General features: G+C 44.3%; 1 protein-coding gene across 1 annotated transcript; it reads right to left on the bottom strand.

Moving 5' to 3' along the window:
* Positions 1-365,915: 365,915 nt before the first annotated feature.
* GRPR (gastrin releasing peptide receptor) lies at positions 365,916-1,033,404 on the bottom strand. The gene is made up of 3 exons (XM_069636796.1): positions 1,032,462-1,033,404; positions 617,084-617,435; positions 365,916-368,808 (listed from the first exon to the last, which is right to left on the bottom strand). Exons 1-3 carry the CDS (start codon positions 1,032,869-1,032,871, stop codon positions 368,416-368,418), a joined length of 1,155 nt encoding a protein of 384 aa, XP_069492897.1. The 5' UTR covers positions 1,032,872-1,033,404; the 3' UTR covers positions 365,916-368,415.
* Between the last annotated feature and the right edge of the window lie 120,029 nt (positions 1,033,405-1,153,433).

Raw genomic sequence — 1,153,433 nt, 5'->3', positions numbered from 1 at the left:
GAAAGGGATTGCCTAAAAAGACAAACTAGCAGAGTGCTTCGCTTGACATTTTTTATAGGGATTGTTCCTTAAATCATCACAATCACGTTTTTTGTTGCACCTTCCACCTATTGGTGGAGTAATTTAATTGAATACGAGCCGCATGAGAATGGATATTTCAATGTGTTTGTTTCTGAGCATTCTCCTTTTCCCATTCGCAAAAAATGCCAATAGAAGAGCAGGACACATGGAAAATCTACACCTGAATATCCTGAAGTGAATTCTAGAAAATGCAAGAAAGGAAGACTTAGGATATAATTTACTTTTTTATATAGGTGGACAATACAAAGATAATTTTGATTGTCAGCCGCCCTTCATACAAATGATGTATCCTATTTTTTTTTTTTAAATCGCAAGTACATAGTTTCCTGATCATGCTGCAAATTATTCAGGGATAATATCAAACATTTCTGGAAAATAGGTTGATTCGTTTCTAAAAAGAAACGTGTTTTAGAAGAGTGTGGCAGTTAAAACTAAGTAAATAGAAGCCAACAAAAATGTTACGAAGATATTAGCGACTTGCTTTTGAGAAGAGAAATGTAATGGATTACACATTCATTCCTCGTCCACACACATCCAATATTTCACTATGGAAAATGGAAACAAGACAAAGGGCCTTTCTACAGGGTTGGTGGGAAAACCCGCTGGTAGGTGTCGGGCTACCGCTAACCCCGTAACACTGTCTCTGCCACCTGACATCCCACTGCCTGCGGGATATCATAGGCAGCAGCGGAATGGCTATTTCCTATAGGACTCCATGGGAATGGGAAACCTGCAGCTCCGGCTCTGTTAGTAACGGTGCAGGTGTTTCAGTGAAAATACTGTTGGTAGGGGCCTGCTAGGAGATCCTTGCCCCTACCGGCAGACTCTTTGGGCCCGATTCATGGAATGTTTTGCCCGGTGCAAAGTTACATTGCCCAGTGTGCAAAGTTCATTTTGTTCTGTGAAAAATGACTTTGCACTGAAAAAAATGCACGTTGCATCAGGGTTTGTGTCGGTAATGCATCGTCACTTTACAGACATGAAAACTCACTTTGACCCATGCAAATATTTCATTAATCGGCCCTTAGTTTGGCGGTCTGGAAAGTGTGCTGGTACGTTGCCCCCGGCACCCTTATTTCCGGACCGCCAAACTTGTAATGAAGCCCAAAAATTGACATCCTTATAAACGCTTCGTTAGAATGCATTTAATATACTGCTTCAAAATTACTGTTGCATTCAAACCTGCATTTAAACAAAAAAGCATAATATTTACATTGGGCAATAGTTTCTGCTACTATATGAAGGTATCCAGTTCACACATATGTAACATCTCTGCTTTTGTTCAATGAAAACTGTACAACGAGGAAACTATGTTCTTGGTCAACCATTGTAAAGAGGAGGGTAACATATATAGAGTAAGAGAGCAGATCAAATGAGGAGAGCAGATCAAATGAGAACATATCAAATGAGGAGAGCAGATCAAATGAGAACACAAGCATCATGATGCAAATCTTTTTGGCTATGTCCCCAATGTTCGTTGCACTCATGCTAATAAGGTGCAACGTTGCCCTTGCACTGGTGAAAAGTGTCTGCAATATGGCCACTGCTGTCCTGACACCCTTGTTCAATACCCACAGGTTCGCCTGCCCTCATCAGACAATGCCATTGAGTGCATTATCCTAATTGACACTGCCACAGCCACAGCCACAGTCATGTCAGAGGTCCACTGCTCCAGCACTGTCAGTAAGGCAGTCTGAGTTCAGCTGAAGGCCACTGACACAGAAGCCAAGTTGCAATGATATTGCTGGGATATGAGAGAGTGTGGGAGCTGCAGGTCTCTTGTTTGTTTGCAGACCTGCATCTCCAGTGAACTGGACCAAACTATGCTGAAGTTTTTGTCATCAGTACTTTTTGCAATGCATATGTTTGAGAAAGATTTTATAAACTCTTGAATTTATTGAATATTGACGAGTGAATTGAAAACAGGAATGGGTGCGGAGAATACCCTTCCCTTTGCAATTAGTATCAGCCTTCGTCGCCACAAGAGTCCAAGGGACGAATTCACAAAGTGTCTTTCAATTGGAATTTCCCATTGAAAAATGTTTTGTGAATCAAACCCCTACTCTTTTTGATTATACCTTTAAAACATGGCATGGCTGTGACAGAGTCAGGCACACCTCAAACACCCCAAATTGGCCCAGGGTCATCTTCATCCCCACTGCATTGAATGGATGCAGTTTTAAGCATGGTTTACTAATGAAATGTTTGCTTAATTCACTATCAAACCTAGTTCGTAATTATTTTCATTATTTCACTATGATTTTTTTCAATTTCATTGAAAGATTTCTAAAACATAAAATAAATAACATATGTGTGTTTGCTTTCTGTATTGATGAATATTACCTTTACTGTTTGGGGATGGCGGATAGCGTCATAAGACACCACAGATGAACATGATATGTGCACAAAAGGGCACTGTTTAGGAAAACCCACCAAGAAGTGTGACAGTGTATTTGTCCTAAAAGGCATTGTTCTCAACCTGCTGTTCAAGCTCCAATGCAGTGGTGTGCAGTGGGTCTGGAAATGAACAGAGTGCATGGTTGTGAAAATCCTTCCTCTCTGTAATCGTGTGAGCTACATAGCCATGCTATCATAAGAACGTCAACATATAGGCGGATCCATAGGCAAAATGCAGTAGATCAGGTTGTGGCAGGCAGAGAACTGGGAGCGTAAGCAGGAATTGATAGATGTTTGTAGTAGTTTGCCATTACAGATCAGAGGCTAAAGCTCAGTGAGATTGTAATGGGCACTTGTCTCAATGAGCTGAGTTTGGGGTGGTTACATCTAATGGTTGCTCACATATCGCTTCGTAAGCAGAGCTGGACTATGGCGAGAAATAGGTCTGAGCGCCTAAATAAAAGTGTCTACAATCGAAGGATTTAATTTGTGACGTTTTCTGAGAAACTGGATAGTCACTGGAGTCCGACATGAAATTAAATGAAATTATATGATATGGCATTTATAACGCACGTATACACAAGTGTTTAAAGGCATGATGCGGCAAGGGAGGGGGAACAAAGAGAAGACCGAAACAATGATCCTACTAGGGGAAGTGTCATTCAGATCACGCAAGTGCAGGGGAAGGGGGGGACGAAAAGTGCGGAGTGGGAGGGGGTTGGAACAGTGTAGTACATGGGGTAATAGAATACATAAAAACAATAAGAGCAGTAGGGTCAGCTGGTGGCAATTGCAAGGGTAAATGCAGACATCAGGTGTTAAGTGCAGGGGGGCAGAAGGGATACAGAAAACTGTTACCAAGTGCAGGGGTTGTCAAGGAGGCAGTGCAGGTGTGTAACTGGCAGGGGAGGGGACCAGGTAACCAGTACAGTTTCAGCCTGGAATTCAGCAGGGGAGAGGAGGAGAGAAAGCAAAAGCAAAGAGGAAGGTTTTGAGGTGCTTCCGGGAACCGGAGATGGTTCTCCTCAGTCTCCTGGTTTCAGGGAGGCATGGAGGCTGTTTCAGAGGGAGGCCCCAGCCAAAGAAAGAGATCTACCACCAACTCGTTGCTTGGAGAAGCGACTGACCCTGAGGTAGTTGGAGGGGAATGAGCGAAGAGCTCGAGAAGGAAGATATTTAGGAAAAGAGAGTTGAAGGTATTGAGGCCCCAGGCCCCAGAAGGCCTTGTGGACAGTGCAGAGTGTTTTGAACTTAATCCTCGCAGCCACTGGGAGCCAATGCAGAGATTTCAGTCCTGGAGAAATACGATCCCTTGGCTTGAGGCCAATGACAAGTCTCGCAGTCCTGTTCTGGATGAGTTGCAGAGGGCGGAGAGCAGCAGCAGGCAGATTTAGAAAGAGTCTTTTGCAATAGTCCAACCTAGAGAGAACCAGAGCTCTGGAGACAGTTAGATTCTGGAGGAAGGAGAGGAAAGGAAGAATACCTCTGAGGAGGTGCAGCTGGTAGTGTGACTTCTTAGAGACGTCAGAGATGTGAGTAGAGAAGGAGAGTCTTGAGTCAAAGATGACCCCAAGGTTTTAGCCTCGCGGGTGGGAGCAGGAAGAGGGGCAAGAGAGGCCAGCCAGAGAGTGACAGGAAAGGCAGGATCGGGTGTGGCAATGAGGAGAATCTCAGTCTTACTGGTATCAAGGCAGACATCATTGGTGGCACACCACTCCTGGAGAGCAGACATCCAGTCAGAGATGAGAGAAGAAGAAGAGGTGGCCGAAGGTAGTCTGAAATGAGCTGAGTGTCATCCGCATAGCACTGAAAGTTGGGGCAGAGAGCAGCAATGCTGTGGGCAAGAAGTGCCAGGCATTGATTGAACAGCCAGCGAGAGTGGTTCGACCCATGGGGCACACCACAGGTAGAGATAGAGATAGAGGAGAGGAAGGAACCAAGTTGGACCTGGGAGGGACAATCAGAGAGGAAAGGAGTCAGAAACGCAAGGGCCTGACCAGTGATACCCAGGTTATCACGGAGACAGTTCAGCAGGATGGCATGGTTGACCATATCAAAGGGAGAAGAGAGATCAAGTAAGATGAGGACACAGGGGGTGTTGGAATTAAGGATGGAGAGCAGGTCTTCACAGATGTTCAGGAGAGCAGTTTACATGCTTCTGGCAGCTCTGAAGCCAGACTGATGGTCATGAAGGGAACCAACAAATTCAGTGTGAAGATTAAGTTGGAAGATGGCCAGCTTTTCCAGGAGTTTGCCCAGGAAGGGAGTGATGGAGATTGGGCGGTAGTTAGCCGGGCAGGACAGGTCGACGGAGGGCTTCTTAAGAAGAGGGTACACAAGGGAGTGCTTCTGGGGGATGGGAAGACTACAGTGGTGAAGGAGTGGTATCAAAAGTCGGCCAGAGCAGCAGCCAGAGTGTCAATGTGGTCGTTGATGGTTTTGGAGGAACAGGGTGAACCTGTTCAGGAGGAGAGGAATTCACTGACGGGCCCATAGGTCAGCGCTCACCCTCTAGAACTTGTAAGACAAGATAGCTGTACCATATGAGGACAGGGGGTGCAAGATTCACTTACTCCAACACGACTCAATAATGAGGACTCAGTAAGTTGGCAAAGGGAAGTCCATTTAATGGCAAGTACATCAAACAGAGAAAGAAATGGAAATCAGCAGCATTGCGATCACCTGTCTCGCTCCGACTTCATCAAACTTCAGTCGAACAGTCATTCTTATAGGCAAAACTCATCATCACTGACGTCTAATTCTATAAAAAATCATCATGCAATATAATTGGTTAGGAAAGGTTACTCAAGTATAATATAGATGTTATATCTGTATATGGTAACAGAGCATGTGGATTGGTTAACTCGTATCGGGTGAGCGTCTACGCCCATCCCTCTACATCACGCGTGATGGACGTCACTACAACTACGACGTCCTATTGGTTACAGTATCTATAGGACCCTAGATTACATGGTCCATTGTGTTTGGGCAAGTTACGCCCTAGACATAAATCCCCATTTTAATTAGCGGCATGCAGAATGGACACCCATGTGCTTGGTGTCCCAAGTGTCACCCTGCCTCCCTTCCATCATTCAGTGTTTTAGAGCGATGTGTCAATTAGTTGGCTAAGGATGGCCTCGAGACTGTAGTCTCTTATCAGGAAAAGTTATGGCATCCTCGGGTCCTGGATGACATCAGGGGCTGGTACTTCTTTGCGCCTGTCTGGTCACGTGTTAGTTCACCATGAATCTGCTTCAGTTTCCATCTTTTAGTGCATTTAATTCTGTGTCAGCCTCGCCACCTGCATGAGCCCCCCCTTATCTTGACCTTCATGAGGCAGGCTGGTATAGCTGACGCTCTCCTCCCTTTCTCTGGTTGACCTCGATTTCCTAGGCATGAGCCGCTCTTTGTTGAGTTTCGATTCCGCTCCTTCTCTTGCCTTTGGCTGGGTTACGAAACTTGGCCTGTCAGGCCTCTGGCAGCTTGGGTACATTTCTGCTTTTACAAAATGGAGTCGCACTTGTATAATGTGCCTTATTGAGGTAGATATATGGTTGGCGCTTGCCGCTCTAATCTTCTACTAAGCATTGCAAGCAGTATCGTTTCCTTTGCCTCTTGCATTCCAAGCCTATTTACACACGTTTAACAGGTCGGTTGCTTCCATCTTATCTCGTAGCAACGTTTCCTCACATTTTAACAGCGTCTCTTCTCTGTGTCCATTACATTTATTTTCATAGTTACTCGCACTGGCATGTTATCTTTGATAGCTGCTTTTGTTCATTCACGAGTCTGTTCAGGCCCTTGAGTCATTTCCACTGGCCTTCCATTAGGACTCTGTTGGTCTCTTCATGGACCGTCTGTAGGTACTCTTTGTTTCGTATCAGCGGCTGGTACGGCTGTCTGATAGGGTACTGTGCTGCCGAGGGTTGTCTGTTTATGGGCGCTTCAACAGGTATGGATCTTCTGATGTATACTGGCAGAGTCCCAGTGCAGCTCTTTGTTGGTTCAATTGCTCCTCATACATCACATACCTTGACGAGTATGCTCCTGGTACCTCAAAATGAGGGGGAGGGGTGCAGGCCATGTCTGGGACCTCCTCTACACTCCCCCCTCTGGTTGGATCATCGACCACTTCTGCAACCTTGCATTTATTTCTTTTGATTTTTTGGTGTCATCTTCATCGTCTTCAGGGTTTGTACATGATGGTGTGAATGTTTGAGCCTTTGGAGTCCATATTTTTATCACTCCTTTCAAACTCCCTGCTGTTTTCACATGTTCGTCTTTGTTTCATGTCATTAGCTGGCATTGTACATTTGGGCTGCAGTAGATGCATTTTCCTTCATACCTTCTTCGTTTCTTAGGGTATGTGAACCTTGTTCCTTCTGGCACAAATTTGCTGGCCTTCACAAAGTCTCTTATTTCTTCATCAGTCAGGTCCTGGGCTTCCACCCTGGCTCGACATCAACCATTATTTTCATCCCTATGGCTTTCTTCTCTGTTTTCTGGCACTGTGTAATGATTATCTTGATAACACAGAATCCTAGCAATACCATTGCTAGTAGAGCTCCCAGAAACTTGAATAATCTGCCATCCATTGTGGGACCCACGAAAATAGGTCTCCAAACCATATATCATCATCCACTTCATCACTTTCATCGATCATCTGGTTTTTCACGTTTGTCAACATGCTTATGGCCTCTGTTAGGGTTCCGTTTTTTCTTCATCGTGTGATGGTACAAATGTGCAACATGATTCTCCGATTTTTGCACAAAAACCTCCATCCATTGCAGTGATCATGTCATGCACATATCTGTTTTGGAGGGTCATCAGTCTGATTGCTCTCAGCTCTTCTTTGATCGCGTTGAATCCTTTTATAGTGGTATTGATGGTCTGCAATAGCTACCATCTGGCTATCTGCAACCATTTAGCATTCACTCCAACTTGGATGTGGGGCAGGAGTAGTGTTGTGAATACTGTTGAGGTGAGGCTGAACAGCCTGTGTTTGTACGTGATTGCATGGAATGCCTCTTCTGATTTGGGAGAAAATTAATTTTCCCTCTTCATCCTGGATTCCAGTTCCACAGATCTCCTTCTTCTTAGATGAGCATCTGCTTTCGGGAAACTGTCCAACTTCAGGTCATTCTTAGGGATCACTAGCGCGGGAACATGGACGTTCACTCGTGTGCATATGCCTCCCCAGTTTTTCGGCAGCCTTATGTATGCCTTGGATCCACACGCCCAGCAATGGTCCATAATAACTGTGGTTCCTTGTGTTATTCCTGGAGCTTCAAAGATTTGTCCACTGTTTTGATTCTTTCCCATCTTCCTTGTGGCATTGTTTCTGAAACATAGTTTTGGGCTCTCCAGTGGTACTATTTGCAGGGGTCCCCCTCTATCTTCGACCCATGTTAGTAACTTTACTAGCTTTGGCCATAGGGGTTTGCACAGTTTTTAAGAGTTTTCTATTGCTTCTTTGCAGGCTCCAAGGACCATCCAAGCTCGGCAGATCACTACTCCTTCTTTCCATCCATTTGGGGAATCCACTGTTCCCCAGATCTGCATTTGGCCTCTGTTCTTCCAGATTTGTGCCTCTTTTGCAGTTTTTCCGTGAATGTTCCATCTCGGGTTTATCACCCATAGTGTCCCTGATCCTTTGACCTCAGGATTCTCGCATCGGATCACGTGATTCCTGCTGTGCAGCCTGTTTCTTGTTCTAATGTCTTGGACGTAGCCATCTTCATCTGGGTAGTCCTTTTTCGGTGGCCCATATCAGTGAATCGTCTCTTGCCATAAATTGTCCTCTGCTGTTGCACATTGCTACGTGTGACATACAGTGTGCTGTAGGGACATCAATTTCTACAGCCATGAAGATCTTGGATTTTCCCATGCTATATGGTAGGAGAGCACAGACGAAGCATTCTCCTTCTGACTGTCTTCGTCCTGCTTCCTTCATGTGCTGGTACCATATGTTGTTTCCGAGATCGGCTGAGCTGTCCAGGTAATCATTAAGTTCATTGTTATCTTTGTGTGGGCTTCTCTTGATTCTCAGCGTTCTTCTATAGTTTGCTATGACTATGTCTCTAAATGCGTCTGTGCTGCTTTTCCTCTCTGGGTGTCTCAGTGGAGCAGGCTGTATCGACTGCATCGCTGTGGTAGGAGAAGGTTTTGTGTTTCTCTTCCTCTCCTCTTGTAGTTTTTCATTGTGGTTCTCTGGCCGCCATTGGCTCACCATCTCCTCAACGTTTGGCTGAGTCATAGATCTGGTGCTTGCTTGCAGTGCTCGAGCTGGCGTGCTTGTCGATATAGTCTCTGCAGTTCTATGTTCCAGCTCCTCGTGCAGTTTCTTTGCGCTGATTATGAGTGGGAATAAATAATCTATCAGTGTTTGTGTTTTCTCTGTGAGTTCCTTTGTGGCTACTTCTGTTCCTTCAAGGGATTTTGCTATGCCCTCTCTCTTGGGTTTCTCACTTGACTTCTCTTGGTCACTTCAACTGTTTTCTGGAACTGATTGTTCATCAGGCAGTCTCCCCCTCTCTGCTGCCTTCGTTGAGGGCCCTGTAGCCATTGACACTTGCCCTTGTCTGTGTGCAACCTGTGTGTGGGTGCGTGCAGTGGTCAGTGCAGCGTTGTCATTCATTCCGTGCTGACCCTGTCTCCAGCTTTTCTCTTCATTTGTGACCTCAAATGTGTCTAAATTACTGCTAATTACATTTAAATTTAGTTTGTTACTTTTATCATCAGGTTTTCTTGGGACTGGAATGACTATATGGGTTCTGGGTGCTTTCGTAGGCCCCAGACGTTCATTATCTGGTGGGTGCACTGTGATTGGGACACTTCGTGCACCAATAAAGAAAGCAGCTCTGATTGTTAATGACAGAAAAACAATAATAATAACTATACATATACACATAATCATTCGGAATGACAATTTGCAGCATTTTCTTCCAGGGAAGTGTGGGCGCCCTTCTGTTGGGGGTAAAACCAAGTTACTGTTCTGGGCCCCCATTTCGAATGAGTTCATAGTCAGCTATTTATTCCTTCTCTTGCTCTGGTCTCGTAGTTCAAGAGTTCATTACCATTAAGTGATGAGTGCCTTCCAAATGTCCCCCTTCATGTAAGTGACGACGGTAGTCTCTGGGTACTCAGTATAGTTCCTGTGGTAGACTATGGAAAAAGGTTAGACTAACGTCTTTAACACATCACACTCATTCTGCATCTCTATGATAGACAAAATCCCAGTGCACTCCTCTAATTTGCCTTGGCCATGGGGACATGCTGGAATCTGTTCAATGCGAAGGGCGGAACAGATGGAATTGCTGTTAATCACACAAAAATAAAATGTCGTAAAAATAAAACAAAAATAAACATAAAAGTGAACATATGAAAAAATAGGAAAAAAATGAGAAAAATGAAGAAGTTCTTGGGACCGCTCCTTTCGCTCGGTCTCTCGGCGACAAGTTGAAGAACAGTATCTCTCTCCTCGATCTGCTCCACGGCGGAAAGATGACGAAATGGATAATAAGAAAAATATAAGAAAAGTAAAAAAAATAAACTAGGAACAAGATGTCGTAATCCTCTTTTCTGCTCTTCTCGATCTGCCCTCGGTGGAAGAATGAAGAACTGTGTCTTTGTCTCCTTGATCTGTCCCCAGCGGAAAGTCTCATTGGAATCTCCTTAGGAATTCTCGCTGGAAGTTGGACAGCTCCACTTGGAGCATTATACCATGGAGAAGTGTGCCCATGTGTGGGGCATTGGCCAGATCTCTAAGGGAGGTGATGACGTCAACATCTGCAGGCCTTCCTACCATTTCTGGATAGTCTGTGACTAATCTAAACAGGACTTTCTGTGCCAGCCGGGTGTCCTCGGGTGATAGGGACATTTACCCTGTTTGGCTGTGTCCTGATCACAAGCTTTTCTTTTGATTTGCACAGTCTTTGCACCTTCCCGTTGCATGGATTACCACCAGATTGTGTAGTTTGGTCCACAGTTGACTTAAACATTCGAAATGTCTTGGGTCCCAGATGAACGTATAGGTATCAGTTCCAACGAATCCTGGGCAACTTTCAATTAATCGGAAGAACAATGCGAAGGTGAGTTCTTCAACATCTCTTTGCGGTGGAAGCATTTGTGTCCTTCTCACTATGCTTTGGTAACTCAGCGAAGACCTCTGCGATGACGGTTAGCTGTCGCCTGATTACTTTTTTGTTAGCTAGATCTTGAATAAAGTCTGCTACACTGGCTCCTCTCCCTATGAGTGATGGGTATAATAACACCACAAGTTGAAAATAGGTTAGCACATCCCACTTGAGACTTCTGCTGGAATGTACCATGAATTCTGTGAACAAAGTCTCAATACTGGTCGCATCAGGATACCGTGTTACACTCTCAGAGAATATTTTGTTTACAGTCCATCAGAGTCTTGATTAATTGTACTACTTGGGCATGACATGCTTTCAAAAGTTTGTTTTATCAATGTTGTTGTGGCTTTGGATGTGCTTCTCTTTACCCTGCTACTGGGATGTACAGAGTGTTTGTTATGTCCTTATCTCCCTTTGCTTGGGGAACCTGTCCGGTTTCATGCTACAACTTGCATCTGGGTTCTTTGTCTTGGTTTTCCTGCTCATGCGTCCTTCTTCCTCGCCATGGATCTTGTCTGCACCTGCTGAGGTTCTTCCCCGTTGTCTGTGCTTTTTTCGCAGTTGGATGCAGCAGGAGGGCTCTCCCCTATATACGGTTTAATGTCATTTATGAAGATCCATGCCCTTCTGCCCTGGAGCTTGACGGCGGAGGGGGGTGCAGTCCTCTAAGATGAAAGGGCCATTAAATCTTGGCTCGTCCCACCTCTTCCTGGTAAAGTTCTTCACAAGCACGCTGTCACCAGGGAAGACGAGGGCCACATGTAGACCTTGTGCGGGGTCAGCTTCAGCACTTCGTGATGTATTTTGTGCTGCACTGTCCCTTTTTCGCCGTCGCTGCAGCTGGCCTGAAATGACAGAGGCACTGGATGTCATACAGTTAAGGTACTCCTGCATCTCTGTTCCCAGAACCTCTCTAGTTGGCTAGGCATCACATCTAGCTCTATCTCCGGGTGTAAGAGGGGTCCTCATCCTTCTGCCTGTAACTATCTTGTGCGGCGTAAGATGATGGTCGGAGCCGGGTTGGTTCCGAAGTGCATACAATGCCAGTGGTAGACAGTGCAGCCATCCCTTTCTTAATGTGAGCTTCAACTTGGCTATTCTCTCCTTTAACAGGCCGTTGAGCCGCTCACATATTCCATTCCCCTCCGGGTGATATGCCGACGAGAGCTTGTGCTTTATACCAAGAAACAAGCTGATCTGTTCGAACACTGAGTTAACAAAGTGAGCCCCGTTATCTGATCTCATTACTCCGCACACCCCCCATCTAGGGAACACTTCCCTCACTAGGAATTTGGCAGCACAGGTAGCATCTGGGTGTGTACAGGGACCTGTTTCTATCCATATAGAGAATGGACACACCACCACAATTAAATACCTGTACCCGTTGCACACTTGAATCATGTCGACTTAGTCGATATGCAAGTGCTGGAATGGTCCATTCGGCTGGGGGATAACTCCTCTCACTACTTTTAATGTGTCCCCAGCGGTAAACTGTTGGCAGATAATGCAGTTCACCAAGGAAAATGTAACATGCTCTGCTAAATTCTTCTGTGAGCATTGCAGCAAGATTTTCTTTTGACATATGGATGGGGTAGTGTAGTTGTTCTAATGCTACCTTTAGCAGGGTGACAGCCATCACTGGTTTACCAGTGGTGTCTTGCCTCCACAACCCGTCAGAGGGGTTTAAAGAACACCCTCAATGCTTCCACACATTTTTCTCTTCCTGAGGTGCCTCCCCTTGGAGTTCCATTAGCTGAGTCTGCCCCATGTTACTATAGGCCTCAGGTGTGGCTCGCGCTACCATAATCCTCTCATGGGCACGTGCCACCTCCACATCCATGATTGTTTCAATTTTGGATGCCATGCACTTGGCTTCCATGTCCGCTTCATAGTTTCCATGTGACACGAAATCTGTCCCCTTGGTGTGGGCGGCGCATTTCACGATCGCTATGCCCACTGGGAGCTGTAGTGCTTTTATCAACCTGTCCAGTAAGGCTGCGTGTTGCACTGGCGTGCAATCCGCTCGGAGGTAGCCCCTCCTTTTCCAGCGTGGTAGACCAGCATGTACTGTGGACGTCACATAGGATGAGTCACTGTACACAGTTACTTCCTGGTCTGCATGATTCTCAATGGCGAGTATCAGCACCAACAGTTCTGCAGCTTGCGCAGAATAGTGAGAGGGTATTCTCGCACTGACGAGTACTCGAAACTCTCCATTCGCTAGGTGTTTTACCACGGCCACGCCTGTATACCTTTGTCCGTCTTCTTGGTCGATTCTCGAAGACCCGTCAATAAAGACAATCTCTCCACTTGCCAGGACATTTTCCCTTACCCTGGGGATCTCATCATAGAATTCCTCATAGTTTGCACAGTCATGTATAGGCTCTCCCTCTTTGACTGGCTCAGCTATGAATGTTGCAGGGTTTACAGGTTTACATCACACTATTTTAATCGATGGGTTGGAGATAATCACCTCATAGACAGATGCTCTCTGTGAGGTCAGCGTGCCCTTTGGCTTTTCTAGTATGGCGAATAACGAGTGCTCGACGTACAATGTCATGGAGCACCCCATCACAATGGATGACGCCTTCTCAGTGGCGAACGCGGCAGGAGCTAGATTTTGTTCGCATGGGAAGTGGCCCCTCATGACTGGGTCCGGATTCCCGATGTAATATGCTTGGGGCTTGTACTCCAGCGAGGTTCGCTGCGCGAGCACTGCCGTCATAAAATTACCATCAGAGTGTGAGAACAGGTAGAATTCCTCTGCATAATTAGGAATCCAGAGAACCGGGGCCTTACACATTGCCCCCTTAAGTTCTGCAAACCCTTTTTCCATTGTCTCAGTCCATACAATTCCTAATTTTGTTGCCTGGGCTTTCTTCAAAGCCTGAGCAGGGGCTTGGTATATGAGCTGTAGTCGAAAACCCATGCTCTGACATAATTGCACAGGCCTAAGAAGCTTTGCATTTGTTTTATCGTGAGTGGTTTGCCGTGTTCATGATAGCTTCAGCCCTTTCTGGGGTTACCTTTTTCCCTTCGTTTGAGATTAGCTGGCCTATGTACAGCACCTCTCGCTGACAGTATTGTAACTTTTCCTTATCAACTTTGTATCCTTTCTCAAACAGGATTGTCAGTAGCTGGACAGAGACGCGCCTGCATTGTTTCTCAGTGGTGCTGCAGATCAGAATGTCATCCACACACTGCAAAACAACACTGTCTACTGCAATATTGTTTAGGTCCATCTGCAGGACTCTGTTGAAAATGGATGGAGACTCACAGTACCCCTGTGGCTACCTCGTGTTTTTCAGGCGCATTTGTCTGAAAGTAAATGACGTCAGATCTTGAGAGTCATGGTTCAACGGGATTGAGAAAAACACATTTCTCAGGTCAATCACTGTGAAATATTCTGCATCATTTGGTATGTTGCACAGAATTGTGGATGGATTAGGCACTAGAGGGAATTTCGCTTCAACTATATCGTTTAATGCTCGTAAATCTTGGATTAAACACCAAGACCCTCCCTTTGATTTCTTGACAGGGTAAATAACCGTGTTGCAAGGTGATTCTGACGTCGTAATTTTTACTTCACCTGCCCCCTTCAGGAGGCCTACGTCATAGGGCCCTGTAGTCCATACCGCAGCAGGCACTTGGGCCATGTCGTCATCAAAGTATTCTGGACGTATCAGTGCCAACATCATTCTCTGTGGCACCTCCCGTTTGATCATTTTGACCCAAAATGTGAGACTTTGTTTGTTTGTTTGTTTGTTTTATTATTTATAATGCGCACATAACCACAAGGATAACAAGGCGCGAACATAGTAAGAGGGTTGTATAGCTTAGTTACATATAGCAAATTAAATAACGTCCCGTGGAGTTACAATAGGGATACAGTGGTAACATGGGTAAACAGATATCAAAGACATTTTATCTAGTGCAGTTTATATAGTAGCAGGAGGTAGCGGGGGTACACTGAACAATAATACAATTGGTGATGGCACTGACAATGGCATGAGGAGCCACCAGGGAGTATTATTTGTCATGGTCCTTTATCCACTGTATAATGTATGTCCTGAACTGAAAGTAAGGGATGTCTTTCCTTAGAGGTGGCGGTAGTGAGTTCCATTGAGTAGCTGCTTTAACAGGGAAGCTGTTCCCTCCAGTCAGGGACCGTTTGAATCTTGGGACTAGTAGTAGATTGGCGTTGGCACTTCTGGAGGGGCGGTATGAAACCTGTCTAGAGAATCTTGTTATCAGATATTTCAGGGCCATGTCATGAAGGCATTTGTGTCTCAGTGAGACAGACTTAAGGAAAATTTTGTCTTTCGTGGAAAGCCAGTTAACAGATCTTCTGGTATCTGAGATGTGGGCTTTCTTGGGGATACTTAGAGCTGCTCTTAGAGCATTATTTTGAAGGATTTGGATCTTGTTTATGATATGTTTGTTACTGCCTACGTAAAGGGCATTACAGTAATCCAGCTTAGATAAGATCAATGCTCTGGCCAAGGTAGTGCAGTTATTAGGTGTTAGGAGTGGTTTGGCAGCTCGGATGAGTTTACAAGTATAAGCAGTGGCGGAGGCCATTGCGTTTACCTGTTTGTTAAATGATAGTGAGGAGTCTAGGTAAAAACCCAAAGTTTTTACCTCCTTGGCCACAGTGATGGTGTTGTTATCAATTACGAATGATGAGTAAATTTGGCCGAGTTTGTTGATATTGGCTGAGGTACCAAGAATGAGGAGTTCTGTTTTGTCATCATTCAGGCATAGTCCGTGTGAGGCCATCCATGCCTGAATGATGAGGTACACTCTGTTTACAAAGGCCAAATCCTTGTCATAATCCCCCGACAACGGGATGAGGATCTGAGTATCATCTGCATAGTTTGTGTAGGTGATACCCAGACCGTCGAGATCATCGAAAAGGGGCTTTGTAAAGATGTTGTACAATGTAGGTGAGACGCAGGAGCCCTGAGGCACGCCACAGGCGATGGGCGTGGGGTCAGCAGCCGCTAATGGTGAGAAGACGCGCATTGTTCTATCACTGAGGAAGGACTGAATCCAGCCTATAGCCTCATGGGAGAAGTGTGCGGCCGACTCGAGATGTTTGCACAGAATCTCGTGGTCGACTAATTCGAAAGCTGCTGAGAGGTCAAGGAGCAGCAGCAGTGCAGTTTTGCCCTGGTCTCTCAACTCGTCAATTTGTATCTTAAGGTCAACCAAAGCGGTTTCGATTCCGTGTTGGGGTCTGAAACCAGATTGTCGGATTCCTAGAAGGTGGTTATATTCTAGGTATTGTTGGATTTGTAAATATGCCAATTTGTCGATGATTTTAAGCATGAATGGTACTGTGGAGATAGGACGATAGTTCGTAGGTATGGCGGGGTCTAGGTTTTGTTTTTTGAGGAGTGGGAGGAACCATGATTGTTTCAGGTTATTGGGTATTATGCCTGAGTTGAAGGATGCATTTATTAGTTTAGTGATGAAAGGTGATAATTCACGAGCTGCATCTTTTATAAGTTGTGCTGGGCATAAGTCCCCGTGGCAGTTCGATAGTTTAAGAGTGAGGATGACATTCTCAACCTCTTTGATGGATACTTTGCGGAAGTTGAAGTGGGGGGTGGTATCGAGTGAGGTGGTCAGGATGGAAGGTGTCACTGTCACATCGTTAATATTGGATTTCGTAATGGTGAGAAGGGTAGCCTTTTTATGGTGGATCTTCGTTTGCAAGGTGGTGATTTTATTAGACAGGGCATTTTGAATGTTTGTACACCAGTTTTTATCCTTGGTGCAAGAGTCTGGGGTTTGGATAGGAGATTCTAACTCCTTCAGAATTGTAAAGAGCTCTTTAGTATTGGACTTAGCTTGGGTGATTCGGAGGTTGTAGGAAGTTTGTTTGGCGGAAATTATTTCTTTTTTGTAGAGGGCTGATTGCTTACTTAGGTTGCGCTTATTGGTCTCTGAAGGATCAAGTCTCCATATTTTCTCACAACGACGTTTCTCACGTCTGAGTTTTTTTAGTTGTGGGGAGAACCAGGAGTTCACATGTTTACGTTGTTTGCTTTTTCTAATCTTTAAGGGAGCTATGGCATCAAGGGATGATAGCATCACTTTATTGTACACGTCTACCATGGTAAATGGGTCAGTGTTGTCTGGTATAGAATTGAGGGTGGGTATGATCAGCGGGATGAGGTTTTCTGGCGTGATGTTTCTTTTATTTCTAGTGGGGACTGCTGGGGCTACATTATCAATGAGTAGCACAGGTGGGGCCTCTAAGGCGAATGTGATCAGATAGTGGTCTGACCAAAGCTGAGGTAGTGTGGATAGTACCGAGATGGGGCAATTGTGCACAGCAATCCAATCAAGGGTTCTACCTTTAGTATGAGTAGGGCATGTAATCTTTTGGGTGAAACCTAGTTCCTCTAGGGAGTTATTGATTAGTGTGGCATTCGAGTCTCGGGGGTCATGGAGTCCTAGGTTGAAATCTCCTAGTACGAGTTTCTGGGAGGAACTTTTCAGATTATTAGATAGGATATTATTGAGATCTTCTTCGAAGAGTCCTATAGGGCCTGGTGGGCGGTAGATAAGGTGGATAGTTACAAAATGTGAGTTAGTTATAGATAGCTTGGCTGTGAGGACTTCACAAGAGTTTGTACTAAGAGGTGGATCGAGTTTCAGTGTGAGATTCGTTTTATGTATGATGCCAAGACCTCCACCTCGCAATGTGGTACGGTCTAGTCTGAGGAGGGTGTAGTCATCTGGGATGGTTAACATAATTGCTGGGCCGGCTGCGGGGTGGAGCCAGGATTCTGTGATGGCTAGAAAATCCAAGTTTCCATTATGTAGTATGTCTGCAATCTCCGTTGCGTGGGCGACCATAGAGCGTGCATTTATGTACGCCCCTTTTATCGTTGGTTGAGCTGGTGGGGGCAGTGCCTTGGGAATGGCCTTGGGGGGTGTAACAGTCTCTCTGAAGAGTCTGCTGTTGAGTTGCAGGTGATGTCGATTGGATTTACTAGGGCCAGTAGTGGTGTTAGATACTGTTTTAGGTAAGTAGTCATGCAATCTAGGGAGTCTTGCACGTAGTTTAAGATTCCTTTGTATTAGAGTGCATGGTCTGGTGAGCTGCTTGGCCGAGTAATGTACAGGAGCCAATGGTAGGGTATGTTGAGGCATGGTGAGGTCTTGTAGCGTGATTATGTAAAGGAGGGCTCTTAGGAGTGTTGTGTAGAGTGGTGGTAGGTACATGTTGTACGATTGCGAGTATGTGCAATGGACCTGGAAGCACAGTTTCAGTATTCAGGACTGGGGTGGCGAGCACAAAGTAAGCTAGGTGAGAGGAGCAAAGCTTCAGTCTAGCGGGTGGCTTAGTGAGGTACAGTAGGGCTGGAAGCTAGGCGATTACAAGGCAGAGGTGATAAGGGCAATAATCAGTGGCAACAAGCTGTAGAGCACATACGTAATAGCTTCAGTCTAGTAAGACACAGTAATTAGATAGAGTTGATTGCCGAGCTATAGAGACTGGTGACTGAGTGTTCATATACGTTACGTTTAACAAGGTCATAAACTGTGGCAGCATTATCTATCAGATGCATACATTATTAGTTCACATGCTTCGTACACTTTGCCTACTGTCCACATACTGTGGTTGGTGGCCACCATAAGGCACAACACAGTAGTCAATGTGGTCAATAGGCGACCATAAGGCACAACACAATGGTCAGTATGGTTGGTGGGCGACCATAAGGCACAACACAATAGTCAATGTGGTCAATAGGCGACCATAAGGCACAACACAATAGTCAATGTGGTCAATAGGCGACCATAAGGCACAACACAATAGTCAGTGTGGTCAATAGGCGACCATAAGGCACAACACAGTAGTCAATGTGGTCAATAGGCGACCATAAGGCACAACACAATAGTCAATGTGGTCAATAGGCGACCATAAGGCACAACACAATAGTCAATGTGGTCAATAGGCGACCATAAGGCACAACACAATAGTCAGTGTGGTCAATAGGCGACCATAAGGCACAACACAGTAGTCAATGTGGTCAATAGGCGACCATAAGGCACAACACAATAGTCAGTGTGGTTGGTAGGCGACCATAAGGCACAGTATAATCATTAGTGTAGCTCTACATAAAGAGACCATGCAAAAGTTGAAGTACAAAGGCACAACGTGCAAAGTTTGCAATGGCACGAAAGCTACAGAGAATAAGTTATGCCCTAGTACCACGGGCAATGTTCAAAGAGGCAGAGTGTGTAGCCCTGACAATGGTTTAGGAAGCGTAGGTGCAGAGGATAGCATTAGCAGTGTTGCGCGATGATACGGATTTAGTTGATAAGTCTCGGCTATGCAGCCAACTAGATGGCCAGATAAGTGTGCACGCAGAAGCCCCGGTCTTACCGTGTTAATAGGAGGTCAATGGTGCCGCGCTAACGATACTGCTACCTTGAAGCAGATGGATAATTGAAAGGGCCATATAGCGCCTCACGTGCGCCAAACAGGCGCTCAACAGGCCTTTGTATGGCCTTCGTAGGAGCCGCCGGCACATCCGCCTGCCGGCGGATGTAAGATGCTGGATATGCGAGGCTTAGCCTCGTTGTGGCGCCGCGATGCGCCCGGCATGCGGGGGACAGGCAGGAAGTAGGACAAGGCCAGGCAGGCCTTCATTGCAGCTTACCAGCTGTTTCAGGGTTCCAGCGATGGGGAAGGGCTCCTGCCCTCTTCCCTTGGATGGGACGACGAAGTGGGGGCCAAACAGGCGCTCAACAGGCCTTTGTATGGCCTTCGTAGGAGCCGCCGGCACATCCGCCTACCGGCGGATGTAAGATGCTGGATATGCGAGGCTTAGCCTTGTTGTGGCGCCGCGATGCGCCCGGCATGCGGGGGACAGGCAGGAAGTAGGACAAGGCCAGGCAGGCCTTCGTTGCAGCTTACCAGCTGTTTCAGGGTTCCAGCGATGGGGAAGGGCTCCTGCCCTCTTCCCTTGGATGGGACACACTCGTCTCTTCCAGGTCAGGGTGTTCTTCGAACAGATCGTCGTCAATGACATCAGTCACTCGATACCCTTCTTCGATGGCGATAATAGCACACCATTGTCTGCCTTCATTATCATATCCTTCTACCAATACCACCTTCCCTTGCACTGCGGCAGATTGTATCATTAAGGGAAATACTTGTCCCTCCTCTTCGTGCATAGGTATTCTGGGTCTGAATAAAAACTCATCAGGTGTCCTCATAGTTCTATCTGCGAGACCTGTCAATTCCGCCATGAGCACCCGCACCCCATATGTGAAGACCTCTGGCTCTAACGGTATAGCTCTCATGGCTATACGTCCGGAGTATGCTCTGATCATTTCGCCCACGTTCGAATAATGCATTCCTGGAGTGGAGCACACTATACCGTTCTCGGTAAACGAGATTGTCATATTCAACTTAGTCATTAAGTCCCGACCCAGGATGTTTACTGGGGTCTGACGTGAGTATAATAAGGGTACATTCATTTCGCGCTCTCCCACAGAGACTGAGAGTGCGTCTGTAAAGGGAACTCTACTGTGAGCTCCCGTGAAACTCTGAGTATCTATGGCCTCGCTGGACAAGGAAAACTTGCCTTCTTGTATGCACGAGCGCGTCGCACCCGTGTCAACTAAGTAGGAATATTCTTTACCCCCTATGACGACATTCACCCTAGGTTGCCTATTAGGGTCTGGTGTCACTGATAGGATAGAACACATCAGAGTCCCTTGTGAGCTGTCCTATTTCATATATAAATTCGGTCCACTGTACTTGTTGATTTCCCCCAGACCCAGGGTTGACTCCCCCTTCGGAGCTAGTGCCCTGTGTCATTTGCGGTGGTGCCTGCTGGGATTGTCCCTGCGGTATGTTCCCCATGTGCGGGGGTTGAACCACTTGCTGTGCACCTTGCTGCAGGCCTGGCGCCTGCTGCTGCACTGCGTGATTTTGTGCAGTGCCCTGCTGCGGGGCGCAGGCTGATTCACCATGCCTGCCCCATCCCTTGTCTATTTTGCCACATGCCTTGGCTTCTGCACACACGCGCCACACGTCCTGGTATTCCACACAGCCAACACACTGGTGGTGGTCAGGCCATCTCTCCATCTGGCATAGCTGGACCGCCCATCTGTGCGTTCTGAATGCCACCTTGATTATTCTGAAAGGCTCCCTGCTTACCTCGAAACCCTCCCTGATTACTCTGCCATCCTCTTCCTCCAAAACCCCTTCCCTTCTGGTAAAATCCCAAATTACCCTGATTGTTCTGAGATGGGTTAGTTGCTTGCTGTGCGCTTGGCTCAGCTGGGCTCCTCAGCATGGCTCCCTCGAGAGCATACTTTGAGAGTTTCTTTTGCACCAGCTTTGCCTCCTCACCCTTACGGGTTGCTTCCTTTTTCCGATTCTTTTCTTGCAGCAGTCTACAGTAGTGTGCAATTGTCAACTGTATTTCGGCCCATGGTTTTGCTTCTATTCCTACTAATTTCTTGAGCTGTTTTTGCACTGGCTCAGGCAACCCTTGGCATAATATATGGTAGAATACAGAGATAGATTTTGTCCAAGACTCATGCATTTCGAGCACCCATGCGTCTTGAAAATTCTGGATATAGATCAACAGATCCTCTGACTCTTTCATTTTCCGAGTCATTATAGCCCCCATATCAGAAGTGTCTGGATATAGCGTTTGCAGCACTTTCCACACTGCTGCCCTACAGTTATTAAATGGTGCTCCGTCATGGGAGGTGTTAGTTAGGGTTACCCTAGGATAACCTGCCCGTTTCCATACATCATCTGCTCTTTCACCAAGTATGGCAATTAGGTTGCCCTTAATGTCCGCTATAGCTAAGGTGACAACCCCCGTTATTTTCTCTAACTCATGCATCCACTTTCCGGCTCCCGATGTCAGCATTGGAAGCTTATTTTTAAGGTTCTCTCGGTCCATGTGTGGCCATGGAATATATTGTGATCTTGCTCCCCCCTTTTCTAGCAACGGGAATTGGAATGCGCAGTCCTTCTTTTCCTTCCTTATAGCTCCTCTGTCTACCGCTGAGGTGGCATTCCCACCTTGCCGTCTTCCTGGCAATGCCCTTAATCTGTCTGCATAGGTAGGTGCTGCCGCCCCCCTCTGACCGTGAGGTGTTCCTTCTTGTCGGCCGGACTGCGCGGCAGACTTCGGTGTCCTACTTGTGGACTCGCTATTGTCTGACCATCGTACCCCTCGGTCCCCTGGGAGCCGTTTTTCGCACCGTCTCCCTTCCTCTTGTGCCTCGTCCTCCGTTTCCCCACCGGAGTCGGTTTCTGAATGATCCCAGTTTACGCAACTCCTTGCATCTTCTTCGTTTTGCCTTATCTCCAGCCTGTCTAGGGACAGTCCCCTGCTCCCACTGCCTTGGGTGATATCCTCAGTGTCATATAGCTGAGTGCTCTCTAAGCGCTCATCTTCCTTTCCCCCTTCGGAAATTAGTTCCAGCCCCATCTCGTCATAGATTTTATCAATCGTTTTCCCTATGCTTCTGGTGTCAAAGTCATCTTCAATATTTGTCCCGCTTGTACCTGGTACTGCATCACTTGCAGGAAAGAATTCTTCTATGTCTTCCCATTCTACTGCAGGATTGGGTTTAATGACTTCCTGCTCCAAACATTCAAGATCCCGTGCCCTCCTTCTGCGCTTACGTTCTACTTCCTTGTTTATTTCCTTGCGCTTCCTTGCTTCTTCTCTAGCCGTATCTACTTCCCTTATTCGTTCATTTCTATGTTCCTTTGCCCTTCTAATCTCCTCATCTTCCTGCTTTTTTACTTTCCTTTTGTGCACTCCTCCTTTCTTCCTCTAACTTTAACATGTTCTGCCTGTATTTTTCATAGGCTGCGTATTGTGTCCGACTGAGCGGTACTCATTGCACCTCGCGATATAGTTGTTCTCGCCTCAGCCTATCTTTCTTTCTTGTCCTTTCATCCCTTACTTCCATCTCTTTCTCTCTCTCTCTCTCTCTCTCTCCTTTGCGTCTAATCAGACCTCTCCCTTGGCCCCAAATCATCACTTCCTATTCCATCCAAATTCAGTAATATCTGACCTCCCATCCATTTGTCTTTTGCGAATGCTATCTCATCACGGCTACCTTAATTTCCTTTTACGTTTATTTCCCTCTTTCTCCTTATCTGGAGGTGCACAACTCCATGCCCAATCTTTTCCTTCATCTTTGCATCTCTCTTTGTCCCTTGAGACCGCGGAGGAGATATTGTTTTCCTGTTCCTTTCCCTTATTATCGTCACTACTGTACGTAGGCGACTCATATGCAGGGTTGCTATAGCCTGTGGCTGACTTAAGTTCTCTTAGTGGGTAAAGCCCCTCTGTTTTACTCCCTTCAATGACTGGCTCAGGCAGGGCTGGTGGCACGGTAGGTGTCTCACCTCCCCTCCTTACATACATTTAGTATCCAGTCTGTGGGTGGTTCTTCCACCTTTGTTTCTTCAAACATCTTCCACAATTCTAGAACAGCAAGACGTTTCTCTAGCTTCTTGCCTGTATATGTGGCATGTAGGAAGGTTGTCATATGCTGTAAAACAGCCTTAGAATGGGACCCATTCTGTGGCCAAGGCATGAACATTTTGTGGGCGGTACCCTTAACCCACTCTGTGCTATACTTCTTCAGTTTAGGTGCATGCTTGGGTAGCTGCTTGCACAAATGCGCAATCAGGGTAACTTCCTCCATTTTTAATTTCGTCACTAAGAGTATTTATACAGTTCTTTAACCTTCCAATAGTATGAGTGAGCACCACATACGCAAGCTCCAATCCAATCTTGTCCCGCTAAAATGTATACAAACAATTTACTCAAAACCCATCAATTCAATGGCGATTCCCTCTTAGTTACAGAATCGCGTAAAGCCAAAATGCATTTCAAACAATCATTAATACAATTATTTTACATTTGACATACAAAAAGCCACGTATTACAGACACTTAACAGACTAGACAAACACCAGCTGGTCATACGTATATCTGCCTTCTAATCAATACCCCATCATGGGATTTAAACAAACTCCCTTGATGACATCTTTAAACGTAACCGTAGCCTAATTTTCCCCCCACTGTGGGCTCTGAGTTCACGTTTCTTCTGACCGCTGTATTAAAGTGCAGGAATAAGGCGAATCCTTCGTTTTTATCTCATGTGCCCCCTGGTAAGGAAAACTTGACTGGCAACAGAGCGCCTGCCTTGTCACCAATTCTTAAACATTGTTCCAGGAATCCCGGGCTCAAACGGCAGCAGCAGCAGGGCCATCATGCCTTACAATGGAGAGCCACAACCATTGCTTTCCCCCTCCCCCATCAAGGGGAAGATTTGTGCTATGGAGGGAGTTGTTTTCAGCCACCTGCAAGAAAAATTAAGTTAATGTTAATGTTAATGTTAAAGGTCATTTGTACCGCGCACTATCACCACCGGAGTGGTCCCCTGGCACTCTGGCGGCTCTGAAAGAGGGAGGGAGAGGTGGGTTAGTGGGTGGAGGCTGGAAAAGTGCAAGATTGCAGTGATGTGCTGTTGGCAGCCTCAGCCCGGTGGTTCCGTCGGCTGGGCCTGGGGTGTATGCGGCCGGTAGTCGTCGTGTGCTGATGTGCGAGTGTTTTTTGTTTTGTTGTTGCAGTGTAGTGAAGTTTGTGCGGTTTGCTGTGCTGGAGGTTTGTGGTTGTATTTGGTTTGGAGTTTGAGAGGTGTATGCAGAGAAGGAAATTGTTAGTGGTATTGGTTAGTTGGCATCTGTATCCTGGATTGAAACGGTTGGGCTCGTGTAATCTTACACGACGGGATGCTTGTACACCCTGTGCCTCAGGAGGTACGTGCCCATTTTTTTTTCCCGAGGCCGTTTCAGGATTTAGCTGTCCCCTCCGCCCGCTCCCTTAATAACTTTGCATGCTCCTCACCCCCCCCCATATGACTAGCGCAGCTACTAGTGTCCATACTTCCGATTGTGTGGCGATTGGTGGTATCTCGTCCGTTCCACAGCCCTGTGGTACCCAGTTGTGGCTGTACGGGCGGTGGGGGATGGTAAGGGTTGGCTGGAGTTGTTGCCTCCGCCTCCCTGGGTCTCGCAGGTGAACCCCTGTGTCCAGCGTCAGCCCTACTGGTGCTCAGAGTACTTCTGTCGGTTCTAGGGGTTTGTCAATGTCCTTTTTTGTTGAGTCATTTGTCTTATTGTTTCGTTTTTAGTCTCTGGCGTTGAAGAGCCAGGTTTTTAGTAATTTTCTGAATTTAAGGTGATCTTTGGTGTTCCTTATTACTTTTGGGATGTTCCAGGTTTTCGCGGCTAAGTGGTAGAACGCGGTGCCTCCGAGTTTCTTCTTGATGTAAGGATTTTGTTCCAGTCGGATTTCGTTGGTTGACCTGAGCGGTCTCGTTGGCTTGAAGATTGTTATTTTCTTTTCCTCACATCTGGAAGGTCTAAAAACACGAGCCAATCATTGTGTGGAGTGCCACTAGAATCTGAGATACGTGAAATGTCTCCATTAAGAAGACATGGTTCAAATCTGAAAGTGCGAAGATTGCCCTTAATCCACCATTCTTTTTTGGAATGATAAAATACTGCAAGTAAAATCCCAGACCCATTTCTTTTTCTCAAACCAAATTCTATGGCCCTGAAAGACTTTAATACCTCAAAGAGGCTGTGAAGAGGTCTTCTGAAGCTTTTGGAGAGAACAAGATGGTGTAGCAGAAAGTGCCAGGGAGTAACCCAGATGAATGATGTTCAAGATTCAATCGTCTTGCGTGAGGTTTTCCAACAGAAGTAGTAAAATCGTAATCATTCCTGCTACGCGCGTTCCTTTATGTAAATCGGAAAAGATGGTTCATACATCCCTGGATGGACAGACTTCCTTGGATCCTGTGACTTAGCTGTTCAAGTCACAACGCTTGCCTTCACCTTGGGCCTGCATCTTTTTTCCTTCAAGGCAGAGTAACAAGGCTTGGTCATAGATGAGGATGCATCACTATTACTTTTAGCACGAGTTTTAAATGACCTAAAATTCTGATGGTAAGATTATCTAACCAAAGTAATGTGCAAAGATGTTACTGCCGTAACACATTGCATTTTTGTAATACCTCATCCGTTAACAGATCAAACAGGTTTTTCCCCATTAAAGGGTAAATCTAACCTTCTCTTGAATGCCCTGCTGGAAAAGATGCAGCAGTAAAATATGCATATCTACGCATAAAGACTGCACCAGTTATAGCTCTTGCTGTGGCATCAGTAAAGTCCTTTATGACTTGCAGCATTAGTATAGCAAACTCTTGTCTGCCACTTCTTGAGAGAGAAACTCTGCAAAGCGATCTAAACTCTCCCAATTGAGGATGTTAAAAGCTGAAAATACTGTGGCGGCATTGATCTGCCTCAGCGAAAGGAAAGCATTTGCATACGACATTTCCCTGCGTTTCACCATGCCTTAGCATTCTAGTCTAACACCGCTGAGGGTGATGGTGCTGGCCCTTTTGCTCTTCTATCGTAAGGCAGCAGACTCTAGTCAGCAAGTTTCCCCATTAGTACAAAAGGTTCTTCCTTGGGACCTTAAACTCTGCGTCCAGTGCTCTGAAACACTCAAGTCGGAATGGGGCTTAGCCCAATGGCTTCCATCACTGGGGATTCCCTTGGTAATAATCACTGTGCCTGCCGAGTAGGCAACTTTAACACACGTGAAGTCTCCAGTTTGTCGTTTGGAACAATCTCCAGTGCCTGCAATTTCATGAAACAATCTTAAGGTAAAATAAAATAGATGCGAAAAATACAAGTACCAGAATCCTTAGAGTCAATTAACTTGCCACACCTGAAAAGGAAATGAAGACATGCCTGTAAAAGCAAAGAAACACAGCCTCCCTGAAGATTGATGGAGTCATGAAAACGTGTGTTTAGAGGAGAGCTAACGCAGGAAAACTTGACTGGCAACAGAGCGCCTGCCTTGTCACCAATTCTTAAACATTGTTCCAGGAGTCCCGGGCTCAAAAGGCAGCAGCAGCAGGGCCATCATGCCTTACAATGGAGAGCCACAACCATGGCTGTCCCCCTCCCCCATCAAGGGGAACATTTGTGCTATGGAGGGAGTTGTTTCCAGCCACCTGCAAGAAAAATTAAGTGCGAAAAATACAAGTACCAGAATCCTTAGAGTCAATTAACTTGCCACACCTGAAAAGGAAATGAAGACATGCCTGAAAAAGCAAAGAAACACAGCCTCCCTGAAGATTGATGGAGTCATGAAAACGTGCGTTTGGAGGAGAAGCTAATGCAGGAAAACTTGACTGGCAACAGAGCGCCTGCCTTGTCACCAATTCTTGAACATTGTTCCAGGAGTCCCGGGCTCAAAAGGCAGTAGCAGCAGGGCCATCATGCCTTACATTGGAGAGCCACAACCATGGCTTTCCCCCTTCCCCCATCAAGGGGAAGATTTGTGCTATGGAGGGAGATGTTTCCAGTCACCTGCCAGCAAAATCAAGTGTGAAAAATACAAGTACCAGAATCCTCAGAGCTAATTAACTTGCCACACCTAAAAATGAAATGCAGACCTGCCTGAAATATCTAAGAAACTCAGCCTCCCTGAAGATTGATGAAGTCATGAAAATGTGCGTTAGGAGGAGAAGCTAAAGACTGGTAACAGAGCGCCTTCCTTTGCATCTTTAAACATTGTTCCAGGAGTCCCGGGCTCAAAAGGCAGTAGCAGCAGGGCCATCATGCCTTACATTGGAGAACCGCAAACATGGCTTTCCTCCTCCCCCCATCAAGTGAAGCCGGCAGGGAGAAGGGAGTCAAAAGCGGTGACTGAGCTTTCAAAGAACCACGTCTCAGTGAGAGCTAGGAAGTCGAGATCATAGTTTTCAAGCAGAAGGCAGATGTCAGAAAAATGTTTGATAGCAGAACCAGCATTGAGTGGGGCCAAGTGAAGCCAGTCATAAAATTTTAATGTTTTCCGAGATGGGATCCAGGGGAGTGGTACCACCATCGGAGGAGGAGAAGGTGGTGTAGGGGAGGTAGAGGGTGCAGGGATAGCATGAGAGGGAAGGGAGTTAATAAGAGCAGGCAGGTGCCAGTCAAAGAGGAGAAGATTGGGTTGAGGACCCTGAGCCATAATAGTGCCATTACGATAGACAGTCATGATGCACCTGGACCACAGAAAGTCTGCCAAAAGTAGCTCCCATCGAGAGCCACCATTAATGTGTGAGGAAGAGAAAGGGGAGAGTGTGGAGGTCAGATGAGGAATCCAGAGTTCTGGAGAAGGTACAGAAAAGACTATATCAGTGACAATCTACCTTTGACCACTATTTGTCCTATGGTGCTCTATTTATATCTAAGCCATTACCCAGAGGTTGTGCCTTCTCAGAAACTTGGTTACTCTGTAAGGAGACACCCCGTCCATTGGTTCGGTGTCTCTATCATGGTAAGTAGCACAAACCTTGGAATCCGCTCTTATTTGGCCGAATAACCCCCGCCCTAATCCCTCCTCGTTGTCAACTGATTTTCCCTTGCAGTGATTTACACGCAGGAGCGCCTGGGGTTAAACTTCAAGGAGCCGTTATCTTGGCGGACGCTACTCCAACATGGCCCTTCTACCAGCAGCAACATAAGGTATAGTCAGCCTAAGTGATCTTTGTAGGTTACAGTTTTTGTCCTACATTTCATTTTTCATTAAGCATTAGCCCGAGACTATTGTACCGCAGTGGCCGCACCTGGGCTATGTATTTAAATCTATATTTGTACTGTTTTTACTAGCTGCTGCCATTTGGGTTACCTGCATCTATTGCCGCTTACTTCTCCGTGGTACAGCACGTTTGTATCACTGCGCAGAAATTGACAGACCCCACTCGAAACAACAGTTGGGTTTAACCACGCACAGGTACTCTAGGGGATATAAAACTCTCTTTCTTCTATTTTTGCATATTGACTTTTCTCCGAGGTCGTTTTGTATAACATCAAATTCATGGCTCTTATACTAAATTCTGATTCAGCTGGTGTTCTCTGCCTTTGGACATATCAAATCAGGAATCCTAACTCCTAGTGGCATCTCAGTGATGTATGCCTAAAATAGCAGTGTCTGTAGTGTGAATATCCACTATTGTCTGTATACCATTCTACGATAACACATCATGCCTGGACTGCCATAGTGTCACTATTTGGACCTTTGGCCTTACTTCTATCTGGCTCTTCCTCCGTTAACCTCGACACAACGACTTGGTGCTCATAAAGTGTTGGCATTCTCTCTACATATCAATGTATTTCCAATGTTTAGCACTTGGGATGAACTAGCCACCCACAAACATTGGGATTCAGCGCAATTAAGCCCTTGGTTGTTTGCCCTTGTTTTAAGTTTTCTTTACATTTTCTAGCTTTCTTCAATTCACTAGTTTTTTTTTCAAAATATTTCTTAACAGTGAGGGGACATGTTTGGAGACACTTGCACCTCTTTATGTTACTGACTTGCTCTATTTTCCGTCCTCTTTTCCCCTTTCCTTTTAGGGGCATTGCTCTTACACATCTGACCTCAGGTCCTGAGGAAGGCGGTCTCTCTCAGATCTACACGCCGAAACATATCTCACCATGCCACGTTGACTTCTCCAGCAGGAGTGAAAGATGTGCCTGTGCATACCAGTGTGGAATACGTACAACAGAAAAATCAGGAAAGATCCCAACAGACTGGACGAAATAGAAGAGGACCTAGAAGGTGGGTCACATTCTCAGACACCAGCAGTGACTCTACAGGTGAAGACCAACATCAACCAGGACCTCAACAAATCTTTAGAACAAGAGGCCAGAGACCTTTTTAAGGAAGAGGCCAGTTTTGGGGATATCAAGGGGATTTTAACAGCCAGCCATGGGACCCTTGGGGAGGCAGGAGGTGGCATCGGCCACGCAGGTGAGGCTACAACCAATATAGGTTGTCCATACTCCTCGTCCCATAAATACAGAAGTTAACACAATTCCTGTTTTCAATTTGTCCGACATAGTACTGTCTGATACACAAATTCAGCTTCTCGAAAGGGCCTATCCTTCTTCCCTACTAACAGGACGGACTGGTACGCAACCGAAATAGAGATGAAACAGTTCTTCAGAAAAATTAGACTTAGTAATTTTTTCTGTGAACATAAGGAATGTGTTAATGCACCGGATTCAGGGCTGAGAGTCCCTTCTACTTTTGCTCCATCAGACAACCAGGTGGCAGAGGAAATTGTGCTATTTGAGAAAAGTGTTCTGAATGATCTGAAAAGACTGCAGAATACTACGCATCATGTTAGGAACAACCTCCCGAACAAAGAAAAGAAAGCACTGGAAGAATTAAGATCTAATCCCCATTTGATAATTAAACCAGCAGAAAAGGGGGGCGGGATTGTCCTCTTCTCCTGGTCACGATATAACCGCTTGGTATTGGATCTATTGGAAGAAATTATAAGCTACTGTCCCCTACGGAACGACTCTTCCTCCAATATAGAGAATGAGATCAGGGAGGTTACACAGTATGCAGCAGATCGCTCATGGATCACCAGGGAGGAACTTGACTATTTAAACCACTCTCAGAAAAGGATTCCCTCTTTCTACACTCGCCCCAAAATTCATAAACATCAATCATAACCACCAGGGAGGCCGATCGTGTCGGGTTGTGGTTCCATTTTGGAACCGTTGTGCAAATTTATAGATCTGTTTTTGCAACCTATTAGTCAACAAACCGACACGTATCTTAAAAATACTATAGCGACCATAACATTTTTTGAGGGTGAACCATTTGATATTGATCATGATCTTTTAGTTACAATGGACATCAAGTCGCTGTATATTAACATCCCACAGAAGGAGGCGATAGAGATAGTCCATAATTATCTGATCCATCAGGACACCCAACATTGGGTTCCAGCTGCCTTTATTGTTAAATGAATGACCATTGCACTCCAAAGGAATGTTTTCGTCTATTTGGGACGATTCTATTTGCAAACAAGAGGAACAGCGATGGGAGCAGCTTTTGCCCCTTGCCTAGCGATCTTGTTTATTGTAGGTTTTTTCTTTTGTAATATGTCTTAAATTAAGTTTGTTTTTAAACAACATTGCTACATGTTTTGTAGAATTCTATGAGTTTTTTGTATAAAGAATTTATATAAACTTTGTAATAAATCATGAAAAGCATTTTTGAGTCTACTGTTAAATTTCAAGTTCAGTGAAGGTAAAATAAACTGAATGATACGGCTCAGATACAGGTATAAATTGTGGGCTGCTGCACACACGTGATGTTATCTTGAATAATACAGAGAACATTAGGACACTATCTAGTAAACATTAATTAGTATATCCAGAGAGGAGTGGTCCTTAATATTTCATTTTTTCCTGTGATCTTTGTGTTCAGATAAAATGGTGAGGGTGTAGGTAAATCATACACCACATTACCCTTAGACTACTTCCTGTGGGGACACATTTTGCTGGTTAATCTGCCTGGAAGTGGCACTGACATAGGTGTCAGCAATAGGTAGACCCAAATTAGAAGACAGGAGATTTTTTTCAAACCTTTTTCTTCCAGACCTCATGAGAGAAGGAGGATAGGTGATGAAATAGCAGTTGGAATAAATGAGAAAGATGGATAGAGTGATAAGAGTGGGAATAAAGTGATTGAAGAGAGAACTGCACAAACATGACATGGCTCACCATGTGACCTAGCAGCCACACCAAGGAGGATCATGACCAACAACTGGATGTATACGGTAACCAGAAGTCTATGACCAGCAGAAGTCTTATTTCGGGCAAGGCAGTTCAGGAGGGTTGGAGCATCAGGAGAGTAGGCAGTAGCTGGCAGATCTGTGGAATCAGACGAAAGTCAGGGCAAAAGGTCAAACAGAGGAAAGATGAAGATGATGGCCAGGGTCAGCATATGATGGTGAGTTAGGGGGAAATTGTTGAGAGCAGGCAGCAGCAGTCTGCCAGTTCAAGAAAAAGCTCCATACATACAGGAAGGTCTGCAGGGTGTAGTTCAGGTAGCAGGGCCTGCAATGGATGGAGAGCAGCATAGTGGGGCCACTATGGATGGTGAAGAGGGGTTCAAGCATGGCGGGCTGCTGAGGGAACAGGGAAATGAGATGGTTGGCCACACTTCTATAGAGCCACTGCAGACCTTGACAATGGGAGGGAGGACACAACATTCCGACTTGTGTCAGCAGTGGAAAGTCACTTTTCATCAGTGCAAATTCACTTTGACCCAGGCAAATATTCCATGAATCGGGCCTATAGTGTCCGTAGCAGCTGTGTGTGGCCCTTTTCATTTCCAATAAACATATTCCTGCAAGCCCTGCCTCTTGTCATCACTAGACTCTGTTCTAATATAGGAGTTTATCTGGATAACTATGAACAATGGTTACATAGATCACGTGTGGTTTTTGAGTGACATCTAATAGCCAATGAGACTGAACCTTCAGTGGTCATTGATGTCGCTACACGCCATGAGGTAAAATACACCCATTTGTTCTTTCCAGAATTAGATGTTGTATCCCTCACATGTCTCTTTCCCTTCAGCATCAGTGTCCCATGGAACAACTTTGTAGAGAGGTGAGGCATGATGGAGTCATAGGCAGCATTAATGGGGGAAATGATCTGGAGTCTCCACAATTGCCCCCCAAATTCAAACATACCTGCCATCCTCTCACTCTTTCTTATCTTCCTGTTTTGACTTCCAGACCCAGGAATAAACAATACCCAGATTTTGCCCACCTTACAACACCTCTTTGGGTTTTCAATACCCTTGCTCATGGCATGGTTTTGCATCCTAACAGCTCTAAAGCAGCAGGATTGTCAATGTAATAGGTTTATGGCTCAGCATTCTCAGAAAATAAGGCTGTGCAAGGCAACATGACTAACATACAGTTGGCCAACTAAACTGCTGAGTGTCGTGCTGCTCTTTGACCCTGTTGGAGCTGTGTCCCTGCTTCATTTGTAAAACCATATTTCGCATAATACCGCTTGATAATGAACATTGGCCTAAGCACATTCGCATTGCACTGAAAACCACATCCGAATGAACTTGAATCAAAGCTGACTTCACCACCATTTTAGAAACATCCACCATTTTGATTAAACTCCTGTTTTCGGTCTCATGTTGAACTATGTTTTCGGCTCCAGCTGAGGAAAAATGAACTTTGCACTATGTAAACATGTTGTGACTGCTGAGAGCAGAATGTTTGGCCTGCACTAAGAAACCTTGGAGCTGAACTGAATCTCAATTTAGATGTTGTCTGCACTAATAGCTTCATCCTTTTTCAAGTAGTGTAACTGAATGCTGAATAGCTGAAACTGTGTGCCTCTGCAGAAATCCATTGTGGTCATTCTTGAAACTGGACTTACTTTAAGCTCGAAAAACAGATGTTACCATTGTACTATGTGCGTGAAAAAAGCATCTCAAGTGTTTGAAGAAATCATTGCTATATCTGTCATGTGAACTGGGTATGAACCCTAGCCAATCGTTAACCTGGAGAAGGGGTGGACGATGTAACCGGGATTGTGTGTAAAAGATGCATACTTTGTAATGTCCAGCACGCTCTTCCCCTCACAGTGTCTGCTGGTACACACTGAGAGGTGCTGAGAGCCAGATAGCTATATGTATTTGCATGTTAAATAATACATGTATTTCTGAACTCGTGATTGGCATATTTTTTGGTGGTACTAAGCCTCGATATTTCTTTGGTCTTTCACATTGACAGAATATTTACTCCAGCACAGTCACAGACCAACGTTATCCTTGGTTAAGTGCCTGAGATTGGCACAGGCCTGCTGACAGATGCAGCACAGTCTGTGGGACTGTGCACACAGCCATCTCTGTATACATGAGAATACTTGTTGGAGGAAAAGGAAATGCTGTATTTCCCCTATAAACTGTCAAACCACTGGACTACATAGACATTCCACTGGCGTGATGTCATATTAGCACCCGAGCAGGGAGTGCAGCCAATCAGGTTCCGCTGATCGTGAGCTGAAATCTCTGATCTCAGGCGGGTTACATGGAAACAGCAGGCTGCCTCCCCTGCCGCAGGTCACCATCTTCTGGCCACCGTTTCCATTGTATTTTTTGAGTTGTTAAAAAAATGTATCACTGCCCCCCACCCCAGCCCACTTACCTGATTGTGGTGGTGGCGCCTGCCACCATCGCCACATCAGCTTACCTCCTTCTCGGTTTGTGGCCACCATGGAAATGGAAGAGGGGCTCCGCATGGAGCCCTGCATTCCATAACCATAGCAGCCATATTGGAACAATAGTTTCATTCCATGAACAGGACGCCACTCACATCCCATTCTTTGAACGAAAATACTTTATTTTTTATCATCCCGCATTACCGATTTGGCAGCCCGGGATGCTAATGACGTTAGCACCCTGTTCCAAGGGTTGGAACGGGGGTAACATCTTGGTGCCCTCGTTCTAGGCCCTTGCTATGCTCGGTCTTATAACTCGGACTGCTGTGTCATTACCCCCCATATCAGTCCTTGCAACAGGGTGCTAATGCAATAGTATGAAAACACATCATTAAGAAACAGGGTTGTACACTAATGACTTCTATTAACATTATAGATGTTTGGCAAGATGCCGAGACAACTATTACTTTGGATATTTTCCTTTCCAAACGTATAAGCATTCGCTTCAGATCGGAATTATAACTTTCTGCACCCTGTCATCCTGTGATAATAGACGCTCAACTGCTATTTCATATTTGGCACAAAGGATTAAAAGGAATTTTTTGTCCCTTTTACTTTTTCTGAATTGCTTTTACAATTGTTCCAAGAGCACATTTTAGAGAACCGTGCATGCTGGTTGGTTATTAGCACCATCAAAACCAATACATTGCTATATCAGAACACTCTGAGGGCACCACTCGTTTCCTGATTCGAACTGAAAGCCCATAAGCATCACATTAGCATCCAGTCGAATAAATGAGACCATCACATTTGTGACAAGAGATATTTGAAACAGGGGGGGGGAGTTGGCAATGTGCTCTAGATGAGTCAAGTATTTGAATGATTTATGCACATTTTGAAGCTTTGAGCGGTTTGTGGGATCAAGGCTTCTGCTCAGATTGACCAGCTCGTTGATAAAAACAAGTGTTTTGCAAAGTTGTAGCTGAATAATTAATTGCTTCCGTAGACGCACTGGATTGAAAGCCATTTTCACTTAAACATATGTCATTTTTTGTCGCTGCTCTTTGAAAATAATTCATTATCCATCCTTCGTACAGCGTGCCTTTTTGGACGCTCGTTAAACAACAGGTTTAGGCTTTTTCACCTGTTTCCCTACAATGGTCAAGACTGTAGACTTACATTGCAAAAACATTTGGGAAAGGGATTGCCTAAAAAGACAAACTAGCAGAGTGCTTCGCTTGACATTTTTTTATAGGGATTGTTCCTTAAATCATCACAATCACGTTTTTTGTTGCACCTTCCACCTATTGGTGGAGTAATTTAATTGAATACGAGCCGCATGAGAATGGATATTTCAATGTGTTTGTTTCTGAGCATTCTCCTTTTCCCATTCGCAAAAAATGCCAATAGAAGATCAGGACACATGGAAAATCTACACCTGAATATCCTGAAGTGAATTTTAGAAAATGCCAGAAAGGAAGACTTAGGATATTATTTACTTTTTTATATAGGTGGACAATACAAAGATAATTTTAATTGTCAGCCGCCCTTCATACAAATGATGTATCCTATTTTTTTTTAAATCACAAGTTCATAGTTTCCTGATCATGCTGCAAATTATTCAGGGATAATATCAAACATTTCTGGAAAATAGGTTGATTCATTTCTAAAAAGAAACGTGTTTTAGAAGAGTGTGGCAGTTAAAACTAAGTAAATAGAAGCCAAAAAAATGTTACGAAGATATTAGCGACTTGCTTTTGAGAAGAGAAATGTAATGGATTACACATTCATTCCTCGTCCACACACATCCAATATTTCACTATGGAAAATGGAAACAAGACAAAGGGCCTTTCTACAGGGTTGGTGGGAAAACCCGCCGGTAGGTGTCGGGCTACCGCTAACCCGTAACACTGTCTCTGCCACCTGACATCCCACTGCCTGCGGGATATCATAGGCAGCAGCGGAATGGCTATTTCCTATAGGACTCCATGGGAATGGGAAACCTGCAGCTCCGGCTCTGTTAGTAACAGTGCAGGTGTTTCAATGAAAATACTGTTGGTAGGGGCCTGCTGGGAGATCCGTGCCCCTACCGGCAGACTCTTTGGGCCCGATTCATGGAATGTTTTGCCCGGTGCAAAGTTACATTGCCCAGTGTGCAAAGTTCATTTTGTTCTGTGAAAAATGACTTTGCACTGAAAAAAATGCACGTTGCATCAGGGTTTGTGTCGGTAATGCAACGTCACTTTACCGACATGCAAACTCACTCTGACCCATGCAAATATTTCATTAATCGGCCCTTAGTTTGGCGGTCTGGAAAGTGTGCTGGTACGTTGCCCCTGGCACCCTTATTTCCGGACCGCCAAACTTGTAATGAAGCCCAAAGATTGACATCCTTATAAACTCTCCGTTAGAATGCATTTAATATACTGCATCAACATTACTGTTGCATTCAAACCTGCATTTAAACAAACAAGCATAATATTCACATTGGGCAATAGTTTCTGCTACTATATGAAGGTATCCAGTTCACACATATGTAACATCTCTGCTTTTGTTCAATGAAAATGTACAACGAGGAAACTATGTTCTTGGGTCAACCATTGTAAAGAGGAGGGTAACATATATAGAGTAAGAGAGCAGATCAAATGAGTGGAGCAGATCAAATGAGGAGAACAATTCAAATGTGGAGAGCAGATTAAATGAGAAGAGAACATATCAAATGAGGAGAGCAGATCAAATGAGAACACAATCACCATGATGCAAATCTTTTTGACTATGTCCCCAATGTTCGTTGCACTCATGCTAATAAGGTGCAACGTTGCCCTTGCACTGGTGAAAAGTGTCTGCAATATGGCTACTGCTGTCCTGACACCCTTGTTCAATACCCACAGGTTCGCCTGCCCTCCTTATCAGACAATGCCATTGAGTGCATTATCCTAATTGACACTGCCACAGCCACAGCCTCAGTCATGTCAGAGGTCCACTGCTCCAGCACTGTCAGTAAGGCAGTCTGGGTTCAGCTGAAGGCCACTGACACAGAAGCCAAGTTGCAAGAATATTGCTGGGATATGAGAGAGTGTGGGAGCTGCAGGTCTCTTGTTTGTTTGCAGACCTGCATCTCCAGTGCCCTGGACCAAACTATGCTGAAGTTTTTGTCATCAGTACTTTTTGCAATGCATATGTTTGAGAAAGATTTCATAAACTCTTGAATTTATTGACTATTGACCAGTGAATTGAAAACAGGAATGGGTGCGGAGAATACCCTTCCCTTTGCAATTAGTATCAGCCTTCGTCGCCACAAGAGTCCAAGGGACGAATTCACAAAGTGTCTTTCAATTGGAATTTCCCATTGAAAAATGTTTTGTGAATCAAACCCCTACTCTTTTTGATTATACCTTTAAAACATGGCATGGCTGTGACAGAGTCAGGCACACCTCAAACACCCCAAATTGGCCCAGGGTCATCTTCATCCCCACTGCATTGAATGGATGCAGTTTTAAGCATGATTTACTAATGAAATGTTTGCTTAATTCATTATCAAACCTAGTTCGTAATTATTTTCATTATTTCGCTATGATTTTTTTCAATTTCATTGAAAGATTTCTAAAACATAAAATAAATAACATACGTGTGTTTGCTTTCTGTATTGATGAATATTACCTTTACTGTTTGGGGATGGCGGATAGCGTCATAAGACACCACAGATGAACATGATATGTGCACAAAAGGGCACTGTTCAGGAAAACCCACCAAGAAGTGTGACAGTGTATTTGTCCTAAAAGGCATTGTTCTCAACCTGCTGGTCAAGCTCCAATGCAGTGGTGTGCAGTGGGTCTGGAAATGAACAGAGTGCATGGTTGTGAAAATCCTTCCTCTCTGTAATCGTGTGAGCTACATAGCCATGCTATCATAAGAACGTCAACATATAGGCGGATCCATAGGCAAAATGTAGTAGATCAGGTTGTGGCAGGCAGAGAACTGGGAGCGTAAGCAGGAATTGATAGATGTTTGTAGTAGTTTGCCATTACAGATCAGAGGCTAAAGCTCAGTGAGATTGTAATGGGCACTTGTCCCAATGAGCTGAGTTTGGGGTGGTTACATCTAATGGTTGCTTACATATCGCTTCGTAAGCAGAGCTGGACTATGGCGAGAAATAGGTCTGAGCGCCTAAATAAAAGTGTCTACAATCGAAGGATTTAATTTGTGACGTTTTCTGAGAAACTGGATAGTCACTTGAGTCCGACATGGAATTAAAGGAAATTATATGATATGGCATTTATAACGCACGTATACACAAGTGTTTAAAGGCATGACGCAGCAAGGGAGGGGGAACAAAGAGAAGACCGAAACAGTGATCCTACTAGGGGAAGTGTCATTCAGATCACGCAAGTGCAGGGGAAGGGGGGGACGAAAAGTGCGGAGTGGGAGGGGGTTGGAACAGTGTAGTACATGGGGTAATAGAATACATAAAAACAATAAGAGCAGTAGGGCCAGCTGGTGGCAATTGCAAGGGTAAGTGCAGACATCAGGTGTTAAGTGCAGGGGGCAGAAGGGATACAGAAAACTGTTACCAAGTGCAGGGGTTGTCAAGGAGGCAGTGCAGGTGTGTAACTGGCAGGGGAGGGGACCAGGTAACCAGTACAGTTTCAGCCTGGAATTCAGCAGGGGAGAGGAGGAGAGAAAGCAAAAGCAAAGAGGAAGGTTTTGAGGTGCTTCCGGAACCGGAGATGGTTCTCCTCAGTCTCCTGGTTTCAGGGAGGCATGGAGGCTGTTTCAGAGGGAGGCCCCAGCCAAAGAAAGAGATCTACCACCAACTCGTTGCTTGGAGAAGCGACTGACCCTGAGGTAGTTGGAGGGGAATGAGTGAAGAGCTCGAGAAGGAAGATATTTAGGAAAAGAGAGTTGAAGGTATTGAGGCCCCAGGCCCCAGAAGGCCTTGTGGACAATGCAGAGTGTTTTGAACTTAATCCTCGCAGCCACTGGGAGCCAATGCAGAGATTTCAGTCCTGGAGAAATACGATCCCTTGGCTTGAGGCCAAGGACAAGTCTCGCAGTCCTGTTCTGGATGAGTTGCAGAGGGCGGAGAGCAGTAGCAGGCAGATTTAGAAAGAGTCTTTTGCAATAGTCCAACCTAGAGAGAACCAGAGCTCTGGAGACAGTTAGATTCTGGAGGAAGGAGAGGAAAGGAAGAATACCTCTGAGGAGGTGCAGCTGGTAGTGTGACTTCTTAGAGACGTCAGAGATGTGAGTAGAGAAGGAGAGTCTTGAGTCAAAGATGACCCCAAGGTTTTAGCCTCGCGGGTGGGAGCAGGAAGAGGGGCAAGAGAGGCCAGCCAGAGAGTGACAGGAAAGGCAGGATCGGGTGTGCCAATGAGGAGCATCTCAGTCTTACTGGCATCAAGGCAGACATCATTGGTGGCACACCACTCCTGGATAGCAGACATCCAGTCAGAGATGAGAGAAGAAGAAGAGGTGGCCGAAGGTAGTCTGAAATGAGCTGAGTGTCATCCGCATAGCACTGAAAGTTGGGGCAGAGAGCAGCAATGCTGTGGGCAAGAAGTGCCAGGCATTGATTGAACAGCCAGGGAGAGTGGTTCGACCCATGGGGCACACCACAGGTAGAGATAGAGATAGAGGAGAGGAAGGAACCAAGTTGAACCTGGGAGGGACAATCAGAGAGGAAAGGAGTCAGAAACGCAAGGGCCTGACCAGTGATACCCAGGTTATCACGGAGACAGTTGAGCAGGATGGCATGGTTGACCATATCAAAGGGAGAAGAGAGATCAAGTAAGATGAGGACACAGGGGGTGTTGGAATTAAGGATGGAGAGCAGGTCTTCACAGGTGTTCAGGAGAGCAGTTTACATGCTTCTGGCAGCTCTGAAGCCAGACTGATGGTCATGAAGGGAACCAACACATTCAGTGTGAAGATTAAGTTGGAAGATGGCCAGCTTTTCCAGGAGTTTGCCCAGGAAGGGAGTGATGGAGATTGGGCGGTAGTTAGCCGGGCAGGACGGGTCGGCGGAGTGCTTCTTAAGAAGAGGGTACACAAAGGAGTGCTTCAGGGGGATGGGAAGACTACAGTGGTGAAGGAGTGGTATCAAAAGTCGGCCAGAGCAGCAGCCAGAGTGTCAATGTGGTCGTTGATGGTTTTGGAGGAACAGGGTGAACCTGTTCAGGAGGAGAGGAATTCACTGACGGGCCCATAGGTCAGCGCTCACCCTCTAGAACTTGTAAGACAAGATAGCTGCACCATGTGAGGACAGGGGGTGCAAGATTCACTTACTCCAACACGACTCAATAATGAGGACTCAGTAAGTTGGCAAAGGGAAGTCCATTTAATGACAAGTACATCAAATAGAGAAACAAATGGAAATCAGCAGCATTGCAATCACCTGTCTCGCTCCGACTTCCTCGAACTTCAGTCGAACAGTCATTCTTATAGGCAAAACTCGTCATCACTGACGTCTAATTCTATAAAAAATCATCATGCAATATAATTGGTTAGGAAAGGTTACTCAAGTATAATATAGATGTTATATCTGTATATGGTAACAGAGCATGTGGATTGGTTAACTCGTATCCGGTGGGCGTCTACGCCCATCCCTCTACATCACGCGTGATGGACGTCATTACAACTACGACGTCCTATTGGTTACAGTATCTATAGGACCCTAGATTACATGGTCCATTGTGATTGGGCAAGTTACGCCCTAGACATAAATCCCCATTTTAATTAGCGGCATGCAGAATGGACACCCATGTGCTTGGTGTCCCAAGTGTCACCCTGCCTCCCTTCCATCATTCAGTGTTTTAGAGCGATGTGTCAATTAGTTGGCTAAGGATGGCCTCGAAACTGTAGTCTCTTATCGGGAAAAGTTATGGCATCCTCGGGTCCTGGATGACATCAGGGGCTGGTACTTCTTTGCGCCTGTCTGGTCACGTGTTAGTTCACCATGAATCTGCTTCAGTTTCCATCTTTTAGTGCATTTAATTCTGTGTCAGCCTCGCCACCTGCATGGGCCCCCCCTTTTCTTGACCTTCATGAGGCAGGCTGGTATAGCTGACGCTCTCCTCCCTTTCTCTGGTTGACCTCGATTTCCTAGGCATGAGCCGCTCTTTGTTGAGTTTCGATTCCGCTCCTTCTCTTGCCTTTGGCTGGGTTACGAAACTTGGCCTGTCAGGCGTCTGGCAGCTTGGGTACATTTCTGCTTTTACAAAATGGAGTCGCACTTGTATAATGTGCCTTATTGAGGTAGATATATGGTTGGCGCTTGCAGCTCTAATCTTCTACTAAGCATTGCAAGCAGTATCGTTTCCTTTGCCTCTTGCATTCCAAGCCTATTTACACACGTTTAACAGGTCGGTTGCTTCCATCTTGTCTCGTAGCAACGTTTCCTCACGTTTTAACAGCGTCTCTTCTCTGTGTCCATTACATTTATTTTCATAGTTACTCGCACTGGCATGTTATCTTTGATAGCTGCTTTTGTTCATTCACGAGTCTGTTCAGGCCCTTGAGTCATTTCCACTGGCCTTCCATTAGGGCTCTGTTGGTCTCTTCATGGACCGTCTGTAGGTACTCTTTGTTTCGTTTCAGCGGCTGGTACGGCTGTCTGATAGGGTACTGTGCTGCCCAGGGTTGTCTGTTTATGGGCGCTTCAACAGGTTTGGATCTTCTGATGTATACTGGCAGAGTCCCAGTGCAGCTCTTTGTTGGTTCAATTGCTCCTCATACATCACATACCTTGGCGAGTACGCTCCTGGTACCTCGAAATGAGGGGAAGGGGTGCAGGCCATGTCTGGGACCTCCTCTACACTCCCCCCTCTGGTTGGATCATCGACCACTTCTGCAACCTTGCATTTATTTCTTTTGATTTTTTGGTGTTATGTTCATCGTCTTCAGGGTTTGTACATGATGGTGTGAATGTTTGAGCCTTTGGAGTCCATATTTTTATCACTCCTTTCAAACTCCCTGCTGTTTTCACATGTTCGTCTTTGTTTCATGTCATTAGCTGGCATTGTACATTTGGGCTGCAGTAGATGCATTTTCCTTCATACCTTCTTCGTTTCTTAGGGTATGTGAACCTTGTTCCTTCTGGCACAAATTTGCTGGCCTTCACAAAGTCTCTTATTTCTTCATCAGTCAGGTCCTGGGCTTCCACCCTGGCTCGACATCAACCATTATTTTCATCCCTATGGCTTTCTTCGCAGTTTTCTGGCACTGCGTAATGATTATCTTGATAACACAGAATCCTAGCAATACCATTGCTAGTAGAGCTCCCAGAAACTTGAATATATCTGCCATCCATTGTGGGACCCACGAAAATAGGTCTCCAAACCATATGTCATCATCCACTTCATCACTTTCATCGATCATCTGGTTTTTCACGTTTGTCAACATGCTTATGGCATCTGTTAGGGTTCCGTTTTCTTCATCGTGTGATGGTACAAATGTGCAACATGATTCTCCGATTTTTGCACAAAAACCTCCATCCATTGCAGTGATCATGTCATGCACATATCTGTTTTGGAGGGTCATCAGTCTGATTGCTCTCAGCTCTTCTTTGATCGCGTTGAATCCTTTTATAGTGGTATTGATGGTCTGCAATAGCTACCATCTGGCTATCTGCAACCATTTAGCATTCACTCCAACTTGGATGTGGGGCAGGAGTAGTGTTGTGAATACTGTTGAGGTGAGGCTGAACAGCCTGTGTCCGTACGGGATTGCATGGAATGCCTCTTCTGATTTGGGAGAAAATTAATTTTCCCTCTTCATCCTGGATTCCAGTTCCACAGATCTCCTTCTTCTTAGATGAGCATCTGCTTTCGGGAAACTGTCCAACTTCAGGTCATTCTTAGGGATCACTAGCGCGGGAACATGGACGTTCACTCGTGTGCATATGCCTCCCCAGTTTTTCGGCAGCCTTATTTATGCCTTGGATCCACACGCCCAGCAATGGTCCATAATAACTGCGGTTCCTTGTGTTATTCCTGGAGCTTCAAGGATTTGTCCACTGTTTTGATTCTCTCCCATCTTCCTTGTGGCATTGTTTCTGAAACATAGTTTTGGGCTCTCCAGTGGTACTATTTGCAGGGGTCCCCCTCTATCTTCGACCCATGTTAGTAACTTTACTAGCTTTGGCCATAGGGGTTTGCACAGTTTTTGAGAGTTTTCTATTGCTTCTTTGCAGGCTCCAAGGACCATCCAGGGTCGGCAGATCACTACTCCTTCTTTCCATCCATTTGGGGAATCCACTGTTCCCCAGATCTGCATTTGGCCTCTGTTCTTCCAGATTCGTGCCTCTTTTGCAGTTTTTCCGTGAATGTTCCATCTCGGGTTTATCACCCATAGTGTCCCTGATCCTTTGACCTCAGGATTCTCGCATCGGATCACGTGATTCCTGGTGTGCAGCCTGTTTCTTGTTCTAATGTCTTGGACGTAGCCATCTTCGTCTGGGTAGTCCTTTTTCGGTGGCCCATATCAGTGAATCGTCTCTTGCCATAAATTGTGCTCTGCTGTTGCACATTGCTACGTGTGACATACAGTGTGCTGTAGGGACATCAATTTCTACAGCCATGAAGATCTTGGATTTTCCCATGCTATATGGTAGGAGAGCACAGACGAAGCATTCTCCTTCTGACTGCCTTCGTCCTACTTCCTTCATGTGCTGGTACCATATGTTGTTTCCGAGATCGGCTGTGCTGTTCAGGTAATCATTAAGTTCATTGTTATCTTCGTGTGGGCTTCTCTTGATTCTCAGCGTTCTTCTATAGTTTGCTATGACTATGTCTCTAAATGCGTCTGTGCTGCTTTTCCTCTCTGGGTGTCTCAGTGGAGCAGGCTGCATCGACTGCATCGCTGTGGTAGGAGAAGGTTTTGTGTTTCTCTTCCTCTCCTCTTGTAGTTTTTCATTGTGGTTCTCTGGCCGCCATTGGCTCACCATCTCCTCAACGTTTGGCTGAGTCATAGATCTGGTGCTTGTTTGCAGTGCTCGAGCTGGCGTGCTTGTCGTTATAGTCTCTGCAGTTCTATGTTCCAGCTCCTCGTGCAGTTTCTTTGCGCTGATTATGAGTGGGAATAAATAATCTATCAGTGTTTGTGTTTTCTCTGTGAGTTCCTTTGTGGCTACTTCTGTTCCTTCAAGGGATTTTGCTATGCCCTCTCTCTTGGGTTTCTCACTTGACTTCTCTTGGTCACTTCAACTGTTTTCTGGAACTGATTGTTTGGCAGGCAGTCTCCCCCTCTCTGCTGCCTTCGTTGAGGGCCCTGTAGCCATTGACACTTGCCCTTGTCTGTGTGCATCCTGTGTGTGGGTGCGTGCAGTGGTCAGTGCAGCGTTGTCATTCATTCCGTGCTGACCCTGTCTCCAGCTTTTCTCTTCATTTGTGACCTCAAATGTGTCTAAATTACTGCTAATTACATTTAAATTTAGTTTGTTACTTTTATCATCAGGTTTCCTTGGGACTGGAATGACTATATGGGGTCTGGGTGCTTTCGTAGGCCCCAGACGTTCATTATCTGGTGGGTGCACTGTGATTGGGACACTTCGTGCACCAATAAAGAAAGCAGCTCTGATTGTTAATGACAGAAAAACAATAATAATAACTATACATATACACATAATCATTCGGAATGACAATTTGCAGCATTTTCTTCCAGGGAAGTGGGGGCGCCCTTCTGTTGGGGGTAAAACCAAGTTACTGTTCTGGGCCCCCATTTCGAATGAGTTCATAGTCAGCTATTTATTCCTTCTCTTGCTCTGGTCTCGTAGTTCAAGAGTTCATTACTATTAAGTGATGAGTGCCTTCCAAATGTCCCCCTTCATGTAAGTGACGACGGTAGTCTCTGGGTACTCAGTATAGTTCCTGTGGTAGACTATGGAAAAAGGTTAGACTAACGTCTTTAGCACATCACACTCATTCTGCATCTCTATGATAGACAAAATCCCAGTGCACTCCTCTAATTTGCCTTGGCCGTGGGGACATGCTGGAATCTGTTCAATGCGAAGGGCTGAACAGATGGAATTGCTGTTAATCACACAAAAATAAAATGTCGTAAAAATAAAACAAAAATAAACATAAAAGTGAACATATGAAAAAATAGGAAAAAAATGAGAAAAATGAAGAAGTTCTTGGGACCGCTCCTTTCGCTCGGTCTCTCGGCGACAAGTTGAAGAACAGTATCTCTCTCCTCGATCTGCTCCACGGCGGAAAGATGACGAAATGGATAATAAGAAAAATATAAGAAAAGTAAAAAAAATAAACTAGGAACAAGATGTCGTAATCCTCTTTTCTGCTCTTCTCGATCTGCCCTCGGCGGAAGAATGAAGAACTGTGTCTTTGTCTCCTTGATCTGTCCCCAGCGGAAAGTCTCATTGGAATCTCCTTAGGAATTCTCGCTGGAAGTTGGACAGCTCCACTTGGAGCATTATACCATGGAGAAGTGTGCCCATGTGTGGGGCGTTGGCCAGATCTCTAAGGGAGGTGATGACGTCAACATCTGCAGGCCTTCCTACCATTTCTGGATAGTCTGTGACTAATCTAAACAGGACTTTCTGTGCCAGCCGGGTGTCCTCGGGTGATAGGGACATTTGCCCTGTTTGGCTGTGTCCTGATCACAAGCTTTTCTTTTGATTCGCACAGTCTTTGCACCTTCCCGTTGCGTGGATTACCACCAGATTGTGTAGTTTGGTCCACAGTTGACTTAAACGTTCGAAATGTCTTGGGTCCCAGATGAACGTATAAGTATCAGTTCCAACGAATCCTGGGCAACCTTCAATTAATCGGAAGAACAATGCGAAGGTGAGTTCTTCAACATCTCTTTGCGGTGGAAGCATTTGTGTCCTTCTCACTATGCTTTGGTAACTCAGCAAAGACCTCTGTGATGACGGTTAGCTGTCGCCTGATTACTTTTTTGTTAGCTAGATCTTGAATAAAGTCTGTGACACTGGCTCCTCTCCCTATGAGTGATGGGTATAATAACACCCCAAGTTGAAAAAAGGTTAGCACATCCCACTTGAGACTTCTGCTGGAATGTACCATGAATTCTGTGAACAAAGTCTCAATACTGGTCGCATCAGGATACCGTGTTACACTCTCAGAGAATATTTTGTTTACAGTCCATCAGAGTCTTGATTAATTGTACTACTTGGGCATGACGTGCTTTCAAAAGTTTGTTTTATCAATGTTGTTGTGGCTTTGGATGTGCTTCTCTTTACCCTGCTACTGGGATGTACAGAGTGTTCGTTATGTCCTTATCTCCCTTTGCTTGGGGAACCTGTCCCGTTTCATGCTACAACTTGCATCTGGGTTCTTTGTCTTGGTTTTCCTGCTCATGCGTCCTTCTTCCTCACCATGGATCTTGTCTGCACCTGCTTTGGTTCTTCCCCGTTGTCTGTGGTTTTTTCGCAGTTGGATGCAGCAGGAGGGCTCTCCCCTATATACGGTTTAATGTCATTTATGAAGATCCATGCCCTTCTGCCCTGGAGCTTGACGGCGGAGGGGGCTGCAGTCCTCTAAGATGAAAGGGCCATTAAATCTTGGCTCATCCCACCTCTTCCTGGTAAAGTTCTTCACAAGCACGCTGTCACCAGGGAAGACGAGGGGCACATGTAGACCTTGTGCGGGGTCAGCTTCAGCACTTCGTGATGTGTTTTGTGCTGCACTGTCCCTTTTTCGCCGTCGCTGCAGCTGGCCTGAAATGACAGAGGCACTGGATGTCATACAGTTAAGGTTCTCCTGCATCTCTGTTCCCAGAACCTCTCTAGTTGGCTAGGCATCACATCTAGCTCTATCTTGGGGTGTAAGAGGGGTCCTCATCCTTCTGCCTGTAATTATCTTGTGCGGCGTAAGATGATGGTCGGAGCCGGGTTGGTTCCGAAGTGCATACAATGCCAGTGGTAGACAATGCAGCCATCCCTTTCTTAATGTGAGCTTCAACTTGGCTATTCTCTCCTTTAACAGGCCGTTGAGCCGCTCACATATTCCATTCCCCTCCGGGTGATATGCCGACGAGAGCTTGTGCTTTAAACCAAGAAACAAGCTGATCTGTTCGAACACTGAGTTAACAAAGTGAGCCCCGTTATCTGATCTCATTACTCCGCACACCCCCCATCTAGGGAACACTTCCCTCACTAGGAATTTGGCAGCACAGGTAGCATCTGGGTGTGTACAGGGACCTGTTTCTATCCATCTAGAGAATGGACACACCACCACAATTAAATACCTGTACCCGTTGCACACTTGAATCATGTCGACTTAGTCGATATGCAAGTGCTGGAATGGTCCATTCGGCTGGGGGATAACTCCTCTCACTACTTTTAATGTGTGCCCAGCGGTAAACTGTTGGCAGATAATGCAGTTCACCACGGAAAATGTAACATGCTCTGCTAAATTCTTCTGTGAGCATTGCAGCAAGATTTTCTTTTGACATATGGATGGGGTAGTGTAGTTGTTCTAATGCTACCTTTAGCAGGGTGACAGCCATCACTGGTTTACCAGTGGTGTCTTGCCTCCACAACCCATCAGAGGGGTTTAAAGAACACCCTCAATGCTTCCACACATTTTTCTCTTCCTGAGGTGCCTCCCCTTAGCTGAGTCTGCCCCATGTTACTATAGGCCTCAGGTGTGGCTCGCGCTACCATCATCCTCTCATGGGCACGTGCCACCTCCACATCCATGATTGTTTCAGTTTTGGATGCCATGCACTTGGCTTCCATGTCCGCTTCATGGTTTCCATGTGACACGAAATCTGTCCCCTTGGTGTGGGTTGCGCATTTCACGATCGCTATGCCCACTGGGAGCTGTAGTGCTTTTATCAACCTGTCCAGTAAGGCTGCGTGTTGCACTGGCGTGCAATCCGCTCGGAGGTAGCCCTTCCTTTTCCCGCGTGGTAGACCAGCATGTACTGTGGACGTCACATAGGATGAGTCACTGTACACAGTTACTTCCTGGTCTGCATGATTCTCAATGGCGAGTATCAGCACCAACAGATCTGCAGCTTGCGCAGAATAGTGAGAGAGTATTCTCGCACTGACGAGTACTCGAAACTCTCCATTCGCTAGGTGTTTTACCACGGCCATGCCTGTATACCTTTGTCCGTCTTCTTGGTCGATTCTCGAAGATCCGTCAATAAAGACAATCTCTCCACTTGCCAGGACATTTTCCCTTACCCTGGGAATCTCATCATAGAATTCCTCATAGTTCGCACAGTTATGTATAGGTTCTCCCTCTTTGACTGGCTCAGCTATGAATGTTGCAGGGTTTACAGTTTTACATCACACTATTTTGATCGATGGGTTGGAGATAATCACCTCATAGGCAGATGCTCTCTGTGAGGTCAGCGTGCCCTTTGGCTTTTCTAGTATGGCGAATAACGAGTGCTCGATGTACAATGTCATGGAGCACCCCATCACAATGGATGACGCCTTCTCAGTGGCGAACGCGGCAGGAGCTAGATTTTGTTCGCATGGGAAGTGGCCCCTCATGACTGGGTCCAGATTCCCGATGTAATATGCTTGGGGCTTGTACTCCAGCAAGGTTCGCTGCGCGAGCACTGCCGTCATAAAATTACCATCAGAGTGTGAGAACAGGTAGAATTCCTCTGCATAATTAGGAATCCAGAGAACCGGGGCCTTACACATTGCCCCCTTAAGTTCTGCAAACCCTTTTTCCATTGTCTCAGTCCATACAATTCCTAATTTTGTTGCCTGGGCTTTCTTCAAAGCCTGAGCAGGGGCTTCGTATATGAGCTGTAGTCGAAAACCCATGCTCTGACATAATTGCACAGGCCTAAGAAGCTTTGCATTTGTTTTATCGTGAGTGGTTTGCCGTGTTCATGATAGCTTCAGCCCTTTCTGGGGTTACCTTTTTCCCTTCGTTTGGGATTAGCTGGCCTATGTACAGCACCTCTCGCTGACAGTATTGTAACTTTTCCTTATCAACTTTGTATCCTTTCTCAAACAGGATTGTCAGTAGCTGGACAGAGACGCGCCTGCATTGTTTCTCAGTGGTGCTGCAGATCAGAATGTCATCCACACACTGCAAAACAACACTGTATACTGCAATATTGTTTAGGTCCATCTGCAGGACTCTGTTGAAAATGGATGGAGACTGACAGTACCCCTGTGGCTACCTCGTGTTTTTCAGGCGCATTTGTCTGAAAGTAAATGACGTCAGATCTTGAGAGTCATGGTTCAACGGGATTGAGAAAAACACATTTCTCAGGTCAATCACTGTGAAATATTCTGCATCATTTGGTATGTTGCACAGAATTGTGGATGGATTAGGCACTAGAGGGAATTTGGCTTCAACTATATTGTTTAATGCTCGTAAATCTTGGATTAAACACCAAGACCCTCCCTTTGATTTCTTGACAGGGTAAATAACCGTGTTGCAAAGTGATTCTGACGTCGTAATTTTTACTTCACCTGCCCCCTTCAGGAGGCCTACGTCATAGGGCCCTGTAGTCCATACCGCAGCAGGCACTTGGGCCATGTCGTCATCAAAGTATTCTGGACGTATCAGTGCCAACATCATTCTCTGTGGCACCTCCCGTTTGATCATTTTGACCCAAAATGTGAGACTTACTTCCACACTCGTCTCTTCCAGGTCAGGGTGTTCTTCGAACAGATCGTCGTCAATGACATCAGTCACTCGATACCCTTCTTCGATGGCGATAATAGCACACCATTGTCTGCCTTCATTATCATATCCTTCTACCAATACCACCTTCCCTCGCACTGGTATCATTAAGGGAAATACTTGTCCCTCCTCTTCGTGCATAGGTATTCTGGGTCTGCATAAAAACTCATCAGGTGTCCTCATAGTTCTATCTGCGAGACCTGTCAATTCCGCCATGAGCACCCGCACCCCATATGTGAAGACCTCTGGCTCTAACGGTATAGCTCTCATGGCTATGCGTCCGGAGTATGCTCTGATCATTTCGCCCACGTTCGAATAATGCATTCCTGGAGTGGAGCACACTATACCGTTCTCGGTAAACGAGATTGTCATATTCAACTTAGTCATTAAGTCCCGACCCAGGATGTTTACTGGGGTCTGACGTGAGTATAATAAGGGTACATTCATTTCGCGCTCTCCCACAGAGACTGAGAGTGCGTCTGTGTTACGTCTCCCACTACCCCACACACTTACCTGGGTCCACGTAACCCATTGACCCTCAACCATCCTGTTAGATCACTGCATGGCAGACCCGGCGTTTATCGCCCCTCCCGTTCTTGGCAGCTGAACTGGAGGTTGACATCTCGCTACAACGCAAAGCGTTGCCCACGGAGACCCGCGCGTCACGGATCACGTGATTGCCCTTCACGCAGCAACGCTCCCGTGTCACATATCACGTGACCCCTGAAAATATATAAAAGACTTCCGGAAACAAGGAGCGTTGCTTCACAGCTGTTTTCCTCCTGGATCACGTGACGCTACTTCTACGCTTTTGAAACTTACGGATTGTTTTTCTTCCCTCGACCACGCTTTGTTTCACGGATTGCCTCGCATTGCCCTTCTACTAACCGAACTTTTGGATCTTCAGTTGCCGAACTACGCTTTGCTCCACGGACTGCTTCTGCCTCACCCTCCTGTTCGAACTTTGGTCCTCTTGTTTACTTGACCTCGGCTTCGTCTCTGGATACTCTACGGATCACGTCTGTCTGCTTGGTAACCTGGCCTCCGGCCTCCACTCTAGGTGTTTACCTATCCATATTCCTAGCCTCCAGCAACTCCTGCTCCGGGGTTCAGCCTTTTCTCACATCTCTGGGCCACCTCTTGTACAGATAGGTAAGCAGCACCAACTTACCTGTGTCTTTAGTTGTCCTTCCTGTTCTGTGCATAACTGCCTAACCTTTTGCTTTACAGCGTTCAAGGGGTTCTTCCGGCTGTTCCCAAATCGGCTCGACGGACTTCCACCTGTGGCCTCAAAGACCGCACAGGCAGTATTTCTGGTGTTGTCTGTGTGGTACTTGGGGACGGAGGTATTTATACTCTGCACGACCATCAAGTCCATAACAGTCTGTAAAGGGAACTCTACTGTGAGCTCCCGTGAAACTCTGAGTATCTATGGCCTCGCTGGACAAGGAAAACTTGCCTTCTCGTATGCACGAGCACGTCGCACCCGTGTCAACTAAGTAGGAATATTCTTTACCCCCTATGACGACATTCACCCTAGGTTACCTATTAGGGTCTGGTGTCACTGATAGGATAGAACACATCAGAGTCCCTTGTGAGCTGTCCTATTTCATATATAAGTTCGGTCCACTGTACTTGTTGATTTCCCCCAGACCCAGGGTTGACTCCCCCTTCGGAGCTAGTGCCCTGTGTCATTTGCGGTGGTGCCTGCTGGGATTGTCCCTGCGGTACGTTCCCCATGTGCGGGGGTTGAACCACTTGCTGTGCACCTTGCTGCAGGCCTGGCGCCTGCTGCTGCACTGCGTGATTTTGTGCAGTGCCCTGCTGCGGGGCGCAGGCTGATTCACCATGCCTGCCCCATCCCTTGTCTATTTTGCCACATGCCTTGGCTTCTGCACACACGCGCCACACGTCCTGGTATTACACACAGCCAACACACTGGTGGTGGTCGGGCCATCTCTCCATCTGGCATAGCTGGACCGCCCATCTGTGCGTTCTGAATGCCACCTTGATTATTCTGAAAGGCTCCCTGCTTACCTCGAAACCCTCCCTGATTACTCTGCCATCCTTTTCCTCCAAAACCCCTTCCCTTCGGGTAAAATCCCAAATTACCCTGATTGTTCTGAGATGGGTTAGTTGCTTGCTGTGCGCTTGGCTCAGCTGGGCTCCTCAGCATGGCTCCCTCGAGAGCATACTTTGAGAGTTTCTTTTGCACCAGCTTTGCCTCCTCACCCTTACGGGTTGCTTCCTTTTTCCGATTCTTTTCTTGCAGCAGTCTACAGTAGTGTGCAATTGTCAACTGTATTTCGGCCCATGGTTTTGCTTCTATTCCTACTAATTTCTTGAGCTGTTTTTGCACTGGCTCAGGCAACCCTTGGCATAATATATGGTAGAATACAGAGATAGATTTTGTCCAAGACTCATGCGTTTCGAGCACCCATGCGTCTTGAAAATTCTGGATATAGATCAACAGATCCTCTGACTCTTTCATTTTCCGAGTCATTATAGCCCCCATATCAGAAGTGTCTGGATATAGCGTTTGCAGCACTTTCCACACTGCTGCCCTACAGTTATTAAATGGCGCTCCGTCATGGGAGGTGTTAGTTAGGGTTACCCTAGGATAACCTGCCCGTTTCCATACATCATCTGCTCTTTCACCAAGTATGGCAATTAGGTTGCCCTTAATGTCCCCTATAGCTAAGGTGACACCCCCCTTATTTTCTCTAACTCATGCATCCATTTTCCAGCTCCCGATGTCAGCATTGGAAGCTTATTTTTAAGGTTCTCTCGGTCCATGTGTGGCCATGAATATATTGTGATCTTGCTCCCCCCTTTTCTAGCAACGGGAATTGGAATGCGCAGTCCTCCTTTTCCTTCCTTATAGCTCCTCTGTCTACCGCTGAGGTGGCATTCCCACCTTGCCGTCTTCCTGGCAATGCCCTTAATCTGTCTGCATAGGTAGGTGCTGCCGCCCCCCTCTGACCGTGGGGTGTTCCTTCTTGTCGGCCTGGCTGCGCGGCAGACTTCGGTGTCCTACTTGTGGACCCGCTATTGTCTGACCATCGTACCCCTCGGTCCCCTGGGAGCCATTTTTCGCAACGTCTCCCTTCCTCTTGTGCCTCGTCCTCCGTTTCCCCACCGGAGTCGGTTTCTGAATGATCCCAGTTTACGCAACTCCTTGCATCTTCTTCGTTCTGCCTGATCTCCAGCCTGTCTAGGGACAGTCCCCTGCTCCCACTGCCTTGGGTGATATCCTCAGTGTCATATAGCTGAGTGCTCTCTAAGCGCTCATCTTCCTTTCACCCTTGGGAAATTAGTTCCAGCCCCATCTCGTCATAGATTTTATCAATCGTTTTCCCTATGCTTCTGGTGTCAAAGTCATCTTCAATATTTGTCCCGCTTGTACCTGGTACTGCATCACTTGCAGGAAAGAATTCTTCTATGTCTTCCCATTCTACTGCAGGATTGGGTTTAATGACTTCCTGCTCCAAACATTCAAGATCCCGTGCCCTCCTGCGCTTACGTTCTACTTCCTTGTTTATTTCCTTGCGGTTCCTTGCTTCTTCTCTAGCCGTATCTACTTCGCTTATTCGTTCATTTCTATGTTCCTTTGCCCTTCTAATCTCCTCATCTTCCCGCTTTTTTACTTTCCTTTTGTGCACTCCTCCTTTCTTCCTCTAACTTTAACATGTTATGCCTGTATTTTTCATAGGCTGCGTATTGTGTGCGACTGAGCGGTACTCATTGCACCTCGCGATATAGTTGTTCTCGCCTCAGCCTATCTTTCTTTCTTGTCCTTTCATCCCTTACTTCCATCTCTTTCTCTCTCTCTCTCTCTCTCTCTCCTTTGCGTCTCATCAGACCTCTCCCTTGGCCCCAAATCATCACTTCCTATTCCATCCAAATTCAGTAATATCTGACCTCCCATCCATTTGTCTTTTGCGAATGCTATCTCATCACCGCTACCTTAATTTCCTTTACGTTTATTTCCCTCTTTCTCCTTATCTGGAGGTGCACAACTCCATGCCCAATCTTTTCCTTCATCTTTGAATCTCTCTTTGTCCCTTGAGACCGCGGAGGAGATATTGTTTTCCTGTTCCTTTCCCTTATTATGGTCACTACTGTACGTAGGCGACTCATATGCAGGGTTGCTATAGCCTGTGGCTGACTTAAGTTCTCTTAGTGGGTAAAGCCCCTCTGTTTTACTCCCTTCAATGACTGGCTCAGGCAGGGCTGGTGGCACGGTAGGTGTCTCACCCCCCCTCCTTACATACATTTAGTATCCAGTCTGTGGGTGGTTCTTCCACCTTTGTTTCTTCAAACATCTTCCACAATTCTAGAACAGCAAGACGTTTCTCTAGCTTCTTGCCTGTATATGTGGCATGTAGGAAGGTTGTCATATGCTGTAAAACAGCCTTAGAAAGGGACCCATTCTGTGGCCAAGGCATGAACATTTTGTGGGCGGTACCCTTAACCCACTCTGTGCTATACTTCTTCAGTTTAGGTGCATGCTTGGGTAGCTGCTTGCACAAATGCGCAATCAGGGTAACTTCCTCCATTTTTAATTTCATCACTAAGAGTATTTATACAGTTCTTTAACCTTCCAATAGTATGAGTGAGCACCACATACGCAAGCTCCAATCCAATCTTGTCCCGCTAAAATGTATACAAACAATTTACTCAAAACCCATCAATTCAATGGCGATTCCCTCTTAGTTACAGAATCGCGTAAAGCCAAAATGCATTTCAAACAATCATTAATACAATTATTTTACATTTGACATACAAAAAGCCACGTATTACAGACACTTGACAGACTAGACAAACACCAGCTGGTCATACGTATATCTGCCTTCTAATCAATACCCCATCATGGGATTTAAACAAACTCCCTTGATGACGTCTTTAAACGTAACCGTAGCCTAATTGTCCCCCCACTGTGGGCTCTGAGTTCATGTTTCTTCTGACCGCTGTATTAAAGTGCAGGAATAAGGCGAATCCTTCGTTTTTATCTCATGTGCCCCCTAGTAAGGAAAACTTGACTGGCAACAGAGCGCCTGCCTTGTCACCAATTCTTAAACATTGTTCCAGGAATCCCGGGCTCAAACGGCAGCAGCAGCAGGGCCATCATGCCTTACAATGGAGAGCCACAACCATTGCTTTCCCCCTCCCCCCATCAAGGGGAAGATTTGTGCTATGGAGGGAGTTGTTTTCAGCCACCTGCAAGAAAAATTAAGTGCGAAAAATACAAGTACCAGAATCCTTAGAGTCAATTAACTTGCCACACCTGAAAAGGAAATGAAGACATGCCTGTAAAAGCAAAGAAACACAGCCTCCCTGAAGATTGATGGAGTCATGAAAACGTGTGTTTGGAGGAGAGCTAACGCAGGAAAACTTGACTGGCAACAGAGCGCCTGCCTTGTCACCAATTCTTAAACATTGTTCCAGGAGTCCCGGGCTCAAAAGACAGCAGCAGCAGGGCCATCATGCCTTAAAATGGAGAGCCACAACCATGGCTTTCCCCCTCCCCCATCAAGGGGAACATTTGTGCTATGGAGGGAGTTGTTTCCAGCCACCTGCAAGAAAAATTAAGTGCGAAAAATACAAGTACCAGAATCCTTAGAGTCAATTAATTTGCCACACCTGAAAAGGAAATGAAGACATGCCTGAAAAAGCAAAGAAACACAGCCTCCCTGAAGATTGATGGAGTCATGAAAACGTGCGTTTGGAGGAGAAGCTAATGCAGGAAAACTTGACTGGCAACAGAGCGCCTGCCTTGTCCCCAATTCTTGAACATTGTTCCAGGAGCCCCGGGCTCAAAAGGCAGTAGCAGCAGGGCCATCATGCCTTACATTGGAGAGCCACAACCATGGCTTTCCCCCTTCCCCCATCAAGGGGAAGATTTGTGCTATGGAGGGAGATGTTTCCAGTCACCTGCCAGCAAAATCAAGTGTGAAAAATACAAGTACCAGAATCCTCAGAGCTAATTAACTTGCCACACCTAAAAATGAAATGCAGACCTGCCTGAAATATCTAAGAAACTCAGCCTCCCTGAAGATTGATGAAGTCATGAAAATGTGCGTTAGGAGGAGAAGCTAAAGACTGGTAACAGAGCGCCTTCCTTTGCATCTTTAAACATTGTTCCAGGAGTCCCGGGCTCAAAAGGCAGTAGCAGCAGGGCCATCATGCCTTACATTGGAGAGCCGCAAACATGGCTTTCCTCCTCCCCCCATCAAGTGAAGCCGGCAGGGAGAAGGGAGTCAAAAGCGGTGACTGAGCTTTCAAAGAACCACGTCTCAGTGAGAGCTAGGAAGTCGAGATCATAGTTTTCAAGCAGAAGGCAGATGTCAGAAAAATGTTTGATAGCAGAACCAGCATTGAGTGGGGCCAAGTGAAGCCAGTCATAAAATTTTAATGTTTTCCGAGATGGGATCCAGGGGAGTGGTACCACCATCGGAGGAGGAGAAGGTGGTGTAGGGGAGGTAGAGGGTGCAGGGATAGCATGAGAGGGAAGGGAGTTAATAAGAGCAGGCAGGTGCCAGTCAAAGAGGAGAGGATTGGGTTGAGGAACCTGAGCCATAATAGTGCCATTACGATAGAGAGTCATGATGCACCTGGACGACAGAAAGTCTGCCAAAAGTAGCTCCCATCGAGAGCCACCATTAATGTGTGAGGAAGAGAAAGGGGAGAGTGGGGAGGTCAGATGAGGAATCCAGATTTCTGGAGAAGGTACAGAAGAGTATATCAGTGACAATCTAACTTTGACCACTATTTGTCCTATGGTGCTCTATTTATATCTAAGCCATGACCCAGAGGTTGTGCCTTCTCAGAAACTTGGTTACTCTGTAAGGAGACACCCCGTCCATTGGTTCGGTGTCTCTATCATGGTAAGTAGCACAAACCTTGGAATCCGCTCTTATTTGGCCGAATAACCCCCGCCCTAATCCCTCCTCGTTGTCAACTGCTTTTCCCTTGCAGTGATTTAGACGCAGGAGCGCCTGGGGTTAAACTTCAAGGAGCCGTTATCTTGGCGGACGCTACTCCAACATGGCCCTTTTACCAGCAGCAACATAAGGTATAGTCAGCCTAAGTGATCTTTGTAGGTTACAGTTTTTGTCCTACATTTCATTTTTCATTAAGCATTAGCCCGATACTATTGTACCGCAGTGGCCGCACCTGGGCTATGTATTTAAATCTATATTTGTACTATTTTTACTAGCTGCTGCCATTTGGGTTACCTGCATCTATTGCAGCTTACTTCTCCGTGGTACAGCACGTTTGTATCACTGCGCAGAAATTGACAGACCCCACCCGAAACAACAGTTGGGTTTAACCACGCACAGGTACTCTAGGGGATATAAAACTCTCTTTCTTCTATTTTTGCATATTGACTTTTCTCCGAGGTCGTTTTGTATAACATCAAATTCATGGCTCTTATACTAAATTCTGATTCAGCTGGTGTTCTCTGCCTTTGGACATATCAAATCAGGAATCCTAACTCCTAGTGGCATCTCAGTGATGTATGCCTAAAATAGCAGTGTCTGTAGTGTGCATATCCACTATTGTCTGTATACCATTCTACGATAAGACACCATGCCTGGACTGCCATAGTGTCACTATTTGGACCTTTGGCCTTACTTCTATCTGGCTCTTCCTCCGTTAACCTCGACACAACGACTTGGTGCTCATAAAGTGTTGGCATTCTCTCTACATATCAATGTATTTCCAATGTTTAGCAATTGGGATGAACTAGCCACCCACAAACATTGGGTTTCAGCGCAATTAAGCCCATGGTTGTTTGCCCTTGTTTTAAGTTTTCTTTACATTTTCTAGCTTTCTTCAATTCACTTCTTTTTTTTTCAAAATATTTCTTAACAGTGAGGGGACATGTTTGGAGACACTTGCACCTCTTTATGTTAGTGACTTGCTCTTTTTTCCGTCCTCTTTTCCCCTTTCCTTTTAGGGGCATTGCTCTTACACATCTGACCTCAGGTCCTGAGGAAGGCGGTCTCTCTCAGATCTACACGCCAAAACATATCTTACCATGCCACTTTGACTTCTCCCGCAGGAGTGAAAGATGTGCCTGTGCATACCTGTGTGGAATACGTACAACAGAAAAATCAGGAAAGATCCCAACAGACTGGACGAAATAGAAGAGGACCTAGAAGGTGGGTCACATTCTCAGACACCAGCAGTGACTCTACAGGTGAAGACCAACATCAACCAGGACCTCAACAAACCTTTAGAACAAGAGGCCAGAGACCTTTTTAAGGAAGAGGCCAGTTTTGGGGATACCAAGGGGATTTTAACAGCCAGCCATGGGACCCTTGGGGAGGCAGGAGGTGGCAACGGCCACGCAGGTGAGGCTACAACCAATATAGGTTGTCCATACTCCTCGTACCATAAATACAGAAGTTAACACAATTCCTGTTTTCAATTTGTCCGACATAGTACTGTCTGATACACAAATTCAGCTTCTCGAAAGGGCCTATCCTTCTTCCCTACTAACAGGACGGACTGGTACTCAACCAGAATAGAGATGAAACAGTTCTTCAGAAAAATTAGACTTAGTAATTTTTTCTGTGAACATAAGGAATGTGTTAATGCACCGGATTCAGGGCTGAGAGTCCCTTCTACTTTTACTCCATCAGACAACCAGGTGGCAGAGGAAATTGTGCTATTTGAGAAATGTGTTCTGAATGATCTGAAAAGACTGCAGAATACTACGCATCATGTTAGGAACAACCTCCCGAACAAAGAAAAGAAAGCACTGGAAGAATTAAGATCTAATCCCCATTTGATAATTAAACCAGCAGAAAAGAGGGGCAGGATTGTCCTCTTCTCCTGGTCACGATATAACCGCTTGGTATTGGATCTATTGGAAGACATTATAAGCTACTGTCCCCTACGGAACGAGGTTACACAGTATGCAGCAGATCGCTCATGGATCACCAGGGAGGAACTTGACTATTTAAACCACTCTCAGAAAAGGATTCCCTCTTTCTACACTCGCCCCAAAATTCATAAACATCAATCATAACCACCAGGGAGGCCGATTGTGTCGGGTTGTGGTTCCATTTTGGAACCGTTGTGCAAATTTATAGATCTGTTTTTGCAACCTATTAGTCAACAAAACGACACGTATCTTAAAGATACTATAGCGACCATAACATTTTTTGAGGGTGAACCATTTGATATTGATCATGATCTTTTAGTTACAATGGACATCAAGTCGCTGTATATTAACATCCCACAGAAGGAGGCGATAGAGATAGTCCATAATTATCTGATCCATCAGGACACCCAACATTGGGTTCCAGCTGCCTTTATTGTTAAATTAATGACCATTGCACTCCAAAGGAATGTTTTCGTCTATTTGGGACAATTCTATTTGCAAACAAGAGGAACAGCGATGGGAGTAGCTTTTGCCCCTTGCCTAGCGATCTTGTTTATTGTAGGTTTTTTCTTTTATAATATGTCTTAAATTAAGTTTGTTTTTAAACAACATTGCTACATGTTTTGTAGAATTCTATGAGTTTTTTGTATAAAGAATTTATATAAACTTTGTAATAAATCATGAAAAGCATTTTTGAGTCTACTGTTAAATTTCAAGTTCAGTGAAGGTAAAATAAACTGAATGATACGGCTCAGATACAGGTATAAATTGTGGGCTGCTGCACACACGTGATGTTATCTTGAATAATACAGAGAACATTAGAACACTATCTGGTAAACATTAATTAGTATATCCAGAGAGGAGTGGTCCTTAATATTTCATTTTTTCCTGTGATCTTTGTGTTCAGATAAAATGGTGAGGGTGTAGGTAAATCATACACCACATTACCCTTAGACTACTTCCTGTGGGGACACATTTTGCTGGTTAATCTGCCTGGAAGTGGCACTGACATAGGTGTCAGCAATAGGTAGACCCAAATTAGAAGACAGGAGATTTTTTTCAAACCTTTTTCTTCCAGACTTCATGAGAGAAGGAGGATAGGTGATGAAATAGCAATTGGAATAATTGAGAAAGATGGATAGAGTGATAAGAGTGGGAGTAAAGGGATTGAAGAGAGAACTGCACAAACATGACATGGCTCACCATGTGACCTAGCAGCCACACCAAGGAGGATCATGACCAACAACTGGATGTATACGGTAACCAGAAGTCTATGACCAGCAGAAGTCTTATTTCGGGCAAGGCAGTTCAGGAGGGTTGGAGCATCAGGAGAGTAGGCAGTAGCTGGCAGATCTGTGGAATCAGACGAAAGTCAGGGCAAAAGGTCAAACAGAGGAAAGATGAAGATGATGGCCAGGGTCAGCATATGATGGTGAGTTAGGGGGTAATTGTTGAGAGCAGGCAGCAGCAGTCTGCCAGTTCAAGAAAAAGCTCCATACATACAGGAAGGTCTGCAGGGTGTAGTTCAGGTGGCAGGGCCTGCAATGGATGGAGAGCAGCATAGTGGGGCCACTATGGATGGTGAAGAGGGGTTCAAGCATGGCGGGCTGCTGAGGGAACAGGGAAATGAGATGGTTGGCCACACTTCTATAGAGCCACTGCAGACCTTGACAATGGGAGGGAGGACACAACATTCCGACTTGTGTCAGCAGTGGAAAGTCACTTTTCATCAGTGCAAATTCACTTTGACCCAGGCAAATATTCCATGAATCGGGCCCATAGTGTCCGTAGCAGCTGTTTGTGACCCTTTTCATTTCCAATAAACATATTCCTGCAAGCCCTGCCTCTTGTCATCACTAGACTCTCTTCTAATATAGGAGTTTATCTGGATAACTATGAACAATGGTTACATAGATCACGTGTGGTTTTTGAGTGACATCTAATAGCCAATGAGACTGAACCTTCAGTGGTCATTGATGTCGCTACACGCCATGAGGTAAAATACACCCATTTGTTCTATCCAGAATTAGATGTTGTATCCCTCACATGTCTCTTTCCCTTCAGCATCAGTGTCCCATGGAGCAACTTTGTAGAGAGGTGAGGCATGATGGAGTCATAGGCAGCATTAATGGGGGAAATGATCTGGAGTCTCCACAATTGCCCTCCAAATCCAAACATACCTGCCATCCTCTCACTCTTTCTTATCTTCCTCTTTTGACTTCCAGACCCAGGAATAAACAATACCCAGATTTCGCCCACCTTACAACACCTCTTTGGGTTTTCAATACCCTTGCTCATGGCATGGTTTTGCATCCTAACAGCTCTAAAGCAGCAGGATTGTCAATGTAATAGGTGTATGGCTCAGCATTCTCAGAAAATAAGGCTGTGCAAGGCAACATGACTAACATACAGTTGGCCAACTAAACTGCTGAGTGTCGTGCTGCTCTTTGACCCTGTTGGAGCTGTGGCCCTGCTTCATTTGTAAAACCATATTTCGCATAATATCGCTTGATAATGAACATTGGCCTAAGCACATTCGCATTGCACTGAAAACCACATCCGAATGAACTTGAATCCAAGCTGACTTCACCACCATTTTAGAAACATCCACCATTTTGATTAAACTCCTGTTTTCGGTCTCATGTTGAACTATGATTTCGGCTCCAGCTGAGGAAAAATGAACTTTGCACTATGTAAACATGTTGTGACTGCTGAGAGCAGAATGTTTGGCCTGCACTAAGAAACCTTGGAGCTGAACTGAATCTCAATTTAGATGTTGTCTGCACTAATAGCTTCATCCTTTTTCAAGTAGTGTAACTGAATGCTGAATAGCTGAAACTGTGTGCCCCTGTAGAATTCCATTGTGGTCATTCTTGAAACTGGACTTACTTTAAGCTCGAAAAACAGATGTTACCATTGTACTATGTGTGTGAAAAAAGCATCTCAAGTGTTTGAAGAAAACATTGCTGTATCTGTCATGTGAACTGGGTATGAACCCTAGCCAATCGTTAACCTGGAGAAGGGGTGGACGATGTAACCGGGATTGTGTGTAAAAGATGCATACTTTGTAATGTCCAGCACGCTCTTCCCCTCACAGTGTCTGCTGGTACACACTGAGAGGTGCTGAGAGCCAGATAGCTATATGTATTTGCATGTTAAATAATACATGTATTTCTGAACTCGTGATTGGCATATTTTTTGGTGGTACTAAGCCTCGATATTTCTTTGGTCTTTCACATTGACAGAATATTTACTCCAGCACAGTCACAGACCAACGTTATCCTTGGTTAAGTGCCTGAGATTGGCACAGGCCTGCTGACAGATGCAGCACAGTCTGTGGGACTGTGCACACAGCCATCTCTGTATACATGAGAATACTTGGTGGAGGAAAAGGAAATGCTGTATTTCCCCTATAAACTGTCAAAACACTGGACTAGATAGACATTCCAATGGCGTGATGTCATATTAGCACCCGAGCAGGGAGTGCAGCCAATCAGGTTCCGCTGATCGTGAGCTGAAATCTCTGATCTCAGGCCGGGTTACATGGAAACAGCAGGCTGCCTCCCGTGCCGCAGGTCACCATCTTCTGGCCACCGTTTCCATTGTATTTTTTTAGTTGTTAAAAAAATGTATCACTGCCCCCACCCCAGGCCACTTACCTGATTGTGGTGGTGGCGCCTTCCACCATCGCCACATCAGCTTACCTCCTCGGTTTGTGGCCACCATGGAAATGGAAGAGGGGCTCCGCATGGAGTCCTGCATTCCATAACCATAGCAGCCATATTGGAACAATATTTTCATTCCATGAACAGGACGCCACTCACATCCCATTCTTTGAACGAAAATACTTTATTTTTTATCATCCCGCATTACCGATTTGGCAGCCCGGGGTGCTAATGACGTTAGCACCCTGTTCCAAGGGTTGGAACGGGGGTAACATCCTGGTGCCCTCGTTCTAGGCCCTTGCTATGCTCGGTCTTATAACTCGGGCTGCTGTGTCGTTACCCCCCATATCAGTCCTTGCAACAGGGTGCTAATGCAATAGTAGGAAAACACATCATTAAGAAACAGGGTTGTACACTAATGACTTCTATTAACATTATAGATGTTTGGCAAGATGCCGAGACAACTATTACTTTGGATATTTTCCTTTCCAAACGTATAAGCATTCGCTTCAGATCGGAATTATAACTTTCTGCACCCTGTCATCCTGTGATAATAGACGCTCAACTGCTTTTTCATATTTGGCACAAAGGATTAAAAGGAATTTTTTGTCCCTTTTACTTTTTCTGAATTGCTTTTACAATTGTTCCAAGAGCACATTTTGGAGAACCGTGCATGCTGGTTGGTTATTAGCACCATCAAAACCAATACATTGCTATATCAGAACACTCTGAGGGCACCACTCGTTTCCTGATTCGAACTGAAAGCCCATAAGCATCACATTAGCATCCAGTCGAATAAATGAGACCATCACATTTGTGACAAGAGATATTTGAAACAGGGGGGGGCGGGAGTTGGCAATGTGTTCTAGATGAGTCAAGTATTTGAATGATTTATGCACATTTTGAAGCTTTGAGCGGTTTGTGGGATCAAGGCTTCTGCTCAGATTGACCAGCTCGTTGATAAAACAAGTGTTTTGCAAAGTTGTAGCTGAATAATTAATTGCTTCCGTAGACGCACTGGATTGAAAGCCTTTTTCACTTAAACATATATGTCATTTTTTGTCGCAACTCTTTGAAAATAATTCATTATCCATCCTTCGTACAGCGTGCCTTTTTGGACGCTCGTTAAACAACAGGTTTAGGCTGTTTCACCTGTTTCCCTACAATGGTCAAGACTGTAGACTTACATTGCAAAAACATTTGGGAAAGGGATTGCCTAAAAAGACAAACTAGCAGAGTGCTTCGCTTGACATTTTTTTATAGGGATTGTTCCTTAAATCATCACAATCACGTTTTTTGTTGCACCTTCCACCTATTGGTGGAGTAATTTAATTGAATACGAGCCGCATGAGAATGGATATTTCAATGTGTTTGTTTCTGAGCATTCTCCTTTTCCCATTCGCAAAAAATGCCAATAGAAGAGCAGGACACATGGAAAATCTACACCTGAATATCCTGAAGTGAATTTTAGAAAATGCAAGAAAGGAAGACTTAGGATATAATTTACTTTTTTATATAGGTGGACAATACAAAGATAATTTTGATTGTCAGCCGCCCTTCATACAAATGATGTATCCTATTTTTTTTTAAATCACAGGTACATAGTTTCCTGATCATGCTGCAAATTATTCAGGGATAATATCAAACATTTCTGGAAAATAGGTTGATTCATTTCTAAAAGGAAACGTGTTTTAGAAGAGTGTGGCAGTTAAAACTAAGTAAATAGAAGCCAAAAAAATGTTACGAAGATATTAGTGACTGGCTTTTGAGAAGAGAAATGTAATGGATTACACATACATTTCTCGTCCACGCACATCCAATATCTCACTATGGAAAATGGAAACAAGACAAAGGGCCTTTCTACAGGGTTGGTGGGAAAACCCGCCGGTAGGTGTCGGGCTACCGCTAACCCGTAACACTGTCTCTGCCACCTGACATCCCACTGCCTGCGGGATATCATAGGCAGCAGCGGAATGGCTATTTCCTATAGGACTCCATGGGAATGGGAAACCTGCAGCTCCGGTAACAGTGCAGGTGTTTCAATGAAAATACTGTTGGTAGGGGCCTGCTGGGAGATCCGTGCCCCTACCGGCAGACTCTTTGGGCCCGATTCATGGAATGTTTTGCCCGGTGCAAAGTTACATTGCCCAGTGTGCAAAGTTCATTTTGTTCTGTGAAAAATGACTTTGCACTGAAAAAAATGCACGTTGCATCAGGGTTTGTGTCGGTAATGCAACGTCACTTTACCGACATGCAAACTCACTCTGACCCATGCAAATATTTCATTAATCGGCCCTTAGTTTGGCGGTCTGGAAAGTGTGCTGGTACGTTGCCCCCGGCACCCTTATTTCCGGACCGCCAAACTTGTAATGAAGCCCAAAGATTGACATCCTTATAAACTCTCCGTTAGAATGCATTTAATATACTGCATCAAAATTACTGTTGCATTCAAACCTGCATTTAAACAAACAAGCATAATATTTACATTGGGCAATAGTTTCTGCTACTATATGAAGGTATCCAGTTCACACATATGTAACATCTCTGCTTTTGTTCAATGAAAATGTACAACGAGGAAACTATGTTCTTGGGTCAACCATTGTAAAGAGGAGGGTAACATATATAGAGTAAGAGAGCATATCAAATGAGTGGAGCAGATCAAATGAGGAGAACAATTCAAATGTGGAGAGCAGATTAAATGAGAACATATCAAATGAGGAGAGCAGATCAAATGAGAACACAATCACCATGATGCAAATCTTTTTGACTATGTCCCCAATGTTCGTTGCACTCATGCTAATAAGGTGCAACGTTGCCCTTGCACTGGTGAAAAGTGTCTGCAATATGGCCACTGCTGCCCTGACACCCTTGTTCAATACCCACAGGTTCGCCTGCCCTCCTTATCAGACAATGCCATTGAGTGCATTATCCTAATTGACACTGCCACAGCCACAGTCATGTCAGAGGTCCACTGCTCCAGCACTGTCAGTAAGGCAGTCTGGGTTCAGCTGAAGGCCACTGACACAGAAGCCAAGTTGCAAGAATATTTCTGGGATATGAGAGAGTGTGGGAGCTGCAGGTCTCTTGTTTGTTTGCAGACCTGCATCTCCAGTGAACTGGACCAAACTATGCTGAAGTTTTTGTCATCAGTACTTTTTGCAATGCATATGTTTGAGAAAGATTTCATAAACTCTTGAATTTATTGACTATTGACCAGTAAATTGAAAACAGGAATGGGTGCGGAGAATACCCTTCCCTTTGCAATTAGTATCAGCCTTCGTCGCCACAAGAGTCCAAGGGACGAATTCACAAAGTGTCTTTCAATTGGAATTTCCCATTGAAAAATGTTTTGTGAATCAAACCCCTACTCTTTTTGATTATACCTTTAAAACATGGCATGTCTGTGACAGAGTCAGGCACACCTCAAACACCCCAAATTGGCCCAGGGTCATCTTCATCCCCACTGCATTGAATGGATGCAGTTTTAAGCATGGTTTACTAATGAAATGTTTGCTTAATTCACTATCAAACCTAGTTCGTAATTATTTTCATTATTTCGCTATGATTTTTTTCAATTTCATTGAAAGATTTCTAAAACATAAAATAAATAACATATGCTGTGTTTGCTTTCTGTATTGATGAATATTACCTTTACTTTTTGGGGATGGCGGATAGCGTCATAAGACACCACAGATGAACATGATATGTGCACAAAAGGGCACTGTTTAGGAAAACCCACCAAGAAGTGTGACAGTGTATTTGTCCTAAAAGGCATTGTTCTCAACCTGCTGTTCAAGCTCCAATGCAGTGGTGTGCAGTGGGTCTGGAAATGAACAGAGTGCATGGTTGTGAAAATCCTTCCTCTCTGTAATCGTGTGAGCTACATAGCCATGCTATCATAAGAACGTCAACATATAGGCGGATCCATAGGCAAAATGCAGTAGATCAGGTTGTGGCAGGCAGAGAACTGGGAGCGTAAGCAGGAATTGATAGATGTTTGTAGTAGTTTGCCATTACAGATCAGAGGCTAAAGCTCAGTGAGATTGTAATGGGCACTTGTCTCAATGAGCTGAGTTTGGGGTGGTTACATCTAATGGTTGCTCACATATCGCTTCGTAAGCAGAGCTGGACTATGGCGAGAAATAGGTCTGAGCGCCTAAATAAAAGTGTCTACAATCGAAGGATTTAATTTGTGACGTTTTCTGAGAAACTGGATAGTCACTGGAGTCCGACATGGAATTAAATGAAATTATATGATATGGCATTTATAACGCATGTATACACAAGTGTTTAAAGGCATGACGCGGCAAGGGAGGGGGAACAAAGAGAAGACCGAAACAGTGATCCTACTAGGGGAAGTGTCATTCAGATCACGCAAGTGCAGGGGAAGGGGGGGACAAAAAGTGCGGAGTGGGAGGGGGTTGGAACAGTGTAGTACATGGGGTAATAGAATACATACAAACAATAAGAGCAGTAGGGCCAGCTGGTGGCAATTGCAAGGGTAAGTGCAGACATCAGGTGTTAAGTGCAGGGGGGCAGAAGGGATACAGAAAACTGTTACCAAGTGCAGGGGTTGCCAAGGAGGCAGTGCAGGTGTGTAACTGGCAGGGGAGGGGACCAGGTAACCAGTACAGTTTCAGCCTGGAATTCAGCAGGTGAGAGGAGGAGAGAAAGCAAAAGCAAAGAGGAAGGTTTTGAGGTGCTTCCGGAACCGGAGATGGTTCTCCTCAGTCTCCTGGTTTCAGGGAGTCAGGGAGGCTGTTTCAGAGGGAGGCCCCAGCCAAAGAAAGAGATCTACCACCAACTCGTTACTTGGAGAAGCGACTGACCCTGAGGTAGTTGGAGGGGAATGAGCGAAGAGCTCGAGAAGGAAGATATTTAGGAAAAGAGAGTTGAAGGTATTGAGGCCCCAGGCCCCAGAAGGCCTTGTGGACAATGCAGAGTGTTTTGAACTTAATCCTCGCAGCCACTGGGAGCCAATGCAGAGATTTCAGTCCTGGAGAAATACGATCCCTGGGCTTGAGGCCAAGGACAAGTCTCGCAGTCCTGTTCTGGATGAGTTGCAGAGGGCGGAGAGCAGTAGCAGGCAGATTTAGAAAGAGTCTTTTGCAATAGTCCAGCCTAGAGAGAACCAGAGCTCTGGAGACAGTGAGATTCTGGAGGAAGGAGAGGAAAGGAAGAATACCTCTGAGGAGGTGCAGCTGGTAGTGTGACTTCTTAGAGACGTCAGAGATGTGAGTAGAGAAGGAGAGTCTTGAGTCAAAGATGACCCCAAGGTTTTAGCCTCGCGGGTGGGAGCAGGGAGAGGGGCAAGAGAGGCCAGCCAGAGGGTGACAGGAAAGGCAGGATCGGGTGTGCCAATGAGAAGAATCTCAGTCTTACTGGCATTAAGGCAGACATCATTGGTGGCAGACCACTCCTGGATAGCAGACATCCAGTCAGAGATGACAGAAGAAGAAGAGGTGGCCGAAGGTAGTCTGAAATGAGCTGAGTGTCATCCGCATAGCACTGAAAGTTGGGGCAGAGAGCGGCAATGCTGTGGGCAAGAAGTGCCAGGTATTGATTGAACAGCCAGGGAGAGTGGTTAGACCCATGGGGGACACCACAGGTAGAGATAGAGATAGAGGAGATGAAGGAACCAAGTTGGACCTGGGAGGGACAATCAGAGAGGAAAGGAGTCAGCCACGCAAGGGCCTGACCAGTGATACCCAGGTTATCACAGAGTGTAAGAAGATTCAATTTAACACTACAGCTAAGTCAATGCCTAGTCTGGGATACTGAATGGAAACCCTTATTGATATATCTTTATGTCCAGTTCATGAGTTCTGGGTGACTTCCCCTATATAACACCCCTCTCTTAGAATCCCCCTGACCCCACTGAGCCAAGAAGTAGTTCTGTTTTGCAAGTTTAAAAGGTTTATTTGAGAAATAAAACAAAATATAGATACCACGCTTTTATAATAAATTAATAATCGATATCACCCTTATAAATATAATGTTAATCAACAAGGGGTAATCTGACACTAGCACACTTCTTTATAATCAATGCAGAGTTGGTGTAGGATGGATAAAGTAGCAAAAATACTTTTATGATTTCAAGGGAAAAGCAATGAGGAATAAAATGCAGTACAGAAATAACTTGATATGAATTCAACAAAACAAGCAATCACTTTTCTTTGACCATTCACCCCCCCTTTATGCAATGTAAGGAGATGAAGAGGAGAGCACACAGTTCTTAGAAATGCAATCAAATATAATTCAGTTCAATTCCCCCCCCCAGCAACTTAGAGAAATCAGGTATGAGTTTTAAAACACCGGCCCAAGTGCTTTGAATGTGGTGGCAAGGAAGTGAAAAATATGCCGAAAATGGTTTTAATTCCCTTTAGGAAGTTCAGGGTGAGTGAGAGATACTTGGGATGAGTTCAGGCTCACTTTAGCAATGATTCAGAGATGGAGATTAAGAGGCCAACAAATTCTTAGCAAGGAAAGAAATGACTGCTGATGGTTACACATGGCTGGAAATTTAACCAAATCGCAAATCGCAGTAAAATTCGTGAGTGCGTGAATCGTGATTGCGGAAAAAGTATAAGGAGTAGGAAGTCGGTTCTAGGGTTGTTGGAAAGCTTAGATTCGTAGCCCAAACGGTTCCAGAGATATGAGCGATTTTGTAAAGGTTGTTTTTCGGATTTAAAGTAAACTCAAAATGACAAGTGACAGCTATGCAGCTGCAGAATTGACAAGTGACAGTGGTGCAGCTTTACAAAATGACAAGTGACAACTTCTAGGAGGCAGTTCTGGTTAGATTAAAATAGTTTGGATTAGATTATTTTAAACTAAGAGTTTATTTCTGTCACAATCTGACCTAAGTACTCACAATATATTTTGGAAGGACTGGACCTCGTCACGGATCTGATCAATCAGGCTAGCGGCACTTCACAGCGATCTGGTCTCTGGGTCTGCGGTTCTGCGCGGTCTGGTCTGGTCTGGCACTGGTCTGGTCTGTCCGGATACAGCAGTCTCTGCACGGCTCCTGGATCTCTGCACTGGTCCTGGCAAAAGTTCTTGGCAAGGGATTCAAGCAGCTCGCCCGGCTGTGAGTAGCTTGCAATGATTTGAGGCCTGCTGCAGAGAACTCAGCTTGTGGTTTTAGGCTTCTGATTTAGGTTCTAAAGTATAAGTTCTAGGTTCTGGAGTATGTAGCTGGAGTCAGTCTGGAACTGGTATCTTCTGGATGTTGTGTGGTCCGGCAAAACGCTCCGCAGCAACTGGATTTGAATGTCTCTACCTGTCCCAGCAGTCTCTTTTTATGTGTTTTGAAAATGGGTGTGTGCCTGGGCCTAGCTAAGCCTGCCCCTGTCTACTTGTCATTGGCCCAATTCTCCCCTCTCCCATGATTGGGGGAAGGAAATGTGAGTCAGAGTGATGCTGTAGATTTTATGGGTCAGAGGATTCTCCCCTGGTCAGTTTGCCCATAAATCTATATTTGATTCAAATACGTCCTTCCGAGATATACAATTTGTTGAAATTACATATGCACATTATATATTCCTTATGGTCCATGCTTGTCCGCCTCTGATCTTCCTGGGGGCTTGCATTAAAAAATGACAACATTTTGCGCTTTTTAACTGGTTTTGCAATATCGGACATTTACCCAAATTTACACACATGTGCGCAAGGAGTATGGACATTAACTGATGAAGTGTCAGATTTTTAACATGCAGACATTTGGAGTGAGACCCTATTTTCCGCTAGCAACCCCTCAGAATACACCACACGGTCCTAACGCATCTCAAAATGTTCACAGAAAAATCACAAAAATAATGATATTACTTATATAATTCTGACAAGTCCGCACTTTGAGTTATCTATCTTTTTAAAATTATGCCCTGGTCAAAAAGGGGTGTGTCTTCCCAGGTCACATGGTGTAGAAACCAGTCTATCCACTTTCTTTAAGCTCAGCCTGTCCTCAGAGGGGACTGCCCCTCCCCGTTACTCCTAAGAGGAAGCCACTTTTACGACGCCCCCAATATAACATTTGCATGAGTCCAGGACAGGCCTTTGTTCAACTCCCTGTAGTCGCCAGCTGCTCCACCCCTAATCTAATCAGAGAGGTGACAACTCCTTTTGGCAAGGGGAAGAGTGGCTTAGCAGGTTTTAACTCCTGTGGGGGTAGATGTCAGGCAGAATTGTAATCTCTTTAAGCCAGTTTTTAGCTACATGTCATTTTATTTGTTCCCCAGTTTTCTACATTCAAATCAAACTGACAATTTTTTACATATACATTAAATAATTACTTCCTTCAAGTCATTTCAGAATATAGTTTTACATTGTATCCACCTCTTAGCAAGTCTTTCCTTGGTCTAGTTTTGTTTCATTTGTTCAGTTTTACACAAAAGTCTGGTGGTTTTAAAACGCCGGCTTTCTGATAGTGGTGAGTACTGGTAATGCAAACATTTTTGGGATTTAAGAAAATGAATTCCCCACAGTTCTGGGTTGCTTTTGGCAATCAGCATTGCCATTCCCAATGGCTTCAGGCTACTGTGTGGGTAGCCCAATGGTGGTTTTAGGCAGTGCCCTCCTGTGCTCACAACATAGGCAAAAATGGGTGGCAGCCTATTCTTCATGCATTTCCCTGTGCATTTTCTGGGAAGTTCTGCCCATCATGATGTTTTCCATGCCAGTACTGCACAGTTTTCCTATTCTGGCGTACATGTGGGCTTTTTGGCCATCTTGGATTTTCTAAGCCCACAGCACCAAATGTTGCAGCATGATAGCTCAAACGTGGGTCAGGACACCCAACAGGGCCCCCCCATGCGACTGCACTTTGAATTTGAGTCGATGGGGAGTCGGGTGCACAGAAGGTTTTGACCCACGCACTGGTATGTCTGCATAATCTTCTTCCAATTCTGCAAATGGCACAGTTCAGCATCTTTTCCTCCACCCGGTACTGATCGATCGATTCTCCTCGCCGGTCCTGATGGGAATATTGGGCGGTACCCCGGGCCCCTCAGATCGTCCTCCCGGTCTCCGGATCGTCCTCCTTGGCCAGTCTCCAGGTTTTCTTTCTCCTAGGATGACAAAGGAAGAGTGGCAATACCTATTCATGGACATTTCTCCCCCACCATTGATATAGTGGGGTGGAATATATATTTTAGAACTCAACAGATATGAACATGCACATTTTTTTAAATTAAGCGACAGGAACACATAAACTTGAGAAACACAGAATTTGATAGGCTATATGTAGGATATTTTAGGGTTGGAATTGAATTACTCTGGAGCGGTACCCTCTAGGATTACAGAGGACTCCTCCAGTTGCTGCAAAGTGTGCCTGGGATGGCAACACTTCAACTGGTTTATGTGGACCCACTTGTCTTCCCCCTCTGCCAAACCGCCTTTGGGGATGCGGATCTTGTAGGCCACAGGGGAGATCTTGTCTATAATCTCAAAGGGTCCCTTCCATGTAGGCAAAAATGTGCGCTGTCTTGCCTGGTTTCTTTGGAAGTTGTATAAATAGACCCGGTCACCCACCTTATATTCCTTACGGGTAGTTTTTAAATCATAGTGGGTCTTCATGCTCTTGGCTGATCTTTCTAGATTCCGCTGAGCATAGGCAAAAGCATGCTGAAGGTGTTTCCTTAAATTCTCCACATACTCATGCAACACCCAATCTACATTCCCTCCAAAGATTCTGCTGCATTGGAGAATCCAGTACAGAGCCTAGACTGTTCCTTGAAGGAGATAGAAGGTCTCCTGACGGACCCTATAGAAAGAGACTATTCTAACCGTGGGACAGCCTCCGTTATGCCGAGGAGGAAGCAGTACTTTCTACTTGCACTGTCTGGACTCAACCCATTGTGAGTAAAGCATGACACCCTTAGTTGCTTAGTCTACCCTACGATCCACATGTGAATGTCTACTGATTACTGCTAGTATATACACACAAACTTGGTGAATTTACTCTTGCTAACTATTTGTTAATCATGTGCATCAGGCTATTGCTACTATTCTCATGCAACATATCGCGCCACGCCTACTAGTGTCGCTGCAATCATGCTGTGCCCTTTGGTCGCTCATTGACCACAGTAATTGTGTTGTGCCCTTTGGTCGCTCATTGACCACAGTAATTATGTTATGCCCTTTTGGTCGCTCATTGACCACAGTAATTGTGTTGTGCCCTTTGGTCGCTCATTGACCACAGTAATTGTGTTGTGCCCTTTGGTCGCTCATTGACCACAGTAATTGTGTTGTGCCCTTTGGTCGCTCATTGACCACAGTAATTATGTTATGCCCTTTTGGTCGCTCATTGACCACAGTAATTGTGTTGTGCCCTTTGGTCGCTCATTGACCACAGTAATTGTGTTGTGCCCTTTGGTCGCTCATTGACCACACTAATTGTGTTGTGCCCTTTGGTCGCTCATTGACCACAGTAATTGTGTTGTGCCCTTTGGTCGCTCATTGACCACAGTAATTGTGTTGCCCATGGCCATATATTCACCACACTGCCATCTGTACGAGCCCTATGATTACTGCAACTTAACACTATGTGCCTGACCTCATTCTCTAGATAACAACATAGCAGACTTAGCAGTTACTCTGCCTGCACTATACCATAACTAAAACTCTAGCCACCTATCCAGATACAGGACGCTTACACATTACACAATGCTCCTTATACTATCCTATCTAGTATACCTGGCCTCCTCACTCGCCTCACTCGCCCCATGGGAACATCTCACTATGTCGCCTCTTATAGCAACTACAATACAACAATCCACTACACAATATAACATAGCTGACAGAAACCTAAGATTACGAGCAAGACTACCCAGAATCTTTGATCCGCTCATCAAATACGAAACTAACACCACTCGAGAACCTACTTGCAAACCATTCACCCATAACCACGTTAAGCACAATAACTACCAAACGAACAAAGAAACATTTGCCACTCCCAATGCTGCAAAAAATACTACTACACATCTTAACCGCACACCTAAACTCAAAGGAGCCTTAATAAACGCTAGATCCTTAGTCGCCCACGCCATAGAAATATCTGAAGTTATCCTGACAGAAGACTACGACTTCCTAGCCATTACAGAAACTTGGCTGCATGAGGCATCAGGCCCAGCACTATCCCTAGCTGTGCCCAATAATTATACTATCCTCAGATCGGATAGGTGCGGAGCTCGAGGTGGAGGACTAGCCTTCATCGTCAAAACTAAACTCCAGATGAGACTCACCCCCTCACCAACCATTGAATCTTGTGAGATAATGTCCACCAAGACACCTACAGCTAACTCACAAACCCTTAACCTTCACTTGATATACAGACCTCCAGGTCCAATCAAGAATTTCATAGAAGACTTAACTACCATCCTATCAGAAAACCTTAAAGATACTACTCAATCAATATTACTAGGCGACCTCAATATTGGCTTTAATGATATCAACGACTTACAAGCCACAGCAGCCTCCAACACCCTAACAGAACTGGGTTACACACAAAGAGTGCTTGAGCCCACCCATATCAAAGGGAGAACCCTTGATTGGATTGCTGACCACAACTGCATTATAGCCACTCTCACCATCTCACCCCAAATCTGGTCAGATCACCATCTAATCTCATTCTCCTTGGACACTGCCACCCCCAAACTGCAACAACCGTGTGCACCTCCTGCACTTACCAGAAACAAAAAAAACATGACACTAGACAAAATACTCCCCGGCATCATGCCCACTTTGGACGCTCTACCTGACAACCTTAACCCTAACAGCCTAGTGGAAGAATTTAACAATATCATGAACAAAACTCTTGACAACATCGCACCACTCAAGCTCAGAAACAGCAAGCCAAAGAACCACCTGAACAACTGGTTCACCCCTCTCTTAAAAAATCTGAGATTAGAAAAAAGGAAATGGGAAAATACATGGAAAATTAACCCCAGCCCAGAAAATAAACTGAAATTAGCTAAAATCTCTTCTCATTACAAAAAAGAAATCATCTTAGCTAAACAAGAGACCTACAATAACAGAATCACACAAGCCAAATCAAGTACTAAAGAACTGTTCACCATACTCAGAGAACTGGAAAACCCAATAACACCTCAAGACAACTGTCTTAAAGATAAAAAGTGGTGCTCCGAAATCCAGCAAGCCCTCTCTAACAAAGTCCGAAACCTCCAAAAGAAAATAGAACTAAAACGTGAGACCCTAGCACCCAATATATTACCGCCTATCAAGACACTTCCTAACTCCAAACCCACTACGCAATTCCACTTCTCCAAAGTCTCCATACTAGAAGTAGAGAAAGTAATACTCGGTCTAAAACCGTCCAACTGCAAAGGAGACTTATGTCCAGCACAACTCATCAAAGATGCCGCACGAGATCTAGCACCATTTATCACCAAGTTAATTAATGCCTCCTTTACCACAGGCATTATCCCCAGTAACTTAAAAGAGTCCTGGGTGCTCCCACTCTTAAAAAAGGCTACTCTAGACCCCACTATACCCACTAACTATAGACCTATTACTACGGTACCGTTCCTTCTGAAGATACTGGATAAGGTGGCATATATACAAATCCAGAGCTTCCTGGAACAAAACCAACTACTAGGCTCCCGACAATCTGGCTTCCGCCCTCTTCACGGTACAGAAACTGCATTGATTGACCTGAAAGCCCAAATAGACAAAGTAAGAGATTCTGGAAAACCAGCACTCCTCCTGCTACTAGACCTATCGGCCGCTTTTGATTTAGTGGACCATAAAGTCCTATGTAACCACCTAGATTCAGCAGCACACTTCTCCACTGAGGCTATAGCATGGATACAATCCTTCCTCAGTGACCGCACCATGAGGGTTTTCTCACCTATAGCAGCTGCAGACCCCATCCCTATTACCTGCGGTGTGCCACAGGGATCATGCGTTTCACCAACGCTATATAACATATTCACTAAGCCCCTGTTTGATGATTTGGACCATCTGGGTATCAGGTATACCAACTACGCTGACGATACCCAGATCCTCCTCCCACTCACAGGGGTTTACGAAAAAGATCTAGCAATGGTGAACAAAATATACAGCATCGTTCAGGCATGGTTGGCAACCCATGGCCTATGCCTGAACGATGATAAAACTGAGCTTCTTATCCTAGGCACCGCACCCCTCATCAAAAAACTAAGCTCAAACTTCTCTTCCTTCATCATAGATGGGAACTGCATACAAGTTGCCAAAGAAGTTAAAACATTAGGCATCTACCTTGATTCTACCCTATCATTCTCCAAACAGGTAAACTCCCTAGCTTCCTCGACAGCCTACACATGTAAGCTCATTAGAGCAGGAAAACAATTCCTTTCCCAGCACAGTTGTCTAACATTAGCCAGAGCCCTTATCATCTCTAAACTAGATTATTGTAACGCACTGTACATAGGAGCCACTAAATCTATCATAAACAAAATCCAGATACAGCAAAACAAGGCCCTCCGAGCGGCATTGAACATCCCCAGGAGAGAACACATTACAGTATTAAGAAGGAAACACAAATGGCTCTCCACCCATGAGAAAATCAGACTCAAAACTGCATCTCTCACATACAAATCCCTACACAACAAAGCCCCCCAATATCTTAAGGACGGATTCACCAGAACACACCCCACAAGACAAACCAGACTTGCTTACACCAATCGCTTACAAGTACCACGCTTTAAACTGACCACCATAGGCGGAGCTAGCTTCCCAGTCAAAGCTGCTCAATTGTGGAACGAATTACCCACTACTGCGAGGCTAGAACACTCCTTTTCCAAATTCAGGCAAATTGTAATCAACTGGCTAACGACAGCAACTGCTAATTGAACCCATGATAATGCTCACGCCTGTTTGCTACACAGTATCTGCACCATACGATTGTAAACTTGTATTGTAAACTTGCACCTGTAACTGGTAATGTCTGTAACTGGTAATGTCTGTAACTTGTAACTGTAACCTGTAACTTATGCTCTAAGCTGTACATATTCTTACTTCCTGCGCCCTTATACCACAGGGTCCGGTGCGCACAATAAATTCTAAACAAACAAACAAACAAACAATGAGTTGTGGAGGCATTTATCAACGTTTGCTCTTGGGTTCTGTAGAGCAAATGCTGGGGAAGCACCATCTTGCGTCCAGTCATCAATTCAAATGGTGACATTTTGGTTGCAGATGAAGGGGTAGATCTGATGGCCATTAGGACCAGAGGTAATCGGATATCCCAACTTGGCCCAGAATCTGCCACAAACTTCTTTAATATGCTCACAATGGTTCGGTTGTATCTCTCCACTGCTCCAGAAGAAGCTGGCCTGTAAGCAATGTGTAGATTCCTTTTAAACCCCAGTATCTCCCACATCTTTGTCATTACTTCACTGGTGAAGTGGCTACCCATGTCTGACTCAATCCTTTGAGGTAGACCAAAACGGGAAAAGATGTGGTTAATCATCAGGGCAGCTGCTGTTTCTGCCTTGCAGTTTGGGGCTGGGAGACATTCCACCCACTTGGTAAACAAGCATGTAACAGTCAACATGTACTTGTTTCCTCTAGACTAGCGAATCACAGGGCCTACAAAGTCGATTTGCAAATCTGACCATGGCAGTGTCATCCCCCTCTTTTGGAGAGGCGCATGGTGTGTGAGGGATGATGGCTGAAATTGTGCACACACAAGACACCCCTTCAAGTATTGGTCGAGGTCCTGCCCCATGTGTGGCCAGTATGCAACCTCTCTTAAGATTTCCAGTGTTGTGTGAAACCCCCTATGACCGGCGGTGGCCGCATCATGGGCGTGACTTAACATCAGGCTTCGGAATGAGGTAGGAACCACCCACTGATCATGGCCAGCTTGGGATTTCCTTACCAACAAACCGTCTTGGATTCGGAACATTTTTGGACATTTCATCAACACTCTTAGGTCCTCTTTCCCAATGTAATCGGTATCCGTCAGGGGAAAGTTCTCAGGGTCCTCAAGGTGTTGGTAAAACTTACCAATAATTGGATCCCCCTTCTGAGCTGTAATTAAATCAGCATCAGGGGTCTCCTTACTCCATTGTGCAGTTGAAAGATCATTGTGAGCATTTGTCTGGGACCTAGTGATAGCGGTGACCTGGATTTCCCCCAACGAGGACTCTATTTCGATTAGATCCCCTTAGATTGCCCTGGTTTTGGCCAGCTGATCAGCTAAGTCATTTCCAGTTTTGTCTGGTCCCTCTACTTTGGAATGGCCCTTGATCTTTTTCCAGTAGATGGTCATCCCATTCGATGTGACCAGATCATCAATGTTTTGGATTAACTTCCCATGTTTCAGGGGTTTGTTATTAGCACATAACATGCCTCTGGTTTTCCAATTAACCAGGTGCTCCACGAACCCGTTCCGTACATAATCCGAATCTGTGATTATGACCAGTTCGTGGAGTTCATGTTGGACAGCAGTGAGGATGGCCTGATGCACAGCCATCAATTCTGCCACCTGACTACTTCGGGGACCAATTTTGTATCCAGCGGAGGGTTCTGGTGACTCATTCACCCATGCATTCCCTACGCCGGCCACCAGTTCTTTCTCCCCGTCGTTGTCAACATGGTACGAGCATCTATCCACATAGACAGTGGGCATTCCCTCACACTTGTCTTCTTCAAAGACTTTGTGTGGGGAATTAAGGTATGCCTCTGTGTTGTCCTTGATTTTTAGACTTTTGTCCTCGAGACAGTTTTCTCTGTCACAATCATGCAAGTCAGCCAGACCTTGCGCGAGGGGACTCTTCTTGTTTTGGCCATATCTGACCTCCACAGGAAAGTCTTGCATTGACAGAATCCAGGAAGTAATTCGGGAATTACTCACATTTCCGGCCCGGATTCTGTCACTTTGGAGATATTGTAGAGGCTGGTGTGGAGTCTCCACTATGATGTGTTCCCCATGGATAAAAGGGCGGTAATTCTTCAATGCCCACACCGTTGCCAGGAGTGCCTTCTCACAATCATTGAATTTTTCCTCCACAGAGGATAAAGTTTTGCTCACATAGGAGATTACTTTATTGACCTTGTCATGCTTTTGGTATAATACTGCCGTCAAGTACGTATTAGAGAACCCCGTCTCCAGGAAGAACCCCTTGTTTCTGACAGGGTAAGCTAGGCAAGGCGCTTGTGAGAGGCTTCTTTTGAGTTGTCTTACTGCCTCAGCTTGTTCTGGACCCCATTCCCACTTGACCCCCCCCTTCAAGAGATGAATCAGGGGTCTAGTGATCTCTGCGTAGCCTTCAATGAACTTCCTGCTGTAATTAGTCAGTCCAAGGAGGCTTCTTAGTTCCCACAGAGTTGTGGGTTCTTTCAGTTTCTGAAGTGCTTCCACTTCCTTTTCCTGGGGAGAGAGACCCTGAGGAGTAATCTCATGCCCCAAGAAATTAACACGGGTTCTACACCACTGTGCTTTCTGAAAGGAAAGTTTTGCTCCGGCGGCCCTCAACTGAGTCAGAACATAACGGATCTCCGCTATGTGTTCCTCCACAGATGAACTTTTGATGAGGACATCATCTACATAAGCAAGGTTACCCCTTGCACCCAGGTCGGGCATGGCCTTGTGTAGGAAAATGTTGAATTCATTGCCGGAGTTGAGGTATCCGAAGGGAGTCCGGGTCCATGTGTACTGCTGGCCCCCAAAGGTAAAAGCCAGCTTGTATTGGTCCTCCCTACTGACAGGCACAGTCCAGTATCCATTGGTCAGGTCTATTGCAGTGAATACCTGTGACCCCTGGATCTGGCCCAGCCCTTGGTCAATGTAGGGCAGAGGCCATTGGGAAGTATGGACCCGTTTGTTGAGCTCCCTGAGGTCGGCGCAGAGTCTCCACTGGCCGTTTGGCTTCAATATTCCCAGCACCGGGTTATTGAAGGTGCTGTGAACTGGACGGATTATTCCCCGGGACTCAAGGTTCTTAATTATTTCAGTAAGGGACTCCATGGATGCAAGAGGCAAGCGATATTGCTTCACATACACTGGAGTCATTCCAGGGTCCGTGGGAATTGTTGTTGTGTGGATGTCGGTGCGACCACAGTCATATGAGTCTACCGCAAAGAGATCTTGGAAATCCAAGAAAACTTGTTTCAACTTTTGCTTCTGTTCCAGAGTCAGACAGGCATCAGCTAGGTTGCCTCTCTCTTCCACCTTCTGCCTGAAGCCTGGAAAGACTTCTGGTTTTGCTATCTCAGCGGCCTCCTCCAGCTGGGTGGAGAAGTCCCTGGTCAGAGTGCTGATTTGGACCGGAGGCTTCAGGTGGGCAAGGCAGCCCTCATGAACCTGGAAAATCACCTCATCCCTCCTGAAGTCGCAAGTCACATCTTCCTTACCATTAGGGCAGGAAGTGTACACCAGGAAGTTCCCCCCATGCCGGGTAAAAATCCTGTCTGGTGTTGTATTGTCATCACTGTCACTGTCAAAACAGTCCTTGGGGATTGGTCCTAACAGTTCATTTCCTAAATCAATGGAAAAGTGTCGGTCATCAACCGCCATTCCAATAATGGTGCCTGCGGCTAGAGTTATACTCTTAAGTCGCTGTTATCCACCTCTATTAGAATGGTGTCATGTTCTATGTTGACTAATGGAGTTGGGTTTACCCCCAGCCCTTGCTGTTGGAGAGAAGCGTTTAGATGTATGTAAGCATCAGGGTTTTTCAATTTTTGCCCTCTTTTAACTTTCACTTCCAGGGAGAATTGTCGGGTCCTTTCTGGGATGGTGACTTCCTCTTTGATCTGAATTTCAACTGCATAAGGTAGCAATTGAGCTGACCTAAATGCTTTTTCTGGATCATCAAAGCCCATGGGATTATCCGCTAATCGGGACCAAGCTTTGAAGTTTATTAGGTCCAAACTAATGGCAAAGCGATTGAGAATGTCACCGCCTAAGTAAAACCCAACAATTATGGACTTGTAAAAGAATGCGTTCAGCCATTCTTAGAATGCGACTGAATTTATGGCATACTCGTGATCTCTTGGCTAGACGGAAGGGCAATGCAGAAGTGGTTTCTTTTTGCAGATTTTGCGGTGATACCAAAGTTGTGGAAACCTTAGAGCACATACTTTCACTCTGCCCGGCATTAATTCAAAAACGCTTAACCTTCTTTGCATGGCATTGTAGTTACTTAGGAAATTTAGATTCGGTAGACAGATGGTCTACACTATTGTTAACAACTAACGTTTCTCTTCAACTAGCCATTGTCAAATTTCTTTTCGGGGTGAACTTAACTTGTTAAACAACTGTGGTTATTCATTCGAGCTTCTGATCCACTAATTGAGAATGGCTTGCTGAAGCTTGCTGAAGCGTCTTGCTTCAATATTTCTAACTAAATGTGCTTATACGAATTGATTTGAACTGAATAATGTCTTTCTTACTGTGTCTTGTCCAGGCAACTTGTATAACGTATTAATGTATTAACTCTAAAGCCCAATGAATTTTATCCATTTCTTTTTTTTTTCTACTCTTTTAAACTTTATGCACGATGATTAATTGTATATAACATTTTGTATTTTGTATTGAAAAGTTGATTAATTGCATATAACATTTTGTATTTGTATTGAAAAGTTGATTTATTTCAACGATATCAATAAAAAAAAATAAATAAATTATGGACTATGCTCTTGTTGCCAATGGAGATTTTGAGCATACACCTGCTTGGCAGGAGATGTTTGGAATTAGGTGCTTCCCGGTCCATTTGCCATTTGTCTATCAGTTTGAATGTGGGAATGGCTGGATCTTTTGGGAGTTGGCGGAACATGGCTTCGCTGATGAAGCTCTTGTGTTCACACACACTCGAGCGAGAACAGAGTCCTTCCCATCATTTAACTGGACAGGGATGAACAACTGCTCTCCAATTTGCTGAATATCAGCCAGGCTCTGAGCTGATTTCACATCTTTCTGGACTATAGGAGTGGGAGTTTCTGATTGTGGATTAGTAAAGAATTTCAGGGTGTTTCCTTCCAGTGTGGAATACCACCTTAAACTGGAAGGAAGGTTGATTTTCATAAATAGAGAGGACCCCCCATCACCAGTCTGTTGTCCTACTGCTATTACTGTCACGTCTGGAGTTTGGTTGCTCTGGAAGTGAAATTCTACTTGGTCAGATTTTTGTTCAACCATGTGGCAGGTGCCGTTTAAACTAACATGGTTGACACTCTGTTTTAATTTTATTGGTCGGCTAGTTTGGGTACAGAGGACCTTGTTTACACAATCTATTAGGAGTGACAACCTTCTCAGGAGGTCATTCCCTAGTAAACAAGGGGTGCACTCTGGAGTCACTACTATGACCGGGTGTTTCACCTTGTGTTGCCCAATTATAATGTCCAAGTCTGCAGTCCCCTCAACGGGAATTTCCTTCCCTCAAAGTTCTGCAGTTGTCCAGGAAGAGAGGTCAGAGGAATTCGGTAATTCTCCCCCCTTCCTGCATTTAGTTCCCCAAAGGCCCTTTTGGACAGAAGGGTAGCTTGGGATCCAGTGTCCACCAGTGCCAAAATTGTACCCTGCCCCTGTACTTGTACCGGGGCATAGTATCTTCCCTCCTTCTCCTCAAGGGGGCACAGATAATGCACATTTTTGGACAACTGGTGGGCTAACTTTCTGGTTTTGGACATTGCTAGCGAAGAGATTTGGGCAGAATTCTGTGGAGAGCCTTGGGAATCTGAAAGAAAAAGTTGGCAACTGGAGATCAGAGCCATTGTGGGTTCCCCTGGTTCCGGTTCTGGGCCGCCCCCCCCTTTTTGGAGGCAGTCACCAGGATGGGTTTGAACCAGGGGATTTTGGTATTGTCGGTTCTGGGATGAGATGATGGGCGGCGGTAGCTCAGTCTCCACATCTCCCCAGTCTGAATTGGCATCCCTTGGGACCCATTTTTCCTTGGGAGGAGTTCCCCCATCTCTAAAGGAGAAGATCCTTTCCCCAGGATCCTCTGAGGATCCCTCTCCCTCAAATTGGAAGACCTGTACCTCCTCCACAAAGTGGGTCTGTTTGGGTCCTTTGTTTCTCCTACCCCCCCTCTGCTCCTTGGGAGGCAGGCTTTCAGGGGTAGGAGATTTTGTTTCCGGTTCCTGATTTTCCAGGGGCTGTTTACAAGTTGGGAAGGAAGCTTCCTCCAAGGCTTTACACCCCCCTTCCCCTTGTGCCTCCTCCCTGGGAACCGGTGTGTTATCGGGGTGCTGCCCCGTCATTGTTCTGGAGCACCAGGTCCAGAGTTTGGGGCATTCTGCGGTGGCATGCTCATCTGAGGGTTCTGTTGAGCCCTCAGTATGTGACCCAGATCCCGTGCCATATTTTGGACCTGGCGCTCAAGTTGTGAAACCCGCTCAGGCTGATACGGGGCTCTATTTTCTCCCCTGGGCTGATCCCAGGAAGGGAAGCTATCCCTTCTCTGGTAGTACCCCTAGTTGGGAAGATTTTGGGTACCCTCCACCCTTGGCCTCCCCTCTCCCGGATTAGGTTGTCTGGGCTCAGGGAATTGGGGAAAGAAGGATGGATGATTTTGGGGCTGGAAATTGGGCGGATACCTGGGGAAAAAGTTCTGCCTAGGATTTGGAGAATTTCTGCCCTCCTGTGAGAAGTTAGGAGGGAAGTTCCCCGGGTCAGGTGCTTGGCTGGATCCCCCCCCTTGGGCTGGAGGAGTCCACACATAACCCAGGATTGGTCGGTTTCCCTTGTAGCGGGGACTTACATAGTCAGGGGAGCGAGGGACCCCATTTGTGGGACTACCTCCTCGACTCCCTGTCTGTGACTGGCCCGAGGGCCTTCTGGGCTGTGAATTATTTGGTGCAGGCAGGTTTTTAGGCCCCCCCATCTCCAAATCTAAAACGGGGGCAACCTTTACCTCTGCCACCTTGGCAGCAGCCGGGGTGCTGTTGGTTTTGGGGTTTTTCGGCGCGTTATTTTTATTTTCGATAGGCTTCTGCACCTCATAGATCCGGGTAGCCTGTTCAATGACCCAGTCTAAAGATCTTTTCTCATGAAAATCTCTCACGAGCTGTGTCATTATGTATTTGGGTAAGGCATGGAAAAATGTATTGATAAATTCTCTGCTATCCGTGCGCACCCTTCTGGTGGTCTGCGCAAAAGCACGTTTTAATTCTTGCACAAACTCTTGTGGGGCCTGATCCTTCCCACATTGCAAATTGTAGGCTGCCTTGCAAGCCTCTTGAGGATTTCTGCGAACAGAAAAATGTTTCAAGATGGCCGCCTTATAGGTGGACCATCTTAAATGATTTTGGTCCTCCAGCCCCGCAAAGAAACTGGAGTATTCTGGGGAGAATGTCCATTTGACGTACTGGATGCAGCTACTGCTGTCCTTCAAATGGAAAGTCTCCATCATTTGCTCATAGAGCTCCAAGTGTTCCCAAACGGAACGTGATGATAAGGCGTGATGACACTCCTTATTGCCTTTATTTGCTTCAATGGGTCCTTAAGCAAGGCCCTTTTTGCCTTATTGGCCTTTTTGGTTCGGGTAATCCTGGTCCATTCATCCTCTGACTCAGAGGCACTGCTCCCAGAGGTTCCTGTCTGATCTTCCAGGTTTTCCCGGATTCTGCGAGCCTGGGAATGGCTGGCAGAATTTGGGGACCTGGTCTCCTGTGTCCTGCGCCGTTCAGAGGAGTCTTCAGATTCCTCCTTGCTGCCAGGATTTGATGGGTACCCCCCCCACTGACCTAACTGGGCAGAGGTTTTCAGGATGCCCTTAATGGGCCTACTCTCCTGGGGTTCCCCACTAAATTGCACTGTGCTTGGGTGCCCATACCCGGATGCCCGCCCCTCCATTCCTGGGAGGTACTGGCCTATGAGCCCCATACTTTTAGCTGGATAGTAATATGCCATCCCTGTGGCCCCGTGCTCATGTGCGCCAGGCAGCATGGGGGTGGCAGAGTCCAGGGACTGGGAGAGATGAAGGCCTCTGGTACTAGGGCTCCTGAGGTTATGCTCAGGAGTTTCTCTTTCCCAGCGAACCTCATCTCTATCCGCCCCTGCTTCCTGTTGCAATGAAAGAGCCTGCGTTTTTAGTTGCTCAGTTAAGGCCTTACTAGACTCTATCAGTCTCTCCTGTATCGCTACCTGTTGCTGGAGCCTATCATTGTACTGACAGAGAGCCTCATTTTCTCTCTGTGCCTCCTGATTGGTCCTGGAGTACTGGTCCAGTCTCTGCTGCAGGAGGGTTACCTCCTGAGCTGTGTCCTTATTGGCCTGCTCCTTTCTTGCCAGAGCATCCTCCACCCTCCTGGTGTGCTCTAACAAGTTCTGGTGTTCTTTTTGGAGGTCACCCAGTCCCTGGAGGGCCAGGTGATTTTCTTCCATTTTCCTTTTTAAGTGGCAGACTTCCTGGCCTAAGGTATCCGTTTCCTGACTAAGAGTCTGCATCTGTGCCGCCAAGTCGTCCCTTTGCCTTTGGAAGGCACCAGCTTTCTGGTGTTCTTCATCAAACTCTGCCTGGGTATCCAGGTCTTTCAAAATCAATGTATTGCTTTCCTCTTTCTCTCTGTCTAGTTGGATTTGCAGGGTGGCTACCTGCTCTGTGCATGCCCTGTTGAAATTGATCTGTTGCTCCAGCTTTTTCTGGCTCTGCAGTAAGGAGTCCAGACTGTCTTGGTGCTCCTTCTGCAAATCCAGAATTCTGGTATCCTGGTCCGTCTTTTCCTGTTGTAGTCTATCCATGTCCTCTTTTATTTTAATGATATACTGCCTACTATCATTTTCTGACTCCTGGCTCCTCTGCAGCCTCTGCTCACAAGAGACCAGGTCAGATTGGGCCTTTTCTAATGCCATCTGTTGCTTATTTGCCAGATCCTGGCCTTCAGCACATCTATCCTGCATGACTCCCATATATAGGTACAAATATGCCGCTATCCTGGCAATCTTATTATGTTCATCTTTGGCTTTAGGGGCCATATATAGTTCACTCAGGGCCACATGTAATGGACCCTGATCTCTCCATTTATCTGACCCTGTTTCAGTGACCTGTTGCGCGATGGCCTGCAACCAGACCGTTTGGTCCTGGTGAGTCCACTCACCTCTCACAAATAGCTTATGCAAGAGGTGCTCCCTCGCTATTTTTATGTCTACTAAGGTCGTCATTCTAGAGAATGATCTCTGTCCTGACTTACAGAATTTTGTATTTTATTTTTGCAAAACAGACCTTTTCCTTAGAGTGTCCCTTTTGAGGAGTGCTTTACAGCGTAACTCAGCGTGGTGATCCGACCGGATGTATGTATCCCGTCAGTTAGCACACTGTATTAAGCTGCAAAAGTGATAGACCTAACCCAGAAATCCCGGACGAGCCCCCAATTTGTAAGAAGATTCAATTGAACACTACAGCTAAGTCAATGCCTAGTCTGGGATATTGAATGGAAACCCTTATTGATATATCTTTATGTCCAGTTCATGAGTTCTGGATGACTACCCCTATATAACACCCCTCTCTTAGAATCCCCCTGACCCCACTGAGCCAAGAAGTAGTTCTGTTTTGCAAGTTTAAAAGGTTTATTTGAGAAATAAAACAAAATATAGATCCCACGCTTTTATAATAAATTAATAATCGATATCGCCCTTATTAATATAATGTTAATCAACAAGGGGTAATCTGACACTAGCACACTTCTTTATAATCAATGCGGAGTTGGTGTAGGATGGATAAAGAAGCAAAAATACTTTTACGATTTCAAGGGAAAAGCAATGAGGAATAAAATGCAGTACAGAAATAACTTGATATGAATTCAACAAAACAAGCAATCACTTTTCTTTGACAATTCACCCCCCCTTTATGCAATGTAAGGAGATGAAGAGGAGAGCACACAGTTCTTAGAAATGCAATCAAATATAATTCAGTTCAATCCCCCCCCCAGCAACTTAGAGAAATCAGGTATGAGTTTTAAAACAACGGCCCAAGTGCTTTGAATGTGGTGGCAAGGAAGTGAAAAATATGCCGAAAATGGTTTTAATTCCCTTTAGGAAGTTCAGGGTGAGTGAGAGATACTTGGGATGAGTTCAGGCTCACTTTAGCAATGATTCAGAGATGGTGATTAAGAGGCCAACAAATTTTTAGCAAGGAAAGAAATGACTGCTGATGGTTACACGTGGCTGGATTTTTAACCAAATCGCAAATCGCGGTAAAATTCGCAAGTGCGTGAATCGTGATTGCGGAAAAAGTATAAGGAGTAGGAAGTCGCTTCTAGGCTTGTTGGAAAGCTTAGATTCTAGGAAAGTTAAACCAAGTTCGTAGCCCAAACGGTTCCAGAGATATGAACTATTTTGTAAAGGTCGTTTTTCGGATTTAAAGTAAACTCAAAATGACAAGTGACAGCTATGCAGCTGCAGAATTGACAAGTAACAGTGGTGCAGCTTTACAAAATGACAAGTGACAACTTCTAGGAGGCAGTTCTGGTTAGATTAAAATAGTTTGGATTAGATTATTTTAAACTAAGAGTGTATTTCTTTCACAATCTGACCTAAGTACTCACAATATATTTTGGAAGGACTGGACCTCCTCACGGATCTGATCAACAGGCTAGCGGCACTTCACAGCGATCTGGTCTCTGGGTCTGCGGTTCTGCACGGTCTGGTCTGGTCTGGCACTGGACTGGTCTGTCCGGATACAGCGGTCTCTGCACGGCTCCTGGATCTCTGCACTGGTCCTGGCAAAAGTTCTTGGCAAGGGATTCAAGCAGCTCGCCCAGCTGTGAGTAGCTTGCAATGATTTGAGGCATGCTGCAGATAACTCAGCTTGTGGTTTAAGGCCTCTGATTTAGGTTCTAAAGTATAAGTTCTAGGTTCTGGAGTATGTACCTGGAGTCAGTCTGGAACTGGTATCTTCTGGATGTTGTGTGGTCCGGCAAAACGCTCCGCAGCAACTGGATTTGAATGTCTCTACCTGTCCCAGCAGTCTCTTTTTATGTGTTTTGAAAATGGGTGTGTGCCTGGGCCTAGCTAAGCCTGGCCCTCTCTACTTGTCATTGGCCCAATTCTCCCCTCTCCCATGATTGGGGGAAGGAAATGTGAGTCAGAGTGATGCTGTAGGTTTTATGGGTCAGAGGATCCTCCCCTGGTCAGTTTGCCCACAAATCTATATTTGATTCAAATACATCCTTCCCAGATATACAATTTGTTGAAATTACATGTGAACATTATATATTCCTTATGGTCCATGCTTGTCCGCCTCTGATCTTCCTGGGGGCTTGCATTAAAAAATGACAACATTTTGCGCTTTTTAACTGGTTTTGCAATATCGGACATTTACCCAAATTTACACACATGTGCGCAAGGAGTATGGACATTAATTGATGAAGTGTCAGATTTTTAACATGCAGACATTTGGAGTGAGACCCTATTTTCCGCTAGCAACCCCCCAGAATACACCACAGGGTCCTAACGCATCTCAAAATGTTCACAGAAAAATCACAAAAATAATGTTATTACTTATATAATTCTGACAAGTCCGCACTTTGAGTTATCTATATTTTTAAAATTATGCCCTGGTCAAAAAGGGGTGTGTCTTCCCAGGTCACATGGTGTAGAAACCAGTCTATCCACTTTCTTTAAGCTCAGCCTGTCTTCAGAGGGGACTGCCCCTCCCCGTTTCTCCTAAGAGGAAGCCACTTTTACGACGCCCCCAATATAACAATTGCCTGAGTCCAGGACAGGCCTTTGTTCAACTCCCTGTAATCCCCAGCTGCTCCACCCCTAATCTAATCAGAGAGGTGACAACTCCTTTTGGCAAGGGGAAGAGTGGCTTAGCAGGTTTTAACTCCTGTGGGGGTAGATGTCAGGCAGAATTGGAATCTCTTTAAGCCAGTTTTTAGCTACATGTCATTTTGTTTGTTCCCCAGTTTTCTACATTCAAATCAAACTGACAATTTTGTACATATACATTAAATAATTACTTCCTTCAAGTCATTTCAGAATATAGTTTTACATTGTATCCACCTCTTAGCAAGTCTTTCCTGGGTCTGGTTTTGTTTCATTTGTTCAGTTTTACACAAAAGTCTGGTGGTTTTAAAACGCCGGCTTTCTGATAGTGGTGAGTACTGGTAATGCAACCATTTTTGGGATTTAAGAAAATGAATTCCCCACAGTTCTGGGTTGCTTTTGGCAATCAGCATTGCCATTCCCAATGGTTTCAGGCTACTGTGTGGGTAGCCCAATGGTGGTTTTAGGCAGTGCCCTCCTGTGCTCACAACATCGGCAAAAATGGGTGGCAGCCTATTCTTCATGCATTTCCCTGTGCATTTTCTGGGAAGTTCTGGCCATCATGATGTTTTCCATGCCAGTACTGCACAGTTTTCCTATTCTGGCGTACATGTGGGCTTTTTGGCCATCTTGGATTTTCTAAGCCCACAGCACCAAATGTTGCAGCATGATAGCTCAAACGTGGGTCAGGACACCCAACAAGGGACAGTTGAGCAGGATGGCATGGTTGACCATATCAAAGGGAGAAGAGAGATCAAGTAAGATGAGGACACAGGGGGTGTTGGAATTAAGGATGGAGAGCAGGTCTTCACAGATGTTCAGGAGAGCAGTTTACATGCGTCTGGCAGCTCTGAAGCCAGACTGATGGTCATGAAGGGAACCAACAAATTCAGTGTGAAGATTAAGTTGGAAGATGGCCAGCTTTTCCAGGAGTTTGCTCATGAAGGGAGTGATGGAGATTGGGCGGTAGTTAGCCGGGCAGGACGGGTCGGCGGAGGGCTTCTTAAGAAGAGGGTACACAAGGGAGTGCTTCAGGGGGATGGGAAGACTACAGTAGTGAAGGGGTGGTATCAAAAGTCGGCCAGAGCAGCAGCCAGGGCGTCAATGTGGTCGTTGATGGTTTTGGAGGAACAGGGTGAACCTGTTCAGGAGGAGAGGAATTCACTGACGGGCCCATAGGTCAGCACTCACCCTCTAGAACTTGTAAGACAAGATAGCTGCACCATGTGAGGACAGGGGGTGCAAGATTCACTTACTCCAACACGACTCAATAATGAGGACTCAGTAAGTTGGCAAAGGGAAGTCCGTTTAATGACAAGTACATCAAATAGAGAAACAAATGGAAATCAGCAGCATTGCGATCACCTGTCTCGCTCCGACTTCCTCGAACTTCAGTCGAACAGTCATTCTTATAGGCAAAACTCGTCATCACTGACGTCTAATTCTATAAAAAATCATCATGCAATATAATTGGTTAGCAAAGGTTACTTAAGTATAATATAGATGTTATATCTGTATATGGTAACAGAGCATGTGGATTGGTTAACTCGTATCGGGTGGGCGTCTACGCCCATCCCTCTACATCACGCTTGATGGACGTCACTACAACTACGACGTCCTATTGGTTACAGTTCCTATAGGACCCTAGATTACATGGTCCATTGTGATTGGGCAAGTTACGCCCTAGACATAAATCCCCATTCTAATTAGCGGCATGCAGAATGGACACCCATGTGCTTGGTGTGCCAAGTTTCACCCTGCCTCCCTTCCATCATTCAGTGTTTTAGGGAGATGTGTCAATTAGTTGGCTAAGGATGACCTCGAAACTGTAGTCTCTTATCGGGAAAAGTTATGGCATCCTCGGGTCCTGGAGGACATCAGGGGCTGGTACTTCTTCGCGCCTGGCTGGTCACGTGTTAGTTCACCATGAATCTGCTTCAGTTTCCATCTTTTAGTGCATTTAATTCTGTTTCAGCCTCGCCACCTGCATGGGCCCCCCCTTATCTTGACCTTCATGTGGCAGGCTGGTATATCTGACGCTCTCCTCCCTTTCTCTGGTTGACCTCGATTTCCTAGGCATGAGCCGCTCTTTGTTGAGTTTCGATTCCGCTCCTTCTCTTGCCTTTGGCTGGGTTACGAAACTTGGCCTGTCAGGCCTCTGGCAGCTTGGGTACGTTTCTGCTTTTACAAAATGGAGTCGCACTTGTATAATGTGCCTTATTGAGGTAAATATATGGTTGGCGCTTGCCGCTCTAATCTTCTACTAAGCATTGCAAGCAGTATCGTTTCCTTTGCCTCTTGCATTCCAAGCCTATTTACACACGTTTTAACAGGTCGGTTGCTTCCATCTTGTCTCGTAGCAACGGTTCCTCACGTTTTAACAGCGTCTCTTCTCTGTGTCCATTACATTTATTTTCATAGTTACTCGCACTGGCATGTTATCTTCGATAGCTGCTTTTGTTCATTCACGAGTCTGTTCAGGCCCTTGAGTCATTTCCACTGGCCTTCCATTAGGGCTCTGTTGGTCTCTTCATGGACCGTCTGTAGGTACTCTTTGTTTCGTATCAGCGGCTGGTACGGCTGTCTGATAGGGTACTGTGCTGCCCAGGGTTGTCTGGTTATGGGGGCTTCAACAGGTATGGATCTTCTGATGTATACTGGGCAGAGTCCCAGTGCAGCTCTTTGTTGGTTCAATTGCTCCTCATACATCACATACCTTGGCGAGTACGCTCCTGGTACCTCGAAATGAGGGGAAGGGGTGCAGGCCATGTCTGGGACCTCCTCTACACTCCCCCCTCTGGTCGGATCATCGACCACTTCTGCAACCTTGCAAATATTTCTTTTGATTTTTTGGTGTCATGTTCATCGTCTTCAGGGTTTTTACATGATGGTGTGAATGTTTGAGCCTTTGGAGTCCATATTTTTATCACTCCTTTCAAACTCCCTGCTGTTTTCACATGTTTGTCTTTGTTTCATGTCATTAGCTGGCATTGTACATTTGTGCTGCAGTAGATGCATTTTCCTTCATACCTTCTTCGTTTCTTAGGGTATGTGAACCTTGTTCCTTCTGGCGCAAATTTGCTGGCCTTCACAAAGTCTCTTATTTCTTCATCAGTCAGGTCTCTGGGCTTCCACCCTGGCTCGACATCAACCATTATTTTCATCCCTATGGCTTTCTTCGCAATTTTCTGGCACTGTGTAATGATTATCTTGATAACACAGAATCCTAGCAATACCATTGCTAATAGAGCTCCCAGAAACTTGAATATATCTGCCATCCATTGTGGGACCCACGAAAATAGGTCTCCAAACCAGCTGTCATCATCCACTTCATCACTTTCATCGATCATCTGGTTTTTCAGGTTTGTCAACATGCTTATGGCCTCTGTTAGGGTTCCGTTATCTTCATCGTGTGATGGTACAAATGTGCAACATGATTCTCCGATTTTTGCACAAAAACCTCCATCCATTGCAGTGATCATGTCATGCACATATCTGTTTTGGAGGGTCATCAGTCTGATTGCTCTCAGCTCTTCTTTGATCGTGTTGAATCCTTTTATAGTGGTATTGATGGTCTGCAATAGCTACCATCTGTTTATCTGCAACCATTTAGCATTCACTCCAACTTGGATGTGGGGCAGGAGTAGTGTTGTGAATACTGTTGAGGTGAGTCTGAACAGCCTGTGTTCGTACGGATTGCATGGAATGCCTCTTCTGATTTGGGAGAAAATTAATTTTCCCTCTTCATCCTGGATTCCAGTTCCACAGATCTCCTTCTTCTTAGATGAGCATCTGCTTTCGGGAAACTGTCCAACTTCAGGTCATTCTTAGGGAACACTAGCGCGGGAACATGGACGTTCACTCGTGTGCATATGCCTCCCCAGTTTTTCGGCAGCCTTATGTATGCCTTGGATCCACACGCCTAGTAATGGTCAATAATAACTGCGGTTCCTTGTGTTATTCCTGGAGCTTCAAAGATTTGTCCACAGTTTTGATTCTCTCCCATCTTCTTTGTGGCATTGTTTCTGAAACATAGTTTTGGGCTCTCCAGTGGTACTATTTGCAGGGGTCCCCCTCTATCTTCTACCCATGTTAGTAACTTTACTAGCTTTGGCCAGAGGGGTTTGCACAGTTTTTGAGAGTTTTCTATTGCTTCTTTGCAGGCTCCAAGGACCATCCAAGCTCGGCAGATCACTACTCCTCCTTTCCATCCATTTGGTGAATCCAATGTTCCCCAGATCTGCATTTGGCCTCTGTTCTTCCAGATTTGTGCCTCTTTTGCAGTTTTTCTGTGAATGTTCCATCTCGGGTTTATCACCCATCGTGTCCCTGATCCTTTGACGTCAGGATTCTCGCATCGGATCACGTGATTCCTGGTGTGCAGCCTGTTTCTTGTTCCAATGTCTTGGACATAGCCATAATCGTCTGGGTAGTCCTTTTTCGGTGGCCCATATCAGTGAATCGTCTCTTGCCATAAATTTTCCTCTGCTGTTGCAGTGTGCTGTAGGGACATCAATTTCTACAGCCATGAAGATCTTGGATTTTCCCATGCTATATGGTAGGAGAGCACAGACAAAGCATTCTCCTTCCGACTGCCTTCGTCCTACTTCCTTCATGTGCTGGTACCATATGTTGTTTCCGAGATCGGCTGTGCTGTCCTGGTAATCATTAAGTTCATTGTTATCTTCGTGTGGGCTTCTCTTGATTCTCAGCATTCTTCTATAGTTTGCTATGACTATGTCTCTAAATGCGTCTGTGCTGCTTTTCCTCTCTGGGTGTCTCTGGGTGTCTCTGGGTGTCTCAGTGGAGCAGGCTGCATCGACTGCATCGCTGTGGTAGGAGAAGGTTTTGTGTTTCTCTTCCTCTTCTCTTGTAGTTTTTCATTGTGGTTCTCTGGCCGCCATTGGCTCACCATCTCCTCAACGTTTGGCTGAGTCATAGATCTGGTGCTTGTTTGCCGTGCTCGAGCTGGCGTGCTTGTCGTTATAGTCTCTGCAGTTCTATGTTCCAGCTCCTCGTGCAGTTTCTTTGCGCTGATTATGAGTGGGAATAAATAATCTATCAGTGTTTGTGTTTTCGCTGTGAGTTCCTTTGTGGCTACTTCTGTTCCTTCAAGGGATTTTGCTATGCCCTCTCTCTTGGGTTTCTCACTTGACTTCTCTTGGTCACTTCAACTGTTTTCTGGAACTGATTGTTCGGCAGGCAGTCTCCCCCTCTCTGCTGCCTTCGTTGAGGGCCCTGTTGCCATTGACACTTGCCCTTGTCTGTGTGCATCCTGTGTTTGGGTGCGTGCAGTGGTCAGTGCAGCGTTGTCATTCATTCCATTCTGACCCTGTCTCCAGCTTTTCTCTTCATTTGTGACCTCAAATGTGTCTAAATTACTGCTAATTACATTTAAATTTAGTTTGTTACTTTTATCATCAGGTTTTCTTGGGACTGGAATGACTATATGGGGTCTGGGTGCTTTAGTAGGCCCCAGACGTTCATTATCTGGTGGGTGCACTGTGATTGGGACACTTCGTGCACCAATAAAGAAAGCAGCTCTGATTGTTAATGACAGAAAAACAATAATAATAAGTATACATATACACATAATCATTCGGAATGACAATTTGCAGCATTTTCTTCCAGGGAAGTGGGGGCGCCCTTCTGTTGGGGGTAAAACCAAGTTACGAATGAGTTCATAGTCAGCTATTTATTCCTTCTCTTGCTCTGGTCTCGTAGTTCAAGAGTTCATTACTATTAAGTGACGAGTGCCTTCCAAATGTCCCCCCTCATGTAAGTGACGACGGTAGTCTCTGGGTACTCAGTACAGTTCCTGTGGTAGACTATGGAAAAAGGTTAGACTAACGTCTTTAACACATCACACTCATTCTGCATCTCTATGATAGACAAAATCCCAGTGCACTCCTCTAATTTGCCTTGGCTGTGGGGACATGCTGGAATCTGTTCAATGCGAAGGGCTGAACAGATGGAATTGCAAATAATCACACAAAAATAAAATGTCGTAAAAATAAAACAAAAATAAACATAAAAGTGAACATATGAAAACATAGAAAAATAATGAGAAAAATGAAGAATTTCTTGGGACCGCTCCTTTCGCTCGGTCTCTCGGTGACAAGTTGAAGAACAGTATCTCTCTCCTCGATCTGCTCCACGGCGGAAAGATGACGAAATGGATAATAAGAAAAATAGAAGAAAAGTAAAAAAAATAAACTAGGAACAAGATGTCGTAATCCTCTTTTCGGCTCTTCTCGATCTGCCCTCGACGGAAGAATGAAGAACTGTGTCTTTGTCTCCTTGATCTGTCCCCGGCGGAAAGTCTCACTGGAATCGCCTTAGGAATTCTCGCTGGAAGTTGGACAGCTCCACTTGGAGCATTATACCATGGAGAAGTGTGCCCATGTGTGGGGCGTTGGCCGGATCTCTAAGAGAGGTGATGACGTCAACATCTGCAGGCCTTCCTACCATTTCTGGATAGTTTGTGACTAATCTAAACAGGACTTTCTGTGCCAGCCGGGTGTCCTCGGGTGATAGGGACATTTGCCCTGTTTGGCTGTGTCCTGATCACAAGCTTTTCTTTTGATTTGCACAGTCTTTGCACCTTCCCGTTGCGTGGATTACCACCAGATTGTGTAGTTTGGTCCACAGTTGACTTAAACGTTAGAAATGTCTTGGGTCCCAGATGAACGTATAGGTATCAGTTGTTCTTCCATCGAGACCTGGGCAACTTTCAATTATGCGGAAGAACAATGCGAAGGTGAGTTCTTCAACATCTATTTGCGGTGGAAGCATTTGTATCCTTCTCACTATGCTTTGGTAACTCAGCGAAGACCTCTGCGATGATGGTTAGCCGTCGCCTGATTAGTTTTTTGTTAGCTGGATCTTGAATAAAGTCTGTGACACTGGCTCCTCTCCCTATGAGTGATGGGTATAATAACACCACAAGTTGAAAATAGGTTAGCACATCCCAAATGAGACTTCTGCTGGAATGTACCATGAATATTGTGAACAAAGTCTCAATACTGGTCGCATCAGGATACCGTGTTACACTCTCAGAGAATATTTTGTTTACAGTCCATCAGAGTCTTGATTAATTGTACTACTTGGGCATGACATGCTTTCAAAAGTTTGTTTTATCAATGTTGTTGTGGCTTTGGATGTGCTTCTCTTTACCCTGCTACTGGGATGTACAGAGTGTTCATTATGTCCTTATCTCCCTTTGCTTGGGGAACCTGTCCGGTTTCATGCTACAACTTGCATCTGGGTTCTTTGTCTTGGTTTTCCTGCTCATGCGTCCTTCTTCCTCGCCATGGATCTTCTCTGCACCTGCTGAGGTTCTTCCCCGTTGTCTGTGGTTCTTTCGCAGTTGGATGCAGCAGGAGGGCTCTCCCCTATATACGGTTTAATGTCATTTATGAAGATCCATGCCCTTCTGCCCTGGAGCTTGACGGCGGAGGGGGGTGCAGTCCTCTAAGATGAAAGGGCCATTAAAACTTGGCTCGTCCCACCTCTTCCTGGTAAAGTTCTTCACAAGCACGCTGTCACCAGGGAAGACGAGGGGCGCATGTAGACCTTGTGCGGGGTCAGCTTCAGCACTTCCTGATGTGTTTTGTGCTGCACTGTCCCTTTTTCACCGTCGCTGCAGCTGGCCTGAAATGACAGAGGCACTGGATGTCATACAGTTAAGGTACTCCTGCATCTCTGTTCCCAGAACCTCTCTAGTTGGCTAGGCATCACATCTAGCTCTATCTCGGGGTGTAAGAGGGGTCCTCATCCTTCTGCCTGTAACTATCTTGTGCGGCGTAAGATGATGGTCGGAGCCGGGTTGGTTCTGAAGTGCATACAATGCCAGTGGTAGACAGTGCAGCCATCCCTTTCTTAATGTGAGCTTCAACTTGGCTATTCTCTCCTTTAGCAGGCCGTTGAGCCGCTCACATATTCCATTCCCCTCCGGGTGATATGCCGACGAGAGCTTGTGCTTTATACCAAGGAACAAGCTGATCTGTTCGAACACTGCGTTAACAAAGTGAGCCCCGTTATTTGATCTCATTACTCCGCACACCCCCCATCTAGGGAACACTTCCTTCACTAGGAATTTGGCAGCACAGGTAGCATCTGGGTGTGTACAGGGACCTGTTTCTATCCATCTAGAGAATGGACACACCACCACAATTAAATACCTGTACCCGTTGCACACTTGAATCATGTCGACTTAGTCGATATGCAAGTGCTGGAATGGTCCATTCGGCTGGGGGATAACTCCTCTCACTACTTTTAATGTGTGCCCAGCGGTGAACTGTTGGCAGATAATGCAGTTCACCACGGAAAATGTAACATGCTCTGCTAAATTCAGTGTGAACCAGTCTTCTGTGAGCATTGCAGCAAGATTTTCTTTTGACATATGGATGGGGTAGTGTAGTTGTTCTAATGCTACCTTTAGCAGGGTGACAGCCATCACTGGTTTACCAGTGGTGTCTTGCCTCCACAACCCGTCAGAGTGGTTTAAAGAACACCCTCAACGCTTCCACACATTTTTCTCTTCCTGAGGTGCCTCCCTTTGGAGTTCCATTAGCTGAGTCTGCCCCATGTTACTATAGGCCTCAGGTGTGGCTCGCGCTACCATCATCCTCTCATGGGCATGTGCCACCTCCACATCCATGATTTCAGTTTCCGATGCCATGCACTTGGCTTCCATGTCCGCTTCATGGTTTCCATGTGACACGAAATCTGTCCCCTTGGTGTGGGCGGCGCATTTCACGACCGCTATGCCCACTGGGAGCTGTAGTGCTTTTATCAACCTGTCCAGTAAGGCTGCGTGTTGCACTGGCGTGCCGTCCGCTCGGAGGTAGCCCCTCCTTTTCCAGCGTGCTAGACCTGCATGTACTGTGGACGTCATATAGGATGAGTCACTGTACACAGTTACTTCCTGTATATATTCTGAGGGCTTCGGTGTGCCCAGGGTGACAAGTAGCAGACTCAGGCATCAAAGATACAAAAACAAAAGGAAGTAGAACTGCTACCTTCCAGGTTCATACCCAATTTTTATCAATAAATGGAACAAATGGAAATCGGGGAGCCTGGTATCGTTATACTAATGGATTAAATCCCTAAGTTAGTAACCCATAAGGTTTGTCCAGAAAGAAGAAAGATCGAATAAGGAAACTCACACGTGTCAAAGGTTGTGAACATAAAAGGTTTGTATTAAAACAAAAAAAACATCAAAAAAACACATTTGAAAACAATATGTATGAGACAAATTTCAATAATCTAGACAACAATAACTTGATGAGGTACATGAAAGAAATGCCCATTCAGGCCTTTTAGTATTTGCTGAATGGAGAGTATTTAAGCGTGACCCAAAGGGGAAAATATTCACAAATGGTTCTGGGTTTTAGAACATGCTCCATGTATAATACATGTAGGAGTCGAAAAGGTTTATTAGACCTGTAGCCATCTAGGTCCTGGAGTTGCTTCTTTTTTTTTTTTTTTTTTTTCTTCACGAACCACCCCAGATGGGGCTCAAACCCACAATCCCTGGTTAGGAGGCCAGTGCCTTATCCATTAGGCCACAGTTACTTCCTGGTCTGCATGATTCTCAATGGCGAGTATCAGCATCAACAGTTCTGCAGCTTGCGCAGAATAGTGAGAGGGTATTCTCGCACTGACGAGTACTCGAAACTCTCCATTCGCTAAGTGTTTTACCATGGCCACGCCTGTATACCTTTGTCCGTCTTCTTGGTCGATTCTCGAAGACCCGTCAATAAAGACAATCTCTCCACTTGCCAGGGCATTTTCCCTTACCCTGGGGATCTCATCATAGAATTCCTCATAGTTCGCACAGTCATGTATAGGTTCTTCCTCTTTGACTGGCTCAGCTATGAACGTTGCAGGGTTTACAGTTTTACATCACACTATTTTGATCGATGGGTTGGAGATAATCACCTCATAGGCAGATGCTCTCTGTGATGTCAGCATGCCCTTTGGCTTTTCTAGTATGGCGAATAACGAGTGCTCGACGTACAATGTCATGGAGCACCCCATCACAATGGATGACGCCTTCTCAGTGGCGAACGCGGCAGGAGTTAGATTTTGTTTGCATGGGAAGTGGCCCCTCATGACTGGGTCCAGATTCCCGATGTAATATGCTTGGGGCTTGTACTCCAGCGAGGTTCGCTGCGCGAGCACTGCCGTCATAAAATTACCATCAGAGTGTGAGAACAGGTAGAATTCCCCTGCATAATTAGGAATCCAGAGAACCGGGGCCTTACACATTGCCCCCTTAAGTTCTGCAAACCCTTTTTCCATTGTCTCAGTCCATACAATTCCTAATTTTGTTGCCTGGGCTTTCTTCAAAGCCTGAGCAGGGGCTTGGTATATGAGCTGTAGTCGAAAACCCATGCTCTGACATAATTGCACATGCCTAAGAAGCTTTGCATTTGTTTTATCGTGAGTGGTTTAGCAGTGTTCATGATAGCTTCAGCCCTTTCTGGGGTTACCTTTTTCCCTTCGTGTGAGAATAGCTGGCCTATGTACAGCACCTCTCGCTGACAGTATTGTAACTTTTCCTTATCAACATTGTATCCTTTCTCAGACAGGATTGTCAGTAGCTGGACAGAGACGCGCCTGCATTGTTTCTCAGTGGTGCTGCAGATCACAATGTCATCCACATACTGCAAAACAACACTGTCTACTGCAATATTGTTTAGGTCCATCTGCAGGACTCTGTTGAAAATGGATGGAGACTCACAGTACCCCTGTGGCTACCTCGTGTTTTTCAGGCGCATTTGTCTGAAAGTAAATGACGTCAGATCTTGAGAGTCATGGTTCAACGAGATTGAGAAAAACACATTTCTCAGGTCAATCACTGTGAAATATTCTGCATCATTTGGTATGTTGCACAGAATTGTGGATGGATTAGGCACTAGAGGGAATTTGGCTTCAACTATATCGTTTAATGCTCGTAAATCTTGGATTAAACACCAAGACCCTCCCTTTGATTTCTTGACAGGGTAAATAACCATGTTGCAAGGTGATTCTGACGTCGTAATTTTTACTTCACCTGCCCCCTTCAGGAGGCCTACGTCATAGGGCCCTGTAGTCCATACCGCAGCAGGCACTTGGGCCATGTCGTCATCAAAGTATTCTGGACGTATCAGTGCCAACATCATTCTCTGTGGCACCTCCCGTTTGATCATTTTGACCCAAAATGTGAGACTTACTTCCACACTCGTCTCTTCCAGGTCAGGGTGTTCTTCGAACAGATCGTCGTCAATGACATCAGTCACTCGATACCCTTCTTCGATGGCGATAATAGCACACCATTGTCTGCCTTCATTATCATATCCTTCTACCAATACCACCTTCCCTCGCACTGCGGCAGATTGTATCATTAAGGAAAATACTTGTCCCTTCTCTTCGTGCATAGGTATTCTGGGTCTGAATAAAAACTCATCAGGTGTCCTCATAGTTCTATCTGCGAGACCTGTCAATTCCACCATGAGCACCCGCACCCCATATGCGAAGACCTCTGGCTCTAACGGTATAGCTCTCATGGCTATATGTCCGGAGTATGCTCTGATCATTTCGCCCACGTTCGAATAATGCATTCCTGGAGTGGAGCACACTATACCATTCTCGGTAAACGTGATTGTCATATTCAGCTTAGTCATTAAGTCCCGACCCAGGATGTTTACTGGGGTCTAACGTGAGTATAATAAGGCTACATTCATTTCACGCTCTCCCACAGAGACTGAGAGTGCGTCTGTAAAGGGAACTCTACTGTGAGCTCCCGTGAAACTCTGAGTATCTATGGCCTCGCTGGACAAGGAAAACTTGCCTTCTCGTATGCACGAGCGCGTCGCACCCGTGTCAACTAAGAAGGAATATTCTTTACCCACTATGACGACATTCACCCTAGGTTGCCTATTAGGGTCTGGTGTCACTGATAGGATAGAACACATCAGAGTCCCTCGTGAGCTGTCCTATTTCATATATAAGTTTGGTCCACTGTACTTGTTGATTTCCCCCAGACCCAGGGTTGACTCCCCCTTCGGAGCTAGTACCCTGTGTCATTTGCGGTGGTGCCTGCTGGGATTGTCCCTGCGGTACGTTCCCCATGTGCGGGGGTTGAACCACTTGCTGTGCACCTTGCTGCAGGCCTGGCGCTTGCTGCTGCACTGTGTGATTTTGTGCAGTGCCCTGCTGCAGGGCGCAGGCTGATTCACCATGCCTGCCCCATCCCTTGTCTATTTTGCCACATGCTTTGGCTTCTGAACACACGCGCCATACGTCCTGTTATTCCACACAGCCAACACACTGGTGGTGGTCGGGCCATCTCTCCATCTGGCATAGCTGGACCGGCCATCTGCGTGTTCTAAATGCCACCTTGATTATTCTGAAAGCCTCCTTGGTTACCTCAAAACCCTCCCTGATTACTGTGTCATCCTCTTCCTCCAAAACCCCTTCCCTTCGGGTAAAATCCCGCATTACCCTGATTGTTCTGAGATGGGTTAGTTGCTTGCTGTGTGCTTGGCTCAGCTGGGCTCGTCAGCATGGCTCCGTCGAGAGCATACTTTGAGAGTTTCTTTTGCACCAGCTTTGCCTCCTCACCCTTACGGGTTGCTTCCTTTTTCCGATTCTTTTCTTGCAGCAGTCTACAGTAGTGTGCAATTGTCAACTGTATTTCGGCCCATGGTTTTGCTTCTATTCCTACTAATTTCTTGAGCTGTTTTTGCACCTGCTCAGGCAACCCTTGGCATAATATATGGTAGAATACAGAGATAGATTTTGTCCAAGACTCATGCGTTTCGAGCACCCACGGGTCTTGAAAATTCTGGATATAGATCCTCTTTCATTTTCCGAGTCATTATAGCCCCCATATCAGAAGTGTCTGGATATAGCATTTGCAGCACATTCCACACTGCGCCCTACAGTTATTAAATGGCGCTCCGTCATGGGAGGTGTTAGTTAGGGTTACCCTAGGATAACCTGCCCGTTTCCATACATCATCTGCTCTTTCACCAAGTATGGCAATTAGGTTGCCCTTAATGTCCCCTATAGCTAAGGTGACACCCCCGTCATTTTCTCTAACTCATGCATCCACTTTCCAGCTCCCGATGTCAGCATTGGAAGCTTATTTTTGAGGTTCTCTCGGTCCATGTGTGGCCATGGAATATATTGTGATCTTGCTCCCCCCTTTTCTAGCAACGGGAATTGGAATGCGCAGTCCTCCTTTTCCTTCCTTATAGCTCCTCTGTCTACCGCTGAGGTGGCATTCCCACCTTGCCGTCTTCCTGGCAATGCCCTTAATCTGTCTGCATAGGTAGGTGCTGCCGCCCCCCTCTGACCGTGGGGTGTTCCTTCTTGTTGGCCGGACTGCGCGGCAGACTTCGGTGTCCTACTTGTGGACCCGCTATTGTCTGACCATCGTACCCCTCGGTCCCCTGGGAGCCGTTTTTCGCACCGTCTCCCTTCCTCTTGTGCCTCGTCCTCCGTTTCCCCACCGGAGTCGGTTTCTGAATGATCCCAGTTTACGCAACTCCTTGCATCTTCTTCGTACTGCCTGATCTCCAGCCTGTCTAGGGACAGTCCCCTGCTCCCACTGCCTTGGGTGATATCCTCAGTGTCATATAGCTGAGTGCTCTCTACGCGCTCATCTTCCTTTCCCCCTGGGAAATTAGTTCCAGCCCCATCTCGTCATAGATTTTATCAATCGTTTCCCCGATGCTTCTGGTGTCAAAATCATCTTCAATATTTGTCCCGCTTGTACCTGGTACTGCATCACTTGCAGGAAAGAATTCTTCTATGTCTTCCCATTCTACTGCAGGATTGGGTTTAATGACTTCCTGCTCCAAATATTTAAGATTCCGTGCCCTCCTTCTGCGCTTACGTTCTACTTCCTTGTTTATTTCCTTGCGCTTCCTTGCTTCTTCTCTAGCCGTATCTACTTCCCTCATTCGTTCATTTCTATGTTCCTTTGCCCTTCTAATCTCCTCATCTTCCCGCTTTTTTACTTTCCTTTTGTGCACTCCTCCTTTCTTCCTCTAACTTTAACATGTTCTGCCTGTATTTTTCATAGGCTGCGTATTGTGTGCGACTGAGCCGTACTCATTGCACCTCGCGATATAGTTGTTCTCGCCTCAGCCTATCTTTCTTTCTTGTCCTTTCATCCCTTACTTCCATCTCTTTCTCTCTCTCTCTCTCTCTCTCTCTCTCCTTTGCGTCTCATCAGACCTCTCCCTTGGCCCCAAATCATCACTTCCTATTCCATCCAAATTCAGTAATATCTGACCTCCCATCCATTTGTCTTTCGCGAATGCTATCTCATCACCTCTACCTTAATTTCCTTTATGTTTATTTCCCTCTTTCTCCTTATCTGGAGGTGCACAACTCCATGCCCAATCTTTTCCTTCATCTTTGCATCTCTCTTTGTCCCTTGAGACCGCGGAGGCGATATTGTTTTCCTGTTCCTTTCCCTTATTATCGTCACTACTGTACGTAGGCGACTCATATGCGGGGTTGCTATAGCCCGTGGCTGACTTAAGTTCTCTTAGTGGGTAAAGCCCCTCTGTTTTACTCCCTTCAATGACTGGCTCAGGCAGGGCTGGCTGCACGGTAGGTGTCTCACCCCCCCTCCTTACATACATTTAGTATCCAGTCTGTGGGTGGTTCTTCCACCTTTGTTTCTTCAAACATCTTCCACAATTCTAGAACAGCAAGACGTTTCTCTAGCTTCTTGCCTGTATATGTGGCATGTCAGAAGGTTGTCATATGCTGTAAAACAGCCTTAGAAAGGGACCCATTCTGAGGCCAAGGCATGAACATTTTGTGGGCGGTACCCTTAGCCCACTCTGTGCTATACTTCTTCAGCTTAGATGCATGCTTGGGTAGCTGCTTGCACAAATGCGCAATCAGGGTAACTTCCTCCATTTTTAATTTCGTCACTAAGAGTATTTATACAGTTCTTTAACCTTCCAATAGTATGAGTGAGCACCACATACGCAAGCTCCAATCCAATCTTGTCCCGCTAAAATGTATACAAACAATTTACTCAAAACCCATCAATTCATTGGCGATTCCCTCTTAGTTACAGAATCGAGTAAAGCCAAAATTCATTTCAAACAATCATTAATACAATTATTTTACATTTGACATACAAAAAGCCACGTATTACAGACACTTGACAGACTAGACAAACACCAGCTGGTCATACGTATATCTGCCTTCTAATCAATACCCCATCATGGGATTTAAACAAACTCCCTTGATGACATCTTTAAACGTTACCATAGCCTAATTGTCCCCCCACTGTGGGCTCTGAGTTCACGTTTCCTCTGACCGCTGTATTAAAGTTCAGGAATAAGGTGAATCCTTCGTTTTTATCTCATGTGCCTCCTGGTAAGGAAAACTTGACTGGCAACACAGTGCCTGCCTTGTCACCAATTCTTAAACATTGTTCCAGGAATCCCGGGCTCAAAATGCAGCAGCAGCAGGGCCATCATGCCTTACAATGGAGAGCCACAACCATTGCTTTCCCCCTCCCCCCCATCAAGGGGAAGATTTGTGCTATGGAGGGAGTTGTTTCCAGCCACCTGCAAGTAAAATTAAGTGCGAAAAATACAAGTACCAGAATTCTTAGAGTCAATTAACTTACCACACCTGAAAAGGAAATGAAGACATGCCTGAAAAAGCAAAGAAACACAGCCTCCCTGAAGATTGATGGAGTCATGAAAATGTGCGTTTGGAGGAGAAGCTAATGCAGGAAAACTTGACTGGCAACAGAGCGCCTGCCTTGTCACCAATTCTTGAACATTGTTCCAGGAGTCCCGGGCTCAAAAGGCAGTAGCAGCAGGGCCATCATGCCTTACATTAGAGAGCCACAACCATGGCTTTCCCCCTTCCCCCATCAAGGGGAAGATTTGTGCTATGAAGGGAGTTGTTTCCAGTCACCTGCCAGCAAAATCAAGTGCGAAAAATACAAGGACCAGAATCCTCAGAGCTAATTAACTTGCCACACTTGAAAAAGAAATGCAGACCTGCCTGAAATAACTAAGAAACTCAGCCTCCCTGAAGATTGATGAAGTCATGAAAATGTGCGTTAGGAGAAGCTAAAGACTGGTAACAGAGCGCCTGCCTTTACATCTTTAAACATTGTTCCAGGAGTCCCGGGCTCAAAAGGCAGTAGCAGCAGGGCCATCATGCCTTACATTGGAGAGCCGCAAACATGGCTTTCCCCCTCCCCCCATCAAGGGGAAGATTTGTGCTGTGGAGGGAGTTGTTTCCAGTCACCTGCCAGCAAAATCAAGTGCGAAAAATACAAGTACCAGAATCCTCAGAGCTAATTAACTTGCCACACCTGAAAATGAAATGCAGACCTGCCTGAAATAACTAAGAAACTCAGCCTCCCTGAAGATTGATGAAGTCATGAAAACATGCGTTAGGAGGAGAAGCTAAAGACTGGTAACAGAGTGCCTGCCTTTACATCTTTAAACATATATACAGTCTTCTTTTCTTCTGACTATTTAATTTTTTCTCCGCCACCCACCGCTACCTTTCCCTTACTGGCTCTAATGCCTACATGACATTTGCCAAAGTAACGAATTTGTTGTTTCACTCACCGATCGCATCTTTTCCTCTCTGGAACTTCGGGATCAGCCCCCTTCCTCTTCCAGCCTTTTAAGGGTTTTTTTTTGTCCGATTGGCTGCCCGTGGGAATGAGAAGGGTTATGCTTGGAAAGGTGGGTTCCTTCAGTCCCACTGCAGATTTTATATGGACTTACTCTATCATTGTCCACGGGGAGCTTCTCAGTCTACTCAGCCGGAAGGGCGAAAGGACTCGTGATATTGCTGAAGGCCCGGAGTTACTTCGTGCCGTCGGTCTAAGGTGTCTTAGTATTATATAATCAATAATTAATGGCCGAAACCATCCTCAAGCTACCAAGTGTTCAGGAGGAGAGGAATTGACTGACAGGCCCAGAGGTCAGTGCTCACCCTCTAGAACTTGTAAGACAAGATAGCTGCACCATGTGAGGACACGGGGTGCAAGATTCACTTACTCCAATACGACTCAATAATGAGGACTCAGTAAGTTGCCAAAGGGAAGACTGTTTAATGACAAGTACAGCAAACAGAGAAACAAATGGAAATCAGCAGCATTGCGATCACCTGTCTCGCTCCGACTTCCTCGAACTTCAGTGGAACAGTCATTGTTATAGGCAAAACCCGTCATCACTGACGTCTAATTCTATAAAAAATCACCATGCAATATAATTGGTTAGGAAAGGTAACTTAAGTATAGGTGTTATATCTGTATATGGTAACAGAGCATGTGGATTGGTTAACTCGTATCGGGTGGGTGTCTACGCCCATCCCTCTACATCATGCGTGATGGACATCACTACAACTACGATGTCCTATTGGTTAGAGTATCTATAGGACCCTAGATTGCCTGGTCCATTGTGATTGGGCAAGTTACGCCCCTAGACATAAATCCCCATTTTAATTAGCGGCATGCAGAATGGACACCCATGTGCCTGGTTTCCCAAGTTTCACCCTGCCTCCCTTCCATCATTCAGTGTTTTAGGGCGAAGTGTCTATTAGTTGGCTAAGGATGGCCTCGAGACTGTAGTCTCTTGTCGGGAAAAGTTATGGCATCCTCAGGTCCTGGATGACATCAGGCGGTGGTACTTCTTCGCGTGAACCATTTTTTAGAAAACCATCACACCCCCAATGACATCAAGTGGTGGATCTTGGATGTAATAAAGGGATCTACTAACATATCACGCAGTCTTCAACACAAAGAAGCAAGGTGGATACATAGACTTTCGAGTCATGAGAACGGTCTAAATGCAGAATATGTCCCCCTAATCTAAAACATCATGAGCAATTATGACATCTCCCACTCTAAGGTCAGAAAAAGTTGCATGCCCCATATGCATCCACCCCCTCGCCTGGGTATTTCTGACTGCTTTTCCTAAATACCTTTTGAACCATCTAGGCATTAGGTTCCTCTAATTTTTCCTCATTTCCCCCCCTCCCTGCACCTTCCACCCCTGAACCCCCACTTCCCCCCCTCCCTCCCTAAACCCCCCCTCACCTATCCCCACCTCACCACCGTGAAAGTTAGAGACAGGACCCTAGCATAGGGGTCATACTTCCCGGTATGTTTCCGGTTTCCCGTCGTCAAATATCCAGTAATCAATCATTACATGGCTCTCTCAAATTAATGAGCGCCCCATTTGGCGCCCTTCACCTAACGCACGGGTCCTCTTATCTGAATATACGCCATGTCTGGCGTTTCCAATCAACATGCTCCTTCATGAGTCACATGCTATGTGGCTTGATGCTTTACAAATACCGACATTATATGAAAAAAAGAAAAAATAAGTATTTTGCCCTGGTGGGCACCACTTTATTTCCATTGGTGGGTTAGCCACAATACCAGTGAGCCCCACCCCCTCTACATTGGATGACAGGCAGCCCCAATGCACTCGTTGCTTGGTGCTTGCAACTTCGCTCACCCGCAGGGTGATTACCTGACTCATGCTGTTCCATCGGCCACTGCCTTGGTCTCGCTGCGGAGGGACATACCCCCACAGCTGTGTCTGATAGACAGCCCAAGCCTGCCTATCACGTTGGACCTCCTCTGCATTTATCAGAGAAGGTGCAACGGGACGTGAATCAGCCAATCACATTCTTGATTCACGAGCCACACCCGCGGCAGCCACGGCGGCATTACATGCTCGTCAGTTGTGACTCAGCATCCGCCCAGCTGAGACAGTCTGCGAAGTTCCCACTCGTAGCGGAAAGGAGAGCACTTCACCGCTCTGGATTAATCACGCCACTACTCTACTCCAGGTAAAAGAAAGGACTGCAAAGAAAGGACCGCTTTTCATTCCTTTTGCACTCTCTCAAATGGGGTTTTTTCGGTCACTAAACCGCATTAAGCCTATGCTTGGGAGTTTTGCAATCATATACCAAAAAATAGCCTTTTTTATCAACGTTAGTCTCACGGACTCCGCTTTCCCTGTTTTCTTGTTTTTTGGGTTGCTTTAGGCGGAGCACCACCATCACGGCATCTGTTTTACTCGTTCTACACGTGTTTTACTGGAAAGAGGTATGTTTCAAACCATTCCACTCACCTTTGCTTAGAAATCGCTCTCTGGCATTTACAAGTTGCCAGACAAACCCATTGGTTTTTGTATTTTTACCTTACTGCCACAGGAAACCACCAAAACACAACAGCGGATGGTTGCGCTCTGGAGACCTTGCGATCCAAGCTGTGTCCTTTTTTTCATGTGGAAGACCGCAGTCCCAACCCTAGTGGTTTTTTATGATTTGGTCATGCCTACAATCAGGGTAAGGGCCCCAGTCCCCACTAGGGTTTTTAATCTGTGTTGCAAAATTATACAGTATATAATTTTCTCTGGATTTGGACTTATGCCACTACAGATGAAAACATTCCTTCAATTTTAAAACCTTGTTTTGTGACACCTCGCTTTTTTTCTCTGTCTGCCTTCATACAGGGACAAGTTTGATTTCCCCCATTTCTTCATGTTCTCGCCCTGAGGAAGGCTCTATTTTCAAATGCACATGCCCAGCAGGGGGCTGATCCGAAACGTGAATATGGATGTTTGAACTTTTTTCTATCAATTGGAAAACTTCGTCTCGGGACTTAACTTACAGCTATACCCTGAACTGATGTTGAAAGATTTCTGATGCACGAAGTTCCCTGTGCCACCGTCTATAAGTTTTCCATGTTACCAAACACCAACACGTCGACAGACCTGCTTTTTTGTTTACTTATCAAACAGTGGTACCTGTTTATTGTTAAAGGGGCTGTTTAGAGTTACCCTCTAGATAAAGTACCTTTGGCCTCTTAATGTTTGCTCTGCCAGTTGAGGCAGACCAACATCATTTTCTTTCTGTTTGCCTTGTTATTATATATGTTTTTACAGATGCTTCATTTATTGTTTGCATTCATTTACCTGCCAAGTGTACGAATTTGTCTTTTTTGGTAGATTGCCTTCTAATTCCAAGGCTCCTTTCGTTAACTACCTTTTCTGTCACTTCAATCTGCACTTTCAATTTGTTATATTCACAAAACTACCCATTTTGAAAATATAAAATAAACTATTTTGACCAACCAAGGAATGTTTCCAGAGTACAAATACTGTGGCAAAATAACTTCTGTGACCCCCTTGCTTGAGGTCACACCACTAATCGATGTTTAAACCAACAATAAATTGTTTTTTAAAAAATCAACTTTTTTTCAATTCAGCAGAGTGGATAGTTTTGGTTAATAGATATTTCTCATATTAGTCCCAATCCACTCGTTGCTATAAGGGACGACCTCGATTTTTTGTATGAGGTGGTACTTCTTCGCGCCTGTCTGGTCACGTGTTAGTTCACCATTAATCTGCTTCAGTTTCCAGCTTTTAGTGGATTTAATTCTGTTTCAGCCTCGCCACCTGCATGGTTCCCCCTTATCTTGACGTTCATGAGGCAGGCTGGTATGCTCTGAAGTTTGAGTCTTGTTAGCTGACGCTCTCCTCCCTTTCTCTGGTTGACCTCGATTTCCGCTCTTTGTTGAGTTTCGATTTAGCTCCTTCTCTTGCCTTTGCTGGGTTACGAAACTTGGCCTGTCAGGCCTCTGGCAGCCTGGGTACATTTCTGCTTTTACAAAATGGAGTTGCACTTGTATAATGTGCCTTATTGAGGTAGATATATGGTTGGCGCTTTCCGCTCTAATCTTCTACTAAGCATTGCAAGCAGTATCGTTTCCTTTGCCTCTTGTGTTCCAAGCCTATTTAGACACGTTTTAACAGGTCTGTAGCTTCCATCTTGTCTCGTAGCAATGTTTCCTCACGTTTTAACATTGTCTCTTCTCTGTGTCCATTACATTTATTTTCGTAGTTACTCGTACTGGCGTGCTACCTTCGAAAGCTGCTTTTGTTCATTCACGAGTCTGTTCAGGCCCTTGAGTCATTTCCACTGGCCTTACATTAGGGCTCTTTGGGTCTCTTCATGGACCGTCTGTAGGTACTCTTCGTTTCGTATGAGCGGCTGGTACGGCTGTCTGCTTATGGGCGCTTCAACAGGTATGGATCTTTTGATGCATACTGGGCAGTGTCCCAGTGCAGCTCTTTGTTGGTTCATTTGCTCCACATACGTCACATACCTTGGCGAGTACGCTCCTGGTACCTCGAAATGAGGGTAAAGGGTGCAGGCCATGTCTGGGACCTCCTCTACAAACCTGTTTTGATGAGACTTTTATAGGTCAGACTTGTCTAGAAACCTTGTCTGAGAACGAGAGGGGAAAGGCAAAGAAGGAGGGAGGAGAGGTGGCCGAAGAAAGGCCCGAGGAAGAGCAGGGAGTAGAGAGGGGAGGGGAGAGGAAGAGAGAGAGGACAGGATGTCCTGAGCTTTAGAGATGAAATGAGAAACCAGAGACATGCAGAGGACCTGGGAAGGGACAGGAGAGGTAGAGACTGCAGCAGGATTGGCCGGTTCCTTGCAGATTTTAAAGAGTTAGGCCGAGTTGTTAGATGCCGCAGAGACGCGGGCTTGGATGTGGGCTCTTTTCTTGGTGCGGACAGAGAGCCAGTATTTTCTTTGGAGCAGGCGGCAGTACAGTTTGTCAGATGATGTACCAATAGCAAACCATTTCCACTCAGCCACCCTGCACTTGTGTTTGAGGGTGACGAGGTCTGAGTCATACCAGGAATTGGACTTGGCTTTGGGCTTCAAGCGGATCCTCATGACAGGGGCAAGAGCATTGAGATTATCAGATATAGCAGAGTGGAGCTTGGAAAGGGCTGTGTCGGGGTGTGAGTCAGCCAAAGGGGGAGGGGCGGCTTGAGAAAGTGGCAGCGAAAGCCTCAACTGACACAGACTTCATGGGTCAGAAAAAGCTGAATTTCATCCACGTTTGAGCCAGGAGAATGATTAAAAAATTAAAACCACCATCCGGGTATGCACTAAGTCATTAAACTGACCTTCACTAGCTAGAAGACTGGCCATATACAATACTTTGCATTTTTAGGCTGGCCCTTCTGGAGCTGCCCAGTAGCTCAGTGCGAGCCAGATCACCACCTATGCTGCAAGTTTTGATTTGATTTATTTCTTATATAGCACAAAACGCCCATAGGCCTCAGTGCACTTATAAAACACCAAACAGATACAGTGCAATCATAAAATATTCCCCAAGACGCCCTTTCATTAAGATCTGAAAAACCAATTCTTCCAGGGTGTTTCAAAACAAATTCCATTTGCATCTGTCATTTTGAACCCAAACCGTTTTTCCCATTGTGAGTAATACCTTTGCCCATAAGTCTCCCTGTTATGGGTGTCTCTCATTGTAACTGAAAACTGAGTTCCTATGTGAGCTTCCCATGGTTTGAAGTGTGTGTATCATTTGCAGTCCCAGCAAAATTAGTGTGATTTACATTTTCATTTTCCTAAAAATGTCTTTTAACCTATGAAAAATCATTTTTGCTACTCTATCCTTCTTCCCCTATCAAATTCTAAGCACATATTTTGAGTTGCATTTCCTTCATTTTTCATTGCTCCGAGCTCGCCTGTCATTTCCAGCCCACAGCAAAAACTAGTTTGATTTACATTTTTGTTTTTCAAAAAATGTCTTTTAACCTTTGAAAAATCATTTTTCCTACTCTATCCTTCTTCCCCTATCATATTCTGGGCGTGGATTTTGAATTGCATTTCCTTCATTTCCATTGCTTAGAGCTCACCTGTCATTTCCAGCCTCAGCAAAAACCTGGATGATTTCCATTTTCGTTTTTTGAAAAATGTTGCTTCACCTGTTTAAACCCATGTTTCCTAGCTTATTTCTATTCCTCTACTGTATCGTGATCACAGACTTTGAATTTATTTGATTTTTTATTTATTTTTGGATTTGTAGAGCGCACTACAGCTCACAGGCATCGAGGAGCTATAAAGGAGCGTAAGAAGGCTTAATTCAGGGTTACAGGATTGCGGTCCAACAACAAATGATCTTGGTACAGGTTACAGAGTGGCATACACAGTGATACATACAGAAGTACATGTGCAGTGTCATACAAATAGCCTGGTTTTGATGGTTTTCCGGAATGCTACGTGAGAGTCAATTAACCTAATGTGAGAGGGGAAGGCGTTCCAAAAGGTGCAAACATGGTTGGGAAGCTGGTCCCGCCCGCCTGTACTCTTTGGGTTTTAGGTACGGTGATCCTGTTGGAGTATGCCACTCTGGTTGGCCTGCAAGGACTGGGTTTGGAAATCCTTTGGACCAGGTAGGGGGGTGCCAAGTCATGGGCACACTTATGCATCAGGGCGAGGGTTTTGAACAAAATCCTTTCCTTGACTGGGAGCCAGTGGACATGCCTTCAGACCTCCGAGTTGTAGTCCCTTCATGAGATACCTGTAGCAGCCCTAAGGGCATTATTTTGTACTAGTTAAAGTTTGGCAAGATTCTTACGAGATGTCCCAACTAAGAGGGTATTACAGTAGTCCAGTCTTGACCCAATTATTGCCCTAGCAATGGTGAGGCAGTTTTGTTGGGATAAGAAAGTTCTAGCTGCACTAAGCAGTTTAGAATGGTAGGCTGAAGAGGATGCTATGGCATTAACCTGCCTATTCGGTGTCAGGTTCCACATACCAACTGACCCCCTCCCAAGGAGCAGGAGCTCCTCCACTGCTGGAGCAGTGACCCCGCTCCGGAATTGAGCTGGGGACATCAGCATTAGCGTAAGGTAGGCTTGATGGCATCCATGCCACACCTGCGCTCGATCCAGCGCTAATCTGAAAAACTGGAAACGCTGCTTCATAATATTGCTCATGCGACACCAATGCATGAAAAATCTTTTTCGCGGCAAGAAACTGCCTTAAGTGCTTGAATTGAGCACAGATTTCGTGCTACCATTGTCTCACACGAGGCTGCCCCCATTCAAAAATGGCCGCCGGGCTCTGCAAAGCTGCTGCCTGACTTGCCATTGCCTCGTGATGCTGCCTCATAACCCATTGGCTCACACCCCTGCTTTCTCAGCCAATCGGTCGCCAGAAGGCGAACACCGGACCAGCCCACGAAGGACCACACACAAAGGAGCAGGTCCTGTCCCGAGCCTGTCCAGAGAATGGCTAGAGGCTAGGCCGGAACCCCTGCTCCTCGAACCCCTCCTCGCCCGACCAGTGAGCCATGACCTTGCTATCGACATAGGTAAGCGTCATAAACACGCTCCCTAACGGCAATGCTACCTATTGACTCCTTATCCCAGAAACTAACCTATCTACCTAAAGTTTGCAGTGCAGCTGCATTGTAACACTTACTGCTGCAAAATTCAGAGCTACCAGTAGCTATACGGAATCTAACTCCCAATGTACTTGGTACACCTATCACATGCTACCAGCATCAGCCTCCTCTGAGAGCCCAGAAAGTAAAGGAAATTGTACCTGCCATGAAACACTATGCTCACAGCATCGACAACTAACGATGCCAAAGCTGCCCTTACTTGGACTCGGAACTTAGGCGACTCCTCCGTGTTGCACGCACACACTGCCCAAGCATTGTATCCTTATCCCAAACCACGCTGCGAAACTAGGTGAAGCCCGCTGTTCAACTGCGCCTGCCAGTACATTCAGCCCTACCTGTGATTCTTACACTTAGACAAACCCTCTACTGCTTAAATCGTACATGCCACTCTTAGCCTAGCGCGAACCTTGAATTCAGGTAAACCTCGCTAGCCAACTGTACTTGCTTGCACATGCTATTTTAGGCTAATTGCAAATCTTGAATTTAGATGAACCCTGGTGGTCAACTATACTTGCTTGCATATGCCATTTTAGCCTCATTCCTGATTTTTTAATTCAGGCGAACCCTGGTGGTCAACTGTACTTGCTTGCACATGCTATTTTAGCCTATCTGCAAATCTTGAATTTAGATGAACCCTGGTGGTCATCTGTACGTGCTTGCACATGCCATTTTAGCCTCATTCCTGATTTTTAAATTCAGGCGAACCCTGGTGGTCAACTGTACTTGCTTGCACATGCTATTTTAGCCTATCTGCAAATCTTGAATTTAGGTGAACCCTGTTGGTCAACTGTTTTTCCTGCACATGCCATTTTAGCCTATGTGCAAATCTTGAATTTAGGTGAACCCTGGTGGTCAACTGTATTTGCTTGCACATGCCATTTTAGCCTATCTGCAAATCTTGAATTTAGTTGAACCCTGTTGGTCAACTGTATTTGCTTGCACATGCCATTTTAGCCTATCTACAAATCTTGAATTTAGATGAACCCTGTTGGTCAACCGTATTTGCTTGCACATGCCATTTTAGCCTATCTACAAATCTTGAATTTAGGTGAACCCTGTTGGTCAACCGTATTTGCTTGCACATGCCATTTTAGCCTATCTACAAATCTTGAATTTAGGTGAACCCTGTTGGTCAACTGTATTTGCTTGTACATGCCATTTTAGCCTATCTACAAATCCTGAATTTAGGTGAACTCTGTTGGTCAACTGTATTTTCTTGTACATGCCATTTTAGCCTCATTCGTGATATTTAAATTCAGGTGAGCCTGCCTAGTCAACTGTATTTGCTAGCACATGCCACCTTAGCCTCATTCGTGATATTTAAATTCAGGTGAGCCTGGCTAGTCAACTGCATCTGCTTGCACAAGCCACTTTAGCCGTACCTGTGAATCTTGAATTTAGGTGACTCCTTACTGCTCAGACCGCACATGCCATTCTTAGCCTAGTGTGAATTCTGATTTCAGGTAACATTACTGCTCAACTGTGTCTGCGCCTACACATGCACTTCTAGCTTTCTAGTGTTATCCCTGAACCTAGGTGAACCCTTATTTCCACTACTTCTATCCATACAGCTCACTCTCTGTCACTACTGAGGACCCTGAACCCAGGTGTACCTAACACCATGAGTAAAAACTTAAACACCCTGACCATCACATTTGCGGCTGTGCTCCTTATTACCATGGCCTCCTCCTCCTTAAATACACGCCCTCCTCTGGACAGAAACTTTAGACTTCAAGCAAGATTACCCTGCATTTACAAACCTAATAGAAATAACAATACTACTGGATTCCCCCCCACCCAACACTACTCTGCCAAGTGTGCACAAGTAACCAATAAAGTAATCCCAAACCCAGTGCCCACCTTATCCTATACAAAGAAGCACCTAAATCAAGGCAAACTCCTAATCAAACTACCACAAAATCCGACCACTAAAAGTACCTTGACACTAACTGGGTCTCTTATCATCGCCAGACCCATGGTAGCCCGGTTCTACGTTATTTAATCACGGGACTTTTCATCGCAGGGTTTTTTACCTCAAATATTTTCCGAAAAAAAACCCATCGAATTTTTTTCCAAACCCTCTGTTCACTTTATTTATTTTTTTATTCCCTTACACAAATGTTTTGAATTTTTTAACCCCCCCAAAAAAAAACGAAAAATAAATTTGCGGTAAAAACCCAGTGATAAAAAGTCCCGCGATCAAAGGACGTTATAACGGTAGCCCATGCCCCTGAAATTTCTGACATTCTAAGTAATGGCAGTCTGGACCTACTTGCCATCACAGAGACTTGGCTCCACGAGGTGGCAGGTCCGACTTTGATGCTAGCTATACCTGACAGTTACCAAATACTCAGAGTAGACCGACCAAAAACTAAAGGCGGTGGCCTAGCCATCATCTTTAAAAATACTTTACCTATTAGATTGACTAACTCGCCCCCCTGCTTATCCTGTGAAATACTCACAGCCAAACTGCAGCTATCCAATAATTGAACGCTGACCATCCACCTGATTTATCGGCCCCCAGAACCACTAGGAACCTTCGAAGAGGACCTCACCAGCCTTGTAGCGAACAGTACAAAAAATCACTCCCAAACCCTACTGATGGGCGACTTTAACATCAGCTAAAACAACCCAGACAACAAGCATGCCCACCCAATAACAGCCTTACTTAACAACCACAGGCTTACCCAAAAAGTCCTTTTTCCTACTCACATCAAGGGCAGAACCCTTGACTGGGTATCTGAACTTAACTGTAACATTACCATTACCGACATTATCCCCCAACCTTGGACTGACCACTACCTAATTAACTTTACGGCCTCACTTGATCTCCTCACCCCCAAAACTATTAGCATGATACCCTCATTACCTACCAGAAGCAAAAAAGACAACTCTGCTGAAAAACTCATCCCCCTCCTCCTCCCCACCATCAACAACCTGGAAAATAATACTAACCCAGACATCCTAGTGGACATATTCAACCACGCCATGACCAAGGCATTAGACACCATTGCCTCCACTAAACTGCGCAAAAGTAAACAGGAAGCACATTTCAATGCCTGGTTCACCCCTCAACTTAATGAACTAAGAAAACAGAAAAGAAAACTACAAGCTATCTGGCGCAACTCGCCTACCGATAACAATAAAGCCAAGCTGGCCCAACTTTCCAAACATTATAAGAAAGAAATTATCCACACAAAAAAACCTTATTTGATGACAGAATCACAAAGGCCCAATCAAATACAAAGGAACTATTCTCCATCCTCCGTGAAATGGAATCCCTAATACAACCAGTCGACACTGTCCCGAAGGATAAGACATGGTGCACTAATATACAGAATGCCTTTTCAAACAAAATCTCCTCTCTCCAACTTAAAATAACAAAGAAGAAAGACTCTCTGCCCATTGCTGACCAATTAGCACCACCGCCTGCTGAGCACAATACTATTCCACCATTCAGCTTCAAAACAATCTCAATCATTGATACCGAAAAGGTTATACTTTCCTTGAAACCCTCCAACTGCAAGGGCGACAGTTGCCCAGCGCAAATAATAAAAGATATGGCCAGAGACTTAGCCCCTTTCATCTCAAAGTTGATCAACTCCTCCTTTAAATCTAACACAGTACCCACTAATCTGAAAGAATCTTGGGTCCTCCCCCCTAGTGAAAAAACAAACCCTCGACCCTTCAATACCCGCCAACTACAGGCCCATCACCAAAGTACCCTTTTTACTTAAAATTATTGATAGAGTAGCCTATCTACAAATTCAAGACTACCTAGAAACGAATTATCTACTAGGCTCACGACAATCAGGATTCCACCCACTCCATGACACTGAAACAGCCTTGCTAGACCCTAAAACAAAAATTGAGGAGCTAAAGGATAATGGCAAAACTGCCCTGCTACTACTGTTAGACTTGTCAGCAGCATTTGACTTGGTGGACCATGTAGTATGTAGCCACCTAAGACTCGCTGCCAACTTTAGAGAGGAAGCTATCGCTTGGGTTCAATCATTCATAGCCAACCGGACTATGAGAGTTTTCTCTACCTCCTCTTGTGCCGATCCTATCCAAATAACATGTGGAGTCCCACAGGGATCCTGTGTCTCACCGACTATGTATAACATTTCCACTAAGCCACTATTCAACAAGTTGGACAGACTGGGTATCACCTACACTAATTATGCTGATGACACCCAGATCCTCATACCCCTTTCGGGCAACTACGAAGAGGACCTGGCTTTGGTAAACAAAATATACATCCTCATTCAGGCATGGATGGCATCCCATGGCCTCTACCTGAATGACAACAAAACCTTGATCTTACTCCTTGGATCTGACTCTCACTTAAAAAAATGAACCCCTAAATCACATATTTTAACATCGATAATAACATTATAAAAGTTATGCCAGAGGTAAAAACCCTAGGATTTTACCTTGACCCCTCGCTCAACCTCAAAAAACAAGTTAACTCTCTCTCCTCCTCCACTGCCTACACCTGCAAATTAATCCGAGCTGCCAGACCATTCTTGTCTAAGTCTAGCCGCATTACCCTGGCCAATGCTCTCATTATGTCTAGATCAGACTATTGCAATGCCCTGTACTCAGGAGCCAACAAATATGTTACGGACAAACCTCAAAAGTTGCAAAACAATGCTCTAAGAGCAGCTCTGAACATCCCTCAGAGAGAGCACATCTCTAAATTTAGGAAGGAAGCCCACTGGCTAAAAATAAAGGATAGAATCTTCCTTAAAACTATATCCCTCACCTCCAAATGTCTCAACACTCTAGCACCTCCTTACCTATCGGAAACAATCACTAGGAAACTCACCACCCGACCCTTGAGATCTACCAACACCTTCCTACTTGTCACCCCTAGATTCAAACTCACCATGGCTGGAGGAACCAGCTTCCCAGTTAAAGCTGCTCAAGCATGGAACACACTCCCTATTGACCTCAGACGTCCTTTACCATACGCTAGATTCAGATTCAATGCTCTCAAATGGCTCCGTTCTAATGATTCATAATCTCTTCATTCCTTAATAACTACTGTCTAAGATCCTGTGACGTACCCATCCCCCCATTCATTGCTGCAACCATAACTGTACTGTATCCTGTATTGTAATCCACTTCTGTATTCATATGTATGTACTATTTCTTGACAAGTACTGTAACTAAGTTTCGAGAATTCTTGTATTGCTGCGCCCAGCTGCCCAAGGGCTTATTTATGATCAAATAAATAAACAAACAAACAAACAGTATACTCCCAGAGTCTTAACGGCTTGGGAGACAGTGATGGGGATGTTGTCAACAGTGAAGGAGCTATATTGCGTGTCCAATTTACCCAAGGTGGCCGGGGATCCATTTAACAGAAGTTCGGTCTTCTCGCTGTTGAGGCATAACCAGTTTTCTGCCATCAAGGATTGGATCGTTGAGTTGAGGGTGTTCAGGTCGGACAGATAATCACCCGAGAGGGGGATGAGCACCCGGGTGTCATCCACATAGTTCGTGTATGAGATGCCCAGGGTGTCCAGAATTTTGAAGAGATGCCTTGTGAAAAGAATATAGAGGGTAGGAGCTATGCATGAACCCTGTGAGACCCCACATTTATTGAGACTAGGGTTGGCACATGATGATTCTGAGTGGTAGATCCAGTATAGGAACATATAGTGCGTGTTATTATTGGTGGCCACTGTGTCAGGTGGTATACTTGGATCGTCCCTGAAAATTGTTACCTGAAAAGTGTTACATTAGAGAGCCTGATGATTGGCTGGGGATGCCCGCTGCCAGCCCCTAGCCCCAGTGTCCTCATTGATCAGGGAGTGGGCCCCCAAGCCTGGAACTACTGTTGTTCCCAGACTGCAAGACACCTGCTCACGTACAGTGTCTATCAACAAGGTGTGACTATGTGACAGTGTGTAACAATGGGTGCTTCTACTAATGCCATGAGAGCGGTCCATTCCCAGCGCATGTTGTACGTGGATTGTTACAATTTCTTGCAAGCTCGGTCCCTGTCGTGAGATGGCTGCGTCTTCCCAGCTTCCAAGCCTTGGCAGCGTATCAGTTTGGCCATGTCAAGTGTGAGGAGACTGTTGGTGAGGCTGAATTACTTCGATTTGATTTGTATTTTGGCTTGGCATATTCTCTCCTGGGGCCGGTCTCACCGTAGCACGGTGGGTGAGGAATGTCACTTGCAACATCATGACCTTGGCATTTGCAGTTCCTACCAGGGTATTCTGCTTTCCCAGCATCTTATGGCTTAAGAGTTCTGCAAAACAATTCTGGCTTGCTGGATTTTCCTAAGGCCTACTTTGGGTCTGACTATGTACTCAGTGTAATAATCGATAGGTTAAGCCGTATCTTGGTTGGTCAGGTCCCGTGAGTCCTCCTGTCCTTCAATTGGGTAAATAGCATATATCATCGTCAAGCATGTACACAAGCTCTTCTGGCATCTTGCGTTTCTCCGGCGCTGTAGCGAGCCTAATTTGCAAAACAATAAACATGCAGGCAGAATATATATGTCACTGTCCTCTAGCTCATAGAACTGTACACATGGGTTTTTCATGTGGATTGGTGTGTGAGTGTCCCAAATGTATAGATTGCATGTGTGTTTCCTCTCTAACGCAGCTATGTTGTCTAACGACCTGCAGCATGGCTGGTGGAGATGTCAGTCAATTTGGTCCATATAGTCGTCTCCAGTTCGATCTTCGTCATCCTGGCTTGCTCTGGGTAGAGTTCGCACCATCGCAGGGTTGTATGGTCGGGTGGCTGGGTACCGCATGTGGCGCGTGCTTATGGTGGGAGCGGTGGGGATCGGTGCAACCTCATACGGTCGGTGGTTATTCTGTCAGGGGTGCTTCTTCCGGTCGGGGGGCCCATCAGGGCAGGAAGGGACATTCGGATTCCCCTCTTCAGTCCACCCTCTGGTCGACTTGTCGACCACAAAATGATTGCTCTGTTTGTCATCTCTCATGCGCCACACCTTTGTTATCCCAGCCAGATGTCCATAGTAATTTATATGGTCTTCAAATGACCAATACATCTACATGCATCCTCCTCCAGGCTTGCAGTAAACCCATTTTCCAACATAAATTTTTGGATTTCTTGGATTTTCTCATTTCTTTGATGGTGGACACATGTCTTATTCCTTAACTGTTGCCGTAGTCTCTCTCGTTCCATACGTATGACATCCGTCTGCTGGTCGTCTTCTGCAGTTCATTCCAATCATCTCCTCTTCTGCTGTTTTGGATTTCGCCATGCACGCTTTTATCCCAAATAGTGAGGCCATCCCCAGGATCAGACATCCTCCCAGTATTTTTAGGCCGTCCATTAGCCAGGACAGCATCCAGGACCAAAGGTATGAAAACCAGCTTCCATCCTTCTTTGTGCCTTTGGATTCTTCTTCCATTTTAGCATGCATGTTTGCTAATTGTGATACTGCTTCTAATAACGTCCCGTTGTCTTCATCGTTTGCCGGTGCGAACGTGCAACAGAAACTTCCAATCTTTGCGCAGAAACCAGACTCCTCCCTCCATTGCTGTGCGGAAGTCCAAGACATACCTGTTTTGTAAGTCCGCCAATCGTATTGCTCAGAGCTCTTCTTTTATTGCGTTGAATCCATTCACTGTTGAATTTATTGTCATCATTAGTTCCCATCATGTGATTTGAAGCCATTTGCCATTGGCGTATGTTAGAAATCCTGGATGTATCAGTGCTGAGAAAAACATGGCAGTCCTGCTGAAGGGCATGGACATGTGCGACGATGGTACTTCTTTGAGGGCCCTTTCAGACTTTCCCCAGAAGTAATTTCCTTGTCTTTTTACTCTCCTCACTCTTCCATTTTTGGCAGTGATGTTACTTGTAGGCGTTCTGTTGGTGATATCAATCTTTTCTTTCTGCTGCTGCCTTCATCAATTTTTGGAAAGTCGTCTATTTGAATGTGTTTCTTTGGTACCACCAGTGAAGGTACATTGACTTGTGCTAGGGAGCATATCACTCCCAGTTTGGTGGTAGCTTGTCGTATGCCTTTGAACCACAGGCCCAATAGTGGTCCATGAGCACCACCGTACCTGACCCCATCTCAGCAAGTTTCTTAGTTCTTTTGCTGTCACGACTCGCTCCCTTCGCTCCCGTTCCCGCCACTTGGGGGCATGTTTTGGGGCTTATTCCGTGCTGGACATTTCCTCCGAACCTAATGCCACAGTGCTGTAATGAATTGGGAGCGCTAAATCCCTATTTTCCAAACTACTTCCCTTCCGGATCCATTCCAGGTTTTTGGCAGCCAGCATGCTTCTTTAACCAAATGACTGTGCTTCCCAGAATGCCTGGCCCACTGCTCCACCTCCACCCTTGCAGGACAAGGTTGGGTGGAGGATAGGCAACACCTGTGGCTGCAGGTGCAGCAGTCAGCACACCAGGGCGTGTGCTCGTTAAACAGCTTTAAAAGCCTCAGTCTCACTTCAGTCCAGCGCTGGTCATCGATTGCAGTGTTCCTGTTTTTGACTAGTCCCTGGTTCCTGGTTCCTTGCCTTTGCTCCTACTTCCTTGTTCCTGTTTTCTTGTTTCCTCCGCCCTGAATTTCGGATTCATGCGCTAACTGATTTCTGCTCCCTTGATTTCCCTTTTTGTCTTTCCCTGTTTGCAGGCAGCCATTCTCAGTGCTTTCCCCTTTTAGCTGTAGCCCAGTTTGTCTGTGTTCTATATTTCTTTAACTCTGTCCTTTGCGGCTGTTACCCATTTGCCTTAGCCTTCCTCTTAGTTTAGTTTCCTGTCTTTTCCTTGGAGGGGTAGGGAAAAGTTTGCATAGGTTATTTCGTTTTTTCCAGCTCCTGATCCTTACTTTCTAGAGGATCCATTCCATGTTTTCCATTGCACTTCTGCATCCATTTCCCATTTGATCATTAGGTGTGGTGTGTGGTGGTAGCTAGCTCCTGTGTGAATGCTTATGTTTTCCCCACTAAGTTGTAATCCCTATTCCAACTTAGGTATTTAGTTTTCTGCAGCGGATCACGCTCCGCTGCCTTCCAGTCTCCGCCCTTGCCCAGCAGGCTCTCCACATTGTAGCGGATCTCACTCTGCTGCCTTCCAGCCTCCGCCCTTGCCCTGCGGGCTCTCCACATAGCAGCGGATCACGCTCTGCTGCCTTCCAGTCTACGCCCTTGCCCTGCCCGGCAGCCTGCCTCACTCCGGCTGCCTTCAGCCCTTGTCCTCTGGACCTCCCTACTTCTCCCATTGCTGTTATAGCCTTTCTGGGTCCCAGATTCACTAACAGGATTCGTGGGCTAGCTGACATTCAAGAGGTGTATCTCGTCCTCGTGAGTACAGTTCTTAAGTTCCCTTATGTAATACCATCAAGAGTGTTAGTACACCGATCCTGTCATTGCTTGCCCTCCACGTGGGTTTAGCGCTGTCAGTACCTGTAACAGCAATTGGGGGTAAGGCGCTTGCCGACTTTCCTCGCGGTCAGGTGCTTACCCCACATCCCTTTTCATATATTGGTTTTGATGTCACACTCTATTTGCACTCCTGGGTTCTAGCATACCTGAGTCGTTGTTCCTGGGTGCACATTTCCCTTGCCATATTCGCTGCCTTTGTACTAGCCTGACTAATCCTGACAGAATGACCAGCCCAAAATTCCCATTGAATATGGCAAGTTTAAGAAAGAAAGGCAGCAAGGCCTCTAACAAGTTTGTACAGAAGGCCTCCCCTACATTTACCTGTGACAATCAAATCACTAGGCCTGACTCCAATGAACTCCTTGTCACGAATGGGCATTTACGTGCAAAGTATTTTTCCCATAGGATGGCACACCCTACATGGCCTGATCCTAGTTCTATCTTTGGTTTTGATCCCGATTCTATGTCAGCACAAGCCTTAGCCGCAGAAAACAACACACTGTTAGACTTATTATACGAGAGTACCTCGGTTGTTGAACCCCATGATTCCAGTTGTGCTTCACCTCAGATGGAACAGTTTCCTGATACCAACATAAAGAATAGAGGGGTTTCTTGCATAACTTCTGTTTTCTACCCTCAGTCTAACGCATACTCCGTTGCACAGGTACATACTGTAGTCCCTAATGCCAAGAGGTCTAATGTCAATAGTTTGTTTAAGGGAAACACAGACCAAGTTGGTAAGAGGAACTATAAATCACAGAACCTGCAAGCAGTAGAGGACAATGTACAATCGATGCACATCCAGATTGCTAGTGCAGGATCCAGCCCTGATGCCACTATGCTTCCCCCTGTGCCTACTGATAGTGATGTACAGTTAATGCAGGGCATGCTAAGAGCTAAACTTGAGGAGTTAAGACAAAAACTCATTTCTGCACAAGAGGAAAACAAAACCTTACACTCTTTACTGAATACACCTCAGACTTTATCTGTTGATGTGGAGGAAGTGAACACTGTTCAGCCCCTGAGGGTAGAGACTTTGGTAAACCATGATATTTGTCGATATGTTAGATCTATTGGGAGTGAAGGTCTTTCGTCTAGCACAGCGCTCAATCCGGGCACAGTTTCTAAAAATTGTTCTGCTGATTGTCAGGGATTGCAGTTAGCTGAAGATGTACAAGCCACTCCTTTACCTAAAGTTTCCTGTGTAGCAGTCTGTCATAATTCTGAGCTAGCACACATACAAGCTTCTGATCTCCAAACACAATACACAAAGGTGGCATACACAGATTCAGTCACTACAGTAGGCTTAGGTCCTGCTCTTGATACAGCTGCTGAGACTGAAGTAGATGTTAAAGCTGATGTGGAAGACGATCTTACCTCTGGGTTCACTCTTCCTTCTGCCAATTCTGATCAATACGAACAGTCAGAGGCAGTACAGATTTCATGTTCTGATGAACTCATTCCACAGTATACAGAACCAAAAGACCAGCAGGCGATTCCTGAACTGTTGATTGTTAATCTGCCTCTTTCAGAAGCTAAGACAGAGGAATGGACAATTGACGAAATCCTGATTAACAGAGACTTTACTATGGTGATTCCACTGGTTGATTTTGACTTTCACAAAGAAAGAGACTCTGTGTCACCCACCAAAGAAAAGGACTGCAAGGGTACAGTTCAGTCCTTGGTTACTGGAGCCAAGGAGTCCAATGCCCTAAAGGTGCCCTCCATTCCTGAGCCACTAATGTGTCTATCAACTTCTGAGACTTCTGTGTGTCCTCCTACAACCATTGACTCTTCTATGATCCAATCCACAGCCCTGCAGTCATCTTTGGTACACGTGTCTTCAATCAATGAACCGCTGCCATGTCTGCCATTTAATCAAGAGCCTCCACCATGCACGGGGTTAGTCCCAAAGACCCTGACATGTTTGGATTCAGCTACCGAGATGGCTCCAACTCGCATGCCTTCAGCTTCAAAGTTTCCTCTGGCCTGCCTGTCTTCAGCTACAGTGACTCATCCAGAAGATCATCCTTCAGCCAGAGAGCCTCCGATAGTCCATCATATATGCATGTCTTCAGTTCCAGAGTTTATTGCTTGTTTGCCTTCAGTTCATGATACACCGGTATCCTGCTTAGCTTCGCTTCCAACATCAGAGGTATACCTGTCTACACCATCAGATCCTGCTATATTGTCTACTGCTCCAGACAGTCCTCCAGAATCCCAAACACTTACTGTCGATGAACGTTTAGATTGCCTTTCTTTTGCTTCAGGAGGAGCACCAGAATGCCTGCCTTTTCCACAAGACGATTCTCCCAACTGCTTCACTTTAGCATCAGAGCCTCCTAAAGAAGCAGCATCAGAGTTTGAGACTTTTGCCAGCTCCCGCTTCAGAGTCATCAAGCTGGACCAAGTGGTGAGTCAGAACCACTCACCTGGGTGTGCACAGGGGGTGGTGCAGACCGGCGTATTACCTACAGAACTTGTGCAACAGAATTCCGCCAAGAAGCACCAGTTGGGTGCTAGTAGCCAAAGGAAGGGAATGACTGCTGCAGTTCAAGATGTGTCTGTTATTGCTCCTTCTGCGAGTGTGCCTGAAATACCAAGTACTGTGTCTATCACTCCTATCAGTATGCCAAACGTCCCTGCTGTTGTATCCAACGTGCAACAAAGTGACTACACGACTGTCACCAGGAGTACCAGCCTCGTACAACCCATGGGACTTCCAGGCATCCAAGGCGTAGAATATGTGCAGTCAAACCTTAATCAATTTCAACCACAAGCCTTTTCCCAGATGGATGACAGAAAAAGATCTGAGCCTCCACCTCAGCCGCCACCTTCTCTAATGGCTGAACATGAACATTTCCTGAAGCCAGCAACTTCCTCACCTCCCGCATGTCCGCTCTCGGCAGAAAGGCTAACAGAACTACTACCATCGTCTAAGGCAAGTTGCACCAGCCTGCCTCCCTCCTCAAAGACTTACAAGGGTCCACTCCCAGTGACTGAGCTTCCTGGACCTTCCAACTCTGCTCCAGGTCCTGCAAGTTCTTCATGCTTTTCTTCGAACCATGAGTCTCTTCCTCACCAGAAGTCACCGTTTCCATCAGTGCCTCCTCCAAAGAAAAAGCACTCCCATCATGGAAAGAAGAAGTCTCGTACGGGTGGCGGGCACCCGAAGAGGGCCGTAGGAGGGGGTATACTGTCACGACTCGCTCCCTTCGCTCCCGTTCCCGCCACTTGGGGGCATGTTTTGGGGCTTATTCCGTGCTGGACATTTCCTCCGAACCTAATGCCACAGTGCTGTAATGAATTGGGAGCGCTAAATCCCTATTTTCCAAACTACTTCCCTTCCGGATCCATTCCAGGTTTTTGGCAGCCAGCATGCTTCTTTAACCAAATGACTGTGCTTCCCAGAATGCCTGGCCCACTGCTCCACCTCCACCCTTGCAGGACAAGGTTGGGTGGAGGATAGGCAACACCTGTGGCTGCAGGTGCAGCAGTCAGCACACCAGGGCGTGTGCTCGTTAAACAGCTTTAAAAGCCTCAGTCTCACTTCAGTCCAGCGCTGGTCATCGATTGCAGTGTTCCTGTTTTTGACTAGTCCCTGGTTCCTGGTTCCTTGCCTTTGCTCCTACTTCCTTGTTCCTGTTTTCTTGTTTCCTCCGCCCTGAATTTCGGATTCATGCGCTAACTGATTTCTGCTCCCTTGATTTCCCTTTTTGTCTTTCCCTGTTTGCAGGCAGCCATTCTCAGTGCTTTCCCCTTTTAGCTGTAGCCCAGTTTGTCTGTGTTCTATATTTCTTTAACTCTGTCCTTTGCGGCTGTTACCCATTTGCCTTAGCCTTCCTCTTAGTTTAGTTTCCTGTCTTTTCCTTGGAGGGGTAGGGAAAAGTTTGCATAGGTTATTTCGTTTTTTCCAGCTCCTGATCCTTACTTTCTAGAGGATCCATTCCATGTTTTCCATTGCACTTCTGCATCCATTTCCCATTTGATCATTAGGTGTGGTGTGTGGTGGTAGCTAGCTCCTGTGTGAATGCTTATGTTTTCCCCACTAAGTTGTAATCCCTATTCCAACTTAGGTATTTAGTTTTCTGCAGCGGATCACGCTCCGCTGCCTTCCAGTCTCCGCCCTTGCCCAGCAGGCTCTCCACATTGTAGCGGATCTCACTCTGCTGCCTTCCAGCCTCCGCCCTTGCCCTGCGGGCTCTCCACATAGCAGCGGATCACGCTCTGCTGCCTTCCAGTCTACGCCCTTGCCCTGCCCGGCAGCCTGCCTCACTCCGGCTGCCTTCAGCCCTTGTCCTCTGGACCTCCCTACTTCTCCCATTGCTGTTATAGCCTTTCTGGGTCCCAGATTCACTAACAGGATTCGTGGGCTAGCTGACATTCAAGAGGTGTATCTCGTCCTCGTGAGTACAGTTCTTAAGTTCCCTTATGTAATACCATCAAGAGTGTTAGTACACAGATCCTGTCATTGCTTGCCCTCCACGTGGGTTTAGCGCTGTCAGTACCTGTAACAGCAATTGGGGGTAAGGCGCTTGCCGACTTTCCTCGCGGTCAGGTGCTTACCCCACATCCCTTTTCATATATTGGTTTTGATGTCACACTCTATTTGCACTCCTGGGTTCTAGCATACCTGAGTCGTTGTTCCTGGGTGCACATTTCCCTTGCCATATTCGCTGCCTTTGTACTAGCCTGACTAATCCTGACATTTGCACTGCTCATTGGTCCCCACTTCAATTTCCCCGTCGTGTTGGGAGCACAATGCAGTTGTTGTTAGGGGTATTATTGTCAATGGCCCATCTTCTTTATCCAACCATCTCAGCAGGCTTGCATTCCTGGCCCATTCCTTAAGACATTTGTCGTTTTCTTCCTGAACTTTATTCATAGCAGCTTTTGCCAAAGTCAATGGTTTGCTCCCCACCACTCCATCCACCTATCATCCTTAGTGTACACTTTTCCAAATATCAACACCTGTGGTTGATGCCAACAGCCAGGCTCTCTGCCTGTCTCCTAGGCATTCCATTTGCATGGCAAGTAGTCCAATGTAACTTCCTTTGTTTCTCCCTTTTCTTGTCCGTCTGTTTTATATCGTAGCGCTTCAGTATGTTGCCAGTAATTATCGAACATGGGTAGTGTTTTGATGAAAATATCTTCATTAATTTAGTTGTTTCAATGTAACTGTGGGGGCATCAGGTGCTTGTGAGCGCCTGGCCATTGGGTGATTGATGCACTCTCGCTCACTTGTGTTTAGGGAGGTAGCTACACTTGAAGTTGTTGCTATTGGACTATTACTACAGTCTTGTGTGTCTGTCATCGCTGTAGCGCTGACCTGTTGATGGCATGTTGGGGCGAGGCTGATACTTGGTAGGGCTTGACGTCGTGGAGGTGGTGCCAAACTGTTCTATTTTCAAGCTTAACTGCCCTATCCGTGACCACCTCTACTGTATGCGGACCGGTAAATCAGGATGAGTTCCACTTTTTCAAATAATTCTTAAGGAGGACCCTGTCTCCCTTTTTAATAGGCAGATCTGTTGTGGGTTCCTGGGTGTTGTCTGTTTCTTGGCTGTTGTTCTCTGACCTCCCCTCATCCTGTTGAATCTGTTGAGCAATAAAAGATGTGCTAGAAACAAGTGAATTGACATATTCATGCATTTCTGTACCAAATATTTCAGCCGCCCCTTCATAATCCCTCAGAGCCCTTGTGAGTGGGGCTAACGGGAGCTGCATTTGGTGTCTGGTCACCACCTCATGGGATGTGAGGTGGTGATCTGACCCGTGCTTGGTCCATTGCTCAAACAGAGCCAGGGGTATGCAATAAAGCCAGTTTTTCTTCATGCTTTCCTGTGTTTTAGCTATGCTTTCTTTCAGAAGCCCGTTGAGACATTCACAAATTCCATTTGCTTGCGGATGATATGCATAGGACAACTTTTGTTTTATCCGTAGCAATGTGGTGATCTGTTGGAACAATTTGTTTGCAAATTGAGGGCCGTTTTCAGACCACAGGACCTCGCAGACCCCCCACCTTGGGAAAATCCCTCTGGTCAAAAATGCTCTCATGTGTCAGCATGGGAGCACGGGCCCGCATCTATCCACCTTGGGAATGGGCAGAACACCACAATCATGTAGTGGTAGCCTTGACATACGTTGATCATATCAACATAGTTAATGTGGAGGTGTAAGAATGGATCTTCGGGCCGGGGTATTATTCCTTTGATCAGCCTTAGTGTGTGTCCGGCAGTAAATTGCTGGCAGGTCAGGCAATTGCTAATGAAGTTGGATACATGGGCGTTAACTCAGGCCAGAACCATGAATCTCCAATGCATACCACAATCACCTCTTTGCCTGCATGTGTGGAATGGTATAGTTGGGTTAATGCTATTTTCAATAGTGCAAGGGGCATCACTACTTTCCCAGTCTTGTTCTGCCTCCACAGGGCATCTGTAGGGGACATTGAGCACAGCCTTTTTGCCCATAGTTCCTTTTTCTGTCATTGGTGCTGCTGCCTGTAATTCCATTACTTGAGTTTCCGGTAGGTGGTTATAACCTTCCTTCATTAGCATCTGTCTCACCCCTCCCCTCTCCTTTTGTTTTTCTTTGAGGTCCCATACTTCCCCAACCAAAATAAGCGGCGTGTTTTGTGTAAAAGTCTGATGCTTCATTCCCTTTTGATGTTGGGTCTTCCCCATTAGTATGTGCTTGGCACTTCACTAATGCGAGTTCTGCCGGGCATGTTACAACCTCTATTAGTTCCCCTAGAAGGATAGCGTGTTGTACTGGTATGCCATCTGCTCTTCTGAACCCCCTCGTTAACCATCTTGCTAGACCAGAATGTACTGTTAAGGTTACGTAGGCACTATCCAAATAGATAATTAACCTTTTCCCTTTGCTTTCTCTGAGGGCTAATATCAAGGCCACTATTTCTGCTGCTTGTGCCAAATATTGAGGGGGTAATTTAGCACATTTTACTGCCTCGCTTGTCCAATCTTCTCTTAATCTTACCACTGCCACCCTGTTCTTCTCACCCTATCACCTTAATCAATTGTTGAAGACCCGTCAATGTAGAGCACCTCGCCCCTCTCAAGTGCATCTTCCTCTACTTTGCGTGTATCTGTGTAATAATTAATAGCTTTTGTACAATCATGGACATATTCTCCTTCTTCAAATTCTTCTGCCAGGAAGTGTGCTGGTTTACACCTCACTATGTTTAGTTTGGGTCGTGAGAGTATAATTTCATGTCCTGTTTCTCTCTGTGTTGTCAGTGTGCTTTTTGGCTTATGCAGAATTGAGAAGAGGGCATGCTCCACATAAAGTGTGGTGGAACATCACATAGTTATTGATGATGCTTTTTCTACAGCAAAAGCTGCAGCAGCCAAGTGTTGTTTGCAAAGGAAGTGCCCTGTCTTTACTGGGTCTAGTTGCCCGCTATAGTATGCAATTGGTTTGTAATCCAGGCTTGTCTTTTGTGTGAGTACTGTCTTTATTACTACCCCATCAGAGTGTGAGAATATAAAGAACTCTTTTTTGTAATCGGGGTACCCAGGATGGGTGCTGGTGATATTGCTTCCTTTAGATCATTAAACGTGTCCGTCATTTCCCTCTTCCACCCCAGCTTCTTCCCTCCCCTTTGTGCTTCCTTGAGGGGTTTAAGCAGAGGACCTGTCTATGGGCTGTAGTCGAATAACCCTGCTCTGCAGTAATTGCATAGACCAAAGAACTGTTGTAATTCTCGCAATGTTTTTAGTTGGGGTGTGTCGAGTATTGCCTTTGCCCTCTTTGGTGCTATGTGCCTGCCCTTTTGAGATATTAGTCGGCCTATATACAGTACCCCCTCCTGGCAGTATTGTAGCTTTGCCTTGTCTACTTTGTATCCTTTTCCCGCTAATACAGTGATCATTTAACTGAGTCCTTCTGGCACTCTGCTTCTGTGGTGCTGGAGATGAGGATGTCATGCACATATTGCAAAATCATACTCTCTGTCTCAATATTGCGTAGGTCCATCTGGATCACCCTGTTAAAAATGGATGGTGATTTGCAGTATCCTTGGGGCAGTGTGGTGTGTTTCCACTTTGTGTTGCAGTACATGAAGCTTGTTAGATCTTGTGAGTCTGGATGCAGTGGTATTGAGAAAAAGGCATTTTTTAGGTCAATCACGGTGAACCGTGTAGCCTCAGCTAGAATAACGCAGAGTATTGTGGCTAGGTTAGCCACTAGTGGGTATTCTGCTTCCAAACTGTGGTTGAGAGGTCTCAACTCTTGTATGAAACACCATGAACATCCGTTTGCCTTTTGAATGGGGTACACATCAGCGTTGCAGGGGGATTCTGATGGAACCTGGATGCCTCTTTCTATGAGGGTACTTATTGTCTCATAAATGCCCTCATCTGCTTCGTTTGACATTGGGTATTGTCTAACTCTTGGCAGAATTGCTCCTTTTTTCAGTTTTGTTTTCACTCCTCCTATGCTTTTGATGCATTCTCGATCATAGGGCTTGTTGTCCATTGTGATGTGGGTACCTTTGCTAAGTCTTCCTCTCAGAAGGGAGGTGGTGTAGGGAGTGGTGCTTCCAATGCCATATCCATTTTCTGGACCACTTTTTTGTATGTCAATCATAGCCAAAAGTGCACATTCATCCTTAGAATCATCTCACGCTCTCCTTTTTCTTGTGAGAAAAGTTTTTCATCTGAAACTTGAGTCAATCGACAACCTTCTGAAAGTGCTATTACTGCCCTCCATGCCTTTCTTTCGTCATCTAGAGTGTGTACTTCAATTCAATCCTCCCTTGCCACTATTCCTTCTATGTCTATTGATGTAAACAATCCTTTCTTTTCATCTGTTTCTGTCTCAGGCCTAAAGAGGTACTCACCTGGCCTTCTCCACACTTTCCTTGGGATCCCCAGTAGCCATGCCAATGTCATGTCTGCCCATACTGAAATACTTTAGGGTCTACTGGCTCCCCCCCTCTGTACGCTTTTACCACAGTAAGTCTGAAGTATTTGCCGGGCTGTGAGCATGTGTATTCCCTGTGTGGAACACACTAACAGGGTAATTCATAGAATTTTGTGCACAAGTGGCGCACGCGGCTGGCGCACAGTGTGCTCGTCGAATGTCTGCGCCAACCGCGTGCGCAAAAATCGATTTTCGCGCACAGTGTATTCATGGATTTTAGCCTCCAATACCAGCCGTGGCGCAGAGTGGCGCAGCGAGCCTGCAGCAGCGCCAGTTACGCCCCCAAGAATGCCCTCGCGCAAGGAAATCCCCAATCCAGCGCAAAGGGCTGCGCTAACCCTGGACCAGTTTACAGAGCTGCCAAACAGCAAACGCCAAGCAGGGAACGTGTATTACTGGGGTTCGCGTGAAGTTTCACACGCGAAAGGGCCTGTGTGAGTGGGGTACGTGTATAACTGGGGTTTGCGTGAAGTTTCCCACGTGATTGGAAAAGGGTATGTGTATTACGGGGGTGTGCAGGAAGTTTCACATGCAAAAGGGCCTGTGCGAGTGGGGTACGTGTATTCCTGGGGTTCGCGGAAGTCTCACATGCGATTTCAGCAGGGTACGTGTATTTCGGGGGTGTGCAGGAAGTTTCACACGCGAAAGGGCCTGTGCGAGTGGGGTACGTGTATAACTGGGGTTTGCGGGAATTTTCACACGCGATTGGAGCAGGGTATGTGTATTACAGGGGTTTGCGGGAAGTCTCACACGCGATTGGAGCAGGGTACGTGTATTACGGGAGTTTGTGGGAAGTTTCACACGCGAAAGGGTCTGTGCGAGTGGGGCATGTGTATAACTGGGGTTCGTGGGAAGTTTCACACACGATAGGCCCTGTGCGAGCGGGGTACGTGTATTACTGGGGTTCACGGGAAGTTTCACACGTGATTAGAGTAGGGTATGTGTATTACGGGGCTCACGGGAAGTTTCACTTCACACGCGAAAGGGCCTGTGCGAGTGTGGTACGTGTATAACTGGGGTTTGCAGGAAGTTTCACATGCGAAAGGGCTTGTGCGAGTGGGCTACGTGTATTCCTGGGGTTCGCGTGAAGTTTTACACGCGAAAGCGCCCTGTGCGAGTGGGGTACGTGTATTCCTGGGGTTCGCGTGAGGTTTTACACGCGAAAGGGCCCTGTGCGAGTGGGGTACGTGTATTCCTGGGGTTCGCGTGAAGTTTTACACGCGAAAGGGCAACGCCCGTGCGCGATATGTCACAGACGCGCTTACGCGCTAAGGGCCTTTGGTCCAATGAAATTGCGTACGTGTGCTGACCCGCTTACACGCTAAGGGCCTTTCCTCGAATTACACGCTGACGTGCAATTTTTTCATGTGCCAAATCACTCCGTATCAAGCTGGCCACGCATACACACACGGAAGACCACGCTCCTGCCAAGAAGGCCATTTTCCTGCCCCCCAGAGCCCCGAGCACGCTCCCACCTGCCATCTGCTTCTGCCTTAATGTCTGCTGCCCACGTGCCCTGCTATTTGGTGCCTGCACATCAGCCATCTGCAGGGGTCCAGTTGCTGTGTCCACCCCTGCTGGAACAGAAGACTCCCGACTGGGATACCATCGCTCCACAGCCCAGCCCCAGGACCCAGTTGCCCACCCACTCCTGCCTCTGGGGTTGCCATGTCGGGCACATCTCCATCTGGCACTGTTAGGCAGAAACCTGTGCAGTTCCCTTGGGGAACACTGCAAAAGATTTAGGACTACAGGTATAGCAGTAAACCCACTTGGTAGCAGTCTGTACCACCCAGATTTACCTGGTAGCTGTGGCTGAGCAGTCAGACTTCCCTCAAGAAGAGTTAGGCAGTATATAAAGTATACACAATAGGTACCAACACACAATAGCACAAGCAAACACTGACCAGAGCTTGGTTTCAAAAGTATATAGTTATTTATTTTACAAACACATAAGTTGAAAACACTCTAGCAAAATATAGTAAGACACTTCAAACAAAGTTATAAGAAAAGCAGTTTCAATCCTTTCTCCTATCTAGACAACTCTAGGTTAACACCACGTAATTCAAACAGAGGTGAGTGTTTAACGTTAGATGACACTCTAGTAGTTTCAAGAAAGGGGTAGAAAGACACAGAAATAGGTTAAACACACCACTCTAAGATTCAGAACACTTGCAATAGGCTCAAAGAAGTACAAAGTCACAGGTGAGCAAAAGTCACTAGGCAGGGCCCACTCTTAGAGTAGCCGGAGCGAAAATGTGCCCAAGATCACACTGTTATTAGGGATTCAAAGTCTTGCACAGAGTTAGAAAGAGTTTAGAGTGGCTTGGAAAGTTTAGCCAAAGTGTCCCAGGCACTCCCAGGATCGAAAGCCGGGGACTAAATCTACCCCGTACAGTCGGTGGCAAGGGAAGCCAGGCGGAACACGGTACCTTAAGCGGAAAGGATCCTCCAGCAGGGGCAGTTGTTCCAGGCAGTGGCAGCAAGGCTCGACGTCGGTCAGGGGAGAAGAAAATCTCGCTGAGGAGCAGAAGAGGAAGGTCGTTGCACTGCCCGGGAAGAAACCAGCCGCGGAGTCCTCCGGTTAAAGGGTTGTACCGACTTTCGCGGTTTGGGGTAAACGTGTGGTATTCCGGTTGCCGGGGTGCTTGGCACAGGCAAGGCGGCCACGAGATACCTCGAAGAAGCGGAAAGAAGGTGAAAACTGGTTGTCCCCACCAGTCAAGGGAAGGAGCCACTCCGTTAAGAGTTCTCCTCGGTCGTTGGAAAAAGTGGTGAGACGGTTCAGCAGGGCTCCACCGGTTGGTGTCGTCGAAGCAGGTCGGCTCAGCTCTTCCCTCGTCGGATTCTTGGTCCTGTGGCGACTTCTGAAGTTCCAGTCCCCAAAGCCCTGCTTTTATGCAGCAAACCCCCATTCACCCAGCCTAGCTGTCACTCAAACATGTTAAGTGGTGAGCCGGGCGGCTCACCACTTGGGCCAATCAGGACGGAGTGCGACTTGAGTTACCAAGGTAACTCAGTCCAGGGTGCCTAAATCCCCCTCCACCCCTCCTAAGTACCCCAGACAGAGTGGCACCACTTTGGAGGGCTTCTGTGGAGAAGCCCGCCAAAAGTGGAACAAAGGGCTCCACTTTGGGTCAGAGTTACAGAGGCGAACACCAACGCCATTTTAGCATCAAGTTTTGGCAAAAGATCCCAACCGGAGTTATAATAATAAATATATAAACCGGCGGTATGTTTAAGGCTACCGTAAATAAATAATTAAATGTGTTAGCCTAAAACAATGGGAAATCCCATAGGAAAATATTCGCGGTCGAATATAAAAAGTAGTTTCCACTGCCACCAGCCAAAACTCGATCAGGGGGGACGGAGACGTGCCCCCTCGACTAACAGACCCTGGGGCAATCGAATTGCCCCAGCCAGTACGTCCACAATATGATGGTTTGTACTGGTTCTGTTCAGGATTCAAGACTAGCAAAGTCTTTGGTGACTTTACATGCCCTGGGAGACAGTAGTCAGTCCCAGGGTATGGAGTCTATGTTGGGGAGTCCCTAGGACACCCCTGGGTCACGGCACAGAGGGTGCGGTGTAACCCACATCACAAAAATATATGAGGCCCTATGGAGTAAAAGACCCCATAGCCCATTCAACACAAGGGTTAACCAAGAAAACACACTTCAACATGCCCAAGAGTGAGGGTAAAAGAGTCTCACTCTTGGCAGGGGAGAAAAAATAAACCCAGAAATCCAGCAAAGCTGCTGGGGGACTCACCAGGTAGGGAAATTCAGCCTAAACAGAGAATTCTCCCTAACAGGCACCACTGGCAACCCCCAGCCAGAGAGGCAGAGGGCCACCAGCTTCACTGCCACCGAAGTTGGTGTCCTTCGTGGAGCATGTCCTGGGGCATTATGATGCCCTCTTCGGAACATCACGCGCCAACAAGGAAGGACGGGAGAGGATCTGGGACGATGTAGTGGTTGCCATCAACGCGGAGGGTGTGGCGACCCGTGACATCAAGCATGACAAGAAGTGCTGGGAGGACTTCAGGACCAGGGCCCACCACAAGGCCTGGCACCTCGCGGAGGGGGGCCGGGCACGCATGAGTAACATCCAGATGAGGGTCCTGGAACGCGTAGGCCCAGCGCTTCACGCCCAGATCCTTCAGAGGCAGACCCGTCTGAAGTTGAGCAGTAAGTGGCCAAGCATTGCTGTGTGCGACAGGGCATGTTGCAGTGTGCTGGTAGTCTGATGCTTGCCTTTATGTGTGACATAGGCTATGTATGGATGTGTGTGTGCAGGGACATCATGGTCATGCATGTGAGACCAGTTATGTGTGAACCACATGGTTGGTGCATGTGTTTTAATGCAACATGGGGATCTCTATGCGGAATGCACACATGAAAGCATGGCTGTCTCTGTTCCTGGACATGGAGGGGGGGTGAGGAATGGGTGCTGATGTCATGTACATGTATGGTGCACATGTGTGTGTGTGCCTGAGAAGTGTGTGTGTGACTTTGAAACGCCATGGATGCATGTGACTTTGAAGGCAACATCTTGGTTTACAGGGGCCCTTCTACATGGATGTTGATGTTGATTGCAGGTGCCAGGACTGTTTCTGCATGTGTGTTGTGTGCATTCACCCACGTATTGTGGAATGACAGGATGGAAGTGACATTTGACAGTGCCACTCATGTGTTATTGCTTCCTGTCTAGGGTATTTTGTACTGTACCCTGATGCTTGTGTTCTATGTCTCCCTCTACGCAGCGTCAAGTGAAGAAGAGGGCGGAGACAGCGCTGTGGAGCTAAGCAGCGGGGATGCCTCCACTGGGCGGCGACGCAAGGCCCAGCCACCCTCCCAGGAATTACCATCATCCGGGAGTGAGGGGGCTGGTGCTGCGTCTGACACAACCGACCTGAGCAGTACTGCAAGAAGCAGTAGTCTAGTGTGAATACATAAGTCAAGTTGACACTAGTCATCTATTCCTAAAAAAACCCATAAGGAACAAAAATTGGCTCTTGTTTTCCTTGGTCTGGGGTTCCTTGGCGAACACATATGTGGATTTCCAGAACCAAAATAGGGTGAAAACTAAGCAATGTCAAACCAAAATAGGGTGAAAACTAAGTAATGTCATAATATCCCTCTGTCATAGGAATAGAATTTATTTTCTGTGTTATTCATAGTTCTTGTCCAAATGAAAACTTTTTTTTATTGGTTTTTTTTGTAAAAAATGTTTGTACGTTCTCTTTGTATTACTTGTACTTAACTTTTATTGCTTTCCATGGTGCATGATTAATTCAAATGCTGACACTTTGATCGAAAGATTATATTCGAATTAATGTATCGTTTTTAAAAAACAATAATTTTTGTGTAAAATGTCACTGAGGCTCTTGCACCAAAAGTTGTTTTATGTTTTCTATTAAAATAATGAGAACTATAGCCAAGACTTTGGCCAATATTCAAGTGTTAAATTCATAGCAATGATCCTCTGAAAACAGCTATGACATGACCACATGCTAACCAGAGGGAAAATACATAGAGCCAGAGTCAATTAGGACAGTCTTTGGAACTAGAAAGTAGTATGCCCAATTGAGAGTGATCCTTTAAGGGAACCTTGTGCTAGACCTGTTTACTAGTCTGTGGCATTTTTTTGTATGCTACAGTGTTGTACATTAGTTGTTTGCTTTTTGAGGTTAGAAAAAGTGAGGTGAGTATCAGTAATTGGTATACCACATCACCTGTATTTTACACCCTGTGGGGTCATTATTTGTTGATACGCGTCTGACACAACGGCTGTGGCGGAAGGGTGGGTGAGCCCCCATGTTAGGGAGAATTCTCTGTTTAGGCTGAATTTCCCTACCTAGTGAGTCCCCCAGCAGCTTTGCTGGATTGCTGGGGTTTAATTTTTTCTCCTGCCAAGAGTGAGACTCTTTTACCCTCACTCTTGGGCATGTTGAAGTGTGTTTTCTTGGTTAAACCTTGTGTTGAATGGGCTATGGGGTCTTTTACTCCATAGGGCCTCATATATTTTTGTGATGTGGGTTACACAGCACCCTCTGTGCCGTAACCCAGGGGTGTCCTAGGGACTCCCCAACATAGACTCCATACCCTGGGACTGACTACTGTCTCCCAGGGCATGTAAAGTCACCAAAGACTTTACTAGTCTTAAATCCTGAACAGAACCAGTACAAAACCATCATATTGTGGACGTACTGGCTGGGGCAATTCGATTGCCCCAGGGTCTGTTAGTCGAGGGGGCACGTCTCCGTCCCCCCTGATCGAGTTTTGGCTGGTGGCAGTGGAAACTACGTTTTATATTCGACCGCGAATATTTTCCTATGGGATTTCCCATTGTTTTAGGCTAACACATTTAATTATTTATTTACGGTAGCCTTAAACATACCGCCGGTTTATATATTTATTATTATAACTCCGGTTGGGATTTTTTGCCAAAACTTGATGCTAAAATGGCGTTGGCATTCGCCTCTGTAACTCTGACCCAAAGTGGAGCCCTTTGTCCCACTTTTGGCGGGCTTCTCCACAGAAGCCCTCCAAAGTGGTGCCACTCTGTCTGGGGTACTTAGGAGGGGGGGAGGGGGATTTAGGCACCCTGGACTGAGTTACCTAGGTAACTCAAGTCGCACTCCGTCCTGATTGGCCCAAGTGGTGAGCCGGCCGGCTCACCACTTAGCATGTTTGAGTGACAGCTAGGCTGGGTGAATGGGGGTTTGCTGCATAAAAGCAGGGCTTTGGGGACTGGAACTTCAGAAGTCGCCACAGGACCTAAGAATCCAACGAGGGACGAGCTGAGCTGATCTGCTACGACAACACCGCCGGTGGAGCCCTGCTGAACCATCTCACCACTTTTCCCGACGACCGAGGAGAACTCTTAACGGAGTGGCTCCTTCCCTTGACTGGTGGGGACAACCAGTTTTCACCTTCTTTCCGCTCTTCGAGGTATCTCGTGGCCGCCTTGCCAGTGCCAAGCACCCCGGCAACCGGAACCCCCACCACTTTTACCCCAACCGCGAAAGTCGGTACAACCCTTTAATCGGAGGACTCCGCGGCTGGTTTCTTCCCGGGCAGTGCAACGACCTTCTTCTTCTGCTCTTCAGCGAGATCTCCTTCTCCCCTGACCGACGTCGAGCCTTGCTGCCACTGCCTGGAACAACTGCCCCCGCTGGAGGATCCTTTCCGTTAAGGTACCGTGTTCCGCCTGGCTTCCCTTGCCACCGACTGTACGGGGTAGTTTTAGCCCCCGGCTTTCGATCCTGGGATTGCCTGGGACACTTTGGCTAAACTTTCTAAGCCTCTCTAACTCTTTTCCGAACTCTTTTGCAAGACTCTGAATCCCTACCAACTGTGTGATCTTGGGCACGTTTTCGCTCTGTCTGCTCTAAGAGTGGGCCCTGCTTAGTGACTTTTGCTCACCTGTGACTTTGTGCTTCTTTGAGCTTACAAAAAGTGTTCTTAACCTTAGAGTGGTGTGTTTATCCTAATTCTGCTCCTTCTCCCTTCTTTTTACCTACTAGAGTGTCATCTAACGTTAAGCGCTCACCTCTGTTTTGAATTATGTGGTGTTAACCTAGAGTTGTCTAGATAGGAATAAGGATTGGGACTGCTTTCCATATAACTGTGTTTAGAGTGTTTTACTATATTTTACTAGAGTGTTTTCAACTTATGTGTTCTTGAAAATAAATAACTATATACTTTTGAAACCAAGCTCTGGTCAGTGTTTGCTTGTGCTATTGTGTCTGAGTACATATTGTGTATACTTTGCATACTGCCTAACTCTTCTTGAGGGAAGTCTGACTGCTCAGCCACAGCTACCAGGTAAATCTGGGTGGTGCAGACTGCTACCAAGTGGGTTTACTGCTATACCTGTAGTCTTAAATCTTTTGCAGTGTTCCCCAAGGGAACTGCACAGGTTTCTGCCTAACACTGGTGTACAGCGGTGGGATTTGTATTGAGTATACATTTTATTGTGCTTTAGATACCTTAGTGCAACTAACCACAAAGCTTAGCACTGTAAAAGTAATCCTCTAACATGTCAGTTATAGAAAGCTATAGTCAAGAGTCCCTTGCAGCCAAAACTGCTGATTGTTTAAGAGTGCTCTGTAAACATAAGGATCTCCTGACTAAGGGCAAGAAAATGGAACTGATTGAAAGATTGTTAGCTAACCAAAGTCTGGGTGATGGTTCAGAGGAACCTACCACTCCAGCAACTGTAGATGACAGTATTGAAGTTAACATGGAGCAAAATGTTGATGATTCTGAGGAAGAGTCAGAAGAGGAGGGTGAGGCTGTTGTGACTGTCCCCCCTAGGCCTCTGCCTGCTCTACCTGCTGTACCTACTGGACCTTTACCAGGTCCCACATTTAGTCCTCAGTACTTTGAACTGGAGAAAATGAGACTAGAATTGGAGTATAAGAAACTTAATGCTCAAACTGACAAAGAACTAAGGCTAAGGGAAATGGAGCTCAAGTATGACTTAGAAATGAAGAAATTATCTGTTGAGAATGCTTCTCTCTCTGGCTCCTCTAGAAGTTCCAGTCCTAAAAGACCCCGGATGCCTAAAGAATTGGTTGGTATGTATGAGCCTAAGTTGGATGTTTTGGATTGGTTGTCTCTGTTTGAATATAATCATGGGCTCCAGAACATCACAGGAAATGACTTACTCCCCTGGTTGTTCTCTAGGCTTCCCCCTGTTGCAACTGATGTGGTAATGGAGATGGGGGAGGAGGATAAGAAGGACTATGAATGTGTGAAGCTAGCTTTAATAGCTAGGTTTGGGAAGACCCCTTCCCAGTATCTTAAGAGGTTTAGGAGCCTCAAAAAACATGATGGTACCCCTTGGGCTACCTGGGTGAGTGAAGGGTTGAAAAACTTAGAGGGATGGATTAAGGGTTACAAGGTGAACACTTATGAAGGTATGAAGAATTTGTTTATGTTGGAGACTATTTATGATGCCTGCTCTCCTGAGCTCAGACAACACTTGGCTGATTCCAGGGAATTAGATTCCCGGAAACTAGCTAAGGCTGCTGACTTGTGGGTTGCCAACAGGGCCACTCACAAGGATTCTGGGGTAACCCAGAAGAAGGATGGGGAGAATCAGCCTAAAAAGGACTCCAAAGAGAATTCTAATACTACAAATTCCAAAGAGGGCCCCAAACAAAACTATAAGGGTAAGCCACAAGGGAAACCAAATCAGGCTAGTGTACCTTCTGGTCCCAGACCAGAAGGAGGTCAGAACAAGCCTCCATTCCAGCGAGCCTTTGGCTCATGCTTTGTTTGTAAGGCTACTGACCATGTGAAAGGAGATCCCAGATGTAAGGGTAAACCTTCAGGGGTCCAGCTTGCCTCCTTAGCCTTCGCTCCAGAAGAGGAAGTACATATGGCAAGTGGAAACTTTCTATTACTAGCTGATGAACCCACTGGAGTCTCAGCTAGTGTTTCTTTAGTCTCTCTGGGGTTGTGGGAACAACAGAATTTAGATGTCTATAACTCTATCCCAGATAATACTAAAGAGTATTATAAGGACAGTGTCCAGGTGAATTTTCAGGAGACTCCTGCCATTAGGGACACTGGAGCCAGCATAACTGTGGTGGAGGAATCATTTTTCAAGGCAGAGGATGTTGCTAAGGCACCCAAATGCCTCACCAAGTTAGCTGGTGGGCCTGTGCAGATGTGTCCCCAGTTACCAGTTCTCATCCAATGTAATGATATGGCTGTAAAAATACCTGTCAGTGTACAATGTGAAGTGCCAGGTAGGGTTCTGTTGGGTAATGACCTCAAAGCTCTTGGAGTTGTGTCACATACCCCCAGACCACCTAGCAAAAGGTTACAGGAGCTCACAAAACCTGCAAGAGAGAAAACCCTGCGAGGGGTATCTCAGGAGATGATGACAGAAATCACTCCTCTCCCACTGGAGCAACTTACTGCAGTAACTACCAGATCAGGAGCAAAGGGGCAACCCAAGACTCCTAGGAAAAAGCCAGCAGCAAGCACTCCAGTGCTTCCAACAAGGACTTCCCCTAGGTTGTCCAAAGTTACACCTGTAACTCCACCTCCAGCTGAGGCTGAGAGGGAGGTACAACCCTGTGCGGTTGAGCTAGACTCTGAGGAAGAGCTAGAAGGAGGCCCCAACCTTATTGGAGATTTGGACCCTGAGGACCATCCTGAGCTGCAGTCTTTACTGGCAGAAGGTGGGCCTAACAGGGCAGCTTTTCGTAAGGGGCAAAGAGAATGTCCAACTCTGGAAGGTCTCCGCCACCAGGCAGCTTCTCAGGCTGATGGGCAAGAGCCTGGGAAGTATAGGTTACACTGGGAAGATGGCCTCTTCTACAGTGAACCGACTGAGTCTGAACCTGGAGACTACAAACGCTTTGTAGTCCCACAAGAGAACAGACAACAGTTCTTACAACTAGCCCATGAGATACCTTTGGCTGGTCACTTGAGTTTCAAGAAGACCAAGGAAAGGCTCTCTCTCTACTTTTATTGGCCAAAGATGGGGGCTGAAGTAGATAGATATTGTAAGAGCTGCCACACCTGCCAGACTTCTGGTAAGGTTGGTTCCAAGAATGTGGCACCTTTAGTGCCTCTCCCAGTTGTGGGAGTCCCATTTGAGAGGGTAGGGATTGACATTGTTGGTCCCCTTGATCCCCCAACCTCCTCAGGCAACAGGTTTATCCTTGTTGTAGTAGACCATGCTACTAGGTACCCTGAGGCAATTCCTATGAGGACTGTTACAGCTCTGGCTGTGGCTAAGGCCCTCCTTGGTATTTTTACCAGGGTTGGGTTTCCTAAGGAGGTAATCTCTGACAGGGGGTCGAACTTTATGTCCCACTACATGAAAGCCATGTGGAAAACCTGTGGAGTTACCTACAAGTTCTCAACCGCATACCACCCTCAGACAAACGGGTTGGTTGAAAGGTTTAACAGAACCATGAAGAGCATGATAGGTGCTTTAGAAGAACCCCTTAAGAAAAAGTGGGACCTTCTACTGCCATGCCTTCTCTTTGCTTATAGAGAAGTCCCTCAGGAGGGAGTAGGTTATTCTCCCTTTGAGCTTCTCTATGGCCATCCAGTCAGAGGTCCATTGGCCCTGATTAAGGAGGGATTGGAAGGTGCTCCTCCCCTCAAGCCAGTCAGAGTGACTGACTACGTGATAGGTCTCCGGAGGAGAATGTCACACATGATGGCAGAAGCAAGTGACAACTTGAAAGCTGGTCAAGCTCTGGTCAAACATTGGCACGACCAGAAGGCTAACATGGTTGAGTTTACTCAAGACCAGCTAGTTCTAGTTATGCTCCCAACAAGGCAGAGGGCCTTGCAAGACAAATGGATGGGACCCTTCAAGATTGTGGGAAAACTTGGAGAGGTCAACTATCTGGTGGATCTGGGCAGACCCAGGGAAGCTCCTAGAGTCTTCCACACCAACCGACTAAAAGCATACATCTCCAGACCTGATGTAGGAGCCTTGCTTCTAGCTTCAGCTGCAGAGGAAGAAGAGAGTGAATCTCTCCCTGATCTCCTCAGAGGTGTGCCTTTAGATGAAAAAGTTGAAGGAGTCAATCTCTCTTCAGACCTGACACCTGAGCAACAAGAGGAGTGCAAATCTATGTTAAATCAGTTTGCCTCCCTGTTCTCACTGTCACCAGGCTTGACCCCTTGGGGCCAGCATGAGATACTCACTGGTGACTGTCTGCCAGTCGAAAGCAGAGGATACAGAATGTCAGAACATATCAGAACCCACATCAAAGGAGAGGTCAAGAAGATGCTTGATCTCGGGGTAATAGAGCCCTCTACTAGTCCATGGTCTAGCCCAGTTGTGTTAGTACCAAAGGCAGGATCCAAAGACTTGAGATTCGGTGTGGACTATAGAGCTCTAAATGCAGTCACCAAGACTGATGCCCACCCTTTGCCCAGGACAGATGAGTTGGTGGATAAACTTGGTGCAGCCAAGTACCTCAGCACATTTGACCTGACGTCAGGCTATTGGCAAATAGCCCTGACAGACCATGCCAAGGAGAAAACTGCATTTTCAACCCCAGTTGGCTTGTACCAGTTTAAGGTCATGCCTTTTGGACTAAAAAATGCACCTGCCACATTCCAAAGGATGGTGAACCAAGTTCTAGCTGGGATGGAAGACTTCTGCATGGCATACTTGGATGACATTGCAGTCTTCAGCCACTCCTGGGAGGAGCATGTGAACCACCTAGGACATGTGTTGCAGGCCCTTGAACAGGCCCATTTGACAATCAAAGCCACTAAGTGCCAGATCGGTCAAAGTAAGGTGGTCTACCTTGGACATGAGGTAGGAGGTGGAGAAATAAGGCCTTTGCTCAGCAAGATTGAAGCTGTGCAAAATTGGACAACACCAACTACTCAAACCCAAGTGAGAGCTTTCCTAGGCCTCACTGGGTATTACAGGAATTTCATTGAGAACTATGGGACCATAGCTTCTCCACTGAATGTAATCTCCTCTCCCAAATTCCCTAAAAAGGTAAAATGGAATGAGGAGTGCAATCAGGCCTTTGAAAAACTGAAGAGAGCTCTTTGCCAAGCTCCAGTATTAAGAGCTCCTGACTACCACCAAACTTTCATTGTACAAACTGATGCTTCCAATGTAGGTATAGGTGCAGTTCTAAGCCAACTGGATGAGAAGGGTAGGGAGCACCCCATTTGCTTCATCAGTAGGAAACTGAAGGATCCTGAGACAAGGTGGGCAACTATCGAAAGAGAATGCTTTGCTATAGTGTGGGCACTGAAGAAGTTTAGGCCATACTTGTATGGTTCTACTTTTGTTATTCAGACTGACCACCAACCCTTGAGATGGTTAATGCAAATGAAAGGGGAAAATCCAAAACTATTGAGATGGTCAATCTGCCTGCAAGGGTTTGATTTCACCATTGAGCACAGGTCAGGGTGTCACCATCAAAATGCTGATGGACTCTCTAGGATGTATATCATCGACTAGAGGTATGAGGTTCATCCAGGAGTGGATTAAATCCTCCTGTCCCTTAGTCTGGGGGGGGGCGAGTGTTAGGGAGAATTCTCTGTTTAGGCTGAATTTCCCTACCTAGTGAGTCCCCCAGCAGCTTTGCTGGATTGCTGGGGTTTAATTTTTTCTCCTGCCAAGAGTGAGACTCTTTTACCCTCACTCTTGGGCATGTTGAAGTGTGTTTTCTTGGTTAAACCTTGTGTTGAATGGGCTATGGGGTCTTTTACTCCATAGGGCCTCATATATTTTTGTGATGTGGGTTACACAGCACCCTCTGTGCCGTAACCCAGGGGTGTCCTAGGGACTCCCCAACATAGACTCCATACCCTGGGACTGACTACTGTCTCCCAGGGCATGTAAAGTCACCAAAGACTTTACTAGTCTTAAATCCTGAACAGAACCAGTACAAAACCATCATATTGTGGACGTACTGGCTGGGGCAATTCAATTGCCCCAGGGTCTGTTAGTCGAGGGGGCATGTCTCCGTCCCCCCTGATCGAGTTTTGGCTGGTGGCAGTGGAAACTACGTTTTATATTCGACCGCAAATATTTTCCTATGGGATTTCCCATTGTTTTAGGCTAACACATTTAATTATTTATTTACGGTAGCCTTAAACATACCGCCGGTTTATATATTTATTATTATAACTCCGGTTGGGATTTTTTGCCAAAACTTGATGCTAAAATGGCGTTGGCATTCGCCTCTGTAACTCTGACCCAAAGTGGAGCCCTTTGTCCCACTTTTGGCGGGCTTCTCCACAGAAGCCCTCCAAAGTGGTGCCACTCTGTCTGGGGTACTTAGGAGGGGTGGAGGGGGATTTAGGCACCCTGGACTGAGTTACCTAGGTAACTCAAGTCGCACTCCGTCCTGATTGGCCCAAGTGGTGAGCCGGCCGGCTCACCACTTAGCATGTTTGAGTGACAGCTAGGCTGGGTGAATGGGGGTTTGCTGCATAAAAGCAGGGCTTTGGGGACTGGAACTTCAGAAGTCGCCACAGGACCTAAGAATCCAACGAGGGACGAGCTGAGCTGATCTGCTACGACAACACCGCCGGTGGAGCCCTGCTGAACCATCTCACCACTTTTCCCGACGACCGAGGAGAACTCTTAACGGAGTGGCTCCTTCCCTTGACTGGTGGGGACAACCAGTTTTCACCTTCTTTCCGCTCTTCGAGGTATCTCGTGGCCGCCTTGCCAGTGCCAAGCACCCCGGCAACCGGAACCCCCACCACTTTTACCCCAACCGCGAAAGTCGGTACAACCCTTTAATCCGAGGACTCCGCGGCTGGTTTCTTCCCGGGCAGTGCAACAACCTTCTTCTTCTGCTCTTCAGCGAGATCTCCTTCTCCCCTGACCGACGTCGAGCCTTGCTGCCACTGCCTGGAACAACTGCCCCCGCTGGAGGATCCTTTCCGTTAAGGTACCGTGTTCCGCCTGGCTTCCCTTGCCACCGACTGTACGGGGTAGTTTTAGCCCCCGGCTTTCGATCCTGGGATTGCCTGGGACACTTTGGCTAAACTTTCTAAGCCTCTCTAACTCTTTTCCGAACTCTTTTGCAAGACTCTGAATCCCTACCAACTGTGTGATCTTGGGCACGTTTTCGCTCTGTCTGCTCTAAGAGTGGGCCCTGCTTAGTGACTTTTGCTCACCTGTGACTTTGTGCTTCTTTGAGCTTACAAAAAGTGTTCTTAACCTTAGAGTGGTGTGTTTATCCTAATTCTGCTCCTTCTCCCTTCTTTTTACCTACTAGAGTGTCATCTAACGTTAAGCGCTCACCTCTGTTTTGAATTATGTGGTGTTAACCTAGAGTTGTCTAGATAGGAATAAGGATTGGGACTGCTTTCCATATAACTGTGTTTAGAGTGTTTTACTATATTTTACTAGAGTGTTTTCAACTTATGTGTTCTTGAAAATAAATAACTATATACTTTTGAAACCAAGCTCTGGTCAGTGTTTGCTTGTGCTATTGTGTCTGAGTACATATTGTGTATACTTTGCATACTGCCTAACTCTTCTTGAGGGAAGTCTGACTGCTCAGCCACAGCTACCAGGTAAATCTGGGTGGTGCAGACTGCTACCAAGTGGGTTTACTGCTATACCTGTAGTCTTAAATCTTTTGCAGTGTTCCCCAAGGGAACTGCACAGGTTTCTGCCTAACACCCCACAGGGGCTTCCAATGGTTGAAGACGGTGTGGAGACATCCAGGTTGGTGGTCTCCACAGAGGAGGAGGAGCCCGCTACCGAGCCGCACATGGGGCCTGGTGGGGGTACTACCACTGGTGTAAGTGGTTCAGTCCAGGGCCAGGGTCAGGAGGCAGCACAGGTCACAGCGGAGGGGCCTGTGCATGTCGCTGTCCCTGACCCTGTGACTGCACCACCATGCACCAGCAGGGAGGCCCCATCCCAGGCCTGTCCGCAGGTAGGGGAGAGTGCCATGTCATCTGCCTTTCCACTACCTGTGGACGAGGGGTCCCACGAACGTATGGGCTCCGTCCTGGTTGGTGGGTTCCTACATGTGTCACGCACTCTGGCGGACCTCTCCTCCTCTGTGGAGACTATGCACCAGTCATTCTCCACACCGTCTTCCAGCCCAGATTCCACTAGGGCCCCCTGTGGACCTGGCCCGACCAAAACAGCCAGCTTGGTGGAGCTCACATCCCTGCCACAGTCGGGAGTCGGCGGCCGAGCAGGGGTGGACACCACAACTGGAGACCAGCTGATGGAGGATGTGCAGGCACCATCAGACACGGGACATGGACAGCAGCAGCAGGAGCAGGTTCTAGGTGGGTGCAATGATGGCTCGGGGCCATCAACATCGGAGGGGCAGGCATCGGCCAGAGGGCAGGAGGACCCAGGAATGGGAGTGTCTTCCATGTGGCAACGGTTGGGCCAGCAGATAGGTGCGGAGCGGCGGCGGGCGGGAGAGGCACGGCTCACCATGGTCAGGGCGGAGTTCTCCATTCATCGGGCTTTGAGGCAAGCAGAGTGCCTCGATGCAACTCGCAGGGAGTTGGAACAGGCCATGATTGCCTCCCTGCGAGACTTGGGGCCAGGACAGAGGTCCGCCTCCGGCAAATAGACATGGAGTTCGATGATGCCGTGGCCCGGGACACCACAGAGTGAGCCGCTGGACTTGCCCGCCACCACTGCATATAGTTAGATAGTGTTAGGTTTCCTTTAGTTTTTTCTTTATTTTGGTTGCGCTTTGACAATGCACCACATTTTTGTATATAGTTTTTTATTAGGTAGTATTTTTGATAGGTTTCATTTCATCAGTTGGGCTCATGGACCCTGGATTGTTCATCTGTACGTAGTTCACCATTGGATTGTTCTCTTTTTTTTTATTTTCACCATGGAGCAATGGTTTTCACTTTCTTTTTTCCCTTGGATTTGCTTTGGTGGACTGTGACTTTGGACACCATTTCTTTTGGATTTCTTTGGATTATGATTTCTTGTTTTTTATTCTTTTATGACATGCAGCTTTTCTTTTATTATTCCCATTGTTGTGTGTTGGATTTAGATTACATTCATGTTGAGTTCCATACATTTTTTTCTTCATACTTTGATGTGTGGTATTATCTCATTGGTTTCATGCATGTCATAATATGGGTTTTCACATTCACTTGCACCCATTTTGTGTGTGTGACGGACATGTGTTCATTTACTTACTTGCCATTGGGGTTGTATCATGTAATTGCCTTTTCTATGTGGGTGGATGCAATACTTGGTTGGGTCTTTGGGCTGGGGAGGCTGGCTATAAGGGCCACGATTGAGGATCGCCATGACCTGGGGGCAGGGGGACATGAGTGGGACAGGAGTGGGGGCCTGCTGGCAGGTGCCCTGCACTGCTGAGGGGTGGGGGTGCAGGGGGACATGAGTGGGACATGAGTGGGGGCCTGCTGGCAGGTGCCCTGCACTGATGGGGGGTGGGGGTAGAAGGGGACATGAGTGGGACATGAGTGGGGGCCTGCCGGCAGGTGCCCTGCACTGCTGGGGGGTGGGGGTGCAAGGGGACATGAGTGGGACATGAGTGGGGGCCTGCTGGAAGGTGGCCCACAGTGCTGGGGGGTGGGGGTGCAGGGGGACATGAGTGGGACATGAGTGGGGGCCTGCTGGCAGGGGCCCTGCACTGCTGGGGGGTGGGGGTGCAAGGGGACATGAGTGGGGGCCTGCTGGAAGGTGCCCTGCACTGCTGGGGGGTGGGGGTGCAGGGGGACATGAGTGGGGGCCTGCTGGCAGGGGCCCTGCACTGCTGGGGGGTGGGGGTGCAAGGGGACATGAGTGGGACATGAGTGGGGGCCTGCTGGCAGGTACCCTGCACTGCTGGGGGTGGGGGTGCAAGGGGACCTGAGTGGGGGCCTGCTGGCAGGTGCCCTGCACTGCTGGGGGGTGGTGGTGCAAGGGGACATGAGTGGGACATGAGTGGGGGCCTGCTGGCAGGTGCCCTGCACTGCTGGGGGGTGGGGGTGCAGGGGGACATGGGTGGGACATGAGTGGGGACCTGCTGGCAGGTGCCCTGCACTGCTGGGGGGTGGGGGTGCAAGGGGACATGAGTGGGACATGAGTGGGGGCCTGCTGGAAGGTGGCCCACAGTGCTGGGGGGTGGGGGTGCAAGGGGACATGAGTGGGACATGAGTGGGGGCCTGCTGGCAGGTGCCCCTCAGTGCTGGGGGGTGGGGGTGCAAGGGGACATGAGTTGGTGATCAGTAGTGCAAGGTGACATGTGGCTTGGCTGGGGGGCATGCCCATGGTGGATGGGCTGCCTGCGGGACATGACCACGGGTGCAGGGTAGTCCCCTGTGGTCTGGGCTGCCTGCAGGGGCCGTATAGGGTGTAGAGGGAACACCTGGGAGGACCCACACTGCCAATTCACGTGTAGGACTCCCCGGCACCCCCGAAATACACGTACCCTGCTGAAATCGCGTGTGAGACTTCCCGTGAACCCCAGTTATACACGTACCCCGCTCGCACATGGCCCTTTTGCGTGTGAAACTTCCCGCAAACCCTGTAATACACGTAGCCTGCTGAAATCGCATGTGAGACTTCACGCGAACCCCAGTTATACACATACCCTACTCGCACAGGCCCTTTTGCGTGTGAAACTTCCTGCGCAACCCCGAAATACATGTACCCTGCTGAAATCCCACTCATGTCCCCCTGCACACCCACCCCCCAGTACTGTGGGGCACCTGCCAGCAGGCCCCCTCTCATGTCCCACTCATGTCCCCCTGCACCGCCACCCCCCAGCACTGAGGGGCACCTGCCAGCAGGCCCCCACTCATGTCTCACTTATGTCCCGCTGCACCCCCACCCCCCAGCACTGAGGGGCACCTGCCAGCAGGCCCCCACTCATGTCCCACTCATGTCCCCCTGCACCCCCACCCCCCAGCACTGTGGGGCACCTGCCAGCAGGCCCCCAATCATGTCCCCCTGCACCCTCACCCCCCAGCAGTGAAATGACACAAACCAAAAGTCAACTTTGTACATCAACACATGTCCATCACACACATACACTGGTTGGCATTGCTTGTGTAAACCCACATTTTCACAGAGCGAATCCCACACATGGAACTAAAAAATGAAAATGTATTATGTACATGACATCAAAAATGAAATGAAAGCATACCAGAATATGAAACATGAAATGAAAAGCATGTGAAAAAGATGATTGAATGAAAATGATAACCAATCCAAAAAAATTTGAAAGAAAAACAGTCCAAAGTCACCCTCCAACAACGCAAATCCAAAGGAAATGTAAAAATAAATCTCCATTGCTTCATGTTCATAATAAAAAAAAGAGAAATCAATCCATAGTCCAACTATTTACAATCCATTGTCCGGAAAAAAGAAATCCATTGCTCCATGTCCATAATGCAAAAAAAAAAAAAAAAAAAATGAATACATGATGAAACTATATACAATCCATTGTCCAAGGATGTAAAGGGTCCATGATCCCAACCAAACAAATGAAACCTACCTAACAAACGACCTAAATATATAACTATACAAATTTGTGTGGCATTGTCCATTGACCACAAATAAAAGGAAAACGAAAAGGAAACCTTACTCTAAAAACTATTTACAAGGGTAGCGGGCTAGTCCGACGGCTCACTTTTGGATGTCCCGGGCCAGGGCATCATCGAATTCCTGCTCAATGTCCTGAAGGTGGTCCTCTTCCATGGCCCCGAGGGTTCGCAGGGATGACGACATGTTCTCCTCCAACTCCCTGCGAATTACCTTGAGGCACTCGGCCCGCCTCAGGGCCCTCCGCATGGAATTCTCTGCCCTGACCATCATGAGCCGTGCCTCTTCTGCCCGCTGCTGCTCCACATCTATAGCATGGCCTAACCGCTGCCACACGGAAGACACTTCCAGTCCTGGGTCCTCCTGCCCTCTGGCCGATGCCTGCCCCTCCGATGTCGAAGGCCCGAGCCATGATGGCTCCCACCTTGTTGCTGCTGCTGCTGTGCCTCTGCCTGTGCCCTGGCTCTTGCTGCCTGCACATCCTCCTCCGGCTGGGGTGCAGTTGTGGAAGTGGCCACCCCTGCTGGACGCCTGACTCCCGACTGTGGCAGGGATGTGTCCTCCACCAGCCTGGCCGCAGGGTCAGAGGCAGCTCCACAGGGTACCCAAGTGATACATGGGTGGGAAGATGGAATGGAGGACGACTGGGGCATAGGGGGCTCAGTTGAGGAGGGGGTCAGAACAAGGTCCAGAAAATGGAGGAATCCAGCCCTGGTGAGCTGTCCCAGTAGGTCAACGCGGTCAACGAGCCATTCGAGAAGACGTGCAGTCTCCTCATGAAAAGACTGCAGGTCACCTCGCATGGCCCGTTGACGCAACGCCACCCCACCTAGGACAGGCTCAACCCGGTCCCGGATAGCCACGTCTGCAGGTAGAGGAAGGCCAGTTGTTGTAAGCGGATCCCCTCCCTGAAAACGGGTCTGGACGTAGGCATCCCTGCTGGTGCGGGATGCTGCAGTCACAGGATCGGGGACAGGATTACACACAGGTACCTCCGCGGTGGCCTGTGCTGCCTCCTGTCCCTGCCCCTGCACTGCACCACTAGCACCAGTGGAATCCCCACCCCCAGACCCCGTGTCTGTCCCTTGCACGGCCTCCTCCTCCACCAAACCCCCCACCAACCTGGATGACTCTGTGCCATCTTCCTCTGTTGCACCCTGTGGAGTCTCAGCTGCAACTTCTGCTGCCGAGGAGTCCAACTCCGACCTCTGCCTCTTGGACCTTCACTCGGCAGCTGCGGCCTGGGGCGTGGCACTGGACTCCTCACTCCCTGATAAGATGACAACCTGGGGGGGGAGCCGGGCCTTGCGTCTCCGTCTGGCAGGATGATCCCTGCCGCTGTGCTCCACAGCACCCTCTCCGCCCTCTTCTTCAGTTGACGCTGCAGACAGGGAGAGAAAAAACACAGGCATCAGTGCACTGTACAATGGACTGATACACACATAACAGTTGCACATGAGTGGCATTGTTTAACTACAGACACGGTATCACACTCCACGACACACATGTAATTTTAACTCACACACATGAACATTTCAACAGCAATATTGCACCAGGCAGCACCATTCATACACATACAACAGCATGAACAGTCAAAGGTGAGCCTGACATCACATGAAACACAAGGAGTGCACTAGACATGCACACACGCCACCACACTTACATGCATGTCTACATCTCCTCCAACTGTTGCAGTGATGAGATCGCCATATATGTCACATCTGCCATTCATCCTTCTACATATCAGTGTCACGTGCATCCATGTTGCATCACAGTTGCACACTTGTCAGATACACATACATGCACATGTACAGAGTGCAGATACATGCATTATGAACCACCATCCATGCCACAACCATGCCATTGTACATACACAGAAATTCAAACATGTGTGCTACCACACCTGCATTTGCCCAGCATGCTTACCAACACATACACCATCAATGTGTCTCACAACTGAGAGGACTCACATGTGGCAGCCTCATGCCCATGTTCATACACATCCCTACATGGCCCTACATAAACACATGTGCAACCTGCACACTACTGGCACACCACGACACGCACAGCGTACTATCAACATGCATGTACACTTACCGCTCGACTCCAGGCGGGTCTGCCTCTCAAGGATCTGGACGTAGAGCACTGGGCATATGCTTTCCAGGACCCTCATTTGATGGTTCGACAGCTGGCCCCGGCGCCCCTTGGCATCCGCTGCCTTAGCGAGGCGCCGGGCCTTGTTGAGGGTCCTGGACCTGAAGTCCTCCCAGCACTTCTTGACATGATGTAAGTCGCGGACTGCCACCCCCTCCGCATTGATGGCAGTCACGATGTCCATCCAGATCCTGGTCCGTCCTCCATTGTCGGCACGCGAACTTCCAAAGAGGGCATCATACTGCCCCAGGACTTGCTCCACCAGGACACCAACTTCGGTGGCAGTGAAGCTGGTGGCCCTCTGCCTCTCTGGCTGGGGGTTGCCAGTGCTGCCAGATGGTGTTGTGATGGACATGGCAACCCCAGAGGCAGGAGTGGGTGGGCAACTGGGTCCTGGGGCTGGGCTGTGGAGTGATGGAATCCCAGTCAGGAGTCTTCGGTTCCAGCAGGGGTGGTCACAGCAACTACACCCCTGGCTGACGTGCAGGCAGCAAATGGCAGAGCACGTGGGCAGCAGGCAGTCAGGCAGCAGCAGATGGCAGGTGGGAGCATGCTCAGGGCTCTGGGGGGCAGTAATTCGGCCTTCTGGGCAGGAGCGTGGTCTTCCGTGTGTTTTCACGTGGCCAGCTTGATACGGAGTGATTTGGCATGTGAAATAATTGCAGGTCAGCGTGTAATTCGAGGAAAGGGCCGTAGCGCGTAAGCACGTCAGCACACGCACGCTTTTTCATTGGACCAAAGGCCCTTAGCGCGTAAGCACGTAAGTTACATTACGCGCGCGGGCGTTTCCCTCATAGCACGTGATGACAGAGCACACGTGGAAAAACTGCACGTCCGAGTGTCATCGCATGTAATTGGAGGAAAGCGCCCGTGTACACGCGTATCTGACGTGTACGTGTGGGCCGGTTTAAAAGCTACGTGTAGGACGCCATTTCCTTGTACGTGCTTTTCGTGGAGAGCGAGTGGGTGAAATCTGTACTTCTTGTCGGATCACATGCGATTACTTCACAGCGTTTCTAGTTCGAACTCCCTGTTACCTCTGACAGCTCTTTTCGAATTTTTGTTGGGCCTGTTTCCTCAAACAGAGTTCCCTTCTCCTTTTGTCCTGTCTCCTCAGACAGCGTACAATTCTTCTTTTGGCGGGGTTGTTGCCAACGTGCACACGTGCGTTTTTTTCACGTTCTTTTTCCCGGCAGACGATGAGTTCCGCACGTACTTATCAACTGTGCTTGCCCCGTGTGTCGCGTTCCCCTTCAGAGATCATTGTAGGCTGCGTGTATTACGCATACGCTTAGTTTTGTAATTATGGGTGCCACAACGTAGTGCGGATTCATTTTTTCACGCACGTGGTCTACGAGGGGTTGTGTGCACGTTAATTTTTGATTTTGGGCTGCCTATGCGTTTCGTGACCCCTCATCTTCCCCCAGGGGTCACAGACAGCCTTGTTAGAGCACTAGGGTACGAATTCCATATGGTATCCTACCCCTTTGACCCCCAATTGCCCAGGACAATAGTTTACTGCAACTCCCATACGCACAACAACATCAGTGCCATGGTTGGGAGGCGACCAAGCGGTAAGGGAGGCAAAGGTGGCCGACCTTCAAAAGGTGGGCATGGTGGGTGCGGTAGGGGACGTGGCCGGGATTTGCAGGGTGCCCCTGTACCCCCATGTGTGGAGGAACAATCAGGGACACCCATGCCCCCCCCCATGGTTGAGGGAAACGTGGCTGACACCATCCCAGCTCAGCCCCTGTTGGACCAGCCCATTGTGGCACCTGACCTGGCACAGGATGACTCCCTGGCTGAATTCCAGGTCAGCAAGTCTAGGCCATGTGTGCCGGTGCAAGTTGTTGTCACCAAGCCACGTGGATCTGGGTCAGCTATGTCATCTGCTGCCCCAAGTATGCAGGGTGGGGAGGCTGCAGGGGCAGCTGCAGCTCTATCCGCCCCAGCTCTGACTCTCCCAGCCAGGACAGTGTCAGTCCAGGTCCATCAAACTGACGTTCCCCCTGCCACCATTACCCTGCAACCAATGCCTGCATCAAGACCTATGGTCATTGTGCATTCCCACACTCCTACTACCCAGTCCACTGGTGACTCTGCCCCTACTGACCAGAGCGGTGTAAGCCACTCTGGCTCTGCTCCACCTTTAAAGAAGAGGAAGAAGGGTGCCCTGGCACGACAGGCTGAGACCCCAGACACGGCTACACACTCCGGTACCTCAAGGAAGCCTTGCTTTAATGATCCGGAACTTGATGCACTTGTGGTCTATGTGTCAGCACATAGCCGGGAAATGGTGGTGACTGCAGGGTGCAAGACCACACCTGGTCAACGTAGGGCACACTGGCAGACCATCGCGGACCGCATAAGTGCCCTTGGATTTCTGAGGCGCACAGCTGATGATTGCTACAAGCGGTGGAATGATTTGAAACGCAGAGCAAAGAACAAGCTGGCCTCAAATCATGCCGCTACTCTGGTGACTGGTGGTGGGTCTTTACAAGAGGACAACAAACTCACTGAACATGAGTCTGTTGCTGGGGCCTTCGTCACAGAGGAACAGATCCAAGGTGTGGGAGAACTACCTGATTATGATGCATTGTCCGGTGAGTGCCCATGCATGTGTGTGTAATGCATATGTATATTGTTTGGGTGACTGGTTCTGATTGAGTGCCAGGTGAGGGTGTGTGTGCCTGAGTGGTATGGGTCACCCATGTGCTTCATCCAAAACATTCAGCGGCCTTGGATTTGGGTGTGACAGTATCTCTTCTGCCCACAGTATTAATTTAGCACAACATTTCTGCAGTTGCCCTTGAAGTGGCATCTTGCAACAACATTGTTTGTATTTTTCAGTGTTCGTTCAGGCTGATTGTTTCAATTCTCCCACTTTTGCTATGCATTCCTCAGCCCTATTGTCACATTTGTGACATGCTTCTGTCATTGATGAACCCCACATTGGCCCACATGTGTTACCTTGTTAGGTGAATGATTTGACCATTCAGGCTGATTGAGTATTGGCCTGATCACATACATTTTTGGGGCCTGTTTGAATGTGGAACATGATAGTTGTTTCCTGTCATGTTGAAGTGCACAACCATTGATGTTTACATCGGCCTGCAATCACTGTATTTTTGTACACTGGATGTGTTGCAGTGTGTGGCACATGCCTAATTTGTCACACTATGTAGCATTTTTCATCTCATCATGTCCATCTCACATGGATGGCTGACAGTATTCATTCACTGACATATGGATGTACTTGTGGAATGTACCATGGCTATGGTACATTCCATCTGTGTGATGGGATGTGTCATGTATGTGTATTGGATATGCCACTCACAGGCCAATGTGTGATGGCAGTGCTACCCAGCATGCAGCAAATGTGTTGCTCTTCTATCTTGGTGTCATCAGTATCTGCCTTTTGCCTCCCCTTCCAACTCAGTGACAGTGCATGCATTGGAGGGTTATAGTCATGCGGGACATGTGTAAATCATGTACTGGTTCTGTAGCTTGTCAGGCCTATTTGTGTGCTATGGTGCTAATGCCTGTTTCCATTTTTAGTCTTTCATGTTTTTGCAGGGGATGATGCATTTGATGCTGTTGAGGTTGAGGAGATGGTGCAGACCCAGGAGGGATCTCAGGCACGACCGGGCACCAGTGGGGGACGTGGTGTGGTGGTGGGTGAGAACCCAATCTTGCTGCAGACCATTCTGTCCAGGGGTGTCTCTGGGTGCACCTCCCCAGACCTCTATTCAGGTGCTGATTCGGATGATGAGACCTATGTGGCGTCACAGGTAAGTGTTTCTGGCAGGGATTCTGTTCTGTCCAACCCACCTGCACTGGGGGTAGAACCCTCTATGGGGATGTCAGTGTTGGTAAGTCCGCCTTTGGCGGTTACAGATGATCCACAACATCTGATCCTGTTCCTGGGCCAGCAGATCAGAGGGGGAATGCAGTCCTGCAGCCTCAGGCAGCGCCGGTACAGCAAGGCGCAGATCACCTTGCCCCAAATAGGTGTGGTGCCCGGCAACGGGGTTGCCATACGCCACCAGGCAATACCGCATGGGAACAATCCATTGTCCCCCCTGAAAGGCAGATGGAGCAACTACAGCAGGCAACAGACTCCATTTGCCAATCACAGAGGGAGGACATGTTGGCGTCCAACAGGGACAGACGGGCGGCACTGGAGACTCTACGCCAATCGATATCAATAGAGTCCCAGGGCAACAGGGAAGCCCTGAGGGTAGAACTCCATCACCTCAGGGAGACTCTTGTTGACCTTGAGGCTTCCACTAACTTGAGGACAGAATATCAGCTGGAGCGGCTCACACGTTCGCTCTCAGCTGAGATGCAGGCAACTCGGGAGGAGATCTGGGCATCACGTCAGGTGGTGCATGGTGATCTCCACACTATAATCCTCCAGAACGAGACCTTCCACACCCGCATGCTTGCTGCCATGGAGGACCATTCCAGGGCTTTGCGTGGGCTGCCTCCCATAGCACCACCACCTCCAGTGGCAGCAGCAGAGGGTGATGAGAGCGACAGCAGCAGTTCTCCCACATTGGCATAGCCGGGCAGGCCATGAGCCCATGGAGGTGTTTTTTTTCCCAACATCCACACAGTTGGCTGTTGGTGTGCACCCTGTCCTCGGACCTCCTGGGTGGCCTCCCCCCCCTGGCACCCACATGGCCATTTTTGATTTTTGATTTTTTTTTTTTTTTTTACAGTGTGTTGCCTTGTGTGGCTCCCGTGGGCCTCCACTGTATTCCAGCTGGGCACATGCTGGCTTGTCCTGAGTTTGGGTAAGATGCTTGGGTTTGTGAGACACACACCCCTCCTGCTTCCCATTTCCATGGGCTTGCAAAGGGTGTGCCCAAGTGACAGTGACTTACACAGTGACGTTGGACTCCCATGAGCTGTGCGGGCAGTCTGTAGTCAATACTGTGTGCACATTCCTAGTGGATATTGTTGTTGTATTGTACACTGCATGGTGTATTGATATGTGCTTGTGCATCCATGTCTTCCTCCTAATTTGCAGGTTCATTCCTCATGTCTTCACAAGGCCGTCTACTTTGGAGATGGAGTTCATTTTGTAAGCAGTGCACTTACACATTTGCGAAAACAAAGAGATGATGGCTGGAAGGTTTAGAATTAATCTTAACCACTGGCAATGCTCTGGGCAACCCTCCAGACCACCGTTCTTCGCCTGCCAAGCCATTACAGAAGGGAAAGACCATATGCAAATCAGGCTTGGCCCCACCCCAAAAGGGGCAGTCCAGCCCGAACTGCTAGGCCACATCCCTTCTGCACGAGACCACAAGCATCCCCAAACATGTTTCGCCCTTGTTGGGGCTCATCAGTGAGGAGTAGCTTGGGTCTCTAAGCCCAGCAGGCACGGGACCCACGTCTGGGCATACCCGTCCCACTCGGGGTGACATAGCAAAAACAAAGAGATGATGGCTGGAAGGTTTAGAATTAATCTTAACCACTGGCAATGCTCTGGGCAACCCTCCAGACCACCGTTCTTCGCCTGCCAAGCCATTACAGAAGGGAAAGACCATATGCAAATCAGGCTTGGCCCCACCCCAAAAGGGGCAGTCCAGCCCGAACTGCTAGGCCACATCCCTTCTGCACGAGACCACAAGCATCCCCAAACATGTTTCGCCCTTGTTGGGGCTCATCAGTGAGGAGTAGCTTGGGTCTCTAGGCCCAGCAGGCACGGGACCCACGTCTGGGCATACCCGTCCCACTCGGGGTGACATAGCAAAAACAAAGAGATGATGGCTGGAAGGTTTAGAATTAATCTTAACCACTGGCAATGCTCTGGGCAACCCTCCAGACCACCGTTCTTCGCCTGCCAAGCCATTACAGAAGGGAAAGACCATATGCAAATCAGGCTTGGCCCCACCCCACACATTTGCGTGGCAGCAGCACTGTACAGTTGGAAGTGGTTGATGTGCTGGCATAATCACGTTGTAAGACTACCACTACTTTAACTTAGTACTGTCTTGTTAATGCTATGTTTGAGGTTGTGTAGCTGCATTGTATTGTTTGTAAGTATTTGGTCATGTGTGTTGTTAGTTCTACATTACTGGGAGCATATTGTGTGTGGCCAGTTTCCATTAGGGACACTGTACTTTGTGGCACTTGTGTCATGTGTTGGGGATTGCTTTGTTTGCTCTCACATAGCATGACATGCCATGGTGTGTTGGGTGGCGGTGCTGGGGTGAGGTTGGGTGACATGGCACTGTTGTCATGTTGTATTTTGCAAGGGGGTAATGAATTTAGCAGCATAGAAGTGTGCCTTTTGATGACACAGCATTGGTGGTGTTTGTGTAGGTAGGGATGCACACAATGTAACACTTCCAGGTGACCAATCTCAGGCTGGTATGGTTGTGACAGTTGACTGTCCCTTATGTCATCATCATTGATTGTCAGATGGGATGTGCCAGGGCTGTGTGCACTCCACAGCGGTGTGATTTTAGGTGAAGTAATTAGCCACCAGCTGCGTACGGGCTGCCTCACCCCGTCCCCTTTCCCCTCCCATGTGCAGCGGGCGTGCATGTGGTTGGGGATGTGGGCGCACCACCATGTCCACCGGCAGGCCCCGGCGTGTTGCAACATTGTGCAGGACACATGCTGCCACTATGATCCTGCACACTACTGGGGGAGCGTATAACAGCTGCCCGCCAGAAAGGTCAAGGGAGCGAAAGCGTGACTTGAGCACTCCGAATGTGCATTCCACTATGCCCCGAGTTGCAATGTGGGCTGTGTTGTATCTTACCTAGGGTAGTGTGGTGGGGTTCCGAATTGGCGTCATCATGTGGGTGCTCAGAGGGTAGGCACTGTCCCCTGGGGAGGTGGTGATGGGTATCATTAGTGGGGTTGTGACATTACTCAGTATCTGACATGCATGCATATGCTGTGGCATTTATACTCACCGAGCAGCCATGTATCGCCATGCCGCCCAGCTTCTAGGTCCTGGTTTAGGGTTGACATTCTGTAAATAAAACTGTTGTGGGTGGACCCTGGATAGTTGGCATATACTGAGGTGATGATTCCCTTGGCATCACATACTACCTGGACGTTGATGGAATGCCAGTGCTTGCGGGGTCTATGGATGTGCTCTGATGCCCTGGGGGGACGTAGAGCCACATAGGTGCAATCAATGGCACCTAGGACTTTGGGGAATTGTGCCACCCTGTAGAAATCCTGGATGGCAGCCTGCCTTTCTGCAGGTGTTCTGGGCAGGTATATGTGCCTGCGGACTGATGGGCGTGCAGTCATGATGGCCAACACCTGGTGTAGGCAGCGTGACTGTGTGGCCTGTGATACCCCCCCCACTATAGCACTTGTCCACTAAAATGATCCAGTGGCCAAGAAGTGCAGTACATTGAGGACCTTCTCCAGGGGGCTGAGTGCTTGGGAGCACAGGGTGGGTGATGTGAGGTCATCCTTCCACTCACTCACCATGTCAAGTATTATGTGAGGTGGAAACCTGTACCTCCTATACACCTGGTCATCAGGCATCCCAAAAAGGCTGGTTCTGTGTGTGAACATTTTGGGCCTGACTATCCTCCTCCTCCTCCTGCGGTATCCCACGACCACTGCTGCTAGGAACGGTATATTCATCCTGGCGTCTGAGCTTGTTTGTTGTTTGCGTGCACTTTTATGCTGCGCTGGTCCACGTACCCCTGCTTTCTGCTGGCGTACGTGTTTCAGGATTAGCGCGTCTTTTTTGGTGCACGCGTTAGCCCCGTTCGAATCCATGAATATGTGTTTTGAACGTGCGTGTGGGCGTTCCGCGCATTTGCCTCCTGTACTTCCCCAGTGACGCCCACATTTTCACGCGTTGTTCCCCATTCCGCATGTCATGCCCTCTGTTCCTCCTACTTTTGTTGTGTGCGCCACGCTATGTGCGATTTCGCTGTGCGATTTCGCTGTGCGCGTAGCGCACGCTGTTTGGAGACGTGTGCGCCACGCAGAATTTTGGCGCACATTCTGGGATTTACACGCGCGCGGACTTCCATGAATCGCTGTGCACGGGTTTCGCTGCGATTTTCGCACTGGCACTGCGATTCGCACGCTTGCGCTGAAAATTTCAGCGCTTATTAATTCCATGAATCGGCCAGTATACCTTTGTCTGTGAAGGAGATAGTCTTGTCAGTCTACTCATTATGTCACATCCCAATATGTTTACAGGTGCTTGCTTGGAGTAAAGTAAGGGTAGAGCTAAATCCTGATCTCCTATGGATAAGGAGATGTTATCAGTAAAGGCAACCACTTCTCGAGCCCCAGAAAATCCTTCAGTGTTCATGGCACCGCCTGAAAATGTGTATTTTCCTTCCTGTACGCATGACCTAGTGGCCGCTGTGTCGACCAGAAAGGAAGAAGTTTTGTCGCCTATCACCACCTTTATGCGAGGTTCCTCCATAGGGTTAGGTGTTACCGATAGGATGGGACACAACAAGTTAGTCTGTGGGATGTCCTATTGTGGGTATAGGGATTGCCCTTTCCCAGTGTAAGGATTGTGTCCCATTATTGTAAACCCTTCCCTTCTCATCACTGGCACCACTGTTGTGTCCATGGGTTGCAGTAAGTCGTCCTGTAATTGCATCAGTTGCTGTTCTGTTTGTATGTGTTGTTGTGGATGTTGTTGTGTTTGTTGTGGTTGTGATTGTGATGTCCCTGGCACTGCTTGGTGTTGTGTCTGTGGCTGGGTATGCTTTGCTGTTGTATTAGTTGCTGCTGCCCTCCCAGTTGGGGGACCTGTGGGTAGTACCCATTCTGGCATCCCTGGTAGTTTTGTTGCCCTTGCTCACCCCACCCCTGTTGTATGGCTCGGTATCTGCACATGTGAGAAATGTGACATAACTGCCCGCACATCCAGTATTGGTGTGGTTCACATGCCTGCCATGGGAATCCTCCTCCCCCCTCCCCTTGGCCTTGCAATCCCTGCTGTGGGTAGCCCGGAACCCACCTCTGGGATGTTTTGCATGTGGCCTAAAGCCCCGCCCCCTAGTAAATCCTCCCCTTCCTCTAAAATGTGTTTTTTATCCGCCCAGACCCATGTATCCCCCCCATGGGTGGTGGGTATTGCTGGGCTGTGTTACATTGTAGCAGCTGCTGCTGGAGCTGAGGTTGGAATTGGGATACTGCTTTCTGTGTTTGTGGTGCCGGGTGGTGATCAATGTCCCTTCTACAGCGTATTTTGATAATTTCCTCTGCACTAATTTAGCTTTGTCTACTTTTCTATCCTCCGCCTTTTGTTTCATCTTCTCTTGCCATAGTCTACAACGGTGCACTATGGTGAGTTGTATTTCTGACCATGCCTTGGCTTCCATCCCCACCAAATTCTTCAGTTGTCTTTGAACTGCCTCTGGTAACCCTTGTATTAAGATGTGTTAAAATAAAGCTATTGTTTTGTCCCATGGCTCGCGAGTCTCAAGGCGCCAACGCTCTTGAATCTCTTGAATGTAGCTAACGGGATCCTCATTGTCACACATCTTGCTTGATGTAATTGCCCCTATGTCTGATGTGTCAGGGTATTGTGTCCTTAGTGCCTGCCATGCTGCATGCCTGTAATGTGCAAATGGAGATCCGTCACGTGTTGTGTTCTGTGTAGTCACCCCAGAGAACCCTGCCCTCCTCCAGATGTCTTCTGCTGCATCACCCAATATGGATACTAGCAACACCTTGACGTCACCCACTGCCAGCCTGTGCCCTGCCGTCAATTTTTCCATTTCGTATATCCATTTACCTGCTCCCTCACTTAAAGATGGTAACATGTACTGAATGTTTCCTTGTCTGTGTGTTTCCAGGGTAAATATTGGGGCCTTGTCCCCCCTCTCTCTAATAGTAGCATCTGTGAATATTCAGCCCTATCCTCAGGTGACCGTCTATACTGTCACATCTGTATAGGTTCCCTCTCATCTTCCATGTCTGCTCCAATGTCTGTAATTTCTATATTGTGAGAGCCGCGTGGGGTGTCCCGTGTTCCTGTATGCACTCCCCGCTGACATGAGTGTCCCTTATTATGTGTTACAGCTGCCCCGCCTATTCTGTGCCCGAGGAGGTCTAGGAGCCTGTTAGTGTAGGGTGTATGTGGGGCTACTGCTGCTGTCGTGTCCTCAGTCATTTTGCCAGTGTGCTGTCCTCCGATCTTTTCATCTCGTGTCCTGCATTCCCATGACATTCCTGTGCCTGTTCCTGTGATATGGAATTTGTTAAGCCCTTCCTTTTCTACATCATTACTGTCTTCCTCTTCCTCACTACAGAATCCGTCTGAGAATGTTAGTTTGCGTGTGAGTGGATAACGCACTGTTACACTTTCAAGATCAATGTTTGTAAAGTTCTCTTCTCCCTCCTCCTTACTTGGGGTTACAGCCACCTTTGGGTACACCTCAGCTGTTCTCATGCTACTCCCTGTGTATCCCTTCGATACCTGTTGGCTCTGTTCTCTTCCCATTCCATCTCGTCCCCCCTGGTCCTATTCAGTTCTTTCATTATTTCTTTGCTTACCTTTCATAGCTCTCTCTCGTCTTCATCTCTCTGATGTCATGCTCCCCCTGTCCTCGCCACACTTAGCCCCTTCAATCTTCCTTCCTCGTACTTACGTGTGTTTTCTAAAAATATCTTCTGCCTCCAAAATGCCATTTCTCATTCAGCTTCATCTCTTTCCTCTTCTTGTATTCTACTTCCCCTCAACTCCATACTCACCTTGCATCTCCCTCCCGTCGTGTTTCTCTTCATTACATCTCTCTACTCCCCTTCCATTAATGCCTCACGTTCCCTATTTTCCACCTCCACCTTATCCTTCCTTTCTAGCTCCAACTGCTCTTGCCTTTCCTGTTCCTTTTGCTCTAGTTGTTTCACTAACACGTTCCTTTTTTCTTTCATTTTCCCTATTTTCACTTCTAACTTCGCTTCCTCTTCTTCCCGCACTTGACCCACCCTAACATCATGCACTGGCTTTCCTCTGCATCCCTGTCCCAGCTCCAATTCCTCTATGGCCTTAGTTGCCCCTTCTGTCTCCCCTGTAGTGGTCCCTTGTAACGTCAAGAGCACCTGTGCTACTACCCATTCATTCGGGCCAATTCCAGGAAACTCATTCTTTGCCTGATGCCTACATTGAGGCCTGTGCTGTCTACCCATCCCTGTCTTGCGGGGGCTTTGGGGGCGTGTCTGTTTGGGGCGTGCAGGGGTGGTTTGTATGTGGGGTTTGAGTAGCCCTCTGCCGCAGTTAATTCTCGGGGCTCTGTAGCCTCTCTCAGTTCTCTAATCAGGTATAATCCCTGCTCCTCCTCCTCTCTCTCTCCTCTGCGTCGTCTGAGACAATGCTGGGAGGTACAAGAGGCGGAACACAAGAATCCCTTCCTTTACCTCCTGTACACTCATCATCCCCGGGTAGTACTCCTGAAACATGCGCCACAGCTCAAATATTTCCATACGGTTAGCTAGCTTCTTCCCCTTGTACGTGTTGTATAGGTAGGTGAATAGTGACTGCAGCACGTCCTTGGAGAAACTACTGTTAGGCAGCCATGGTACTGTTATCTTTCCATCGGTTGTAGGTCAAAGGATCGAAAATAAAGGATCAACTGGTAAAAGGATCAAATCAAAAGGATTGAATACAAAAGGGTAGAATTTTTTTAAAATTATTTTTTTCATTTTTTTTGGGGGGGTCCCCCCGAAACCTCCTTTTTTGTGGTAAAAAACACTTTTTTTTTCAAAAACGGAAACCAAAAAAAATAAATATTTAAAACAAAAATGTTTTCGACCCTTTTGTATTCGATTCTTTTGAGTCGATCCTTTGACTTTCGATCCTTAGGCATTCGATCCTTTAACTGGACACCCTTTCCATCCATACCCTTAGTCCATTCTACGCTGTATTTCACTATTTTATCCTTATAAATAGGCTACATTTTACAAATGAGCTGAATTGGGGTCATTAGAGTCCCGTGGCCACCGTATGATGTCCCCCCCCCCCCCCCTCTGGTACATCATCATTTGTTTGTAATTTTACCTGACCTCGAGTTGAAGATTTTGATGTACCGCTCTCAGTACAAGGGTAAAAAATGTATTTTTCTCTACAGTGCAATGTTCAGTTAGCAACACCTGCAGCCTCTTCTGGCCTCACACCTTTCAGCGGACTCTTGTGCTGCTCCACCTTCACTAGGGCTGCCGCTGCTTGGCACACCCCCTTCGATGTCTGTGGCCCCCGTGTCCTCACACCTTGCGTGGTGTACTCTCGTACCGCCCCACCTTCACTGGGGCGGTCACCACCCAGCACGCCCCTTCGATCACGCGCCAGAGCTCTCCACGCATGGCCGCGTTTTCACCTATCTTATGTTTTGAGCACCAAGCCACTGACTCTGCACCTGTTAATAACACTGTATCCTATGCAATGGTCTATAGGTTACGTCACCAAGCTAATACTTCACAATCAAACAATTTTCGCGCCTATTGCACACAACAATCCCACTATTTCAATCCCACATCTATAATCCACAATCCCCACAGCTGTCTTCCACCTCAACCAGAGTGGAGTATACGCCATCAATTCTTCTTGTGATTAAGCTGCACTCGCCGCATCACCTGGCCTGCAATACGTTCCTCACCATGGGAACTTAACCAGACAATCACCTTCCACATTCCAAGATAGCTCCAGCTAACTATTACAGGAATCAAACATCTATTCACTGAACTAGAATATTCGATTCATAGGAAGACCACATCTATTCACTGAGCTACAACGTTTGATTCATAGGAAAACCACATCCCTACACATGTGTTCACTGTCCAGACCTATTGGCGTAACAATCCTTATTTCACAGGGGAACCCGCTGCCTGCCCGCAACACATTCATTAACACAAAAAGGAGACTCTCTCCACTCCGTTCCCTACAATGGTACACGTGCCAGCCACTGCCTCGGTACTGAACGTTATGACAATGTTACATTACCCTCTGTCTTATTTGCACATCCCCCACCCACACAACAGTTTGTTGCTGGTTGTGTGGACCACACTTACTTTTTGTTTCATGTCTGCCGGCGCCGCATAGTCGCTGGCTCCCCTCCCACTCGGCTCGTCTCACCTCTTCTGGACTGCACCTGGAAACTCACCAACCGCAGGCGGGATGATTTTGACGTCAGCTCCCGATGGCCAATCACTGGTTGCGCTGTGCGATTCTTCTCGCAATTCCTGAGGGTCCTCTGAAATCCGACAACAGAGTGGGCAGCACCTTGCCGAACTGATGTCACAAATGCTGGGGCCTCCAACTTATTAGGGTAAATTCTGGGGTCGGCAGAGCCGTACCTACGGTCCGCGGGCCTCCAGCTCTCGGAAGGCCCTTACTCCTTCCAGTGTCCCAAAGAAGTCGAGGACCACACAAGGAGCAAAGGTTACTGCTGTTTTATTTTAGCAAACAAGCAGGGATCACAGGCATGAAGCAAAATCTAATCCAGGAACATCGCACCAATTTTGGGCTCACATGCCACTTTTTGTGCACTTGTGACGTCACAATCAGCGTCTCCTACCAAGATCCGTCCACAAACCTAACTCCACTCTGAGTTGGCTCCCTGAGTGGTAGGTGCAGTTTAGGAAAATATAGTGCGCGTTGTTATTGGTGGCCACTGTGTCAGGCGGAATACTGGGATCATCCCTGAAAATCGTTACCTGAAAAGTGTTACATAAGAGAGCCTGATGATTGGCTGGGGAGTCCTGACACCAGCCCCTAGCCCCCAGTGTCTTCATTGGTCAGGCCACCAAGCCTGGGACTACCGTTGTTCCCATCCGACAAGACACCTGCTCACGTACAGTGTGTATCAACAAGGTGTGACTATTTGACAATGTGTAACAATGGGGTGCTTCTAATAATGCCAAGAGAGTGGTTCATTCCCAGCGCATGCTGTAGGTGGATTGTTACAATTTGTTGCGAGCTCGGTCCCCGTCGTGAGACGGCTGCGTTTTTTCAGCTTGCAGGCCTTGGCACCGTGTCAGTTCGGCCAAGTCACGTGTGAGGAGACCGTCGGTGAGGCAGAATTACTTCGATTTTATTTGCATTTTGGCTTGGCATATTATCTCCTGGGGCCAGTCTCACCGTAGCACGGTGGGTGAGGAATGTCACTTGCAACATCATGGACTTGGCGTTTGCAGTCCCTGCCAGGACTATTCTGCTTGTACAGCATCCTGCGGCTTGAGAGTTCTGCAAGACAATTCTAGCTTGCTGGATTTTCCTAAATCCTACTGTGCCTCAGACTATGTGCTCAGTGTAATTGTCCATAGGTTAAGGTGTGTCGTGGTTGGTCAAGTCCTGTGAGTGCTCCTGTCCTTCCATAGGGTAAATAGCGTATAGCATCGGCAAGCATGTATATGAGCTCTTCGGGCATCTTGCGTTTCTGTGGTGCTGTAGCAAGCCTAAGTGGCAAAATAATAAACATGCAGACAGTATGTATATGTTACTGTCCTCTAGCTCATAGAACTGTACGTGTGGGTTCTTCATGAGGATTGGTGTGTCAGTGCCCCGAATGTACAGATTGCACATGTGTTCCTGTCTAGCACAGCTATGTCGTCATGGCGTCTCTAACGAACTGCAGCATGGCTGGTGGAGATGTCTGTCAATTTGGTCCATATAGTCATCTCCAGCTCGTCTTGGTCATCCTGGCTTGCTCTGGGTAGAGCTCGCACCATTGCAGGGTTGTATGGTCGGGTGGCTGGGTACCACTCGTGGTGCATGCCTATGGTGGGAGCAGTGGGGATCAGTGTAACCTCATACAGACAGTGGTTATTCTGTCGGGGGTGCTTCTTCCGGTTGGGGGGCGCATCGGGAGGGAAGGGACATTCAGATTTTCCTTCTTCACTAGCTAACCTGCTTTGAAGCCCTATTTGTCTTCTAGAGTAAGCAGCCAACAGCCCCTTTGTGTGCTCTCCCATAGCAGTAGTATTAAATCATTGAAAACCCATTTTTCCATTGTACTCCAAAATGAAACCCCCTCTCTTTACTGGCTCCCCATCTTGTGTCTGTGGGCACCATCCCAAAACCTATTTGTCCTTGAAGTCTTACCGCTGCCACTGCCTTCCTTTCAAAGGGATTAAATCCAATTGTTGTGTGGGCGTTTTGCAGGGGAGAGTGCTTAACATTACTGCAATAATTTGAGTTAAATTGATTTGTATTGCTTTCAATAAAACAAAATAGGAGTGGCATTACAGTATCGCTTCACCTGGTTACATTCTAGAAGTCTGTGCATTTTTGTTCCTGCAACATTAGTGGTTGCTCTCATCTATTTTTTCTGATCTGATATTAAAATTATCAATTAATAAAGTCTTCATTGACAACAAACTGGTCTGGTTCCTACTCTATTGGGGTGCAGTGGAGGTTGGGTGCGAGACGGGTTGGAGGCTTCCTTAAAAAAGAATTTTGTGGTATTAATAGAAAGCATTATATTGTGTGCCACCTTCATTGGCAAGGGAAGAGATCCCTGACTTGCGGGTGCTGCATAATATACTGTGACAACTTGGGGACTTGAGTCCGGGATTAAGAGAGTTGTTTCCACCAGTGACAGTGTAGCACAACACACTAGCCCATTGAAGTATTGTTACATTTAGGGGATAGTAAGCTGTGTTACATTGGGAAGGCACCAGCCAGTATCCTAGGTGTGAGAGCCATGTGTGTCTAAAATAAAATAGCATAAGCATGAACTAGGAAGGAACAAGGTGGAGATTTTGCCCTTGCATAGAAAACCCAGCAGGTAGAGAACACTTTTCACAATGAGCAACGTGGAAATTAACATGGCTAGGATGAACCTTCTATCCAAATTGTTCAGTAAAGGGGAATGGGCAGAACCGGGACATGGAGCCTGGCAATCTAAAATGATCTAACAGGTAACCTCTACAAATATGGATGTGTGGCAGGACAGTGGCCTGTTAAATCAAGCTCTGACAGATTTTTACATGTCGCAGACCACCAAAGATGAGCAAACTAAAATGGTCCAGCACACTGCGTATATGTACTTCCACATGATGATCATGGAAGAAAGGTACGAGGAGAGTGTAGCTTCTGGGCAAAATCAATCTGAGTTATTGGAGCCAGTAACAGGGGAGTTAAGGTAGGTAGAGGAGAAAGTGCGAGAGAGACACAATTCTGAGTTAGAATTAGAAAACATCATTCAGCAGCTAAAGGATGAGTTGGCAGTACAGCAGCAAAGTAATTAAGAGTGGCAGTCCCAATTATCTGCACTGACAAAGGGGTGCCAAGAAAGAATTGATCCCCTGAAAGAGAGTCAACTAAAAATAAACCAACAAGTGACATACAATAGAGTCTGCTTAGAGGACATGAGTGCATATCAAAAGCAGATTAAGCAATTGGAAGAGAATAATCAGTGTGTTATAAAGGAGGTCCATTCCAAGCTGATTTTGACCAGTAGCGCCAGAAGTTGAGCGCTATGAAACAGCAGAGATATCACTTCAGTGAACAGAATAGTAGGCTGTGTCAGGAAAAAGATGTCATGTGCCAGGAAATGTGCCAGTTGAAGGCAGACCTGCAGAAAGGAGAGTCATGTTTTGAGGAACTAATTGACATAAACATAGAGTATGAAAAATTAATGGGACATATGAGTCGAATGGAATTTGACCTAGAGCAGACAACACAGACCAAACCTGCACAGAGTGAGGAGATTAACCTCCTGCAAAAGAAGAGGTTCCAGTATTTCCAGATCCTACAAGTTTTACAGAAAGAAAGTGAGGCCCTTTGTGAGGAGAACAAGTGGCTCCAGGGCCAAGTAGTGCCTAAAGGTACGGTCATAGAAGCTAGTAAAGCCCTGATAGCAGAGCGCAAAGCTCAGGCCTCTGCATACTAACAGGAAATAGGGTCTTAGAAAGAGAAAGTAGAGAGGTTACAAAAAGAATGGGCTAGATTTAATCAGGCCTTGAGGAACCCCAAACAGTTAGGGAATGGAAGGGCAACCCCTGATCATGATGTGATGCCCCCTGTACCAGGGGTCTCAAGCCAATTCAACACCTGGCATGCGCAAGGCGCTGCTAACTTTGTGCCGAAGAGTTCACAAGAACAAGGTCATACGAGGCAGTTGGACTTAAGTAGGCCTAGCATGACTGCGTCTGAAGTCCAGCCCCCATCAGAGATTGATGGGTGTGCATCACTACTTAGGTTAAAAACATTTTGGCAAATGCAACTGACCAGGATGACTCCTATGAAGAGAAGATCAGGAAGTTTGACTGGCAGAGACATCAGCTACAAAGGGACCATCTAGTCCACTTTGCGGATAAAGAAGAGTCTGAGTTTAGGCCCCAAAAGAGTGTAGCCTGAAAACCTCCACCCATTCAGGGAGATGGGGGAGTTCTTGTTCTCCACCAACCCCAGAAGAAGGGAGGAGTCAGATGACTACTCCCCTGTGTGAAAGAGGGAGTCCAAGGGAAGTGACCCAGAGAGCCCATAATACAGCAGGGGAGAAGAGACTAGATAGACCCTGTCATTCTGGGAGAGTCTCCCAGTCTCAAAGAATCAGGGAGCACATAGAGGACAGGGATGGGACCACAAATAGCAGCAGCTCTGAGTCTGAGGGCGAATGGACTCAGGCCCAGTGGAAAAAGAAGGCTGCCATACAATAGAGAACTCAGGTAAAATACCCCTTTTGACAGATAAAAGCCATTAGAAGTTTCATGACCCTTTAGCATAAAAATGCCAAGTACTGAGTCTGGGAGCATCTGGAGCTGTATGCCCAGATGATGATGTAATTTGGCGTAAAAAAATGACCATAATTCTATGAAGTTTGCCAAGTGGACATTCTCCACAAAATACACCAGCTTGTTTGGGGGGCTGGAGGCTCAAAATCATTCAAGGTGGTCTACCTACAAGGCGGCCATCTTGAAACACTTCTCCATGCACCAGAACCCCCAAGAGGCTCGCAAAGCAGCCTACAACCTGCAGTGCGGAGAGGATCAGACACTGAGTGAGTTTGTCCAAGAAGTGAAGCAGGCATTTACCCAAACCACTAGACGAGTGTGGAAAAACATCAGGGAGTTCATTAATATCTATTTACATGCCCTCCCTAAGTACATAATGACACAACTGGATAGGGACTTGCACGAGGAAAGGACCCTGGGCTGGGTAATAGAGCAAGCTAGCTGCATCTATGAGGTCCAAAAGCCTGTGGAAAATAAGAATTCCCCCAAATATACCAAAGCGACCAACACCCCGCTTCTGCCAAGATGGCAGATGTGAAGAATACCCCCATTTTGGACCTAGAAATGGTGGGGGAGCAAAAATACACCTCCCGCTAACAAACTAAATGTGAGGCAGAGAAGACCCCCTGACCAGTCCCAAACAGGTGGTAGTCAGGCAGGGTACCCCTCAAATGTGTTACCTGACTCTGCCAAATGCTTTAGCCCAAGGTATAAGGGGAACAGACCCATCCTGGGGTATGTATGGACTCCCCCGGCTTAGGGAGGGAGATCCAATCAGATAAGTACGGCCCCAGGAAACTTCCCTCCACATTTCCCTCCAAAATTCCCTCAAAACTTCCTTCAGGAGGGCAGTCATGGCCCACATTCCGGTTTAGGTTTCATCCCCAGGTACCCTCCATACCCCAACATTCAAAATAATCCTTCTCTCTCCCCCCAGTTTCAGGAGTCTAGACCCCCAAATCAGGGAAAAGGGAGACTAAGGATGGAGGCATACCAGGGGAATCCTCCTTACCAAAGGTACTCTGGGCGAAGGGATGGTTACCCTTCCTGAGAGCAGCAAAGATTTGACCCTAGACCCCCTTATCAAACCGAGAGGGTGCAGCAACCAGAACGCCCGGTCCAGAGCTTGACCCAAGACCTGAGTCGCATTTTGAGGTCTCACCAGAACCCTCAAATGAACATGGCTACCCAGAAAAGCTTGATCCCAGGGTCTGGCACCCCGGAACAATGACAGGGTGAAAACCCCGACAAATAACAGGTTCCAGAGGAGGAGGCTCAGGAGGAAGGGGGATGAAAAGCCCTAGAGGAAGCTTCCTTCCTAACCCATGAAAGGCCCCTGGAAACCTCTGAACCTGAACCCAAATCTCATACCCACGAAAAACTGCAACCCGAGGAACAGAGGGTAAGTAGGAGAAACCAAGTGATCAAGAAGACCCATTTTGTGGAAGATGGCCACGTCCTCCAGTTTGAAGGGGAAGAATCCCTGGAGGTTTCTGGGAAGAAAGTCTTCTCTTTCAAGAATGGGGAGATTCCTCCCAAAGAAAAATGGGTCCCAAAAGACCCTTACTTAGACTGGGTAAGTATGGGCACTGACCTAGAACCGCCTATCCCCGAACCCCAGAAATGTCATCTCAATAATACAGATAAAAAGGAGGGATGCTCCTCCCAAACCGGTTCAAGTGACTTTCCCAAGGAAAAGGGAGACAGCACAGAATCAAGGGGAAAAGGGGATTTACAAACTCCCCAAATCTCAGGATGCCAAATTTTCTTCACAAATTCCCGAGCTCTGACACAGACAATTGCCCACAGTCACACAGTTTCAGAGTTCAAAATAAAGTAATTAACCACCCAGCTGGTCCAAAATTCACTCTTCCTTTGCCCGTTGGAAGAGAAACAAGGCACGTTTTATGCCCCTGTCAAGTTGCAAGGGCAGTGTGCATTTTCAGCACTGGTGGATAAAGGATCCCAAGCCACCCTTCTACCCAAAAAGGCATTTCATCAACTAAATTCAGGAAGGGGGGGGGTCTCCAAATTCCCCTCACACCTTTTCCTGGAGAACTCTAGAAGTTCGACGGAAATGACATACCCATTGAGGGGACTGCGGATCAGGAGATCAAAATTGGGCGACACAAGGTGAAACACCTGGTTATAGTCAGCACTCCAGAGAGAACACTCTGTCTCTTAGGCAATGACCTCTTTCGGAGGTTGTCACCCCTAATAAAGTTTGTGAACAAGGTCCTCCGGACACAGACTAACTGGTCAATAAAATCAAAACAGAGCACAAACTATGTATGCTTAAATGGCACATGCCATATGGTTGGGCAGCGGTCTGACAAAATTGAGTTCCACTTTAGGAACAATCAAGTCCCTGACATAACTGTAATTGCTGCAGGAAAACAATCTGGTGATGGGAACCCTTCTCCATTCTTGAAAACCAACCTTCCTCGCAGTTTTAAGTGGCATTCCACACTGGAAGGGAATACCCTGACATTTTATACTGATTCACAATTTGAAGAAGACCCAAATCCCATGATAAAAAGCTAGCTCAAAGCATGACCGATATTCAAAAAAAGGGTGAACAGCTGTTTTCCCCATTCAGGTAAATAGGGGGGAGGGGGCTGTTCTCGCCAGAGTATGCCTGAATAATGGAAACAATTTAATCAACAAAGCGTTATTCAGGAAACTCCCAAAAGATCAGACCATTCCCACATTTAGGTTGATTGATAAGTGGGAAATGGGCATGGAAACTCCCAATACCAAACATATTCTGCCTAGCAGGTGCATGATAAAAATCTCCATTGGTGATAAAAGCATAGAGCATAATTGTTGGGTTGTGCGAGATCTCCCTTCTGCCTTCAACTTAGCATTCTCAATCAATTTGCAATTATTTTGGACCACATCAATTACAAAGTCTGGTCCCAACTGGGAGGTAACCCCATGGGCATTGACAATCGTCAAAAGGCATTTCGGTCAGCTCAATTGCTACTGTATGCAGTGGAAGTTCAAACTGGAGAAGAGGTCTCCATCCCAGGACTGGCCCGACAATTTATTATCCCCTTAAAATTAAGAGAGGACAGAAACTGTCAAATTCGTTATGCTTACATACATTTAAATCATCATCTGCAACAGCAGGGGTTGTATTTGAACCCAACACCATTAGTTGACTTAGAACACAACACCATTTGAATATTGGTGGATAACAGCAAACCTAGGAGTATCACTCTGGGCACAGACACCTTTATTGGAATGGCGGCTGATGCCCAGCATTTCTCCATCGATTTAGGGAATCAAATCATGGGACGGATCCCAAATGTCTGCTACACCTATGATGATGACTTACCTCAAGAAAAGATTTTTACCTGGCAAGGGTGGAATTTCTTGATGTACTCTTCCTGCCCTTACGGGGGGAGAAGAGGTCACCTGCGAAATCAGCAAGTATGAGGTGGTATTTCAGGTCAACAATTACTGCTGCTTTTACCTGAAACCTCCTGTCCAGGCCAACACCATAACTAGAGATCTCTCCACACAACTGGAGGATAATGCAGAGATTGCTAAACCAGAGGTATTTCCAGGTTTCAAGCAGATGGTTGAGGAACAAATCAACCTTGTTGATACCCTGGGATGATTCCCTTATTCGTGAAGCAATATCGAATGCCTCTCGCTTCTATGGAGTCACTCACGGAGATCATAAAGACGGTAGAGTCCTGTGGTATAATTTGTCTGCTCCACACTACCTTTAATAATCCAGTAGTGGGGATACTAAAACCGAATGGCCAATGGAGACTATGCACAGACTGTAGGGAGATGAACAAACCGGTCCACATTCCCCGATGGCCTCTTCCCTACATTGACCAGGGACTGGCCCAGATCCAACGCTCAGAGGTGTATACTGCCATTGACCTGACCAATGGATACTGGACAGTACCCGTGAGTAGGGAAGACCAGGACAAGCTGGCCTTACCTTCAGGGGGCAGCAGTACACGTGGATCCGAACCCCCTTTGAATATATAAACTCTGAAAATGAATTTAACATTTTTCTGCATAAGGCCATGCCCGACATGGGTGAAATGGGAAACCTGGCCTATGTGTATGCTGTTTTAATTAAAAGCTCAACTGTGGAGGAACATATAGTGGAAATCAGCTATGTTCTGACCCAGTTGAAGGAAGACGGAGCAAAACTGTCTGTTCAGAATGTGCAGTGGTGTAATACCTGCATGACCTTCCTAGGCTATGAAATCACACCTGAGGGTCTCTGTCCCCAGGCAAAAAAGTTGGAAGCATTGCTAAAATTGAAAGACCACACGACTCTACGTGAACTAAGAAGCCTTCTTGGACTGACTAATTGTAGTAGACAGTTCATAGAGGTCTACGCAGAGCTCACTAGACCCTGGTCCATTTTTTAAAGGCCAGGCTCAAGTGGGAGTGGGGTCCAGTGCAAGCCAAGGCAGTGAAACAAATGAAGAGAAGCCTCTCACAAGCGCCTTGTCTAGCTTACCCCATCATAAACAAGGAGTTCTTCATGGAGGAGGGGTTCTCAAATACTTGCTTAACAGCAGTATTATACCCGAAGCATGCCAAGGTCAACAAAGTAATCTCCTATATGAGCAAGACTTTGTCCTCCATGGAGGACAAATTCAACGATTGTGAGAAGGCACTCCTGACAATGGTGTGGGCATGGATAAATTACCGCCCTTTCATCCAGGGGGAGCACATCATCATCGAGACTCCTCACCAGCCTTTGCAATATCTCCAAAGTGACAGAATCCAGGCAGGGAATGTGAGTAATTCCAGAATTGCTTCCTGGATTCTGTCCATGCAAGGCTTTCCTGTAGAGGTCAGATATGGCCAAAACAAGAGGAGTCCCCTCACGCAAGGTTTGGCTGACTTGCATGATTGTGCTCGAGAAAACTGTCTCAAGGACTAAAAATCTCAAAACACAAGACAACATGGAGGCATACCTGAATTCACTGCACAAGGTCTATGAGCAAGACATGTGCCAGGGGATGTCCACAGTTTATGTTGACGGGTGCTCCTATAATGTTGATAACAACGGGGGAAAAGGAACTGGTGGCTGGCGTTGGAAATGCCTGGATGAATGATGCCCCGGAGCCCTCCGCTGGGTACAAGATCGGTCCCCAAAGTAGTCAGGTGGCAGAGTTCATGGTGGTTCATCAGGCCATCCTCACTGCCATGCAACACCGACTCCACAAACTGGTCATAAACACTAATTCCGATTATGTCCGGAACGGGTTTGTGGAGCACCTGATAAATTGAAAAACCAGAGCCTTGCTGTGTGCAAATAATAATCCACTCAAGCATGTCAAGCTAATACAATTAATTGATGATCTGGGCACCTCTGATGAGATAACCATCTACTGGAAGAAGATCAAGGGTCCTTGCAAAATAGAGGGACCAGACAAAACCAGAAATGACCTGGCTGACCAGTTGGCCAAAACCGGAGCCATCCATGGGGATCTCATTGAGATTGAGTCCCTGTTGGGGGAAATCCAGGTTGCTGCTGCCACCAGGTCCCAAACACTTACCCAAAAGGAACTCTCAACTTCCCAGTGGAGTAATGAGATCCCAGATGCTGATTTGATCATTGCACAAAAAGGGGATCCGATTATTGGGAAATGTTATTGACGCATTAAAGACCCTGTGAATTTTCCTCTGACCAAAACCGATTACATCGGGAAAGAGGATCTCCGGGTGTTGATGAAGTTTCCCAAAATGTTCAGAATCCAAGACGGTTTGTTGGTACGGAGATCCATCTCTGGATGTGACCAGTGGGTGGTATCTACCTCATTCTGAAGCCTGATGCTAAGTCACGCCCATGACTCAGCCACAGCCGGTCATCAGGGGTTTCGTACTACTTTGGACATTTTGCGAGAGGTCGCACACTGGCCACACATGGGGCAGGACCTCCACCAATACTTGAAGGGGTGTCTTGCGTGTGCGCAATTTCAGCCAAATACTCCCACACACCGAGCTCCCCTCCAGAAAAGGGGGATGACACTGCCATGCTCAGATTTACAAGTAGATTTCATTGGCTGGAGATTCGCTCATCTGGAGGAAATAAGTACATGTTAACGGTAACATGCTTGTTTACAAAATAGGTGGAATGTCTCCCAGCCCCAATATGCAAGGCAGAAACAGCAGCTGCCCTGATAATCAGCCATATGTCTCACGTTTCGGCCTTCCCCAAAAGATTGAGTCAGACCGAGGTAGTCACTTCACCAGCGATGTGATGACAAAGATGTGGGAGATAATTGGGGTAAAGAGACATCTTCATATTGCCTACCGGGCAGCCTCTATTAGGGGAGTTGAGAGGTACAATAACAAGATTGTGGGAATCCTAAAGAAGTTCATGGCATACTCTGGGCCTAGTTAGGACATTTGACTACCGCTTGTCCTGTTGGCCATCAGGTCTACACCATCTTCTGCGACAAAGATGTTCAAGCTAATGACTGGATGAAAAATGGTGCTACCACAACATCTGCTCTACAGAACGCAAGAGCAGACCCTGATCAATAGGTACACGACACATGAATATATTGAGAATCTGAGTAAAACACCTTCAGCATGCTTTTGCGTAATCTTCAACTTAATCTGGAAAAATTGGCAGAGGGGATGAAAACACACTACGATTTAAAGACCACTTAAAAGAATATCAAGTGGGAGACAGGGTCTACTTGTACAAATTTCAGAGGAACCAGACCAAGGAGCGGAAATTCCTTCCCTCCTGGCGTGGCCCCTTTGAAATTGTAGATAAAATCTCACTTGTCGCCTACACGATCCGCATCCCTAAAGGAGAACAAACAGAAGAGAATTATGTGCACATCAATCACCCGAAGTCCTGTCATACTTGGGAGAACTTGTGACTCTTTGAAGAACCCACGGAGGGTAGAGACCAGGAATCTTCAGATGAGTAAAGGTAAGGAACTGGAACCTGGATGAAGAAAATCATACATTGACAGAGAGTAGCCCAATTATTCTTATCTTGAAAAGATCATGAAAATGAACAATGTAATGAACAACTGTTTGGAAAATGTATATATGTAGAAAAACCCAATGGGTGCTTGTCATGTGTATCTTGTATGTTTCTCTCCTGCTTTTTTGTTGTCAACTTTCACGTCACTACCTGGGAAAATGGTATTGTGTAAAATACTTAAACTTTCTGTTCTTTTTGGCAGATGTAATAACTCCTTGCCTCTACAGGCCGGAGGAGAACTAATGGATGGGGAGAGGCCCAGGACCCACAATATAATGGGAAAACAAAAATCCAAAGATAATGGGTGTGAACCAGTGCACCACTGCATCAGGACCAGGAATAGAGCAGACACACTCTGAAGGAGAATCCTGTATGAATCCAGGAGCAGGCGTGCTCTAAAGGAGACCCCTGGAACAAACCCAGACCATCATCAAATGAACACTCCACTCCCTGCTAGCTCTTCTTTCTAAATGAAGAAGCGAAGAGCTTAGAGGGGGATTTCTGAGGTGAAATAGCCCTGAACAACATAACTAAAGGCCAGAGTCAGTATGAGGACTTCCCAAAATGAAAGGCCTGTACTGGAGTAATGTGGAAATTGAGGCCATGCAATTCCAAAGTGAAAAGGAGCAACATTAGGTGTCCAAAGGTGGAGATGCCTGAAAATGTTCCTTGCCACAAATGAGGGAAAGACATCAGGAAACTTTTGAAAAAGGTCTGGAAAAGCTGAGACTATTTTGCTGAAACTGCGGCATCCAAGCCTGTGAATAAAATGACCCTAATGTGTGCAAGTTTGCACTGCAGAATGGTGTTTTGTACTTTGACCAAACTCATTGTCTTCAACATCCATGTTTCCTTTTCAGTTAAAGTCATGCTCCTCAAAATGTGTGCAAAACTGTCAACATAAGAGTTTGGTACCTTTCATGTTGGGAACCTGATCTGGGTTAAACTGCTTCAGTAACATGAATGTCTTTCCACGACTGAGACTAAAAAAGACATTTTGATTTCACTTTTAAGTAACACTTTGTAAAACAAGATGTGCATCAAAGCCTTAAAAAGTGTAATTATGTGCCCACATGTAACCACTGTATGCAGGGAACAGCTTTGCAGTGATATTTTAATATATTAATGGAGTGCATTCCCTCATGTCAAATTAAAATGCAAGCTCAAAAGTCAATCTCAACTGAAAAGAAATATTAAGGGAATTGCTTGCCAGTAAGTTTCAATTTCTCCATAAGTGAAACCTTTCTTCGAAGCCCCGTTGCCACGGTGATGAGCTGAGGAATTCTCTGGATCCCCAGGTTTTATGACCAAAAGCAATTAAGGCCACCATAAAAGTTGCCTTAGCTGGTAACCTGCCCTTTGAAACTCATACATCACCCCTCTTGATGTCACAGCCACACATGGCAGATGGTGGGTGCAGGTTTATGTGGGGATGTAATTTCCCTTTGTGTAAAATTCAGAGACATGCTTTTCATCGTGTAATATCCATAATATCCATCCCAGAATATTCAGGTGCAGATTTCTGGAAAGCTGTCCGAAAGCCAATTCTGGTGGACTGAAAATGATTTTGGTGACACCAATATACCAAAAGGTATACTAAAACAAATTGATTGGGACCCCTGCATAACTGGGACAATCATACAAATCTGAGAAAGTGTGCCACAAGCGGTAAACATCCCGGCCACTGAATGCCAAATTTTTCATTAATACAGTTGGGGTGGGAATCTGGAAGAAACATAACTTGGCCATAGAATAACCTACAATCTTCTAGGTAGGATCATTTGATTCACAGAAAAATATAGTATCTGAAATTGCTATCATATGTGGCATGATCTGATGAGAAAGGGCATTTGTTATGCAGTGGGATTTCCATGCGCAAAATCCAGACCCAGCCCACTGGCTCCATCAGAGGATGGATGGAGTACCCTACCCAGGCTTCTCAAATCACTCTCCCATTATCTGGACCTACCTGTCACGATCCACAGAACACGCCCCTTTTGGACTTCCTGGACCCTATCACAACGGGGCTTGCATTCCTTGGTACTCCCAACATGGCCGTCTAACGTGGTACGCCTTCCACCAGCCTCCACGTCTGATGTAGCACATTCTAAAAATAGACCACGCCCCCACGGCCCCGCGTGTCTCAACGCTATCGCTGTTAGTGGTTAAACGTGTGCTCCGTAGTTCGTGGAACTATTCTCCTGTTCCTGGTTCCCGGACCCTCTGAATCCCATCTCCCTTCCTCCCTCTTCTCTCTACATTGCTTCCTGGATTTCGTGTGCCGTCTTCATGTACACCTTCCTCGTTTCCTGGACTTTCCGGAGCCTCCGAGTATCCCGGAACACTGAACGCACGCTGGAGCCAGAAGAGGCTCATGCGGGCTTGTACAAAACCTGATCCATGCACAAGAAGACTCCTCCCAAGAAATCCTGCAAAGATCGATCTCAGGTGAGAAAGGGGGAAATCCATGACAGTTTGAGACGCCAAACGACCGAAGTTGAAATCCATGACAGTTTGAGACGCCAAACGACCGAAGTTGAATTTAACATGGAAGCGGCCGTTCAGGATCTCTTGCGTGGCACGCAAGAATTAACGACCAAGGTGCAGAATTTAAAGGCGGAAAACGCCGCATTGAAACAATTAGTTTTGTCCCGTTATTCTGCCACAAAGGAAAGCGTACTACTGGGCGGCATTGTAGACAAATACGATGGGTCTGCAAAAACCCTTTGCGGATTCCGTGATTCCTGTTTAGTCCACTTTACCTTTAAGCCCTACTACTTTTCAATTCCCAGGGCTAAGGTGAGCTTTATAATCTCATACCTCTCCGGAAATGCACTAACCTGGGCCACACCTTTGGTCAATTCTGGAGATGCCCTCATGGATGATTGCGACAGATTTAGACAGGCCCTTAAAACCATGTTTGACTGCCCAAAACAGGTCTATAGCGCCCAGGAACGTCTACTTGATTTTCAGCAAGGATCACAGGTCATGCTTACGTATGTAACTCGATTCAAACAATTGGCTAAGGAAGCGGATTGGTCTTCAGAAGCAAGTTTTATTCTTTTCCGAAAGGGCTTAAATGAGGAGATCAAGGACGAATTAGCCAGATTGGCTCGCCCAAGTTCATTCCAGGCCTTTATGGGTCTTGCCATGCAGATATAGTTTCGTATCCAGGAAGAAGAAAAAGTCCAAGATGCCCTTCCAGAAGGTGTCCTTTGAGACCTCATCGAAACCTGTCCCTACTCCAGTCTCTGTCAATGATCCAGAACCCATGCAAATAGGGGCTTTCCGTGGACCCATATCCCCGCAAGAGAGGATGAGAAGGATCCATACGGTGTTATGTATGTATTGTGCCTCGGATAAACACCTAGTTAGAGAGTGCCCTCTAGCCCCTCTACAGCGTTCGGGAAACGCCAGCTCCTGATCCTAGATGGAGCAAGGCTTCGGGAGAGAGATGTTTGCTCCACATCTATTCCATCCTTGAACTCTCCTGGACAGAACAACCTAGTGATTCTACAGGCCTTTCTATCGCCATCCAAGAATGAGACCTACATCATTTTGGCCTTGGTGGATTGTGGGGCTATGGGAATATTCATAGATCAAGATTGGGTCTTTAGCCACCACATTCCATACGAAACACGAAACATCATGCAACCTGTGGAGGCGATCGACGGAAGACCTCTCACTTCAGGACCTATAACCTTGCAGACCGAAGAGATCCAACTCTCGATAAACCATCACCGAGAGGTGATCAAATTTGACATCATTAAGTCGGCTAAATTACCCCATGGTACTAGGCATGCCCTGGTTACAGAAACACAATCCATATATCAACTGGGCAGCATGATCCTTGTTTCTTGGTTCTGAGTTTTGCATGTCTCACTGTCTATTCCTGGATTCCTCCTTGACATCCTCCGAAAACACGCCAATAGACCAGCAAGGCCCGCTCATGGTTACTAATATCAAACAGGTTCCTAAGGCCTATCAGGAATACGCTGATGTGTTTTCAACTGCTATAGTCCAGGCCCTACCCTCTCACAGACCTGAAGACTGTGCTATAGATACAGAAAATTCAGCAGTGATTCCTTTTGGAAGGATGTTCATTCTATCCGAACCGGAAAAAAGGGCCGAGAATACTTGGATATTAACCTTGAAAATGGCACCATAAGAACATCTAAATCCCCAGCTGGGGCTTTGTTGTTTTTTGTTCCCAAGAAAGACAGTAAAGAGCTTAGACCTTGTCTTGATTATTGTGGATTAAATCAATGCACCCTCAAGGACTGCTACCCCTTGCCCTTAATCTCTGATATCCTGGAAGCGGTGAGAGGAGCTGTAATCTTCACGAAATTGGATCTCAGGGGTGCCTACCATCTAATCCGTATTAGGGAAGGAGACAAATGGAAAACAGCCTTTAGAACACCCTTTGGTCACTTTGAATACTTGGTCATGCCCTTCGGACTTGCTAATGCCCCAGCGGTCTTCCAACGTTTCATGGATAGGGTGTTTTCTGACATGCTGTTCCTCTTCGTCATCGTTTACCTGGATGATATCTTGATTTACTCCAAGAACCTTCTAAAGCATGAAGAGCATGTAAAGGCAGTCTTACAACGACTACGTGAACACAAACTCCTAGCTAAACCCGAGAAATGCCTTTTTCATGTCACTTCTGTTCATTACCTAGGATTTGTCCTAGTCCAGAAGGAATTGGAATGGACCATTCAAAGGTAAAAGCCATACTATCTTGGCCGGTTCCCACTTCCGTGAAACAGATTCAATCCTTCCTGGGGCTTGCCAATTTCTACTGGAAGTTCATACCATCCTTTTCTGAGATAGTTCAACCGATCATTGCTCTCTTGAAGAAAGATACTCCCTTTCTCTGGACTTCAGCTCAAGACAAGGCATTCCAACGATTGAAAACAGTTTACTCAAGCCCCCATCCTAGCTCAACCCGATATTAATTGACCATTCCCAGTGGAGACGGATGCCTCTAACTACGCCATAGGAGCAGTGCTAAAGCAGGAATTTCAGGACAAATTGGAGCACCCCATTGATTACCTTTCATGAACCCTAACTCCCAGCGAGACTCATTATTCCGTCTTGGAAAAGGAGCTGTTAGCCTTCACAGAATGGCGACATCTACTTCTGGGAGCTAAACATACTGTCCCGGTCCGTACGGACCATCGAAATCTCCAATTTCTACAATCTTTGGAGTGTAGGAACAGTCGTCAAGCCCGTTGGGCCTTCTTCTTTGCCCAGTACCAGTTCCACATCCATCATGTCCCTGGATCACAGAACATAATTGCTGATGCCTTATCTCGACGTCCTGATTACGAAACTCTTGAAGATCGGGCCTACCCAAAGATGTTTCCCCACACAATCTTTGTAGCCCAAGCAGTCAGTCTTCTGGAAGATATTCAAATGCAAACCCACTACTCTGAGATCTGGAAAGAATTCACAGGGAAAAATCGGTGGAGTCTTGGAACTAGAGATGGGTACTTGTTCAAGCACAATGCCCTGGTCATTCCCAAACAGAGACTGCAACTACGGATCATTAACCTCTGTCATGACACTCTTCACTCTGGGTACCATGGCGTCACCAACATCCTCCGTCTAATACAAAGACAATTTTGGTGGCCTAAAATGAAAATTGACGTTCAACGGTACATTCAAGCCTGTGCAGTCTGCAATCAAAACAAGCATGATAATAAGAAACCGGCAGGTCTCCTATTTCAACCTTTGTTACCTTCTAGGCCCTGGGAATTCATCGCTATGGACTTTTTCGTGGAATTACCACCATCCAGGGGCTATACGATTATCATGGTCACCATTGATTTATTCACCCACATGGCCCATTTTACACCCTCATACAAGTTGCCATCTTCCTCAGAACTCGCTGCCATTTTCCTGGAACATATATTTCGCCTTCATGGACTCCCTTCCAAGATCATATCAGACCGAGGACCTCAATACGTCTCACAATTCTGGAAACATCTATGTCGCATTCTAGGAATCCAACGTGCCCTCTCATCAAGTTACCACCCACAGACTAACAGAGCTACGGAACGTGTGAACCAGACCCTGGAACAATACCTTTGTTGTTTCGCCACCAATGTACAGGACGACTGGTCGCTCCTTATACCGGTGGCTGAATTCGCTTACAACAACTCTGATCAATCGGCAGTCAAGACCAGCCCCTTTTATTGCAGCCAAGGATTCCACCTGTCAGTTCTACCTTCCATTCTCCCACATCCCCCACCAGTACCAACCGTTGACTCCTGGATTGAAACTCTCATCAACGTACACAAGGAAGCCAAAGAATATTTAGAAAAGGCCCAACACACACTAAGCGTTATGTGAATACCAAAAGAAGACCAGGGCCTTCTTATGCCGTCGGTGATCAAGTCTGGCTGTCCTCGAAACTACTGCCTCGACATTTACGACCAAACAAACTGGCCCCCCGATACTACGGCCCCTTTTCATAAAGGAAATCATAAACCCAGTCTCATTCCGGCTCAAGTTGCCAGACTCCTGGAAGAAGATTCATCCAGTTTTTCACACTTCTTTATTAAAACCTTACATCCGATCATCCCAGAAATCCTGCAGACCCAACCCTGTGGTTGTGGACGACCAGCTGGAATATGAAGTTTCCAGAATATGTGACTCCAGGTATAAACGGGGTTAACTCCAATACCTGGTTGAGTGGAAAGGATATCCTCCTAGTGAAACAACCTGGGAACCAATTTCTAATCTGAATACCCCTAGATTGCTCAGAAGGTATCATCTGATACACCCGGGAAAACCTGGTGGAACCGGTTTTCAGAGGAGGCATGCTGTCATGATCCACAGAACACACCGCTTTTGGACTTCCTGGTCCCTATCACAACGGGGCTTGCACTCCTTGGTACTCCCAACATGGCCGTCTAACGTGGTACACCTTCCACCAGCCTCCACATCGTACGTAGCACATTCTACAAATAGACCAAGCCCCAGCAGCCCCGCGTGTCTCAACGCTATCGCTGGTAGTGGTTAGACTTGAGCTCCATAGTTCGCGGAACTATTCTCCTGTTCCTGGTTCCCGGACCCTCTAAATCCCATCTCCCTTCCTCCCTCTTCTCTCTACCTTGCTTCCCGTATTTCGTGTGCCGTCTTTGTGTACACCTTCCTCATTTCCTAGACTTTCCGGAGCCTCCAAGTATCCCGGAACACTGATCGCACGCTGGAGCCTGAAGAGGCTCACGTGGGCTTGTACAAAACCCGATCCGTGCACAAGAAGACTCCTCCCAAGAAATCCTGCAATGATCGATCTCAGGTGAGAAAGGGGGAAATCCATGACAAAACCGGCTCGCAGAGGGGGAGGGAACCCTTGACCACTACCCTATCAGTTGTGCGGTAAGGTTGACACATTTATAATGTCATTTGCCTTATAAATAGGTCACTACGCCTCAAATGAGGATTCTCCTTCTAAATCTTGAGGTGAGCTGCTGCCCAAAATTGGATCTGTCTTTGCAAAGAGAGAGGCCCAGATCTTGAGGTGAAGCCTCGAGATGGAGTAAGTTGACTTAGGATCCTTGGTGAACAGAGAGAATCCTTGACTGACCCCTGGCTGGCACAGCAGTGAGGCCCTGATGCGTCCTGGTGCTCCATGAAGCTCTCTCTTGAAAGTATAGACATCCTCAGCAATAGATTATACAAGTCCTATCATCATAAGCATTACCCTAGACACTGCCCATGAGAAAAATCCCCTACCTTATTTTATTTGTCTGTACATTGTGGTAACTCTCCCATTGACACATCCTTTGCTCACCAGTGCATGCATTTAGGTCATTTTTCCTATGGAACAAAATCTTCTCTCATTTGCCTGTTGGTTATAGTCCTTTACCTCCTGAACAGTACTTTGTTTGCCTGCATATTTAAGTAATTTTCCTGTGGAAGAATCTGTTGTATGTCTTTGTATTTTCACCAGTTCCCATTTAAGAATGTCCTGTGTTTGGGTAGATCCATAGTATATTTGACTTATTAAATCAATTAATTCCCACGTTACTTCATGGGATAGGGAAAGGTAGCATTCAAAAGTTTCTCTCCCTTCCGGTGTCTTGCGAGTCATAATAAGGATAACATATTCCCCAAGAAGCCATTTCATTAAGAGCTGAAAAAACAATTCTTCCATGTGTTAAAGGGTGTTTCAAAACAAATTCCCATTTGCAGCTGTCATTTTTAACCCAAACCTTTGTTCCCGTTTTGAGTAATCCCTGCCCCTAAGTTTCCCTGTTATGGGATTCTGTCATTGTAACTGAAAACCAAGTTCCTATGTGAGTTTTCCATTGTTTGAAACATGGGTGTCATTTGCAGCCCGAGAGTGTGATTTACATTATTGTTTTTCTAAAAATGTCTTTTAACCTGCTTTGTATTGCTTTTCATAAATGAAAAAAAAATCAATCGAGTGCAAGCACACCTTGTGGTGACTGACAATGTGATTAGAATTCTATCACTTAAGGATTCACTAATTAACCCAATGTTTTTTGCAGGTATAGGGTGCTGGGGAGAAAATGCTGAATCTGGTATCATAAGTCAGGGCTAACAATAGAAAAAAGTTAGAATACCCATTCTCTAATGGGCACTCCCGTCCCCTGCACGCCTTTCAATACTGAGGAGAAACCCTCAGTCAGGGATTATCAAGAGTGAATACCAAACCAGTCTCTTCGGGTTTTACTAGAGCTTTAACGCAAGTATTGTTGTCCACTTTTTTACGTTGTTGCTTAATTTAAGCAATATTTATTCATTCAATGTTTAGAAAAACAAAATTTAGAAAAACAAAGAGTTAATCTTTACACCATTATATAATATGCAGTTAAATCATAAAACATGTATCTGGTTAAGTATCACCAGATCGTATCACCATATACACATTTATAATTTGTTCAAAAAGCACATTTTTACATTTGGAAATGTCCTCAATATTAGTAAATCTACGCGTTTCGAGAGGTAACTCTCTTCATCGGGAGTGGAAATTAGTGGAAAAGTAATCAACATTTAACATCTTCAAATATTATTTACAACTTTGATTATTAGCTCCAAGCATTCTCATTTTCAGAAGGAAATTCATGCAGACAAAAGCAATACTTGTATTCACTATGGCGGGTTTAAACACCAATCTGAAGTAGTGGTAACTTTATTCTCCGTGTCAATAGAGATTGGGGTGTTAGCCTATAGAGTAAGCCCAAAAAGAAAGATTTAGACTATGGGATTGATCAAAAAATTAATTAATAGTCATAGAATTCGTACAAAACGTTGTGGTAAGGATGGTTACCTGATTTAGCGGATCACTACTGTTCAACTTGCCCGTAGTAAGTTCACTACTGTTCAACCAATGCAAGAGAGATCAATTACATTTGAAACCCTAGAAATTAAGCCAAAAAGTAACTTCTATCCTAATGTGAAGAACACAACATTAGATATGTTTGAAACAAAAATGAGACAGGACCTCAAATCAATAAGTACACCGACCTAAGGAAACACCAACATAGATTACTAAAACAATTGGCTGAGGAGAGATCCATAGAAATTAAACCTGCAGACAAGGAGGGGCCATTATCATCATGGACAACACAGGCTGTCTCACATTACTACAAGATGAGAATACCTATACAACCCTTGATCATGACCCAACAAAGGACATACAAAAAATGCCAGATGAGTTTGTGATGAAAGCTCTGAATGAAGGATAGATAACTGAAAAGACAAAGCTCTTTTTGATCAACAGAACATCAATCACACCAGTCTTCTATGGACTGCTGAAAGTACATACAAATTTAAACAACCCACCATTCAGGCCGATTGTGGCAGCCACTGACAGCATCTTTGACCCACCGTCTAAATATGTCGACAAACTACTCCAACCAATCGTACAGTCATCTACCACATACCTAAAGGACACTATGCATTTTATGAACACATTGCAAGAATTGGACCATATCGAAGAACATTGGACACTATTCACCTTAGATGTCCAATCACTATACACCTACATACCGCATGAGGAAGGTTTAGAAGCAATGGAATGGATACTTCTAAAACATGAATACTTCAATTCAAACAAGGTTTTTGTGATTGAACTTGTGAAAATGATTCTATACAGCAACTTTTTTAGATTTGATGGACAATATTTACTCCAAATCTCAGGCTCTGCTCAGGCTGATCTCAGGCTGATCTCAGGCAAATCTCAGGCTCTGTGATTGCCCCGGCATATGCAAACATTTTCATTTTTTACTTTGAAACCCAAAAAATCCTAGACAACAATTCGTGGTCAAATAAATTAGCCATATGGAAGAGATATATCGATGATATTTTTGGCATTTGGAAGGGACAAGCTGAGGAACGTGAATGTAACCGAAGGATCACATTTTTAAACCAGAGGTACATTTTCTTCATGTCAAAGTGACACCAAAGGCCCACAAACTTCAAACAACGATATTTAGAAAACCTACAGATGTTAACAATAGCCACTATTATACTAGCCATCATCCTCAATACTTAGGGAATAATCTTCCATTGAGCCAACTTCTTAGAATTAGAAGCATTGTGTCAGATGAAGGAGAATATAAAGAAGCTGAGCAAGGACAAATGAGTCGATTTAAAGAAAGAGGGCTCCCAGAATCTATTTCAACTGAAGCAGTGACAAAATGTGGAACAAAGAAGAGAATGGATTTAGTCAGCTCTAAGATCAAAAATAATAAAGAGTATCAGCCACTCATATACCTATCAGAATGTTCCCAGCAAAGTCCTCAAATCAAGCAAATACTTAAGAATTGGAAGATTACCAGTTTAGATCCCCAATTGAGTACACTATTTCCAAATATCCCCCTAATGGCCTACACACGTGGAAAAATCTAAGAGATTCCCCGGTAAAAGCCGAACAAGCCACAAAGAAGAACCAAATGACGTTGGCAAAACCTATAAAAGGAACATTTCCTTGTCTAAACTGTTGCCATTGCAACAATGTACAGAAAGGTGACAACCTAAGACATCCATACAAAGGCACGAAAATAGAATTGAAAGATTATGCCACATGTGAAAGCAAACTACTAATTTACGCCCTAATATGTCCGTGTGGACAATATTATGTTGGACAGACAACCAGAAGAGTGAAGGAGAGGATTGGTGAGCACAAATCCAATATTCGTACCAAAAACACTAAGGGGCCGATTCATGGAATAAATGTGCGCCGAAAAGGGGAGCGCAAGCGTGAAATCGCAGCGCAGGCGTGCCAAAGTCGCGCACATCGATTCATGGAATTCAGTGGGCGTGTAAATCCTGGGATGTGTGCTAAAATCGTGGGTGGCGCACGCGTCATTAAACGGCGTGTGCTACACGCACAGGGAAAGCACACATAGCGCAGCGCACACAACAGAAGTGGGTGAAACATGGGGCGTAACACGCGGAATGGGTAACAACGCGTGAAAATGTGGGCGTTACAGGTGAAGTACAGGAAGTAAATGCTTGCAACGCCCACATGCGTGCCAACAACACGTATACATGGAATCGAACAGGGGAAAGGCGTGCGCCAAAAAAGACGCGCTAATCCGGAAACACATACGCATGCAGGAAGCAGGCATAAGCAGCCCTGCGCAGCATAAAAGTGCACACAAACAATAAAAAGCTCAGACGCTATGATGAATATACCTTTCCTCGCAGCAGTGGTCGTGGGACACCGCAGGAGGAGGAGGATAGCCAGGCCCCGCATTTTCTTTTTGGGATGCCTGATGACCAGGTGTATGGGAGGTACAAGTTTCCACCACACATAATCCTAGACCTGGTGAGGGAGTGGGAGGATGACCTCACATCACCCACCCTGTGCTCGCAAGCACTGAGACACTTGGAAAAGGTGCTCAACGTACTGCACTTCTTGGCTACTGGGTCATTTCATAGTGGGGGGGTGTCACAGGCCACACAGTCACGCTGCCTACACCAGGTGTTGGCCATCATGAATGCACGCCCCTCAGTCCGCAGGCACATATACATGCCCAGAACACCTGCAGAAAGGCATGCCGTGGTCCAGGACTTTTTCGGGTTGGCACACTTCCCCAAAGTGCAAGGTGCCATTGATTGCACCCATGTGGCTCTGCGTCCTCCCAGGGCCACTGAGCACATATATCGAAACCGCAAGCACTGGCATTCAATCAACATGCAGGTAGTATGTGATGCCAAGGGAATCATCACTTCAGTGTATGCCAACTACCCAGGCTCAAGCCATGATAGTTTCATTTTCAGAATGTCACCCCTAAATCGGGACCTGGAAGCTGGGCGGCATGGCGACACATGGCTGATTGGTGAGTATAAATGCCTGTGCACATGCATGCATGTCAGATACTGACTAATGTGAAAACCCCACTAATGATAGCCATCATCACCTCCCCAGGGGACAGTGCCTACCCTCTGAGCACCTACATGATGACGCCAATTCGGAACCCCACCACACCACCCGAGGTAAGATACAACACAGCCGATATTGCAACCTGGGGCATAGTGGAGCGCACATTCAGAGTGCTGAAGTCACACTTTTGCTCCCTTGACCACTCTGGTGGGCAGCTGCTATATGCGCCCCCAGTAGTGTGCAGGATCATAGTGGCAGCATGTGTCCTGCACAACGTTGCAACCCGGTGGGGTGTGGCGGTGGACATGGTGGTGCCCCCACATCGCCAACCACATGCACGAACGCTACGCATGGGAGGTGAAAGGGCACTTGGTGAGGCAGCTCGTAACCAGATAGTGGCAAATTACTTTACCTAAAATCCCACCTCTGTGGAGTGCACACAGCCCTGGCACATACCAGCTGACAATCAATGATGATGACAAAAGGGACAGTCAACTGTCACAACCATACCAGCCTGAGATTGTTCACCTGGAAGTGTCACATTGTGTGAATCCCTAGCTACTTAAAGACACCCAATGCTGTGTCACAAAAAGCCACACATTCATGCAGCATGAACGACTACCCCCTTTCAAAATACCACATCAAAATACTGGCATGTCATCCAACCCCTCTCCATCTCAGCTATCCAACACACCATGGCATGGCATGCAATGTGAAAGCAACCAAATGAATGCATAATACATGACACAAGTGTCACAAAGTGCACTGTCCCAAATGGAAACAGGCCACAGACAATATGCTCCCAGTAATTAATCAAAACCAGCACACATGAACAAATACTTATCAGCAACACAAAACAGTAGCACAGGATGAAACATTGGCAATATATGACAGTATACAATTTAAAGTAGTGCAAGTCTCACAACCTGACTAAGGCAGCACATCAAGCCCTTCCCACTGCAGAGTGTTGCTGTCAGGCAAATGTGTCAGTGTACTGCATACAACATGAACGGCATCTGTAAAGGAGACGTGGTTGTGAAGACATGAAGAAGCTACATGTATATAAGGAGAAAGACATGGATGCACAAGCATATATCAATACACCATGCAGTGTAGCATCCAACAACAATCCCCACTAGGGATGTACACACAGTTTTGACTACAGACTGCCCACACAACTCATGGGAGCCCAATGTCACTGTGTAAGTTACTGTCACTTGGTCACACCCTTTGCAAGCCCATGGAAAGGGGAAGCAGGAGGGGTGTGTGTGTCAGGAACCCAAGCATCTAACCCAAAGACGGGACAAGCCTGCATGTGCCCAGCTGGAATACACAGTGGATGCCCAGAGGAGCCACACAAAGCAACACACTGTAAAAAAACTATTAAAAAAAAAAAATGGCCATGTGTGGACCAGGGAGGGGGAGGAGGCCACCCAGGAGGGATGAGGTACAGGGTGCACCCCAACACCCACATGCGTGGATGTTGAGAAAAATAAATACCTCCATGGGCTCATGGCCTGCACGGCTACGCTACAGTGGGAGAACTGCCGTTGCTGTCATCACCCTCTGCTGCTACAACAGGAGGTGGCCGTGATGTGGCAGGCAGCAAACGTAAAGCCCTGGTATGGTCCTCCATGGCAGCAAGCATGCGGGTCTGGAAGGTTTGGTTCTGCAGGATGATGGTGCTGCATGGAGATCCCCATGCAGCACCTCACAGGTAGCACGCATTTCTGCCTGCATCGCCTCGCGTGATGCCTGGATCTCCGCACGGGTTGCCTGGAGCTCAGCTGAGAGTGAACATGTGAGCTGCTCCAGCTGCTGTTCTGGCCGTAAATTCTAGGAAACCTCAAGTTCACCCACAGTATCTCTGAGGGAGCTGTGTTCTAACCTCAGGGCTTCCCTGTGGGCCTGGGACTCTACAGATATGGCTGTGCACAGAGTCTCCAGTCCAGCCCGTCGGTCCCTGTTGGACGCCAACATGTCCTCCCTGTGTGAGTGGCAAATGGAGTCTGTTGCCTGCTGCTGGAGCTCCATCTGCCTTTCAGGGGGGAGAATGGAAGTGGCCACCCTATCCATTGCCTGAGCCATCATTTCACACGATGTCCCCTGTTGTGCTGCTTTACTGTACATGGAGTTCTCCCACACAGTATTGCCTGGTGGCGCACGGCCACTGTGTTTGCGGGCACCACACCTGTTTGGGGCAAGGCAATCTGCACCTTGCTGTGCTGGCACTGCCTGAGGCTGCAGGACTGCATTCCTCCTTTGATCTGCTGGCCCAGGAACAGGAGCAAATATCCGTAACCACCAAAGGTGGACTTTACAACACTAAAATCCCCATAGAGGGGTCTTCCCCCAGTGCAAGTGGGTTGGAGAGAACAGCATCCCTGCCAGAAACACTCACCTGCGACGGCACATATGTCTCAATGTCCGATTCAGCATCTGATTCATAGAGGTCTGCAGAGGTGTACCCAGAGACACCCATGGACAGCATGGTCTGTAGGACTAATGGGTTTTCACCCACCACCACCCCACGTCCTCCACTGGTGCCCGGGTGTGGCTGTGATTCCTCCTGGGTCTGCACCATCTCCTCCTCCTCAACAGTATCAAGTGCCTCATCACCTGCAAAAACATGAAAGATAACAAATGGAAACAGTCATGAGCACCATAGCACACACATAGGCCTGACGAGGCAGAGACCCAGTACATAAATGACACATGTCCCACATGACAATAACCCTGGCATGCATGCACTGTCAATGAGTTGGAAGGGGACGCAAAAAGCAGACACTGAGGACTCCAAGATGGAAAAGCAACACATGTGCTACATGTTGGATAGCACTGGCATCACACATTAGCCTGTGAGTGGCATGTCTAATACACATACATGACACATGCCAGCACACAGATGGCCCGTAGCATAGCCATGGTACATTTGACAAGTACAGCCATATGGGAGGAAATAAGCACTGTCACCCATCCATGTGAGATGGACATCATGAGATAAAACATGCAAATTAGTGTGAGAACACACGCAAGTGCCACACGCAGCAACAAATCCAGTGTTCAGTGATGCAGTAATGGCAGGCAGATGGATACATCAATGGTTGCTCACTTCAACATGACAGAAGACAACAGTCATGTTCAACATTCAAACAGGGTCCACAAATGATTGTGTGCAGACCATTACTCAATCAGCCTGAATGTTGAAATCATTCCCATAACAAGGTAATACATGTGGCCCATTGTGGGGTGTAATCTATGACTGATGTATGTTAAGTTAGTGGCAGTATGGGAAAAAATGTGTGATAAAAATAGCAAGGCTGAAAACAATCAGGCTAAATGAACATGAAAACATTTTGAACAATGTTTTTGCAAGATGACAGTTGAAGGTCAACTGCAGTAATCAGGTGCAAATTGGCAACTGTGGTCAGAAGGGATACTGTCATACCCAAACCCAAGGCCGGGGAATGGTTTGGAGGGAGCACATGGGCGACCATACCAGTCATGACTACACAGCCTCACCTGGCACTCAATCAGAACACATCACCCAAGCAACATGCACATGGATTGTACACACATGCATGGGTACTCACCGGACAATGCTTCAAGATCTGGTAGGTCTCCCATGCCTCGGATCTGATCCTCTGTGATGAAGCCTCCAGCGACAGACTCATGTTCAGTGAGTTGGTCGTCCTCTGGTGGAGACCCACCGCCAGTCACCAGAGTAGAGGCATGATTGGAAGCCAGCTTGTTCTTTGCTCTGCGTTTCAGGTCATTCCACCACTTATAGCAATCATCAGCTGTGCGCTTCACGAATCCAAGGGAACTAATGCGAGTCACGATGGTCTGCCAGTGGGCCCTACGTTGAACAGGTGTAGTCTTGCACCCTGCAGTCACCACCATTTGGCGGCAATGTGCCAACACATAGGCCACAAGTGCATCTAGTTCGGCGTCATTGAAACTAGGCTTCCTTGATGTGCTGGAGTGTGTAGCCGTGTCTGGGGTCCCAGCCTGTAGTGCAAGAGCACCCTTCTTCTTCTTGGAAGATGGTGCGGTCCCTGAGTGGCTTATGCAGCTCTGGTTGGTAGGGGCAGAAGCACAGGTGGACTGGGCACTGGAAGTTTGCAAAGGCACAATGACCAAAGGTCTCACTGCAGGCATTGGCTGCAGGGTGATGTTGGCAGGACCAACCTCGTTGTGATGGACTTGGACCGACACTGTCCCGGCTGAGTGACTCAGAGCTGGGGTGGATTGAGCTGCAGCTGCCCCTGCAGTCTCCTCAGCCTGTCTACTTGGGGCAGCAGATGACATTGCTTCCCCAGATCCACGTGGCCTGGTGACAGCAACTTTCACCGCCACACATGGCTTAGACTTGGTGACACGGAAGTCAGCCTGGGAGTCATCCTGTGCCGGTTCAGTTGACAATATGGGCCGGTTTAACAAGGGCTGAGGTGGGATGGTGTCAGTTACATTTCCCCCAACCATTGGGGGGGAGTGGGGGCATAGGTGGCCCCGATTGGTCCTCCAAACACTGGCCTCTTGGGCCACCCTGCACATCCTGACCACATCCCCTACCATGCCCACCTCTTTGAGGTCAGCCACCTTTGCCTCCTTTACTGCTTGGTCGCCTCCCAACCATGACACTGATGTTGTTGTGCGTATGGGAGTTGCAGTAAACAATTGTCCTGGGTAATTCTCCACGCGCACCCCTCAGTATACACATACCCTGCTCGCACAAGGACTATCACGTGTGATTCTCCATGCGCACCCCTCAGAATACACGTACCCCGCTCGCACAAGGCCTATCGCGTGTGATTCTCCAAGCGCACCCCCGAAATACACGTACCCCGCTCGCACAAGGGATATCGTGTGTGATTCTCCACTTGCACCCCTCAGAATACACTGCGCTGAAATCTATGAATTACCCTGTTAATCACCAGTATCAAGAATCTTCATGAATAAACATCATTTAATAGCACAGGTGAAATTTGTAGTGTTGGAGAAAGTATCCACACCACCAAGAGGTGGTAACTTACAACAGATACTATGCCGCAGGGAGATGTTTGGGATTTATATATTAGAGGCACTAGAACCTCGTGGAATGAATGAAGAAGTTTCATTAAATTCTTATGATGTAGAGCCAACTAATTGCCACCAAATGTTGACATTGGACCATTAGGAGACATTTAGTGGATGTGTACATGTTATGACGACAACTAGCATACCTAGGTGGAAACACAAAGGGCCTTATTATGCGGTAGGCGGTAAGGGATCACTGGCACCTGTAAGGGCACCGGTGCTGGTAATCCCTTACCGCCCTACTCCGAGGTCCCTTAGCGGGTCCCTTCCCTAACGCCTGGTTTTACTAGGCGTTATGGGAGGGACCCGTTGTGGGATTTCAGAGCTAATAACGGGCCCGCTAATAGCGCGCCTGTTATTATCTCTATCCTCATTCCCATTGAGCCCTATGGGGGCTCAAATGGGAATGGGGAATGGTTCCCGGATGGGGATTTACCGGGTCCTCCAAGGTCGGAATGACCCGGTAAGTCCCTTTTCCGGGAACACGGACCCGGAATGCGGTAAGGGGGTAGTCATGGCGCTAATAGCGCCATGGCTACCGCCTACCGCGTAATGAGGCCCAACGACTTGATACCATTGTACCGTCTGAAGTCCTTTATTAATCAGAACATATGTACAACTATGAAAAGGCATGCTAATTTAAATTTCTATCAAGATCCAACCCATTGTGAAATAGTGGAAACAAAAACATTGATCCTGTGCCCTTTAGGGTCCTGAATCACTTCAATCGATATATCCAACAACTTAATGGGCAAATGTGCCCCGGTGATTTAGTAACAACATGGTGTAATTATTTTCACACATAACTATTTGAACAGCATAGACTCCAATTCCCATGAGCGTGTGTGCCAATCACGTAGCACACTATCCGAAACTCCTTCTTAATACATTGTTTTAGCAACAGGCTTGCAGGCAATTCCTGTGGCCCATTTATTTGCATGTAAACAGAATAACACATTGGAACAGACAACTATCGGAACTACATAGATTTCAATTTAGCACACAGCTGTCCACTAAAGAACGGTGTAAGACTCCATTTCCCATGAGCACCCAGGCTTATCACGTAGTATGTGATTAGACACGTGCTCTGAATATGTTATTTTAGCAACATGCTTGCAGGTATTTCCTGTGGCCCAATGACAGCATCATCAGCTTGCATGTTAACAGAATAACGCATTGGACCAGAGAAAGATAATTTAGAACACAGCCGCCCACTAGAGGACGGGATAAAACTCAATTTCCCATGAGTGCCCGGGCTGATTACTTTGCACGTGATAAGAAACGCGCTTTGAATATGTTGCTTAGCAACTAGGGGGACGTTTAGTCCAGCAGAAGAGATCGGGACACGAAGCAAGGATTACTGCTCAGTGTGGGTAAGCAATCATAAAGTTTATATAGAGTTTTATCTCATAGTATAAACAGAAGGAACATATTAGCTTACACGTAACTTCTTATTTGTAGCTTTTGATGACCGGACACAAATTAAAGAGCACTGAGATCGGAACTACATATCCCTCCGCCAGTGGTTCTAAGCATTTTTACAGGTAATTACATTTACATACTTAGACACCTGTATCTAAGCTGTAACCTTAGAACACAGCATTCTAATGGCAACTATGTCATTTATATAGATAACACGTACCACTATTCCTGCCTACTACAACGTACAAGTTGAACAGTAGTGATCCGCTACATCAGGTAACCATCCTTACCCCAACTTTTTGTACGAATGCTACGACTATTAATTAATTTCTTGATCCATCCCATAGTCTAAATCTTTCTTTTTGGGCTTACTTCATAGGCTAACACCCCAATCTCCATTGACACGGAAGATAAAGTTACCACTACTTCAGATTGGTGTTTAAACACGCCATAGTGAATACAAGGACTGTTTTTGTCTGCATGAATTTCCTTCTGAAAGGAGGATGTTTGGAACTAATATTCATAGTTGTAAATAATATTTGAAGATGTTAAATATTGATTACTTTTCCACTAATTTCCACTCCTGATGAAGAGAGTTACCTCTCGAAACGCGTACAGTTAGTAATATCGAGGACATTTCCAAATTTACAAATGTGCTTTTTGAACAAATTATAAATTTATATAATTAGTAATTATATAAATCAGTATTTTTAACTCTTTGTTTTTCTAAATTTTGTTTTTCTAAACATTGAATGAATAAATATTGCTTAAATTAAGCAACAACGTAAAAAGTGGACAACAATACTTGTATGAAAGCTCTAGTAAAACCCAAAGAGACTGGTTTGGAATTCAGTTTTGATAATCCCTGACTGAGTGTTTCTCCTCATTATTGAAAGGTGTGCAGGGGACGGGAGTACCCATTAGAGAATGGGTATTCTAACTTTTGTCTTTTGTATTGCTTTTCATAAAACAAAATAGGAGGGACATTACAGCATCTCTTCACCTGGTTACTTTCTAGAAGTCTGTGCATTTATATTGCCACAACATTAGTGGTTGCTGTCATCTATTTGTTCTGATCTGATATTAAAACAATTAATTAATAAAGTATTAATTGACAACACAGCTGCCTGGTTCCTAGTCTTTTGTGAAAAGGGGTGCGGGTGGAGGTTGTGTGCGAAACGGGTCAGACGCCTTGTTAAAAAAGAATTTTTTGGCAATAATAGAAAGCATTATATTGTGCACCAGCTTCATTGGCAAGGGAAGAGACCCCTGACTTGTGGGTGCTGCATAATATACCATGACAGAAATAAGACCAAAAGATCAACGCGGTTTCAAATCCCTGAGGAAGGAAAAAAAAATCTAGGGGATTGTTTTGGGGATTTTTCCAGAATTTCTGAAAACCGGAAACCCTACCTATATTTCATGTTTTCTAATATATTGGCTTTTTAGCCAATCAGTAAATCAGATGATGATGATGATGTAACTAATTTCAGAAGGTGATCTGGAGAATGAATAAGAGCAGAACAGATGGATTTATTGATCCTTACATTCCAAATGTAAGCATTTAAATGTGAATATATGCTATAGTCATAATGTAAAATTAACCATACATCTGGAAACTAAGCAGAGGAGGATAGTGGCATCAAAAGAAGGAACATGTGCAGGTCATATGGGTAACCATCAAGCTAATTAGAATTGCAGACCCTCAGGCCATGTTAGAATACTCCTCACCTGCACATGTATGTTCGCTTTTCTTAGACAACAAGAGCCACCAATGAACTCTGAACTTAACAGATCACATGTGTACAATTCTACATGCACATATAACAGAACAGCTACCATGTGTCTACAAATGACATTACATGATTTATTCCCAAAAGCCAGATACAATGGCTTACCCTAATGACTGCGTGAAGGGGCAATGGATACTGCTGTTCCCTTCCCCAGATGATCTTGTGGTGACTTAAGTAAAGGGACCTTTGAGGGATATCTCTGGGGAGGAGAAGAAGTTGGGAGTGTGAGCAGCATTTTCTTTGAACAATGGATTCTCCATCTGTGTGAAACAAATCAAAGTAATTAGCAGCCCTGTGGTTTAGCATCCCACATGCTGACGTGACTCCACTGCATTTAAACCATGTAATACACGATAGCAATGCCATTGCATTCATTACGCCAATTTGGACTATCCATACCATTAAACCGAAAGTTCACAACAATTGCAGACATATACTTTTCCCCACTTTAGAATAAATGAGTCATTTTGGAGAACTCATGACTCTGGTAACTTTATTAACCCTTTGACTGTCCGTAGAATATATGTGTTCGTTCGAAAGAAATAAAGAACTAGTCCAATTGCGGCTATATAGCTTTATAGAAATTATCTTTGTGGACCAGTCTGATGTCCTCAGGGGTGGCGAGCAGTATTTATTTTATCCATGGCCTTTTGCCATTCTGGGTACATAGGGGTGTCGGCAGTCAAACCATTAAGATACCTGAAGTGTGAGTCTAGATTCTCTGTTTTATTTTTCAAGCCCTAAATGTCTTTATTTATTTATTTTCCTTGGGCAGGGTCACATTGTAAAGTAACACATTTTGGAAAGCTATTTCTTGAGCAACCTGCTGAAGGAAGGGAAATAAAAATGATTCTACATTGTGCTCGAGCCCACACATACTCGTGAAATGTGTCTCTTTATTTATAGCATTTTGTGAGTTATTTCAATCCTCGAGCAGTACAGCAAGCATTTTTCAATGTTCTTTTCTTTTTTGCAGGCTCATGGAAGGATTGGGGTACTTTAGGTTTTAATTGTGCAAATCAAAGTGACATTATTTTCTATTTTAATAAATGTATATGATCACAATAAAAAAAAATATCATCCCTTCTACAGTTAATTTGAGGCTCCTAGCGTGGAGGGAATGCCCACAGGGCAGGTGACATTATTTTCATGGGCCTTTTTTTCCAATAAAAGAAACAGGCACTTGAGGCTTTAAAGCATATGTTGGCAGCAGCTACCAGGCTGTATCTTACATGGTGTTATATCCAGTCAAATGAAGACATTACTGGGCTATTTGAGGCTGCACATAGCATATGATGACAGCGGCTGCATATGTGGGTTCATACTTTACCCATATGCTTACTGTACAAGGTGTATGATGGCATTATTTAGGCATTTAAGGCTGCACTTTGGTTTAACATGTCCTTGTACAGTGTCAACAGTATCATCCAGTATTGTATTTGAAACAGAAAAGGACAAGCAGCACTGAAAGACATTTGGTACCATTCTTCAAGCAGAAGTCCAATCCTAGATGGTACATTCAGGTGGAAATAAACTATAATGATTAATGCTTTGTTGGTTCAAAGATAAAGGCATCCACATAAAGATAATAATATACTTCAAAATTTCTTTCCAAGGACAGAGTATTCTTGTTTAGTGGTACACAACCAGTAGTGCCATGTTTTCCAACCAATGCACATTTGCAAAATGGGAAGACATAATAGACAATGAACAAAGGAAAACACACACGAGAAAGGGGTCGTTTTATGTTGAATGTGACTAAATGAGGCAAATGGCCTGATTTATAAAAGCATTCTACAATGGCGCAGTAACACCGAAAAACGATTGATTTTTAAGTCAGGCACAAGGCAGCTGATTTACATGGGATAGTCCCATTGATTTTTTTTGTTGTTGTAAATCAGGCCCCAAGTCTTTTGTAGTGTGCATGCAGCATGGTTTTGCACAATGCATGTGCAGAGTGGCAACACACAACATATCTACAGGCAGCCCATCTAAGCCTACCTAAGGCACAATAATGCACCAGAACGTATGTTACACTATTTGCAAGCACTGAGGTGCAGATTAAGCTACTATTGGGAATGTTGATTATTTAGAACCAAGCTACCACTCACTGATGATAAGCAATGAGACCAAAACATGTCTGAGGATGCTTCTGGTCTGTGTGCTGAAGGGATGGGACCGAGCAGTTTGGCTGGACTACCCTTTTGTGGTAGGACCAAGCCTGATTTGTATATGGTCTTTGCCCTTCTGTAATGTCTTGGCAGGCTGAAGAATGATGGTCTGGAGAGTTGCCCAGAGCAATGCCAGAGGTTAGTATTAATTTTCAACCTTCCAGCCATCACCTCTTTTGTTTTCAATGATTATTTAACAATCAGCATTAGACACATGCTGCATTCATTATATTTCAAGGTGTTGGTTTTCCCGGATTTCGCAAATACACAACTTGACAGCGCGGTCATCAATATTGGGCAATTTATAAAATTCACCAGTTTCTACCAAAAGATCAAAAGTAGGGTGAGCTATTATGCTGGTGCCGATCTACATATCTGGCAATGTCCATGGAGGAAACAGCACATTGCTAAAGCTGAACTAAGGTGTAGCGCAGTCTGGAAGGCCATGTGTAAAGCTGCACTCGTTTTAAAACATTCATCTTTTACCTGTATATATGACTACTTTTAAACTGCATGGGTTGGGTGCCCTAGATCTATATTTTGCCCCGGAGCTGCTAGAACCAAGGAATACAACCCTTTTCTTATTGTGTTGACACTTTCAATAACTTTGTATCAAAGTATTTGGGCCAGAAAAAACAACAACAGCAAAGATGTTCAAACTTTCTCAAAGGGCAATACTGATATGGTATGATATGATATTGTATTTATAGCATGCCCATACACAAGTGTTTCAAAGCGTGACGGAACAAGGGGGGGGGGGGCAAGACAGCGATCTTACTCGGCCCAGTGACATTGAGATTGCGCAAGTGCATGGGAGAGGAAAGGGGAAAAGTGCCTAGGGAAGGAGAGGAGGAGTAAGTGCAGGACATAAAATCTAAACATCAAGACACAAGAAGTGTGGGCAGCAGGTGCCAGTGCAAGATTAAGTGCAAAAACAGTGAGTGATGGTGCAGGTAGTAGGACTGTAAGGTTACAGATACAGCCCCAAGTGCAGGGTTGCCAGGAGGCAGAGCAGGTGTACAGCTGTGAAGGCCGAGTCCTGGGTCTGTGGTTCAGAGGGTAGCCAGGTAACAAGTGCAGTGTCAAACAGGAGATCAGCATCGAAGAGAAAGAGAGAAGGCAGAAGCAAAGAGGAAAGTCTTGAGCTGCTTCCAGAACCGGAAATGGTTCTGATTGAGTTTCAGAGAGGCAGGATGCTGTTCCAGAGGCAGGCTCCCTCCAAAGAGAGAGATCTTCCCCCATCTCATAGCTTGGAAAAGCGCCTGACCTTCAAGGAGTTGGAGGTGAAGGAGAGAAGGGCTCGAGTAGGATGATATTTCAGAAGAGAAAGCTGGAGATCTTTTGCTCCCAAGCGCTAAAAGCCCTTGTGGACAATGCAAAGGGTCATGAATTTGATCCTGGCAGCCACTGGGAGCCAATGGAGAGATTTCAGTGTTGGAGAGATACGATCCCTTGGCTTGAGGCCAATGATAAGTCTTGCAGTCCTGTTCTGTATGAGTTGCAGAGGACGGAGAGTAGAGGCAGGCAGATTTAAAAAGGGGCTGTTGCAGTAGTCAAGCCTAGAGAGAACCAGAGCTCTAGAAACAGTGAGGTTCAGGGGGGAAGGAGAGGGGACGGAGAATACCTCTGAGGAGATGCAGTTGGTAGTTTGACTTCTTAGAGACATCAGAGCTGTGAGGAGAGAAGGAGAGTGTGGAGTCGAAGATAACCCTGAGGTTCTTAGCCTCGCATGTGGGAGCAGGAGGAGGGCCAAAGGAGGCTGGCTAGAGAGTAAGGGCAAAGAGGGGTGCAGGTGTGTCAATTGGGAGGATCTCCATCTTGCTGGCATGAGTTAGTGTATGTTTCAAGCAGCATGAAGGTCTTTGTGAACCAGCAGAACTTTGTATTACGGAGCTGTCTTAAATGGCTTCCATATTTCTTACAAAACAGGACTGGCGAGTATTGATATGCTTTTTGGTGCACCCACTGGGACATTTCAACATTATTTCATGTATATGAGTAAAGATGTGGTCAACATAGTCAAAAGTAGTTATTGGTTGATAATTCATTCAAGTTCATCAGAGCAGTTTAAATAGTTAGTGTGATGGAATGCCATTTTGCAAGGGTGTAGAAGCCCTGGCTTTTGGATTTTTATTAAATTAAGAAAATGATGCAGTTAATGCCCTCTATGAAAGGGTAATCTGCCAATCAGATTTCTGTTACAAAATCTCAATGGCAAAAGGACAGTGTGTATCTGTGCCCTGCGGGACCAGTATCTTCAATGCCGATCTTCATCGACCATACCCTGGAGGATCCTTGGAACAGCAACCTTCGAACGCTGAACCAGAGCAGATAAACTCAAGTCTGCATCTAGTCACCAGCCTCCTCACCATCAAACCGACTGTCAAACTGACCCTGATGACCTGCTCGATCTGCACTTCCCCAAGAATCCACTTTGAATCACACAATCTCCTGTTAGACCTCTGCTCAACATCCTCTCCCTGTTTAGAACAACGCAACTGCTGTACCTGAACCACTGAATTGCACTTTCAAACTTGTTTGCCACTGCACCACACTGCACTAGCAGAGTGCGTCATTGTGTTCGCTGCAACTACAAGCTCTGCCACCTTCAAGCCACTGCTTGGCCTGCCAGCATCTTTCCTGCCAATCTTCCTTGTCAGTCGAACTGACCCAGGTGTATCATCAAGCTCCAACCTGTGAATGCCGCATGACATCGCTGAAACCGGACTGTGCATCCATTCTCCATCCACTTCATTGTTTTATCAGCTCTCAAACTGACCCTGGTGGCCCTCATGACCCACAGCCACTAAACACTTCATTAAACCAATCCAGTAAGAACCGTGCATCCAGTCACCAGCATCTTTGCAGACAATCCAATTATCAAACTGACCCTGGTGACCCTAACGATCTGCACTTCTTCAAGCACTACCTTTAAATGCTGCAACCTCCTGTTTCACTCCAACTCAATACCATTCCCCATCTAGAACAACGTGACCGCTGCACTGGAACGTCATTAATCCACATGAAACAGCACAAAGAAGCTTGTTCCATAGCCATCGAACTGTCAAGATCTGCAAAAGATATTATTGATGTCTAACTGCCCCCATGGTCCACTGTTGGCCCCTAGAGACTGGTTAGTTAGTTAGTTAGTTAGTTGCGTGTCACCTTTAATCAGTTTTTGTACCAGAATATATCCTTTTACAAATATTGGTTTTGACTTGCCTTGCACTCCTAATTCATGACCCAGAATGCGATATCGTTCTCTCTGTGCATATTTTGTGCTCTTTCCACAGGTGTGGATTTTGTATAGTTTTTTTCTATTTCATTATTTTTGCAGATGGTGTGTTTCATTAAAGTATATCTATTTTGATAGAACTTTGATTGGACATTCCTTTTATTTTGGAGTGTTGTACTATGGCTGTTTGGGTTGCTAATGAATCACATTCCCACCCCTCTTGAGAGAATAGTCCTCCCTCTGCCCACATTACCATTATCTCCTAACAGTGCTTTACCTATATGATTGAGATAACTCTGGGTTTGTAGCAGTTTGAGGGCAGTGTAGGTGCATTAGCCACTACTCACCCTTTAACTCCAGCAGGGCAGAAGTAATGTTGTCACAGTTAGTGTGACAAATGGGATTCTGCTCTGCAGGAGTGCAAGGATGCGTAGGGGTAAAATTGCCCACTCAGCTCTCACTTCTACAAATCAAAACACAATGCAATCATAAAGCTAAAGCTAAAACAGGGAGAGTTAATAGATATACCTCCTTTGCCTTTCATGGTAACGTAGGTGAAGGGAAGGCTATGCTCTCAAGAGGTGTGTGAAGGTGAATCAGTAGTGACCCAAACAACAGAGTATCACAGTCCAAAATAAACGGAAGGTCCAATCAAGATTCTATAAAAAATAGATACACTTTGATCAAAAACACCATCTACAAATAGAGGCAAACATCCCCAGGTGATTAATCTAAAGCTAGCCTTCCTTATTAGTCCAATCTCTGCCCTTGAACAGAGTGAACCTTGTCCTTCTGATATCACACCCAAAGTGCTTTGCTCTAGAGGAAGTAGACGAGACAGGAAAAAGAGAGAGAGACAGGAAGAATAAAAATGGTGGTATTCTCCTTCCATTGACAAGAGCCCTCCTGCCTATCATGATCGTGCCCTCTTTCCTTCTCTCTTAGAACAAAGGCCCTTACATATGAAGCACCCTGGTGTGAGGCTACTTCTGTTGAATGGGTGTGCTCATTTGATGCCCAGCCTCATGACAGATGCCTGTTGTGCGGCAGTCTCAGGCAGAAGATGTCATTGGTCCTCACAAAGAGATCAAAGATGATGCACAGCTAACTCACAGGAGCTGGCACATGTGCAGTAGCAATTGGGTTGTGGTGGTTATGATCATAAGTAGTAGCAGTCATGGTCATAAGTAGCACAATGCACTATGCCTAAACTTTGCCTAAATAGCTTTGTTTGTTTGTATAGCACACCAAGCCCTAGGGTATCTGGGCGCTTTTCTTAGATACATGATACATAATATAAATACAATGGAAAATGCGGGGGAACACAAAGTACAGCGAAATGCAGTATACAGAGAAATGCAGTAGAATATAAAGACGAGAATATATACAATATATAGACAGTTTTGAAGTTTACAGTTTATTTTGGCGATTATCCTGTCACCATTGTGGGTTACTTATGATTATCGTCGTTTTGGTACAGGTGTGCTTATCTCAAATGCAGCCACTGCGCAGTAGAGACCTGTCTCTTAGTGCCGCTGTCAGATGGGCTCGGTGATACAGCTCAGGCCGGTGCTGCAAATCAGGATACTGATGCATCAGGACACAGATACACGCTATGCTTTTAGCGTGGAGCTTATGAACTGGGAATCTGGTCAACAGATGACCCTTTCAGAGATGAAATTACCTGCATCATAGTATTCATTAAAAACAAAACAAAAAAAACAAAAAACTTCCAGGGCTTTTCACCTTTGCCAGATGGCAATTCCTCACAATCAGCTCATAACAAATGCCAAAAATAAAATGGGAACATATAAGCGATCACCGGTGCATAGAAAAAATATATTCAATGTCTGCAGACAGGATTTTTTTCTTTTAATGTCATAGGCACTGCTAAAATGTTCAGCAGCTTATAGGACTGAATTGTCAAACAATGGGGCAGGGATCTAGCTTATCGAGGAGACTTTTCACGTTGGGGAATCTGGTTTAGTAAATGAGAAGTTCTAGTGGGTAGAGAAGTTGTTTCATTTGATGCAAGAATAAGTGTATCTCGATCTAGCAAATAACAAGGTTACGCCAAAATGCAAATTTCCCTAGCGTCTGAGCAGGGTATTGCGAATTGTGTGCCATGATAAAATAACTCGTTTGAGGAAAAAATATACAATTTTGGGTCAGGAATAGCTCCCATTGTTTTAGATGCATTTGTCAGTTACCCAATAACAATGGACAAGATGTTTTTAAAAACTACAGCTGGAGCAATGAATTGAGAGCATGATTTCTGTATCTTTGAGAGCTGAGGTCTTGGACTATTAAAGCTATTTATAAAAATAGGGCTGCCATAGAAGACAATTACACGAATCTCCGACAGAACAAAATGGCAAGCTTTATATGTAATGGCTATATACCCATTACGCCTAGCTCTGTTGCTCTATGGCACTGAACAGAAGGTGAGCATCCAGGGACGGCAGCCAGGTAGTGCTGTGGCTTGTGTGGCTTGTTAACTGAAATTACTTATCTTACTTTCACATTATTTTGTAAGAGGGTGTTTCTTACTTTTTCTAACACATCTGGGGCTAGATTACAGAAACATTGCACCGATGCAAGTATAAAGTTGCACCGTATTAGCACTAGAGTACAAAACATTGGGACCATATTAGAAAACATTTGCACTGTGACAAGTGCCATTTTACAAGGTATAAGCTAAACTGCCCTAGTGCAAAAATAATACACTTTCAAAGCATTTTTTGCATGAAGGCAACTTTTACCCTACTGATAATACCATTCCATATTAGTATGAGTGCAAACTGCATTGCATGGTCCTGATTTACAAAGCGTTTTAAAATGGGATTGCCCCATTGTAAAACATGTTTATAAATCAAACTTTTATTAATGGGATTGTGCCATTGTAAAATGCTTTTGGAAATCAGGCCCCATTTATTTTTTTGCACTAGGGCAATGCACGAACTATGGCACTTGTCAAAGTGCAAATGTTTTCAAATACAGTGCAACTTTTCCCTCGCATCGGTCAAAAGTTTCTGTTATCTGGCCCCCGGAGGTGAATTTCCTGTGATGGCTATTGGTTGGCACTGTGACTTGTGCGACCTGGCTCAAATGGCTTATTCTACTTAAACACGTCATAATATTTATGTTCTTTAATGGTGATCAATCAACATGTGTGGCTTTTTAACCAAAGTATTAAATCTGCTCTCAAAGTACATTGAGCACAAACTGCAGATGTTGGCAATATGTTGGCAAATATTTTTGAGCTCACTGGTTCAGGTGTCAGAGCCAAAAGCCATCCATGGCTTGAGTCCTTTATAAAAGCAACATGGTATTAAGCATGGCTTGGATCATGCAGATCAGAGAATGCCAGCAGTGTAACATTCAAAAAAAGGTTTGGTAAACATGTGTGAGTGAGAGTGTCGAAAGAGGGTAATATTTAATAAATAATGGGCACTATATGCTGTTGGTAATCAGTCAGGAAAGTGCCTTAGGTTTGCTAAGCGGATGGAAAACATACCAGAAGATATCTTTAGCATAAAAATGCAGAGGAATGTGTGCCACAGTGAGGAAAGTGTTTGTAGAAGTATTGCGTTATTTGAAAAGGCCATTTTTGTGAGTGTGGCATGGTGGTGGCAGAGTAATACAAGTAAACACTGATGAGATACACTGGGGAAACCCTCTATGTGAACATGCATTGGAAAAGTCAAGAAAATCAGTTTCACTCACTAGACCACTTACGCAGAGCTAATAAACTGTGCACATTAAAGGCATAGAAGTAAGGATTCGCCACAAAGTTATGGCTCCAGGCGAAGCCGAAGGCCATAAATTGGGGGAAGGGCCATTTTCTCAAGCAATAACACACCTCCCAAGCTCTACAAGGAAATTGGCACATGGTGGTAATAGGAATACAGGTTTTCGAGTTTTGATACTGAAGTATTAAAAAAATGGGCCTCATTATGAGACCGCTGGTAGCAGTGCCGGTAAAACCGGCACGGCTGCCGCCGGTATCATTTCTTTTCTGGCACTCACGAATGAACAATTACCGGGTCATTATGGCCCCGCTGGACCTGGTAATTGCCCATTCGCGGGTGCCGGAATAAAATGCTCCCCATTCCCATTTGAGCCCATAGAGCCCCATAGGGCTCAATGGGAATGGCGAGGTCGGGTGCACAGGCACCATTCGTGAATGGTGCTGGTGCCTCCGACATGCCCTGCTCGCGGGTGCCGGTATGCCCCGAAAGGTCTGACATGGCGGGCGGTAAGGCATCCGCGAGCAGAACTCATAGTTTACCGGTCCGCTAACAACCGTACCGGCATGCTTACCGGTACCATTGTTACTGAACCGGCAAACTTATAATGAAGCCCAATGTACTTTAAGAGTGTGTAAATAGACAAACTGAGATAGTAAATTAAATGTGGCTTTATTTTGTAGTATTTAAATAACATGGTTGTCTCCATTAGTTAAGCCATTTTATTGCAACTTGGTTGAACTGGAACAGGTTCAACATGAACAGATGAACATGCATTAGGTGTCATGTAAATGTAAACGGTTTCTCTATAAGAAAATGAAAGCATTTTACAATGTTTTGGCTTTCGTTTTCAAGGGTTAAATAGCATGTTGCAGAAAAAAAGTGTCTCCAGAGAAGAAGCATCTTGTTAAAAAACAATATTGCCTGGAAATTGCATTGTTGCTTCCCTGTCTGCTGCTGAAGACAGAGGGCCTGATTCACAGAATCATTTTATAATGGCACAATCCCATTGAAAAACATTCGGAATCAGGTCCAGAATGTTCAGAATGCAGTCAATATCAGTTGTTGCACACTATACATTTTGATTGGATGAAAGGAGGTCAATAATGATCCCGTTGTGCAAATTCAGTGTTAAGAGTTATACAATTAGGGAGAAGGATGTCCTCTGTAAAAATAAAATGTGGGGTTTGGTCAGAAAATCTGATCTTATTTAAAATTCCTACATTTTCAATGGAAATCCAGCTCATGCAAGAAAAAATCATACAGGTCAGAGAATCATGTTTGAATTTGATGGAACCAATACCCTTATAGTTTTAATATGTTTTGATTTGTGGTCTTGCCTGCGTCAAATTCTACAGCTAAACAGTGAAGGCACGAAAACATTATAGTTTTCGAGAATTTTTGGCAAGTTGAACCTTTGGATCAATTTCTCTTTGAGGAAGGAGTAGCTGCATTCTCTTTGATAATTTGCAAAACTAATGATGCCTGAGTGCAGTTAGGCTTCTCACAATATTTCAGGCATGGACGCTGAGATTGTAATTACTTCCTGCTCTCTGGAGACCAGGGATAGAACTGCCAGCTATCCTAGCAAGCGACTTGCTGATTGATAAAACTCTGGCTTTAGTTCAAGTATTTAAGCAAATTGTTCTTCGAGATTGTTTTGTTCCCCACAAACGAACAAACACACATTAAGTCAAATCATGTTTTCATTATCCTCAGGATTGCTTTGGTTTTATGACTATAAGGTGAGATAGGCTGCAAGGTAAGCAGTATTTCCTCCAGACAATGGTGATGACGAATATGGTGATGAAGGGACTGTATTTGAATCTGTTGATGCAGAGACTGTATTTTATTGAGTAAATTTTTTTGGATTTTTTTCAAATTAAGGGCCTGCTACATGGAATTTCGAGCGTGGTGCAAAGTGACTTTGCACTGACAAAAAAAACACCCTGATTCACAGAGCAGTGCAAAGTGTATTTTTGCAGTGCAAAGTCACTTTGCACTGCAAAAATACACATTGCACGGCTCTGTTAATCAGGTTTTTCGTAGGCATTGCAAAGTCACTTTGCACCGCGCTAGAGATCCCATGAATTTGGCCCAGAATGAATACTTACCTGTTTTTGGAAAACACCATTTGGCCCTTCAGAATACTGGTCACATGATAATTGCAGCAAGCAGGATTGGAATGTTAAAATATAACAACATTGTTAAGTACTTGGGCAACCTGTAATTCTGTTGTGTGGGTGTGCTGTAGAAAATGTACTGGTGATGTATTGTTGGAAGGGCATCTCCTGAAAGGAATATAAAATGTGAAAAGCGTGTGAGCATCAGATGTGTTTATTTTTAAGTCAGTGTCACTTTGAAGGAAAGCCCAAATGACATTTGTCATAGGTCTTTGTGGAGAGTTAGGCACTTGCCGATTGCCTGGGCTAGGGTGCGTTTACAGTAGCGATGTGCTAATGCATCGCTTTAGAAGGAGGGCAAACATGTACACAGTGTAAACACGCTCTGAAACAATGGCCCTTATCTCGAGAGGGTTGTTCAATCAGTTTCTGCCATTATAAACCCCTTCTTTGTATCAGGCCCAAAATGTATTTGCATGTTTGCAATTGTTTCCCAAATGCAAATACCGTGCTCTGGCTGATCAGATTTCTTTAAACACCAGCTGTTTCAAAAGGTGCAAGGCCGCCTTCTGAGAACTATGATGTCACGATAAACGTTTAAATTCACACTACTCACTCTTCCACACAGCCACCTTGCTTGAGAAATACAAAAAAACACGTACACCCCCCATCTCAACAAGTTCACTCACACTGGCAAATACCTCCTACCAGCCTTTCCGTAAGGCTCTAAAAGGTTGTATACTAATTGACCTTTTCACAATTGACCTTGGGAGAATCGACCTCGGGAGAATTGACCTAATTTAGAAGGTCCGCAAGGACATATATGCAGGGAAAACCCCCCAAACCTCCCACCCAATCCAAAACCCCCTGCAACCCCCCGCCCAATCCCCTTATATTATTTATAATCCAACACCAACCCAATACATATATAAAATAACTAAAATAATATAAAGGTCAATTGTGCAGAAGGGCAATTAAGACCACTATAATTAGGTAAATTGTGCAAAAAGGCAATTGTAAAAGGTCAATTTGGTTAATACCCTCTAAAAACATGGCTTTTCGCCTAAACAAGACTTCCCGACCTCCAACTACGAACACAATTCACATCACTATTCTCAGTGTGTATACTATGCCCTTGGGCTTCAGCACTTTTCAAATGTAAAGAATAAATAAATAACCATCCTGTGCTGCTCTTCTAAAGGTCCCTAGCCATGCCTGCGCACTTTCACTTTGGTTGTTTAGCTGTTGCTGGCCATGATGACCACCAGAGGTATATGTTATTTCATCAATATTGCGCTTGAACCAGAGCAATATTTCCGTAGCATGGTCTCTGGAATAAAGAAGAAAGTATGGAACTAGAGCAATGTACAATGAATGTGAGATTTATTTATTTACATATATATTAAAATTTTGTTTAAAGCACCGTCCCTACCAAGACCATCTTGGAGCGCTTTTCAAAGGGAGGCGGTGAAAAAGAAATTGCAATATTTTCAGAACCTGGTAGGGATTTACAGATGTTATCATATATTATTTGGATGTGTATGGAATGACGAAAGAAAACATTAAAGATACATTGTGAAATAAATATTTGCGAATAAACAGCAGGGTTTAGGCATTTTGCATTTCGATGGGTAACAATATAGTCAGTTTACCGGAAGAAAAATCATTAAATGCCCTGAAATGTATCAAATAAGCATGAAAGAGGTATTTAACAACAGTAGTCAAAGCAACACAAAAAAACATACTTAGCTGCATTTTTGACCTGCAGCAAAAAAATGTATACCATGGGTGTTGTACTGCGGGTGTCTGCAAAGTTCCACATGATCCTCTAACCACTAAACTGCAGCAGATGTGGACACGCAGGTCCTTTGCAAGACCTAACCATTGTGGAGGATGTGGGGATACTTGTGGCACCTGGGTTACTTGCAGACGCACACTGCTATGGCTTCTGAAACAAAGTCTAAGGGCCTGATTCAAGGAATTATTTGCGTGACTAATGGGGATTTGCATGCCATTCTGCCCACAAATTACCATTCGTCAAACAGGGATGTGTGCTCTGAATGGAATTAAAATATAACAATTTCAAGCCCAAACTGACCCCGGACTATGAGCGATTGCAATTTTGCATGGCCCGACAGAGGGCGAAGGACACCATAGATGACTTACACGCACGGCTCAGGGAATTGGCGCTAGGGTGCGAATTCCCCGACGAAGATTTCGCTGTCCGCTTACAGGTCATCAATGGATTGTCATCAGACAAACTGCGCAGAGCCAGTGTTATCGGAGAAGAACATCCCGTTAGATCGAATTCTGGCCATGGGGTGACTTAGAGAGCGCATGGACGACCAGGTAGCCGTTATGGAAGCAGCAATGCAGCGATTACCCCTCAACAGCGCATAGAGGGAAGAAGAAGTAGCAGAAGTCAGAGGTAGACAGGAAGAGAAGCGACCCACAAACACAGGGTCAGTACGGCCATCAAAACGAGATGACACCTGCAAATGGTGTGGAGGACCCTGGCACAGGGGAGAACCATACCCAGCCACCTGTCGGAAGTGCAAGAGGCTAAACCCCTTTGCAACAGTATGTCTCAACCCCACACCTCTGGGGGTTGCCGGATGGCAAGACACCTCAAGCCGGCAACAGAGAGGAAGAGGAAAGGCTAGAGCTGTTGCCACCATGTGGAGATCACCCAGCAGCAGCGACACAGAGGACTCCTCAGATGAACAATTGTCCCCAGCAGATGTGACAAGTGACAGAATAAGAACAGGGGATGAGTTCAATGAGTCCACATGATATCCCCCATAAAACCTGCAAGTAAGAATAGAAAAGAGAAGTCTAGGCGACCATCCTGCACTATTCTATCTAATGGAACACCCACCAAGATGGTCATAGATATAGGAGCGAGGGTGATAATCATGCCCATCCATACATTCAAGAAACTAGACCCGAAGCGGAAGCTTAAGAACAAACGGGGACACCTGTTCGCGTATGGGTCCTGGAAGACATTACTCACAGCAGGGTCATTCTGATCTGACCTGGCACACAATGGAACAACATGCCGAGCCAGAATATACATGGTAGAAACAGGACTGGAAACACTGCTAAGCTGCTGCACCACAGAGAAACTACACCTAGTGCACTTCGCATTCAGCATCAACCCACCAGAGATAGATAATCTCCTAACAAAGCATAACAAAGTATTCCAAGGCATAGGTGCCTCCGCAGGAGAAGAATCAAACTACATATTCACCTGACAATCGAGCCGAAGGCAGTAAGGCACCACAGAGTTCCCTTCTACATGAGAAAAGCTGTTGAGAAAGAGCTGGAAAAGCTGGAGAAGCAAGGAATAATAGAGAAAATATCCAGCCCAACACTGTGGGTATCTCCTATGGTCGGCACACAGCAACCAGAGCAACCCAACGCAGTGAGGATATGCATTGATATGCGGCTACTGAATGTAGCCATTGGTGAGGAGTGTCATGTGATCCCTACAATCGATGAGCTGATCATGGATTTAACCGGGGCAAGAGTTTTCAGTAACTGGAACTACACTCTGGCTATCACCAGATACGCCTAACCCGAGAATCTCATCTCATCTGGGCTTTCGAAGGTACAAGAGACTATCCTCTGCTCCAGAGGTATTTCAGAACAAGATCAGGAGAGTACTCAATGGCCTGGCTGGGACCACCAACATCAGCGATGATATCCTGGTTAGCGGGACAACGACAAAAGAACACCATGACCGGCTGGCCGCAGTCTTACAACGCATAGAAGAGTCTGGCCTCTTATTACACGCAGAGAAATGCAAATTTGGCAACCGCGAACTGAATTTTTTCAGATAATTGTGGAACTCGGACGGTGTATCACCTGACCTGGCCAAGGTTTCCGACAACAAAGCAAAACCCACCATGTCAGCATCAGAAGTAAGGAGCTGTATGGGCATGGCCACCTACTGCGCCAGGTTTATCCCCGACCTGGCCACAATATTAGTAAACAGTTTAAAAGAGCAGTACTCATAAACAACAGTTGTGTGGTCTTAGTCATTGCATTGGTATATTTGTCAAGATACAATAAGTTGAATATGAGGACCACGTTTTCGCTATTACTGAAAACACAAAACATACAAAAAAACTCATCACAATTAATGCATGGTTTTTCAAGCAGCAAACGTGTATTTCTAGTGACAGGGTGATATAAAAGGTCATTGCCCTGAAAATGAACCTTTTATTAGATACACTTTAACCTTCCATAATTCACCCCTTAATCGAAATATGTAGAAGTTGTACTGTCTTGTTTTTATCAGCTCCATGCAAGATTTGTCTGTACTTTCCACTACTTAATTCAGATGCAACACGTCTGGAAAATGATTGCAAAGTGTTTACTCTAGAAGAGCTTGGTTTGCCCTGCGCACTTATTCTGAGTTTTCCGGCATTGAGTGCACATCTCTTTCCTTTGGCGTGGCTTTTGAAACAGGACGTGACTAATGCGTGTAGATGATGGACTTTATTGTTCTACAGTGCACCGAACAATTGTTGTTTTTAAACGCCTAATTTAGAAGAACAGTGATGTCACCGTCCTCCCCAAAATATTCGACAAATAAATCATCAGTTACACAAAGTTTAAAATGAATATTTGAAGATGTCGGTCATTTTCATTCAGCAACAGAACTACTTGTATTTCCCATTTGTGAAGGCTCTACCCAGGGTTGTTTCCCATCCTCAATATGTTTAATCGTTGCACAGATCGGAACACTCGTTTAAGGTCGTCATTCATTAATTCATTCATTTTGTCATTTGTAATAGCGCCTTCCACAATAATTATGGTCCCAAAGTGCTTTTAGGTGAACACCCTTGTCAGAAAAATGCACTGCTATGAAATTATTATAATTGCTCTGTCCGCTGGGAGCTCTTTTTTAAGCAACGTTTTTTTCTGGTCTATGTTTTAATTGCCACCAATCCCTGGATTTTATTATGCACATGAAAACCTATTCATAGAAAAACATAATTTTAATTATGAGGGGTGGGGGAGTACAAAATGTTTTAAGAAATTAGTTGTATGAGGTATTTTTCATATCAATGTATTTCCAAATTATTTTTAGAAGTATATTGTTAATGATGCCCACAGGCAAAGTTCAACTATATGTATATGGCTAGCGAGATAATTGCAAGCTTTTTTCAGCTTCTCAGGACAACACATTGCTTCTTATTTTGCGACTTCCATCTGGTTGAGGCTCTAACCTATTTTTTAAACACGTCCGACTTCCGGTTTGTTGGTTAAACGCAATAATCATTGCATTGTCGCCTTTCAGTCAGCCAGAGGAGCATTTCTCTGTAAGTGACATGCCTGTGTAGTGTTGAATGTCAAAAGATCATTGGCATCACTCGAGACACACTTTTGCGACTAAAGGTTTCTGTGACTTTACAATTGCTTATTGCTAAACATTCTTTGCACGATGAGAGTAATAATATTTACTCTTCACTCACACCAAATAAACGGGTCAAGTGGATGTCATATCTGAGTAAAACTAGGGACATATACTTATAATAAAAGGCCAGATGTATGTTTGTCTGATGCTGTCATGAGCAGTACAGGCTGCCTGAACACACAGAATGCTCTGCTAGAGGGAGCTGCTGCCTTAGGTTATACAGTGGTCCGAGTTCCATAGTTTCATCTGTTACAGTGGTCCAATTCGCATAGCATCACCTGCTGTCACCGATGGAGGGAGCTGTAGGCTTAGGATATATAGTGGTCCTAATGTCTCAATGAAACCCTGAAACTTGGCCCGTGTACACAGCAGGCCTGTACACTAGTGCTTACATAAATAGTAAAAGAATGTTGGCTCATCTTAAGACTTTTCTCAGAATTACAGGAGAATAGCCACAACATTAGGAAATACATGGCAAAACTATCACAGGTGTCCCCAGGGTGTGTGTGTTATCATGTGTGATGGATCAGAACCAAACGCGGATATAGGCTGGAGGGGAAATAGGATGATTCATGTGAAGGAACATTGTCCAGTGGAGGCAGTGGTAGAATTAGTGAAAGCATGGATTTGTGATTGCTCCAAGATGTGCCTGGTCAACCCTTGAAAAGCAGAGGGCAGAATGATCAGGGAGTGGTTTGGGTTGCCCCTCTGTGGCTGGGAGACCCATATTACTTCCCAAAACCCCCGTGCTACACTTGAGATTGGATTACCACACCACTTGTCATCCTCTCTGTTTACCTGATTTAGCTTTCCACTTTCATTCCTGATCTTCTTGGATCACATGCTAGTGGCATGATTTTCTTTGGGTGTAAAACTCCTAACATAAAGGAATTCCTATTTGAAATATCAATTCCAGCAACACCAAAGCAACCTTCCAGATTACCTTCAAATAAAAGAAACACAGAGGGAAGTCAGTCTAGGGTTTCTTTACAGGCCCGTGCAACCTCTCATCCAGGTTCTCAAAGCCTCAAAAGTGCTCTTCTCAGAGCAGCCTTCACCACAAACCAAAATTGGGCAGAGACCCTTTTGGGCTACACTTGGCATGCAGTGGGAGACACCTGGGTTTGTGGAACTGTGTGTTTGCCTGTGTTAGCCGAGCTATGTGTGGAATCCATTGACCGGCATTGGATGGCTTTTGTGACTCTTGTGTGGATGCCCTTGGCATATTGCGGCAGCACCTGCCCATGTGAGATTACTCCATCAGCCACTAGAACGATGCTTTAATATCCAGTTGGGAATAGGTGAAACTGCCTTGAATTGGATCAACGATTACCTAGTCGGCCGTATATCCAATTCCCAAGTCGGTTGTATGCTGAGGGCCAAAGTTGGCAATTTCAATTCAACTAGTTTCCTGTTGTAGTGTGATATTTCCCAGGTCCATATGTAATGCATATGTTAAACACCTGTAAGACCTCATTCAGCCTTTCTCAAATTCCTTTCAATTATACTTGATGAGTCACTAGTATTACTGAACCTGGAAATTGATTACACCAACCTGCATCTCACAGGACTCCTGCAGAAAATGCAGGTTTGAACCATAGATAATAATGACTGTTTCAGTACTTCAAAGATAGTAATCATATGTTTTCCACTTCCTAACCACACTACACATCCGTTCAAAGCTCCCATTCCTTGCTAACTCTGCTTAGGAAATGTGCTCCTTATATATCTGCAAATAATTGAGGTCACTGGGTTGCTCATGCTCTTATGCCTGCATTACTGTAATAGACTTTACCTCTGGCTAAAAGAAAATGAGGTAAATGAATTGCAAACAGTCCAAAACAAAGTAGCACAACTTATTCTAGGACTTAAACCCCTGGACAATATCTGAACAGTTCTGGAAGCCCTTAATTGTCTCTCTGTTATGAAAAAAGAACTTCACACAAAGTCAGTTACATCACTTTCTCAAGTCTCAAGTCTGATTCGAAAATGGACATCCCAAAAAGTTGGGGGCCATCGCCCACCCTGTTATGTTGAACCTGGTTGTAAGGGACGAATCACTTGGTTACCCACCTTGCCATGTGGGCGGGAGGCTATGGATCACCACATGTGTCCCAATCGAACATTTTCTTCTTTAAGTACTCAAGCAAAACTGTGATTTCCAGCGCAGTGCAACGATCTGGAGCAGAACTAAATGGCCCTTCCTTGTTATGAACATGCAGGCAAACTGTCCCCGAGGGGTTTCTCTTACCAGGGAAGATTAATCAAGGCAGAAGAGAGGCACACACCAGCCACAATGGAAACGTCATGATTCAGCACACGATCAATGACACATAAAATAGGAATTCCAAGATGGCAGACAAGTATTCCACACAAGCATAGTCTACACTTGTAATTGGGTATTTATAATGTACTTAATAGGCAGAGATTCTAAGCGTGGACTCAGGGATCAAACCAGTGTTACTCTGCGTAATCTTGCTTCCAAGGCGAGCGTGTTGGTCTGGTGTTATCCTCCCAATGGTTGTGAAATCCAATAACCATTAAACCTCCACCAATCACTTATGAGAAACAATGAAGGCACACAGCTGCAAACTCTTACCCCACCATTGGCCTTAGAGGGCTTGCCAAAGTATTAAAAGGAAATCACACAGTCAGAGAGTGTGGGATGTTGAACACTAAGAAAGGTGCACAAGGAAATTTGATCAGCTGACTGGGGTCAAGGCAATTTTGGCGCAAGAAAGGACTGGGGAAGAGAGTGAATTCCAAGATGGCAGATGTGTGTTATCAAGAGATGATCTATCCAAGACAAGTTCTTAGCACAATGTTGGCCTGCAAACATGAGACCAAATAAGGCTCAAACCTCCAAGAAAAGAGGAGTGGTTGAAATTATCAATGGGAGGAAGGAGTTGCAGATTGACTAGGTGTGATTGAAGAAAGACTGGCGAAGAAGGGAGAGTGCATGGGGAGAGAGGAGGGTTTGGGTAAAGATGAGGAGAAAGAGGTGGGAAATAGTGTGTAGGAGGTTGGAGACCCAAGAAAAATCAATGAAAGTGGTTGGAGTGCCTAGGAGGAGGAGGAGGAGTGTGGATTGGGGGAGGAATGACACACTTTAAATGAGTAGGTGGAGAGTTACCTAAGTAACATTTGTATAGTGAAGCAGAGCTGGAAGAGGAAAGTAAATCAGAGGAGGAGGTAACATGCCAGAATAACATCTGGGAAGAAAAGTAGCATTTTGGTGAGTAGGAGTGAAGAGGGGTAGGGGAGAATGAGACCCCCATGAAAGAGAAATAGGACTTGAGAAGGGGGGAGGTACGGCGAGCAGTGTCGGATGCAAAAAAGTGGAACATTCTCCCTCTGCTTCCAAATGAGAATGCAACCTTAAAAGATTACATTGGAATTCGGAATGTTGGCTCTCTGAGCAGAATAACTAACGTAAGAATCTTCACACACCTTAACAGGATTAGACTTCTTCTTTCCTTTTTCCTGACTCTTACCTGACTCTCCGCAGTAATTACTTATAACCAATAGCACTACTGTCTCCTGGCTGATATTAGCCATTCCTGCTCAACTCAAATCTGCCAGCCTTCGCTCTATGACATCTTATCTGATGTGTACATGTGTCCATCAGTGTAAGCTGTGATAATGTGAATACCCTAATAATTCAATTTGTGCTAGTAAATGCAATGCACCATTGTACAAAACGCATCCATCCTTTCAGATTTGAGATACTATTGTATATAAATAGACTTTTTGTCCAGTAGCCCTATTCCGTGCTGCCAGTCCCTCATTTGTATGTTATACTGCTGCATTGCATTGAGTGTATTTGTAGCATCATGCTTCAGCAGGATAACATAGGATTCAGGAAAGACACTAGAGACAGCAGGTGCAAGGAGAAGTACTTTATTTGTGTTTCAGTGTATATGTTATAAGACGAGGGATAGAGCACAGCTAACAGGTAACATCCTCTTCTCAGTTGTATCTTCCATCCTAAATGACTAACAGTCATCCATGGAACCCAGAGGGAACCCAGGGTTCCACCACTAGATAACATTCTTTGAGACTTGCATTGCATGTGGCAATGCAAGCCTCACTCTACACATCGCCCTTCCTTATAAGACTAAAGGAAGCACACACAAGGTGTCAACACGAGGGGTCAACACATGCACACCCATACTGGACAAGATCCCATGCACAGCAACTCACAACAAACCTCACTGTAACAAAACCACATTCACATTCACCAGAGCATATTTCACCAACCGCATAACTAACATTCAAAACCATCACAGGAAACATACTACCATCTATGCAGAGCAACCACCCCGAATCTCAAAGCTGCCACTCTCGAGCACAAACCACACTGTACAACCTCCACAACCATCTCAGTGTATTCGCCCCTCACCCCGCCCGCCACACAGGGCCTCAGGTTGCGGCACACAAGCACATTCGCAACCCACACACAATAACATACCATTACTCGGAAACCAAGACATTCGCAACTACCTGTAAAAAACCAAGGACAGCCAAACTTACCACCAAACTGACATCAAACTGGGATCCTGTCACACACCAAATCTAATCTAAATCTGCCAACCACGACAGAGGGTATCTCCACAATACCACTCCCAAAGACAACACACAAAAGCAATGAAAAAGAAAAAGCACAACATAGTCAAAGAACACGTCAAAAATAAACGTGACTGCTGAAGAAACAGCACATCAGAGCTTGCACACAGACAATGGGTGCCAATCGGTGACTGCGCCAAAACTTGAACTTTACTTTTGATGACATTTTAATGGACTCTGTTGCTTCTTCCATCCTGTTCGTTTTCGTTTACTTTCTTCCGTGAATAGGAATACGTCAAGTCGAATGTTTATGGCTAATGTCTTATGACTGTGACTGCCAGCAGGATGTTTATTTTTCTTTTCTCTTCCCGCCGCATCTTCCTGTCTCGGACAATTTAGTGTGGGCAGGCGTGAATTGAGGGCACAGGAGAACGTTTTAAAAAAAATGTATTTAGAAAGCAATATTATATAATCTGGATTCTACTGTAATGCGGGAAGTGGATTCATACATATATATATGTTGCGTTACAGTTATGTGTACACGTTTTATTTGGATTTAAAGAGTATGTTATTGTCCTATATAAATTGAGAAGCATGCAATAATAGTCTGAGACAAAAAATGTTCTTCATGTTTTAATGCAACAACTAGTAACTGCCAATACTGATTGGAAACATTTGATACGATGCATAGTGCATAATATGGGGTGAAATGCACATTTTGATGAGTAGATTGCTTATAATATACCAAACCCTAGGGTGATGTGCATATATATTAAATTGTCTTTGTGAAGTATAGGTTCCTTTTTAATATTTTCATGCAGCCTTGGACAAAGTTGAGGAGTAAGCAGCTGCTGGGATTTAAATGAATAAGTTAATGTATGGTTATGTGCAGTATACACACGCACATACTATGTTTTGGATGATAATGCATGTCAGCATATAGGGACTTGCATGTCCGAGGTCTTTGAGTCTCTATTTGAGGCACATTGTTGGTCTACGTGCCATTCAATGGCGTAGACGTATGTGAAATTGTGTATATGGATTGGGGCACAATGGTGCACTGAAGTAAATGTGTTGGATGAATGTATTTAAATATGGGCTAATCTTTTGCGCACTTTAATCTTTTGGGTTCCATTGCATGAATGCATTTTTCTTTTTCATGCCTTGGATATGGGTCTGATCAACCCGTTATCTTCGTGTTTTCTATTAATGTTCTGTTCCTTTTTCAGTCAAGTTTGTTCCCATGTGTTCTTTGTCATGTTGGTGTTTTTTCTTTCTTTTCCTTGTTTTTATGTGTTGTCTGTGGGAGTGGTATTGCAGGGATACCCTCTGTCGTGGTTGGCTGATTTCGAATTTTGGTGTGTGACAGGATCCCAGTGTGAGGTTAGTTTCGATGTAACTTTGGCTGTGCCTGGTTTTCTTAGGTGGTAGCAAATGTCTCAGTTCCTGAGTAATGTTATGTCTATTGTGTGTGGGTTGCGAATGTGTCAGCGAATGTGCTCAGTGTGGCAGACCTGAGACCCTGTGTTGGAGGCGAAGTGAGAGGTGAATATGCAGAGATGGTTGTGAATGTTGTACAGTGTGGTTTGTGCTCAAAGATGTCAGCTTTGAGATCTGCAGGTGGAAGTCCCGGCTAAATGGTGGAACATTTCCTGTGATGGTTTTGAATGGTAGTTACACGGTTGGTGGAATACGCTCTGGTGGTTGTGAATGTGGTTTTGTTACAGTGAGGTTGGTTGTGTGTGCTGTGTATGAGATCCTGTCTGGTTTGGTTGTGTGTGTGTGTTTGTGTTGACCCCTTCCTGTAGTCTTATAAGGACGGGGGATATGAAGTGTGGGGCTTGCATTGCCACATGCAATGCAAGCCATAGACTGTTGTCTAGTGGTGGGACTCTGGGTTCCCTCAGGGTTCCATTGATGACAGTTAGTCATTCAGGATGGGAGATACTACTGAGAGGAGGATGTTATATATGCTCCCCCTCGACTTCTAACTTATGTCCTGGAACTTAAATAAAGCATTACTACTTTGTGTATCTGCTGGCTACAGTGGCTTACATGTATCCCGTGTCTTCTGGTGAAGCCGTACACTACAGTATGTAATGCCTTTCCCTGGTGATTGAAGTGGCTCTTTCATGAATTTGCATCTTATAAAAGGATCTTTGACAAGTCAATGTATGCAAATTCATCACAGCTTCTTCTGACTCCATCTACAAGCACACATTCAATGGACCAAAGGGCACTCATGCTGCCCCAGCCCTGCAGGCTGATTTTCCCATGTCCACCATTCCACTCTCCCTCACTACCAGCTTTTAATAGTTGGCCTGCCACCATATTTCCACTTCATCCCATCCCCAACCAATCACACCCCACATCGACTGTCTTTGTTGAAGTGAGCTTGGTTGTGTGTGCTGTGTATTGGATCCTGTCTGGTTTGGTTGTGTGTGTGTGTGTGTTTACCCCTTCCTGTAGTGTTATAAGGAAGGGGGATGTGAAGTGTGGGGCTTGCATTGCCACATGCAATAGAAGCCATAGAATGTTGTCTAGTGGTTGAACCCTAGGCTCCCTCAGGGTTCCATTGATGACAGTCATTCAGGATGAGAGATACTACTGAGAGGAGGATGTTATCTATGCGCCCCCTCGACTTCTAACTTATGTCCTGGAACTTAAAGCATTACTACTTTATGTTTCTGCCTGGCCTGTGACCAAGCTGTCTCAAAGACTGCCTCCTGGAATTGGCAGGATGGTAGTGCTGCAAGATGGGGGATACCTCATACAAATCCATAACACATAACATAAAATAAAAAGGAAGGACATTGTTGAGGCAGACTAGATTGTATTGTAGGGATGCTTGTGGGTTTCTTATCCCTTTCTAGTATTACACCATTTTAAGACATCATGCATTCAGACATTGAGCTGCAATTATATTTCTCCATGCTAGTGATGTCTCACAATGCACACGCTCTCATACCTTTCCCAACACCATCATAATTATATTAATGCAAAATAACTGTTTCATGTGTATGCAGTAGAATAATTCTAGATTGTGTAAGCATCATACTGAGGTTTGGACTAAACATGAGCCTAGTGCATGTTACTTTTACAATTAAAGTATATGTCTAAGCTAAAATATTTCCTTTGCAATGTTGTCAGTGTACTATACCAATAAGGGTGTGAACTTTCATAAAGATGACAGTCCAGCTTCCCTGTGTTGACCGACAAGATAGCTCCGCATGTTAAGCTCTCTCTTCATCAATCTGTCTAGAATCTACAGTGATAAGCGGGCATACTGTAAGATTCAACTCAGTAATTCTTCCTTTTGAGATGCATAAGACGAGTATTATTAAATTCCATCAAAATACCAAATTATAAATAGAAGTCATATCATTGTCGTCTTATGATCTTTTGTGATATTTTTACTCTACCAATGCCTTTATGCTCAGTGACCCAATGCAAACTGTTTACTACCACCTTTCCTCTATGACCATTATCATATTAATAGTTCCCTACTATTACAAAACCCATCTATCCACTATTTCAATAGCTCTATGTCCACTATCACAATACAGATGTTTCTCTATGAACATCTCTTCATCCATTCATGCAAACAATAGGTGCCCTCTATACAATGGTGGCTGTCCACTATCACAATATATAAAAATTCTATCAAGCTGGTAAATGCCCACCATCACAGTGCTTGGCGCCCACTATTGCAATGCTACATGCCCACTATCACAATACCCTAATGTCTAGTGCCAAAATGACAGGTGGCTTCCATCACAATGGTTGATTTGCACTATCACAGTGCCTGGATGACTGCTGTCACAATGCAGGAGAGACACTTCAACACGGTCAGTTGTTATCTTTTAGATTGCTGGTATTAAACAACACCAAGATGTCCACTTCAAAATCCTTGATGTCTACTATCACAAACGTTGGTTTTCACATCATGGTGCCTGGATGTCTGCTATCACAATGTTGGTTATTCACTTTAACAAAGTCTGATGTCCTCTTTTACATTGCTGGTATTCAACTATCTAGTACGATAGCACAGCGAGTAGAGTCCTCACTTTGACTTCTGTGCATAGCCTGCTGACGCAGGTTCCAATCCCAGCAGGGCCAAACTCAGCCTTTCATCCTTCTGAAGTCAATACATGAGCACCACACACCGTGGGAAATAATAAGCAGTGCTCAGATTCCTGAGGGTTCATAGCGCTAAATTATTATTATTATTATCACAACACCAGGGTGTCCACTTCCAAAATTCTTGATGTCTTCTATCACAATGTTTGTTTTTACCATCACAGTGCCTAGATGCCTGTTATAACAATGCTGGCCATCCACTTTGACAAGGAAATGTGTCCTCTTTTACATTGCTGCTTCCACCACTAACATTAAATAATTCGCCCAGGTGTTTTATTAGTATACAAAAGAAGTAACATAAAAATTATATCAAGGGATCAATTATAACTGCATTTTATGTTGCCAGGGATCAATTATAACTGCATTTTATGTTGGTTATGAGACAAAGAAAAGCTCATTAAATTAAAGAAACACATTAATCAATGAACTGAGATTGGTAACAGGTAGAAACATTCAGTGGAAAATATGTAGGTCCAAACAAACCTGCAAAACACTCAGTATGTCATGATAAAAAATGAAACCATTACTATTACACAATATGTTGGCTTGGAAAGTTGTGTAAGGGTGGTAGGTTCAGAAACAGGCGACACAAGTCACACTTGATAATGCAGCACAAACGGGAGAAAATATGTGAAAAAAAGCAAAGGTGTGTTTGTTATTCTGCCTATAGTTCCATTAAAATTAATGTTTTGAATAGGAATTAAAAAATATCGAATTTATTTTGTGGCCATTATTCGATACCCATTTTGTAGCTCCAAGATATTGTCTTGATGAGCTGAGGCAGCACATACAAATTATTACATACCACAGTTATAAAAAATCACTAATCTCATACTCTACTTGGTTGTTTTTAGAATGTGTGTCATTCCTCATACGCAAGAAGCAATATGCACCTCGCATTCTACATCAATAATGTTTTCTCAGTTTGCCCATAATGCATGTGAAATATTGAAACTGATATGTGATTGGTGCAATCAGGATAAAGTGACAGATACATGTTTGATATGTGGACAAATAAGGATGATAGCAAACGAGATATTAGGCAATTTACTTTGGGGCAGGTTTCAGTATAGTAGGGCTAAGGGTGATTTACGCAAAATTAATGATTGGTTATGCCTGGACTTTGGCCAAGACTCACAGGCATATTGTGAATATCTCTCCGAGCAATCAATGTGGTGCTTTATGTTAAACAGTAAAGACCTGATCAATGCCCACTTCCCTTTCATCATGGGTCATCCGTTGAGAAACTGGAAGCCTCATTTAGAGGAATGTTTCTGTTACGTTAATGCTTCAGAGCAAAGTATCCAGACGGAGCCGTACATGGGTTACATATGGTCTTTACTGGGTTAAGTCTACAGGTAAGTACATGAGGGTAACAAGGTAAAGTACATAGGCAGGGAGAGACATCCACCGGCCCCCTCTTCCATTCAGTGCCAGGTCCAAACTGTTTCTCTAGGAACACTCACAGCACAGTAGAACATTCATGCTGGTTCCAGTTCAAACAATCTAGATCAACACTCCAGTTATGACACAAGCACACATACCATGGACAGGGGCAGATCAAAACCTAACACATCTTCCCCCTATATAAGCAGACAATAACAGTATAACAACACAGGGAAAAGATGCACAATTGCTCTGAACAAAATTTGATAATGACCACAGGGGCCAAATCCTCCTCAATACAACTCTACCAGCCAAGCTACTGCTCAGAGCAAACATTTGCTAACTTCACTATACCTATAAATAGCTAAGCACCAACCATGGACATTCATCAACTCTGCAGCGGGCCCCACCACAGACGTCTAATAATAGGGAACCAGCCCTCATTCTCAAAACAAACCAAACCAAACAACTCAGATACCATACTATCATCATCCATAAACCCTTAACAAGGTGTACAAGGACACCATAAGAAGTTAAACACTTCCAACTGTTTCCACCAACACAGGATACAAATTTCTACAAATAACAACATCAGCATGTTTCACGCTCCCAAAGTAGCGTGAGTGGGACACACATCCCAATACACTATCACACCAAATGCACCTAGTGCGAAGGATACCAGTTCTACCAGAACCAGAACCTATTACCGGGACCATACATCCCACTGACACACAAATAGTCAGAATGCACCTAGTGCGAAGGATACCAGTTCACCCAGAACAAGAACCTTTTACCGGGACCATACATCCCACTGAAACACCATAATGACAGAATGCACCCAGTGCGAAGGATACCAGTTCACCCAGAACAAGAACCTTTTACCGGGACCATACATCCCACTGAAACACCATAATGACAGAATGCACCCAGTGCGAAGGATACCAGTTCACCCAGAACAAGAACCTTTTACCGGGACCATACATCCCACTGAAACACCATAATGACAGAATGCACCTAGTGCGAAGAATACCAGTTCAACCAGAACCAGAACCTTTCACCGGGACCATGCATCCCACCAAAACACCAAATATCAGGATGCACCTAGTGCGAAGGACACCAGTTCAACCAGAACCAGAACCTTTTACCGGGACCACACATCCCACCCAAATAACCAAAATATTGTTACCACCACAACACAAACACTTCACTCGTCACAAGTCTCTTACTATACAAGTAAAGATAAATGAGGGTATAAGAATGGTAAGCGAGAGTTCAACACTACTACCGAGTCCATATTCTTTACCCTACAAAGTCCTTTGTGTTTGATGAACCTGTGAATGAAAATGTGGTTAGCCAAAATAACATACATAATGCAATACATCATGTCACACACGAGAAACTGAAACAGAGGCCACGACAACCATCACATCCAACCTCTCACAGTCACACAATCCTGAAAGTCATAGCAACAATTTTGCAACGAAACGGTCTAACAGGCCTCACATGACATTTTAATCCTTTATCAATCTTAATACCACAATAACACTTTAGGATAACATCACAGCAATACAAATCCACCTCTTTCCTTTTGACAGAAACACAAGACCCCAATAAGCAGAAAACAATCAGCAGAGCATTTTTAAACTCACGCCGACACGATGGCTGCACCAAATATTTGGTTAAACATACATTACATTTGTGTGTACCTGTGGAAAAAAAATTAGTTGAACATATAGTGCATCAGATGTAACCACAATTGCATTTACTTTACTTTAAGTAATACGGCAGTTGTTTTGCTCAACACCCAACATTTTAACATTGTTATGTGCAACTAAACATTACACCTAACCACATAACCATGATGGCATCTAGTATGCCCAAATAGCTACTAACCAATGACAACTCACATGCACCTCTAATGCACATCCTATGCCAGACTATCCTATCTACTATCCTAAAACAATGGCAACACCAAAGCAAACTGTGGCACAGGTATGCCGAACAAATGGCACTTCTTGTGCACTAATACACAACCTATGCCAAACGAATAGCATCTAACATGCCAACCATGGCACAACCTATGCCAAACCAATGGCACCTAATATGCCAACCATGGCACAATCCATGCCTAACCAATGGCATCTAATATCGCACAATGGCACAACCTATGCCAAACCAATGGCACCTACTATGCCAGGCTGCTGACACCTGATGTGCCAAACCATGTCACATATCTCCCAAACCATACTCTCTCTCACAGATCATAATGCCACTTCAAATTGTCACATTACTCTGCCCTTCCCATAACATATCAGTGGAACGAATTAGACCCAAAAGTGGAAATAATGCAAAATTAACACATATGATTATTCAGTCTGCAATTGACAGAATTGTCATACTAACTTGCCAAACAACAGTGCCAAATACACATTCCATAAATGGATTGACATAACCATGTTCAAATCACTGCGACCCCCATAAATAACTCCCAATGCTTAAGTACAGAATGCAGTTCCTCCAACAGTTTGTGCACATCACTGCATGTCCGGGTTCGCCACTTTACTTCCATTTTAGACGTTGTGTTCGCCGAAACTTCCCCACGACTCTGCAACGTGTCCTTGAGTTGATCCCTGCACCAACACGAGTGTTAAAAAAAATTTCCTTTCTTCTTTTTCACTTTTTTTTGTCGTCGGCAAAATCCACAGAAGAAAAAAATTAAAGACAACATCCTGCACCTCACTAAATAGCCTGGAAACTCCGGTAGGCAAAGTTCCTCATGAATGCAGTACATCAACCAATCATGCAGCCGCTGGCTGGCAGAGCGTTCAATGTCCAACGTTCACTTCTGTGTGAAACCCGGAACCAGAGCACGCTGCGCCCACGTTGGAAGGTCCTCTTTTCTAACCTTCAATGCTTCCTGCTTTGCGCGATCACTGTGCTGCCGGTCCTGGAATGCCGGAGGGAACATTCCACCTGAGACACAATCGCCAACTCCCCCAGCATCCAGCTGACGTCACCATTATGGTGGCAGGGGCGGCCACGGAAGGAGTGCTTCGCTCCAACCGTCGTCCTGAACCGCCGCAGTGGACCCAGTCTCCAAGACCCACCCGGCCCTGCGCAGGCCATCCCAAGAACGCAGCCGCCCGGACCGCACGCACCACGGCCCAGAAGAAGAGCAGCCAGCAATGAAGAGGTAAGTGCCCGCATAATACAGTCTTTCTCCCCATTAGGATAGCACCAGCTGCGCCGGACCTCTACGCCAGCTGGCCTCTGGGACCGCCACAGTTCACTGCCCCCTGAGGTGCAAGCGCCAGCTCCGATCTAATTAACACTTGCACAGTTCACTCCCAGCTCTGGCACGCGGGGCACGCTCACCTTAAGGCCAGGGGACAGCTTGGGGTGGCCGGTGGATGTCTCCTCTGGTGTTCTGCCTGCTTCTCCCTGCTGCATGCGCCCCTTGTCTCCATATCACCTCTGATGTGCCTTCATCTGCACTCCATTTCCAGCCGACCTCCCGAAAGCCAAATCCTCGTCGCCAATGTTACGTTAATGCTTCGGAGCAAAGTATCCAGACGGAGCCGTACATGGGTTACATATGGTCTTTAATGGGTTAAGTCTACAGGTAAGTACATGAGGGTAACAAGGTAAAGTACATAGGCAGGGAGAGACATCCACCGGCCCCCTCTTCCATTCAGTGCCAGGTCCCAACTGTTTCTCTAGGAATACTCACAGCACAGTAGAACATTCATGCTGGTTCCAGTTCAAACATTCTAGATCAACACTCCAGTTATGACACAAGCACACATACCATGGACAGGGGCAGATCAAAACCTAACAGTTTCCATTATGCAAAATGCAGATGCAGTGATTAAAAGAGGAATATTTACCCTTTGGTCTGTACTGGTGATGTACATGTTAGACTATCTAGGTCTATTGGCAAATGACCTTCTGGAATCATTGTTTTAACTTATGTTTTAGTTCCAAATCTTCAGTTTTGCAACAAAAATTTGTTTGGCATTGCTCCAGTAACTCCTACTAAAAATCATTTTTCAGCCTGCTGTGCCATTACCAAAAGGGAAACATATATAAACTAAGCTTGGTTCCACTCCAGAACTGGCAATCCAACCTGCACTGAAAAGTCTCATTCCTTTTGCATAGCACCACACATCACTTCAGTCAAGTTTAAGCTTCATTGGGCATAATCCCTGAGGTTCTGCTTGGGAGTCTACGAACAGCAATATCAGCAACCATGCATGGGCCTGCACATCCGAGCTGGGGGACTTCAGCAAAACTGAAACACGATGCATGATATGTTGAAATGCTACAAACCACTGCCATGTGTTTATGTTATGTCAAAACATTCCATTTTCACTATTCGGGTTTGCGCATTTCAAAAAAACACAAACATTCAAAATAAATATACATATAGCAGTCTTACTCTCCAAGGTGGCTTGCTATTAGTTTTTCCCCTCTTGGACATTGTTCTTGAGCTCATTTGAGTAGTTTGTTCACACCTTCTCCATTATCTCACCCATATATGTCCTGTGTCTGTCTTTTCTCATTCTACCTATGTCTGTATTCCCATACTAAATGATCTATTCTTTTGTATTTGGAACGTTCGATAGTTCTTAAATTGGAGTACTCGTGGAAATTATATCTCCTTCTCTATTCCTTCCGGTATCCAGTTAATATGCCTAAAAATAAAATTTGAATGACAAAAATATCGAAAACATTTTACCGAAAATGTTTTTTTATAATGTATTATTTTTTAATTTACATGTTTTTTGTTTGTTTCGCGAGTAAAAAAAAGGGTTAACAAGAAAAGGAGGGGTTGGGGGAACCCCCCCCATTTCAAACAAAAAAATAACAAAAAAAAGACATTGCATTTTTTTTTTCAGTAACATTTTTTGGCCATTTTTGCATTCAAAGTAATGTAATTCCAAATAGTCACTATAAACCATTCCTTCCTCGTCCTATTTTGTAACTTTAATGTCTAAACCTTGTTATTTAGTGGTCGCTGTGAAGAACTCATTACAATTTTTCTTTTGTGGGGTCCTTCTTTGAGAAAAACATGATTTTCTTGGAAGTATTCTTGTATTTCTTAATGTATTGAATCTTTTGCCAGTCAGTTTGATCAAATGATTTAAAAGAAATGTATAAATATATAATGATAAGCAATCATGTACATGAACACATGAAATAATCGTTCCCCCTCACCACCAAAACAGCACAATATTATGTATAACTATGTACTGTGTTCTCTTCACTCACAAGTTATATTCATTAGGTTTATGGCAGGTGGCCAGGAAGCTCAGCATGTGGATGCTGTATTATCTTCCTAAATTTCCCCTAGATAACTAGTATTTAATGGGCTGTTTCCAATGTAATATGTACAATTCCTGCTCTATAAGCGTTGTGAGACGGTTCTCATTGAATCCAGTAGTGGTACTGCGCGGGTGTGTTACAATTAACCACATGGAGTCATTGTCTCCCCTGCCTTTTTCTTCCACGTTTGGGCAAAGGAAGACACACAAGGCAAATGCAGGGTGTACACGGGCAAACAGAAATTTGGCAGCAGTTTGGCAAGACAGCGCATGAAGCAGGCATGTCACTCATATAAGACCTGTGGTTCAGGACTGATTTTTGGCCCTGAAGTTACCCCCTTCACCTGAATGTGGGTGTCCAAATCTAATGATATCAGTCAATGCAACATTGCTGCCGTAATCTCCATTTTGATTATGTTCACTATTGCCCATACCTGTAAACCCCTGAAAAGGTGTACCTCTGATGCAAAACCTCTCAATGATACAAAGGGGCCGTCCTTTCCGACAATCTCATTTTAATTATGAATTTTCCCTGTTTTCAAGGCCCAACAAAGAATTGTTTGCAATACAGTTTTGGAAAAAGTGTTCACCCCAATCTGCTCTCTTATAGAAAATGATATAATACTAGCTCGCTCTTCGACACCAACCTCTTATAAATGGGGCACAAGACACTATAATTAAAAGATGCTCAACATTAAGAATTAGATTTAATGGCGCTGGTCAAAGAATGCCGGGTCCAGGTGCAGCAGCTGAGTGACTTTATTTCACTCTAGACCGTCAAGAGAATGTTCGATCAGTTTAGCTATTGTAAAGGTCTCTTATTAAGCATGAAAGACTTTGCGACACCTTGACGGGCCAATAAATGGTGAAAGGTCATGTACAGTACTTTGTCCCATGTCAGCGTCATGATGCATCTTCCCACAGGTACCGCCCACAACAGCAAATACAAAAACACTACACTGATTGACATATTTAAAGCCTTCACAAAAAAAAGTACTTTTCTGTCTCACTCTTGGTTTGGAATTCATGTTGACAAAATTCACATGAAACAATACAGAAAGAGCTACTTATTTTTGACTATATCTATGACTAATATACAAGGCCTCACGGTTCCATTAAGCAGTAAGTTGACAAAACAAGCATTGGTTTACATTCAATTTAGTTGGATAATTTGGTAGCAAATAAAATATGACTTAAATGTCCTGATATCAGATGCCTCGTTCATAATTGGCTAATTTATTGTGCTTTTTATTCTTGACAAGATCGCAGAAAGTAAGCAATGATTTGCTAGTGGACAAGGAGACTATGGCATGTTGATACTATTGAAAATTGCATAGCATGCACAACAGATCTCCTACCACCATCTTTGCCTAGCATAATTTGGGCCTTTCATATCCTCTTCCACCTGTCTTCGAGCCTGTAATGGGGACATATCGATCGATGGATTGGTTCCGATACTCCAAAGCATCACTAGTTAGAGAACTAAAGTTCAAAATGACACCTTTAGGGTGATACTTTATGCTAATAACATGCTCAAATTCACTGATATGATGATGCTGATTGTGGTTATGTTTAGCTTTTCCAACATCTGACTTGAAGGCACAGCTATGTTCAGTTTAACATTGTGGGGTGCATTCAAAGGCCCCAAACAGAAGTCCCTTTCAGATGAAAAGCAGGATGTTCAACACTGACACAAATATGGGTTGTCATCTGTGGCTGCAAGCGAAAACTGAAGATTTCTTTTACATGAAAAGCAGGATTTTCAACACTGACACACAAACTGCTTTGAATCTGTCGCTGCAAGGGAAAACTGAAGGTCCCTTTCACATGAGAAGCAGGATTTTCAACACTGACACAAAAAAACGGCTTTGCTTGTGGCTGCAAGTGAAAATTGAAGGTCCCCTTTTCCTGAAAAACATGATTTTTAAACACTGACAACCAAAAACGGCTTTGCAGTTTAAATGTGAAAATGTACCACTGCTAACAGAAAAATATCAGGGAAAAAGACATGCTGTATGTTGACAAAAAGTATTGTATATTATGTTTCACATAAAAAATACCAGTGACATTTGAAAAGCGACTTTTTTTTCCATGGAAAAATTCTGTCAACCCAAGGCAAACCCTTTTGGCTTGTGGGCGGGCAAACTTCACATCCCTCATCTAATTACAACTGCAATAAAGTGTGCTCTGGAAGGTGTGGAATACCCACTGTCCCCATTCATGCAATCTCTGAAGCAAGGATAGCAGGACAGTTCCCCTTGGCTGGAGCATGACTAGAAGGTGTAAAGTTGAGGGGCTACAACTTCAAAAAGCAAACTGCCAACTTCAAAGAAACTCATAAAAAGCTCTGGTCACAGGCTGGCGCAGGGAGACAGATGGCTGTGCTGTATGAAGCAGATCTCACATGTGCTGAAGATACCGATTTACAATTCATTTAAAATGACTATTATAAATTAGACCTTTTTCCCAGCAACCATAAGGTGTGTTTTCTGAATTCATGTACCATTTATTTAGGTAATTTCCAGGCAAGTTTGGAAATAAAAAATGCATCAACCTACCGTGTTAGGGAACTGTAATGGCCAGTTAAACTAGGTTTCTAGCTGATCTGAAAATGTTCCACATGTGAGAATTGGTGAATGGGTGGAGGATAACATTAGGAATAGAGGGTAATACATTACATATTCATAACTGTTATGCTTTTTGTGAAATGGGCAGAAAAGTGCCAAACAGCTGTGCAAAATGTTGTGGGCCTGACTGTCATCTTATTTAATTTCCCACGATTAGCTGAATCAGAAAATGTGTGTATCATGGCAGTTATTGGTAACATTATTAAGTGTTGCCACATAACTAGTGTTTTCCTAACATTTGACATGAGAAGAAATGGGACTTTTAAACTAATCTGCAATAGGTCTGCTCCAGACTCCTTAAACCAATCCATAGAGAGGCTGTAGTGGGCAGGAGAAAGAAGGGGAACTGTCCAATACTATTTGCGTGACCTTTTGCAGGGTATTTCCAAGATTTTAATCTTGGTGTTGTCATCGCAGCTATATAAGGGGCACTGTACTTGGGGGAAGACACCTGCTGAAATTTCCCATCGAAGAGCGCTGATAAAACTTAACATCTGACAGCTGCAAGGAAACACCAGAGGAGATTGCTGAGAGTGCATCTGGGTGCAGCTGTGTATTTCTAGGAAGGCCTAAGAGCTGACTGGATCCTATAGTAGAGCGTGGGCGGCCATCCTTCAGAGTACAGTGACTATCTTTCCAGAGGATCCTGAGATGCAGCTGGCTGTCCTGATTTTTAAACAGAAGCTTTCTATATAAGTAGAACTAAACCCATGGAAACCAAAAGGTGGGGAGTCTGCTTGCCTTAAATCCTTTTTCCTTTATAGAGGGTGGGGGACAAAAACGGTGTCGATCCTTAGTATATTTAACTAAAAATATAAATGTAATTAATTCACTTTGGCAGAAAATTACAGGGTGATTTTTGTTAAAATTCGAAATTTACAAAGCTCACTTCCCAGTGTGCGCTGAAAACTATAGCCTATAATTTAATTGGGTAATTATTTTTTTACTCTTTCTGTGACTTCTTTAAGGAAGAGTGGTGTCTTTGTTCTTAAATGAGTCCAATTGTTTTGTCCAGCTTCTCCTTACACAGGTCTTTCAGTGGAGGAGGTCTAAAATCCCAAATTACCTAAATCTGTAACATTTTTCTATCTGACTGCCCCAACACAGACCAAAGTAAGGAGGTCTAAAGAAACAAACCACTAAATCACCCTGTGCTTATTTTAAACTGAAAGTGTATTTGAAATAATAATTGCCATATGCATTTGCACACACTTGTAAAAATAAGCATCTAGCTTATAAGCGCACAGGAAAATCAAAATTGCACAGCACTACATTCATAATTGTTTTGGTTATTGTCAGTTTAAGTATTTCTTGAAGTGAAATTTGTTGAAAGTAAAGAATTATGATTCATGGTTTTTTCTTATCTAATTTGTATAATTGATTTGTGTAACAAGAAGTTAATGGTGATCCAGAAAGAAGGTGGCGTGTGTAGTTGTGCAATTTCTATTAATTTTAATTTAAATAAATACAAATATATTTCCTGTACAACGCCCTGGTTCCTGGCTCATTGGTAGCTCAGGGGGAGGTATGCAAGTGGTATGATATGTGTCTGAAGTAGGGCTAAATAAAAGAATCAGTTAAACAGTTTGTTGTATAACACCTTGGGTGGGGAGGGAAGTAGCTCCCCGCGTTGAGGGTGGCTTCTTAATAAAAAGTTACAAATCGGGGGCCCGTGGCCAGGATGTCGCTGCATATTTCTGACCCATTACAAGTACATTTTGACAGACTATTCATTTTAATGCAATGAAAGTCTTCTTTGTTTTGCTAAAGCACCGCAAGGACTTACCCCTGAGTCCCAGGGAGGTGTATAGGTGATAAACTAAGATTGTGTAAGAATTGAATTGTGTGGGGAAATCAAGCAGAAACAGGGTGATTTTCGACTGTGTATAAAGAAAGTTTTACTAAGTTGAAAAAGCCACTGTTAAAAGGACTACTGTACAAATTGGTGAAGCCAGGGAGAATCTCCTAGCTAAATATTTTCTTGAAGGAGAATTGGTTGAGGGTGATACTGGAAACTGGCAAACCAGAATTGTGTGGAAGGTACCTCAGTAAGCAATGATATTTGGCTTGAAAGCGGAATGTTACACCAGGAACTTGCAACATTTTATATGACCACAACTGCTCATGATGAACAGCTACAAATGGCTCAGCCAACTGCACAGGTATATTTTCATTTGCTGTTAGTGGAAGAGCGTTGGCAAAATTGTGAGGGAAGTGGGATGAATCGGGCTGGAGACCTGTCACTGGCCCAGGATCTCAGTGAACAACTCAAAAATTAGTTTAAAAAAACCCAGCAGCAACGGAGTGCAGAGTGTGAAACACAGTGTTCTGCACTTCAAAATGCACATGCATTGCAAAAAAGTGTGCAAAAAATGTGAGCGTACTGCAACATAAGTTCAATGATCAGACTAGCCACTGCGATACTGCAGGTAAGGCAAAGAGATGTTGAGTTTAAATTGTATTTAGTGGGACTCGAGTAACAATGACTGTTCTGCCTTAGGAGTAGGTGCAGGTCCTACCGAATAAATGGATGTGCCCGGGTGAGATGTGTGAAATACCGGTCTCTGTATTAGTCCGGGAGACCAGGGCAGCCGGCACGATCTTAACAAATGACCAAGCAGCGTCGGACGCATGTGATGCAATAATGTGGTTCTGTGAAGGCTTACAAGTCTGGACAATTAATGTAGGGTTGTCCTATTTTACTGGAGTGTCATTTCATAGGATGACAAACTGTGAAAGAAACAGGATGTAGCAATGATCTGCAACACAGTGAATGGCCATGCAATGGCTGATCCATCCCTTTGTGTTTGTTTTCTCGCTCTCTCACAGTGAAGAACACGCAAACACAAGCAGAATGGTATCTGGCAGAGAACATTTGTGAAGGTAGAAGCGATATGCAATCACTCGTATTGGGCAACAATGCCATAGATTGAAAATGCTGGGTAACATTGGCAACTGGCAACTAATGTCTAGAGAATGGAAGTAAGTGTAGACTGCATTTACACAGTGAAATGTTAGCAAACTGGATGAAACATTAGGAATTGGTGTAAAGTGTGAATAGGAGAGGCAGTTTTCTTCACCCTCTGCTTTTGTTGAAACAATCTCTGCTGAGAACGAATGTCATCACCGGAGCACTGAGGATTGGTTCTGTGGTTTGCACTACCCTCATGATTGAACATTGGAGGTGAGTGAAAATCTGTATAATTATGGAAGAATTACATGCGCACTTGATGTGTGCTTTGATGTATAAATAAGGAGGTTGGCTAGATCCAGCTATTAATGAGGTTGCATTGTTTGTTTTGTGTTGTAGACATCATCCTCCAGTTGATATTTCTATGGGTAAGGCAGCATTTGAGCCCCACCTATCATCCTGAAGAAGGTCGGGCGAGTAGAGGGCAACATCAGATGCCCACAAAACTGACCAAAATACGTGTTGACAAGTTGACAAGCTGATTTTGCTGTTTAACAGATGGACACGTTTGTAATCAAGAAAGGTGTGAAAGAATAGCTGAGTCAATTGTTTGTTTAAAGGGTTATATAGTGTTGATAACTTAAGCAATTATGCAACATGTGGGTGCTATTTGATGCTGAGAGAATGTGAATGTATGGAGGAGTGAATAAAGGGATGTTAGATTTGTTGTTCTAAATAGGAATATGTATAGATGTTTATGAGAAAACTGTATGATAAATGTACATTTGCTATTTTGTAATAAAATCATTTTGTTGTATAAAAGTGGTGTTAACTAGCCTCTATCCAACCTCACAGTTATGGTCCAATTTTGTTTGTTTTTCTGACTCTTACCTGGAGGACCAGTAGCATTACAGGTACCCTTATATTTTCTATATGGGTGAATGATACCCCAGCACCCTCTGCTGGTTATAAAATAGTCCCCAAAGTAGTCAGGTTACAGAGGTGATGGCTGTTTATCAAGCCATCCCCACTGCAGTGCACCACCAACTCAATTAACTGGTCATAATCACTGATTCTGATTATGTCAGGAATGGGTTTGTGTAGCACGTGATTTAACTGGAAGAATCAAGGCATGCTCTGTGCTAACAACAAACCCCTGAAGCATGCCAACTGATCCAGTCAATTGACAATCTGGTGCCCTTCAATGAGATGGCCATCTATTTGGAAGAAAATAAGAGGTAATTCCAAAATAGAGGGCCCAGGTAAGACTGGGAATTACCTGGCTGTCTCAGAGCTCTGCAGGGTGATTTCATAGAAAGAGAATACATGCTCAGTAAAATCCAAGTTGCCGCTCTCACCTGGTCTCAACTCATGCTCAACAGCTCAGTGGAGTAAAGATACCCTCGATGCATATTTGATCACTGCACAGAAAGAGGACCCAACCATTGGCAAATTGAAGACCCATGAGCTCTTCTCTAACAGAGTCAGATTATACCGGTAAATTGGATCTCCGGGTGTTGATGAAGCTTTCTAAGAGTTTCCGGATCCAAGACGGTTTGTTGGGAAGGAGAGCCCTATCTGGCAGTGACCACTTGGTGGTACCTACCTCATGTCAAGGCCTGATGCTGAATCACACCCATGACATGACCACTGCCGGCCATAGGGGGTTTCGCACGACATTACAAATCTTGTGTGGGATTGCCTACTGGCCGCATATGGGCCAGGACCTCGACACTTCCCTAAAGGGGTGTCTTGTGTGTGCTCAATTTCAACCCCATTCATTCACACACAGAGCTCTGCTACAAAAAAGGGGAATGACACTGCCTTGGTCAGATTTGCAAGTTGATTTCATTTGGCCAGTGATTTGTGGCCCTAGAGGAAAGAATTACATGTTGACAACGAAATACTTGTTCACAAAGTGGGTAGAATGTCTTCCATCCCCAAATTGTAAGGCAGAGACAGCTGTTGCACTAGTGATCAACTACATTTTCTCTCATTTCAGCCTCCCGCAAAGTATTGAGTTGGAACGAGGAAGCTATTTTACCAGTGAGGTGATGTCCAAGATATGGGAGATTCTACGGGTAAAGAGAAAACTCCACATCACTTGCCGGCCAGCCTCAGAAGTTCATGACAGACTGACGACCCAGTTGGGTGATCTCATTAGCACTTGTCCTGATGGCTATTAGGTCTACAACATCTTCTGCAACAAAGATATTTCCATTTCAGCTCATGACCGGATGAAAAATTGTGTTACCGCAGCATCTGCTCTATAGATCTCAAGAGAAGACACTGATAAATGTGTCCACTACTCAGGAGTACATTGATCATTTAAGCTAGCACCTCCAGCATGCTTTTGTGTATGCTCAGCACAATTTAGAAAAGTCAGCTGAAGGAAGAAAGACCTATTATGATCTAAAAACGACTTTCTATTATTAGTGAACCCCATTAAAATTAAATTCTATGCTGGAGGCAAGAGGGTAGTCTGTTGTGAGCCCCAGGGACCCCGGAAAAGAAGGCATAAAAGGGGGTGCCATGCCACACTCTCCAACCAAAAGAGGTAAGGGGAGGCTGTAGTTTCCACTCCCTAAAGAAGGAAGAAACGGGGGTGCTGTTCCACACCCTCCAACCCAGAGACGGAAGGGGAGGCTGGAGTGCCCACTCCCTAATGAAGGAAGAATGGGGGTGCTGTTCCACACCCTCCAACCCACAGATGGAAGGGTGTTAGGCAGAATTATATGCAGTACTCTTTGGGAACACCACACATAATTAAGACTACAAGTGACAGTACAAATTCACCTTTGGTACAAGCCTGTACTACACAGTTAAAGTGGTAGTGATGGCTGAGCAGCCAGCCTTATCTCAAGAGTAAGTGAACAGTATCAAATAGTTACACAAAGGACCGCAATTACTATGATTCAGGCAAACACTGACTCAAGGTTTTCAAGTAAAAGAATATACATTTATTTCACACTTCAGTTGTATAACATTACACCATTATAAGCAGTTTAAAAATCACACTCTTAATACACGACACCACTTCCCTTAAATCCCAGACAAGTTAAGCTCACAAAAAGAAGTGGAAGCAAAATGGCACTCCGGCAATTTAAAAGGGAGGGAAAGAGAAAGTTAAACAGAAATGGAACCACACCAACGGGTAAGTACTCAGGGCAATGGAGCAAGAGGAACTACAGTGATAGGATCAGATTGAAATGGCTTAGAGCCAAAGTCAATAGGACAAAAGTCTTTTGCTCAAGATCACACGGTACAGGGTTGTTCACAGTAAAGTTCATGCCACGGATTTCAGACGAGGTTGGGTGGTAGAAAAGTTAGTTCAAAGAGAAGAGAAGGACAAGCCCCCGGATTGGAGAACGATTTCACACACTTTCCCCGCGGCTGAACAAAATGAGCAACCGGGTTTGCACAGTACCTTAAAACGGAGAGGAAGCTGTAGCTGAGGCGGATGTTCTTGGTAGTTACAGCAGGCTCATGGTTCCTGAAGTGACTGTCGGACTGACACGAATTAGGAAGACTGGAGGGTCCTGCACTACCCAGGGAAGAAACCAGCAGCATAGCAAAGCAACAAATAAAATGTGCGCTCCTTAAAACCCAAGCAGGTTCCGACCTCCCTGGCTTTCCAGCCCACTGTAGCTCTGTACAGTGAATTTGACCAGAGGAGGGGTCATGGCTTGCAGTTTGGGCAAACTGGTTGGTCACACCAGCTCAAGGGAAGAAGTTTCCTGGAGGATCTTCTCTGTCGGCTGATTCTGATGATTCAGACCTGCAGCAGGGCTTCACCGGGCCGTTCAGTCGTTGAAGGGGTCCTCTTCCATAAGCTCCTCACTGGTTCTTTTTTTCCAGTGGTGACTCTGCCTTTCCAGTCCGAGAGACCTGCTTTTTATGCAGTTTTCGTCCATTCATTCAGCCTGACTGTCAATCACACAGCAGGGTGGCTGTCCTGGCAAGGACAGTCACCCAGCCAATCAAACAGGAGTGCGACTTGGGTTACCAAGGGAACCCATGGAAGGGGTCCGAAGACCCCTCCCTCACGTCCTGCCTACCCAGACTTTCAGGCGCCTCAAGGAAGGCTTCTGTGCAGAAGCCCATGAAAAGACGGTGAACAAAGGAATCAACCCCGGTTTGTCGCGCATAGAAGAACACAAGAAAGACTTTAAAAAAAAGAAATGGTGAATAAACCCAGCCGGCCCCAAAATAAAATGTATTTGGTCAAGCGGGTTTATGTTTAAGGCTAATATGATAGCCTAAAACAATACCACGGTTATAAAAAATAGCCACGATAGAAAAATTAGAGTAGTTACCACTGCCACCAGCCTTGCTGTAAAGGGAGCGAAACAGTGCTCCAAGAGGAACAGACAAAAAGGGATAGGAATTAACCCTTTCCAATACTCCATGTAAGATAGGGTGTACTGGGTCTGTAGTTTAAAGAGACTACATAAAGTTAATGGCAACTTTACATGTTTCTGGGCGACAGTAGTCATTCCCAGAAAAATGAGTCCGAGGGAAGTCTAAAAGATAACCCTGTGTTACTGCACTGAAGGTGCTGTGTAACACACACAAAACAATTGTGCTCTTGAAGTAGGTGAGGCTCCAGATCCCAAGATCACACAAATGGTAAAAACACACAGAGCAAAACATATGTAAGAGTGGGAAAAAGGCTCACACTCTTGCCAGGTGAAAAAAATAAATCCTAGGAATCCAGCAAAGCTGCTGAGGGACTCATTAGGTAAGGGTAATTAGCAATTTATGAGAATTCCCCCTAACAAAGGGGAGGCTAGAGTGCCCACTCCCTAATGAAGGACATTGCACCTAATGAAACCCCATTCTGCCCTGCTCTTCCCCACCAAAGAGTAATGGAAGAACAGGGGGGGCATGTGGGGTACATTCAAAGGCCTCAAACAGAAGTCCTGTTCACATGAAAAGCAAGATTTTCAACACTGACACAAAAATGGCATTGCATCTGTGGTTGCAAGTGAAAATTGAACCTCCCCTTCACCTGAAAAGCAGGATTGTTAAACCTCTGGTCACAGGCTGGCACTTGGATACAGATTACTGTGCTGGATGAAGCAGATCTTCCGTTTGCTGAACATACAGATTTACAATTAATTTAAAAGGACTATTATAACTTAGGAATTTATCCCAGCAACTGTAAGGTGGATTTTCTTCATTCATTCATGTACCATTTTTCAGTAATTTTCAGGCATTCTGGAGATATAAAATTCATCCACCTACGAGTTAGGGAACTAAATGGCCAGTTAAACTAGGTATCTGGCTGATCTGAAAATGTTCCCAATGTGAGAGTTGGTGAACGGGTTGAGGATAACATTAGGAACAAAGGGTACTACATTACATTGGAGAGGAGGACCCAAGTACCTCTACTCCACCTCCCCCGCCTACATTACCTGAGAAGTGTGAACCAAAGTAGGTGACGTATACTACACCAATCAGAAAGCAGGAAGAAGAGCAGTGACTCTGTGAAGTACCCATAAGAATACCTATACCTAAGAGAATATTGGAAGTGAAGTATCCATTAAGGAAACCATACCTACATCCAAGACAATATGATGGCCATTTGAATGCGATTCCTAATGAAATAAAGAAACTGAATGACCAGAATGAATGGTGACATCATACAAAACTGAATCAACCCCATATAGAAGATAATCAGACCTGAGAAGCAGACAATTTATGAAGAAGGAAGAAGTACTAAGGATAAATGACATCTTGAGATCAAGATAAAGATAAAGAGATTCATGATAAAGATACTTGGTTAGTTTAAATGTGTACAGATTCAATGAAACACAAGTAGCAAAGCAATCATGAAGCTAGCCAAATGCTTATTTTAAATAGATTGCGGCAAGCGTCAACATATACATATCTACCTCATAGAGACATATGGATTGACTAAAGGGTGAATGTTCCACTACGTATATAGCAGTCTTGAGCAACGAGGAAGGCCTCAATTCAGTGTCGCAGTTACAAAAGCAGTTGAATTAAACAGAGTATATTTCAGCTAAGGAGGTAGATGAGCCAAAGAATCAAGGTCTTATCAGAACTAAAATTGGCTGACGTTAGATACAATTAACATGAAAAAACAGAAGCTCCTGCTCAAGAAGGTCAAGTGAAAACAAAAGACGCCAGAGGACTATTGGGGAAAAAAATCAAATACAAGAAAAGGCTCAATTCATGGTGTTCAGTCACATGATGGAAGAAAGTTGGACACATGAGGAAATCACACCTATGCACAGAAACCAGACAGTACTGTAGGGTATTTTGTGTAGATTTGGGGCCTAGTGGTATTTTCTTACCACCAAGAATAAAAGTAATTTAGCAACAATCACTCCTTGCATTCAGATTGGGTTTGGTATTATAGTGCTATCGTGGCTATGCATTATTTCAGTACACAGATAAATTTAGTTGGTATGCATTTCGTTGTGGTATAGTGATGAGCATAATTTTTTTGTTTTATTTGTGGCCCCAACATACAAAACCCCTTTCTTTTGTTTAGACTGTTCTTGTGATCTCTAGAGGCCTCAGGCTTCTACATTATTCAAGAACACCACATTTTCGCATGGAGTGCCACATACGGCTGTTATCACTGATTTTTCTACACCAGTGAGCTATGCTTCCATAAAGTATTCACAATAACATGTGGTATAATCACTAATTTATTTACATTAGTGAAACTATTTCCAGAGGCCTCTTTCTCTGCTGACTCATGTACGTCCAACAGACTATCAGATTGTTTTCCACTCAGAAGTCACACACACATACACTGAGTGGAACCACGCACACAGCTATTTATAATTACTCATAACATAACTTTTTCCACATGGGATGCTTGACATATATTACCTAATAACCTCCCCTTTTATCAGGTGATATGGGCTAACTGTACCAGAGAAAAACAGAAGCAAATAGAAGCCTTTACACGGATTGTGATTTACATCAGTTTCATTTAAAAAATCATACATTACCAGTTTTGCGAGGCAGTCTTTTCTAGAATAAACATAAGGGAAGCAATTGCAAAATGCATGGCATTTCATTAGATTCTTTGCAACAATAAAAAGAACAGTGCATCAGTTGACTTGCATTTCTGAATAGCAACATTAGAATGCAGCTATCGCTATGCTGCCTGACTGAATTAGCTTTCATTCACACACTGCATTCTCGCTTTGTGTAAGATAATTACCAGCAAAATTGTAGCAGATCAGCACGCGAACTCTCTGGACAGGTCGCTTTCTTTAAATGGTTCGGAGCTTCCTTTTAGAGCACCCGGCGAGGACATGCAGTTCCAATCTGCACTCTTTGGTCCTCAAGCCGGTGCCAATTGACTGGAATCTCCAGCCTGTGAAGGTCAGTAGTACACTGGAACGACGCCCCTCAATCAGGCAGCCCCACAGCAACTCCCCTCAGGCTTCTCACCGAAGCTGTGTAAAAATGTCCACTGCCTTTCTCTCTCCCCGAGATTCTTCAGGAAACCTCAGTTACAGCCCCTAGGGTGACGTGTCACCAATCAAAATACACAATAATCTATCCTCCTCTTTCAACAATGTCTTGGCTTATATGGTTTAGAAACTGTGGGCCTCATTACGACTCAGGCGGTAAGGGTTTTACGGCGGCGTAAACAGCGCCGACCCTTACCGCCTGAGTACGAGGTCCCTTAGCGCCATGGCGGATTTAACACCTGCTTTTAGCAGGTGTTAAAATCCATGGCGCTAAGGGACCATGGAGTTAATTACGCCACCGTAATTTACGGTGGCGTAATTAACGCCTTCCCCACTCCCATTATGCCCTATGGGGCAAAATGGGAATGGGGAAGGGAAAATGGGAAAATGGGGATTTACTGCCCCGCCAAGGTTGGAATGGGGCGGTAAGTCCGCCTACCACCATGGCGTAAACATAGTTTACGCCATGGTGGTAAAGTCACGGCCCAGGCGGTAACTTACCGCCTGGGTCGTAATGAGGCCCTGTATCTACTAATTTCCTGGCATGCAGATTTCGCATCCAGCTAACACAGTGAACAGAGAAAAAAATGAATCCAAGTGCACGTTTAAAATGACTTTCAGAGCCTGTCTTTTCTACCTCATTTTGCACTGGAGAACACATTATGATGTTATTTGATTAGAATCATGTTAGTACTGTTAATTATATTAGTTCATTAATCCTCTAATGTGTCTCCTGCAACAGAGGCATTTCAAGTGAAAAAAAAAGAGTGCGTTTCTAACAGTGAAAAAAATGATGTGTTTTTTGACTGAGTAGCCGTCTTCATTTACATATCCATATGTTACACCGGCAACACATGGCTTACTGTACCGCATTATAGCCATACATTGATCTCATGCAGTGGTGCTGCACCCAAAAACATGCTATATATTGATCCCATGTAGTGGCGCTGCGCTCCGAAAACACGCTAAATAATCCTACATATCCCCTCCTTTTTCTGAGAATTTTGGCCATGGACCAAGTCACAAGTGGAAGAAATCCAACTTGCCCCCTTTCTTCTTTTAACATGTAGCAATCCAACAAAATCAATACTCATATGTGAATAAATGAAACTGAAAATTCACTGTTCAATCATCATAATATCAAAATTCATCTTTGTACATTTCTCTTCCCAATGGAAGTGTCCATAGTCCAGTGTTTTAACTTTATACTTGAAGTTAATCACAAAACAATACAATAAAACAAATAGTTAAAATAAATAATTAACATAACAGATTAAAATAATTAATTAAAATAATAAATACGTGGAACTCCATACTCCGGGACACTTGTCTGCCTCTGATATGTCCCGACCGGCAATGTCACATCATTTGGTTCATTCGGGTGCTCTTCCATCTTGGCACTCTTGGACTTTTTCCATAAAAGTCATCTTTTCTTTGGCATTCTGGTTATTTTGTCTTCACCTCCTCCCGGAGGCAGGCATCATTTGATCTTCTTCCAGGGGACTCCAAGACTCCATCGCCTCCCGTGTCCTCTGGTCCCGTGTCCTCCAAGTACAAATATGTTAATATTCTAAATCAAATAGAAAAGAAATACATTAAGTACATAGCACAATACTAACTTCACCCTTTTGCCAAAAATAAAACATGCTTTATGATATATTTCACCCTTTTTCCTCTTGCTTTCTGAAATTAAACATAGGTTAAAGAGAAAACAAACATGTTTATGTGCCATTATCATAATCAACCATCTTTATTTAATTTCCCTGCTACTACTATTGACTAGACCCATTCACTTTACCTTTTTATCTGCTTCTACACGCTCAAGTTGCTTAATCTCATGATTGGGGTGACATGGTTTAATTTGATTCACATGAACAAACTGTTTTGTTGCTGTTTCGCCTTCAGTCTTCAAAATGTTATAGACCACAGGAGAGACCTTATCTATAATTCGATATGGCCCCTGCCAGGCTGCTAGAAATTTGGAATTTTTCTGTTTACCTTTTCCAAAATGAAATTTATACACCTGATCGACCACACAATATTCCTTTATTGACGTCTTTTTATCAAAATATGTCTTTGCACTGTCAGCAGCTCTTTCTAAATTTTTCTGTACAAAAGCAAATGCATGTTGTAAATGCTTCCTCAGTTCATCAATGTATTCATGAACTGTGGATGCGCTCACAAGTGTTTGCTCATGTGTCCAATATAGCAGGTGTTGTGGTAACACCATTTTCCTACCTGTTAAAACTTCATGAGGGCTAATACCTGTTGCTTTGCCAGGAGTTGATCTCATTGCCATCAGAACCAAAGGTAAGCATAAATCCCAGCTGGAACCTGCTTCTGCCACACATTTCTTTAAAATGTCCACAACAGACCTATTGCTGGGTTCAATTCCACCTGAAGAAGCCACTCGATATGCGATATGTAACTTTCTCTTCAAACCCAGTATTTGCCATACCTTACTCATTAGAGCACTTGTAAAGTGACTTCCTCTGTCTGATTCTATTCTTTGTGGCAACCCAAACCTTGAAAACACATGGTTCACCAGCAATGTGGCTGCTGTTTGCGCACTACAATCTGGTGCAGGAATACACTCAATACACTTCGACATCCAACACACCACACTTAAAATGTAACCTTTCCCCCTGCTCGACTTCTTTACAGGCCCGACATAGTCTATTTGCAAATCTGACCATGGAAGAGTTAGGCCTCTTTTCATTAATGGAGCTCTATGCATTGGTGAAGCAGGTTTAAATTGGGCACATACTAGGCATCCTCTAGTATATAATTCTACATCTTGGGACATATGTGGCCAATATGCATAATCTTTCAGTATTTCCATTGTTTTCTGTGAGCCTCTGCGGCCTGCAGTTATAGCATCATGCGCATGGTGTAGCATTAACCCTCTGAATGAAAGGGGTACCACCCACTGTATTTGTCCTGTTATGGACTCTCTAATCATGAGTCCATCTTGTAGTCTTATCCATTTTTTAATAGCACCCTCAACTCTTCTTTTCCCATACAATCATTTTCTGTTAAAGGATTTTGGTCAGGATCTATCAAATGATTATAATAGATTCCCAAAATTCGATCATTCTTTTGTGCCTCAATCAGATCTTGGTCTGGTGTATCATAACTCCACTGTACCACTGGTTGATCTGTCTCCTTTGGTGCTTTAGAACGTGTTACTGCATCAATTTGTATTTCACCCAGTAAATGTTCAATAGGTAGCAATTCTCCCATCACAGCCCCAATTTTAGCCAGGTGATCTGCCTTATCATTTCCCTCCTTATCCTCTCCTGGCTTTTTCAAATGCCCACACATTGTCCTCCAGTATATTGTTAAATCATTTTCTGACACCAATTTGTCTATGGCTTGTATAATTTTTCCATGTTTAAGTGGCTTTTTATTGTATGTAATTATGCCTCTCGCTTTCCAGCCAGGTAAATATTCCACAAGCTATTTCGTGCGTAATCAGAATCAGTTACCAGGACAATTTCACTGAATTTATTATCAACTGCAGTAGCAATTGCTTTATAAATGGCTGCCAATTCTGCTACCTGACTGCTCCTAGCACCAATTCTCATCCCTATACTCGGGATACCTTCACACTTCAACCAGACATTCCCTATTCCTGACACTAATTGTTTATCACTGTCTGCACAACCATCAACATATACAGTTGGCAAGTCTTTGCATGTTTTTTCATCAAAAGCTTTGTGTGGTGATTGTTCAAATTCCTGCCAATTAGGTTCCACTATTTCATTTGATACTGGTTCAGCTGCACAGTCATGTAAATCTGCTAAACCTTGAGCAATTTGGCTTTTTTTATTTTGGCCATATCTCACTTCTACAGGAAACCCCTGTAATGCTAGCGTCCATGAAGTGATTCTGGACTACGCTAAATTACCTGACCTAATTCTTTTACTCTCTAAAAATTGCAAAGGTTGATGATTTGTCTCAATAATCACCTTTTCTCCCTGAACAATTGGGCGGAAATGTTGTAGCGCCCACACAGTGGTTAATAGGGCCTTTTCACATTCATTGAATTTAATTTCAACTTGGGAAAATGCCTTACTTGCATATGCAATAGTTTTGTGATTCAAATCATGTTTTTGTGATAACACTGCTGACATACAATGTTCAGAGAAACCTATTTCTATAAAGAAATCCCTGTCCTTTATGGGATATGCTAAACATGGTGCCTTCAAAAGACATTCCTTTAATTTAGCCACTGCCTCAGACTGCTTTTTTCCAATTTCCGGGGTGTATTCAGTTTAAGCAGTTTAGTCAATGGTTGAGTGATGTCAGCATAATTTTCAATGAACTTTCTGTTATAGCCTGTCATTCCTAATAAACTTTTTATACCTTTCACAGACTATCAGATTGTTTTCCACTCAGAAGTCACACACACATACACTGAGTGGAACCACGCACACAGCTATTTATAATTACTCATAACATAACTTTTTCCACATGGGATGCTTGACATATATTACCTAATAACCTCCCCTTTTATCAGGTGATATGGGCTAACTGTACCAGAGAAAAACAGAAGCAAATAGAAGCCTTTACACGGATTGTGATTTACATCAGTTTCATTTAAAAAATCATACATTACCAGTTTTGCGAGGCAGTCTTTTCTAGAATAAACATAAGGGAAGCAATTGCAAAATGCATGGCATTTCATTAGATTCTTTGCAACAATAAAAAGAACAGTGCATCAGTTGACTTGCATTTCTGAATAGCAACATTAGAATGCAGCTATCGCTATGCTGCCTGACTGAATTAGCTTTCATTCACACACTGCATTCTCGCTTTGTGTAAGATAATTACCAGCAAAATTGTAGCAGATCAGCACGCAAACTCTCTGGACAGGTCGCTTTCTTTAAATGGATTGGGGCTTCCTTTTAGAGCACCCGGCGAGGACATGCAGTTCCAATCTGCACTCTTTGGTCCTCAAGCCGGTGCCAATAGACAGGAATCTCCAGCCTGTGAAGGTCAGCAGTACACTGGAACGACGCCCCTCAATCAGGCAGCCCCACAGCAACTCCCCTCAGGCTTCTCACCGAGCTGTGTAAAAATGTCCACTGCCTTTCTCTCTCCCCGAGATTCTTCAGGAAACCTCCGTTACAGCCCCTAAGGTGACGTGTCACCAATCAAAATACACAATAATCTATCCTCCTCTTTCAACAATGGCTTGGTTTATACGGTTTAGAAACTGTATCTACTCATTTCCTGGCATGCAGATTTTGCATCCAGCTAACACAGTGAACAGAGAAAAAAATGAATCCAAGTGCGCGTTTAAAATGACTTTCAGAGCCTGTCTTTTCTACCTCATTTTGCATTGGAGAACACATTATGATGTTATTTGATTAGAATCATGTTAGTACTGTTAATTATATTAGTTCATTAACCCTCTAATGTGTCTCCTGCAACAGAGGCATTTCAGGTGAAAAAAAAAATAGTGCGTTTCTAACAGTGAAAAAAAATGACGTGTTTTTTGACTGAGTAGCCTGTCTTCATTTACATATCCATATGTTACACCCGCAACACATGGCTTGCTGTACTACATTATAGCAATACATCGATCTCATGCAGTGGTGCTGCACCCAAAAACAGTACCCATACTCCTTCAAAAATCCTAAAGAAGAGTACAGACTCCAGTTCAACTTCAAAAACTAATTGACACTGAAACATTGAGGTGATGATTGAGTGTTCTTTTAATTGGTGGGGAGCTAGTATTGAGACGAGCTCACCTGCACCTGTTTGTTCAGTCTGAATGCTGCTCACGTAGGTGGCAAGTTATTGACAGGGGTTAGTAGACAGCCAATTATAGAGGACCAGGTAGTTGGAGGTCCTATAGTTGTGTAGCCAATGGGAAGTCATACATTTAGTGACGTTCATTTTGAAGGGAGGGCTTAGTTGTCCAACCTGTTGTTGACTGTCCAATTATTTCTCTCTCTCACTCTATACAGATATTACACCTATACTCAGTAGTTCACTTAGAGCCAATCCTTCTTCTCGATAGGTTTTAGAAGTTTGCCACATAGGATGATGTTGTAATGACACAGGTCAGTACGTCAGCTATGTAGGGTTTAAGAACCCAGCTTTTTTAGGAAATGATTGAGAGCTGAGTATCGAGCGATTGCTGATGTCTGTTGTACTCCATGTTTTACCCACTTATATTAAAACAGACAAACTTTTTGCCAAGCTATTTGTGTCGTCTGAATTATTGATATTTGATTCAAATCTGCATCCCCATTCATCTCTAGGGTATTGCTACTCATCTTAAAGGGCTGGAAGTCTCCAGTTCACTTAGTGTCAGACATTGGGGGTCATTACGAGTATGGCGGTAGGGGCTTAACAGCACCGTTAAGGATGGCGGTGCTGTTAAGCCCATACCGCCATATTCCGAGGTCCCTTAGCAGGTCCCAGCAGCAAAAGCCCCCCATTTGTGCCCCCTTTGGGGGCTCAAATGGGAATGGGGAATGGTTTACTGAATGGGGACTTACTGGGTCCGCAAAGGTCGGAATGCCCCGGTAAGTCCCCATTCAGTGATACCAGACCCGGACCCGGGTTTGGAGGCAGCCATAGCGCTAATAGTGTCATGGCTACCTCCAAACTCGTAATGACCCCCATTGATTGTTAGATAAGATACCATTGGCCCCGTCGACATAAGCAAGCAATTTTAGGGTCTCAGCAATATCGCACAACCTTTGCCATTCGGCTGACAGGACGTGAAGCTCCCTTTAGATCATAGTTAGGATAGGACCCAAATCTTGCAAGACGGGTGTGACAGGACCCCTATTTTAATATAGGAACTCCTCCCACATCTATGCGAAGCGGATCGGAAAGCACCTTGAAGAGGCGGTAACGTAGGCAGTGATCCTGAGGGCCCGAAGACGAAAACATGCGAACGGTGAGTGAATAAGACCAAAGAGAGTGGCAAAAAGGGATGCATGCGTACTAAATAACAGACAATAACACAGGGTGGCGGAATAAAATATAATGCAAGAGTAAGAACTTAATATATATATGCATATGGGGAAAAATATTGGGCCACATTGCGAGTTGGGCAGTAAGGGATACCGGGCACCGTTAAGGAGACCGGTGCCGGTAATCCCTTACCGCCCAATTCCGAGGTCCCTTAGCAGGAACCGCAAATGACGTGTGGTCTGAACACACATTCTTTATGGGACCCGTTAAGGGACCTTGGAGCTGATAACGGGCCGCAATTAGAGGGCCCGTTATTAGCACCTTCCCCCTTCCCATTGAGCCCCATGGGGGCTCAAATGGGGATTGGCATTTGGAATGGGGACTTACAGGTCCGCCTAGTTTGGAATGTCCCGGTAAGTCCCCATTCCTACAGACCGGACCCAGACCCGGTTTTGGAGGAAGCCATGGCGCTAATAGTGCCATGGCTACCTCCAAACTCGGAATGAGGTGCATTGACTTAAGTGTTGCCAAGTAATATATGAGGAAAATAGTCATGAGGTGTAGCCATGCTATAAGGATACGCCCTGTTCCTAGATTTTAAAGAATGCTAGCAAAAGCCTTAATTCAGATCCCCCTTTTATGAGGGACATATAGGGACATATAGAGACAAGGGACATATAGGAGACAAGATAAGTTTAAACACTTTAAGGGAATTAGCTTAAGTTCCAGTCGGAACAAGAATTATAGCGGGTATGACTGTGATGCTGGAAATGCATCGGAGGGACAGGGCCACCATATCCTTGTCCTTTACTGCCTTTTATAATGTGTTATGTCATGTTTTCTGAGCAGGAGTTCATGTGGGAATCCTGATGGTGCAGCTCTCTCTTTTGGTTTGGTGTACAGACCCATGGGATACGGTTATGGCACCCATGGGCATCCAGGGGTGAGGGTACAACCCTGCGCCCCTAGTGTATGTTTTTGGGCACCTGTGTGTGGCCCACAGAGCAGGGTATGGGCTGATGGCAGCTCCATGCTGAATTTGACAGGTGTTCTGAGTATCCTCCATTTTGGGATACCCAGGCCCTGCCATTGGAATCAGTTGATTCCTGATAGGAAACAAGATGGCCCCTGTGGCCTCTTGCTTTCTATTGCCTGTTACCTTGTTTTCCCAAAGTCCTGGGAAGCCCGGACTCTGTCCTTTCCCCCTGACTGGCTGTTGGTTGGAAGTTCCATATATGGTGGTGTTGTGAAGTCCAGGCCAGACTGGCTGGAGCCTTCCCAGTGACTGTATGTTGTGGGTACACCCTGTGGGTGGGACCTGGGTGAATGGAGTGTGTGACAAATACACATTCTGTGTTGTGGATGTCTAGTATCTGGTGTTTGACACAATGACTGAGACAGCCCTCCCCAAAACTGGTATGAATGCAGTGTGGGGTGTTGGATGGCTGGGTACTTGTCCCAATACCCATAAGTTGTATGCACCTGATTGGATGCCTGCCTGCATGAATGCCCTTTAGACCGATTGGTTGCCTGGGTGTGACCCAGCAGAATGAATGGGAGATCAACTAGTATATCTGGGGGCCTCTCACTGCTAGAATTCATGTTCAGAAGCTGAAGTCCAAACTACGAAGAGTAACTGGAGTGAAACTGAAGCTTGACCTTGAAGCCCTGCTGGAAGAGAAGAATTGCTGTTGCTCTTCTTCATCAATCTGAAAGCTGCTGTGTCTCCAAGGACTGATCCAGAGAGGACCTCGTAAGGCGCCCTCTTCCCGATCTACGAGGGACCATCATGCACCAGCTGATCTTTGCCAAAGCTCCCTGGTAGACAGACCTACGACAAGCTGCCAACTGGAGACAGTGACTGCTGCGGAATTACAAGGAGATGCACCCTGACACTGTTGTCCACCACCGTCGCTGACCGCCGCCGCTCCCTTTGCCTAAGTAACATTTCAAACAAGGATGCTCTCGCCTGCACCGTTGACCGCTTTGTCCCACCAGAGAAGGTCAGGCCGTCGACACGCAAAGGAGCATCCGTCGGTGGGTTTCCCGCCACCCAACGACCACAGAGACGCCGACAACTTGACGCCCTTGCTGGGCCACAGTTCTTCAAACTCTTTGCAGTATTGAACTATCGACATTGAGGTGCCCCGCATGCCTCATCCTTGCTGGACGTCTACGCTCCGTCGCCTACAAGCACCACTAGGAAGGAAGCTGCCACTTTACCGCCATAGTTCATCCTGTTTATCGCCGGACGTTCGACAACCCATGGCTCCTGCCTTAAAGGGAGTGCACTCAAGAAGGCCTATCGATTTCCTGACGAGGAACTCTACAACACCAGGTACTTTGGGGTTGCTGAACTATTGGAAATACTCTTGTGAACAATATATGGACTGAGCTTGTGATATGTCTTTACTTTACAGGTTGCCCCGGTGGGGGGATCTCCACACAGAACCTTGTCTTGGTAACGGGGCCAGTATTCTGCCTATTGTTCTAATCAACTGCTTTCCTCTTATATCTATTGTTGGTTTCCTTTATGAACTGATTTGTGTGACTTTTAATCATACAGTTGATGCACTTTAAAGAGATCGAATAGTAATTGTGGTAGCAGGTAGAACTGTATAGATTTTACATTATAGATAACCGAGTACAAAGTGAGTTATCGTGATAATGTACATAACCTTGGATATTAATTATATAAAGCTGTGCTTTAACTAATACAGTGTGCGGACATTCCTTTGTGGGTGCTTGGGGACTACACTGTACTTAAGAACCAGCCTGCATCACCTCCTGAGAAGCTTGGCCTTGATTGCTCGTCCATTGCTACCGTAACAGAGAATCTTGGCTGGGGTCATCTGTGCCTCTCCTCTACCATATAGAGAGCAGAAGTACAGACCCCCCTCTAGTATTTACAATGATGAGTACAAAGGAAAGGATCATGATTAAAGAAAATAGAAATGTGTATTGTGACGGGATTGGAGCTTGCGACGATTGGTGCTCGCTCAGAAGTATATGTTGATTCTAATGCAAAATTGAAAACTGTAAAAGGAGAAGTAAAAGTTAGAAATGGAAGAAGTTACGCCATTAGTACATCTTTGCAAACAACTACCAAAGCACATGCTTAAACTTAAACAGTACAGTGCAGAATGGGTTAAAGGAACTGCAGAGAAAATGTTTATGCCATGGCTCCAGGGCAGGTCATTATAGAGAGCAGTTCTACAGCATATGATGACATATTTGCATGCCGTATACACAGGGAAAAAGTTAGAAAAGTGCCTAGCGAGTCTAGCGCTTTGGAAGATGTATGAACACAAGAAGGATGTGGAGCCTCCTTTATATTGGATACTCAATACATGCAAAGAGGGGGTGAAGAGCCTTCTGCTCCGGTTGCCCTGTCTGAAATAAAATATGAGAATAAGAAAGATAAAGGATTATACCCATTAAGAGAACTTAAAGCAGCAAGGGGATATAGCAATCCGTCATAAGAACTTTATATGTGAACTATAGGAACATCTGCCTTTGGACAAGGAAGTAAGATCGTCGAATTCAAAATTACCTATGACTAAGGCATCAGAGCCACTGACACAGTCAGACCGACATAAGGGGCAACACTATGGTCAGAGGGGGAGTCCCCGCCCTATGTAAGCAGGCTAAGGTCATTGCCAGGTAGATGGCAATGTGGGAATATTGCTCCAGCTGTAGATAGACAAATGATGAGAGGTGAGAATGAGTTTGGAGGATCACAGTTCCCCTTGTTAGAAAAGGAGGGGCCAGGCCACAATATATACCATGGCCCCAGATGGATAGAGAAAACTTAAAATGTAAACTCCCAAATGTTACTTCCGGCACTGGAAAATGGATACATGCTTTAGAAAAAATGACAGGAGGGAATACATTAGCTAAAGGGGATTTTAAAGGTCTACTAATTGCCATACTTGGTGAAGAGCTGATGATGTATGGACTCGGGCAGGTTACCCTGGTGTGATTACAGTCAACACTGCGCATGATGGAGCGCCGTTTAATAACTGTAGAGAAGCGATTTGGAAAGTGTTTTGAGTGCTATATCTAGACACGTCCGATATGGGAGCTATAATGACAAGAAAGATGAAAGAAGGAGAGGATCCGTTGCTTTATATTCAAAGTTTTCAAGGCACATGGGAGCTTGAAACACAGGAGGCTTGGGGGAAGTCTATACCTGTATTTTATCATATCATATGCCAAGGGCTGCCATAGCAGGTGCAGAAGCAGCTAAAGAAATTAGTGGGGATAGAAGCAAAACCATCGTCAGAAATTCAGTTGACCATTGCACATTATTGCAGACTTCTGCAGGATAAGAAAAAGACGATGCATGAAAAGGTGACGAAGCAAAGTTAGTGCAGAACAAGTTAATCCAAGTGTGCACCAAGTATTGAAGGGGCAAGGTTAACTATCGTGGGCGGATTAAACACGCAGCAAGCAGTACCTACGCCACAAGTAAATAACCAAAGACAGTTTGATCAGACAAATAACAGATATGCTCCAAGAGCAAGGGGATATCGAGGGAGAGGTTGGCAAGGTAATCAAGGGTATTGACAGAATAATCAGGGAGGTTTTCAGAATGGGCAGCAAGGGTTTCAGAATATGCAAAATCTTAATCAAAACATACAAAATGGGCAGATGGAAAGACAATTGCTTGTATGTTGGACGTGTGGAATGACAGGGCACATAGCTTGTATTTGTAGAAGCCAAGTGATGCTACAGAATGCTCTGTTTTTTAAACAGGGAAGGCCAAATCGACCTGCATATTCACAGCAGGGCGGAGATGGAGTTGCGGAAGATCAAACAGTGCAGCAGTAAGTGCTGAGAGTGCAGCAAGGCTTGCAACCACAGCAAGTGACAGGTAAACAACCACAATGACAATCACAGCAATCTCCTATGCAGCTTCAACAAAACACAAACACGGAGCAACCTATGATGCGTAGAATAGGAGGTGTCACTGTTGATGGAGGAAATCCATTCACGTGTGATGGAGTGAGGCTGTACCCCCAAAAGGACAGCTCACTGGGAGACCTGATGTGTTCAGTCCTATCTATTATGTGAAATCCTCATGAGGAGCCAAGGATAGACCTAGTTATATTGACGGAAAAGCGTACTCCTTCCTAATGGATATGGGTGCGACACGCTCTTGTATACGTGAGGGCCCATTTTTAATGTCTGGCGATGCAATGAATATTCAGGGCTTTACAGGAGCTACAAGTCGAGTTCCTTTTACAGAAGAATTACCAGTCTCTATAGGAGAATGTGATATGAAGGTGCCACTGCTTTATTCAAGGCAAACACCTGTCAACATATTAGGACAAGATTTAATGACAAAAATGAATATGACCATTTTGTTTGCAGACGATGGCATAGTATGATCAACACCGTGAATGCATTATTTAAACGTGTGCGAAATGATCAGGGCATATGCAGGACAAATAGTACTTAGAGCAATACCGCTTGAACCCGAGGTGTTCCATTATGGAATACACATTCTGTTAGGTCTAGTAGGCAAAACCATGAGACTACCAGATGAGTTTCTATTTAGACCACCGATACCTATGGATGAAGAAGAGGGGCAAAATTTCCCTTTAGCCTTAGAAGCAACTATAGTCCAAGGAAATATGGCTTTGCTTGATACAAATGATGATAAAGGTAGCCGATGGAGCACAGTAATTGCCATTGAGGATTGCTGCAGAGTGACCTAATTCACTGATGAAGATTTGTTTGGAGATGACAGATCTGACGATTTTGTGATATTTGAAGTGTGCATCACTTATTGGGTCAAAGCGATTACGAGAGAGGTCCTGCAGAGAATGATGCTAGCAAATAAGCATCCGAAATATATTGTCAAAATGATGGCAAAAGTGCCAAGTTCCGTATGCACCACTGTCCCCTATGACGTAGGCTTGCTGAAAGGGGTTGGGGAAGTAAAGATTAAATTGAAACCAGGAGCAATTTTACTTCGAGCATGACAATATCCCATGTCTCGAGAGGCAGATGAGGAACTTTTCAAGACAATTTCCGCTATAATGGACCAAGGTATATTAGTGACGTCAGAGTCACCATGTAATACGTCAGTTTACCCTGTTAAAAACTCCAAGGGGGCGGTCTTGGAGACTAATTCAAGATTTGAAACCAATAAATAAGATTGCAGCGGCCGAGTTCCCTCTAGTCCCTAATCAGTCCATGATTCTATGCAATATACCTGTTGATGCACAATATTTCACGCTGATTGACTTCAAAAATGCATTTTTCTCAATCCCATTGCATAAAGACATCACAAGATTTGACATCATTCACTTTTAGACAAGAGTGATTAAAAAACATTAGGCTGCCCCAGGAGTCCTCCAGATGGACTAGAACAATATTGCTTTGGAGAGCGTTCTACTGCAATATGTAGATGACATTTTAGTTTGCAGCACCACAGAGGAAGAGTGCAGACACGATTCTGTTCAGCTAATGAGTATACTTGCTGACAAAGGAAATAAGGTTGACAAGGACAAGTTACAATATTGTCAACCATAAGTGTTGTACATAGGCCAATTGATTTCACATGAAGGAAAGAAAGTGACTCCTGAAAGAGCTGTGGCCATTCTAATAACAGCTAATCCACAAACGATAAAACAAATGCAGAGTTTTATAGGATTATGCAATTATGTCAGAACATGTGTCTTTTACTAAAGTTTGTACACTAGGCCGCTTTTGCAGGCCTTAAAAAAAGCACAGGCAACACAAGAGAAAATCTTGAGGACTGAGGCAATGGAAGAAGGGTTTGATGAATTGAAAAAAGCCATTAGCACAGCTCCAGTTTTAGCGATTCCCAATTATGCTGAGGAATTATTTTTATTCTCGCACACAAATGGTACATTTATGACAGCAGTACTCACACGGGGAACTACATTGGGGTACAAACCCCTTGCATATTACAGTGGGATTTTGGACTCAGTAATGAGAGTTCACTTTCAATGCAAACAAAGTTTAGCAGCTGCCACATTCGACATAGAGAAAGCTACAAACATAATGATGGGATGCTCCATGACGTTAGTTGTTGAACATGCATTATTCACAATTTTAGAAAAATAAAAGGCACATTGACTTCTCAAAGGGAATCTGCCTATGAGGTAATCATATCGACTCCAGCAATTAAAATAGTCTGATGTAAAATAGTGAATCCAGCTATGTTTCTAGCTGAGCCAATCACTGAAGGAGAGCCTATACACAATTGCGCAAATTATGAAGAGTTCTGTGATGAGCTTCCTAGAGTAAAAGAGAATGCACTTGCAGGGGGAGAGATTGTCTTCATTGACAGTCCTTCAAGAATCGATCAAAATGACGGGCAAAGATATATAGGTGCTGCGGTAATGAAACATTTGACAAATGGAGAATTTCGAGTGCTTGTGAGTACTCGATTGCCATCTCATTATTCAGCGCAAGCAGCAGAAATATTGGCATTGATACTCGCAGTTGAGAATCATGCAGACCAGTAAGTGACAGTGTACAGCGACTCCGCCTATATCATGTCGACAGCACACGCAGGATTAGCGCGCTGGAAAAGAAGGGCAACCTCTGAGCGGATGGCATGCCAGTGCAGCACGCAGCCTTATTGGATAGGCTCATTAAGGCACTACAACTCCCGGTGGGAATAGCAGTCGTCAAATGCACACCTCACACGAAAGGGACAGATTTTATTTCACACGGAAATCAAGCAGCAGACGCTGAAGCCAAAGCGCATAGCAAATGCAGACACAGAAATTATGAATGTTCAAATTATTGATGTAAATGAAATAATGACTGTAATATTAATTGTAGACTAGGCATATAATCATATGCCTAAAACACAGATAGTAGAGCTCCAAGGGGAGGCACAGCAAGAAGAAAATAACTTATGGAAGTGAAGAGGGTGTTTTTTAAACCCCTCTGAAGCATTGTGGAAACAAGACAGCACTAGTAAACCAGTAATGCCTATAGCCTTACTAAAGATAGCGCTAGAAAAGCTACACTAACCAGCACATACAACTAGGGAGAATCTTGCTGTAAACATTGCTGGGGATTGGTTTGTACCAAACCTAAATGGAACATGTTGCATTTTTTATGGTAAATTGTATTATTTGCCAGCAGTTCACGGCTAGGCATACACTACGCATAGTGAGGGGGGTCATCCTAAGGCCCAATGGCCCTTTTCAGCACTTGCAAATCGACCATGTCGACATGATACAAGTTTGTAATGGATACAGAAACCTTTTAGTTGTAGTATGTCCTTTCTCCAGATGGATAGAGGCAGGTCCATGTATGCACACAGACTCTACCTGTGCAGCCCAGTTTTTGGTGCGGGAAGTATTTTCCAGATGGGGGTGTATGAAGTAATGAGATCAGATAATGGACATAACTTTGTTAATGTAGTTTTCGAGCAGATCACTTCGCTGCTTGGAAAAAAAACATTATTTTTCTTCAGCTTATCATCTGCAAGGAAATGGTATCTGAAAAAAGTTCAACGGCCTGTTAAAGGAAAGAATAGCTAAGTTGAAGCTTACTTTGAAAAAAGGGTGGCTGCACTGCCTACCACTGGCATTGTATGCAGTAAGGAACCAACCAGGTTCTGACCACCATCTTATGCCGCACGATATTGTGACTGGCAGGAGAATGAGAACGCCTTTAATGCCTCCATCCCGAGTTAGAAGTGATGCTCTGTCAACATCAGAAGTGTTAGGACTTGAATTGCAAAATGACTTGAACTGTTTAAGATCTAGTTTTTCTGTGATTTCAGGACAGTTGCAGAGATGAGGGTGTACAACAGTAAAGAACACAAAAAGAGATGCTTCTACAATCCAAACTCCTGAATGTATAAGTCCAAGAACGTACCCAGGTGACAAGGTCCTGATTTGTAATCACACTAGGAAAAAGTGGGATGAGCCCCGCTTTCACGGTCCTTTCATTGTCGAGGACGTCACGCCATCTGCTATCAAAGTGCAGGGTAGGCGAGCTTGGATCTTCCTGGCTGATACAAAGATCTACGCCGGAGAGACACCTCTGCTTACACCCCACTGTGAAGAAGCTACAAACATCAGGGAAGAACTGCAGCACGTGCAGACAAGATCCACGATGAGGAAGAAGGACGCATGACATGTCAAGTGGAAAGCATGAGGAATTCTTTAGTGGACTATGGCTTAATTTGGACACTCCCTTTTTAGCTACAAATAAAAGGGTAAAAGGACACATTCAAACACTCTGTGTATCTTAGTTGCAGGGTTAAGGGAAAATCTGCATTCTTGAAAGCCACAGTAGGTTATTAATTTTGGACTGAGGGACACTTAAGCCTTGATAAGAAAAGGATATGCCAAACTTTGATTGTGGACACAGCAATTGCAAAAGAATACAGAATCCCGATTCATTCCATACAGAGCTCTTGTTTAGAGTTACTCATGGTGTTCCCCAGTGATGACCTTTCTAGGCATATACTTACGTACTTTGAGTAGGTATTTTGTACGTATCCATCACTGGTGTGGAGAACTTGTCGCATTCCAGATTTTCTTGGTAAGACTGACAATGAAAAAAATCATTAGAACATTGCTCATAATCATCACTGAAGAGTTTTTGAAGTTGCCTAAGTTCAGTGAGGAAAAAACAAATGTCCCTATCACCTGACGCAGCACATAGAGTGGTCAGTGTAGTGTTCTTTCATCTAATTGAAGACTACAGGCATCTCGTTGGAAGACACACGGATGTGGTGTCATTTCTTAGGGACCCAAGAAATACTGTAAATTTGAATGTGATCCTTGAAGGCATCATAATCCAGCTAGCGATCTATTCTGAGAGAAATCACAGAGCTGTATAAGAAACTTTCCTCCGAGGGACATATGGAGGAAGTGATAAAAACTAAAACTTTGTTCATACTGACAGGGAAGCTACAATGTCATCTGGTCTGAAGCAGATTCAAGGTATCAATTGGGAACTGGTTAATGAATCTGAGTTCATAGCAGCTCGCCAAAATCAACTTTTTTCACAATAAAGCAACATTTGCACAGCGACTGGTTGAGAAACTGGTTCCAGAAAGCAGCTAGTTGATCTAGGACGAATGCTGCAGAAAGATAACAAGGTCCAGAAGCAATCTTAAAAGGCAGTGTCATCAAAGAAGTGTTTTTCCTTCCTTAGCATCAAATGATTGAGATGGGCAACCAGAGCAGCAATTTTGTGCTGCTCCAAGAGGACAGTCACATTGCCCTAGATGCAGATGCTGCAAACTGACCTACCACTGTATTGTTTACACATGTATTGTAGTCATACTAATATTGCTTTCACTGATAGTTAGAACTGCTTTCTATATAGGAACAAATGATGCAAAGGTTCCTATAAATGTGTCTGAGCAGAAGGAAAAGGTAAACGTGGCATCTACAAGATAACCCAGGCCATTCATAGTCATTCCTTTCCCTAGAATTAATTGACAGATACCTGAGATTGAAATGGATGTTATTAGTAATACATCACACATAAAAAGTGTTTTAAATACTACTTTTGAACGCCGGAGATAGGGTCGGCAAAACAAGCAAAATAAGGGATTGACAAAGGTTGGGCCCACACAGATAATGCATGCAGACACCTGATCCAGTAACAAGAAGCCCAAGCACAAGTCCCACAAGACAATCATGTGCAGAGATGATAGCAGAATCGATATGGCCGTTCATAGCCATTGCCAGAAAGAGACAAAAGGATAAAGAAAGACTTGCGGAACTTTCTTCTACGCAGATAATCCAGATGGATGCTCCTGCAAATCAACCAGCAAGAAGAAGTTTTCCTGATGTATTTAGAGTTGTGGTTATAGAAAACTACAGGACGACTTTGAGAATTAAAAGTAGCACCCATGAAGACAATTTTGAACTAAATGATTATCTGAACAGCATAGCACACTTGGGAAATAACATATGGTGCCAACACTGAAACAAGTTGGAAGAAGGACATCAGTGGAAGACTGCTTCGTATGTGCACTCCTGCCATACAGCATGGGGAAGTCAAAGAGCTTCATAGCAATTGAAATTGACGTCCAGACAGCTCATTGTCTGTCACACATATCACTTTGCAAAACAAGAGGTCAATTTATGGGAAACAATGCTTCTCTTAAATGGGCAACTAAAAAGACAGATCCAGATAAAGATAACTACATTCAAGATATAAAGACAAGAAACAGAGCCCATATGAGAAATCATGTGATCAGATATGAGAAGCCATAGTGAAATGAGCTGGCATTAGATGGGAAGTGAACATAAAACTTGAGGTCAAAGGAAAATCTGTAGAAGAAGCTTGCAGATGGAATAACGGAGGACAAATGCAAATTTGGGGAACAGTACTATCACCAGACGGATGGAAAAAGGAGTGGTGATCTGCAGAGCATGGGTAGTTATTGGCTGTAACCAACCTACCATTTCTATAGTACAGAATGGATGCAAGCCATTATTGCCAAGACTTGCTAAACTGCTAACATTGATTGAAGACAAGAGAGGACCCTTGCAGATAGTACCATTAGAAAGTTCTAAGTTTTGCTTCAGGAACAAATGGTACAAGAAAAATGGGAGAAAATCAGAACTGTGGACAAATATTCGATGCACCAGGAATGGTGCATGGATCAGCAGTAATCATGGATCATTATTGGGCTTGTGGATCAAAAGCCTACATTAGACTTCCTAAAGACTGTGGAGGAATTTGCAAAATAGTGAATGTCCTTGTTCCTGCATTGGTGATTCCTAAAAGTGACCTGAACATTGACAGTTTTCCAAAAGCAGATGCTCATCTAAGAAAGAGGAGATCTGTGGAACTGATAATATAAAGAGAGAGAATGACTTCTCTTCTAAATCAATAGAATCCTTTGATGCCATCCCGTATGAACACAGGCTATTCAGCCATACCTCATAAGTGTTCACAATTATCTTTATGCCAAGAATCCAGGTTGGAGCAAATACCAAGTGGTTACAAATTACCAGATGGGACTTGCTGCAGACAATGAACACAACTATAAAAGTATTCAATGCAATCAGAGATAAACTGAGAGCTGTAAGACTAATGGCTCTCCCAAACATATGTTCTGGACATGATTACAGCCATGGATGGAGGTGTTTGTGCCAAAATTGGAGAATCATGCTGCAAATTTACCTTCTCACAATCATGAAAATGGAACATAGACAGAGGCCATAGACATGCTAATGAAGCTCCATGGCCAGATGATAGACGAAGTTGAAGACATTGCTGACGACAGCCTGTTTGGAAATATTTTCTCATGGATTCCACAATGGATGGCAGATATGTTCAAATTTCTTGGAGCCTTGCTATTATTAATGATGCTTGGATTCTGTGTGATTAAGATAATAATCTTGCAATGTAAGAAGACAGCAATGAAAGCCATAGGGATGAAATCATGGTCGATGTTGAACCAGGGTGGAAGCCTAAAGACTTCACTGATGAAGAGATCAGAGACTTTGTGAAGTCTAGCATCCATGCACCCAAGGGAACGAAGTTCCTGTATCCAAAGGACCACAGGAAATATGTAAGATGGATCTACTGCAGTCCAAGTGGACAGTACATGCCCATGACACAGAACAAAGATGAGCATGTGAAGTCAGCTGGATGCCTGAAGGTAGTCATAAAAAAATGGATCCCTAAGAGACCTGGATGTCTAGGAATAGAAGGCAATGTGAGAGTGGTCGATAAATCACCCAGAGGGGGGAGTGTAGAGGAAGAGCCAAGTACCACTATTCCACCTGCCCCATCTACATTACCTGAAAAGTATGAATCAAAGTATGTGACGTATACTACACCAATCAGAAATCAGGAAGAAGAACAATGACTCTGTGCAGTACCCATAAGAATACCTATACCTAAGAGAATATGGGGAGTGAATTATCCATTAGGGAAACCATACCTACATCCAAGACAGTATGGCCATTTGAATGTGATTCCTGATGAAATAAAGAAACTGAAAGACGAGGATGAATGGTGACATCATACGAAACTGAATCAACCCCAAATAGAAGATAATCAGACCTGAGAGGCAGACAATTTATAAAGAATGAAGAAGTACTAAGGTTAAGTGACATCTTTAGATCAAGATAAAGCGATTTATGCCATAAAACATGATAAAGATACTTGGTCAGTTGAAACTTGTACAGATGCAATGAAACGCAAGCAGTAAAGCAATCATGAAGCTAGCCAAATGCTTATAGTAAATAGATTGAGGCACGCACCAATATATACATATCAACCTCATAGAGGCATATGGATTGACTAAAGAATGAATGTTCCACTACGTATATAGCAGTCTTGAGCAATGAGGAAGGCCTCAATTCAGTGTCTCAGCTACAAAAGAAAATTAATTAAACAGAGTATATTTCAGCTAAGGAGGTGGATGAGCCAAAGAGCCAAGGTCTTATCAGAACTCAAATTGGCTGACATTAGATACAATTAACGTGAAAGAACAGAAGCTCCTGTTCAAGAAGGTCAAGTGAAAACAAAAGACGTCAGAGGACTATTGGGGAATAAAATCAAATACAAGAAAAGGCTCCATTCATGGTGTACAGTCACGTGATGGAAGAAAGTTGGAGGCATGAGGAGATCACACCTACACACGGAAGCCAGACAGTACCCATACTCCTTAAAAAATCCCAGAGAGGAGTACAGACTCAAGGCCAACTTCAAACACTAATTGACACTGTAACATTGAGGTAATGAATGAGTGTTCTTTTAATTGGTGGGAAGCTAGCATCGAGACAAGCTCACCCGCACCTCGTTGTTCAGTCTGCATTCTGCTCACGTAGGTGGAAAGTTATTGACAGCGGCTAGTAGCCAGCCAATTATAGACAACCACATAGTTGGGGGTCCTATAGTTGTGTAGCCAATGAGATGTCGTACATTTAGTGACGTTCATAGTGGCCATTTTGAAGTGAGGGCTTAGTTGCCCCACCTTTTCTTGACTATCCAATTATTTTTCTCTGTTACTCTATACAGATATTACACCTATACTCAGTAGTTCACTTAGAGCCAATCCTACCAATATTGCAAAATTGGTGGTGTTATCCTGCTATATAAGGGGGACTGTAATAGCAGGAAGATACGGAGCTGCTGAAATGTACCATTGAAGAGTGCTAATTTAACATCTGACAGCATGAGGGATACACCAGATGGGATTGCTGAGCGTGCATATGGCTGGAGCTGTCTACATCTAGGAAGACCTAAGATCTGACTGGGTCCTATGGTGGAGAGCGGGAGGCCATCCTTGAGAGTGAATTGACCCGATCCTTGCCCTATCTTCCCAGAGGGTCAAGACATGCAGCTGACTTTCCTGTTCTTTAAATAGAGGCTTTCTATGTAAGTAGAAATGAGCCCTGGGAAACCAAAAGGTGGGAAGTCTGCTTGCCTTGAATCCTTTTCCCTTTAAAGTGGGCAGGGGCAAAACTCTTTAGATCCTTATTCTATTTAACTAAAAATATTCATTTAATTAATTTACTTTGGCAGAACACTACGGGGTGATTTTTGTTAAAATTCAAAATTAACAAAGCTCACTTCCCAGTGTGCACTGAAAACTATAGCCTATAATTTAATTAGGTAATTCTCTTTGTCCTGTTGACCCTGACTTCTTTAAGAAAGAGGGGTGCATTGGAATTTAAATGAGTCCGATATTTCTGTCCAGCTTCCCTTAACACAGGTCTTTCAGTGGAGGGGGTATGAAATCCAAAATTCCCCAAATCATTACAATTTTTCTGTCTGACTTCCCCAAAACAGACCAAAGTAGGGGGGGTCTAAAAAACAAACCACTAAATCACCCTGTGTTTATTTTTAACCAAAAGTGTGGGTGAAATAATAATTGCCATATGCATTGGCACACATTTGTAAAAATAAACTTCTATCTTTTAAGCGCGCAGGAAAATCAAAAGTGCACATCACTACATTTATAATTGTTTTGGTTATTGTCAGTTTGATTATTTCTTGAAGTGAAATTTGTAGAAAGTAAAGAATTGTGATTTGTTTTTTTTTCTTAACTCATTTGTATAATTGATTGTATCACAAGATGTTAATGGTGAGCCAGAAGCAAGATGGCGTGTGTAGTTGTGTGATTTCTATTACTTTTAATTTAACTAAATACAAACATATTTTCCGTACACCAACCTAGTTCTTGGCTCATTGTTAGCTCAGACGGAGGGATCCAGGGGCATTATATGTGTCTGAAGTAGGGCTGAATAAAAGAATCAGTTTAACAGTTTGTTGTGTAACACCTTGAGTGGGGAGAGAATGAACTCCCTGTGTTGAGGGTGGCTTCTCAATAACTTGTTACAACATGATGTGCCCCACTGCTCAAGCTCTGTTCATTTCTTTACCCTTCCATGCAAGGACATTTTCCCTACCTTTCCCATATATGTAAGACTTCCTGATACCCTCTCAAAAATGATGCTGTTCCCTGAATGTCATTAATTCACTGGTTTGTGTTGTTCAGAGTGTGTTCATTGACTTCATTTTGCACATAGGTACAATGTTAGATGTACATGTCTGATTTGCCATACCAGTCCTTAAGTGTTTATAGCAACCATACATTTCGCAAAAAGAGGCTGTTATCAAAGTTCATTGTCACACCTGACTTAACAAAATGATAATGTGCTGTTTGCAGTTTAAGCAAGCCAAGCACGTTTGTTAAACACAATGATTTGGACATCTCACTTCTGTGCATTATGTCTGGTTCCCCGTAGTAATGATTTGGCTCCACCTCACAGAGAGGAACCCTTGCTGCTAGCTTAAAAGAAAACCAACACTAAACAAGACATGTACAACCCTGCCTTCCCAGCATCTTCTGGTATTTCTTTCTCTCGTGGAGAAAATTGAGTATTGGTGTGTTGCTCCTGCTTGACTGGGGCACTTTATCCTCTATGAGGTCATCCCTGTGCAGGGCGGGCAGAGAATGACATTTTGGGGGATAGGCATTAAGCTTTGTTTTTTGGTACCCGCCGGAAAAAGATTGTAGGTTGAGTGAAAGCAGTAATCCCAAGAGCCTTTGTAGAGTGTAGGCGGCCATGACTTTGACAGAATCAGGAAGGCCAGAAAATAGGCAAAGCATTTTTCCTGCTGTTGAAGTTGCAGACACAATTGTGGGCGAAATGCATTTCTTACCATTGATCACATATCTACCTTTTAAATAGAGAACTTTGAGATCTACATATTGATCAGGGCCCTTTCAAACACATGCTGCACTGTTGGGTGGTTCTAGCTCTTCAACCCAGGGTTATCCACTGAATCATCATTCCTGTAACTAATTGTTACCACAGACGTTTGCCATATTGGCTGGGAAGCAATGTTGAATACTTGGTCTATGATCAAGATCACAAGTGGTATGCCTCATAACTCAATTGGCTGGTGGATCCTCAATTGGTTGGTGGATCGACTTGATTTGTTTCCTCCGTTAGTATTTTTGGATGACAAAGCACCACTTATATGTGAGCTAAAATGAATGTTATAGTAGTGTACAGATAACGTTTAGTATTTCAGAGACAAATATAGTTCCTTGCAGCACCCCCTTGTGTCTTGGTTTATCAGCCATGTTAGGGTCATTTCTTGGGCATTATGTGTATTGGCTTAGGGTTTTTAGGGTTAGAGAAAAGGCATCCACTCTAGCCATCACCAGTGGTTGTTATGAGCTAATTTGGTGGGGAGGTAAAGTCAAGTCCACCTCCTGGCACCTGGATCTGAGCTTTCATGCTGCTAAGTGAACCGAATATTCCATACATGGCACAAGCATGCCAAACAATTTTAGAGCTACATATAAGAAAGGGCCTTATAGTTTCAGAGCCATCCATAGACTATGTACTTAATACTGTTGAAGATTACATGTTTTAGAGATAGGCATGAGTTGCCACCTGCCAGTAGAGATCCAATCACAATCCCACCCCTTATTGAAGTATACTTAGATGTTCCCCTTGAGCCCATCACAACCCTTCGTAGGTTTTTCGCATTTGCCACGCAGTCCGACGTCCACTATGATGAATTCTTTGTATATAAATGTGTTTTTATGTGAAATGTACCGAGAGCTCGAGCGATCGTCCGTTGATGTCCATTTTAACTTCCTCTTTTAGACAAGTGATATTAAAACAGCAAACTTTACCATCCTTCTGAGTTGGTTCAATTATTTGGTGTTGGAGTTATTCTGCATTCCCATGCATCGCATTCACAATACCAAAAGGGCTCTACGCTCAAGTGGTAGTGGTGCGGATGGTTACAAGATCCAATCTAGATTGTCTCCAGAGTTTCGGATGATCGAGTATCCTCTGCCATTATCCATAAGGCTGCAGGGTTTCCTGTGGAGGGTGGCCAATAGAAATAATCTTGCAAGAAGAATCAAGACAGTAGGCAGGTCCCCTTTGGTGAAATCCCTGCCCGGTATCAATGGGAGCCCTGTGGGCGGAAGGCTAAGTGGTCGTATTGGAGGAGGAGTCGATACCAAAGGCCTCGAGTCGATTTACGAACATATGGTGAGCAGACTAAGGGGAATAGCAAATGAGGGGATGGGGTTGTGATAATTTTTGAGTAACTGGAAATATTGTGTGAAGAAAATATAACGCCTAGAGACCTGGTTCAAGAGAGTTTCAGAAGGAGACGTCTCAAATCCCAACGGATGTAGAACAGAAATATATAACACATGAACAGGTTCACATAAGGTGAAGTCTGAATCCCTGTATAGGTTATTAAGTAAAGGCGAGAGAGAAAAAAGTTGATCACTGTGTTTATTCATGTGTAAAGTCGACTAGTCTGTATGATAGTTTGTTGAATAAAAATAGCGAAGAGTGATAGAAGTTGTGAAGTAATTGAAAAAAAAAGTTGAGGATCAATAGTGACTACCATAATGAAGTGGTTGGAGCCAATCCAAAGGTAGAGATAGCTCATTGAGAAATTAGAGGCTTGAGTGGCGATTAGTGTGCACACTCGTATTTGTTGTTTTGAAGAGTTGAAAAAGTGATGATTTACACTAAAGTATACAGGTTATTTTATAAATCGGGTAAGTAATTAGAGAAAAGATTAGCAATTCTAGAGCTCTGGAAAATTTATCAGGTAGAGAGGGAAGATCCACCACCTGAGGAGTGGATGCCTAGTCAGAGAAAGGAGGAAGGTGTTGCGCCCTTAGCTCCCCTTACCTCGCCTGAAGAAGGTGCTAGTATGGAAGAAATAGGGTTCTACCTTTTAAAAGGAGTTGAAAGTGGCAACGGGGTATAGTAATCCAATATGTGAACCATCAGCTAATAGTAGCGATGATAGTCCAGAGGAGAGTAAGAGAAAGGAATAGATCCATAAGATCACACAAAACAAAGAAGAAATGAATGAGCGATTGAAACTGTCAACAGAAATAGACAGGGAGATTAAGAGATGGAAAGGAGAGAAGTATAAAACTGACGAGGTAACACTCGTACAGAATGAATGCATGGGAGGACAAAAATTACTCAAGTCAGATGGGAAAAGTATTAAGGAAGTCAGGCAAAGAGAAGATAAGGACGAGCATGAAAGAAAGGACAAAGAACAAGAGAAGAGATTGAAATAAGATGAGCAGAAAAGGTAGAGCAGGGAGCATCAAGAACAGCTGTATCAGGAGGAGCAAGAGAAAAAAGGAGAACAGGCAGAAAAACAAAGAAAATATGACTATAGGCAGAGAGCAATAGAAAATTGGGATATAAGAGAAAAGAAGAGAGAAGAGGAGGAAGCACAAAGACTAAGGGACAAAAGAATACAGAGACAAAGGGAAGAAGAAGAAAGAAGGGAAGGAGTAAGGAGAGAAGAAAGAAGGCAAGAGGAACAAAGGTTAAGAAGGTAGGCGAGAATGCGAAGAGAATTAGATGAAGAAATAGAACAAAGGAAAAGACAGCGTGGTCTTGATACCAGTTTCATTCGTAAGGACCCAGTAGGGCCAAGCCCAGCAATACGATGGGATAGAACAGACAAGTTCTTTCCAATAAAGGAAGCAACATCAGGGGCATCTAAGGTAGTATTGGAAGAAGAAAACTTTGATGCAGGAAGCATCTGAGAAAGGATCAATAGGTCTATCAAGAATTAAAGGAAGGTAGTAAGTATGGAAGTCGAGGCAAGGGGGGTTAATCCCTAGCATTTCAATCACGAAGCGAACAAGAAAATCAGTTCAGTCACAGATGCAGAGCATTGTCCTTAAGCAGACAGAACCTAGACAAAGGTGAAGGAGATGATATTAACAGTAGTTGGGTACAAGACATATCAGATGAGGAAAGAGTCCATCCTCGAGGTAGGAGGAGGGAGTGTGTGCGCCCCTGAGGCAAGCCTGCAAATGGATAAAGAAGTAAGATGGTCCAATCTGGAACAACCTAAGAGTAGGATGCCAGATCCCATACCATATCCAGAGCGTTCCCGAGGACGTTCGTATAGTGAAAAGGGAGAATCACAGCCATGTGTGAGCATTTTAAGGTGGCTACCAGCAAGGAGACAGACAGGGATGATCGTCCTTGCCATGCATAGACTAACAATGGGAACCGACTGCGGGTTGAGGTTTACGCAGTTTCCCCTATTGGAAAAAGGGGGAGCAAGACCACAGTATATTCCATGGCCACAGATGGATAAGGATAATTTAAGGTTTAAGCTCCAGAGTTTGACTTTGTGCGCTGGGAAATGGATATATGAATTAGAAATAATGACAGGAGGAAACATGCTGGCCATAGGGGACATAAAGGGTCTCCTGGTAGCTATTCTTGGGGAAAAGGCTGATGAAATATGAAGGAAAGCAGGGTATTCAAGTGTGACAGCACAAAACACAATGCATAATGGAGCACCATTTAATAATTGTAGAGCGGATGTGTGGAGGGCTCTCAGGGTACAGTATCCTAATACATCAGATATGGCTGCATTTATGACACGCAAGATGAATAAAGATGAATACTCTATTGCTTACGTTCAAGACATTCAAGAGAAATGGCTACTTGAACCTGGCGAGCCATTGGAAAAAAATGGTGGCATTATTTTACCACATTTTATGCTTGGGGTCGCCCAAGCCAGTACAGAGACAGATGAAGAAACAAGTGTGAATGGAAGTGAAGCGGTGGGCTGAGAAAAAGTTGATGATAGTGTATCACTGTCAGTTGCTACAAGAGAAAAATAGGAATAAAGATTAGACTAGGAAAATCAAGGAAGCCAAGTTAGTTCAGAAAGAATTGTCAAAATGTGCCATGGAAGGGGTGGTATTGACAAGCGGAGAAGGATTGGGAATTGTTAAGAAGGATTTCTGAACTCTGTCCAGGAGGGGCAGAGGTTCAGAAGGCCAACCTCGTTTTTTGGAACAGGGTAACCTCTGGACAAGCCAGACCAATCAGGGTAGCTATGGCAGGCAGTCAAGACTGAGTCTCAGGAGGGGTGATGGTGTCTGAAGGACCTCAATGAGCACACAGAGCATGGGCACTTACAAATTACTCCAGGCAGGTGTTATATTAAAAATATAGACACATTTATTACAAGGCCTTTGTAACATAGACCATAGCAAAGAATCACAGAAACACTAAGTAAACCAATACATCACACTCAATACAATATATATATATACAAGACCAGGGGGGTCTAAAAGTGTGACTGCACAAAATGTGTTGACAACCTAGATGGGAAGGAGACAAGCAGTGCAGTTAATCTTTAGGCCCGGTTCAACATCAGTTATTCACCTAAGAGGCAGTCCAAGCCCTAAGAAGAGGGGAGCCTTGTGCTCAATAGTACATGTAATGCAAACGCATGCGGTTGTTCCAATGGGCTAAACAGGGTCTCTTCAGGGGTCTCTAGCAGCTCGGGAAGGTGGATAAGGTGATGAAGAATAAGTTCCCACTATTCAAGAAGGACCTCCACTTGAAGGCAGAGGCAGTTCGAGAGTTTGGGATCGAGTTGCTATTGCGCAATAGCTGCGGACAGGAGAGGGGCCCCCAGGGGCCACCACTCATGCCTAAAAATGGGCTCTTGTGCTAGGGTCCACCAGTTGGGTTATTGATTACTCACTGGTCCCTGAGGCAAGGAAACCCATACTTCGGCAGGTCAGTCGAATTCGCTTGCAGGTTCGAGTGTGGCAAAAAGGACGTCTCGACACCTTTGAGTTCCTGAGATCCAGCGATGAGTCACAAACGGGACAGTGGCAATTTCTCCACTCTGAGTGGATGAATCGCCCTAGTTTTACTGCAGCAGGCTTCAGGGGCAAGAGGGTCACAAATGCAGCAGACTTGTAAAGGACGTTGCCGCAGCAGGGCAACACGGTAACCGCGTTTACTCCGGTCCGGATGCACTCGTGTCACTTCAGACCTGGGAATGTCAAGTGTACGAAATTCGGTGTGAGGACAGAGCTAGCAGTATACCAAGTTTCAAGGGACTCCTCAAAACATGGCGGAGACAGAGCAAAGGTCTTGCGTAAGCTTGTCAGTCCACTGATTGGCCCCAGGGACACTTCTGAGAAAACTTACTTGCAGGTTTTGGTGAAGGTGCAGAGACTAGTTGGTCACACTATTCCAATGGGTCGAAGCATCTTCGCAGACCTTCTAGGATGACCAGATGCAGCGGGTCACCAGCGGTTCCTCGACTCAGCTTCGTAGTTGCAGGATAGTTGGATCCTATCCTGTGTTCAGTGAGAACTCAGGAGATCTAACTTGTAGTGGTGTTTCCAGCCTCCTCTTATCCAAAGTTCCCTTCACGCCAAAACGGAGAAGACCCAATCTGAGATCTGCTCAAAAACACACACTCCATACGTGGACTAATCACAGACCACGGTGGTCTCAGGCATTCAGGACACTCCAGACTCTCTGGCACCCAGGATGTGTATTGGGACCAGACAAGCCAGCCCACATCGTGGAGGCAAACACACAAGGCATGCAGAAGCCCGAAAAAGCATTGGGATTCACGAGAAAGTGCATGACCAAATAAGAAATGGCCTGGGTCGACTCGACCTGGGGAAGGTGAAGGGGCAAGATGGCCAAAGGACAGGACAAAGAAACTCGTGGCATGGCCATTTTGGAGCCAGGCCACCTATTTGTTCCAAACGCGGTTAACACGGATAACATGGCAGGAAAGGGTTAAAAATAATGCAAAACGATAGCTGGTACCAGTCCTGTCCATAACACATCTGCACAGTTCATAAAAAGTCCAGCGAGAGTATCTAGGGCCTTTGGAAATGACTATAGACACAAGTGTGCTGTATGCTAAAATACATTGCACACTGGTTACAGGTTGCACAAAAGTTGCAACATGAGAAAAGGACTAAGGGAAACAAAGTCTACCAGTACTGACTGTCTTAAGGGCATGTCAGTTTCCCGATAAAAAGTCAGCGAAAGCCCAGAGGATTGCAGCTGAAGGCTGTGCTTCTCTGGCAAAGTCAGTCAATGGTGTCTAAACAGCATCAACAAGTTTGGGGGTTGACACATGGAGGGAAAATTGCATACAACTATGAAATCTTTCCTAACAGGAATGCAGGAAGCAATGGGTACATCGCAGATGAATAATCAGTGCCTAATGGACCAAGGTGGATATGGGTTTGTACCGCAAGGCAGAGATATGGACTACAGAGGAAGAAGAGGAGGATTCCAAAATAATCAATGTGGGTTTCTGAATACACAGAATGAGAATCTGAGTATCCAGAGAGGATTTAACCAAGGAGGACTTGTCAGACGGGCAACTCCAGTATGTTGGACTTGTGGGGTGACTGGGCACATTGAAGGGGTATATGGGAGCCAAGAGAATGTACAAAATGGCCAATTTTTAAGAGGGGGACAGCTTATCCTCCAACATATTGCACACAAACTAGGGAAGGGTTTGCCCAAGATCACATATTGTATCAGACACAAGCACCACGAGTACAGCAGCTACAGAAGTAGGAACTAGTGCAATCAAATCCACCACAAGGGCAGTCACAACAGGCCCTCATGCAGACACAGCAGTATGCACACAGAGGACATGTGCTGACACCCAGAATAGGAGGTGTCCCTGTGGTAGGAGGACATCCTTTCACAGGGACAGGAATGAGCCTGAACCCACAATAGGACAGCTCACAGGGTGACTTGATGTGTTCATTATTATCAGTGACACCAGACCCCCAAGAGGAACCAATGGTCGATGTGACGATAGGAGGCAAATCTTTTTCCTTTTTAGTAGACATTGGAGCTACTTGTTCATGTATACAAGAAGGAGAATATCCAATGTTGGGGATCACCATGAATGCTCAAGGGTTCTCTGGAGCTACGAGTCAAGTTCCTTTTACTGATGAATTACCAGTCTCTATAGGAGAGTGTGACATGTCTGTTCCTTTGTTGCATTTGTGACATACACTTGTTTACATTTTGGGCAGAGACTAATTGACAAAACTTAACATGACAATTTAATTCACTGATCAAGGAATAGTGTACTGCACTTCAGGAATACACAATTTAAAACATGGGTACATTTATACTGGTGTTCACAGAGCAGGTGGCTCTTTGAGGCATTCCAGTAGATCTGGAGGTTTTTCTACATGGAGTGAGCATTCTACTGACATGGCTACCTGGCTTAGTGGGAAAAATTGTGAGGTTACCTGATGGGTTATTGTTTAGACCTCAAATACCTATGGAGAAAAGGGCAGACTATGTCTATAGAATTAGAAGCAGCCATAGTATGAAGGGACATGGCAATGCTTGAAGGAGTGGACACTGAGGGTAAGCCATGGAAAACAGTAATAGCTCTCGAGGAAGGGTACAGGTTGACTGACATAACTTATGATGACATGTTCAGAGAAGACCAAACAGAAGTGGTGTTCTTCATGAGCATCACATACTGGATAAGGATAGAAAAGAGCGAAGTCCCACAGCGAATGGCGATAATGCAGCAGAGTCAAGCATTTTTTCAGGAAGACTTGGAGAAGGTGCCAAGCATCCTTTGGATGGACAAGAGGCCATTATTATGTAGGTTTATTAAAGGGAATAGGGGAAATTAAAATAAAGCTGAATCCAGGAGAACTGTTCCCTCGAGCAAGACAGTAGCCCATGTCTCGAGAGGCAGATGAAGGTATATTTTAGACCATTTCCGCATTGATGAAACAAGAGATTTAGGTGCCATCAGAATCATCATATAATATTGCAGTGTATCAGATCAAAAAATCTAAAGGAGTGTCGTGGAGAGGTATACAAGATATGAGACCATTTAACCATACTGCAGATGCAGAGTTTTCTCTAGTTCCTAAACCGGTGACGATACTATGTGGTATCCCGGTGGAAGCTTGATATTTCACGGTGAGTGATTTGAAAAATGTGTTTTTCTCAATCCCGTTGCACAAAGACTCACAAGACTTGACTTCCTTTACGTTTTGCCAAATTTGACTGAAACATACCCGTTTGCGCCAGGTGTACTGTGAGTCCCCATCGATCTTTAACAGTCCTACAGATGGATTTAGGCAGTATTGATTTTAAGAGTGCAGTGATACATTACATCTATGACATTTTAATTTGTAGCACCACGGAAGATGAGTGCAGACAAGATTGTATTCAGTTGATGACTATTCTAGCAGACAAGGGATATAAAGTAGACAACGAGAATTTACAATACTGCCAAGAAGTTGTGAAATACATAAGGCAGTTGATTTTGCATGATGGAAAGAAGGTGACACCTGAAAGAGCTGTGGCGATTATGAAAACCTCAAAGTCGAATACAGTGAAATAGATATGATATGATATGGCATTTGTAACATGCCTATACACAAGTGTTTCACGGTGCGACGAGGCAAGGAAGAGGGAACAGAGGGAGGACAGAGACAACGATCCTACTAGGCCAAGTGACATTGAGATCGCCAAGTGCAGGGGAGAGGGGAGGGTAAAAATGCCAGGGGAGAGGGGGGAGTGCATTGCTGTACATGGGATCAAAACAATAATAAGAAGTGCGGCCAGCAGGTGGCAGGTGCGAGGGTAAGTGCAGACAGCAGATGTCCAAAAGTGCAGGTAGGGGGAATACAGAACCAAGTGAAAGGGTTTCCAGGAGGCAGTGCGGGTGTGCAACTGGACGGACAGGTACCTGGGCCCAAAATCCGAAGGTAGCCAGGTGACCAGTGCATTATCAGACAGGAAATCAGCAGGTGAGAGGAAGAGAGAAGGCAGAAGCAAAGAGGAAGGTCATGAGGTGCTCTTGGAGCCAGAGATGGTTCTCCTCAAGTTTCAGAGAAACAGAGAGGCTGTTCCAGAAGGAGGCCCCAGCCAAAGAAAGAGATCTACCATCAATTCGTTGCTTGGAGAAGCGACTGACCTTGAGGGAGTTGGAGGTTGAGGAGCGAATAGCTTGAGTAGGAAGGTGTTTATGAAGAGCTAGTTGGAGGCATTGCAGACCTAGGTCCCAGAAGGCCTTGTGGACAATGCAGAGGGTCTTGAACTTAATCCTTGCAGCCACTGGGAGCCAATGCAGAGATTTCAGTGCTGGAGAGATACCATCCCTGGGCTTGAGACCAAGGACACGTCTCACAGTCCTGTTCTGGATGAGTTGCAGAGGCCCGAGAATAGAATCAGGCAGATTTAGAAAGAGGCTGTTTCAGTAGGCTAGCCTAGAGAGAACCGGAACTCTAGAGACAGTGAGCTTCTGGCGGAAGACAAGGAAAGGAAGAATACCTCTGAGAAGGTGCAGTTGGTAGTTTGACTTCTTAGCGATGTCAGATATGTGAGGAGAAAAGGAGAGTTTGGAGTTGAAGATGACCATGAGGTTCTTAGCCTCACAGGTGGCAGCAGGAAGAGGGCCAAGGGAGGCCAGCCATAGAGTGACAGGAAAGGAAGGTGCAGATGTAATGATGAGGAGAATCTCGGTCTTACTGGCATTAAGGCAGACATCATTGGTAGCACACCACTCCTGGAGAGCAGACAGACAGTCAGAGATGAGAGAAGGAGAAGAGGTGGCAGAGCGGAGCCTGAAAATGAGCTGAGTGTCATCCGCATAGCACTGAAAGTTGGAGGAAAGAGCAGCAATGTGGTGGGCAGTTAGAGAGAGGGATAGAAGAGAGGAAGTACCCCAGTTGGACCTGAGAGAGTCGATCAGTGAGAAAGGAAGTCAGCCAGGGCAGCCCGGGTAGGGCCTGATCAGTGATACTGTAACACGTACCTCTGGGGCATTGCAGGAGTGACTGGTCCGGACTGTCGGCGGTTCTGGTCCAGTCTGTCGACGGGTTTCTGCTTCAGCGATAGCCCAAAACACTCTCCCCACCCTGCCCACTGCAGGTTAACACACCCAGTGGTCAGGGAGGCGGGAGTGGCCTGGATAGGTTCTGCTTGCAGTTGTATAGCCAGTCTCTGGAATCCTTCCAGGCGTTCTTGCAGTCTTTTTACCCAGTTACCTCACTGGGTTGGCGGCGGATGAATAGTCCTCCCAGTTCCTTCACTGGGGTAATTGTGGCCCAGACCCGCTGTGGCGCACAGGCCGCGTTTGGATTGCCTTACGGTAGGTGGTAGTTCTTACTGCAGTTTGTACAGAATTGTTTTGTTATACAATCCTGCTGTATGTCTTTAAATGTCTTTTGTTTGCTTTGCTCTCACAGGGTCCAAAGGAGCTGCAGGGGAAGGCTGAAGTCACGAACCAAGTCCAACTGGTAAGTAACGTGCTGGAGGAGGGAGGAGGATTGAGAGAGTCAGCTGATTGCTGTCTTGTTCGTCGCTTACCCTCTCTGTGTTTCTTTATCTTTTGCAGGAGCCGCAGCGTAGGAAAAAAGAAGACGCACAGTGGATGAAGAAGCTCCTTTGAAGTTGGAGGCGGACCCGGAGAGCCGAGAAGAGGACAGCTGATCCGGAATCCTTGACCCGTAGTGAAGTCTTGATCTGGAGATCTGCGGTGGGTCACAGGATGCCTGGAGCGCTGGACGGAGCAGGAGCCTCAGGAAGTTTTGACACGTGGAAGATGCAGAAGCAGAGCAGGCGAGCGTTACGCTGACACCTCAGCCGGAGGAAACGCTAAGCACTGGGTGTGGCCCAGGGCGGGGTTATATAGCCCTGGGTCCACCCAGCACCACTAGACCATCAGGGATGCCTGCACATTGGCCCTTTAGGGGCCATGTTGGATTCAGTTGACTGATCCAGCTCGGGGGCCATTTTGAGTGGGGCAAAGAGTCTGTTCCAGCGCCAAGCAGCCAATGTTATACACCAAACCTTTCCAATGCTACCCACAGGGGTCTTGGGATTTCCTGGAGTCATGACAGATACCCAGGTTATCACGGAGACGCTTCAGCAGGATGGCAGGGTTGACAGTGTTGAAATCAGAAGAAAGATCAAGGAGAATTAGGACAGAAAGAAGGCTAGAGTCAAAGTTGGACAAGCTTGGTGACTTTGAAAGGTGGTGGGGTCATACATTTAGCCAGACAAATCTGGAAGCAAGCACGTGCAGCGATTGAGCCGGACCCACATCATGGGTGATGTGGGGGGATTCTCCACGTGAATATTTTGGAAAAAAAGGCAACCAAAATGTGCAACTCACTGTTCAAACCCACACAAACATGACCTAAAAAGCATTAGGGTTTATGCACTAATGATGGCACATTATTATTATGTGTTCAAGTGTGATGGTGCATTTTATGTTATGTTATGTTATTTTGCACTTATATAGCGCCTCACATACCATTGTTATGGTCTGAAGGCGCTGGTAGGTTGAACGCCCTTGGGGACCGAAGTTCAGGTCAGTAGAGAGAGTAGGGAGAGTCAACCACGCGTGTGCGCACCGGGTATGTGTGCAGCTGGTGCGGTATTCATTAAATAGCTGCTTCTTAGCGGTAGGTGTGGTGATTGAGATCAGGGGTATGTGTTAGTTCTGGCAGGATTTATCCAGACCGACTGTGGCTGCGTTAGGCCTGAGGAGAACGCCTGGCTCGGGGTGTGTAACCAGCAGTGTTTACTTAGAGTGATGGGGAGTGAGCGGGAGGTGTTGGTATGAGAACAGTTATACCGAATGGTGTCGTAGCATCTCTGTGTTCTAGTTGAGTGGTGGTGTAAAGAAGAGAGTAAGCGTGGGGTGTGATTTGATGGGTTATATGCTCTTTCATACGTTCTCTGCATTCCAGACCATATTATGTATGTCGCGCAGTTCTATGCGCTCCAGTCCATTCTATGGACTTTTATTCATTCCATGGGTCCCCGTCAGTGCTACACACTCCGATCTGCTCGACGCACTCATGCATTCCAGTCAGCCCCGCCGCGCTCCTGACTGCCCCACGCATGCACTCCTGTCTGCCCCTCGCACGCACACTGTCTGCGCCTGTACTTCGCATTCACCCACCGTGCGCAGTCACCCGCTCCCCGCATTCACCCACTCCCGGCACTCACCAGCTCCCTGCACTCACAAGCTCAGCACACTCATTCGCTCTATGCACTCATGCTTTCCCCGCATTCCACATTAGTATGCACACTTCAGCCCCTTAGAGTCATTTGTTAGTACGCAGTAATCCAGTTCTATAAATTCATTTGCTCTCTAACCTCATCCGCTCTCTAGCCTCATTCGCTCTATAACCTCATCCGCTCTATAACCTCATCCGCTCTATAACCTCATCTGCCTCACACGCTCCTCCGCTCTACACGCTCCTCTGCTCTACACGCTCCCCCACTCTACATGCTCCCCCATTCTACACACTCCCCCACTCTACACACTCCCCCACTCCATATGCTCCCCCACTCTACACGCTCATACGTTCTGCGCAATCCTCAATTCTACATTCGCTTCTCTGTATTTATGCCCTCGTCCGCCATACGCTGTTGTCTGATATACATACCCAACCACTCTACATGCTCATCCGCTTATCATGTTCATCAATTCTATCCCTTCATCCGATCCAAATACTCATTCAATTTACACACTCATTCGATCTATGTAGTCATCTATTCCTCCACTCATGCATTCTTCCACTTAGTGCATTCAACTGTTTACACTCAACTACTCTACACACTTGGCCGCTTAACATGTTCATCCATTCTATATACTTATCCAATGTACTTACTCATTCGATTTACACATTTATTCAATCTATATAGTCATCTGTTCTTCCACTCATGCATTCTTTCATTCAGTGCATTCATCTGTTCACACGCTTCATCCATTCTAACTATTTCATCGATGTTATTCACTTCGTTTCCTCCTCATGCATTATGTGCATTTCAGCTGTTTACATCTCCTTACTGTTTCCATATGATTTATTCTTATTATCGACTTCACTGTTTTGATCTACTTTACTCGTTTAATTCTGTTTGTCTTTCTAGTTTATATTTGGGGTTATCAGCTGTCCATTTCTCGTCTCAGGTAGTTTGATGGGTTGGTGCCGTTGAGATGCTGTTTGTCTGTTTGGGTTAGTTTGGTTACCGGTTGGTTTAGGGGAAGAGCCAGGTTTTCAGCAGTTTGCGGAAGGATGTTAAATCCTCAGTTTGGCGGATGTGGGGTGGGAGTGAGTTCCACAGGGTGGGGGCCAAGGCTGAGAATGATGATCCACATAATCTGACTGAGTTTGTCTTAGGTATGACTAGTAGGCTCTCTGAGCTTGATCTTAGGGTGCGAGGGGGGATGATATGGTTTTAGTTTCTTTTGAAGATATCGAGGTCCAGTTTTATGCAGTGCTCGATGGGAGATGCATAAGGTTTTTAAAAGTCAGCCTTGGGGCTACTGGAAGGGCTGGGGAGATGTGGTCTCTTGGGCCGAGCGCAAGCAGCAATTTGGTTGCTGCGTTTTGTGCACTTTGGAGTTTATTCAGTTGGTATGCGTGGAGTCCGAGTTATAGGGGGTTTGCATAGTCCAGTCTTGACATAACGATCGACTGGACCGCTGAGAGTCTGTTAGGGAAGGAGACATATGGAAAGATGCGCCTAAGGGTTTTAAGGTGGTAGTAGCAGGATTTTGAGACATTGTTGACTTGGCGCAAGAGTGTTAGGTCAGAGTCAAGGATGCATCCAAGATTTTTCACTGATTTGCAGGGGGTTCGCTGAGCTGCCCATGGTGGCTGGCCAGGGTAGTGGTTGCGGAAGAAGCTCGGAGTTGCCACATGCCATGATTTCGGTTTTGGAGGGGTTTAATAAGAGGTGGCTTTTGGTCATTCAGAGTTCTATGTCGCGGAGGCAGGAGGCAAGGTCAGGTCGGGAGTTGGGAGTTGAGTTCATTAGTTTTAGAATCAGTTGAGTGTCGTCGGTGTAGTTGTAACACAGGATGTTGTGTGAACAAACTATTGGAAGGAGGGTGATCAAGTAGAGATTGAACAAGAGTGCAGATAGGCATGCTCCTTGTGGGACTCCGGTGTCGACTGGTTGGGCTTGGGAGGTATAGGTGGAGAGTATTGTTATTTGGTACCTATCTTTGAAGAATTAAGCTATCCATTTAAGAGCGGTTCCACAAATTCATAGGGAGTGGAGGCGGTCTAGGAGGATTGAGTGATTGATTGTGTCAAAGGCGGCGGATAGGTCAAGAAGGATTAGTGCCGCTCATTCCGTGGAGTCTGCCGTCATTTTAAGGTCATCCCAGATTGAGGTTAGGGTGGTTTTGGTTCCGTGACGGGCTCTGAAACCTGATTGTGCAGGGTCTAGGAGATTGTTGGCTTCGACAAAGGCATTTAGTTGGGAGTAGGCGGTTTGGTCCATGAGTTTTGCAAGGAATCTGGTGTTTGAGATGGGGCGGTAGTTTTTGGGCTGGAGAGGGTCGAGAGAAGGTTTTTTAATTAGTGGTTTGACATGAACTGTTTTGAATGCATCAGGAAAGATACCAGAGGAAAGGGAGGCATTTATGATGGATCTTGCGTGTTCTCCTGCGCAGGTGGAAGCAAACATTTCTTTGAGGGTTGTGGCCGGGCAAGGGTCCAGCGCGGAGCCAGATGATTTGCGGGCAGATAGAAGTTTGAGAAATTGCTCTGGTGATATTAGACTAAAGGATTCGAACGTTGGTTGCATGGTGGTCGCAGCTGGGGGGTTGGCCGCTAAGGGGGGAGTATTGCCTGGTGGATGTGAGAGAGCCAGTTTGGTGGCTAGAGTATTTGTTTTTTCGAGAGCCGTGGTGTAAAAGTGGAGGGAGAGTGAGTCACACAGTGATTGTGAGGGGGTCAGGACGGTTGTGGTGCAAGCCGGTTGGGTGAACTCAGAGATGATTTTGTGGAGTTCCTTGCTTGGGTTTTTGCAGTTCACGATTCGGGAGTTGTAGTGGGCTTTTTTTGCTTTCCGGATTTCGGCCTTGTACTGATAGAGGTGTCGGGCCAAGATGGCCCTGTTCTCCTTGGTTTTGTCTTTCTGCCATTTGCGTTCCAGGTATTTATATAGTTGTTTAGTGGTCTTCAACTCAGGAGTGAACCATCTGGGGAAGAGGCCACGGTGGGATGATGGTTTACAAGGGGGTGTGAGCGGTATCAGAGATGCGTTGAGCCGTGAGTCAAAGGCATCAGGGTTTAGTTGTTTAGTCAGCTGGCAGGTAAGTGGTGGAGATTGGAGGAGTGCGTCGGCTAGGTCCGGGACGATTATTCGTTTTTTCCAGCATTTGCGTAGATTTGGTGGTTCAGATTTGAGTACGGGAGTGGGGTCGGGAGAGTGAATGGCGAAAGAGAGAATGAAGTGGTCGGACCAGATGATGGGGGTGGGGGGGTTTAAATGAATGCGGGTGTTGGAGCTAAAGATAGCATCAAGAGTGTGTCCTTTATAGTGAGTCGGGCCATTTATGTGGGGTTGGAGGTCAATTTGCCCTAAACCGTCAACTTGAGAGTGTGTCATAGGGTTGGTGGGGATGTCGAGCCACATGTTGACGTCTCCAAGAAGGGTGAGGTTGGGATGGTTTAGTTGAAGGGTGGTGATTGAGTCGCAGAGGTTGTTTGCAAATTGTCTATCGTAGCCTGGGGGCCTGTAGATTATTAGGAAGCTGTGCGAGAGCGACGGGGAGAGGGATAGTTTAACGAGGAGTGATTCGCAGATAGAAATGGAAGGTTGGTTGTCGATGATTGAGGCGTGGAAGAAAGACTTGTAGAGGAATGCGACTCCCCCTCCTCTAGAGGGAGTAGTTGGGGGGGAAGGCTTCACTGGCGATTGGTGCAAAGTCGTCAGAGAACCAAGTTTCAGTGATGAAAACCAGGTCTGGATTGTCAGAGGTAAGGAGGTCAAAGATGGAGAATCTGTTTTTTGCTATGGATTGGGCATTAAATAGGATGCAGGTCACATCGGCAGGCGAGGTTGGTCTCCGGGCTGGGGCGGAAGGGGATAGTGGCGGAGAGAGAGGAAGCTGGAGAGGGAGGGGGTGGGTGATGATCGGTGGGAAGAGTTGGTGGGCAGAAGGATTGGTGGGCTTCGGGCGGGATTGGGTGGCTGCGTGTGCTCGGATGATCAGGGTTGGCTCGGGGGATTTGAATGTGGGGTGTGGGCGGTTAGGAGTTTCCATTAAAGGTGATGAGAAGTGGAGGGAGAGGGATTTCAGGAAAGGCGAAGCTACGGGGGACGGAGGTGATTGGGGGAAAGTGGAGGTGGGTGGAGACAGGGAAGGCGAGGAGTGCTGAGAGATTGAGGGGGACCAGGTGCAATTCCTTTTTAGTTTCCTTGTTGCGATTGGAGTGTGAGAGAGGGAAGGGGGGGTCAAAGGGGGAGAGGGATGCGGCTTCGGTTCTTGCTAGGGCTAGGCGTGCAGTTTTTAGGGACGGGAAAGGGTGTGTTCGGGGGGAAGGTGGTGGGGGTTTGTGGGCAAGGCGGGGGGTGGATGCTTGCAGGGCAAGGTGTGCCCGCTAAGATAGTGAGGGGAGAGGGCGTGGTTAATGTGGGCTGGCCAGTGGAGGGGTGCGGGGAAGGAGTGATCTTAGGGTGGTTGGCTCGCCATCGTGTCCCTCTGGCTTGGTGTTTCGAGAGTGGAATGGTAGGGTGTGCAAAGGGGGGTGGGATGATTTGGGAAGGGGGTATGGGGCAGAAGGCACACCGGGAAGTGAGGGCAGTCCACGGTGGTCGTTTCCGACAGACTCTGTTGGAGTGGGTGCACTCATGCTTAGTACGAGCTGTTAGGAGTGGTCTCAATTGAAACAAGTTTATTGGACTTTATATGTTTGGCTATATCACTGGCTGTGAGTAGTCTTGATTTCAGGGTTGTACTAGTTTATAGATATTCTGCCGTTTTGAGGTGTAGCTAGACCCTAGGCTATGCTAGTTAGGCAGTCTATTTAGTTGTAGCTAGAGCACAGTTACGCAGTTGGAAGAGTTTCTTTTAGTAGGCTGGCATTCTTCTAATAAGCTGGAGTATGGGTAAGCTATTCAAGGAGAAGTTGAATGTAGCAACACTCCAGGTATGGTTTTAGTTGGACATTTAGGTGGAGTTTAGGAGGGCTTCTGATTGTAGTTCTAAATTCAGTTAGGTACACTTCCAAGTTCAATTTGCACAGAGATGATATTAGATTATTGGGTGCACTTCTGGCTTCAACTGTACACAGAGATGATGATAGGGTATTTGGTACTATTAAGTACACTTCTAGATTGGACTGTACACCCGAGGTGGTATTAGGTCTACCTCTAGATTAAGTTTTGTATAAAAGGGATTTTAGACTATTGGGCACAGTACTAGATTCTACATTATACAGATGATATTAGACTATTAGGATATTGGGCACATTATAAGCGCAATTTTCTCAGAGAGGCTATTGTGCACAACTTCTGAATATAAACGTAGGCTATTGGGTACACTTCTAAATGCTACTTTTCTCAGAGAGGCTATTGGGCCTAACTTCTAAATACATACATAGGCTATTGGGTACACTTCTAAATGCAACCTTTCTCAGAGAGGTTATTGCGCACAACTTCTAAATACACACATACGCTATTGGGTACACTTCCAAATGCAACTTTTCTCAGAGAGTCTATTGGGCACAACTACTAAATAAACACATAGGCTATTGGGTACACTTCTAAATGCAACTTTTCTCAGAGAGGCTATTGGGCACAACTTCTAAATACACACATATGCTATTGGGTACACTTCTAAATGCAACTTTTCTCAGAGAGGCTATTGGGCACAACTTCTAAATGAAACTATTCTCAGAGAGGCTATTGGGCACAACTTCTAAATACACACATAGGCTATTGGGTACACTTCTGAATGCAACTTTTCTCACAGAGGCTATTGGGCACAACTTCTAAATACACACATAGGCTATTGGGTACTCTTCTAAATGCAACTTTTCTCAGAGAGGCTATTGGGCACAACTTCTAAATGAAACTTTTCTCAGAGAGGCCATTCGGCACAACTTCTAATTTAAACTTTTCTCAGAGAGGCTATTGGGCACAATTTCTAAGTGCTCACATAGGCAATTGGGTATACTTCTAAATGCAACTTTTCTCAGAGAGTCTATTGGGCACAACTTCTAAATACACACATAGGCTATTGGGTACACTTCTAAATGCAACTTTTCTCAGAGAGGCTATTGGGCACCACTTCTGATTGAAACTTTTCTCAGAGAGGCTATTTGGCACAACTTCTAAGTGCTCATAAAGGCTATTGGGTATACTTCTAGATGCAATTTTCTCAGAGAGGCTATTGATCACAACTTCTAAATGGAACTTTTCTCAGAGAGACTATTATGTACAATTCTACAAGCAGTTTTTCTCAGAGAGGCTACTGGGCACAACTTCTAAATGAAACTTTTCTCAGAGAGGCTATTGGGCACAACTATTAAATACATACAAAGGCTATTGAGTACATTTCTAAATGCAATTTTCTCAGAGAGGCTATTGGGCACAACTTCTAAATGGAACTTTTCTCAGAGAGGCTATTGGGTACACTTCTAAATGCAGTTTTTCTCAGAGAGGCTATTGGGCACAACTTCTAATTGAAACATTTCTCAGAGAGGCTATTGGGCACAACTTCTAAATGGAACTTTTCTCAGAGAGGCTATTGGGTACACTTCTAAATGCAGTTTTTCTCAGAGAGGCTATTGGGCACAACTTCTAATTGAAACTTTTCTCAGAGAGGCTATTGGGCACACCTTCTAAGTGCTCACATAGGCTATTGGGTATACTTCTAAATGCAACTTTTCTCAGAGAGGCTATTGGGCACAACTTCTAAATGCAACTTTTCTCAGAGAGACTATTGGGCACAACTTCTAAATACACACATAGGCTATTGGGTACACTTCTAAATGCAACTTTTCTCAGAGAGGCTATTGGGCACAACTTCTAAATACACACATAGGCTATTGGGTACACTTCTAAATGCAACTTTGCTCAGAGAAGCTATTGGACACAACTTCTAAATACACACATAGGCTATTGGGTACACTTCTGAATGCAACTTTTCTCAGAGAGGCTATTTGGCACAACTTCTAAATACACACATAGGCTGTTGGGTACTCTTCTAAATTTAACTTTTCTCAAAGAGGCTATTGGGCACAACTTCTAAATGAAACTTTTCTCAGAGATGCTATTGGGCACAACTTCTAAATACACACATAGGCTATTGGGTACACTTCTGAATGCAACTTTTCTCAGAGAGGCTATTGGGCACAACTTCTAAATACACACATAGGCTATTGGGTACTCTTCTAAATGCAACTTTTCTCAGAGAGGCTATAGGGCACAACTTCTAAATGAAACTTTTCTCAGAGAGGCTATTGGGCACAACTTCTAATTTAAACTTTTCTCAGAGAGGCTATTGGGCACAATTTCTATGAGCTCACATAGGCAATTGGGTATACTGTTAAATGCAACTTTTCTCAGAGAGTCTATTTGGCACAACTTCTAAATACACACATAGGCCATTGGGTACAATTCTAAATGCAACTTTTCTCAGCGAGGCTATTGGGCACAACTTCTAAATGAATCTTTTCTCAGAGAGGCTATTGGGCACAACTTCTAATTGAAACCTTTCTCAGAGATGCTATTCGGCACAACTTCCAAGTGCTCGTATAGGCTATTGGGTATACTTCTAAATGCAAATTTTCTCAGAAAGGCTATTGGGCACAACTTCTAATTGAAACTTTTCTCAGAGAGGCTATTCGGCACAACTTCTAAGTGCTCATAAAGGCTATTGGGTATACTTCTAGATGCAATTTTCTCAGAGAGGCTATTGATCACAACTTCTAAATGGAACTTTTCTCAGAGAGACTATTATGTACAATTCTACAAGCAGTTTTTCTCAGAGAGGCTACTGGGCACAACTTCTAAATGAAACTTTTCTCAGAGAGGCTATTGGGCACAACTATTAAATACATACAAAGGCTATTGAGTACATTTCTAAATGCAATTTTCTCAGAGAGGCTATTGGGCACAACTTCTAAATGGAACTTTTCTCAGAGAGGCTATTGGGTACACTTCTAAATGCAGTTTTTCTCAGAGAGGCTATTGGGCACAACTTCTAATTGAAACATTTCTCAGAGAGGCTATTGGGCACAACTTCTAAATGGAACTTTTCTCAGAGAGGCTATTGGGTACACTTCTAAATGCAGTTTTTCTCAGAGAGGCTATTGGGCACAACTTCTAATTGAAACTTTTCTCAGAGAGGCTATTGGGCACACCTTCTAAGTGCTCACATAGGCTATTGGGTATACTTCTAAATGCAACTTTTCTCAGAGAGGCTATTGGGCACAACTTCTAAATGCAACTTTTCTCAGAGAGACTATTGGGCACAACTTCTAAATACACACATAGGCTATTGGGTACACTTCTAAATGCAACTTTTCTCAGAGAGGCTATTGGGCACAACTTCTAAATACACACATAGGCTATTGGGTACACTTCTAAATGCAACTTTGCTCAGAGAAGCTATTGGACACAACTTCTAAATACACACATAGGCTATTGGGTACACTTCTGAATGCAACTTTTCTCAGAGAGGCTATTTGGCACAACTTCTAAATACACACATAGGCTGTTGGGTACTCTTCTAAATTTAACTTTTCTCAAAGAGGCTATTGGGCACAACTTCTAAATGAAACTTTTCTCAGAGATGCTATTGGGCACAACTTCTAAATACACACATAGGCTATTGGGTACACTTCTGAATGCAACTTTTCTCAGAGAGGCTATTGGGCACAACTTCTAAATACACACATAGGCTATTGGGTACTCTTCTAAATGCAACTTTTCTCAGAGAGGCTATAGGGCACAACTTCTAAATGAAACTTTTCTCAGAGAGGCTATTGGGCACAACTTCTAATTTAAACTTTTCTCAGAGAGGCTATTGGGCACAATTTCTATGAGCTCACATAGGCAATTGGGTATACTGTTAAATGCAACTTTTCTCAGAGAGTCTATTTGGCACAACTTCTAAATACACACATAGGCCATTGGGTACAATTCTAAATGCAACTTTTCTCAGCGAGGCTATTGGGCACAACTTCTAAATGAATCTTTTCTCAGAGAGGCTATTGGGCACAACTTCTAATTGAAACTTTTCTCAGAGATGCTATTCGGCACAACTTCCAAGTGCTCGTATAGGCTATTGGGTATACTTCTAAATGCAAATTTTCTCAGAAAGGCTATTGGGCACAACTTCTAATTGAAACTTTTCTCAGAGAGGCTATTCGGCACAACTTCTAAGTGCTCATAAAGGCTATTGGGTATACTTCTAGATGCAATTTTCTCAGAGAGGCTATTGATCACAACTTCTAAATGGAACTTTTCTCAGAGAGACTATTATGTACAATTCTACAAGCAGTTTTTCTCAGAGAGGCTACTGGGCACAACTTCTAAATGAAACTTTTCTCAGAGAGGCTATTGGGCACAACTATTAAATACATACAAAGGCTATTGAGTACATTTCTAAATGCAATTTTCTCAGAGAGGCTATTGGGCACAACTTCTAAATGGAACTTTTCTCAGAGAGGCTATTGGGTACACTTCTAAATGCAGTTTTTCTCAGAGAGGCTATTGGGCACAACTTCTAATTGAAACATTTCTCAGAGAGGCTATTGGGCACAACTTCTAAATGGAACTTTTCTCAGAGAGGCTATTGGGTACACTTCTAAATGCAGTTTTTCTCAGAGAGGCTATTGGGCACAACTTCTAATTGAAACTTTTCTCAGAGAGGCTATTAGGCACACCTTCTAAGTGCTCACAAAGGCTATTGGGTATACTTCTAAATGCAACTTTTCTCAGAGAGGCTATTGGGCACAACTTCTAAATGCAACTTTTCTCAGAGAGACTATTGGGCACAACTTCTAAATACACACATAGGCTATTGGGTACACTTCTAAATGCAACTTTTCTCAGAGAGGCTATTGGGCACAACTTCTACATACACACATAGGCTATTGGGTACACTTCTAAATGCAACTTTGCTCAGAGAAGCTATTGGACACAACTTCTAAATACACACATAGGCTATTGGGTACACTTCTGAATGCAACTTTTCTCAGAGAGGCTATTTGGCACAACTTCTAAATACACACATAGGCTGTTGGGTACTCTTCTAAATTTAACTTTTCTCAAAGAGGCTATTGGGCACAACTTCTAAATGAAACTTTTCTCAGAGATGCTATTGGGCACAACTTCTAAATACACACATAGGCTATTGGGTACACTTCTGAATGCAACTTTTCTCAGAGAGGCTATTGGGCACAACTTCTAAATACACACATAGGCTATTGGGTACTCTTCTAAATGCAACTTTTCTCAGAGAGGCTATAGGGCACAACTTCTAAATGAAACTTTTCTCAGAGAGGCTATTGGGCACAACTTCTAATTTAAACTTTTCTCAGAGAGGCTATTGGGCACAATTTCTATGAGCTCACATAGGCAATTGGGTATACTGTTAAATGCAACTTTTCTCAGAGAGTCTATTTGGCACAACTTCTAAATACACACATAGGCCATTGGGTACAATTCTAAATGCAACTTTTCTCAGCGAGGCTATTGGGCACAACTTCTAAATGAATCTTTTCTCAGAGAGGCTATTGGGCACAACTTCTAATTGAAACTTTTCTCAGAGATGCTATTCGGCACAACTTCCAAGTGCTCGTATAGGCTATTGGGTATACTTCTAAATGCAAATTTTCTCAGAAAGGCTATTGGGCACAACTTCTAATTGAAACTTTTCTCAGAGAGGCTATTGGGCACAACTTTTAAGTGCTCACATAGGCTACTGGATATACTTCTAAATGCAACTTTTCTCAGAGACGCTATTGGGCACAGTTTCTAAATGCAACTTTTCTCAGAGAGTCTGTTGGGCACAACTTCTAAATACACACATAGGCTATTGGGTACACTTCTAAATGCAACTTTTCTCTGAGAGGCTATTGGGCACAACTTCTAAATACACACATAGGCTATTGGGTACACTTCTGAATGCAACTTTTCTCCGAGAGTCTATTGGGCACAACTTCTAAATACACACATAGGCTATTGGGTACTCTTCTAAATGCAACTTTTCTCAGAGAGGCTATTGTGCACAACTTCTGAATGCAACTTTTCTCAGAGAGTCTATTGGGCACAACTTCTAAATACACACATAGGCTATTGGGAACACTTCTAAACGCAACCTTTCTCTGAGAGGCTATTGGGCACAATTCTAAATACACACATAGGCGATTGGGTATACTTCTGAATGCAACTTTTCTCAGAGAGGCTATTGGGCACAATTCTAAATACACACATAGGCCATTGGGCACTCTTCTAAATGCAACTTATCTCAGAGAGGCTATTGGGCACAGCTTCTAATTGAAACTTTTCTCAGAGAGGCTATTCGGCACAACTTCTAAGTGCTCATATAGGCTATTGGGTACACTTCTAGATGCAATTTTCTCAGAGAGGCTATTGAGCACAACTTCTAAATGGAACTTTTCTCAGAGAGGCTACTGGGTACACTTCTAAAAGCAGTTTTTCTCAGAGAGGCTATTGGGCACAACTTCTAAATGAAACTTTTCTCAGAGAGGCTATTGGGCACAACTTCTAAATACACACATAGGCTACTGGGTAGACTTCTAAATGCAACTTTTCTCTGAGAGGCTATTGGGCACAACTTCTAAATACACACATAGGCTATTGGGTACACTTCTGAATGCAACTTTTCTGAGAGAGGCTATTGGGCACAACTGCTAAGTGCTCACATAGGCTATTGGGTACACTTCTGAATGCAACTTTTCTCAGAGAGGCTATTTGGCACAACTTCTAAATACACACATAGGCTGTTGGGTACTCTTCTAAATTTAACTTTTCTCAAAGAGGCTATTGGGCACAACTTCTAAATGCAACTTTTCTCAGAGAGACTATTGGGCACAACTTCTAAATACACACATAGGCTATTGGGTACACTTCTAAATGCAGCTTTTCTCAGAGAGGCTATTGGGCACAACTTCTAAATACACACATAGGCTATTGGGTACACTTCTAAATGCAACTTTGCTCAGAGAAGCTATTGGACACAACTTCTAAATACACACATAGGCTATTGGGTACACTTCTGAATGCAACTTTTCTCAGAGAGGCTATTTGGCACAACTTCTAAATACACACATAGGCTGTTGGGTACTCTTCTAAATTTAACTTTTCTCAAAGAGGCTATTGGGCACAACTTCTAAATGAAACTTTTCTCAGAGATGCTATTGGGCACAACTTCTAAATACACACATAGGCTATTGGGTACACTTCTGAATGCAACTTTTCTCAGAGAGGCTATTGGGTACAACTTCTAAATACACACATAGGCTATTGGGTACTCTTCTAAATGCAACTTTTCTCAGAGAGGCTATAGGGCACAACTTCTAAATGAAACTTTTCTCAGAGAGGCTATTGGGCACAACTTCTAATTTAAACTTTTCTCAGAGAGGCTATTGGGCACAATTTCTATGAGCTCACATAGGCAATTGGGTATACTGTTAAATGCAACTTTTCTCAGAGAGTCTATTTGGCACAACTTCTAAATACACACATAGGCCATTGGGTACAATTCTAAATGCAACTTTTCTCAGCGAGGCTATTGGGCACAACTTCTAAATGAATCATTTCTCAGAGAGGCTATTGGGCACAACTTCTAATTGAAACTTTTCTCAGAGATGCTATTCGGCACAACTTCCAAGTGCTCGTATAGGCTATTGGGTATACTTCTAAATGCAAATTTTCTCAGAAAGGCTATAGGGCACAACTTCTAATAGAAACTTTTCTCAGAGAGGCTATTGGGCACAACTTCTAAGTGCTCACATAGGCTACTGGATATACTTCTAAATGCAACTTTTCTCAGAGACGCTATTGGGCACAGTTTCTAAATGCAACTTTTCTCAGAGAGTCTGTTGGGCACAACTTCTAAATACACACATAGGCTATTGGGTACACTTCTAAATGCAACTTTTCTCTGAGAGGCTATTGGGCACAACTTCTAAATACACACATAGGCTATTGGGTACACTTCTGAATGCAACTTTTCTCCGAGAGTCTATTGGGCACAACTTCTAAATACACACATAGGCTATTGGGTACTCTTCTAAATGCAACTTTTCTCAGAGAGGCTATTGTGCACAACTTCTGAATGCAACTTTTCTCAGAGAGTCTATTGGGCACAACTTCTAAATACACACATAGGCTATTGGGAACACTTCTAAACGCAACCTTTCTCTGAGAGGCTATTGGGCACAATTCTAAATACACACATAGGCGATTGGGTATACTTCTGAATGCAACTTTTCTCAGAGAGGCTATTGGGCACAATTCTAAATACACACATAGGCCATTGGGCACTCTTCTAAATGCAACTTATCTCAGAGAGGCTATTGGGCACAGCTTCTAATTGAAACTTTTCTCAGAGAGGCTATTCGGCACAACTTCTAAGTGCTCATATAGGCTATTGGGTACACTTATAGATGCAATTTTCTCAGAGAGGCTTTTGAGCACAACTTCTAAATGGAACTTTTCTCAGATAGGCTACTGGGGACACTTCTAAAAGCAGTTTTTCTCAGAGAGGCTATTGGGCACAACTTCTAAATGAAACTTTTCTCAGAGAGGCTATTGGGCACAACTTCTAAATACACACATAGGCTACTGGGTAGACTTCTAAATGCAACTTTTCTCTGAGAGGCTATTGGGCACAACTTCTAAATACACACATAGGCTATTGGGTACACTTCTGAATGCAACTTTTCTCTGAGAGTCTATTGGGCACAACTTCTAAATACACACATAGGCTATTGGGTGCACTTGCAAATGCAACTTTTCTCCGAGAGGCTATTGGGCATATCTTCTAAATACACACATAGGCTATTCGGTACACTTCTGAATGCAACTTTTCTCCAAGAGGCTATTGGGCACAACCTCTAAATGCACACATAGGCTATTGGGTACGCTTTTGAATGCAACTTTTCCCCGAGAGGCTATTGGGCACAACTTCTAAATACACACATAGGCTATTGGGTACACTTCTGAATGCAACTTTTCTCAGAGAGGCTATTGGGCACAACTTCTAAATACACACATAGGCTGTTGGGTACTCTTCTAAATTTAACTTTTCTCAAAGAGGCTATTGGGCACAACTTCTAAATGAAACTTTTCTCAGAGAGGCTATTGGGCACAACTTCTAAATACACACATAGGCTATTGGGTACACTTCTGAATGCAACTTTTCTCAGAGAGGCTATTGGGCACAACTTCTAAATACACACATAGGCTATTGGGTACACTTCTAAATGCAGATTTTCTCAGAGAGGCTATTGGGTATACTTCTAGATGCAATTTTCTCAGAGAGGCTATTGAGCACAACTTCTAAATGGAACTTTTCTCAGAGAGGCTATTGGGTACACTTCTAAAAGCAGTTTTTCTCAGAGAGGCTATTGGGCACAACTTCTAAATGAAACATTTCTCAGAGAGGCTATTAGGCACAACTTCTAAATACATACATAGGCTATTGAGTACATTTCTAAATGCAATTTTCTCAGAGAGGCTATTGGGCACAACTTCTAAATTGAACTTTTCTCAGAGAGGCTATTGGGTACACTTCTAAATGCAGTTTTTCTCAGAGAGGCTATTGGGCACAACTTCTAAATGAAACTTTACTCAGAGAGGCTATTGGGCACAACTTCTAATTGAAACTTTTCTCAGAGAGGCTATTGGGCACAACTTCTAAGTTCTCACATAGGCTATTGGGTATACTTCTAAATGCAACTTTTCTCAGAGAGGCTATTGGGCACAACTTCTAAATGCAACTTTTCTCCGAGAGTCTATTGGGCACAACTTCTAAATACACACATGGGCTATTGGGTACACTTCTAAATGCAACTTTTCTCAGAGAGGCTATTGGGCACAACTTCTAAATACACACATAGGCTATTGGGTACACTTCTGAATGCAACTTTTCTCAGAGAGGCTATTGGGCACAACTTCTAAATACACACATAGGCTGTTGGGTACTCTTCTAAATTTAACTTTTCTCAAAGAGGCTATTGGGCACAACTTCTAAATGAAACTTTTCTCAGAGAGGCTATTGGGCACAGCTTCTAAATACACACATAGGCTATTGGGTACTCTTCTAAATGCAACTTTTCTCAGAGAGGCTATTGGGCACAACTTCTAAATGAAGCTTTTCTCAGAGAGGCTATTGGGCACAACTTCTAATTTAAACTTTTCTCAGAGAGGCTATTGGGCACAATTTCTATGTGCTCACATAGGCAATTGGGTATACTTCTAAATGCAACTTTTCTCAGAGAGTCTATTTGGCACAACTTCTAAATACACACATAGGCCATTGGGTACAATTCTAAATACAACTTTTCTCAGAGAGGCTATTGGGCACAACTTCTAAATGAAACTTTTCTCAGAGAGGCTATTGGGCACAACTTCTAATTGAAACTTTTCTCAGAGATGCTATTCGGCACAACTTCCAAGTGCTCGTATAGGCTATTGGGTATACTTCTAAATGCAAATTTTCTCAGAAAGGCTATTGGGCACAACTTCTAATTGAAACTTTTCTCAGAGAGGCTATTGGGCACAACTTCTAAGTGCTCACATAGGCTACTGGATATACTTCTAAATGCAACTTTTCTCAGAGACGCTATTGGGCACAGTTTCTAAATGCAACTTTTCTCAGAGAGTCTGTTGGGCACAACTTCTAAGTACACACATAGGCTATTGGGTACACTTCTAAATGCAACTTTTCTCTGAGAGGCTATTGGGCACAACTTCTAAATACACACATAGGCTATTGGGTACACTTCTGAATGCAACTTTTCTCCGAGAGTCTATTGGGCACAACTTCTAAATACACACATAGGCTATTGGGCACTCTTCTAAATGCAACTTTTCTCAGAGAGGCTATTGTGCACAACTTCTGAATGCAACTTTTCTCAGAGAGTCTATTGGGCACAACTTCTAAATACACACATAGGCTATTGGGAACACTTCTAAACGCAACCTTTCTCTGAGAGGCTATTGGGCACACTTCTAAATACACACATAGGCGATTGGGTATACTTCTGAATGCAACTTTTCTCAGAGAGGCTATTGGGCACAATTCTAAATACACACATAGGCTATTGGGCACTCTTCTAAATGCAACTTATCTCAGAGAGGCTATTGGGCACAGCTTCTAATTGAAACTTTTCTCAGAGAGGCTATTCGGCACAACTTCTAAGTGCTCATATAGGCTATTGGGTACACTTCTAAATGCAATTTTCTCAGAGCGGCTATTGAGCACAACTTCTAAATGGAACTTTTCTCAGAGAGGCTATTGGGTACACTTCTAAATGCAGTTTTTCTCAGAGAGGCTATTGGGCACAACTTCTAAATGAAACTTTACTCAGAGAGGCTATTGGGCACAACTTCTAATTGAAACTTTTCTCAGAGAGGCTATTGGGCACAACTTCTAAGTTCTCACATAGGCTATTGGGTATACTTCTAAATGCAACTTTTCTCAGAGAGGCTATTGGGCACAACTTCTAAATGCAACTTTTCTCAGAGAGTCTATTGGGCACAACTTTTAAATACACACATGGGCTATTGGGTTCACTTCTAAATGCAACTTTTCTCAGAGAGGCTATTGGGCACAACTTCTAAATACACACATAGGCTATTGGGTACACTTCTGAATGCAACTTTTCTCAGAGAGGCTATTGGGCACAACTTATAAATACACACATAGGCTATTGGGAACACTTCTAAACGCAACCTTTCTCTGAGAGGCTATTGGGCACACTTCTAAATACACACATAGGCGATTGGGTATACTTCTGAATGCAACTTTTCTCAGAGAGGCTATTGGGCACAATTCTAAATACACACATAGGCTATTGGGCACTCTTCTAAATGCAACTTATCTCAGAGAGGCTATTGGGCACAGCTTCTAATTGAAACTTTTCTCAGAGAGGCTATTCGGCACAACTTCTAAGTGCTCATATAGGCTATTGGGTACACTTCTAGATGCAATTTTCTCAGAGAGGCTATTGAGCACAACTTCTAAATGGAACTTTTCTCAGAGAGGCTACTGGGTACACTTCTAAAAGCAGTTTTTCTCAGAGAGGCTATTGGGCACAACTTCTAAATGAAACTTTTCTCAGAGAGGCTATTGGGCACAACTTCTAAATACACACATAGGCTATTGGGTAGACTTCTAAATGCAACTTTTCTCTGAGAGGCTATTGGGCACAACTTCTAAATACACACATAGGCTATTGGGTACACTTCTGAATGCAACTTTTCTCTGAGAGTCTATTGGGCACAACTTCTAAATACACACATAGGCTATTGGGTACACTTGCAAATGCAACTTTTCTCCGAGAGGCTATTGGGCATATCTTCTAAATACACACATAGGCTATTCAGTACACTTCTGAATGCAACTTTTCTCCAAGAGGCTATTGGGCACAACCTATAAATGCACACATAGGCTATTGGGTACAGTTTTGAATGCAACTTTTCCCCGAGAGGCTATTGGGCACAACTTCTAAATACACACATAGGCTATTGGGTACACTTCTGAATGCAACTTTTCTCAGAGAGGCTATTGGGCACAACTTCTAAATACACACATAGGCTATTGGGTACACTTCTGAATGCAACTTTTCTCAGAGAGGCTATTGGGCACAACTTCTAAATACACACATAGGCTATTGGGTACACTTCTAAATGCAGTTTTTCTCAGAGAGGCTATTGGGTATACTTCTAGATGCAATTTTCTCAGAGAGGCTATTGGGCACAACTTCTAAATGGAACTTTTCTCAGAGAGGCTATTGGGTACACTTCTAAATGCAGTTTTTCTCAGAGAGGCTATTGGGCACAACTTCTAAATGAAACTTTACTCAGAGAGGCTATTGGGCACAACTTCTAATTGAAACTTTTCTCAGAGAGGCTATTGGGCACAACTTCTAAGTTCTCACATAGGCTATTGGGTATACTTCTAAATGCAACTTTTCTCAGAGAGGCTATTGGGCAAAACTTCTAAATGCAACTTTTCTCAGAGAGTCTATTGGGCACAACTTCTAAATACACACATGGGCTATTGGGTACACTTCTAAATGCAACTTTTCTCAGAGAGGCTATTGGGCACAACTTCTAAATACACACATAGGCTATTGGGTACACTTCTGAATGCAACTTTTCTTAGAGAGGCTATTGGGCACAACTTATAAATACACACATAAGCTGTTGGGTACTCTTCTAAATTTAACTTTTCTCAAAGAGGCTATTGGGCACAACTTCTAAATGAAACTTTTCTCAGAGAGGCTATTGGGCACAGCTTCTAAATACACACATAGGCTATTGGGTACACTTCTGAATGCAACTTTTCTGAGAGAGGCTATTGAGCACAACTTCTAAATACACACATAGGCTATTGGGAACACTTCTAAATGCAACTTTTCTCAGAGAGGCTATTGAGCACAACTTCTAAATGGAACTTTTCTCAGAGAGGCTATTGGGTACACTTCTAAAAGCAGTTTTTCTCAGAGAGGCTATTGGGCACAACTTCTAAATGAAACTTTTCTCAGAGAGGCTATTGGGCACAACTTCTAAATACACACATAGGCTATTGGGTACACTTCTAAATGCAGTTTTTCTCAGAGAGGCTATTGGGTATACTTCTAGATGCAATTTTCTCAGAGAGGCTATTGGGCACAACTTCTAAATGGAACTTTTCTCAGAGAGGCTATTGGGTACACTTCTAAATGCAGTTTTTCTCAGAGAGGCTATTGGGCACAACTTCTAAATGAAACTTTACTCAGAGAGGCTATTGGGCACAACTTCTAATTGAAACTTTTCTCAGAGAGGCTATTGGGCACAACTTCTAAGTTCTCACATAGGCTATTGGGTATACTTCTAAATGCAACTTTTCTCAGAGAGGCTATTGGGCACAACTTCTAAATGCAACTTTTCTCAGAGAGTCTATTGGGCACAACTTCTAAATACACACATGGGCTATTGGGTACACTTCTAAATGCAACTTTTCTCAGAGAGGCTATTGGGCACAACTTCTAAATACACACATAGGCTATTGGGTACACTTCTGAATGCAACTTTTCTTAGAGAGGCTATTGGGCACAACTTATAAATACACACATAAGCTGTTGGGTACTCTTCTAAATTTAACTTTTCTCAAAGAGGCTATTGGGCACAACTTCTAAATGAAACTTTTCTCAGAGAGGCTATTGGGCACAGCTTCTAAATACACACATAGGCTATTGGGTACACTTCTGAATGCAACTTTTCTGAGAGAGGCTATTGGGCACAACTTCTAAATACACACATAGGCTATTGGGAACACTTCTAAATGCAACTTTTCTCAGAGAGGCTATTGGGCACAACTGCTAAGTGCTCACATAGGCTATTGGGTATACTTCTAAATGCAACTTTTCTCAGAGAGGCTATTGGGCACAACTTCTAAATGCAACTTTTCTCAGAGAGTCTATTGGGCACAACTTCTAAATACACACATAGGCTATTGGGTATACTTCTAAATGCAACTTTTCTCAGAGAGGCTATTGGGCACAACTTCTAAATACACACATAGGCTATTGGGTACACATCTAAATGCAACTTTTCTCAGAGAGGCTATTGGGCACAACTTCTAAATACACACATAGGCTATTGGGTACACTTCTGAATGCAACTTTTCTCAGAGAGGCTATTGGGCACAACTTCTAAATACACACATAGGCTGTTGGGTACTCTTCTAAATTTAACTTTTCTCAAAGAGGCTATTGGGCACAACTTCTAAATGAAACCTTTCTCAGAGAGGCTAGTGTGCGCAACTTCTAAATACACACATAGGCTATTGGGTACACTTCTGAATGCAACTTTTCTCAGAGAGGCTATTGGGCACAATTCTAAATACACACATAGGGTATTGGGAACACATCTAAATGCAACTTTTCTCTGAGAGGCTATTGGGCACAACTTCTAAATACACACATTGTGGAAACAGAGAAATTGATATAAGGCAGGGAAGCCCAAAAGGAAACACACCAACACAGGTTACAAAGGACATACAAAGCGCTTTATTTCAAAGTTACAAAGTTACCAAAAGTCAATTGACATACGGATAGCTATTCGGCCCTCAGACTAACAAAGCGAACCATCAACGTAGTTCGCCATGGAAGTGGGAGAGACCGATCATCGGGATACTTGGGTTTTTATACCTTTTGTCCGGCATTGGCCAGCCCTCTCGCAAGTTAACCATTCTTGGAACCAAACCTAGGGTTCGTAGCCAGGTCAATCCCATAATTTATGCAATTTGATCAGTTCCGCTGATACAGTTGTACATTTACACATGGGTCAGAGAGAGGACAAGGTCTTAGTTTGCGACCCTAACAAGTGGCCTGCGGACATATTATTTATTCACATGTGCGGAGGTCACAACGGCCAGAATTTCACTCGAAATGTCATTCGGCCTCCATTTTGTCGTTCAGGGTGACTTCCACACTGCAAGAGTACCTAAAATGGCGGCTTAATCCAAGATGGCGGTTTGCACAATACATTAAGGTCAGGACCTTGCAGCGGAACCTATGTACACAATGTTTTTTAGACAGCTTGGCGTAGGCCAACATACATTTAAACAATGCGATTGGAGGTGCAATATTATTTCGATTTCCACAGACCCTCCTTTTGGCCTATGCCAAGTGCTAAACATTATCTCTATACTTTAGAAAAATGACTCCAAGTATTATCATTTATAGGTTCCGCATCATTGTCTGTAATGTCGATAGCCATAAGGTCGTTCATAAGAACCTCTTGCAACATGAACTCTTTGGATGCTGTCTTTGGGGTACATATCTTATGCCCTATTGCGCTCACTACTTGAGCACAACACCCTCCCATCATTCCACATATCTTCGGGAGGCATTGAAAACAACAACAAAGAAATAACAGGATCCCTAAAATAACCAAAATGACGGAAAGCACTCTCCAACCCCAAGATCGCAAAGAATCCCAAAACCAAGTACTAAGGTTCCAGTCTCCTACAGGGATATGGACTTCAGAACTGAGAGTATGCAAGTTCTGAATTGCTTTGAAAATTGTTGCCGAGGAGTCTGGTACGAAAACACAACAAGCGGACCCCACTAATTTACATACTCCACCTCGTTCTGCCAAGATGACATCTAATGCCATCCGATTTTGAAGCGCTACCAATCTTATCGCCTTTTGCTCTAAGGTCATATTGTAGAGTATGTCCGTGGTCCGGTTGATCGTTCTCTCCAATACCCTCGCTAATCCCCTAATATTTTCTGAATTTGCTATTTGTCCCCAAAAGGGCACAACTGATTTGGCTCTGTCCCCAAACACTTGCCCAGGGGTATCTCCATTGTTGTCTCGTCGTGGGCGAGCCTTTGATATTTCCAAGGTACTAGCTATAAATACCCCGGGTAACAATATTCCTAAATAACAAGTCCCTTGCCAATCCTTGGGTAACCAGGGAAATGCTAAACTACCACAAACAAAATAAACGGGTCCACCTACATACAGAGGCCTATTTTCCCCAGTCAAATTTACAATATTTTTACAAGTTTCAAAATCTCCCATTGGCCTAGTGCCATTTTTCTGTACATAGAAGGGAACCGAGTCAGGACTACGATTCACAGAATAGGAAGGAGGCATGGCATCCTTATTGCCTATCGGAGCCATTTTAAAGGAAACCAGACTTTGAAAAGGAAGAGTTAGTTTGTCAGACGGCCTAATAGAAGCGACGTTAGGTTTACTTCTATTTGCGAAAAGCGAGCATCCCAGGGGAGTCAATTCACGTCTCTCAAACTCATTCAAATTAGTCCCATCGAAGTTCCCTGAGATGCTATCATTCCATCGGCCAAAGAATAGTGCTCTAAGTGAGGCGTAGCAAGAAGTCGTTAGAGGTAGAGGATGTATATACCATCCTAGTCCTTTGTTCCCATGTTGCGGTAAGTGAGTACAAATCCAACAATTGCTCTTATTAAAAATGGCATGATTGGCATTCATCACTATCATCAAGGTGTTATTATAATACTTTTGCCTATGCTGGGAGTCTCTAGGGGACAGAGTGTGAAGGTGTACAGAGGGAGTCAAAACAGTTGGTACGATTTTGGTCGGTAATAAAGGTTTCAAAGGATAGATCTCTTCGAAGTACCAAAGTCCTACAGCAGCAGTTGCGAAAATAACAATAATCATAATTAGAACACAACAGTACGTTTTCGGGGCCCAGGCACATTGTTCATCGTTCGATTTGGTCACCCCCTTATCTAAAATCCAGTGCGGGGAGCAGCGGTGAAGGCGGCATGCATCGTAGTTTCTCGATCGACGGCCCCAATGTTCGTTGCTGGCGACACTACGGTCGCGTGATTTCTTAGTCCTTCCCAACCCTAGCCAGCAGAATCCCTTTTTTGTTCAACAAAACAAAACAATTTTCCAATCACTTCTTCTTTCAGATGCACGACACTCGTGCCGTAGTTCTATTTCCGTGGTCGAAGGTGGTACCTGATGGTACCCAAATTTGTCTGATCCAAAAGCAAAGTGTCGTCACTTCCTGAGGGAAGCGACGTGTCGGTGGCGACGGAAGCTGCAGAGCTCGAAACAAGGTTTTCCGGAAGTGATTGATCAAAAGAGTGCGGAGACGAAATGGACTGTTCCCCAAGCTCCTCGGGCTCAGAGAACTTCTCCGACGCACTCACAGTGCTGTTTGCTACTCCAAGATCAGAAATTGTAGCGTCAGCGAGGGGTCTGCTTCTTCTGTAGCGTGTGGCGTCGGGTGAGGAAGTTTCTTGACGTGCGTCGCGTGAATCCAGTTCTTCTTTCCAGCCACCTGCACTGCTGTACTGGTGACCAACAGCACCTGGTAGGGTCCACGCCAACGAGGCGCGAGACAGGAAGACCTCTCGTAGGCCTTCACAAGGACCCAGCTACCGGGCTGTATATCGTGTCCTGGGCCCGTGAACCGTACAGGTAAAGCAGCATTCACCTGGTGGTAAATGAAATACAGATTTTTAGTTAACTGGCTACAGTAGTCTACAAGCAATACATTTTCCACCTCCCTCAGGGCTTTAGGTTTAGAGAGACCCCAAATATTAGCAGGTCTTCCCATTACCACCTCAAATGGAGAAAGCCCAATTCTAGTCTGGGGTGTGGTACGCATAGCTAACAACACAATAGGCAAAGCGTCTGGCCATTTTAGTTTAGTATCGGCACATGTTTTTGCGAGTTTGTTCTTCAGAATACCGTTGTGTCTTTCCAACAACCCAGCACTTTGAGGATGTCTAGCTGAATGAAATCATTTCTCAATCCCTAAGGCGGCACAAATTTGCAAAATTACTGCTGCGATAAAATGGGGACCGTTATCCGACCAAATTATCCTCGGGAGCCCAAATCGAGGAAGGAATTCTTTTACCATAATCTTTGCAGTGGTCATGGCGGTAGCATCTTTGACAGGGAAAGCCTCGACCCATTTACTAAAAGCACAAATAATGACAAGAACATATTTCAAATTATTACATCGCTCCATTTCAATAAAATCAAAGTGAATGGTTTCAAAAGGGACAGAGGGGGGCCCAAAACTTCCCCTAGGAGTCACTGTCCCTTTACCCACGTTATGCTGTAGGCAAATCATGCAGTTCTGAACATGTCTCTTCGCAGTTTCCAGAATTTTGTCATTCACCCAAACCTGTTGCAATATCTTCGTAATTTGCTGGGCACACACATGCGTACCATTTCCCTTCGAATGTATCCACCCAGCACCCTTCGTCATCCAACTTTCCCATACCTTCAGCCCACTTTCTGGATTCTTCCATCGAGGCATCAGTCTGAATATCTCGTAGAGACCCAATACCTTCATCTATTATGCAAACATCTCTCACTTCCCTCGAGGTATACATGTCCCTGCTAAAGTCTGTGGCCGTTTGTCTGGCTATCAAATCTGCAAAAGCATTCCCTCTGCCCACATTGTCTATGACCTTGCGATGTGCTGCACATTTCATGATCGCTAATCGTTTAGGGAGTGAGAGCGCTGAAAGTAGTTGCACTATTAAGGAACCGTGCTGAATTTTGGTCCCATGTGAGGTCAGGAACCCTCTTTCCGACCAAAGTTTTCCGAAGTTGTGAGCCACCCCAAATGCATACTGGCTGTCGGTATATATATTTACTTTTCGCCCTTGGGATAGTTTGGGTTAGCACGGGTCAATGCTATAATCTCCGCGGCCTGCGCAGAGTTATGCGAAATTCTCTTCGTCTCAACGATTTTGCTCAATGTAGTAACTGCATAAGCAGCTGTAGCTATACCATTCGAAAGTTTGAAGCAGGAGCCATCACAAAACAGCTCCCCTTCTGCATTCTCAAAAGGAGTATCTAAGAGATCTATCCTGCCCTTTGTTTCTTGCTCGGTGGTATACAGGCAGTCATGCGATCCTTCATCACCGCAAACAGTGCCTTGCGGGAAAGGTAAAAGTTCAGCCGGATTGAGAACACAACACCTCTTAATTTGGATATGAGGGGCAAACAGAATCAGTTCATACCTTGTTAACCGAGCAGAGGTGAGGTGTTGCGTTTGGGTTTTATTCAATAAAATATCAACAGAGTGAGGTACCATCAAAATCAAATCATGGCCTAGGACCATCCCCTCACTCTGTTTTACGGACGCAGCAGCAGCAGCAACAGCGCGCAAACATCTTGGCAAAGCGCATGCGACAGGATCAAGGGCGGAGGAGTAGTAGCTGCACGGCCTATTCTTCCCTCCGTGTTCCTGTGTTAACACAGCCAAAGCACATCCATCACATTCATGCAGAAACAACACAAAGGCCTTGTCATAATTTGATGTACCCAGAACCGGTGCGCGGTTTTGAGAAGCTCAAATGATCGTTGATGTTCCGATTCCCATGGCAGTGGCAGAGAAATGCCCTTCTTCGTCAAAGCCAACATCGGTTTTACCACTAGTGCGAAATTCGGGATCCACAACCTACAGTAGGACGCCATCCCTATCAGGGCTCTGACTTCCTTCTGCGTCTTTGGGACAGACATGCCAGAAATGTGTTTTATTCTTTCAGGTGTCAATCTTCTCCCCTCCTTTGACAGGAGGTAGCCTAAATAGGCAACCTCCTGACAACAATATTGAAATTTTTTAAGCGAAGCTTTGTGACCATTCTGAGCTAGATGAATAAGCAACAATATAGTGCCTTCTTTACAGGCTTTCTCAGAGTCTGCAGCTAAAAGTAAATCGTCAACATATTGAAGCAGCGTGCAAGTAGGTGGCAATTCAAGGGTGTCGAGCTGCTCCTTTAAAGCTCTACTCTAAATACTAGGATTTTCGGTATACCCTTGAGGTGCCCTCGTAAATGTAAATGAGCGTCCCCCCAAGGTGAACGCGAACAAATACCTGCTTTCTTTATGTATCGGGATACTAAAGAAGGCGTTTTTCAGATCCACAACACTAAAGTGCGTAGCCGTAGCAGGGATCATTGTTAATATCGTCGTCACATCGGGCACAATTGGAAATTGTGGGGCAACCACTCGGTTAATAGCACGAAGATCTATTATAAACCGGTACGGAATTGCATCGTCGCCTTTCTTATATACTGGTAAGATCGGGCTGTTACACAAACTACCTGTAATCTCATCGATCACCCCACGATGTACAAAATCGGGGACAATGCATTTCAAAGCACGTTCACCCTCAGCTGATATTTTATACTGCGGAATGCGTGGCAGTTTTACCCCATGTTTCAGGACTATTTTAACGGGCTCAATGTGTAATACTCCGACATCATTGTCGTCCATCGCCCACAACATTCCGGAACAATGCTAAACTCAGGAGGTAAAGGTCGAATCAAGAACTGGGAGTTAAAGGGTTGCTGTGGTGAAACCGTTAACCTTATTCCATCCGAGGAACAATGAATGACTGCGTTCAATTTCTTTAACAAATTCAACCCCAGCAAATTTTCTCCACAGTTCGAAATGAGAAGAAAAGGGCAATGGTCCGTGAAGGGACCCAAAGAAACAGGCACCGGCGCAGAAACCGGACAGACGGTTGGTATACCAGAAAACCCTACGGAAACATTTGTTTGCCCTGACAGTGGAATGTTTGGAACCCTGGAATGATCAATGGAGCACTTCTGTGCTCCAGTGTCAATCAAAAACTGATGTTTCCTATTCCCCACTAATAGTTCAACGTAGGGGCCTTTTTGATTCACGGGAATAGGCAAAGGTTCCAAACCCTGCCTCGGGCAATCCTAATAAAACAGAACCTCGTCAGAAGGAAGTTCTTCGGAAAGATAGGCAGCAGAAGGATGATCAAATATGTTTCTCGAGTCCATACCCGGGGTCTGATTTTCCCGTGAAAAAGGTTGCTGGGGATCTTGCAGAAGCTGACCTCTATCAGGGCCCCCTGTTCCAGGGCGGCCCCTAGGCCACCTACCCATACCCCCAAACGTACCGCTTGACCTTTGGCGAAGGGCAGGGCACTGTGCTCGCCAATGACCTTCCTGGCGGCAATAAGCACATTGATTAATATTTATAGGACTTGGAGGAGTATTTCCTCTTGGAATGTACTGACCTCTAGTCTGTGTCGTACCTCCTCTAGGGTTTCTAACGATTTGCTGCAACAAAACCTTAGTCTTCAAGTCACCCTTTCTCTTTTCAATTTTCTCTTTCTCATTATTAACACGGTTTTCATAATACTGAGCCATGTGTAAAACCTCAGATTGAGATTTTGCCTGCCAAGCGCTCTCACAGGACATAATTTGTGACTGGATGTCAGGTAACAATCCACGTACGAATTTGTCCACAAACAACCTCTTCCCCGACTCTGTACCTAAATCCTGTCCACTGAAGTCGGAAAATACCTGCTCGAACCTATTGAAAAATTCAGTAGCACCTTCAGTTTTCCCTTGGACACAGGCCGTAAGCTTGTCCCAAATAATCCTTTTTTCTGGAATTATAGTTTTTAATTTAACGACAATCCTATCAGGTAAAGTAAGTATTACCTGGGGCGGTTTCTCACCAGCTGGTCTTTCTCCATCGATTCTGGTTAGATTTACCCACGTATCGCCCAACCCCGGCACATCGTCTACTGTCCGTACCTGTTTCCATACATCTACAGGTAGAAGCACAGGAAATAACAAGTCAATGTCACTCAAGGTGAACACAGAGGACTGTAAAACGGACTCTATTTCCTTATAAAACCCCGTCGGGTTTTTCCTAATATCAGGAACTGACTGTCTAATCGTGTTCACTTCCTGTCGCGAGAACGGGACGTGAACAAACTGCGATACATAATGTGCAGGGATATCCACCGCGGGGGCACCAGTCGCCACGTCAGCGGGGATTTCAACTTTTGGGACAAAGGTCGGAGGAACCTCTCTCATAGGCAACTGAGATATAGGTGCCTCCGGCCGCTTACTAAGCAACAGAGCCAGGTCGAGCGCTAAGGCAGCTGTAGAAGTGTCAGGCGAAAAAGCCCTTTTGCAAATACCCAATAATTCTATGGGGCAACTAACATTCTTCCTTATACATTCCTCTTGTAAGTGCTGTACCATCACTTGAATTACTTTCCTTTGCATCTCTATTGTGTACTGACTGTATGTGTCATACACTTCGTCTGGCGGTATCGATGAATCCGAGATCCATCGAACCGCATCTTTGGTACAAATTCGTACTTCCTCAGGTGCTGTCTTTTGGCACGGAAGGAACCGTTTCTGTACATATATTCTATCGTCCTCATCATCCTCATCTCGTGACTTTTCAAAGTCTCTCCTAAACTCGAACAATCTTTCAACATGGCCATATACTTTCTGTTCTGTATCCATTGAAAGGGCAAAAGCATTCAGATCTCTCACCCCTTGTGGAAGTTCCTAATTTTGCAATCTACCCCACATCACACACAAATGAATCCCCAAACCTTCGATAAAAACATTCTTCTCGGGAAAACTATTCAAGTTAGATAATGTAGAAAAAACATTAGTTTGATCACCTTTCTCCATGCAATGCTTAGCCCACGCAAATAATTCCTGTTTCCTGCCTGCAGGAACAGTGCTACGAGTCACGATCTTTGACCCTGCACCTGGATCAACTTCAATCAATACGCGGCTACTCGGGAGCGAAGGTGTAGGTGAACTTAGCAAGGGTGCAGGTGCAGGGGGAAGGGGCGGTGCGATAGGGGGAGGAACGACAACCAGAGGACTAGGAACAATAGGCTGCGCAGGGGGAGCAGGAATAGCAACGGGAACAACAGCAGGAACGGGCAAAGTGCCCAAGACAGGAGCATACGGAGGTGGCGCTGAGGCATCGGGCCTACGTTCAGTCAATAATTTCTCAATGAATTCCTCAGAAACATGGAAATCTTTAGAGGGGTACATTTTCTGGACCCCGAGTGAAAAGGCTCTATCCATATTCTTAACTAATTCTGACCGTTTTTCTTTATCATACAATAATGCTTTTTCAGCGTTTGTTTTATGACGACGTGAATGTTTATCCCTACTTTTAGCTGCTGCAATGCTTCTTTCTTCCAATTTTGTAACACATCAAAGGCTGCTGGCCTAGCCTTTTTCTTTAGCAAGATCGATTCTAAGTATTCAATACGGGTGATCTCAAAACTACCGTTGATTGGCCACTGAAATTCGGAGGCATGTCTGATCTGTCTGTGCCAAATGTCATTAAATACAATACTACCAATGCCATACTTACAGTACATAGTACACGCCGGCGACCCCTCCTGTGGTGCCGGGCGGCTAAATTCCAAAGATTGTCGATCGCTGCGGAACAGAGCCCTAAAACAGCTAGACAATTTCCCAGGCATTTCTGAAAAACTTGGTGTTACCTGGTCCAATAATTGTGTCTGCAGATACAATACGCCAAATTCAAATTGTCAGGGTTAAATTAAGAGCCGGGTCACGACTGCACCTGACCAAACCTAAGGAGGACCGTACGGTTTAGAAAGGACTTACCTAACAAATTTTACCTTGCGTTTGGTGGTTTCGGCAAATCTGCCCGCCTGAAAATTGGGCCCTTGTCAAGATGCAGTGTCAGACCACACGACTATCGTCCAAGGATCGGATCGTGCAGCGCTGCCGAGGCATCGCATCTCGATCGTTCGGGCCCGCAGAATCACACCGTCCGATCCCGGTTCGATAGTCTGCATCAACCTTCAATGATCCGGCATCAATCTTGAGGGTCCCTATTCGGGCGCCAACTGTGGAAACAGAGAAATTGATATAAGGCAGGGAAGCCCAAAAGGAAACACACCAAAACAGGTTACAAAGGACATACAAAGCGCTTTATTTCAAAGTTACAAAGTTACCAAAAGTCAATTGACATACGGATAGCTATTCGGCCCTCAGACTAACAAAGCGAACCATCAACGTAGTTCGCCGTGGAAGTGGGAGAGACCGATCATCGGGATACTTGGGTTTTTATACCTTTTGTCCGACATTGGCCAGCCCTCTCGCAAGTTAACCATTCTTGGAACCAAACCTAGGGTTCGTAGCCAGGTCAATCCCATAATTTATGCAATTTGATCAGTTCCACTGATACAGTTGTACATTTACACATGGGTCAGAGAGAGGACAAGGTCTTAGTTCGCGACCCTAACAAGTGGCCTGCGGACATATTATTTATTCACGTGTGCGGAGGTCACAACGGCCAGAATTTCACTCGAAATGTCATTCGGCCTCCATTTTGTCGTTCAGGGTGACTTCCACACTGCAAGAGTACCTAAAATGGCGGCTTAATCCAAGATGGCGGTTTGCACAATACATTAAGGTCAGGACCTTGCCGCGGAACCTATGTACACGATGTTTTTTAGACAGCTTGGCGTAGGCCAACATACATTTAAACAATGCGATTAGAGGTGCAATATTATTTCGATTTCCACAACATAGGCTATTGGGTACACTTCTGAATGCAACTTTTCTCAGAGAGGCTATTGGGCACAACTTCTAAATACACACATAGGCTATTGGGCACTCTTCTAAATGTAACTTTTCTCAGAGAGGCTATTGGGCACAGCTTCTAATTGAAACTTTTCTCAGAGAGGCTATTCGGCATAACTTCTAAGTGCTCATATAGGCTATTGGGTATACTTCTAGATGCAATTTTCTCAGAGAGTCTATTGAGCACAACTTCTAAATGGAACTTTTCTCAGAGAGGCTATTGGGTACACTTCTAAAAGCAGTTTTTCTCAGAGAGGCTATTGGGCACAACCTCTAAATGAAACTTTTCTCAGAGAGGCTATTGGGAACAACTTCTAAATACATACATAGGCTATTGAGTACATTTCTAAATGCAATTTTCTCAGAGAGGCTATTGGGCACAACTTTTAAATGGAACTTTTTTCAGAGAGGCTATTGGGTACACTTCTAAATGTAGTTTTACTCAGAGAGGCTATTGGGCACAACTTCTAAATGAAACTTTACTCATAGAGGCTATTGGGCACAACTTCTAATTGAAACGTTTCTCAGAGAGGCTATTGGGCACAACTTCTAAGTGCTCAAGCAGGCTATTGGGTACACTTCTAAATGCAACTTTTCTCAGAGAGGCTATTGGGCACAACTTCTAAATACACACATAGGCTATTGGGTACACTTCTAAATGCAACTTTTCTTAGAGAGGCTATTGGGCACAACTTCTAAATACACACATAGGCTATTGGGTACTCTTCTAAATGCAATTTTTCTCAGAGAGGCTATTGGGCACAACATCTAAATGAAACCTTTCTCAGAGAGACTATTGGGCACAACTTCTAATTTAAACTTTTCTCAGAGAGGCTATTGGTCACAATTTCTAAGTGCTCACATAGGCAATTGGGTATACTTCTAAATGCAACTTTTCTCAGAGAGTCTATTGGGCACAACTTCTAAATACACACATAGGCTATTGGGTACACTTCTAAATGCAGTTTTTCTCAGAGAGGCTATTGGGCACAACTTCTAAATGCAACTTTACTCAGAGAGGCTATTGGGCACAACTTCTAATTGAAACCTTTCTCAGAGAGGCTATTGGGCACAACTTCTAAATACACACATAGGCTATTGGGTACACTTCTAAATGCAACTTTTCTCAGAGAGGCTATTGGGCACAACTTCTAAATACACACATAGGCTATTGGGTACACTTCTAAATGCAACTTTTCTCAGAGAGGCCATTGGGCACAACTTCTAAATACACACATAGGCTATTGGGTACACTTCTGAATGCAACTTTTCTCAGAGAGGCTATTGGGCACAACTTCTAAATACACACATAGGCTGTTGGGTACTCTTCTAAATTTAACTTTTCTCAAAGAGGCTATTGGGCACAACTTCTAAATGAAACTTTTCTCAGAGAGGCTATTGGGCACAACTTCTAAATACACACATAGGCTATTGGGTACACTTCTGAATGCAACTTTTCTGAGAGAGGCTATTGGGCACAACTTCTAAATACACACATAGGCTATTGGGAACACTTCTAAACGCAACTTTTCTCAGAGAGGCTATTGGGCACAACTTCTAAGTGCTCACATAGGCTATTGGGTATACTTCTAAATGCAACTTTTCTCAGAGAGGCTATTGGGCACAACTTCTAAATGCAACTTTTCTCAGAGAGTCTATTGGGCACAACTTCTAAATACACACATAGGCTATTGGGTATACTTCTAAATGCAACTTTTCTCAGAGAGGCTATTGGGCACAACTTCTAAATACAAACATAGGCTATTGGGTACACTTCTAAATGCAACTTTTCTCAGAGAGGCTATTGGGCACAACTTCTAAATACACACATAGGCTATCGGGTACACTTCTGAATGCAACTTTTCTCAGAGAGGCTATTGGGCACAACTTCTAAATACACACATAGGCTATTGGGTACACTTCTAAATGCAACTTTTCTCAGAGAGGCTATTGGGCACAACTTCTAAATACACACATAGGCTATTGGGTACACTTCTAAATGCAACTTTTCTCAGAGAGGCTATTGGGCACAACTTCTAAATACACACATAGGCTGTTGGGTACACTTCTGAGTGCAACTTTTCTCAGAGAGGCTATTGTGCACAACTTCTAAATACACACATAGGCTGTTGGGTACTCTTCTAAATTTAACTTTTCTCAAAGAGGCTATTGGGCACAACTTCTAAATGAAACTTTTCTCAGAGAGGATATTGGGCGCAACTTCTAAATACACACATAGGCTATTGGGTACCCTTCTGAATGCAACTTTTCTCAGAGAGGCTATTTGGCACAATTCTAAATACACACATAGGCTATTGGGAACACTTCTAAATGCAACTTTTCTCAGAGAGGCTATTGGGCACAACTTCTAAATACACACATAGGCTATTGGGCACTCTTCTAAATGTAACTTTTCTCAGAGAGGCTATTGGGCACAGCTTCTAATTGAAACTTGTCTCAGAGAGGCTATTCGGCACAATTTCTAAGTGCTCATATAGGCTATTGGGTATACTTCTAGATGCAATTTCCTCAGAGAGGCTATTGAGCACAACTTCTAAATGGAACTTTTCTCAGAGAGGCTATTAGGTACACTTCTAAAAGCAGTTTTTCTTAGAGAGGCTATTGGGCACAACCTCTAAATGAAACTTTTCTCAAAGAGGCTATTGGGCACAACTTCTAAATACATACATAGGCTATTGAGTACATTTCTAAATGCAATTTTCTCAGAGAGGCTATTGGGCACAACTTCTAAATGGAACTTTTCTCAGAGAGGCTATTGAGTACACTTATAAATGTAGTTTTACTCAGAGAGGCTATTGGGCACAACTGCTAAATGAAACTTTACTCAGAGAGGCTATTGGGCACAACTTCTAATTGAAACTTTTCTCAGAGAGGCTATTAGGCACAACTTCTAAGTACTCACGTAGGCTATTGGGTATACTTCTAAATGCAACTTTTCTCAGAGAGGCTATTGTGCACAACTTCTAAATGCAACTTTTCTCTGAGAGTCTATTGGGCACAACTTCTAAATACACACATATGCTATTGGGTACACTTCTAAATGCAACTTTTCTCAGAGAGGCTATTGGGCACAACTTCTAAATACACACATAGGCTATTGGGTACACTTCTAAATGCAACTTTTCTCAGAGAGGCTATTGGGCACAACTTCTAAATACACACATAGGCTATTGGGTACTCTTCTAAATGCAACTTTTCTCAGAGAGGCTATTGGGCACAACTTCTAAATGAAACTTTTCTCAGAGAGGCTATTGGGCACAACTTCTAATTTAATCTTTTCTCAGAGAGGCTATTGGTCACAATTTCTAAGTGCTCACATAGGCAATTGGGTATACTTCTAAATGCAACTTTTCTCAGAGAGTCTATTGGGCACAACTTCTAAATACACACATAGGCTATTGGGTACACTTCTAAATTCAACTTTTCTCAGAGAGGCTATTGGGCACAACTTCTAAATGAAACTTTTCTCAGAGAGGCTATTGGGCACAACTTCTAATTGAAACTTTTCTCAGAGAGGCTATTCGGCACAACTTCTAAGTGCTCACATAGGCTATTGGATATACTACTAAATGCAACTTTTCTCAGAGACGCTATTGGGCACAACTTCTAAATGCAACTTTTCTCAGAGAGTCTATTGGGCACAACTTCTAAATACACACATAGGCTATTGGGTACACTTCTAAATGCAACTTTTCTCTGAGAGGCTATTGGGCACAACTTCTAAATACACACATAGGCTATTGGGTACACTTCTGAAGGTAACTTTTCTCCGAGAGTCTTTTGGGCACAACTTCTAAATAAACACATAGGCTATTGGGTACACTTCTAAATGCAACTTTTCTCCGAGAGGCTATTGGGCACAACTTCTAAATACATACATAGGCTATTGGGTACACTTCTGAATGCAACTTTTCTCCGAGAGGCTATTGGGCACAACTTCTAAATACACACATAGACTATTGGGTACACTTCTAAATGCAACTTTTCTCAGAGAGGCTATTGGGCACAACTTCTAAATACACACATAGGCTATTGGGTATCTTCTAAATGCAACTTTTCGGAGAGAGGCAATTGTGCACAACTTCTGAATGCAACTTTTCTCAGAGAGTCTATTGGGCACAACTTCTAAATACACACATAGGCTATTGGGAACACTTCTAAATGCAACTTTTCTCTGAGAGTCTATTGGGCACAATTTCTAAATACACACATAGGCTATTGGGTACACTTCTGAATGCAACTTTTCTCAGAGAGGCTATTGGGCACAACTTCTAAATACACACATAGGCTATTGGGTACTCTTCTAAATGCAACTTTTCTCAGAGAGGCTATTGGGCACAGCTTCTAATTGAAACTTTTCTCAGAGAGGCTATTGGGCACAACTTCGAAGTGCTCACATAGACTATTGGGTATACCTCTAAATGCATCTTTTCTCAGAGAGGCTATTGGGCACAACTTATAAATACACACATAGGCTATTGGGTACACTTCTGAATGTAACTTTCCTCAGAGAGGCTATTAGGCACAACTTCTAAATACACACATAGGCTATTGGGTACACTTCTGAATGCAACTTTTCTCAGAGAGGCTATTGGGCACAACCTCTAAATACAAATATAGGCTATTGGGTACTCTTCTAAATGCAACTTTTCTCAGAGAGGCTATTGGGCACAGCTTCTAATTGAAACTTGTCTCAGAGAGGCTATTGGGCACAACTTCTAAATACCCACATAGGCTATTTTGTACTCCTCTAAATGCTACTTTTCTCAGAGAGGCTATTGGGCACAACTTCTAAATGAAACTTTTCTCAGAGAGGCTATTGGGCACAACCTCTAATTGAAACTTTTCTCAGAGAGGCTATTGGGCACAACTTCTAAATTAAACTTTTCTCAGAGAGGCTATTGGGCACAACTTCTAAATTAAACTTTTCTCAGAGAGGCTATTGGGCACAACTTCTAAATGTAACTTTTCTCAGAGACGCTATTGGGTACACTTCTAAATACAACTTTCACATGCAGAGGACAGAGTTTCTGAATGCAAATATAATGAATTTACGGTGGTGATGCTTTGTTAGGTGAGTGGTAGGGTAGTATGGCCTGAAGTAGTTGCTTCTGGCCCCGCCCTTGCCACACTTACTTGTTGTTGGCTTCTTGCTTCTCCTGCAGATACCTGCAGATACGATCAGGAGCCGTCCACTGGATGAGCCGTCCTTTGCCTCGGGTCCTTAGCTGCAGGGGCTGCACGGGCAAAGGGCTGCCCTGGGGACGGTCGGTAATGGTCTGGGTTAGATGTGCAAGGGCCAATTGGAAGGGTGGGGGCGGGCTGGAAGGCGGGAGGGCGATGGGAACCAGGAAGGGGGAGGCCGCGGGGAAGGTGAAACACAGGGCCTGGGGGCCTGCAACACAGGGTCAGGGGGCACTTTCTTACCCAGAAATGGGTCGCCTAGGGGTGCTACAACTCACCTGCTCCTTGGATGGAAAGGGGAGCAGGTGCAACGAGCGGGTCGCTAGACCCAGGCACGGAGCTCAGGGCAGCCAATCAGGGGTGGGGGCGGGCTGGGAGGTGGGAGGCGATGGGAACCAGGAAGGGGGTGGCCGCGGGGAAGGTGAAACACGGTGCCTAGGGGCCTGCAACACGGGGTCTGGGGGCACTTTCTTACGCAGAAATGGGTCGCCTAGGGGTGCTACAACTCAGCTTGTATTGAGAAGCGCCCTGCACCCTGGTTTCGACCTGAAACATCACTGAACATTTTTGGTGGGGACCCAGGATTGATTAATTAAACCTACACCAATTGCTGAGGCCCATTTGGATTTAACAGAGGGCTGAATCCCTCACTGATCAGATTATCTGAAGACTTTGCAAGGAGTAAAAAGAAGGACTCATTTGGACCCGTACTGAAGGTAGAGTCTACCTTACATCTTCTGCCAGTGATGGAAGACCAAAAGTTCCAAGGGGGAGGCAAATCCCTCCCCTTAACATCTCCTAGGGAAAAAAAGGGAGATACCAGACTCAGAGAACCCATCCAGCAGCTCCAGAACTAGTACCCAGCCAGCACAAAGTGTGCCCTTCTAGGTTCTGACAGCAAGCTTCTTAGGTGGCAACTGCTGGAGAGTCTCTGGACAAATGAAAAGGCTGTTGACTGCTAACACCCTCCTGAGCTTTGGGACACCCGTCTTGAAATGACACAAGCCCTGCGAAGAAGCCAAGAGGAGCGCTACACAAGCATCATCCAGCGTCCATCTTTTTAAGGACAATTTTGAGACAATCGAGTCCTCAACCGCATCCGGCTCCACCGCTGACTGTTGTCATGCCGCAGTTACCAGAGTCGTCCGAGACTCCTCGACCAGCATTCCAGATCCGCCAATCAGCACAGAGACAATGATTCTTGGCCCTGAGCTGCCACGCCAGACAGCCTGCAAGCGTCCGTCCAGTCTCGCTTGCCGAACTGCCTGCTGGCTGGTACCCGCAGCTGTCTCCCGCCAGTAACTCTGTCTCATGGGACCTTCTTCAGCACCAGTTACATTGTGTTTCTGCCCCTTTGCTCCTTCTCTGAAGGCAATCAGGGACAGTTACGACCCTTTGACCCTTTGGTGCTGAAACCAAATAATCTTCAACTATAAGACTGATTACTTTACCAACTACCCCCTTGTCAGTATCCAGAGTGCATCCCTTTCCTTCATGAAACTGTCTGTCCTCTGCGTTCCAGTACAGTGTGGGTTGTAATTGTAGTGTGCTAGAACTGTTGGTTGTAGTAATAATGAAGAAGATATTTGTATTCAACCTTGACTGGACAGTGCCTTTTATCACAGAGTAATAAGCAAAAGGAGTCATCAGCACACTGCAAGTAGTGTTGGTTTTAAACACAACTATGAAAGAGACACAGAATAGTCCCTGTATTGCAGCTGGGACTTCAGGGCCCCCACGGACTTGTGGGTAGCCTGATTACGGATGGTACAACTTTGCTGTTGGAAGGTGAGACAAGCAGTGACCAGACGAAGCGTTGAGGGAGGCATTTCTATAGTGAAACAGTTGTGTGTGTTGCAAGATGTGGTTGACATTAGAATACCTGTTACTCAGCCCCACGATATACCCCGACATTTGAATCATGCGTCAACACTATGCTGCCTAGACGTCAATGCATCGGTTAGCAATGGCTTCTTGGAATGTCACCTTCAGGCGTCCAGGATTACCAGGCCTTGTCTGACTCTCATTCTCGAATCGTCCCTGTATCGCAGCTGGTAATCTGCAGTATATCCCATGGACTGTCACTTGCTATGCAATGTCACGATGCAACATCCTCAACTGAGTCTTATAGACGAGATGTGAGCCAGGGGCTGAGCAAATAAGGTTTATTCATAGCAAGAGCGGCCGGAGCGCCACAGCTTCGCTCTTCAACACTATGCGTCCCGGGTTGTAGAATCTGCAAGTCAGGACAAGGAAAAGGAGTGAAGGAACGAAGAAAGGAACGGCAATAAACAGTAGAGCCTAGAAGCAAGTGACTGTTTCCCAATAATAAGGTTATACAATGATGACTGAGGCGTTTGTATAGGTGTTGGCATTGTTGCCGTGTTTTTTATTGCACATAGTAATGTTTCTTTTTCAAAATCACACATAGTAAAACAATGCACACTTTTGGGCATGAGGTTCAGGGCTGTGTACCTGGCCCATGCCTGCTTCTTGTTCCCACAACATCGTGGGCCCCGTTTGTTGCCCTGTTTTTCCGTTATTCTCCCTTTCTTCTTCTTTCCGGGTGGGTGGCATATGGGAAAAGAAAGTCTTCTGCGTTCGCAGAACAACTGTGGTGCTCCTTCCAGAGTACCCAAGGAAACTGATTTCTCCCTACCTAGTGCCCCTCTTTTATCCTCCTAAACTTGTCTCAGGCAAGAAATGTGTTTGGGGGGCTTTTATATTCCACCTGGCCGGCTGGCACCGACTGCCGTTAGCACCTTGGTGTGCTCCTTTGTTCTTCCACCTTGACCCTCTTCCTGCCTTTCCTGTTTTGGGCGTGGCACCTGATAGCGCCTTAGCCCCCGTAGTGTGTTTAGCCCTAAGTCTTGTAAATGTGTAACAGGTTGTGGGGGAAAGCACAGTAGTTTGTGGCCCCATATTCTGTATGCTGCGTGTGACAGCATATATGTTTGTCCCTCTGTCAGCCTTGCCACCCAGATTATTCTCCCACGCTTCTTAGCTACATGGGTGACCCCTTCTGCAGCACTGGCCATAATCAGTGGAGCCAAGAGGCAAGTGACTGTTCCTCAATAATATGGTTAGTCAATGATGACTGAGGTGTTTGTATAGGTTTTGGCAATAAAAGGCTGTGGTTTTTATTGCGCATAACATAATTATAAAACATATTTTTGTAATGATTCTTTATCAAAATCACACATAAAATAATGTACACTTTTGGGGACGAGGTCCAGTGGCGTGTACCTGTCCTGTGCCGCCACACCTGGATGGGTTGCCGGCCGTCCAGGTTCCCCCAAAAGTTAATTATCTACATCCTCTAGTGGCTAGACTGTTTATCATTTCAGGGTGGAAATTGTCCATTCCTTTATCTGAGAAATGTGTCCCATCGCTGTGGAACAGTTCAGGCTTTGCCAGTGAAATAGCACTGTGCTTGATTAAATGGATTTCCCAACTTGTGCATAATTTGTCCACCCCCTATAGAGTTTTTTCCTTGCTATGTCTATAGCTTCGTACAAATTCGCCCCCCAACCATACGTTTCTGGGCAGCATTGCTGAGTAGAATATCTCTGTCTTTCTACAGTAGTGCGCAATGCCTGCCAGAGATGCGTTTTGTGTCTTCAGACCATCTCCCTGACCTGAAAATGAACAAATGTCCTATTATCCAAGTTGACTTGGAGGGGGCTTCTTTTTCTGTTTCTGCAAAAAAGTATCATATTATTTCTGGTCTTATATATCGTTTGTAATAATGTGATTTCCAACCTCCATCTTTTTTTGACTTTTGGGGCTCCCAGCCCACCTTGCCAAGCAGGTGTTGCTGCCCCTATTCTGAAGGAGTGAGACCCATAATCTCTGCTTTCCCAACCTGCTTTTACGATGTATTTCATGAGTACAGATTTAAATTGAAAATGACTTACAGCACTGCCATTCTTGTGTACCAGGAAATGACCCCAACAGGCGGGCGGCTCTTAATGCACTGATTGGTGATACACAACGGGCAGTTTGTTTTGTCTTCTATGCAGTACATGTTAATTTCTCTTCTGTAACCTGTCTTGGATGTTTGCACTTCTATTGCAATATTGTCCTCTTTTACTTGCACATCCAATATACCCAAACCATAGCTGGCCTTAGCACTTGATGAGATGAGCTTCCTTGGCCCGAAAGCCCCGAAATATGCAATGGCAAATGCAGCTCTAAACAGATTTGTCTCACCACATGAGCACCACGTATCTAGCAATCTAAATAAAATTAGCATTTTCTCAAAATTCAGAGGGCGCCTCTTGTCCATCTGCAGACCCTCCAACTTCCCCCACCCTTTCAGTGCATACGTTTTAGTGAACTGCGTTTTGGGTGTGACCCCCCCTTTGAAGTTTAGAAAAATAGGTTACTGACGTTAGGTGTCTTTTTGCTCAATCTTTTTCCTTTCCCGGACTGAATGCCCATTCCAGAAATGTATTAATCTTTTTTGTTGTTAATGATTCTGCATGCGATAAAGCTGTGAATTATTGTAGCGTTTCAAGACACTTACTATATTGAGCTGCAGTGCTGTTTGCCAACGCACTTTTTGGGAGTCCCATCAATAACCCTGTTGCAGGGTCTATGATTTTTGCCAGAGGCTTGCTCCTGCCGACGCCCATCTCGAAGGTGTTTGAAACTGCTGTTGATGCATCTTGGCCTGGCAGTCTGGCGTTGACGTCGATGCTGCCCTAATCTCTCTGTCAGTACCTCCCAACATTCTCTTGGAACTTCTGTCATCTTTTTGTCTGCCTCTGGGCTCATTTGATGAAATGTATTCCACTGAAAACAAGATAATGCATCTGCAATGTTCTTATCCACGCCAGCAATGTGTTTTGCCCTTATATCAATTTTTCTGTTTAGCGTTATGGTGTTTATGGCCCTTAGTATACGTAAAACCAGCTGGCAAGTAGTTGATAATTTTTCTATGATCCCTAATACTGCCATGTTGTCTGACCATGCAAGGAGTTCGGTGTTGGCTAAACGGTCACCCCAAATATGGATCGCCAGCCCGATTGGGATGATCTCTAGGAATGTAATGTTTCTCATCAGACCTTGTGTATACCAGGCTGCTGGCGACGTTCCTGCACACAATGCCTTTCCCAGTATAGCTCCAAAACCTTTGCTCCCAGCTGCATCAGTAAATAGAACTCCTTCAGTGTCCGTTTTTAATGGCGTGCGCCATATTGTGGTACCATTGAATTTTAATTAAAAAAATCCTCCCATACCAGCAAATCTCTCTTAACTTCCTCCCCCAACCTTATGTGTAGTTGGGGTTTTGTGCAGCCTTTGGTCTTCATTTCCAAGCTCCTTGAAAACACTTTTCCCTGCGGAATCACTCTGGCTGCAAAATTGAGGCTACCTGCTAGTGACTGTATTTCCCTAACAGCCCCCTTATCTTTTCCCCTCAGCGCTCTGAGCCTTTGGACCAGCTCCTCTATTTTCCCTGCTCAGATCCTACATTCCCCTGCCACTGTGTCTACCTCAATGCCCAGGACAATCATGCTTGTAGCTGTGTCAGTGTCTGTTTCTTTTGCTAGCGGTATGCCTCACTGTGCTCCCATTATTATCATTTCTGACAGAGATTCCTTGCATTCTCCTGTTCCCAGGTGCCCTATCAAAACGAAATCAAACAGGTAGTGCACCACCTGGGCTCCTGGTCATTCTTTCTAGAAGACCCTTTGGAAAAATGAACTGAATTGTTCAAATAGTGCACATGATATCGAACAACCCATAGGAAGGCACTTGTCTAGGTAAAATGTAGTTTCAAATGTGAAACCTAACCACGGTTGTGAAATAAGGTGTGCTGGCAGTAATCTAAAAGCTGACAATGTCTAATGTAGCCATTAATGCATTATTCCCATATTTATCTGAGTGCCTCGTGCAAGTGTGTGCATGGCACTGCTGCCTCCGTTTCAGGTATCCCATGATTCACTGACTGGCCCATGGGTAAGACAAGTGGTGCATTACCCTATACTGCCCTGGTTCCTTTTTGGTTACCCGTCCCAGATTTGAGCAGATCTATTCCTTGAAGGGCATTTCCTACTAGGGCCCTCCAATCCTACCTAATTCTAATTCTTCTTGTGTTTTGTTCCTTACAAGTGTTGGATTCTCTTTTGAAGATTTCAAATTATTTTGGTATCACCCTGGACCCTTGTCCTTTGAATTGGATGCTGAAACCTTCCAATAACCCATTTTTTATAGACTCTTCTTGCCTGGGTCTGCTGCTAATAAATGCATGAAATATATGACGTTAATGGGTGTTCTCTCTGCTATTATGGATCCTTTAATACTAATACTTCTTACTTCACCCTCAGACCCCTTGTTTTCCTGCTCTTTTTGGAGCAAGTTAGATTTAGTAATTGGGCTCCCATTGTTTTTTTTTTTTGCACCTTTACTTGGTAGTCTGGTGCATCTGTTGCTGCTGTGTCCCCCCTCCACATTGTGTGCAAGCATACTCATAGCTGCACTCTTTACCCCATGAGCAGTGACCCTTCTCAAATTTCCAACATGTAATGTTGCTCCTGTTGGTGTTTTATGATTTGTTTGTACTCTGGCTGCAGGTATTTGACATAGAAACCCATGGCTGGGTTTTACAAAAGGGCTGGTCACTCTTGATTTGGTGCTCTGCATCAGTGCATTTCCCGTTGTTTGTCTACGTGGTGTTTGTGTGAGCTGTACCCTTCTCTGAGCAGCATGGGGTTTTGGTCTTCAGAACCTCCTGAATGTATAGACTATTTTGCACTTAATCCCATTCTATTTCTGGGCCTTCTGCCATGGCCCTCCTCAATTGCTCATCATAGGTGAGCCCGGCTTCTCCCCCAAAAACTTCCCAGATTGTATCTACATAAGCAAATAGTGCCCAGCCTTCATTTGATGATTTTTCTAAATTCACTGTTGCTATTATGTTGAATGCTTTTAACCAGTTGTCCCAATTGTGCTCGACCTGTGATTTCCTTGCTACTATTTTCTCTTTGATCTTTTTGGGATCGCTAAACACATCCTATTCTTTTTGCTGAGCCTCTAGTAATGAAAACATTTCTATGTATTCTTTCCTCCATATTTATTCATTAGCCACCTGTTCAATATTCCAAGCTAATGATCTCTTAAAATCTGTTTAATATCTCTTTTTCCAGGTCTTTTAATGTCTCTAGTAATTGTGGCGTTGTAACCTACCAAGCTTTTCTCTTGTGGGACATTCAAACCAGCGTTATTGCTGATGATGTTTGGTGTTGGATCTGTGCCTTCTGATGATGACGCTGCTATTATGGGCCCATTTGTGGTAGGACATTCTGTATCGCTCTGGACGGAACTGGGACCCATGCCTTTAAATTTCCACTCTCTCTTTCCCCTTGCTCATTATTTTTGTTTGACCCTGTGCCTTAACTGTTTTTCCCCACAAGTCAGTCACCATCTTCTCTAACCTATCAAATTTAGCATCGACTCACATTTCTTGTTGCATGAAATATTTGGTTACAAAATTATCCACAATTTCATTAATGCATGCTTCTTTTTTAACCTTTCTATGTGCTCTTTTTTCCTTCAGTGCCTGCTGTCACTTGTTTCTCTGCAACAACTGGCTTCTTGCTCTCTTTGGTCCTCTTTTATTTGGTGGTTCCTCTGTCTCTTCCAGCTCTACGATGTCATCCACTTCTTCCTCCGATTCTTCTCCCAGCCTTTTTCGCACTCATGCCTATCCGTGCACCTTCTCGGAAGCTGTTGCCCATTACAGCAACCTTAAGTCCTTCCTGATGGCCATTACATTTCCTTTGTCAGCCATTTCCGGACTTTCAGCCACATAATGTAGTTCAAACTCATTTTCTACCACCCATGCTGCTTGCTGCTGCTGTATGCTGTGTGTTGCTGTGTGTTGATCATGCATGTCACTCTGCAAAGTCTGCAAGGCTATTTTGTTTTGCTTGTGTAGAGGATCAGCCAACTGCCGCTGCAGGAAGTCCCGGCCCCTCCAACCTATATGATGCAAGGCTAAAATGGTGCCATGTTGGACACCAGCAGTTGTGACCAATCCGCGGCGGATCTTTGAAAGAAGGTAACCACTGAGAAATCCTTACCAGACGTATTCCAGAAGAGATGACAATCTCATGGAGGAAGTCCCTGAAGAAATATGAAAGAACAAGAAAAGGAGCTGGCGATGTCACAAGACAGTGTATGGACCTTATAGAAACTGATGACGAAGTAAAGAATTGAGTAAACTTTCATATGCAAAAAGAAGATTGCACGTGTGAAGAGTACTTCAGAAAATGCTGAGTGTTTCCGTTATTTGGTTTAAGAGTTACTCTGCTTCCCATCCACTGTATGATACGCTACCCAAAGGACCATATGTTCACTTGTTCTGTCAGCAAAACAAAAGACTCTGTTTTGTTTGGTATGTGTTTTCTGTTTCAGACCTTCAAAGGTCAACTAGCTCGCACATTTAAACAAACACGGCTGCTCTATTGCACTTTTGTCAGTGGGCACTGCTTCCGCCTCTGCCGTGCATAGCCTGCAATCCGTTGCTGGGCAATGCTTGTCGGGTCATTCCGTTTTTCCTCCTGGGTCTTATAGGCGCATGCGCATCAAAACTTCCCTGAACTCAGCGGTCCCTCGAAGGTCGCCTGGCTCCTCAGAATGGCTTCGATTTGTGCGGTTTCCCCACAAGATGCTTTTATTTCCTGGATGATGAAATAAATGGGCTTTTGTTATCCCACCGGCCGGCTGGCACCGATGGCCATTCGCACCTTGGTGTGCTACTTTGTTCTCCCACCTTGCCCACCTTGCCCCTCTTCCTGCCGTTGCTGTTTCAGGCGTGGCACCTGATAGTGCCTTAGCACCCCTAGTGTGTTTAGCCCTAAGTCTTGCATATGTGTAACAGGCGGTGGGGGAAAGCACAGTAGTTAGTAGTTTGTGGCCCCATATTCCGTATGCTGCGTGTGGCAGCATATATGTTTATTCCTCTGTCACCCTTGCCACCCAGATTATTCTCCCCTGCTTCTTAGGTACAGGAATGCCCCTTTCCACAGCACTGGCCATTAGGTTAGCACAAGGGATCCGTGAGATAGGGTTGGCATCCGAAGAATAGAACACACCCTTCCTCTTTCCTGGCCATCACCATATATAGTTGACCATTTCCAACCACAGTCAAGCAGTGCCATCCATCAGCAACTAAAATCATCCACTGGGAGAGCATGGCTGGACCCTCCTTGGGCAATAGTTAACCATGGACTAGCATCTCCAGATATTTGTCATCCATCTCCAGTAATGGTTATCCATCAACACACCCTTTTCATGCTTTGTTAATTATCTCCAGAACATTGTTGACCGTTGTCATCCAAAGCTGATCAACAACAACCTTGGTCAAACTTTGATATATCACGCACACTGCCTTCAGCGCGTAGGTTTTAAATTGTGTAGAACTTACTTTTCTTTCGTTGTACTCCGGTTCTCGGCAAAGGAGGTGCCTGGCCTCCCAGGGACTCTGACGCTCAGACTCGTTGGGACAAACCCTCTTTCGCACTCTCACTGCCACTCACTGCAGGAGCCTAGTCCTTCCTCTCTGCTTACATGCAAATTGAGGGGGCGGGCGCAAATTACATGCAAATTGAGGGCTTCTTAGCTTAAGTCCCTCTCAGTTCTCATTGAACGTGTCAGGTAGATTCGCCTCTGATACATGGTTTATTTTTACACTTGAAACAGTTGGGAGTAAGTGGCAAGTGGTTCCTATAAAGGGAGCTACTTATGTCACTAAATGGTTTGTCAAACTCAGGTCTGTTAATGTATCAAATTTTACAATTATTAAAGATTAACAATGCATGCACATTCATCACATTAGGCTAGAGTTAATAACAAGTACATTTTATTTACAAATTGCCCAACGCGTTTCGAGTTATTCACTCTTCATCAGGGGCTTTTTAACCATGCTTCACTAAAAGGAAATTCAAATAAAAGTAATGTCAAATTTCATAGCTGGCACATAAACCATGTAAGTCAGATCATTCCAATACAGTAATTCATGTGTACAAATTTAACACTTCATAGTTTCTAAAAGGAAAAGCGTAACAAAAACGCACATGTTCATCAATAGCGCAGGTAGAAATAATGTTTAGACATTTGTTAGAGCTTTTCTCAAAGGTAACACCCAATTTGGTTATACTTTCCTTTGTCAAACAAGGTATCCGTTTTATTTTCTTCTAACACCCGTTTATTAAATCCTGTTTTTTACATCAGCCATACACATGGCATGCAATGTTCCTCACCTTAGCATGTACGTTCCCCAAGTCACCCCACTCCCCTCTAACATGTCTGGCGTGGATGGAGGTCACTCCAGTGCCCTTCCTTGTCCATTGCCGGATGTGCAAATGTGGCTTGGTGTGGCTTCAGAATTTCCAAGACAAGAGGAAGAACATTCTCGCCAACCGTCCCCCGTATCCTAACCATCTACTACAAATATAACTGCTTGGGATCAAGATGACTGTCGTTGGTGGAACGTCTATGCTGTCGTCAGTGTGTGGGAATGCTAGTGGCCTGTAAGCGATTCCGGGTATCGCAAAGGGAATGCCCTGTCTATGGGCCACCAGGGATATACGTAGGCCTCCCGTGTTATGCATCTGTGGGTTATCTGGTTGACGCCCTGTCGGTGTCCCCCTCCCTTGTGCTGGACAAGCCCTGTGTGGCTGGCTCAAGCCTCATCCAATATGTGTTTGCTAGTGCCGCCCTGGTCGTGTTCACTCGTCAGAGTGTGGTTATTTCTAGGGAGCCTGTCTTGGCCAATGTGGCAGACCATTGCAATTTAGAAGGTGCCTCTGTGGCTTCATCTCATTATTAGAAGTTTACGTGCAGTAAACATTGCAGTGTTCATATCTTTGCAAGCTATGGGGTCTGTGTGCCAGTCATTGTGGTTAGCCCCGAAAATCATATTTTCCGGTGTTAATGGTTAATGGTATGCTGGCCTCTGGAAAGAGGGTTTTCAGCGTTGTGGGTACTGTTTGCCAGAATGGTTTGATCTTCTGGCAGGCCCATACTATGTGTCCCATAGTAACTAACATTCTGTACCCACGCCAGCATAGGGGCGAGATCCCCATTGTGTGCATTTTAGCCAGGTATAATACAGGCGTTGTATGATTTTGTACTAGATTTCCCTGTTTCTTATGTTCAGTGAGGTCCCAGGGATGGATGCAAAATATTGGTATACATCGAATCAGCCAAGGTGTAGTTTCTCCCCACGTTGTTCGGGATAGCCATGGAATAAAACGTAGAGAGGTGAGGATGCGCTCCAGTCTTTCGCTCTTGCTCACATGAGGTTGGGGTAGTCCGCCTGGAGATCGCCGAGGTGTGTTATGATATTGCGGTGCAGATTGTGCCAGATTGAAGCCACTGTCCTGTGTGTAGGTCTAGAGCTCTGCCACCGTCTGAGAATGATTGTATTGCAGGGCCATCGCACAGGTCGGTAATGCTGACCTGCGCCCACTTGGTGTCCTGTTGGGGGTGGAGTTTAACCATTTTATCAAGTGACAGGAGGGTTTTGACCGACATCCATTAGGGTGCCTTTTTTATGTCGGCTACCTGGTGAAAGCAAAGTCTATGCCATTGTGCAATGGTCTGGCCCACAGCAGGGTGCAACTTTATATGTCGTGGTAGCTTCCTTGGGGGGATGACTAGGACTTCCAGTGGAGTACAGGGGGCTAGCAATGATAGTTCCATCCCTCTCCAGCTAGATCCATCCTCAGGGTTGAGCAACGGTTTGGCCCAGAATATTTGTGCGGCCTTATAGTATTTACTCCATGAGGGTAGTGCGAGGCCTCCATTAGGTATGGAAGCCATGAGGGTTTTTGAGTGTATGCATGCTTTTTTACCCCTCCAGATGAACTGCACAATGGCAGCCTCCATAGTTTTGTACATCTTTGGACTTGGGGCGCAGGGTAGCATCATAGCTAGATGGCATTGCGTTCATTTTTATGGTGTTGATTCTGCCCTTCAGAGACAGTGGCAGGGTGTCAAATCTGCTCATATCCGTTCCACAGTGTGGGGATAGTTGAGGTCTCAGAGGTCTGGAATGCGGGCATTGATATTAACCCCCAGGTATTTGATGTGGCTTGATTGCAATTGGAATGGGGCCACTCTGCCAGGGTCCCAGGGAATGTTGGGTTGCAGAAGCAATATTTCAGACTTGGTCCAGTTTACCCGGAATTCCGCCATGGGGCCGTATTGCTGTAGGAGGGGGTGCACCCGCCTGTCCAGAGCCCCTGCCATTTCGGGTCGGTCCGCAGTACCTCGGCTACAGGCTCGCTAGACAAGGCATAGAGGAGGGGCGATAGTGGGCAGCCTTGATGTGTGCCGGAATGGAGAGCAAATGGGGCAGAATTAAAGCTGTTGGTAGTTACTGTAGCCTCCAGGCCCGTGTACAACAGGCGGATCATATTTATCGTCGACGGGGGGAGGCTGTAATCAGCGAGTGCCAGGAACATGAAGTCCCATTGAACCTTATCAAATGCCTTTTCGGCGTTGATCATTAGAATAGAGTCCTTTTGGCTTGCCTCACCCGCGATGACATGGACCAGCCGGCAAACATTGTCCCCGTAATGCAGTTTACGGATGAAGCCTGCTTGATCATCCCATATCAGATGGGGCAGAACTGCTTCCATTTTTTGTGCCAGGCATTTTGCCAAGTTCTTGGCATCTGAATTTCTAAGTGAAATGGACCTGTATGAGCCACATTCGTCCGCTGGCCTCCCCTTTTTATGAAACACCACTATGTTGGCACATAGCATTGAGTTCGGTAGTCGACCATTAATGACTGCCTTGGAAAATACTGTGTGGAGCTTTGGGGCCATATCGTCGACAGCGAGTTTGTACACATTGATCGGGCTGCAGTCGGGGCCGGAGGCCTTGACTGGGTTCATGGCGTGTATTGCCCGCTTCATGTCATTCACCGTTAGTGGGGTATCTAGTGCTGTCTATTAGGCTTGTGAGATTTAGGGCATTTGGATTGACTTCAAGAATCCCTGCATTGCCTGTGGGGGTAGTGTTTCAGGCTTTGCGTATAGATTCGCATAAAAGTCAGCGAATCTAGAGTTGATGTCAGTATCCCCTGGTACCATGTTCCTGTCCCCATCCCGAATAGACACGATCCCCACCGTTGCCTGGCGTTGTTTTAGGACGAGAGCCATCAAGCGCAGGGGCCTATCTTTTTTGACATTGTATTTTTGGGACTAGCTTGAAAAGGATTTTTGGACTCTAGTGGTCATGGTGTCCTTAATGTCTGCTCGGACCCTGTGAAGTTGCAAGAGTGTCTGTTGATCAGGTGTCTTTTTTGTGCTGTTTTTCAAGGAGCTCCAGTTTGCCCGCCAGTCGGCGTTCCTTATCGTGCAACTGTTTAGTTTTATGTGCCCATCTAGAGATGCACTGGCCTCTCAAGAAAGCCTTACAGGAATCCCAGCATGCCCACGTATTATAGCCTGAGCTGAGGTTGGTTTCCCAAAACACTGCCATGTCCCCCCTTATAAGTGCTACAAAATCGGGATATGCCAAGGCTCTCATATTCAGGCGGCAGTTTTTGGGATTTCAGGGATGTTGGGGAATGTTTGCTTGGTCTTAATGGGTGAATGGTCCGAGACTGTGGTGGGTAGAATCGAGCATTCTCCTAGCGCATGGAGCATTGTATCTGGGGCCAGCCAGTAATCTATAAATGAGTAGCTCTGGTGCCTGCCAGAGTAATGGGTGTAGTCCCTACGTGTTCCATGCTTCCTCCTCCACACGTCTTTCAGTCCTAGGTCTGCAAGAAGAGAGGTGAGCGTGAGTAGCTTTTTTGCTCTGCCCTTGCCAAAGGGGCTTTCACTTTGTATGTCTAGTACCGGGTCTAGTGCAATCTTGAGGTCCCCTCCAACCAGTGTGATTCGTCTCATGTAAGGGGCGCAAGCAGCGAACGTGTGGGTAAAGAAGGCAGGGGTATCGGTCGTAGGCACGTAAATATTGAGAAGCATGAGTCTGTGAGTCCACCATGATGTGTTGGATTATGAAGGGTAATCCCCTTACAAGCAATATTGCGGCCCAGTACCATCTATGTTACCGACAATCATGATTATGTCTTGATCCCAAGGTATTAGGTAAACTACCAACTCTAACTAAAACTGAGGCAATTAACCTTTCCCTTGTTACATTGGGGGTGAGTATCCCACTCCCAATACTAGGCAATAAAGCCCATGCATTGTGCTTTAGAGAGCGAGCCTGGGCGGCCGCACTCTTTCCCATACATACCGAGGATCTCTCCCCCTGGGGCCAGGTGCCTTGCTGACCATCCGAGGGGCCTGGGCCGGGTGGTATCGGTGGCGATGGCTGAAAGAGGTGTGGCGGGCATCCCTCCAGGAGCCCTCCAAGAGTTGTGTGCATTGGTATGGCGACGTAGAGAATCCTCACGAAGATGTTGATGGGGGTTCAGATGCCAAATAGTCCATCCACCCATGTGGGCCCTGTGCCAATCTGATACTTGAGCGTCAGCATCTCCCTCCCCTGGGAATGTCTGCATTTGGATGCAGATCCGAGATGAAGGTCTAACTCGTGGTGGAGCTCCCGAGGCTGCGTCCAATGGGTGATCTTAGTCTCACTCCCGGTTTCAAATTGGGTCGGCCATTGGGCAGCTTTGATTGGAGTGATTTTGGGTACTGCTCAACCCAGGACTCAGGTTGCAGGACCCTCCCACCCCCGTTCGGGCCCCCTTAGTCCTTTGCCCGCTATTTGTCTTCTGCCTCTGTTGCGTGGCAGGCAGAATTCAGACGAGGTTGCCGCTTGCGATGCTGATGGTGTCTGGTCATACTCCCCTGGGTAGGCTGTAGTTAGTATGTTCTGGCATTGCAGGAATCGCCATGCGTCTTCCGGGGCTTTGTTTGAGTGCCACTGGTGGTTTATCTGCACACACCATACTGCTGGGAATTTCAAGTAATATCTGAGTTTGTGACCCCTGAAATCCTCAAATAGGGGATTAAACCCTTTTCTCCAGTGCAATACTTCCACAGAATAGTCATTGAGCAGCCTGGCGGGCACCCCACCGATGTTGACCTGTCCAACCTCTCTGTACGCCTTAAGAATCCTTAGTTTGTGCTGGAAGTTCAGCAACCTGAGGGTGATTGGTCGTGGGCATTCCCCCGCTGTGGATCCTTTCGATCCTTAGCTCCCTGGGGTTCTCAATGTGGAGCAGGTCTTGCAGAAAGTTATTTATGAAGGTCTCTAGGTCGGGCCCTTCCGCGTTTTCTGGAAGTCCGATCATGCGGAGGTTGTTGCACCTGGACCTGTTTTTCTGGTCCTCCATTTTGGCGCCAAGGCATTGGCGCTCTCTGATCAATCCATCGAGTTCTGTCGCCGGCAAACTCTGGTTGTCCTCGAGTGAGCTGATACGCTGCTCATTATCTGTCATCCTTTCTGCCTGGACGTTGTGTCTCGCCTGGACATCATGGAGGTGTTGTCTAATGTCCTGGACTGTCATGTACGTTTGTTGGGTGCGTTGTCCGATAAGTTTCATCTCAGCCAGGATGGCTTGGAGCTGTGACGGAATATCCATTGCCGCCTTGCGTCGTGAGGATCCCCTGGCCATGAGATCTGCAGTGTCTTGTTCTCCTGCTGATCTTGATTCACTGTCTGTGGCATTTTTAACATGCCACCCCAGGCATCCGTTGTTGATTAGTCGGAGGCTCAGGGGCCACTGGTCATGCGAGGGCACTTGCGTGGGTCGTCAGACTGGTGGGGTGAGGTATCTTCCCTGTAATGTCATCCCCGCTGTATCTGGGCCACCAGCCTTTCAGAGCCTCAGGGGCCAGTGCTCCCAGTCGAGGGGGTTATAGAGGTATGCCGTCCTGTGAACTGTGAGCCAGTGTTGGGGCTTCCGCACCAACTGGAGCAGGGATCCTGTGATGGTGTCACCCCCGGATGGGTTTCAACGTCTGCACCCCTCTCCTGCAGCCGGTAGTCCTGGAATCCAGGAGTGGTAAGGTATGCATGCCCTCTAACCTTCCCTTGCTTAGGTATCATACAGCCCCTCGGCGTTGCATCCTCAGACCTTTTTGGCTTGGGTCTGCCAGTGGCAAGTGGGGGCCCGCAGTTCAGGGCACAGTTCTGAGCGCCCGGGCTGTGTTTGGGGCATACCTCGTTGCGGGGCTCAGGGGAACTGAACCCTGCCCACTGTGTCCTTTTCCTTGCAATGGGGCTGACTGGGGGTGTGACTCCCTGTGCCTCGGCATCCAGCCACCACTGAGGGGATAGTCCAGGTCTAGGGGGGGCCCCATCTGGGGCCCGGAGCAGATCTGCTCTCCCCTCCCCCGAGTGACAGCCCCCACCATGGGTCCTCTCCTCACCTCCTACCCATGCGCGGCTGTGTCTTGTGGCAGGCATTGCGTCTCGCCATCTCTGCTGGCTCGGGGTTGGAGGCACGTCTATTTGCTGCGTCCTCCCAGTGCAGGGCATGTGGCGTCTCAAGGATCCTGAGGGGCCCTCCTCACTAGTTTTGTTCCAGGGCTGGGTTGGGGTCCAGGTGCACGGCTTGAGGCTGCAACTCCCGGCGGCCCGCGTGCCTGAGCTAGTGTGTGTCTTGGTGGCCCCTGGTACCTAGCACTATCGGGTGTCGTCCGGCGGGCATCATAGGGGCCTGCGGGTTACCCTGGGCCGCCTCTCGCTCCGGGTAGCTTCCAGGCATCCTTCTGCCTACTCCGTCCATGCCAGGGGTTGGTAAGGCATTCGTTCCGCAAGATGGGAGCTGTGTGTTCTGCTCCTTCTGCACCCGACACCCAGCTAAAGCAGTGCCGTGGGGTCGGATCCCTGGCTGTCGCCTGGAGCTGCGCCAGGCCGGTCAAGTGGGGGTACCCTGCCTCTGTCCCACCTCGATAGTGTTCTGGGTCCGTGCCTGAGCGGGAGAGCTGATGTGCTGCCCTCGGTCCCAAGGAGTCTTCCTCCGACGTCGGGAGCCTACTCAACTCCGTCATAGGCAGCCAGGATTTTCAGGGCTGGTGTCGGGAATGTCATCATCTTGGAAAGTGCGTTACTGCAGCATTCCGGCCGTCGTGGAGCTTGTTTCACATCGCACAATGGCGGGCTACCACAGAGCTTCAGGGACCAGTGGCCATCTTCATTCGGGCTCTCAAGCGCGCCCCAACAAGGTATCAGTTTGTAAGAGTATCAGATGTGCCCTGGTTTATAAACGGTACAACATACGTCTCATATTTGTGGGTAAATTACAATAACAGGATGTAAGGCCAACAGTTAATTAGTATCATTCAATCGATGTACTGTTAATATTTAATCCTATCCCAGTTCAGGATGTCAGTATGGTCCCTAGGCTATTGGCAAGACCAATAGACACTATCTAGAGGATGGGATAAGGCCAATCTATACACAGGTAACTCAGGAGTTAGGTCTGTGTTGTTAGGTAATTGTAGCATCACTTATTTTATAGATACCAGAGTCCTATTTACTGTGTTACAAAGCACAACCCAATATTCAAAAAAGCACTGAAAACTCAAAAATGGGGTATCAAAATGTAAATGCCGAGCTCACCTGAGGTCTAGCAGCTCTGCGCTGCTATGTAAATAGTATTTCCAAAGCACCATAAAATGTGCAATAAGATGTCTAGAAAATGCCCTTCCTGCAAAGGGAAACAGCCAGTGAAATTATGGCCAATATATAAGCAGCTACAGAAGCAAGAAGAATGGTCCCCAATATACTTACAAAGTGTAAGTGGTTGAGGACCACGCTTCTAAGTTTCCTATAAAGGTCCGTCTGTGCAGTCTTCGTCTCGTGAGTAATTAATCAAACTCATCAGTAAATTGTCTGCGGTGAAATGGACTGTAAAATCTAAAATAAAAGGGGACAGGATCACCATGTAGTCACAGCTGTTCGGTGATTACAGTTTGATTGCGTTGTCATTTGTGACTACAATAAAGGGCCAGAGGTCCCGTTTGTAATAATGTTAAAACGGCTTCCCAATGTGTTGCATAATGCTCAAGCGCTGCGTCAAAATGCTAGATCTGTAAAGATATTTTGCATTACATGCGTCTAATGGCACACAGTACTTTACGTAATGCAAGAAATGAGAAAAAAAGTGCTCTTATATTCAAATGTGGAACAACCTTCTGCTGTTTTCCCTATTAAAAAAGAAATCCACTTTTTGGATTGTTTGGGATTGCTTCTGGATTGTTTTCAAGCTGCAGATTTTTTGGGGATTTATTTTGGATTTTGTGGGGATTTTTTTTAAGCAAGGATTCTTTTGTCTTGGGTTGGAGGATTTATTTTGGATTTTTACTCACTTGTTTATCAGTAAAAACAATCCACTAACACTAATTGACAGGCAGGAATTTCTGCAGGATTTATTTTGGAGTTTTACTGACTTATTTCTCAGTAAAAACAATCTGCTAACACGAATTGGCAGGCAGCATTTTTACAGGATTTATTTTGGATTTTTTGAAGCAAGGATTGCTTGCTTTTAAAGTGGTGGATTTTTTGTTTTATTTTTTTGAACTTGTTTCTCAATAAAACCAATCCAGCAACACTACACATTTTTACTGCATTTATTTTGGATTCTTTTACAAGCAAGTATACATTGTAAGAGTTATTTTTGATTTTTTCCAACTTGTATCTCTGTAAAAACAATCCAGTAACATAGGCACACATTTCTACTGCATTTAAATGTTGGAAACATAATGGCAAACTAGTTTTGACGCTGGTTGCCGTTATTTAGCATTTTAATCTGATTAAACATTTCACAGAGATTAGATTTTATTCATTTTGCATTTTATTGGTGCAAATTACAAGTCCAACTGCACTTAACTAATTTCTCCAGTAGATATGCCTAGTCGTTAACATTCAGGGTATACCAATTTGCAGAAATGGGTAGAAGGAATGGCTAACACCTCGGCCATATCTCCCATCGCACCACCTGACTCGCTGGACGGTGGCCGCCTATCTCCTGCCTGCCAACCGGTACAGCTGTACCCCTCCTCTGTGCCCCTCTGTATACCACCCCCGGATGCGTATCTGTTCTATTGTTACCTCTGAAAACTGCTCTATTATGCATCTGTTTTGTTGTATACATCTGTAAAACGCTCTGCTGTTTCTCGAAGCTTGGTCTGCACTTAATAAATTCAATAATAATCAAATAGGATGTAGTCAGACTAAAATTTGTATGCATTACATTTGAAAGGATGTTTTGATTTAAAACATAAGACTATACAAATCTCATATAACAGTTACAGTTCTTTTTATTTAATATTTTTTATTTAATTTTCAAAAAACATGTTTGGCAGATGTCAACATTTCTTTTACTCAACATGCTCGGTACTTAGATACATTAATAGCACAGTTCTTCTTAAAGCAGATTTTTTACTCCCCACTTTCATTTGAAAAGCTGTCAGTAGTAGAATGCACAATGAAGTAATGGTGACAACACTTCTTGCCTCATCACGAGTTTGGCGCTAACCCTTACATGCGACGGCAACGCTATTACTGCCGCCGCAATTTTTCTGATTTTCGGCCCTATGGGGAATGGGGAATTCCTGAATGGGCCCAATGGGGAATGGGAACTTACTGTTCTGCCAAATCTGTGATCCGGCGCTAAAAGCACGGGGGGTTGGCGGTAACGCTAACAGCCCAGGTTGTAATACCGCCGGGGATACCGCCCAACTCGTGATGAGGCCCTTTGTCTTTGCAAGCTGTGTGGATTTTCTTAGCCAATTAAAAGAATCTGCTGCTTCTTAATCCAGGTCATATTGATTTGGTGGTGCAATGATATATGTTTCACTCTCTACTTGCACCAGGTTGCAGGCATTAGTTATGGCACTTATTGGCACAGCATTAACCAGGTCACCCTTTTCTACAGTCCACAACTGTCCAATGCTACCAATCATTTTGAAGTTCTCGATCAAGGCAACATTATATATTGCTGAATCCACTCCGAACTGTAAAAAGCAAACTACAATTCTCAATGCAAGCTGCTTTCCCTTTCTATAGGATACAGCACTTCACTGTAGTTTCCTTTAAACCATACATGTTTTGCAGTAGCTTGTAAATCTCTTCCAGCAATTGTTTCCAAACAATTTTCCCCAGCGCACATGTGCCCATATCGATTTCTTTACTTTTGTCTGGTAATCTAGTACAATTGATTGCACTATGATAAAGGTCTATCACTTCATCTGATAGTTGTATTTTGTGCACTTCAAACAGCAAAGGTGTAACCTTCCAAAGCCCAATTACATGCAAAATGTGCATGTAAACACCTTGTTTGGCATGAGTATTTTTTAACAGAAAGCCATTCAAATCTTCAAAAATAAAAAGAATATTGATATACAGCAGGCCTGTAAAATGTACGCAGTCTGTCAGATGGATCAGATTGTGAAGGTTAAGAGTCATTCCTCTTTCACCATACAACTGTTCATATAGTTGAACAAATGTGATTAAACATGTTTCAGCATCAGATACATCCTGCTCACTAATGCTCTCTTTTGACAGCTGATATATACCTTGTGATAGTAAACTGAAATGTACAAAATAAGAATCTGTAAGTACCTTTTTTAATATTGGTACACCCCGTACAATAGAAAGTTTCTGAACTCTGATGCTTTCCAATGTACAAAGTTTTCGATTGTACGTGGAACCCATGTGACAACAAGTGTTGGCTTAATCTTTTTTAGAGCATTGCTGACATATTCTTTTTCAAAAAAGGAAAAGCATTTGTCCTTGTTCTCTTTTGAGAACCAATTTCGCAGCAAGAAATTCACGACACCCAAACACACTCCGTGCATATAATCGATGACACAGCCGTTTCTTGCGTCTGCATATTGTAAGTACAAAAACCATAATGGACCCTTGTGGTCCCTTACTACGTGATTTGCATCACCAGTTTGTATTTTACCAATAGCTGACTCAATGTCTATACTCATAGTTGGTTTGGTTCTCATTGTTTGGTTCCCTTTAGGATCATTTTCATCATAAGGAAATATGTGTGATGAGTCTCCATTCTGAAGCATATAACACTTCCCTTTTTGTAGACAATGCCAACAGCTGTAGTGCCCATTAAATCGTACAAAGTTATAAACTAAAGCCCTTGCTGGCAAGTCACATGTGCATGTTAACAGGGCACACCTTGAAACAAAAGGTCCATTGACGTCATATAATTCATAACCTTTTTCGAGCAACGCAAGTTCCTCATAAGAAGGTTGCAGAAATGACCACATTGGACGTTTGCCCGGGGAAATCCATATCCCATAGAGCAATACATTATATGTCTTTTTTTCCTTATGGCTATTGGCAGCTCATGTATTAACATATAAACAGGCCACATGCTTACATTTGAAGACTTGAAAATTGGTACCCCGTCTGTATTGACTGAGAATGACAAATTATTCTTGTCACTTAGAATACCTTTTTTATACATCTCTTTTTAGAGCAGCCCGTCATAAATATTGCTAATATTTCCTATGTTTTCTGAGAAATGTTTAAATCGATGTGTTCTAACATAATCTGAAAAATCATTTCTTTTCCACAGACTTTGCAACTAAGCAATAATTGATAGCAGAACAAAATAGGATTTAGCACCAGTACATTGTTGAGTACTCTTTTTAATTGGGGTATAACATGAAGAACAATAATAGTGAACTGTTGGTATCAGATTGTTAGCCAAATCCTTAAAATAAATTCTAAGGTGGTACAAAGATTTGATCATGAAGTGACCTTGAGGCAGAAGCATCCCGATTACTGTTAGAATAACTGAAATTACCTAATCTGCTAATTTAAAATTAATTAGTAGACAACAAATCATCAAAACAGCAGTCCTGAGTGATGTGGTTGTACTAGAGTGAATGTGTTCAGTCCCTGGATGAATTTCTTGAGGGACGCCGTCAATTTCAGTGGTTTGTCCTTCTGGAAAATCAATATCATCCATAATCTCTTTTTGATCACTAAATAAGTTGTCATCTTCACAATCATCTACAAGCCCATCACAATTTCGTAACTTGGATTCCATAAGTACTTTTTCATAGTGTTCATCGTCAACATCAATCCTTGTGGCAGGAATAGCCACAAAATCCTCTTGTGTGCAAAGTCCCTCATAATTTGATGATATGCCCCCATCATCACTATTTACTTGTGAAGTAAAAGATTCAGAATCTGAGCAGGTACTAAAAGTCCCAATTGCTTCCTCACAAGATGATGGCTGTATTTTACATGAATGGCTTTCTTTTGTAGTTGCTGATTCTATTATTCTGGACTTTTTTAAATTAGTTTCAAAGTCATTTGCACAAGATGTGCTTTGGCTGACATCTATGAATGTTGTTCTCTGTATATGAAAGGAAATGGAATTGAACTTTAATGATTTGACCCATACATGTGAAAAGAAAAGGAGTGTGTGACTATTAAAAAGAAGCACACTTCGACCAATATTAAAAAAAAAAACTATATATGTACCCACATTTACAATTGTATTTATTTAGTTTATTTATTCAGACTGGCAGGGAGGCTGTTCCAGAGGGAGGTACCAGACGAGGACAGGGATCTATCCCCAGCTCTTTGAAAACCGACTGACCCTGAGGGACATAGAGGTAGAGGAGCGAAGAGCCTACAAGGGGAGGTATTTGAGGAGGGATAGCTGAACGTATTTTGGAACCAGGCCCCAGAAAGCCTTGTGGACAATGTCAAGGATTTTGAATTTAATCCTTGCATCCACTGGGAGCCACTGGAGAGATACAATCACACCAATCTTGAATGGCAGTTAGGCGATGAGAGAAAGAGAGGAGGTAGCCTACTGTCTCTGCCCCAAACAATAAATACTATGGATGGTACTTTTAAATAATGAACATTTCTTAAGCAGATGTAAGTAAAGCAAGCAGAAAAGAAATAATATGTTTACCAGTTATTTTCCATATGGACCACGTTTCTTTTGATTCCCAGATATCATTTTATCGGCAAGTATGTTGCAGCTGTAAACGAGTAAAACATGTAAACTAAAATATAGGCAGCAATTGGGATGGATATGTGAAAACTCCTTGCAGGTTGCCTCTAGTCTCTTGCTCTGCCTGTGCAGACTATTATCGTCTCAGTATTGCAAGGGCCCTGGCCGACTGTTGGTATTCCCCCTTGTGCCCACCCTCCTTGAGCGCTTAGAAACACTTTTCTATGTATAGGCGCTATATAAATAAACAATACAATATCTTTGCACAGACCTGCACTCTGCCTGCACATACTTCATAAAGAGATTTACAGTCCATATTTGCACCTTATGTTTGTCTTTGCCAGTTAAACTAGTAGGCTAGTTTTTTTCTTAGTTTTGCACAATATATTCATACTTACCAACCCTATTGATTTAGGCAGTAGGCTACTTTTTTTTAAACAGTCCTACCGTCCACAGATTTTCCCCATAGGAATGCATTGGGGATATTGTTATTTAAATCAGGAGGGTTGTCATGTATGGCTACATGACTCTGTCCTGCACTCTTGCTGGGACAGACCTTAGGTGAACCACCAGTGGAGGCAAGTGGCAGAGCATACCAACATACAGAGTATATGCCTATCAAACCGAGGAGGGTATAAGTCTCCATGTTGTTCAACCTGCACTGCAGGAATAAATATATACTGCCCAGGCTACTGTTACAGAGCAGTGGCAAACATTGCCTACCAGCTCAGTGTGATTATTTTCTGTGAAGTTAGGTAATTGAATCTGGAATTAACTTACCATTCACAATTATACATTTTAAACATTTGAGCATCTTTCCATGTTGTGCTCTTTGATGGGTTAGCATTTTTCGAATGCTCTAGTGGTGCCAACAATATATGTTTTGTAATTTCCTGTGATGTCATTGTTATGCTAAATAATGTTTTTGAAACTTAAAAAATCCTACATCTTTTCAGTCACAGAATGTTGGCAAGTATGTATATTTCAACAACACATTTTTTCCAAGCACAGTTATAAAAAACGAAATGGGCTATACGTAACTCTATTTGGACTACACATTGTTTTCCTTTAAATCTAGTCTTTCTGCCTATTCTGTCCCTGCTTTGCTTTTCCTACCCAGTCTTTCCTCTCTGCCTATCATTTACCAGCTTTCCTTCCCCAATCCAGTCTTTCCTTTCTGCCTATCATTTACCAGCTTTCCTTCCCCAACCCATTCTGTCCTCACTGTCTATATCATGTACTTGCTTTGTGGGGGGTAAAGTCTTGGGGATATATATGGGCAATATTCCACACAATCGGATTGCTGAACTGTTTGTAGAGATCTCGCGATCAAGCTGATAGCTTAAGGTAAGCACTTGCAGCTTTATTTTTTTTTTTATGGGCCACGTACGTGCTTTGTTCTTTAAATCCGCGTGGGGGTATCGAGCGACACGCCAAGCGCATGCAATCCGGGCCGCGCTGCACCCTGCATTCTGCTATATGCCAGCCCGTGCTGTTTACATCGTGTGGTCCTATCAAGCGCACGTACAGCGTTGACCGCGTGTGATCGTATGCTGCCCGAAAATATATGTTCATCTGTGCTGATGGTATTGTTGGCGTTTCATTTGATTTCCCCTCCCCTCGCTACCCTATGCACCCACACCCACAGCCATTAACTTTCAGTGACCAATCAAAAAAAAAAAAAAACAGGCATCGACAGTGCGGCAGGTCGCTTGCAGTTTCCGTGGCAACTGGCTTACCCTTGGGGAACGTGCTGCGCGGTGATCGTTGAGCTGTGAACTGCACTGCGGCGTCCACCCACCGCTACCGCACACTTACACAATTAAGGAAGTGGATGATTGAGCCCACAAAATGAATGGCCCACCAGCCAGGTTCTGCCTAAAGCCCCTCTGCCCCCCCAAACCCCGATCCTAGGCCACCCACCCTATCCCGCCCAACATACCCCATTATTGCATTCGCCAACTCATTGTGCCCAACATTCGCATTTCGGGAGCTGCCCCCAACTCCCCATGTTCCCTGCCTAAACCCCCCCCAGGCCACCGGCCCGATCCCGCCCAACATACCTTGCATTCGCAAACATCCGTGCACCGTGATCCCAAAGTCTACAGCAGCCACTGTTTGATTTAAATATAGTGCCCAACTCATTGCGCCCAACATTCACGTTTCTGGAAATATGCTCAATAGCCAATAACAGGCAGGTTCCCTGCCTAAACCCCCCTCTGCCCCCTCCCCCCAGATCACCCGCCCTCCTGCCCAACATACCATTATTGCATTCTCTGCCCGTATGCTCATCATCACGCGCCTATGAAGCCCATGTACAACTCGTCTGTTGCACAGCACTTAACCTGATGCCTGGCCTATTCGGCATGTGAGATTACTCCCTCTCTCACATCTGCACCCCTCGGTTGCGCCATTGTTTTCTTTACTACCTCCACGCTCCGATACCCCATGTGCGCTGTAGTCCCCGCCCACCGATGCCCTGTGCTGCTCTGTTATGTCCCCCACGCCCTCCTTCAAGCCGTTGTGTTTTCTTAGTCCCCCACCCCCCCGATGCCCCATCTGTATAGTCCCCCACCCTTCCGTTGACCTGTGCTGCTATAGTACGTCCCCCATATTCCCCCCACTGATTCCCTGGTATGTCCCCCCATACCCTGTGTAGTCCCCCTACCCCCTCCGATGTGCCGTTGTGTTTTCATTAGTCCCACCACCCCCTCCGATACCCTGTGCTGCTCTGTTACGTCCCCACATGCCCTCCTTTACGCTGTTGTGTTTTCTTAGTCCCCCCACCCCCTCCGATACCCCATGTGCTATAGTCCCCCCACCCCCTCCGATGCCCTGTGTGCTATACTTCCTCCACACCTCTGATACCCTCTGCTGCTCTGTTATGTCCCCCCACCCCCTCTGATGCCCCGTGTGCTATAGTCCCCCAACCCTCCGTTACCCTGTGCTGCTGTTATGTCCCCCGACCCCTCCGATACCCTGTCCTGCTCTGTTATGTCCCCCACCCCTCCTATACCCTTTGCTGCTCTGTTATGTCCCCCCACCCCTCTGATACCCTGTGCCACTCTGTTATGTACCCCCACCCCCTCCGATGCCCTGTGTGCTATAGTCCCCCCATCCCCTCCGGTGCCCCGTGCGCTTTGTGTATTGTGCCCACCCCCTCTATTTCCCTGTGTGCTTTGGTGTTTGCTCCCCCTGCATATGTGGTCATTCTTAAAAAAAACCTACAGGTGTTACTGTAAATGTACATGTTGTACTGTAAATTGTGCTGCACATTGCTCTTTATGATCCCTATTGCTCATGCCCCCCCTGCATATGCAGACATACTTAAATTGACGTGCTGTATTGTAAACTTACATGCTGTACTGTAAACTGTGTTGCACGCTGCTCCGTATGATCCCTATTGCTCACTGCCCCCCCCGCCTTGATCTACATGCGGTGCATGTACTATGGCGAGCTTTAGATGAACAAGCTCTATGCGAAGTACCCTTTGCGTCCCCTCCTTTCCTGCTAGTGCTAAGGCTCCGCTTGCCACTGCCCGCAATCTGTGATATTCTCTCTGGCTACGACACCTAGACGTGTCAATGGACACGCAGCACCATTTCTCGTTAAGCGGCTATGTCTGGTTGAACTACAGAATAAAGCCAGAATCCAGTCTTGCCCTGCCTCACGTTCTGGATAAATACCAACAATAGCCAGTGGGTTTTCACCCGCCTATGTTATAGTTTGTTACCGCCACCTGAGCCTGTACACCCACTTGATATAGGTTTGCTCCCAGCACGCTAAATTCAACATCACTCCTTCTCTCACATATAATATATCCAGTGTACCAGTAGCAACATAGAACTAACTGCCTCTACCACTGGTAGTAAATCGCAATAGCCTACCTGCCAAACTATATGTTTCTGCCCTACCTGCCAAACTGTGTTAGCCTACCCACCCACGCTTCTTATCCTACTGGCAGAGCAACTAAATTACTCTATAAGATAAGCATACCTATGTTTGACCAGCCCACTGTGCTACCCAACGTATTGATGCACACTAGCCTATGCTTGGCTAGCCCACTGTGTTGCCCAGTGCATTGATGTACACTAGACTATGCCTATGCTTGACTAGCCCACTGTGCTGCCCACTGCATTGATGTACACTAGACTATGCCTATGCTTGACTAGCCCACTGTGCTGCCCACTGCATTGATGTACACTAGACTATGCCTATGCTTGACTAGCCCACTGTGCTGCCCACTGTATTGATGTACACTAGCCTATGCTTGACTAGCCCATTGTGCTGCCCACTGCATTGATGTACACTAGACTATGCCTATGCTTGACTAGCCCACTGTGCTGCCCACTGTATTGATGTACACTAGCCTATGCTTGACTAGCCCACTGTGCTGCCCACTGCATTGATGTACACTAGACTATGCCTATGCTTGACTAGCCCACTGTGCTGCCCACTGTATTGATGTACACTAGCCTATGCTTGACTAGCCCACTGTGCTGCCCTCTATATTGATGCACCTGTCTGTTTCCATTTCCTTCCCACTCTCCCCCTGTCTTCCTTATCTATGTCTTAGCTCTTGCACTATCTGAAATGTTGTCAGGCCGAGTACATGCTTACTGTTCATGGCCTGTAAGAATGTCATTGTATTCTCCCTTGCCTCGAAGCGATTTGAAACACATTGTGTTAGGCACTCTATAAAGAAACTATCATATCATGTGAGTAGAGTGAGAAATCGTGAGTGACATGACAAGAGGGGATGCATGTGAGGGCGCCAGAGAGAGAAGGGGAGAGAATCCAGTGTAGATGTAATGTGGCGAGAGAGTGAGGCTCTGAATAGAGTGCATATATACAAAGTGTGTGGCTGTGATGAGAAACTACAATAGGTGTCCAGTCACCAACAGTCGATAGGAGGTTTTTAGTCCGTAAAATGTAAAGGATAACTGTGCAAAAAGAAAAAGTCTTAATAATTTATTCCAGATTTAGTTTTTTGAGTAAATTTGTATTCATCCTGTATCCAAACATATGGCAGTATTTCTACTATAACATATTTTCATTCCAACAACTTTTAGAGTGTTCTGTGAAACAGTTTTTTATTTGGACGTGACAAGTAATCTCTCCTAAGTTCCAAGGTAACTTAAGTGGCAAGCGACTTTGGTGCATATGTGATGTATGTAGAAATCCATTTCCTGTCTGTTTTCTCATATGCAATACTCGAGATTGATCTTGCTGGTGCGCACATTGTTTCATAATTAATCTCTTGGGCCCCCTCTTCTCTCCTCCCTCTCCCCTGTCACACCTGATGAGGTCTCTAGACAAGTCCTGGCCACCCTGCCACCCACCCGCACTGCCTCTGGGCCACCCCTTACACTGGGGTCTGCATCTGTACTCATATAGTTGCCCCCCTCTCCCTTTTTCTTCATGCACTTATCAGACATACATTGTCTGCTGCCTTAACCCATTACTTGCCACTTGCTGGCTGTACTACCACTGTTTGTTGCCTTTATTATTTATTTATTTTCTATTATTTATCTTTTTCTACTGTGCTCCACGCTTCCCACCCCTTGTCCACTCCATGCACTTTTCCCCTTCCCGTCTCCCATGTACTTGCGCATTCTCAATGTCACTGGGCCTAGTAAGATTGTTGTTTTTGTTCCACCACTCCCTTGCCATTACGCACTCTGACACAGTTTGTGTATGAGCGCAATATAAATACAATATCAATATTCATTCTGGGAAACTAATGTGCAATCTCAATCACCCCTTTCCTGGGGAAATGAACATGTGCTACACAGTCTCCTGCATCCGCTCTACTGGCCCGATAAACCTCTTTGCTCACATAGCATGCATTACTAGTTGCCATTTTTCCATAAAGTTTATATTGGCGACTAGTTGAAATGAAACATCTGTTTACAAATTTAGAGAACTAATTTATGCCTTGCATTGGGTATTTAACATTTGTGTGTCTTTCAGACCACTTAGAAATTTAATAAGGTGGCCCAATCTTGGTGCTCAGATGACTCTTTTTTTTGTGGTGCATTTTGAATCTGACGATACCGTTCAGTGCTTGGGAAAAGAAGACGTGGAGTTCATCACTGACGACTTGCGTGGAGATGACAGGGGGCGCATTTGTGCCTTTTTTGATACTGTAGAACTGGACCACGACGGAAACAATGTGATTAGGAAAAAGGATTATTCAGGAACAATTGTATTGTCTGGTGGTAAATTGTTGGTAGTCACTAGTTGATACTATGTTGGCCATCTGAATCTCTCGTAGCTTCTCAAGGTGTATTTCAATAATGCAAAGGGTATTTGTTAATCATATAAGAATATTTATGATTTGTGTAGGGCACCGTCACCATTATTACAGTTCCCACATGCTCATATGGCTCTACATAGAGGAGTTAGGGGGTTGGTTAGTAAGGGAAGGCGGATAAGTATAGAGTTTGTGCTTTTCTGTTGATCCTTGTGGAACTAGGACAAACTGTTTTCTAGGTTGGTTTGGAAGTGGGCACTGGATTGTCGTTCCAGAGGGGGGAGGTCCAGTGCCAGGGCTGTTCAGTGGTTGCAGGTGTTTGTGTCTGGTGTGTGTTGTGAGTGCTGTTTGCAGTACTAGAAGTTGCTATTGGTATATAAAAAACATGACGGGGGATGCCCTCTTATGCCACCTCAAAGAAAAGGCACATGTAAAAAAACTATCTGGAGGAAAGAGAGGAGCTAGTGTCGTTTTCAACACTGTACTGCAAGAAATGAGGGATGACAATAATGAAGCGAGTAAAAAAAAAAATGGGAAAGAAGGTACTTCACAGAGTGACAGGAGTGAAGCATCAAGCGGAAAGAAACAAGCGATAGCCAAAAGACATTTGCATCCTTCCAAGCTTGCAGAGGTGTCTATGTTCCTGGCACTACTTCTTCCTCTTCCTCCAGTTTTGCCAGAGATGCAAATTAGACTGTCGCCAAGGGGAGTCAGAGGGAGGGTTGAAAATGCCGAGGTATTTACACCTCCACAATTCCGGGTTTCCCAAATACATCATCACAACAAGGCCCCCGTACGCCACTGCCTCTACCTCTCTCGGATATGTAGGCTTCTAAAGGACAATGGGCTAGACCTAACCAGGGGTGTGAACCATATTTGTACCACACTAGCCAGCCACAACAACGGTTTATCCACTCCATGCCATTTACACAGGGTCTACAGCCAGATGAACTCAGTAAGACCATGCCACCACCACTATATAGTCCCCAAGCTTCATGGCCAATATTGGGGCACCAGTCGAATTGCACAGTGACACATGTAAGGACACGCAGACTCGAAATGCACCAGGGCTTAAATGGGGCAGGAATAGCCCATTGTGAACAAGACACTGAACATGAAGACAAGAGCAGTGTCTTGAGGGGGGGGCATGGAATCGTCATCATTTGGAGATTGTGGACCAGGGACAACGGAAATGGTTGATCGGCCCCCGATAGACAAAGATAACAAGATGTTGGAAAGCTTAACCGGCATGTGCCTTGAATAACTGCATTGCAATCTTGGTAATTGTCATTAGAATGTGTACTGTACTAACATGTGTAATATTAATATGTGTGCTTTAATTTCAGCATACTAGGACACAATGGATTCCTGTCAGCAGGTAGCAGTTGAGCACTGCTTGGAACGGGCCCTTCAGTGGATAAAGAGGAGGTGGACGGGAGCCACAGAAACAGTTTTTCCCAATCCAAATCCCAACCCTGGTCCATCAACTGCACCAGAGGTAAGTGCCATTAGAGTTAAACAAAGTTGGTTTGTCCCCCTATGAAATAAATGTTTTTTCTCTATCCAAATGCTATTGGTTGGAGGCTTTGGTGTGTCTCCACCCCAATCTGAAACCCTCCTCCCCAACATCCCTATGAAGCCATAGGGCTTCTAGACAAATGTCAAAAGGGTGGGAAAAGGTTGCTGAACTACTGTGGCTCATGTATTCACTGGTTATTGTCCATCACTCATTATATGCCCATATGCAACTTGTCCATTACTTAAGATCTGTTATGCTGCCAATGTCATATAGTGGTGTCCTAATTTTTATTTTATTTTTTATTTTATTTTTTAGATATTTACAAAAGCAAGCACATAGTTAAATTCCCATAGGTATACGTGATCGACATTAGTTGGCCCGGGAGCCAAATATAGCTCCTGGTAGGCTTTGTTTGTATAGCTCCTTTACCAATGCACTGTACATGGGGAAACGTGACATTGGTAATTTCTTCACAATATACCAAGTATGCAAATAAATGGGAAACATAACTATGGAATTGCCATGGTTTGATCAGATTGACAGCTTTGAGCAATGTAGTAATTTTTCATTTTTTGTGTACACAGAGAAAAATACCCCTTCTGACAATGCGACATGGAGGTTTGCAGATGTGTTGGTGAACCCAGTGAAGTTGAGGAAGATTGTCGTAACTGTCAAAAAATCACAGACTAGCAACCCAGCATGTTACCTACAGAATAAGCTGCTGGATCTTTTGTTCACAAAAGAAGAACTGATGGCAGCAAAGGGGAGGTTAACACTGGATCGTCATCGACACAACGCTATACAAGGTACATAAATGGAATTACTAAAGCACATTAGAGGGCATACAGTAAAAATGGTCTATGCTTTATTTCTCACAGCCATGTGTCAACCAAAAAGTACTTTGCTTGCTCTTTTCAAACGTTTTACACGTGTTTTTTTGCATTTCAGAATGTATCCATGTTAAAGCCAGGGAAATGGGCTTTCCAGTACTCTCTGCAGCCGAGTACAGAAAAGCCCTCCAAAACAAAATTGGGAACTACCAGATGAAGAAGAAGGAGCGAAACCTTGTCCTTTCTACACAAGTGTAGTTCCCAATTCCCTTGCTCTTTGCCCTCGGCATGGATACTTGTATGACTCGCTGGACGGGTTCTGGGTCCCCTATCACTCTTGCTCCCTGAGCTGGACCCCACCAGACTTGCTTGCTCCCTGGGCTGGGCCCTGATACTCGGACTGGTTCTGGGTCCCCTCTCACCCTTGTTCCCTGGGCTGCACCCCACCGGACTCACTTGCTCTCTGGGCTGGGCCCCACCAGACTCACTTGCTCCCTGGGCTGGGCCCCACTGGACTCACTTGCTCCCTGGGCTGGACCCCACCGGACTCACTTGCTTCCTGTCCTGTGCCTCACCGGACTCACTAGCTCCCTGGGCTGGGCCCCACCGGACTCACTTGCTCCCTGGGCTGGACCCCACCGGACTCACCTGCTCCCTGGGCTGGGCCTGTATACTCGTGTGACCCCCTCTGGACTGGTTCTGTGTCCCTTCTCACCCTTGCTCCTTGGGCTGGACCCCACCGGACAGGTTCTGGGTCCCCTCTCACCCTTTATTTTTAAATTGTAAAGCACCCGTGTTTGGGATTGCTACAGTCGTGTTTTTGTGCTACGTACACAGTGTCTGATTGAACCTCTGCCTCTTTTTAATAAATATAGTGGGAAAAAAAATGTGTCGCTTCTTTTTAAATATAGTTAATATGCTATTACATGGTCATGACTTTCATGGCCAATTTACCTAAATGACTGACCCAATAATTCATCACTATTGTAAAAGCTATGCAAAATGCTACTCTCTGAAATTGCCAGCAATTAAGCCACAGTGATGCTTTTAAAGCCCAATTCAACAAGGTGCACCAAATGTGTTTCTAAGCATTTCTTTTCAGGATTACAGTAAACATTATTTTGGTTAAACTCCTAAATTTATTTCCAGCTCATAAACCAAAACAATGCCTACATTGTTAAAGGATATTTTGGGGATTGCTTGTCTTTTTAAAATTTTATTTGTAAAGTATTATTTGGTGACTACATTAATTGTTTTTGGATTTGGTTTATTTGGGGATTGCATTGCATTGCTTTTGGATTTCTACGAGGAAGGATTTCTAAATAACATATTTCGGGTGCATTAAGCCAAAAGGAAGCCAGATGTGATCTGTTGCTTTTGGATTTATTTAGGGATGGCACTACTTTTGGATTTTTATAGGATTGTTTGGGGATGACATTGCTTTTGGATTTTTAGTGGATTGTTTGGGGATTGGATTGCTTTTGGATTTTTAGTGGATTATTTGGGGATTGGATTGCTTGGATTGTTTTGGGATTGCATTCCACTGAGGATTGCTAATTAATATAGTTCAGGGTGCATCAATCCAAAAGGAAGCCAAATGCAATCCACTGAGTACAATGGGAGCACTTAAAGAGGATTTAAAGAGGATTTAAATGTTTGGGAAAATCCAGTGGCAATCCACTTTCAATCCTGATTTCTTTTGGTAGGGTTACGCCTGCACCTGTCTCCATTCGTTGGAATAAGATCAGAATGCATGCGAACTTCGCCAACCATTAAAGTAGTGCAATCACTACTTGCCATCATTATGCAATGACGTCACCACGCACAAGTGCGTGTGATGTCATATGTCAACAAAGAGTGTTTTTGTAATGAATAGGCAGCTTTATTAAGTGCCGTTAACAATTCATATACCCCTCAATAAAACGGGAAGCTGTAAAATTACCATACTGTTAAAGAAATTACTGGCTGGGACAGAATGCCTGCTTGTTTGGGCGACGGTCTAACCTGCCACTATTGAAGTGCAAATATCCTAAGTGGCACAACTACTTAGGAGTACAGGGTTAAGCATCTGAATGAATGCATATAACGACAAGTAAAATGTCATGACTGGTTAGGTAAGTATGCCAGCTTATTGGAGTAAGTCAGAGGACTAAATCAGGTGATGGTGCAACCCGTCTCTATTGAAGTGTTTGTACCCTGAGTCGCACAACTAGTATGGAGTTCTGTAATAATTATCAGAATAAATGCCAATATGGACAAGTCAAAGTCTGTATGATGCTAAATGCTAGCCTTCCAATATATAACACAAATTAACTCTCATCATGTATGTGTAATAATTTAAGGGGCAGTAAGTATCCTAAAGTACCAGTGCTTGGGTAATGTTGAACACCTTCATGCTATGCAATTAGCTGTCTCGAAAAAGTGAGCTCACAATCTCATAATGTATTCCTGATGAGTACCAATGTATGTATACACTCAGTATAAACTGGTCAGTGTCCATGTAAATACATTAAACTAATCCTGGGCACATTTCCTTTACCATTTTTCAGACAGATGGACCCCGAGGTGAGCTGTAAATTAATATAATGCCTGAACTTATTTGCTAAATATTCCAGAACTTATTTACATTTCAAAGTCTCAAACTAAAATACAGAAGGTTACCTAATACCCCTTTTGTTCATATGAAACTCTCAGAGAAATGTGATTGTTAAATTGTGCTAACCAACATCACCATACGGGTTGCACTTTGTAACACAGTAGATAGGGCTCTGTTATCTGAACAATAAGTGACTCTACAATTACCTAACAACACAGACCTAACTCCTGAATTATCTGTGGATAGACTGGCCTTATTTAATCCTCTAGATAGTGTCTATTGGTCTTTCCAATAGCCTAGGGATGATACTGACATCCTGAACTGGGATAGGATTAGAAGTATTAACATTACATCGTTTGAAGAATACTAATTAACTGTTGACCTTACATCCTGTTAGGGTCATTTACCCACACATATGAGACGTATGTTGTACCGTTAAGAAACCAGGGCACATCTGATACACTTTAAAACTGATACCTTGTCTGACATGAGGAAAATATAAGCAAATTGGGTGTTACCTTTGAGAACAGCTCTAACAAGTGTCTAAACATTATTTCTACCTGTGCTATTGATGAACATGACCGTTTTTTCTGCTTTTCCTTTTTCGTTTTTCCTTTTTGAAACTATGAAGTGTTAAATTTGTACACATGAATTACTGTTTTGCAGTGATCTGACTTACATGCTTTATGTACCAGCTATGAAATTTGACATTACTTTTATTTGAATTTCTTTTTAGTGAAGCATGGTTAAGAAGCCCCTGATTAAGAGTGCCTATTTTTGAAGGAGAATTGCTTTTTTCCTAAAAACGAACGTTACCTGCTGCTGTTCTCAGCCCAGCATTGCGAGCTGACAAGGGGCTCTTGCTGGGAGCACACACTTCCTGGAGGAGGCGGAACTGATCTGCGGTCACGTGGCAAAGCACATGACTCTACCCATCTTTAAAAGGCAGACACAACCACCCTTGCTGTGTTAAGCCCATCAGGAGTCATGCCCAGTGACAGTTGAGCGACTGTTTGGCGCGGAGGCACTAAAGGTACATTTCTGGCCTCACTGCATTGTATACCATTCCAGCAGTCCTCAATCGAATCTTGTTCCTGAGGGATGTGTGCTTCTATCTTATTTTAATTCGATCCAGCTGGGAGGTTCATAGATGAGACTCCGGAGTTCACCTCTTCCGGAAGATATGGCGGACCAAGAAGGTTCATACCTGGCTGGCCAAGGCAATGCAGCCTCAGCTGCGCTCGATTCTACTGTCCCAGGAACATCCCAGCCAACCATTCGGGTCACTCAGGCCACCATTCACCCAGGCAGCCAGCTGGCTATTGAAGCTTATTTCCCTCCACCCCTCATTCAAGAAGGATGGAAATGAGGGCTGGAATACACATTAACAACTAAAAAATCCAGAGTAGAATTAATGAACACTTTGCCAGAAAAAGGAACAAGAGCACTAATGACCTAGCCGAACTTTCAGTTATTACTGGACAGCACTCCAGGGCAAATCAGGAGGGCGATGAAAGTCCCTCACCCTCCTTACCTATTGTTTGCCCCCGCCTAATAGGACTGTCATCAACCAACACCCCAGAAAATGGAGTAGCACCGCTGGGATTCCAAGCTGAACAAGAAGGGCCCACTACTCCACCTCCAGGGGTGTCCTCTCCAGCTAGTGGAAATACACTGACAGAACTGAGCTTCGTTCTGAACTCCCTGGTCTCTGGGTTTTAACTCCTAAAAACAGAGGTGCAAACACAAGCAGGGGTTTTGTTGGAACTTGCGAATGAAGTGTCAAAGAATGAATCAACAATGATGGCACTCAACAACATCATGAACACAATCGTAATTTCAACCATAAAAGACTCACAAATAGAGGGAGTGAAACAAGGATTGGACCTTGTCCAAATCCATATCTTACTAAAGGAAGGGGCAAAGAGCAACCTCATAACACAAGAGCTCTTAAAAAATCTCCCAGTGGAAATTCGAAACATCACAACCAAGAATCAACCACAGATAGAAGAGGGTACTTTCGATTGTTTTGATGATACTCCATTATCAGATTCGGTCTTAGAAGAAATCTGAAGACTTACTAACGTAGATATAGAAGGTATAGAGGAGATCCTGGAGAGCCCACAGGAAGTTACTACCGCAAACCCCCATGACTGCTCACATGGAGAAGTAAATCTCAGTTCAGTGACTCCCCGCAACCCCAAGAGAAGAAAGTGACAAAAGCAGAAAAAGAGGGCGAATGCTAAAGATACTCGTCCTTTCCCACAGTCGGAGAAAACTTTGAAAAAATTTAAAAAAAAAAAATAGTTTCTAAAAACTCCGGAACTAATGCATTTCTGAAAAAAATTACATCGATTGAGGACAAGACACCAGATCTAGATGTCGATGTACCCCTAGTTGTTGAACCATCTCAGAGCACAAGCCAAAGTAATTCTAAGACCAGTGAAGGGGGTCCTGGCAAAAATGGGAAAAAAGGGCTCCTGCAAAAACAAGGGAGGGGCAAAGTGACATGAAGGTACTAACCTCAAATATGGGCAAACAAACTGAGCCCATAAGTACCGTCAGTGGAGTTTCCAACAATCAAAGTTTAAAAATGGCCCACACGAACATTAAGCTAGCCCCTACTTTCCTAATAAATAAGGCCCAAAAAGAAAAAAAAGATAACATCAGCCGTGTGGCTTTACAAAAAATCCCAAATAACATCAGATTAGCGCCCATCTTCTTAAAAACCACTGTGAAACCGGCTGTTCTAACATCAACTCTGGCTTCTCCTCAGCCTCTGGCCATTTCTGACAAAGCTTCAATTGGGTTTGCACTCAATGAAGTGGATTGTCGGAATGGCTTGGGAAAATCTAGAATTTTAGAGCCGCGCCCACAGAGCAGGGGTAGAGAGGAGCTAGATGGCCCCTATCACACTACTTTTGCTAGGAAAGTAGAACCAGAAGTGGCTAACTTCACAATTCCAAGGGTTTGGCTAAGACTTGAGAAACCAAACAGGTATACTTCACTTTGCAGATCAGTCCTGCTGTCAGAAATCAGAAAAAACTACAATCTGTTTCTTTTCACATCAGATGACATTGAGTATGTTAAATTTCCAGCTGCTGATGATACATTTTTTGTGGAAGTCGGTCTAAACTCCAGAAGAGCCCAACAGGCTCTCATTAGTAACAACATTGAACTGTCTAGAGCAGGCTTGATGGTGTCTGAGCAGGAAGAGGAAGACAGGCCTAGAAACCACACCAGCATACAAATAGGAAGAGAAGATGCTCAAACCCTGCAGGAGTAGTTGGTTCAGTGATAGAGCCACCAAGGAATCTGACATCTGGACTTAATTTGAATGGGAATCTCATAATGATACTCCCTGAGATTATTTCACAAATCTTCTTGAAACTTGGTTAGGAGCAAAATAGTCTTTAGGCAAAATGGCTTAGGACTAGTCTCCTGGAACACGAGAGGCTTCAGCTTCTTAAAGAAAAAGCTACTTAAAAATAATTTGTTACAAAATTACGATATTTTGTTACTCCAGGAGACTTGGCTCGTCAACCCCATAGAGATAGAGGGTTTTACAGTCCTAAACCTTGGGGCCTCACAAAAATCAAAAGGGAGACCAGCAGTCGGACTCTTAACAGTATTAAATAAATTGTCCCATTATGCAATAATGTGGCAGGCATACAAGCCTGCAAAGTGGAGCTAGACTTAGACAACTCTAGCACAACCTTAGTGCTCATCAACATTTATTGGAACCCAGCCAGTATAAATCTCCAAGAGTTTACAGAAATCTTACACACCAGTCTGACAGCGGTGAAGATTGAATATGAGGGAGCTCATATCATAGTAGCAGGGACTTTAATGCAGACCATATTATCCCAGGGAACACGCGGGCTGCCGGGGAGGCTACGAAAGGGGAAATACTGGTGGGACTTCCTCTCATCCTGGGTTCTCGAAAGGATTAATGAGAAAAATGGGGGTAAGGAATCAGAAGGTCACACATGGCGTCAGGGGTCCTCGCAATCCACATTAGATTACATCTTTGTAACATCAGGTCTCTCATTACATTGCCCGAGCCTCACTCTCAACTGGGAAGGAGGCAGTGATCATGCCAGCTTGGAACTTTGCTTCCCGGATTTACAGAAAGCCTCTAACCAGCTCAGCCCCCAGGAACTGGTAGGCTCAAAGGGCAAATTGAAAGTGGCCAAATATAAACATGGAGGGAAAAAACTGAATGAACTTCTTGAAGCAGTTCCCGCACCATTGTGGATCAAAGAATTCCACCCAGAAAAATTTGGGAATTTTGTGTGGTCAATTTGTCCCCCCAATGAGATAAAGGCTGCAGGAAAACAAATACATATCCATCATTTTGATGAAGAAATACATAAACAAAAGAGAATCCTGCGACAAACAATACACCACATAAAGAAAAAGGGAGGAGAAGACCATTGTGACAACCAGCAAAAAATTAAGAAAGCCAAACAATCCTACAGAAACTGGACCCAGAATCATAAACATCAAATATTACAAGAAGATGGGGAGAAAATGCTTCACTTACTTAATGCGAATAACTGCAGAAGCTTCTGGGCAGCACTAAATCAACTGGAGACTGGTCACAATAGTTCACTTTGCAACTTGGTTCCAGAGCAGAAATGGATCGACTATCTGACCAAGAACTTTGAACATCCGGGTTCGAGAGAGTTTAGTGGGCCTTCCACTGATTGTTCATTGTCATTTAATCAACAAGACATTGAGGAGCTCATCCTATCTGCCTCCACATCAAAGGCAGCTGGACCTAATGATCTCACCTATCAGGTATTAAAAAATCATCCCAAACTGTGGGCAAAGCTGCTGTACTATCTTTTTCAGGAAATTATGAAGAACAGGATCTATCCTCCATCATGGAAGAGCGCATTAATCATCCCATTCTTCAAAGGGGGCGATAGGTTTAGCCCTGCCAGCTATCGACCGATCGCCCTCCTGGATATAGAGAGCAAACTTTTTATGCGACTACTATTGAAAGAACTCACAATCTGGGTTGATGCCAATCAGATTCTCTCCCAGTACCAAACAGGATTCAGGAAAGGACTCTCTACCAGCTTAAATGGTCTCTTCCTGAATCTACTTAGTGAAAGTTCCAACGAGAAGGAGGGTACTCTGCTATTCGGGGCATGGGTGGACCTGTCCAAAGCATTCGATCTAGTGGACAGGTCACTTCTCTGGCAGAAGCTCTACAACTGGGGGATTCCATCCCCCCTATTGGCTATGCTTATAGAGCTACATAGAACACCACCATCAGGGTAAGGTTGGATAACGTCAGCAACCTCTCAGAGGTAATACAGATACTTAAGGGAGTCTGGCAAGGGTGCTTAGGTGCCCCTATGTTCTTCAACTTATTCTTGTCAGACCTTGGGGATTTCCTGGCTTCAGCTTCAATGATATCGCCTAGGATAAATGGGAACGCATTGGCTGGCTTATGCGGATGACATTGTATTGTTGGATGGCTCTGCGATTGAGCTGCAGCGGCTCCTGCCCAAACCAAGTGAATATGCCAAGCTAAATGGTCTTATAATCAATCCATCAAAATCCAAAATTCTCATATTCAAACATCCTAGGAAAAACCTGCCCTCTAGGATCTGGACTCTAGATGGCAAGGAAATTCCTAGGGTTGATGAGCTCACTTACCTGGGCTATGAAATCTTCGCTTCCCCATCCATGAGCAAGGTGATATCGGTTATACTTGGAAAAACCTCTAAAATCATGGCCCAGATGAAGAACTTAAAAGGAAAGTTCTGCAAATTCTCAATATCACCACTTGTAAAATTCTACATTGGCAAAGCAATTCCAGTTTTCCTCCATGGCCTGGAAGCAAAACCTCTGCTCTGGAATTATGAGTGGAACAAAATCGAGGGTCGCTTGTGGAAATTAGCACTACACCTCCCACTATGTACCCCCCTCACCAGCCTGATATTTGAATTGGGTCTGATTTCCCTGGGTTGTTGTGCGGATTGGAAGCTCTTATCTCTTTATCGCGATATTATTACAGCCAGAGTGACCACTCTATACTTTGACGTAAATGAGCGCTGCAAAAAGGCAAAATCAAAGCAACTTCTCGGTCTGGACGGAAAAGTGGAAGACATTCTGCTTTGGTTGAACATAACAACAGAAACACTTATTCACAATCCCTCAAAGGTCAAAAAACAACTCGAAATGTGTGACTGGATTCGAACGATCGAAGGAGTCAGGATTCTCAATCCACCGAATCTCTTTCTGAAAGCGGAGAGAAAAGTCGGCACACTGCCTCGTTATCTCCAAAAGTTCCCTGATCAAAACATTAGAAATAATTTCCTTAGGTTAAGATTAAACCTGGCGCATACTGGGGAAATTTTGGTCCAAAGAAACCAGGGTGACAAAGCAACAAAGCTCTGCAGGTCTTGCGATCCCCCGAACCTACAATCTCTTAGACACTTGTTGTTAGAGTGCGAGGGTACCTGGATTACAAGACAGCAGTTGCTTGGAAGATTTGTTTCTAGAGAGGAGAGTTTAACACAGAACTCCTTCTGGGACAGACTTATTTCTGGCCAAGAAGTCATGCTCACTACGGCAATCGTAAAGGTTCTGGAAAAATGTTCGATAATAGAAAACTACAGTTAAAATGTGGCACAGTGTGCATGACTTACAAGTTTGACCTGTCTTGCCTAGTCACCTTGGGTGGTCCATTTCGCTCTGTTTTTGTATTGTTCCTGGCAAATAAGGGTTACCCTTTTTCTTTTAATTTTTGTGAAGGTTTTCTTTGTAAAACCAAAAACAAATAAATAATTAAAAAAAAAAAAAAAGATTAAGAGTGAATAACTCGAAACGTGTTGGGCAATTTGTAAATAAAATGTATTTGTTATGATCTCTAGCCTAATGTAATGAATGTAAATGCATTGTTAATCTTTAATAATTGTAAAATTTGATACATTAACGGACCTGAGTTTGACAAACCAATTAGTGACATACGTAGCTCCCTTTATAGGAACCACTTGCCACTTACTCCCAACTGTTTGCCTGTATTAGGCCTTAGGATAGTGTGCAGGGGACGTAAGTTCCCTAATTGGGAACTTTCCTTTTGGTTTTGTATTGATGACAACCTAGATGCCAAGGTTGTCTTTTGTCCCCCCCGCACCTGAAATACCTCCAACTACCACATGTTTTAGTAGCAGACTTAACTTACGATTCTCTACATAAAATGTTGGATCAATTTGGAGTGCATTGTGTCAACCTAGTGTAGTTATTTTTATACTTGTGCATATTTTATTTCCTTTAAGAACGGGTTACCATTCTAGTGTTTGACTGGGCGCCTCATACTTTACACTCACGCTGCCTTCAGAGCATACGTTTTAAAATTGTGTAGCACTTACTTTTCTTTCCTTGTACGCCGGTTCTTGGCAGAGGAGGGTGCCAGGACTCTGAGGCTCGGACTCGGTTGGACAAGTCCTCTTTTGCTCTCTCACTGCACTTTCTGCAGGGGCATAGTCTTTCCTCTCTGCTTACATACAGATTGATGGGGCGGGCGACATTCACAATATTTGTATATATGGACAGCGCCGAAGTTGCGCCTAATTAAGCCCGTCTCTGCCGTCTGGGCCAAGGATGGGCCAGACGGTGAGAAGGGGCCTGTTCTATCCTGCTCTGCCTTACTTAGTAAAGCACCTCTGTCGACTATTTTCCTTGCAGGCTGTATCCCTGATCAACCAAGCACACCCAAGCCTAGCGAGGTGTGTGGACCTCTTCTAACTATCTCCTTATTAAATACTAGGTCCCTTCCCGCCCATGCAGCATACATTCACAGTTTCCTGGACAGACGTTCCTCCAACCTGATTTTTCTAACAGAAAACTAGATGAATGACTCATCGGTGCTGGTATGCATCCAAGCCCTTCCCTCTGATTACAAAACATTGCACTTGGGCAGGACCTCTTTGCATCATGGCAGGGGCCTAGCTGCCATCTATAAATCATCCTTCGAGACTATGATGTTGCCACTCACCAGCATAGTCTCTATGGAGGTGTTATTGGCGAGAGTTCAGATCTCTGCTTCCTGCTAGGTGCACTTCCTGCTTGTCTATAGGCCACCAGGCCTGCCATCATATTCTCTCATACATTTCCTAGAGTTGGTTGCTGAACTACATTCTTGCTTCTCCTCTCTGACTATTCTTGGTGATTTCAATCTCAAATTCTGCTGCCCTCCAGTGCCGGTGGTCGCTCTATTCTTTGACAGTCTTACAGATCTTGGCTTTCAGCAGCTAATCAATGGGCCTATGCACACCTTGGGCAACACGCTTGATCTAGTATTTACAAAATACCCCTTATCTCTCACCTTTTGGTTGAGCCTGTGCTTTGGTCTGATCACTTCCTAGTATCCTTCTCACTTAAGCTTCTTTGTCCTCATCTTAGGTCATGTCTTCCTAAAATTCCTCACCGGATATGGCACAAAGCGACCCTTGCCTCTTTGACAGCCAAAGTGGTTGAAGACTGAATACAGGCTTCTCGTGTTGATATTGAGTCCCTTACCAAATCCTTATTGACAGCAGCCAACCTTGTTGCTCCTTCTATTCCTCACACACAGCGTAATCGAACATCAGAACATTGGTTTTCTGACAATCGTAGGGATGCCCGTCTTCAGCTTCTTCAGGCTGAACGAGGCAGGCGTCGCATTATGGGACTGAGGAGATGCTTGCATATAAGAACTGTGCAAACCTTTACCATTCCTTGATTAAGGAGGCGAAACGTTGTTTCTTCACTCAAAAAGTTGATTGGGCTCTCAATCACTCTAGGGAACTCTTCTCTGTTGTGAAGTCCCTATCTTCTGCTGCTCAGCGCTCTGCATCAGTAGTACCAACTCAAGAGCTCTGTGATTCACTGTCGTTATTTTATATCACAAAAAAGGAAACTATTTGTTTAAAGATCAGCTCTGTCGCCTCCTTGTGCACTGCACAGGAGTCGGCTACTATGGAACCCGGACAGGTGTGGTCTTCCTTCCCAGTGTTTACCACTGATGTGGCCGCCAAGGGCATTGCCCAGCCAAAATCTGCAGCTCCCTCTGATCCTAGTCCCTTATCCATTATTAAGGATGTTTCCACAGCTCTTATCTCCTAGATTACACAAGCTGTTTATGTGTCTTGCCAGATGAACCACATGTCTGCTGAATTGAAATATGCAGATGTCATCCCCTTGTTGAAAAATTTCTCCCTTGATCCTGCTCTTATGGTTAACTTTCACCCCATTTCACTATTCCCTTTCTTTATGAAATTGTTGGCGGCTCGGATTTCTCCCCTCCTGTCCTCCTTTTTAGAAACTACCAGTGTCCTGGACCCTTTTCAGTGTGGCTTCCCTCCTGGCCAGGGGACTGAGAGTGTGCTGGTCTCGGTTAAGGATGATCTGACCAGGCTGGTCGACAGTGGCAGGATGGGAGCGCTGATTTTATTGGATCGCTCTTTGGCCTTCAACACTGTTGACCACCGTACTCTTATATCTTGCATGGTTAAGACTGGACTGGCGGGTTCAGTTCTTGCCTGGTTCACTTCTTTTCTGGTGGACCGTAGTCAGATGCTCTCTCTTTTCCCCTTCCTCTTGCCTTATTTCACATCATCTGTGGTGTCCCTCAGGGCTCCGCTTTGTCGCCAATGTTGTTCAACATTTAAATACAGCCTCTTCTGATTCTCATCCGTTCCTTCAGCTTCCGATGCTATGCCTATGCTGATGACACCCAGATCCTGGTGCGTTTAGATCTAGACCAGGCTGAGGTTTCGTCACATATTAGCCTCTGCCTGGCCGCAGTCAGGAATTGGATGAATCAGAATTTGCTAAAGCTTATGGTGACAAGGTGGAGGTTCTTGTGGTTGGTACCTCCCCACCTTTTCATTCACTGTGAATCCCGGCCTTCTGGCCGCTGCAGTAGGTGCCTTTCTGACACCAGTGCCAATGGTCAGGAACCTGGGTGTTGTTTTCTCGGCCACACTTTCTATGAGTGCCCAGGTGGAGGCTGTGTGCAAAGCTGGACACTACCATCAGAAGATTTTTAGGAAGGTCCTTCCTCTGCTCCCCCCAAAAGGTTTGGTCACCGGTGGTGGCACCCTGGTATTAAATAACATTGATTATTGTAATGCTCTCTATCTTGCCCAGCCTATGAGCCTGATCCATTCGCTTTAGCTATTGCAGAACATGGTGGCTAGGGTAGCTATGAATATTCCGTATGGGGATGATATAACACTGGTTATTCTCTCCCTACACTGGCTGCCGGTGGCTAAACAAATTGAATTCAACTCTTTTTTGCCTTGTGCATCGGGCCATTTATGGTCTTGGTGCTAGTTATTTTAAGGACAAATGTCTCCATTACCAGCCCACTCGTGCTCTTCGCTCTGGCTTGTCTTATCTGCTTACTGTTTCTTCTTCCCATCGTGTTAGGATCGGAGATCGTGCTTTGCCAGTGGCAGCAGTGAAATTGTGGAATACGCTACCGCTTTCTCTGAGATGCACTGTTAACCATCTGGAATTCAGATATCTTTTGAAAACCCTTCTGTTCTAATTAGTTTTGTCTGCTCTACCTTTACTTATCCTAGCGCCATGATACCCTTGGGTGACAGTGCGCTTTACAAATTCTAAAAAAAAATAATTAAAAAATACCATAGCCTATCACCAACAACCATGGCTGCCTATCATTATCCATGGCTGAACATCAATAACAATGACCAACAATTTGCAATAATAACTCGCCATCAAGGACCATTCCTTCACCAATGATGTCCATCACCAGACCTGGATCCTCAGCAAAATATGTTGACTTCATATTTGTTATTATTGATGAAATCATGTCACACTCTACTAGTTCAAACACTTTCCAATTTTGAATTTGTATACATGTTATTACTGTCTTCTTAGAAGAGGCAGATGAAATGTGAGTCCGCATCGAGGCAATGTTCTCATGTACAAATTGAGCAAAATCATGACAATTCCATTTAATCAGATTTGTAGCAGTTGTTATCCATGGATTTATTAAAACTTTCAACAATGAGAAGAAAGATTTTAACTTATGTGAGCCTGCTTCAATGGTTATGATTATGATTGGTTATTTAAAACATACTTAATACCTGTAGATTTTTAAACGCAGACCCAGGGTTCGAACTTGAGTTGCTCTTCTTTGTCTTGCTTCCTAAACAAGCGCATTGTTCCTAAGCTATCCTCCCGAGACTGTAAAGGTTGTCGGATAATACAAATGTTTTGCCTTTGCAATATTCAATGCATACTGGTGACTAGCAGATTTTAGTGAAATTAGATTTCCGTCAGTTTGATAAGAGCACCATTTGCATTCAAGAAGCCTGACAGATTTTCTCAGAAAATTCAGTTCCTCAGTAAACCAGGTGCTGAGGGCTCATTCCTAATGGAGTTGATCGGTATAGCATTACTGGGGTTCATTGTAATTTGGACAGTTTCATAAAAAATTCGACATGCATCATTTATTGAGGTATTCATCATGTCTAGTTCTTCGATTTTAGGAAGCACCCTGGATAGCATGGATTTGTTTATTAACCTTAAATTACATCTTGGCCCAGGTACTCTTTTTTTTTCCTGCCCTTGATATCTAATCTGTTTAATTGTTAATTGAAATGGTAGTCGTATGTGGTAAGATCAGGTAATACACACCAGTTCAACATAGATGTTTATTTTACCTGGGTTATCTGTGCAGTCTAAAATATTTCCCTTGATAGGAGCGGGAGAACAACAATTTTGCTTCAAATTCTTTGACTCAAAAAATTGTGATTTGTTAGAAAAAGAACAAGAGTCATTACCTCACGGAAAGTTAAAATCAGCTGAAAAGAAAGGAAAAGAAGAGTATATACATGCATTTGTCATAAAATCCATCAATTTAAGTGTCACATTTTCATTCACACCAGTTGGATTTTATATTACAGAAAACTGAGATAAAAGAAGCACTAGCCATGATCGATGCGCGATATTCATACATTTCATTAGCATGAACAGTAGCAGCATTATGGGCATCCGTCATCACTCTAGTGGGAGGAGCAAGTGGGAAGCATATGCATCATCCTGTCACCATCACATTTAGTATTTTGTATTTCTTTTCAGTATCATGGTTCCTCCCCTCCTACTTTTTGACTTCTATGATAGTGAACAATTGCGTATCCCTCTGGCAGCAAAACCTGAGAAATATGCTGAGAATGTGTGGTTAGACCATGTTTATGTTATGTATACTAAATCCGATTTAGTATTTGATTGTCAATTATAGTGTCAATAATAGCATCCACATGAGCATCCACCTATCAAGCATTTAGTAACAGACATTTTAACTGCCCTTTAAAACGTTAAGATTCTTTCTTCGCCTTTACTGGAATTTGATTCAGATTACTTAATTTCTGAAAGTTGTAAAATCTGGGGGAAGGCAATTTCACGTTCGATATCCCAACCGAAATATAATCTGGTAGTGTTTCTCCTTGTGTTGTGGATGTCTCCATTCTGGTCGCTAAACACATGGCTTTTAGAAGGCATCACTGTTCGAGCAAGGCAAATCAGGCAAAGCCAAAAAAGAGAAACCAAACACCACAGTGCCTTTATTTAAGAGCCTATCTTGCCGAACTGCCAAACTGCAGCTTCCCTTCGACTTATGCGTGACGTTGGTGGGTATCCGCTGGCGCATTCTTCCCAGCAGGAAGTGAAAGGCACTGTCAGCTGGTGCCTGGTGATGTCCGCACGGGCCTAATGCTGCTCTTTGGGGATTCTGAAAACTGCCAAACTGCAGTTCCCTTTGATTTATGCGCGACGTCAGCGCATATCCGTTGGCACATTCTTCCCAGCAGGACATTAAAGGCATTATTAGCTGGTGGCTGAAGGTGTCTTTGGCAGACCTAATGCTGCTCTTTGGGGTTTCCATCTTTAAAGGAAAAAAGTGCAGTGTACAGGAGAGGAGGTTCAGAGCGAGCATCAATGTTTAGTTCAGAAGAGTCCACTCAGCTGGATACTAGGACAGTCTGGATGAGTCATGCTGATTCTGTCACTGGCTTTTTAGGGATCCACTATTGGCCTGTTAGGGACTAGGATTACTTGGTCAGTTTAAGGTGCAAAAAAAGTGACCATTAGAAACATATTGTCTTGAGGGAGCTACAATAGCAGTAGCCGCACAACGTTCTAGGAGGCATTCAATTATGCAAGCTTGTGTTCTTCCGTTCATGGTTGGTGTAGCTCTAAAAATCTAGATCCCTTAGCATGTTGTGTTTTGTTTATTTTTCTGTTCCTCCAGGAAACATTCTCTTTTGGTCTGTGAATGTCCACCCCTTGTGTGACATTTATGGCTGCAGGGAGCGTAGATGGTGTGCTTTGGCTAACGATGCTTTGGTTTATATACTTCTGCTCTGTTTCTCAACATGGCCATGAAAGGTTTGTGCGAGTTATTTTTTTGTTTAGTTCTTTTTTTAGTGTCATTAATAAGGACTGCTATAATGAAGAGTGATGCAAAGGCATGACACGATTACCTACTGGGGGTTCCCAAGTGGGTTCCAGGTCATTTCACTGACCCCCTTTTAATGATGGGTGTTTTGCCGCTGGAGTTTTGCCGGAAAACGTAATGAAAACTTTTTTTTTAATTATTTTTGGGGTTGTTCCCCCCCTAAAGCTCATTTTTTTTAAAAATGTCCCTTCCCCCTCATTTACCCTTGGACATTTTCAGCAAAACTCCCACGGCAAAACATCCATCAAAAAAACAAGTGTCAGCACAATGATACAATGATACAATGCCCCCAAGTGCTGCTAAATCTATTCTCCACCATCACATAATTTACACGCTGCCTTCCCTCCTGCCATGGCGTATGCATTAAACCTCAGGAGCAGATATATTTCCTGGATGGAGCTGCAAAAGTAGTAGTCCTTATGCCCCGTAGGGGGCAGTGACGGGTCAGCTTTTCTATGATGTTAGTAGCAAGGGTTCCCGTCTGGAAGGGAGGGGCAATTCATTAGTAAAGACTGTGATGAGTAAAGTTAGGACTAGGTGTGATGACCCTGAACAGTAAGCTAAACATTAATTGCAGAAGATTCTTAAACATGGCACATGTAAATGTGTACACATCTACATGAGTCTTCATTGAGGAACACGTATTCAATGTTTTTTTTTGTTGTTGTAGTAGACGCTTTTGTGTCTTCTCATGCTGTGTTTCTGCCACTTAAAGGTGGTACAAAGTACAAAGTAGAAGAGGCAGGTGACTGTCCACATGTTTATTTATACATTCAAGTGCATGGTTCTATAGATGTGAGGCCCCCAGCTGAAGCACTCCTACGTCAACGCTCATCCACCTTCACTTGACACTTTCTAAATCATAGCAGCTCGCCAACATTCTAGCAGCAGCATCCATTGCACCATAGAATGCGAAGAGCTATTTAACCCTAGTTTTATTTATTTATTTATTGTTTTAGTGTAAATAGTTTGATATCAACTTTTCACTATTTTATTCCACGTTAGAAAATCATTAAATAAAACCAACTTTTCCCAAATCTTTACCAATCATTATTAGTACCGTTGCCCGTATCATCCACCCTCCTCCTTTAATTTTTCCAGGACTGCTTCCCCCCTTAACCCTATACAAACATCTCGCATGGAATGGAGATCACCATTTAATTGTATACAAACATTATGGGAGCCCTTATATCAACAGCATCCATTCAGGTGATCAGAGAAAAATTACACAGAATCTGTACTGGCTTTGTATTTTTGCTCATATATGCCATTTGGTGGCAACACAACAAGAACATAATGGGCCGGATTCATTGAATCATTTGCGTGTAAAACGGGGATTTATGTGCCATTCTGCCCACAAATCCCCATGTGACAACAGGGTTTTGCGGGCAAAATGGCAAGTAATTCTCGTTTTACATGCAAATAATTCCATGAATCAGGGCCATAATCTTTATTGGTGGCTACGGCTTCTCACACTCAGGCGAGCGTAAGAAATTCACATCTTCATTAATTTCACTTCCTTGAAGAGGGATTACAAGTGAGCACTTTGGCCCGTTTTATGGATATTTTGAGCTGGCGCAAGTTCCATTGTGTATGATATTAGCAATCGGCAGGTTTGATTTACAAAAGCATTTTACAATGGCGCAATCCTATTGAAAACAGTTTGTAAATCAGGTCTGGCAAAGTTTGAATTAGTGAACAGCATAGATTAATTCAATGATTTTTATTTTGCACTAGGGCAAACGATGGCTGTCCTAGTACCAATACTGTTCTTTTTAAGCCCTTGGGAAAACATTGCCTTGGTATGAAAATGCATTGAAAGAATATGATTTTTGCAATAGGACAATGTCTGGCCAAGTGTTACTATCATGAAAAACTGCCCTTGTTTTGGTCCTGTTGGATCTTAAAAATGACAAACGCTATTCACCAGGAACTGGCAAGAATTGTGTAAATATACAAAATAGTGAAAGAGCAAGTTGTGACGTATAGGTAAGTCCCCACCTCCTGTATTTGGTCTGTGATTTGGCATGTCTGCACCCAAAGCAATTCTGGCTGCTCCATTACTACCAAGGACTGCAAAAAGCAACTTTGTTCAAAATAATGTGCGCAGCATATGGGAAAGCGGGAGCAAGGCTTTAGTCTCAGGGCTGTTTTTTGAGTGGTGCCCATAGAATTAAGGCGGTATTAAAGACACTTTGCACCAGTAAAAGTGAAATTAGCACTGGGGCAAATAATCTCCTACAGCATAATATATAGGTCCTGAGTCACAACGCATTTTTCAAATGGGTGCACCTATTGAAAAACGCTTTTTGGACCAAGCCATTTTCTTTCGATGTAGTTTTGCATCGCTCCAAAGGAATAGGACTAGGGAAAACAGTGCCCTGGTGTAAAAATGCATTGAAAGAATAGGAGCCTGATTCAAAAAGCATTTTTCAATGGGTCCATTCTTTAATACAACCCCTGGGTCTAACATATCAGTCAGATTTCTTGGGAAATGGCCTGAGTCTTCTTGCCATGCCGTTAAAGATTGCCAACTCAGCGAAGCCTTTAAATTAAAATATTAGGCTTTTTTCCACAAACTGTGTAATGTCAGAAGTATGTTCACATCTGATGTAACACATGGCGAGGCTAAATGAAATGGACAGAGTTAAACCGGACGCTTTATACTCTGGACATCTGTCACGCTTTACCCAGTGAGACAGTGTTGCTATTTAGACCAACTAATGGCGCAATTTCATGGAAATAAATAACACCATGTGATCAAAAAATGAAGCTAGCTGCAAAGCATAGCAATATATCACTTTATGGGAAAAATGTAAGGGCAGAAACGAAGAATAAACTGGGAACTAGGACAGCTTGTATTTTCAAACACTATTAAATATTCTAACATTTACTAAATCGATGACTTTCCCGCAAGTCAACATTGATAAAAGCATTCCAAGTTTAAGCTCTGTGACACTAAAAATGTATTAGGATTTTGTCTTTGGAATGTAGCGACAACAATCAGCAGAGCGCTATGTTCTGTTGTCTCATCATCACATTGGGCATATTTCCACAGCTACTGACCGAAACTAAACCGAACAATGGTAGCGCTGCTGACTCCACTGCTTCTGGATAACCCACCTTGATCAAGTCTGACATCTTTTTCTTAGAGGCTTGTGATTCCTGCCTCAAATTAAAAGCTACGCACAATGTACATAGATATGGAGGCCTAAATAAGACTATGGTTGTAATGGTAAAAATAGGTGTTTTTTTAAAAACCTTCTGTTTTTTTAAAGTACCACCTAATAGTGAGTAAGGGCTGTCTGGGAATATTACGGCCTGGGATACATAGAAGTTACTGTATAGGAGATTTCAATAAATCCCATGTCAAAAATATTCTTTGCAATATATATTTATTTTGAAATAAGAGGATTCTAAAATGCCATGGGCTGTATTATGTAATTTTTGCACTGGTGCTAGTGAAAGTTAGCATGGCATTAGCAACAGGGCAAAGTTTACCATTGGGCAAAAACCTATTCTTGTGATTCATTTTTGCATTAGGGCAAAGTTTGCCCGAGCGCTCATAACCAGGGTGCGATTTACAAAGCGGTTTTCAATGGGATTGCGCCATTGTAGAGAGATAAAAGAGCGAAGGTCCATTCACAAGTAGGGGACAACAGCAGGGCACACTGTAGTCTGATGTAAATCAGAAAAAACGTTCAGGTGTCAGTGCTTTTGATCTCCGCACATTGGTAGCTTTCTCAGCACATTGTATCACAGTGGCCCTCATTCCGAGTTTGGAGGTAGCCATGGCGCTGGGTTCGGTGTGGTTGAATAGGGACTCACCAAAGCATTCCGACCTGTGCGGACCCGGTAAGTCCCCAGTCAACCAACCATTCCCCTTTCCCATTTGAGCCCCCATAGGGCTCAATGGGAAATCGGGAAGGCGCTAATTATGGGCTTGTAAATAGCAGGCCCGTATTTAGCGCTGTGGTCCCTAAGCGGGACCCGTAAAGAATGTGTGGTCCGACCACACGTCCTTTGTGTTCCCACTAAGAGACCTCGGAATTGGGCGGTAAGGGATTACCTGCACCAGTCTCCTTACTGGTGCCCGGTATCCCTTAACGCACAACTCATAATGACCCCCAGTGTCTGGATCATATCCCCTTTTTGTGGAATATGTCTTTAAGCGATTGAACTTGGATAGTGTAGTCAGATTCATCCGAGATAATTCGCCTGTATCTCAGAAATTAACTGAGCGGAATGTTCGGAAAGGTCTTACTGGGATGAAAATTTCCCCTCTTGTAATAAATTGTTCCTGTCAGTGTTTTTACTATAGAAGGTAGTTTGCAACTTTCCTGATTTCAAGTAGATTTTTACGTCCAGCAATTCAATTGAGGACTGACTCACTTTCGAAGTGAATTTTATTCTAGGAGCCATTGTGTCCATGAATTTGAGAAATTCTTCTAAATCATCACGGGCGCCATCCCGAATTCCAAACAGGTCATCTATAGACGCGTTGTATGCACAAAGGACAGCACTGCACCCCATAATCTTTACGAGGTATTGAAAACTGTCCACATGAAATCACATATATGCTTTTATGCCAAAATTGTTGAAACAATTGGGTTTATCTCTAAATTTGTTGTTTATTGTTAGAATTCAAAGAACACTATTGTCCATTGAACATTTTTTCTGATTCACATCAGGCTATAGTGTACCCTTTTGTCCCCCGCTTGTGGACGAATCTTTGCTCTTTTATCTCAATATTTGTCTTGTTGCCAAGACACACACAGGAGCACCTAGATCCTTAAATAACGACTGAAATATTGTTATCTACATACCTTCTGTGAATCTTAGTGACAGAGACCCCCTAGTGTGCACCTCTACCATCTTCCTTTTCTGCCATTGTAAAGAGAGTCTGATTTACAAAAGCATTTTTATAATGGTGCAATCCCATTGAGCAATACTTTGGAAATTATTAGCGCTAGGGCAAACGTTTCCCTGTTGAAACAAATGCATTGAAAGTACATGGGCTTGATTTACAAAGCGTTTTTCAACTGGGTTTTCACACTGACAAAGGGCCCGATTCATGGAAAAGTGCAAATTTCTCCCACAGTTTCTGTGAGCAAAGTACAACACTGTACGGGTCTGCACGCAGGACGAAAAATGCACACTCTGCATATTCATGGAATTTACAGCAAAAAGTAACCATATTTGCAAGTTGCACCCGGAGCACCCCCAACACACCCCCACGCAAAGCATAAACACCCAGAACATCTACCATTGTGTGATCACCCGGGCGCGAATACACGCACCCTTCAAACAGTGCATGGCGTCCCCCGCAAGCAGGCCTGCATCTCAGGGACCCTGCGCAGGGATCCCTGTAACTGTTGCAGGCACCCCAACAACATGCTCATGATACGTCATAACTCGGTAAAACGTGGAAAATCTTTGTAGTTAGAGCAGAACCCTGGTTGCGTACATGCACCCCTAAATCCAACATGCAGACCCACCTCCACACTGCGATTCCTATGCGCAAGTGTCGTTATGCCTGCCTACACGTGTCTTAGAGATCGAGGGATTTGCATGGCCATTTCTCTACTGAGAGGCTGCGCGGGTGGTTCCATGAATATGTGTCATTTGACGCAATTGTGGGCATGCAAGGGACTGCCGGCGGGCCCTCACTCATAACACCCACTTTTTCGCATGTTCTTCCCCATTAACTGTGTTCCGACCTCCTCAAGCTCTCTACGCTAGCCACTCCCATGCTCTGTGTGAATCCTCGCGCAAGGCACTTGACAAACTCCACGCAAGTCCTGCACATTTATAGGCTGATTCATGGAATTTTTGCGCCGAAAAACAGGGATTTGTGCGCCATTCTGGCCGCAAATCCCCATTTGTTAAACAGGAATTTGCGGCCAGAATGGCGCACAAATCTTTGTTTTTCGGCGCAAATAATTCCATGAATCAGCATATTAATTCCATGAATCTATGAACGAGATTTTGTATGCAGTTTGGTGGGCAAGTTCCCTATTTCCTTCCCAAATAATTCCATCAATCGGGCCCTATGGCTTTTGTAAATCCGGCCCTTTTAAGTTGTTTCACTATGGCAATTGTTGCTCTAGTGCTAATAACATGAAAGATTGCACTTGCCATATTGTAACGGTTTTCTAATATGGCCTCAATGTATTTTGCTCTAGAGCAAACTTTGCCCTTGTGCTAATACCATGCAAAATAGCACTTGCACCGGTGCAACGTTGTTTCAATCTAGCATATGTGTTCTACTATTACCACAATGCCTATATATAGGCCCTATGCCTTTTTATTGGTACCCAGATTCACGATGCATTTTTTTCAGGCGCATTTTAACTTTTTTGATACCCCCTCCTTTTCTTCCCCCTTTCAAATCTCCCTTTTTATTTTTTCTATTGTTTGTGTTTTTTAGTGTTGATTTTAACTTAACCGTCTCCCCAATCCTCTGTAAAAATATCACTGGGATAAATCTGCACCCAGATCTGGGCACTGGCACAGAAACATTTCTCAGAAGGGACACAGAACAAAAGCACCCAGACAACTAATGTGCATGCAAAATACTCTTGCTCTGAACATCTCAAACATTGAATTAAAATATCCATCAATAAAAGCAACTGCCAAACAAAAAGAGTTCTTAAAAAGTGCCAACTTTCTCAGTAGTGATAGCCATCATAGCCTCTCTGTTCAGAAAAAACTGGGAAGAATCACCTTCCATTTCGAGTGGAATAAAGGCCACACAATATTAATAATTTTTGCACAAGTGAGATTGAATCAATCCCGCATCCACCAACAGGTTTTACTCTGATTAACGAGAAACATTGTGAAACTGCTTCAGATGGACTGTAAAGTTTCATGAATATCAAGTCAAAGAACTTGAACATGTCTTAAATGTGTCTCTGAGCAAATGCTAACATAGGAAATGGAGGACGGATATAGTAGCTTCCGGCTGTGACTCATGAATAAAATTAACCAGAACATTTGCAATTTGAGAGCATATCAAAACGACCACGCCATTTAATAAACGAGGCTGTTAACCCGATCTCAAATGTTCAACACGTGATTTAGTGGCAGGCTTTATTAGGTTAGAAGAGGGACACGTGGGGGTAGAAGTTTGGCAAACTCATAGGATCTCACATTGGGAAAACAGCATGTTAACTACTGTGGTCGCTGTGGTTTCTGATGTTGATGCACACTCTAGTCCTGGTCGCGATAATCTGAGGTCAATTCCATGTCAAGCCTGCTCGGTCTTTTTTGGATAGAGATCAGTATGTATTCATATTTGACTGCACATTTGAGGGTGATAGGCTTAATATAAAATACACTGTATTTGCTTAAGGATGAACACACACAGACCATGTTAACAAGACGAATGCAGATGACATTCACTAAATCCCTGTGCTTGTAATTGTAGCCCCAAAGACGCATGCACACTCTAAATTTCAAAGCAATATTGTATACATGTGCAGCTTCCGAAATAATCCTATTGCGCTTGTGATGATCCACAACCTCATTCTATCTGACAGTTCTGTTTAACCACATATGGGAATTGTATAACCATGTAGGGAATGTGTCTATCCAGCCGGTATTTCTGGCCTGTGAACACAGGGAATCACCCGCATGCCCTTCCACCAGTGCATATTCCTGTTGAGCACATCTGGCCTCCTTAGATAATAGCCATCGTGGGAATGGCCCGGGCGCCATTGTGCGCGTCGCTCCAAGCCGGGTAATTGTAACGATGCTGCAAGCGTCACCAGTGCTCAGACTCACTTCCCATTGTAGAACTTGGCGCCTTCAAAGGATGTATACATTGGTGGGAACTTGCCATTCTCTGGACAGAGAGAGGAATCTTGCGGCAGTAGAATTTCCACCTAAAGGAACCCCTTGACAGAGTAAGCCTTCGGGGGATGTTCTGGTCACTTCAAAACCCGAACCTGGATTCACATAAAAAATGCTCAGGTATCACATTGCACTGCTTATTTCAAGGAACCTAGAACCCTGAGTAAACATGACTCTCCAGTACATAAGATCATTTTAACACAATGAATAAATATAAGTTACTGAAAATAGACATAAATACTTCACATTTCTATTAAATATTCTACTGCATCCATATATACTTTTTTTATTTTTTTATAGAGAGCCATCCTTCAAGTAGCATCAATAGTCTTGGCTCCAAGCAACTGAATGGCCTGTCTGCTTTCACATGGACCACCATATCAGGGAACGCTTCACTTCTTTGACACTCCTTCCTTCATGTACACAGTACATACCACCACCATGCCATGGTTGTCCTCCATCACTTGCCTCTTCGTTGCCTTTGGAGTGATAGTGACATGAGTCTTGAACTACAGAGCGCGTGCACGTGGAGACAAATTACAAAGTAATATGGAATGTTTTGCACCCATGTAACTCATATCTATTATACGCAGCCTTCGTGACAGATGTGCTTGCCATTTATGAGACTAAAACTTGCCACTGAATGGTTGGTGCTCTTCAGAGACGTCATCCTGGTGGTGCTCCTCCCCATGCTTTGTGAGCGAAGGAGTATCCGGGTCCTGCAGCAGAAGAGTTGGTTATTGAACTGCTTCCGGAAGCTCTTGCTGAGCATGTAGAGGGCAAAAGGATTCACGCACGAGTTGGTGAAGGCTAAAATCCGAGCGCAGATGCTGGTTACAAAGTGCAAGATGGAAGTGTCCACCTCAGAGTAGTGGTACGACCGGTATAGGTAGATGACATGATTCGGGAGCCAGCAGAACGCAAAGAGTCCCACGAACACCAGCACGGTCTTCGCGAGCCGCTTCCGGGATTCAATCTGAAAAGAAAAGAGCAGTCCAGTGAAACATTCGAAAGATACATCCTCGACAAAATAATTCATTTTAAACATGAATATCTTAAGGACAATGTGCATAAGGAAATATAGCTTACATTTCAGAAATAAAATAACTACCAGGCAATATCGATATATATTTGTCAATAATGCCCAGTAAATATTTAGCGAAGGGTAAAATGTCCAGCTCAAAATTGCAAACACTGAATTTTCACAATTTACATTTCTTTAACTTTTTTTTTTTAAAGTGCCTTGTTTGGTCACTTGTTTGGCATTCTTGCTGCGATCCAGTATCCTTACCACCCCTGAAAGGGTGAACAGGGCAGGGAACGTGGTTGAACTCACGTGCGCAGCATGGACTCGCATAGAGCAGAGGTCCTCTACTCCCCAGCAATATCAGTGCAGTTCAACCCGGGTATACTGCTTACCTCAGAAAGGGGATTTGTTAATCTCATGCAGAAACTAGAAATAAACAGCTTCCGCGACCTGTTCCCCGAGGGGAGGTTTATAACACTAGACGCACCAAAGGCGAGGGAGGTTTATAACACTAGACGCACCAAAGGCGAGGGAGAGTCTTAATCCCTTGGAAGTGTTACTGGACTACAGTCTGAAAGCAGCGCTCCATAGGAAATTCTCGACCTTCCGGGGAACAGCAAGTTGTGGCTCCAACACTTGACAAAATAATCTCAGGGGAGCGACACAGAAGGGTGGTCTCCGTCATGTATGCTATGACTCTGGGTTGTAGGCCACAACTTTCATCTCCAAAGGAAAAGTGGGAACTGTCCCTGGGACACGAGATATCCGAGATGGAGTGGATATAATGCTGTGAGGGAACTAGGGACATAGCTATAAATGTTCGGTACAAGCTAATCCACTGGAAATACTTACATCAATTCTATTACAGAGCCCTGTCCAGATCCACAACTACTTCTCAGATGCACCCTCCAGCTGTGTTAGATTCAAGGAACCAAGGGCGGATGTTATATACATGGCACGGGGTTGCCCCACCGTGTACACTTTCTGGGAGGAAGTATGCAAAGTCATCGGAGAGATTATCAGTGTAGAACTTGATTTAAATACTATGACAACACTCATGGGTTACACCAAGTCTATTCCCAAGTGCAGGAGGTGACTCGCGGGACTACTCATACTTTCAGCAAAAAGGAGGGTGGCAATACACTGCAAGGGTCCAGCATACCCCAAAATAGAGAACTGGCATTCAGATGTGGTGAGGTGCAATGATATGGAGTCTGGGTATAGGGGCTTATCATCTTCCCGCTCAAGCACACCCAACAAATGGGATCCATACATGCACTACTTGAGTCAAGGAAAGGAAGAAACCCAGGTATCGGTCGGTGAGGTAACTCCATTCAACGAGCATTGACCAGTCATTATTCAGGGTAGAGAATTAACATATGCGTTTATAGCCCGACTTCCTACTAACGCACCCATGTAACTTGGAATAAGTCGATAAGGAAGTGAACTAACAACAAGTCAACTAGGAGGCCCATCAGGCCAAAAACCGGTACCGGCACGAGTGCAGGGACCCGGTTGGTCTCTAATAGTCGAAACTGGAGAAATGCATAGATCTTATTTACATGTGATGTTTCTTCTCTTATGTTATATTTTGTATTGGTTTTACTGACTTACTGTTTTTTTCTGTTTACAAAATGCAAATAAAAAGAATAATTTTAAAAAAGTGTCTTGTTTAGTAAAATGTAACTTTTCCCATTTTATAATTGTACACATTTGAAATAAAATGTGATTGTTTAAATGCTGTGTTTTACTGATAGAGAAGTATGTCACATTAAATAGTTTATGTGAAAAATAGAGTGCAAAACCACTAATTTATGTTTAAAGTTAAGAGGTTCTTCTTATTGAGCATCATCCTTGATTACTGCATCCACATCTCACTAATGATGATGACGTTGTTTGAAAATGTTTTCTAAAAAAACTTTTAAATACGTTTCATGGTTACTAAAATGTCATAGAATGTAATCATAGCATTTTTGACAAATAACTCCAATTTTAACAGTGATCAAATTTATTTTTAACGTTTGTATTAAGTAAAACGAACTTTGCCTTTGAACATTCAAAAAGGTAGAGTTGATTGTTCAAAATCGAACATTCGCGCACTGTCTTGTGATTCTGCCCTGGAATAGCTATTATTTTATCCAAAAACTGTTGTGTTAAAAATTGCGAATTGCGTCTAGCCCTTCAGGAGTTTACAACATGGTCCACTCTCAACACATGTTCATCCTTGTGTATATATGTTACAGTTTCTAGGGATGAAAGGCTACATTTGGAATTTTGTTAATTTTCCGACTTAAATCAATTCCTCTGTTTTCACAATAATTTATACCACACGTGTAATGTAAATTGAGGTCCTTAGAAGGTAGATGATGACCACTGTTGTTTGTAGAAAAAAAACAAAACATATGTGCTGATTCACTCAGAGTACAGGAAATGTTTGACATCATGTTTGCCTACTTAACATACCAACCCCCCTTTTTTTAACCTTTAAACCCCATTTGTATTAAACTAAACCCTTTACCATCTAAAAAAAATGCATTAGATGCTTTTTTTTTTTTAGATGCTTTTTTTGATGGTATGGCTGTCGATGCTTTGGTTGTCGATTACAATGACCGGATACCATTTCATTCACTAATCTCCAGAGTTAGTGCACACAGAATCCCTGCCTATAAGGAAATCAGGCACACGTGTTGCTGATTCACTTGGAATGAAATCAGATACAATGGGCCTCATTACGACCCAGGCGGTAAGTTACGTTTACGCCATGGTGGTTGGCGGACTTACCGCCCCATTCCGACCTTGGCGGGGCGGTAAGTCCCCAATCCCCATTTACCCTTCCCCATTCCCATTTTTGCCCCATAGGGCATAATGGGAGTGGGGAAGGCGTTAATTACGCCACCGTAAATTACGGTGGCGTAATTAACTCCATGGTCCCTTAGCGCCATGGATTTAAACACCTGCTAAAAGCAGGTGTTAAAAGCGCCATGGCGCTAAGGGACCTCGTACTCAGGCGGTAAGGGTCGGCGCTGTTAACGCTGCCGTTAACCCCTTACCGCCTGGGTCGTAATGAGGCCCAATAACTCTGCTGGCAGAAGTGTAAAGTGAAAGTAAAATGTGAACATACAAATTGCCAAAAGGCTTTTTCTCTCACCTAAAATAATTGTACCAAGCATGGGCGTAGGACATGGGGGTATGGGGGGTCAAATCCACGCACAATTTTAAGTGGGGGGGATATAATAGCTTTTATCCCCCCAGAATGTGTTTCTCTAATGCAGCAGTCTATACCGAAAAATATACACTTTCTTAAGTTAAATTATTTATTGGTGTGTTTTGTGGCTATTTTCTGTGTTCAGGATCCGAACCCTGATTGTTCAAATTGCAGGCTGGGAACTTGGCTGCTGTGCCATGTGGAGCTGCTGGTAAACACACTGGGCCTCATTACGACCCAGGCGTTAAGGGTTAACGCCGTCGTTAACCCTTAACGCCTATTCTGATTTTAACGGCTGCTCTTAGCAGCCATTTAAATCCATGGCGCTAACCTGCCATGATGCTAATTACGCCACCGTAATTTACGGTGGCGTAATTAGCACCTTCCCCACTCCCATTATGCCCTATGGGGCAAAAATGGGAATGGGGAAGGGAAGATGGGAAATGGGGATTTACCGCCCCACTCACCTTGGAATGGGGCGGTAAATCCGCCATCCACCATGGTGTAAACGTAGTTTACACCATGGTGGTAAAGTTGGCGCAATTAGTGCCTGGGTCGTAATGACCCCCACTGACAGATGTCAGTATCATGTTCTGCTTCTGCAGGCCGCCTGTAGTACCACAGTTGGCCTTGTGCGCCCCCTCGACATTGTCTTACTTAAGCAAACTGCTCTTGTTTGCCAGAGATGTCGGAGGGGCTGGGGCAGGATCATTATGACCATGCAATGAAAATATCACAGTAGCACTGCCGCTCACCTGGAAAATTTCAAAATAATATTTAAAAAATTGTGCAATTTCTTTCATGTGGCTTCTTTCCAAACTCCACACTGTACATTTCCACTTTAAATTACTTCCATGACACAGGTACACCCACTTTTAGTACATTAAGTTATCCATAGACACGCTGTACAGTAGAAGCCTACCAGGGTAGCTTAGCAGGTTGACAGACCGATACTGAGATGTTATATATTCAAAATTACAGGTTGTTGATCGTATGACTTTTAGCAATGCCTTATAAAAAAAAGTGTTATAAAATGTGTTTGGCCAGGGTTTGGATTGGGCTGGTTGCTTGCTTATATTCCGGGTGGAGGTGGGGGAATTTCTGCCCCTGTAGTGAAAATCAAATGTTGGCACCCATGAACCCACTTTTTAATTTCCTAAAAACTGCTGTCAGCAAACATTTATTTGTGATTAACCAGTTTGACAAGCATATAACAACTTTATAAATATAAAACACAGTGGGGCACACAAAATAACAGAGTATGTGTGGTGTCTGACAAAAAAAGCATTTCAAAGAAAACTAGTGAACGCAAGCAGCATTTTTCAATTTCGAAATTACTTTTTTTTAATGGAAGTGTGAAATGCACATTTGGAAAACAATAGTGTGCCTAGTACGTAGAAAGCCTCCATAAAACGCAAAGGAAGGGGCACAAAAATGACAGGATATTTGTATGGTAGTCCAACAAATATCTGTCTTTTTGAGACAGCTACTAATATATAAAAATGCAACAAAGAGGTTTTTAAAGTTCTTAATATAATTGTGAAGGCATATGTTATTCCATCTGTTTATAGAGGGGAAATAATCGGGCCAAAAATATATTGGTAAAAATTCCGAGGTTCATAAATATCCCCACCCCGATATCACCCACTAGTATCTCTCCACTGTTGGCCTCCACTACAAGTAACTCTAGCTAACGTAAAGGTTGGAGACCCCTGCTCTAGCACCTTCACCTCAATGCCACGTTTATGTGTCTCATTCCTGCAGTGCCATAAAACACCTCACTGGGTCCAGGACCAGAACACCCCGCCCCTTGCCCGCAATAACAGAGCACGCCGGGTGTTCTCCCTGCTGCCCAGTACACACAGTGCCAGAACCCACACAACTTTTCATGCGGTGTCTTGGTCGCTGTAGTCCTGGGTCAAGGGCTGTTGCGAGGAAGGGGGCGCATTTCTGACTGCCCCCCATTCACATTCGCTCTATCTTCCTTGCTCACATGCAGTGGCAGACCACACCATATTTTTACCACCGCTTTCAGTGCCCCAACAAAAACCTATCTTTCTTTCCACAATGCATACAGTGCCAGCACACATACCATGTAACGTTCTTCCCCCAATGCATGCAGTGTTAGATCACCCACAATCCCCAACATAATGCATGCAACGCCTAAAGAAAGCACCCCCAGAACCCACGCACCCTAGCTCACTTTAACACTTGCATGCAGTGATGAAACACAGCCCATCTATTTAACTGCGCCCCACTACACGCACTGTGTGAAGACACACGCTTTCTCTCCCCCATCAAGCACAAGTAATGCCAGAACACACACCCCTCTGACTCCTTTCACCCTAATGCCCCATTGCGGGCCCTGCCTCCTCCCTTCACCCCTTGGCCACAATGCATGCACTGCCAAACAAGGTGACTCGCCCACCGCTCCCCGCTGTATGCAGTGCCACAGCGGCACCCGTGTGCCCTCCACCTCCCTTCCACTGCAGTGGTACCACCCTTGCCCCTCCCCGGGCTCTCCATCACCTCTGCATGGAGAGCTGCATGTGCCACTGCCACGAATGCCCCCACTTCCTCGGCCGGTCAATGCCAAGGTACGCTCTTTGTTGCCAGGCCGCTGTCCCTTCTTGGCCACATCAGTCACCATGCCAACACTCTGTGTCACCTCTTGTGAGATTTTTGGAAGCATTTTGATAAGAAATGATTCACCTTAAAAGATGAGCCTAGTCCCAAAAGAAAAAAATGTTCCCCTCATGGCGATATATTAGCGCTTTCTTATATTCCTGGCACTCTACAATACTCAGTCCAATATTTGGAGAACCAGCATACGCTGCCTAGTACAAACTGGGGCCGATACACGGTCGGGAGAGAGAAGGGGGGAGGGGATAAAGGAACTACAGCACAACGCTGGTAGGTGGAGGGGGTGTTGCATAAAATCTGTCGTTGAAAGGCGGAGCTGGGGGAGTAGAGGCAGTCACGTGTCAGGTGGTTCGGGTGCGTCCATGTATCCTTCTGTGGGCTGTAAAAGAAAAACTGATTTATAATATTCCAGAAGTATTATAGATGCTGGTACGTCAGAGACTGTGCTAGGGCTGGGGCAGTTGGTTGTGCCTACATAACCCTCTGTTCCTCTGATGGCCATCAAATGTCTGCTACGGAATTGTGTAATGTATGAATGCTTTGGTTTTATAAAGCGTAAACCTGTGTGGAAAGCAGTCCCTTACATAGGCGATGCACCCAGGTGGACATTATTAAGCACTGGTCTCTCTTAAAGACCAGTAGAGAAGAGGAGTCAATCTCATCACATGTGCCCAACAAAGCCCTTTATCTCGCTTACAACAGTAAAATGGGAGACATTGAAAATGGGGGAGATTAACATCTGCAGGCTTCCTACAAGGTAGTACTTAAGGACATTCTCAAATGGTGCTGACTGGAATGACTTAATTGCGCCCCTGACAAACTGGTCAAAATATAATAAAGATTTCTCCAAAATGTGTTTACACAAAGCGCCAAAAGTAAGCCACACACCTCTCACATCAACCTCGTTTGAGGGGTGCCACCCTCCTTGGGATCAGCTTCACCCTCACGAAAAACCAAAGGTTTTTCATAATGTAGAATAGGGTGGGCGGACTAGTAATCCCTCATTAACGCCAGAATATATGTGAGCCAATTTGCTTTTAATGAGATCACCACTACCAATATCTGAATTCGCCCATCTTGAAGGCTCAGGTGGTTTAGCTGTCCCTGGAACACCAGGCAAGTATCTGCAGCGTGTAAAATACGATGTCAGCTTGCAAAGTTAAAATAGACTATCTGCAACTTCTTTTGCGGTGCCCCGTGCCTGTGCATAATGAACGGGCACAGGCCGGGGGACAAACAGCAGGTGTCATGCGCAGCGCACTGATGCGCAGCCTCAGCCTTTGTTTTTCCTGAACGAATGAGAAGCCAGGCAGCGACACATGCTCCAGTGACTCTGTGACAGCATGAGTTATTGAAGGAGACAGAGTGAGACAGACTCCTAGTCCGACTGCGACTCGACCTCCACCTGAGTCCTCAGCTACCGTAAGGTAAGTCAAGTGGCGTGGCCCCCCTCTCCCAGGTGCAGAGGGGCATGGGGAGGATTTATTAGAGGGAATGTGCCATTGCCAACATCAGGTATACAGTTTCTAAGCACACGTGGCGCGTTGCAAAAATGATCAGGAATCCTGGCCTCTTAATGTTTCATGATGAAACTTTAAGAGGCCAGGATGCCCTGATCAGTTTGCAACACGCTGCGCGTGTTTAGAAACTGTACATCTGACGTTGGAACACTTTCATGAATTAAAAAACCTGAGGCCCTGCCGCCATCAGGTTTTTCAATTCATGAAAGTGTGCCCCTGCCAAAGAGGAACATCACTTTGGAATGGCTCTTCCTTACTGATAGGCAGCCAGGGCTCACATTTAAGCTCCAAGCATTGGCCAACACTGGCTTGCAAGACTGCACAAACAAAATACAGAGGCCATTCACCGATACAGCGGAGGATCAAAGGTGCACAATGGGAGCCGGTATTGACATGTACATGCAGTTTCTATACAAATGCCAGGCAGAACACTGTTTAATATATTATGTATTGCCATTTTAAGGAGAAGGGCATGATGATTATTTTTGCTGCTTACACTAGTGCCCCTAAACTGTCAGGTTACTTTGAGATTGTTTCTAGTTTATTTCCTTAGAGTTGGATCAAGCTGACCGCACCTGACACGTTTCTCTGCAAAAAAAAACATTACAAATTCTATTAATGTATCTATAACCTCTTTCCCAAAGTGAGACCTGGTCCCTCAGCTGGAGGTGACATCTATTGCTGTGACACTTTGTCCCTCTTTGCACTCACTCAACATGCTTGGCATACATGGAGCAACAAGAAACTCTGTTAGAACATTTACGATTGAGGCATTTCGTTATAGTGTACATTGCCAACTGAGTCACTTCTAGGTGATCCCAAGTAAACATATAGAGAAACGAAATGCGCAGTAGTGAGGTCACACGATTCGCCCAGGATCACACAATCTGGCAAAGACTGGATTTTCTCCAAGATGTCCCTGTGCCCCAGGCCTGACTTGCAAAGTGCAGACACCGCCTGAGATATCAGCCTGACATAGCATACGAAATACTCATGAAACCATATAAAGTAAAATGAGGATGAGCCATCCAGAAGGGCCGCTACGTGGAATGTGTGCTCTTTTCCATAGTAATGTCTAAGGTAGGCAAGGGAAAACCATTGATGTATACTCAAATATCAGTAGGACTCTCTTAAGGCACACGCCTCCACCTCTTCCCACCAACTCACACTGGCTTGAAGTTTGGATGTTACCACACGTAAAGCTTGGTCTCTGACATGAGGGCTACCTGCATTTCTCTAGTTCAAACCCATCAGCAGCTTGGTCCACTTAAGCTTTCATAAATTCAGTACCGTTCAAATGAGGGTAATAATACCTGCTATTTCATTGCCTACAAGCTGAAAGCATCTAGCATGAAGCACTACGACCAAAGTGTTATTATATTGCATAAAACAAAATATTACCAGCACAGACCTGAACTCTAGTCCCTGCCCAAAATAAATAATTTGTTGATGCCCATCCTGTGCATTTCTCAAAAGATATCAGGCGCAAACCTTCTGTAGGTCTTGGCTAAGCTTCACCCTGTTTATTCATCCTGGCTGTTTCTGTTAGCGTACTTGAATGGTCGTAGTGCAATCAGATTTTGGGGGTAGAGCCTCGGCAGTAAATGGATTTAGTGACTTCTCTGTCTGTCCCCCCTTCCAAATATCCATGCTTCTGACTATTTCTTAAGAGTTAATGCTTGCAGGTATCAATGGGCCCTTTAAAGGTTGTGGATCTGGCATGCCTGCTCCAGCTTATTCTAAGAGCTATATGGAGTGGTTGGTCATGTAAGGCATGCAAGAGAAAACCTGAGAAATGTAAGCCAGGATATTGAGGGTGCTCTGAAGACTGAGGAGAAAGTGCTGAGTAAGTGTACAGATGAGAGTTGTGGGGTGCTGGCCATGGGGGAATGGGAAGGGAGGGACTGCAAAGTGAAAAAGGGTAGAAAGGGTGAAGAGGACAGAAAAAGAGAAGAGCAAGGGAGGGGAGCGATGGAACCAAGAACAGAGTGAAGATGAAAGATAGGGATGGTTTGTAGCACAGGGTGACAAGTGAGTGAGGGGAGAGAGGGGTGCAGGAAAGTACCAGAACACAGGGAGAGTGGTGTAGGGCAGAAATGGCATAGGAGGTGCTTCGGGTTTTGCAAATGAGAGAGAAGTACAGACAAGTGAGGAGAAAGTGCAGAGGGTGTTGTGTCAGAGGAGTGACTTGGTGTGGGGTGCAGGGAAGAGACTTGGGAGAAAGGGGTGTACAGCAGACAAGAACGTGGAGTAGAGAAGGGTACAGAGGGGAGATTTGTACAAGGAAGAATGGTGTCTCGCCTCATATTCCTAGATAAAGGGTGCAGTCAGGAATGCGTCTTCTTCTAACGCTTGTTCCAAGCTCACAAGGCCTGCACGAGGATGTTTAGAAGTCGTTTGCTGAAATAATTGCAGCTATATACACTACACCATACCTGTCTGCACATTCATTGGGCCTGATAATACACAGAGTCACCCCCCTCCCAGGTGCAGGCCGGCATGGGGAGGATTTATTAGAGGAAACGTGGGAGCTCGGGCTCGACGCTCTCCCACTGCTCCGGTGTCATCTGCGCTCCTGTCTTGTTCCTCTCCAGGAAGAGACAGTCACAGCAGGCTGTTCCTGCATCAACTCCCTTTTCACTCAATCCTACCTGCAGCCTAGATCTGAAGTCAGGACTAACCTTAAATGAGGTATATATTCACCTCTGACCTGTCCTGTAGTGTGAGCTGGTGCCAGGGTGCATGGAATCTTGCCTTGCGACGCAGCATCATGTTATTTTGGCTATTTTAGCAACTTTGATGGGTTTTTGGTGGATGGATGTCACATGGGCCGCAGACTCCTTTTACGTCATAACCTATTCCTTTAAAAAACACTATAATGTTCTATAAAGGGCTCGCAAAGTGCCAGTTCTGATTTAGATAAAGCCACTGACTTAAGGGATGTTTACTACAGAGCCCTGTGTAGTTAATAATTTATTTGGAGCTGGGAACATACTAGTGTAATACAAATGTCTTAGCCAGGGATATCTTCATCCACTCTATTGGCACTATGCATTTCCCTGACTGAAGCCCTGCTAAAAACCAGCAATGGCAAGTGTTTGCTTGTGTATACGTATTGGGCATTTGCCAGGCACTGCTATTAAATGTCCAGGTTCTTGCACCATTTTGCAGCTGTTACCATCAGTGGGTACCAAATACCACTATGGCAGTGCTTGGCAAGTGCCTTTTCCATGCCTACATTAAAGCCCAAATGGTTGGCGTTGCCAATGCCTGTTGTAAGACTGCATTTTTGATACCCACTACCAGCTGACTAATGCACTGTAGACAAGTTTTAATAGCGGACACCATAAGCCATCTTGGTGACCCAGACAAAAATAAAGCAGAGCCTTGAGATTCAAAACAGCACTTGTTCTGCTATCCATGTAAATCCAATGAATACCCTGGTGCTGAGGTATGATTGCAGCCCATCCACTGCTGTAAAGGAGCTCAAGTGGAATAGGATAGGATGGGCTGGCAAAAATTAATCAAGCATCTGCACTTAAAGCGCAGGTGAGAGTATTATAAAAGATCTCTCTAAATGTCCATCGCTGGGAGGATTTTATATTCTGAACTGCTTTTCTTTTTTCTTAATTTTCTTCGGTTTTCTTTTCTTCTTTTCTCTTGTTTTATACAGTGATGATGTATGTAATTTAATACATACTGCTATTTTAATTTTGTGAAAAGTCGAGTTATTTGACTAAAACACAATAAATAAATTAAAAACGCAAAGTCCCCAAGCTGTACCCTGTCCCCCCCAGATTTTATGGGTCTCCTACACCCCTGGTACCAAGGTCCTCATACTGAACCCAAACCTCGGATTTGTGCACACACGTTTTACACTTTCATAGTCTTCAATACATATGTACAATATTACTGTGTTAGGCATATGTTGAGCAGCAGGAGATTGGCAGATGTTGAAATGTCAAGTGAAAATCATTTAAATAACACCTTATCTAATTTCTAATGGAACACCAAACAATCAAGAAGACACCCCTTGCTTTGAATTATTTAGAAATAAACAGCAGATAAAATCTGCAGTGACGGTACATTGTAGACCATAGTATATCATTTAAGAGTCAGAAAGCAAGGAGGGATGAGATTTGAGATAGGAACAGAATATGTTGAGAGATGTAGAAGCGCGGATGAATAGCTCTGGGGAAGATAGCTTAGGGGCAAAGTGCTTGCCTTGTAAGCAAGACGGCAGGGAGCACCACAGGTTTGATCCCCAGGTCCGCGCTTAGAAACCTCTGGGTATTAAGCGCCTTAAAAATAACCTATCATATCATATCAATAGGGGCAGTGAGTAAAAGTACGTAGGGGATTGGATGTAAAATGCATAGAAGCGTAATGGAGCACATGGAGGTTTACAGACAGAAAGGAGGTGAAGTGATGGTGTTTGAAGAGGGGAAATGGGTTAGATAAGAGGAAGTCAAAGAAGACAGAGGAAGTGGAGCAGGACCATAGATGCATTTGTGTACTGAACACAGGACATAGAGTAGTAGGTGAGATTCAAAAGGAAGTACAGAAACAGAGAGACGAGAAGAAATGACAGAGGCACGTGAGGGAGAGAGATTAGAATATGTACATCAGAATAAATAACGCAGCAAAGAGGAGTAACATTAGTCCAGGCAAGGAGTCCATCTATGAGAACAGAGAATTAGTCAAGAGGGGACAAAACAAGAGAGAAGCAAAGGAGTTTAGTGGCATGGAATGAGACAAGGGGTGATCATTTTGAATATTATAAAGATGGAAATGACAGGTCGAGTGGTATTAAAGATGTGAAGAGTAAACGAGCTAGAAGAGTCAAATGTGACACTGAGGTTGCGAGATGAGGTTGAAACTTGGAGGGAGACTAGCAGAGAGCAAGCAGAGGCAAAGAAGGAATGGAGCAAGAAAGGACAGTACTTTTGGCAGGGTTGAGGTGGAGAAAAACGGAAGTCATCCAAGATGGGATAGAAAAGACACACTTGCAAAGAGTAGTGTGAAGAGAGTTAGAGAAGGATAGACTAGAAAGACAAATCAGGGAATCATTGGTGTAAGGTGACAGTAGAGGAACTCAAGGATGGGCCTGGAAAAAAGCCACGTTGAACTGAAAATTAGAGAGATAGTGGGGAGGGGATGTTTCCAGCCCAGAAGATAGAATGGGTTCTATCAGTGAGGTAGACATGGAACCATTGAGCGACAGAGCCTGAGGGAGGGAAGCATGGGCAGAAAAATAGGGAGATCAACAGTGTCGTAAGCAGTGGACAGATTGAATAGAATAGGACTAGAAAAGAGTTTAGCATGGTGGCCAAAGAGGAAATATTTAGGGACGTGAAGGAGGGCGTTTCTATGGAAAGAGGACGAAATCCAGGCTGGACAGCAGGAAGAATTGAAGCTTGATCCAGGTAAGAGGAAACGTGTGCATAAACAATACACTTGAGCGCTTTAGAGAGAAAAGAAAGGCGATACATGCTGTGGAAATTGGCTGGAAGAGTGGGGCCGAAGAAGGCAGGGTTTTAGAATAGGACGAATGGCTGCATGCATGAAGGTAGAATGAAAGGGGAGGTGGAGAGGGAGTGATTGAAGTGGGCTGTTGGCCAGGGGAGGAGCAAATGTTAGAATCAAAGGGGAGGCAGTTGGGTGAGCTGTTAGAATCAAAGAGAGAGAGAGCGGATAAGAGGGAAGATGAAAGAAAAAGAGGCAAGTTAGCGTGCAAAGAATGGGGGTGAAAGACGAACATTTATAAGAGACGTTAGAAGTGATATGGATAGCACATTGAGAGGAGACTATAGGGCGGGATACATGGGAGGTTGGAAAAGTATATGTTTAAGAAGTTGGAAAATATGGTGTGGTTGACGAGAGAGAGAGGGGGAGAGTAAGATCAGAGAAATAGCAGTTTGTGGGCAGCATTAAAGAGGAGTCTTAGGAGGAGTGGAGAGGAAAGAAGGCCAAGATCAGCATGTGAGTGACATTTTTCCACAGCCTTTCAGCAGAGCAGTGGGGAAGACTTTAGGGCGAGAAGAGTCAGGGGCAGGTAGAGGTGGAGTGTGTCAAGATTTGAGGGAAGACCGGAGTGAAGATTGGAGGTGACTTCATGAATATACAGAAGGGGAAAGTCATCAGGTGACAGCATAGAGGAGTAGCTTCTTTGCTTATATGCACTCAGGGGGATTCTCTGAAGTGGTCTTGCAGTCCTTCAGCCCTGAAGGAGGTTAATTGGTGGACATTGACACGTCGGTTCAGTTGTGTTAACTGTGGGTGATAGGTGAGAACTAGGGGTGCTTGTGCTGCAACAACACTTGCAGAAGCCACTAACACGCTTGTGATACATTGATGATGCTATGTGTAATGTTTATCTGTGATGTCATGTGTGACGGCCTGTACAGCGCATGATGAGGACAGAAGTTACAATGGCGATTACTTTCTACGGTATTGACATGATGGTCTGCAGCCAAATCTTTACTTCTACTAAAGATTTGTTTACTGGATGTGCAAGGTTTTAATAGTGCAAGCCAAACCATAATGTCCCAAGTGTAACTTACCCATAACATTCCTTAAACAAACTTGTTTTTCACTGAATGTCCATGGTGTTTATAAATAAAGGTGTCTCATAGTGTTGCAGCTATGCACGAAAGTTATTAAAGGTTTTTTTTCACATACATACATTAACTCAAATGTCCCTTCAACAAACATATATTATCAGTGCATATTGGTGTGTGTCATTTTGAGCAGTGCACTCTGGGCACACCAGTTAGAGCTGCTTTACCTGGGAGATAGTGTTCAACTGCGTGATTGCTTGGGAGAAAGTACACGCATCTGCCCTAGTCTCTGCGGTATTCATTGTGTTATTATTTCGCTGTCTGCTCTGGCAACCCCCTTTCATGCGTGTGTTACTATTGTCAGTCAACCATTGCATCTGTAGCCTCTGTGTAAATATCGCAAGTCGTTATGGTGCATGCAGTTACTAAGGTGTGGGCGCGTAACATGCGAGACACTGCACACCGTAACTTTCCGCTGAGATGCGGTATTCTCTTCTCGAGTCTGCTCCAAGAAGTTAGAAACAGTAAAAAGAAAGACGTGGAAAGCCGGAAGCATCCTGACAGCTCCATCAATATCAAATGGCGGCTCTGTCCCTGCCGCCAGCTTGAGATTGGCGGTCGTCGTTTTTAGATCTGGCGTGGCTTTCTGCGCTTCATATCCCTCTGTTTACTGCCACGCACTGTTTTTAGCATGCAGTGCAGGCATTCGCAATGCACGCACGTGCTGCCGTGTGGGTTCAAAGAAGTCAGGGGGCTCATCGCACACACTATGGTAAAAGTTCTCTTGCAGTTTCTCCTACAGCAGTCAGTCCTTTCCAGTCAGCAACCCATCTTCCCCGTGTGCCCATTACCACTTTATATTAATGTGTTTGACCCCTTCTTCACTCACAGGTTTCACAGCAGGATGCCATGTTAAAAAGAAGTGAATTCCCCCATGTGCCCAAACAGGCGCCTGGTCTGCAGGAATTCTGAAGCATTATCTTCCCCAAGGAATACACGACAGTTGTCTTCTTGCAACAAGGGTGCAAATTACACTCGTGCTGTGGAGGAGACCCTGCAGGCTATGGCGCAAGAGTATGGGCCTGATTCGTGGAATTTCAAGTGATTTTGCACTACCAACAAACGCCCTGATTCACAGAGTGGTGCACCGTGTTTTTTTGCAGTGCAGTCTTTTTGCACCACGCTAAAAAACGAGAATCAGGTCCATAATCTGATTGGTGACAGGCACTGCTGATGGGAAACTTAGCACTAATCTTTGCACACACCATAAAAGTGCAACCAACGGTTCATTCCCGGTGCACGCAGTTCCGTGCCATATTTGCACTGATTAGTCAGTGTGAATGCCAATGCAAAATGTCCCCTCAGCTGGGCTGAAATGCCCATGAATGGGGCTGAATTGCCCAGAACTGTCTACAGACTCCTGGACTGAGCATTAAAAATAGGTACTATGCCATTTCCAAGGGCCCGATTCATGCAATGTTTGTCCGGTTCAAAGTGAATTTGCACTGCTGAAAAAACCATGCAAAGTGTATTTTTGCCGTGCAAAGTCCATGCAAAGTCATTTGGTACTGCAAAAATGACTATGCGCTGACGTTGTCCTCACTTTGCAAGGCAAAAATACACTTTGCACGGTTCCATGAATCAGGGTTTGTGTCAGCAGTGTAAAGTCACTTTTCAACAGTGCAAAGCCACTTTTCAGCAGTGCAAATTCACTTTGGACCCAGCAGATATTGCATGAATCAGGCCCTAAGTGTTCTTAACATTAAAGGACGGAACAGAGAGCGAGTCTGACTCTATTATAAAAGGCCCCGAAATAAAAAGTTTCATTTGTCCGCCTCTGTAAAACAAATCAGATGTCTGCTCAATAGAGCAAGGTCCCCCAACATCTTTAATCCTTCATGACATGTTTTGACCTGTGCTTGCTTCATTCACAAATACGGACGGTGCGTAACTGCGTTTTAAGAAGGCATCTGGTAAAAACAAGAATATGAGACATCTGTAAATATCTGTCATACGAAGAACACGTTAATCACGGATCTAGGGAGAGTTCATGCTCCATAACTAGACTATATCGTTTTAGATGCTTTTATAACTCAGGCTAATTTCATTGTGTATTAAAACAGTAGAACCCTTCAAATGGCTAACCACCTCCTCACCCCCCAAACCCATGTGTGATCAGGGCCAATACTCATAAACCATGTGTGCACATCCATGTGTGTGTATTTGAAACTGTTTTAAATATTCTGAGTACAATCGTTAGAGATATCATGCCTCGGGAGGATAGCTAAGGGGCAACGTGCTGGCCATGGAAGCAAGGCGACACAAAGCCACACAGGTTCGATCCCCAGGTCCCGCTTAGAAACCTCTGGGTATTAAGTGCATTATAAATAACCTATTATATCATATCATGTATGGCAAGCTATAAATGCCAGTCTTCAGGTACCTAATTCAGTTTAGTTTAGTTTCTTTTATTTGTACCGCGCGCCGAACCCTGGGGTAACAGATACAGTTACAACATGGCAAAAATATACAATACAGACTGTGAAATAACAACAATACGTGTGGTAGACCAGATTACAAGATGGTCGACAAGGACGTGCGGAGAAGAAGTACATTAAGCAGAGTTTTTGTTGGAAAGCCATGTTTTAGTTTTGGCTCTAAAAGTCCAAAAGGAGGGTTCTGTTCTAAGGTTTAGTGGCATAGCGTTCCATAGTTTGGCAGCTAGGACCGGGAAGCTGCCACCACCTGCTTTTTTTAGGGAGAATTTGGGAACGGAAAGGCAATGTGAGTATGACGTTCTGGTTGGTCTAGTTGATGTGTGATTGTGGAACTTGTCTGCCAGTTATTTGGGTGCATCATTGGATCGGCATTTATGGACAATGACGAGGGATCTGAGAGTGATTCTGTCTCGTACAGGGAGCCAGTGAGCATCTTGCCTGATGCTGGAGATGTGGGCGTGTCGTGGGATACTGATGGCGGCTCTGAGGGCATTATTTTGAAGCACCTGTAGTTTGTTCAGGTTGCGTTCTGACGTGCCCAGAAAGAGTGTATTGCAGTAGTCCATTTTTGAGAGCACTAGCGCTCTGGCTAGAGTAATGTAACTGGAGGGAGATAGGAAAGGTTTGCAGGCGTTGATAAGCTTATTTGTGTAAGCTGTGGAAGAGGCTGTGGCATTTACCTGTCTTTTGAGCGAGAGAGTACAGTCTAGATAAACCCCAAGGGTTTTAATTTCTTTGGCTACTGTGATTAGGTTACTGTCTATGTTGATGGACGCGTAACGGGGGTCTAGTTTGTTTAGCCGTGATTGGGAGCCGACAAGAAGGAGCTCAGTTTTCTCGTCTTTGAGGCATAGACCGTGCTCTGCCATCCAGGCTTGGATCTCCAAATATAGATTGTTGATTCTGGTGGAGTCCTCATCGTAGCACCCTGATAGGGTGATGAGAACCTGGGTATCATCAGCATAGTTTGTGTATGTGACACCCAGGTTACCTAGGCGGTCAAACAATAGCTCAGTAAAGATATTGTATAGGGTCGGCGAGACGCACAAGCCTTGAGGGACGCCACAGGTGATGGGGACAGGGAGTGCTGAGGCCCCCGGGGAGAAGACCCGAGTGGTTCGGTTGGCTAGGAAGGACTGGATCCAGGCAGTCGCCTGGTTAGAGAAGGCCGCTGAGGTCATCAGATGTTCCGTGAGCATCTGATGGTCGACGAGGTCGAAGGCTGCTGATTGATCTAGCAGTAAGAGAATGGCTAGATTACCCTTGTCCTTTGCCTCGTCCATCTGGATTTTTAGGTCCAGTAGGGCTGACTCTGTTACGTGCCTTGGCCTGAAGCCGGATTGTCTGAGACCCAGGAGGTTGTTGTCCTCCAGGTGCTTCTGTATTTGCAGGTAGGCCACTCTGTCTAGAATATCTGTCTTCAGGCCAAATATATAGGATATCCATATGGTATAAGGGTACACAGTGGTTTCAGTGTGCGCAATTATCTGTAGATGTGGGCTAAGGGGTAAAACGGGGGTGGGTAGGGGTTTGGGATGCAGGTAGTAGTGAAGGTGCAGGGGGCCATGGGTGGGACACGCCAAAATGTAAGAAGAAATAGAAAATACAAACAGTTGAAGTAATATTTCGGTATCAGGTAATATTATCCCCACCAAAAATATTGCCGTATATATGATCGTCGGGAATGGCCATAGGAGATATTTTTAGTGGGGATAATGTTAGGGTTTTGTGGGAGTGGGGGATGTGGGGGTGGCCCCTCTCCTTTTAAAATAATACAGAGGTTTCGGGGGTGTCCCCCACAGGTTCCATGCCTTAATATCGCCACAAAAATATGGTGATATTTTTGTATGGCGATATTTTTGCAGGGATATTAACACATGGAACCAATATTTCGAAGTAATCACTTTGAAATAAAATACTTTGAAGTGTGAACCACAAACATGATACTTACCAGTGCTAACAAACGTTCCCAGGCGCCTTACTTTGAACAGCCCTCCAGGAAGGCTGAAACTGTAGCAAATAGCATTAACAAGGTTATGGATCCATGATGCACAATGTCTCCATCCAAGTGGATACAGTTATTGAGATGGAAGTCAGGGGAATTAGAGCATATTGCGCCTGCACAGTGACACACATTGAGAAGTTTGAAATACAAATATCAAAGGTAATAAATACCTCAAGCCCCCTTATGGCTTTCAATGTCAAATTTGCAGGTTGCCAAGTCAATCAGATCCAAACGGAGCCATTTGAAATAGAGGCCGCGGGGTGTGCCTTCAAAGGATTTGCAATTAATATACATATTTGGCAGATCAATGTTATAATGGTCATGGTAATGGTAATTCTTATTTGTAAAGCGCCTATAGACAATGTAAGTGTTTAAAAGCACTCAAGAAGGTCGGGCACAAGGGGAGAAACAACAGTAGTTCAGAGCCCTTGAAATTCTGAAACGATAATAGTCTGCACATGCAGAATAAGTGCATATAGTACAATTAACAGTGGGGATAACATCAAATAGGTCCGACAACGATTCTGCAGTTTTTCCAAGTGCAATTAATGCGTAACCACGCAGGCAGTGAAGACACGGGGGAACAGACAGACGATCTTCAAGCATGGTGCAATTGGATCGTGCAGTGCAAAGACGGTTGCAGAGGGGGAGGTCAAGTGCACCCAGTCGGTGGAGACGGGGGTAAGTGCAGAGGGATGCCACTCTCTTGGGTCATTATAAGTGCAGTGATGATGAGGCAAGTGCAGGGCACGGAGGCGAGTGTGAGAAACAGTTTGCAAATAAAAATTAAACCTCCCACCTGAAAAAAAGGAAATCTAAAAAAGGCTAAGAACAAAAAATGCGGAAGATGAGGAGCTCACCAGACCTACCACTAAAAGCATATATTTCTTTGAAAAAAGCAAAGTCAAAGAGCAAAATCATAAACAAATCAAAAACAGCAGCAGCCCTGAAGGCACTCAAGGAAGCAGCGTGGAAGGGATCAGATGTGCAGGGTAATCATTGCAAGCACTGCATGGTACAAGATGGGACTCGTGTGCCAGAGCGAATACATAGGCCACTGAGGACATTGGAAACAGATGGAGAAGGCGTCAAATGCCACATGCAAAGGCAAGGGAAAGCCAACAGAGAACCTCACACGTGTTTCGCGGTTGTTCCCTTATCATATCGATCGATAATGAGTTACATTTGCTCAAAGGACCTAATAAAGTAATGAAACCAAACGATCAGAATAATAATAATAATGAAGCAATTGGAACGACCTATCTTGAAATGCAAACCCAGAGTTCAAATATGCAGTGCCTTCCTCTTTCTCAGCTTCTGTTCCTTCTCTGAATGTGGAGCGGTCCAGACAGGGCAGATTTGGAAGACCGGATTGGTGAGTTGTGCAGTGGAGTAACTTTGCTGAAAATGTTGGGGGGGGACATTATGTCTGAAAAAAAGGTGCCCCAGCCAAATGAATGGGGACCAGATGGTGTGCCATGAAAGGTGGGGGGACAAACACACCTACAATTACGCCCATGGGGGTGTGGAAGTAGGGAAAGTGATCAGGTGTGACTTCGATTGTGCAGCGTTTGTGGCGGATGCGAATATAACGATTGTATTGTGCATTTTAGGTAAAAATAGTACAATGTGTTTGTTTTAGAATGTTCACTTTTTAATTATCGTAATATTAGGGCAGACCCAAGAGGGAAAAGTGAATGTGGCGGTTACATATGCAAAATAAAAGGGTAGTTTTTTCCTCTCCATTTGATGTTTGATAATAGGCTAGCGGTGATGTTCGTTCGCAATAAGTTATACTGACAAAAATGTCTGCATTGTCTTAAATGATCTTACTTATTTATATTTATATGCAGTATTTATATGCAGGAGGAACGCTTGACATCTTGTTCATATATGTACAATGACATTGTGACATCAATTTGGATTTTTTTTTATACCTCCGTTTTTAAGGTAAGGTGGGTAATTGGTGTGGTAAAGTGCCCTTTTTCCCAAACTGTTAGCCTCCCTGCACGTGGCACTGTAAAAAAGCCAAAGAAACGGATGGGGATGACTGTTAGCGGGATAGAGGTAGGGGCGGATGCAGAAATGTGCTGTATTGATGAGTGTGGGTTGAAATCACCCTATTACCAGTGTGGCGGAGGGATTCCGAATATTCACGGTAATACTAGGACGCTGGGCAGGAGACCTCAGGATTGTTCAAGATCATTGAACACAAAATAACATGTGTTTTCTTAATAAGTCGTCTAGCTGTGTTGTTTGTTCGCATTATGAATTGAGTTCCTGGCCACTTTATTTCCTCAGCATCACTCGCTCATGGTAGAATAATGGAAGTTGAACACTATCTGCCGACCAAGCCAATAAATGATGACGTCAGACTTAGATGTTAAACTCCAAAACTCATTTATTTAAAAAACATTGGTAAGCCAAGTAGGCAGAACTAGTAAACATGAAAACAGAGCACCCAATTAACTTTATATTACATATACTTCCGAAAAACATGTGACTGCCTCTGTTACTAGTGTAAAGCCAAGAAAGCCTGTATCTAACATTGTTAGAGGGTACTGATACTTAATATATATAGATGTAGACTAATTTATTACACATATACCATTATATATACATATTATCTGTTTCACTTTTCTATGAGCACGTGATATTGCAATACATAAACTCAAGGGTTATTAAGTTTGCATTGTGTACTTTGTAATTGTCAATATTATTGTTATATGAGGTATGAATCATTTTCAGCGTGCAACCTATGTTACAATTGGCTTCTTGCCACTGCATATGGGACAATACAGTTCTACAGTGTATGTGATGATGACCCTGTCTTACCCTATGATTGGATGGTGTGGTAGCCTAGGCAGGTGTTGATGTCAACCACTTTGCAATGGTGGGTCCGAGGAAGACATAGGGAGGATCCCATAGGTAACTCCATCATGCTATGGGGAGGGTGGGTGACAAAGCTGGGGCTCTTTACATTGAAAGACCCGGAAGGACTGTCGCTTTACACGGTAGTGATATGGTGCCCATGGCTACTCGAAACCCAGACGTTGCTTTCGGGCAGACCTGGGAAAGACCTCTGGTGAGGTTAGTGGTAAGTTGCTGTTAACCGTGACTGTGGAGAGGTTGACTAAACCGAGAAGTCAAGCAGACAGTCAAGAATACAATGAGGAAATTGGAGAAACCTCATACACATCACTGTAGAGGAGCAGACGAGTATGCAATGGATAGACTCTGCCACCACACCTCTGTCATATTGGATGAATAATAGAAAGACACTGTGTGCAATGCCAGGTATCACCCCAATACCACATAGAGTGTATGAGAGATGTTATGCACTCAGACAACAATATTAAATGTACCCTCGTACTGAGGTGGTAGCAGGAGATTTGCAAGCACCACTGAATATCGAGGAGTTGTGAAGAAGATCTGACAGATGCAAAGTGATGAAACAAGAGTAAACATACGTGCAAGTAAGAGGAACAAATAGACACAAAGAAGATAAGTAATCAGATGAGTACGTGATGTGTATACGCAGAAGCGCAAGGTAGATGAGCCATATTGAAGCTTGAGCAGTAGAAAACATAAGATGGGTGAAGCGGGCGTGTTGAAAAGATGGACGCCGGCTCTCAATGACAGTAGGTGAAGAGTTTAATGGGGAGAGACAAGAACTGCAGAGTTGAGAAAGACTGGAAATACAATTCCATGCATGATCAAAGAACAGCTGCTGGCCAGAGATCGAGGATGCCACATCAAGGAATAATTGCAAGGCACAAAGGGAGTCAAGAGCATAAGCTATGTACGTAAGACATATTTCTCTTAAATTAAGTGAAGAAGAAAACATCTGCATGGTGCCAAGTATGGAACAATCAAAGATGCAGAAAGCTTATATGAGGTAGAGCAACCAAGTCTCAGAGGCCAAGAGGAGTAATTACACCCAGCCTAATTGAATTAAATAGCACTAAATAAAAGGTCGAAATGGGCAAAATCATGGTCTCCTCACACGTGATTCAGAACTCGAAAACACGGCCTATTCATTAAGCTCCAGGTGAAGATAATGGTGTACCTACACTCCCTTGAAAGTCCCATAGCAGAGAACAGTCAGCAAGGTGAACGACAAAGAAGAAGCATTGGTTTAGGGCCTTGACCGATGATACATGATGGACTAATTGGGCAAGTGGATAGTATTCTGACGTTGTTCTCTACATCTGAGTTTCATTTTGCTTTTGTGCTGCTAGTGAGCCGAGTGTCCAGGGTTGGGGGAGGATACCAACCTATCATGAGGGCCAATGCAACAATGTGCATACAATGCTGCATGAGCCAATATGCTATTGTAATTTATTTATTTTAAAATGTCTTTATTGGCATTTATAATAGGTACAACAGCAGTGTGGCAGTGGGTGCCAACTGCGGCATGGAATAAATGTGTCTATATAAGCCAGTCATTTAATGAACAATAAACAACTTCAACATGAAGCATTTAACAATAACAATAATTGCCTCCAAGTGGTCGGTAAATAGTTTGTTTTGAGAGGGTCAACACGGAAAGGGAAAGAAGGGAGTTCAAAAGGAGGGGGGACCAGATATTTTCAGGCCGTGGTCTATTCAGGTGTGTTGTGATGAATAGGTCGGTAAGCATAGGGGTGAATCATTCAATATGCTACTGTTATACTGTTATAATCTGTATTATATGTAGTTAGAGGGAAGTTCGAGGCTTGCTAACCAGAGGAGGGCCAGCCAATAAAGTCACTAACACTTATTTACGCTATAAGTAGATATGTTCCAGTAACAAATCCATAAACCTGATGGGCTTTATTATTTGCCATGTAGAATGACATCATAGCTGGTGCATATTGAGGTATAAAGCCTTTGTGTAACCAAACTATTGTTGTGAGTGTGAACTATATTTAGTTGTTCACCAGATTGACCTACTTTATTGAACTGATAATATAGTAGTACTTTGACATATTCTTTGAGTAAGTCCAGTTATTTGGGTCTAAGACTGTTTATTATGGTAATCCCATTCTGCGCATAGAAACACGCCCAAAAAGTGTTACTGCACATCACTCTACATTGAGGAAAATCCTTCATCCACATCAGATAATGCAGGAGGAGAGCACCAGTAATCCAGGTAGCATGGTGTCAATGGACCATCCCTACTGTATATATGTGTAAGTATGAACATAAATGATGGGGTAACAGGAAGCAGGGACATGGCCAGAGAGGTAGGACAAATGTCGCTATATTTAAAACACAAACCAACCAGCAATCAAACTTCAATTATCTGCACCCAGGAAACAAATTAGCTAGGGGAGGTACAGAGAGATGGGACCAGTCCCCTTTCTAAGCAACACTAGCATTCACTGAGTAGGGGGAGCCTGGAGACTGAGCAGGCGAAAACACTGAGTATGTGCGGGAGATTTGAATGAGCAGGAGGATGAAGGTTGGCGAAAGGTAGTCAGGAGACATGCCGCTTGAGAGGACACTGGGAGAGATTAAGGGAAGTGGATGAAGAGGAGGGGAGGGAAAAAACAGAGAGCTCATGAGTGGAAGGAAAAGGAAAGCCAGAGACAAGGGATGGAGGGGTTGAAGAGTGAGATGGAAGGGAGAAGGCAGAATATCAGACGGAAAGGGATGGTTGGGGTGATAACTACAAAAGGGTTTTAAAAAGATCCAAGGGAGGTTTTTAGCCACATTGAGGTGAAAGGGGGGATAGTCATCCCCTATAAACTCTGTTCATTTTATATCTCTTAAATGAAAGATTGTAGGTGAATCTTAAAGTAACCCAGTTTGGAGTTAACTGGTTAATTCTGATTGGACAATGCCCAGCATGGGAAATATGACACTTCATGTTGACACTATGCTGCTACCAGGAAGGCTCAAGTGATGCCGGAGGTTCTCGCATATTTAGAACAAAGACTGCATTAGACATTCGTCTTTGGGTAAGCCAAGGACAATGGCTGTCTGAGCATTGACCCCTTTTGGAGAGGGGCACAAAACCTCCCTCTACACCCCACCCTGATCAAAGGGATTTGACAGCTGTTGTTTGTTGAAAGGAGAGAAAAAAAACCCTGCTCAAAGAAATCTGTTGTTTTAAATGCCTATATGTGATTAAGTTTTGAAAACCTTTAACTTTGCAACATGAAGGAGAACAAATCTAAACATTGGTAGTTGTAAATCAAATTGTATGCTCTTCCTGTGGAGACATTAGGGAACACTGTACTACATAAGGTACCAAGGCTACAACAAAACCCTAATTGTGGCAAAGCTATTGATGTCGCAAATATGATATTGTATACCCATGTTCTAGGGGTAATCGCCCAGATATGTATTGCATTAGAAATTGTTAGGTCAAACCATTATGATTAAAATGGACAAAATTCCACAGAATGACAAAGACAGGTCTCACAGAGATGGGCATTGGACGTAAGGATACCTCACAATATATATATAATGTATGTGTCCGATTTTATTACGGGGTATAATTAGAGAAATGTGCATTTGTGCAAAAGTTAAATTGTGGTTCAATCAATGTGGGAGTTCCTAAATCACATCATAAACATGACAGCTCTTTTCTGACTTCCAGCCAGAACAAGGCAAGTGCCTTTTACCACTCACAGACGTAGGGGTGTGGTTTGAAATTCTGCCCGTATCATAAACTTTGTGATGTCACTTCACATGATAAATATAGGAACTTCACCACACATAGACACTGATTCCTGACTACATTCGTATTGCCGCGTGACGCCCTGTTCCAAAACTAATCATCTTCCAGCTGATTCCAGACTTCTTTGCAAAACCCAGGCCTCAGTAATTGCTGAACTCTTTTCACCTAGGCCCAAATCCAACCATCCCAAACCTAAAGGAAATTACTTCTGATCCAGTCTGGCTTGCTACCATTCATGCTTGCCCACTGAACTCGCCATCCTGCTAATCTACTGTGTCCAGGACTAGAAGGGCCAATCCAAATCCAGTCAGAGGTGCAGTCCAAATTGACGGGAACTTCCCAATTCACTGTCCTGCCAGAGCTGCCCTGCTGCTGGTAGACCCGATCCGGGATGACCAGAACCCTGACAGTCCAAACTTAATTTACAGTGGACTGTAAGTATAAACAGGAATCATATTAACCCACAGCATATATTTGTCTTGTCCTACACAAATCTTAACCCATTCCATTTTTAACTCCAGAACCACTAATATTGTCAGAACTATTCTTGCGCTGATATATTTTCTCATTTGTTTCATTAAACCCAAACCACAATAGTGATTTGGATTAAATAAAGTAATTCCCATACAGAACGGAAACCAGAGTATCATACGTGAAGAGTTACAATTGGCTGTGCGTACTGGAGATTCACGGGTGGCATTCTCTTTTTCTTAGTCATTAATATAGTTTAAATAAACCCAATGTGTCATTTTTAAAACCGAATTTCTCCTTTTCTCTGTTCTAATTTTTCAAAAATGCCTCTCACTAAAACATACATAACTTCTTCAATTTTATAGATAGAAACGTAATTTCAACTCTCACATAAACCTAAGACCCTTAGCTACACCCACAACCAAAACATTGGAACAGTGTATTTGACCCGTTTTAATTAAAAATCGCATAGTGAAATTTTGCAGCAAATTCACATTTTTCACATGTATTTTCCCATCCAAAGTGTTTCTCAATTTCCATTCCGATCTAAAGTATATACTGTTGTTTATCTTGCAGCTCATGTTTTTTAGGACATGTCTAGTGTTGCTCCCATAGGAATCTTTTCATCAATTTAAACATGTTTGCACACTTTTCATCATTCACAAAGCCATTTCCAACTGTCAGTTTTTACAAGTGTCCAAGTTCCAAAAACGTGTTCTCTCTTGTTTGGGGAGGGAAGATATATTCCAACATTGTATTCTGTTGTTCATTCCTGAATACCTGCTGATCACTTACACCTGTGTAGAATTGCTCATGTGTGAATTCATAACTTTGCAGGGGGAAATATTAACCTAAGCGCTATCTGTTCACACACCAAAACTGTCTTTTCCCTGAGTTTTATCTTCTGTGCTGCTCAAAAGTGAATTCAATTGCCTTACTTATTTTCTGATTTGTATTGTCACCACATTGGTGATTGCTGCCCCATATATATATATATAGTGAAACAACTTTGTTAAAGGGACGTTATGGTTAAGTTGTGCTACTAAAAACCTATGAAATTCAGTGAAAAAACTTTGTTAAAGGGACGTTATGGTTAAGTTGTGCTACTAAAAACCTATGAAATTCAGTGATACTCAGTCGCGAGAGGCACGGTTCGTACATCTTTTGGACCACTACCATGAAGCGACACCTGAGGTCATTTCACTCTGGGGCTATTCGCAAGGTTGTACCTTGCAAAGACTGTAGTAGGTTGATGTCCTCTACTTCATCCTCTGTTTCTGATGCTGTCACCACAAGGACCACCTCTGTGGGACAGCGTCTTCCTCAAGCTGCCTCACAGGCCATACAGAATTCTGATGACCCTTACCTTTCGAGGGTCACAGTTGTATGTATGTACTGTGACACAGTACTCTGCAGGGGGGGAACAACTTCACAGTGCTTTTGAGACTATCGCCTCAGAGCATGAGAAGACCTGCTCACTACCCAAATAAAACCCACTCTACATCTTCCTCTCTCAGCTCGCCCTTTCTTATCCCGGTGGTTGGACCCCCCCTTCACCCTACTTTCCGCTCCTCTCCTAGTGTGTCGTGTATAAAAAAACAAAAAGAAATACAAAATTACAAAAATCAAAAAAATAAGGCTCTTTTCAGAGCCGCCTTTCACAGTTAAAAAATAGAAGTGAAAATAAATGAAGCAGGGCCCTTTGTATTTTTTAGAAGTCTGCGGACAGTCCACAGACATCTAAAAAATTGGGTTGCTACCCTATCATAACCATTGCAATTTTCTCTGGTAGGAGGTGGTGGCTCTGAAATGAGCCTTTGGGAAGTGTTTGTATGTCAAAAATTATAAATACTTAACACCTACTTCAAAATGGACGCTGTAATTCTAAAAAAGGTCGTAATGCATTTTGTATATTTCTCAAAAAAATCTGATTGCCAGCATAAGTAAGATGGACTCCATCTCTGCGAAAAATGTATGTACTACGAAATATAATATTTTCATTATGAAAAGAGGACATGCCAAAATTTCTTAGAAAGGCACAAACAGCCTTATTAACATTGCCCCTTGCTTTTTCCATTTGTGGACTAAATGAAGAAGAACGAAGCCACATTTGTCTCTGTGCAATCCGTGAAAATATTACTTGAGAATTAGGGAACATGTCCATGACCTTCCCAAGTCCTTCTTTCATAGAAAATTGCAAAAAAATTCCAGACACATGTCCTAAACTGTTCCCTCCACAATGAATTACAATTATGTCTGGATGTTGCTCTGTCTCCAAACTAGCACAAAGAGGTAGCAAGTCCAACCACTTCATTCCACATACTCCATGCCAGTGTACTTCCACATGTGGAAATCCAAGATCTACAGCTACTCCACAGCTTTCTGCATGCACCTTAAACCAATGTATCCATGAATCTCCCAAAATCAAAACAATCTGTTTTCTGAAACACACAGCCATAGCTATCTGTTGTTCTCTCAGCAAAAAGAGTATCTGAGAAACTCTCTCCTGGCACAACACACCCACTAAACTTTCCTGACCAATCCCTTTCAGTGCTCATTCTCATGTGCATGAGTTCTGAACCCAAAAATCCCTGGATGTAATGCCCGATGTCCGCAAACTACCGCCATGCCCGCGGACATATCGTAACATGAACAGCCCTTCTAGCATTTCCACTTCACTTTCTGTGCCATTCCCTCATTGGATGTAGCTAAGAAGTCACATGACCATCCACCAATCACATTCAAGACCTCTACATCTTACTGTATCATCATAGATCAGCACTTCAAATGTGCTGTGAATCTCTTTGAGTACAAGTGTCATATCATTGGCAAGCACCATCTACAAGAAATACTGTACAAGTCTCCAAGATTTCTACTTGCAGCTCCATGCATATCCAAATGCATGAACACAAACTACAGGTATGCATATTTTCTGTACAATACATGAACACATTTTCAAACTGACTTAATATTTTTTGTTTTATTTCTTTATTTATTCAATTACTTTAATTTAAGCATGACAGTGAGACACTATTACCTGGAAGAGCTTAGTTACAGAAATAGTGGTATTCAGTGGTACATTATGAATTTCAGAAACATAGTAAAGATATTTTGTTTGCTAAAGTTAGTCTTTACAATACAATTTGTTCATTAAGAACATATCATGTGTATTGAACTTGTTCGACATATCTTATGTAAATAAGATAGTTTTAATGGTTTTGAGGAAGGCGCTGAGGATTTCAATTAAAAAAATCAATGTCTAAATTAAAAAACAGTGCTATATACAAACATAATTACTAATTTGTTTCTTTTACAATTGCAGTGGAGACCATTCTCCTGAAAAGAAGCAACCAAATTTGAACAAAGAACTAAGAATTAACCTGTTCATTTATTTTTTTTAAAGTAAGTAGAATATCACAATAATATTTGTATTATTACTGAAACACACTGTAAAGTTAATTCATGCTATTTATGTGCCTAAAAATAGAGATTGTGCACCATTCTGTCCAAACATCCCCATGTCTTAAACAGTGATTTACAGACAGAATGGCCCACAAATTCCTATTTTTGGACACACAAATTACCCAACTCAACCGCTACAATTTGGATATTATAGAACAAACAACTGTTTTAATTGTATACATTAGATTTACTATTTGTACTTCTCCACCCCACTAGCTTACTTTTTTCTGTCATCTGAACCCCAGTTTAGTAACACATAAATTAAAGAATACCTATCCCTACTAGTTTTACTTCCCAATGCACAATCACACACCATTACATACATCTTTATCATCTTACTCAAACACTCATGCACGCAACACACATACATTGCAGAACACCCCAACCCATACCTTCTTTATTTTTTTCAACAGATCCTAAGGAATGCCTACCAAAAGTTGAGTCCATAGAAAGCAACGCAGAAGTAGAGCAAATGAAAATAAAAGTGTCCAAAATAAGCATCCATCTCTAGCAGAATTTGTGAAAGAAGTTGAAACAAAACAGCTAATATAGTCATTTAGTGAAACAAATGAAGTTTCAAGTGGAAAAACTTTGCCTCCTCTATCAAAATGTAAAACAAACCAGAAAACAATTAACAGAAAATCAGCTATCACTACAGATAAAACTGCTTCTATAAATCTTGATAAAGTTCAAAGTAAGCATACCAAGAAAAGTATTTTAGCCAAAATGTTCCGTCACAGAGTCCTTCAAAATCTTATAAAAAACAGGAGAGAAACCAGGTTCAACCCTTAAAACCTATCGTAGGAAATTAATCTTAGAAGCGTTGATAGACAGTGCAATTCTTCTTAAAAGAAAGTTATTTATTTTAGTGTTAAACAAAATTAAACCAATAACAAAACTAATAACTAAATTACAAAAAAGACTTCTCAATAAACAAAATGTCAACAGAAAGAACTTCTTAAGTGTATGCGGAGGTGAATGGAATCACACTACGAGCACAGAGCCATACTTTATTGACGGAGCGTACAAAGAAAAGCAAACAAATACAATTGCCATACATAGCAGTGGTCGATGTTATGAAAAAGTGAATAATACCGTAATGGAACAAGAAGTAATCCTTACAAAAATATGCCCTGAAAACTTAGAATTTCCCCTCCATTCAACTGAATCAGAACATCTAGTGTACAAATGGCCATGCACGTCAATGTGTAACATTCCCAAACAATTTTTCAAGTCTTTACGCCAATTCCTCAATCAATATGTAAAAAGCAAAGAAAAAATCAAAATTAAACTACTGCAAAATATGGATACCTGTCCAGTGCGCAAGTACACAGGACTACAAGGACATTCATTGGCCTACTTTACAGGACCTACTTGTAAAACCACCTTCCATGATATCAAAAGGATATCAACACATCATTCAATTATAAGAAATCTAGTCCATAAACTGTACTATGCTAAAAGTCCTGCTTTAGCACTAGCAAATTTAAATAACATTCTTCTACATGGTACAGCAAAAGACCTACTTGAAGAAATTGACTATATCCAGAAAAAATATTTTGGAAGTGAAAGCCACTTAGAGAAAGAAATAGCTTTAAACCAAATTAGCAACAATTCTACACATGGCAACCTTTTACTAAACACATACAAAAAAGAAATAATACAATTTAAAAGTACATCAACTGAAGTACCAAACCATGTGTATGTTGCCGCAGAACTTTTTATAAAAGTAACACAAAATCTGTAGACCTATCATACAAAATATAAGACAATGAAGATTCTAAATGGTTTGAATTAGCTCTCTACATTGTAGCAGAAAACAAATACGAAATAACTGACCCCTTAATACTTTGCAGTTACTGCACTACAAAACTTGACAACAACCAAACTCCTTCAGGTGCTATCAAAAATAATTTTGAATTATGCCCACTACCAGAACCCCTACAATAACTTAATTTATATGAGAGCATCTTCATTCAAACAGTGCACCCATGTTAAGCAATAATACGCCTTCAACCAAGAACAGCAAAATTACCTCCCTCTGAATTGGTAAAAGGCATTTGTGGAAAAGTAGTTTATTTACCATTAGATCTAAAAGAAAATGTGCATACTCTAGGAGTGCAACGTCCAATGCAGCAATCTTTAATTATCTTAGTAAATTGAGTACCTACAAAAGACAAAAAAATATGGCAACAGCTGTTAGATTTACATGAAGTTAGACAAGCCTTGCAATATCTTAAAGAGAATAATGAATATTACAAAGAAATTACTATTGAAGAAAACTTGAAGGATACAACGGAAATAATTCAAGAAACACAAGAAACTAGTAAATTTGAGCTCCTAGATCCTGCTACAATATCAAATACTTTAGACCATTATACAATTCATCCTTTGCACTCTAATGACACCATAGAAGATGCACTGGAAACGTACCAAATGCGTCAAACAAAAGGATCACCAATTAGCATATGGGAAAAAAGTATAGAAGCACGTGCTTTTACTTTACTCTTTCATACTGGCAAAGGAGGAATGTACGATGATAGACCTATTCAAATATCAGCATCAGAATACCGCTCATTACGGATGTATTCTGAAGATCCCAGATTTAGACAAAGTGTGGATTCCACCTACTCTTTGAAAGTGAACTAGCAACTTTATGTTACGGAGTTGCACACATATTAAAATCAGGATTTCAAAATATGACAGCTATTATTTCAAAAAGTGCAACAAAAGAATGAGGTTTTACAATCAAATATTACAAATCTATTAGCAAATATGCGTGGTACTAAAGAGTACTGGTTTCAACGTCATGGAGATGTACGTTGTATGATCAGAAACCTTGGCCCACCCACTTGATTTGTTACATTAAGTTGTGCAGAATATGCATGGGAAGATTTACATGATTTCCTACAAATATCAAACAAAAACAAAACAAACATAGATATACTAACACCTGGAGAGCTTTGTTCTTTGGATACTGTTAATGTTTCAAGATATTTTCACCATCGCTTCATTGCTATGCTACAGAGTTTATAAGTTCATGAAACCGCAGGACTACCTTTTCCTATGTCCCACCAGAAGACTCCGCCGTTTCATTATTCTGTTTCGATTAGAACAATTACCCACCTTATCTATCATAGGAGCAAGGGAAAATATTCCCATAGCAGAGCGAACCTGCAGAGTGTGCAAATCTCCCTTGTGCCCAGAGACAGCCAGACATGTTCTAACGCAATGTATGGCACTAAAGAAGACCATTGTATATTTCCTAGGGGAATTTGTGCATGACCCTCTTAGTATACCAAAATCTCCATTCTGGCAGTATTGTACCAACACAACCAACATGCATCTATTTATAGCACTCTATAATGTCTGGCAACAGATAGAACCTGGATTGGGAACTCAAGCATTCCCAATCATCAATACCTAATACTTAGTTGCTCAGGATTATTTACAAACAGTTAAAGTACTGGCAAACGATATTGAAGGTGGTCAGTAATTATGTTTTTGTACTAGATGTTAATAGCAGTGACCTATGATTGATGATTTTATGTTTATGATTTTATATGTTTGATCTTATATGAATGATTATCAATATATGTGTAAAGTTTGAATTTATTTTCATTCTATATCACATTAAAGAATTATTATTATTGCTATGCTACATTTTATTTGTAATAATACTGTTCCTCCCCTTGGAGAAGTGCAACACTTCTTTTGGAGAAAAGAATACCAAGCCAGAGGAGCACCACATACCCACATGCTTTTATGGATTAAAGATGCTCCTAAATTTGGTGAAGACAGTGATGCCACTGTTTTACAGTTTATTGAAAAATATGTCACTCGTGAAATTCCATCAGAAGCCACAAATAGTGATCTTCATGTACAAATTTTACAATTTCAAAGACAAAAATGTGGAAAATATTGTCGTTGCAAATACAAAAACAAAGGGAAATACTACACCAAATGCCGATTTGGTTTCCCTAGACCATTTACAAATACAGGTCAAGTGAACAACCTCATGTCTTCAGTTAGACATAGTGTTAAAGTTAAGTCACCTAAAAATACATATTACATAAAAAGAAAAGAAGAAGAAAAATATATCAATGATTATAATGCAATCATTGCCCACTTATGGAATGCAAACATAAATGTGCAGTACATTGCAGACAATTCTACTGCAGTTGCACGATATGTCACAGCATACTTAACCAAAGCAGAAAAGACAGAGCTCCAAGACCTCTGGAATGACCTGTCATCAGATAAAACAGTGCCTCAGAAATTATACAGCTTGGGCATAAAAATGCTCTCCCATAGAGAATGTGGATCATATGAAGCAGCTGATCGTTTAACTGGTACTGCATTGTATGGTAAATCTGAAAATATAGTATGGCTAAGTCTTAGTCCAGCTAAATCTAGAAAAAGAGTTCTAAAATCATACGAAGATATAGAAACAATAGCCAAACGTGATCCCAACAGCCAAGACATTTTAAAAAACAATGTATTGGACACATACGGCCTCATTACAACCCTCGCGTTGGACCATGGTGCTATTAGCACCATGGTCCATGCCGGATTCCGCCATGGTGGATGGCGGATTTACCACCCCATTAAAAGGTTGGCGGGGCGCTAAATCCCCATTCACCATGGCTCCTTCCCCATTCCCATTTTTGGCCCATAGGGCTCAATGGGAATGGGGAAGGCGCTAATTACGGCACCGTAAATTACGGTGCCGTAATTAGCACCAAGGTCCCTTAGCGGGATGGACTTTAACACCTGCAAAAAGCAGGCGTTAAAGTGGGAATCTGGCGTTAAGGGTTTAACGGCGCCGCAGCCTTTTACGGCGCCGTTAACCCCTTAACGCCAGGGTTGTAATGAGGCCCATACTACCCAAACAGAAGTAATACTTTGGAAACCATGTGTCTATACCACATAGCCCAAAACTACACATATAAAAATAATATAAAACCTGATGAAAAAAAAAGGTAAATACAGAGTGACAAACTGTGAAGGCAGCTTAGTTAAACTCACTAAACCAAATGTAATTAATCATATCAAATTGTCATTAAAGACTCCTCAACATAAAGAAGTATATTACATGTCCCTGCTACAACTCTTTAAACCATGGAGAAAAGAAGGAGAAATACTAGATAACTATGACTCATATGAAGATGCTTTCAAAGCAAATGAAAGCACTATAACTGATCTAAACTTTACACAGTACAAAACAATGTTGCACAATGAACAGCAACACGAAGAACTCCTGGCCCAACTAGATAAAGAAACTTCTGACAGTAGTCAACCTTCTGTAACAGGAAGCCAAGAACCACTGGGAGAACCACTAATAATAAATGAGGCAGAATTAACTACGATATACGTAGAAAACACCATGTGTCAGTATGAAGATAAAGAAGACTTAAATATACTACGATCAAAACGAAACAATGAGCAACATAGCATTTTTCAAGAGGTAACCAAACAAATTGCACATGGTGTACAACATGAAAATGAAGAATGTTCCTGCCATAATTATAAACCTATACTACTGCACGTCAGCGGTGAAGTTGGTTCTGGCAAAACATTCCTAATCAAAATCATCAGTAAGTTCCTTCAACAATTGACAAATTACAAACTGTCAGCTGTTGTCATTGCCCCACAGGTTTTGCTGCCTACAACATAGGTGGTGTCACGTTACACCGATTACTACTATTGCCAGTAGAACACCAGAAAAAAAATAGACTATTAAAAGCTTTCTGCAGAAGCTGCAATGAAACTACGCAGAGTATTGAAACAAATGAACATGCTACTAACAGATGAAGTGAGCACGGTCTCCATCCTAATTTTGGCTTTGATTCACCTCAGATTACAAGAAGTACTCAAAACAATCTATGAAGAGCTCTTTACAGGAAAACACATTATTGTTCTGGTGAGCCTACTTTTAAAACATTAGGACACAAACTCTGCCTTAAAACTGTTGGCAGCATTGGAAATGTCAATCTTTGGCAACATTTCCAATACAGAGAATTAACAGAAAACATACATCAATCTGCAGATCTCACATATGCCAACATCTTAAAAAGTATCAGAGTTGGTATACTTTCTAAAGAAGCAGAAACAATATTGAAAACCCAGCACATTAATGCACTTTATGGCGATAATGCATGTGCTACAGATGTCAATTTTATGGCCTTAATGCCAACTCTTGCAAGCTCTTTCAAATTCAATGAAATAATGTTAAGTAAAGAAATGCAACCAATAATGGAAATTAGTGCCACAGACAAACTAGATGTACATGGTATGACACTACCTATGTGTGACCAACCCACAACAAGACTAAATAGTTTAGAAAAATCAATCTCAAACACAGCAGGCTTAGAAAAGATATTAAAATTATCCGTAAATTGTAGATTAATGCTTAAACGTAACCTTGACGTGGACCAAGGACTAGTTAATGGAGCACTGGGTACAGTTATTGGCTTTCAAACATACCGAAGTGACAACAAAATTCATTTTGTCAATATACTCTTTGACAAACTTTCAGAAGTAAAAAGGATAGGACGCTCAAAAGTTCGATTCCTTTTCTTCAAAGACATGTATGTACGCAGAGAACAATTTTCTCTAACTCTTGCATACGCAGTCACAATTCATAAATCACAAGGTCTTACCCTAGACAAAGCAATGATAGATATTGGTAACACAGTCTTTAAAGAAGGCATGAGCTATGTAGCACTATCACACTTACGTACACTTGACGGTCTATTTCTAATCAACTTTGATGTAAGTAAAGTAAACTCTGATGTTCCTTGCATTTTAGAATACAATAGACTTAGGGTTTAAGTACAGTTTAGTTTTTGCTCACTATACACCCCCATCTAAACACATATTCTGTTCCACAAAAAGTAAAACGTTATAAAAGAAAAAAAAATCAAACAGAAATGCAACAGGATGTCACTGCAAATCCTCCAAAGAGAGTAAAAGAAACTAATACTTCATCAAGTACCACAAGCAAAAAAGAATCAATTAGGAAAGGTAAACCAGGTACTTCTTCAAAGAAGGAAGACAAACCCCAGAAAAAGCAGTCAGATACAGAACTACCTGGTCCATTTAAACTCTCAAATATAGTTGGTGTAAGTTGCTACGCAAATGTAGCAATGAATATTCTATTTCAATTACCACCATTTGTTGACAACATTTACTTACACAGTACAGACCCATTGTGTATGCAAATGTTAGTACTTCACAGAAATGCAGCAAACAATCCTGACAACACGTATAGTGTTTATGGAATAAGACAACAATTGGACTACTGTGCTGGAATGGTGAAATTCACTATAAACTCACAGGAAGATCCACAAGAATTTCTAATGTACTTACTACAAGTACTGGAAAACAAAAACATACCTATAAATTAAATCTTTCAGATTTCATACATGTGGAAACATACATGCACTCTCTGCAACAATGTGACAGAAGAACAAATCCTCAATGAACGCTTTGTATATATATCAATACCTAATTGTGAATCCATTGCATTTCAGCAACTTGTACAAAATTCAAACCATGGTAGATTATGTTCTACCTGCAATTCAGATAATTGTTCCACGTTAGTAATACAAACACATAGTAAATAAGTAATACTAATGCCTCTGCGTAACAATGCAGATGGTACCAAAAACAACTGCAAGCTGACTGGATTCACACATGGTCAAATATCACTTGGTAAGAAAACCTTCACAACAATAGGTATAATATACCACACAGGAGCTACAACCAATTCAGGGCACTACACTGCATATATAAAAAAGAAATGTGGATGATTTCAATGTAATGATAGTACCATTACTCTAAATCAGAGATTACCAACAAATCTTACAAACGCTTATTTAATGTTCTTAAAACCAAAATTTGATAACTAAACTGTACTTAAACCCTAAGTAAACTTGTAGTAAAAAATATAAACTGTTAGAATATTCCAAAAGCTATCTAACTGCCCAAAGATTCTACAACAATTAATCAGATGAATGAATACCAGCAAATTAGAGCAAAAAATAGACAGAATACGCCAATTGGTATCGAACTGTCCAAAAATGTAACAATATCCAAACAGATAAATCAATACCACTAAAATATATAAAAAATAGGCAGTTAGAATACACCTACTGGTATCTAACTGCTCTAAAATGTTATGATATCCAAACAAATAAATAATATGTTACTGCTCCAAAAAAATGCAACAGCCCAATGTTTAAAGCATTAGCCAGAAGCAACAAGTGAACACTGAAAACAAACAAACAAATAAACTTTAGCATAACAGAAAAAGGTATTTTTTTAATCCAACATGGATTTTTTTTTCTCCCACAGACCCAATGATTTTAGCAACGAACACAGAAACTGAGCAAATTGCACAGTACTCTGGTTTGTAATCTACTAAATATGATGGTAAAAAAAAAAAATGTTGATTATACAATGTAATAAGTAATTACAAAATACTAATACTAACATGCTATTTTCTTTTATCACATAAATTAACAAGAAATACATGTACTCCAGTTACTAAACCAAACAGTAAGTATATTACACACTCTATGCCATAGCCACAACCATTGCAGCATATCACACCCATAATATCTTATAACTTTGTTCCTTATAAATTTGTTTTTTCAGGACACCGCGAGTGTTCTTAGAACACATTCAGCTTGCCACAGAACAATACGGACAGCGTCCTCAGAACACCCACATTTGGTTTATTTGCGAACATTTCAGGACACTGCAAGTGTTCTTAGAACAGTTTCAGCTTTCTTGCGAACAAAACGGACACATATTGAGTCCTCAGAACACCCCCATTCAGTTTATTTAGAACATTTCAGAACACCCGTGATGTTGGCAGACAAATTGAACACAAAAAGAACGTCTACCACATAAAAAAGCACAACATTTAACCTATCTCATACCCTCCCATCCTCCCCAAACACTCCAAAACAACAACACACTCAACTAAATACACATTTTGAACAAACTTTCACCGTGCTGTCCGCGGACATCCGCGAATCCAAGATGGCGGGCGCTACCGAAAATCTGACGCGCTTCATGCTTCACACCGTCCAATCAGCGAACATGCTGCATGTCCGCGGACATGACGTAAGCCGCTCGGCCAATCAGGACACTGTCCGCGGAGCAAACAGGGAAGTGTGTCCGCGGACCGAACACAGATATCACAAACATTTTTTTACCTACTTTTTGGTCATTTTATAAAAAACTACTGGACGGATTTTCACAAAATTTGCAAAAGCACGCTTTCGGGACCAAGCCACTGCTCCTGGTGAAAATCCGTCCAGCGGTTTGGGCTGGAGGCACGGGCAATTATTTTTTTCCCATTCAGTCTAAGGGAAAAAAAAAAGTTTTGGGACCCCCCCCTATAAAGTAGCCCCCCCTGGACAAATCCTCACCAAACTTTGCAGATAAATTCAGAGTGGGTCATATACTTTTTTTTGCAAAGTTAGGTGAGAATTCATCCAGGGGGAGTGAAGTTATAAGCCGCCCAAAAAGTGCTCTTCCTTAACCATAACTATATATAAACTTATGTGTGATTTCAATTTTAAATAAATAAATACATATTTACTGTTACCAACCAGCCTGATTCCTGGTCCACTGTGACCTGGGGGTTATTTTGAGACAGGTATGATATGAGTGGTATATTACTCAGAATATTGAACCTATGGACATAATAAATACGTATTTCATCTGTGCTTTACATGCTAGGCGAGACCGGGTGTGTGCCTGATTGAAATCCTTAACACTAGAGAGTGGACACTCAAGAGACCATGAGCCCTGGAGAAGGGATCTCCCTGGAACCAAGGGGAAAAACATGGAATACCAAAAAGCTACTAGTGATGAAAGACAAAAAAGTAGTGAAGGGACACTTAGACAAATTAGGATTGTGAATGACTGACGCTTGTGGAATAACTGGAAGGTACCTGAAGAAAGGATGATACAATCCAAGACTTCAAAAACACTGTTCAATGAGAAATAATTCAAGTGAAGGAAGAGGGTAGTTTTGCTTTTCATAATGTGATTTTCCCCATAATAATCTAGGTAAGAGCCATACTGTTGATGGGGTAATGCCCCAAATTATTTAAAGAAAATCCATACACAAATGGATTATAAGATTCTTACAACTAGCGGATAAGGTCTTGTGAGAAACTAGTGAGATTTATAATAAGAGCTTGTATGTCAACAACATGTTTATTGTATTTGTATAAACTCTTATATGTTTTAAATGGGATTTATTGAAGATCTTGAAAGAATCTCATAAGATCTTTATAAGAAAATCTATAATAAATTGTTACTGCAGGAGTGTCTTGATTGTGTGCTGCATTTCCTGCACTTTGTGATACTGTCACGGTTTATTGGACAGTCACTCTCAACTCAGGGAGTCCCTCCCCCAATGAAGGTGTTGCACCAAAAAGTGCTTAGCATATTCCGATTTGGTTAGGGCTCCAACCTGTATAACACCATTCAGTAGATGCTCTCTGTATCACCAATAAGCTACAAACTAGGCAGGTGTACAGAAATAATAGTGTATATTTAATTACATTTCTACAATTAATATTAAACAACTCACAAGAACACCACCACCAACCAAATGACACAACACAATAATCACAAATGCAAATTAGTGGCATCAATTGAATGACATGTATTTCTTAACTGAAATTAACTCAATTGGAAAATCTCAAGGGGAACACAGATTCAATTGAAATGCAGGGTTTGGGGAATTTGGAATGAATGAGAAAATTAATTTGGGTCAATTTGGTTTCACAGGGAAGGCAGGGTGTTGGGATTTTCTTTGAAGCTAACGCAGTTTATGGGGAGAGAGGTCAGGCCTTGATTTTCCGTATCTAACTCCTCCATGGATTTGATCTCAAATGCTGTATTTCTTAGCATTTAACAGAAACAGACCTGTTTCCCTGGTGGGCCTCAGCCAAATCAATTGAGGTCAAAGTTTCAGAGGTGGCAGACCTTTCAGTTTAGTGGGCAAAACTAGCTACATTCATAATTCTAACAGAATAGTATTTTAAATTGAAAAGATGTGTTTTAATCATGCCATTTTGTATCACATCTGGGCCTGTCATCCATAAATGAAATCTTTCTTGAATACAATAATTAAAAATATATGAGTCTCACTTTCAGCATTATTCACACATAGGCCACAGTTAATATAGCAAACTAGCGTTCACTTCTACAAGTAGACCTCTCATTTTCATTTATGTTATTTTGAATGTTCAACAGTAAATGTTTTATTTGTGACAAATGCAAAGTGCTTGGCTTCTCTTTAGATTTCAGCATCACAGACTTGTGCTGCATTGAAGTCAATGTGACATGCTACTGTCTGTCTCCGTAAATGAAATGGCAGCTTTTCATATTTTATGAAAACAGCATTTTCAGCCACACAGGTCTTTTGCCATGCATTGGGTGCATCCAGCAGTTTTAAGTTCTCAGGCATATTGTCTTTGACTTGAGCGCCAGGCCATTTTGGAAAGGTTGAACTAGATCAATTTGTGTTCCTTCACTAGACCTTATGTTGGATATCAATGTTTGAACTGGCCTGCATATTCCAATGGGTTTCAACATCAGCCAGCTTGATTCTTACAATAGAACCTTGCATTGCCTCTCAGTCTCTGTCACTCCGGGGCTAAATTTGCACCCTGCAGCACCTAATAATTTAACAGAATATTTTTTTCATAACACACACTAAATGAAAACACTGCTAAGAGATACCAGAAAATGGAACTAAGGCACAATGAAATAAAAATGAATGTGCGCAGGATCACATACTGTGGTCAAGAGGGGAAAGCTGGGATCCAAGCCAGGGTTCCAAGTTAGGGTCTTAGCTATCATTTCTGTCTCTTATCATATGGGTCAAAAGCAGAACAGACATTGGGGATCATTTTCAATAAACAGGGAAGTAAGTGAGCACCACTAGTTTAGAAATTTTTATATATCCAGGTAGATGTAGAGGTAAAAAATGTATAATAGTAGATATTTGAATGGAGCTGGCTGTGACAAGTCTGGAGACACCTAAAATACACCAACAGCTAAAGACCAAGTAAGAATACAAGGTCACACAACCGCTCTCAAAAAGGGCATATTATTTTTTCAATGTTGAATTACATAGCCCTGATGAAGGAAAAATGTTCCGAAATGCATTGGCTTTAGTCTGAAATATATATGGGTTGCGGCAAATGCTCCCTCACTAAGGAAATATTAGTGACAGCTTTATTCTTCCGATAAAATACTATATGAAAATCAACTGACAACCTCATCTTTATTATTTACCAACCTTGAAGTACTCCTGTGATACCCTGATAAGAACTATATTTTTGAATGTCTTGATTGACTGCCCGGATCCGGGCCCTTTTTGAGAGTGGTTGTGTGACCTTGTATTCTTACTTGGATCATTTTCAATAAGCCACAACATAAATAAAATCTGTAAAAACACTACATACATTATTTTATGCATTTCCTTTATGTCATGGTTCATTACTAACAATTTGCAGGGTACAGAGGAGGGCCAGCTCGTAAGTTACAATTCTGCCTCACTCTTCATCTCCACCATGCAAATATTCCAGCCATTGTGCCATTTGCATTTTCATGCTGGCGCAAATGCTGCAGATTCCTATGAAATCTGCCTACTTTTCACACATGTTTAAAGGTGTGAAGGCAGGCGCTCAGTTACCAGTCTTTAGCTTCTCCTCCTAACGCACCATGGCTTTCCCCCTCCCCCCATCAAGGGGAAGATTTGTGCTATGGAGGGAGTTGTTTCCAGTCACCTGCCTGCAAAATCCAGTGCGAAAAATACAAATACCAGAATCCTCAGAGCTAATTAACTTGTCACACCTGAAACAGAAATGCAGACCCGCCTGAAAAAACAAAGAAACTCAGCCTCCTTGAAGATTGATGAAGTCATGAAAATGTACGTTAGGAGGAGAAGCTAAAGACTGGAATTACAGAGCGCCTGCCTTCACATCTTTAAACATTGTTCCATGAGTCCCGGGTTCACAAGGCAGTGCAGCAGGGCCATCTTGCCTTACATTTGAAAGCCACAACCATGGATTTCCCCCTCCCCCCATCAAGGGGAATATTTGTGCTATGGAGGGAGTTGTTTCCAGTCACCTGCCAGCAAAATCCAGTGCGAAAAATACAAGTACCAGAATCCTCAGAGCTAATTAACTTGTCATACCTGAAACAGAAATGCAGACCCGCCTGAAAAAACAAAGAAACTCAGCCTCCCTGAAGATTGATGAAGTCATGAAAACGTACGTTAGGAGGAGAAGCTAAAGACTGGTAACAGAGCGCCGGCCTTCACATCTTTAAACTACATTTTACACATGCAAAAAGCAGGCGGATTCTTTAGGAATCCATTGTAAATGGCAGGCAGCGTTTACTCGTTTTGCATGACGGAGTGCAGAAAGAATGGCCTACAAGTGTGTATTCCACCTTTTTACACTTTACTTTTGCACTCCACCATGCAATGACAATTATGTGGAGGGGACAGCTTACATCAATGGGCAAATCCACGTAATTTGCAGGGGACACGAAAATGAGCCTGATTGTGTTCCTGATAAATAATGAAAAGGCAGTCTCTAGATTAAAAATACACCTAAACTATACTCCTTAAAACGAGGTTGAATTCCGGGAAATTAAAACAGTATATTTGTTTAAAGCATTGAGCTCCACTGGTACACCAACAAGAACCAACAAGAAATATTTGAGAAGTTGACTAATTCAAGTAGGCTGCACTTGCAAATATCAAATAGGTGATTAGCTCTTTACAGAAAATCAATGTGGCCTCTTGGCTGCAGTGCTAGATCTCATGTTGAATAATGCAAAACTGACATTTGTCTGGGCCTAGTCACTACTCACTCTTTGTCATGATTCGAAGGGACTTTGGCTACAGCAGTAGTAGGAGGCTGTTCTCTCTGCGTGAATCGTGCCAACAGGGCCAGTAATTCAATGTAGTGAGCAAAAGTAGGTCTGGCAGAAGGACAGCGGCAAGGGAGCAAGTTGAAGCTCATGCTCTTTGTCACATATATGATGGTTTTGACTATAGAGACCGAATGTCCTCACAAGGAAAGTATACATGAATACAAATACAAAACACCTGCAGGGGAGAAAAAGCCTCGCGGGGCACATGTTCCTCCATTTCACTAGCACAAGCACTGCCAAAAGGCCTATCAATGATTCAAGAACTTAATAAAGAGCTGGAAAAAACAAGTTCTAAAATCAAGTTGAATCTACAGTATGATAGACTGCTTGTGCTCTCAGTATGCATGGGATGAGACCAAATAGAGTGCATAGGATGGAAGTAATTGGTGATGCAGATGCAAATGTAAGGTAGTCCAAGACCAATGAACAGAGCGTTAATGGCCACTTCAAAATGCTGTGCATACACATGGAATTCAATTGGATCAGAGAGTTCAAGCGCGGCAAGCTGCTAGAGACGTGAGATCAAGTTGTGAACGGCGCAAATGCGGGTAATACATTACATTCAATACAGCTCATTACAATTCCCAAAAGTGGGGGCACTGAATACAGACACGCCTGGAAGAAGACCTTGTTGTCGAAACACGTGTCAGCTTTTTGGATTTGCATTTCATTTCTTATGCAATTGAATTCCATGTGTATGCGCAGTGTGGTTGTGATACATCATTGTACCTAATTCTATGTTGGTCACCCTGGGCATAGCGTCCACCTCATCACAACCACCCATAGCATCTCCACTAGAGAAAACACCAGTATTTACCTTTACCTAGAGGTTTATCAGTTATATATTTAAGATATAGCATTAACAAGTGATTACTGGTTCCAGTCTTATGCCAACTAATTTTCTCACTTCAAAATGCCATTCCATTTAATAATCATGAGTGGGAAGGCTCAAGTTATACTGAAACCCATAGAAATTCCCTGGGTTCCCCCACAGCAAAGTTTGCAAAATATTTGGAGATTCAAGATATGAGGTTCTACTGAGTTCAATCCCATATCCATATAGAGACAGGTGAGAAGAAACTTGGGATAGAAGATGACTGGCATGTAAAGGGGCAGGAGTTGCTCATGCTGGCTAGGGAAAGGATATGTAGGATAGTGACGTTCGAGTAGAATGAAATTGATAATTGTTAGGATGGACATTTTAGAGCCGGGGATCGGTGGCAAATAACCTACATGCATTTTACAGGCTTAAAGATTGCCAAAGCACTGAGAACTCAATGTGCATATACTAAGTGGAGGAGAAGGTGACAGCACAGTGAACCCATGTGCATGCACTGTTTGTAGGGGAAGGCCAAAGCACTGAGACCCCTACATGCATTTTGTAAGCAGGGTAGAAAGCCAAATCTCTGAGATACCCAATTGATTTTACTAGGCATGAGAGAAGGACAGAGAGCTGAGAACACCATGCGTGGTTACTAGGAATAGAGGAAAGCCACACTCACCTCTCCACATACATTTTATTTGTGAATGTGGAGAAGGACACAACACTGCCAACTCCAGGTGCATTTATTAAAGGGAAGTGCATATTAACAAATCTAAATCTACTGCATGACCCAGATGTGGTTGGGAATGGTGTAATGGTCTGTGGATGTCCTGTATCTGTTGGATGTTTTTGTCATGCCTGCGCCATGGGCGCACACATTGGCAACCATCATGGACTATTTGTTATTCATTTATCTTCAGAATACTCTTGGAACAACCCCTATCCACACTTTGGTACTTAATTCCCATTTGCGTGACTTTGGTGCCTTCTTATATAACTCAACTAACTACATGTACGACAATGCACCTTGCTACAGCTATCAATTCCTGGCCATTCCCTTACGTCAGCATTGGAACCACAATCCCCAGAAGCCTTAGGGATCAGTGCTGCTTCCACCATCTCAGGACCAGAGAGGGAGGAGGCAGATTGTATTCAGGTGTGCTGCTCCAGGTGCTGCCAATTAGCCTGCCTCAGTACAGGGCAGGGCGGTATTTAAGCAGCTGCCTGCAGGAGCTCAGTCTCTTGCATCAAGAGTCCTCCCAGTCCCTTTTTGCCTTTTGTCTCGAATTTGTATGCTGTTCCTGCTGCTGCATTTTCCTGCTTTTGTTCCAGTGCTCTTTCTGGGCTTCCTGCATTGCAGCCTGCTACACCCTGCTGCCTACAGCCCTATACTTTTGGGCTTCCTGCCTCACAGCCCTGCTCCGCTGGGCTTCCTGCCTTGTAGCCTGCTACACCCTGCTGCCTACAGCCCTAGCCTTTTGGGCTCCCTGCCTCACAGCCCTGCTCCTCAGGGCTTCCTGCCTTGCAGCCTGCTACACCCTGCTGCCTACAGCCATAGCCTTCTGGGCTCCCTACCTCGCTGCTCTGCTCCTCTGAGCTCGCTCCTTGCTGCTCTGCTCCGCTGGGCTCCCTGCCTTGCAGCCTGCTACTCTCTTCTGCTTTCAGCCCTGACCCTTGGGTCTCTCTGCTCTACGCCCTGTTCCTTTGGGTTCGCTCCTTGCTGCCCTACTCCTCGGGGCTCTCTGTCTGCCGCCTACTACAGCTCTCAGTCCTGCTCCTCTAGACTCTCTGCCTAACAGCCTACTACAGTCCTCTGCAATCCACTACAGTTTTTTCTGTACCTTGTACCATTTGGTAATGCAGCCCTGCTACCTTGTTTGCAGCCCCCCTCTTTCCTGGCTGCTGCTCCCTTGCTCTCTTCCTTGTTTGCAACCCCTTGTTCTTGATCCCTGTCCTTCTCTTCCTTGACTCCTCTGTCCTCCCCTTTAGTTTACCCATTTCTATTGTACTGTTTCTTCCTTCATTCCCTTCTGCTAGATTTCTCTTAGACTTCCTTGTCAATGGTTATTTCTGTTCTTGTCTCTCTTGTGTCTTAGGTTGACAACCTCTGCCCCTTCCCTTGTCGTGTTTTCTGTTTAACAGACACCCACAGCTGTTGTTCCCAGCCATGAGCAGACAGAGTGGGCCTCTGTAATAGTAATCCTGGCCGAAGGCTGGAGTTTCCAAAGGTCTGTGGAACACTCTTTTTTCCATATCTGCATACACCCCAAGAGGGAATCCAGTTTGTTTGTATCTTTGTATTTCCTGCCCCTTTCTGTTCACAACAACTACAGTTGCCTACTTTTCTTTCTTGATCAGTTTCCTGCTGTGTGTGTACTTATCTGTCACCTTACATCAACACAGCCGCCCAAACCCTACCTGGGGGCCCTGTGCCACTCTTGAAAGAGTGCCATCCTTGACAGATTTTCACCTGCTACTGTAGCTCCTGTCTGGATTGGAGAAGACCAGATAGTATATGGCACTCAGTGTTGAACATATCAGTCAACCATAAGGTGCCAACTGCTTCCTGTGCAAAGAACAGGGGTATCCAAATCAAATCTGGTGCATTGGAAAGAAATGTAACCATGCATAGAACAATTTTGAATATGAATCATGTGTCAGAGGATGATATTTGGGAGGAAGCAGGGGAAGTTGCGCGACCACCAACTGAGGAGCAAGAGGGATAATATACGATATTAGCTCAGCAACAAAGATGAATCTATGCATGCTGAGGAAAAGGTTAATCCTGAAAATTCCCAACCTCTTAAATTCTTGGGAACATATGACCATGAAAAACATGACTAAACGTATGCACCATCCTCTGATTCAAGATCCAGATCCAGACTTTTTTTTAAAATTATTTTTAAATTCAGAATTACAGCTTAATAACATTACATTCGAAACCCCCCAATTGCATCCCACTCACTGCCCATCCCAACATTTCTTGGTGCACTATATGATGTTATCTGTCACAAAACCGAGGTCTACTTGCAAGTATCGAAATATGTTGACAGTTTGCATATAACAAAGCCCTGGGAGGAAGGCATCATCAAGTATGGCACAGTTCCCGTACTTGGGAGGGATACCACAGTGCATTAAAGTCATATATTCATCCAGTTGCCTTTTAACCTACCCCTGTTGGATGTGGAGGCTGGTAATGAAAGTTACCTTAATGGCTCATCGGGGGGAAGGGGCCGTGATCAGTTAGGAGTCTGGGGTTACCTCTTCATCCACCATATACAATCGGAAGGAGGACCAGTAGTCCACAGGTCTACTATCCGAGTGAAGGTTGAATGCATAGGCTGTTTCACCCATTTCACACATCTTAAATTCAGCCACTCCTTCATGGTAGGTGATCTCTGTCTCATCCAAGACTTAGCAATTATTGCTCTAGCCACCACGGAGGCCACAGCAAGCAGTTCGTTTTCAATTTTGCTTCGGGTGGAGAACAACGCCAGGAGCCAGGCAGCAGGGGAATCCTGGGGGCATCCTGGGACCATTGCCTTAATTGTACTGAACACCCCCTCCCAAAATGTATGCATGCAGTTCCAGACCATGTGGATAACATCTGATTTGGTACCATTGCACCTTGGACAGGACGCATAATATGTATGTAGTCATGCAGAGGAAATGTAGGATTGGTTTATGAACTTGAATTGAATCAAGCGAAACTTTGCATTCAGGGAGATTTACTGACAGATAACCACTGCTCATCTCGAAGGGGAACTCCCAATGCTCCATCCCACCTAGCCCTGAACAGCACCTGGGGTGTTGGGTGAAGTTATTTGATCAATTTATATAAGGCTGAAACCATGATAGTGAAGGTGGGCGGGATGTTCAAGAAGTGCGTTAATGGGAAAGCATCTGGTGCAACCGGGAAGTTGCCCCACACTTCCTGAAGTGTTTCTCCAAGTCTGAAATAGAATAAGAGGGACACCGCATTCCAAGGGCCCTGGTTCTTAAGGAGATACCACTGTATGAATTGCCCATTGTGCACTATGTCACCCAAAGATTGTACCTTGAGTTTCTGAATGTGTGCGTTAAAGGACTTTTCAAAGGTGAGGGGGAACCCGTCAACCACAAATATTGCAAAATCTGCATGATAATTGCCAGGGATACCGGCCTCTGTGTTCACTCAATCCTAGGCCCAGTGGCTTACCTCCAGAAGCTGTACCTCGTTTCTAGGACTACATTCGGGAGCCCCCAGAGTAGGCACTTCAACTCGTGTGGGTGAGCAATTGCTTTTTCCAGCTTGATACGGGGAATTCTACAGAGGGGGGCACCACCAGACCGCATATTGGATCTGGGCGGCCAGGCATTAGGCATGCATGTCCGGGTAGTCTAGTACCCCTGATTCATAGGGAAGAGTTAGTGTTGAGAGCGGCCTGTGTATGTTTACCCGCCCATACCAATTTGGTCAGCATTGAGTGCATACGTCTCCAATATCATCGGGAGGACCAGTGGGACTTTGTTGAATGCATATATGGCATTTTGGGTACCATCACCATTTTAGCCAGGGGTAGATGGGTGGCCTGAGATATGGGCAGCCGGATCCACACCTCCACCTTACGCTTCTATTGTGAAAGGGATGTAATGTAGTTATCTCCGAGCAGTCGGGATGGTATGTGGAGACGACAATCCATATGTATCTTATGCCTCTGGGGGACCAAAGAAAGTCAGTGCCGATAGCCGCTGGGACAACCGAAGGGGTTAAGGGTAGGATCTCAGATTTGGTCCAGTTAATGCGCAGGCCAGAGAAGCCCCTAGATTTTGTGATCTCCTGCATCAGAGGCTGGAAATCCTGTTTGGGATGTTTAATGTACAGTAACATATCATCCCTGTAGAGTGGGATAATAGAGACATGTAAATATAACGGTCCCCCCCTTTGTGAGTAAAATTCTCTGATAGCGCAGGTGAGGGGTTTGACTGACAGGGCGAAGTGGATAGGAGAGAATGGACACCCCTGCCGCGTTCCTCTTGTGGGCAATATATGATAGATTATTTATAACACGCTTATAGTCTCCGATGTCTGCTGGTTTGTAAGGATTACTGTCTGTGGGGTGGTGTACAGTAGGCAGATCCACCTTATATATTGTAATCCCAATCCCAAACTGCGCAGGACTTCAAGCAAGAATGGCCACTCAACAGAGTTGAAGGCCTTCTCTGCATCGAGGGCAGCGACCACTCTAGGGACCTCCTTGCTGATGTTGTACATTATAGAGAAAAGGCACAGTGAATTGTTCTGCGTGGACCTGCCCGGGATAAATCCCGCCTGGTCCAGGTGGACCAGTACACCCATGTGAAGGAGAAGCCTGTCCGACAGTAGTTTGGCCAATATTTTATTATCAATGAGAGAGGCCTGTATGAGGCACAGTTTTGGGAGTCTTTGTTAGGCTTGAGCAATAGGGTGACTATGGCCATTCTGGTCGATTCTGGGAGGAGTCCGACGGACAAGGAGGCCTCAAACATGCTACACAGGTGAGGGGTGATAATCTCTGCGTATTCCTTATAAAACTCAGAGGGGATGCCATCCTGACTGGGGGCTTTGCTGCTAGGAAGATCCCTTATAACCCTGTATATTTCCTCTGTGGAGAGTGGAGCATTTAATAGGTCTGCTTAAAGGGGGTCAAGCCAGCCCAGGGTGATTCGATCCAGGTTAGCCTGATATCCTCAGAGTATATGAATAGTTGGGATGAATATAGTTGCCCATAATAGTTCTGCAACCTTGCATTAATTTCGGAAGTGTCACGAAGTAGTGCCCCATTGGGGTCTGCTATCTTTAGAATATCACCCTGTGCTCTCTCTCTGCATATTGCCCAGGCTAGGGTGTGGCTAGGTCTGCCACCCTCTGCATAGCTGGCCATCAATTCTGGATCCCCCAGGAATGTATCCTCTTTTTGTGCTGTCTCCGGGAATTCATGATGTTTATCTCCCAGCATCTCTGTGACCCCCGAGTTTGTGACTGAAGTTTGTTTTCCAAATCCTGTATTTCCCCCTCGAGCTTTTAGAGGGTGATCCACAGGCACTTAAGAACCCACCTTCCCTAGAGATACAGCAGCCCCTAATAACCACCTTGAAGGCCTCCCAGATTGTACAATGGTCTGTGATGGAGCCAACATTGTTACAAAAGTATTCGTCAATGTCGTCACGTAGCCTGTCGCGGAAGATGGCATGCTTGAGGACACGAAGACAGAAGCACCACTGAGGGAGGCAGTGCACTGATGTTGGTATCGGGATGACTGTCCAAGACTGGAGAGTGTTCAGATAGGGTCCTAGGTAACATTTTGGTGCATTGTGTGGTATGGGTGAGGGGAAGAGAGAGCATTATGTAATCAATCCGTGAGGTTGGGCAGTGTGCTCTGGAGTAGAATGAGAATTTGCGTACGCCTGGTTGTGTGTGCCTCCATATGTCTACTAGTCCCATGGAATCTGCTATATCCCGCCAAGCAAGGGCAGCCCTGGTAGCTGTTGTTTGTGTAGTGAGGGACCGGTCCATGTCCACTGTCAATGTCATGGTAAATTCCCCTACCCATATGATTTTGTATGACTGGAATTTGTGGGTTAGTGCTGCACAAATCTGGAAAAAAGTAAGGCGAAGCGTATCAGGGGCATATTTATTAACAAACAGAACCCTCAAGCCAAGGCTCTCCCCCACTACAAACAGATATCGATCTCCTCCATCAGGCAATTGTTCATATAAGCAGGACTAAAGGGACTGGTTTAGTTTAGTTTAGTTTAGTTTCTTTATTTATACTGCGCGCCGAACCCTGAGGGAACTAGGCGCCAGAGACTTAGAGCGTGTTACAGCAAATTATGGACCCACAAAAAAGCTAACAGTAAGTGCATATGACCGGGTTACAAAGTGGTCAAGTGGCAGACACAGAAAGAAAATACATTGATTAGTAAGACAGACAGTGCAGGCATTCTTGTTGGCAACGTAATGTTAATGAACTGGTGAGCAGGAATGATATTAGCAACAGTGGGGTATGCCTAAGCTTAGTGGGGCCTGTGTCTGTTGTCAGTTTACTAGTCGCATCACTGAGGTTGATATCGGGTTACCGAGACCGAGACCATGGGAACAGAAAATGTTCTCCAATTGCAACTCAAGCAATGCGGTATACGCCATATGGTGTCCATGTCCCAAATTATATATTGGGAAAACGGAACGTAAAATCAAGATCCAAATTAATGAAAACAGGAACTGTATCAGAACCAGGAACCTAACGGCCCCCATGGTGGGCCACTTCATTATGCGTGACCACGGTTGTAATGATCTGAGGTGGACTGTGCTTAAAAAGATTCCATTAACTAATAATATGTCAACAGATAAACAGACCCTGTTGAGGGAAGAGATGAAACTCATTTTTTGAGTAGAAGTCACTTGCTGGGTTTGAATGAGTTAATTGATTGGAATATATAATATCCGGAACCTGGCCAGTTAGTGGTGTACCATTTGAGAGTGGTGATCACGGTGGTGAGTGTCTGGTACTCGCCGTGTTCACCCACATCATTTAGTCCAGAGCAATTCATGTGGGGTACAGATTTTACCTTAAGCATTGAGGTTGTAATTATATCGGGCTAGATGGGCTCACAGTCTACGGATCTGTATTAGTGTGACGTGACGATGTCCACCGTGTTCGAGTTGCCCACGTTGAATCTAACGTTACGCGGTCATCACATGGCTGTACGTGTAATCACGTGAACCATATATACTTGGAACAAACGCTTTCCCAACGGCTTGTGTAATCATTGCCGTTGGTGCGGAGTGTCTCGTACGAATTACGGCGGTAAGCGGGCCCGTTTGATCCTTAATTCTGAGGGCTATATCTATTCTGTGGACATATGACAGACTGATTGTAATGGGGAGGGCCACGGTGCTAAGCCAAATACTACCGCATGACGCTCGTTTAACAAAATGAAGGATTGTTGGCGTATGCACGGCGAACGCTCTACATAGCAGAAAGGTGACTGATAGCACTGTTTGTTGTTTTTTATAATGCAGAGAACTGACCGCGCACTAGATTGATTGAACAATAGTGGTCATGACCTCTGGGCCCCCTATTGAGATGTGAAAGAATTTGAGGAAGTCTCATTAACATCCTGTTATGGATGTGCGTTCTCCTAATAAAAGGTTAGTCACCTTATGGTCGACATTACGTCTGCCTCTCCTTGCTTTGAAGAATGTGTATGGATCTTTGTAATGTGTGCACAGGTGATTATAATGAGGATTCTGATATAATTTGTTCCCTTTGTTTTTTCCTTTGGTTCTGCCATGTTGCTTGTCCGCGTGGCATTTACAGCCTGACTGAGCGGGCAGCTTACCGTTTGGGTATCGACAGAATCGCTTGATCAATCCACTTAAATGATCAAGTGCTACGGTTCTGCACTAAGAAGTGACGCGCCATTGCAAACTGGATGTACTGGTGGGCTGTGAGTTTATAGACGGCTTGTTTACCCACTGGTTTAACCTGTTTTGGGTGGTGATTGTGTGAGCCGTTGGTGTAATTCATTGTTCTCTTCGCCACTACACGTGGTTCTGTGTCCACACAGCTACATTTGATTAGAGAAGCTGTAAATTATGGGTGTGTCTATGACACTGCATGCTTTTACCGTGAGCATTAGCATGACTGTATCTTGTTGACCCTAGCAGAGGGTTCTCCCGTTGTCCTTCCGCGTCGTGATATTCCATCAAGGTGGATGATTCCTGACCTTGGATGTTCTGATGTGTCACACGGTGTCTTTGGTGGTGGTGTTTGTGAGGATTGAACTAATTTACATGGTCTCCCTGTCACTGTACCGTTCTGGTGTAAGTGACCCCTTTGTCGGATAAGGAGGTTGTGGGGTAGTGACCGCCCCCCTTTTGCACTCTGTTCATTAATGGCGCAGTGGTAGCATACATCAATTGGCAGACATTTGCACTTAGCCCGATTGAGTGTGTTTCTGTGTTTACATTTACAGGTGAGCTCCTGATGTTGTCTACATGTCTGTACCTTCATACATATTACCTTGAATACGCTGGACCTACTTACCCCTGAAGAAGTTCTGCTGAATGATATTAGCACAGAAAAAAACATGTTGAGTTGGGGAATCTGATGCTATTGTTGGCAGCATTGTTAATCACAGTATATTGTGTTATTGGGATTACATTACACATTTGTTGGTCACTTATCTGTTAGGATCTTGTTCTTATTTGTAATGAGCAGAGATTGTATTTTAGAGTGTTGTTTTATATTTGAGATTTAAATGTTATAATGGAATGAAATAATTGTGATGTTAGGTAGTCTGATAGAGTGTGAATGAGGTAAGTCTGGTGTATGTTTTCTTGGATAATATGAGAATTTTGTGTCAAATCAGATAGTTCAATTGTTCCTTTGACTTTTTTAGAATTGCATTGATGTTGGCACTATTGATGATTTTTAGAAAAACAAGATCATTTTATTGTGATGTTTTTTCTATACTTTAATAAAATTGTTAATATTTCAACATGTCCAGTGAAGTGAATTGAATCCTTTCACCTCACTAGTTTTATGTATATGGACACCCTGTCACCTTATGGTGTTTCTGAGATATTGGCTATATAGATGTATGTACCACTTCAGATCTCACCCACAGAATCACTTGTTCTATGATCTTTTATGTTGCAATAAATATAATGGTTCTTTCCAGGTTAGATCATAGAATAGAGATAAGCCTGGTATCCCCTGTCACTCCTGTTTGTTGCCATTCTTGTTGCGAGCCAGGACTTTGTTTTTGCTCTGAACGTCCAGAAGGATGGTTCAGCTCTAAGGCTCAGGGGTATAGCGTTCCACAGCTTGGCAAGAAGGACTGGGAAGCTGGATCTGACTGCTTTTTTTAGGGAGAATTTTGGGATGGCTAGGCAATGAGAATACAGTGTTCTGGTAGGTCTGGCTGATGCACGTTTGTTGAACATGTCTGCCAGGTACTTGGGGGCGTCATTAGAGAGGCGTTTGTGGATGATAACGAGAGATCTTAAGGTGATTCTGTCTCGAATCAGGAGCCAGTGAGCATCTTGCCTGAAGTTGGATATGTGTGAGTGCCGCGGGATACTTAAGGCCGCTCTGAGGGCATTATTCTGAAGCACTTGTAGTTTGTTCAGATTGCGCTCTGTGGTGCCAAGGAAGAGAGCATTGCAGTAGTTGATTTTTTAGAGCACTAGCGCACTGGCTAGTGTAATGCAACTGGCAGGTGAGAGGAAGGCTTTGCAAGCATTATTGAGCTTGTTAGTGTAAGCCGTGGAGGAGGCTGTGGCGTTTACTTGTTTTCTGAGCGAGAGAGTGGAGTCCAAGTAAACCCCTAGGGTTTTGATTTCTTTGGCCACTGTGATTAGGTTACCATCTATGTTGATAGAGGCGTAACAGAGGTCTAGATTGTTTAGCCGAGGTTGGGAGCCGACAAGAAGGAGCTCAGTTTTCTCGTTGTTAAGGCATAAACCATGTTCTGCCATCCAGGCTTGGATCTCCAGGTAGAGATTGTTAATCCGTGCAAATGCCTCTTCATAGCATCCTGATAGGGAGATGAGGACCTGGGTATCATCAGCATAATTAGTGTATGTGACACCCAAGTTGTCCAGGCGGTTAAACAATAGCTTTGTGAAGATATTGTATAAGGTCGGCGAGACGCACAAACCTTGTGGGATGCCACAGAGGATGGGGATGGGGTGGGCAGAGGACCCAGGTGAGAAGACCTGTGTGGTTCGGTCCACTAGGAAAGATTGGACCCAGGCGGTCGCGTGGCTGGAGAATGCAGCTAAGGCCGTCATATGTTCTGTGAGGATCTGGTGGTGTACGAGGTCGAGGTGGTGTAAGTAAACCACGACCTACCTGGATTGTGATGATTTTCCAGAACATTACAGTTAGAAAATTACAGGACATCAAAATTTGGTTCTGAAAGTCCAACCACAATGGACAATATAGTCACTGTCAGTTCATGATATTTATACCCTCCGCGTTCATCAACATTGTGACGCTGTAGCGAACAACCTAGATTACCAGTGCACCACACCCAGTAAATAATGTCCCCAACATCCCCCCACCCACACCAGAAACACAAACATTCCATTTCAATCCCCATCCCAACTAAGCACCACCTACTTAACAAGATGCATTGGCCGCATCAATGGGGTGCCGAACACAGCTGGAGTGCTCGTACACTTCAGTGCTACCACTATATGCTCTCCAACATTGTGCCTGCCCACCTCTAGGTGAGGGCAGAGAACCCCTGAATGGGGTGGCCTGCTGTAGGAAAAAATAACTTAGGCCAGCAGACAATCTGGGTCATCGTGAGGCTCCTCATTATCTGGCAGCTCTGAGACAAATTGATCCACAGAGGCAGGAGTAGTGAAAAACAGGGTTTTATCCTTGTGGACTATATGTAGCTTAGCTGGAAACTGCATGGTGTAACGGATATTTTTCTTCCTCAATTTATTCTTCATGGCTTGTAAGATTTTCCTTTGCTCCTGGACTTCTTGGCTGAAGTCTGGGAAAAGTCTGATGGTAGAGGATCCGTAGGAGCACATCTCTATACCTGTAATTTAGGATGCGAGCAATAATGGGTCTGTCTGGAGCTCTTGAGGGTGGCTTGGCTGCTAAGGAGTGATGCATCGTTTCCACCTGGAAAATGGAGGACACCGGGGGGTGATTGAGTATCTCCACAAGGAGATTTTTGACAAATTGATCCATATTGTCTACGTGGGAGGACTCCGGGTCCCCTACGATGCGGATATTGTTTCTCCTTGATGTCCCCTCCAGGTCATCATTCTTTGCTTCCACTCGCCTTACCGATTGTTGCAATGACACCACCTCATTCTGTAGGGACACAACCCTGTCCTCTGTGTCTCCGATCTGCTGTTTCCGCATCCATCATTCGACTGCAGAGCTTGTCAATCTGTATGGAAGAGTTCTCCACCTTGCAGGCCAGCATGTCAATTTTCGATCCAAGGGAGCATGTGCTATACTTCAGGCTCAATAATGTCTGATTTAGTGTAGCCACATCAACCTCTGCATGGGCCAAGGTGGAGGGGTAGCGTTGGGTGGCTGCACTTGCCTTGTGAACTGGTCCACCTTTGCTTGTTTCCTGTGGTTTCCCATTTTGTTAGGGCTCAAGAAAGAGGTGTGGCGTGGGGGCTGCTGTCAGGCTGCATTTACTCTGTGCCCACTTTTCAGGATGATGTGCTACCCCTTATTATGTCAAGGGGCATCAGTTCCACACACCGTGTTGAGGGGCAATATTGCCTGAGGTGCTGTGGGACCGCTCCACTATGTTGGGGTCCCGCCAGGAGCCGATCCAATATTTGCTCCAGAAACTCATAGGTGTGGGGTGGTGCTGGAAATGCCTGTGTCGGCCCCTAACCATTAGGCGCCATGCCGGGATCAGGAGGAAAGATGTCCAGGGGGTGCAGCCACAGCAGGATGTGCCGGGAAAAAGCAATATTGAAATTTGGGAGAACTGTGCCCTTCTGCATGTAGCTGTGTGATCCGGGGCTATTCCTGGATGGTCGGGGAGAGCAGAAGGGGGCCAGAATCGGGGGTCGGATGAGGTGTGCAGGCAGCGACCCGTGGTCTCACAGATCAGAAGTGGAGGAGTGTCAGAGATCAGGCGCTGTTCCCGAGGGCTTCATCTGATGTGCTTATGGCCTATGGTGCTGTGTGTTTCGATGCAGCATGTTGTATGTGGTCCTGCAGTCCCTGGCCTAGGCTGAGGCGCACCCTCGGGCCGGTGTATGAGCCGCTGGGATGGGGAGGAGCCAGCAGCAGTAGAAGAGAAACACTGGGCTGTACTAATGCTGGAGTCCTCTGTGGGGGGGCAGCCGGTGGTGATTCAAGGCTGAGGGGCCCCTCAGCGTTGGGCTCCTAATGGCCACCCACAGGGGATTGGAGCCCATCAACAAGCTGCCTGTGCAGGAGGAGCACAGTTCCACCTCCCACGGCACCTCCCCCCACTGGTCGGAGCCGCAGTATATAATCCGGAGTGTCAGTGGGGGAAGGACCACCACACCGTCGCAGGCATCCTCCTCTGGGTGTTAGTCGTATGCGCTCAGCATGTCCAGTTGACTCCAGGAGCAGGGCGCAAAGGTATAGGAGTTACCGTGTCCAGGTGGAGTCTATTTTAACACCCAGCAGTGTCAGCAGGACCTCAGGAAGCAGGGGCACTTATGCGGAAGTTGGTAAGTCAGAGGAGAAGAAAACATATCCTCAAGAGCGCTGCAGTCTTACCTGTACAATGCTGGTGTTAATATCATCTGGCAGGCAGTGTGGAGCAGGATATTCAGCATCGCCTCTCTCAGGCGGCGGCTATCTTTACAGCCATGCAACAGCACCCCCTCCCAGACCCAGACATCTCAACTTTGGCGATACTACAGAGCAAGGAAGTGTAAGTGACAGAAGAAGATGGTGGAGGCATTGAAGAACCCAGGCAACTCTCAAGGGCAGGCACTGTATGCAGCAAGCAAGCTTCAGACACCCTCCTTAAACCAGTGTACAGTCTTTGTAACAGGCGTCAGAAAAAGCACATGCTAGAAGTAGTGCAAATTTGCTGCAAGTCACATCATTAGCACTGTCCCCCCAAAGCAACCACACATCATCCATTACAAAGTATCGGAAGCAGACCTCAAGAGGGATGGGGGTTAGGGCCCACTCAGCCCTCCAAGAAATTGGCTGTGTGGGGATATTTTTTCAGTGAAAATGCAACAAGCACTTTTTTCCACCTGCCATATATGCAAATGAAAGTGTCTCATGAGGGAATAGACGTACTAATATGGCCCACTCTTCTATGTAGGACCATATGAGATAGCATCATCCATCATCAGCATTTCTGGCGAAAGAAAGGGGAAATGGCAGCCTCCCACACAACACTGAACTGCATTCAATGACACATTTGTACAACCATCCTGCACGATTACACCAGATAATCTTTCTGATTCACACATTTTCAAAAACCCTGTAAGAACACTACATTTTGTGAAAGCAATCAGGAGACCCACTTTTTGGAAGACCACTTAACAGATTTCTCACATGATGAAGAGGATTATGCATGCCAGTTACAATCACGTAGATGGAGTGGTGCAGTGAAAAGTGGTGAAAAACGGTGGAGACTTTGACTCTGGCAGTAGTGGTTAAGTGCAATTTATTTGGCTCTTACAACCAAAAGAGCCACCTGAGTCCTAGTACCCCATTCACAAACTGGGGACTCTGCCTACATGTATTTGGTTAAATCAACCAGTTGAGCTACTAATGCCTTTATTTTCTACTCTCTGAATGCACTGTGTCTCCCTATGTACTACTTTTTAGACAAGGCATCCAGAAGAGAGGGCATGTGCTTCTGTATGGCTTCCACAACTAGCTCATCATCCAGCTCACATTAACCAACAAGGGTCAGACAATAGAGAGAGTATGTGCCTGAAATCTTCATTGCTCTGCCTCACCTGTTCTGCCCAAATGGCACCATACCTTGAATTCAACTACCATCAACGGAAAGCAGAGCTGCTAGAAGCAGTAAAGTGGCCCTGCTAATCGTTGGTGAGACTGGGTTAGGCTGAGTTTGCCCTGGGGGTTCAGGGAGATGGTTGAGCTGGCCCAGAGTAGGGGGTATGGTGGTCACTTGTTATTGATAGCATGATTGGTGACGAGCTGGTGTGTCATCTGACACTCCCTTGTGGCAATTCTCCCCACTGAAGGAGGGTACTGCAATAGCTTTGTATGTAGGACATGATGTGCACTCCTTGAACACATCATTGTGTGACTGCATAAAGTGATTTGCACCAAGCAGGTGCCAAAAGCACTCCTACTTGGGCTACCCTAAGGAACTCTAATCTGGTAAAGGTTGCATATTACACCGCTTCCCTTCACATGACAGTCACACTATTCAAGAAGCTGAAGCAATCCCACACACATTACCAGATGGATGGTGATGTCAAGAATGTGGATGTCCTCTGACTTACTTCACGCTCTTGTGGAAAGAAAGAGCCCCCTACTCATAGCCAGACAATGAGTCAGTGGCCCCAGTCTTACTCTCTTTAGGGCCAATCTCTACTTTGTCAATAGGGTGTTCTTCAGTCTCCTGCATTACCACCACCTCCTCCTCCTTCTCCTCTGTCCTTTGTGACTACCTCTCCTTGCTGCTCTATGAGCACCGCCTCCCCACCAAGTCCAAGCTCAAAGGCATTGGCCCACCTTCTGCAGATAGATTTTGATTGACTCTCCAGGCCCCACAACCTGCAACAAATTGGAAGCTCCATTCTCCTCCCCAACCACTGCCTCGCCCTCCTTAACCCCTATATTCCACACCTCAAACTCCCTTTCAACCTTTGTATGCCTCCTATTCAGGGACTACATCTAATGCTGCGGTTGAGGATTAGTCCTGTTCCTGCACCTCATCTTCTCCTGCCACTGCTCCTTCCAAAGAAAAGGACATATTTCCTAAGGTTTAAATATGCAACACCCAAATGTGTCCAATGTGCCTGAGATGTCATGGTCCAAGAGGCCAAACAAATGAAAAAGAAAATGATTTTCCCAAGAATACAGCATGGAAAAGCTTTCTTGAAGCACACAAACAGTTAAGAAATCGAGTGAGCCCAGCACAGGAGTACACCTCAGGTTCGAAAAGAAATGCTTTTCCACAGTTACAGGAAAGAAAAGGTAGAAGAAAATGTGTATTATGATTTTTATTTTTTGCGGTGACACAAAGGGAACAAGAGAATCTAAAAAAGGAACTTGCTTTGTATTTGTTAAAGTTTTTTTAAGGGACAAAAGGGCATACATTGAATATTAGATGGGGTGTCTCAAGAACACACACAAACATTAGCATTGGGTAACACAGGTATCAAGAAACACCAAGAATATGACTAACAAATTACAAATTCCTCTCAAAAACTCCTGAGCACTCCTCGTCTCCCAAGAATGGGGTCAAAGTACTACAAAGTCATCAAGTATAACCTGTCCGGTCCACTGCTAGCTGGCAACCCAGATAAAACCCACAAAGTAAGCAAGGTCCTACAACCTATTTTAGAATGGTTCAGGATCGCCAACTGGCTTGTTGAACTCTCTTCTCGAGACTAGGCCCTTGTAATTTGATGGTGGGCCTGCGGGACTGTTCGACCCTTGGGGAATCCCATAGGTAGGTTGTCCCCACAAAGGAAATCTCAACTTTTCTGCAGGGCATATTCTACAAAGTTTTTCCATCCCTATCATTTAACTTTATCCAGGCCTATACAACTTAAACATGTGATTGGACAGCAATACTGTGTCCAAGGCAAGCATCACATACAATCAATAACTTGGTGTCTTTATTCTCACTAGTCTCCTAAAATCCAACAGCAAAGGGGCAGGTGTGGTGTCAAGGGATCTTGCTCTCTTGCTCTTAAAAGTGTATTTATATCCTGGCGCACACAGATGAAGAAAACATTTTCTCCACATATTCCCATGCTGAGTCCCAGCCAGGATAGGATTCACTGCCCGTGTGCAGGAACCCTGCGCAGTAACTCTGAACTGGTTTCCCACATGGGGTTCCTGCATTGGGTATGCAAATAATCACTGAATGCCGAGCATTGCCATTGTGTCTATTGTGCCCGGTTGTCCTGTATCGACAAGAGCCAAGTGCAATCCATTGTTATGGTCTACCAGGAATTTGGATTATAATCTGGAAAATAAGCAATGTCAAAGCCAAGTCTATCTACAAGTAGGGGTTTGGTTGAGTAGTTGTGTAAGGAAGGAATACAATTAACTGCTCATGTACATATTTGATAGCTTTGTGGTTTGTATGCAGAAAGCTTTCAGAAGTGTTATAAACAGATGATGCTAGTTTTTGATTAAATACACTTTCAAACAGTACATCTGATTTGGATTATTCCTGGAAATGATATTCTTTCTTTACTCTGAGCTTCTCTGACCTTCTCTACTCTTCGTTATAACATGTCTAACTGTTAAACCACCTCGATGTTTTTGCCCCAAATATCCAATCAAGTTTTTAGAGGATCGACTTTCTCAAACTCCCTTGGTCAAAAGGAGGAAAGGTGCACTCAAAGGGCTAGATCCTTGATGGCTTCACTGATTCCTCACCAAGATATTCCAGATGTTTTTCTAATTTTATGTTTTTCTTCAGTGTTTTGAAATCTTCAACTACACATCTAAAGAAAGATCAGTGATATACTTCCCACTGACGACTTCTGCACCACAGTCCAAGCACTAGTATTCTCCAAACTGGATCAAGACAATGCTTTCCTTACTGGAATCCCCAACAGCCCCCTTGCCCCACTGCAAGCCATACAAAAAGCAGCAGCCAGACTCATCCTCCACCTACCAAAACATTCACACATCACCCCTGCTTCACTGGCCCCCATGCCACTCAGAATTGCTTTTAAAGGACTCTGAATTGTATTCAAAGCCATTCACCACAAAACCCTACCCTACCTTCTCAAGAAACCGAAACCCATCACCCACACAAACACCAGACAAGCCAGCAGACAAAATATACACATTCCACTCTGAAAACTAACTTGCACACAAAAACAAGCATTTACTCACTGGGCATGCAGGGCATGGAACATCCTACTGCTTCAATTCTGATCTGCACCCTCCATCATCACTTTCGGAAAGAGCCTCAAAACAACCTGTTTACCCACACAGAACCCTTTTCTCCTCCACTGCTACCACTTGTCTATCCAAATCTACCTTTTGTATACTGAAAATATTTTGCAACTTTTTTTCTTCAACACCCCCCTTTTTGGTCTTTGAACCATGTAAGGTGCTCTGAAACCCACTGGGTAGGGCAAGGGATAAGCAGAAATTCAAATAAAATAAAGATAATGTCCCTGATTATGAAGTTGCCGGTAGGCGGCCGGTCTACGGCGGCCTACTTGCAACCTTGGCATAAAGTTTCTGCCACCTGATATCTCAGTAATACTGGTATGTTACCGGCAGTGGAAGAATGGTAAGTTCCCATTCATGTGGAGTCCAAATAGGACTCCACAGGAATGGGAACACTGAAGCACCAGCACCATTAGTGACAGTGCCAGTGCTTCAGTGAAAAATCTGCCGGTAGGGGTTTGAATTACCGGTAGGTCAGGTCTGCCGGTAGTTCACTGCCACTACCAGAAGACTTGTAGTTTGGCAGTCGAGAAAAGGTACTGGTAACTTTATTACCGGCACCTTATTTTCAGACCGTCAAAATTATAGTGAGGGCCAATCCCTCATTATGAGATTGCCGGTTGGCTGCCGGTTCAACTGGCGGTCTACCAAGAACCTTGACTTACTGTTACCGATATTTACGGGCAGCGGAGGAACGGTAAGTTCTCATTCTGGCGGAGTCCCGTAGGACTCCACGGGAATGGGAATACTGAAGCACCGGCACTGTTAGTAACGTTGCCGGTGATTCAGTGAAAAATCTGCCTGTAGCGGCTTGAACTACCCTGTGGTGTGGCCTGCCAGTAGTTCACTGCCCCTACCAGCATACTTGTAGTTTGTCGGTCCGGAAAACTTTGTTACCGGCACCTTTTTTCCACACCGGAAAACGTATAATGAGGGACAATGGGCCTCATTATAAGTTTGCTGGTCCGGTAACTATGGTACCGGTAAGCTTGCTGGTACCGTAGTTACTGGACTGGAAAACTACGTGTGTCTGCCCGTGGGTGCCTGTTAGCCCAGCAGGGCCGTCCTGCTGGGCATAACTGCACCCGTGAGCATGCCTACCCGGTAGCACAGGCACCGTTATTAACGGTGCCGGCGCTAACGGCCTTCCCATTCCCATTGAGCCCTGGGGCTCAAATGGGAATGGGGAGTAATAAATACCGACACCCGTCAATGTCCAATTCCCGGGTCCGACAGGACCGGAATGCCCTGGTAATTGCGCTTTGCCGGTATAATTCACAAGTTTGGCGGCAGCCTGCCGGCTTTACTGTAATTATGCCCAATGTCTCATATATACAAGATAATTCAGAGTAGGGAAGAAGAGGAGAAGAAGCAGGAGGAGGAAGTTGCGGAACATCAAAGCTACACACAGGCAGAGTAAGCAGCCATTAAAAGCATGCTGCATGAAACAACACACTCCACTCTTGGTTACAATAAATAAACAGTAATGTGTAATACGTGTGTCAACATGAAACTGAGGAAATATAAGGGTAAGCTATGTGGCAGATAGAAAATTCTCCTTAAATAAAAATGTTTTTAGCAGTTCCTGAATTTCAGGTTTTTTGATTGGAGTCACAGATCAAGTGGCTGGCCTTTTATAAGTCAGGAATGAAACCTGTTAAGAGTTTGTGTCCCAAGTCATTGGAGCCTGTAGCAGGGGATGGTTTGTCCATAATAGGCGGCTGGGTGGCAACCTACCACCCATCCACCCATTATGAAGGAGCCAGCAGTCTAGAGCAAATCAGAGATAGTTAGTGCAGAGTGGTGCACTCTTAATCTTCCTGTAGGATTCCACGTTGTAGGCCATGTCTGTCTGGGGTGCACAGATCTACCATCTAGGCATGGCCCATTGGAAATGCTTGCTGGGTTACTGTAGAGCTAGGGGGCGCTCCTATGCACCTTTCTCTCATCGCGGCCGATTTGGTAGCCTTTGGACATTCATGTTTCAGTGCCCTAGCATGCACAATATCTGCAAGGCCAGGGCTTTTAAACCTGTTACGCAAATGCTTTCAGGTTCCTGGTACATGGAGGTGGAGCACAGGCGGACAGGGCCAAACCTGAGGCAAGTTGTGTTTTGCCTGTGGGCGTGTTAGTGAGGGGATCAGGGTGAAATGCTGATGTTTGCGACTATGTGTGGTTGTTTGTGCAGTGAGTGAGTTCGGATTAGTATGTGTGTGTGTGTGTGTGTGTTGCGCGTGCGCACGCTAGGCCAGCGTGTGCAAGGTGTTATGTTTCAAGAAGACTGTACATCGATTGTTTTTTCTGTCAGCTAACTGATGTTTTAGGCAAGGGATAAGAGAGTCACTTTCAGACTGGTCTATTTGTGTGTCACTGTGTGCCATGCGGAACTTTTTTTCCAAGTGGTTATTATCGCTTCTGAGATGGTCTGCTCGCACTGTATCCATCACCGGCAAATACATGCAAGGCGAAAATACTCCTGTGAAAGTTTTGATACCTGTGATAAAAAAAATAACATATTGGGATAATGTAACCTTGTTAGTGTAAATACTTTGCATGGTGTGCTCCTTTTAAGTAGTGAGGTAGTCACTTCTGACTTTCTTGATATGGGGAATCCACCCCAAAATAATTAATTGCTTTCCTTGTACACTATGTCTGAAAATGTCTGCATTTGCTTTGACGGAGTGAACATGTGTGTAAGCTTGTTCTGTGATGCCATGAATGTGCGCTCAAAATAAAGGTCTACAGGCCCAAGTGAGGCTGTTTTGGCAGGCAACCGTATTCGTATAATACCGCCTTGTTATGAATATTGGCCGAAGCCCATTCGCGTTACACAGAAAACCGCGTCTGAAATGTTCCGATATTTTATCAACTTCGCCGCCATTTTAAGAAACGTCTGCCATTTTGATTTTTACTCTTGTTTTGTGTTCTAAAATGGTGGACTGAGTTTTCGACTTCCAGCCGAGCCGAACGACCTTTGAGTTGTGTCAACATTTAGGCTGACCGAGAGCAGACTGTTTGTTCTATGCAAAGAAACCTTGTGACTCAAATGAACTGCAATCCTAGTGTTGTCTGCGCTCACAAGCCTCATCCTCATATAAACAATGAGACAATGTAAAACAGACTCAGACCGTGTGTTTTTGCTGAACTACATTGTAGTGATTCTTGAAACTAAGCTTACTATGAATCAGAGAACCAACACCACCATTGTAACTTCATGAACATGCAAACTTGTTAAATCCATTGTACAATATTGTAATATTTGACATGTGAACTGGGCACGAACCCTAGCATATATCTTATTCGTTTAGAGAGGGGCTAGACAAATGTTTGAAAACTGTATAAAAGTGTCCGTGTTTAGATGTACATCATTCTCACCCCTCACTATGTCTGCTAGTACACACTGCGAGGTGTTGGGAGCCAGATAGCTATCTGTTTGTTTTGACTCTGTACAGAAATAAAAGATTCTACTCGTGATTGGCGTATTTCATTTTGTGCTACTAAGCCTTGATATTTCTTTGGTCTTTCAAGGGGAAGCTGAAATTCTGCCTTGTGTCACGGGAGACACCAGTTCTGGTTTTTCAGCCAACTGCACTTTGCATTCTGTAGCTTTGTGGTTCTGTTTTCCTATGACTATCGGCCTACAAGTCCCAGATTGCCATGCAAACTTGGCCAAACAAGCGGGACTGGCTGTGCTACCACAAAAGGCATGGTATTGCGGATCTTCAGCGTCTATAAAGCATAAGAGGCTCTAAACAAGTATTTCCATTACAAAGTCTGCTGCTCTGGGATTTAACCAGTCTGCACCTTTATTTTAAAATTCCTTCCCAAGCATATTGGGCGGGCACAGAAAAAAATACGAACTTCAATAACATGAAGAAAGTCTTCAAAATGCGTGCCAATCCACTTTGGGCCCAATTCATGGAATAATTGCTCGGTTCAAATTGAATTTGCACTGTTGAAAAGTTTCTTTGCACTGCCGACACACGCACTTATTCATGAAACCGTGCAAAATGTATTTTTGCAGTGCAAAGTCCGGGCAAAGTCAGCGCATAGTCATGTTTGCAGTACAAAATTACTTTGTCCGCACTTTGCACGGCAAAAATACACTTTGCATGGTTCCATGAATCAAGGTTTGTCTTGGCAGTGCAAAGTCACTTTTCAGCAGTGCCCATTCACCTTCAACCTAGCAAATATTACATGAATCGGGCCCTTTGACCTCTTTCTCCTAGACATTGCTCTAGTAAATTAAAGTGAGCAGGCTGCTTTTCTTATCTTTTTTTTCCCTGTGAGCAGGCTGCTTTTCAAATTCTTTTGTCAGACACTTCCCGTAAATTTTAGTGCTATCTGCGTAGTGCCGATTTTATTTCTCGTTTTCTCCCTTATTTTTTCAAATTCAGTATTTATCCTTTTGAAAATACCTTGAAGAGCAATAAGAAGGGGCATACGTGCATTGTCTTCTGAAAGTATTTTTAAGTGGCAATGAATACTTATTAGTAGCACCTGACTCATGGAACTGTTAAGTATAGCAACACTGGCATTCTGGTTAGCAGCAGTATCATGAACTTCATTAAAAGTGACAATGATGGACAATAGTGACGGCACTAGTCCTGAAAGTGTTTTAAGGTGGAAACGATTTCGCCACAAATTGAGGACACTAGTGTCATCAAAGTACTAAAATGAGAGTGTTGATAAATATTGTTTGCACCAGCTTAATTCATTTAAGCTGACAATGATGGCATGACATATATTGGGGACACCAATATCTTGAGCATGTTTTACAGTGGTAATGACGACATATACTGTTGGCACCAGTGGCATACAAGTGTTTTCCAGTGACAATGACACACTGTGGGCACATTTATCACAAACGTGAGCTTTGCAGTGGTGGAGCTAGCATACATTGTAGGCAGAGACATCTTGAAAAGGCTATTGTAAAATATTACCATGTACCCATGGTGATCTGGTATCTACTGTCATCAAGCAATCACTTTCTTGGAGAGGCTGTTGCAATAATATAGTTTGGACAAAACGAATGCCTGGCAGATTGCATGTTGTAGTTTATGTTTATAGCAGTGAGTATCTTAATCACCGTGTTTAGGGAGTAGGCCTGGATGACCTTGTTTTTTAGAACCTTGATTCGCCCGATTTTGAAGTCCTTCTACGATGTCAACATTCAACAAGCATTTATTTAAAGCTCATGAAAGTTCTAAAGGTTTCAACACATGGCTTAACGGGATGGGGCTCCTTTTCTGTCCTTGGCAGCTTTCAGAGAAGCAGAAGGTGGTTGCTGGAGGCTGGATTGGTACATTTGGGGGAGGGGGGATGAACTGTAGTGGGCATGAGTTGGAATAGCCTAGGAAGAGGTAGCGTTTAATACCTGGACTATTGGTATTTTCTGGAGCATGTGTAGAAGTGGGAGTATCTAGCACACCAAGTTTGGGAAGTAGGCATGGAAGAACTTGTTCATTAGGATATTGAATAACCAATATTTTAAGTGATTTGACCAGGTAAAACATTGAACAACCTTTTTTTTTTTAAATAGCTCATTAAAGTTCTAAGAAATGACTTAAAGAAGGACATGTGGAGGGGGCTCCATTTCAGTATTAGGCAGCTCTCTGAGACACAAGAGATAATTGCTATAGCCAGGCCTAGGACATGCATAGACGGGGGAAGAAACTGTAGCAGAGATGAGATGGAATAGTGGGAGGAAGATGTAATGTGCCACTTGTGATTCAGAGAGTTAGACTTAGAGCAGGCTTTTTTAACACAGTGTTGTGTGATGAATTCCATTACTTGAATTTGTGAGCATACACATGGCATCTGGTGTGTGCTCAACAAGAGGGACTCCCCATGCTGCAGAGCAACATGGGCAAGTGTGAGAGACACATGCATGTGACTTTTCATTTTGTAAGACACCTCCAGAAGTCAGGAGAAAATAAAAGTAACTGTTGGAGTAGAAACCAGGCGTTCTTTGTCTAAGGGGATGTAAACAAAATAACTGGCAATGGAACGCATATCCTTGCTCCTTTACAAATCAATAAGACAACGCACAACCCCTGGTTTGCACATATCCTTCACGTTTAGGTCACCCGCTTTATCAGCCGTTGTCAGCCTGTGTGAAAAATGGCTGCTATGGCCCAGAATATAAGCTCACAACCCAGATGCGACTATCCATGCCAAGAATGTTCCACATGAACATCAGGTGTGCCACAGGTTGCCACTGGCCAACCTGAGGACCTCAATGGGTGCTAATTGGAACGCTACACAGCACATTTGGAAAGGCTTCGTGAATACTACAGTCACATCCCATGTTGCTACAACACTCAGAGCAGAGCTTCCGGTGCAGCATTCTTGACACCATACCACCCACAATCCGCTACTCCATCATACATCATGTTCAAGGCTGCCCGCATAACCTAAAAAAGTAGTCATAACCCAATCACCACTCAACATGCCTGAGAAACACACCAATCTGAGGAGGCCACATCGGCAAAAGATGTGTAACCATTGCCACGCTGGAAAAGATTAACTGCAACAGACATTGTCCTGCTGTTCATCTGGCCCCTGGAACACGTTACCACCACAGATAAGACTGGCCATCTTCCATCCTTCACTTCAGGAAAGACCTGAAAACCCTACTCTTCAAAGGACATCTGCTTAATTACTGATCACTCCATTTAACTCTACTTTCCCGCTCTGGAGTTCCACCCATCCCCTTCCGTGTTCCTCTGCCACCCTGCTCTTCTTACCCACCCCAGTTCCTCTGTTAAACCTCCACCGTACTTGTAATCCCTGGTGTGTCCTCCATGTATACACCACTCCGCTGAAGCCGTGCTATGTGCACAATTTGTACACCCCCTACATACAAACATTGGCAGATGCTGTCTAGTGTCTGCTCCAAGCTGCAACCTTTTGAGTGGGCTACCAAGCAGGTCTGCCACCTGAATGTGTCCCTCTGTGATGTTCTACCATGGGTGTACCTGCTTTAGGCAGGAGTTGCATATTGTACAGTACCTCCTGCCTCTTGTTGGGGCCAGTGCCAGCAGCACAGGGATCGTATCTCTCCAGAGTTGACATCTCTTCACTGGCTCCCTGTGGCTGTGAGGATCAAATTCAAGAACCTCTGACTCATACACAATGTTTTCTGGGTTCGGGGACCATGCTACATCCAACTTTCTCTTCCTAAGCATCTTCCTTCTCAAGCCCTCTGCTCATCCACCGCCAACTTCTGAGGGTCAGATGATTCTCCAGGAAGAGAGTGGGGGTAGGTCTTTGTCCACGGCTGGGGCCTCCCTCCGTATACTGGTTACCTGGCCACCCACTGAACATACGGGACCAGGCTCCAGCATGACCAGTTGCCCTTGCACTGCCCCAGGGCCTCCTAACCACCTAAGGGACTGTCCCCTGACTCTTATGAGCCACCTCCCGGCAGCACTTACAAGTTATTTTGCACTCTCCCCTCCTCCCTCCCCCCTGGCACTTCTCCCCCTTCTTCCTGCACTTGAGCAATCTGAATGCCACAAGGCCTAGTAAGATCGTTGTTTTGTCCTTCCTTGTCTTGTTGTGCCTAGAAACACTTGTTTATTTATTTTTATTTATTATTACATTTGTTACACGTCCAGACCCTTAGGTATCATGGCGAGGTTACAGACAGCTTTGTAGAAAACAGTAATTACAGCACAATTGTAGTAATGTTGAATCACAAATTATAGCATGGAAAAAGGCATACATGAGTTTGTAAGGTGATACGATACAGTAAAACAACCATAAACATACAGGAATATTTACAACTAAGGAGATAGTGGCTTATCTTAATATTGGTTAAAAAAAAATACGTTTTTAACAGTTTTTTGAATCCTGTGAATGTATCCTGTTTTTTGATACTGCCAGGAAGGGAGTTCCAATGTTTAGGTGCTAGGTGTTTGAAACTACTGCCCCCTGCTCTGGTGTTTCTGAAACGGGGCACAGTTAACAATAGGTGGTTATTAGATCTTCGTGTTCTTGTGTGTTTTTTTCTCAGTTATGGCATAATTCAGATAACTGGGGTCTTTTTTATGGATGCATTTGAATGTGATGCATAGAGTTTTGAAAATGACTCTTGCTTCAATAGTCAGCCAGTGCATGTCTCTTCTGATTTTGGATATTGTGTACAGGCGTGTTATAAATGACTTATCACATCATATCATTACAAGTCAACACCCAACTAGAGAAGCAACCCTGCACAATAGTACTCAAAAACAAAAACAAAAAAATGAAACCATGAGTTCATAGAGGAAATTGACAGCAAAATCAAACATGAGATTGGAAACAGAGAACGGTAAACAATTGTTTTGGTGTGTTTGCGTTTTGTGGTTAGGTTTATGGATATCAAAATGTTTTCACTTCTTTTAGTTTTTATTTGCGGAAACAAAAGTGAAAATAGATTTGAGAGAAAGCAAAGTTCGTATTTTCTTCTTCATATTGGGGAATCTAATAACAAACTTAGACCACACTGAACAAACACAAAGAGGTACAGCCAGTGACATACACCATAGCCCATCCAACTAGACAAAATACAACACCTAAAACCTAAAAACCATGAAGAATCCATAGAACTTGCTCAAAGAACTCCAAATACCTTTCAAACATGAAAAGCTTGATGAGTTCATCCGCAAGGGCTTTGGTTGGCTGAACAAACTTGACAAATAAGCCTGAATTTCGACTCACGTTCTAAGGCTCCCGATTGGATGACGAAACATCGTGAGAGACCTGGAAGCTTGCTAGAAGTTCAACCTTGCATTCAACTGTGCCAAACCCCATTCCCCATTTATAGTGTAGGACAAACCACTCCAAATAGAGTTTCGGGGCCAATGGGTCAGGTTTTAAAAGATTTTTTTCAGGCTTTTAGGGATTAGTGGCAGCTGTTTACTATGGATGAAATATGCTGTCAGAAATACAGGGGTCGATAACTCCCAGGTTATTTTGTTTGGTAACCCGACCAAGTGCTGGGATTAGGTCTTTTTGGCCTTTAGGCCATAGTTTGGCAAAATAAGATGGTGTTGCGTGGCTGCACAGAGGGATTTCTGTCTTCCCTGGGAGAGAGATGAGATTGTGGAGGCAGTTAACGACTGCAAGTGTACTTAATTTTCTTGTTATTGGCCCATTCATCCCTCACAGTGGATGCTTTAGCATCACTTTTAATTTTGCTTCATAAGGTGCTTAATGTGCACCTCATGAGAACCATTAAGGTTGGCTTATTTGTGACACTTTAGTGCGCTCTATTTTTTAGGCTCTAACGTGGTTCTTCAAACACTATGAATTGCTTTGCCTCAGGTGAAAATTCAGAGTCATCATTTGTATTGGGTCGGATTGTGCGTTAGTACTGCCAACCGTTTGGCTTTTAAGTGCAATTTAAATGTAACCCCTTACAACATCGTGGCTGTTGATTATGAATTCCATAATCATCTGCCATGATATCACAGTACAATGAAACATAATTCAGAAATCTAAATAGTTGCTAATTGCTTCCTATGGAAGCCATTCTCAAAATAATTGTTACACAAAGTGTTACAGTGTTTCACTGGTTTCATGCCGCTGGGTCCCATTTGCATCAGATGAGTCATATTTCAGATGGAGTGTGTGCAATGTAATTATTTGCAATCATTATCATTAAAAGGATAAAGCTGGCTACTTTACGCATAATATAGCAGGGCAGTTGAAAAGATCCAAATGCAAACACGCTTCCATCAATATCGTTGCTTGTTCAGGGTGCTGAGAAAGGTAGAATGAGCACAAAAGACCCTCATTAGAAGTTTGCTATTACTGTGCCGGCAAACTGTCCCTACCGTCTCTGCCTCCTGATATCCCAGTAATACTGTGATATTACGGGTGGGGGAGACGACGGTAAGTGTAAGTGTAAGTTCCCATTCCATGGTGTCCCATAGGACTCCATGGGATTGGATTGCCTGACTCACCGGCATTGGTATAACCAGCGCTGGTGATTCAGACATTTCTTTGCCGGTAGGGGCCTGATTTACCAGCAGGTCAGGCTTGCCGGGAGATCCATAGCCCCCACCAGCAAACGCATGTTTTGTCGTTTCGGAAAAAATTATGGTGCCAAAATTACCAGCATTTTTTTCTGGGAATTTTTCTGGATTTATAATGCGGTTCAAAAAACCCCTGCAATAGGAGCAGCTAAGGGGATTCTGATGAGAAGAGATGAATAGTTAGCACCTACTGTGGGTTATGCGTTAGAACAGGGTTGTCCAGCTCCATGCCTCGAAGGCCGGATTCATGTCAGGTTTTTAGGATACCCTCATTAAAAAATTCATGCGATAAAGTTACATGCAATGGGCCTCAGGACCACTGGCCGGTATCCCAGCTTTAAATCTGCCAGGATACTGCCCGATACAAATAGCATTACCGCAACTTGGTCCGGCACTATAAGCGCCGGATCCCAAGTTGCAGTACGAAACTAAGTCCTTATTTATATTGGGTCCGTTAGACCCAATGGGCCATTTTCAGCACAATTACCCCCAGCTCAGAGCTGGAGGTCTATCCCCAACTTTCCACCCATCTCATAGTTGTGATGAGGCACAGTGATACTAAATGCATGCACATTTTTCCTCATGAATATTAATGAGGGTTATCCTGAAAACCCATCAGGATCCAGGCCCTCGGGGTCTAGAGTTGGACAACCCTGCATTAGAAGCTTCGGAAAGATCTTAAAGATGATATTGTATTCTGGCAATGTTAAAAAAACAAAGCTTCAGTAACAGCAGTTCATAATTGGTCCATGAAAGTGGTGCCTTTCATATATATTTTGGTTGTAACAAATGAAAACAGATGCTTGATTGACTCTTGTGCCAACACATCTCTCTCTGCCTTTTTTCTGCATTCACTGTATTGTCCAAGTAACTGAAGCCAAGTACACGCAAGCCCTTCTTTGTTCACGACGTTAATGAATGGGATTCTGCTGATGAAGGGATGTGTGCTGCTGAGACTGTCCAAGCAAAGGCAATGCTGCCATGCTTCAGGGGAGCAGAATCTTCAATCATTGTGCTTTTCTCATACTGGGGTCTCAGAGCTGGCAGGAGGATCTGAGGGGATCTGGGTGGCGCGACAGAACCATGGCTGAAAAGGAAGGGACATGCTGTTGGTGCTTCACACAAAGACACGTCAATACAACCAGAAAATCGCACAAAAGGGCCTTTTGTGCTCATTAGAATGTTGAAGAATTGGCCAGAGCAATAGATTTCTTTTCAGGCACTGCGCAAATTGACAAAAGAAGCGAGAGCTACCCGTGTATGCACAGGGATGCAAGAAGGCGACCAGGCAAGTACATTTCCAAATGACAACTTGTTCAGATAGTGAAGGTAGAAGGTGGCGCTTTTTGTCTCAGGTTCAAGAGCAAAGGGGGAGTTTGGGTTGTAACAAAGAGAGAGTTAAAGGGAATGTCATTTAAAGCTGAACACTTAGATGGGTGAATCCCAATAGGGAGCAATGCTGTGCAAGGTTAAGACTGGACACAGTGAAATAGGGCCTGTCCAAAAATGTATACACCCCAGGCGAAGCGCGATTCCGGCCAACCCACCCTGTATTACAAAGAAGCCTGATTACAAGCTTCTAGGGAGAATGTGGTGAATCGTGGTGGCCCGTTGCTGCTCGTGCCCTAGACAATTGCCTATCACATGGGTCTGCAACCTAAATCTCTCCAGATGTTCTTGGCTGTGACTCTTGTGATCCCTTGCCATTGACTATGGTGGCTGGTTGCAGTCCAAATCATCTGGCGAGGCTAAGGTTGCAAACACCTGGTCTAGAAGATAATGCCTGAGGGCCTCCCCACCTCCCTGCCCCCCTGCGGGTTAGTATTTCCCAAAATTCAGATCTTACTAAATCTTGCAGCCGTTTCATTGGCACACAACTGAATAATGCTCCAGGCCTTGTGTCACTGACCAAGCACAAAAAGCACCTGGGTGAATTTACAAAAAATATATCTAAGGTTTACTGATGATCGCTACATGCATCGAAGACGTATCAAGTGAGTTTCCACCAGTTTGCATCCTCTAACGTCAACTGATATTCACGCAACCATACAAGAGAATGCAATCACAGGATTGGGAGCAATTGAACATCTCATTAGTTGACGCGGACCCGAGTAGAAGGTTGGTGACCATCACCGAGAGTCATTTGTATAGCTTCAGTATACCAATAGACTCCAGGGCATGGTCTGAGCATCGGACTGTCTTTAAAGATTGGGCCTCATGCCAGTGTACACTCACCACTATTAACAAGATCAACAAATCATGTTCAATGTGGGCTATTCATTTAACGCTTTGTATAGAATCCATTCCTGGAAGTCTCCCCAATTGGCCATCGACGGCAGCCAGAGTCATGTTATCCATACGTTGCAGACTTTTCCAAAGGTCAGTGGTCAGCTGAAGGTTTGTAACACCTTCCAGATCTTTCTATGTGGTGATTCAATGCAGGTTCTGTTTTGTTTGAGAAAGTAATATGGGCCAATCGAAAACATGTTTGCAAGTTTTGCTTTATACTGGCATTCCTTCATGAGAGAGGCTCCCACTTATTGGTAATGCAAGAAGACCCACTGCGGTGGTGTTTCATAAGGTTTGTATTGAATGTCTTATACTCTGCAGGCTCTTTGGTGATCGTGGCTGCGTCCATGCATGTCTGGGAATGCTTTCTTCTCAAAATTACAGCTTTATAGAAAAGGGTAAATGCAACATGCAGTGGCCTTCTGAAAGTTGTGTATTTGTTGCTCCTTTTCTGCATTTCTTTTTAATACTGCTTCTGTTGTACACTGTGTATATTGGGTAATCATTGTTTTATGAATGTTGATTTTAATTGTTGTAATGTGTATACAAAGGGCTAGATTGTTAGCCAGAAGCATTAAATAAAAAAATAAAAAATAAAAAATGTCTGTGTGTGTCAATTGGTTTTTATATCGTGCAACGCTAGCTGGTAAGCAACAGAGCACTGTACAGCATGGAGTGCAGTAACACGAATAGAAGATTAAGGATACATTTCAAAGAATATGGGAATGGCAACACAAAGCTGGCAAGAGCTAGTGGGGGAAAAGCACTGCTTAATTTCTGAGGGTGTTTGCCAGAGCTCAGTCCAGGCACTTATTTCTGAGCCCCGGCACTTATTGTCTCAGCCTCAGATTGATTATGTAGTGTTTTGGCAACTTTATTATTTTAACTGCCACTCACATAATAAACTCCTATAGAACTGGAGCAAAATGTAAATGATGATTGGGTCTAAAGACACACTTAAACATTTGTTGCATGTCAAGACACAACGAGTATGTTATGTTATGTGTAGGTTGATTGGTATGTGTAAATCACACATCTGCCGTAGTGAATACATCCACCAACCACAGTAAGCCGGTTGGTGGTGCAGCGTAAATCCCATATATGTTGACAGTGTGAGGAGCAGCCGTGGGCGGTGCTAAAAGGGGGTGGGGGGCTGGCCATCCTGACGTGTAATGGGCGTGTTAGAAAATATGTGAGCCCTGTCTCTCATTTTCTTTACAATTTAAGCAATGCGAAAAGGCCAACCCTTTCTCGAAAGTGGATGTTCCACTGATTATCGCTCCATGCCATGTTCTTTGAAGAGATGCGTTGAGGCCTGTAATATGTAGGGATGCCTCGATTTAACAGTGAGGTCTTGTATAGTTTGTTTGTTTGTTTATAATTTGTAATGCGCAAGCATACCCTCAGGTAACAGTGCGCAGTATTTACATGAGATTGCAAGGCTTAGTTGCAGCAACAAAAATTATGTACATACACAAATTACACATATTTAGAATAATAACACTAATAATAACAATAGTGCATCTCCGCCATTCATACTGAGGTAGATGTAATGGTCCCCCTGGGTTTTTTTTAAGTGATAAGTTTCTGCTTAAGAGAGCTAGACATTGCAATCAGCGAGCATTGTTTCCTCATTGTTCTAATAGTAGTGCAAGAGATCTGTGAGAACCCCCCGCCCCCGTTGCTTCATGAAGTGCTTTGTCATCCATTTAGTAGAAAGACCTACATCGCCAGACTGCCTCCTCCATCCTCATCTTGGTATATGTTGGACCAATTGCCACTGGACTTTCTGCATCTTTTCCTGTGCTTTTCTATTATGCATGCCACCATTTTAGCACCTCTTCCAGCAACCTATTCCTTAGTGGTATTCATGCTGATATGAGGCTGCTAGCAACACTCATCACAATAAAGAGGCCGCCACAGCAGTAATCAGCCTTTTGGCCGTCTCAATTCAATCAAACTTCTCAAACGGTCCTCATTGTTTGCTCAAAAGAGGTTGAATTGAGGCACATTCTTGTGAGGTTTAGGATGAGTGAAACCTGCTTTTTCCTGAGTTTAGAGTAAATCTGAGGGTACAGAAAATCATAGTGACCCATTTCAGTGTGGCACCAATGGATTTATCCTATGAGCACAAAATCACTTACTGGATAGGAGTGGCACATGTGATTTCTTTCCTAAGAGGAAAAGAAATAAATGCCTGGCTAGTAAAGACTAATGCTGGGTAAACTTGTACCTCACCAAACGTGCAAGTCAAACTGAATCCCTTACTCAGGATTCAGTGAGTTTGCAAGTTTTCGCAAATACCCTAGATTTCTAAAATCGCAATCAATCGCCTGCGTTTTTGTAATTGCGATCTCTGAGAGCTATTTTGTGAGACAATCAGAGATCTATAATGTTTAGGCTGGTTTGGTTGCCATGTAAAAGAGCCAGGGAGATTGGTTGTTAGAGGGGGAACCTGACTCATCCACACGGAACAGCTTGTGCCATTGTCAATTCATAATATGTTTGTTTTTATAGTTGTATTTCTATTTGTGATTTATTAAGGTTTATTATGAGAGTGTTGTGAAGTCATTTACATGTTTACTCTCCTTTTGAGAAACCCTTTGTGAAACCGTTTTGTGATTTAAAAGTGATCTTTTGCCTACCTTTCCTCCTTCCACCCAAAATATAAAGACGCAAAATTCTTTATGACGCCATTTGTAAAAAGCTAAGTGACTTGCACCCTTTGTGATTTTGGAACTCTGCCTATCTGCTTCCGATGGAAAATAAATACTTAATTAAACCCATCAATACATAAAAGAATTCCTTTTTTAAACTATTTGGGACACCGTTTGTGAACACTTTTGTGACCCCCTTCAAAACAATGTTTTACTCTGCTTCCTACCATGCGCCTACAAAAAGTTGAAACTAATAAATCCTTCGTGAAAACATTTGTGATACCATTTGTGAATATCTTTGTTCGACAATTGGGGATATTATTTAAACCCTTCACTTATCTCCTCTCACCAAAATCGTATTTCAAACTAATTTATTTTCAAAGAAAGTACTTTGAAAAAACAAATTGATATATAAGGGGGGGTGGCGTTAAGGGGTTAAAAGGGGTGGAAAGGGGGTTGGGGTAGGGTTAATAATATAGGGAATGAGAGGATGGGGGAAACACCAAATAGAAACAAATACTTTTCGATTCATTTATTCAAAGTAATTTCCTCTAAAAAATGAGTTCGAAAAAACTGTTGTCGGTAAAATGACACAGAACCGTTCACCTCTTCCCTGCTCTGACTTGTGTGAGATTTTCTTTAGAGATTTACTGAAAAAAGGTCAGACTGGATCGTATTGTTTTCAGATGAGGATGAATTGGGTCAGATGAGAGCTTCTGCACCGTCCATCGATGTTGAAGCTGATGCCTCATCTGAACATGTACATATGATAGGTGAAAAAACCACTTGCGTGGAACGGCTGGCTTTAGCATTATCCATATCATTTAATACTTACTTCAAAGGAACGCTCCCATCTACTTATTGATAAACTATAGAAAAAAAAAACATTTGGGTAATGCAGAGAGATACCCATTTTCCTTGAAGAAGACTTTTTAGTCGAAACACGTGTTGGCTGTTCCTGCTAACTTAAATATCAGACAATAAACTGGAATACCAAGCAGTTGAAGACTTTGGGACACTTTATATCTGGACAATTATTGTGCACTTTACCTGCCAAGCGCGGAGCGCGAGTGGTCTTTTCACCTTTGACTAGTATATGTAATGGTATCAGGGTTAACCACATACTACTCACTGGCACACAATACTCCCTCTCCCCAGCACAATAGGACACAGTCCATACCTGTTTCAGGTTTTGTATTTGTACATATGATAGGCCTGGTGGAAGAGGAAGTTGTAAAGCCAACACTAAGAAACACCACAGTGCCAGGTGGAGTTGGAAAGAGTGCAGATATCCATAGCATTGAATCATTGGGGAACTACCAGAAATGCTGGGTTAAAAGGTGACAAGAGCAGGAACTGTTGCTGTGTGTCCAATGAGGAAATGACACAGTGTGGGAATGAGGAGATGGCAGGAGCAATTAAAGAGCTGTTGTAATGGGAGGTTTGCAGTGGGAAGCAGCAGGAGCAGGAAAGCAGTGAGGCAGATGAGGGGCAGAAGAAGTGTCAAGAGAAGGAAAAGATGGAAGGGCAGGGTGTGAATGAGGGATGGTCAGCATGAGGTAGAAGACAAGGTTGTTGTCCAGGCAGAAGTTTGAGGAGTAGCAAGTGGAACACGATAAGGGAGATGAGTGGTAGGCAAAGGTGAAGGTGTGGCAGGTTGTGGCATGATGATGAAGATGAATGGATGGATGGGTATGGGGTAAGAGGGGCAGAAAGAATAGCAGCCAGAGGAGGAAGAGAAGAAAGAGTAGAAGGAGAGTGACCATACCCTTCTGCATAGGGGCAATGTCGAACAACATTCAGGAAAAAGAACATATACTTTCAACATCTTTCAGTATCTCTCCAGCTCTGAAATCTCTTCACTGGCTCCCAGTGGATGCAAGGATTAAATTCAAAACCCTCTGCATTGTCCACAAGGCTTTCTGGGGCCTGGGTCCAAAATACCTTCAGCTATCCCTCCGCAAATACCTCCCCTCTCGAGCTCTTCGCTCCTCTACCTCCAACTCACTCAGGTACAGTCGTTTTTCTAAGAAACGAGCTGGGGGTAGATCTCTGTCTTCGGCTGGGGCCTCCCTCTGGAACAGCCTCCATCCACTCTAAAACTTGAGGAGAACCATCTCTGGTTCCGGAAGCACCTCAAGACCTTCCTCTTTTCATCTGCCTTTGCTCACCCTCTCCCCTGCTGATCTGTTCTCTCTTGGCACCGTGCACCTGGCCAACCTCCGTCTTTTGGGCCCAGGTACCTGCTCATCCTGTCACAAAGCATCCATAAGGCCCATTTGGCATTCTCTCCATCTGCCAATTTACCCTCAAGGGGGCACTTCTGTAGATGTTGGTCATTCACCACTTCCGTGTCAGCAGCAGTTGTCTGGGAAGTCACAATGCAGCCAGTTATACTGGCCACAATGGCAGCAGCAGCTATTACACTTGTGTGGTCTGCCCATCCCACAATGGTGGAAAGGGTGGCTGTGGATCCGAACAAGGGGAACTGATGCAACTGACAGCTCTAGAGCTCAACCCCACCTTGCCTGCAATTGGGGGTGCGGGTTTCCCCAGGGAACTAGAACAGAGTGTCCCAAGGATGCTGTGGTGGCTCATGTGATATCAGATAAGAAGTCTATAACTTAAAAAAAAAAAAAAACAGAAAACTGTAAATCAAGCCTTTTGCTGTGCCCCAAATCGCTTAACCATTTTACCCCTTGACCTTCGTATGCATGTTTCTCTCCTTCATTTAAATACAGATCTGAAGCTCTGATACTCAAGATATGTCTCCGAAACAAACCATCATTTGTTGTATTTACTGGAAAGTTGAGAACCTTCTCATCTATGTGTTTCTAGCCCAGCAAAGTTTGTCTTTTTGCCTCTATGCTGTTTTTTCCCCCTTATTCCCTTTCTCCACAAATCTGATGAGTCTGACTCTAACACACCCTGTGCACTATAGACTATTTGATATCGCCTTGCCAAAGTCTGTTCTACTACTGTCTTAATCCTGTAACCTGGCAACTTGTTTCCCTTATCTTGCTTCTTCACACCTCTCATTCACAAATGATGCCTTAACTTGCTTCCACCCCCTGCTGCTCCACAGCTGTCTAAGTCCTACACTTGTATGTATGAACAAATAAAGAGTCCCCCATCTGATGTGCTGGCCCATTACCTTCCCCTCCCATCCTAGCCTCACACTTTATATTGTTTAATTCTCCTTGTCTCCCCAATTCACATTTCCCTCACTCCTTGAAAGTTGTTCAGCATGCAGTTTGAATTTCCTATTCTCTGAGTCCTTCATATTTCGCTGAAGGCCATAAGTCCGAATAGGGTCATTATCAAAAGCGATAATGAACCCTCCTGAGGTCTAAAAGGCTATTAGCACATAGTTGTACTAGCAAATCATGTCTTCGTGTTTTGGTGGTGAAGTAAACACCAATGGTTTAATAATTCAAAAGTAAATCGGCAAAGTCAGTGACTTAAATGTGGTTATAATTTGCTGTATCTAAATAACATGGATGTCTTAATAAGTTGAACATTTCAATTGCAAACATTTTGGAACTGGAGAGGATTTCACAAGAGAATGCAGTAGGTGCTGTGTAAAACGAAACAGTTTCTCTTTAATAAAAGTCACAGCATGCTCCCGTGTTTTTTCTTTCCCTTTAGTATGTTAAATAGGATGAAAAAAAAACAGGTCCTCATAAAGACCTTGCCTGTACATTCTGTTATTGTTTTCCTGTCTGCATTTGAAGTCAGAATTTTCACAATGCAGTCAATACCAGTAGCTATTGACTGCACTCTGAACATTCCAATTAACGCAGCGGCGGTTAATAACGATCTCCGTGCGCTAATAAAATGTACAAAGTGTGAGCAAGACCCAGAAAGGCACTAGAGCACTGTTCAAGCAGCAGAGACGCTTTATTGAAGAAATTATCAATTCTCACAATACTTACAAATTTCGATTGGTAGGCTTTAAGTTGTATCACACAAACTAAGTATCCAAGGTTTACAATTAATTCGTTATTTAAAGCATTTTTACCAGATGTGTAGCCTAAGTATATCTTGCCCTCCAACATTCTAACTAAACTCTAATGGATGTTCTATCCCTAGCCAACGCTGGTGGTCCGTTTATATAGGTTTAGGGTAAAGAAAAGAGAAATTTGCCCTAATCTATATTCTAATCACCAAGCATGACTTTCAATAATTTGTTACTAAATCCGTGTCTAATCGGCTTCGCAAATGAAATTGTTCAAATGTAATCGGTTTCTTTGCTCTGCTTCTTTACACTTCTAAAATAACTTCAGAGCTGATTGGTAGGTTGCTCTGGCGTGACTTATAAAAGTGACATACCATTATTTGGCAGTGTTCACAACAGTACACCTAGTACCCACAGTTCTTGAGGGTGTAGTGTGTATTGTTGATGGAAATCACTTTCCACCCTGTTGGGCAGAAAGGAGTGGTGCTACAAATAAAGGTAAAACTTTCTTTCTAATAGTATCCCAATCTTCTTGTTTGCGGTCACTGCTGGCCTACCGGTTTCAGTGGTTTCAAAATATATTACCCACTTTCTTCAGGGCCACAGCATATCTTGCCATGCTGTCAGCCATAGGAGATTACATCTCTGCACACACAATCACCCCAACCTCGTATTCCAATGGTTTCCTCTATTTGGGGTGGCTCTGGTGATTCATGATTATGTCGGATGCAAATTTGTTTCACTGGATGCCGTGACAACTTGCTTATTCCGGTCGTGATCTGTCAGCGGGAGGCTTGCTCATGTCTGCTGGATTGCGAATGTGTGACGGAAGCAAAAATGGCTATATTTCTGGGTATATATGTCGGTCAAGAAACTGTACAAGAAGGTATTCAACGTTAGCTTAAATTGAGGCTACATGTGGGTCTCACACAACATTGAGGCCACATCACTCAACCGCTGCAGTACCTCCACCGTAAAATCTAAATCATTGGTGCTTATGACGTTCGATAGGTGCAGTTCCAGTAGGTATATTGGTGTATATATCTCACTGAGTGATGCAGTGTGTCGCCTAACCCTCTTAGTGTCCTGCTGAAAAGGCAGCAACACATAAAGGATCATCTTTTTACAGATGCCACTGTTATGGGTATTGAATGACTCATATATGTTCTATCGTCATGATTTCAATGACTGGCGATAGCCCTGCAACGTCCACAAAGTCGTTCCAATACGTGGAACGTTGGAGTCCAGTTGCTGTCATTTGCGGTCTTCAAGTTGTGATTTCGCAATGCTAGGCAGTTCTGCAAATGGTGCAGCACATTTCGTGCTGTGTTAGCACATCAGACATGTGAGCTGTTCTTCTGGGAGACAGGATTTATATCATTCACAAGCTGGCAATTGCTCATGAAATGTGTCAGTTGCACCCTGCAAGTGACATGTATGGTCTTGCCAATGTGTATTTGCAGCAGGGTATTTGATCCACTGTGTCACAACCTTCTTCACTTTATTTATTTATTTATGTATTAAAAAATTATTGTACACCGCACCACATGCCCATGGGCGTCAGGGTGACCTATCCTAAATGCCGCCCGCCCCCCCCTCACGTCACCTCTACCATCAAATCCCTAGCAGAACAAATCGCACGGGCCTCTGTCCCCATCACTTCCTTCTGGACCCCTCTTCACTGGCTGGGGATATGAGGGTCTCCCATCGTGCAGTTCCATCAATGTAGTCAATGCTCTGTCCACTTGTGCACATGCCCATGGTGAGGTGGACTCGCTGGCCCTCTCTGTGATCTAGTGCCTGTCCAGCTGTAAAGTGAACCCCTCGGTTCGGTACAATCCCAGGGTATACTTGGATGAAAATGAGATTTTTAAGCCAGGATCATCTTTTCCCTCAAACTGAACGAAAGCATGTTTGTTTTTCTAAAGAACAGGGCAAGAAGTCCGTAGACAACATTAACATCAGGGAACTGTTGATAAAACAATCTGATGTGTGGCAAGTGATATTGTGTCCATGATCACAGGCCTCCATCACACTGACCTGCACAGAGTGTGAAAACTACTAAGCCCCATGCATCACTGGAGAAATGAGGGCAAGGTGTGGCATTCCATGGTATGCCACTGCAGACATGATTCTTGAGATAGCAGCGTGTGCTATGGGTGGTATAATGGTTGGTGGCTGAGTTGGGAAGGCTGGAGTTGAGGTTCGGAAAGTTCATGCCAGTGCTGTGCATGGTGCTGCTAAATAAGCATCTGCAAAGATGGGTACCCACGTCGACCTCCGACTTTCCTCATCTCCCAGCTTTCCTGCACAGAGTGCAAGTGATGAGATGATGCTGTTTTTATGCTGAATGAGGAAATTCCGCCTTTTGCATTTGTAGGATGGGCTGCGATGTGTCCCACTATGCTCAACTGTCTGCAATTAAGGATTTGGTGTTGGCAGTGTATCTGTCGTACTCACTTTTTTGTGATTGAAGATCTGCCAGGATGTTTTTGAATGACACTTTACATAGGTCAAATGTATATTTGTCCAGCCCTCATGTCTTTATAGCTGTGGAATTGTGCTCCTTTTCCTCTTTCTTGCTACCAGAGATCTCCAGAATCGACCCTTTGCAGCCAGCACTAGGATGGGCCATGACGTTTCATTTGCACATCATCGTCATTATTCTCAGTCATCAACATTGGATGTGTGTAGTGGTGGAGACCAAGAACTTTCCACGTAATGCTCCTCTACTCAGTGTGATGTTTCTCCTGGCTCATCAGTAGATGTAATCTACAACGTTCACCCATCCACACAAGAAAGAGGGACTGGAACTTTTCTTTCTTAGGCTCCAGCACCTGAAAATTCACTGCTTCCTCTTGCACACTAAAGAGAGGTCTGCCAGAAGGAATTGTCGAATGTGAGATTGATGCTATCAATACAGAACACAACACGCTGGCATCCTGATGCAAACAACAGATCTGTGGCTGATGTGAAACACCTCCCCCCTATATGCCAATATCTCCTGCTAGTGCATGGAAGTACACTGGACGGTTACATGTGATTATAACAAATGAATAAATGAAGAATGCATTTTTAACGAACCCAAAACAATAGAGAAAAAAAAAACAATTTGTATTTGTTGTTTAGGGGCAGAGGTTCCTCGCCAAGCCCTCCTTTTTTAATTTATACTTTTCTCCCACCCCCAAAACTATTATTCCCATTCCCAACCACATATATATATATTCAGTAAAAACACTTTGTTAAAGGGACGTTATGGTTCCAAGTAAAACCAAAAAAAAACTGAAATTCGCCAGTTATGGTAAGCTAAGCAACCATAACTGGCGCCACTACCGTGCACTGCTAAGCCTAACACCCAGGACATCAAAGATGACATCACAAATGTCATTGATGACATCACTGATGACATCACATGTGCATTTACTTTTCATGAAAAGTGTGTACAAGGGATTGTTATTGTAATGTTGACAAAAAAGTGTCAAGGGTCATTGGAATACTTATCATGAGCTACTTAGTGCATTAAGCAATGCATTGATATAAATAGCATTCTATTATGAAGTTCTATCCAGCATACTAAGCTACTCATGCAGAAACATAGGCATTGTGTGCAGCATATATGATGAAGGTACAATATTCATAATGTTGATATGTTGAGTAATGAAATGATAACTGCTTTCTTATTAGAGTTTTGCGTATTGCGAAACATGTAATAAGTAACTAATGAAACCCACTTACTACAGCATTGCATTATTACAGACAAAACACAAAGAGACAACAACACATACAAATATGAGTATATACAGGGAAAGTGAAGTAAGCAAAAAAGCAGCAATAGTAGCAGAACGTGTTCATAACCTAACTGATTATCTTAATGCAGAGAAATGATTGCTCTGTTTCAAAGCTGCTACTTACCCTATGTATATGTATCACATGATGTGACTGGACCCTAAGGAAAGTAGTGTGAATACAATGTATACAAATATGAGCATATACAGGGAAAGTACAGTAATAAAAAAACAACAGAATTATCAGAAAGTGCTGATAACCCTACTGATTATCTTCATGCAGAGAAAGCATTGCTGTCTTTCAAGCTGTGGCTTTCCCTATGTATATGTTTCATATGATGTGACTGGATCCTAAGGGAATTACTGTAAGAACATACTTGAAGGATAAGTCTACAAATATAGAACCTTTTCAATTTTTAGTTCCAGACTGTTACTGAAGAAAACCATGTGGCCTAGATATGTCAGTAAAGGAAAAAAGGGGGAGCCAGACATGTGATGTCATCAGTGATCAATGACATTTGTGATGTCATCTTTGATGTCCTGGGTGTTAGTCTTTTCAGTGCACGGTGGTGGCATGAGTTATGGTTGCTTAGCTTACCATAACTGAAGAATGTCAGGGGTTTTTCGGTTTTACTTGGAACCATAACGTCCCTTTAATTTTTTTTATTGAATTTCATAGGTTTTTAGTAGTGCAACTTAACCATAACGTCCATTTAACAAAGTTTTTTTTACTGAATTTTATAGGTTTTTAATAGCGCAACTTAACCATATCCTCCCTTTATCAAATTTATTTTACTGAATATACATATTCATAGTGTGAATTTGATAGATGTTTACTAGGAATCCCTTACTTTATATACATGTATACTGAACTGGCTGCTAATGATTTTGATGTCCGTGGACTGTGCGTGTGTCCGCGAACGGTCTCAAACGACATCAACACATCCCAAACACTCAGGGAGTATCTTAAACTGTTCTATCATATCATATAAAAACTGCACAAGTTCAAAAAGCAGCACATAAACACATTATAAGTAATAATAAATAAGCAGTGGAACTTACATTTCTAACACATCAACCATCCATTTAAATACCATATGTAGTAAAATGGAATATACCAAAACAAAAAAGATATGCCTCCAACATAATTACCTCACAGAAACTGCAGAGCTAGAAGCAACAATAGACCTACACAACAGTACGAATACAATTTACCAGGAACTAGTAAGTAGACTTCATTTTTCTTATATATTTCTAAACTTTTTGTATTAGGTACACTACAATTAACATATTTTTGTTTTTCACACAGAAATGTGCAGTACTTTGGAGTGGCTTGAGGAACATTTTCCATGTGATGAAATGTCTGAAGACAGTGATAATAATGGTAGCCACTTCTCTACATAAGCAAATTAATAATCATTACTATATGTGTACTTAACATATATATTTTTATTTTTAACAGACCATACAAACATTGAAAATAATACACTAAAAGACACATTGGAAAAGACTCTGCAATGCATGGAACAGAAAATAGACATGCTCAAGGAAAATTGCAATGTTTTGAAACAGTTTCTGGAGGACCACATAAAAGAAAAAAATAAATACCATTGTCCCACATGTACCTGTTCCCCCTCTCCATGTCCCAGTGAACTATCCCCAAACCCTCAACATCAAGAAAAACGTTTTGATGAGACTTCCATCCCTTCATCCCCTCCCATCCATCCTCTCCAAACCCCTAATTCCCCTGTATTTGTATCAGTTTCTGCTTCCCCCTCTCTTTCATAAATTGTGTATATGTATATAATTTAAAAAAATATTATGTTTCTTTTAATGAAATTCTTTGTGTCTTTTTTTCTCAAAAAGCAGTTAAAATGTCCACGGACAGCACACCTGTCCGGGCTGTCCATAATTAAGAAAATGAGAATGTCCTAAGGACCCTATACCTGTCCGTACCATTCGCAGCAAAAATGGAACTGTTCTTAGAACACACCCAGTGTCCGGGATGTCCGTAAATGAACAAAATGGCGGAATCCTAAGGACACTATACCTGTCTGTACCGTCCGCAGTCAAGTTGAAACTGTCCTAAGAACACGCGCGGTGTCCGGGATGTCCGTAGTCAAACAAAATGGAGGTGTCCTAAGGACACTAAGGGGGTAATTCATAGAATTTAACGTACAAGTGGTGCACGCGGCTGGCGCACAGTGTGTGCGTGCAAATCTCTGTGCCAGCCGCGTGCGCTAAAATCCATTTCCGCATACACAGTGTATTCATGGATTTCAGCTACCAAAACCAGCCGTGGCGCAGAGTGGCGCAGCGACCCTGCAGCAGTGCCAGTTACGCCCCCAAGAACGCCCTTTGCACAAGGAAAAGCCATCAAAATCCCCAATCCAGTGCAAAGGGCTGGGATAACCCTGGACCAGTATACAGGACCGCCACACAGCACACAGCACACAGCAAGCAGGGAACCTGTATTACTGGGGTTCGTGGGAAGTCTTACAGGTGATTGGAGCAGGGTACGTGTATTTCGGGGGTGTGTGGGAAGTTTCACGCATGATTGGCCCTGTGCGAGTGGGGTCCGTGTATTCCTGGGGTGCACGGGAAGTCTCACACGCGATTGGAGCAGGGTACATGTATTTTGGGGGTGCGCAGGAAGTTTCACACGCGATTGGCCCTGTGCGAGTGGGGTACATGTATAACTGGGGTTTGCGGGAAGTCTCACACGTGATGGGAGCAGGGTATGTGTATTTCGGGGGTGCGCGGGAAGTTTCACACGCGAGTGGCCCGGTGCGAGTGGGGTACGTGTATAACTGGGGTTCGCGGGAAGTCTCACACGCGATTGGAGCAGGGTACATGTATTTTGGGGGTGCGCAGGAAGTTTCACACGCGATTGGCCCTGTGCGAGTGGGGTACATGTATAACTGGGGTTTGCGGGAAGTCTCACACGTGATGGGAGCAGGGTATGTGTATTTCGGGGGTGCGCGGGAAGTTTCACACGCGAGTGGCCCTGTGCGAGTGGGGTACGTGTATTCCTGGGGTGCGCAGGAACTTTCACATGCGATTGGCCCTGTGCCAGTGGGATACGTGTATAACTGGGGTTCGCTGGAAGTCTCACACGCGATTTGAGCAGGGTACATGTATTTTGGGGGTGCGCGGGAAGTTTCACACGCGATTGGCCCTGTGCGAGTGGGGTACGTGTATAACTGGGGTTCGCGGGAAGTCTCACACGCGATTGGAGCAGGATACATGTATTTCGGGGGTGCGCTGGAAGTTTCACACGTGATTGGCCCTGTCCGAGTGGGGTACGTGTATAACTGGGGTTCACGGTCACACGCGATTGGAGCAGGGTACGTGTAGTTCGGGGGTGCGCGGGAAGTTTCACACGCGATTGGCCCTGTGCGAGTGGGGTACGTGTATTTCGGGGGTGCGCGAGGGAGTTTCACACGCAATTGGCCCTGTGCGAGTGGGGTACGTGCATTCCTGGGGTGCGCGGGAAGTTTCACACGCGATTGGCCCTGTGCGAGTGGGGTACATGTATTCCTGGGGTGCGCAGGAAGTTTCACACGCGATTGGCCCTGTGCGAGTGGGGTACGTGTATTCCTGGGGTGCGGGGGAAGTTTCACACACGATTTTGCTGTCAGAGCGGGGTACGTGAATTTCGGGGGTGCGCGGGGAGTCCTATACGTGAATTGGCAGTGTGGGTCCTCCCAGGTGTTCCCTCTATACCCTCCACGGCCCCTGCAGGCAGCCCACACCACAGGGGACTACCCTGCACCCCTGGTCATGTCCTGCAGGCAGCCCATACACCATGGGCATGCCCCCCAGCCAAGCCACATGTCACCTTGCAATATGATCACCAACTCATGTCCCCCTGCACCCCCACCCTCCATTAGTCAGGGTCACCTGCCAGCAGGCCCCCACTCATGTCCCCCAGGAACCCCACCCCACAGCAGTCAGGGTCACCTGCCAGCAGGCCCCACTCATGTCTCACTCATGTCCCCCAGCTCCCCCACACCCCAGCAGTCAGGTAAACCTGCCAGCAGGCCCCCACTCATGTCCAACTCATGTCCCCCAGCACCCCCACCCCCCAGCAGTCAGGGGCACCTGCCAGCAGGCCCCCACTCATGTCCCCCAGCACCCCCACCCCCCGGCAGTCAGGGTCACCTGCCAGCAGGCCCCCACTCATGTCCTCCAGCACCCCCACCAGTCAGGGTCACCTGCCAGCAGGCCCCACTCATGTCTCTCAGCACCCCCACCCCCCAGCAGTCAGGGGCATCTGCCAGCAGGCCCCCTCTCATGTCCCCCAGCACCCCCACACCCCGCAGTCTTGGGCACCTCCAGCAGGCCCCCACTCATGTACCCCTGCCCCCACGTCATGACGATCCTCAATCATAGGCCATATGGCCAGCCTCCCCAGCCCAAAGACCCAACCAAGTATTGCATCCACCCACATAGAAATGCCAATTACATGATACAACCCCAATGGCAAGTATGTAAATGAACACATGTCCGTCACACACACACAATGGGTGCAAGTGAATGTGAAAACCCATATCATGACATACATGAAACCAATGAGATAATACCACACATGGAAGTATGAAGAAAAAACTGTATTAAACACAACATGAATGTAATGAAAATACAACACATAACAATGGGAATAAGAAAAGAAACGCTACATGTCCGTAAAAGAAAAAAAACAAGAAATCATAATCCAAAGAAATCCAAAAGAAATGGTGTCCAAAGTCTCAGTCCAATAAAGCAAATCCAAGGGAAAAAAGAAAGTGAAATCTATTGCTCCATGGTGAAATAAAAAAAAAAAGAGATTAATCCACTGGTGAACTATGTACAAATCAACAAACCAGGGTCCATGAGCCCAACTAATGAAATGAAACCTACAAAAAAGACTACCTAATAAAAAACTATATACAAAAACGTGGTGAATTGTCCAAGCGCCCCAAAATAAACATAAACAGAAAGGAAATCTAACACTATCTAACTATATACAATGGCGGCGGGCAAGTCCTGCGGCTCACTCTGTGGTGTCCCGGGCTAGGGCATCATCGAACTCCATGTCAATGTCCCGGAGGCGGGCCTCTACCCTGGCCCCGAGGTCTCGCAGGGAGGCACTCATGGTCTGTTCCAACTCCCTGCGAGTTGCCTCGAGGCACTCTGCCCGCCTCAACGCCTGACGCATGGAGAACTCCGCCCTGACCATGGTGAGCCGCGCCTCTTCCGCCCGCCGCTGCTCCGCATCTATCCGCTGGCCCAACCGCTGCCACACGGAAGACACTTCCATTCCTGGGTGCTCCTGCTCTCTGGCCGATACATGCCCCTCCGATGTTGATGGCCCCGAGCAATAATTGCTCCCACCTAGAGCCTGTTCCTGCTGCTGCTGTCCATGTGCCCTGTCTGATGGTGCCTGCACATCCTCCATCAGCTGGTCTCCAGTTGTGGTGACCACCCCTGCTGGACCGCCGACTGTGGCAGGGATGTGAGCTCCACCAAGCTGGCTGTGTTGGTCGGGCCAGGTCCACAGGGGGCCCTGGTGGAATCTGGGCTGAAAGACGGTGTGGAGAACGACTGGCGCATAGTCTCCACAGAGGAGGAGAGGTCCGCCAGAGTGCGCGACACATGCAGGAACCCACCGACCAGGGCCCCTCCCAGCAGTACCACGTCACGACGCTGCTCTTCGTGATGGCGTGTGTTCTCCACGCAGGAAGGATGCATGTCATCACGAATGACACGCGTGTGCAACGCGACACCAACCAGGACGGAGCCCATACGGTCGTGGGACCCCTCGTCCGCAGGTAGTGGAGAGGCAGATGACATGGCACTCTCCCCTACCTGCGGACGGGCCTGGGACGGGGCATCCCTGCTGGTGCATGGTGGTGCAGTCACAGGGTCAAGAACAGCGACATGCACAGGCCCCTCCGCGGTGACCTGTGCTGCCTCCTGACCCTGGCCCTGGACTGCACCACTTGCACCAGTGGTACTACCCCCACCAGGCCCCATGTGCGGCTCAGTAGCGGGCTTCTCCTCCTCTGTGGAGACCACCAACCTGGATGTCTCCGCACCATCTTCTGCCATTGGAAACCCCTGAGGGTGCTCACCCGGCCCTTCCGGTACAGCCGTAGTGGCAGACGCGGTACCAGCCCCCTTGCTCCCAGATGATGGAACTTCCTGGGACGGTGGCTGGGCCTTGCGTCGCCGCCAGGTGGAGGCATCCCCGCCGCTTGGCTCCACAGCGCAGTCTCCGCCCTCTTCTTCACTTGATGCTGCGTAGAGGGAGACATAGAACACAAGCATCAGGGTACAGTAAAACATTTCCCTACACAGGAAGCAAAAACACATGAGTGGCACTGTCAAATGTCACTTCCATCCTGTCCCTCCACAACACATGGTTTAATGCACGCAACACACATGCAGAAACAGTCCCGCCGCCTGCAATCAAGATCAGCATCCATGTAATAGGGACTCTCTTAACCAAGATGTTGCCTTCAAAGTCACATGCATCCATGGCGTTTCAAAGTCACACACACACTTCTCAGACACACACACACATGTGCACCATACATGTTCATGACATCAGCACCCATCCCTCACCCCCCTCCATGTCCAAGAACAGAGACTGCCATGCATTCATGTGTGCATTCCGCATACAGCTCTCCATGTAGCATTGTAACTCATGCACCAACCATGTGGTTCACACATTACTGGCCTCACATGCAGGACCATGATGTCCCTACACACACATATCCATACATAGCCTATGTCACACATACAGGCAAGTATCAGACTACCAGCACACTGCAACATGCCCTGTCTCACACACCAATGCTTGGCCACTTACCGCTCAAATCCAGATGGGTCTGCCTCTGCAGGAACTGGGCGTGGAGCGCTGGGCCTACGCGTTCCAGGACCCTCATCTGGATGTTACTCATGCATGCCCGGCCCCCCTCCATGAGGCACCGGGCCTTTATGAGGGTCCTGGACCTGAAGACCTCCCAGTGCTTCTTGACGTGCTTGATGTTGCGGGTTGCCACCCCCTCCGCGTTGATGGCAACCACTACGTCATCCCAGATCCTCTCCCGTCCTTCCTTGTTGGCGCATGACGTTCCGAAGAGGGCATCATAATGCCCCAGGACATGCTCCCCCAGGACACCAACTTCCTTCTGACTGAAGCTGGTGGCCCTCTGCCTCTCTGGCTGGGGGTCGCCAGTGGTCTCAGATGGTGTTTGCCCCGACATGGCGACCCCCGAGGCAGGCATGGGTGGGCAACTGGGTCCTGGGGCTGGGCTGTGGAGTGATGGTATCTCAGTTGGGAGACTTCTGTTCCAGCAGGGGTGGACACAGCAACTGGACCCCTGCAGATGGCAGATGTGCAGGCACCAAATAGCGGGGCACGTGGGCAGCAGGCAGTCAGGCAGCAGCAGATGGCAGGTGGGAGTGTGCTTGGGGCTCTGGGGGGCAGAAAAATGGCCTTCAGGGCAGGAGCGTGGTCTTCTGTGTGCTTTCGCGTGGCCAGCTTGATACGGAGTGATTTCGCACGTGAAAAAAGTGGACGTCAGCGTGTAATTCGAGGAAAGGCCCTTAGCGTGTAAGCACGTCAGCACACGTACGCGATGTCATTGGACCAAAGGGCCTTAGCGCGTAAGCGCGTAAGTTACATTACGCACGCAGGCGTTTCCCTCATAGCATGTGATGACAGAGCACACGTGGAAAAACTGCACGTCCGAGGGTCATCGTGTGTAATTGGAGGAAAGGGCCCACGTACACACGTATGTGACGTGTATGTGTGGGCCAGTTTAAAAGCTACGTGTAGGATGCCATTTCCTTGTACGTGCTTTTCGTGGAGAGCGAGTGGGTGAATTCTGTACTTCTTGTCGGTTCACCCGCGATTACTTCACAGCGTTTCAAGTTTGTACTCCCTGTTACCTCTGACAGCTTCTTTCCGATTTTCTGTTGGGCCTGTTTCCTCAAACAGCGTTCATTTCTTCTTTTGTCCTGTCTCCTCAGACAGCGTAAATTCTTCTTTAGGTGGGGGTGTTGCGCGTATTTTTCATGTTCTTTTTCCAGGCAGACGGTGAGTCGCGCACGTATTTAACAACTGTGCTTGCCCCGTGTGTCGCGTACCCCTTCAGAGGTCATTGTAGGCTGCGTGTATTACGCATACGCTTATTTTTGTGTTTCTGGGTGCCACAGCGTAGTGTGGGTTCATTTTTTCACGCACGTGTTCTATGAGGGGTTGCGTGCACGTTATTTTTCGATTTTGGGCTGCCTGTGCATTGCGTGACCCGTCATCTTCCCTCAGGGGTCACAGACAGCCTTGTTAGAGCACTAGGGTACAATTCCATCTAGTACCCTACCCCTTTGACCCCCAATTGCCCAGGACAATTGTTTACTGCAACTCCCATGTGCACAAAAACATCGGTGCCATGGTTGGGAGGAGACCAAGTGGTAAGGGAGGCAAAGGTGGCCGACCTTCAAAAGGTGGCCATGGTGGGCATGGTAGGGGACCTAGACCCCCATGTGTGGAGGACCAATCAGGGACACTCCTGCCCCCCCATGGTTGAGGGAAACGTGGCTGACACCATCCCAACTCAGCCCTTGTTGGACCAGCCCATTGTGGCACCTGACCTGGCACAGGATGAATCCCAGGCTGGCTTCCAGGTCAGCAAGTCTAGGCCACGTGTGGCGGTGCAAGTTGTTGTCACCAAGCCACGTGGATCTGGGGCAGCTATGTCAAATGCTGCCCCAAGTAGGCGGGGTGGGAGGCTGCAGGGGCAGCTGCAGCTCCATCCGCCTCAGCTCTGACTCTCCCAGCCAGGACAGTGTCGGTCCAGGTCCATCAAACTGACGTTCCCCCTGCCAACATCACCCTGCAACCAATGCCTGCACCAAGACCTATGGTCATTGTGCATTTGCACACTCCCAGTACCAAGTCCACCTGCGCTTCTGCCCCTACTGACCAGAGTGGCATAATCCACTCAGGCTCCGCTCCACCTTTGAAGAAGAAGAAGGGTGCTCTGGCTCAACAGGCTGAGACCCCATAAACGGCTACACACTCTGTCAAGGAAGCCTAGCTTTAATGACCCAGAACTTGATGCACTTGTGACCTATGTGTCGGCACATAGCCGCGATATGTTGGTGACTGCAGGGTGCAAGACCACACCTGGTCAACGTAGGGCACACTGGCAGACCATCTCGGACCGCATAAGTGCCCTTGGATTAGTGAGGCGCACAGCTGATGATTGCTACAAGCGGTGGAATGACCTGAAACGCAGAGCAAAGAACAAGTTGGCCTCAAATCATGCCGCTACTCTGGTGACTGGCGGTGGGTCTCCACAAGAGGACAACAAACTCACTGAACATGAGTCTGTTGCTGGGACCTTCGTCACAGAGGAGCAGATCCAAGGTGTGGGAGATCCACCTGATTACGAAGCATTGTCCAGTGAGTGGCCATGCGTGTGTGTGTAATCCATGTGTATGTTGTTTGGGTGATGGGTTCTGATTCAGTGCCAGGTGAGGGTGTGTACTCCTGAGTGTTATGGGTCACCCATTTGCTTCCTCCCATAAATTCACGTGCCTTGGATTTTGGGTATGACTGTATCCCTTCTACCCACAGTTGTCAATTAGGCACACATTAGTGCACTTTACCTTGAACTGTCATCTTGCAACTACATAGTTCACATTTTGTAAGTGTTCATTGCTGCTGATTGTTTCCACTCTCCCCTTTTTGCTAGACATTTTTCTGCACTATTGAGACATATGTGCTTTGTTTCGGTCATTGTTCACAGCCCATAATGGGGCACTATTTTCACATGGTTATGTTAATGATTAGACCCTTAAGGCCAATGGAGACTTGGCCTGCAGAACATTTTCATAAGGGCCTATTTGCATGTGGAAGATGACAGGTGTTTCCTGTGATGTCAAAGGGACCAACCATTGATCAGCCCACAATGACTGTGTTATTGGACACTGGATGTGGTTCAGTGTGTGGCACATGCATATTTTGCAACACTATTCAGCATCAATCTTCGCATCATGTCGATGTGACATGGATGTGTGACATTACTCATTCACTGACATATTGCTTTAGTTTTGCTATGTACTGTGGCTATGCTACATGACATCTGTGTGGTGGCATGTGTTATGTATGTGTATTGGACATGCCACTCACAGCCTGATGTGTGATGCCAGTGCTATCCAACATGCTGCAAATGTGTTGCATATCCATATTGCTCTCCCCAGTGTCTGCCTTTTTGACTCCACTTCCAACTCTTTGACAGTGCATGCATGGCAGGGTTATAGTCATGTGGGACGTGTGTAATTCATGTACTGGATCTCTGGCTTGTCAGGGCCTATGTGTGTGCTATGGTGCTCATGCCTGTTTCCATTTGTTGTCTTTCATGTTTTTGCAGATGAGGACGCACTTGGTGCTGTTGAAGTTGAGGAGATGGTGCAGACCCAGGAGGAATCTCAGGCACGACTGGGCACCAGTGGGGGACGTAGTGTGGTGGTGGGTGAAAACCCAATGCTACTGCAGACCATACTGTCCAGGGGTGCCTCTGGGTGCACCTCCCCACACCTCTATTCAGGGGCTGAGTCAGATGATGAGACTTATGTGCAGTCGTAGGTAAGTGTTTCTGGCAGGGATTCTGTTCTGTCAAACCCACCTGGACCAGGGGTAGAACCCTCTATGGGGATGTCAGTGTTGGTAGGTCCGCCTTTGGCGGTTACAGATGCAGGGTCACACTCCACAGCATCTGATCCTGTTCCTGGGCCAGCAGATCAGAGGGGGAATGCAGTCCTGCAGCCTCAGGCAGTGCCAGCCCAGCAAGGTGCAGATCGCCTTGCCCCAAACAGGTTTGGTGCCCGTCGACGCGGTGGCCGTGTCCACCAGGCAATAATGTATGGGAAAACTCCATGTACAGTATGGCAACCCAACAGGCAGCATCAGTAGAAATGATGGATCAGGCAATGGAGAGGATGGCCACTTCCATTATCCCCCCTGAAAGGCAGATGGAGCAACAACAGCAGGCAACAGACTCCATTTGCCAATCACACAGGGAAGACATTTTGGCGTCCAATAGGGACTGACGGGCGGCACTGGAGACTCTGCGCGAATCCATATCAATAGAGTCCCAGGGCCACAGGGAAGCCCTGAAGGTAGAACTCCATAACCTCAGGCAGAGTCTGCTTGAACTTGAGGTCTCCCGAAATGTTAGGGCAGAACAGCAGCTGGAGCAGCTCACACGTTCGCTCTCAGCTGAGCTGCATACAACACGTGAGGAGATCCGGGCATCACGCGAGGCCATGCGTGCAGAAATGCAGGCAACCCGTGATGTGCTGCATGGGGATCTCTGCACTTTAATCCTCCAGAATCAGACCTTCCAGTCCCGCATGCTTGCTGCCATGGAGGACCATACCAAGGTTTTGTGTGGGCTGCCTCCCATAGTGCCACCGCCTCCTGATGCGGCAGCAGAGGATGAGCAGAGCGACAGCAGTTCTCCCACAATGGCATAGCCATGCAGGCCATGAGCCCAAGGAGGTATTTTTTTTCTCGCAAGATCCACACAGGTGGGTGTTGGTGTGCACCCTGTCCTCGAACCTCCTGGGTGGCCTCCGCAACCCACCTGGCCCCCACATGACCATTTTTGATTATTATTTTTTTTTTACAGTGTGTTGCCTTGTGTGGCTCCCGTGGGCATCCACTGTATTCCGGCTGGGCACATGCAGGCTTGTCCTGAGTTTGGGTTAGATGCTTGGGTTCGTGAGACACACACCCCTCCTGCTTCTTGTTTCCATGGGCTTGCAAAGGGTGTGACCAAGTGACAGTGAATTACACAGTGACTTTGGGCTCCCATGAGCTGTGCGGGCAGTCTGTAGTCAATACTGTGTAGACATCCCGAGTGGATATTGTTGTTGTATTGTACACTGCATGGTGTATTGATATGTGCTTGTGCATCCATGTCTTCCTCCTAATCTGCAGGTTCCTTACTCATGTCTTCACAAGGCCGTCTACTTTGCAGATGCAGTTCATGTTGTATGCAGTACACTGAGACATTTGCATGGCAGCAACACTCTACAGTTGTAAGGGGTCTATGTGCTGGCGCATTCAGGTTGTAAGACTACCACTACTTGAACTTAGTACTGTCATGTTTTTGCATTTTTCCATGGTGTGTTGCAGCATTGTGTTGTTGGTAAGTATTTGGTAATGTGTGCTGTTAGTTATACATTACTGGGAGCATATTGTGTGTGGGCAGTTTCCATTAGGGACAGTGTACTTTGTGACACTTGTGTCAGGTCTTGTGCATTACTTTGTTTGCTTTCACATTGTATGACATGCCATGGTGTGTTTGGTGGTGGAGCTGGGGAGGGGTTGGGTGACATGGCGCTGTTCTCATGTTGTATTTAGCAAAGGGGTAATGAATTTCGCAGCATAGATGTATGTCCTTTGATGACACAACATTGGTGGTGTTTGGGTAGGTAGGGATGCACACAATGTAACACTTCCAGGTGACCAATCACAGGATGGTATGGTTGTGACAGTTGAGTGTCCCTTATGTCATCATCATTGATTGTCTGCTGGTATGTGCCAGGGCTGTCTGCACTCTACAGGGGTGTGATTTTAGGTGAAGTAATTAGCCACCAGCTGCGTACGGGCTGCCTCACCACGAAGGGAATGGGGTACTACACGTACCTTTTAAAGTGGCCCACACGTACAGCGTCACTTACGCGTGTATGCGCTAAAGCCCTTTCCTCCAATTACACGAGCTGACACTCGGACATGCAGTTTTTGGACGTGTACGATGAACATGCACCCGTGTTGATGGAAACGCCCGCGTGCGTCACGTCATATCACTTATGCATGTAGGCCCTTTACTCGGATTACACGCATCCACACACGGACGTGCAGTTTTTCCACACACGCTGCCACGTCACGAGGGAAACGCCCGCACGAGTCACGTCAGAGAAGCGCTTACGCGCTAAGGGCCTTTGGTCCAATGAAATCGCGTACGTGTGCTGATGTGCTTACGCGCTAAGGGCCTTTCCTCTAATTACACGGTGACGTGCAATTTTTTCACGTGCCAAATCACTCCGTATCAAGCTGGCCACGCAACAACACAGGGAAGACCACGCTCCTGCCCAGAAGGCCGAATTACTGCCCCCAAGAGCCCCGAGCACGCTCCCACCTGCCATCTGCTGCTGCCTGACTGCCTGCTGCCCATGTGCCCTGCTATTTGCTGCCTGCACGTCAGCCAGGGGTGCAGTTGCTGTGACCACCCCTGCTGGAACCGAAGACTCCCGACTGGGATACCATCGCTCCACACCCCAGCCCCAGGACCCAGTTGCCCACCCACTCCTGCCTCTGGGGTTGCCATTTCGGGCACAACACCATCTTGGTTAGCATGCTGTGCAAATGCAGGTGTTGTAGCACACATGTTTGAATTTCTGTGTATGTACGTTGGCATGGTTGTGGTGTCACACATGGATGGTGGTTCCTGCTGCATGTATCGGCACTGTGTACATGTGCATGTGTCTGTATTTAACAAGTGTGCAACTGTGATGCAACATGGATGCACGTGACACTGATATGCAGAAGGCTGTATGCCAGATGTGGCATGTATGGTGATCGCATCACTGCGACAGTTGGAGGAGATGTAGACATGCATGTAAGTGTGGTGGCGTGTGTGCGTGTCTAGGGCACTCCCTCTGTTTCATGTGATGTCAGGCTCACCTTCGGCTGTTCATGCTGTTGTATGTGTATGGATGTTGCTGCCTGGTGCAACATTACTGTGGAAATGCTCATGTGTGTGAGTTCAAATGACATGTGTGTCGTGGAGTGTGATACCATGTCTGAAGTTTGACACTGCCACTCATGTGCAGCTGTCATGTGTGTATCAGTCCATTGTACAGTGGCCTGATGTCTGTGTTTTATCTCTCCCTGTCTGCAGCGTCAACTGATGAAGAGGGCGGAGAGGTTGCTGTGGAGCACAGCAGCAGGGAGCACACCACCAGCCGGAGACGCAAGGCCCGGCTCCCCTCCCAGATTGTCATCTCGTCGGGGAGTGAGGAGTCTGGTGCTGCGTCCCAGGCCGCAGCTGCCGAGGGTAGGTCCAAGAGGCAGAGGTTGGATGTGGACTCCTCAGCAGCAGAAGGGGCAGCTGAGACCCCACAGGGTCCAATGGAGGAAGATGGCACAGAGTCATCCAGGTTGGTGGGGGGTTTGGTGGAGGAGGAGGCTGCGGAAGGGACACACACGGGGTCTGGAGGTGGGGATTCCACTGGTGCTAATGGTGCAGTGCAGGGGCAGGGACAGGAGGCAGCACAGGCCGCTGCGGAGGTGCCTGTGTGTAATCCTGTCCCCGATCCTGTCACTGCATCATCTGGCACCAGCAGGGATGCCTACGTCCAGACCCATTTTCAGGGAGGGGATGAGCGCACAACAACTGGCCTTCCTCTCCCTGCAGACGTGGCTATCTGGGATCGTGTTGAGTCTATCCTGAGTGGGATAGCGTTGCGTCAACGGGGCATGCGAGGTGACCTGCAGTCCTTTCGTGGAGAGACTGCACATCGTCTTGCATGCCTCTTTGACCAAGTTGACCTACTGGGACGGGTCACCGGTGCTGGATTTCTCCGTGTGCTGGACCTTCTTGCGACCCCCTCCTCACCTGAACCCCCTACGCGCCAGTCGTCCTCCATGCCATCTTCCCACCCATGTGTCACCTGGGTACCCTGTGGAGCTGCCCCTGACCCAGTGTCCAGGCTGGTGGAAAACACATCCCTGCCACAGGCAGGAGTCGGAAGTCCAGCAGGGGTGGCCACCACGACAACTGCACCCCAGCCGGAGGAGGACGTGCAGGCAGCAAGAGCCAGGGGGCAGGCACAGGCACAGCAGCAACAACATGGTGCGAGCAATGATGGCTCGGGGCCTTCAACATCGGAGGGGCAGGCATCGGCCATAGGGCAGGAGCACCCCGGATTTCAAGTGTCTTCCATGTGGCAGCGGTTGGGCCACGCCATAGATGCGGAGCAGCAGCGGGCGGAAGAGGCACGGCTCACAATTGTCAGGGCGGAGAACCCCATGCGGAGGGCCCTGAGGCGGGCCGAGTGCCTCAAGGCAATTCGCAGGGAGTTCGAGGTGAACATGTCATCGTCCCTGCGAACTCTCGGGGCCATGGAAGAGGACTACCTCCAGGACATTGAGCGGGAGTTCGTTGATGCCCTGGCCTGGGACATCAATAAGTGAGCCGTCGGACTAGCCCGCTGCCATTGTAAATAGTTAGATAGTGTTAGGTTTCCATTCTGTTTTTGTTTATTTTGGGGTGATTGGACAATGTGCCACGTTTTTGTATATTGTTCATTATTAGGTAGTCTTTTTTGTAGGTATCCTTTCATTTGTTGGGCTCATGGACCCTGGATTGGTGATTTGTATATAGTATACAGTGGATTTTCTTTTTTTTCTTTTCATTTCACCATGGAGCAATGGATTTCATTTATTTTTTTCAGTTGGATTTGCTTTGTTGGACTGAGACTTTGGACACATTTTCATTTGGATTTCTCTGGATTCTCATTTAATATTTTTGATTATTTTCTGGACATGCTGCATTTTATTTCTTCTTCACATTATTGTGTGTTTTCATTTCATTACATTCATTTTGGATTCAATACATTTGTGTTTCATACTTCAGTGTGTGGTATTCTCTCATTGATTTCAAGCATGTCATGATGTGGGTTTTCACATTCACTTGCACCCATTGTGTGTGTGTGACGGACATGTGTTCATTTACATACTTGCCATTCAGGTTGTATCATGTAATGGGTATTTCTATGTGGGTGGATGCAATACTTGGTTGGGTCTTTGGGCTGGGGTGGCATGGGTGTGATGCGGCTGGCCATTAGGCCCATGATTGAGGATCGACATGACGTGGGGGCAGGGGGACATGAGTGGGACATGAGTGGGGGCCTGCTGGCAAGTGACCCTGACTGCTGGGGGGTGGGGGTGCTGGGGGACATGAGTGGGGGCCTGCTGGCAGGTGCCCCTGAATGCTGGGGTGTGGGGGTGCTGGGGGACATGAGTGGGGGCCTGCTGGCAGGTGCCCCTGACTGCTGAGAGGTGGGGGTGCTGGGGGACATGAGTGGGGGCCTGCTGGCAGGTGCCCCTGCCTGCTGGGGGTGGGGGTGCTGGGGGACATGAGTGGGACATGAGTGGGGGCCTGCTGGCAGGTGACCCTGACTGCTGGGGGGTGGGGGTGCTGGGGGACATGTGTGGGACATGAGTGGGGGCCTGCTGGCAGGTGACCCTGACTGCTGGGTGGTGGGGGTGCTGGGGGACATGAGTGGGGGCCTGCTGGCAGGTGCCCCTGAATGCTGGGGGGGTGGGGGTGCTGGGGACATGTGTGGGACATGAGTGGGGGCCTGCTGGCAGGTGCCCCTGACTGCTGAGGGGTGGGGGTGCTGGGGGACATGAGTTGGTGATCAGTAGTGCAAAATGACATGTGGCTTGGCTGGGGGGCATGCCCATGGTGGATGGGCTGCCTGCGGGACATGACCAGGGGTGCAGAGTAGTCCCCTGGTGGTATGGAGGGTGTAGAGGGAACACCTGGGAGGACCCACACTGCCAATTCACGGGTAGGACTCCCCGCACACCCCCGAAATTCACGTAAACCGCTCTGACAGCAAAATCGCATGTGAAACTTGTCGCGCACCCCCGAATTAAACGTACCCCACTCAAACAGGGCCTATAGCGTGTGAAACTTCCCGCGCACCACAGGAATACACGTACCCCACTCGCACAGGGCCAATCGCGTGTGGAACTTCCCGCGCACTTCCGATTTACACATACCCCGCTCCGATCGCGTTTGAAACCTCCCGCGCACCCCAGGAATACGCATAAACCACTCGCACAGGGCCAATCACGTGTGAAACTTCCCGCGCACCCCAGGAATACACGTACCCCACTCGCACAGGGCCTATCGCGTGTGAAACTTCCCACGCACCCCAGGAATACACGTACCCAACTCGCACAGGGCCTATCACATGTGAACTTCCCACGCACCCCAGGAATACACGTACCCAACTCGCACAGGGCCTATCGCGTGTGAAACTTCCCATACACCCCAGGAATACACATACCCCACTCGCACAGGTCCAATCACGTGTGGAACTTCCCGTGCACCCCTGATTTACACGTACCCCGCTCCGATCGCGTGTGAAACCTCCCACGCACCCCAGGAATACACGTACCCCACTCGCACACTGCCTATCGCATGTGAAACTTCCCACGCACCCCAGGAATACACGTACCCAACTCGCACAGGGCCTATCGCGTGTGAAACTTCCCACACACCCCAGGAATACACATACCCCACTCGCACAGGTCCAATCGCGTGTGGAACTTCCCGTGCACCCCTGATTTACATGTACCCCGCTCCGATCGCGTGTGAAACCTCCCACGCACCCCAGGAATACACGTACACCACTCGCACAGTGCCAATCACGTGTGTAACTTCCCGCGCACCCCCGATTTACACATACCCAGCTCTGATCACGTGTGAAACCTCCCGCACACCCCAGGAATACACGTACCCCACTCGCACAGGGCCAATCGTGTGTGAAACTTCCAGCGCACCCCCGAATTAAACGTACCCTGCTCCGATCGCGTGTGAAACCTCCCGCGCACCCCAGGAATACACATACCCCACTCGCACAGGGCCAATCGCGTGTGGAACTTCCTGCGCACCCCCGATTTACACGTACCCTGCTCCGATCGTGTGTGAAACCTCCCGCACACCCCAGGAATACACGTACCCCACTTGCACAGGGCCTATCATGTGTGAGACTTCCTGCGAACCCCAGTAATACACTTTCCCCACTTGCCGTGTGCTGTGTGGCGGCACTGTATACTGGTACAGGGTTAGCGCAGCCCTTTGCGCTGGATTGGGGATTTTGATAGCTTTTCCTTGCGCGAGGGGCGTTCTTGGGGCTGTAACTGGCGCTGCTGCAGGGTCGCTGCACCACTGTGCGCCACGGCTGGTTTTGGTAGTTAAAATCCATGAATACGCTGTGAGCGGAAATGGATATTAGCGCACGCAGCTGGAGCAGAGATTCGCACGCGCACACTCTGCGGCAGCCGCGTGCGCCACTTGTGCGCTGAATTCTATGAATTACCCCCTGTATGTGCTACGAAACATAATATTTTCATTGTGAAAAGATGACATGCCACCATCTCTTGGAAAGGCACAAACAGCCTTATTGACAATGTGCCTCGCTTTCTCCATTTGTGGACCAAATAAAGAAGAACGCAGCCACATTTGTCTTTGCACAATACGAGAAAAAATTACTTGGGAATTTGGAAACATGTCCATGACCTTCTCAAGTCCTTCTTTCATTGCAAATAGCAAAGAAATTCCAGACACATGTCCTAAACTGTTCCCTCCAAAATGAATTATAATTATGTCTGGATGATGCTCTGTCTCTAAAGTAGCACAGAGAGGTACCAAGTCCAGCCACTTCATTCCACGCATTCCATGCCAGTGCACTTCCACATGAGAGAATCCAAGATCTCCAGCTACTCCACAGCGTTCTGCATGCATCTCCAACCAATGTATCCATGAGTCTCCCAAAATCCAGATAATCTGGTTTCGGAAACACAGAACCATGGCTATCTATTCTTCCCTCAGGAAAAAAATGTTCTGACAAAATCTCTCCTTACAAAACACACCCAGTAAACTTTACTGAACAATCCCTGGTTCCGCTCATTCTCATTTGCATGCCTCTCCACCCCAGAATACCCGTATGTAATACAAACTGTCCGCAGACTACCGCCATGTCCACGGACATATCGAAAATCTGAGTGTGGTGAATGTAAATTTAAATAGTGTGCACCATTTCCCCCTTGAGGTGGGCTCTGAAAAGAGCAGTTTTTTTGTTTTTTTTGCAGATGCCTGACAGACACCTGTTATTTTGTATTTTTTTTGTTGTTTTTTTTCTTCTTCCTTTACTACTAAAATCTTCACATAACCTTCTCTAAAGCAACCCTTACATTCCAAAACAACATGGCATTTCCCAAAAAAGATAAGGAAATACCATCTTCTTCAAAATAAACAGCATTACTCAAATCAATATTCTCATTATTACAAAAAAACATACCAGCTCTAAGCATGAAAGCACACATGCCTCGATTGATTGCACATCTAGCAATGTTTTGCTGAGGATAAAAAACAGAACTATTGTCCCATATTGCCGTAGGTAGCAATGCAGAAAAAAATACTTTCGCATTTGGAAGCATGTTCTGTACTGCTTGAACCAACTGTTCCAAATCTGCCAACAAAGTAGGGGCACTGACGTAGCCCAAACGGAAAGCACCATAGTGCAAAACGACCAGATGGGGACTGTTCATCCTTCGCATATCTTCACAAACTTGTAGAATTCCCTCTACATTGCAATCAGGCACAGCGCTCCACACCACCTCCACTCCTTTAACATCGAAATTGTTTGCCACATGCCTGCATTGAGCATACTGCTGTAAACCTGGGTTTGCTGGAAAACCCTGATTGTGGCACGCCCTATCCGTGGACAGCCATGGTGTCCGCGCGGCACGTAACTCTTAGCCAGCCCTTCTACCCTTTGCACATCACTCTCGGTGCCATTCCCTCATTGGATACAGCTAAGCAGTCACACAACCATCCACCAATCACATCCAACACCTCTACATCTAACTCCATTATCAGAGTTCCGCACTTCAAATGTACTGTTGATCACTCTGAGTACAAGTCTCATATATTGGAAAGCACCTACTACAAAAACTACTCTACAAGTCTCCAAGATTTCTACTTACAGCTGCATTCATATCCACATGTATGAATACTAACTACAGGTATGCATATTTTATACACAGTACATGTACAACTGTTATGAATCTATATAAACAGAGTAATGCCACTAAACCTGGATAGCCTATACATACATGCCAACCCTCCCGATTTAAGCGCGAGACTCCTTATTTTTCATTGAAAAATCGTGCTATTTTTTACTGACTTCCACATAACCTATACATACATGCCAATGCTCCTGTTTTAGGCGCGAGACACCCGAGTTTTCATTGAAAAATTGCAATATTTCTTACTGTCTCCCGCCTAAATTAATGCTAATCCCAATGCAATCATATGGGAAAAATAAATGTTCCCGATTGCTGTGGTGAAATCTCCCTCTCAGGGGCTCCCGATTGTTGGCATGTCTACCTATAAAATGAACTTATTGACATTTTTCCCATCTACTATAATCAACTGTCACTTCCAAACCTGTCTGCTATCTACAACACAGCTTTAAAAAACAAAGTGAATTTCATGCACTTAAAATTCTACTCATTTGCAAAGCATGTTGAACTAACATATTGTAAATAAAACATAAAGGCTGCACATAGACAAATGAAATGGATACATACACTATGTTCAGATATCAAACAAGAATACTACCACAAAAACATAAACATCAATGTCTACATTAACATCAGTGCTATAAACACACAAAATTACTAACTTCTTTCTTTTACAATTGCAGTGAAGACCACTCTCCTGAAAAACAGCAACATCTGAACTATAAACAACATATCCGAAGAAACCTGCTCATTCCAAAAAAAAAGTGTAAGTACAATACTACCTTAATATTCTTACTGTTCCTCAAACACACTGGGCCTCATGACGAGTTTGGCGGTAACCCTTAAATCCGGCGGTCGCGCTATTACCGCCGGATTTAAGGGTCCGCCAAACAGGGCTTCGGCAGATTTCACCCCAGCTCTGAGCTCGGGGGAAATCTGCCAAAAATTCATGCTATTACCGCCGGCGGGAAATCCACCAGCGTTAAGAGCATGAAAATTCCCCATTGAGCCCAATGGGGAATGGGGCATTCCCGAATGGGCTCAGTGGGGAATTCCATTACCGCCAAACCCATGATCTGGCGCTAATAGTGCCGGGGGTTTGGTGGTAGGGCTAATACCGCTGGCGGTAATACCGCCGGCGTTACCACCCAACTCGTGATGAGGCCCACTCTGTGGTTCATTCATGTAATTTGCACACCAAAAAAAACAGCGATATCTGAACCATTCTGCCCACAAATCCCCATTTATTAAACAGAGATTAGCAGACAGAATGGCACACAAATCCTTGTTTTTTGGAACACAAATAACATACTCAACCATTAGAATGTCAGTACTACAAAACAAAGAACTGTTTCAATTTTATACAATTAAGTTTACTATTAATGCTTCTCTTCACCACTAGCTCACTTTCTACTCTCTTCTGAACCGCAGTTTAGTAACACACAAATAGAAGAATAGTCTTCCCAACTAATTGTAACTGCCCAATGCACAATCACACACCACCACATACATCTTTCCCATCATACTCAGACACTCATGCACAAAGCACACATACATTGCAGAACGGCCCAACCCATACCTTCTTTTTTTTCAACAGACCCCAAAGAATGCCTACCAAAAAGCAAGTATGTAGAAAGCAACGCAGAAATAGAGCAAATGAAAATAAAAGTGTCCAAAATAAGCATCCAGCTTTACCAGAGTTTGTTCAAAATTTTCAAACAAAACAGCTAAGTCATTTAGTGAAACAAAACAAGCTTCCAGTACAGAAACTTTGCCTCCTCTATCAAAATGTACAACGAAACAAAAAATGCTTAACAAGAATATGGCTACCACTACTGCTAAAACTGGTCCTATAAATCTTGATATACTAGCAGGTAACAATACCAAAAAAAGTATTTTAGCAAATATGTTCCGCCACAGAGTCCTTCAGAATCTTATAAAAACAGGAGACAAATCAAGCACAAACCTTCAAACCTAGGTAGAAAATTAATCTTAGAAGCTTTGATAGACAGTGCAATCTTTCTCAAAAGAAAGTTATTCATTTTAGTGTTTAACAGAATGAAAGCACTAACAAAACTAAAGTAAAGTAGCACAGAGAGGTACCAAGTCCAGCCACTTCATTCCACGCATTCCATGCCAGTGCACTTCCACATGAGGGAATCCAAGATCTCCAGCTACTCCACAGTGTTCTTCATGCACCTCCAACCAATGTATCCATGAGTCTCCCAAAATCCAGATAATCTGGTTTCGGAAACACAGAGCCATAGCTATCTGTTCTTCCCTCAGGAAAAAAATGTTCTGACGAAATCTCTCCTTACAAAACACACCCAGTAAACTTTACTGAACAATCCCTGGTTCCGCTCATTCTCATTTGCATGCCTCTCCACCCCAGAATACCCGTATGTAATACACACTGTCCGCAGACTACCGCCATGTCCACGGACATATCGAAAATCTGAGTGCGGTGAATGTAAATTTAAATAGTGTGCACCATTTCCCCCTTGAGGTGGGCTCTGAAAAGAGCAGTTTTTTGGGTTTTTTTTGCAGATGCCTGACAGACAACTGTTATTTTGTATTTTTTTGTTGTTTTTTTTTCTTCTTCTTTTACTACTAAAATCTTCACATAACCTTCTCTAAAGCAATCCTTACATTCCAAAACAGCATGGCATTTCCCAAAAAAGATAAGGAAATACCATCTTCTTCAAAATAAACAGCATTACTCAAATCAATATTCTCATTATTACAGAAAAAAACATACCAGCTCTAAGCATGAAAGCAGACATGCCTCGATTGATTGCACATCTAGCAATGTTTTGCTGAGGATAAAAAACAGAACTATTGTCCCATATTGCCGTAGGTAGTAATGCAGAAAAAAATACTTTCGCATTTGGAAGCATGTTCATTACTGCTTGAACCAACTGTTCCAAATCTGCCAACAAAGTAGGGGCACTGACGTAGCCCAAACGGAAAGCACCATAGTGCAAAACGACCAGATGGGGACTGTTCATCCTGCGCATATCTTCACAAACTTGTAGAATTCCCTCTACATTGCAATCAGGCACAGCGCTCCACACCACCTCCACTCCTTTAACATCGAAATTGTTTGCCACATGCCTGCATTGAGCATACTGCTGTAAACCTGGGTTTGCTGGAAAACCCTGATTGTGGCATGCCCTATCCGTGGACAGCTGTGGTGTCCGCGCGGCACGTAACTCTTAGCCAGCCCTTCTACCCTTTGCACATCACCCTCGGTGCCATTCCCTCATTGGATACAGCTAAGCAGTCACACAACCATCCACCAATCACATCCAACACCTCTACATCTAACTCCATTATCAGAGTTCCGCACTTCAAATGTACTGTTGATCACTCTGAGTACAAGTCTCATATATTGGAAAGCACCTACTACAAAAACTACTCTACAAGTCTCCAAGATTTCTACTTACAGCTGCATTCATATCCACATGTATGAATACTAAAAACAGGTATGCATATTTTATACACAGTACACGTACAACTGTTATGAATCCATATAAAAAGAGTAATGCCACTAAACCTGCATAGCCCATACATACATGACAACCCTCCCGATTTAAGCGCGAGACTCCTTATTTTTCATTGAAAAATCGCACTATTTTTTACTGACATCCACATAACCTATACATACATGCCAATGCTCCCGATTTAGGCGCGAGCCACCCGAGTTTTCATTGAAAAATCACACTATTTCTTACTGTCTCCCACCTAAATTAATGCTAATCCCAATGCAATCATATGGGAAAAATAAATGTTCCCGATTGCTGTGGTGAAATCTCCCTCTCAGGGGCTCCCGATTGTTGGCATGTCTACCTATAAAATGAACTTATTGACATTTTTCCCATCTACTGTAATCAACTGTCACTTCCAAACCTGTCTGCTATCTACAACACAGCTTTAAAAAACCAAGTGAATTTCATGCACTTAAAATTCTACTCATTTGCAAAGCATGTTGAACTACCATATTGTAAATAAAACATAAAGGCTGCACATAGACACATGAAATGCATACATACACTATGTTCAGATATCAAACAAGAATACTACCACAAAAACATAAAAATCAATGTCTACATTAACATCAGTGCTATAAACACACAAAATTTCTAACTTCTTTCTTTTACAATTGCAGTGGTGACCACTCTCCTGAAAATCAGCAACATCTGAACTACAAACAACATATCCGAAGAAACCTGCTCATTCCAAAAAAAAAGTGTAAGTACAATACTACCTTAATATTCTTACTGTTCCTCAAACACATTGGGCCTCATCACGAGTTTGGCGGTAACCCTTAAATCCGGCGGTCGCGCTATTACCGCCGGATTTAAGGGTCCGCCAAACAGGGCTTCGGCAGATTTCACCCCAGCTCTGAGCTCGGGGGAAATCTGCCATAAATTCATGCTATTACCGCCGGCGGGAAATCCACCAGCGGTAAGAGCATGAAAATTCCCCATTGAGCCCAATGGGGAATGGGGCATTCCCGAATGGGCTCAGTGGGGAATTCCATTACCGCCAAACCCGTGATCTGGCACTAATGGTGCCGGGGGTTTGGTGGTAGGGCTAGTACTGCTGGCGGTAATACCGCCGGCGTTACCACCCAACTCGTGATGAGGCCCACTCTGTGGTTCATTCATGTAATTTGCACACCAAAAAAAACAGCGATTTCTGAACCATTCTGCCCAAAAATCCCCATTTATTAAATAGAGATTAGCAGGCATAATGACACACAAATCCTTGTTTTTTGGAACACAAATAACATACTCAACCATTAGAATGTCAGTACTACAAAACAAAGAACTGTTTCAATTTTATACAATTAAGTTTACTATTAATGCTTCTCTTCACCACTAGCTCACTTTCTACTCTCATCTGAACCGCAGTTTAGTAACACACAAATAGAAGAATAGTCTTCCCAACTAATTGTAACTGCCCAATGCACAATCACACACCACCACATACATCTTTCCCATCATACTCAGACACTCATGCACAAAGCACACATACATTGCAGAACGGGCCAACCCATACCTTCTTTTTTTTTCAACAGTCCCCAGAGAATGCCTACCAAAAAGCAAGTATGTAGAAAGCAACGCAGAAATAGAGCAAATGAAAATAAAAGTGTCCAAAATAAGCATCCAGCTCTACCAGAGTTTGTTCAGAATTTTCAAACAAAACAGCTAAGTCATTTAGTCAAACAAAACAAGCTTCCAGTACAGAAACTTAGCCTCCTCTATCAAAATGTTCAACGAAACAAAAAATGCTTATCAAGAATATGGCTACCACTACTGCTAAAACTGGTCCTATAAATCTTGATATACTAGCAGGTAACAATACCAACAAAAAGTATTTTAGCAAATATGTTCCGCCACAGAGTCCTTCAGAATCTTATAAAAACAGGAGACAAATCAAGCACAAACCTTCAAACCTAGGTAGAAAATTAATCTTAGAAGCTTTGATAGACAGTGCAATCTTTCTCAAAAGGAAGTTATTCATTTTAGTGTTAAACAGAATGAAAGCACTAACAAAACTAACTACTAAATTACAAAAAAAAACTTCTCAATAAACGGAATGTCAACAAAAATAATTTCTTAAATATCTGTGGAGGTGAATAGAGTCACACCACGAACACAGAAACATATTTCAATGAAGAAGCATACAAACAAAACCAAAAAAACACAATTGCCATCCATAGCAGTGGACGATGTTATGAAAAAATGAATAATACCATAATGGAACAATAAATACTGCTTACAAAAATATCCCCTGAAAACTCAGAATTACCTCTCCATTCGACTGAACCAGAACGTCCAGTATACAAATGGCCATGCACGTCAATGTGTAACAGTCCCAAAAAATCTATTGAATCTTTATGCCAGTTCCTCAATCAGTATTTGAAAGAAAAATACAAAATCAAAATGAAAGCGCTGCAAAATATGGATACCTGTCCAGTGTGCAAATACGCAGGACTACAAGGACATTCATTAGCCTGCATTTCAGGACCTATTTGCAAAAGCACCTTCCATCATATCAAAATGATATCAACACATCATTCAACTATGAGAAATCTAGTCTATAAACTGTACTATGCTAAAAGTCCTGCTTTAGCACTAGCCAATTTAAATAACACTCTTCTACATGGTACACCCAAAGACCTACTCAAAGAAATCAACCATATCCAGAGAAAATATTTTGGAAGTGAAAGCCACAGCAAAATGCAATAGCTTTACAACAGACTACCAACAATTCTGCACATGGCAACCTTCTACTACACACATACAAAAAAGAAATACTACCAAACCATGTGTGTGTGTGTTGCCGCAGAACTTTTTATAAAAGTAACACATACAAAATAGAAAACAATGAAAATTCCAAATGGTTTGAATTAGCTCTCTACCTTATAGCAGAAAACAAATACGAAATAACTGACCCCTTAATACTTTGCAGTTACTGCACTACAAAACTTGACAACAGCCAAACAACCAAACTCCTTCATGTGCTATCACAAATAACTTGGAATTATTCCCACTACCAAAACCCCTGCAACAACTCAATTTATATGAAAGCATCATAATTCAAACAGTGCACCCATTTCAAGCAGTAATATGCTTTCAACCAAAAACAGCAAAATTACCTCCCTCTGAATTGGTGAAAGGCATTCGTGGCAAAGTAGTTTATTTACCATTAGATCTGAAAGAAAATGTGCACACTCTTGGAGTGTAACGTCCAATAGAGCAATCTTTAATTGTCTTAGTAAATGGTGTACCAACAAAAGACAACAAAAAATTGGCAACAACTTGTAGACTTACATAAAGTTAGACAAGCCTTGCAATATCTAAAAGACAATAATGAATACTACAAAGAAATAAATATTGAAGAAAACTTAAGGGAAACAACTGAAATAATTCAAGAGTCACCAGAAACTTGTCAATTTGAACTTCTAGATCCTGCTACAGTATCCAATATTTTAGATCATTATACAATTCATTCATTACATTCTAATGACACCATAGATGATGCACTACATACCAAATGCAACAAACCAAAGGGTCACCAATCAGCATATGGGAAAAAAGTATAGAAGCACATGCTTTTCCTCTACTCTTTCCTACTGGCAACGGAGGAAGGTATGATGATAGAGCCACTCAGATAACAGCATCAGAATACCGCTTGTTACAAATATATTCAGAAGATCCCAGATTTAGACAAAATGTGGAATACATATTCCACCTACTCATTGAAAGTGAACTAGCAACTCTATGTTACGGAGTTGCACACATATTAAAATCAGGAACCCACTTTCAAAATATGTCAGCTACACAATTAATACAAAAAGTGCAAGAAAAAGATGAGGTTTTACAATCAAGCATTACAAATCTGTTAGCAAACATGCGTGGTACAAAAGAGTACTGGTTCCGACATCACAGAGATGTACGTTGTATGTAAGAAACCTTGGCTCACCCACTTGGTTTGTTACATTAGGTTGTGCAGAATATGCATGGGAAGATTTACATGATTTCCTACGCATATCAAACAAAAACAAAACAAACATAGATGTACTAACACCTGGAGAACTTTTCTCTCTAGATCCTGTTAATGTTTCAAGATAGTTCCATCATCGTTTCATTGCTATGCTACACTTTATTCTTAACAAAACTGTTCCTCCCCTCAGAGAAGTGCAACACTTCTTTTGGAGAAAAGAAAACCAAGCCAGAGGAGCACCACATATCCACCTGCTTTTATGGATTAAAAATGCTCCTAAATTCGGTCAAGACAGTGATTCCACTGTTTTACAGTTTATCGAAAGATATGTCACTTGTGAAATTCCATCAAAAGCAACAAATAGTGATCTTCATTCACAAATTATACAATTTCAAAGACACAAATGTGGAAAATATTGTCATCACAAATACAAATACAAAGGGAAATACTACTCCAAATGCCGCTTTGGTTTCCCTAGACCAGTTACAGAAACAGGTGAAGTGAACAACATCATGTCTTCAGTTAGACATAGTGTTAAAGGTAAATCACCGAAGAACACGTATTACATAAAAAGAACAGAAGAATCAAAATATATCAATGATTATAATGCAAACATTGCCCTCTTATGGAATGCAAACATAGATGTGCAGTACATTGCAAACAATTCCAGTGCAGTTGCACAATATGTTACAGCCTACTTAACAAAGCGAAAAACAGAGCTTCAAGACCTCTGCAATGACCTATCATCAGACAAAACAATATCTCAGAAATTGTACAGCTTAGGCATAAAAATGCTCTCTCATAGAAAATGTGGCTCCTATAAAGCTGCAGATCGTGTAACCGGAACTGCTTGTATGGAAAATCTGAAAATATAGTATGGCTAAGTCTTGGTCCTGCTAAATCTAGAAAAATAGTTCTCAAATCATATGAGGACATAGAAACAATAGCCAAAAATGATCCCAACAGCCAAGATATTTTTAAAAACAATTTACTAGACACATACTACTCGAACAGGAGTACCACTTTGGAAACCATGTGTCTATACCACATAGCCCAAAACTTCACATACAAAAATAATATAAAACCTTATGAAAAATGTAGATACAGAGGGACAGATTGTGAAGGCAGATTAGTGAAATTTACCAAACAAAGCTTAATTAATCATATCAAATTGGCATTAAAAACTCCTCAACAGAAAGAACTATATTACATGTCCCTGCCACAACTTTTTAAACCATGGAGAAAAGAAGAAGAGATACTAGAAAACTATGACTCCTATGAAGACGCTTTCGAAGCAAATGAAAGCACTATCACTGTTATAAACTTTACGCAGTACAAAACAATGTTGCACAATGAACAGCAACACAAAGAAGAACTCCAGGCCCAACTAGATAAGGACACTCCCGACAGTAGTCAACCTTCTGTAACAGGAAGTCAAGAACCACTGGGATAGCCACTAATAGCAAATGAGGCAGAATTAGCTATGACAGAAGTAGAGAACACCATGTGTCACTATGAAGAAGATACAGAAGACTTAACTGTACTACAATCAAAACTGAACAAAGAGCAGCACACCATTTTTCAAGAAGTAACAAAAGCAATTACACATGGTGTACAACATGAAAATAAAGAATGTACCTGCCAAAATTACAAACCTATACTACTATACATCAGTGGTAAAGCTGGTTCAGGCAAAACATTCTTAATCAAAATCATCAGCAAGTTCCTTCAACAATTGACAAACAACAAACTGTCAACTGTTGTAACTGCCCGACAGGTTTAGCTGCCTACAATATAGGCGGTGTCACTTTACACCAAGTACTACTCCTTCCAGTAGAACACCAAAACAAATTAGAATATTACAAACTTTCTACAGAAGCTGCAATGGAACTATGCAGAGTGTTAAAACAAATGAAAATGCTACTGATAGATGAAGTGAGCATGGTCTCCAACCTAATGTTGGCTTTTATTCACCACAGATTGCAAGAAGTACTTAAAAAAACAAACTACGAAGAGCTCTTTGGAGGAAAACACATTATTGTTTTCGAACATCTTCTTCAATTGACACCAGTGAAAGGTGAACCTATTTTTAAAACCTTAGGACACAAACTCTGCCGTAAAACTGTTGACAGCATAGGAAATGTCAATCTTTAGCAACATTTCCAATACAGAGAATTAACAGAAAACATGCGCCAATCTGCAGACCTCACTTACGGCAACATTTTAAAAAGTATTAGAGTTGGTGTACTCTCAAGAAGCACAAGCAATATTAAAAACCCGGCACATCCATGCACTTTATGGCCATAACTCATGAGCTACTGATTTTATGGAACAATTAGCGTACAAAAATGTCAATTGTATGTCCATAATGGCAACTCTTGCAAGCTGTTCCAAATTCAATGAAAGAATGTTGAAAAAAGAAACACAACCAATAATTGAAATTAGCTCCACAGACAAACTGGACGTACATGGTATGACACTAACCATGTATCAACAAGCCACAACAAGACTAAATACCTTAGAAAATTCTATCTCCAACACAGCTGGTTGGGATAACATATTAAAATTTTCCTTAAACTGTAGAGTAATGCTTAAACGTAACCTTGACGTGGAGCAAGGACTATTTAAAGGAGCACAGTTGTTGGCTTTCAAACATACCCACGTGACAAAAAACATTCAGTTTGTCAATATTCTCTTTCACAAACTTTCAGAAGTAAAAAGGATAGGGTGCTCAACAGCTCGATTCCTTCTCTTCAAAGACATGCATGTACGCAGAGAACAATTTTCTCTAACTCTAGCATTTGCAGTCACAATTCATAAATCACAAGGTCTTACCCAACACAATGCATTGATAGACATTGGTAACACAGTCTTTAAAGAAGGCATGAGCTATGTAGCACTATCATGCTTACGTACACTTGACGGTTTATTTCTAATCAACTTTGATGCAAGTAAAGTAAACGCTGGTATTCCTTGCATTTTAGAATACAATAGACTATGTTCACTATACACCCCCCATCTAAAAACATATCCTGTTCCACAAAAAGGAAAACATTGCAAAAGAAAACTAATTCAAACAGAAATGCAACAGGATCTGACTGCAAATCCTCCAAAGAGAGTAAAAGAAGTTAATACTTCATCAATTACCATAACCAAAGAAGAACCTGTTACTCAAAGTAACTCAGGTACTTCTTCAAAGAAGTAACACACACTCCAAAAAAATTACTTGGACACAGAACTATCTGGTCAATTCAAATTTTCAAATATAACTGGTGTAAATTGCTACGCAAATGTAGCAATGAATATTCTATTTCAATTGCCACCAATTGTTGACAACATTTACTTACACAGTACAGACCAATTGTGTTTGCAAATGTTAGTACTTCAAAGAAATGCAACAAACAATCCTGACAACACGTATAGTGTTCATGGAATAAGACAAGAATTGGACTACTGTGCTGGAATGGTGAAATTCACTATAAACTCACAAGAAGATCCACAAGAATTTCTAATGTACTTACTACAAGTACTGGGAAACAAAAACATACCTATAAATGAAATCTTCCAGATTTCATACATGTGGAAACATACATGAACTCTCTGCAACAATGTGACACAGGAACAAATCCCTAATGAGCGCTTTGTGTATGTATCCATACCTAATTGTGAATCTGTTACATTTCAGCAACTTGTACAAAATGCAAACCATGTTAGATTATGTACTACCTGCAATTCAGATAATCGCTCCACCTTACTAATACAAACACATAGTAAATATGTAATACTAATGCTTCTATGTTACAATGCAGATGGTACCAAAAACAACTGCAAGCTGACTGGATTCACACATGGTCAAGTATCACTTGGTAAGAAAACCTTCACAAAAATAGGTATAATCTACCATGCAGGAGCCACAACCAATGCAGGTCACTACACTGCATATATAAAAAAGAAATGTGGATGGTTCGAATGTAATGATAGTATCATTACTCTAAAGCAGAGATTATCAGCAAATCTTACAAACGCTTATTTAATCTTCTTAAAACCAAAATTTAATAACTAATCTGTACTTAAACATTAACAAAACTTCAATTAAAACACTATAAACTGTTATAATATGCCAACAGGTATCTAACTGCCCCAAGATTGTATAACAACCAAGCAGATGAATGAATACCACGAAATTATAAGAAGAAAGAAAGAGTTAGAATACGCCAACAGGTATCTAACTGCCGCAAAATTGTATAACAACCAAGCAGATGAATGAATACCACTAAATTATAACAAAAAATATACAGTTAGAATACGCCAACAGTTGTCTAACTGCTCCAAAAATCTGCCACAAACCAACAGATGGAACATTAGCCAGAAACAACAAGTGAACACTGAAACAAACAAATACACTGTAGCATAACAAGGAAAGAGTTTTTTTAATCCGACAAGGATTTTTTTTTCCCACAGACCCAATGATTTGAAAAACAAACACAGAAACTGAGCTAATTGCACAGTACACTGGTTTGTAAACTACTAAATATCAGGGTCGAAAAAAAGCTGAAATGTCTATTATGCAATGTAATAAGTCTTTATAAAATACATACACTAACATGCTCTTTTCTTTTACCACAGAAATAGAAAAAGAATATGTGCTCCAGTTACCCAACTCATGAAAAAAATATATCCAATCTCAAAAAATCAAACAGTAAGTATATTCTAATAGAATGCATGAATACTGCTGCATAACAGAACCATTGAAGCAAACATCTAACCATACACCACAATACAAAATGTTCACTTCCATGGATATGTTATACCACAGTGCGTGTTACCAAACTCTACAATCTTAATGACATGACGTAGCCAAAACCTCACATACAAACTATACAAATCAAACAGTACACAAACTGTAGATTTGTAAATATTTGATAGATATTCGATTCTATGGGTGTGATCTATGGGTGTGATATGCTGCAGATGTTGTGGCCAGGGCATTTGCCCATGCACCCAAGACTCTAGGCCTTGGCCAAAACCACCGCAGCATATCACACCCATAGAATCAAACATTTTAACTGTGGCATATGGTCAATTTTTATGTCCGCTGACACCGCGCGTGTCCTTAGAACAGTTTCAACTTGCCTGCGGACAGCACGGACGGGAATACTATCCTTAGGACACCCCTCATTTTCACTAATTACAGACATCCCGGACAGCGCGGGCATGGCGAATACATCTGTAGCACCTGCCACCTAAACAAATACAGTATTTGACCCATCTTCTACTCCCCAAACCTCCCCAAGCACTCTTGCACACCAAAACACTCCCCCAAAACTGCATTTCACCTGTTCGCTGCCGCACTGTCGGCGGACCCAAGATGACGGGTGCATCGGAACAATCTGATGCACATCATGCCTCACTCCAGTTAATTGGCGGACACGTTGCGTGTCCGCGGACATGACGCGAGCCAATTAGCCAATCGTTGTCCTGCCCGCGGAGCAAACAGGAAAGTGTATCCGTGGAGTGGATATAGATATCACTCATTTTTTTAGACCTACTTTTTGTTCATTTTATTAAAAAATACTGGACGGATTTTCACCAAATTTACAAAAGCATGCTTTCGGGACCAAGCTGCTGCTCCTGCTGGTGAAAATCCGCCCAGCGGTTTGGGATGTAGGTGTGTGCCAAGTTTTTCCCCCATTCACGCTATGGGAAAAAAATACATTTTGGGACCCCCCCTATAACTCCCCCCCCCCTGGACCAAACCTCACCAAACTTTGCAGAAAAATTCAGAGTGGGCTATGTACTTTTTTTGCGAAGTTTGGTGAGCATTCGTCCAGGGAGAGAAAGTTATAAGCCGCTCAAAATGTGCTCTTCCTATGGGATTAGCAATTTAACCATAACTACACAGCTACTACTGTGGCTGTGTAATATAGTTCTTACCAATTCGTATTTGTTCCCATTGTTTTGGGTTAGTTGAAAAAATCTATGTGTTATTCATTCGTTAATATCACTGCATACTGCACTGGATTTGTTGCGGCTCGGGACGATCACCACCTCTCCCCAGTATCAAAAATATGGGCAATATGTACTTTATCGTGTGGTAGCTGCTAAATGGCATTCTCCACCCTCTTCCTAATCACTGACAGGAAATGCAGTATTGGGTTGTTATATGTCATGCATGGTGGACAGTGGGATCCCCCCCCCCTACGTCCCCCTAGTAGTTTCTACATAAGTTACACATTCGGTTGCAGAACATTAATTTTCATCATCAAGCTTTATCTTAGCAATAAGCCTTCCTTGAACGCAACACAAAATACAAGCAAACAAATGACAATTCATTATCACATGTTCGAAACCTTGTAACATTATACTATATGAAATATAATAAAATACACATTCTAAAAATCGAAACCACTTCAATTCATACCTTCCATAAAAGGAATGGGCACTCGATTAAAATACATACATTCAAAATCACGAATAATAAATAGCCTTTCCACAATACACTGTATTACCTCCCCTCCAAATAACTATTTTCCTTTGTATGATCTCCTACTTAGACGCAGCAAGAAGACACATCACTTGCATCTACTTAAAGGCCTTGTCTTTGTTTATCTCGTCATGAGTCGCATACTCACTCAAGACAAATGTCAATTGCATGCATGTCATGAAAATTGGTCATTGCAATTCTCTCCTTTTTAGAACCAGCCCAAAAAATGGCACGTGTGCTGCAGACTTACTTACAGCCACTGTATTTAATAGTTTGCCTCCATCCAGCTCAGGGAATGTCTGCTCACCGGTATTATCCTCTACACGGAGACCATTAGATGACAAATTTAGTTAGTCACTGAATGTAATCTCTGGGACTTTCTTCTCCCTAGTCTTCGCTCAGGCCTGATACTATTGCCCCCAGGGCATTACCTGAAGTGTTAATGCCCCCCTGCTCGGGACTCATTGCTTAAGTATAATACAGCTTTGTGCTAGTAAAACCACATCATTTACAGCTTTTAATATCAGAATTAGACTGTTCCTCGGAGACCCACACCAAAGTATTTTTTGTAAAGTCTCTTCTTTAAAGACTGACCTAAATAATTAATCAGGTCGTAGATAAATTGTGGGTTAGTACAGTTAAACATTAAAAACATTGCCTCCTTAAAAGACCTTATATTTAGTGCTAAAAAATGAGGTCCCAGCCATCTCATCCTCTCCCTTTTATAAAATGGGCATAACAAAATGAAATGCGCCAGATCCTCATGCGCACCCATAACACAGTTACATTTTGTTGAAGCCTTTGACCATTTAATTCTTTTCGCCATTGCAAGCAGGTTTAACCTGGATTTAAGTAAGAGTCTTCGTCCCTCTGAGATTCTAAATCTAATATCGACATCTGGGCACATAGGCTACCCTTATACTGTGCCTACGCTGCAAGGGAAGGTAAAGCAAGGATTTTCCCACAATCCACCCGCTTCAATTTTCTCTAGACCAGGTTTTGATTTCTATTGTTACCTGGTCATAATTGACTCATCCTCTTCCAGCCAGGAATCTTTCCCAAAGCCGGCTTCCAATCTCGTAACAAGACCGGCTTGTATACCAACACGAGGCTTTCCATAACTGAAAAGCACAACTGAAGATTCAGGTTTGCAGCTGCATCTCATTTTATTTTTGCAAAATAGGCTAGTTGTCTTGCTTCTGCCACGGAGGTGATACTCTGGATACCCAGCTCAATTCTCAATGTACTGCTTGGGCAACCAGGCGACAGCCCCAGAATTTGGTGCCAAAATTGCAGCTGGACGACCTTAAGGGGTTCACAAGAACAGCAGCCACAAATCTCACTGCCTTAGAGCATTTGAGTTAAAACTTTACATTTAAAATCCTCGATACATTTGTCCAAACTTCGGGCGCAATATTTAAAATAAAACCTTCAAATGCACTGAAGTCCAATTCTGGCCCTCTCTCCCTGATGTTTTACATGTGGTGACCACTTACAATCTCTTGAAAATGTCATGCTTAAATACATATACAAGTCTACTACCTCCACTGTAACCCCTTTCATTTCCCACTTTATTCATGTTGTTTTCCTTTCCCCCAAACGTCACACTCTTAGTTTTACCACCCTCAACCCAACCATGCTGCCTCTCTCAGTGGTAGCAATGGACATGGAGGTGCTACATGCTAGTGCAGCTGAATGAGCTGGAGCAACACCAATGGCTACAAGAGGCCTGGGAGATGAGGAGGAGGAAGAGGAGGAGGAGGAGGATGATGGCTGGGATGCAGGTGGTGAAGCAGAGGCAAGCAGTCATACCCCCCACAAGAGCCACAACGTGGGCCCTGACAGATGGACAGATACATACCCTTTACTGGCTAAACAGGGAGACAATACACAAACTATTGAACCTAATCCAGGGTGACTTAGGGTGCAGGATTGTCATCCAGACAGCCATAACACCACTGTTGAAGCTGTTGTCAATCCTGAACTTCCTTGCCAGAGGCACGTTCCAGCACTCCGTGGGCCAGCTGTATGGTGTATCGCAGGCTGCCTTCTCCAGAGTACTTGCAGCCTTCCTGTACCATATGGGCCAGCACATTGCCCTCCTAAACACCCTGGCACAGGTAAATGCCACTAAGGCCTTTTTTTACATGCTTGTAGGCATGCCAAATGTGCTTGGTGTATTGGACTGCACACATGTTGAGCTGGTGCCCTCCCACGCCACAGAGGAGGTGTACACGAAGCAGTACCATTCCCTCAATGTACAAATGACCTGTGATGTCAACCTCACCATCACACACTGCTGCCCCACAGTACTGTGCCAGCATTAGTGGCTCGACACAGCCGACAAAGGACCTGGATGCTGGGTGAGTACATGGACAAGTACACACACATTGCTGCATGGGTCACAGGCGAAAGGGGGGCGGTGACATAAATGCATGTCCCACAACCACAGTGCATCAGCGGGAACAACCATTGCATGCCCAATAGGCAGTCCACAAAACACTTGTGTATCTCCAGATTTTTGTTGTGTCAGTCAGTGGCTATTACATACATGAACTCTGAGGATTAAAACAGGCAACCCACTACAGGTACCAGAATGCAACACCAAATTATGTCCTGTAGTGCACTGTCCCACCCGGACCAACAAGGGCATGTTCTTGCGAGGTGCATGCATGCATTCACTGACTGTGTAGAACCCTCAGTCACAGGCAACACGACCGCTGTGCACCACCTGCCATGCATGTACACAGTCAATGCGAACGTCAAAGTGCCCCATGCAGTGAACCATTGCCATTTGAATGCCCGGTACACAATTGTGACTGCTATCTGACAAGCACAGGGGTGTTCAGTGGGATAGAATGGGAGATGGACAACATGACCAAGGAGTGCCATTGCCAGCTACTGTGATGTCATGTGTATTCCGGGCCCAATGTGCATGTAAGACCTCATGCTGTGTTGATGCATATTAGTGTATGCCCAGACCACACTGCGGGTGTCATGTTATGTGTGCAGACACTGTTGGAATGGTGGCATGGTGAATACCACACCCCACCATGTAGATATGCATGCAGGGCCTGTTGGTGGCTAGTGTAGTCCCACCGACAGATATCCACCCCAGGGAGTACAACACAGCATGGTATGAATGACAGACATTGGCCGTCATATGGTGCAGCACGGTGCATGACGCACATACTTACCATGGTGTTAGATGCATGATGTATCAAGGAAAACAATAACATGCTATGAGAACGTCAGTTCTGCCACATGCATGCCATGGCTCACCTTGTGTTTCCCCCCTTGCAGGTGATTCCTGATATCCACTGCTGCCCTGGCTAATGACCCTGCCGAGGGATACACAGTCACTGGAGGGTATGGCATGCAATCATGCCCATGTGTGAACCAGGCCAACCATCCAGCAGACGTTTGAATTGTTGAAGGCACGATTCGGATGCCTACACCGGTCGGGAGATGCACCTATGTACAGGCCAGAGAAGGTAAGGCAGATAGTCCTGGCCTGTGCAATGTTGCTAAATATCTGGCTGCCCAGCCTGGGCTTTCTACCTGCTCCTTCCAGAGGCTACGAACCTTGGGGTCATCTTTGACTCCACCCTCTCTTTCCCTCCTTACATTTATGACATCTCTAAGAAGTCACACTATCAGCTGCACCTCCTCAGAGGTATTCTTCCTTTTCTCACTTTCCTCCAAAAGCTCAATGTCTCCAGAACCCTGGTCCTCTCTAGGCTAGACTACTTTCTAAATCTACCTGCCTCTACTCTCCGCCTTTTACAACTGATCCAGAACAAGACTGCAAGACGTGTCCTTGCCCTCATGCCCAGGGATCATATCTCTCAAGCACAGAAATCTCTCCACTGGCACATTGTGACTGCAAGGATCAAGTTCAAGGCCCTTTTCAACACCCACAAAGCTTTCTGGGGCCATGGACCACACTACCTCCAACTTTCTCTTCCTAAGCATCTTCCTTCTCAAGCCCTACGCTCATCCACCTCCAGATCTATGAGGGTCAGACGCTTCTCCAGACAGAGAGTGGGGAGGTAGATGACGTTCCTCTGCTGGAGCCTCCCTCTGGAACAGCCTCCCTGCCTCTCTCAAACTTGAGCAGGACCACCTCCGGTTCTGGAAGCAACTCAAGACCTTCCTTTTCTCTTCTGCTTTTGCTCTCTCCTTCTCCCTTGCTCATGTCTCTGACTGCTCCGCACACTGGTCACCTGGCCACCCACTGAACTTTGGATTCAGGCTCCTGCATGTCCAGTTGCCTTGGACTGCCTCCTGACCTCCCTTGCACTTATGGGTCTGTATCTGCAACCCTACAATCCTCTGATTCTCTGCACTTATGAGCCACTTACCGGCAGCACTTATGAGCTACCTTTACTTTCCCTTCCCCTCTGCTCCCGGGACTTCTCTCCCTCCCTCCCCAAACACTTGCATGATCTACATGACACAAGGCCTAGTAAGATTGTTGTTTTGACCTCCCTCTGTGCTCCCTTCTTTGTCTTGTCACGCCTTGAAACACTTGTGTACAAGCACGTTATAAATGACTTATCATATCATATATTATCATATCTGCATCAGACGAAACATATCCCTGCCCAAATACCTGGACATACAACCACCAGACAGTGGAGATGATGATGATGATGTGTAAGCAGCACCAGCCAGGCACGGACACATGCACATGGGTGCCAGGGCAGGCGTATAGTCAAACAAGAACACATAGACAACTTCCTCTGAGGCCCCCACTCTGTGCACTACCCATGCTGCATCACTGCATTTCATGTGCTGACTCACTACAATTCATACACCTGAATAAGGAGTGTCTACTCATTGTTGCAAGTGACTAAAAATATCCCTTAGCTGGGTTTCATCGATGAAGCATTGTTTCGAAGCAATATTCGGGCACTATTGCCTCCTGATAATTTGCTGACTCCTAGCCAAATGCAATCCTATAAATTAGCTTTGTGTCAGGCAATGAAGGAGTAAAGGGACTTCACGGAGTTCATCACAAACTCGGATAGAACTCACGCAGTGATCAGAAGGGTGAATGAGAGCCAGCATTAGCTCTTCTGGAGCTCAAAAAGCAGAGCTTGTTGGCTGATCACGCTTGCTAGATTCGATTGTCTACAGCTGAGGGGTACTACAGCAAGATGGTCTGGTCATCAAAATACTCCAGGTTGCCTGTTGTGTAGTGCAGATAGAGAGGACCTGAAGCACCTCCCTGCTGTTTTTCCCAGCATACAATACCATTAGATGGTCTACTCTGTTGCCGGTGTGCTGGTCTGCCAACATTCGCTCCATCATGCCAGCAGTGCTTTTTCTGTTGGCAGCGCACTCTGTATTGACAGCTTGAGCTCTATTATCCTCTTTGAAAAGAGCCATGTATCAAAGAAATGAGATTTTGGCCCAATTGAACAAAACAGAATGAACAATCCATGGAACATGCAATTGCCCATTTTATCGCATGGATTATGCACTGCGCACTTTAAATTTGCTGCTGTTCTTTTTTTTGTTGAGGCGGTTATGCAGTGTGTTTCAAAATTTTTTTAGATTCTAAGGAATCCGGGAAGGATTTCAAACGCAGACACTGTACAATATAAGTGAAATGAAATGGACAGTTTAGATTGAATCGTATTATTTCATGTGTTTGATGAATGAATTGATCCGAATAAACAATGATTGACTGAAATATATGTATTGAAATGAACTACAGTCTACAGATTAAACACCTTGCCCACCACCCCCTGCCACCACACCCACCACCTGCTCCCCACACACCCCAACAACGTATTTCATATCAAAGTCTACAGTGTCACACCCTGTGCCTTCATGGCATGACCCTTGCCAATGGAAGATGGTCTGTGCCCGTTAGTTGTGTGCATAGGGCTGCTCTGCACTGAGCTTGCAGGGGTGTTGGTACTGGAGGAGAGGTCTGATCCCTGAGCCCCATACTCTCCTGGTTAACCTGCAGGGAGAGTGCCACAGAATCGGCAAGAGCTGACACGCTCTCATTGCCCTCACAAACACTCTGTGCCAGGAGAATGAAGGCTGATGCAGTGCAGCCCAGGACACGGGCAAAGTGCCAGCTGGTTGCCTTTATACACTCCCATATGAGCCTAGATTCGGTCAGGTCCTTGCATATTTCTGCCATTTCATTGTGGCAGGCCTCCATCCATCAAACGGATGCATTCATCCATCTCACGGATGGTGGTCATTGGCGGTTGTGGAGGGCTGTGCAGGGTTGAGGGACTGAAGCTGGGTAGGTGTAGCGCTCTGGTGAGGCATTAGTGTCTTGCCCGCCATCTGCTGTCATGGCCTCATCAGAGGTGGTTCTGTGATAGGCAGGGGGCTGATGAATGATGGGTGCTTTATATGTGCGTCTGGAGTGTGCCACTGCCTGGGCCAACGGTGTTGACTTTTGGGCCTGGTCGGCTGCCTGGTCCCATGGGTTAGGCTGTTGTGCATGGTCTTCTGGCTGGGCCTATGGTGTCTGCTGTGCAGCCTGGCCAGCTGACTGGGTCGGTGGAGCAGGCATTGCCACAGATGTGGTGGGGGTGGTCCGTTGGGCAGCCCAACCAAATCTAGCATGGCCTGAGGATGGTCCAGCGCTGCCACTGTCAGTGGATGTGCCCGTTAGGAGAAGATGAGGAAGTGGTCAGATGCCTGTGTGTGACACTGATGCACTTGCATTACACAATATCTACATTGTTCTCTCACCTGGACAAGATGAGTGGTGGTGAATTGAGCATTGATGGGTGCATGCATACATATGTGGTGTGAGTCCATTTTGGTGGAACTCATGGCACGGTGGCTTGTTGTTATGTGTGCATTTGTGATGTTCTATTTATCCCATCATGCCATTGTGCACATGACCAGTGCTCATGTGCATGGATGGTTTTTGTGTACAATGCTATTGCATGCATAACATTCACCGCGACCCCTGTCATCTATGTGTGCACAGTGACTTTTGATGTTTACGTTAAACTCAGTACCCCTATCATTGGACACATTTCCCTGATCTGTTGTGTGTGCACAATTTGTGTGATACTGGGCATTCAGGTGTGACCTGTTGTACTCACTGCCATCCCCATGGGCCCCTGCTCCAGGCTTAGCATGCCATTGATTCCCTCAAGATGTATTATTGAGCTGCATCATCTTGCCAGGGCATCAACTTTATGGGAGAGACTGCCCTACCTCCTTTGGCCATGGACATGCGACGGTGGGCTGCCCGTAGGTAGCGCACCCGCAGCTGCAGGTTGGCCCACCTCTTGCAATAGTCTTTTAGGGTTTGGGGGACAGGCCGCAACCCAGTTACTTTGCTGGCCCACTCCTCCAATATGGCTAACTTGCGGCATTGGATGGTGCGCCTGGTTGGCCTGGCCAAACAGTGTTTCTGCATTCGCCACTATTTGGTCTGTGAGTGCAGTCAGTTCTTCTTCAGGCAGCCTCGTTTTGAATCCTCCGGACATCTTGGTGCTGTTTCCGTAGATGGATGACAACAGCACAGGCCTGATTTTAAATGGATCAAATTCTCCAAAATGGCAGCTGGCGAACTTCCAGTTTGTGCAATGATGCAGTTTCCGCTGTCAGTGTTACCGTTGTTGGTGTTTCTGACATCAGAGCCAATGCTGAGGGTGTTTCTGTCACTTTGGCGACGGTACCGCGCGTACCGGCATGTTTTCTCACAGGAGCACTGGCCTTTCTCTCTTTTGCAGGTGTTACCGTCATGCCTTTACAGTTTACAGATTTGAAGAGTGCCCGCACCCGCAGAGTCAGAATATGTTGGTGATTCTGTCAGTCTGGTAGCTGGTAACAGTACTACTGCATCGACGGTATCACTGGCATAGTTCAGGGAAACGTGTAATGAGGGCCACCTGCTTGAGCTGGCAGAACCCAATTCGTCTTTTGAACCGCTGACAACGTGTAGTCCAATTGACTTAGGGTTCAGATCAATAATCAAGCAGTTCCTGCTTGTAACAGCTTTTTCACTTTGCATACCCATCTCAGTCCCACCTCTCAATACACCACTCTCCAAGGCACCCCAGGGTGAATTGGGCTGATCTCCTCAAACCGGAGATTGTGAATATGGCACTGTGCGTGTTTGACATCGCAAACAACTTCAATCCCCCTCCATGCTAGGGCATCCCTGCACTGGAATACGCAAGCCCAGAACTGTGCATTATTAAAACATAAATGCACAATGCACCCTCCGCAAATCATATGATCGGATAGGATGCATACTGAGCTAAAAATTCTTAAATGAAACCGCAGGAAAACCCATCGTTCCTTGTATTACTGCCACAAAATCCTCTTTATTTGAGTTCTTATTCCCATGGGTTTGTCCCTTGAATGTCACATCAGGTTTTGCTCCCTCCATTCTTGGAGGGGACTTCCAGATGTGTCGGGTGCCTGCAGTCTTGCAGGATTTTAATGGGTTCTTTAGTTGCCACAGTACTCAGGTTTTGCTCATGGTATTTAATAGCAACTGCCCCATCACACCTCCTCCCATGGTGACCTTAGGTAAGCATTGGGCAGGTTCAGCCACATCCTCTGCTTGATTTGGGTGGTGAGTGTCTCTTAAAACAACCTTGTTCAAACCATATCTATCCTGATCATGCTGAGGGATTCCCTGTCCTTTCTCTCTTTTACAACCAGCAGCCTCCGACCTTTCAGTTGTGGATCCAGGCTGCTTATCCTCCCTGTTGCTAAGCCCTGATGACCTGTTTGCCCTGTGGCATTCCCAGAGCTACGGGTCCAGCTACTTTGGAGGTCTCAAGAACCGATGAGATCCTGTCATCCCCCACAAGCTTAGCATGAGAAGCAACAAAGGAGACCAACCGCTGGAGTGGAATGCCTGTCCACACTGGCCTCTTCTTGCAACTTGCCAGGGCCTGGGCTACATCCACCATAGTACTCTCAATTAGTAGCATCCCTGCCATAGTTACTCTTGAGCTATTAGTTCCTTGTTTTGGAAAAGCCAAGTGGCTGATTGATCGCTCCACCCCGGAAGTCATAGAATCCTCATAAACAGGCAGAATACCCAGTGTGTCCAGGTCTTCACCTTCCAGGTCGTCTGGGTTAGCCTCTTGAACCTTAAATGACACTTTGGTACCCTCCCGTTTACCACTCTGAATCTGCATTTCCTCCAGGCCCCTGGGTGCTCCACTTGCATCCTCATGGGTGTTCATAATGTTTCAGTTATAGCTTCCTTCAGCGGCACGGGTTTGTAAGCATGATAGCATCTAAACCCCTACTAATATTGGCCCAGTCCTGATAACATCAGCCTCTATGCATCCTGTTTCTTTTTTCCCTTCCGCGATACAAGCAATGTAGTCCTCCACATTAAGGCAGTTCTCCTTGTACAACTTGTCGATGGACTTCTCCAGTGCTTCCAGAATTGATCAATCCGAAATACGTCCCACCCCTGTTATAGTGGGGAAGCATTTAACACCAGGCAGAGCAGACAATTACTCTGCACTTATCCATGTACACATGTGTCTGCTGGGAAGTTATCTGCATTAAAGTCAGGGCACTTATCCTCACACTAGGAGAGCTCAATAGTGGGGATTGGGGGGATTGCAGGAGTTGGACAGGGAGATCGTTACCATTATGGTTATCATTATAACTCCCCTGCTTGTTCCCCTTGGTATGGCGCATAGTTGTCAGCAGCTGATAATGAAAAGGCTGTTGACTTTGGTGTGCCATGGAAAAGGTGGAATCTGTGGGGGTGAGGGGATCTGCTACTATTGGCATGGGGACAAAAGGAGCCTCACAGGAACCCCCACAGACTTACAAAGCCACCATGCCCCTGTTCTGTTGTAATCAGTCAGTGCAGCCAAGCAAGACCCCCCTACCTAGTGGCCGACCCTCGGTTCCAACCTTGCAGCTTCTCAAGGCCCATTTGATGTTAGGCTGTTTCGGATATTCAAGAGTTGTCCATGTGTTCCTATGCCCAGGGCGGGATGTTTCTGTTTTCTGGGCACTCACCCCCATCTGGCTGAGTGAAGGGCACACACTCTCTCTATGTAGCTCCTTGCACTTTCCTGGACACCTAATTGAGGCAACAGCAAGTATCCATCAGTTGTAACAGCTGGGGCTCAGTCACCCCAACTAAATAAATATGGTTTTATCTTAGGGATTAATAAGTGGGGTTAATGAAGCCACCATCCCACATGTTTCAGGGAGACCAGAAACTGCTGAGCACCTTTCAGCTGGCAGCAACTTCCAGCTACTGCTATCAGGTCTCCCTAAAGCCCAACACCCTTGTTGTAATATTATTACAGTTTTAGGGGGTTGGGTGACTGAGGGCTAAGGGCGGGGGGAGCTTGTTAGCCAGGTGCTGCTTCTACATTTTCCGACGCTTTGTAGGTTCAACAGGGTGCTTCAAGACGAAAACAGGGCATGGAACAAGTGATGTTGCGGCCCTCCTGCACCCCCTCTTTGCAGTGCTGTTGGCTTGCGCGGTACGGTTTGTACTCACTGCAGGTTTTGATACTACGACGGGGCGAGGCGAGCTGTACTTGGAGGGGTCACACCTCGCCTCACTTTCTCCAAGCACCCAGCACCTTGTCCAAGCCGCCACCTGGCTGCCCGAGGCCACCAGGCACAGGAGTGGAAAGGCAGAAGGCAGAAGGGCTAATACGCAAAACCCCCTGTGATGCGATGCCTCAACAGCGCGTTGACTCTCCACAACCGCAGTCAAAACCACGCAAGGAAACACGCAACGAAAGGACCTTGAAATGTTGCCATCAAGCCACACTGCCCTACACACTCGCTTCTGCCAGATATTCAGTATGCACACAGTAAGGCGAGAGTGTGGAGGAAAAGAGGATTGTTGTGACGAAAAGGAAGGAGCTGACAGGAAGTTGAGAGAGATTTGGAAGCTGAAAGAGAGGGACCACCATGAGATGAATGGAATAGTTGAATGCTTAGAGAGAAGCAGAAACATAGACCCGCAAAGATAACATAGAAAAGGGGAGACCAAGAACATAGATAGAGAAAAAAGAAATGTCCAGGAGGTCCCGATTGACTGAAGGGTGAGAGAAAAGCAGCTGGAGGAAAAAGATGACACAATTACACTCAGGGTCAGGAATAATGATCCAAGAGAATGCAAGGCAGGTCAACTGTTCAAGGTGTAACTTGCGAGGACCTGGGCATGACAGGGAAGAGTAGGGGCATGTTTCTCCACTGAACCCTCCCAGGGCACAATACACAGTCACTTAGATTATAGCTTGAGGCCAAGATTGCCTGCCCTGGATTACTTTGAATGGTTTGTTGGTACCTTGGCAAGACTGACAACCCTGAGGGCCCCTTTAGTACAAGAGAGTGGCTGTCATACCACCTTATCATGCTGGCAGTTGCAGATCTAATTATCACAGAACTTGGAGACATGAGCACCATGACACTTTACTTACTGAGTTATGTCACTATCTTGACACACATGTGCTTTGTAATTGTAACTAAAAAGATATTAACAAGTATTGAAATGTTGACTTTGTATGATAGCCACCCTTTTGCTGAAAAACACCAATCATACAACTAATATGACCGATTTACCACACAGCACATTCTACAATCCCTGAAATGCATGCTTCCATAACAGTCACTGGCAATACTAATTAATAGCACAAGGCCGCATATCGCAGCAAGCAGGCTTTTCTGCATCTCCAAATGAGCCATTCTCAAAACACCAATCCCTGACTCGACTGAAACTTGAAATGTCATGCCTGTGCTGGCCTTGCCTCCTCTGGAAGAGCAGGCTGAGATCCAGTGCCCCAGTCCCTTCCTCCTCCTGATATATCTGCTGGGGGCCCACCTCTTTCGGCTACACGTATTACTCTTCCATCTTGCTCAGACTCACTACCACCACCCTCCCCTTGTCTGTCTTGAGCATCCCAACATCTATGATGCACACACTCCTTACTTTACCACCATCTCCTCTCCAACATTAAAGTTCTTAAAGGCATTATCCAGCAAAAAGTCTAGTTTATCCTCCTTGTTTAATAAGTAACATATCACTGCTCAGTCCTTTTAAGACCTACCGTGACACAATCACTTGGTGCATCAGTCCTACCTCCATGGCCTCCCCCTCTGAAGTCTTGTATGTTGCATTGGCAAACCCACCATTGTCAGAACCACTTACTCCTCTCCCTTATCACCCTTAAAGGCATGGGCGTAATACATGGGGGGATATGGGGGACAAATCCCCCCACAATTTTAAGTAGGGGGATATAATAGCATATGTCCCCCCAGAATCTCTTGTTGTGCACAGACAGTGCACTGCCACTCTCTGCTGCTGCACATAATTCCTGGCTCAGCCAGGAATGGCTGCCAGTGCTGGGCACAGGGCCATCATGAGGGGGGTGCAGGAAGGGCAAACTGCGCCAGGCCTCGCACTTGGGAGGGGCTCGTGGTGCATTCAACAACTGACTGTCATTCCACGCCTATAGAGGCCCAGGGAATGCTGTCTAATGGAGCTCTGGCAATGCTGAGCGAGCTTAGCCGCTATTGGACAGTGGCCCATCTTTTGGCATGACAGCTTTATATCCCTGATAAGTAGGGCGGTAGCAGGTCAAAGACTCCGAGAGCTTGTGCACTGTGACTGAGGTGACACATAACACACACAAAAACACACACACATACACACACGCGCGCTGTGGGAGTTAGACCGCGAGGATGGCGTAGATTTTACTAATCGATTATGGAACATCATTTTTAGAAGGAGCAGTGGCTCCTATTAAGCTAAAGAACCAGAAAAAAACTTACCTGCTGCTGGCCTTCCACACCATGGTCAAAATGAGTGTGTCCGACCTTCCAAAACTCTAACAGGGTGGGATGTACTCTTGCCAACCTTCCAAGCCACACTCAGGTTTAAGGCGCATTTCTCCTCTTATAAAGCACACTTGAAATGGGTAAAATATAAACTTTCCATCTTCAAATGCACTATAACATGGAAAAATGATATGGTCTGCATGAACCCACAATAACACGGAAGAGTGATATGTACTGCATGAAACCACTACAAACGAGCATTGACAAAGCTAACAGATTTGGCTTTTGAGTAGCCAAGGGATTGGCATTTGGCATGCACTGCCTGAAGAGTGATACTTGACCATGATCCAACAACGGCTGGAAAATGGTGTGAACACCTGGGCAAATGATACCAGTGCTTGCCAATGCCAATGATACCTATACACAATCCAAAACTGTTGTCTTTGAGAATGCTTGTTTTTCATTTGACTTTCGTGCAAGGAAGAGATGCAAGGACATACCCACTACTTATAAATCAAGTGCCTGAAGGCACACTTGGTTAAGACATGTTCTATTACACCAGTAGCACAATTACCACTACAATTATTATTTGTATTTCTATTATTATTATTAGGGTATTTATTGAGCACAGACCGTGCTTCGGCAAGCAGCAAAGTGCTTTACAAGTACTAGGAGAAAGTACACACTGAGGAAAGCAGAGATTCAATGGATCGGGGAGCAAAGAATGGGGGTGGGGGAGGTGAGGCAGTTTGGTAGCAATGGATATGCAAGCAAACAGTGGAGGAAAAAGGAGGGAGCAGATCCCCCAGTCTCAGGATAGGTGGGGAGTTGAGCCAATAACTCTCAGAAGCCTGCTCAGAAATAACACTGTAAGGCCCTCTACTGCACAAAGTTTGGTGTTACTGTTTGATAGAGATTGCTCAAAGAGTTCTCATGAGGATATGTTTTGGTTGGGAAGATGCAGGTAGTAGGTTGGTATGGCGATTGGGATTATTAGCATGGGGTAGTCAATGGGTGAGTCAATAACCAAACAACACCCACAAGCTGTGTGCCTCTCCTGATAACGTATATCTCTCCTATATGTAATCCAGTTTAATAGATTTGGCTCATAGGTGGCGCTTAGGCATCACCTAATAACCAAAACGAATAAGGGGTGCCTCCTACCACTCTGAAACAGAGGGAAGAATCCACATATTGCATTAAGAACACTGATATTGAAATTAGCTATAGCCTTCCACATTTGCAGCAAATCTGAAAATGTAAAATGTGCCTACTTCAAACCTCCCAGGCATCTCACCCTGTGATCCACTCTAAGAACAATGTACTGGTCTAAGAATAAATATATTGACAGCCCAATACCTCTGAAAGACCTATAGGGCTGTAGCAGAGTCTGTCAGTGGTTAATCAGAGCCCTGCTGACCTCTGAGAGGCACAGACCCTTTGAGAAATGCCCTAATGTGTCCAGCGGTGGGGGAGCCAGCTTGCCCCCACACTGGGCTCCACAGTGCCTAAAACTTCCCATGGCCCTGCTAATCCCAATGGCAATTCCGATCCAGTTCCTGCCTACCCCCACCCAAAACACCTCCTGATTGGAACTCTTTGAGCTAACTTCATTCAAGCCTTACCATCAAACTTTGCCCTCAAATTGTCTGCGAGTGGTTTCTCAAACGAGCCTTCTGAGAGTTAATGACTAATTGAAGTTGTAAACACACTACTGCTGTAATAAAAATGTCTTGACCAGGTCTGCCGACAGCCACTTGATTTAAAGCACCACGTGTCTTTCACTGAAGTCCTGTTAAAAACAAGCAACGGCAAAGCCAACACTTTTGGCTTGTGCATAAGTATTAGGCATTTGCCAGGCACTGCTATTAGATGCTCAGGTACTCAAACCATTTTGTACCTGCTACCATCAACAGCCAGTTAATACCAATACAGCAGTGCCTTTCCCATGCCTAAGCAAACGCCCAAACTGTTAGCATTGCCAATGCTTGTTTTTTTTGCCCTTGATTTACAGGACCATGCATCAAGGGTAAAGCAAATATACTACTTGGCTAAGTCCTTATATGGTAATAATGGCAAATATTGGTGCAGCCTGAATGGACATACATGGGAACAACCAGCACAAATATATTTTTATGTAAGCATATTTTGTTTGCAAAAACGGCATGACATGTATTGAAAAATGTTCCTGTGCATGGTTGGTGACTTGCAACTATTGTTTTTTTTATGTGCTTCCGTACAAAACCAATTGCAAATTGTAAGGCTTTCTACCCAGTTTTGCAAAGGAAGTGCCGTAAAATGCATCATTTTAACCCAATGTTTCAAACATTTTCTTGGGAGAGAGACACCCCTCAAACCCCCTTGTTCGGTTTGGTCTCCCTCACTAAACTTTGTCGATCCTGCATAATTGATACAAACATTTAAGCCTCTTCAGTTCAGAAATGCACCAACTGCCACTTTACATCATCTATCTGTCACTGTTTATGATGTGTGTTTTAATGTGCACACAGGGGCAGGATGCTCCTTAATGCTGGTATGACGCACCGCACGCCGTCATACAATCCTATATATCTTTATGCATGTGATAAAAAGTTAGTCTGGCATAAATATTTCTTCAGTACAGAAATCTAACTTTGCTGTAGTTGATTTGCAGTTGTAATAATTACCCATTTTTGGGCTCCTCCACATAAACTCAAGGGGAGATTTCTCACGTCTCCTGTTTGCGGCGGTGGTGCCGCTGGCCCAGTGCAAAAAATGGTAAGAGGGCCTCACACACCTTGTGATAGCCCTGGCTGGGCAGTTGCTTGCAACTTCACTTGCATGCAAAGACGAAAGTTCTGCTCGTTGCGTGCCACATCCCGAGCCACACACCTTCGCATATGACTCCAAGCACTGCCTGGGCAAGAAACAAACTGTGCATGCCCCTGCGCAGTGCATTGCTGCACAGCCTCCGGAGTCCAGTCACAGTGTTGTGGACTACCGTCGTCGAAGTGAGCACGGAGCATGAGCGAGCAGGCAGACTGAGGCAGCGATGCTGGGTGCCGAGTCTCAGGCTGGGCAGGGACTGTCACGTCCTATTTGCTTTTGCAGCAGCGACCAGCGAAATTCAAGTGGTTGCAGTCTCACTTGTTGCTTGCTTGGATGTCTGCTGTGGGCAGAGGTAGCCCTGCAGCGGGGATTCTGGTGTGGACACAGGAATCCCTGCAGCAGGCGTTCTGGTGTGGGCATGAGGTATACCTGTAGCAGGGATTTGGGTGTGGGCAGAGGTCAGTGGCTGTTCATTGGATAGGTGGAAAAGTGTTTAATTTGGATCCACCTTTAAAAATATAGACACTGCTTTTTATTTCTTCCACATTTGCCTATGTGTCTCCGGGCCTTCTCTGTCCCAGTTTTATGCTACCCTGCCTCTTGTTCTTATGCCCCTCTGCCTATTGGTGTGGTGACGGGTCGGGTCGGCTGCCTGAAAGGAGAACAGTTGTACTCGTACCGTGACCCACCCTGGCCCCATGCCACATCAGGGACTGGGTCACGGTGACCCGGTCACCTGCAGCTACCCTGAAACGCAATAGGGGAACTGCAGCACAGTGCGGGCATTAGGGGAGGTGTGGTATTTGGAGGATCACTGAAAAGCTTAGCACTGGCCACTGGCTTAAGAGGTGCTCGGTGTGTCTTTTCAACATCCGTGAAACTGCCAAGGCAAAGAGGCCAGTCGGTAATCTCATGGCAGCCCACTGGCTTGCACCCCTTAAATTCTTTGGTGTGCACGTGCACCACCTGTCAAAAGTCTGCTGCCAGCCCCTAACTGCTGTGCATGCATAAAGGGGGCCTAGAAAATGTCCAGGCTTTGAAGTCTCAGAACCGCCCGTGTCTCTTGTTCTAACCATTAATGGTCAACAATGGGAATCGCCAATGGTGGAAATTTGGGAGAGAATTGGAGGTTACCTACCTTTGTAATCAAAGCACATTGGTGGAAGGTATCTTCTAGCTGGAGGGATGTTGAAAAGAATACATTTTAGGACTGAAACTCTTTTTAAGTCACTTTAATGGGGAAAGTGAACAGAGGTACGTATGTTCTGCAACCTGGCAGAACTGCCACCCTTAATCCGAAGCTTACCGCGCTACACAGGACAATGTTTCACTGTAGCATGTAAGCTTTCCTAGGCTATGCCACACTTTCTCGACAGTAGTAAGGAATTGCTCCGTGGAATAACCCCTGACAGTGGCACTAAAACATTCCTTGCCTGAATGGAAGATTCTAGGAGTGCCCTTGCAATGCTACCCACATCCAGCCCAGACTGAGCCAATCCTTAGAGCGCTGGCAATCCTCTGCTTTTGGGATTCAGCATGTGCTGGGGTTATCACCTTGCTGAAAGAATATGTGTTTGCTTGAAAGCAATAGTTCATTAATTACACGCTCCTATTTCCTGTAATGACATGAAGCAGCTTCGGGTGCTCTCATTGTAGCCTCTTTCAAAAGCACAGTTTTCACCTGAGTGCCTTGATGTGGGGAAGTCGCCTCTGGGGGCTACATTGGTAGGTTCTCATGCTGCGTAACATTCTCTCTTTGTGGATTACCCTGCATTCCTGTTGAGGCTCTCCCTTTGTCTTCCTATATCACCTCTCACAGTTTTGGGTGTTCATGCAGACTGGACTAAACAAGGTCTGCCCCCGCCCCCACGTCTAATGTGCTCTGGCTTTCTCTGTCAGATTCTCTGCCACCATTCGAATTTGCTTGCAAATATTAAAGCAGATAGTGGGGTGACCATGCATTTTAAGTGGTTGTTACTCTGCTATGACGCACAAAAGCACAGTATAGTGTATGTTGCTTGACCTTGATTCGAACTTCAGCTGCGTTCCTATATGTGGTCAAGGCTCTCCTCGGTCAGTGACTGCAATATACTTTATCCCATGTGCAATTCGCATGTGCTCTGATTAAAAACACACTTCTGTTGGAAACGTGATTAACCTTTGGCACTCGAAACACCTGTGTTTCTGCAGTGGGTATTATCATGTTAAAACTCTCATTTGTCGGTCTTTTGTATCGCTTGCATCCAAAATTGCACAGATGAGCTGGGTGTCTGTCTTGAGCCACCTCGCCAATATTCACATTACACATTAGACTCAATCATGTTTCTGTGTGCAATATACACAAAGATATAATGGATCTGGTTGACATACAAACAATAGCAACAAAATTTATCCTGCGAACAGAACGTGCAAAAACGTGTTTTTTTTTTAACAAATATGCATGATCATCATTCACTACAAATAAATTGACAGATAATGTTACTCTGTGGTTTGTGTCTGTAGCAAAATCCCCAAGGTGTCCCCTATCCCCCCAGATTTTATGTGTCTCTTACGCCCCTGCTTAAAGCTAGCACACCCTCTGTTTTAAGTTATGCATCCTCCTAGTCTCCTCCCCCTGTCATAGCAGGAAATCCTCAACTGTCAGTCCTGCCTGCTTTCTCCTTCCCAGGTGATATGCTGATTTCTCACCTTCCTTCAGGCAACACCTCCTCTGGCTATTGGTGACTGGCACCAAGCCCCATAAACATGACAGGCATGTACCCCTCCAAACTTCCCGTTTAAATCACTGCCCTACTTATTGATGTAATTGATTCCATAAGATCAACTAACGATAGACAAAACTAACATAGACACGTGACTTGCTAGGGCAAACCAATCGATTCACTGGCAGTTCCCAGGCACAGAAATGAAGGTAACTAAGGGAAGCAAATGGAAGAAGTCATGCAAGGCCTAGTTGAAGAAACACCCAGTAAAAGGAAATTAGAAATACACAAGTGAAACAATTTTCTTTTTTTAAAAACTTTTTGGGGTGACACAGTGGAAAGTGAAGAGATGAAAATATAGTGAAACATGTTCTGTGTTTTATGAGGTAAAGTACAGGTAAAGTAAAGGTAAACTGGAACACATGACAGCAGGGCTCTGATAAACACACAAAAATAAATTGTTGACAAATAGGGTTAAAAATACTGACCTCTAATGCACTGGCAAACATCATAACCATACTACAGCAAGATTCAATAAAGCTCCAGTGTAACACACTTGTGTGCTTGCCCTGTACCCTTCTCTCTTTCAGTCTAAGAAAGCCCTCAAAGAGAAAGTGGAAGTGATCTGGCTACGTAATGGGATCTCGTGAAACTTGCAGAGCCCTGCAAGTGTCACCATGATATTGAGGGACTCCTATTGGTCCGCAAGAATGAAGCCTGCCTACCGGAACTCATGGGAGCGGTTTGGGCACAGTTATTGGCTATCAGTGAGCTACATTGCGATGTATTTGGCTCGATCTGGAAACTAGGCTGGATTAGGGGTGGCCATCCGGCCTGCTAGATTACCTATGTATTTGGCTAGAAAGACAACAGGATCAAAGTCTGTCATTGATTTAATTTCCATCTTAGAAGAGCCCACCTCACTCAGTACATTACAGTAGTTACACAAAACACATTCTATGTGCTAGGAGTCAAGTGTGGCGTCAAAAATCCCTTATTCAATACTCCATCACCACTTGCTTTGTCAGACACTATAGCAAATTGGTGTTTCCCCTATCCCTACAAAACAACATAAATCTTGCAATGTGATAAATGTTATTGCACATGGTGATTGTTATTCCCTTTCTCCGAATCAATCAGCATGTTCAGGGTGCAGCCAATAACTTCTGGTATTGACTACATTGCGAACATTCTGAGTTCAAAAGCAGATGGGAAAACTACAATGCAATATATTTATGAATTGTTACTTTCGTGCTCCCATTTTCCCACGTCCTTTTTAGACCAGGTTCTATAATTTCTGGGTTATCATTGCATGTCACTAACTTGGCACATGTAGTGGAATAAATGGTTTGAGAATTGTTATCAGCCTATCAATGACAGCTTCTTAAGCCTTTCTCCTGGGCATTCCGAACAAAGCCAAGGAATGAATGGCCTTCCCTTATAATGAAGGTCACAGCAATTTGTTTTACCAGTTTATTTTTAGTGAAGATGAAAGCAGCACATCACCACAACTAGGGAGAGGCATTCGCTCCCTGGAGAAATAGCACGGTTCTCCTTTCACCTGACAATACAGGTTACATGCAGTTTGTTAGACAGAATCCAGTGCAGTTCCCTTAGGGAGCACTACACCAGATTAGGACTACAAGTGAGAGCAATAAATCCCCTTTGGTATCAGTCTGTACCACAAAGATTTAATTGGTAGCTGTGACTGAGCAGTCAGACTTATCTCAAGAGGGAGATGAGCAGTATTCAGGGTTTACACAATAGATATCACAGTACTACGGAACAAGGAAACACTAACCAAAGCTTTGTATCAAAAAGAGAATATATTTATTCTATACACATCTAGTTCAACACGTAAATCACAGTTGATAAAGTAAGTCAAGTTTAGTCAAGGAAAAGCATATACAACTCCCTATTCAATTGTAGACAAGTTTGCGGTAGAGTCAAAACTGAGCAAAACGGCACAGTGAAAACCAACTACAAATGGCACTCTAACAATTTACTGAAATGGAGGGAAAGTACAAGTTAAACTGAAATATCTTCAGGCACCCCCTAGCAACACTTCCCTGAAGTTTTGTGAACAGGTAATGCACAGTGACATTTTAGCAGAAAGATAAGTGAATGAAAACTGAGCAAAATGGCACTCCACAAGTTAAAACAGTAGGAAGGAAGAGGGGTTTAGAAGATTTAGGTGCATCAACACATTTCTCATTGAAAACCAATCTAGTGAGAGCAGATCTAGCAAATCAGCCAGAATCAATAGGCCAGAGTCAGTGGTTCAGGACCAAGAGCTTAGGAGCAAAAATGTTCTTGTAGCTGCAGTCAATTCTTTAGTAGAAAAATATTGAAGAGGTAGATGCAAGGTGAAAGACAATGTTAAGAGAGAGGGCGGCCAACCCAACAAGTAGATAAAGGATTTAAAACACCTTTAGGGCTACCACAAGGAAAGGGAGGCCTGGTGGAACAATGTACCTTAAACGTGAAGAAGTGGCTCCTGCGGTGGCGGTTGTTCCTGGTAGTTCCTGCAGTTCGAGGGGTCCAGCAGAGGAAGAGAGGCTCTCGTCGTGGAGGAAGGTTCGAGTCACTGCGCTACCCAGGGATGAAACCAGCCGCGGTGCTGCCAAACATAGTTTAAAATGTACGCTCCTTTTAATCGCGGTCCGGGACGATAACTGCCTGGCTATCAGGTCTCCAAGTGCGGGGTACTGTCGATTCAACCAAGGCAGGTCCAGAGAATTGCTGGGTGAACTGGTTGTTCCCACCAGCTCAAGGGAAGAAGGCTCTTTCGATGAAGATCTCCTCTCGTCGTGTGGAAGAAAAGTGGTGAGACGGTCCGGCAGGGCTTCACTGGTGGTGTAGATGCTGAAGATGTTTGTGGCTTCTCTCCCCTTCTGTTCCGTAGTTCCAGTGGCAACGTCTTGCCCTTCCAGTCCTCAGGACCCTGCTTTTATGCATAAAGAGACCCATTCATACAGCCTAGCTGTCACTCACACAGTGGAGTGGTCTTCTTGGCGGGAGACCCTCCAGCCTATCAGGTTAGAGTGCAACCTGAGTTGCTGTGACAACTCTGTCCAGGGGTTCTACTCCCCCTCCCAAACAACAGACCCACCCCAGACTCAGAGGCACCGAATGTAGGGCTTCTCAGCAGAAGTCTGCCAAAAGAGCGAACAAAGGATCCCTGACCTGGGTTAGGAGTATAGAGTAAGACTCGAGAAAGAAGTTATATTAAAGTTCTGGCAAATAAAACCTACCGGAGTTAAGTTAATAATAAAATAAATCGGCGGTATGTTAGAGGCTGTCAGTAAAAGTATTAGCCTCGAACAATGGGAAAATCCCATAGGGAAACATTTGCGGTTGAATATTTTTGGTAGTAACCACTGCCACCAGCCAGAAACATTAGAGAGCGGGACTTTAAGGTACCCCCTTGAAAATGAACCTAAGGGAAAAACTATTAACCCTTTCCAGTACCTCCATAGTAAGATGGGTTGTACTGGTTAAGTTCGTAAGATTTGACTAGTAAAGTCAATGGAGACTTTATATGCTCTGGGAGACAGTAGTCAGTCCCAGGGTATGGAGTCTTTGTTTGGGGGTCGCTACGACACCCCTGTGTCACGGCACGAAGGGTGCTGTGTAACACATGTGCATAAAGATGGTTCCTATAGGTGAGAGAAAATCCCGCAGGCATTAAACACAAAAAATAGCCTAGCACACACATAGCAAAAATGCCTAAGAGTGGGAAAAAGAGTCTCACTCTTAGCAGGTAAAATGAAACAAACCCTTCAAATCCAGCAAAGCTGCTGGGGTATTCTATAGGTAAGGGAAATTAGCCATGAAATGAGAATTCTCCCTAACACAGTCATAACTAATGAAATAACCAGTGAAAAAATAACGAATATAAAATAACTAATTCCAAATTAACTAATTAATTTCTTGTTTTTGGGGGGCTTCCCCTTAATTCCCCCCTTTTTTTCAATAATACTTTCCCCCACCCCCAAAACCACTATTCCCAATCACAATCCGAATTTTAGTTTTTTTCAAAATTACTTATTTTATTATAATTCTTTTAATTCGTTATTTTGTATTCATTGTTTTGTATTTGACATAATCACTGCATGCCGCAATAAATAGATCTAGCAAATTGCTGTGATTTTTTTTGTGTTGAAAAAGCTATGTCAAGTGAGACATTTTTATTTTTGTATTTGTCTTGCTTCCTGGCAGTTTCAGTACGCTTCTTTGATGGGACATCAAGCTCCAAAATCAAACCATTCATTGTTAAACGTTCGATTCTTTGCAACTCACGGTACATTGGTGACACATTTAGCGCTCTACATGACCACGTACTCACATGCCGTATTTGCCATACAAATATCCCACATGCCTATCTTGAAACTATGCAGTGCACGCTTTATCTACAATAAAGTGCTGAACGTCTGTGTACTCTGGTCTCGAATTCTAAGGTTTGCATCCTGCTGATATGGCCCAAGAAGATATCCTAGAAGAGGTATTTTCATGCCAAAGTAAAAAATAAAACCTTTTGAAGATTTTTAGAATCCATTAACTAAATGGCCTGTGCAGTGGCTGCCATCCAGCTGCCTCCTCCGACATCAACACACTCTGCATGCACCCTGTTCAGCTTTTGGTGCGTCATGAAGTCTTCCTTTCACAGCAGGGGGCGATGACGCCAGATGGAAACAGCTAGACGTCAGCCAATGCATTGGCTCCTCAACGCCATGCATTCGTGGGAGACTTTGCAATGTAACGTTTTACAATAAAAAGACTCTAACATCAACGTCATAATGCAGTCCCGGCTGCAGCTCCAATACATTGTAAGACTTCATGAGCTAAATACACAAAGGTTAATTAACAAAGTGCGTCAATGTGTCTCATTATAGTGTTGCATAATGTTGGTGTTTTGGTGTGGAAGCCAAAGAAAAGGATTGCCACACATTGTGTGGGCATTACTGGAGAGGTGGAAGAGGAAGGATGGAGAGAAATGGAGAACGGAAGAAGGGAGTGATCAGAACTGTAGATTGGGAAAGCAGTAACTGAAGCAGAGATAGGGATGGTGAAAAAGATAAGGTCAAGTGAGGATCAAGATCTATGAGAAGGTGGAGTGGGAACATGTAATGGTGAATAAGAATCAAGAAAAGAGAGGAGTGGTAAGGTTACATGGGTAGACGAACCATGGACGCCAATGTCACCCAAGAGAAAGAGAGGGGTAGTAGAGGGCAGAAGAGTAGAGAGAAGCCTGTCAAGTTCAACGCAGAAGGTGGACACAAACCCAGGGGGATGATATGTTACAATGAAAGACAGAGATGGGCAACAGAAGAAAGAACCATGATATTCAAAGAATGAGAAGGGAGAGGGAGCCATAAAAAGAGTAGAAGAAGCTGCTGAGGCAGAGGTTAGAATGTTGACACGACCAGCACGTCCAGAAGGGCAGGGGTATGGGAGAAAAGGGAGGAAAGGGCAGCATGAATAGCAGTGTTGGAAGGAGACAGACAAGTTTCTGTGAGACAGAGGTAGTGGAGATGAAGGCGAGAGAAAAGGTATAGGACCGAGTGGGCCTTATTATTGAGGGAGCAAAAGTACCAAAGTGCCACATCGAAGGTGTGGGACGGGTCAGTCAGAAGAGGATATATAAGATTAGCATAGTTGCGGGAAGTAGAGGGATGGCTATGGAAGTGGACATTAAAAGCAGGCAAAGAAGAGTGAGGAAAGCAGGGCAAACAGAAATAAACAGCAAGAGAAAGATTATAAATACGCCAGTAATTGTACACAGTCCAATGGTCCTTGGTGATGGTGGGGGTGGGCGTAGGAATTGGCTGAAGTCTAGAAACGAAGACGGCACAGGTTGGTAACTAAAGGAAAACGTAGCAGAAAACAGAAAACAGCATAGTAAGACCCAGGAAAGGCTGCTATCTGCTGGAGACAACTGCAGACAGCAACACAGCGAATTTGCCAGACTTTGACAGGCTTTGTCCTGACAGAGATTTAAATCCCTTCCGATTTGATGACAGGAGTGGTGGGGCCAGATGGAGGCAGGCCAATGCATGGCTCAGGGTGCCACACCAATCAGACACAGACACCCGGGGAGGGGAAACCCATTGGTGTAAAAGCAGTCTGTCGTACACAGCAGTTGGTGAGGTGGATCTAGATCATGTGACTTAAGCCCCACTCATCTGTCAATCACTTTAAACTGTTGATGCCTTCCTATTGTGCTGCCGTTGTTTCCTATTTAAGCATCCCTCCAACCTCTTTTCCTTTGCAGTTGGTGAGCAGGTGCAAGTGGATCTAGGTCACATGGCCTAAGCCCCGCTCACCTGCCCATCACTTTAAACTGTTGGTGCCTTTCAGATTTTCAACCCTTTTCCTTTCTTAAGCAGCCCCCAGCCTCTTTTTCTCTGCAGTTGGTGAGCAGATGCAAGTGGATCTAGGTCACATGACCTAAGCCCCACCCAGCATTTTAGCCCTGCCTCTTCCTTTCTGCTTTTAAATCTTCGATCAAGGTTGTCTCTCACCCAGGCGTCTGAAGTGAAGGGCAGATGAAGAAAAGGGCTATTCCTGTTTGGACCTTTTCGGACAGAGAGGACTCACAGGCCATCCCAACCATCACCAGGCAATGCCAACTTCAACGACTTCAGCCCTCCTGTAAGGCATGGTCTCCACAATGCAGCAACCTCACACATGTTAGCCCCAAAAGCCCATTAGCACCCCGTCACTGGCCGCAACATGGAAATTGAAACATCTGCTCAGCTATCACCCATGCAGCAGATATCACCAACCTCATCACCACACATGACTTTGACACCAAGACCTGTCACCTTCCCACTGATCGCCTGACCACTCAAACTCAACACAGACTTCATCTGAGACTTAACCGAGCTTGCTCAGCAGCATTTCCCTCAAGCACACCAACATCTTCCTAGGCAACATCAACCTCCCAGGCAACAAGGCCAGCAAACGGACAAAGGAAGCTCTTCTTGGCCTTCACAACACTCTCAGCCTCACACAGAACACGGAAGACCCAACACACAAGAAATGTAACATCCCCAACCTAATCATCACCGCACTGTGCTCCCTCCACTACAATTCTCCTCTCCCGCTTGCCTGGTATGACCACCTTGCTGCGCCTTTCAACATCCTGCACAGCACCCCAGTCAACAGAGGACCTGGTAAAAACCCTGGCCACCCTCAAAAACACATCTATACAAACAGCATACTCCCAGCATCCACCCTCAAGACACTGGCCGCAGAAACTCCCCTTCACTACCTGCAGATCATCAACAACTCCCTAACTCAAGGCACCTTCCCATCAACCCTAAAACAGGACAAATCCTTGCTCTACTAAAGAAACCCACTCTGGATCCCGACAACCTAGGTAACTCTCACCCCATCAACCATCTTCCCTTCCCAGGTAAAATCATCTGAGAAAGCAGTAGCCGCACGACTGTAGCAACACATCAACACCAACAATCTCCTCAACACCAATCCGGGTTCAGACCCAGATGCAGCACGAAGTCAGCAACCATACAGGTGGTTGACAACATCCTCAACATCCTTGACGACGGCTACCGCTGCAACCTGGTTCTACTCAACCTCTTGGCTGATTTTGACACAGTAGACCACCAGGCGCTTATGGACACCTTACATCAGTGCATGGGGATAAGCAACCTTCTACTACGCTGGTTCAAGTCCTACCTCACCAAGTGCCAGCATTTTGTTCAGATGGAATCCACTAGATTGCAAATGCTCCTTGTCACCTGTGGAGTCCCACAGGGTTCCACCCTCTCCCCAGTGATCTTCAATCTATACATGGACCCACTGAGAGCCCTTCTATCCACACACAGCATCACCATCCACAAATACTATGATGCCACACAGCTATACATGAAGATTGACTTCATCAAGGACATTGGGCAATGTGGAGTTTTTCTTTAGCCTGAGTATCTCCCACATCTTTGTCATCACCTCACTGGTAAAATGACTTCCTCGGTCCAAATCAATCCTTTGGGGAAGGCCGAAACACGAGAAGATCATCAGGGCAGCTGCTGTTTCTGCCTATTTGTGGCCGGGAGACATTCCACCCACTTGGTAAACAAGCATGTCACGGTCAACATGTACTTGTTTCCTCTAGAGGAGGGAATCACAGGCCCAATTAAATCTACTTGCAAATCTGACCAAGGCAGTGTCATTCCCCTTTTCTGTAGGGGAGCTCTGTGTGTGAGGGAACTTGGCTGAAACTGAGCACACACAAGGCACCCCTTAAAGTATTGGTCGCCGTCCTGACCCATGTGTGGCCAGTATGCAACCTCTCGCAAGATTTCCAAAATGGTATGAAACCCCCTATGACCAGCTCTGGCCGCATCATGGGCATGACCTAACATCAGGCTTTGGAATGAGCTAGTTACCACCTATTGATCATATCCAGAGATGGATCGCCGTACCAACAAACCATCTTGGATTCGGAACATTTTGGAAAACTTCATCAACACCCGGAGATCCTCTTTCCTGATATAATCAGATCCGCTCAGAGGAAAAGTCACAGGGTCTTCAATGTGATGATCAAATTTCCCAATACTCATATCCCCTTTTTGTGCCATAATCAAATCAGCATCTGGGGTATCCTTACTCCACTGGGCTATTGAGAGTGCATTTTGGGCATGTGTTTGGGACCTAGTGACATCAGCAACCTGGATTTCCCCAACAGGGACTCACTCTCTATGAGATCCCTGTGGATGGCTCTGGTTTTGGCCAACTCGTCAGCCAAGTCATTTCCAGTTTTGTCTGGTGCCTCTACTTAGGAGTGACCTTTGATCTATTTCCAGTAGATGGTCATCTCATTAGAGGTGACCACATCATCAAAGGATTCTATAAACTTCCCATGCTTGAGCAGTTTGTTATTTGCACACAGCATGCCTCAATTTTTCCCATTTATCAGGTGCTCCGCGAACCCATTCCTGACATAATCTGAATCCGTGATTATGACCTGTTTTTGGAGTTGGTGTTGCATGGCAGTGAGGATGGCTTGATGTACTGCCATCAACTCTGCCACCTGACTACTTTGGGGACCGTTCTTGTACCCAGCAGAGGGCTCTGGGGCATCATTCACCCAGGCATTCCCAATGCCAGCCACCAGTTCTTTTTCCCTGTGATTGTCGACATGGTAGGAGCACCCATCCACATAAACTGTGGGTATCCCCTGGCACATGTCTTCCTCATAGACTTTGTTTGGGGAAGTAAGGTAAGCCTCCATGTTGTCTTGGGTCTTTAGACTTTCGTCCTCAAGACAGTTTTCTTGAGCACAGTCATGCAAGTCAGCCAAACCTTACGCAAGGGGGCTCATCTTGTTTTGCCCCTATCTGACCACCACAAGAAAGCCTTGCATGGACAGAATCCAGGAAGTAATTCTGGAATTACTCACATTCCCTGTCCGGATTCGGTCACTTTGGAGATATTGCTAGGGGTGGTGAGGAGTGTCGACAATGATGTGCTCCCCCTGGATGAATGGGTGGTAATTCTTCAATGCCCACACCGTTGCCAGGAGTGCCTTTTCACAATCATTGAATTTTTCCTCCACAGTGGACAAAGTCTTACTCACAAATGAGATTACTTTGTTGACCTTGTCATGCTTTTGGTATAATACTGCTGTTAAGCAAGTATTTGAGAACCCTGTCTCCAAGAAGAACTCCTTGTTTTTGATGGTGTAAGCCTAACAAGGCACTTGGGAAAGGCTTCCCTTCAGTTGTTTTACTGCCTCGGATTGTTCTGCATGCCACTCCCACTTGACCCCACCCTTTAGTAAATGGACCAAGGGTCTTGTGACTTCTGCATAGTCCTCTATGAATGATCTATTATAATAAGTATGTCCCAGGAGGCTTCATACTTCATGCAGAGTCATAGGGTCTTTTAATTTCAATAAGGTTTCCACCTTTTTTCACCTGGGGACTAAGACCCACAGGGGTGATTTCATGCCATAGGAAGTTCATGCGGGTCTTACACCACTGTGCCTTCTGAAAGGACTGTTTTGATCTGGCTTTCTGCAACTGCATCAGAACATAGTGTATTTCAGCTATATGTTCCTCCACAGTTGAGCTTTTGATTAGAACATCATCTACATAGGCCAGGTTTCCCCTTTCGCCCACATCAGGCATGGCCTTATGCAGAAAGATGTTAAATTAATTGCCAGAGTTTATGTATCAAAAGGGGGTTCTGGTCCACGTGTATTGCTGCCCCAGAGGTAAAGGCAAGCTTATACTGGTCTTCCCGACTCACGGGTACTGTCCAGTAACAGTTGGTCAGCTCAATAGCGGTATACACCTTTGACCCTTGGATCTGGGCAACTCCCTGATCGATGTAGGGAAGAGGCCATCTTGACATGAGGACCCGTTTTTTTAACTCCCTAAGGTCTGCGCAAAGTGTCCATTGGCCATTGGGTTTGAGTACCCCAGTGCTGGGTTATTAAAAGTACTGTGACTGGACAAATTATCCCACAGGATTCTAAGTTCTTTATAATCTCTGTGAGTGACTCCATAGACGCGAGACGAAACTGGTATTGCTTTACAAATATGAGGGCCATCCCAGGGTCCCTTTGGTATGGAGGTTGAATGTATCTCAGTGCGACCACAGTCGTACAAGTCCCTGGCAAAAATCTCCTGAAAATCCCAAAACACCTGTTTCAGCCTTTGCTTTTGCTCCTCTGTCTCACAGGCATCAGCAAGGTTGATTTGTTCCTCAACTGTCTGCCTGAAACCTGGAAATACCTTGGGTTTTGCAATTTCAGCGGTATCCTCCAGTTGAGTGGAGAGATCGCTTGTTATGGTGTTGGCCTGGACATGAGGTTTCAAGGAGGGGAGGTAGTCACAGTTGACCACTGCATCATTCCTGATGTTGCAAGTTACCTCTTTCCCACCGTACAGACAGGAAGAGTACACCAAGAAATTCCCGCCTTCCTGGGTGAATATCTTTTCTGGAGGTATTTTGTCCTTACAGAGCTAACAGTCATTTGGAATTGGTCCCATGATCTCATTCACTAAGTCAATGGAAAAAATGTGGGCTTCAACCGCCATTTCAATAAATCTGTCCCCAAAGTGATACTACTAGGGTCGCTGATATCCACCAATATTCAAATGGTGTTGTGTTCTAGGTCAACTAGTGGTGTCGGGTTCAAATACAACCCTGCTGTTAAAGATGATAATTCAAATGTATATAACCGTCCTAGTTTTTGAGACTTTGTCCTCGCTTAATTTTTAGGGGAATTGTGAATTGCTGTACCTGTCCTTGGATGGTAACCTCTTCTCCCATTTGAACTTCAACTCAACTGCATACAGCAGCAATTGGGCTAATCAAAATGCTTTCTCAGGGTTGTGAAACCCAATGTGGTTACCCCCAAATCAGGACCAGGCTTTGTAATTAATTAGGTCTAGATTAATTGCAAATAGATTGAGAATGTCATTGTCTAAGAAAATGTAGAGGGGACATCTCTCACAGCCCAACAATTATGTTCTATACCTTTGTCACCAATGGAAATCTTTACCATGCACCTGCTAGGTGGGAGATGTTTGGATTTGGGAGTTTCCAGGCTCATTTCCTACTCATAAATCAACTTTAATGTGGGAATGGTCTGATCTTTTGAGAGTTTCCTGAAAAACGGTTTTCTAATGAAGCTTGTTCCATTATTCAGGCATACTCTGGCAAGAACAGGCTCCCCCCTCATTTACCTGAATAGGGAGGAACAACTGTTCACCCTTTTTCTGGATGTCAGTCAAACTCAGCTGGTTTTTCATCATCTTTTATCATGGGATTTGGGTTTTCTTCAGATTGTGGATTGGTGTAACATTTTTGGGTATTTCCTTCCAGTGTGGAATGCCACTTAAAACTGGGAAGATTGATTTTCAAAAATCGAGAAGAGTCTCCAACACCAGTTTAATGTCCTACAGGGATGACAATGATTTATGGGACTTGATTGTTCCTTAAGTGAAATTTGATTTGGTCTGACCATATGGCATGTGACATTTAAACTCAAGTAATTGGTACTTTGTTTCAATTTGATTGGCCGGTTAGTCTGTGTCCAGTGGACCTTGCTCATGCAGTCAATCAGGGGTGATAACCTCCGGAGGAGGTCATTCCCCAGGAGACAAGGTGTGCCCTCTGGAGTGATGACTATTGCCGGGTGTTTCACCCTATGTCACCCAATTTTGATCTCCAGATCTGCAATCCCCTTGACGGAAATATCATTTCCGCAGAAGTTTTGGAGTTGTCCAGGAAGAGCTGTGAGGGGAATTTGGGGACTCTCCCCCTTCCTGAATTCATTTGGTCAAAGGCCCTTTTTTGGGACAGAAGGATGGCTTGGGATCCAGTAGCCACAAGTGCTGTGAATGCACATTGACCTGTAGCTTGACGGAGGCCTAAAATCTCCCTTCCCTCTCCACAAAGGGGCAAAGAAAGTGTGCATTTTGAGCCAGCCTGGCAGTTAATTTCTTTATTTTGAACTCCGACACTGTGTGATCTTGGGCAGTTTTCTGTGTCGGAGTCAGGAAATCAGTAAAGAAAATTTGGCACCCAGATATCTGTGAGATTTGGAAATCCCCTTTTTCCCCTGAAACTTTGCTGCGCCCCCTTTTCCTGGAGACAATTGCCTGAACCGGTTTGGGGGGAGCATCCCTCATTTCTTTCATAGTTCTCGGGGTGACATTGTGGAGGTTCAGGAATTGGTGGTTCTGGGTCAGTCTCCATACTTTCCCAGCCTAAGTTAGGGTTTCTGGGATCCATTTTTCCTTGAGAGGGATCCCTCCATCCCTGAAAGAGGAGATGTTCTTCCCTGAATCCTCCAGGGATTCTTCTCCATCAAACGATGGTGAAAAAGATAAGGTCAAGTGAGGATCAAGATCTATGAGAAGGTGGAGTGGGAACATGTAATGGTGAATAAGAATCAAGAAAAGAGAGGAGGTGTAAGGTTACATGGGTAGACGAACCATGGACGCCAATGTCACCCAAGAGAAAGAGAGGGGTAGTAGAGGGCAGAAGAGTAGAGAGAAGCCCGTCAAGTTCAACGTAGAAGGTGGACACAAAACCAGGGGGATGATATGTTACAATGAAAGACAGAGATGGGCAACAGAAGAAAGAACCATGATATTCAAAGAATGAGAAGGGAGAGGGAGCCATAAAAAGAGTAGAAGAAGCTGCTGAGGCAGAGGTTAGAATGTTGACACCACCAGCACGTCCAGAAGGGCAGGGGTATGGGAGAAAAGGGAGGAAAGGGCAGCATGAATAGCAGTGTTGGAAGGAGACAGACAAGTTTCTGTGAGACAGAGGTAGTGGAGATGAAGGCGAGAGAAAAGATATAGGACCGAGTGGGCCTTATTATTGAGGGAGCAAAAGTACCAAAGTGCCACATCGAAGGTGTGGGACGGGTCAGTCAGAAGAGGATATATAAGATTAGCATAGTTGCGGGAAGTAGAGGGATGGCTATGGAAGTGGACATTAAAAGCAGGCAAAGAAGAGTGAGGAAAGCAGGGCAAACAGAAATAAACAGCAAGAGAAAGATTATAAATACGCCAGTAATTGTACACAGTCCAATGGTCCTTGGTGATGGTGGGGGTGGGCGTAGGAATTGGCTGAAGTCTAGAAACGAAGACGGCACAGGTTGGTAACTAAAGGAAAACGTAGCAGAAAACAGAAAACAGCATAGTAAGACCCAGGAAAGGCTGCTATCTGCTGGAGACAACTGCAGACAGCAACACAGCGAATTTGCCAGACTTTGACAGGCTTTGTCCTGACAGAGATTTAAATCCCTTCCGATTTGATGACAGGAGTGGTGGGGCCAGATGGAGGCAGGCCAATGCATGGCTCAGGGTGCCACACCAATCAGACACAGACACCCGGGGAGAGGAAACCCATTGGTGTGAAAGCAGTCTGTCGTACACAGCAGTTGGTGACGTGGATCTAGATCATGTGACTTAAGCCCCACTCATCTGTCAATCACTTTAAACTGTTGATGCCTTCCTATTGTGCTGCCGTTGTTCCCTATTTAAGCATCCCTCCAACCTCTTTTCCTTTGCAGTTGGTGAGCAGGTGCAAGTGGATCTAGGTCACATGGCCTAAGCCCCGCTCACCTGCCCATCACTTTAAACTGTTGGTGCCTTTCAGATTTTCAACCCTTTTCCTTTCTTAAGCAGCCCCCAGCCTCTTTTTCTCTGCAGTTGGTGAGCAGATGCAAGTGGATCTAGGTCACATGACCTAAGCCCCACCCAGCATTTTAGCCCTGCCTCTTCCTTTCTGCTTTTAAATCTTCGATCAAGGTTGTCTCTCGCCCAGGCGTCTGAAGTGAAGGGCAGATGAAGAAAAGGGCTATTCCTGTTTGGACCTTTTCGGACAGAGAGGACCCACAGGCCATCCCAACCATCACCAGGCAATGCCAACTTCAACGACTTCAGCCCTCCTGTAAGGCATGGTCTCCACAATGCAGCAACCTCACACATGTTAGCCCCAAAAGCCCATTAGCACCCCGTCACTGGCCGCAACATGGAAATTGAAACATCTGCTCAGCTATCACCCATGCAGCAGATATCACCAACCTCATCACCACACATGACTTTGACACCAAGACCTGTCACCTTCCCACTGATCGCCTGACCACTCAAACTCAACACAGACTTCATCTGAGACTTAACCGAGCTTGCTCAGCAGCATTTCCCTCAAGCACACCAACATCTTCCTAGGCAACATCAACCTCCCAGGCAACAAGGCCAGCAAACGGACAAAGGAAGCTCTTCTTGGCCTTCACAACACTCTCAGCCTCACACAGAACACGGAAGACCCAACACACAAGAAATGTAACATCCCCAACCTAATCATCACCGCACTGTGCTCCCTCCACTACAATTCTCCTCTCCCGCTTGCCTGGTATGACCACCTTGCTGCGCCTTTCAACATCCTGCACACCACCCCAGTCAACAGAGGACCTGGTAAAAACCCTGGCCACCCTCAAAAACACATCTATACAAACAACATACTCTCAGCATCCACCCTCAAGACACTGGCCGCAGAAACTCCCCTTCACTACCTGCAGATCATCAACAACTCCCTAACTCAAGGCACCTTCCCATCAACCCTAAAACAGGACAAATCCTTGCTCTACTAAAGAAACCCACTCTGGATCCCGACAACCTAGGTTACTCTCACCCCATCAACCATCTTCCCTTCCCAGGTAAAATCATCTGAGAAAGCAGTAGCCGCACGACTGTAGCAACACATCAACACCAACAATCTCCTCAACACCAATCCGGGTTCAGACCCAGATGCAGCACGGAGTAAGCAACCATACAGGTGGTTGACAACATCCTCAACATCCTTGAAGACTGCTACCGCTGCAACCTGGTTCTACTCAACCTCTTGGCTGATTTTGACACAGTAGACCACCAGGCGCTTATGGACACCTTACATCAGTGCATGGGGATAAGCAACCTTCTACTACGCTGGTTCAAGTCCTACCTCACCAAGTGCCAGCAGTTTGTTCAGATGGAATCCACTAGATTGCAAATGCTCCTTTTCACCTGTGGAGTCCCACAGGGTTCCACCCTCTCCCCAGTGATCTTCAATCTATACATGGACCCACTGAGAGCCCTTCTAGCCACACACAGCATCACCATCCACAAATACTATGATGCCACACAGCTATACATGAAGATTGACTTCATCAAGGACATTGGGCAATGTGGAGTTTTTCTTTAGCCTGAGTATCTCCCACATCTTTGTCATCACCTCACTGGTAAAATGACTTCCTCGGTCCAAATCAATCCTTTGGGGAAGGCCGAAACACGAGAAGATCATCAGGGCAGCTGCTGTTTCTGCCTGTTTGTGGCCGGGAGACATTCCACCCACTTGGTAAACAAGCATGTCACGGTCAACATGTACTTGTTTCCTCTAGAGGAGGGAATCACAGGCCCAATTAAATCTACTTGCAAATCTGACCAAGGCAGTGTCATTCCCCTTTTCTGTAGGGGAGCTCTGTGTGTGTGGGAACTTGGCTGAAACTGAGCACACACAAGGCACCCCTTAAAGTATTGGTCGCCGTCCTGACCCATGTGTGGCCAGTATGCAACCTCTCGCAAGATTTCCAAAATGGTATTAAACCCCCTATGACCGGCTCTGGCCGCATCATGGGCATGACCTAACATCAGGCTTTGGAATGAGCTAGTTACCACCTATTGATCATATCCAGAGATGGATCGCCGTACCAACAAACCATCTTGGATTCGGAACATTTTGGAAAACTTCATCAACACCCGGAGATCCTCTTTCCTGATATAATCAGATCCGCTCAGAGGAAAAGTCACAGGGTCTTCAATGTGATAATCAAATTTCCCAATACTCATATCCCCTTTTTGTGCCATAATCAAATCAGCATCTGGGGTATCCTTACTCCACTGGGCAATTGAGAGTGCATTTTGGGCATGTGTTTGGGACCTAGTGACATCAGCAACCTGGATTTCCCCAACAGGGACTCACTCTCTATGAGATCCCTGTGGATGGCTCTGGTTTTGGCCAACTCGTCAGCCAAGTCATTTCCAGTTTTGTCTGGTGCCTCTACTTTGGAGTGACCTTTGATCTATTTCCAGTAGATGGTCATCTCATTAGCGGTGCCCACATCATCAAAGGATTCTATAAACTTCCCATGCTTGAGCAGTTTGTTATTTGCACACAGCATGCCTCAATTTTTCCCATTTATCAGGTGCTCCGCGAACCCATTCCTGACATAATCTGAATCCGTGATTATGACCTGTTCTTGGAGTTGGTGTTGCATGGCAGTGAGGATGGCTTGATGTACTGCCATCAACTCTGCCACCTGACTACTTTGGGGACCGTTCTTGTACCCAGCAGAGGGCTCTGGGGCATCATTCACCCAGGCATTCCCAATGCCAGCCACCAGTTCTTTTTCCCTGTGATTGTCGACATGGTAGGAGCACCCATCCACATAAACTGTGGGTATCCCCTGGCACATGTCTTCCTCATAGACTTTGTTTGGGGAAGTAAGGTAAGCCTCCATGTTGTCTTGGGTCTTTAGACTTTCGTCCTCAAGACAGTTTTCTTGAGCACAGTCATGCAAGTCAGCCAAACCTTACGCAAGGGGGCTCATCTTGTTTTGCCCCTATCTGACCACCACAAGAAAGCCTTGCATGGACAGAATCCAGGAAGTAATTCTGGAATTACTCACATTCCCTGTCCGGATTCGGTCACTTTGGAGATATTGCAAGGGGTGGTGAGGAGTGTCGACAATGATGTGCTCCCCCTGGATGAATGGGTGGTAATTCTTCAATGCCCACACCGTTGCCAGGAGTGCCTTTTCACAGTCATTGAATTTTTCCTCCACAGTGGACAAAGTCTTACTCACAAATGAGATTACTTTGTTGACCTTGTCATGCTTTTGGTATAATACTGCTGTTAAGCAAGTATTTGAGAACCCTGTCTCCAAGAAGAACTCCTTGTTTTTGATGGTGTAAGCCTAACAAGGCACTTGGGAAAGGCTTCCCTTCAGTTGTTTTACTGCCTCGGATTGTTCTGCATGCCACTCCCACTTGACCCCACCCTTTAGTAAATGGACCAAGGGTCTTGTGACTTCTGCATAGTCCTCTATGAATGATCTATTATAATAAGTAAGTCCCAGGAGGCTTCATACTTCATGCAGAGTCATAGGGTCTTTTAATTTCAATAAGGTTTCCACCTTTTTTCGCCTGGGGACTAAGACCCACAGGGGTGATTTCATGCCATAGGAAGTTCATGCGGGTCTTACACCACTGTGCCTTCTGAAAGGACTGTTTTGATCTGGCTTTCTGCAACTGCATCAGAACATAGTGTATTTCAGCTATATGTTCCTCCACAGTTGAGCTTTTGATTAGAACATCATCTACATAGGCCAGGTTTCCCCTTTCGCCCACATCAGGCATGGCCTTATGCAGAAAGATGTTAAATTAATTGCCAGAGTTTATGTATCAAAAGGGGGTTCTGGTCCACGTGTATTGCTGCCCCAGAGGTAAAGGCAAGCTTATACTGGTCTTCCCGACTCACGGGTACTGTCCAGTAACAGTTGGTCAGCTCAATAGCGGTATACACCTTTGACCCTTGGATCTGGGCAACTCCCTGATCGATGTAGGGAAGAGGCCATCTTGACATGAGGACCCGTTTTTTTTAACTCCCTAAGGTCTGCGCAAAGTGTCCATTGGCCATTGGGTTTGAGTACCCCAGTGCTGGGTTATTAAAAGTACTGTGACTGGACAAATTATCCCACAGGATTCTAAGTTCTTTATAATCTCTGTGAGTGACTCCATAGACGCGAGAGGAAACTGGTATTGCTTTACAAATATGAGGGCCATCCCAGGGTCCCTTTGGTATGGAGGTTGAATGTATCTCAGTGTGACCACAGTCGTACAAGTCCCTGGCAAAAATCTCCTGAAAATCCCAAAACACCTGTTTCAGCCTTTGCTTTTGCTCCTCTGTCTCACAGGCATCAGCAAGGTTGATTTGTTCCTCAACTGTCTGCCTGAAACCTGGAAATACCTTGGGTTTTGCAATTTCAGCGGTATCCTCCAGTTGAGTGGAGAGATCGCTTGTTATGGTGTTGGCCTGGACATGAGGTTTCAAGGAGGGGAGGTAGTCACAGTTGACCACTGCATCATTCCTGATGTTGCAAGTTACCTCTTTCCCACCGTACAGACAGGAAGAGTACACCAAGAAATTCCCGCCTTCCTGGGTGAATATCTTTTCTGGAGGTATTTTGTCCTTACAGAGCTAACAGTCATTTGGAATTGGTCCCATGATCTCATTCACTAAGTCAATGGAAAAAATGTGGGCTTCAACCGCCATTTCAATAAATCTGTCCCCAAAGTGATACTACTAGGGTCGCTGATATCCACCAATATTCAAATGGTGTTGTGTTCTAGGTCAACTAGTGGTGTCGGGTTCAAATACAACCCTGCTGTTAAAGATGATAATTCAAATGTATATAACCGTCCTAGTTTTTGAGACTTTGTCCTTGCTTAATTTTTAGGGGAATTGTGAATTGCTGTACCTGTCCTTGGATGGTAACCTCTTCTCCCATTTGAACTTCAACTCAACTGCATACAGCAGCAATTGGGCTAATCAAAATGCTTTCTCAGGGTTGTCAAACCCAATGTGGTTACCCCCAAATCAGGACCAGGCTTTGTAATTAATTAGGTCTAGATTAATTGCAAATAGATTGAGAATGTCATTGTCTAAGAAAATGTAGAGGGGACATCTCTCACAGCCCAACAATTATGTTCTATACCTTTGTCACCAATGGAAATCTTTACCATGCACCTGCTAGGTGGGAGATGTTTGGATTTGGGAGTTTCCAGGCTCATTTCCCACTCATCAATCAACATTAATGTGGGAATGGTCTGATCTTTTGAGAGTTTCCTGAAAAACGGTTCTCTAATGAAGCTTGTTCCATTATTCAGGCATACTCTGGCAAGAACAGGCTCCCCTCTCATTTACCTGAATAGGGAGGAACAACTGTTCACCCTTTTTCTGGATGTCAGTCAAACTCAGCTGGTTTTTCATCATCTTTTATCATGGGATTTGGGTTTTCTTCAGATTGTGGATTGGTGTAACATTTTTGGGTATTTCCTTCCAGTGTGGAATGCCACTTAAAACTGGGAAGAAGATTGATTTTCAAAAATCGAGAAGAGTCTCCAACACCAGTTTAATGTCCTACAGGGATGACAATGATTTATGGGACTTGATTGTTCCTTAAGTGAAATTTGATTTGGTCTGACCATATGGCATGTGACATTTAAACTCAAGTAATTGGTACTTTGTTTCAATTTGATTGGCCGGTTAGTCTGTGTCCAGTGGACCTTGCTCATGCAGTCAATCAGGGGTGATAACCTCCGGAGGAGGTCATTCCCCAGGAGACAAGGTGTGCCCTCTGGAGTGATGACTATTGCCGGGTGTTTCACCCTATGTCACCCAATTTTGATCTCCAGATCTGCAATCCCCTTGACGGAAATATCATTTCCGCAGAAGTTTTGGAGTTGTCCAGGAAGAGCTGTGAGGGGAATTTGGGGACTCTCCCCCTTCCTGAATTCATTTGGTCAAAGGCCCTTTTTTGGGACAGAAGGATGGCTTGGGATCCAGTAGCCACAAGTGCTGTGAATGCACATTGACCTGTAGCTTGACGGAGGCCTAAAATCTCCCTTCCCTCTCCACAAAGGGGCAAAGAAAGTGTGCATTTTGAGCCAGCCTGGCAGTTAATTTCTTTATTTTGAACTCCGACACTGTGTGATCTTGGGCAGTTTTCTGTGTCGGAGTCAGGAAATCAGTAAAGAAAATTTGGCACCCAGATATCTGTGAGATTTGAAAATCCCCTTTTTCCCCTGAAACTTTGCTGCGCCCCCTTTTCCTGGAGACAATTGCCTGAACCGGTTTGGGGGGAGCATCCCTCGTTTCTTTCATAGTTCTCGGGGTGACATTGTGGAGGTTCAGGAATTGGTGGTTCTGGGTCAGTCTCCATACTTTCCCAGTCTAAGTTAGGGTTTCTGGGATCCATTTTTCCTTGAGAGGGATCCCTCCATCCCTGAAAGAGCAGATGTTCTTCCCTGAATCCTCCAGGGATTCTTCTCCATCAAACGGGATGTCGTGGACTTCCTCCACGAAATGGGTTTTATTTGGCCCTTAATTTCTCCTACTTACCCTCTGTTTCCTAGTTTCTAGCTTTTCAGGGGTAGGAGATTTGGGTTCAGGTTCAAAGGTTTATAGGGGGTTTTCTCGGGTAAGGAAGGAAGTTTCCTCAATCGCTTGGCAAACCCCCTTGCCCCCTGGGCCTCCTCCTCTGAAACCTGTTAGTTGTCAGGGTTTTCTCCCTTTTTTCTCTTTGCAGTCCCCCTTTTCCTGGAGACAATTGCCCAAACTGGTTTGGGGGGAGGATCCCTCATTTCTTTCCTAGTCTCCGGGCGACATTGTGGAGGTTCAGGAATTGGTGGTTCTGGGTCAGTCTCCATACATTCCCAGTCTAAGTTAGGGTCTTTTGGGACCCCTTTTTCCTTGAGAGGGATCCCTCCATCCCTGAAAGAGAAGATGTTATTCCCTGAATCTTCCAGGGATTCTTCTCCTTCAAACGGGATGACATGGACTTCCTCCACAAAATGGGTTTTCTTTGGCCCTTAATTTCTCCTACTTACCCTCTGTTTCCTTAATTTCTAGCTTTTCGGGGGTAGGAGATTTGGATTCAGATTCAAAGGTTTCTAGGGAGTTTTCTCGGGTAAGGAAGGAAGTTTCCTCAAATGCTTGGCAAACCCCCTTGCCCCTGGGCCTCCTCCTCTGAAACCTGTTAGTTGTCAGGGTTTTCTCCCCTTCATTGCTCCGGGGCACCAGACCCTGTGTTTGAGCTGTTCTGGGCAGCCATGTCGATTTGAGGGCTCTGCTGACCCCTCAACATGCAACCCAGTTCTTGTGTCAGACTTTGGGCCTGGCGCTCCAGTTGCAACACCCTTTCTGGTTGGTATGGGGGTCTGGAGTCATACCTTTGCTGCTCTCGGGAAGGGTAGCTGCCCCTTCTCTCAGAGTAGCCTGGTTATTGAGGGCTTCCTTGATAACCCTCCATCCTTTGTCTCCTTTCTCCCTGACTTGGGGCTCTTTTGTCCTGAAAGTGTGGAGAGAGAGGAGGATTGTTCTCGAAGTTGGGGATTGGAGGGTACATGGGAAATAAACTTAAGTTGGAGGGTGGAATATTTCTTCCCCCCTGAGGGAAGTATTGAGGGAGGTATCCTTGGGCCGTACTTACCTGATTGGAGCCCCCTTGTGCCTGGGGAGTCCAAAAATACCCCAAAATGGGTCTGTTACCCTTGTATCTCGGGCTAATATAGGTAGCAGAGTCAGGTGAATAGTTGGTTGGATACCCTGCCTGGCACCCACCCAATTGGGATGAATCAGAGGGTCTACTCTGCCTCTCATTTGGCTTATTCGAGGGAGGAGTATGTTTAGGGCCCCCCCATTTCCAAGTCCAAAATGGGGGTATTTTTCACCTCTGCCACCTTGGCAGCATCAGGGGTGTTTGATGGTTTGGGGTTTTTTGGGTTATTTTTTTTCTCTGATGGCTTTTGGACTTCATAAATCTCGGTACCCTGTTCTATTACCCAATCCAGGGTCCTACGCTCATGGAAGTCCCTTACTAATTGGGTCATTATATATTTGGGGAGCACATGGAAATAAATATTGATGAACTCCCGGCTATCTGTGCGCATCCGTCTAGAGGTCTGGGCAAATGCCCACTTTAGTTCTTGCACAGACTCTCTAGGTGTCTGATCTTCTCCACACTGCAGATTGTAGGCCACCTTGCGGGCCTCCTGAGGGTTCCTGTGCACAGAGAAATGCTTCAAGATGGCCACCTTATAGGTGGACCATCTTTGATGAACTTGATCCTCCAGCCCAGCAAAAAAGCTGGAGTATTCCAGGGAGAATGTCCATTTGACAAACTCCATGGAATTCTGATAATTTCTGATGCCAAATGACATCATCATCTGGTCATACAGCTCCAGATGCTCCCATACGGAATATTTGGCATTTTTGTGGTAGGGAGTCATGAAGCTTCTGATGGCTTTGATTTGCCGAATTGGGTATTTTACAAGACCTCTCTTTTGTTTGGCAGCCTTCTTTTTCCGCTGTACCTGAGTTCACTCACCCTCTGACTCAGAGCTGCTACTATTTGTGGTCCACTCCCTGTCCCCTAGGTGCTCCCTGCTTCCATGACACTGGGAACCCCTCACAGAATGACGTGGTCTGGTCTCTTCTCCCCTGTGGTACTGTGGGCTCTCTGGGTCACTTCCCTTGTGCTCCCCTTTTCGCACAGGGGAATACATCATCCTTTCCCTTCTTCCAGGTGTGGTGGAGAATTACCCCCACCTCCCTAAATGGGTGAAGGTTTTCAAAACACTCTTTTGAGGCCTGGACTCTGATTCCTCTATGTCTGCAAAGCAGACCAAGTGGCCCCTTTGCAATTTATGTTTCTGCTAGTCTAACTCCCTGATTCTCTCATCATAGGAGTCCTCCTGGTCAGAAGTATCTGCTAGGGCATTTTTAAACCTGCATAAACATGAATGTCCGTCAATATCTGATAGGGAATGGCCTTCCGGCTCATTTATACTAGGCCTGATTGAGTCCAGCTGCCTCATGTTTCCCTGTTCTTGAAAACTCATAGGCATGACGTTAGCAGCGCCCTGGGCATATAATGTGTTGAGCTGGCTTGAGGCATCTGGCAAAGAGGACCTCACACCGTGGTCAGGGGTTGACCTTCCATACCCTAACTGGTTGAGGTGCCTCAAAGCCTGTTTGTATCTTGCCATTTCCTTCTCCAATCTCTCAGAGTTATGCTTCTCAACCCCTGTCTCTTTGTAATATATAGAGGCCTGAGCTTTGAGCTCTGCTATTAGGGCTTGAGTAGCTTCTATTACCTTGCTTTATGACACTACTTGGCCACTGAGTCCCTTGTTCTCCTCACAAAGGGACTCATTTTCCTTCTGTGAGGCCTGCATTATCTGGGAAAACTCAGACCTCTTCTTTTGCAGGAGACTCATCTCCTCAGTTTGCACCTTTTTGGAGTGTGTTGCCTGCTCTAGGTCAAATTCTGCTTGCCTCACCTGTCGCATTCAATTTTAATTTTCTACCCTCATGTCAGTCAGTTCCTAAAAACATGACTCGCTTTTCTCCATGTCTGTCTTTAACTGGCACACTTCCTGACACAAGGCACTTTTCTCCTGACACAATGTGCTATTCTGTTTGCTGAGGTGATCTATCTGTCGTTTCATAGCGCTCAGATTCTGGTGCTCCTGATCGAAATTCTGCCTGAGAATGGACCTCCCTTATGATCAACTGGCAATTCTCCTCTTTCAATTGCTTAATCTGTATTTGAAATGCACACATTTATAGGTCAGTAAGAATAACGACAAGGAACTCAGAGGCGGTCTCTGTTGCTGTTTGCTGTTGTTGACGAGCTGAGAGGTGCGGCTTGAGTTCTGCGTGCGTTCACTGAACGTTTTCAGGTCCTTTCTTCGAAAACTACAGAGTCTCGAGACTTGAGTGTCGAGTCCCAAGGTCCGTGTCCCGCACTTTTCAACTTTGTCATCCCTGGGAGCCTGGGAGCACCACGACCATGGCTGCGGTCCCCACAAGACACCCCACCCCCACCCATCACTCCCAGTAATGCAGCTCTGGAGGAGAGCTGGACCTTGTCTGGAGGAGAGCCGCATTGAGCAGGTGGGCAGCTGTGGTCTGTGGGCAGCTGCAGAGACAAACATAACGAGGACCACGGTAAGAAGCCCTAGATGCCGCCATCGATGCTGTATTCGCGCTGATTTTACTACAGCTTTATAAAAGCTCCTTGCACCAATATCAACATTAACACTATACTGCACTATTGTTAAGGATAGAGCACAGACACATGTCTGAGGAGGAGTGATTGTAGAGCGATTATAGAGTGATTGTAAATTATACATCCTTGAGCTCCCCCTGCATCACAGTGTTGTTCGAGGAGGAGTGACTGTGGACTACATGTCCTTGAGCTCCCCTATCCACATAGAGTGCTCCCTCCACCTTCACCTACTTGTTCACTCACATTGCGGCTACTCCATTGCGCCCTAAAATAAAGTTGCTTTTGTTCCCGCCTTTGACTGTCTATTGTCAAAAAAGAACAGGATAAAGAAGCTAGGAAAGATCCATGCACTTTTTACAGTGCTCTTTCCATAGCCTATAGCTGCAGTTGGCATAGCTACAGCTGACAACTGACACACTATAGCCATCCCCCAGCCTAGCATGAGTGGCTGTGAATTTCGTTTGCCTGACCCAATCATTGGTGCAATGACAGCTGTAGGCCCACTTAGTTCAGACAAAACCACGGGCGGAGGGTTAGTCGATAGCCTCGACCTAGAGCCTACCACAAATCATCCGGCAGAGGCTCTAGTTGTAGTGGGGCAGAAAACAGATTCTGACAAAAATACCAAAAATACCATGGATCTTGAAAACACCCTCGGCGATGGGGCTAATTCGGCAACACTACAAAACCAGCTAAATGATTCCTGCGTCTATGTGGAACCTGACCTAGAGGCGACTACAACAGAGCCACAGGAGATTGAGGAAAATTGTCCAACGACCGACAAGGACACCGCCCAGGTTCAATTCAACCTCATAAGGAGACTGTGGTCATTATAGATGATGAGGTCTACCTACCTATAGCTGCTATATCCTGTGATACGGCTACACCCACCGGTCCACCCAAATCCTTGGAGCCCGAACCCCATAAAACCTCCAATAGAGGGGCTCCTAGGCAACAGGCATGGAAACCTAGCGGCCTAAGCTTTGGCTCCAATTTTGGGAACCTATGCTATTCACAGAGTGATTCCTCTTCAAGACCCCCATCCATCCTGCTGCCTACTGCTGAGACTCTCTGCCTAAGTAAAAAGGTGGGGATGCCCCCCCCACGGAAAAACCAAGAGGGGTGCCCTGGAAAAACTAGGCAAACCTCAATTATTCATCACATAACCACAATCGACCCAGAGAAAAATCCTGGCAGCTTTGGCTTGGAAATCGTTTGTGAGAAGGAAGTAGCTCCTTCGAGGGAAAACTCCAGGGCGCTTAACTCTCCTTCTCGAACAGGTAAGAGAGCGAATAATAGTGAAGAAGATGAAATTGAGCACAGTGGGAGAACAAAGAACACAACTAAAGCCAAGTCCCCAAGGCCCATAGATCCTTCCACCTTACTAGGTGCAAGTTGACCTAGGAAACGGCGCAGGCTTTCTTCATCAGTTGAGATCGACCCTAGGAACAATGATTCAATATCTGATGAAGATTTATTATTGGACATGATTGCGGCTCAGGTAGAGGAAAAGTCTTCATCGAGTGCACTCTTAGATGCCAATATGATTGCGGCATTTTCTGTCACCATGAGTCCTTTTATGAAATTGTACGAGAGCATCATGGACCAACTAAAAGACCAATCCACCCTGATCGCAATGCTACACACCAAAATGATCTTCGTGGAAGGATTCATATCAGCTTTATCCGAAAATAAACACAAGCAAGAGGAGCACATTACAAACTTTTTGAAAACTATCCTGGAACCTCTAATTAGAGACAAGGAAAAAAGAAGGCAATCCTTGTCAAGCACTAACCAAAATGGTCCCATCTTCGATGTTGATCTAAACACTACACTGACAAACTCTGGGGGAAATGCTATGAATTTGGGTGCTACACCAATTTTATTGACTACCAGCACGGTCAACACTGGCGGCCCTGCTGCATCCTCTCTGGATGGAACCAAGAAGCCCTCAACACAACCCATCAATGGATCATGCAAGGAGTCATACCCAGACGACCCAATGCTCCATCCAGGGGAATGGAAGTTTGTGGGAGTTGAAGACAATCAGATCCCGGGGACCTCGAAGCAGTCTCCCCCTAAGACATACCATGACTGTAGTAACACAGTGGGGAGAAACGCCAAAAAACCAAAGGAGATTAGGTCCGCCTCATCCAATCCCTTGCCATTTGGATCTACTATGGCACCTGTGCTTCTTGCATCTGCACCTTCACTTTTTCCTAAAACATATGACATCTCCAGAAATTGTGATATGGGACCCAGTTTTGCCACTAAGATTGGTTCCAATTCTGGAAAGACACCTATACAGTCCAAGAAACAAACTAAACATGTGAACTTTGCAAATAAACCTGCTAAAAGCAAACAATCACGTCCACCTGTTGCAATGAAAAACTTCAAGGACTTGGCGCTTAAACAGGCCATCATCCAAGATCCAAAACAAATACACCAACAATTGATATAAAATGAAGACTCTTTTACGAGCATGGAATCGGATGAAGACATAGACGAAATCAGAAAGTCCTCTTTTGCCCCAAATTCCATAAATAAGCCTAAACATATCCTAAACTCAGAGGATTTGGAGGATCTAATGAACCTTTCGGTATATTCCGCTGATTGGGACGAGGTCCTTGAGATTGATGCTTCCTTGGAAGATCGCCTTAAGGCATTAAAAACAAACAATGCTTGGGCATCTTCACCCAGCATCCTATTGGAGGCGATCAACTTCGAAGGCATTGAGGATGAGTCTGTTAGTGACTCTGACTGCGAGGATTTTAAAAAAATGCCCCAGCCCTCGACTATAAAACCTCAATCCAGAACTAGAATTGTATCCAGAGGTCAAATGAATAGATCCTCCAGCGAGGATTCACTGCTTCCGTTGGGCAGGAGATTTATGACGCAGGATCAAAACAGTAGGGCCAAAGCAAAGCAACCAAAGGGGCTGACAAAGAACTATAACACGGACAACAGACAACGTGAGAACAGCCCTGGAAAGGAAACTACTTCAGATTCCTACTGCTTGGAACCACGCAGAATCCTTTGTATTAAAAGCTCAGCTGCTTATGAGCCTTTCTTTCACCTACGCTGAATGTGGAGGCTTTGTCCACACTGCCCTGCACTACAAAGGCCACAACCAAGCTACCCACCGCCATTACAACCTACGAGGCTCATTGCCTTTCCAAGATGGCCGCCCCCTGAATGCAGCTTCTGCATCTGCCGAATCCAGGCCTCCAGCAGCCAGCTGATTGGCTGCCGGGCCTACCTCTTGCCCCATTGGCCGCCGGCAGGCGAAGCCGGCCCCCTCACTCCGGGGCTCACGAGAGGCTAATCCAACACCTGCCTTGTGCCTGCACAGCAGTCCCCCCACCCACCCGAGGAGCAGGAGCTCTGGACCATGTCCCTGCAGGAGCAGAGGACCAACGACTGCATCAGCCGTCTTCAGGCATGAGCGCACCTCCTTTTGGTAAGCGCTTTTGCTCCGGCGAAATTTATCTGAAAATACGTATTTCGCCCGCGCTCAGCTGCTTATGAGCCTTTCTTTCACCTACGCTGAATGTGGAGGCTTTGTCCACACTGCCCTGCACTACAAAGGCCACAACCAAGCTACCCACCGCCATTACAGCCTACGAGGCTCATTGCCTTTCCAAGATGGCCGCTCCCTGAATGCAGCTTCCGCATCTGCCGAATCCAGGCCTCCAGCAGCCAGTTGATTGGCTGCCGAGCCTACCTCTTGTCCCATTGGCCGCCGGCAGGCGAGGCCGGCCCCCTCACTCCGGGGCTCACGAGAGGCTAATCCAGCACCTGTTTTGTGCCTGTTCGGTGCCGTGACTGCCATCTGCCAGACTCCCTGGCCCTCTTCAGATAAGCTTCACTTACAGAAACATAGCTTCGATTTCCCCTCACCTATGGGACGTTCCCCTATGAGGCTTTGCACAAAGGCTCTAGTCCTGTCCCTGCCTGTCCTGCCTTTCCGGCCGTCGGCCAGTCACCCTGCATCACTGCCGGCTAGCGTGGTATCCCTGGCGGAACCCCTGACAAACAGGTACTTTACTTTCAGCATCACCTTGTCACTACCGATTGCCTTGTGACAAGTGTTAACTGTCTTCTGTGGCCACATGTGAAACTTATTGCGCTCGGCTGCCCAACCCAACCACTATATAGGTGCCCACCAGACATTGAGGACTTATGATGTTGACTCACATGCCGTGAGAATGTAATGATTATTTATCATCAGGCCAAGTATTATGCCCCATATTCTCTAGCTAATCACCTCCTTAATATTTATCTCTAGCAACTCCTTTGATACTCAGTTGATGTATGAACAAACATTGCAAATAACGTCTCACTGTGAACTGCACTAGTTACATGTTGTTCCTTAATGTGATTTCTGGCTGCGCTGTGACTCTCGCATCTAGGTGAAACACTGCCCTGGTTTTTACTATGCTTTTAATGTGATTTCTGGCTGCGCTGTGACTCTCGCATCTAGGTGAAACACTGCCCTGGTTTTTACTATGCTTTTAATGTGATTTCTGGCTGCGCTGTGACTCTCGCATCTAGGTGAAACACTGCCCTGGTTTTTACTATGCTTTTAGTGTGATTTCTGGCTGCGCTGTGACTCTCGCATCTAGGTGAAACACTGCCTTGGTTTTTACTATGCTTTTAATGTGATTTCTGGCTGCGCTGTGACTCTCGCATCTAGGTGAAACACTGCCCCGGTTTTTACTATGCTTTTAATGTGATTTCTGGCTGCGCTGTAACTCTCGCATCTAGGCGAAATACTGCCTTAGTTAGCTAATCTGCATTGCCAGCCTGCCACCACTTATACTTGCCCAGCTCGCCTGCCTACCTAGGTCTTAGCACTCTTGCTCCCGCCTAGACTACCTAAATTCCAGCACACAGACTCTCACTAGACTGCTCACCCTCCTTGCCACCCAATTACCATAACTAATTTAGACACACACCATGCACACGCCACCAGCCTACACCCTTAGTCCAAACCTGGAGTTGCCTTACCAACTCTTCCCTGCCCATGACCACTATGAAAACTTCCCCACACCAAACACTTCACCTTATACTGAGCCTCCTCACCACTATGGCACTTGCATTTGCTGCCTCACACCCTCCTAAAGATAGAAACATGAGACTGAGGGCAAGATTGCCCGGCCTACATGAACCATCATCCTACTATAACCACAGAGGTTACATTGATCTAGCAAACAAACGCTCGCAACATACCAAATCTGCCCCTATCACAACATCCAACCAGACTCTGTCACAAAGAGACACCCTAACCAAAAATAAACAACCTCCCACTACTACACCAGCCAATACCTTATCACTAACTGGTTCACTAGTCAATGCTAGATCTATGGTAGCCCACGCTACAGAGATCTCTGACACCTTAACTAATGAGAACCTAGACCTACTAGTCATAACCGAAACATGGCTCCATTAGGCGGCTGGCCCGGCCATCATGCTAGCAATACCGGATGGCTACCAACTACTAAGAGTTGACAGACCTCACACCAAAGGAGGTGGCCTAGCCATTATCCACAAATCCACTCTACCCATCAAATTAGCTATTAACGTACTATTTCAATCATGTGAACTCCTTACTGCTAAACTTCACCTCTCGTGCAACTGTACCCTCACTATGCACGTCATCTACAGACCTCCTGGACCACTAGGATCCTTTGAAGATGACCTAACTAGTATCTTAACCAATAACACTAAAGACCATGCTCAAATCCTACTACTGGGAGACTTTAACTTGGGCTTCAATGACTGTAATGACAAACACGCCCTATCCGTTGCTACACTCTTGAATGACTATGCCTTAACTCAAAAAGTCTCCTCCCCCACTCACGTCAAAGGTGGGACCTTAGACTGGGTTGCTGATCAGAATTGCAACATTAGCATCACCAACATTCTGCCACAATCTTGGACCGACCACTACTTAATTGTATTCAACGCCTCACTTGACCTTATCCGACCCAAACCTATACTCATGGCCCCGCCTCTCCCCACCAGAAATAAAAAAGATATCACAGCAGAACGACTCATACCACACCTTCTCCCCACACTCGACAATCTAGACAATACTACAGACCCTACTCTGCTTGTGGAAGTTTACAACAGCACAATGATTAAGGCGCTTGATTCGATTGCTCCCACTAAAAACTTGCAAAAGTAAACAACTCTGTCATTTGAACAACTGGTTCACACCACAGCTGAAAGACCTCAGAATTCAAAAAAGAAAGTTACAATCAATTTGGCAACACTCACCCACGGTGGAGAACAAAATCAAATTAGCCACATTTGCCAAACAGTATAAAAAGGAAATTATAACCACCAAAAGGAATACCTTTAACAACAGAATATCTAAGGCTAAATCAGATACCAAGGAACTATTCTCTATCCTCCGGGAAATGGAATCACCCATACCCCCGACTGATAACATCCCTAAAAATAAACTCTGGTGCACTAATATACAAAATGCCCTGGCGGGCAAAATTAGTCTGCTCCAAACCAAAATTGCAAATAAAAAAGCCGCCCTGCTCCTGCAAACTGAACCCATACCTCAATCAGAGCCGCCCCTAAACCAGCCTAACATTCCTCACCCATTCAGCTTCAGACAAATAACCATACTAGAGACAGAAAAAATCATACTATCTCCAAAACCATCCAACTGCAAAGGAGATAACTGCCCTCCCCAAATCATAAAAGATGCAGCTAGAGATCTAGCCCCCTTCATCTCTAAACTCATTAATGCATCCTTTAAGTCAAACCTAGTGCATATTAACCTAAAACAATCCTGGGTGCTCCCCCTCCTAAAAAAACAAACACTTGACCCTGCTATACCGACAAACTACAGACCCATCACCACCGTCCCATTCTTGCTCAAAATCATCGACAGAGTAGCGTATCTGCAAATTCAGGATTACTTAGAAGCTAACAATTTACTAGGCTCTCGGCAATCAGGCTTCCATCCCCTTCATGGTACCGAGACAGCCCTGATTGAGCTCAAGACCCAAATTGACGAGTTGAAGGACAATGGCAAATCAGCTATGCTACTCCTCCTTGACCTTTCTGCGGCCTTCGACTTGGTAGATCATGCAGTTTTATGCAATCACCTCAGTTCTGCCGCTCATTTTTCAAGTGATGCCATAACCTGGGTACAATCCTTCCTGGCAAACCGGAGAAATGAGAGTATTCTCCTCCCTAGCAGCTGCTGATCCCACACAAGTTTCATGCGGTGTCCCTCAAGGATCATGTGTATCTCCAACGATGTATAACATCTTCACTAAGCCTTTGTTCAACAAGTTGGACAGACTGGGTGTCATCTACACTAATTACGCAGATGACACGCAGATCCTTATCCCCCTTTCGGGCAACTTCTTGGCGGACACAGCCTTAGTGAATAAGATATATCTCCTCATTCAGGCATGGATGGCATCTCACGGCCTCTGCCTGAACGACGACAAAACTGAGTTACTGATCCTCGGCTCAGAGTTAGCCATCAAAAAATTGGACCCTAATTATGCTTCATTTAACATAGACAATAATGTCATCAAAGTGATGCCTGCAGTTAAAACTCTCGTGGTCTATCTTGACTCAGCGCTCACCTTCAAGAAACAAACCAACTCACTAGCATCCTCCACTGCATACACCTGCAAACTGATCCGAGCATGCAGACCATTCCTAACAGAAACTAGTTGCATTACTTTAGCTAACGCACTTATCATATCCAAGCTGGATTACTGTAATGCCCTATATGCTGGTTCTAACAAATACATCCATGACAAACTCCAAACGCTCCAAAATAACGCTATCAGAATAGCCTTAAACATTCCTAACAGAGCTCATATCTCCACCGCTAGGAAGAATATCCATTGGCTAAAAATCAAAGACAGGATTGCGCTTAAAACCTTATCCCTTACCTCTAAATGCCTTAACAACATAGCGCCCCCTACCTGGTAAACAGAGTCAACAAGAGAATCTCAATCCAGCCCACCAGAATGACGAATGCCCACACATTAGTGGTGCCCAGATATAAAAAGAGCACAGCAGGCGGATCCAGCTTCCCGGTCATAGCTGCTCAAACCTGGAACAGACTCCCCCTTGATCTCAGAATGGACCAACCCTACACTAGCTTCAGGCGGAAAGTCCTCACCTGGATTCGTTCCATCGACACTTAGCCTGACCACCTTACCGCCACTTATTCTAGAGACTGCGGATGAGTATAACTAGATTACTGATTTCTAGACAACCTGCTCTATCTGCATTTCTGTATTTCTGTACTGCCTGTATATGCGTTCATCTTATCTGTATAACCGTTTTTTGTCTTGTAACCAAGTTCTCAATATCCTTGTGCTGCCTGCGCCCAGTTACCCTTGCGGGTTTGGTTTTTTGCGCTATACCAAATAAACAAACAAACAAACAAACAAAGACAATCTAGTTCTAAATAGAGCTAACATCTTGAGGCTCTTCCGCAGTATTGATGCACTCTCTAGACTCAACAAAAAGGATTTATCATTAGTAGAGTTTCCGGATAAATCAAATTATGATAAAGCCATAATACATCTTGCTTCCATGGATGTGAAAACTCTACTACAGCAAAACTCTGAACCACTGAAGAACATGGGGTTTTCCCTAACTGCTAGATCAACCTCGAACCTAGGCAGAAAAGATGAGGCCAAATTCTATGACCAAATGCCCACTAAATCTCATCATCCTAACAGCTACAATCCTGATGCGGGGAGCGGGAAGACAGACAACATGGACAGCGACTGCTCCTTGAAAACAAACCAATTTAGATGTGATGAAGGATCGAGTAAAAAAAATAAGGGCAAATTCAGAATCACGATCAACAACCATAGTGCCTCAAAGAACACTTCCGGTGTACCACGAGGGACCAGGGGTGATAGGGATGGGGACAACTGGGACTGGCTGGCCAGCTCATTGACCAGAAGATCATAATGCCAGGGCCCAGGCGACAATTATCCCCCACCCTACATCAACTTGGGTTGTTGGAACATGCATGGTTTTAAACATCTACTGGGTGATGGTAGCATTCGACTGGAAGATTTTGAGGTCATTTGTTTGCAGGAGACGTGGCTGTATGTTCAACCTATCATCAAGGACTTTGTCGTCCTTATGAACCCAGCAATAAAAGGCACGAAGGGTACACCAATGGCAGGCCTATTGACCACCATCAACGAAAGCTGTGGCCTGCGGGTGGCCTGGGCAAAGAACATTTCACCATTTATTCATATCACCCTACTGGTATATCAAATTGGTGAAGAGGAGACTATGAAGCGGATCCTTTTGTGTAACTTGTATTGGAACTGCAACAATCTTGCAGCCAAGAACTTCATGGACCAGTTACTGGAGGAGGTCGATGCTGCAATGATTGACTACTCCAACTTGAATGTGATCTTATATGGGGACCTAAATATTCACTGTTTCAATAATTGTGGGGCTCTCATAAATCTCTATGTAAGCAAGCTACAAGAAGCTGAAAAACTAGGCCTGTCATTTAGGAAGGAGTTCCAGCTGAGAAATATCTGATTACTAAATGGCATTACATCGGGGGGCATCCCACCAAATCCAACCTGGAAGAGAAGGCCAGTTTCTCACATTTTAGACTACTTTCTTGCCTCCGATAGCCTTCACTGTAGGGTAGTGGCCTAAACGATCATGGAAACTCCACAGAGTGACCACAACATGTTGAAATTAACACTTGAACTGGGCAGGACATCAGAGTCTTGCTAGATGGGGATGCCTTGGAAGTACAGCCTGGAAGAAACAGAGTAAGATTACTGAGGGAAAATGTATCAACATTATCTAAAAATCTAAGAGACAATGGCAGGCCGGAAGACATAGATTATACGCTGTCCTTGGCCATCTTTAGCGAAAAATCTGGCCCAGGAAGATCAAAGGGCTTTTGCCACAAATATACTTTCAACCATGAGGTTGCCACAAGAAAAAGGAAGCTAACAAAGTTGCAAAGAGCGCTGAAGAAAAATCCTTCCCCGGCATCACTTGTGTCTGTCAAGAAAATGAGGACTGCACACAATAATTGGTTAAGACAGAATAGGCAATCTCTATTGCAATCGAATGCCGAACATATGCTGGAATTAGTTGCATCTAAAAACTCTAGTGAAATGTGGCAAATCTTTAACATGCTAGATGCACCTCAACAGAGTCTCATTTCCAACCCTATTCCAGCGAAGGACTGGATGGACCATTTCTCCAAGCTCTTCTCAAAGCCTACCCTGCAAGCCTCAAAGGCTGTAGAAAACGCTGGCTCAAACTGGGAGTTTGAAACTGAAAGGGAAGATATCCTCGCCCTAATTAAATTGTCCAACAATTCCAGAGCGGCGGGACCTGATGGCCTCACAAATCTGTCACTAAAACAATATCCTGAGGAATGGGCAACTTTCTTACACCAACTTTTTCTACTGGTGAAAATAAAACGCTGTATCCCGGCCACCTGGATGAAATCCATCATTGTATCGATCTTCAAGAAGGGTGGTAGGTCTGTGGACGCAAATTACAGACCTATCGCCCTCTGGGATGTTATCTGCAAACTTTTTGCAGCTCTGATCTTGAATCACCTTACGGCCTGGAGCTGGGTATCAAAACATCGGGATTGGCTGGCAAGCAGGGTTTGAAAAGGGAATCGGAACATCGTTAAACCTCTTTCTGATAAATTACCTGAATCTGAGAACGGTAAAAAGGACAGTAAAAATGTATATCTCGCATCAGTGGACTTGTCTCAAGCCTTTGATTCAGTAAATTGAGAGAAACTTTGGCAGAAGCTAAAAGTCTGGGGGTGCCCCACTGACATAGGCGAGGCTATGGAGGCCCTTCATAACAACACAAGCATTCAAATCAAGCTGAACCAAAAGGGAGACCTGTCAAACTCCATCAAAACAGGAGTGGGCCTCAAGCAAGGGAGTCGACTAGCCCCAGCCATCTTTAAATTATACATCTCAGACATAGGTGAAGCCTTTACGGAAATTAGATGCTTTCCCCCTTGTATTGCGGGCTCCCCAATTAATCGTTTATTGTACGCAGATGAAGTCATTCTTCTAGATGAAACTCCAATCCGGCTCCAGCGCCGATTGAATGCCCTAGCTCTCTTTTTATCTTCCAATGACCTAAGAGTAAACACCACCAAATCAATGGTGCTTACCTTGGGGAAGACAAGAAGCAACCTCATGAAGTTTAAGGGGTGGCACATAAATGGTGACCAGATCCGAGAGACATCAGAATTGCTTTATTTAGGCACCCCAATCAACGCAAGCTATAGTGAAGCTCCAAGAGAAATAGCGCTAAGGCGCAAATTGAAGATGCTGACAGCCCAGGCAAGACTGATCAAACGCAGATATTGTAAATTTACATTGACACCTTTGCTCCGTTTTTACACAATGAAGGTAATCCCCATTGTGACCTATGGGGCTGAGTGCTCTCTTGAGATGAGCTGGAAGATATGGCAAATCTTAAAGGGCCTATTTTGGAGAGCTGTACTTGACCTCCCTAACTGTATACCTGTGGCTGTAATAAGAAAAGAGTTTGGATTGACTTCTCTCATTACTTATGTCAGCTGGAAAACTCTATCTTTCTATCGCAAATGCTTACTGCCTCCACCAGATAGTGGTTTTGGACTGTTGGGCCAAGCACTGAAGTCAGAAAGAGAGCCTTTACTTGTTGAATGGAGCACCAAATGTTTGAGCCTGTTGGACTCAATAGACTCTACTGCGAAACTACATATTGAAAATCCAGATCTTGTAAAGAAACGGCTGTATGAGCATGATTGGATCGAGTCCTCAGTGCTGGCGCAGTCATCTAAACTCTATGGCAAATACTGCATTGCTTTGAACAAGCAAGGCCTAACTCCGCTGTATCTGAGTAAGTTTCCTTCGGCCGAGTTGCGACAGCAATTTCTCAGACTTCGCTTCAACATCTTTCCGACCAAAGAAATTCTTGAAGCAAGAAAACAAAAAAGTACGAGAGACTATAAATGTCGACTCTGTGGTCATCCAATGGAAACACTTTGCCATCTCATCATGAGCTGTCAGGGCATCATGGACATTCGTCGCAATCTACTGGGGAGATTTTTTGTAAACAATCGAACTTCAACAAAGAAAGACGTTTGGTTACAGCTGCTACAGGGCTCAAGGTTATCTATAACTTTTGGCCTGCTAGAGATGGTATCAATCATTTTTAAAAAACTTGATGGAGAAAAGTGAGGAAGAAAGTTTTTTTCTGCATAACAAGACTGAAAGAAGCTGCCAACTGTGGCTGAACTGGTCCTTCCCTCTTCTCCTTTTACCCGTTTTCTTCTCCTTCCTTTTATTTTTCTCCCCTTTTCCTTTTTCCTTTTCACAGCAATTGACTGAAATAATTGTATTATATGTTTTCAGAGCTATGGAATGTTTTCAGAGTTATGGAATTTTTGTTTACATATTTTTTTTCTTTTTCTTTTTCTTTTTTTCTCATTTTTCTTCTTTTCATGCTGAATTTGAACTGTAAATGGTAAAAAGCTTCTTTTGAAGCTAACACTAATAAAAGAAATGCACACATGTCCTCTAAGCAAGCTCTATTATGCACCATTTGTTGACTCAATTTTAGTTGACTCTCTCTTAGGTTCTCAACACCTTCTTGACATTCCTCTCTCAGCGCAGAAAATTGGGACTCTCGTTCTACATTCAATTGCTGCTGTACCGCTAGCTCATCTTTCAGCTGCTGAATAATGTTTTCTAATGTTGACTCAGAATTTCGACTCTATTGCACTTTCTCCTCTACTTGCTTTAACTCTCTCTGTACTAGATCCAAAAGCTCAGTTTGGTTTTTCATAGAGGCTACACTCTCCTGGTATCTTTCTTCCATGATTATCAGATGAAAGTACATATATGCTGTGAGCTGAGCCATTTTAAGATGCTCATCTCTGGTGGTCTGTGTCATGAAGTCTGTCAGGGCCTGATGTTACAAGCCATTATCCTGCCACATATCCTCATGCATAGAGATAACCTCCTGCATCATTCTAGATTGCCATGCTTCATGCTCCTGTTCTATCCATTCACCCTTAATAAACAATTTGGATAGAAGATGCTTCCTGGACCAATTGTACATCTGCCGATATTCTCTTTTGCTAGTTGATTGTGTTAACAATGATGACGCCATGTGATGAATGACCTCACGTATCCAAAATGAGTAAAGTCCATGTTGAGGCTGGTGGCTTTATTCAGCTCCCATTGATGCAAATGGCAGAACAGAATTGTGCTGTCTGATATTATCTCAGTGATTGTGTTCTTGCAGTGTTACTTGTGTCGGGAGGTATTTGATTATTATAGTGGTAAGTACTATTATAGAGCGTGACATTTGCCATTAGGAAAGACACTTCTTTTGGAGGTGTCAGAGAATCCATCACAAGTGCCCTTTCTGTATTTCTTCAATGTGTTTAGTTCAGCCTTCCTCTATTTTCCCTGACAAAATATACATTCACTTATTGGGACACTAATGGTACGCCTATCTACTTGTGTGTATATTTCTTGACCATTAGCATTAGGCACATCCTATTTTAATCTTCTCCTTTTGGTTTGCTTCCCTGCACTATTGGAGTGTAGTCACTCATTTACTGTTGCATTTGCACTATTTTGTTCATGTCGTATCCGGTTGCTGTTTGATCAGCCTTTTCATTCTTTCCCTTGGTATCTCCTCCCCTCTCTACAGAGTAATGCTGTAGCTAAGCATGCCCCTTCACTGTAACTTTGGCAAAACCTACAAACGTTTCTTTTTTTACAGATGTGCCTTGGAATGTACTGTTACATATCCTGTTGTCGGCTTGAGGCAGAGGGAGATGGGTTGCCTTGAGGGTAGGGTAGCTTGGTGGGGTGCATGGATTAGCTGAGGCTGGGGCCAGTAGAAGAGGACACCTGGGGTACACAAAGGCCTGAGTGATTGGAGTATGTGGTGCTGCAACAAGTGTGTACAATTGACTGTGTGGTTTAGTTCAGATTTATCATTGTAGTGGCAGGGGAAAGGGTAATGAAAGGTGTGTGTACTTACAGCTTTATTCTGGAGAAGCACAATTCATTTCTTCAGCAGAACAATGACATGTATGATGCGTGGAGGCATGATGGGTCTGTGGTAGCGAGCAGTACTTCATCGAGGGATCACAGTGAACACAGGTGCTAATGTAGGAAACTGCTCATTAGCTTAATGTATTTGTGAAAGTTTGCTATTGTGCAATTGTTAAAAATATTAGAAAGTGAGTGAACATGTAATTCAACCTGTGCCAAGACAAGTCAGTGTGTCTGGTATTAGAACATGTGCACTTAAAGGCTTACACATTTATCCCTTCCCTCAAACTCACCTTCAAGCTCACACTACATCCTTTGTGCCCAAACTACAATTTAAAAGAGACATCAAATCATGGCCTATAACCTACCAATAGCTCTTGACTAATTTCAAATCTCCTCCACCCAGTATATAGCGGTTGAATGACCCTCAGAACCCGGCCACTCAAATCCTACTTACTTACAGTCTCTGTATAAATTATGTGTTATTCTTTCTTTACAGCACATAAGCCCTAACCGCCCCTTTCACTGTGCTATGTAAGCGGTACTATATCACACAATCAATGGGAGGTTGTTTTCTTGGATACCCCTTGCTCTATATATTTAACTTCATGTTGACTCGTGTGTACTCTACAGGTTTACGTAGAATTAACCTCTACCAATATTATATTCTCCTGTCATATTTTGCGGTACCCCCGACTCATTTCATTCCCGACTGTATGACTCTCCATCTCACCCAACCATATGTATATGCAACTCATTTGCCTTGTTCTAATAAAGGTTTACTGCACACTGTATTCTTGATTAACACAACTGATATCTGCATACAAATGTAACACCTATATGACGTCTGAGGAATTAAGGATAATTCCATGAAACTATTGACCTGCGCCCCTAAAGTAGCATTTTAGTTAAGAATAGACATGTATTTTCTTTCCAAGACCTGAGGCCTTTGAATTTGGCTCACACTTGGATCCCTTCTTGTCTACCTTTCCCTTTGCATTCAGTTGCATAATCACCTATTCATAGCCAACTCTTGTGCTCTGGGGCATTTCTTGCAACTGGAGTCGCCCAAACAACTATTTGGAACTCTCGAGCACATCTCAAGGCCATCACACATCCATAACTAGTACTAAAAAAGCTACTCAACACATTTAAGATATTTGTGAACACTATAAAGAGGAGGAGGTAGCCCTTAAGGCCTCTCCTACTTCCTGCTTGGTCTTTACCTTGTATTTCCCTTCGAACAGCTACATATCTCGTACATACATCCGGCTCACACCTGCATTTCTACCTGTTGTAATTTTACCCAAATGCTTGATCACCCTGGTTTGTCATATGTTGTTCACCCGTTCTCCACAGCTAATTCTTCCCATTTTCTCACTGTCCCTTTTACTCTCATCCCTCGTACTACAGTTTAGTTGAACACCCTGGGATGGGGTCAGAATTCACTCAACCATGGACAAGGAAGGACTCAGCACTTTAAGACCACTACGGTGTTGATCCTCACAGAATAAAAGCCAAATAGCATAACATAATGCTTCTCACGGTATAGGTCTAATGTGTGATTTCAACCTCTGAAGTCCCAATGAGACCCAGATACTCAGTGGAAATTGTGACTCGCTGCATACAAGAGACACTGCCGATTTCCTTTCCATTCTGTCAGAATATAGTGCCTCATGCTTTCCATCTCACTCATTTTGTAGTACCTCGTGCCACCCCACCTCTTTTTCCTACCTCTCTCCCTTACTGGTCACCTTTACTTCATACATGGAATCCCATTCCATGTGTTGCATTCTCCAGCTGTTTACCTCTCTTTTTTCATGATCTTTTCCCCCCACCTTTCCACACGCACAATCCTTTCTCTTATATAATGATGAATTGTGATGGCATGGAGGAAGGAATCAGACTGTGATAATTATCTGTGTCTCAATGCAGCATTGCATTGAGCACAGACTCCCGTATACCAAACTACTAATTCTCACACACATTGCATGATGTATTCTTGCTACAAATCATGTTTCGATGTGGGTGCGAATATGAGACTGCACCTTTATTTGGAACACATGCACTGAAAATACTGTACTTTTGTTGGTGGTCCCTGCTAATATTATGCTAATACTATGGGGTATTGTGTGTGTCATGCAAAGGACACTTTTTTAAAAACTCAATAAGAAAGCTTAGTGTATTCAGAGCTTGCGCCAAACGTGTGTGCCCTCCTAGCAGTCGCAAGTTTAAGACAGGGCCAACTCAGCATATTGGTTAATAAAAATACCTTGAAGTCCAGTTCCCTCCCCAGCTTTGTCCACGCTTTACAAATCCCATACACACTTGTGTAAGGACGCCATTTTTCTTAATTATATACATGTTTCAGTATATTTATTCCAACATTAAAACTATTTTGCATTGATAAAAGGTTTTTGCCCAGTACTAGTTTACACTGATTATTTATTGAACCCGCTGACGCAGATGAATGTACACAAATAACATAAATGAAGTGATATGCACAGTGACATGCAACTAGGAAAGAGATCAAAGGGCAAGCAGACGATATACATATATGCATAATGTTGTGAACAACTGTTGCTACTTGAGAAGGGATGCTGTTTATGCCTTGTGCCCTCATGATCTTTTTTAATTAACTGGCGTATGTCACGTCAGCAACATGTGACATATTATCGCACAATATTAACGAGATAGCGCTTTGTGCCTGATTTTAATGGTGAGTTAGCACAACGGGGTGGAGGAAGGGGGTCTGCCTGCCAATGTTCTTTGTCTATTGCCCAAAAGGTGTGCAATGTTATGTTGTGTACCAGCTGTTGCCGCCCTTAGGTAACAGAGGTGTCATTGGGGCATAACTGTCACTGCAGCTGCTTTCAGGCACAGCATCTGTTATCCCTTCCATTCTATTGGCGCTGCCGCTCCGGTAAAAAACAGAAGCCGGAACTGGGATTGTACTTGGCTTGCAGGTTTAATAGCTTAGCATGTTTAGATATCATTGTTTTAGTTAAACATGCAAGATAAAAGTATTTTTTTTTTTACCACAATAAGCTAGAGGTCCCTGGAGGTTTGTTTTGTGTTTATGTATGAAAGCACCTTTTTTCTGGCAATGTTAGTATCCAAAGCTTGACCAAAATTCAGATGCAGTACAAACATGAAGCCCAGACAACAGGCCCATGGACTTCACGAGGGGCCGGGTGCCATTGCTTTGAACACTAATGGCACTGAGCTAGGCATCCGTCTTTATGTAGCACCCGTTTCAAAGACACTTTGGCAAATGTTCAACACTGATCGTCATCACAAGATTATCTTAAAACCAAAAAGGCACAGAAGGTCCATCAAAATCAAGCCTTTTTATAAGGAAAACAGGCATCCAAAAAATGGGGAAAGGTGGATCCGTTATTTCTAACTAAGGCATTGTTTGCAACCATGTCACTCCTGGAAGAATTCCTATAGGCTGCAGATAGAGATAGTTTATGTGCTGTCACCAAAGTAAGCACAAAGATGCAAGACTTTATCACCTTCTGAGACACCAGTCCCTTTGCCAGAAGGAACAGCCTGCTATGGAGGTGTACACTTTTATAAAAGAGTCTATGTTCTTGCACACTTAAAATCCTGAAATGAGAGAAGTCAGTTCCAAGAATAAAAGGTCAAGCACAAAGCACATCATCTTTCTCATCGTGAGAAAGGATTTGGTTCCTCAGGAAATTGCTGTGTGGAGGACGTAAGCAAAACATTGGCACACACTGCAATACAAAACAACGTTATAAACATGGAAAGTATCAGTGATACAGAGGGAAAAATGGCTTCAAAGTACATACTGAACCTGAAATTTCACCCTTACAGTTTAGTTTTAATACTTTGAACAGTTGGATGCCAGCAAAGTACGAATACAAGAACTGAAAACATTACATGACTTCACCCAAGTCATAGATGGTATAAAATTCCCCAAAGGAGATGAGAACCTCTATCTGACCACTGAGCACCCATTCTTACTGTTTAATTATTTTAAATATCTTAGAATCCATGAACATTGGAGCTGTGTATTTTTTTTAAATTGCCTCCTCAAACTAACTTCCGAATCTCACATTTGAATCAATCAAAATCAGGATGTGATGTTTAGAATTCAGATCAACACATCAAATACTATTTTGAACAGTGGTTTATTCCATATCATTTGTTTAAAAACATGTTTTATTTTAATATGTATGTGTATCATTTGTTTGTTTCAATTTGATTATTTAGTGTCTTTGTATAGTTTGTTTAGATTAGGATCAATGTTGTCAAGTATATGCAAATCTGTGGCCTATTAAGTATGTGTATCATTGCAAATGAACATGTGCTTTGCTAAAAAGTGTCTTCTTAAGATGATAGTAAATTCATGTGCAATGCACAGTAGATGCAAAGTAAGTAAATATTATGGAATACCTTATTATGAAATCTTGGCGTAGCAAACAGTTTTTTGGAGGAATTAATGAGTGCTCAGATTAAATATTTTGTAATATTTAGTTGTGGAAGGAGTGCTGGAATTAGAACCCATTTTTTAATGCACTGTCATGTTTCAGAATCAGAGGTACGTTTGGGGCAGTTTGGGAAAAATGTAGACCAGACTGCAGGAATAGTTACCACCCACAGAAAATGCACCAAACACAATGGAGTCCTTAGGGTCTCCATATTGCCGTACCACTCATAATTTGGTGAATATACAAGCAACATGATTGATGGGAATGGTAAACAAGATGGGAAATATTTACTTTGCAGGACCGAAGTCTCATTTTTTCAATGTTTTTGTTGGGAGGCATATTAATACGTCATCCATAGCTTCTGTCCCACCTCCAGTCCAACTCCTTACCGGTAAGAAGTGTTACTCAGACACCCATAACGCGCTCAGAGTGGGACAGGAAAATGGATCTATGAATTAGAGGGAATGACAGATTGAATGACTCCAGCAGTAGGCGACCTCAAGAGTTTGTATGCCGCTTTACTGGGTGAGAAATCGGTAGACATTTGGAAACAGGTGTAGTACCCTGGAGTGACAGCCCAAAATACACAACATGACAGGGTGCCTTTCAATAATTGCAGAGGAGAGATTTGGAGGGCATTGAGAATACAGTATCCAGACACATCAGACATGGAGGAAATTATGACATAGAGAATGGGGGCGGAGGAAACCCCCACAGCATACATACAGGACATTCAAGAGAAGTGAAGAATAGAGACATGGGAACCATGGGATAAAAATATCACAATTGTTTTAACACATTTTGAGTCTGGGACTCCCAAAGAAGTACATCGGCAATTATAGAAAATTGTGGGCATAGAGACAAAACCGTGGCAAGATATACAGTTAAATATTGTTCATAGTTGCAGATTGAAACAAGAGAATAATAGAAAGAAAGTCGAAGAAAGGAAAATAGAAGAAGCAAAGCTAGTGCAAAATAAATGATCAAAACTGACGATGCAAGGGGCCATGTTGACAAACACAGGAGAAAACAAAAGCTATGCAGGAAGCACAGCAAATGGAGTGAGGGCCCAATGCAAATGATGTAGGGAGAGGAGAATATAACTATTACACATGGGGACGAGGGGGGTGCACCTTGAGGTTTCCAGCTCAGCAAATAGGAGGATTCAGTGGAGGGCCACCACGATTCAGAGGACAGCCACAACAGTGTTGGACAAGCAGGAAAATAGGGCATAATTCACATCAATGCAGAAGCAAGGGCGGAATTCAACAGAACTGGCGGCAGGTTGACACAAGAGGGGGGCCAGCATATCCCCCACCATACAGCTCAGAGCCACCAACATATTATGACCATGATCACACGCAGTATAAGATACAAATGTCACCAATGCAACAAACACAGCAAATTCAACAATTGAAATTAAAAATCAAAGGGAATGCCATTCCAAACACATCAAGTGTCAATGCAGACAAAGCAGGCAATGATACAAACACACCAAACACCAATGCAGACCCAGCAGGCATAGATAAACAGTGAGGGAGGGAACATCCCTATGTCAGGTATATCCATGGATATACAGGATTTTCTCGGGCAACAACAACGGTTCTGTGTACAGATAGCTTACCCATTAAACATGACTTAGCTATTCCATTGTTATATTACCACCAGACACCTGTAAATATATTAGGGAAAGGCTTGATGAGTAAATTAAACATGAACATACAATTTACTGACAAAGGAATAATATGTTCCACTTCAAGGATTCCGTATGTGAATGTCCAAGAGTTTTTAATAACATTTTATGGTCATAAGGCACAGAGGAAGGTGCCACTCAACCCAGAAGTGTATCTTTATGGAGTACAGATACTGATAACATGGCTCCCAAGAATCCACAACACAATATTGAGGTTACTAGCAGAGCTTATATTTTGCCCAGAGGTTGCCCTGGTAGGAAGAAGGGCAAAAACATTTTCTTTAGTAGAACCATGCGTGAACTAAACACGATTACATATTCCCTCTTGGCATGAGCATGGAACTATGTCGGTAGATGTTAACAGAAGATAGATTTGCTGGCCATTATGGTTTTAGCAATGTTCTTCACATTTTGTGGTCTTTATTGCCTCGTTTTTGTTGAATTAAGACAACTGATCATTTATAATAATGCTAAACCAGTAAACATGAGCCTAACCCCTGTAATAATGACAAGTGAAATAACCCCGAAGCAATTCCCTGAAGTGAGCGCACAGATTAAAAGGATAAAAAGAAGTGTACTGGATGACTCAATAGACCTGAGTAAATATATGGATGATTCCGCCCATGTCACCAATAACCTCTGATATCAGCATATGCACAAAGTGGGGAGAGAGATGTTGAGAGCTGTTTTGTGTGGTTTTGTGTGCTGTCCCATACCTTATGCCATGAGTGCTTCCAGAATATTCATAGCCACAGAAATACCAGCACACAGAGCACATTGTCTAACAAACCTAGCACTTTGCACCAAGAAGAGACAATTTCAAGTAAGCTGGGTGACCTAGCGTTGGATGGCAAAAAAAGATGTTGCATCATGAGGATAGTTATATAAAAACTAAAGCAATGATGGATGATGCTAAAACAAACAAACAAAGTGATGCAACATACCCTAGAAGGCCAGGATAGAGGAGAGGTCAAGAGAGCAGACAATTAGTTATTGCAATGCACAAATGTAGCTGGAAAAGAAATACCTCATGTTAGGGAGAATTTTCTGTTAAGGCTAATTTCCCAAACCTAGTGAGTCCCCCAGCAGCTTTGCTGGATTTTTGGGGTTTATTTGTTTCTCCTGCTAAGAGTGAGACTCTTTTTCTCCCACTCTTAGACATGATTTGAGAATGTCCTTTGACTATGTAATGTGTTTTATGGGCTATGGGGTCTTTTACTCCATAGGGCTTCATGTGTTTTTGGTATGTGTGTTACACAGCACCCTCAGTGCAGTAACACAGGGGTGTCATAGTGACCCCCAAACATAGACTCCATACCCTGGGACTGACTACTGTCTCCCAGGGCATGTAAAGTCACCATTGGCTTTACAAGTCTCAAATTGTGAACAGAACCAGTACAAACCATCATATTGTGGAAGTACTGGTAGGGGTAATTCGATTGCCCCTGGGTCTGTTTTCCAAGGGGGCACTGTCCAGTCCCCCCTTGTTGAGTTTCTGGCTGGTGGCAGTGGATACCATGCGAAATATTCCACCAGAATATTTCCTATGGGATTTTCCCATTCATTTTTAACGCACCACTTTTTGGTGCAATGTTAAAGATACCACTGGGTTATTTATTTAATATTTATTCCTCGGTTGGGTCTTTTTGCCAGGACTCAGTTTTAAAATGGAGTTTGTGTTCGCCTCTGAAACTCTAACCCAAGTCGAGCCCTTTGTTCCACTTTTTAGCGGGCTTCTCCACAGAAGCCCTCCAAATGGTGCCACTCTGTCTGGGGTCAACAGGATGCGTGGGAGGGGGATTAGGCACCCTGGACTGAGTTGCCTTGGCAACTCAAGTCGCACTCCTGTGTGATTGGCCCAGTGGTGAGCCGCCCGGCTCACCACTTATCATGTTTGAGTGACAGCTAGGCTGATGAATGGGGGTTTTGCTGCATAAAAGCAGGGCTTTGGGGACTGGAACTTCAGAAGTTGCCACAGGACCTAAAGAATCCCAAGAGGGGAGAAGCTGAGCCATCTACAACGACGACAACACCGGTGGAGCCCTGCTGTACGAAACTCACCACTTTCCCGACGACAGAGGAGATCTTCTTCCAGGAGAGTCTTCTTCCCTTTGAGCTGGTGGGACCAACCAGTTCACCTTTTTCGCCTTCCTGGACCGTCTCGTGGTCTAATCGCCCGTGCCAAGCACCCCGGCGGCTGGATAGCCACGCTTCACCACCACCGTGAATAAAAGGGTAGTACCTTTTAACCGGGAAACTCCGTGGCTGGTTTCTTCCCTGGCAGTGCAACGACCTCCAGCTTTCTTCCAAGTTGAGATCATCTCTTGCCCTGAACGAAGCCCAGACTTGCACCTGCTGCCAGGAACAACTGCCCCCGCTGGAGCTTTCTCACCATTTCAGGTACTGTGTCCCGCCTGGTCTCCCTTGCAACAGACTGTCCAAGGTGTCCTGTAAATCCTTGATTCTCTATCCTGGGGTGACCTCTTACCTGTTAACATTATCTTTCTGACTTGATCTAACCTCTTTTTGACTTTCCTGCAAAGACTTTGAGTGCATTTCCACTGTGTGATCTTGGGCACATTCCGCCTTGCTCTCTCCAAGAGTGGGCCTGGGCTATGAACTTTTTGCTCTAAAGTAGACTCTGCCTTTCTTGACTTGCTGTGGTTTCTTAAAAGTGTTGTGTTTTTCCTATTTCTGCCTTTTCTCTCCCTTTTTAAACAAATTATTGGAGTGCCATCTACGGTTACACGCTCACCTCTGTTTTGCTAAATAAGTGGTGTCTTAACCTAGACTTATCGAATAATTAACTAGGGAGGTGTATATACTTTTAGGGACTGTGTTTGAACTTGCTTGACATATTAGTGCCAGTGTATTTTTACAAGTGTGTTTTTAAATATATAATAATATACTTTTATACCAAAGCTCTGGTCAGTGTTTGCTTGTGCTACTGTATTTTTAGCCCTATTGTGTATACTCTATATACTGCCTAACTCTTCTTGAGAGAAGTCTGTCTGTTCAGCCACAGCTACCAGGTAAATCTGGGTGGTGCAGACTGCTACCAATTGGGTTTACTGCTAACTCCTGTGGTCTTAAACTTTTTGCAGTGGTCCCTAAGGGAACTGCACAGGTTTCTGCCTAACACATTAGTGCTGGGAAATACCTCAGTTACTAATATATGGACAATTGTTCACCTCAGAATGATGGGTTGAAGGGATGATGGGTTGTAAGGGGCAGGCACTCCTAACAGTACCCGTAGAGGTTGTACAGAATTAACATTATGTATGCCTCAATGAATGGATGGGAAGTTCCAAATTATTCACATGGGTAGAAGATGAAGCAGGACCCCTACCCATAATACCACTGAAGAATGTGACCTTATACTTCAGAAATGTGGGCGCAATAAAAGTAGGGGAAAGCCACGGGTGCAAACATGCCTTTGCTATGCTTGTTATGAAAATAGGCACAGCTCTACTAATGGACCACTATTGGACCTGTAGTTCAAAAGAATACATGAAGCTTCCCCCAAATTGAGAAGGCCAGTGCTCCCTGGTGGGGATAATCTGTTCAACCTTAGTATTAACCAAGAGTAAGATGTAGATTGGTGATTCCCCCCACACTTAAGAAATGAGAGGTTCCTCAAGGAGTAACTATTTCTAAAGCAAAATGGAAAAGGTATATAACGATATACCAGACGAGCATAAATTGTTTGGCAGAACAGAAATATGCTTTGCATCCTTCGTTACTGCATGGTTTGCAAGCCAACACAAATGCCAAGTGGCTGTAAATAACCTGCTGGGAGCTGTTACAGACAATAAAAAACGACTGAAAAAGGCTTCAATGCCATAAGGAAGAGCTGAGAGCAATAAGGCTCATGACCCTTCAAAATAGGTATGTCCTCAATTTAATAACAGCTATGAAGGGGGCAGTTGTGTGAGAATGTGACCTTCTTGCTGCAAATACAATCCACCCACTACGAAGATAATGGGACCCTCGTAGCGGCAATATACACCCTGACAGAATTGCACACAAAAAAGCTGGAAGAAGTGGATGACATTGCTTTATGATGACTGGTTCAGTTATCTGTTCTCCTGGACACCCACCGGGTTGGCTAACCATTTAAATCATTAGGAGCTATACTGGTTCTAGTACTACAGGGATTCTCCATCTTGAGAATAGCTATATGCCAATGCAAAAAGACTGCCAAGAAGGAAGTGGGAATGAAAATAGTTATAAACTTGGATACTCAAGTTCCGTAACCCAGAAGTAGATAGCCATATAGCACCCACAGTCATTATGTAGGTATCCTCCTGATCCCCAGAATTACACAGAGCACTGTGTTAGTTGTGACATCTCTGGGGTGTGTAATTCCATGCCATGTACCATTGACAACTATGTGAGACGTGGAGGTGACCTGAAATGGGTGAGTAAAATATGGATACCCAAAGAGCTGTATACAGGGGAGAGCGTAAGATAGAGTATGGTCAAAAAATCAACCAGAGAGGCAACCATACCACCCTTATCCCAGGCAGGTACAACAAGACAGAGGCAATCTAAGTTGAAGATGGCAAAAGCAGCCAAGCTGATGTTGTAATCTCAATAGGTGCACACACTAGACACAAAGTAGAAATGCACTCCACATGAAGAACATGGACAATAGGTCAAATGTGCAGTTATACATGAAAAACATTAACATAGCAACACAAGATATGTAGAACACTAAAATAACCGATTTATAACCTGATTGCAACTCGAACGACACACAAGTATAGCTCTTTAATATATGAATAAGAGTGTAATAGGGCAGCCATCTTCTTTAAAATGGACACTAAAGAATGCTTTTAAATAGACAAAAACCACACGGCCTTCAGAATACTCAAAAGGCTGAATCCATAGAAATACAGAGCTGTGCACAGCTCAGACAGTAGTTAGCAGTTAGTGCCAATGCCAGAAGGAGATAGGTTGGATAGAACAGTGGATCAAAGGCAGGAGATATTGATTCCCAGGACATAGACAGGATACTCCCCAATTAATATACGCGTACAAGAGCACACCTGACCCTTGGTAGCTGAAGGCCATGGCACAGTGAGCCAAAAGGACCCCATGGAGAATAACTCAAGAGAGTCCCTAGAGGCAGCAGAAAACACATCACAAATGTTAATAATATAAAGGACCGAAAAATTAGGAGGTAATTCCACCTCATAGATGGTCGTCTAGCATGTGACTCATAATTGAAAGACACTGCCTATTCAGTAGGTGCCAGCAGAAGATGGGACACATGTGGCACTCCCTAAAAGGCACACACAGACCCAAGGTCAAGAACATACTGATTGTTAAGCTCATGGTCTAAAGTATGAGGGATGGGCAATTTTTGTAATGAATAGAAGACAGTTCATGAGCCTTTCTCCCCCGACTACCAGTCTGGTGCATATCTTGATGACCAGGCGAAATGTCCAAGGTTAGTTAGCAAGAAACCAACCAATCAAATCCCTAAGTGTTATGCCCCCCACCATGTACTATGGCAGCCAACTAGTTTTCTTAGAATTAATGTTTTTTTTTAAAAACCTTTTATCAATATTAGGAAGGTCTTGTGGAGCCATCAGATATCATTTACCCAATTAACTGTGTAACCCTTATATGATCCATATGTAGCCACATCCCTTAAACAATCCCCACACCCCGTAGTTTTTGTGAAATAGTGATAATGTATGATGCAAGAGATGATGCGTCACAAGTATGTAGGATGTTAATTTGTATGAATTCGGAGAGAGAGTAAAGATTTTGATGCTTGTATGCTGTCCCTGCTTTATTTGGATGATAATAAGGGTGAGGTTTGCCTTGCATTTTGTCTGCTTCGTCATTGAGTTTGGCTTGGAGTAAGTGCAGTGTTTCTGGTATACCAGGAACATCTGGGCCCACTGAACATTTTCACTTTATCAATAATTAATATTGATCTCCCAGGAACCCATGTTAATTGTAATTCCGTTGACTAATTCTATAATACTTACAGTTATGCTTTTCTAGGGATTTCTTTTGTCAGTTCTATGATAATTAGACAATAAAAATGATTGTTTAGATTGGTTTGGAATTTAGAATATTGTACCGTGGTTTTTGATCTGGTTGTATCATGCCTTTAATGAGTCATACTTGAGCTTGGCTCACATTACCGAAGGGTAAGACAATGCAAGCTATTGTAGTCAGCTGGTTTGCCCATCAAAAACACTCACTCCTAAAAGATGTCTGATCTTGCTATGACTAATTGATTGATTGGATGGTGAGCAAATGAGTAGAAATGATGGTGAAACTGTGAATTTATATTTGGATTACATCATTCATCTTTATGAAGCAGGATTAATTTTATAGGATTGTGTAGAGAGGGTGGATTGACATTTGTATGACATGTCACACTCTATCCAATGATATTTTCCCTATACAAGGAAACTCTGATATTCCCACTATGGAAACAACACTTCACCTTACACCAGTACCCAAACAGCACTTAACTAACTCTAAAAACGTTGTTGGTGCAGAGCTATAAAGCTGCACTGACACCATCCAAACTTGGATGTCCACAAAAGGTGTCTAAAGCTCAACTGTATAGAGTCAATCCTCAGGATAATGGCATGATCCAGAGTAAGAGCAAGTTCCACTCTGCTGACATGCCCACCAATAGCTCGCCCCCATCATTTGATGTAATGCTTAGTTGCTCGGTTTATCTTTGACCAATGAATTTCTCCTTCAAGGAACATCTGAACAAAAAATTCAAGACAGCATGATGACAAGTAAGCAACCATTGAAAAACCAAACCTGACCTCTCGCAAGGCAATTTTGCTCAACTGTGGAGGTTCCTGTATTGCCCTAAAGAAGTTGGGCATTGACCCTCCCAATGGTGTACCTTACTCCAGCGTGGTACCCTCTGAAATGCATTCTATGTTTTGGCCACTTGCATTAGCTACAACTAATGCACGCAACCTCATGCATTGGTGGGACTTAAAATGCCCTTGTAGGAGCAGTGAACACATTTCCTTTTTTATTCCATACCCAAGATCCAGATTAGAGATGGAACAAATATCATTGCAAATCCTGTCTATGATATGATGTGATAAGTAATTTATAAAGTGCCTGTACAGTGTTTCTAGGTGCAACAATACAAGGGGGTGTGGGGGTGGGGCGGGGAGACAGAGGGAGGCCAAGACAAACAATCCTACTAGGTCTTGTGTCATAAAGATCGTGCAAGTGCAAGAACGAGACCTGCAAGGGGACAGGGAGGGGGGAAGTGAAGGCAGAGGGGAGGTGGGGAGTGGAAAACAGGGCAGCCATACTCTGAGTAAGTGCTGCCAGTACAGCACGGCTATGGGTAGTGCAAGAAGAACAAGGGGCTGTGGGGTTACAGTTACCACACCTAAGTGTGTGGTAGGCCCAGAGGCAGTGCAAGGGTGACTGACCAAGAAAGAGCATGGTACCCAGTGAGACTCTGAGGGTAGCCAAGCAACCAGTCAGTACAGTAGACAGGTAGGTCAGGTAGGTTATCAGGGGAGGGAGAGAGAGGAAGCAGAGGAGAAAATGAAGGTTTTGTGCTGCTTCCGGAAATTCAGGTGGTCGGGCTCAAGTTTGGGAATGTCAGGGAGGCCATTCCAGAGGAATGCACCTGAAGAGGAGAGAGCTCTACCCCCACTCTCTGCCTGGTGAAGTGAAGGGCTCAAGAAAGAAAGGTATTTTGGAAGAGAGCGTTGGATGTAGTGTGGGCCCCAGTCCCAAAAAGCCTTATGGACAATGCAAAGGGTCCTGCACTTGATTCTTGCAGCCACTGGGAGTCAGTGGAGAGATTACAGGGCTGGAGAGATACGATCCCTGAGTGGAGGAAGGCAGATTGAGAAAGAGGCTGTTGCAGTAGTCCAGCCTACAGAGAACCAGGTTTCTGGAGACAGTGAGCTTCTGGAGGAAAGTGAGAAAGGTGCAGCTGGTAGTGGGACTTCTTGGTGACATCTGAGATGTGAAGAGAGAAAGAGAGAGTGGAGTCGAAGAAGACACCACATTTTTTCCTCACTGGAAGGCGAAAAAAGAGGGCCTAAGGCGGGCAGCCACAATGAGAGAGGGAAAGCAGGGCAGGGGTCCCAATGAAAAGGATCTCCATCTTACTGGCATTAAGGCAGAGATCATTGGAGGCACACCAATCCTGAATCGATAGACAGTCAGGAATGAGTGAGAGAGGAGACTGAGGTGAGCCTAAAGGAAAGCTGAGTGTCATCTTTATAACAGTGAACATTAGAGGAAAAGGTAGAAATCAGGTGGTCTAAAGGGGCTAAGTAGAGGTTGAGAAACCACGGTGAGGGGAGAGAGCCCAGGGGAGCACCACAGGTAGAGATAGAGATGGCGGACATTGCAAAATAGAAAATGAACATACCTCACTTGCAACAGCAGTATAGAGTGACAAATCTTTTCATTGTTAAAAACCATCTCGTTCCCATGCTAGACACAGTATTTGTTCTATATTTAGTAAGGTTTGGGTGGGTCATTTCCACCAAGGAAATAAGCCCACTGCCCTCCAGGGGCTGGCAGAGGACCACAAGACAGTCATTAATATTGTGTCTGTCTTGACAGCCTCCCAAGCTATGCATTGTGTTCTTCAATGTCTGCCATGGGACATGAACAACAGTGCAGTGAGGAGCATGCTTTTGCCCAGCAGATTTTTTTTCGGCAGCTGCCTATTTTGCTTTTGCCGACAAGGTTCAACACAATTGGATAATATTCCAGTCCGACCACGCTCTGGCTACATGGGATTTTTCACCCACTCTCTACCCAGTAGACAATCCCAGACGCATGGCTCCAGGGATTGTCCTGCCATAAGGTAGACAGGATTTCTTGCAAGCATCACTTTCTTGATGTGGCAATGAGGTGCCAGTATCTTCCATCATTGTAAGAGAGGGCCTTTTGCAAGCACTTACCACAGCAAATAACCAGCAACGATATCCAATGGACACTGATAACACATCATCCTCCTATCCTGAAGAAGGCCTATTTCACACAACCTTCAAGAAATAGCTTGATCTGGCCGAAACATTATAGTGTTGACGACCTCCTTGTGCAATGTTCAGTGTTCAATGTCACACTGTTTTCTCTGTATTTCAGAAAGGCATTATACTCTGGATAGCACATATTTTTATGTAAATGTATTGTCTAGAATGAAAGGAAACATGTATTTTATGAGTTAAATCTCTCTGATTGAATTAGATTGTACACATTTTTACCACCATGTTCTGGAATTGACACAGTATCCATTATGGGTTATATATAGATATACTTTGTTTGATGAAATATTTTGATCTGTTGAATAAATAACTTTGGGTCAAAGACTCTGTGGACCTAACAGCAACACATTTTGCACTTGTGAGTGTGTAGGAATACATCAAAGGACTGAATATATGATCTCTCTCCCTGATTATTTGTGATTGAACATTGCTCTGATGTGACCTGCTTACATTCACTGGTCTCACACATTTTTGGTGGGAAAACAATAGCCTGAAAATATCGCCTAAACATGTACAGAAGTTCAGCCACCCCTGGAAGCCACTCTGCTAATAGAATTCCAAAAGGAAGAGAATGTCGTTTTTTTCAAAAGTAACAGTGCACTTAAATAAGGTCATTTTTCTATGTTTAATGAACTCTGTTTGTGTGTATGGGGGTAAGTTCTGGATTGGCGTCTTCTGAATCTCAAGACCTGTCATACTGCCATGTCTTAACCAATTTCAGACCTTTGAGTCCCTTTCTTTAGTAACTGTTGCTAAATGTGTATACTTTTAAGGATTTGTTTTACAGCCTGTCCCCGATGGGGCATTTATGTCAGATACAAGTAAGTGTGGGAATTCTAACAAGTGTAAAACCACGATGGTCCATTCACTAATTCCTGGTGCTTTCAATCACAATGGGCAAAGGTGAATTCCTGAATGATGCCGTTATTGTTTTGATGTATAAAGCACTCCCTTCTGCCAATTTCATTACACAATTATGCAATCTGCAAACTTCAGTGACTCTTCTTGAAGATTTCAACACGAAATCCTCCTGTCCACAAGTGTTAACCATGTGTTTTAAAGGAAACATGAGACCTTGAGAACCGCTATCAGATCTCTGCAGGCAGCATCAGAAACCGTTCTAGGTCAACACTGATAGGCTCTGTAAACAAGGAAATGCAGCAGCTCACTTTGATCCAAGGTTCAGTGCTAAACTAATGGCAGAGCACCCAACGGGAAAGGTGCGGGCAGCTACTAAGCTTGCCAAGATGTATTATTTTATTGTGTCCTAAGAAAAGGCTTCTGTGCTAAGTCTACCAAACTAGGATTTGCAAATTGCCATAGTTTAATCACTGCGATAAGATGTAATACATTTGGGGATGCCTGACACCATTTTGTAACTTTGTTCTGAGAAACAATTAGTGAATGTAGGTTATTTGTGATGGTATTGAACAAATCGGTTTTCAGATAAAATTTAAAAAGGCACTACAAGTCCCATGACGTTTGATGATATATTGACCTGTCATTTTAAACAGAGCACATCTATTAACGGCAGACACATGTATAGCCCTGTGCCAGTCAACAACGTAGCTTGGGGAGATGGAGTGCTCCTGGTCCATGTAAAGGGGGCATTGGAATTTTAGTTTCACACAAGAAGTAGAAGAAGATGACTTTCAGATGTATGGGTGTACACATGAGTTTGTTCATCAAAGTTGTTGACTTGTGGAACAAAGGAGAGGTTTACAGCTATGCTAAACGTGGATAATTTTTCACAGAAGGGAATTTGGAATAAGGGACCTTAAGGGCCCTCATTACGAGTTGTCGGGTGTGGAATTAACATGATGGCATTACCGTTTAATGGCAAACTTCAGCACCGGACAACTACAAGTTTGCAGTGAGGTGCCACAAATGACCTTCAGTTAAGAGCTGGAGCTCATTCAGACAACTTACCAGCAATAATTGCTGGTATCACCAGAACCAGTATTACTGGTGCCGGTAATACCAGACAATCCCCCACATGGAGTCCAATAGTACTCCATGGAATGGGGATTTACCACCATCGCTGGCACTCACAATACAGCAGTAATGCTGCCAGACTGAGAGCTGGTAATGGTATTACCATTTGCTAGTATCCTGACGGAATTACCACCAGTATACGGGCAAACTCGTAATGAGGGTCAAAACAAGAGACAGAGACAGACATTTTTCTTAAGGGTGATTTAGAGACAAGAGACCAGTAGATTAAGCAAGAATGTACAAAATATAATTAGTAAGTCATGGAATTGGATAAAGAAAAATACAGTTTCATTTATCCTCTTGAGGGGAGAGACTTCCCTTTGTAGCAGAGTGCTTCATTGGTTGAATCTTAGGTGGTATCCTAGCATGTTCCTCCCCAGAGAACATCTTGAAAATTTTGTTAGAGAACATCCAGCTAGGGAAGACATGTATGGCAACAAAAGTTTCCATCATTGATGCACATAGGAGAAGAACACTGGTCACTTGTCGGACTGTTGGTGTTAAACATGGTTTCTCCTGTGTTATCCAGATGCTGTTCCCTAGTGAACATATCCTTAGACCCTTTCCCATTTAGTCTGCCTCAGCACCATGTTGTTCTGATCACTGCAGAGAAGCCATACGAGGGAAAGCTGTGTCTGTATGCTACACAAAGGAAGACCCGCTCCTTAAATCCAGAAGACATATCCAAATTCAAATGCATTTGTTTGACCGATTAGGAGTAGCACTGTTACGCTCCCCTGCACTTGCGCAATCTCAATCTCACTTGGGCTAGTAAGAATGTTGTCTCTGTCCTCCCCCTGTTCCCCTCCCTTGCCTCGTCCCACCTTGAAACACTTAGGTATAGGCGGGTTATAAATGCCTTATCATATCATAACATAAAACAATATATCCGTACACTGTACACATTTAAAAGGAAATAAGCGCATATGCAGGAATTAGTAAATTAACATTTCATGGTAGAAAACCTAATCTTCATACAACAGCTTGAGAAACCAGCCAGGAAAAATAAAGGGAACACAGAAGGGAACCGGACATTATCACGTGGTGCAGAAAATAAAACTATCATCGGTTATTAACTAAGAGACTTCAATCATAAGTCACAGTTTTCCGAAAATGAATACATTCTTTTCATGGTGAAGAGAATCATTGGTAATAATACATTTTGGCAGAGATAAATGATTCTTTTGATGAATTTGTCCACTACAGTCTTGTCAGTCATAATCTAACACAGGGAATCTTCTTGAGTGATGTTAACTGGGAAAACAACGTTTCAAAACATAGGGCCTCCTTACGAGGTTGGAGTTAGTCATGGCGTTATTAGCGCCATGACTACCTCCAATACCGGTACCAAGTCCGCACTCGGTACCGAGTCCGCCCTCGTTCAATGGGGACTTACCTGTCTATTCCGACCTTTGCGGGACCGGTAAATCCCCATTGAAAAAGCCATTCCCCATTCCCATTTCAGCTCCCATAGGGCTCAATGGGAAGGGGGAAGGCGCTAATAACGGTACCGCAAATTGCGGTACCATTATTAGCTCTGAAGTCCCTTAACGGACCCCGTCCATAACGCCTGGTAAAACCAGGCATTAAGGAAGGGACTCACTAAAGGACCTCGGAATAGGGCGCAAAGGGATTACCGGCACTGATGTCCTTAACGGTGCCCGGTATCCCTTTGCACCCACCTCGTAATGAGGCCCATAATGTTGGCACATTAGTCTCCATGGGAGTTTTAAGACGGCCAGGTTATGTCTTCTGTTCTGCTTGACAACATTGATTGGCAGAACCATTCAATATACGTACAACCAGAGAGATATCCACTGATTTTAACTATTTAATGTGGCATAGACAAAATCAAAGGAAGAGGTGGTGGCCTTTATGGAAAAACATTCAAGTAGTGCGTTACACTTTTGTTTGTGTGGGTGGCGAAGAAGGAGAGGGAGGTCTCATCATGCTAGCTCAAGCTGTCAAAGAGGTGCTTCATTTCCTCAAACTAGCTTCAGTTAATGTTTGAGGGTGAACACAAAGTGACGAAAGAACTTCATTGTCAAGTGATGGAATCTGAGTGGAGATCAAACCATAAATCCAGTGGTAAAATGCATTATAATCGCCTTCTGGGAAAGTCATTTTAATGTGTAACTGTGCAGATGTGTGCACTGCAAGGGAAGAGTGACACTTGGGTTGCAGTGTAGGCCTGAAGACCCAAATGATCCATATTGTAATTGTTCATTTGTAAAGTGCTTATACACACGTGAAGTGCTTCAAAGCACTTCACTTGTGGCTGTGTGTATGCGAGAATACCTAACGAAATTTGTCAACACTTCTTTGCTAATTCTTTTAAAAATAGATTGGTCACAAATACGTTATTCTATTACTTTCCAGTGGAATAGGGGCTTTCTCTGATTCCTTTCTAAGGGCAGATATGTGACAAATCGACGATATGTGGTCCTCGCCGTGTTTTACCCATGTACCTGCCCTATGATACCCATGTAACCCAACAGTTTCTATTGACGGCAACTTTTAGAGCTGCAGCCCCCCCAAAACAGTGATTTTTTGTTTAATGATGTTAACCTTCTGGTAAATTCATTCAGAGAAGGCCTCGAATGCATGAAGAGACTACTGGAGTCATTGTGGAGCCTGAAAAATGAACACAGCGGTAACCAGCGGAACAGGGACCTTTCCAGTCATCTGTGGAAGAAGTCAAGAGATGCGAAATGTAAACAGATTAAAGAGAACCAATTCTGTAATCCTGCCTTAGACCACTTGGAAGAATAATGTGCCGTGAGTGAGCCACTATGTTCTCCAATGGCCGTCGCCAATTCACTGTATGTACAGAAAGGGAACATATGCTACTAGCAATACCCAAGGTATTACTTTTGTACTAGAACAAATGTGCTGGAAGCACATGGGGATCAACACATTATACACATTGTTGGCATGAAATTGCAGAACTTTGCTGCTCACTTGTGACAAAACATAGATCAGTGATTGGACCTTCCCATTGTGAAACCAACTTGCTTGAGTGGCATTACGTTTTTATTATCTGCCCAATGTATTGCATGTCCTTCATATTGATGCAATAGTGTTAGTGGTAGTGACACAATATTGTTTATCCTATTTTAATGTTGAACTTGTCCCTCAATTAAGACTTTCCTCTTTTCCTCCTCTTTCCCTCCTCTCTCCTCTGCTAATCCCACAGTTGCTGAATCAGCACTTATGCATCTTCAGGGCCTTGACCTCCCACGCAAATTCTTCCCAGCTCCTGACTTTCCACAGCACTTTGCATCTGCACACCCTCTGCTCCGGAGAGTCGCACTTATACCTCCCTTGGCCCAGGCTGTGTAGCACTCAACATTCTATCACTTCGTCTATGGCTCACCCATGGGCTTGTACTCCACAGCACTTACCCTCTCTTTCCTCTCCCTTTCTGAACTTCAACGTTCTAAATGCTCATGGGGCATTGTAGGTTTGTCCCCCTCCCTCTTCCCCCTCTACTCTTAAATATTGTGTTGTAATGTTGTAATGTACTTCCCATTCTCTCTCCCAGCCCTCTGTCTTTTTTGGCCTGGTGCTTATACCCCACCAAACTGCACTTGTCATGGTGCAATCGTTTTCTAATGTGTCCCATTGTTTTCAAAAATAGGGCCAACTTTGCCTCAGAGATAATTCCGTGCAAGCTTTGCACTTCCACCGGTGCAACGTTTCTGTAATCGGGCCCCTGGTGCTTATGCATAAGAAGTAATGCTCTGTATTCTCGACTGTACCAGCGCATGTGCGCTTGTCTAAAGAAGAGAGGAAAACCGGAGTTCTAAGCCATTGCATACTCTAAACACAGAAGCGTGTCTTCACAGAAAATCTGAGAGAATGGGGCATTTGAGGCATTAACCGACAACTGCCCCTCGCCAGAAGAAACTAAAATCAGCCCCACTAGGATCATTTAAAGCTCGGTTCTCTATAGACGAGGAACGAAACGTGAATTCTAAATATGTGATGTTTTGAACATTAAACTGATAACTGTGGTTGCGTCACAGAAAAGGGATGTTTTAAATTTTTACATGCCATCAAAGGGCCAGATTCAGAGTTTTGGGATGCCAGGAAAAAGTGTGTGTGCCGAAACAAATGGGGATTTGTGCGCCATTATGCCTGCAAATCCCTGTTTAGCAAATGGGGATTTGCGGGCAGAATGGCGCACAAAGCCCCGTTTTTCGGCACACAAATTCCATGAATCAGCCCCTATAACTGCAGGTGATTGTAATTGTTTATTTATAGAGCGGTATACACAGGTGAAGTGCTTCAAAGCAATGATATTGTATTTCCCCAGGGAGGTTCTCTGGGACTCATGCTTACGTCTTCTGGCAATGGTCAAAGATTGGCTGCATTACCAGAGGCCATAACCGCGCACTCTTAAGTGAGGCTCAAAGATGTGCGCAACTGCAGCCAGGTGCACATCCATGTAACAATATCTTCATTCAGCCTTTTGAGGGTTTATTCTTTTCATTTGCCCCAGGGTATCAGTGGCACATTGAGGTTTTCTGTGGAGTTACGTGATACTGAAGCCTGTGTTTGGGCAATGCTTACGTCAAGGCATCATTACGGTGAATATTTTACATTTAGAAAAGTATAATGGTACCTCACCCTAGGGAAACTTTCAAATCTTTTGACTATTGCCTACATCCTGTGTCACATGTTCTTGGCTGTTGATTTTCGAGGTACATTAGCGTTAAGCAAACGTGCCATTATTGGATCAAGGCATCGGAATGCCATTGTGTTATTCCTTGACTGTTTGTATTGGGTTGCGCGTTAAACTCAGTATCTCCAAAATCACATCTCTTTTATTTACACATTTTGCAATTAACAGTAGTTCAGAACATATGCAACGTCACACGACAATGCTTTCCTCAAAATGCCTACTCAAAGGGCCTTTCCTAAACAAAGAAATGTGTAAACAGTACTAGGAAAAATCGAAAGAGATTGGACATGCCCAGAGTCAAAGTAGCCCACATGAAATCATAGAGGATACCTTTATGGGTTGCAATGCTCATCGTATCCACACAACTCTAACTAACGTTCTGTTTCCTTACAGATTTCCAATTCAGTAACAGTTTTTTTTTTCCTGCAAATATCCGTTTACAAATAAGCTATTCATATATTTGTGTAATTGTAATTGGTTATTTATAACACGCTTAATACCCAGAGGTTTCAAAGCGCAGACCAGGATCGAACCTCTGTTACTCTGCATTGTCTTGCTTCCAAGGCAAGTGCTGCCCCTCAGCTATCCTCTCAAGATTTAAATACCAGGGACAATATCTGGGCCAAGAGTTTCAATGCAACATTTCTAGTATGTCATAGACTGTCAGCAACCACATTATTGACTTGTTTTCGAGCAACACTCTCCGTTTAATTCTTAAAGTTAATTTCTTTGTCCATTCAGTGTGCTAATCTCCGCAATCTAATGGAACAATTTCTTCGGGTTTTGCAAAATTGATTACTTAAGATTCATGGTTATAGATTGTGTTGTATAACTTGCAATATTATTCCATAGTGGATTGGTAAATATCATTGAATACAGCTATACTGCCTGGTATGAGTAGATGGCATCCAACTATTTCGATCCTTTTCAGAATACCCGTTCTGTGAGTCCCTCAGTCAGGGACGTCATTCAGGCGTCGCCAGGGGCTGCAAATATTGACCCCTGAGCTCTCACTTGCACCCCTAAAAAAAAAAACTAAAAAAAAGAAATATTTTTTGTTTCTTTTTTATTTTTTGAATTGACCTCCTGGACTGTGGCCAGCACCATGTGGCTCTTTGTTTCTGGAGTGGCTGACTTTCTTGTTCAGGCCTCTTAAAAAATAAGGGGGTTCCACAAGTGTAACACTTTGAGCAGTGACCCTAAATAACAAAGAATAGAAATAGCAAATAGTCTTTCTGGAATTCTATAAAACAATTGCTGGACTTATTAAAGGTTTATTTTAGGCACTCTTCAGGATGTGAGTCAGTGATTTAGTCTGATTTATTCTATTCATAAACACCTCAAATGCACAATGCTGACAAAAACTATGTGTATTTTGCTTTTCACAAGTTGCAGTTATAGCATGTTTTTTTCTGCCGGTGTCTCTGTTTCGATCATCACAAGACATTCCATCTCTGTGTCCTCTGTCACTTGACCAAATGCTTGTGCCTAAAAGCTTGTGTACAGTTTAGAACTGTTTTACCGTAGCACATAAAGTGGCACTTGTTCTCATTGTGCCAAAATTAATGCTTTGTTGTAATGTGTCTATCTTTCCTATCTCCCTGGCATGCTGTTCAGGATGTTTGTTTCCATGGATGAGGTAACGAGTGCCCAGAGTACAGGATGCCGTGTGAGTGCGCTGCTTTCCCAGCGCCACTCTAAATTCTTTAATACACAGTTATGAACCCTCTCAATGGTATGTATTTTGCCAACCTCTGAAGCCTAAAAACATAGATCCATGCAGGCTTGACCAGCGCCCATCCTTGCACAAGACCTGCAGATGAACTGGCCTGCTGTTAAATCTGTTACCAGTTTATTCATACAGAGTATAATTTGCTTTCTGACTTTGAGAACATTCAGACATGTAATTGCTCATTTTACCATAGCCGGTAAGGTAGCTATAGCTGGTAAGATAGTTCAGTGGTTTGATAGCTCGCTGCTGTGATGTGTGTGTCTGTGATATGCAGGTTGCAGGTTTGAATCCCAGCAAGGCCAAGGTTGGGTGATATTGTATGTATATTTGTTCTATATAAACCGCTAAAGCGTACGTTCTTTATAATAACACATCATAATCATTTGACCTTGGATATCTGCTTGCATTCACAGTAATTTGGTAATATGGGCCTATACACACTAATATTAATGATGCATACGGTGATGAATTCTTGCATGAAACATTACAGTTATATCATAACCATAGTTATCGTGGTGTACTTAGAACAATGCTATGTGATCCCACTACCTGTTTTGTCAAGGGTTGAAAGGTTGGGTTCCATCGCTTCCTGTGATGTCACTTTGGGATGGGGTCAAATAACATCACTTCCTGTGATGTCATCAGCGGTCAAGGATAGTGTGATGTCACTTTCCGCCACTGCTGGTGTTTTGGTAAAATGAAATCCCTGCCTCCGTGCACACCGCTGTTAATTGTGGAACTCCAGCAAAGGCATTTTCTCTTAATTTGGTGTTTATGCATTTTTTCTGTTCTGCAGCATAATCAAAAACCTATTTTGGGTTGTGTCTACAGCACACGAGACTCTATTGCAGTCCTGGGAAAACCCTTCTGTATTTCTTTCAATTCATATTTGTTTTGATTTCTCTTATGGCTGAGCACTGAGTCCACTTGATTTTTAGCCAACAGTTGGAATCTGGCATTTGTAGGATCAAATTTATTGCTGGCACATTAATGTTGTTTACTGTCTTTCTATGAACACTTTTTAATATTTATGGTGTGTTTTCCAACTCAGGCTAGTGCTTTCCATTAAGTTGGAAATTGGAAAGTTGAAAATTATTCTTAGAGTTGCAAAATGCTAAAAGAAATAGAAATTGCAAGAACTCAAGTCTTATTCAGTTTTGTTTTCCTCCGAGCCAAAGGGCCTCATCACGAGTTGGGCTGTAGCCCTTAAATGCGGCGGTAATGGCATTACCACCACATTTAAAGGCTGGCCCTATCACTAGTTGGGCACTAAATCATCTGTTTTACCTCCAGTTCTTTTCTGGATGTGAAAATCCAATTTAGCACCCTGTATTACTGCCGGCTGTGTTAGCGTGCAGTATTAGTGCTGAAAATTCACCATTGGGTCCATTGACCCCAATGGGGAATGGGCGTTTACAGTTAACATCCAAACGGTGATCTGGCAGTAATACTGCCGGACTGGTGGGTGCTAACGCTATTACAGTTGGGCGGTATTACAGCCGGGATACCGCCCAACTCGTGTTGAGGCCCAAAGTCTTTTGCTTACACATCTGGATGTCTTGGATGTCTGTAGTATCAAAAAATGCAACATATTTATTTCTGTCTCTGTAATTCTGGGCACATTTTTATAAGATAGAATGGTCTAGTCTGTCATAAGAAATGTTGCTGCACTAGTAGGTCTAATTGTTGAGCTTTACTTGAATGTGGGTACATAGGTTATGGTAAAACTAATGGAACATGCGTACTAGGAAATTCAATGTGTTTTTCCACTCTACTATTTATTATATGTGATCTAGTGTAGTAATTCTGTGTTTGTTCCATGATTTGTGTGTTACCATTATCCACCCTTGTATGCACATTGTTTGGAATGGTTTGGCTTGCAATTATTGAGGATGCAACATATCAAGATGGACCAAATTTGAGAAAAATGTCTCCAGAAGACCTGACCAACACTCTTGCAGCTCTCAAACCCACCACCTACTAAGGCGGTATTGCTGCCCTCCTCCATTATGAAGGTCATCACAGGTGAAGCGCTCCCACCACTTCTCAATGTCATCATCACACTGTGAGGAACTGCCATCTGGAAAGGGTGCAAAGCCCCCGATTTTCGGATTTTCATGGTGGGCGATTCCTTGTCCAAAGGGATAATCTACTAACCATATCCCCCTTTGACGCATCTCCATGCCAAAAGGATAGCCTACTTGTGCCCTGCTGCACCAGCAACTTGATCTGCAGCACATTCTCTGCTCATGACTCAGATCAGTTTCCAAGGTCGCAAGATGCCCACTCGACCGCCGCACCAAAAGCAAAGCCACTGGAGCACAGTGATGACAGTCAAGATATTGAATAAGGAAAGTCTGTCCCCTAACCACTCCTAGAGACCATTGGGAGTGACCAGTGTTGTGAACCAGCACCAAACATACTGTAACTGATATTCTGTGCCACATGAGCAGACCCTAAACTGTAGTATCCTGTCCTCAAGTCCTTTGTGATGCCCTCACAGCAACCGGAGGGCCAGACCAGCAGGATCTCCCTGTTCTATCACACCAAACTGGTCTCTACATTGTCACGTCATCCTGCACAATAGGGAAGGCACTGGTGCTGGTGTCTGTGTTCCTCCAAACAGTCAAACAACTATTGCTCTACATTTAAACCAGCTGGACACTGCCTTCATTGCTAGCAAAGCATGCCACGTGTAAGGCACGAAGTGACTGCTCAACGCTGGAAAATGAACCAAACCTTTCTAGGGTCACTTGCAGACTCTAATCAGGTGTTACAATTACAGCTCAACCCAGATAGCCGAGAACGGTTGCCTCACTTAGTGCACATCGACACACCCTTGATCACTGCTTCAATGATCATTGTCCACTGACTTGAACCACTGGAGCATCACTCAACAACCTATCCCAGCGGCCTAAGCCCAACTTGTCCTGGCCATCTGTGAAGCATTCTTGGGACAGCTCTGACTTGCATCCTCAAACCAACGATGTTTGGCCGCACAGAGCGCCCTCATTCGACCCTACTCAACGCTGCTTGCTGCCAGGGCCTCCACAATCATACATGCCCGACTGGGCCTGATCAGCTCACATAAATGTTTAAAGCCGGGTCTGATGCGTCGGCCAACCAAGTACTGAATCCAGGAACTGAGACATTGAACTGCCCCCACGGTCGCCTTGGGCACTCGAGAGATCGGTTAGGTCACAATCATTCCTGTTTTTAACCCAAAATCCTTTTTATGGTAATACTTTGCCTACCACCCCTGAAACTACACTAAGAGTCTCACTTTGTAAATTCTGACACATCTTTTCTGTTCTTTCCTTTGGGGAGGGTTTTTGCATAGTAATTTAATTTTGTTCGACTTGCAGATGGTCTGTTTTATTAAAGTGTTTATATTTTTGGAGAACCTTAATTGGACATTCCCTTTATTTTGGACTGCATTACTTTGTTTTGGGGTCAGAATTGGATCACATTCAAACCCATTTTAAGAGCATAGCCTTCCCTTGGCCCACGTTACCAAAAAAGGTGAAGGAGGTATATTTCTTAACTTAGCATGTGTTACCTTTATGATTGTGTTGGCTCTTGGTTTGTAGAAGTGAGAGAGCTGATGGGCATCTTCACCCCTACTCATCATTGGTCTCCTGCAGAACAGAATTCAGTTTGTTAAAGTTGGCCCTGCAGATACATTTTCAAATACAGGAATGAAAATATGCGAGAAAGAGAAATAGAAGGGGTAGGTGTCTGTACTCCTCATTTCTCCTCAGGATATTTTCAGTGTTTTGTGAAAATTCCGTTGATGTTTGATGTCCTTATAGAACCAATACAGGCGTGTATCCTATGCCATCAGGTATCCTCCAATGTCCCATATGTCACCTACAGGGGTGGTATCACAGAGAAGCTGGTTTTACCTGGACTACCTGTGTTCCCCACTCCCACCCATGGAAAATCCACTTGTGACTTAGTCAGCCTTTTTTATTGTCTGACTGTTTACCTTTGACCTATTTCACATTTTTGGTCTGTGATTTTTCACCTTCGTGATTTACCATGCAAAGGGCCTCATTCTAAATTTGGTGGAATTCCCGTGGAAATTCGTTAGAAATACTACCATACATAGTTACCATTGTTGCCACTTGTGGTGGAATCACCGCCACATTTTGAGTAGTGCAATGTCAGTGTTATTCATATTTTCTGAACACATATGACTCAATACGGCATTTGGAAGATTTCCTGTGAGTGGTCATTATGACTGTGGCAAATCCAACATTTTGGCCACTGAAGTGGAGGATTTACCTCAAACAGCTTGCTGGAGGCCAGTCCTCTACTTCACGGTCGTGCTTGGAATTCAGTGGTGCAGTAAAAATGGGGGTATTGCCATAGCCCAATAAATATGGCGGTAGCCTAATTGTGCAAACAACGTCTTACCTGGGTACACAATACAGATTAACATTTTTACAGCTGATTGTATTGCATGGGCAAGAAATAATGTTTTCCCCCTCTGGCTTTCACCAGTAAACAAAACACTAGAAAGAAATGTGAATAGGAAATCGGAGCAATGTGTGATTATCTGCACAGTTTGTGCCCACGTATTGCTTTGATGGTTGAGAATGCGTGCATGTGCACTTACACCTTGGGCAAAATATAAGCTCTCTCAGTGCAGGAGTATGATGTGCCACAATTTGTATGACCCTTTTCGCCTGCTCCTTGCTTTAATGAATGCTGCTACACCCACCTTTACCTGCTACTTATGTCTTATCTGGAGCCTTGTACCACCTGTTTCTTTCCTGCAGGGTGCTTCCCACAGAAAGGGGTCTCACTTGGAGGACACCGCTATAAAGGTGGGTTTTAGACAGAGGTGGTACAGTGATACCAAGGAAATATTGCCTGTTTCTTATTGTGAAGGAGGCCCGAGGGTTTGGGACAGCCTACATCTGACAAATAACTAACAAAGAATGAACATTTCAAAATTAAGTAATGTTCTTATTTGTTACCCACTTCTTGTATAACCATTGCATTTATTGAATTTTATTTGGCGTGGCATTTCAACCAGAAAAGTCATGCATGGAAAACAATACAGGAACCATACGCATTCCCAGGATAGGGTGTCTTTTGGACAGATTTACCGGATCTGTGAAAAAGTAGCTCATTGGACAGATAATGGGATACAGAAACCTCTGTTGTGGCAGAATAGCCCCTATGCCCATTCTGTGTAGCCCTGTGTAACCCATTGTTACACAATGCACACTCTCCAGGCCTGGCACAACTTGCTTAGCCCCAGCAACATGATGTTCCACTTCACTATTTCTCTTCTTCTATCATGACCTTATTTGGTATTCAGTTGTTGTGATCTTGTTTTCAATATAACACTTGCAAAAGCGATGCTCGATGAACCCACTTATGAAAGGGTAGAAACTGCAAGACTTAACTGCCGTTTAGAAGCAATATCTTGCAAGAAACCATTGCTGTTATGCAAAATATCCGGTAGCTTCCACCTGGATGCGGGCCAATGCCATTTCATATTGTAAGTCTGTCTTTAAAACTGATCCATGTGTCTAATCCTCAGAGATGGTCATGGTGATTCCCTGAGACGTGTTGTGACAGTCTCTCCAAATTTCACCTGTCATTTGTTTCTTATAAAACGCCTGTTTGCCACTCAGCCTGGTTAAGCACGTGTCTCTTTATTTCTTATGTTTAATTATTTCTCATGCTAGACTATTGTCCTCCACTCCTCCTTCATTATTTGTGGTAAAATGGGTCAAGGAAGGCAATAGTCTAAGAAAGTCCTTTGGTGTGCCATGTCCTGGTGTGAGCCTAGTTCTTGTGTTTAGTGTGTGCACTCTAAGAAGGGGTGTGAAGGTGATCCAGTAGCAATACAAACATCAATGCAGTAGTACAACAGATCCACAATAAAAGAATAGAGATCAATGTTCTATGAAAAAATATACACTCAATATATAAATCAATTGTACGCTCAACTATCAAAAACACTATAAACCCACCCTCATAAAAGGAAGACAGAGAAATGCAGAATGTAATGGTGAAGGTATTCTGGATATTTACCTCCGGAAACCTGGCAAGAAGCTTAGGGCAAGCAATAGGTTTCTTAGTTTAACTATTATTGTGTTTGGACTAAGACAGACTAGGATTGTTTTTCCTTATTTTGAATGGTCGAGTTTACTCCCATTTTAGTATTAAGGCAAGGTAGGACATCTCCAGCCCATTTAAATGTGTATAATAAACACCCTTGAACTTGCTCTTTTGTGTTGTGTCCTTACTTGTGATACCATGGGTTCATCACACACTTAACCGCTGTCTCTACAGCCCTAAAAGCTGGATCAGTGGAACTTGATCACTTCAAAGTGCCTCATTTGATGGTTCAATAGTTCAATAGTTTCAAACCATCCTTCAAACAGTGGTGCTTACCGGTTGGACCAGGTTTGAAGGTGCCAAGCCACGTTGTTCCCAGGTGGTGAGTTTGAGGTGGCATCAAGCGAGGCAAGTTAAATGGAACACCAGGAGCAGTTTGAAAAGGGAGTTTTGTTTGAAATACTACCAGTGTGAGTCAACGTATGACACAATGGTCCAATAGTTTGAGTCGAGCTGTGATACAAAGCCCAGGGTGTTCGTTGCTGGGTTTGAGGTGACATTTCAAAGTCTTCTGCACTGTCTGGTGCTCGAGCCGGAGCAGTGATGGGGTTTACTGGAGCGCTGCAGTCTAAGCCACTTCGATGATGCGTGCATGGTGGTTCAAAGTGAGTGTCAAAGGCAGAACTAGAAGATCCTTCTGGTTCAAATGCAACCAATATGACTTAAAAGCAGTTTGATTCATTTGATGCAGTGAAAACTGGGATCATGGTTATGCTGGCCCGCAGGATTCCGTAAGAACCACTGCAAGGAGATCTAGGACAGGATGACTCCTTTCAGTCTCTGCTCTCCCAGCCTACGGACGTTTGTAAGCAGAGTGGCAGGCATTCATGCTGAGCAAGTGACCCTCAGTGTGCCATGTGAGTTGGAGCACTCCTTCACCTTGATGGCTCAGTGTTTTGGAAAGATCAACTATCCTAGAAGATGTCCAAATTAATTCTTCCATAGGTCCTGGGTGGTCCAAAAGTGAATCAGAGACCCCCTCTTTTATAGGTCAAAGCCCCAAGAGATTAGTGGGAAGCAAGCCTGCTTTAAGGGGTCCAATCACTGTCATTTTGACAAGAGTTCTTCGCCTTATTGCACCATACTCAAAGTGTTTTGTGGTAAAGGAAATGTAGGTGGCAGTGGTAATAAGAATAGTGGATCCTTCCCAAACTATGCTGATCTCCTTCTGGCTCCTCCAACACTGGCCCTTGTCAATCCAAAGCTTCAAAGGTCCTTTGATATGCACCACTATGTGTGTGGCATGCCCTTGTGTTTAGGGTGTGCCCTCTGATGTATACTTCCAGGAAAGCTCCAGCTGAGACCTTCCCGGGCTGGAGAGAGGTGTTGCCTGATCTCACAAAGGATCAAACAGAGTCACCTCCTTCTGGCTATTGTCCTGCTCGTTGCAGCAGAGACAGTTAGTCTAAGGAAAATACCCTCAGCCTGTCCAAGGCTGGCCTGGGCTCACAGTGTTCACATGTGTATGATACACATCATATGTGGCTTTAATAATTATGTGAATCAACCAATGCTTCTCCCTAGCAAAATATTTCCCCTTCATCTGAAATATTGAACCTGATATCTTGAAACACACAGGGACAATTCTCATCTGTTTAATAAGGGTGACTTGAACTTTGAGAAACACAATCTCGTATGCCTTTAAGAGACCTGGCACATACAAACCCTTATATGCAGATTGTGGAACTGAAATGGGAATCAAAAGGAGCTTTTGGAATGAACACAGCTATGCTGATCAAACTATATTGGACACAGCAACCATTTCTGACAATAAATCCATGCAAGGAGTGAGAAACCAAATATATTCTGCATACATTTGTTCTGACACCTGTTCATCATAATCTGCGGTGACCTGAACTTATCCTGTAGCCATTATAGGAGTGTCTCCACAGAGAGGTTTGATCACACTCCCCGGCGGAGGATACAGGTCACCGGTGGTTACAAATGATGAAGGAAAGAGACTTGCACATGTTAAATGGCTGCACCCCAGGTGATATGCCTAGCTACCCAACTTGGCACAGAGGTTCCCAGTGCTCAACCTTGGACTATGCCTTTTTTAGCAGTAACATGCTACTACTTGTACAGACATTTGAAATACTGAAAACAGTGAACAGTGATCACAATCTAGTGAGTATGATTTTCAAGGTTAATCTTGGGGCCCAAAAATGTATATGATATGATATGATATGATATGGCATTTGTAACGCGCCTATAGACAAGTATATCCTAGTGGGGTGGAATGAAATGAAGGAGAGAATATGCTGGGCATGTCCAAAGGCAAAATGGCTTCCTTGATCTCCCAATATAAAGCCCAGATAGCAGCTCCGGATGCCTGATTAAGTGTGTTGGAACCTCGATTACCCCCCTATTTTATAGAAATGTATGGTAACTAAGCGATGGGGCCCAATTATAGGTTGTGCTTACCAACAAACGTGTGATGGCATAACAGTACGGGTGATGAAGCTGCTCAGGCAACTCCTAAAACACATGGTGAAGTCCCAATCCAGGGAGGTCTTTTTAAATGAGCAGAAAAACAATAAGCAGAAATATCAAAATTAGTTAATGTTACATAGGGCGGTCATGTTACATCATGACGCTAGTTAATGCTTAGGTTAATCTGCAAGTTAGGACCAAAAGATATATGGTGCCTAATCAATGGCACAAACCTGACTCAAGCTTCCACAATGGCTTCAGGGGTCGCATAAGGGGTCTGGATTGGTCACTACTCCACATTTTTTGTGGGAGAGGCAGAGGGTACAATCCTAAGAAAAACATCAGTGAGCGCTTGCCGATGGGAAGAGAGGATATCCTGTCAAAGGGGCAAGCTCATCCTGTGTGCCAGGACCAGGTGGTCTGTCCAATGCAGACCTAAAAAAAGCCCCAGAAATGTGGAAGACTTCATGATGTTGGTGTTTGACCAGGTCCTGGATACAGGTTCAACATTGCAGTCATGGACTTGATCAGTAATAAATCCGATCTACAAGAAGGGCAATGAAACGAACCCTAAGAACTCCCGTGCTATCACCCTTCTTGGTGTGGTCGGAAAGATCTTTACCTCCATGGTTTTGGAGAGATTGATCGAGTGGGCAAGATCGGTGGGGAGTCTTGACATATCCCAGCCGGGTTTCACAAAGGGAATAGGGACTAAGATCAATGCCTTCATACTTAACATCTTGAAGGCAAGAATGCTGTCTAAGGGCTAAGGCTCTACTCAGGCTTTTGACAGTGTGGACAGGAGTCCTCTCTGGGCAAAATTGTAGAGTTCGGAATGTCCTGCTGATTTTTACTCAAATACCACTTTAAGGGTCCGGTTGAGCAGAGTGGGGCTTTTGTCTGAGAAGATTACAATGTCTAGGTGCTTGCAGCAAGGATGCCCCTTGGCCCTTACTCTGTTTATTCTTTTTATCTCAGACTTTGATGAGTCATTGGTCTTGGCTCTGTCTTTTCCTCTGTGGTTGCGGGGTGGGGGCGATTATTGAATAGATTACTCTATGCAGACGACCTGCCGGCCTAGGACATCATTTAAAGGAATTAATGTGATATGTGAAGCAAAATAGATTGAGAACCATTATCCCTAAATGGAAAATGTTGTAGAGTGTTAGTGAAAGAATTAAGCCAATCTTACTGTCCTGCAAAGGTCTAACAGAACCTTATCTTTGGGTGAAACTTTTTATGTAACACCATGTTGTCCATGGAAGAGTCCTGGGCTGTTCTAATAGCTGGAGATAATGTCCATCTAGCTGAAGCTGTAATAGTGTTTTTGACTGGGCTGTTCTGAGGAGGTTTTTAGATAATACAGGAGATGCTGGTGCATTTGATTTGATCTGTGATGTAAAAATTGTATGTTCTTATCTAAAAGGTTTGTAAATAAACCAAAGCTAATTAAAAAAAAAACAATTAAAAACTTTATGTGAATTACTAGCCAACATATCTCAATTCAGGCATTGTTGGCTTATGTTTAAAGATTAAAATGCCACCAGATTGGCAGCTCATCATATTATAAATACTTTTGCAACAGACGTGCAGATTTTAAATGCAGCCTCTGCGCTGCATTGACTTTGCTGTCACAATAGTTATCAAAAGGGCACCTGTGACCTTTATGCATGCTCTGTGCCACTGAAGAGCAGGTGCTGCGGATCAGGAGACTGATTCAGCAGGGCACATGTATCACAATGCTTATGGCTTGGAGCTTAAGGAAAAGGGAGTTTGCCTAGCAGACCACCATTTCAGAGATGCAATGTCCGATATAATTTTATAAGTAATACAAATAAAAACCGCCAGTGCTTCTAAGCCCTTGCCAGATAGCAATTCCTCACACAATGTGCAGGTGTAAGTCCAGGGATGTATTTGAAGAGAGGAATACGGAATATAAAGAGATGATAATTTTGCATTGAGTGCCAGCTAGCATGGTGTCAGTGTGCAGAGCTGGGTGAGGATTGTGGCGTGTTTTGGGGACGGGTTGAGAAGCAAAGTTAAGGCCTTTTTTAAGCAGAGAGAAAGGGGTAGAGGGGAACACTGAGAAGTAGGATCATGCAGTTCTCAGGTTTACTGATCAAAAGATTTAAGATTAGTGTTTTGGTTGACTAATGTGTGAGTTGGGGAACATTTTTGTAATGTTGAGGAGGAAGTTTCTAGAAGCTACAATAGAGGCGAAAGAAACTATCATAGTCTAAGGTCACTGTTATAGAGGACACCAAGGTTGCAAAACCTGGGTGAAGGAGCGAGGATGACCATGGGAAAGAGAAGGCATGATCATTGGAGGCACAAATAAATATATTTTGTTTTGGAAGAGTTCAGCATCAGGCATCATAATGCCATCTAGTGACACATGGCGTGGGGTGGTGGTGGGGGGGGGGTAGCTGGCGATCTTTTGAGAAACATAATGGGTGAAAGAGAGAAAGGAGAAGAATATCTGGGTGTCATCGGCAAAGGGGTGGTGATGAAAGGTGATGGTGGAGATGAGCTTACCCAGGGAGGTAGGGTAGAGCATGAAGAAGAGTGGGCCGAGAAAATATGATTGGATAGCAACAGATTGGGGTGTAGATAAGGAATGGTTCGAGTTGAGGAGAATGAGCAGTTGGAGAAATAGGAGGCAACCCATCTAAGTACTGTGTCCTTAAAGTCCAGTGAGGAAAAGGTTTAGGGAGGATTAGAATGTAGGAGACGTGGGAGTGGTGGACTGTAGTAAGAATGCTGGTAAGATGAGGGAGCACTGTTTCAGCAGAATGTTTACACCTGAATCCATATTGAAAGTAGTCATAGCTAGCCTGTTCCTTAACGTTGCTCGCAATGTGGTTGAAGAAAGCTCACTCAAGGATTTCCAGGTTGTGATCAGAAGAGGGACACGTCTATAGAACGAGGGGCTGTTAGTTCTAGTAGTGGGTATTTTCGTATAATGTAGATGATGGTGGTTGTATTATAAGTCACAGGAAATGCCAGTGAGAGAGGTTGAAGAGGTGTGAGTGTGTGATAGATGCAAGGTCCTTAATTGCTTGCGAGGAAAGGGGTCAGTAGGTGCACAGAACTGGTGTGATGAGTGGAAGATCAGTAGGACCTCAGGGGGAAAGTGGGAATGAAGTGAGAGAGGAGTTGTCGGAAGTGGAGAGAATGTTGAAGGAGGTGGTAGTGTTGGAAATGATGGTAAGATGTCACATAGCCTTGTGATGTTGGAGGGAGAGTAGGATGAACAGTCATCAGACGAGAAAGCAGAGGCGTTGCTATGGTGTCTGAGGGGGATATAGCCCTGGGTCTTTTGTTTGTAGCCCCGGATAGAAGCTCAGGGGATACAACCAAAAGGCTAGCTGTCCCCAAGTCCCGACAGTCCCGACATTAGCATAGCCCTGGATCTTTTCTAGACCTAGCAACACCCTTGTGAGAAAGAAAAAGGTCGGGAGCTGTATATAGGAGAGCAGAGCATAGCGAAGAGGGTCATGAAGAACTTGTGAAGCCAACATCATTTTGAATCACCAGGGATGGTAGCTGTTGCCCAAGGCAATTCCTTTGGTACTCCAGGCACTCCCTTTGCAAACCCTGGTCGAGTAACCTTTGCAATCAAAAGGCAAAACATGATTCATTGCTCAGTGAAAGAACACTGGTTTCCTGAATCTAATTACTTAGATTTCCACACTAATGTGTGGACTGTTCATTCATATTTTCAAAGTTACACATCTTTGTACAGTGTGGGCCCCACCATCACAAGCAACAACTGTGGAGTGCAACCTTGATTTATTGACTTAAGGAAATTTTGAATTTTTCCAAAAAAGCACTTGACCCTGGAATCTTTAGGATTATGAATGTGTAGGGAAGCTACCTTACTCTGCATACTTTCAGTTTGATGAACGTGGGTAATTAACAGTTTGCTTAAGTGTGCCATTCTATTTCTTGCGCGGCACAACATTGCAAAAAGCACTCCCCTGTCTAATTTTCCACATTTTTGCAAAACAGCCCTATTGTATATATTGCGAGATGAAGGATGGAGATAGCGCAGTGGTTTAAGTACTTTCTGCTTGTAATGTGTTCATCCTGCAGCCTTCCAATGTTGAGAAATCGAATATTTTAAGTAGGTTAAGATTAAGATGTATTATTTAAAGTGTTACCAAATGGAAAGATTATGTTATCAATTGCTGTACAGAGGATAACTCACACTCAACTTACCCAAAACATGTCGATAAAGATTCCTTTCGCAAGTTCAGATTGTTTTATACCATAATTTAGGGTGTTGCAAATACACGCTATTCAACACAAAAAAACTGTCTCTGCTCATGGCAGAAAGAAAAGTCAGAAATCTTAGTAGCGTGGTGTAAAACATGTGCATGTGGTTATTTAATATGCGCTTAACAGCCAGAGGTGTCTAAGCGCGGAGCCGGGGATCAAACCTGTGTTGCTCTGTATCGTCTCATTTCAAAGGTGAGCGCATTGCCCATGCGCTATCCACCCGGCCCAGATGTTTCATGGCATAAAATAGAGGTATTCGGGCAATCGACGCTACACCTGGTACTTGATGGCAGCACCTGGTTTTCTGAGGCTGCGTACTGCATATGATGAGTATGGGGCATGAGCTAGGACTGCTTGGGTATTTGGGAGTCCACATAAGGCATTATCGCAGTTCCTGCACGTGAACCTATAACATGCGTACATTGGCAGGACCTGACCTTAAAAGACTCTTATTTTTTTTTTTTTTAATTATATCTATCGGTTTAACATGTGCGACTTCAATCGAGAGAAATCCCTCCTCGTAAGCCTTTTGTTGCGTTTATTGAGCTCTTTATAAAGGATTAACACTGGTTGGATGATATTGGGGACTCTTGGTGCGACAACGGTTTAGCCGCAGATTGATGCAAAAGGGACTTATATTGATTGCTCTTTTGTTGTTTTGCACAAATTAACCCCTCTAAAAAGTTCCCTTTGACATTGATTTCATATAGGATATTTTTTTGGGGTCCTTAAACTCAATGGGGCTGATTCATGGAATGTTTGCCCGGTTCAAAATTACTTTGCACTGCTGAAAAGTGACTTTGCACTGTGGACACAAACCCTGATTCATCGAACCGTGCAAAGTGTATTTTTGCCGTGCAAAGTCCTGGCAAAGTCATTGCATAGCCATTTTTGCAGGAAAAATTTACTTTGCCCGCACTTTGCCCGGGCAAATATTCCATGAATCGGGCCCATTATTAATATTTTCACATTTAACTAATGAATTAAGGACACAATTGAGAGCAAGAAGCAGCGAGTGCCCACCTAACGCAAAGGTCTGAGGGATGCAGTACCTGAGGCGAGAGCTGTGGCATCGGCGTAGGCTCCTAAGAGTATGCGGGTGCTTCTAATGCATGGGAGCCATTCATTCCAAATAAAGATGGAGTCCCACTTACATGTTACATCATCCTGCATAGTAGGCGCTTTCCGGATTCCCCCTCAGTTAGGCAGTTTGGACAGGTTAGATGGAATCTGCAAAAACCGTACAAGGCTAATAATCCCTTCTTAGATTCCAAGTCTAATTTCAGCAATGCAGGTGGGATGGAATATGTTTGTTTAGAACTCATCTTGGAAGTTATGGAATTTTTCCCTGTATTCTTTTCCCCGGATTAGTAGGAATATCCTGCATCGAACACCCACAGGTTGCTCTTTTGGACCTGAGGCCACGGGGGCTATTTGTCTGGCCGCAGAGTTTATAATCACATTCGGCTCAGGCTGTTTCATCACAGGAAAATTGGGCAGGGCGTTTGCAGTCATTTTGCTTCAAAGTGTATTCATAAATTAAATGTTTCTTTGTGATACGCCTTGCCCTCCCTATTCACTGTGTCAAGTTCGCAAGGGGATGCTTGACTCACCCCGTCATTTTTCTCTGCCACTGAAGCTGCCGTTCAATTTTCACTCTTCCCTTCCTTGGTCGGACTGTCTAGACTGCACTCCTCAACACTCCGCCTCAGCGCGCCGCACGAGCCACATACAGTTGATCTGTTTGGTGTCTCACCAAACCGCTTCCTCCCAGCAACAACAGCTCAATCAGACTTAAGAGACTGTATTGACATACGAATGCAAATGCTTTTGGCCTTTGATGTTTCTGCTTGATGTTCCTCTGGAATATCTTGACTGCATTTTGATAGATCTCTGTAGGTAATATAAGGTTGGTAACTACAAAATCCTTTTGTCGTTTTATTGCGAAATGTTATATTATAGTTACACTATTTCGGCAATATACTAAAAAGTAGCACAAATGAAAGGAGCCCAGAGAATGCAGTCATTTCATTTGCACTTTTCTCAGAAAAGACTTAAGCCACCTGGTTCTCAAAGGTTACCCGAGCATTTCAGAAGGGTCCGGACAGTCGCGCAAAGATGCTGCATACATTACATACGGGTTGCGTGATGCGCACACTAATGTATGATAAGCACATTTCACTGAGACATGCCCATAAAGTGAAGAATCAGTCTCAGATGCATTGTCTACAACTGATGCATGTACACATGTTGCCTTTTCACAAACTAAATGGATTTATGTACCTGTCACAACACTTTCTCAAAGGCAGTGTATCTGCAATGATGTTCTAAAATACTTCCCAGCATTGCAATAAATATTCATCAGCTTTGATGAATTGAGATATCCTGCAGCTCATAAGCCACCTAACATATATACGCACATATATATATATTCAGTAAAAAATCTTTGTTAAAGGGACGTTATGGTTACTAAAAACCTATGAAATTCAGTGAAAAAACTTTGTTAACGGGACGTTATGGTTCAAAGTAAAACCAAAAAACCCCTGAAATTCAGCAGTTATGGTAACATAAGCAACCATAACTCGCGCCACCGTGCACTGCTAACACTAACACCCAGGACATCAAAGATGACATCACAAATGTCATTGATGACATCACTGATGACATCACATGGCTGGCTCTCCATTTTTATCTTTTACTGACATATCAAAGCCACATAGTTTTCTTCAGTAACAGTCAGGAAGTAAAAATTGAAAAGGTACTATATTTGTAGACTTAGGGTCAAGTCACATCATATGAAACATATACATAGCGGAAGACACAGGCTTCAAAGAGAGCAATCCTTTCTGTGCATGAAGATAATCATTAGGGTTATCAGCACTTTCTCATAGTTTTATTTGTATTACTCTACCTTCCCTGTATATGCTCATATTTGTATACATTATACTCACTCTCCTTTCCTTTGGGTGCAGTCACACCATGTGACGCACATACATATGGTAAGTAGCAGCTTTGAAACAGAGCAATAGTTTCTCTGTATAAAGACAATCAGTTAGCTTATGAACTCTTTCTGCTACTACTTCTGCTTTTTTGTTTACTTCACTGTCCCTGTATATACTCATATTTGTATGTGTTGTTGTCTCTTTGTGTTTTGTCTGTAATAATTATGTATTAAGTGGGTTTTATTATCTACTTATTACATGTTTCACAGTATGCAAAACTCTAATAAGAAAGCAGTTATCATTTCAGTATTCAACATGGCAAGATTATGAATATGGCACCTTCATCATGATTGCTGCACACACTGCCTATGTTTCTGCATGAGTAGCTTAGTATACTGGATAGAACTTCATAATAGAATGCTATTTATATCAATACATTACTTAATGCACTAATTAGCTCATGATATTTATCCCAATGATCCTTGACAGTTTTTGGTCAGCATTATAAGAATCCCTTGTACAGAGTTTTTATGAAAAGTAAATGCACATGTGATGTCATCAGTGATGTCATCAATGACATTTGTGATGTCATCTTTGATGTCCTGGGTGTTAGTGTTAGCAGTGCACGGTGGCGCGAGTTATGGTTGCTTATGTTACCATAACTGCCGAATTTCAGGGGTTTTTCGGTTTTACTTTGAACCATAACGTCCCTTTAACAAAGTTTTTTCACTGAATTTCATAGGTTTTTAGTAGTGTAACTTAACTATAACGTCCCTTTAACAAAGTTTTGTTACTGAATTTCATAGGTTTTTAGTAGCACAACTTAACCATAATATCCCTGACTTCATATACATGTAGCATAGAACATACTAACCCCCTCGTAGTGATTTTCATGTCCGCGCACTACCGCCATGTCTGCGGACATATCGAAAATCTGAGCGTGGTGAATATAAATTTAAATAGTGTGCCCCATTTCCCCTTTGAAGTTGGCTCTTTTATACCAAATATAATTACAATAGCGTAGCATTAAAGACCGCTCAAGTTGAACTTGTTTGTTGAAAGTGGCATAATGTTTTCCACCGCGCACTATCACCGCCAAATTGATCCCCTGTCGTTCAGAGGGCTCTGAAAAAGGCAGACTACACAGGGTGGGTTAATAGAAATAATTTAACCGGTCTATAGGCGGTCAAGCGCTCTACTCGCTGTGCCACTTCACTGTAGCCTGTCAAGTGGCACAGCGAGTACAAAGCTCGCTTTGACATCCGTGCACAGCTTGCTAACGCAAGTTCGAATCCCGGCAAGGCCAAACTCAGCCTTTCATCCTTCATGGTCAATAAATGAGCACCACACACCGTGGTTAATAATAAGCACCGCTTACATACCTCATGGTTCTTAGCGCTATATGAATGGGAAAATATTATTATTTTATTATTAACATACTCCATTGCACTATCTTCGATAGCAAATAGTTTCACGCCCTAATAAATAAAATGATGATTTTTAATGAAGATCGGCTGGTGAGACTAATTTATGTTTTTTAAAACAGGTATGTGGCCCCATTTTGCCTATGTCACGATTTACAGACTCCAGCGGATGGGGTCTTCAACTGCCAGGTGCAAGTCCAAATATGCAACTTCATGACCCTCACCATTTTATGGGACAATCGCCAAGGACCAATATGCCCTTACGCAGTACTAGCAGCTACAAACAACATACCAACCAATAGAGTGGCCTAATGGCTCGTTGTTGGAGCAACCTTCCGATTATCAGAGCAACCATTTACTGCTTTTATCATAAACCAACAGCCCATCTACCGCAAAGGAACAACGCGTGGCTCCAAATAAACTTTTGCTGATCGACAGCAGAGACAATAGCAAATCGCTGAATATTCACTAAACATTTCATGTGAAATAAATGTACTTTACCAAATGTACAATCCTGCTGTTAACTTTTAAACCACAGTTTCATATTCCGAATTGTGGTGCACTGAGTTGTAAGCTGATCTAACACCCTCTGTACCGCAAAGGAACATTGCGTGCCTCAACATGAACTTTTGCGGATCTACAACAAAGACAAATGCAAATTGCTGAATATTCTCTAAACATTTGATGTCAAATAAATGTACTTTACAAAATTTACAATCTTGCTGTTTGCTTTTAAATCACTGTTTCATATTCCGAATTATGGCGCGCTGTGTTGTGACATAATATGTGTTGTCTTCCGGGTTCTGTGTAAAGTCACTTAGGACTGCAGAGAACTGGGCGCGTTTGATGGCACACCCTGTAACGTCACGGAGAGAGGTGGGGAATATGAATGCTTTGATAATATCAGGCTTAGGGGCGGGAGATATGATTTAGTGTCACAAAAGCAAGTCAGCCAGGTCAATAGCGCCAGTCATAGGATTATCACATAATGTCGGCGCACACCAGCCGGATTTATCGTTTCTTTAGTGGACAAAAAGTCGGTTGATGCCCATAGGAAATTGTACTATTAGCGGACAAAAGGAGTGGTCTTAAAACACTTTCACCCTGACAACGAACAATACAAACAACGTTCTCAGAACACCCCCATTTTGTGTAATTTCGGGACACCGCGAGAATTCTTAGAACACATTCAACTAGACAGATTACAATACGGACAGCGTCCTGAGGACTCCCCCAGTTTGTGTATTTACGAACAATTAAGTACACCGCGAGTCTTCATAGCTCATTTTTACCTTCCTTGCGAAGAAAAATGACACATACTCCGTCCTCTAAACACCCCACCATTTAGTTTATTTACAAAATGTCAGAACAGCCGTGTTCTCCGTGGACAAATCGAACGCAACAAAAACGTCTAGCACATAAAAAAACAAAACATTGAACCTATCTCATACTCCCCCACCCTCCCCAAACACTCTTACACACCAACACACGGCACTAAATACAATTTGTTATCCACGTGGGTGTTATTCAGAAGAAGGCAAGGGCTCATGTTGCCTCTGTACTCCACATTAAGCACTTCAAAACTAATATTATTAGCACAATAATGTTAAAATAAAAAGACACAATTTCACAGCAGGACATAGACGTTTTCAAGTTGCAATTGAGATTACCATAGATGGATGCTACAGGGATGTTACTACTGAACACAGCTCACATGCTGTGCCATCGCTCCCACACCTGACTGCAGTCCAAGAAACAAACCAAGGCTGCAAATACTAGAATGTGATACACGATGGAACAATTCATTCAGAAGATAGTATTATACTTTAATATTAAAAATAAAATGCTATTTGCACATAGTTATTATCATCATTATTCAGAATGACAATAATAATACTAATATTATAACATGTTTTAAAACTAAAGTAGTTAATTCAACAACCTTCTCTGAGCTAAGTCGGAACTTAAACAACAAATAAAAATAAAATGAGAATAATATTTACCAGCAGAGCACTCATGCTCAAGAGCTGACAGAGTAGAGATCATTATACCAAAGGATTTCTACGCCAGTTCGCTCTTGCCTCACCTGTACCTAGTCCACTGTATTCGATTGAAGAGAATACAGCCACACTCGGCGACAGCCACACTAGCCACAGCAGCCTCGGTATGGGCTTCTTCCTGGCCCAACTTGCACTGGACTCAAAGTTCCTTTAGAACTCACTGGTATCGTTTTTAAAACCTTTGCATAGAGTTTCATGGTAAAAAATATTATTAGGGATGGTCTTGCTTAGCGGTCTCATTTCCCTAGACTCAAAGGGGGTTAGGTCACCTCTGGGGAGAAGAGACAAATTGTCCAGATTCATCACACATCCCAAAACAAGATTTGCAGTGTTGCACAAAATAAAATGAAAGCAGCATTGTTTGTTTACAGCGGGGGCAGAGCTTTCAAATATGATGTGACTACATGCAAGCACATCTGCCATTTCCTTGTATGTTGTTTCATTTAATTGTATCTGTTTTCTGTATTTATTGAGCAGAAAGCTAACTTCACAGAAGCAGAACAGTAATGCACATCATTGTGGGAAAATCTGAAACTGAGACTCTCAGATTTTAAATAGCAACAGTATTGTGTTGAACACTAACAACATCACAAGAAGGAGACCATGTACAATTTCCAAGGTCAACTGGCCTCCTGAAAATAAATTTACAGTAAACACTTGCCAAATTCTGCTAATTGGCTGCAAACTGGGAAAACCATCTAAGGGCCTGATTCATGGAATTATTTGCACGGAAAATAGGGAACTTGCGCACCAAACTGCATGCGTAATCCTGTTTGTAAATCCATGGAATGCGCAGGATTTTCCTTGGACTTGTGAGGATTTCGCGTCGGCCTGGCACTCAACTGCAAGCGGATGAGTGCCTTGCGCAGCACACCATGCAGGGCATGGATGTGGCTTGTGCAGAGAGCAGGGAAGGGCTTGGAACATCAACAATGGGGAAGAACATGCGAAAAGCAGGCATTACAAGGGACAGCTCGCAGGCAGTCCATTGCATGCCCACTATTGCATGGAACAATACGTATAGAGGGATCCGACCGTCCAACCTTCCAGCAGGGAAATGGCCACACAAAGCCCTCATACTATCCGCCACCCAAAGCGCACAGGAATCACCATGCAGAGGCAAGATCAGGTGTCAGATTTAGGGGTGCGTGCATGCAACCGGGGTTATGATCTAATTTAGGGGTGCTTGTATGCAGTGTAGTGGGGTGCAGGTATGGTTTACGGGGGTTTGCATGAAGATTTTCAGAGTTTCACCGAGTTACACTAAATTGTACTCATGTCGTCGGAGTGCTGGTAACAGTTACAGGGCACCTCGCGCAGGGTCCCCTAGATGCAGGCTTGCTTGCGGGGGACCCCACATACTGTTTTGAGGGTGCATATATTCAGGCCCGGGGAGCATGCAAAGGTGGCTGTTTCTGGCTGTTTTTTGATTTGTCGAGGGCTTTCTGGCGCGACTTGTGTATGCGGTCACTCTGAGCAAACAGTTCCACGAATAAGCGCAGAATGCATAAAACCTTCTGTGCGAAGGATCGGGCAGTGATGTTCTCGGCGTGCAGGCGTTGCAGAATTCCTGCACACTTTTCCATGAATCGGGCCCTTAATTTGTAATCTTGCCAGTGTTGTGCACAATAAAAGCATAAAACTATTGTTTTGTCACCAGGGACTGAACTTGGCCATTTTAATTAGTAGGAAGTCTACCTCCAAACTCCTTTGTCAGTTCAGTTATGAGCACAGGCTGCCCAGGAGGGATCAAAATACGTAAATGCATGCATTTATACTGATGATAAAATTCTCCAGCCTCACCAAATCTGCATATCAGATTTTAGGCACCTATAGTACTCCACAGTAAGTGTTTACACTTAGAAAATAATGTAAATCAAGCTAAACGTGAGCATCAATGTTTACACACAAACCCAGCATTCCAGACTGCTCACTCCCCTGAGCAAGTGTTTCAACTTTTCATTTACCAATGATCGGAGTATGATGCGCACCTAAGCTCTTATGTGTCTGACAATGGTGTACCCATGTGCATTGCATACATTGCATACATTAGCACGTATAATGGACCCAGCTGAATGACAAGGAGGCATCAAGTGGCAAAACAATAGATAGTGCCACACACAACTCTATTGGCCACACCTCATGGAGATTTTGGACCACACATGGGTTCCATGTAATAATGTCGCCACAAAAATCTCGCCATGCAAAAATATCGCCGAAAAATTGCCGTTTTTTGTGGCGACATTATTGCATGGAACATGTGGGGGATACCCCCGTAAAACCCAAAGGTTTTTTTTAAAAAAATGTTTTGCCCCCGTCCCCATATATATGGTCACACAAATAATATCGCCACAACCTTTTCCCGGCGATATTATTTACGGCGACCATATATATGGGGATAATATTACCTGATACCCACACATGATGGTGATATGTCTCAATGAAAATGTCACACCAGTGAGAAGAAAAGTGAAATGTTCAATGGCTGTTTAAATGGTGTTCAAATATTGCTCCCAAGTGCATTATATTGGAAAAACAAAAAATTGAATAATTTGTTCATAAGGCTTCAGGACCCACACACAATAGCATCCTTTAATTTGACATACTTGCACACATATTTCTGATAATCACATTGCAAGTGGATAGGTGCACCTCTCTCATTAGGCTTCTCAGCCGGTCCATGTGTCTTGCACATGTTGTATCCATAATATCATCAACAACATGATTCCCTTTTAACAGGATAAACCTGCCAACACTTTACAGAAAGGGTCACATGGTCACCACTACCTGCTGCTAACATGTGGTGCACCAAAAGGAAAATGAGTCCAGCATGGCCAGATCTTTACCTGATTGATACCCAAGATCTACGTGCAGAGTTAATGTTGTAGACGACTTGGGATGTCTCCTAGGTTGTTATCAATTCATCTGTATAATAGTTCCTACTGCTATCTGAGGAAGATTGTACTAACCCAAGAGCTCAATACAAAATAAAGATTCCTCCAGCTCTTTAGTGTGGTAGGCATCCAAGGCAGTCATCATGCCAAACCCAATAAATATTGTTTTAAAAATTAAACTTGCTCTTAAATATTGAAGGTACGCAATTGTGTTTTCCCAGTTTGTTGGTTTCATGATAATGATGTACATAATCTGGTCCCCATATATTAATCATTTTCAATATTCTAGTGCAAATATCTGAATTTCAAAAAGGTGGTGGAGTGGAATCAGATGCTAAAACACTTAAATGATGATTTGTGTAGATTAGTAGTTACTTTCCTCTTCTCACAGTGATCCATAACCCTGTCTTGCAACATTTGGAATGAGGTTTTGCTTTATAATAAGGCAGCGTCTTTGGCGCACATCAATAGTAGGATGGAAGTCCTTCAAAGTTGATGGATCCAGGTGAAAACCTGATCTTTTAGATTGTTAATACACATACTTATATGGGAGTCAGGACATATCCCTGTTGCACAAATGATTTTTCACCCACCATTATTGCCCAAAGAGTGGCCAGAGGAAGATAATGCAATTAACTAGCTCCAGGTGGGTTTTCAAAAAGGGGTGAGCAATGTCAACCCGGTTTTCAGTCTTTCATTGTTAATTCAGAAATATGTTGTTCTGAGAAAGGAATATTTATATATGCTTTTTTGTAGATCCCAAAACCTCCTTTGATAGCCTTCTACATGGAGAGCTCTGTAAAAGTTTAGATGTTAAATATATGGTAGATCATATTCATAACATTGTATAGTTGGAATTCGGGGAGTATAAGATAGGGTGCTGTGGCTAGTCCACCTGGGCCTTTCTGGAGGATAAGGGTGTACAGCAAGTTTATGTTCTGGCCTCATAGTTGTTCTGTCTGTATATTTTCAATATGGTGGAACAAATATCATCCCTTCCTGCTGATCCACTAAGCTTGAGTCAGGAATGGTGTGTTTAACTCTGTATGCACATGATGCAGTTATTTTTTTTTTACTGAACACCTGGTGGGCTAAAAAACAATTGCATAGATGTAACAAGCTTTGCACTAGAAGGGATTCGAGATCAACTGTCTCAAAACTAAAGCAAAGGTTTGCTCTCCAAATAAGTACAACAAAGACAATCTGAGACTGAGTAGAGACGCAATAGAGGAAGTACATTGTTTTGATTTCCTTTAACTCTGAAAAATTGGAGCTACTAAATGGAATGGGTAAATCAAAAAGAGTAATCCCTATTTAACATATTATGTCTTTTCAATTCTAAGATTCTTATATGTACTTGGGCAAACGGCAGTTAGACCAACTCCGAATTCTCCACCTCCCTCTATCCACTTTGTGTGATCAAAACTATTAATCGTTCTCAGGCCAAACAAAAAATAACTTTATCCAGAGGTTGTTTGGTCACCCTCAATCCAAACGAGGGGTGATGAGTTTTGAATAGACCTTATGTGTTAAGCTGCGGCTTTATTGGAACCATTTCTGGGAGAACCCTTGTTTATAGATGCCCTTAAAAATAGTTTAAATATGAGCAGGGCACCTCTTTATCATGGATGAAAAGGGTAAGAGGCTGAATAGAGATTTGAAGATATCTGGACAAACCCACACAGCATATAAGTCCCACAAAACAGTGAGCTATAATTGGTTCTATGTTAAATGTCTCAAGAGAAAAAGACCTTTACAATGCTGTGTTTACAATCGAAAGAAAATCTGGCATTGAAAATCAGTCTATTTCTCTTGAGCCTCTTAAAATGCTTTTTTTGGTTGTTGAAATATTCAGTGGGTTTCACCCCCTCAGCCCCCGATTTTTCCTCTCTGCCCCCCCACAATCGCCACCCTCACCCACTCCTGAAGGATTTCAGGATTTCAGCCCCAGTCCCCTCCCACCACCCGAATATAAAACGCATACATACAAACAACACACATACCATTACACACGCACCCACACACTTACCCGTTCTCCTCATCCTGCGCTTCCGGGTCCCAACATGCCTGTCAGCCCCTGCACGCACTCGTGTTCGGCAGGTGCGTGAGAGTTCCATTCAGAAAGAACTCTCCATGCGGTCAATATTTTGGTGAAAGGATCTTTTGAACTTAGAACGCTATAATTACATATATAGTGTGAACACAAGGGGAGAGTTTAGGACAATGCCTCCATAACATTGTGTCCCAAAAGTAATTTTGTGGGAACATCTATCTTAGTCTATGAGAACTAATTAGAACTTGCTGAGATGTCTCACCAAAGTAGACTATTTACTGAAATTAATCTTAACATTCTACTGTTAGCGATGGCGAACAATGAGTTAAACAAGTGCATTGATGATTGCTGTCCTACTTTGCAACTGTACATTACTGGTTAGAATGTTAAATATAAAGTTTGTCTTAATAACAATGGAATCCGAACTTTTCACAAGCAGAATTGCTCTGTAAATCTTCATCAAATCGTGCTTTCATATTTGCTGTAGCAACGCCTGGAAATGAAATGTTATTTTTATAAAAAATGGTCTGCTAAATTGCATAGTTAACAACCCATAACGGAATATGTATTATAGTTGTACTTTCTGTTTGTAAATATTGTATTGTGATTTTATCTGTAATTTTAAATTGTCTATTTCTAACTAGACACATTTGGGAGAAAATGAATGTATGCCTTTTGTGTATGCATTTTGCAATGCTTTTATGAACACATGTTGTATGAAACCGTATCAAATCATCAATTGCTGCCTTAACATACCTGGACCCAGTAATCATCATGAAATACCCTAGCAGCAGAGATGAGCTTTGCTGATGTTCCGCATGCCGCGAGATATCACTGACATATTTTCTAGATGATTCCACCACATTTGAGGTTGATGAGGGATAAGAAGGTCCTTCTCTTTTTCATGATAACCTGCTTATTTTGGTAGAAACCGAAAGAAGATCGAGATCTGGCACCTGTTTGACTCAGGGGTCATCAAGTAAATCAAGCGCTTACCCAGTTCATGACACCCACGCCAGGTATTACCCTAGTCTCCAATTTATCGCTACTGCACCAGATTGGAACAAAACCGGGCAGCCACTTCTGTTACAGGGAAGAGCGCCTATGTGCTTGAAAGCATTGCCTACATCACACAGTGTATCTGTGGCCATGTCCAGCTCAAAAGGCTGCGGGAGGTTTGGGCCCTGGTGAAGACACGCAGCCACATTGTAGTGAAATGATAACCAGCGTATCGGGGGGTTGTGTCTGATGTGCATCAGAGGTAGATTGGCACCAGAATAGGGCCTACATATGTGGCTCGGTTGGCCAAGTCAGCCAATAAGCTAAAAGTACTAATGTCACTCTAAAGTACTGCAGGTGGAACACCTCCTCACTTGTGATAGTCTTCTGTATGTACCCTACTTGCACGTGTTTCAATATACCTATATTCACTCCTATATCCTCTCTATATCCAATATCCTATATCCTCTCTATATCCAATATCCTATATCCTGTCTAACACAATCTTCCAGAACCTTTATGCAAGTGGTATAAAGTCTTGACGTTTGTTGATTGATTACAGACCTATAGAGTGATTTTCCGTTATGTCCTTAACCAGGGAGCATTAGGCCTGGCACCAAAGAGAAACATTTTAAAGGAATTGGTTGCCCGGGTACAATCAGGCCCTATGTCTTTATTAGGTCTGTAAGCCTGCATTTAGTTAGGAAATTAAAGGCAGTACTTTGTTTTCATGACACCTCCCACTGCATTTCATAGCAATATGATTGTTAAGACTCCTTGTGGTTTTGGCCCTTAGGTCTACTCTGAGTATTTCCATTTGGATTAAGAGTCTGGCAAATATCAACTTCCTGTTTCACTTCATAGCAGCACACGTTTCTGTTCTCTTGTAAGACTAAAGACAGGTAATCAACATTAATCAGACTGGGAAGAACCTAACCTTGTGTTTCATTTCAGCGGGACATTTGTACAAAATGTGTTGGTTAATTGATATATCACTTGTTATCACAGCACATGTCTGCTATCTACCCATTCGAAACGTTTCCCGTTACAATTGTGGGTGCCCGTAGATTAACATGGACGAGGTACATAATTATTATTTCACGCCTAACATGGCCAGTGTTGAGCAACCACCAGTATAATCCCAATGTCTTTTTATGGGATGAATGTATGGGATTTAAAATGCACAAACTTTACTGAGAAGCCACACAGCATTCAGCAAAGGTGATAATCCCAGAGAGTTGCAAGTAGGGTACAGGAATAGCAGAGGGGCTAGTTTGGATAGCGGCACTGGGGTCAGCAGCATAGGGGAGAATTATTGTGAGAACTGTCAGGGAGGATAGCTCAGGGGCAATGGCCCTCATTACAACCCCGGCGCTAAACCCTGGCGCTATTAGCACCATGGTTGGTGCCGGTGTTGTAACAAGTCCGCCATGGTGGAATGGGGAAATACCGCCCCATTCCAAGGTTGGCGGGGCGGTATTTCCCCATTTCACCATGGCCCTTCCCCATTCCATTTTCGCCCCATAGGGCTCAATGGGACTGGGGAAGGCGCTAAGTACGGTACCGCAAATTGTGGTACCATAATTAGCACCGAGGTCCCTTTGCGGCACCCTACTTTAACGGTGCCGTCAAACCCTTAACGCCAGGGTTGTAATGACCCCCAATTTGTTTGTCTTGGAAGCAAGACAAAGTACAGCAACACAGGTTAAAATCCTGGACTCACGCTTAGAATCTGGTCTCTGGTGTCAAGCGCGTTAGAAAGAACAGTTAATATTGTTGTGGATTGAAGCGATCAGCGACTGATGTGATGTTCTTTGAAGAAAAGGGTTTTCATGTCCTTCCTGAAAAGTCCCACTTATATGATAATCAGGGTAATTTCGGAAGACACATATTTTCCTCAGAATTGATGGTACAGCAAACCATCCAGAGCACATTTATGCTCACTGAAAACATTAACATCTGGAAGTGGCCATGACCTTAATAAGGAAGAACTGGGGGAAGCAGTGTGCATTTCCCCAATCAAACACACCTTGAAGCTGACTGCTTGCCAGAAGTAGAAATTGCATGGGGGAGGGAGGAAGAGAATGTGAATGGGTGTTTGTTGTGAATTTAAACAGGCCCCTAGTGACCAACCATTAAACAGCAGCTTTCACAGTTATATCAGGCGTCCATTGATGATGTGCAGTACATGATGTACCATAGCAGATGTTCGATAAGAGAGATGTTTGTCCCAGAAACTGCTGCAATATTTAGACGTAGACGAGCAATTTATATAACTTTAGGACAGATATAAACCTTGAATCTGTATTAATCTGTTTATAGTTGGTCTAAGCATAGACCCTGTGACCATATGACATGATGATATTATATGATAGTTTATTTATATAGCACCTATGCACAATGTGTTTCAAAGCGCTTCAAGGCAAAGGAGGGAACAAGGGAAAGGACAATGACATTCTTACAGGCCATGAACAGTAAGGATGTGAAATTAACTATCATACTCGGCCTGACGACATTTCAGATAGTACAAGAGCTAAGACATAGATGAGGAAGGGAGGGAGAGAGTGGGAAGGAAATGGAAACAGACAGGCGACTACTGTACTAGGCCTGATGACATTTCTGGTAGAGCCGGAGAAAAACAAAAGGTGAGGGAGAGAGGTGCTGAATGGGAGGGAAGGTACAAAACAATTGGCTATCGTACTAGGCCTGACGACATTTCAGATACTGCTGGGGTGTGGGGGGGGGATATAAGGGGAGGGGGGAGGAGACAGACTAGGTTTCTATCATAATACGTCCAGGGACAATTCTGATAGAGTAGCAGCATAGAACAAAGTAAGGGGAGGAGTGGAGGAGGGGAGGAGATAGGAAAAGGGAGAAAGGTAGAGGAGGAGAGAACAGAGGGTAAGCGTCAAAAAGAGTGGAGAAGCAAGAGGGAAGAGCAAATACAATTGCAGAAGTCAGTAGTAACACATAATGTTGCATGCCAGGATGCAAGATGAAGATGGGAACTGCATGATTCAGGGCCACTATGAGTACAAGATGCAAAGGAGGTCCAGCATGAGAGTTGAGAAAGGGTGACGCACAGTGAATCAATGAAGTCCATAAAAGTCAAATCCAGCATTGGCCACAAGACGATGATGGTGAAATCAGAATGTATCAGGACAGACTCCTGCAGAAGTAGGCTGGAGGGGGCCCACCGGGAGCAGGGTAGATGAATCAAGCAAAATAGGCAACACCTGTGTGCGAGAAGGGTGGGGGGCACAAGGGAACATCACAGGGTGACCAGAGGGGCTGGGGATGTCCTGTGGGGACAGAAGGGGTAAACACATCTTGGTGCTTGCTTATTGCTTAATTGATTTTCCAGTCATGGGGTTCCTCATCTGCTCATTTTACAATGAGTGTGCACTTGTGATTCAGGCACATCTGATTGAGGCGTCATTGTGGAGTTATTTATACTCATTTACAGCTGTTTTTATGCACGTGACCTTTATTTGCTCGTGCTGTTAACAGTGGATTCACATCTTTATTGTTGCTGTCGATGATTGCGAAGGCTGGATGGCATTTAATAACCAGAGCCATTCCTTCCATAGCTCTAGTGCCATTGAATTTAAGGATCCCTTTGTGGTAGTTGTATTGAGGGTTGATTTCTCTATCAGTCAGTCAATATACATGTATTTAGCGTGCACCATAAAGTAAAACAATTACATACATCATTTACAAAAACATAAAAAGCTCCTCAGCGGATGTACAGATAGACATACATAGGGGAAAAAAAGTGATTACAACATTCATGGTATGTAAATCTATAAAACAGTCAAATTTGTGCTAAATGGTAACCAATAAAACCACTGCGGAGAGCATGTTCGCAGCCTCAGGCTACATTTAAACCAATGTATTAAAACAATGGGGTGTCTTCTAGATGAGCGGTGCATACAACCCAAGCCTTTTGTCTGGTGTCGTGCCAGGAGAGGTGATGTACTTGAAACTGCTCATTTACCATCCATATCAACCTTTTATTCCTTAAAAGCCATGTCCTATGAATATAGCGTACACACACAAACACCACAAAGGGGTCTGGGCTCACTTTTAGCAGAGTCAATGTTGATTTGGTATCCCAAGCCCCCAGTTTTCGTAATACTGGTCTCAGGTACAGTCTCCTAAGATGCAAGGAATTTTGACACAATAACAAAACATATAAGATTGGCTCTTTTAAATTCCCACACATAGGACATGGTGCCGTATTAGAAACATGCCATGATTGGGTCAAAACTGCCACTGGTAATGTGCCATGTCTTAAGCGTAAGTATTGCTAACTTTCAAAAGCCCGCCGGACATAATCAAAATTGGCTTTATGACCAAAGGGGGAAACCTCGAGATAATCCGGGACCTTTCTTTGTTCCATGGCCAAATATAGTAATTCATCTTGTGCTTTATTGACCAAAGCTGCTTTATTTCTTCTCTTGGCACCTACCCATTACTCTCCGGGTTGGACCACAAATCACTTTCGCAAGCTTCTTTCAAAACGTTTATCAAATGGCAAAGCCATGCTACAGAGCTTCCGCCGTCTAGTAACATAAGATGTCTCAATGCAGAGCGTACATTTTTTAGACCCTCTTCGGCAGGGACGTCATTTAGGGGTCTCCAGAGGTCGCAACTTCGACTTCTGAGGTCTCCTTAGCGACCTATGTGGTCTCCCTTGCGACCATTGCGACCACGTGGCTCTTTACTTCTGGAGTGGCTGGCTTTCTCATTCAGGCCCTGAAATATAAGAAAAATAAGAACAGGAGTGCCACAAGTCTAACACTTTCAGCACTGACCATAAATAAGAAAGAATAGGAATACCAAATAATGTGTCTTTCTGGAATTCTATACAATAATTGCTAGACTCATTAAAGGTTTATTTCAGGCACACTTCAGGGGGTGAGGCAGTGATTTATTCTGTTCTTAAATGCCTCAACCTCAGCCTTTCATCCTTCTGAGGTCGATAAATGAGTACCAGCACAGGTTGGGTGATATTGGGTGTATATTTCTTCTATATAAAGTGCTTAAGCGTAAGTGCTATATAATAACACATCATTATAATGTGGTCATGGACGTCTGCACTGCATGCATTCACAGTAATTTGGTAATATGGGCCTATACACACTGATCTTAACGATACATATGGCGATCCATTCTTGTATGAAATGTACATCACATTATAGTGATATTGTAACCATATTTTTCGTAGTGTACAATGCTGTGTGATGCCACTTCCTGTTTTGTAAATGGGTGAAAGGCCGTGTTCCATTGCTTCCCGTGATATCACTTCGGGGTGGGGTCATAAGACATCACTTCCTGTGATGTCATCAGGGAGTCAAGGGTCGTCTGATGTCACTTCCGCTACCCCTGGAATTTTGGTGAAATGACGTCCCTGCTCTTCGGAACGCAATTTTAACCAGAATAGTACAGTTTGAACGCAGTGGCCACAGGGATTATGTCAAGTTCAATGACCACCAAAGTGGAGGGAGCACTATTGGGCAGTAATAATAACTTTTTAAAGCACTTAAGTTCACTTTAGAAAATTTCTTTTACGTTGGTGTAGCCCCAAAGTTCAGCTGCAGGTAACACTTGTTTTCCATATAGGTTCAGGGCGGGTGTAACTCCCTACTTTTCTGGTTAAATATTTTCAAGGCTGCCTTCAGGCCTTGCAGAGTGGTAGACAAAAGACCTGCATCACCTGTATAGAATAATGCTGGCGTATTTATTGGGGGACATTTTCAGACAATCCTGACATCCCATCACTAGAGCATCTATGACCTCCTGAATATAAAAATTAATAATTAGGGGCCAGAGTGCATCCTTGCATTACCCCCTTAGTGACCAGGAATGACTGTGTTGATTCCCCTGCCAGCCCGTAATGGACAGAGGAACTGTTTTCTGAATACAGTAGACCGATTATTTCTATCAGATCGGAGGGGCCGTTCCGATAGGCGAGGATACCCCACAATTTTTCCTGGGATACTGAGTACAATGCAGTTAAGATCCAGAAAATACAGCATACAATTTCATCTTATTCAATACAACGTATTTCTGGATCAACATATACAGTGTACTCTTTTTCCTCCTAAATCCCGCCTGAAGGTCTCTGATAACATCATTGTTATTGGCGCAATCCTGCAGCCGGGACAACAAAACCTTCCTAAATAATTTACCTGAACTATCCAATAGGGAAATGGGATAGTAGTTTGCCAGTAAATTCCGCCCTCCCTTCTTGTACAGCAGAATTATTTCGGCCTTCCACCAGGACTCTGGTATCTGAACCCTCCTAATAATAGAGTTAAAAACTCTACAAAGGATAGGTGCCCATATTTCACCCTCATCACTGAAAAGATCCTCAGGAATGAGATCTGGGCCTGCAGCTTTACCCTGTTTCTGGGCAGAGAGAACACATTCTACTTTCCCCAAGGTAATACTCAAATGATCTGGCATATAAACGGGCACTGGGGCACAGGGCAAGAGCTGTAAGACTGTGCAGTTACAGTGGGCATAAAGAGACGGAAAAGGCCGCCACCAGTCATCTGTTGTTTCTCTATCAACAAGTCGGTAATGTTGTCCTTGTGCTGAGTAACTCACCAGTCGGAGCATTTGTATGTTCACTGCCCCTGTAAGTGGCCATATCCTTGGTGATTGGGTGCTTGCTGCAGACTGTAGAGGTGTTGCGGTTTGTGTTTGAGCCCTGGTCTCTTCCATTGAAAGAGTTAATGTTATTTGATTGGTTCTGTGGTTCCTTCCTGTTCAATGTGATGTTCATTGATGATATTGTGATGCGACTCTGTCAGTCCACCCAAAGTTCCTAGATATTTATTCATCAGTCCCTTCAGGTTGATAGGTGATTTCCTATAGTTCTGTTAGCAATCCCATCGAGTCAGTTGCCAAAGGCCAATCCAACATCATTTATTTTGTGGCAGCTCGTCGATTGGGGCGAAGAGGGTGGTGCCTTCCCTAATCTGAGCCACTCCCACTGTTAATACGGTGCAGCCAGGACTCTCAATCTTTGGTAGCATTGCCTGTCTGAATTGTGCATTTGTGGGCAGAGGGGCGCTTTTCTGGAAAGCCGCACTACAAACTTCTGATGTGCAGGTGGCATTATGGAGACTTTTTTAAACTGCTGGGAATGAGTCCTAGTGGGGCGATAGCTTCATGCGCACCTGTATTTGCAAACAGACTTTGACCCTGCCCATTGCCTCTGCCTCTCATAGACCGGGGTGGGATTGGGGATGCTGGCCCAACCGCAGGCTTTGATATGCATTGGCAATGGGCACAGTCAAACTGTTACTCACTTTGTATGCCGGTCCTATTAACATGCCCACCCCTCCAGTAGGAAGCACGCACAACAGACTGCTCTAGAAAAAGCTGGTTGCTGCATGCACAATCTCACGTTTTAAACATCATGGATGATTAAAGAAGATTTTCTCTGCATGGGGAAGGCTCTGTGGAACATTTTGGCCCAGCTCGCTGCGCCAAAGAAGCAGCTTCCTACTCTTCTATTCGGGAACCCACAATTGGGGCAGGCAGCCAAGTCACAGGTGGGTACAATGTGGGAGGTTACTCGGCTTCACTCAGGGATATGGACGAGCGAATGTGCCTGGCAAATCCGGTTTAAATTAGGACACTGCATGCACCGTTTCAAAACAATAGTTTCTGTGGTTATGTTTTGTCTCGTTATAGCTCTTACACGACTTGGACGAGCCCTTTATTTTTATCCAAATATATCTAACAAGTGAGTCGGAATGAATATCTAATAGCCCGGGTATTGACGTATTAATAAAAGCAGCTGTTGTGGAAAGTCAAAAGTTCAGTCAAAGCAGCTGGTGACAGCCAGTTTCAATATTTCTGTCATATGTTTTCCGGGTGTCATAATATCGTCAGTTACTAATTGCAATAAGAAGGTGATTAGCCTGTCATTGTGGGTGCAGGGGTGCTGCTGGGTCTGGAAAAGATCCAGGGCTACGCCAATGCCTGGTCTGTCAGGACTCAGGAATAGCTAGCCTTTTGGCTGTAGCCACTGAGCTTCTATCCAGAGCTACAGACGAAAGATCCGAGGTATAGACCCCTCAGCACCCTCCTTGCCCCCCTCCAGGAATGTCTCTGCATCATGGAAACTAAAATAATAGCTCTGAGATGTGACATCATGTTACACAGTCTACAGAACGTGCCTCAGAGCTCTTGACATCCTAAAAAATGTAATGTTTGCCCTTGTAAATATTGCGGGAATGTGTCCTTGTGTGAGTGTGCACCGCTTCATTAGCCATGCTTCATTAATATCTTCTCTATGCTTCATTAATATCTTCTTCATGCTTCATTCATATCTTCTCCACGCTTCATTAATATCTTCCCTATGCTTCATTAATATCTTCTCCATTCTTTATTAATATCTTCTCTATGCTTCATTAATACCTTCTACATGCTTCATTCATATCTTCTCCATGCTTCATTAATATTAATATCTTCTTTTCAGGGCCTCACTCTGATAAACCGCGCTGGCGAGGATCAGGGGTGTATTTCTGATTTCCATTGTTGTACCAAGCGTTGTACTTACTCGTGAGTGACTGACAGCTGGTGCACTCAGCAGGGGTGGGTGGGTGATCAGCAGCAGTGGAGAAGGGAGTGGTAGCACAGAGGCAATTCCAAGAGTGTGCAAGCACTGAAGACATTAAAATCCTGAGCAAGAAGGGACCACGTGTTAGTATTGCAAAGCCTGCACCAGGCTCCAGATGCATCGCACAGTCAGTTGCCAAAGTAAAACTAAAGAGACCTGTAACCCCCCCACCCCCACTCCCTAAGGCTCCCATCTGCCCCCACTTAGAAATGATGTGTCAGAGGTACAGGTAAAGTGATTCGGGACCATCAGCCTTTTGCATGAACTCATGAGCACACGTGTCCCATTCAAAGGGACGGTGCATCAGGAAAATAAAGCAATGTGGAGGCCAATCAGAACGCTGTGAATACTATATTTTTGGCCTAGCTTAACAGGACGTCCATTTAAAAGGACAAAGGTTTGAAAGGGCGTACCAACTGCGTTCCGCTGTAGTAGAGAGTGGCAGCCCTGGAAGCATGTGGGAACAGGCCAAAACACTGCAAAAAGGGACAGCGATTGTTGTCTGCACGCCTATCAATATAGATGGTAAAACGGGCCAGGAGGGTGGGAACCCAAGGTAGTGAACTGACTGCCACGAGGCATTGGCACATTGTGCATTGTGCTTTTCTGCTGCACTCTTTGCAAGGGGTGGCCAGTGTCTCCTTCGCTAAGCCCCAAATTATGATACAGTATTTTGGAGACTGGAGCGGGGGGATTTTGCTTTACCTTTAACTTCATAGTTTAATAATATGTTATTTGTGTGTGTCTTTATATGGTCTCACTAAGTTATGCATAGGACCAGGAGCCGCAGGTAAAACGGAAACGTCTTGATTATTACAGATGCAGGATATGTCAGCCTCAAAGCTCACAGGACACAAGACACCGGTAGGTAAAAGGGGCACCCACCGGCCGCCCTCGCTCTCAGCCAGCCTCTCTCCAGCCGTCACCAAAGGAGCACTCCCACCACATTCCACTCTATGAATACTCATGACATCATATCCATACAGCGCAGGCTGGCTACGAGGAAAGTACATCACACAATGGGCTACCCAGAGAATAAAACACATTATATGAGAGGGCATGCCTAATGGATGAACACACGTAAAAGGGAAATACCCGAATATATGAAAATAATCAATTTAAAATCAGGTCAGCATGAAAGTGTATGGGTGATGGTGGTGGAATCTGTATTTTTAGCAAATAAAATAAGATAGGATGAGACACAAAATCAATAGCAGTCTAAAGGAAAGACTGCATTTACATCTGCAATTTTTTAGCAGACAAATACCTAAGAAACTCTGCTATGAGGAGCTTGGGCAACCGTAGCAATTAAAAAAAAAAAAAAAAAAAAAAACTGTAAGCAGACAAACCGTTTAATAGCAAGAATACAAGCATCACAGTCCAGTAACAACAAAATAGCACTGCAGTGAAATGTGATCAATCTTGTCCAATCCTGGTGAATTTCGTGTTCCATGGAAAGTGGTCAGAATGTACAGCAAGCTTTCAACAAGCCCATTTAAGTCAGGGCGCCAATGAAGGAATATAATGGGGAGTTTATGGTTGTGTGTTTCACACAGTACCAGATCTAGTCTCCATCATCCTCGATGCTCTAAACGGCCTACCAGTGGCCAGATCATAACAATTCTGGCTCACCCGCTTGACAACATGTGTGCCCTGGAACAACTGTATATTTCCTTGTGTCTCAGTTCCATTGTCTATCTGGCAGACAGCAGGCAATGTGGGTTCTAAGAAACAGCTTGCACCCCTACCCCGTTTTCAATGCTGTTGATGGAAAATTTGCTGAACAAATATGTTCTTCTGTAAGCTTGATCATGACACAGTTTTTCACAGACAGAAATCTGACAAGCAATGTGTGCAGACCTGTTGGAATGCATAAAGGTATACAGCAAATGACCTATAGAAAAGAAGCTGGCAGAATCCTCAAGAATACCAATCCTCAAAATAGTGCAAAGGTATGCAACCATTGCTACCTGCAGAGATGTACCCTTTTGCATCAGAAAAACAGTGAGCTATTTGCAAGTATATAAGTGAGGATTCGTTTGAATGTGATACGCTGTAATGGTTGTAATCTTCAAGAGTGAAGGTATGCATGTTTAATATCGTTTGGGGGAAAATATTCAGATGCCATTCTGTTTTGCTCTGATGTATTGCATAAAATACATTCTGAGGGAGAAGTCTAATCAAGAAAATAAGTGTGTACCATGCTGACAGAGAGTAGTTGTAGCCTTTATTCTTGACAAAAGTCTTCATCAGGGGCGGTTGTACTCACTCTGGTGCCAGCAGATCCCAGGCAGAGGGATACTGGGTAGATTGCCAGCTGCTCGCTGACGTATTAAATGGATGGTTTACTTCAAGATCAGAGAGTAACTTGAAAGGTAGACCCCAAGGGTTTTCTGGGCAGTAATGGTTGAAATCCATTGATCCCCTTCCCTTCCCATCCCCATTCGATGCAATGCTTCTAATCTAGTGCACTGTCACTGTTGCTGGCCTGTTGGTGTTTCCCTGAAGCAGTCATGTGGAATAGGTCTTATTCCGTGTGAGCATAGCTCTCAAGTTGCCAACAGTTTACCATTATTACTTGACCAGGATTCGGTTCACCCTCAGGGCCACCCCCAGGCCCTCCATAGATATCAAAGGACTCTTATCCACCGAAAACCTTTACTGCCTAATTTTCTTTCCCTGGCAATTTAGGGTGTGAGCTACTGATTTGTTATTTTAAAAGGCAAGATATTTTAAGAGCATTTCTGCGGAGGAGCTTAGTACCCCCACCTCAAGCATCTCACCCATATTGCTTATATGTTGAGAGCCAGCGTGTGAAACACGTGCAGTACCAGCGAAAATACTGACACCAAGAAGAATCCTGGAAGAAAGGTTCCCGTTAAGAAAGCCATACCTTCACACAAGGCAGTATGATGGCCATTTGAATGAAATCCCAGAAGAAGCATGAAAAAAGAGCAAGAGAGCAGATTGGTGACATTGCACGAAGTAAAACTGACGCACCTAGAAGAGATGCAGAGACACGAAAGTGAAGATAGTCTATAAGGCATCAAGAAAGTATCAAAGATAAGTGACATCTCGGGCTCGAGATGAAAAGGCTTATGCTACAGAAAGGATGAAGATATCAAGTTATTTTACATGTGTACAGATGCAAAGAAACGCAAGCAGACCAAGTATCCTTGAGGCTAGCTATGTAGTGAATAGATTGCGCCATGCGCCAATATATAGGTGTATAGGAGTAAATAAAGAATGAATGATTCCACTACGTATTATAGAAGAGCTGGACCAGAGATGGAAGGCCTTTTTCAGTGTGTCGCAGTTGAAAAACAATTGAATTACAAAAGTGAATCTCAGAAAGGCGAGGCTGGATCACCCCCAAGAAGCCAAGGTCTTTTCGGACAGGAATGAGCAGATATTAGTTACAATCGTGTGAAAGAATGAAACTCCTGTTCAGAAGACATGAACGAAAACAAGGAAGACATCAGAGGTTCATTAAATAGTAGTATTTTAAATGCACCAGAGGTCACATTTGTGGTCTTCAGTCACATGGATGGATGCAACTGGACAAACATGATGAACAACACCTACGCAGAGAGGCAGAGCATGCCTCTACTCCCATGTATTCGCTAGAGCAAAGAACATTTCCAAGGACAAGTTCAAAGACTTAATTAACGTGCAGACCACTGAGGTGATGATAGATGATATGATAATTGGTGGGAAGCTATGGTTATGACCAGCTCACCAGCACCTGGAGGTCCAGACTGCGTGCTGCTGACGTGGGTGGAAAAGTATTGATGGATGTAAGAGTGCCAACCAATTGAAGGGGGCCATGTAATAAAGAGCCCTATAGTCTGTGTAGCCAATGATATGCTGTGTAGTTAGTGACATTCATAGTGACTTGTTTGAAGGGTGGGCTTTGTAATCCCACCTGACATTAAGGAGCCTATCACTCTCTTAGACTATTGTGGAACGTATACCTAGATGTTCTTTTTAAGCCTATCTCATTTACCACTACGTTTTTGTAGTTTACCACGTAGGATGACGTTAGCAAATAAATAGGTTAACGTCAGCCAATAAAGATGTTCACATGTCTGGGGTTGCTGTTGGTACTCTTGTTCAGAGGAGAATTGCCTAGCATTTCTCAGGTTAGAAATGGGTTTGGCGCTCCCTTTGATACTCCGGGTTCACTCTCATAGCCCCTTGGGTGTACCTTAATCCAAGGTAGTTCTCATGGAATGAAAATATGTTAATTGGCTCAAGTGAAGATCAGTACATGTGCATTAAATTGGCACAGCAAAGCTAGAATTCACTTATTTGAAAATATGCTTTTGGGCGAGTAATCAGGATTTGGGGTTTGAATGCCCAAAGCTGAAATGTTTGAGGGAGAAAAGAAGATAATTTTATTGAAATGATCTTTGGTCTTTTCTCCCCAGAACATTACCGATGTGCCCAAACCCCTACCCACACCCCCACCCACACCCCTACTCACACCCCAACACACCCCAACCCCCCACCCCCGTACTTACCTTGCATTCAGTCTTGCTGTGTCACTGCAACGCCTGTTCCCTTTCACTTCCGTGATCGGGAACCAGCATTGCAGGGTCCTTTCCTTTTTTTTTTTTTTCTTCGGGTCAGCTGCAGGGGTGTCCCCCGCAACCCCTGCTCATTATACTGTATATTATAGTGAGCGGGGTGTTGCAGGGGACACACCCACATCCCCGGCAGCCTTTATTTTCCGTAACTGCAGACACCTGCAGTCCTTTTTATTGTTCTACTTACCAAAAGTCAAACTTTGGTAAGTAGAACAATGAGTAGTATCTGTTTTAGAACTTGGAGGTGTCGGACTTTTGAATTCAGTCTTTTTGGCAGAAACCAGAAATCACAATATACGACCAGGGAAATAATATTTTGCAGTTCATCATTGGACATAAGACACACCTTTTGCATGCAGTTGGCGGGGTGTTTGTATGAGGTATGCATGTGTTCAGAAGAGCTGCCCTAGCTCATCTTGCGCTCTCTTCCGCGTGCTCATATGTTATGGTGTGCTGTCAGTGGGTTCAACTTCTGCCTATCCTTACGCTGCAGCGATGTGTACTTGCAGCAGGCTTTTGAATACCCAGCCTTTCTGGTGGCCATTCCAGAACATACAGATGCACCCAGTGCAATGTAACTCCTATGTGGGAAGCTGCTTGGTAGATGTCTGGCCAGTGCCTGGTTAGTGTGGTGCTGAGCAGGGATTACTAAGGAGGAGACACCAGAGGGGAGGGCAGGATGGCCAATACGCTGGGTATGGCAGGCATCCCAGCATTCCTTCTCCTGCCTTTCCTTGGGTAAGTGAATACGCTGCTTCAGAATGTGTTTACGAGCAGATCGGGGGTGGACGTCTCAGCGTATCTAGCGATGAAACTCTACTATTCAAAGTTCCAAAACTATTGTGAAAAGTGATTGTGGGTGATTTCTATTGACAATGATTCATGCAGTTGGATATATTGTCACAGTTGACTCTCCTCAGGGTCAGTTAACTTAACATTGACAGTGTTTTTCCATGAAACCAACTCCCTGTGAATTTGTGCATTTGGATGATAGCTACGTAATGAAATTTATGTAATGTAATTTGGCATTTGTAAAGCTCCTTTTCCCATTGGTATGCACTCAAAGTGCTGTAGGCAAACACCCGTGGGGGAGCCAAGTCCATGGTATGGGAGATTAGAATGCTTGTGGTAGGTAGGTGTGACTATGTCCCTACTAGCGACCCATGTTGAGCTGGCTTGTGGAGGGGTGCTGTGCGATTGTTTGTAGAGTATGCGAGTGCAGGAGACTGATTATTTGCCCAGCTAGACCAAATTATTGTCAAGGGACATAACTGCATTGTAATGGCTGAGGTGGTGTGCAATGTGTCTTTGAGTAGCGCATGATTGAAGAAACATGCAGGTGGGTGGGCATGCCTGTGGATATCTTCCACCGACATGGATTGTGATATGTACCCATGTGTCCTGGCTGGTTTCTAGTTTCATTTAATTGACGCTGCAACAAATACTTAGTAGTAACATATTAGTCACAGTCCCTCCATTCAAAAACCTTTCCATGAACAAGACGCGTAGCTAATTGTAATGTAAGTTGCCTGTTGATACCTTATTTGAAGGTTAATTGGCAACTAAACAGAGGAGATGGTTAACCGCTGAACTGGGGTATTAAAGTCTTCGGAGCTGAGCCCCTGCCAGCTTGCCTTTGCCTTTTCTAAGAACGCACAGCCTCTTTCCAGACCCTTCAATACATAGTTTCCTCTACAGAGGTGAGACAAGACAAGGAAGCATGATCTCCTGACCTTAATGTAATGTGACACATTTTGCTGCATCTCCCCCTTCCTACAGACAGTCACCTGGGATCACATATGGCTGGTAGTGCTCCACATCTGCACAAACTGTTGTTGATTTCTTGTGTTGACTGATACTGGCTATTACTATGGTGCTGTCAGCAGCAAAATGTTAGTAGGAGACACTACCCATTAGTGCACAGTTACTGTACTTTTATCACAGCCTTGTTGGCTTCTAGCTCACAAAGGCAGGAAAAGAAGTGGATTGAATTCCAGTTTGGTTTCACAAGCTCAGTCTCACCCTGAATATACTACTGGATTTGTTGGACCACAGCTACTGGTCAGTTAGTGTTTGCATAACCACTGAACATGCCCATGCATGCCTGGTGATGCATGGGATTGCTGGGATTCATTTATTTACATGTTTAAACAGGACTTGTGAGTGTGTGGCTTGGGGTCTCTCTTAGGTACATGCCAATTTTGCCCCTGTCATGCTCTTTTGTACTTCATTTGGAAAGCCCCCCTTCTTGGCGCTGGAAGTCTGGGTATCAAGCTTTGCACTTTGGTCATTTGTTGACCTGACTCCTTTTACTTGTGTGCCCAGTGGGGCTTCTCTAATATGGGGCTGCCTACTGAGTTTGTGGGTGCTTTTGGATGGTGATCTTCACCCTCCTCATGTACCCTGTTCCCTGCGTTTTGAGGTTGGGTCTGGTGGCTTCTCCTGCTCTTACATTCTAGGGAAGATGATTCCTCTCGAATTTTGTTTCCAGGATGGCCTTCTACTTCTCCCCTATGCTGGGGTGTAGGATTACACATCTCTGCTAGGGTACCCCCGGTCTATTCTGGTTTGTCCCATTAGGGTGATCAGATTAGATGGCTTCATTGCCTCCCCGGGCTTCTCTCCTCTCCTAGTTGATGGATGCCTGGATGGGTGTTGCCCCACACTTGTCTAGCAAGGATGGCCAATTCTGTGAAGCAAGGATGGAGGACATGAGTTTCTTTGGTTGATTGGGTGTTATTGGTTGCCAATCTGGTCTTATTTTGAGCATTTGTCTTTAATGAATTGAGATGATGATCTGAATGGCTTCTCAGGAGGCTGCCTCACTAGTTCACATGAGTCTTGATGCTGCTCTTCAGGTTCATGTCATCTGCTTGTCTGAATGTGCTGGACTTGGTTCCTTCTCAGCTCTCCTCACTCCTGTTCTGGAATTCCTTCCACCTCATTATTTTAAGAGTACAGATTTATGGAGGGAGTATGTCCTTGTATTTCCTTTGTGCTTGCTGTACCCCGCAGTGATGGGATCACTGGGCTGTGGGATTCTCATCTCTTGGTTCTCCCTTCTTCCTGGATATTCTTCTGTAATTCTCTTTGGGGTTGTCGTTATTGGGTATATCTAGGGTGTTGCTATGGGCTGGCCCAATCTTGTTTAAAGGTATAATTCATGTATGTATATATTAGGATGAGAAAGAGGGACTTGGAGGTAATGTTCTGATCACTTACCAGAAATCTTCATTACTCCTAGTCGTACTCTTTCTCATCCTGATACTCGGCACCCACCTCTCTTTCCATGGTAATCATATCCCCCAGGTTTATTTGATATGAACAGGAGGATTCTGGGACTGGTCAGAAGCTTTCTGCTCCAGAGAGGGGGGTAGGGCATAAAAAGAAAATAAGACGAGGAAGATTATGTCTAGGAGATTATAATAGAGATTTTAATAGAGTCTAATATAAATTATTCAGAGCAATTTCTTCAATGGAGAGTGATGTTGAAGGAAGTCGTATGCACACAGAAAGGTAACACGTGTCTTAAAGATCACACATGCAAGCAGGTGGCCATGAGGTTGGAGGGCCATAAGAGGGCCATGCACCGATGCAGCAGATTTAGATGGCGGTGAGAGAAAATGACAATAGCACAAACTTTACTCCAAAGAGAAGAAAAGGGGAAATTAGCACATCAGCAAGAAAGAGGGAATTATTGAGAGTTTGCGATACTAGATCCATTTTAGATATCGTAATAACAAGACGTCACATTCATGTGGAGCTGCATCTGTCAGAGTTGTGGGCCACCGATTTGCCCACATGTGCACATTTATGATGATAGATTTGAAGCAGTGTATTCAATTGCTTCTAAAAGGCAAGCAGTTCTGGCTGTTGGCAACTTCCAGGATATATTGGAACACTCCCTGACTGCATTGCAAATGGAGACTTGCATACTTACCCTTTCCCTACAGCGGTAGGGAACTAGCAAGGCCATTTTGACTTCACATGGTTTCTATAGCATTGGCTGTGGGCTTTCAGAGGACTGCTTTGTGAAGGCAATTCACAGGAATCTGTACACTACGCTAGCTTCTATAGAAAGCAGGCACTTTTGGTAGGCTTAACAATTTATTTTGCTTTCTCTACTTCTAAAAGCAATCTGGAATCAATATTTAGGGACTTTGGCTTTTATGTAGCATTGGTAGATAAGGTAGCATTGCATTGTATTTGTTTATTTATTGGGTATTTATAATGTGCCTATACACAACGTGTTTCAAGGCACAACGAGACAAGGGGGGCAGGGATGACAAAACACTTGGCCTTGTGATTTTCGGATTGTGCTAGTGCAGTAACACGAAGTGCGGAGGAGAGGGGCAGGTGGAAGTGCCGGTGGGTGGAAGGGTCCATGGGTTAAGCGAGTGCCTGGGAAGGCCAGGTGGACAGCGCCAGGAGAATTCAGCGAGTGCAGGGGAAAGAAGGTCCACATACTAAGTACAAAGTACTGGACTGGAGGGGCTCAAGAGGTGCAGGCCCAGTCAGGCTAGTGCAGGAGGAGGGAGCCCGGAAGGGCAAGTGCAGGTAAGGGAAGGGGGGTCAGTGGAGAACAAGTGCAGGGGTAGACTGGTGCCCTGTATGAATCTGAAGGAACCAGGCAGCCAGTCAAGAGGCAGAGGGGTACTTTCGCAGGGAGTGGGAGAGGGAAGGAGGAAGAGAAAAGGAGGGTCTTGGGAAGCTTCCTGAATTTAAGGAGATCTCGCTCAAGTCTGAGAGGGACAGGGAGGCCATTCCAGAGGGAAGCACCTACTGAGGAAAGAGCTCAACCCCCCAGTCTGTGCTTTGCAAAGCGTTCGATCTGCAGAAATTTGCAGCTAGAAGATAGAAGGGCTCTAGCAGGGAGATATTTAGGGAGAGAGAGTGGATGAAGCTGGGTTCCATGCCCCATAAAGCCTAGTGGATTATTCAGAGTGTCTTCAACTTGATCCTTGCAGATGTGGTCCCTGGGCTCGAGGTCAAGGATAAGACTAGCAGTCCTATTCAGGATTAGTTGAAGGGGGGAAAAGGGAGGAGTTTGGTAGATTGAGGAAGATGCTGTGCAGTAGTCCAGCCTGGAGAGGACCAGAGCTCTGGAGACATTGAGTTTCTGGAGGAAGGTGAGGAAAGGGAGAATGCCTCTGAGGAGATGCAGCTGAAAGTGGGCCTTCTTGACATGGTCTGTGATGCGAGTAGAGAAGGAGAGAGAGGAGTCAAAGATGCCACCAATGTGTTTTTCCTCACAGAAGGGTGAGAGGAGGGGGCCAATTGAGGGCGGCCAGTATGTGGGAGGGAAGGAGGAAGCTGGGGTCCCAATGAGAAGGATCTCAGTCTTTAAGGCAGAGATTGTTAGCAGTGCACTATGCCTGAATAGCAGACAAACGGTCAGGAATGAGAGAGGAAGAGGAGGAGGCAGAGAAGAGAAGCTTGAAGTAAAGCTGCACTATCAACCCTCAGCTGGACAAGCGTCTGCCTGGTCAAGTGGAGAATGGTAACTTTCAGAAATAAAGTGTTTCTTCTAGGGAGAAAAGGATGGTGGTGTCGCATCCAGGCATGGAGAGCTGCAGAAGAGTAAGCAGAAGCATTTGACTTATGTCACTTGATTACAGTTAGTCATCCTACTTTCCTGCGTTGCCTCTTTTTGAGATTAATTCATCTCCCTTAATTTAGCTAAATTATAGGGAAGAAAATAATGAGATTCATTGGGGATTATCTTTAGGGATCCACCTCTGATACAATGGAGATCTTAACTATTTTTGAATGACAGTGCTGAGAGATATATTTGCTGCCATTTATCGTCCACATGCCATTGGCCTGCAACATTGAGATTGCACATCAACTCACAGATTGATTCCATGCACACATTAAACTTTACAACGCTTCCTCTTTAAGATCCATGAATACTTTATGGGAGGGGATTATGACGCCAAGTCTCTCATGCTAGATTGGGGTCTTAAATGTTTTAATGAGCCTCATTACACAGGGTCAAGGACACACCGGATGCTAATTATGACTTGTTGACCCAGCAATACCCCTCTATTTATATTCACTGGTTAACATGGTGCATTGAAGTTTATCTGGGTGTCTCTTATGTAAGTGATTTTTTTTATGTTTCAACACGTTTTACTCTTCTATGTATTTGACCGCTTATTCCAGAGATGCCGGCATCCTCTTACAATACCCAGCAATTTGTATATGGTGGCATAGTTTTATTTTATTTTGGTAACAGGGCACACCGATCTGTGCATGCCATTGAGACACTTGTTGATTTTCAGTTAATTCAATACCTGTGAATTTGTTGGAGGAGTACTGCACTCTATAGTTTTCAGGGGCGGAAGAAAATGACACGCACATTTAAATTAGGCAGTGTGCTTTGTGTGCTGTTACTGCTATGTGGAAACTTTAGGATTTGAGGCAGTTTGTCCCTCCATTCTTTGTTCCCCTGCTTGTCTTCTGGGTAGTCAGAGTGGACATTGTTAAAGTCATTCCACTCGGTGTTTGATGGACCAGGTATAAGCTCACCAATAGGCAAAGGAAGGCATGGAGGTGCGATGACATCCTTAAAAACATCCCCACACTGCATGATATGCCTCACACCATGAAGGGGGTCAAAATGGTGCAGGACTGTCTACTAGGCCAGTGCTAAAAATGAAAGGTTTCCATGAAAATGAAACAAGTCGTCCATTGTACATGCACATACATGCACATACATGCACATTGCACGTGAATACAAGCATACTTTACACAATGCAAAGTCTCAACAGCTACCTCAATACATGCAGGCAGATTTCTTCCAGAAGCTGTGCCGGAACTGGAAGAAAAAAATATTATGAAAACGCCCTCCTCCTTGTGAGGAAGGGTGGGGTTCGGGCCCAGGGGCATGGTCAAGGGCCATGGCAGAGGCACATCATAAAACACCCTGTCTCTCCATGGAACCTAAGACTGGCAATTTGCATGAAAGCTACGAGCATTTTGGTAACAAAACAAGCCAAACTTTTTATTTGTATTTCAAGTAGGTCTGTGCTAGTGATTGAGCAGGGAAACCCTTTGACAATTAGAAGTTGTGCTCTGTGTTTTTTGTCAGCCACAGCACTCACCCTAACACAAATATGTCTGTGAATTGCAAGGCATATATACGGATTTGGACAGCCTTTCAGTAGGATGTGAGACTTCAGGTGCCTGCCAAGTCTTCTAAAGCAACACTTGTCCTCGTGAGAGCTCAGCTTGGGAACAATCTAGGACGTTTCCTGGACTAGCCCCTGGCATCGGGATAGACCACAAACAGACAAGACAAACTTTGCTTGGGCTCTGCTGTGCTTGCACCAGCCCATTCCCTACGCTGGCCACAGGGGCAGACCGACCAGCAGTGGGATTACCAAATCAGGGGCAGCATGTTCTGAATACCTCAGGTATAAGAATAGGAGAATGGACTGAAAACATGTAGAATAAAGTCAAGTAGATGAGCCCAAATACGTATGGAGTGGCCTGGGGTGCGGTGGCATGTGCTACCCGTGGATCTGATTGGCCAACCCATTATCCCAAACTATGATCATTATGTGTGTGCTTTCATGCCACCCCTGCATAAGTAAGTGCCACCCCAGTCAACACGCCGCTCCACCAATCCTGAATCTGGAAGCAGCATTTGCAAACCACTAATGAAAGTATCACTTTGACATCTGCAGAAGCCAAACAAATACTGTGGCCAGAATAACTGCTGTCCTAGGCCTTTCCTTGTAATTCATCACAAACAAACACTGGGCTTTATTCACAAAATATTTTCATTCAAGTAAATCTGAGCGTATGCCACATAATACAGGATTGACAAAGCCTGAAATGGGCAGATCTGGAAATGTTGAAATAACCTTTAATATGGTCATCAACAAATTGGATCACCAATAATGGTTTCAACTGCATCCCAGGGATGATCCAGAAACCTCTAAAATTGCTGAATGTTTAGCCTTTGTGAACGAGGTATGTAGAGGAGGTCCCAAATAAAGCCAGCACTCCAATCACCCATTTTGAAGTGCCAGGAACATTCACACCGAGATATGTGACAAATGATGAGCAAATAAAACCAGCAGAGAGCCGAAGTAGGGCTCTGTCCAGTACCTATCAGAAGAATAGCACTTATTGAAGTACCAATACCAAGGAAACCATGGACAGTAAGGTATCCATTGAGAAAACCATATCATCAAATGAAACAGAACGAAAATCGTCTGAGTGCAGTCCCTGAAGAAACCAAAAAGGTCTTAATGGAAGATGAATGGTGAGGTCACAAGAACCTAAAACTGACTCACATGTAGAAGAAATGACGACCAGAGAATGACATAAAGAGACGAAACGCCATGAACAAGGATATTGTAAACTTAGAGTGTGAAGGCGATGTCAAATAAAAGAAGCTTAAGCTGTAAGCACGCAAAGATATTTGACTAGTTTACAAGTGTACATATGCTTGGAACCGCAGAAAAGCTAAGTGAATCGTGCAGCTTGCTATGCTTAGTAGAGGGATAGTGCGGCAAGCGCCATATACATATTTACCTCAAATAAAGCACCATATATGATGTATACTTCCACTTTGCACAAAAAGCAGAATCAACAAAATTACAAAAGGCCATTCGAGAAAGGTTTTACAGTCAACGAAATCAGGAGCTGAGCAGAATCGAAACTCAGTAGAGGCAACTCGTGCCTAAGGAACCAAGGTCGTATCCATCAAAATGAACGAGCAGTAGCTACAATTAACTACTGAAGCAAGGACCAGAATATACTGCTTTGAAGAGGCAAGATTAGAAGGTGAAGGCAGGTGTTGGGTGAACATAAAATCAAATACACAAATTGTTGAGGAAAAGGCAACTCCACGCTGTCTGAATCACGTGACCAGCTGAACGAACAGAGAAAGATCCCCACACCTATGCATGCCTGTGAGCCAGGAGAAGATATCGAGGCAGAAGATGCAGTCTCGAGGCCAACCACTGCAAAATAATTGACACATAGCCACTAAAGTAATGATTGATTGGAGGAAGGCCGGGTGAGTTGAGAGGCACCCTGCACCTGGCTGACCATTCTGCGTGCTGCTAAGCAAAGTAAAACAAGTATGAATGGGGGTTGGTGCCAACCAAATCACAGTGGACCAAGTAATCTATGGTCCTATAGTTAGTAGAACCAATGGGACATCATACTTTTAGTGATGTCTGCAGTAGTCATTTTTGAAGGAAGGGCTTAGATTCCCACCTGGCAGTGTTTTCCCAATCCCCTCACTCCATTACCATATACAGTTATAATACCTAAAGTAAAGTTATCTTTTCCTAACCAATAGAATTGCATGTCAATTTTTGAGTGTTACACCTCAAGGATGATGAGTTTTAGTATAAATGTTAGGATTTTTATGAAGTTCATTGGACTTGAAGCGAGAAGGAAGATCGCACCATTGCTGATATTCATAACTCCACGTTTTTTGTACTTGTCACTAAACTGACTCCCTTTGCCAAACTGTTTGAGTTGTCCTTATTGATTGGTGTTGGAGTAATAAATCTGCACCCCCATGCATCTCATGGGTGCCGCTATCTTGTCTTAAAGTGCTTCTGAGCAAACCCCAACTCTATGGGCTGGTTCGGGGTCTCGGAGCACAGGTATAATTAAGTAGTTTCTAATCTGGGATGCTCATAGGCATGTCCTGATTTCCAACAGGAAAATGAATTGAGCCCAATGGACCCGATTCATGGAATTATCTGCGCAGAAAATAGGGTACTTGCGCGCGCAGCTCTCATGCAAATCCGCCTTCGTCGATTCATGGAATAAAATGCAAGGTACTTTTCCTGGACTTGCGTTGAGTTTGCGCTGGCTCAGCACGTCTGTGCGAGCTGTCGAGGGTCTTGCGTGAAACTCCACGCAAAGCATGGGTGTGGCTTGTGCAGATGGTTGGGAAGGGGGCGGAACACCAAAAATGGGGAAGAACATGTGAAAAAGTGGGCTTTCCCTCGCACGCCCACTATTCCGCTCCACAAAACATATTAATGGATTCGATTGCGCAACCACTCTGCCGGGAAATGGCTATGCAAGTCCTCAAGACGATCCGCCACACAAAGGTAGACGTAAGTACACTTGTGCGTAGGATAAGAATCATGCAAGTGGGACTGCATGTCAGATTTCGGGGTGCGTGTACTCAACCGGGGTTCCGATGTAGTTTAGGGGTGTGCGTAAGCAGTGTAATGTGACGCAGTAACCGCTTACAGTGTTTCGCTTGCAGATTTTCCAACTTTAGACTGAGTTACGATTTTCCATACGCATGTTGTCGGGGTGCCAGGAAAAGTTACGGGGGACCCAGCATAGGGTCCCCGAGATGCAGGTCTGTTTGCAGGGGATCCCACAAACTGTTTGAAGGGTGTATGCATTTGCGCCCAGGGGAGCGCGCAAATATAGCTGATCTGGCAGTTATTGCTTTGCATGTGGGCGTGTCTGAGGCGTTCCAGCCATGACTTGCAAATGCAAATACTTTGCGAGAACAATTCCATGAATACGCGGGCATGCTTTTTTCTTCTGCGCAGAGGGTCGCGCAGTGTCCTTCTCGGCGAGCCGCCTTTGCAGGATTTCTGCTCACATTTCCATAAATAGGGCCCAATGTCTTTTCCTCTTTATTGAATTGTGCACAGAAAATTTGGAACATAACTGTTCATATAATTCTTATTTTTATGTTTTGATTTGTATGTGGTAATGTATGTTGCCCACTTTCCAGTGATTTATGTGGTATTTGTGTTTACTAAATTGTCTACTTTCCAAAGGTGCTTCCAAAAACTTTACATTTCGTTATGTTTGAAGTAAAATAAAGTTTTATAATTCGACTGGCATTCTTAAGAACCCTTACGTTTGATGCCTCCTCATTATTTATCTATTATTCGTTCCTACTGAGATGTATTAAAATAATTGTTCCATCAATGAGGGATATGTACATTCACCAACCTCTCTACACGCAACATGGCTTCCTGATTTGCATTAAAAGCAGATTGAGTCGCAAAATCAATACCATTTAACAGCCTTTTCCTCACTGAAAAGAATACTCCACTAATTGCGTGCCTAATGAGCTCATACGTGCGCACTGCATTAAACACTTGTTTTTCATCATTGTATATAAAGAAATGACATTATTCCACTGCAATGTCCTTCAACATGAATTCATTTGGATTGGGGTTTGTTCAAGGGAATATTGAACTAAGAATAGCATTCTAAATCTTGCTAAGAAAAATAAGACTTCCATTTAAAATGTGTGACTCTTTCAACAGGTTTTGTCGCATATGAATGTATGAATGGGAAAAAAAGAAAGCCATACCTGTCTCCTCACGTGGACATTCCCTTCCACGGGTATGTTGTAGGCGCTACGGATCAAATTCTTTGCAATGAAATAGTAATACACGGAAATGATGGAAAGGGGAATGACGTAAAAGATGAGGAAGGAGGCCATGGAATGGATTCTTGGGTGGAGTCCATCCGAGTGCGGGTAGGGGGCGCAGCTGATGAAGGTTTTGTTGGTGCCTTTGTCGTGGAACGGGTGCAGGTCGGAGAAGACTGCTTCTGGAATGGCGAGCATCATCGACAGAATCCAGATCAGGGTGGCCTTGATGCAAATCTTCATCAGGGCATTGTTGGCTTGGATGTCCATAGGCCTCACGATGGCTTTATACCTGAAAAAAACAAGGGGACATGGGGGCATTTTACAGCAGTCTGTCTCTCTGTCAGCTTTTTAGCAACATGAACGCGAAGAGGCTTTTCTGCAGGGTTGTGTAAAACATTTTTTACTTTTATTAACATCAACAAGAAATGTGATACTTTGCAGAATGAGATCCCTCAGTAGGGAATTGCTTCTAGTTCATTTTTAAAACATGATTGATGTTTATTTAAGCAATAAGCCCCCCCCCCCACCCAGCCAGAAACAAAGGATAGGAATCTCTGCAGAGGGATTCCCAGTCGGGTAAAGCCCTGGTGAGGGCCAATCAGCATGTGTGTTACATTCTGATTGACCTTTGCCGGGTACTAATTTGAAATAATTTGCTATTTCGCAAAGTAACTTTTTTTTTATTGCTTCATTTTTTAAGAACCAGTCTTTGTAAAAATATCACTTTATAAATAAAGAACATTTTTTCCCTCTAACGGGTTCATTGCTTTTGCCGTCTTGCCACCATGAACATTTTCTGCGCAGTCTGAGGCAGGCCGTTTGGAAAGTCGAATATTTGTGTGAATTTTGGGGAGATCCACAATTAATAAGCACATCAGATTATGATACAAATGGAACCTTTCCAGTTTGCCGAGCCTAGCCATCCTGTCACATCCATTGTTTGTGTGCACCATTTCTAGAGGATCCATAGGCTGCATTTCTACCACCTGATGAAATAAAATACATTAAACAATGCTTCAGCTTGATTCTCAAACGTCAAATGGCCGAGTTTGACTTTCCCTACTGGGGGTGGGGTGATCAACATAATGTTAGTCTCCCTAGAGCAATAGCATGGACAAGCTACAAAATGATGGACGGGCTGCCCGGGGCTACTAAAGTGGTTCAGAAGCTTTGGTTCAAGCAAGTCCATCTAGCTTAAGCTGTCTGCCGACAAAACGAACGCAGCATCAACTGCCAAGAGCTGTTCTGGAAGCACCGAGAAGTTGATAAAACGCCTGCTGCTTTGTGTTAAGGTTTCCTCGGCTTTCGATTAACGATCGCTTTCCCTGAGGCAGGCCAGGCTATCTTGAGAAGTCTCAGGCGCCATTATTCATTTTTCTGTGAGTAGGAAGTGTAGCTGCGAGTTTCGAACGAGAATACTACAGTGCTCTCCAATTCTCGAGAAACAGCTCAGCTGTGCAGGACACCGGCATATGAACTTTGAATCATACACTGGGATATCACCAATTCCATCCGCTTCTTGGTCGCATAATGAGCAGAACCGATACACATTGTCACACCATGTGATTTTTCTTTTCATTGCATTGCAGTTGAGCAACCAATCACAAGACAGAAACTGTATTCAGTCCATTGGCCATAAAACATGTTTTGATTGTTGATGTTCACGCACCCCGCGATTATATCCTCTCTAATATTACCCACTTCCTAGCTGAAATTACATGATATGAATCTCGCGTTCAAGTATTTTAACTCTGTAAACAAAGGGCTATCTACGACCTCAGCCGGAGTCTGTTTCATGTAAATATTGCGAAATGAGATTAATAATCCTAGGCTTGTACCCAGTTCCTAGGACCTTCCTTTTTGTTTAACATGCCCCTCCCTACTTCTCATTAATGAACACTGGGATAGGAGGTACATTTTAGTCAGTCTTGGGATTGAAAAAAGTCAGCAAAAACTGGCTGTGGAGTAATAGTCAGCCCCACAGGGAATGTGAAAAAGAGGCGTTATTCTGTTTAGGGAGGGGTAACATTCCCCAGGCCTCATTATTCAGTGCTCTGCTTGCCTGCTCAAAACCCCACTTGAGAAATGATCCGAAAAGAAATAAATATAAGCAATCCCTGGTAAAGCCATCAGTTGTGGATTTAAAATGATCAACATAAAGACATTTGCCCATCATCCGCCAGCTGTCAGCTATTACCACATAATGTAATGTTTTATATAGCAATTCATTCTGGATTCCTACTGCTTGTAAGTGCAGTGAGGATATCTCCTACAGTGTTTTCTGTTACTCATCTTATTGGCCTCTTCTCAAGGACGAAGGAGTGGCTTGGCCCCAACATGATGAGACGGGACACATATGAGCTGACTGAGGAAGGGATTGACATACTCATCGACAGGCTTTCTTGCCACACATACTGCAGTTCTCTACGCTTGGATTTGTTAGCCGCGGAATGTCTAGCAGTTTGTCTGTTTTGATTGGCTTCTCAGGCTCCTTCTTGATCTCTTGCTGACATGGTGGGAGAGAGAGCGCGGAATAGGATGAAGCGAGATACACAGAGTAGAATGGGTGAGGCATCACATCTTTGGAACTTGCAGGATGCACAGCGTAGGATGGCAAAGGAAGGCCAGTGTAGAATGAGGCACGACGCACGGGCTACTGTGGTACCAGTATCACACAGTGGGATGTCACAGGAAGCTCAGCGTAGTCTGGGACAGGCAGAACAGAATGTAGCAGGGTGCCCAGGGTGGTATGGGAACACACATCACATGGTAGTACAGGAAGTGACAGCACAGCGCAGGAGGGTGGCAGATAGCATGGTGCAAGATAGGGATGGCAGCACAGGTTGGGGGAAGTAGTAACAGGTGGGATAAACAAGTGAGACAGGGCACTACAAGGAATGCAGGACCTATAGCACAGTCGAAAAGGGGACAGTAAAAGCAGTAGGTATGAACAGGAAACACATAGCATGGGGAGGAGCAAAATCACAAAGTAGGAAAATAGGCAGTTCATGGAAGCACTGAACTAGCAGCACAGGGCAAAAGAGCTCACGCAGTAGGAGACAAGAGAGGGCAGGTAGTTTGGGTAGGATCAAGCAGGAAGTCGAGTGAAGTAGTGGACAGGGCATATAGGGTATTGGTTAGCAGTAAGCACATTGTAAGACGCAGTAGCAAGCACATGCTAAGGATGGGCAAAAAGCACTTGGTTGAAGTGGGCAGGAAGCACAGGTTAGGAGATAGCTGGAAGCAAAGGGTAGGAGAGGGCAGGCATTGATAAGGAAAAATAGAGAGAGCAAACAGCATGGGGGTCAGAGAAAGCAGGCAATATGGTTTGGATAGGACAGGCTGCAAAGGGTAGGAGAGGACCGCCTTCCCAAGATAGGGGAGGACAGAGAGCACAGTGCGGGAGAGGACAGACAGCGCAGAGAAGCAATATCAGATAGAACAGGCTACAAGAGGGCAGGAAACACTTGATAGGGGAGGACTGGTAGCAAATGAAAGAAGGATACTAGAGCAATGTGGAAGAAATGGCAGGAAGAAGACGATAGAGGGCAGGAAGACATGGGGTTAAAGAGCACAGGAAGCAAAGAACATGAGCGGTAGCATAGGGCAGGAGAGTGAGCAGTATGGAGTACAAAATGGCAGGCAGCATGACATTGTGAATGGCAGGCGACATGGTGTACGGGAGGGAAGTCAGAATGGGGGAGGATGAAGGGGCTAGTAGGGGGAAATTGGTAACTGGCTGTCATGGCAGGTGAACAGTCAACAAGATCAAAGAAAGATTAGAGTACAAGAGGGCTGCCATCAACGGGTAGAAAGGGGCAGATAATAATGGGTAGAAGAGAGCAGGCAGCAAACGGTAGGAGATTTCAGTAAAGAAAATGTAGCAGAGGGAAGGAAGAAAGGAGAGGTGAGGGCCGGAAGCAAAGGGTATGACTTGGGTGAATGCAACGCAAACAATGAGCGTTACCAAATTCTGGCATGACCTACTCAGCCTTTCCTCTCACTGAAGTTGGTAAACTTGCATATATACTCTGGTGATAGTAATACCTAATATGCTAAAAAAAAAGCAACACAGTGGCATCAAATAGCGCCATCATCAGTATGGTACAGCTTTAGAGCTTGGTTCCTCAAAATGAGGATTGTGGGTGCTGGGAAGTCACCCCCAAAAAGAGCATATAGGTTTGGTCATGATAGACGATTAGGTAACCACATGTGAGACTTTGGAACCAAAGTGTTTAGGGGCATATCCCGGCTTTGTCACTGGGTGATACGGTGATCCCGGACAAATCACAGTACCCCTCTATATAATACTCATTGTCTTTGTGGAAATGTGTCAGGTTAATTCAGAAACGTCAAATGTCTGAGCATTTAAACCTTAACTTTTATTTCTGGGCGTGGGGTGATTTACACAAGGTTAGTCTCATAGAGCAATGGCACAGCCTAGAAACAGAATGCTGGAAGGGTCGCATGGGCAGTCACAGTGGTTTAGAAGCTTTGTTTCAAGCATTGCCATCTCTTGTAGGTTCTCTGTCGACAAAACGACCCCAGCTCCACCAGCCAGAGCTGTTTTGGAAGCAGCTGGAAATCTCGCGAGAAGTTGATGAAACGCCCGCTGCTTTGTGTTAGGACATCCTCACCTTGCACTTTTGATTAACAATTGCTTTTCCTCAGGCAGGCCATGCTAGCTTGAGGAGGCACGTGTTTGTGTAAATACTGTATTTCTTTTGAAATGATCTCTTTATTGACATTTTCCAGTTGCAATGAAATAAGTATACAATTTGTTTTTGACTATACGTCATGTAAAAATACAAAATCTATATCAAGATTGTTTTTTTCAACTTCAAAACAGACGTCTTAGATTCTCGCAAATCCTCAATTCACAATACACTCCTCCTTTTCACCCCATCCCTCCCACCATGTTGCCACATTTCATACAATGTGTACACAGGACAATCTGATGTACTTGTTCTACTAGGAGTGCAAGTTACAAACCGTGGGCATCGCAGGTGTACAGGGAAAAAAGTACTTCCTACGGACAGTAATGCGAGCATGGCTTCCATTGTCTTTCATTTGAACCCTGTGTGTCCCTACATATGTCAACACCTATCTTATGAAATTGCGTGTCTATGGTAGGATAGAAATGGAAGCCATTCTAGAGCTAAGCGATTATGTGTTTCTGTCAACATTGCTGTTATGCTCTCAATGTCATATATTTCAAAGGCCTTGCCAACTGTGAGAAACCTGACGGTTTCTCCCTGGCTAAACCCCAGGGATCTGTCATCCAAGTGACCAGGAGACGGTCATCTATATTGGATCCAGTTCTTGGGGGTGGAGCAGTGAAGGAGGATCACCTGGATGGGGGGTCCTCAGGGAGTGGAAGTGGGACACTGATGGGTAAGTCACGGTATCCCCTTCTTTGCACACCTTTTCCCCATCCTCTTCTGCAGTACATTCAAAAACACAGCCCCCCCCCTTTCCTTACACACTTTTGCACAACACGTAAGACAACGGACTAACACCAGAGCTGTTCACCTGACGTGTCCCAATACCAGGGTCAGGCAAAGTCTCGCAATTGACCAAAATCCCACACACCTGATGGCCCTTTCCTTTCCACACTGGGATGAAAGTTGGATAAAAAGATCACAGTACAAGCAAGGCAGACCGCACAACAAGACAACTATAAAGGCTTGGCAGTTCAAGAGGAAGAAAAAGGCAGCAAATATCGAGAGGCTAACAAGGAGAGACACGTTTCCATTTTTGACACAGACCCGCGAAACCTCAGCCCAAGGAATCGTAAGACTGAGGACAATAGCCCAAGTGTGTTGCAGCAGATGCCAACGGTACACAGAGCATGCCTACACTGATAAGCAGGCGCGAGGGAAACTCCTGCTACCATGGTACCGGCCTTGACTCTGGAAACAAGGAAAGCCAAGCAGTTCATCGCAGCCGGTGAGTCGAAGGGAAAGCCGATAAGAACCGAACTGTGTTGAATGAAAGTCGCAAAATGGCCATCTGAAGAAAGTTCAAAGAGCTGTAAATTGTGAAGAGGGAAAGCCATCTGAAGAGGAAACTGGCTCTACGTGGGTGCTAATTCGAGAGACTCTGGTCAATCCCATATTGAGTAAAACTATAGATACCAGACGGCCGTTGGAGAGCCGCCAAGACAGGTCAAAGTGGTCATACAGAAGGTCAAGCAAAATCCCTGTATCGTCAAAAGCCTTTGACCTATGAACTGTAGTGAAAGCTGAGAGAAGTGAATCCTGGAAAGAAGCACATGCACTATGTTTTGTGGAGATTAGCAAGAGTGATCCCGGCTGAGGGCTGCTAATGAAAAGCGGCAAAGTCTAAAAGGCAATTGAGGAATTGTTGGTGAAGATTTGTGAAAGCAAGAAGCATTGCCTTTGTGGTCCGAGCCAGACTGATGGAGTTTCAGGGGTGGAAAGATACCTGCCCCAAAGCTTATTGAGAAAGAAACTGTTTTGATATTCGAGAGGGCTCTGCACCCAGAAGAGGGGGCCCCGGGGGTGGATCCATCAACTCAAACGCAATCCGAAAAGAACTTTTTGTTTGATCCTAAAGGAACTTTTGTTTGGTGTTCTTTTTAAAACCTATCAGGGCCTCGGAACCAGGAGAAGCAACCACCGAAAGCCCTGATATCAAGAAGAATTGTTTTGGGATCTAATCCCATAAGAGGGAGATCCAAGGTTGTGAAAACTATCCCCCAACATCATGAGGGAAAAAGGGACTGTGCCCAGAAGAGGGGGACCAGTGGTGAACCATAATCACCCTAATCAAGAGCCATAGTGAACCCAGCAGAGAGAGTCTGAGAATTGAGAAGGGTCAGCGCCCGGAAGAGGGGGACTCAGGGGTGACCGACTGAGGGTGGATGAAAGGAATGTTTTTATTTTTTTATTTTCTGACCCTTGAAGGCAAGAGACATTTATGTAAAAGAGACTTGATCATTGAGGATCCTGATAAGCTAAGAACAAAACTGTCATCTCGTGCTGGGAAAGCTCGAGAAGTGTGCGGTGCTCAGAGGTTCCATCTATCACATGCTCAAAACGTGGGGAAGGAAAATCCAGACTACTGCATCCTGACATATTATTTTTGTGAAAACTTCTTTCTTTTCCTGAAAGCCATCCCACACTCTTTTGTATTTAGTGTAAGGAATTGGCAATAGGTTTTTCCTAGTTTAAACCATTTTGTGTTGACACAACGCGACAAGGACTGCCTTATTTTCATTTGATGGTCAACGCTGGCTCCCATCTTAGATTTAGGGCTATATCAGGCATTCTTCCAACCTGCATATAGTTCAATAAACACCCTTGAACTGTGATCACTTCTGTCTGTCTTTACTGTTGCCACCATGAATTCCTTACACAACCCATTCCCTATTTGTTGGTAAGTGCAGTCTTGTCCCAAAAAATGTTATACAGATCCTTGCCCACAGAAACCCATTTCTCGCCATATGTGTCAACCCAATGAGCCTTTCTCCCTTTTGTTGTAGGCTGAATAATAGTAACATTGAGTTAAGTGGCCTGATAATTCCATCTATGTTTTTTACCTATGCCAGGACCTCTTTCCAGAACACTTGGACTTGTCGGCATTCCCATCAGATGTGCCAATATGTTCCTATATTTGCACAATTTCTCCAGAATAGCAGACCTACTCCTGGATACATCCTGCCCAACTTCTGTGGGGTTAACTGCCACCTTTGTAGTAATCTCTAGTTGTACATTTTATATTGTTTAGCAATTGTGGGAGACCAAACCTTCCTATAGATGGTGGTCCATCAATACCCCTTTCATATGCAAGAAAAGAAATGCTACGTCCAGACAAATGTACCTTCCCACCATAACTGACGAGCTCCCACCAATCCATCCTCATAATAGGGTTGATGGATTTTATAAATGATAGGAGGGGCTCGCAAACAGCTAAGAGGTGACAACATTGTATTCACTCCCTCCATGTCTTTCTAATTATTCCATAAATGACATAGCTTAGTGAGAATCAGATGTATTTGCACTCTAGTCAGCAATTATTTATATGGAACCCACACCCATTCACCTCGAGTGACCGGAGAGAACAAGCCATTTTCAAGGACCATCCATTATTTGTTTTTACTTTCCCTTAAGTGCTCTATTAGAATCCGAAATTGTGCTGTTCTTTGATACTCTTTTAAGTCAGGGAGTCCCGCTTCTGCCTCTCCTTTGGCACTGTCAATGTTGAATATGTTACCCAAGATTTCTTCCCTCCCCAATTGGGAGCGCTTGCAATACAAACAACAGTCTGGGCAGAACATTAATTCTCAATGTAGTGAGACGTCCCACCCAAGACAGCATTATCCCATCCCATTGTTCGAAGTCCTTTTTAATCCTATCCCAGAGAAAAGGGTAATTTGTGCTATAGAGGTGTGTAATCTTTCTCGTGAGATAAATACCCAAATTCTTTAGGCCATCTGTTTGTATCTGAAACCCATTAGTAGAGATTTGCTGATCTACTTCTGTTGAACATTCTCATATAGGGAGCAAAGCTGATTTACTGTAATTAATTTTAAAACCAGATAAAGTGTCATATTTCTCAACAACTTCAGTAAAACTAGAGAGAGAGGTACTGGGATTTGTAATGTAAGCCAATATATCATCAGCAAATAATGCCAATTTATATTCTTTCCCATATCTCTTTAATCCTGGATTTTTTTTTCCTTGCAGATTACCACCACCAGTTGTTCCAATGCCAATGCAAAGGTCAGCAGGGAAAAGGGGCATCCCTGCCTAATACCCCAACTGAGGTGAAAACTCTCTGATGCTAGCCCGTTTACCACCACCTTTGCGACTGGCTTCGAGTATCATGCCATTGCTCAAGTAAACCACTGTGACACTAAGCCAATTTTCTGCAAAACCCTTTCCAGAAAGGGCCACTCATCCCAATCAAATGCTTTCTCAGCGTACAATGATACTAGGAGAGGGTCCAATTTGTTAGCATCTTTAATAGCTATAAGGTCGAAGGTCCAATGTTTTACAAATAGTATCTCACTCCTGTCTGCCTACTTGATCGGTGTGTATTAATTTGGGCAAGTATCATCCAAGTCTCTCTGCTAATACACTAGTAAATATCTTTGTGCCTATGCTCAGCAGAGATATCAGTGATACGACCCACAGTCCATTATCCTTCCCTACTTTTGGAATTATCACAACCCTTGCCTGCATGAAGGATTCCAGAGCCCCCTCACCCACCCCCACTGTCCAGGATGCTGTTAAATAGTTTAAGAATTATACCAATTATGCCCCCTGCCCTTTATGAAATGTTATGGTAAACCCATCTGAACCAGGAGCTGATCAAGCCTTTAATTTTGAAATTGCACCACGAATTTCAACTGCCTCAATCAGGAATTAATCTATATAAGGTCATCTACCAATAACTTGGGTTCGGGGGACTTCATCAAGGTATAACACCACACCCTGATTGCTAGGCCCTTCTTCTCTGGTATATATTTCAAAAAAAGGTAACAGGTGCTTCTCTCCAGAAAGAACATGGCATGATAACCTGTTCTGAGATGAGAGTTTGCAGCACACGCTTTTTGCTCACTGTACCTTTCACAGATGGGAAATATCCATTTGCATATCAGTCTTTGTCCCACCCACATGGGCAGTCCAGCACCGAAATGCTATGGCAATTCCTCTCTGAAAAAGAGAACCAACAGCAACCCCATACACGTGTTTCAGCCTTGTTGACCTCATCAGTGAGGTGAAGCTGCGCCTCTCTGAGCACAGTGAGCCTGCAGCCAAAGTTATTCTGAAGTCCTGTCACTGATATTCGAAGGATAGTGAGAATGGATACCATCACCACCACATTTACATTATTTCATGATCGCGAAGCCATTGGGCCAAGGCTCAACTCTCTGTGTTTAGTCAGAGTCATTAATGATAAGTCTTGATAGATGCTTGCCAATACCGACCCTGTGCCACCTGCAGGACCCCCACCCCCGGGTATCCTGTCAAATGACATTTCAGTAGCATCTGATCCTTCCAGGATGCTGGTGATAAGACCGTTACCCATTCTTTGAAGTTAAACTGCTGTTTTACCTTGAAATTCCAGCAGTCCTAGGATATGGAATTACATCTCTGTTCCCTGTTTCTAGGTCATTGACCTTCAAAGCCAGGTCTGTTTCTCTTGTTTCCAACTCCTGGGTTCTATCATAAAGCTTCATCTCTTTAACTTCACCTTACAAACACTTGTGAATGAATTTGTATTTATGATGTGCAGAGGAACACTTAAACTTGAACAAAATAATATTTTGTGTCAAATAAGCAGACCTGAAAATAGCTCCGATGTGAATTTTTAGACTGTTGCTAATTTGTATTCTGGTACTTGCATAGTTCTCTTTGTAATGAGATCTGTCTTTGGAATATGTTTACAGTGTCTGTGGTTGGTAATTTACTTTGTTGGCATTGTTGCAGTAGGGAACATTAGATCTCTGACTTTTCTCCAAAGAATCGGTTCAAGTAAGAGCTACCTTAATCTTAATAGTATGTTTCATTTAAAATAATGACTCAGGCAATTAAGCCGATCCCTCAACCTGCAAGGCTTGTAAAGTTACCTAAAATACTTCAAATGAATATAGTCAGATTGCTAGAAAAAGTAAAATGTGACATGCCTGTTTTTGTCTCATATATGTCTTCAATCCAAATATAATATGAAACATATTTTTCATTCAAACCCTAGCATCCATACATAGAAAGACCAATAGGAAAGTCCATTCTAGACAATAGGCTCAACTACTTCAAAATCTAGGCACAAATTAACATTATTTGTTTTAACTTTTTGGAACCATCAATTAGCATTAAAGAATAATGCCTACCAGAATACACCTGCACCTGAAATTAAAAAGGTAAAGCAGTTCTCAGAATATATTTTTTTCAATTACTTCATGTTCTCTGAAATCACTAACAACTATTGGCTTCAAGAAAATATGTTTTTTTTAAAATAGAGCACCATTTCTTGGATTGATGCAAATCTGAAATTTTGCACACGTAAAAATCTATTGGTTACTAGCTTGGGCATGAATAATATTTAACATCCGTTGTAATGTTGGATTGGATGCAAACAATTTTAAAGGAGTAGGCATCTCTGATTTTCTTTTACTTGTGGAATGCTGTGACAGCAGAGTAAAACTCTCTCACTATTCTCAAGGACTTTGGCTAACACCCACAACACCATTGTTCAATGTGTTCATTAAGGAATAGATTGCAATTACTTTTTTGTCTCGGACAGACACCAAACTAAAGATTTGTCATTTAAAATTTCTAAGGCTGCCAGTTATCCCAGTTTGCAGGTTAAAAACCCTATTATGATATTGCTACCTATGGGTTCAATTTTAATATTAAATTACAAAGCACATACATCTTGAACTATATTCTACCTTTCACAGATTTAGCTTTTGAACACGCTTACAAAATACTTTAACGTGTTGTCTTGAATTTAATTAATTCTTGGGAAAATGTCATAAATATTCTGCACTTATTGTTTTAATACTCCTCCCATTTTTGTTAGTCTTTCAACGTCCAGACTAGTTAGGGACACTGGCTAGCCTCAGGCAGCACTGCAAGGTAAGCTCATCCTTTCAGTCTGTGGACCCACTTCGAAATCCCTCTCAGGTAGCCTGTTCCTTATTTCGAAAAAGGCCCCTGCATTCATCCCAATGTGAGAAAAGGCACGTTTAAGTGGGTTTCAGCCATCAATTATATTCTGATGGTATTAAATTGGCTGCTTTCCTGTCAGATGGGACCTCTCCTCAGGTGTCCACCATTTCTTCCGATTATGTTAGAGTTTAACTATTGAGCGAACTCCACCCTCACAACATCATTTGACACAGCATTTCGATTTGACAGAACATGTGATAGGTCTGCTTCACCCACGGTGCTGCATCATCATGCTTCCATTGACTCAGTGAATTTGTATTTAATAAGGAAATAGATTTACTATAAAATAGTCTACTAAATTATTAGCGAAAATTAATACTGAAGTGGAATATTCATTTTTCAAATAATTCTCTTCATTGAAATGTGCCATTGATGAGAACTAGATATTTAGATTTGAATGAATTTTCAGAATCCTGAAGCAACATTTATGCTTTTTTACCTTTGCGTATAATGGAGTTAACAAAATAAGCAAATTATCTATAAGTAAAACATATAAATCATATTTATATGGATATGATTTGTGTTTTTCTGCTTAGTACAGACCAAGCGTTGGTTTCATTATGGACCAATATTAACTTTGAATGCACCCTTTTCATGCTATACATTTCTGGCTGCATGTGTAGGGTACATCAATATCCATACACCATCTGCTGTTTTGAACACATTACCATTATGATTGGCAGCTTAATGGAGCAGACACACATTCATGGGACCTACTGCTCTTGTGAGAGTACATTTAAGAGTTGTGGAATATTATATCCTGAACCAAACATGAGGTAATGGAATGGAGCTTTACTGCATTACTGCATTTGTGCCTGCAGTGTACTGCTAAACTCCCTACACATACTATGGAGCTTTTGAAGCGTGGACTCACACTTAGTTAGAGAATAGACAATGTAATCAAAATGGTGTGTGGCCTGTAAAGTCATTCTTTAAAACTGAGTGAGCCCACGTTTTATACACACTTGAAAAGCTACACCAGGGGCCTGGTGTGTTGTTCTGCCCATCCTGTGGAAACCTTTGCCATACATATTTGGTTAAAGGACAACATTCAGCATGAAAATGAAGAAACTCTGGTGTCAAACCATCATAACCCTTGCCTACACAGAGATTTAACTGGAAAATGGACATCATTTTCAGCTCTGTAATGTGTATCTTGTTCAGAATATGTGTCAATTGATGTTGAATGTGTATGTGATTTTTTCCTAACAGCAAGAAATTTGCCAAGTACAATGTAATTGTATGTAAAAGTGACATAAAATAGATGTATGCGATGCAATTGTAAAAGGTCTCCACACTTTAAATGCAACAGAAATAAATAAGAAGAATGTTAGAAATCATACTGTAAATTGATGTATCTACCTTACAAATAGCACTGTCCTAAAATTGGCTTTTTCCAAACTTGTTCAAGTGAATCTCATGACAAGGTAATTGAACTCACATTGCATGCCAAAACAAGAAGTGGGGAGGTCCAGATATTCACAGGGCAGCCATCTGGCAGATCAGGGCCTTTGATAAGTTTGCTCCACCCCACGAAAAGGTGATTATCTTAAGAAAAATACCTAAATAATACATCTAAATATATTCCAAGGAAATCCATATCATGGCCTTCTTTGCTAGTTAATTTTTTGAGGTGATCACATCACTGGGAAGGACTGCTTTCAGAAACAATAGATTTGAAGAAATTGTTTTGATTCAATTCTGACCTTTAACTTTAGACTGAAAATTAAGTGCATCTGTGCATGATTGCTGGATGGCCATCATGCACAGAGGCCCAGTCATCTGCATGTGGAATTATTCTCTTGAAATGAAACCTCCATATGCTGAGCAGAAATTAAACTTATCTCCTGTTTCGATTACATTATGATGACAAAGTACAATGTTTTATGTAACTTTGTGACAGAATGACCTAATGAAATAATTCAAACTGTTCTGAAATCAGGAGACCATGCCCCCACAAGAAGATGTCAATAATAATAATAATATATATTACTATGTAGCCATTATTAATAAAATAATATCATTTTAAAAACGTTCTAACTTTAGACGCTACTGAAGTTATGAGACATGTCTAAAAATGTAGTCTTACTCCGCATGTTTGAAAATGCCTAAGCTACTAATGTAAACAATGTATATCAAGAGTTATGGCCGAAAATATCGATATGAGTCCAAATTGTGCAGAATAACTCCTCTCATATGTTTAAAATATGTTTCACCTGTTAAACAAGGGGATCCATTATCTGGATTATTAATCTGTTAAACAAACCAATGGGAAGTTTGAACCAATCTAAAATGATGTTAAATGGCCCTGTACAGAAGCAGATGAGGTAATTTCTAGTACCAGCCACCTCACATCCATCATACTGGAAGAATACCAGGAAGACATAATGTATCAAAGATATGAGAAATATTATGAACTCAGACAACCGTATCGAATGTGCCCTTGCACTGATGTGGTAGAAGGATGTTGGCATACACCATTGGACAAAGAAGACCTGTAAGTGAAATTAGACAAGAACAAAGTGACATCATGAAGAGAAGATACTAAAACACACTGAAATGATAGACAAATACTTAAAGAATGATAAGGTAGCTAAAGTACCAAGAGAAATATGAATGCAGAAACAAAGACATCAAATTTGCTAATACGATAAGTGAGAAGAGAAGCAGCAGATGTATATATGCAAAACTGCAAGGTAGATGAGACATATAGAAGTTTGCTGCAGTAGAAACTATAATGTGAGGAAAGCAGCCATGATGAAAGATGGATGTCGGATCATTTTAAAAGTACCTCAGAGACAAACCAAGGCTGTAATGCTGAATGTGACTGAAGAAACAGTTTTGAGCAAGGAACACAGGATATCTGTTTGGCTGAGACTGAGGATGACACATCAAGAAATAGTTGGAAGGCACAAAGGGAGTCAACATGTATAATCTATGAACGAAGGACACATTTATCTTAGATTATGCAGAAGTGAAAATGTTTCCAAGTGCCAAGTATTGAACAATTAAGGATGCATAAAGCAAGATGGAACAGCCAAGTCTCCAGAGGCCAAGAGGAGTAATAACACCCAGTATAGTTGAATCAAATAGCAGTAAATAAAAGGACGAAAGTGACAAATGTGTGGTCTACTGACACATGGTGTAAGATTAAAAAACAAGGCTACATCTGATGTAGACTGTAGGAAGATTCAATCTGCCGTTAGAGATAAAATTGATAATGCATGTGACAAAATAAGTTCTAATGCAAACACTGTGACTCGGTTGGAATCTCGGATGCCGGTACATACGGACGGCCCTCATTTAAATGTAACACCTATTACAGAAACAGAGATGGTAACCCCTTCCGGGAAATATGAGCCCGACTTCATGTATGGGCGATATTGTTCCATCGAAACTCATCCTGGCCAAACATAAAACCTTCATCCCGTTTTTGGTGTGTTTTGTAAATGCATCGTTTAGATGGAATTCAGTACCTGATGCCATTGAACATGGTGTGGTTACACCATTGGTCAAGAAACCAGGACCATGTCTGACACATTCAGGTAATCTATGTCCCATCACTAACATCCACTTTATGTGGAAAACGTGGGCAAAATAGCTACACTCTAACTTCAAAGCATCTTGAAGTTTCAGGTATTGGCCACCAAAATCCATCAGGGTTTAGGTGTAACCATGGGACAGAAAGTGCCCTCCTAGACCTTCAGACTAATATGTTGGATGTGCTGGAGAGAAGTGGCTCAGGGCTGTTGATTTTACTGGATCTGTTGGCCGCCTTCAACCTGCTAGACCATGAATGCCTGCTGGCATCGCTAGCCACCTGGGAAAATGTTCGGTAGACACCTCAGATTGGATCTGTTCTTTCTTGCAAAACAGGTGGTCTAGAGTATGTTGGGGTGAAGCTAGCTCAGATCCTGAATTAATACACTGTGGTGTTCCCCAGGGGGCATGTTTATCTCTGTCACTATTCCATCTATACACCAAACCTCTCTGCGATTTGTTGACATGTATGGGAATCTATTTTACAAACCATGCTGACAACACTTAGCTCTTTATGGAGCTGAGTGGGGATTACAGCACAGATTCTGACAGGCTTGAACACATTTAAGAGCAAGCCTGGATGAGAAAGCACTGGATTTGTTTGAACAGCAAAAAACTGAGCTGGTGATCTTCATCTCCTCACAGACAAACTCACTCCTGAATATGCCAGTATGGAAATTGAAGTGAACTTTATAAAAGTTGTAAAAAAAGTGAAAACTTTAGGAGTCCATCTGGAAACATCCCTTGATGCAGAAACTCACGTGGATGGAATTGTGCACAATTCTCAATATCACCTTGGAGCCCCGAATGCATATCAGAGCCATTAACCTTCCCCGCTTGGACTATTGTAATTCACTATTGATTGAAGCTAGCAAGAAATGTGTGAAAGAGACTCCCAAGTCCTTCAGAATGAAGCAGTACACATGGTCTGCAATGGTGTCCAGTCAATTGGTAGAAAATAAAGGATCGAATTACCATTTGATCGACAGTCAAATGGTCGGAAAAAAAAGGTCAATTTTTTTTATTTATTTATTTATATATATATTTTAGTTTGGGTTGGTAGAAAAATGTTTTTAATAAAGAAAAAGGGGGTTTGGGGGGAACCCCCCCCATTAAAAAAAAAAATTGTCAATTTTTTTCGATCCTTTTAGTGTCGATCAAAAGGCATTCGATCCTTTTGTTTTCGACCATATGACCTACAACCGTCTGCAATATCTCAAGGAAAGGCCACGTCTCTAGTGACAGGAAGAATCTCCACTGGCTAGCGGTCAAGGAGAGAATACACTTCAAGGCACACTTCCTGACCCACAAATGTAGCTATGGTGATGCATCTGTGTTCCTCAAAGACTTTTTATGTGTATAACCTACTGAGATCTCTCTGCTCAAGTAACTGTGGGTGCCTGGTTATCCCACGTAGTAAGCGAGCAAGGGGAAATGGGCATTCCTTTTCTGTTCTTACGGCGGACGCCTGGAATGATTTACTCTTCGAGATGCAATTCGAAAAAGGCTGAAGATGCTCCTCTTTGAATAGCTGACCCTGTGTATCGCTCCAGGATGGACTCCTGACATAGCTTGCCCAAGTCAAGCTATTGCTATTACCCGATTCCTGGTTGATGGTCTTCTTGTTGTCTTGTCAAACTATGTCCTTGTGTCTATGTGTGCCAGTTGCCTGCTGGCTGTCGGCGTGCTATAAATACATGAATAAATAAATAAGGCCTATTCATTAAGATTCAACTGAAGATAGCAATGTACCTACACTTCCATAAAAGTCCCAGAGAAGTGAACAGCCAGCAAGATCAGCTACAAAGGTGAAGCCTTGGCTCTTCGTCAAACTGATGAGAGATGGTAGGCTAATTGACCAAAGTGGGCAGTGGTCTGACATTGTTCCTCACACTTGGGTTTCATTTTGCTTACGTGCTGCTAACGAGCCGAATGTCCAAGGTTAGGAGAGTATGCCAACCAATCATAAAGGGCTATGTAGAAGCATGCTACGCAATGTTGCAGAATCCAATCTGCTGTTATTGTTTCTCTTTAATCTGTATTATACATATTTAGAGTTAGTTTGAGGCATGCCTAACAGATAAAGGGCCTCCAATTATGTTATGAACACTTATACATACTATAGGTATATGTGTTCCCTTAACCAATCCCTCCAATCAATAGGTTTCATTATTTGCCACGTAGCATGATGTCATAGCTGATGTACATCGACGTATACATTCTTTGTGTAATTGAGAAGTAACTGAGAGTGAGTGAGCTGCAATTCTTATGGTCACCAGATTTCCCTACTTTATTTGAGCTTACAATAAAGTAGTACTTTGCCATGTTCTTTGAGTCTGTCTGGTTGTTTGGGTCTGAGATCATTTATTATAGTAATTCCTTCCTGTGCATGAGATACGCACAAAGGTGCTAGTGCACATTTTGGTAGCAGTGCCCATGGTTCTGATCGAGTTAACTAGGCCCAGATCTACACTCTCTGACAGTTGACGACTTTCACCATTAGCGAGAAGATCGCAGAGCTTCCTGTGAAGAGCAGCAGACATAACAAATGTGTGGAAAGAATCGGTCGGCGGGTGCCCCTTTGAAGAAATTCCTGTCCGGTCCCCGCAGGTGCCCCGCGGACTGAAGGTGAACTGGTTGATTGGGGAAGAGTCGATGTTGAGGGACTGAAGCTGAGCAACAGATGTAAGTAGAGCATCGAAAGTGGCAAATAAAGGGGAGGGGCTATAATACAAGTGTAAATATATAGTAACATGATTTGTATTTAAAGAGACGGAGAGATACCTCAATTCCTGGTTTCAAGGAGGCAGAAGAACACTCATTAAACTCTAAGCAGAGTATATGATAGTGATTCCTGAGAAAAGCGCCAATATGAAGACTGTGTGTTACACTCCAAAATGGGGTAAATTTTGAGATGAGAAACATTTAGTAAGAGAAAAGTAAAAAAAGGTGATCACAGAAAAAGAAAACTGCACATTTGTTTGGGGTTAAATATGTCAATGAAAAACGTTTATTATGTATAAACCAAGAAATATAAAATGATAATAATACAATTAATTGATTATCAGGCTTTAAGATCTAGCGATTAACGTCAATCAGAGGAGGATACAAATTGAGAACAAATAATGAATTAAATAAAGGTTCTTCCAGTGGCAATAATAGAATAACAGGCCAGCAGGAATCGATAGAATTATTAACGAATAAATAAAGAGAAACAATATCATAGAGATTTTAAAATTGGTTCAAATATTGCTCTTATTTGGTAAAGGTCAGCAATTAATAGTGCTTGCCCAAATTGATTTTTGTGTTGTGAAAAGTTCAAGTACCTCATAAGTATTAGCAATCGAAATCGACTTGTCATAAGGGGGACCCCCCTTTTACATCTATGCAGGACACTACCAAGATACACACCTAAAATTTGGAAATATCATGCAGAGTGGTTAAAAGCCATGACTAATAAAACACTTATGGCATGGCTTTAAGAAGACATTCATATCAAAAATAGTACTACGACACATGACAATATATGTGCATGCTACATATATGCGGAATAAGCTATAAAAATATGTTAGCTCTTTTAGATTTATGGAAGATATATCAGAGTGAAAACAAAGACCTTCCTGAGAAGGAGTGGATGCTCAATCAGCATAAAGAGGAGGATGTAACCCCTTTGGCTCCTCTTTCTTCTCCTACAAAAAGATAACACAATGGAAGATAAACAGGGAATTTATCCTCTAAAGGAATTAAAGGCAGCAGTGGGGTATGTTAATACAACATACACACGTTCCGCTTAGAAAATGAAGACAGTATGGAAGAAAGTAAGAGTAAAGGACAAAAATATATGTCCACACATGATGAACATAAGGAGCGCGATGAGCAAAGAGGCAGACATATAGAAATAGAAGAGGAAGCTAAGAGACAGAAACAGGGGAAGCACAGAGCCAACGAAGTCACCATATTGCAAAACGAATGGATGGGAGGACAGATATTACTCAAGTTAGACGGAAAGGGCATCAATGGTGTTAGAGAAAGGAAAGAAAGAGAAGAACAGGAAGAGAAACAAAAAGGAACAAGAAAGAGCATTTAAAGAGCAGGAAAAAGAGAGGAAGCAAAAGGAAGAACGAAAAGGGTATGAGAAACAAAAGAAAGAGAAAGAGAGTATAGAGGAGAGGAAACATGGTGAAATAAAAGCACAGAGAATGAAAGAACACAGGTTGCAAAGAAGTCAACATGATGAAGAGAAAAGGGAGATGAAGAGAAGGGAATAAGAAATGAGAAGGAGCAGGGAACAAAAAGTATATGAAATAGATTATCTTGTTAACAGATGCATAGTGCCAGTTGATGCACGAGAATGGTGGGAAGAAGAGAGAGGGTCACAACAGCCCCGTAGGGAGAAACAGGCAATACCCCCAACGATAGGGGAATTATATAGGCAAATGAGAGATAAGGATGGTTACAGAAGCAAAGAAGATATCAAAGGATCTTTATTAGAATAAACAGGAAGTAGATTGGAAGAGATAATGGTAGACAAGCATAGAGCGCTGTCCTTGGGTGGGTTAGATCTTGAGGATGAGGAACGGGACGATAACAAGCTGGGGTATGATTAAGTCAGAAGAAGAAATGGCAGAAAAATGAAAAAGCATAGAGAGGGTGCATGTGTTTTTTCGATAGACTAAAGCATAGAAAAAGGGATAAATGGCCAGACGTAGAAGACCCTAAAGAGAAAACACCTGAACCAACACCAATATTCTGAATGTCCATCAGCATGATTGTGCACTGCAGGGGATATATCCCTGCCATATGTGAGCAGGTTAAGGTCACTGCCAGGATGCAGACAGATGGGCAAAACTAGCCCCACCTGGAAAAGTGGAGATGGGTATGATTATGAGCAAGGGTATACACAATTCCCATTATTAGAGAAAGGGGGAGAAGGACCACAATATATGCCATGACCATGAATGGATAAAGACAATTTCAAATGTAAATTGCCTCATTTAACTGTGGGTGCGGGAAAATGGATTGAAGTAAAAGGCCTTCTAACAGGCGTTCTAGGAGAGAGAGCTGACAATATTTGGAGATGAGCAGGGTATGCAAGTATACCAGCGCTAAACACAACACAGTAACTTATATTTGCATTTGGCTATACTACCTGCTCCCTTGCACCCTATCCTCTCAAACAGCTCTCCACATTGCCTTTCTAGCACCTGCCTTGCGCTGCAGTCACTGCACTGGTCGCTAAGGTTGCCTAAACTTCCACAACAGTGCGCCACCCCAGTCTGCCCTATATTCTCCACACACTGATGGGCATCCCTACTATGCTTACTATGCCCTCTCATCCTTTGGCAAAATTACATTTTTGTGTTCTCTGTTCATACATTTTGATCTTGTGTCCTATTGCATTTTAAGTTAGTGCCTTTTTGGCTCCTCATGCTAATTTCGAACCTAGGTACCCCTGATTCATGCATTTAATTTGTGTCCTATTGCTTTTTAAGTTAGTGCCTTTTTGGCTCCTCATGCTAATCTCAAATCTAGGTACCCATGAGTCATGCATCTAATTTGTCTCCCATTTCATTTGCGCCTTATGGTCGCTAACGGACCACTTTGATTGTGTTGTGCCTTACGGTCGCCTACAGACCACATTGATTGTTGTGTTATGCCTTATGGTCACCTACAGACCTCATTGATTGCTGTGTTGTTCCTTATGGTAGCCAACAGACCACATTGATTGCTGTGTTGTTCCTTATGGCTACCCTCTGACTACATTGAATCGATCTGTGCTGTGCCTCTGGTCGCTAACATACCACACCTGCTACCCTGTGTACTAGCGACGCCACCCACATCATGTATTGGTGCCTATCGACTCTCATCCACCTACTGTATACATACAGTAGACACTGGACTAGTCAACCCAACCCACATTCTAATCAAGACACATTCACCAGCCCATGTATGGTAACCACCACCCTCTCCTCATGGCCCAGCACCATGACACCTGCAAATCCGTACTTGGATGATCCAGCACTCTGGATACGCCACTTTGCTACTAGACCAACACCTAACCAACCTTGCACCATCGCTACTAGAAACACTAGACTGAATTCTAGAACTAGACTACCTACTTATCCATGCTCTCACCACCCTAGCCTATTGAATAGAAATGCTAGATTGAATTCTAGAACCAGCCCACCTACATCTCCTTACTCTCACCACCCTAGCATCTTATCCAGAAACTCTAGACTACGAGCCCGTAGCATGAAACACTTGCATATTGACCATAACCTTGGCAATTCCCATATTGACTCAGACAATCTAGCCCACAGCCTTCGGCATAGTCGACCGATACCATCTGAAAAATCCCCAAAAAAAGACTAACTAATCAAAGCAGCCTTGGTGAATGCAAGGTCTCTTCCTGCCCATGCTCTCGACATCGCTGACTTTATAACTTATGAAAATCTTGATCTCCTCGCAGTCACAGAAACTTGGCTTAATGCTGCATCCGGCCCATCTCTGGCCCTCGCCATACCTAATGACTATGCTATCACTAGATCCGATAGAAACACCACTCAAACGAAGGGAGGCGGACTCGCCCTCATATTCAGAAATACCTTCGACATTAAAGTCATCCAAGACGCTCAAATCCCTTCTGCTGAATCCCTATCAATTAAACTACCTCTTTCACCCAACCACACGGCAACCTTGCACCTTATTTACTGTCCACCAGGACCCATTTCCTCTTTTATAGAGGATATTGCATCACTTATAACCATAAAAACCAAACCTAATTCTCAAACCATCTTACTTGGGGACTTTAATCTTGGTTTCAACGACCCTAAGGACACTAACGCCCATGACCTTGCCAACACCTTATCTGAACTGGGTCATACGCACATTATCCATGAACCCACTCATATCAAAGGCAGAACACTAGACTGGCTCTCCCACCTCAACTGCTCTATTGACCTCCTATCCAATGACCCTTGCATCTGGTCGGATCATCATAAATTAACCTTTGCTATCAAAGCCAACACACCCCTCCCGGTGCCTATCATCGCCCCTGCCACCTGCACGAGAAACAAGAAAGATATTACTCCTGACAAACTCCTACCTATACTACTCCCTATTTTGAATAATATTGATTCAGATGCTGACCCCACAGTCTTAGTGGATACCTACAACCAAGCTATAATCAAAGCACTGAACTCCATTGCCCCTCTAAAATTGCGGAAACCTAAACCACAGCGTCACCTTAACACCTGGTTCACGCCGCAGTTAAGAGAACTACGCAAAACTAAAAGAACCGTCGAGGCTCATTGGAAAAAACACCCCACAGTATCCAATAAGACTGAGCTAACCCTAGCCTCCTCTAGCTACAAAGAAGCCATACTTCTTGCTAAAAAAGATACCTATAATAAAAGGATTACACAAGCGGAATCCAACACAAAAGAACTCTTTAAGATTCTGAAAGAACTAGAATCCCCCATTGCCCCCATAGACAAATGTGTTACTGACACACTATGGTGTAGCAATATTCAGAAGGCTTTATTAGATAAAATAGCTCGCCTACAATCCAAAATCAACGCAAAAAAATCCTTACTACTAGCTGACCCTGACTATAAACAACTACCGAACAAACCATCTACCTTTAAATCAACCTGTAAACCGTTCAGCTTTTCACCCCTCTCAACCTGGGAAGTAGAAAACATCATCAGGAAACTTAAACCCTCAAACTGCCAAGGTGATGCCTGCCCTGCCCCGATCATCAAAGCGGCCGCGCACGACCTAGCACCATTCATTACCAACCTCATCAATGCCTCCTTCAAATCTGGAATAGTACCTGACAACCTTAAAGACGCTTGGGTCATTCCACTTCTCAAAAAACCTACTCTTGACCCAGCCAACCCGTCTAACTATAGGCCGATAACGACTGTACCGTTCTTATTAAAAATTTTGGACAGAGCAGCCTATTTACAAATACAGGCCTACTTAGAATCAAACAACCTCCTAGGACTTAGGCAATCAGGCTTCCGACCGAGACACGGTACGGAAACTGCACTAATAGACCTCACTACCCAGATCCAAACCCTGAAAGACAATGGCAAACTCGCACTCCTCTTACTGCTTGACCTGTCAGCAGCTTTCGACCTGGTCAACCACCAAACACTCTGTCACCATTTGAAATCTGCAGCACACTTTTCAGACACAGCCACGGCTTGGATCAATTCCTTCCTGGCGAACAGAACCATGAGGGTCTTCTCTCCAACGGATTCTGCCGAACCCTCACCAGTACCCTGCAGAGTCCCGCAAGGCTCTTGCATGTCCCCGACACTTTATAATGTATTCACAAAAACCCTCTTCGATATCCTTGACTATCTGGGTGTCACGTATACCAATTATGTGGATGACACCCAGATACTCATTCCTATCACGGGTGATTACGAAACTGACAGCACCACCTTCAATGAAATCTACTCTGTAATACAAGCATGGATGGCACATCATGGACTGTGTCTCAATGACGAAAAAACCGAGTTGATCATCCTGGGCACTCATGCCAAACTCAAAAATCTTAATCCTTCATTCAAAGCCTTTACCATAGAAGGCAATCTCATCCCTGTGTCAAATAACACTAAAACCCTTGGTATCTACATCAATGCCACCTTATCCTTCTCCAAACAAACTAATGCAGTAGCATCATCAGCCGCATACACCTGTAAGATGATCACTGCATGTAGACCGTTCATCTCCGCACCCAATTGCATTACTCTTGCCCGAGCATTAGTCCTATCCAAAATAGACTACTGTAATGCTCTTTACTTGGGCACTAGTCACAAAAATATCAACAAATTGCAAGTTGCCCAAAACAATGCCCTTAGGGCTGCCCTCAACATTCCCAAAAAGGCACACATATCTGAGACCAGACGTAAACTACGCTGGCTCCCTGTCGAGCATAGAATATCCCTGAAAACACTGGCCCTTATACACAAAGCCAGGGCTAACCTTGCGCCGGCATACCTTACTAACCAACTTATACCCCACACCTCTTCAAGACCACTCAGAGCAGCACAAACTAACACTTTGACCATACCGAGATTCAAACTTCATAACTCGGGTGGAGCTAGCTTCCCTGTACAAGCTTCCAAATTATGGAACACTATCCCCGTGCCTCTGAGAGCAGAATCCTCATTCAACCTGTTCAAACACAACACGAAGTGCTGGCTTCACAATCTGGACTCTACGACAGCCTAACCTCCTGAACCCAGCACGTTAGACTATTGCCGGCACACTCTGCAATTTAATGTATAGTTGTACGCACTAGAAATACTATGTTTGTACCTATCTGTAACTGTAACGTAACCATTGTTGACTGCTTTAAAATGTAACTGTAACCAGATCTAACTTACGCGCCCATATGCCCCCGGGCCTGGCTGCGCTTTATAAATAAAATAAATACAAATACAAATAAATACAAATACAAATACATGACAGGGCTCCATTTAAAATTGTAGAGCAGATGTATGGAGAGTGCTTAGAGTACAGTACCCCGACACATCAGACACGGGTGCGATTATGCCATGGAAAAAGGGTGAGGGTCAAGATGAAGATCCTGTTGCCTTTATTCACGAGATTCAGGAATGTTGGTGTCTCAATATGAGAGAACTGTGGGACAGAACAGTGGCATTATTTTATCAAATTTTACGTCAGGGACTGCCCGAGCCAGTGCAACGGCAGATGAAGAAATAGGTAGGAATGGAAGCGAAGCCATGGCCAGAAATACAGTCGACTATTGTACATCATTGTCGACTGTTGGTAGAGTAAAACAAGACGAAAGCTGAGGCTAGAAAGCAAGAGGAAGTGAAGTTAGTTCAGAAATAATTGAAAAACTTGCTATTGAGGTAGCGGTATTGACAGGTGGCGAAGATATGGTAAAACAAGGAACACAGTCAGGGCAGTCAAGCAATATAGGATATCCTTCAGATGAAGGTGGATATCATTTTGGGCCACAAGGCAGAGGGAATGGGCTTAGAGGCGGACGAGGGAAATTTCAAAACTCCCAAGGAGGAAGAGATTTTAATGGAGGACAGCCAAAGCAGTATTGGAATTGTGGGAGAATAGGACACATAACCCGAATGTGTAGAAGTAGATGGGGCATGCAACAGAAGGGGCATGCTCCAAGAGGGGGTTGTGCTATTCTCCACAGTATAATGAATATCTTTAGGAGTATTATGCCCAGGATCACACACAGAATCAGAGACATGCACCACAAATACAGCAAGCACAGCAAAGCCCAGCACAAGTGCAAATTCCAGAAGGGTATCTACAGCAAGTGCCTATACAAACTCAGCAAGAACAACAGACCCAGAAATCAATGACTCCACAATGGAATACAAATGCAGGGTTCCAACAAAGGGTCCCACAAGCATCCATGCCCAGGATAGGGAATGTAACTGTGGTCAGAGGAAAACCTTACACAAGTACTGAGATGAATGTATACCCACAATCGTATAGCCCACAGAGCCGCCTGATGTATTCATTACTATCTGTGATGCCGGACCCCCAAGAGGAACAGAGGGTCACAGCAACCATAGGAGGCAAGACATTTTTGTTTCTTGTAGACACTGGACCGACTCATTCCTGTGTTCGAGAGAGAAAATGACACCAGATCAAACATCAGTGGGGAGGGCCGAAGAAGAAAGAAGACAGCAAAACCAGTGATCTGAGCAAATTGTTGAAACAGCATAGTTTGTACCCTGTTAACCAGGTGCTAGCACAAAGCTCTGTGAGCACTTGGAATAAAACCTGTTTTGAAGGACCATACCTAGTAGAGGAGGTTGCACCTACAGCAGTTAAAAAAAAAAAAAAAAAAAAAAACAGAAGAGAATGGCTGCATCTGAATGATGTAAAGTTCTACAACGGAGAGACCCCTAACCCTCTGACAACCAAAGACAGTGAAGAAAGAGAAGAAGTTCCACGGATGACAACATGATTGGCTACCAAGGGCAAACATAAACACTTATCAGATTAAAGAACATTTCTGAACTTTGTAGTCATTCCGAAGGCCGAAGGGAAGTGAACATTGCAGCAATTCCAGAACAATTTTAGTTCGGAAAAAGGAACATTGTGCCAGAAACAAAGCAACAAAACATACATATATGAAACTTCATGTTGCCCATAATTGTAACGTTGAACACATTTCTGTATACTGTTTTTACTTATATTCTTCGGTCTTACCCACCTTTAGTAAGATGAAACGTGGATGCTGTTACATTGTTTGGGAATACTAAAAGCAGTGTTATTATTTTCAGAATTATTATTGCGAGTATTCTGCAATTCTTATGGTAAAAAAGGAAAAATTCATACAGGTGACCTAAATACATAGATTGAGAAGAAAAAGAGAATGTGAATATTCCAGGGTACAAGAAATACCCTGCCAGTGAGAAGACCAATACGGTCATTTGGATTGATGCTTGTAGTTTCATTTTGTACAATCATCTGTCTTTTCTTCCTCATTATTACAGCATTCCGATAGTTGCTTCTTAATAATACAGATGAAATAATAAGAGATGATACTCCTACAATGTTTTCACTAATGTTTCTGAACAAATTGTTGGAGCAAAGAGAGATGCTGAAGAAGATACTAAGGATATAAACTCATATCTTGATGATTCTGCCCATTTAAAGAATAATATGTGGTATTGGCACATGAAGGAGGCGGGGGGCAATGACAGAGGAAAGCTGCTAGGTATGTTCTCTCATCCCATATGCCATGAACACAACCAACATATTAATTTCAAGATAAATACTTTTACATGATGCAAAGTGTCTCAGCTGTCTAGCAGCTTGCACAACAAGAGGATCATTTGAAGGAAAATGGTCATCCCTAAGATGGAGGTCAAGATAGACATTCCTATATGAGGATGAATAAGTAAAAATGCTGAAAATTGAGAAAGATCAAGCTTGGGTGAGCCAAATGCTCTTGTAGGCACACAGTGGCATGACTGTATACCAGATAAGGATGGTCGAACAGAAATCATTGAACTCTGCAGACAATTGGGAAACACCAGGATTGCCACATTGTTGGGAAATAACTCAAATGTTAGTATATGGACGAGTGACAACTAGCACAGGATGAGAAGATGGAATCCTACCTTGCACAGCACATTAATTGATGTCAGCACCAGTGCAGATTGTTGATATAGTGAATGATGAATGTTTGAAATCAAAGGCCAAGTATGTAACATTATTGACATGGGTCAAGGATGAAGTATGGCCTGTATTCATATTACCAATGAAGAATTCCTCAATATGTTTGCGAAATAAAAAAGCAAATTACACTCTGTAGTGGATACCATTAAACTGGTAATTGATTAAGATTTAACAGCAGGCCAATTAATCTGCAGGGCTGGTGTAAAGTTGGCCACATGTGAAGCCTGTGTGGATCTACTTTTCAAGCTGGCATGGTTCATAACTGTGTATTAAAGAATCTAGTGAGTGCAGGGAAAGCACCGCACTCACACGGCACTCATTACCTCATACATTAAAACATAAATCCTGAACACTATGCCATGGAAATAGGAAAGTTAGACATATTACAGCAAAGTATATATTGTGACACAATAAATCTAGGGCCACGTTATGTGCTGTGGTCTACACTGTACACACGCTTATAGGCACAAGGATTTTGTCAAGTGACCGAGGACACAGAGATGGAATGCCTTGTGGTGATCGTAACAGAGACAACAGAAACAAAATATGCTATACCTGCAACTTGCGAAAAGCAAAATACATAGTCCAAAATGGATGCTTATTCTACTGTAAATGCTTTTTGGAATATTTTGTCTGTATTGTGAAGTTGAGGTGTTTAAGAACAGACTAAATCAGTGTCTCACCCCATGAAGTGTGCCTGAAATAGACCTTTAACGAGTGTACCAAATATGTTATAGAATTCCAGAAAGACAAATTATTTGTTATTTCTATTCTTTCTTATTTAGGGTTACTGCTCAAAGTTGTTGGACTTGTGGAAACCCCTGTTTTTTTTAAGAGGCTTTAACAAGAAACCCAGCCACTCCCGAAACAAAGAACCACATGGTGTTGGCCACAGTCCAGGAGCTACATTTTTTTTTAAAAAGCAAAAAAAAAAGAAAATATGTTTCGTTTTCTTTTTAGTGGTAACAAGGGAGACCACAGGTGCAGGTGCGACCCCAGCAACCCCCACATGACATCCCTGGTAACTGTTGTGTTCATGCATCACAGAAATAGATGAATAGCTTAGCAACTATGTGCATTGCAGTACAGTAATCACTTGCCAAAAGGTGAGGCCAGAGCAGGGAACTGAGATGGCTAAGAGAATATCCCTTTGGCCAGAGCACTAGAAATCACTCAGCTCCCAGCCAGCAGCACCACTTGTCTTTTATTGTTCTTTGATCTCAGTAGATTTCTTGAAGTGCTGCCGCCCATTATGACTGCATCGATCATTATAATGAAGCGCCGAGGCTCTGGCTTGAAGGGGCACTCTGTCTTTTTGTGCATGATGTTTCCATTTGAATCGTTGATTGTGACATAAGAGGAGAAAACGGGCCCCTGCATTCCAGTCACGTGCAGTAATAACAAACAATGACAAACACAATTGGAAGATTTGTGAAGTTCCATTACCACCACTTCCTGGTGCCACACCATCATGAGCCAAGGTTGTGAGATCTTCTTCTGGTTGATGCCCAAACTGTCAAGTCCATACTTCCGTTCTGCTGTCTAAGCATCTGCCACTCAGTGTCAGCTCCAAATCACGTTTAACATGGGTAGGACATGTTTGTGTGCTGTCATTCTGACCAAATCTCTTGAAAATGAAATGATGTGATTACCATGAGTGCTGTTTGAATGTCAGCACATGTGTACATGTGGGCGTGCATGTGCCTGTGCCAGTGTTTGCATGTAGTGCATTTGTGCAGTGGGGCTCTACACCGTGTGTACACATAGAACTGGAATCATGCTGATGCATGTGTAATGTTCATGTTTTTGAAATGCAACGGCCTTTCTGTTTGTGTTGTTACTGGCATTATAAAAGACAGAACTACCTTGAGCCAGCCTGAATCCAAACTTGCATTCTATTAGCATTTGTGATTGTTGAACATCTTTGAGCGACAATAAAATGTGGATGATAAGACATGTTTAAAGAGATTAAAGACAACGTACCCCATGACTTTATATTTTTTTAGACTTTACTTGGATGTACTGAATCCAAAGTGTGCGATACCTCCCCCAAACGTTTCTACTCAATGACTTACTTCCGGGGTGCAATGCCAAGATGAAACGCTGCATGTTACCAATGGGCATATATTTTCCACACATGTTTATTGAACTTAGTTTGCCAAAATATATAATTGTACAATGCATCAAAGAACAGACACATCAGGTTTTGAAGCAAGACGCATGTTCAAACATGTACTCCAGTCATAAATAGCATCGCAGTGTCACTTCTTTGCCATTATAATGTATGTTTTCTTTACAGCATTTACAGCTCGCTAAGGTGTGTCAGCACTGATGTGGCAATTGCCAACCTTACTCACCCACACAAGTTTTGCCAACCGTCATATGATAAAAGGGTGGGTAGATCATGATAGACTTAACAACTGTGAGATGCAGATCTCAGCAGGCTTTGCATTCATCCCCCGAGCTATTTTACCAAATGTCCACCTCTACACCCACTATGAGATGTGCACGTTGCTAGCTGTGGATGCGTGATCAGTCAGAACGGTAGCAGCACTGAGCAGGAATATGTCACACGCAAGATAGGCACTCTAATTCTCTTTCCATGCAAGAAAGTTATTTTGCAGTAAAACTTAGGAATGGTCCGACTGCGCAATGTGATTCCCACAGAGTATGCCCCTACAGTGGCAATACTGGCTTGGTAAAATTATTGTGCAAAAGAAACATGAGTGTACCGTCCAAGTGTCAAAACCAACAGGAATAGGCAAATGCAAGAGGACACGTGTATTGGAATCATTAGTTAGCAAAGACAACAGATGTGTGCCTCTATTTTTGCAGTGTTTTGTCTGTTTCCTTTGTGTCCCCTGCGTTTAGAACTTGGGAAAGGTCTCTGTGCCTTACGCGTCTTCCTGTACTTTCTAGGGTGTGCCTTTATTCTGCCTAACATGTTTCTAATGTATTCTCTAGGCCTCTGTGAGCCTGATCCACACCCTGGACATTTGCTGCTGAGAGTACTGCACCTCCCATTTGTGTTGGCTGAAAGTATGTGCCATTAACATTATTATTCGGCGCGTATATTTGGGTGTTTACTGCTTTGATGTGCTGCGTCCTTCCTGTGGGTTTACAAATTGGCATGAATTGCCCTTGATGAGCATGTTTATTGATGTGCTCCTTTGCATGTGCACTTACACAGGCAGCACTGGTCTTGTGGGACAATGAAAATAGGAGTGTGCACTTACACACTCCTATGCATAATCTTAAAGTGGCATTACTGGCATTATTGGACAAAGCCAACACGGCTGTGATCTTAGAGCGGAAATACTGGCAAACCCAGTTTGGCCATGCCTTAGTAGAGTAGCAATACTGGAATTAATGAGCACAGACTACATGGTTGTATTATTACAGTGGCAATGCTGGCATATATTGTGGCACTGGGATCATGTAAATGCATTAGAAAATGCACCACCATACGGTTGGAAACATGGCATCAATTGTATTCTTTCAGGTGTTACCACCATAGAACCGATTGCAAATTGTGAAGCTTTTTACCAACTTGTTCAAATAAAGGGTACTGTAAAATATACCCTTGTAACTGATTATTTAAAAAACATTCTCATGGGGAAAACACGCCAAGCCCCTTTGGGATGATTTGTGCTCCATCGCTATGCTTGGTTGCTTTCAATATTCACTGGGACATGTGTCCATCCCTCAATTAAAAAAGGTTCACCAGCCACCACTGCTCCCCAAATTCCCATGAAAGCTGCTGGGATGCAAAGAGGGCCACATTCTCCACAGTGAAAAAAGAAAAACCAGTAAACCAACGACTCCACCACCCATTGGTCAGAGGTGGTCTTCCACCACAGGAGTGTTGGCTGTCTACATGGTTCCTTGTAATTTTCCACGAAGTTAAATCATTTGTGGTAATTCACTTCGTGGAAATTACTCTGACAATTTTCATTGAACTTTATTTTATGGGGGGCTCCCACCAGTCCTCTCTCCCCCATTCACAATAAACTTTACCTCAAAGCCCTGCCTGCCACCCGCTTTACCCCCATAACCCACAAAAAAACACATTTTGATGAAAACTGTTGATGACATTTCCACAAAGTAAATTACCACGTAGTAATTTACTTTGTGGAAAAAACTCGATATCGACTCTATAATATGACACCGTCTGAAAGTTGACTACTATGTCCTAAAGGGATTTCAGAGATCAATGTGTGTTGGCAACAGGTAGACCACTGGCTTCTCAATGGTTTAACAACAGAAGGGAATGCTTATAATTGGTCTAACAGTACTAAGGTCTGTGCTGTCAAGACTTGGAATAGAATGAGAATCTGAGAACAAAGAAGGGCAATCACAATCTTGGTGTGGCTCTTATTAATCATTACCCCAGGAAAGGATGCTAAAGTCAATGAGAATGACAAAAATAAATGCATGAATGAAAATATAAAATATAAAATATGTTAATATGTGCAGAGCCAAACTCATCTGGCTATACACTCGTAATATATTGTTCACGTACATGAACACACTGTTAGCATACTGTACCAGCATCTGGCATCATATCATGCATTATTGTGGGTAACTTAAATCACCTTGAAACTGTTAATGTTCAAACTCTACTTGCCAACATAAAACATATATCAAACCAACAATCTTTAATATTTAGTTCCACGGATAGTAACAGATGTCCAATGCTTAATTCACCGTTCTATGGTGGTGCTTATAGTTGAACGCTTCATACATCAAAATAATGGGTTCGATGCACACTATGTGGGCAGGGCCATTTGCACCATGGATAGTAGCATGTGTGTAAAGTAGTCAGCTTAAAATTAAATGTACTCATCATATTCATTATTACAAAATGCTATTCCACATTGTTTTTAAAAATAGACATTTGATGGAATAGAAGCTTATTTTGGACAACACCTACAAAAGTTACATTGTGAGGAACCTGATGTGAATACTGTTGTATACTATGTGTGAACGTAGAAACAGTAGGTTGATAAGGATGAATACTGTTTTAATTTCAATGGAAAGCTTTTAAAAAAATAACAATTTCACATTACACACAATGTTAGGGAAACCTGTGTCAACCTTATTAGCAGACCATCCCAGAGAAAGTGACTGTTCCCAAGGACCCAAGTACTTAAAAAAAAGATACCTTTGTTTGTATTTCATCTTAAGCAAAACTGTGCAATGCCTTCTTTGGGAGATTCTATGCAAATAAAATTACAGTGGTATACAGGCCTGGCTATTTGCAAAATACCTCTGTTTTTACAACCAAATCATTAAGGAGATTACAGATGTTTTGTGTAATTTCCAATTCCCAATGTATGGGGTGTGCTAATTTGTTCTAATAAAACAGATATACCATGTGCTTGCTGTTGGGGGGATAAGGGTATCAGAAAAGCTCCCCTGAGCCCAATGAGTGTAACAGGTGTGAACAGAATATCACTTAAATACGTGAAATGCAAATGCACTCCTGGTTCTTGGATGTGATACCATCTTCCTTGCACCTCCTCAGTGACCGATTATAACAAGACATATCCCATTGAGAGCCCAGGGGCCCAGGGAATAAACATTCCGACGTGTGTGCTGCCCATTTATACTCTTCAAAGGTGCCAGCTGACACCTGCATATCTAGTCACAAGAGAGCCGCTCAAATATGATTAAACTAGATAGATTTCCATGGCAGATACAAAGGTCGCCTATGATGCAAAGATTCTGAGAATTCTTGTATATCTGCCACTAGGAGGGATAATTAAACGAAGAATGATGAGCTCCTTTCTTCCCAGCTGTACATGTATTCATATATCGTCTACAAAGAAACAGACTCAAAACTAGGCCACTTTTAACGCAGGAAGTAGACGTTTGCTTTTTTGAAAACTGCAGCCATGATTTAAAACAAGAGTTGTTAGCGTATGGAATTGTCCATAAAAGATGCAGTCAAACTAAGTGCAGATTTTGTTTCATATAGGTTTAAGTAGGTTTTCTAATTGTAATTGGTTATGTATAATGCACTTAATAGCCAGAGGAGTCTGTGCGCGGACACAGGGATCGAACCTGTGTTGCTCTGTGTGGACGTGCTTCCAAGGCAAGCACCTTGGCAGTGAGGATTGATTTGTTATCTCTGCCTAACCCCATTCTAGTGAGTTGTATGTCAGCTGGATGACTGAAAACAGTGTTTCTCTACTAATCCAATGTCAACATTTTCCAAAACTTCAAATTGTGAGATGTTTAAAAAGCATAAGCTTTGGGTGATAGCAGGGTTGAGGGGAGTATTCATTAGAAGCTTATAATCTGAGAGAAAAATCGTGCTATGAATAACGTTCACATTAGAAGCAAATCAGAGTTCAGGAGTGGATTACTCAGTATGTCATAATGTTAGAGGAGTCAATGCAATTACGGAATCAATAAAGGTGTGCTGGATCACAATACATTGCAATACAATACATAGCATGGTGTGTGGTAAGGGTCTATGTATAGTATGACCATAAGGGAGTTAGGACACGCAGAAATTCAGCCAGCATTAATGAAATGGAGATTCAGTTTCATCAGGAAGAAGAGAACAGGTGCAGTTGTGGACGAGGGAGCCAGAAACCATTTTGGAAAGACGTGTACACATTGGAAAAAAAGCACAGGGGAACTCAGTGTTTAGAGGCCGAACTGGAACATGCTCATGTAGGTTTGGTTCCTGAGAAAGGCTGATTGTCCCGGTAATGTCCAGACAGAGAGGAGAGATTTGATTGGAGGCCACTTAGTTTTTACCTTTCTGTGCACCACTGCCTTGATATCACTAAAGAAATACAAAATGAAGTGCACTGAGTCCCATACAAACTATTTAATTGTGACATCATCATAGAATCGTACATAGTGCAGGGGGTATCTGCCACTGCCAATTCAAAATGAATGAATCACCGTCTTTCCTGTTGAAGGGCAAGGGCCTTTCTGAATCTGCAATATCTTTAAGCTTTTGATATTGTAGATTTACAGTTAAATTACAAGGTCTGTCACTCTGTAAACACATAACAGTATAAAATTATGTGTTATGGGTATACACGCATATCATCGAAGTACTTTTCATCGTAGGACTTTTCATCGCCACTTTTTCATCGACCAAAACTCTTTTTTAAAAAAAATATTTTTTTGTGGGGTGTTTTTTTGGGTTTGGGGTAAGATTATATAAGTAAGGGCGGGTCTAACCCCCCCCATAAATAAAAAAAAAATGTAAAAAAAGAGTTTTGGTCGATGAAAAAGTGGAGATGAAAAGTCCCACGATGAAAAGTACTTCGACGATAAACGTAGAACCGTTTAGTGTAGTTCATAGAATATCTGAAAAAAGGATGTTGGTAGAGATCATTTCATCATAGACAGGTGTCGGCAGATGCTCCCTTTCATTTCGAGTGTCATGTTAAAGCTATCATTTTTCAAATGAGCAGCCATATGAAGTCAAAGGCAATACACAGATTATAGCATGTATGATAGTTTGGCACATGAGCCCAAAACTGACAGGCCGATTCATGGAATAAATGTGCGCCGAAAATCCCGGCGCAGAGGGGCCAATACGTGCGCTGCGCCGAAAATCAGCGCAAAGCGCAGGGAAACCAGCGCACGTCGATTCATGGAAGTCCGTGCGCAAGAAAAGCAGAGGACGTGCGCCGAAAAAGCGCGCGGCGCAGGCCGGCGCACAGGTCAACCAACGTCGTGCGCCACGGCCACTGCGCCATCACTCCGAGCGCAGCGCACAGCTCTAAAGTAGGCGGAACACAGGGCGGGACACTCGGAATGGGGAATAAAATGGGGCACAACACTCGGAATGGGGAAGAATGTGGGCGGCACGGGGAAAGTTCAGGAGACAAGTGCGCGGAACGCCCACACGCTCGCATACAACACGTATTCATGGAATAGAATAGGGCAAAAAAGCGCACGCTCAAAGCAGCGCACAGGCACAAACAGGCACAAACACGACCGCCACAAGAAAGCAGGCGGTAGCGTGTCTGCGCCTGCAAGAAATGTGCGCTAAAAGGCGCGCCAACAAATAGCACCTATATACAGACATAACCAATGTACAATACTGTTGCCCTCCTGGACAAATGACGTACAAAGGGGTACCCACAAACACAGACACGCGCAGAGAGAAAAAATAAACGTGTGCGTGCATACCGGGGTGCGCGGTAAGTCCCACACGCGATATGGCAGGGAACGTGGAATCGAGGGGTGCGCGGGAAGTTGCACACGCGAAATGGCCGGGTACGTTGATTTCAGGGGCGCGCGGGAAGTCCCACACGCGATATGGCAGGGAACGTGGAATCGAGGGGTGCGCGGGAAGTTGCACACGCGAAATGGCCGGGTACGTGGAGTTCAGGGGCGCGCGGTAAGTCCCACACGCGATATGGCAGGGAACGTGGAATCGAGGGGTGCGCGGGAAGTTGCACACGCGAAATGGCCGGGTACGTGGATTTCAGGGGCGCGCGGGAAGTCCCACACGCGATATGGCAGGGAACGTGGAATCGAGGGGTGCGCGGGAAGTTGCACACGCGAAATGGCCGGGTACGTGGAGTTCAGGGGCGCGCGGGAAGTCCCACACGCGATATGGCAGGGAACGTGGAATCGAGGGGTGCGCGGGAAGTTGCACACGCGAAATGGCCGGGTACGTGGAGTTCAGGGGCGCGCGGGAAGTCCCACACGCGATATGGCAGGGAACGTGGAATCGAGGGGTGCGCGGGAAGTTGCACACGCGAAATGGCCGGGTACGTGGATTTCAGGGGCGCGCGGTAAGTCCCACACGCGATATGGCAGGGAACGTGGAATCGAGGGGTGCGCGGGAAGTTGCACACGCGAAATGGCCGGGTACGTGGAGTTCAGGGGCGCGCGGGAAGTCCCACACGCGATATGGCAGGGAACGTGGAATCGAGGGGTGCGCGGGAAGTTGCACACGCGAAATGGCCGGGTACGTGGATTTCAGGGGCGCGCGGTAAGTCCCACACGCGATATGGCAGGGAACGTGGAATCGAGGGGTGCGCGGGAAGTTGCACACGCGAAATGGCCGGGTACGTGGAGTTCAGGGGCGCGCGGGAAGTCCCACACGCGATATGGCAGGGAACGTGGATTCGAGGGGTGCGCGGGAAGTTGCACACGCGAAATGGCCGGGTACGTGGATTTCAGGGGCGCGCGGTAAGTCCCACACGCGATATGGCAGGGAACGTGGAATCGAGGGGTGCGCGGGAAGTTGCACACGCGAAATGGCCGGGTACGTGGAGTTCAGGGGCGCGCGGGAAGTCCCACACGCGATATGGCAGGGAACGTGGAATCGAGGGGTGCGCGGGAAGTTGCACACGCGAAATGGCCGGGTACGTGGATTTCAGGGGCGCGCGGGAAGTCCCACACGCGATATGGCAGGGAACGTGGATTCGAGGGGTGCGCGGGAAGTTGCACACGCGAAATGGCCGGGTACGTGGATTTCAGGGGCGCGCGGGAAGTCCCACACGCGATATGGCAGGGAACGTGGAATCGAGGGGTGCGCGGGAAGTTGCACACGCGAAATGGCCGGGTACGTGGAGTTCAGGGGCGCGCGGGAAGTCCCACACGCGATATGGCAGGGAACGTGGAATCGAGGGGTGCGCGGGAAGTTGCACACGCGAAATGGCCGGGTACGTGGAGTTCAGGGGCGCGCGGGAAGTCCCACACGCGATATGGCAGGGAACGTGGAATCGAGGGGTGCGCGGGAAGTTGCACACGCGATATGGCAGGGAACGTGGAATCGAGGGGTGCGCGGGAAGTTGCACACGCGATTTGGCTGTGTGCTCCCAGGCATTACCTGTACACCCTCCACGGCCCCTGCAGGCAGCACACACCACAGGGAACTACCCTGCACACCTGCTCATGTCTCCCACCACCCCCACCCCCAGCACTGTGGGCAACCTGCCAGCAGGCCCCCACCCATGGGCAACCCATGTCTCCCACCACCCCCACCCCCAGCACTGTGGCCAACCTGCCAGCAGGCCCCCACCCATGGGCAACCCATGTCTCCCACCACCCCCACCCCCAGCACTGTGGCCAACCTGCCAGCAGGCCCCCACCCATGGGCAACCCATGTCTCCCACCACCCCCACCCCCAGCACTGTGGCCAACCTGCCAGCAGGCCCCCACCCATGGGCAACCCATGTCTCCCACCACCCCCAGCACTGTGGGCAACCTGCCAGCAGGCCCCCACCCATGGGCAACCCATGTCTCCCACCACCCCCACCCCCAGCACTGTGGGCAACCTGCCAGCAGGCCCCCACCCATGGGCAACCCATGTCTCCCACCACCCCCACCCCCAGCACTGTGGCCAACCTGCCAGCAGGCCCCCACCCATGGGCAACCCATGTCTCCCACCACCCCCACCCCCAGCACTGTGGCCAACCTGCCAGCAGGCCCCCACCCATGGGCAACCCATGTCTCCCACCACCCCCACCCCCAGCACTGTGGCCAACCTGCCAGCAGGCCCCCACCCATGGGCAACCCATGTCTCCCACCACCCCCACCCCCAGCACTGTGGCCAACCTGCCAGCAGGCCCCCACCCATGGGCAACCCATGTCTCCCACCACCCCCACCCCCAGCACTGTGGCCAACCTGCCAGCAGGCCCCCACCCATGGGCAACCCATGTCTCCCACCACCCCCACCCCCAGCACTGTGGGCAACCTGCCAGCAGGCCCCCACCCATGGGCAACCCATGTCTCCCACCACCCCCACCCCCAGCACTGTGGCCAACCTGCCAGCAGGCCCCCACCCATGGGCAACCCATGTCTCCCACCACCCCCACCCCCAGCACTGTGGCCAACCTGCCAGCAGGCCCCCACCCATGTCCCCCTGGCCCCTGGTCCTGACGATACACAATAATGGCAGTAATGACCAGCATACCCAGCACAAACACCCAGGCAAGGATTGCATGCACCCACATAGTGAATGCAATCACATGACACAACCCCAAAGGCAAATAAGCAAAAGAACACATGTCCGCCACACACACATACACAATGGGTGCAAGTCAATGTCAAAACCCATATCATGGCATGTAAGAAATCAAAGAAAAAATGACACAAGTGTAAGATAATATAAAAATGTATTAAAAAAAAAAAATAAAGTAAACTCTGACAACTATCTGGGAAAGCAAATAAAAGGTCCATGTCCGGGAACAAAAATTAGAAACCAAAAAACAAAGGATAGAAAAAAGAATCGATTTTGTCCAAAGTAAACACAAGTAGAATGAAATGAAACATAAACCATTACGACATGGTGTGACCAATATGAAAGTAAAAATGAATCATCTCAAAAAAAAAATAATTATATTTACAGGATTGTTCAAGGGTCCATGAGCCCAACACCACTAATTAAGCCTAATACTAACTATCTAAAAAAATATGTACAAAGAAGTGGCCATTGTCCAAGCGGTCCAAAAAAAAATTTCAAATAAAGGAAACCTAGCACTAACTAACTAAAAAACTATATACAGAGGCAGCGGGCTAGTCCTGCGGCTCACTTGGTGATGTTGGCCAGGGCATCCTCGAACTCCATGTCTATGTCCTGGAGGCGGGACTCAGTCCTGGCCCCGAGGTCTCGCAGGGACAACCCCATGTGCTCTCCAAATTCCCTGCGAGCCTCCTCGAGGCACGCAGCCCGCCTCAATGCCTGATGCATGGAGATCTCCGCCCTGGCCATGGCGAGCCGCTCCTCTTCCGCCCGCTGCCGCTCCGCATCTATCCGCTGGCCAAACTCCTCCCACACGGAACACACCGCCATGCCAGGGTTGCCCTGCCCTCCGGCCGATGCCTGCCCCTCCGATCTTGATGGCCCTGAGCCATGATGCCTCCCACGTCGAGCCCGCTGCTGCCTGCGACGCCACTGCCTCTGCCAGCACGACGGCATCCAGGCTGATGGTAACCACCGACGCCGTCGTGCACGTGCCCTGCCCGATGATGCCGGCACATCTTCCATCTGCTGGGGTCCACTTGCTGTGTCGTCCACCCCTGCTGGACCTCCGACTCCCAACTGCGGCAGGGATGGGATCCCCACCGAGCTGGCTGCATTGGTTGGGGCAGGTCCACAGGGGGCCATGGTGGCATCTGGGCCGGAAGACGGCAAGGAGAACGACTGGTGGATAGCCTGCACAGAGGAGGAGAGGGCCGTCAGATTGGCCAACACATGCAGGAACCCCCCGAACATGGCCGATCCCAATTGGGCCACGTCGGCACGGTGCACTTCGTGATGACGTGCGTGCTCCTCCCGGGAAGCACGCACGGCATCACGAATCACAGCCGTGCGCATCGCGACCCCCATCAGGACCTGCTCCACGCGGCCAGGGGTTCCCACGGCCGCAGGTGGAGGGGAGTCAGTTGACATGGACATCCCCTCTACCTGCGGACGGGCCTGGGACGGGGCATCCCTGCTGGTGCATGGTGGTGCACTCACAGGGTCAGGGACAGCGACATGCACAGGCCCCTCCACGGTGACCTGTGCTGCCTCCTGCCCCTGGCCCTGGACTGCACCACTTGCACCAGCAGGGATGCTCCCACCAGGGCCCATGTGTGCACCAGTGTCGGCCTCCTCCTCCTCTGTGCAAACCACCAACCTGGATGGCTCCTCACCGTCTCCCGCCGTAGCAGGCCCCTGTGGGGGCTCACCCACCCCTTCCGCTGCAGCCGTGGGGGCATCCCCGCCGCCTTGCTCCACAGCGCCGTCTCCGCCCTCTTCTTCACTAGCCGCTGCGTAGAGGGAGACAAAGAACACAAGCATCAGGCTACTGTACAATGGTCCCCTAGACAGGAAGCAATAGCAGATGAGCACCCCTGTCAAAGTACACTTCCATCATGTCCCTCCACAACACATGGGTCAGTGCAGGCGAAACACACACAGTAACAGGCATGGTGCATGCCATGCACATTTCCATGCATGTCCAAATGACTATTGAAACATTCAATGAAATGTAACTCACATGCATCATGGCTCATGCATATCACATGCACACACTACACCTCAGTCACATCCATCTGGCCACAATCACACCAAACACAGGCAAAACAAGGGTAAGGTGGGTGCGTCACTGAATCTGTGCATTGTCACACACATGAGTCATGCATCCATGGCATGCACAAGTCACAGACATGCAGGTCAGGCACACAGACATGGCTACCATATATGTACCTGGCATCAGCACCCATCCTCACCCCCATCCATGTCCAGGTACAGAGACTGCCATGCTCTCATGTCCCAAATCTGCATAGTGCTCCCCATGCCGCATTTCTACACATGCAACAACCATGTGGGTCACACATCACTGGTCGCACAGGCAGTACCATGATGTCCCAGCACACATACATGCATATATGGCACATGGCACACATACAGGCAAGTATCATAGAACCAGCACACCGCAACATGCCCTGTCTCACACAGTGATGCCTGGACACTTACCGCTCAACTCCAGACGGGTCTCCCTCTCAAGGATCTGGGCGTGGAGCGCTGGGCGTACGCGTTCCAGGACCCTCTTCTGGATGGTACTCATGTGGCCCCGGCCCCCCTCCACGAGGCGCCGGGCCTTCACAAGGGTCCTGGACCTCAAGTCCTCCCAGCGCTTCTTGATCTTCAAGACGTTGCGGGTTGCCACCCCCTCCGCGTTGATGGCAACCACACAGTCGGCCCAGATCCTCTCCCGTCCTTCCTTGCTGGCGCGGGACGATCCAAAGAGGGCATCATACTGCCCCAGGACATGCTCCACCAGGACACCAACTTCGGTGGCAGTGAAGCTGGTGCCCCTCTGCCCCTCTGGCCTGGGGTTGCCACTGGTGCCAGATGTAGAAGTGCCCGACATGGCAACCCCAGAGGCAGGTGTGGGTGGGCAACTGGGTCCTGGGGCTGGGCTGTGGAGCGATGTAATCCCAGTTGGGAGTCTTCAGTTCCAGCAGGGGTGGACACAGCAACTGGACCCCTGCAGATGGCTGATGTGCAGGCACCAAATGGCAGGGCACGGTGGCAGCAGGCAGGCAGGCAGGCAGGCAGCAGCAGATAGCACGTGGGAGGCTGCTCAGGGCACTTGGGGGGCAGTAACTCGGCCTTCGGGGCAGGAGCGTGGTGTTCCGTGTGTTTTCGGGTGGCCAGCTTGATACGGAGTGATTTGGCACGTGAAATTCCTGCACGTCAGCGTGAAATCCGAGGAAAGGCCCTTAGCGCGTAAGTGCGTCAGCACGCATACGCGATTCTATTGGACCAGAGTCCCTCATCGCGTGAGCGCGTCTGACGTGATCCGCACGGGCGTTCCCCACTCAGCACGTGAAGACGGAGCACACGTGGAAATCCTGCACGTCTGAGTGTAATCGCGTGTAATTGGCCAAAAGTGCGCGTTCACGCCATTGGCCTATGTACGTGTATTTCATCGCGTGTAATTGGCCAAAAGTGCGCGTTCACGCCATTGGCCTATGTACGTGTATTTCATCGCGTGTAATTGGCCAAAAGTGCGCGTACACGCCATTGGCCTATGTACGTGTATTTCAGGGCCGCGCGGCCCCTTACACAGGCAAGTACGTCAGCGCACCTGTATGCCTGCAGCGTGGGAATATATACACGCGATTGGAGTGGGAACTCGATTCCAGGGGTGCGAGGCTCACACGCTGCCTACTACACGCGCAAGGCATTAATTAGCGCACTTTTCAATAAACAAGCCAGATGCCAGGATGAACATACCGTTCCTAGCAGCAGTGGCAGTGGGCTACCAAAGGAGGATGAGGAGGAGAGTCAGGGCCAGAATATTCACACCCAGAACCAGCCTATTCGGGATGCCTGATGACCAGGTGTATGGGAGGTACAGGTTTCCAGCACACATCATACTGGACCTGGTCAGTGAGTGGGAGGATGACCTCACATCACCCACCCTGTGCTCCCAAGCACTCAGCCCCCTGCAGAAGGTCCTGAATGTACTGCACTTCTTGGCCACTGGATCCTTTCAGCGGACAAGTGCCATAGTGGGTGGTGTGTCACAGGCCACGCAGTCACGCTGCCTACACCAGGTCTTGAACATCATCACTGCACGGCCCTCAGTCCGCAGGCACATATATCTCCCCAGGACTCATGCAGAAAGGCGGACGTGCATCCAGGAATTCTATGGTGTGGCTCAAATCCCCAAAGTGCTTGGTGCTATTGACTGCACACATGTGGCTCTACGTCCTCCCAGGGCAACAGAGCACATCTATAGAAACCGCAAGCACTGGCATTCCATCAACGTCCAAGTTGTATGCAATGGCAAGGGAATCATCACATCAGTATATGCCAACTATCCAGGGTCCACCCACGACAGCTTCATCTACAGAATGTCTACCCTATGCCGGGACCTAGAGGCTGGCCAGCATGGAGATACATGGCTGCTTGGTGAGCATGAATGCCACTCCACATGCATGCATGTCAGATACTGGGTCATGACACAACACCACTAATGATACCCATCACCACCTCCGCAGGGGACAGTGCCTACCCTATCAGCCCCCACATGATGACCCCAATCCGGAACCCCACCACGCCACCCCAGGTAAGGTACAACACAGCCCACATTGCTACACGGGGCATAGTGGAGCGCACATTCGGAGTGCTGAAGTCACGCTTTCGCTCCCTTGACCGTTCTGGCGGGCAGCTGTTATATGCACCCCGAATAGTGTGCAGGATCATAGTGGCAGCATGTGTCCTGCACAACGTTGCAACACGCCGGGGCCTGCCCGTGGACATGGTGGTGCCCCCACATCCACAACCACATGCACGCCCGCTGCGCATGGGAGGGGAAAGGGCACGGGGGGAGGCAGCCCGTACGCAACTGGTGGCCAACTTCTTCACCTAGGAATCACAGTGCTGGCTAGTGCACACTGCTCTGGCACATACCATCTGACAATCAATGATGACTCTACCTGACAATGTCTGAAAATTACTTGACAATGAACTGTCAGATACACATCAGCCTGAGATTGTTAACATGGAAGTGTCAATATGTGTGCACCCCTAGCTACACATACACCAGCTATGCATCACAATGCAAAGACACAACTCCATCAATCTACAATGCATTGCCACAGGCGATTCACTACATGACAACATTGCCATGTCACCCACTCCCTTCACAGTCCCGCCACTGAGGACACCATGTCATGGTATGTGACAGCAAACAAACTGGCCATCACAACATGACACCAGTGTCACAAATAGCAGTGCCCAAAATGGAACATAGCCGCACTTGAGCAGCTAACCGCCCTGGGGCCACTACTACACACCTGTGTAAGAGTAATTTCTATCAAATTACACACCAACCCACCCTGAAGCCCACCCAAACAAGACACATTGCATGTAATCAATGGTAGTCTCATTACCTGAATCTGCTGGTATGTCCTCACCGTCCAGGTGTACAGTGATGGCGCCATGCAAAAGTGTCAGTGCACATCTACCGACATGTAGTGTGACTCCAGAGAGTATGCCCTTGTGAAGATCTGTGTGAAATACCTGCAAAACATGAGCAACATATGTAAGTAGAGGCACATATCATACCATCATGCATAGTTAGGTGCAACAACAATGAACACTATGAATGTCTACACAGTATTGACTATGGACTGGCCAACAGGTCATGGGAGTCCAATGTCACCGTGTAATTTGCTGTCACTTGGGCACACCCTTTGCAAGCCCATGGAAAGGGAAGCAGGAGGGGTGTGGATGTCTGCTACCCAAGCATCGAAACCAAACTCAGGACAAGCCTGCATGTGCCCAGCCACAATACAGTGTATGCCCAGGTACCCACACAAGGCAACACTCTTGCAAAATAAAAATGAAAAAGAGAAAAAATGGCCATGAAAGGGCCGGCGGGGGGGGGGGGGGCCACCTATGAGGTCCGAGGACAGGATGCACGCCACAATCCACCTGTGTGGATCATGGGAAAGGAAAACACCCCATAGGCTCGTGGCCCACACGGCTACTCTGTTGTGGGAGATGAGTCGCTATGGCTCTGCCCAGACCCTGCAGCTGACTCTGGAGGTGGGGGAGCTGCCTCAGAAGATGGTGTGACAATGGGAGGCAGCCCACGCAAAGCACGAGTTTGCTCCTCCATGGCTGCAAGCAGGCGGGTCTGGTAGTTCTGGTTCTGGGTTATAATCATGCGGAGGTCCCCATGCAGTAACTCCCGGGATGACCTGACCTCCGCACGAGTTGCCTGCATCTCGGCCGAGAGCGTCCGTGTCAGACGCTCCAGCTGCTCCTCTGTCCTTCTATGGGATGAAGCCTCAAGCTCTAACAGGGTCGACCTGAGGTGACGGAGTTCTTCCCTCAGGGCTTCCCTGTGGCGCTGGGACTCCATGGAAAGTGATTCCCCCAGAGTCGCCAGTGCCGCCCGCCTGTCCATGTTGGACGCCAACATATCCTCCCTGTGTGCCTGGCAGATGGACTCTGTAGCCTGCTCCAGTCGCTCCATCAGCCTTTCTGGGGGGACAATGGAAGTGGCCACCCTATCCATGGCCTGTGCAATCATCTCGGATGATGCTGCCTGTTGGGTGGCCATACCGTAGATGGATTGCTCCCATACGGTATTGCCAGGTGGCATACGGCCACCACGTTGACGGGCACCACACCTGCCTGGGGCAAGGCGGACTGCGCCTTGCTGTGCCGGCAAGGCCTCAGGCTGCAGGACTGCATTCCCTCTCTGATCTGCAGCCCCAGGAACAGGATCAGAGATTGGGTGGTGTGGCCCTGCATCCGTAACCACCGGAGGCTGAGCTGCCGACACTGACATCCCCATTGAGGCCAATGGCCTGGCTGCAGGTGGGTCGGACAGAGGAGATTCTCTCCCAAGAACACTCACCTGCGACTGCACATAGGTGTCATCCTCCGAGTCTACACCTGAATACTGCTCGGGGCAGGAACCCCCAGAGACACCCCTCGACAGCACGGCCTGCAGCACTTGTGGGTTTTCACCCACAAACACACCACGTCCCTCACTTGTGGTAGGTCGGCCCGGGTTGCCCTCCTGGGACGGCTCCACCACCACATCCCCAGCATCAACAAGTGCTTCGTCCCCTGCAAAGACATGAAAGAGAAAAATGGAAACAGGCATTAGCACCATGGCATGCAACAAGGGCTGATGAACAACATAGGCAGTAGTCCTACGACACATGTCCTACATGACTGGGAGTCCTCCTATGCATTCACCATCACTGGGTCTGTAGGGGAGGCTCAGGGCATACTATGTACTGATTGGAGAGCAACGCCTGCTCACCTTGATGCCTAGCACTGCCATCACACATTGGGCGGTGATTGCCATGTCAAAGGCACATGCCATCACACACATGGCATGTGACATAGCCACCAAGTGAGGAGGGAGAGGAGGGCTACTTTTTAGGATTTCAACCACTCTGGTCCTGACATTGCATCGTCACATCAATTAGTATACATGTTGTACATGGATCTGCTAGTCCAAATTGGCAACGATGCACAGTGCCTTGTCTAGATCAACATAATGCAGTAAACATTGTGATTCCACCTCCCCAACACCTGTAACGGAATAATTTTGCATTCGTGAAGCACCGGTCAAGTGATGTTTGTAGGTGCAGCGGAGCACTGAGGGGTGGTGGGGCAGAAGGGGATGCCAGTCAACAATACTACTGGTGCTGGTGTCATTCATGTCACGCAAGTGCAGGGGTGGGTGGCACAATGAAGTGCAAGGGGGAGTGGCGGCTGGAAGTGCTGTACAAGGTAAGTAGGACTTGACGTCAAGGGCAGATGGTGTTAGGCGCAGACAAGTGCTGGGGGGGGTGCCCTATAGGGGTACAGAGACAATCATGCTGTGCTGTGGGCTCGGAGGGGACAGGGGAGGTACACACTGCCTCTGGCTCGGCAAGGTCCTTTCGGATTTCTATGTGTCCTGCAGAGTTGTCACATGCCGCAGATATGTGCCCTTGGATTGGGGATCTCATCTTGGTGAGAAGGGTGAGGCGCTATTGCCTTTGGAGCATGTGGCAGGCCAGTTTGCCAGAGGATGGCCATGATGCAGGACATTCCCTCTCTGCCACCCGGCACCTGTGGTTTGGGTTCCCAAGATCCGAGTCATGCCAGGACTCTGCATTGGCATGGGGCTTCAGACAGGTGGTCATGACCGTGGCTAAGACATCCAGTGTACCTGACATGGAGTGGAGCATGGAGTGGGCCCTGTCAGGATGGGAGTGAGCCTAAGGGGGAGCTGAATGGGGGGGACATTTTGGCAGCATGAGCCTCGACTGACACACACTTCATGGGTCGGAATACAAAGAAGGTGTGTGACAGTGGTGAGGGTGGCTTTGCCTGTGGGGTGTTGAGGGTGAGCTGGGAGGAGAGGAGAATGTGATCACTCCAGGAGAGAGGAGTGCAGAGATGGACGGAGAGGGGAAAGTCAGATGAGATCAGAGCATCAAGAGTGTGCCCTGCAGAATGAGTAGGGACAGACGGGAGTCTAGAGGGTGAGAGGGAGTTGCTGAGGTCACTGAAAGGTCAGGTGGGGGCGTCAACAGGCATGCAGGTGGATGCGTACCGCACCAAGGATGAGGAATTCTGTGTCTGGGGACATGAGTGAGGAGGAGAGGTGAGGACACTCAGAAAGGAAGTAGTACATTTGACCAGTTTTCCCAGACACAGTACGCACTGTTTGGAATGTCAAGGTGTGGTGGACAGTAACCTCACACAAGCCATTCCAGAGTGGAGTAGGTCTAAGTAGGTGTGACAGTGGCAGGAATACCCTCAGGGAAGCCAAGGGCACACCCCCCCTGCACAGTGGTGGCGGGCCAAGGAGAGGGTCAAGGATGCAGACAGAGCTGGCCGTCTGACATGTTTCCATGAGACCAAGGATGTCAAGGTGCATAACCTCATGTAAGTGACAGTTATCGGAGGAATGCCTGATGCAGCCGCAGTGAAAGGAGTGTAATTGTGGAGGAGGTTGACAGCCTTGTAGGACTTACGGGGAGTGCTAGAGATCAGAGGTGCCGCATGTGTAGGAGTTGGAGTGGGAGGCGGAGAAGGTTCATGGGAGGGTGCAGGGAGGCAGTGCAGGATTGATGAGGAGAGAGGAGGGGGGACAGCAGGAGAGGTAAGGAAGTTGATGAGATGTGGGTAGCATTTCTCAAGGAGATTGAGGTTGGCCTAAGGGCCTTGGACTGAGACGCTCCCATTACCATGCACATCATTAGTGGTATCTGAGGATTGGAAGGAGGCCAGGAGTACACCCCAACGGGTCCCACCTATGATGGTGGAAGAGGAGCAAGGAGAGAGGACAGGGACCATGTGAAGGGTCTATGGGACAGGCAAAGGCATGTATGAGCAGATGTCAGTGAGAGTTAGCTTAGAGTAGGCTCAGATGCACTGGTCAGCAATAGGGTGGGTCGCATTGGAGGGCAGGCTGCCCTCATTTGACTTTTGGCAAGCAGGTGTCGTGCGTAGGGCACGATGGTCTGAACTGTAGAAGTCATGGAAGATAGACCATGAAGAGCAGCATGGAGTGTGAGGGAATGGGGCTCGAAACCAGACGGTACCAAAGGACCCAGGAAGGAGGTGGATCTCAAGGCTACATCCACATTATGACTGCATGTTGGTAGGCATTTATATACAGAGGACGCATTAGCATGTGGTATCATTGCATGTCAGGCATGTGAAGATGAAACTTGAATGGCTGGGGGAAAGGAGAGGAATGGTATGTAAGACATCAGATGAATAGACAGGGGAGTATGAGCAACAATGTAGTGACAAAATTACTAATCAAGGGCAACTTCCATGGTGTTGGCCCATATGTGCACTGTTGCCAGTAGGGATAGTGCTGTGGCCAGATGGTGTTGCACTGAACATACTGGATGAGGCACATGGGTGCCACTATCAACTCTGCCACACACCCCCTTGACAGGCACCCAACATGAATGCTTCACACACACAACATGCACAGGGATGATACACACATGCATGTGCACTCACCGGATGATGCCTCGTAATCAGGGAGGTCTCCCACACCTTGGAGTTGTCCCTCGGTGACGTAGGATCCAGCTACGGACTCGTGTGGTGTGAGTTCTATTTCCTGTGCTGGGGACCCACCTCCAGTCACCAAGGTTGCGGCATGACTTGAGGCCAGCTTATCCTTTGCCCTGCGCTTAAGGTCATTCCAGCGCTTCTGGCAATCACTAGCTGTGCGCCTCACTACTCCAAGGGCACTTATTCTGTCAGCAATGGTCTGCCAGTGTGCCTGGCGTCTGGCATGTGTGGTCTTGGACCCTGCAACGATGACCATTTCCCTATCATGATCTGACACATACTGAACAAGTGCATTAAGTTCGGCGTCTGTGAAGCTTGGCTTCCTTGATGGGCCGGACTGTGCAGCCGTGTCTGGGGCATCAGCCTGTGCCGGACGTGCACTCTTCCTCTTGCGCTTGGAAGGGGGTGGGGATCCAGAGTGTCCTACGCCGCTGTGGACACTAGGGGCAGGAGCCGTGGTGGACTCTGTACTGGGTGTGTGTGATTGCCCACTCAGCATGGGAGTAGGTGCAGGCATTGGGGGTAGTGGGATGGGGTCAGGCCTGATCTGAGGTGCATGAACTAGGACCGACACAGTCTTGGCAGGGTGTATGAGAGGTGGGGTGGATTGAGCCACACCCTGGCTACGGGGGCCAGCAGATGACCTATCTGGCATAGATGCGCGTGCCCTGATGACACCAATGTGCACCGGTGCACGTACAGTGGACCTGCTGACCTGGATGTCAGCGATGGAATCACCCTCGGACAGGTCTGGTGCCACAATGGCCTGGTCCGACATGGGCTGATCAGGGTTGGTATCAGCCACATGACTCTCAACGGGGGGGGGGGGGCATGGGTGTCCCTGACTGTTCCTCCAGACTGGGGGGAACAGGGGCGCCCTGCAAGTCACAACCACGTCCCCTGTTGGATCCTCCACGGCCACCACGTGTGGCTCGGCCACCTTTGCCACCCTTACGGCTTGCACGCCTCCCAACCATGGCACTGATGGTATTGTGCGTATGGGAGTGGGTGTGCACAATTGTCCTGGGCAATTGGGTGTCAAAGGGGTTGGGTACCAGATGGTATTCGTACCCTAGTGCAGTGGCAAGGCTATATGACACCCCTGGGGAAAGATGACGGGTCACGCAACGCACAGGCACCCCAGAAAAGTTAAGGAACGTGCACAATACCCCTCCTAGACCACGTGTGCTGATGGAAAACCCTGCACTACGCTGTGGCATCCAGTAACACAATGAACGTATGCGTGTCACACGCGGCCTAGATTGACCTCTGAAGGGGTAGGCTACACACGGGGCAAGCACAGATGTTAGATACGTGCGTGACTCACCGTCTGCCAGGTAAAAGAGCGTGAAAAAATAGCACTTTTGGTTGGCAACACCCCCGCCAAAAGAAGAGGTGTACGCTGTCTGAGGAGACAGGACAACTGTAGAAGGGGACACTGTTTGAGGGAACAGGCCCAGGAAAACCAGTACAAGAGGAAAAAGAGAAAAGAGCTGTCAGAGGTAACAGGGAGTACGAACTGGAAACGCCGTGAAGTAAATCGCGTGTGAAACGACAAGAAGTACCGAATTCACCCACTCGCTCTCCACGAAAAGCACGTACAAGGAAATAGTGTTCAACACTTCCTTTTATACAGGCCCACACGTACATCGTCACTTACGGCGTGTACGTGCTTGGCCCATTTTCACCAATCACACGCTTTGGCACTCCTGCGTGTAGGTATCTTTTCACCAATCACACGCTTTGTCACTCCTGCATGTGGATCCTTGTTCACCAATCACGCGCTTCGACACTCCAGCGTGTAGCTCACTTTTCACCAATCACACGCTTTGTCAATCCTGCATGTGGATCCTTTTTCACCAATCACGCGCTTCGACACTCCTGCGTGTCCCTCACTTTTCACCAATCACACGCTTTGACACTGCACGTCCAGGTAACTATTGACGCACATATGCTGGTGACGGGTTTTCGCGCGATGAGTGGGGGGTTTTCAGGTGCACATTCACTCCCTATCAGGCTGTCCACGCGTTCTAACACGAAAGACCACGCTCCTGGCCAGGAGGCCAAATTTAAGTCCCCAAGAACCCTGAGCACGCTCCCACCTGCCATCGGCTGCTGCCTGACTGCCTGCTGGCCACGTGCCCCACAGTGCTGGTGGGTGGGGGTGGTGGGGGCCTGGTGGAGGGTGCCCCTGGTGGATGGGGGTTGGGGGTGGTGGGAGACATGGATGGGGGCCTGATGGCAGGTGCCCCTGCACTGCTGGGGGGTGGGGGTGGTGGGAGACATGGGTGGGGGCCTGGTGGAGGGTGCCCCTGGTGGATGGGGGTGCAGGGGGACATGATCAGGTGTGCAGGGTAGTCCACTGTTTTGTGGGCTGCCTGCAGGGGCCGGGGAGGGTGTACAGGGTACACCTGTGGGGGCCCACCCAACCTATTCGCATGTGATAATTCCCACGCACCCCTGTGATACACGTACCCTGGCCAATCGCGTGTTGAACTTCCCGCTACCCCTGTAATACACGCACCCTGCCTGTTCGCGTGTGATGATTCCCGCGGACCCCTGTAATACACGTTCCCTGGCCTATCGCGTGTTCTACTTCACGCGTCCTCCTGTAATACACGTTCCCTGGCCCATCGCGTGTTGAACTTCCCGCTACCCCTGTAATACACGCACCCTGGCTGTTCGCGTGTGATAATTCCCGCGTACCCCTGTGATGCACGTTCCCTGGCCTATCGCGTGTTCTACTTCACGCGTCCCCCTGTAATACACGTTCCCTGGCCCATCGCGTGTTGAACTTCCCGCTACCCCTGTAATACACGCACCCTGGCTGTTCGCGTGTGATGATTCCCGCGTACCCCTGTGATTCACGTTCCCTGCCTAGTCGCGTGTAGTACTTCCCGCGTACTCCTGATTTGGAGATTGCCCGCTTTGCTTTCCTTGTTTGCCTGCCCTGTGAAGTGGTCCGGGGTTAGCGCAGCCCTTAGCGATGATTTAGCGCTTTTGATGGCTTTTCCGTGCGCGAGGGCGTTCTTGGGGGCGTTACTGGCGCTGCTGCAGGCTCGCTGCGATTCTCTGTGCCACGGCTGTTTTGGGAGCTTGAAATCCATGAATACGCTGTGCGCGGAAATCTGTTTTAGCGCACGTGCCTGGCGCAGACTATCGCAGGCGCACGCTGTGCGCCAGCCGCGTGCGCTACTTGTGCGCTGGATTCTATGAATTAGCCTGTGAGTGTCTTGCAGGTTATTTTACTGTTCTTATTTTTTCCACAATCGTGTGCCTTTGTTGTCCTTCCAACATCAAACTCACAAATGTTCTTCCAACATTCTGATTTTCAAACTGATGGAAAGCCTATTGTGAATATTGCCTAGCCACTGAAAGTGTTTAAACTCATATTAGCAATGATTATTCAGAACGACTTTTGATAAAGAGATGGTTAGTTGTTTTGAATAAGTAAGCCATTTAATTTCATATATTCTGAACCATAAAATATACTACATAAACTACAGTAAAACGTATTGCATCAAAGTCACACAGATTATAAAATCCACTTCAAAAGCTAGAACCAAATGACATACCTAAAACACAATAAACCAATTTTACCATAACATTCATGACATCACATCTATGAAATACCCTCTTTCTATTTCTAAAGAAGAACTGTTGGTGACAGTGGTGTGAGAGCAAAGCGAAGAAGGGTACCACAGACAGTGATGGGGGAAAGATCATTGAGTCAAAAAGCAAGAGGGCAGTGGGCTGCTTGCCCAAGCAGTAAAACGCTTGCAGCTCAGAAAGTGGATTAAGGCAGCAAACAAAGCAACCTTTTTGGCAGACAGGCACGCTAATTAAGCATTCAACATTGGCACGCAGAACGGGTTGTTATATGTTATCATTTGCTGTTGCTTTGCCTGGTCAACACTATGTGGTTGCAGTCCAAGACATGTCAATCGCATATGTATAATGTACTTCATGCATGCGTTATACATTTGCAAACTGAGGTCTACCAGAATCTCAGACATGTGCAGCGCTAAACCTTTGAGAGATTGCCAAATGTCAAAGATGCCAAACCAAAGACAAATTGGGTGCTCTCCAAATGCCAGGTAACAGTGGCCGTAGAATGTGAGACTCTCTGCCATGCTATTAGCATTGCAAATTAAGAGACCCATAATTGGTGTAGGATAATGAATTGCTTTTTTCGTAAATAGCGGACTGAAAACATTGCTGCTAGAGTGGGTCAAAAGCCCTTGTTTCACTGGAAGTGAGAGCATCTGATGCATGAGTCCAGGTGGGGAATATGAGCCATCTAAAGACTCAATGAGAGGGTTGTGGTAAGAAAAGGAAACCTGCTTCTGATTGAGAACAGTTGACATGTTCTGTAAATAGAGATGGTCTAGTGGTTTCATTTCTCCTGTAGGTTCCTCATAACCTGAACAAAAATTCTAGCTTCAACATTTCAACAAGAGCTCTGTAAGTTTGTACAAAACACCAATTATCTTTCATTCCACCCAAACAATGACATACACATGTTTCATAGACATGTTCTACCCATCAACCTTACAAAATGAAAGATTAAATAAAAGGCCACATTACATGAGTAAAATGCACTTACATTGAAGGAAATGGAAGTGCACATTTCTCACATTCAACATAATCTCTGTGAATCTGCACCACAGGCCATTGCATTGCTGATTCACACATATGCCGAGGCATTTAATGAAGTTGTACTTCTATTTCCCTCAGATAAGCATGTCTATTCTTGCCTTGTGAAAACTGCACATCGAAGGCATCTGCTTTCCTTTTGTGAATTAGTCCCATGGCTTTCAATAAAAAGAGGCACTGGGTCTGATTTACAAAAGCCCTTTCCAATGGGAAAACCCCATTGGAAAATGATGTGTATATTAGGGGTTGAGGAGCAACGTTTAAGGGCAATTTACTTTGTTAAAAGTCATTCAGGTGTTACTTTGATAGGCTGGGATTTACAAAATGCAAGTGAGTAACTGTTAGAGCCGATTTCCTTTTTGAGTTAAATTCTCTCCACCTGTCAGTCTGCCAGCAGTTTGTGCTGTACTCTTGGTTTTGTATCTAATTCTCCTGGGTGAGTGGGACCCTTTTTCCACACTCACTCATTCTTGTACTCTGTACTTGAGAACCCTGTTTATCTCTTTTGGATACATTTTAATGGCATCTACCTTTTACTATTGCAGCACGGTCAATGCAGTGCTGCTGGAGGCTCATTGACATCCGTTTTCATAGTACCTGAGTTAACTACAGTTACCTGTGCAGGGGGACACCAGTTTGTCCCTCCTATATTTTATTTTGTGAGATCAGCACATTACGCCCTATGTGGAGTGCTGAGAGGAAACGTAGTATCCCCTTCCTCAATGTTCCAGTAACTGTTAGTTTCTGTTACAAGTTCATCTGACACAGCTGCAGTAGGGACACATGGGTCACCATTTGCCTAAAATGGTTGCTCATTTTTTTAAACCCTGTTATATCATGTTATTGTATACTTGTATAGAGTCTTTTTTATTTACATTGGTATGATTTCAAAACACTGTGGGATGAACGCCCTCGGGGACCGTAGTCCAGGTCAGTGCAGAGAATAGGGTAGTAAATAGTGCTTGGGTGCAATTAGTATGTGATATGATATGATAAGGCATGTATAACACACCCGTGTGCAGTCAGGGTGGTTTACGTGGTGTGTAGCTGCATTCTAATACTTTACATGGTGCAGTGGTTGTGTGAGATCAGTAGAATGTGGGAAGCAAGGCCAATTTGACTTGGGTAACTGTATTCTGGCAGTGGTGGAGCGTATGGTGGCAATATGAGATTATGTGTGCAGCTAGCCCATTTTTCGTGGGGGATTGTCGCATTGTAAAGAATGTTGAGGTGTTCATGAAGATGTATAAGTATGCGTGAAACTATGGCAAATTGATGGACGGGTATAGCTGCATTTTATTGTTTTTTGGTGTAGAGGAGAGAATTAGCATATTGGTATGTGTGAGTGTCTGTGCGGATTGGAGGGATTGGAGGGAGTCTCTGTTCCAGAATACCTTCCAGTGTCTGCCGAGATGACTGTATCTCCCTATTTTAGAGGTTCAGAGCTCTGAGAGACATTATCATTGTAGTGTGGAGTGTGTTCTGATTACCAGGCTTGACAGTGTCTTTCTCTGCTTAGTAGTGTCATCAGTGTTGAGTTGCCAAATTCCAAACCTTGACTGAGCAAAGTGATTGCAAGTCTATGGTAATCCCTGTGTCTTGTTGAGTCTGCAACTGTTTATTGTATGACACCTTCTCAGTGTGCAGTTAGCAATTACATCCAGTTCTGTTCTATCAGACTTACGAGTTCATCCTGGATGTGTTGACTGGTGCTCAGTGAACTTGAACGTCCAGCATCAGCGTCTATGGCTAGCCCTGTGTTTTGTTGAATCTGCAATTGCTTATTGGATGACACCTTCTCATTGTGCAGTTACATCCACTTCTGTTTTATTGGACATACAAGTACATCCTAGATAGGATGACTGGTACTCAGTGAACCCGAAGGTCCAGCAACATATCAGACTGTGTTGCTGTGTATAGGGGGGTGGCTGTCCAGTGAACGTCTCCAATGCACCAGTGCCACGAAGATCCACTGCTGGGCCTCCCAATGCTTCAGTGCACCCATCTATTCCCTCCAAAGTTCGTTCTCAGTCAACTAAGCCAGGAAATCGAAACCTGGAAAACCTGTTGCTTCTCCTTGGGGACCAACTTGTTGCATCGAGTTGTCCATTGATAAGGTACTGTTCCAAGCCTAGGTACTTAACTTGGTCTTCCTACATTGCTCATGTGTTCTTGGACGGCTGCAGTTAAGCTATTACTTGAACCCCCCTCCAGGGCACCCTGAGTCCCTTTGGAGTGAACAGCCCATTGCCAAAAGGAACTATTACTTACCTGCAAACCAGAAGACATCATCATAGACTTTGCTCTGTTTGCTGCGTACCTGCCTCTTTCCTCCTCAGACCTTGATTACTGGTCCGGCAGTTCCCCAGTTGACTCTGTGAAACTCATTTAGTATAGGGTTGGACTTTTGAGCTGAGGTTGAGTAGGAGTAAACTAAAGTTACAAGAGTTCATCTAAGTTTGCTTACTAGTAAAAGTAGTTTTCTGTAACTTGTGTGTTGCTTTACAATTTGATTTTAAGTATGCTACCTTTTATTCTACTGTGATGTTGTTGTGTGAATAGTACCTGCATGTCATATTTCTGAAGCCTTATTGTACACAAAATAAATAACAATTTGTATGTAACTGCTAGTGTGTCAGTGTTTCCTTGAAGTGATTGTATGCTCTAGGTACTGTGTGCCGCAATACAGACCATATCCCTCCTAGACTAAGCCTCACTGCTCAGCCATTGCTACTAAACCTTAGGGTAGTTCAGGCTTAACCTAAAGGGTTACAACCTTGTCACCTAAAATGGGATTTTCCAATTTTTATCACAGACAGCAACTTGTGATAAACTCCCTAACAGTAACACTGTAGAAATTGTTCATCTAATTAAACTGAGCTAACTAAAGAATTTGGAAATCATATATTGCCCCTTACATTGTACACATGAGTAATGTAACTATATAAAAACATGTTTCTCTATTCATTTTGCCCTGGCACATAGCATTTCCTGCTCTCTGCAATCCGGTCTCAACTATGGTCCTCACATCATGCATCTGGAATTCTAGTGCAACAATGAATGTCCTCTAAATCATTCTGATGCTCCATGGTGCAATAGCAAACAACTGACCAAAAGGGCAGCTGCATGAGTCAGAGTATCAGAGGCAGGCCACTGTAGTCAACGTGTCTGTGTTATGCTGTTGAAATGAAAGTTTCAGATGAAGATTAGCATGCCGCTGACTCTGACTAGTATCTAAGACTCAGAGTCAAACCTGCAGGTTAAGCACAGATGACCATAACAAATGGATTAACCTCTTACGAAATAATACTGCAGAATTTAATACAAAGGGATACCTGGTTAATCGTGAAGCTATTTTGATAGTTTATTTCTCTATGAGTCAACAGGAATCAGTTCTAGCTATGCCTAACTGTCCGGGAGATATACTAATGTATATATCATATTTGATTCTGTAGGAGCCTTGATAACACTTTAATTAAACACTTTAATTAAGCAGTTATACCTGCGCCAGCGGGCGTGTAACTTGGGCCCTGGGCCGATACCATACTTGTTTTTAATAAACAGGATGAAATGCCAAGCAATTAATACCTAAACCCATACCTTTTCCTATACCTATACCTAGGCCTAGACCTGTACTTATAATTTCCAATGTGTATGCCATTGGTTTGTAAGATTTTGTTTTATGCCATGTGAACACTCTTAGCATTAGGGTCTATGAGTGAATCAGCCCTTGATGAAGTTCTGGTGCTGAGCCACTTTGTCTAGCAGAATTAAACATGTCAGGCAAGCAATGTATTTTTTAAGAGGTACACCTCAGAAATAAGACTGATATTAGCAGGTCACTGGGGTGAACATGAGGCCAAGGTTCTGTGCTTGCTTAACCGAATTAGAGGACTACGAGGTGGACAAATAGGATTATATTGAAGAGTAATGAAAAAGATAGCATATCTCTAGAAACATACACTTTGTAAAATGAGGCACATCCTTTAAAAGGCAGGAATAGGATAATAAACTCACAAGTAGGCCACAGTATGTTTGTTCAAACGATGGACACAACCCAATTTCAGGGGATTTGCAGCTCAACAAACAAGTCAAGTTAAAGTTTGATGGTTAGATTTCTGTTAAAATAAGGTCAGTTTCAAGTTGACCCAAAGCCGCAAATAGTAAGTTGAGAAGTTTGTAGTCATTCTGTTTACAGATACCAAAAGGTTACATATTGTCTGCATGAGTCAGAGTTTCAGAGGAGTGCCACTGCAGTCAATGCTTCTGTGATATCCTGTTGAAGCGAAGGTCTCAGTTTGAGATTAGCAGCAGGTCACCGGGTTGAACATGATGCCAAGGTTCCATGCTTGCTTAACAGAATTAAAAGACAAGGAGCTGGACGAATAGGATCATGTTGAAGAATAATAAAAAAGATGGCATATCTCTAAAAACATGCTCTTTGTAAGAGGAGGCACATCCCGTGAAAAGCAGGAATAGGTTAAGAAACTCACAAGTAGACCACAATGAGTATATTTTTTCAACCCACAAACACAACATAATTTCACGGATTTTGCAGCTCAAGAAAAATGGCAAACTAACCTTTGATTGTTAGATTTCTGTTAAGATATGGTCAGTGTCAAGCTGATCTGAATACGCAAACAGTAAATTGTATCTGTTTTCAGATACCGAAAAGTTACAAAGTGTCATGTTTCAGAATGAATGGCTGGTAAATTTTAGCATGTTTCAAATAAAATGAACCGTGACCTCTTTGCTGTCAGGTCACAAACAACATCCTTGAAAAACAACCATTTATTGAAAATGCATTGTGCCGTATTTCCATATGACAGGGCAACCATTAATGCATAACTTCCTTTGTAATATGTAATACCAGAGGGGTGTCTGACTGCTTCATGCATGCTTGACAGGTGATTGAATCGGCCAGAAGTCATCCTGGCTTTTCTTTAGTCATGACCTGCCAATCATGGGCTCACCTTATTGTAAAATGTCTGGTGGACAGAGAAGCAACAACAGAAGTATTAAAGCATGTCTTAAACACGATTGATCTGTCACTGTGTTTTGCCCCGGGATCTATGGACCTTCCACAGGCACATGTCTGCTATGAACCCTTATGTTATAATATTAAAAAACCCAATGGTACTGATTTTAACATTTCTTAGAGCATGAAAAGCAGACCAGCCCATGCATGAAGTGTGATCGATGCTTAATGGTGTATGTGCCATCTCTTACCCCCTTCAACAAAACATATTTTAGCAACTTCAAAAAGAAGAAAGGATGAGTATATCAGAGTCAAACCTGCAGCTTAAGCGCAGATCACCAAAACAGATGGATTACCCTCTTAAGAAATGATAGTGCAGAATTGAATACAAAGGGATATCTGGATAATATTGTAGCTTTTTTATAGTATATTTCTCTAGGAGTCAACAGGAACTAGTTCTAGTTCTGCCTGAACTGTCCTGGCGATATACTACTTTTACAGAAGATTTGGGCAGATTTGAGCAGTAAAACTAATCCAAAGGAACCTAACTGAAAATTATATATTTGTGGGAGCCGTGATGACAATTTATTTAAGCAATAATACCTGAACCAGTGGGCCTGTAACATGGACAATTGGCCGATACCACCTTATCTGGCCTGCCGGAAAGGGTGGTAAATGAACGGCAATCGATGCAGAGAACTGCATACCTACACCTATACCTATAATGTCCAATGTGCATGACTTACGTTTCTAAGATGATGTTTTACGCCATTTGAGCACTCCTAGCATCACGGTCTATGAGTGAATCAGCCCCTGATGACGTTCTGTGATTAGCCACTATACTAACAGAAAGAAACATGTCAGGCGGCCAATGTATTTTTTAAGAAGTACACCTCAGAAATACATTGAGGGTAACATTGTAAATTAGTCTTTGTATGGCACTTATGCACTCTATGTATCATGTTGAACATAGCACTTTCTGTATGATTATGTTGTGTGAAGGTGGTGATAAGTGAGCACTGCTTTAAGTGATAAAAAATTCCTTTTAAAAGTTTTTTAAAAATAAAGTATTTGGTAACATTACTATCCCAAATTAACAATGTGAATGTAATGCTAGAACATTCTTTTGAAAAAGAGCAATAATATGAGGACAATATGTTTTGATTAATAATAAATCAAGAACAATTTAAGCACAATTGATGTCGAGTGGGTTTCCTGTTTATTGTGTTTGCGGTACAGGGGTAACCCACTTGAATTTGCACCCTGGGGTCTCTCTGTGTGTATTTTGAGTTTTGAAGAATTATTGATGGTCGTGAGACCTTACTCTGTCTTGCTAAGTAAGAGCTGCATTTGGATACACACTGTGGTTTCATAATACAACAAAATGGCAGCTAACAAGTGTCTAAGCTATGATGATAGACATTTCACTGAATTACTGTCAAAAACATTGTTTTTTGGTAAGAGCATAGAACCTACATCCTCCATTAATTTAAGCAATTGGGACAAAGTAACCCAAATGAGAAAAAGGCTTGTAAGAACAGAACTACATGTTACAATTCTATTGGAATGTCTTGGAAATGGAACACTGTCATGAATGAACTGAGGTTAATCCTAGGCAATAAAGACTTTATCATCCAGTAGAGCTACAATGCTAATAAATGTGATAGTGACTGGATCATTCTGATTATTGACACAGCAAAAGGAATATCAGAAATTATTATGATTTAATTCACCAAATTGGAGGATGAGATAAAGAGAATCATGCCACTAGAGAATTAAAAGAAATGTCTAGACAAGGTCCTAGTTGAGATAAATGACTTTAAAGAATACACTACTAAAGAATGTATTACCTCTGCAAATTCAGTCACAAAAAAGGTTTTCCCTGTATTAAGGATGGATATGTACATAGAGAAGAGACAGAACAAGTAAGACCAAATTCTGGAGGCAAACAAGGGAGGTTTGGCAGCACATCATAAAGTTCTAGCGATGAGAGTTTGCATGAAGAACCAAGACAATTTGATTATGACCCAAACTTGAGAGAGACAAATTGTAGGAGTGACCCAAAATGGAGATGTGAGGGGAAACCACAGAAGAAAGGGGATGCAGGGTGAACCAAGACAGATCTTTTTTAGTGAAAGATCATGATCCAACTGATTGGGAGATAGAACCTTGAATTATGTTGAACAGGAGAGCCTTGTAGTCAATCTTTCAGACTACATACCGAACCTAAAGGAACTAGATGTGCTTGTGGAAGGTTTGGTGTTTCTCATGACCAATGAATGCAATACATTTGACTTTAGGAAAGAGTTTAAGCAATATATGGGCAAGATACATCTGAAACAGTATTTTGAAAAAAATGTGTTCAGTACAGGAAATGCATCAGAACTTTTTAGTAAGTCTACTTTTATGCCCCTACCCAATCACACTCAGCAGAGGCTATGGTCTTTGAAAGGAAGGTCCTTGTTGATGCTGAAAAGTTAGACAAATGGCTTTAGTCACATACCTTCAATTATATTACTAGTAGTGAACAAGAGGCAATTGGAACAAAACTACAGACAAATCATTCATAAGGCAAACAAAGTAGGTACAAACGAGCTTCTGAATAGAAAGGATTATATTGTATAATGTTAATGCCAATTACAGGATATTATGTGCTGTATGAAGTTAGAGGGTGACCCAACCATGACATTGAAGCATTTAATAAAAGAGAAAGTAGAAAATGCCCAACCGAGAGGCTGGATTTGTAAACAGGAAGACATTTTCCTCATTAAAGAGAACCAGAGGATTCCAAACTTTTACATATTACCAACAATTCACAAAACTTTGGACAAGCCTTCACAGAGGTGGAGAGACTCAGGGATATATTTTGTGCTACAACACCTTTCCCAATTGGCTGATGTGTTCTTACGTCCATTTGTGAAAGAAATGTAATCATACATTCAAGACACAATGGTAGTGATTCATGTGATTTTCATTTCTTTCGACACCACAAAGGAACTTTTAACAGGTCCGGACAACACTTCCCTACACACTATGATTCTGCAGGAAACCTCTTTGAATATGATTGAAGAATATTGCATTTTAAGTGACAGAATGCGACTATACCCAATTCTTTCATTATGTGGTGCTTTGAAATGGCTCTTAAAGAGAATTACTTCATGCTTCCGGATGACTTTTATAAACAAATCCACGGCACGGCTATGGGCACAATGGTGGCACCAAGGGTTGCAAATTTGTATGTGGAGAAACTAGAGGAAATGGTGATCTATCCCACCACTAACCTCTTTCAAGAAAACGTTTTACTTTGGAAGTGTTTCATCGATAACATAATATTGATTTGGCAGGGCAATAGAAACTCTGCAGAAATGTTCACCCAATGGCTATATGAGCAAGGCAGCTATCTAAGGTTTACTGCAAGTTATAGCAACAATGCCATCAATTTTCTTGATGTAACGATTCATTACAGTGAGACCACAAAGACTTTGTTGGCTAAGCCATATCGCAAGCAAACAGATAAAAACACCATGGTGAGGTATAACAGCTTTCATCCTAAAAACACACAAGACAACTTGCCTTTTGGTCCATTTTTAAGATTAAGAAGGAACCTTTCTAGTAAGGAAGTGTTCCAGGAAGTGCTACCTCTCTGAAGAGAAAGCTAAGATACCAAGGTTACCCCAAATGATTCATAAAGCATTATGACTCCTATATGTATCTGTTTATTGAATGACACCTGTCTATTTAGAGAAACCCATCCTGTGCTATGTGGCATTCAATAATCTACACCTAAACCAAGTGGTGTTTCTGAAATATCCCCTGTGTAGCATAGTTATATAAATACTGTTGTTTTTCTTATACATTATCTTTATAAAACACTCTACCACTCCTTCTCCACCATCAGCTGGCTGTCCTTCTCTCTTCAATCCCACACGGCCTGTATATCCATGTGTCCTCGTGCCATGATTGATACTTGCCTCTTTGTGTGATGCTTTTCTTTTACAAAGATCTATGCAGGCACCAGGGAAGCTTTTGGGCAGTCTATTTTTTTTGTGTAAAGCCAAAGTGCAAAATGAGGATTCACACTTGTTGGCAACATCCCATTTCCCAACGAAGCATGAACATTTGGTTGAGGATAGCTCTGGGGCAATCCGCTGGTCTTGGAAGAAAGACGATGCAGAGTAACAGAGGTTCAAAACTCGAATCCACGCTTAGAAACCGAACTCACGTACGCTATTAGGCGCGTTATAAAAACCAATTAAATTGAAATAACATAAAATAAATGAAAAAGCCCATAGCACTAGGTATGACCCCTGCATGTTTATTTCACACCTTCACTTGGGTGACTGCAATTTCGTTACATGAAAACCTTGGCCTTGAAACGTCATCCACCCATCATATAACCAAAGGATTCAAAAATGTGCCATCATTTTTCTGTTTGAGGAAAACTTTGTGTTACTTATTTTTCTTTAACAAAGCACATCCGCTTGTTGCAAGGCAGTGGGATGCTGTAACTCACAATTTAATAGAGTCTAAAAATAAAGCCCAATAGAACGTAAAGAAAATATGTAAAACACACATTTTCTCTTTATCCTTGTAGTACCATTTATATTCTCAAAATGTTCACAGATTGTAAAAGAGCATTAAGAGGCTGTTCAAATAGTACACTGAGCTGGACCTTAACAACAAAAATAACATCACTATTGGTTGCAGTAACTTAGATAAAATCTCATCAGTGTTTATTATGGTATAGTTATGATACTTTGGCCCTCATTATAAGTTTCCTGATATCCCACCTGAATTATCAGCGGGGTACTGGGAAACTGCCCCTACCTTCTCTGCTGCCTGATATCCCGGTATAAACAAGATATGATCAGCGGAGATGGCGGTAAGTTCCCATTCCAGGATGGGTTTGCCGGAATGACCAGCACTGGTACTACTGGTGCCGGTCATTTCAGCATTGCTTTGCCGGTAGGGGCATGATCTACTGGCAGGTCGAGCCTGTAGGTAAATAAGAGCCCCCACTGTAAAACTTGGGTGTCCAGGGTCTGTTAAAAGTGTTGATGCCATTACAACAAGCAATTTATCTGGAATTTTTACTGGAACGGGGACCTCACAATTACAAGTTTGGGAAAAAAATCTTCTTTCTTTTAGGATGCTGCATGTAAAACAATTCTGTTTGAAATGTCATGTCAAGCCACATTTATTTTCAGTTAACATCCGTTTCCTAAAACATACAAAATGAATACAATCAACATATAATTTTTTTTAAAGAACATTTTGTATACAGATTAATTAAAATCTACTTATTATTATTAATATACGTTTGATATAATGTGCCTATATGCTTCAGTGCAAGACAAAGATAGGATAACAGTGCTCAGATTATTGATGGTGCTTGAACTTTCAACAGATAAGACATTGAAGAGCAGTATTGGTTAAAACCTAAATCCAATAATATTGGCAACAAAGTTCTACTCCCGAAAGCATGACAAGCAGGAGAGAACAATATAAAAATGATACGATCCTCCAAGGGAGCAAGACAAATATTTTTCTTCTGGGCATGTGGCTCAGGTATCAATAATGGCACTCAAGAGTAATACATGAAATATAGCTTTAGAAATCAGCACACAGTCACATTTTAATTTACATATGATTATATGTTAATACTACAGAGAATGTAATCTCATCTGTTGGGCGGTTTCAATAGTTCGCTATGTTCATGCTACATATTCCAGTTCCTTGTCAGGTTGATTTTGAAATGTTTAGAAGTTTATAAATCAATGGATAGACCAAGAATGACCTAGCTTCTTTACTTTTCAACAGAGATTGTTTCACAAAATTCCTCCAAGAAATGCCTACATGGGCTGCATAAGAGAGACTACAGTTTAGCAAAAACTAAGACAAGTCTCATTGTTGCACCAGATTGTTAGCCAGAACTGCTTCTAGAGTCAATTAGTCATCTGGGCGTCAAATCCCCAATTCAGCATGAACTGAAAATATCATAGAGAGTTGGGGAGACCTAAACATTTTGTTTAATGTGTTTTCTTGAACTTACAAACCCCCATTATGCATTGCTGTATTTGACCAGTGACTTTATTTTGATATTAAAAACCCATAGACACAAATCTATGGGTTGAGCTTTAAATATTGTACAAAAATGACAGCCTGGGACATTCTAGCATGTTGCATTATAATATGCAAAGTCCAATTACATTTTGAAGAAAAGGACATCTCCAAATGTCCAAATTCTGATACTAGTAGGATTCTCCCTGACTGTAATAAACGTCAGGGGGAGCATTTCCTTTCTGTCATGTTTAAAGCATATGATGGGGGATTTAGCAGCATTTATTTTAAAGTCTAGCTTGTTCATAAATGAAGTATAGCCATCTATCAGGCCTTGGAGGGAATGTGGGATCTTAGCCACTAACATCTGCATAGGCTAGGACCGAGGGCGGGTTAGCCTTATTTTCAGTGCATCACCCCCAGAATTCAACAACTCTTTATGATAGCTGTTACTCTAAAGAGACAAGAGAAGAGGGGGAAACATTCAATCTTGCCTGACCCCAACATTAATCAGAAAGAAGGAAGTGCATGTCCTGTTTATCCTAAATCTTATGCAGGTTATGGTGCCTTGACAGTAATAAGGACACTCAGAGGTTCATTGGGACAATTCAAGGACTTATAGTCCCTTCCAGTGCATTGTCTTTTAACTGTATAAAAGGCTGTGCTGAAATCCATAAAGGTGAAATACACCACATCCTTTTTGATGAACAAAGTATAAATGTAATGTTTGTTCATTTGACGCAGCTCCAGTTCATCATTGACAGAAAATAATTGTTCTCAATCATTATTTGCAGTATAACACTCCCAAAGATTTTAAACTGGGTTTCCATTATTGCTATGTGACTATAGGCTTCTGTATTCTTTTTTATACATGTTTAAAGGTTGGGCATATCACTGCCAATTTTCAAAAAGCTGTAAAGTGGTCCCTTACAAGCATTACATGAAAGATTTTGGTTAGTAATGGGCCCCGAACACACTTCAAATTCCAGGAAAAAATCAACTGGGATTCCATCCTGGTGAAAGTAGCAATGTGTGACTTTTTTGTCAAGGGAAGCAGTAATTCCTCTATGTTAAACTTTATTTTTGTGTTCTTACTGCCTATGTTATTCTGTAGGAACTGTTCTGGGTCTGCCACTTCTAATTGTAAATCAGGAGATTCGGGAGCCTGCTACAGCCTGGAAAGACATGTTATCCAGGTCAAGTCATCGATATTAGCCTCCATGTTATTAATATTACTTGAATATTTGGGTCCGTTTTTGATCAGTTGCCAAAATGGCCTTCTCTTCTTCTCATCATCTGCCTCAAAATGATCTTGCCAATCTATAATGTCCAGTCCAGTGTTACCTCTGGCAAACGTTTTCTTGTACCTTTGGCGAGGAGAAACAGTGTCAAACCTCTCAGAACAATTATTTTTTAACAGGGTTTGCAAATTAGCTTTCGCTTGCTTACACTCCTTACTGAACAATCCAATACATATATTAGTTGCATGTTCTGTGTATTGCCTAAAAAATATGGAAGACATGTTATTCATTAGTTCTTCATAGAGCCATAGAGCAACATAATTATCTGTCTAATGTGAGAAGACTATTAATTAAGTTCAAATCAGTGGTCATGGTTCTTTCATGGATGGCAGACACGCACCCAACTTTCCATCCGATCCTGTAACCTTGTAGTAATGATGTGTGCCACATAATTCTCAAACTATTTTGATGGTGATCATTGGTGTGAGCTGATACTATGCAGAACTCTCAGACAATTGTCTAGCATGTGTGGTAAAGGTATGCCTTGTCTTCATTTTCATTAAAAAATGTTTACGCAACATGTATAGCCAATACATAGAGTAATGAACAAATCAATAGAAACAGAGTTCTCAACAACTAACTCAACCAGAAATGTAAGATAAGCTTTTACAAACGTCACCAATCTGCCAGAGTATCTGCCATGACTTTGTCTGGTTACGTGGATGAGATACAATGTATATCCATCCAGGTCAATGTCAAATAGCAGCCGAGGTTCCTTGCAAAGGAATAATATGAAACTCATTAAATAAGTTACCAAGTCATGTTTAATCTCTTTTGCAGCCCAACGTTTGATGTTCCATGACAGGAGTGAGATCTAACTCCTCGTTGTTGAGCTAGAACTAGGATTGGTTGTAAAATCCATGATTGGGACACACTACACAATGGAGCAACACCCTTCTGAGCTAAGACCAATGTTAACAAAATGGTCTGTATTAGGATTACATTCGGCCCTAAGACAGCACTCATCATAACCCATCATATATTCCTCAAAATGTGCGATGGCATATGAAAATGTACCAGAACACTAATTTGATTTTCAGTCTATCTCTTCCAGATTTGAGAGAGTTGCACATTTGTTTTCACTCAATATTGAGCCCATTTCTTGTTTTGGTGGGCTGCATAGCCATGCTTTAGATCAAGATGCCACCTTACAATGCTCCATTACATTCTCACAGACAGTTCTTTCATTTCCTTTCAATGTTTTATGACTTAACATATTGTTATCTTTGGGTGTGAAAGAGAAGTCCATCAGCTCAGTACTAAGCTCAGCATTAGTCACAGAATTCAGGAAAAAGTGGGATGGGCACTATTTTATTATTACTTGTTCCCTGCTTATATTGGAGCCCCCCACGTAAGCTGCTACTCCATCAGCAAAGGTGACAGCTACTTAGTCACCCCCAACAGTGGTTCATACCCATGAGACTCTGGGCAGCCATCTTTTAGAAAATGGAAGCGGCAGCACACTTCAAAATGAATGAAATGCTGTAAGACTTCATGAGAATTGAAAATGCCTAAATTACAAAAATACAGGTCCATGCAGAGCTCAGGCAATAGCTAGTAATCAGAGCAAAGGTTATTGAGAAATTAGGGAGATTCGGAATGTTGCAGTGGAAGTATGAGATAGCAATTTCCAGGACATAAAAGAATACTACCCATCTAATTAAACTATGAAAGAGCACAGTCGGCTATTGTAAGCCATAGGCAAATTAAACCATCAACCTAAAAAGACCCCACAATGAATAACTCAAGAGCGTCCCCAATGGAGGATCCGGAATGTTGGCCAAGGTGACAGCAGCTTGAACCTGCAGCTCCTGATCCCCCTCCCTGAAGCTATTTCAAGATTGATAATGAATTCAAAAAAGAAAATTCAAGAACCAGAAAATTCTACTTCCAAGAAACAGAAACAACTGATGGAGATGGAAGAGGAGAATCCTAGCAGTCAGGACATCTATAAGCTTTTGAAACAAGTGTCCCTGGACATGGCAGAAGTGAAAACTACCTTGGCTGAACTGAACTCTAAGGTGTGTCATCTGGATGGCAGAGTGGATGAGTTGGAAAGGAAATCAAATTCAATTACTTCTGAGATGGCAGGGAGTTACAGGGCCTATAACAATTTGAAAAAGGATCTCCATGATGAGAAAACCCGGAGACTGGAAATGGACTTCAAGCTGCGTGAAAGAAATGTCAGGCTAGTTGGAGTGGAGGAAGACCCTGGAGTTGAGAAGCTGCTTTCAACAGTTATTGGGATTTTCAAGGATTGCTTTGGTCTACTGTCAATGAAGGAGGAGGATATTGACCATGTTTACAGGATTGGTAAACGGCCTGGCTCTAGACCCAGGCACATCATGGTAGTCTTTGTTTTGGCCAGGAAGAAGGAAGGTCTACTACTTTCTGCTAGGTCTAAGGGATCTACCTCTTACAAGGGAAAACCTATATTTGTGTTTCCGGATTACCCTAGAGAAGTCATGATGGCTAGGAAGAGCTTTAAGGGTGTGAAAGACTTGGCAAAATCCCTGAGGGTGAAGTCCTCCCTGAACAAATATAACTCATTGACCCTGATGTTGCCAGAGGGAGAGAGGGTAACTTCTGACCCGAAAGAAGCTTTATCTTGGCTTGAGGCGCTTTGGGATACGGCTAGCACAATTGCTGATTGATTTGACATTGATAACTCTTATTTACCTCCCCTCTTATATTTTTTAAATTTTCTTTTTTATCGTGTGTTTTTTTATTTTTTATTTACATTTAGCGTGGAAAATGGCGCCGATGGTGGTTTCAGTTGCAGATTTAAATTCGTCTGCATTCGAAGCTGTGATGTAGCTGGTTGATTCTTTTGCGGCAACGCTCCGATGGGAGGAAGTAAAGGACCTTGATTAACCGACGTGCTGATGTGTGGTGTTGCATTTCTATGTGCGTCACGTCACGTGTCGGTAATGCGGCCGGTGAGGGGTGGAGCTGCGTATGGAGCGAACATGCGCGTTCCGGGTTGCGGCTCTCCCTCCATCTACGAGTGGCTGTATTGCGGCTCGACACACCGGTAATGGGGATTTGTGTTTGCTGACTTTGGTTGTTGGATTAATATGGAGGGATGTCAAGGTACGTGGGAAGTAGCGGTCTTGATGCGCTGCGGAGGCCTAGACTTCATGGACTGGGGATGGAACCGGCTGCCCATACTGTATCAGTCTGTGGGTGTTACCACATATGCACTAAGGGAAGCCGTGTGCGGCACGGTGCACGGGCCTGCAGCAGATGTGCCCCCACTCCTTCTCATTATAATTTCTATCTGCACAGTCAGCTGTAACAGTATGGGGAGGTTGCTCCTTGGGGATCTTATGGGCACACCCCATTGTGCCCCTTACCCTTGTCACGTCCTTCATGATCGGCCAGTACTGGTGAATACTGGTGAATACGAGCACAGCGTGCCTTGGTTTCTTCCGCGAACTGGTGGTTATTGAATATGGCATATAAACGGCCTGCTTATGTTACGGACTGCAGTTCATACATAGCTGCGGGCACCGGTACCGTCCCGTGCACAGTCACACGTATTCTGGCTTTGTTCTGTGCCCTCTTGACCCGGCAGCACTCATAGTTCTGCAGTAGAACAGTTGACATTATGTCGGGCACGCATTCCCAGATTAGGCATGTTTTATTTACACAGCATTTGTACGATGGTCCCTTACGAAAGGAAATCCATCTGTTGGCTGCCCTGTCTGGGTGAGGTTGGTGGTTGGCGAATGGACTGCTGGTGGCTGGATTTTTGCCATCATAATTGTATAGTCATGTGACATAACGGCAGCCATAAGGCATGGAACGGCAGCTTACCAATTGGTATTGATGGGTTGTACAGTCCTCAAACTGATGCTGGCATTGGTCAATCCGTGGCAGTCAAAGGGAGTAGATTAATTTTGCGGGCTGACTTGCTGCATCAGATGCATTATTCGGGTACTGTGACTGTTGATACACAATGCACACTGGAGCGGCGGAATGTCTTTTTAATGTGCTACAATTTTGAGATCGCCTATGTTTGGATTTTGAATGATTCCAGACTTTGGCAAGTGATGGAGTCAAGATTGGCGCACAGATGGAGGTGAATCGGGGGTGGCTTGGGGTTTGTTAGTTCTTTACTGACGTTGTATTCATACTTCTGCAGGTGGGGTGGGGGAGGGTTTTTGGTATTTATAAGTACAGTATTTTTTATTTGGTTTTTTGTTGTTTTTTCCTTTCCCTTGCAATCCCATCTGGGAGGGGTGACCAGTTGTCTGTTTCCTCGTGGAATATAAATGGTTTAAACAATCTGCTCAAAAGGCAAACGATTTTTAATTGTTTGAATGATATGCGCAGTGATGTTTATTCCCTTCAGGAGACCCATTTATTGCTGGAAGAAGTTAATATGTTACGCAAAGGATGGATTGGGGAATTTTTTGTCTCGTGCTATTCGTCCAGGAGTAGAGGGGTTGCTATTCTGAGTCGGAAGAATTCCCCGATTAAGGTCTTAAACTCTAGCTCTGATAAGGAGGGTAGGGTCATTGTACTTTTGGTGGAAGTTCAGGGAATTCAGATTATTCTTTGCAATGTTTATGCTCCCTCAGTGGATGATGGTTCATTCTTTGGAAAAGTTGCTCAAATGCTGCAGGATTTTGCTTGCCGGAATGTTATTCTGGGGGGTGATTTTAATTTGGTTATTGATTTGGTTATTGAAAAGTGCGATCGCTGGCTTGCCTATAGATTAAGACAGCAGCAATCAGAAAGATCTATCACTGCTATCAATAGAGAGAATGGTCAGGTGACTTGTGACCCGAAATTGATTAATGAGACTTTTAAGGAGTATTATATGAAACTCTATCAAAGTGAGTTGGGTGTCAATGGATTGAATGGTTCCTTTTTTGATGGATTGGAGATACCTAGAGTGAATGATTTGGAGAATGCAATGCTGAGTGAGGCTTTGACTGTGGATGAATTGAAAACTGCGATTGGGAAGTTGAACTCGGGCAAGTCTCCGGGTCTGGATGGTCTGCCTGCTGAATTTTATAAAATCTTACCTGATTCAGTGGTAGAACTTATACGGGATATGTTCATAGAATCCAGGGTGGGAGGTTTGCTTTCTGCTTCTACTAGTCATGCCATTATATCATTTTTTCTAAAAAAGGGTAAAGATGGTTGTTTGACTTCGAATTACCGTCCGATCAGTTTGATTAATACTGATAATAAGATCCTTGCGAAACTATTGGCCATTCGTTTGCAGAATCTTCTTGTGAAGTTAGTGCACACTAATCAGTCGGGCTTTGTTCATGGCCGGAGGACATCTAGCAATATTAGGAACTTATTGTTGTTGATGACACATGCACAGGATATGGATGATGATGTTGCAGTGCTTTCCTTGGACGCAGAGAAAGCGTTTGATCGTGTTGATTGGAACTATCTTTTTTCAGTATTGCGTGGTATGAATTTGGGAGAGGAGTTTATTTCATGGATAGTCTGGCTTTATGCTTGTCCGACTGCTGCTGTCAGAACTAATGGGCAATTGTCAGATTCCTTTGTGCTACGGAGGGGTACGAGACAAGGATGTCCTTTATCCCCCCTGATATTTGTTTTGGCCATGGAACCATTGGCGATTGCCTTAAGGAGTGACGTGGGGATACAGGGTCTGAGTTTTCATGGTGCTGACCAAAAGTTGTGGTTTTATGCGGATGACCTACTTTTGTTGTTACGGAATTTAACAGTGTCCCTTCCGGCCTTGCTGAATGTTTTGGAAAGATTTCATGCGGTGGCTGGATTTAAGGTTAACTGGTCTAAATCTGAGGTGTTGCCAATTTCAGAATATTGTGACGAGAACTTGATTACTGGGATTGGGTTTCAATGGTGTGAAAGGAAACTGAAATACCTGGGTATATGGCTAACCCCACTGGTGGATGAGATGGTTGTGGTAAACATGAATGAGGTATGTACTGATTTGAAAATGAGCATTTTGAGGTGGTCTTTGCTTCATTTGTCCCTGTGGGGCAAGGTGAACGCTATCAAAATGAATGCATCTCCAAAGATTAATTTTGTTCTAGGTATGCTTCTGATGAAAATTGGTCAACATTACTGGAAAAAAATTGATGGTTTGTTGCAGTCATTCCTGTGGGATAATAAGCCGCCTAGGCTTAAATTATGGAAACTTCAGTTGCCAGTAGAAAAAGGTGGTCTGGGAGTACCGAACTTCAGGGCATATCATTTAGCCTTTTCAAGTCATTTTATTGTGCCTTTTTTGATGGATTTGCCTGATAAATGGGTAATTGCAGAGGCAAGTATGTTGGGTCCGCTCCCTCCAAGGGCTATTCTCACGGCGACAAACAAGTCATGTAATAAATCGCCTTTGACGGTTTTTCTGAGAGAGACGTGGAGACAGGTTCATGAATTGTTGGGCTCGGTTGCTTCAAGGACCATTCACTCATCTATTTGGTTGAACCCATTGATTGCTATCGGGGGCAGGTCTTTATTCTGGCCGGATTGGTTTCTAGGCGGGGTGCTCTGGATTGATGATGTTCTGGTGGATGGAGGGTGGATTGGGGAACGTGAGTTACGAGCAAAGTTTCACATTGATAATTTCAGAACTGAAGACTTCAGGAAATTGAAAAGATGTATTGGTGATGTGGCAGAGCTAGGAAGTTTAATGGTGAATCTCTATCTTATGGAGAGGGAGCCAGGTGGTTGTTCCATTGCTAGCAGGATATATAATTGTATTGTGTCTGCTTATAAGGAAAATTCTGATTTGAGAAATGAATGGGGAAGGAGGTTGGGGTGTGAGATTTCGCCAGAGATGTGTTTGGATATGTGTGCGAATGTTAAACTCTGTGCAATTGATATGGTGGAACGGTCAAGACAGATAAAGATCCTCAATAGAGTGTTTTGGAGCCCGGAGCAAATGTTTAAGAGGGGGCTGATGGACTCGGATGAATGCTGGTATTGTGAGAATGGACAGGGAAGTCTGGAACATCTGTTGTGGGAATGTGTGCGTGTACGGGGATTTTGGCACAATGTTTGTGGTGCCTGTCTGCGTGTTTTGAATTTGGATGTTGAATTGGATTTTCTGACAATGATTTTGGGAGGTGGAGATTTGCTGGATGATCTCTCTGTGTCACGGAAAAAGTTTTTACTCCGTGGAGCTTGTCTGGGTAAAAAGCTGGTCCTCAGGGGCTGGAAGTCGCGGAATGCGCCTTCTCTTGATGATTGGGTGGAGGGCATGTCTGCCCTTGCATCCATGGAAAGGGTGGTTTACAAGAGGCAAGGGAAGTTGAGGTTGTACGGAAAGGTGTGGGATGACTTTCTGAGTATTTACTGATTTATTGCAAGTTATGTATATATAATATTCTGTTATTCTGTGTATTGTTGCTGAGTATTTATTGTTTTGATTGTTTGTTTGATTGATTATATATGTGTAAACTTTATAAATAAACAAATAAAAAAAAGAGTGTCCCCAATGGTAAAACGGTCCATAACATTCACATTAATATTAGCTAAGATCCCAATAAATGCAGGGTGAAATAATTCCAAATGTGGTCTCATCTCACGTGACCGACTGCTAGCACAGGTGTGCTGGGCATGAGTTCCCTGCTGTAGACATTAAAAATCGGTACTGTTCTCTTTAGGCTTTAGTCAGAATTGCACTAGCATCGATTCTATTGACTCTAATGCAGACACGATTGTAAAAAGAGCATATGATGTAAATACCAAAGCTAGAATGCTAGCTTCTAGCGCAAGATCCACGTTGGCTAGAGATTACTGGTCCCACAAATTGGCTCTCCGAGAGAGGGTTATATCAATTTGATAGAACCCCCTTATGCAAGAGCTCTACTTATGAAATTTCGTTTAGGAATACTGCCTCTTGCAACCCTTGCTAGAAGATGGAATACTGGGGAGGCAGATCTCCGCCCCACATGTAGGAATAATAAGGACAGTAGATCACTTTTTATTTTTTGTCCGTGATATGGTACATGTAGGTCCCTTTATCTCAAGCCTACGTTGGGAGAGAGGAATATCTTGCCAGTTAACCGAGCCATTTACCTGTGTAAGTCCACCAATAAAGAAATAGTAATCCTTAGGAGAAGAACGTGCATACACAGAGGATAGCTAAAAACGAAATCCTGTATTGAGTAGTTTTACTAAAAAGGAAATGATTTATATGCAAATGTGCCCTTGTGTTCACTGAATGCATATTTTTCATAGATAAAGTAATTGGATAAACATTGATATCAATATTCTATTGTCCTACAAAGCTACATTTTATCGTGTTTTATTGTACTGGTTTTGCCTTGCATCTTTTTAAATATCATATTCTTAAATAATGAGAAATTGCTATTTTCATGACATTCCTGCCATTGTTTTAATGTGTGCAACTGCTTGAAGTCTAATGTTCGACTAAAGCAACCGAATCATGATGATGAAATATGCTTTTGTTGTGCTCTGCCTGCTGTTACGCTCTGTAGCACAGAGCTGTGGGTCAAGTACAATTACTATCCCTCTTAATGTGATGATTTAAGTACAAGAGAAAAAAGGCCACCAGAATGGTGTAAATTGTGCTGCACAAAACCACATTGTTTTACATCACAAAATGAAAGAGCAAATAGAATTACGAAACAGGATTGCTTTTTCATATTGTAATGTGCGTGTGAACTGGGGCGGTATCAAAGATACAAAAACAGGTGTCCAATCTATGGACACACGCCGTCCCCTGGACACCCAGGTCCTTAATGCTGATAAATCAGCCCTTTTATTGATGCACATTGTTACCCTTACGCTACATGAATTAACAGCTTAGTTTAAATTTTCAAATTGTGCCACTTGTATGTTTCCCAACCATACACTGTATATGAATAGAGAGTATTGATTGGAGAATGAGGTTATGGTGGAACATGGCCGGTTGTGTGTCACCTACGCCCCCTCTGATGCTTTCATGTGGAATCCGTTCAACCATGACACAAAAAATGGACGGTATACAGTGAGCAGCACATTAAATTGTTGAGTAAGTATTAGGTAGAGATATTTCGCCACCCCTGTATAGAAATGATAGGGATATTACTTTTTTCTATTACAACATTATGTCAGAATATAAGGGGACCTGGCTACATTCTTTGATAGAGAATGTCATTATTCTTACGGATACATCTTTGTGTGAATTTACGGCTACCTCTGAGATTAGAGGACGGAGACGCTCCTGTCCCCGATAAAATGGCTCCCGTGTAAATTAACTTGTTGCACTGGAGCTTAGATGCACTTTCCCACATGACGGGCCTCTCACGTGCTCCCCCCCTAACCTGACCACGCCTGGAAGCTTGCTGCATTATAGCACTAATAGAACGCGAACGCTAGCAGTGAAACCCACAGCATTTCAGAAGACTGGAGGTGAGTGGGAGAAGGCATATGGATTAATCTGAAAGCACTTGCACAATGCCTGTTGGAACCTTTGAAGGTGTGAGAACCATTAACAGGAGTCTTGCCGCCTGATATATATATATATATATTATATATATATATATATATTACATGGCCTGCGGGAGCGGCCATGTATTTATGGTTAAGTTGCTAAATCCATAGGAAGAGCACTTTTTGAGCAGCTTTTAACTTCACTCCCCCTGGATGAATCCTCACCAAACTTTGCAAAAAAAAGTATATGGCTCACTCTGGATTTTTTTGCAAAGTTATAGGCGGGGTCCCACATTTTTTTTTCCGTTAGGCTGAATGGAGAAAGAAATTCTGTTGAGCCTACAGCCCAAACCGCTGGACGGATTTTCATCAAATTTGTGGTAAAAGCAGCGGCTTGGTCCCGAAAGTGTGATTTTGTAAATTTGGTGAAAATCCGTCCAGTAGTTTTTTTTAAAACGACCAAAAAGTAGGTAAAAAAAATATATGTTATATCTATGTCCACTCCGCGGACACAGTTCTCTATTCGCTCCGCAGACAGGACACCGATTGGCCAATTGTCTTATGACATGTCCGCGGACATGCAACATGCTCACTGATTGGTTGGAGTGAAGCGTGAGTTGCGTCGCATTTTATCATTGCTCCTGCCATCTTGGATTTGCGGACAGTGGCCGCTGTCCGCCGACATTGCGGTAAAAACATATAAAAAAAACACAACTTTGCACTTGTCAAACATATCAAATAATCTCTGGGGAGGTGAGGGGTGATGAGGATGGGATGGGATATGGCTGCATGAGGCAAAAAACAGGCGGTTTTTGCCACAAAAGTCTGCAAACAGTTTGGATGTTCGCCAACAGTCCTGTGAGGTTCGCGCACACCTCTGCATTACAGGGTTGGTGAAAAGCAGTGCAGTTCTTGGATGGATACAACTTTGATGCCACTTAATTAAACTGCATGAAATGTTGCACTTATATTCTTGACCTGATTCCGAATGGGTCTGCAAAGTTTGGTGGGATTCTGTCAAGAGGGGGCGAAATTAGAGAGGGGTTCCCAAAATAATATAAAGCCTTATAAATGAGGTGCCATTTGACGAATCTAAACTTAAGTTGGGGAACTGATAATAGGTCTAGGTATAAATGCTTTTGCGAAGTTTGGTGGGATTCTGTGAAGAGGGGGCAAAATTAGAGGGGGGTCCCAAATTATTTTAAAGGCTTATAAATGGGGTGCCATTTAACGAATCTACACAAAGATGTGCAAAAACATTATAGATCTAGATATACATGTTTTTGCAATGTTTGGTGGGATTTTGTCAGGAGGGGATGAAATTAGAGGGGGGGTCCCAAAATATTTTAAAGGCTTATAAATGTGGTGAAATTTGATGAATTGACACAAAAGTTTGCAAAAAGATTTTAGATCCCAATATAAATGTTTTCATAAACTCTATATGGATTTTGTCAAGTGGGGGCTAGGTTATATGACTATTGTATTTGCATACATTTGACACTTGAAAAAATAAAACATGTGTGGATTTCCAGCAAACTTGTGGAAGGAACATTGGCAAGGATCTGAAAGCATGGTTTTGCAAATGTCCCCATGTTTTATTTTTTAACAAGTGTCATAATGTAGGTACAAAAAATAGTTATATACCTTTTTGGTGACTAAGGTATAGCCGGTAGCCATGGGCAGTGGCCAGATTGTCCCGGTCATAGAAAAAGGTCATGATCCAATATGGCTACTGACCATGACCACGAGAGACACCACATGGGGTTAAAGTGGCCATGTGTTACACTGTTCCGTCGATGGTCGCTTTTGCAACAACGACGAGTGTGTATCATACAGTTACCCCACTCACATAACATGGCCGACTACTCTGGCTCCAACTATGCAAGCAACGGCATAGCGATTGCACGTTCTGTGTATCCGTACCGAAACGATCACGTGACTCTTTATAGTGCGACTAGAAAGTCAAGCAATCGCGTCCCTACGCCGCAGCATGACGCTTCGTAAGTTCCTCTCTAGGAACTCATGCGTACTAAACCTTTTCTTCACTTAAACCAACTTCTGATCCCTATTCCTTTTCTCTCATGTCATTATCCCATAGAAATTCTCTCCGCCTTAGCCTACCAACTGATCCTCGTAACAGATCATCGTGTCCCATTACAGCACTCTGTTCCATTTCTGAGAAGTCAGTTTCCTGGGAGCTCCCATTAATCACTTTCCCTTTCGTCCTTACCCATCTCCCATTGTGTATATTAATCTCTCGCTTCTATTTTCATTTTTGGGAAAGGTCTTCCTTCTTCCTTAGGCATAACAAATCTCTACCGGTCGGTGACCTCCCCGAGAACTGCAGTGTGCATTAATCTCTGTTTTTGGAGTAAGTCTAGTAGCTATTCGATCGGAACACTTACCCTTTTCATATAAAATCAATACTCACTTCTCCTGTCTTCTGCTCAGGACTCACGCTCAGGACAAGCACGCCCACAGCCGACTCCCCAATCGCAATCATCCAGGACACCGGAGGTCGACTGCAGAACAGATCCGCCGCCGTGTTCCAGCAGGGTTTTTCTCCTCCGGAGGGTTTTCCCTGGGAATTGTGTTTCCACCCATGCTGAGGGTTCTCATCGGCAGGGAGGGAATAGAGCTTCCCGGGAGACCTTCCCGTTCGCCAGTGTTGCTGCCCTCGGAGACTACCGGCTGCCCAGGTTAGTGGTTCCCACTATTTGTAAGCTTTGTTTCAAGTGTATCACCCTCGAGGTGTAACACCATGTCCACCTGGAACCGGCTTTGTGGTAAAGTTGTTTGAAATTGGGATAGGTTTGAAAGGGAAGAAAAATGTGCTCGCAGAAATATGGTCATAGGGTTTTCTCTTCGCCTTCTGCAGTCTGCCATGGAAAGCGAAGAGGGGCCCTGTATGGAACCCCACCTTCCCTTTCCATGGTGGCCATTTTAGAAAATGATTTTCCTTCCTACACCGGGACGCCGGGCTGGTATCCACCGTTCCAGTCCATGGAATGGAGGATGAACAACCCAATATTCCAATTAGCATATCACAAAATGTAAATGGAAATGTTGGAAAATCTTATTGAGTCTATGTACTTTACTGAGAAATATAAAGTAGATGGAGTCTATGCATTTATTTTTTTAGTTCAATATTTTAACTGTGAAAGGTGGTTCCTAAAGGAACATTTATTTTGTTTTTGGATGGATGTTTTTGGGCAGGAGAGATTAGAACGAAAGTTTAGGAGGGAAATGAGGGAAGAGGCACCAAACACTAATATAGAGGGGCAGGTGGACAGGGGAAAATGTTGCGCCTGTGTTATTTCTAAGGTAGGGGGCAGTGTTTCTCATGCTCTTTGATTACAGTAGTGGTGGTGTCTCTTGGGGAGGAGGGATGGGCTTAGCTGATGCCATTTTAAGATAAATAGCAGTTTTGGTAAAAGTTTGTACTGTGTACTAGGTTGTTAATGGATGAGTAGGAATAGGTGTTGGAGCTGTGCAAGGGAAATTTTGAAGTTGAAAGTTCCTACATCAGTAGAAAATGCAGTTGCAAACTGTCCGCGAAGCACAGATTTTATTGTCAAGTGCGTACGGGTTCTCGGACACGTCATCATGCTGCGCGCCAGCATATGGTCATGTGGCACTGTCCGGAAGGTCCGCAATAAAGTCAGATGTTCGTAGACATTATGGTTAAGTTGCACTAATAAAAACCTATGAAATTCAATGAAAAAACGTTGTTAAAGGGACGTTATGGTTAAGTTGTGCTACTAAAAACCTATCAAATTCAGTAAAAAAACTTTGTTAAAGGGATGTTATGGTTTCAAGTAAAACCGAAAAACCTTTGAAATTCGCCAGTTATGGTCAGCTAAGCAACCATAACTCGCGCCACCACCGTGCACCGCTAAGACTAACACCCAGGACATCAAAAAAGACATCACAAATGTCATTTATGACATCACTGATGACATCACATCTGCATTTACTCGCGGGACCCGGTAAGTAACGCCTGGTCAAACCAGGCGTGCTTACCGGGTCCCGCGAGGGGAAGAGGGAGCAAACAACGGGCCGCTCGTAATCGGCCCGTTGTTTGCACCCTTTCCCATTCCCATTGAGCACCATGGGGTCTCAGATGGGAACGGGGAAGGTCCGGGCACGGGTTCCTGGAGGGAGGAATTACCGGGCCCTCCAAACTCGGAATGGCCTGGTAATTCCCCATTCTGGGAACCCGGACCCGATTTCGGCAGCAGCCATGCCACCAATAGCGGCATGGCTACCGCCGAAGTCATAATGAGGCCCCATGTATCCTCACAGTTCTAGCTGGTACAGTTATGTGTTAATATGTGCCTAAACAAATCTACTGTGTGTTTTACATCTGTACTAATGAACCCTTGCATTTCCAATCACACAGTATTTTCACATCTTAAGGGACATCCCACCAACAATAGTGACTGCCGGTTAACCATTCACAGCTATCTCTATTGTTATCTACCACTAATGGCTACCCATTTAAAATATTCTGCTGACAACATTGTAAAAAAAAATACAGACTCAGTGCAATCCTGTTTCTTTGTACTTGATAAAAATGGACAAGGCTCTAAATACAGGCTTGGATCAGCTGATCCTGCACCTACAAATTACCTTTGCCCCATTTTTCCCACTCCAAAAAACAACCCTGGGTGTACAGAGACAGACATCTGTCGACTCATTAGCACTATACAGACACGTTTGTTCATCCGAGACTTCGGTCTTGAGTAGATACAGCCAACAAAATATTTTTTGGGATTATTGCACTGTGAAACCACTTTCAGTGTTGTTTGCAGCACTTCCTTAAAGTTGCAGTGTAGCAAGGATGGTCATGCTCCCATACAAAGTGTTGCTATCGTCTGAGGCATTCATGGAAATTAGTTATCAGGCATGTGCCATGTGTTGTATTGGCTAGTAAATGGGAGTGCGTCTCAAAGGGATGGTGAAGAGAGGCACCATTAATAACACAACTGTCAACTGTGACTTTAAAGTATCAGCTGTGCCACCATGTGCACAACCAGTCTCCAACTATGTTCATTGTTTACTATGTTAATTAAAATATATGGGAAACCTGCAAACGTCTCATAGATCCCTTTACACTAGCCCCAGATGTCAGCTTTATGTCATTACAGGATGGTAAAATAAAAGTCATACAACACCTATTAGCAAGGGCCTCAAGGGAAATCAGTTCAAATCAGTGATAGAAGTGTACCAAAAAAGTAGTGGAATTGGACAGAGTAGGAAGGAAGGGAACAATGCGTAACACGTTTTTCAAGGATTGTAGACATGCTGGTTGAAAGTCAATTGAGTTGAAACAGATGTCAGTTTAGCTGTAACTGATATCCAGTGGTAAAATGGAGAAGTGTACTTTAACTTCACAAATAACAGTTCAGGAATGGTGCAAATGGATGCAAAAAGTAGTGGAGCTGTTAACAATAAAAAAATAAAAGTAGTGGAACACAGCTCCCGACTGATCCCTCTCACTTCGACCACTGTTTCAAATGCACTTTCACAAATTCTAGTTCATCTGGGTTTCCAGTTATTCTATACAGAGCTACATGGAATACTAGTAAACTGCAGTTCTCAAGTCTTAGCAAAGCATAGGAGAACTATGCACTTTATTAAAATTCCCTAGAATAAGCTAGTGTGATAAACCAGCTATTACAGGTCCCAATCACCTAAACAAGCTCTGCTTGTTAAGGTGCCAGCTGCAGAGGTCAGCGTGTAATATGCCTGTTACAGTTTTAATCCTAGCACGATAGCTTGTTTGCTGGGTAGATGCTGCCAATCACCTGGGCCCTTCAATGACACTCACAGAGCCCTAGCCTTAACACAGCTTCAGAATGTGTTACAATGGCCACCATTATTCATTTTGCACACCCCGACTATCATTGTTCACATTTTCAGATCTGTAGAGGAAGCATCCCAAGCCTACCTGATAGTCCAGATAGCCAGACTCGTCATCTTGTGAGACTTGGATGACACATACATGAACGTGCATGCAAGTATGTGTCTTTTCATGCATACATTCACACAAACACACCAAATATGATTGGGAATGCAAAGTCAGATTTTGCATTGCTTCTGAAATTCCCACTGACATGTTACACGGCCTTTTGCTATGGGGGCAACTCCAAAGTGTTCATTAATGTCAGCATCAATGAGTAAAGCAATGTTCACATTATTTGGTAATGTATCAAATGTGGGCATCAGTATGGTACATGCAGGCACTTTCTTGAGGGTGTACATGGCATGGCTGTTTTAACGAACTGCCTGACAAAGTAATACTTTTTTGTTTTTGTTTTTAATAAAGCTCACAAAGGAAAACAATAACTTTTTCTGGTACTTCTGCTTCTGCTCCAAAAGGCGTTCTCATTGCAAGGAAAAGATAGCACAGTGGAATAAACTTTGCTGTGTGCATTGCAATCTTCTCTAGGGAAATTGTGAATGGCTAGATTAAAATCTGGGTTGGAAGGACAGGCCAGCAGGTCAGCATTGTGCAGGGTGAGAGGGGATCGACAATATTTTTTTTAAAGCATGATGCAATTGCTGCAATTATTTTCCGGTGGCTACCCTTCTCGCCCCACATCTAACGACATACATTTCAGGTGTAGTCATATAATGGTCATGCAGTTCAAATACTTATAGCTCAATGTACATCATTATCAGCTTTTGGGAGGAAGATGAATACGGCATCCATAGCCTCTGCCCCTCCCCCGCATCAATACCGCAAAGGTGAGAGACATTACTCACTGAGACAGCCGTTCCACAATGTGAGCTGAAGATAGCAAAAACATTCAAACTAACGTTGTAACAATAAAAGAGCATGCATTAGACACAAAGCATATATGCACTGCAGATGAAGAACACACACAATAGGTAATATATGAATTTAGATATGAAGAAAATTAACATAGCATCCAAAGACATGAAGAACATTAACGTGACCAATGTATAAGATGAATGCAACATGAACAACATGCAAATATAGCTCGTTGTCACAGAAGCAAGACTGTAGTTGGCCAGCCATCTTATTATAGATGTGTCAGTATCTCGAAGGCACGAGATATCAATTCCCAAAATGCAAGCAGTATACTCCAAGATTAATTAAACGTTTAAGAAGGGCATAAACAACTTTTTGATGGTCTGGTGCAGTGAAATGGTAAGCCAAAAGACTTCATGAAGACTAACTCAAGAGTGTCATAGGGGCAATAGAAATAATGTCACAAATTAATATTAGCTAAAACCTCAATAAATAGGAGATACATTTATTCCAAACACAGTCCTTATGCATGTGACCCATAATTGGAGAACACCTGCCATCCATTAGAAGTGAACAAAGACAGGATACCTGCTGTACTCCCTAAACACACATGTAGACATTAGGCGCCATACAAGACCAAGTACAAAGTAATTGCCTGGTCTCATGGCCTGAGAATGAGGGATGGTAACATTTCTCTCTCCCTGCTCTATATATGGCTAATATCCTGAGAACCTGTCAAGTGTCTGAGGTTGGTTAGCAATGTGTCAACCAATCAGAATACTTAGAGACATGCTGCCCATAAAGTAGTATGCCAACCAACCCCTTGCCGTAAGGATGATGCAGTTTAATCTTTATCAATTTAGGGGTGGTTCCAGGTGGAGCAATCAGATATGTGTAACCAAATAAAATGTTAAACCCTTATGGAATATGTAGGTAGCCAAACCTACTAACCTATCCCCGTTCCTCATAGGTTTTGTAAAATTATATTATGTTATGACATCAGTGATGCTGTGTTTGTAGTGCTTAAGCAATTGTTTTTTATAAGCATTTAGAGAGCAACAAGATTGCAATGCTTGTATGCTGCGCTGACTTTGTCTTGATGTGAATAAAGTGGGATTTTGCCATGCACCTTGTCTACTCCGTCATTGAGTCTGGTTTGGATTGTGCCTGATTCCTCTGGCAAATCTGGGATTTGGGGGCCACTTTAACACATCAATTTCACCTTCTGGCTTGTCACTTGATTTGTTCCATTTTATGTTAATAAAGGAAACCATATTCAAATATTGGGAAAAAATAAAACATGGGCTTTAACAGTTCTTGGGCCTGATGCGGAGCGTTTTTCAATGGGATTGGGCCATTACGATATGCTTCTGTGAATCAGGCCCCTTATTTCCAAGTCACACACTATTTGCAGTGTAGCTTAAGGCTAAATACACTACCTAGAGTGCTTACAACACATATATTTAAATCATGATGTAAATAATACATTACAGAAAACAAATAAATTAAACCTGATAATTATAGAACTGATATAATACAACATAGCACACCATACATTGCCCCTTAACAATAACACATCTGTGAAATAAATTATAGATTGACACCCCCTATACACCTGTGCACTATACATGAAAGAGAAATAAAGGAAACAAAATAGATATTGCACTCAGAAAATGACCAAGGTAGGTTTATAATATAGCAACAAAGGTTTTTGAAGGTGCTTTTGAGAATTTAAAGGCATATATTGTTTTTTGTTTTCCTATTGGAATAGGAAGTACTCAAGTTTTAGAAATTACACATTAGATAGTTTGGTAGAAAAATGGCTGATAGATATTCGGACCAGCAAACGTATGACAAGCATTCCTACAAGTCAAATATGTATAGCTCCACTCACACTTGGATTATTCTGTTTAATCAATACTGGAAATGCTCCTTATTCTGCTGCGTTACATATATTAGTTGATGGATGACAGAAACCAAGACAGGAGAGTATAGTGAACCAGTCTCAAAAAGTGACACACAGAACACTCCAAAAGATAGGTACCAACAAAAGCACAAACATTGGTATGCTACCCAAGACATGAGAGAATGTTGTTAGTGTTGGGTGAACTGTTTGGTGATTTATTAAGTCACCTGACTTTTGAGTGTGTTTTTTTCTTGCACTTATTAAAAACTTTCAGGAGATTTGTCTGGGGAAATGTGAGGTCGCCCACAAGAAAAAGAAGAACACGGGTAGGATGGAAAGGCTGATCCATAACATGCCCCGCATGGCTCTCTGTGCCACTAGTAAAAAGAGTAAAAGCGGGTGGATCCAGCTTCCCCTATCTCGCGTCCACTCACTGGAATGCCCTACCTCCCACTATCCATGGTGAGGACTCCCTCACCACCTTCCGCAAAACACTGAAAACTACCCTTCACATAAGGACCGACACATCAGCACAAATACTTATCATGTATGTTGTAATATACGACCAAATGCAATATTTGTAACAACAGTATGATTTCTTGTACTATTCATAATGTGTCAACAATCGCTATCATGTGTACCATGTAACTAAGTTATTGCAAGTAACAGCGCCTCAATGCCCCTGGGCTGCTTGCGCGCTATATACATTTAAATAAATAAATAAATAAATAAATAAATAAATAAATAAATAAATAAGTAGTACTGGGGCCTGGAAGTAGAGATAAAATATTCTTTGGATGCTGCAGGGCTGAGTAAGTTTATGAAGAGTAGTGAGGGACCAAAGGGAGGCATACAGTTGCTTATAGGAGCTGCATGAGGGCAAGTTTGCAACCCAAAATATGTCCATGAATATTCACAAAAAATGTGTTCAGCACTGTGGGAAGCAGGAGTCTAAAATAACAAGATTCTAGCAACAGTTAGAGGAATCTCCTCCCTGCCATAACACTGTGAGCCCATCAGTCTTGCTTGCAGCAATAGAATCCTCTCACAGAGACATCTACACTGCAGTGTGTCACAATTTCTAGAACAGTAAGTGACCAGAGCAGATGCAGGCCTGGTTCATCTGCAAGAATCCTACTCCATCAGGGCCTCTTCCTGGTACGACGTCCTTTCATCGCCTGCCTTTTCATCCCCAGGCTTTTCAAAGTGCACATTCCATCGAAAGTGCTCATCGAATTTTTTAGGGGGGTGGGAAAGGGCAGATAAGCGTTTGGGCGGGTGGGCAATGGCAAAAAATAAGTGTGGGAGGGTTGTATGGGGGTACCCCCCTCCAAAAAAAAAAAGAAAAATAAAACGAGCACATTCGATGGAAGTTGCACATTAAAAAGCCTGGGGATAAAAAGGCAGGCAATGAAATGGCATGGAACCCTATCCATTTCTAGTTTGATTAGTGCTTTGAGGCTAAAGCGTTTTATTAAGGAATAACACATATTAAAAATCAATCAAATACATTTAAAAAATAAATATATGGGTGTATCTAATATGGCGGATTGAGGAGGCGAGCATTGCAGAGCTACAGTTAAGCAAATCTGTTTTCTAGCACCCTTGCCTAACACCCCACCAACTATCAACGATGGTCCAGTGAATCCTTAGTTTAGTGGTGAATCCCTCCAGGACATTTGTTGTCCTCTACTGAAAAGCTGCACATTTGCAAAAGAGGTGTAACCCCAACTGTGGTGCACCTATGACTGTGTGTTTAGCTTATTGGTAATAGCGGAACTCACCAATTATCCAATCATTTCCCTTTAAGACGTAACTGCTTCCTACCATTGCCCATGTGGCGTCTCCCCATGGCAACTAACTGACTGCCTACCAGATGTCATCAGATCATCTACCTTCAAGCACTCAGCATTGGAAATATGTTCTTGAGAAGCATCAAACACCGGTGTACATTACAAGCTGCTCAGTTCTAACTGGGTCGGGGGTTGCAGGAAGAGGTTGAGAAGATTCTGGAATAATGTGTAGGATGATGGACTATTCTATTCTTTGAATCAGAATACCAAAGAGGTATCCCTGAACGGAGTCAAGAGGGCATACCTAATAACTAGTTAATCCTACAATTGCTGATTATGGAACGATGAGATTGTTTACCTACTAACTATTTAACCCTAAATCTGCTGATGAAGGAGGCATTAAACGAAAGAGGAAGAGGATGTGATGCCAAAAGCCCAGGTACTTTGGTGGAGGGAACGATATCAGGAGAGTATAGAAAGATGGAAGGATTTGCACATGCCTATTGGGAGACACAGGTGTTGGTGCCAATGGGGATGATACAAAATTCTACTTAATTATTTTGAAGGCTCAGAAATGAACATCCGTGGAAAGACCATCACATCCAACTCTTCATCTTGCTCAACCACTGCCTTCCCATTGTAGAAAAATGGAAGAGGCCATTTCTGAGATATAAGCACATCTAAATGAACATGGAATTAATTGTGACCTTCAGTTTGAATCTCCCCCAAGGATCACTATTGCATGCCCCTGAAGAGGCACAAGCCAAAGATCTGACCCAGTGCAGACATTTGGGGAATCACCCTAAATATTTTGAGAATTTTGTGGCAGGGATTTGTTTGGGTGTATATTTGGAAGGTGTGTATAAGGAGAACATGCAAATGATTAACTAGTGGTTTGATATTGGCCGTGATCCAGTTTGAGCTTGCAGGACCAATGGGGAAATCTGCTGACAGCAACAGCCATCTACACAAGCCTTTATTTCATGTGGAAGGGGCTGCTCCACCTCATCTCCAGGCCTCCAGTTCGCATCCTCCATGCAGACAGGAAACGGGACACTCTCTAGAGCATCAGGGTGGACCCAACATGTTAAACAGGTAACAAAATGTTGTTTCGTGTATGTGTAATGTGTGTTTGTGTTATGATGTATACATGCAGGTCAAATGTTTATGTATGTATATATGCGTGCATGCATGTGAATGGCGTGTATGTCTGAAAGGGTGTCACTGCCCTAATCATCATGTGAATGAGAATGCAGTGTGTGTGCAGGTTATTGGCAGGTCTGTGTGTGGAGAATGCAGTGTGAATGTGAAAGAAGGTGAATGGGTATGAGTGTCATTTTTTAATGGAATTTCTGCCGGACAGCTGTGTCCTCTCTGGTTTTAAGGACAACCTCCTCTGAAGTCTCTCCAACAAGGTTGTGATAGCCTTTCTTCAGTTGGTCATCTTCTTTGAGGGCTCTGTGTTCTTTCCAACATCCTGGTTCTGCTTTCATGGCTCTGGCGTCCACATGCAGATCCAACAAATCCCTCCATCTGAAAAATGTGACCTTCCTGGCTGCTTTGCCCAGAACTCACCTTGCGATCTTGGAGTGCATTTTACTATGAGCCATTATTTCATGCTTTATCTATTTCTTGGGTTTTCATGACTCATCTTTGGATCAAGGATTTCCTCCTTTTGTACTGTACAGATCCGGTGCTGATCTCTGCCCATCGCGTAGCATGAACAGCTCCTCTGGCTGCTGACATCAAATCATTTTTCTTTAATCATGAGACCAGCATGGTGCTGAGTCTTTAGCAGAGATGGGGATGCTTTATCAGGTCCCTCTTAACAACCTCTAGGTATTCTTTATGTTCATATGTTCCACAGGCTCCCCAGGGTTAGCCCTAGGCAAGGCCTATAGACTATTATTTATTAGAGTCATTTATTTAGCCCTTGTTGGGCCTATAGACTAACACGGGCCATTTAATTGCATTGTGAACCACTCAGCCAATCAGAATCATTTTCTGTATGAAAGAGAATAAATAATCTGTAGGTATTGTGGTTACATCAATTATATACCTAAGGGCCTGCAAATTTCATTTAACGTCTAGTGGCACTTTGCAAGACTTTAGGCGCTTTTCAGGACCCTTTGTGGTACTATTTTGTGGATGTGTTTGACAATTAGTATGTTCTTTATCATCAAGATTGATACCATAAGGCTCCGAATTGTGAGCTCTGAATACTCTAAACACCCTTCTCTCTGTCTCCCAATCAGCTGTTCAAACTTAGACCAACGTCTCTCCCCTCTCACATAGGGACCTCTCATTCATGTTCACATCCTTAAAATCAACCTTTTAAACATACTCCTGGCGAACAATATAAAAACATGTACCAGTCCTATCTGTATTGCTCTTCTTAGGATAGTCAACACCTCCCTCGGTGAGTGGAAATTCCAAGTAGTCCTAAAAAGGATAATCCAACCACACCTGAATAAATCTATGCCTGACTTGGCAGACTAAGCAAACTAATGACTGGCCACAAGCTTCTGGTTTCTTGGCAAAGCCATCAAGATTGTAGTTACATCTATAAACATCAAGTAATGTGGTCTGCTCCAGGATTACCAATTCAGGTTTCTCTCCAAATCCAGCACGAAATTAGACACTAGCCAGGTACCCAATGACAACCTTATGTTTATCAATAAAGGAGACTCATGTCTGGGAGCCATCTTGGACCTCTCAGATGGGCTTGGCACTGCTGACCATCACACACTACACCAATCTCAGATCGGCTACGCCCACAGTGGTGTAAACTCCCCTCCTTCTAAGTGGGAAAATGCCTATATTAGATAATCCAAAGGAAGGTCCAAAAATGTGTGTCACTACTTATATCCTCATCAATCCCTGGGGCGGGCCTCCAATGAATAACTGACCTCCCAAGTGTCACCAATTTCCAAGTAAGTGTTCTTGCCTCACAGTTATATGGTGGGGAAAGATTATCTACATGCATCATTTCTTTGGGGAGTGAGATACAGAGAAACAGAGATATTGGGGAATCATGAATCTGCAACTAGTTAGGTTATTTTTTTTCCTTTTAAGTTAGCGAGAGGAAGATAGACTGATACTTCTTCAATCATGATGTCAGCTAGTAGCAACACATATGGTTGCAGGTGGTCGGCAGAAATTGACACAGCAATACCACAAGGGTATATTATCAAATAGTACACCTGTACACCTTTGGGGTAAGGGTTCATAATGTTAGGTCTAATGAAAAGGCTGTGCAAATGTACTTAAAGTGTGTCTTTAACCCTATAGGGATCCACAGGAAGACCAGGGTGATACAGAGTTGGAATCTACCGCAAGATGTTGAGTTGATCCACGCTATTATTAGCATGTTCACAGCAACACTGAAGACAATGTTTGATGTCTTTTGTATAATATTGTGTAATTTTGATGTCAGGTTTTATGTATGACTTTTAGTATTTTTCATACTATTATTGTGTGTACAGTGAATGTTTATTAACTATGTAATAAAACTGAGGAATGCGTTTTTACATATGGAATTGATGATGCTTGTGAGGTCAATTATTTGTTTGAGGCCCAACCCTGATGAGGATATAAGTAGTAACACCCACTTGTTGACCTTCCTTAGTTTATCTGATATGACCATCACACAATACACATCATCTTTGTACACAGGATGAGCTCCTCTGGCAATGCCCTGCAATCATTCACATCCTACCAATCTGGCAGATACCTGGAGGTCCAGATCATATCCCTCAGGTCCAAACACTGCACCATCATCGTTTGGCTCCTTTAGGGCTCGTTTCCCTCCGCAGTCAACTTTAAACTCTATTTGGAACCACTGAGCATACTCCCCTCCTGAACAACACCAACATTGTGATACTCCAGAAAGCAGATGATACTCATTTGTAACCAACGGGCAAGGTCCAGCAAGGTATCGCTTGACTGTACTAATGCATTATAACCATTCAAGCACATGTGACAAGAGCAAATCTAAATCTTAACCCCATCAAGACCAAATGTAATTCTACTAGGCCACCCCTCCAAGCAGGCACTCACTCAAAGGTGGCCTGAGGAAATGAATTTTGACAGGTTAGACCCTCAGCTCGCCCACTCAGCAAAATCCCTAATCTTCATTGTGGATAGCAATCTATCCTTCAAATAAGACATTGTGAAAAAGGCTCATATGGATTGGTAGCATATCTCTCTACTTCACAATATCAGGCTCTTCCTGCCTTCCTAGGACTTCAGAACAGCGGTGAAGGCCCTAGTAATCTCTCATTTTGTTGGTTTTCTCGGCCCCCTCACAAGGACTCCTGGTTGCTCACCTGGTCCCCCTCAAGGTGGCCCACCATGCTGCGACTTTCCTCATCAGCTTCTCTGGGCAATTTGACCACATCACGCCCACCTTATGTTATGTGCACCAGCTCTCAATCCTGGCTAGCAACTGGTTCAAAACCGCATGACTCACCTACAAGGCAACCACAACAAGAATCTGGGCCTATTTGATTGCCAAACTCAAAACACTGGGTGGCACATGGTCATCTGTCAATAAGAACATTGCTAGACTAGAAATTAAATTGGCTTGTAGGGAGAAAACTAGAAACTATGCTCTTGTGCTACACTCTGGTTCTCTAGTACTGTTTGGTATCACTAAATATTATGCCTACCCAAAATATCGCCGTATGTATGGTCATCTGGAACGGCCATAGGCAATATTTTTTGGGGGGATCATTTTTGGGGTTTTTGGGAGTGGGAGGTGCGGGGGTGTCCCTGCTCCTTTAAAAATAATGCAGGGATTGCGGGGATGTCCCCTACAGGTTCCATGCCTTAATATTGCTGCAAAAATATGGCAATATTTTTATGGCTATATTTTTGAGGGGATATTAACACATGGAACCGACTACTTCAATTCTCCTTCAGTTCAGGAAAGAACTGAAGACCTGGCTCTGCCAACAACACCTGGGTACAACCTCAATTCTGGCTATGTTGTACATGCCCCATCCAAATATTGTATTGTTGTATTAGTGCTTTTTACATATGGTATGGTAAATTCTCCCTACCAATGTTGTGCTCGGACCTATACAGCACTTTGTTGCTCCCAAGCTCACTTTGCATAATAATAATAATACTAATAATAATAATAATAATAATAATAATAATAATAATAATAATAATAATAATACATATCTTATCTTGAAAGTTATTTGACATTCCTGTATATCCATTGCAGATATTTTGATGCACAACATCTGATATCAATGTATTTTCAAAAATATATGTTGTGGACAGTTCATTGGTGTGTGTTTATTGTCACTCTTAGCTATCCTTCTCATTCCAGTGGGATGCCTCGGCCGTTCATCCATGCAACCACTTGGAGAGTTGGGATAACTCTCAAGGAATCATCCTGCAAACCAAGCAGCACATCATATCTGGGACCTAGAATTAGGAAATCGAGACGTCCCGCTGACATCATTATGTTCCCATGTCTGCATGGGCTACACAATATCGAAAGGCAATCAGCCAATCAGTTCAGGTTACATATCTACAACAAGCCTCTGTTTCTGAAAAACCCTCTACTGACCACAGCTACTGTTTGCTGCAGGATCTTTATTCAGGTAAATGGAAACTTTTAGTATCCTTGGAATAAGCAGATGCAGCACATCTTCAATAGCCATGTGTGTTTTATATGGTGGCCATGATTTCATTTCAGAGAACAGATCTGAATCTAGCGTCTCACCTTTTTACCACACTTCCAGTGCCCTTCAGTACCCACACGATCGTGTGTGGAGCTAAAGGTCAGGAATCAGGCCTCTTGTCTTGGCACTGAATCTCTCCTTATATCCTTCACTTTAAAATCAGTCTCCTGCTGTTTTTTTAAACCACATCACAATCAGGACATACCTCTATAATCAGCTCACCACTACAGGAATCCCCTCCAACTTCCACCTCCACAACCTCTTGTTGTCAGTTTAGGGGGAAGTAACACATCTCTCTTTAGCAATCTTTCTCTCCACTTAACAAACAAGTGCAGAGCCCATGAGACATTCACCAATAGCACAATGATATATGTGTTTATTTTTTCTATTGGCATGTCATGGTTAGTATATTACAAACCTTTTTGCCATTACAACTTTAGACATACATATTCTGAGAAAAACAAAACATTTAAGAGTACAAAAATGTTAAGATAACAGTTAATTAATAAAAGCTTCATAAGTCTGTTAAGAACAGTACTAACAACTTTGTTGTGCTCCACCTGGCGATTCAAGAGACTATTGTTTATTATTTTTCTCTGATAAGTTCTTACGTTTCTTGCAGATTACCAGTATTAGTTTGACCAGGGCTATTGTGAGTCGCAGTGTGGGCCTCTTAATAGCTCCAGCAACCAGTCTTCAGCTGTTCGAAAGGAGTTATACATTATGAACTCTGTCTTTAATCGAGATCTGATTTCATTTAGATCACTGCAATATAATACCAGGCATTTCATTGTTTCTGTGGTCTCATCTTGGAGGCACAATCTACAGTTTTGTTTCATGGTAGCTCGTTTTGATAATATTTCACCAGTGGGAAACAGGTTCAGCCTAAACCTCAAATAGTGGTCTCTAATCAAGGCACTTGGAAAGATATCCAGATATCAAGGAATAGTATGCAGGGCCCCCACTTCCGGGAAGGGCTTTCCATATAGATTGAGCTTTTGCCTGTCCTTTTGTGTGATGATCCAGTCAATTCTGTAGAGCTTGAGCTTGATCTTGACTGGATTTTCTATCAAGGTCTGGTCGGATTCATCTAAATCGGCTGTTATAGCCTGGCAAATGCTCCTCCATTCTTGTAAAGTCTCGTTTAGATTTTTCATGAGGACATCATTTAGTACTTCAAAACCAGACTTCTTTGGTGGGTCTAGGTATTTGCGATAGAGCGCCAGTGATTTCCATGTTATAATGGCCTTCAATGACGTCAGTTCCAGTTCCATGTGCACAGCTTGTATCGGCATACCCAAAGGTAGTCTAAGAAATTTTTACCAAAAGAGGCCTTCGATCACATTCCAACTCTCAGATTTAAATGTAAAGACAGTTTCGGCTCCATAGCTAAGTATCGGGACTGCTTTCAATCTATAAAACTCTAGAAGTGGTGTTATTGAGAACTCACCATAGCGTTTCAGAAGAATTCTTCCTTAATGTGTCAAGTTAAAAGTTTTAGCTTTTAAAGCATCCAATCTTGGTTTGTCAGTCTTGCTGTCATTCAGACAGACTCCAAGATAAGTAAACACTATTACTTGTAATATTATTTCACCGTTTACATGCCATACATTTGCTTTTTTGCTTTTGAGCTGTTTTTTCGTCTCACCGAAAGCCAGAACTCTAGATTTTGTTGGATTCATTTTCAATCCATTCAGTTGAACATAGGCTGGCAGGTCGTTTAATTGGCGCTGAAGTCCCACCGGTGTCTGGTCCAGTAGGACTACGTCGTCGGCATATATCAGACGTGCTATTTAAGTCTCACCAATTTTTGGTGGAAAACTTTGCGTGTTTCCTAATGCTTGCTCAACATCAGAGGTGAAGAGATTGAAGAGGTCAGCTGCTAATCTACAGCCTTGTTTGAGACATTTATTCATTCCGATAGATTTGGTAAGTAAACCCTGGCGATCCAAATGGATCTGAATTGAGGTGTTTGTATACAGCTTTTGGATTACTTGGTATATTGCATTCGGGCATCCCCACGGTTTTAATTTTTGCCAAAGTTTAGATCTGTTGACTGAATCAAAAGCTGCACTGTGATCGATAAAGGCAGCAAAGATTTCTTTATCTTTGCATCGTTCAGTTTGTGACTTTAAGATGTTAATTATGAATAGGTTTAATGACGTACCAATACCTTTAACAAAGCCACTTTGCCAGGGATCATGATGACCGGTTTCTATGCCCCATTTGGCTAGTTGTTTTGCGACAAAGGAGGCAAATACTTTACCAATTATGTCGAGTAAGGCAATTGGCCTGTAGTTCGATGTAGTTTGGATCTTGAGCATTTTTTGAAAATCAGTATTAGAATTGCTGATTTCCAAGATGTTGGTACTTCTTTGTTTTTGATTATCTATGCGAATAGCAGTGTTATGGTCATGGCCCATTGCTCTAGATTTTGTTTCAGATGAGCATTTGTGAGGCCGTCAGGACCCGGGGCTCTAGATCTGTTTAATTGTTTCTCTTACTGAATCCACATCTATTTTAAATATGTCCCAGCTTGCTTGGGTTTCATTCTGATCAACCATCTCAATCAAATTGGCGTTGACGAATTTTTGGAAATGTTCAGTCCACTCTGACGGTGTGATTGAGGTTGTTATTAAGGCCTCTTGGGGTGTATCCAAGTTATTGATCAGCGACCAAATTTTAGCAACATTTTTGGTTTTAATATGATCGAGCATTTGTTCAGCATCTCTTTGGACGGTCAGTTTATGATGAGTTTTTTGCCAATTACGATATCTTTGTTTTAGTTTCTTAGCTTGAATTTGATGTGTGGCTGGTTTTTCCAAGTTCAATATGCGCAATTCTCTGTTCATTTGTTTTTTCGGCACTGCCACTGCGGGATCAAAACAATGCCGGTGCGCCACTCTTGCTTTTGGTGAACTGTGATCTTTGATTTCAAACAATTGCAAGAGTGCTCCAAAATCTATCAGATTTTTAGGTGTATTCTGGAAAGTTGAGTCAATCAGCACCTGGAGATTGATGTGTAATTGTTGTAGCTTTGGTGCCGTTATTTGTAAACAATTACGTCCAGGCATCACTTAAATCTGTGCATTGTGTAGATCAATTCTAGATTCTGATCGGCAATGCGAAGTCAGCTCCAATAGATTGTGGTCACTTTCTAATTTTTGAATTACTTGCATAGAGGTAAAACATTTTGTTACATTCTCTGAGATACAAATATAGTCCAAGATTTGCTCGCCGTCCAGGTTTCTTCTCCTGGTTTATCGCCAGCTGTGTTGTCAGTCAAGATACAGATGTTTCTTTGTGTCATCGCTCTTCTCCAATTTATGCCTCTCTATCTGGCCGGGGTTATCTTAACTGGATCATCATCCGTTTCATAGCCTTCTTTGTTCCAACAGATGGCACTTAGATCACCACATATCAAAATATGTGGGTTCTCAAATTGTTCTCGAAACTTATTGAGGTACAATGTTATTTTCTCCAAGAAACCACTCAAAGACCTCACTGCTGGATTCCAGTAAAGATTTAGAATAATTAAAGTTAGTGGTTTATCAGCTGGACTAATCAGGATCATTCCCACTAGCCATTCAAGTGATTTATTTCCAATACCTCGAATTGTAGTGTATTTTTAATAGCGATGAGCAGGCCAGATGTTGGTCTGCCTCGAGGCCCTTTCTCGGCTGGATTTAAAGTTACTGAATATCCATCGATGATTGGAGGAGATTGAAGCCATGTTTCCTGGAGGCAGATTATAGATTGGCTTGAAACAAAATGTCTCTGAACCATCAAAGAACTATTACTTTATTAATCTTTTATAACACGTGTTGAAAACCAGCGAGAAGTCCGGACCTTGATTGAAACAATCACATAAGGTAGTGAAAGATTGGTAGCAAAGTGCCACATCTATGGTATTGTATGGGGAATATTTTCTTCAACCCATAGCAGCAAATTGACATCCAATGTCTTGTTCATTTTTCTGATTTTATTTATTCATTTATTTAGCCCTTGTTAGGCGCTTATGCAATTGAATTTTGTTCAAAATCGAACAGAGGGCAACAGGGAGGGAACAAGGGATTGAAAACAATGTATACACTCGAGGATAAAGACTGACTTACTAGGCCTTGTGAGCATTCAGAACATGCAAGTGTAAAGAGACAAGTGGGAGTGCGGTGTAAGTGCTGGAGTACCTGTGCTCATGGGTGAGCAGCAGATGTAAGTGCTCAGTGTAGTTAGTGCTAGGGAGCATTGAGCTGCAATAAGCAGTCAAGTTCAGACCTACAATGGCGTAGGCCAATGGGTGCCAAGGGCAGTGCTGTGTGTAGCCAGAGACTGAGGCGATTGGAGGTGGCAGGCTAGGGCCCCAAAGGACACAAATGGGCCCTGGTCACAAATCACAGCAACTGTGAGATTAGCAGAAGAAGGCAGGAGGAGGTGAAAAGGAAAGTATTGAGGAGCTTCCAGAATTTGAGGAGGTCCAGCTCAAGATGAAGAGGAAAGGGGAGGCTGTTCCATAAGAGGGAACTAGCTGAGGAAAGAGACTGGCCTCCGGCCGTCTGTTTAGCCTGATGCTTTACACATGGAGAGTTGACACAAGATGAATGCAGAGGTCTGGGGGTAGAGTATTTAGTAAGCGCAAGTTGCAGATAGCATGGGCCCTGGCCCCAGACAGTCTTATGGATGATGCAGAGGGATTTGATTTTAATCCCTGCAGCAAACAGGAGCCAGCCAAGAGTTTTTAGGAGAGGAGAGATGCGCTAGCTGGGCTTGAGGCCAAGGGTAAATCTTGCTGCCATATTCTGGATTAGGAAGGGTCGTAGAGAGGAAGAGGGTAGATTCAAGTGAACATCAACTTTCCATCTGACAGAACATATGTCATCTTCTTAATTCATTGTAGTTGGTTCATTTTTAAGAATGCATTCTTATGCTAATAAGAACACCTAGATGTCATGTTGGGAAAGGTAGGAATTGGATGAGACAACAGCATTTTCGTAATACAATTTTCAACAGTCTTTTGGAAAATGTGTTAAAGATTGTAGATATGACCATAATGACTCGGGATCCTTCCCAGGTCTTGTAGGAATGGTGTTGAAAACCGGTGTCCTGGTGACATGGAGTCACATGGCCACCCCATGATATTTACTGGGACACAGGAAAATTAACAGTTTTGCAAGTAGAGAAAAACACTTTTTACCTACTACGTTTGTTGTTTTTCTTTAATATTAAGGCTAACGGGCCAGACGATGAAAACAATAGAGTGAAGTGGATTAGAGGAGATTATGGTTAGAAGACTTTGTGGATTGAGTTTAAGACAACATATGCCATTCTTTAGTGTTCTAGGTGTCCAGACACAATATCCTGCATTACAAAAACATCATAATCATGTTCTCCCTTAAATATACTGAAAATGTTTTCTTTGTTGCCATGTATTGACATCAGATGACCAAGTACATGCGCGATGTACGCAGTGTTCTCATTGAGTGCCCTGGTTGCCATCATCGGCTGCCTTTTGTCATATGCATACATAGTCACAACCACTTTTGCATCGAGACAGCCGTAACTCACGCAACTCACTCAATGTGCTAGGCATTTTAATCATTTGCCCAATTTCCACTATTTACCTGATGTTGGCATTATATGCCGATGTATTTATTCTGTTAGACAGCTATTTGCTTCATATGCTCAGGTACCATACCCATTTTCCAGATATAGGCATTGTTGTAATTTTCCTAAATGCTCACATCAAACAACAGCATGACTGGATCATCTCCTAGCCCACCTATTCCTCTCCCGTCCACCCATACATTGTTTCAAAGTAGCTTCAAGGTGCTCATTGTCTGGTGCTGTGTAACATAATCTCACTGCTTTTAACATGCCCCCCTTTCCTCACCTCCCAACCCCATCCCTGTCTTCCACACACCTTGAATTAATTGAATTAATATTTTATTTCTATTGCGCTCATACACAAGGGATTCAGAGCGCAACAAGGCAAGAGAGGGGAACAGGGGAGAACAAAACAACAATCTTAGTAGGGCCAGTGACATTGAGAACGCGCAAGTGCATGGGAGAGGTGAAAAGTGGATGGAAGGGGGGAGAAGTGGAAAGTGCGGAGCAAAGGAGAAACAGACAAATCATAATAAATAAATAAATAATAAAGGTAACAAAAAGTGGTAATGCAGCCAGCAAGCACAGCCATCTCAGTAAGCCAGCCAACCTTCCATTCTTCTCTTGGAGAACGTGGCACAACATCTGGATAGTAGGCCAAGAAGTGTATCTCTAGCCTAACATTACATGTCCTTCAAAGAAGTTGGTCTCAGATTGTCTCAGGAGGATAGCTCAGCGGCAACATCCTCGCCTTGGAAGCAAGTCGACAGGGAGCACCACAGGTTCGATCCCGGTTCCAAGCTTATAAACCTCTGGGTATTAAACACGTTATACATAACCTATCATATCTCATTGATTACATGTCCAATTTATGCTTCTAATGGTTGAAAAAATAAATTGCACGGCAGCAATAGATGTTTCTGTGTCAGCAAAATCTGCACCTAGACATTACTTTAAACACATTCCCTAAACATGAGGAAATTATAATGAATTGATGTTTGTAATATTGTGTTCTATGTTGTTATCTACTCGCTGCTCTTTTATGTGCAAATCAATAAAATATCATTTTAATCCAGGAATGACATGAGATTAGGGAGTGATTGTAGCGCAGGGTTGACACATACTTGCAAACATATCCACATATCCCATTCCATTTACGAGATGGTCAGTCATAGTACTTACTTCGCATAATGGGACTTGCAGCCAAGGATGTCTGCATTCTACAGACTGCAAAACAGAATGGGAAGTTTCACTTTGCCAAGCATGTTTGTTTTCAGGGGCCGGGAAATGTGTGTGTGCTAGTGTTTTGCCCTAGATATATTTTCTCTCTAAAAATTGCCCTGGTAACACTGTAAGTTTGAAGCCAGGCAATGCAAAGAAAGGTCAAGCTTGTAAGTAATGTGGACGCACACTCCTCCTAGCTACGAACATGTGCAAATGAATGTTTGCCTTGATGTGGCTTCAACATAGAGAGCATGTGTATTGCACTGTGCTGCACCTTTTCGTGTTTTTTATCTTCTGTAATGCATGTTAAAGTGATGTCAAGGAAAACATTGCATGATGGCAAATGTGTACAATCCTGTCCTCCCATGGGTTGCACCAACCAACCACAATACTAATGGCACTGCCTCCCAAAAGTCACATGTAATGAATGTATAGTGGCTGTAACACAGCTTTCTGATGAAGGCAAGTCATTGAAAGCCGTGAAACCCTATGTGCTATTGTCCGTATTGTCAGATCTGCTGTATCGTCAGAGCATTAGACTGCTGGACCAACTGGTTCTTATCTGAGAAGCACTCCATTTCATTTGTGTTCTTCTTTGCTTGCAATTTTGCTCATACTGCTGGATATTAGCGGGGGCATCTCAGAGGTCTTATTTTGCAAAGGTGCCCAATTACCGGCATATTCTCAGGAAGCTCAGAATTAATTATCTCATTACTTGAGTAAATGAGGATGTTCTAAATTAGATTTTACAAGGAAATTGCTTTCAATGTGTAGTATTTACTAATTTTTAATTCATTACATCATTAAACATTGTCCTTTTTTAATTAAGATTTGTGTGGATTTATGCTAAATTTAATTGAAAAGGAGCCTGAACATTTTGCAATAAAACAAATGTTAAATTATCCCGCTAAAGATTGTCATGGAATAATTCTAAAATAAAGCTTGAACTTTAATAAACGGCAATGTTAACAACGCAATTTATCTAAATAAACCTTGATTTATTATCTTTTGAAACTAATTGACATATACGTTATTGATATCCATGCAGACCTTTGACTTTAAAAACGTGGATTTTAGATAGCACTTCATTTTCATGGTGGACTCCTCCCAGTCCTAAACTCTGTAAAAGTTGGGATTAAAATTATACAACTTTATGGAGCCTAATTTAGCGACCTTAGAAGAATGAAAGGTCAGGTCAGCCCTGGTCAGATTTTAACCAGTGCCACTGGTTGCACTCAGATCTATGAAGCAAACCCTCAATTTGCAGATCTATATCATCAACCCTTGGTACCTTTTGGCATATTTCTTTAAATGCTATTTTAATATAATAGTACATGCAATGCTTGTCCACACTACTAATTATTAACAGACAAGAATGCCTTGCAAATAAGACTCCATTGGCTTCTCCCTGGTAATTTTCCACTCTGTAGTAATTCCGAGGACATGCTTTTTCATTATAATCCTGCGGTTGACCTGTAAAGTGCCTGTTTTGTTCCATCGGGTTGTTTTATTTCTTTGTAAAGTTTTAATTTAATTTTACCTTTGTTTCTACCTGCTACCATTTTGTAGGACTTTAGGCACTCGCGTGGGCAGTAATCAAGGGGAACCCTTTGGAATATGTGTAGGCTGATGGGTGGTTATGTATGTTGAAGAGCAGTTTGGACGTAGTGGGTGACAGGAGGGAAGGGGGGACCAAAAACCATATGGATACCATATGAGGCTTGTCAAGTGTTTTGAGGTGGATGTTGTCTGATCGGGAGCTTGTGGCTGCCGGGGGTGAGAGGTGTTCATTCACCTATGATTTGAAGCAGAGCAGTTTCAGTCCATGGGGGTATGCCAAGGAAAGCAGGGAGCTTGTGCATTTGTGGGCATATTTTTCAGACCTAAAGGATGCCCCTTGCTACCGACACCACTTGTTCCTTCCTTTTTCCTCCCTTCATTTTTCCTCTGACATGCCTGATTCAAGGAAATGTGGACTCACTCTGTGCACTTTTGGTGTAGATTCAGGAGGGGCCAATTTGCAGCTAGAGAAAGAGGAGTGATTTGACTTTGAGGATTCGGTTGATCTATGCTTGTGTGGGTTTGTGCATGGTGGGAAACTCTGGAAAAGATCAGGCAGATGGATCTGCTGTGAGACGGGGAGTAGGAGCAGTTGCACCCACCACCAAAGAACCAACAAGCCTGCACTGGTATCCTGTTAATTTTCGGAACCTTCCCTGCTTCCACCCACCCTGACTGAACCACTCATTATTATGGAGGGACTTTGACCAGTCTACAAAGCTGGTTTATAGTCGTAAAATCGAATGACATTATGTCATTTTTTTTACATTGATTTTTGTTCGAAATGGGGGGTTATTTTTTTATTTTTTTGTGTTTTAGCCTTTTTTTTTTTTACTCCCGGAACCCAAAATAAACATGCAATAAACATACAATTAAAAAAATAAAAATTCAATTTATCTTTTGCCTTTTTTTTTTGACATTATGTCTTTCGACATAATGTTTTCGACTTTTTGACTGCACACCTACAAAGCCTACTCATGCATCCATATCCTGCACAACACAAACCAACACAAATGCAGATCCATAAAATCCTAAAAATCAAGAACTCCTCATACTCTCACTCCAAATCAGCCCTTTCAAAATCCCTTTTGCTCACCTGAAACTGCCAAATGCTTGGAGCTGTGGGGGTTAAGTACAGATACATGCGGACTTGAATGCATTTCAATGAGATCTCAATTGGTGACCGGTGTGGAGCTTTGTGGGGTCTGGAGGGATTGAGTGGTGCTCTGAAGATGGGAGAATATATTGATGTAGGGAAAGGGGATAAAGTGTTGTTCACCTTTCGAGGCACTGGGAAATATGTGAAGTTGTGTATGTGTCTTTGTGCCAGAATATTCACTTCTTGTATATTTTGGTACACAAAAGGTATAAAACAAGAGTACCAACAGAACTCTTGCACACTGTGCTTAGAGAGGCACAGCTCCAACTCACTGATGAGGACCAACAATGCTGAAAAACGTGTCTGCCGCTGCTGTTGGTACTCTTGTTCAAAGAAGGTTTGCCTGGTATTTCAGTGCTGGACTGCCCTTGTGGGCAGGACAAAGACTGATATGCAAATAGATATTCCTCCTTTGTGAAAAGTACAGTGAGCAAAAACCAATGGCTGCAGACTCTCAAATTGGGAAAAAAACACAGAACAGGTTATCATGCCATTTCTCTTTCCACGGAGGGGCGCCAGCAAATCATTATTTTTGTATTTCTATTGTTTTTATTTATATAGTTTTATATGCTAAAGTGCTAAACAAATAGAAAAAATAGTACAAATCAAGTGTAAATAAATGAGACAACCAGATCAGCAAGCACAGAAATGCGTTTTGAGATCGATACGGAAAAGAGGAAAAGAAGACAGAGAACCAAGGGGCAGAGGGCATGTGTTCCAGTGTTTCGGGCCAATAGGGAAAAAGAATGAAAATGAGATTTAGAACATTTAGGATGAGGGACAGCAAGAACAAAAAGTGATTGTGAACGAAGAGAGAGAGAAGGTGAATAGATAGAAATACAAAATAGAAAGATAAGGAGAGGCCAAGCCATGGAGATACTCAAAAATGAGGCATAGAACATTTAAGAGAAGACTTGATGCAAAGGAGAGCCACAGGAGTGATGCAAGTGCTGTGGAAATAGAGACATGGGAGAATAGCGCAAAGAGAAGATGAAAGTGGAATTATAAATAGAGCAGAGAGGAGTCAAATTAGTAGCAGGAGGTCCAAGCAGAACAGAGGAACGATAGAATAGCCACGAAAATATACGAGGAGACAAGGATTTTTCGGGCATTAAAAGAAAGGAAATGCCACACTTTCTGAAAATTTAAAAGCTGAAGGTGAGAAGGACGGGCAGTAATGCACCTATAAGTGGAACATGGAAGATAGGAGTTAAAAATAACACCAAGGTTCTGAGCAGATTAAGATATATTAAGAAAGGTTGGGTGAAAAGAAATAGAAGGGGGAGGCAGAATGGGAGAAAAGGTAACAGCAGGAAAAGAAAAGGTCTAAGAGGGGTTTAGATGGAGTGTTCGTCTGCCATTGCCATCCAAGACTTGATAGCAAGAAGACAGAAAATGAGAAGGAGGAACAGATAGAAAGGGAGAAGAGCAAATTGCAGGTGCCACCCTCTGCAAGGAAGCAAGCATTTAGAAATCTACTGTGCTAACAGCCGCCACAGAAGTCATTACTCGGGGGGATGAGTGCAAGGCACTACAAAGTCACATGAGGCGGTGACTTGGTCAAAGGCATTCACTGTGCGGTCTATTGGATTCCCTGGTTGTGTGCAAGCATGTCCCAAATTGCAGGATAATTAGTAAGGGCATTATCATGTGTGTATGTAATTATGCTTGGTGATATGGTACGGTGGACCCATCACAATGGCATTGATTGCCTGACTATTTGGGTTCAGGTGGTCAGATCTGGCATACTGCCAAGCAGTACGTGAATACGGGTTGGGAGACATTGTGGGATAATCAAAGCACAGGGCATCCTTTTTTCGCAATTATTTTATGTGCTTTTCGTTTATCAGTGTTGCATTTCCGGGTGGCTTGGGAGCCACTTTTTAAGTTTCAGCTATGGGTTTGGGTTGCTGCTTCAAGGGGAGTGGTATACTGCAGGGGTTGTTTGGAGCGTATGTGGAGAGCCTGGAGTAGGAACATGCAGCTGTCTGTTCACATATGTGCCTCCCACTTCTATTGTCTCGTCTTCCTCTCTTTAAACATTTGCTTTTCCCTCTCCTCCAAACATTCCACTGCACCCAGCTACCTACTCTAACGCATTCATGCATTTTCACTCTGTTATAATTTGTTTCCCAACACCTTATCTCTCATGTATTTCCCATGTCCTATCGCTCTTTGTTGTTAAATTAGCAACCTTCACCCAGACTGAACGCATGGACGCAGTCCCCAGACAGAAGATGCCTTTATGGTTGCTTTTGGGGACACATGTATTTCTCATGGAACTTAACCACTTCAGGAGGATGGGGGATTGACCTGTTGCTGTATTTCTCCAACTAGGAGCTCTCCCTGTCCCTCCTCCCACTTCCTTTCTACTACAGAGGTTACCTGCTCAGCCATGAGACCCCACCCACCCTTTCCTAAGTCTCTGGATAACGCTGCCTTGAAACATACATCATCATTAAACAAGTTACCCCTTGCCTGAGCCCTTTGAATACATTAGTCATGGTGCTTTCAAAGCCACGTATAGGAATGGCATACATGTATGTCTAACTCCTAAGACTCCCTGACTCATGCTATTTTTTTAACCTCAAAGAAGCATTTTTACACTAGCAGTCCAACAATTGGAGTATCCTCGGGTCAAAATTGTGGGTGAGCATTTGTTTTCTTCAATAGATCTGCAGGGGAGAGGAAGCCAATCTGATGTTCTCTCAGCCACTGGTGCTGCTATCTTCTGACACTTAAGTTGAAGCTGCAATTATGAAGGCGTGTTTATGTGTTGTGGTCTGTCTTCTGTAATACTTCTTTAAAATGCTCATAAGCTGGCTGATGTCGGTGTTGGTGTATGATTGTGTCCCTCTGTGCGTCAAGCTATAGGAGGCTGTCTCCTATGCAAGATTGCATAGCCTGTATCTGGGGTTTAGGGGCTATGATTCTATTTGAAACATGTACATATTATTCTGAATTGATAGCCCACTCCCAATCACTGCACTGCTCCTTAGTCATGTCACCTTTCAGCAATCATACTGTTCTCTTGTAGACTAGGAGCACTCCTGAACAAATTTCATTAGATTAGACTAGTGTTTTATGAAAATTATGGGGTGCAAGCGAGATTAACCAACCCTGACACTAGTTGGTGTTTACAATGCAAAACAATAGATGCCCACAAGTTTGTGGAAACCTCCTGTCCCTTGCACACCCTATTTGTGTTTACAACTACAAAAAAGATTTGTCTGCAAATTCTTTGGTAAAAAGAAAATATAATAATTTTACTGTTGACATAAACAAGATTCAAGATTATTACCGAATAATATTTCATCATATATTCAGTCTAATCTACCAGACTAAGAATAGAACAAGGATTGTGAACACCATCCAGGTGATTATACACTCACAACCATGATAGAAAGATGGTAGTATTAAATCCAGCATTAAGAAAGATTGGATGATTACATATTTTTATATCATTTTTTCTAGATTAAATGAAGTGAAAAGGGTGACATTGAACGATATCTATGAACATTTTTTTTAAAAAAAAAAGAAAAAAATGGCGATATTACCTAATTTTCTGTGGGCAAAAAACGAAAATTATTTTTTAAATAATGTGCAGTGAGACCCCCTTCCCATTCTTCACCCCCTACCCTAACATATACTGTACCTTTACCCCACCCCGCACCTATTATTTACTATGCATATACAATAATACCTACCAATTTCGGTAAAAATAATTGAGACATTTCTCATTCGTTTTTTCTTTATTCATTTTTTTCTACAGATTTGCTGCAAGAACACTATGGTGGTAATGGGCACAGTTTAAATGCGTTTGCACAAGATATAACATAACTACAGAGAAACACATTGCTAATTCTCTGCCACAAGTTGTGTTCTTCACATGTGAATTTTACATGTTATTAATTTTTGTATCATTACAACTTTTGTTGTAATCCAAAAATAATAGTAGGTAGTTCAAAAGTAGTTAAACACAAGGTATGTAAGTTGTTCAAAGGCATTGGGCTACACATTGAATATGCATAGGTAGGTCATATTGTTTGTAGCTTTAAGAGCTGACATTGGGGCACATTACAGGTCCAGCGGTAACCATGACGGTGCTACCAGCGGGTTGCCACCGGACCCGTAAATATTTACCAGCACCTGACTTCCCGGTGCCACCAGGAGATTACAAGCCCGGTGGTCCGGAAAGTCAGGCACTAGTAAAATGTTGTCCCCCATTCTCATACTTCCTATATGACTCTATACGAATGGGCACACAGAGGTACCCACACCGTTGTTAACGGTGCCTGTGCTTCTGTGATGGGTCTGCTTACTATGTGCCCGGCAGGGTCAGACCTGTGGGGTATGACGGCTCTAACACGCACCCCTGTATTATGGCTTTCTGGAAACAACAGTGCCGGTAAGCTTTCCGGCACCCTTGTTTCCAGAGAGCTAAGGTCTGAATGAGGCCAATTGTCCTAAAATATAGGTATACCAAATACCTTTTCCAGCACCAATAGTAATGCAAACAGGCTTCCTGATTAACCTCATAAACTCCTTCAAAGGTGAATGTGTCAGATCTCTCTAAAAAATAATAACGAGCCAAAGGACGTCCATGCCTCTTGAAACACCTTGTGGTGGATTGAGGTGCCTTATGTGGTTCATCAGGAAGCCTGTTTTCATTATTATTGGTGCTGGCATTTGCTTTTTGAATTCCATTATGTTCATTAGGTGGATTAGCACATGTTGATATTCAGTTTCACCATTGAATGGGTTTTGTGCATGCACAGGAATTGATTGCAGAAAATTCAAACTGCTACAAGTCATCACCACTTTACTGATTATTACTCTATGATATCAGTGAATCCTATACTTATGGTTCAGCCTTGATAAAGCCCAAGAGGACAAATACTTGGCCATGGAGTCGGCTGTGAAATTATGCCTATGAAGGGTGTAAATTGTGTAATGTGATCTGGACACCGTGAATTCATGTGAGTGCTTTGATATTAGATTAATGGTCATGTCTTATTAGATATTGTGCATATAGCACTATATTATATGTGTGCCCAAAAAGGTGACTTCTCTTTCATTCGAGTCTAGCACACTACACTAACATCACCAGTGAACATGTATATGCCTATGCTATTATTGTGTTCATAACATAGTTGGTTTCATGAAAATTAGACACCTATGTAATGATCAGCGCCTCAGCTCCTACCCGGTTCTTATAATTACAATTAACTAACATGACAACAGTGACCAATTCAATTAAATAACCTGCCGGATGAGACCAACACACATAAAGAACATCTACTGGTGGTCCACACAATTAAGGCCATAAAGTAAAAGCTCAGTGACTATAAACACAATTTGATAGCAGTCCTGTGTCAACCAAATAAACTAAGTAACTGGTTGGTATTGACCAACACAACTGAATCAAAATTTGGTTGTGACCAAACCAATTGAATAACAGGTTGGTAGCAACCAATGGTATTAATTAATTTTCCAGTAGTGATCATCACAATTCAATGATGTTTCACTTGTTACAAATGCAATTAAATAACCGCTCACTTGAAAGCATCATGATAAGGTTGAGGGTGGGCATAGTTCAGAGTTTATTGTAAGAAGACCAAATGTAAGTGGTCATGGGTGCTGAAGTGCATGATCACAGTACCCAGAATGTGAAGATGACTGCTATCTTGCGATTAAAGGCAAGGAGGGTTTGCTGGACGACCAGGCAACCCCTTGATATCTGCCTTTTGCCTGGCTTGCTAACAGGCTGGAAATCCTTGATGCCTAAAATTGAAGGTGGGTTCTATGGGACATGGGTAGGATGGGACCTTTTAAGTGAGATGTTGCATTGCCCAAGTGGCTTATGATGCACTCAGTAATGATAATTGGGAGTGCAGGATCTGGAGCGCTCACCTTGGCTGAATATTAGAAAAGCTCACCACAGTGAATTGTCAAGAGTGTATCATCCTCCCATCAGGGATAGCCCAGAGAGCTTCACAAGGTCCTTTCATTAGGCTGCTTTGCTCCACACCTGTGGAAGTGTCCTGAGACTGGTATTCTGACCTCCTTGATCAATTCTGGATTTAACTTTACTCGAACTGTACTCCTGTTCTTTCCAATACAGATTGTTGCATTCTGGTTCTTGCAGTGCTTCTATTTCTGCAATCACAGACCTTTTTCCTATTTCAAGGCATGTGAATGTTTCTGGCTTAGCCCATTGTACCCCTACAGTGTTCATGAATACTGACCTACCTTAATGTACCACTTTATTAATCACACAAACACATTCGAGTCCACAATCAATCTTGATGTTTTTGTCCATTCTTTTCCTTACAAAAATTCAAAAATTCAAAAACCACATTCAGGAGCTAGTTCATTCAATGTGATGCCAGACATAATTTCAAATTGAGAAGTAGGTGGCCGTGCTGATGTAAACAGTAAGACATTACAAAAACAATGTTTCATAGAGAATGAGTACATGAAAGTATATTAGAAATGTTGCCAGTCAAGACATTACATGACTAACAGATGTCAGCAACAGAATCGAGTTTTAATCAGGCTGATAGGAGAATTTTGTAGGACAAAATAGAAGTATTGGATTAGATTGCTTTTAGAGACTGTTTTATGATTTTATGTCCAAATTGACATTGACGGCCACATCCAACAGTTAAAGTTACCATTGAAATAAGCAGAAGTTTTTGAATATTAGAAGGAGTGTTTTGGGGGTTTTGAAATCTGGGAATTGTTCCTCCATAGTAGTAAAATGGTATTAACATGAGCATATTAACAAGAGATCTTCTTTATCTTTTTGCATTGATTAAGAAGTCCCATAGAATACCAACACTTCTTTGAAAAAAGACACAAGGCCAGAAATTGGTAAACCTGACAGACACAATCATCATCATTATTGCATATAGTCATGAGATCCTCCACCCACAACAATCGAGTTTTCGAGTCGTCCATAGCACCAAGACAGCAATGTTAGATTTACAGACTAAAATGCTGGGGATTATGGACAAGGGTTAGGCTGGCCTACTGGTTCTCCTGGATCTTAGTGCCGCGTTTGATTTGCTGGATCACCTGTTACTCCAACAAGCACTTGGAAAAGTTGCTAACTGCTCGAAGGAAGCAGTAGCCTGGCAGTCCTCTTTACTCAGAATCTCTCGAGTACACGGGGGAGATACATTTTCATCCGAATCCAACATCTTTTGTGGCGTACCGCAGGGTGCTAGCCTTTCACCACTGCTCTTTAACCTGTACATTCGATTCTTGTGTAAACTGCTAGACCATCTCCAAGTGTTTTTCACCAACTATGCTGATGACACTCAGCTGGTTGTGAAACTGAGCGGGGACTACGCTAAGGATAGTACAGCATTAAACGATCTCTATAGCAACATAGAAGATTGGATGAACAATATATGGATGTGCTTAAATAGAAATAAGACCGAGCTGATGGTCTTCGGTTCCATCCAGGCGCGGGCTAAACTCTCCTGTGACTACCAAGTGTTTAAAATCAAAGAATCCCGTATTGAGGTCTCAGGCAAAGTTAAAACACTTGGCATGACATTAGAAGCATTCCTGGACGCAGATGCCCAAGCAATGTACATAAGTAAAAACTGTGCATACTACATTAAATTGCTTAAAGCAATTAGACCCCTGCTGAGAGAGAAAAACTGCACTACAATAGCTAGAGCCACCATCCTATCGCACCTAGAATATGGAAATGCACTCCTTGCAGGTGCCAGTAAAGAAAGTATGCACAAATGTCAACTGATTCAAAATAACACGATCAGAACAATCAAACAAAAAGCAAGAACTGAACATATTAGTGAAGCCAGACGTGACCTTCACTGGCTGAAAATTGAAGACTGCATACAATTTAAATCATTGACCCTGACACATAAGTGCTTGTATGGCAAAGCACCGGCCTACTTGAAATCTAAAATCATCCTCCATAACCCTCCGGGACGTTAAGATCAGAAGCCCAGGGACTAATAACTGTAATAATGCACAAGAAAGAACACAGTATGGGTAGAGCATTCCCAAACAGTGCAGCGGCAAGCTGGAACAAACTTCTGACCAGCCTCAGGCTGGAGACTGACCACTTAAACTTTTCGGAAGAAGCTTAAAACATTTCTTTTCAAGTTAACCATCATGAGGAAATTCCGCCTAGGCCGTGAACTGCTCTAACTACTCTGGTACCTGTAATTGTCTTGTGACCACTGTTTGTCTATTGTTTGTCTTTGTCTTCTCATTTGTGCCCTGATGCCTGTGGGCTGTTCGGCGCAATACAAATAAATAAATAATAACAATATATGTTGCTCCACCATATCAGCTTTTAGTGGTGATCAGGATGAGAATGACTGTTTAATCTTGTACAGCATCTAAGTGGTATTTACTTGTAGTGTGCTACTTAGAGATTGACTGAAAGAAATAACAGTATTTTAGCTTGCCAGGGCTCTGCATAACACTTGATGACTCACATCCCTAGGGGAGCACAATATTGTTAAGCATATGGCATCTCTTTTTCTCACTATTGTGTATATCGCCTGACACTTCCAAGTAGCCTCTGATAAGAATAATACATTGAGAAATATGTATGTGATGCCTGAACATATAAACCAATGTAAATACCCCTAAATGTGTGATCCTGTCTGATAGATCAAAGGAGGGTCCCTATTGCTAATAGGTGTAAGAAGGGCGACAGGGGCATTCTTCCTTAATTATTATAACAATAATAACAACTGGTTTTTATACAGATTGTCATGCCACATAGTTTTAGCACCGTAAAATTGGAAAGTTTTATTAACAAATGTAATCAAACTCAATACATCAACAGTGAAGGATATAGAGATGTCAGGCATTTCATCTTTCTAAGTGTACTCTTTCCCCATGTCAGAGGGGAACACTTAACCGGCAACATATCCATTAGTCTTTGTATATTTAACTATGATAAAACTGTGCTGTTGACAAACACTTCCACGATAGAACCCTTAGTATCTTGATATCACAGTTTACCAAGGACTTTAAAGTAGTCTGACAATCCATGCCAGATTTCTGCCTTGTAGAGAAGAATCGAGCCCACCGTTTTAAATGTTTCTCAAATACCAAGGCCGCTTACAAAACCTTTGCTAAAGACTGAACCAGGAATTTACAGTCATTGTTAATTGATGGAAAGGGATTTGATTGGAGATTTCTGGAGCTGTTGCATGATGTCTGAGTTTTAGGATAGCGGTTACCATTGCCTTTGCAGTGGATCACAGCACATTTCAAACTGTAGTACCAGTGAAAATCAAAACGACCGATGGCAGGCATATGATACAATAGGATATGGCATTTATAACGCGCCTATACGCAAGGGCTTCAAGATGCAGCGAGGCAAGGGAAGGCAAACAGAGGGAAGACAGAGACAATGATTTTACTATGCCAGGTATTTGTATTTTATTTGTATTTTATTTATTTATATAGCGCACCTGGCACTAGCAAATCCAGGCGCATCACTTAGGTTACACGACATTATATGCATAACATAATAACATAAAGGGCAATAAACTGTACAAGAAACAGGCGAGAAATGTACAGTTATATACAGATTCTAATTATAAGGCAGCTAATTTACAGGTATTGCACAGGAAATCTCTTTCAATATAAAAAAGATCCTCAAGATATAGAAAGTGTGGATAATCCAGTAAAACCATCATTAGTTAACTAGGATACTTGTCAATGAGTGCATCAATAATTGTCCCTTCTGGGGTGCATGTGTTCTTATAGTATTTTGCAAATAATGATTGTCTTTCCTGATTTGACAAGACTATTCTGCCACCGTTGTAGGATACCTGTCAATGAGTGCATCAATAATTGTCCCTTCTGGGGTGCATGTGTTCTTATAGTATTTTGCAAAAAATTATTGTCTTTCCAGATTTGACAAGACTATTCTGCCACCGTTGTCCTGAGTACTTGCTGTATGATTATCTTCGTCCTCTTTTTAAGGATTGATGCTAGCAACGTACCTGCTGTATTTGCCTCCCTGTGGTATTTGGAACATATCTTTAAGGAAAGTACTAGAAGTGGCCATTAATTAAATTGTGTTATAGTCTAATCTACTGCTAAGGAGGACTTGATATAGCGCCTTAGATGGGATAGTTATGTCTGCCTTCCCAAGTTGTTTTAAAAAATGTTATAATTCATGTTTCATGTGCCACCCTCTCTTTTGATCAGCTAAATATTGAATGAAATGGTGTTTTAGGGAAGCTTTACCGGAATCCTAGTTATGATGTGTGATGGCATATTCTGATTTATTTGTAGCAAACAATGTGTTATCAATGAAGTGCCAATTGTATCTCTTTTAGAAGATGTGGATTGAATATTCACCTGCTAGATAATACCCCTTTACATTTTATTTCAGAGGAGATAACCAGAAGAGCCAGAGGAGATAACCCAAAGAGCCAGAGGAGATAACCAGAAGAGCCTGTTCAGAAATTTAAATTTGACTCATCTCTTAGTCCTTAACCACAAGGCGAGGAGGTAGTTGTAAAGTACATAATCTATGAGGATAATGAACCATGGACAGTGGAAGCAAATGAGCATACACGCATTAGGAGGATGGAGTCCCAAAATATGCCACCCTTCAAAATTCAGGCAAGAGTAGTTTTTTTAATATGGTGTGAGCTGCTCTGAGCTTCTTGTCTAGACTGAGTCCAATCTCCTCCTACAAATAATTTCCATGCAACAGGGCCAATGCAAGCAAAGTTATTTTAATTAGGACCATTGATGTTGAGGATAGATACAGAAAATGTGTAATTGTATTTGCAACAACTGTTTTTGCTAGTGCACTGTCTGACCAACACACAGTCACTTCTTTTTTTCAGATTCACAATCAGTTGGGCTGCTTTTGTATTTGTACAATTATTATTACATTTTTATAGAGTAACAGATGCCCATGGGATTCAGGGTGCTCAAATATCACAGAGACAATGACCGGACAAACGAGAGTCATAGCTTGGGGAGGGAGGTGCTAAAAAAAGCTGCCTGTTCAGCCGGTTTTCAGATTGTAAAGGTGATGCTTAACCAGTTTTTTGAAGAGACTGAGAGTGCCTGTCGATCTTATAGAACCTGGTAGAACATTCCATGCCAGGGGAGCCTGTACATAAAAAGTTGTGGCGCCAAACTTGACAAGTTTGCATCTGGGCTGGAACTGTTTAAGGTTGTCCTGGGAATGCAGATGACATACCGATATGTTCACCCTTTTCTAATCCTTCACGTATTTAAGACTAGTACCGGTCCAGCATTTATGGGACAAAGTCAGTATTTTGTGGGTGATTCAGTGTCCTATGGGAAGCCAGTCCAGTTCCCTTCTGGTGTCAGAAACATGATTTCATTTCAACAGACCATAAATGGCATGAACAGCACAGTTTTGAGAGCGAGTGAACATTAGCTTGTGTGGTGTTTGCTAGCAGACTGTTATAATAAGCTAACTGAGTTCACTAGCACGGTGGCTAGTAGGGAGCAGTTGCTGACTGAGATGAAGGGACCGATTTGACTGAGAAGCTTTGTTGAGTAGTCGCATGATGCGCGAATGAGTGAGACATGCATTTTCGTAGAGAGTTTGGCGTCTAAGCACACGCCAAGAGTCTTCACACTCTTTGAGACACTGATGCAACTGCAAGCGATGCTGAAGCAGCGGTAGGCTGTGCCAAGTTTCTTGAGTGGCAGACCTGAGGCTACAATCAGAAGCTCACTTTTGTATGTATTTAAAGCCAGTGAATTATCACCCCTCCATGTCTGTACTGCAACATACACTGTGTTAATTGCATCAGAGTCCTGTGCGTGATCTCCAGTAGGCTCAAGGATGACATGGGTGTCATCTGCATAGTTGCTATACTGCCCACACAGGTGGTCCAATAGTCTGAGCAGGGGCTGGATATAGATGTTGAAAAGTGTTGGGGCAATACAAGACCTCAGTGGGACACTGCAGGTTTGTAAAGTAGGTAATGAGCGTGCCTCACCAACTGCTACTCTAGCAGTGCGTGGGCCAAGAAAAGAAGAGATCCATTGAGCCACCAAGACTGCACACTGGGCCTGATCCCTTAGTCTGATGACCAACAGAGAGTGATCCACCAGGTCAAAGGCCACAGAGAGATCTAAGAGCATCAGCAGGGCATGATGACCCCGGTCCACTATGCTGGCCAAGTTGGATTTTAGGTCCATCATATCAATTTCTGTCCCATGCTCAGCCCTGAAGCATGACTGGTGGGACCCAAGGATGCCATGTTCTTAAATATGGCCTTGCAGCTTTATTTCTGCTACTTTGTCCATGATTTTAAGGAGGAATGGCACACTGGTGATGGGTCAGCCACTGCTGGATCAAGGCTACTCTTCTTAAGCAAAGGCGTATTCAAGGCCTCACTAAGAGACAATGGAACTGTCCCTACATTGAAGGAGGGATTATCAAGCCTAGTTATCCAAGGGACAAAGAGCTCAAGGGAACCTCTTAGGATGTTTAGCAGACAGCTGTCTCCCAGGCAAGATGTAGGTTTCATGGTGAGGACAATCTTAAGAATTTCAGCCTCAAAAGAGAGGGTAAAGTTTAAATGGCTTTTTTTGTCTGGGGGTGAATGTTGCCCGGTGATGGTAGTCCTGCGAGAGGAAGCACACTGTGCCCAGCGGTGCATTCTTGAAGGTCTCTAAAGGTCTGCCTATGGCCTACAATTTTAGCAGAAAATTCATTATGAATGGCTTAATCTTTGGAGATAACCTGGTTAACAGCTGATGTGTCCTCAAATTCGGAGAGGATCTTGAACAATTTTCTTGAACTTGAGTGAGCGTTCTTAATTCTGATGTTAGCTTCTATAATAGCTATTTTAAATTCTTTCACCACACATTTATAATGAGAAACAGAATTGGGACAAGGGTTCTTCCACCACTCCCTTTCAAGAGATATTTTGGTACGTCTAAGAGTGACAATACTATCATTTGCCAGTGTTCTTATGAGTCTCGCTTTTCATAGGAGCTAGAATTTCAATGGCAGAGTTGATGGTGGATGTAAGATGTGTCACCAGGTTAGATGAGCCTATAAAATGGTCAAGAGGCTCTAGCCTGGTCACCAGCAATGCCAAGAGTTTAGGGGGTGTGACATATTTTAAATGTCTAGATTTCTTTTCAACTCTGGGAAGACAGTCCATTCTCGGAGCAGACACTGATAGGTAGATATATAAGTTTACTAAGTAATGGTCTGACCAGGGACATGGGCTGACTTCTATGTCAGAGAGGGAAAGAAGATGTGTTATGTCACAGTCAATTGTATGTCCTCCCATAAGAGTAGGAGTTTTGACCCATTGTGAAAAACCAATGAAATGAGCTGCTTTAATGACAAAGGAAGCTTGCCTACCTGAGGGGTCTTTGGTCCATAAATTCAGGTCACCGAGGATTATTAACAGAGTCTTGGCATTAGTAATAAGGTTAAAAAGGTCAAAAGAATGTTCCTCAAAGTGAGACATTTTCCTTGGTGGTCTATATATAACCATAACCATCAGTGAAACATGGGGGCAGATTCCAATCTTTACAAGGAGTGTTTCACAGTCATCGCGACTGGAATTAGTGACTATATGACAGTTAAGATGTTTTTTAAACATAAGGGCCACTCCTCCACCCTGACCTGCACGATTGGCCCACAATATTGAGTAGTCCAGTGGAAGAGATAAGGTGGCATCAATAGGGATGGAGAAGTTGAGCCACAGTTCTGTAAGTGCCAACAAATCAGGGGCAGCCTCAGAGAGGTGGTCGGCAAACTTCACTCTATGTATTAGCACAGAACGTGTGTTCAAGAGGGAGAAGGACATCTTGTATTACGTGGGACAAACCTCACCTATGGGCACAAGGCCTGGAGAGGAATGTAGTGCCTGTGTATGTGTGGTGGCAGATGTGCACAAAGCATTGTTATGATTTGTCTTGTGAGTATCCATCATAGCCCCAGGCAGACCTGAGATTGATGTGACATTCGTTGGAATTGAAAGGTGTACCTGAACTATTGCAACAGTGCCACCAGCATCTGAAGATATGGGAGAAAATATGGCCTCTTTGTGGGATAGCCAAAACCCTGAAGAAACACAACTTTAATTTGTTAACCATAAATTGATCTGATATGATATGATATATGATATGATATGATATGATATGATATGATATATTTTATTTATATTGCACTCATACACAAGTGTTTCAGAGCATGACAAGGCAAGGGAGGGGAACAGGGGTGAACAACACAACGATCTACACCAAATGTGTTGCCTCAATACAGGTGGGAGTTCCAGGAAGGCTGTACACATAGCTGTCATTTCCCATGCAACACTGTGTGAGGAAAAGTTATGTGGCCTCTTTTTTTTGCTACCTTGAACATGTCAAGCAGTTGGGTCTCCTTAAAAGAAAAAGACTGCTATTGTGCTCTGGATTTATTTTCACAGTATATGATAGCATCTGGGGATCCCAGTCTATGACCAGTTTGTATGTTTAAGGTATTTTCTATCTTAAGCCAATGGTGCCAGGCGATGAGGTTCGATCACAGTATCTTGCCCCCTGTGTTTTCTGGCAGATGCTAGAAATAAGGGGTATCTCTTCAGGTTTTTAAAAAAAATCCATGTATTCATTAAGCTTTTTAATTTAATCAACATGTATGTATGTATGTATGTATGTATTTATGAACTAGTTCTTCAATCACCAGCACCACTGGCTTGAAGTGCCTGTAGAGCAGAAGGACATGGAATGGAAAATTAGCTTTAAACGTTCCTGAAACATTTCGATCAGTCAAGTGCAAGGAAAGGGGAACAGGGATAAGTGCATGTGGAGGACAATTACATATTGAGTTGAGTGAATAAGTGCAGAGTAAGTCCAATTAATGGGTAGTGATGAGTGCAGAAGTAAGGGACACCTCAATCACAGTGGTTAACTGAACTTCCATCCACAGGTAACCATAAATTTACAAGTTAAATCCAAATGTTTCCTCAAGAGGAAGATGTTGAATCCCTTGCAAAAATGCATTTGATTCTCCACAGCTCTGATAAGACCGGGACATTTGTTCCAGCATGAGGTTCCAGTTACATCAAGAGTTTTACCACCAAATAGTTCTTCCCTGAACAAAGATGCCACAAACAGCTTTTACTGAGCACATTTCAGCAGGCTGGAAGGACATTATTGTATTACCTTTTATCTTACGTAGATGAAGACCTTGTTCCAATAGGCCATTTGAATGGTTCAAATAACTTTAGGGGTGATGCGTTCACTGACTTGGAGCCAATGCAAGGAGAGAAGAGCTGGTGTGATGTGGTCGTAAATTTTAATGCATCGGAAAAGCCATTCTGATTTGCTCTGTAAAGTTACTGGATGACACTGCTGGAAGACCCAGCAGAATACTGATACATTAATACAGACATGAGCGATAGGTAGGCTCAATTACCACCAAATCCGCAGACCATTACCGTAGGACTCCATGGCGATTTTGGCATGAGCAGTAATTCCACCGAAATCTCTTCTTAAAGTTGCAGATTTTCCTGCACTTTCAAGGTCCAACTTGTAGTTTGGCAGTGCAGTAAAAATTGTGGTAATGCTGTTACCACCAAAGAAAATGGCAGTAATGGAATAACAACCTGTTCTTCCCTCACCGCTGAACATGCAATATGGCCCAATGTCTTGCCAATCCAATTGACACGACCAGTTTCCAATATTACACTGTGTATTCTCTCTACAAACACAACATCTGAGCAGTCAGGTATATATTTTATTTTTTGGTTCTTTATTTAATACCCAGGTGGAGGGAAAAGAATCCACCTTATAGCAAAGGGAAATTGAAAAAAGTAAAAATATAAAAGAAGTATAACAATTTTTTACCAGTTCATACAGAAATAGTCCATGCCTAGCTCCTCAAGTACAAATACATCATGGGCAATAGAGCTCATACTAGGAGCTACATTTCGAGGTTACTGCATCTAATAATGAATAAGTATCAATTGATCAATTGCCCTCCAGTTTTCTGTGACTCTCTGTTTTTTCTGACACAAATTCCTCAATAAGCAATTGCAGACCATTATGTGAAGAATAGTGTACAGCAGTCTCATTTAGTTATGTATTTATTTATTCATTTATCCATTTATAAAGCACACTTAACCGAAAGGCCAACAAGGTGCTGTTTCATGAACCAGTTACTCCCAAAAAAGTACAGCTAGTTAAAAGATCAGGCATTTCAGACAGTCAAAAGATCCGTATTTTCTGGATCATTATTTATGCAAACACATTTTCAGTGATTGTCGGAAGGCCCAGTATGATTGCTTTGCTCGCAATGCCAGCGGGAGTCGGATTCATTGTTTGGTGGCGACAAAACTAAATGTAATGTCATTGAAGCAGACTTTTCATAAATATGAAAATACTGTTGTCATGTGAGATATGTATTCATTTGAATTCTAAATGCAATATCTGTCTCAGCAAGGCTCATCTTTTCATACATAATATTACTTATTTTTACAACACCTCCATTTCAAGAATAAGACAATTTCTGACAACTTGCAAAGCATATCATCCAAATCATCTTGGCTTTTAAGGGAACTGTGGCAAGTATTCAGATGTTTATGGTAGGATTTAGACAATCTGCTATAAAATAAACACTTGTCACGTCCTCCAGGATATTACCTCATTCACCCTAAAGTGGCCGGCACAATCTTGTTCTAGGTTCCTTCAATTTATTTTTTTTAAACTACCACTTTTACCTTTCCACAAAGTTTCTGAACAGGCCATCTGGTTTGGCCCAGGCTTGGACTGTAACTGCCAATGTTGTTGTACTTAAAGAGGGATTGCTGCATCATTGCTATTTATCTGGCAATTTGTTAAATGACAGAAAGACTCCCCTCTTCGTATGATCGATCCGAACAGTTGATCCACCGTTTAGGCCACTCCTTATTTGCACAGTCATCCATGCATCTGGTTAATAGAGGATTACCCATTATTAATGTGTGTGAATTTTCCACAGTTTTGCCACATTTTTTCCCATCTCAAAAGTTACACTTCATGTGCTAAATGTTGTTAAACTTCAAGAATTTGTGGCAAATATTCAGCTGAAATGTCCTTGAAAATGCAAAATCACATGAAAAAGTGTTAGGTTTCACATGGATGAAATTTGATGCAAAAAATGCCTTTTCCCCCACCAAAAAGCTGGCCGAATATGAGGCCAAATTCACCAATTTCGATTCACAAGTTGAAATGCCACCCACCTGTAATTATTAAGATAACATGTCATGAATCAATGGCATTCACAAACACTGACTTTAAGCCTCATCTTTCAATGTAATGAGCCTGACCAACTAGAATAAAAATAGAATCGAGTAGATCCTACACCAACTTCATATCCAACTGACTGCCTGATAGAAACCATATGTCAAGCACATTTTAGGCTAACCTGGAGAGGCCAGATTATATACAGTTACAACAGGTAGTCATAAGACGCCTCATTGCCTAGCCTTAATAAGGAGCACCCTGCAACCTCTTACCTTCTTCTTCCATCCACACTGGGAAATCTTTTGGGTCTAACATTTCTGGTGATTCTGACTGAGATGAATAGGCAGAACCCTCACTATGAACAGACACATGGGCAATATCTTAACTTTTACTAATTGAACACACTCAAGGCTAGGTATACGCACATTTTTCAATGTTGATAAGATTTTAACTGCCAACCATATGTTTATTTAAATTTACTTCCAATAACATCTTGGCATTGCATGTGATTTCAATACCGAAAGTGGCTTATTCCGGAGCTCTGCCCATACCTCTAATCCGGAATATTGCAAGTAATAGTGATGATTGTGTCCTCATTCATTTCATAGCTGACCAAACCTGGTATCATTTAAATATTTTGAGGCGGGCTTCCTAAGTTTTCCAATCCACTATGTTAAACCATCTGCATAACCAATAATTGCTGGATATTTCTGGCATCAATATAGCATAACAATTTACCAATACAGTCAACTATTGCCCCAATAAATAGTTCGGTGTAAATAGCAAAGAGCAGGGGGGTTGATGGGTAAGTGATTTTAAACTGTTTAGTTACCAATTCTCTTATTTTAACTTGGCAATAGATCCTAATAAAGCTTAAGTATAATTACCATCATATTATTTGGAAGCCCATGCTATAAAGTGTGGTGCAGAGAACATCCCAGAAGAACCTGGCAAATGCTTTACATACATCAAATAAATGTGTGTTCTTAATCAGTTTGAGGAAAGGAGTGAGCTAGGTTACTGTGAGCTGAAGATGTACTCTTTGCTTTCTACAGTGATTAATTTGTTGTTAGTGAATCACCAAGATCAATGATGGTGTGGAAACAGCAGGAGACTACATAGGTTGTTTATTTTAACATTGATAACAAAGCTCTAGTTTTTTTTCCTTGAGAAATGATCTGAGAAAAGAGCAGGTGGGCGTCTTGGCTTACCAGTCTGATCTGACAAAAGGCATGGATTTCTCCCAAGGTGAGACACCATGAAGCTCATTATGCCAAGATACAGTTTGATTTGGCAGTGGCCAAGAAGATCCCAACTGTCCCAGCATTATTCTAGATCCATTTCCAAGCACCTCTAAACGAGGTCAGATTGAACTCATTCTCAAGATATTGATAGAAGAGAGCCATCTATACCCACCTGACTGGCATTAGAAAAGGAAAGGAAATAAAAACATCAGAGGCCAACATGCCAGCCATCTAGCTATGTAGGAAACTCCTCCAACCCATCCAATCCACTGCTGCCACTCCCATGGGACAGAGACCACCATGTCTACAATTAAGGATGGCCTACTGAAACTAAAAGATCGAAGGAGAAGAGCAATCAACTTTCAAATTAGCAGGATCCGCCACACTTTATGGTACGTACTAACAAGTCTACATACATGTCCTAATTCATTGTTGGTAATATATGGAAAATAGACTGCCCTCTTTGTAAGTATCATTAAACAAGTAATGAATACATTACTGCAAGTCTTGAGAGCTGAGCAATAGTTATTGGCCATAAAATATGCATTGCGGTAGACGATGCAGGTTGTATATACATAAATAATGGTGGCAAGTACGAGAACATTTGAAATATAAAGCCTGCATTCAATGGCCCTGTCATTGCTTCTTTCAGAAAATAATCCCTTTTCCTATGTTATTTGCAGCTGCTGTGTGACTGTATTTCTACATTTTAGCTGTTGCTTTATTGGTTTTTAAACAATTTTATCTAACCATACATTTCCAGTTTATCATGACGTATAGGACTCAACTACAAACCATGGTTTAAGGGGTTATACTATGCTCAAAAGAAAAGAAAAAAATTGATAGCGATTTATATGATCAAACTAGAAAATCATTATGCAACCACATTTTTTCATAAAATCAGGACTTTTTTAAGCCGTAATGGTGAGTTTCCTGGGCCGTACTGAGTGGTAACGGCCTGTGGCCCGAGTTAACGAGGGCCCTGGGAGGTTACTGTCTGTACAGCATGGCTAACTCATCATTATGGCTATTAGCAACCCAGGTCTACATCCTGGAGTGCTAACAGGCATGTATTTATTTGAAAAAATGGGTCGTGACAAGCGCACGACCCATTCTTTCAAGAAAATTCTAACCTAACATTGCTATCATGGAAATGGAAGCGATGCTCCATTCTCATTTCACTTTTCCAGGGTCGGGGCGCACCCACTTCAGGTCAGTGGGAGGGAGGGGATGGAAGGAGAGGGGTGGGGAGCACTGGTGCAAAAATTAATTGACAGAATATGTTTTTTTACTTGAGCAACTTTTGTGTTGTAGTTAATTGCATTAGCACTTGTGCAAAATTCCTGGAACGCTGATAATTTCAGCACTCTTTTCAATTTGACCATTGGGATGAATTCTGTTCAGTCCCTCTCACAAGATAAAGAGCCAACTGTGTTGCCTTCCAAGCTTTGTCAATCACATTTGTTGTTGAGCAATTCTCCTCAAGTTTGAAAGTCGACAACTGACTTCATGTAAGATTGTAGACAATATGGCTAAGAGGATAGGTCAGGGACAAAGTGTTTGCCTTGGATAGGTTCAAATCCTGGTTTCATGCGTAGAGACTGGTCTCCAGTATTAAGCACGTTATAGAAAATTAAGTTATGCAGTAGCATAACCCTGGTGTTCATCAAATTCTTGAAACCTATTCAGTAGCTTTCACTCTTCTATGCACGTTGGCGGTCAATCTCCACCACATTAAATTTTTTTTAATGTGATTTACACAGTGCAACGGTAGCAGACCAGAGCAATATTTTAAGAACGTTAACCACATATGCAGATGACTGAATCAATGCATCCCTCCTTTTGACAGTGAGTGCAATGTTTCACTTCTCATCGGTACATATGCCGGCATACACTTGTAGAGTTTGATTTAGATCTGTTTGATAAACAAATCATCTACTTTCTTCTTTATCCGTTCACATCTTTTAAGAGTGTTGAATCGTGTTTCTTACCGCTCAGAAGTATCTGTAAGATACTGTGCAAGGCTGACAGAGTCGGGCCTCCATTTTCTTTTTGCTCATATCATGATTCTATTACCGTCCCTCGTTCAGTCTTTTTATTCTAGCTTTCCTGCAGAAATACGGAGCTTGCATTCTGCCACCTTTGAAATCCTACTTTCAGAAAAACGTCTGTTGCAATTTCATTTGATGTAATGTTTTGGAGATGTGCCAAAATGTGCTCATCCATCTCTTTCCAGTTTCCTCTGTACACACAGTTTAACAATACAAATCCAGTTATCATGGACATGAACAATTATTTAATAATTCTCCTATACATTTACAATATGTTTGCTTTTATTAGACACAAAGGGCCTGATTTACAGAAAAATCTGCAAATCTTGAGTAAAAGTGACAGCGCCTGTGCTAGGATTGTGCGGCATTGTGCAAGAAAGCAATTTAAAGGAATATGCGCAAGCAGAGACCAACAGTGCAAAGAAAATAGGATTGCACCTGACATGCCCACAACACGCCTCTAGTGCAAACCCAGGAGCCACCAAAACCGATTGTTTCACGCACATTTCAACCCATAACACCAGATGCAGTGAAACAAACACAAATAGCATGGCGAGTACCCACAAGCAATCACCATTAGCTGCACCTGTACCAACCATCAGCAACCCCATGAATAAAATAAATCTGCACACTCCAAATGCAGCGTTCACCTACACCCACCATTCCTACTTCCCATACAACAATAAAAGAGAGCCACCCACATGCCAAGGGTACCTACACCCACTATTCCTTCTCCTCGTACAACCACAAAACAGAGCCATCCACATGCACGGTGCACCTACACCCACTATTCCTACTACCCGTACACCCACGAAACAGAGCCACCCACATGCATATTGTTCCTGCAATCACTATTCCTACTCCCCGTAAACCCATGAAACAGAGTCACCCACATGCAAAGAGCACCTGCACCCACTATTCCTACTCCCCGTACACCCATGAAACAGAGCCACCCACATGCGTAGTGCTCCTGCAACCACTATTCCTACTCCCCGTACACCCATGAAACAGGTCACCCACATGCACAGTGCACCCACTATTCCTAATCCCTGTAAACCCATGAAACAGAGTCACCCACATGCAAAGGGCACCTACACCCATTATTCCTACTCCCTATACACCCACGAAACAGAGCCACACCCATTCAAAGTGCACCTGCACCTAATAAACCTAACCGCTGTACTTACACGAAGCACCACACAAACCACATAACCCTACACCCACACATCCCCATCAAAGGACCAGCGCACACAAGGTGCACCCCAAAACTGCACAACACAGCAACCATGCATACCCTTTGAATTAAAAAATAGGGAACATGTCCAAATCACATATACGTCACTTGGCTGTCACCATCATCACACACCAGTTGAGGCACAATGGTGGATGAGAACTGTCCACTCCAACTAATGGTTGTGTGGTGCAGCATGTAAAAGCCCCACCTGCACCTGTATGTGTGCAACAGGAAGTCCGGAAGCCAACCACCCCACACCAGGCTTGTGTGCTCTGTGCCCCAGTGCATGAATTGCACTATTGCCTTGAGGACACATTGATGCTGAAGTGAGACCCTAAGCTTTGGGCCATGTGCAAGGAGGGGCCTTCGATTTGCTTGGGGGCTTTGAAAGAGCCCAAATACCCTAAGTGGCGGATGGGTTGTGTGTGCCTGCTCTGGTCACTGGCCCTGATGTTACTGTTACCAACTTCAGAGATGGAGTGCTTCCTAACAGGCTCAAAATGCATTTTCAACCCTTAATAGGTCCAGTGGGAATGGAGGTATCACCTAACTTTACTTATAGCACCTATGTTCACAATGGGACCCCTCATCGTTTCTCAAAGTCTTCATTGCTGCACCCTCCGGGCCCTGATATGTATGGGATGTATAAAGTGAGAGCCTAGCTGGGAAGCAAGTGGGTGCTCACAGTGCTTAAGGTACAGTACAGAGGTAAAAGTAGATGTCCTGTTGAGTTGGGGGAGCATGGAAGCAAGGCATCTGCAAGGGTGTGGGGGATGTGAAAAAGTGACTTGTACCCTGCAGGAGTGAAAGAATGAGCAGAGACTAAAGGCCTAGTCAGACCTCCCACTTCTACAAACCAAGAGCCAACACAATCATAAATGTAAAATGCGCCGAGGGACGGCGATTCTCTCAAGAGGGGTGTGAATGTGATTCAATAGCAACTCAAACCGAAAAGTATACGAGTCCAAAATAAAGGAATGTCAATGAATATATGCTATCAACATATGCATACTTTAATAAAACACACACGATGCAAGAACAGCTAACTAGAAAACACTACAAAAACCCACCTCTCAGCAAAGAGCACAGAATCAGTAAAGATAGCAAGAGGCAGCTCTCTGAGTAATGAATCGGGTTTGAAAGGCAATTAAAAGCTACAATGTTTTTTAAAAGGTTATGTTCTTGGGTGCAAGAGGGATCAAAGTGACCTAACCAGTCTCTAGGTTCCAATAATGGACAAAGGGGCCAGTTAGCCATCAATGGCACCTTTTGGCGGTTCTTGTTGTTTCAACAACATTGACACAGGCTTCGAGCTGTTGTGCATGCAGTTCGTGCCGAGTTTGTGTACAGACAGTTGTCTTGATCAAAGCGGGGAGCTCGTGTTAAGTTGGGGCAAATCTGGTGTCTCAGAGTGGTGCTCAGGGAGTGTTTGAGCAGTGCAGGATGGAGCATCCACTGGATGGGTTCGGGGTTGAGCCGGATCGCGTCGTGTTGTAACCTCTGGGTAGGGTAGGTGAGTTATGTCTTTATGGTTTGAATTGAGGCTCAGTGGCGGTCCAAAGTGCAGATCCTGATACTCCGGTGTACGGTCCAGCGAAGCAGAAGCTGGAAGTTAAGCCGCTTGAGTTATTTATGTAACTGCTGGTTTAAGTCAGTAATTGACATTCCAGTTGTATGAGTTGTGACCTCGCAATAAGCAGTGGATTTGAGCCGAGCAGGTGATGTGTCTCTGCAAGGCATGATGCCTTGCCGAGCTGGTTTGAGATGCAAGCATGCTGGTTCAAAGAGCTGGGTTGAGTACCGAAGACAGCACCAGCGGTTCTTGTGGTTCGAGATGGGGAGAAGCAGGGATGAAAAAAGGGATGATGGCTGTCTTGGCTCTCAGAGTGCCGTAAACCCCAATCCAGAGATTCAAGGAGAAGAGTGGTCTTTTTTCTGAGGCTCCCAAACATGAATACGTAGCTACAACCAGCTTAAGTGTATGAGTAGTAAAGTGTTGAGATACAGAGGAAAATGAATTTGTCGATGAAAATGGAAGGGTTGTGCCACATCAGCAAGAGTTCAGCTTATACATGTGGACACACATACTAGGCAAACGGCTGCCTAGGCAATCTTGTGATTTGGACCAAATCTCAGGGCTGGGATTCAGTAAACACACAAGATCTTGCTGGACTCGTTAACAGCCCAAAACAGCACTCATATTCATTGTAAGTCCAATTCTACTTCCATGTGCAAATCAGAACCACTACATTACACCAGGTTTTTCTTTAACAGTTTCTGCCGTGGTTCGGACATGGGTATATAAAACCCCAACTGCCTTTCCCTATTCTCTTTTGGGATTTGTTAGGTTAAAAGAGCAGGAAAGTGCAGGGCAGACTTACAATCTGCGTTTTATGAGCTTTGATGGAGTTTGGAAGAGTTAACTGCTAATTTTTTTTTCGATGTTTTAGTTGAAGTTGCTTGTTCATTCATTCATTCATTCATATATGTTCCCTTTTGTCTTTGTGTTTATTGAGTCTCTTTCTCATATTTATTTTTACATGTTAATTCCCTCCAAAAAAGTTTATTAAAAAACATGAAAAATCCCACACCTTCCCTCTGATCCTTTCACATTTATGTCCCTGTAAATACACACAACCCTTGCCCAACACTTTACATTTCTACCCTATTTCCATTTGGCATTGTGTTTGGCCAGTTCTTTCATTTGTTTCACTCACAATGTCCTTTAACAAAAAGAAAAATAATACACAACTAATGTTGTTTATATTCCTGCTTGTTTGTGGAAAATAGCTTCTGATTGGTGTGTGCCTCAAACAATCCTTCCGCTATTTTATTCTCTTCCTTTGTGTATCCGAGAACCCTTTCCAATTGTGTGTGTGAGTTTCAGGTTACACAGTTTGTTTCCCCTAGTCAGTCAGTTGACTTTTTTGAGTTTATCTAGATTCAGTCTTTGGAAAGGAATTTTAATAATAAGGTGAACTTGTGTATAGAGGAATAAGGTGAGAAAACAGAGGTTACTTTCTCAGAGGATCAGGAAGCTCATTGCAAGGATTTGTATAAGAACAATGTTCCTCTAAAGAGTGTTGGAGTAGGTGCTACTCTCCCAAAGTCAACGCAGGAAACGTCTCAGGTGAGAGTGTCAATAATGGGATAACCAGGAAAAAGATAGGGGGCAAGGCTAACACCTTAGGGGGGAATTAATGGATTATTTGCGCCAAAAAACGGGATTTGTGCACCATTCTGCCCACAAATCTTTATTTAACAAATGGGGATTTGCAGGCAGAATGGCGCACAAATCCTGTTTTTTTCGGCGCAAATAATCCATGAATTTACCCCATAATGTGTTGGACTGCAATAGGTGAAGGTGGAGGAGCCATGAAAGAGGAAGCCCATTGGGGCCTTGCCCATGCAGGGAGTTCTTGTGCCAGAGGTAGTGGAATTCAGAAATATTTCCCACTCATGGCCACTAAATAGCATCTCCTGCCTACAAAGAATTCTAATATTTCTTCCCAGAAACTAATATTTTATCTCATGAATCACTTTCAGTTGTCACAACTATTGCCTCCATCAAATGTACTCACTGCACCAAAACATCTCAAGACTTTTTCTTCGCAACTGATATTTTCTAATGTCTATCACAAAAAACGCGATGCGCTCAGTTACTGCAACTAAACGTAATATCTTCCTGCTACCAATGTATTCTATGACTTTTTCTATGCAAATTGTAGTTTTCCTTGTCCTACAAAAAATATTTCACACTCTAAATTCTAAGACTGATATTTTATCTCATCAGTCACAAATATATATTTCTTTACACTAAAACCTTTCTCAGTGGTAATGACAAGATGATGTCACTGAATATAATCTCCTAATGTCTATCAAGACAATTTTACTCACCTGGTATTTTGCCTCATCACTAAAAGATGATTCACTCAGTAAGAATGACTCAATATACTCTGTGCCTGCCTCCAAAAAAATGTAATGGCCTCATTAACAGTTTTGTGACAACAGTAAAAACAAGATATTTGGGAAATACTGCATGTTTTACCAAATGCCATACTACAAGTTGGGTTACTATAACTCTTTAATACTGTCTCATATTTTATGACATCATTAGCATCATATAACAGCATGCATGCATTCAGTATTACCAAATGCGGCAATCCTACATGTAGCAATGTAGCATTTTATCATGGAATCCCATGAGGCTTTAAATGGGGAATAACTGAGGGGTCTGCAAGACTCCAAATCATACAAACTCTTCAGGTTACTGCATGCAAAAAGTATGCAATAATGTCAATTCCATTCAAAACATCCAAACCTGTAATCAAGCTATAAGACTTTTATTTCAGAACTAGTTTTTTCTCTTGTTCTTCACCTAGCAATGACACACCCAGTTTTCTTTAGAACTGGCCTTTTTCTTCATCAGTAACAAACAGTTGGCAAACCTAGTGCAACAACTGAATGCGCTCTCCTGACTATAGAGTTTTTCTCCACCACAAGTATTTTCCTGATTCATCAGAAAACATGACACCCTCAGTTACAGACACTGACAATAATCTCCTCATGTGTCCAAAGAATTTCAAGTCCTTTTCTACACAGCTATTCTTTTTTCACCTCACAAAAAGATAGCACTCTCAAAGTGACTGAATATAATCTGATCTTGCATCCACACATTCTAAAACGTTTGTATTTCAGGCCATATGTTCTCTTATCTATCACTAAATGATGATGAAACACTTAGAGACTGATTTACAAAAATGGTTTAACATGGAAAAGTCCAATTGAAAACAGTTTTGCAAATCTGGCCCGAAATTACTTAAAAATCAAGAGTTCTAAGACTTTCTCTACAAATAGTATTTGATAATATCTGTCACAACATGTTGGCACATCCCATACAACTATTTAATGTACTCTCTTGCCATGAAAACATTAGAAGACATTTTCTTCACAACAGGAATTTTCTCTCATTCATAGCAAAGAAATGGCACCTTAAATTGCAGCCACGGACTGCCATCTGCAGCTGCACCCAAAGAATTCGAAGATGTTTTCCAAACTAATAAAATTTGGTCTCATCACAAAAATATGGTACACCGAGTTACAGGAACTGAAGAGCATGGGCTCCTGACTCCAAATAATTCAGAGACATGCAATTTGCCACCAGTCCGTCAAAATGATTTGACATTTCCATTAAAACCATGTGGTTTATTTACCTTCCTCCAAAGTTGTCTAATGACATTTCTTTGAACTATTATTTGCTCCCATCCATCAATAACAATGTCAAAGTCGGTTACAGTTTGCTGAATTTCATTTCCTGTTGCCTCGAAGGAATTCAAACATGTTTTCTCACCAATAAGTATTTTCTCTCATCATCCACAAAAGCATAAGGCACTCAGTAACTGCAATTGAATTTAAAGTCATACCTTCTAGTTGTGCCTGGTAGGTAAACCAGGTGGACAAGATTTCAAGGAACATCAACTCATTATCCAGGAAGATGAAAGACTGAGTGAAGTACTCCCAGAAGCAAACTTACAAGCCATCAATAAGCGATTGTGAAAGGCAGACTTACAAAACAAAACATTTAACAGGGGACACAGCCCTAAAATAAATGCAAACCCTTCCCACACCTGGACAAAATCAACATACTACAAGGCAAACAAGTATTTAAGGTAGGGCATTCTTTCTCCTCCACATACATCAAAGCAATGCACGTGAATGAATGCACACAAATGTAGAGGAGCAGGTGGATGCCTCCCCCTCACCACCATCTCATTTGAGTAGCAGATGAAGAGCTACAATTGGAAACCCATGCATGGGTTTATGCTATATGTCCATACCGTGTCGATTGTATGACAGAAAATATGCACGCAGACAGCCATTCAGGACATACCCTCATCTTGAGACAGTGGAGGTTAGTCACCAGATGCGGCTATGGGAATCATGGATGAATGCTAACTAAAAGTCTGACAACAACAGAATAATGTCACAAAGAAGATGTATAAACCTATGTTGAAACGTTATGACAATACCTAAGAATGATGATGTAACTGAAGCACAAAGAGAAACATGTACCTAAAAATGAAGAAACCCTGCAAATAAGAAGATGAAGTAACTTGCTGACCAATAAAAAGAGGAATATAAAAAGTTTAGGATGGCCATTGGAAGAAAATGGATGACGGCCCGTGTGAAAGAATAAACCCAGCTACCTCAAAATGAGAGCCTAGGACTGCAAATTGAAGAATTGATGAAGAAGCTGTTTTCATGTGCAGAATAAGGGAGTACGTTGGTCTGAAGCCAAGGAGGCTATTTTGAGAGATGGGTGCAGTGCATGAAGGAGTCAAATAAAAAGACCATGTGCGTGAGATATATTTCTGCTAAGATTAGGAGAGACAAATACATTTGCAGCTGCCAAGTGTTGTAGAACCGCAAAGGTAAAAGCCTATGTGAGGTGGAGTGAACAAGTCTCTAAAGTCCAAAAGGGGTAATGACAGCCTGCTTAATAAAATCAAATAACAGTAATTGAGAGGCTGAAATGGACAAAATTGTGGTCTCCTAACATGTGATGAAGAACTTAAAACAAAAGCTATTCATTAGAACTTGAGTTAAGATAGTGGTGTGCTCGCACTCCCTCGAATTTCCCAGAATAGTGAGCAGACTACGAGGTCAACTACAAACAATAGACCTTGGCTAAACTTTATGTCGATGAAATGCAATGGACTAATTTGGAAAACGAAGAACAAGTTGACGCAGCTTGAACACCTAGGTTTCGTTCTGTTCACGTTCTGGTAAGGAGAAGGAAGTCCAAGGTTGGATAGGGTTGCCAACCAATAAAAAGGCCTGCCATGCACTTTCACACGCAATGATGCAGTTATTATCCCGCTGCCATATTCTCTGCTATAATCAGTATTTGACGTATGTAGAAGTAGCTGAGGGCTTTTCCTACAGACAAGGGGCAGCCAATGAGATTAACACTTAGAGAATTCTACAAGTAGATATGGTCCCCTAATCCAATCCCTCCTAGCAATAGCCTTTATGAAATGTCACGTAGGATGACCTCATGAATGACATATGTGAAAGCATATAAACTCTATACAGCAAAATCATGTGTGAACATTTAGCATCTACTTTATAGCTGTCATATCACCCTGCTGTCTTTCATTGAGATTAAAGCAGTATTTTACCATCTTCCTTTGGTCTGTCCGGTTATTTGGACTGTGATATTTACTGGTAATTTCATCTAGAACATAGAAGATGATGCAAAGTGCTGTAGCACATTTGGTAGCGGAGGATGTTTCTGGTCTAAATGACTTAGATCTAGGCCCAGATCAAGACCCAGATCCAGACCCCGGACAATCGCTGACTCCTACCATTAGCCAGCTACTACGATCTTCTAGTTTCCTGCGGAAAGCAGATCGTAAAAGAGCACATGTTCAAGATCCTGTTTGGTAGGTCCCCCTTTAATGAAATTTCTGTCCGGTCCCCGAAGGCGCCCTCTGGACTGAAGGCAAACTAGTCAATTGTGGAAGAGTCGATGCCCGAGGGACTCGAGCTGAATAGCAGATGTGAGTAGACCATCAAAAATGGTAAAAGAAAAATGGGGAGGGATTGTATTATGGTGTGTTGCACATATATATATTCAGTGACTTTTATTTGTTAAAGGGACGTTATGGTTAAGTTGCGCTACTAAAAACCTATGAAAATCAGTAAAAAAAACTTTGTTAAAGGGACGTTATGGTTTGAAGTAAAACCGAAAAACCCCTGAAATTCACAAGTTAGGGTAAACTAAGCAACCATAACTTGTGCCACCACCGTGCACTGCTAAGACTAACACCCAGGACATCAAAGATGACATCACAAATGTCATTGATGACATCACTGATGACATCACATGTCTGGCTCCCTCTTTTTTCCTTTCGTGACATATTTAGGCCACATTGTTTTCTTCAGTAACAGTCAGGAACTAAACATTCAAAAGGTACTATATTTGTAGACTTATCGTTCCAGTATGTTCTTACAGTAATTCCCTTAGGGTCCAGTCACATCATATGAAACATATACATAGAGGAAGACACAGGCGTGAAAGACACAATCCTGTCTGTGCATGAAGATAATCAGTAGGGTTACCAGCACTTTCTGATAGTTCTGTTGTTTTTTTATTACCGTACTTTCCCTGTATATGCTCATATTTGTATACATTGTACGCACACTACTTTCCTTAGGGTCCAGTCACATCACGTGATACATATATACAGGGGAAGTACCAGCTTTGAAACAGAGCAATCAATTATCTGCATAAATATAATGAGTTAGGTTATGAAGACTTTGTGGTACTACTGCTGCTTTTTTCTTACTTCACTTTCCCTGTGTGTACTCTTATTTGTATGTGTTGTTGTGTCTTTGTGTTTTGTATGTAATAATGCAATTATGCAGTAAGTGGCTTTTATTAGCTACTTATTACATGTTGCACAGTACGCAAAACTCTAAAAAGAAAGCATTTATCATTTCACTAACCAAAATGGGAAGATTATGAATATTGCACCTCCATCTTGTCTCCTGCACACAAAGCTTATTTTTATACATGAGTAACTTAGTATACTGGAAAGAACTTCATAATAGAATGATATTTATATCAATGTATTGCTTAATGCACTACGTAGCTCATGATATTTATTCCAATACTCCTTGACACTTTTTGTCAACATTATAATAATAATCCCTTGTACAGAATTTTCATGAAAAGTAAATACACATGTAATGTCATCAGTGATGTCATCAATGACATGTGTGATGTCATCTTTGATGTCCTGAGTGTTAGTCTTAGCAATGCACGGTGGTGGTGCAAGCTATGGTTGCTTAGTTTACCATAACTTGCGAATTTCAGGGGTTTTTCAGTTTTTACTGTGAACCATAACAACCTTTAACAAAGTTTTTTTACTGATTTTCATAGGTTTTTAGTAGCGCAACTTAACCATAACGTCCCTTTTACAATGTTTTTTCACTGAATTTCATAGGTTTTTACTAGCACAACTTAACCATTACGTCCCTTTAACAAAGTTCTTTTCACTAAATATAAATATAGATAATGGAAATGTGACATATGTTTACTAGGACTTGCTTAACTTACATTTATATAACATAGAAAATACTAAACCACCTGCCCCGCTAGTGATTTTGATGTCCGTGGACCGTGCGCATGTCCGCAGGCGCACGCGGTCACCATCAGCACTTTCCAAAAACTTAGAGTGTATCTTCCATAATTGTATCATACAATAAAAACACACAAACATATTCAAAAGGAACCACATAAATACATTACAATTAATAATAAATAAGAAGTGAAAACTGTATATGTAAGACACTAACCATCCACTGAAGTTGCAGTCCAATATAATGGAATATACCAAAACAAAATAAATATGCCTCCAACTGAATTACCTCACAGAAATTGCACAGCAAGAAATTAGAGCATACTTAGACACCAGTAACAGCAAAAGTTTGTAAAAAAAATAGTAAATACACTACATTTATTTCATATACTTATGTATTTTCTGTATTATGTACACTAAAACTAATATATATATATATATATATTTTTTTAACACAGAAATGCCCAGTACTTTGGAATGGTTGGAAGAGAATTCCCCACGAGATGAAATGAGTGAAGAGAGTGACAATAAGGGTAGACACAACATTTCTCTATGTAAGCCAATTAATAACCATTACTTCATATGTACTTAACACATTTTTTTAACAGACCAGATAACCAATAAAACTAATATACCAAAAGAGATAATAGAAGATCCTCTCAAACGAATGGAACTGACAATGGATTTATTACTACAACACTTCAATCAACTAAAAGAGTGTATTGTGGACCACATTTAAGAAAACATTAAATACCACTGTCCCACATGTATCTGTTCCGCCTCTCCATGTCCCAGCCAACTATCCCCACACCTCTCCCCCCCAAGAAAAATGGTATGATGAAACCTCCATCCCTTCCTTCCCAACCATACATCATGTCCAAACCCCTAATTCCCCTGTATTTGTTTCAGTTTCTGCTTCCCCCTCTTTCTTAATTGTTCTACTGTTAAACAATAATACAATTTTAAATGTGTTCTTAGTATATGCCCGTGTCTTAATTTGTTTTTAAAAGGTGGTCAGGGTTTCCGCGGACATTGCGGCTGTCTAGAGTGTTCTCAATTAACCTACATGGGTGTGTCCTAAGGACACAGTACCTGTTCGTACTGTCTGTAATTAAAATGGAGGTGTCTTTAGAACACACAAGATGTCCGCCTACCCGCAATTAACCAAAATGGGGGTGATCTAAGGACAATGTACCTGTTCGTACTGTTCGTAATTGAAATGCTGATGTTCTCAGAACACTCAAGATGTCCGCTTGTCTGCAATTAACCCAAATGAGGGTGTCCTAAGGACAACATACATGTTCGTACTGTTCTCAATTAAAATGGAGATGTCCTTAGAACACACATTAATGTAATGTAATGTCCGCAACCAGAATTATGATATCTGTACAACACATATCCTGTCCGCCTGTCTGCAAGGTTGTGACGCATATTTATTTTTTTCGAGGAGTTCAACATTGTTTGTAGAACACGCGTGCATATGCGCATCACATACTTGGGTCCTATGAACATCGCGCCTCTCCGCAACTGTCCGGCGCACGTGTGTCACACTTTTAATTAGTTCGGGGACCCGAACACTGTCCGTAGAATACCCACGCGCATGCGAATAACCGTCACTGTGCATTTGGTGTCCTGCAGACAGCCGTCCCATTTGCGAACGTATCCGCGATGTCATCATGTGACCACACCCACGCTGAGCATGTGTCCTTATTTGTGGACACTGTCCAGGCACCCAAACATTTAAAAACTGCTTCCAAGGTATTTTACAGTAAAAGTTCACCATTGCACATGTCCCAGACAATGTCCCTGCAGATCTACATACTTTTTGAGCCCATTCTTGGTGCTCGAAGTTTCGTCGACGGCGAGGGTGTCCATGAAGCGCACCCCAGCACCCCTATAAAAAGCCACACCCCATAGCTGATCCTCATTCTGCTTTTGGATTTCCAAGATTTACAACAGGAAAATTGTTGCTGTGCTTGGTTCCTCATTCCTAGTTCCTGGTTATTAACCTTCCAGATGGCATCCCAAATTGCTTCTGCTGCTACTGCCTCAGTATCAGCACCCCCACCCCCACCACCACGTTTCCAAGGGCCTGCAGAGAGGAACAGGCATGAGGATGCAGAGGAGACGGATGAAGAGGATAAGGTAGTGGAAGTGCCTACTACTAGCACTCGTGAGTGTTGGGAGTGGTGGTTATTTACCACTGTTGATGGAAAGTCAAAAGCCCAAGCAAACAAGGTGATATGCACTCAGTGCCACATGGTGCTGAGTCGTGGCAAGGCTGGTTCATATATCTTTGGTACTACATCAATAAAGCAACACCTAAAGTCATTCCACAATGGGGCTATTTGTAAGGTTGTACCTTGCGATAAACGTAGTAGGTTGAGTTCCTCTGCAGCATCCTCCGTTTCCACTCCTGTCACCACAAAGGACACTCCTGTGGGACAGTGCATCCCTCCAGCTGCCTCACAGGCCATTCATGATGCTGTTGACCCTTACCTTTTGAGTGTCACAATATTATGCATGTACTGTGATGCAGTACTCTGCAGGGGTGAGAACCTTCGGACTGCTTTCAATACTACGGTCAAGGAGCATAGGAAGGTCTGCGACCTACATGAATAAGGCCCACCCTACATCTCCCTCTGTCCACCTGCCCTTTATTATCCCTGTGGTTGGTTTCCCTTCCTTACCCTCCTTTCACCTCCTTTCCTTGTGTGTCGTGTTTAAAAACCCCAACATTTTTTTAAAAAAGTCTCTTTTCAGAGCCGCATTTCACAGTTTAAAAACAGAAGTAACAAATAAATAGTGCAGGGCCCTGTACATTTTTTAGAAGTCTGCGGACATCTAAAAACTGTGCAGTGCTGCCCTGTCACAACCATGTATTTTTCTCTGGGAGGAAGTGGTGGCTCTGAAAAGAGCCTTTTTGTGGTGTTTTTTTTTTCTCGAAAACTTTAAATGGTCAACACCTAATGCAAAATGGATTGCTCTAATTCCCAAAAAAATCACAATGCATTTTGTATATTTCGCAGAAAAAATCTGATTGCCGACATAAGTAAGATGTACTCCATCTCTGCGAACAAGTGTGCGCTACAAAACATAATGTTTTCATTCGGAAAAGAGGACATACCAACATATCTCAAAAAGGCACAGTCTTGTTAACATTGCACCTTGATCTCTCCATTTGTGGACCAAATGAAAAAGAACGCAGCCACATTTGTCTCTGCACAATACGGGAAAATATTACTCTGGAGTTTGGATACATGTCCATGACTTTCCCAAATCCTTCTTTCATTGCAAATTGCAAAGAGATTCCAGACACATGTCCTAAACTGTTCCCTCCATAATGAATAATAATAATGTCTGGATGATGCTGTGTCACCAAAGAAGCTCAGAGAGGTACCAAATCCACCCACTTCATTCCACGCATTCCATGCCAGTGCACTTCCACATGAGAGAATACAAGATGTGCAGCCACTCCACAGCGATCTGCATGCACCTCCAACCAATTTATCCACAAATCTCCCAAAATCCAAACAATCTGCTTTCTGAAACACACAGCCATAGCTATCTGCTCTTCTATCAGGAAAAATACCTACTGACAAACTCTCTCCTTACACAACACACCCAGCAAACCTTATTGACCAATCCCTTCTCTGCTCAGTCTCATTTACATGCCTCACAACCCCAAAATCCCAGTATGTAATACACGCTGCCCACGAACAACCGCACTGTCCGTGGACAAATTGGAAAATCTGAGCATGGGGGATGAACATTTAAATAGTGTGCCCCATTTCCCCTTTGAGGTTCGCTCTGAAAAGAGCCTTTTTTTTTTTACAGCTGCTTCAGAAACACCTTTTATTTTCTATTTTATTTATTTTTCTAATTTGCCTCCAAAAATCTTCACATTAGCTTCTCCAAAGCAACCCTTACATTCCAAAACAGCATTGCATTTCCCATAAAAGATAAAGAAATGCCATCTTCCTTAAAGTAATCAACATTACCATACTCAATGTTGTCATTATTGCAAAACAACATGACTGATCTACTGAACTATTGTCCCATATTGCCCTAGGTGTCAACCCAGAAAAAATAACCTTGGCATTTGGAAGGACTTTCATGATTGCCTGAACCAAATTGTGCAGTTCTTGCAACAAAGTAGGGCCACTAAGATAGCCCAAATGTACAGCACCACAGTGTAGGACAACTACATGTGGACTATGAAACCTAGCCACATCCTGACAAACTACTAAAATTGCCTGCAAATTCAAATCAGGCACAGTGCTCCACACCACATCCACTCCTTTTGTTTCAAAATGGTTAGCCACATTCCTAGATTTTGCATACCGCTCCAAACCATTTACAAACATATCTCCAACCACCAACACCCTGACTTTCTGCACCTCCGCCATCTTCAATACACACAGCCTCTCTCAATATGAAGCAGAACCTCAACACCTGATTGGCTAATCCTCAAAATACACTCCCACATCATGCTCGGAAAACCCGGTTGTAGCATGTCCTGTCTGCGAACAGCCTCGCTGTCCGCGGAGCGCGTAAGTAACACTGAGGGCAGCCCTTCTACCCTTTCCACTACACTCTCTGCACCATTTCCTCATTGGCTACTGTTAAGCAGTCACACAATCATCCACCAAGCACATCCAAGAACTCTACATCTAACTCTGTCATCACAGATCAGCACATTAGATGTACTATTGATCACTCTCAGCACATTTTGGCTGTCAATGCAAAGGACCTACAGCAACAACTACCTTCAAACTTCCCAATATTTCCACTTTAAGATTCAAGCACATCCACATGCAAGAACACAGACTGCAGGTATACATCCCGGAAGCATAGCTCAGCGGCAACGTGCGCACCTTGAAAGCAAGGCGACATGAAGCAACCTAGATTCGATCCCCGGGTCCACGCTTAGAAACCTCCGGGTGTTTAAATGTGTTATAAATATGCAAATAAGACAAAATAATTACTCAACTAAAAAACAAACAATTTTTGTATCAGCGCCTCGATGCCCACAGGTTGTGTAAGCACTTTAAAAATGTAAAACAAAATAAATAAAAATATAAACAAAGTAAATACCACTGACCCGTATAAACTGTAAAATGAACGTACTGTCATTTCTCCCATTTGCTATGATGAAGTGTCACTTGAAAAGCTTTCAGCTCTCCAAATTTTTGTTTACACATGCACCTATCAATACAATATTGTTTCATATTATAACATGTGAAAAATAACAGTATAATAATGAAAAAAATTCTCCAGTGTGTTATAAAATTACACGCAGCCAAGATGATTACATACATCTTCATTCAAGCACACATCAAACAACACCACTGCCTCTATATCAAATCCTTCTGCTTTATTATCCACACCTTCACAAAGGCATACATTGAATGCTTTTATGTACAATCTCTACCATTTACCATGTAAAAATAGCACACAATGCATATGATTATTTCTTCTATCTCTTATCATCCATTAACATAACATTAAAAAAACAAGTGTGCTCTATACGTTTACTATTATGCTCATTCGAAAAACATATTCAACTAACATATTCTAAATAAAATATACAGGATGCAAATAGGCAAAGAAAAGGAAAAGTGCAAAACAATGTCTACATTAACATAAAGTGCTATAAACACACATATGCACTACAGTCTTTCTTCTACACTTTCAGTGAACGCCAGTCTCCTGAAAAGCAGAAGCGTCTGAAGTACGAACAAGGACTTAGAAGAATCCTACTTTTTCCATACAAAAAAGTAAGTACAAAACTTAATGTTCTAACTGTTACTCAAACACACTAGCATTTTAGTGTTGTAGAAGAAACAAATATATTAACCCTTTACCATTAGATGTAGTATTAGTACTTCCCCTTGCCAGCTACATACTTTATATTGTCATCTGAAGCCCAGTATAGTAACACACACATACACAAATAGCCTTCCCAACTTGATGTACCTGCCCATTGCACAATCACACACCTCCACAATCATACTTACCATCACACTCAGACACTCATGCACAAAACGCGCATACACTGCACAACAGCCCAACCCACACTTTCTTTTTTTTCTCCAACAGAAAGAATGCCTATCAAAAAGCAACTCCATAGAAAGCAACAAAGAAGTAGAGCAAATCAAAATACAAGTGTCCAAAATAAGCATCCATCTCTAGCAGATTTTGTACAAAAAGTTCATACAAAACAGCTAATACAGTCATCAAGCGAAACAAAACAACCTTCCAGTACAGAAACTTCCCTCCTCTATCAAAATGTAAAACCAAACAGAAAGTGATTAACACGACTTCAACTACTACTACTGCTAACACAGGACCTATAACTCTTGATGTAGTGGCAAGTAAGCATACCAAAGAAAAGATGTTTTACAAAAAATGTTCCGCCACAGAGTCCTTCAGAACCTTTTAAAAACAGGAGACAAATCATGGACAACCCTTAAAACCTACTGTAGAAAATTAATCCTAGAAGCTCTCGTAGACAGTGCAATCCTTTTCAAAAGGAAGTTATTTATTTTAGTTTTAAACAGGATGAAACCACTAACAAAACTAACTACTAAACTACAAAAAAAGACTTCTCAATAAATGGAATGTCACCAAAAATAGCTTCTTAAACATCTGTGGATGTGAATAGAGTCACACCACAACCACAGAACCATATTTTAATGAAGCATATAAACAAAAGCAAACAACCCCAAATACCATACATAACAGTGGACGAGGGTATGAAAAACTTAATAACACCATTATGGAACAAGAAACTCTGCTCACAAAAATATCCCCAGAAAACTCAAGATCACCTCCCCAATCTATCGAACTAAAACGTCCAGTCTACAAATGGTTGTGCACACTAATGTGTAACATTGCCAAAAAATCTTTCAAATCTTTACGCAAGTTCCTCAATCAGTATGTAAATAGCAAAGACAAATTCAAAATGAATATACTACAAACTATGGATGCGTGTCCAGTGCGCAAATACACAGGGCTACAAGAACATTTATTAGCCTGCATTTCAGGACCTATTTGCAAAAGCACCTTCCATCATATCAAAATGATATCAGCACATCATTCAACTATAAGAAATCTAGTCCAAAAACTCTACTATGCTAAATGTCCTGCTTTAGCACTAGCCAACTTAAACAACAATCTTCTACATAATACAGCCAAACAACTACAGGAAGAAATGGACCAAATCCAGAGGAAAATATTTTGGAATTGAAAGCCACTTACAAAATGAAAGAGATGTACAACAAACTAGCAACTATTGTAAAAATAGCAACCTTCTATTAAACACATACAAAAAAGAAATACTAAAGTTTAAAAGTCCTCCGCTGAAGTACCAAACCATGTGTGCGTGTGTTGCTGCTGGACTCCTTACAAAAGTACCACAAAAAGTATATACATACTGTACAACATAGAAGACAATGAAGATTCGAAATGGTTCCAATTAGCTCTCTACCTTATAGCAGAAAACAAATACGACATTACTGACCCCTTAATACTTTGCAATTACTGCACTGCAAAACTTGACAACAACTAAAGGCCTTCACGAGCTATCACAAATAACTTGGAATTATTCCCACTATCAAAACCCCTGCAACAACTACATTTATATGAGAGCATCATAATTCAAACAGTGCACCAATTTCAAGCAATAATATGCCTCCAACAAAAAACAGGAAAATTACCTCCCTCTGAATTAGTCAAAGTTTTTTGTGGCAAAGTAGTTTATTTACCATTCGATCTCACAGAAAATGTACACACTCTAGGAGTGCAATGTCCAATAGATCAATCTTTAATTGTCTTAGTAAATGGCATACCTACAAAAGACAAATGAATTTGGCAACAACTTGTGGATTTACATAAAGTTAGACAAGCCCTGCAATATCTAAAAAACAACAATGAATACTACAAAGTAATTAATATTGAATAAAACCTGAGAGAAACCATTGAAATAATTCAAGAGTCACAAGAAACTGGTCAATTTGAACTTCTAAATCCTACTACAGAATCCAATATTTTAGACCGATATACAATTCATCCTTCACACTCTAAAGACGCTATAGATGATGCACTTGAAACGTTCCAAATGCGACAAGCCAAAGGATCTCCAATCACCATATGGGAAAAAAGTTTAGAAGCACGGTTCTTTCCGCTACTCTTTCCTACTGGAAAAGGAGGAAGGTACGATAATGGACCCACACAAATAACAGCATCAGAATATCGCTCTCTACGAATGTATTCTGACAACCCAAGATTCAGACAAAACATGGAATACATATTCCACCTTCTCAGCTACGCAATTATTACAAAAAGTGCAAAAAAGATGTGGTTTTACAGTCAAGTATTACAAATCTTTTAGCAAACATGCGTGGTACAAAAGAATACTGTTGCGACGTCACAGAGATGTACGCTGTATGATAAGAAACCTTGGCCCACCCACTTGGTTTGCAACATTAAGTTGTGCAGAATATGCATGGGAAGATTTACACGATTTCCTATGCATAGCAAACAAAAATAAAACAAACATGTATATATAAAAACACCAGGAAAACTTTGCTCTCTAGATCCTGTAAATGTATAAAGATAAATCCATCATTGCTTCATTGCTATGCTACACTTTATTTGTAATAAAACTGTTTTTCCCCTCTGAGAAGTTCAACACTTCTTTTGGACAAAAGAATACCAAGCCAGAGGAGCACCACACATCCAAATGCTATTATGGATTAAAGATGCTCCTAAATTTGGTCAGGACAGCGATGCCAATGTTTTGCAGTTCATCCAAAAATATGTCACTTGTCAAATCCTTTCACAAACAACACATAGTGACCTTCACGCACAAATTTTACAATTTCAAAGACACAAATGTGGGAAATATTGCTGTTGCAAATATAAAAAAAAGGAAATACTACACCAAATGCCGCTTTGGCTTCCCTAGACCAGTTTCAGCAACAGGTCAAGTAAACAACTTCATGTCTTCAGTCAGACATAGGGCCTCATTACGACCCTTGCATTCCCATAATGAAGGGTGCCGGTACGGGACCGGCACCCTTCATTACGGGAGCGCTGATTATGAGGTTCCCTTTGCGGGACCCGGAACGGACATCTGGTAAAACCAGACATCTTTTCCGGGTCCCGCGAGGGGAAGAGAGAGGTAATAACGGGCCATTTATAAGGTGCCCATTATTACCTTCCTCCCCATTCCCATTGAGCCCTATGGGGGCTCAAATGGGAATGGGGAATGGTTCCTTCAAGGAGGAATTACCGGGTCCTCCAATGTTAAAATGACGTGGTTATTCCTCATTGAAGGAACCCGGTAATGGAGCCTGGTTTGGAGGCAGCCATGGTGCTAATTGCACCATGGCTACCTCCAAACCCATAATGAGGCCCCTAGTGTCAAAAGTAAATCACCTAAGAACACATTTTACATAAAAATATCAATGCAATCACTGCCCTCCTATGGAATGCAAACATAGATGTGCAGTACATTGCAGACAATTCCACTGCAGTTGCACGATATGTCACAGCCTACTTAACCAAAGCAGAGAAAACAGAGCTCCAGGACCTCTGGGACGACATATCATCTGACAAAACACTATCACAGAAAGTGTACAGCTTAGGCATAAAAATACTCTCTCATAGAGAATGTGGCTGCCAGGAAGCTGCAGACCGTTTAACCGGTACTGCCTTGTATGGAGAATCTGACAACATAGTATGGCTAAGTCTTGGTCCTGCTAAATCTAGAAAAAGAGTTCTCAAATCATATGAGGACATAGAAACAATAGCCAAAAATGATCCCAACAGCCAAGACATTTTGAAAAACAATTTACTAGACACATACTACCCAAACAGGAGTACAACTTTGGAAACCATGGGCCTCATTATGAGGCAGGCACTCCCGTAATGAAGGGTGCCAGTACGGGACCGGCACTGTTCATTACGGGATGCCTAATTACGAGGTCCCCTAGCGGGACTCGGGACAGACATCTCGTAAAACCAGATGTCCTTTCTGGGTCCCGCGAGGGGACCAAGGAGCTAAAAATTGGCCTGTTATGAATGGGCCCGTTATTAGCTCCATCCCCATTCCCATTGAGTCCTATGGGGGCTCAAATGGGAATGGGGAATGGTTTTGTGCATGAGGAATTACCGGGTCCTCCAAGGTCAGAATGACTCGGTAATTCCTCATTCACAGAACCCAGTAATAGAACCCGGTATGGAGGCAGCCATGCCCTTACTAAGGGCATGGCTGCCTCCATACTCGTAATGAGGCCCCATGTGTCTCTACCACATAGCCCAAAACTTCACATACAAAAAGAATAATAAACTAGATGAAAAGAAAGATAGATACAGAGTGGTAAATTGTGAAGGCAGCTTAGTGAAACTTACCAAACGCAGCTCAATTAATCATATCAAATTGTCTTTAAAAACTCCTCAACATAAAGAACTGTATTACATGTCCCTGCTACATCTTTTTAAACCATGGAGAAAAGAAGAAGAGTTACTGGATACATATGACTCCTTTGAAGACGCTTTCAAAGCAAATTAAAGCACTATAACAAACGTAAACTTTACACAGTACCAAACAATGTTGCACAATGAACAGCAACACGAAGAAGAACTCCAGGCCCAACTACAAGTGGACCCTCCGACACTAGTCAACCTTCTGTAAAAGGAAGCCAAAAACCACTTGGACAGCCACTAATAGCAAATGAGGCATAATTAGCGATGACAGAAGTAGAAAACACCATGTGTCAGTATGAACAAGCTACAGAAGACTTTGCTGTACTGAAATCACAACTGTACAATGAGCAGCGTAGCATTTTCCAAGAAATAACAAAACAAATTGAACATGGTGTTGAACATGAAAATAAAAACTGTCCCTGCCAAGACAACAGACCTATACTGCTATACGTGAGTGGTGAAGCTGGTTCAGGCAAAACATTCTTAATCAAAATCATCAGCAAGTTCCTTCAACAATTGACAAACAATAAACTGTCAGCTGTTGTAACTGCCCCCACAGGTTTGGCTGCCTACAACATAGATGGTGTCACGTTACACTGATTACTACTCCTTCCAGTAGAACACCAAAACAAATTCGACTATTACAAAGTTTCCACAGAATCTGCAATGGAACGACGCAGAGTTTTTAAACAAATGAACATGCTCCTAATAGATGAGGTGAGCATGGTCTCCAACCTAATGTTGGCTTTGATTCACCTCAGATTAGAAGAGGTTCTCAAAACAGACTACGACCAGATCTTTGGAGGAAAACACATTATTGTTTTAGGAGATCTTCTTCAATTGATACCAGTGAAAGCTGAACCTATTTTTAAAACCGTAGGGCACAAACTGTGCCGTAAAACTCTTGGCAGCATAGGACATGTCAATCTTTGGCAACGTTTCCAATACAGAGAATTAATTGAAAACATGCGTCAGTCTGCAGACCTCACATACGCCAACATTTTAAAAAGTATTAGAGTTGGTGTACTATCTCAAGAAGCACAATCAATATTAAAAACCAGGCACATCAATACACTCTATGGCCATAACTTATGTGCTACCGATGTCATGCAACAATTAGCCCACAAAAATGTCAATTGTATGTCCTTGATGCCAACTATTGCAAGCTGTTCCAAATTCAATAAAAGAATGTTGAAAAAAGAAATGCAACCAATAATTGAAATTTGCTCCACAGATAAACTGGACGTACATGGTATGACAATACCCATGTGTCAACAAGCCACAACAAGACCAAATACCCTAGTAAACACTATCTCCAACACAGCTGGTTTGGAGAAAATATTAAAATTATCTTTTAACTGTAGAGTAATGCTTAAACGTAACCTAGATGTGGAGCAAGGACTAGTTAATGGAGCACTTGGTACAGTTGTTAGCTTACAAACATACCCACATGACAACAACATTCCCTCATTACAACCCTGGCGGTAAGTATTCTACATTACCGGCATGGCGCAACTAACGTGTCCGTGCTGGAGCGAAGCCGTAAAAAGCGGCACATTACGACCCATCGGGCACGAGCATTGCGCCATGCCGGTAATGTAAACTGCGCCATGGCATTAATGCCCCCAAAACGGCACCTACCGGCATCGTATGCTGCGCAAGGTGCACTACCGCCACCCCGGCCACCGATCTGAGCGGTGACCGTAATTAGCGGTCACCGCAATTAACGGTCACCGCAATTAGCGGTGACCGTAAATAAGTGGAACCGGAAGTAGCGTCATCGCGGCGGAACGGGAAAGAGCACGGCGGCCATCTTTAAAAACACAATCCATTGGCATCATCCGCAACTAGTGGACATCCGACCCTGAGAACCGGCAAAAAGCATCAGCTACATATTTCCTGCGAGAAAATGCCTAAAGTTGTGAAGAAAACTTGTGACCACCAGCGGCAGGACCGTTTCACCAGGGAAGAGCTGAACATGTTGGCGGAGACCCTCCAGGAGAACGCCGCTGTAGTGTTTTCAACCCAAATGACCAGACCGGCAATTGCAAAGAAGAAGGCCATATGGGCCCTAGTTGCACAGCGGGTCAGTGCTGTGGGAACAGTACCCCGCAACGCGAGACAGTGCCGTAAGCGGTGGGATGATCTCCGGCTCCGCGTTAGGAGCATCCTATCTGCAAACAGGAACATGGGCAATAAAATTGCAGCCCTGGGAGGAAATCTGTGCCACTACAATCGGCATCGAGAGCATTGAAGGGGTAGGAGGAATGGAGAGAGGAGCCCCGACATCAGGCTATGCAGGTAGGTGCCTCAAATCAAGCCATGCAAAAGTCACTGAAGTCCATTCATGTGAAGCACGATGTTGCCCTATAGTGTAAATGCAACACATCAGCAGGAGACTGCCTACAGCCACATCCGACCTCAACCCTGTACACATGCAGTATGCACACCCTAACTGTAGGCACCCACATACCTCCATGCTATTTCCACACAAAAGGGAGACAATCTGTATGCCCCTGCCTCAAATGTGCCGCATCTAGTAACCAAAATGATGGCAATTATCACAATGCCCGCTCAATGTCCGCAGACCCATCAATAACACTTTCCCTCCTTTGCTCCACCACAGGCTCAAATTCCGACCTCGACGATGAAGACACTACTGCCACCACACCTGCCAAGAAGGCCAGGACCACAGTGCCAGCAAACCAACCCTCCACCTCTGCTGTACAGACCAAAACCCCACAGCAGCCAAAATCTGTGGCAAAAACACAGGACAGGGCACTGACAGGCACCCCAGCAGGCTGCATGGTACCAGCAGCAGCAGCAGACATACCCCAAATGGTGGCCACAGAAGGGACTGGTTCTGCAGGAAGCAGCACAATCAGGGAAACTGCTGCCATTGCAGCTTCCTCTGACAGTGATGCAGGGAATGATGAGGAGATTGATGTAGGACCCCCCACTGCCCACCCTCATTCCCCCTACCTGTCCCAAAGCAGCCCGCATGAAGATGCCACACAGGGGCAATTAGATGATGAGGATTGGCCAGTGTCTCCATGCTCAGTGCATGATGTGCAGGAGGTGAGCATCCCAATGGAAATACCACTGGCAATATCCATGGGCCAGAAAAATCAACAGTCGTTGGAGGAGATCATCACCCGGCAGCACCAACTCTCCTCCCTCCTAACTGAGCATGTGGCAGAATGTGGGGGTGCAAGGGCAGCAATGGAGCAATGCGCAGAGACAGTGAAGGCTGCAATACAGTCCTCCACAAAGGACATCTGTGCTGAACTCGCCACGGTGCGGCACGTGATCTCCGAACTTGTTCAGACAATTCGGGACATGCGTCCCAATGAGCAGCCAGGTACCTCCTCGGTTGCCAGTTCAACACCAAGCAGCCCCGTCCGCCGATCGGGCAGGAACCTGCGTAGCACAGGCAGGGGTGCCCCGGGGGCCGGGGGCCGGGGGAGGGGGCTGCCAATAGTGCCCGCCCAGTGGAGAAATCCAACATCAGCCACTGCATCACAGACTTCCTCACACCTTTGTAGGGAGTTCAGGGGGGAGTGTGGAGGGGGGAGTGGGTGTGTTGGGGAGTTCAGGAGGGAGGGGGGAGGGGGGAGTGGGTGTGTTGGGGAGTTCAGGGGGGAGGGGGGAGTGGGTGTGTTGGGGAGTTCAGGGGGGAGGGGGGAGTGGGTGTGTTAAACAAAATCACATTTACAATACACTTTTCCTTTTTGCACAATTCACATGTATGGACATTGCTCATTGCGGATGTGTGATTTATTGGTGAACAGTCCCCAGTGTCCATATAACAGACACACACAGTGCCCCAATTGTAATCTCCATGTGACACCCCACATCCGCGTGTGCTAGAAACATTGGTTGATCAGAGTACGACGCATTTCACGCCCCTCCTGTGCATCGCCGCCTCCCTGAAGTGCTGCCCCATCCCCACCCTCCTCATCCTCATCGTCAGGTGGTTGCAGTTCTACGTCAGGGGGCAGGGGCACATTTCGTCTGATGCACATATTGTGTATCATGACACATGCCATGACGATCTTTGCCACCTTCTCATGGCGGTACAAGAGTGCCCCACCAGACCTGCTGATGCAGCGAAACCGTGCCTTCAGTAGGCCGAATGCCTGCTCAATCACCACACGGGTACGTGTATGTGCACGGTTGAAGTCCTCCTCGTGCTGGTTCTGTGGGTTCCGCACTGGTGTAAGGAGCCACCTCTTCAGGGGATAGTCTGCATCACCTGTATGTGGGCAACAATGTATGTGTCAGTCATGACATCTAATTCAAAACATGACGTGCCACCATGGCATGCATTCAACTGTTACTTTGTACCACTTTTAAATGCACTAATGGATTCACACTATGTGACCGGTATATGTTCATGGCTCTCATGGACTGTTTTGCATGCCATCAACCAATGTATGCAGGGGGGTCAAGTGCCTTGTGAGTGCCCATCCACTGTGTTCGTTCATGGCGTTTGTTTTGGTGACCTGGCACGTGTCCTGTGTTATCAACGCTCACATCATTGCAACATTGCTGTCAGCCTCATAATGACCCCAATGAGCACTACTGATGTTGATAGGGACATTTTGTGGGCCTTGGTGTCTGTGTAATGGTGTATTGATTTTCTGTCCGTCATGTGCCTCCTTTGTGCTCAGTTATGGGGGACAGGGCTTTCAGTTGATGGTGTTCGGTGCCGTGCATGTAGGTGCATTTCGTTAAAGTCAATGTGGTCCGAATCGGTACAATGCACTTGCAGATGGTTGTGTCATGGTTGGGACACACCTTCATTCACATGGTAGGGCTGCTTACATCAGGCATTATGTTTACAGGTGTCAGCTGCCGTTTGTGCTGCTTTAGGGTATGAGCTGGCTCCATTGCCTCTGCTACTCGCAGCCAGCTAAAGTATGCATCACCCCCGCTCCCCCTTTCAGCCAGGTAAAGTATGCATTGGTACATCGATCACCTACCCACTTCACATTTCCATGGTCATGACATGAGACTCACCGAGAAGCCAGGATCTTGGCCCTGCATGTCGCTCCATGTAGCGTGGTATTGTGGAGTTCCTCAGGACGATTGAATCATGGGTTGATCCGGGGAATCGGGCACAACAATGTGTGAGGATCCTGTTGGAGTCACAGACCATTTGCACGTTGATTGAGTGAAATAGTTTACGGTTGCGGTACGGTACCTCCATGGCATGTGGGACCACCAATTCCACATGGGTGCAGTCGATGGCACCAATGCAACCAGGTATGCCGGCTAGTGCATGGAAACCCACTTTGGTGTTTGCAATCTCCTGGTCAGACCGTGGTAATGAGATGTGGTCGTCTGTGTGCTTGAGGAGGGCATCGAGCACTTGGATCAGTTGACGTGAGAATAATGGTTGTGAAATGCCATGCAAGTGCCCCATTGTGTGCTGGTAGGTGCCTGTGGCCAGGAAGTGGAGCACGGACACTACCTTCAGTAGAGGTGGGATGGCGGTGGGTGTTTCTATCATGCTGACGATGTCGTTGTGTGTCATGTCTACGATGGTGGTGATGGTGTCCCGGTCCAAACGGTACAGGGTGTGGATCTGCTCAGCAGTGAGGTTGAATGGACTTGCCCTCCTTCTCCTCCTGCATCTCCTCTGTGCTGCCTGTTGTTGTTGTTGTTGTAGTTGTAGTTGTAGTTGTAGCACTTGCATTGCTATCAGGTCCTCCAGCCCCAACATTGCTAGTCCTATTGGAATCATTGTGGAGTGTGACTGGGTGTGGGAAGGGGTGGAGTGTGCTCTTTTTGTACTTGCTGAGTCTGTATTGCCTCCCCCTGTGCTGATTCTGTGCACCTGTGGAAGCTGGATACACTGCACATGGCCATTTACGGTTGGTTCGCGATGGCGTAATTAGCACCATGGCGGTAAGGTACTTAACGGGCTTTGTGATGGCGTTAGGAGCATGTCCGCTTGGTTCGTGATTCGCATAGCTTTGCGCCATGCCGGTATTTATGGCGTGGCAGGTCGCATGCGCGCGACCTTGGTGCAGTTAGCGGCAACGTTAAGTACGATGCCGCTAATGGCATCGTAGTTAACGTTCACGGGTCATGATCGGACCTAGTTTTTCACTTACCGCCAGGGTTGTAATGAGGGCCAATGTGTAAATATTCTCTTTGACAAGCTATCAGAATTTAAAAAGATGGGACGCTCAACAGCCCGCTTCCTTCTTTTCAAAGACATGTATGTACGCAGAGAACAATTTTCACTAACTCTAGCATACACAGTGACCATTCACAAATCACAAGGTCTTACCCTAGATAGCACTATCATGCTTACATACACTTGACGGGCTATTTCTAATCAACTTTGATGCAAGTAAAGTAAATGCTGATATTCCTTGCATTCTATAATACAATAGGCTGTGTTCACTCCACAGCCCCATCTGAAAACCGAGCAAAACGTTGTTAAAGAAAACTACTTCAAACTGAAACGATACAGGATATCACTACAATTTCTCCAAAGAAAAAAAAAGAAACTAATACTTCATCAAGTACCAATCAAACAAGAATCTAGCAGTCAAAGTAACTAACTACTTCTTCAAAGATGCAACACACACTCCAATCAAATTACTTCCACACAGAACTATCAGGTCCATTCAAATTTTCAAATGTAACTGCTGTTATTGCTATTCCAATAGCCACCAATTTTTAAGAACATTTACTTACACAGTACAGACCAATTGTGTTTGCAAATGTTAGTCCTTCATAGAAATGCAACCAACAATCCTGACAACACTTACAGTGTTCATGCAATAAGACAAGAATTGGACTACTGTGCTAGAATTGTCAAATTCACTATAAACTCACAAGAAGATCCAAGATTCTAATGTACTTACTACAAGTACTGGAAAACAAAAACATACCTATAAATGAAATCTTTTAGATTTCATACATGTGGAAACATACATGCACTCTCTGCAACCATGTGGCACAGGAAGAAGTCCCTAACGCTTTGTGTATGTATCCATACCTAACTGTGAATCAATTCCATTTCAGCAACCTGTACAAAATGCAAACCATGGCAGATTATGTACTACCTGCAATTCAGATAATCGCTCCACCTTACAAATAAAGACACATAGTAAATACGTAATAGTAATGCTTTTACGTTACAATGCAGATGGTACCAAAAATAACTGTAAACTGACTGGTTTCACACATGGTCAAGTATCACTTGGTAAGAAAACCTTCACAACAATAGATATAATCTACCACGCAGGAGCCACAACCAATGCAGGTCACTATACTGCATATATAAAAAAAGAATTGTGAATTATTCGATTGTAATGATAGTACCATTACTCTAAAGGAGATATTTCCAGAAAATCTTGTAAAAGCTTACTTAATATTCATAAAACCAAAATTTAATACGTAATCTGTGTATGAACATAAGCAAAACTTCAACTTCAAAACTGTGCACAGTTAGAGTATGCCAACATGTATCTAACTGCCCCAAGATTCTCAACAAGCAAACAGATAAATAATTACCACTAAAATCAAACAAGCAATATACAGTTAGAATACGACAACAGGTATTTAACTGCCCCAAAAAAACTGCAACAACCCAACAGATAGATGAATAGTATAACAGTAAAAATAAACAATTAGAATACGCCAACAGGTATCTAATTGCCCCAAAAATCTGCAACAAGCCAACAGATAGAAGAATAGCAAGAAACAAGAAATAAACAGTAAAACAATGAAAGAAATATATTTTACCACAACATAGAAGGTTTTTTTTTTAAATCCAGCACGGATTTTTTTTTCCCACAAACCCTATGATTTAGAAAACAAACACAGAAACTGAGCAAATTGCACAGTACACTGGTTTGAACTACAGTACTTGTGAAGTACTAAATATGAGGGTAAAAAAAATAGAAATGTCTATTATGCAATGCAATAACTCATTATGAACTACCTGTTCTAACATATCTTTTCTTTTATCACAGAGATTGAAAAAATATGTCTGGTCCAGTTACCCATGTGATGAAAAAACTGCATACATCCACAAAAAACTCAACAAATAAGTTTACAATAAATAAACTCAGAAACGCCACACTCCTTGTTACAAACTCTACAATCTTAACTGCATAACCTAGCCAAATCTTCACATACAAACTCTTCAAATGAAACACACACAAACTTTTGGGTTGTGCATATTTGATGGGTGTTTGATTATATGGGTGTGTTATTCTGCAGTGGTTGTGGCCAGGGCCTACAGTCTTGGGTCCATGGCCGATGGCCTAGGGCCTTGGGCCATGCACCCAAGTCTCTAGGCCCTGGCCACAACCACGCAGCATAACACACCTATATTACCAAATATTTTGACTGTGGTATGTGGGCTGCTTATAAATCACATTAATAATAATCAATGCTGTACTAACAACTCAAAATCAACATCATACTAAAGCAAATTAGCAAGTAGCGCATTCATTATGACCGCGGACAGCCGCTACAAATGCATGCATGGTGAACACATCAAGGGCACCTGCCACTTAAATAAATACAATATTTGACCCATCTCTTACTCCTCAACCCTCCCCAAACACTCCTGCACACCAACACAGTCCCGAAAATTGCATTTTGGCACTGTTCGCCACTGCGCTGTTGGCGAATCCAAGATGGCGGGTGCATCGAAACAATGTGACACGCCTCACGCCTTACCCCAGCCAATCAGTGAACATGTTACATGTCCACAGACATGACGTAAGCCGATTATCCAATCGGTGTCCTGTCCTTGGAGCAAACAGGGAATTGTGTCCGCTCCGCGGACATAGATAGCACACATTATTTTGCCTTACATTTTGGCCATTTAAAAAGAACTACTGGACAGATTTACACCAAATTAACAAAAGCACGCTTTTGGGACTAATCTGCCACTCCTGCTGCAGATTTGGTGGAAATACGTCCAGGGGGAGCAAAGTTATAAGCTGCCCAAAAAGTGCTCTTCCTATGGGATTAGCAATTTAACCATAACTACACAGCCACTACCGTGGCTGTGTAATAAAGAGTAAATGGATTTTTAGGGATTATAAAGAAGAGAAGGGATACCTCGATTTCACAGGGTCATGAGGGATGGAAAGAATACATGCCACAACTCCATATAGGAGTGTTAAGGGATTCCTGAGGCATAGAGCCAACAAGAAGGGTGCATATTAAGGTATTACCCAAATTGTTCGTTTACAATTGTTCGAATGAACAATTGACCGAATTTAAAGGGTCACAATTGACCTTTTCACAATTGACCGTATATATATATCGGTTTGGTAATATATATATATATATATATATATATATATATATATATATATATGTATATTACATGGACGCGGTAGCGTCCATGTAGTTATGGTTAAGTTGGTGTTTCCATAGGAAGAGCATTTTTTGGGTGGCTTATAACTTCGCTCCCCCTGGACGAATCCTCACCAAACTTTGCAAAAAAGGTGTATGGCCCACTCTGAATTGTTTTGCAAAGTTTGAAGAGTTTTGGTCCAGGAGCGGGGGCTTAGTCCCGAAAGTGTTCTTTTGCAAATTTGGTGTAAATCCGTCCAGTAGTTTTTTTTTAAATGACCAAAATGTAAGTCAAAAAAATGTGTGATATCTCCGTTCGCTCCGCGGACGGACTTCCCGGTTCGCTCTGCGGACAGTGCCCTGATTGGCCGAGCGGCTTGCATGATGTCAGCGGACATGCGACGTGTTCGCTGATTGGACGGCGGTGGTGCGTGAAGCGCGTCAGATTTTCTGTGGCGCCCGCCATCTTGCATTCGCCGACGACCGCGGACAGCGCGGTGAAACTTGGATTAAAAATTGTATTTAGTGGAGTGTGTTGGTGTGTAAGAGTGTTTGGGGAGGGTGGGGGAGTATGAGATAGGTTCAATTTTCTGTTTTTTTTATGTGCTAGACGCTTTTCTTGTGTTCGATTTGTCTGCAGACAACACGGCTGTTCTGAAATTTTCTATATAAACTAAATGGTGGGGTGTTCTGAGGACGGAGTATGTGTCCGTTTTGTTCGCAAGCAAGCTAAAATTGAGCTAAGAACACTTGCGGTGTCCTTAAATGTTCGTACATAAACAAAATGGGGGTGTCCTGAGGACGCTGTCCGTATTGTACTCTGGCAAGTTGAATGTGTTCTAAGAACACTCGCAGTGTCCTGAAATGTTTGCAATTAAACAAAATTGTGGTGTTATGAGAACGCTGTTTGTATTGTTTGTTTGTTGTCAAAGGGACGTTATGGTTAAGTTGAGCTACAAAAAACCTATGAAATTCAGTGAAAAAACGTTGTTAAAGGGACGTTATGGTTCCAAGTAAAACCAAAAAAATTCACCAATTATGCACTACGTACCTCATGATATTTATTCCAATGATCCTTGACACTTTTTAATTAACATTACAATAAGAATCCCTTGTACAGACTTTTCATGAAAGGTAAATGCACATATGAAGTCATCAGTGATGTCATCAATGGCATTTGTGATGTCATCTTTGATGTCCTGGGTGTTAGTCTTAGCAGTGCACAGTGGGGGCGTGAGTTATGGTTGCTTATTTTACCATAACTGGTGAATTTCAGGGGTTTTTCGGTTTTACTTGGAAACATAACGTCCCTTTAACAAAGTTTTTTCACTGAATTTGAAAGGTTTTTAGTAGCTCAACTTAACCATAACGTCACTTTAATAAAGTTTTTTCATTGAATTTCATAGGTTTTTATTAGTGCAACTTAACCATAACATCCCCTTAAAAAAGTTTTTTCATTGAATTTCATAGGTTTTTTCCAGTACATGCTATTTTCCTACAACTTACTAATATCATACTTACTCAATATAGCAATTTTTGTGTCCAATTTCCAAAGTTTCACCTTGAAACTCTGCAATTTCACACCATCTGGAATAATTTTTAACACTTCTGTACACTTCGTGTAACTATTTCAACTAGTTTTGCATCTGTAGATGTCTAAAACCATCTGAGTTCATAGAGGAGCTTCCGGACAGTGCCACATTACCATACGCTGGTGCGTGGCATGATGATGTGTCCGAGAACCCGTCCGCACTTCACGATAAGATCTCTGCTTCGCGGACAGTTCAGAACTGCATTTTCTACTGATCTAGGAACTTTCAACTTCAAAATTTCCCTTGCACAGCTCCAACACCTATTCCTACTTTTTTTAATTTGTTTTTTTATTTACTTGTTTATAATCACGTTAGCAATTTTTACAAGGGTCTTGACTATTCCTTAAAAGTTAAAGTAGGAGTCGACAGAAATGAGGGTACGTTTTAAGGTTTCAGAGTTCGAAGTTCAAAATTCGAGAAGGAGGGAAGAGAAATTAACTTAAATTAAATTAAATTAAATTAACCAAAACCCTGTCTTGTCCATTTAGAGTCAGTTTCCAGCACTATCATTCAGCTAGATCTTCAGCTTGGTATGTGTCTCGAGCTACAGTTTGAGCGTTTATTTTATCAAAGGTGGCTTCCAAAACTTTTGCCGTTGCTATTGAGCAGGTTGTCTTTTCAGGCTGTTTAGGTAAGATGCCCATACTTCTCTTAGCTCCGAACATTGCATCAGGAGATGTCTTACTGTTTCCGGGTTGTTTGACTCGCCACATAATCTACATTCTTTGATGGCCGTTTTAAGTCTGATTGCTTGAATTTCACGTGTTGGCAAGAGATTTAGGCGTGCTCTTATGTAGGTTATCCTTAGTTGTTTGTCCGGGAACTTTATGCAGTACGGCAGCGGCACCTTCAATCTGTTAAAGGTCGGTGGCAGATGTTTTGTGAGTTTGTTGCACTGTGCTTTTTCAAGAGTATTAATCCAATCTTTAGCTTCCATTTTGGATTTTACTCTTACTGGGTTCATTTGCAGATCTTCTTCTGCAACCTCCACCAGCTTCTCTCTTAACTTGTCTACCCAGTTTAGGGTGGTCAACTTGCGGTTTGATATTTCACTTCCGATGATTTTTTAGATCGGCGAGGATTCAGGTAGTGAGGTATTTCTGAGGAGTTGCATGGCACTGAGTGGAACAGTTAGTTCTAAGGAGAGCAAGCCTAACTCTCGCCTAATGAGGTCCACTGAGACTGAGTTTGGCAGACCTAGTAGGGATTTCCAAAGATAGCCCTCAAGTTTTCGCCATATGGTATTTGGCATGTTCAAGGTTGCACCCATCCCATAAGTGAGGGTCGGGACTACTTTCCCTTTGACCCTATCGAGGGTCTTCATTTGGGCTGCTAGGCTTTTCGCTTTTTTCCAGAGTGTTGCTTGCATTGTATCTTCCTTACCCGATGCGTCAATAAACACTCCTAGGTATTTATAGGAAGGCACCACCTCGATGTTTATCTTGTCCAGGGACCATTTGTTGTTAGTCTTTTTTTTCGCAGAGCTTTTTCCAAGTATCAATACCTTTGTTTTTGTCTTGTTTATTTGTAGATTATTTAGTTCCATGTACGCAGCCAGGTTGTTTAGTTGGTGCTGGAGGCCTATCTGTGTCTGATCTAACAGAATGAGGTCGTCTGCGTATAGTAGACGTGAGATGTTCATGTTTCCCAACTTAGGCGGAAAGGATCTTACGGAAAGTTCGGCTTCTTTGAAATATCCTATGTAGGCGATGAACAGGGCCGGGGCTGAGGGGAATCCCTGCTTCACTCCGCGATTGGAGGGAATTTCACGCGATAGCATGCCTTGGGTGTTAAGACGCACTCTTAGTTTTGTGTTCGCGTGGAGGGACATAACAGGGTCAAGTACTTCTTTCGTGCAGCTCCATTTTTCCAGTTTGGTCCATAATCTTTGCCTGTCCACTCTGTCGAACGCCTGTGACAGGTCTATGAAAGCCATAAATGCTGGAGGTGCACCTTGTTTTACCTTAGCTTTTATAAGGTTTAACATGAGGATGTTCAGTGTAGTTCTTCCGTTTTTTAGAAAGCCCATTTGGAATGGGTCATTGGCAGGAGACGTTTTGGCCCAGGTGCGAAAGTGGCCTAGGAGTAGGGTAGCAAATATTTTCCCTATTATGTCAAGAAGAGCTATCAGGTGGTAGTTACCCGGTTCCTCCCTGTCGCCTTGTTTAAATATAGGTACGATTACAGCTTCTGTCCAGGATGCTGGGATAGCTTTTGTTACTCTGCAGTGTTCAAAGAGGATGCTGATGAACTCTGAACATTCCTCCACGTTTTTGTTGGATGTCTACACCTATTCCTACTCATTATCCATTAACAATCTAGTACACAGTACATACTTTTAGCAAAACTGCTATTTATCTTAAAATGGCATCAGCTAATGCCATCCCTCCTCCCCAAGAGCCACCACCACTGCTGTAATCAAGGAGCGTGAGAAACAGTGCCCCCTACACAGAAATAGCACATGTGCAACATTTTCCCTTGTCCACCTACCCCTCCATATTAGTGTTTAGTTCCTCTTCCCTCATTTCCCTCCCCACCTTTCGTTCTCAGCTCTCCTGCCAAAAAAGAGCATCAAAAAACAGCGAAAGACAAATTCCTTTAGGAACCACCTTTCACAGTTAAAAAATAGAACTAAAAAAAACATGTATAGACTCCATCTACTTTATATTTCTCAGTAAAGTACATAGACTCAATAAGATGTTCCTACATTTCCATTTGCATTTTGTGTTATGCTAATGGCAATATTGTGGCGTTCATCCTCTGATCCAGGGACTGGATTGGTGGGTACCGGCCCAGCAGCCTAGGTTATCAGCCCAAGCGAAGCGAGGGTGGATAACGAGGTCTCTGGCCCATTATCCCCACATTCCATCCCCTGAAATGGGGGATGAAGGCCATTAGCACCCCAGGTTCCCAAAGCGGGAACCCGGGGTGCTAAAAAATAGGATTTTTCTTCCTACACCGGGACGCCTGCATATTTTCCAAGATGGTCACCATGGAAAGGGAAGGCGAGGGTTCCATACATGGCCCCTCTTCACTTTCTATTGCAGCCTGCAGAAGGCAAAAAGAGAACCCTATGACCATAATACCACAAGCACATTTTTCTTCCCTTTCAGAACTATCCTAATTTCGAATAACTTTACCACAAAGCCAGTTCCAGGTGGACATGGCCACTTGAATCCTATGTTTTGTCCCTTGTGGTCATGGCCAGTAGCTAGATTGGCTGGATCATGACCTTATTCCATGACCCGGACAATCTGGCCACTGCCCATGGCCACAGGCTACCCATCAGTCACTAAAGGTAAACCGCTATTTTTTGTAGCTACATTATGACACTTGTCAAATAATAAAACCCTGGCACATTTGCAAAACCATGCTTGTAGGTCATTGCCAATGCTCCTTACGCAAGTTTACTGGAAATCCACCCATGTTTTATTTTTTCAAAAGTGTCAAATGTATGCACATACAATCGTCATATAACCTAGCCCCCACTTGACAAAATCCATTCAGATTTTAGGAAAACATTTATATCTAGATCTATAATCGTTTTGCAACCCTTTGTGTAGATTTGTCAAATGACACCACATTTATAAGCCTTTACAATATTTTGGGACCCCCCCCTAATTTTGCCCCCTCTTCACAAAATCCCACCAAACTTCGCAAAAACAATTATATCTAAATATATTATCAATTTCCCAAATTAAGTGTAGATTCGTCAAAAGGCACATCATTTATAAGCCTTTACATTATTTGGGACCCCCCCTTTAATTTTGCCCCCTCCTGACAGAATCCCACCAAACTTGGCATACTCTCTCAGAATCAGGTCAGGAATATACATGCAGTTCCATTAAATGGCACCAAAGTTATAAGCCATCCAAGAACTGCATTTCACCAACCCTTTAATGCTGAGGTGTCTGCGAACTTTCATAGGACTGTTCACGAACATCCGAACAGTTCGCTGACTTTTGCGGCAAAAAACACCTGTTTTTTTGCTTCTTGCAGCCATATCCCATCCCATCCTCATCACCCTGCAGCTCCCCAGAGATTATTTCATAAGTTTGACAACTGCAATGTTGTGTTTTTTAATATGTTTTTACTGCGATGTCCGCCGACAGTGGCGAAGTCTGCGAATCCAGGATGGCAGGTGTTTCCAAAAATCTGACGCACTTCATGCTCTTCACCATCCAATCAGCGAACACGTCGCATGTCCACTGACATGACGCAAGCCGATTAGCCAATCAGGACACTGTCCGCGGACCGGACAGGGAAGTGTGTCCACGGACCGAACATAGATATCACTAATTTTTTGTGACCTACTTTTTGGTCATTTTTAAAAAACGACTGGATGGATTTTCACCACGCTTTTGGGACCAAGCCGCTGCTCCTGGTCCAAATTTGGGGAAAATCCGTCCAGCGGTTTGGACTGTAGGCGTCTATGGGAAAAAAAGACATTTTGGGACCCCCCCTATAACTTCGCCCCCACTGGACCAAACCTCACCAAACTTTGCAAAAAAATTCAGAGTGGGCTATATACTTTTTTGCAAAGTTTGTTGAGGATTCGTCAAGGGAGAGCGAAGATATAAGCCTCCCAAAATGTGCTCTTCCTATGGAAACAGCAGCTTGACCATAACTACACAGCCACTACAGTGGCTGTGTAATATATATATATATATATATATATATATATAAATATATATATATATATATATATAAACGTTTAGTAGAGCCATTGGAAGAAAATGGACGACATCCCATCTTAAAGAATAAACCCAGATACCTCAGAATACAAGCCTAGGATTGCAAATTGAAGAATTGATGAAGAAGCCGTTTTTGTGTGCAGAATAAGGGAGTGCATTGGCCTGAAGTCAAAGAGGCTATTCTGAGAGATGGGTGCAAGTCACAAAGGGAGTCGAATGAACAGACCATGTGCATGAGACATATTTCTGCTAAGATTAGGTGAGACAATGAGATTTGCAGGTGCCAAGTGTTGGACAACCATGAAGGTAAAAGCCTATGTGAGGTGGAGTGATGATGAACTCAAAACAAAGACTATTCATTAGAGCTTGAGTTAAGAAAGTGGTGTGCACACTCCCTCAAATGTCCCAGAACAGTGAGCAGACTATGAGGTCAGCTACAAAGGATAGACCGTGGCTAAGGATCAGGGTGATGAAATGTGATGGAAAAATTGGGAAAACAAAGAACAGGTGTCTATGGGCGCGATATAAATAAAGTACCATATCATGAAGCCGACAGTCTAAGGTTGGATAGGGTTGCCAACCAACAAAAAGGCCTACCATGCACTTTCATACACAATGTTGCAATTATTACCCCACTGCCATATTCTCTGCTATAATCCGTATTTGATGTATATAGAAGTAGCTCAGGGCGTGTCCTACAGACAAGGATCAGCAATGAGATTTTAACCCTTATACAATTCTATAAGCATACATGTTCCCCAATCCAATCCCTCCAGGCGATAGGTTTTATGAAATGCAACCTATGATGAAGTCATGCATGACATACGTGAAGGTATATAAACTCTGCACAAGCAAAATTATGTGTGAACATTGAGCATCTAGTTTGATAGCTGTCATATCGCCCTGCTTCTTTCATTGAGATTAAAGCAGTATTTTACGATCTTCCTTTGGTCTCTGTGGTTATTTGGTCTGTGATATTTACCGGTAATTCCATCTAGCACATATAAGACCCTTCAAGGTGCTAGAACACACAATGTTAACCTGGGATGTTAAATGTTTGTGAAACTGGTCAGACACTCAGACAACAAATTAAAACACAGTGATACAACATTAACTTCACGAGTAAACATCTCCCCTGTTGGGGATCTCTTTTTCTGGCACAGGACATGCCATCAAAGATACGAGTATAGCTATACTATGCTTAGTGGGAACTTCAAACGTGAGACAGAAAAACATAGGCATAAAAATAGCACACTTCAACCTGGATATAATAAGCCTCAGAGTTGTATGTTACCATAACCAAAATAAAGTCTAACAGAACAATAAAACATGTGCCTCCTTCCCTTATTCCCATGCGACTACTTGTTCCTGCTCTTCAAGCTGATTACAGACATACCGATATTTGCTCCAGTAAGAGCAGACTCATGCCGATGCAAATCTCACCAGTAGGATAAGTAAGAGCTCACGAGCATGCTGGTGTGTATCATTTTGCTGTTGGAAAACAGCTTTCACACGCCTGCTTAACTGTGTACTAAAGAAACTGCTTCCTACCACATGCTGGAGAGGCTATTAAAACGAATGGATACAAAGAAATGTAAAAGGAAATATGACCCAACTCCCTTTTTCACGAACGGCATATCTCGCTTTTACACACCATGGAATGCAAACCTGTGTCTTTCTTCTCTTTGTTCACTTATAATCAATGGGCCTGATTAACAAAGTGTTTTCCTCATGGGATTGAAGCATTGTAAAATGCTTTTGTAAATCAGACCCAATATATATATATGTATATAATGTGTACTTCATTAGCTCTGTTTTGTATATACTTATGTCTGCAGGTCAACTAACTACATGTTACATTCCTGTGTTAATGCATTCCGAACCTGCACCTACCAAAAGCACATAGATGCAATTTATATAAAAGTTTCAGCAACAAATCAATCAGAAATATTTTTTTCAATTAATTTGCATCATCTTTTACACAACATAAAATTCAAATGTGTTTCCTGTTTTCTCGTTCTCATGTGTACTGCAAAGGTTGTTGGTTGTAAAGGTTTTGTTTGAGTTGTACTTCTACTACTTTCAGGGAAAGAGAAAGGTGTTTTCTTGAAAGCTAAGAAACAAACATGGACTACGCCTAGTGCACGTATCTTTGCTGCTAGATCATGTGTTGTTTTTTTTCTTTTTTGGGAGAAAAAAAAACGTAAAAGTTAGTAAGATACATTAACAGAGCTAAAATACACTGATAATAGAATTTTTTTTATTGACTAACTTCAATTGATAAAATGAAAATCAGAGCTACACCACCATCTGTAATCCTCCTTACCGAAATTAATTATTCCTGAAAAGGGGGGTAAGCAACTTCAAGCATACGGTCTGCTCTGAACTGGTCTTAACCTCTGTCAAAACAAGAAACAGCAGCTGTTCCCTTAAGGGAAAGCCTGACATGCTCACTGAACTGTTAGGTCATTGTGAGCGGGGTAAGACAACCTACTGGCGCCCTATTCCTGCACCGAATGTTCCATTTTGTATCGGTAAAAGTATCTATTCCTTTCACTGTATGCCACAATTTCTGATCAAAAGGTACTCGTTTACATGCTGGACCTGCAGAAATGGGTGTTCTGTGGCTGGCATTTTACCATGAGTAGTTTACCGCCACCTGTGTTTTTTGTCTTGGCTGTTAACGCCAGTCGGCAGATGGTGGTATGCAATTGCAATGCGAGGATTACTTCCCAGCTTGGTGGAATTTTGTCAGAACAGCAATTTACCCCATGGGTTTTTCTCATGCAATCCAGCTGCTCGATGCCCCTATCGCTGATGGAGCTCGCAATGAATTTCCGGGCTGTTGTACACATAAATATAAGTTTCAGGGGAGAAATGTGTGTTCTAGTGTTGCCTGTATGCTACACTTTGTGCACACAATAGCAATTGTTAATATCAAATTCTGTATGTTTTAATTGTTAATGGTAAATGATGCCACGAAAAGCACCTGATTCACAGAGTAAAATAAATAGATTATGAACTTTGTGGTTTCATACACAAAGACCACCGTGCTTAACATGGACTGTGAGCCAGGAGCATCTATGGGATTTTCAACAGACGTCACATACTGGAAATCCGCCTCTAGTTATTAAAACTGAGATTAAAACGCATTTTAGGCCCAGCCACCGACCCAAGGAACCGGGAGAATAGCTCAGGGTCAACATGCTCATCTTGAAAGCAAAACAACTCTGAGCAGCGTAGGTCTGAAAAATGGCTGCACGCTTAGAGGCTGGAGTCGGCATGAAGCGCAATATAAAAGAACTAATTCAATTCCACCAGTGACATCCATTACAGGTTTTTTAGAAAAAGTAGGATGTTTTGGGAAATCCCTGTCAATGTAACAAACAGAAGACAATGCAAGCCCCAAACCCAAATTAGGGGATCAGAATCATATAAAGTGAAATTTTGCTACAATGTATTTATTTAATGTGGTGCATATGTTTGGCAGATCGGAGTGCCATTCCAAGGAGAGAAAGAAGAGACAAAGAAGATAGAGGAGAAGGGAGAGCTGCCTATGAGGGGTGGGATGGTGAAGTTGGACCCACCAACTCTAGGCCAAGACCAGAGGACACAATCCTTAAACAGTTGTAGAGGTAATACTTACACATTACAATCTCTAAGATTTCAGATTTTAGATTTGTGTTTGCACACATCAGCCCAAATGTCCTTGTGCAGGTGCAGTTCAAACGTTAAAAATCCCAAAGGAACGATTAAATTCAACCCCAATATGAAAAATGTTTAATTACTTATGAATAAATTGCAAAGCGAAAGCTCGGGAAAGAGCAGGAAGTAGGGAGGGGTTGGGGGGATTTTTGTGACAACCCTTTTGAAAGGTCCTGCTACGCAAAGCTGATATTCCTGGGATCCGAAGAAAATATAGAATTCGCAATAACTGTATCCAAAATGTTCGAGTGAAATTTGACATAACATTATTAGTTTGCATTGCACCAAAATGTATTTCAACACATCTAAATTACTTTAAATGCATGTTTATTTTAGCTCCTGTCATGTTGACGTTACCATGGGAGTGGGAGGTGAGCGTTGGGGTTTGAAGGAACTGACGAGGGGATGGGAAGTGACGGGGAGAGGGGCGGGGGAAGGGAAGAACACTGTTGGCATTTAATAAAGACGCACGTATCATAGGAGAGCTTTGTCCGTGTCTTTGTACCGTGACGCTGCGCCCCTGGACCTATCCACGCTTCTACACTGGCGACGAGGGGGCGGCTAGGAGTGCGTGACCGCTTTCACGAGGAAGACAGCGGGGGCTCGCTGAATGCGCAGGTGTAATACAGACAGCCCAGAGGATGTGGGGAACGTTCGAGAGACGGTCATTGCCACGAGGTGGGGAGGAGCCACGAGGACGCAACAAGAAGGCTGCTACTGAGCCCGGCCTGCGGCGGTGACTTCAAAGAGGCGCAAGTGTTTTCCCACAGAGCGAGGAGCTCAGAAGCAGCACGTGTCCTTCTCAACAGAGCGGCAGGCTCCAGCTAGCAGTAAGTGCTGGGAAATCCCTGCCCAAAACCCCACAGACTCTGCTGATGGTGCTCGTGCCACTCCTGGCGGCCATCAAGCATCTCCAACAATAGGCAGGGCCAGGGCCCAAATCAAAATTGAGGCAGAGGGCCTCACCCCAAGGACTACACCAGTGGATTGTGCTCATGCCAGGTTTGGCAGCCATCACACAGAGTGGGAGCTCTAGCAAGAAGTCAGAAGGAAACGTAGAGAGCCCATCGGGCCAAAAGTCATGCCCATTAAGAGGAAATGTCAGGGCAAGATGACAATCAAGGGGCACAAGCTCAAGGGAACGGGCCCCCAGCTCCAGGTCAACAGGCACCAGATCCAGTGCCATACCATCTACCTGACATGCTAGCTGCTCAAATGCCAGGCGCGTTCGATGTCACCGACACCAGCAACATGGGTCCCAGGTGGAATAAGTGGCTTAGAGACTTTGACCTATACATGGGAGCCACTGGGCCGATCGTTGACGCCAGACAAGTATGCCTGCTGAAGCTAGCGGTTGGGTCTGCCACACGCAACATCATTGATGAAATGCCCCCTGACTCCATAGACTCCATCCAAGACCTTAAAGAAATGCTGGCCCAATACTTCGCTCCACACACTAGCGTGGATTACGAAAGACACTTATTTCACAGCACCAAACAAATAAAGGGTGAATTGATGGACGCCTATGTAATGCAGTTACACACCAAGCTAAAACACTGTGACTTCGCCAACTACTCAAACACTGAGGCCGTGAGATCCCAAGTCATATCGGGATGTGAGTCGCAGATGTTCCGAAGGAAATTACTCCAAAAATCCTGTACCCTGGAGGAGATATTGGCACACACGAGAGTTGAGAGGGCCTTAGACTCCAAGGTAGAAAGTTTCGGAAGTAAGAATCCAGAGGAGAACCTGCACAGGGTCCAGCTAGAGAGGAAGACAGACAATGCTTCTGCTACAAGTGCGGGTTTGAAAACCCCCATGAAGGGACGTTCCCTGCCGTTGGACAACGCTGTGCTTCCTGTGGTGAGGAAAGACATTTCAAGGTGGTATGCAGACTGTCCAGGGACAGAGGAAGAGACCGCCCCAAAGACAAACTATCCAGGTCTAAGGCGCAAAGCATGGGGCCTTCAAACCCCACCCCAACCACAAGCACTCAAAATGTGCCCACCCAACCAAACCCTGATCCAAGGGAAAGAGACTCGGGGGAGAACAAGCAAAGGAGAGAGAGAAGAGAAAGAAGAAGGAGGGAAATACGTCCTTGCAGTGATGGACGAGAAATCACAGTATCCGGAAATTCAAATGATATCATCCACGGTAGCTCACCATGTCGTCCCCGCCCTGGACCACATATTCTCGGCATATGAAGTCCCCAAGGTGCTCAAGACAGACAATGGGCCCCCATTCAGCGGGTATCAATTTGACCAGTTTGCCGAGTATCTAGGGTTTCACCACAGGAAAATAACTCCCCTGTAGCCGCAAGCAAATGGCATCATAGAACGCTTCATGGCCAATCTAAAAAGAGCCCTGAAAATTGCCAAGTTAACCTGTCAGCCATATGAACAATTGCTAAATTAGCTCCTGAGAGACTATCGGGGAACTCCACACTTCACCACGCGGAGGACCCCTGCGGAGTTGATGTTTGGGTGAAACACCCAAACTAGAATTCCACAAGCCCGCCATATCAGCCCTCCACCCAAACTAGACCAAGAGGTCAGAGAGCGGGATGAGGACGCAAAGGCTCGCATGAAAGAGTAAGCTGACACCCGCTGCAGAGCACAAGTGCCGCAGATGGAAGTGGGAGATGTGGTTGCAGTAAAACAGCCACTTACGCACAAACACACGTCTCCATTCCGAGATGATCCCTTGATCCCTTACTCATCACGCAAAAGAAGGAGTCCATGGTGACGGCCCACGGGTCGGAGGGGTCCGTCACCCAAAATTCCTCACACCTCAAGGGAATCCCAGCCCTCGAGTTGAAGCACCTGAGTGGACGGGTGCAAGCACCCCGGGACTATGAATCGGATGACCCGTATCTTGGAGACCAATGGGACACTGAAGACTCTGATCAAGAATCTCTGAATGAGAGTGAGGGTGGTGCATATTCTCTGGCGACTGTCAGCGCACGCCTACAGGGAGCACCGAACAAGCCTCGCTGATGGATCGAGTAGATGGACTAGTGTGGTCCACCAGACCGACACCTGTTGTGGAGAGTCTGGTAACTGTTTAAAATGCGTGGGATGTCATGTTGACGTTACCATGGGAGCAGGAGGCGGGTGTTGGGGTTTGAAGGAACTGACGAGGGGACGGGAAGTGACGGGGAGGGGGGCAGGGGAAGGGCAGATCACAGTTGGCATTTAATAAAGATGCACGTATCATAGGAGAGCTGTGTCCATGTCTTTGTGCCGCGACTCTGTGCACCTGGGCCCATCCACGCTTCTACAGCTCCGTCCTTTCTACAGGATTATATCTTCCGGGTTTCTGAATCACACCAGAGTGTGCGAGATGACAGAAATGCTGAAGTGCTTGTGTATGACTGACACAATACGATATACTGCCTTTCAAAACAATCTGTGAGGTGCGTTTGTTACTTCAGAACCTAAACCTATTTTCTTCGTATTTGGATATTGCTCATTGCTTTTTTGTTTATCTGAAATACAAAGCAGGTACATTTACATTTTTTATATACTTATTAAGTGCCAAGGACGAGTATGCTTGTCCTTTTTGCATAGACTTGCATAATAGCCTGGCACTTATTCATTAGCAAAATCATCGCTTATGCAAGTAAAACCCATTTCCAAGTTATTAACAGAGCAGCACTCAATTAAACGTATGAAATGAACCAACTAATGTTTTTTTTTAGCTATGAAAACAAACCAAATATATTGCGAAGTTCATTTTCGCCGAACGTTGCATTTCAGTGTTGTTTTGCGAAAACAATATCTATGTAAATTATGCACATTTTCATTCTCTATTGAATCTACACTCCTAGTTAACCATTTACGACTTTTTTGTATTTACGTTATTTTCGTATGGCACAAATACGATCATTTTGACCATACTTTTTTTTTCTTCAAAATGTTCACGTGCATCCGATGTATCTGAAGATTGACTTACTTAAATTATATATTTCCCTACTAGTTGGGAAGCCTTTAAAGTCCATCTAACCCCTCATTGCCAAACACCTGAGCCTGTTGGGCACCGTTGGTCCCACAAATACCTTCAGTTGTTTTCTTCCCAAGGTGGTTCTTACATAAGGTGCTTCATTCTTTGAAACTTTCTTAAACTGGTTGCCCAGAAATAAGTTTGTCAATTCCTTATAACCCTGAATCCCTAACCTATGCATAGTTCTTAGGAGGGTCCTTATAATGTTGCTCTGGTATCAAGGCAGGAATTACATCAAGTGATGTATCGATTTTTCAAGCTTCTGTGTATAGCAGGAATTACATCAAGTGATGTATCGATTTTTCAAGCTTCTGTCTTCACCCAAAGAGTCATCAACCACATTCCTTTTGATGAGAATGTTTTCTTTCAACTCAAGAGTATTCAGTCAAATTATACTTAGTTCCTCTCCTGGCTAGTAACTGTGCATAAATATATTTGATGCTCAAATTATCTTCTTAAAATACCTATGAAGCATAGGTACTTAATTCTCCCATTCTCATTATCCATTCTTCAGTGATGCCAGTTTGTTTAATGCACTTCATTACCAATTAGTTCCACACTTTGTGTCTCTTAATCTTAGATTTACATTGTACATTTACATCGTGTGCTAAAAAGTAAGGATAATAAGATTAAGAACCAGGGAGGACTTGTCCTTGTCTCTGTGTTGCTACAGAAAACTAGGCAAACTGAATGAAAAAAATTATAATCAGAAAGTGATTTTGTTGGAAGAAGGTAATTGTTTCCAATCATGAGGAGGGTTTGAGGCCATGCCTGAGCATATGGGAATCCAGCCACATTACAGGGGCAATCTGGAAAACGAATCCTTGAAACATTTTCCTAAAGTACACAGGATTTTCATGAGGTTTGAGGTTAGCTGGAAGCATATTCCACATCATAGGGAAGGTGTGATGTTTTGTTGATTGTGGGTTCATGCAGAAGACCTGAACAAATGATGTGAGGTCCTGAAGTTTGTGTATCTTTTAATATAAAGGATAACCTGCACATGGGACTATTTGCTCAACAGGGAGCCAGTACATTGACCCAAAAGCATGTAAGAAGGGATCATACTTTCTCAAACGTGATCCAACATTGGTGGTTACTAGGAAGAATAAGGACGAACATTCCCTCAAATATTTAGACCTTCTTAAACAATAGTCTATGCCCATGTCTTTTTGGATTAAATACATAACAACACATTTGGAATTCTTAAGCCTGGCTGTCTGGTTTCTAGCCCTTAAGACACTGCCAAAATATGGCAAACACAAATTAAAAACACTTTAACTAGAAGTCCTGTAGGAGAGAGTCAACAGATAAAGGGACATTGACTACAAGCATGTGCACCTCCATAAAACCACTACTCAATTGGGGCCATAGCGTAAATGTTTTAATACAATCACAAAATGTCACTTTGATCAACTTCTTTTGTCCATATGTTGATGAGGCAGAAAGACCCCTTGGAAAATGTTATCTGTAGTTGAGATTGTACCCTGTTGGTACTTTAATGCATTCTGTCATTATTTGTCACATGTGTTATGGAAACTAGAAAACAGTTATGATCCCTGCCCTACAATATGTGCTATAAAATAATGTACACTTGGCCTACATTTTATTGAAGTTGCTGAGCCAAAATCCTGCTGGGCCTAAGTGGGTACCAAACCCTTTGATTTAGGAAAATGTGGACAGAACTATAGCCTTGTTGGAGTTAGCAAAAACAAAGAAGTGATGGCTGGAAGGTTTAGACTGAATCTTAACCACTGGCATTGCTCGGGGCAACCCACCAGACCATCGTTCTTCACCTGCCAAGCCATTACAGAAGGGGAAAGACCATATGCAAATCAGGCTTGGCCCCACCCCAAAAGGGGCAGTCCAGCCCGAACTGCTAGGTCACATCCCTTCTGCACGAGACCACAAGCATCCCCAAACATGTTTTGGCCTTGTTGATGCTCATCAGTGAGGAGTAGCTTGGGTCTCTAGGCCCAGCAGGCACGGGATCCACGTCTGGGCATACCCGTCCCACTCGGGGGGACAAAGCAAAAACAAAGAGGTGATGGCTGGAAGGTTTAGACTGAATCTTAACCACTGGCATTGCTCGGGGCAACACTCCAGACCATCGTTCTTTGCCTGCCAAGCCATTACAGAAGGGGAAAGACCATATGCAAATCAGGCTTGGCCCCACCCCAAAAGGGGCAGTCCAGCCCGAACTGCTAGGTCACATCCCTTCTGCACGAGACCACAAGCATCCCCAAACATGTTTCGCCCTTGTTGGGGCTCATCAGTGAGGAGTAGCTTGGGTCTCAAGGCCCAGCAGGCACGGGAGGAGTTGGAATTATTCAAAGAAGGATGGAGCTCATGGAACACCCCAGGAGGTTGATGATGCTCCTGGTGACTAAAGTTTCTTTTTCAAGGTATGATTCCATGTAGGAGAGCATCCTACTCATTGATGTATGGTATTATGGTCGGTCATATGGTCAATGTCATCACCCCCACATTTTGTGAGGATAAGGAGGGGAATTTGAGAAGGTCTGTTTGTATAATTATTAATTTATTTTCATTGTCATTGCTAGAGCGCTCGAAACCCATAGGCAACAAGGCACTGTTTGAGCATGAAAAGAAAGGTTTACGTATATTTAAAGCATAGTACATTACCAGTTGCGTCAGCTAAGAGAAAGCAGTAGTGAAATAATTAGACTGGTTTCAAAAAGTGTCAGTGGAGTGCTGCCAGAGTCAAGTCCTGATTGAACGGCAAGGTCTTGAGATGCTTGCAGAAGAACCAATATGATTGTTCAATTCTGAGTGCTGAGGGTAGAGCGGTCCAGTTCCTAGAGCCAATTACCAGGAAGGACATCCCTCTGGCTCTTTTTAGTCTGAATCTAGGGGGGATCAGTTGGTTCACATACAACGATTGGGGGGGTCTTGCTGAATTACCTTCAGTGAACTTGCACAAGAGGTATTTTGGGGCATCATTGGGGAGACATTTATGTGTGTTGGCTAGGGGTTTAGAGATGATTCTTTCGTGAACTGGCAGCCAGTGCACACTTCTCCTTGTGGCAGTGATGTGGTATTGTCTAGTTCTAATCACTGTCCAGTGTATTTTGGATGTCTGCGCACCAACCAAAAGGCTTCTGTTTTGTCATTGTTGAGGCAATGCAAATGTTCACATTGTTCATTTCCATAGCGTCTTTATAACTTGACAATGTTTGTTTTGTATTATGACAGTGAGCTTCTGCATTGTTAAACAGTGGGGTTTGCTTCTACCTTTTATTTTGAATATTCCATTAAAAATGTATTCTCAAACAAATTAAGGAATGTCATGGTTTTATTGGGGAAGTCCTTCTGTCATGCATGTTGACAGATATGACACTACATTTTATGATCACTTCATGTTTTTGATATGTCATTGCCCAGTGGCGACTGAATATACTTTGGGGGATTTGCCTACATGTTAGATGATTTTATTACAGTTTATTTTTCCGAATATAACTTCAGTTGACACTGGCAAAGAACTAAATTGATACTTAACACATTTCATGTAAGGAATTTTATGATTATTTAGATTGATTTTTAGGGTAATTTGAAATGATTTTGTACAAACAAATAATGTATCCTTGATTACATGTAGATAAAAACAAATGAATGGTCACAATGAGATCATATCCTCTTAAAGAAAAGTCCTGTTTACTTTGTATTTTTTTGATTACCCAACTCATTAGTCCTTACCAGCATAAACATAATGAGCATAGTGTAGTCCCATATCTTCCTGTCTACATATTAAATCCAATTAAATAAATAATGACTCTTTTATTACACGCTTAATACCAGAGAGCAGCCTCTAAGCGTCGAACATAACATTTCTTTTTTACGATCCTCCAAAAACACTGCACCATTTGTCTTGATATTTCCATTTTTAAATATAAAATGTCTTGCAACCACTCAGATAATGAAAAGACTGGTGAAAAACTTTCCAAGTTGTCCTTTTCTAAGCCACACAATAAAAGGGGGTCTGTTGAGTTTAACTGTTTTCCTGTAGTATTTGCATTTTCAATGAAAACGTTATTTTTGTTATTAATGGTATTGATCTGTTTCAAAATACATGGTAATTTAGCAAAGATAGAAATAACTGAAGCACATAACAAATGACAGGACATGTTAACACTCCGAGTCATAGCTCATTCCCTGGAATTCACGAAGTTTTCAGAGAGAGTTCATTCATAACTTATAATTAATGATATATCTTGCAGTAATGGATGTGTAAACAATAGTTGTACACATTGACAAATGAGTAAAATCTCTGCTGATTAAAAATGATTATAATGTTCTAATTGACCATGATATCATGTATAGTGATAAGGGTCTGCTCATAAATATATGCTGTCTAGGGATGAGAAGGAAAGCATAAGAAAAGGAGACAATGGGAGACAAGAAAATACTAAAACGAATGTGAAAGCAGAATAGAAGGAAAAGTGAAAAAGAAAATAGTTGGAGAAAGGAAAGAGAAGAAAAACAGGACAAGCACAGAGCAAAAGTTAAAAGCAGAGAAAACGAAGCAGAAGAATGGACAAGAGGGAAGTGAGGATGGGTGGGGAAAGGGGTAATGGGCATAGCTCCTGGATCTTAGACTGACACATTGTATGAGAACAAGTATATATGACAGATCTTGTGCTTTAAATCCAGGAAAAATAACATAACCATCAACATACCTACTTTGATGGGAATAAGAATATGTGTCAAGGATTATTGTGACCTGTGAAAGAAGGAGAATGTGGGGAGGGCAGTTGCAAACCGTGTCAGATCCTGCGTCAATGGAAAGAAGTTAGAGGGAAGAACACTTGAGGAAGCTGGGGTATTTCAAATTCCATTCTGCAATCCTGTCTGGTTGAGAGGATCAGAGAACAGATAACTTAATCATGGGAACCTGGTTTATAAGCATGTTTTGTACTGCAGGCGTAATCAGGCTGCCTTCTGTTCCCAGATAATTACATCAACGTGTAGTGCCAATACCGACGGTACGTAGTGCCCAGGTGGACAAAATACATTTAAGAGCAATGCTTTTCATGTGATCCATCAAATGACTACTAGTCATCACATTCTGAATATGGAATGGCAATGTAGGGAGATTGGTGCCTTGCTTTACTTCATGGCTTCTTCACACTTCAGACAAGGAAAACGAGTGTTTGCTTTTTCTACCTAAGTACAGGCACGGGTGATGTTTAAAACACATGATGTAAGCACATCATATCCTGGGCTCCATCAATATCTTCTGAACATATCAAAGCATCTAGAACATGCAGCTGACAGCAGACTGATGTATCTAAGGTGAAGGCATCACATTACTCCAGCCCTACTTTTCTTCACTGTCTACCAGGAAAGTCAGGTTTGTATATGCATTCATAGCAGACCATGCCCTTTAGGGCAAAGGCCTTTCCTTTCTGCAAAAACAAGTTCAACACAATGACCCTGCATGCTCCGTGCACTCTTTCTAAAAGAGGTCCCTCAGAGTCCAAAAAGGCATCATGGGAAGGAGTCAGTTCACAACACCCCCAGTAAGACACTGGAATAGCCTGGCTCCCTACACCTCCACCTGATAAAGGGCCACCGGAGCTTTAGAAAAGTGATGAGGACATCCCTGCTTTCACAATAACTGTAGCTACCTAGAATTAAAGATCTATTCTTTTTCTTTGAGAGCTCAGTGCATTAGCTCCAGGAATGCACGCTTTTGGAGCTGCTTGCTCGGTATAAAATAGACAATGTGATTGGATTGCAAAATGCCAGCTGGACAGAACCGGTACAGTGGCATAACCACATGTAACTATTCCTAACTCTGAACAGGTGCAAACCAGGGGCACAAAGAAAGTGGTTTAGAAATAAAGGGCTCAAACATGACGGAAGCCATTTTGGACCTTTCAATAGACAAAAGGCTACTCTGTGGTAAAAATAAAGGTGCACAGTAGCACACCTTTCACATTTATCAAACATATATTTAGCAAGGCCACTAGATTGCCAGGGCCATACTGAACTATTACAAAGTATACACTTTGGATAGCACCATTAGCCATTAGTACAGTAGAAGAGAGGCACAAAAAGGTAAAACGGTGCACCGCACTTAGGGACTGACCAGGGTTTGCGCCTCAAAATGACTTGCAGGTTCAAGAGGGATGGGCACAGCATCTAACCTTCTAAAAAGGTTTTAAAAAAAAGACATTAGCCAGCAATGTGGCTACGCATCGCAAACAAATGAAACTAAAAAGCAGCAAAAAAGGTGAATCAATTCGAACAATATTTTAGAGTATCTTGGCATTTACACGGTTTCCAATGCAAGTGGTTTTTAATGTAGCCTTATAAACTGAGGGAGGGCTTGTTATTGCAGGATAATGACCTGCAACCAAGTTAAGGTTTGAGGCAAAGCCGAGGGCCATACGTTGGGGAAGGGTCATTATCCCAAGCGACCACTCCCAAGGTCTGTATGTCTAACAGCACATGGTGATACACGTTTTGGAGTTTGTTTTGATAAAGTAAAAAAATGGTGCTTTAAGAGTGATTAATGTAAATAGACAAACTGAGTTGGTAAATTAAATGCAGTTTTATTTAAAGATATTTAAATAACATTTCTGTGTGAGCTAAGAAGTTTAATTGCAACTTGGTTGAACTGGAACAGGTTTAAAATGAGCATGCATTAGGTGTCATGAAAAAGTAAATAGCTTCTCTATAAGAGAGTGAAAGCATTTTTCAACTTTCTCTTTCGTCTGTTAAATAGCATGTTGCAGCAAAAAAAGGTCCTCCCTGGGAGGAATTCTCTTGTTGGAACAAAACCTTGCCTGGAAATTGCATTGTTGTTTCCTTGTCTGCTTTTGAAAATAAAGTGTTCAGAATGTAGTCAATAACGATAGTTATTGATTGCGCTGTAAACATTTGGATTGGCTAAGAGGACATCAATAACGTTTTCCATGTGCTAACTAGAATTAGACCATGATAACCGTGTAGAAAATACAGGGTAGAAATTGCAGATAAGGGGGCTTATACAATACTTGCCATTGATATTAATAGATCAATAAAAAGAGTTATCAAATAGGGAGAGGACTGATTAGACAACCTTTGACTGAGCCAAAGTAGATACATGTAAGGTCAACATTATAATTTAACAGCTGACCATTGGGAGTTTAAAAGTAGGAAGTACTATGGAGGAACTGCACAGAGGGCGGTACTGGGAACGAAAGGGCTGGGTGGAAATGAGAGTATCCCTGGCGATTAGGCACATTTTTGAGGGAGTCAGGTTTTTAGTGGTCCTTTCAGTCTTCTGAAGCTCAGTTCAGTTTTCAGGTTGTTGCAAACGTTTTTAAAGAGTGTAACTATTTCAACTTCCAGGGACCTCCCGCATCCCTAGCTCCTTTTAAGTGTGATGTCTTTAGGTAGTTCTTATGTCTGGATCTCAGGCTTCTCTTACAGAAGTGTTTGTTAATGCATTGGTAAAAGCAGATAGTGTTTTGTCTTTCCTGATTAAAGAAAGTGAAACGCCTTGGGGTTGATCCTGTTCTCTGCTGAGAGCCATGTGAACGATTTGAAGCCTGAGGAGATTTGATCTGTACGTTTTAGGCCAATGATACGTCAGGCAGCCTTATTTTGTGTAAGCAGAAGTTGATGTAGTTGTTATTTTTTGGGACCCGGATACAGGTGTGAAAACCAGGGCTCTAATGATGTCAATGTCATGTGGCATTTCAAATAATGGGAAGACTTGGCTTCGTTTTTGAAGTTTGAAGTTAGATTTTTGTGGAAGAGTATTAATTTTGGATTGGAAGGACAGTTTGTTAACCTGGGAGTCGCAATATTTGAGGTGGAACACCGTTGGCTAGAAACATGACTTCAGTTTTATCAGTAGTAAGTTTAACCTTAGTTGAGTGGGGTTAGACTTGAGTAAGATCCATAAAATGCTGCACAGATACACAAGCATTAGACATATACATCAACATGGTGTATGCATGTGCAGATGCTTTAGTGGACTCTTGGCCAATGTTAATACATTTAACCTCATTCACCCTTTGAATTGAATCCAAAAACAGCTTGCTCTAAGACTAACTCATAAAATAGGATGGAAGTTAACAACCCTGCCAGTTGACTCTATTTTGCAAGAAATTGGGGGGAGAGGCCCCATTACTAGAATGCTTGGAATGCCATTTAATAGTTTCACTAAGGAAATAAACTGTTCTCCTAGTGCCTACAACACCATGGTCTTGAAAATAATCCCACTACACTCGTCAAATGCTTTCTCGGCATACAGTGCATGTGGCAACACACGTACACTATTTCCAAATGGAACCTATGAATTGTTTTGCAAAAGAATTAAAAGAAACAATAAGACAAATGTGTGTGTAAAAAAAATGGAAGTTACAATTCTGTGGCATCTTGCCATGTTAGATGTTCTTGTCACTGAAAGAATTTGGTAGAAGAGACAAAATACATTTGCTTCCCAGTATCTTGTATGAACAGAGACAGCTGATTGGGCTATGTCACATCCTTGATATTAAGCAGTCATCCTATTGGATGTTACTGAGTGTTTTGTCTTTGCATCTGGTATTGAGTACACCCTTCCTCCAGTAGCAAGGAAAAGTAATGGCCTTTTCAGGAATATGGAGATTATAGCAGCACAGCAGTCAGTATTTCCCAATACTGCCCATTATGCCACTGCACCTGATTATGGGTGTGGACACCTATATGGCATGGAAATTGCATCCTTGTGAATGAAGGTACTACATTCACCCAAATTGTCAGTGATGGTGCAGGCAGTATTACCACATTTAACACGGAAACCCCCGAATGAAGTCCTATGGAAAGAAATTTAAACCCATAATCAGGCAATACATTCTCATTATCATTCGTGGTAACGGTAATTCAGTTAGGTGGGTTTAGCAGTTGTAATACCGCCAAACAGATAATACAGCACTAAGCCTATTCTGACCAAAGCTGCAGTGCCTTGATTTCTGATGTCCAATAACTAGATAATTCAACACATTTTTTATGAAATGTCTGGAAATATGAAAACTGGGCTCTACCATTGATAATGATGATGGGCTTAGGCAATATATATTGATATGATATTTTCATTTAATTTCAGCGCTCCCTGACACAATTTCTCCAATAAAGCATCATAAAATGCAAAAAACACAGTACAATCCATGATCATAATCAATTACAATTCTCAGATCAGATTAAAACTCAAATTCAAATAAAGCAGGTATGGAAAAAACTGTATTGAAAAACACATTGAAGGGTTAAAACGCAACACATCTTGATGACCAACGCGTCAAATCCTAACTCCATGGGCAATAGATCATTATTTCTTGGTTCAAATATAAATCACACACAAACCGAACATGTTGTTCAGATTCTTTTTATACAAGGCAAAAGGACACCTGTTAGTGTGGCTAAGGTCAGAATTCCTGGTTGTAATTCTTAATGCAAGGTTCGACCATAGGACAGAGTTGTCCAATCAAGTAATCTCTCATACTGGCCTATTTTCTCGATGGATACATAATTACCTAATAGATGACTCCTTAGGCTATTATCGACAATAGTCCGAAGTAACCATTGTTTGAGGTCCTGTTTTACTATGTTTCTACAATCACAGCTTATTACTTGTGGGCTGTACATGTCGTTATAATCCTTGCAAAGAAAGACCCCCATTTAATTTCATCACCTCAAGAAAAGCTACTTTTGTGGTTCGAAAGCTCAGAAGTCGACCACAGTCTGAGCACAATAGCAAAGAGTTTTGAGCTTCATCACTTTGCCAATGCCAGTTCCAAATGTCTAAAGGAATGACAGTATTTGAAGCCTTCTTAGCTAATGAGAAAACGCCTCTTAGGAACATGTTTTCAGAAACAGCTAAAGAAGTAACGTGAGACTGTCCCCACAAATCAGCACCATAGATGCTGACTGCCTGGCTTGCAAGTTATGCACCTGAAGTGAAAAGCTGGCCACCATATTCCCAAATACTCAAGCAAATATTAAGATTGCTTCAAGAGATCGTTACAGGGGAAAATTATCTATTTTCATCTGTGGGATCCAATCACCATTATGGCAAAAGTAGATAAAAAAATAGCGGATAATTGTCACCTCCTCCATTATTTCATCATTTGTGCTCTAAGTGATCTTGCAACTGCTAACTCTCTCTTTAGTACCAATCATGGTTTTTGTTTTGGCAGTATTAATTTCCCACCCTCTAAGTATCACACAGAAACTCAAATTCCACTGTCACTTTCACCTTTGTCAAGGACATGTATCCAAATACAAGTATTCAATGTATGAACTCTCTGGTGTAGGCAACCTGGTAGGAGTCCAAAAAGAAATACTCGTTTGAATCTGGTATAGTCAATTCAGTTCAATTGGCAAGTGGAGGTGTCACAAACATGAACAATGTTATTCCGTCCTGTCCACTACCGCGCCCCAAAAAGAAAAGGTTGTGCAGGCTCAATTTGTAAGTTCTCTTAATTAGAGGAGTACTCCGAAAGGCAAGACGGAGTGCCTCACATTGAAACTGGGAACTTGCCTTCCATACTAATGTTTCTAAAGGTCTTCTGGACACAGAACAGATGCAGCCAAGTCTGAATCAGTATTTTAGTTAAAGGTCAATCTTCTTTGATTTATATGTTTCTCAGATACATTGTGGGACACACAGATTTACATATTAAAAGCACTAGAGCACTGAGCAAGTGCGAACTGGTGCAGCCAAAGAATGTTCCTAAAGGAATAGCAAATTAGCAAACAATTAGTTTAACATTTCAAAGTAGTCATAAATAAACAATTAATACAGCCATTGAGCTTCAATCTATAATATTTTCTCAAGTGGCTGGAACTTTAAAAGTAGTTCAAATGTAGCTGACATTATATGATTTCAGTATAATTCTGGCCAGCTTTATTTGAACTTTGCTCACTTCCTCTCTTGCCTACTCGGAGGGCCCTTTTGTGATTTGCAAAAGTGAATAACAGAAAAGTGCCCCACGCGTTGCAAATCCTTGCTTTCTTAAGAATGATTCTGGAATGCTTGCATTTATCCAGACACAGGTACAACATTGCAAGTAAGTAATGTATGATGTGGAAACTTGTGATAGTCTAGGTTTCCAATTCCCCCATTCACTACACTCATGTAATGATCCCAGATAATGCATGGTGAAGATCAGCCGTGACAGTTGTGGTTGCAAAAATGTTCACTGCCACTTCCAGTGATTTTCACGGGTGGTCACTTTTTTCACTTGCCTGGGAAAACCAAGCTCAATTGGTTGAATAATATACCTTCTACGCATATCTAAATGTGTCATGAGAATGAGATGTACTAGGTTAGGATCACTGAAGGGCACTCCACACATAACTTCCCTGCTGGGCTCTGGCCCCTGTCTTGGAATTCCAGATGCCAATGGGTATTGGAATGTCTTGATATGGTAAAAGAAACATCAGGGAAACGTTGTCCATATATTTATTTTCATTTCCACTACCATCCTAATCCTTTGGCAGGTCTGCTGCAGGAATACGTTATTTTGAAGGTGCAACCCTGATAGTGTGGGTTATTTGAAAAATGCCAGGTGGAAACTAATATGTCTATATAATTATTAACTTGTTGTGTTAATATAGTCAGACACAGTGACAACAGCTGGAAAAGAAATATCTGAGACACATGAACAACACAGGAGCATCAATTCACTTAAAAGACAGGTTTAGTGAAAGTGACAAAGCATACCGTATGGCATTACAAGAAATGACATCACATGACCATTAACAGCAATGACATCACTTGAATTGATATCATCTGGCTTTCGGCCCTGCTGATTTCAAAGGAAGTTATATCTGTAGGGAAATGTACGTGAAAGAAAAGGATCCAAAGAAGGAAAGGCACCTGTTTAAAAACAGACATGTTAGCTGCAGCATGCAGGCTGAATATGAAAGATGACACGTGCGAGGAAAATGGGGGATGTTAGCAGCCCATCTCATTGGAAATACATATGCTAAGTAGCTGGCAACGACTGAGATAACTACTTCCAGTTAACAGAAAGTATCAAGCTACTTTTATTAAAATGGAAAAACAGTTAAATCTGGGATGAAAAGCACAACAGTTAATAGGGCCTTGCATTGTGTATGTTGTCCTTTGCATGACGACTAATCAGCTTGTAGAAAGGAACATACACAGATATCAAAAATAAGTTGTGACAGGACTTTGGGTTGCAAAGAGAAAGTATGGTTTTGTCCTGTTTTGTGGACATGTGAAAGAAATGTAGGGAAAATAAAATGACTTTCAAAGGCTGCATTGGTGAACAAAGCCTCTTTTTCCTGGAGAGCAAGAGTTCAAACAGCCCAAACAAGTTACTTGGCATGGGAGATGCTCTCCCAGGGGAATGTGTGTAAAGTGACTTTTGTAGTTCAACTATAAAAGTTTATGACACTGCCTAGATTTGGCTCTCAGAAAGCTAGGGCTTACAAAGCAAAACAAATTGAGCTCATTTACAACTTACATTTGTCCCTCAGTTTAGGCTAAAGACCTATAAAAATATAATGAATTTGCTCTGGGAAGCAGTGAGCAGTGCTCTGTTCTCAAATAATCTGATCCTTCGATTAGCCAGGCCATTCTAGAAGGAAACATTTTACACTTTCGGGGACAAGGAGTCTGCCTCAAGTAATCAAAAGGTCCTGAAATCACTCAACAGGTGCAGGCTGAATCGTAAAAATGGCCCTGCCAGCTCCATATTTCAAAGACATGTTGCCCCGACGACCAGGCTTCTAGGGAGTCATAAATGCACCCAGCTTGGCGCTCAAAGGAAGTGATACCATTTGTATGTTTGCCATTCCAGATTGCGATTCATCTCCATACATATATGAAAATTAATGCAGTTTGTTAAAGGTATACATGGAGTCATATTTTTGCTTAAAACTGGTGTGCAAATGGTCCTAGAAACTTCATTTTTTAAAATGTTCATGGTGATAAGCTCTATCAGTGCAAAGTGTAAAACAATGTTTTGATATTATGTTAATTATGTAAATTAGGCACATGTGGCTATCTGCGCACAGGAACTGTGCACCCCAGTGATGTATATATCCTAGCTTCCATGAAGACAAGCCTGTCATGAAATAGAAATATTATGTTTGTATAAAAGTATTGGAAAAATTCACCAACATATGTCATGCTGAGATCAAATTGCATTCTTTGTTTCGCCTAAGTTAGAGTAATCTGATGAACTACTTAGGAACTTGATCACATGTGAGGAACATGCTGTTGCAGACATTTTACATTTTTTAATGTCAAAATCTCCAAGATGACATCACATCACATGGGAGGGAAACTTTAGAATTTCTAAAGGAAAAAAACACCCAGAGGTATCAAGGCGCTGGCGAGACAAGGCACACAACCACAGCCAGTGCATCCCGTCACCTAAAACAGGTATGTTTTCATAGCCTTTCTGAAGGCCAAATGGTTGGATAGTTTTTTTATGGAAAACAGGATCTCTTCCATAGCTGAGCCGCCACTATGGAAAAGGTTTGGCCCCCAGTCGGCCCATAACGGAAGGGAGGCATGCAAAGCAGATCAGCCGAGGCCGATCGCAGACATCGTTTAGCGAGATAACGTGTGAATTTCGTTTGAATATATTCTACACCCTGGTCATGTAATCCTGATGGACGATATATAGCACCTTAAATCGGATGCGCTGGGCGATCAAGAGCCAGTGCAGGGCATGCAAAACCAGTGAAATATGAGCTTGGGGCAACGCAAACTGCTAGGTTTTGCAGACATTGTGAGCGCAGCACCAGGCCCTTTGGCTGCGTCAGGTAAAGGGTGTTGCAATAGTCCAGCCGGCTTAGCACCACAGCTGCAACTATCGGTGGACAAAGAGGGGGCAGTATCATAGGGAGCACTTCTTTCAGTATTTTGAGCCAAAAATGGCCAGCTTGACAGACTGTTGCTACTTGGGCGTCCATAGACAGGGACACTGATAGGACCACACCCAAGTTTTTTACCTTCACCGCAGGAAATGAGAGGGGGCCAAGAGAGGACGACCAAAAGGAAGACACCCAGAGTTAGGGGTCAGGGGGAGAACCCATCACCAGAACCTGTGTCTTGTCTCCATTCAGTTTTAGCCAATTGTGGTTCATCCAATCCCCCACGGCCGCCAGGCACCTCTGAAGGCACGACGACACCGTACTGAGCGCCAGATCTCTAACTGCCCCTGCCCACAAAATACTCGACTTCATTATAGCAGAAGATCTTGACCTCCTGGCCCTAACTGAAACTTGGATCACCCCAACCTCAGGAACTCTTCTATCTATCGCCATCCCAAATGGGGAACCATGGTCCACTGTGATAGGACATCCAAAAAAGGTGTCAGAGTTGCCATCAACTACAAAGACTCCCTGCCACTGCACACCATCCAATCTGCCTCCTTACCAAACGGTGAACTACTCTCTGCCCAGGTGAAATGTTTGCACACTGCCTCAACCACCCTCCACCTTGTCTACTACCCACCAGGCCCATACTCACCTTTGAGGATGACCTGACTTAAATCATATCTTCCAACCTCAAGCCTTTCATGCAACTCCTCTTCATAGGCAATTTCAACCTGGGATTCAACAACCCAGCCAACACCAATGACACCTCACTATCCAAGACTCTGAAAGCCCTAGGCTGCACCCAACTCATCAACCAACCTACCCACACCTATGATCACATCCTTGACTGACTCGTGGACCACAACATCACTACCATCTCCAACCGCCAATCCCCTGGTCAGACCACCATTTGGTTTCCTTTACCATTCCTGTTCCCTTTCACAAACCAAGTCTACAGCAAACCCAGCCATTATCTTGGCTTGCAGCTGCCGAAACCTCACCAGTACTCAGATGATCCTGCTCCTCAATATAACCACCCCCCACCCCGACACTGGACACCTCAGACCTTGTAGAGCACTACAATATCTTGCTACACACCGCTGTCAATGACCTAGCCTCTCTCTCTTAAAGCTAAGAAAACCAGAAACCTGAAACACCTGAACTCCTGCTTTACCCCAGCCTCCGTTCCATCAGAGCTTCAAAACGAGCAGCAGAAGCGCAACTGGCAGAGCCCTCCTCTCCAGTGCTTTCTGCCACTACTAACAAGCCATCTTCACCTCCAAAGCATGCATCTATAATGAACGAATCTCGAAAGCCACCTCCACCTCCGGCAAACTCTTTTCCATGCTCAAGGAACTTGAGTCCCCACTACCCTTCCTCTCTCCCTCACAAAAGATGATGCATGGTGTAACAGCATCCAAGATACCCTCTCAGGAAAATTCTCACTCTTACAAGTAAAAATCAGAGCCAAACAGGTATTTGTACCAGCTCCACCCCCTCCACTCCCAACCACACAAGAAACACCACCTGCACCCCCATTCCAGTTCCAACCCGTCACTACCTCTACCCTCGCCAGCATCATGAATTGCCTCAAGTTCTCTCTGCAAGAGAGACTTCTGCCCAGCTTTGCAGTTCAAAGACTGTGCAGAACCCCTTCTCCCTCTCATAGCTGACATCATTAACACCTCCTTCACTTCCTGCATTGGCCCATCCTCCCTCAAAGAATCCTGGATTGTGCCTCTGCTAAAAAAAAAAAAAAAAACACTCTCGACCCAGAAATTTCTGCTCCACCACAACAGTGCCCTTCCTCCTAAAAATGATGGAGAGAGTCACCTACCTGCAGATTCAGGCCCACCTCAAACACTATCACATCCTAGGACATCCATCAATCAGGCTTCTACTGCAAACATGGGACAGAAATGGCCCTCCTTGACTTTAAGAATCAGTTGGACGTCTCCTCTCCAATGACTAGGGCTCCCTCTCTCTCCTCCTACTACTTGATCTCTCGGCCCCTTTGACCTTCTAGATCAAAACTTCCTCTGTCAAGCTCTCTCCTCCTATGCCCACATCTCCAAAGATGCCTCCAAATGGATCTTCTCCATCTTGGCTGACAGATATTCCAGAGTCTTTGCCGGGGAGGCCACAGCCACTCCTTCCCCCACTACTTGCGGTGTCCCACAAGGCTCCTGCGTCTCGCCCACACTATACAACGTGTATAAGAAACCCCTTTTTTCACCTCCGGGATGCTCTGTGTGTCTCATACACCAACTAAGCAGATGACATACAGATCCTCATCCCCCTCACTGGCAAACATCATACAGACACCATCTGAATCAATGCCATCTACAAAGAAATGCAGTCCTGTATGGCCACTTACAGCTTATGCCTCAATGACAAAAAAACCAAGCTCCTCCTCATTGGCCTCCCAAGCCGCCTTGATAAACTGCAAACAATCCAAAACAATTTCCTCTGTACTACACTGGACATCAGCCAACATGCCCACATCTCTGAGGCAAGAAAATCTTCTCACTGTTAACTGGTCAAGAACAGAATCAAATTTATGGTTCAAGGTTCAAGGTTCTCTCCATCACCCATCAATGCCTCACCAACGACACCCCCTCTTACCTGTCTGAAAAAAATAAACCAACAGTCTGCAACAAGACCAGTAAGATCATCTTACCAGCATCGACTTGTAACACCCACATTAAAAAAAAGAAGGTGGGTGGGTCTAGCTTCCTAGTCCGCACCCCAAGCTCTGGAATGACCCACCCCCACCGCCCTGCATGCCAAACCTTCCTACTAGTCTTTTAGGAAAAAATGTAAAACCCATCTCTTCCACTGACACTGACTTTTAACACACTCTACTGTCTGTAACTAGCACCTAAATGCCCATGGGCTTTGCGCGCCTCCCAACAAATGTACGGATACTTAAATAAATAGACTACAGTTCTATTCAGAGAAGCAATGGATACAGTCATGATACAACAGGCAGGGAACAGCCAGCAGAACTATCATAAGCAATCCAACACAGCCTCATGTGGCCAGATATTGCAATTCTGTTTTTCACATGCCATCTATAGTCATAGTATGATAAAGACTGTGTCATGTGCCAGTTACTGCAATAATATGCTAATCACAATCTCTTGTACCCAAGAGGTGCCATGTTGTGCCAACATAAGCCTGAATGTATATTCATCATACGCAAGATAAAGCCTCACAAGGTTTGCTGAGTGCAGCCTCAGTTGTCCATTGCCGCCATCTTCTGATAGGTAAAGTATGATATGGTGCGTTGTTAAGACGTATTTCTCAATTCTGACCTGGTGGGAAGAGGTTAAGAAGGCCAGCCTACTTTCTTGGAACTGGGTAACCTTCTGGACAAGCAAGACCAATCAAGGTAGCTTGGCGGTGGTCAAGACTAGGTTTCAGGTGGGGTGAGGGTGACTGAAAGACCTCAATGAGCACACAGAGTAAAGGACATTTACAAATCACTCCCAGTCAGATGTATATATATCAAACATACAAATACATTAATTCCAAGGCCTTTGCAATTCAACACACAGTAAGAAAATCACAGCAATACAATTAAACCAACACAATCCTATCGGGTATAAAGGATGAATGCACCAAATGGGTCCACAACCTAAATAGGGATGGGAACAGGAAGTGCAAATAGTCTTTAGTCCCTTCTGCATCAAGGAAACTCCTAACTGAAAGGCAGTCCAATCCCTAAGAAGAGTGGAGTTTATTGCTCAAATGTACTTGCAATGCTGGCGCACGCGGTAATGCAGATGGGCAAAACGGGGTCTCTTCAAGGGTCTGTAGCAGCTCAGGATGGTGGGTGAGGTGATGAAGAATAGTTCCCACTATTCGTGGAGGGTCTCCCTGACAGGGCAGAACAGGTTCCAGAATTCGGGTATAGTTTGCTAGTTTGCACTAGGAGTGGAAAGGAGAGGAGCCCTCAGGGGCCACTCATGCGTAAATATGGATGGATGCTCTTGGGGCCACCAGTTAGGGTTGCAATTAATCACCGACCCCCGGTGCACTCCGGACCAAACTTCAGCAGTCGAGTCCACTTCAGTTGCAGGTTCAAATGCGGCAATCTCACGGCTCTGCAGCTTTCAGCGACGAAGATACAGCGTTGATTCACCTATGGGGCAGTGGCGATTTCTCTGTTCCTGGTGGATGGATCAGGCCAGTTCCATGGTAGCAGGCTTCAGGGCACAGAGGACCACAGCTGCAATAAACTTTCAAAGTTTGTCAATATGGCTGGGCGACACGGTAACCACGTGTACTCTGGTTTGGACGCTCTCACTTTACACCAGATCTGGGAAGGCCAAGTGTATGAAATTCAGTGTGAGAGTGCCGTCACCAAAGAGCTTGCGATGTACCAAGTTTCAAGGGCCTCCTCAGAACAGTAGGGGTATCAGGGCAAAACTCCTGCACAAGCTTGTCAGCCCACTGGTTGGCCCAGTGATGCTTCCCGAAAAGGCATACTTGCAGGTTTTGATACAGGTACCGAGAATAGTTGGTCCCACTATTCCAATGGGATGAAGCGTCTTCGCAGACCTTCTAAGATGACCAGATGCAGAGGGGTCCCACAGGACGACAGCGGGCTCAGGGTGCCAAACCTTCCAGCGGGTCACCAGCGGTTCCTCGACTTGGCTTCTTAGTTTCAGGATACTTAGATCCTATCCTTCGTTCAGTGAGAACTCCAGAGTTCAACATTGCATGGGTGTTTGGAGCCTTCTCTTATCCAAAATCTCCTTTGTGCCAAAATGAAGAGGACACAATGGGAGATCTGCTCACATACAGGCATACCATACGAGGACCAATCATGAACCATGGTGGTCCCAGGCATTCACAGCACACCAGACTCTCCGGCACCCAGGATGCGTATTGGAATAGACAGTCCATCCCACATACTGGGGGCGCGCACACATCGCTTGCAGAAGCCTGCAAAAGCTTGGTGCTTTGCGTGAAAATGCATGCCTGGCTCGACCTGGGGAAGGTGAAGGGGCAAGATGGCCAAAGGACAGGACAAAGAACCTTGTGGCGTGGCCATTTTGGAGCCAGGCCACCTAACCGTGACAAACGCGGTAATGGCGGTTTACCTGGCAAGAAAGGGTTAAAAATATATGAAAAGATAAGCTGCCACTACCCATGTCCAAGGCACTTCTGCACTTCCCCTAAAAAATCCTTTGAGAGTAACTAGGGCTTTTAGAAATAAAAGGGAGACACAAGTGCACTGTACTGTAAGGTACTGTGTGCATTTGCAACATGTTGCAGAAAAGTTGCAACATTGACAACGACCAAGGGAAACAAAGTCTCCCAGTACTGGCTGTCTTTAAGGGCATGTCAGTTTCCCCATAAGAAGTGAGCGAAAATCCCAGGCTGTGCTCCTCTAGTAAAGTCAGACCATGGTGTTTAAACAAAGCAAAAAGTTGGGGAGTACACAACTGGAGGGAAAATTACACATGAAATGGAAAATTTGAGAGTTTAAAGAAAATTAGGCCAACATCTTAATATTGTGTTCTTTCTGGAACCGAGCCAGCTGTTGGTGTTTAATAAAGCAGTTATGAGAAGCACCAAACCATATTTTTTTTAATTTAATTATTGAATGATTTAGCTTTGCATACATTTTTCACACAATGACATAAACACACAATTATGAAAAAAGACAGATTATAAATAGATTAAAAACACATACAATTCATTAGAAGAAAAAAAATCATACTAAAATAAACACTTTTCATCTAGAAATAGCATAAATAAAAAACGCTTAGCAGCTATACAAAGTGCAATAGTTGAATCACATACCAAACGTTACACTAAGTAACCTTGTGCAGGGAGCACACCTAAATCGTGCTGATGATTTTAAATTATTTAAGATCAGTAGAGGGGTGCAAGGGAGATAAACCAACCCTGACACGAGGTGGTATACAATAGTAAGAAACAGCAGAGGTCCACAATCTTGTGGAACACTCCCGTTCCTTGCACACCCTATATGTGTTGAATAAACAACCACATTTTTATACAGTTGAACAAAAAGCATTTTGACTCACATCCTGTTATGTGTGTGATATTGCATATATATATATATATATATATATATATATATATATATATATATATATATATATATATATATATATATATATATATATATATATAATAGTATCCATATCCATACAGAAATTCATCAAAAACAGTGTGTAAACAACACAGTATGCAATTCTCAAAAATAACCTTCTCAAATATTTTGTCAAAAGGTTGTCTAGAAACATTTCATAAGCTAGAAACAATTCTCCTCATTGTTTTACTTATATTCAATGTCCAGTGTTAGGTAACAAGTGTTAGTTCTGCTCAACGCGTTTCGGGAATTCTTTCCCTTCTTCAGGAGTTGCTAATTGCTTCCTGTAGTGATTCTTTCATCTCTATAATTAATTAAATCAAGATACTATTTCAGTTATTATACCAATGTGTATTCTAGAATTATCAATTTATCTGTCATGCGTTATTCTGAGGTTGATAATCACCTGGATGATGTTCCATAGATGAATGTCTTATTCAAAAATCAAGAGCTGTTCTGTATAGTATGGTCTGGGTCTGTGTTCCTCTTCAATTAGTGTCAGCCTGTAGATGCGACAATACACATAGTGCTCTTTTAAAAGGAGGTAAACTATGTCATAAAAATCTATTTACAATTAAAAGGTACATTTTCAAGGAGAGGGTGTCAAAGATTTTCTAATGTTTGACCTCATTATTATAAAGGCTACATAACCTTACGTGTTTTGGGATTTTTAGTCTGGCACCGATAATGTCCAGTGCAGGAACACATTCAATTTTAATCTCAACATCATGTTTCGATATTCTTTAGAAGGGTGCTTCAATAAAAAAGGTAGCAATACATTAAATGATTTTATGTCATAAATAAAATGATTAAAGGGTTTATATGTAGTTAGCAAGTCTTTATTAGTAGTCCAATTGTGGAGAAACAATGTAAAAAATCCTTTGAGAGTAACTAGGGCTTTTAGAAATGTGAGGGAGACACAAGTGCACTGTACTGTAAGGTACTGTGTGCATTTGCAACATGTTGCAGAAAAGTTGCAACATTGGTTGCAACGGCCAAGGGAAACAAAGTCTCCCAGTACTGGCTGTCTTTAAGGGCATGTCAGTTTCCCCATAAGAAGTGAGCGAAAATCCCAGGCTGTGCTCCTCTAGTAAAGTCAGACCATGGAGTTTAAACAAAGCAAAAAGTTGGGGAGTACACAACTGGAGGGAAAATTACACATGAAATGGAAAATTTGAGAGGTTAAAGAAAATTAGGCCAAGAATCTGCCACGACCAACCCACTAGGAGCCCTAAACAACATTGTCCTATCTAGGAAGTTACAATAGATGGTATTCTAGGTACCTCGAGAACTGCCATTAATGACTCACTAGCCTTATTGATCTTTTTGCCAGCATTTACAGGATTAATAGCCCCATGCCTTTCTATGTCCACTACCTATGTGCTGGGATATGGTTTCTCCCATCCATCCGAATACACTGAAAGAAGACTAGTGTCTAAGGTAGCATTTGTCTCCATGACAAAACTATTTAGGGACTGATCAATTCCATTTAATGAGGGGGACTTCACAATGCTCTATTTACACACTGCTTTTTTGGGAGTTACATAGCAGGAAAGTTAATATTGTCACAGATCAGTCCTGGTTTAGAATATAACCTTCTTCTTGCTTTTTCTCAACGGTGAGTCTAGTTGCCATTTTATTTTGTGTAACTCTATTGGTCACTATATTTAGCCCGCACAAATGTTTCCTTGAGCCCTTTTTAGTTTTTTTTAGGCATAATCTTCTGGGCTTTTTTCTTTAAAATTTGGATTTATATTTCCATGAAAAAACAATTTTGGGACCACACTGGTAGTAGCTCATCCTTTTGAACTGCTCTCACCGTTCATGACTGGCGAGCAACATCGCAGGACTCAATAACTATCTCACCAGAGGACATATCCCCACCTTTATTTTGATTTAGCGAGGAGGGTTTAAATTCTTGTTGTCTACATTCTGCCCCGTTGTTTTATGTTGCATGATTTATATTACATAACCTGTTTATGGCATCCGCCACAATTAGGGTGATATTGATACTCTCCTGAACCTCAGAAAAACAACTTTAGAGTCAAATGCAGTAATGAAACCTTCTATAAAGGTAATCTTAGCAAACAATTCCTTTAGGGATGAGCGCACCTCACGTAGTTCATATTGCAAGGTTTTGTTTCCCCTATCCATTGTATTCAAACGAACGACAAGCTTGAAATCTATGAAACTTGACCTCTTCTTTAGTTGCATCACCCCACAAAGGTGGAAGACTAGAACCAAGGGAGAGTTGCACTTGTTTTCTGAACTCACTCGATATAGCTGGTGCCATGATGGAAATGTCAGAAACTAAATCTATAACTGGGCAATCAATTAGATCTTCTGCATCAATATGCTCAAGAGAAACAGATGACTGTAGATTCAATGAAGGGTTCTCTGCCGTTTGAAGTTCATTTAAGATAGCTCATCTGACATGCTCAAAGACAAAGCAGGAGATGCGGCAAGTGGTGTATTTAGAGGAGGGACTGAGGCTCTGTGCTCCACCGGCATCCCCGCCCCTCAAACTGAGTTGCGGGGACATTTGATAACGTGGCATTTAAAGAAGTGCTGCGATTTGCCTTCAAGCATGCAGTCAATTAAGATTGGACTTTTTTTTTCTTTGGGGGCAGAGACTGGGAAGAGGAGGCATCATTGAATTATTCTTTACTTTGCCGCTCCTTAAATCATAGACCATTCGACCACCCTTTGAATATTGCACAGTACGTTGGGCGTGCCTGTAGGAAACGCCCAATTGGCCTAAGGGGCAAGCTTAGTCCAACTCCCCCACCTGCAACGTAATGCTACAATGAAACAGGCACCAATTGAGTCTAAGCATAAAACAGAGAGAAGAGTAATCTCGACAATCAGTTTCGTCTCACTCACCGGATGCATTTGTGGTCAGACAGGCCCAGGTCAGGTCTGCCGTGCCACGGAACAGTGAGACAGCACCTGTTGAGCACTCGCTTAATGTGCGTGCGCTGATGCATGTGCCGGTTGTTTTAAAAGGTTTCTGGGTCCAGAGGACGGATTTTCCACAGTGAGCCTATCGAATGAATGAGCCTTGCGGAAACCACCAATGAGCAAAGAGATGGATCCCAGCTGATGCAGACATGGGCATAATGTCCACAAATGTTGCCAGAGCAATGGTCTAAATGTTCCTTTTGAGACAGGAGGCAGGAGCCAGAGACCCTTACAGCGAGACATAACTCAATGAGCACTTGCTTCAAACAATATTCTGCATCAATCTGAATATATTAATAAATTGTTATCGAAACATGCCGGGTAAAACACGTATTTTGTATTGCAGGACGGACACAGTTACTAATGACAAAGGCCCTCATTATGACCTCGGCGGTAGCCATTCCGCTGTTGGCGGCATGGCTGCCGCCGAAATCGCGTCCGGGTCCACAGAATGAGGAATTACTGGGCCATTCCGAGTTGGACCCGGTCCTTCCCCATTTCCATTTCAGCCCCCATAGGGCTAAATGGAAATGGGAGAGGGAGCAAACAACGGGCCATTATGAGTTGGCCCGTTGTTTGCTCCCTCTTCCCCTCGCGGGACCCGGTAAGCACGCCTGGTTTGACCAGGCGTTACTTCCTGGGTCCCGCGTGGGGACCTCGTAATGAGGCAGTACGGAGTAATCTGCGCCGGCACCTTTTACGGCGCCGTTAACCCCGTACCGCCAGGCTCGTAATGAGGCCCAAACACTTAATTCAGTGAGCTATCGCCATCACTCTTTACTTATGTGGGCAAATGTACATACCCAAAATGCTTCCAGTGATGGCTTCCAGTGATGGCTACTCAGTGGTGCTCTGTCATGTGTGACTTGTATTTTTACTTATTACATGACAATTGTACATTTCCAAATGTACACAATATCATACCAATAACTGATTTCCATATTAACAATGAAGTAACACACATAACAGATAAAACATTGCACTTACTGCAAGCACAGAGATGTTACTCTCAGACACACACAAAGGGGCCGATTCATGGAACTGTGTGTGCCAAAAAACAGGATGTGTGTGCCATTCTGCCTGCAAATCCCTGTTTAACAAATGGGGATTTGCAGGCAGAATGGCGCACAAATCCCTGTTTTTTCGGTGCAAATAATTCTATGTATCAGCCCCAAAATGTATACTGAGAAATGCTACTCGCTAAATAGTAATAATAATAATAATAATAATAATAATAATAATAATAATAATAATAATAATGAAAATGCCATGGCAAGTGCCATTATGGAAAATGTTTAATTTTCTTATGGCAACTGTGAACATTTTCAACAACCAGCTTTGGTGGTTGCTAGCAACATACAAACAATCACGAGGATGGCTCATAGATATAAATCAAGTGAGCTGCTTACGTTTGTCTCCATCATAGATTACCGTAGACCGTATCTTATGTCTCTATATTCCACCAAGAACACGACGGTTGTGTCAGGGACATGGGAAGGTCTACCACATATAACCTACATTGCCAAACCTGGCGAACACTGCTTTTTCTAAGCAATTACGTGTAAAAGGCAACGTTTTCTTAGTGGCGAAATATACTTCAAAGTCTTAGGACATTGCACGACAGAAATGCCCACGTAATGCTTCCGGTTATAACTGCGTGTCTTCTCAGTCTCAGTTCCAGCAAGAGCCAGTACATTAAGAGGGGACATTTCCCAGCAGAAGGTGTGGCCAATTGAACGTGGACACGTGTGATTTTGCTTGAGTGGGAGTTCGGTCCCTGTACAAAAAGTTCCTCAGTTTGATGGGCAGGGGCTAAAATCTCAGGTTAGCTATGAAACAGATTCCTGCTGACAAAAAAAAGGAATACTATATAAAGGATTTTTAGAGTTGAATGTCATAAAAGCTTCTAGTGTTTGGGAAGGGGATACCTGCCTAAGCGTGAAGCTAATGGGAAATGAATTCCTGAATTATACCAGAACAACCACAATCAATTATTTCACTTTAAAGAAAGGAGCAATAATGGATGTTCTCTCATTACTCAATATTTCAGTAATTGCCTTAAACATAACGGCCGTTCAGATCAGAAAGGTCTCTGGGTACACAACTTTGAATGTGACAACGAAAGACCGGGAAAAATATTGTGAATGAATAGTTTCATAGGACTTACTGGGCACTGGGTACCCTATTTGTTTGTCAATACACTTTTTAATATTGTTTACATAAAATCCCAATTTCCACCAATCACGTTCTCAGTCATTATGCAAATACAATTACATATGCCCTTGGGCCTTGGCATAAACTACATAATGATAATCATGCGTTATTCCTGTAGCGCTTTTTCCGATGCACTTTACAGAGAACATATTTCAATCCAATATCACCCAACCGAAATTGACACTCATGTGTCGACCTCGGGAGGATGAAAGGTTGTGTTGGCCTTGCTGGTATTCGAACCTGCGACCTGCAGATAACACACAGATCGCAGCAGCGAGCTCCCAACCCACTGAACTATTTTATTTGCATTTCTTAAAACATCGGAACCCACGAAAGCTTTAAGTGTGAATCTTAAGGCCGCTATGACATATTGGCCCTCATTATAAGGCTGGCGCTCCCGGAATGAAGGGGGCCGGTACAGCACCGGCCCCCTTCATTCCTGGAGCGCCGATTACAAGCTTCCCATCGCGGGACGGATCGCACGCCTGGTAAAATCAGGAGTGCTTTCTGGGTCCCGCGAGGGGAAGAGGGAGGCAATAACGGGCGAGATGTAATCTGCTTGTTATTACCTCCCTCCCCATTCCCATTGAGCCCTATGGGGGCTCAAATGTGAATGGGGATGGGTTCCTGCAAGGAGGAATTACCGGGTCCTCCTATGTCGGAGTAACCCTGTAAATCCCCATTGCAGGAACCCGGTAATGGAGCCCGGAACGGAGGCAGCCATGGAGGTAATAGCTCCATGGCTGCCTCCATTCTCGTAATGAGGCCCTGAGTCTGCTTTCGCCCCTTACATTTCATTGGCGAGGACCCAAACGGTTCATTGCAGGTGATTTTGTTCATACATGCTGGACTTACCCATTTCCTGAAGGTTATTTCCTTTGCAAGAAATAAACTGAGGGTTGCGTGAAGACCAGCCTAAAAGTTTCTCTTTTGAAAAAAGGGTTGGTAGAGGGGCACTTCTCGTGTACATACATGTTCAGTACCTTACTTAACATATTTGAAAATTGTCAGTGCAAGAACAAATCGTGAACCTTTGGAGCGATGGCTTCAAAAACATCCTTGTCTTTCTGCAAGTCACGTGCAGTCGCGGCGCCATCAGCGAGCGCATTGTCATTTTGATTGGTGGCACTGCACAGCCCTTTGTTGATTAGACACAGGCTTACCTGCCCCCAAATGATTGGGTATCCACTCTGAGAATGGTTTTAGTGTCCTCCAGAGGACTCTAACTCACGTGATCGCCAGTTATTGACATTCAGCCAGCTTAGCAGTATACATGCAAGTACAGTAGTACAGCGTTGTGGCTCATGTAGTGGAATGACATGACAATCCTTAATGACCAGGACGTGGATATGGGTACAGCTGTAACGTGTGACGGGCCTCTGTGGAATGCACTATTGGTTACATTGATTAAAGTGATGCGATACAAGGACATCCCCTCATGAACACGGAAACAGACAGCATTCATTAGTTCATTTTCTCCATGGTGCAATTGTGCGAATGAAATGCAACAAGGACACAAAAGCAAACGTAGGCTTCTAGGGCCTGGATTACAAAGCGTTTTTCAATGGGCTGCAGGCGTGTAGGGCCTGGATTACAAAGCGTTTTTCAATGGGCTGCAGGCGTTTCGAAACGCTTTATGAATCGGCCCCCTATTGTCTTTCACCACCTCCAGGTTATGAACATTCTATTTGAGGCTAGTTTTGAAATTGTTAAAGTGTATTTCATGTATGAACACGTACACTGCACATGTCCTGTTAACGACTGAGACAATGGGCCTCATTACGACCTCGGCAGTAGCCATGGCGCTATTGGCGGTATGGCTGCCGTCAAAATCGCATCCAGGTCCGGGTTCGTAGAATGAGGAATTACTGGACCATTTCGAGTTCGGAGGGCCCGGTAATTCCTCCTTCTAGGAACCCGGACCCGGACCTTGCCCATTCCCATTTCAGCCCCCATAGGGCTGAATGGGAATGGGCGAGGAAGCAAACAACGGGCCGATTACGAGCGGCCCGTTGTTTGCTCCCTCCTCCCCTCGCAGGACCCGCTCTGCACGTCTGGTGAAACCAAACGTGCAGACCGGGTCCGCGAGAGGACCTCGCAATCAGGCGGGACGGGGCTGACGGTGCCGGCACCTTTACCGGCGCCGTTAACCCCGTCCCGCCTGGGTTATAATGAGGCCCAATGTGTTTCACTCTTTGACACGTGATTGCACATTACAAGTCCAGTAGCCACATCATTCGAAAGAGATTGTATGTTTCACAAAAACGTTTAGACATATTGCATGGCCCATCCCTAGCCTGAGACACAGTCATGCACAGTATACGGTGTAGGGTGTCACTTAATGCCAGGAGGACTCCGCATCAAGGACTCCCGCCCAGTTTAAAAGCATTGTGTGACACCACTAGCTATGTCAAGTATGTGCATACGTGCTCATGATGCCAGACACCAGAGCAGTAGTGAAAACACACACTGCGGGACAGGTATGAATGTTCCTAATGTGTGTTTTTATATGTTTCTGTGTGTTTGAGCGTGGCTTTGTCTTTATGTATGGATGGGTAGCAGAGTAGTAATTAGCAACAGAAATCACAGGGCAGATGTGCATTTTCTAAATTGTATTTGCATGTGTTTATGTGAGTGTGTGTGTGTATGCCTGCGTGCCTGTGTGTTTAGCTGCTCGATGTAGGAGCGTTTTCCAGGTGTTTTCTTCTCATATATGGGGTTTGGGGAATGACCTAGTACAAGGCATTTGGTCATTTTCGGGGAAGGAAAATGTCATGCAGAAATTATAAATGCATTTGAAAGTTACATGGTGACATTTTCTAGCAGCAACTTAAAAGTGGTATAGGAAAATTCACTGGGCAATGTGAAATTGGCATGGTGAAATATGAAAGCAACATTGGGCAAATGTGGAGGAATTGTTAACGTTGGGAAAGTGTTCTGGGGCAAGATGAAAGTAGAGTGGGGCCATTCTAGGTCAACCATTAAGTGGTTCAGGTCAAAAGTCGGGGTACCTTTAGGGCATGAGGAAAAAAGAATGGGGACATGCTGCATCAATGTGAAATTGGATTGGGGCAATGTTATGGGTTCATGGAAATGCCATGGGAAAAATACCTAGTCAATGTGAAAAATGCATGCAGCAATTCTGTGGCCATTGGGAATGTGACATTGGGCAGTACAAGGGCAATGTGATTGTGGCATTGCATTATTTCGGGGAAATGGATAACTGGTACAGTCATTGGCCCTCATCAGGAGGTTGGAGGTAACCATGCCGCTTTTAGCGGCATGGTTGCCTCCTTACCGCAATCCGGGCTAGGGTCCCTCGAATGAAGACTTACCGGGCCATCGCAACCTTGGCGGACCCAGTAATTTCCCATCCGAGGAACCCGGACCCGGTCCATCCCCATTCCCATTCGAGCCCCCATAGGGCTCAATGGGAATGGGGATGGAGCTAACAACGACCCGTTAATGACCAGCCCGTTGTTAGCTCCCTGGTGTCCTCGCGCGACCCGGTATGGACACCTGGTTTTTCCAGGCGCCCATTGCGGGTCCCGCAAGGAGACCTCGTGGTAGGGCGGAATGGGCTTACCGGCACCGGCACCTTTACCAGTGCCGGTAAACCCATTCCGCCAACCTTATGATGAGGGCCATTGTCTTGTGTCATTTTGGAAATGTGTATGGTGCAGGTTTCATAAAGGCAATAATGACATTGCACTATAGAAACTGTCACAAAGCCTCCCTAAGGCAATGTGCGGGTCTTTTAATGGCGGCAGTATGGAAGCTGGCATGGCAATGTCCACCACTAGGGCAACACTTGCGTACCCCTCTACAAATTGGAATAGCATTTTTTGGGGGCAATGTACAAGCTACCATGTATATTTTCTTAATGAGGATAATACTGTCCCGGTGCTTTTGAATCTGACAAGACTCTTTCCTGGAGGCAAATGATCCGTATGGTTGTGTGCTTAACTGGGACAACACTGACATGGCAGTGTTGAAACTGGCATGGAAAGTGTTTGGAAACAATGTGGACCCGGCATGACAATTTTCCCTGGCAATATGAACCTTACATAGCAATTTTATGGAGGAAATTTAAAATCTAATCGCCAATAGGCTCCAAACTAGGATGTTGTCAGGCCAATCTTTTCAATGGCAGCAGCACAGAGCCCACAGTGATAAACTAATCCACCCAAAGACCTGGAACCATGCCACAGTTGCCACGGAATTGTAGCAGGTCCTCAGGAGAAGTGGTCAGGGAACATCTGGAGGAAATGCAGGTGTAGACAGACAACATTAATGCCAACTCAGTGAACACCCTCACCCTCACCCTCTGTGCAACGTCCAGATACAAGAATGCCCCCTCTCTTTCTCTATTACCACAGCATAATGTTGGTGGATTGGCGGCCATGCTCAAACCTAAGTCCATGGGTACGGTGAAAAGGAAAATGCTAGGGAGTGGCTAGTGATGATGGTCATCCTCCAGCTGAGCTCCCCGTACACGTGTAATCCACTTATTTCTGAAAATGACATTCACTTTAAATTTCTAGTGCAAGAACTATCCAATTTCATTATCTCTCGCCCATTTGTAGGTGCCTGGTTTGGTTCTTTCATCGAGCCCGTGTGTTGCCAAATGTCTACGGCTCTGCGACAAGCATTCGTGCCCGTGATGATCCCGAAAAGGGAGCACAGCTCCATTGCCACCTGAGGATCTGGAATGTGTTGCCTCTGGGGAACCCCCACTCCGTGTTCATTTCTCTCTCTCTTTCTCTCCCTCTCTCCCTCTCTCTCTCTCTCTCTCTCTCTCTCTCTCTCTCTCTCACACTCTCTCTCTCTCTCTCCCTCTCCCTCCCTCTCTATCTCTCTTACTCTCTCTCAATCACTCTCTCTCTCTCTCTCTCTCTCTCTCTCTCTCTCTCTCACTCTCTTGCCAGTAGATATAATGAGCCATGGAAAGCACATTCTGAAGTTTTATGAGCTTCATCCTAAGGAAATAAAGAATGCTAATCCCTGGCCATTACCTTCCTTAAATACAGTTAAACAAAAACGGTGCCTTAGTGACAAACTTGTTTCAACATTCCATCAAACATGGAAGAGGGTACATTTCTAAAAATGTACTAGTATTTAAGTAATATTAATATGTCATTTATTGAGCAATGCCTTCCAAACATTGCTTTGACATCCCATTTCCACATATTTAGGACACCTTTGCATGTACTAATTTTTTCCTAACATACATGTCTGTCCATTTAATCAGTGCTATAACAGCAATCACTTTTACAAAAGTGTGTTCAAAATTTTAAAAGTAAACATGTGCATCAGCAAGACATGCCCTACCGTTAATTCCAACGTTCTCCTCCTATGGGATTACTCATCTGTGCATTGGCATGTGCTTCAATGGGATCAAGTGGGGGTGCTGCTCTATAACCAGAGGATTTCAACTCTTTGTCATCAATAGACTGCTGATCATTTGCCTCAAATCTGTAGAATGATTGCGGTGACTATGAACACCAGCGCATGAAATGATCACTACCAACAGAGTGTCCTTCATTGAATGGCTTGTGTGACAGGTTGGCGTAACCACTTAGAAATAATCGTCACACCCATAATTAGGCGGGAGTCCATCATGTAGAACTGGCAGGCTTCAATTAAGACAAGCATAGCCATCTTCTCTAAGCAGTGGTTTCTGATGTCATGTAACATAGAATCCGGATTCGTGTCCTTAATGTCACAGGAGTCCTCTCTCCCCCTGCATTGCTTCAAGGTGAGGAGAGATGAAAAGTCCATAGTTGAATCTCAGTGTTAGCCCCATGTCTCACTTCATCCTTTAACTGTTCTAATTTCCACTCTGGCACTAACATAGCCCCCTGGTAATGAAGGCAATATGCTGAGAAAATCAGTCAGCTGTCCTGCAAGAGATGTCAGGTCATCTGGTCCGTCCGTCCCTCACATGTCCTGGTATGCGTCATTCATCCTGCATTTTTGGAACATGTTTCCTGCAGACATATCATAGGAGCTCATTTCAATACCTTTTCTCTCCAGGTATGAGGGAGGGAAAGACAATCCACAGTTTGAAACCTCAAACCCACTAACGTGGTGTTGTGCATGATCAAATATATATATATATATATATATATATATATATTTATATATATATATATATATATATATATATATATATATATATATATATCAGCTCGTTACTTAGTCATTTGCGATTGCTCTCTCTACATTCTCTAAATCCTCACATTTCAAAGATCCATGGATGTCCAGAGTCACTTTGAGAATGGCTGTGCTTTAAACATTCCTTGTGCCACAACGCCAGTGATGGTGGGAACCAACTAGACCATTAGCCTAGATATGCTGATCATTCCATATGTCCTTATTCTCACAGCAGTGATCATAATCCTGAGATCTGCCATTGCCCGAGTTCCACTACACTGTATAAATCCTTGCCTATTATGTTTAACCTTTGGATCCAGAACGTTTCCCTGCATTGTAAAATTGTCTCCATGTTCATTCTGCACCACAACATTGCAACCTCCTCTATAACTGTCCATGTTAAGAAAGTGGTGTTCATTACAAGTTCTATGGTCCAGGGAATTGACTTACCGACATGCCTGACCTGCCAGTAAATCAGGCCCATGCTGGCAAATAAATGCCAAAATCACTGGCACCTGTACTACCGGAGTCAAGGGGCCTGGCTCATAACAGGAGTACTTTTTCAGTGCAGAGTGACTTTGCTCTGCAAAAATACACTTTGGACCGCTCTGTGGATTAGGCCCAGTGGAACGTGTTTGTTGGCAGTGCAAAGTCACTGTGCAGTGCGCTAAACGTTCCATGAATCATGCCCCTTGAGTCTTATATAGGTTTAGGCGCACTTGATGCAGATCTCGTGTGGCTGCAGCAGACCCTCAGCCTGCATTAGGGTCCTCTTGGAGAAGTAAGGCACTTGCAGGCCCAGAAGGGCAGAATGAAAAGGTCTTTGCTCGTCGAATTCAGCACCCACCAGATTTTCGGAATTGAGCTAATTGCCTGGACACGGTTTTTGCCTTAATCGTGAATAGAACACAGCTGGTAAATTGGCCAAGTACAGAAAACAGCGGTTTCGTGTCTTGCATCACGTCAGAAAATCGTTCAAAACGAAAGAGGCACTCTGATGGATAGATGAGCAATAAAGACATGCCCTGGGAGCAGAGAACGGATTGGGATGAGGTGTTAATAAAGTAGGTGTCACAGGGATGGAGAAGGAGCTAATTACGCTTTAATTTTGTCCCCAAGCACATTGGTGCAGAGATGCTCACAAAAGGACTAACTGGGAATAGAATAGAATATGCAAATGCATATTTTATTTATTTATTTGTAATTTTTATAATGCGCTACTCGCCCTTGGGCCTCAACGCACACACAAGACAAATCCAGGCATACAAAACAAGATTGCAAAGATGGAAGGAAGCAAGGAAAACTGGTCTAGTCTAATCCGATCTGTGAGATAGGCGTCCTAGTCTGGATTGTTGGCAGGGCAAAGTCACTTTGCAGTGTGCTAAAAGTTCCATGAATCAGCCCCCTCTATTATTAGATATGTTTAGGGGCACTTGATGCAATATAAGATAATATTAATAATCATTGAGAGAAAAGTGAATCAGCTTCACGATGATGTATCATTATAAAACAATGTTCCATCAAAAGAAATGTCTGCACACACTGAAAGGTTTAAATTAAAATTTAAAAATAGACAGCTTAATTAACACCATTGTAGAAATACTTGGAAGGAATACCATTTTAAAATGTTCCTCTAAGTAGGATGCAAATGTTTAACTCATTTGATCTGTGCAAAAAATCTCAGGTAAAATGTCTAGGTTTTTTTTCCAGGTGGCCAATGGCACACCTGGTTTCCCTCCCCCTCCAGATGCTTCGTCAGTTTTCAAGATAACGGACTGCACTTGAGAAATGGGGTGCCCTCAGCTGGGATAAAGAAAGACAAATCAGCAAGCAATAATTTAAATTAAAGGACGACAGAAGGGTGGCTGGCCAAGTCAAGTCTGTCAGCAAATATTAGTGTGTAGCAATAGATAAATAACCTATGCATGTTATGCCTCCAGCCTCTTTTCCTTTGCAGATGGGGAGCAGGTGCAAGTGGATTTAGGTCACCTGGTCTAAGCACCACCCACCTTCTTAGCCCTGCCTCTTACTTCCTGCTCTCAACTCTTAGATCAAAGGCGTCTCTCGCCCGGCCGTCTGCAGTGAAGGGCAGATGGAGAAAAGGGCAATTCCTGTTTGGACCTGTTCGGACCATGAGGACCCAGGGCCCGACCCCCTGCTCGGACAGCAGGTAAGCATGCACCAACATGGGTTACCCCCTCTGTCCCCACAGGCCATCCCCACCCCCTGTGGTCCCCCTGTGATGTTCCCTTGCGCCCCCCCTTCTCGCACACAGGTGTTGCCTCTTTTGCTTGACTCTTCTACCCTGCTGCCCCTCAACCTCCTCCAGCCTACTTCTGCAGGAGTCTGTCCTGATACATTCTGGTTTCATCATCACCGTCTTGTGGCCAGTGCTGGATTTGACTTTTATGGACTTCATTCATTCACGGTAAGTCACTCTTTCTCAGCTCTCATGCTGGACTTCCTTTGCATCTTGTACTCATGGTGGCCCTGAATCATGCTGTTCCCATCTTCATCTTGTAGCCTGGCTTGCAACATTATGTGTTACTACTGACTTCTGCAATTGTATTCGCTCTCCACTCTTGCTTCTCCACTCTTTTTTGACTGCTCACTCTCTGTTCTCTCCTCCTTTCCCTTCTCCCGTTTCCTATCTCCTCCCCTTACTTTCTTCTATGCACTTACTCTATCAGAATTGTCCCTGGACCTAATATGATAGCAACCTTGTCTGTTTCCTCGACCCTCCTATTACTGTTTCTTTCCTCCCCACACCCCCCTCCAGCACTAATTGAAATGTCGTCAGGCCTAGTATGATAGTCGCTTGTTTGGTTCCTTGCCTCCCTTTCTGCACCCCTCTCCCTCACCTTTTGTTTTTCTCCGGCTCTACCAGAAATATCGTCAGGCCTAGTACGGTAGTCGCCTGTCTGTTTCCATTTCCTTCCCACTCTCCCCCTCCCTTCCTTATCTATGTCTTAGCTCTTGCACTATCTGAAATGTCGTCAGGCCAAGTACAATAGTTAATTTCACATCCTTACTGTTCATGGCCTGTAAGAATGTCATTGTATTTTCCCTTGATCCCTCCCTTGCCTTGAAGCGCTTTGAAACACATTGTGTATAGGCGCTATATAAATAAACTATCATATCATATCATATCATTATCTTTTTTACAAAACATATCCGCATTTTACAAAAGTAAGCCTTCATCAGTAAATGAATCCACAAGAACAGATTACAACATGCAAAGCCTTAAAATTGTCCAAAATACAGCAGCAACACTATAGAAACGACTTGAGTGCACATTCTCTGCACCCTGGCAAAAACTCCATCAGCGTCCACCTAGGCCACACTCTTTTAAATCTACATGTCTTCAATACAAAGTACTATTCAATCAGTTTTTTCAAATGAACTTACCATTCTTGGGCAAGCTAATTTTTCAAGAGCACGTCTCATACGCAAATTCTTGGACGGGCGATGGATCACATTCTTATGCGTGTGCCCATGACACTGTCAACCATTTGACAAAAAAAATATATTAGACAATTCAAGACACTATTCAAGTCATATGTATTTGAAGTAAGCCCAGGAAAGCCCATTCAGGAAAATTCAAAATCATTTGAATATTGCGCATTTCAGTAGAATCAAGTTTCCCCAACCTTTATCTGAAATTCAGACAGATAGTTTTTGTGAGAATTCTATAGTTTAGTTGGGTTTGTTTATTTGTACATACACATAGGGAATATGAAATTGTATTTCAGGTTGAGTCTTGTAAGCAATGACAGAGCGGCGAGTTACTAGAGCTCTTGAGGAAATATAATTAATTTGAAGGAGATTTTATTTTGAGAAAGAAGTGGAACATAAAAAAAGACTTTAATTCAATGAGTGCTTCTTTGCGGCAGAAAAAGAAATAGTAGTTGCAATGAGAAAGTCTAAGAATTATTTGAAGGTGGTCATTACATACTCTGGTAACACTGAGGTTGCCATATTTCTGTGTAGCTTGACAAAACATCCTATTTCCAAATAAAACATCTTACAATTCTTAGAATGAGGAGATTACATACAGTGGCTTGTGGAAGATAACTGAAAATACTACTGTGGAGATCAAGACTTCGAATATTTCGGTCAAGTATGAAATTACATTCTGTGGCTGTAACTGAGCATGCCATTTTTTGATAAAACAAAATATTAGTTAAGGAAAAAAGGACAATTCTCTGGAGCAGGAGGTGATCATAATCAGTGTCTAACTGAATTTACAATTTTTTTTGTGTCAGATGAGATAAAATACTATTTGCAAAAAATGCTTAGAATTCTTTGGAAGAAGGATAAAATTATATTCTGCGGCTTTGAACTGACTGTGCCAACTTTTATGACATAGCAATATAATAGCTGAGAAGAAAGAAAAGAGAAGATTATATTCAGTGGCTGCAAAGGAGTGTGTGATCTTTTTGTGACTAGAAATAATATTGGTGGGGGAAATAACATTTTAGCATTGGAGATTATATTCAGTGGCTGTAATTTTGCGCTCTAACATTTAGCCAGTGGCCTCCTACTTTGACATCCGTTGGCACTTTTCTCCTGGGCTTTCATGAGCACTTGTCCAACCATTCTGCCCCTTTTATTTATGGAGTTCTCTCAACTGCACAGTGCATATGTGCATGTATAGGAGCAACTATGTATAATTTGTTGGTATAAGTATGGAAAATGCAGATGCAAAAGATTTGTAGAACGTTGTTAAGTGGCAGTTGGTGAGTGGTAGTTTAATATGTTTATCAGCTATATGTAAAGTTGTTTTAAGTGATTGATGGATATATGTGGGAATGGTTTAAAGCAGGCAATGAGGGAGTGTTACAAACATAACAATAAAACAAATAGAAGGGCTGTCTTGTGTGATGGTATGCATGTTCAATCTGGGTTTTCTAATAAGGCATGGGCTAGACAGAGGAATGCAGAGACAGTGGATAGTCATCGGCAATGGATTATTGTGTTTATTGTATAATAGAGAGAAGGATTTTAGACAGGACATAGTTTTTGTGCTTTTTTTCTTTTTCTCTAGTATACAATTTCCCATTATTTGGATTAGATTAGTAGAAAATGTTAATGGGAATGTTGGAAAATCTTATTGAATCTGAATACTTCACTAACAAATGTAAAGTAGTTAAAGTCTATAAGCTATCTTTTACTTCTATTTTTTAACTGTGAAAGGTGGTTCCTAAAGGAATCTTTTTTGTATGTATTCATTTTTTTGCAGGAGAGGCCAGAAAGTAAGGTGGGGAGGGAAATGAGGGAAGGGGCACCAACCACAAATATGCAGGGACAGGCGGATAGAAGAAGATGTTGCGTGTGTGTTACATGTAAGGTAGGGGGTAGTGTTTCTCATGCTCCTTGATTACAGCTTACAAAAGCATTTCAAAATTGCTCCCCTCTGCAGAGTCGTGTGTTGCAGTATATAAAGAGTACTGTTGTCTTTGAAAGATATGGATCAACAGCCTCTTTTATCACTTGCAAGGTAGCTGGTGGGATTTTGTGTCCCAGAGAAGTAGGATTTGTGGTTGCAGTATTGGTTGAGAAAGATCAGGTAGAGGAAAACAGCTTACTATTTCCTAAGAAAGGAACAGCCTTGCTGAGAGCATTGCAGTGGTTAGATATGGTGTGGCAGCCAGTGCATGTAGCCGGCCCCATTGGAGTACTGCCCATGTAGTTTGTGATTGAGTACAAAGTTACTCTCAATGTATTTCACTTTGGTAGCTTTAGCCTTTGGTACATTTCCAACAGTGGTAATGAACAGCCACATTCATGATTCTCTCTGGGTGCTAGAGGTAGGCACTTCCTCTACCTCATTTTCCTGTTCCTCTTCTTTGTCTTTTGAAGTATTGTGCTTCTTTTGTTGTGTCGGTCCTCCAGCTGGTGGTAGTGGTCCCTTTGTTGGGGGGAGGGATGGCAATAACTGATGCCATTTTAAGATCCATAGTGGTTTTGCTAATATTCTTCCAAGTATGTGTTGTGTGCTAGATTGTTAATGGATAATGAGTAAGAATAGGTGTAGGAGCTGTGCAAGGTTACATTTTGAATTTCAAAGTTCCGAGATGAGCTGAAAAATGCAGTTCCAAGCTGTTCGCTAACAGGGTCATTTTAACGCCATTTTCCGTCCCTCTAGGTTATGGCCAGTAGCCAGATTGTCGGGGTTATGACCTTATACCATGACCCGGACAATCTGGTCACTGCCCATGGCCACAGGCTATACCTCAGTCACCAAAGGTATACCACTATTTTGTGTACCTACATTGTGAAACTTGTCAAAAAATAAAACACGGGCACATTTGCAAAATCATGCTTTAAGGTTCTTGCCAATGCTCCTTACACGGGTTTGCTTGAAATCTGCACATGTTTTATTTTTTCAAAAATGTATGTTCATACAATAGTCATATAACTTAGTCCCCACTTGACATAATTCATTCAGTCTTTACACAAACATTGAAAGTTGGGTCTATAATCTATATATATATATATATATATATATACATATATATATATATATATATATATATATATATATATATATATATATATTACACGGCCTGCGGAGGAAGCGGCCGTGTAGTTATGGTTAAGTTGCTAAATCCATAGGAAGAGCACTTTTCAGGCGGCTTATAACTTCACTCCCCCTGGTCGAATCCTCACCAAACTTTGCAAAAAAGGTATATGGCCCGCTCTGAATATGGTGAGGTTTCGTCCAGGGGGGGGAAAGTTACAGGGGGGGTCCCAACAGTTTTCTTTTTTCCATAGATTGAATGGAGAAAAACTTTGCGCACGCCTACACCCGAAACTGCTGGATGTAATTTCACCAAGTTTGCGGCAGGAGCGGCAGCTTGTCCCGAAAGCGTGCTTTTGTCAATTTGGTGGAAATCTGTCCAATAGTTTTTTTTAAAACGACCAAAAAGTAGGTCCAAATATATTAGGGATATCTGGGTCCACTCTGCGGACACACTTCCCTGTTCGCTCCACGGTCAGGACACCGATTGGTGAATGCGCTTGCCTCATGTTTGTGGACAAGCAACTGATTAGTTGGAGTGAAGCGTGAGGTGCATCACATTTTCCCAATGCGCCCACCATGTTGGATCCATGGATATCCGCGGACAGCACATCGTTGAACAGAGTGGATATCAAATTTTGGGGAGTGTGTTGGTGTGGAAGAGTGGCTGGAGAGGGTGTGGGAGTGAGAGATGGGTCAAATACTGTATTTGTTTAGGTGGAAGAAGGTTGTGATGTGATTGTGGTGTCCGTGGTCACTGCGGTTATCCATGGACATATCAGCCACTGACCGCACTACTGGGTATTTTATTCTGTCTGATGTATTGGTTTTTGGTAGTTAGTCGAGTATTGGGTGGAGAGGGCATGCATTGAAGAGTTTTTGCATTGGCTGCAAGTACTGTCTTAGTATGTCAAGTGAAGTGGATAGGGCCTGAGGTGGTTGTGTTATATTTTTGGGTTATGGTCAGTTGGCAGGTGTTTGCTTGCATGGGTGTGTTTTGTTGCGGTGGTTGTGACTCCAATCATTGTATAATTATTGTTTGCTTTGTTGAGGCGGTATGGAGTGTTTTGGCCAGGCCATGCACCCAAGAATGTAGGCCCTGGCCACACCACCACAGTATAAGACACTCATGCAAGCAAACATGTTGGGTTGTGGTCAGTGGTCATGTGTTTGCTTGCATGGGTGTATTGTGCTGTGGTGTTTGTGACTCTAATCATTGTATACCTACTGTTTGCTTTGTTGAGGCTGTATGCAGTTTTTTCATGGTGTGGGAAATTGGAGCAAACATTGTTTTTTCATTCTCTGTGATAAAAGAAAAGATCACATGTTAGTGTAGTTTGTAATGAGTTATTGCATTGCATAGTAGACATTTCTGTACTTTGTCAACCCTCATAGTTAGTAATTTACAAGCACTATTCTTCAAACTAGTGTACTGTGCAATATGCTTAGTTCATGCGTTTGTTCGTAAAATCATTGGGTCTGTGAAAAAAAAATTCAATGCAGGATTAAAAAAAACTTAATACATTATGGTACAATATGTTTTGGTGGTTGATTTCAGTAGGAGGAATTAAATAGGTGCATGGTTTTTGGTTTGGAAGTGGTGGTACTATTGTTGTAATTAGATACCAATTGACATATTCTAACTGTTTATTTCTTGTTGCATTTTAGCAGTATTCATTTATCTGTTTGGTTGTTGCAGAATTTTGGGGCAGTTAGATACCTGTTGGCGTATTCAAACTCTTGATTTCTTGTTTCATTTTAGCAGTATTGATTTCTCTGTTTGGTTGTTGTAGAATTTTCAAGCAGTTAGATACCTGTTGGCATTTTCTAACTGTTGATAGTTTTGAAGTTGTTGAAGGTATTTTTGATACACTATTCAAAAACAGCACCAATCATGCTATGGGGATCATACACTTCTTCCCACATGAGTAAGATATACTTTCTACAAAAAGAAAATGTACTGAATAGTGTCTAAACCAAAAAGGGTACAATAACACACAATTAATGATATATCTAATATCCAATTTTCATACTGAAGTGGGAGAATGGAACAACAGGCTCCCGCCAATCCCCTCTCGCGCTTGGCCTAGAGGATCACGGCCTAGCCACCCGCCACGAGATGAGTTTGCCCATCTACCAGACGACCAAATACCCTGGTACAGGAACATACGGATGTGCCCACCTACCTGCCCAGCAGCCCGCCCTGCCCATGCCGACACCTGCGGCATGGATCAACTCGACTAAAGCAACACATCGTTAGAGATGCCATGACGACCTAGCCAACGGTCAGCACACCTGTGCTAACATGCACACTGGACACTCCCACACCAATCCACACGAAGAACATACTCAGTGCTACGACATAGGTGACGAACACACCCACGGACGTGCATCTTTATTATTTTTCACATAGGCTTTTTAAGATGCAGAAACGCAAGACGCACAATGAACTTATCTAAATGGCTTGCTTACGCTTCTCCTAAACCCTATAACCTAAAGCGCCTGTGCACTCAACGGCTCCATCTATGCACCAGACCCAAGTAGGCCGCAAGCAAGAGCTTCCATGAACATTAAAATGAACAAGAGTCCGGTTGCTGACCCTGCAGAATGAGCCCGGCGAAAGCAGACAGCCAAGTCACAATGTTGCAATCTCGCACGCCGCAAACCAACGTCAAGGTCGCACCTGCAAATTAAACAAGGCACACAGTGGGAAAAACAATATTAATTGTGCAGAATTCTGCCTCAAACACGGTCCCACCTCACGTGACCAAGCCAAACCTGACAGGATGCCAAGGCTAGGAGGAAGGAGACGCCTGAATCCCACGTTACAAGACACAGGCAGATACAATTAAAAGACTCAATGGACATCTGCGACAGTGGGAGTAGTCGGCCTTCCAGCATATGAATAAATCCTTACATTGTCTGCACGTACCCATAGTGAAACATTGTTGCAAATGACAGGTACAATGCGAGCTGGGAACAGCGATGGTCCCAGACTGGGAGGCTCGCGAGCGGACCAATCAGAACATGGGGCTCTTATCACTGACGCCATTAACATTGACCAATCCTCAGGGGTCTTCATGTAACAATTCTCATGTATCAAATTGAGGGGACAACCCAAGTATATCACCTGACTGACCCTCAACCACTAACACCGTTCTCTATACGTATGCTATACTAACCCTACCACTCGAGTAACCAATCCAGAGTGGAGATAGGTTTTTGTTAAACTTTATAAGGTGACGCACGTAGCGCGTCATACTAAGGTAAAAAGGGCCTGCGAGCCCCACGAATGTGTGTGTGTCAGGACGGACGCGTACGATCCTTGACCCATCCCTGCCGTATGTCTAATAAACAGCAGAACCACCTTGCTTCTTGCGTGTGTCTCATACTCTGTGGTTTTTGGGATATACGGGAGGAGTTGGGGCCTCCCTGCCCGGAGGTCCGCGGACGGCCCGGCCGACCCCGGCAGAATTTCCCCCCGACAAGTTGGAGGCACTGCTGAGATCTGTTTAAGGTCTGCTTTTATTTTTATTTTTCCGAGTACACCCGCTGCGAGGAGGCCCGGCGGCGCGGCCCCCTCTGCCGCTGCCCCCTTCTGAGGACTACAGTACCATCGCGGAACTGCGAGAAGACCGGACAGCGCAATCCGGATAATGGCCTTCGGGAGCTGGTTGAGAAGTATCCCGCCCGCGGTTGGCGAGTGTCCAGACGTGGTCCAGACGAGGGGAGGTGGCGAGCCGCTTGGAGGGGTGCACGCAGTCGAGCGGCCCCACATCAAGAGAACTTGGTGAGTATGCCACGCACAACAAGCAATGTGAAATTGTGAGGGAGGGGGGAGGAATTAAATACGGGAGGTGGGAGGTGTTGCACAGGTGCGCGGCGAAGGTTTGACAATTTAGTGTTGGCAATGAAATGAATGGTAGCCGAACGAGTGCGAGAGCAGTCGGCTACGTTACGCGAGAGAGGGGGGTGGAGCACGAAAACATCACGTGCGGCCGCTCGTAGACACTGATTGGCCTAGGTCACGACTACGTGTAAGGGTGTGTGTGTGCACGGTTTCCTACGATTTGGTAATTATTGATCAATGAGTAGATGAGGATCCCTATTGATCGAGCAAGAAACTCGATAGGTAGATGACGTTTCCCTGTAGGCGGTAGCTAGTTGGTTGCCCAATACGGAAGATAATTGGCTTGTTAAGCCCTCCTGTCGAGGGGCGTATCACACGCGAGGCGACGTAGCGTGCGCAGTCCGATTATATATTATTGATTACCTTGTTCCAGGCGTGACAGGAAGACAGCTGTGGGGTTAACGGGGGTAGATTGCAAGTGTATTAAAAACTTACCAGTAGTTTGAAGAGATCGGTGACGTCACCAGTAGGACTTTCATAGGATATCTCGAGCACAAGGCATCTTTCCTTCTGAGAGTGGTGGGGAAGAGAGTTGTGGTAAGGGAGTGGAAACGGAGATAAACGGTAACGAGTGATCGGGGAAAGGCGAAACGGGGGACGTGGCTGCGCACGGAGAGCGCCAGCCACGGCAAGTGTAGAAGAGGGAGGAGGAGCAAATGAAAATAGGACGACTGTATAAGAACGTCACAAGGGGTACGCAGCCGCAGTGGGCTACGTGCGCCTCGGCCGCAGGGGGCCGTAAGGGTGTTCTGTAAAGGAAGAAAAGAAAGAAGAGAATATACAAATGTAAATACTATATTTTAATAATTTCCCTTAGCGGACTATCGCAAGTCCCCAAACTCACGGGGCCAGGTAAAGGTATAAGGCTGTGTATTGTAAGTGTTAGTAAGATAATAGCTACCAAATAGGGGAAGGATAACAAGTGGAACGCTACTATGTCATACGGGGCAGGATCGGGAGGGTGGGGGAACACCCACACTACCCCACTACAACACATATGTAAAACACTGTCACCCCATAGGGAGAAACTGATCAAGTATAGCATAGAATGGACACAGGGGACGGACAACAAAATGACAACACCATGGCCGCCTAATGGTAGCTTCGATCAATATACCCAACATTCACTATTAAACCATCTGCATAACACATACAAGGGGAAGAAGTTGACACACCACGTGGAGGTGTTTAACTTATGGAGGATGTTCCAGGGGTCCCGACCAGGACCAAATGGAATGTTCACTGTGGGGGAAACACCGGAAGAAAAAGAGATTAAGGAGGAAGGAGAGAATGGGGAAAAGGAGAGTGAAGGCCCAAAGAACACGGGGAACGGACAAGAGGGAGGAGAAAAGAATAATAACTCAAAAGAAAATGAAATAAAAAAGGAACAGAGCGACGATATACCCCTAGCGAAGGTAGTGAAAACAGAGGGAGGGGGGTTATACCCTTTAAGAGAACTAGGAGAAATAGAAAGAGAACAGTTAAGGGCGGCTGAGGGGTACTCGAACCCGGCATACAGCCCGCCACCCTATGCAGCTCATAGGAAGACGCCAGCAGGGGAGGGGAGGACTGGAGAAGAGCAAACTGCGGAAATAGGACATGATGAGTGGGTAGCTGCACAGATACTATTAAAATTACGAGGTTCATTAACAGGAGAAGAGAAGGAGGTAGTAAGGAAAATGGACGAGGATAACACCAGGGAGAGTGAAATGAAAGGGGAAGAGCTGTTACGACAAAAGGAAGAGATTTTGGAGGAACGACTAGCAGAGTTAAGGGATGAGCAGAATGAACTGATCAAACAACTCGAGAGGGAGGAAAGAGAGAGAGCGAGGGAAAGGAAAGAAGGTAAGAATGAGTTGGAAAAAATAAGGGAACGAACTGAGGAGCAAAGGAGAGAAGCCGAAAGGGTAAAAGCAGCAGCAGAAAGGGTATCAAGAGCAGTACTACTAGAGAGGAAAAAGGAAGAAGAAGAGAAAGAAAAAGAAATGGCAATGTGGAAGAAGAGATTACTATCAGAAACGACCAGGAAATACGAAGAAGGGAGGGTGATAGAGAGTATATTAGAACGGGAAAGGGTGAGATGGGAAAGGAAGAAAGAGGATGAAAGGATATTGGAAAAGATGAGTAGTGAAGTAATGGAGGTATTAAAAAGGAAAAGGGAGGAAATTGGTAGAGAGATGGAGGAGAGAAATGAAGGGGAAAGAGAAGATAGGAGAGGGGAGAGTGAAGTAAGGAGGTATGTATATAGAGACACAGAAGTAGCAACAACATCAGCGCAAAGGGGAGCGGTTGATAAAGGAGAAAAGGGTGAAGCGGACCTAATAGACTTAAAAACAGTAAAGATCAAGGGGAAAAAGACAGAGTGGGGGCTGCCACATGCAAATGACTTTTGTAGTGAGGAGGAAGAAGGAATGGAGAAGGAAGGAAGAATTAGTGAAAGGGAAAGCCTAGATAAATTATACACCACCCGGACCAATACAGACTCACCATGGATCCGTAGGAGAAAGGATGAACTGGAGAGAAGTGAGGAGGAAGAGCCAGAAATAGCGGAAAGACAGACACATGAAGCCACACCATCACCATCCCACCCTACATGCTCAACCACCTCACGCTCATTACGTACAACCAAACTCGCGCCCTTCACACACGAAATGACACCCTATGCAGGTAGGCTTAGAGACCTCCCTAGACGCAGGCAGGGAGGACGAATACACACGCCCACATTAAATACAGGAAATGATGAAAGATGGGGAAAAGATGGAGAAGAAAGAGTTACGAGCAGGGGAAATACGGACGAAATTGACGATGTAGAAGAGAGAGAAGAAGAGGAGGGGTGTGGGGACTCGATTTTATGGAACCCAAAGGGTATAACGAGAGACAACTTAATGCCACTTCTGGAGAGGGGAGGGGTTAGACCACAATACGTCCCTTGGAAGCATGTAGACAAAGAAAATATAAAGTGCAGGCTCCCATCATTAAGTGGAGGTGCAGGTAAATGGATATATGAAATGGAAAAACACACCGCAGGACAGAAACTGGCAGTGGGAGATGTAAAGGGCCTTCTAATATCTATATTAGGGGATGCAGCGGATGACATTTGGAAGAGAGCGGGATTCACTGGGGTAACAATAACCAACACATCGCACGATGGGGCACCATTCGCAAACTGCAGACATGCATTATGGCAGGCACTAAGGGTACAGGACCCAGACACATCAGACATAGGAGCAATTACCTCACGCAAGATGCGTGAGAATGAAGATCCTGTTGATTATATCCAGGAAATCCAAGAGAAGTGGCGCATGGAAACTAGAGAACAATGGGACAAAACACCAGCAATATTCTATCATATACTAGTACAAGGGCTCCCAGAAGCAGTTCAGAAACAACTGAAGAAAGTGGTGGGAATGGAAGCAAAAGCATGGCCAGAAATACAACTGACAATAGTGCATCATTGTAGGACATGGCAAGGAAAAATGAAACAAAAGGAAGAGGACAGGAAAGCGGAAGAGGCTAAACTAGTACAGAAAAAACTTACTAAATACACAATGGAAGGGGCACTAATAACTACACCTGCAACAATGACCCAAAGCCCCACACAAGTAGTGGCTGCAAAAGATCCCTCCCAAATACAACCCTCCCAGACTATAACACAACAGATGCCGCCACTCCAACCATACACGACCAACATGGGAGGAGGATACTCAATGCCAGGAGCTGGGTATTATAATTACAACAGGGGAAGAGGAGGAATAATGAGAGGGAGAGGATACAGATATAACACACAACAGCAGGTGGGAGGACTTAGAAATTCCTACCCCACCGGGCAACCAGTATACCAGGACAACACAGGAAGCTTTCCATGGCAGAATAGGGAACCACCAGTGTGTTGGATTTGTGGATTAGTAGGGCACATGTCACGCACATGTAGTGTAAGACCAGGAACACCATCATGGAGCGAGCAGGGACAACTAAGGACCACACAGGAACAGCAGGGCACACAGCAACAGCAGACGTTGCAACAGAGAAATGAACAGCAACAACTAGTAACACAACAACAGCCACAGGCATTTTCACTGCCACAACAACAGGTAGCGATAACACAACAACCCCAAGCACAACTAACACAACTGGGTAGGGTGACGGTCCTGGGACACAACCCTTACACAGGAAATGGCCAATCGTTGTACCCTCAATAGGACAGCCCACAGACGGCCTTGGTGTGTCCCATCCTGTCAGTAACCCCTAATAGTGCGGAGGAACGACGCATAGAGGTAACGATAGGTGACAAAAAATTATCATTCCTTGTTGACACCGGGGCGATCCGGTCTTGCATAAGGGAAGGTAAATTTAAGATGTCAGGCGAAGCCATGAACACCCAAGGATTCTCTGGGGCTAGGGGGTTGGTTCCCTTTACTGATAACGTTCCCTTATCAATAGGGGATTATGACATGTCAGTCCCACTTTTATATTCTAGGGCCTCACCAGTAAATATACTGGGGAGAGACATTATGAACAAGTTGAATATGACGATCTCCTTTACAGAGGACGGCATAATTTGCTCTACTCCAGGAATTAACATGCTCACAGCACGACAAATTATGCAAGCATACTGCGGACAGACAGCGATTAGGGCTGAGCCAGTAGATGGTGAACTATTCCAGTACGGGACAGACATGGCATTTGCATGGATGCCAGGGATAGAAGGAAAGATCTGGAGGAGGCCAGCAGCCTATTTGTTCAGACCAGAAACACCAGCCAATGAACCAGAAGGAAAGGTGATTTCAGTGGACATAGAGAGCATTATAGCAACAGCTGACTACATTGCAGTGCATGCCCAAGGCAGAGAAGGAAGAGCATGGAGGGCAGTAATAGCACTAGCAGAGGGATGTAGACTCACCCAGGTGTCAGACGAGGAGCTCTTTTCAGAAGAAAAGGAGGAAGGTGAAATGGTGTTTATGATGAGTGTGGAAATATGGCTAAGAGTGGCGTATAAACAAGTGGCACAAAAAATTGCAATGGCACTTGAGGCACCCGCATCCACCCCAGTTCCCTTTTTTGAGGAGGATATGACAAAGGTACCCACATCACTATGGACTACTAGCCCCTATGACGTGGGGTGTATAAAAAGTATAGGGGGAGTAAGGATAAAATTGAAAAAAGGTGCAATACTCCCCAAAGTGAAACAGTACCCACTTTCGAAAGAGGCAGATGAGGGCATATATGAAACAATAACGGCCCTTATAAGTAATGGCATATTGGTCCCATCAGAATCACCATGTAACACAGCTGTATACCCAGTGCGCAAGGCTAAAGGGGGGTCTTGGCGCTTCATACAGGACCTCAGGCCCTTGAACAACATAGTGGAAGCAGAATACCCCATAACAGCAAACCCGGCCACAATATTGTGTGGCATTCCAGCAGAGGCATCACGATTTACAGTGGTAGACATTAAAAATGCCTTTTTCTCAATACCATTGCACCCAGACTCACAAGACCTGACAAGCTTTACTTACAGAAACACAAAGTGGAAACACACCAGATTGCCACAAGGGTACTGCGAATCACCCTCAATATTCAACAGAGTAATACAGATGGATTTGGGTAACATTGAAGTAGAAAGCACAGTGTTACAGTATGTCGACGACATAATAATTTGCAGCACAAACGAAAGAACATGCAGAGAGGACTCATTAAAGATGCTGACAATATTGGCTGAAAAAGGTTACAAGGTAGACATGGAAAAGTTGCAGTACTGTCAGGAACAGGTACTTTACATTGGTCAGCTCATATCCCAACATGGAGGAAAGATTGCACCACAAAGAGCACAGGCCATTTAAAAAACACCAGTACCACAAACAGTGAGGGAACTGCAGCAGTTCCTGGGTCTGTGCAACTACTGTAGAGCATGGGTATTTGATTACAGCTCATACATAGGACCCCTGCTTGAGGCATTAAAGGAAGCTAACAAAGGGGAGAAGAAGTTGGGGTGGACAATGGAAATGAAAGAGGCTTTTGATGAACTGAAAGATGCGATATCAACTGCTCCGGTACTGGCCACCCCAGATTATGAGCGACAATTCTTTATATTTTCACATTGCGACTCAGCAGTAATGAAAGCAGTGTTGGCTCAAAAAACAAGCATGGGCTACAAACCAGTGGCGTTTTGCAGTGGCCACTTAGATCCTGTGATGCTAGGTCATTTCCCTTGCGAACAAGGTCTCGCCGCAGCTGCTTTTGCGGTAGAGAAAGCGTCAGCAATCACCATGGGGTGCACAACCACACTATTTGTGGAACACGCACTATTTGCAATATTGAATAAACCTAAGTCCACCCTAACCACACAGAGGGCATCAGGTTATGAGATCATCTTATCCAGAGCTGAACTATCAATTGTTAGATGTAGCACGGTCAACCCTGCAAGGTTCTTAGCAGAAGTAATTGAGGAAGGAGATTATGCACACGATTGTACGCAAATCACTGAAATGTACTCATGTACTAGAAAGGTTGAGGAGAACGCATTATAGGGAGGTGAGCTCCTGTTCATTGATGGGTCATCAACAATCGACCAAAGGGATGGGATAAGAAGGACTGGGGCAGCGGTGGTAAAAATGATGGAGGTACCGGTGTGTGTGGCAATGAAATGTGTACAACTACCACAGCATTACTCTGCTCAAGCGGCAGAACTTGTTGCACTGATCTTGGCGTTGAAGGAAAGCTTTGACAAACGAGTGACTATATATTCTGACAGCGCATATGTTACGTCCACTGTTCACTCAGGGCTGTCGAAATGAAGAAGAAGAGGGTTTAGGAGAACCGACGGCACTCCAGTGCAACAAGCTCTCTTATTGGCTGAACTAATTGACGTAATAAATGACCCCCAAGAATTAGCTTTGGTCAAATGTACGGCACACACCAATGGAGAAGATCATGTCTCAAGAGGGAATGCAGCAGCAGACACACATGCGAAGTATGCTGCATATTTTGGTGAGATATGGAACCCCCCAGAGTCAGAGAGAGGGAGAGGGAGGGGAATAGCTAAGGAGATGTTGATAAGAGAAGGGTACACCCATCTCCCAGCCACACAAATAATGGAGCTACAAGCGGCTGCACCAATGGCAGAAAAAGAAATATGGGTAAAAAGAGGATGCACAATGTCACCAACTGGCGCACTATGGCGCCAGGGTAACACTGGAAAGATTTTAATACCACTGGCACTATTGAACACCGCCCTGAGCCAACTACACCACCCAGCCCACACAGGCAAGGAAGTAATTGCAGCACGAATTAGGGAAGACTGGTTCTGCCCCGAGTTAAATTCTCATGTGTCAAATTTTACCAGCAATTGTCTCACATGTCAACAGTTTACGGCCGGTCACACTCTGAAGGTGATAAAAGGTACTATACCCCGGCCAGAGGGACCCTTCTGACATCTCCATATTGACTATGTTGATATGATCAACGTATGTCAAGGAAATAGGTATATGATTGTAGTAGTATGCCCATTCTCGAGGTGGATTGAAGCAGGGCCCTGTTCACACCCAGAGGCATTCAGAGCAGCTAAATTCCTAGTGAGGGAGGTCTTCCCCAGGTGGGGGGTGTGCGAGGTACTACGGTCAGATAATGGCCCGCATTTCGCAAACGAAATGTTCCAGCACATCACATCCTTACTGAACATCAAGCATAAATTTGCATGTGCATACCACCCGCAGGCCAACGGTATATGCGAACGCCTGAATGGCCTACTAAAGGAGGCGATTGCAAAAATACAGCAAACAACAAAGAAGAGTTGGTTGTATTGCCTTCCACTAGCCCTATTTGAGCTAAGGAATAGACCAGGTTCCGACCACCACCTCACCCCTCACAAGGTGGTTACCGGACGTCAAATGCGCCTTCCTCTGACGCCAACATCAAGAGCATTCACCGACCACGAAAATACTGCCACTGTTCTTGGTGATGAAATGTACCAATATGTGTCTTCTTTGATTACTAGTGTAGTGTTTGTGTCTCAACAGCTCGAGCGCACGCGGGGCGGGTCTAACAGCGATCGACAAGAAGACGCGGACAAAGAACTGGAAAAGGAAAGACTGTGCAAAGTTGCTAAAGGTGACCACGTACTACTCCGCAATTTCAACAGAAAGTGGAACAGCCCACGCTTCCCTGGTCCCCATCTGGTAGAGGAGGTATCAACGAGAGCAGTAAAGCTACAGGACAAACGTGCCTGGAATCACCTACACGACGTAAAGATTTACAAACTCCAGACCCGCCCCAGGGCCACTGGAAGAACAACAACAGCGTCACCAACGGAGGAAGAGACTTCTACCACAGCTAACGGCCTAAGTGTTTCCATACCCTGTCACCCCCCAGATTCCCCAGAGACAATTACTAGAAAAGAAAGGGGTGATCCCCATACCGCCCACCCCATGGTCACACGATCAAAGAATAAAGAGACTTCCGCCAGTTGTGCCCCAAACCCTCTGCCCATCGACTCTCTACCCACTGCAGTAATAACTGAACTGAAGGACATTGTCTTGCACATATACACATGTAAACACTTGAATGTTCTCTTTCTTTTCTCTTGCACACAGATACGTGGGGGTAGAGTCAAAGGCTTCCCAAGCCAATAGCGTGACAGGAGGTCGCTATAGCCTTGCAAAAGGAGCTAGATAACTGCTAACTCAGAACAAAGAATCACCGTGGATGAATAAAACATTATAAATTTATTAAACAGGAAGACATTTTTGTGCCATAATCTGGCATATATGCATACATTAAATCTGCATTGTGAAGGATTAGTATACAGTGGTGACAGTCTATTTTATGTGTTGTTTTATATCACAACACATTGACGTTGTCGACACTTAAGTTTGTGTTTCTGGTTCGGTTGATAGCTGACAAGGGCAGAAGCTGATAGAGATGGAAAAGCGCTGCACTGAAAATACCGAACTGTCTTCAGGACTTGGAGGTCGAGTTCAGACCGGATGAATGAGTGAGATGTCGTCCTATGGTAAAAGAGGCTGTGTTAAAAACGGTGAGAATAGAGTATCCACTAATGGTGAGAAGGGCAAGGCAAACGGACCTACCGTGTGGACGTTGATAGGCGCCATGGCTGTTTGAGTGAATAGCGGCTGCTGGAGTTAGCGGCCGGGGGGGGACGATCTGCAAGTGTCAGAGGCCCCAGTCTAAGTGAAAGAAGGTCAAAAAATTGATACGAAATAATCATAAGGCAGTGGCTACAACAAGGACTAACTCGTGCTGCTATGTCCAGTGAGCGGCCGTGACTCAGAGTTTGTAGATGAGGAGTGCTCGAGTCGACAAGTGAGTGGGAGTTGCAGTACTGATAATTAGTGGGGAGTCCGTGACTGCGTGGTGCTGGGATATGCAGGTGGTGTACAGAGGTACCTAGCCTAAGTACAGAGGACAAAACCACGAGTGAAACGTTGGGATATGGTTGTGACCAGAGAAGGTGGTACCAGCAGCGCGGGGAATTACGGATCTTACCTGTACGTGAGACAGGAAAAAGAGCTGTGTCACTGCTGTCGGTTGCGCTGGACTGACTGCGCATGTCAGGAGTTTAAAACGAGGCCGTAGTGCCTGCAGGGACTGCGCATGCGTCTGGGGATAGTGTAAGGGGTGGGAGCAGTCGCACTGAATGCGTCGGTATGCACGTATATTTAGGTCATGTGTATATTGGTGCGTGCACTGAAAGAGTCATGAATTGATCATGGGCGAAAAAATTAATTAATTAATATTGGCACCATTTGCAACATGCATTATTATTCCATGAAATATCCATGAGGAAATCAAGTTAAAGGCTATTGAGCGAATATTGTCGAGTCGCTAGGTACATGTTACATACAATGCTGGCACTGCAAAATTACAAAACATGTGTTGCAGTAAAGCGACGTGAGTCATCAATAACATAGTTACCAGAAAAAACAGTTCAAAATTTCTGTATCGTTTCTGTGCTGGTAAATTAAGGACATGACTATACAACAGTAATGAAAGGAGTCATGGGTTGCAGTAAATCACAGACAAGTGCCAGAAAAAGATGAATCACGAAAAAAGATAGGAAATTGTTACAGGTGTGACCAGAACAACATGGATGTATACAAAAGAAAAACCTATTTGAAAAACCTCAGGGAGACTGACAGTTGGAGGGAGCTTGTTCTGGTAGTGGAAGAAAGCCCATGGGAATTTAAGTGGGTCAGAGCACAGGGGGGTGAACCGCACTTTTACTTATTAAAGAACAGGTTCCATTCGATGGAGATGTTAAGACCCTGTCTTACAGAGTCCAGACGATAAATCCATTTTTGCTCGAGTTTACGAAGGGCAAGATCCCTGTTGCCTCCGCGGAAGGGGTTGCCTACTGTTTGCAATATTGCCCAGAAGATGTCGTTGTGAGTGTGATTCATCATCTTGAAATGTGCCACTAGTGGTTTGTCTTCTGTTTGGTTTCGTACGCTGGAGCGGTGTTCACAGATCCGTTGTCGAATTTCTCTCTTGGATTTGCCTATGTAAATAAGATCACAGGGGCATTTGATGATATATACGGACCATTTGGTTTTGCAGTTGGTAAATGAGTTAAAGGTCCACTGTTTTCCTTTCAGATCAATGGTCTTGAGGTTAGCCGTGAGGTTACAGACAGAACAATTGCCGCATTTGAAGTGGCCTTTGACGGGTGGGAGGTTCCACAGTGTGGTTTGGGTACTGTCTGGGGCATCTCCTTCTGTGTACGTATGTACAAGTCGGTCTTTCAGGTTGCGACTTCGTTTGAAGGCAAATCTTGGTTTTTCCGGTTTAAAAGATTCTGTTTGTAGCTTGTCCCAGTGTTTTAGAACTGCCTTTTTAATTGAGTTACTCAAGGGGGTGAAAGTGGTGACGCAAGTCATTTTAGAGTTGGATTGATCTCTGACGGTGGGAGTGAGGCAGGCCTTGCGAGTAGTATGTTTGACTCTTTTTCTAGCTTGACGAATGATGTGGCTGGGGTATCCCCGTTCTTTTAGACGGGTAGCGAGTTCTTTACTCTTAGATTCGTATTCAGTTAATGTAGAGCAATTACGTCTGATGCGTAAGAATTGGCCATAGGGTAAGTTGGTTTTCAACCCTAGAGGGTGGAAGCTGGAGTACTCTAGTAGAGTGTTTTTGGATGTGGGTTTACGATATAAAGTGGTGCTGAGTGAATGGTTTGGATTCTTGGATATTGTTAGATCCAGAAAAGGAATCTGATGCTGACTATAATCCATGGTAAATTTAATGCACTCGTTTTGTGAGTTTAACCACAACAAGAACACATGAAGATTGTCTTCGGTCCCTTTCCAAATCATGAACACGTCATCAATATATCTTAGCCAACATCCGATCGAGTCTTTGAAGGTATTGTGTATGTTGTAGATGGAGTTCTTCTCAAAAGTGTCCATGAACAAGTTGGCCACGTCCGGGGCGAAAGTAGCCCCCATGCTAGTCCCGTGGCATTGTTGGTAAAAAGAGTGTTTGAAAATGAAGTAGTTTTCTGTGAGAGCTAGGCGGGTGCACTCAAGGAGAAAGGCGGTGGGTGGATCTCTTGTTATCCTGTCGTCTAGGTAAGTTTGGAGGACTTTTAGACATTCCATTTGCGGGATGCTCGTGTAGAGGGACTCAACGTCTAGGGTTACTAAAAAGTCATTTTGTTCGACTTTCGTTGTATCCAGTTTCTTTATCATAGCCGTGGTGTCTTGGATGTAGGAGGGCATCTTGCTGATAAAGGGCCGTAGGAAGTGATCCACATAGATAGATAAAGGCTCCAGGACTGATCCGATACCGGCCACGATAGGTCTCCCTGGAGGGTTGGTTATGTTTTTGTGGATTTTAGGGAGCAGATAAAATGCTGGAATAATGGGATGGTTGTTGACTAGGAAAGCTTTTTCATCCTCGTCTTTATCTATCTATGTGGATCACTTCCTACGGCCCTTTATCAGCAAGATGCCCTCCTACATCCAAGACACCACGGCTATGATAAAGAAACTGGATACAACGAAAGTCGAACAAAATGACTTTTTAGTAACCCTAGACGTTGAGTCCCTCTACACGAGCATCCCGCAAATGGAATGTCTAAAAGTCCTCCAAACTTACCTAGACGACAGGATAACAAGAGATCCACCCACCGCCTTTCTCCTTGAGTGCACCCGCCTAGCTCTCACAGAAAACTACTTCATTTTCAAACACTCTTTTTACCAACAATGCCACGGTACTAGCATGGGGGCTACTTTCGCCCCGGACGTGGCCAACTTGTTCATGGACACTTTTGAGAAGAACTCCATCTACAACATACACAATACCTTCAAAGACTCGATCGGATGTTGGCTAAGATATATTGATGACGTGTTCATGATTTGGAAAGGGACCGAAGACAATCTTCATGTGTTCTTGTTGTGGTTAAACTCACAAAACGAGTGCATTAAATTTACCATGGATTATAGTCAGCATCAGATTCCTTTTCTGGATCTAACAATATCCAAGAATCCAAACCATTCACTCAGCACCACTTTATATCGTAAACCCACATCCAAAAACACTCTACTAGAGTACTCCAGCTTCCACCCTCTAGGGTTGAAAACCAACTTACCCTATGGCCAATTCTTACGCATCAGACGTAATTGCTCTACATTAACTGAATACGAATCTAAGAGTAAAGAACTCGCTACCCGTCTAAAAGAACGGGGATACCCCAGCCACATCATTCGTCAAGCTAGAAAAAGAGTCAAACATACTACTCGCAAGGCCTGCCTCACTCCCACCGTCAGAGATCAATCCAACTCTAAAATGACTTGCGTCACCACTTTCACCCCCTTGAGTAACTCAATTAAAAAGGCAGTTCTAAAACACTGGGACAAGCTACAAACAGAATCTTTTAAACCGGAAAAACCAAGATTTGCCTTCAAACGAAGTCGCAACCTGAAAGACCGACTTGTACATACGTACACAGAAGGAGATGCCCCAGACAGTACCCAAACCACACTGTGGAACCTCCCACCCGTCAAAGGCCACTTCAAATGCGGCAATTGTTCCGTCTGTAACCTCACGGCTAACCTCAAGACCATTGATCTGAAAGGAAAACAGTGGACCTTTAACTCATTTACCAACTGCAAAACCAAATGGTCCGTATATATCATCAAATGCCCCTGTGATCTTATTTACATAGGCAAATCCAAGAGAGAAATTCGACAACGGATCTGTGAACACCGCTCCAGCGTACGAAACCAAACAGAAGACAAACCACTAGTGGCACATTTCAAGATGATGAATCACACTCACAACGACATCTTCTGGGCAATATTGCAAACAGTAGGCAACCCCTTCCGCGGAGGCAACAGGGATCTTGCCCTTCGTAAACTCGAGCAAAAATGGATTTATCGTCTGGACTCTGTAAGACAGGGTCTTAACATCTCCATCGAATGGAACCTGTTCTTTAATAAGTAAAAGTGCGGTTCACCCCCCTGTGCTCTGACCCACTTAAATTCCCATGGGCTTTCTTCCACTACCAGAACAAGCTCCCTCCAACTGTCAGTCTCCCTGAGGTTTTTCAAATAGGTTTTTCTTTTGTATACATCCATGTTGTTCTGGTCACACCTGTAACAATTTCCTATCTTTTTTCGTGATTCATCTTTTTCTGGCACTTGTCTGTGATTTACTGCAACCCATGACTCCTTTCATTACTGTTGTATAGTCATGTCCTTAATTTACCAGCACAGAAACGATACAGAAATTTTGAACTGTTTTTTCTGGTAACTATGTTATTGATGACTCACGTCGCTTTACTGCAACACATGTTTTGTAATTTTGCAGTGCCAGCATTGTATGTAACATGTACCTAGCGACTCGACAATATTCGCTCAATAGCCTTTAACTTGATTTCCTCATGGATATTTCATGGAATAATAATGCATGTTGCAAATGGTGCCAATATTAATTAATTAATTTTTTCGCCCATGATCAATTCATGACTCTTTCAGTGCACGCACCAATATACACATGACCTAAATATACGTGCATACCGACGCATTCAGTGCGACTGCTCCCACCCCTTACACTATCCCCAGACGCATGCGCAGTCCCTGCAGGCACTACGGCCTCGTTTTAAACTCCTGACATGCGCAGTCAGTCCAGCGCAACCGACAGCAGTGACACAGCTCTTTTTCCTGTCTCACGTACAGGTAAGATCCGTAATTCCCCGCGCTGCTGGTACCACCTTCTCTGGTCACAACCATATCCCAACGTTTCACTCGTGGTTTTGTCCTCTGTACTTAGGCTAGGTACCTCTGTACACCACCTGCATATCCCAGCACCACGCAGTCATGGACTCCCCACTAATTATCAGTACTGCAACTCCCACTCACTTGTCGACTCGAGCACTCCTCATCTACAAACTCTGAGTCACGGCCGCTCACTGGACATAGCAGCACGAGTTAGTCCTTGTTGTAGCCACTGCCTTATGATTATTTCGTATCAATTTTTTGACCTTCTTTCACTTAGACTGGGGCCTCTGACACTTGCAGATCGTCCCCCCCCGGCCGCTAACTCCAGCAGCCGCTATTCACTCAAACAGCCATGGCGCCTATCAACGTCCACACGGTAGGTCCGTTTGCCTTGCCCTTCTCACCATTAGTGGATACTCTATTCTCACCGTTTTTAACACAGCCTCTTTTACCATAGGACGACATCTCACTCATTCATCCGGTCTGAACTCGACCTCCAAGTCCTGAAGACAGTTCGGTATTTTCAGTGCAGCGCTTTTCCATCTCTATCAGCTTCTGCCCTTGTCAGCTATCAACCGAACCAGAAACACAAACTTAAGTGTCGACAACGTCAATGTGTTGTGATATAAAACAACACATAAAATAGACTGTCACCACTGTATACTAATCCTTCACAATGCAGATTTAATGTATGCATATATGCCAGATTATGGCACAAAAATGTCTTCCTGTTTAATAAATTTATAATGTTTTATTCATCCACGGTGATTCTTTGTTCTGAGTTAGCAGTTATCTAGCTCCTTTTGCAAGGCTATAGCGACCTCCTGTCACGCTATTGGCTTGGGAAGCCTTTGACTCTACCCCCACGTATCTGTATACTTCTCAACCCTCTCGAGTCAGGCCCCCTAAAAAAGAGGGTTCGCCCATTTTCTTTTCTCTTCCCTTTGGACAACCCTTGGTTGTTGGGCAACATTTATTTGACAGACATTAAATGGAGAAAGTAAATATTGTCAGCTTCTCCGATGATCTGTATAAAAAACTTTTAGACACCCCTTCGCTACTCGGTGTAACTACCACACCAGCGGCACCGGTGAAAGATCCGGCACTAAATGACTTGGACATCCTATTACAAAAAAAGAAGAAACTTACACGCACGGAATCACATGGCCAACTCATGCTAGAGTACCTGAAAGCTGGCGTTATTCCCGAAGGTCTACAAGTGAAGAATATACCTCGTGTTTTTTTAGACAACCCCAGATTTATGACTAAGTTTAGCGGTGTTGGCAACAAATGCTCCCGAGACTGGGTCATCCTAGTAATTGAAACAGCCGACGAGGAAACCAAGAAACAAAACGAAGAACTCAAAATCCTCGAGGACAAAATCAAAAACGAATCTGTAATACCAGAGATAAAGACACACCTGGACAAGATAGAAGAGGAAATAAAGAAATTTCAAAAGTTCACAATCGACAAAAAATTGTGGAAACTACAAAATGATATAAAAAACTATAAAGAGGAAAAAACTTATCCTTATTTAGTCCCAGGCTTTTACAATCAACAGAACTCACAGGCATCAAACAATAGACAAAACCCACGGAGACAACAAAGGAACAAATTTGTCACTTTCTCCAACAGCTCCAATAGCAGCGATTCAGACTCAAGTACAACAGGGCCTGCAAATCCCCAACAATCCTCAAGTTTTCAGGGGAGAGGACAACGGGGCAGACCCCGATACCAAGGCCAGCATCCCATGCGCACACGGAATTGGACCCCACGCGCACAACAAACATGGTGATCCCAATTTTCAATCTCAGCGACCACATCTTGTCCTCCCACGAAATCAATGTTCTCAGTAAAGGCCTAACATTCATTCCGAGTTCTCGCGCTGACATGTTCACCACTGAGGTTGAATTACGCAAATTCTTTCGAACCATCCGACTACGCTATTTTTTCAGAGATAGCCCTGAAAAAGAACTGCCAAAATCAACAGGCCTTAAACCACCATCCACTTTCACCCCCCTCTCTTCCATGGTTTGTCCAGAGATCCTATCGTTTGAGAATCGCATCCTCTTAGAAATGCGAAACATTTTCAACAAACAAACCCACTTTAGGAATAACCTGTCGACCCAACAGAGGTTGGCCCTCAAATCATTAGAAAGTAACAAACAGTTTCTCATCAAACCGGCAGACAAGGGCGGCGGTATCGTCCTCTGGAGCAACACCCTATACGACACGGAAGTAACAAGGCAACTTTCGAACACTAAGTTCTACAGACAGATACCGGTCAACCCTACGTCAAGGATCCTGTCGGAAGTCATCAGTCTGATGCGTTACGCACACGACGAAGGTTGGATCGACGAGGATGAAAAAGCTTTCCTAGTCAACAACCATCCCATTATTCCAGCATTTTATCTGCTCCCTAAAATCCACAAAAACATAACCAACCCTCCAGGGAGACCTATCGTGGCCGGTATCGGATCAGTCCTGGAGCCTTTATCTATCTATGTGGATCACTTCCTACGGCCCTTTATCAGCAAGATGCCCTCCTACATCCAAGACACCACGGCTATGATAAAGAAACTGGATACAACGAAAGTCGAACAAAATGACTTTTTAGTAACCCTAGACGTTGAGTCCCTCTACACGAGCATCCCGCAAATGGAATGTCTAAAAGTCCTCCAAACTTACCTAGACGACAGGATAACAAGAGATCCACCCACCGCCTTTCTCCTTGAGTGCACCCGCCTAGCTCTCACAGAAAACTACTTCATTTTCAAACACTCTTTTTACCAACAATGCCACGGGACTAGCATGGGGGCTACTTTCGCCCCGGACGTGGCCAACTTGTTCATGGACACTTTTGAGAAGAACTCCATCTACAACATACACAATACCTTCAAAGACTCGATCGGATGTTGGCTAAGATATATTGATGACGTGTTCATGATTTGGAAAGGGACCGAAGACAATCTTCATGTGTTCTTGTTGTGGTTAAACTCACAAAACGAGTGCATTAAATTTACCATGGATTATAGTCAGCATCAGATTCCTTTTCTGGATCTAACAATATCCAAGAATCCAAACCATTCACTCAGCACCACTTTATATCGTAAACCCACATCCAAAAACACTCTACTAGAGTACTCCAGCTTCCACCCTCTAGGGTTGAAAACCAACTTACCCTATGGCCAATTCTTACGCATCAGACGTAATTGCTCTACATTAACTGAATACGAATCTAAGAGTAAAGAACTCGCTACCCGTCTAAAAGAACGGGGATACCCCAGCCACATCATTCGTCAAGCTAGAAAAAGAGTCAAACATACTACTCGCAAGGCCTGCCTCACTCCCACCGTCAGAGATCAATCCAACTCTAAAATGACTTGCGTCACCACTTTCACCCCCTTGAGTAACTCAATTAAAAAGGCAGTTCTAAAACACTGGGACAAGCTACAAACAGAATCTTTTAAACCGGAAAAACCAAGATTTGCCTTCAAACGAAGTCGCAACCTGAAAGACCGACTTGTACATACGTACACAGAAGGAGATGCCCCAGACAGTACCCAAACCACACTGTGGAACCTCCCACCCGTCAAAGGCCACTTCAAATGCGGCAATTGTTCCGTCTGTAACCTCACGGCTAACCTCAAGACCATTGATCTGAAAGGAAAACAGTGGACCTTTAACTCATTTACCAACTGCAAAACCAAATGGTCCGTATATATCATCAAATGCCCCTGTGATCTTATTTACATAGGCAAATCCAAGAGAGAAATTCGACAACGGATCTGTGAACACCGCTCCAGCGTACGAAACCAAACAGAAGACAAACCACTAGTGGCACATTTCAAGATGATGAATCACACTCACAACGACATCTTCTGGGCAATATTGCAAACAGTAGGCAACCCCTTCCGCGGAGGCAACAGGGATCTTGCCCTTCGTAAACTCGAGCAAAAATGGATTTATCGTCTGGACTCTGTAAGACAGGGTCTTAACATCTCCATCGAATGGAACCTGTTCTTTAATAAGTAAAAGTGCGGTTCACCCCCCTGTGCTCTGACCCACTTAAATTCCCATGGGCTTTCTTCCACTACCAGAACAAGCTCCCTCCAACTGTCAGTCTCCCTGAGGTTTTTCAAATAGGTTTTTCTTTTGTATACATCCATGTTGTTCTGGTCACACCTGTAACAATTTCCTATCTTTTTTCGTGATTCATCTTTTTCTGGCACTTGTCTGTGATTTACTGCAACCCATGACTCCTTTCATTACTGTTGTATAGTCATGTCCTTAATTTACCAGCACAGAAACGATACAGAAATTTTGAACTGTTTTTTCTGGTAACTATGTTATTGATGACTCACGTCGCTTTACTGCAACACATGTTTTGTAATTTTGCAGTGCCAGCATTGTATGTAACATGTACCTAGCGACTCGACAATATTCGCTCAATAGCCTTTAACTTGATTTCCTCATGGATATTTCATGGAATAATAATGCATGTTGCAAATGGTGCCAATATTAATTAATTAATTTTTTCGCCCATGATCAATTCATGACTCTTTCAGTGCACGCACCAATATACACATGACCTAAATATACGTGCATACCGACGCATTCAGTGCGACTGCTCCCACCCCTTACACTATCCCCAGACGCATGCGCAGTCCCTGCAGGCACTACGGCCTCGTTTTAAACTCCTGACATGCGCAGTCAGTCCAGCGCAACCGACAGCAGTGACACAGCTCTTTTTCCTGTCTCACGTACAGGTAAGATCCGTAATTCCCCGCGCTGCTGGTACCACCTTCTCTGGTCACAACCATATCCCAACGTTTCACTCGTGGTTTTGTCCTCTGTACTTAGGCTAGGTACCTCTGTACACCACCTGCATATCCCAGCACCACGCAGTCACGGACTCCCCACTAATTATCAGTACTGCAACTCCCACTCACTTGTCGACTCGAGCACTCCTCATCTACAAACTCTGAGTCACGGCCGCTCACTGGACATAGCAGCACGAGTTAGTCCTTGTTGTAGCCACTGCCTTATGATTATTTCGTATCAATTTTTTGACCTTCTTTCACTTAGACTGGGGCCTCTGACACTTGCAGATCGTCCCCCCCCGGCCGCTAACTCCAGCAGCCGCTATTCACTCAAACAGCCATGGCGCCTATCAACGTCCACACGGTAGGTCCGTTTGCCTTGCCCTTCTCACCATTAGTGGATACTCTATTCTCACCGTTTTTAACACAGCCTCTTTTACCATAGGACGACATCTCACTCATTCATCCGGTCTGAACTCGACCTCCAAGTCCTGAAGACAGTTCGGTATTTTCAGTGCAGCGCTTTTCCATCTCTATCAGCTTCTGCCCTTGTCAGCTATCAACCGAACCAGAAACACAAACTTAAGTGTCGACAACGTCAATGTGTTGTGATATAAAACAACACATAAAATAGACTGTCACCACTGTATACTAATCCTTCACAATGCAGATTTAATGTATGCATATATGCCAGATTATGGCACAAAAATGTCTTCCTGTTTAATAAATTTATAATGTTTTATTCATCCACGGTGATTCTTTGTTCTGAGTTAGCAGTTATCTAGCTCCTTTTGCAAGGCTATAGCGACCTCCTGTCACGCTATTGGCTTGGGAAGCCTTTGACTCTACCCCCACGTATCTGTATACTTCTCAACCCTCTCGAGTCAGGCCCCCTAAAAAAGAGGGTTCGCCCATTTTCTTTTCTCTTCCCTTTGGACAACCCTTGGTTGTTGGGCAACATTTATTTGACAGACATTAAATGGAGAAAGTAAATATTGTCAGCTTCTCCGATGATCTGTATAAAAAACTTTTAGACACCCCTTCGCTACTCGGTGTAACTACCACACCAGCGGCACCGGTGAAAGATCCGGCACTAAATGACTTGGACATCCTATTACAAAAAAAGAAGAAACTTACACGCACGGAATCACATGGCCAACTCATGCTAGAGTACCTGAAAGCTGGCGTTATTCCCGAAGGTCTACAAGTGAAGAATATACCTCGTGTTTTTTTAGACAACCCCAGATTTATGACTAAGTTTAGCGGTGTTGGCAACAAATGCTCCCGAGACTGGGTCATCCTAGTAATTGAAACAGCCGACGAGGAAACCAAGAAACAAAACGAAGAACTCAAAATCCTCGAGGACAAAATCAAAAACGAATCTGTAATACCAGAGATAAAGACACACCTGGACAAGATAGAAGAGGAAATAAAGAAATTTCAAAAGTTCACAATCGACAAAAAATTGTGGAAACTACAAAATGATATAAAAAACTATAAAGAGGAAAAAACTTATCCTTATTTAGTCCCAGGCTTTTACAATCAACAGAACTCACAGGCATCAAACAATAGACAAAACCCACGGAGACAACAAAGGAACAAATTTGTCACTTTCTCCAACAGCTCCAATAGCAGCGATTCAGACTCAAGTACAACAGGGCCTGCAAATCCCCAACAATCCTCAAGTTTTCAGGGGAGAGGACAACGGGGCAGACCCCGATACCAAGGCCAGCATCCCATGCGCACACGGAATTGGACCCCACGCGCACAACAAACATGGTGATCCCAATTTTCAATCTCAGCGACCACATCTTGTCCTCCCACGAAATCAATGTTCTCAGTAAAGGCCTAACATTCATTCCGAGTTCTCGCGCTGACATGTTCACCACTGAGGTTGAATTACGCAAATTCTTTCGAACCATCCGACTACGCTATTTTTTCAGAGATAGCCCTGAAAAAGAACTGCCAAAATCAACAGGCCTTAAACCACCATCCACTTTCACCCCCCTCTCTTCCATGGTTTGTCCAGAGATCCTATCGTTTGAGAATCGCATCCTCTTAGAAATGCGAAACATTTTCAACAAACAAACCCACTTTAGGAATAACCTGTCGACCCAACAGAGGTTGGCCCTCAAATCATTAGAAAGTAACAAACAGTTTCTCATCAAACCGGCAGACAAGGGCGGCGGTATCGTCCTCTGGAGCAACACCCTATACGACACGGAAGTAACAAGGCAACTTTCGAACACTAAGTTCTACAGACAGATACCGGTCAACCCTACGTCAAGGATCCTGTCGGAAGTCATCAGTCTGATGCGTTACGCACACGACGAAGGTTGGATCGACGAGGATGAAAAAGCTTTCCTAGTCAACAACCATCCCATTATTCCAGCATTTTATCTGCTCCCTAAAATCCACAAAAACATAACCAACCCTCCAGGGAGACCTATCGTGGCCGGTATCGGATCAGTCCTGGAGCCTTTATCTATCTATGTGGATCACTTCCTACGGCCCTTTATCAGCAAGATGCCCTCCTACATCCAAGACACCACGGCTATGATAAAGAAACTGGATACAACGAAAGTCGAACAAAATGACTTTTTAGTAACCCTAGACGTTGAGTCCCTCTACACGAGCATCCCGCAAATGGAATGTCTAAAAGTCCTCCAAACTTACCTAGACGACAGGATAACAAGAGATCCACCCACCGCCTTTCTCCTTGAGTGCACCCGCCTAGCTCTCACAGAAAACTACTTCATTTTCAAACACTCTTTTTACCAACAATGCCACGGGACTAGCATGGGGGCTACTTTCGCCCCGGACGTGGCCAACTTGTTCATGGACACTTTTGAGAAGAACTCCATCTACAACATACACAATACCTTCAAAGACTCGATCGGATGTTGGCTAAGATATATTGATGACGTGTTCATGATTTGGAAAGGGACCGAAGACAATCTTCATGTGTTCTTGTTGTGGTTAAACTCACAAAACGAGTGCATTAAATTTACCATGGATTATAGTCAGCATCAGATTCCTTTTCTGGATCTAACAATATCCAAGAATCCAAACCATTCACTCAGCACCACTTTATATCGTAAACCCACATCCAAAAACACTCTACTAGAGTACTCCAGCTTCCACCCTCTAGGGTTGAAAACCAACTTACCCTATGGCCAATTCTTACGCATCAGACGTAATTGCTCTACATTAACTGAATACGAATCTAAGAGTAAAGAACTCGCTACCCGTCTAAAAGAACGGGGATACCCCAGCCACATCATTCGTCAAGCTAGAAAAAGAGTCAAACATACTACTCGCAAGGCCTGCCTCACTCCCACCGTCAGAGATCAATCCAACTCTAAAATGACTTGCGTCACCACTTTCACCCCCTTGAGTAACTCAATTAAAAAGGCAGTTCTAAAACACTGGGACAAGCTACAAACAGAATCTTTTAAACCGGAAAAACCAAGATTTGCCTTCAAACGAAGTCGCAACCTGAAAGACCGACTTGTACATACGTACACAGAAGGAGATGCCCCAGACAGTACCCAAACCACACTGTGGAACCTCCCACCCGTCAAAGGCCACTTCAAATGCGGCAATTGTTCCGTCTGTAACCTCACGGCTAACCTCAAGACCATTGATCTGAAAGGAAAACAGTGGACCTTTAACTCATTTACCAACTGCAAAACCAAATGGTCCGTATATATCATCAAATGCCCCTGTGATCTTATTTACATAGGCAAATCCAAGAGAGAAATTCGACAACGGATCTGTGAACACCGCTCCAGCGTACGAAACCAAACAGAAGACAAACCACTAGTGGCACATTTCAAGATGATGAATCACACTCACAACGACATCTTCTGGGCAATATTGCAAACAGTAGGCAACCCCTTCCGCGGAGGCAACAGGGATCTTGCCCTTCGTAAACTCGAGCAAAAATGGATTTATCGTCTGGACTCTGTAAGACAGGGTCTTAACATCTCCATCGAATGGAACCTGTTCTTTAATAAGTAAAAGTGCGGTTCACCCCCCTGTGCTCTGACCCACTTAAATTCCCATGGGCTTTCTTCCACTACCAGAACAAGCTCCCTCCAACTGTCAGTCTCCCTGAGGTTTTTCAAATAGGTTTTTCTTTTGTATACATCCATGTTGTTCTGGTCACACCTGTAACAATTTCCTATCTTTTTTCGTGATTCATCTTTTTCTGGCACTTGTCTGTGATTTACTGCAACCCATGACTCCTTTCATTACTGTTGTATAGTCATGTCCTTAATTTACCAGCACAGAAACGATACAGAAATTTTGAACTGTTTTTTCTGGTAACTATGTTATTGATGACTCACGTCGCTTTACTGCAACACATGTTTTGTAATTTTGCAGTGCCAGCATTGTATGTAACATGTACCTAGCGACTCGACAATATTCGCTCAATAGCCTTTAACTTGATTTCCTCATGGATATTTCATGGAATAATAATGCATGTTGCAAATGGTGCCAATATTAATTAATTAATTTTTTCGCCCATGATCAATTCATGACTCTTTCAGTGCACGCACCAATATACACATGACCTAAATATACGTGCATACCGACGCATTCAGTGCGACTGCTCCCACCCCTTACACTATCCCCAGACGCATGCGCAGTCCCTGCAGGCACTACGGCCTCGTTTTAAACTCCTGACATGCGCAGTCAGTCCAGCGCAACCGACAGCAGTGACACAGCTCTTTTTCCTGTCTCACGTACAGGTAAGATCCGTAATTCCCCGCGCTGCTGGTACCACCTTCTCTGGTCACAACCATATCCCAACGTTTCACTCGTGGTTTTGTCCTCTGTACTTAGGCTAGGTACCTCTGTACACCACCTGCATATCCCAGCACCACGCAGTCACGGACTCCCCACTAATTATCAGTACTGCAACTCCCACTCACTTGTCGACTCGAGCACTCCTCATCTACAAACTCTGAGTCACGGCCGCTCACTGGACATAGCAGCACGAGTTAGTCCTTGTTGTAGCCACTGCCTTATGATTATTTCGTATCAATTTTTTGACCTTCTTTCACTTAGACTGGGGCCTCTGACACTTGCAGATCGTCCCCCCCCGGCCGCTAACTCCAGCAGCCGCTATTCACTCAAACAGCCATGGCGCCTATCAACGTCCACACGGTAGGTCCGTTTGCCTTGCCCTTCTCACCATTAGTGGATACTCTATTCTCACCGTTTTTAACACAGCCTCTTTTACCATAGGACGACATCTCACTCATTCATCCGGTCTGAACTCGACCTCCAAGTCCTGAAGACAGTTCGGTATTTTCAGTGCAGCGCTTTTCCATCTCTATCAGCTTCTGCCCTTGTCAGCTATCAACCGAACCAGAAACACAAACTTAAGTGTCGACAACGTCAATGTGTTGTGATATAAAACAACACATAAAATAGACTGTCACCACTGTATACTAATCCTTCACAATGCAGATTTAATGTATGCATATATGCCAGATTATGGCACAAAAATGTCTTCCTGTTTAATAAATTTATAATGTTTTATTCATCCACGGTGATTCTTTGTTCTGAGTTAGCAGTTATCTAGCTCCTTTTGCAAGGCTATAGCGACCTCCTGTCACGCTATTGGCTTGGGAAGCCTTTGACTCTACCCCCACGTATCTGTATACTTCTCAACCCTCTCGAGTCAGGCCCCCTAAAAAAGAGGGTTCGCCCATTTTCTTTTCTCTTTTCTCTTGCACATGCAGGTACAGCGTATTATTGTACTGCTAAGAAAGTAGATAACTAACAAATTCACTGCCTAGGAATAGATGGTACCCTCAGATGATAACTACCCAGAAGAATTGTCACACCAATTTGTATATTAAATAAAAAGGCCAACGTACCTGAAAAGAAGGAGGGTACGTGTCTACTACACAGCATTCCTCTTGGCCATAGAACATTCAATGCCCCACCTCCAACCATACTTGCCTGCCCTAAGAGATAGATCGCTTAGATTGGCGTGGGAACAGCTCTTCGCCTGGGCACTGAATGACTATTTGATAGGGAGAGCTTAAAAACAACAACTAACACTAATAACAAGCATATTGAGAATTTTCAGGCGGGCAACTTTAACGTCGCAAGAATAAGCTGCCGGACTGCAGCAAGGTAAGAGCAAAATGCCGGTGAAATTAGCCTCTGTAATAAAATTGATAGGGATTTTGATGATCACCGGGTTCTTGGCTGCCTCTGTATGGCAGAACAGCTATGCTATCAATATTATTGCTGTACCCAAACCTAATACACCCCCACCCCCAGCTGCAACAGGTGTTACGTCAGGTGGTACTAGTAAAATCTCACACAAGGGAAATAGAGTTAAACGCAGCACATACTCAGACAATAAAGGTATTGACAACTACATACAAGATTCAGCACACATCTCAAACAACATATGGTACCAACACATGACCCACATATTTAAGCAGACAACAGAAGACAGCTGCTACGTTTGCTCATTAATCCCATACGCCATGAGCGCTTCTCGAACATTCGTTGCCACGGAGATAGATGAAAAGATAGCACGATGTATAATATACCTGGCACTGTTCCAAACTAAAGGAAGATTTCAAGGGACAGTGGTGCAACTGGCGTGGAAAACACGAGACACATATCCATATGAAAACAACTTCCTCAAGACTTATTTGAGTTACCACAAGAGCAGTTTACATGCTGAAGCATTCAGATACATAACAAGTGGTCCCGAAAAAGGAGAAACAAAGAAAGTAACACTACAGTACCTACCATGTGATTGGTACGCCACTGAAGTTCCTGGTAAAAAAGGATGTTGGGAAAGGCCACTGGTGACAATAACAGGGAAGGTGTATATGAACAACAAATGGGACACAGGAGTGGTTGGCAGCAACATGGTAACCAGAGAAACTATTTCAACTATTGACGAACACAACCATGGATGTTGGATGACTTGGGTCAAGTACGTACCCATGCTCACGTGGATGGAGAAGGATGAAGACCCAATAACAATACTGCCGCTAACTGCGCCTAAGGTATGCTACCAACATAAAGGAGAGGTGGACGTAGGATAGAACACCAACTGCGCAAGCGTGATGGAGTAACCTGAGGGGGGAGCAGGAACAGCAGTAGTAATGGACCATTACTGGGCCTGCGGAGAAAGGGCATACCACACACTGCCCCCTCTGTGGAGTGGTATATGCACAATGGTGCACGTCAATGTACCATCACTAGTGGTACCCCAGAAACATGTCAATGTGGCAAACTTCCCCAAAATGGATGAAGGGAACGAGAGGAAGAAGAGATCTGTACAACCTCAGAAGGGGCCAGAGAACAAAATCAACGGCAATAATACTGTCCTGAATAGAAAGAAAAGACAAGGAGAACCTCTGACAGGAAATTACCTATGGGGAAGATCGGAAACAGCACTCACTTCAATTCCACCAGAACACCGACTATTCAGCAGAGCAGCAATGTTCTTCTCCTCAATAATACATCCAGGACTGCAGGCTTACGCAAACGCAAAATGGCTCCAGATAACTCGATGGGAACTAATGATGACTATTAATTCTACAGTAAATGGATTCAACGCAATAAAAGAGGAACTGCGTGCAGTGAGGATGGTAGCACTTCAGAACAGATATGTACTGGACCTCCTCACAGCAATGGAAGGAGGAGTTTGCGCAAAGATAGGACAATCATGCTGTACATTCATCCCTGCCAACGATGCTGACAATGGTACACTGACAGAAGCAGTTTCACAATTGGCCCAGATGCACTCCAAAATGATGGATGAAAGTAAAGGTGTGAAGAAGGATGAGAGCTGGTTTTCAATATATGGTCATGGATGCCATCTTGGCTGTCAGATCGACTGAAGATTATAGTGGGATGTACTATTTTGGCTGGAGCTGCACTAATCATAATAAGATTTTGGAAGGCCCGGAAGGCACGCACCACAGACGAAATGATTGAAATGGCCGGTATGCACCCCTTGATGCCAGCAGATGACGGCCAACACACAGGCACAATCATAAAAGAAAGAGAGAAGTTGCGCAATCAGATCACCACCAACCACCTGGACCCACCATCTGTGAAGCTCGAAAACCCAAGAAACCCAAGGAGCTACATAGGGAAATGGGTATACTGCACCCCTGGAGGAACCTGTGAATACATGTATTGGTCATTTGAAGACCATGTTAACCACTATGGACATTTGGGAGGAAAAACTAAAATATGGAGAGTGAGAGGAGATAAAGAAAAGGATATGTTTGTGGTCGACAAGTCGACCAGAGGGGGGACTGAAGTGGGAGAATGGAACAACAGGCTCCCGCCAACCCCCTCTCGCGCTTGGCCTAGAGGATCACGGCCTAGGCACCCGCCACGAGATGAGTTTGCCCATCTACCAGACGACCAAATACCCTGGTACAGGAACATACGGATGTGCCCACCTACCTGCCCAGCAGCCCGCCCTGCCCATGCCGACACCTGCGGCATGGATCAACTCGACTAAACCAACACATCGTTAGAGATGCCATGACGACCTAGCCAACGGTCAGCACACCTGTACTAACATGCACACTGGACACTCCCACACCAATCCACACGAAGAACATACTCAGTGCTACGACATAGGTGACGAACACACCCACGGACGTGCATCTTTATTATTTTTCACATAGGCTTTTAAGATGCAGAAACGCAAGACGCACAATGAACTTATCTAAATGGCTTGCTTACGCTTCTCCTAAACCCTATAACCTAAAGCGCCTGTGCACTCAACGGCTCCATCTATGCACCAGACCCAAGTAGGCCGCAAGCAAGAGCTTCCATGAACATTAAAATGAACAAGAGTCCGGTTGCTGACCCTGCAGAATGAGCCCGGCGAAAGCAGACAGCCAAGTCACAATGTTGCAATCTCGCACGCCGCAAACCAACGTCAAGGTCGCACCTGCAAATTAAACAAGGCACACAGTGGGAAAAACAATATTAATTGTGCAGAATTCTGCCTCAAACACGGTCCCACCTCACGTGACCAAGCCAAACCTGACAGGATGCCAAGGCTAGGAGGAAGGAGACGCCTGAATCCCACGTTACAAGACACAGGCAGATACAATTAAAAGACTCAATGGACATCTGCGACAGTGGGAGTAGTCGGCCTTCCAGCATATGAATAAATCCTCACATTGTCTGCACGTACCCATAGTGAAACATTGTTGCAAATGACAGGTACACCGCGAGCTGGGAACAGCGATGGTCCCAGACTAGGAGGCTCGTGAGCGGACCAATCAGAACATGGGGCTCTTATCACTGACGCCATTAACATTGACCAATCCTCAGGGGTCTTCATGTAACAATTCTCATGTATCAAATTGAGGGGACAACCCAAGTATATCACCTGACTGACCCTCAACCACTAACACCGTTCTCTATACGTATGCTATACTAACCCTACCACTCGAGTAACCAATCCAGAGTGGAGATAGGTTTTTGTTAAACTTTCTAAGGTGACGCACGTAGCGCGTCATACTAAGGTAAAAAGGGCCTGCGAGCCCCACGATTGTGTGTGTGTCAGGACGGACGCGTACGATCCTTGACCCATCCCTGCCGTTTGTCTAATAAACAGCAGAACCACCTTGCTTCTTGCGTGTGTCTCATACTCTGTGGTTTTTGGGATATACGGGAGGAGTTGGGGCCTCCCTGCCCGGAGGTCCGCGGATGGCCCGGCCGACCCCGGCAGAATTTCCCCCCGACAATACATAGAAAAAAACAACTTTTATTACAACACTTAGATATTTTTTGCACTCATAGAATGTTCACATTACATAAAACTAGATAAAAAACAAATTATAAAACAATGTACAAAAACTCAGGGGTACAGAAATGTGGGTTCACTTTTCTAATGTATTTGTCAACACTATATGTGATTCTTCACACTGGAGATATTTTTCTTATTTTGAGAGGTTTGTTACTATTCTTTAGTAATAAACCTGTCAAAATAAGAAAAATAACTCTATTTTGAGAGGTTTATTACTATTCTCTAGAATGGTGACTGCGAATGTTAGATGTAGAAAAATTATTCTCTTCGTACATACATGTCTTTGAAAAGAAGGAATCGGGATGTTGAGCGTCCTATCCTTTTAAGTTCTGACAGTTTGTCAAAGTGAATATTGACAAACTGAATGTTGTTGTCACATGGGTATGTTTGAAAGCCAACAACTGTACCAAGTGCTCCATTAACTAGTCCTTGTTCTATGTCAAGGTTACCTTTGAGCATTACTCTACAGTTTAAAGATAATTTTAATATTTTCTCTAACCCAGCTGTAAGTTTTCTAAGGTATTTAGTTGTGCCGTGGCTTGTTCACACATGGGTAGTGTCATACCATGTACGTCCAGTTTGCCCGTGGAGCAAATTTGAATTATTGGCTGCATTTCTTTTTTCAACATTGTTTCATTGAATTGTGCACAGCTTGCAAGAGTTGGCATCAAGGACATACAGTTTACATTTTTGTGTGCTAATTGTTCCATGAAATCAGTAGCACATGTGTTATGGCCGTAGAGTGCATGGATGTGCCTGGTATTTAATATAGATTGTGCTTCCTTAGATAGTACACCAACTCTAATACTTTTAAAATGTTGGCGTAGGTGAGGTCTGCAGACCAACGCATGTTTTCAGTTAATTCTTTGTATTGGAAATGTTGCCAAAGATTGACATTTCCTAAGCTGCCAACTGGTGTTAATTGAAGAAGATCTCAGAAAACAATAATGTGTTTTCTTCCAAAGAGTTCTTCGTGTTCTGTTTTGAGGACCTCTTGTAATCTGAGGTGAATCAAAGCCAACATTAGGTTGGAGACCATGCTCATTTCATCTTTTAGCATCATTTTCATTTGTTTCAAAACTCTGCGTAGTTCCATTGCAGCTTCTGGAGAAAGTTTGTAGTAGTCTAATTTGTTTTGGTGTACTACTGGAAGGAGTAGTAATTGGTGTAAAGTGACACCGCCTATGTTGCAGGCAGCTAAACCTGTGGAGGCAGTTACAACAACTGACGATTTGTTATTTGTCAATTGTTAGAGGAACTTGCTGATGATTTTTATTAAGAATGTTTTCCCTGAACCAGCTTGACCACTGAGATATAGCAGTTTAGGTTGGTAGTCTTGACAGGTACAAGTTTTAGTTTGGTGCTGCATACCATGTTCAATTTGTTTTGTTATTTCTAGGAAAATGCTATGCTGTTCATTGTTTAATTGTGATTTGAGTATAGCAAAGTCTTCTGCAGACCCTTCAAACTGGTACATGGTGTTTTCTACTTCAGTCATGGCTAATTCTGCTTCATTTGCTATGAGTGGCCGTCCAAGTGGTTCTTGGCTTACTGTTAAAGAAGGTTAACTGCTGTCAGGAGTTCTTCTTCTTGTTGCTTTTCATTGTCTAACATTGTTTTGTACAGTGTAAAGTTTATGTTTGTTATAGTGCTTTCATTTGCTTTGAATGCATCTTCATAGGAGTCATTGGTATCTAATAAATCTTCTTCTTTTCTCCATGGTTTAAAAAGTTGTAGTAGGGACATCTAATACAGTTCTTTATGCTGAGGAGTTTTTGATGACAATTTCATTTGATTACTTAAGCTGTGTTTGGTAAGTTTCACTAGGCTGCCTTCACAATTTTTGACTCTGTATCTACCTTTCTTCTCATCTGGTTTAATATTATTTTTGTATGTGAAGTTTTGGGCTACGTGGTATAGACACATGGTTTCCAAAGCGGTACTCTTGTTTGGGTAGTATGTGTCTAGTAAGTTGTTTTTCAAAATGTCTTGGCTGTTGGGATCATTTTGGCTATTGTTTCTATGTCTTCATATGATTTGAGAACTCTTTTTCTGGATTTAGCAGGACCAAGTCTTAGTCATACTATGCTTTCAGATTTTCCTTACAAGGCAATACCGGTTAAACATTCTGTGGCTTCGTAGAAGCCACATTCTCTATGGAAGAGCATTTTGTATGCCTAAGCTGTACAATTTCTGTGACACTGATTTGTCAGATGATATGTCGTCCCAGAGGTCTTTGAGCTTTGTTTTTTCAGCTTTGGTTTAGTAGGCTGTGACATATTGTGCAACTGCAGTGAACTTGTCTGCAATGTATTGCACATTTATATTTTCATTCCATAGGAGGGCAATGATTGCATTGTAATCATTGATGTACTTTGATCTATCTGTTCTTTTTATGCAGTATGTGTTTCTTAGGCGATTTACCTTTGACACTATGTCTAACTGAAGACATGAAGTTGTTCACTTGAACTGTTGTTGAAACTGGTCTAGGTAAACCAAAGCAGCATTTGGTGTAGTATTTCCCTTTGTTTTTATATTTGCGCCGACAATACTTTCCACACTTGTGTCTTTGAAATTGTAGAATTTGTGCAAGTAGGTGACTATTTTTTTTATTTTTTATTTATTTTGGTTGGCTAAATTACATTAACCTTTCAAAACAAATTTCTATCAAATGCTTTAAATTACAATTCACATCATAACACATCTGGAAGAGACAAAAGAAACAATAAAAAAGTATTAAATCAACATATAAATAGCTTGACAAACTTAGACCAAAGCATAAGCCACATACAAACTAAAACCTAAGCATATAATATCTAGTAGTCCAAAATAAAATAATCTTAAGTGACTATGTGTTATCTTTAAATACACTATAATCAACTTGATTAATGCATAATCAATCTATGGACAATACTGAGTTTAAAAACTGCATAGTGGCTATTCTTATTGAAATATAAGAAGTAGCAAATAATTCATTCCACAATTCATCATCTAAGCGCATCAGGTAATGTGTTTGAGTTAACTTGTGTAAAACAGTTTTCCTTTGCTTCCTCAAAGCAACACACACAATTAGTAGGTGTTTTAATGTCTTTTCCATTCCAGCAATTTTGCAGAATCGACAGTACGAGGCATCAAGATGGATTAGTCCCCTTCTCAATAAGATTTGGTTAGTTGGCCATAGATTCATACGAAATCTTAGAATTCGACTTCTGAGTGCATTTGACGGACACTTCAATAGATACTTAGCTGTTTGACAAAACTTTTTATAGGTCACTATGTGTAATTTGTGAAGGGATTTCACAAGTGACATATTTTTGAATGAACTGCAAAACAGTGGCATCGCTGTCATGACCAAATTTAGGAGCATCTTTAATCCACAAAAGCATGTGAATGTGTGGTGCTCCTCTGACTTGGTATTTTTTTCTCCAAAAGAAGTGTTGCACTTCTCCGATGGGAAGCACTGTTTTATTAAAAATGAAATGTAGCATGGCAATAAAGCGATGATGGAAATATCTTGATACATTTACAGGATCTAGAGAGCAGAGTTCTCCTGGTGTTTTCATATCTATATTTGTTTTGTTTTTGTTTGCTATGCATAGGAAATCATGCAAATATTCCCATGCATATTCTGCACAACCTAATGTCACAAACCATGTGGGTAGGCCAAGGTTTCTTATCATACAGCGTACTTCTGTGTGTCATCAGAACCAGTATTATTTTGTACCACGCATGTTTGATAAATGAACTGTGATACTTGACTGTAAAACCTCATCTTTTTCTTGCAATTTTTGTAGTAATTGCGTAGCAGCTATATTTTGGAAATTGGTACCTGATTTCAATATGTGTGCAACTCCGTAAGATTGAGTTGCTAGTTCAATTTCAAAGAGAAGGTGGAATATGTATTCCACGTTTTGTCGGAATCTGGGATCTTCAGAATACATTTGTAAAGAGCAGTATTCTGATGCTCTCATGTGAGTGGGTCTTTCATCGTCCTTTCCTCCTTTTCCAGTATGAATGAGTAGAGGAAAGGCTTGTGCTTCTACACTTTTTTCCCATATGCTGATTGGAGATCCTTTGGTTTGCCGCATTTGGTAAGTTTCCAGTGCATCATCTATGGTGTCTTTAGAGTGCAATGGGTGATTGTATGATGGTCTAAAATATCGGATTCTGTCGTAGAATCTAGAAGTTGAAATTGGCCAGTTCCTGATGAGTCTTGAATTATGTCGGTGGTTTCCCTCAGGTTTTTTTCAATTTCTATTTCTTTATAGTATTCATTGTTGTCTTTTAGATATTGCAGGGCATCTCAAACTTTATGTAAGTCCACTAGTTGCTGGCATTTTCTTTGTGTTTTGTAGGTTTACTAGGATAATCAAATATTGATCAATTGGCCATTGCACTCCCAGAGTGTGTACATTTTCTTTGAGATCTAATGGCAAATAAACTACTTTGCCACAAATGCCTTTCAGTAATTCAGAGGGAGGTAGTTTTGCAGTTTAAGGTTGAAGGCATATTATTGCTTGAAATGGGTGCACTGTTTCAATTATAATGCTCTCATACAAGTTAAGTTGTTGCAGTGGTTTCCGTAGTGGGAATAATTCCAAGTTATTAGTGATAGCACATGAAGGTATTTGGTTGGTGTCAAGTTTTGCAGTGCAGTATATGCAAAGTATTGAGCGGTGAGTAATTTTGTATTTGTTTTCTGCTATAAGATAGAGAGCTAATTGGAAGCACTCTCCATTGTCTTCTATTTTGTACATTATATCTACAGTTTTTGTGCTATTTGTATAAAAAGTCCTGCAGCAACACACACACAAACACATGGTTTGGTACTTCGGCAGATGTGCTTTTAAACTTTAGTATTTCTTTTTTGTATGTGTGTAGTAGAAGGTTGCCATCTGTAAAGTTGTTGCTACTCTGTTCTAAAGATATAGAATTTTGTAAGTGGCTTTCACTTCCAAAATATTTTCTCTGGATGTGCTCTATTTCTTCGAGTAGTTCTTTGCTGTAACATGTAGAAGAATGGTATTTAAATTGTCCAGTACCAAAGCAGTACTTTTGGCATAGTACAGTTTATGAACAAGATGTCTTAGAGGTGAATGGTGTGTTCCTATCATTTTGATATGGTGGAAGGTACTTTTGCAAATAGGTCCATAAATGGAGGCTAATGAATGTCCTTGCAGTCCTGTGTATTTTCGCACTGGAAAGGAGTCCATAATTTGTAATAGTTTTATTTTCAATTTGTCTTTGCCTTTCACATACTGATTGAGGAACTTGCATAAATATGCCAAAGATGTTTTGCCTATGTCACACATTGATGTGCACGGCCATTTGTGGACTGGACGCATTGGTTCAGTGGAATGGAGATTTGATGATAAGTTTGCAGGAGATATTTGTGTGAGCAGCATTTCTTGTTCCATGATGGTATTATTAACCTTTCCATATCCTCGTCCACTGCTATGTATGGCAATTTGGTTTGTTTGCTTTTGTTTGTATGCTTCTTCATTGAAATATGGTTCTGTGCTGGTGGTGTGACTCCACTCACCTGCACAGATGTTTGTGAAGCTATCTTTGTTTATATTTCATTTGTTGAGAAGTCCTTGTTGTAGTTTAGTATTTAGTTTTGTTAGTGGTTTCATTCTGTTTAAAGCTAATATAAATAATTTCCTTTTGAGAAGGATTGCACTGTCTATGGGAGCTTCCAGGATTAGTTTTCTGCAGTAGATTTTAAGTGTTGAGCATGATTTCTCTCCTGTTTTTATAAGGTTCTGAAGGACTCTGTGGCAGAACATGTTTTATAAAATCATTTTTTAGTATGCTTACTTGTGGATACATCAAGATTTATAGGTGCAGTGTTAGCACTAGTGGTAGCTGCAGTCTTTTTAAAAACCTTCTGTTTAGTTTTACATTTTGAAAGAGGAGTAAATGTTTCTTTACTGCAAGCTTCTTTAGTTTAGCTTATTGACAGTATTAGCTGTTTTGTTTGAATTTTTTATATACATTCTGCTAGAGGTGGATGCCTATTTTGTACCCTTTTATTTTGATTTGCTCTATTTCTGTGTTGCTTTCTACGAAGTTGCTTTTTAGTAGACATTCTCTGGTGTCTGATGGAGAAAAAAAGAAAGTGTGGGTTGGGATGTTGTGCAATGTATGTGTGAATTGTGCATGACTGTCTGAGTATGATGGTAGGCATGTATGTAGAGGTTTGTGATTGTGGAATGGGCTGGTAGTTCATGTTGGGAAGACCAATCTCGTATTTGTGTGTTACTATACACATATCTAATGTTCAGATGACAATACAAAGTGTGCACCTGATGAGGTGCAATCAGTAATACTGAATCTAATGCTCTAGGGTTGAAGCACCGTTTGTTCTACAATATTAAAATACTTCCGTGTTTGAGTAACAGTTAGAACATTATGACAGTATTGCACTTATTTTGTTGGATGCTTGGATTGCTGGGTTCTGTCGTGTACTTTTAACGGTACTCGTTTTCATGAGTGTGGTCTTCACTTCTATTGTGAAAGAAGGTAGTTAGTACATATGTGTGTTAACGGCACAGTAATTTCACTTGAAGAATAGATTAGTTCCATTTGCAAAAGAAATTCTTTCTATAAAGAGGTACTGTGTGTGTTTAATTGCATAGCTTTATATATGAATGGGGATTTTGGAGCATCAGCTTCATTGCCAAGGGGGCTAGTGGAGTATTTATAGGTGTGTTGTATGAGGTGCAGTTTTGAAAGTATGTTTTGCTCTTGGACTGTTTAGTGTGGTAATAGATTAGTGGAAGTTGTAGCAGGGTGAGAAAAAACGCTTAGAAAAATGTACAGATTGAAAAGGAGAATGTTTTTGTGTGTGTAATTCCATTAATATTTTATGCATAGATGTTTCCTACATGTGTGCTGCAAACCTTTCAGTTCTTTGACTTTATTATCCTCATTCCTATTAGCACTGTTTTGAATGTACACATGTATTTGTTTGGTTTTGCAAGTATGGCAAGTGTCAGGCATTCTGTTTAAATAAATACATGTTATGTACTTGCAATGCTTTAGTAAGATACAAGCTGGTCTCCTGTTTTGTGTGCATTGTAGGAATGTATAATAGTCTGTTAAGGGATAAGTGGTTGTGAAAATGACAGAAAGAAATAAGAGAATTATAGGTTGGACATTACAATGAGTAATATGGGTAAATTAAAATTTGGAAAACAGACAGATTTGTAAGTAAGTGAACTTGATTATAGGAGATGGGAGATATTAGAGTATGCTTTTTTTGCAGATTATGCAGGGTGAATGGCTGGTACCTGTTCATATGCATTTTTAAAAGAGTTGCAAATTTATTGTAAACAAAATATTCATACCTGTAGTTTGTATTGATGTATGTAGATGTAGTTGAATCGGGAAGGAGAAATCTTGAAGAGTTTTACAGTAGTTTTAGCTGTAGGTACTTTGTAATCACAGGACACTTGTACTCAGAGTGATGAACAGTTCGTCTAAAGTGCTGAATTGTGATTACAGAGTTAGATGTAGAGTTCCTGGATGTGATTGGTAGATGTTTGTGTGACTGCTTATGTGCATCCAATGAAAGAGTGGTGCAGACAGTGATGTGGATAGGGAAAAAGGGCTGCTCCTGTGTTGGGGGTCTGCTGACAGTGTGGCTGTTCACGGACAGGGTGTGCCCCATCCACGGTTTCTCTGCATATCTAGCATGGAAAGGGGAATGTAGGGATTAGCCACTCAGGTGTTGAAGTTGTTCTTTGCAGGAAGAGAGGGTGTGTGTGTAGTGAAGATGGCAGAGGTGAAGAAAGTGAGGGTTTTGGTAGATGGATATCTGTCTGTAAATGTTTTAGAGAGGTTTGCTATGTCTAAACATATGGCTGCCAGTTTTGGTTTTGAAGGAGTGGAGGTTTTGTGGTCAGCTGTGCCTGTCCCAATAAGCAGGCAGTGGTTGGAGTTTGTAAGAGTTTTTCCTTGTGAAACAGTCCAGACGTAGTGGTACTGCATTGCAGTGCTGTTTATTTGGGATACATCAGAGCTCCTATTTAGTTGAGTGCTCTTGAAAACTTGGTTCAGGCAGTGATGGTGGTTCTTCCAAATGCCATGGTCTTTTTTTCTGAAATGTTGCCATGGGTATTATGGGAAAATTGTAATGTTTTTTGTCTACAGCAAAATGTTGCAAGGTGTTTGGTTAACAGAGTGATGTCTGCTTTCTTGTTTAGAGCTGGGATGTTGTCTTGTAACAATGACAATATTGATTTTGTTAATGGTGACTATTTCAAAGCAGATGACATTTCTTTATCTATATTGGGAAATGCTATATTATTTCAAAATATAAGCAATGCTTTACAGAGGATAATGTGAAGACATCAGGAAGAAAATAAGTGAACAAAAATAAAATAACAAAATGAAAGGTAATTTTTTAGAACCACTTTTAAAAAACAAAAAAGGCTCTTTTCAGAGCCACCATTAAAGGGGAAGTGGAGTACGCAATTAAAATTTTCATTCCCCATTCTCAGATTTCACGATCTGTCCGCGGACACCGCAGCTGTCCATGGATCGTGCGTGTTACATACAGGGATTTTGAGGCTAAGAGGCATGCAAATGAGACTGTGCAGGCCAAGGGATTGGTCAATAAGGTTTACTCAGTGTGATATGTAAGGAGACACTTTGGCAGAAAGTGTGTTTCCTGAGAGGAGAGCAGATAGCTATGGCTGTGTCTTTCAGAAGGCAGAGTGTCAGGATTTTGGGCGACTTGTGGATAAATTGGTTGGAGGTGAATGCAGAGTGGTGTGGAGTGGCTGCACATCTTGGATTCCATCATGTGCATGTGCACTGGCATGGAGTGCGCGGAATGAAGTGGCTGGATTTGGTTGCTTTTAGTGCTACTTTAATGACACACCATCATCCAAACATTATTATTATTCATTGTCGAGGGAACAGTTTAGGACATGTGTCTGGAATCTCCTTGCAGTTTGCAATGAAAGAGGGACTTGAAAAAGTCATGGACATGTTTCCAAACTCCCAAGTAATTTTTTCTCATATTGCGCAGATACAAATGTGGCTGCTTTCTTCTTCATTTGGTCCATAAATGGAGAAAGTGAGGCGCAATGTCAACAAGGCTGTTTGCGCTTTTTTGAGAGATCTTGGTATGTCATCTTTTCACAATGAAAATATTGTGTTTCGTAGCACACACATTTTGCACAGAGATAGAGTACATCATGCTTATGCTGGGAATCAGATTTTTCTGCGAAATATACAAAATGCATTGCGACCCTTTTTGGAAGTATAGCAATCCTTTTTCCAGTAGGTGTTGACCACTTGAACTTATTGAAACACAAAACAACACTTCAAAAAGGCTCTTTTCAGAGCCACAACTTATTCCCAGAGAAGAGGGCAATGGTTTTGGTAGAGCCATACTCCAGAAATGTCAATGTCTGCGGACTGTTTGCAGACTTCTAAAAATGCAGAGGGCCCTGCAGCATTTCATTGGCACATCTATTTTTAAACTGTGAAAGGTGGCTCTGAAAAGAGCCTCTTTTTTTGTTTTTGTTGTTTTGTATTTTTTTAGTTTGTTTTTTTAACAAGACACACAAGGAACCGAAGGGAAGGCAGGATAAGGAAGGGGCACCAACCACGGGGATAAGAAAGGGCAGGTGGATAGAGGAAGATGTTGGGTGGGCCTCACTTAGGTAGGTGGCATACTTTCTCATGCTCCCAGGCCATAGCCTCGAAAGCACTTTGAAGTGTCTCCTCCCTGCAGAGTACTGCATCGCAGTACATACACAATACTGTGACCCTCGAAAGGTAAGGGTCTTCTGCATCGCGTGTGGCCTGCGAGGCTGGTTCAGTGATGTGCTGCCCGACAGGAGTGTCTCTTGTGGTATCAGGAGCAGATAGGGAGCATGTTGTAGAGGAACTGAACCTTCTACTTTGATCGAAGGGGACAACCCTTCGATCTGCCGCCTTGTAAAAAGATCTTAGGTGTCACTGCATGGAAGTGGTCCTGTAGCTATACAGACCTGGTTTGCCACAACTTAGCACTAAGTCAGACTTGTCTGCACGTGCCTTGGGTACCCTTCCAACGGTGGCAAAGAGCCTCCACACCAAAGACTCACGCCGGCTGGCAGTAGTGGGGACTTCCACTACCTCATCCTCATCTTCCTCTTCATCCGTTTCTACATCTCCATGCCTGTTCCCCTCTCCAGGCCCTTGGGAAGGTGGTGGTGGGGGGTGTGGTGCTGAAGTCAAGGCAGCTGCAGAGGTGGAAGCCATGGTTGCCATCTGGAATGTAGCATAGCAGGGAGAGGAATGGCACAGCAGAGACAGAACACACATCACAGCAGGCAGAAGTCAGCAGCCAATGCAATGTAGCACACCAATATTGAGCAATGCTCTCTCTGGTAGCCAAATACAGAATGAGGTGCATCTTTATGGCGTGGCCTTTTATAGGGGTGCTGGAACATGCTTTGTGGACAGTGTGGCTGTCCGCAATCACTTTGAACATCAAAGAGGGCTCAAAAAGTATACAGATTGCTAGTGACATGGTCTGGGACATGTGTATGGGTGAGGGTTCACAGTAAAACACCTTGGATTGCTAAAAAAAAACTTTTTTTTTAGTTTCTGGGGGCCCGGACTGTGCTCTCAGATAAGGGCCTATGCTCAGCATGGGTGTGGTCACAGGATGACATTGCAGACATGTCCACGAATGGAACGGCTGTCCATATGACACCTATTCCGCAGGTTCAGTTGTACCCATGAGCATGTGTGTTCTATGGATAGGGTTTGGGTCCCCGAACTAATTAAAAGTGCGACACACGTGTGGCAGACAGTTACGGACAGGTGCGATGTTCGTGAGGACCCCAAGAGTGGGATCCGCATCCGCACAGATGTCCACCGGACAGGGTACGGGTCCCCAAACTAATTAAAGGTGCGTCACAACTTTGCAGACATGTGGACGGGTTACGCGTTCTATGGACACCTCCATTTTGTTTGCAGACAATACGAACACGGAGAGTGTCCTTAGGATACCCCCCATTTCCATTAATTACGGACAGGCGGACAGGTTATGTGTCCTACGGACAACCCCATTTTGATTTCAGACAGTACAAACAGGCATAGTGTCCTTAGGACACCCCCATTTTGGTTAAATGTGGACATCCCAGACAGTTGGGCCGTCGGCAGACTCCCAAACGGCCTTTTAAAAAAAAAACACAGACACATATAGGAACAGTATACATAATACTTTATTAATATACAGAAATATAGAAATTATGACAGAGAGGGGCTAGCAGAAATAGAGACATATACAGGGGAAGTAGGGCTTTCTACATGTAAAGTGGTAGGTGGAAGGGATTGAGGTCTCATCATAACGTTTTTGGGGATGGGGATTTTTTGCGGATGCTTGACTGGGGCATGGAGAAAAGTTACAGGTGCACGTAGGACAGTGATATTACATTTTTTCCATGATATGGTTTTCTACAAAGATCTTCAAAAGAATAAAATTGGTCGTTAATTGACCCATTTTTTGTTCTTAATGTTGTAGATGATTTTCCAAAGTGTCTGTTTGTTGTTCCATTAGTACATGATGTACTGTTTGAGTATTATTCTTATTTTCTGTATGTACTGTCAAAGAAATAAAATGTGTTAGGTACATGTGAAATAATGTTTATTACTTGGCTTACTTTGAAAACTGTAGTGTCTACCATTAGTGTCACTGTTTTCAGTCATTTCATCCCAGGGACAATTTTTCATCAAGCAACTCCAGAGTGCTAGCCATTTCTATGTAAAAAAAAGATACATTATTGTTTAGTGTATCCTACTAAAGAATGTTTATAACAAAAGGAATTAATGTAGTGTACTTACCCGTTTGTTTTTCAGTTTTGCTGTTACTGCTTTGTAGGTTTGCTGTTGATATTTGCTGTGCAGTTTCTGTATAAAGCATCAGTGAGGTAATTCTGCTGGAGGCAAATGTTATTTTATTTTTGGTATGTTCCATTATGTTTCATATTCTATGTAATTGGACTGTTGGTGTCTTACATATACAGTTTGTGCTTCTTATTTATGTTTGAATGTAATTTATATATATTCTGCTCTTTGAACATGTTCAGTGTGTTTGCTGTATGACACAACAATGTAAGATAACCCCTGAGCATTGGACAGTGTTGCTGTTGACCCAGTCCATCTGAAAACATTTGCATGGTCCGCGGATATTGCAGCCACTAGCATGGGAAAGGGTGTTCAGTATGGTATATGTATATAAACTAAGTTTATCCTAGTAAAAACCTATCAAATTCATGATATTTATGTCCATATTCAGTGAAAAAACATTGTTAAAGGGATGTTATGGTCAAGCTGCGCTACTAAAAACCTATGAAATTCAGTGAAAAAACGTTGTTAAAGGGACATTATGGTTAAGTTGCGCTACTAAAAACCTATCAAATTCAATGAAAAAACTTTCTTAAATGGACGTTATGGTTACAAGTAAAACAAAAAAAAAATGAAATTCGCCAGTTATGGTAAGCTAAGCAACCATAACTCGCGCCGCCACCGTGCACTGCTAAGAATAACACCCATGACATCAAAGATGACATCACAAATATCATTGATGACATCACTGATATGATAGGTTATTTATAACACACTTAATACCCAGAGGTTTCTAAGCGCGGGCCCGGGTATCAAACCCATGTTGCTCCGTGTCGTCTTGCTTTCAAGGCGAGTTCATTGCCGCTGAGCTATCCTCCCTCCCGTGATGACATCACATATGCATTTACTTTTCATAGAAAGTCCCTACAAGGGGTTGTGAATGTAATGTTGGAAAAAAAGTGTCAGGGGTGATCGGGAGATGTGTGATGAATTACATACTTCATAACGCAATGTACTGCTCTAGTATAGGAACCTACTCATACAGAAACATAGACATTGGCTGCAGCATACACCATGCTTCTGTATCAGACTTTTCCGTACTGTGAAACATATACTAAGTAGGTAATAATGCATCACTTGCTACATACCTGTACTACTACACACAAAACATTAAGTGACCACAGTGCATATAAATTTGGGGCTTATACAGGAAGAGTAAAGTAAGCAAATAAGGTCAGTATCGTTAGCAACTGTGTAACTGTGTATAACCAACATGATTTCTGCGCACCCCCTTCTGCCTTATAGTAATAATATCATTAAATTACATTATTACTTATTATCCAGGTGACTTGCTAACCGGCCCTGTTCCTTTTGTCTCATGTTTGTTTCATACACACCTGATCACATAACCATCTGCTCATTAGCACCAACATGCTTAATTGTACCTTTCTCCTCATGCACTCCCCTCTCGGTGAATGACTTTGTAACACCAAGCAACTAGCATAGTGTAATAGATAGACCCACCTTGTTTGATACCCGACCAATGCCAGCTAGACTGTAACAGCTTTCAGCTGTCCAGCGCCACGCAGTTTAAATTGCATTCAATTTGACTAACGTCACCTAAACTATAACTGAATTTTATATGACTAGTGCCACCCAGTTTAAAACTGTACTGTATTTCACTTGTGCCATCCAGTTTAAATTGTACTTTGTCTGCCTAGTACCACCCAGTTTAAAACTGTACTGTATCTGCCTAGTGCCACCCAGTTTAAATTGTACTTTATCTGACTAGTGCCACCCAGTTTAAAACTGTACTGTATCTGACTAGTGCCACCCAGTTTAAATTGTACTTTATCTGACTAGTGCTAGATAATCCTTGTCATGTCTACCATGTAGTCCCTTAGACACAGTATTTATCTAGATTATCTGCTGATATTAGTGCTTCCTCAGACCCCTGTACTGTGTACTTCACCGTAACTTACCTGCAAACGCATCCGAGGGCATTTTCACTATGTGCAGGCAAAGCCTGACAACAGTGGTCAATCACTCAGCTCTAACACTCCTCAAGATATTTGTATTAACGGAGCTATCTCTACTCTATCTCACACCCATCACCTCACAACCTCAGTATGGGGCCACTGACCAACCCACAGTTTCACACTGCCTCAGCTATGGCTTCTCCTCCCCACTCGACTAACCCATACCTCAACGCCCCTTCCCTATGGCTCCAACAATTTCGCCACTAGACCCACACCCAACTAACCATGTGCTGTGTTAGTGAGGAGCTCTAGACTGGACACTAGACTCACCCATGCCTCCCAACACCACTCCAATACTACTCGACACAACAACCACTTACTACCAACTGCAACGTCTGACACCTCCACTCCTCTTACCACCATGATCAACAACCTCGACGAGAGCACCCCACTTGCACCCAAAAACATATTCAAGTGGGCTTTAATCAATGGCAGATCCCTCACGGCTCATGCCTTAGATATGGCTGATATTATCACAACACATGATATTGATTTCATTGCCATCACAGAAATCTGGCTCCACGCTGCCTCAGGCCCCCTACTATCACTATCTATTCCCTCAGGCTACACCATCATTAGACATCACTGCAATACTAGTCAATCCAAAGGAGGTGGTATTGCCATCATACATAAAAATTCCATAAATTTCCGCATCTCACATGTGCATTAAATCTCATCAGCGGAAGTACTGACAGCTAAACTAGCTCTCACCCCCAACCAGGCTATTACATTTCATCTTATCTATAGACTCCCTGGCCCTCTATCCACCTTTGCTGATGACCTATCCTACATTCTTGCCGACAACACCAAAACCAAATCTCAAATCATCGTACTAGGTGACTTTAATTTAGGTCTCTATGACAATAAAGACACTGCTGCACATGATTGCTCTCCAATTCAGGTTTCACGCAACACATTAACGAGCCTACACACTCCAAGAGCAGAATCCTTGATTGGATTGCTGACCTTAATTGTGAAATCAATGTGGATTCTAACTTACCTTGTGCTCGGACAGATCACCACTTAATTACCTTTAATATCCCTGCCAGAATCAACAGTAGCACCCTAGACATCCCTCCTGCGATCTCAACTAGAAATAAGCATGACATAACTTGCATAAAACTCCTCCCCCTTATTCTCCCGACTCTTAACAAACAGGCAACTGTCCCGGTCGATACAATCAATTGGACTATGATGAAAGCTCTCGACCACATTGCCCCCACTAAATCTAGAAAGCCGAAACCTCGAGCCCACCTTAACTCCTGGGTTACACCCCAGTTGAGAACCTTATGCAAAGAAAAACAGAACCCTGAAGCACGCGGGAAAAGTAATCCCACTGAAACAATCAAAGCTAGCTTTACTCGTACCACTCTAAACTATAAAGAAACCATACTTCATTCAAAAAAAGACACCTATAACAAGTGCATTGAACAAGCTAAATCTAACACCAAAGATCTGTTCAGAATACTAAAAGAGTTGGAATCCCCTGTCACCCCACCTGACACTTGCACCAAAGATAGCACTTGGTGCGCCAATATTCAAAATGCCCTTCTTGGGAAAATAGCTTCTCTCCAAACCAAAAATCAATGACAAAAAAACGAGTCTGCAGCTTAACCCGCAACCTCATACCCCTACTGCCAAAAACAACCCAATTCCCAACCCGCTGAAACCATTCAGCTTTTCACCCTTATCCACTTTAGAAGTTGAAAATATTATTAACATCCTCAAACCCTCTAACTGCCATGGTGACTTATGCCTAGCTCCTATTATCAAGGAGGCTTCTCATGATTTAGCTCCTTTTATTACTACGCTCATTAACACTTCTGTCAACTCTGGCATTGTCCCCGACAACTTGAAGGACGCCTGGGTCATCCCGCTCCTCATAAAACCTTCACTGGATGCTAATGTACCAACTAATTATAGGCCAATTACGTCCGTGCCTTTTTTTCTAAAAATTCTCGATCGAATGCTGACCTGCAGATCCAAGATTACCTGGAATCTCAAAAACATTTGGGACTGAGAAAATCTGGGTTCCGTCTGCCACACAGCACTGAAACTGCTCTCATTGTTCTTGAAACCCAGATTGAAGACCTAAAAGATAAGGGCAAACTTGCTGTTCTACTCTTACTTGACCCTTCTGTGGCTTTCAACCTTGTAAATCACCAAATACTATGTTGAAGCCTCAAACTAGCTGCAAACTTCTGACAAAGCAATGGCCTGGATCAGTTCATTCCTGGACAACAGATCCATGAGGGTTTTCTCCCCCACTGTGACCGCAAAACCCTCACCAGTCACCTGTGGGGTACCACAAGGATCTTGTGTCTCCCCTACTTTCTACAACGTGTTTACAAAGCCACTATTCAATATTTTGGACTATCTGGGTGTCACCTACACTAATTATGCAGACACCCAGATACTCATCCCTATCACAGGGGATCATATAACTGACTCACTCCCTGTTAATTCCATCTACCAAATCATCCAAGCATGGATGGTGCAGCATGGACCTTGTCTGAACAACAAAAAAAAGAGCTCCTCATCCTAGGCTCTCACCAAAGACTTAACAAACTAGACCCGCTATTCAAATCCTTCATTATTGATGATAACACCATTAAGATCTCTAAGGACACCAAAACGCTAGACGTCTACATCGACTCCACCCTATCAATGGCTAGACAAACTAACGCAGTCTCCTCTGCTGCAGCTTACACTTGTAAGCTCATCACAGCTTGCCGTCCTTTCTTATCCCCAGCCAATTGCACTACACTGGCCAGGACTCTGTTGATGTCCAAAATCGACTATTGTAATGCCCTCTACCTTGGGGCCGTATAAGCAGTGTAAGCCATATAAACCGTGGATTTAAAATGGTTTTTAAAAGGCGAGGCTTACGGCTTGGCTTACGGTAAGGTGCTTACCGGATTGTACGGGCGCAGGCACCAGCTGACTAGTTAATTGCTGCCATGCATTGCTTTGTGTGTCTAGAGGTTGAAGGTCCTATATATTTTGAGCTCTAGGGCGACTGCGGGTGGAACACCTTTGAGCCCGGAGCGTCTCTGTGTGGTGAATGCTAAAACCGGTAAAACGGTGACCCTGAGTGCAAACTATTGAACCTTTAACTCAAAAGGCAGAGTACTGGGGTCAATTTAATTATAATGTCTACTATGTATAATCTGCGGAGCTCTGTGAACCCAGACCCCCATCTGGAAAATATCATCACAGAAGGGGTTGATAAGGAACAAGAGGCAAGTGTACAAAAGGAGCAAAGTCGTTTTTTTCATAAGCGCTATAAGACTGGTGGGGGCATACTGCACCCTCCCCCCAGCCTTTTCTCTCTGGATAATCAAACACCCTCAACATCTGGGTTCCTGAATGTTTCTGTAGACCCTCATGCTTTGCAAGGACAGGAAGTGGGAATTTCAACTCCAGTTAATCATCCTATTCGAGACTCCCTGCCTGCTAATTTAGATTATACTTTGAGGACGACTTCAATGAAAAATACAATATTATCCCATTTCTCGCAAGGTCCACAACAAACAATTATTTGCTCCGGAGTGAGTCCATTACCGAAGGTGGTAAATACACCAGTCCCTATGATTGAGGTGGACTCTTGTGATGAAGAGCTAGTGGAACTTGAAATACCAATATCAACTAATGCATCTTATGAACTTAATGAAATACTGGAAGAACAAGAAGAGAATAGGGGAAGGAGGCAGTTCCACATGAACCAAGTAGGGGGCGCGATTTGTTTAGAAATATCCAACAAGAGGGTCAAACGGATTTAAACCCTCCGCTAATCCCTCCAACAATTACTGCTCTAAATTTTGTCCTAAGTTCACTAGTGAAAGTTTTTGAGTCAATTAAATTGGAGGTACAGCAACATACAGGGATACTGTTATGAAAACAGCCATCAATGAAGGTATGGGAGCTACCCAAAAAGACCTTCGAGAAATGGCAAGAGTCCAAGCGATAAAAATGGATCAACTCTCGTCCAATATGATCTGATGAAAATAGACTTAAGTAATCTGTTGAGGAATTCGAAGTCACCCCTAATACTGAATGATGATAGGGACAACTGTGAGCAAACACCAATAACTTCTGAACCTTTGCCCGATGATTCGCCATTGTCAGAATCAGTGATGGAGGAATTTATTCGGATGGCACAGGTAATTGATTTAGATGTAACATCCAGAATGCCTGAGTTGGAGTCCCCAATAGATCTGAAGGAACAGAATGTAGAGGAAAAAAAGAAGATTCCATTGGGCAAAGTGAAAAATAAAAAGCAAAAAAAAATGGCAAGGGAAGAAGTGGTGGTAATATCAGAGGAGATGAAAGGAAAGCGTAAACAAAAAAGGAAGCATCTGCCAACAGATACTAATCGTTTTATGAAGCGTATGAAAGCAAAGGCTGGAGAGGTGGGAATAGGAGAAAAAGGAATCCTCCAGAAAGAGAAAAGGGAAAAAATTCAAAAAACACTATTAAAGAAAGGGACAAGAATCAATTAAAAGAAATGATGAAGGTGGATTTAAAGAAAATGACAGTGGGTATTCAAACAGATATAGTTGAACCTCCAAAGCGTATTGCGCCAATTTTTCTTCCGGTGAAGAAAAAAATGAAGATGGATCCAGCAATAAAGTTAGCCCAAATCTTTTTAAAAAAGAAAACGCAGGAGACGTGCTCGGTGGAACTGAGTTCAACACTGGTAGCAAGTGGTGAGAGTCACAAAATAGGGATCAATGTTGGGGTACAACCTACATCCCTGGTAAATCCAGTGACTGGAGGTGGAAAAGAAGTCTTCCAAAGTGCTCTCTCTGTTGATAATGGCCCCGAGTTAAAGGAAAATATACCAAATCAGCCTCAGAGGGAGCCCAAACTATATGTAATAAAGCATTTAACCACATTAATCGGAACAGAGATCTATGAGTCTATATTTCAAGAATGACATCAAATGACCAAGTGAGGGACCCGTTGAATCGTTCTAGGATTCTATCAGAAATTAAATATATTCCAGGCCTGAAATATTTTTCATCTGATGATATTGATGCGGTAAAATTTCTCTTCTCTCCCGATACAAATACTGTAGAACTATTACTGGAATCGAATTTGGCTTTGGAATCCATTGTGGGGGAGGAGGAAGCCTGGGGCTTAAGGGGCTTGAAAGTCTCCAAGATATGCGCAAGTTTGATAACTCCATCTGTACAATGGCAAGGAAATTGTCCGGGTAATCAAATCCAGAAAAATAGTAACAATATGGGAATAACATCTAGGGCAACATGGGATATGGTTCCTGAGATAATTACACAAGTTCTTCTCAGAATGGGTGTTCAACAAAAGAGCCTCTAGCAAAAGAAAAATAATTTAAAGGTATTATCATGGAACTCGAGAGGTTATAATTCATTCATTTTAGAACCGAGAAAATCCTATATTTTTGGTTCCTATGATTTGATTTTTCTTCAGGAAACCTGGTTGACTTGTGAACTAGAAATAGAAGAATTTACCACGTACCATCAAATAGCAGCAATGTCTGGTGGAGGGAGACCCTCGGGGGGTTTAATGATAAGCTGTAAAAATAATCCTCACTATGAAATCAAATTGTTATCAAATGTGAAACAGGGGATTTTGATAGTGAGACTGGAAATGAAACCCTCAAATATGGGACAGAATTGGATTCTGGTAAATCTTTATTGGAATCTGAGTCAGTTTTGCCTTTTGGATTTTTTATCACAACTTTCTGATCTTTTGGTCGAAATGTTATCCCGATTCCCAATGGATGACATATTAATAGCTGGAGATTTGAACTCTCAATGTTTAACAACAAAAGATCAAGCCACAGGAAAAATGTGTCATCATATGCAGAATGGAATATTGTGGGCTAATTTTATGAAGGGCTGGGATCTCTGGATGCTCAATGGAAATACCAAGGGGGACATCCCGAGCAAACCAACTTGGCATAGGGGCTCAGCATTTTCTACAATTGATTTTTTCTTTGCCTCTGAAAATATTTGTGAAAACTGTGCTAGTCTATTGGTAGAGGAAGGCAATGTTGATGACCATGCTATGCTTAAATTAATAATAGATGTCAACTTGTCCACTGCTGTCTCCATGTATACAGACCAATTGACTGTGAATTTGACCGGTAATTGTATTCGTAATTTTGAGAGAGGCGGGAAAATCCAGACTAACAAATTACAAAATATGGTAGCAAATGTCTCTGACCTGCAAATGTATGATACTTGTAGTCCAACAAATTTCCATCTATTTTTAATGGATTTGGATCCTCAGAAACAAAATAATCAAACTCGCAAACTGTTTCATAAGCATACATTTAATGATCAGATATTGCAACAGAAGAGAGCTAGAAGATATAAGAAAACGGAGTTAAGAACAGCAAATCTTGATAGGAAATCGTTTGAGAGGGTGTTAATTTCCATCAATAATGAATATAGAAACTGGAAGAGATCATTCAAGTCAATTATCTTCCAGCAAGATGGTGAAGTTATGTTAAGGGCAATGAGTCAGAGAAACTCAAGACATTTTTGGGCTATTTTAGGAGCTAAACCAGATCAGCAGGTGGGAAACCAATTCTCTGCAGTACAAGAAGATGCGTGTGTGAATCATTTCTCGAGGATATACTGGGCTGTAGGCTCTGATATAGATAATAATTGGGAATCAAACCATTGGTCACTCTCATATACCAAAGCTGATATAGAACTTTTAATAAGGAGCGCCTCTACATCGAGAGCGGCAGGTCCAAATGGGCTGAGTAACTCGATATTGAAAATGAATCCTTCTTTGTGGGCCCATCTGCTTAAAATACTTTTTGATCAAATCATTAGAACACAACGGCTCCCGGAGTCCTGTAAAAATTCAATCACAATTCCCATCTTTAAAAAAGGGGATAGACTCCTAGCGGTTAACTATAGGCCGATCTCGTTATTAGATGCTGATAGTAAAATCTTTGTCGGTTTAATTCTAAGGGAGCTGGAAGACTGGGCTAAATCAAACGGTATAATTCTGAAACAACAAACTGGTTTTAGAAAGGGACTATCTACCTCCTTGAATGGTCTGATTCTTAGCTGTCTAAATGGAGATGTGGGAAACAAACAAGGTAAACCCCTCTATGGAGCGTGGATTGATCTCACCCAAGCTTTTGATACAGTCAATCGGTCACTTATGTGGAAGAAACTATGCTTGGCGAGTTCCGTCACATTTGCTCTCTATTCTAGTTGAACTTCCTCTAAAGAATGAGAGTAAGAATCTCAAAAAGTGGTCAATTAACAGCCCCAATACGAGTTGAGAGAGGGATCCGCTAGAGGTGTTTGATAGCACCTCTTTTATTTATTCTCTTCATGGCTGATTTAGGAATGGACCTGAATGATACTGGCCTAATTCCTCCACGGATAGGCTCAATTAAAATTAATTGGTTAGCCTATGCAGATGACGTGGTGGTATTGGACCACTCACAGGTCGGCCTGCAGAGATTACTTCACTCACTTGACCTATATGCCCAAAAAAACAATTTTAGGATTAATCCGGAGAAATCAAGGATCCTCATATTTAAACACCCGAAGAAAATAGTCAAGAATCGCTCATGGGTATTGGAAGATAGAAAAATCGAGATAGTCTCTGAGTTAGTTTATTTAGGAGCTACAATTAAATCTTTACCGACTAAGACTCACCTCCTAGAAATGATTAATCTAAAGACCCTTAAATAGGGGGCACAGATGAAAAGGATAAAAAGGAAATTTTGCAAATTTTCAATACTACCATTGATAAAATTCTATATAGGAAAAGTGGTTCCTATCATTTTGTATAGTATGGACACAGAAATACTGGCATTTGATGTGAATTGGGACCGGATTGAATGTGAGGTATGAATTGGGGCTCTCTCTTTAAGATCGTGGCTGGAGTGGAAATGGATTTCCCTTTATAGGTCCCTGTTGGTTCCTATAAAGGATTCTCTATATGAGGATTTGTCCACCCTGCTCCATGATAATACCAACATATTTTTGGAAAAGTTAAGGCTGAAATGTCAAGAGCTATTAAACAGCGTAGACTGTACAACAGATATGTTGATTCAAAACCCAATGAGAGTGAAAGAGAGTATGAAAAGGTGGGATTGGGTGACCACCGGAGATAGGATGAGGTTGACAAAATTATCACAATCATTTTCCATTATGGGTAGAAAAAGGTCAAGTCTTCCCCCATACTTGGAAAAATATCTGGATCCTTATTCCAGAGATATTTTCTTGAGGTTCAGACTTAATCTACTACCTACTTTGGAAATTCAATCAGCCAGAAATTTGATTCAATCAGGGAACTGCTGTATAAAATGTGACGCCAACGACTGTCAAACATTAAAACATCTGGTAATTAAGTGTACTGGGACAAGGGAGCTGAGAATCTTGAGACTGAGAAGATTCGTACACGATATTAGTTGGTTAGATACAGAGGAATTTTGGTCCAGAGTTTCTTCTGGTACTGAAACTTTCCTAACAGCCGAAATGGTTAGATTATTGAGAGATCTAAAGCTAGATAACTAGTAAAGGGAACCGGGATGAGAATGGTAATTTTTATAAAGTTTTTAGTATGAATATTTTTCTTGATATGCTTCATATGTTTTTTAGATGAAATATGTAATGTTGTTGGTTCTGTTTGTGAAACGTTTTATATGTAAAGAATAGTGTAAAAAGTCATATACTTTGGCTAATGCACAATAAATTAAAAAAATAAATTAAAAAAATGTCCTCTACCTGGGCACCAACTATTGCAACACCAACAAGCTACAGATCATCCAAAACGAAGCATCCCATGGCTCTCAGTCGCACAAAGAATCGCTCTTAAAACACTTGCTCTCACCCACAAATGCCTCTCTGACCAAGCATCCAGCTATTTGGCCAACAGATTCTCCATCCACACCTCTAACAGACCCCTCAGAAATGCCCAGACCAATTGCCTATCCATACCTCGCTTCAACCTTCAATGATCTGGTGGGATCGGTTTCCCAGTCATGGCTGCGAAACTCTGAAACTCTTTCCCCAAACCACTAAGAGCTGAACCATCTTTCCAAGTCTTCAAAAACATGGCCAAAACCTGGCTTTCTACCCAAGACCTGGCCAGGTCTCAAACCACTCATTAGCTACTACCCTGGCTATAGACTATGGCTTCCACTGTGTGTAAATATGTAATTTACTATCCTGTATCATATGTGTATGTATACATTATTGCACATGCTCTTGACTGCTCTATTCTGTGTTGTAACCTGCTGTAAATTAAGTGATGCGCCCGGATGCCTGTGGGCCTGGTGCTCTATACGAATTAATAAAATACAAATACAAATGATTATCTTCATGCATTGAAATGATTGCTGTGTTTCAGGCCTGCTTCTTCCCCTGTATATGTGCACCATAAGATGCAATTGAATTCTAAGGAAAGTACTGTAAGAACATGTGAGAATAGCAACATCTACAAATGTAATACCTTTTGAAATTTAAGTTTCTGACTGTCAGTGAATAAACCCACCTGGCATAGATATGTCAGTGAACATAAAAAGAAGGGGCTAGACATCTGGTGTCATCAGTGATGTCATCAATGATATTTGTGATGTTATCTTTGATGTCATGGGTGTTATTCTTAGCAGTGTACGGTGGTGGCGCGAGTTATGGTTGCTTAGCTTAATTTCAGGGGGTTTTCGGTTTTACTTGTAACCATAATGTCCCTTTAACAATGTTTTTTCATTGAATTTAATAGGTTTGTAGTAGCAAAACTTAACCATAATGTCTCTTTAACAAAATGTTTTCACTGAAACGTGGCCATGTAGTTATGATTACGTTGCTGTTTCCATAGGAAGAGGACTTTTTGGGTGGCTTATAACTTCGCTCGCCCTGGACGAATCCTCACCAAACTGAATTTTCAAAACTTCTTTTTTTCCCATAGACATAATAGGAAAATACTTTGCTCACGCCTACAGCCCAAACCGCTGGACGGATATACACCAAATTTGCAGCAGGAGTGGCAGCTTGGTCGCGAAAGCGTGCTTTTTTTTAATTTGGTTTAAATCCGTCCAGTAATTTTTTTTTAAAATGACAAAAATGTAAGTGAACAAAATTTGTGATATCTATGTCTGCTTCGCGGACACGCTTCCCTGTTCGCTCTGCGGACAGGACAGAGATTGGGCAAGCGGCTTGCGTGATGTCCGGGGATATGTGACGCGCTCTCCCATTGGCTGCGGTGAAGCTTGCAGTGCATCGGATTACCAGAGACGCCCGCCATCTTTTTTTATCGTTCGCATCGAGAGGCTTTGTCAACAGAGACCCTGCATACAACCAGTCCCGGGCTGCTGCAGACTGGCAGGAGACACGCCATCGCCACACGGTGGCCCGCGGATGGCCGAGGAGCGGGATCTGCCACCTGCACAGTAAGACACCAGCAGCCTTGCATATTAACAGCAAGACTGACCCAGAGGGAGAGGGACGCCAGGCACCGGCACCAAACATCAACCGCTCAGGTGAAAGTGGTGTAAGCTGTCCGAGGAGCATGCATGGTAGAGGGGGACACGTCTGCAAGTCCCTCCAGCATCCACTCTGGATAAAAAGCCTGTCGACCAACCCGTGCCACCCAGAGGAGGGAGACTGCCAGACAAGAGCTCTGGAGGTAATGGCTGGGGGCCCTGCCAGGAAGCACTGGGGAGGGGAAGAATCAGTGGGGGTCCGCAGCTGCCCGTCTGGGTCCGTAAGATGCCTTCCCAGATGCAGTTTCAGAATGGCAAAGACTGAGAAGGGGGAGATAGAAGAGAAACGCTGAAAGGTTGTCTGACAGCGAAGGTATGTGGGAGATAGTGGTGCCGTGTACCCCATGTCCCAGATATTGGTCTGTTCCCCCCACCCCACGCTCATGCCCCGTGTCTCTCTCCTGTTCCCCCCGCTCATGCCCCGTGTCTCTCTCCTGTTCCCCCCACCTCCCGCTCATGCCCTGTGTCTCTCTACTGTTCCCCCACCCCCGCTCATGCCCTGTGTCTTTCTCCTGTTCCCCTCACCCCCCGCTCATGCCCCGTGTCTCTCTCCTGTTCCCACTACCCCCCGCTCATGCACCGTGTCTCCCTCCTGTTCCCACCAACCCCCACTCATGCCCTGTGTCTCCCTCCTGTTCTCCCACCCCCCGCTCATGCCCCGTGTCTCTCTCCTGTGCCCCCCACCCCCTGCTCATGCACCATGTCTCTCTCCTGTTCCCCCATCCCCCGCTCATGCCCTGTGTCTCCCTCCTGTTTCCCCCACCCCCAGCTCATGCACCGTGTCTCTTTCCTGCTACCCCTAACCCCCGCTCATGCCCCGTGTCTCTTTCCTGTTCCCCCATTCCCCGCTCTAGCCCCGTGTCTCCCTCTTGTTCCCCCCACCTCCCGCTCATGCCCTGTGTCTCTCTCCTGTTCCCCCCACCCCCACTCATGCCCCATGTATCTCTCCTGTTCCCCCCACCCCCTGCTCATGTGCCATGTCTCTCTCCTGTTCACCCCCCACCACCCCGCTCATGCCCTGTGTCTCTTCCTGTTCCCCCCACCCTTCGCTCATGCCCCGTGTCTCCCTCCTGTTCCCCCTATCCCCCACTCATGCCCCATGTCTCTCTCCTGTTCCTCGCACCCCCGCTCATGCCCCGTGTCTTCCTCCTGTTCCCGCAACCCCCGCTCATGCCCCGTGTCTCCCTCCTGTTCCCCCCACCCCTTGCTCATGCCCCGTGTCTCCCTCCTGTTCACCCCACCCCCAGCTCATGCCCCGTGTCTTCCTCCTGTTCCCCTCACCCCCCGCTTATGCCCCGTGTCTCTCTCCTGTTCCCCCCACCGCGCTCATGCCCTGTGTCTCCCTCCTGTTCCCCCACCCCCTGCTCATGCTCTGTGCCTCTGCTCATGCCCCGTGTCTCTCTCCTCTTCCGCCATCCCCCGCTCATGCCCCGTGTCTCCCTTCTGTTCCCCCACCCCCTGCTCATGCCCTGTGTCTCTCTCCTGTTCTCCCCACCCCCACTCATGCCTGTGTCTCTCTCTTGTTCCCCCCACCCCCTGCTCATGCCCTGTGTCTCTCTCCTGTTCCCCCCACCCCCGCTCATGCCCCTTGTTTTCCTCCTGTCCCCCCACCCCCGCTCATGCCCTGTGTCTTCCTCCTGTTCCCCCACCCCCTGCTCATGCCCCATGTCTCTCTCCTGTCCCCCCATCCCCGCTCATGCCCCGTGTCTTCCTCCTGTTCCCCCCATCCTCCACTCATGCCCCGTTTCTCTCTCCTGTTCCCCCACCCCCGCTCATGCCCCGTGTCTTTCTCCTGTTCTCCCCACCCCCCGCTCATGCCGCGTGTCTTCCTCCTGTTCCCCCCACCCCAAGCTCATGCCCCGTGTCTCCCTCCTGTTCCCCCCACCCCCACTCATGCCCCGTGTCTTCCTCCTGTTCAACTCACCCCCCGCTCGTTCCCTGTGTCCCTCTCCTGTTCCCCCATCCCCCGCTCATGCCCCGGGTCTTCCTCCTGTTCCCCCACCCCTGCTCATGCCCCATGTCTCTCTCCTTTTCCCCCCACCCGGCTTATGCCTGTGTCTCTCTCCTATTCCCCCCACCCCCCCGCTCATGCCCTGTGTCTCTCTCCTGTTCCCCCCACCCCCACTCATGCCCGGTGTCTTCCTCCTGTTCCCCCCACCCCCTGCTCATGCCCCATGTCTTCCTCCTGTTCCCCCAGCCCCCGCTCATGCCTCGTGTCGTCCTCCTGTTCCCCCACCCCCTGCTCATGCCCTGTGTCTTCCTCCTGTTCCCCCCACCCCTCGCTCATGCCCTGTGTCTCTCTCCTGTTTCCCCCCACCCCCCGCTCATGCCCCATGTCTTCCTCCTGTTCCCCCCAACCCCCTGCTCATGCTCCGTGTCTCTCTCCTGTCCCCCCACCCTCCGCTCATGACCTGTGTCTCCCTCCTGTTCCTCCACCCCCCGCTCATACCCTGTGTCTCTCTCCTTTTCCCCCCACCCCCCGCTCATGCCCCGTGTCTTTCTCCTCTTTTCCCCACCTCCCGCTCATGCCCTGTGTCTCTCTCCTGTTCCCCCCACCCCCGCTCATGCCCCGTGTCTTCCTCCTGTTCCCCCCACCCCCTGCTCATGCCCCATGTCTTCCTCCTGTTCCCCCAGCCCCTGCTCATGCCTCGTGTCTTCCTCCTGTTCCCCCACCCCCTGCTCATGCCCTGTGTCTTCCTCCTGTTCCCCCCACCCCTCGCTCATGCCCTGTGTCTCTCTCCTGTTTCCCCCCACCCCCCGCTCATGCCCCATGTCTTCCTCCTGTTCCCCCCAACCCTCTGCTCATGCTCCATGTCTCTCTCCTCTCCCCCCACCCTCCGCTCATGACACGTGTCTCCCTCCCGTTCCTCCACCCCCCGCTCATGCCCTGTGTCTCTCTCCTTTTCCCCCCACCCCCAGCTCATGCCCCGTGTCTTTCTCCTCTTCTCCCCACCTCCCACTCATGCCCTGTGTCTCCCTCCTGTTCCCCCCACCCCCCGCTCATGCCTCGTGTCTCCCTCCTGTTTCCCCCACCCCCGGTCATGCCCAGTGTCTCCCTCCTGTTCCCCCACCCCCTGCTCATGCCCTGTGTCTCTCTCCTGTTCCCCCCCACCCCCAGCTCATGCACCGTGTCTCTTTCCTGCTACCCCTAACCCCCGCTCATGCCCCGTGTCTCTTTCCTGTTCCCCCATTCTCCACTCTAGCCCTGTGTCTCCCTCTTGTTCCCCCCACCTCCCGCTCATGCCCTGTGTCTCTCTCCTGTTCCCCCACCCCCACTCATGCCCCATGTATCTCTCCTGTTCCCCCCACCCCCTGCTCATGTGCCGTGTCTCTCTCCTGTTCACCCCCCACCACCCCGCTCATGCCCTGTGTCTCTTCCTGTTCCCCCCACCCCTCGCTCATGCCCCGTGTCTCCCTCCTGTTCCCCCTATCCCCCACTCATGCCCCATGTCTCTCTCCTGTTCCTCGCACCCCCCGCTCATGCCCCGTGTCTTCCTCCTGTTCCCGCAACCCCCGCTCATGCCCCGTGTCTCCCTCCTGTTCCCCCACCCCCCGCTCATGCCCCGTGTCTCCCTCCTGTTCCCCCCACCCCCAGCTCATGCCTTGTGTCTTCCTCCTGTTCCCCTCACCCCCCGCTTATGCCCCGTGTCTCTCTCCTGTTCCCCCCACTCATGCCCTGTGTCTTCCTCCTGTTCCCCCCACCCCCTGCTCATGTTCTGTGTCTCTGCTCATGCCCCGTGTCTCTCTCCTCTTCCGCCATCCCCCGCTCAAGCCTGTGTCTCCCTCCTGTTCCCTCCACCCCCTGCTCATGCCCCGTGTCTCTCTCCTGTTCCCCCCACCCCCACTCATGCCCGTGTCTCTCTCTTGTTCCCCCATCCCTGCTCATGCCCTGTGTCTCTCTCCTGTTCCCCCCACCCCCGCTCATGCCCCCTGTCTTCCTCCTGTTCCCCCACCCCCTGCTCATGCCCCCTGTTGTCCTCCTGTTCCCCCCACCCCCCGCGCATGCCCTGTTTCTTCCTCTTGTAGCCCCTCCTATGATGCTCCTTGTTGACCTCTTGTTCCCCCACCCCCGCTGATGCCCCGTGTCGACCTCCTGTTCCCCTGACCCACCGCTCATGCCCCGTGTCTCCCTCCTGTTCCCCCCACCTCCCGCTCATGCCCTGTGTCTCTCTCCTGTTCCCCCCACCCCCACTCATGCCCCATGTATCTCTCCTGTTCCCCCACCCACTGCTCATGCGCCGTGTCTCTCTCCTGTTCACCCCCCACCACCCCGCTCATGCCCTGTGTATCTTCCTGTTCCCCCCACCCCTCGCTCATGCCCTGTGTCTCCCTCCTGTTCCCCCTATCCCCCGCTCATGCCCTGTGTCTTCCTCCTGTTCCCGCAACCCCCGCTCATGCCCCGTGTCTCCCTCCTGTTCCCCCACCCCCCACTCATGCCCCGTGTCTCCCCCCTGCTCCCCCCACCCCCAGCTCATTCCCCGTGTCTTCCTCCTGTTCCCCTCACCCCCCGCTTATGCCCCGTGTCTCTCTCCTGTTCCCCCCACTCATGCCCTGTGTCTCCCTCCTGTTCCCCCCACCCCCTGCTCATGCTCTGTGTCTCTGCTCATGCCCCGTGTCTCTCTCCTCTTCCGCCATCCCCCGCTCATGCCCTGTGTCTCCCTCCTGTTCCCTCCACCCCCTGCTCATGCCCCGTGTCTCTCTCCTGTTCCCCCCACTCATGCCCGTGTCTCTCTCTTGTTCCCCCACCCCCTGCTCATGCCCTGTGTCTCTCTCCTGTTCCCCCCACCCCCGCTCATGCCCCGTGTTTTCCTCCTGTTCCCCCCACCCCCGCTCATGCCCTGTGTCTTCCTCCTGTTCCCCCACCCCCTGCTCATGCCCCGTGTCTCTCTCCTGTCCCCCACCCCCGCTCATGCTCCGTGTCTTCTTCCTGTTCCCCCCATCCTCCACTCATGCCCCGTGTCTCTCTCCTGTTCCCCCCACCCCCGCTCATGCCCCGTGTCTCTCTCCTGTTCTCCCCACCCCCCGCTCATGCCTCGTGTCTTCCTCCTGTTCCCCCCACCCCAAGCTCATGCCCCGTGTCTCCCTCCTGTTCCCCCCACCCCCACTCATGCCCCGTGTCTTCCTCCTGTTCAACTCACCCCCTGCTCATTCCCTGTGTCCCTCTCCTGTTCCCCCATCCCCCGCTCATGCCCCGGGTCTTCCTCCTGTTCCCCCACCCCTGCTCATGCCCCATGTCTCTCTCCTTTTCCCCCCACCCGGCTCATGCCTGTGTCTCTCTCCTATACCCCCCAACCCCCCACTCATGCCCTGTGTCTCTCTCCTGTTCCCCCCACCCCCGCTCATGCCCCGTGTCTTCCTCCTGTTCCCTCCACCCCCTGCTCATGCCCCATGTCTTCCTCCTGTTCCCCCAGCCTCCGCTCATGCCTCGTGTCTTCCTCCTGTTCCCCACCCCCTGCTCATGCCCTGTGTCTTCCTCCTGTTCCCCCCACCCCTCGCTCATGCCCTGTGTCTCTCTCCTGTTTCCCCCCACCCCCCGCTCATGCCCCATGTCTTCCTCCTGTTCCCCCGAACCTCCTGCTCATGCCCCGTGTCTCTCTCCTGTCCCCCCACCCTCCGCTCATGCCCCGTGTCTCCCTCCTGTTCCCCCCACCCCCCGGTCATGCCCCGTGTCTTCCTCCTGTTCCCCCCACCCCCTGCTCATGCCCCGTGTCTCTCTCCTGTTCCCCCCCACCCCCTGCTCATGCCCCGTGTTTTCCTCCTGTTCCCCCACTCCCTGCTCATGCTCCGTGTCTCTCTCCTGTCCCCCCAAACCCCTGCTCATGCCCTGTGTCTCCCTCCTGTTCCTCCAACCCCCGCTCATGCCCTGTGTCTGTCTCCTTTTCCCCCCACCTCCCGCTCATGCCGTGTGTCTCCCTCCAGTTCCCCCACCTCCTGCTCATGCCCCGTGTCTCTCTCCGGTTCCTCCCACCCCCCGCTCATGCTCTGTGTTTCCCTCCTGTTCCCCCCACCCCCCCGTCATGCCCCATGTCTCCCTCCTGTTCCACCCACCCCCTGCTCATGCCCCGTGTCTCTCTCCTGTTCCCCCCACCCCCTGCTCATGCCCCGTGTTTTCCTCCTGTTCCCCCCACCCCCCGCTCATGCCCCGTGTCTCTCTCCTGTTCCCCCCACCCACGCTCATGCCCTGTATCTTCCAACTGTTCCCCCATACCCTGCTCATGCCCCGTGTCTCTCTCCTGTTCCCCCCACCACCCGCACATTCCCCGTGTCTCTCTCCTGTTCCCCCCGCCCCCCGCTCATGCCCCGTCTCTCCCTCCTGTTCCCCCCACCCCCCGCTCATGCCCCGTGTCTCTCTCCTGTTCCCCCCACCCCCCACTCATGCCCCGTGTCTCCCTCCTGTACCCCCACCCCCCGCTCATGCCCCGTGTCTCCCTCCTGTTCCCCCCACCCCCTCTCATGCCCTGTGTCTTCCTCCTGTTCCCCTCACCCCCTGCTCATGCCCCATGCCTTCCTCCTGTTTCCCCCACCCCCGCTCATGCCCTGTGTCTTCCTCCTGTTCCCCCCACCCCCCTGATCATGCCCCCTGTCTTCCTCCTGTTCCCCCACCCCCTGCTCATGCCCCCTGTTGTCCTCCTGTTCCCCCCACCCCCCGCTCATGCCCCGTGTCTCTCTCCTGTTCCCCCCACCCACGCTCATGCCCTGTATCTTCCTCCTGTTCCCCCATCCCCTGCTCATGCCCCGTGTCTCTCTCCTGTTCCCCCCACCACCCGCACATTCCCCGTGTCTCTCTCCTGTTCCCCCCACCCCCCGCTCATGCCCCATCTCTCCCTCCTGTTCCCCCCACCCCCCGCTCATGCCCCGTGTCTCTCTCCTGTTCCCCCCACCCCCCACTCATGCCCCGTGTCTCCCTACTGTACCCCCACCCCCCGCTCATGCCCCGTGTCTCCTTCCTGTTCCCCCCACCCCCTCTCATGCCCTGTGTCTTCCTCCTGTTCCCCCCACCCCCTGCTCATGCCCCATGTCTTCCTCCTGTTTCCCCCACCCCGCTCATGCCCTGTGTCTTCCTCCTTTTCCCCCACCCCCCGATCATGCCCCCTGTCTTCCTCCTGTTCCCCCACCCCCTGCTCATGCCCCCTGTTGTCCTCCTGTTCCCCCCACCCCCCGCGCATGCCCTGTTTCTTCCTCTTGTCCCCCCTCCTATGGTGCTCCTTGTTGACCTCTTGTTCCCCCACCCCCGCTGATGCCCCGTGTCGACCTCCTGTTCCCCCGACCTACCGCTCATGCCGTGTCTTCCTCTTGTCCCCCCTCCTATGATGCCCCTTGTTGACCTCTTGTTCCCCCCACTGCCCGCTGATGCCCCGTGTCTTCCTTCTGTTCCCCCATCCCCCGCTCATGCCCGTGTCTTCCTCCTGTTCCACCCACCCCCTGCTCATGCCCCGTGTCTTCCTCTTGTCCCCCCTCCTATGATGCCCCTTGTTGACCTCCTGTTCCCCCACTTCCCGCTGATGCCCTGTTGTGTTCTCTTTATACACCCCGCCTTCCCTTTCCATGGTGTCCATCTTGATAAAAGATTTTCCTTCCTACACCGGGATGCCGCAGGCGTACTGGTTTTGGAAGAAAAATCTTTTTTTTACCACCCCGGGTTCCCACTTTGAGATCCTAGGATGCTAGTGGTCTTCATCCATTGAAAACGACGTTATGGTTACGTTGCACTAATAGAAACCTATGTAATTCAATGAAAAAACTTTGTTAAAGGGACGTTCTGGTAAAGTTGCTCTAATAAAAACCTATGAAATTCAGTAAAAAAACTTTGTTAAAGGGGCGTTATGGTTAAGTTGCGCTACTAAAAACCTACGAAATTCAGTAAAAAAACATTGTTAAAGGGACGTCATGGTTCCAAGTAAAACCAGAAAACACTTGAAATTCGCCAGTTATGGTAAGCTAAGCAACCATAACTCGCGCCACCACCGTGCACTGCTAAGACTAACACCCAGGACCTCAAAGATGACATCACAAATGTCATTGATGACATCACTGATGACATCACAAGAAAATTGTTTATATTAATTTTAAACAGAATGAAACCTTTAACTAAATTAATCAATACATTACAGAAAGAACTTATAAACATGCACAATGTCAATAGAGATACCTTTTCAAACTTCTGTGAAGGTGAATGGATTCCTACAAGCAGCACTGAACCATATTTCAATGAAGAGGCTTATAAACAAGAACAACAAAAAACAATTGCCATAGACAGAAATGGGTGAGTGTATGAAATGGTAGGAGACACCATTATGTCAAAAGAAACCCTTATAGAAAAAACATCCCCAACAAACTTTCAACCAAATAGTTCTTTCACCTAAACAAACCAACCAATGTACAAATGGACATGCAGCTCAATTTGTAACATTTGTAACATATGCAAACAATCCTTTAAATCTTAAGTACAATTGCTCAATCACTAAATAAAACTAACAGACAAAAGTAACATGAAAACTTTACAAACCATGGACTCTTGTCCAGTGCACAGCCACACTGGACTTCAAAGACATTCATTAGCCTGCATTTAAGGAACTGGTTGCAAACCCACCATTCTGCTATACAGAATGTTGTGTATATACTATACTATGCAAAAGGTCCTGCTCTAGAAGTACAATATTTAAATAGCATTCTCCTACATGGAACAGCCCAAAAACTGCTTCAAGAAATAGAACACATCCAAAGTAAATAATTTGGAACTGAAGTTGACTTAGAACATTCAGTAACTTCAGAAACACATACAAAAAAGAAATAGCTACATTTCAAAACACATCTACTGAAATACCCGACCAAGTATGTGTCTCTTGTCACATAGTTTTTTATAAAAAGAGCACACAAATATTAGTTATAACCTACAAAAATAGAGGACAATGAGGAATCCCAATGGTTCCAATTAGCTTTATATCTAACAGCAGACACTAAATACACAACAACTGACCCCTCAATAGTTTGCACGTACTGCAACACAAAGCTTGACAATAACCAAATGCCATCACGTGCTATCACTAACAATTTAGGAATAATCTGACTTACAAAAGCTCTCCAACAACTTAACTCGTATGTGTGCATTATAATCTAAACAGTACAACCATTTCAAGCAATAATATGCCTTCAAAAAAATCAGTCAAATAGCCACCATCCTAGTTACTAAAGTGCATCCATTGTAAAGTAGTATATTTGCCGTTAGATCTCAAAGAAAATGTAGACACTCTACAAGTACAACGACCAACAGGTCAATCTTTGATTGTACTAGTTTATGGTGTACCAACAAAAGACAACATGATTTGGCAACAACTAGTCAACTTAAACAAAGTTAGTTAGACAAGCCCTGTAATATCTAAAACAAAACAATGAATATTATAAAGTTATAAACAAAGAGGAAAACATAAGAGAAACCACCCAAATAATTCAATATTCACCAGAAACTGGCCAATTTGTATCCATAACACATTGTGAATCCATTCCATTTCACCACCTCCTGCAGAATGCAAATCATGGAATTTTATGCAATTTTTGCAATTCAGACAATCGTCCCAGCATGCAAATCAACTCACATAGCCAATATATCATACTCATGCTTCTTAGGTACAATGCAGATGGTACCAAAAATAACTGTAAGCTTACTAGCTTCAGACAGGTCCAAGTATCTCTTGGCAAGATAACCTTCACAACAGTAGGTATAATATACCACAATGGTGCCACAACAACTTCAGGAAAATACACTGCATATGTGAAAAAAAGAAGTGGCTGGTTTGAATGTAATAACTCCTCTGTTACGCCAAAACAAAGGTTACCAGCAAATCTAACAAATGCCTACTTAATATTCCTTCAACCCAAATGTACTCACTAAATAGTAGCACAATATACATAATATGCCAACATGTATCTAACTACATCCATAATGCGACAATAGTACTTTTAAAACTCAAGCTACTTAGAATATGTCAAGGGGTATTTAACTACTTAAAGAAATACCCTTCATTCCAATACACTTGAAATACGTCCCATCACAATTCATGTTACAACAAAACTTCTTCTTAAGTCTAATGTAGTTACAATACGACAACATGTATCTAACTACTTTAAACATTCCCGCAATAACAAAACACTTCAAACAAACATACTATCACACTTACACTGACATAATTGTAGTTGTTTCTTTTTAACCGTCTATGTTTTTTTTTCCAATGACCCAATGAATATTGAAGTCAATACAACAACAGTGTCCCACACACTAATGTTGTACCAAACATAGTACATATGGTTTATGAGGGTCAAAAAAAGTAAACATATGTGTAAAATTGTATGCTATTAAACCTTTTCAACTATCCTGCTTAATAAATGATACTGTTTTTTTCTCACAGAAAACAAACCAGAGATTCCTGCTTTACTAGTTTATACTACTAAGTAACCGTACCAACTGTAAAAAAATACATATTCCATAAGCACGATCCTCAATTGTACTACATTGATAAATACCAAATACTTTCTACTCCCCCTACAGTACCTATAATTACTATACACATTTTACTATAATGGTTGTGGCCACTGGCCACAACCACTACAATATAATTAAACCATATAACAAGCACATACAATACACCTGCAAATAACAAAATCACCCTTAACCCCTAACCATTGAATTGGTGTCTGCAACACCAAAATTGACCGCAGACTCGGCGGCATCTGCAAATCATATTTTCAACTGTAAAAACAGCTCCATATCATTTTCATTCCATTCCCCTACCCTTTCTATGCCCTCCTTTAGCCATCAAATAACCTCAAATGTGTTTCCCAAGCTGCTCGTTCACAGCACTGTACGCAGACTACAGCGGTGTCCGTGGAGCAGGCGGCACCCATGCCCATTAATATCACCTAGAAAAACAGCCCCAGATCATCTCTTTTCCACTTCCCCACCTTTTCAGACCCTATTTCGGACATCAAATAACCCAAAATGTGTATTCCAGACTTTTTTCCCCAGTGCGCTGTACAACATGGTGGCCATTTTCAAAAATATGACGTACCTCACGCTTTTCACCATCCAATCAGTGGGCATGTATGATGTTCACAGACATTATGCAGACCCTGATTAGTCAGAAGGCCTGTCCGCAGACCGAATAGGGAAGTGAGTCTACAGACTGGACCTAGATATCAGAAATATTTGTTACCACATTTTTGGCTGTTTTAAATAAATACGGACAAATTTACGCGAAATTAACAAAAGCGTGCTTTTGGGACCAATCCACCGCTTCTGCTGCAAATTTGGTGGAAATCCACCCAGCGGTTTGGGCTGTAGGCATGAGCTGACAACATCACATATGAAATTAATGTTGATGAAAAGTTCCCACACGGGGTTATAAACTAAATGGGGTTGTGTTTATAGTGATAGCAACAAGATGTCACGGTGAGTGGGAGACCTATCATGAACTAATTAATGTATTAAGGAATGTACTCATCTAAACAAAACATTATATCGGGTCGTTGTTGTTAATACAGGAACCTAATCATACAAACACATAGGCAACACCATAAAACTACAAGATATTTCATCTGGTAATTTTGGATAGTAAAATAATGGATGCTTCCTTATCAGGATTTTCAGTAATATAAAACATGGAATAACTAGCTAACAATTCAAGACTTACTACACATGTGTGTTAGTACAAACAATACATATGAAGACACACAATGCAAACAAATCAGAGGCACATACAGGGAAACTAAAGTAAGGAAGAAAGAAACAACATCACCGGAAAATGTCAATGTATTCAAATGAATTGTGTGTTAGAGGGCAGCTCTTTGCTCCGTGTATGTGCACCATGATCTGAGACCAAACCCTAAGCAAAGTACTTTAAAAACATACAAGGTTAACATCTAGAAATAAAGCACCTTTTGAATTTCCATATTCTGACTGTCAGTGAACAAAAACAGCTGGCCTAGATATGTCAGTGAGCAAGACCAAGTGGCCTAGATATGTTATGGCATCAGTAATGTCATTAATGACATTTGTGATGGCAGGTTTGATGTCCTGGGTGTTAGTCTTAGCAGGGCATGGTGGTGTCACCAGTTTTGGTTGCTTAGTTTACCATAACTGGTGAAGTTCTGGGGGTTTTTGGTTTTACTTGTAACCATAACACCCCTTTACCAAAGTATTTTCACTCAATATATATATATATATATATGTATATCTCCATGCTTATAGGTGGCAAGCTCACCAACACTTAGCCTGAGCAGTCAGCAAAATCAAATATTGCAGCTGATGTGCATCCCCAGAGATATCTCGATGCATGATTCAAGTATAACTCACCCTTGGGTCTTTTATTAAGCCGGCGTCTAGTTTTGCTTGCTAGTCTAGTAGTGTGCATTGTGTTCAGGGATAATGGGTGGTGTTGTTATGTGCAACAGTATCTGTGTTCCTGCACATAGCAACTGTTGCCTGCCTGGCTCTCACTGTACTGCTAACAGCTTGAGTTGTAAGTGTGCCTCCCTGGCTGCACGGGCATCTGCACATGCATTCTAATAAGGCATAGTCAGCCAACTCCTTCCTGCCTAGCCTCGAACATGGCTTTGGCTTAGTTCCCTCTCCTTTGCAATCACCTTTCTCTCTGGGATCAGTTCAGGCAATTAATCTCCCCCACAGATACTCCCTGAACAATGTGTAACCCGTCTGTGGGAACCTTCAACAATGGTCTGGTCCTCCAATCTTCAAACATTATCTAAACCCGAGATAGAGAATTTTATTTAGATTGGAACTGCCCACACCGGTCCTTCTTGAATGGGTTGTGAACATCAGCTCTCCCTCAGTGATCAGATGTAGTGTTTTACAGTGTTGACCTGATATTATAAATTAAATGTAGATCTGCCCTAGAACTGATGTACACTGCAATGGTGAATATAGATAAGACCCAGTGTAATTGAAGATCACGCATGATGAACCATACAGAAAAGAAATTACCATTGTGTACTAAGCTTCAGAGCAATCGTTATTTGTGTTTTCTGTGCTCCTCGCAGCCTTTTAAATATGAACAAACACACACCACATCTATCTCATGTTATACAGGGAGCCCATTCACCCAACTGAACTGGTGGGCGCACACTGACATATACCCTATACCTGCCCCTAGAATTTCAGTTTCCTAGACCAGGTGGCGTAGCTGGGGCTCACAGGGATAGAACGTATAACTCAGGGGGCTGAGCCATATCATTCAACTACACAAAAAGACTGTCCAGGGATTAAGCCATTATCATAAAGTGGCATGATGGTTAATCAGGTTGCTTTAGGTTTAACAATTTAAAATGGAGGCAGAATTATCTGTCTGGCTCCTGGGCAAGTGTACCCACTTTCACAGTGGTTAGCCAGCAGATCTTTGCTTTCATCGTTAATCCTTTTCTAGATTTGATAAGAAACCTTTTTTTGTGTGTATGTTAGAAGTCCCATGTTTAAGTTTTCGATACACAAATGACTTGGCAATGAGTGTGCTGTTGGTATGTCATAAGTACAGCTTTCTGCTAATAGGTCACTTAAGAAAAGCGATTACCGGTGAACGCATTCTCAAAATGCGTCTTGAGCAGAGGAATTGGCTGCCGCTTGCGGATGATTCACCCGATTTAGCAGGGAGAATTTCAGATGCTACTGTCTTGGACCCTCAAGCTCGGAGCTGCTGATTGGGCCGGATGAAAGGGGCCAGCTTGTGAAGGCCACGGAAGCGCTACTCCTCATGCTGGCGGAGGAGTGTGTCAGCATCAGGCCAACGTGGCTTCTTCACAAAACCATTAGCACTGCCATTCCAATAATCTCCATTAAGCACCACAGCGTTTTGTTTTACATATTACTTTTTTAATGTTGGTATTTTATGTAGGGCGGGCTAAGCTCCAAACAGTAGCGAAAGCATCACTTTACAGATAAACTTTCATTGTTGCAGAACGTCTGCAATACGAGCTGCTGTACATTGAACAGTTGGGTTTATGGCGTCGATTTAACAGTGGATTCCATGGCCCTCGTTTGCAAATGTGGTCTACACTGCAGTGCACACACGGTTATTAAAGGAGGGGCCAATGGGTTTGCAATGCGCCTGCAAACTTTGTTGGCAGACATAAAAAGCAATGTTACAACTTTTGCATAGGTCATCCACTACAAATGATTGAATCCAAGCTCTGTGTGGGCATCCTTTCTATTAACAAAACCTGCACATGGGCAATCAGACCCTGAGAGAGCCCTCTACACAAGGACCTCCTGCACGTGCAGAGCTTGCTATCGAGTGGACCTTTAAAAGGTGAAAATCATCTTGACCTGCACCCAATGCTTGGTTTAGTGGTGGAGCAGTTGCAGGCTCTACTTCTCCTATTGGAGTTGATGCCAAGGCCCATCGGACTGCCTCTAAGTCAAGATTGGGATCATCGGTGCAAAAAGTGACAGTGCCCTGTATAATGTATGCAGAGTGTGGACTGCAATGCAGGATTCCCATGCAGGCCAGCGCATGTAAATAGGTTATTGGTGGGAGACTTGACGGCGGATACAACCAGTGGAGCTCTTCTGAATAAATAAATAAATAAAGCAGCACACTTGACCTATTATTATTACCATTATTATTTATTATTATGGTATTTATTGAGTGCAGAACTAGCTTTGAGAAGCAACAGTGAGCTTTACAGAGGTATACACCAATACAGATACATAACTGAGAGCATTACAGAGGTGTACAACAGTACAGATGCATAACAGAGCGCTTTTCAGTGGTAACAACAGAAGAGATATACAGCGGGGGTAGGATACAGAGGGCGACAGAGGAGGGGTACAGATGTACCGGGTGGTGTGGAGGAGATGGGCGACGTGAAGGCCTATGTGTTTAGGAGGAGAGACTCGTTGAAGAGGTGGGTCTTGAATTCTTTTCTGAATTGTAGGAGCGTGGGGGCAAAACTGATCCTGACATGGAGGAGGTAACATAGTGTTGGGACGTAGACAGAGAAGGCTTATGTTCTGGTCCTTTCCTTGTTGCAGCAGAGGATTTCAAGTTTGCATGTGTCCTGGCTTCTGGTGGTGCGCAGTCTGGCAGAGATGCAGAGTGTCTCTGTGAGGTAGCTGGGTGACTTGAGGGCGACTGCTGTATATATGATGCAGCAAAACTTGAAGGTGATTTGTGCATGTAGTGGGTGCCAGTAAGGTCGATGAGGCCCAGGTTGATGTGGGCATATCTGCGTAGACCCTTGATGAGACACGCAGCTCCATGTAGGACACTTCTCAGGGGCACAAGGCAGGATGAAAGGAGGCCGTCAAGGAGTGCATTGCCCCCATCCAGGTGGGATAGGACCAGTGCTTGAACTGTGGCTCTGAAGCTGTCCGGAGGGAGAAAGGCCTTGACTTTTCACAGGAGGGAGAGTTGATACCAAGCTGTCTAAGTTTTCTTAGCTATGAAGGGAAGATGTGTGATGGGGCGATAGTTACCTAGGTTGTCAGGATCCATATTGGGTTTCTTTAGTAGAGGGAGGATTTGTCCTGTTTTTAGGGTCAATGAGAAGACGCCTTGACTTAGGGAGCTGTTGATGATCTCTTGGTAGGGAAGGAGAGCTTCTGTGGGGAGGGTCTTAAGGATGGATGTTGGGAGGATGTCATCTGTATACGATGGGGCTTTGAAGGCAGTCAGCTGTTCTACCAGGTCCTCTGTCAAGAGTGTCTTGAATGTTGTCCAGGGTGTGGAGATATTGCAAGGAGGGATGTGAGGTGGGTCTTTGGTCAGTGGATGCAGAGCTGGCGTCTATGTGCTGCTGAATCCTGCTGATTTTGTCGATGAAGAAGGTGCTGATGTCTGTGGATTTTTCGATGGATTGTGGTATGGCAGGATTGGGTAGCTGGTTGACACAGTACTTGACTACTTTGAAGAGGGGTCTGCTTTTATTGTTGGCTTTTTCTATGGTATTCAGATAGTAAAAGGCCTTGACTGTGTTGATTAGTTGTTGGCCGGTTGCCGGAGTCCCTTGAGGAGCACCAGGTTGGATGCAGTCCTGGAGCGGCACCGGTTTTCTCTTAAAAGTACAGGACAGGACAGGCCCCCTTCATTACGCGAGCCCCGATTACAAGCTTCCCATCGCGGGACCCGGATCGGACGCCTAGTAAAACCAGGGGTGCTTTCCTGGTCCCGCGAGGGGAAGGAGGTAACAACGGGTCAGGTGTAATCTGCCCGTTGTTACCTCCATCCCCATTCCCATTGAGCCCTATAGGGAGTCAAATGGGAATGGGGAATGGTTCCTGCAAGGAGGAATTACCGGGTCCTCCAATGTTGGAATAACCCGGTTATTCCTCAATGCAGGAACCCGGTAAATGAGCCCGGTTTGGTGGCAGCCATGGAGCTAATAGCTCCATGGCTACCGCCAAACTCGTAATGAGGGCCATAGTCTTCCATGTGGTTCCTACACACTGTCAGTATTAATGCATTCACACTACCTTCTCTATTTAAGTATACTGTACTTAGTCCATTTTGGATAGTTGGGCCCCATGCCCTGATGAGCAGCTCACCCATGCCTCTGCCACAAACTAGGGCTTAAGAAATACCAGTCCCCAGGTTATTGATATTGATATTGATATTTTATTTCTATCGTGCTCGTACACAAGTGTTTCAGAGCGTGACAAGGCAAGGGAGGGGAACAGGGAAGAACAAAGCAACGATCTTACTAGGCCCAGTGACATTGACAACGCGCAAGTGCATGGGAGAGGGGGAGGGGAAAAGTGCATGGAAGGGGGGAGGAGTTGAAAGTGCGAAGCAGAGGAGAAACAGATAAATAACAATAAATAAGTAATAAAGGCAACAAACAGTGGTAGAGCAGCCAGCAATTTGCAAGTGCTAGGTTTAAGGCAGCAGACAGGGTAGGTCTGATAAGTGCAGGAAGAAAAAGGGGAGGCTGTATGGGTACAGATACAGACCGCAGTGCAAGGGCTGGCCCGGAGTCAGTGCGGGAGGGTGGCAGGGTGAGCTGGTACCTGGGGCCGGAGGACAGAGGGTAGCCAGGTACACGGTGCCACGGTAGAACAGATCAGCATGGGAGAGGGATAGCGAAGGAAGAAGAAAATAGGAAAGTCTTGAGGTGTTTCCAGAACCGGAGATGGTTCACCTCAAGTTTTAGAGTGGCAGGGAGGCTGTTCCAGAGGGAGGCCCCAGCCGAAAACAGAGAGTTTCTTTGAAAAACGATTGACCCTGAGGTAGTTGAAGGTAGAGGAGTGAATAGCTCGAGAGAGGAGGTATTTGCAGAGGGATAGCTGAAGGTATTTTGGACCCAAGCCCCAGAAAGCCTTGTGGACAATGCAGAGGGTTTTGAATTTAATCCTTACATCCACTGGGAGCCAATGGACAGATTTCAGAGCTGGAGAGATATGATCCCAAGGCTTGGGGCCAAGGTCAAGTCTCCAGTCCTGTTCTGGATTAGTTGCAGAGGGCGGAGAGTAGAGGCAGGTAAATTTAGAAAGAGGCTGTTAAATAGTCCAAGCTAGAGAGAACCAGAGCTTGGGATACCATGAGCTTCTGGGGGAAGGAGGCAGAGTACCTCTGAGGAGGTGCAGTAGGAAATGTGACTTTTTAGAGACCTCAGAGATGTGGGTGGAGAAGGAAAGGAGAAGGAAAGGGTGGATTCAAAGATGACCCTAAGGTTCTTAGCCTCGCAGGTGGGGGTAGGAGGAAGTTTCATGTAATTTGACAGTACAAATTGGAAGACCGTGCTGCTATTTTCACAATATTACATATTCTAAAAAAGTATTGAAAGGCAACTAAGTGATTAGTCCAGAAATGTTTGTTGACATGGAAAAGCCATGATTTAAACCCTAGAATCGGATTACATAAAATGCACTGGGTAGTAGAGATTAACAGTTCTCTGAATGTTGTCTTGATTGACCTGTCAATATGTCTGTAACTAGCTTGACCAGCCTGCTCGACAGTAACTAGCACCTAGTTGCCCCCGGGCTTTGGGGGCTGCTATGAATGTAAAATAGCTAAATAAATACATACATTACTGTTAGATTGCATTAAGTACAAAATGATCCATAAGTGCTCTGATGCGCTGGGAAAGAATTCATTTGGGCTGGTAATTACATAAGTTGACATATGCCAGTTATCATGTGCATGTTGTATGTTTATCTTTTTTGATAAAGTCAATGTGAATATCAGCACACACACTATAAAGAATACCTGAAAAAAGCATGTCAGAATCAAACACATCACTCAGCACCAATTGCCACTACACCATGCAATGCCCCCTGTGAAATCCACCACCACTGAAGCAGAGCAACAACACACGTTCTCACTCCCTTCAAATTCACAGCTATAGTAGGAGAGATGCTTCAAAATATGTACTGTTACTAAGACTTAATGTAGCAGGTAGAGAACTAGCTTGTGAGCATCTGTATGAGATAAGATAGCTCCGTGGGTTATCTCGCTGATGACATTAGAGTGTGGTAAGTAGGCTGCGTGTTCAAATTCTGTCAAGTCCAACACAGCCTTTCCTCCTTCTTAGGTCATTACATGAGTGCAGACATAATGAGTCAGCTAAAAATGTGCAGCACTTTTTTGAAAGTGCCATATGATTAACACATTAACATTATTTTCAATAATGTTTGCTGTCTTCATTGATCTTAAGTGTATATTTTCAAAAATATGAACTGGAATTCAAACACGGTATTGGATTTCATGTCGGGAAGTTGGTGTCGTAGGGTGGCTTAGATGCTGATAACGGAACATCAGAAATTACCCCAGACCGTGCAGATGAAAATTGCAAACGTGTTTGTTGTGTCTGAGAACAATAGAAAGAAGATGAGGCAACTGTGGCACAGTAAGAGTTAAGTGAGGAAGGCAGGAGCTTAAGTCACATCCTTAACGCAAAGTTGATGAACCGGCACATTTTAAAGATATAGGCATCAGACGAAGTAAAGAGCAATACCGACCAACCTACCATTTAGAGTTAAGACACATGAGGCCCGATGAATGAAATTATTTGCATGTAAAATATGGTACTTGCACGTGCAACTGCATGTAAACCCGCCTTTGTCGATCCATGGAATCAAATGCGCAGTACTTTTCCTGGACTTATGTGGAGTTCACTCTGGCTCAGCATGTCTGTGCAAGCCGTCAAGGGCTTGCACAAGACTCCACGCAGAGCATGGGCGTGGCTTGCGCAGACGGCTGGAAAGGGGGCGGAACACCAAAAATGCAGAAGATCATGAGAAAAAGTGAGCATTCCGAGGGACGGCCTGCAGGCAGTCCCTCGCACGCCCCCAATTGCATGGCACGAGACGTATTTGTGGATTCGATCGTGCAACCTCTTGGCCGGGAAATGGCCACCCAAGTCCTTCATACGATCCGCCACTCGAAGGCAGGTGTAAGTACACTTGCATGTAGGATTGGCAGCGCAGAGGTGGGGTTTCATGTTGGATTTCTGGGGGGCGTGTACTCAACCGGGGTTCCAATGTAAAGTAGGGGCGCGCATAAGCAGTGTAGAGGTGTGAAGAAATGGTTCACAGGGGTTTGCACGCAGATTTTCCAAGTTTTGATTTTTCATATGCCAGGTGTCGGGGCACCACGAACAGTTACGGGAGACCCTGTGCAGGGTCCCGGAGATGCAGGTCTGCTTGTGGGGGACCCCACAAACTTTTTGAAGGGTGAGTGTATTCACACCCAGGCATTGCACAAAAGTAGCTGATCTGGCTGTTTATGCTTTGCGTGTGGCCGTGTTGTTGCATTCTGGCTGCGACTTGTGAATACAGCTACTTTGCATGAACAATTCCATGAATACGCGGGCGGTCATTTTTTATTCTGTGTGCAGGCTCGCGCAGTGTCGTTCTCGGCACGCGGCACTTGAGGGATGTCTGCGTACATTTCCATTAATCAGGGTCAGGATGTGTGAGAGTGAATAAGCACAGGCATTCCCATTGAAAGCAGGAATAAGTCAAGCATGCCCCCTTTCATCACTGATATTTGCCCCAGTCATCTAGGTACATCTAGGCCTCTTATAGGGTGGATAAGAAGGATAGCCAATATTAAATGGATTTGGCTAGCTTATGGGGAAGGAGGATAGTATTTCTTCGCACTGGATGGCTTCCATAGGAAGAAATCAGCAACTATGTTCTTTTGTGAGCGTTATAGTCTCCTAATGTAACATCATGACATATGATTATGTCATTCAAATCAACTACCATGACATCATATCACAAGGGTAGGGCATTTTCACTGCAAGGATTTTAAAAAAAAATCATTTTTCTTTTGCCATTGATTGAGGTGGGAGGGAACCTCGTTTTATTCTTTTATTTTGTATAGTCTTGCATGCTTTACATGGGGAATTGCCCTCCATGACGAGGGCAGAAGCCCTGGCTTCTTGGATTTTGATTCCATCTCAGAAAGGGTGGCCTTTGTTGTTGTACTGTCAGTTACAGATAGCACTTTCATATTGGATCATTTCTTTTATGCATGTGACATGTTACTGATTCATTTTAAAAGGCTAATAAAGAGATTTATATGAAAAAACATGAGCGATACAGAAATGACATACAACATAAACCTGTCACTATGACATGATGCTATGTTTAGTTGTGAGGACATAGGTTTTTTAAAGAAATACATTGAATGCGTTTATCACTTCTACCAATCTGTTTGTGCGCATAGGTTGTGGTGGTCATTTCACAGTATGAAAGTCTGGCAATATTACACAATCTAATTTTGATTTGTAGCCTCCAAAATGTCAGGGATGTGCCAGAGTCCACATCCCCAGGACCAGAACAGCTATAATTCAAGATTTATCAAGATTTAAACCCATAATTTGGACCACCATCAGAGGGTGTTTTTGGCAGTGCAGAGTCCCTTTGCACCAATGAAAAGTCACTTTTCAACGTGAGTTAACAACTTTTCCTCACTCGGCACAGCTTTTGTTATTGCACTTTCCACAAATCACCAGACCCACTACTCAGGTGAGTGAAGACTGTCTGTTCCTCACCTGACAAAAGTAGATAATTTGGACTCCTCCCATATTGGGATTGTCCTCTTCGCCTCATTTATATTTATGTACCTGTTCATTTTCATATCCAATATTCACCATATCCCATCGGAGCGTATGAAATGGCAATTTGTTTAATAAGTACTACATCAGAGAATGCTTACTCTGAACGAAAAAATGAAATGTCCCCCCCTGACGAGCTTACAACTTCAATTTTTCCACATTTAAAATATAAAACAAATATATCCAAAAATATATATCCACCAAAAATAATCGTAGCCCTTTCCAAATTTCACATAACCAGATAAGTGCTCCTCCCGGCTATCCTAGATATTCTCATTAACACCAAATCAGTAGTTATGCCACTTTTCTTGCTCTTATGATTACAGGCAAGAAGGAAGACCCAGGGCTTCATTACGAGTTTGAAGGTAGCCATGGGGCTATTCGCGCCATGGCTGCCTCCAAAATCGTGTCCGGGTCTTGGTTCCCTGAATGGGGACTTACCAGGTCATTCTAACCTTGGAGGACCCGGTAAATCCCCATTCAAAAAACCATTCCCCATCCCCATTCGAGTCCCATAAGGCTCAATGGGAATGGGGATGAAGCTAATAACGGGCCCGTTAATAACGGGCCCGTTATTATCTCCTTGTTCCCCTTGCGGGACCCACAAAGGACGTCTGGTCTGACCAGATGTGCTGTGCGGGTCCCGCAAGGGAACCTCGTAATAGGGCAGAATGAGTTTACCGGCAATGGCACCATTACCGATGCCGATAAACCCATTCCGCCAACCTCGTAATGAGGTCCACAGTGTTTATAAAAGCAATTTGGTTTATTGGTGCTTTGGGGGTGGCAAAACTCTTACAGTCTCCACTTAGCTACTTTTTGCTAGAATGAAATTGTAGTAAAGGTAGGAGGTGGACTAGCCATAGTTTTCCAGAACACGCTTTAACATATATTTAGCACCATTTGGCACCTTTACCACGCAGGTCAAATCGTTTGAAGACTTTTATGAAAAATATTAATTTTTCTCACTCAATATTATTCATTTTTCTCCCAACATAGTCCACCAACTCCAAGTACAACTGACTTCAAAAATTACATTTGGTATTTCTATCCCAAGCACCAAAACTGACAAAACACAATTACCAAAAGCCACAATCTGTTGACCTGACTACAGCATAAAAACATAGTTTAAACTGCATATCTAATAACATCTGCATCAAGTGACACATACCAACAATGTCACAAAAATAAAAAGGTTCACATAATCTTGCTTTCAATACAAAAATAGTTGGCCACAAATGAGGGTTTACCTAAAAACAAAAGACATCATACCAAACACACCACACCTGGGAGCTTCTCACTCCTCTTCAGTGGAACACTCTCCCCCTTTCCCTTTGGTCTATCATTGTATACTCTCTTTTTCATGTGTCTTTGAAAAATCACCTCTCCATTGCCCCCGATTGTTAGCTTTCAACATTGTTGTTGTTGTTCGACCAATAAAATTGTCAATTTTTCATGTACCGTCTAATTTTAACTGTGTACAGCACTTTGGATTAAGGTGCTTTAAAAATACAATAAAAATATAAATAAATATAAATGAGACATAATCTAACATAAATAACAAAAGCCCCAAATGCCTGTTGCAAAGTCAAGTTCACTGATGGGAAAGCCTCTTTAATGCACACCAGGAAGTACTACAAAGTACACAGCAGAAATTAGGAACTTTTTGATGTTTCAATTGAGCAACTCACCCAGACAAATTGTCTCTATCCATGAGAAATTAGAACATGATAAACACATGTTCCTTCTCTACACATCATATTAGAATGGAATTACTTAAACAGTATGCATTACACTCTAAAATATCTACCATTAGAGAATACATTGATACAGTTTCAATTTGCAAAAGGAAACCACAAGGAACAAAAATCTCCGAAATTGAAAGTTCTTCTTAACCCCTTCCTACATTAAAGGATTTTCTATTCAAGAGTTGAATATAATAATTGAGAAAATGAAGATCACCTCCTGTCCTGTAAACCAATACTCTCATTAAAATTGAAAGTTTGATGCATTTCTATCCTTTTTACAGAATTTGGTAACAACTCCCTTTCTCGGGGTACCATTCCTGATTCACAAAACATTTCTTGGATAATGCTTTAACTTCCAACCTATTTCTCTTCTCCATTTTTTCTCTAAACTCTTAGAAAGTGTTGCATATACTCAAATCACTTCCCATCTTAATGTTCACAATTTTCTTGCCCTATGTTAATCTGCTTTTCAATCAACACACTCTAGAGGAACTGTTCTCCTTCACCTCTCTCTCTTCTCTACTCAACATAATACATCCTCATCTATCGTTATTCATTTTGATCCTTCTGCTGCATTCAAAATTGTGAGCCATCCTACACTACTTACTGTGATCTCCTCTCTTGGTTTTCCCAGTCCTGTCCTTGTCTAGTTCCAATCCTACTCTTCTGAATGCACGTACTCTGTCTTTTTTCTGCCTCACTTCCTTCCCACACCAGCCCTGCTACGTCCTTCCACAAGGGTGAGTCCTCAGTGCTTTAGTCTTTTCTAGCTATACAATTTGCCTTGCTTCACTTAATGAATGTTTTGGCCTCTAATGCCATTTCTATGCAGACAAAACCTAGATTTGTTTTCCTTGACTTTATTTTATGTTTATCTTCACTCTGATGTCTCTGATGTTGCTGATTGACTTTCCTCTGTCCAATCCTGGATGTCTTCTCATTTCCTACACTTTGTTCCCTCCAAAACCGAGATCTTCTTTTTTCCTTCCTCCATTCTCCCCCTCTCATCGACGGCTTACAATTGTGGCGTCACATTTGATTTAGCTCTCTCTTTCTCTCAGCATATCTCTACTACTGCACAGATGTGCAGGTAAACTCTTCAACATCTGTTGCATTTACCCTTTTCTAACCTTTTATGCTGCTGAATTCCTTATCACCTTATCAATCTTTTCCTGGCTCAACTATTCTTTTGCCCCCCTTATTGGTCTACCTTCCTCTCATATGACACGGCTCAGCTCAGTCTTGAATTCTGCTATACACTTTCTTTTTCAGCTCTCCTCTGTCTACAGTCATATCGAACGGTGATGCGAGCAAATCAAGGTCAGTTCTGGTATGTTGGATCATGTGGGCCCAAACAACAAGTGGACTTTGATGGGTGTGTTATGCTGCTGTGGTTGTGGCCAGGGCCTAGAGTCTTGGGTGCATGGCCGACTGCCAAAGGCCACAACCACTGCAACATAACACACCCATAGAATCAAACATCCATCAAATATCCACAAATCTAAAGTTGTAGTACTGTTTGATTTGTATAATTTGTTTGTGAAGTTTTGGCTAAGTCATGCAATTAAGATTGTAGAGTTTGGTACAAGCACTGCAGTAGAACATATCCATGGAAGTAAACATTTTGGATTGTGGTGTATGGTTAGATGTTTGCTTCAATGGTTATGGAGCAGTATTTGTGAGTTGAATTATTATATACTTACTGTTTGATTGTTTGGGATTGGATATATTTTTTCATGACTTGCGTAACTGGATTCTTTTTCAATTTCTGTGATAAAAGAAAAGATTACAAGTTAGTGTAGGTAGTTCATAATGAGTTATTGTATTGCATAATATAAATTTCTGCATTATTTCGACCCTCAAATTTAGTAGTTTACAAACCAGTGTACTATGCAATTTGCTCAGTTTCTGTGTTTGTTTATTAAATCATTGGGTCTGTGGGAAAAAATCCATGCTGGATTAAAAAAACTTGTTTTGTTCTGGTACAATATATTTCCTTCTTTGTTTTCAGTGTTTATTTGTTGTTTCTGGTTAATGTTCTATCTGTTGGCTTGTTGCAGATTTTTGGGGCCGTTTGATACTTGTTGGTGTATTATAATTGTTTACTTATAATGTTATGCTAATATTCTATCTTTTAGCTTGTTGCAGATTTTTTGGGGCAGTTAGATACCTGTTGGCGTATTCTAACTGGTTACAGTGTTTTATTTATATTTTCAGGTTATTCATCTATCTGTTGGGTTGTTGCAGATTTTTGGGGCAGTTAGATACCTGTTGGCATATTCTAACTGTTTATTTCTTCTTATATTTTAGTGGTATTGATTTATCTGGTTGTTGCAGAATCTTGGGCCAGTTAGATACCTGTTGGCGTATTCCAACTGTTTATAGTTTTCTATTTGAAGTTTTGTTAATGTTTATGTACATATTAGTTATTAAATTTTGGTTTTAAGAATATTAAATAAGCGTTTATAAGATTTGCTGGTAATCTCTGCTTTAGAGTAATGGTACTATCATTACATTCAAACCATCCACAATTCTTTTTTTATATATGCAGTGTAGGGACCTGCATTGATTGTGGCTCCTGTGTCGTAGATTATACCTATTGTTGTGAAGGTTTTCTTACCAAGTGATACTTGACCATGTGTGAATCCAGTCAGTTTGCAGTTGTTTTTGGTACCATCTCCATCGTAACGTAAAAGCATTTGTATTACGTATTTACTATGTGTTTGTATTTGTAAGGTGGAGCGATTATCTGAATTGCAGGTAGTACATAATCTGCCATGGTTTGCATTTTGTAAAAGTTGCTGAAATTGAATGGATTCACAGTTAGGTATTGATACATACACAAAGCGTTAATTAGGGATTTGTTCCTGTGCCACATGGTTGCAGAGAGTGCATGTATGTTTCCACATGTATGAAATCTGAAATATTTCATTTATAGGTATATTTTTGTTTTCCAGTACTTGTAGTAAGTACATTCGAAATTCGTGTGGATCTTCTTGTGAGTTTATAGTGAATTTGACCATTCCAGCACAGTAGTCCAATTCTTGTCGTATTCCATGAACACTGTACGTATTGTTAGGATTGTTGGTTGCATTTCTATGAAGGACTAATATTTGCTAACACAATTGGTCTGTATTGTGTAAGTAAATGTTGTCAATAATTGGTGGCAATTGGAATAGAATATTTATTGCTACATTTGCATAACAATTTACACCAGTTATATTTGAACATTTGAATGGCCCTGATAGTTCTGTGTCCAAGTAATTTTTTTGTTGTGCTGCTTTGAAGAAGTGGCTGAGTTAGTTTGAGTATTAGATTATTCTTTGGTTATAGTAATTGATGAAGTATTAGCTTCTTTTACTCTCTTTGGAGGGTTTTCAGTGAGATCCTGTTTCGTTTCTGTTTGAAGTAGTTTTCTTTTACATCGTTTTGCTTTTTGTGGAACAGGATAGGTTTTTAGATGGGGGTGTACAGTGAACGTAGTCTATTGTATTCTAGAATGCAAGGAATATCAGCATTTACTTTATTTGCATCAAAGTTGATTAGAAATAGACCATCAAGTGTACGTAAGCGTGATAGTGCTACACATCTCATGCCTTCTTTATTTATTTATTTATTTATTTATTTATTTATTTGTAACACGCCGTAGCTCGCAAGCAACAGGGCGCGAAAAAGACACGAGGACGAAGATTAACAGGACGACACAAAAGAAAGTAAAGAGAGGGGGGCGGAAAGATGGCAACATGATTCAGTGTAGAAATTGCCTAGTTATTTGAAGAGAAAGGTCTTCAGATGCCTCCTAAAGAGTTGGCTGTTGCTTTCCAGTCTAAGGCTGGAAGGCAGTTTGTTCCAGTGGGAAGTTGCCAAACTCGGAAAAGCTCGACCGAGACCAGTGGCTTTGCCTGGAAGGCTAGGATTTATCAGTCCTTGCTTGGCGGATCTCAAGCTACGACTTGGCTCATACCACCTGAACTTTTTCTTAAGGTATGCTGGTGCCGTGCCGTAGAGACATTAGTGGGTTAGGGTTAGTGATTTAAACAGGATCCGTTCCTTCACTGCCAACCAATGGAGATCATTTCTGTCCTTGGTGATGTGTTCTCGCTTAGATTTGTTAGTGATGGACCTGACAGCATTATTCTGAATAATCTGGCATTGTTTCAGGCAATTATTGCTAGCGCCAAGCATTAACGCGTTACCATAGTCCAAGCGAGACAGGATGGTAGCTCTCCCTATCGTGGCACTGTTCTTGATGTTAAGAAATGGTCTGATCTGGCAGAGAAGCCTTTGATAATATTGACAATTTCGCTTTAAATAAGCGGTTTGGGCTTCTGCACCTAGGGAAGATTGTAAATAAATACCTAGGGTTTTGACCTTATTTGATACCTTAATGGTGGAGTCTTTTATAGTGAAGGTGGAATAGTCCGAGCCAAGGTTTTTTAAGGCTTTAGCGCTTCCAAAGGTCATACGTTCCGTTTTAGAACTATTAAGACACATCCAGTGTGTTAACATCCAATTTTCAATGGTGTTATAGATAATCGATAACTTCTCGTTGTCTAAGGAATGGTTTCCACTGAACTCTAAGATGAGCTGTGTATCGTCAGCAAAATTGGTGAAAAAAATTCCAAGCTGAAATAGAACAGTACAAAGGCATCGGATGTATAAATTGAAAAGCAAAGGAGAGAAACTGGCTCCTTGAGGGACGCCGCAGTCTACAGGTTTGGGTGAGGTGGAGTGACCTGCCCAGTTGATTTTTGAGTTCCTGTCTTCTAGGAATGATGATACCCAATCTATTGCATCATGGGAGCAGTTACCAGCTGCGCCTAGGGCCTCTCGGAGCTTCCCATGATCTAACAAATTGAAAGCCGCCGAGAGGTCCAAGAGGATTAACAAACCTGTCTTGCCTCTGTCTAGGATACTCAGCATTTCTCTCTGTAAGTCCAGCAATGCTGACTCTGTGCTATGGGCACATCTAAAACCCGATTGTTGGGGGTGTAGCAGGCTGTGTTGGTCTACATAATCTTGCAGTTGCTTGGTTGCTATTTTGTCGAGTACCTTCAGAAGAAAGACAAAGACTTTAAAGACTGTGTTCACAATACCTATCAATGCTTTATCCATAGTAAGACCTTGTGATTCGTAAATGGTGACTGCATATGCTAGAGTTAGAGAAAATGGTTCTCTGTGTACATACATGTCTTTGAAAAGAAGGAATCGGGCTGTTGGGCATCCTATCCTTTTAACTTCTGATAGTTTGTCACAGAGAATATTGACAAACTGAATGTTGTTGTCACGTGGGTATGTTTGAAAGCCAACAATTGTACCAAGTGCTCCATTAACTAGTCCTTGCTCCAAGTCAAGGTTACATTTAAGCATTATTTTACAGTTTAAAGATCATTTTAATATTTTCCCAAACCAGCTGTGTTGGAGATAGTGTTTACTAGGGTATTTGGTCTTGTTGTGGCTTGTTGACACATGGGTAGTGTCACACCATGTACGTCCAGTTTGTCTGTGGAGCAAATTTCAATAATTGGTTGCATTTCTTTTTTCAACATTGTTTCATTGCATTTTGAACAGCTTGCAAGAGTTGGCATCAAGGACATACAATTGACATGTTTGTGTGCTAATTTTTCCATGACATCAGTAGAACATCAGTTATGGCCATAGAGTGCATGGATGTGTCGGATTTTTAATATTGATTGTGCTTCTTGAGTTAGTACACCAACTCTGAAACTTTTTAAAATGTTGGCGTATGTGACGTCTGCAGACTGGCACATGTTTTCTGTTAATTCTCTGTATTGGAAATGTTGCCAAATGCTGCCAACAGTTTTATGGCAGAGTTTGTGCCCTAATGTTTTAAAAATAGTTTCACCTTTCACTGGTGTCAATTGAAAAAGATCTCCGAAAACAATATTGTGTTTTCCTCCAAAGAGATCTTCGTAGTCTGTTTTGAGTACAGTAATCTGAGGTGAATCAAAGCCAACCTTAAGTTGGAGACCATGCTCACTTCATCTATTAGTAGCATTTTAATTTGTTTCAAAACTCTGCATACTTCCATTGCAGCTTATGTAGAAAGTTTGTAATAACTTAATTTGTTTTGGTGTTTTACTGGAAGGAGTAGTTATCGGTGTAAAGTGACACGACCTATGTTGTAGGCAGCTAAACCTCTGGGGGCAGTAACAACAGCTGACAGTTTGTTGTTTGTCAATTGTTGAAGGAACTTGCTGATGATTTTGATTAAGAATCTTTTTCCTGAACCAGCTTGACCACTGACGTATAGCAGTATAGGTTTGTAGTTTTGGCAGGTACACTTTTTATTTTCATGTTGTACACCATGTTCAATTTATTTATTTACTTCTTGGAAAATGCTACGCTGCTCATTGTACAGTTTTGGTTTCGGTACAGTGAAGTCTTCTGTATCTTTTTCATAGTGAGGCATGGTGTTTTCTACTTCTGTCATAGCTAATTCTGCTTCATTTGCCATTAGTGGCTGTCCCAGTGGTTCTTGGCTTCCTATTACAGAAGGTGGACTACTGTCAGGAGTGTCCTTATCTAGTTGGGACTGGAGTTCTTCTCTGTGTTGCTGTTCATGGTGCAACATTGTTTTGTACTGTGTAAAGTTTACATCTGTTATAGTGCTTTGATTTGCTTTGAAAGTGTGTTCATAGGAGTCATAGAAATCTAGAAACTCTTCTTCTTTTCTCCATGGTTTAAAAAGTTGTAGCAGGGACATGTAACATAGTTCTTTATGTTGAGGAGTTTTTAATGAAAATGTGATATGATTAATTAAGCTTTGTTTGGTGAGTTTCACTAAGCTGCCTTCACAATTTGTCACTCTGTATCTACCTTTGTTTTCAACTGGTTTTATATTATTTTTGTATTTGAAGTTTTGGGCTATGTGGTATAGACACATGGTTTCCAAAGTGGTACTCCTGTGTGGGTAGTATGTGTCCAGTAAATTGTTTTTCAAAATGTCTTGGCTGTTGGGATCATTTTTGGGTATTGTTTCTATGTCCTCATAGGATTTGAGAACTCTTTTGTTAGATTTAGCAGGACCAAGACTTAGCCATACTATATTTTCAGATTGTCCATACAAAGCAGTACTGGATAAACTGTCTGCAGCTTCATAGCAGGCACATTCTCTATGAGAGAGCATTTTTATGCCTAAGCTGTACAATTTCTGAGACAGTGTTTTGTCCGATGATAGGTCATCCCAGAGGTCTTGAAGCTCTGTTTTTTCTGCTTTGATTAGGCTGTAACATATCGTGCAACTGCAGTGGAATTGGCTGCAATGTATTGCAAATCTATGTTTGCATTCCATAAGAGGGCAATGAGTGCATTGTAATCATTGATATATTTTGCTTCTTCTGTTCTTTTTATGTGATATGTGATCTTAGGTGATTTACCTTTAACACTATGTCTAACTGAAGACATGAAGTTCTTTACTTGACCTGTTGTTGTAACGGCTCTAGGTAAACCAAAGCGGCATTTGATGTAGTATTTCCCTTTGTTTTTGTATTTGAGATGACAATATTTCCCACATTTGTGTCTTTGAAATTGTGAAATGTGGGCATGAAGGTCACTATTTGTTGTTTGTGAAGGAATTTCACAAGTGTCATTTTTTGATAAACTGTAAAACAGTGTTCTTGACCAAATTTAGGAGCATCTTTAATCCATAAAAGCATGTGGATATGTGGTGCCCCTCTGGCTTGGTTTTCTTTTCTCCAAAAGAAGTGTTGCACTTCTCCGTGTGGAGGAACACTTTTATTACAAATAAAGTGTAGCATAGCAATGAAGCGATGATGGAAATATCTTGAAACATTAACAGGATCTAGAGAGCAGAGTTCTCCAGGTGTTAGTATATCTATGTTTGTTTGTGTTTGTTTGATATGCATAGGTAATCATGTAAATCTTCCCATGCAAATTCTGCACAACTTAATGTAACAAACCTAGTGGGTGGACCAAGGTCTCTTATCATACAACGTACATCTCCGTGGCATCGGAACCAGTATTCTTTTGTACCATGCATGTTTGCTAACAGATCTGTAATGCTTGATTGTAGAACCTCATCTTTTCTTGCACTTTTTGTAGTAATTGTGTAGCTGACATATTTTGAAAATGGGTACCTGATTTCAATTTGTGTGCAACTCCGTAGCATAGAGTTGCTAGTTCACTTTCAAAGAGCAGGTGGAATATGTATTCCACATTTTGTCTAAATCTGGGATCTTCAGGATACATTCGTAACACGTGGTATTCTGATGCTGTTCTCTGACTGGGTCTGTTATCGTACCTTCCTCCTTTCCCAGTAGGAAAGAGTGGAGGAAAGGCACGTGCTTCTATACTTTTTTCCCATATGCTGATTGGTAATCCTTTGGTTTGTCACATTTGGAACATTTCTAGTGCATCATCTATGGTGTCTTTAGAGTGTAATGGATGAATTGTATAATGCTCTAAAATATTGGATACTGTAGCAGGATCTAGAAGTTGAAATATATCAGTTTCTGGTGACTCTTGAATTATTTCAGTGGTTTCCCTCGGGTTTTCTTCAATATTAATTTCTTTGTAGTACTTATTATTGTCTTTTAGATATTGCAAGGCTTGTCTAACTTCATGCAAGTCCACGAGTTGTTGCCAATTTCTTGTGTCTTTTGTAGGTACACCATTTACTAAGACAATAAAAGATTGATCTATTGGACGTTGCACTCCCAGAGTGTGTCCATTTTCTTTCAGATCTAATGGTAAATAAACTACTTTGTCACGAATGCCTTTCACTAATTCAAGGGAGGTAATGTTTCTGTTTTTGGTTGAAGGCATATTATTGCTTGAAATGGGTGCACTGTTTGAATTATGATGCTCTCATATAAATTGAGTTGTTGCAGGGGTTTTGGTAGTGGGAATAATTCCAAGTTATTTGTGATAGCATGTGAAGGAGTTTGGATGTTGTCAAGTTTTGCAGTGCAGTAACTGCAAAGTTTTAAGGGGTCAGTTATTTCGTATTTGTTTTCTGCTATAAGGTAGAGAGCTAATTCAAACCATTTGGAATCTTCATTTTCTTCTATTTGTTATGTTATATCTACAGTTTTTGTGCTACTTTTATAAAAAAGTTCTGCGGTAACACACACACACATAGTTTGGTACTTCAGCGGATGTACTTTTACATTTTAGTATTTCTTTTTTGTATGTGTGAAGTAGAAGGTTGCCATTTGTACAATTGTTCCTAGTCTGTTGTAAAGATATTGCATTTTGTAAGTGGCTTTCACTTCCAAAATATTTTCTCTGGATATGCTCTATTTCTTCGAGTAGGTCTTTGGCTGTATCATATAGAAGATGGTTTTTTAAATTGCCTAATCCTAAAGCAGGACTTTTAGCATAGTACAGTTTATGGACTAGATTTCTTATAATTGAATGATGTGTTGATATCATTTTGATATGATGGAAGGTGCTTTTGCAAATTGGTCCTGAAATGCAGGCTAATGAATGTCCTTGTAGTCCTGTGTATTTGCGCACTGGACAGGTATCCATATTTTGTAGTAGTTTCATTTTGAATTTCTCTTTGCCTTTCACATACTGATTGAGGAACTGGCGTAAAGATTTGAAAGATTACGTGCACGGCCATTTGTACAGTGGACGTTTTGGTTCAGTCGGATGAAGAGGTGATACTGAGTTTTCTGGGGATATTTTTGTAAGCAGCATTTCTTGTTCCATTATGGTATTATTACATTTTTATACCCTTGTCCACTGCTATTTATGGCAATTGTGTTTGTTTGCTTTTGTTTATATGCTTCTTCATTGAAATATGGTTCTGTGCTCGTGGTGTGACTCCATTCACCTCTACAGATATTTAAGAAGTTATTTTTGTTGACATTCCATTTATTGAGAAGTCTTTTTTGTAGTTTAGTAGTTAGTTTTGTTAGTGGTTTTATTCTGTTTAACACTAAAATAAATAACTTCCTTTGAGAAGGATTGCACTGTCTATGAGAGCTTCTAAGATTAACTTTCTATGGTAGGTTTTAAGTGTTGTGCATGATTTCTCTCCTGTTTTTATAAGATTCTGAAGGACTCTGTCGTGGAACATTTTTTGTAAAATACTTTTTTTGGTATGGTTACTTGCGACTACATTAAGATTTATAGGAGCAGTGTTAGCAATAGTGGTAGCTGAATTCTTGTTTATCACTTTCTGTTTCATTGTACATTTTGAAAGAGGAGGCAAAGTCTCTGTACTGGAAGCTTGTTTGGTTTTGCTTAATGACTGTATTAGATGTTTTGTCTGAACTTTTTTTTACAAATTCTGCTAGAGATGGATGCTTATTTTAGACACTTTTATTTTGATTTGCTCTATTTCTGCGTTGCTTTCTATGGTCTTGCTTTCTGGTAGGCATTCTTTGGTGTCTGTTGAAAAAAAGAAGGAATGGGTTGGGCTGTTCTGCAATGTATGTGTGGTGTGTGCATGAGTATCCGGTTATGATGGTAAGGATGTATGTGGAGGTGTGTGATTGTGCAATGGGCAGCTACAACCAGTTGGGAAGGCTATACTTGTATTTGTGTGTTACTATACTGGGGTTTAGATGACATTACAAAGTAAGCTAGTGGTGAGGAGAAGCACTAATACTTAATCTAATGGTATAGAATTAAAACAGTTATTTGTTATGCAAACATTCTAGAGGTTGTTTCATGGAATTTGTGTGCCAACAAACATGGATTTGTGTGCCATTCTGACCGCAAATTCCTGTTTAACAAATGAGGATTAGTGGGCAGAATGGCACATAAATCCCAGTTTTTCAGCACGCAAATTTCATGAATCAACCCCACAGTGTGTTTGAGTAACAGTTAGAACATTATGGTAGTATTGTGCTTACTTTTTTTGTTTGGAATGGGCAGGTTTCTTCTGAGATGTTGCTTGTACTTCAGATGCTGCTGCTTTTCAGGGGAGTGGTCTTCACTGCAGTTGTAAAACAAAGAAGTTAGTAATATTGTGTGTTTATAGCACTGTTGTTAACTTAGACAATGATTTTTATGTATTTGTAGTAGTATTGTTGTTTGATAACTGAACATAGTGTGTGCATGCAGTTTCCTTTGACTATGTGCAGGCTTTATATTTTACTTACAATCTGTTAGTTGAACATGCTTTGCAAATTAATATAATACTAAGCGTATGAAACTCACTTGGTTTCTTAAGGCTGTGTTACTGGATGTTAGGTGATAGAAGAAATAATCATACACTTATTTTGCTATTTTTATAGGGTATATGGCAGAAACTGTATAGAAAAACATGGAATGTATGCATTTGTGACGGCGTGGGTAATAAAGCAGAAGGATGTGATGTGGAGGCAGTGTTGTTATTTCAGCTGGGAGCTTTTCTAATGATATTGTCTATCTGTGTGAGTTTATAAAAATGCATGAACTCATCCTGGCGGTGTGTAATTTTATAATACACTACAAAGTGTTTTTTCTACAATTATACTGTTATTTCTCCCATCTTTTAATATTAACTTGCACTTTTATAGATAGCTGTGTGTATAAAAAAAGAATTTAGATAGCAGGCAGGTTTGGAATTGACAGTTGATTATAGCAGATGGGAAAAATGACAGTAAGTTCATTTGCTAGGTTATACAGGTTAAGTGGCAGTTACCCTATCTATATGGATTTATAAGAGTTGTACATGTACTGTGCAGAAAATATGCATACCTGTAGTTTGTATTCATGCATGTGGATATGCTTGCAGCTGCAAGTAGAAATCTTGGTGAATTATACAGTTGTTTTTGGAGTAGGTGCTTTCCAATGACATGAGACTTGTACTCAGATTAATCAACAGTACATTTGAAGTGTTGAAATATGATGATGGAGTTAGATGTAGAGGTCTTGGATGTGATTGGTGGATGGTTGTGTGACTGCTTAGCTGTATCCAATGAGGGAATGGCACAGAGAGTGAAGTGGAAAGGGTAGAAGGGCTGTGTAAGAGAGACACGCTCCAAGGACACTGCGGCTGTCGGCAGACAAGGCGTGCCACATCTGGGGTTTTCCAGCAAATCCAGCATGGAAAGGAGACTGTAGGGATTAGCCAATCAGGTGTTGAGGGTGTGGATTCGTGTCAAAAAAAGGCTGTGTGTAGTGAAGATGGCAGAGGTGGAAAAAGTCAGGGTGTTGGTGGTTGGAGATATGTTTATGCATGGTTTAGAGCAGTATGCTAAATGCAGGAATGTGGTAAACAATGTTGATGTTAAAGTAGTGGAGGTGGTGTGGAGCACTGTGCCTGATTGCAATGTGCAGGGAATTGTACATGTTTGTGAAGATATGGGTAGGATGAACAGCCCCATGTAGTAGTTTTGCACTATGGTGCTTTGCATTTGGGCTATGTCAGTGCCCCTACTTTGTTGTCAGATGTGTTACCCTTGGTTCAAGCAGTAATGAACATCCTTCCAAATGCCAAAGTCATTTTTTTCTGGTTTAGTACCTAGGGCAATATGGGACAATAGTTCTGTTTTTTGTCCTCAGCAAAATATTGCTAGGTGTGCAATCAACCGAGGCATGTTTGCGTTCATGCTTAGAGCTGGTATGTGCTTTTGTAATAATGAGAACATTGATTCTTGTAATGCTGTTTATGTGAAAGAAGATGGCATTTCTTTATCTTTTATGGAAAATGCCATGCTGTTTTCGAATATAAGGGTTGCTTTGAAGAAGCTTATGTGAAGATTTTAGGAGTAAAGTAAGAAAGAAAATTAAAAAAAAATACAAAATAACAGGTGTCTCTCAAGCATCTGCAAAAAAAACAAAAAGAATTGCTCTTTTCAGAGCCAACCTCAAAGGGGAAATGGGGTACCTTATTTAAATTTAAATTCATCACGCTCAGATTTTTCGACATGTCCGCGGACATGGCGGTTGTCCGCAGACACCAAGTAATACATACAGGGATTTTGGGGTTGAGAGGAATGCAAATGAGAATGAGCAGAACAAGGGATTGGTCAATAAGGTTTACTGGGTGTGTTCTGTAAGGAGAGAGTATGTCAGAACGTCTTTTGCCTGAGAGAAGAACAGATAGCTATGGCTGTGTGTTTCAGAAAACAGATCATCTGGATTTTGGAAGACTCATGGATACATTGGTTGGAGGTGCATGCAGAACGCTGTGGAGTGGCTGCAAAACTTGGATTCCTTCATGTGGAAGGGCACTGGCATGGAGTGCGTGGAATGAAGTGGCTGGATTTGGTACCTCTCTGTGCTACTTTGGAAACACAGCCTCATCCAGAAATAATTATTATTCATTGTAGAGGGAACAGTTTAGGACATGTGTCTGGAATTTCTTTGTAATTTGCAATGAAAGAAGGACATGTTTCCAAATTACCAAGTCATTTTTTCTCGTATTGCGCAGAGACAATTGTGGCTGCATTCTTCTTCATTTTGTCCACAAATGGAGAAAGTGAGGTGCAATGTCAATAAGGCTGTTTGTGCCTTTTTAAGAGATGTTGGCATGTCCTCTTTTTAAGATGAAAATATCATGTTTTGTAGCACATATTTTTTTCGTAGAGATGGAGTACATCTTGCATATGCTGGCCATCAGATTTTTCTGCAAAATATACAAAATGCATTGCAGCCTTTTTTGTAATTACATTAATACATTTTGCAGTAGGTGTTAATCATTTGAAGTTTTTGAAAAAACACTACCAAAAGGCTCTTTTCAGAGCCACCACTTCTTCCCATAGAAAAGTGCAATGGTTCTAATAGGGCAGCACCCCCAAAAGATAAATGTCTGCGGACTGTCCCCGAACTTCTAAAAAATGCACAGGGCCCTGCACTATTTATTTGTCACTTCTATTTTTAAACTGTGAAAGGCAGCTCTGAAAAGAGCCTTTTTTGGGAGGTTTTGTTGTTTTATATTTTTTTGGTTTTACAAGGAGGGGAAAGGAGGTTAAGGAAGGGACACCAACCACGGGGTACAAAACTCTAATAAGAAAGCATTTATCATTTCACTGTTCAACATGGGAAGATTATTAATATTGCACCTCCATCATGCATGCTGCACACAATGCTTATGTTTATATATGAGTAGCTTAGTATACTGTAAAGAACTCCATAATAGAATGCTATTTATATCAATGCATTGCTTAATGCACTACATAGCTCATGATATATATTCCAATGATCCTTGACACTTTTTTTGTCAACATTATAAGAATCCCTTGTACAATCTTTTCATGAATAGTAAATGCACATGTGATGTCATCAGTGATGTCATCAATGACATTTGTGATGTCATCTTTGATGTCCTGGGTGTTAGACTTAGCAATGCACGGTAGTGGCGTGAGTTATGGTTGCTTAGCTTACTATAACTGGCAAATTTCAGGGGTTTTCGGTTTTACTTGGAATCATAACATCCTTTAACAAAGTTCTTTTACTGAATATATACATATATATATATATATATATATATATATATATATATATATATATATATATATATTCAATGAAAAAACATTGTTAAATGGACGATATGGTTACAAGTAAAACTGCAAAACCTCAGAAATTCCCCAATTATGGTAAGATAAGCAACCATAACTGGCGTCACCAGTGTGCACTGCTAAGACTGACACCCAGGCCATCAAAGATCACATCACAAATGTCATTGATGACATCACTGATGGCATCACATATCTGGGCTACTTGTTTTTGTTCACTCACATATCTAGGCCAGATGGTTTTGTTCACTGACATTTAGAATATTAAAATTCAGAAGGTGCTATATATCTAGACTTTAACCTTGTCACATGTTCTTTTCCTTAGGGTTTGCTCTCACGTCATGGTGCACATACATGGGGCAATAAGCAGGCCTCAAACACACAATTCATTGGTATACATGAAGATAAACTTTAATGCTATTAACATTTTCTGATGATGCTGTTTCGTTCTTCCTTACTTTAGTTTCCCTGTATGTGACTCTGATGTGTAAGTATTGTGGGTCTTCACATGTGTTTCTTGTACCACCACAAGATTTGTTACTTCCTGACTGGCAGTGAAGAAAAGCACCTGGCCCACATATGTCAGTGAACAAAAAAGGGGCAGACAGTGATGTCATCAATGAGGTTTGTGATGGCATCTTTGATGTCATGGCTGTTAGTCCTTGCTTAGCTTACCATAACTGCCGAATTTCATTTTTTTTGTCGGTTTTACCTGTAACCATAACGTCCCTGTAACAATGTTTTTCCCTTGAATTTCATAGGTTTTTTCTAGTGCAACTTAACAATGACGTCCCTTTAACAATGTTTTTGTTAGTGAATTTCATAGGTTTTTAGTAGGGCACTGTAACCAGACCGCTACTTTTGCATAGTGTTTTCTGTAAAGAAGATAGCTGTTTGGTACTGCAACGGAACCATAATGTTCCGTTAACAACGTTTTGTTACTGATTCCTTGACTGCCCTCATGATAAATGTGTGAAAAGGCCAAATTGTGTGGTGTATGTATCCATTTGCGCTACCCCTTCCTTTTACAAATACTGTTGGTGTATTTTAGCAATTACAGATGTACATGGTAAAGGTTGGTAAGTTTTTCAGTAGTTTCTCTTTTTGTATTTAACATTGCATGGTGAATCTGTGCCACACAGTACTGGACGAGATGACTACAAATGAGCAATATGGACGTTTCCTAAGGAGACTGCACCTGGTCGGCGTATGTGCAAGCCCACTGCAACTATCCATAAGACTCCATTAGTGTATGCATGTCCGCATCTTCTAATGCACTTTTAAGTAGTTGTGGAAATGCATGTGTATCCGTTCCACACCTATACCCATGCAAAGACCATCCACTGTGTGCTGTTAACACCGCCCCTATCGCCAGCCCTATGGATTCATACAGTAGGCTGCCACATTTCAAGTACTCCTGCTGACTACGTGGGTGGCTCTGAAAACCTACCAATCCATGGCGAAAGCACGCCTGACTGTATGACACCCACTGGTAAACAAGGAACAGCAACCTGCAGTGTAACGCGGGCGTAGTAAATGTTGCATTCATTTGATTGATGTGCTGCTTGCCTTTCCATGACCCATGAAACAGACACATTGTGTCTGCACTGAGCAGTGTGAAAGAAAGTGTCACGAGTCGTACAGTGAAGAAAACATGTAACTGTCGGTGGGACAGTTTGTAGTCTGTCTGCAAAATGGCAAAGTTGGTGCAGCTTGCTCATGTACATACAAGGGCATGTAAAGGCAAGTAAGCTAACAGTGCAATATGGAGAGCACAAACAATGTTAGTGGTGCTTAGAAAAGTACTGTACCTGCATGGGTCACACAGAATAAATGCCTTCCTCCTCCACATAATGAAGCTGTGTTTAACGTTGTTGTAAACATTCTTGCATTCCAAAATGTATGCATCTCTGTGAATGCTACCTCTAAGAGTAATGGCATAGCATGAAGTGTTTGTACTGCATGTGACGACAACTAAAATGAAAGCACAAGGGACCAGTGGGCAGTGTACCACCCTTCTAACAATTACATAGGATAAATGCATGTCCAGTATTTGCCACATCTGCTTCGGGCAACAAAAGGGGTACTCCTGTAGGGCAGTGGAGCTCTACAACATCCTTGCAGACATATGGCGCGCTACAGATGCTTACCTGGCAAAGGACATTGTATTGTCCATGTACTGCAATGCACTACTCTACAGAGGGAAGGTACTTGGAAGTGTGTGGAAAGGGTCCTTCCAGGAGCATGACAATGAATGGCACCTATGTAGGTGAGGTACACCCAATAATTCCATCTCTGGGCACGTCCCCTATGGTATCCATGCAGGTGCTGCCCGTTTTGTACCAGGTCTTTCCTGATGTTCCTTCTGGGGAGTGTGTCAGAAGACCATAAGAAATGGAAATTAACTGGGAAAGGAAAAAAGGGAAATAAAGAAAGCACCTTTTCGAGATGAACAATAGAATTGTCAATGAATGGATGTAGTGTGGGAGGCATGGCATTGTGTAAAACACTGTAGTTCAATCGTTTGGAAAGGGGGTCACTGCAGAAAGAGGTTTCTTTTGGTGTTGCAGAGCGTTTTGAACACTGACAGCACACAACACTTTCTACAAAAATGTTTCACTACTTTCAAGAAGGGCACCAAGGCAATTTGGATGGGGTGTACAGAAATCGCGATGGTATGCATAGTAAAATGAATGTTATAGCTGGGCATAAGTGTTCATGCGGTGAAACGTCATAATCCCATGTGTGAAGTATGCCATTTCACATGTTGTACAAAGGCAAAAATAAACTTCTTTGCAATGTACTGCGCTTTCTCCATTTGCAAACCAAATAGAAAATGACACAGCCACATCGATGTCTGAATAATGCTATAGAAAAATTGGAAACAAACACAAGACCTGGGCGAGTGCCTCCTTCATCGCAAAGGGCACTGAAACTCGTTTAACATGCTATGCAATTTTCTCTCCACAATAAACAATAATATCGGCATGATTGCGTGTCACCAAAGTGTCACGCAGACAAACCAAAATCAGTCACTTCCTTGTAGGTACTCCATAGCACTACACATCCACATGATAGATTCCAAAACGAGCAGCCACTGCACAGTGTTTTCCACTCACTTTCAGTTACTGTATTTCGAAGTACACACAGCCATAACAGCACCTTCTACATGTCTCTTGACAAATAGACTGTGTACCACACTCTGTGCGTACATACCACACCCAGGAAACGTATTGACAAATCCCGTAAGCTCAACAGGCCCATTTCTATGGGCATCATCTGCAAAAGGGGCGTATCTAACACGTCCCACCCTGCAAGTATCACAATATTTGTGGACTTTTCGTGCTGGCCACGAGCGGGAGTGGGGGAATAACTTTCAACCAGGGTAGGGGACCTCATTGGTTGTGGCGGCTCCTAAAAGAGCCTTTTTTTTTATAAAGGCGCTTCCATTCAAACACCTTTTTTTGCAGTTTTTATAATTAAGTTTGTGTTTTCAACATCAGCTCACATTTTTACAATAGGGTCTTCACTTCAGCTTGTACATTTTGAAAGAAAATGTAATTGCCACTGGTCGACAAAGACATGCCATTTCCTTTGAAAAGGTGTATGTAGCGAGAACAAATATCATTCTCACAGGAGAACATCCCAGCAGCACTTAAAAAATCACACATGCTTCTGTTGATGAGACCCTTTCCGACCTCTGGCTGGTGACAGGAATCATTGGAATAGTTCCACACTATTCTCAGGGGTATACATGAGAAAAACACCTTGGCAGTGGGAAAAATGTGCTGCACTGCTTTCATCATCTTCTTCAGTTGACGGTACACACAGGAACAAGGCATGGAAGCAAAAAGAAGGCTCCAAAGAGCACGACCACAACAGATACAGGCCCAGAAGTGGCCATGCGTTGACATTCTACAAGCACTGCGCCAAAACAGCATGCTTCTATACTGTGTCACAACGCCTCCACTCCCACCAAACCGAAATTGCCAAAAAAGCCTTCTTGGATTGCATACATGACCAGATCTTTCACAAACACATCACCCACAAGGAAAACTGTGCGTCCTGCCATGTTTGCCAGCCACACTACACAAAGTAATGGAATAAATAATTGCTGCTCTTTCCTGTGATGTACACCCTGAGCACCTGATTGGCCAAAGGCCACATTCCCATTTCCATTGGCCACCATGGTGGAAAGCTCAAAATGTGGCACGTGCCTTTCCCCAATGACTGTGAGGGCTGTGCCGAGTGAACCAGGAGGACTCCTTCTCCCTATGGGTGCTCTTTCCTGTGACATACACCCTGAGCACCAGATTGGCCAAAGGCCATATTCCCATTTCCATTGGCCACCATGGTGGGTAGTGCAAAATGTGGCATGTACCTTTCCCCAATGACCGCGAGGGCCGCGTCCCAGTAAAGCAGGAGGAGTCCTTCGTATTGGCACATTTTCCTGTGACGCACACCCTGAGCACCACCAGAGAGGGTAATCGCTACAGTCCTATTTCCATAGGCCAGCATGACGAGAAGCGCTGAATGTGGCACGTGCGGGTCCCCAAGTACATCCAGGGCCAGGCCCCAGTGAAGCAGGAGTCCCTCTTCTGATTGCCGCACACCCTAAGCATCTGATTGGACAATCCCCACAGTTCCATTTCCGTGGCTGCCACCTGCAAAATCCCCAGATGTGGCTTTCGTTCTACAATGTGTCCACTCCTCCCAAACCAAAATTGCTGTCAAAGTGTCTTTGCAGGGCACAGTTGTGCAGATCTATGACAAAGGGATCACCTACAGTCAACACAATGCATTTTGCCATGTCAGCAATCATCAGTACACTGAGTATAATGTGCAACAGTTTCACCTACCCTTCCTGTTAACCACACCCACAATACCTGATTGGCTAATCCCCACACTGCCATGTCAATTGGGCAAGGTGGTGTAAAGGGCAGATGTTGGCACATGCGCCTCTCAAAGTAGCACGAGGGCCGCACCCCTGTAAAGCTGGAGCAGTCCTTCTTCCCTTTGCACTAGCTTCTCTGCAGCTCTATCTCATTGGGTTAAGCGTAAAGAGGCACACCCGCATCTACTAATCGCATCGAAGCCGCCATCATCCAACACTGTCACTCCTGTACCATCTGCACCATCTCCTGCCGCACACCAAATATTGTAGCATGTTGCAACTATCACCACAACCATGGAACACACAATGCATGCTTTGCAACTCACTTGTGGTGCTGCAGCACATCGACAATGTGCTCCACACCCATTCTCCAAAGATCACCCATCCTGTGCCTGATGCACTGTCAGACCTGCATTGCTCCAGTGGGTGTGCTCATTGCACACATTCACCACACTGTGATGCAACCATGCAAGTCAGCATGTCACCAACTACCACTATGCACATACGCACCACTGGCACCAGCACTCCTAACCAACCTCCACACTGCAATGGATATGCACAGTGTTACAGTTACCATATGTATTAACATTACACTGTCTCCGGCACCCCTACGCCCTTTCATTCACATACTATTGTCTTAACCACTTCCACTCAGAAAGTGTTGTGTCACTGCCAACTTAACCACAAAATGTTTACAATATTGCCCATACTGCAAGCATTGTGCACACAGCACACTTTCCAAGCACATATAAAATGCCCTTCAACCATACCCTCTACCATACTGACAGTATGCAAACACTGCACCCAGTGCCCACACTGCGTGACTTTTCACTGCAGCATCTCCAACCACAGCGTCATGGAGCTATGCAGCAACAAATTGCAACAGTTACCATAATGCACAAACAAAGCACTCTCTCCTGCACCCCTATGCACTTTCATCACATACTATGGGCGTACCGACTTCCATTCACAAAGTATTGTGACACTGCCAACCTACCCACATTCTGTTTGTAACACTGGCCTATGACGGCTGAAATGTGCTCCACAACCATTCCTTACATGTCACCACCCTCTAACTGATGCAGTCAAAAATGCATTACTGCTGTGGGTGTCCTCAAGGCCTAGGCTATTGTGTGCATGGCCTACGCCCTATGGGCTTCCTCCATGCAGCCAATAGTCTAGGCCTTGAACACACCCACAGCAACGTAATGCCACCATGCATGTCACCAACTATGACAATCCAGAGACATACCATTGCCACCAGCACTCCTACCCAACCTGTGCAGAGCTATGCAGAGCTATGCAGCAACAAATTGCAACAGTTAACATATCGCCCATGTGGGCAGCTAACATTATGCACAAACATAACATACATTGGTAGTGGCACTTCACCTCAACTCCCCCACACCATAAAACACCCATTCATGAAAACAGGTTGCCATTAGCCGAATCCACAAACGTACCACATCCTCCACCACCCCTACCAACAGCCATTCACAAAGTATTGTGTCACTAACCACAACATTTTCACAACATTGGGCCTACTTCAACAAATCTGCAAACAGCATAGGCCTTGAACACACCCATAGCAACAAAATGCCACCATGCATGTCACCATGTCACCAACTACGGCAATCCACATACACACCACTGCCACCAGCACTGCTACCAAACCTGCGCACTGCCATGGAGCTATGCAGCAACAAATTGCAACAGTTACCATAATGTGAACCATAATGTACTGAACACACCCAAAGCAATGTACTGCCACCATGCATGTCACCATGTCACCAAATATGCCAATCCACATACACACCACTGCCACCAGCACTCCAAACCTAGCAGTGCACCACCATGGAGCTATGCAGCATCAAATTGCATTAGTTACCATAATGTACAAACAAAACAATCTCTCCTGCACCCCTGTGCACTTTCAATCACATACTATAGGCATAACCACTTTCATTCTTAAAGTATTGTGCCACTGCCAACCTACCCACATTATGTTCGCAACACAGGCCAATCTGCAACCAATCTGCACACATCACACTATGCAAACACCACCCTCTACTGGATGCAGAGTCAAACATGCATTCCTGCGCTGGGTATGTTGAAGCCCTACGCTCTTGAGTGCATGCCCTACAGCCTATGACCTACGGCCTTCGCCCATGCACCCAATAGTCTAATCCTTCCACAGACCCACCGCAACTTCATTCACCAATGCATGCCACCATGTGCCCAACTGCCGTATTCCATCCACAGCGCACAGTCACCCATGCTCCCACCCAACCTGTGTCATGTGCAATTCACTCCCCTTCTGCAAATGACCTGCCACCACTCACCACGGAAAGCGGTTGCTGCAAACAGGTCACGGCAGATGCTATTGGGCCATTACGACAGCTGCCTCCAATCACCACACAAAGTACTCACCTGTCTAGGTACCCACGAATTGGTGGCATACGCACAAACACTGCAGGCACTCCTCCATCTTCTTCCACCTATGTACATATGTCACATGAACCACTTCTCACTCCCTCACCCGTTCCCTCACTTATTGCCGCCAACACAACCATGGCGGCTTTCCCAAAAAATGTTGACGCATTACACGCTTCCCTCCAGCCAACCACCGGCCGTGTACAAACTTCTCCGACAGCACGCCATAGCGTGAGGCAATGACACTTCTGTCCACAGAGCGAACAGGGAAATGGATCCCTTTAACAAAGATTTTTCAGTGAATTTTATAGGTTTTTATTAGAACAACTTAAAAATAACGTCCCTTTAACTATGTTTTTTCATTGAATTTCATAGGTTTTTAGTACTGCAACTTAACCAAGGAGGATAGCTCATTGGCAACATGCTTGCCTTGGAAGCAAGATGACACGAAGCAACACAGGTTCGATCCCTGAGTCCGTGCTTAGAAACCTCTGGGTATTTAAGCGCATTATAAATACGCAACTATGACAAATAACTACGCAACTAAAACAAACAGTTCCTGTAACAGCACCTCGATGCCCGTGGGCTGTGTGAGCGTTTTAAAAATGTAAATAAATAAATAACAATAATGTCCCTTTAACAACGTTTTTTCATTGAATTTTTATAGGTTTTTATTAGTGCAACTTAACCATAATGTCCCTTTAACAAAGTCTTTTCAATTTATTTCATAGGTTTTTATTAGTGCAACTTAACAAGAAAGTCCCTTTAACAAAGTTTTTTCATTGAATTTTATAGGTTTGTATTGGTGCAAGTTAACCATAACGTCTCTTTAACAACTTTTATTCCAGAGAATTCCATGGGTTTTTCCCTGTGCATGCTATTTTCCTACAATTTACAAATATCATACTTTCCATAATAGAGCAACTCTTTTGTCCAATTTACATTTCACCTTAAAACTCTGCCATTTCCCACCTTCTAGCATCATTTTTAACACTTCTATATTTTTCCACTGTTTTTGCTTCCATCGACGTCCGCAAATTTCTGATGTCATTGTGGATCTTGTGGACAGTGTCACGTGACCATGCGCTTGCACGCAAAATGATGACGTGTCCATGAATGTGTTTGCACTTCGCGTACATGTCCTTACTTCGAGGACAGTTCGGAACTTCATTTTCTACTGATCTAGAACTTTCAAGCTGAAAATGTACCCTTGCACTGCTCCTACACCTATTCTTACTTATTATCCATTAACAATCTAGTACAAAGCACATACTTGGAAGAATGGCAGCAAAACTACTATTTATCTTAAAAAGGGCATCAGCTATTGCCATCCCTCCTCCCAAAGAGCCACCACCAGCTGCAGGACCCACACAACAAAAAAAGCGCAGTATTTCCAAAGACAATGAAGAGGACGAAGAAGATGAGGTAGAGGAAGTGCCTACCTCAGCCACCCAGAGAGAATCATGGGTGTGGCAGTTCTTTACCACTGTTGAGAATGTACCAAAGGCTAAAGCTACAAAAGTGAAATGCACTTAGTGGAACTTTGTACTCAGTCGCAGACTACCTGGACATTACTCCTACGGGACCACCTCCATGCACCGCCACACCAAATGCAATTACCACAATGCTCTCAGAAAAAATTGTTCCTTCCTTAGCAAGTAGTAGGCTGTCTTCCTCAACATCATCTTCCTCAACCAATACTGTACCACGCAGCCTACTTCTGTGGGACACAAAATCCCACCAGCTACCTTGCCAGTAATAAAAGAGGCTGTTGATCCATATCTTTGGAAGACAACAGTCCTCTGTTCAAACTGCAACACACCACTCTGCAGGGGGAAGCATTTTCGATCTGCATTTGAAGCTGTAATGAAGGAGCAAGAGAAACACTGCCCACTGCCTTAGAAGTAACACACTCGCAACATCGTCCCCTGTCCACCTGCCCCTCCTTATTAGTGCTTCATGCATCTTCCCTCATTTCTCTCCTCACCTTACGTTTTAACCTCTCCTGAAAACATTTCTTTTTTAAACAACAAAATAAAGGTTCCTTTAGGAGCCACCTTTCTCAGTTAAAAAATAGAACAAAAAACAAATCTTATAGACTCCATCTACTTTACATTTCTCAGTAAAGTACATAGACTCAGTAAATTTGTCCAACATTTCCATTAGCAGTTTGTGTTATGCTAATGTGAAAAATGTGACGTTCATTCCCGGTTCCAGGGACCGGAACGAGGGATAACGGCCCGGCAGCCCAAGTTATCGGCCCAAGCGAAGTGTCTGTGTGTGCCCTGATGCCTGTGGGCTGTGGTGCGTTATGAATGAATAAATAATGAGGGCTTCCGGACCATTATCCTCCATTGCAGCCCCTGCAATGAGGAATAAAGACCATTATCACCCCTGGTTCCCAAGCAGGAACCCAGGGTGCTGAAAAATAGATATTTCTTCCTAAAGCGGGAATTTCCCTTTCCATGGCAGCCTGCAGAAGGTGTAGTCAGAACCCTATGACCATATTACCACAAGCACATGTTTTTTCCCTTTCAAACCTATCCTACTTTTGAATATCTTTACCACATAGCCTTCCCAAGTGGACATGGCCACTTTAACACCATTCCCGCCCCTCGCGGTCATGGCCAATAGTCAGATTGTCCGCATCATGACCTTATACCATCACCCGGACAATCTGGCCACTGCACCAAAGGTATATCATTATTTTTTGTACCTACATCATGACACTTGTCAAAAAATAAAACACAGGCACTTTTGCAAAACAATGATTTAGGATCCTTGCCAATGCTCCTTACACGAGTTTGCTTGAATCAGCCCTTGTTTTATTTTTTCTAAAGTGTTAAAATGTATGTACATACAATAGTCATATAACTTAGTCCCCACTTGACGTAAACCATTCAGTCTTTACACAATCATTCAAAGTTGGCTCCGTAATCTTTCTGTAAACTTTTGTGCAGATTCGTCAAATAGCAACAAAGTTATAAGCCATCTAAAAATATTGAAACCCCCCTCTAATTTAGCCTCCTCTTGAGAAACTCCCACCAAACTTTACAAACACATTTATATCTAGATTTAAAGTTGTTTTGCAAATGTTTGTGCAGATTCGTCAAATGGCACCACATTTATAAGCTTTTTCAATATTTTGGGACCCCCCCTCTAAATTTGTTCCCTCTTGACAAAACAGCTGCATACTTTCCAAACCCATTCAGAATCAAGTCTAGAATACAATATTAAGGTTTCATGCAGTTTCATTGAGTGACGCCAAAGTTACAAACCATCCAAGTAATGCAGAAATAGGCACAAATGTCCCTGAACATCTAAAGTGTTCACAAACATAAAGGGCTGCCCCCCCTTGACAACAGTCTATTTGCTGACTTTTGGGGTGAAACACACCCATTTTTTGGCTTCTTACGGCCATACCCCATCCCATCCTCATCACCCTTTACCTCCCCAGAGGTTGTTTGATAAGTTTGACAAGTTTAATGTTGTGTTTTTTATATTTTTCTACAGCTGTGACCACAGACACCACTGGAATGTCAGCGAATCCAACATGGTGGGTGTTTCCAAAAATCTGGCGCACTTCACGCTTTTCAACATCCAATCACGGGGCACGTCCAATTTCCACGGACATCACGCCGCCTTCTAGGCTAATCAGATGCTGCCTGCGGACCAAACAGGAAAATGGGTCCGGCAAGCTGAGCCAGCTATCACATATTTTTGGGCCTTACTTTTTGGTTGTTTTAAAAAAAAACTACTGGATGCATTTACACCAAATTTACAAAAGCACGCTTCCGGCACCAACCTACCACTCCTGGTGCGAATTTGGCGAATATCTCTCCAGCGGTTTGGGCTGTAGGCGTGAACAATTTATTTTCCATTATGTCTATGAAAAAAAAAACAAATGTTGGGCCCCCCCTAAAACTTTGCCCCTCCTTGACGAAACCTCACCAAACTTGCTCGAAAAATTTAAAGCGGGCCATATACTTCCAAAGTTTGGTGAGGATTTGTTCAGGGGGAGAACATTTATAAGCCTCCCGGAAAGTGCTCTTCCTATGGGTTTAGCAACTTAACCATAACCACACACCTGCTAATGCAGGCAGTGTAATATTTATATGTGCATATATATATACTACAGTCCAAAGCTCCCTGAAGTGGTGCACATCTACAGTAGCGGGTGCTTATGTCGATCCAAGGAGACCATTAATTCATACAACCAATGTTGTATCTGGCGGAGAAAGTGACTAAATAAGTGGCACAAGTTCCTGAAAACAGCTCCACAAAGCACAAGCACTCAATCCAAGATAGAGCTAGAACATAACTTTTATTAGTGATAAAACATCATCATGAAAACAATAAAAGTCAGCATGAACTGGTTGCTAACTTCTAAGCCACGGTTCTAGTGCCACGCGTTCCATACCTTTCACAGGGACTTCATCAGGCTTGTTTTACAGCCAAAGGCTCAGAGGATTGTTTTTCAGTTACTCCAACAGGAAACAGAATACAAATGACTCCGGTCATGTGACCTGTTAATCCAACCCTTGAATAAGATTTACCCAAGCAGCCATTTTAAGCTAGTCATATTTACTTCATAATGGCTTCAGTTAACTATGTATATTCTCCTCAATATATGAATTAATATATCATTATCTGTGTAATTTCTTTCAGATGGAAAGTTTCAATATACGTCATTTATGTAGCCCAAAGATAAAATATCTGCATTATAATGAAAACCGATACAGTGCACCCTGCAGAGCCGCAGCTTTTCCGCTACAGCATTTGAGGACAAATTAACTCCCAGCAATGAAATCCCATCTCATTTAAGAATCATTCATTGTAAATACAATCTCTATATGTGGCCCAAGTGGGTAATCAGTTCTGGGTGCCCAATCTAATGCATTCCAAAATGTCATAATTAAATTACGCTTCATCTGATGTTGATGAGTTAGAACTCGCTCAATCAAGCCCAAGTGGGCTACAAATTGACATTCTAAAATTCCTATTCTACATGCATGGACAACAGTTAAAGTGCTGTTACATTCAAAACAATCAAATACATCAAGTTATCATTCTACACCATATCATCAAGTGCAAATAATGCATCAATAAAGTGTCTATGTGCTATAGTCCATAACTGTAAATGGACTACTGGATATTCCTCATAGGAAGCCATGATCTACATATTCGCTGTTATTTACAAATTACATCTAAAAATACTAGAACATGATATAAAGAAACAATATATACATATTACTAACCACTCAAATTCTATTTAAAGTGTCATAGTGCTAAAGTGCAATTTCATATCCCGCACCTTCTTTCTCCTATAGTAACATTTCTGTGCCCAGTACTTAATATAGTAATGCATCTATGCCACTCAATTTTAGCCGATCTCAGGTGATTAGACTACCAACAGATGTATTGCTAACTCTTCACTAGCATTATGGACATTAGATTTGTTAGTATTAAATGTAATAATTAGTCTAGACTCAAGTGTCCTCAATTTCTGCTCTCTATTCCCACCCCTCTTATGTAGCAGAACATGGGCTATTCCAAAAAACCTGATCCCTGTGGCATGCTCAAATATTTTTCCATAAAATGTACAGCCAAGGGATAGGTCACATCATGATTAAGGATAGCCCTATAGTGTTGTAAAATGCGCAATTTCAGATGGCAAATTATCGACCCAATATACATCAAGTTACAGGGACATATTATTGCATAGACTACACATTTTGTTAAACAATAGGTTTTTTGTTTGGTTTTCCAAGTTTTGTTTAAATTCTGCCCATACTTCACAGTAACTCTCCTGTCTGCATATTTACACATTGTACAATTGTTGCATTTACTGAAGCCAGTTAGCTGATTTAGATTATTGAGCCAATTGTCAGGATACTTGTTACCATCCACCATACTGGGGGATGTTAGATCTTTCAAGGATGTAGCCTTAGCAAAGGTTATCAATGGTCTGTCACCAATAGTTTCTCCTATGTCTGTATCAGCACAGAGAATAGCCCAATGTTTATGCAAAATCTGTCTAATTTCATTTGCTTGATTACTCAATTTGCTGATAAATCTGATAGGTTCTGTATCTTTGTTGTTAGGCATTTTCATTTCCAATAGATCTGTTCTCTCTCTGTTAGAAGCACGGTTATAGGCCTTAATTATATATTTTTTCTTGTAACCTCTTTCCATAAACCGTGCACTCATATTGGTTACTTCACTCTGGAAATCTTGATCAATGGAGCAATTGCGTTTAGCCCGAATCATCTCTCCATATGGTATGCTAGCTTTAAGTTTTTCTGGGTGATGACTTTTACCATGGTCTTGGAAAAAGTTGTGTACCAAATATTTGAGATGCCATTTGATGTTACACCATTGACATGACTGGGATGAATCCAAAATACGAAAAGAGCTTCCCTCTCTTCACCATTAGCCAGTATCTTGCTGCCTCTTCTGTACCATGACCCCAGAACATGTTGATACTGTTGTGCCATAGACCTATTGACTGACTGCGGTGTGGCTGCTTAACTAGTTAAAGATGCAATTTGCATTGTGCTACTACTATTATGTTCTTGAGCCCTGATCCCCTATTTTACCAAAGCAATGTAAAGCATACCACCTTCCAACAGGAGACACAATAGCACACCAGGCATTTTTGTTCACTTTGTCTTGTTAAACAAGATCTTCAAAAATAAGTATTTTTGACCTAGTTCATTCCCTGCTAATCAGAAAAGCATAACAACTGTAAACACATGACATGGGCTTCAAGAGCAATACTTTGCTGTTGTGCTAGTACATGTTCTATTCAAAGCATAACCTTTTTTCGTGATTTTATATAATTGCACAAATCTTAAAAGTTGCTTTAGTTAACACTTCATCAGCCTCTGCAACATCAATGACAATAAGAGGAAGACAGTGCCTGTTTCACTGAGAATGATTTTCAAAAACTAGGCTGTGTAACTTGTCTGTTATCTAATATTACACCATGGCCTCTTCAAAGTGGTATATTTTGTGGGTTCTACTTTATTCTATTCAGGACATTTTTACATTAAATACAGTGGTTTTCCATGCATACTTACCGTGTCACATACACATTGTTCTTACATTCATTCATGATAGAAGATAGATTAATGCAAGGGGCCCATTCCTAGCTGGATACATTTTGCCTGCTGCAAAGGAGAATGCATATATGTGCAATAAGGACAGATGGTATATTGGACTTTTGACACCTGAACACCTGATGGCAGTGATGAAGCAACTTAGGTTTTGACAAAACAAAGATGCAAACCAACATTTGGTCTATTCATTGAATTTCACACACAGTTGGAAAGCCACTTACATGATATTTGTATACCAGGGCAGGTATTCCATCAGCTATTTTTCTACTTTTCTACCATCTTTCCCAAAGCCCAATGCCCAGTCAGGCACCTTCAGGAGGGGAGTGCAGTGCCAAAGCCTTTGACCTTCCATGGCATCCACCGCTGCATAACATTAATCTCCCAATTGCTGATGGCCAGCTGAAAAATCAGGTAGTGCATGACAACATGATGTATCATTCTGTCTCTACATGCCTGCCCAAATAGTGCCACACCCACAGGGCTACCATCAATAGCAAGCTGTGCTGATGGTGGTGGTTCTTTTAGGGGGATGAAGGCAGAGCTTGTGAATGTTGCCACTGGTGCAGTATGCAGGGAGGGTAGACCGTCTCTGTCAGGTTGAGGGTGTGATGGCACAGAGGGCTGCTAGTGCTGATGTGTCTGGATAAGAACCGGGCAGAAGTGTCCTCAAAGCTGCCCCCAGCATATAGTGGGAGGGATCACTGGATGCTAGCCTGTGGACTAGTCAGGCCATACTGCTATTCCATTTGGATATGAAGTGTAATGATTCTCAAGGATCAAACATTTTTTGGTGCAATATTATTCACTGATGTGTAGTGAAAGTTTCATATGACAGTGCATCATTGCCTCCTGTCTAAATTCCCCTGTTGAAAACCCAAACTGCACCTAGACCCATGATGATCTGGGCACACTCTTGGGCTGTGATGTTCCCTGCCCCAAAAACACAAGGGATCCCTCTGGCTTCTGGTTTCCATTTGCATAAGCGTGCAGATGCCTCAGCCTCTTTCTCCTCCTCAGACACCTGCCGAGGTATCACATCTCTCGTTGCCATTTCTTGTTCCTAAATCCCCTCCTGTGCCACCACTTGTATCCTCTCTTCATCATAGCAGTCCAATGCCTCTGCTTCACTTTCCAGTATACCCTCTTCAATTCCAGAAATCGGACAGACAATGCCTGCTTTGGTTGTGGTGGTTTGAAGCAAGCATACAGGTCTCATCCCTACAAGAGGCACATCATTCTCCTCCAATACCTCCACATGGAAAAGAATATCATTTTCCCTTTAGAAGGCAACCTCCACTTCCTTCTCCAAAACCGAGCCCAACTTCATCAAATCAATAAAAAAAAATTAGGAAAGACAATCTCACTTATTAATTACAACAAAGACAAGCAACGGACAAGGGCACAAAAATCCATTCAGACAGAGTTCCCAGGCACACATAGGATGATGATTAAAATGGGACATTTCTCTTGTTTGCATGCAACGGGATGGTTTTAGTTTTTACAAACAAGGAAGAATACAAAAGGGAACATTATTTTAATGTCATTTTTAGTGTTAAAGAGATGGGGCCTCATTACGACTTTGGAGGCAGCCATGCCCTTAATAAGGGCATGGCTGCCTCCAAAAGCATGTCCGGGTTCCCTGAACGGGGAAATACCAGGCCATTCCGAGTATGGAGGGCCCAGTATTTCCTCCTTCAGGGAACCCGGGCCGGTCCTTCCCCATTCCGATTCGAGCCACCATAGGGCTCAATGGGAATGGGTGCGGGAGCTAACAACGGGCCGATTGTTAGCTCCCTGGTCCCCCGGTAAAACCGGACCTCCAGAGCGGGTCCTGTGAGGAAACCTCGTAATATTGCAGAATGGGTTGAACGGCACCAGCACCATTAGGGGCGCTGTGAAACCCATTCCGCAATAGTTGTGATGAGGCCCATGGTAAGGGAAACGTAAGGAATACATCACTCAAGTAGTGGTACAACAGAAAGCCAATGTGATTGGGAACTCAAAGGTGTATGGGGATATTTTGCCTTTTTCAAGCATTTTGGGGAGGCACAAATAGTAAAAGGATCAGGAAAACCTTTCGGAATGAGAAAAAGTAGGTGTAAGAAGGACAGATAAATCAGGCCTAATGAACACACAACTAGAGTTGTTCTGAACTTCAGCTTTGAGCAACTATTGGGTAAAATTCTGTCAGAGAAATAGCCAAGCCTAATACTTTGATTCTCATTGAATTAAAATGTGAAAGAAAGCTTTCTTGAATAAATATAGACTAAGATGCATACATTTGCGTATTGGAGAAAAGTAGTGGTAAGGATGAGTATGGGGTGAGCATCATTTGTCCTATTGGAAATGCCCATGGAGAAACCTTAATTTGTAACAGGAGTGGGGAAGTGCAAGGCTGGGGTAGTCAGTCATATGTCAGGCAATGGGACGTGGCCCCGCTTAAATGGTCTGTAAGGAACTTCCTGTTGGGTCATCCCTCCAGTTTCTCTGTGAGCCAATAAGCCAGAGGTTTATAGAGATATAAGTGTTATGAGAATTCATGCTCACTTGATGAAAATGGTAGAAGCGGAGGAGGTTTGGAAATCAGAAGACTTCCCAAATGGTGGGCTACCTCTACTAAGTTTATAGGGAGAAGGACAAGTCAGGTACATGTCAGGCTGTGCAAGATGTGCCCTAGATTTCACAAATCCCATTGCCTATTGGGAAATCTCTTGAATATCACCATAGGCCAGTCTGTCCAAAAAGAAAAGATATGAGAGAACATGTATGTTTGGACACAGAAATAGGGAGGATTGTATCGACGGGTGTTGAGGAATGGGTATCTGAATAGTATAGAAAAAAAAACATGAAACCCTTGAATCCCCTTGTGTGGTAGGAAAGAGGTTGGCTACATTGACATGGACTGAAATTTGGTGGAATTGAGTGAATACCCAACAGGAAAGGCCATTCTTAGAATTTGCAGGGTTTGGGGTGATTAATCCACAAGTAAAACTGACCTGCATGTGATTATCTCTGCTCCAACTGCATTGCCCTCTCTTGGAGTATGTATCTTGTACAGGGGAGGGAGTTTCCTCTAAAAATAGAGGGAAGAAAGAGTACAACTTGTATCCTGCATGAACAGACACAAACCATTTATACATTTCTGTGTAAAATGGAAGGAAGGTTCGAAATTCATTTTCCACATAAGCTAGTGTGCAACTCACTTGAGATTGCAATGTGAGCGATGTGCAATGGCAGATACAAACTGCAGTATCCATTTTGTTCACTGCAACCTAGCACTTTCATAAAGACTGACATTTTGAGTAACGCTAGTTTTAAGTATGCAACATCCCTCCATACATATGCTTCCTGCTTTTTTGTTAATTTGTTATTTTCTGGTTTGTGTGCTTTACAAAAGAATGAGATGCTGATTCAAATGAAGCTAATTTATTGAAACATAGCAACACATTTAAAATTGTGCTTCAGTTTTTTTTTTTTTTAGAAACGTGTATTTTTTACGATATAACGTTTAAATAAAACAACTATTCGGCTTCATGTTCGACTTCAGCCGAATATTAGGCAAACTATTCAATATTTGGCCAAACACTAATCATGCTATTCGGTACACCCCTACACAAAACTCACTAAAAGGGAGCACATAGAGATGACAATCATGAAAATATAACATGCAGTCTTAAAATCGCATGAAAGTCTTCCAATATCTAACAAACCTCAAGCTGTGGGATTGATCTGTAAGTTCCTACTCCTGCAGCCTAACAAACCACAGAAAAATAAAGTTTAAGATATTTGGACATTTACAGGGCTCACAAACTACACAGAGCATAGAACATCTCGACGGGTCATTCAGTAACTCCTACTGGCATGACATAGAGAACCACACACTCCTGAAGAGAGGCGATAGAGGGGTAGTGGCACCCAAAATTAAGCAGTTAGGTGAAGAAAGTGTCCTATCGAGCAGCAGGGTTGTGCCAGCAAGAGCCAGCCAAGGGAGCATATCTAGACAGCCAGGGGAGCAGGGCATGGGGGTACCAGCAACCAGCCAGTGGAATTGGGCGCGTGCTGCCATTGGATTATCACTTTATTTGTATTGCAAGGTAGATATGTCTGCAACTACTATAAAAAGTAATCACATGTAGGTTAGAAAAGGGGATGCACTAAATCAAATTAAATGAATGACTACAGAAAGCCAAACAATTCTAAGAAAGGATTACAAGTGACATACCACATGCCACCGCTGTCGGACTGTGTCTAGACTAATATATTTGACAAAAATAAACACAGGCATTCTCCCTTCTCATTAAGTCCCAGACAAAGCACCCTATATAACTGGAACAGTGTATGTATTCTTTTGTTAGTGTTAGTAAAGAATGCAGTACTGATGAGAAAGATTGCCATATAATTTCCAGGGAATGAAAACTGAATACATAATAGGATTAGGAGAGAATACAAACCATGAAGGACATTTAGCTCTTTATTTTGATATTTTGTCTGAGTGACTCTGATTTTGGCGGAAATAAATCCATCTTGAAAGCTAGAGCCAGACCAAAGGGTGACTAAATGTGGACAGAAATGTGTGTATACCTTTACGTAGACATCATGGCTAACGGCAGCAAAAGGTGGTGGGTGGAGGCAGGTGTATAATTGATCAGAGACAGGTTAGACAATGGCATCATACTGATGAAAGGCTGAAGAAATGGGGTCTTCAATGTGGATGTTTAATAGGGTATCAGTTTCAACATGTTTTGGGGTGAAGCAAGAGGTATGAAAGGAATGCATTTCTTGGCTACCTTAGCTGCACCTCAGGGAGCCAGTTTACAGTGGCAGTAGGACACTTGATAAACCACTTACCACTGCATCATTTACCATGACAAAGGTACACCATCCCCCATCTTAGACCAAGGAGACTGAGACGCTTAATACCAGTGAGGGGTTTCTAAGCGCTGGATTGGGATTCAAACCTGTGTTGCTCTGTGTTGTCTTGCTTCCAAGACAAGTGTGTTGCCCCTGAGCTATCCTTCCCGCCCCTGCATCCATTCATTTGACATGCAGGACCTCAGACCACCAATAAGCAAGTTTGACCCTGCAATTCCCTATCATGGGACAGCTACAATCTAGAACTCGTCCTTCTCCAAGCTTTTGTCTAAAACCCATTGCCATCTACAAACCTCACAATCTTCTGCCCATTTCTCTCCACAAATCAACTATAGGCAAATGTACATTGGTGCATAGTCTCTGGAACACATAGATCCTCCTGAGTTAGTATCCCCCTGTAGCGTGGGTTTTGCACTCAGCCACGCCCATACTAACTTTGATTTCAGTGGTGTAAAACATTGCAGGCATCGTGAAGGCATAAAACTGCTGGCCGCAGCGCAGACTCCAGGGCATTTATACAAAGGCATTGTATTTATTCTTAGAGCTGTTAGATGACCCAATAATTTAAACTGATCCTTCTTCTAAAGTCCATTAGTTTGAGACAAATCAATGTATTGAGAAAAAAAGAATGATACCACTGCGAAGCACAAAGTTGACTTCAGTAAAAAGCTCAAGAAAAGTGTGAATGACTACATCAAAGGGACAATGGCAAATCCTGCACGTGCAATGTTTGATGTTGGCCACCAATGCTCACCACACATGATTACAGAGAGGGTGGGACCTGGCCAAAACAGTGTTGTATGTGTAACCATTCACAAATTCCCTTCTCTCCAGACTCCGTAGCACTAGTTTTGACTCATATATAACTGTGCAGAACCACTGAAAGAGTCAAACCTAAAATGCATGCAGGTCATTCATAAAAGAGAACGGCTGTTGCCTGCATGATATACTTTATTTCTTATACCTATGTTGACATCTTATGCTTTTTCTTGTATCTACACTAATAATCAGGTATGATGTTTTTAAATACTGTGATAGTGTCCTAAGCAGGAGCAGTCTGGTAAACACTGTGTTGACATTCATTTGCAGTGACATGTTATTGACATTTATGTGTAATAATGTTGTGTCTGTTGCATCAGTGTTTTGCTTGCTGTATCCATGTTGTGTTTTTATTGCATGTAAGCACAGTAGGGTGATTTGTATTGTGCCACGTGGCAACTAGTTGTATTGTATGCCACTTCCTTGGCCTTCATATGACAAGCCACATAGACATTTGGCGGACATCTTTATACCCTAAGATGTATGACAACAACTCATGCAATATAGCCCAAAATCAAACTATTTGCAATGGCCCTCATTACGACCCTGGCGGAAATCGAAAAACGATGGCGGAAATGCAATACCGCCATCGAATAGCGCTCGGTGCGACTATGACCCGTCACCGCAAAGTACGAAGCCATTAGCGACACCGTAGTGAACGCCAACGCTAACTGCACCAAGCACGCGCGCGCGCGCCATGCCAAACCGCAAACACCACCATGGTGCAACGGTACGCCAATTCCGACCCTAGCGGACATGCACCTAACGCCATCAGGCATGGCGTAATGTACCATTCCGCCATGGCGAGAAGTACGGCATCGCGAATCAACCGTAAACGGCCCCACTGAGTGCCTGTACACCGCTCCCTGCCCACAAAGTACAACTCCCCGTAGGTGCAATGAAGCCACAATGCAACCATTGAAATGTACAAGTCACCCATGCATGCCAACGAACAAAAGAAACACAACAGGGGCCAATGGGAGCTGCAGGGCACAGATGGCACGAATACAGAAGCCATCCCAATGGACATGACCACAGTCCCCCACCAAGAAACGCACGCAAACACAGGCACCTGTGACCAGCAATATTCCGAAAATCACATCATTCCACCAGTCCACCTGGCTGACCGGCATCTGTTACACAAAACCCAATCCCCCGCCCCTGAGCATGACAACATTCAAACTGTCATATTGGCAGCCCCCATCCCTGACCTCACTGGGCTTCGTAGGCAAACGCGGCCAGTACAGTACCACGCAACTAAACCCCGAAGCCGGAACCCGATGCAGATCTCCTCACAATACATCGCCCCCCAAATTGGCATATGCCACATCACTTGCAAAGAAAAACGCTACACGGGCCAAATCCGAATAGAAATTTAATGCACATCAAAATCACCAAGCCCATACAGCCATCAGGCCATGAACTCCAAAACACCAATCACCATTGTGGGCTGCTTCCGCAAGAAATGACCAGCCACTACCTGTGTGTCGCCCTGTTCCCCCATGGTACACAGAGCCACAATCACGTACGAAAAGGCAACATGGAAGCGCACAGAACCGCAGGCCCGTCCCAATGGGGAGGCACTAGTCCAGCTGAAAGGCCGAAATGTTGCTCCGAGCCACCAGTACTGCGTAAGGGCATGTGGCCCATTGGCGATCGTCCCATAAGATCATAATGCTGCTCCACTGATTAACACGAAGCAGCAGGTGTCGGGAGTAAAATCCATCTGCAGGAGTGGCATACAGATGGCAGTGGCAAAAGGGGAGGAGATACCTGTCAACCAAAAGAAAAGAAAAAGAACAGAATGGCCATCAGAACTACATTCCAACTACTCACTTCAATGATCACACGAAATCCACAGCCATATGCATGCTAGCCCAACCAAAAGGATCATCACCACCCCAAAACCACTTGCGACTCATAACCATCTATATCGAAGTGCAAACACCATCACAAACGAGTGTACCTGTGCATGCGTCTGTCAAAACAGATTCCATCAGATGGGAATGTTAACGTGCATGGACACAAGTGTCTGAGGGCGCCTCGAGACAGGGAGGGCTCAACAAGGCCAGATGGACGATGGTCCCACAATGGCAGCCCTGCATCACATAGCGTAGGGGAGGCGGATAGATCCCAAGAAGCCCTGTACATGGCAAACTCTGTATCAAATCACCTGCCCATGCATCCATCCATCATTCCCTCATCCCGGGATCAAAATGCCAGAATAATTACTCACATAACATTAGAAACATCCATTGAGTCCGTGCGTTATGCAGCCTGCTAAATCCACAGTGCCCCAGCCCGTAATTCCAGTGTTGTGAAGTAACATGTTTTTGGGAACGGACGGCCTCATCGCCCACGTAGCTATTGCGCATCCCAAACTATTCATATCAATCATTGCTCCCTCGCCATGGGCCCTGTCTCAAGGACATAGAACAATAGAACGTTACATTTGCAGTCAGACCTGTGGGCATCTCCTCGCCGCTAGCTGGAAACCGAAAGCGCCGCCCCTCGAATTCCTCATTTGCAACATCACGTCGAAAAGGCATCTGTGGCCGTTTGAAATCACTAATTATTCCATCGAGTGCGGCTGTGTGTGAAAATGGCAACTGCCTTCACCCACGAATGGGACGCCCCGCCCGTCGTTGAACCTCGGTGCAGTGATGCATGAGGGTCCACCGTTACTCGAGTACTACGTTCCACTGACCCCTCACAAGTCAGTTCGCGACTGCACAGATAGTATGTGAAACAATGGGACCACAGCAGAATGAACATATCAACCAATCTTACACGGCCATCGGGTACAAATACATGATTGCAATAGCAAGATACAATTCCCCGAATTGCAGCGTTGTGCGCGGGACGTGCTCGGCCAAAGGGGAGAGCAGTTTGCACAGGTGGAATGAATCACCACAGGTGGAGGCCATACAGCCTGAAAACACATAAATTGCACAGCCAGTCTCCTCCCACAACCACACCGAAATGCTACCGGCAGGACTCGCGATGTTGGCCCTGGGGGACCTGATAGCACTGCAAGCGCTCCGACTCCAAGAAGAAGACGAACACCAACTACAACCAGCCGCACGGAGGAGACGCAGGAGGAGGAGGAGGCCAAGGCAGGGCCAGCAAGGGCTGCCAGCACAGCCACTACCACCACGCAGGCAGCCCGCAATCCCACGCCTCCGAGCACATCCGTTCAACCTCACTGATGAGCAGATCCACACCCTCTACCGTCTGGACCGGGACACCATAACCGCCATTGTGGACATGACACAGGCTGACCTTGTCAGCATGATAGATAGCCCAACCGCCATCCCACCCCTACTGAAGGTGGTGTCTGTACTCCACTTCCTGGCCACAGGCACCTACCAGCACACAGTCGGACAGTTGCATGGCATTTCTCAGCCACTGTTCTCACGGACACTATTGCAAGTGCTCGATGCCCTCCTGAAGCACGCAGACGACTACATCTCTCTACCACGCTCGGAGCAGGAAATAACCAACACAAAAGTGGGATTCCATGCACTTGCCGGCATACCGGGTTGCATTGGTGCCATCGACTGCACCCATGTTGAATTGGTCGTCCCACATGCCATGGAGGCCCAGTACCGCAACCGAAAACAATTTCATTCCCTGAATGTACAGATGGTGTGTGACTCCAACAGGATCATTACACATTGTTGTGCCCGATTCCCTGGATCAACCCATGATTCGATGGTCTTGAGGAACTCTACAATACCACGCTACATGGAGCGACACGCAGGGAACAGATCCTGGCTACTCGGTGAGTCTCATTACATGCATGATGATGTGGGGTATGTGAATTGGCATTGACCTGCCAGGAAGGGGGGGGGGTGTGCGTACGTATCAATGGCATTCCACATCATACGTTTCTCGTCCACATACAGGTGATGCTGGATATCCACTGAAGAGATGGCTCCTCACACCAGTCCGGAACCCACGGGACCAGCATGAGGAGGACTACAACCATGCCCACTCACGTACCCGTGTAGTCATTGAACAGGCATTCGGCCTACTGAAGACCCGTTTCCGCTGCCTCAGCAGGTCTGGCGGGGCACTCCTGTACCGCCATGAGAAGGTTGCAAAGATGGTGATGGCATGTGTCATGCTCCACAACATGTGCGTACGTAGAAATGTGCCCATGCCCCCTGACGCAGAACTGCAAGCACCTGATGATGGTCATGATGAGGGTGGGGATGTGGCAGCACCTCATGGAGTCTGCGAGGCACCGGAGGCCCGTGACATTCGTCAGCATCTCATTGATGTATGCTTCTAGCACTCACGCCTGGTGGCTGATACATGGACACGGGACTCGTGGCACTGCGTGTGTCTGGGACATGCACAATATGGACTGTACGCCTATGATGGCCTAGTACACAAAGATCAATGTCCACACTTCTCATTGGTTGATCGTGCACTTTTTATGGCATATGTGATATCATGTTGAACACCCTATCGACCCGCCACCCAAGTGAGCCCAACACACCCCCTCCACCCTCCTACCTCCCCCCCGAACACCAGTGTCCAAAGATGCTCATTGTAAGTGGGCTGTCGCTATTGCATGCCCCCTCTGCGGGTATCAGGGGCACCCCTGCCTGTGGAGCGCAGGTTCCTCCCAGATCTACGTTGGGGGCTGCCCTGGACGGAGCTTGCAACGGATGATGTGTCTGCCTGCTCACGTCCATGCATGTCCCTAAGGGTTTGCGAGAGCTCAGTGAGCACACGGCGCACTGCGGCAAGTTCGGCACATACGTCTTTGGACGTCGCATGCAGTTCCCCCCTCAGGCTCTCGGTGCTTCTCTCAATTTGTGCCCTTAGCGTCTCTGTACCTCTCTCCATTTCTGCCCTAAGTGTCTCAGTTGATGTTTCTATGTCTGCCTTAGTGCCCCCACATTCATCGGCATGGTCCTTGAGGAGTGTGGCCAGTTGCTGCTGTTGTTCGATCAACTGGTCGAGGGACTGTTGCCTCTGCTGGGCCATGGCCATTTGCGGGGGTGTCACAGAGGGGCTGTTGTCCTCATGTTGCCTTGCCACAGGGCTTGTGGGGGATGGCCAGTCGTCGTCTGGTGGGTGCCCCTGCGTGGTATCCTCATGTTGTACGGGATGGAACAGACAGGGGGATTGGGACAGGTCATGGATGGATCTGACTTCGGCATCCCCGTTTTCTGTGTCCGAGCATGCTGCCATCAATGGGGTGTCACCTATGGTGCTGCTGCCACCAGAGGCAGTGCCTTCTGTGGCATCCATTGGGGGGACCTGTGGTGGTGGTGTTGTGGGCATGCTGGCTGCTGGGGTGCCTGTTGATGTTCCCTCCTCTGTGCTGCCACCTGATTTGTGCTGCTGCCGTGTCTTGATGCGTGCAGCTGAGGTGGAGGGTCTCTGGCCGTTGGTCTTGGCCCTCTTTGCAGGTGTGCTGGTAGGGGTGTCCTGTAGCTCGTCGTTTGGATCGGACCCTGTGGTGGAGTAAAGGAGGGCGAGGGTTATTGATGGGTCTGTGGGAATTGGAATGGCATTGTATCACATGCATTGGGGTGGTACCTGAGGGTGATTTGGGTCGGGGCCTTGGAGGTGCTTTGATTTGTGTGTGGAGTGAGGGTGCAGTTGTCTGGCAGCCTGCAGTTAGGGTGTGCCTGCTGCACGTGTAGTGCGTGTATTAGGGGATTTTAATTATTTATGTATTTATTGTGGGTTTTAACGTGCGCTTGCAGGCCGATGTGTGTGGACGTTCTCCTGGACATGTGTTTCTGTTGCACTATGTGGACGCATGGTTCTTCACATGGATGGACTGTGTGGATTTGGCATTGTTTTATCTGGCCCACCTACCTGAATCTTCGGATGTCTGCACTCCTTTCTCCATCCCTCCGACTCCCTCTATGCTCTCCATTCCGATGGTGGAGGCACAGATTTCTTCCCAGGGGGTCAACTTGATGGGTGATTCAGGACCTCCCCCGGTGGCTGTGGCAATGTTGCGGTTGGCAGAGAGTATGCTGCGGACGCGTATCCGCAGGTCGTCCCATCGCTTGCGGCATTGCTGTGGGGTGCGGGGTGCGGTCCCCACCGCACTTACCCGCTGTGCCACCAGAGCCCATATGGCCTTCTTGTTTGCAAGTGCCGTTCTGGTCATTTGCGTGGAGAAGACGACGGCAGCATTCTCCTGGAGGGTCTCTGTTAGCACGGTGAGTTCCTCACGGGAGAAGTGGACCTGCCGCTTGCGGTCGCACGCTTTCTTCGCTACTTTTCCCATTTTTCTTGGTTTCGCTAGGGTGGTTGACGGGTTGGGGTGTGTTTCAGGGTAGTGATTTTAGTGGTTGTGTGGTTTTAGTGTATTTATAGGTGTACGCCGGGATGTTTCCCGTTCCGGGCCCATGTTTTAACTTCCGTTTCCGTATATTTCCGGCCACCGTACTTTCCGGTAGGCGCACACTGCGGTGACCGCTAAGAGGGGTGGCGGTATTGCACCTAGGGCGACGTACGGCGGCGGTGTGGGCCGTTTTGGGGTCATTTCCGCCATCGCGGACTTTGCACTTCCGCCATGCCGTGGTGCTCGTGCCCGATGGGTCGGAATGGGCCGCACTTTGCTCCTTCGTGCAATGGCGGAAACGCTATTTACGCTGTGGCGCTCCGGTCAGTCGCTTTCCGCCAGGGTCGTAATGAGGGCCAATGTGTTGGAGATTAAAATTATACCAATGCCACTAAACTTCCAATGGAATATATTGGGGGTCATTCTGTATTTGGTAGTAAACCAGCGGGACACCACCGAATGGAATTACCATTACTCGTATTCGTTGTGCCGGAATTACCGCCAGATTCTGAGTGTCTTTAAGGGTAGGTTAATCCCCATTCCGTAGAGTCCCATGGGCAATACCACCTGTTTCTTTTTCAGTGGGGTGCCTGACTTACCACCAGCTCTTGGCTGGAGGTAAATCGGGCTCCCTACTGGCATAACTGGAGCATGCCAGTACGGAAATGTGCTGGTAAGCGGAATTACTGGCATGTTAATTTCGGACTGACATACTTGTAATGAGGCCCATTGTACTTGCTGTTATCGAATCTGTCTCTGTGACACATAGTTAAAGGTTTGCAGCTGGAGAAAGCAGATACCTATCCTACTCTATTGCAGTTTATATTGTCGAGTATGACTGTAGCACCCTTCCCCATAATGGACTTCTAGGAATGCACATAGGCCTGAGCAAAGGAAAGAGAGGAGCCATAGTGGGAATGGGTCTGTGCGGGATGCGTGAGGCTAGTAAGAATCTCAACAACTGTGCTGTTTTACGGCGATGAAGATTGAACATGAAAAAATAACAAAAAGGTTCAGCGTCATTCCTTAGAGTGCATGACTCCAATTTCTATGAGATATATGTATAAGTGTACATTTTTCAAAGTGATTTGTTTTTATTCGCTATTACCTCTCAACTTTCGTCCTCATTTTATAATTTCATCTTTATATTGCTTAGAAAGCGATTTATCTGGGTAGGATTTTGGGACTGTTTCATATAAAATAATTTTAATTGCAATTGACAATATTCTATAAAATGTATATATATTTTTTCCGTCGGTTTAAAATATGTTGGTTGTACATATGTTCATCTTACTCAGTAGTATTTATTTAGGTAGGCCAATGTACATTGAAACACAGTTTACATTGTAAAACTCTCTTTATTTTAACTACTAACATTGTTTAAACGAAGGACCCTGTTACAGATTAAAATGATGTATAATAGCTGACCTTGCAATTCTGATAAAACGAAAGTGCAAACATTGCTAAATTGAGCACATTTAATTTCTAACATACATTATGGGCTTGCTTTGTTAATGAGTATGTATAGTAATACTATGCAATGGGCTATGGCAGCTTGGTACACACATATATAAGCATTCAAAACACACAAGTTATCAGCATGTGTACGAACTCTGTATGGTATTAAAAAGATGCATCCTACGACCTGAATGAAAACGCAAAATAATAGTCGTTTTGTAGCATGCATCTCATAATGAAAGCCAGTGAGGATCATTCTACCAATATAAATATGACTCTACTGACACTTAAGGTACCGTTTCTCTCTTTTTTTAGCATGAGATTTGTGCTTACATTCATGAAGTTGGCCATCATAAAAGAAAGGGAATCCACAGATTCCCCTGTGCCACGTGCCATGATAGATTGACGGGGGGCGTCCATGTTTGATGGAGGTTGAATAGACACCCCTCCCACGCCCATTGGTGTAGTAGGTGGTGCAGAAGGGTCCACAAAGCCCAATATACCAACATCTACATCTCACCATCCCATACCTCTCCTTGGAGATTCCCTTCCAAATATCCAGGTCCCCTGACCCCCAAACAGTGTGGGTAGCACTAGGGGCCCTGCAAGTGTGACTGGAGTCATAGACTGCAATGATCTTTTGGGGCAGTTGGGCAGTCCTCCCTCAAACAGTTGGTAAACCTCCAGGTATGCATGTCTGTCTGTATGCAGTGTATACAGATATTCATTACAGTGGTAGCTAATATCAGCAGTAGACCTAGGTGAGCGTTCTCAAAAGGGTGTGTTAGCTCCTTTTCAAACTCATATTTTGAGAATAGCTTGGCACCTCAAACTCCTGTACAAATTGTGCATTGCAGTGGGTTCAAGACAAGCTGAATGTATGCACTGAACCTCGAAGAGAGGTTCATGAGAGCCAAGCAGAGTGCTCAAACCTCCACAAGATTTATTAGACTATGCATTGTCAGCACACTTCTTGTTCTTTTGAAGATTTTACAAGGATGTTCAATGGAGGACAAGGAGAGATGCATAATATTGAAGTATGCCTAAAGGAGGAAAATTGAATTGAAGAGTTTTTTTTTCCTTTTTAATCCTTACCCATCCTGCACAACAACCATTTGGTATGGAGTTTTGGGCCGGTTTGGGGCCTTTTTGGAGGGATTTACCTTTGTTTTTACTGTGATTTCCAGCCAGTTTTTTTTTTAAAAAAAATATAGACTGCTCCTAGAGTACATTGTGTTTGTGGGCTAGTCCTTTGTTTCTGGCCTTTTTCCTTCGCTGTCCCATCCCCACAGCAATTAGCTGAAGCAGTCAGGTGTCCCTGACCTTTTATTGGCAGCCCTCTCTTACTGTTTTCCCTTGATTTCCTATTTTCTTTTGCTTCCGGACTTGCTGGAGCGAGGACTCTCCCCCCCACCACAGGAGAGTGAAGGCCTTAGGCCATTAGACCACTGTTACAAAAGATTGCCATTTCATGTGTAATGTTCAATCCAGTTGTGTACATCTCAACTTTTTGCTGATGTTAAACACAATAGTCTGACTTTACCAGAGGAGCACAGCCTTCTGCTGCCCTCCCCTGGGCTTTCCGCTCACTTTTTATGGGGAAACTGACACGTCCTTAAGACAGTCAGTACTGGGAGACTTTGTTTCCCTTAGTCCTTTCCAATGGTGCAACTTTTCCCGGGAGGGTAGCTCAGCGGCAACATGCTCGCCTTGGAAGCAAGATGATACGAAGTAACACAGGTTCGATCCCCGGGTCTGTTCTTAGAAACCTCTGTGTATTTAAGCGTGTTATAAATACGCAACTAAGACAACAACAAAAAACAATTATGCAACTGAAAAACAAAACAATTCCTGTAACAGCACCTTGATGCCTGCAGGCTGTGCAAGCGCTTTAAAAATGCAAATAATAAATAATAATAAGTGTAGAATGTACCTTCCAGTACAGTGGAATTGGGTCTATTTGTCATTTCTAAAGGCCATAGATACTCTCGAAGGATTTTTTAGGAGGAGTGCAGATGTGCCTTCGACAGTGCTGGTGGCAGCTTATCATTTCGCATATTTTTAACCCTTTCTTGCCAGGTAAACCTTGATTACCGCGTTTGGCATGGTTAGGTGGCCTGGCTCCAAAATGGCCATGCCACAAGGTTCTTTGTCCTGTCCTTTGGCCATCTTGCCCCTTCACCTTCCCCAGGTGGAGCTGACCCAGGTCAGTCCTTATTTGGGCATGTATTTTCCCATGAAGCACCAAGCTTTCGTGGGCTTCTGCATGCCTTGTGTGTGTGCCTTCAGGATGTGGGCTGGAACGTCTGGTTCCAATACACATCCTGGGTGCCAGAGAGTCTGGAGTGCTGTGAATGCCTTGCACCACTGTGGTCCCTAATTGGTCCACGTATGGTATGCCTGTATGTGAGCAGATCTCCCATTGGGTCCTCCTTGTTTTGGCGCAAAGGAGATTCTGAATAAGAGAAGGCCCCAAACACCTATACCATGTCGATCTGTGGAGTTCTCACTGAACGAAGGATAGGATCCAAGTATCCTGAAACTAAGAAGCTGAGTCGAGGAACTGCTGGTGACCCGCTGGAAGGTTTGGCACCCTGAGCACGCTGTCGTCCCGTGGGACCCCTTTGCATCTGGTCATCCTAAAAGGTCTGCAAAGATGCTTCGACCCAATGGAATAGTGAAACCAACTAGCCTCGGCACCTTCATCAAACTCTGCAAGTATGCTCTCTCGGAAGTGTCCCTGGGCCAATCAGTGGGCTGACCGGCTTACGCAGACTCTTAGCCCTGATACCTCTGCTATTTTGAGGAGGCCCTCAAAACTTGGTATATCACTAGCTCTGTGTTCACAGCACCCTCACACCAAATTTTGTATACTTAGCCTTCCCAAGTCTGAAGTGAAGAAAGTGCGCCAGAACCAGAGTATACACGGTTACCGTGTCGCCCAGTCGTGGTGACAAACTCTGCAGGTGCACTGCATTGTGCCCCTCTTGCCCCTGAAACCTGCTGCAGTGAAACTGGGCTGATCCATCCACCAGGAGCAGAGAAATCACCACTGCTCCGTTTGGGAGTCATCCCTGTATCTTTGCTGCTGAAAGCCGCAGAGCCATCAAATTGCTGCACTTGAACCTGCAACCGAAGTGGACTAGACTGCCGAAGTTTGGTCCAGAGTGCACCGGGGGTCGGTGAGTAATCGCAACCCTAACCGGTGGCCCCTAGTGCCTCCATCCATTTCTACTCACTAGTGGCCCCTGGGGGCCCCGCTCCTTTCCACTGCTAGTGTGAGCTAGCAAACTATTCCCAACTCTTGGAATTGACTCTGCCCTCAAGTGGAGGCCCTCCTCAAATAGTGGGAACCTATCTTTCATCGCCTCACCCACCTTCCTGAGCTGCTACAGACCCCTGAAGAGACCCCGTTTTGCCCATTTGAACTACTGCGTGTGCCAGCAGTGCAAGTACATTTGAGCAATAGGCTGCATTCTTCTTAGGGATTGGACTGCCTCTTAGTTAGGAGCGTGTTGGATATAGAAGGGGCTAAAGACTATTTCCACTGCATGTTTCCTCCCCACATTAGGTTGTGCATTAACCCTTTAGACCCCATTGGTCTTGTATATATGTGTTTAGATATGATTGTGTTGGCTTAATAGTATTACTGTGATTTGATTTGTGTGTTGAAACTCAAAGGCCTTGAAATAAATGTGTTTGTATTTTTAATATATCTAGACCTGCCTAATAGTGATTTGTAAGTGTCCTTTAGTCTGTGTGCTCATTTAGGTCTTTCTGTCACCCTAATTCCCTCCTGAGACCTAGTCTTGACTGCCGCCGAGCTACCTTGATTTGTCTTGCTTGTCCAGAAGGTTATCCTGTTCCAAGAAACTAGGCTGGCCTTCTTAACCTCTGCCCACCAGGTCATAGTTCAGAAATCCATCTTAACAACCACCATAACCCCCATCCACTCCCTGACCTCCAAGGACTGATATGCCTTCTGTGCATCCCCTTCCCACCCACCTTATTGACCCTCTACCTGCCTGCCCACTACAGGCCCTGATTAGTACTGCCGTGGGTCACGGTAGCAGGAACAGCACTCATCTTGGACTGTCTCATGACAGCCTTGCCTGGGCAGCCATTTAAGAGCAGTGGCTACGAATTACTTTCCTGTTTACCTGGCACCCTAGCACTACCAGATCCCTTGATCTCCATCAACAGCCACTTTCATGTAACAGATGCCGATTGTACCCCTCGTCGATATTGTACAGAGGAAATTAGGCACTCTGCCTGTCCCACCACTGTGCCAATTAATCCAACCAATAATTTGTAACACTCAGCCTCTTTGACACTTAGCCACCAAGATAGCTCCATCTGTTTCCCCCTTTGACCCCTTTGACCACATATCTTGCCTCACACACAGTTAGCCTCTTTTCGTTGATAACCGCACAGACTACACTTCCAGCTTCACAAGCTTTTTTACACTCTGCTGCTTTTAAACTCTGCTTTCACAAGTTCTTATAGCGAGCACCTCTACAGTGGTTACACATGCATTCTGCTGCTTAGAGAACTCCCCCTATAAGTTCACTACTTTGAATCATGCTACTGTGCTATTTTGCCACAATTATATGTTGCCTCCCAGAGTATTTCCCAATATAGGTTACTGCTTTCAATCTTGCTACAGTGATATTTTGCCACACTAGCATTTTGCATCCCAGGGTATTTTCATATAAAGGTTTCCTACTTCAAATCTCGCCACTGTGATATTTTCCCACAATTGTGTTTTTGCCCCCCAGAATATTTCCCAATGTAGGTTTGCTACTTTGAATCTCGCCACTGTGATATTTTGACACAATTGCGTTTGCATACCACAGTATTCACAATATACATTTTCTATTTTGATTCTCGCCACTGTGATGTCTTGCCACACTTGCATTTTGTCTCCCAAAGTATTCCCAATATAGGTTTGCTACTTTCAATCTCACCACAGTGATATTTTGCCACAGTTGAATTTTGCCTATCACAGTATTTCCCAGTACAGCTTTGTTACTTTGAATCTCGCCACTGTGATATGTTTGCAACACTTGCCTTTTGCCTCTCACAGTATTTCCCTATATAGGTTTGCTGCTTTAAATCGTGTCACTGTGATATTTGCCACACTTGCATCTGCCTACCAGAGTAGTTCACAATATAGGTTTGCTTCTTTGAATCACAATACTTTGAAATGTTGCTTCGCTTCAATTCTGCCTCCCAGAATGTTTACCAATATAGGTTTGTTTCTATGCTTCTCTCCACTGTGATGTCTTGCCACACTTGTATTTTGCCTCCAAAGTATTTCCAATCTAGGTTTGCTACTTCCAATCTCGCCATGGTGATATTTTGCCACAGCTGCATTTTGCCTACCAGAGAATTTCTCAGTACAACTTTGCTACTTTGAATCTCGCCAATGTGATATTTTTGCAACAGTTCCATTTTGCCTCCCAGAGTATTTCCCTATGTAGGTTTGATACTTTAAATTTCGCCATAGTGATATTCTGCCACACTTTCATTTTGCCTCCTGTAGCATTCACAATATAAGTCTGCTACTTTGAATCTCCTCCCTGACCCATTTTGCCACACTTGCATGGTGTCACCTGGAGAATTCACAGTATAGGTTTTCTGCTTCGAATCTCGCCTATGAGATATTTTGGCTATATTGCATTTTGTGCCTGGAGTTTTCCCAATATACGTTTTGCTACCTTGAACCCTGCAACTGTGATATGTTGCCTCACTGGCATTTGGTTCTCACAGTTTTGTATGCCATAGTATCGGGCTGTGACGCACACTATATGCAGCAAAGCCCTCCACTGAATTCAGCTACTTTTTAGGTTTGACAAGTCTCTTACTTAGCCTGTGCCTCCCAATTGTTTTGCAACACATTGAATAGAGCAGACTCCCGCGAAAAACTGTTTGGTCCTGTTATCACATAGCCTCCATCACAGCACTCCTGCACATGCCTCTTCGATATGTGCTGCATGACTAAAACTAAAGCTTCCAACCTACTTCATCCGACCCCTGTGTACTGTGACCCATAGACTACAGCTGAGTCCCATGAAAACTTCGGTCCAGCTGTTCACATAGCCGCACTCCACTTGCCTTTCAGATATGTGCTGCGTTACTAATACCATGCTCTAGACCTACATCACCCTCAACCCTCAAGCATTGCAACCCATTGAATACAACAAAGTCCCATGAAAAAATCTCGTCCAGTTGTTCACATAGCCTTTGACACTTTGACATTTTGGCAAAGCACCTGGCCGCATGCATTTGCAATACAGGCTGCAGCTCGAGACCTAGCCATTGTCTGCCTTCCTGTGATTTCACAAATAATGCATGCATACATTTTACTGCTCCTTTAATTACAGGTCAACAAATTCTACAGTCTTTCTAAGGGTGTTCATCCACCACAGAGCTTTGAGGCCATACCAATGGCAGTAGGCACTATACAAATATCACCTAACAAAACATATCAAGGAGGTTTAATGGGCAGCCTGCTCATGAAGAAGAGAAGGTAGGTGGGGAATGGTGAGGGGAGCTCAGGGTAGGGAATAAATCCCCAGTGGGGAGTGGTAGTTCAGGGAACAGAACAAGTGGTTTGGATGTGGGCCATGGTACCAGCTGTAGCCGAGGAAAATTGTAGGCCTGGGAGAACCGCAGGAGACTGGCACCATTTGGTAAGGAGCTGTAGGGCCTGGTTGGTGGTTTTTGGAGGGATTTGTGTTTGTTTTCCAATCAGTTTGTTGACCTGGTTGGTGGTTTCTAGAGGCATGTATCTGTGTTTAATATTGATTTCCAATCTGTTTGCTGGCCTATTTTTGCTTTTTGGAGGAACTTGTGTGTTTCCAATCCGTTTTTTGGCCTGATTGGTGCTTTTTGGACGGAGTTTTCTGTGTTTTTACAATACATTTTTTGAGCTGGTCTGCAGGTAGAGTGCCCTGTCTTTGTGGTCTAGTCATTTGTTTCGGGCTTCCTTCCTTTACCCACCCAACAACTTAGCAATTGGGTAACGCTGTCAGGTGGCCGTTTCCTTTTGTCTTGGCAGCCTTCTCTCACTGCTTGCCTCTGGCTTCTCTCATACACCTTCATCCATTCCCTGATGCTCCCTCCCCTCTCCCACCTGCCCACCCATTCGGTTCTCATTGGTCAGTGTCTCACCCGTGTGACCGGCTCAGCTGCACTTCAGAGGCCGTCCAAGGGCAGGTATGCCCTGGCAGCGAGCTATGAGCCAGGGACAAAAGGCAGCTCCCATCACCTGTTTGCCTTGTTTGCCCACTAGAGCCCCAGCCATACCCAAGGAGCAATAGCTGCACTAAGGTAAGAGACAACCTCCACTTGCATAGTCCCACTTTAACAGTCACTCATTCTTCTCTCAAGTTGGCCATATTCACTTCTCTTTATTCATACTGCTGCTCATTGTGAGACATTCACCTCCCACCTGCTATCTGCTTGCCCATGAGTACTCATACTATGAAGTATAACTTTCTAGTAGTATTTCTTTAGCTTTAAACCCTTGAAAACGGCGCCTTCTGTAGTATATCACACTTCTTGTATAGCCTCTGTACCGTTCTCTGGCACTTCATATAATCAATTCTTTTGTTGTTTAGCTGCACCCCCAATCATACACTGAACTAGGCTACAATCCTGACTGTAGTAAATGTTGTAAATGTGTTGACACCTTTTTCAATCTTAGGTAGAGTAAACGTTTGAATCTCGGTGCATTCTGGGTAGAGCAAACGTTTTGAATCTAGGTGCATTTTGCGACGGCAAATGTTTGTGAACCTAGGTGCATTTTAACCATAGCAAATGTTTTGAATCTAGGTGAACTTTAGGTACAACACATTTTTTGAACCTGGTGCACTTAAGGTACAGTACATGTTTTCGATCTGGGAGCATTTTAGGTACAGTGAATTATTTGAATCTAGGTGTGTTTTACACATAACAAATGGTTTGAATCTAGGTACATTTTAGGTACAGCAAATGTTTGAATCGAGGTGCATTTTGGGCACAGCAAATGTTTTTGAACCAAAATGCATTTTACACATTACAAATGTTTTGAATCTAGGTGCATTTTAGGTACACCAAATATTTTGAATCTAGGTGCATTTTACACATAACAAATGTTTTGAATCTATGTGCATTTTAGCAATAGCAAATGTTTTGAATCTGAGTTAATTTTTTTGGGTACAGCACATGTTTTGAATCAAGGAGCATTTAGGCACAGTGAATATTTCGAATCTAGGTGTGATTTACACACGGACATGTACTGACTCTAGGTGCATTTTAGGTAGAGTGAATGTTTTCAATCTAGGTGCATTTTAGGTACAGCAAATGTTTTGAATCTAGGTGCATTTTGGGCACCGCAAATGTTTTTGAATCTAGATCTGCTTTACACAAAGCAGATGTTTTGAATCTAGGTGGATTTTGGGTACAACACACGCTTTGAATCTAGGTGCATTTTAGGTACAGTGATTTTTTTAAATCTAGGCGTGCTTTACACATAGCAAATGTTTTGAAACTAGGTGCATTTTAGGTACAGAAAATGTTTTGAATCTGGGCGCATTTTAGGCACAGCAAATGTTTTTGAAGCTAGGTTCCCTTTACACAAAGCAAATGTTTTAAATCTAGTTGCATTTTAGGTGCAGTATTTTTTTATGTAGCTGCATTTTAGATGCCCTAAATGTCGGGAATAGTGGTGCTTTTTCACACACCTCCCCTCCCAACCCAGACCATCCTCTCTTCTCCTCCCTTTTCCTTCCCCCCTGACACCTAGGCCATGACACCATTTGCCTCCCCAGGATATCTCCAGGGCAAGGTAAAGTTTTGTTCGAAGCACACCAGATGAAAAGACTAGAGGGCCTCACCGAAAACAAAGAACCAATTGGGGCACACTGATATGCATTTCTCAGCACTTCATTGGTTTCTAGCCAAACACAAGCATAGCCCCCACCCGCACTCATTTACCTCCATACACCAGGCTAAAACACAGCACACAACACCACTGCCATCAGAATGCAGCTAAATCCCTCGACACAAATGTGGTCTAGCTGGACAAATAACAAGTCTCCTGTGCTTGTGCACTCTCCTGACCACCTCTCCACACCCATCCACATGGCTGATTGACATGGGTAGCTAACTGGGGCCGGGAATCCACCCAACTTCCTATTGGCCAAATGCTCAGATGCATTCTAACCTCTCTGACAATGTTTCCATACCTTGAACTATTCAACGCACAAGCACTTTGAGAACATACCAATGGGATAACGGCACTCTACACATGCCAAACAACTTCTACTAATACATAGTTTTTTATCTTCTTCTTTCTCTTCATCTGTGGATAATGGGGAGAGTTGGTGTGCTCTTAAATTGGTAGGTCATTGCAGAGGGAAAATGAGTTTTTTTGCAACTGGATGGGCAAGCAATGCATTGTCTTGTTGAAGGAGGAGCCTGGTGTATTTGTGATGTTATGTTGGCATCCTGGTTGAGATGATTATATTAATTAGGGACAGTGGAGGAGTCCCAGGTTATCATGACGGTACTGGCAAAGGCAGTGCAGATGGAGTTGGGGAGAAACGTGAGGGATTCTGGTGACAGTGGCCACTGGTAGGATGCAAAAGGAGATGGTTGCAGCAGCTGAGGTTCTGTTACAGGAAATGGTTGAGGGTGAGGAAAAAGGGATAACGTGTGCAGGAGGCAGATGCAGGGAAGGATGTGAATGTCTTGAAGTAGGATGTGTCAGCAATGGATGTGAAGGAGGTAGATGTTGGTAAATGTGGAAGCTGTAGGGGAGAATGCATCTGAAGTTGAGCATGTGTGACTATTGTTGCAGATAGGCATGGTAAGCTGAAGGATAGAGGGTTGTCCACTAACAGCTGCTAGATAGTCCTTGGTGTGGCACTACTTCTTCCTGTTTATTGAAAGGTGTGACAGGTGCAGGAATCCACAGTGGGGCCTCTGTGAGGCATGAGAACAAATGTTAACTATGTATATTTGGTACTTCCACAATTAATCTTCAAGCACATTTCGCTGGGCACATGTGTTGCCCAGAAACCTGTTGTCCACATTGACCTTAAGAGATGATCAGGAAGCATCAACTAGCACACAAGAGGATCATAAGCAGTTACCAGTCATTGCTGTGGGGTTGAATATAATTGGCAGAAAACTGAACCCCATGGGATATCTAGGCGCCTCCCATATAAACTGCACATTTCTCAAGGGCGTGGGTCTGCCCTGTGGCATTGCGCTGACGTGTTTAAAGTGACTATATACTGCATAACATTTGTACATCATTTTGAGAGTGTGCTGTGTTAGAACAATACACATGGCCAAGTAACTCTGTACTGCGGAAGAGCTATATACATTATGAGAGTGCCATAGAAATGTTGGAGAGTGGTACTTGTATGAAGGAGGAATATAAAATGCATGCAACAATTGTCTCTTCTTTGTTTGTACCTGTGGCATCACTTGCAGTGAGACATAATAGCCCTGCAAGCACTAAACATGTTTTCATACTGTATCCTAGTGTAACAGTCAAGAGGGTCAGTTATACCACGGAGGGGCCCGAGACCCAGAGACCCACATGGTTGGGGAATGGTGGGATCAAGAGACATCTAATCCTGGAGAAAAACGTACAGGGAAATATAATGTGGAGCTCCAAGACGGGGACATGGGAGTAGGAACATCGCGTTTATGCGAGACGGCAGAGATGCCGACGTTCGACTCTGCCAGTCGTCAGGAAGACATGGAACCTCCGGGAAGACACACGCGAGCCGTAATGCCATGTTCATGTGAAGTAGCAGCGCAGTCAACGTTCGACTCCGGCAGCAGTCAAAGGACCGGGAGCTGTGAGAGACGGAGCTACCACGGCATGGGAAGCCGCGGTTGTTCAACAGCCCACATAAGTGCCGCGGAGCCACGGAATATAAAAGAACAACTCTGTGACACAATAACAATGCAGCCCAAAAGCACGGGTCTCACGGAGACACACACAGTCCCTTCCAGGGAGAAATTAAGAATTTACCTGGGCAGAGGAGACTGGGACAGGGAGTGGATGGAGGTTGAGGACGAAGACAAGTTGCAAGGCATCAAGGGAAAAAGGTGTGGGGTTTGGGGGAGTTTATATAGACTAGAGGAGGAAGTGAACACTGATTGGCCTGTTAAATTCTGGCTATATAAAGACAACACTGGAAGGCAAGAGGGTGTTCATTCTTGGTTTTGTTGCAGATCGAACCAGACAGAACATCCAGAGCTACTGAAGGCTGGTGGGCGTATGAGGACTAGGAGGAGAAGTCTTGCCAGAAGTCCTTACCTCATTCCCCGCAAAGAACAGAGAAGAAACCCAGCATAAGCACAAAGAAGGATATTTCAGAAAATAATTTTGCGTGAAGCTATTTTTCTTTTACAATTTTTTAAAATCTGAATAAAGACCCATTTTTATTTCTCTCAACACCGCCTGACTGTCTCATTGTTACACCTAGCATGAGACAGCTTAGGGTTCTGTCGTCCACTGGGTCATGTGTGGCTGGCCACACACTGCTTAGTGACCCAATCCTATAATTGCACTTCATCCCTTCTCAGCAGCCACGTGTCAAGCAGATATCCATCAGCCACATGTACCACTGCAAAGCTCTTATAGATTGTAGACCAAGACAAGTTGAACAATTCTGACTCAGAGAAGTAGGTGCCACACAATATTGTCTGGCTTTCTGGAGGACATGCAATTGCAATGATCACAAAACGTGAATTGTGTGTACGTGAAAGGAGACACGTACGTACTGCTCAATGATAAAATTGTTTGTGCTTGGATACAGTGTGTGTCCAGTGAAGGGAGTGTTGTAAGTCCTTGCCTCCTCTATGATTTATGCAATTAGTGGTCCAATTGCCTCAGAATGTAAAAGGTTTTCAATTTTACCATGTTTTTTTCTGTGTTTTATGTGTACACACCCATGCAAGATTAAACATACTTCAGTAATGGACTGTGGTGTGCCTTACTAGCCAACGCATGTGTTCTCATCATGCTGGACAGGCTCAGTTTCAGAAAACACATTAATGGCAGGACCATATTGAGGCATAAAACATTCAGGGGGTCATTACGAGTATGGCGGTAGCCATGGAGCAATTAGCTCCATGGCTGCCTCCCATACCGTGACCGGTGTTGTGCAATGGGGACTTACCGGTCTAGTCCGACCCTGGCGAGACCGGTAAGTCCCCATTGCATAAACCATTCCCCATTCCCATTTGAGCCCCGATAGGGCTCAATGGGAATGGGGAGGGCGCAAATAACGGGCTTGCGAATGGTAAGCCCGTCATTTGCGCCTTGGTCCCTTATCGAGACCCGTAAGGGACGTGTGGTCCGACCACATGTCCGTTGTGGTTCCCATTAGGGGACCTCGGTATCGGGCGGTAGGGGATTACCGGCACCGGTCTCCTTACCGGTGCCCGGTATCCCCTACCGCCCGACTCGTAATGACCCCCTCAGACTAAAACACTTGATGGCATCTACAAATGGTCAATGGACAAAACAGAAATAGGAAGAAGCTACTAATGACTTAGTTGATTAATCCTACAGCGGGTTCAGCTGTGACAGTTTTGATATTCACAAATGAAAAAGCAATGCTTACCTAGGTAGTCCAGCATGTTCAATGTGCATTTCCAGCTTCCCTACACCCCTGTCTTTAGCTGGTGATGTGGCAAATACTGTCACAACTGAAACTGGTATAGCAAATTTCTGGAAATGTTAGGCTAGTTGAACTGCAAGCAACACATTTGGGCCATGCACATAATTTCATGCACTGTTCAGCAAAGGCTGATAAGGTGTGTCACCATAAAATGAAGGTGATGGTTGGTGCAAGGACTATGACCTTTTCTAACAATCCTTAGGGCTCTTACTCTGGGATACCTTTTGACTATTAAAAGAAAGGATGGTCATACAGGACCACTAATGGATATGTTCCCTCTACTTGGTCCACTGATCCACATGCATGCTACAGTAGAGTATTTTGCACTGAGACCAATTGAAATGTCTTCACCTTTGTAAGAACAATCTGATAATACAGCTCAGGCACAGCCTTAAAAGAAATGTCTGGCAACTGTGAGCAGAGAGTAAATATAGACATAAGTTGTTGTCACTTTTCTTTTTCAGCAAAGGAGTAAAACAAAACATTCAAAGACAAAAAGACTGCTATTTTGATATTGAGTGGCCATAGTCTGTTATTTGACAATGTTGGCCTGTCTCACGTAGCACTGTGACATTGCACTGGTGCATATGGGTGAGCACTTTCAATCAACGTGTCTTTAGTGAAAGCAATTTGGGAAGTGGATCAGTACTTGGCAGATTTTATTCTGCAGCACAATGTTCTCTGATGAATGTATGGGCTGGTGGTGATATCCTGATTGACAGCTGGTTACGAGAGGGTTGCATTTGAGGTCTGATTTTCCCAGTGATGCACATGATGTCGATTTATATACACAAATGTCCACATGGCCCACTTGCAAACAGTGCATTTACAAGATGTGGCCCTTGTTTGTCCAATACAAGGAAATGATGACACTGTGTAAATTTGTATGGTGGGTTAAAACAGAGAGAATCTCAAGAGGGCACACAGGTTTACTGTGCAAAGGTTCTGGTGGTAGTGTGATGAGGCACAAATTATGTCTTGTTCTTTCATTTATGAGAGTGAGTTTTTTTTTTAAGACAAACTATAAACAGTGCAATCATTTTTAAGTATCTGACTCACTTGATTTCAGTGCACGGTTCTTTTATACAACTCTTCCATCATCACTCTATTCTGGCACACTATTCTTATTTAAATGTGTGGTGTCCACAAATAAGTGTTGCAGCCATATACAAGCATGCGAGGCGAAAAATCACTATGTTGGTCTTCATCTTGCTTGCTTTGGCTTGGTGGCATTTGGTATTCTGCTCCTCTGCACTATGTTGTTTCAATCTGCCCTTAACTAAATGCAATGTGCATGTCTCCAACTCCTGCTCCATAGTATCTGGATTGAAACTCCTTCTCCAATAATAACGTATCACCCTGCAACGCATGTGCATGTATGACTGCATCTTGCTAAGCAAAGTTATGTGTGCCAGTCAGTGCTGGGTGTCGGATTATTAGCCACAAAATACCACAGGCAATTCTCACATTTCCAGTACAAACGGCAGCTGACATAGCTAGTATAAAATGCTGATCAGGTGAATGTCTCCCAGTAACCATAACACATTTGGGGGGGTCACACCATTTGTGACCAAATCTCTCTTCAATTGCTCTCTATGTCACTTTTGGCCTGTATTGAGTATATTGAGGAAGCAGGCAATCACAGTCGAAGTCCCATGTGTGAATCTAACGGCATCGAATCGCCTGGTGTCATGTGTGCTTCACACTGAATGTAATATGAAGCCCATGCTAGTCACTTGGGTTTGCTGTTTCTTTAGAAAGTACAGCACAAGTGGGCATTTCACTAAAGGGAGTCACTGGGATTTTATGCAACTAAACAAGTGGATTTGGTAAACTTAACAATATTGTTTGTGTGATTAACTGTGAACCATGTTGAATGTATTCAATTAAAATCAAACTAATTAAAACCACCCATCCTAATTGTAATTCTTGCCTAATTATAATTCTAATCTAATGCTAATTAAAACATTAGTGCTACACTTGTTAACATTCTAATCCAGCAACTTCCTGCAGTCTGAACATATTCTACAGATGGATCCCGAATTTCCTAAGCATGTGTTTGATATAGCCTGCAGGTTGACAGTCTTACACATGCTTTCTTTAAACTTTGAAAAAATCTGCAAATATTCGGGTGCTCCAGAGTTAATAGCAGCAGGTTTTCACAGGACTATAAAGCCAAATGGTATAACACAAATTCTGCCATTTTGGCGATCTCTTGGCGCTAGTTTCTGCGCGAGATGGTGGCAGTCGGGTTTTAGTGGGAATAGATGAAGAGATAAGGTGCGGATCTCAATGTGTTACTAAGTGAAGTTTGAGAAGAATTTACCGTGTATTTGCCGGTGAGTTCTTCAGTGAAACACGCATGTGGGGTTTGTGTTGTCATATGGTTGTTTTGAGTGTAAGGTGAAAGTGAGAGACTGATAGCTATGATGAAAAAACGTAAACCCTAACTTACTTTATTGCTCTCATTTTGTATGCTATAAATTACCATAAATATATAGGAGGTCAACAGAATATGAAAGCAAATCAGGACAGCAATAGTTTATGTCCTTATTCACACCCATAAAATCGTATAATTCAATGCAATGGAAAAAGTAGATTGTTAAGAGTTGGTTCCAAATATTTAATATGTTGTAAATATGTGCTTTAAAATATACATCAAACCATTGATTGAATGCTCAGAGTAGACTATCGATGAGCAGTCTTCCTCTCCCTCTTCCTCTCTCAGCCCTCCTTTGGCCAACTCTCCCACTCCTCCTTTCTCATCTTTCTCTCTGACAACACCTGACAAGGTTTCTGTCATGAATCACAGAGTGCGCCCCTTTTGGGCTTCTTGGTCCCTGTCACAGCGGGCTTGCACTCGTTAATACTCCCAACATGGCCGTCCAGCGTAATCCCTTCTCGCTCCATGTGCTGGACGTAGCCTTTTCTACTAATAGACCACGCCTTCTGCGGCTCCACGCCTCTCAATGCTATTGCGAAGTAGCGACCAGACGTGTGCTCCGTAGTTCGCGGTGGTTCTCCTTTTTCCAATTCCGCTATCCCTTCCTTGTCTTCCCCCTTCTACTTACCTCCTGGATTCGTGGCTAGCATGCTTCCACTGCCTCCTGGATTCCTGGATTCGGCGACACGGAAACTGAATGCATTCTGGATTCGGAAGAGAATCGGGCAGCCTTCTTCAAGACCCGGCCCATCCGCAAGAAGGCATCGACCAAGGACACCAGTAAAGAACGGACTCAAGTGAGAAGGGGGGAACTCCTTGACAGTTTGAGACGCCACCCGACCGAACTTGATATTGATATGGAGGCTGCCGTGCAGGACCTGATGCGTAGTATGCAGGAATTATCAACCGAGGTACAGAATTTAAAGGCGGAGAACGCCGCTCTCAAACAGTTGGTCCTATCCCGGGATTCTGCTGCAAAAGAAAGGGCTATTAGCGCCATGGCTCATGCCGGTAAAATACCGGCACCGCCTTGGCGGAAAGGAGATTTACCGCCCCATTCCAAGGTTGGTGGGGCGGTAAATCCCCCTTCCGCCATTGCCCTTCCCCATTCCCATTTCTGCCCCATAGGGCTCTATGGGAATGGGGAAGGCGCTAATTACGGCACCGAAATTTTGCGGTGCCGTAATTAGCTCCGAGGTCCCTTAGCGGGTTGGTTTTTAACGCCTGCAAAAAGCAGGCGTTAAAGCACCTACCCGCTAAGGGACCTCGTAGTAAGGCGGTAATGGTTAACGGTCACCGTTACCATTAACGGTGGCCGTTAACCATTACCGCCTTCCGTGTAATGAGGCCCAAAGTGTCTTACTGGGCGGCATCGTGGACAAATACGACGGCTCAGCAAAAACCCTTCGTGCATTCCTGGATTCGTGCTTGGTCCACTTTACCTTCAAGCCCTATTACTTTTCGACCCCCAGGGCCAAGGTGGGTTTTATAATCTCTCACCTTTCTGGGAATGCCTTAACTTGGGCTACTCTCCTCGTTAACTCTAGTGATGCCCTCTTGGACGACTAAGATGAGTTTATACAGGCCCTTAAAACATGTTTGGCCGCCCTGAGCAGGTTTACAGTGCCCAGGAACGCCTGTTAGACTTTCAGCAAGGTTCCCAGGATATGCTCACGTATGTGACCCAATTTAAACAATTGGCTAAGGAAGCTGACTGGTCCGCTGAGGCGAGCTTTACCCTGTTCAGGAGAGGATTGAACAAAGAGATTAAGGATGAGCTAGCCAGAGTGGCACGACCAAGCTCGTTCTTGCCATGCAAATTGACTTATCCAGGAAAGGAAGACATAAAAGAAAAAAACCAGGGGAATTCCTCCCAAGGTATCATTTGAGAGTACCGTCAGAACGGACACCAACCCAAGCACAGTCATGGAACCAGAGCCCATGCAGATGGGGCTTTTCGTGGACCCATATCTCCGCAAGAGAGAATGAGAAGAATTCATACGGGCTTGTGCATGTATTGTGCCTCAGATAAGCATTTGGTTAGGGAATGCCCTCTAGCACCCACTCAGCGTTCGGGAAATGCCAGCTCCCGATCCTAGATGGAGCAGAGCTTCGGGAGAGAGATGTTTTCTCCACATCAATTCCATCCTTGAACTCTCCTGGACAAAACAATTTGGTGATATTACAGGCCTTCTTATCACCTTCCAAGAACAAGTCCTATTCCATTTTGGCCCTGGTAGACTGCGGAGCTATGGGGATATTCATCGATCAAGAATGGGTTACTAAACATCGAATTCCGTACGAGACATGAAGCACCATGCAACCTGTGGAAGCTATTGACGGAAGACCCCTCGCATCAGGGCTCACAAGCCTGCAGACCAAAGAGATCCAGCTTTCAATAAATCACCATCAGGAGCTGATCAGGTTTGACATCATTAAGTCAGCTCATTACCCCATGGTTTTGGGTATGCCCTGGCTACAGAAACACAATCCATATATCAACTGGACAGCGGGTTCTCTATTCCTAGGCTCAGAGTTTTGCATGTCTCACTGCCTATCCCTGGAACCTCCGTTAACACACCCAAAGGAACCAACAAGGGAACAACAGACATCACTCATGGTGTCTAATGTCATACACATTCCTGAGGCCTATCAAGGATATGCTGATGTGTTTTCGACTGCCATAGTCCAGGCCTTACCCCCCACACAGACCTGAAGACTGCGCAATAGATACAGAACCCTCCGCAGTGATTCCCTTCGGCAGGATGTTCATCCTTTCCGAACCCGAGAAAAAGGCCCTAAGAGAATACCTGGATACCAACCTTGAAAATGGCACCATAAGACCTTCAAAATCTCCTGCTGTTGCTTCCCTATTCTTTGTTCCCAAGAAGGATACCAAGGAACTCAGACCCTGCCTCGATTATCTTGGCCTAAATCAATGCACCCTCAAGGACAGGTACCCGTTACCCTTGATTTCGGACATCCTGAAAGTCGTGAGAGGCGCTGTGTTATTCACCAAGTTGGATCTCAGGGGTGCCTATCATTTGATTTGTGTCCGGGAAGGGGACGAATGGAAAACCGCCTTCAGAACACTCTTTGGCCATTTTGAATATCTAGTCATGCCCTTTGGACTAGCTAATGCCCCGGCAATTTTCCAACACTTTATGGACAGGGTGTTTTCTGACATGTTGTTTCTCTTCGTCATTGTATATCTGGATGACATATTGATCTTATCCAAGGACCCTATACAACATGAAGAGCATGTGAAGGCAGTCTTGCAGAGACTTAGAGAACAGAAACTCTTAGCCAAACCCGAAAAATGTTTGTTTCTTGTAACTTCCGTTCATTACCTAGGATTTATCCTTAGCCCAGAAGGAATCGGTATGGATCCTTCAAAGGTAAAGGCCATACTGACCTGGCCTATTCCTACTTCCGTGAAACAAGTTCAATCATTCCTGAGCCTTGCCAATTTCTACCGCAAGTTCATATCTAATTTCTCCGAGATAGTACAATCGATTGTTGCTCTCCTGAAGAAAGACACTCCCTTCCTCTGGTCTACACCACAAGAAACGGCATTCCAGCGTCTGAAGACAGAGTTTACACAAGCTCCTATCTTGGCCCAACCCGATACTAGCGACCCTTCCTAGGAGAAACGGACGCCTCTAATTACGCCATAGGTGCGGTCCAGAAGCAAGAATTAGGAGATAAACTGGAACACCCAATTGCTTATCTTTCACGAACCCTGACTCCTAGTGAAACACACTATTCAGTCCTGGAAAAGGAATTGTTAGCCATCCGTCAAGCCTTCACTGAGTGGTGACATTTACTTCTGGGAGCTAAACATCCAGTTCAGGTCTGTACGGACCACCGGAACCTCCAGATTCTACAGTCTTTGGAGTGTAGGAATAGTCGTCAGGCGCGATGGGCCTACTTCTTTGCCCAGTACCAGTTCCACATCACTCATGTTCCGGGATCACAAAACCTAATTGCTGATGCCTTATCTCGACGACCAGACTACGAGCCCATTGAAGACAAGGCATATCCTCAGATGTTTTCCCCCAAGATCTTTGTAGCCCAAGCATTCAACCTCCTTGAAGAAATCCAAGCTCAGACCCAATCCTCTGATCGGTGGAAGGATATATCCAAGAAAAATCAATGGAATCTAAGGGTCCGTTAAGGGTATCTGTTCAAGGACACTGTATTGGTCATCCCTACAAAAAGGCTACAACAAAGAATAATAAATCTCTGTCATGATACCCTACACTCCGGACATCGTGGCATCGCCAATACCCTCCGTCTTATACAAAGGCAATTCTGGTGGCCTAGGATGAGATTTGACGTACGACAGTACATTCAATCCTGTATTGTCTGCAGTCAAAATAAACATGATAACAAGAGACCGGCGGGCCTTCTACTGCAACCTACACTGCCAACCAGGCCATGGGAGATTATCGCTAAGGACTTCATTGTGGAACTACCACCTTCCTGTGGATACATTACCATTATGGTTACCATAGACTTGTTCACTCATATGGCTCATTTTACACCCCTGCATAATCTGCCATCCTCCTCTGAACTAGCAGGAATCTTCCTGGAACACATATTCCGCTTGCATGGACTCCCTTCCAAGATCATATCGGATCATGGACCTCAATACATCTCACAATTCTGGAAACGTCTCTGTCAATGCTTAGGAATCCAACGTGCCCTTTCTTTAGGATATCACCCTCAAACCAATGGAGCCACAGAACGTGTCAATCAAACCCTGGAACAGTATCTTCGATGCTTCGCCACCAAGGTTCAGGATGACTGGTCCCTCCTGATACCCGTGGCTGAATTTGCCTACAACAATTCCGACCATTCGGCACTTAATACCAGCCCCTTTTATTGCAGTCAAGGTTTCCATCCATCGGTCCTGCCTTCTGTTCTTCCTCATCCTACACCAGTACCTACAGTTGACTCCTGGATCGAAACCCGTGTCAATATACATAAGGAGGACAAGGAATTCTCGGAGAAGGACAGAAAACAGACCAAGAAATATGCAGATTCCAAAAGAAGACCAGGCCCTTCTTATGCAATCGGTGACCAGGTCTGGTTGTCCTCAAAATTACTACCCCGACATCTACGGCCTAGTAAATTGGCCCCTCGATACTATGGTCCATTTCCCATCAGAGAAGTTATGAATCCCGTTTCTTATCTGATCAAATTGCCAGACTCCTGGAAGAAAATACACCCAGTCTTTCACACATCTTTGCTGAAACCCTACTATCCATCCTTCCGGAAACCCTGCAAACCTCCTCATATACTGGTCGACAACCAATTGGAATACGGGGTGTCCCGGATTTGTGATTCCAGGTATAGAAGGGGCCAGCTTCAATATCTGGTTGAATGGAAAGGATATCCCCCTAGTGAAAGAACCTGGGAGCCTATGTCAAACATCAAGGCCCCTCGGCTGCTCAGAAGATTTCATTTCATTCACCCAGGCAAACCTGGAGGGAAAGGTCTTTGGAGGAGGCATGCTGTCATGAATCACAGAGTGCACCCCTTTTGGGCTTCTTGGTCCCTGTCACAGCGGGCTTGCACTTGTTAATACTCCCAACATGGCGTCCAGAGTAATCCCTTCTCGCTCCATGCGCTGGACGTAGCCTTTTCTAATAATAGACCACGCGTAATGCGGCTCCGCGCGTCTCAATGCTATTGCGAAGTAGCGACCAGACGCGTGCTCCGTAGTTCGCGGTTCTTCTTCTTTTTCCAATTCCGCTATCCCTTCCTTGTCCTCCCCCTTTTACTTATCTCCTGGATTCATGGTTAGCGTGCTTCCACTGCCTCCTGGATTCCTGGATTCGGCGTCCCGGAAACTGAACGCATTCTGGATTCAGAAGAGAATCGGGCAGCCTTCTTCAAGACCCGGTCCATCTGCAAGAAGGCATCGACCAAGCACACCAGTATAGAACGGATTCAGGTGAGAAGGGGGGAACTCCTTGACAGTTTCAAGACAAGTCCGATCTATGAAAGTGTCATCCAAACAGGTGCTCCCTTGGTCCTCCAGGACCATCAAGGGCCATATTGATACCCTCACTACAGCCTTGGCCTATTTCTGTAAACACTCTTTCGCCACTGGAACTTTCCCCTCTCCCGTCAACCACTCCATTGTGCACCCCATCCTGAAGAAGCTGTCTGCCGATCTTACCTGCCTGGCAAACTATCGCCCAATCTCCATCACACCTTTCCTGGGCAGACTCTTGGAAAAGCTGGCCATCCACCATCTTACTATCCACACTGAATCTGTTGGTTGTCTTCATGACCATCAGACTGGCTTCAAGGCTGTCAAAGGCACGGAAACTTCACTCCTGAACACCTGTGAAGATTTACTCTCTAACCTTGATTCCAGCATTCCTTCTATCATCAGCCTCCTTGAGCTTTCCTCTGCTTTCGACATGGTCAACAACGCCATCCTGATCAATCAACTCTATGAGAAACTGGGCATCATAGATCAGGCCCTGGAGTGACTGACCTCCTTTGTTTTGGACCACCCCTCTCAGGTCCAACTTGGTCCCTTTCTCTCTGCCACCTCTCTCTCTACCTGTGGCGTTCCTCAGGGCTCTATACTTTCACCCTGGTTTTTCAACCTTTACTTGGCCCCTTTGGACCACCTGATCTCTTACTTCTCCTCTAACTTTCAGTGTTTTGCAGATGCAACTCCGCTTTCCTTCAGGCTCCCCTCAGCCTCCTCTCCTCCCTCGCTAATTCCTGACTGTCTGTTTGTGATTCAGGATTGGTGCGCCTCCAATGATCTCTTCCTTAATTCCAGTAAGACAGAGATCCTTCTCATTGGGACCCCTGCCCCTGCTTTCCCTCTCTGGCTCTAGCTGTGCACCTTGGGCACTCTTCCTTTGACTTCTTGCGAGGCAAATCACCTTGGTGTCATCTTTGACTCCACTCTCTCTTTCTCTCCTCACACCTCGAACGTCGCCAAGAAGTCCCACTATATGCTTCACCTCCTCAAAGGGACTCTTCCCTTTTCACTTTCCCGCAGAAGCGCACTGTCTCAAGGGCCCTGGTATTCTATAGGCTGGACTACTGTAACAGCCTCTTTCTCAATCTGCCTTCCTCTACTCTCTGCCCTCTGCAACTAATCCAGAACAGGTCTGCAAGACTTATCCTTGGCCTCAAGCCCAGGAACCGTATCTCTACAGACCTGAAAGCACTCCACTGGCTCCCAGTGTCTGCAAGGATCAAGTTCAGGACCCTTTGCATTGTCCACAAGGGTTTTTGCAGCGGGAGCTTGCACTACATCCAACACTCTTTTCCAAAATACCTGCCTTCTCAAGCCCTTCACTCAGCTACCTCCAACTCTCAAAGGGTTAGATGCTTTTCCTGGCAGAGAGTGGGGGGAGGTAGATCTCTCTCCTCTGTAGAATCCTCCCTCTGGAATGGGCTCCCTGCCCCTCTCACACTTGTGCTGGACCACCGGAAGTGCCAGAAGCAGCTCAAAAGGATTCCTCTTCTCTTCTGCTTTCTCTCTCTCCCTACCCTGCTGACCTACCGCACCTACATGTCTGTCATGAACCACCGAATTCATCCATTCTGGACTTCATGGTCATGATGCACCGCGGTATGATCTCCGTGATCCTTCCAACATGGCCAACAGTTTTGAAACACTGCACACCAGCCCTTGCGGGTTACGTTCAACTTCCTAGAAAACAGCCACGCCCCTGCGGCGCCACACTTCTCAACACTACTGCTTGGAGTAGTTAGATGTGTGTTGTCAGAGTCTGCTCCGTGCTCTTTTTTGATTCCTTTGTTTTCCTCCTTCCTATTCCTGATACCCGCTTGTTCCCTTCCTTTCCTCCTTCCGTGGTTCATTCCTGGATTAATCTTGTGCTCGGTGCTACGGTGCCTCGGTTCCTTCCGAGCCTGGACTCTATCTCCTTCCTGGTTCAATGTCCTGGATACTGAACATTTCTTAGCGAAGGGCAACCAAGAGCTCACGCTGGAATCCGAAGACCCGCTCCCAGGCCTATACAAGTCTCGGACAGTACGAAAGAAGGAAGCCACTTCCAAGAAGGTCACAAGTAAGGAGAAACAGGTGAGGGGGGAGAAACTTGTGACATTGTCTGCTGTAGTGACTGATTGCATGGCTACCCTCAGAGTCTCACTGGGTACCAAGTTCTTTCTTGATCAGTCACCCTTGCACTGCTTCCAGGCCTACCACGCACTTAGGGGCTGTAACTGTAACCCTACAGTCCCTTGTTCTCCTTGCACTACCCTGAGCCACGAAGCCCTAGCTGTACTTACTCAGAGCATTGCTGCCCTGTTTTCCCCTCCACTCTCCCTTGCGCCCACCCCCTTTCCCCTTGCACTTTGAGTTCTCGCACTTGCATGATCTGAATGACACAAGGCCTAGTAAGATCCTTTGTCTTGTCCCCCCCCTTCTTCTCTCCCTTGTCTTGTTGCACCTCGAAAAACTTGTGTACAGGCGCATTATAATGACTTATCATATAATTTGGCTAAATACAGCACAATGACTAATTTAACAGATTGAGAGTCTCGTACAATGCTAATTTGCGGTTCCATGTATTCATGTTGCCTGGAGAAAGTCGCCAAGTAAGTGGCTTTTTTTTCCTGTCTACTAAAATATGTTCCCCAGATATTCTAGGAGAGGTTCAGTTTATATTATAAACTCCGTTCATAAAATATATGGTCGTTTGATTTTAATGAGGGTGCATTTTTGGGGAAATGTCGCCACCTGGCAGTCATTTCACAGGTAACTTTATCAGTGGACACCTAATTTGTCAGATATGTCATTTTATTTCATCCATATTTTATTGCTCAAAGGCAAATCACTTCTTCATTGATCAAGAGTTGAAACACCAGATGTTGAGGAAAAACTGCTATTTTGAAACCCATTGGGCCTCATTATCTAGTCAGTGGTAACCCGCCAGTGCTACTGCCAACCTTGTAACACCATTCCGCCGCATGATATCCCGGTGCCACTGAAATATTCCAGGTGGCGTTGAGCCGGGATGTCAGGCGCTGGATAGTGTAAGCCCCATTCCTGTGGAGTTCCATAGGACTTCACAGGAATGAGAACACAGAAGCACCGACACTATTGCTAATGGTGCCGGTGGTTCTGTGAATACCATGCCTGCAAGGGCCGGTGCTTTGAGCAGGTCATACCTGCTGGGAGCACCGGCCCCTGCAGGCATTCTTGTAGTCTGGCGGTCCGGTAAGGGTGCCAATACATTGCTACCGGCACTCTTATTTCCAAAACCACCAGGCTTGTAATATGGTCCATGGACTTTTCTAAATGCCAGAGAGGCAAATGGTGGAATGCCTTTATATTTTTATTTTATTGGTAATTGTATAGAGCTTTTACCAAAGTATTGTACAGTTTAATAATGAACAGTACAATATATATGCAATGATGATAAGGAAACAAAAAACAAAGGACACTATTTATGAGTCAGAGACAGAGGGCGGAAGTTGAGATTTGAGGCACCAGCAGATCAATAGAAACAATTAATTCCAATGAGATAGTAGCGAGAAAGAGTAGAAGTGGTACTGGAACAGGAGGGCTTAGGGACTGTAACGCTCACCTAGTATCCACGGGGACGTCACTCAGCCTGTTCTGACCTCTTATGACCTCAAACCCTTCCCTGGAGGCTATTCGACTGGAGACTGGGCCTGAAACAAAGGATTAGTAGAGTTTAGCTCCCTATTGTCTCTGTGTGCTTGAACCCCTTCTTCCCCGGTGTCCAACCCTTCCCTTTGATTCACAGCTCACCTTGTTTTCTTGGACAGTGTGCTCCCCATCATGCTTTCAGCGCAGGGGCGCGTTGATTGATGCGGGCTCGTTGCTGCCTAGTTACTTCACTGGCAAGAGTCCGACAGGTAAGTATGAGTCTTTTGAACAGTTCTCTAACTTCGTTCCTTTCCTTCCTTAGATGATGGCCGGCGTCCAGGGATGGCGGCGTGCTGCTGAGATGAGTAGCGCTGAAGGTGAGTGAGAGCGCGATGCGTGATGCATCCCTTTCATATTTGCATTGAACTGAGTTATTTTTCGGTGTATTTTAGGTGCTGCGACGTTTTCAGCGTGGATGCCGTTTATGAAGAACAAATGCGGTGGGTAAGTGCGGTATGCGGAGCCTCTAGATGTTTCCACGCTAACCTGGAGTGTCTTTTCCCTCTTGCAGATGGATGAGAAGTTCCGGAGACAGAGTTCGCCCAGAGTGGCTGGGATTCAGGTAAGCGTTTAAAGCTCGTACAGTATTTAAAAATAAGCGAAGAATTGCAGAATGCTTACTAATGCCTTTTTTCTGTTCTTTTCCCTTTTCCTTAGGAAGCGGCGTGCCGGGATGGGAATGACACCGCCGAAGATGCCCGCAGAACAGAAGGAGCAATGAATGATGGGCAGAAGCGCCGCAAGGTAAGGCTGTTCCTAACGGTGTTCGTGTTCTTGCAGGAGCTGAGCGCAGAAGAAAGATGCAGGCCTACTGGAGAACGATCAGAACACCGTGAGTGTCACGCTGCAGGTGCAGAAATCGCAAAGCATGTTTCTCATTCTGGGTGTGGCTTAAATAGTCTCTGGGTATCCCAGGGGTTTCTGGGCTGAACCACACCCAAAAGACTAGACTGCATATGCAGTTCTGGGAACCGGAATATGTGGGGCATCCATCTTGTCCCCATCAATGCACTACAAGTCCAATCTCCAATGTTATCCTATGGGAGCGGGTGTGTCTGGTGCCACAAGCGCCAAGTCTGACTCCAAGTCGGTCTTTGGAGGGATGGAGAAGCCCTTGAGGGCCATGTAGGTGATTGTGGCCTGGCTCCAGCCTGGCATCTTGGAGGGCTGGGGACATGAGAGGCAGGAATCATGACAGGGACTGATAGAAGGTGATATGACTTGGAGTGGAGAGGGAGAGACGGTTGGTATAAAGAGACCACGCAGTACAGATGGAGTGGAGCAAGACCATTGATGCTTCGAAAGACTTGGGGTAGAGTATGGACAAAAAGACAATAATCAAAGGGCAGCATAGAGATCGGGATAAGAAAGGAGTGTCAGAAGTCTGAGTGGAAATAGAGTCTGGTGAGAAACATGATGTCAGACTAAGAGAATAGAACAGCAGACAAGTCAGAAAAAATAATAGAGCATATGAGGTGACTGGTAGCAATAACTTAAAGGAAGAAGTGAGCTCTGTGAATTTTATTTAGCTGGAAGTGATAGATTCGGGCTGTGTTACAAATGTCGAGAGAGAACGAAAGGGATTAAAAATGACACAGAGATTAAGAACGGAAGTAGTGAAAATCAGGGAGGGCGTAGGGATTGAGGTGGAGAAAGTGGGAGTCCATCCAGGATTAGATAGCAGAAACACCATTGGAAATAGTAGGATGGAGGGAGCCAACGAAGGATGAAAGGGAAAGACAAAGCTGGGAGATGTCAGCATAGAAATGGCCTGAAAGATTAAAAGAAGCCATGAGAGCAGAGAGAGGAATGGTGTAGGGAGAGAAGATGAGAGGGCCTAGGTCAGAGGCATCGGAAACCTCAAATGAGAGAGGTATTGGAGAGGAAAGATTGTCACCTAAAGAGATAAACAAGTATGTGATGTCTTTGAGGTAGGAGTAGTACCAATGAAGAATAGAACCGGAGAACTCAACAGAGGAGAGTGTGGTGAGAAAAAAAGGGAATAGGCAGTATCAAAGGCAACAAGTAGATCTAAGAGAATGAGCAATTTAAAATGTTTAAATTCTTTCATCAACATGAGTAAATGTTGATGAATCAATGCAATTTCCCAAATCTTCCTGGAATACTTGTCCAATATAGAAAACTGTTGCAACGCTTAGCAGAAACCTTGAATCTCTTGTTGATCAATGTATTTAGGTTGATATTTGGAACAATATAGATTCATAGAATGCCTTCTTAAAGATACAAAAAGCTGCAGGAATCGAGGGAAAGTGTGGTGGAATCGAGTAGTAGGGATAATTGGGAATGATATAGGAGTTGGCAGTGAGAAGAAATGCAAGTGAAAATGAATATGTACCTAATTATACATGTGATTGTTATCAAGATTAGAAAAAAACATCATAATAAATAAGAATGGTCAGTGGTTTCTTGTTATCACAAGCTCTCATGTTTGAATTCTCGATCAGGACCAACTCAGCATTCCTTCCTTCTCTCTCATATAACATTTGACAATGTCACAGGCTAGGAGGCAGGAATCAAACGTGTATCATGGCTAAACATGAAGAGTCACTGCTTCTCATTCCTAGGAGGGGAAAAAGATAAAATGAGGAAAGGTTCCCTTTATTTCTCACATAAGTATGGTTGCCATACCTGGGGGAGGAAATGTACAGGGGTTAAGGAAAAAAATGGTGTGTGTGAAGATTCTCACCACACAGACTTTGGTGACTGAGCATTCAGTTGGATGCTGGACCCTGAAACAACGGCATAGGAATGTTTGTTCCTTGGGTTAATGGGAAGCAGCTGGTGGGGGGGTCGATTGCAGGTACAAGGGGGCAGGGAGTTGTATCCCCAGTTGCAAGGCCTGCAAGACATAAGGCAATGTCCAGGAAAAGACTGCCTCTCTTTAAAATGGCAGCTGTCGATGTGGCGGGGGCAACATCTAGCACCGAGAAGGTATTCGAGTGATGTACACTCACAGCAGTGTTGGGGATGGAACCGCGAATGGTGGACTAGTCCCAGGAATGGTACTGCAACCTCATAGAGGAACTACATTAGAGAGGGTCCATAGAGTATTATGAGCTGGGGGGAGTATTATAAAACGGGAGTGAATAAAGGAAAATATTGAATATGAGAAAAGAGGTGTAGAAAGCAGAACAGAAGCAAAGCCAAATGGAAAGGAATGGAGTAGGGACATGAGAAGGAGAAGGGCAGGCCACCAGAGGACTTTTTGAGAAAGACAACACGTAAGTCTTCTTTAATTCTTTGTCAGGAATTGCATCCCTGACACCAGGAATAGAATACATTTGAGCCGCTTGTTACCCTGTCACCTATGGCAACCGTACTGGACTTGGTGGTACGGCCCGCGGTAGGGGCTTGTCCCATCTCCAGTGTGTTTCCAGGTGATCTGCCCCGCTCCAAGATGGTGGATGCTATCCTGATCTAAGATGGTGAGCACCATTCGTAAAACTAACTGACACAAGGCGCATGCATCTTCATTATTAAAGGATGTCGTAGACGATATCTTCTGTCTTCCAAAAGCACCACTCCATGAAATTTACCACGGATACCTGACTGTTCCGGACCCTCCCGAAACTGCATCAGAGTTCCAGGCCGTTACAGACTATTATGGATTAAGGTATTTAGATGTTTCTCTTTGTGTTGAAGACATTATACATTTTTGCTATGCTCATCGCCCGACCATCATGCACCGTCTTTTCCTGTATTAGGGATTATATGTTACCTCATTACCAGAACCCTGCCAATCAACAGAGTTCTGGATGTCATTATACAATGAGGACTGACCATCCACTTCAGGTACCGCCTATTGTGGTCGTACCAGCGGGGACATTAGAATAAAATCTGAAAGGGAAATCACTAAGTGACACTCACTATGATACTTATTATTTTCTCCTCCCCTCTCACGCAGTTCTTCGGGTAACGAAGCCGTTGCTGCCAACAACATCCTGCTTACGGTGCACAGGATTGCTGAGATTATGCTTGGTGAGATTGACGGAGGGAGAGTCTGGGTGTCTTCACTTCCACCTGGTACTTCTTCTTTCGGTTTCGCCAAAGTGTATGCACTCTATGGTTCCTGAGAGTCAGGTTAGTGATACAATCTGACATTCCCGTGGGAATATATGGAGTTAAAAAGGCTATTGAAAAAGGCTACCAGAGAAGGGGCCAATTATCCATATTGTACTTTATGGAACTGGCTAAGATGGGAAAACCTCTTTCCACTCCTTTTCATCACTCTTATTCTGAGGTGTGGATCATCCATATCAGGTTAGGGGGCGTTAACTCAACTAAATATTCATTCATTATGGCCATGCCATGCCATCCCAGTGTAATCACTGAGCCCTTCCTTGCGTGTTGCATTTGAGGGAGAACACGTGGGCTGGTACAAACTGTGAAAGGAAACGGTGCTATCCCTTTGACAATGTAGTTCCCCAACATGCATGCTGAATGAACTATACAAGGCAGGGGCATTTTGAATTGGGGATGCAGGCTGGGGAACTGCGTTGTGGATGCGGCTTGTGGAACTGCATGTGTGTATGTGTGAAGAGATGCTGTTGTGCCTCTGTGTGCCTACAAATGGAAAGGGGTGCATGCAGGAACGAAAAAGTGTTCTGTGTTTCCTGTGCATGTTCCTATTTGGGAATACTGGCATATATAGGTGCAGCCAGCATCGAAATGTGTAGGTACAGCTAGTGTGAACAGATTGTTATACACTCGTATATTCTGAGGAAAGTTATCATGAAAATACATTGGGAAAGGGCTCCTACACACTGATGGTTACTTGTATCTATTGGATTTTTTCATGAACTACCCTAAAAAAGCCTATTTCAATCTGTCTGGCTGTTTACACAATTTTTCAGAGCAAGTGTACTGTATAATGTACCATTTAACCTACCTGATCCCTGCTTGGTTGCTTTGGGCTATCTCGCTACACTTGCAAATTTGTGCCAAATATTACATCCACACCAATTAAAAAAATGTACCAGCCGCCACTCGTTTTTCTGATATCAGTTGGAGCGTCTGACGTATAGGAGTGGAACCAAGGGCAGTGTCGCATGGTGTTGGGTGGAGAGGGTGCAATTGTTTCAGCTTGAGAAGCAGGTGGGAGACCTGAATCAACCACAGTTGTTCAATGAAAAAGGCGAGGGAATGAGAAGCTGGCTTCAAAGGGGTACACACCTCAGCGGCATTCTGACCCCCCTCTGCAGACATGAACGTCCACTGATAGGTCAGTGTGCCTCTGCGTGAAGGCCTGCTTTCTTGCTTTCAAAAGCCTTTGATTTTGCATCTCCTGGGTGATAATTATTCATGGGTTCTATCTTTGTGATTCGTGCCGTCACAAGGCTCAGTTCTTGGTCGCTTACTTTTTTCTTTGTATACTACCCTCTCTCTGCTTTAATTTGGCTTAGTCACTTTTGTGCAGATGGTTCTGTGTAAACTAGGATTTGTGTGTTATTGACAATGACTCATGAAATACATCCCAAAGTCGAATTATTTGCCATTTCTGGCGGATTGAAATTATACCAATGGCAAACACCTCCAATGGAACATATTTTCTATGGCTTTCGAGTACATCCTACCGTTACCCTATCTGCCTCTGTGACACATGTTTAAAGGTTTGTGGCTGGAGATAGCAGATTCGTATACTATGCTATTGCTGATTATGCTGTCAAGTCAGACTCTAGCACCCTGTCCCAAAATGGACTTCTAGGAATGCACATGTGACTGGCCAGAGGAAAGGGAGGAGCCATAGTGGGATTCAAAATCATTCCTTAGAGTGCATTTTTCTATGAGATAGATCAAGTATACATTTTTCCCAGTGAATTGCTTTTCTTCACTATTACCTCTTAACTTTGGTCCTTATTTGATATGTTTCTCTTTATAATACTTAGAAAGTGTTTTCTCTGGGTTGCATTTGGGGACTGTTCCGTATGAAATAAATTTAGAATAAATTGACAATATACTATTAACTGTATACATATCATTTTTGTTTGTCTGCAATCTGGTGATTGTGCATATGTTCATCTTACACAGTGGTATTTATTTTGATATCCCACTGTACATTGAAATGCAGTTCAAATTGTAAAACTCACATTTACTTTAACTACTAACATTGCCTGAAGGAAGGAACCTGCTACAGATTAAAATGATACATAATAGCTGAGCATGCAATTCTGAGAAAACGAAAGTGCAAACATTGCTACTTTTTGCACATTTACTTTCGAACATATATTATGAGCTTGTGTTAATACAATGCAATGCACTGTGGTACAATAATATATAAGCATTCAAAACACACACATGTTCATAATTTGCTCTTACTCAGTGTTGTATTAAAAGATGCATTCTGCGACTTGAGGCAACTGCAAAATAATAGCAGTTTCGTAGCATGCATCTCAAAATGGAAGCCAGCCAGGATCATGCTACCAATAAACAGATCACTCTTCTGACATTTGAGGTGACTTCTATTTCTATTTTTTTACCATAAGATATGTGCTTACGTTCATGAGGTTGGTCATCATGAAAGTAAGGGAATTCGCAGACTCCCCTGTACCGTGTGCCATGAAAAATGGACGGGGGCACAGCATTTTTAGGAAGTGGTTGAATAGACACCACACAGAAGACCTTTGGTGTGGTAGGTGGTGTGGAAGGTCCCATGAAGCTCAATTTACCAACATCTACATCTCGCCATACCTGTACGAGTCCGAGATCAGTCACTCATCATGTTTGTCTTGTCCTATCCTCTGGCCTTGCCAGCTACAAGTGGGTAGAATGGTGTTGGGGCATGTGCTTCTCCACAAATATACGCCAATGTCATACTACCAATTGCCTCTGATGTGTGGTCATCTGGAGATGTATGCAGTAGATGGCATCGGGAGGATAGCTCAGAGGCAACACGCTCATCTTGGAAGCAAGACAATGCAAAGCAACACAGCTTAGATTCCCGGGTCCGTGCATAGAAACCTCTGGGTATTGTTTGTTTGTTTTTTTTATTTATAATGTGCAACACAACCCGAGGATATTAGGGCGCAGAAAAGCAAAAGAGGATTGTTCTGCTTAAGTTACATTGCTGTGCGTTACAATACAATACAAAACATTAATGAACAGTGCTGTAGCTGGAGATAACAGACAACAATTCTATACAGTAGTAGTGGTAGGAGGTCAAATGTCATGTTCCTTAATCCACAGGATAAGGTTAGATCTAAAACGTGTATAAGACATGTCTTCCCGTAAAGGGGGTGGGAGTGAATTCCAAATTTGGGCAGCTTTGTTCGGGAAACTGCTACCACCTGTATTAAACGCATTATAAATAATCCATTACATTACATCAATGAGTCCCTCCATCAGTACCCAAATAGTGTCACACCTAGAATGCTATAATCACCAGTCAACAGGCAGCTATGGTGGTGGTGGTGGTAACATGCCATTGCTTGTAGATGGTGCCAGTGATGCAGGCACTGGTTTGCTGTGCACAAGGGCAGATGGGCTTAGGCAGGCTCATAAGATATGAGGATTGAGAGTTGCTTCAGTCACCGCGCCTGGGAATGAGCAGGTGTTACCTTTAGACACTTGCTTACTTCTGTTATGAAGGCTGATGAGTGCTGGATGGGTGGGTCAGCGGAAGTTAGTGTGTGCTGTCTCTAATGATAATCATGGAAATGTCAAATGTGGTTGTGCATTGTCATAGTCCCAAAAGTCCTGGTCCAATTTACCTGTTTTTGTCATAGGGTGCATTTCACTATGTACCCTAACAGGCTTCCCCTCTGTAAAGCTATATTAGACCCTGATACATTATGAGCTGGATAAGTCATGGGTGGGCATGTCCCCTGTCCCGCCAGAAAGGTGACAATGGATGTATAGGCTAACTTTCCCCCTGTGCAAAGATATAAACTAGTGCAGAAGCCTCATTATCTTCCTGCTCCAGAGCCATCTGTTTGGGGCCCACCTCTGTCAACTCCAGCTGTTGCTTTTTGATCAGTGCAGCACAAACAGCTGCACTACCTCCTTGTCCTTCCCTGGACAGCCCAACCACTCCCATGCTTCTGCTACATTGTCTCCCTGCTGAGTTCCCCCACCTCGTCTCTAACTCCATGGACAATCCAGCCAGGAACACTCTTTAGGATGTCCATTAATGCACTCGCAGCTGCCATGAACTCCCCATGCATTGTTATAACAGCTACAACCTCTCGTTGCCCCCTGTCCCATCCATCCACCCCTCCACCACCCCTTCTGGAACCCCAATGGCCCTATCCCCTCCATCACAACTTATTTCAGTAGGAATGCCTCTGTGTTGGGCATGTCTGTTGTCCTCTTTATGAGCCAGCCCTAAATACTCCCCTACCTTAGTCAACACCATAGATGAATATGGATATCTGGCACCTGAGAAAAGACATGGAGAAGCATGTTGGGGTGTTATTTAAATGTGTTTATGGAGAAAGGGAGAGGTAAAAAAGGAAAGACCACACATGTGGCCTAATTTTTATACTAACAGACAAAAGGAAGCAAATAAGAATCAACAAGCACTACAAACCATCAAACTAGCAAGACATGACCATCAAACTCCAACAAGAATATACACATCTACTCTTATAGTCAAACAAACCCCACAAAAGGAAAGTCGGAGACGCCTTGGCTGCTTACAGGGCCACAGAACATCATCAATGCTTCTAGAATTCTGATTGGTCTGCCACATATCTCTGACACACTCAATATTTCAATTTGTCCCCCCAAGGTTGAATATCCCCACAGAGCTTATAAAGAGTTTGAGTGCAGTATTGGGCTGTGGAACATCCAGCAAGATCTTACTGATATTCCATTTAACTCATGAGATCTGCCACATTGAATTTCACCGAGACCTATTGGTGGGTGTGATCTATACATTTAAGATTAATCTAAAGTGAAACATACAACTTTGAAGATTGTTTCTTTGGTTGACATTTAGTACATGGAGTAATTACTATTCAACTTAATAGGCTTCCTTCTGCCAATGAAGGATTAAAGATGCTGTCTCGGCGTAAAGGTTCAAATATGTGAGATGAGACATGCACATAGATTTCGGCAGCATTTTACTAGTAGTGAAACCAATCTCTGCAGTAGTTGCCCAACTCACAACACAGGGCGCACACAGATCACAGAAGCAGTGGACGCTCAACCCATTGAACTGTCTCACTGGGATTGGAATATATGTCATGAACATTGCATACAGCTTCACTATAAATATTGATCCCACTAAACTATTGAGAGGTGATTTCAATATTTGAGTTAAAGATTGTGTTCAGAATTGCGAAGTAATTGCTTAATACTCTTAAGCTACTGAGCTTTGATAAAAAGTGGTAGCTGCCGAATTAGCAGGCGCTCAACCCATTGAACTACCTCAATCAGATTGGAATATATGTCCTGAACACTACATACAGCTTCGCCATAAATACTGATCCCACTGAGCTATAGAGAGGGGATTGCATTGTTGATTTAAATGTTATAGTCAGTATTCTGAAGTAATGGTTCAATACTCTAAGATACTGAGCTAGGATATACAACTGTAGCTTGAGATGTACACCAAGATCTCCTCAACTGGAGCATGAGGATCCCAAGTGATTCTACTGATGCTGGGGATCTGTAAACACAGACTGAAATCCCCAGCAGGTTATTTAACCCTCTGACCAATTTACCATGGACAGAACCCCACACTCATGTTGTGTGCAGATCACTGCCACCTATGCTCAATCAATCAAAATTACAGAACTTGTAACTTGTGATCGCTCTGCATATCTTTCACAGATTGGAATCAGTAACAAGTGTGTTACAAACAGATCAGCGGAACAAGCACATTCAGCCCCTGATCTACATTAATCGAATTGGAACAAATACCTAGGAGTGCAAGGAAATCTCTGCTTGCAGTGTTTAACCCAACAGGTTAGTTTTGCTGTTGAATTTTTCTGTCCTGGCTGAATATGAGACCTGCATTTGGAGCTACTGTGTGTCATCTAAAAGGATCAGAGGCATTGTGCTAGTAAATTGAATGCTTCTATATTTATACTTTGGACATTGACAAATTGTTACCTGTGACAATGCCAAGCAGAAGGAAATTGACATAAACCTTCAGCACGTTTGTAATTTCAGCACCTTAGCAAGGTCTGTCGCACAAATCTGTAATACTAAACGTCTATAAATTCTTAGGGAATCACCAATCTTGAACATACATAAGGTTGAACGATTGCCCGGATCTGCTCACCCACGTATAATATAAGACACCATAAATTCTGCAGCAGCGATTAAAGTGGCTGACAAATGCTAGAGACGTCATAATTAATTTGCCAGATTTCATGTAAGCTCCTGCATTATGTAATCAAATGTGCCAAACGAGTTTTATTTGTAAAAAATTAATTTCCAAAGTTGAGTTGTAATGATGTCAAAACAGGCTACCCTCAGCCTCCCCCTCTCCTTCCCTCATCTCTGACTGTCTCTCTGCTATCCAGGAATGGTGTGCCGCCAATGACCTCTGCCTTAATGCCAGTAAGACTGAGATTCTACTCATCGGTACACCCACTCCCTCCTTCCCTGCAGCTCTCTGGCCTGCCTCCCTTGGCCCCCTCCCTGCTCCTACCTGCAATGCAAAAAACCTTGGGGTCATCTTCGACTCCACACTCTCCTTCTCTCCTCATATTTCTGACGTCGCTAAGAAGTCACACTACCAGCTGCACCTCCTCAGAGGTATTCTTCCCTTCCTCTCCTTCCCCCAGAAGCTCACTGTCTCCCGAGCCCTGGTTCTCTCGAAGCTGGACTACTGTAACAGCCTCTACCTTAATCTGCCTGCCTCCACTCTCCGCCCTCTGCAACTCATACAGAACAGAACTGCGAGACTTGTCCTTGGCCTCAAGCCCAGGGACCGTATCTCTCCAGGACTGAAATCTCTACACTGGCGCCCAGTGGCTGCGAGGATAAAGTTCAAAACCCTCTGCATTGTCCACAAGGCCTTCTGGGGCCTTGGTCCTAAATACCTTCAACTCTCTCTTCCCAAATATCTTCCTTCCCGAGCCCTTCGCTCATCCGCCTCCAACTCCCTCAGGGTCAGCCGCTTCTCGAAGCAACGAGCTGGGGGTAGATCTCTCTCCGCGGCAGGGGCCTCCCTCTGGAACAGCCTTCCTGCCTCCCTGAAACTTGAGGAGAACCATCTCCGGTTCCGGAAGCACCTCAAAACCTTCCTCTTTGCCTCTGCTTTCTCTCTCCCTCTCCCCTGCTGAACAGCTAATATTCTTCACTGAAACTGCACTGATTCTGCAACTGGACCACTCTTAACGCCTCGGTCCTGGGCCCAGCCACTCTCCACTTGCACTGATGCCCTGGAACCCCTCTGCACTGCGGGACTGTCTCTGTATCCCTACAGCCCCCCCCCCCTTTTCCAGCACTTGTTCTGCACTTACCTTGCACTTGCCACCAGCTGGCCCTATTTATTTATTACTTTACGCCACTTACCTTGTACTGCACTTCGCCCCTCCCCTTCCCCTTGCACTTTTCCCCCTCCCCCACCCCTGCACTTGCGCGATCTGAATGACACCTGGCCTAGTAGGATCGTTGTCTGTCTCCCCTTGTTTCCTCCCCTCCCTGCCTCGTCGCGCCTTGAAACACCTGTGTATAGGCGCGTTACAAATGCCATATCATATCATATCATATAAGAACATGGCTGTGTTCATGCAGTCTATTAATTACACACACATGCATTAGTTATCAGATCGCTGGCATTTTCAAACGAGACTAGAAAGCACCATCCTTGGGTAAACCCGGTAGACTCTTCCCAGGTGAGAGGACACATTGCCACTATAGTTGTGCTGAACATGCACTCGGTTCGCGTAAAAAACATCGAGGGCCCGTGGCACATTTACTGGAAAGTGGATTCCCCTCAAGCATCTGGTTAATGTGTATAATGTATCTTCATTTTAATTGTCGCTGGTGTTCCTTTCTTCAATCTTATTGTTGATAATGAGTGAGTAAAGTATTTTGTGATGGGAACAAAAACAAATGATTTCTGTGAGCAATTAGTTGAGCTGTCTGCTAATCAATGCTGTTGGTCGCAAGGATCTAATGAAGCTGAAAATCAGGCCAGGAAGTTAAAGGAGAGTTCCGGGACTTTTTTTTTATTGTCCCTATGGTTCGGCCATGTGTTTTTAAGCATAACTCGGTAGATCGTAGAAAACTTTCCTATGGACCTTACCCGACTTTTCGTCCATTAACGCACTCGAAATCAGCCGCCATTTTCTGATAATCCTATCATTTCCCCCCATCGCCCTGGCTCACCTGCTTTTGCGGCACTAAATCAAATCCCCCGCCCCTGAGCCTGACATCAGCAGACGCGTACCGCCCATTTCCCAACGCCAAAGCACGTTTCGTGTCAACAATCGCTGCGCCTCAGCTAATGAACTGTCGCCATGGAAATGGCAGGACGCCTCTTTCCTCAATAAGTATAAACACACCGTTTCACAACACACAGCAGCAGATTTTCGATTCCATTACTCTCTGTGTGTTACTTTGAGTATTCTGTGACTCGTTTCTGTGCTCTGGTCAGCTACCTTCGTTGATTGTAGCCCGTGTGAACAGATACCAGTACCACTGCTATAAATTATTTTACTTTCTTTACCACACAATGGCTACAATAATGCCGTATATGTACGAGCCCGAGTACACCGAGGAAGAACTACTGGAAAGGCAAGCACGCGAAAACGATGGGGATTCGGACGGCAGTTGGGAGGACCAGTCAACGGATGAAGAGCCTGGACCATGTCGCATGGACGGCGTCTCCACCTGGTGCACGTGCAATCGGTGCGAGCTAATGCCAACTGAGGAGGAGAACTGCTGCTGCCGTGAAAATTCCGGGTGCTTGGCCTACATTTCGGAAGGCGAGCCAAGTCCGCAATGCATCACCGAGCTGCCAGAGTTCAGGGAAGCCTCCCTCTCACGGACCGTGTTGAGGATGATGATGGTGCTCATGCACGAACTTCGCGGCACTGTTCGTCCGCGTAATCCGAGTAACGAGTAAGTATACTCTGGTTGTGATGTCAGTGATGCCACTACTATTTCATGGTCGTCTCCCACATATAAAATTACATCTACATATCATTCGAATGCATGTAAATTGGTTCCATGTTGTGCATTTTCTAGATAGAATTTTTTTCAAAGCAGAATGACATTTTTTACCTGAATTGACAGTGATAAGAAAGTTTTGTCATTTTAATACAGTTTGCATCTTTCATTTTCACAGGTGGTACAGGCTGGTGGCCTATCGTTGCTTCACTTGGTGGCTTCACGGGAGGCTCGGACACCGCGTTCGGAGAGTAATACCTGCCTGTGCGGTACTTGCCATTAGACAACATTTCCCCAGCGACAGTGGACAATACCGCGGATTTTCCCTGGATGTGCTGCAACCGGAACTTTACAATGTGTAATGTTTATTATTTATGTTCAATTGAAATTAAGATCTAAAATAAAACCCAACATATATTTTAACAATGGTTGTTTTGATTTTTTAAATGAATCTAGTGTGTCTCCATTGAATAGTCTTCCTGTGCCTTGTCTTGTCACACCACATGTCTCCGGCCAGCATCCTCCCTCACGCTGGCCGCCCACCTTCAATCCACATAACCGTTGAACCCATATGCAGCAGACATACATATGTTATTTTGCGGGTTGGCATCAAGCCTCCCGGCCTTGCCTCCTCCCCCAAAAATACTTACCACACCACTTTGTTCAAGCGTTGGCAATAAAAGGCCGTTGGATTTTATTGATACAAAACATGGTTATAGGTAAATAATCAATATGGTTGATCATAATAAATCATCCTTTTGGGCACCGAGTACAGAGATGACCCCCTCTGGCCCGTGCCGCCTTGCCACCACAGGCCAGCCTGCTGCTGACTAACTGCCTAGGCATCCAGGGTCTCCAGGGTGAACTGCACCCATATATTCTCCTGGGAGGGTGAGGTATTTATAAACTCACCCCCCTGCCTTCCATGTTCTCGATCCTGCAGCCTGCCTCTTACATGCAGTTAGATGGCCTCTCCTTGGTGAGGCCCTGCGGCAAACGAGTCTTGTCTGCACGACCACCGCCCCAATCCACCCCCCGCCCTATCAAAGGCAGTTCGCACCGGGGTACTTGTGCTGCCAAGTGGAGCTGTCAGGGAGCGATAAAGGCCAAGAGGTGCCAAAGACCATGTACACTTCAAAGTGGTCTATAGAGCATGGGTTGTTGTTCCCATGTCTACCGCCAGACCCCGTGTCTCCTGCCAAGCATCCCCCCTCACGCTGGACGGCCCCCTGCAATCCACATAAGTGTGTCTCCATTCACGAGTCTTCCTGTGTCTTGTCTGCACGACCACCGCCCCAATCCACCCCCCGCCCTATCAAAGGCAGTTCGCACCGGGGTACTTGTGCTGCCAAGTGGAGCTGTCGGGGAGCGATAAAGGCCAAGAGGTGCCAAAGACCATGTACACTTCAAAGTGGTCTATAGAGCATGGGTTGTTGTTCCCATGTCTACCGCCAGACCCCGTGTCTCCTGCCAAGCATCCCCCCTCACGCTGGACGGCCCCCTGCAATCCACATAAGTGTGTCTCCATTCACGAGTCTTCCTGTGTCTTGTCTGCACGACCACCGCCCCAATCTACCCCCCGCCCTATCAAAGGCAGTTCGCACCGGGGTACTTGTGCTGCCAAGTGGAGCTGTCGGGGAGCGATAAAGGCCAAGAGGTGCCAAAGACCATGTACACTTCAAAGTGGTCTATAGAGCATGGGTTGTTGTTCCCATGTCTACTGCCAGACCCCGTGTCTCCTGCCAAGCATCCCCCCTCACGCTGGACGGCCCCCTGCAATCCACATAAGTGTGTCTCCATTCACGAGTCTTCCTGTGTCTTGTCTGCACGACCACCGCCCCAATCCACCCCCCGCCCTATCAAAGGCAGTTCGCACCGGGGTACTTGTGCTGCCAAGTGGAGCTGTCGGGGAGCGATAAAGGCCAAGAGGTGCCAAAGACCATGTACACTTCAAAGTGGTCTATAGAGCATGGGTTGTTGTTCCCATGTCTACCGCCAGACCCCGTGTCTCCTGCCAAGCATCCCCCCTCACGCTGGACGGCCCCCTGCAAACCGCATAATGCCACGACATATACACGTCATTCATTCACAAACACACCCCTGTTTCGAATTCTTTATAACCCACTTCATATTTCTAATGAGAACTTCTTTGCACTTTGCTAGTCAACCCGTGAAGGTGCTGGTTATCTGCTCTTCGTCTCTGTGAACTTCCGTGACCACTTCGAGGAAACTCGTCAGTTTGCAACCTGTGAACTGCTCCCTGTTCTACGACAAGAAACTACTCTGATCCCTGCATCTAACTGTTTGCTCGTCAAGGTAAGGCCATGTACCATACTCATTTTGCGTCCAATTTCTTTTCGTTCAAGACAGTACATGCAAGGAACTAGTCAAATGTTCTGAGTTTAGTCAAATTATTTTTCTATTTTTTTAAAGTTATTCAAATACTTATCCGCATGTGAATAACGTGTATAGTTCCAAGAACCAAAACATACCTTGCATTGAACCTTTTATGTGTCATTTAATTTTTTAACACATTGGTATTCATAGAGAATTGTTGATCTTTACTTTTCAGAACTTTCCAAAATGCCTGCCTGTTCCATTGGCGGTTGCCCTTCGAAGACCCATAATAAATCTGAAGGTACTATAATGCATGTTTTCCCTAAAACAATAGATCAGATAAGAGAATGGGTCCGATATTGCGGATATCCACCCTCTGAGCTTGAAAGTAGAGTCCTAGAAGTCTTTGCGGACAAGAGGGGTGATCGATACCGCATCTGCAGCAGGCACTTTACCTCTGACATGTACTCCACATCATTGCTAATAAAGAAGAACACACCGCGAGCGAGGCGAAAATTGCTCTCAACCGCTATTCCCACTCTATTCGTCCACATCCCTCCACTGGTGAGTCAAGTTTACGTATTTATCTCTCGGCCTTGCGGTAGTGTGTAGCATTAGCTAACAATAATTTCCCCATTTATGTATCCACTCAATATGAAGGCGGAAGATTCTCCATCCGTGTTGTTATTGCAGTCATCAGCCACTTCAAGCGCCTATCGGGTAATCTTACTTGGCTATTCTGCCACTGACTTGTTTTAGGCATGTAAATCAATAGTTTAAATTTATCGTCTAATTATTTTACCTAATGGTACACCCTTGTACTCGTCCTCTAGTCTTTGTTTTCAGTTATAATTATTGTTATCCAAAATAATTCAAGTACTGTCTTTCAGGGAGATGCTGAGGAGTCCAACGTATTGACGACTACCGTTGATGTCACTCAGATGCTCGAGGTACGTTTCAGGACAGTTCCATCGATGGAGATCATCAGATCTTGCATTCTTGTAGCGTGATTGTTACACACAATGTTTCTTTCGTTTTTAGCCATTGATATGTCCTTCTGTCGTCGCCCTCCTATGTGTCTTCTTTTTTCAATATTGTGTTCATTACTAATGAAAGTCCTATGTTTCAGGGAGTCGATGGAGCATTAGTCCAAGAAGAAGGGGGAGCGTGCAGTTACGGGTCGGCGCAACAGCTTGCAGAAGTGTGCACCGCAGTTACATCGTCTCTTGATGTTCTTATGCATTTCGAGGTATGGATACTGACAGTTCAATCAAGCGAAATCATATGACGTGATTACATCCGCTATACTTCCTTCTTTATTAACGCAAGTACTATGTTTCAGGGAGATGACGGAGCTTCTTCTACAAGAACATCACCCCTAGTAGTTGATGCAGATCTCTGGGTGGTGACACTTCCAACGATCGAGCAAATCGAATCATATTTACATATCCATTATTTATTTTAGACAACTGATCATTTGTGCAGGTCTATTTAGATGAGCCGTTCACGCCTGCACAAAGTTTCTGTTCTTTTTATCAAAATAGAAAACCATACTAATGCAATTACTGTGTTTCAGGGAGTCACTGAAGCATCATCTTCAATAATATCATCAATGGAAGTCTATGAGGAGCCCGAGGTATGGATCTTGACAGTTCCATCTAACTAGATCAACAATGCGTGAATAATTGTCGTTTGAATGTTCTACACAAAGCGTTCATTCGTGTTTTGCTATTGAGATGTACGTGGGTATTGGTCCCCAAGTACATTTTGTGTTTTCGATATTATTATACATACTAATGAAAGTTCTATGTTTCAGGGAGTCGATGGAGCGTCAGTGCGTGATGGATGTGCTTATCAGGAAAACATAGTCGTTGCAGCGCAAGAGGAAGTGGAGACATGCACACACGAGTCGGAGCAACAGCGTCCTGATGTTGAAGTTCGAGGCAAGAAAGTTTCAAAGAAAAGAAAGCAAAAGAAGGTTAGTGTCCTGGTCACTATATTATGTTGTTTTTCACTGTTAATAGTTCAATACTGTAAGTTGTGTTTAAACTGAACATCCCTTTTCCAATCTGTCCTCTAGTTGCGAGTGGGTGTACGAACTAGATCTACACAGACAGTGAAGCGAACGAGAGATGTTGCTTGTCAAACCTTTTGGCAGGGACTTGAGACTGGAGATGCATCGTGCCAATGGGAAGAATATGAAGTGATTGACAACGGAGCTATACCACCACCAGCCATTGATAGTGAATGTCCTCCTGGTAGTTCGGATGCAGTCGGAGATCAATTCACAGAATCCACACCCGCAAAAACTAAGACCGCGAGAAAGTTGAAGAAATTGTTTTATTCACCCATCGCCGGAGAAGGAACAGATGTTGCAATGGAAGAGAATGAAGTGGACGACAATGAAACACCATCAATATCACTGAACATAGCGGAAGACGATATCAGAGATTCTACCTTTCATGTGAGTGACATGTCCTCAACGTTATAGGCCGAACCAGCTGGGATGCAGAGTGACAGTATAAGGAAAGAGGCCAAATTCATTGTATTCGATAGTTGTTTGATTGATATTATTATTCGGATGAAATGTGGGCATTCGGTTGGTGGGGAAGTATGTGGGGAGCCATTGATTAATGTGACTCGTGCAATTCGAGGCACTAACCTTAAAATACATGCCACCTGTACAAAATATCATCCTTTCACATGTCCTGCACAACCTATGCTGGGACAACTGCCAGCAGGCAATCTACTTTGTGTAGCGGCTGCACTTTTTAGTGGTTCAAGTTTTAAAAAATTAGAGTCTTTCTTTCAGTTTCTGGGAATCCATTTCATTGCGAAAACTCAGTTCTACAAATATCAAACCGATTATCTATTTCCAGCCATTAGCGAAGCTTGGAGAATGGAAAAAATGTCTATTGATAGTACATTCGCGGGCAAACGGTTCAGGCTAGCCGGTGATGGACAGTGCGACAGCCCAGGATTTTCAGCCAAGTACTGCACCTACCACTTTCAGGACATGGAAAGTAAGAAAATTGTGAGTTCGGTGGTCGTGCAGGTGTCACAAAGTACATCCTCAGTGGCCATGGAGAAAGTTGGCTTTGTAGCATCATTGCAAGAACTACAATCGCGGGGAATGGTGATCGACCTGATAGCCACGGACAGACACGTTTCAATTGCCAAGACAATGAGAGAACAGTACAAAAATATAAATCACCAATTTGACGTTTGGCATCTTGCAAAAACAATCAATAAAAAATTGTCGGCTGCAGGTAAAAAAAAAGAATTGCAAGGTATTTCACAGTGGTCCAAGTCAATCAGCAACCATCTTTGGTGGAGCTCAAAAACATGTGGAGAGTCGTTGGAAATTCTACTGGAAAAATGGCGGTCAGTAATGCCACACTGTACAAACGTTCACCGATGGAACACGAACCAACATTTCCACAATTGTGAACATGGCCATTTGTCCACAGAGGAGGCACGGAAGAAGAAGTGGTTGATTCCTTCATCACCCACTCACAAAGCCATTGAAAAGATTGTATTTGATAAAACTATAACAAAAGCTTTGAGGGGACTCACGGAATTCTGCCACACAGGAGATTTGGAGGTGTTCCACAATATGTGCCTAAAGTACAGGCCAAAACGATTGCATTTTGGCATGGAGGGCATGATAAATCGGACTCTTTTAGCGGTCTTGGCACATAACCATAATGTTGGCCGTCAACAAAGTAGGACGACCGGAACTTTAGGGACGCTTCGCTACAATAAGGCCTTCACTAAAAGAAGTAAACAATGGGTGATCAAACCAGTGTTTGAGGATATGCAATATGAGTTTATTGAGAGACTTATTGTTGACGTCCTAGATAGGCACATAAATGGAGTTGTGAACGAACCTGTGCAGGGGACAACTGCATTGCCACCCAACATTGCCTCTGTTCCATGTCCACCTAAAGAAGAGCTCATTGAGAAGTACACATCACGGTTTAAATGATTGTAATTTGATTGTCTGTTCTCTCGAGTCTCCTCATGTCGCAGGCCCATTGAATATGTGTATCTATCCAACCTTGTTCATTTGCGCATTAAATTAAACCAAACAGTAATATAAATCATTTTTCAAAAAATATAGAATGTCTCCGTATTTATGGTTCTGTGGGGCTGCAAAGCACGCAGACAAAATGCAAAGATGGAGTGTAAATTTCAAGTCCTGTGAGATGGCCTTACACTGAATGTAGCTAACTAGGAATGTGTGCTCGTTCAAAGTGAAGGTCAGCTGCTTTGATTTTTTCTCGGGTGCCAGAATGGCCCACGACTCAGTATAAGGTTCTATTGTTATTTGACCTTGACAGGCCGGGACCACGTAAGAAACGATAATGAATATAATTTCAGAAACGAAAGCCATTTCATGTTCGTTCATTAGAAGAAATAACGTCGGCATAGAAGGAGTGGTATTTCGGGGCTGCCCTACGCACAGACACAATGGAAAATGCAAATATAATGTAAGTAACTCTTTAGATGAGTTTATACCGCAATTTAATTACTATACAGTAGCTTTAAAGACGGGTTAAGTTGTACTTGTTCGTTCTATGTGGCATATTGTTTTGTACCGCGCACTATCTTGGGGAGAACCGTCTCCTTTTACGGAAGCACCTCAAAACCTTCCTCTTTGCTTCTGCTTTCTCTCTCCCTCTCCCCTGCTACAACTGGTCCACTGTCTGCGATCTCGGTCCTGGGCCCTTCCACTCTCCACCTGCACTCCCTGTCAACCCCTGCACTGGGGGACTGTCTCAGTATCCTACAGCCCCCCCTTGACGTATAAAACCCAGTTGCACTGTCCTAGCTATGAAATAATTTCCCGACCTAATATATAAAATGAATAATTGTAATAAAGATCTGATGGTGAGACTAATTTCATTTTTTATGTTTTTCAAACAGGTACTTCATCCATTATTGTCTGTGTCACGAGTACCAGACACCGGCGGATGGCTTCTATAATCGCCAATTGCTTCTCCGCGTGAACAACGTTAGCCCCCATGACCATTTTGTGGGACGATCGCCAAGTACAAGTATGCCCCTACGCGGTACTAACGGCTAGATGCAACATACAGACCGTTGTGGTGGCCTAGTGCCTCGTTGTTGGAACAGCCATGCGATTATCAGTGCGACCGAAGAGCTTATTTTATCGTAAACCAACACCCTGTGTACTGCACACGAACATCGCTTGCCTCAAGACGAACTATTTTGGATCGAGAGCAAAGAAAAATGCAAATCGCTGAATATTCTCTAAAAATTTGATGTCCAATAAATGTACTTTGCCAAATGTACAATCTTGCAGTTTGCTTTTAAACCACAGTTTCATATTCCGAATTGTGGCGCTGTATTGTGAGATGATCTAAGACCCTGTGTACAGCAAAGGAACATCGCGTGCCTCAAAACGAACTTTTTGGAACGTGAGCAAATAAAAATGAAAATCGCTGAATATTCTCTAAACATTTGATGTCAAATAAATGTACTTTACCAAATTTACAATCTTGCGGTTTGATTTAAAAGTACAGTTTCATATTCCGAATTGTGGCGCGCAGTGTTGTGAGCTGATCTGTGTTGATTTCCGGGTTCTGTGTGGAGTCGCGTAGAAGACGCCTGGGCGCGTTTGCCTACGCAGCACAGTCACGTCACGGATAGAGGCGGGGAATATGAATGTTTTGATAAAGTCTGTTTCAGGGGCGGGGGATTTGATTTAGTGCCGCAAAAGCAGGTGAGCCAGGGCGATGGGGGGAAATGATAGGATTATCAGAAAATGGCGGCTGATTTCGAGTGCGTTAATGGACGAAAAGTCGGGTAAGGTCCATAGGAAAGTTTTCTACGATCTACCGAGATATGCTTAAAAACACATGGCCGAACCGTAGGGACAATAAAAAAAAAGTCCCGGAACTCTCCTTTAATGCAAGACTATAGGAAATACATCGAGGGGTTTCATTGAAACCCAGTTTGCTACTGAGAAAGGTTATTTTAGCAGAGATTGCAAGGCTATTCGAGAACCAATCATTGCACCAGTACTTTGTGAACTAATAGTTTTATACATTTACACATGTTACCCACACTGGTTCACACACACGCACACACACAGACCTGTGTGCATGTGTGTACGTATACATACACACACATCAGGAAAGAAACCAACATATGGAAACTTGCTAGCTGATGAAAGCTCTTTCTAATTCTAAATTCTTCAACTAGCACAACCCACAGGTTTGCCACAAAATGATATTAATCATAAGCTTAAATACATAAATTCCACATGCTGTCACATTTGCTGTTTGTATCCCTCATGGCCTATAGTATTCTTTCAAAGGCAGGTAACTTACTCATTTCTCGAGTCAGTGTTGCATATGTCTTTCTTTCATAGTTGATCGAGTACATTAATAATATTCCCTTTGCTATTAACATTGTTGCAGAAAATTGTTCACACATATTGGGTTCAAGTCATAGCCAATATGTCCCATCATTTTTCATTTGGTGTCTGTAAAGGAAAGTAAAAAGACTTCATGTGACTATCTTCTCAAAATGAATTCCCTCTCTTGTTATATTAAACCAGAGCTAATGTTTCCGTTCAGAATTTTGGGTGCTGGCTCTGTCACGCGCCTGCTCACATAGAAATAATAGATCAGAGGGGTGGTACCGGACGCCCACACGCATATGCGCTCACTCTAGAATGACCAGGATTTTCAAATCCAATGCCTAGTCCGAAGAACTCCAGGTCGAGATTATATTATTTAATATTTGCTATAGTGCAAAACAATTGAGCAAATGCATTAAGCATCAGTTTTGCTGCTTTATTTTTAAAACGGAACGGTGCACCCCCCCCCCCAAAAATCTTTATTATCTCACTGTATTTCATGCGTGACATAAAAAGAAATATGTGGAGTACATTTAATTTTGCCATGGCACAGCAAGTGTATTAAAGTGCATAAACAGGCAACTTTGTTTGCCCTAGTGAGACCATTTTGAGATGATATTTGTGGCAAGGCCTGTGTGGGCCATTTCACAGTATAAAAGTGGCAACAATAGTGCACAATTCCGTTGACTCGTTTTTTAATTATTTTTTTTTTTGTTTAAAGGGGAAATTCAGATAATCTGGCACCTGGTTAGCAAAGTCCAAGTATGCAGCATCATTACAGATGAGGCTTAAAATAACACTGATGATGGAACAAAAGCGAGGAGCCACGCCATCTGCCCGTTTATTTCGATCTGTACCTTTTTGAATGGACTTTCTAAATGGAGCGGAACACAGTGTATAAAATTCACTCCAGATGTTTCCCAGCTTCAGCCAAGAAAACTGCCATTTTCTCCACCCCTAGGCTAATAATGATGCAGGACGGGAGGCTTGGGTCCCCAATCACTGTCATGTCGGCCAAGGTGCATGAACATGGTGGTTGCCATTACTATTCCTTTCCTGGTTGGGGTAGAACAAAGGCATATAAACCCAGTCTGCCCTGATTCCCATGCCTTATTAGCAACATGATCAGAAAATCATTGCAGTTCCCTGGAGAGGGTCACCGATGCAGCCATATAGGTATCAGGTAATATTATCCCCATATATATGGTCACCGTACATAATATTGCCGGGAAAAAGTCGTGGTGATATTATATGGGTGACCATATATATGGGGATAGGGGCAGCAAAAAAAAAGGGTTTGGAGGTTGCGGGGGTGTCCCCCGCATGTTCCATGCAATAATGTCCCCACAAAAATCGGCCATTTTTCGGCGACATTTTTGCATGGCGATATTTTTGAGGGGACATGATTACATGGAACCACCATATAGAGGGTCCTTTCTGGGAGATTAACAACCTATGCAAAATGAGCACCATATTGGGACAAAAGCAGCAATGCATAAAAATACATAGGACATAATAGAAAGGCTAAGCCCAAACTATAACTAAGCCTATCATTTGGGTGCATCTGAGGTTTTTCCATTTCAATGTCATTTAGTTATCTTCAGCATCTCTCTGAGTCATCTTGTAGGGAGGAAGCTTGATTCAGGAGAAAAGATGCAGAACAAAGGTAATTTTAAAAACAATATTTAAGCTACAGCTGCTCACAGCAGTTGGAAACCACAGTGGCAAACAAAATGTGCAATGTTTTGCAGCCACTTGAAAACCAAAGCTGACAAAGCATAAGATGAACATTTCAAGTACCAGAAAATAACTTGCAACGTTTGTTGAATTGGGGAATTGCCTGTTCTGAGCAGAAAGAACAGGAGTTCAATAAAGAAAAACGGATTAGCATTTAGACAGCTGTGCGTGTTAATTCTCTTTTACAGAAAAAAAGAGTCAGGATTAGGAAACCTAATGATCTTGAGGATATGGACTGTTGATGGAGGTTTGATAAGGCATTGCAATATGAACCATGGTGTTTTATGAAAATAGGTACATTTAAAGTTGCAATTGTGACTGAAACCATCTTTAAATGGAGCCAGCTCTGAATTCCCACATAAGGGAATCCATTCCACTCACAAAGACCCTCCATTCCCGCAGCATACAGGATGGGAGGACAGATATGCTGCATTCCCGAGCTAATAAACGCTTTGAAACTGGACACTGCAGATAAGCATCCTCCTTCAAACAGGTGAAGCAAACTAGACTGCTAAATAGGGCCTGATTCACAGTTAATTTTTCCTTTAGGATTGCACCATAATAAAACACTTCTGTGAATCAGGCCCACAATTTTTAATTGTGGAGTTTTATTACTTGCCTTGTTTATATGTTAGGGGTGAACATTTAAATCAAAACGGTTGACATTCAGATGAATTGTGGTCCTGCTCAGTCAAATCTATTAACATCATCTTGCAGGCCTTCCTTAATGAAAGAATGTAACACTTGACAGGACAGTATACATGGATATAGGATTATATTAGTAACATGCACTTGTCTAAAGATTTTTTTAACATAATCCAATTAACAATTGAATCTATACACATTGGAACATGTGTATAAGTTGCATTTATTATAATGTTATTTTCTGTTCACAGTCGACACATGTTTCGACACAAGGTCTTTCTCAAGACATCCGTAGTAGTGCATATTTCAATGTTGAATAGGTTAAGATTTGCTGTTGCTTGAAATTTGATAGGACTAGTTTCCTAGATTCTTCTTTAATAGCTCTAGGTACTCCAGTATTCATGAAGTATCGTTAGATTGGCATGTGAATTTCCTCTTTTCAATATCATAAACTACTACAGATGCCTTGAGAAAGATCTTGTGTCGAAACCTGTGTCAGATGTGATCAGAAAAGAAAATTATTATAAATGTAACTTATGCACATGATCCAATGTCTGTAGAGTCAATTGTTAATTGTATTGGATTACGTAAATAATAATATTTAGGCAAGTGCATGTTACTAGTATAATCCTATATTTTTGTATACTAACTGAGGTCAAGGGTAGAAGCTCAGCATACTAGTTTTGCAGCACACCACCACATATACTTTGAGGTCTCAGTGAACAGTCAAGCGGGCTTACCCTGTTTGTGTTAACTTAGCAAGACTGCATGTATGGAAACTTCTCAAGAGGGCACAGAAGTAACACCATAAAACCACTGATATGCAAGTTACAAAGGCTATTTTTATCAGCCGGGCCCTGAGCCATAAAGACCAAATGAGCTAGGTCTGAGTCAACAAGAGCAGATATCCAGCCCTGCCTCAATAGAAAAGTACCATGTGATGGATCATAAGATTTCTTTAATGCAGTTTTAATATACAAATTAGGCAAACTTGCATTTTGTCACAAAGAAAGGATGCACGCTAGTGTTCTGTATATTCTAGCATCCACAGGGACAAGACTTTTATGTTGAGATGGGAATTTAGTTTGAATATAAATTTAGAAGTGAGTTAAAGGGACAAATCTATAACTCAGAGATTATTTGTGCTATAATGATAAAACTTGCACCGCTTGATTCATGGCAAAGAGAGAAATATGATGAGAACCTATTAGAAAAGTGGTCAAATGTGTTGGAATTACAAATTTAGATTGTGGCAATATGTAACGCACGAAATCCCTGCGATGACATCACATTAAATTTGAGGGAAACTGAGTTTAAAAGTTACTCCTTTCAGACTGCCCTCTTCATTAATTTTCCCAATGACTGCAGAGGGGTATCTCTATGGTGATGTTACTTTTGGAACACTGTACTATCACATACATTGACCAATTAGATTGGGGAAAGTATACACACCTCAAAAAGGTGGGGTTTCTGTTCTATAACAGTCAAATACAGACAGCCAATGGGACCCTTACTGGCAGACTCATTCACTCACTCACGGACTGATGGAGAGAAAGAAGAAATTATAAGAGCATGAAGGGGAAGGAAGAGTTTGCTCTTGTTTTTTGGGCCCATTGATGGATTATAAGCAGAGACTGTAAGTGAGGCCTGGCAGGAGTCAAAGCCCCAGGCCTTCTTCAGTGGAATAGAAAGCAGACCGGCTGTGGAGAAAAGCTGATCCTATCTTACTGGCTGATGCCCAACTGTTCTGAGAGGGAGAGAATTGAACCAGTCCTTAAGAGGGTGCCCAACCATCTGTGATTCATCCAAAAGAAATCCTGAGTATTATCTAGAAGGGAAGTCATCCTGAGGGGAGAAATCCTAAAAAGGGAAATTAGATTAAATCCTAGGCCAGTTCTTTGTTAGTACTAAGGAGTGGGAATATATACATTGATTGTGCATCCTGAGACATTAGGGAACATTTCAGAAATGTCTGTGCTTCTGGAAAGAGTCATTTTGTATTGATTAGGTCCCATTATGTGTATACAGTGAGATCCACCTGACCCTTTTCTCTGGTGATGTTGTCTAGCACAAAAGAACTATTAACAGGGGTCAAATAGGTCACCTTACAGTGTGCCTACCTAGAAAAAGAAAATAATTGAAATAATTCCTTGGTATACGATGAATCAGAATGTTGTTATCAATGCTGGGTTTCTCAAGATAAACGGGAGTGGGTGATTATTCACTGTCCTTTTCTTTACACTGTTCAAGGTGCCTGTCGAAAGGGAGAAAACGTACATTGTAAATGGTAATGGAATAGAAACATCCTTGATAGGAAGTTTGCCAACTTGCTGCTGAACTTACATTTTCTTTTCTACAAGCCATTGACATATCCAACAATCTAATAGTTGGTTCCAATTGAGTTGAATCTTTGACCTGTCTATTGAGTATAGAGGAGTGTTACTTTGAATAAGAGGGAAGCAGCACAAATTGGACAGGCAGAGATATTTTAAACTAATGTGTTCTTTTGCACAAATGAAGGATTCCTCCTGGACTCTCATGCACCCATCCCACAGTGCCTGCTTGCTCAGGGGAAATTAAATGCAAAGATACTTACAGTGATGTGTGTGTTACTAAGTCTCTATTTCCATAACTGTAGCATTGAAAACTGAAGTGATTATTATGTTGATAATTTATCTCCATTGGCCTTTGAAAACATTTGTTTATCTTTAATCTGATTCCATTGTTTCTGTTATGTTGATAATTAGGCCTCCTGTTCAACCCTGTGTGTTTCTTGTGCCAAAATGGGAGGGAAGCTGCATGGAATCAATTCTATTAAATCAGGGGTCCCAGATTCATAAAAAAAAGACTAAATAAAGGAGAATTGTGCATACCTGGTTTGGGGTGGGTGGAAAATTCCCCAAATTAGAAATCGCCTGGTTAAAACATTTTACAATCTTATCAGTACTCCAGCCATTGTGTAACCAGCGATGATTAAAAGTACTGTTGGTGGTCCGATAGGAGCACTGTCCTGGGCTACTAACCATTTTGCTATAGTCTTACACACTTTCTTTCCATCATATATAATATTATTCCATATCCTACCCCATATTTCCTTATGATCCACTGTCCCACTTAATTTTTCCCTTAAATGCTAGTTCCTTCTGAACCATGCTTTTGAATCCATTTTCATTAATTGCTGTCTCGCATCACACATTTCCTATTGTGTACAGTTCTGTATTTACATTATACATTTCTTGTCTCTTCTGTTTCTATCTCTATCACATATACCATTCCCACATCATTCTTTCTTCTCTCCTGTCAGACATTTAATTTCCCTTATATCCCTTGTCTCTGCCATAATGTGTATGTTCCCCCCCCCGGATAACTTTTTCCCTCTAATCATGCATCTTCTGTCTTTTGTATTCCTTACAATTTCTCAATGTTCAATGTATTTGAATGACTCTACTTTCTATTTTCTCGTAGGCGTATTCTATCACATTTTCTACTCTCCTATTCTCTGTGCTTACATTTTGTCTTCCCTCTTTTCTTTAAGCCTTCTGGCAGGTAAAAATATTAATATAGTTGTAGTTTCTCTCCCACACACATAGAAAGACTCTCTCTTCAGCTGTAGTTTGACTTGCACATGTCATTAACATAAGTGCTTTTTTAACAATCTACCTCAAAGGCCTTTTGAGACTAGTACTCTAACAACACCTTGTCAAACTAGTACTGTCACAACACACACATACAAACACACAGACACACACATGTTTCCACAAATTATGTTAGCTATTTTTAATGCACTGTGTTTCTTTAGACTGCTAGGAGATGTCTACACATCCAAAACGTATGATTATAATAGGTCGGGTACTACTAAAAGACTGCTCTTCGAACTACAGAAAGACATTCAGAGATTATTGGGGGATCATTTCTATATATAGTTTGTCATTGTGCTTTGTGATTCACCACCACTAACTATTGTTATAGAAATCACAAAATACTTCCAAAATTATCTTCAGGGCTTTCGTTGTGCAAAAGTATTGATTGCTCAGTGGGGGAAGACATTAAAAACCGTGTAACACAGTACATGTCTGGGACTGCATTGCATTTGTAGACTGCTTCAATCATGTGTCTTCCTCAATTACTAAGTGATAAAGGACCAAGGGCCCGATTCATGGAATATTTGCACAGTTCAAAGTGACTTTGCACTGCTGAAAAATGACTTTGCACTAACAACATAAACCCTGATTCATGGAACTGTGCAAAGTGTATTTTTGCAGTGCAAAGTCAGTGCACATGGTCATTTGTGCAGTACAAAATGGCTTTGCACTGACTTTGCCCTGGATAACTACACTTTGCACATGCCCATGAATCAGGGATTGCGTCGGCCCTGCAGACACTTTTCAGCTGTGCAAAATCACTTTGCCCCGTGCAAAGAATTCCATGAATCGGGCCCTATGTCTCTGCATGCCATTTTGCACCGTAATGAAAATGAAGGTGCTTATGCTCTTCTTGAGCCTTAGTTCTGAATAAAACCTCTGAAATAGTAGACTACAAAATGCAAGTCTTTTGACAAAAAGGAAGACTTTTAATGGTAAGGAAATTTACATACCCTTGCGCATAGATTAGTTTAGGATGAAGATTTTACAATGTACTGCCAGTGGCCTACAATATTAACATACTGCTCGCAGTGGTAAAGACAAAGGGCCCAATTAATGGAATTATATGCGTGGGAAATAGGGGACTTGCATTCCAAACTGCATGCGTAATCCCGCTCATTGATTCATGAAATCAAATGTGCTGAACTTTTCCAGGACTTGCTTGGAGTTCGCGCAGGCTCGGCACGTCTCTGTGAGCCATCGAGCGCCTTGCACGAGGCACCACACAGAGCGTGTGTGTGGCTTGCACAGAGGGCTGGGAAGGGGACAGAACACAGAACATAGGGAAGAACATGCAAAAAAGTGGGCGTTATGAGGAGCGGCCCACAGGCAGTCCCTCACACATCCACAATTTCCACAAATGACACATATTCATGGAACCTTCTACGCAGCCTCTCGGCAGAGAAATATCCATGCAAATCCCTCTATCTCTACGCCTCCCGAAGGCAGGCATACAGACACATGTGCATGTGAATCAGTGGGGAGAGGTGGGATTGCATGTTGGATTTATGGATGCGTGCAACTAGACAGGGTTCAGATCTAACTTAGGGGTGCACGTGCGCAGTGTAGCAGGGTGCAGCAACAGTTTATGGGGTTTGCATGCAGATTTTCACTTCTCTGTGAGCGGTCAAGTGCCTTGCATGGGAGACCATGCAGATAGTGGGTGTGGCTTGCACAGAGGGCTGGGAAGGGGACAGAACACTGAAAATGGAGAGGAACATGCAAAAAAGTGAGTGTTACGAGAGACGGCATGCAGTTAGTCCCTCACACGTCCACAATGGTGCCATATGGCACGTATTCATAGAACCACCCATGCAGCCTCGCGGCAGAGAAATGTCCACGCACATCCCTCTATCTCTACGCCACCAGAAGGCAGGCGTACAGACACATGCGCCTGGGAATCAGCATGCAGAGGTGGGATCGCGTGTTGGATTTAGGGGTGTGTGTGCACACAGGTGGGGTACCGATCTAGCTTAGGGGTGCACGTGCACAGTGTAGCCATGAGCAGGAATGGTTTACGAGGTTTCACACGCAGATTTTCAGAGTCATACCCAAGTTATGAAGTATCATACGTATGTTGTCAGGGTGCCAACAACAGGTACAGGGGACCCTGCAGGGTTCCCGAGATGCAGACCTGCTTGCGGGGGACACCACGCACTGTTTGAAGGGTGCGTGTAATCACACCCAGGTGAGCACGCAAATGTAGATGTTCTGGCTGTTTATGATTTGTGTGGGGGCGTGTCAGGGCCATTCTGGGCAAGGCTTGTGAATATGGTAACTTTGCACGGTAGATTCCATAAATACACCGGGCACAATGTCGTTCTCGGCACGTGGCAACTGCTAGGGAAATGCACACTTTTCCATGAATCAATCCCATTGTTTACTGAGAGAGGGCAACGGGTTGAGTAAATTAAATATCAAATCTTCATGAAAACAAATCATTAGTACTCCTACCACAATACTTGAAATAGCCACTGAAACATGCACTAGGGCCTTAATGACACCATCTCCGTGACCAGAGGCCAATTCATATCACTCACATATACTACATAGTAATTGTGGCTGCTGTTTGCAGCGGCAAAGAATGCATTATCATGCACCTGTATTACAGCTAGCATACATTTCCATTTAGAATGCCCATTTCAATATGACTCCATCAGAGTAGCTGGCTTAGCATACTGTTTACTGTGGCTGAGAATGTGTGCTAGAGTTTGCCACTCTTGCCCATCCTTCAGGTGTTATGTAATGGGCAGTGGGGTAAACATAGCATTACTACCCTCTGAAGTCTGTTTAAAAGCTGAAAGCCAATTGCAGCTCACTTTGGTCGCATTGTGACCACCAGGTAAACTAAATTGGAGTTAGAGGGTTTATGCAGTTGAACGAGGTTCTCTGGTCACTATTCAGGCCATTAGCCTTTCATGAACTTGCTCTGGTGTATTTTTCTACAGATGAATCGTTTGCTTGAATTTAGGAGCATTAATAGATTTAGTGAAAACACACAGTAGGTACTCGCCAACAAACGTGCCAGCTTTGCATTCTCAAAAAATCTGCTTGTGTTACCTTACTTTGTAAAGCATTAAAAATTTTTAGAATATGGTTGCAAGATACTCTAAATAACTGTTTTGGTAAGGGTTGATAATGTACTCTCATCTGGATACGTACATTGCTCCATGCATACTTTTAAAATCTTCCATTGAAATTAGCAGCTTGGATTGACAATGGGAATGTTCCATGAGTTTATGGCCCTGAATCATGGAATTATATTCATGTAAAACAGGGATTTGCGGGCAGAATGACACGCAAATCTCTGTTTTATATGCAAATAATTCCATGAATCAGTGCCTAAATGTGTTTCTTTCAATTCTCAGTGAATCATCACACCATTTATGCTTGGACTGGATGTTGCTGTCATGTTGATGAATAGCGAAAATGTCTATTATTCCACAGACAATGCCTGCTAAGAAAGTAAGAGCTTGTGTCTGAGCAAGGCATGTACAAAGTATTGACAGTCAACATGCTTCTAGTCAAAAAACTTACAGTGCATTTCCTTCAGACTTAATTAAAGGCACATTCTTGGCAATTACAATCTCACTATGTGCATCAGCATAGCACCAGCAATGTGCGTTTTTTCAGACCATATATTTTAACTCTACTATTAATTATATTCTTAGAGCAAACATGTGCTGGTTTTTCCTGCTGTTGTCACAAGTATCTCCCGTTTAGTGATCAGAAAAGCACATTAATATAACATTAAAAATGATTCAACCAACATGTGGCATCTGTAATGCTTGTGAATAAAACATGGCACCTGTGTGCAGTGCATTTTGGGTGTGCCCAAAGCCATAATGGACATTTGCTCCAGGCCTCAGTGGAAGCTGCAATAAATGTGAACTCTTGTCGTATTTTTCCACTGGTAAACATGCTTTCAGCACTGCCTATTGCTTTTTTTTAATTTTACATTGCTCCAAGGACACGTTGGAGAGAATATGCACACACAGGCTGCAATGAGCCGATGACAGCTGGTACCTGATAACGTTGTTATGGAATTTGCTGCTGGGTAGATGTTTTATGGTGGCTTTCCTGAGAAAGGGGAAGGGTTTTGCCTCTTGGAGTTACCGTGGGTCACTCGGGCCGGGGACCCATGGGAACTGTCAACAGGTAGAGACTCAGAAAGCCAGAAAGTTCTGGAAAATGCCATCACGTATTTGTGGATGGTTTAAAATGAGAAGCGCTGGAGCAGGCAGACAGAAAGCTTTCACTGGAGAATGGACGCATCACTTCAGGCCCGTTGATGCCAAAGATCTCTCTCCCTGCCTGTTTTTGTGAGCTTTTCAGGGACTGCTTGCAAGATTAGGGTGTGCCTTGCAGTTGTGTCAATGGTGATTTATTTTATTTAGACTTATTTCCTTCATGTATTCATTTATTATTCTTGTTGCATGTATTCATTTATACAGGCTTTTGATGAATAAAGAGGCTGTATAATTTTATAACCTAGCTGAGTGTCTGTGTGTCTGTGTGTGTCTGTGTGTGTCTGTGTGTGTCTTTGTGTGTCTGTGTGTCTGTGTGTGTGTGTATAGATATTTGCCCTTCAGCATCCAAAGTGTTTTCATCCAGTGCACTTTGTGGAAAAGCAAAACAGCATTGTAGCTAAATGCCAGAGAAGTGTGCTTTGATTCATAAAGGAAAGTTATCCATGGCTGGGTGTACTTGAAAAGTAAATTTTCATCCAGCACTCTCTTGAGAATAAATGTGACTTTAAGTTCAAGCTATACATGTCTGTTTTGATACTTTTATATGCACTGGAGAGTCAAACAACAAACCAATCCCCATGATCCTGCAAACCTTTGTATAGAGTGACGGCTCACTTTATCCTTGCGCATTAAGTGGATTTGTAAAATATGGACAATGTCCCAATTCAGGATCATCCATGGAAATCAACAATGTACCATCAAAGTAAATTCCAAGATGATTTCTCAATTCATAATAAATTAACTCTATGTGAAGCCATTGTATCATGTCTGATAGTATACATTTGATTTAATGTTTTCTGTTTTGTCCCACAATATATCTGAAAACAGCTCTCCTTCAGGTTCCATGCTTGGAGATGGTTTTTATTTTATATCTGTTAGAATTATTTTTGAAGTCTTTAATATGCGGTATCTGCGCAGTTTCCTGCAAACTGAAGATTGATGGACAGAAGGTTTAGAATAAAAGATAAACACCATAATTGATCTGGGAATTCTTCCAACCCATAACTGTTCAGCCTACCATGCCATTTCAGAACAGAAGAAACAACAGGCTGATCAGACTTAGTCCCTGGCCAAAGGGGGCAGTCCAGCCAAACTGCTAGGCCATATGCCTTCAGATTGAAGGCACAGCAACCCCAGACATGTTTCAGTGTCACTGAGCATATAAACATCAAAATGTCCCCATGCCTTGCACTGTTACCATATTAACATATTGAAAAGAAACATGTATTTTGCTGACAACAGAAAACATTTATTTAGTCGGTGCAGCTCGCTCGTGACCTAAAACTTTTTTTCTTTTGACCTTACTGATACTGTGTATGTTGGAAACCTTGCATCACACAAGATTACATGTATTAAATACATCAAAACAAAATATTTTAAAGCATCATGAAAAATGATATGTAATTCCTCTTTAAATAAAATGTGATAGTGGGTCTACGACCACTTGTGCTGCAATTCGTTATTTACACATAAGATACATATGAATATATGATACCAACATGTTTCACTCCTGTAGTGGATTGAGGACTTTCTTTGTCAGACAGTGCCCCTGAATACAGGAGCTGTGTAAACACTCCAAAGGAGGCAGTAAAACGGAGTGTCAGATGTGACGCCAGAGGCGTAGCCAGGATTGTCCAAAAAGTGGGGCCTGAAACTACTGTAGTTGGGCCCACTGAAGTGACATTAATATCAGTAAATGCCCGAAAGTGCTGCTGAGTGGGCATTTACAGATTATGTGTGGGCCTTGCCTGCTCAGCACGTACTGTGTCTCTGCCTTTGTGTAACACAATTGGGATCATGCTTCTGTGTATGAAGAGTGAGTGGTCACACTATTAGTGAATGAGTGTGGGTCTGCCGTTTATCTGTAAATTGTTCTTTCTACTCCTACTATGTTGGAGGGTGTCCAGCAAATAGGAGGGGAAGATAAAACAAATCTCAGTCTGCTAAATGGTGAATATCTTGCAAAGAAATATTGCATTGGTGGAAACCATTTCAACATATAGAGGTTGCTGTGACTGTGATTTCTTCATAGGTGCTTTTAAATGTAGAAGGTTTAACAGTACCATGAAACCCTAAAACCAGTTAAACAAAAGACCCCTTAACAACAGAGTGACCAAAAAAACATCCCTGGCTTCAAATATAAGTAATGATGTTCTGCTGCCTGTCATTCTAAACACCAAGCAGGGGCCAATGAAGACCACTTCCAAACCTAAATTGGTTACATGAAACTCCCATAAATCCACCTTCAATAAACAAGCTCTTAAAGATATAGTAACCCAAGCTAGAAACAATAAGATATATATTGACACCACAATGCTTTGCGCCATTACTGCAAGATTGATTTGTAAACAGGGAGGAATCCACAATATAATCACTCAGGAATCTCTGAGGAAAGATTAGATATAATGGGCAATAACAGAAGTATGGTTTTATGGTAATTTCACCACTTTTCTGGACTCCCTAGTCCACCAGTTCTACATCACGATCACAAAAAATGCAAATGACAAAATAGGATAAGGTTTGACCACCACTGTGCCAGAAAAATGCTTGGGGTCCCTTATACATACCCAACAGTTCACCACATTTGAACATGTTTTCGATCAATTGTAGTCATAGCACAAAAGTGACAATTGTCATTCTCATGATTTCCAGATGGCCACTAAATAAAAGGTTCGCTGATAATGTTCTCGACCTTCTCTGTGAAATAGAACATTTTCAAAATAAGGTGGACATACCAGAAGACTGTGATCATTGGATACAGAGCAAACAAGTTGCCAATAACATGCAATCTGTAGGCTTTAATCAATAAACCCCAGCCCAAACCTCAAAGAGGGACACTCATTTAATGGTCTGCTATCTTGAACTCCTGACATCATAAACACCAATAAAATAGAACACAATGAGCAGAACATCACCTGATTATCAGTAACATACTGCTACCTTTCCGGGTTAAAAATAAGGAGTGTGCTGAAGTCCATAAGACTTCATAGGGCCCCTGCAACTAATAAACAAGGAGAACGTTAAGTCTACTTCACAGTGCCCACCCCTTAGAGATCATTCTTGGAGCAATCAACAGACAGTTAGAAGATACATTAGTAAAGATAGACTGAGATATCTTGAAAAAGCCCAGACATGAGAACAAACATATAAGAAAATGGTGCACCCTGGAATGAGCGACCCTGAAAAGGGAAGGGAAAAATCTGGAAAGCGAATGGTGGAATTGCAATTCCAAGGAGGAAATCATGGCATGTGTTTGACACACCAGAGAACAAAGGTTGGCTATAAAGTGAGCCATATAACCGTTCTACTCCCATAGTATTCTTGTTTCCCAAAACAAGACCAGGGAGCTCTTTGCTCTCTGCAATTTCGAGAGTGTTTTCAACCCCTGAACAGACGTAAAGGAAGGCCATGCTAACCCAGAAGTTTACTGAGGGCGTTGCTAAATATTTCATAATGAAAATGTGGACCATTGAATCAACCATGAAAGGCAACAAAGTCACAGAGATGAGAGCCCTGGATGTGACTACAAGCATTTGCAACCAATTTCCAGCCCACACTGGTGTATAACATGTTGAAATTGGTGAAAAATGTGAAAGCTCTATTGACCCCAACTTCAGTATGCCCACCATCAATCATATCAATCATCGAAGACCAAATCCACAACCTGGCGTCAAGCCTGACCAATCCCTTCAAGGCCTCATCCTAAAATGGAGCAAAACCCACCCACCTAACAACATTATCATACCATTACTACACACAGGTCATGAGTAATGATAGACCAAAAACTAAGATAATATTAATTGCAAAAACTACTAGAAAGATTAGCCATTGCCTGTATAAGAGAACACAGAAAATTGTTCACCCTTCTATACAAATGCCAATCAGGTTCGTACTGCATCATAGCACCGAAATCACCCTGGTATACATCAAATAAGACCCATTACACATTTTGCAAATAAAAGAGAAAGCTCTCCTCGCCAAACTTGACCTGTAAGCTGCCTACTATATGGTGAACCTCAAAATCACCCTAGATATTTCGACTATTACCTTACCGGCTTACTGCTGGTTTATAGCCTTGATGAGTAATAAGGTAAAGCAAGCACAAATGGGTCCCTTCACGTCCAAAGCCACCCTTCAATGTGGGGTCTGCCAAAAAGCTTTTTATATAACTATGGCTTTTCAATGGCACTGTGCTCCAGATCACAGAGCTAATCCACAAGTACAAAGATCCATTCCAACTCTATGTGACAATTCCTAAGTAGTGTTTCAGATGAACCCTGATTGTGTCCAAAATGTAGGAATCAACAACTGCCAATCCGACAAGTTGTATGACTAAAATAAACTCTGCTTCAACACTGGAAAAATTGCCATTTTCTGTCTGGGTTCACATCCAAGAGGGCATACGGCTTTCAAATCGACTGACAACTGTGGCCCCACACCTGTGCCAGTGGAAAAAACAAATATCCTGGTGATAATAAGACCCTCTCATTCAATCACCAAATCAATGCCATCTAAAGAAACTGCACACATCCAACTGTGCAGCTCAAAACCATACTGCCTCTACTTGACCTGAACCATAGATCTAGTACAAGCTGCACTCTTAGCTAACTTGGCTATTGCAGTGGTATTCACTTAAGCCTTTCCAAACAACTGAAACTGGTAAAGAACATATTACAAGCATTATTTCTGGTATGTGTATATTTGACCATATTTCTCCTGCATCAGAAACACTCAAATGTTTGTCCATACAGAAATGTACTGAACTCAAAACCCAGAAAATTATGTGGAAATAATGCCCTCAATATCCGAATACCACATAGTATAGACCAACCAGAACCTTATGATGTTCCACCATACTGAAAATAAAACATGCTAAATACATTAAAAAGTTCCACACGTAAATCTATCATTGCACAGGGACAAGTCACCTTAATAAATTAATAGTTGAACAAAGAAAAGAACAAGACTTACAAAAGTTAGAAAGAACCCTGATAAAAGAAATGATTATAGAAAACTTTGAAAGGGACTTTGCTTTTTTCAGTCCTACTCAATCTTTTTCACGTGCAATCCCAGGACTTCCAAACACCCAGAAAAGTGGCTAAGTTGTACAGAATGGAATGTTTGTACCCTTTTTGTTTATCCTTTGAGCCCATTTAAATGAGTTGTTCTACAAATCACAATAATTAAATAGATAAATAAAACACTTCCACTGTATTTCGGTATCTCCAGAAATGTCCTGCATGTTGAAGCATATGTTCCTCTGTTAACACAATAGGAGGAACTATTGTCTTTTCAGACTGATTTTAAAACTAAAATAATTCAATGTAAGTATTATAATTGGTTATTTATAAGACACTTAATACCAGAGGTTTGTAAGCATGGACCTGGGGATCGAAGCTGCATTGATTTGCTTTGTGTTGCTTCCATGGCAAGCATGTTGCACCTGAGCTATATCCCAAGACAAAAAAGGTAAGGTTCTGCATGTTGGAACATGTGTAACTCTATTAACACAAAAAGAGATACTATTGTCCATTTGGGCTGAGCCTAATAAATAACTTGGTGGGAGATGACTATTGCTTCGGCCACTGTTCTGAAATTCGAGGCAGAGATGAAAGTCTTGAATTTACATTGGAGACAATTCAAGTACTATGCTGCTTGCATCTTTTTGGTGTTGTGTGTTTGCATCAGGGGTCACCGTCAATGGTACAGTTGAGAGTTTTTGAGTGACGTGAAATAAGTGATGTCATAATTGATGCCACCTATTATGTCATTGGTGATGCCATTTGTGATGTTGTCAGTGTGCTCATGGGCTGCACAACCGGGGCTCAGAGTTAAGGTAGCATCACTTCGAACATTTGCCAAAACTCAAGAGATTAATTGTTTTAAAATATTGGCTTAATGTCACTTCAACTTAATTTCTTCTCAGAATTTCAAGAGATGTGTTGCATTGAACTGTCTCATTATAACATACCCTTAACCAAAGTTCTCCCACAGATTGTAATGGCTTTTGCTAGGTTATATCTCACACTACCTGCAGGTAATAGCTGTCATTAATAGTATTATCAGTGTAATTCTAATCTTTGCACGATGTTTTTTTTTCTCGTTACATGCCCTGGACACTTTGAGATAAAAAGGCACTGTAAGGGGAAATGATGGCATTTTGCAGTTTTAGCTTATAAGTTCAAACGAGTTGTATGAACCCATTTGTTCTCAAGAGATTATACTTTGCCATTAATCCACCAATGTACTTCAAAATTACTGCACATTTGCCATGAAATGACCACAATGATTTACCATGATTTCTTTTCAGAATGGGTGAAGATGTATTCCAGTGACACATATTCTTGCGAGAACATCACCATTCTTGTGAAAAGACATAAAGGAATACAAATAAAGACTATCCTTAACCAATCACAAACTTTCAAGTGTCCCATTTACTACTGTGTCAGGCTCCAAAATACAGCATCGAGGCAAACTTGCCCTTCACCCATTCTTGATATAGTTTTCAGGACATTGTAATGTCTCATCTCACAAGCTGTTCATTTATGACAATCCTAAATTGTTGCAGTTTGCCATGGGAGATACATGAAGAGTTTTGGTGTCAGGTGTAGTCTGTTCTGCATCAAATTTTAAAAAAACTACTGAACACATTTGCACCAAACCAACAAAAAGGCGCATATGCACACTTCTTTTGCAGTGGTTTATGTTCTCGTTGGCTGTGGGGAAAACAGATGCGTTTGAGGAATACTGTCATATTTATTAAGACTTTCCTAGAATGGATTATCTGAATAATGCGTAGCTGAAAACGACAAAATAAAATGAATAAGCTAAACGCCATGCCTAGCGAAGAGAGTCTTTCTTAAAGCACTAGTTGATATGGCGGACCAGAACATAAATGTTGGCTCAAACGTTCATGGAGCACACCTTCAACATCTTTCAGACGTGTGAGGTAAGAAGCTTTCAAAATGTTGCACGCTAAGGTGGTGTACAGGGCATGCTTTAAGACGCATATGCCTGAAACCACCAGTACTTAACAGTTGAATACGCGCAGGTATGATGATGGTTGTCTCCTTTGCTCTTTCTTGTAAAATATCAACATTTCATAAGCGGACATGTTGAAATGGAACAGTGGTTTGGTCTGTGCTATCTGTCAACGGATATGGATTGCAGAAATGGCTCAAGAAATGCACAATCTGATAACGATGAGGGCTTCATTATGAAGATCCATCTGGTAAAATTGCTATATTAGCCATGGGAATGCGTGAGGGTCACAGGAGGTGACTGATAAGACTTTGCCATGCATGGGTCATAATACATTATATTACAGAGCAAGACATCTTTTCTTGAATGCGCTAAGATAACACAGTTAACAGAACCATATTTGGCACATGAGCACATATTCACTTTTAAATGGCAGTGAACGTATTTGCTGCAGTAAAGCTCGCCTGTGCAGACAGTCTGTATCATTCCATTGTAAAACGTCAACTGTCTGTCAATATAGGAAAGAGGCTGGACCTTCGTGTTTAGCATGTGCATATGTGATGTGCACATGAATGCACCTTTCGGAATGAGCGCTTCTTTGCAGAGGTTCTTCTTGTGAAGCCTGTTCCTTTGTTCGGATGCATCAGATGTTATCAAAATCCCAAAATCTCTGGATTGGACAATGCAGTTGATTAGCATCTTTATAGTAGAAGTTCTAAGGGGTTTAATTCACTGTCTGCGCTCGGCCCATAACTTTCTGAAAGCGACGCTGGCCATCCCAGTTGCTCTTCTTGATGTCCTTTGTCAAGAACTGGTGCTACTAGTGGGTCAGTGCATCTGAATGAAATCACTATGGGCCTAATACACAGAGCATTTTCCAATGGGATTCGACCATTGTACAATGCTTCTGTGACTCAGGCCCTGTGCTTGGTGAGACTGGTTTAGACATTACATGTGATCTTGCCCGGGTATCGTTTCCCACATGGGCATTCAATCAGGAAGATGACTCTTCAGGTATTACAGTTACTTATCCTCTTCTCTGGCCACATCCCTTTCAAATCTATGTCTACCCCATCTGTGTGAAATGTGAATTGATGCACAGGAAAGGTGCCCGCTTGGTAGTGGACCTTTTAATATTGAAGGCCCCATATTTAAGTTGACTTGGAGTCATTGGTGGGCTGCAGCTTGGGACTTTAAGCACCATATGTTTGAGACCCGCATCTGGGCATAGCCTTCCCCTTTACAGTGGCCTTTGCAAACTGAACAATGATGGATGGATGGATGGTTTTGAATCAGTCATAACCACTGCTGTTCTTGCATGTTCTCTACATGAAATCCAGCTTCTCTCCCAGCAAGCTTTACATATGTATATTGTTGTTGTGATAGAAAACATGTGCTATGGGTAAAGCAGCTACTGTTCAAAATAGTTTCTATTCTGGACCAGTAACACCTTTTCTTATCGAATCATGTGTCATGATATTGACCATTCCATTTAGCAAAACCCAAAACAAAACAGTGATTTACAGATGGATAAATTACCATCCTTGTGATGTTCCCATGGCATTCTCCATTCGCTGCCCACCAGTGCCTACTTCAGAATTAACAATTACCTTTATTGTCTTTGTGTTCCAGGAAGTTGATACCTAGAGGTGATTAGAGATGTATACAAATCAGGAAATATAATGGTTTAGGTACGAGAATTCCTGAGTTATTTGCATGGGCTCTAAGCCTACACTGTATCAATATCACCACTTGTCATGAGCAAGGAGTGATTTAAGGCCACAAAATGACATCAGCGTTGGAAAAAAAGTAATTGAAGGTCACATATATAGAGGTTCATGTGTAAAGGCTGGAGAAGTAAATATATATATATATATATATATATATTTTTACTTTAGGTAGCCTTGATGTATTAATGAAAGGCATGCACATTAGTCTAATGTAGATGCCTATATTATGGATTTAGGTGCACTTCCATCAACTTTATTTTCCATATAATGGACAGTGCTCATTTTAGAGGAAGCCAATGGATTTCTGAACATCACTTGGAATGTGCCTGTCAAATTGTTTCACTAGTTAGCACCTTCACCGCTGTGGGTTTGCGTAAGAAGTGTTGGACAAGGCATCACCTGTCATTAGCTCCTGCTTGTCATCCCTGACTTCTTGCTCACATCCTATTCTCCACAGGCTGAGACAAAATCCATCATTCTTGAAGGTATCTAGACTCAGTGTTTTTCTTAGAGCACAATATTTTCTTCTCCTTCTGCTCTTCTCCATCCTCAGTATCCTTTTAAGGGTTTTAGAGCCAGTGTATCCCTGCTAGGATACTGTGCTCAGAGCACCGCCTCTTCCCATTCTGCCTCCATGTTCTCAAGTGTGGACAGTTAGTTGGATTCTGGGAGTTCCCACCCGTTTTTATCACTCCTTGTCTTCTTGTGTAGAAGAAAAATTCAAATTTAAAATCCTGATTGAGGCCTTTATGGAGCGTTGAGAGGCCCCTATTACTAATTTCCATTGAACTGCAAGATGCTATAGTCTGGAAAGGCCAACTGATGTCTTAAGAGAGGTCGTCCAACCTACCTCCTGTATCTGGAACCACTTACAGGGAAAACACAACACTAATTGGTACATTTCCCCATCATCTGTGTTACAGGCCGTATAAAGATGTCCCATACATAAATTCCCAAAACGTGGTTCTAGGAAGTGACATGCCTTTGTTCCACAAAACACCCAATCAGATAAGTAAGGGTGCTTGAGTGTTCTTGCAAAAGCAAATTACTGAAAAGAAGACAACAACAAAAAATCTTCCAAGTAGGACAAATGACTTTGAGGAACTTGTGGGATAGATCGGCAGGCGTGAAGAAGGCTTTCTCTGGATGTACCCATACCACATATCAATAGTGATACTGCGGCTACTGAGGATCTTTGGACCAGCTGTTGCCTGTTACCTGGATACCCCAGGTACTGGGCAGTGTTGACAACTTCTGGAAAGATCCCTCCAGCTGATAGGATGTGTTCACCAGCCAAGAGACTTCTCAGGGAAATTCAAAATTACTTCCCATGCAAGATGATTTGGTCAAGACAATACACATGATCAAGGATAGTGTAACATACGTCATCGACTTTGATATAACTGATGGTGTCAGCGGTGAACTACAACACAATAGTTGTACATGGCAAGACTGGCGTCATTGATACCTTTACAGTGAAAACTATGATAAAATGCACAAATGCATATTTCAACATGTACATTTGTGTATGTTGATGATCCCTTTTAAAGATTTCCACCCTTTGTTATCTTTGATTTCAACATACAGTACATGTAGCTAATGTACTCAACAGCACGTTCTGTGCACATGTCATCTTATTTTCTCGTGTTCTTTGGTTGCCAGATATCATTTAACACCGATTTTGCCTTTTCTTCTTTAAAAAAAATAAATGTTGTTGTCAATTGATCTTTTGCTGCATGACTCCAACCGCCAACAGCATATAATTAAGACTTTCAATCAACCTGAATAGCTTTTCAATAATACATAACAGTGGCAGACTAATAATGTATTCATGTAATACCATGTTTATTGCTGTGGTGACGCTGCTACAACTCACTCCTGATTGCATTGATAACATGATGCCTGGTTTTAAAAAAATGCTTTACCAGTAAAAGCGCTATGTCAATCAGGTCCACTATTCTGTTTTTTCTTCCTGAATTTGCCTGTTCGTTAGGGCTTTCGTTTTAAAATTACACTTTTGTTTTTAAATTCATCTTTTAAACGTGTTCACAAATCTGAGTAGCATTCCTCAACGTCAAAGAGCATATGACCTACTGCATTAATGCATTCACAACCAATATAGCCCTATAGAATGCAGGAGGGGTTGTTATCGTGGGATAATGAACCACCACCAAGTTATGGCAGAAGTCGAGGGCCATAACTTGGTGAAGGGTTATTATCCCAAGTGATAACGACTCCTTCCAAGGTCTGTTGGGAAATTAGCACATAAAGTGAAACACGTTAGCTTAATAATGAGCAAAGCACACAAAACGTGCTCTTAACTAAAAGTGCTCATGTCGTGATACTTGAATAGCTTAACTGTCTACATAAGGTAAGCATTTTAATTGTAAATGTTGTTGAACTGGATTCGTTTTAACAGGAACTTGAAGGATTTTCCTTAAACAAGTCAAAAGCATTGTTCCATGTTTTAGCTTTCACGTTCTGCCAAGTTTGGTTGGAGTGTCTTGTTGAAAGAATGTTTGCTGGAAACAATGCAGCTCTGTTTTTGAATGCAAAATGATGCTTTTTGTTGATTCCCTAGTTGATTTTGAAGTCAGAATGTTAGTAATTCTGTCAATACCAGTAGTTGTTGACTGCATTCCGCACATTATGATTGAGTGAAACGAGGTCAATTATGACTCCATGTTCTAATATGTGGTAATTGCTGTCCATTATGAAATCAATAGTGACTAATTCTTTTTCAATGTGCCTATAAGTATCTAGTCAGTGCTATTGGGTTCAGTGACTATGGGAACATCAATTCTGTTTTTATTGTTTAAAGCATGGACCTAGCTTGGGAGCAGTGGAGCACTGCACAGAGTGTGCATAGCTAGCATTTGGGCTGGAAACTTTTAACTGTAGCGCAATACTGTAAATGGGGGACTGTGCCTCAGTATGTGCATCCATTGAAATTAGTATTTGGTCAGGTGTTGTTGAAAGAGCCATGTTTTGAGACACTTGTGAAATTGGAGAATTGTGGGGTATTCGGAGCCGCCACCGGGATCAAGTTCCAAAGGGGCGCTGCGTGACAAGAGAAGGATTGTTTGCATGTCCTTTCTTTGAGGACGGGTTGTGATTGAAACTGGTTAGTCAGTTTGCTGTGCACAATTGTGTATCACCAGACATGTGCAGCTTTACCACCAGGTGCACTAGTGCGATAGTCATGACTGCTTTGTAGATGATACATTTAGGGCCTGTTCACAGAAAAAGTGCATAGACCCTGCAAAGTACTCTGCGCATACAATAACTATGCATGCAACTGCGGGCAATGGCATGTTAAGTGTGTTCTACGTATTCATGGAATTTCAACCGCAAAATAACCCTAGGTGCAAGTAACGGTCCGATACACCCCCAATCAAAGTAGATCCAGCCACATATAGCAACCTTTGCGCAGTCTGCATCCCTGCCATCATGCACACTGTCAATATCACAGGCCATCCACCTTCAATCAAGGCAGCACCCGGTTGACACTGCATGCACACCCCCGTAACTCATAATGCACCCCGAAAAATGGGTTGTCACAACCTTCAAGTCGGCACCAGTAAATCTTTATGCGGACCCCCATAAATGATGGCTGTACTCCACCAATCTGCATAAGCACACCCCTAACTTCCACCGGCACCTGAACTACATGGTGACACCCCAGTGAAATCCATTAATTCAGTTATTTGTGTGCCTGATTGGGTGTGTGATAACACTGCGTGGCTCGTCATGCCACACGCCCACGTTCTTCCTCATTTTGGTGGGTAAATGGGAAACATTCATGTCCCGCCCCCTAATTTTTTCTCTGCGTAGGCCGGTCCCACTCTTTGCATAGATTGTCGCGCAAAACACTCGACTGCATGCAGAGCCGTGACAGACATGAGCAGAGTCTCTGCAAGGCCCAGGAAAGGCACGTAAAGTCGGTTCCATGAATGGACGAAAGCGGGTGTATTTGCTGAAGAGTGCTCAAAGTCACTATTCAGCGCTCAACACATTCTATGAATCAGGCCCTTTGTCTTGAACGGTATCCTGGCCTGGAGAGGAAGCCAATGTAGAATGCGTAGGATGGAGGTGATTCTGGAAATTTCCATGCACCCTTTATAAGACGTGCTGCAGCGTGGTGGACCACTTTGAGGGGAATCAATATAAATAACAGTGAACGTTATCATGCTGCTGAATCTGGAAATATATGTAATTGAATTACTAAAACCCTAAGAAACGTATGCATCATTTAAACAATATGTATTGCTCCCAATATTACAGGTTTTGCAAACTTTCTCTCAGATATCAACATATATATTCCCTCCAAAACATGTCCATCTTTAGTTTTACTTTCTGTAAGGATCATTTAAACAGAGCCTTTGTACCACATGTGGGTTGGTAATGGGTAACGTCTGCACTCATGCAAGTGTAATTAGCAAACACTGCCATAGTGCAAACATTGTTTTCTTTTAATGGCATTTTTACACCAGGGCAATGCTTTCCATGTCATAGTGCCTTGCCCTGGTGCAGAAATGCATGTAAAGGACATGTTTTTGTGCACAATGACACTATTTGCCCTAGCCCTAATTGTACCTCCAGTAGTGCACCCGCAATGGTAATTCTGTTGTGGGTTGCCCAGACTTTTCACGGCAAAAATACACTTTGCACAGTTTCATGAATCAGGGTTTGTGTCGTCAGTGAAAAGTCAGTTTCTGCAGTTCAAATTCACTTTGAACCGGGCAAATATTCCATGAATCGGGCCCATAGTATACTACGTATCTCAGTAGTAATGACAAATAAATAACTAACTGCTAATAGATGTTGGGAATTGTGAAAGTGAACACTCAGATATATCAGAACATCTTGAGAACTATCCTATGAGAATGTGGCTAGTGCACACTGCAGAATCTGTGATAGTCAAGAATGTGTAAGTGGAGTGAATGAAGGAGACATGGATATGCTAGAAGGTGTAGATGATGAGTCCAGATTTACCTGGCAACATTGGTGGTGTCTGCATCGATACTGAGCAGGATTGATTACTGCAACTCATTGTTTTTAGCTCAGCCAGCCTATATCATCCACCGGCTCCAGCTGTTGCAAAATTCAGATGCTCGGGTGGCAACCAACACGGCTTACAGGAAGCATATCTCCCCAGTTCTGTGCTCCCTACATTGGCTACCAATCCAGAAGCAGATTGTTTTTAAGTCCCTCTGTATCATTCAGCATGATTTTTATGGGGTGGGACCATAATTCCTCCAGGAAAAGTTTCACCACTATTTGCCTGCCCGCTCTTTGCGATTTTGAAATAGCATGACTGCTGGTAATTCACTGGATACAGCATACCTGAATGGCTGGTCGAACTCCTTCTCAGTTGCAGCGGCTCAACTGTGGAATGCCTTGCCCTTTTCACTACAGGCTACCTCTTATCATTTTAGCTTCTGTAACTCAATCAAAACCTTATTGTTCTAAGTTCCTTTGCCACTGATTTCCTCTAGCGACAGAATGCTCTCTGCAAATGTGCGCTTTATGAAAATGATTAACATAACAACACCAAAGCTCACCTAACAGCAAAAGTCAAGCCCATCTTGACCTCACCATGCCTTGGCTGTTCACAGCTTTAACAAGTAAGAGAAGCGGCTTTACTGTCAGGCCATGTGTAATTCTAGCCTGTAATATAGGTTAACCACACCCACTCTTCGATCCATCCCTCACCATCAAAGCTCATTACAGAAAAAGCCCATCTCAACCCACCATTGCTTAGTTGTTCAGGACTAAACATGGAGGAAAACTGATTTCAATCTGAAGGTAAAATTAGAACCTCAAGGATGTGGTCATCCGAGTCTCTCACACTGATCCTCTTCATCATTCAGTGTTCTTCAAAGCATCTCAGTCAATCCTGCCTACCCTGGGCTATCAAAGTCCTGGGCGCTGCCTATCTCAAAAGTTCAACAGAACCACCCCATCCCCAACCCCTGCATGGCTAGTCGTTCTGGCATGATTCAAAAACAGCAAAACATTATCTGCTTCCACCATTACGCTATCTTCTCACCTTTGCCCCACCTCTCTCCCATACCTCTGAGCCAGAGGAAACATGGCCCACACCCAAATTGCACCCCAACCCCCGACCATCCCTGCAGGCACCATGGTGGAGAGGAAAAGCAAATACTGGGTCACTCCAATAAGACCACATCTCACTTCTCACCCCCACAGACTAAACTAACCACTTCTAATCCTGTCAAAGATCTCAACACCAGGCACAATGCTTAATCAAAAAAATCACCTAACTGCAAAGGTCCACAGGTCTAATTCCAACTCTCTCCTCCAGTTACTGTGCCTCCATCTGCACCCCCATTCCACCCACCATGAGTATCTTCCCCAGCCCTGGTATGGGACCCTATGACAATAAGTGGGGTTCTGGTAAGCTCATGTCTTCAAGGCATTATGTAACCTGTTATTTAATTCTGTACAACTAACAGAAAGATTTCCCTCATACGCCCCTGAGCAATACTTAAATCTAAACCCCATAAACGCACACCAAAATGTCTTATAGCTCCACAGGTAGGTAAGTCCCTCCGCACCCAATGCAGACCTCTGCCCACGCTTCCAAAACACCCTGCACTCCCCATTATCGAAGCTGCCCCCTGCACCATGATTGAATAAACCTTAAAACAGGTGATCATTCACAAGACCTAACAGCCGGTTGCATGCAACCATTTGCAAAAGCCAGGTCATACCTACTGAAACTATCCACTGGCGCAGCCAAATGCTCCTGAAGTTTAAGTCAGTAACTATACAAACTAGTTCCCAGAATGCACAGCAGCCTTCATGGCCCTCCAGGTTCAAAGTGTTTTTCAGGTTTCCAAGCACTCTGATCCCCATGTGTATATCCAAGTCAACATAGAATCATTGAGGTGTGGTGTAGAGTATGGATAGAAAACGGCTTGTTACATCAATACAATCATCCAATGAGCCCTCTTAATGCTGAGCGCCTACAGCTGCAACCCCTACAGAACTGATTTGGTTTGTAAGAAGGAGTAGATCACACAAGTCTTGTGATCACATTGTTTGTTTTACTCAAGGTTTTGCAACTTTGAGTGCAGCCATCAGCACCGTCACATAACACAGTGAAATAATTGACCAGATTCAATCAAACTCACCAAGATGTACATGAATTCAATAGATCAGATGCAGGCATGGTGCATATCAAAATAGATGTGACTGTCTCACCCATAAGAATTGAGGCTGTATAGATGGATTTAAACATGGATAATAATTAGATTGTCATGCCTTGCCCTGTCACCATACGAGCAGCACTACCTACCTGTCAGTCGTCTTACTGGCATTCCATCTACGTTTTACTGTCACCAGTCAAAATACTGTAGGAAGTGCCATCCAAAGGATCCCCCTATTGATTTATAACACCAATATACCATGTTCACAGCATATCAAATCTTAAGATAACAGAATAGCTCTTTAACAAAAGCAAGCACCTTCCAAGTTACAAGACCCAGATCAAGCCAACATTATTCCATAGGAATAGATTTCGGCATTCTAAGGAAAGACTTACAACGTATTCCCTCAGCCTTCGCTAACCAAATCATACTATCCTGAGTCCAAGCCTCAGAACCAAAAAATACAGTACCAGCAATGTTCACGTTATAAAGCTTCAACATTGGCTGTAGGGTCTATGCACATTCCAGCATAGGGAGATGGTAAAAGTCCCACTTTGATTACAAAATGATTGACCACTTCCATCCTAAGCCCCTTACTACATATGGCAGGTGCCTTTTTTCTTATATGGAAAACATTATATTTTCCTTTTGTTTATTCCAAACTTTGTATCCATATGCTCCATGAAGCTCAAACTTTGAGAGCCTAGTTAAGTGAAAAAGCATAGATTTAATTTGAGATATTCAGAAACATCTCCAATATACAAGTTTATAGTAAGGACACATCACTGCTTAACACCTTTATTGCTTGAAACAAGTTGTGTCACTTCCACATTGATGTTTAGCCTAACTTAAACCTGCGGTCATCATACACAGCCACTATGATTTTCAAAAGGCCTAGCAGTATGCCCCAATTCCATAGCTTTTGGCAGAGTCTATTTCTGTATGATCAGCACCTGCAGAATAACCTACAAAACAAGGCATTTAGGTGTTGCTTCTTAACCTTAATTATTTGCCAAGGACATCATTTTTACAGACGTGAATGTACCGCCTCTGGGCCAGCATGAAACACAGGCAAAATATAGTTTGTGTCTGCCCATTCAGCTGGTTAAGGCAGGAGAATGTTAGAAAACATTTTTGGCATCCAACAAGGCAATAGGTCTGTGGTTCCTATCATCATTATTTCAGACAGGGATTATGGTGCTGATTTTACAGGGAAAAGGAATTTGTTTGAGTTTACTGATTATTGTAAACACCTGATTTAAAACGTTGCCAAAATATATAAAATCAGATTTCAATACTAAATTGCAAAGCCCACCAGGGTCCATCATGCTACATATCTCTGCCAGATACATTCATTGGTAAGATTATATCTACAATACACATATTTCCAAACAGAATGCCTTAAATGTGAACCCCAATCAACACCAACCCATGGCTTCACATTGAATGTCACATTGTGAGCCACACCAACTTCTTCTAATGTAGAGGTTAATAGAGTAGAACTTTGGAGGGGAATATTTTTTATTCCAACTTTAACACAACATACAAAATACGAAAATATATCAAGTCTGCCCAACAATACTGATACGGTCAACAATTACATCCATTACATCAATTATATTACAAAACATTATTTATGCAATTTCAATGGTTTCCTTGCCACTACCAGGATTGTACTTGTGCTGGTGATATTTTAAACATAATGTATAATTCTGGGTTGTTTTTGTAGTGGCTAACAACATTTCTTCTATATTTAGATTAGGAATGTGAGTACAGTTTAACAGCAACCTACAACATTCTCTTCCTTTGGTCATCAAGACTTTATAACTACACATATTTCGAGCCCAGTTTATAGAGTGTAATGGGTCCTCTTTGTGTACCAAATTCCTTGGAGCTCAGGTCTTGTCAAAACACCAATTGCTTTTGACAAGAATATAACAATACTTGCCTGTAGTGAAAACCACCTCACTCAACAGATCCTCAAAGTGACCATAAAGAATCTTGAACATCTGTGATCTTCCTGTCTGACCAGGTGATTCTATTCATCTTTTTAAACACCAGGTTAATAGTATCTGACCTGCAAATCTGAGGAACAAAATGTATCCTGCAAGTCAGACCCATTGGGAAATGATTATGCTCATCCTGAAACATTAAGTTAAGGCTTTGAGGTTACTCACATGGATTTCTTCAGGAAGTTACACTGCATTTGCCTATTTATATTATGAAACTGATTCTAAATACTCTAGCAATACTAGGGCTTTACTATTTGATTCAACCTGCCTCCAAACTTGAAAAATGACTCCCCATGCTTTATCCAACCTAATTAAATTGGGATTTTCCCTCATCTAATGGAGTCCTTTAGCACTGAGATCAACCTTTATTATTGCTGTCACTGACAAGGAGACCAAATCCCATTTTAAAGGTATACCATCTATATCTGTGTGCAATTTTCCAGTATGGAATAGACTAGTGAACCACAGAATAATCACCAACAAAATGTTGAATTATGTCCATCACACTCCTGCTAAAAGGTTCATGTCCCTAGCTTCTTGTGATATTTGTGTTATTTTAAACTCACTGATTACCTCCTTTGAGTGGCCAAGTTTAGATTTTTTGGTATAAATCATCAATTAAATTCATACAATTTATGAAAGTTGCATCTGTTTGCCATGCTTCTTGCAAATAAATCACTTCAAATGTACTAAAACAAATCATATGCGCTGCTGTCCAGCATGATCATATGTTCATGGCTCTCTGCCGTATATTCATAGAGCATAACCCCACAGTACCGCTAGGCCTTGTCATTTTTGGCTGTAGTGTGGTAGACAAAAACTCCCAAGGGAAAGCTTTACTTTGCACGAGTAAGGTACATTTCTGAAGAGATTTGACCTAGGTTTCCCTTTTACCATAACTATGTTGCAGTATAAGTAGTTTTTAATTCCTTTCCTCTGCCAAAGCATATTGCTGCCAAATGTACCAATATTGGTTGTATGGGTTTTCATAGGTAATTTAAATTCCTCTTTCCATCCCTTTAAGTAATATAATTGAGAATCAAAGCCATTTGTAAAAAAACAAAAAAAACTGTTTGAAAAAGACCATATAAAATTAGAAAATCAAAGCCTATGGAAGGTTAACAAAGATGCTAGTTATGGTTTGGCCACCAACATTGTGCATAATTGATATCCTCTGAGTTAATAACTCTGAGTTCTGGTATTGGATGCAAAATTGACAGGAAAGAGACAGATTGAAGGAAAGAAAATGTGTATCATAAAAGAGAGCAATACAATTTGAGATGTATTTATCATGGAACTTACAGATGCCCGTGACCGGGTCACTACCATGGGGAAATAAATGTGCGCAGTTACCAGTTAGTGGTTCTTCCCCCATAATATTTGTATTTGGGTCTGACCCTAAAACAGACTCCATGTGATGATAGTTGGTTGGGTTACTATTTCCATGCTCCCAATTATTTGCTTTTTTGACATACAACCCTTATTTTGGTCTACCTCTAGCACAGGCTCCATGTGATTATACATATTACAGTTATCGTACATACGCAAAATCACTTGCTTAGTCACCTGATGAGATTCACCAGTCTCATTTAAAATGAGCTCAATGTCTACTGGGACTGTAGAGTGCTTCTTTTTATTAAAAGATCATTTTTGGAGTATCCCACATAACACGCAAATCTTTGGAAATAGTTTTTTGGTTTTGCTTTATAATAAAGGTTTATTTTGGAAATACCAATAAAAAGTCCATAAAAACATAAATACATGCACATAAATCAGAGAATTCATAAATCTCCCCATAACAGCATAGGAACAACAAACCAGAAAGTAACGTTAGTGCAATAATACGATAAACTTTAAGTCAATACTTTCCTTTTGTATAAGGCGCCCCTAACAAAAAGAAAAAGGGCCCAGCCCACTCTAAAAGAGTCAGCCCACAAAAAAAAATAGAGTGCTGGTCGTAGCTCAAGCAATACCATTTTAGGTGTTAAAATACCAGGTGAATTAAAGGACCAAACAGCATTGATTATCCCCAGGTCAAATTTTAGACATTAAAGCCAGGGTGTCCTGACATTAATATCTTTCAGAATGAGTTTCTTAATTAGATTGTGTGTCAGACCAGCATTATCGTTCCTCCAAACTCGAAGCCAAAGAAATAAGGGCTGCAAAGACAAACTTTCACCAATAATTCTAAATGTACTCCATAATTGGAGACTGATCATGTAAACACCAATATTTGATTTAAAAAATTGTTTTCAATTGTCTGCAAGAGGCTCACGTTCTTGAACCCCCATAACTCCAAGCCATACGTGCCTACCGACTAGGGGTGTACCGAATAGTGAAATTAATATTCGGTCGAATACCGAATAGTTGGTCCAGCTATTCGGCCGAGACCGAATAGTGAGCCGAATAGTTGTTTTTTTAAGCAAATATGTTCTAGAACATAATAGACAATATTTTATTAGATAAAATCAGGCGACATTCTATTGCATGTGTATTCATTTTTATTAAATGGGCATATAGATCTCACTAAGTTTATTAAAAGCTTGTTAAATGATAAAAAAGAAATTTAAAAAAGCAGATTTGCTCCGATCGGTTAGATGGGAACTAACCCTTCAAATGTTGGGAGAGGCGCTAACTTCAGAGACTGTGGGGGAAGGGCAAACTTACTTGTGTGGGAGCATCTAACTTCTTTACGCATGCTATTAAGACTATTCTGGTGACGCATCAATGTTACAAACAGTTAACTCTTCATGTTTGAAACCACACACTTAAGGACTGCTGTGAGAATTTGCTGTCTCCTGTCCTCCCTACCTTTCCAATCACTGTGAAGCATACATTGGTAGTCAAATAGCATTATGTGCATCAATTGTTCTTTATTTAAACATCCCCCCAACAGCTAGTTATGTGTGCATGACTACAAGTCCCACAATGCAAAGCTCTGCACCAAAACCTGACCAATCTAAAGAACTGGATAATGGAAATGTTTGTTACACTTACACAAGCGCCTAATACAACCAAAAACCACAAACTGGTATGTAGCAATTTGGGCAGTTGCTAAAAAGTATGTGAGGCTTTGGCTGTTTCTGCATTCGGTTTCCGCAGCAAGTCTTCTGAAGCGCAAGTTGCGAGTTTCCTGGGCTAACCCCTGAGCCTCTGTGTGCAGTATAGGTAAGGCAAACTTTGCCAGAGCAGTGCAACCTCTGTTCATTAGATGCAAAGGTAACAATAATGTGGAGCGGTCTTGGGCTCCTCATGAAATTAATGACTGACCTCGAAATCTGCCACTATGCTGGATTCAAAATGCATTGCGGTCACTGTCACAAAACGGCGAAGGTGTAGGCAAAGGCAGCAGGCAGGGCTGTCAGTGCCAGCTGGCTGTGCTTGCAGTGCCAGCCACAGTCCACTCCCCTGGCCCCGCCTGCACACTTTGAGCTGCGCTGCGGTTGGGTATAGTAGTTTTCCCTTTTAGAGAGTAGGAGTTATTGAATGGGAAACGGGAGGTATATCTAACTATGTGGCCCAGGATGCATATCGACACTGAGAAAAATAACACGTAATGACACTGGATCATGCGAGCTCAACTGTTTTTACTTCGATTGTCAATGGTCAGATGCTGCTTCACTCTTAACTCTAACATCTGCGGCTGTCAGATTACGATGCTTTGTCAGGGTGTACTGCTATAATCTTTTTTGAGCTCGCCTAGTACCACGCTTTTTTATTTTTTTACTTTTCTGCAGGGTTTGAAAGACTTGTGTAGATGCCACTTGCTTAAGAACAGGGAGCGGCACACTGTGTGTGTGTGTGTAAAGGGGGTGCAGGGACGCAGAAATGTTTGTAGCAGAAATGGTGGCTTTGCTGTATATGTTCATTGTCCTGGAAGGTGGGGAGGCGGGAAGTAAATCAGTGGAAACCTGGCTGAGGGCATCGCTCAGCTTTTTACTCCAAAGAGGGGCTATTGTGATGCAGAGGTGTTTGTGTGGGGTTTAGCCTTTTAGCCTTCCACCCATAACAAAAGGCTCTATGCTGCCGAGGAAGGCTGCTCGGGAGTGGTTGCTGACAGTGATTGGCTGTGGGGTGGCGCAAGATGACAGGAAATGTTTTCTAATGTTGGAGGCGAACCCTGGGGGTTCATGCTTTCTTTCATGATGATGAGGGGGCTTGGTGCCAGCTGCTGAGAAGTGACTAATGCATGGGGGCTGCACGGGATGAGAACTTCGGCTTTGAGTCCAATTCAAGAAAACATTTGCCCGAATGAAGAATAGCTGGTTTCAGCCCGAATTCAGCCGAATGGTTACTCAAAGCCAAATTTCGGTACAGCCCTACTACCGACACAACTTTACTATCATACATTTTTAGGATTTTGTCCAAGCGTTTTGCGTTAAACGATGACAGGGATCTGTGCAGCCATTCCTAAACCTTTCCACACTTCACGGTCTGTTTCTTCATGTGCATTTTTGGAGTAAAGTTTGAAGAAAAGCTAATTCCAGGATAGTCAAAAGAACTAACTTGCAGAAATCACACTACTGTTACTATACATGGAGGGCAATTTTGAAGTCGGCTTTCCTTTATGACAAACCAGTTCCACAGATTTCTGAGCATTGACCATCAGGTCCAAGTCATCCATAAAAGCTCTGTAATCAAGGATTAATTTCTGAAGAGCTTTCAGCGTACACGCGATGAGCACAGTGTCATCTATAAAAGGCAAGCAGCGGTAACACTCTATTTCCCATCCTTGGTACATCAAGTGTTGAATGGGATAAATGGGCATATAGGCCATTTATATGCAAGCTGTCCCAATTCTGACACAAGCCTGCTTATGCTGATAAAGCCTCGCCAGGAGCCTGAGCAGCCACTCTGGACAATTCATGGACCAGACAACTCGCCACAACTTAGCTCGATTCATTTTGTTGAAGCCAGTGCTCAGGTCCATGAATGCCAGGAAAATACAAGGAATGGGCCACTATTACACAGAGGTTTAAGGATTGCTCTCAGGTGCCTAAGCCTACTCGAAATCCCAGCTGAATCGGGGACAATACATTGTTCTGGGTAGACCAGGCATCCTGCTTAGCAAGGATGCCACGTCTATACATTTTAAAAAGGGCATCCAGCAGAGATGTGGGCCTGTAGGATGATGGTAGATCCCTTTGCCCCCTTCTTGTAGATGGGCTATAATCAAAGCCAAGGACCATGAAGGGGGAACTACACCCCAATTGTTAATAGCATTAAAGCCCAGGGTCAATATAGGGGCCCAAAGGTTGACTTCATATAAAAAATAAGTCAACTCGGATGTTCCCTGGACCCGGCTCCCTGTTCACTTTCTGGCTTTTGATGGCTAAAGATATTCCTTCTACCAAGAAGGGGGCACAGAATCCAAATACCTAGGTGGATATTATGTGATAAACTCCAAGAAGGGGACCCGCTCTGTACAAAGGCACGAAAAAAGCCCAACCCAAGCCTGATCAGAGACCACGGTGTGCATACCTTTCCCTTTATATCTGTAAACGGGGCCAAGGAAATAGGGTTTTGCTTAAAGACTTCACTCACATGTGCTTAGTTTTTAGGAGCGGAGTTGTGACATTACATCTTGTCAACCTTAATTGTCTTCCTCATTAAAAACTAATTTTGCATTTAAAGTACTGGCCTTGAACAAATGCTTTTCTGTGTGTCCATTTGTAAGATTGCTTGAATTAAGCCTTCCTTTTCCCTCCCAGAGTTCTCGTTTTATGAACCTCTCTCTTCCTAACTTTTTTTTTTTTCCTAAGGGTACGACGATGAGAGACATCAAATGAGTGCTTCACTCATCATTTTGTAACTTGGTTACCAGCCAAACATCATCAGGAAATCTAATAAGAGAGGTACAATCAACAAAGCTACTTCTGAAAACAGGGGAGAAACTTTAACATTCAGGGGGGTGGGGGGCGGTCGGGGCTGGGCCCATACTTTACTAGTAGGGGGCCACGAAAAAGTGAACAGGTCAAGATTGCGATTCAGGAGCTTATGGAGTGGAAAACATAAGGGGTCGAGTGAAGGAGAGTGAATTGTCCAGGGGAGAAACCTTGGGGGCTATTGGAATAGTGTGGCTGCGACCACATGATGGAGGGGATGAGGGTGAGCAGGTAAACCATTATATGAATTTGAAGTACCGATGGTAAAGTATGGGATTATGTTACTGCGTGGGCAGCTGATGAAAGTGCATAGGGACTGCGAGGGCTTTATCAGACGGATGGAGAAAGTTACACAGGGTAACCAGAATATGTTTAAAGGCCCTGAAAGGGCAGAGGTGGGATGAGTAAATTGCCCAAACATGGGAAAGTGCAATTAACAAGTTCTCACTCTTGCCCAGGCTTTACTTTACTTTTGTATTTTTACCACGTAGTCCGATTACCCGTAGGTTTAAGGGCACAAGCTGTTTTCTCTTCACCTCCCCAAACATCTGTGACATGAGCACATGAACATTGAGTCTGTTCAGTGAAGAGGAAGGCACTGACAGTGTGTGCCCAGTCAGGATTTTGGAGCGCAACAGAAGCCCTGGTGGTACTTGGGGCTGGATTTGTTTTTCTGAGGTTAGGTGTGCCTGGGCACCGGGGCACCCAAGTGCCCAGTGTCCCTGCCCGGAGATATCACCTGTTGTCTTTTAGTGAAATTACCCCTTGATCACATGTTTACATTATCAAATATCTGGGAGAAACCAAAGTTAGCAACACTCATGGCAAAGAACACACCAAGTGAGAGGAGGTGTTCATCTTTGCCAGTCTGGTACTAGATATTAATAAAGTATATCTGCTTACTCATTTCAGTATTATGAACCAATGAGCAGCCTCAACTCCCAATTTATTGTCAGCCATTAGAATCTCCAGCATCTTATCCAGAAGATATCTGTGCATACACAGCTCCAAAAATATACTTTTCAAAGTACTTTACTATTTTAAAGTTAAGGGCAATCATATATTGTCAGATATCCGAATTATGAAAAGTATTACTGAGGATAGGATCTGTGTTGGAAAGAGGGTGCACACTTTTAGGATCAGATGGCAGAGGTGACAAGTCCTAGATCAGCCTGTGATCAGAGATGTCATTCATTTAGAGTCTATGGGCCTCATTACAAGTCCGGCGGTAACCGTGCCGGTAAAAAAATGTCTGAAACCGGTTGTGAAATATGTTATTCAGCAAACAAGGGCACTGAGCCTGGCTTCATATATGATTTCTCTGTAAACAAGTCATCAGGGGGCAATTTCAACTTCAACCCTAGTTGGAGTGTCAGATTCCATTTGGTGAATGGTCACTACAATCGTGTTTATTTCTTGGGGAGTGTGACCCGCTTTAGCGCCCATGTCTTGAAGAAGGGGTTCTTCCTGAAACGCCCTGACTCAATCAGAGCAGGTTATTCACATATGATGCTGAGGGCAAAAGCCTTTTTGTGATGCAAAACCATACAACGAGGCAATTTGTGTCCCCAAATTGTGATTATTAGCACATGACTGTTTCCGGAACATGCCTTGCAGAGATGCTAAACCATTTGCATGATAAAAGGGGGTCGATTTTCCCCAGAACATTTCCATTAATAATTGAGTTTCTACTATAATTGTCTCCCTAAGAATAGCTTCGTTGCTGGAAGAAACATGATCTTTCACCATAGTTGGACTGGTTTTCCCCCAAACCACTGTGTCAGGGAGGCTTTGTTTTGCTGGCTGTTCGTACACGGGCCAGTGGTGTTTATGGCTCCGCGCGCTAACTAGAAGCAGGTGAGACAACACAATTATCCATAATCAGGAAGGACAATGACTTCCCAAAGCGTTGGAGTCGGTTTGTCGGTGATCACAGTTCTACCACCTACTCCCTCCGCTTGTGTTTCTGGATGATGTAGCAGTAACACTCGCGTTTATATTTTCCGCAGTGGAGGACATCAAGAAGCCCTTTGGCCAGTGACGTCCTCGGGGGTCATTCGGCCCCCAAGTGCTTCATGTCTAGCATTCGGGTTTTTGATTTGCTTACTATTTCTCCTAGCATATTTGAACGTCTTCATTTAGATTGCATCTGCAAAATGCATTATTATTACTGTGGCTTGCTTCAGAATGCATTCTACGGTCCGATCTAGGTTAGCAATTTATTTAAAAAAATCTATACCTAAATGTTGCCTTCAAACCTGTTCTCCGTGTGGACAAATCTCAGTGTGAGGCCAGGATCAGAGAGACTGCCCCAGTGATGTGCAACCTTGCACTGACTTGCCACTGCAAAAGTGGCACTGAACTGAGCGAACAGAGCAGAAACAGCATATGCAAGAAGCACATTTTGCACTTTTGGTCCGGGCAAATCCTGCTAAATCGCCCATTCTAAGTGCAAAATGTGCCTATCATTGGTGCAATATATTGATTCAACCGCTTGCCTTTCTCACCAGAGTTATAGCAGTTTAGGAAGTCCAGAGTCTCCCTGCAGGAAGCCATTCAATTATGTCCATCCCAATGGCGCGAACTCGTGCTACGAGAGAAAAGGGGGGCATTAAATCACCAGACAACCATAGGGTGCTAAAAGAGAGGTGAATGCCAGCTTACACGTGAAGGGGGGTCTTCGCCTGCTTCCAAACTCCAGAAACTGACTGGAACCCCCCAAATCCAGCATGCATCGGGTCAGAGGCATCACTGCACCTTGATACTGCACCTTGTGGGATGGTCACACGTTTTCCCCATCATTCACTCAATGACCGCAGCCTGCGTGGCGGGAAGGACACCTGGTGAGAAATGAAGGTATCAGATTGTGTGATCAGCAGGAGCAGCATCCGGTGTCAAAGCAATGATCATGCCAGAGTCACACTGCAGACTCTGCCAGTAAAGTCAACCATCAATCATTGTGACAGACAGTCCTCCATGATTGAGTACTGTGCATGGCCCCACTCTGCCTCTGCTGTTGCAAAGAACAATACTAAGCTGTGGGGGGGGAGGGACAGTGAGGCATCCCAAACGCATGGAGAGGGGTGTGGATTCCAAGAAATCGTGCATGTACTTACAGCATTTCTGCTGTAGGGGAATAGTATTCTGGGACTCGATTGGTATTTAGTCAGAATCGCTCCTTGTGGAGGAGAGTCATTCTTACAGCTTTTTCTGGCAAGGTGTAGATCATATTGGTGTGGCGTGGAAATGTTTCTCCATCCAGGTCTGCACTGCAAGTTCCTCTCAGTGGAGAGGGGAGACATTTCTGCAACCTTTCAGGAAAGGTCATCCTCCCTATGCACGACCAACAAAGCGCTGCACAGGAGAGCGGCTGCATCTCACCGGCTGGCATGATCTTTCCCTGGCATACTCTGTGAAGATCCACATGTACCCAGTTTAAGACCTCAAACCAGAGGAGTGAGCTATGTGACTATAAGTGAAGCCGAGAGATTAATGGCACTCCCTCGAGGTGTTCATGAGTGTAGGTGTGTGCTATGAACACTAATATGGTAAGTTGTTTTTTTTTTTAAATCACTTCTTTCCGGTTGTGTTTATTTATTTATGTTTGCTTGTTATGTGCTGCTTTAATAAGAATAAACTGTTTTAAAGCACCCACAGGGCAGGGAGGGAGGGTGGGGAATACATTACAAAATAATAAAAGCAGAGGGGGAAGACGGAGAGCGACAAACATACTATGCCTTGTGAGTATTCAGAACGTGCAAGTGCAGAAAGGAAGAGGCAAAAGGGGGTAAGTGCTGGGGAGTCCGAGCTCAAGCGTGAGCCATGGACTAAGTGCTAGGGATGTTCAGTGCTACACGGCCTGGGCCGTGGGAGATTTAAGTGCAAGTTTCGTGAGCGGAGGGTGTGCAGATGCAAAGTGCTGTGGATAGACGGAGCTGGCAAGAATTGGGGTGGGAGGTCGAGGCCCCAAAATTCATAAGGGCCGAGGACACCAATTCAGCCGCTGTGAGATTAGCAGAGGAGAGAAGGAGGGAAGGAGGAGGAAACAAAATCTTACAGAGCTTCGCAGAGGAAAGTGAGTGACCCTCTGCCCTCTGTAGTTGGAGAAACCCATTGACCTCAATACAAAGGGTCGATTTTTGCCACAAGCCTATGAACCTAAAAAGACAAGTAGGATCTACATCTTTTGATTGGGGTTCAGGCAGGATGTCTACATGACTTTTGCTCCCCTGGTAGAAAGCACAAATATTCCTTATCCATGACACATGTGATGTAGGGAACCCAATCCTTTTCTTCCTGTGAGAATTGCCTAGAAGTGTACCAAAAAAAAGTTGTGGAACTGTGACCCTGGCGGGGACACAGCAGGAAGGGAGCAACGTACAACGCAGTTTTCATCGGTTGCAGCCATGCTGGTTGACAGCCAATCATGTTGAAAGCGATTTTGGTGTAGCCTTAACTTCCATTGGATGGTTAAGAAGAGAAGTGTGATTTAACTTCACAAAAAAACAGTTCCGGAATGATTAAAATGGTTACAAAAAGTTGTGGAACGGTTTACAGTAAAAAATAAAAGTAGTGGAACTCTGCTCCTGACCTTTCCTGCTCACTTGGACCACTGCCTACTAGGAGAAATCTTACTTTACTTAGGCAGAATGTGTTATTTATTTAATGTGTTATTTATAGAATGGCAACATGCACACATGCATCTAAACTAATCTGCCTAGAATCTCCAACCACATCGACTACGGTCACCAAGGGCGTTCCAACCAAGGAAAAGGCACATTGAGGCCACACAAGTCGGGAAAGAGCGCTATATAAATAACCAAATACAATACAATGTATGTGTTAGGTCTAAGCCAAATCCTGAGCTCTAAAATATGTTCTGCCTGTCTGGAGCAAATTCACTGCAATCACTATAAAAGCAACTATATACAAGCAAACTAATCAAGTGGAAAGGGAGTACTATTGGCTGTAAAACAAACATTGACAGAACCAAACTTTGCTTTTCTATTGGCAGGCGTGTCCCCTATTGCTAATTTTAGGACATTTTTCTTGTAAATTATAACTTTGATGTATTACTTTTTTTTGTTACAAGTCATTCAAATACACTGAACACCTGGTACTACAAGTCGAGTATTGGAATTTTCTTTGCAAAGCATACAAATAGAAGCCAAGTGCTCAAGGCAGACTAGGTTGAGACGTTTTTATTAGGCCAGGTGCTCCATAATCGCTGCAATTGGCCCATTAACTTTAATGCAGTTGTGTTTTTCACTCAGAGTATGGAATTTGAAACCAAATAAATGTAACATGGATGTAACATGGATGCAAATAACACAGATAATTGGTCCCTGGTCATGCTTCTGGCATATGTACATCCCTACACAAATGCTGCCAAAAAAGTGCAAAGCTAATGTTTGCTTTCTATACCAGTTTAGTTTCCCCATGCATGTGGCTATTACCACCTCGAGGAGCAAAAGTAAGAAACGTGAAGACCCGTGCATCGTTGTAGGTTGTGTAGCTCACGTTGAGTGTATGCTACCAACAATGTCCACCTCTTGCAGTGTGTTTTAAGCTTAATGGTACCCATTGTGACTTTGGCCAAAACGTACTAAGTTGTATACACTGGATAGAACAGACAAGGCAACGTATATTTCACACGTGCTCGTGTATTTAAATAAACAGCTTTACGGTCTAGGCTTCCCAGAGCACACAAGGACGTTGTGAAGTGGAGACCTTAAGTAAATATTTTGCACAATTTCCATGGAAACAAGAATAGCCTGGCCTGCGATTACATCTGTGTATGGCTAGTTTTACCGGATGGTTTTGTTGTCAGAAAATCCAAACAACAATGACCCATCATAAATTCATTAACAACCACTTATTTGAAGCGTTAATAAAACAGCAGCGTCATTTTCATTTCAAAATCTGTTAACCATTAAAGTGGCGGATGGCATTAATTACAGCAACGCATTGGTTTGTGGCAATGTACTGCCTGTCTGTACCATCTAAGCCATGAACGGCTGATGTCTCTGTGGCATCTCGTGCTGAACTCTCGCGGTTTAGTCGGCGCAGTGGTGCAGCCTGCAGAACCCTGCACTGCTGTGGGGATCTCCAGTCTGGCAGCTAGAGCCAATGGCAGCTCAGTGCCATGAACTACAGTGTACTGCCTGGGGTTATGCCAATCAACCACAATCAAGTGCCCATTAGTGATTTGGCAAATGGATAGTCAGCGTAAGTCTTTCTCTGTCTCTCTCTCTCTCTGTCTCTCTCTCTCTCCCCCTCTCTCGTTACCTCTCTCTTTTGCTCTGTCTCCCTCACTCTACCCCACCACCTCGCTTCGGTTATCTCTCGCTCACTCTACCCATCTCCCCTAGTCACTCTCTCCTTCTTCCTCTCTCTCCGTCTCTCTGCTCTCTCTTCCTCTGCCTCTCGCTATCCGTCTCTCTATCGCACTCTCTACATTTCCCTCTCTCGCCCTGCCTCTCCCTCTCTCTTTCTTCCTCTCTCTCCCTCCGTATCTCTCTCATCTCTCTATCCTGCCTCTGTACCTCTTTCTCCCCTTCTCTCCCTACCCCGATCCCTCTCTCTCGCCCTCTCTACCCCTCTATCCTTCTCTCTTACTCTTTGTCTCCCTCTCCATCCATCGCTCACTCTCTCCTTCTCTCTCTCCCTCCAATACCACACTCTCTGGTTGTCCTCTCTCTCTTCTGGCTCTCCCTCGCACTACCCTTCTCGTTGTTCTCTCTCTCTCTCTCTCTCTCTCTCTCTCTCTTTCTCTCTCTCTTTCTCTTCTCATTCTCCCGTTCTCACCTCTCTCTCGTTCTCTCTCTCAGGCACACCAACAAGAATCCACTGTGAGACAGAGTCCAGGACGCGGATACCACAGTGTACAAGTTGGCGATATACGGTGCATGTGTCTAATACATCGTCACAGTAGCCGACTGTTAACAATATCGTTCCAGAATCTCGATGTAGTGCTTTGACTGCATTCAAGAACAAGCAGACGGCCCAGGAAAATTTCCCACCCAAATTGCATCTGATTAAAACATATGTTCAACAGCCTGAAGAGAAAGTGACATGTGTTGCTGGCAAACTCTATGTACTAAGTTGATACATAAGAGTCGTGTATAAATAGATCTCCATAAGGTCGTATTTTGAGGGCATGGGGCGTGTAAATGTATTTTGCCCAGCGTCTCTCGTTTCGTACACTACCTGCAATCGAATTAAATCAGCTTATGTTTAAACATTTCTCTAATAACACGTCTGCGTTCACTGTCCAAATCAGAAACACCAGTGTTTGCAAGTAAGACTTTCATTAAAAAAAAAAAACGCTAGAAATTATTAGCCCACAGGAACTTTATTCTAGCCACATCTTGCCTCAAGTCCCTATTCGTTTTCTCCACAAAGCACACTGACGCAGCCTACACCTTCTGTGGACGCTTTAGAGAGCAGCAGCCTCACTATATTCACGTGCTACGTGTTGTTGTCTGACCAGTAATCCATTCACTGCCAACCCTCTATAACACGTTATGTGCTTTACAGTAATGCAGCACGGTGGGTTTGGGCGTTGGGGGCGAGGTTGACCTCTGTGATATGAAGGTAGTTGACAGTGTCATATGTTTAGAGTGTGTGTACCTGGTGGGCGTGGTGTGCCCCGTGCATTGGCTACATAAGGCGGAATGCGTGCCCGCAGCAGTCCACTGTGTGCCGGTGTGGTGAATTGTTAGCAGGGCTGCTCCGGGGAGGGTCACAAACCAGAGATGGCCACGCAAAGGGGACGCTGACGCTTTCTTTGTGGCTGGTGATGGCGACGTGGAAAAAGACGAGGGACTTTACTGTTTTTTGAATGGACGGCCCCTTTAAGGTTACCGATCGCATTCCTTTGCGTTTGATGCCAGGCTGGCCTATAGGAAAATAGGGCAATGTCCGAACCAAAAACACAAAATGCTAGTGTAGGCCCGTTTTTATAGGCACAGTGGGCAACTTTTTTGGCCAATGTGGGCCAGTTCGATAAGTACTTCACCACGCGGCTAGTAGTTTGGGCAAGTGTTACTGAATACATGTTCTTTAAAATGCACAATTAGCTCCACATTTTATCAAAAAAACTGCTTTTGGCTACTACTCAAACGGTCTGTGAGAAAGGGAATGCATCTGCGCCACTTTTCCATTGGTGCCCGAAACAATTGTATGCCCCAGTCAGACAGACCGTGTTTGATACCAGCACATGTACACAGCATAATGAGGATGGGAACTATAGACGTGTTGACAGCTGCGCATGATGAGTGAGCATGCCAGGCCGCCATTCCTCTGTGCCCTGCAGTAGCTGCATAGTCTTGTCTGTGGCACCCATGATGACATCTTTCCAAAAATACGCCATTTATAATCTCAGTCACCGCAGAAAAAGGTTAGTGTAACCTTTTTCTGCGGTGACTGAGATTAGAAATGGCGTATTTTTGGAAACCTGTTAACAATGGGCAAGGTGTCGAAATGTGTAAGTACACATTGGACAAACTTTCTTAGGTGTCGCGTTTGAACAACTGAGATTGAGTCTTTCCAGAAAGTGAGAGCAGTGGGGAAGCTAAGTCTACCTCTTGAGATCGTTGCGTGTGACCGACAATTGAGATGTTTTTTTTATAGCACCCCTCTTTACAATGAATGTGTTGTTAGAGTGTAGCACACTCGTGAAGCTGGCGCGTCCCTAGCAACTGACAACAGGTGTTAGTGTTACTTAACTCTGCTTTACGCATTGGCTCTCCTCCAGCAGGGCGAGATGCGAGTGTACTCTCTATAATTTAAACCTGTCACTTTCATATTGCTGACATGCGTATACAACGAGTGCATTCACCCACTGAGCTATACAACCTCGTCGTCTCAAGTGCTGTTCAAAACCCAGGGAGCACGTCTTCAATGCTGCATGCTGCTACGCGGAAAGAGTGTTTAGTTAAACGTGTACTTTATACTTTACATGTGAGTCTGCCCCCCTCCCCTACCAATCCCCCCCACACCTCTCCAGTCACGCGCAGGTGTGTTCCGGGCGTTTACCTGTCCGCGGAAAGCGCCGTCAGAGTGAAGACGGACACGCCGACGGAGGTGAGCTGTATGAAGGCGATGAGCTTGCAGCCCACCCGCCCGAAGAGCCACCTGTCGGCCAGGTAGCGGCTGGCGTCCACGGGCGCGCACGTCACCAGCAGGAGCAGGTCCCCCAGCGCCAGGCTGGAGATGAACAGGTTGGGGATGTTGCGCATGGACTTGACGGTGCAGAAGATCTTAATCAGCGTGATGTTGCCCACCAGTCCTATCAGGATGATGACGCCATAGACCGTCGGGATGGCGTACAGGAAGCCCGGGTAGAAGGCGTCGTCGGTCCGGTTGCCACACTGGCTGAGAGAGTTGTTGAAAAGGGCAACGCTGTCAAGCTCTAAATCCAGCAGAACGCACTCTTCCGGCGTCATGGTCTCTGCCACCCAGAACAAATGTTCAGCGACTTGCAATGAACTCCAATACAGGCGTCATCAATAGCTCACTCGGCTGCAAGCAGGTATCCGTCAAAAAAAGAAGAAAAAAAACGATGGCTGGGTCACAACATTCACACGCGAAGTTGGACACGTGCTATTTGCAAACTGCATTTGTTTGCAATCTGTTCCATTGCACGGCTGCAGACTGACCCAAAAAGAAACTCTCTCCAAAGAAGCAAGTTTGGGATTCAGGTGTTCACTTCCCTCTGGTTTGCCGAGCAGCTCCCCCCCTGGCCGTGCCTTCTTGGCTGCTCTAGGCGTGCTACTGGGGTTCTTCCCGGGACCCGAGCCGATTGGAGAGGAAGGAAGTGAACGTCCCTTTTAAAGCTCGAGGTTGTGTAGGTGCAGTCCCGTCCACGTCATTCCCCAGCTGGCTGCACGCTGCAGTGCTTTGAGAAGTCCTCGCAGTTGTAGCTGCCTGCGCTGCGTGGAGGCATGCAGGCGGTGTTCCAGCAGCAGCCCAGCACAGGCGAGTGCCAGCCGCCTACTGGACAGTTTAATCACTGTCTGCACTGCACCGCCTGGGCTCGCGCAGAATAGACCACTCGCGTGCTCTTAACAGCATGAGCGTGTCACATAGAGACCCATGGGGATTTAAATATGAATGTCTAATTTAACAGCATATTATTAATATAATGATCATGGAGAAAGCGATCAACAGAGATAGTGTCATTGCAAATGAACCAATAGTTCTATTACTTCAATGTGTAATTATTTCACTTAATATTTCCTTGGTTAGAACACAACAGGTGACCTTTTTTTTAATGAACTTGGCTAGGTTGTATTATGCCACTAGTTGTATTTTGAACTAGGATTGGTATGGGCGGAAACGGGGAATTACACTTCTTGCAACCATCAAGTATGTGTTCAAGTTTGCTAGAAAAGTTATACGGTACATTTCAATTTGATAACGCGCGCTTGTATATGAATGTTGGAAAGGGGAGGGGGGGGTGCAGTGGCAGAGAGAGGGGGCACCCGTGGCCCTGTTATCCCCCCACCCTCTCATATGCTCTAACGACCATTGCGGGGTTTACACGCTCCTGTTTATTCTATTCATCTGATTGCGAGCTGCCAAATGAGGGTTCTGTCAGTTTCACATAAGAGTTTGTATTATTAACTCCGCACTTGCCAGCTTCGCTTTCTTTGCCACTTAATTGCTACATCATTTCATTGAAATGATCATTAGTGGTGTTCCCACCTGGCGCTCTGCCTGGACCAAGATGGCCGATGCTTCCTTGAGAGCGCAATAGTGGAGGTCCCTGCTGCCTCACTGGCGTTCCGCAGATCAATACCTAATGATTCCCAGCACTGCCTGCAGAAGATACACCGAAGCTAATCACTGGGGGACTGCACATATGCCGCGGGCAATTTCACACCAGCAGGCAGGGGTGGAATGCCACTTCCAGCTCCTGCCACTTCCAGCTCACTTGGCGAAGTGCTTATTGTTTCATGGCTGGTTAGTTTGCAATATGAGGAGCGATTAGCTTCATGCTGTGCCATTTACACGCTATGCACGAGGTATATTTTCTAGTAATCATTTCAACGCAATTGTCCGTGCAAATGCAACGAGCACAGCATGCATGATACCGCCGCCTGGACGTTTCTAACACCCTTGGACGATGTGCTACCGATAGCTTATGTTAACTCGTACAGAACTATAATACCTTACGTCCTGGGAATTTCTTCCCTGCGATCTCTTCTCTCTGCTCTATCCATTTGACCAGCTGAGGTTCCGTGGCTAGGCTTGCATAACAGAAGCACAGTTGCAATTGCCCGATGAATTCACCGTCTACGGAACTTCTTCCTAAAGCGCCAGGAAACTGTCAGCAGTGGCGCTACAAAAAAATCCCACAACAGAACTGAACAACCTCTGTAACAACATACTTTTGATGGCTCTGCCCCAACATTCTAATACCTGCAGAATTAACAACACAACAGTGACGGATTTGTCCTAACATTCAAGCATCTATCAGATAACAACAGACTTGTGATGGCTGTGGCCCAACATTGCAGCATCTGCACACGCAACAACACACCTGTGATGACTTTACCACATCAGGCCAGGTTCTGCCCCTGTGGCAACACGCCTTTGATGACTTGACTCCACCATCCCAGTGTCAGCCTCTGTAATAACCCAGTTATGATGGCATTGCACTCCCATGCACGTCTCTGCTCTAGTAAGAGCACGCCTGTGATGGCTTTGCCCCAAGAACCCAGTATATGCCCCCATAAGGACATTCTTGTGTTTGGAAGGAAATTAACCTCTTTCACCCCCCTAAGCATTTTAGAGTAAGGCGAATATGATAACCACAATTTATCAGGGGGGAGGGATGTGTGCTAAGAATCCCCGCAAGAACACAATAATAAATATAGATGCGTAGACTTAGTGCACACATATAAGGAAGCACCACTTTTGTAGTTATGGTAGAAACACCCAGTCCTGCATGTCTGTGCGGTTAACACAGACCCAACGATAGAGAGACCCATGCTGCTAGCTCCCATTGAAACTTTCCTTTGTTCCGTAATTGTTGCTAATATGTGTTATCTCAAGAAGGAAAGTGACCTGTAAGTCCGCAAGACATTACCAGGCACCTCGCAATGCACGTTTATCGCAGCCAGGCCAAAAACAGACCTCCAACCCCCACCCAGCCCACCAGGAGTTATGACACCCACAACTGCCCCAGTCCAAGACCCCTGAATTCCACGATAGTATGTGCGGTACATTTACCAGCCCTAAAAGAAATTCCCTTCACCAGAAACCGCATTAAACAAGGCAACAATGGCTGTGCTTTTTGTTTGCTAGGCACATGTGGTGAGATTCAAACATTGCCACCCAAAGAATGGCTGTATTTGCCTTATTGCATTTAAAGCACTCGAAAATTGCCTGCACTCAAGACAGCATTGCAATTTGTCCTTCCTTTCATTTTAAAAACCACAACGTTTTGCTCCATTAAACACAGGCCTGCAGCATGTTTCATCTGATTGCCATGAAGTAAGGCAATACCTTCCAGAACTGCATTGTTTTCACTGAGAAAGTACATGCAGAGCAATAATTCTGTTTTCAGTCAACACCGGTATGATTTCCTCTTGAAATAGACCAGCACACTCAAATGACTTCAAAGGAAAGCAGTCGTGGCTCTCTCTCTTGGCTCGTGTCAATTACAAAGAAACTCTTTGCAGCATCTCAGCTCATCCATGAACCTACATTTGAACCTACATTCTAATGAAAAATCCCTCCAGAAAGTTCATTAACAAGGAACTGTGTGTGGTAGAAACCGCATTTGTGAAATTGCTCGGAAAATAAATAAATACACGTGTTAAACAGAGCTTTTAAGAAAAATGTCATTTTAAAGTCAAATGTCTAATGACAGCTGTTGTTAGCACAGAAACATGATTGTATATGTGGATGGAGGGGCTGCAAAGCCATGTACATTATACTTTTCCCCCCACAAGACTTCAATCAACCTGGCTGGGGCCCAGGAATTCCAGTCAAACCAGTTTGGCAGGAAGGCTTGCCTCCCACTTTCGCGCCTACCAGTGAACGGATGCTGCAAGGAAATGTGCTGGGACTGACAGTGTGATAATTGCTGGTTCAGCTAGACTAGCAAGCAGGACTGCCCAAAGAGACAAAGGAAGGGAGTGAAGCCCAGTGTTGACCCAGAGGTGTGATTTCCTTTTACACCCATTCCCAGCCCCAACTGCATGGCTTCTGAAAGTGGTCATTCCCATAAATATAATCAAAAACAGAAGGATTGGACACCAATGGACACACCCCAGTAGGGAATGAGACCAGGAGAACTTGCAAGTGAGTAAAAGGTAATCTTTATATAAAGATAAAATGGGGCACGCAGAGGACTCTGTTACTCTGACAGAGTTCTGCCAACATTACAGGTAAGGTACATTATAAGTCCAAAACGCGTCATCTATGCCGTGTTCTATAAGGGATACATAAACGCTTCTAATTGGACAAGTTAAAATAAGACATTAATAAATGTATAATGGTGCCGGTGCCAGTGCTGGTTGGCTGGAGCCGAAGTTGTTACTTCTGGAAGCATGTGGGGCAGCTGGGCTCATCAGGTCGGGAGATGGGTCACGCTGGGTCCACACAGCTATAATTTCTGGCTAAGCTAGACTTCACAGTAATCACAGGCATGCATGATTTAATATGGAATGCAAGGTTCATCATAACACATTATCATCGATAAATTGTAAACCAAGGTGGCCATTCTTGACCCAGACCCGAGGGGGGCAGCTGTGCGGTGGTCTGGGTGCCTTTTCTCGTGTGTGATTCTGGGGCACATTTATCAGGTGCTTCAGAGATCAAACATGGGTGTCAGGATTAGTTATACAGGGGGAAAATGAGGGTGGCCCATGGTCTGGGGTCCCACCTCTGCTACATCAAAGAGGTGAGGGGCTTGGAGTTCTTTCAGACAGTAACTTTTAATGAAGGGGGCTGTTTGAGCTTGGGCAGTTATGTGGAGACAAATGGTTTCCAAGGGCCAGGCTCCGGCCCGGTCACACACAGGGCAATGATGTCAGAGGAAGAAGAGAGAGGAAGAAGAGATATACAGTGTTAGCTTGCAATAATTGGCACCCAGGCTTCTGTGAGAACTGGAACATCCACAGCACAGAGGGAAGGTGGTGGGGGCTGTCATGATGACAGTGCGCAGCGCTGGACAGGGGCGAGATGCAGGCTTGCCTCTGTGAGTTTCATGTGAAGCCTAGAAAAAGATGGAGTTGTTGTAAATACACAATGGAGTCCTGGGGTCCTGCAAAACACATTGGTTAGGTGTCATTCAATGGCTACCTCCCACCCGTAATCGGGGTTTGGCCAAGGGTGTAATGCCAACAATTGAATGAGCATAACATATGCTTTAGCCTAGAATGTACGGGGGCTCAAAACAGCCCCTTCCTCCCATACATTCCCCCCTTTCGTTACTAAAGTAACAAAGATTCTAAGGCTTTCAAACGTTTTTGTTCTTCTGCCTCAGCCACTGCCTCATCCCAAGCGGGGTTCCATTTATTGGCATCCAAGTCCTGCACACCGATTTGAGGCTCTCACCTCTCTGGGCTTATTCATCCAGGGTGCAGGTCATGTAAATGCACCCACCACCCCTATCGATATCCACCCATACCTCTTCATACCATTCTAATTCATAGGGTTCTTTTATTGTGGTGTGGTAAAGGTAATTACCCGGTATCCTGTGTTGTATACTGCAGTAATTCGATATTTGGGTTCTGGGCAGTTTGGACCTGGGCATCTCGTGCAACCTGAAGCACCTTTGCTGTGTTGCCCATTGTCACCATAATCATTGCACTACTAGGAATGGATTTTGCACAGCATCTGAGTCCCACCTGGCACACACAAAAAATCAGTAGAAAAAAGACGATGATTGGTATCAGCATGTTCATGGCCATCCCTAGCCATGATGGGACCCACTCAAACAGGTTGTCGAACCATGTGCTTGGTTGTATGCCGCCCTCTTCCTTCATCCTCTCGCAGAGACTGTGTACTGCTGCTCTGCTATCACATGTGACAGGGTCCCATTGTCTGCGTCGGCAGAAGGCACGAATATGCAACACGCACTCCTGATTGTTTGGAAAGCACCACCGTCCATTGCTGTCAATAGGTCCAGCACATACCTGTTCTGCATGGTCATCAGTCGCAGGGCTCTAAGTTCTATCTTAATGACGCTAAATCCTTCTTCGGTGTCATTGGCCAACTGACAATTTGGAGCCATTTTGCATTTGCTCAAGCCTGGATACTTGGTATGAGTGATGCTGTTGGGGAGAAGCTGGATCCCCACCAGGGCAGTGGGGGGCCAGCAGCCATACCCTCACCATCTATGGGAGACCCCAATACCTCCCATATGGCCCCCAGAAATGCAACATAGACCCCAGCAGGCAGCCACATGTTCCAAACTGCATTTATTCCTGGGCAGCAAAAAAGAAATAAACACACAGAGCGTCGTGCACATCGAGAGTTCAGGCGCCGTCTCCCCCGGGGCTGGCTTGCAAGCCAGCTTTGTAATCACACTGCAGGCTGACCTCACAGAATTGGATCAGCTCCCAGAAACCTATCTCCTCCTGTTATTGGCTGCTAAGTAATAGGTTACCTATGCAGCCCTTATAGAGAGCCTGATAATTGGACATTAGAGTTTTGCGTCAGTGGGTTGGTTTAGCTGTGCCAGCCCACCATTACCTAATTCTAGCTTGTTGCATTATGAATTTGTTCCCATAACTTTTTAGCTGAAGCAAACATTTTGCACCTGAGCTCTGAGTGCTCATTGGCTAGGCCTGAGCCATTCTTGTTACAATTATGTTTCAAATGTTGTGCGAGTCTTTGCGAAAATGTCTTTCTTTCCCAGAAAGAAAAGAAAAAAAAAACCACACTGGGTTGCCGTGGCTTACTCGCATTATTGGAGAATTAAAAAATGTTTGTCTGCAGAAAGCAATGTTATCTGACTGCGCGACCTTGGCTGCTCGTGGGTTTGCGAGGAGTATTGGTGAAGGCATCTGCAGCTAGTGTTCAGTGAGAGAAATAAACTTGGCTGTAATTTTCCTGAAACATGGCTTTACACTGTGCAATTAGACCATGTTAATTCATATAGGCCTTTGCAAGCCTTTAAACAGGGATTTTTGTGTTTGTAGATTGTGATATTGCTGCATTGATTGTAATGTAGCATGGAAGTTGCACTGTTGGTGAAGTGGGTGTCTTTCAGCATATTTGTCACCCATGGGTGCGCTGGGGCCTGGTTCAAATGATAAGTGCGCTCCTTGTTCTTCCTGCTGTTCTTCTGTATATGCGCCTGGGGTGAGGGGGCATGGGTTTGATCTCGATTTTCCCTCTTCAGTCCCCCCTCTGGTCGACTTTGTCGACCACACCACCAAGCAGCATCCACCTCCTTCCGTTCTGCATATCTTTGTCAATTCCTTGAAGTTTCCATAATTGTTTACATTGTTGTTGATGAACAGTACATATAGGAGTGTTCTCCTTCTGTGTTCCACCACACTCACTTCCCTTCATACTTCCTCTGATCACAGGGAGTGGCCACCTTTATCACTGCTGGAACCATGTCGCACACCGCTATCTTCTCCCTTAGTCCGGCTCTTCCTTTTACCATATCTCTTATTTGCATTCCAATGTCTTCTTCTGTTGTTCTCTCACATCTTGCAACGTATCTTGATCTTGCACAATGATGCTGCGCTCTGTAGTAGTGCTTCCGTTACCACCTTCGATCTACCAGCCAGTCATGATGTCATCCATAACCATGCAAGCACTAACCAGTTCTTGTCTTTCTCTGTTTAGATGCATTTTTCATCTCCTCTGTCTGTTTCTCTTCTTCCGTTGTTTTCCATCTTGGTGAATGTGTCATTCTTCACATCTTCCTTGGACATCACCAACAAGGGCATGCTGATGCGTACCAACGAACAGTCTCCTCCCCAATTCGATGGTAGTTTCTCTTGATCTTTAGATGCATGTGCTCAATAGTAGTCCATAAGCAGTGATGTTCCTGCTCTCATCTCGCAACTTCTCTCAACCTTCTTGCATCCAGCATGATTGTCCACTTCTTGTCACTGTTGTGCTGGTAACATAAGGCTGGTACCTTAACAGTATACGTCCTTCTTCATTCTCCACCCAAGTGACCATCTTCGCTCTTTTGTCTCACTCCATTAGGCACTTATCATATTTTTGTCTCTTTTTAAAAAAAAAATTCTTCTCTCTTTTGGTTTTTCTTTCTTCTTTTATTATTTATTTTTTATTTTATTTCTTTTGTTTTTTTTTTTCTCTTGCAGCTTGCTCAGTGGTGCATTTGCTCGTTGTTTCTTCTCTCTCTGGTCAATTTCCACATACAGTTGTTCTCCAATTAGCTGCTTTATGTAATCATCTTCAATAGGGGATTACCCCCTTTTTTTCCAATTTATTTATTTATTTATTATTATTATTTTTTTTTAATCAATCTCAATGTTGCTGTCTTCCCTTGCAATCTTCTTCACACCTTGGGATACATGGGCGTCGTGCTCTGCTGTAGTAATTTCTGTTGTAATCAATTCTCTCACGGCATATGTTAAAGGGAAGTCAGGACAGCTCTCTCCAGTGGTGTCCCTACCAATTTTGTACATGTGTGCATGTTGTTGGTCACTTCTGCTATGTGTGTTATGTGTATGTTTTACTCCCTTTGTGTCTGCCCTTACCTCTCCCTACTTTAGCAGCAGCTTTTCCTCATCCACTGACGCCGTAACTCTTCCTGCTTAGATTAGGGAATGTTAGCAGGGGATACAGCGGTAATGCTCACTATTACATATAATTTTCAAATTACCACCCCCATTGTTTCGTTCATCATTAATAGTCCCATCGTGAAGGTAAAAGTCCTTATTTGCGTGCCCATAACCACTTACGCTGCTGGGTCCTTGCAGCTGATGAGATGATGAAGTTGCCCGCCTGAAAATCGCAAGAAAGGCGTTAATACGTTAGTACTTGTTAGTAACCTCAAGCTCCGCGAACTAAACAATAACTAAGGGCAAAAATTAAACCTCCCCCTGGACATTTCGTGTTTTCAAAATTTCTGAATATGGGTAGGGAAAATCTTGGGCTGTTTATTCAATGGAAGCAAGGAAATATACTTCAGGGAAACGTGCTCTAAGGGGTCTGAGGTTCCTGATAGGGTGGGCAATTGAGTGGGGAATGCTTCACAATGGTTTAATTAGTAGTCCTCAGTGTTACTAATGGAAGATAACATTAAGGACATTTCCTACACATTTCTAACAGCATACATACGCAACAACCTGCATGTGCGGGGAAAAGAAAAGGAACAAAACAGTGTTACAGCTGTAGGTGCACAAAATGTAATATGAAACTCAATTAAACTTTGGACATGGGTGTGTCGGTCCCTATTCTAGTTGCTAGTGTGCATTGGACCATAGGATGGCCATGTTTCCCTAACTCGGGAGTGTTCGTGCTATTTTGCAGTTCATGAAAATCTCTTGCGTTGGCCCTGTTGATCATTGCTCCCTCGTTGCCAGGGTGGCCACCGCTTTGTAGGGCTTGACTCCTCACACATCTAACAAAGTCTGTCAGGAGGGGAAAATGTCCCACTGTAGTTCATAGCCATTGGGTGTTAGTTGTCCGTTGTCTTCAGGCCTGCCCTGGGTCCTTTATATCTGGCGAGAAATTAAATGGAAGCGCTTGAGACCTGAGCATTTACATATTCTTCAATTTCTTGACCTAACCTCTCTGCACTACTCTTGCACTATTCAGTGTCCTAATGGGAGGAGCCAATGGTACATTTATGCACCATCCTGTCACCACCTGGTGGCGTTCAATGACGGTCTGACCGTAACTTGTTGCACTATTCGAAATGTACCCGGAAAATGGGTAGGCACTTAATTTATGTGAAGATACTCATTACACACTTGGATCATATATACGCAATTTAGGTGCTAGTGTACAAATGGGCCTTTGGATCTTTATATTTACTGTGCTTTTGTTGTAAGCTATTTATAGTGCGTGCCTTTGTCCCGTGGGGCATCAGGCACTTATAAGCTAAACAGGGAAACATCAGGGCGGTAAATTTGTCATATAGGGTGGCTGTTTTTCTAAATTAAGTGGACCATGTTACTTAGTTAAGATAATCACAGGGTTTTTAAATCTTTTTTTCTATGGCTCCTCTCTCAACTTCTCAGGGCGTGTCTCACAGTGAACTGCAGGCACTTTAAGCTGGTACTAATGAAATTTGCTACCAATTATTCGCTACCTGTCCCTCCCCCCTCTTTGTATTTATTTATTTATTTATTTATTTATTTATTTATTTACTTCCTCTTTTCTTTCATACCCAACCCTCACAATTTACTCCCATTCTCTCTATTCCACCCCATGTCCACTTTTTAAACCCTACCTACTCTGTTAATTACTCATTTAGTCTAGTATTTTATTACTCCACTACTGTAATTACTGTTACATTTAAACAATATATTTCTCCCCCCATTATCTGCTCTCATATTTTAATACAACCATTATTCTCCAGTTCGTGCAGCAATGGCCTCTTTCCTATGTGTGTTGGCTAATGCATTTGTGTCAGTGATGTGTTCAAAAGCGCTAGTGGCATTACTACATGCACTGTGGTATTTTGTCGCCAAATTGAGTCTGTTGGGAACATGGGTCATCCACCCTTTACCTCTATTTCTCTCCTCCCGTGGTGAACTGTCAATGAAATGTACGCCACCCCCTCAAGTGCACCTTCCTCCACCCTGTGTGTCTCATTTAATTGCTGTGTTATTCGTGTATGCATGAGCCCAGTCTCCTCGCTGAAAGATGTGTGCTCAGTAAGTAGCTAAATGTACTCTCTTGTTATGCGCTGTCTCTATGCACCCCCCTCTGTACCGTGCACCCCCACTATTCTTAAACAATCTTCCTTACTTTCAACATGTGTATGGCTGGTGTTTAACAAGTTATGGCTTTCTCTATTAATAAGGTGGTCATATCCACATCGCTCGTGATGTCTCAAATGTCTCTTCCCTAATGCATGGCCTAGTTGCCCCACTGTCACCCAGAAAAGAAAATATTTTGATACCTATCACCACCCCTATGCAATTGTCCTCTGCATTATTGAGTGTGCGTGAGTGTGTGTGTCGGCGTGCGTCTCGCCCGCTCTGTTGGGGAGGTGGAGCATGAGTGTGTGTGGCAGAGTAAGTCAAATCAAGTTTGTCTTGGGCTGTCCTATTAGGGGTATAATGTCAATCTATGTCCTTTGAAAGGTTTGTTCCCCATCAGGAAGACCCCTCCCAGTCATGTAACCGGTACCGTTGCTATTGTGTCAGTGTTCTGTATGGTTGCTTACTGCTGTGCAGTGCCCCTGGGTTGTTATTCTTGTCAGTCCTGGTGTAGTGGTGCTGTCATTTGTTGGTCTGTACATGTAGTGGTGACAGTGCCTGCGTTGGTGCTTGTGGTGTCTGCTGAAATGATCCCGTCCTGCCCCATGTATCCTCCCCACATGGGTGGTGCATATTGTGGTGGTTGTTGACACTGCTATTGTGATGCTTCTGCATGTGTTTCGAGGCTGTTTTTAACTGCCCCTCCCATTGCATACTTTAATAATTTATTTTGTGCCTACTTGTCCTCATCTGCCTTTCTCTGCCGTTTTATTTATTTATTTATGTATTTATTAACCGTCTTCTCTTGCCACAATCTACAATGCACACAGTCAATGTCTAGCGCGCTATCCTTCCTTCCTCCCTTCCATAACCCCATGCATGCTGCACCACCCCTTACTGATCCTCTATCATGTTTGGCTGTGCTGTCTTGTTCAGTCCTTCTCTCCTCCTCCAATCCCTTTCTTCCTTTTCCAGTTCCCCCTCTCTGTTGCTATTGTTACTCCTTGCACCTCCCCCGTTATCTTCCCTTTAAATTTAATTCCTCTATTCCTGTGCCTTCAAATCTGCTTCCATGCACTGCAGCCCTCCCTTGCTCGCTCCTGTGCTGCTAGTGGGTTGTTCTGCACCTTCCTGTTTGTTCTCTTTAGTGTATTGTGATTGTGTGTGTGTGTGTGGTGTTTAAATGTCCTTCTGCTGTTTTCAGTTCTCTCATGCAATTCATTCCTTGCTTACAATCTGTGTCATCAAATATTACACTCCCGGAGGTGCAGAAGGGTGAGTCCCATCTTCCCTCTGCTCGCGCTGGTTCAGCGTCTGCTGACGCCTCGCCACTTCCCTTCCCTTCATGCACACCGTTCAACTGTAGCCAGGTGCTTTTAAACCTATTTCCGTGTAAGTGCTGTGTATGTGTGTCCTTAGCGATTGCTGCATGCTTCTGGAGAAGCCGCCTATGAGCAGCCATGGTCTTTTTTAATTTACCTTCATTACTTTTGAATCTTTGCACACTATGTTTTACTAACTTATTTCATTTGCTATACAACAGGTGAAGGGGAGTCATTTCTGTATTGTGTGATACATTTTACCTCTATTCAATTTGAAAATTTCGATAGACCGCTGTTCAGGGAGAAAAAGTTAGAAGATAATTGAACATTTTTCAACTTCTGTGAGCCTTCTTGGCTCCGCACCTTAGCCAGTGCACTCCACATGCAGCCCATCTTCACTAAACCATTGCCTTCTCCGGAACACCCCCACAATCTTGCGCATGTGTCTTCCACACACCGCCTCTGGGTCACCTATTATCCAAATCCAAAACCACACCACTATCTCCTCACCATCAACACTCTGTGTCCTATGCATCAATCTGAAGGTGACGTCACCAAACTAAAAACACAGTGCAAATGAACAGACAAATGTGCATACACAGAACAATAACCCATTTCTCCCAACCCCACAAAAATCCCAAAATAAAACCCCACAATTTCCACAGCTGTCTTCCTGTCTCAACTGGAACAAGGTAAAGCACAATAAAAACTCTTATAATTGGACTGCGCACGCTGCATCGCCTCGCGTGTGATACGCTCCTCACCAGGGGACCTTAACCAGCCAACTATCTTCCGCACTCGGGAACAATCTAGCTACCTCCTGCGGGGAAACATCATCCACTCACTGAACTAAAACGCTCAATTAGCAGGGAACCTCATCTACTAATTGATCTATAACGTCAATTCATAGGAAATCCAGACCCCCGTACATGAAATCGCCATCCAGACCAACCAGCGCGGCACTCCTGTCCTATATGTGGGGAGTCACTACCCCACCCAATAGGCTCAAAAACACAAGAAGGGACCACTGCCACCGCCCTAGTCCCAACTACAATTCATGTGCCGATCACCACCAATTCGCTGAATTTTGCGACAATGTACAATCTCCCACCACCCAATTTACAGTGCCTCCCCCCAGATTCTACCCAAACAAAAGAACTTAAAATATCTGCAACATACTGATCAACAATACATCATGATACTTGAAACATTTGCTACAATCACACCCTCCCCTCAAAGCCCATGTTGCTGGTTAACTTACATTTCCTATGCTGCACTGGCACTTGCTCTGCTGCTGGACACCCCCTCAAGGCGCTTCACCGGACCCCTTCTCCTGCAGGGCTCTCACCTGCCCTCAAGCGGGGTATTTCCAAGTGGCCCCCGAAGCCTTTAGCCGGTTACGCGTTTTCCGGTGGTCTTCAGGTGCAGGCGAGGGTCCCACAGCTTCCTTGAGTCGGCGGCAGGGAGTGCAGTTCAACGCAGGGCTTGCGCAGGCAGTGCTCATTCACCCATGTTACAATGAGCAATGAGCCTCACAGAGGGCACCAACTTGTTGGGGAGAAGCTGGACCCCCACAAGGGCAGTGGGGGGCCAGCAGCTATACGCTCACCATCTATGGGAGACCCCAACACCTCCCATATGGCCCCCAGAAATGCAACAGAGACCCCAGCAGGCAGCCACATGTTCCAAACTGCGTTTATTCCTGGGCAGCAAAAAAGAAAAAAACACGCAGAGCATCGTGCACATCGAGAGTTCAGGCGCCGTCTCCCCCAGGGCTGGCTTGCAAGCCAGCTTTGTAATCACACTGCAGGCTGACCTCATAGAATTGGATCAGCTCCCAGAAACCTATCTCCTCCTGTTATTGGCTGCTAAGTAATAGGTTACCTATGCAGCCCTTATAGAGAGCCTGATAATTGGACATTAAAGTTTTGCGTCAGTGGGTTGGTTTAGCGGTGCCAGCCCACCATTACCTAATTCTAGCTTGTTGCATTATGAATTTGTTCCCATAACATTTTAGCTGAAGCAAGCATTTTGCACCTGAGCTCTGAGTGCTCATTGGCTAGGCCTGAGCCATTCTTGTTACAATTATGTTTCAAATGTTGTGCAAGTTTTTGCGAAAATGTCTTTCTTTCCCAGAAAGAAAAGAAAAGAAAAACCACACTGGGTTGCTGTGGCTTACTTGCATTATTGGAGAATTAAAAAATGTTTTTCTGCAGAAAGCAATGTTATCTGACTGCACAACCGTGGCTGCTCGTGGGTTTGCGAGGAGTATTGGTGAAGGCATCTGCAGCTAGTGTTCAGTGAGAGAAATGAACTTGGCTGTAATTTTCCTGAAACATGGCTTTACACTGTGCAATTAGACCATGTTAATTCATATAGGCATTTGCAAGCCTTTAAACAGGGATTTTTGTGTTTGTAGATTGTGATATTGCTGCATTGATTGTAATGTAGCATGGAAGTTGCTCTGTTGGTGAAGTGGGTGTCTTTCAGCATATTTGTCACCCATGGGTGCGCTGGGGCCTGGTTCAAATGATAAGTGCGCTCCTTGTTCTTCCTGCTGTTCTTCTGTATATGCGCCTGGGGTGAGGGTGCATGGGTTTGATCTCGATTTTCCCTCTTCAATGCGAAAAAAAATTCTGCTGAATAGAACAGCCTAAACTTGTCAGCAACTTGTGCTAATAGTTCTGAGGATTCCGAGGAGATGTAATTTGATGGTATGACTGAAATGTAGTGGATTGATACTATATCAGAGATAGCATGCATGTGTTGAAGTTCCTAGACTTTGTAGAATGGCAGTCACATTTTTTACTTGCAACTTTGGATGTCACAGCGCTATACACCAGTATTGGACCTGACTTAGCAATAATCACTTTAGAATTTACCTTTAGGAATTGTTAAGCTTCACATTGGGCGCATGTTGACATGTTGAAGGAATTTTTAGTATTTACGATGAGGAACAATGTCTGTTTATTTAATGATCAATTCTTTCTACAGGAGAGAGGGGTAGCAATGGGCGCAAAATTTGCGCCTGCTTTGGCAAATCTCTTCATGTCTCAGTATGAAGAGGAACACATATACAAACACAATGTCTTTGTAAATAACATCATTGGATGGAAGAGATTTATAGACGATATTATTATACTGTGTCACGGTACACCAAATTCTTTTGAGGACTTTGTGAAACATGCTAATAGCAACAAATTTGGCATTCAGTTTACGGGACATGCCAGCCCGTCACAGATTGATTTCTTGGATTTGCACATTTTTTTCTCAGATAATTCAATATACACCACAATTTATCGCAAACCCAACAAGGTTAATTCAGTATTGCATGCAGAGAGAACCATTAACAACATTCCTGGGGGTGAATTCTACAGAGCACGTAGGAACTGCAGTCGAGATTGTGATTATAAGAAAGAATGCAAACTACTTACTAAAAGGTTCCTTGACAGCAGATACCGCCCTATGAGTGTTAATCTAGCAGCCAACAAATACATTCACACCAAACACAAACAATTAGTTAACAACAGTAGAAAAGACAGGTCTCAAACAAAACCTATTGCTATCATAACTTAATTTACTAGGATAGCAGTGCGTTGTATCGAATGGCAGCCAAACACTGGGACATTCTTAAACTTGATAAAGATTTGACACCTTTTCTCACTGACAGGCCTAAATTTACTTTTACAAAAGCACCAGCCATCAGGAAAAAACTATGCATGTATTTTTTGAATGTAACATCTGAAACGGAGGTACAAAGTTGGCTTAAAAGTGGAGATGGCTTTTACAAATGTGGACATTGTAACCAATGCACGTATGCATTGGACACATGCAAAATTTTCAAAGATCAGTTTGTCAATGAAATTAGCAATGATGATCACATTAATTGTAAGACATGTTATGTTGTTTACATAATCAAATGTGTTTCTGGTAAACATTATGTTGGCAGCACTATCAGGCAGCTGCGGATACGCATTAGGGAGCATTTGTTGAGTTTGAGGAATACAGAACGTAAGACACCTCTAGCCATGCATTGCCAAAAAGAGCACCAAGTGGACAATGTGGAGGATTTAAGATTCTTGTGTCTGATGAAAGTTAAAAAAGGGAAGAGGGGGGGAGACATACAACTGGCACTACGCAAAATGGAAGCCAAATTAATTTGTCTTTTGAGATCAACGGAGCATTGTCTAAATTCAGACCATGAGATGTATCTTTTTTTATAAGTGTATGGAAGACCATTTATCTGAGCAAAGCATTGAACATCTGTTGGAGAGCCTGTGTTCGGCACGGCGGACCACCCTTTGAGACCCCAGAGATTTCAAACATGAATCTAAGGAACAGTTCCACTCATCTTTAATGAACTTGTAGTATATCACGACCAACTAATATAACGTGGCCAATACCAATAGAAATGATCTTCTGAGAGTTATATGAAACGAAAACAAAGATCACTCACTGACCATATGCTCAGAATGCATGAGGATTGTCATTGTTAAATCTAAACCGATTATTCTCCAAAGAGAGCATTGACATTAATTGGCTAGCACGCATCAGATAATGCGGCACTTCAGCCGAAGTTGCAAGTGTTATGAACATTCACGTTGGATCCAGGGCACACACACACTGGTGTCTGGGTAGTATATTACTTCAATATACAATATGGCCTAATAGGAAGTACGTAGAAGAAGAGCATTTTGAATGAGGTTTTTTTGTTGACATATTGACGTCACACGCGATTTTACGCGTGACCTCAGCACGTAACACGTCATCGCCATCTTGGATTTGCCGTGTTTTACTTTAACACAGCAATACGGACTCAGCGAGCAGGATCAAGGATGAGGATGTTTTTGTAGGGATTGACCCATATTTAATGTGTTTTTCTAATTTTTTGAAGGATGCAGCGAGTTAACCCAGAGAACTTTTGAAGAATCATAAGACATCTCTATTTTCAGATGCTAGACCGAACGGTCTATAAGGTGGGCATTCACTTTTACTATGCAAACATTTATGTATAGATTGGTCCCATCCATCATATCCATTATTGTCTGCAAATGTTATATTCAAATGTATAGATTTCAAAGATCGAGCACACGTAAAGGGCAAGTGCATCTAAATTGCAATTAAGATACCACTCATCAAGCACATTTGGGTGTACTATGAGCATGGGCCAAGGCCACATTTATGTAGTTATCCAGCACAAGGGTGCCTATTCTGACCCCACTTTAAGGGTTTGAAACAGGTGGTCAGCTGAAATGGACGCATGCAATTCCAAACAGAGCACAGATATATCTTAGTTCCAATTCATCACAATATTGCATTTAGCATGTAAATGAATTATTGAAACTTCGCTTGGTATTGAATGCTACTGTTAATTGAAAACGCTTTTTCTTTCATTTTATATTTATTACCATGGATGATTGCATTCTCCAAACACACATCAACCTGTGTGGTATGTCTTTACAAAATATTTTCCTTTTACATGGCAAATTATGTTTTGTTTTCCATTGCAACAATTGCATTGATTTTTCACCAAATGGCAATGTTAATGCATCTCTTTGTGGTTGAACATGGTAAATATGGACACACATAGCCTTGAGAACAACCAGATCAGTCGAAACACATGTCGGCTATATGTTTGCATCACTGCACAACCAGAACATAAAGAAAATACCATTCTGGAGTCAATGTGTGGACTATATTTTTTGAGAAAACTGCATGACAATCTGGATAGAGTCAATGACCATTGATTGTGAATTCTAGTTCCAAGCGCGGAGACAGTCTTGCAACAGTTTTCAATGTAATTTTATGCCCTCCGTTTTCGTGATACTCTGACCTGCCACTGCTCCTCTGACATTACATTATATTTTGGGGGTTCTTCAGTTGTAGACCGGGGTGCCTGCGACATCTCAGTGGGCGCCCTCTACCCTTGGACATGGCCTTCAGGAATTACCATTAGGGCCGAGTGAAGCATAGCCAGGGCGCAAGTGCCTCTCCATGATGGCGGGAGGTGCAAGTATGCCTGTTTGCTGCACACCCAGTAAGTGTCCATTAATGCTGCCGTCCCTTTCTTCATGTCAGGCAGTATGAGTGTCTTATTGCAGTGTTTATTTTCCCCAAGGGTACTTCCCCTTCTCCATGGAAACAAAGTTCATTCAGTTTTTCACATTGAACCTTGATTAGTTTTTCAAGAGCTGTTACCCACGTTAGTTTGGCAATGGGCCAGGACCAGATTGAGGTGCATGTTTTCTCGATCCATTGAAACTTCTCTTCTTACAGTCGTCACAATGCTTCTGCTCTGCACATGACTTGCTCCTCTTGCCATCTATTGTCCATGAACAGTGTCCCCTTAATAAAAAAGAATGGCTCTGTTAAGGATTTCAATCGGGTGATACACTTTGGTCTTGGCCTAGGATGCAGCGCACAACTGGAATGCTTTCTCTTTAATTTCTACAAATTCAATTTGAGATGGCACACAACCCGTCTCACACCCCCTTTTACAAATGCCCCGGGTCATAATGGACTATGAACCAGTCCGGTTGGTGGGAATAAAATATTTATTTATTTTAATTTCAAAGGAAATCACACACTTTTTTATATTGGGCAGCATCACCAATGGGGTGATAATTACAATGAAAACCACTGAAATACACTTGATTAACCTTCTACAAGAACATATCCAAAGCACAAATGAATAGGAACACTTTTTCAATTAGGATAGATAGCCCCCGAGTTAAGATTTCCCCCTGCAATGTTCTCTCAACCCACAATTAATCACATTCTGAGTGGATAGCAAGAAGCAGCAAGTAGTCAGGGATATGAGGCAGCAAACAGAATCAAAACCCTCTGCAATGGCCTAAAATAACACTCAGACTTTAACAAATAAATAATTATATGTGTGGTTAAATAATGAGGTACATATGTTTTATCACAGTATCAGGGATGTAATATCACTAGCAACTATAAAGCAATGTATCACCACAGGCAGACAGTTCAAAAGCAATTTGAAAGTTAGAACCCCAGTGCAGAAGAAAGCAATTTTTGGGCTGGGGGACAGAGGCACATCACAGGGACAATATAGAATTGAAAAGATGGCTATAGCTAAAGAACTGGATGAGATTTGCAAGATAAAAGGAGGTTCAGTTTTGGTAAAATTAAGCAATTAAGAAGAGCAAATATAAAAGTTACGCTGCAGGTGTAATCCTTCACGCAGTGTACCCCTTTTCTTTATGGAAAAATGTATTTATTTAATCAAAATATTGCTAAGGAGTTAAAAGATGGGGTGAATGAAAGAATGGCGCTAACACTAGGAAATCAAGGACAAGATGCACAGAGAATTAGAATGGTTTAGACAAGTTATCAGGGTATGGATTGGATTACTTAGAGAGTAGAACAAATACAAAGTATCAAGATGGGGTAAACTGTGTGTGGTTATGGGATGGGGAAATACTCACAATCCACACTTGAGTTTGGATTTGGAACAGTCAACTGGTTCTGCACTCAAAAGCTCCGGTCACAGGATAGCGGCGAGCACTCCTAACAGCAAGCAGCTGGGCAATTCTGGTCACTGGATGATGGCAAGTACAGCTGGATGGCAGGGGTCAGTGGGCATCAGTTAGTGGGCAAAAAGCTGGTCTGGTCACAGGATGCTTCCCAAAAGTACCACAGGTTTTCCCTTTGTTATTAGGATTTTAGTGGAGTTTCTGGATCAATGGCCTTGCTGGGATAGGGTCAGCAATGCTTTGGCCTTGCTAGTATAGGTTCAGCTAAGCTTTGGCCTTGCAGTAGAGTCTGGAGTCTTGCAAAGGTGGATCTGGAATGTCAGGATACGTAGTTGCTGGAATTTCAGGAGAGAGTGTGTAGAGTTCTGTCAGCCACACTTATTTATAAGGCATGGTGACATCACAGGATTATATGGAGAGGCAGGCTTAGCTGGGCATGCCTCTTAACAACTGGATTGGCCAGGGGTGATTGGTATCACCTTCCTGTCAGCTGGTTCGACTTTTAGAGACATGACATCAGCTTTATGATGTGGGTTTACTATGTCCAGAACCTCCCACAGTTAATTTTGCCACAAACTAGTTTTGACATAAATGGCACATTTTTACAGTTGTGGCATCTTAACAAATTACATAGGCAGATTACATATTTTACTCGGAGCATGGCAGTCCAATTCTCACTTCGTATGACATTGGTTCGCCCTTCGAATAGTTTTTTGCGATTTCAGTATTAAATATTTGACCTAAAATTCTATAACTTTATACATGGGTCTAGATTATCATAATGCATGTACATATTGAATTTCAAAGCAGCTTCATGTATACTTTACTCAGAATGTCCAATTCTCTGCCATTTCGGTTCCCGATATGGCAGTGAAGGCTATCTCGTCTTGTTAAAAACCCACAAAAATTACATTTACACAGTTAACTTTTTAAATTTCTGCCAAGTCCTGTTGCAGAGATAAAAGTCTTAACATTTTATTAATAAAATAGTCTTTTGAGACAAATGGTCAGCATTGTTCCCCAAATAAGGGCAAAGCTTACAAGGCTGCTCTTGAGTTGGCTTTGAAGCTCCCAGTAGAAGTTGCAGGGACGTGTGATTTCCTATTTTGCACGTCAGTGTCCCAGAATCTCTATTGTCTCAGCCTGGAGCACAGACAAAAGTCTGACGAGCTTGCAATCTTTCTTTGTCTTGGTCCATTGAAAGTTTCCAAAGGTAGTAATTAGCACACTTGTGTCCCAGAAGTTTATGGTGGCTGTTTTTGGGGCAAGGCCTCAGTTTGGCCAGCAAAAACATCTGGTCTGGAGCTTTCAAAATCCAGCCAATGTATTTTATTTCTTACTTTATTTTATTTTTGTTCTGAATCAGAAGCAGGCCTGTTGACTAAAACATCCCATATGTGTTTGCCTTCAAAAACCCCTTTACATTTCTAGGCTAGGGCAGGGCCTTGTCCAACATACAGTTTTAAGGTATTTTTCTTATTTGCAAAAGTACATTTAAACATGGTGTGAGGCCTGCTGGCATGTTCCTTTCAAAAGGCTCCATCTGAATTTCCCACATTGTTCTGCAGTCATAGTCAGTTTCTTTTATACCGCAATTTGTTTAAAACACAGATCCCCCCTGAAACTGACATAGGCCTAGAGAGCTAGGGCCTCTTTGAAGCATTGATTTTTGACATTTTGTAGCCCAAAGTAAAGCGTTTTTCTGTGTAGCTGAAAGTAAAGCTTCTGTGGATTCCCCAGTTCTGGCCTGACATGGCCTGTCATTTAGGGATAATGCTGTTTTCTGCTGGAGCACAATCTGGCTATGGGTGAGCATGGCAGGGTCTCACTGATAAAAGTAGTGTGATGATGAACCGATGAACATAGCATCAGGGCAGCATCCTTTTTCATTTAAAATATTAACTTTTCAATGGTGCTTTTGCAAGCAGCAGAGCAGCGCTGTTTTTTTTCAATTTGCTTCTTTTGGTGCACACAAGAACATACACTGGCACCTTTCTCAGTGTGCTCCCTGTTCCAACTCGCCCAATAGGTGTTTGGCAAGATGGTGTAGCCATCATTTTGTGGCTGAAAAATGCAGTTTTGATGCAGGACAATGGTGCCCCAGGGTGCCAGCGCAGCCATTGTACTGTTACTGCTGAAGTGCAGCTTGATCATGGATGGATGAATGGATGAAATAGCATCATGGCTACCTCCAATCTCAGAATGAGGCCCAGTTTGTTTTCAAGGATTTAAAGAACTAAACATGTTGGGTCTACTAACACTGAACGTAGTAATAGTGTTTCTAATGGCATATTAAATATGGTATGTGACCTTTCGTTAGAAAAGGATTGATTTACCCAGAACTATTCAATAGACCAAAAGGTGACCCTCAACAATATCAGCCCTTTTGCCACATTACCAACGCTTGTTTGCACTTTATCATTGATGTTTACTCCACATACTTTTTTGCACTTTAGGTTAATTTCAACCTTCAATAGGCGATTGTCTACTGGTAGGCTTTTAAAAAAAGTATTTTACAGTGCACATTAGGGTCCTTTTTGGTTTTATAATATGTGAAATGTGTTATGACTATTCACACCTATGTGATACACTGTATATGTTTTATGATCATGTTTTTGTATGTTGTTTTTAAAATGTATTGCAAATATTGATTGTGTTTAATAAAATTGTATGTATTAACATCCACTGTTGAAAACCTTTACTCAGTACCTATTTGGTACATGGACTGAGTAGTCCTGTTTGTAGGAGGAAAGTCTGAAGTGACACACGGGTTCTTTGGTTTGTGTGTGTCCGTTGCTAGCTGTAGGGCTGAACCCCTGTGTCTTTAAACCACCCTTGGTCTCTTTTTGTATTGTTGGGCTCTTTTTTGCAGGTCAATAATCCGTGATGCGGACATAGAATTATACCCTGTCCCTTTTTCCTCCTCCTCATTTTCTTTTAGTATGAATTCTCCTCTCATACCTTTGTTAAAATAGGTGCCTTCTTTTGCAGCGGCATCTGCTGCGGCATTGCCCAATGAGATGACGTCATTGTTATTAGTGTGTGTCTGGCATTTCACTAGAGCTACTATGGAGGGTTCTACTAGCGCCTCTATTAAGTCTTTTAAAAGCTCTGCATGCTGTACAGGAGACCCATCCACTCTTCTGAAGCCTCTCGTCCCCCACCTCGACAACCCTCCATACACCATTGTTGTCATGCACGCTGAGTCCGTGTAAATCATTACTGCGCACCCTTTTGCTGCGTGAAGTGCCTCGATCAATGCTACTAACTCTGCTGCCTGAGCTGAAAAATGCATTGGTAATCTCTTTTGCAATATTGTTTCATACTCTCCATCTTCCAATCACACTACCGCTGCTCCTACGTGCTTCTCTCCTGTCTCTGAACAAATTGATGCTGACCCATCCACAAAATACACTTCTCCCTCCTCCAGGGCATTCTTACTTGCTTTGGGCATGGCGTCACCTTCCCCCTCACATGTGGCACAATCATGATTTTGCATGTTCTCCACTGTGCTTGCTTTGTGATGAATGTTGCTGGGTCTACTGTTTTGCAGTGCACTATGTGTATATTGGAACTGGACAATATTATCTCATATGAGGTGGCCCTTTGTGTTGTCAATGTAGATTTTGATTTTTCTAGAATAGCAAACAAGGAGTGTTCCACAAACAATGTCACTGAACATCCAATTACTATGATGGTGCTTTTTTCGATGGTGAACGCGGCAGCTAGGAGAGCCTGTTCGCACGCGAAGTGGCCTTGCATCACTGCGTTGAGTGTTCCAAGGTAGTAGGCTAGGGGTTTATGTCCTAAAGATATTTCCTGCGTCAACACTGCTGTCATGAGTGTTCCATCACAGTGCAAGAATAAGAAGAACTTGCGGTCATAATCAGGGGTAGCACTACTGGCGGTCTGGGAATAAGATCTTTTAATGTGTCAAATGCTGTATTCATTTCTGGAGTCCATGTGATCCCTGAGCTTTCTTTTTGCACCTCTTTTAGTGCTTGTAACAGGGGTCGGGTGTATGTCGCATAATCTAGTATCTATGCCTGTCAATTGTTGCATATGCCGAGAAATGTATGCATGTCGGTATGGGGTCTGATAGTTGTGCGTACTGCTGCTGCCCTGTCTAGGAGTATTTTCTTACCATCTTTTGATATCAGTTGCCCCAGATATAGCACTTCTTTTAGGCAGTACTATAATTTTTGTCTGTCTACCTTGTACCCTTTGTAGGCCAGTAATTTTAACAGTGTTAATGAATCTGATCTGCATTGTTCTTCACTTTCTCCGCAAATTAAAAGGTCATCTACATACTGTATTATTGTGCTCTTTGTCTCTATATTGCAGAGGTCTTCATGCAGTATTCTATTGAAAATGCTTGGGCTCTCACAATACCCATGGGGCAATCTGCAATGCTCATACCTTTTTCGCCCAGGGTAAATGCTGTCAGGTACTGTGATTCTGGGTCCGTTGGTACTGAGAAAAATGTGTTTTTCAAATCCACCACTGTGAAACAAGTTGCTGTTTTTGGGATACTACTTAAAATTGACGCAGATTTTGGGACAAGTGGAAACTCTTTCTGGATGACATCATTAAGAGGGCATAGGACCTGTATCATCCTCCAAGCCCCGCCCTTTATTTTTTTTTATCAGTTCAATTGCCGTATTACAAGGTGAGTTTGTTGGTACAATTATCCCCTGTTCCAATAGGGTGTGTATGGTTTCTTTTAGCCCCTCCTCTGCTTCTCTTGACAAGGGGTACGATTTTACTCGTGGTAACACTGCACTGGGTTTTAGCTTTATTTTGACAGGGGTTACTTCTTGCAGGAGCCCTACGTCATGGGGATTTTTTGTCCATAGCGTGGTTGGCACCTGCTGCATGTCATCATCGAAAAATTCTAGGGGGGTTTGTAACTTGCCTGTTCTGAATTATTATGTCACATGGAATGCATATTTCCATTATCATATTCCCATAAGTGTCACTGTCAGTGAATAGCTCCTCGTCTGTTAGGTCATGCATTGCCATTTTGGGATCTACGCATAGCACCGTTCTCCACTCACACCCATGCGTATCCAACTCTATCACTGCTATTCGTTGCGTGGATACCTGCACGCCTTGTAGATCTATGGACAGTATCGACCCTAGTACCACTTCAATGGCAACTACGGGGCAAAACACAAATTCGGAAGGCACTCTCCACTCTTGTCATGTTATATCAGGCACTACCCTTGCTAGAACTTGTATCCCTTGTACGAACATGTCTGGGTCAATTGGCAATCCCCGGACTATGGTGTTGTTGGCAATTGTGTTTATCAAAATCATTGCTCTCATGGCACATATAACTGACGTTGGGCACACTGTCCCCCTTTCTGTAAAGGAGATGGTCATGTTAAGCTTACTGAGGAGATCCCTCCCAAGTAAATTTATTGGCGACTCTTTGTGATACAACAGGGGTGCGCGCACCATTTCCGCCCCCCCTCAACCCCCCCACTGTTACATCCAATTCTTCAGTATAGGGAACCTTGACCACCGCCCCAGAGAATACTTGTGTTTCCAACTTCCGGTCCGAGTGTGGAAATCAGCCTTCCTTTAGACACGATTTTTCCACCCCTGAATCTAACATGAAGATGAACTGTTTGTTGCCTATCTCTGCCCCCACCAGTGGTTCCTCTTCTGGGCTAAGGGTTGTCGATAGGATTGGACACTCAAGTGTTCTCTGTGGGCTGTCCTTTTCTGGGTGTCTCATCATCGCGGGGTGAGTGAAGACGCTGTCCCCCACCACTGCTTTTCCTCTGAACGGCGCTGGCGTGTCATTTGCCATAGTAGTGAATGGGTTACTGTGCATATTTACCATGTGGTTCTGTTGATTGAATCGATGCTGCGTGTTTTGTGGTGGTGTTCTATGTTCCTGCTCATAATGGGGGTCAGTTTGTTCTTGTGTAGAGGGGGTCCCAGAAACGGCCTGTACCCCAGCCCCCCATTTTCAGGTACCTGAAGCATACTCGCCAAGGTATGTGATTTATAAGGAGCAAATAAACCAACAGAGAGCCACAGTGGGGCTCTGTCCAATACCCATCAGAAGGATTTGTATAACTATCGAAGCACCAATCATCAGACAACCATGGGCTGCACAGTATCCATTGAGACAACCATACCAGCAGTTGGCATGAAATGAAAATTACACACAATCTGTCCCTGAAGAGACCCAGAGGGCCTTAATCGAAGGCAAATGGTGAACAACACACGGGCCCAGACAGACGCGCGGACAAACAAGATACGGATTAAAAGAAGTCACATAAGGATGAAATGGTATGGATATTGACGTAATTGACTTATAAGATGAAACAACGTTGCAGCTCGAAGAACGTAACCATGAAGAGAGGATGAAAATACGCAATTGAATGAATGCATGAAAATAGGCTGGGAACACCAGAAGCTAGACAAACGGTACTGCTTGCAATGCTTAGTAGAAGAAAAGAGTGGCAAGCGCCAATTGTATATCTACCTCAATGTAGCACATTATACAAGTACGACTCCATTTTGTAAAGCAGAATCAAGCCCAGGCTGCAAGGGGCAAAAAGGACAAGATTCATATTCCAGCCAAAGCCAAAGGAAAGATCGGAATCAAAAACCCAGTAAGAAGCAGCTCAATGCCTGGAAATTCGAGGTGAACCTAAGGAAGGGAGGAGAGCGCAGCCTTGAAGAATAAAAACTTCAGAGCATACCAGCCAGTCAGTGAAGGTCAAGATAAAGAGGCCCCAGGCAGGTGGCGAGGCTATAGAAGAATCAAATACACGAATAACAGGAAAATGAAGCAGATTCACGGTGAACAGATACGTGACCAGCCGACGGCGAAGAGGTACCAACATCTGATGTCACCCAAAACCCGAGGATGCCATACATTTTCCTGATAAGAAGCTACAGTTTTGAGGCCATCCTATCCAACTAATTGACACATAGCCCTAGAAGTGCTGATTTTCTTTTTTTCTTTTTTTATTTTTTTTATTTTATACGGTTTATACAAACCTTTAAAATCTTTTACATACATCAACGATCACCAGATGATATACATTCAAGATCGCCACCTCCCTTTCTCCCATTTCATCGGCCTTCTTGTCGCCCAATAGTCCTTCATTCGCTTCCTAAGCATCAGAAGCCGTACTTAGCTGATGTTCGATTGTTGCTAGAAATTGTGTCAGCGGAATTAACAATTTCAGATCTGTTCCATTAAACATATGACCCCACCATTCTTCCGCACACAAAGAAGGGTGGATTACCCCCCATGGACCTAAATGCAAAGTTCTTTCATTTCGAAAGCTATTACAAAATAACACTAGGGGGGTAATTCATAGAATTCAGCGCACAAGTGGCGCACGCGGCTGGCGCACAGTGTGCGCGTCCGAATCCCTGCGCCAGCCGCGTGCGCTAAAATACATTTCCGCGCACAGCGTATTCATGGATTCCAGCCACCAAAACCAGCCGTGGTGCACAGTGGCGCAGCGACCCTGCAGCAGCGCCAGTTACGCCCCCAAGAACGCCCCTTGCGCAGGGAAAAGCCATCAAAATCCCCAATCCAGCGCAAAGGGCTGCGCTAACCCTGTACCAGCACGGCAAGCGGGGTACGTGTATCACTGGGGTGCGCGTGAAGTTCCTCACGTGATTTCAGCTGGGTACGTGTATTACTGGGGTGCGTGGGAAGTTTCACACGCGATTGGCCTTGTGTGAGCGTGGTACGTGTATTACTGGGGTGCGCGGGAAGTTTCACTTGCAAATTCAGCAGCGTACGTGTATTTCAGGGGTGCGCGGGAAGTTTCACACGCGATTCTATCAGGGTACGTGTATTTCAGGGGTGCGCGGGAAGTTCCACACGCGATTCCATCAGGGTGCGTGTATATCAGGGGTGCGTGGGAAGTTTCACACGCGATTTCAGCTGGGTACGTGTATTCCAGGAGTGCGCTGGAAGTTCCACACGCGAATGTCCTGGGTACGTGTATTTCGGGGTGCGTGGGAAGTTCCACACGTGAATTCAGCAGGGTACGTGTATTTCAGGGGTGCGCGGAAAGTTCCACACGCGATTCCATCAGGGTACGTGTATATCAGGGGTGTGCTGGAAGTTCCACACGTGAATGTCCTGGGTACATGTATCTCGGGGTGCGCGGGAAGTTACACAAGTGAATTCAGCAGGGTACGTGTATTTCAGGGGTGCGCGGAAAGTTCCACACACGATTCCATCAGGGTACGTGTATATCAGGAGTGCGCTGGAAGATCCACACGCGAATGTCCTGGGTTCATGTATTTCAGGGTGCGCAGGAAGTTACACACGTGAATTCAGCAGGGTACGTGTATTTCAGGGGTGCGCAGGAATTTTCACACGCGATTCCATCAGGGTACGTGTATATCAGGGGTGCGCAGGAAGTTTCACACGCGATTTCAGCTGGGTACGTGTATTCCAGGGGTGCGCTGGAAGTTCCACACGCGAATGTCCTGGGTACGTGTATTTCGGGGTGCGCGGGAAGTTTCACACGCGATTCCATCAGGGTGCGTGTATATCAGGGGTGCGTGGGAAGTTTCACACGCAATTTCAGCTGGGCACCCTCCACCAGGCCCCCACTCATGTCCCCCTGCACCCCCACCCCCCAGCATCCAGGGGCACCCTCCACCAAGCCCCCACTCATGTCCCCCTGCACCCCCAGCACTGTGGGGCACCCTCCACCAGGCCCCCACTCATGTCCCCCTGCACCCCCACCCCCAGCACTGTGGGGCACCCTCCACCAGCCCCCCAACTCATGTCCCCCTGCACCCCCACCCCCCAGCATCCAGGGGCACCATCCACCAATCCCCCACTCATGTCCCCCTGCACCCCCACCCCCCAGCACTGTGGGGCACCCTCCACCAGGCCCCCACTCATGTCCCCCTGCACCCCCACCCCCCAGCATCCAGGGGCACCCTCCACCAAGCCCCCACTCATGTCTCCCTGCACCCCCACCCCCCAGCACTGTGGGGCACCATCCACCAGGCCCCCACTCATGTCCCCCTGCACCCCCACCCCCCAGCATCCAGGGGCACCCTCCACAAAGCCCCCACTCATGTCCCCCTGCACCCCCACCGCCCAGCATCCAGGGGCACCCTCCACCAAGCCCCCACTCATGTCCCCCTGCACCCCCACCCCCCGGCACTGTGGGGCACCCTCCACCAGGCCCCCACTCATATCCCCCTGCACCCCCACCCCCCAGCACTGTGGGGCACCCTCCACCAGGCCCCCACTCATGTCCCCCTGCACCCTCACCCCCCAGCAGTGCAGGGCACCCTCCACCAGGCCCCCAACTCATGTCCCCCTGCACCCCCACCCCCCAGCACTGTGGGGCACCTGCCAGGAGGCCCCACTCATGTCCAACTCATGTCCCCCTGCACCCCCACCCCCCAGCGTCCAGGGGCACCCTCCACCAAGCCCCCACTCATGTCCCCCTGCACCCCCACCCCCCAGCACTGTGGGGCACCCTCCACCAGGCCCCCACTCATGTCCCCCTGCACCCCCACCCCCCAGCATCCAGGGGCACCCTCCACCAAGCCCCCACTCATGTCCCCCTGAACCCCCACCCCCCAGCATCCAGGGGCACCCTCCACCAAGCCCCCACTCATGTCCCCCTGCACCTCCACCCCCCAGCACTGTGGGGCACCCTCCACCAGGCCCCCACTCATGTCCCCCTGCACCCCCACCCCCCAGCACTGTGGGGCACCCTCCACCAGGCCCCAACTCATGTCCCCCTGCACCCCCACCCCCCAGCATCCAGGGGCACCCTCCACCAATCCCCCACTCATGTCCCCCTGCACCCCCACCCCCAGCACTGTGGGGCACCCTCCACCAGGCCCCCACTCATGTCCCCCTGCACCACCACCCCCCAGCACTGTGGGGCACCCTCCACCAGGCCCCCACCCATGTCCCCCTGAACCCCCACCCCCCAGCAGTGCAGGGCACCCTCACCAGGCCCCCAACTCATGTTCCCCTGCACCCACACCCCCAGCACTGTGGGGCAGCTGCCAGCAGGCCCCCACTCATGTCCAACTCATGTCCCCGAGCACCCCCACCCCCCAGCAGTGCAGGGCACCCTCCACCAGGCCCCCACACATGTCCCCCTGCACCCCCACCCCCCAGCAGTGCAGGGCACCCTCCACCAGGCCCCCAACTCATGTCCCCCTGCACCCCCACCCCCAGCACTGTGGGGCACCCTCCACCAGGCCCCCACACATGTCCCCCAGCCAACATGTCATCACAATCTAGATCCCTGGACCTTATGGTCAGCCTCCAAATGCCAAACACCCACCCGAGTATTGCATCCACCCACTTAGAAATGGCAATAACATGACAGAACCCCAATTGCAAGTTTGGAAATGAACACATGGCCCTCACATACACCCAATGGGTGTCAGTGAATCTCAAAACCCATATCATGATATGCATGAAACCAATGAGATGATACTACACATTGAAGTTTGAACAAAAAAAATGTATTAAAAGCAACATAAATTGAATCAAAAATAAACAAACAAAAATGGGAATTTAAAAAAATAAAAACCAGCATGTCCATGAAATAATGCAAAACCACAAATCATAATCCAAAGGAAAGGTGTCCAAAGTCACAGTCCACAAAAGAAAATCCAATGGAAAATTAAAATCGAAAACCATTGCTCCATGGGTAAATCATAAAAAAAAAATGAAAATCCAACAGTCAACTATATACAGATAAACAATCCAGGGTCCATGATCCCAACAGAAGAAATGAAACCTATCTAATAACACTACCTAATAAAAAAAAACTATATACAAAAATGTGGCCCATTGTCCAAAAGGTCCAAAAAAAATGCAAAACCAAAGGAAACCTAACACTAACTACAGAACTATTTACAAGGGCAGCGGGCTAGTCCGACGGCTCACTTTTGGATGTCCCGGGCCAGGGCATCATCGAACTCCTGCTCAATGTCCCGGAGGCGGTCCTCCTCCATGGCCCAGAGGGTCCGCAGGGCCGTCGACGTGTCCACCTCCAACCCCCAGCGGATTGCTTCGAGGCACTTGGCCCGCCTCAGGGCCCTCCGCATGGAGTTCTGCGCCCTGACCATCGTGAGCCGTGCCTCTTCCGCCCGCTGCCGCTCCGCATCTATGGCATAGCCCAACCGCTGCCACACGGAAGACACTTCCCGTCCTGGGTCTTCCTGCCCTCCAGCCGATGCCTGCCCCTCCGATGTCAAAGGCCCCGAGCCATCATGGCTCCCACCACGTTGCTGCTGCTGCTGTGCCTCTGCCCGTGCACTGCCTCCTGCTGCCTGCACATCCTCCGCTGGCTGGGGTGCAGTCGTTGATGTGGCCACCCCTGCTGGACGTCTGACTCCCGACTGTGGCAGGGATGCCTCCTCCACCAGCCTAGCCGCACCATCAGAGGCAGCTCCACAGGGCACCCAGGTGACTAATGGGTGGGAAGATGGCACGGAGGACGACTGGCGCATAGGGGGTTCAGTTGAGGAGGGTGTCGTAGCAAGCCCCATCAAACGGAGGAATCCGGCCTGGGTGACCTGTCCCAGTAGGCAGACGCGGTCAACGAGCCATTCGAGATGACGTGCAGTCTCCTCATGAAAAGACTGCAGGTAACCTTGCATGGCCCATTGACGCAACGCCACACCAGTCAGGACAGGCTCAACCCGGACCCGGATAGCCACGTCCGCAGGCAGAGGAAGGCCAGTTGTCGTGAGCTCATCCCCTGCCTGAAAACGGGTCTGGACGTAGGCATCCCTGCTGGTGCAAGATGATGCAGTGACAGGATCAGGGACAGGATTGCACACAGGCACCTCTGCGGCGGCCTGTGCTGCCTCCTGTCCCTGGTCCTGCACTGCACCACTAGCACTAGTGGAATCCCCACCTCCAGACCCCGTCTCTGTTGCTTGCACGGCCTCCTCCTCCACCAAACCCCCCACCAACCTGGATGACTCCGTGCCATATTCCCCCGTTGGGCCCTGTGGGTTCCCAGCTGCCCCTTCTGCTGCGGAGGAGTCCAACTCCAACCTCCGCCTCTTGGACCTCCCCCCGGCAGCTGCGGCCTGGGATGCGGCACCGGACTCCTCACTCACCGACGAGATCACAACCTGGGAGGGTAGCCGGGCCTTGCGTCTCTGGCTGGCGGTGCGATCCCCGCCGCTGTGCTCCACAGCACCTTCTCCGCCCTCTTCATCAGTTGACGCTGCAGACAGGGAGAAATAAAACACAGGCATCAAGGCACTGTACAATGGACACATACACACATGACAGTTGTACATGAGTGGCATTGGCAAATCTCAGACATGCCATCACAATCCCCAACACACATGTAATTTCCACTTCCACACATGAGCCATACCACAGCCATATCGCAACTGCCAGCACCATCCATACACATACAACAGCATGAGCAGGCAAAGGTGAGCCAGACATCACATGCAACACAGGGAGTGCACTACACATGCACGCACACCACCACACTTGCATGCATGTGTACACCTCTGACAAACTTTCGCAGTGTTCAGATGGGCATCCATGTCACATCTGCCAATCAGGCTTCCACATCCCGCTGTCACATGCATCCATGTTGCATCACTGTTGCACCCTTGTCAAATACACACACATGCACATATACACAGTGCTGATACATGCAGCTGAAAACAACATACATGCGTGACATCACAAACATGCCTACTTACATACACATTAATCCAAACATGTGTGCCCACACAACTGCATTTGGCATGCAAGCCTACACACACAAGCACCATCCATGTCTCACACATGACAGCCCTCGCAAGTGTTAGCCTCACGGCCCTGTACACCCCCACCCATTCTCGGCCCCATACAAACAGATGTGCAACCTGCACACTACTGGCACATCACCACACGCACAGCTTACAATCATGATGCATGTACACTTACCGCTCGACTCCAGACGGGTCTGCCTCTCAAGGACCTGGACGTGGAGCGCTGGGGATATGCGTTCCAGGACCCTCATCTGATCTTCCGACAAGTGGCCCCGGCGCCCCTTAGCATCCGCTGCCTTCAAGAGGCGCCGGGCCTTGTTGAGGGTCCTGGACCTGAAGTCCTCCCAGCGCTTCTTGACATGTTGGAAGTCGCGGACTGCCACCCCCTACGCGTTGATGGCAGTCACGATGTCGGTCCAGATCCGAGTCCGTCCTTCCTTGTCGGCGCAGGAACTTCCGAAGAGGGCATCATACTGCCCCAGGACTTGCTCCACCAGGACACCAATTTCGGTGGCAGTGAAGCTGGTGCCCCTCTGCCTCTCTGGCCGGGGGTTGTCAGTGGTGCCAGATGTTGCAGTGCCCGACATGACAACCCCAGAGGCAGGAGTGGGTGGGCAACTGGGTCCTGCGGCTGGGCTGTGGAGCGATGGAATCCCAGTCGGGAGTCTTCGGTTCCAGCAGGGGTGGTCACAGCAACAGCACCCCTGGCTGATGTGCAGGCAGCAAATGGCAGGGCACGTGGGCAGCAGGCAGTCAGGCAGCAGCAGATGGCAGGTGGGAGCGTGCTCGGGGGTCTGGGGGGCAGTAATTCAGCCTTCTGGGCAGGAGCGTGGTCTTCCGTGTGCTTACGCGTGGCCAGCTTGATACGGAGTGATTTGGCACGTGAAAATTCTGCACGTCAGCGTGTAATTCGAGGAAAGGCCCTTAGCGCGTAAGCGCGTCTGCACGCATATGCAATTTCATCAGACAGAAGGCCCTTCAAGCGCAAGCGCCTCTGTGACATGACGCGCGCAGGCGTGCATGGGCGTTTCAGCGCGTTCGAAAAACTGCACGTCCACGTGTAATCCGAGGAAAGGGCCCATGCGCGTAAGTGACGTGACGCGCGCGGGCGTTTCCCTCAGCACGGGTTAAAGGTGAGCGGGGCCAGCAGTTCGCTGTACGTGCCTTTCGTGGAGACCGACGTGTGTTGCTGCTTCCTGTTGTTTTGCGTGCCATCACAACTTCACAGATATCAAGGACGTATCTCTTCTTTTGGCAGGGGTATTGGCTACGCATGTTTTTCTGCATCGCGCTAGTCAAACGGTGAGTTGCACACGCTATTTTTCCCACTGCGGGTGCCCCTGTGTATCGCACCTATTTTCGATGTCATAGTAGCCTTGTGTGTCCCACGCGTACGCCTTATTGGTGTTACTGGGTGCCACCTCGTACTGTGGGAGGTTGAATCCACGCACGTAGGCTTCAGGGTTGCGTGCACGGTTTTACTGCAGTTTTGGGGTGCCTGAGCGTTGCGTGACCCGTCACTACATCACCGGGGTCACATACAGCCTTGCAGGTGCAGGGGGGCTGTTAACATCTTGCTTCCCACCCCCATCACCCCAATTGCACCGGTCAATTGTGGTGTACACCTCCCATTGGCACTACGCCGTCTGTGCCGGCAGTTCTACATCTGTGCCATGGTTTGGAGGACACCAAAGGTGAGGGGCGCCTCAGCAGGGCGTACTCCTCGTGGCGGGCGTAGTCGGGGACATGGCCGTGGTGACCAGGGAGTAGGGGGACTCCAGGTTGTCCAGGGCGGCCACAGATGGGGAAGAGGCAGGGGTGCGCCACTTAAGCACAATGTTGTGCCATGTGTCAGTGCAGTCATGCCACCACCCCCTGTGGTTCCGGGGGATTCAGCTTCTGCATCTGGCACTGGCGCCCGTATAACCCGGCAGTCCATTCCATCGACTGCCACGGGCCCAAGGGTAGTGGTAGCTGCAGGTGCAGCTGTGGACACCGCCACCCAGGCTCAGGGTCTGCCAGCGCAGGCTGCATTGGCACTTGAGGAGCCCTTGGTAGATTTCCAACAGGCCAGGAGGGAAACCATAGGGGCAGGTCGGGCTGCTCAGACCAAGCCACGTGTCCCTGGGGCAGTTATGTCATCTGCTGCCCCGAACAGCCGGGTGTTGGCAAGTGCAGGGGCAGATGCACCCAACAACACCCCGGTTATGAGTCTGCCAACCAGGACCGTTGCGGTCAATGACCCTGCCACAGCTGATGTTGCTGCCCAGGGTCCATTAGAGGGCACCCAGATGCCACTGACACAAGTCAGGCCTTTGGCCGTCCCTCCACCTGCCACTCCCTTGGCTCAATCCACCGAACCCACTGGCCATACTGGTCAGGGCGGCATTAGCCAGCCAGGGTCTGCGCCACAGTCCAAGAGGAGGAAGGTTGCACCTGCATCACAGGATGGGACCCCACACACAGCCAGGACCTCCTGCACGTTGAGGAAGAAGCCTTTCTGCAAGCAGGAACAGGACTTCCTCGTGGGCTACGTGCGGGGCCACAGCCGTGACATGCTACTGGGTGCCAATAGTCAGACTACGGCTGCCCAACGTGACACCCACTTGAAGCATGTTGCGGAACATGTCAGTTCATTCGGCCATGAGGTGCGCAAGGCGCAAGAGTGCAAAAAGCGTTGGAATTACATCAAACGCAGCACTACGGCTAAGCGTGCCTCTAATTACAACTTGACTCTGGTGACTGGCGGTGGGCCTGCACCAGAGGAGGAAGAGCTCACTCCGCATGAGGCACTCGTTGCGGAGTTCATACCACCTGAATTGGTCGAAGGAGTGGGAGAGATGCTGGACTTTGATGCCCAGTCCAGTGAGTGTTGATGCGTGTTTGTTGAGGACGTGTGTGTTTCACTTGTGGGATGTGTTGTGCATGATTGCCACTACATGTGACGTGTACATGGTTCTGATGTGTAAGTAATGCAATGCTTCCGTGATGCATGTCTGCTCTGCTGGATGGTGGACATGTGGAGCAGATGGGGACTGTACGCATCACCACTATTGCACCCTACTGACATGCTGGTTACAAGTATGCCCCTATGGTCCATGTTCCAGCTCACTGGCCCTTCTGCATGTGGCGTGGGGTGACCTTCCTCTCAGCCCAGACACAATGTCATTGCATGACTGACGTGCATGTCTCCTCTGCCTGCATGCGGGGACTCCATATAGGCATGCTCCCTTGCCCCTCCTCCGCCACTCTGCACCCCAGTTCCACCTTTGCACTGGTCTGCTTCAATCTTGCCAATGTGTACTTTCCTGTTCATGAGCCCTGTGTAGATGCTAACTTCCAGCGTACAATCTGCCAGACATATGCCGTGTGGTACAGCCTTAGTACTTGATGCAGGGTATCTCACTTGTACTGTGCATAGGTCAGATGTCCCGCAGGGACATGAGTGCCCATTCATGCTCCATGTGCATTGCACGCATGCCCCTATGTGTCCTTGACTGGATGATCACTGTAATACAAGTCCTGGGTGACATACACTGCATGGCATCTCATCAGCCTTCCCATGTCAACTGTGGCTCAGTACTGCGTTGCACACATGTTTAGGGTCTGACAATCTGTGTGGCTCACAGGCCTCAGCCTGTTCAATGGCCAATGACTCTGTCCAACTGTTGTTGTGTCTTCTGCACATGTGGGCGGCCTACAGAGTTTTCATTATGTGTCCTGCTTACTGTGCCATCATCATTTGCAGTGTTGTCACTTGAATCACATTAAGCTGTTGATGACAGTCTTCACTGCCTGTCAATACACAGGTGTATGGTCAGCCTTTTGATACCATGCTCGGCATCCCTGCTTTTGTACTGGGGTGGAGGGGTGCTTGGCTTCTAGATATGGTACACATTGAATGCACAATGCACGTGATGCCTGAATTTGACCTTGCACTGCCTTGACATTTCCTGGCACACACCATGGAGTCCTTGTACATGTAGGTAGTGAGTGGCGTACACATTTTCTGCACTGCATAGACCCACTTCCATGGAAACTGCCACTTTTCAACAGGTCTGATCACAGAAGCAATTCAAAGCTGACCCAGCATGCATGCCAGGTTATATGTTGTGTGTCACATGTCTGCCTGATGCGTTTGTTGTCGGTGTGTGTGTGTTGTGTGCTTCTGACATGTGTAGTGACCTTTTTTCTCTCTATTTTTCAGGTGATGACGCAATGGAGGCAGAGGATGGTGTTGTCATGCCAGATACAGGGTTGTTACCACTACATCAACCCAGCACAAGTTGGGGTCGTGGGGTGGTAGGCCATGAAAACCCCCAAGTGCTACAGTCCATCTTGTCTCTGGCTGCTTATGAGTCCAGTCTTGATGACGACTCTGACGTCCATGTTGAGTTGGATGAGCATCAAGTCCATGTGTCAGGGGTGAGTGATTCTGATGTGGACACTCCTCTGTCTGTGACACCTGCACTGAGGGATCAGACAGTCTTGGTTCCTCCGCCCGTGGTGGATCGGGACGCAGGGTCACCCTCCACACCAGTCACTGATGTGCCTGGGACATCACGTCGACGGGGGCATGCAGTCGTGCAGCCGCGGGCGGTGCCAACACAGCGAGGACCCCCGGTCCTTGGGACCTGCAGGGGTCAAGCCCGCCAACGTGGTCGCCGCGCGCAACCGCAGTATACTGAGTGGGAGCAAGACATGACTGCCAATTCAGAACGGCTGAAGAGCATGGAGCGTGTGGCCCGATCTGTGCTCCCCCCTGCTAGGCAGGTGCTTCTCCAGCAGCAGGCGGCACGGTCCTGGGCCCGCTCGCTCAGGCTGGGCATGGCAGCCTCAGACAGGGCACGCCAGGCTGAAATGTTGTCTCTGCGTCAAGCAATTGCTGCTCACGCAGAGGCGCACATGGATGCCCTGAGGGAGGAGTATGCTTCCCTCAAATCCACTCTGGGTGTCCTTATGATGTCCCAGAGGCAGCGGGCAGAGGAGAGGTTTGCACAGCTTGAGTGTACCATCTCGGCTGAGCTACAGGCTTGCCGGGAGGTGCAGCGGTTGTCCAGCCAGGCCTTGCAGGAGGAACTCCATGTTACACGTGCCACCTTCCAAGAGGAAGTACGTGTATCACGTGATATGATATGATATGATATGATATGATATTTGTAACGCGCCTATACACAAGTGTTTCAAGGCGCGACGAGGCAGGGAGGGAGGGAAACAAGGGGAAGACAGACAAACGATCCTACTAGGCCAGGTGTCATTCAGATCGCGCAAGTGCAGAGGTAAGGGGAAAAGGAGAAAGTGCAGGGGGAGGAGGTGGGGGGGAAGTGCGGTACAAGGTAAGTAGCGTAAAATAAATAAATAATAAATAATAAATAAAAGGGCCAGCTGGTGGCAAGTGCGAGGTAAGTGCAGAGCAAGTGCTGGGAAGGGGGCTGTAGGGATGCAGTGACAGTCCCACAGTGCAGGGGGAGCCAGGGAGGCAGTGCAAGTGGAGAGTGGCTGGGACCTGGACCGAGGTCGCTGAGAGTGGCTCAGATGCAGGTTTAGTGCAGAATTCAGTGGGGAGTTAAGCAGGTTTAGCAGGGGAGAGGGAGAGAGAAGGCAGAAGCGAAGAGGAAGGTTTTGAGGTGCTTCCGGAACCGGAGATGGTTCTCCTCAAGTTTCAGGGAGGCAGGAAGGCTGTTCCAGAGGGAGGCCCCTGCTGCGGAGAGAGATCTACCCCCAGCTCGTTGCTTCGAGAAGCGGCTGACCATGAGGGAGTTGGAGAAGGATGAGCGAAGGGCTCGTGAAGGAAGATATTTAGGAAGAGAGAGTTGAAGGTATTTAGGCCCCAGGCCCCAGAAGGCCTTGTGGACAATGCAGAGGGTTTTGAACTTAATCCTCGCAGCCACTGGGAGCCAGTGAAGAGATTTCAGTCCTGGAGAGATACGGTCCCTGGGCTTGAGGCCAAGGACAAGTCTCGCAGTTCTGTTCTGGATAAGTTGCAGAGGGCGGAGAGTGGAGGCAGGCAGATTAAGATAGAGGCTGTTACAGTAGTCCAGCCTTGAGAGAACCAGGGCTCGGGAGACAGTGAGCTTCTGGGGGAAGGAGAGGAAGGGAAGAATACCTCTGAGGAGGTGCAGCTGGTAGTGTGACTTCTTAGAGACGTCAGATATATGAGGAGAGAAGGAGAGTGTGGAGTCGAAGATGACCCCAAGGTTTTTAGCCTTGCAGGTAGGGGCAGGAAGGGGGCCAAGGGAGGCCGGCCAGAGAGCTGCAGGGAAGGAGGGAGTGGGTGTGCCGATGAGTAGAATCTCAGTCTTACTGGCGTTAAGGCAGAGGTCATTGGCGGCACACCATTCCTGGATAGCAGACAGACAGTCGGAGATGAGGGAAGGAGAGGAGGAGGCCGAGGGTAGCCTGAAAATGAGCTGGGTATCGTCCGCATAGCACTGGAAGTAGGGGCAGAGAGCGGCGATGCGGTGGGCAAGGAGTGCCAGATACTGGTTGAAAAGCCAGGGAGAGAGGTTGGATCCCTGGGGGACACCACAGGTGGAGAAAAAGATGTCAGAGAGGAAGGAGCCCATTTGGACCTGGGAGGGTCGACCGGAAAGGAAAGAGGTCAGCCATGCCAGAGCCTGACCAGTGATACCCAGGTTATCACGGAGACGGTTGAGCAGGATGGCATGGTTGACAGTGTCAAAGGCAGAGGAGAGATCGAGCAGAATGAGAACACAGGGAGTGTTGGAATCGAGGTTCAGGAGCAGGTCCTCACGGATGTTCAGGAGAGCAGTTTCCGTGCTTCGGGCCGCTCTGAAGCCGGATTGATGGTCATGAAGATTACCAACAGATTCAGCATGGAGGTTAAGCTGGGAGATGGCCAGTTTCTCCAGGAGCTTGCCCAGGAAGGGAGTGATGGAGATTGGGCGATAGTTGGCCGGGCAGGAGGGGTCGGAGGAGGGTTTCTTGAGGAGGGGGTGCACAAGGGAGTGCTTGAGGGGGGATGGGAAGACTCCAGAGGCGAATGAGTGGTTGCAAAAGGCAGCCAAGGCAGGAGCCAGGGAGTCGATGTGGTCCTTGATGGTTTTGGAGGAACAGGGGTGAACCTGTTTAGACGAGGCTTTCATAGATCGGACTTGTCTGGAAACCTCATCAGCAGAAAAAGGTGGAAAAGCAGAGAAGGAGGGCGGAGGGGAGGCTGCAAGAGAGCAAGAGGAAGGGCCGGGAAGAGAGGGAGGGAGGAGAGAGGAGGAGAGCGAGGACAGGATGTCCTGAGTTTTTGAGATGAAGTGCGAGGCCAGTGCGGTGCAGAGGGCCTGGGAGGGGACAGGAGAGGTAGAGACTGCAGCAGGGTTGGCCAGCTCCTTGCAGATTTTAAAGAGTTCGGCCGAGTTGTTAGATGCCTCAGAGATGCGGGCTTGGATAAGGGCTCTCTTCTTGGTGAGAACGGAGAGCCGGTATTGCCTTTGGAGCAGGCGGCAGGCCAGTTTGTCAGAGGATGAGCATGAAGCACGCCATTTCCTCTCTGCCACCCTGCACTTGCGTTTTAGGGTGACGAGATCCGAGTCATACCAGGAGTTACATTTGGCTTTGGGCTTCAGGCGGATTCTCATGACGGGGGCAAGGATATCGAGAGTATCAGATATAGAGGAATAGAGGATGGAGAGGGCTGTGTCAGGGTGGGAGTCAGCCGAGGGGGGAGGAGGGGGCGAGAAGGTAGCAGCGAAAGCCTCAACTGACACGCGCTTCATGGGTCGGATGACCGAGAAGGTGGGTGGCAATGACGAGGGTGGCTTTGCCTGTGGGGTAGGGAGGGAGAGGTGGGAGGATAGGAGAAAGTGATCACTCCAGGAGAGAGGAGTGGAGAGAGGGAGGGAGAGGGGAAGGTCAGAAGAGATCAGAGCATCAAGAGTGTGCCCTGCAGAGTGAGTAGGCCCAGAGGGGAGGATAGAGAGTGAGAGAGAGTTGCAGAGTTCGCGAAAGAGACCAGTGGGGGGACAGGAGGCATCGAGGTGGATGTTGAAGTCACCGAGAAAGAGGAGTTGGGTGGTTGAGGACAGGAGTGAGGAGGAGAGGTCAGCCCACTCAGAGAGGAAGGATGAAATTTGACCAGGTGGCCGATAGATAGTAGCCACGGTAAGGGAATGGCTAGGAGAGAGAGAGAGTCGGCAGACAAGACATTCAAAAGAGGAGTAGGTCTGCGTAGGAGTGACAGTGGCAGGAATCCACTCAGGGAAGATAAGGGCAACACCACCCCCTGAGCGGTTTGGCCTAGGCATGGAGAGGATCTTGTAGCCGTCAGGTAGGAGTGTGTCGAAGCTGGTGGCAGAGCTGGCAGTGAACCATGTCTCAGTGAGACCGAGGACGTCGAGGTCCAGTTCCTCAAGAAGGCGACAGATATCAGAGGAGTGCTTGATGGCAGAGCGAGAATTTAGAGTGGCAATGTGGAGAAGGTTGCCACCCTTGAAAAACTTCCGGGGAGGGGTACAGATCAGAGGTACGCCCTGCGGAGGTGTTAGAGAAGGAGTTGAAGAGGGAGCAAGAGAAGGGGCAGGGAGGGAGGGGAGAGGCAAGGTAGCCGAGGACAGAGGAGGGGGGACAGCGGGAGCGGAGAGGAAGTTGATGAGGCGTGGGAAGCGTCTATCAAAGAGGTGAAGGTTGGCCTGCGGGCCTTGGACCAAGACGGTCCCGTTAGCATAGACATTAATGATGGCCTTAGAGGAGTGGAAAGGGGCCAAGAGGACATCCCAACGGGTGCCACCATTAATGGGAGAGGAGGAGAAAGGAGAGAGCACAGCGACCATGTGAGGGGTCCATAGGTCAGGTGAAGGCACGAAAAAGAGAATGTCAGTAAGAGTTTCCCTGGAGCAGGCGCTCGTGTAGGTGTCAGCGATAGGGAGGCCTGGGTTGGAGACCAGGATGTCCTTTTTAAACTTTTTCCTACCAGATTTAGTGAGGAGAGCAGGATAGTCAATAGAGAAGCAGTTAGAGTAGATAGGCGAGATAGAGAGCACCATGGAGAAGGAGGGGAGGCGGATGACACGAGTATGCAGACAGGAAGTGGGTGGAGGGCACTAGTTTACCACAATGCAGAGCAAACAGTAATGCGTAGTAGGTCAAGGCCACCTAAGTTTGAGAATCCTGCGAGGGGAGAAAAGCACCCTAGTTTAACAATAAAATGGAATAGGGGGGCGAGGCATCATGCGGATGAGGTGAGCAAGGTGAGGAGGGGTGGGCCGGAGAACAGGTGGAACTGGCGCCTGGCGTCCCCTGCGGACACCTGCAGACACACAGTCGCCCTTGGCCTGGGGCCCTTAGCCGCAGGGGCTGCCGGGCAGAGGGCTGCCCAGAAGGGGGGAGGTTATAGGCAGAGGGAGAGGAGGGGGGGGGTGTGGGCGGGCAGGGAGGCGGGGAGGGAGAGGAAGACCAGGAAGTGGGAGGGGGGAGCAGGAGGAGGCCAAAAACACCGCGCTAGGAGCGCGAACAAACAATTCTACTTTCTTTTTCTTCCTGTTCAAAAAACACAAAGCACAGAACTCACGGAGGCCCAGGCAGGGCTTTCCAGGCCTGCTGATCCCCTCAGGCCACCGGCGACCGCTCTCCACGCTCAGCTGGAGAAAAGAAGCGAGCGTGGGGAACGGCCGTCGAGTAGGCCAGAGGGGAGGCAGGCACACACCCAATCAGAGGGGGGGGTGGGCGGGCAGGGAGGCGGGGAGGGAGAGGAAGACCAGGAAGTGGGAGGGGGGAGCAGGAGGAGGCCAAAAACACCGCGCTAGGAGCGCGAACAAACAATTCTACTTTCTTTTTCTTCCTGTTCAAAAAACACAAAGCACAGAACTCACAGAGGCCCAGGCAGGGCTTTCCAGGCCTGCTGATCCCCTCAGGCCACCGGCGACCGCTCTCCACGCTCAGCTGGAGAAAAGAAGCGAGCGTGGGGAACGGCCGTCGAGTAGGCCAGAGGGGAGGCAGGCACACACCCAATCAGAGGGGGGGGTGGGCGGGCAGGGAGGCGGGGAGGGAGAGGAAGACCAGGAAGTGGGAGGGGGGAGCAGGAGGAGGCCAAAAACACCGCGCTAGGAGCGCGAACAAACAATTCTACTTTCTTTTTCTTCCTGTTCAAAAAACACAAAGCACAGAACTCACGGAGGCCCAGGCAGGGCTTTCCAGGCCTGCTGATCCCCTCAGGCCACCGGCGACCGCTCTCCACGCTCAGCTACGTCACATCGCCACACAGAACCAGGCTCACCCGTCCGGCAGACTTGCTGCCGACGAGGGGCAAGCTGCGGCTAGCCGTGGCCAGGCTACTGTGCCACGTCCTCCTTTCCAGGATGAGCCAGACTCGGACGACCATCTATCTCCCACATAGGTCGGGCTGTGCAGGCGTTGAGCCCATGGAGGTTTTTTTTTTGGCTCAGCATCATCGCATGTGGGTGTTGAGCAGCACCCTGTACCTCCCCCCTCCTGGGTGCCTCCCCTCCCCCCGGGTCGTATGTGGCCATTTTTGATTTTTCTTTTAGTTTAGTTAGTTAAGTTTCTGTTTGATAGTTAGTTTAATTAGGTAATGTAGGTTTTTCATAGTTAGTGTAATTAGTTAATATAGTTTAAAATTGCTTGTCTATTGTGCTTTCATGTGACGGTGCGGTGCTTTGTGGCTTTTGAAGGCATTCACTGTCTGTTCCAGCTGGGCCCTTCAGGCTTGTCTTGTGTATGTGTTTGCTGCTTGGGGTCCTTGACTCACATATGCCACTCCTGCCTCCCTTATCCATGGGCTCGCAAGGATGGTTCGGTGTGACAACCTATTACACAAGGGCTTTGGACTGTCATATCTGTGGCATGTCTGGTGCTATGTGACTTGTGTTGACACCCCTAGTGGGGATGATTGCGGAGTTATTGTCCACTGTACAGCTTTTCCTAGATGGGGTGTTTCATGATTAATGTGTACATTCATTGCTATGCATTGTGTAGTATGTTTCTTATCTTTACTGTACACGTGCTTGTTGCAATTCATGCCGTAGATAGTGTGTTCCACACTTTGGATGTGAAAGACGGACTGATGGTGTGATTTCTGATGTAAGTCTCTGACATGGTCCAGTAATGAGATGCCTGAAGAGACACACACAGATGACTTTAAAGCATTAATCATGTGTTTCTTGCCCTTTCTGCAGGGGGATGAGCCTCCAGAGCACCTTTGCCAGCAGACATGGCCCATTGGACGTCTGAATTCTGGACATATTTGTTGGTGCCCACATGCACATGTGTGCACAAGCAGAGGCACAGGGATTGCAGGCCTACATCCTAGAACTGCTGACGTGTTCCAAGGAACTCCAGGCAAGGTGAGCAGCACAGGGGGGCCACAACACAGAAAAGCTTGCACCAGGCGAGTTGCACATGCAGGCTTAGTCACAGCACTGAGGGTGAGCTTGGACGAATATGGGTGTTGAAGCACACAATGCAGCTCAGATGTGTTGGTGGACTGATGGCTGTTGATTGTAAGGTTGTCTGGGATACCTGCAGGGGCAGTGGCACATACCCTCCGGTACACCAAGGTCCATTGAGGCACTTGTATCAACCATGTAGCCTTCCGAGACATGGAAAGGGGCAGCTCACAGGGACATACAGCAAGGGACATACTCGGGTGCAGTGCATTTCATTTCCATGTACATTTTGATACATGCACTGCCAACTTTGTTTCGGTCATGGTGGAACACGACTTGTTCTGAAGTCATGCCTTGCTATATGGGTCTGTCTGCTTACCCAGGTAACATTGCATGTTGTCTGAATTGTGACACATTGGTGTTCCATTTGCCATGCACCCACCAGCGGCTGACTTACTGCATTGACTGTGTATGACCCATCACAGGGGTAATGTTATATATGGGTACGAAGCATCTACACCAGATTGTCTGTTTGTAGAGTAGTTTGTTGCTATGGGGCATGTTTGGTGGTGTGTTTTTGTGTAATGGGCGCTTACAGATTATTAACTGTGGCGCTCTATGCAGCATTGCAGTGCTCCTGTAACCGGACCTGAGAGTGTGCAGGCAGGAGGCCAGCACTCAAAACCAGAGCTAAGTGTTTTTTTGTTTTTCTTTCAAACTGCTCTGCATAGGCTTGCTGGGGGGTGCACTAATGCATGGATGAATGTGTAATTCAATTTGGTACGTTTGTTTTCCCCTAATCACCCGGAGTCCTATCCAATTTTAAACCCTGTACCCTCTACCCGGTGTTCCTGCTTTCCGTACCTATCCAAGCAATGTTCCCTAACCCTCTTTCCCTGCTGGGGTTGCGGATGCCTGTGTAAGCCCCAAACTTGCAGGCGCCAACACCCTAGAGGGGGTGGTTGGTTCGTGCCACTCCTAAGCCTGGACTACAGAAGGCCATGACAATGATGTCCAAGTTTGTTCGGATTGTGTATGTGTTCATGCAGGTAGTACTTTTTCGTGCATTCCCTACTTTCATGTGTCATTCCCCCTCCCCTCTCCTGCCACTCCTTCCAGTTATCCAGTGTGCCAACACCTGTCCTGACTGCATATCCCTGACCCTACTTCCCCACCAGGGTCTCAGAGGCCTGTGTGAGTTTGACCTTGCAGGCACCCGGGACACAGTGGGGGTGGTTGTTTCGTGACACTCCCGCGCCTGTACACGGGACCTGTGACAGTACACATCCGTTCATGGTGCATCATTCTATGTTATGTACCACACGTGGTTCACATCCTGTTGTGACATTGTTTTACTGTGCTACCTTGGTTGTTACATCATTGTGGTAGTACTTGGCCTTTGTGAGGTACTGCTACGTCACGTCATCTACTGGAGGGGGTTCTGGTTCGTTTTTCTGGCTTGGATTTTGTGATTTTGCAAATGAGGGTGGACTCTGAGGGTGCAGGCACCTTTTTACACACAAGGTGGGAGATGGTGACGAAGGGGAAGGGTGATCCTGTGGCCAGGTGAAATTGAGGGCTGAAGGCTCAATGACCCAAGTGCAGTTGTTCAGCGGGTCATGGTCATTTGTGAGGGGGGGGTTTGTTGTTGATAGTTGCCTTGCCCTGCAGTGTGATGGGAACCCTGACATTGTAATGGTGGTATCCTATGTACATGTTGTGTTCTGCTGATCAATGCCTGTTCATGTGTTGTGTTTACCTTTCAGGTGTGAGAGGATAGTTGTGGTTTGATATGCTGGGGTGTACACATGGTGAACGTTCACATGTGATGTGTAGAGGACACTGATGGTCACTTGATTGCACATGCATATGTTGAGTGCATGTCCTTACTGACCCACACACTTGCACTATTATGCACTACATGTACAACCACCCTTGCATATCCACGTGTACACTCTGTTTGCCTTCTGGTGCCCATTGTGTCCCTGCAGCACATGTTCTGTGACCAATTATGGATCCTGTACATGCCTAATTTGCTTTTTGATGTGGTCTGTCGCTTAGATGTGATGCTCAGGGTGTGCATCACACACAATGGCTGTTCACTGTGCTGTGCACTGAGCAGTGTGTTGCAGGAGTTGGACACAGCACACAGAAGCTGCAGTGTTGATTTTGCAATGCACAATGTGCATGTAGACAGGTATTCATTGTTATGTTACATCTACAACTTTTGTAATGCATTTGGAAATGACTTATTTTGGGTGGGAGGTTGTTGGTCAGTCATTTCATCTGATTCCATGTCAGGCATCATTGTCTGATGCCACTGTAAATTTTTGACATGGCAATGTGTACCTTATTGGTACTGTGTTAATGTATGGGTATTGCTTGCCATGTCATGTTGTGGTTTGGGAGGGTTTGAGTGACATAACAGTGATGGCCATGGCCTGTTTTGCAGGTGTGTGTGATTTACACCTTGCATGTCAGGGTCATCCGCTTCTCAAAGCAACTAGCTGGGGGTAGATCTCTCTCCGCGGCAGGGGTCTCCCTCTGGAACAGCCTTCCTGCCTCACTGGAACTTGAGGAGAACCATCTCCGGTTCCGGAAGCACCTCAAGACCTTCCTCTTTGCTTCTGCTTTCTCTCTGCCTCTCCCTTGCAAAATCCTTCACGGGAACTGCCCCTGATCTGCAACTGGGCCACTCTCACCGACCTCGGTGCCTGGCCCAGCCACTCTCCACTTGCACTGCCTCCCTGGCAACCCCTGCACTGCGGGACTGTCTCTCTATCCCTAGAGCCCCCCCTTCCCAGCACTTGTCTGCACTTACCTTTGCAGTTGCCACCAGCTGGCCTATTTATTTGTTTTTTAGTCTACTTACCCTGTACTGCACTCCCCCCCTCCCCTTCCCCTTGCACTTTTCCCTTCCCCCTACCCCTGCACTTGCACAATCTAAATGACACCTGGCCTAGTAGTATCGTTGTCTGTCTTCCCTTGTTCCCCCCTCTCTGCCTTATCGCACCTTGAAATACTTGTGTATAGGCACGTTACAAATGCCATATCATGTCATGTCATATGTGTGCCTTTTGGTCACACAGGATAGCTTGTGTTTAAGTAGCTAGGGATGCAGACAATGTGGCACTTCCATGGCAACTATCTCAGGGTGGTAGGGTTGTGACAGTTGACTGTCTCTTTGTCATCATCAATTGTCACCTGGTATGTGCCAGGCCTGTGTGCACTCCGCAGGGGTGGGAGTTTAGGTGAAAAATGTGGCCACAAGCTGGGTCCGGGCTTCCTCACCACGTGCCCTGTCCCCTCCCATGGGCAGCGCCTGTGCCTGTGGCTGGGGATGTGAGGGCACCACCATGTCCACCGGTACGCCCTGCTGTGTTGCAACATTGTGCAGGACACATGCTGCCACAATGATCCTGCACACTACTGGGGGTGCATAGAGTAGCTGCCCGCCAGAGTGGTCAAGGGAGCGGAAACGTGACTTGAGCACTCCCAATGTGCGCTCCACTATGGCCCTGGTTGCAATATGGGCGGCGTTGTATCTTACCTGGGGTGGTGTGGTGGGGTTCCGGATTGGCGTCATCATGTGGTTGCTCAGAGGGTAGGCACTGTCCCCTGGGGAGGTGTAAATGGTTGTGATTATTGTGGTTTGTGTATTTGTGTGTGTGTGTGTGACATGCATGCATGTGCAAGGGCATTTGTACTCACCTAGGAGCCATGTGTCGACATGCTGCCCAGCTTCCAGGGCCCGGCTCAGGGCGGACATTCTGTATATGAAACTGTCATGGGTGGAGCCAGGGTAGTTTACATAGACAGAGGTGATGATTCCCTTTGCATCGCATACCACCTGTACATTGATGGAATGCCAGTGCTTCCGGTTTTGGTAGATGTGCTCAGTGGCACTAGGTGGACGTAGGGCCACATGGGTGCAATCTATGGCACCGAGCACTTTGGGGATGTGTGCCACCCTGAAAAAATCCAGGACAACGGCCTGCCTTTCTGCGGGTGTTCTGGGCATGTATATGTGCCTGCGGACTGAGGGGCGCGCTGTCATGATTGCCAGTACCAGGTGTAGGCAGCGTGACTGCGTGGCCTGTGAGACACCCCCCACTATGGCAGTAGTCCGCTGAAATGACCCAGTGGCCAAAAAATGCAGGACATTGAGCACCTTCTCCAAGGGGCTCAATGCTTGGGAGCAAAGGGTGGGGGATGTAAGGTCATCTTCCCACTCCCTGACCAGGTCTAGGATGATATGGGGTGGAAACCTATACCTGCCGTAGACCTGGTCATCAGGCATCCCAAAAAGGCTTGTCCGTGGTGCGAAAATGCGTGCCCTGGCTATTCTCCTCCTCCTGCAGTGTCCCACGATCAATGCTGCGACAAATGGGGCATTCATCGTAGCTGTATATACGTGTTTGTTGTTTGCGCGCACTTTTATACTGTGCGCGGGGACGCTTCCGCCTGCCTTCGTGTGGCGGACGCGTTGACGCCTGTGTGCGTCTTTTGCCGTGCGCGGGTTTCCCGTATTCAAATCCATGAATACGGGTTGTTCGCGTGCGTGTGGGCGTTCCGTGTAGTTCCCTGCAGTACTTCCCCAGTTACGCCTTCTTTTTCACGCGTTATTCCCCATTCCGCGTGTTACGCCCACTGTTCCGCCCACTTTGGTTGTGTGCGCCGCGCTATGTGCACTTTTGCTGTGCGCGTAGCGCACGCCGTGTGTGCCCGCGTGCGCCATGGCAGGATTTGGTGTACGGACAGCGGGAAACACGCGCAGCGTCTTCCTTGAATCGCACGTGTGCGCGTGCGCTGGGTTTCTCACGCTTGCGCCACCTTGCGCCTGCTTGCGCTGGGATTTTCGGCGCACGTTTGCTCCATGAATCGACCCCTAGATGTTTCAGCGACTCGGGTGCTTTTGTGCAGAATCTGCACCTGAGGTTTATATTTTTGTTACATTTCCATGTTTGTAACCGCTCTTTAGTTTTGAACAGAGTAAATTGTTCTTAATGTCGAATTCTTCCAGTAAACTTTCACATCTGTGCATCCACAAGGCCACCAAATTATGACCTTGCGCCGTTGCACTTTGAAGGAGTTCAAATTGAAAGATGTTTTCTCGGGCACGAGTCTTTCGGAATAAAGATAACAAGTTCCAAGTAATCCTTGCCTGTAATGAAATGAGAGATAACTCGGATCTAATACACAAGGTCGTTGTCCCTCTAGGGAGACCCAACACTTTTGTCCAGAATTGGTTCTCCAGGGAAGACCACACCTCATGAGAACATCCCAGGGCATTTTCTTCTCCGTAAATCAACACCGGCACAACTTTTTGTTGATAAAACATCCGTACCGGCTCCAATGAGAATTTCCCAAATTTCTTTTTCATAAGCAATGCTTGATTTGCTAGCTGGGTACATTTCCTTTTAGTGTCTGCCACCCACGGGGCATCATTAATGCAGGAACTTAACACCATTCCTAAATATTTGGCACTTTGTGATATCGTCATTGGAGTCCCACTCAGATACCATTTAAGTTGTTTTGCTTTCCTCGAGGTTGCCCCTTTCAGGTTTTTGAATATTAAAACTTCACTTTTATTTGCATTAATCAACAGGCGATTCTCTCTTACATAGGTCTGGATTGCGTCTAGTTTTCGTTGCAAGCCGACAGGTGTTAAATCCATAATCACAAGATCATCAGCATATAGGAGCCAGCTTACATGTGTTTTGTTTATTTTCGGTGGGTATGAGATCACTTCATCTATCGAGTTACCCAAATCCGATATATATAGGCTAAATATTGCTGCAGCAAGCGGGCACCCTTGCTTTACCCACTTATATGTTTTGATTGTCGTTGACAAAGACCCCTGTTGGTCAAGTCGAATCTTGATAGAGGTATCCGTGTGAAGCTCCTGGATTGCGGGTACCAAATCTTCAGGGCACCCCCACCGACGCAATTTTGACCATAGTAGATCCCGGTCAATAGTGTCAAAAGCACTGGAGAAGTCAATGAAGGCTAGGTAAATGATGGTGTTTGATTTCAAGGCCTCCATCTTTATCAGGTTGAGTAGTAATAGGTTTAAGGAACAACCCACCTGTTTGACAAACCCAGCCTGACGGGCGTCAACGTGCTCCATTTTAACAGCCCATTCTACCAATTTTTGTTGCAAGACAGTAGCATATATCTTACCCAAGACGTCTAATAGGGCCACTGGTCGGTAATTTCCGGGGTTCGATCTATCTCCTTTTTTGAATATTGGTACTATGACCACCGATTTCCATGATTCAGGGGATTTACCCAAGTTGTTTATTCTTTTGAATAGGGCCACACACAACTCAGCCCAGAACTCAGGATGTTGTTTGATGGTATAGTTAGTTAATCCATCCGGACCAGGAGCTCTCGAGTTGTTGGTCTTCAAGATTATGGATATAATGTCCTCTTTGCAGTAATCAATTGTTCTGGGGGGAAACAACGGTTCATCTCCGCTATCGGCAATCTTGTGGCCCTTATATGTTTCCTCGAAGTGGGAGATCCAATCCTTCTCCGTCACCAAACACATTTGCAAAGCCTTTTGCGGTGCCTGCATGTTATTAATGAACCTCCCGAATTCTCCTGAATTTTTATTCTTCAGTGCAGTTAACATGGATTCCGCATCATTTTGGATGGTCAGGTGTTTGTGGGCTTTTAACCAGTGTTTATATCTCTGTTTGGCGATTTTAATGGCCTTTTTCTGAAAAAACTGGTCCATTAAATGAGCCTGGCGGATAGCTTGTCTCATCTGCCTTTTATGAATCTGTATCTCTGGATCGAACCAGTGTTTACGCACCATGTTTGGATGTTTGAGCCCTGCATTCTTGCTCTTAAATTTGAGCTGAAAGTGCTGATTGATGGAAGAAAGGCAGGGTGAATCCTGGGGCACAAGACACATGGGTGTCCATTCTGCATGCTGCTAATTAAAGTGGAGATTTATGTCTAGGGATGTAATCTACTCAATCACGATGGGCCAAATAATCTAGGGTCCTATAGCTGTAGAACCAATTAGACGTCGTACTTGTAGTGCCGTCTATCATGAGAATTGTAGAGGGATGGGCATAGACGCCCACCTGATAAGAGTTATCCAATCCTCACGCTCTGTTACCATATACAGATATAGCACCTATACTTAAGTTACCTTTTCCAACCAATAGAATTGCATGTCAAACTTATGAGTATTACACGTCAATGATTATGAGAATTTGCTATAAAAAGTTACTGTTTGCATGAAGAATTTGGAAGTTGAATCGAGGAAGGCGATCGCAACACTGCTGATTTCCATTTGTTTCCCCGTTTTTTGTTCTTGTCATTAAACGGACTTCCCTTTGCCAAACCATTGAGTTGTCCTTATTGATTTGTGTTGGAGTAAGAGAATCCTGCACCCCATCCTCCACAAGGTGCAGCCATCTCGTCTTAAAAGTACTTGAGGGTGAGCTCTGACCTATGGGCCCGTCAGAGGTCACTCCGCCCTCCTGTACACTTGCTAGCAGAGGATGGTTTTGACCATCAATTATTGATTAATTATTGATAAGACACCTATTGACCGACTACGCGAAGTAACTCTAGGTTTTCGCCAATATCACAAGTCCTTCGCTATTCGGCTGAGTAGACTGAGAAGCTTCCCGTAGTCAATGATAGTGTAAGTCCATATAAAACTGCAGTGGGTCTGAAGGAACCTGCCTTTCAAAGGATAACCCTTCTCATTCCTACGGGCAGCCGATTGGACGAAAAGACCGGAAGAGGCAGTAAAGGAGGGTCAGTGATCCTGAAGATCCAGAAAGGAAACATGCGAGCGGTGAGTGAACCAAAAGGGTAAATATTTTGGCAAATGTCTTGTAGGCATTAGAACAAGTAAGGGAAAAGGTAACGGAGGGAAGCGGAAAATAAAATAGTCAGAAGTAGAGAAGACTGTAAATATATAAGGGGATAATGACTCGAGCATAATAGAGAAAATAGTGGTTACCGGGATAGACACACAAGAGAAAACAGTGGTTACCGGGAGGACACCCGAGAGAAAACAGTGATTACCGGAAGGACACCCGAGAGAAAGCAGTGGTTACCGGGAGGGGGCACCCGAGAGAAAAACAGAGGATATCAGGAAGGACACCTGAGATAAAAAGTGAGAGGTTTCGCCTTGTTCCTGTTCTTTAATATAGCGGTCAGAAGAAACATGAACTCACAGTCCCACATAATAGAAAAAAATTAGACTACTATGACGATTAAAGACGTCATAAAAGGGGTTTGTTTAAACTACATGTCGGGGTATTGATTAGAAGGCAGAGATATATGTGTCCAGCTGGTGTCTGTCTAGTCTGTCAAGTGTCTATTGTACGTGTTCTGTTAAATGTGACATATAAATAATTGTGTATCACTGATTGGTTGAAGCAAAGCTTTGGGTATTACGCGATTCCGTAGCTGAGAGGGAATTGCACTCGGATTGATGTTCTTGAAGTAAATTGATGATATAAAATGGTGGCAGAAAAGATTGGATTGGAGCTTGCGGTATTTGGTGCTCGCTCATATTGTTGGGAGGCGACATTGCACTAAAGTATTGTTGGTAACAGAGTTCAAACATGGAGGAGATTACCCCACTTGCCCACTTATGTAAGCAGTTGCCCAATCATGCCCCCAAGCTTAAGAAATACAGCACTGAGTGGGTTAAGGGTACCGCCCACAAGATGTTTATGCCGTGGCCACAGAACAGGTTCCTATCTAAAGCCGTCTTACAGCATATGATGACTTATCTACATGCCACATATACAGGAAAAAAACTAGAGAAACTTCTTGCTGTTCTAGAACTTTGGAAAATGTTCGAGCAGCCAAAGGATGAAGAGCCAGCCGCAGACTGGATACTAAACGTATGCACGGAGGGGGGTGAGATGCCACCAGCCCCGCCTGAGCCAGAAATCAAGGGAAGCAAGTCAGAGGGACTCTACCCACTAAGAGAGCTAAAGGCAGCTACAGGATATAGTAACCCTGCATATGAGTCACCTGCATACAGATGTGACAACAATAAAGGGAAGAATCAGGAAATTAATGTTACCTCCACATTCCCGAGGGATAAGGAGAGACTTGATGATAAAAGGAAGGATCAGGCACAGATTAGTGCACCGCTCGATAAAGAGAGAGAGGGAAAGAAATGGAAAGGAAGTGAAGACAGAACGGATGAGATAGCATTCGCAAAAGACGAATGCTTGGGAAGACAGATATTGTTGAAACTCGATGGTAAAGGAAGTGATGATGTGAGACCGAGAGAGAGGTCTGATGAGGCACAGAGAAGGGAAAAGGACAAGGAAAAGGAAATAAGGGACGAGAGAATAAGAAAGAAAGATAGGCTGAGGCGAGAACAGCTATATCGCGAAGAGCAAGAAAAACAGCTTGTTCACAAACAGAAGGCAGCCTATGACCAGCACAGACAGAATCAGCAAAGGTTGGAAGAAGAGCAAAGAGTACGTGAAAAAAGGATAAAGAGGCGAAAGGATGAGGAAGTTAGAAGGGCAAATGAACATAGAAACAAAAGGAGAAGGGAATAAGATGAGACTAGAGAAGAAGCGAGGATGCGCAAGGAAGTTGACGACGATATAGAACGTAAGCCTAGACAGAGGGCACACGATTTTTAATATTTTGAGCAGGAAGTTAAAAAACCCAATACTGTTGTAGAATGGCAAGACATTTAAGAATTCTTTCATGCGTACGACTCAGTACCAGGCACCAATGGGACGAATATCGAAGATGACTTTGACACCAGAAGCATCGGGGAAACGATCGAAAAAACATATGATGAAATGGGGTTGGAACCAACATCCCACGGAGGAAGGGAAGATGAGCGTTTGGAAAGCACTCAGCTATATGACACAGAGGATGTCACCCGAAGTAGCGGGAGCAGGAGACTGTCCCTAGACGAGCTAGAAATTAGTACGAACGACAAAGATGCAAGGAGTTGTGCGTATTCAGAACAATCCATGTCTGACTCTGGAGGGGAAATGGGGGACGAGACAAATGAAGGAGGGAGACGGAGCGAAATGAGGCTCCCAAGGGACAAAGGGGTACGATGGTCAGACGTTAGTGAGTCCGCACCTAGGACATCAGAGACTGCCATGCAGCCTGACCAGCGAGAAGGAACACCCCACGGTCAGATGGGGGTGTCAGCACCCGCCTATGCAGACAGATTGAGAACATTGTCAGGTAGATGGCGATGCAGGATTGTTACCCCGGCAATAGGCAGGAGGGCCATGGGGAAAGAGAAGGAAGACTGGCCATTCCAATTCCTGTTGCTAGAAAAAGGGGGAGAGAGACCACAATATATTCCATGGCCCCACATGGATCGTGAGAACCTGAAAAACAAGCTCCCAATGCTGACATCGGGAGCCGGGAAGTGGATACACGAGTTAGAAAAAATGACAGGGGGTGTCACGTTAGCTATAGGGGACATTAAGGGTCTCCTGATCGCCATACTTGGTGAGAGAGCAGACGATGTGTGGAAGCGGTCAGGCTACCCTGAGGTAACCATAATTAACACTACCCATGACGGAGCACCATTCAATAACTGTAGAGCAGCAGTGTGGAAAGCGCTACGAGTGCTGTATCCAGACACTTCCGATATGGGAGATATAATGACTCGCAAATTGAAGCAGTCAGAAGATCCATTGATTTATATTCAGAATTTTCAAGATGCGTGGGTGCTCAAAACGTATGAATCTTGGACGAAATCAATCCCTGTATTCTACCATATATTGTGCCAAGGGTTGCCTGAACCGGTACAAAAACTGCTCAAGAAGTTGGTAGGAGTGGAGGTTAAAGCTTGGGCTGAAATACAGTTGACTATTGCACATTACTGTAGATTGTTGCAAGAAAAGAATCGGAAAAAGGAAGCAACTCGTAAGGGTGAGGAAGCGAAGCTGGTCCAAAGGAAATTATCCAAGTATGCTCTCGAAGGAGCCATGCTGACAAGCCCAGCTGAAACGAATGTACAGTAGGTGGCTAACCTGCAACAGAACTAGGGTAACCAGGGATTTTACCTGAGGGGAAGGGGATTTAGAGGAAGAGGATGGCAGAATAACCAGGGAGGGTTTCAAAGTAATCTGGGAGGTTTCCAGAGTAATCAAGGAGGCTTTCATAACATGCAGATGAGCAGTCCAGATATGTCAAATGGACAGATAGCCCGACCACCGCCAGTATGTTTGCTGTGTGGTATGACAGGGCATGTGGCGTGCTCATGCAGAAGCCAAGGCACGTGGCAAAATGGTCAAGAAATGGGAGCAGGCACGGTGAATCCACCTTCTATCCCACAACAGGGCGGTCATAGAATCACACAATGTAGCAGCAAACGCCGAGCTTGCAGCAGGGTGCTCAGCGAGGAGTTCAACCCTTGAACATGGTGGACCAGCCACAAGGGCAACCCCAACAGGCACCACCGCAAATATCTCAGGGCACAAACTCCGGAAGGGGAGGCAACCCTGGGAATGGAGAAAATACACAAACATACAGTGGACCTAACTTATACATGAACTAGGACAGCTCACTGGGAACTCTGATATGTTCTATCCTATCAGTGACACCAGACCCTAACAGGAAACCAAGGGTGAATGTCGTCACAGAGGGGAAAGAATATTTGGTCTTAGTTGACATGGGTGCAACACGCTTATGCATACGAGAAGGAAAGTTTTCCTTGTCCGGCCAGGCCATAGATACTCAGAGTTTTCCAGGAGCTCATAGTCGAGTTCCCTTCACGGACAATCTCCCAGTCTCCATAGGAGAGTGTGAAATGAATGTACCTTTATTGTATTCACTTCAGACCCCAGTAAATATTTTGGGTCGGGACTTAATGACAGTTGAATATGACAATTTTGTTCACGGAGGAGGGCATAGTATGCTCCACTCCAGGAATGCATTATTCAAACGTGTGCGAAATGTTAAGAGCATACTCTGGACGCAGAGCCATGAGAGCTATACCATTAGAACCAGAAGTTTTTGCATATGGCATGCGCATGCTTATGGCAGGATTGCCAGGCCTTGCAGATAGGACCATGAGAACCCCTGACGAGTTTCTGTTCACACCAAGGATACCTATGCATGAAGAAGGGGGAAAAGTATTTCCCTTGACGATACATATTGCAGCAGTATGAGGGAAAATAGCATGGGTCAAAGGGTACGATGACGAAGGAAGGCAGTGGTGTGCAATTATCGCCATTGAAGAAGGGTATCGAGTAACTGACGTCACTGATGACGATCTGTTCGAGGAACACCCTGACTTAGAAGAGACGAGGGTGGAAGTAAGTCTCAAATTCTGGGTCAAAATGATCAAACGAGAAGTGCCTCAGAGAATGATGTTGGCACTGGTACGCCCGGAATATTTTGATGGCGACATGGCCCAAGTGCCTCTCTCAGTATGGACTACTGGACCCTATGACGTAGGCCTCCTAAAGGGGGTGGGAAAAGTGAAAATTAAACTGAAACCAGGAGCAATTTTACCAAGAGCGTGACAATATCCCATGTCCAGAGAAGCAGATGAAGGGATCGCAAAGTCAATTTCCGCCATGATGGAACAGGGCATCCTAGTGATGTCAGAATCACCATGTAGCACAGTGATTTACCCTGTCAAGAAATCAAAGGGAGGGTCTTGGCGTTTAATCCAAGATTTAAGACCATTAAACGATATAGTTGAAGCCGAGTTCCCTCTAGTCCCTAATCCATCTACGATCATGTGTAACATACCGAGCGAGGGGAAATACTTCAGTGATTGACTTGAAAAATGCTTTTTTCTCAATCCCGCTGCACCGTGACTCACAAGATCTGACGTCATTTACTTTCATACAAACGTGCCTAAAAAGCACTAGACTATCATGAACACGGCTAAGCAATTACGATAAAGCAAATGCAGAGCTTTTTAGGCCTGTGCAACTCTGTCAGAGCATGGGTCTTCGATTACAGCTTGTATAAGCTGTATTACTTCGCGCCTTGAAACACTTGTGTATAGGCGCGTTACAAATACCATATCATATCATATCATATCATATTATACCAAGCCCTTGCTCCAAGCCCTGAAGAAGGCCTAGGCAACAAAGGAAAAAATTGAATGGACTGAGGCAATGGAAAAGGGGTTCATAGAACTCAAGAGAGCGATTTGCACGGCTCCAGTTCTCGGGATTCCCAATTATGTAGAGGAATTCTACCTGTTCTCGCACAAAAATGGCAACGTCATGACGGCAGTGCTCGCCCAGAGAACCTTGTTGGGGTACAAGCCCCTTGCGTATTACAGTGGGAAGCTGGACCCAGTAATGAGAGGCCAGTTCCCGTGCAAACAAAGCTTAGCTGCCACAGCGTTCGCCATAGAGAAGGCGACAACCATAGTAATGGAGTGTTCCTTGACATTATACGTCGAGCACTCATTATTTGCCGTCTTAGAGAAACCAAAGGGTACATTGACATCTCAAAGGGCCTCTGCCTACGAGGTGATCATATCTAATTCATCGATCAAAATAGTTTGATGTAAAACAGTGAACCCAGCTACGTTCATAGCTGAGCCAGTCACTGAAGGTGAAACGATACATGACTGCGCAAACTACGAAGAGTTATATGATGAAATCCCCAGGGTGAAAGAAAATGCCCTGGTGGGTGGTGAGATCGTTTTCATTGATGGTTCTTCAAGAATTGACCAAGAATACGGGCAAAGATATACAGGCGTGGCCGTAATAAAACATATAGCAAACGGAGAATTCCAAGTACTCGTCAGTGCACGAATACCATCTCATTATTCAGCACAGGCTGCAGAATTACTGGCGTTGATACTCGCCATTGAGAATCATGCAGACCAGGAAGTAATGGTGTACAGTGACTCCGCCTATGTGATGTCCACAGTGCACGCATGACTAGCACGCTGGAAAAGGAGGGGCTACCTCCGAGCGAAAGGCACTCCGGTGCAACATGCAGCCTTATTGGACAGGCTGATAAAGGCACTACAACTCCCAGTGGGCATAGCAGTCGTGAAATGCGCTGCCCACACAAAAGGGACAGATTTCGTGTCTCGCGGAAACCATGCAGCAGACATGGAGGCCAAGCGTATGGCGTCTAAAAGTGAGACGATCATGGAAGTAGAAGTGGCACGCACCCATGAACGAATGATGGTAGCTCGAGCCACACCAGAGACCTACAGCAATATGGGACAGACTCAACTGATGGAGCTTCAAGGGGAGGCACCACAGGACGAAAAGAACCTGTGGAAGCGTCGAGGGTGTTCTTTAAACCCCTTGGATGGATTGTGGAGGCAAGACAGCACTGGTAAACCAGTAATGCCTGTAGCCTTACTAAAAATAGCATTGGAACAGTTGCATTACCCATTTCATATGTCAAAAGAAAATCTTGCTGCAAAGCTTGCAGAAGACTGGTTTATACCGAATTTAGCGTAGCATGTTGCATTCTTTATGGTGAACTGTATAATCTGGCAGCAATTCACTGCTGGGAACACATTAAAAGTAGTGAGAGGAATCATCCCCGGCCTAATGGGACTTTTCAGCACTTACACATCGACTATGTCGACATGATTCAGGTGTGTAACGGGTACAGGTATTTAATTGTAGTGGTGTGCCCATTCTCTAGATGGATAGAAGCAGGTCCCTGTACACACCCAGACTAAACCTGTGCTGCCAAATTCATGGTGAGGTAAGTGTTCCCTAGATGGGGGGGTGTGAGGTGATGAGGTCAGACAATGGGGCTCATTTTGTAAACTCAGTTTTTGAACAGATTAGCTTGCTACTTGATATAAAGCACAAGTTCTTGTCGGCGTATCATCCGGAAGGTAACAGGATTTGTGAGAGGCTCAATGGCTTGTTAAAGGAAAAGATGGCCAAGTTGAAGCTTACTCTAAAGTGAGGATGGCTGCACTGTCTACCACTGGCATTGTATGCTCTTCGGAACCAACCAGGCTCCGACCATCATCTCACGCCGCATGAGATAGTCACGGGATGGATAATGAACACCCCACTTACCCCTCGAGGTAGAGCTAGATGTAATGCCTAGGCAACCAGAGATATCTTGGGAACTGAGCTGCAGGAATACCTGAACTGCATGACATCAAGCCTTCATCTCATTTCAGACCAACTACAGCAATGACGAAAAGGGTGCAGCACAGCACAAATCACAGCAGACAATGATGAAACAGATGCAGTTCAAGGTCTATGTGCGCCTCTCATCTTCCCTGGAGATGCCGTGTTGGTAAAGGACCACACAAGAAAAAGGTGGGATGAGCCAAGATTCAATGGCCCTTTCATTGTAGAGGACTGCACTCCGTCAGCCGTTAAATTGCAAGGCAGGCGAGCATGGATCTTCCTTAATGATATTAAACCCTATATCGGTGAGATCCCTCTAGCTGCACCCCACCGTGAGCAAACCACAGACAACGGGGAAGAACCTCAGCATGTGCAGACAAGATCCATGATGAGGAAGAAGGACGCATAAGCAGCAAAAGCCAAGAATAGAAACTCCTCTGCAAGTTGTGGCTTAAAAACAGGACATTTCTGCCGAACAAAAGGGGAATAAAGACATTATATGGACACTCTGTGCATCATAGTTGCAGGGTGAAGAAGAGAATAGTGCATTTAAGCCACAACACACTGATAATACGAACTCTTGAATCAAGCCATACTTGAGCATTATTGGAAAACAAAACTCGGATAGACTGTGAGCAAAGGACGTTTCTTGTAAGAGCATAAAACAGGTCCTGAAGCAACCAACACCAAGACTTTGTTTCGCAGAATATATGGTATCTCCCAGCAGAAATCTCACATGGGATGTACTCACCTACTTCCAGTTAGTAGTAATATCATATCTGTCACTTTTAGGGAGAGTCACCAGTGTCACAGACTTTATACAGGATCCTGCCAACAAGAAAGTAATCTGGCAACTGCTGACTGTCATCGCGGAAACCTTTGCAGATTTACCCGAACACAGTGATAAGGACACAAATACTTCCACCACAGGTGTTCATTGATGAACTCACATGCATGCTTTTCTTTCGTATCATAGAGGAGTGCCCAGGACTCGTTGGGAGAACCACAGACACACTCACCTACATTAGAGACCCAAGAAACACTGAACATTTGAACCAGCTGTGAATCAAGCTCAACTACGTGGTCGCAATCCACTCAGCCGGCAAGTGTAGAGACTGTTCACGTCAAAAGAAAGGCCTATGATCTAGAAACCAGCAAAGCAGGACAATGTCCCTTTCACCCGAGGACAGCCGGCTGGCTCACACCGTCCTATTCCAGCTAGTCACTGACTTTCCGTAATGGTGGGGAGACCTGCCGATGTCGACGTCATCACCTTCATCAGAGATCAAGCTAATGTTGCACACATGGGAACACTCCTCCATGGAATCATGCTCCAAGTGGAGCTGTCCAACTTTCAACGATAATATCTACGGAGATTCCAGTGAAACCTTCCGTCGAAGGACAGATCGAAACCAAGACAGCTCTTCATCTTTCCACCAAGGGACAAATCCATGAGACAGAGACACAGTTCTTCATCTTTCCGCCGAGGGAAAGATCCGAGAGAGCAGAGACGAGGACTCCACTGTTTATTTTTTTCCTTATTTTATTTTCTATTTCTATTTTCTATTTTCATTTTATTTTTTCTGACTCTGATTTGAAGTGATTGCTATTTTTCCATTTTTTCCATTGAACAGGACCCAGCATGTCTTCTGGACTGAAGCAAATTCGGGGGTGGACTGGGAATTGACCTATTTTGAATATGCTCAATGAATGTGACTCACTAAAGGGGATAGTCTAATCTTTTTACATAGTCTAGCAATGGAACTGTAACCCGTATTCAGAGACAATCGCCACCCTCGAGAGGGGGGACACTTATGAAGCACAAGACACTTTATGTTACAAACTTTCTGAGTGACAATAATGGAGTAAGCGAAAAGTACAGAACTTTATCAAGCAACTATGATTGAAATGGGGGCCCAAAACAGTAACTTAGTCCTTCCACAAACAGAGGGACGCCCCCGCTTCCCTGAAAGGAAATACTGCAAATTGTCATACCGCACGATTATGTGCATATGTATAGTGATTATCATTGTCTTTCTGTCATGAACAATCATAACTGCATTCTTTATTGGTGCACGAAACATTCCAATTTCAGGGCACCCACCAGATAATGTACACATGAGTCCCACGAAAGCACCCAGACCCTATATAGTTATTCCAGTTCCAAGGAAATCTGATGGTAAAGCGAACAAACTAAAATTGAATGTAATTAGCAGTGATTCGTACACACTTGAGGTAACGAATGAAGAGAAAAGCTGGAGACAGGGTCAGCACGGAATGAATGAAAATGTAGCACTGACCACTACACACACTCACACATTGAATGCACACGAACAAGGGCAGTGTCAATGGCTGCAGACCCTCGAACAAGGAGAGCCGAGAGCACAAGGCTGCCTATCGAAGGATCAGTTCCAGAAAACGATAAGTGAGACCAGAAAAAGCCGAACGAAGGGCTGACCAAAATAGATATAGCAAAAGCCCTCGACAGGACAGAAGGGGCACGAGGGAATTCACCACAAGGACACAGGTACTAATTGACCATCTATTCCCGTTCATAGCTAGAGCAAAGAAACTACATGAAGAACTCAAAACTAAATCCGCAAGTATTGGATTAACAAACACACAAGTCCCAACCCAAGGGACAAGCATCAGACTGACCATACAGCCACATGGAGGACCAGTGTCAGACCGGATATCATGGACACGTGCACACCGAAAGGAAAAGATGCATGAGGACCAGGAAGGAGCAGACAGAACTGAGTACACCCGAATGACACAGATGAAAAAGTCTGCACCACGGACTGAAATGTCCGAGAATCCTCCAGCAAGGAAAAGTCACGGAGGTGCATTTAGAGATGTGGTTATAGCTAACTACAGAAAGACACTAAGGATCAAGAGAAGCCCACACAAAGATAGCAATGAACTAAATGATTACCTGGACAGCACAGCACATCTAGGAACCAACATTTGGTACCAACACATGAAAGAAGTTGGACAGAGAAATCAGAAGGAGAATGTTTTGTCTGTGCACTTCTACCGTACAGCATGGGAAAATTCAAGATCTTTGTGGCTGTAGAAATTGATGTCCAGACAGCACACTGTATGTCGCACGTAGCAATGTGCAAGACCAGAGGCCAGTTCCTGGGGAGTGATGGCTCCCTGAAGTGGGCAACTGAAGCAACTGATCCTGACGAGGATGATCATGTTCAAGATATAAAGACAAGAAACAGAGTGTATACTAAGAATCATATAATCAGGTACGAGAACCCTGGAGTAAAAGGGGCTGGAATTAGATGGGAAGTGAATCAGAAGCTAAATGTCCCAGGAAAAACTCAAGAAGAGGCGCAAAGTTGGAAGAACTGAGGCCAAATGCAAATTTGGGTGACAGTGCTTTCACCAGACGGATGGGAGAAAGGAGTGGTGATCTGCAGAGCCTGGATGGTTGGATAATATGAACCTACAATCAACATTGTGCGGAACGGATGCAAGCCATTATGGCCGAAACTTGCAAAACTGCTCACATGGGTCGAAGACAGAGGAGGACCCCTGCAGATAGTGCAACTGGAAAACCCAACATTCTGTTTCAGAAACAATGAACACAGGCTGTTTAGCCTCACCTCATCAGTATTCATGACAATACTCTTGCCACACATCCAAGTAGGAGCAAATACTAAATGGTTGCAGATAACCAGATTGGAGTTATTGCAGACCATCAACACCACAATAAAAGGATTCAACGCGATCAAAGAAGATCTAAGAGCAATCCGATTGATGACCTTCCAGAACAGATATGTACTTGACATGATCACAGAGATGGATGGAGGTGTTTTCGCAAAAATTGGAGAATCATGTTGCACATTTATACCTTCGCATGACAAAGAAAATGGAACCTTAACAGAATCCATAAGTATGCTGTCAAACCTAAAGAACCAGATGATCAACGAAGCCGACGAAGTGGATGATGACAGCTGGTTTGGAACAATATTCTCATGGGTCCCACAATGGATGGCGGATATATTCAAGTTCCTGGGAGCCTTACTAGTAATGATACTGCTAGGATCCTCTGTCATCAAGATAATTATCACACAGTGCCAGAAAACTGTGACATTGGGATGAAGATCATGGTCGATGTCGAACCAGGATGGAAGCCCAGAGACCTGTCTGATGAAGAAATAAGAGACTTTGTGAAGGCCAGTGAATTTGCGCCAGAAGGAACAAAGTTTGTGTATCCCAGAAAACGAAGAAAATATGAAGGGAAATGGATCTATTGCAGCCCAAATGGACAGTGTCAGCTTATGACCTGGAATAAAGACGAACATGTAAAAACAGCAAGAAGTCTGAAATTAATGATAAAGATATGGACCCCAAAGAAACCCTTGTGTACAAACCCAGAAGATGAAGAAGTAGATACGGAAGAACAAAGTATCAAGAATACAAAGGTGGAAGCAGAAGTTGTTGATGAACCGACCAGAGGGGGGAGTGTAGAGGAGGTCCCAGAAACGGCCTGCACCCCAGCCCCCATTTCGAGGTACCTGAAGCATACTCGCCAAGGTATGTGACGTATAAGGAGCAAATAAACCAACAGAGAGCCACAGTGGGGCTCTGTCCAATACCCATCAGAAGGACTTGTATACCTATCGAAGCACCAATCATCTGACAACCAGGGGCTGCACAGTCTCCATTGAGACAACCATACCAGCAGTTGACACAAAATGAAAATTACGTACAATCTGTCCCTGAAGAGACCCAGAGGGCCTTAATCGAAGGCAGATGGTGAACAACACACGGGCCCAGAGAGACGCATGGACAAACAAGATACGGATTAAAAGAAGTCACACAAGGATGAAATGCTATGGATACTGACGTAATGGATTTATAAGACGAAACAACATTGCAGCACAAAGAACGTAACCATGAAGAGAGGATGCAAATACGCAACTGACTGAATGCATGTAAATAGGCTGGGAACGCAAGAAGCTAAGCAAACGGTACTGCTTGCAATGCTTAGTAGAAGAATAGAGTGGCACGCACCAATTATATATCTACCTCAATGTAGCACATTATACAAGTGCGACTCCATTTTGTAAAGCAGAATCAAGCCGAGGCTGCAAGGGGCAAACAGGCCAAGATTCATATTTCAGCCAAAGCCAAGGAAAAGAGCGGAGTCAAAACTCAGAAAGAAGCAGCTCAATGCCTGTAAATTCGAGGTCAACCTAAGGAAGGGAGGAGAGTGGCAGCCTCGAAGAATCGAAACTTCAGAGCATACCAGCCAGCCAGTGAAGGTCGAGACAAAGAGGCCCCAGGCAGGTGGCGAGGCTATGGAAGAATCAAATACACGAATAACAGGAAAACTAAGCAGATTCACGGTGAACAGACACGTGACCAGCCGAGGGTGAAGTGGTACCAACATCTGATGTCACCCAGAACCCGAGGATGTCATAACCTTTCCTGATAAGAAGCTACAGTTTCGAGGCCATCCTAGCCAACTAATTGACACATAGCCCTAGAATTGCTGATTGATGGAAGAAAGGCAGGGTGAATCCTGGGGCACAAGGCACCTGGGTGTCCATTCTGCATGCTGCTAATTAATGTGGAGATTTATGTCTAGGGGTGTAACCTACCAAATCACAATGGACCAAATAATCTAGGGTCCTATAGCTGTAGAACCAATTTGACGTCATACTTGTAGTGACGTCTATCACGAGTAATGTAGAGGGATGGGCATAGACGTCCACCAGGTAAGAGTTATCCAATCCTCACGCTCTGTTACCATATAAAGATATAGTACCCATACTTAAGCTACCTTTTACAACCAATAGAATTGCATGTCAAACTTATGAGTATTACATCAATGATGATGTGAATTTGCTATAAAAAGTTACTGTTTGCATGAAGAATTTGGAAGTTGAAGCGAGAAAGGCGATCGCAAGACTGCTGATTTCCATTGTTTCCCTGTTTTTTGTACTTGTCATTAAACGGACTTCCCTTTGCCAAACCATTGAGTTGTCCTTATTGATTGGTGTTGGAGTGAGAGAATCCTGCACCCCATCCTCCACAAGGTGCAGCTATATTGTCTTAAAAGTACTTGAGGGTGAGCTCTGACCTATTGGCCCATCAGAGGTTGCTCCACCCTCCTGTACACTTGTCTGTATCCACCCATAGGCAAGCCACATGGGCTGCCTTGGTGGGGGTGACGATACTGTTCATTTTGATAATATGCCATGGGGCGGGTGCGACATTCCCTTGTAAAGTGGCCCCATCTACCACATGAACAACATGCTCCTTGTCCTTCCCCTCTGAGCCCTTGTCCTCTGTACCCTCCCCATTGTCCCCGGTACCCACCTCGTCCTCCTCCTCTTCCAGTCTCTCCATACTTCTCCTCTCCGGACCATTGCTCCTGTCCTTTTGCTGCCAAAGTGGCTGCTATTCTTGCTTGTATCGCTATTGGTTCCTCCTCCCCTTCTCCTTGCCGCTCCTTGGGGAGGGCAGCTGCTATTGTCGCAACCTTCACTAATATAGTCTGCACAAGCTTTGCTTCGTCTGCCAATCTTTTCTGTGCAATCTCTTTCTCCCTCTCTTTGGTCCTCCTACAATGGTGTACTATGATGCTCTGTAATTCTGGGCAGCCTTTGGCATCTATCCCAGCAATTTCATCAAGAGCCTTCTGCACTTCCTTCGGGAGGCCTCTCTTAATAATGAAGTAAAAGAAGGAGGTAGATTGGTCCCAGGCCATACCTTTTTCCGCCCTCCACCTGTCCTGCACACGAAGAATGTAAGCCACAGCATCTCCCCCCCCATAAGGCATTGCATCACTGATTGTAAATCTGGCGTATCTGGGAAAGTGCTCCTCAGTGCACCCCACACCTGTGCCCTCACATTGTTAAATGGTGCCCCATCATGGTGGTCGCAAGCTAATGTCACCCTTGGGAACCCGGCCTTCACCCATACTCCATTCGCCTGGTGACCCACTGCGGATACCAACAAACTTTTGATGATACCAATTGGCAACGGGACACCCGCTGTATTCTTCTCAAATGTGTAGATCCACTTACTCACCCCCCGAGAGTGGGGGTGATATCTTCAGTAAGTTGGCCTTATCTGTCTGTGCCCAGGGAACATAATGAGGCCTCCCCACCCCCTTGTGTATCAGTGGCATCTGTAAATTTGACTTCCCTTTACTTTTACTCACCTTCGCCCTTTCTTCCTTGCTAGGGCCATTCCCCCAATCCTACTTCTTAACCTTCCATGGTGCCACCCTTCCTCCTCTCCTTCATCACTCAACAGCGGTCGCCTTGGTGTACTCATGCCACCCTCTCCCCCTCATACTCATCTATGTCACGCCAACATTCTTCCAACATGTTCGATGTTATGCTTCCCTGTCCTCCATTTGCCTGTACCTCTTCTCCTCTACTCAGGCGTATGACTTTTAGGGGTGTCTTATCGATGCGAAACAGGAAGTCCCAAGAATTCCACTTGTCTTCTGTTGGACTTATGGGGTAGGCAGGGCTGGCGGCGGCTGTGTCTATTCACCCCCTGGCAGAAGTTGTCTTTGAACGCATATTTCCCTTAACCATAGTTATCTGAGTTTCCAAGTCTTGTGTTAATCACCCTAAATTCACTGGGGGTACATATATTGGCCTGTACATCCCTTTGGGATCATAAGGGGGGGAGGAGGAGCTGCTGCCAGCATGGGGGTGCTTGGTTTGGGCACATACATCGGCTCACTATATTCCTTGGTGGGCTTAGTTAGTAGTGGGTACAGTTTTTTGGGTTCTTTCCCCTCCTCCTTCCCGTCTCCTCTCTCCTCCCCGGCTTTTAAAGTTTGAGGCATTGGTTCTCTGCTGTTACCTTTAATTTGTGGCACCTCCTCGAACAACCTCCACAAATCTAGCACTTCTCTTCTATTCTGGAGTAGAATGCCTTTATATTTAATCGACAAATTAGTTGCTACTAGGTCCAATACAGACCTGTCAAAGGACCCCCCCTCTGGATATCAGGTGTTGGTTGGCTAGACCCAAAGTTGTTACTTCTGGAGGTGTCTGGGGTAGCTGGGCTCATCAGGGAGGGGTGATGGGTCACGTTGGGTCCACACAGCTATAATTTCTGGCTAAGCTAGACTTCACAGTAATCACAGGCATGCATGATTTAATATGGCACACAAGGTTCATCACAACACATTATAATTGATAAATTGTAAACCAAGGTGGGCATTCTTGACCCAGACCCGAGTGGGGCAGCTGTGCTTTATTCTGGGTGCCTTATCTCATGTGTGATTCTGGGGCACATTTATCAGGTGCTTCACGGATCAAACATGGGTGTCAGGATTTGTTAGTACACAGAGGATATATGTCTGATCTCGATTAGTTATACAGGGGCGATTGAGGGTGGCCCATGGTCCGGGGTGCCACCTCTGCTACATCAAAGAGGTGAGGAGCTTGGGGTTCATTCGGACAGTAACTTTTAATGGAGGGGGCTGTTTGAGCTTGGGCAGTTATGTGGAGACAAATGGTTTCCAAGGGCCAGGCTATGGCCCGGTCACACACAGGGCAATGATGTCAGAGGACGAAGAGAGATACAGTGTTAGCTTGCAACAATTGGTGCCCAGGCTTCCGTGAGAACTGGGCAGCCACAGCGCAGACAGAGGGGTGGTGGGGGCTGTCATGCTGAAAGACTGCGGCGCTGGACAGGGGAGAGAAGCAGGCTTGCCTCTGCGAGTTTCATGTGAGGCCTAGCAAAAGTTGTTGTAAATAAAAAATGGAGTCCTGCGGTCCTGCGAAACACATTTGTTAGGTGTCATTCAATAGCTACCTCCCACCCGTCATCAGGGTTCGACCGATGGTGTACTGCCAATAATTGAATGAGCATAACATATGTTTTAGCCAGGAATGTAGGGGAGTTCAAAACAGCTCCTTCCTCCCATACACTTCAAAGGGGCATCATGGGAACCCTTTGTTCAGGCTGACCCAGGGGAAGACAATTTGGTTGTGGGGGTGGCGGGACCACCCACAAAGTGGCTAATCCAGCCCATAGAATTTAAAAGAACTGTTGAAAATTAAGACATTTGTTGCAGCATCCTAAATAAGCAATAAATCGATATTATGCCAGTATTTCATGTGATTTCTAAACAAGCAAAATGAGACCCAGTGCATGTTGCAAGCACCTGTGGAGCTGGAATGGCAGGAAAAATGCTTTTCGGGGTGAATTATAAATGCCACAGACATAAAACCTTGTGAAAATATGTGAAATAATAGTGGGCAAATGTGTAGTTAATGACAGAATTTTAAATATTGTGCTTATCCTAAAAATGGCGAAATTGTTCCCAAAAGTGATGCTACCTCGCACAGAGTTGGCAATCGGATGGTCCGATTCCCTGTGAGATATGGAATCTGCATATCTGTTTCTTATGATGGGGACTAGCATAGATTTGAATTTTTGCTGCATAAACTTATTTTTGTAAAAAGTTACTTTGGGGAAACAAAGGAAGTAATAAATGCAAATGCATAAAATTATGTAATTTCCCCTGAAGCAATCAGCACAGAGGGAGGAGGGAACACCAGTTGCTTGGCCTATCCTAGAATTGGAGTAACTCCAGAGTACTCCCCCCAGATTGTAAAATTTGATGATGTCACTCTGGCCATATAAGCAGGAGACAGAGAAATACAAGAGATTCAAAAACTCAAAAACCAGATCCAGAGGCAGCTGATTCCACTCAGGCAGAACAATCCATCCAGATCCAGGCATACCCAATAATCCAGGGAGAAAGGAGGCAAGGCAGCTGACCCCACTAGAAGAGTCCAGCTGTCCACAGTGACCAGACCTTGCCTAGCTGTCCCGCATCCCATCCAGGAGAACCCAGCTGTCCCAGTGTCCAGTTCTCTTGACCGGGCTGTCCCAGTGACCATATCCTTGGCCCTGCTGTCCAGAGACCTCGCTGGCTGTCCAAATTCCCAAACGTGTCCATTTTAGCTTTTGGTTGCCTTTTTGTGCTTCCTTGAGACCCTGTAGGAGCAGCCTCATGTATGCTGCATACTCCAGAACCCATGCCCTGCAGTAGTTACACAGCCCTAGGAATTTGTGCATGTCCTTCACTGTAACATTTTTTCATTTTTGTTTTTTGTTTTGTTGTCTTAGCTGCAGATTTATAACGCACTTAAATACACAGAGGTTTCTAAGCGTAGACCCGGGGATCGAACCTGTGTTGATTCGTGTCATCTTGCTTCCAAGAGGAGCACGTTGCCACTGAGCTATCCTCCTGGGACAGATGCCCATAGGGATGCAGCAGTTCTGGGTGAAGAATTCAAGCAGTACTTAACAAACCTAACACAGGCAATCAAATATGTCTCCCAACAGATTGCACCACATCGCCTACACACAAAGCGCTGCACAGCAACCACCCATAAACACCATGCCCACCCAACCGCTGCTTCCAGGTGAACTAACATATGTCAAAAGCTTTGTGTGCAAATGGAACAACCATAGATTCCATGGCCCCTATGAAGTGGTATTTTCCACCCCTTTTGCAGTAAAAGTGAAGGGGCTAAAATATTGGATTCAACTCTCTGATGTTCACCTCTCTCCCCACAAAATACTAACTGGCAGGTGCATGCACATACCAATCTCCCAGCAAGGAGGGCATCAGATGCCCATAGGGCTGCAGCGGTTCTGGATGAAGAATTCAAGTAGTACTTAACAAATCTTACACAGGCGATCAAATATGTCTCCCAACAGATTGCACCACATAACCTACAGGACACATAGGGCCTCATCACGAGTTGGGTGGTATCCCAGCGGTAATACTGCCAGGATACTACCAGGGCATTACTGCCATCCCCCCCGGCGCTATTAGCACCGGATCACGGGTTTGGCGGAACCGTAATTCCCCATTCCCCATTGGGCCCATTCAGGAATTCCCCATTTCCCATTGGACCCAATGGGGAATTGTCAGCGATACTACCAGTGGTGGTATTAGCGTGTGGTAATAGCACTGAAAATCGGCAAATTTGCAGCGGATTTACACCCAGCTTAAAACTGGGGGTAAATCCTGCCAAACCCGTGATTTGACAGACCCTTAAATGCTGTAATAGCGCTACCAGTGCATTTAAGGGTTACCACAAAACTCGTGATGAGGCAGATAGAGCACTGCACAGAACCCTACGACAGACACCACGCCCACCCACCCGCTGCTGCCAGGTAAACTAATATATGTCAAAATCTCTGTGCGCAAATGGAACAACCCTAGATTCCATGGCCCCTGTGAAGTGGTGTTTTCACCCCTCTCACAGTAAAAGTGAAGGGGCTTTGATATTGCATTCACCTCTCTGATGTTCATAGGGCACCCCCAAATACCTCACAGTACCCTAAACAAAGTACCAATATACCTCAAAGTAACTACTTCAGAAGTAATAACATGACATTTCTCAGATAATAAGCATGCGTTCCTGCTAAAAGCATAAGCACTTTTAAATAAAAGAAAAAATCTCTCTCTCTCTCTGCCTCTCGCTGTCTCTTTCTCTCTCTCTCTTTGTCTTACTCTGTCTTTCTCTCTCTCTCTTTCTCTTTCTCTCTCTCTCTCTCTTTCTTTCGCTCTGTCTCTCTCCCACCCCTGTTTTTGTTTCCTATACAGGAGTGCTCAAAATGGTACCCTCACCATCAAATGATTGACTGTACATTAAGAAAGTAGATTAATATATGGTTAATTCAAGATGGTTATATTGCTACACCTGTGGCCTACACTTTACTGCTCTCCTCTTCACTATGTTGATGTTTATGTTAGGGATTTATTGGGGTGCATCTTTTATCTGGGCAAGCCATCTAAAAGAGGGGGCAGAGAGAAGGTAAAGGAAAGTGCACTGGCACTGCTAAACACAACCAGCAACGCTACTGTACATATGTAAAATATTTCCCAGACGAGCAATAACAGTGGCAACACACAAGAACAAGCAAACACACCTGGCCAAATGAGTATGAGCAAAATTTTAGTAGTAATGTTAGCAGTTGTATGGTAACAAAAAGATATATATCACATCATGATAGAATGAGAAGGCAAGCGTGTAGGCCCAAATATGATGCAGACCATGCCTTAGGCATGGATGCTATTGAAGATTTTAGACATCCAAATGCTGGTACACAGACATGAGTGTGGTGGACAGACAAACAACAAATGGTAGCTGCTATGTATGCTCGTTGATATTGCATGCATCAGGGGCACCCAAGGTTTTAGTACCACAGGGAGCTCCAATTATAGAGGCACAATGCTTGGTTCATCTTGCGCTATGTAGAATAAAAGGCACCTTCCAGGCACAGAGTGTGCGCCTAGAGCTTGTGAATACTGATGCCCTGCACTGCAACAACAACCCAAAGGACTGCAATTGCTTACAACAACCATGTTTAGTGATTGATGTGTTGAAGTACATCAACAGCAAGTGGCAGGAAACAACGCTCAGCTGCTTAGCTGAAGGCCTCCTGGGATATGAAGAGGAAGTGGTCATGTGCACAAATATGAACAGAGCATGTCACAATATTGACATGGATTGCGGCAATGGAAAAGCCAGTGAAATTGCACCGAGAAGAGAGCTATGAATTATGCTTCCACAGCGAAGGAACTGTCTTTATCGGCTCCAACAATGCAACAGGACATTGTTGATTCCAAACTTGAAAAGGGGTACAGCGGCAGTGATGGACTACTACTGGGTCTGTGGCCAACATGTGTACTTGCACCTCCCACCATCATGGAGGGGCTACTGTAAGCTGGCCACGCTGCACTTCATTTTGCTAGTAGTCCCAGAAGAACACTTGAAAGGGGGGCCAATACCTGATACAACCCAAACAGTCTCCCAGGCATTTGAAGAACAGAACCCAATGCTGCAACCAGAATTTCGCTCCTACCCATGAAGAGTCAATATGATGAACTACTGAAGAGGAAAAATCTGAATGTCCCTTCCCTCCTGATGGGGCCCCAACAGGAAGAAGCACCCCAGACGGAATAGCTATCGACCACACGAGATCGCACCAATCCCCATGCTCCCAGCATAAGCACACAATACGAATGGTACCCAGCCACTCGACCATACAACCCCGCTGTGGTACGAACTCTATCCAATCCAAGCTACGACAACCAAGACCGAGCTGGAGATGATTATATGGACCGAATTGATTGACATTCTGCAAGCCCTGCTGCAAGTCGTTAGAGACTCCATGACGACATAGTTGCATTAGACAAGAAGCACACCTGCAGCCTGCACAGTCGGAACACTCACAAACAAATCCACAATAAGAACATACGCGTACAGTTCTATGAGCTAGATGACAGTGACATATATATATACTGTCTGCATGATTGTTATTTTGCCACGTAGGCTCACTACCGCACCACAGAAACGCAAGCAGCCAGAAGAGCTCATGTATATGCTTGCAGACGCTAGAGATCCCAGTTCCCCGGAACATCCCCACATGTTGGTGTTCGGAAAGGTATATACCAAAGATGGATGGGTAGATGGAGTGGTGGGAAGTAAGCCACTAATGTTGACAAAATCTGCAGTAAACAAGGTACAGGAAGAAAATGACAAGTCTCTCAAAGAATGGGCCAGGAATGCAAGATTGCTGAAATGGCTGGTTAAAGAAGACAGATCACTAACAATCATCCCTCTAACAACACTGACTCTATGCTACCAGCATAAAGGGGATAATGAAGTGGGGACAAACAAAGGATGCAGGTGGGTAGAGAAGATTGGAGACATGGGATCACGCGCAGCGGTACTGATGGACCATTATTGGGCATGTGGGTCAAAAGCATATGACAAACTGCCACCTAACTGGGGAAGGATTTGCTCCCTGGCGCATGTCAATGTAATCTCGTTTGTAGTGCCCCAGAAACTTGTCAAAATAGACGACTTCCTGAAAATAGATGAAGGCAACAAATGAAGGAAAAGATTGTTACCACCCACTACAATACCACCGGGTCATGACATCACCGAAGATGCCACCTTACGGACAGTAAAGCGACAAGGAAATTACTTATGGGGCAAATCAGAAGCTGCGCTCAACGAAGTACGACCATCACATAGGCTGTTCAGCAGGACTGCCATGTTCTACTCAGCAATAATGCACCCATGGTTCAAGACATATGCAAATGCAAAATGGCTCCATATGACTCAATGGGAACTATTGATGACAATAAATACGACAGTGAACGGGTTCAACGCAATAAAATAAGAGCTCCGAGCCATACGATTAGTGGCCTTACAGAACAGGTATGCCATGGACCTGCTCACAGCTATGGAAGGAGGAGTATGCGCAAAGATAGGAAGATCCTGCTGCATGTTAACACCAGCAAATGATGAAGATAACGAGACATTATCAGAAGCAGTGTCACAATTGGCAAAGATGCACGTTAAGATCGAAGAAGAATCCAAAGGCACAAGAAAATATGGAAGCTGGTTCTCATACCTCTGGTCCTGGATGCCATCCTGTCTTGCGGGTGGCTTAAAAATATTGGCGGGATGCCTGATCCTGCGGTTGGGCTCATTACTTGGGATAAAAGTATGCATGTCAAAATCTAAAACAACATCAGCCAAAATGATCGGGATGAAGCTACTTCTGCCTGCAGAGGATGACCAACACACAGACATAATACGTATGGCACGAGAGAGACTAAGACAACAGCTAATGGAATCAGACATGTATCCACCATCAATGAAATTAGAAAACCCAAGAAATCCCAAGATTTATGTAGGAACATGGGTCTACTGCAAGCCTGGAGGAGGATGTGTGCACATGTATTGGCCATTTGAAGATCATGTAAACCACTACGGACATTTGGCTGGGATCACAAGGTATGGAGCTTGAGAGATGGCAAGAGGAGCAATAATTGTGTGCTTGACAAGTCGACCAGAGGGGGAAGTGAAGAGGAAAAATCTGAATGTCCCTTCCCTCCTGATGGGGCCCCCAACCGGAAGAAGCACCCCCGACCGAATAGCTATCGACCACATGAGATCACACCAATCCCCACTGCTCCCAGCATAAGCACACATCACGAAAGGTATCCTGCCTCTCGACCATACAAACCTGCTGTTGTACAAAATCTATCCTATCCAAGCAACGACAACCAAGATCTAGCTGGAGATGATTATATGGACCGAATTGATTGACGTTCTGCAAGCCCTGCTGCAGGTCATTAGAGACACCATGATGGCATTGTCGCATTAGACAAGAAGCAATCGTGCAACCTGCACAGTCAGGACACTCAAACACAAATCCACATGAAGAACATACACGTACAGTTCCATGAGCTAGATGACAGTGACACATATATACTGTCTGCATGATTGTTATTTTATCACACAGGTTCACTACCATACTGCAGAAATGCAAGAAGCTAGAAGAGCTCATTTATAGGCTTGCAGAAGCTACATTCTACTAACCCTATGGCTGGACAGGAGCATTCAAGAGACCTAACCAACCATGACAAATCCTAACCTATGGACAATTATGTCAAATGTATGATTATAGCTTGTAAAGACTGGTAGGGGGTGTCTGTACTTCTGCTCTCTATATGGTAGAGGAGAGGCACAGAAGACCCCAGCCAAGATTCTCTATGAGGTAGCAATGGACGAGGCTTCCAAACCTTCTCTGATCAAGGCGAGGGCCCCCTCACGGGATGTCCAAAGAGTAACTGAAAGGGGCTGAAACCAACAGCCTCTTGAGGTACCTCTCTGTAAGCAAACAGCAGGCATGGCAGGAGGAGATCCCATTTCCTCCTTAGGGGCTCTTCCATAGCACCTAGCATGCCCTTGAGAGTTTTATTAAATCTTTCAACCAGACCATTGGTCTGGGGGTGGTAAGAAGTGGAGAACTTGTAGGTTACCCCGCACTCTTTCCACATGGTTTTCATGTAACTAGACATGAAGTTGGATCCTCGGTCAGAGACAACCTCCTTGGAGAATCCAACACGGGTGAAAATGCCCAGGAGGGCCCGGGCAACCACCTTGGCAGTAAGAGTCCGAAGGGGTATAGCCTCACGGTACCTGGTGGCATGATCTACCAAAACCAGGATGAACCGATGTCCACCTGATGTGGGAGGGTCAAGGGGACCGACAATGTCGATACCCACCCTCTCTAACGGTGTGCCAACCACTGCCAATGGCTGCAGTGGGGCAATGACACTGCCTCCAGTCTTGCCAGACAACTGATAAGTTGGGCAGGTCCTGCAGTGGGACTCCACTTCTACTCTCATCCGGAACCAGTAGAAATGGGCAGAGAGTCTCTGCTTAGTCTTCTTGGTACCAAGATGACCAGCCAAGGACACCTCATGCGCCAACTGCAGTAGGAAGGGCCTGTAAACCTGGGGTACCACCAACCTCTTTAGGGCACCAGGTTCAGGCTTAGTGGGCTCACTAACAAGAAGCTCACCCTCCCAATAAATCAGGAAAGTCCTAGGCATTTCTCCTCGTGCCTGGGACAGGGCCTGTTTCCTCAGACCCTCGAGAGAGGACACTCTCTCTGTCCGTTATAGAAGTCCACCCGGGAGGGTCCCCCTTCAGCTAACAAGCATTGAAGATCGGGATGATCTTCCGGGTTGAGAACCTCTCCCACAGGAGAGTCTTCTGGCTCTTCTCACACAGGAGTTGAGACAGGGTTTACCACTGGACCCAGCCCGTCCGGAGCATGGATCCCAATGGGTGCTGTAGGAACAGCAGGAAGAGAAGGAGCTCCCTCCACAGAGGTGGCCTTCTTTCTCTTCCTTCGTCGTGCTTTAGGCCGCGCCTTCAGCTCGGGTACCTGACTCACAGCCAGACCCGGTGTCACCTGTGACCTAGTGACCGCAGCAGCAGTCATGGGAAGACCATCCGCGATCAATCCCAACTCGACTAGATTGTTACCTAACAGAATGTTAGCAGGGACGTTGTCCTGAACGAGGACAGGAAGCTTTGCTGTCTTGTCTCCAATTACGAGTGTGACTCTGGCTTCAGGCGATAATTTGGGAGGCCCACCAGCTAACCTGGTGGTTCTCAGAGGAGCATCTACATAGTCCTCTGGCTTGAGCAGGGTACTGTCCACCACTGTCATGTTTGCCCCAGTGTCTCTCAAACCAGTAGAAGGCTGGCCATTCAGGAGGACACTTCTCAAAAATCTACGGGTGTTCTATGGGATAGTCGCCAGTACTTCCGCGTACTGGTCCCATGCCCCAAGGGACACTAAGGAAATCTCTACGGGAGCACCAAAAGTGATTCCTGTAGAGGAGGGGAGGAAGGTGGCCTCCACCTCAGACATGGGGTAAGGGTAGGTCAGGCTGACAACCTGTACTCCGAGTGCCTTACCTTTACACTTGGAGTCACCCCTTTTGTGATCCAGAGCCCCACAGTCCCAACAGGTGCCGGGAGTGCGGGGTACGGTACTAGAACCACTGGGAGTCTGCTTTGCAGCAGGTGGACCACTACTCTTATTCCCACCCACAGATGACTTATCCCCACTAGATTTTTGGGTCTTAGGAGAGAGGGTTTAGGTTTATTCGACTGTGGCTGCTTGTGGGACTCCTCAGCTTTTTGAGAGGCCCCCTTTTCTTTGCCCAGTGTCCTTCCCACTGGAGTCCTTAGGGGACACCCGGTGGGAGACCCACTTGTCAGCCAACCTAGCCAGCTTAAAGGGGTCCAAAATGTTCTGGTCAGCAACATACTGACGCAGCTCTGGTGAAAAGGCTTCAGAAAAATGCTCAAAAAACAACAGGTGGGACAATTCAACAAAAGTTTTCACCTTGTAACCATCAATCCACCCCATCATATTCATGTGCGCAGCACTCACCCAGTCAACCCAAGACACATTCTAATCTTTTCTTAAAATCCCTGAACCTTTTAAGGTATTGGGTAGGCGTCTTGCCAAACTTGGCAATCAAAGCAGATTTCATACACTCATACTGACCCCTTTCTTCCACACTCAGCTTCAGAATACAGTCATATCCAGTTTGAGGCACTCTGCTTAGCAAACACTTAGCCCAATCTCTTTTGTCAACATCATGAATTTCACAACCCATTTCAAACGCTTAAATCCATTGGAGGATATCAGAACCCTCCGAAAACCCACCAACCAAATCCTTCATCAATTTAGTTGCTGGGGACCTGACACTCTCACTGGGTTTCGCTGAAGTCTCCACTCGAGCTTTCTCTAGCTGGATTCTCTGACATTCAGTGTCCTTGCCTTTGAGTTCAAGATCCCTATTCTTGAGCTCAAGATCCCTATTCTTGAGCTCCACTTGTTGAGCCAACTCCTCCTTCTTAAATTCAGCATCTATTTCCAACTTGCGATATTCAAAGGCCAATTTCATCCTTAATAACTGAAGTTCCAAGGTATTGCTGGGGTTCGGAACAGAGGGCGCAGGAATGGCGGCATTCCCAGAAACAGATTCAGTAGAAACCCCAGGGGCAGAGTCCTCATTGGTTGCATTCCCCCCCTCATCAAGAGTTTCACCATCGGTCTGGTAGTCCACCAGGGCAGCTATCAGCTCAGCCCTAGACTTATCCACAAAGTCTAACTCCCTGGCTTCACAAGTACACACACAAACCTTAATCTAATAAAGTGCAGATATTTTGTAAGTGGCACGATTATACACTGAGTCTTAAAACCATAAGTATCCCACCGCTGCCACCAGTGTAAAGAGTGGTAGGGGGTGTCTGTACTTCTGCTATCTATATGGTAGAGGAGAGGCACAGAAGACCCCAGCCAAGATTCTCTATGAGGTAGCAATGGACGAGCAATAAAGGCCTAGCTTCTCAGGAGGTGATGCGGGCTGGTTCTTAAGTACAGTGTAGTGCCCGAACCCCCACAAAGGAATGTCCACACACTGTATTACTGAAAACACAGTCTTTATCTAATTAATATTCAAAGGTATGTACACGATCACAATAACGCACTTTGTACTCGGAAGTCAATAATGATAAATATATACAATTCTAAAGTGGTACCACTAATGTTATCGAATCTCATTAAAGTGCATCAACTGTACGGTTAAAATGTCACAGAGATTAATTACGAGGAAACCAGCAATAGAGATAGGCAGGAATGTAAGATGGTTGAAACAATAGGCAGAATGCTGGCCCCGTTACCTAGACACAGTTCTGTGTGGAGATCCCCCCACCTGGGCAACCTTTAAAATAAGATATATCGCACCAGCCCAGTCCATATGTTCAATAGTCTCACTTCTTCCTATTAAGGTTTTACCGCCCCCAATGTACCTGATGGAGTAGAGTTCTCTGACAATACGTCGACCGATCCTTCTTGAGTGCCTCCCTTTCAGGCGGGAGCCACAGATCGTCGAGAGGTGTCGGGGAACTTGGCGTTCTGTGTCGGGGAATCGACGGCCCTTCTTGAGTGCCCTCCCTTTAAGGCAGGAGTCACGGGTCATCGAACGTCCGACGGTGAACAGGGTGAGCTACGGCAGGGAAGTGGCAGCTTCGTTCCTAGCGGTGCTCGTCGACGACAGAGCGTTGGCGTCCTGCAAGGAAGATGCGTGTCGGGCACCTCGGTGACGATAGTTCTGGACCGCAAAGAGATGATGAAGAACTGTGGCCCAGCAAGGGCGTCGAGTCCTGGCGTCTCTGTGGTCTTTAGGTGGCGGGAAATCCACCGGTGGATGCTCCTCGGCGCGTCGACAGTCGGGCCTTCTCCAGCGGGAGACAAGCAGATGACGATGCAGGCGAGAGCGTCGATGATCAATTGAAGTTCTTAGGCAAACGGGAGCACGCCGGCTACGCTCGGTGACGGCGGTCGTCGACAGTGGCGGACAACAGTCCGAGTGCTTCTCCTTGGAGTTCCGCAGCAGTCCCCGTATCGGGTCGACAGCCTGTCGTAGGTCTATCTACCAGGGAGCTTTGGCAAAGATCAGCTGTGCACAATGGTCCCTCCTAGCTCGGGAAGAGGGCGCCTTACCAGGTCCTCTCTGGGTCAATCCTTGGAAACACAGCAGCCTTCAGATTGCAAAGGAGAGCAACAGCACTTCTTCTCGTCCAGCGGGGCTTCAAGGTCAAGCGTCAGTTACTCTAGTTACTCGTCGTAGTGGACTTCAGCTTCTGAACACGATTCCTAGCAGTGAGAGGTCCCCAGATATACTGTTGATCTCCTATTCATTCCGCTGGGTCGCACTCAAGCATCCAATCACGACTACGGGCATTCATGCAGGCAGGCAGCCAATCAGGCACACGAGGTATTCAGGCCATTCACTTCTCTCCAGACACTCACAACAAGTTATGTGTATTGGGACAAGTACCGAGCCATTCAACACTCCAAGCCGCATTCATACCGGTTTCGGGCAGGGTTGTCTCAGTCATTGTGTCAACCACCAGATACTAGACACTCACAACACAGAATGCATATTCGTCACGCACTCTATTCACCCAGGTCCCACCCACAGGAGGTACCCACAACATACATCACCGGGAAGGCTCCAGCTAGTCTGGCCGGGCCTTCACAACAACACCATATATGGTATTTCCACCCAACAGTCAGTTAGGGGGAAGGGACAGAGTTAGGGATTCCCAGGACTTTGGGAAAATTAGGTAATGGGTAATAGAAAGCAAGAGGCCACCACAGAGCTGAAGTAGGCCTCAGAAAAATCTAGCACACGAGAATCATCTCACAAGAAATCCTGAGGCTGCAAATTGCTGTGCAAGCAGAAGAACCCTGGCAGGAACCAACACCGCCAATGCCATGACATTGCAAGTGACATTCCTCGCTAACCGCACCACGATGGGCCCAGCTACAGGGGAAAATAGTCCAAGCTACAATACAAATCAGATGGCCGCCTGAAACGTGAGCTCCGTGGCAGGCAGATCACTCGATCCTGATCTTGTGCATTTACGATCTACAACTTGTACCAGGCTGCTACGATTCGCAAGCTGCTGGATCAGGGACCAACTGGTCCAAATCCCGAATAAAAACGGCGCTGGGAACACTGTGATCGGGAACTGCCGCCACCATCCCCCATCGCCCGCGCCTCTGCGCGCCGAAATCCGGCACTCGAAGGAGAATCAGACGGTCCAGGCCCTCGGTACCGTGACACCCCGCTGCCCCTGTGGAGGCCCGTGTGGCGGTGGAACACCTCTGCGGCGACGACCGGGAGTGAACAACGCGATTGCTTAGGCCATACAGCGCATGCGCAGAGCACCGCAGATATTAGAACTGTAACCGCTCGTGTGCTGGACCTGCGCCCGCGCTGGGCGGCTCCTACTCAGGCCCTCATCGACTCCTACATCGGCCTTCATCCTGCTGTCCCCCTCGCTGGGCCCCCCCCTTCAACGAGATTTCAGCGCCCGGGGTAGAGCTGCGGCACACCAACGGACGCCGGGTGCTGCGCTCCCCCGCTGATGTGGACTAGGTTGCCGGACACTTGGCGGCCACAAGGTACGTGGGGGATGGGGATGCTGCTAACCCCTGGCCATCTCGAAGCGGAGATAAGGGCAAATCGATGCGTTGCTACGCGGGGGTCACCAACCACCCACACCCGATAGAGGATGCCCTGTGACCAGCTTTCTCCCGCCGAGCGACTTGCTGTGGCCCGGCCCCTGCCCCGGCTCACCACGCAGGGTGCCCCATGCAACCCCGTAGGTAGTGATCGCACCAACATCATCCTGCACCCTTGTCTGCACCTGGAGGGGCCCGGAGCCCTGGTGGCCTGGTCGCGGCCTGCTGTGATCCCCTGTGGTCCACGTCATCCAGCCCCACTGCCCCGCGCCGGATACCCTACGCCACCCAAAGCTCTGCCCTGGCCCCGCTCTCCCTCCTTACAGGACGCCTGACTTCAGGATCCCCGGCGCTACTTGGGTTGTACCCTGCCAACCTTTGCCATTGAGGCCTGGATCCCCTGAGGGCTGTACCTCGTTGATCCTGTCCGTGGAGGCGAGGGATACCATCGGCTCTCCCTCATCTATCCTGAGTCGCATCACCGCCACAATGACTAAAGGGACTGGGAAAAAACTGAGCTCCATGAACATGTTCACGAAGACTCCGGTCAGTTCTGCTGAGGAGGTCTCTGAGCAGACCCCTGCCACTACCTCATCCCTTGCTACCTCAGAATCTCAGAACATGATGGACTTTATCCGTGAGGGTTTTACCACGCTCCACTCGAAGTTAGATGACATGAATGCCACTATCTCCTCTATCAAGGCCCACATTGAGAGGACTGACAGTCGAGTGTTGGAGGTTGAAACCAGGGTGAGCTCCGCCGAGGATGGTCTGGGGGCGCTGCGTTCGGAGGTCACGGCTCTGTCCAACCGCGTCCTAGAGGTGGAGAAGAAAAATGAGGACTTGGAATCTCGCTCGAGGCGTAACAACCTCTGTATCATTGGGGTCCCCGAGAGTGGCATCGGAGAGCCGATGGAAGACTTTGTGGAACACAGATTACTGTCGCTTCTGGATTCACCGAAGCTCTCTGCACAGTTTGCTATAGAGCGGGCACACCAGGCCTTGACGCCTAAACCCAAGCCGGGTGCACCTCCACGACCCATTATAGCTCGTGTCCTTAAATTTCGAGACCGTGATGCCCTCCTCAGAGCCGCAAGACTCAAAGGTGAACTTCTACTGGACGGAGCAAGGATACACCTATACCCTGACTTCTCAGTGGCTGTTCAGCGGGAGCGCAAGACTTTCTTGGCTGTAAAAAGAAGGCTTAGAGATCATGGAGTCAAATTCTCCATGTTATACCCTGCTAAGCTGCGAGTCGAGCACAACAATCAGGTGTCATTCTTCACGATTCCAGAGGAGGCCTCCAGGTTTATTGATCAACATTTCCCAGGCTGACCTTCCTCCCCAGTTATTCCTCTACAGCTACTCAGCTTGCCCGTTGGGGAGGCGCCGACACCGGCTTTCCCCCGACGCCAAGAATATACCACACTTGTACTCCTCAACAAATGTTAGTTGGATTACTCTGCATGACTGTGCCAAGTTAAACTGTGCCAAATATCGTCGTCAAGTTATGTCCGAAGCTTCATTGTAGGCACCATGTCCTCGCTGGATCTGCCACAGGCCCGGAGCGGCGTCATCAGTCCGGCCCACAGGCCCCCAGGCATTGATGCCACTGGTTTGGATTTGGTTAAGGGGTTTTGGGGTTGTCATTCCTCTAGTTCGGAGAGGGATGCGGGTGGGGGCGGGTTGTGATGGGTGTTTTGTTATAAAAAAGTTTGGCGTTGGCAGCGAGGGCGGACCGCAGGGTAATGCAGTGTTAATGGGGCTGCAGGGCTGCTACATTGGCCCACTGGACATTATCATCCTGGCGATATGAACGCCACCGCTCCTCTGACGGAGAACAATCTAACTTTAATGAGCTGGAATGTGAGGGGGCTGGGCAATTTAAAAAAAATGAGACAGATACAGCTGCAAGCGGAACGGCATGGATCCAAGATCCTTTTCTTACAGGAAACGAATACGCATTCTGAACATTGTGTGAGATTTGCTAGAACCTGGGGCCCCCAGAGATACTTCACCAACTTCTCTACTCAAAATCGTGGGGTTATGACTATTATTCATAAGAGTCTTAAATTTACACTCATTTCTTCACAAATAGACCCCCAGGTTAGATATGTACTACTCCATGCTACACTCCAGAATAGGGAGGTGATCTTGCTGAACATCTATGGCCCCAACATAGATGATCCAGAGTTTTTCACACACCTCGCATCCCTTCTGGATGGTTTCCCTTTGGTTCCTATCCTCTGGGGTGGGGACTTCAACACAATTTTTGATACAGACCTTGACAGATCTGGATCTAGTCCCCGCCAACTCACCAGGGCAGCCTATGCTGCACTGTCGTCCCTTCCCCGCCTTGCGGTCGTGGACGCATGGAGACTACTCTACCCTGATTCCCGTGTCTATTCCTTCTACTCTTCAGTCCATGATTCCTATTCCCGAATTGATAGGTGGGTAATCTCTGAAGTATTGATCAAAAATGTGGTACAATTAACGATCCTCCCTGAGACCCCATCTGACCACTCCCCCGTGACCATCACCATGGGCTGGGGGCTGGACTGTGACCGTACCAGACGATGGAGGATGAAACCTCATTCTCTCCTTGACCCTCTGTTCAGATCGGAGCTTGAGGTAGCCATTGAGGAGTATTTTGAAATAAACAAGGACTCGGTGTCCTCTCAGGCCACCCTGTGGGAGGCCTTTAAGGCATATATTAGGGGCATAGCACTGTCCAAAGAGAGTGGCATACTTAGAACAATTCGAAGGGATATCGCTGTCAGCGAAACCAAGCTATCGACCCTGGAAGCCCAGTGTTCACGGTCCTCAACCTCTGCGACCCTTGCAGCTATAGGAGTGGAGCTGGACGTTTTTCGTTCTCTGGCGGAACGGGAACAAATATTCCTAGATAGCCCCGGCCTGGCGAGGAGATACAGAGAAGGCGAGCGCCCCGGTCGCTTCCTTGCTGGACTCATCCGTCATGAGCTAGGTGCTCCACATATACCTGGGATTGTTCGTGCGGATGGCTCCTTAGCTATCACATCACAGGCCATCAATTCGGAGTTCTTCGCTTTTTACGAAGCCCTATACTCCAATTCGGACGAGGCCACGGAGGCAGAGGTGGACTCCTATCTTGCTGCTCTCCCCCTAACGGTCCTCTCTCCCGAGACCGCCGGTTCCCTCAATTCTCCATTCACCCCGGAGGAGTTTACGGAGGCCATAGACTCTCTCTCCTCGGGGAAGGCTCCCGGCTCCGATGGCATCCCGGTTGAATTATATAAATGCTATAAGACTCTCCTACTCCCTCACTTAATAGCTCTCTGGGAGGAATCGGTAGAGGCAGGCATACTCCCCTCATCACTCCACAAAGCCACAATTACGGTATTGCTCAAAGCTATTAAACCTGCCACCCAGTGCAGCTCATATCGCCCACTTTCCCTCATAAACTGTGATACAAAACCTTTTGCTAAAATGTTAGCGACCAGGCTTGCCCCCTGTATGCCATCTATTATACACCCAGACCAGGCGGGATTCATTCCAGGTTGCTCCACCGCTCTGAACCTTAGACGGCTCTTTAATATAATTAGCAGGATTAGCCCCAATGTGCAGGCGGTCGCCGCAACCCTCGACATGCAGAAGGCGCTCGATTCAGTCTCTTGGAGATACCGCTGGCGGGTGCTCGAACAATGCAAATTCGGGCCAGTTTTTGGCTCCTGGGTCAAGGTGCTTTACTCAGGCCCTGTGGCCAGTGTCCGCACGGAGGACAGATGCTCCCCATTTTTCAATATTGCCAGGGGAACGAGACAGGGCTGTCCGTTCTCTCCCCTGATTTTCGCTATAGCGATAGAACCTTTCGCCGACATGCTTCGACAACTCCACTCGCATAGAGGGCTTCGCTCGGCGGGTCAAGCCGATATTGTATCCCTCTATGCTGATGATGCACTCCTTCTCGTGCGGTCCCCCTCCACTAATTTACCCCCGATATTGAAAGATGTTATCCACTTCAGGCACATCTCAGGCCTCAAGGTGAACTGTGCAAAATCTATGCTTTTTCCGCTCACGGAATGCACCCTTCCCCTCCCTGACACTATGGGGTTCACGTGGGCGCAATCGAAGTTCACTTATCTGGGGATTGAAATAACACGTCAGTTTGAGTCGACCCTCTAGGAGAACTATCAAAACTACCTTGCGCACCTGGCAGCTAAGACTCTGGCATGGAGCAAATTGCCGATCTCCCTGGCAGGTAGAATAGGGTTATTGAAAATGATAGCATTGCCTCAATTACTATACAGGTTCACCAACGTCCCCCTGTGGCCGGGCGAAGGTTTCTTCCAAGCATTGACATGCAGTATCAACTCTTTTGTGGCATTCGGGTGCAGTCAGGCTCAAGCTCGGGACCTTATCTACCCCGATGGCTGACGGCGGCTTTGGGGCCCCCGATTTTCTTAAATACTGGTTGGTTTCTCAAATCCAATACACATCCTACTGGTTTAACACAGCAGACCCTCCTCCACATGTTAGACTTGAAAAGCTGGCGGTCAGCGACCAGGACATCCGCTCCCTGGTGATACAACCCATTCCTTTGGCACGGGATACACAGAACCCGGTGGCTTGCACCTCCCTGGCGCTAACGAAAACGTGGAAATTGCTAGATACTCCTCATCCATTTCATAGCAATCTCCCACTGTGGAACTTTCGCCCCGGGATCCCACGAGTACTGCCGTCGATTGTGCGCAGATGGGCTGAGGCGGGATACGAGTTGCTCCGTGACGTATTCGAGCAGGGTAGCTTTGTTGAGTGGCCCGACCTGCCGCTGCCCTTGAGGGGTGGCCCGAGTGCATGGCTTCAGTATTCATCTCTACGTAAAATCCTTAAAAGAAACTACCCCATGTTTCCAGCAATGTCACCGGACGATCCCGCTATTGAAGAACTGACTTCCCCCACACCTACCAGAGGGAAAATATCTAAGCTATACACAATGATACAATCCAGATCCACTCCGAAATTCACTGGGCTAAGGCGGGCGTGGGAGGAGGACCTCGGGGTGGAGGTGACGGACGAACGCGGGGCTCACATGTGTGCCCATATACACCAGGTGTCTTTCAATTCCCGTTTCAAATTGATTCAACTAAAGGTGTTACATAGGTTTCATTATACCCCGAGCAGGTTGCATCGTATGCTTAGTGATCACTCCCCAAGATGCCCCAGGTGTGGGCAGGATGGCGCCGACTACATGCACATGATCTGGGCCTGTCCTCGCCTCTCCCAATTTTGGGAGATGGTGTTCACAACCGTATCTGCTATACTTGATCAACCTATCGACCCCTCGCCAATGAAGGGCCTATTCCATGACTTTCCAGGGCTACCCCGAAATTCCAAGAAACTGGCCGGCCTTTCATGCTCCTTGCGGTACGAGCCATTCTGCTCTGTTGGCTTCGCCCCGCACCCCCCATGCATGCGTAATGGCTCAGGGCTCTCACATGGGCCTCAGACACTGAGGAAGCGTGGGCCTGCCTACAACCAGCCCACTCGAGGCCTAGGGATGTCTGGCTCCAGTTTTGCTCCTATATGTCAGATTTAAATGCGACACCGGATACAACTTCCCCAACTAATACACCCACTCATGCAGGTGGTCTATCCTGAGCTAAGGGCTCTCTTATACTGCGTTTGCACTGTATGCGTCCTTGATGGAAAATGTTCATACTACATGCACTGACTGTATGCCTGTACTGTTTTAACTGTACTTACCTTGTGCTTGCCTTGTGTATTGTTCGCCTGTGCTCTGCTGCCAAGCTGTTTAATAAAAAAAGGTTAAAAAAAAAAAATCGAAGTCATTTGGCCGCACCAGTGGTCTCCTTACATCTGATCCAGCAGACCTGACAGGATTCCAAGGCCGGGAACCTGAGAAGATGCAGTTGTCTCACGTCTGGGGCTGAGCTTGCAACAAAATTGCAGCAATCCATCTGCAACATGGGCTGGGACTGGATCGCTCTCATGCATTAGTAATACCTCCCATTGTTACACACTGTCACATAGTCACACCTTGTTGATACAAATTGTACGAAAGCAGGTGTCTTGCGGGCTGGGAACAACGGTAATCCCAGGCTTGGGGGTCTGCAGCCTGACCAATGAGTACACTGGGGGTTAGGGGCTGGTGGCCGGAATCTCCAGCCAATCATCAGGGTTTCTAATGTAACATTTCTCAGGTAGCAATTTTAAGGGACGATCCAAGTACACCACCTGACACAATGGCCACCAATAATCGTACGCCCTATATGTCCCTATACTGGACTTACCACTCTGGGAGCCAATCCGGAGTGGCATTAGGTTCGGAATGGATTTTGATGAGTGATGCTGAGTGTGACATCACAACCCATACAAAAATGGCCTGCAAGCCCAAAATTGATGAGATGTGCCTGGACCGGATTTTTCTCCATGCGTGTTATCCCTGCCTGTTTGCTATAATAAACAGCAGTAACCCTTTGCTCCTTGTGTGGACCTCGACTTCTTTGGGACATTGGAAAGAGTTAGGGCCTTCCGTGAGCTGGAGGTCCGCGGACCATAGGCACGGCTCTGCCGACCCCAGAAATTACCCTAACAAGTTGGAGGCACTGCTGAGATGCGCTCCTGAGACCCCAGCGAGATCGCTTGTGAAGTCAGCTCGGCAAGGTGAGGCCCCCTCTGCCATTGGACCTCAGAGGACTGCAGGACCCTCGCAAAATTGTAACACCACTGGACAGCGCAACCAGAGATTGGCCGTCAGGAGCCGACTTCAAAAATCATCCCGCCCGCGGTTGGTGAGTGTCCACACGCGGTCCAGAAGAGGCGAGACAAGCCAAGTGGGAGGGGAGCAAGCAGCCGAGCAACGCCTGCAGACGTGCACCTAAAGTAAGTGTGGTCCACACAACTAGCAACAATGTATTGTAAGGGTGGGGGGAGGATGCGTAACTAGGGTAGATGGTGGTAAAATATTGTCATAACGTTCGGTACCGAGGCAGTGGTTGGAACGTGCATGAGTGTAGGGAACGCAGCGGAGGTAGTTCCTTCTTGTGCTGGTGAGTGTTTTGGGGGCAGGACAGCGGGTCCCCAGGTGACGCAAGGATTGTTGCACCAATAGATCTGGAAAGTGAGCATATGTGTAGGGGTACGGTTTTCCTATAAATCGACGTTGTAGTTCGGCGAATAGAAGTGGTTTTCCTATTAATTGAGTGTTTTAGCTGGGTAAATAGATGTCGGATTCCCGTACAAGTTAGCTGTGGCTATCTAAAAATTGCAGAAGGTAATTGACTGGTTAAGATTCCGGGGTAGGAAGCGTATCACACGTCAGGCGACGCGATGGGTGCAGTTCAATTACAAAAAGAGTTGATTGGTGACGTATACTCCACTCTGGGCGAGGTGTGAAGACAGCTGTGGGTATCATGGATTTTTACACGTGGAATTAAAACGGTGGGGGTGTGTGTATAATACCTGCAAGAAGTGTTCATTGTGAAGGGTTAGCTTGGTGACATCACCCATAGGTCATTGCATAGGACATTGCTGAAACTACCGAGCAGGTGAATTAGCAGCTGTGACCGGACAGCGGCAGCACATGATCAAAGGGCGTGCCGAGCGGCATCAGCCCAGTAAAGGCAGGGCGGTACCAGAGTACGCCGCTCTGGTGTATGGTCGCAAGGGGCCAGACACATTGAGGGGGTGTGCCGGGTGGCGGCAACACCAGTGGAGGCGGGATATGCCACGTAAGCAATACGGCCGCAGGGGGCTGTAGACATTGAGGGAGCGTGCTGGATCACGGCAGCTCCGTAAAGGTGGGGCAGTACGAGAGTACACCTTGCAAGAAGTGTGGCTGCTAAGGGCCACACTTTTTGCTAATTGAACATTGAACTACCTAACAAATACATGTTATACCCTTGTCCTGAAAGCAGAAAGTCGAAATATTCAATTTGAGGTCAGGTAAAACTGCGAGTAAAGGCAATGATGTACCTCGGGGCGAGGGCAGAGTACCATACGAGGCACATGCGACTGCGCTGACCCCACTACAGCACATTTGTAAGACACTACCCATTTATAAAGACAGAATAGTAAAATACAGTGTAGAATGGACTAAAGGCACAGATGGGAAAATAACAATACCGTGGCTGCCTAACGGTAGTTTCTCGAAGGATGTACTACAGTCAATATTTACTTACGTACACAACACTTACAAGGGGAAGAAGTTAGTAAACCACATGGAAATATTTGAACAGTGGAACATTTTTCAGGGGTATTACCCTGGGATGTTGAACATACAGGAGGTAAAGGAAGAGGTAGGGGACTACTGTGCTCCGCCCCTGCACCTCCCAGCATTGTCGAAGACGATGCAGATGAGGAGGAGGAACAGGGATTATACCTGATTCGAGAGCTAAAGGAAGCAATGGAGCCCCGTGAATTAACCGCAGCAGAGGGCTATTCAAATCCCACGTAAAAGCCACCACTGTACGCCCCGAACACACATGCCCCACGGGCAGAGGCAGGTAGCCCAGGCACTGATGATGGAGGGATGAGGCAGGCGAAGTTCGAATTTACAGGGATAGGCCTAGATGAATGGATAGCAGCTCAAGTATTATTGAAGTTACAAGGGATCACCACGGGAGAAACAGAAGGGGCAACAGAAGCGATAGAGGACTTGGAGATGAGGAAAGGATGCAGAGGCAAGCCAACGAACGATGTGAAAGAGGAGCAGTTACGGAAGTGGGAGGCAAAGCTAAAGGCAAGATAGCAGAATTGAGGGAGAAAAGGAACACGTTAGTGAAACAACTAGAACAGAAGGCACAGGAAAGGGAAGGGCAGCTAGAATTAGAAAGGCAGGAGAAGGCGGAGCGAGAAAGCAGAGAATGTGAGGAATTAATGGAGAAGGAGCGGAGAGAGAGGATGGAGAGCACAATGACAGGAGGAAGGGGCAAGGTGAGTACGGAAGCAAAGGGGTGTAGAGTACAAGAAAAGGTAAGAGTTGAGGCTGAATGAGAAATGGAATTCTGGAGATGGACGATATTGTTGGAAATCAAAGTAAGTACGAGGAAAGCAGGCTGAAGGAGTTAAGGTTAGCCCTGGCAGGGGGAGCGTGGAATCAGAAAGACGAAGACAAAGTAGTGCTATGAAAGGTAAGCAAAGAAGTAATGGAAGAACTACATTGGGCAAGGGCGGACGAGGTATAATGGGAAGAGCAACAGCTCCGAGGGGTACCGAAGTGAAACACAGGGAGTAGTATGGGAATGTCCAGGGTGCACCAGACAGAGTCCGTACCACAGAGCGCAACAGGTAGTGGAGAAACGAATGCGGCAATTTTGCAATTATTGATCTCAAAAGCATAACGTTGCGTTACCCACTCCCACGTAAATTGACATTCTAAGACGGATTCTGTAGTGAGGAAGATGAAGATAGCAATGATGTAGGAAAGGAAGGGCTAAGCAAACTTTACATTACAGTAACAGGCAAAGCAATGTCGTGGGAATGTAGGACTCAAGATGAAAAGAGTGGAGGACAGCACATTGACAAAATGACTGAGGACACGCCAGCAGCAGTAGCACCGCACACACCTTACACGAATAGGCTCCAAGACCTCCACGGCCACAGAAGAGATGGGGCAGCGGTAACACACAACAGAGAACACACATGTCAGCGGGGCGGGAACACAGGAACGCGGGATGCCCCATACGGGTCACACAATATAGACATCACAGGCATGGAAGCAGACATGGAAGATGAGAAAGGACCTATCCAGATACGGCAGTATAGACAGTCACCGGAAGAAAGGGCTGCATATTCACAGTGCCATTATTATTAGAGAGAGGGGGAACCAGGCCACAATATATACCCTGGTAGCAAGCAACATTAAGAACAGGTTGCCATCCCTCAGTGGAGGAGCACGGAAGTGGATATATGAAATGGAAAAACAGACAGCGGGGCACAGGCTGGCAGTGGGGGGCTTGAAAGGGCTGCTAGTATCAATACTGGGTGACGCTGCAGATGATATTTGGAAGAGGGCGGGGTTGCCAGGGGTAACAACATGAAACACAACACATGATAGGTCCCCATTTGAGAATTACAGGAGTGAGGTATGGCAAGCACTAAGGACACAATACCCTGACACTTCAGACATATGGGCAATCATGTCATGCAAGATGCGTGACGATGAAGATCCCGTTAACTACATACAATCAAGAGATTCAAGAGCGAGATTCAAGAGCTTTGACACCTCGAAACTAGATAGCCATGGGACAAAACAATAGCCATCTTCTACCACATCTTAATACAAGGGTTGCCAGAACCGGTGCAGAGACAGTTGAAGAAATTAGTGGGAATGGAGGCCAAAGCCTGGTCAGAAATACAACCAACAATAGTACACCATTGTAGATTATGGCAGGAAAAGATGAAACAGAAGGCGGAGAATAGCAAGGCGGACGAAGCTAAATTAGTGCAGAAGAAATTGTCAAAACACACTTTAGAGGGAGCAGTAATAACCAGCTCTGCACCACCAACTCAGATAGCAGTGTCCCAACTACAGCTCCAACAACAGCTGTTACAGCAGCTGCCACACTATAACACAGCCCAGCAGCACCAACCACCAATGGGGAGGGGGATACATGGGTATGGGCGGGTACTAGCAGACTTTAAAGAAAGCGGAGGGTACACAAGGGGGTGGGGCTTTGGACCACAAACACACAATCCCAGAGGGGGGTTCCGGGGCTATCCGCAACAGGGATTGCAAGGCCAAGGGGAGGGAGGAGGAGGATTACCATGGCAGGCACGAGAACCACCACAGTGCTGGACATGCAGACTGTTAGGCCATATTTCTTGCATGTGCAGATACAGAGCAATACAACAAGGGTGAGGTGAGCAAGGGCAACCGACCCACCAAGGCGGCCAGACTGACATAATTACAGGACGACTTACAACAACCAATGGACACGATGGCGGTAGTGCCAGTGACAAGAATGGGAGGGGTAACAATAATGGGACACAACCCGTACACTGGCAACAGACACTCCCAATACCCATAATAGGACAGGCCACAGACTACCTTGTTGTGTCCCATCCTGTTGGTAACACCTAACCCTGTGGAGGAACCTTGCATAAAGGTGACAATAGGTGACAAGACGTTTTCCTTTCTGGTTGATACGGCGACCACCAGGTCATGCTTATGGGAGGGGAAATACACTATGTCATGCAATGCCATAAACACTCAAGGATTTTCTGGGGCTCAAAAAGTGGTTCCATTCAATGATAACATCTCTTTATCTATTGGAGATCATGACCTATCACTACCCCTACTATACTCTAAACAGGCGCCTGTAAATATCCTGGGGCTGGACATAATGAGTAGATTGAACATGCCCATCTCCTTCACAGACAAAAGTATAGTGTGCTCCACACCAGGCATACACATGCTCATGGCAAGGCAAATACTTCAGGCATATTGTGGCAAAAGAATGCAGAAAGGGGAGCCTGTAGACCCCGTAGTGATTCAGTACGGGACAGACATGGCATTGGCATGGCTACCAGGGATCGCAGGGAAAGTGTGGAGAAGACCATGTAAGTACCTTTTTAGGCTAGAGACACCCGCAGATGAGAAGGAAGGAACATTTGTGATGATAGATATAGAAGGAATAGTGGCACGAGAATATTGGATTACAGTACACAGCCTAGACGATGAAGGGAAGGCAAGGAGGGCTGTAATAGCAATAGCAGAAGGGTGCAGATTGATGCAAGTATCTGATGAGGAAACTTTTTCACAAGAAAAGGGAACAAGTGAGATGATGTTGGGGATGATTGCTTACCTTTGGCTATGTTTAACATACAGAGAAGTGGGCCAGAAAATGGCAATGGTATTAGAAGCACCCATTCCAGACCCACCCCCTTCTCTGAGGAAGACTTAGCAAAGGTACCAAGTTCACTATGGACAACAAGTCCCTATGATGTAGGGTGCATTAAAAGCATAGGGGGAGTGAAAATACATCTGAATAAAGGAGCAATCCTGGCCAGAGTTAGACAGTACCCATTGTCTAAGGAAGCAGATGAGGGCATTTATGAGAAGATAAGTGCCCTCGTTGAAAGAGGCATCCTAGTCCATTCAGAATCCCATTGCAGTACTGCTGTGTACCTGTCATGGTCATCGGTCCCAGAACGCAGACAGGGCCCGGATGGCCATAGTCCTGGCGCCTTTGGTGCCAGGCTCATAAATAACAGTCAACAAGAACATTTATTCAGGACAAAAAGGCTTTTATTGTGAACATAGCACCCCATTTCGGGTGCAAGGTGCATTTAACATGGGAATGTCCATCACTAAAGCAGCCCCACGTGTACTCTTGGGTGGGGCTGCTATTATTGGGTTGCCTTGCACATGCTGACTCACTAGGAGTGGCAGAGTGTGGCAGGTAAACCAGGCCTAGTGGGCGTGCCCACGATCACAGCTATATAAGCTGCTCCAATACACGAGGGAGACGCTTTGCGTTATTCTGCACTTCCATGCAGCATAACGCTCACCGCCGCCTGGGATTAAAATTACCTTGGAAATCCTGCTTCCTGCCTTTATACTTACCACTTTGGGAATCTGCTCTCACCTGTGCGCATCTTCTTGAAATCTTCCGGAATGCCGACATCTTCATCTTGGCACCACAGCTAACCTTCAAAGCTTCAGGGACGTTGAAATCTTCTTCTTGGCACCGCAGCACTACATGCTTCATCCGTGACCGCAGCACCTGCAAATAAAAGCGAAAGGCAAGGTTAGACATTAAAAAGACATTAAGTTTAAGGTCACGCTCCCACCACTCCTCGCGCTTTTCCTTAAACCATCACTCACCTGTTGTCAGAAAGTGCGATTTCATCTATCTTCCTCCCGGCCGTGTTCCGCACTCCACAGCTGCTTTTGGGCCGCAATTCCATCTATTGGGAAGAAAACAGAAAATAAAATGTTATTCAGGAATTAACAACAATATTGAGAGCAATAATACAAGACAGAAAGCGAGAAGGGGCAAAGAGAAAACAGAAAGAGGAAAAGACAAGAGACATTGAGAGACACTTACTACCAACCAAGAGAAGCATAGTCACAGCTGGACTGGACTATTACTTACCAGGGATCAGTGAAGGAACTATATCCCATCAACACGTGCCCCTGCCAGAAGTAGCAGGACAGAGAACTCACCATCAATAATTAACAGGTGAGCCTTATGGGCCGGTACATGCCTACAGAAATCGTACCTTGGGTAGAAGGGTTTGAGAGGTACAATAGTCATGATCAGCGCACTCACGTTTTCTCATATCCGCGCAGGAGCAGAGTCACCAATTGTCGCAGTCCACAGCCAATCCGTAGGGGAGAGATCCAGGTGAGCATAACAAAACGCGAAGCCTTCACAGCTCTCCGCCTGGGCGTTATGGAAACTTCAGAGACAGACCAATTGGCTCAATTACTAGGGGAATTATGGGCTGAAGTACATGCTTCAAGGCAGGAGACCTGTGCATTAAGGAGAGATCCTATTGTAACTTGAGAAATAACTGATGACTTGGCAAGACAGATGCTACAGGCACAAGCAGGACAGATTCCCTTGCCTGGGATAGCCCACTCTTCCATGCCGCAGCAATCAGCACCAGTTCAGGTGGTTCTTCCAGGGGCAGTGCCTCTAGCCCCGCCCGAATGTTTCATCGGCGATCCAAACAAGTTCACCATATTCATGAACCAACATCGCCTTCATTTTTTATGCAGACCAGGAGCCTTTCCTAATGATCAAGCCAAAGTTGCATTCATACTCTCATATCCAGGAGGCAACGCGGAGAACTGGTGAATACCATTGGTAACTCAAGATGATCCTTTACTTTGTAACTTTTGGGATTTTCCGCATGAGACATACTCAAGGACAAGCTCTGGACAACGAATTGTTGACACTCAGACAGGGGAATTAAGATCTGTTAACCTACATTGCAACCTTCAATCGTCTCATAGCCCAAAGCAACTGGCCAGAAGAAAAGAGAACTACGCTCTTTTATCAAGGGTTATGTGGAGAACTTAAGGATGTGTTGGCTGAAGTTGTGAATCCACCTGAGGGGTGCGCGAACTACATAGACCTGACAGTGCAACTCGATCATAGGTTGCAGAATAGGAAAATGGATCGAGCTAGAACAGAAGGAAGGTCAGTTTATGTGCGACCGCGTGAGAACCAGACCAAACCACATGAACAGTTGGAACCAATGCAAATCGGTGGATTACCAAGGCGCAAAGAGAGAAAAGAAGACAGCAACAGCTCTGCTTATATTGTGGTAAAGCAGGTCACTTCCTCCGTGAATGCCTGGTAAAACCACCCAAGAAAATCGTTGTAGCAACTGACAAAAATGACGAAGAAGAAGTACAGGAGTAGGCAAACTCCAATGCCCGGCAAGCGTAGGGGTCCCCTTGTCAAGTGAGAAAAAGGAATCTGTGCAGACCTCACATCTAGTCCTTCCGGTACTTTTGGTGAATCACAAGCAACCGTCAAAGATACATGCCTTGGAGGCGTATATTGACAGTGGAGCGGTGGGAAACTACACTGACCAAGATTTGGCTATCCGAATGGACCTTCCACTCCATCAGAAGCAGAAATCGGAAAACGTCACTGCAGTGGATGGTTTTCAACTATCATCCGGGCTGGTGACACAACACACCGAGAAAGTCAAGCTTCTGATGCAGGATGGACATAAAGAGGACATTACCTTCGATCTCATTGGTGCTCCTCAGTCCAGATGATATTGGGAATGCCTTGGCTAGAGACCCATAACCCTAGTATTGACTGGCGACAACAAGTTCTTACTTTTCCTCAAGACTGCGCCAACACCTGTTACAACAAAGACGTCATCAACTTGAAACCAAAGATAGGAATCGTGCTGGGCCTCATTGGCTCTTTACCACTTGAATACCAGGATTACCAGGATGTCTTCCAAAAGGAGCAAGCCAACATTTTACCCCTGCACCGACCCTACGATTGCCAAATAGACCTCGTGCCCAGAGCCCAAATACCCTGCAGCCGGATTTACACTCTAACAGAACGGGAAAACCAACATCTTAGAACTTACCTGGATCAGTATTTTGCAAACGGCTTTACCCGTCCATCCAAGTCTCCTGCTTCATCCCCCCTCTTCTTTGTGCCTAAAAAGGAGGGGGATTTATGAACCTGTATTGACTACAGAGCAATCAATCAGATCACAGTAAAAAACCGATACCCCTTACCACTTATACCAGAGCTCCTGGATCAGGTGAAACACACTCAGATTTACACAAAGCTGGATTTACGAGGGGCCTACCATCTTGTAAGAGTCATAAAAGGAGACGAGTGGAAGATGGCCTCTCACACGAAGTATGGCCTCTTCGAATACCAGGTCACGCCCTTCGGGTTATGTAACGCCCCCGCGGCGTTCCAATTCTTTATGAATGACGTGCTCTGTGAACTATTGGACGTTTGTCAGTCATGTCCAGGAAATCTTAGAGAAGCTTCGACAACACCAGTTGTATGCCAAGCTGGAAAAATGTTTCTTCCATGTGACCCAGGTAAAATATCTCGGTTTCATGCTCACACCACAGGGCGTACATATGGACACACGAAAAATTGACCCAATCCTCCAATGGCCCTCACCAACATCCACGAAAGGAGTACAAAGGGTGCTCGGATTCACCAATTTCTATCGTCGATGTATACCTGGGTTCTCACAAATTTTACACCCAATTACCTCCCTGCTGAGAAAGAACAAGAAATTCTATTGGTCCACAGAAGCTGAGGAAGCGTTCCGGAAACTGAAACTAGCATTTACCACAGCACCAGTTCTTAGACACCCTCGACCAGACCTGCCATACGTGGTTGAAACAGATGCTTCAAACTTGGCAATGGGAGCGGTATTTTCCCAACGGGACCTGGAAACAGGACAGTTACATCCCGTTGCATTCTGGTCTTGCAAATTTTCTGCCCCCGACTTGAACAACACGATCACAGATAAGCAATTACTGACGATTAAAGCAGCATTCAAGACATGGAGACAATGGGCCTCATTACAAGTACTCCGGTCCGGAATTAACACTGCCGGTAAAACCATACCGGCACCATTTGCATGTCCGCGCAATCATGACCCGCGGCCCCGGTAATAGCACCACCCTAAACCGCCACCGCGGAAATAGGGTTCCCCTTAATTCCGCCTGCACGGAAACCCCTCCGTTACCGGCAACACGAAACACCGTGAGCATCACAACTAGCGCGGACACGGAAATACCGGGAAAAAAATGGCGGAAATACCGTGATCACGGTGGCGGAACCGCCGCCACCGCGAACATGGCGTTATACACTGCCGGCTGAACTGAATCAGGGCACAGGTGCACCAAATCAGCCCAGCTGGACCTAGCAGGCCACTGGGAGCCAACAAAAGGGCCACACCCAGCCCAACACAACACAGAACCATGCAGGCAGCAGGGCTAGTAGCACTGGGACTGGGCCTACTCAACCAACAGGCAGTACTGCACATGGTGGCAGCAATGGCGCAGAGGAGGAGGCGTAGGCGGAGGAGGCGCAGGCGGCAACCAGCCAACCCTGCAGCTATGGCAAACCCCATTGCCCAGCCAGCCCGACCCCGCCGCCAGCCACCAATACCACGCATCAGGGCCTCACCCTGGAACCTCACCCCAGGACAGATCCACACCCTATACCGGCTGGACCGTGCAACAATCATGCACATCACCGCCATGATTGAGGACAACATCAGCAGCCTAATTGACACCCCCACCGCCATCCCCCCCCTCTTGAAGGTTGTCTCAGTTCTGCATTTCCTTGGCACTGGCACCTATCAACACACGGTTGGTGAGCTGCACGGAATATCACAACCGTGTTTCTCAAAAGTCCTGGTACAGGTACTGGATGCCATGTTGCGCCATGTGTCGGAACACATAGCCCTACCCCGCACCCTCCCCGGGGTCATTGCCACCAAGTTGGCCTTCCATGCCATAGCAGGCATGCCAAATTGCATAGGCGCAGTTGACTGCACCCACGTCGAGCTGACAGTACCACATGCAATTGAGGTGGTGTTCCGCAATAGGAAACAGTATCACTCTTTGAATGTCCAGATGGTTTGTGATGCCATGCAACTGATTACACACTGCTGCGCACGTTTCCCAGGCTCATCACATGACTCAATGGTACTGCGGAATTCCACGTTGCCACGGTACATGGAACGCTATGCCGGACAAAGCACGTGGCTATTGGGTGAGTACAGCTGACGATGCTACAACCCTGTCAGAGTGGTGTGTGTGTGTCCAGGCAATGAGCATTGTGAGTGTGCCGCTGTGACCGCACATGCATCACTCCCCTTCCATCTACCAAATACACAGCGGATGCCAAACATCATGAAGGAAGACATGACAGGGCACCACAATGTGCCCGTGCACACGCTGCCACAGCCAATCCCGTCACTGTCCCATGAACCCTGTGCCACTGCAGACACCCACCCTCAATTGAAACACTGCCCCAAAAAGCACGAGAGGCGTGTAAATGATACGACGAGTATTTACTACTTCCGTACAGTGGAGTCACTCTGCCATGTGTGGACAGCACTGCACCATGACATGCACACAATCAAATGTCACCCGCAGGGCACAGCAAACATGCAAGTTAATGTGTAGGCCCATATGCAGTCAGCGACATTCCTCGTGATGGCCAAAACATACCTCCAGACACTGCATGGTTCATATGCATGAATGAATGATGATACAAGAATGCACAGCAGCAGATGAGGACATGATGCCACAAACACTGACATGTTCCCCCATCTACATCCCATGTAGGTGATGCGGGATATGCACTCACGCCATGGTTGATGACACCTGTACGGAGACCAAGGAACAGGCATGAAGAGGCATACAATAGGGCACATATCCGCACACGTGGAATGATTGAGAGGACATTTGGACTGCTGAAGGCCCGTTTCCGCTGTCTGAGCAGATCTGGCGGATCACTGCTGTACAGCCCAGTGAAGACGGGCAAAATCACGCTGGTATGTGCCATGCTGCACAATATATGCCTGCGCAGGAACATCCCAATGCCACCAGACGCAGATGAGGAAGATGGGGATGGGGATGGGGATGGAGATGGGGATGGGGATGGGGATGGGGATGGGGATGGAGATGGGGATGGTGATGGGGATGGAGATGGAGATGGGGATGGGATGGCACCGCCTCCCCCTGGGGGTGCACATGATGGCCAGAGAGCACGGGATGCCCTGATTCGCATTTACTTTTGAGTCACAGCACATTCACAGTAATGCACAAACATGGTGACGACAATGAATTAATAGTTGCACTGCAAAATAAATGATCAATGTCCACACATGTATGTCTTGATTTGAAATGGTGATGTATTGATGTAATAACAACAGGGAAGAAGGTGCATTGGTTAGGGAAGCTGTACACCCGGGGCCACCCACCACCCAAACGTGCCCACCCCCACCCAGAGCCCAATGTCCAAACCCCCAAAACTACCTACCCCACCACCCAAACGTGACCACCCCTCTCACACCCTTGTAGTCCACATGTGTCCTGCACTGCCCCACACACATGCCATCACTTCCGTGTGCGCTTCTGTGCAACCTTGCCCAAGGGACCCGTTAGCCTACTCGAGCGCCTCCTTGGACTGGCAGTAGTGGAGCTGGATGGGGTGGTAGTGTTTGATTGGCCAGAATCAGGGATTGAGGGCATCCGTGCCAGATTTGCCTGTTGGCCAACCAACATGGCCTCCACAAGCCTGGAGGTGTGGTCATTGCCCTCCCGCACATGGCGTGCAAGGGTCACTATGGTGCTCGCAAAGCGTCCAATGGACCTCGACAGGCGACGCACTGAGGCGCTGTAGCTCTCCCTCTGCAGCCTGGATTCCTCTAGCTGCCTCTCCACCAGCTGGGTGAGGGTAGCCTGCTGGTCCTCCATCCGCTGCATGCGGGCATTCAGTTCGGCCATGGATGGGCTGGGCGACCTCATGGGACTCCCCAGTGAAGTGGGGCTGAACCCCAGCTCATGGAAGGAGCCCAGGTCTTCCAATGTGGGCATCTCCCCCTGTGGCCCCGTTTCCGAGTGCTCTTGCGGGGCACTGTTATCACTGCAGGCCGCCCCCTCTGCAGTGCTGCTGCCTTCGGTGTTTTGTTGGGTGGCCATGATAGGTTCCTGTGGCACCTGTCTGGACTCAGCCAGTGTGGAGATGGTGGGGATGTTGGTGGTGGTGGTGGTGTGCTGCACATCTGTAGTGGCTGGTAATGTGGCCAGAGGTGCAGAACTGCCGGCAGCATCCTCCTGTGTGGTGGCGGTGGCTAGTGTACTTGCCGATGCTGATTGGCTGGCCTGTTGTGCAGTATCACTGTCACTTGAAACGGCTGTGGGGACACAAAGGGCATGCAATTAGTGTTGTTGTGGTGGCAGATGGGTGCATCACATGCGTCATTAAGATTGTACATTGAATAGTGTTAGTCACATGCATCTGATTGCTGGTGTCTGCATTCAGTGACATTGGTTGCCATACGGATCATAATGGGTCCTTTGGCCCACACATGCACTGCCTGGGGGGGGGGGGGGTTGTTAATGGGTCCTTTGGCCCACACATGCACTGCCTGGGGGGGGGGGGATTGTTAATGGGTCCTTTGCCCCACACATGCACTGCCTGGGGGGGGGATTGTTAATGGGTCCTTTGCCCCACACATGCACTGCCTGGGGGGGGGGGTTGTTAATGGGTCCTTTGGCCCAGTACTCACAACTGCATATTTACATGTGGCATTCATGTTTGGGCACTTACCGGCATCTGCAGGTGGGCTCACTCCTGCCTCAGCCTGCCCAATCCCCTGGATTCCCTCTAGGTGGAGGACGCTGCTGCAACGCTCCTCCCATGCTTGCAGCCTCAGTGGGGTAGGGGGTCCTCCGCCTGTCCCACTGCTGCGTTGGCGGTGCGTGGAAATGAGGTTGCGTACCCTCAGCCTCAGGTCGTCCCAACGCTTGTGGCAGTCCTTCACGCTCCTCACTGCCACGCCCACAGCGGTGCACTTGCGTGCAGCTTCGGCCCACACCTCCTTCCTCCGCTGCTGTGTGGCACGCCGTTGGTCGGCGCTGAACAGCATCTCAGCATTGTCCACAATGTGCTCCACCAAGACGGTTAGCTCCGCCTCGCTGAAGCGCTGTTTGCGCTGCCTCTGAGCAGGAATCCTGGCAGACATGCTGGTGGTCCCTTTTGGCTTCTCAGAGTCAGGATTGTGCTTGTGCTGGCTCTGGATGGCAATGGATTGTGCTTTTATATGATGGCCGCCTCTCTGTTTCCTGTTTTGGCGATCATGGTATTTCCGGTTCCGTGTCCGTGGCGGCGGAGGCGGAAACGGGTTTTGCGCCACTTGTGGCTTCGTTATTTCCATTTCCGTGGGGTATTCCGTGACGGCGGTAACAACGTTTCCGAGTCCGTGTGGTGCGCGCGACCGACAGCGTGTAATCGTGCGGTTTTTCCGCACCCTTGCGGACACGGAAACGTTTTTACCGCCATCACGGATTTTGCACGGTCCCGGACTGGCAGGTTGTAATGAGGCCCAATATCTTCTTGGGGCAAGACACACGGTCACCGTCATCACGGACCACCATAACTTACAATACTTAAAGAGTGCCAAACCACAATCCTCGCGTCAACATTGTAGGGCTCTCTTCGTCGCAGAATATGATTTTATTATCACCTATAGACCGGGAGTACGGAATGGAAAGCCAGATGCACTAACATGCATGAGTGAAGAAAACGAGGCTGTTACAACAGCTGATCCCGTGGCCATTATTCCCGAAGAACAAATCCAAACCAAGATCGCCACCACCACGTGTGTAGATGACTTAAAAACCAGTTTACAGTCTCAGAATACTCAGTCAACACAACAGGAATGGCTTTTAAAGGGAGACAAGTACACCATCCAAACCGATCTGCCATATTTTCAAGGACCCTTATATATCCAGGACAAGAAACTGCAAAACCGGATCATCATGAACCATCATGATTCATTAGTGGAAGAACATCCAGGAATAGCCAAAACACAGGCTAGGATAAAGCAAAACTACTGGTGGCCAACTTGGAGAAAAGATATTGCCCAGTTTATTGCAACCTGTGGTGTTTTTGCACAACACAAGTCTCAGAAGCAAATCCCTGCTGGTTTACTATGTCCCTTGATGGTACCGCCAGCACCTTGGCATACTCTGTCAATGGAATTTATCACAGATCTTCCTCCCTGCAATGGTTACACCATCTTAGTCATTGTGGATTTATTCTCCAAAATGGCCCATTTCATCCCTCTGAAAGGACTCCCGACTGCATCGACTCTCGCTCCTGTGTTTTTAGAACAAATCGTCTGGTTGCCTGGATTCTCATCAATATTAATATCGGATCATGAAGCTCAATTTGTTTCTGCCTTTTGGAGAAGGTGTTGTACAATCGCCAAGATTGACCTCTGGTTGTCCACAAGCCATCACCCTCAAACTGATGGGCAAACCGAATTAACTGATCAGACGTTGGAGCAGTATTTAAGGTGTATGCTACAGCACTCCGAGGACTCCTGGAAAGACATAGAGCCACATTACGATTCTGGCGGTAGCCATGCCGCTATTGGCGGCATGGCTGCTGCCAAAATCGAGTCTGGGTCCGGGTTCCCAGAATGGGGAATTACCGGGCCACTCCGAGTTCAGAGGGCCCGGTAATTCCTCCCTCCAGGAACCCAGGCCCAGACATTCCCCATCACTCAGTTTCTTGCAGAAGCGACACAACATTTGATTAAGGCCAAAGAAAGACAAAAACTGTTTGCTGATCAGCACCGAAAAGAAGCTCCCGATTACCAGGTTGGGGGTAGAGTCTGGTTAGCATTGAGATACATACCGTTGAAAGGACCAAGGGCCTTCAGTCCCAGATATTTGGGCCCCTATACTATCAAAGCAATAATCAATCCTGCCGCCATGAAATTGGAGTTACCATCTCACATGAAGATTCACCCAGTATTTCATGTCTCTCTTCTCAAACCAATGAAACCTAATACAGAAATTAGTCCTCCACCAGAGCCCGAATTACTAGATGGGAAACCCGTGTATGAATCCTGGACTCCAAGGTGGTTCAGTCCAAATTGTACTACCTTATAGACTGGAAAGGTTACGGACCTCAGGACTGAACATGGGAACCCAGTGAACACATCCATGCTCCACGTTTAATCAGGCAGTTCCATCACAATAATCCCACCAAGCAAGGACCGAGAGGAGGACCACCCTTGAGAAGGGCCTTGAGGGGGAGTGCTGTCATGGTCATCGGGCCAAGAACACAGACGGGGCCCGGATGGACACATTCCTGGTGCCTTTGGTGCGAGGATCATAAATAACAGTCAACAAGAACATTTATTCGGGACAAACAGGCTTTTATTGTGAACATAGTACCTCATTTTGGGTGCCAGGTGCATTTAACATGGGAACTTCCATCACTAAAGCAGCCCCACATGTACTCTTGAGTGGGCCTGCTATTATTGGGTTGCCTTGCACGTGTTGACTCACTAGGAGTGGCAAGGTGTGGCAGGCAAGCCAGGCCTAGTGGGCGTGCCCACGATCTCAGCTATACAAGCTGCTCCAATCCACGAGGCAGACGCTTTGCGTTATTCTGCCTTCCATGCAGTCCAACGCTCACCGCCGCCTGGGATTAAATTTACCTTGGAAATCCTGCTTCCTGACTTTATACTTACCACCTGGGGAATCTGCTCTCACCTGTGGGAGTCTTCTTCAAATCTTCCGGAATGCTGACATCTTCATCTTGGCACCGCAGCTCACCTTCAAATCTTCCGGAACACCAACATCTTCATCTTGGCACCGCAGCTCATCTTCAAAGCTTCAGGGACGTTGAAATCTTCTTCTTGGCACCGCAGCACTATGCGCTTCATTTACGACTGCAGCAACTGTAAGTAAAAGCAAAAGGCAAGGTTAGACATTAAAAAGACATTAAGTTTAAGGTCAGGCTCCCACTGCAACTCAAGCTTTTCCTTAAACCATCACTCACCTGTTGTCGTACATTGCACTTTCATCTATCTTCCTCCCGCTCGCCTTCTGCACCTCCACAGCTGCTTTTGGGCCGGAATTCCATCTATTGGGAAGAAAACAGAAGAGAAAATGTTATTCAGGAATTAACAACAATATCGAGAGCAATAACACAAGACAGAAAGTGAGAAGGGGCAAAGAGAAAACAAAAAGAGGAAAAGACAAGAGACATTGAGAGACACTTACTACCAACCAAGAGAAGCACAGTCGCAGCTGGACTGGACTATTACCAGGGATCAGTGAAGGAACTACATGCCATCAACAAGTACCATTGACAGAAGTAGAAGGACGGAGAACTCACCATCAATAATTAACAGGTGATCCTTATGGGCTAGTACATGCCCACAGAAATCGCACCTTGGGTAGAAGGGTTTGAGAGGTGCCATAGTCACCGATCAGCGCACTCACATTTTCTCATATCCGCGCCGGAGCAGAGTCACCAATTGTCACAATCCACAGCCAATCCGCAGGGGGAGAGATCTGACGGGGGTGATCTAATTCCTGGGAGGGCTGCAACCATGCCCCAACACCTTCGCAGAGACCAGGTGAGTGTAACAGTATCCCATCCGAAAGGCAACGGGGCTTCATGGCATTTTATACAAGATTTGAGACCTCTCAACCACATTGTGGAAGCAGAATACCCAGTAGCGGCTAACCCGGCCAACATACTTTGCGGCATTCCAGCCGAGGCTACACGGTTCACCGTGATTGACCTCAAATACACCTTTTTCTCGATACCACTGCACCCGGATTCTCAAGACCTAACAAGCTTCATGTATCACAATACAAAATGGAAACACACAAGACTGCTCCAAGGGTACTGGGAGTCACCATCCATCTTCAACAGGGTGATCCAGATGGCTCTAGGGAACATCGAAACAGAGAGTACTATCTTACAATATGTTGACGACATCCTCATTTGAAGTACAACAGAAGCTGAGTGCAGGAATGATTTGTTTAAAATGCTCACTGTATTAGCAGAGAAAGGATATAAAGTAGACAAGGCAAAATTATAATACTGTCAGGAGGAGGTTCTATACATAGGCCAAATGATATCTCAAAAGGGCAGGCACATAGCACCACAGAGGGCACAGACAACACTAAACACACCACAACCACAGACAGTATGAGAATTATAACAGTTCCTCGGTCTTTGCAACTATTGTAGAACATGGGTGTTTGACTACAGCAAATACATAGGCACTCTGCTCACAGCCCTCGAGGAAGCCCAACGGGGAGAGAAAAATCTGGGGTGGACACAGAAAATGACGGATGCATTAAATTAATTAAAAGTAGCAATATCAACAGCACTAGTCCTGGGTACCCCTTATTATAAAAAGGAGGGTTTTATATTCTCACACGCTGATGGGGTGCTAATGAAAGCAGTAATCACACAAAAAACAAGTATGAGCCACAAACCTATTGTATACTACATCAAGCAATTAGACGCAGCAATGACAGGGCATGTTCCTTGCAAACAAAACTTGGCTGCTGCAGTTTTCGCTGTAGAAAAAGCATCATCAATAGCTATGGGATGTATCACAATGCTTTATGTGGAGCACGCCCTCTTCGCGATTCTGCTCAAGCCAAAAAGCACACTGAAAACACAGAGAGCAACTGGATACGAAATTATCCTCTCACGACCAGAACTAAATATAGTGAGGTGCAAGAATGTCAATCCAGCACACTTCTTAGCAGAAGTGGTCAAAGAAGGAGAATATGTCCATGATTCTACAAAAGCTATCGAATACCACTCAGAAACACGCAAAGTAGAGGAAGATGCACTTGAGGGGGGAGAAGTACTGAACATTGACGGGTCATCAACAATTGACAAGGTGATGGGTTGAGAAGAACAGGGGCGGTAGTGGTAAGACTAAGAGAGGATTGGACAAACAAGGCAGTAAAATGCTTTCAACTGCCTCCCCAATATTCGGCTCAAGCAGCAGAACTAGTGGCCCTGATATTAGCCCTTAGAGAGAGTGAAGGGAAACGGGTCACTTTCTATTCAGATAGTGCCTACATGACCTCAACAGTATATTCTGTCTTAGCAAGATGGTTGAGAAGAGGGTTCAGACGGGCAGATGACACACCAGTACAACACATCCTCCTCCTAGGGGACCTAACAGAGGTTGTAACATACCCAACAGAGCTCACATTAGTGAAGTGCCAAGCACATACTAATGGGGAAAAACCAATATCAAGATGAAATGAAGCAGCAGACTTCTATGCAAAGCACGCCTTATATTTTGGAGAAGTATGGGACCTCCAAGAAAAACAAAAAGAGAGGGAAGGAACAAGACAAATGCTAATGAAAGAAGGGTATAGCCATCTACCACAGACACAGGTAATGAAGCTGCAGGCAGCAGCCCCTATGACAACAAAAGGAACTTTGGGTGAAAAGCGGCTGCTCAATGTCCCCTACAGACACCCTGTGGAGACAAAACAATACGGGGAAGGTAGTTATGCCCCTCGCATTATTATAAATGGCATTAACACAACTACACCATCCTGCACACACAGGGAAAGAGGTGATCGTGGCACACATTGGGGAATCATGGTTCTGCCCTGAATTAAATGCCCATGTCTCAAATTTCATCAGTAATTACTGCTGGCCACACACTTAAGGTGGTAAAAGGAATAATACCCTGGCCCAAAGGTCCCTTCCTACACCTCCACATCGACTACGTCGATATGATCAACATGGTTTATAGACATAATTTCTAAATCAAAAATTTTGAAAGTCAAAAAGTCGAAAAAAAAATGTCGGAAAAAATGTCGAATTTATTTTTTATAACTTTTTTTTTCGAAATGGGGGGTTCCCCCCTTTTTCGAAATGGGGGTTCCCCCCCAACCCCCCATTTTTTATTTTTATTTTTTTTTTACTTATTTTTTTATATAAACTAGAGCCAAAAAAAATATCGAAAAACAAAATAATTCAACATTTTTATTTTCGACATTTTTGATTCGACTTTTTTGACATTCAAAATTTTTAATTCGATATTATGACTGGACACCGATCAACATATGTCAAGGTTCCCGCTACATGATTGTGATGGTGTGCCCCTTCTCAAAGTGGATAGAGGTAGGGCTGGGCTCGCACGCAGATGCCCTAAGGGTGGCCAAATTCAAGGTTGGGGAAGTATTTCTAAGATGGGGCGTCTGCCAGGTCCTTCAATCTGACAACGGTCCTCATTTTGTAAACAAACTATTCCAACACATTACTACATTGTTAGGGATCAACCATAAGATCTCGTGTGCATACCACCCGCAGGCCAATGGGATCTGCAAACACCTTAACAGACTCCTCAAAGAATGCATAGCAAAGACACAGCAAAGTACTAATACAAATTGGCTCCACTGCCTACCGCTGCTTCTGCTTGAGTTGCGGAACAAACCCAGGTCGGATCACCACCTCACACCCCATGAGGTGGTGACTGGGCGCCAGATGCATCTCCCGTTAGCTCCAACCACAAGGGCCACCAAAGATTGTGAGGGGCCGCCAAAGCTTTTGGTAATGAAATGTATGAATATGTTAATTCACTTGTTTCTAGTGCTTCTTTGATCTCTCAAAAGATCTGACATACACAGGGGAGGTTGGAGAACAATACACAACAAAAAGAAAACACTTAAGAGACCATAACAGAAAGGCCTATCAAAAAAAGAGACAAAGTGCTCCTTATGAATTATCTTAGAAAATGGAATTCGCCCACATTTACAGGGCCACACATAGTTGTGGCAGTTGTAGACAGGGCGGTAAAGCTCGAAGGCAAGATGGTTTGGAGTCACCTCAACGACATCAAGCCCTATCAAGCATCAACCTCTCTCCAGCACACCAGCGACAGGGCCAACGCTACAGCAATGACAGACATACACGATAGCAGCAATTCCCCACTAGCAAGCAATAACATCAAACACAGATGTTCCTATGAACACAAATGAACAAGAGCATACTCATCATGCCTTGAATAGACGCTCACAAGCACTTGATCCCTTTAATTGAATTATCATTTTTTTTAAAATACAGATTTGCATGATGCCCTGATGTAGATATGTCAATACTGCACGCACACACATTAGGAATACACTGTGTTAACACTGTCTTAGCATATTCTCCTTTTCTCACACATGCAGGGTTCTGCGTCTAAGTAAATGTGTATGAATAAATGTTAGAAGTAGGTTTGAAAATGGATTCAGATGTTAGCCCCCCATTGAACACCCTGAAGCAATGTCTCATCAATATATTCATGCAATACAAAGACCTGCACACTCCAGACCAAGGCCACCATGTGTGTATTATATTGCCTTTATAGAGTACGTAGCCCAAACGTACCCACAACTCCACAACGCCCTACCCATACTTAGAAATAGATCAATACTAAAATCTGGGAGGAACTATTTGCATGGGCATTAAATGACTATTTAGTAAACTGGGCTTGAAATACTTACAAATACTAACATAATAATGCTTCTTATCATGATTTTCAGGTGGGCAACTTTATCATCTCATCAACAACTGGATAAGGTGGTAAGAAGTGTATATATATATATATTCAGTGAAAAAACGTTGTTAAAGGGACGTTATGGTTAAGTTGTGCTACTAAAAACCTATGAAATTCAGTGAAAAAACTTTGTAAAAGGGACGTTATGGTTAAGTTGCGCTACTAAAAACCTATGAAATTCAGTGAAAAACTTTGTTAAAGGGACGTTATGGTTCCAAGTAAAACCGAAAACCCCTTGAAATTCACCAGTTTTGGTAAGCTAAGCAACCATAACTCGCGCCACCACTGTGCACTGCTAAGCCTAACACCCAGGACATCAAAGATGACATCACAAATGTCATTGATGACATCACTGATGACATCCCATGTCTGACGCCCCCTTTTTTCCTTTCCTGACATATCTAGGCCACATGATTTTCTCCAGTAACAGTCAGGAACTAAACATTTTAAATGTACTATATTTGTAGACTTATCCTTCAAGTATGTTCTTACAATAATTCCCTTATGGTCCAGTCATATCATATGAAACATATAAATAGGGGAAGACACAACCTTGAAAGACAGCAATCCTTTTTGTGCATTAAAATTATCAGTAGAGTTATCAGCACTTTCTGATAGTTTTGATGTTTTTTTATTACTGTACTTTCCCTGTATATGCTCATATTTCTATATGTTGTACTCACACTATTTTCCTTAGGGTCCAGACACATCATGTGAGATATATAGATAGGGTAAGTAACAGCTTTGAAACAGAGCAATAATTTCTCTGCATAAAGGTAATCAGTTAGGTTATGAAAACTTTCTGCTACTATTGCTGTTTTTTTTCTTACTTCAATTCCCTTGTATATATTCATATTTGTATGTGGTGTTGACTCTTTGTGATTTGTCTATAATAATATATTTATGTAGTAAGTGGGTTTTATTACGTACTTATGACAAGTTTCACTGTACGCAAAACTCTAATATGAAAACAGTTATCATTTCACTATTCAACATGGCAAGCTTATGAATATTGCACCTCCATCATGCATGCTGCACACAATGCCTATGTTTCTACATGAGTACCTTACTATACTGGATTGAAGTTAATAATAGAATGCTATTTATATCAATGCATAGCTTAATGCACTGATTAGCACTTGATATTTATTCCAATAATCTTTGACACTTTTTTAATTAACATTACACTAAGAATCCCTTGTACAGACTTTTCATGAAAGGTAAATGCACATGTGATGTCATCAGTGATGTCATCAATGACATTTGTGATGTCATCTTTGATGTCCTGGGTGTTAGGCTTAGCAGTGCACGGTGGTGACCCGAGTTGTGGTTGCTTAGCTTACCATAACTGTCGAATTTCAAGGGTTTTTCGGTTTTACTTGGAACCATAACGTCCCTTTAACAAAGTTTTTTCAACGAATTTCATAGGTTTTTAGTAGCACAACTCAACAATAATAACTTTGACTTTATGTACATGTAATATGGAACATGCTTTTGTGGAAATTCACAAAGCAGCACACATACATGTTATAGGTAGTAATACATAAGAAATGTAACCCATATATGTAAAACACTAACCATTCATTTAAATACAATATGTACTAAAATGAAATATACCAAAAAAAGATAAATTGGCTTCCAACAAAATTACCTCACAGACACTCCACAACTAAGAGCAAGACCAGACCTACAGAGTTCTCAGAACATATCTTACCTGAAATAGTAAGTATACGTCATTTTACTCATATATTTATAAACTTTCTGTATGAGATAAATAAATATATATTATCTTTTTTTTTCTCACAGAAATGTCTAGTACTCTGGAATGGCTAGAGGAGCATTTCCCACATGAGGAAATGTCAGAAGATAGTGAAACTAATGGTACACACTTTACAATATAAACCATTTAATTATTATTATTTTATATAATACCTAGATAGAATTGTGAACATTGGCCTGCGTTGCATCTAGATAGAGTTGTGAATATTAGCATGTCCACACTTAGATAGAACTGTGAACATTAGCATGTCCACACCTAGATAGAATTCTGAACAGTGGCCTGCGCCGCATCTAGATAGGATTGTGAATGTGGGCATGCCCACACCTAGATAGAATTCTGAACAGTGGCCTGCGCCGCTTCTAGATAGGGTTGTGAAGGCCAACAAGTGCCACGCTTAGACAATACTGTGAATGTTACCATGCTAAAGGTCAGGTAACCCACTAACCAATATAATCTCAAACACTGCCTACTTATCTCACTCAAAAACTCACACAACCATCTCTCGCACCACAAGCCGCACGCACTTCACAACACTGCAACAACACATAAGCCAGAGCAACAGCACACGCGGACTGACACTGATCTAATATCCGCACCAAAGCTCAGCATCCAGTGTATACCGAGTTGAAGCTGCCAACAGAACACCACTCCTCTCACTATCCTACTCCCTCTTCACCTTACTAACCCACCCCCCCCTTATCGTTTACAGATCCGCCAGAGCACCTGGGGACCAATTCCGTTGGTGACGGTGCGCGGTACAAATACCTTTAACATTTACCATTTAACATTTAACATATACATTTAACAGATATATATTTATTTGTACAGAGCATACCAAAATAGAAAATACCTCTGAAGAAACTGTTACGGCTAACACTCTTGACAGCATAAAAGAAAAAATGGATATATTGTTGACCAATTTTAATAATTTTAAAACTTTTGTTGAGGAGCATTTTAAAACAAAAACCTCATACCATTGTCCCACATGTACTTGTCCCCCCTCACCATATCCCAGTCAATTATCCCCAAACCCTCTCCATAACCCAAAATGTTTTGATGAGACTTCCATCCCTTCTTCACCTGATATCAATCATGTTGAAACCCCTAATTCTCCTGTTTTTGTTTCCGTTTCTGCCTCACCTTCTCTGTCATGAATTGTTAATATATGTTAAATAAAGTTACATTTTTATATTGTGTTGTAATTAGTTTCAGTTTTTTAAAAAGAAAACAATTTAGGTGTCCGCTGACAGCGCGGTTGTTCTGAAATGTTCGTAAATAAATGTAAATTGAGGTGTCCTGAAGAACACTATACCTGTCCGTACTGTTCGCTAGCAAGTTGAAACTGTTCTAGAACACACGCAGTGTCCTGAAATGTTCGTAAATAAACGAAAATGGAGGTGTCCTGAAGAATACTATACCTGTCCGTACTGTTCGCTAGCAAGTTGAAACTGTTCTAGAACACACGCGGTGTCCTGAAATGTTCGTAAAGAAACAAAAATGGAAGTGTCCTGAAGAACACTATACCTGTCCGTAGTGTTCGCTAGCAAGTTGAAACTGTTCTAAGAACACACGCGTTGTTCTGAAATGTTCGTAAATAAACGAAAATGGAGGTGTCCTGAAGAACACTATACCTGTCCATACTGTTCGCTAGCAAGTTGAAACTGTTCTAGAACACACGCGATGTCCTGAAATGTTCATAAATAAATAAAATGGGGGTGTCCTGAAGAACACTATACCTGTCTGTATTGTTCGCTAGCAAGTTGAAACTGTTCTAAGAACACAAGTGGTGTCCTGAAATGTTCGAAAATAAATGAAAATGGAGGTGTCCTGAAGAACACTATACCTGTCCGTACTGTTCGCTAGCAAGTTGAAACTGTTCTAAGAACACACGCGGTGTTCTGAAATATTCGTAAATAAACAGAAAATGTTGATGTCCTGAGGACGCTATGTCTGTCCGTATTGTTCGCAAGGAAGTTAAACTGTTCTAAGAACAAACGGTTGTCCGTAACTGTTCGTTTGACGTGTGACGCCCTTTTAATTACTTCAGGACCCGAACAGTGTCCGTAGAACATCAACGCACATGCACAAACCAATGTCTGTGCATTTGGTGTCCTGTGGACAGCCGCTTCCTTCGCGAACATGTTCGCAAAGCGATCATGTGACCGCGCCCATGCTGATCGCGTGTTCTGAATGTGGACATTGTTCGTGTCCCCGAACTATTTAAAAGTACATTTTCAAGTAATCCACAATATCTGTCAATAAAAACTTACCATAGCACAAGTCCCACATACTAATCCTGAGTTTCTACATACTTTTTGAAAGTTTTTGAACCTTTTTTTGTGTTCGATCCGTGTTGGACAGCGCATGTCCGCGAACCGCATACAAGCACCCCTATAAAAGACCACGCCCTAGAGCTTATTCTCATTGTGTTTCTGGATTTTCTTCAGAGCACAGCTATTTTTCCTGCAACTTGCAGATTACACCATCATCGAGATGGAATCCATGGCTGCACTACTGCCACCTGGTGCGCCACCTGCTTCAGCACCACCCCCACCCCCTCCACCACCACCACCTCCCCAAGCGCCTGAAGAGGGGAACAGGAGTGAGGATGCAGAGGAGGAAGAAGAGGATGATGAGATTGAGGTAGTGGAAATCCCTACTACCCGCACTCGGCGTGAGTCTTGGGTGTGGCGGTTATTTACCATTCATGGGGATGGTCCTAAGGCTCGTGCGAACCGAGTCACCTGCAATGAGTGCAAAATAGTACTCAGTCGCGGGAGGCATGGTTCGTACAGCTTTGGGACCACTACCATAAAGCGACACCTGAGGTCATTTCACTCTGGGGCCATTTGCAAGGTTGTACCTTGCGAGGAGCATAGTAGGTTGATTTCCTCTACTTCATCCTCCGTTTCTGATCCTGTCACCACAAGGAACACCTCTGTGGAACAGCGTCTTCCTCAAGCTGCCTCACAGGCCATACATAATGCTGATGACTCTTACCTTTCGAGGGTCATAGTTGTGTGTATGTACTGCGACACAGTACTCTGCAGGGGGGAGTAACTTCGTAGTGCTTTTGAGACTATTGTCTCAGAGCACGAGAAGACCTGCTCACTACCCAAATAAAACCCACTCTACATCTTCCTCTCTCAGCTTGCCCTTTCTTATCCCTGTGGTTGGTGTCCCCCCTTTACCCTCCTTTCCCCTCCTCTCCTAGTGTGTCGTGTATAAAAAACCAGAAAAATATAAAATAACAAAAATAAAAAAAAAATAAGGCTCTTTTCAGAGCCGCCTTTCACAGTTAAAAAATAGAAGTGAAAATAAATGAAGCAGGGCCCTTTGTATTTTTTAGAAGTCCGCGGACAGTCCGCGGACATCTAAAATTTTGGGGTGCTACCCTATCAAAACCATTGCAATTTTCTCTGGGAGGAAGTGGTGGCTCTGAAAAGAGCCTTTGGGAGGTGTTTGTGTTTCAAAAATGATAAATACTCAACACTTACTTCAAAATTGATGCTGTCATTCTAAAAAAGGTTGCAATGCATTTTGTATGTTTCTTAGAAAAATCTGATTGCCAGCATAAGTCAGGTGTACTCCATCTCTGTGAAAAATGTATGTACTACGAAACATAATATTTTCATTGTGAAAAGAGGACATGCCAAAATCTCTTAGAAAGGCACAAACAACCTTATTGACATTGCGCCTTGCTTTCTCCATTTGTGGACCAAATGAAGAAGAACAAAGCCACATTTGTCTCTGCACAATCCGTGAAAAAATTACTTGAGAATTTGGAAACATGTCCATGACCTTCCCAAGTCCTTCTTTAATTGCAAATTGCAAAGAAATTCCAGACACATGTCCTAAACTGTTCCCTCCACAATGAATTATAATTATATCTGGATGTTGCTCTGTCTCCAAAGTAGCACAGAGAGGTAACAAGTCCAACCACTTCATTCCACGTACTCCATGCCAGTGTACATCCACATGTGGGAATCCAAGATCTACAGCTACTCCGCAGGTTTCTGCATGCACCTTCAACCAAAGTATCCACGAGTCTCCCAAAATCCAAACAATCTGTTTTCTGAAACACTCAGCCATAGCTATCTGTTCTTATCTCAGCAAAAAAAGTATCAGAGAAACTCTTTCCTGGCACAACACACCCACTAAACTTTCCTGACCAATCCCTTTCAGTGCTCATTCTCATTTGCATGACTTCTGAACCCAAAAATCCCTGGATGTAACACCCGATATCCGCGAACTACCGCCATGTCCACGGACATATCATAACATAAACAGCCCTTCTACCATTTCCAGTTCACTTTCTGTGCCATTCCCTCATTGGATGTAGCTAAGAAGCCACATGACCATCCACCAATCACATTCAAGACCTCTACATCTAACTGCATCATCATAGATCAGCACTGCAAATGTACTGTGAATCTCTCTGAGTACAAGTGTCATATCATTGGCAAGCACCATCTACAAGAAATACTGTACAAGTCTCCAAGATTTCTACTTGCAGCTCCATGCATATCCATATGCATGAACACAAACTACAGGTATGCATATTTTCTATACAGTACATTAACACATTTTCGAACTGACTTTTAGCTTGTATAATCTATTTTTCAATCTCCTAAAATCAACTGTCACTTCCAAATGTTTATACTATTTAATTTCTTCATACACACACACACTCAAATCATGTTAAACTAACATGTTTTAAATTAAATATATTGACTACATATAGTCAAACAAAATTGCATGCACACTTTATGTTCAAATCTCAAACAATAATACTTGTGCAATTACATAATATTTTAAAATTTCTTTATTTATTTGATTACTTACATTTATATAGGACAAGCAGCCCATGACATTGAGGCACTATTACTTGGAAGAGCTTAGTTACAGGAATAATGGTATTCAGTGGTACATTATGAATTTCACAAGACATAGTAAAGATATTTTGTTTGCTACAGTTAGTAATTGCAATACAATTTGTTCATTAAGAACATATCATATGTATTCAACTGGTGCGACGTATCTTATGTAAATAAGATAGTTTTAATGGTTTTGAGGAAGGCGCTGAGGATTTCAATTAAAAAAATCAATGTCTAAATTAAAAACAGTGCTATATACAAACAAAATTACTAATTTGTTTCTTTTACAATTGCAGTGAAGACCATTCTCCTGAAAAGAAGCAACCGAATTTGAAGTACAAAGAACAACTGAGAAAAAACCTGCTAATTTTAGAAAAAAGTAAGTAGAATATCATCATAATATTTGTATTAATACTCAAACACACTGTAAGGTTAATTCATGCTATTTCTGTGCCTAAAAATAGAGATTCTGCACCATTCTGTCCAAAAATCCCCATGTCTTAAACAGCGATTTACAGCCAGAATGGCCCACAAATTCCTATTTTTCAACACACAAATTACTCAAGTCAACCGCTAGAATTTAGATGTTATAGAAGAAACAACTGTTTTAATCGTATAGCATTAGATATACTATTTATACTTCTTCACACCACTAGCTTATTTTATTCTGTCATCTGAACCCCAGTATAGTAACATATTAATTCAAGAATACCCATCCCTACTAGTTGTAGTTCCCAATGCACAATCACACACCATTACATACATCTTTATCATCTTACTCAAACACTCATGCACACAGAACACATACACTGCAGAACACCACAACCCATACCTTCTTTTTTTTTTTCAACAGACCCTAAAGAATGCCTACCAAAAATCAAGTCCGTAGAAAGCAACGCAGAAGTAGAGCAAATGAAAATAAAAGTGTCCAACATAAGCATCCTTCTCTAGCACAATTTGTAAAAAAAGTTGAAACAAAACAGCTAATACAGTCATTTAGTGAAACAAAAGAAGTTTCAAGTACAAAAACTTTGCCTCGTCTATCAAAATGTAAACCAAACGAAAGAACAATTAGCAGAAAATCAGCTATCACTACAGATAAAACTGCTTCTTTAAATCTTGATATAGTTCAAAGTAAGCATACCAAGAAAAGTATTTTAGTCTAAATGTTCCGTCACAAAGTCCTTCAAAATCTTATAAAAACAGGAGAGAAACCAGGTTCAACGCTTAAAACCTACCGTAGGAAATTAATCTTAGAAGCGTTGATAGACAGTGCGATTCTTCTCAAAAGAAAGTTATTTATTTTAGTGTTAAACAAAATGAAACCACTAACAAAACTAATAACTAAATTACAAAAAAGACTTCTCAATAAACGAAATGTCAACAGAAAGAACTTCTTAAGTAGGTAGTTCTGCGGAGGTGAATGGAGTCACATTACGAGCAAAGAACCATACTTTAATGAAGAAGCGTACAAACAAAAGCAAACCAATTCAATTGCCATACATAGCAGTGGTCGAGGTTATGAAAAAGTTAATACCATAATGGAACAAGAAGTTCTCCTTACAAAAATATGTCCTGAAAACTTAGAATTACCCCTCCATTCAACTGAATCAGAACGTCTAGTGTACAAATGGCCATGCACGTCAATGTGTAACATTCCCAAACAATTTTTCAAGTCTTTACGCCAATTCCTCAATCAATATGTGAAAAGCAAAGACAAAATGAAAATTAAACTACTGCAAAATATGGATAGCTGTCCAGTACGCAAATACACAGGACTACAAGGACATTCATTGGCCTCCATTACAGGACCTACTTGCAAAACCACCTTCCATGATATCAAAAGGATATCAACACATCATTCAACTAAAAGAAATCTAGTTTATAAACTGTACTATGCTAAAAATCCTGCTTTAGCACTAGCTAATTTAAATAACATTCTTCTACATGGTTCAGCAAAAGACCTACTAGAAGAAATTGACTATATCCAGAAAAAATATTTTGGAAATGAAACCCACTTACAGAATTAAATAGCTGTAAACCAAATTAGTAACAATTCTACACATGGAAACCTTTTACTACACACATACAAAAAAGAAATACTAAAATTTAAACGTACATCAGCTGAAGTACCAAACCATGTGTGTGTATGTTGCCGCAGAACTTTTTATAAAAGTAACACAAAAACTGTAGACCTATCATACAAAATAGAAGACAATGAAGAGTCTAAATGGTTTGAATTTGCTCTCTACCTTATAACAGAAAACAAATACGAAATAACTGACCCCGTAATACTTTGTAGTTACTGCACTACAAAACTTGACAACAAACAAACTCCTTCACGTGCTATCACAAATAATTTGGAATTATATCCACTACCAAAACCCCTTCAACAACTTAATGTATATGAGAGCATCATAATTCAAACAGTGCACCCATTTCAAGCAATAATAAGCCTTCAACCAAAAACTGCAACATTACGTCCCTCTGAATTAGTGAAAGGTGTTCGTGGAAAAGTAGTGTATTTACCATTCGATCTAAAAGAAAATGTGCACACTCTAGGAGTGCAATGTCCAATGCAACAATCTTTAATTATCTTGGTGAATGAAGTACCTAAAAAAGACAAAACAACGTGGCAACAGCTGGTAGATTTACATAAAGTTAGAGAAGCCTTGCAATATCTTAAAGAGAATAATGAATATTACAAAGAAATTAATTTTGGAGAAAACTTGAAGGATAGAACTGAAATAATTCAAGAGACACAAGAAGCTGGTCAATTTGAAGTCCTAGATCCTGTTACAATATCAAACACTTTAGACCATTATACAATTCATCCATTGCACTCTAATGACACCATAGAAGATGCACTGGTAACTTACCAAATGTGTCAAACAAAAGGATCGCCAATCAGCATATGGGAAAAAAGTATAGAAGCACGTGCTTTTCCTCTACTCTTTCCTACTGGCAAAGGAGGAAGGTACGATGATAGACCTATTCAAATATCAGCATCAGAATACCGCTCATTACGGATGTATTCTGAAGATCCCAGATTTAGACAAAATGTGGAATACATATTCCACCTACTCTTTGAAAGTGAACCAGCAACTTTATGTTACAGAGTTGCACACATATTAAAATCAGGATCACACTTTCAAAATATGACAGCTACACAATTACTACAAAAAGTGCAACAAAAAGATGAGGTTTTACAATCAAATATTCCAAATCTATTAGCAAATAGGCATGGTACTAAAGAGTACTGGTTTGGCCGTCACGCAGATGAACGTTGTATGGTCAGAAACCTTGGCCCACCCACTTGGTTTGGTACATTAAGTTGTGCAGAATATGCATAGGAAGATTTACATGATTTCCTATGCATATCAAACAAAAACAAAACAAATATAGATATACTAACACCTGGAGAACTTTCAAGATATTTTCACCATCGCTTCATTGCTATGCTACATTTTATTTGTAATAAAACTGTTCCTCCCCTTGGAGAAGTGCAGCACTTCTTTTGGAGAAAAGAATACCAAGCCAGAGGAGCACCACATATCCAAATGCTTTTATGGATTAAAGATGCTCCTAAATTTGGTTAAGACAGTGATGCCACTGTTTTACAGTTTATTGAAAAATATGTCACTTTTGAAATTCCATCGGAATCCAAAAATAGTGATCTTCATGCACACATTTTACAATTTCAAAGACACAAATGTGGCAAATATTGTCGTCGCAAATACAAAAACAAAGGGAAATACTACACCAAATGCCGATTTGGTTTCCCTAGACCAGTTACAAATACAGGTCAAGTGAACAACCTCATGTCTTCAGTTAGACATAGTGTTAATGGTAAGTCACCTAAAAATGCATATTACATAAAAAGAAAATAAGAAGAAAAATATATCAATGATTACAATGCACTCATTGCCCACTTATGGAATGCAGACATAGATGTGCAGTACATTGCAGACAATTCTACTGCAGTTGCACGATATTTCACAGCATACTTAACCAAAGCAGAAAAGACAGAGCTGCAAGACTTCTGGAATGACCTGTCATCAGATAAAACAGAGTCTAAAAAACTATACAGCTTGGGCATAAAAATGCTGTCCCATAGAGAATGTGGATCCTATGAAGCAGCTGATCGTTTAACAGCTACTGCACTGTATGGTAAATCTGAAAATATAGTATGGCTAAGTCTTGGCCCAGCTAAATCTAGAAAAAGAGTTCTAAAATAATACGAAGATATAGAAACAATAGCCAAACATGATCCCAACAGCCAAGACATTTTAAAAAACAATTTATTGGACACATACTACCCAAACAGGAGTACCACTTTGGAAACCATGTGTCTATACCACATAGCCCCAAACTACACATGCAAAGTAATATAAAACCTGATGAAAAACACGTTAAATACAAAGTGACAAACTGTGAAGGCAGCTTAGTAAAACTCACCAAACCAAATTTAATTAATCATATCAAATTGTCATTAAAGACTCCTCAACATAAAGAAGTATATTACATGTCCCTGCTATAACTCTTTAAACCATGGAGAAAAGAAGAAGAAATACTAGATAATTATGACTCATATGAAGACGCTTTCAAAGCAAATGAAAGCACTATAACTAATGTAAACTTTACACAGTACAAAACAATGTTGCACAATGAACAGCAACACGAAGAAGAACTCCAGGCCCAACTAGATAAGGACACTCCTGACAGTAGTCAACCTTCTGTAACAGGAAGCCAAGAACCACTGGGAGAGCCACTAATAACAAATGAGGCAGAATTAGCTATGATAGAAGTAGAAAACACCATGTGTCAGTATGAAGATAAAGAAGACTTAACTATACTACAATCACACTAAACAATGAGCAACGTAGCATTTTTCAAGAAGTAACAAAAAAAATGCACATGGTGTACAACATGAAAACAAAGAATGCACCTGCCAAAATTACAAACCTATACTATTGTACTTCAGTGGTGAAGCTGGTTCTTGCAACACATTCCTAATCAAAATCATCAGTAAGTTCCTTCAACAATTGACAAACAACAAACTGTCAGCTGTTGTCACTGCCCCCACAGGTTTAGCTGCCTACAACATAGGTGGTGTCACTTTATACCAATTACTACTCCTGCCAGTAGAACACCAAAACAAATTAGACTATTACAAACTGTCTACAGAAGCTGCAATGGAACTACGCAGAGTATTGAAACACATGAAAATGCTTCTAATAGATGAAGTGAGCATGGTGTCCAACCTAATGTTGGCTTTGATTCACCTCAGATTACAAGAAGTACTCAAAACAAACTATGAAGAGCTCTTTGCAGGAAAACACATTATTGTTTTTGGAGATCTTCTTCAATTGACACTAGTGAAAGGTGAGCCTATTTTTAAAACATTAGGACACAAACTCTGCCGTAAAACTGTTGGTAGCATTGGAAATGTCAACCTTTGGCAACATTTCCAATACAGAGAATTAACAGAAAACATGCAGCAATCTGCAGATCTCACTTATGCCAACATCTTAAAAAGTATCAGAGTTGGTATACTTTCTAAAGAAGCAGAAGCAATATTGAAAACCCGGCACATTCATGCACTTTATGGTGATAATGCATGTGCTACAGATGTTATGGAACAATTAGCCCACAAAAATGTCAATTGTATGGCCTTAATTCCAACTCTTGCAAGCTGTTTCAAATTCAATGAAATAATGTTAAGTAAAGAAATGCAACCAATAATGGAAATTAGCGCCACAGACAAACTAGATGTACAAGGTATGACACTACCCATGTGTGACCAAGCCACAACAAGACTAAATAGTTTAGAAAAATCAATCTCAAACACAGCAGGATTGGAAAAGGTATTAAAGGTATTAAAATTATCCTTAAATTGCAGAGTAATGCTTAAACATAACCTTGACGTGGACCAAGGACTAGTTAATGGAGCACTGGGTACAGTTGTTGGCTTTCAAACATACCCACGTGACAACAAAATTCAGTTTGTCAATATTCTCTTTGACAAACTTTCAGAAGTAAAAAGGATAGGACACTCAACAGCTCAATTCCTTCTCTTCAAAGACATGTATCTACGCAGAGAACAATTTTCTCTAACTCTTGCATACGCAGTAACCATTCATAAATCACAAGGTCTTACCCTAGACAAAGCAATGATAGACATTGGTAACACAGTCTTTAAAGAAGGGGCTACGTAGCACTATCACGCTTATGTACACTTGACGGTCTATTTCTAATCAACTTTGATGCAAGTAAAGTAAACGCTGATATTCCTTGCATTTTAGAATACAATAGACTTTGCTCACTATACACCCCCCATCTAAACACATTTTCTGTACCACAAAAAGTAAAACGTTGTAAAAGAAAACTAAATCAAACAGAAATGCAACAGG

Source organism: Ambystoma mexicanum, chromosome 7p (assembly GCF_040938575.1).
Source record: "Ambystoma mexicanum isolate Mex_15411 chromosome 7p, UKY_AmexF1_1, whole genome shotgun sequence".
Lineage (NCBI taxonomy): Eukaryota > Metazoa > Chordata > Amphibia > Caudata > Ambystomatidae > Ambystoma > Ambystoma mexicanum.
This window is presented reverse-complemented; position numbering and strand designations above follow the sequence as displayed.

Bases quoted from the DNA above. Each gene is read 5' to 3' on its own strand.
- GRPR (XM_069636796.1), bottom strand. From the start codon at position 1,032,871: ATGACGCCGGAAGAGTGCGTTCTGCTGGATTTAGAGCTTGACAGCGTT. The intron at 617,436-1,032,461 runs GTAAACGCCCGG...TGTTTTTTTCAG, and splicing joins ACGGCGCTTTCCGCGGACAG to GTATAAAGCCATCGTGAGGC. The intron at 368,809-617,083 runs GTATGGCTTTCT...TTTTCTTTTCAG, and splicing joins ATGTCCACGTGAGGAGACAG to ATTGAATCCCGGAAGCGGCT.